This window comes from Zeugodacus cucurbitae, chromosome 3, assembly GCF_028554725.1.
Source record: "Zeugodacus cucurbitae isolate PBARC_wt_2022May chromosome 3, idZeuCucr1.2, whole genome shotgun sequence".
In the NCBI taxonomy this organism is placed as follows: domain Eukaryota; kingdom Metazoa; phylum Arthropoda; class Insecta; order Diptera; family Tephritidae; genus Zeugodacus; species Zeugodacus cucurbitae.
This window is the reverse complement of record NC_071668.1, coordinates 64,508,153-65,461,442: the sequence shown is the minus strand read 5'-3', so window position 1 is coordinate 65,461,442 and position 953,290 is coordinate 64,508,153. Positions and strand designations below refer to the sequence as shown.

General features: G+C 34.2%; 5 protein-coding genes and 1 non-coding gene across 12 annotated transcripts; all 6 read right to left on the bottom strand.

Annotated features, from left to right (window-relative positions):
- Positions 1–14,089: 14,089 nt before the first annotated feature.
- Positions 14,090–14,303, bottom strand: LOC114803559 (small nucleolar RNA U3). The gene has a single exon (XR_003752041.1). It is a non-coding gene; the product is annotated as a small nucleolar RNA U3 (small nucleolar RNA).
- Positions 14,304–137,326: 123,023 nt separating this feature from the next.
- On the bottom strand, positions 137,327–139,294 carry LOC105208513 (myristoylated alanine-rich C-kinase substrate). The gene is made up of 3 exons (XM_011178400.3): positions 139,007–139,294; positions 137,927–138,195; positions 137,327–137,811 (listed from the first exon to the last, which is right to left on the bottom strand). Exons 1-3 carry the CDS (start codon positions 139,027–139,029, stop codon positions 137,654–137,656), a joined length of 450 nt encoding a protein of 149 aa, XP_011176702.1. The 5' UTR covers positions 139,030–139,294; the 3' UTR covers positions 137,327–137,653.
- A 2,480-nt stretch (positions 139,295–141,774) lies between these two features.
- Positions 141,775–143,242, bottom strand: LOC105208512 (MTRF1L release factor glutamine methyltransferase). The gene is made up of 3 exons (XM_011178399.3): positions 142,882–143,242; positions 142,300–142,820; positions 141,775–142,241 (listed from the first exon to the last, which is right to left on the bottom strand). The coding sequence occupies exons 1-3, from the start codon at positions 143,131–143,133 to the stop codon at positions 141,983–141,985; spliced, it is 1,032 nt and encodes a 343-aa protein (XP_011176701.1). The 5' UTR covers positions 143,134–143,242; the 3' UTR covers positions 141,775–141,982.
- Positions 143,243–143,661: 419 nt separating this feature from the next.
- LOC105208511 (KAT8 regulatory NSL complex subunit 2) lies at positions 143,662–145,743 on the bottom strand. The gene is made up of 5 exons (XM_011178398.3): positions 145,090–145,743; positions 144,839–145,031; positions 144,613–144,776; positions 144,148–144,554; positions 143,662–144,020 (listed from the first exon to the last, which is right to left on the bottom strand). Exons 1-5 carry the CDS (start codon positions 145,580–145,582, stop codon positions 143,820–143,822), a joined length of 1,458 nt encoding a protein of 485 aa, XP_011176700.2. The 5' UTR covers positions 145,583–145,743; the 3' UTR covers positions 143,662–143,819.
- A 2,583-nt stretch (positions 145,744–148,326) lies between these two features.
- Lar_1 (tyrosine-protein phosphatase Lar) lies at positions 148,327–791,711 on the bottom strand. Of its 7 annotated transcripts, XM_054227465.1 has the most exons (24): positions 789,856–791,711; positions 703,115–703,172; positions 678,552–678,632; positions 635,029–635,102; positions 603,696–603,770; positions 554,031–555,264; positions 412,828–412,959; positions 412,318–412,479; positions 293,991–294,170; positions 261,882–262,118; positions 261,670–261,816; positions 261,448–261,581; positions 260,920–261,070; positions 259,587–259,610; positions 233,565–233,665; positions 211,106–211,298; positions 197,172–197,322; positions 195,016–195,152; positions 182,256–182,549; positions 156,850–156,989; positions 152,952–156,287; positions 152,761–152,871; positions 152,346–152,651; positions 148,828–151,277 (listed from the first exon to the last, which is right to left on the bottom strand). In XM_054227465.1, the coding sequence occupies exons 6-24, from the start codon at positions 554,254–554,256 to the stop codon at positions 151,209–151,211; spliced, it is 6,231 nt and encodes a 2,076-aa protein (XP_054083440.1). In that variant the 5' UTR covers positions 554,257–555,264; positions 603,696–603,770; positions 635,029–635,102; positions 678,552–678,632; positions 703,115–703,172; positions 789,856–791,711; the 3' UTR covers positions 148,828–151,208. The 7 variants fall into 7 exon arrangements, with proteins under 7 accessions (XP_011176697.1, XP_011176698.1, XP_011176694.1 ...); XM_011178392.3 differs by lacking the exon at positions 703,115–703,172 and having other exon boundaries at positions 148,826–151,277; positions 260,929–261,070; XM_011178390.3 differs by lacking the exon at positions 703,115–703,172.
- LOC128920348 (uncharacterized) lies at positions 619,664–620,314 on the bottom strand. The gene has a single exon (XM_054227436.1). The coding sequence runs from the start codon at positions 620,312–620,314 to the stop codon at positions 619,664–619,666; it is 651 nt and encodes a 216-aa protein (XP_054083411.1).
- Positions 791,712–953,290: the final 161,579 nt, after the last annotated feature.

The window sequence follows — 953,290 nt, the reverse complement described above, 5'->3', positions numbered from 1 at the left end:
TTAAATTAATTAATTACGAATATAAAATTAATAAAAAAAGGTTAAAGATGCAATTTTAATTTTTTAACAAGTATTCACCAACTGATAGAAAACAAAAGTTAAAAAACTTTATTGTTTATCTTTCAAACAAATGTTGCTCATTATGCTTAGATCAAGCTAACATTAACCCTAACCTCATAGAAAGCTCATGCCTACTCGCTTAGTACATATTTTTGATGTTAACTTCAATTTTGAAATGCAATTGTTTTGAACTCTAAAGTTCCTCAGAACATGAAATTTAAATTTTAGCAAAAATTGTTTTCAGAAAGTTTTTTTTGTAGATTTTATGTTTTATCAACAAATTTAAATTATATTAGTCAATAATTATTTTATTTTATTTTATTTTATTTTATTTTATTTTATTTTATTTTACTTTACTTTATTTTATTTTATTTTACTTTACTTTACTTTACTTTACTTTACTTTATTTTATTTTATTTTATTTTATTTTATTCTATTTTATTTTATTTTATTTTATTTTATTTTATTTTATTTTATTTTATTTTATTTTATTTTATTTTATTTTATTTTATTTTATTTTATTTTATTTTATTTTATTTTATTTTATTTTATTTTATTTTATTTTATTTTATTTTATTTTATTTTATTTTATTTTATTTTATTTTATTTTATTTTATTTTATTTTATTTTATTTTATTTTATTTTATTTTATTTTATTTTATTTTATTTTATTTTATTTTATTTTATTTTATTTTATTTTATTTTATTTTATTTTAACTAGCTTTTCCGCTCTTTTGATTTAAAGTTACTCGAAATAAACTCAGCTTCTAACAATAAATACATCAATTTATTATTATATTAATTCTATCAACCGATATCTATCTTTAAAAAATGGTTTCTTAAAGAAAGATACTTCAAGCAAACTTCTAACCAATAGCGCTGCATTTCAATCGCGTAAAACCGACGGTAAAATTGCAACTCTACTGAGCCAGCACATGCTTAACATTCTCATATATGCATACACATGTATATATGCATGGATATTATGCATTTTTTTACACACCCATATACATATTCCTGCTCTTGCGAGCATAAAAAATAATACCGGTATTACGCCGAGGTGGTTAATAAGATAATAGCAATAGATGCTTGATCATATGACACATAATTGCACACATAAATAATTGCGTTGATAATATTACAATTTCCCTAGCTATAAATATGTATATATCACATACATACATATATACATATATATAAGTATATGTAAGTAAATCCTTATATATGTATGTACATAGGTATGCTTGTATGTATAAAAAACTAGACCTGTGGGAAAAGAATTTAACACGTCAACTATTCAAACAGCAGCAGCCGTTGTTAAATGTTAAGAAATTGATTTGCGATCACATGCGATGGAGCCGTTACAACAACAGCTAATACACCCACAACAACATAAACAAGGTCGCTGAACAACAGCAATACAAATATACAGTTAAAAGAGAGTGACAGACGTCAACAAATGCAGAGAAATTGCATTCGCTCTTGACTAGACATTACACGCTCTCATTTTAAAGGCGAATTAAGCTCTTAAAACAGCAAAGGAAGTAAAGAGTTATTACAAAATATTCTCTTGATTATACTCTTCAAATTTACTTTTCGAAATACTGAGAAATATGCTTTTGATAAAGAGTATTTTATACTCATATTTAAGAGCTTGTATATTGAGTAACTACTACTCTCTCGCATCAAAACCAAATAACTGCAAAAAAATCTGCTCTCTCGATAACACCTTGCTCGTATATAAAAAATGCAAAAAATCGCCATTCCTACGAACAGTGAGCGCAAGAGCACACACCAGCCATCCCTTTCTACACTCTAACATTGTTGTTGCAATCGACGACAGCAGTTCATCACTTTCGCGCAATGCATTCGCTTCGCTTTGTCTGCTTGCCAAGCGCATACAAGGAGCCGCCGCTCTCAGCGGGATGGCCCATAGGAAGTGCATCAAAATTCAATTAATGTGCACCGCCACCGTTGGCTCGACACACACGCACAACACACACACACTCGAATGCATGTACATCGGCTACCATTCAGTGCTGTCAGCATCAGCATCAGCGCTGTCGTGCGCTGTATTATGTCCGAGTTTGATGAAATGTTGTCCGTCAAGTTCAGAGCAGGCGTGTGCAAGTGAGATGCCGATATAAAGTGGCGGCGCCGAATGAATGTCAGCCATTACCGTCACACTTGTTGGTCAGTTAGAAAATAGCAAAAACAAGCTGTCTTTGGTGTTGTGTTTTTGTATTTTATTTATTTCTAAACTTTTATTATGAGGCGGGGTAAAAAGTGTGCTCCACGCAAAAACCAGTATTTCGTTGTAGTAGCCAAGTGCGAAAGCTTTGAGTGCAAATGTTGTGTATTTGCGAAATGAGTGAGTGAGATGTTTGAGTTCTACCGTTAATATTCGAAATAAATGGCGTGTAGTAGCCATAATTTCGCATATGCTTTAATAGGAAACACAAGCTATGGATAATTAAATTTTGTAAGAATATGAGGAGTAAAAAAATCATAAGAAATAAAAAATAAAATAAAAAGAAAAGGTAAATTTATTTATTTTTTCTAAAACTATTTAAAATTGAATTCGAATGCCACAACAAAAAAAAATATGACTCGATATTTTCTACTTTTCTTTATATTAAGAAGCCTCGAGAAAAACCTTGATTTTTTATCGACAGCAGCGAGTAAAAATATTGATTCAAGCGCAATATAACTAAGAATTCGATATATGAGTTCAAACTGCAGATTGCAATTTATTTTATTATTATTACTTATATTCAAATTAATTTATTGTGCTCCAACACTTTTCTAGTTTGCGCTCTTGAGAAATTGGGCTCAATCATTCATAACGCAGCCTATTCTATTTTGATACGAAAATAATTTTCGATCGACGAATTTCATGCAATCATTGATTGACTCTATAAACTGAAATTTCCTTTAAACTCAACTCACTCACTCATATGCGGATTCAATGATTTCGAACTTAGCGTCATCTACGATCCGCGTAAAGTATTTTATCAAGTCGGCAAGTGAGTTCACTTCTATCGAAAACTTTATTTTTTATACAATTTAAATGACGTAACAACGTAATTTTTTTTCTATTTTAATCAACCATTTTCGGATTGAAACGTTTTCAATGTTTAGGCCCATTATATGAAAAATTTATTAATTTTAAATTTATTGCTCAATTCTAGTCGGAAATTGTATGAGATGTATAAATTGGCCATTTTTTATAATTTAAAACGATTGAATTTTCGATAATACTATAGAATAATTTTTATTATGAGCAGATTTAATAAAAAAGTTATTACCTTTTTCGAATTGATACATATATATATTCTACTTAGGAAGCACTCCTTCCTACAAGCAAACATTTTTATATAGCGTCTACCATGATCTAATTGAGAAACAAACTGAACATATTTCGAGAACTTTGAAAAAATACCAACAAATTGTAAAAATATTTACAGAAAATTTGCAATTCAAAATTTTTTCTTTAATTTTTATTAGGTCTACAACTTTCCTTCCGCCGTTTTCCATTCAAAATAAATTAATAATTATTTTCTTAATAATTATTTTGTAATAAATACTTACACTCTCAAATAATTTCGAATATTGCATCTTTATCCTATATAAACACATTTATGACATACATGTACATATGTATATACTTATAAATACTTAAAAACATAGTCTCTTTTTTAATAAAAAATTAATAATAAAAAAAAAAATATTTTAAATAATATTTAAAAAATACCTTTCAACCACATAAATACCTAACTCAAAAATGTATACGATTTTAAACTAAAACTCATTATAAAATATTACATATTTACATAAAGCAAAACATTTGGCAACACAAACATTTCTAAAATTAAAAAACAAATTGCACTACACTGAGAATATAAAATGTAAATTCAAATTTTTTTGTGAAATACTGTCAAAAAATAGCGCCTTTCTATAAAACAACATGTAATAACGGTGTATACGTAAAAATTAACATTTAACCTCATTTTAAGCAAAATATAAACGCAAAAATTCAAACTAAAAACAAACTGTTATCGATAAGTGATAATTAAATAATGAAATACAGTGGTGAGAAAGAAATAAATAAAATAAAGAAATAGAAATAAAGAAAGAAATATAAAATAGTAAAAAATAAAGAAATTTTAAACAAAATAAAATAGAGAACAATCAAGAAAATAAAATGCAAAGAGTACAGAGAAAAGTTACTACAAGCAAGCTATATATGCTATACATTAAGGCGGCACAATTGAATTGCAAATTCTATTTTTTTTTTGTGAATTAAAAATTAAATAATTATACGGAATGTAATTTAAAAAAAAAAACGAAATTATTATAAAAAAGTCCACTGATAATGCCAAAAATAAATATTTTCTTTGAAAAATCGCAATATTACAAATACAAGAAAAGTTAAGTGAAAAGAGTAGATATAACAAAATGTTGCGAGAAATAAGCTGCATGTATCCTACATTAAGATGACACAATTCAAAAATTAAAAAAAAATATTTTTTTTTTGTTTTTTTTCAGATAAAAGAAAATATTTACTTTGAAAATTAATTCAAAATACAACAAAAACAAAATAATCAAATGCATTAGAAGAGAAAAATATTCAAAAAGCGCATATTACGAGATATTTTATACTAAAAATTTTATTAAAAAATAATTTATTTTGTAAAAATAGTATCGATTGATTAGGTATTAAAAAAATAAAAATATTTAAATTTTTAATTGGGATTAAAATATTTAAGTGAAAGAAAAATTTAATTATAATTTTTTTTTTATTTAAAAAGTACACTGTAATGCCAATAATGATTGGAAAACTGTTTCTTCGAAAAATATCTACCTTTTCAAAATTCTAAAAAAAAAAAATGTAAGGTTAAAAGAGATAATTTTTTTAAAAGTTTTTTTCAGACAGAACTGTATAAAACTAATTTTTTTCTCAATTTAAATTCCATTAAATACTGTCCAGTTTTATTAGAGAAAAATTCAAAATAATCTAGAACTATTAAACAAAAATTCAGTGTAGCCGCCCTAATGTGTATTCGTGTACATAAGTTTAAAATATGCCAAATGTATTTAATAACAAATAAAGTAGTAATATTTACAGGCAATAAAAACATAAAAACATTCACTCGGATATACAAGCCAATGTATAAGAAAGCCACTAAAGGTTATTGTGCCAAACAGCAACTAATTATGTATGTATATAAATTAAAATGGGCATACATTTATAACTAAGAAGTATGTAAATACTTAGAGGATTTAACTAAAACAAACAACAAAATTTTTTAAAATTGTAGTGCAAGAAAACAGAAATACCCGTATACCGAAAGCAAGCTATAAGCTTAAGCATATACTTACTTCAAAAAAAAAAAGAAATGTAAAATGCAATAAATACCAAAAAATTTCAATAATTTTAATTTAAAAAAACTAAAATAAAAAAAATTAATTAAATAATTTAATATCTAAAAACCAGTAGCAACTGTACTTCTACACGCCAGCTACTCGAAGCAAAATCAAAACTAACAATACAAACCAAGCAACATATGTATACGCAAGCTGATACCTAATATATATATATACTAGTAATTAAATATTAAAAAAAAACTAGTAACTAACTAGTAATTTGAAAACTAAAATATAAGAAATATTAAAAAGTATACTAAAATGTTTAACACTAACACATATACATTTAAACTAAGTATTTATAAACTGAATATATAGAAATTTTAAAATTTTATGTATAAATACATAATATATATGTAAAACATAATTCCAAAATGTAGCAGGCAACTTAAAGTGTATACTAACTAGTACTTAGCCACAATATAAACACACACACACGCAAGCATATAAATAGCAACTTAATTATTAATAATTAAGCAACATGTGTAAGTGTAAACACGATTGTTTACTTATTATTTTTGTGATATTATTTTTAAATAAACTTAAACTAAGTTAATTAATTAAATTGTATGTCTTCATTAATGCTTAAACTATTAATATTAATATTGTTTATGTTAATAAATATGATTGTGTAAATAATTGCATAACATGCACTCAGAAAGTGTATTTTAATGTAAAGTAGTGGTTTTAGTGTCCTTTAAGCGCTTTTTCAACGCAACTAAATCGTTTATGTATACACACTATTATTAACTAAGCAGTACTATATGTAAGCGTAAGTGCATAAATATCAGATTATGAATCAATGAATAAAATGAAATAAAATAAAATAAAATGTGAAGCAACAAATAAAGTTGTAAATTTCAAAATATAAAAAAGACTGTTTTTGTTCTAATTTTTTATTAAAATTATTATGCGGAGGTAAGTAGTCCACCATATAGGGTGTACTTTTAGTAAATATTTGGTAGTATTGAACTTCCAGAAGAGTCAGTGAACTGTCCAAATGTCAGTAAAACAGTACGAAAGCAAAAACTGACAACGGAACCACGATAAAAGAATTTTCCTTCCCCTCCTCAATTTAAACGTTCAAAGGTCAAACTACTAAATGGTGTTCACTGTACTCCATTGGGACGAAATTTTGGTAACCGAAATACAGTGGAACTTCTCTAACTCGAATCACCACCAGTTAGAGAGACTTCGAGTTATAGAATTCTCATTAAAACATTCAATTTTTGATTTTTTTTTTTTGTATTTTGTTTGTTGCAGTTTGCAATTGACGTTTGTATCCCATAGCTTATGCAATCCATAAGTGTAATATCATATTTTTTGTTCGACTCCATGCGATATAGAGGGACTCTTTTAAAATTCTGCCTCGATTGTAAAATTTAAAATTTTGTATTATGCCCTGGTCGAAAAGTTCGATTTATGGAAGGAAATTTGTATGGAATTTGCCTTCTATTGCCACTTCAAGATTTCGAGTTTATGTAGAACTTCGAGTTATAGTTCGAGTTATGGAAGTTCCACTGTAACAACAAGCAATGGGCTTAAATACTAGAGTCGTGTAATTTTACTCCTTTAACCAAACTATTAGAAAACTTTCAGAAACATAAAATATTTTTTTTTAATTATTTTGATATTTTTTAAAATGAAATCATAGATTTATAACAGTTTTTTGTTCGCTTCGTCACTCTCAAAGCTTTGACAAATGGCGTAAATAGCCCATATTGGTTACAGGTAGCAAGTTCTGTCCCAAAACTCGAAAACATTCTGGAACGAGAACATGCTTACTTCATCTTACCGATGAATCCGGTTCAGTTCATTTTTGAACTGAAGATATTTAAGATAAAGAGAGGCTTTTCTAACAAATACTACAGGATATTTATGGAGGTAAGGTAGCGGTTAAAAAAACCTCTCTACCTTCACTAAAATGTGCAGCTGGTTCTATACATACAGTGTTACCAATTCCCAATTGCTTATTTAGCTTTCCATCGGGGCATATGTTTGCTCTTTGCTATTATACATAGAAATAAGACCAATTTTAAACCATCAGGGGACGATTTTTTTAATCTACAGGTTGTCTTTCACATACGGTTTCAGGCTCATATTTCCTGAAAAATAAACCATTTACTTATCGATGCTGCGTTTCTTTGGGATAGGAAACAAATACATGCGTGTCTGGGAAGATACATGCCCCCGCCTCAATATGAGCTCCTACAAGCAGATTTCTCTTCCCTTAAAGTTACTATCATTATGTGTTTTTCTAAGACGCTAATTCGTTATTCATCGGACATATAGTCAATATCGCTATACATGACCAGGTCGAAAATCTGTTGCTCAGAAAATGTACTTGCCATTGTACTAAATACATTACAAAACTCTAGCGGGCGGGACATTTGAACAAATGTCAAATAAATTGTACTAGAATAAACTTATTGGCAAAACATATCCTCTAATTTGTTAATAATAATACATAACCTAACATAAAGACCAATTTTTTACGGTTCACTGCTTTTAAAATGTAAACTAAACCGCGTTTACGCTCAGATGACAAGATATAGCCATACTATTTTAAATAAACCCTTAAAATCCATTTCTATTGCTTGAAGTATAACATAGATTTTAAGGGTTCAGAATTATCATTAAGATTAAGTTGTATAAAAGAAACATTGACCCTGCCTTTTCTCCGCGAATTAAAAACTAAAGAACCCTACCACACTTACTACCCACTTAGTACGCACCCCACCCACGTACACACACACACATGTACTCATTTATCCTCTCCGCCCGCCAGTGACCACCAAAGGTGCATCATTGGGTCACCATCGACATATGGTACTCGTGCGATTGTCGCGCTCCTAGTGACGCTAGGCTCGCTACCAATGGCGCAAATGGTAGCCAATGGAACCTATTAGGTGGCCCAAAGCGCTTGAGCCACCACCCGGACGCACCCAATCCTCACGAGCGCGTCAAAGGGGTTATTCGTAGTTAGAATTTTCAAAAAATTACTTTTTTTAAGATTACGTCAGACTGTTGGACTAGCAGCGGCATTCTTTTACAACACGTTTTTCTCAAAACTGTGTTTTCAAAGTCGGTGGCCATGACTTCAGAATTAAAAAATGACTCAACCGATCGGTCTCAAATTTCAACTCAATCTTATTATAGTTAGGTTTGCCATTTGGCCAATGAAAGATATACGATCCAACGAGTCGAAATTTTTGAAATTAACTAATAAAAAATTGGGAGTCAGAGTCCTCAACTTTAAGGGTCCAATGTATGATCGCCCCGATTCTATCTGAATGGTTTCGTCAATAAGCAAAATATGCGTTATTGGTCAGGCTGCATCCACACGTTCATTTCATTCCGAATAGATTACGGTTTGGTGCGATTTATGGGCCGGCGACGTCATTTGGGCTGTACTTCTTCCGTGATGATCAAGATCGGCACGTTACTGTGAATGGGAATCGCTAATGCTTAATGATAACCTAATATTTGTGGCTCGAATTGGATGATATGGGCTTGGACAATCTGTGGTTCCAACAGGCCAGCGGTTTGTCCCAATTGGAAACCAAGTTTGATGAACGTGTTATCTCACGAAATGGCCCGGTCAATTGGCCGCCTTGGTTGTGCGATTTTACGTCATTTGACTATTTCCTGTGGGGGTACGTCAAGTCTATGGCCTATGCCAATAAGGTAGCGCCTATTGAAGTACTTCGTACGAATATCGAACGTGAAATTGCAGCAGTATCGGTTTATGCTTAAACCGTCGAAAATTGGGTTTAGCGTCTGGACTTCTGCCCGTAAAGGCCATGCAAAATTAATCCAGTTCCATACATAATGACATCGAATGTACTTTCACAAGAATAAATAATTTCAGTTTTAAGTTCTTGTTTTATTAAAAAAAAAAACTTTGTAAGGCTCTTATTGAAGAACACCTTATTTTTGGTTCGAAAATTTCGGTAGACGCCATTTTGTCAAAAATAAAAATCCTCCACATATGGTGCTGCTCTTCATTACTACATTAATAATAATAAAAAATTACAGGATGCTGTAAGCTTGATTAAAAACTTAACAGACTTTAACACACAATCTTAAGACTGGGGTGCAAAATCTACCAAATCCAGTCAACTCCGCCCACAACGCTCAATTAAAACATAATACAGTACTACTATTAGCATGTATATTAGTAGAAATTTATGATTTTACACATAAACATGCATAATTATCAAATAACAACAACAAAGTTATGTACTTGAGGGATTGTAAAAAGTAAAAGTGGCTTTTTATTTTATTTCAATACGAAAGCGTATATGTATATATTTATATGAGTATGATTACACCCCGCGTTAGCGCAAAAAGGGGCAAGCAGCATCGGTGTTTGGCAGTAGCAAAAATAGCTGTAAATGTGATAAAATATCTACTTTTCAGTGTGTGCCGCTGCGCCTTCTTAATGAGATACAAGCACATAAATTCCAGCAAGTGTCATGTTTCGCACATTACGCTTTTTTGATAAGCACGAAAACTCTCGTGTGGCACACACACATACGGAAGTTTATATATGTTATATGTGTATTAGTGTGGGTATGCAAGTGATAGGACGAGCCAACGCTCGAGGCGATGACGGCAAAATCAAATTTATTTACCAAAGTGTCATATAGCAACAAATAGTATAGCTTTCCGCCAACACATACATACATGTGCACACATGTATAAGTAAGGAGTATAACTTTTCTATATATGTATGTATATATGCCCACAACCGTTGGTAAATGTGCTCCTCACCCAACGACACACACTTCAAGAACTAATGAAATGGGTTAAATTAGAGAAGCTTCCACCATTATACATTGAGAAAATGACATAGAGATAAGATGACGACGACGACTCCGACCACGACGTCAACGACGACCCACATGAGCGATCCTTAAGCTTAACATTTACATATGCGGATACACATAAATTTGTATATAGCATGTATTTAAGGTAATTTACACACAAACACACACCTTCACTCACACACTAACATATGCGCCAATCGTTGTTAGAACGTCTTTATACGTGTTATTTAAATACGTGTACCGTTACCTATTGTTTCGTAACGCTGTCTGAGTTGCACCCCAACTCACACACTGACACACCTGTTTAAATACTTGCGCGTGTGTTTGTGTTTAAGAAACTTGGTATGTGGGCGTTGTGTTGTCCCTCAACTTGTGGGTGCACAGCAAATGGCATATCAGTTAGCTGTATGACGGCTGGAAAATTTATGGCGTATGAGGATGAAAAGTTTTGTCGCATTACAAGTAGTTTTTTTTGTTGCTTTCTATTTGTCATTACATGTATTTAGGTCTTTTTGAGTGTATATGCGGAAAATAGATACGCTGATATTTATATTTTATATGATTTGAGATATTATATGCAGTTATATTTATATAGATACATATGTATCTCAACATTCAAATATATACAAGTCGGTACTCATCAATTATCAAAAATATTTCTGAGTATGTATTGGTGTATAGTGAATATACTCATAAATATATTCACCAATCAAGGACAGAGCAAATGTAAGTTTGAAAATTAGAAATGGCTGCTGATTGTTCTACATTACAATCAGACCAAATTTTTTTGTGAGGATAGCAAGCTTTGTGGGTAGGCGAATTTCTTAACAGCTCTTTACTCACTATACTGAATTCCACAAATATTTTTTTAAGTAAAATTAAAATTCCTTAAAAAATGACAGCTCTCAGCAGATTCAACTAACTTGCGACTACTTTTGACATTAGTTTTTTTACAAAATCCAAGACACTTAATGCCTGAACTTTTCACTGACGATAAACAACTAAAATGAAACTACAATCAGCTTTAAGTATTATAATATATAGCTATAAATTTGTAGTTAAAGGGTTAGGTGGGTTTCAGAAATCGAAAAATAGGTTATTTTTTTCAATATACAATGGCGGACAAAAAAAGAGGATACTCAAAAAATTAAGGATTTTTTTTGATTTTATATAAAAATAACTAATTTTACCATAAGGACATAAAATAAAAACGTTTTATTATAGCTGAATAATGTACTTGATATAATTAATATCCACTTTTATAATAGAGTTTGATTGGTTAATGCTACATCGATGGAAAATAATGTCTCAAAAAGTAAGTGTCCCGTTTTTTTGTCCGCCACTGTATACATATACAATAATATATTTCAATACAATTTAGCAAATCAAAGATACATATTTAGACCGTATTTACCGAAATTTTTATTTAAACATTCCTCATCTGCCTAACTCATTATTGGTTCATTTAAAGTCAATAAAACAAAAATATTTCGATAGTACATAGATACTTCTCGAACAAAGGAAAAATATTAAAATTTGAATTTTTACCAGAATTTGAACAAAAATCTCATTTTTAATAATAATATATTGCATTGAAAAAATATAAATAAACAATTATTTTTTTATAACGAATTCGCTTCATAACTTTTCGAGTAATCATGTCCACCGACTTAAGAAATTGAGTTTGGAAATAAACGTGTTTAAAGCTTTAAATTGAAACTTACATCTCCGAAACGTCGGAAGTTCCGATCTAGGGATCTATCCCTTACAATCCTACTCGGATCGATTTAAAATTTTTGGATTATGTTTTAAACATATTGTACTATTTATTCAGACATTTTTTTTTTAATTTTGAAAATATGACAACCACTTAACCCCTTAAAAAAGTACTGTATAAGTCAGCAGAGAAGACTTAGACATTTTTGATATAAACGGGGATAATTGTCTCAAGTATCAGTTTCAAAGAACTGATAGTTAAATGAAATATGAGATGTCTCCTTTTAAAATTAGTTCATCTAGTTCATACTTCGACAATTGGCGATATGGCTATTACTGAGTATCCCTAAAGTTTCAGTGCCTTTAAATATAATCTGAAGAGTAATCATTTAAGAACCAAGGAAGAAAATATATTGATAACGACCCAAAAAATACTATACTATAGAAGATTCTATTAAAAATATTTCCAAATTTTCTGAAAGGTTGATAATAAATACTATAAAATAATTGGAATAATTGAAGCAACATCGTAGAAAAATAGTAGATTAAAACTTTTTTATATTCTTTCTTACTTTAAGCGATATTTATTCAATAAATATTCAGATCTTGGATTAAGGGGCGTTTAACCTTTTCAATTTTTTTTTTTTTTTTGTTTCAGGTGCTCATTCGGCCGGAATCATGTCAGCAGTTGTTGAACTTTCCAAAACAGTAAAAAACTCCGTTATTTTTCTATATTTATAAAGAAACATTTAAGAATATAGTTGAAAGTATACCTTGTTATGTCCAAAAAAATTTTGAAATGAGTACTTTCGTAATTTGTCATGGGTTACACTAGTATGGCTCGTAAACCAATGAAGAAGCAATAAGTAGAAGTAGTCCCCAATGTCATCTGGTTTTGTTATAAATAAACTTAAAAATAATAATTGGACCCAAAAAAGAGCTACATTAGCTTGACAAAATAATTTTATCAAGTTTTACTCAGTTTGTCTATACTTGGGTTGGCAACTTCAAAACTTTCTTGAGAAAGGATATAGACAGGTGAAACACAAATATTTTTTATCATACTCCCACTTTGCAAAAGTTTAACTAAGTCACTGTATTAAAACATAATTATATCTTAGACAATTGCAATATATGTTAAAGTATGAGGAAGACCTACTATTTGGGACACATTTAAGATTAATTACGGATGTTGTTGTTGTTATTGAATCTTGTAATATGTTTGCATATATCATATTTTATTTTATTTGTGTACACCTGACTTTCTAGAAAACGTCACTCAAGCTTGGGAGTTGTGAAAACTATTCAAGTCAAGATATCAAATCTTAAAGTGTTAGAGGAGGTAAGGATTTACAAAAACAAAAAGTTTGTAAATTTTCGTTAAGTGTAATATCTTCAAAATATTCTCTAAAAATTTGAAGTTGATCCGATAATTACTTTTCGAGTTATTCGACAAATAACAAAGAGCGCTCGAATAATTCACACGTTAGTTTGAAACTTTAAATGCATTTTTATCAATACATGTTTTTTGAACCCGCGACAACTGTAACTCGAAAACCGCTCTACAGGTTTTAGAATATATCATGGGTATATCATGATCGATTTTGTAAGACCAATTAACTTTTGATTTTTGCCCGAAAAACTAGAAAAAAAGGTGCGTGGAGTCACTACGAAGAAAGAAGAAAGCTAGCGAGATGGAAAGGATAAAAATATGGTGGAGTGACCAAAACTTTCTTAAATTCACATTTTATAAAGCAAATCTCTAATATTTACAATTGGATTATGATAACTAAAATACGATATGAAATGTCTTACATCTATGGAATAATCCATTCAACCATAATCCATTCAACCCATTCTTATTTAATGTTTTAAAATCGAATATGGATTTGCAGTTCCAACCCAACACTTTCTTAAATGAGCGAGGCACATTGTTGCTTTTACACTAACAAAATATACAGCGTATTTGCAAATGAATTGCCCTACTGTACTTATTGACTGCACTATTATATATAATTATTTGTATAAAACCTTGAAATTTTTTCATTAAAATCACCACTCAGAAGTCGTTTTATCCGTTGTAACCGAGCGTTCATCGAAGAAACATCATTTCTAATATGCCACAAGACAAAATTAGAAATGAAGTTCATAAACCTCACGCTGTCAGATAACACGATATATCTCCTCATCGCGGGTGCTAATACTTTCGATTTGCACAGAAAGTAAATGAAGACTGACTACAAAAATGATCCTGTGAAGTATAGTCTTAACTTTTCAACGGCCAACACAGAGTATTTCAAACAAAAGTCACACAAAATAGTTGAGAATTCGCAGAAATGAAACAGAAACGAAAGAAAAACAAATAATGCGCAAGCATACAAACATACATATGCGTACACATGTGAATATGTCACCAACCAAAAATTTAAATATTGTTCTACAAAAACAAGAATTGCTCAAATAGCATAAGCATGGCAAGTGCTTTAAGTTCTCTGCTTTACTCTCATTCACTCTCTCTCTCGCGTTAATTGTTCAACGCTGTTGGTTGCGATAATTGTTTAAAGTTTAACATCGTATAAGAAGTATAACTTCAAACATTTCCAGAGTTCGCCATTTTGTCAATTTCTGAAAAAAGAAAAAAGCTTCGATCTTGCACAGAATTATCTATTTATAAAACTAATTTTTCTTATACGATTGGTTTTAGATGAATCAACAAGGACTTATGATTGTCACCGCAAGGACCTTGTTTTGGAACTAGGGATGCAAACATCGTGAAATGAAACATCGATGGTTCGATGTATCGATGTCTCTTCAAAACCCATCTAAATCAAAGACATCGGCCATTAAAACATCGATACATCGAAACATCGATTTATTTTTGAACTTTTTTAACTTATTTTAAATTTAGTATGAAATGCTAAGGCATACAGAAGCAGAAGCATAAATAAATGAAATGTAGTACGTCTTATGTTGATACATTTTACTTCACTTAGCACTATATGTCTGTTAAAGTTTTTTCTCAACAAATAACAGAATTTCAAAACAGCGACATGGAAAGTTTTTTCACTGTCATTTCTTTTCGATCTTACTTCTGCGTGATAGTTACCCAGGGCGTTTAGAAAACGGTCGTTTACTCGGCACTGAAGTGGTCACAATGTGTAAATATTAATAAGCCTATTTATACAACTCCGGAAACACCGTATTCATGTCAACCCAAACTTTATTGGCTTCTGATTGGTAGGGGTAACAGTCGAGATACATTTTCTCTTCAAATTTGACAGGTTACATTTCACCTTTTGGTGGACCAAATGTTTATTCTGGTTTCAAATATCAAACGAGTATTCTGTTTCACACTCATCCGAAGATTCCGTTGTATCAGCGCGATTCTTTGAATTTTTTATAAAACAAAAAAAGTATTTCTTTTAGCCATAGCATCTTTAAAATGCAGTAATTTGAATCTCTTATCTTTTACAAAAATCGAATTCAGAAATCGAATGTAATAAAGCGTATCCAAATAGAGGGTTTCGAGTTAATACCCGAAAAAGTGTGAAGGTGTAAAGCCAAATTTTTATATAAAACATCGACATAAAACATCGTTGAAAGTGACATCGATGCATCGATGTTTTTTGATTCGAGACATCGATGGCTAACATCGATGCTTTTTGACGAAAACATCGATGTTTCAAAAACATCGATACATCGTTTGCATCCCTATTTGGAACTGAGTCAACACAAACAGCAATAACTTTGGAAATTAATTTTTTTCAAATTTTCGTGGCTTCAAGTGTGAATTTATAACAACAAAATACTGAACTCATTTTTTCGTGTCTCTGACTACCCCTAACCCCATAATGGAGTTAAGTTACTGCTTAGCAATATTACGGAGCTATTCATAACTCATTTCTTTATATTTCATGCTTTGCCTGGTAATGACATCATAATGGAAATCTGTGTCTACTCTTCAGTTTTCAAACTTCTCAAATTATTTGGTCATATTATTTTAAATTCAATAAAAATAATAATTACAATATGATTCAATACATTTGTATATCAATGAGATTTTATAAATGGTATACAAAACCATTCTATTCTTATATAAATCTACACACATTAATAAATCCCCAAAAGTAAGTAGTACAAACGTAAATCTCACACACACAAACTATATTTTATGCGCGCGTCCTTGTCACGTGCATTGTAGTTGTGATTGAAGTACTATGTGTGTATATGAGTGTATGTGAGCCTGAACATATACAACATGGCGGCTGTATAACTGCATAAATGCAAACAGTCAGTGACTGTAGTTACAGCTGGAGACTGGTTACACCTTCTCCATGTGACAGATGGACAAAGGCTGAGTGAATGTGTCCGTGTGTGTATGTGAGCGCCACGTGCAAGGGCTGCTTGTTGGGTAGTATTACAGCAACTTGTTGTTGTTAAAATTATTGCTGTTGTTGTTAATATTTCTTGATGTTGTTGTTATATTCGTTACTGTTGTTATTATTGTAGTTGTTACTGTTATTGTTGTTGGCATACTTTCACAATCCACTACGAGTCTGCGCCTTCTTGATCTATGAAAGCTCAAGTAAAATGCTTTTTGTGCGCAACATCATAGGTCCACCAAACCTCTGCCTGGTCGCAACGAGAATTTATGGTTTTTAGTGCTTTTTGTGTCTTTTGCGCTCTTGCGCCTTTGCCATTGCCATTGCTGTGCTACACTACAACTTTTGCTTGCGTCTTTTTTTTGTTGCTGTTGCTGCTGTCTTTTTATATTTTTTGATGACAAAGTTGACGGCGACGATGCACCAGCAATGTGCTGATATGTTGCAATGTATATATGTATGTGTGTGTTGTTGTTGTAGCTTCACCATTTTTGCTTTGTTTTGCTATTTATGGATTTTCATTGGCACTACGCCGTCGCGTGTTGGCAAATGTTGCTGCCACTACTACAACAACAACAACTGTCATTTATAGCTGCTGCACACCCCAGCAGGACAACAACAACAACACCGCTTACAGCCACTAGCGCTGCAGTGCGAGAGTAAGAGTGAGACGAGCTTCGAGACGAGTTTTAACAGCAGCACCGGCAGCAACCGAATGGCGGCGCTCCAAAAGCGAGACGAGGATGCACTGAAGCGTTGCGTTGTCAAAACGCAAATGATTTATTGAACTGACAGCCGAGAATTTTGTCGAGTCGAGACTACACTCGGAGACATGAGACGAGCAGCCAACTGCTTGCTATCACTACCAACTACAACTACAGCAACAAATGAAACTATAACAATAGCAACAATAACAACAACTATGATGTACAGCCGTTGGTTGCTGTTGCTGTATATAATATAGCGTGTGTATGTATGTGTGTTGGTACATAGGCACATCCATTCGATCCTTACAGCAGGCTGCTAGCCTGCTCAAGAGCTTTAGCATCTTCGTGCTTTAAGCGATATTTCACCGTTATAGCACCAACACCACCAAGCACCATCACCCACCCACTTGGTAATCGCTAAAGCTAAAGCACAGCCACAGTTCGTAGGGCGTACCAACTTTACACACTTGTATTTGTATATATGTATGCATGTGTGTGTGTGTGTGTGTGTTGGTGCCAAGCGCAGCACATTGCAAGATATGCCACTGAAGTGAAATGAAGTTTTGATTTAGTTCGAAATTTTTATCAACGAAAGAAATGCACGCGCACTGATTCTTCTTCCACATAAATCACAGTTGCAGCGCGTTGTTCTTGATGTGGGGAGGATCTTTCGTTTCGTTTGTAATGGAAGTTTGATTTATGCTGCAGCTGCCATTCGTTTAGTTCTGTGTGTGCAGCTCCACAAAAAAAAATATTGCTGCCAATGGTAAGGATCATATGCAATAAGCAATACAACACGAACAACTAATGTGCTTCCAGGATGAAATCGTGGTGAAAGTATTGGTGCAAGGAAGCATGTCAGAAGACACACGAATATTGGAGACAATCGATGGCACAATAATAAGAAATATGTACCAGTATTATAGATATGTGTAACATTCATATATACATATGGATAAAATTATTAACAAGTAAGAAAGTAATTAAATAAATATATTTTTTGAGAATAAGAATTTAATATATTTTTCTTAAGTAAGTATTAATTATTTCATTTACGTACTCATTTACAGGTTATAAGCAAATAACTTAGAAAGCTGTTATTTCACTCACCTGATCGACAAATATGTTATATCTGATAAATTATAATCCATATTTAATTTCCACTGGAGAACTGCAAAAACAATAAAAAATATACAAAATAAATTATTTAATTATAAGTACATTTATAATATAATATAATATAAAATATAATTGTAAAAAAATAAAAAAATTAAAAATAACACATCGAATTATTATTAAAAAAATAAAAATATTTTGTTTAAGATCCAAATAATTTTATAAAAAAGTAATTAGCTCTTAAAATTTACTTAAGCCTTTCAGCATTACATTAAATTGAATTGTTATATGTCTTTACATTAAACGAATTACATCGTCTTAAAATATGGGACGTTGAAAACTAGAAAAACCTTCTGGACCGAATCAACGCTTGCGATATGCTGCTGAAACGGAACGAACCAGACCCATTTTTGAAGCGGATGGTGACTGACCATCAAAAAAGGATCACATACGACAATATCAAGTGAAAACGGCCACGGTCGAAGGCCAGTGAATGGTCATAAACAGAGGCCAAGCCGGGATTGAAAGCCAGGAAGGTTTTGCTGTGTGTTTGGTGGGATTGGAAGGCAATCATCCATAATGAGCTACTTCCATATGGCCAGACGCTTAATTCTACCATCTACTCCGAATAACTGGGCCGCTTGAAGCAGGCGAACGACCAGAAACGTCCAGAATTGGCCAACAGGAAGGGTGTAGCGTTCAACCAGGACAACGCCAGACCACACACTTCGTTGATGACTCGTCAGAAGCTACAGGAGCTCGGATGGAAGGTTTTATCGCATACACCATATAGCCCGGACATAGCGCCAAATGATTACCACCTGTTCCTATCCATGGCGAACGCCCTTGGTGGAGTAAAGTTGAACTTAAAAGAGGCTTGTGAAAAGTGGCTGCCCGAGTTCTTTGCAAATAAGGTGGAGGGCTTCTACGAGGGGGGTATTATGAAGTTGCCGTCTAGAAGGAAACATATTATCGAACGAAACGGAGCATATATGAATTAAATCCGATCATTAAAACACTTTTTATAAAGCATTGAATAAAGAGCAAAAAAGCGAAAAGGAGATATTTGCCAACCTAATATTAGAGGTAAGAACGACTACGCATTATTGAGCTTTTATCCAAACCTATTTAAATTAAAAGATTTTTTGCAATTTAACACTTAATTGTGCTTAATTTAACAACCAACCAAACAATTAACTAATTGTTCTCAATTAATTTATAATAAAGTAATTAACTAATTACAGTGGTGCCTGCTTGAGTCTTTCGAATGCATTCATTTATTGATTAAAATATATTTCAAAAATTACAAAACATGCATATAAAGAATTAATATAATTTAAATATCAATGTCGACTATATTTGAAAATAATTTTTATCGATATCTGAACCAAAGGCATTTTCAATAAAACTAAAGGATTCATCAGGACCTAATACACGAAACGGATGTAAATGATATAAATGTATAATTAGGGTCCCTTACTCAGTTCTTTTTCTTTGCATAAGCCAATTATCCAATTGTTATATTATCTTTTCCATATACAAATTCAGATTGTATTATATTAGCCCACAATATGAGCTTATATTAACCGAAAATCTTTAAATCCATTGTTACTCCAAACAAAATTGTTATCCAATTTAAACAACTCTCATACTAATTGTTGGAGTTTAATTGTGTATATTGGCATCCAAAAACAATTGAATTGAATCAATTAACATCTAAATTGTCTCGACTAATTGTCCGAATTGAACATAATGTTAATTAAACCTTCTGAATAAGTGATGAAAACTAGCTAGAAATACAAAGATACAACATATAACAAAATTATTTGCTGAACATTTCCTTTCCAACGAGATAACCCTTACAGTGCGCGACTCAAAATAATTATGAATATTTTCTCAAATATTTCTTTTGAACACCACATTAACTAGTTATTCGAATACATCGTCCAAGTGGATCCAAACTCAGTACATAACAGAGGACCGCATACTGTACTCTGAAAACACCAAACACTTGTCTTCACTTCGTGTTTATATTACCATACAAGAAAAGTAATAATTGTGTGTAAATTTCTTCAAATTTTTCAGTTAGAAACATATAGATAAGATCACTACTTTAAACAAATAATGATTCGGCCACGAACTGCCGATGTTTCTTCACCCTCACTTCAGGTTATCACATCAGATTTGATTATCCAAATATGAAGAAAATATTTAATTTAATTTGTTTAACAAATTTTTCCATCGAGTATCTTTGTTGGATCTGACTGCTTTTGGGATCATAATTTCAGTGTTATTCATCGAATATATGCTTGATTTATCTTGGTTAATCTTGAAAATGGGATCAATTCTGCGGCAAGGGAAAAATTCTGTCTTCAAGTTTAAGAGAAACTGGTGTGCAATGACTCTGTTAGTGACCTAGGGATGTGCGGATTTTCATATTTACTAAATCAAGTCAATTTTACGTGCGAAATATGAAATAGAACTGAACTCAGAAGAGGCACTGATGTTTACTATAAAATTATATCTGGGGATAATTTTATAATTATAGCCGAGTTAGCCATAGACAACATACTGAGAGCTAAAAAAAGATAGCAAAATGCAGTAAATACTACATTTTTCTCTACTTAACATCCAGAGAATATAATAACCCAGATCTCGCTAAATTACAGTTGTTCATTAGCAAAGTAAACAAATTTATTTAAGAGAAAAGAAAACAAATGCACACATAAATTTATAACAACACAACTACGTAGCAACCCGCTCGTGTAACCTTGTGGACATTGAAATCCTTTACTTTATACTTTATACTTTTTGTTTTTTATTTTTTTCCATACCACCAGCATTGTGTTGGAATGTTTTTGATACACGAGTAACTATTTATAATCTGCAGCTGGTCGGACCACTCAGAAAACGGCATAAATTCAAAGAGAGAATGCACCCACTAACCAAAGTGACACGCAGCAAAGCTGGGCAAACACTCAGCGCAAATAATGCCACAGACTACCCGAAAGGATTTTATATAAAATTGTGCAATTTAAAATGTCACAACACGGATTCCAAACAACAACACGATGACCGTGTTGAGAGAGAGTAGTGCAGCTGAAGACAGTGTAGAGTGCGGAGGTAACTTGAGTGGCGTAAAGCTAAATAAAATATAAAAAACAAAACTTTATTAGAGAGGACAACAACAACAACACAACACACCAACCAGGACAACCGTAGGATAATATGTATGTACATATGTACAGTAACTGTAACTACCTATCACCGTTTCGACGGACGAAACACACTCAACGGAGATAGAACACAAAGCAGCGCTGTCGCGAAGCAAAAAGACACGGAGGATGAGAATACAAAAAAAAATTAAATGAAATGAAAAGAAAAGCGCTACACAAACCACAGCAGTGTCAACAGTTAGTTGTATTGTGTGACACACACACACACACACATCCGCACTCACACATACTCGCGCCTCGTGGTGCTGAACGAATTATGACTTGAAGCGCCAAGGCTGAATGCTCCAGCCTTTGCAAAGCTTCCATTCACTCTTTCGCCAGGGCTCTGGCGTCTATTTTGTAGCCAGCGTGCCATTTTCCAACGGTGCATTCATTGTACGCTACGAATGCAGCGAACATGAGTGGTCAGCTGCCAGACAGTTATGTGAGTAGAGTTGTGAGCGCGTTGCTGTACTGCTCATCCGCTCACCACGTAAGTATAAATATTCGTACAATGTCTGCGGCGTCGCTACTATACTATAAAGGCGCAGCGCGTTGAAAATAGGTGAGTCCGCTGTCCATAGACAAGCCAGGTGGTCGAGCCGCAAAGATTTTGCTGTCCCAAAGTTGATGCCTTGCAGGCATTTCATTTTTTTCCCTCCAGTTCGGCTGCGCACTATTTAGCCGGTGGGTCGGTGTTGATGCCGATGCTTTTATAACTACTTGTCAACATTCCAACAGTTCGGTTCGGTCCGCGTCGGTTTCTTATGCAGTTCGTCGTTGGTCGCCTGTGGACGCTGCCATGCGCACACACATAAATCAGTATGTTCGTGTAGGGATTCGAGTGTGGGGTAAATCCACGCCTCTTTTACAATTTCACGTCCTTAGATTAGTACACGGTAAAGATTTTCAATGATTTTTATTTTCGAGGCAAGTAGATGAAAAGGCAAGGAATTTATGATCTACAACTGTTGAAAGCATAAAAGGTTACCCCCTTGAAAACTGTAATGGACAAGCTGGAAGATATTTGGGAATATGAGGAAACCTAAATTTCGAGGTTGTAGCATCAGCAACCTCCTCACTACTTTCCAGATCTCTCGACGTTAGTTCTGAAGCTTAAGCAGTTTTCCGTCCTGGATGTTTCGTAAGCTTCGGCCGCTTTAGATCTTTCTAGATCTCTCGAGAACCCTTGCTTTTAGGCTTGAACAAACTCCTCTATCAGATAATTTCGTAGACTTCGTCTGGCATCCAAAAGAGCCGTGATTTTTCCCAATCCTTGTTGAAGGAGCCAATATACTGAATCACCTGGGAAATGGCTTACAATGACAGATATATTCGTCAATATCGAGCTCAAGCTATGTATGTCAGCTTTGGAAAGACATAGCTTTTAGTTATGATTGCTACTATCTCCGAAATCCACCCACTCGATCTCCGAAATCTTCATCAAATAAATCGATCTATACCAACAGTGACCCATAGTTATTGGCGATATTTCAAAATTTGCTTTACCAAGCTCGTCCAAAGCCATATACATTATAATGTCGATTTCTAGTCTCCTGATTATTCTAGTTTTCTAACATATATATATCCCGTTGTAACTGAGTTCCATGTAAGAAAATCATTACTCATTATTTTCAATAGATCTATCAGAACTGGCAGAAATAAGTAGGATTCTTAGAGCTTCTAAACCCTATAAGTCCCAGAAGATCCCAAAAATTTATGAGAATCTCATAAATCTCTCAGTTTCAAAGTGGATCTGTATCAAGCGGCAACTTGATCCTCATGTGTGCTCGAAAATCAGAGAGTTTAAAGGCCTACTCCTTCAAAATACATTTCCTTATAACTTGCGCTTCTTTTTTACTACCAAACTGAATAATCTCTTAGAATGTGTAGAATCCGAAGAAATTGGTAATCATACAAGTACCGGCAGGTTCCTGAAATCCCAGAGGATGTTGAAAATCTGACTCTTTAAGTGTCGATATTCGACAAGCGGCTTCTCGTTCCCCTTGCGTCCTCGGAGATCACAGAGAAATACCATTCTAAATAGCATTCCTTGTAATTTTTGCTTATTTTATACGGCCAAACTGAAGAACCTCTTCATAACTCAAAGGAATGAGTAGAATCCGAAGAAATTGAAATCATACAAGTACCGGTAGGTTACAGAAATCCGTCAAAAATCCCAAAACTGTCGAAAATCTGTTTTTTTAAGTGTCAATCTTCGACAAGCGGTATCTCATTCCTTCTGTGTCCTCGGAGATCACAGAGATCGAAGGCTTATTCCCTTCAAAAACCTTTCTTTATATCTTCTACTTCATATACACTGCCTAAAATTAAGAACCTCTCCAGTGTTCAATGGAATCCGTGTAAAAACCTAAAGTCCACTTCATATTCTTTCCCACCGTGCATTTCGCTTTCATTTCTTTTGTGGATTACTTGAAGGGCGGATTGTCAACTTCTCTGTTTGTTTATATTTATATATTTTTTTTTTGTTTTTGCTCTGCATTCACATTGTTATTTTAGTGTCCGTTGTGCAAATTTAGTGGCAGGAGCATCCTTTTACACACATACAAGTGTAGTGACCAGCGCAGTTGGCTCAGCTAGCTCGTTGAAGTCCTTTTTTCTCGCTTTTCCATGCTATCCTCCATTTAAAAGTGAACATACACTTTTGTGAAGAAATGGAATTTGTTGGCTAGTGTGTCCTGTTGGACATAATCGCGCCTGCATTATTGGTTGATGTTGATGTTGCCACCAGAACCACCAACAGCTAGCGGGAATGTCCGCAGTAAATGTTATAGTATGCCGCATGTTGTTGATGGAAATTTATTTTGTTTGTTATTTTTGTTTTTTTTTTGTTTGAAAATTATGTGTGTTTTGTAACCTGACAGGGATCAGCATAAAATGTTGCGCGCTATGTGATGCAGCAACAAATATATACAAGCAGATAGATATATAATTTTATATGTAACACACAGACACAGTCATTTTAAAATTTTTGTATTTTCATTTTTTCTTGATTGTTGCTATTACTTCAACAATTGTTGTTGTTGTTGTATATCTGTTTGTCAACAGCAATAACGCGTTGATGTGTCGCTACTACAGTTATTTTTCGTCGACCCCGCGTTGCTAATGTACATAAAGGGTGATTTTTTAAGAGCTTGATAACTTTTTAAAAAAAAAAAACGCATAAAATTTGCAAAATCTCATCGGTTCTTTATTTGAAACGTTAGATTGGTTCATGACATTTACTTTTTGAAGATAATTTCATTTAAATGTTGACCGCGGCTGCGTCTTAGGTGGTCCATTCGGAAAGTCCAATTTTGGGCAACTTTTTCGAGCATTTCGGCCGGAATAGCCCGAATTTCTTCGGAAATGTTGTCTTCCAAAGCTGGAATAGTTGCTGGCTTATTTCTGTAGACTTTAGACTTGACGTAGCCCCACAAAAAATAGTCTAAAGGCGTTAAATCGCATGATCTTGGTGGCCAACTTACGGGTCCATTTCTTGAGATGAATTGTTCTCCGAAGTTTTCCCTCAAAATGGCCATAGAATCGCGAGCTGTGTGGCATGTAGCGCCATCTTGTTGAAACCACATGTCAACCAAGTTCAGTTCTTCCATTTTTGGCAACAAAAAGTTTGTTAGCATCGAACGATAGCGATCGCCATTCACCGTAACGTTGCGTCCAACAGCATCTTTGAAAAAATACGGTCCAATGATTCCACCAGCGTACAAACCACACCAAACAGTGCATTTTTCGGGATGCATGGGCAGTTCTTGAACGGCTTCTGGTTGCTCTTCACCCCAAATGCGGCAATTTTGCTTATTTACGTAGCCATTCAACCAGAAATGAGCCTCATCGCTGAACAAAATTTGTCGATAAACACATTTCGAACCGAACACTGATTTTGGTAATAAAATTCAATGATTTGCAAGCGTTGCTCGTTAGTAAGTCTATTCATGATGAAATGTCAAAGCATACTGAGCATCTTTCTCTTTGACACCATGTCTGAAATCCCACGTGATCTGTCAAATACTAATGCATGAAAATCCTAACCTCAAAAAAATCACCCGTTACATTCATATGTATTATAACTGCTCCGACTGTTGTTCATTCTCGGCATCCTTTGAGCCGAATGTTGCAACCACACACACACGCGCACATTCTTTAGCAGATATGATTGTGAGAAGTGCACAAAGCTAAAATAAATGCATAAATATGTAAAGAAGCATTAGCTGTGCAGATAAGTCTTGATTAAATATTCTATGAAATCTGCTTTTGAATTTTTACAGTTAAAAATGTGGGTAATCAAAGCGGGTATACAAGCCCCTGTGTCCGTGTGTAATAGGGATTATTTAATTCAAATTATATGTGCATTTATATTTGACTGTCGGCATGCGAGTGTCAAAATCGTCAAAAGTATTTGAAAAGAATAATTCTGATTTAGAATATACATTCAATTTTCTCGAAAAAAATATGAACATCTATGTGAAAATTATACAAGTGCTTCATTATACTCTGTACGAATGTTCAATTTTTACACCCCAAAAGAACAAAAAAAATGCACTTTATCAAGTCTCACATTTTGCTAAAAGTAGAAAATTTTACAAATTTTTCTGGTTAAGTGCAATATTTTAGGAAAAGAAGAAACGAACCTAAAAAAATATTGAGTAATTAATAAGAAAATTTGCATAATTTTTGTGATAAAAGGAAACACCAATTCGAGCTTTCAAGAAGACCGAGAAAATGCCAATAAGAAACCTGGACTCTGAACTTAACACATCAATAACTGACAATAACGTCTTAGAAGTTGAAGTTAATGGAATCACCATTAGAGAACTATTTTATGTAAAAATGTCAGAATGTACAAGTCATACCTTTTCTTTAGCAGTAAATGTTTCCATTAACATCGTTTAGAAGGTTGAATGAAGTTAATTATGATCCTGATTTGATCGAAATAATCATCGTAATAAGGTTCCATTGAAATGAAATGAAAGTGCCCCGCATAGTTATGACCTATAAAATAACCATTTCTTTCGACCACTCGGATTGCCTTATCCAATATCCTCGAAATTTCCAGCGCAAGATTATACTATCAATAAAAACAACTTTCAACTGATTAATCACATCTCACCTGACAGATTTTGTTCCACACTTTTTCCTATTTGCAATCTGAAGATATTCATTATGCGACAAAGATTTGCAAAAAAAACTAAATAACTGGGAAAACTCTAAGGTTTTAAGGCGTTAGGGGTTGCAGTACTTTTTTGCTATTAAATCATGTTATTTTACAAAAGTAATAAGATACCATTATTACACAATGTTTTGACTGGAAATCACTAAAATTTGAAAAAAAAGTTAATTTCCAAAGATATAGCTGCTTGTGTTGACCCAGTTTCTAATAAAGGTCTTTGCGGTGACAATCATAAGTCCTTTGAGAATATAACGGGTGATTTTTTTGAGGTTAGGATTTTCATGCATTAGTATTTGACAGATCACGTGGGATTTCAGACATGGTGTCAAAGAGAAAGATGCTCAGTATGCTTTGACATTTCATCATGAATAGACTTACTAACGAGCAACGCTTGCAAATCATTGAATTTTATTACCAAAATCAGTGTTCGGTTCGAAATGTGTTTCGCGCTTTACGTCCGACTTATGGTCTACATAATCGACCAAGTGAGCAAACAATTAATGCGATTGTGACCAAGTTTCGCACTCAGTTTACTTTATTGGACATTAAACCAACCACACGAATGCGTACAGTGCGTACAGAAGAGAATATTGCGTCTGTTTCTGAGAGTGTGGCTGAAGACCGTGAAATGTCGATTCGTCGCCGTTCGCAGCAATTGGGTTTGTGTTATTCGACCACATGGAAGATTTTACGCAAAGATCTTGGTGTAAAACCGTATAAAATACAGCTCGTGCAAGAACTGAAGCCGAACGATCTGCCACAACGTCGAATTTTCAGTGAATGGGCCCTAGAAAAGTTGGCAGAAAATCCGCTTTTTTATCGACAAATTTTGTTCAGCGATGAGGCTCATTTCTGGTTGAATGGCTACGTAAATAAGCAAAATTGCCGCATTTGGGGTGAAGAGCAACCAGAAGCCGTTCAAGAACTGCCCATGCATCCCGAAAAATGCACTGTTTGGTGTGGTTTGTACGCTGGTGGAATCATTGGACCGTATTTTTTCAAAGATGCTGTTGGACGCAACGTTACGGTGAATGGCGATCGCTATCGTTCGATGCTAACAAACTTTTTGTTGCCAAAAATGGAAGAACTGAACTTGGTTGACATGTGGTTTCAACAAGATGGCGCTACATGCCACACAGCTCGCGATTCTATGGCCATTTTGAGGGAAAACTTCGGAGAACAATTCATCTCAAGAAATGGACCCGTAAGTTGGCCACCAAGATCATGCGATTTAACGCCTTTAGACTATTTTTTGTGGGGCTACGTCAAGTCTAAAGTCTACAGAAATAAGCCAGCAACTATTCCAGCTTTGGAAGACAACATTTCCGAAGAAATTCGGGCTATTCCGGCCGAAATGCTCGAAAAAGTTGCCCAAAATTGGACTTTCCGAATGGACCACCTAAGACGCAGCCGCGGTCAACATTTAAATGAAATTATCTTCAAAAAGTAAATGTCATGAACCAATCTAACGTTTCAAATAAAGAACCGATGAGATTTTGCAAATTTTATGCGTTTTTTTTTTTTAAAAAGTTATCAAGCTCTTAAAAAATCACCCTTTATAATCCTGGGCCTGATCGAAGCTTTTTTGCTTTTTTCAAAAATTAACAAAATGGCAGCCTCAGGAAATCAGGAAAAAATTCAATCGAAATTTTTTAAAAAACAAAAAGTCTTCGATCAAGGCCAGGATTATTTATTATGAATTCTAAAAGTTGTAATACTATCATTAAAAGTTATTTAGCGGGTTTCGTTGTCACCAGCTTAAAAAAAACATAATTTTGAGAAAAACGCATTTCAAGTTTCCTCCGAGAGTTTTGGAGTGCCAGAGAGCTCTTTGTTATTTATCAATTAACTTGAAAATTAATTATCGGATCAATTTCAAATTTTCGGAGAATGTTTTTAAGATATTATACTTAATGAAAATGCAAAAATTGATTTTTTGAAAATATTTGACTACCACGTACCCCTTAAGAACAATGCTAGTAATAATGTTTTTTTATAAATGATGAACTGTATCACAGAAATGAAAAAGAGATGGAAAATAACACACAAATACTAAAACCATAGTAAGCAAATCATGCAAATGAACACAAAATACTAAGTAAACACCCTGTGTCATATGAAAAATTATATTTTATGTACTCTTTCTCTATAAAGCACCATGAATACTTTAACAATTTCAAAGTAATGAATAAAAACTAATTGTAGTACAAATCAGCTTGAATGGGACCATTCCAATCCAAAGTAAAAATATGTAAACAATTACAATTTCCTAAAGGTAATGCTGGAAGTTCTGTGAGCTAATGAAAAAACGTTTTTCAATCAGACCCAGATCTCTCTTTGAGAAAAGCTCTATATGTAGTATATTGAATCACATGTACAATTTTGAATATATTACTATGCCTATTTCAAGGTCGTTTATTTTGTTTCGTTGGTATTTTGGTTGAATTGTTATTGAATATTAAAATCCTAAGTACAAGTAAAACTATACTACGGTGTTCTAAAAGGTATTTATCCAGTTAACGATTCCAAGGTGAGTTAAATATTGCCTTAGGCTAGGGTTGATCATCCGGTCGACTTGCTTTGACTCAGAATATCATCAATTTAGAGCGGGTTTTGTTGAGTTGAAGTTAGATAGATAGAAAAATGTTATTTAACGTTAAAGTAAAATCTAGTGGAGTTTTTTTATTGACTTCCAAAATTAACCTTATTTAATCGGGTTTGCTATTATTATTTTAACATTATATTATTTATTAATGTTTAAGATGCTTTTGAAAATACAATTAAATTTAGTATTAGAAATATGAGTTAGTTAATTATATTGTTTGTTTGTTTTTACCCTTGCACTATTTATTTATAATGACAGTTCCAAGATTTCTTCCTTTGAGATTTGAGAAAAAAAAACATATTAAAATTTAATTCATTTATATAGATATATGGCCATTCATCACACACCATTGTGTTTCATTGGATATGTAATGTGATTACAATAATATAAAACATAGTACAATTAAAGAAAAACCTTTTAACCATTTCATAATCCATTTTTTAAATTTATATTTTTGATGTGTTTAATTATTTCATTTCCATCTTCAGATACACCCTTTACATACTTACAAATACGTACACCAAAATTAATTCTTCCCACCTTATAGCATGTAGTATTCTACATATTTACCCACTTATGTCTATTCCAATATGGCTTACAACAACCCTCCGCCCATTTACTTCAATTTCGTCATTTTCTTTTTAACCTTAAAACCATAAATGTCTGCAAAAGGTTTGATTTATCTCATAAACTTTTGTGCTTTGCTACTGTTTGCTTTAGGTATGTCCATATTTTGTAAGTACACACATTCTTATTATATATGTGCATTGAGGAACTGAGTGCAACCCAAAAATATTTTAATTGCTGAAGAGTAGAGTAGGAAGAAAAGTGTAATAAATAACTAAATACTTTACTTTAGTATTTTTATTCATTAAGGACGTTTTTTCCAGTATTAGGTAACATATTTTTATGGAAATTAAAGGAATTATATGGGTTTCTAAGCAATTTCACACTCAGATATCAAAAAAAAACATGGTAGTTTCTTATAATGAAACCGAGAACACTGCAAAGTAAGAGTCAAAATAATTTTTTGATATTAGATGATAGTAGTAAACCCTCTTGAGGTCTTATTAGCGAGGTTCAATTATTTTAACTTTTCATAAATCAGAATTCCATAGAGTGTACAATAGTCGTACGGAACTAATCAATATAACCTTAACCCACAAAAAAAATTCTGAGTTTAATTCAATTCTATTATCTGCAGATTATCGACCTTTTATGAAGGCGTGTAAGCAAGATTTCAAAATCGATTAGATTACAATTTTAACATTAAACATAAATTCCTTTTTTGAGATTTTAACTTTCCGCACACATTCAGCTCAAGTAAATGATAGCTGAATAAAGAGCTGAATTGACGTTTCAGTCTACGGTGGTTTGATGTTCTTACTGACACGAAAAGCTCGATAATTAAGAGAAATGAAGTGATACTCCAAAATTTTATGATTATAAACCACATCGTAAAGGATTTATTTAAACACTGCATCGACTACTTTTTCGTTTTCTGGAACTATAAAAGGAAACAGACAATAAAATTAAAATGAAGGAAATGGTATTAAACTATTCGACTATGAGATGCCCTTCAAATGACATGAATGAAAAATCTGAATAAAATACTAACGAGTTATCGTACACATTCATAAAATGACGCCCACTAATCTGATTTGGTCGTGTAAGAATGATCTTAACTCTAAAAAATCCCAAACTTGAAAGAACTCAGGCGAATATTCATCTCCTTTTAAGAAATAAGTTTCTAGATGTAACAAACTCGTAGAACTAATTCGGTTATACCAACTTTGTATGATATATCTAATAAAAAAAAAACCTATTATCAATATCGTTGACCTAAGTAACCAGACAGTTCGACCTAACCTACATAAATCGGGCATAGAAGCGATAGGAGAGAATGTGATCGTGAACGAAAGCACTTTTAAGACACCAAATCTAAGCAACCTAATAAAAACAAGTAAGGAAGTGCTAAGTTCGAGTGTAACCGTACATTTTATACTCTCCCAATTCATTTATTTAATTTTATAAATAAAACACACAATTTGAGAACCCTTATATTAGGTACATGGGAACTAGGGGAAGTTATGACCCGATTTCACTCTGTTTTGGAACGGTGACATGAAAAAATTTATTCGAAGCTCTGAGGTCCTCATGTTCGATATACGGGACCTTGAATACCTATGGTCCGATTTCTAGACGGGCGATGCCACAGTATTTGTTCAAAATTCAGATCCGATATCTTCACTAGTGCTAACTTTATATGTATATTGTAAAGTATATCATTCAGATCGACTTCAAAGTTCTGGTATACGGAAATTACGCGTAGTTGTGAACCGATTTGGACTATTTTCATAACATATCATTGCGCAGCCAGGCGTGGTTATAATCCGGTTTCCTCTATTTTTAGACTGTATAAAGAAATATTGGAAGAAAACGACTCTTGAGAGTTTCGTTGATATAACTTTAGTAGTTTACGAGATATGTACAAACGATTTAGTAGGGGCGAAGTCACGCCCACTCCTCCGAAAACAATTAAATCCAAATATGCCACTTCCTAGCGTTTTAGTGTTTTATTCTTTATACCAAATTTCACTTTCATTGCCTAATTTATGGCTTAGTTAAAGCTCTTTGTAGAATTTCGGTTATCGCCATTTTGTGGGCGTGGCTGTGGACCAAGTTTAAACAAGATATCTAAATTTTTACTCAAGTTACAGCTTGCGCGAACGGACGGACGGACAGACAGACATCCGGATTTCAATTCTACTCGCCACCCTGATGACTTTGGTATATATAACCCTATATCTCACTCATTTAGTTTTAACTGTTTCAAAACAAGCTTTTTACAAGAAACCTATTCTCTATTATAACTTCCCCAATATTTATAAAAATTACCATTTTTATGTCCAAATTCCAATTAATTAATTAATTCCAAATTTAACTTTTATAGTAAAAAGCTATGTATAGTAGTGAGGTTTTATGGTCAAAATTTTCAATGATTCTGATAAGTTAATATCTTATTTTCTGCTTGATTTTCAATTCTCACACTTCAACTTCGTGAAAAATAACTCTAGAGTATATGAGATTTTACTAAAAAAAAATAGAAAATGCATTTTTAATTTTTTATTTTTAACCCCTTCCCTCCAGACCGCAACCATTGCAAACCAGTTAACTAATTGAATTCCACTTATTGCAGAAGGAACTTCAGAATCAGACGCCGAAAAGATCATATCACAACGGCGCAATCGTTGCGTGGCATTTGTAAGTTGGAAAAAAAACAACAACTACAGAGGTCACCAAATGCGTTGTGCAAATCGTAAATTACAAGCACAATGTATTGCCACCACCCCACCAGTCGTAAGTGGGCAGTGGCTTAGACGCAAGCGATGCAACAGACATGGGCTTGACCCTTTGGCAACGATAACAACTGAGGCAGCAAAAAAATACTACTATATATACATTTGTATGTATGTATATAGACAAACTTGCTTTTATTGATAATGTTGCACGAAACCTAAGATGAAAGGTACACACTCGCAAATAGGAAAAGAGGGCCCAAAAGTGGCAAACAACAATATATATATATATATATATATATATATATATATATATAAGTATGTATATATAAGTCGCTAAGTAAAAATATAGCTTTTCGTACACACTAAATACCCGCCAGCATACTGGGCTTGTAGTAATCCTCGCTAGAATCGCAGTTCAATATGTTCATTTGACAGTGGGAAAGATATTTCAGCGTAGATACACAAATTAAACGCTTGTAACTCGTGCACGATCATCATTACGAATGCAAAAAGTGAAGGCGCAGCAGCTTAATGTTTGTATGTATATATACATAAATACATATGTACATAGGCAAGCGCTTAGGACTACTTGATTCTATTTCGCTTCTGTCGTGGATTTCGTACTAGATAAATGCTACAATTGCGTTGATATTGTGTTCCTGCTTCCTGAGGAGCAGTTTTGCGTTAGCGTGTCATATTATGTATAAATTCAGGAGAGTATACGTAGACATTTTGGTAAGAACATATAAGTGGCCACGATGATCAGACATTAAGGTGGCACTACTCAAGACTGAAAAAAACAAGAACAAGAAAATAATTTCGAATTACGACATCATAGATCGAAAACGAAGAAGTATTTAGTAGAACTAACTGAGAACAGTCTCTTGAGTATTTCTAAAACGACTTTTATACTCAAGTATAATATACTTGAAAATCATATGAGCTTTAACTGATCAACAATATTCGGCTTCTTTGGACCGCACTTACGATAAATGGTTTTTAAATCGGAGATGTGATTTTAATCGTTGGGGAAGGTTCTTCATCAGTCAAAGTTGCCACAACATTTCACATATAGCTGTGTAATATATGGTATATATGCCATAGGCGTTCAAATCTAAATTAATGACCCAATTCACGGATGATAACAGAATCAGCATGTGACGACGAGAGATCGATCCAGCTCTATAAAGCCGCTATAGCTAAAATGAGATAAGTATATCCCGGTACTCAGCTGGTTGCGAACTACAGGAAAGATATTTCATCCAGAGCAAGGGCATTTCGTTAATCCTGGTTACACCATCACAACCGAACCAGACAATATTACTTATTAAAGCCTGCAATTTAAACCTACCAACGGAAGTTGGGAATTTCTTCAAATAATTGAAAGAAGCCGCGAATTCATCATATGAAGGCCTTTTATGCATACTCGAACTAGCTAAACAAAACCTTTTTATATTTATACATTAGGGCTATATGGTATACTAATTAATGGTAGGTACCAAACAAAGGTTTATTGATCTTAGTAATATATCCACAACATATGTATAAGAAGACGTTATCACCTCAAATCTAGTATATAAGGTGCGGAATCCTTCTCGGTAGAGGTTTGCCGCTAATTAGAAACATTACATAAGTAAAATTGTTTTTTTTTTTTCTTAAGAGCGCGACGTCCAAATTAGGGTCGTCATAATCGTCCTATCAGATCAACAATTGAGCGTCTAGTGGAAAATTTGAATCCACAGACACAGTGCAAAATGTTCTCGTGCCAGTGAGACTCAGAAGTGCCCGCTGCGTCGTCATCATTCTTACAAGATCAAATTGACGCAAGAACTAAAGCCGGTTGACCACCAGAACCATCATATGTAACTCGGTTTTCGTCGAAAAATTGGTCAGACAGCAATCCATATGTACTCCTTGAGTCACCATTTCATCCCGAAAAAATTATGGTTTGGTGCGGTTTGTGAGAGGGTTCATTGGGCCGTACTTCTTCGGTGATGATCAAGACCGGCACGTTACTGTGAATGGGAATGGCCTCAATGATAACCCAATATTTTTAGCCCGAATTGGATAATTTGGACTTGAACAATATGTGGTTCCAGCAGGACGGTACCACAAGCCATGCAGGAAATGTCACAGTCGATTCATGAAAACGAGATTTGGTGAACGTATCTCACGAAACGTATTATCTCACGAAATGGCCAAGTCAATTGGCCGCCACAATCGTGCGATTTGCCGCCGTTAGACTATTTCCTGTGGTGTTACGACAAGTCAATGGTCTATGCCAACAAGCCAGCGACAATTGATGAGCTTCGTACGAAAATCGAACGTGAAATTATGCAATATCGGCCGATTTAAGTATGCTAGAAAACCAATGCATTGGGTTCAGCGCGTGGTGACCATGCAAAAGAAATCGAGTTCCATACATAATGGCATCGAATGTACTTTCACAGGAATAAAGAATTTCATTGATATCCCAAACCCTTTATTGTCATACATACTTCAGATTTTTATATTATTTGGTCCATATTTTATTAACCTGCATCCAAGCATCTCAAATTTAGAAAATTAACCCCTTGTATGTATTGTATTGTATAAAAATCAAATCAAGTTTTTTTTTTGTATTTTTCATAAGCTTAAACCGATTTTTGTGATCAAAAACATAACAACATAATCATTACAAGTACCGCTAAATAAAGATTAAATGCTCTAAGGTAAACTTTTAATTTTTTATTTAAAATAATTAAAGAAGCCGCTACTTAAATAAACACCTATTGTACGTATACTTTGTTTAGCTCAATTTTAAAGTAGATCTATAAATATTTGCACACACTTGTTGGAGAAGATCTTCAGCCTTTAAATATTATATATATACACATGTACATACATATATGATACTTATGTACTTAACATATATGGACGCATCATAAAATCTTTACTTAAATTACGCCGATTTTACGATTTGTCAACTTCAGCAACTGTTTACACACTGAATTACTTATTATGACTTCGGCAAACAAACTTCGCTGCCATCCAGCAGCTACAGTTGCGCATTCTACGCATTTAAGCTAGTACCGTTACAAATGCGTGCTGAAGAGATTTGATGCACACCCACGATTACATATTTACATATATTAGTATATGTATGAGTGTGTCTTCTAATCACCATATTTGTATTGTCACCACTGCACCTTGTCATCAGCAGTCGCGCGCTTTGTTAGTGGGTGCCGCCAGCGGACATTTTGTATGCACAACTGTTGCAATGTGACCGCTGCACTGCAACAACTACTCTCAGAGTACACACATGCGCGTAAAACTTCAAAGACTTCATATAGTTAATTAATTTAGACTTCGGAGTAAACACCATAAAAAAGTGTCACGCCAGTTTCATTTCATGTTCATGTGGTTAAATCTAGTGCATACGTACAAACATATGTACACAATAATACCGCTAAGTCTTTGCAGCGGCATTTTCCAAGCATTTACCTACCGCTTATTAGCTTAAGTTGACTTCTGCATCAAAACGTCTCAGGTACCGTTGAACCAGCAGCATCCAAGCAACTCTTGTGCACCATATAATGGTACTTATGTGTGAGCGTGTGTGCATATGTTTGCGTGTAAATACACTTGCGTGAAAATTCCTAGCCATCTACGGCGTTTACTTGTTGATTTTAGCTAGTGGCGCGTTGTCGGCACCCACATTTACATAAAAGGATCTGAAGCAGCAGCTGCTGCTACTTCAAATGCAACGCCGCACTGATTTCATGCTTATTGGTGCACAGTAAATATTTGCTACTGTTCTTATTACTAGCATGTATTTCGTGATGTTTGCTTTCTTAAGGCGGCACTTTTGAATATTCATATCACTTTATGACGAAATGTTTAATGGATTTTCGAGAAAAATCTTATTTAATTTTACTAATAATGCATTAAGTAGTTACAGGTAATTTAATAATCTGAAATATTTTGTTGTTATAACAACATAATCTCTTATCACATTGGAAAGATCATTTAGAAGATTTTCAAAATAATAATATCCGAAGTTAGTTTAAAAATTTTATAAATAACCGTTCATAGTAAAACATTTTTGATATTATTTTTGCATCAATAAATCCGATTCATGAAGACTCCTGTGAGTTAAATCGCCTTAGAGCATCCAAAAAAAATTTATTAGACTTTTTTTTTGAATTCAGAAATAATCTCGGAGGTTTAACGTTGCCACCTAGATACGACTGGCATTAAATATAATTCCATAACAATTTGAGGAGTAATTGTTTACATATAGCATACTCTGCTAATACAGTTTTCGGTGCCCTAAATGTGGTCTAAAGCTCCTCTATCTCTCTGCGCCGTACCAAAACAAAAATATTCCAATCAAACGTTAAGTCAAACTTTCTATATGCTTGCGAAACATGGAATATCGCAGCCTAAGACATCTGAAAGCTAGAAGTTTTTACAAACCGATGCCTTCGCAATATTTGCTGCATTTTCTGGCCCGTCACAATCTCTAACTACGGTCATGCACAAACCAAACACGCCCATGTGCCGAAATTCGCAAAAGAAAATGGGACTCTGTCTCTGAAATGTTCTGAGACAAGATCCAGATACAATCACCCAGAACGCAATCAACTGATATCCACAAGGTATCCGAAGAAAATGCTTATCCGTTCTAACTTGGAGAATAAATTTGGAAATCGAAATATCTAAGGTCCAAAAAAGTTGGAGTCAAATCAAGAAACTAACACAAGATCGTAATAGATGCACGAATCTCATTGTGGCCCTTTGATCCCCTGCATAGCCATAGGATATTATATTAGGTTGTCAAATATCCGCCTTTTTGTCTTTTGAATTTCGCGGCTATGTATAAAATGCCACAAAGCTCGTATGTGGCAATACCACCACACTCCTTTGAAAGGTCTTGACATAACCTACAAATCGACGCTATGCATGATTAGTTTGGATATAGCGTTCAACAGTTATAGGCGTGTGAACATGAAGTTCACTAACGCCGAAATTCGCGTTTTTTTAAGTTTTCCTTCGTTAAAGGAAATCCGCTAGAGAAACGTTCCATGGGATTAATGGTGTTTTGGGGAATGGTACTCTATAACTTCGAACTGCGGATGAATGGTTTCGACGATTCAGATTCAGACTGGACACACAAAAAAGCTTGATGTTTGTGTGCCGCATGATTTGACGCAAAAAAACCTTCTGGATTAAATCAACGCCTGCGATATGCTGCTGAAACGAACTCGGCCCATTTTTGAAGCGGATGGTGACTGTCGACGAAAAATGGATCATATACGACAATATCAAACGAAAGCGGTCGTGATCGAAGGCCGGTGAATCGTCCCAAACATTGGCCGAGCCGGGATTGACGGCCAGGATGGTTTGCTGTGTGTTTGGTGGGTTTAGAAAGGAATTATCCACTAGGAGCTGCTCCCACATGGCCGGACGATGACCCGTCAAAAGCTGCGGGAGTTCGGATGGGAGGTTACATTGCATCCACCATATAGCCCGAACATAGCGCCTCCTGTTCCTGTCCATTGCGAACGCCCTTGGTGGTGTAAAGTTGGACTTAAAAGAGGCTTGTAAAAAGTGGCTGTCCGAGTTCTACGCAAATAAGGAGGGGGGGGTATTATGAAGTTACCGTCTAGATGGAAACAGATTGTCGAACGAAACGCCGCATATTTCAACTAAATCCGATCACTGTAGCACTTTTTATAAAACATCGAATAAAGAACAAAAAAGCGGAAGGGAGATATTTGACAACCTAATATATATAAATTTGCTAAAAAAGCTTTTAATTCTTAATCCATTTGCAGAATAATTTCCCGGAAAAAATCGCTAACATATACTTACTCATAGTCGAATATTTATTAATTGCTAAACCTTAGTGGAAATGATATGTACTTTTTCCTTTGAGAATATCTAATCCTAAGTATTGCCCTTCTTAATGCAAAACCGGAGTAAGTAAAAGCTGCCTCTAAGCTTTCTCATTATATAAGTAATTTTCTAATCTTTTGAGACGTAGTGTATACTTGGTGAAAGTCCCCGATGTCACCACTTGTTGAAGGCGAGGCAGCGGAAAACCGCTTTTCATATGTATTTCAAAACTTGGTTAAAAATTTAGAAACTATAAGAAGATGACTATGAATTAATTATTTTCATAATCCTGCACCTGACTCTGAATAAAGATAATTAAAAAGTTATGTAAAATATTTATTTTGGGTAACCTGAGAACAGAGTTGCCACCTTCAATAATTTGCTACATAGATATTGATCTAAAAATGTTAAATGAAATGATTGTTAGTTATGAAAAAAAAATGTATTATTAATAATATTTTTAAATAGTTGCCAGCTTATTGTAATATATACATATAATTTAATATAATATATGTATAACTGTAACTGTAATTAATTTGCTTTCTAAGTCTACATCGGCATATATTATTTGCCGAATTATAAAATTTGTATTAATTTTAATTTTAACTACTTTTCTTTAATGTTCAAAATTTATATCTTGTTAATTAATCAAGAAATTTATATAAGTGTTTTTGACCGAGAAATTTTCTTAACATTTGTTTAACTATCTTTGCTGAATCCCGAATATGACGAAGAGTTGCTGTTATAGCTTTATATTCAGTTTTTGCGAGTATTTTTCCACCACTCAATATAACATTTTTTCCAGAATCTACTAACATTTAGAGCCTCTAACTTTCATGTATTCCGAAACATCTGTTTTTCTGCATTCAAAGTGCCTACAAATAGTAATCTTCGTACTGTAGTGGTCATTAATCTTTGATAGAGGACAAAAGAAAAATTATTTAGAACGTGACACTTCCATCTACAATGGTTTGCGGTACATATTTGATTTTATTGCACGAATGTGCATTTAATTTGGCCCGAAAACTCACTGCATACAAGAAGTCAAATGCAGTCCCTCATATACATGTATATATTCCAGACTGTGAGTAACACTAAGCACTATAATAAATTATAACTTTTACCATTAATTTTAAACATTTGTCGTCCGTTTGTTTGATTTTCATATTGATTTGGCAATGCACCAAAGTGATTGACAGCCATCATCAAGACAGCAGCAGAGTGTCGAGTCCATTTGAAGGGTGTCTCACTGCTCTGATTTAGCCAATTCTTTCGGTTAAGGGTGTGTAGCGTTGTGCTGGTGATCCGCTCGACAGCGATCGGCACACGCTGGTGGAACACAATAAGTTTGTAATGCATGGCATTCGCAGTGTGAGTAGAGTCGATAAATTGCAGAACAAAAGTTTGATAAATGACTGCTAATTTCTGGTGTTGTATGTCAATTTATTAGTCTGTGCAAATATTGCATTTGGGAAAATAATTATGTTAACACTAAGCAAATAGAGTTTTACAGATGCAAGAAATGTACATAGTATACAGTTACATAGGTTTGTCAAATTCGGTCTTTGGTTTTTGCAATCTGTTCGCTGTTGGATAGGTGTGCAGGAGCAGGATGTAAGTGCAGTGATTAATATTTATTATACATATTATTTATATGTAGATACAACTAAATGTAACATAATTACTTTGAATAAAAGTGCATATGTTCATTTAAATCCACATGCCAGCTGAACAATTACTACTATACTAAAACCAAAAAGTAGAATTTCATTAAAAAAATATCAAGGTTCTTCTCAGTCAAAAGATTTATGGCAATAAACTTGTTTGGCTTAGCAGAGGTTATCGTAAATACCGATATTGAATTTTAAAAAGTCTGCTGAGAGTGGTAAAAATAATTTTTAAATTTTCTCCAAATATTTGTGATAGTTTTTAAATATAAAATTGAAATAATTATATTTTCTGCCAAAGTCAAAATTGGAATAATACAATCTTCCGCCTGTAGAGCCGTAGATATTAAATTATATACAATATTTTTTTAAATTTTCCGTAATAGTTTAGAGAACACCTAGGAAAGATTTAGGCGTAATTAAAATATTAGCCTTTACAAACAAATTTGGGAAATAATAAGTTTATGTATATACATATAAATTCCTATTGTTAGTGCTGCAAGGAGGTTAGAGTATTTGGAGGTCAAACGAGGAAGTGAGTGGAATGTAAGTAACCTCTCCTCATTGCCTGTAAAAGCTTGGTGATCCCTATTATCGCTACCAAGGTCCTGTCGACCGATCACATAGGACTTGCAGTCTCAGCACCCGGATCGGGTGCAATGGGTAAATCAGTCATCCGTCTAAAACAAATACAATAGAATATAAAAATAGAAAAATTAAGTTCATGTCAAGCAGTATTTAAGGGGACTCCCCCATTCTCGGTTTCAAAAAATCTATTTTAATTTAATTCGAACCTATAACTATTCAAGAATGTCCCTTTCAAATTTCATTTTCGATTTATGGTGGAAGCGTCAGGCGACGGTGAGAGCTTCTCTTGTTTTTTCTCGAAACAGTGTTTTTACGACTGGCGCATGAGGTTACTCAAAATCTATTAATGCAAATTTTAATACGTTATTCTATACAATATAGCTAAGGTATGAACGAAGATAAATAAAATCGGTGAAGATCTTCTTTACTTTTCAACTTGATTTGTGGCTGAAAAAAGAATTTGCAAAGGTCCGCCATTTTGTTAATTTTTATCCGAAATTAATAATCCTAGTTCATACCAGAGGCACACATGTACACTTTCTAATACCGTTGCAATTTTTGGTTTCAGATTTTCCAGTGAGCGGAAATCACATGCGCCGGCGAAAAGAAAGTTTTTTGTTTGATCACAAAAACAACAACAACAAAAAATTATGTATGTAAAATTGTTTCTTCCTTTTTAAGTCTTCAAATAGATGTATGCAAAGTTACAACCCAAAAAAATAATTTATGTTCATTTACCACCCCATTGAAAATTGTCAAAATTTGAAATCGAGAATGGGGGTTCCCTAAAATGGTCCTTCAGTTGTTCTAAAATATTCTTATGTTAGTTGACTATGCTTTATATTAAATTATGTTCTCTAGAACTACTTATGTAAATGAGTTAAGACTTTATGTCTTAAGATTGAATGATAACGGCTTAGGTATATGCCTTCCCGATGTCAATAAAACATAATTAATTGCAATAAAAATTAGCTTATGTAGAAGTACATCCCCCTACTTACAGAAGATCCATTACTTCCATATTCAACCACTAGTCACCATTCTTAATTTGTATTATATTGTAAGTGATATAACTAGCTATATAAAAATCGTATTCGTTGATTTTTATGTCTGCATGGACATATTAATTTCATTACACTAAATTTGCTGACAGAGTACGGAGCTGAAAGTGTTTCTATTTTCTTCAGCGTGGGACTCAGAAATAATATATAATAAATAAAATTCATGTTCTTTAAAAATTCCTGCTCTTTAGAAATGAGGACCATAATCACGACTGAGTTGTTAAATGCTCTAAAGTCAACCTAAAGTTAATAATACTCTTAAAATTGTGGCTATGAAAACAGGTCTGGCGTTCAACTGATCTATTATGTAAGAAAAACTTTTAGTTGTTGTCTTATTTAGGATATATATGGAGAAGGCAATGGACTGACTCATTTATAAAATTTTTTGAATGTATTGTACATATCAATACAGATAGTTCTCAACAAAACAATCGAACCCTATTACTTAGAAATCAACAATTAATCAGAATTACACTAAATTTTTTATTCAACTTTGACGCCGGAGTGGAAACGTGTGGGCAGTCCGTGGTGTAGTTGCGCTAGAGTACTGGAAACACTGTCTTCGAGTAAGCTCGCCAAACGCTGCAGAACGGCTCGTCTCTCCGCGATCATTGGTGTGCTTACTTGTCATTGCCCAATAGGCACAGAAAGACGAAGGAATCATCCAAGCACTTCCTCCTTCAATGTCCAGCATTCGCCAGGCTTAGGTTAAAGCACCTAGATAGATAAATCTTCGGCAAAGTGACTGGAATCGACATTAGCCGACTTGAAAACTTTATTACAGAGTTCAAGCGCTCTGTCGCATCATAAGGGGCTTAGCGATACTATTTATTATGAGACGAAAAGAGAAGTCTCTACACCTTAGGAGAAAGGCATACACTTCATTTTAGTAATAAATAAAGGTTTTAAGGACAGAAAGAAATCACATAGTTATAAAAAAAAAATTATTCTCGATTAGATCTATAATCAAGAAAGATATTGGAGGAGGAGGCATTCATCAACTATGAATATTTTATATAATTACATATATCTGTATAATTACTTAAGCCGCGCTTAAATAAAATTCTCAATTTTATTATATGTAATTCATATTTGTCTAACAAACATAAAGACATAACCAAGTTCAAGTAAGTTCTCTTAGTCAACAACAAATTTACTCATCTATACTAGTTCAGTATGTACATATAGCACTCAGTTACAGTAAATACATAAAGACAAACATGCATATATACATATAAATATGTAGGTATATATATCCACACAATATGTGTCTCAAGTTTCTCATATTTACCATTAAATGGAAGACGGCAAACATTTTCAGTTGCAACACAAGCTACTAATATCCTTGTTAGGATTATTAAATATTATTTATGGATTTGTTTAATTTGTATTTAGTACTGTGCCAAGGCTGGCTATAAGACATCTGCGTGCAAGCCAAGCTAACTTCGCTACAAACAAACATGCATATTTAGAAAACTTGATATTTGAATAAGTAAACAAGTAGAGTTCTATACAAACATACATATATGTATAACGTTAGTTAACGCAGTTGCATGCAGTGTGGCTCCGCAATACAGTTACAAACTCATGCCTCCCACACATGTAAACAGCATCAACTAGGACCAATGCAAATATTGGTAGCATATGTAGCAGTGAGTGGATATAGTTTGGTATATGCTAGGTGTGGAAGAATTCTTACTTCTTTGGTGAAACCGCAATTTACTGAGAGAGCGCTAAGAAACTGCCGTTTGGGGTAGAAAATAGTTGCTTAGTTGCTTAGGCTAGTACGTCTGTTCAGAAATGTGTTGAAATGAGGAAGAAGGTGTTTGTGTTTTTAGGGGAACGTTCTTCGCGCAGTTAACTGTACATATTTCAGAAAGTAGTGAATGAAATATTAATTTTTTTAAGCGAAAAATAATTTAAATGATTAAAAGAGGGAAATAAAAATGTTTATGATGGTATAAACCGTCGATGTGGTGTTATCCGAAGGCAAAAACTAGCTATGTCATGGTCTCTCTAAAATCCCCAATAAAATACATATTCAAAATGTTTGGTGTAAAATGTCTTGATATTTTCACGATTTATGCTTCCATTGTATAAAAGTAACAGGTTGGAAAATTATTAATAGTCAGTCGACGATCTTGGCTGTTTTTATACTCGTTGCTAAGGGAGTATTATAGTTTTGTTCACATAACGGTTGTTTGTAACACCCAAAACTAAATCTAACTCGTTTATAGGGTTATATATACCAAAGTGATCAGGGTGAAGAGTGGAGTTCAAATCCGGATATCTGTCTGTCTGTCTGTCCGTCCGTCCGTCCGTCCAAGCAAGCAAGCTGTAACTTGAGTAAAAATTAAGACACCTTGATGAAACTTGGCACACATGTTTCTTGGCACCATAGGAAGGTTGCTTTCGAAAATGAGCAAAATCGGACCACTGCCACGCCCACATAATTGCGAAAGCCGAAAACATATATAGTGTCATAACTAAGCCATAAATAAAGCTATGGAAATAAAATTTTTCTCACTATGAAGGGGCATATTTGGATGTAATTTTTTTGGAGAAGTGGCCGTGGACCAATCCCCTACTGAGTTTTTTGTACATATCTCGTAAACTACTTAAGCTATATCAACCAAACTTTCTAGAATCGATTTTTTTAGGTACTATCTTATACAGTCCTTACTAAAAGTGCGTTAACTCACTAACGAAAACTGTCAGAAACACCAAATTTTACATAATAAATGGCAGAAGAAAGCTACACTGAGATTTTTTTTACAAAATGGAAAATGGGCATGGCGTCGCCCACTTATGGGTCAAAAACCATATCTTAAAAACTACTCAACAGATTTCAATGAAATTCGGTATATAACACTTTCTTGACACCCTGATGACACGGGTGGAATATGGGCGAAATCGGTTCACAACTACGTCTTCTTCCCATATAACTCAATTTTGAATTCTTTTGATTCGTTCACTTTATAATACATATATACATTAGGAACAAATGAAGCTAGCGGAATAAAACTTTACACAAATACTGTGTTTGAGCTGTGACATCACTTGTGGAAAAATTGTCAAAATCGAACCATGACTTTTCAAGGCCCCTGATATCAAACATGAAGAACTCAATGCCTAAGGTTAATTTTTCACCGAAAATATAGGTAAATCCCTCAGATATTTTAATGTAATTCATTCCCTCTGAATTTTTTTCTTATAACAGTTTCTCTCTGTACCTGAAATGGTAAAAATCGGGTCATAACTTCCCCAGATCCCATATACCTAATTATAAGTAATATTAAATTAAAGGAGCGTATAGTCTTCGATACATTGTATCTTGGTGGTGAAAACGAGTGAAATCGGTTTAGGAATTACCTCAGTCCCCATATACTATTTATAATGATTTTCGTTATTCTATTGAACTTTATACCGAATATATGCGTCGAATTGTGTTATCTTTATAAAATTACATCAATAAATTGCGAGAGTATAAAATGTTCGGTTACACCCGAACTTAGCCCTTCCTTACTTGTTTATCCATATATTCGGCTTAAATTGCACTAGAGTATCGAGAATCACTATATTTAGTATATGTAAGTTGGTGGTGGTGGGGAGTAGGACCGTTTGTACTTTCATTTTCACCACCCAACTACATCATATCCAAAATAATTGTTCACTTAATTTTGCTAAGATATCTCACATATTAACCGATATATAAGATATAAAGTCCAGAGTAAGTTTCGTATGTTAGGTATATGACGGCGACAGGAAGTATTGACCCGATTCTACCCAATTTTAGCAGAGGAAATTTCTTTCGAATAGATTGAGATGATGAGATTTACCGATATTTTCGATACAAAATTTGCTTAAAGCACCGACCATGTGAACCGTTCAGTATATAAAGCCTTGAAATGTTTTAAACCGATTTCGGTTATTTTAAAAATGGTGATGTCACACAAGACACGCAATATTTGAGCAATGTTTTGTTCCGATATCTTTACTGGTGCTTAATTTATAGATTGCTATGCAAACGAGTCAGGTGACCTTCAAAGTTATGATATATGGGAAGTAGGCGTAGCTGTGAACCGATTTCAGACATTTCTGTGTCATCTGGGTGTTAAGAAAATATGGTATACCGAATAACATTGAAATCGAGCGAGTATTTTCTGTCATATTGAATATGAAATTTGAAAAAGAATTGCATAAGCAAAACAGTTCCTTTTCTTCACAACCCGCCGTCGCATATGCGAAAAAAAATCCTAGAAACGGATATTTATGCTTTCATACTACTATCTAATAATTATTTGACCTAAAATTCGAGTTCACCAATACATATGACAATTATTTTTTTCCTAAATTTTGAAATGTGAAGTACATTTCATTCAGTATTTTCATTTCATCAATAATTTTTTAACACACTCATACCAACAATTATAAATATAACTGCGCATATGAACACATAAATATTTGCATATTTTTACAATGCACTTTGACAATTGTTTTTCTCGGTTGTTAATAAAAATTTATGATTATTGTTTGCACATTTTTTATACTGTCAAAATTACAACAAAAACTCGAAGTGGTTGCACTGCAATATATTTGACAACTTTTTCTGAGTTCTGGATGCCCCAACCACTATACAACCATATCCACATCAATACTTGCTAACTGATGGAACAGTGCACACATGCATTTACATGCATTCAGTAGGCGCCATATCATATTTGTTTGAGCCATCCCTTTCAATGAATGAATGTTGTTGCTTTTCCGCATGTTGCCATTGTCATGCATATCATGGATTTATGCATTCACACACATACACATACAAAAATATAAGACTGCATCGCGAGAGTGGGTCGCCAATGCGTAGGTGGCTTTGTTTGTTGGCGTCCAATTGTCAAGCAATAAATCGATCTGTCGAATGTAGTAAATTGTCACGCGTATTTGTTGCCAATTGCTTTCATGGCCGCCCTCATGTAACGGTATTGCATTGTGACTGCATTTTCACAAAAAATTGCATGCTCTTTTAATGCATTTCTGCAAAAACAAAGAGAATAACAAAAAAATCAAAAACAAACATACGAAATTCAACCTGTGCTTACTACTAACACTCGCTCATATTTACATACAAAGAAAGCCCATATTTATTTGCCTATGTGAGGGGTGGACTTTGTTCGAAGCTGCTGTGGGACTGCCAAAAGTTCGCCAAGTGAATTTAAGGAATAATGGAGATTTTGTTTTATATATATTATAATATCGGTTAACTACCATGCGAAGAGTTCCAAGTTTAGAAAAATAGTTGTCAGTTCTTGGTAAAGAATGTTAAGCCTCTGTTATAAAGAAAACTTTTCTTAAAATACATCAAGCTTTCTAAGGCAGGTTTAAACTAGTAATAACGGGAAGGAAAAGGATATCCATATCAAATAAACAACAAAGTAGGAATTAATCGTATAGGATAGATGAAAACCTCAATATTTCACATGTCTGAAGAAACCTGCTATTATTTAATAAATTTCTTACATCAATTCGGAAGTGCGATTTTATCATTTTATCCTCAACTACGGTCATCTCAACTACATATACTACTCTAAAATCTCAGATTTTTGCTGTCACATATATTAATAGTGTATGGAACTATGCATCCTATGTCCATTATTCGACTCAGAAAATAGTATAGTTAAGTTAGCACAAGCCGTTCGGTATTTCTTTTACTATCAGGAAACCCTCAGCCCCCATAGAAAAAACATCATTAAACAGACAAGGATTTGATAAATAGTATTCTAACTAAAACAAGTAAGGAAGGACTAAGTTCGGGTGTAACCGAACATTTTATACTCTCGCAATTTATTAATTTAACTTTATTAATATTATATAATACGCAATTTGACCCACATATTCGTCAAATATATGGTATAAAGTCCACTGAAAGGTGGAACCCATAATATTAGGTTAGAAGCACCGAGGTCCTCGTGTTCGATATATGGGGCCTTAAAAACCTATGGTCCGATTTCGGCGATTTTTAGAATGGGGCTGCCACACTATAAACATAGTATTTGTGCAAAGTTCTGCACCGATATCTTTACTAGTGCTTACTTTATATATTGTAAAGTAAACGATTCAGATTGTCTTCAAAGTTCTGGTATATAGGAAATAGGCGTGGTTGTAAAGCGATTTTGGAAAAAAGCGACTGCAGAAAGTTTGGTTTATATAGCTCTATTGGTTTGCGAGATATGTACAAAAAACTTAGTATGGGGCGGGGTCACGCCCACTTCCCCAAAAAAATTACAACCAAATATACCCCTTCATAGTGCGATCCTTCATACCAAATTTTATTTCTATAGCTTTATCTATGGCTTAGTTATGGCACTTTATGTGTTTTCGGTTTTCGCCATTTTGTGGGTGAGTAAGTAGAATACAAAAATATTTTAATCACTTGAAGATTCCACCATTTATTTTAGAAGTGGTTTGAACAGAGCCAAATGTAGTCAAATGTGCGTCTCGGTAATAAACTTTATCGGCAGCATAAACAAGGATATGTTCAGATACTGAAGCAGCTTTACTTTAAGACTTTATGAAAATAAACAAAGAACGCTCAGAAATAAAGAAGTTGTTAACATCGATGGAAAATGCCACAAAATCTCTCCATTCTGCGTTTTTGGTTATATAAATTCAATAGACATTGGGGAACAGAAATAGACGATAAGGAAATGAAATGAATTGAGAGCATACTTGATTATAATGTTTGCCCAACTTTATCACAAAAGATGCCCTGTAGTCATCATAAAAAATCTATATCTATACATATAGCCTACATACTATGCCAATTGATGATATTGACAACTTTCAGCGCATTTTGTGAAAATAGACCCACCATGCAATACTTGTAACCTCTTGAAAAAAGGAAACATATTAATTTTCTCCCGATATAATATAATTTTTTATAGCATAGTAACATTAGTAATAGGAAATAGGGTTTACTAGGGTTTAGGCTGATAAATAACATGATAAATAAGAATTATCTGCTATCAATCTAGTGTTATAGGAATATCCACATATAATTTAAATTTTCGAGAAAAACTATCTCATAAATCGAAAAAACGAAACTTTAGTAAATCCCTCTTAAGCACAGCTCACTATATAAAGGGTTTTTCAATAAGAGCAGTAAAAATATGTGCTTAAATGAAACAAAAACGGTTTGATGAAAGGGATATCAATGAAATTCTTTATTCCTGTGAAAGTACAATCGATGCTATTATGTATGGAACTCGATTTCTATTGCATGGCCATTACGGACACGCTTGCAGACATCCAGACGCTGAACCTAATTTTCAACAGTTTTCAAGCATAAATCGGCCGATACGATTGCAATTTCACGTTCGATATTCATATGAAGTTCATCAATCGTCACTGGCTTGTTGACATAGACCCTACACTCGACCAAGCCCCACAGCAAATAGTCTAACGGCGTCAAATCGCGCGACCGAGGCGGCCAATTGACTGGCCCATTTCGTGAGATAACACGTTCATAAAACAAGGTTTTCTATAACTCAATTGTGTCATTCGCTGTGTGGCTTGTTGCGCCATCCTGTTGGAACCACATATTGTCCAAGTCCATATCATTCAATTCAGGCCCAAAAATATTCGGTTGTCATTCAGCGGTAGCGATCCCATTCACAGTAACGTGCCGGTCTTGATCATCATGGAAGAAGTACGATACAATGACGCCGCCGACCCACAAAACGCACTAAACCGTAATTTTTTCGGGATTCAATGGTAATTCATGGAGTACGTGTCAATAACGCATATTATGCTTATTGACGAAGCTCAAGTGTTGATCTGGCAGGACGATTATGATTACCATAAATTGGACGTAGCGTCCTTACAGCTGAGACCACTGACTTCGAATATCGGTAGTAAATTCTAATAATTTCGACTCGTTGTTGGATCGTCTATATTTCCATGATGAAATGGCAACCCTTACTGAAGATAAATGTCAAAAGAACAGGGAAGAATATGCGTCGTTTGTCCCTATCGGTCTACTTTTGTATCGTCCCTTTTGAAAACCCCTTTATTATCTGTTTCATTTACAACACTAATTGATATCAAAAATGGCGCTTCAACTGCTACAAGAGTTGTATGGGTCTCAATGAAATCTAATGGGAGGGAAAATATGGTTCTGTTTAACACTAGATCCCAACTAAAAATGTAGAATCTTCGATTGCATTCCTGATAAGAAAATATATTAGCCAAGGAAGGTTTGGGACTATTCCAGCATCAAAAGTAGTAAATAAAATACTGAATATTCTAACACGTAAATATTAACCCCCTTTCTAGTCGAACTTCTATTAGTCCCATCTGAAGTAGAACGGACCATAAAATAGTGATGCCAACGGTGAAGGAAGCGGATGCACCCACACTTTTTCAATATTTTTATTCTTTCAACAATTTCAAACCCTATCTTTACTATATTGAAAAGGGTGGAGTAAGCAAACTGCAACAAGATTATATATGGACAAATATTTATATGTGTACATATATAGGGTGTATTTTTATGATTTTTTTATTACTTATTGATGCATTTCACTGCAGCAAGGTGATGTACAAATACACTATTTAGTGGATATATTTGTATGTACGAGTGTGTTCATGCTTGTTTCTAATATTCCACACCACCACCATCACCAGCAGCTTGTGTACCTTAGCACATCCATCAAACGCATAAATCAGAGGAAGCCATCGAAAAATTCCACACCGGATGTCCGCTTTTTGTTATAAATTGCAACGCACAAAGCGCATTGCCAAATAAATTCTGCATAGCCAGTACCTATGCAGGCGACGCAGCATTGGTCAAAAGCATAACGGCATCACCTATGTATATGTATGTACGTGTGTGTGTATGTGTGTTGCAAACGCAGTGACCAATGTTCAATACATGCGGTGGACCATTGCAGATGACAAAGCCGCTGATGATTTCTGAGCAACATTGTTGAAAAGTGCAAAAACGCAAAAATATGCATTTGCAGTACGCAGTCATGACAGCCAAAGAACAACAACACAAACACATATGCCATAGTATAACATGCGACAGCAGAGGTAGAGAAGTGAAAAAAAAGCACAACCAATGTAAGTAAAAACATCGAAAATCCATAAAAATGCATCATAATTTCTCAACGCAACGCACAGACGAAAGGGTGCACAGCAACAATAATAACAACAACACATATGCACACACCTTCCTGAGCAGGCGCAGCACAGTGGTGGATTATGCATCAATGAATGGACAAGGCAGTACAGGATGCAAGCTGTATAATGGCCACGTTGCGCTTTGTTTACAAGCACACGCACACCCAAGCATACATACAGTGCGTTATGTATACGGGTTGTGATGGTGCCCTCCATATAGCTGTCAAAGCATACTCAACTCAAAAAACCTCGTTTGGAAAAAATAAAAATTTTGGCAATATTTCATAAATATGCATGCATCATATTTCATAACTCTACAGGCAAAAACTGAAACAGAATCAATTGAATACAATCCGATGATGCATTCTTTTGCAATGGCCGAAAACAAACGACACGAGCTTAATGTTCAACCACGATGCATAAGAGTTTATGCGCCGTATGCGAATGTGTTTGTGTAACTGTAAACTTTTGTTGCAAGTACATTTTATGTGGAGTAAAAAATATGAAATTTATTATAACTATAAAATTTACTATATTTATGTACCTACAGATGCGCACAACTATTTATTTATGGACCCAAATTGTAATATAAAATATAGAATTGAGTACGTCTATAATACTTCCAAATATAACATGCTGTATGTATATGCAAAAAAATGCTTAGAAGGGACTGAACCACTTTTAATGAATTTCCGAGAAAATCTCAAGCTATGTTCAGTCATTGCACCGAATAAATCTATTTGCTTTGCGATAAGTAAACTCGAAATCACACACAAAATTATTCGAAGCGATAGATGGCGCTGGAATTGAAACTCTTCCTAAATCTATACCTGAGAAAATCCATTAGAATAGATCTTACAATTTTTAAGTTCTTAATTTATCAAGATAGAATCCACAAATTATTCGGAAAATCCATGAAGCAGCAGAAGATGGAAATCATATTGAAATACTAAGAAAATGTTGCTGAATATGGAGACGATTATGATTCGGAGACAACATTTTTAGCCTACAATTATTTTCATTATGGTACATAATCATTCCAAACCTCCCGTAACGATTTCCAAAAGGAACTGTAGCCAATAGATTTTGGTTATCTTGATCTTGTTTTTGAGATAACTTGATCGTACACGTAGCTCTATCGGAGGTTTAAGGGTCACACTTTAAAAATAAATCGATATCTCAAATAGTTTTTGAGTTATAGCAATTTAAAGAGCAGTCGCTCGACAGCTAGAGATCATCGCCAAAGAAGAAAAGCTTATTCAGCTGAACAAGCCCTTTTCGAAGAAGAGGAAGGTAAATTATATGGCCCTGGAATAGCAGATTAGCTGTAAGTATGATTTTAAATCACCTATAACAGTGAAAACGATCATTTTATCTTTTAACGTGTTTTTCTCGAAACAGCATTTTCCGAATTTGCTGCAGTGATTACTCAAAAACAAATGATCCGATCACTATCGAATTTTTTTACATGTTCTATATATAGTTCTCCGTACAATGACCTATCGATTTTTGATCTGATCAAAAAATCGAATTTTGGCAGGCCAAAAACGACCAAAATTTTGGGTAAAATTCGATTATTTTTTTAAAACGCCGCCATATTGTTAATTTTTAATTTTTTTTATCGTAGGTCATTGTACAGACAATATTATCTAGTTTAACGAGAATTATTTTTTTTAGATTTCATCCATGGAGAAGACCGGAATCACTGCAGCAGTGAAGGAACTTTTTTTCGCGCCGTTGGAGGTCGACTATAACTTAAAAAATATTTAATTTTTTTTCTTCAAAAATTTTACTGTATATTCTTGAAACATGTATAAATTATTCTTAAAATTTTGAAATAATTGATAAAGTATTTTTTTAATAAAAGTTACCAAAAATCACCTTTTTTAGGCCATTACACTAGTTGTGCCGCTTAATATTACAGATATGCCCGTAATGGCGTTAAGTGAAAAACCATAACTTCTTATAACTGTTACGTCCATACAACAGTTGCTTATTTTCACATATATTAATTTGAAATAAAAAAAATTGAGAAAATTCGAAAATATCAAAATTCAGCCCGACCTTTCATACAAATTGCAGTAGTTTGTTCAATTTTTTGTATATCTTTATGAAATTTTCACTGTTATTAAGATATGGAACTCGACCAAAATGTAAACAAACCCCAGCCAAAGGACATTTACCCAGTTTCAAAACGTAAACAAACCCCTGTCAAAGGTCATTGACCTCAGCCAAAACGTAAACAAACCCATTGTCGAAGGTCAATGACCTCAGTACAAAATGTAAGCCCTGACCCAAGGTCAATGACCTTTGGCTGGGGTTTGTTTACGTTTTGGTCGTGGTCAGTGACCTTTCACAGGGTTTTTTTACTTTTTAACTGGGTTTTTTAACACTTTGGGACGAGGTCAATGACTTTTCACCAGGGTTTGTTAATTTTCGGGAGGGGTGAATGATCTTTTACAGAGGTTTCTGCACAATATAAGTGGTCAGGATTGTTTACATTTGAAAACACTTGTGGTTTGTTCTGTTTACATATTAGAAATGTTTGTAATTTAGAAGGGTTATGTGAGGTCAAGTTTATTTTCATTTTGAGGGGTTATATTTGTTTTAATGCGGGGTTAGGTTTATTGAATTTTTACAGGAAGTCAAACTTGGTTTTTATACTAGTAAAAAATAATAAAATTAAAATTTTCAAAAATTTTCTGAAAAATATTATAAATTTTCAACTGAAATTTTGACTATTTTCTTGAAGGGGAACAAATGTTAAAATTTGAAGTTTTAAAAATAACAAGCGATACGTTTGATAACAGTGAAAATTTCATAAAGATATTCGAAAAATTGAGTATATTATTGTAATTTGAATAAAAGTGTTGGTTGGATTTTTAAATTTTGGATATTTTTCAAAAATTTTATTTCTTATAGCAGCAATACTGCGGGCAAGAAAGCTATACAATGTAATGGAATGTTTTCGGAAATATTGTTGATGGAAATTAAAAATTGTCGCAATCGGAATATAATTTTTCAATGCCGCTGATACCAAATTTGGGATGTTGAGTGCCTGTGCCTATTTTTTATGGAAAATGTACATAATCGCTTAGGTTTACAAAGAAATTTAGAGGGATTATGCTCCTTAAAGTAATGTGCTTCTGTGCCAAAAATTTATGAAATTGGATATTCACTGGCGCTAGCTCTCCTATACCTGATATTAAGATTTTCAAACATCCATTGGGCTATTGATTAAAAAGTGGCTCCATGTTCTCAAAATTTTTCTGTTTAGTATTTTATTTTTGGAAGTATGAGCTTTTATTTACTTTTGGTTTAACGAACACGGTTCATGTCTCCCTTCTATTAAGTATCACAGTGTAATTATCATCCTTCAATGTAATCGAAAAAAGATTTTGTAAACAGCTCTACATGTGACTTTCAATTTAATTAAAAATTATAGTTTATTGTTACCATCTTATAACGACTTTGGGTTAGAAAAAGCTGGGCTCAAGAGCCAGCGGACAATGCTAACTCTCCTACTTACTCAAAGACCATCAAGCGCACATGTGCTGAGATTATTTACATGTACTCATACAACCATTTTCTATAAATATAATTGTTAATATGCACATAAATATAAGTACAGATGCTGACATAAACACACACACCAACAAAAAGAACAATTACATAGATATGTAAGGATCTGAGAGCAAAGATATTAACGCGCCAAAACACTCAGTTTGTCATTTTTAGTAGACAGTTGCAGTAATTATGCTCGTGTATTAGAAATGGCAACATATTTTTATAATGTCTCCATTGAACTGTGTGCCATATCGCTTACGTAAGCATGTGTGTAGAGTATAGAGAAATTAAATTCGTTATGACAAGACAACAACTAACATTTCACAGGATATTTTGTTAGACCGATTTAGTATGTTGCAGGACAAAGATACAATCAAAAGTAGTATGTGTGTAGATGGAAAAGCAAACATATGTACATAACGCTATAAATTCCATGCATAACACATTCGTTTGAGTTAGTGCTTACAAAAACAAAGAAGCTTATTAAAAATATAACAAAGGATACAAGGATTCAATAACACATACACATATCTACGCACTGAGTTAAACATATATATTCCCACACACCCCTTCTACTTGCTGCCATTATTAACATTTGTCAGCGGCAATTAAAAATGTGTGAAGAAAACAATCATCTTTACACTTATTAAAGACATCTTCGCCATTACAATTATGCAACATATGCTTCGGTGACTATAAATGACAAATGGTAAAAAGCAAGCAGGAAGCTCTAATGTGTAATGCATACCTACCTTTGTTAATGCTGTAAATGTGGCTTTTATTGTTTTATTTCTTTGTTTGTTGTTATTATTGTTTTCTCATGCCACCGTGGTGATAAATTGAACACTTTGAATAGCATATTTTAAAAATAACGCAAAGATCATGATGTGTAGGGATCTCGAACCACACATACAAAAGAAAAATTAAAATGAAATTCAAATTTCCAATCCAGTCAATAGTAACCCTAGACATTTGAGATGAAATAAGGTAGTGTTAAGTTCGATCGGAAACGAATAGTTGCCACCACCTTAATTAAATATATATTTATTAAAAGGTCAGGGATGTAAAATACTTTGAACAGAATAGTTTCGCCATATTCATTGGCTAAGGATTCTTATTATTTCATTCTCTTAAGCAAAAAAAATTAAATGTTTTTAAGTATAGAATTCTAAGACTTTGAAAATCTCATAAGGGGATAAGGGGATCCCATGTGATGGGCTCAAAAAATTTATTTTTATTTTTTTAAAAATTACTGTCGTAAGATTTCTAGAACACGGTAGTCAAGTGTTTTTTTTTCTTTTTTAATTCGAAGTCGTTTAAAAGATGCAGCAGTTAGAAGAAGGAGCGCTGACTTGGCGTTTTTCTCAAAACTGTGTTTTTCAAACCTTCATCGTATCTCAAAAACGGTTTTACCGGAAGATTTGCTTGTAAGGTACACTCAGCACATGTAAACGCATGAAATGTGTTATTATTAAACAAAAATTCTTAAAAATTCGATTCATTTAAGTTAACAAATCAAAACACATCTATTTATTTGTTTCCAGTAAACCAATCAGCCGGAATCGTGGAGTAAGTGCGTGCCCATTATTTCAAGGCGGTGTTCAGAACGCTAAAAATTTATATTTATACTATCGAAATAGATGTTAATAAATTAAAATAAACTTAAAGTACTATCTATTTACTGATCGTAGAATAAAAATTCTAATAAATCCCTAAAAAACACGCCGTCAGATGGAATGAACCCCTTAAGAAATAAGTAGATTGGTTTTAATATACATATTTTAGAAACTTAATCGGTGTAAGAAATATATGGTAGATATAACATAGAAAGATGTTTTGTATATATTGAGCTTAACCAAAGGACCTATCAAGTGGAAAATCAATACAATATAAGCAGAAATGTTGGAAAGTATTCCGAAACCAGAAATTAAAAGAAATTTTGGAATTAAATTGAAAAGACACTTAAGGGGCTATACCAAGGGCTGTAACCCATGGAAAATTAGGTGATTTTCAGGAATTTTTTTTAAAGAAAGTACTCGATCGAATTTTTCAAAATTTTTTGCGCAAAAGAAGGCTATATTTTAAATTTTTTTGTTTAACAAAAATATTGAAAAATAGTGGAGTTATGTATGCTGTCTTCAGAGGTGCCAAAAAAAAAGTTCACTAACTGCTGCCATGATTCCGGTCGAATAAGGTTTTTTAATGATTTTTTTTTAGTGTAACACTGGTGAGACGACTAAATATTACAGAATGAACTACAAAGAAGTTTGAAAAAAAATATTTGGATTGTTTATTTTTTTTGTAAATTTAAGTTTTTTTTTGTATAAAAACGGTTAAAAATGTCGATGAGTCTCAGCCGCACTTTTCTTGGAATTAACAAGTAAGGAAATTCTAAGTTCGGGTGTAACCGAACATTTTATACTCTCGCAATTTATGTATTTAACTTTATTTATATTATATAATACATAATTTGACCCACATATTCATCATATACATATATTGTGTAAAGTTCAATGAAAGTTGGAAACCATAATATTAGGTTAGAAGCACCGAGGTCCTCGTGTTCGATATATGGGGCCTTGAAAACCTATGGTCCGATTTCGGCGATTTTTAGAATGGGGCTGCCACACTGTTAACATAGTATTTGTGCAAAGTTCTGCACCGATATCTTCACTAGTACTTACTTTATATATTGTAAAGTAAACGATTCAGATCGACTTTAAAGTTCTGGTATATAGGAAGTAGGCGTGGTTGTGAATCGATTTGACTTATTTTCACAACATATCATTGGGATGCAAGGAAAATATTACAAACCAAAATTCATAGCTATTGGTCGAGTAGTTTCGGAGAAATGGTTTTTCACCCATAAGTGGGCGACGCCACGCCCATTTTCCATTTTATAAAAAAATCCGAGTGCAGCTTCCATCTGCCATTTCTTATGTGGAAATTAGTGTTTCTGACATTTTTCGTTAATTAGTTAACCCACTTTTAGTAATTTTCAACCTAACTTTTGTATGGGAGGTGGGCGTGGTTATTATCCGATTTCTTTCATTTTTGGACTGTATTAGGAAGTGGCTAAAAAAAACGACTACAGAAAGTTTGGTTTATATAGCTCTATTAGTTTGCGAGATATGTAAAAAAAAAGTGGGCCACGCCCACTTCCCGAAAAAAACTACATCCAAATATGCCCCTGCATAGTGCGATCCTTCATACCAAATTTTAAAGCAACCTCCCTATGGTGCCAAGAAATAAGTGTGCCAAGTTTCATCAAGATATCTTAATTTTTACTCAAGTTACAGCTTGCACAGACGGACGGACGGACAGACAGACATTCGGATTTGAACTCCACTCTTCACCCTGATCACTTTGGTATTATAACCCTATATCTAACTCGTTTAGTTTTGGGTGTTACAAACAACCGTTATGTGAACAAAACTATAATACTCTCTTTAGCAACATTTGTTGCGAGAGTATAAAAAACATTATTATTTCAATTTCATCAATTTGCATCGAAATCTTTCAATTATGACTTGCAGTGCCAAAAAGGGCCCAAAATACATATATTATATTTTTTATTTCATTAAGAAAACAAGTCGTATTCTACGCAACATGTTACGGGGGGTATAAAAAATATTATGTAAATATATACTTATGTCTTTATGTGCAAATTTTTGCGCTTAAATATATTTTAATTGAAAATAAATCTTGTCGATTTACGCCGCCGCACTGAATGACTACAACAATTTTTGCCAAACAACCAACAGACGGGTCAAGCAAATAGGCAAACAAACCAAAACAAGAGCACTCACACACACTCAAACGCAAATGAGCATTCATTGATATCCTTTTCTGCAACACCTTTCCTTCGACTATGTGCCACTGCGTCGTATTGTAAATTACTTCCTGACGGCTTTTTGCTTAGGTCACACTACACATATACACACATACACACATTGGTTGGTATGTCCATTTTAATTGTCGGTCCAAACAAACCATTGTTGGTGGGTACGCGCAGTTAGTAAAGCGGTATCTTTTGTGCTTTTACGTAAACCTCAACAGGACACATTACTTATTTATATTTATTTCCTCTGTGCTTTTCGTTTTTCTTCTATTTTTGCTCTTTTTACTATTTTTTTATGATCGTTTGCAGCGAAATGTCTTTGGGTCCCTTGACTAGTAGTAGTGTGGTCTGTTTTCGTTTTCGTTTTTTTTTTTTGTATATTTTGCGGATTTATACAACCAAAAATATAAATAAACATTAAAATATCTTCTCGTTCATAAAAAAAGCACTGCAACGTCGTAATGTTGCAAGCTGCGCGGTAAAAAAAAAGTGTCGCACTCGTTGTACTTCTGACTTCCGCCAAATAATATAAAAGGGCATCATAATATTTATTGTGATCCTCTTTTGACGATTTTCTCTTTTGCGCATTCATGTTTACTTTTGTGTACAATGCACACACACTACTCTTTATTTTGAGTGCTATAAACCCCTGCCTGCCGCTCTTGTTGTGCTTATCACTGACGAAGATTTAAAAAGAATAAAGCACGCGATTTACAATAGTTATTGTTGTGTTTTAAGGACGCATATTTTATACACTTTGGAAAATATATTTTTTAAAGGTTTTGAGGAAGCATTTGTGGTTCAAGTTTTGGTAAAAGCAAAATACTAGAAAAATACATTCATGCCTATGCCATATTCTACTTTTTCCAGCTCTAGCAACTTAAATTTGAAATATAATACCGTTAGACTTGTTTGTAATCAATTAATAAATATTAATTATTGAATTCAGTTAGAAAACACCACCCCAGTGTTGAAAAACTCGCTACAGAATACCTACTCTACCGGTTTTTATATGTAATTTAAATTAGAATTAATATTTTAAAGCTTATTATACTTCAAATTTCATAATTAGACTGGATTAGATCCATAAATGGTAGAAATTTGGCATTAATTATATAGTTGTTCTGTTTAAAGTTATTCAATTTTATTGTATTAAAAAACTCGAATTCCTTCCCCTATTAACCACCACCACGATTAACCCTGGAGGTATCTACTAAAATAACCGAGCTTGATTTGGTTTTGTTATCAACTTTTCCAAATTTTCTAAACAAAAAAGGATCAAGAATAAAAAAGGGAGACAAAAATTTAAATTAAAAATATCCTAAATTTCAATAATAAGTTTTTAATAGGAATTAATTTGAGAATCAGAGAGAAATACAAAATACTTTTATCAAATCGAGAAGAATAATAATCACACCGGCTTTCAACAATAATTTTGTAATAGACCCCAATTTCATGATCAGATTCCTAAATAATTAGATGGTACTACTAAAGATACCGAAAGAACACATACTTTAACTGTACACCAAATCCATGACATTAATATTATAGGTGTATCTCTAAGAAATAAGGACCGAAGTGGTTTTCCAAATTTTTTTTAACTTGAGAATGTGAATTCTACAAATTTTTTTATGAAAATTGTATATTACCGAATTTTTTTGTTGTTGTTCAATTAGCTGTACTGAAAATTATTATTATTTTTTTGAAAAAAGAGAAGAGATTAGATATAAAAGCATATTTATCAAACATTTTATGAAACAGAAACTGTATGAGAAAATTCGTTTTTATGAAAAACTAGAGGACTTGACAGACAAACGAGTGAGAGTTATTATCTTTTCAGAAAAATTTGAAATTCCGACTTCAAGATCTCTACAGTGTTTTTCAAGCAGAGATTACTGCAATCAAAGAAGGCATACGCTCTCTAACAAATTCTGACTATTACACGATAAATGGGTTCCAGATAGTGACATTCCAAGAAACTGTGAAGCGGATGAAATAGCCAGACTAGAAACCACCTTACAAATTAATTCTGATAAATAGCATACATGCCTCTGGCCACTTGTAGATATTTCATCGACAAATACGTCAAAGGCATGGCCGAGTCTCGGTGGAAACAATATCTGCGTTGCTCAACAAGCAGACAAACGTGGCCTGAATTAAAAGAAACAACTTAAGAACTCTAATAGCAATGTTAACATATCATTGACTGATTGGTAGGCATGCCAGTAGGCTGGGGACCCCATACAATAACTGTTGCAGAACTGCCAATAAGTAGAAGAGAATGAGACAGTAGAACCTCTTCTATATGGATGCAAGTTTTGCACAGGAAAAGAAAGACATCTTAACGATGTCTTCGATGTTGCATTTATAAAACTTGTTAAATTGAACAACTTTATCAAGACCACAAGATGGTGCAGAGAGGACACAGGATGGTGTGAGGGGATTCTCATTCCGCTGGAGTCACAATGGGCATCCTAAGGCCTAAGTGCGTCGTACAAGATCCACTTTACCTACCAATAAATATATATAAAAATACGGAAAACAAATATGAAAAATAAATTTTATGATATCGAATCTAGTCGCAGAAACAGGATCTATACCATCCAAAGATGTAACAGTAAAATAATGAAAAATAATGATATACCAGAAATGAAGCATACTTTTTGGGGCACCAACTGCCTCGTACGCGCATTCCAACGCAATTAAGAAGGGATCAGTATTGAATTTCCTTGAAACTAATGTTTCTAATTTTTAAATTCGTTACTAAATTATAATAAACTGTATATTTAGGCTACTTCGTTGGAATCCATCAATCCTTGGAAAGGTGTTAAAATATTGGGGTATCATAGGGGGAGATCTTCGCTAAACCAAATATCTACTTAGGGGTTATTATGACATTCTAAATACAAGAAGACATGGCATGCACAATTTGGGAAGATGAATTGTTTTATCTGTAGAGGAAATATCCAAAATCAAAACGGTTCAAGCAGGCGGTGTACACTCAGAGATGATTCAAATTATTACGACTTCACCGTCAAAATTGAAAGCAAAAATAGTATTAAAGTGATTAGATCAACTACTAAAAAGGTGACTAAGGAAACTGAATATTAAATAGAAACATAAGAACAATGCACCTGTTAATGAGTTGCGAAAAGAAATACCCCTGATTATTGTTCGAACCCGTTCAATCTTCTTAGAAGTAGCATTATCTCATAATATCTCATATTTTCGGATGGGAATACATTTATTTATGAAAGCGCAAATGAAAAATCTTTTATTTCCATCACGTGCGCCATGGATAGGCCAAATTAAGATTTCCCGTTTTTTTTTAATATTTTTGGCAATCTAGAAAGATATTAACGCCACAACAATGCCTAAATTCCGGTCCGGTCTGAAAAACATGAATACAAAGCCAAAATATCGGTGTTTTGGAGTGGCCGCCATACTCCCCAGACCTAAATATTATAGATACCTTCTGGGAATGGTTGAATAGAAAAGTGTATTAGAGTGGTAAACAACATACTACCAAAACGGAACTAATCGATGACATAAGACACATTTGGTCAACCATTACACCATTTTTTATTTAAAAAAAAACTATAGGGTTCTCTCCCCAAGAGAAGTTTTTATTAACGAAACTTGGAACACGTATCCCTTGGCACCCTGAGGAGCTTGCTTTTGAAAATGGGCAAAATCGGACCATTGACAATTTTGACAATTTGGAATAGAGGATCGCACTAGGAAGGGACATATTTGGATGTAATTTTTTTGGGGAAGTGGGCGTGACCCCGCCCCCAAAGCGGTTATTTTTATGTGAAAATGGGCGTGGCGTCGCCCACTTATGGGTCAAAAACCATATCTCCGGAAGTATTCGACAGATTGCAATGAATTTCGGTATATAATATTTTCTTGACACCCTTATGATACGTGTGGAAAATGGGCGAAATCGGTTCACAACTACGACAATGGGAAGTTGTCATTAATTTTTGAATTCCATCTTATGTCTTCACTTTATAATATATACATAAGAAACTAATAAAGATAGTAAAATAAAACTTTACACAAATACTGTATATGATCTGTGGCATTATAGGATTTTCAAAAATACGATGAGCTTAATAGCTTATAAATATGTTAAATATATTTATGCCGAATATATGGGTCAAATTGTGTGCTTTCTTAATAAAAATATAGCAATAAATTGCGAGAGTGTAAAATGTTCGGTTGCACCCGAACTTAGCCTTTCCCTACTTATTCGTACTGTTTTGGTTTTTAATTCATTGTATAAAGTGTAAAATATGTTAAAAAAAATGTGTAGCTCTAACCCAAATACCATGGAAAATATTTGGTATCAATCAACCAAGCATGCTTGGGGGCGCTATCCTGATGACTCGTAGTGTATAACTATAAAGAAATAACCAGCATTTCGTATGTATACAGTACAATAATACCTCGTTTAATGGACAACACAGAAAATTAAACAAATCAGTAGTCTATTTGAAAAAAAAACCACCTTAATTTCAAATAACGAACACTAAACGCAAATAAATTACAACTATATTTCAAACAAATCGTCCAATGGGTGCATTTTATAACATTAATAATAAATAAATAACGTGCGAGTAGTAAGTAAAACTAGCCGGCGAACCAAATTGTCCCCATCCACTAACATATTTGCAGAACTATTTAATGCTAGACGCGTGCTAACGGTAATAATATGTGTGCAGCGCGTTATGAACTACCACAACAAAGGCCGCATTTTCCAATTGTGAAATAATTAGAAGTTGGCACGACTGCATGCGGGACACTTACAAATGCATATATAAGGATTTTATGTATGTAAGCATGTGTTTGTATGAACTTCCAGAAACTACATCAAACTTCACTACGAGCATCAGTTGAGAGCCGAAATGTGCTCACTCATTTCAAACCATTGTCTAATGTCCGAAATACCTAAACACACACACATACACAGGGAAGTACAAACACCTATGCGCTGCAATTATTACAGTTACATATGTGTGTGCGTGCAATATGTGCGCAAATTCCGGTAATGCAACATGGCGACGGCATGAAAAAGGCTACATTGTCCTGGCCACACACACAGAAGCGCAAAATGCTGCACTACTTTGCCACTGCTGCTGCTGTCTGGTCGTCTTTTGATTTAGCACTAACATAAAAATGATTTATCAGTGACATTAAAATAATGCACGCTATGGCACATTTTATGTATGAATAGATTTTCGCGCCTCTTTCGAATGTTACGCGCAGCTTCAACGTGCCATTTGGCAGTCGGTTTACACACTTATACATATATAGATACATTTGTTGTAAGCGCACATAAACTTCAAATCCATATACACATATATGTATATACATGTGTGCTTTTGCTGCAGTTGTCTCTCGCCTGCATTCCTAAATCGTGTAAATACAACAAGCGCAGAGTTTTTGGTCACAAAAAGTAAAAAATTTAAATATTTTAGCGGTTACTTGGTATATAAAATACTTTATTTAATATAATACACGACTTCTAGGAGTTTACCGGATTGTACAGATCTCTGTTTCTCATTATCTGCATGCTTTCGACATATTTCTAAACTTTTCCTGAAGTTCTCTCTTAACCTCTTAAATGGGAATTGCTTACAGCGCAAAGAGCCGCCATAAAAAATATGGACGGGTACTTGGTTGTAAATTTTTAAAGAATTACTTCAAGTATATTGGAAACCAACTTTATCAAACGCTTCGGAATAGTGGATTCTATAGGCTATCAACCAGCGTTTGAAAAACTACGCTACTCTCGTAGCATTTCATTTTACTCTTGCTACCGCTCTCAGATTGTCGAGAGCCACAGCGTAGCCTTAGCATAACAATGTAAAAGTATATGCTCTACTCTGCTCCGAGTTTTGTTAGGTAATAAACTATAGCTGGAGCGGGAGCAAAAAATTAAATTATGCGCAATGCTCTGGCGTAGCCGTAGCAAAAAATAGAAAAAAATTGAGAGCGGTAGCACGGCAGAGCTAATGAAAATTTTCATGTGCTACAGCTCTCGCATGTGTTTGTTGTTTTTTTTCTTCAGAAATCTTTTCGAAGCATTGCACAGAGCTGTGCAATATACATTGAAGTACAGTAGTTTTCCAAAATAACGAATATTGGTTAAAGGAACCCGCTTATAACGAACAAACAAATTTGTTACATTGAGTACCTTAAATAACGAACATCAGAGATTTGAAAGTACTCGGTTTAACAAACAACATGAAGAAGACATATGAAGAAAGAGAAAAAAATCAAATAACATCGAACCAGAATTAATAATAAAACTTGAAAAAAAATTAAAAGAAATTTGAATTTTATAAAAAAGCTTAAAATTATTGATCAGTACCAAAGTGAAGAATTTATTGGATTTCAATTGTTTTGTTATGATTTTTCATTTTTGAAGAACTAATTTATAAAACGATTTATTAAACTGTAATTTACGGATATTTAAAAGAAAAAACAACAAACACATGCGAGAGCTGTAGCACATGAACATTTTCATTATCTGCAGAAGCTGGGCAATCTCAAGGTTTCTATATTGCTATGTTCACATATACATTTTGACATTGGGTTTCTTCTTTCAAAATCCGAGTATTTTACAGTCCTCAGCGATTAAAAAAGCAGCAAACCTGATGGGCCTAATGTTGCAGAAAGATAGGGCGAACTGTTATCAAAAGACAGTACAGTCACACCTTGAGTTCTACTTGAGTTCTACTTCGGAGGTTATAAAATATTGATCCTATAGTGGACTGAGAAAAAAAATGTGAAGTAAAGGTTTCTCTCAATGAACAAACTTTTTTGAATATTTAATCACATCGGTCTTAATAAAGATAATGGCAGCATAGAAAAGAGTTCAAAAATACATATTTTTTTGCATAAATTTTTGTCTTATAAACATTATAATTATAGTCAAATACAAACGTCTCAATAAATTATATCACGATAATTTTATATTCAGTAATATACAATAACAGTGGAACTTCTCTAACTCGAATCACCATAATCCACAAAAATACTTCGAGTTAGAGAGACTACGAGTTATAGAATTTTCATTAAAATATACAAATTTTCGAAAAGCTGTAAAATATAGATTTAAACCCAGCTTTATTTGTTTACTTCGCATAATGTTTTATTTAAATACCTTAAAACATGTCTTCTGTAATTTTGCTTGCTGCAGTTTGCTATTGTTTGGCTCTCTACGTCTGTTTCCCATGCCTTTGTTACATGATTTATGCAACCCATAAGTGTATTATCATATTTTTTGTTTGCCTCCATACAATATAGAGCGACTCTTTTATAATCCTGCCTGGATAGTAAAATTTAAAATTTTGTATTATGCTCTGGTCGAAAAGTTCAATTTATGGAAGGAAAATCGTATGAAATTTGACTTCTATTGCCAATTCAAGAGTTCGAGTTACGGGGAACTTAGGGAAGTTTGAGTTATGAAAGTTCCACTGTATTTATAATTATTCCAAAAACATATATATTTATTTACAGATTGGATTTGAAGAAATCATGGATTTGAATGACCTGATAAGCTGGTTCTCATATAAGAAAAATACGCATTTCTTTTAAAAAATTTCTTCTTAATTAATTAATTTATTGTCCCAGTTGCATGAAAAAGAGTAGTGGTATACGTAACTTCTTATAAGAACCAGCATTATAGTAACTGTAGTGGTACCTAACCTCTCAAACTGTTACATTCATCAATGAAGTTACTATAATTATAACACAGCAATTAAATGATCGCTGAAGAGTATGCACAATAATGGAGCGCGTTATATTACTATAGTTGTCAGATTATACCGCAAGATGTCACGCTACATAATTGCAACAACAAAACTAAACTACTAATTTACTACTGGGACAAACCGTAAATATATTTTTTTCTTTTGATAATATATTGAAATAGCTTATGATTTGCTTTCGAAGTTATTTAAATTGAATTTGCTAAACGCTGACAGATGTATATCAGTACATAAGGAGCTACACGAACACTTTGTCCCTTCGTGCGCACATTTTATTAGAAACACCAATATAACAAAAAATCGATTGATATCCAACTAACAACACTAAAAACTACAGTATTAAAAATAAAAACCTTAACATTCCTTATATTTTATGCAAAATTCAAAATTTCTCCACAAGTCATTCGGAAAAATATATGCGACGATTCGAATGGCGCCGGAAACTGAATCAAGCAACTGAAAAACCAGTGTTGCCTGTGTGTCGGTTTATCAGATGTTCGAGTTCGAGTTAGAATCTCTTTTTTCGAATAAAACAAATATGAAACTCAAAAAGTGAAATAATAAAAAAAAATTTAAGGTTTATTAAAAATTTTTGTCTTTGTGAAATATTGAAAATTAGTGTTTAAGAAGAAAAATTTTAACACACTAATATATTTTGTGATGTAAAATAAATAATGTAATGATTGAAAAGGTGATGTAAAAAATCGAAAAAATAATTAAAAATTAAAAAAAAAGTTATATCGTTTTTATAAAAGTAATAAATAAATGTTTTATATATTTGTATTCACTTTTTAGAAAATGTGAAAATGTTGTTACTATTGTTTGTTTATCAACATTTAGAGAAACATTTTTATCGAGGTACTTTTGTTATTATATCTATATAGTAAAGTATCAATGAAAAATATACATATATTTTTTTATCAAAAAATTTAAAATCTTGCCATTTTTTGACAAAATTTTTAATTATTAGCAAAATTGATTTCTAAAGTTTTTCGTTTTTTTTTTCGCAAAACCCCTTTCTTTGCAAACAAATATGAAATATAATGAAGAAAATATGCAAATAATTATTAAATATATATTATAATATATTGTAAGCTTTTCTCAAGTTCTATATTCTTAAAAAATATTTTCGTAATATTGCCGCTTTTCTTTCGTGTGATCAATTTGCGGATATGCTTGAATTTATGTATGTATGTATGTAATAACAAATTACGAAAAATTTATTCGAATTCGAATTTTCGAACCAACGATATCTTTGAATATTCGAACAATCCGGCATCACTTAGTTTCCTTTCCTTTTCAAACCTGTTCCGGCATTTTGCGCCACCTCTGGGACAATTACTGATCATCTTACTTTTATGTACTGTATGTATTATATACTAAACATACAGACGTACATATATACATGTACATTCATATATGTAACTTTATATAAATTAATTATAGAATTATAATAAAATTAAAGAATTTCTAAACTTACCAAGCACGATTGTCATACTAAGCCCTGCTAATCACTGTACACTTTCCAACCCAAACACTAACAAATTTTCGAGCACTTCTTCTTCAATGCGCAACTCATTTCATGTAGTCACTCGCGCATATTGTCTATTATAGTCAACTACTTGAAGAACTTTGCAGTTTATTTATAACTAAGTACACTCAAGACTACTATGTTATGAAATTAAACACCGACATTATATATTGTCTATGCACAATTATGAATTTTCACAAATTTTTTACACCCGAAACGATCCGCGACGATTGAAATGGCGGCGGAAACTGAGTAAAGCAATTGGAGAAACGGTGTTGCTAATATGTTGTATAAAGCAAAAAACAACCTTAGCTATTCTGGCAAGATTTTGCTTCCTTACGTTTTCACAACTGATCCGTCATTTTGTGTCATCTATCGGACACTGACTAAAGTTCTAATATATGTATTTGCATATGTATATATATATAATTTTTATAACTTTTGTAATAAAACTTTTAGGAAGTTTTTCGACACACTTTTGTTGGTCACACAGCAGCCCGTAAGCTTTTAAGCTAATTATTGATCAGTACATAGAACACTATGTCCACATCAACACTTGCACGAGCTTCACTTCATTATTATCCCGACACGCTACACTTTTGCACGAGCCACTTGCGCATACTGTCTGATACATATCACTAATCGAACATATATTCCACTCATTTTTAACTAACAACATTCAAGTCAACATTATTAACAATTAAAGACTTTACTCAATTCTTTTTCTATGCAAAATTGCGAATTTTCTTGAATTTTGCACACGCGAACCGAAATCTAAGGCGCGACGTTTGAAATGGCGACGGAAACTGGGCAAAGACAATTGGAGAAACAGTGTTGCCGCTGTGTTGAAACTAGAAGTGCAGTAATTAAAAAAGAAATAGAAAAGCAAATAAATTATTAAATAAATGCTTTTGGAATGCTATTAATGGAAATAATTTTTAATTTATTTATTTTAATAAATTTCTATAAAATACATACATTTCTTGTAAGAAGAAATTTTAATAATTTTTAAAGAATATAGAAATTCATTTAATTTAGTAAAAAAATAGAGATAATTTTTCCAATGGTTATATTTTAGTCCATATCACACATATGTATGTATGCAGATACAATTGCCACTGCGCTTCAAAAGAAAAATTGTTATCGAAGAAGCTTAGCATTTTGATAATGGTATGAACAACAGATCAAGTAGAGCATTTTCAGAAAAATCAGTAATGGAGTTTTCGAAAAAAAATTAAATTGTTTCGCAATTGGTCTAGTAATAAAGCATAATTAGGCCACTGTAACGAAAGCGTAAAAATGACGTTCTGAGCAAAAAATATTGAAAAGTGAAAAGGGCAATATTTAATTTAAAAACATTTTGTAAACTCTCTATTTGACAATGGGTAAAAATAACAGCTTTACTTCTGGCAAAGGAAAAATCACATGGGAGCTACCAAAAATTCAAAAACATTGTGAAAGTAAGAGAATATTAGACATTTTTAGGGGAAGGGTTCAGTATCCTATACCATATTTTAGGAAACATACAATTTTTGAAAATGTGCTTCGTAAAAACCCGAAAAAGACAATACCTAGCGATGATAGGTAATTACCACGAATGGACAAGGTGGATCCTTTTATTACTTCAGGTGAAATTCAAATGGGGCCTAGATATAGTGTAAAGCTCCAGTTATGCAAGCTCGACTTGACCTAGCTAGACTTGAGAACTGTCACATAACAGATCTGTTTGATGAGCCTTGCATGTATTTGATTACCGAACGCTTGACTAGACTTGAAAGTCTGTTGAATTTAGAATTTAAAGTTACGTTGACATTTCAAAGAGTGGCATATTTGCTCTCTCCCTTTGAGTGTTAATACACATTATCCGCCATTAAATGATTCAAAATTTCCGAAATGGGTCTGGGTCGAGTCAAACGTAGTGATGAAGAACATCGAGCGAAGGGTATCGTTTGCAAGGGTGTACCAGTAAAAGGACACCAAACTATGAGATCTAGTGGCATGGAGGAATGAATTCATGTGTAATGACTTCGGGAATTAAATGAATACAAAAACAAAAACAAAACCCCAGTCATGGTATGGAGGTGCTTCACCTCATACGGGGTATGTCCACTTGGGCAAATTGAGTGTAAAATGACTGGCGTATGTACAAAGACATTTTAACAAAATTTTGAATGGGAATAACGACCCGAACCGAGAGCCTTAAAAAACTTTAATTACATTAACAGCCCTATTCTGTGCACTTTACAAATTCAACAAATTTCTAATTTGTAAAAATTTGAAATTTATCAAGCATTTCGTATTCTGTGTCTAAAATAAAAAGCTTTTTTCTTTATAAGTTGTTAAGAAGTAAAATGCTCTTGACAAATAAAATATCTAGTTGTGGATGGGTGTGAAAGTGAATTTGTTGCAATGGAGATATTTTACTTTTGTCGTTATTTCTATACAAAGAGGAAACATATGAACATGTTGATGGCTCGCGGTATTGAGCCGTTTTTATATTAAGAAGTTTATTTTTCCCTTTTTTATATAAAATATTAAGATAATGAGGGTAACTTTGAGGACATTGTTTTCTCTGCATTACATACGATTACAGCTTCAGCTTTTTGCCAATAATGAACAAAGATTTCGTAGTCCCCAAAAAACTTTTCTAAAGCTAAACATAACTACCAACTAAATCAAAATTGCTTTCCAAATATTTTTAAATATATTATAAAGGACATATGTACATATGTAGATGTATTATATTATATAGTATTCTATGGCTTTGCGGGGGACCAAAAGATTAGGGGGGATCTGGGAATGGGGTTGTAAAACCAAATCAAAAACTTTGCATCAGGTCCGGGACGCTTCAGTCGATATCTCATTAGAATCGGATAGATAGGCTGATAACCGGTCAATCGTAAACCAAACTTATTAATGAAGCTACAATGAAGAAGGCTCGGTTAAAACAAACACTCATACAAATAACGACTTTATGCATGAAAAATAGGGCCAGATTCGGAGCATGGAATATTTGCGCACTCTCAGAAACTTCACGTCTAGACCAAGAGCAAATTTATTCTGAAATTGAAGTTAAATTACTAACTATTTTGCAACAAAAATTGAAATGCATGTGAAAACGTACTTTATAGAATAATTCAAATAAATTTTTCAATTCATTTCAATATAATTGGACAGAAATCAGCTGTTTCTGTTTACATTATTTTCTTTTCCACACGTGTGGGGAAAAGCTATGCGTACTCAAGCTTTTTATTTTATCAAAATTGTCACAGAATACCAAAAAATTTTTTACTTGATAAAAATTTGAAAAAAATTTCAATGTTTTTGTTATTTTGTCAAGTGCACAGAATAGGGCTGTAAATATAAGTCTATTCTTTTAATTTTGTAAAAGTGTTTATTTTCATTTATCATTGAAATTCGATCTATATGAATTTGTACATCATACAGTTCCTGTAGCTTAATTGTGTGAGCACAAGTGTATATTATTCAAAAAAACTTTAAATCAAAATCGAGAAAATTATATAAAGTATGCGCTATTTTCTTAATATCTAATGTACTACAAATTTTTTCATTTGTTTAATTGCTGCTCTTTAAAAAAATATTTAAATAATTTTGAATGAAATAAAAAATAAGTTAGTATCATTGATAATGAATTTACAAATTACACATTTGAATTCCAATCGGTCTGGCATCATTTTGTTTTCCCTATGCTTTTAGATCTGTTCCGGCATATTGTGCCATCTATCGGACATGAGCTGCAGATACCATATGAGGGTATTAAAGGTAATCACTATACAATTTAATTATAATAATTTGCCTAATCCTTAAATAATATTGATTCTTCGCTTTATATCTAATATATTATTAATCAAAAATAATTATTAAAATTTTATAAATTCACCATTTTCACATTTCCTCTATAACTCAATTTCATCTATTCTCCGCAGTGATCAACTAGCAATACGTCAAGTAGACACAACTGTGTATATATGTACATATGTTTTGTCTAATTTCCGCCGCCATTTCAGTTGTCATCCGCATCGCTCCTTAGTGCCTGTGAAAAATTAGTGAAAATTTTATTTGTGCAAAAAATAATTATATAAATAAAGTATCTTGCATCAAATATTGTTATAGTATTTTCGTTTTTGTTAAAATATATAAAAAGCAAACATTTTAATGTGTTGATTGCTCAAGAAGCTTGTGTAGTGCATGTGAGCGCTCTGCGCAGCCAAAAGCAACTTTTGTTAGTGTAATTAGCGTGTCAAACTGTATAAAATATTTAGCCCTCCACTGATGAAATGCTGCTACACGGTATTGATTGCCATATAAACATAAAGAAAGGTAAGTTTTCTAAAGAAATCTATAATATTCACGACAGCAAATGTTGCTAACGAAATTCTTGGCAGCGCAGCAACTGACGACTGCGCTGCTTTGATTTCCCAGTTGGCTTCAAAACTGCTTCATAGCAAGTGCAGTGCAATATTTTGAAGCTTATGGAACGATGCTATAAAAAAGTTGTTAGAATTGGCACTTTGATGTGTACTGTGTTTTGATCAAGTGGCTTGAAGTTATATAACACAGAATAGAAAAAATATTTGTGTATGAAATCCCATTCAAACGAAGTTTGACAAAGTTTATGTGGCATCTAAAGTAATGGAAATAAAAGTATATGAGAAATTTTTATGTTAATTTATACAATTTACATATGTACTAAACTGCCTTTAGTATATGACTAAAATATTATAAAGCGTTTAATATACATATAATATATATTTACCACCCTCTTATATGAACTATTATTATAATATGGGCGTGAATGCGGAAGCTCAGATGTTTGTATAGATTTCATCAAATTTCGTTGATATTTCTCATTGCTAATCAGTGGTTTTTATAAATGTTTTAGAAATGAACAAGCAAATTGAAAATCAGTCATATCTGTTGCGATTTAACGACGTCAAATGTAATTTAAATTGGTTGTTAAAGTAGGTTGTTCAAGAAATGGGCGTCTTATGCGGACATCCGTAAAATAAAATAAAAATAAAAACAAAAAAATTTTATTAGTATTCATTTTTTTAAATTTAAAACCCACCCCCTTAAATCGAGGTATTTTATATTTGATATTTGTTAACCGTGGGATAAGCCTCCTAAATATCGCCTATACGGTTCTATCGAGCGTACTGTGTGAAAGACTAAAGCCCACCGTCAACAAACTGATTGGACCTTATCAGTGTGGCTTTAGATATTCACCATGCGCCAAATCTTGGAGAAGACCAGTGCAAAGAGGATCGACACACACCATCTATTTGTCGACTTTAAAGCTGCTTTTGACAGCACGAAAAGGAGCTGCCTTTACGCCGCGATGTCTGAATTTGGTATCCCCTCAAAAGTAATACGGCTGTGTAATTTGACGTTGAGCAACACCAAAAGCTCCGTCATGATTAGGAAGGACCTCTCCGAGCCGTTCGATACCAAACGAGGTTTCAGACAAGGTGACTCACTATCGTGTGACTTCTTTAACTTGGTGCTGGAAAAAATTATACGAGCTGCAGAGCTAAATAGAGAAGGTACAATCTTCTATAAGAGTGTACAGCTCCTGGCGTACGCCGATCATCATCGGAAGCAACAACCGCGCCGTTTGTTCTGCTTTTTCCCGCATGGATAAGCAGGCGAAGCGAATGGGCCGGGGGGTGAATGAGGACAAGACGAAATATCTCCTGTCATCAAGCAAACAGTCGGCGCATTCGCGTCTCGGCTCCCACGTCACTATTAATAGTCATAATTTCGAAGTTGTAGGTAATTTCGTATACTTGAGAACCAGCATCAACAACTCCAACAATGTCAGCCTCGAAATCCAGCGCAGAATCACAGGCAATTGAAAGTAAAGTCCTCTCTCGACGAACCAAAATCAAACTCTACAAGTCTCTTATCATTCCCATCCTGATTTATGATGCAGAAGCGTGGACGGTGTCAATATCCAATGAGACGACTCTCGGAGTTTTCGAGAGAAATGTTTTGCGGAAGATTTATGGACCCCTGAACATTGGTTGTACGATAGAACAATGAGCTGTACGAGTTATACGACGACATAGACATAGTTTAGCGAATAAAAAGACAGCGGCTACGCTGGCTAGGTCATGTTGTCAGAATGGACAATTGAATTGTCTAGTTCTGAAAGTGTTCGATGCTGTACCCGCCGGAGGAAGCCAAGGAAGGGGAAGGCCTCCACTCCGTTGGAGGGACCTGGTGGAGAGCGACCTGGTTACACTTGGAATCTCCAACTGGCGCCGAACAGCAAAGGAAAGAGAGGAGTGGTGCGCTCTCATCGATTCGGCTATAACCGACTAAAGGTTCAACGCCTATTACATACATACATTACATTTGTTAATTTAGCACTTTGCAATTTAATTGATTATAGTTCAACATTAAGGTGCTATACCAGTGTGACATACTTTCAAAAAAATCCTATGAAAGCGGTAAGGTCGTATATTGAGTAGTTTATGAATGCCAGCGTTCTAAAGAACGACCGAAACTTTAAACGCGTTTTTCTCGAAGCGACATTTTTCAAAATAGCTGACAACTCAACGAGAAATAGACCGATCGACTTTAAATTTAAACTGAGTATTCTTGAATATATGCACTATTCAATGATCTACAATCTTGTTAAATTTGATTTTTTTGATTTGTTGAAAATTGCAAATTTGGCATTAAAAATACACCCATTTTTTTACCTAAAAAAATATATATTTTTCTCATAACTACGCCATTTTGTTAATTTTTGATATAATAACAAAATTTGATTTTCGAAGGTCGTAGGTATAGGAAATACCTTCAACTTTAATACTCTTTTTGATTTTTTTAGTTTCATTCAGCCGGAATCGTGTCAGCATTTGGGGAACTTTTTTTGACACCTCCCAGACAGCATATTAAAAATCTTAAAATATAGCTGAGGTTATATAAAAGGTATATTTATTATGCCCCAAAAACTTCGAATCATTCGATCGAGTACTTTCTTAAAAAAAAAATCGCCTAATTTTTCATGGGATATGAGTGATATGTATATGCCACTTATTTTGTATATCAGACATCTAATCGATATTTGCGTAATGGAAACTGATTCGAATCACTCTCAAAACCCAAAAAACTGTATTTACAAAGACAGGACATTTAATTCATATGCTACCTTAACCACCTGATCTCGGAAAGGATATCTGAAGTCCACAAATATATAATTTTCGTAACAACAGTAAGAGTGATATACACTATAATACATATTTCTGATTTTCTATTTACTAGATTCAAAGCCAACACTTGGGTACCTAGTTATCAGAAATTATTAGCGCACCTTCTGCTTAAGTCTCTCTAACTCATTAGCGTACCACTTAAACTCTATAATTGCACATAGACTACCCTAAATAGCAACAACAACACACATTTAGTAACCAAAACGAAAAGGGGTTTAACAAAAATGGCACACCACAAAGGCACCCAAACGCAAGCAGCAAAAGCTTACAACTGTAGCATTTTGAACTTATGCTGAATAGGTAATGTTTACATTGGCACCAAATGCTACTCTCGGTAATGTCAGCATAATTTATAGTAACCGAATGCCAACTACTACACTAACGACTACACATCAACATTCTATCTAACAGGCGGACTGATAGCATCCCTCAACTACAAACACTTCATGGCCAGCGCTCACCCATAGCACTCTCCACCCGTCCACCTGCCGCTCGTCTACCACTTTGGCTAAATTATACGACGCGATTTGAAAGAAATGGCAATTTAACTGCACATACATACACCTGTTTTGGGGCAATTTATCTCGAAGAATTATTATTTCAAAAATTTGTGGATGCACTGCGGGTGCAAGGGCAGTTAGTCACAGCAGGCCGCAACATGCCCTGAGCTTTACTATTTTACTACACAATTTGAGTTTATGTGGTGTGGCAGCATTTGTGTGTGTGTACATATAGCCAAGCGTAGTTGGAAATGAGTGAGCGAACGAGCTAACGAATGAGCGAGTGAGCCACATGAAAGGACTAACAAAAATAAAAGGATTTCAAAATGGTCATTTCGTATGAATTATGCGCGTTGGTGCAATTACATGTTGCCACTGCTACTATAAAATGCTGCAACACATTCGCATTCACATTCACTCATTCATTCATTCCCTTTTACGTTGAGTTTGGGTGTAGTGCATGATGAAGAGGATGGAAAGGTGTGGTATTTAAAAGCTGAATACTCAAAATACAGGTTTACGCAGTAAAATCATTTATAATTTACGCATATTTGTTGTTACCTTGTGTTTTTTTTATATATTGGCCATTTTCTTTTAATATTTGTTTACTCTTATCCTTTCTACTCAGCTCGTGTCGATTGATCTAATTCGACTAGAATTCATTGCGGTTGAAGTTTCAATACAGTCTTCTTGTCTACAAATACTGTTTATATTTTCTATCATATGTTTTAAATGTGTGCTGGAGTCTCGATTATTTGCTGACACCTTAAGCTTACCCGTGGAAGGACATTTTGATAAGTAAGTAAACCCAGAAATTATGGCTTTATAGGTAGATATAATTACTCAAGACCAGCTGCGGTAGATAAATTATTTTCATATTCCCTGTTAATTGAAAATAGAACAAGTAAGGAAAGGCTAAGTTCGGATGCAACCGAACATTTTATACTCTCGCAATTTATTGCTATATTTTTATTAAGATAACACACAGTTTGACCCATATATTCGGTATAAAGTCCAATAGAAAAACGAAAATCATCAGATATGGTATATAGGCTGAGGTAATTCCTGAGCCCATTAAACTCATTTTCATCACCAACCTACATTATATCTAAGATTGTATGCTCATTTAATTTGGCTAAGAAATTTCATATATTAGCCAATTTATAAGCTATTAAGCCCGTCGTATTTTTGAAAATCCTATAATTAGCTATATGAGAGCTCGGGGAAGTTATGACCCGAATTAAACCATTTCAGATACAGAGACACACTATTAGAAGAAAAAGATTTCCTCTGAATTAATTTAAGATATCTGAGAGATTTACAGATATTTTCGGTGAGTTCTTCAAATTTGATATCCGTGGCCTTGAAAGGTTATAGTCAAATTTCGACAACTTTTTTACAAGTGATGTCACGGATCATATACAGTAGTTATGTAAACTTTTATTTCGCTATCTTCATTATTTCCTTCATTGTTTCCTAAAGTATATCTTATAAAGTGAAGGAATCAGATGGAATTCAAAATTGAGTTATATGGGAAGTTGTCGTAGTTGTAAACCGAATTTCATTGAAATCTGTCGAATAGTTCCTGAGATATGGTTTTTGACCCATAAGTCGGAGATGCCACGACCATTTTCCATTTTGTAAAAAAAATCTGAGTGCAGCTTCCATCTGCCATTTCTTATGTAAAATTTAGTGTTTCTGACGTTTTTCGTTAGTGAGTTAACGCACTTTTAGTAATTTTCAACCTAACCTTTGTATGGGAGGTGGGCGTGGTTATTATCCAATTTCAACTATTTTCATGGTGTGTGGTGGGATACGTAAGAGAACCGACTGCAGAAAGTTTGGTTTATATAGCTATCTATTCATTGGGTTGCGAGATATATACAAACAACCGATTTGGGGGCGGGGCCACGCCAACTTCCCGAAAAAAAATTACATCCAAATATGCCCCTCCATAGTGCGATCCTTCATACCAAATTTTATTTCCATAGCTTTATTTATGGCACTTTATGTGTGTATATGTGTTTCGGTTTTCGCCATTTTGTGGGCGTGGCAAAGGTCCCGCAACTGCCCGCGAAAAAATATTGCAAGAATTTCTTCCCACTTTAAAAAACAAATAGCGAAATCCAGCTGACTTTTTGTCCGTCCGTGCAAGCTATAACTTAAGTAAAAATTGAAATAAACAAAATTTACGCGACACCGATCATTCACCATAGAAATGACAGAAATTGGATAATAACCATGCCGACTCCCTATACAAAACTACTAAAAGTGTGTTAACTTACTAACGAAAAACATCAAAAACACTAAATTCTATTGAAAATATGGTACAGAACGGCTGCCCTCAGATTTGTATAAAAATTTGCCAACTTTTGGTTCAAAAACCATATCTCAGCAACTACTCGAACAGTTTTAGCCAAATTTTGTACATAACATTGTTTTGACAACTTGACATTACCGCCAGAAATCAATCTCAACCTCACCTACTACTCTTATAACTCAGTTTTGAATCCAATCTGTATCGATCACGTTGGAACATATACATACGTAAATTGAAATCCAATGTAGATGTCGGAATGAACTTTGTACATCACTCATTTAAAAATTGGTACAGTGACTTTTCAAGGTCCTCTAGGTCAAGGTCAGTAAAATATTAGTCTTATAATATCAACTTGTTGTTGGATCGTATTATGATGAAATGGCAAAACTTACTGAAGAGAAATGTCAAAAGACCGGGAAAAATATAGCGTCGTTTGCGTTCTCTATCGGTCTATTTTTGTAGTGTCCTATTGAAAACCCCGTTATAAAAATGGACCGACTTCTTTACTAGATTTCGATTCCATTATGACAAAGCTGATCCAACATTATCTAGACTGGTCATACCAGAGATCAGCTATAGTATGTTAGTAATTATGGACCGATTTTTATACTCTCGCAACAAAAGTTGCTAAAGAGAATATTATAGTTTTGTCCACATAACGGTTGTTTGTAAGTCCTAAAATTAAACGAGTTAGATATAGGGTTATATATACCAAAGTGATCAGGGTGACGAGTAAAGTTCAAATACGGATGTCTATCTGTCTGTCCGTGTAAGCTGTAACTTGAGTAAAAATTGAGATATCTTAATGAAAGAAAGTTAAGTTAAATGTTAAGTTCGAAAATGGGCGGAATCGGATCACTGCCACGCCCACAAAATGGCGATATCCAAAACCACATAAAGAGCTAAAACTGAACCATAAATAAAGTTATGAAAATAAAATTTGTTCAATGTAATTTTTTTGGAAAAGTGGGTGTGACCCCGCTCTCAAATAGACTTTTTGTATATATCTTGCAAACCAATAAAGCTATATAAACCTTTCTGCAGTCGTTTCTTTTAGCCGTTTCCTTATACAGTCCAAAAATGAAAGAAATCGGATAATAACTACGCCCACCTCCCATACAAAGGTTAGGTTAAAAATTACTAAAAGTGCGTTAACTCACTAACGAGAAACGTCAGAAACATCAAATTTTACATAAGAAATGGAAGAAGGAAGCTGCACTGAGATTTTTATACAAAATGGAAAATGGGTGTGGCGTCGCCCACTTATGGGTCAAAAATCATATCTCAAGAACTACTCTACCGATTTCAATGAAATTCGGTATATAACACTCCCTGATGACACTGGTGGAATATGGGCGAAATCGGTTCACAACTACGCCTGCTTTCCATATAACTAAATTTTGAATCTATCTGATTATTTCACTTTATAATGTATACATAAGGAACCGATAAAGATAGCGAAATAAAACTTTACACAAATACTGTATTTGAGCTGTGACATCACTTGTGGAAAAATTGTGAAAATCGGACCATGACTTTTCAAGGCACCTGATATCAAACATGAAGAACTCAGTGCCTAAGGGTAAATTTTCACCGAAAATATAGGTAAATCTCTAAATAAATTGCGAGAGTATAAAATGTTCGATTGCACCCGAACTTAGTCTTTCCTTACTTGTCTTATTATGTTAGGGTTCTAAGACTTATCATTTTCTAATCTTATTTTCCAGGTTCTTTAAACTTATATCTGGTATCTCCAAGCCCCAACCTAACCAGTTCTATTTTCATATCTATTCAAGTATTTTCGCTTTTTCTGAATTTTGTTTTTTGATACTCTGAGCTTATATTTAAAGTAAATTTAGATTAGACGCCAATAAATAATTTTACTTACTTTTACTTCAAATTATTTTTCTTTTAATTTTCAGAATTTAATTTTTCCAGATACGTAATAGGTTTTCTCTATCTCTATCCATATTTCTATTCTCTATATCTCTTTTTTTCAGTGATTTTGCCGGATAGAAATCTGTATCTGTTCCAATTGACTAAACTAGTTGTAAACCGCACACATTCTAGATGAAATAGGGCATACAAATTATTTTTTTTTATACGTCATGGAAACGGAAAGGTTTTTATTCGATTCGACTAGTTTATTATAAGTATTATGAAGACGTCCGAACTTATTCAGTGGCGTACTAAAACTTTAAAAAGAGATTGATTGAATCCATAACCGTTAAAATCAACACCTTCCTTGTTAATTCAATTGCAGAAAATACTAAAGACATAAAGACGTGACGTCACTATTTACCACATTTCAACAACCTATTTAACCTAACCGCTTTCTTAACACATTCTTCTTACCCAACTCAAATCTTTCGCTAAATATTTACCTCCACCCACATATTTCCACAAATATTCTTAAAATATTTTTCTCAACCCTGTTTTCTGCATAATCTTCGACCAGCTTTCTTTGACAGACTGACGTCAAAACACCCACCCTCCAACACCTCACCACAATGCATTTCTTACACATTCTTAAGCTGGTAAATCAAACAAAATCATATTCATTAACAAATTATCTACAACAAATTATGACAGCCAACTCATCTCGAAACTGTCGAAAAGTATTAAATCATTTGTGTAAACTGTGGCGCCAACTTGCAAGCAAACAAAGTATGCTGATCCCACTTCCCCACCCGCTTGCCGCAGCGACGCACTCAATCGACCGTCAAATTTAACACACCCAACAAATTCCTAAGCAGGTGTCAAAATGCTGCTTATATTGTGGCATGTTTGCGGCATAAATAACGGTAAGCTCAAGCACCCACACCATACAAACAGAGATAATTTTATGGTGCATAACTTACCTTGCTTGTTGATTAGACGATTGACATCATGTTTATACATTGTGCGCCGTTAGAGTAACAGCTTCGTTGAATTTCAACACCACCACATCACCCTAAATGTTGTTGGTTGCTGCTTGGTCGTAAATCCATCATTCCGGCACCTTCTTCACGACTTGATGAAATTACCAAAAAAAAGGGTTGATTTATTGTTTCTACTTGTAGTGTGATGCCACATCCTTATATAAGGATGTACATAGTTTGACTTTGACAGCGAAGTTAACAACAATTAGAAAAGTTACCACAAGATGTCAGCTTCAACCAACCTTACGTAGTTTGAGTATCACTCTCTGTAATGTTATGCGTTGCTATGCGTGGAAGCGATGATAAGAAATATGTAGTTATGTATGTGGGGTGCTTGAACTTTGCTGCTGATTTGAATAGAAAGTGGTGATGATTTCTCATTAATATTCATTGAGGAAAAGTCGAAAAGGATGCAGTAGTGAAGAACATTAAATACAGGCATATACCGTTTAGCAGGCACTTATTAAGAGATACATTCAAAAGGTTAAAGTAGTCTTCATTTCTTAATAAATATTTATTTTATGTAGGATTAGACCCTATAATCCTATTATATTGCGTACTTTGAAGCTTCAAACGTTCAATCTTACCTAACTTAAATTAAAGATGAATTAGAAGTTAAATGGGAATCTTTGATGTCGAGCACTTTCAGTGACTTAGGAACAACAGCGACGGATTCTTCACCAATAACTAAAATTTATTCAATTAAAATCCTTTCTTCCGTGAAAGTCGATAATCAAAACACTCTTGGAGCCATATTATAGTTGAATTTCTTTATTTACTTCGAACGACATGACTTAGTTCTATGAATTTTGATTTGCAGAACTGTGTTAAATCGGAACTAAGCTTCTACATTCAATACAACACTTTCTTCCAAATCGAAAAACTGTCGGAGCGGAACTTCTGACTCTATCACCGTCTCAAATTTTATTATCCATAGCATCCAGTAATCTAAGTAGACCCAACAATCCTCAGAACACACCAGATCAAGTTCGGCAATTCAAATAGCTTTGCAAAAGGCTTCAGATGGTGTCATAATATAGACTTCCGTACCATATATTAGGTTGTCAAATATCCCTTCCGCTTTCTTGCTCTTTCTTCAATGCTTTATAAAAAGGGTTAGAGGGATCGGATTTAGTTCAAATAAGCGCCGTTTCGTTCGATAATCTGTTTCCATCTAGACGGCAACTTCATAATACCCCTTGTAGAAGCCCCCTCCTTATTTGCCAAGAACTCTGGCAGCCACTTTTCACAAGCCTCTTTTGAGTTCACCTTTACACCACCTAGGGCGTCTGCCATGGTTGTGGTGGATGCGATAAAATCTCCCATCCGAGCTCCCGTAGCTTCTAACGAGTCATCAACGAAGTGTGTGGTCTGGTGTTGTCCTGATGGAATACTACATCCTTCCTGTTGGCCAATTCTGGACGCTTCTGGTCGATCGACTGCTTCAAGCGGTTCAGTTGTTCGCAATAGATGGTAGAATTAATCGTCTGGCCATATGGGAGCAGAGCTGAGCTGATAAGGTGCTTGCATCAGCTTCTTTGCAGAATATGGTCGGAAGAAAGCATGCCTGACGATTGGAATCTCAGTGTACTCTGCCTAATACACAAAAAGGGAGACCCCACAATTTGCGCCAATTACCGTGGGATAAGCCTCCTCAACATCGCGTATAAGGTTCTGTCGAGCGTATTGTGTGAAAGACTAAAGCCCACCGTCAACAAACTGATTGGACCTTATCAGTGTGGCTTTAGACCTGGAAAATCAACAACGGACCAGATATTCACCATGCGCCAAATTTTGGAGAAGACCCGTGAAAATAGGATCGACACACACCATCTCTTTGTCGACTTTAAAGCTGCTTTCGACAGCACGAAAAGCAGCTGCCTTTATGCCGCGATGTCTGAATTTGGTATCCCCGCAAAACTAATACGGCTGTGTAAGCTGACGTTGAGCAACACCAAAAGCTCCGTCAGGATCGGGAAGGACCTCTCCGAGCCATTCGATACCAGACGAGGTTTCAGACAAGGTGACTCACTCTCGTATGATTTCTTTAACCTGATGCTGGAGAAAATAATACGAGCTGCAGAGCTAAACAGAGAAGGTACAATCTTCTATAAGAGTGTACAGCTACTGGCGTACGCCGATGATATCGATATCATTGGAAACAACACCCGCGCCGTTAGTTCTGCTTTCTCCAGACTGGATAAGGAAGCGAAACGTATGGGTCTGGTGGTGAACGAGGACAAGACGAAATATCTCCTGTCGTCAAACAAACAGTCAGCGCATTCGCGTCTTGGCTCCCACGTCACTGTTGACAGTCATAACTTTGAAGTTGTAGATAATTTCGTCTACCTGGGAACCAGCATTAACAGCAATAACAATGTCAGCCTGGAAATCCAACGCAGAATCACTCTTGCCAACAGGTGCTACTATGGACTAAGTAGGCAATTGAAAAGTAAAGTCCTCTCTCGACGAACAAAAACCAAACTCTACAAGTCTCTCATCATTCCCGTCCTACTTTACGGTGCAGAAGCGTGGACGATGTCAACATCCGATGAGACGGCACTAGGAGTTTTCGAGAGAAAGGTGTTGCGAAGATTTATGGTCCCTTAAACATTGGCAACGGCGAATACCGCAGACGATGGAACGATGAGCTGTATGTGTTATTCGACGACATAGACATAGTCCAGCGAATAAAAAGACAGCGGCTACGCTGGCTAGGACATGCTGTTCGAATGGATGAAGGTGCTCCAGCTCTGAAAGTATTCGATGCAGTACCCGCTGGTGGAAGCAGAGGAAGAGGGAGACCTCCACTCCGATGGAAGGACCAGGTGGAGAGGGACCTGGCTTCGCTTGGAATAACCAATTGGCGCCAAACTGCCAGAAGGAGAGATGCGCGTAAGCGGTGTCTACGCCAGCCAAGAAGAAGATATGGGAGCAGCTCATAGTGGATGATTCCCTTCCAATCCCACCAAAACCTTCTTGACCGTCAATCCCGGCTTGGCCACTGTTTGGGACGATTCACCGACCTTCGACTACGACCGTTTTCGCTGGATATTGTAGTATGTGATCAATTTTTCGTCGCCAGTCACCATCCGCTTCAAAAATGGGTCGAGTTCGTTCCGTTTCATCGGCATATCGCAGGCGTTGATTCGGTACAGAAAGTTTTTTTTGTGTCAAAACATCTAGAATTTTTGTGTATCCAGCCTTCTGCAGATGGTTTAAAATGGTTTGGTGACTAACTTCCATCTCCTGGGCGATGTCACGAGATGCCACATACCGGTCTAACTCGATTTTTCCATGATTTGATCGGTATTCGTCGTCACAGATCTCCCACCGGTTGGCTTATCCATGGTGTGGTTTTCACCCACTCTGAATCGTCGAAACAATAAAACCATAAAGAAGGTGATCCAACGTTACCTATAGAGGCTCTACCAGGGATTCGACTTTCGGTGTGTTAGTAATTATGGACCGATTTATTTCTTAGATTTAAATCGACTATGAAGAACCCGACGCAAAATTACGGCTACAAGACCTATCCTTTTCTAATATCATTCGAGATTTTTGCTGGTGGCTAAAGATGAAGATCTTGGTAATCTATACCTCTAAATTATTTCAGTAATCGAGTGGATAAATATATAACGGAGTCTGTAATCTACTTGCTTCTACATATTTATAATTTCCAAAGACCACTCTAAATAAATTCGAATGATTTGATTTCGCTGCTCAAAAACTATTGATGCAATGAAAACCCCCTAAACAGGCGTTGCACGAGCTGGAGGCATGATCTTATTAAAATTCATGCCTAAATATGAAAATAAGGCAGTACCGTTATGCTGTTTACCTTTTCATTTGGCATCAATTTCCGCAAAATTACCGTACTAAATTACCATAACGATGGCAGCGATGCGGCGCGGCTACACAGCAGCTATACGAAATAAAACTACAACCTGAAGCGCCGCCGCGTAACCCTCACGCCATATGATTGCAACCCCAGTGACCTGTAGGGCAAACCGCCGTAGTGGCGGTTACGATACGCGTGAAATGAAAGAAACGCGTAGTAATAACTAACGGAACGAATTACCCGGCAAAAAAGCGCCAACATTACGTTTGTGGGGGTAAGAGTAGTAGCAGAATAGAAGAAGATATTAACAACACCTGTGACCCCTTACCTCTGGCTATATATAGACGATACACAGCTGTTAGTTGTTAAAGAATGGCAGTAGCACTCACCATCACCAATGACATGCAGCCGCAGCGAACCAACCGACAAACGAGCCACAGACGAATGAAAGACAACAGACAGAAAGAAGAAGTCTTCTTAGTTAGATGGTAAGAAAAAGAAGTAACTGTTGCCGCAATTATACAAAAATAAAGTGGGAAAAAGTGGGGAAGCAGTTAGTAGAGAGGGAGCAGGAGTATTGCTTAAATATATTCTCGCACCGCAACTCGTTGTCCCAAAGGACTAGTAAATACTTGAGAAAACAACTTTAAAAGTTTGGTTATTTCCTTTATTCGTCCACAATTTTGTGTTTTTTTCTTCGCTTTTTGGTTTGTTTCCTTCACTATAATCGTTTCTCATTTCAATGGGTTTGGTTTGCTTCTTGACTGCTGCTGCTATCAAGCAAATCTTTTCCAATTTAGTTTTGAACGTAATTTCTTTTTATAGCCATAGCCGACAAATAGAATGTCAGAAATACTCAGGCACACAAATAACTAGCCGCACACTTATTACGCACATTGAGATTACGAATACGGACAACGAGAAAAATATATTGAAAATATGACGTTAGCGTGGTGGGGGCTGACAAGCCGTACGAAATAATTACCTTGTTAAGTATATGCCGACATTGCTGGAGGATAACATTTTCGTAGAAACTGAGAAAATACATATAATTGGCGTTGGCACACCTTTAGTAAAGGTGTGACTACTCCTCCTCTTTGTGTTGCGTCTTCATTCTCTATGACAAGGATAACTCCACCACATCGAAACCACCAAAGGATTTTAAGATGAGATTTTTGAAGTCAGAAACTCTATCTTAGTTTTAATATGTCTTCAAATAATCATGTATTTTACACTCTCCTATGTCAGTTAGAGAGCCAACGCCGATTTTTACACTCTCGCAACAAAAGTTGCTAAGAGAGTATTATAGTTTTGTTCACATAACGGTTGTTTGTATGTCATAAAACTGAACGAGTTAGATATATCTAAAAAATATAGGGTTAATTACATATATCAAAATGATCAGGGTGACGAGACGAGTCAAAATCCGAATGTCTGTCTGTCTGTCCGTGCAAAGGATAACCTGAGTTAAAATTGAGATATCTTGACGAAATTTGGTACACATGTTCCTTGGGACCGAAAAGGTGAAGGGGACAAAATGGTGTCCGTGCAAAGGATAACCTGAGTTAAAATTGAGATATCTTGACGAAATTTGGTACACATGTTCCTTGGGACCGAAAAGGTGAAGGGGACAAAATGGTGAAAACCGAAAACATATAAGTGTCATAACTAAGCCATAAATGAAGTTATAAAAGTAAAATTGGATCGTCATAGTAAGGGCCATATTTGGATGTATTTTTTTTGTTTTTTGCATATATCTTGCAAACCAATAAAGCTATATAAACCATGAAGATAGTTGAAATCGGATAATAACCACGCCCACCTCCCATACAAAGGTTAGGTTGAAAAATACTAAAAGTGCGTTAACTCATTAACGAAAAACATTTGAAACATTAAATTTTACAGAAGAAATAACAGAAGGAAAATGCACACAGATTTTTTTACAAAATGGGAAATAGGCGTGGCATCGCCCACTTATAATGGATAAGTGAAATCAGTTCAGAAATTACCTCAGCCAATATATGTACTAAATATGAAGTTACACTTTCATTAACTAAATATGAAGTTACACTTTCATTAACAAAATCCCTTGCGGATGAAATGGCTATGGTGATATCTCTCCAACATAAAACATAAATTAATTTCTAACCATTAAACACAGAAAACTATAATGTTTTACGCTGAAAACTACAAAAACCTAACCGAAATAACTAAGCCAAGGTCTTAAGGTTTGGCCTGAAACTGAAAGCTCAAGCTTTCATTTTAAAAAGTTTAATATTTCACATCACCGTGATTTTGATAAGTACCCGGAAATTCTAATTTTAAATTTTCCCGCTGAGAATATTTCAAAATTTTTTTCCCAGGTTGGAACAACTGTCAGCCGCTATTCTGTCATTTTTTATTGTTGTTTACGGCGTCATTAATAACAAGTCAACCTTTTGTGTGCGTTGCCATTTTTAATTCTCTTTGAACGATTTATACCAATCGTAAAGTTGAACAAGGTTGAATTATGTTTTATGCAAATGTTTTTTTCAACATTTCCAACGTTTTGACACAAGAAATTTCGTTTGAAACACAAAATTTCACATAAACTCTTTGTTCAATAATTTTATCCATTTAAAATTAGAATTTCCGGGTACTTATTTGACAGATCCCATTTCATAAAATTTCCGTCTGTATGTTTTAGTGTCATTTTCTTATACTTGGTATTCAATAATTGACCTTTAGGATGATGAACAGTAGATTTTCTATAAGAACTCATTCTATTGGTTGATATTTCATCCAAAGGAGAGATGCGTGGCGCGCTGTTGTGGACTCGGCTATAACCGCGTAAGCGGTTTCTACGTCAGTCAAGAAGAAGAAGAAGAAGATCAGTATGTCCACTCGCGAAGTGTAGTCGAATGAGCATATACCTTTTGATAGGTGTCGTTTTTTCTACTCGGGATTCCAAAAATGTGTGCCCCATATAAATGTATCCCTAGAGTCTCCTAGGATATATTTAGCTCATATTATTCATTATTTTTTTATACTCTCGCAACAAAAGTTGCTAAGAGAGTATTATACATAGTTTTGTCCACATAACGGTTGTTTGTAAGTCCTAAAACTAAACGAGTTAGATATAGGGTTATATATATCAAAGTGATCAGGGTGACGAGTAAAGTTCAAATCCGGATGTCTGTCTGTCCGTCCGTCCGTCTGTCCGTCTGTCCGTCCGTGCAAGCTGTAACTTGAATAAAAATTGAGATATCTTAAGGAAACTTGGAACACGTGTTCCTTGGCACCATAAGAAGGTTAAGTTCGAAGATGGGTGGAACCGGACCACTGCCACGCCCACAAAATGACGATAACCAAAAACACATAAAGAGCTATAACTAAGCCATAAATAAAGTTATGATAATAAAATTTGGAACATAGGATCACATTTGGGAGGGGCACATTTGAATGTAATTTTTTTGGAAAGTGGGCGTAACCTCGCCCTCAAATAGGTTCCATATCTCAAGAACTACTCGACAGATTCGAATGAAATTCGGTATATAAAATTTTCTTGACACCCTGAAGATTCCACCAGTATATGGGCGAAATCGGTTCACAACTACGCCTACTTCCCATATAACTCAATTTTGAATTTCATCTTATTCCTTCACTTTATAATATATACATAAGGCACCAATTAAGATAGCGAAATAAAACTTTTCACAAATACTGTACATGATATGTAGCATCACTTGTGAAAAAATTGTCGAAATCAGACTATAACTTTTCAATGCCCCGGATATCGAATATGAAGAACTCAGTGCCCCATGGTAATTTTTCACCGAAAATTTCGGTAAATCTCTCAGGTATCTTAATTTAATTCAGAGGAAATATTTGTCTTCTAATAGTGTGTCTCTGTACCTGAAAACGTTAAAATCGGGTCATAACTTCCCTTATATATGAATATATGAGAATACCTAATTATTTTCAAAAATACGATGAGCTTAATAGCTTATAAATCGGTAAATATGTGAAATATATTTATGCCGAAGATATGGGTCAAATTGTGTGTTTTCATAATAAAAATATAGCAACAAATTGCGAGAGTATAAAATATTCGGTTGCACCCGAACTTAGCCTTTCCTTACTTGTTTTAATTTTTTGTTTTCCAGACATAAAAGGATCGATCTCCCTTTTTTGGAATTGGCTGTATTTTCTCTATTAACATCACCATATTAGGAATCACACTCCATTTTTGTTGCTTCAGGGCCGGTACTGGTATTGTTAGAGGTCTATTCCACATGAAGATAAGTTATATTATTGAGATCTCATCTTCGCGAAAACACGTTTTAACATTGCTATATCACTTTTATTCAAACTTATTATTAAAACCTCATATAATATACGATAATTTGCCCATTCATAACAACACAATAGCACAAAGCATGACAGAACATAGCAAAGAAAAAATAATAATATCTGATTGTACGCTAATTTCAATTTGGCGCATAAAATACACGTCTTCTCCACTGGATAAGTACGACAAACAGCGATTTTCATTTTAATTAGAAAATTAGTTGAAAATATGCGCAACACGTTAAACGCATGCGAAATTACAAAATCCAAGAATTGCAAATTTTTATACAACAACAACAAAAAAACAGCAGAAGCACACAATGCGAACAATTACATGCATTCATGTAACACACACACACGCACACAGGCTATGCATGTACTAATTGAGCGAGAGGAGCGAATTAAAATAAACGGGTGTCGAATAAATTTGTCTAATATGCACACACACACATACATCTGTAGATATATATGTAAGTGTGAGTCTACATAACCGTTAGTTGCAACTAAAAGCACTACTATGCTAACCAAAGTGCCATTGGGCCAAATTGTAGGAGTCGTAGGATATGTGAATGTACCTCTCTTTGTTTGTATGTATGTATGTGGGCGCTTAAGTATAAACACACACATAAACATACACATTTTCGTTCTACATAATTCGCTTGAAAGTGCGCTTTTATACTAACATTAAAACCATTTACGCTGGCGCTGCTAATTTCAGCCAAAAATGGCGTCCCCAGAACATTTAGCAAGAGGCTTTCGAATATTTCGATGTATTGTATGCATTGTTTGTGTGTGTGTGTGTGTGTGTGTGCATACATCTGCGCGGGTGGATTTGGTTGGCTGTTTTTCCCATTTGAACGTGATGTGCGCCAAATGCTATTATAGTTATTTATATCGTAAGCACATTTTATGGATGGCAACTTTAAAATGCAATTAGCTGCGATTTGCATTTGTTGCTTTTGTTGTTGTTGTATTTTTATTATTTCATACAATTCTTGGGTTATTTGTGTATGACTATTTGGGTGAGTGTTATGTAGTATTTTTGGCTGGCAAGCAAGCGCGTTTGTAGTTAGTTGCTGTACTCATATTGAAGCGTTAATGGAACTAACAATGCTATCAAATGTGTATGGATTATTAATCGTAGTTATGTAAGTGTTGTATGTGTGTTTCTGACTATAATGACACTGCGTGGCTGAAGTGTATGCATATATAATGACCATTTGCGTGCATTTGCTTATTTTTTGGGTTCTTAACATCACATAGGAGTATGTTAAATCCCAAAGTACTTACATATAAGTTTGTTTAACAAAAAAAATTCAAAAAGTATTTGAAAACAAAAAGAATTACTGGTTACTAAAAACACAACTTTCAACAATGATAATATAGCACTATCTAGTTCAGGGATATGTTAGGTAAGGTTAGTAGGCAAATCTCTGCATATGCAGGAAGAACTCACTTGAACAGTTTTGAGTAAAAAACAAGTAAGGAAGGCTATGTTCGGGTGTAACCGAACATTTTATACTCTCGCAATTTATTTATTTAACTTTATTTATATTATATAATACGCAATTTGACCCACATATTCGTCATATATATGGTCTAAAGTCCACTGAAAGGTGGAAACCATAATATTAGGTTAGAAGCAACGAGGCCCTCGTGTTCGATATTTGGGGCCTTAAAAACCTATGGTCCGATTTCGGCGATTTTTAGACTGGGGCTGCCACACTATTAACATAGTATTTGTGCAAAGTTCTGCACCGATATCTTCACTAGAACTTACTTTATATATTGTAAAGTAAACGATTCAGATTGTCTTCAAAGTTCTGGTATATAGGAAGTAGGCGTGGTTGTGAAGCGATCTGGCCTATTTTCACAACATATCATTGGGATGTAAGGAAACTATTACAAACCAAGTTTCATTGAAATCGGTCGAGTAGTTCCTGAGATATGGTTTTTGACCCATCTGAGTGCAGCTTTCATCTGCCATTTCTTATGTGAAATTTAGTGCTTCCGACGTTTTTCGTTAGTGAGTTAACGCACTTTTAGTCATTTTCAACCTAACCTTTGTATGGGAGGTAGGCGTGGTTATAATCCGATTTTCTCCATTTTTGGACTGTATAAGGTAGTACCTAAAGTAAATGACTCCAGAAAGTTTCCTTGATATAGCTTTAGTAGTTTGCGAAGTATGTACAAAAAACTTAGTAGGGGCGCACAGTGTGAGATTTAGTCAATCTAGCATCTCGAAATTCAAAAAAAAAATGTTTTCGTAACTCGCTCATATTTTTTTTTTACGTGAGAAGATACCCCAATTGTTACGAAAACAAACACAAAAGAGAATAAAAATTTGTTACTGGCGTGATAACAGCTATCAAACACGTGCAATTGCGTAGCATGCTACAATTGATTTGCAAGCTTGCATTGATCACAAAAGTTTGAGTGGTCAGGTCGAAGTTGTGAGTGGTTTTTTTGGCCTAAAATATTTTTTGTATTGAAGGTTATTACTTAAACTTAAAATTTTTGTTTTATACAATATTTATTTTTGCACTCAAGTCTTTTGAAAAAATTGTTTTATAACCACCTGAAAGGTAAGACAAATTTTAAAATTTTCAAATATTTGATAGACTAGAACTTCCAAGTCCCACGGAGTTCCGTGATGGGAATGCCAGCAGAATCTTTGTTAATGTGCCTAAAACAAATTTAAAAAATAAAATCCTGCCCATTTTTTGCCTTTTTTTAGTATGAGTGAAATATCGCGAGAGGAGCTATTTTGGATTTGGTTAAGTAAGGTGAAAAGTGAAAAAACAGAAGCGGTCAAAAAGCACGTTATATCAATTTTTGGACCAGATGTTGACGATACCAAAGTTAAAAATCGTATAAAAAAGCTTTGCTTCCAATTTCAAACGCGATGGAGCAAATTGACAATGCTATTTGGCTAAGTTCAAAAATTTCTGCTGTTGATTTTGCTCTTGATCACGCACCAACAGCTTCAAAACAAATACCTCAAAGCGTAAGACGAGAAAAGGAGTTTGCTGAAAGTGCTTCGAGTACACAAAAACGGAAATGCAAAGAGTTAATATCAAATGTAGCTTCGGAACAATTAACTATGGCTACCGCAATGTATCTGAGATCCTGTGGAAAAAGAGACTCAGCAAATATTAATATCTTGTTTTGAATATTTTCAATTCTTTTAAGAACTTTCGTTGAATGTTTTAGTTTTTCGTTTTTATTATGTTTTAGATATCAATAAATTTAACATTGAAACAACGTTAGCTTTTTATTTTTCTCATTTGCAAAGAATCATCGAAAACTAAAGTACGAAACTTGAAGAATTTTATAGAAATGGTTGTATGTGGGTGCTTATATCAATATATCGACAAGTTTTAGTTAGAAGAGAAAAAAAGAAGAAATTTTGAATATAAATGTGTAAAAAGAATTGTCCCCAATTAGTGTTTTTGAGGATAGTTTAGAACTAGTCCCCTTTGACACTAGTTGTAACTATTTGTCTTTCACCATATTGAAGCTTATAATCTCCTTAACGATCGTGCCAAATTTCAAGTTTATATCTCTACAACTTCATATAAAAATTAATTTTGAGATGCTAGATTGACTAAATCTCACACTGTGGGGCGGGACCAAAAATTACATCCTCAAAAAAATTACATTCACATATACCCCTTCTTAGTGCGATCCTTCATACCAAATTTTATTTCCATAGCTTTATTTATGGCTTAGTTATGGCAGTTTATGTGTTTTCGATTTTCGCCATTTTGTGGGCGTGACAGTTGTCCGATTTTGCTCATTTTCGAGAGCAACCTTCCTATGGTGCCAAGAAATAAGTGTGCCAAGTTTCATCAAGATGTCTTAACGTCTTCGTTTTTACTCAAGTTACAGCTTGCACAGACTGACGGACGGACAGACAGACATTCGGATATAAATTCCACTCTTCACCCTGATCACTTTGGTATATATAACCCTATATCTAACTCGTTTATTTTTGGGTGTTACAAACAACCGTTATGTGAACAAAACTATAATACTCTCTTTAGCAACTTTTGTTGCGAGAGTATAAAAAACTCCAAACAGATTAGTAAGATTCTTATTCTTATGATTCGGAAAACCCCTTGGAATATGTTACAAGCTTCTTGAGTTGGCTAATGTCAATTCTAGCAAATTCACTAGGTTCGCAGGAGGTGAGACCACCAAGTTGTTTCAACCTCAGTCTGGCTTGACATTTGAGGAGCAAATGCTTAGATAATACCACCTCTGCTACCTCCAAACAACTTTGGTAACTTGCATCTGCCAGAATCCCTAGTCTCAAGTCATGTGTACCTAACGTACAGTAAGTACACCTATAATCGCGCGGGGTTCGAGGCAAAGCGAAGTAGTTTCTAATCTATTTCAATTCTCTAAGCTACATCCTTTACAACTGTTGCTAGTACCTTGAATCAGATCTAATGCTTCCTTTTCAAAACCTTAACAAGTTAGGAAAGGCTAAGTTCGGCTGCAATCGAACATCTTATACTCTCGCAATTTATTGATTCAATTTTATTAAGTTTAAACACAATTTGACCCATATATTTGACATAAAGTCCACTAGAATAACCTAAATCCCACCCATCACCCATTTACACCACCATTAAATCCAAAACTATACGCTCACTTAGTTTAACATATTGGTTGGCTCACTTAGGTTGGCAAATACCTCCCTTCCGCCATTCTGTCTTTTGAATATTGCGCTACAGATCTCGTTTCTAGCAGTACCATACATCATTGAAAGGTCTTGACATAACCTACAAAACAACGCTATGCATGATTATGTTTGGATATTGCGTTCAATAGTTAAATACGTGTAAATATGGAGTTCACTAACGCTGAAATTCGCGATATTTTAAAGTTTTCCTTTGTTAAAGGCAAATTCGCTAGAGAAACGTTCCGTCAGATTAATGGTGTTTTGGGGGATGGTACTCTAACACTTCGAACTGCGGAGGAATAGTTTCGACGATTCAGAGCAGGTGAAAACGACACCATGGATAAGCCAGCCGGCGGAAGACCTGTGACGACGAATACCGATCAAATCATGGGAAACATCGAGCTAGGCATGTGGCATCTCGTGACATCGCCCAGGAGATGGAAGTTAGTCACCAAACCATTTTAAACCATCTGCAGAAGGCTGGATATGCAATAAAGCTTGATGTTGAGTGTCGCATACTTTGACGCAAAAAACCCTTCTGGACCGAATCAACGCCTGCGATATGCTGCTGAAACGGAACGAACTCGACCCATTTTTGAAACGGATGGTGACTGGCGACAAAAAATGGATCACATACGATAATATCAAGCGGAAACGGTCGAGGCTGGTGAATCGTCCGAAACAGTGGCCAAGCCGGGATTGACGGCCAGGAAGATTTTGCTGTGTGTTTGATGGGATTAGAAGGTAATCTACCACTATGGCCAGAAGGGTTAATTCTACCATATACTGCGAAAAACTAGACCGCTTGAAGCAGGCAATCGACTAGAAGAGTCCCGAATTGGCCAACAGGAAGGGTGTAGTGTTCCACCAGGGCAATGCCAGACCACACACTTCGTTTACGACTCCTCAGAAGCTACGGGAGCTCGGATGGGAGGTTTTATCGCATCCATCCCACAATAATTTACATTTTACTATATTTCAACACAACACCGTTAGCTTTTGAAACCTAAAACTAATTTCTTAACCTTCAGATGTCAGGTGCAATATGAAATCTAGCTCCCAATCTAGTTCATTAGACATTCGCCTTTACTTTACTAGTGTCATCAAAAATGCCGAATACCGTTACACATCGACCTATACATTTTTGATGTGACCCTCAATTGTGACGAGAAAATTTGAGACGTGAGTTGATTTCGTTACACAAACTGTATATATGTATACTCGTATATACATATGCATATAATCACATGAGTTAACGAATTTTCCCACCTCCAATTATATGTGTCCCCTGAGTTAACGGGGTCACATTGCATTAGCAGCATACACTATTGATGCGTTGTGGTTTTGTCGCTTTGATGAAATTTATTTATTACATGGAAGCTTGAGTTTTTACGACCCAATGGTGTTCCTTTTTGCATTTCTTCACTTCATTGGGACGCCACTAAAAGGCAGTATGATTTTGCAGTATTTGTTAGCATTACTCTTACCCCAAACAAATAAATACCAACTTACGCTTATGATTACAAAAGCATTGAACGTATTCGGCATCTAGTTGCAATAAAAAGTCAATGCATGCTAAATGATTGCGTGGCTCGGTTTTTGATAGCTGATTGTCCGGCACTGCTTAGCGTTTATTTGTTTATTCGGCGGATTGAAAGAGCGTGCGAAGTGCGCTGAATATATGCATGGGTCATCTACTTCGGTCAAATGCTAAGCACAATTCGAAAATGTTGATGAGTCATCATGAAGGCATTAATTTTATTGTTCGCAAATGTCACCTTTAAATGTGAGATGTGCATATATGTACATAGATATGTATGTATATACATATATATATGTACATATGTGTACATGGATTGTGTTGAAAGAATACGCTCTTATAGGATTTTTTATTGTTCTGCATAAGTATTTACTGGATTTCACATATGTATGTACGTTTGTCACAAGTATATAAAATGCACTTATAAAATTACCACTAGGGGAGTCCTAAAACAATCAAATGAAATACATAATTTTTTCTCGCTTGTTTCACATTTAAAATTCAATACAGATTGAAGACGGTTAAAAGTTAGTACAGTTAAGAATATGCTATTAAAATAAAAAAATAGAAAAAACTATTTTTTCTTCTAAAACAAGTCTTTCCATATCCACTCGTTACCAGAATTTAATGAAATGTACATTCATAGATGAAACCCCTGAAAGAGCTAAAGGCTATCCCAAAAGTCGAATTTGAATGTGTTTCGTCGATTTGAAGAAGCAAAAGGGTACTATTTTGAAGGTGACAACATTAATGTTTTTTCAAAAAACGAAAATTCCCGTTATTTTTTGAACACACCTTGTATCGAACTATGTCCAAGACTGATATAATCGCCGTATAGAATATTGTAAATATGGTTATTCTATATTTAAAAAACATAATTCGAAATAAAATACAATCCTTAAGTTGTCCGCCATCCCACAAGATTTGGGGCTACATAGATTGATGATATGAGACTTGAGATACATATATTACAATGTACTGGTTAGATACAAATATACAAAATAAGAATTTAAATACAACCTGAGCACGAACCCACAAAAAGAACCGTAACTGAAGAGTAAGGACACAACACATACAAATATATATACGTATATACAAAACGTAACTTTTTGAAATCCCTCAATCATTTTGAACCTAATCCTGTACTTTTTCACTAGGTTGCTAAATACTTCGAAATTATCCGATGCACAAAACTATACCAATCACACATTCGAAAAGTTCCAACCGATTGAAAAGTACGATATAAATTATTTGGAGCTTAGCTATCTCGCATTTGATATCTATTAAAGCTTTTGGTTCCGTCGGTGTTTTGGCATCGAGGATAGTTTGGCCTGGATTAACAATTTTTGAGGCGAAATGAGACCTTATACATATATAATTTTAGTAGCATTTTGTGTCTTTCTTTCTTTGTTATATTCTGTTTTTTTTTTTTGAAAGAACACCGATATTTCTAACAACTAGAAGTGAAAGAGTAGTTTAGCTTTCACTCCCATTGTTCAGCAACGTTATATAATATATGGCTCTTCTTGTAAAATTCCGCATTGGATTTGACAGAAAAAACGATAATTAAAATCTCGTCAACCCTTATTTGCCTTCTGCCTCTGATTGGTACACATGGCTGCCACTGTTGTAGTTGCTAGAGCTAGGCTTAGCTGTAATTCCATCGCTTGTGCCAACCAAGACCAAGCTTAGCTCCTGCCTTCGTTGTCTTAGCAACCGTTGCAAACGCTGCTCTCTTTGCGGAACAATTCGTTCCTCCCTCATTTATTAAGGGAGAACCAGACTCCCCTGGCGAGTGTGGGGAAAAATATGTCCACCTGCGCATAGACCCCGCTACGCAAGCAATGCTATCTTATTAAGGAGGGCGCCAGGTATTCGTAAGCACCGTTCGAGGCAGAGCTATTAAAAAGCCTCCAGCTATTTTAATACTCAGCTCGGTTCGCCTGACACCTTGACTCAGCCCTTTTTGTACCCCCTACCATGATACGACTTCATCGCTGATATGATGAAACTAGCCGACACCCTCGGACAGGGTTCACCAGGAGATTTTTGCCCACCTTTGTCCTCAGTATATTTATAGATTTATTCGAAATAACTGTTATGAAACACTGTTCTCACGACAGTAAAAATTGTCGGAAGAGCACCTTTCTTCAAAAATATTTGTGGAATATCTTTTCTGCTGCAAGCACAACTACCCCATCTTTAATTATCACTTAGTTGATCCTACTGTGATCAATCACGTTGGACAAAGTTATCAGAATAGACAAAATTACCAGAACGATGGTCATTTAGACGTTTCAAATATGAGACTCTGGGCGAAGAATCATCGCCCTGGAGATGGGAGTTAGTCACCAAACCATTTTAAACCATCTGAAGAAGGATACCCAAAAAAGCTTGATGTTTGAGTGCTGCATGATTTGACGCAAATAAACCTTCTGGACCGAATCAACGCCTGCGATGTGATGCTGAAACAGATCGAACTCGACCCATTTTTGAAGCGGATGGTGACTGGCGACGAATTGATCACATACGACGATATCAAGCGAAAATGATCGTTGTCTAAGGCCGGTGAATCGTCCCAAACAGTGGCCAAGCCGGGATTGACGGCCAGGAAGGATTCGCTGTGTGTTTGGAGGGATTGGAAGGGAATCATCCACTATGAACTGCTCCCATTTGATTCTACCATTTACTGCGAACAACTGGACCGCTTAAAGCAGACCATCGACCAGAAGCGTCCAGAATTGGCCTACAGGAAGGTTGTAGTATTCCACCAGGACAACGTCAGACCACTACACTTCGTTGTTGACTCTTCAGAAGCTACGGATGCTCGGATGGGAGATTTTATCGCATTCACCATATAGCCCGGACATAGGGCCAAGTGATTACCACATGTTCCTGTCCATGTCGAACGCTCTTGGTGGTGTAAAGTTGAACGCAAAAGAGACTTGTAAAAGTGGCTGTCAGAGTTCTTCGCAAATAAGGAGGGGTGCTTTTACGACGGGGTCATTGTGAAGTTCCCTTCTAGATGGAAACAAATTATCGAACGAAACCGTATTTGACGACCTAATATTAGATATTTAGAGATTTTCAGAAATCTTATAATTTACAAGTGATTATGTTTATGTATCCCTGAGATCAAGTGTCTGAGTTTGGGATGCTCTCTATCAGAGCGACTGCTTTCTCTATCAAAATCTACAGCTCAATGTTCATAAATACAAAAACACACATAATTATATATTTATGTGTCTATATAAAGCGAAGTATGTGTGTGACATGTGTGCATGCAATATTTATGCACTTATAACAACAAATAAAGTCCCCGTAAAAGAAACGCATAAAAAATTGATGCCGTGCCAAAAGACATTCAATGAGCATAACTTGCGGTTTATTTTGATTTTTACTAGCGACTATCCTTTAACCACAAGTAAAAGAACATATGTATCTAGAAGATAACCCAGGCGTTGTAGCTTTCCATATAGCTTTTCCACCTGGATCATGATGTCCACATGTACGGGCATAAATGAACACCAAAAATGCCTATTTACGAGCATGACCAATGCTGATGTCCCAGCACCCGTCACCCCAAGCACCCACACAACAACTCGCCAACCTACATGACTAGCAGCGGCATGCTTTGTATGTGTACGTAAGCGGGGGTGAGTGTGATCACCCGGTGGACACATGGTAATCATATATTTTGGTCATATCTTGTGGTCATAAAACCAGTGTGCTTATGTGCCTGTCAATGAGTTGCTTCATGACATTTACGATTTTTTTCTTTTTTCTTTCCTACCGCTATAGTTTTCAACGGATTTACTTCCTTTTGCCTACTTACAAGAACACACACATACTTACCACTCTTGGAGGCCGCTCGGACATGTTGCGTATTACTTTTTGATTATGTAACTCCCCGTTGCGTGTGGTTGGGAAATATTTTAGTGTCCATTTAATGTCCAATCTAAGATGAGCACATAACTTTTGATCGGATCGTAAATGTGGAGAATCAAAACAAATTGAGGTGGCTGCTATTCGGCCTCTCAGCCTCTCGAGTGTGCTGAGTGAAGAACTCTAGGCACACACATAGCTAAAGGCGTATGCATAATACATGCGATACACATGTTAACGGTACTTCTATATACATGTGTCTCCCAATTTTGTTTCTATTTTTTTAGCACGAATACTTTTTTCTCTCACACGATTATATAATGTTTGCTTGGTCAATACAAACGAGTTGCTTGTGCTTGATTTAGACTAACGTTACAAATTCCATTGGGATCATTGCTTAATTTTCTAATATCTGATGGTTCATGAGTGATAATAAGTTATTTGATAGCCATTGTGGTACTATGTGTAGAATGACAAGAAGCATGTGTAAATTATATTAGCATTACACGTAAGCGCATAAGTATTCACGCATAGCTCTTGGTATACACGCTTTAATACTTATGACAAATACAAATAATACATTTACTAGCTGTTATCTTCAATAAGACATATTTGTCGTAAAAAAAGTCGTATGTAAAATTATTTAGGAATTAACTATAGGCATCTTTAGTACCTCAACAACATATCAACATATTTCAATTTATGTCTAAGTCAAAGAGTTTGTGAGAAGGACTTATGAAAATAATTCTTAATAGTACACACAGTCCCTTGGAATTACAGTAAGCCCCGCTTAAGTGCCCCTTCTTAATATGTAAGGCTTTTGAGAGACTTAAACAGGAAAGGCACGTAAACGTGGGGCACTTAAGCGGGGATCACTGTACTGATGAATCCATAAATATGGAATATTCGAATTTTTTGTGCTGTGGGTTAAACATTATTTTCTCAAATTGGTGCCTCTTCGAGATTTGATTAAAAAATATAAGTATCGGAAATCACCCTTTTATGTGAAAATTTCTTACACAAAAAATTTTTCGAGAGCAATTTAAAAAAATCAATGTAAAATTATCAGATACGTATAGAATTTATCCTAAATGAAGGCAATGTTATTAAATATTTCCTACATGATATCATCAATTTACAGAAAAGTAATTAAAAAGTTACCGGATTGGTTAGTGCGGTTTTCTGTACGGAACTGGCCGTCAGTGACCACTTCAGTGATTTTCAAATTACACAAGTCCCAAGAGGTAAACTCAAGACACAAGCAGGAGAGCCCAGAGTGAGGCCAACCATCCTTCCTTCAGGATGGTTGAAAACGAGATTGAAACAACTATACACTCTCTTCTTCACTGTCAAGCTTTTGGTAGACTGAGACTGAGGCTAATGAATTTGCTCCTTTACATATTAACTGCCTTAACCAATTTGTAACAGGCACAAAGCTCTTTTTCAGCGCTTGAAGGTCATTGGTATTCATATTTAGGATTTCGCGACATCCCAAAGGTCTGAGGATTCTAGCTGTCTAAGTGAGATCCATTGGATCAGACCATTTATATAACCTAATCAAACCGTGTGTGAAATATAGAAGCATAACAACACATTAGAGACCATAAGAAGAAAATAATTAAACTAATCCACATAGAATTATTTTTAGTCTGCCAACAAATCCATAAGTAAATTCGTATATTTTTTTTTTAGAACTAACAACTTATGATTACAGTGCAACTTCCATAACTCGAAGAACTCCAAAACTCGAACACTTGAATATTGCCGTTTAGAATCTAAATTTCACACATATTTCCTTCCCTAACTCGAATTTCTATAACTCGAAGTTATCCATAACTCGAACTCTTGAATTGGCTAGAAGTCAAATTTCATACAAATTTCCTTCCATAAATCGTACTTTTTGGTCAGGGCATAATACAAAATTTAAAATTATACTATCGAGACAGAATTTTAAAAAGTCCCTCTATATTGTACGGATGCGAACAAAAAATATGATACTACACTTATGGATTGCATAAATCATCTAACGAAGGCATGGAATATAGACATCAAAAGCCAAATAATAGCAAACTGTAACAAACGAAATTAAACAATATATGTTTTAACGTATTTAAATAAAAATATTTAATATAAATATCGACCTTATGCCAACCATATAAAACAAATTTATATTTCATTTTGATTTAGATCCTCGACGACTTATCAACAGCTTTATATTTAAATGTAATTCGCCGCGAACAGTATTACCCGAGTCTGTAAAATGGTGCCAACACTACGAAAATGAATGGGATTGCTTAAAAATTCTAATTTTTTTTCATACCTGGCACACAGTTTAACAAATCATTCACTAATTAAATTGGAAAGCTATGAAACCTTTCCTTACAGCCTTTCGCACAGCCACATAAATGTAGTACATTAAGATTATAAGTGAGAAATCAGTTTTTGGTCTTTCACATAACCAGCTACTCGATTAACCATCAGCTGTTATACCTTCTTGTTTTTGCTGTTCATAAGATGTTGTTAATATTGATTAAATCGATATTGATTGCCACAACTAAATTTACAACAACTCGCAGAGTTACATTCAAATTGAACTTGAGTTCTACTCGATTTGTATTCGATTAAGAATTAGTGTAGTAAAATAAGATTTTTAGTTTGTATGGTAAATCGATCTAAATCAGCGCTTTAAACGAACCAAAGCCGGTTAGTTAATTAATCAATTATTTCATGTGCGAAAAGGCTATTAAACGTTTATCCAAATAAAATTTCAATTAGAGATGATCCAGTTGCAGACTGGACATCTGTAGAATATTTATTGTAATAATAACTCAGATATGCATTCTTCCTCAAACTTGATTCATCCGTGTACCAGTGAATATAGAGAGCACAAAAACAAATTTTTATTACAGAATGACCACAAGAAAGTTACACTTTTTGTGTGTGAAATAAATTCTAAATTATTTTTAGAAAATAATCGATTAATTTGGAAAATTGCAGAAACTTGGGCTTACAGTTACATTTCTTGACATGATTCGACTATCCAAAGTTAACTGATCAATATAATAATGCTTTCCCCAGCTGTATGAGTTTTTTTTATGACTACTAAAGCCATTTAGTACTTAGTCGATTAACGATATTGCTGCAGAGACCGAAAAATCGATAATCATTTGCCTATAGCCTTCACCATTATTGGGAACATTGACTTCGTCTTAACTTTTTCGTAATATTTTTCAACCGACTATAAATTTTTGCTCTAGTGTAGGTCTGGACATAAGAATTTACAACACATATATTTTCTTTGGCAGTTGATTTAACAAATATCTCTCCTGGAAATTCTATACCTTTCAGAATTATTGGTTTACAGAATAATGAAAATGCTGCTATGTTTAATACCCTCTACAAATCAGTGAATTTTTTACAATGAAGAGAGAGTTAATCGAGATAGTAGCGGAAATTTTATATATTATTATATATAATTATTGCATATTTTTTCATTCCTATGAACACGCTTGAGTTTTTAATTTGACGAAGAACTATAAACTCAGCAATATTTCTTAAATATAATTTATGAACATTTTCTTCCACTGGAACAACAACCACATTCCCAACTTTTCAAAAATAATTTGACGAGAAATCTTCCTTTCTCACTTAATTAAACAGTTTATTTAATTAAACATAAAAATAGGCATTTTATTCCATTCTACAGTAGAGACGAAATGAATTTTAAATAAAATTGAATTACTTTTACTCTATTCCACTTTACTTATTTTCAAATGCAAGCAATAAAAAAACATTACGTAGACTTTTTGCTTTTTTGGTTGCCTTACGCCGACAGGTGCGTTTTGAGAACACTACCACAATACCAACGGTCTTATTATACTCCTGTGGGTTAGAAAAATAAAAAAATCCACAAACCAAAGCAGTACACCAAAGAGCTAAAGGTTGGAAAAAATCTAGTTAACTGACGCAGTTCATTTCTTATTTCATACATATTTGTATCGCTCATACGCAGTGTACAACCCTCCGAGGTGGTGGTGGTTCTACAAAGTGCGTATTGCCTAAAGAAAATACAAGTGAAGTGAAACAAATAAAAAACCGTCCCTCTACACACGCAGTCATTACATTTGCATGTGTTTTCATATTAGATTTGTTTGTGCTACCAATTCCACTAAAACGCACCTTTGTTCCGCAAAACTTCAATCACATCACCAAAAGCCGCTACAATTCAATGCATATTTCAAGCCTTTATCTTTCTTTATATGACACACGAATGCTTGAGAAAACAACAACACATCGGGCAAAAGTGCGTATATGCAAAAAACAAGCGTTTTAAGCTTACATACGCTGAGGCTAAGGTGCATAAATGTCACGGTATATTTGTATGGAAACACGCATATAAAATTATTTCAACAAACAAAAAGTCAAGGTGTATTTACTGCAGTGTACAGTGCAGCTAAATAATGAAAGTTTCTGTGCTTATTAAAAATTAAAGCACCAATAGTTAGCACTTGCGGCTGGTTGTTGTTGCTCAAAAGTCTCTTGGTTAATTTCAATTGAGTGCGTCGAGCGTCAGACAATGGCGACACAAAGTCACAGTGAAGTCGTAAAGAAGTTGTTGGGCATGTTCAAACATGTATATTTATGTTTGTATGTTTACATTTTTTAATTCAGATATGTGTTTATATTTTAAGCCTATATGTATGCTAAAGCTTTTTGATTTTTTGGTTTTTTGTTCACCATTTACTTTCCTTTTGAGCAAAGCTTTTGGAAATCAAAATTTTTAAGTATTATTTTGAATGGTTTTAAGTTGTTCGTAATATTTTCGTTAAAATTACGCCTTTTCAAGTTTTCCGGTTATATTTTATCATACAATGCGCCTAAATATATGCTTGGTTTTCTTCATAGAACTATTTAAAAAGTATAGTACTTTGTTATATACTTAAATGATACCTCACTTTGGCATTTTCATTATATATTTTTATACACAAAGCGCCTAAAAGTATGCTTAGTTATGTATTTACTTGATAAATATTTAAAAAGAAAAGAAAAATATTATAACATCCTGAAAAGGCAAACAGATATACCAATTCAAAAATAGAAATATGGATAAGACTGATAAATAATAAAATTCAAACTTCTTTAGTGAAGCTTATTGAAGCTGTTCATGAAAGGTTTTAAGAAAACCAAAATTCTAGTTTTTTCAAGTTTAGAATCAACAAGAAAAAACATTAACTTCGGCTGTACCGAAGCTAATATAGGTGCATTTCTTTTAGTGACTATGTGTTTATTTCTATGAACAATAACTCACACCGAATTTCGTGAATATATGTAGTAAAATGCGGAAGTTTTCCATACAAGCCATTGATTCCGATCGTTCAGTTTGTATGGCAACTATATACTATAGTGAACCGATCTGAACAATTTTTTCGGAGATTAAATTATTTCTATGAACAATAACTCACACCGAATTTCGTGAAGAAATGTAGTAAAATGCGGAAGTTTTCCATACAAGCCATTGATTCCGATCGTTCAGTTTGTATGGCAGCTATATGCTATAGTGAACCGATCTGAACAATTTTTTCGGAGATTAAATTATTTCTATGAACAATAACTCACACCGAATTTCGTGAAGAAATGTAGTAAAACGCGGAAGTTTTCCATACAAGCCATTGATTCCGATCGTTCAGTTTGTATGGCAGCTATATCCTATAGTGAACCGATCTGAACAATTTTTTCGGAGATTAAATTATTTCTATGAACAATAACTCACACCAAATTTCGTGAAGATATGTTAGTAAAATGCGGAATTTTTCCATCAAGCCCTTGATTCCGATCGTTCAGTGTGTATGGCAGCTATATGATATAGTGGTCCGATATCGGCAGTTCCGACAAATGAGCAGCTTCTTGAAGAGAAAATAACATATGCAAAATTTCGATATCGATATCTTAAAAACTGAAGGACTAGTTCGTATATATACAGACGGACAGACAGATGGACATGGCTAAATCGACTCAGCCCAACATACTGATCATTTATATATATACTTTATAGGGTCTCCGACGATTCCTTCTGGGTGTTACAAACATCGTGACAAACTTAATATACCCTGTCTGTTCAGGGTATAAAAATAAGTCGCATAGGGCCAAACCTGAAGACTGGACGATAGAACAGCATCCTAATTCGCCTAATTTGGACGCGCGGATACAGCGGAGATGACAACTGGTTCATTATCATTGTGAAAGAGAATTTTTTTCATCGGTAATTGAGCGTTTCTTACCGTAATACTGCGTCGAATCGTAGATAAAACCCTGTGAGCCTCAGGAAACTGTTGGAATCTTTCGGGTAATAAGACAATCGACGCCTCTTTTCGGAAAACGTTTGCCGAGTTCAACTACTCCTTGGGTTCTGTATAGCAGATCTGGAAATGACTGTCTTATTCGTATTTCAAATAAATCTTTGAGTTCCGTGAATTTTTTGTTCGAGATTTTCGTCCCTAAAAATTTTAGGCAGCATATGACCTACGTCATCTTTTGAGATGACTTCTGAATCAGCTATCTCGCCCATTTTCTTTTGGCGATTTGTCAATACAAGATCATGGGGTTTTGTCACGTTATCAGTGGTAGATGTTTTCGAGACACCTGGAACCTAGGCTAGGTTCACACTATTTTTGATAGTCACAATCGAAGGTGAAGAGTCATCATAAACAGTATTCAAGTGCGTCTTTACTAAACTATAAGCCGTGCAGTGAGGCTAAATATTTAGTCCTCGCAATACATCCAAATTTGTATTACCACGTGCGTAAGCTTTGTCGCCGCCAAAAGCTTTGCCGAAAAATACGAGTAGCAAAATCTCTTTTCTTATTAGCAATAAATTGGTATAGCATGCTCTAATAATGGCGGTCGCAAATAGTTATCAAATAAGTATTTCGCTTTAATGGTTTTCGTGTTACCCACAAAGGGTTAATGCGCACTGTCAACATGACCACATGACTTGCCTAAACTATAATAAAAATGTTAAGACATTTGGGAATATAAAAGGAAAATCACCGCTGGTAATAGCGGTACCGATGCATCGTCCATTCTGGTTTTATCTCAAATAAGTTATCCACGTTTTTAATTTACTCGCTACGTGGTTATCTACCGGAAGGGTGCATTTCGTGTGTTGCTGGGCAACGTGTAAGGCCAGTTATTTGCCATCAATTGCAGCCGGTTGCATGAGCATAAAATCCCGCAGATATTATGAGTGTACGCACTTATGTACTTATGTATTTACGAATGTGCGTGTGCATTTGCGAAACCTTTATTACACACCGAATGGCGAAATAATATTGAAAATTACTCTTTTAACAAAAATAATCGCCAATGTGTTGCTGCGATAACAATCGCATACGAGAATGAGTACATTAGTGGTGAATAAGTGCGTAGAGAACTCATGCGTTTACAGCTACTTATGAGTTTACTTAACTGATGTGCAAAAGCGATAAGATTGTATTATTTAGACAACCCTTCTCCGATATAGTATTTTATTAGATTAACTCCTTGTTTGCTGTAAAAGCATTGTTTTTACAGAAAATATCCATTTTTAAAAAGAGTTTGGAGCTAAAATTGTAAGTCCTTTGTCGCAAACTCCTAAATATGTCAGTTGTTACCACAAACCTTCAAGATTCGACAAAGCTCTTTGATATTGCCTTCGCTCGCGTTTCGGGCTTATTTATTAAGGCGAGTATGATGATACTCTTAAAACAAGATATGTATTAGGTCTACAACTTTGCTTCCGCCGTTTTCCAATAGATGTCTCTAGTATCAAGCACTGCTCGATTAAATCGATTTTTTTTATATCGATCTTGGACATTTGTGTCAACATTAACCCAACAAAATTTTGTAGAGATCTGTTTGCATCCCAAACTAATTCTCAACTCAAAATGTCACATTTTGAGCCGAATTCTCGACATTTGCGGGAAATTTTGCTTTTCTTTTTTAATTCCAAGAGGCTCATCAATTGCTTTCGGATACGTACGGTGAGACTATCCTAAGTGAAAAAAGCCTTAAATTTACATAAAAACGACGGAAGCAAAGTTGTAATATATCTATGGTGGTCACTAGTTTAGTTTTAGAACCGGCAGTAGATATATATCCGCTACTACGTATCTAGCTTTGACCCATGTAACAAACCACTATCGAATAGCGATCGCTTCTTCGATCAAGAGGGTTTAATCTATCATCTATTCTTCAAGTGTGATCTTTTGAACCGTTAATTAGTTTTAACCCTAGACGGTCATCCTTCGTAAAAATGACTACGAACTATTTTAATTTCACTATAAATATGTTTTTAATTGTTCGTGTTGATCTCCGCTCCGTTAAAAGAATATAAATGTTCCTTTTTGTTTTTGACTTGTATTTATTAATAATGAAATAAATAAATAAAAAAAAAAAACAAAACGCGTTCATTATTTTGACTCACACCCTACTGAAAATGGATTCCGAAATAAGTCGTCGTCATATTGACGAAGGATGACGTTAATGTACAAAAAAAAGGATGACCGTCCTGGGTTAAGGGCATATGTACATCTAGTTAGGAGCCCTAAAAATTAGGTATTTCAAACATTTTTCCACTGCACCTGATTAAAGTTCTAAAATTTTTATTAGTAATTTTGAAGAGTATTGAATAACTTCTTATTTGTAAAAATGACAGTTTTGGAAACTGCTTCAGCTGATATCCAGGAACTCTTCCCAAAAAAGGCGTCTTGCGGTGACCACTAAACCTCTGAAGTGGATCATTTGAAATGAAAAAATAAGCGGATTTCCTTAAAGTAATTTATAATCTTGTAATTAATCGAAGAAATACGCAAACCTTTTTTTTTGACAAAATGGCGGCTTCTAAAAAATATATATTTTTTTACATCATTTTGGTCTTTGTGTAAAAAAATACAAAATTTTATTTTTTATTTTAAAAAGCATCGATGAAGTACTAGAAAATATAGCTCAGAAGCCTTTGTAAAACTTTGAGACTAATCGGTTCAGCCATTTCCGAGAAATCTTAGTCACCAACTCTCAAAATACAGTTTTGAGTAAAATAAGGTTAAAGTCCGGCCTACTACTTTCAAATATTCTGACGCGTCGTTACAATTATGCGTTTGAAAAGTATTACAGTGATCAGATTTAGTTCAAATATGCACCGTTTCCCGGCTTAGCCACTATTTGGGACGATTCACCGGCCTTCGACCACGACTTTTCACTTGATATTGTCGTATGTGATCCATTTTTCGTCTCCAGTCACCATTCGCTTCAAAAATGGGACGAGTTCGTTCCGTTTCAGCAGCATATCGCAGTCGTTCATTCGGTCCAGAAGTTTTTATTGAGTCAAACCATGCGGAACCCAAACTTCAAGCTTTTTTGTGTATCCTGCAGATGGTTTGGCGATTAACTCCCATCTCCTGGGCGATGTCACGAAATGCTACATGCCGGTCTAACTCGATGTTTTCCATGATTTGATCGGTATTCGTCGTCCCAGGTCTTCCGTCGGCTGCCTTTTCCATGGTGTCGTTTTCACCCGCTCTGAATCGTCGAAACCATTGCTCCGTAGTTCGAAGTGAAATAGTACCATCCCCCAAAACATCATTAATCTCACGGAACGTTTCTCTAGCGGATTTGCCTTTAACGGAGGAAAATTTTAAAATAGCGCGAATTTCGGCGTTAGTGACTCCATGTTTACACGTCCATATGTCAAGACATTTCAAAGATGTACTGTATTGCCAGATACGAGCGCTTTAGAGCTTTATACTTAGCCGTGAAATTCAAAATACAAAAAGGCGGACGGTATTTTTGACAACCTAATATAACCCATAACTCCTGACGTACGCCGATGATATTGATATCATCGGAAGCAACAACCGCGCCGTTTGTTCTGCTTTTTCCCGCATGGATAAATAGGCGAAGCGAATGGGTCTGGAGGTGAATGAGGACAAGACGAAATATCTCCTGTCATCAAGCAAACAGTCGGCGCACTCGCGTCTTGGCTCCCACGTCACTGTTGACAGTCATAACTTTGAAGTTGTAGATAATTTCGTATACCTGGGAACCAGTATCAACAACACCAACAATGTCAGCCTTGAAATCCAACGCAGAATCACTCTTGCCAACAGGTGCTACTTTGGACTGAGTAGGCAATTGAAAAGTAAAGTCCTCTCTCGACGAACCAAAATCAAACTCTACAAGTCACTTATCATTCCCGTCCTGCTTTATGGTGCAGAAGCTTGGACGATGTCAACATCAAATGAGACGACACTAGGAGTTTTCGAGAGGAAGATTTATGGTCCTCAGAACATTGGCAACGGCCAATACCGCAGACGATGGAACGATGAGCTGTACGAGTTATACGACGACATTAACATAGTTCAGCGAATAAAAAGACAGCGGCTACGATGGCTAGGTCATGTTGTCCGAATGGACGAAAACACTCCAGCTCTGAAAGTGTTCGATGCAGTACCCGCCGGAGGAAGCCGAGGAAGGGGAAAGCCTCCACTCCGTTGGAGGGACCAGGTGGAGAGCGACCTCATTACACTTGGAATCTCTAACTGGCACCGAACTGCGAAGGAAAGAGAAGAGTGGCGCGCTCTCATCGATTCGGCTATAACCGGCTAAACGGTTGAACGCCAATAACATACATACATACAATATAACCCATAAATACTTCTTGAAATAACTCATCACCCCACTTCACAATATTATAGATTTTACTGCATACAGATATGTTATGATTTTTGCCTAGGAGTAGTGGTAGATAAACGTGTATCAATAAGACCGTTACAAATTGCTGCATGAACATTTGTATGTAAATATATATTGTACTATATACATCTACGTGCATCTCAGCAAATTCTTGAAGGCGTTTCAATAAATTCAAATCTATGAGCAAGTATACAATCCTTAATATACACATTATATATGCCACATGACTTCAATAGGCAAACGTTTTGGCTAAATTAAGAACAAATGTTCGACCAGCTGTTGACTGCAAATAATGATAATGGTCAGCTTTGCATATTTTAAGCAACATTAATATACTGCAATTTGAATGAGTAAAAGACGTATTTGTTATGTTGCATTTGCTCATATACATATGCGCATACATATGCAGACATAAACTCCAAATTACTGCATGAGATTAAACAAATTGCAGCCAAGTCTTTAGTGTTGTGCAATGCAAAAGGCGCATGTGTTAGCATTTATCGTTATGTAATGTATGGTAGACGCACAACAATAAACAATATACTAACCATTCGATAGAGTTCATATTATAATTGCAGAGATTTACTTTAACAAAATTATTGCTGTGACGAATCTTTTATAGCCAACGTATGAAGAGTGAATGGTGCGCATACGCCATGGCATGCTATAAGAAGAATGTAGCGTATGTAAGATGTCAGATTTAAATACTAAATAGGCATAATATTTATGTATTTTCAAACAATATATGCAGTTACAGAGAAAGGAAGGCAGTACTATTCTTATCCCTTGAACGCAACCTTTTCCACCACCTACTGTTTGGGAAGTTTTAACCTTATTACTTAGTTATAAGCCACAAACGACTTTCCTAAAACAGGCTTTCGATCCGCAAGATAAATATACATATGTATATGAAATTACCTTCATTAGAAGCCATAGAACAACCCATATCACTGAAGCAACTCTGTGCAAAATCATAAATATTACCCAAAAGGCTTCTAGTTTCTCCAAACTCTCTTTGTTTTAAATATTTTATTTATTTTATTTCAACAATAGTGATAGTAAATCAGTTTGCCGGTTCTGCCAGCGACATATTCTGATAACACTCGCACTTACGAGCGAAAAAATAGTCTCCACAACACCTGCCGTCCCCGATTTTAACACACATAAAATTTATGGCAGCTTTTTCAAGTACCAAACGCAAATGGTATCCAAATGGTAGGGTAGATGTGTGTACGTTGGCAAAGGTAAATTTTAAAAACTTAATTGATGTTGTGGCACATAAAATGTATCTAAAAATTTAGTTCATGCTGCACTCGCGAATAAACAACAACAAGCGTACTTAAAATGGATTTGCGGTGTGAAAGAAAACTATAGCAAGCACCAGCGCGAAATGCACGCTACATTTGACTGAAATTGTTTTAATCCATTTAAATTTTTTTTTTAAATATAATTAGTGTGGCAACACTATAAAATTAAATCCTCTTCGGAGGAACCTGAAAATCCTTAGAAGACGACTCAGATTTCAGAGATATGTCAAGTATGTAATTAATCAGCTTCAATTTCGAACTGTTCAACTCAGACCCATTCCTAACCAAAAAAAAATCAGTTAAGTATAAGCACTTATTTTATAAAAATTAAGTAAATAATTTCTTTTTGTAGAAATCTATATTTTCACAAAATTTTAGTGTAGGGTGTCTATATAAAAGCCTCTTACACTAACTCAACTGCACCACTTGCACTCTAGTGAGAGCACTAATGGCCGCATGTGGTCAATAGGCTAACACTCGGGAGCTAGTGAACCTTTTTCACTTTTCCTTCTTGTATAAATTACTGTAACTGACATTATTTTCTAGAATTTATGCACTAAGAATGTTGTTATGATCTTCTAATTTCAATTCATAATAACCATATATCAGAAAAAAATAATCAGGATTATTGTAAATTGCAAGTGAATTTTTTTTTTACACGAAAGATAATTTCGTATCGTGAATGAAAACTTATATTCGAATTTCGGCATTCTGTCACAAATATTTTTGCTTGGATTTTTTGTTGATTTGTATTGGGATATGAAGATTATATTTATAAAGCCAATTGTGCGACTATTTAGCATAAATGGATAAATTATCAACATAACAATTTTCAATTCTGGCTCGACTTGCGTTCTCCACAACGGAAAACATTGTAATAACATATATGTATTTACTATTCAAAAATTGATTTCGATGGTGACCCGTACTATACAAGAAATCATATTCGTATTCTGAAATGCATGAACTTTGTCCCTATTTTCTTTGTGAAAGCTCTTTACTATATCAGGATTTTCCACCAAAACCTTCAACTGTATTTGGTTAATAGACTATAGGTTAGGGGGGAAACAATCAGACTATTCGGACAGTTCTTTGTGAAGTCAGAAAAAACCCTAATTATATAAGACTCAACCAAAGCGCTGTAAACCTACTGCAAATCTGCATATGTTTTTTACTTCTCCTAAACAATTCTATTCTCGAAGATGTTCAAAAAGTGAGTTCCACGGAATTTTACTCTTGATCCTGCATAGACCGGGCATTCCATAAGGAAGTATTGAGATGATTCCATATCGTATTCTTTTAGGAAACTTCTGCAGTTAGCACCCGATAAAGTTTTTAATGAGTCAATGAACCCTACAACTAAGGAAGTATTACTGATAATCTTACGAATATTGTGTCAGAACGTTCTTGTGACTGACAGCGCTAGTTCAGCTTAACTGAAACCCGTGTTTGCAGTAGTTAGGACTGACGTGCCTAGCCTTGAAAGCTCATTAGCCTTACGTTATTACCTAGGATTCCTCAGTGGCCAGGTACTCAAACCAGTCTAATCGTAAAGATCTAACTGGTATCGACTGAAAGTAAGACATTTCTTTACCAGATCCGGTACAACCTTTATAGCAGCCGCTTGCGCTTTAAAACGCTAAAATTGTCTTGAAGATTCTTGAAGCGCCCTCCACCATACAAGGATACCACCGAATATTACTTTAATTGTGGTTTCATTCATAGCAAAGATTTTCCGCATGTGAAATTCATGTTACAAAAAACACTAATGTGTGAGTTTTTTCTTTAGAAATGTCGTTCACATGAAATTTACAATAAGGTATCCTCAATCATTTTTATAAGTCCAAAGTATAATAAATAGTTCGAATTTTTTTTTCATATTATTCCGCACTTTATCCTCCAGAAATTTTATTGGAAATTCCGTCTGACTTCTTTACCAATTTTATTTAACATATACATATTTGAGGAAGAATAGTACTCGAAAATTTACAAAAGGTTGATATAAAATTTCTCAGATAAATTTGCGTTATAATATCCTCAAACCATATTTAGAGCAAATACAACAACACTCTCCAGAAGTTTTTTTAATAAAATACATTGCTTTCAGAGACGCAGTTTCCTCCATGAAGACCATACCTACTAATTAAGTATATAGTCGTACTTTTTATATCGTAGTCTCTCGTTGATAATAAGTCTCGTAGTTAATAACTATGCGCTATAATATAAGATGCGCTATACTCGTAAGAAGAAGCTCTCTATCTGAAATAATTTCTAAAACAAAATATGAAAAATAAGCGCTGGTTCTTGAGTTAATATTATTGATTGAAAGTTATCGCAGTGACGATATTAATCAATAATTCTTCAATTTTAAAAACATATTTCCCGTTAAAATTCAATTTATATTTCTTCTTTCTATGATGAAATAGAGTACCATTAATTTTCCAAACTTGTACTAATAATTTACAATTATTTTTAATGGAATATATTCTAAATATTCCTTTTTTTCACAAAACTTTCAGTTTAAGATGGTTATGCCCAGAATTATACATAGTATCTCCCTTTTGTCATACTTTCGATAAAAAAAAGTGATCGTTAATAAGGAAAGCTCGAACTATAGAATATAGGTCTTTCATATTAGCGCGATTTGAGCATCTATTAATGATTATTAGAAAAATCTCCAGCGTTAAAAGAAAAAGCTCTATAGAAAAGCTCAAAAAAAAAGATTTTTACGCCGAGGGTTTCAGGGTTAAGGTTGAGAAAATGTATTAAAATATATGATTTTAAAAAATTAGTAAAAGCTCGAAATACCACTGTTCTGGAATTATTAATTTTATCTCTCTCAACAAAACAAAGATCTTCCTTACTAATATATTTTTTACTCTAAGGATTACAGACTTTGTCCCAGGTGATCGCTAATACAAAAAGCTCTACAAAAAAGCTCTAAAAAAGAGCTTTTTGCGCTGAGAATTTCAGGATTAAGATTTTAAAATATATAATTTCTTCAGCAAAATTAGTAAAAGCTCGATACATAAGATTTTTGCCCTCGAAATATCATTGTCTATCACACCAAGCTTTTTAATTAGAAGTAAGAAAGGTAAATAGTGAGAGAGATTTAATTTTATCACTCTCATCAACACAGCCATCCGTGAACAAAATTTTTAATAAAGCACATATACAACGCACATGAACTATATTACTATACATTTTCAGCATACTGATACTACAAGTAAACTAAAATGTAAATAAAAACATATTGGTGATAACTTGCCATACAAAATCTAATATTTATACGCAGTCACTACATAAACATTAACATATGCGCACCTGACGACGTTAGTTGCAATTAATGAACACAATTTCGACCAAAATTTTTGTTATTTTTGTACTTAGTGGTGCACACTTGTCACGATATTTTTGCTAATGAAGCTGGCTGAAGGTAACAAACACTCGCTCTCTTTCCCACTATCATCCCTTCTCTCACTGGACCATTCATTTATTAGTAGCTGAGCACACACATTCATATGTATATGCCGCTTGGCATATCCTTTGTCAATATTCATTAGCCGCACTGTTGTTGTGTTTATGTTGACTTGTGCCATAAAGTTGCTATAATGTCTCATAAAACGTGATGATAATCGTAATTGATACACTGAGCATATAAAAAGGCATGATAATAGTACATAAATACAAACTAGCGATATACTCATATACCTTGTACTCAAGGTAGTACCTTTGATACCCTTCTTCTATTCGAAATCATCTACCTATGCGGAAATTGTAATTTAACGCTTGTTGGTCTTGCTAGTAGAAACGTCTAGTTTGCAAACGTAGTTTTCTTTATGTTTATATGTTTTTTTACCCTTACTGGATGCGCTAATTGAAATTTGTGTTGTAACAGCATACAAAAGGGTGGCCAAGTGGTTGGGAAATGAAGTGTGATTGAAGAACATTTTTAACTCAGTCCTCACATGAAATTTTAAGCTTGGAACCGAGAATTAAAAGATAAGTCAAGTAATTGATATCTGACGTATCTTCTATATATCTCTAGTATAGGCCTTCTCCATCAAGTTCAAACCATAGTTAATTGGTACAGTTTAAGTCGATTTAAGTTAGTTTAAATATTTTTATATCTAGTAAATATCCTTAATCTTCAAACATAACACAATATCAAGTCTCAATTAAGTTGGCCAGAATAATTAAACTTGAGGCAATTAAATTCAGTCGAATGATTCCATCAATCATAATATTCATAATGGTTAGGTTAAGTAATGGTTCCTGTGCCACAAGAGATCCCACTTGAACAGCTAAAGTCAGTTCTTTGTGATGTCCAAACTCCTCAAAATGTATGCCTAAGGAACTCAAGTGACGACAAAGTCCTTTCAGCCTTTTACGAATTTGTGCAAACAACTAATTCGTAATCGGGACAGTTCAGCTGGTGCTCCGAAGTTTGTCTTGCCAAGATGTTTCAGTCTAGCGAAAGCTGGACAATGAAGGAGAATGATTCTCGATGTCTCGATCTTCCCTTTTTCCATGCAACTTTGGCAATTTGCGTCCGTCAGGATATTTAACCTTACGGCATGTAACCCAGCCCATTATGACCAGCTGAACTGTACTAAGCTCAGTGGATCTTCTGCGATCCACCATATGACATAATGATCTCGCAGTCGTACAGGTACTGGTCGATCTCCAACACCAACCATGTTCATTAAACGAATACTGGAGACATTTGGATAATGGGGTACCAGCTTACGCGCAAGATCATCGGCTTTGCAGTTTCGAGCGATACCGTTTTGGCCTGGGACCCAAACGAGTCTTAGTATATTAAAGTAGCTGGGAGCTAATGATAGAGACGCTAAGCACTCCTTGACTAGCTTTGAGCGAAAAGTCAGCTAGAACATGATCAGGATTGCCGCGCTACTATCCGAATGAATGCATACCTCCCTGGCAAAGGTAGCACATCTGAGTAATCTATCAGATTCTACCTTTATGGTAGCCACCTTCACGTAAAAAATCTGCAATAATCTTTAGCTTAAAGCTGTGAACCTATCGACATCAGCGAACTGAACTCAATAAAACTGAAATCGAAAATTTTGTTAATGATGATATGGGAAACGTCGAAAACATCAGATCGGAAATCTGAAACAAATGCTGTAGTCTATATATAAATAGCGGATAGATAATGCTTATTTACGTAGAAGCGATTGGTTCTGGATGTGAATGAGCACAAGACGAAATATTTCCTGTCATCAAACAAACAGTCAGCGCTTGGCTCCCACGTCACTGTTGACAGTCATAACTTCGAAGTTGTAGATTGTTTCGTCTACTTGGGAACCAGCATTAAAAACCCCCAACAATGCAACTGTACTAATCGCTTAGCACCCTGCAGAAGCGTGGACGATGTGAATACCAGATGAGACGACTCAAGGAATTTTCGAGAGGAAAATTTTGCGCAAGATTTATGGTCCTCAGAACATTGACAACGGCGAAACACTCCAGCTCTGAAAGTGTTCAATGCAGTATTCGAGGGGAGGGCCTCCACTCCGTTGGAGGGACCAGATGGAGAGCGACCTGGTTACACTTGGGGTCTCCAACTGGCGCCGAACTGCGGGGAAAAGAGAAGAGTGGCGCGCTATCATCGATTCGGCTATAAAAGGCTAAACGGTTTCCACGGCATTCACATACATACAAAGTGTGTGTCTTCGCCAGAAATGGTTGAAATCGGGTCATATCTTCATCTACCCCCCATAAACCTGAAATTTTGGGTTCCATTCATCATTATACCATATATATCAGTTAACAAATAAATTGCGAGAGTATAAACTGTTCGGTTACACAAACCATCTGGTCACCCGACTTCATCTTCAACTGAACCAATACTTACATACTACATAATATATATGTTTATCATACGCCAAGGTGATCAACTGCCCAGCGCAACGTTAATCAAGTGAATAAATAGTTACAAGCGTGTACCTTTATAGCCTTGTATTGTAAATTACTAACTACTGTAGTGTCATCTTTTTGTTTTTTTCCTTCTCTCTCTTTTGCTACAACGTCATATCTATTGGTGCGTGAAATTTACTAAACAGTAATCAAACAATACAAATAGTGGCAGTGCAGCAAATTTTGGAGCATTATATAAATTTCGAAATAAATGCGGCAACAATGCCAAACCAACAGATGTTTCATGTCCAATGTAGCCATTGTACAAGGCACACAAACACACACACGTATTCTTATGTGAACATAGCAGGAGCAGTACAACAAAATTTGAATGCAATCCATTATTGTATTAATTAACAGAAACAGGATCACCAATCAGAACCTTGATTAATGATGTCACTAAGGGTCGTAAATCTCGATTTGAACATGTGTAAATTTGAATGCAAATACTCGTATATGAGATACGCATCGTTAGCTGCGTAGGCAATATAACCATTGCGTGTAACTACTTCAATATATTGCAATGGTTGCATAGGAAGGCACGCATGTGTGTGTGTGTGTTTGTATGCAAATGTGTGTTAGTACAATTATCTACACAAAAACATGTAAGTAAGTACCGTTATTTGCATAGGTTGGACGTGTGTTAGCTAATTCGTATTTGTACTAGGGTAGTCGTTTATTTAAAGTATTTCGTAGGCGACTCTAAATTCCAGTTTGTGGATCTTAAGTGAGAATGTTTAAGTGTTATAAATATTATAATAAGAACAACTCACTGACAGTAGTATCTATTTGATGAAGATTAAATTTTTTTCGGATAATGAATAGAGGATGAATGACAGATATCCGAAAATTAATCACACTGTCCTTCAAATTTCAATTTTGTTCTGCGAATAGAATGTGACAAAATGTTCCCGAACGGATTTTTTGCTCTGAACACGAATCCAAGCTTGAAAACTCCACATCACTCATCCAGTCACGTTTTGGAGAAAAATTTTTGGATTTCAAAAATTCAAATTGAGCGGTCCAATATAGCGGACATACACATTTTTAAATAGGCTTCAGATTCATAATCAACGACCCAGAAAACCCCCGAAGGATCATATTTCATTGATATTGACAAAATTCATATTTTTTTCTGCTTACATTTTCTTCTTGCTCACCTAGGTTCTAAAAAAATGTCGTTTTTTTTGGTAAAAAAAGTTTTAGTATTTTAATGCCAAATTAACAATTTCCAAGAATACACAGTTTACAAATTTAGAGTAATCTGAAATGCAAATATCAACCCAACTGTTGAGGAAGCTGCAATATCAACAATGATCCATTGACGCAGACAATTAATGAGTTCAGTCCTTTTATTTTTTTTATTTTTTCAGTGACTTTTTATTTTTTTTTATTTTATTTTATTTTATTTTATTTTATTTTAATTTAATTTAATTTAATTTAATTTAATTTAATTTATTTTATTTTACTTTATTTTATTTTATTTTATTTTATTTTATTTTATTTTATTTTATTTTATTTTATTTTATTTTGTTTTATTTTATTTTATTTTATTTTATTTTATTTTATTTTATTTTATTTTATTTTATTTTATTTTATTTTATTTTATTTTATTTTATTTTATTTTATTTTATTTTATTTTATTTTATTTTATTTTATTTTATTTTATTTTATTTTATTTTATTTTATTTTATTTTATTTTATTTTATTTTATTTTATTTTATTTTATTTTATTTTATTTTATTTTATTTTATTTTATTTTATTTTATTTTATATTATATTCTGATCACCCTAGCATATCCTCATACATCTTCATATAACAATATTTGCTTAAGTACCCGCACACACAGCACACAGCAAATTTATAGAGATGTATAAATATTTCGATTTATATGATTTTGAAATAGAGTTAGGAGCGAGCAGCCTAGTCCAGCTACAAATAAGACACACCCACACAGAAATTAGTCATTGTAATCATTGACTGCTTTTAAAATTAGCTACAACTCTGTAACCAAAGCGAAATTATGCGGAAAATTTTAAGCACTAAGAAGCTCAGTGAGCTTAAAAGCTGTATTAGCTCACATTTTTGTGCTAATTATGCAACAGGCTGTAAAGAATAGCACTAATTGCAACCAAAATAATTATGCAAATATTCTTTTACCAATTTATTACTTTCAATATTAATATTTTCTCGAAAAAAAAATTTGCTTATACTCTCTCGTAATGCCACACAGTCTACGCACTAATTGTTGTTATTGCAAATTTTCCAATAATACCAAGCGGAAATGCTCTTAGTCCTGCATGTGTTGCAATGCAATTCGCAAATGAAATTGGTTTTATGATGCTAATTTTTGCGGTTACTTGCGCTAAACAAAACGTAAGAAGTAAAACCGAAAAACGTTGCAATAATCACAATTACATTTTCTTTCCGCTCATCATGCATAGACCAACACATGGATATACATATATGCCTGTGTTTCTTTAGTTTGCCAAACATACACTTTTAGTTAATTTTGTGGAAAATTTCATAATGGATATTGAATCTTTTTATACACCAACCAACAGCTGTAGCGCCCAATTGCACTAATTCTAATTGAAATTACAAACACAAACGCTTAGGAAACAACGCACACTTACAGCCACACATAGTTGAGCTTAATAGTAAAAGAAAAACACCGCAATGGCGCCATAAAGCCAATCAGTAATCTACGAAATAACGAAATAGATTATTAATTTTTGGTGGCATGCAAATTGCATCGACACAGCGCCAGATATGCCAGAGATTTGCTCTTAAACAATTAAAAATGTTAAGTGTTGTTGCATACAATCTTCATATTTTTACTTTACTACAAATTCGTATAGTAAATATTAAATGTTTTTTAAACTATTCCAATTAATTGTATGTGTTCTTTCTCTTTTCAGTGGCAATCTGCTGGAAACGTCCAAAGATGGTGAGTTTTTTTGCTATTAGTTACAGATAATAAACTTAGTCCGATTTCAACCATAAGTGAATTATATAATATATATCTTCGCCTCTTGTAAAAAAAATAACCCATGGCAACTACAACAATGTTATGTTTGATTAAGTATATTTAGAAACCTAATTAAACAGGAGAAATCGGTTCACAACCACGCCTACTCTACTTATACCAGAATTATGAAGTCCATCTGATTCGTTCACTTTATAATAGGAGTATTCACAACAGATTTGTCCGGGGCTATACCAGTGTAATCCATGACAAATTGTTCATATACCAGTGTAATCCATGATTGTCGTGATTTTTTTAAAAGAAAGTACTCGATAGAATGTTTTGAAGTTTTTGGGACTCAATAAGTTATATTTTTAGATTTTTAATTTACGAAAATATTGAAAAATAACGGAGTTATGTGTTAAGGTATATATTCAGCTACTTATATTTTCAGCTACTTTTCAAATTTTTTTTACAGAAATATTGAAAAATAACGGATATATATGCTATCTTCGAAGGTGCCAAAACAAAAAGTTCCCCAGCTGCTGACATGATTCCGGCCGAATGAGTTGCCAAAAAGGATATTAAAATTCAATATATTTTCTTTTTCTACAATGACCTACAATTTTTAAAAAATATCAAAAATTGACAAAATGGCGTAGTTCTGAAAAAAATTTTGTTTTTTTAGGTAAAAAAATGGTGGATTTTTTGAAAATGTCACACTCTTATAGCCCCTTAATGACATAGCCTGTCCAAAAATCTCGAATCCTAAAAATCCAAATATCGAACATGAGAACCTACATAAGTACTTGTGGTTAATTTTGCGAAAAAAATTTCGGAAAATCTCTCAGATATTTTAAAGAAATTCAGTGGGAGTCTATTTCTTTTAATAATCTGTGCCAAAAATAGGGGATATCGGATCATAACTTCTACTACTCCCAATTCAGCTAACAGTTCCTTGAAGGTAAAGGTTTTTTCAATAGGGACGCTGCAAAAGAAGACCGATAGTGACAGCAAACGACGCCATATTTTTTTCCCGCTCTTTTTGACATTTCTCTTCAGTAAGATTTGCCATTTCATCATGGAAAGGTATACCGAAATTCGGAGTCAGTGACCCCAACTTTAAGAGCGCTACGTCCAATTTATGGTCAGCTCAATTCTGGCTGAATGGGTTCGTCAATAAGCAAAACAAATTTGGTGTAATCTCACGAAATGGCAAGGTCAATGGGCTGCCTCGGTCGTGCGACTTGACGCCGTTAGACTATTTTCAGATAACGAACTTGAAATTGCAGCAGTATCTGCCGATTCTTGCTGGAAAACCGACCGGGTTCAGCGTCTGGACTTGAAGGGAAATCGAGTTCCATACATAATAGCATCGAATGTACTTTCTCAGGAATAAAGAATTTCACACTTTTGTAGCGCTCTTATTGAAAAACCCTTTATTTGACAACTCTAGCAACATCTTAGATGTTATGATAATTTTTTTTCGAGACATTATTTGAGGATTTATTTGATGTTTATTCTATTAATTCTTTTGGATGCCCACTAATTTAAACGTCTTCGTAAGCACTCGTCACCCAATTTCACAAGTTTCACCAATTGTCCGATACAAAAATATTAGGTTGAATAAAACAAACGGTCTCAATCCTCACAGAAATAGTGGTCAGAATGATTCAATTTGTCTTGTAAATAGAGTATTCGTTGAGTCGACCAAGATATATTTATTCTACATACATATTTGTTTTCCCAGCTGACCACCTCTGTAGCTCTTCTAAAGGGTGATTTTTTAAGAGCTTGATAACTTTTTTTAAAAAAAAAACGCATAAAATTTGCAAAATCTCATCGGTTCTTTATTTGAAACGTTAGATTGGTTCATGACATTTACTTTTTGAAGATAATTTCATTTAAATGTTGACCGCGGCTGCGTCTTAGGTGGTCCATTCGGAAAGTCCAATTTTGGGCAACTTTTTCGAGCATTTCGGCCGGAATAGCCCGAATTTCTTCGGAAATGTTGTCTTCCAAAGCTGGAATAGTTGCTGGCTTATTTCTGTAGACTTTAGACTTGACGTAGCCCCACAAAAAATAGTCTAAAGGCGTTAAATCGCATGATCTTGGTGGCCAACTTACGGGTCCATTTCTTGAGATGAATTGTTCTCCGAAGTTTTCCCTCAAAATGGCCATAGAATCGCGAGCTGTGTGGCATGTAGCGCCATCTTGTTGAAACCACATGTCAACCAAGTTCAGTTCTTCCATTTTTGGCAACAAAAAGTTTGTTAGCATCGAACGATAGCGATCGCCATTCACCGTAACGTTGCGTCCAACAGCATCTTTGAAAAAATACGGTCCAATGATTCCACCAGCGTACAAACCACACCAAACAGTGCATTTTTCGGGATGCATGGGCAGTTCTTGAACGGCTTCTGGTTGCTCTTCACCCCAAATGCGGCAATTTTGCTTATTTACGTAGCCATTCAACCAGAAATGAGCCTCATCGCTGAACAAAATTTGTCGATAAAAAACATTTCGAACCGAACACTGATTTTGGTAATAAAATTCAATGATTTGCAAGCGTTGCTCGTTAGTAAGTCTATTCATGATGAAATGTCAAAGCATACTGAGCATCTTTCTCTTTGACACCATGTCTGAAATCCCACGTGATCTGTCAAATACTAATGCATGAAAATCCTAACCTCAAAAAAATCACCCGTTACTTTCAACTGTAGACTGCAAAAATAAAAACTAATATAGTACTCCAAGTGGCTCGCTTAACTGTCTTTTTTTGTTGTGGAATAAATTCATAAACAAAATTCTTGTAATCGCCTAAGTTTCAATGAAAATTGAGCACAAAATTAATTTCAAATTATGGCAACAATTTCTTTTTCAAATAAACTATAATGACACTCATTGCATGTGCACATATTTCGTATACACCGTAAACAGGGAGTACATATTTTCATAATTTCTTCCAATTTTTTGTATTTTTTCCATTTTTTCTTAGCACATTTGCGTATGTTCCACATTTCTCTAACCACTCCCACCCCAGCATTATTTTAAAATTTGATTATATTACAACGAACTTTCCCATAAAGAAGTTGCCAGCATCATTATCAATGCTATGGCTGTAGCGGGGGTTACAGTACAGGTACTCGGACTCACAGCAATGAACAATATGGTCGGTCGGTGGTTGTGCTCGCGAACGCAAAAATCACCGCACTGATAGGCGATGTCCACGCAGAGTCATTGCGCGTGTTGTGTACTAATTTGATTTTCGTTAGAAATTTATGTAGTCAATTAAATGGGAATAACCGAAAAGTTGTTTAGTTTCTTAATTTTCATAAATTTTAGTTAAATGTTAGCGTGGAAAATGACACAGCGACTGCCTCGAAACTGCAATATTTCCAGTAGGTCATACTTTTAAATATTAGATATGGCAGAAGGAATGAAGTTTTATGCTGATTAAATTTTTTTATAATTGAAATTTATTCGAGTAAAAATAAGTAGTTAATTTCAAAGTTTCGAAATGTGTTGGACTAAATAATAAAAATTGTAACAGTTGGATGATACCATAATTTAGAGTTTAAAATACAGTTGCATCTGTCGATCTCAAGAATATAGCGGAGTTTTGGGGTAAATATATATGAATATATATATCAATAATTTTCTGATCTATGATATGATCTGATCTGATCTGGTCACTAGAATTGAATACGTATGCTTTGTAGACAGACTTAATCTCCACAGAAATACTGTTGATATCAAAAAGTGGTAATCAACGCTAAATGATGCAAAGATTCCTAGATGGTTTACTAAATACCGTACGGGCCATACGAGTTTCGAAGCAGATTAACCCAGTTCATGACAAAAAGGCAGTTGCGAACGAAAACATAAAAATATTCACGAAAGGATTGTGAAGGATCGTAAAATGAACTTGAAAAAAGATTCAGTTTAAAATATAGAGCTACATCTTGGATGCATCGCTCATAAAAATTTGGGGGTGGGAACCCACAATAGAACTCATAATAGAGGCAAAAAACCGGTATTGTCCACATCTGATCCCAGTGACTTTTTTCTGTCCACCGAACTCAATAAAATCATATCTTTAATTTGAAAGAAGACTATAATTAGTGTATCTTCTTCGATGTAGGTTAGGTTAGGTTAGAGTGGTCGATCTCCCGCGCCACAAGAGATCTCACTTGGACAGCTAAAGTCCAAGTCCTTTGTGATGCCGCAAACTCCTCAAATCGGATGCCCAACACACTCAAGTAATGACTTAGCGCTTTGAGCCTTTTACGAATTTGTACAGGTAACTAATTTGTAGTCGGGGCACTTCAGCTAGTTCTTCGAAGTTTTTCATTCACAATATTTCCGCCACAGTCCAGTGGATTTCCTGTGATCCACCTTAGACCAGAATGATCTCGCAATCGCACAGATACGAGTCAATTTCCAACGCCTACTGTGTTCATTTAACGAGAGGCATGTGGATAGTGGGGCACCAGCTTGTTCTCACTCTGATGAGATTGCAGCTTGGGTGCTACTGATAGAGAAGCCAATCACTCCTTGACTTTTGAGCTCTTTTAGCGAACCGTCAGCGAGCACATCGTCTTCGATGTAACTATAGTAAAAAAATAAAATGGAATTTCGTCGAAAAAATGTATCTAAGGTCGTTTTATAAAAAATAACGCAAACACAAAGTTTCTCGGACAAATTCAGCTGCATAAAAAATAATCAACCTGAGGATGCCAGTATATTTGAAAGGTCTATATTTAAATCAAAATTCAGAGTATTTCCTTTATTTTAAACAGGGCCTTTATTTTTATAAACAGTAGCTTTTTAAATCTATTTAACAGACTTTTAATATTGAGTCGAATTTGTTAAAAGTTAAACCTTTTCAGTTGCCGTGTTGAACTATACCTGATGTAAGAACGAATGAATTCAGGATTATTGAAGGGCAAATAGATTATTTTTGCTGAATTACTGAATAGGTCGTTTAGGTGTTACAAGGGAGCTGAAGAAGTTCTAGAACAGCAAAGCTATTTCTTAGATGAAATCTGATTTCAACAAGTAAGGAAAGGCTAAGTTCGGGTGCAACCTAACCTTTTATACTCTCGCAATTTATTGATATATTTTTATTAAGATAACACACAATTTGACCCAATTTTAAAATTCTATAATGAGGTATATGAGAGCTAGGGGAAGTTATGACCCGATTTTAACCATTTCTGGTACTGAGACACACTATTAGAAGAAAAATATTTCCTCTGAATTAAATTAAGATACCTGAAAGATTTATCAAAATTTTCGGTGAAAAATTACCATGGGGCACTGAATTCTTCATATTCGATATTCGGGGAATATTCGAATTTCATTCGAATCGGTGGAGTAGTTCCTGAGATATGGTTTTTGACCCATAAGTGGGCGATGCCACGCCCATTTTCCATTTTTGTTTAATCTGAGTGCTGCTTCCTTCTGCAATTTCTTCTGTAAAATTTAGTATTTCTGACGTTTTTCGTTAGTGAGTTAACCCACTTTTAGTAATTTTCAACCTAACCTTTGTATGGGAGGTGGGCGTGGTTATTATCCAATTTCAACTAATTTCATGGTGTGTGGTGGGGTACGTAAGAGAACCGACTGCAGAAAGTTTGGTTTATATAGCTTTATTGGTTTGCGAGGTATATACAATTAGGACCGGGGCCACGCCCACTTTCCCAAAAAAATTACGTCCAAATATACTCTTCTTAGTGCGATCCTTTATTCCAAATTTTACTTTTAACACTTTATATATGGCTTAGTTATGACACTTTATGTGTTTTCGTTTTTCGCCACTTTGTGGGCGTAGCAGTGGTCCGATTTTCGAATGCAACCCTCTCACCCAAGGAACATGTGTTCCAAGTTTCATCAAGATATTTCAATTTTTACTCAAGTTATCCGTTGCACGGACGGACGGACGGACAGACAGACTTTTGGATTTTGACTCGTCTCGTCACCCTGATCATTTTGATATATATAACCCTATATCGTTTAACTCGTTTAGTTTTCTGACTTACAAACAACCGTTATGTGAACAAAACTATAATACTCTCTTAGAAACTTTTGTTGCAATGTTCGTCTGTTACCCGTTGATACGGACTAATATCATCTGATAACCACTTTCTACTTTTAGTAAGATTTCCTATATACAACAATCATACATTTGTATGGGGTATCGGGTCGCTTTTTAATTTCAATACATTTATTTTTATGCCTCACAAAATATTTGAAATTACTCACACATACATTTATGACGGTCTCACTCAAACTATTTAACTCATTTAAATTGCAGTTATTTCATATTTATGAGTCGTTCTCTTAATCCATAAAGGTCAAAGGCTTTCTTATCTTGATAGGAATTAAGATGTCGCTAAACTTACAAAGTACACCCTTCACATGCTACGAAGGCATTAAGCGGGCACTTAGTGCCTTAGCACTTACATACACACACACGAAAAAGCAACTCTGTTTTTACATACGAGTGTGTGGGTGTGTGCGGTGGCACTAGATATAAAGATGTTGCTTTTTGGATAATGTATATATGTATGTATATGAACACATACATATATATTTATTTATATGTGTGTGTGCATCCCTTTTAATCCACCGCACACATACTCATACAACCCACCAACAACTCATAATCGCTAACACTTCCTGGAAAGTTTACGTCTGTAAGTCGGCAGCAGTTTGTGTCAATAAATACCTAAAGCAAAACTCAGATTTTGTACTATAAACGGCACAGCAGTTGTAGCTGCACTTTGGTCGTGTTGAAGTTTTTGGTGAAAACTTTTCTCAAACCTGTTTCTTTGGCACTTCCCTTGAGCAGGATGTCTAAAATGATTTCCTTTAGAGAATATACGCAGCACTTGCCTGGTAGATGTTAAACAATTCACCGATACGAATTATAAATGCCACGTTCATGGACTTATTCGATTGTGAAAGGCAAATATATGAGTTGTATTAGTATATATTAGTTTTATATAGTAAATATGTGAAGATATACTTGAGCAAACCAACCGATTAAAATCACAACCGATTAGAATCAAGTAGTGACCTATCTAGTTTAAGTCATCCGAAAGTTTATTAGTTTTAAGATCAGAAATTTTGCGAAGCGATAACTGCTGGTGAGATCTGAAATTATATTTCATAGTTTTTGATTCCAATTCAAATATTTCCCAAACCAAGAATGTCCGTTATACATTAATAATAGTTGACAAATATCTCCATTTCGCCTTTTTGTCTTTTGAATTTTGCGGCTAAGTATAAAGCGCTACAGAGCTCGTATCTGGCAATACTATACATCTTTGAAAAGTCTTGACATAACCTACAAAACGACGCTATATATGATTACTTTGAAAAGCCAGCCGGGAAAAGAACTGTAACGATGAATACCTATAAAACCATGGACATGTGACATCGTGACATCGTCCAGGAGATGGAAATTAATCAACAAATCATTTTAAACCATCTGCAGAAGGCTGGATACCCAAAAAACCTTGATGTTTGGGTGCCGCATGATTTGACGCTTGATTTTGACTTCTAGACCGAATCAACGCCTGCGATATGCTGCTGAAACGGAACGAACTTAACCTATTTTTGAAGCGCATGGTGACTGGCGGCGAAAAATGGATCACATACGACAATATCAAACGGAAACGGTCGTGGTCGACAGCGGCCAAGCCGGGATAGATGCTTGCTGTGTGGAAGGAACCAAGAAGGTTTTGCTGTGTGTTTGGTGGGATTGGAAGGGAATCATCCACTATGAGCTGCTCCCATATGGCCATACACTTAATTCTACCATCTACTGGGAACAACTGGACCGCTTGAAGTATTAAGCCTAACTTATGGACCTAAAATATGACCGTCGTTCTTTATAAATTTAATCCAAATCACGTAAGGCTCTTGTCGTTGTTTCTTCATAAATGTATTACAAATACTATTAGTCCATTTTTAATATTTTACGACATTCAAACTGCAATGCAGCTCTGCGGAAATTTGGTTGTGGTTATTGATAAAATATCAATCAGCTGATGAAACTTAAAAAGTTCTTATTAACAGCAAAAACAGAAATTTATAACAGTTGATGGTTAATCGAGTGACCGGGTTTCTCAATTAAAATCTTATTGAAATAAATTAATTAGGCTGTGGGAAAAGTGTTTTATTTTACCTATTTCAAATGTAAAATTATTAAAAGACCAGACTGACTCAAGCGCATACTTAAGTGGGGATTCTGTCTTTGCTAATTTATCAGTTCGTCGTTGACGATAGCACCTTAATGATGATCTTATAAGTTCACAATAGTTTGTACGTTAGATTGCCTTGAAGTTAGGTGACGATTAAATCATGAGTGTGCGTACAGAGAACGTTACCAGAAATATTAAAGCTTCTATGATTTTCTTAAGGCCGAATTAAACGAATTAAGATAGGGTTTGAGTCTTCGATTTTTTTAAATTCGACATTCACAATAGATCAAATGTTTATTTTTATTTTTACAAGTTTACAAAATAACGTTTCTAAGGTTTTAAATTTTTGCCAAAATTCAGAAGAATTCTTATATGTTCTCAAACCCTATTGAAACAAAATGCAACCGTGATACCTAGAAGATTTAGTAAATCTAAAAAATGTTGTAGAATACAAAGAGCTTTGCCAAATCCACAAACCACGGTTTTTTTCCAGAACCAAGATGAAGCGGTTCTGTTAGGTGCACAACAAAAATTTGATTGGATTTGATTTTGAAGATCAGTCATTGATCGGCGACTTTGTTTAAAAATAGTTTACACATTAATATTATTTTATATACAGAAGTCTTCAGTAAACAGAAATTTGAAAAGTTTATATTATTTGGTTGACAAGTTTATATATTTGTCCGGAGTTAGGTGTAAGGCAGCCTTTTAAACTTCCGAACCACTGCAGTATTTTTCAAGCGGAGGTGTTTGCTATTGGGAAAGCCGCAGAGCTAGCCCTCAATACAGCAGCCGTCTACTCCAAAGTCAATATCTACGTAGACAGTCAAGCAGCAATCAACAACCTCGGTTTGCGTTTCGGCCAAAAGTGTTTCGGATACCAGGGTGGCTGTGGAGAGAGTTGCAAGGAACACGTGTCTTCACTTCTACTGGGCGCCAGGACATAAAGGCATTGAAGGCAACGCGATTGTGGACGAAATTGCCGAGACGGTGTAATACTGTCTTCCGGAAACGCGACCGACATTGGCAAACCCATGCACTGTCTTTACGATGAGCTGGACAGGGCATGACAAGAAAAATTCTAATACGTTAAAAAAATATACCGGGGTGTAAAACCGCTAAAACCATGTGTAAAATGGTGGACCAGAGTACACCAAACTCATACTGTCTCTCGATTGAAGGGACTGTAGGAATTTGATGGGAATACTCACAGGTCACTGTCTGGTTGCGGCACATGTCTACAAAATGGGACTTACAGATCGAGATGACTACAGGAGATGTCAAGAGCAAGGTGCAATAGAAACAATGAAGCATCTCCTGTGCACCTGCCCTGCATTGACAAGGCAACGACTTCGCCACTTGGGGGCCTCACAATATGAGAATCTGGAAGAGGTATCGAAAGTGAAGCCACAAAAACTTTTAAAATTGGCGTCAAGCGCTGGCATCCTAAAGGATGACTACTCCTCGTGGACAACGTGACGGCACTCCATCTGGTATCGCAAAGGACCAAACTGGTCTATGTTTGGCGTATTGGCCTACTAGTATAACCTAACCTAACCTATATTATTTGATCCCTGTCTAACATTTAAAATAATTGAAAATCGCAATTTTATATAATCCCTATATTTCGGTGTTTGGAAGCATTTACTAATTTTCAAACTCAACTTTTGCCTTTCTTGAAGTCGAAATGTATGATTGATCACACTTTGGTTGACATCTAAGCCGAAGAATCTCTGTACACAAAATGTTGCCGATGGAGCTACCGATTGCTTCACACAAGAACTATATATTATTCATTTGTTTTTGGAATGATTACAAACAAAACATAAAAAGTATGAATCCATTGGAGCAGTAAGTTTTTAGGAATGCATCACTACTAATAACAACAAAAACTCATACTCTAAATAGTTGCTACCCATACCCTACACACATGTGGTATTTACATACTCATCTCACCTAAATATAGAAAATCTGGCAATACAAAGCCAAAGCGGCATTCACGCGTATGTAGATTCCAACTTTGTTTGAATTGCTATAAGGGAAATATCAGTTGTGGATGTGATGGTCAAAAGTCATTTCAACAGCACTAAATTATTATTATCTTCAAGAGGTTGCACACATAAGAACACACACACACACACACACACGGAAAATAAAAACAGATGAATTATCGGTGTAACGGTACTAACCAAATACCGTTTAACAATATGAGTATGTGTAAAAATTGATTGCGAGTGCATTCGACTGCACGCACACATGCACAATTTTGGAATCTATTATTGCAAGTGAATAAGAACCTTGTAAAGCTACACATTAGGGTAGGAGAAATGAACTTAGGCCAATAGAGTTTGAGTAATAATAACTTGGATAGTTATCGTCGGAGGATAATTTAAATTCTTAACTAATACCCTTCATCCATTAAAATCACTGTCAGAAGTAGAGTTTTATGCATTTTTATGCAAATTTTCCAAAAAAACTTGGTCTAAAAGAAACAGAAGCTACTTGAATTCGATGAATATTTAGAAAAAGGAGTCATTTTTTTTTTTTTTTAAATAAGATACGTATGAGTGTAAAAATAAAATGGTGGAAAACAGTTATTGTTATTTTTTTAATAAATATCGCTTTATTCGTTTTAAAAAGAACCACCCTATCAATACACCATAAATTCAAAACTCATAACTGAGTGTAAATGCATGCAAAGTTTATTGGCTGTATGAAATAGTTATACAATTATTCGAATGCACTCTTTCGTAATGCAAATAAGTTTCAAAAAAAATTTACAGCTTCAAAGTAGAAGAAAAAATAAAGAGTCAAAATGTAGTTTGGCAATTTTAGGTTGTTTTTTTAACAACTTCAACTCGTATTTTCCTCTCGTTATAAACCTACTTACTTAGTTTTTACATATAACGGGAAATGCTTTTTTCAATAGCATTTTTTTTGACTGATTACGCGTAAGTTCAGTATTGTTTGGCATTTAATCAGGAAAAGACTTACGCCTGAACAACGTTTACAAATTGTTCAACTTAATTACGAAAATTCACGTTTTGTAAAGAATGTGTTTCGCGAGCTTCGTTTTAACCCCATCACCCATCTTGAGACTCAGCATTCATTATAGGATAATATTCTACCGAATAGACCACGTCTAGTACGCAGTGAAGGAAATATAGCAGCCAACCATGACTGAGAGGGTACACGAAAACCATGGAGAGTCGTTTTGGGCCGTTCGCCTTGGACTGATATATAGAGCGACTTGTGGCACATTTTACGTCGAGATCTCAAATTGAAAGGGTACAAAATACAGCTTGTGCAAGAACTGAAGTCGTTCGACCTTCCAAGCGACATCGCTTCGATATATTGGCTCTTGAAAAGTTCCAAGAAGATACGACGTTTTCGAACCAAATTCCGTTAAGCGATGAGGCTCATTCCTGCCTCAATGAGTATGTAAAAAAAAAATTATTGCATTACGACGAAGAGCAAGCTGAAGATATTCAAAAGCTACCATTTCATCCAGAAAAAGCAACGGTTTGGTGTGGTTTGTGGGCCGGTGTAACCATCGGTCCTTATTTCTACAAAAATGATGCTGGTGAGAACGTAGCCGTCAATAGCGACCGTTATCGCTCATTGATAACCAACTATTTGATGCCTGAAATTGAAGCTCTTGATCTCGGCGACATTTCGTTTCACACATCGCATCAATCAATGGATTTAACAAGAGTACACTTCGGTGAGTTGATAATTTAACGTTTTGGGATGGTCGATTGACCACCAAAATCATGTGATATAACACCGTTAGACTTTTTTCCTGTGGGGATATGTAAAGTCTAAAGTCTATGCGGACAATCCCTCTTCGATTCAGACTTTAGATCAAAACTTCACGCGTCTTATACGACAGTAACCGTAGCAATGCTCGAACAAGTCATCGAAAATTGAACAACATTTGAAAGAGATAATCTGTAAAAAAATAAATGCCAAATAATAAAAAAATAAATGCCAAATAATGTGTTCTTTCGAAGGATAATGAACATTATCCATTAAGTTGAAGCTTTCTGAATGCTTTTTCTTTAAAAGAGTAGGCATTCCCGAAATGGAATCTTTATAATTTATATATTAAGTTGGCTAATATCTCCCTTCCGTCTTTTTGTTTTTTGAATTTCGCGGCTATGTGTAAAGCGCTAGAGAGCTCGTATCTGGCAATACTATACATCTTTGAAAGGTCTTGGCATAACGTACAGAACGAGACTATGCTTGATTAGTTTTGATATTGCGTTCAACAGTTATAGGCGTGTAAACATGGAGTTCACTCACGCTAAATTCGCGCTATTTTTAAGTTTTCCTTCGTTAAAGGCAAATCCGCTAAATCTGCTGAAGTTTCAGAGACCATGGATAGGCCAGCCGGCGGAAGACCTGCGAAGAATCATGGAAAACATCGAGTTAGACCGGCATGTGGCATGTCGGGACATCGCACAGGAGATGGTAGTTAGTCACCAAACCATTTTAAGCCATCTGCAGAAGGCTGAATACACAAAACAGCTTGATGTTTGGGTGACGCAAAAAAAAACTTCTGGACCGAATCAACGCCTGCGATATGCTGCTGAAACGTAACGAACTCGACTCATTTTTGAAGCGGATGTTGACTACCAACGAAAAATGGATCACATACGATAATATCAAGCGAAAACGGTCGTGATCTAAGGTCGGTGAATCGTCCCAAACAGTGGCCAAGCCGGGATTGACGGCCAGGAAGATTTTGCTGTTTGTTTGGTGGGATTGGAAGGGAATTATCCACCATGAGCTGTCCCATATGGCCATACGCTTAATTCTACCATCTACTGCGAACAACTGGACAAAATTCGGTAACCGCTAACATTGGAATGGAATCTATCTTTTCGACATTTTGATAAATTTTGAAGTGCATCCGATCAAGCAAGAATGATAAAAGAACAGATTACGACAGAGATTTACAGTTCTCTTTTTTGAGTTTTCGTTTTTGCTTGTGACGTTACATAATTCAGAGATTCGCGGGCAAAACAAATATATATGGTGGGTTATATTATTAGGCAGATCTCTACACAGGCGGAAAGGACTCAGTTCCTGCGCTATCCTTTGTGATACGAGAAAACTTCTTAAGGATCAGAAAGACACTTATGATTCGGTAAAGCACTTGGAATCTGTTACAAACTTCTTGAGTAGGCTAATGTCAATTCTAACCAATTCACTAGGTTCGCCGATGGTGAGCCTACAAAGATGTTTCAGTCCTCAACCTGGAAAAAAGCTTAAAAGCATACCGCCTTCCGCCAAACAGTTTAGACAACATGCATCTTCCAGGATCTCTAGACCCAACCAATGATGGTGCAGAGGTAAACCTTGAACAGCTCCACTGCTGGCAAAAAGGACCTCGCAAATGTATCGTGTGACGTCATCCAGTACACACTAGGAGCATCAGTATTCTCTATTCAAAATTTTGATTCTTGGTCGGTTATCGAGATCAACACAGATGGTATGGAAGAGCCGATCAGTGATCTAAAATAATAATTGATAAAAATTAAAAAATATTATATTATTTTTTAATCAAACCAATAAAAATGTTAGTGATACATTCAGCAGGAGAAAATAACCCAACACAACCTCAGCTATTCTGTAATAAAGTAGTATATAGTATTAGTGGGATTAAGAACTCAATATACTGTTGGAACTGCAAATGCGCATTTGTATACATTAAATCACAACCAATTTGTGTAATTAATTCTTTTTATTCGCGTATTTCATTTCGGTTTTGCGTTTCAGCTTTGAAACATGCATAAATATGTATTTGCATAAATTTTCAATATTTTCCAGCTAATTGCTTTGCTCAACTGTATATATGTTGTTGTAAATAGAAGTTTTCTTATCACACTAGCCAAGATGCAGCGCTTTTTCTTTTCAATAAATTTCAGCTTTTTTCCCGCCAAAGTTTTCAAACACCCCCACTCACCGCCATGAATATGCGACTATCGGGATGGCTTGAAATAAATATGCATAGCTTGGCGAATAATTAAAATCGCCATATCCGCTTGGACTCATGCCGTGCCACACTACCAACACCAACACACACACGCACAGAGTCACATGCACACAGGGGTACATCTATCGCAGGCGCTGCTTTGCCGCTGGCGTTTTTTAACTTGCCGCCGAATTTCCTCGCTGCCCGCTGCCCGGTACAACATCGCCGCTGATTGCTGCGCTGTGGCGCTTTATTGCGTTAATAGTTCGGTAGTAATCCATGCTAAGATAAGCGCCGCACTTTATAGCCGACAATTAAACACTTCACTTTAATCTGTTTGCGATAATTATGGGAACAAGTACTCCCAGCTAAGTATTTATCTACGCGCAATTAGCACCTATTTTTGTGTTATCCTCTTTGTGTGTAAGTCGTTTGTATGTATGTAATAAGTACTTATGTTGGTGTACGGGGATAGATGGCGATGGCTTTGTGGAAGTGCAGAAGCGATATAAAGTCCATCATTGGGGGTGCATACATCATTGGAAATATACTCAAGCACAGTTGTCTACCCAAGCCTATATCTATCTTATTATCTCCTAGATAATAGATAAGACGACTAGATAATAAGTGAATTCCAGAGCTTCCAACTTGAGGGGTCTTTCAGCTTGACGCTCTATCTATCTCTTTGTTAAGTTGGCGTCAGTTTAAAACGTATTTATAGACTGGTCCTTCACCATTTGTCTCTATACCTCCATCGAATATTTTTTAAAGAACATATTTTGTAATAACGGTATTAGTGAGGGCCTTATAGATATGCGAGACTGATAACTATCCACTCACTTTTTTGCTAGATATTGGACTTACGTTCACATGAGGTCCGATAGAGCACTGTGCGAAGTGTTAAACGAACTCTGTGATACCTTTTGGTAGTGCTGATAGACGGATTGACGGGAAACTTTCATGAAATTACTCTGTCATTCTTGATTTCGGTACGGTTACTTACTACCCTAACTTAGTGTATTTGTGTACCGATTTCAGAAACCCTTTACATTAAAGAGGAGGCACTCAAACGAGCAATATATTACAACTAAAGACAAGTTCTTGAAAGATGAGTTCATCTAAATTTGAACAGTAAGGATTGACATTACTACCACCTGAAAGAAGAGATAAACAGATCAAGAAAAGAGACCAATATATGAGAAATCTACTAAAGTGATCGAATAAAAGTGCCCAAGAGTGTGCTTTGTTGTGGATAAGAGGCACAATGGCTAAGAACTACCATCCTGAATATATAAACTGGATTGAAACTAGATTTTTTCAATAATGATAGAGACTACCGAATATTTTCTATACGGAAGAAGGTCCATGACGTATTATGCACCAAAAAGAAGGGTCGTGTTTGTTGTTATCTCCACTTCTATAATACTTGGATCCGTTAACATCTTAACAATTAGTTGTGATTCGGAGTTTCTTTTGAATCAAAAGACAGTTTGGCAGTTAAATTAGATTAAAGATGGTAATTTCCGATAACGAGTAAGACTTATTTATTCTCTATAATGTTCTATAAAAGGAAAGGGTGTGTTAGATAAGTGGGGTTTAAGTGGGCATACAAAGACGTAGTCTATGTCATGGGGAGACTCTTTGCATGCATATATATATTCGGTATGTCGGGGTTCAGTCTGGATAGGTAGAACTGGCAACTCCACCTTGTGTGGTGATTTGTCTCCAGGCACGCCATTCAGGGGGAGGGAATCGATGAAGGGGTTAATCGTACATCTGTAAATTGCATTCAGTGTTTGTCGAAAGTCAATCGCATTCGAAGTCTGGTCGGTATAGTTCCTTAAGTCGTCAATGTAATTCAGGAAAGTACTCTTGATGACTCTGGGAGACAGCAGGTGACTGCAGGGATGGCATCTGTGAAAACATACAAATAGAAACTGTTTGGAAAGCATTTTGTTATACTCCTTCACAGGTAGCATACGGGCCTCATTGTGTAGATGTTCGAACGGAAGCATCTAGAGGAAACATGTGGATTGTTGAAATATGGTTTTTTGACAAGTCTATAGGTTCCCTAGCTGCGTCGTATTCCATCCAGACGACCATACAGAAGCGGTGTAGTTTATGACCGGCCGACCGGCCGACCGGCCGACCGGCCTGGTAAATTGCCAACAACGTTTCTTTGTCTTTACTGCGAATGCTGCCGGCTAGCGATTTGAAAATCTTGTTGGCACTCTGTACCTTGTTAATAATCGTGGTCGTGTGGGGAGTACAGGCTATCCAGCGTAACACCCAAAATTTAGGCGTTGTTGATAGTTCGAATTTTAGTTCTTACGACAGAAATGTTGAGTTCTAGACTGTACTTGGTAAATATGGTCGCTGTAGATTTAATTCATATTTACAATTTCTACGAACAAGGGTTATTTGATCGGAATTTACAATAACAAAAGTATGATAAGTATAGGAAATATCAATTTGAACTCTTGCTACGTCTATTTTTTGAGGAATATATCGATTAATGATAAATTTGATTAATCATTATTGAATAATGGAATATTATAAGTCGAATGTCGCTACAGTGAAACACTACTGCCAATAAATTAATCAAATGATAAATTTCAGATTAAAAACGGTAATATTTCGATTATTTAACATTTAAATTAATTAAATAGACCACATTTTCATACGATCGTAAGAATTCGACACTTTTCTCAAATAATTTTCATGCAGAACACCCTGTAATAGTTCACAATAAACAAATTGCCGAACGAATGTTTTAACACAAACATTTATTCACGAAAGAAACTTTGTATAGCCACGAATAACGGAAGAAGAAATATTAAATATAAATTTCAAGGTAGTTGTGTTAGCTCGAAATTAATTGAAACATTACTTTTACGACTTTTTGAGACAATAGAAAAACAAATGATCTAAAGCACAGTTTAAATAATATAAGAAAATAAGAACTTGTAGAATTTTCGCACTATTGGCAAAGCATATAGATTCAGTAAGAGCCTTCGAAACTGTACTAGTTTTAATACAAATATCGCCATTTATCATTAGACAAGCTACTTCCGGTTGTAGCCATGAAACATCTAGAAACTGTACTCAACAAGCCAGCACCTGCTTGCACAATTCACGCAGCATTAACTTACCTGACAAACAGCAACACTTCTACTTTCAAAAGTAACGTCAAATCGTGTTTAAAACCACGTGCGCTCCCCTGAATCATCAACCCTCTTCATTAATACCACACCATAGAATACTAAAAATTACTACCTTTGACTTTCCACCGTAAGTCGAGTACTTTTATTGAATATTTGTTTGAATGTACAGGTTTAGCCTTTTTCATGGTAAGAGGGATGATTTGCTATAAATACAGGAAATAATAAGCAAAATGCATCCCTCACTTTGTAGATGTCAACTGTAAAAGTATAGTCGCTTCAGATTGAAGATTGATTATGGTAGTGTCAACCTCACAAAAAACTGAACACTTTTTCATAAAATCATACACATTAAATTCTATGGGTGTACACTTTTTCTGATTTTTTCTTTTTGTTACTGAATATGTTGAATAGTTTAAATGTTATATTAAGAACTAAGTTAAGCCGCAACTTCTGATGCCTCGGAACCATTTTGGTTATCTTCTTTGACAGGTTCGTCCAGCTTAGCTTTTTTCTCTGGTGTTGCTGCAGCGGAATCTTCTGTCTTTGATTCTTCCTCGGCAACTTTTCTCTTAACAGCTTCGGCGGGTGCTGCATCTGAAATAGTTGATAATTGTTTAGCATATATTTCGTACAACAGTTTACCGGATATAATTACTACTATTTCTACTGATTATTTATATATTTAATTATATATTATTGTTTTACGCACCAGTTGCTTCGCTCTCCGCTTCCTCATCTTTGCCATTTTCTTCGGCAGGAGCGGCAGCTTCAGCCTCGGCAGACGCTTCTTTTGGCGTTTCAGTTGTAGATTCAGCAGCGGCTACTTCCTCAGCATCACCGTTTTCCTTGGCGGTTGCACTGTCAGCGCTACCATTTTCAGCGGCTGCTGGTGCTTCTGCTTCCTCTACCACCTCTTTATCTTTTTGTGCTTCTTTTTCTACTTCCTCAACGGCGACTTTCTCGACAACTGGAGTTTCACTGAAAACATTAGAATTTGAAAATTAGTTAAATAAATATTTTTAGTAATTCTATGTTTAAAAACTAATTCTAATTCTAATGAATCATAGTTATACTTTTCGCGCAGCTACACAACGGTTACAAAGACTTCTTTTGAATGCATATTTAAGCAAAACTCGTTATTTGTTTAGCTGTAGCGAAGCGTTAAAAATAAAATTTATTGATGTTGGCAACAAAAGAAAAAACCAAATATGTATCAAGACCTTCCAGAGTATTACCATTGCGCTATTGATACAATAGCGTAGCTTGTGCGCAACAAAATATACCAAAAACGAATACATACGAATACGGCAAAAATTGTACGAATGAAATATAAGCGAAGCGTTGATAAATGATGTACGTGAATAGAACTAGTTTAGCGCAACAAAAACGCACAAGCAATATGCAAAAGTAAAGCAAAGAAAAAGCGACAAGAAAAAAATGTTAGCCGCAATAGCGAACGCTTAAAATGTTATGCTTATGCATAGAGCAAAGCATTGCGTGGTGGAAAAGGTTTTTGCCTGTATGTATCACCTTTTCCGTTTACTTGATTTAAAAAGCCGACTGCGGCGTTGTATATGTCGCGCCAAAAACGAATGCGATGTCTTATAGGTACGCGGTATTTACACGAAAGAGACAGAAAACGACGCCGAATGCCGCTATTTGTTATATACACAAAAATTTCCATATTTCTTTTAGCACACTTTGAATTTAACACAATTCTTGAAATATAACTTCAACCATACTATACATGTATATAAAAGCATAATTGCAAAAGTAATTAGGAACTCACTTCTTTTCAACAACATCGGCCATTTTGTCAATAGTTTTTTTTGCTTTCAACGAACAGGAATGAATATATTAAAGCTCAAATGAACTGCGTTTTGTATATGTTTTATGAATAAAACACAAGAGTTTAGCAATTGATGATGCTAAATGAATATGCGTCGGAGAAAATCTACAAAACTGATCAACTTTTTTTTTTGTTATATTAAAAAGATGACTTTATTTGACGAACAAAATAGTAGAAGACAAACACGTCCGAACCGTAGAAGCAACTAACGCCGAATGAGACGTTTCGCACTTTTCAGCGTTCACAGGTAGATACACGAAACACACGGTTGCATTCACCACAAAAATTGCGAATAACAAAAGCAGCACATAAATTGTATACCTGCATGCATGCCCATTCGTTATAATAACAAAAATACATTAATAGTGTGTTGTTGCCATATTTAAGTGAATACGGCGTGTAGTAGTGATTGCTATAACTGCTGAGTGATGCTGAAATAGTATTTCTTGCAACAAATTTTCAAAAAGTTTCAAACCAAATTCAGTGCATACCTGCATATTGCGAGCAGGTGTTGATTTTACGTTGGAAAACGATATACACACGCTACAGAAAGGCACAGCATTTGGCGAAAATGGGCACACTGGCAGTATTTAGTGGTATAAACGGAACGGAATGTAGAAAATTTTGCGACCGGCGTGGAACGAGATTGGCATGTGGCAATGAAAATACTGAGAAAAACTATATGCAAATAGGTGGAATTTTCAGCACATAGAAACAAAGTAGCGTTACTTTAAGCGCCAAATACACTATACGAAATATGCGCTTGTAATATAACGAGTTGAGCTACCGGCGTTTGATAAAAATATATATATTTTTTTTATATTTTTGATAAAAAATTAATTTTTTATATTTTTAATAAAAAAAAATATTTATTTATGCTATAATTATATTCATTCACAATTCCATCAGCAGCTTTAATGTAGTTAGAGCATAAATATATATTATATATATATATGCGTTTGCATTATTGCCTAGTCTAATTTTGTTAAAGTCTTCAGTTAAACAATTGCCATGGCGTTGTTTTGCTTAAATGCATTTAACCATATATACCATACATATATACATATATACACATTTCAAACACATGTTATCTAAAGTAAGCCTGTCAACTGAGAGAAATTTTTGCAAGGTGGCGAATGTTCGTCGCTTTGAAAAATATGCGCTAACAAGCTAGAGCGACTAAGCAACAATATTTGCGAATTTTACATACAAACAAAATATTGCAAATCAAAAAATCGCAAAAAATTAGTGCATATACAGACAGTCATATGTATATGCATTTGAATGATAATATATGTATGCATATTAAAGTGAGTTTTTGCTATAAAATAACACGTGTCTTAGTAAAACCACAATTTAGAACTTTTTAATTGCATGTTACTAGCCTAATAGCATTTGAGCTAACATAATTGCTGCCAAGCAGCGGATATATGGAATACCAACTGTAGAATATGAACGGAAAGTACGGTATTAATACTGACCCTTGAGTTCAAATTGCTTTTTAAAACAAATTTATATATACATATGTACATCCGTATAACTATGAATCATTAGCAAGAATTCGGCAACGTGGTTTTTACTAAGAACTCTACAACAAAAAAACAAAAAAAAAACGTATATTTATTGGTATATATTTTATTATTCGAGATTTTGACAGTTTCATTGTCTGTTGACAAGCTGAACAATAAATTATGTGCGTGCTATCATAAGGCGTGTGACGTCATTGATGTAAATCAGCATTATTTATGAATTACTTTCGAATTATTAATCCCATTTGAGGTGTTTATTTAATACCTAAATTGATAGCATGTTCCAAAAAAAGGAATTTTCTTTCAATGAATCAGTAAAAGGCACGTGTATATAGTGGATGAGGCAATCTACGGTTTTATGACGCTGATGCATCAATTCAATAATTCATTTCGTTTAGCTGCTCTTCATACAAAATGGCCACATTGTTTGCGCTAATGAAAAGGGAAATTAAGAACATAAAATGTATAGGAACAATAAAAATGAAACATATATGTACGGGATTAATTGGAAGTTTCGAAACAACAGAGTGCATGAGAAGTGACAATTTAATATTTCAAAATTCAAATAAAGTTGTAAAAGACACAGGGATGTTTGGTAGCACTTAAAAATTTTCTTCCGACACAGGAACACAGGAAATGCTGTGATGTTTTAAGTGGAAGTGGAATTTCATATTATAACATTTAAAAACCAATTATGTTAAATTGCAACTGATTAATTGAAAATATGTAGAAAATGGTTATAAATACTTATATTTCAAAAAAATACGTTTAGGAAGAATTCTCCATATAATGTATAGGGAGTTTGCGGCATCAGAACGGACTGGCGAATGTATGTAACTGCCCAAGTGGGATCTACTATGAAACAAGAATCCGCTCTTTACCCTAACTTAATGTATGTAAGTAACTTCAGGAATATTGCTTACTTATCATGTAAGAGTAGAACATTTCATACTTGGCTTTCAAAAAAGTTTGAAGCATTTGAATGATTTATAGGTTAATAAAAAGTAATGTGTAGCTTTATAGCTCATTACTCCATCTATTATGAAATATTATAAATTTATAAAATTTTATAAATTTAAAATAACATAACCTCGAACTCGACACTAAAGTTCAATATTTGTGATATGCGCCACTGCAATTTGTTGTCGCCCATATTATTAAAACGTAATTTGCAGTGAATAATTTAATAAATATGTATTTATTTACGTAATTAATTTCAAATGCATTCAATAAAATGCCAAGTGCATTATATGCCTGCTAATTAATTCTATCACTGGTTTCAGCTATATAAAGCGTTAATTTGCAGAAATTGTTTGTAACATATTTCAATGTCTAAATTATTAGCGTCTAAAACTTGTGTGCTATTACACACGCGTCTATATGTTGTCTATTCAACGTTATTAACATTCTCTTTCTCTATTTCGACAAAGCGATTGCGTTTATACTGATCTTTATATCCAGCAACGAAACGTAAACGTCCCTCATATTGCGTATCCATAATTGTTTGCACCAAAGGTGGGTGATCTTCGCCCAACTCTAACCACATCTTGCCACCTGGACGCAAATGTTCACAGGCTAAATTGAAAACCAAGCGTGCTACACGCAAACCATCTGGACCGCCATCGAGAGCATTCAAATTTTCATAACTGCAAATAAAACCAACAATTTTCATAAAGTTTTCATAATTTTTATAAAAAGATTTACCAAACGACTTCCGGTTGCAATAATGGGAACTCTTCCGATTTGACATAAGGCGGATTACCAATAATCAAATCGAAAACTTCGGTACCCAACTCAGGCGGTAGATAATTATCTACTTCCATAGTATGGTGATATACAGTGAAACGCTTGTCTAAACCAAGCAACTTAGCATTTTCTCTAGACAACTCCGTTGCTGCTTTGCCGCGTTCAATTGCAGTACTGCGTACATTGGGCAAAGCATGTAGTATAGCTAATGACATAGCACCGGAACCACAGCCCACCTCCAACATGTGAATGGGTTCTTTAATATCACGATACACTTCAATCACTTTAGAAACGAATTCCTCCGTTTCCGGTCGTGGAATGAACACGGAAGGCGAGGTCTTCAATGTCAAATCCATAAAGTCCCATTCGCCTATTATATACTGTAGTGGCATACGTGCACAACGCGCTTCACAGAAACGTTCGAAATCTTGCAATTGATTTTCGGTAAAAAGTAGCCCATTGTAACCTTTAACCGTATTCTATAAGATGAAAATCATGAATTATAAAAACAATTATTTGCTTGCTTTTATGAAAACTTACAAATTTCCTGCCCAGCACATGCGCTACCAAACATTTTAGATTAAAATCAATATCTCCAACGCCGGCCTTACGTAGTTTTTCGGACCAACCTTCAAGCGCTTTATTTACCTCAATTGTTGGCGCTTGTGTGGATTGTTGTTGTTGTTGTCTTGATAAGTCAGTTCCACTGGTGGCCTTGGTGTAATTGATGGCACTTACACGGGAGACATGCCGCATCTGTTGACGCAGTTGCTGCGCCACCAATTTTAACATATTCGGAAAATTGTCTTGCTTACTTTCTGTTATGAAATGCCAATTAAAAATTTGGAAGCGTGTGCTATTGATCTGAAACAAAAATTATGACATTTGTCTGTGCTACTCGTATGGGTACTCATTGTATGCGGTATTCAAGTAACTTATTGTTGACAGTGTTGCTTTTCAGGCCAAATTTTTGTAGATGGTAAATATAAATACATTTTTTTTTTCATTTTACTTCAATTAATATGAAAACACAAAGTAATTTTAATTAATTAATATTAAAATATATTATTTTATTTTATATATTTTCAATAAGTACTATCTTAAAGCGCTGAGATAGGGTTGGTTTCTATTTCATTTGTGTTAGACCCAAGCCAATTGGTTCTACGAAATGACCTGTATAATATACAGTTCTCTAATACAGTTGTTTCATAATTCTTCGCAAAAATTTCATTGTGTGTCTATACAACAACATAAACAATAACATCTGAAATTCTAAGGCGCCTTTTAAACTTTCATAATTTTTAATTAAAACAATCAAGCTTTATATTTGTTGAATATTTAATATTCGAATTTAAAACACAGGAATCTTTAATCTTCTACATATAAAGTCAATATAAATATAAAATCCACGACAAATTATTAAAATCTTTTTAAAAAGTTAAATGTATTGCTTGTTGGTATATGACACTTTTTCCCATTTATTTAATCCCTTCAGATGTTGAAGCTGTGACGTTTATGTCATGTGAGATTGTTACATTTCTGCCCGGAGAAGTTGCAGAAGAATTTTCCGATTTCAAGCCCGTAAATGTGTTTAATTTTGTAATATCCACTGACAATGATTTTTCTTTCAAATTTTCTGGCTTGTCTTCAGCATCCTCTTCTGTTTCTGATTCATATTTCTGTAAATAAATAAAGTATTGATTTATACATAATGTAAAGCGAGATTTTAGTTATTTTTTTTTTTGCAACAAATTAAATGTGTTAACATACGCCAATTAGCACCGCTATCAACCACAGAATGCTTACCTTTTGTATATATTGACGACGCGTCGGTACGGTTAAATGCAAGACACACGTTGATGCATTATCGAAAATGCACGGTATTGGCTCCTGGCATACAACGCCGCTACGCTCCACTTCACAAGCACGAAATAAAATCTGCTTTTTATCTTCTAAAATATGTTTACGACAAAATTTGCAACATGGCATAGCTCTTTCGCCACACTTAACGCCACCCTCAGTGAAAATACATTTATTATAGTTGGGCGCTTTGTACCCAGCTGTTGTATCTGCGGCTTTGGCGCGTTTTTCTTTGAACTTCTTATAGAGCACAGTTTCGATACCGTTACGGCGATGATATGAACTAAGCGCTTTGAGTTGATTATAGAGTACACGCTCTTTTGGCGATTCCTTTAGCTGATCATGTATGCTGCCTATTAGGTGGGGATAATAATTTAGTATAGACATATTTAAAAATGCGTACAAACTTACAAAGCATTTCACGTTCTTTACGTAAAGCAGTTAAATAACGACGACGCCGCTCTTTAAGTACTTGATGTAGATGATTGATTTGATCAATGTAAAGACCTTGCAGCTTTGTCAGTTTAGCTTCGGATATACGCACGGCCTCTTCGCGTGTATAAATGCCAGCGTGCCTTTAAAAGAGATAGAATACAATACAATTGGAAAATATTACAGTTTCCTATATCATACATACTTAAGTAAATCTTCTGCGAGCGAGTTATCGCTGTCGTCATCTGATTCATTGAATTGAAAATCTCGCGCCCTATTCTTGATGTTGGGCGGCTCATCGTAGTCACTTGAACTATCTGAGGCATATTCCAAAATGCGACGCCGTTTTTGCAATTTCGACATTACACTACTTAGGCCATTTATCTGCTCGTGTGCAACTAGAATAAAAAATATTATTAACGCTACTTTTATTAAATTTTTGTGTGGCTAACTTACCAAATGGTGTGACATGTGGTGAAACTACATCTATTTCTTCATCCTGCTCGCTATTGTTACGTTCAAATTGCTTGCCATCCACATTGATATGATTAGTAAGGCTGTGCAGTAATGCCTCATTGGTATCGGTACGTTTTAATTTGCCCACCGTTGTATGTGTTTTGCGTAGCTGTGCTTGACGATTATGTTCAAAGCATAGCGTTGTCATTTCTGGATCCTTTTTCAGATCATGCTTCTGTACTGCATTTGCACACTTGCGTCCATTGGGGTAAATAAAAGTACACGGACGATAATTTCCACGTGGATCGCGTAATATATGTTGCATACAATATTCACTGCCATCAGCACGGGTTAGGGAGCATTCATAGGTTGGATTAGAGCAAGCTTTAGCTTTGTTTTCAATTTCCTGATGCATTTGTTCGCGCAGTTCTTGCAAACTGCCGCCAAAACGTAAAAATTGACGTTGACGCAAATGCGAACAACTTGTGGCCATATTTTAATGTTGTTGGTTGTTTTGTAGTTCTAGTAAACCACTTGTTTGGCACTTTTTAAACAAACTTTTCTATAAAATATGCTTTTAACACAAAATACGACACAACGAAATTAGTTTTGCTAAAAGAAAAACATCAAAATATTGTGATTTTTCGATAACATTTGCATTGTATATCGATAACAACTTCAAGTACGCGTTGTTATAACCTGTTTACACACCGTGTTTGCTAGAATTGAAAAATCAGCGGATATTAAGCAAATTGTAAATTAAGTGGTAGGAATAAATAGCTTCTTTGTTATTTTTTTATTTGTATATTTATCTTTTTATAGATATCAGCGAAATTAAAATATCACACAGATATTTAGGTTATGTGTAACCGACTGTACTTCATACTAAATGTTTATGATCCGGCAAATTAAATATATAACAAATATATAACGAAAAATTTTAAGTGCCCCCTTTAGTGTTTAGTAAATTAAACACTCTTGATTTAATATTTATTTATTTTTTTTTTTATTTTTATTTACTTCATCCATTTATACTGCACCCTCAAAAATCTACCTCAACACATTCCATTACTCTTTAGCATTCATTATCATAAATCTATATAATCATAATAATACTTAACGTTATGCAACATTTTCATTATTTTATTTCATTACTTTTATTACAAATCTAAATTAATAGCTACATACAGATTATAAAAAGTTGTGGGAAATATAGACTGTAGAGAGATTAATCATTTAGTTGGAAATCAATTGGTTTTTCGTTATAAATATGTAAATGCATACACGTATATGTATATATCGGGTTGTGAAGTTTTAAAATTTAACTGATAATTATTTAATTTTTCATACAATAATATAGATATGTTTGCAAAGCCGAAAGATAGTTTTAAATACATATTTTAATATTGAAATATTGTAAAAATCAATTTTTTTGGAGAATACTGAAAATAATATCGAAAAATTTTTAATATTGAAATATTACAAAAATCAATTTTTTAGAGCATATTGAAAAATGTTGAATAAAAAATTTTTAAATTATTATTTATTTTAATTATTTTATTTTATTGAACGCAATTATTAAATTTAACTGCATAACTTTTCAGCAAGCAAAAAAGTGACATCTTAAGCCAATATATATCTACACCAATGTTTTGCTAATAACTTTATGTGTTTTTTTATTTTTTATATATATTTTCGTTATGTTACAAACACTTCAAATATGTATGCTCTCTAAGTGAATATTTTATATACGATAAAATGCTTTCAAATCTTACAAATTGTTATTTAATTTTTTCACTATTTTTTATACAGTAGCTTAGTTCTTAAAATGGCTTTTTTAAACATATTTATGCTATATGTATAATTAAATATACTTTAATATTATTTTTTATGTATGCACTTTCACACTATTTATAATATATATTTTCATTAAATACTAAAGCGTTATTGCACTTAGACTGTCCTATGGTTTATTTTATTTTATTTTTATTATTTATTATGAACTTAAAATTGTGTTTTAATATTTTATAAGCTTATTTTAAGTATTTTTTTTAATTTTTTGCAAATCCTACTTACACAACATTTTCTCTATATTATATAATAACTGCCATATTATAGCTTATATATACTTACATACAATATTTTCAATTATTTCAACGCTCAGACTTAGACTTTTGCTGTTGATATATGCTTGTGACTATATTATATGTATATATTATGTATTATATTTAATTTATATTTATGTATTTTGTGTATTTCTTCTTTTTTTTGCAACTACATTTCTCTCTCGAACTATTCAAAGAAAACTATTACATTATATACTTTCCTATAATAATTTATTATAATATATATTTTATATTTTTTTATTTTATATTTCTATATATATTTTTTATTTTATATTTTATTTTTTATAATTTTTTCTTTTTTGTTTTATATTTAATGGCGTGCTTACCTTGTATTTACACGTTACGTGCTGTTTACACTAACTATTTTTGTATATTATTTTTTTATAATTCTAAAATCTTAACTTTTTTGTTTGCTCTAGCACTTTTAATTTTTCAACTACACATTGAATTTCACAATTCCTTCTTGGATTTTGCTAGTTGTTATACAATAATTTGGAGTAAATTTCGTGATTTTTTGCATATTTTATTTTACTGTTTATATGTTGCTACATCAATTTTTATAAATAGTCATATTTATTACTAAATATTTTTTTATTACTGTTATATTTATTTATTTTTTGTATTTTTACGAGTATTTCCATTTTCATACCAATTTTCTAAAATATACACAATCTAAAGCATGGTCTCAATCATTCTTCACATTACGATAAAAAATTTTGTAAGGTTTTAGAAATAGAAATAAAAAGTTTAAAATAATATTTAATAATAATAATAGAAATAAAAAAGTATGAAATATTAAACAAAAATTGCATGAAATAAATATATCTAATATTTTTGTTAAAAGAAAAAAATCATATTTTTCTTCAAACAATTAATAATTTTTTTAGCAAAAAATAAAATTTTTTATTTTAATAATTTCAATTTTATATATAAAAACTTCAAAAAATAAAATGTAATAAAAAAAAATTAATCTAAATTTAATATAAAAAAAATCGATACAAGCTATAACTGATAATAATCGAGTTTTTAAACTTGTTAAGTTTATAGAAATCACAATTTGAATAAAGTAAATAAAAACAATAAAAATCAAAAAGTCTTTCCTCAATTAAATCGCTTTATTTTATTTGAAAATTTACAAAACATAAAATACACATTTTTTATACAAATAATTATACATTAATTAACTTAAAAATTGCATAAGTTATCTTTATTAAAGGGAACTTAAATTAATTAAGGCAGAACGTGGTAAAAACAAGAATAGAACTGAATTAAGGGTTGGCATATTCACATTTAAGGCAAGATACTATATATATTTTTAAGGCAAATAATAAAAAAAATAATTTTTAGATATTCATTTAAGTGTTTTTTTAATTTTTTGTAATTTTTATTGCAATTGGAAATTTTAGTAAGCTTTTAATTTCATTTAAGATGGCATAAAAACATTAATTTAGAGAAAAAGGAGTTAATTCTAATTATTTTTTTGTGGATTCAAATAAAATAATTAATAATAAAGGTAATTTTTTTAACTTTTTAATTAATGCAAAAATTTTCAATTTAATATTCCGTGTTATAGTATCAAAAAAATCAAAATTAATATCTTTTAGTACATTTTTGTTGTTTTATTCCGTATTTTTGTAATATTTTGGACAAATTGCGTTTTTAGTAAATATTTACGCATTTTTTTGTTTTTAATTTCATTTTAAATTGTTTGCAAGCTTCAAATCTTAAAAAATTAAATTTATTAAATTAGTTGTTGTTTAAAAAATAATAATAAAATCAAATGCAAGTTAGAAATATTTTTTTACCTAAAAACTAATTTATTATAATATAAAACTTAATGCACTATTTCATAAAAAATAATTATCGAACACAAAGAAAATATCTTCATACACTATTTCACAGTAATACTTTACTCCACATATTACTATTGCTTATTACATTTTCATATAAATATTTCAACTATTGCCTTTTGCTAGTTATATTATTGTTTACTATTTTTACAAAATCTTATCGGTTTCATTTCAAAGTCCTTACAAAGTGATTGCTGCGGAAGAGCTGCCTGGTCGTTGTGGTTTTGTATTTTTACTTATATTGTGTTGTGTGTAAAGTATAATGTAAAAATAAAAAATAATTATAATTTTTAAACAAATTAAATTTCTACACTTATATAAGTTATATAAAAATTGTTAGCAAAATTAATATTTTTTTCACTAAAGAATTCACTTACACAAATTATATAAATATTGTTAATGAAATTAATATTTTTCAACCACAAAATTAATGATTTATAAGGTTTTCTTGTTGTGATTTTAGCTCTTAAACTAAAATTATATCGAATTTACATAAATATTTATTATTTACATTAAAATTATAATATTTTAATTTAATATTAGTGGACTGCCTGTTGTATGTTCTAGAAGACTTTGTCGTTTTAATTTTAGTTGTAAATATATTAAAATATTTAATGATAAGTTGACTACTGTTCATTTTTTTTTATTTTGTTGTCAAAAGTTGCCAAAAAAATAAATTACTTTAAATGAATTACATATTATTTAAAAAAATTAAGTTAAGAAATACTGTTATCTTACACTTTTTCAATAATTATTTTAACATAACATAAGCCATTGTTAAAATATTACACTTTTTCAATAATTGTTTTAACATAACCTAAAAAAATATATATAAAATTAAGATATGCTTTCGCTGCTAAATTAAATTATTGACTTTTGCAATGAGATTCAAAATGGTTAATTGCTGCCAAACTTAAATTATATAATACTAAAATGTCTTAAAAAACAATATTTCTGCTAATTATATTTTAATTAAAAAATAATATTTAAAAGAATTTCATACAAAGCACATTGTAAGTACAAAATTAAAATTGCATTAAAATATAGAACATAAAATATAATTAATTTCATTAAAGTTTTTTAATTAAAATTTCTTCAATCAATAAACACAATCTCTTGGCATACTCACGTCTAATATATCGCACCTCTAAACAGGTTATTAGACACAAAACATTTAGTCACAAGAAATCATGCGCATTTCTAAAGACTACAACAAACTTTTTTGTTTGACAAATTAACTAATCGTTTACTATTAACATATTACAGACATAATTTTGATTGTGCTTATTAGTTTAAATTAAGCATGTTTTAAAGTTGAATTATTTTTCTTTGAAATTTACTCGCAATTGAAAATCTAAAAAACAATTGTCAGTTAATTAAACCCTTAGTATAGTTAAAATTTATACGCAATTTCATTTAAGTATAATCATCATTAGTACAGCTAATGCATTGCATGAATCATTTAGTAAATATTACTGATTTAGTCAATCAATTTAATGCATAACAGTCTTTTTAGTTCACAAATAACTTAAAAGACAAATGTGTGTTGTATGTGTTGGGGGGCAGTTAGGTGACTAATCAAATTGTATGCTTGCTAAATTAGCGAGATGGTGTGTATGTATTCAATTTAATATTACATTTTTACTTAACTTAATATAATTAACAACTAAATTACTTAACAACTAGATACATACATACAAACGCCTGTTAGTACATACATATGTTGGTATGTACGTATATTTTACTAAATTATTTTGTTCTTTTTTCGATAACTTGCTTTGTGCTTATAAATCTAAGCAATTTAACTTAGTATTTAGTGAATACAATAGCGATACGTTTTGTTCTTTGTTCTTGTTGTTTTGTGGCGTGTTTTAATTTCGTTTATACAAGTTGGAACCAGTTGAAAAGCAAACTTATAAGACTGGTTCTAATGATAATGCAGGGAATTAAGTAATTTCACTAAAGACGTAGCAGCTTTTTAGGCGCAAAACCAGCTTTCGGAATAACCACTTTTCTTCAACCAAATTAAAGTTGAAGTGCGACTGAAGAATTTTTAATTTTTTGTATTTCAATAACGAGTTCTTTACGCTGTATTGTAGCTAACAAGTATGTTGTTTAGAATTGAAGCTGAATAGCTGCCAACTTAATTAGTGTAGTTATCAAATGAGCCGAGATACTCCAAAGCGGCGCGATAGCAGAAATGATATTGATCCTGAAATGGAAGATATAATAATTTTAATTACAATATATTATATAATTTTAATAAAAAAATGGGTTAACAAAAAAAAAAAATATAAATTTTATGTCGTGCTGTGTTAAGTTATGTCGATCTATTTATAATAATATCATTAATTTAATCTTCACATTAAATTAAATTTTGTTTAAAAGTTTTTATAAACATTTATTACGTTATGTTATGTAAAGTTATGTTACGTTACGTTAAGTTACGTTTTATAAAACTGTTTCAAAATATTTTTTTGGTTAAAATTTAAATATTACGTTATGTTATGTTTAGTTATGCTATGTTAAGTTACGTTACGTTAAGTTTTTTTTTTTACTTATTTTCAAAATATATTTTTGGTTAAAATTTAAATATTACGTTATGTTATGTTAAGTTTTTCTATGTTAAGTTAAGTTAAGTTATTTTTAATACATTTTTAATACCGTTTCAAAATAAAAAAAAAATAAATAAAAATTTTAACAAAAATAAATTTATATATTACTTTATTTTATGTTAAGTTATGCTATGTTAAGTTACATTACGTTAAGTTATTTTAGTACTGTTTCATTATATGCTCTTGGTTAAACTTTAATTATTACGCTATGTTATGTTAAGTTACGTTGTTCTATTTGTAATCGTATTACTAAATTTATTTTTAAATTAAGCTCGATGTTGTTTCAAAATATCTTTTTGGTTAAAATTTAAATATTACGTTATGCTATGTTAAGTTAAGTTACGTTACGTTAAGTTATTTTTAATACTGTATCAAAATATTTTTTTGGTTAAAATTTAAATATTACTTTATGTTATGTTAAGTTGCGTTAAGTTACGTTACGTTAAGTTATTTTTAATATGTATTGACGACATCTTTTTTAGAATATGTAATTTTATTTTTTATTGGTTTATTGGTGTATAATCATGCTAACTGGCTTTGCGTTACGTTAACACATCACTTAACTAAATTTTTTAAAATTAATATTTTGATTATTATTTTATAACAATATTTTTATTTTTAAAATAATATATTTTATTAAAAAATATAAATCATATGATATTCACCTCCGTTTGCACCATTGCCGGGCGTTGAGCGCGTAATATGCGCACCGTTTGGAATACATCCAATACGCCCTCATATTGCATACGTTCCAATACAATACTGAGTGTTATAAAGACACCAGTGCGTCCTACGCCAGCGCTACAATGCACCGTAATGGGACCATCTTGCCCGAATTGTTCTTTTGTCTTATGCACTTGACCGATAAAGTCGATAAAACCTTCACCAGACTTGGGTACACCTTGTTCGGGCCAATCGATGAATTGGAATTGGCGTACGGTGCGTGAGGAGCCATCACGTGCATCGGTAACCTGTGGTTGGAGAAATTAAAGGCATATTACGATATGGTATAACAGTCTAAGTAAACTGAATTATGTTTGAATACGCAAAACGTGTAACATAACCTATAATATTCTTTACCTTGAACTCGCGTAGTTTATACTGTGGCATATTATATTCAGCGATTGGATCCACCACGTAGTACTGATAGCGTACAGAACGCTCATGTGGCCAATACTGATAGCATTTTTCCTAAAAAATTACAGTGAAAAATTAATTTTTGCAACTAAACCTCAAATATTTCCTAAAAATTCTAAAAATGCTACACTTACTCTGCCCATCTCCTTAAGTTTGGTGAGCATAACAACAATCGTGGAGTTGTGCTCCCACAGCATACGCCAGAAATCTTCAGCAGTATCCTGTACAGGACCCTGAGCGGCTATATAAGCCGAACGATAGCGATAGCCATCAATAAAGCTAGCATTGATGTAGTCACTACCTTCGATGCCATGTATGGGTGTAAGGTAGACACGACTCGATTCATACGGTAGTATGTGTACCAAACGGTTTTTATTCTTATTACATGGCAAATTAGCGGTGACGAATTTCGATGAGTCCACCTTAACATTGGAGAGTTTCTTAAATTCCATTTCCATGCCAGTGATATTTTCACCCGGTTCGGTTAGTAGTAACTTTTGTAGGTGGGTGTGTAAATTGCGTGCCGGCACCTCGGTGAGACCACAAATGATGGCTTCCAAGATGGCATCATGTATGAATATGTATTGATCCTCAGTCTGTACCATGTAGTTACGTTGTGCGCGCAAACAAGTCACATGTCCGTAAATGTCAATGATCTTCTCATGTTTCATGCGTTCCAACATCGAATCGATAACAATATAACAACCAGTACGTCCGACACCAGCCGAGCAGTGTACCACAACTGGACCCGAATCGGGTGGTGTGAGCGCACGACAACGACGTAAGAATTGTAGGAATGGTGCTGGATGTTCGGGTACGCCATGATCGGGCCAGGCGGTGAATTGCAATTGTTTGATTTCACGACGTTCATTAAAACCTTGACGACATAACTGGAATGTACGTATGCTGTAGGTGGCGAGCTCTTGCGTTTCGGTGATCGTGACAAACATTTGTCCATAAGTCTCCGTGCCACGCACCGGCCAATATTGATCGCATTTGATGCGTGTACGTTCCTCTAGACGTGTCATCATAACGATGGTGGTGGTTTTCAATTCCCAACACATGCGCCAGAAGTCACTGAAAGTCTCCTGTAATGGTCCCTGAGTTGCCACATAAGCATTATGCTTGCGATAGCCATCACAATAGTTGGCGTTTATATAATCCGAACCGATAACACCGTCCATCAGCGGCAATTGTACGCGCGAGTGATCATAAGCGGTTACATTCGCGTAACGGTTCTTCGATTTATTATAATCATAATTGGAATTGTCCCATGTGAATTGTTGTCCCGGTTCGATGCTCTCATATTCTTGCGAAAATTTCTGATTGTCATTCGCTTTGAGGCGTTCAATGTGATTGGCGAATTCGGAAATTGGTATGGGCGGATGCGAAATCATGCCGGGAGTTTGGAAGTTCAAGCGACGCATATCGACGGGATCACTAGGTGTGGGGCCGGCACCCAGATCGGCTGCCATCAATGGACGCGTGACAGCAGCTTGATCGGGTGTTTTACATGGTTGACGACGACGACGCACAATACACCAGGTAACGAATATGGTGAAAATGAGTGCGGCAACAACGGGTAGCGCTACCCACCACATACCCTGTTCGTCTTTGTTGCGATTGACAGACACTTCTGGTTCGGATGGCCAATTCGGGTCGGGACGATGTGGTCGTTCGCCAGGTGGCGCTTCACGCATATCCAATGAGAGGAATTCCGAGAACGGACTGGATGTGTAAAGATGCTTTTGCGGTGTATCGACAACGGCGCGCACAAAAATACGATAACGCTTGTCGCGCTCCAGCTTACGGTTGGTGAAGTTGTGATAATCATCACCGGAGCCGAGATGGAAGGTGAAGGGTATGGAACGTTGTGGGAACTTGGCGGCAATATAAGGCGAGTTCGGACGTTCGGGTTTATTACGTCCAGGCAGCAAATCTTCAGTTAGGAACTGATCTGGATTCTTATGCAGATTCGATTTATCCTCAGGCACCACAACAAGATAGTAATGTGAGATGGGTCCATACTCCTCGGATGCCTGCGGTAATATCACTAATATTTCCTCACCGTTTACTACACCATAGAAATCGGGTTTCACCATAGGTTGCGGCGCAGCCATTTGTGTTGTAACGGTGATTTTAGTTGGCGGGCGGTAAGAGTAGTCCGGTGGTATGGCGCTTACATTAACATTATACGTTGTGAAAGGACTCAGCTCGTTGATTGTATGCGATTTCACGTAATGTTTCAAAATAATATCACGTTTCTGTACAATTTGCGTTTGCGTAAACCCCTGCGAGTCCACAAATACTTTCATCGCGTCAAAAGAGATTTTGTAATTAGTCGGATTTAGCCGTATAGGTGGTGACCAACTCAACGTCATGGAATGTGTGCTAACGTCATGAGCGCGCAAATTTAGTGGCACATCTTCGGGCTTTATCTTAACAGTGACTTTTTCGCTCAGACGTCCCAAACCGTTCTTGAAACGCGCCGCTATCGCCACAGCATACTGTGCAAACTTTTCCAAATTAACCAAATCGGCTGACTCCGTAAGACCCACTGTCTTTGTCTGCCATTCATCTAAGTCCTCAACAGCTGTCATGGTATAGAAAATCTTGTAGCCCAGCAATTTGCCACGTGATGGCACGGGTTCCCACCAGATCTCAGCCGTTTGCTCGGATGTGGCTACCGCCTGCACTGACATCGGCGCACGTCCCATATCACGTTCCGTTTCAATAAAGATCTTATCACTAAATGGCCCAGAACCTTGTTTCGTGTATGCGCGCACGCGGAAGATATATTCAGTATTCTCTTCGAGATTTGTAAACACCGCCTTGCGCACGGTCATATTACGTTCCGAACCTAAACCATGATCGATTTTCTTGTGAAATTGCACATCATAACGTGTTATAATGCCATTGCGGTGTTCACGTGTTGGCGGATCCCACGTGACGCACACTACATCCGGTGTTTGGAAGCGCACTGTTATATTTGCGGGCGGTCCGCCTGGTGTACCCTCAGGTGTTTGGAAGATTTTCACTGTCTCCTGTCCGATACCAATATGATTGCTACCCGCTACACGGAATTCATATTCCACACCACGTTCCAAGTCATTGAAGCGCCGTTTTGTTATCTGTGGTCCGGGTAGTATCTCCTCTTTTAGTGGTTGATCTTTAACACCCCAACGTAAACGATAGCCACGCAGTTCACCATACGTTTGCGCTGGTCGCTCCCATTCGAGTTCGATGGAAACAATTGGTTCACGTTCCATTATTTTTAGACTCACTGTTGGTCGTACCGGTACACCACCTGGCGTTTTCACGATCACTGCTGCGCTACGATCACCATCGCCTTTCCGTGTTAGCGCTGCCACTTGTATGGAGTATTTGGTATCGGGTTGCAGGCCCGTCACATTGTACTCCAACGCATCGACGACATCGAACTTGAGCGGTTCGTTTAGGAAGCCCTTGCCCTGGTGCAAGAAGAGAGTATTATTATGGTAGAACTACTAAAAATTTGCTGAGAATCGAAAAATTTCATCGACATTTTCAATAAAAACATCAAATTTTAGAAACTCAGAAACTACAATATTCTGCAACGAACTTTGAACTGGGTTAGGGGAAATTAAATGGATAAGTAATTGAAAAGAATGTGAGGTTCTAAAGGACGTTTCACTTGACATGAATGGAAGGCACGGTAAACTTATAATGGATTCAAAGTAATAAGACTATGATCGTTAAGAGCGAGTTCTACAAATTTAAGATCCTTTTAGGCCAATGATATATGTATATAAAGGTGTAGGTGATACAAGATCCGTTTGTGAACTCAAGTACTAAACCCTGTGTTCAAGAATGAAAGAAAAAATGGAAATTTGAAAAATGAGGTCAAGACCTTATTTCACACAAATCTACTTTGAGAACGCAATCCGATGTTTGGAGCTAAAAGTCTCCCTCTTTGAGAGTTTTTGTGTTAGGAATTGCGTATATAGATTTTTTTAACAAAATGTATGGAATCTCCCTCTATATTTCACTCACCTCATCACGCATTTCTTGCACGTGTATATGATAGCCACGTATAATGCCGTTACGATCTTTTTCCAATGGTGGTTTCCAGGTAACATGAATTGAAGTTGAATTTAGTGGAGTCGCCTTCACATCTTGAGGATCTCCAGGCACTAAACGTCGCATGGCGGAAAATTATACGAGTTAATAAAATTATATTGAAGAAATTAAGAAGGGTAATGAGGTCATACGTGTATTACTAGCGACTTAATGCTTAATTAGTGAGCGAGTTAAATACCTAAAGATACCATAAATACAATACATACATACATATTAGCTTGTGTAATGGCTTATATGAAGCCTCGAATAACTATTCGAATATTATATAAAATAGAAATTTTCAAATACTTTTTGGATACTTACTTAGCTTAATTAAGTCATTAAGTACTACTTACATTTAATACATACGTTGAATAAGTATATACATAAATGTCAACTAGGTTTAAAGTTATATTTAAAAAATTTAGCTTTATTGCTTTCTTAGAGTATTAAAAAACACTTAGAATGTTTAAAAATATTTTTTTGAATTTTCTTTTTTAATTTTTTTTGGTAGCAATTAATGACATCATATCAAAAAAATTTGGTGTTGTAGACCAAATTACTTTGCGAAGTTTTCAATATTTAAGTTTTTCGAAAAAATAAAAAAAAAAAAATAATTTTATTATATAAAAAATTTAAGATTTTTTAAAATAATTTTAAAATTTTCAAATATTTTTTTTTAGTGCAAAAACCTTAAGGTTTGCTTTACTGAATCATATATTTCCAGTTTTTTGAAGGGAAAAGGGATAACAGGAGTGGTAAATATGTTTTCTTTTTATTATACTTCCAAAAAGTTTAGGTACTTGGTTCGCTTTCTAATCATTTCTGAACAAACGCTTGTGTTTCAAAAATCAGTGCTTTGCCTAAAAAATGGCATTTTATAATATTTAAAAAAAAATTGCATAAGAAAAAGCATTAGCCAAAAAGTAATGAAAAGTGCATTCCTTTTTTTAGAAATATTTTTTTTATTTGCAAAAAATAATTAGCATACACTATAAAAAAATGAAAAATTAAAAACTCAAAATTTGGTGCTTTCAAAAATTGTGCTTTATATTTGTGCAATAAAGACATTTAGCGATTTGAAGATAAATAATGTATTTACATGGAAAATGTACAAATGGCATATCGGTAAATATGTCTAAACCATTGATGAATATTTAGAAAAAAAAATGAAAATTTTGTATGCAATTTAAAAAATTTGCAGACACTTCATGTAAATCATGTAATAAAAAGATTAGAAAATAAAAAACTTTCACAAAAAAATGAAAGCGCGAACAGTTTTGAAATGTTTTAAAAAATTTATTTCAAAACCTGTTCGATATTTTTGAGTATAGGTTTTCAAAATTGTTTTTAAAACTAAAAAAAAAATTTTTTTTTCAAATTTTTTTTTCAAATTTTTTTTTTTTTAATTTTTTTTTTCAAAAACTTTTTAAATTTTTTTTCAAAAATTTTTTTTCCAAAACTTTTTTTAAAAATAAGTTTTTTTCATACAAAAATAAGTTCTTTTTTCAAAAATTTGTTTTTTTTTTCAAAAATTTGTTTTTTTTTTTCAAAAATAATGCAAGTCAGTAAGTATTCCTTTGCGCTTGCTTTTTGTGGAGTTTCTAAAACTCACAGTTTTTTTTTGTTGAAAATAGAGAAGAAAAAACATACAGTCAAAATATAAAGAAGATATTTTTTATTAATAATTTATATATGCTTACTAGGCATAGACACTTGAGAAAAATTGCTTATAACAATATGTATTTAGACAAAAAATTTAAAATTTTTCATACATTAACATTCTTAACAATACCTAAGTAATCGTAGGGTAATCAAAAATCAAATGCAATTACTTGCATAATTATTTGGTGTGAATGAGATAGTATTTTTGTGCAGTGTAGTTTATGAAATGACAGTTCCGTTGGAGTAAGAGAGCAAAAGAGAGCGCCGTATGCAACTTACTGCGCTCCTTGCTCTACTCAAGTGTTGGTAAACGGTTTAATTAGGTACAGTGTGTGTTTTTTTCTAAATATATAATGAAATTTACATTTAAAAAATTTTTTTTTTTTTCATTAAAAAATATTTAACACTATTATTTATAAGACAAAAAATTTTTATATATATACTTTAAATACTCACTTTTTTTGACTAAATGTTTTAGTTTTTTTTGTAATTTATTAAATTTGAAAATTTTCATTAATTATTAGTTTAGAACATCATCCATTGAAAAGTGCGTTGCGTTCAGAAATTACAAAAATTGTGCATTTTGTGAATTCAAAAATGTGTTTTTCACCATACACACACAGGAATACATATAGATATAGTATTATATATCATACAAAAATCAAAAAAACGGTGCATTTGTAAGATTTGTATTATCGGTGCGATTATTCCAAAAAACGAACCCAAGACAAAAATGTGCGTTTAATATATATTTTCATTTATGATATATATATATATATTGTTTTTCAAGTCAAACACGAAGTTGGTGCAATTAATTGTAGTTGAGCGAGTGGCCAAAAAATATGTAAGAGAGAGAGAAAAATAGATTTTTTTGTTTTTTATTAATACTACTACTCAACAGTTGCAAAAAAATCACTGATTTCGTAGTTGTAAATTAAAAGTGTGAAGAAATTAAAAAAAAAAAATAAAAATGTTTTTTAAAAAAAATTCTATAAAAATTAATTTTTTTTGGCGCTTCGTGACTTGGAATTTGTGTTAATTGTCGTATTTGTTGGCACACTCGCTTTAAAATTGCATATATTATATTTTTTTTATTACAAATTTCAAATTAAATATACAATAATAATTTATTTAATAAATTATAATTAGAAAACCGAAAATTATTTAATAAAAAATGTAAAAATTAGATAAAATTTTCTGCGACTTGTAAACATTGGCACACATTGAGTATTTATATTATTTGGACGTTTGACTAAAAATGCAACACTGCATTTAAAAATATGACCCGGATTAGAATCTTAATTTTCTCACTTAGAAAGTACTCAAAATTGCAACTCGCAACGTCATAAACCAACCGCACTGTCAAACTCTCTTACTTGATGATGTTACAAATCAATGTCAAATGCGCTCTCAAAAACAGGAGAGATCCCCCGCATACTCTATTTATCATCATACTTGATGAAAACTTGTATAAGATACTCTGTGGCAACCTTTATCTCTTATATATTTAATATTCGCTCTCGCGAGAATGCCTATTTTAATGGCTTCTACTCTCATAGAGTACTTCTGAATGTTTATGCTTGATGGTTTAGTGCTAACTGATGTCAATTTTTTCAAAAATTATGTTATGTTAATCACAGCGTATTTTTTTATGAAAATGTACTAATTTTTCCACTTCAAATACACTAAAAAAAATTAAGCTACAATTTGCAAAAAACACTTTTTAGCTTTATTTTTAAATTGAAAATGGTTAATGAATATATAATGGTTAATCAATTAATAATTCCATTAATCACGTTCATTAAATACCTTCTAAATTATTGGTCGTGGAAGTTTTGCACAGTGTAGCAAATTGCAGTGTTATGTTCAACTGCAGAAAAATTGGGTAAATATAACCTTTTTATAATTATTTTTTAGAAAATTGCATGTATTATTTGCTTTTTATTCTAAAAATATTGCTTAAATGATTTCTATTCAGTTGTATTTTCAAGCATTTTAATTACTCTCAATTCATTTCTTATAAGCAATAGTATTTGATATGCAATATACAGAGAAAAATTAGAGCCAAGAAAAGCGCTTTATAAATTTAGCATGGAATCGGATTAAGGGATCGATTTTCGGGGAGTTGCTTCATAATTTTTTAGCGTAGTACAGTTAATTGTTGCACTTACCTGGTACAGTGTTGCATTTTTAGGTATTTTCGTAATATTTATTTTTATTTATATTTTTTGCATTTTTGCGGACTTAAATTGACACTTGTTAGGTGTTAATTTATTTCAAGTTAACCACAAAATCAACTCTGTGATCTTTACGAATTTGGAAAATATTAATAATTATAAATTTCTCTAGCTTATAAATCTTAGACATTCTGCAGAGTATTTGTATTTGACTTAAATACTTTCTATAATGACTTCAAATTTGCTTGAATAAAAATATCTAATAGCCTAATTGAGGCATTAAATATATATGTATATAAAAGTATATAAATATAATATTGTTTATTATTAGCTTAGGTATTAATAGTTGCTGTAATTATCATAAATCTTCTAATTATTTATATAAAAATATAATACAAATACAACTAATTGAATCTCTAAAGTGCGCTTCAGACAATATTTTAAATAAACTAATATACCATTTGCTAATTAACTTCATTAATTAAGGTGTTGTCTGAAACATTTGGCTTATGATTTATATAGTCTAAAAAGTATGTTAAATATATCTCTATAAATACAGATTTTAATAATTTAAATATAATTCTCAAGCGGTATTCAGCTGCCAAATAAATACTCAATCAACTCATTAATTGTACTCAAGTTATAAGTAGATAGTTTATTCGGAAAAAAATATTTGAAGTTATGAACAAGTTGTGGTTGTCTATTAAAGCACTGTTTTCAATATTTTAAATTGATTTTATTAAATTTAATGAAATCTATATAGCTTGGAAAAGGATAATTGAAGTAATTATATAATAAATTTATTTATTTTCACAATTTTTTTAAACCAAAATGTTGAGGTATCATACTTCAATATAATATATGGATGGAGTTATGGTTGGTATCGCAGATCAGAATAATAATAAGTTACTAACGCTATGTTCTGACCATAGATCGTCTATGGTTTGTGAAACGCTTTACAAATTTTTAAAATAAAAGCAAGAGGTGTTATACCAATCCTTTAATACATATAATATGTACTATGGCTATGTTCTGACGATAGATCATCCATGGGGTGGTCTATCCACTTTTTACACATCATAATATAAATAATATAGTTTGGTTTTGATTGGAGACGTTCCCAAAAAATTGGTAAAATTTTTAAATGTGGTAGTTTTTAGTACAGTTATGGCAAAAAAATGTTTTTGATTAATTATTTCTTATATTTCACATTTAAGGCTATACCTGTGTAAACCATGAAAAAATAGGAGATTTTCTTGAATTTTAAAGAAAGTACTCGATTGAATGTTTCGAAGTTTTTTGGACATAACATGATATATTTTCAGCTATATTTTAAGATTTTTTTAACAAAAATATTGAAAAAAAAACGGAGTTATGTGCGGTCTTCGAAGGTGTCGAATAATAAAAAAATCGATTTTTTTAAAATGTCACGCTGGTATAGCCTCTTAAATGAAATCAAGGATTGCATACAAAGCAACTTTTGAGCGTTTTGAACATTTTTATCTTTACGATCAACATTAATTACATGTGACTACCAGTATACAGTCCGTATAATATTATAAACACACCCCAAAATATGCTTCATTATTTCTAAATAAAGCACATAGAATATACGAAATTATTTTTCAATGCATTTCCCTTATCATTTTTTAGCAATTATTTTCCGGATTTTTGAAAGCATAACAAATTCTTTTCAATTGAAATCCAACATACACATTCTTCCTTACATACATTTGCATATCGCATACATTTTTAATTAAAACATATTCGAACAAAAGTATACCATTCAACTATCATATCATCACAAAAGCAGCACACATTTGTAAAGCGTTGATGAGTTCAATGACTTGTTAGTTTGTACAAATTATATATTTGTCATTTTTTGAATGTGTTATCAAAAACTCAAGTATACATATATGACCGACTGTACTTTTGTGACACACTATAATGCATTTAGCTATTGAAAGTTTTGCATGAAAAGCTACAGCTATGATGAATGAATTATATGCCAAAGCTTTTTTAACCTCTCATTAACTTTGGACGTCATGTTGTCAGGCTAACAAAACAACATTGACAGCGACAGCAGGTCATAGTGACAGATAGTGAAGGTTTGCTGGCAGTCAGTGACTGCAAACTCACATGTATATAATTTTATACTTTTCTATATGCCTGCATATGAAGTGCATACCCTGTAGGAAAAAATAGTACGAATTTGGAAGTTTTGTTTATTTGAGTAGTTTTGTAGAAATGGAGTATTGAATATATGAATATGACATTTTCTGTATAAAATATTATCTTATAAGTTAGGGAAGCCACTAGAGGTGTTTAGTGTATTCTTAGTAGCGATAAAGAAAAAATTTTGAAATTGACTTGATAAATATCATTCTTATATGACAGAAAATTGCACTTAAATTGTTGTCTGCAGGTACTTTTAGCTTTCTGTTTACTAATCCTTAGCAAAAATTATATCCTTGAGCTTTGATCGGGTCTAAGAAATGGATATTCATTTTTTCGGAGCCGCAGTCACAAACATTTATAGCGTTTTTAGACAGCCAAATTAATTGATCAATTAGAATTTTTATTGAGAAGCCCTTTTTTGCCTTTTACACTGCCGGTTACTCCATAACCGATCAGTTGTTATACATTTTTGTTTTTGCTTTTCATAAGAAGTTGGTAAGTTTCATCAGCTGATTAATATTTTTAGCAGCGACATCTACCGTAGCTTTTTTTATCAAAAAATTCAGTCAATCGCAAACAAAGAACGTAGATCGTACGTCTTTGTCGCAGAGTTGCATTTGATTTTCAAGTCGATTAAAATTCAATTACAAATAAATGTAGATTTTATTTTGTATGGTAAATCGATCTTAATGAGCGTTTTAATCGAGCAGAGGCCGGTTAATTGATCAATTAGCTCCTGTCTAAAAACGCTATTATGTGATTTGTAGCACCATACTCGATTTATTCGGCATTTGGGAGACTATTTATTTCTGCAGAATGTTATATTCAGTGGTAAACTAATATTATTTTCAGTGAAAATATGAAAATTTCGGTTTTAATAGTAAATTATTTCCAATTAAATTTTCCTACAGGCACATATACACATTTTTCAAAAATACTCAATATGCACGATTCACATTTCCTACCGGGTCTTACATACATATAACCTTATATAAAGACACACACTCACACAAACACATGTATTTACTCATACTTGTTACACCTGACTTTTGACATTTGCTTGTCAGAAGTGCAGCAATGTTGCGCAATTGACATGTCATTTGAATACACTGTGCTGAGTTTCTATACTCTGAACACACATACATACATACACTCCCTTCTGCGAATGCTGTCAGCATGGCTTTGAATTCTTGTTTGCCACTACATACATGCATACATATAAATATAATTATACTGTTATTTCATAGTCACAAGTGCTTAGAAACGCTGCGCGTATTGAAATACAAATAATGAATGTCAACTGTTGAGTGTCTTTTTGTTTTTGTTTCTCCCTGTAAATGCAGAAATGAACATGTGTGGGCTTTCATGCTGTTGAAGGTGATGCGCTGCTGAGGTGATGGCCATAAGTATATTTGTGAAATTATAGTGAAATATGCATATATGATTATATCCCTGCATGTGTGTAGCACAAAATGATATAAGAGTTGATATTCCTTTTATCACATTTTTAATTCATTCTATACAAGTATATGTCTCAATGAGTGATTATCATGAGTTACACAGAAAAAGTGTCTCAAAATGCAGCAAGTTATTTGTTTAGTTAATGACAGTCAGCAATAGGTGTATATAATTATGTATGTATTGCTTGATGCCGCTGCTCTTCTTTTAATGAAATACTGATCTATATAATATTATATAATACTATCTTCGTTAGAAAATGGATGAATTGTATGAAAATCTATACTTTGTATGGAAAATTTGACTTAGTTTTAATTGGTATTGAAGTAACAAGGTGAAATGGATCTTCATAGACTGAATTTTTTATGCAAAGTAAAGAAATTTTGTGTTTTATTGATTTAAAAAAATGTAGGAACACTGCTTTTTTTGAGATCTTACAATTTGTGGAAGAAAAAAATAACTTGTTTTAATTTTCAAATTTTAATTCATGGAACAATATAATAATCACGAGATAATTAAAAAGTTTTAGTCACCTTTAGTAAATACTATTTCAGTAGCGTCAATCAGTCTAAAAATCTGTAGAAAATAATTCGATAATTCAGTCTTCTAGCAAACATGTTATTCATGAGCCAGAAACTGTCATCAGAGCTTTAGAAATATTATTTTAATAAACATGGTTTCGTGCTGGAAAATTAATAAGCATATTTGTTCTGAGAAATAAGCTAATAAGGCAGGTAAATATTTTTTTTTTCACAAAAATATGCTAAATGGACCACTATTTGTATATTAATGATATAAATAATGGTAAAATAATTCTTTGAAATGTAGAGTATTTTAAGCCGGAGTAAAAGCTCGAGGCAAATTTTAGTTAATTGGTTTAAGTAAAAAAGTTTTGTAGTTGTTTATAATATTATTTTTTTTTAATTATATTAATAATAATCAAAAAATTATCAGCGCAGTGGGAGCACGCCGTTGGTAAATTTTTTCTTCTTTTGCGTTTTTTTCAAAACCACATTTTTTGAGACGGTGTACACGATAACTCAAAAACTATTCAACCGACTGACTACAAAATTAAAATACATCTAAATAGATTTTCCACAAAGTGGCGTGGGGTATTTTCGATGGAATAATTTTAATTCTTAAATTTTAAACCAATTTTTTATACGGTATTTTAAGCCCAAAATATAAAATCGAAATTTAAAGTGCTTCCAATTTCGTAAAAATCAATCGTCACTCCGTTTAAAAATTTTCACTTGTTTCAGATAAAAATTGAAATGCCCATTGACCATCAAGGAGTGCTTCGGAAAAATTTATCCACGCCAATGCTTAAATATCTGCCATTTTTATTAAAAACAATATTTTTAAAATATTTATAATGCTTAAAGCATGTATTAAATTAGCAATAAATGTGCCGTAACCACTTAAATCAGGAAAATTACTCATACGTCATGGCGTTCTACAAAGCTACACGATAGCTATTAGTACTAAATAACTGCATATCCAATGACGTTTACTCACTCACGCAAAAAATATATCTGACTTTACTTCCATGAAAATACTATTTCCCTTCTCCTAGCGATAAATAAAGAAAATTACTCATACGCCATGGAGTATTACGATTTATTTGATTTTTTTGTTGATTTTTTGGTGTTACTATTGCAAATTTCTGTCGGATATCTGCAGATCAGTGTAGTTACACAGAATTAGAACTGATTTGTGTCCACTTTAAGTTTTTTTTTGCATTTTTTCTAGTAAGTCAAGGAAATTACTCATACGACATGGTGTCCTATGAGACAATGCCGCTACGATGATAGCTACTACTGCATATTTCTGATTGGTAAATGCAGTTTAGTAATTGTTTACTATAAAATACATTTTAAAATATTCAATGTTCCATAACTATGTTATGTAAAATCCATATTTTTGTTATAAAACCCTTCATCAAGCTCCGAATTTGGTTTAATTATTATTTTGGTGAATAAAACAAATATATTTTTTTAGAAAATTTATTTAAGAATTTATATAAAATTAAGTGTTTTTTTTTTTTTTAAATTGAAAGCATAAATTGCAAAATATTGCTTTCAAGTTAGTTTTTCTCACTCCCTCTAATAAGTAACCTTATCGTGTTCCAAAAGTTCATATACATCTTGCTTTGTATATACGGAGCTATATAAATGAACATATCAAATGCAGTTCTTTTGACAGCTGTCAGTCAGTCAAGGGAATGCAAACTAGAAACTACATTCCGCATTTTCACACATTTTCGTTGCTATACATACTCGTACAAATTTTTGAAGTACTTCAGCTGGTAGCTGGATTTGGTTATACACATACATACATACATAAATACATATGTACTAGAATAGCTGTATACATGACCTGGCTGTCACTGACAAGCTTGTCAACCAGCACTATCATATATACATACATACATATATACCCTAGTGGCTTGCCACCCACAAATAGCAGCTATGTATTGAATTACTGAATTTTTCTCGCTTTTCTTATTTTTTTCACATAACTGAAATGCGAGTTTTTCTTTGTTTACTACTCCTGCTATTGTCATTATTACCACTGCTCAGCGCCGCACAGTGCTAACTTTGTTAGGGTCCATACATACATACAAAAACACACACACACTCAGTTTATTCATCATTGGTTTCATATTACTCGCTCGTTAGTCGCTGCTAAGTACTATGACAGCCTGTGTTGTTGGTGCAATTGTTAGCGAAGTCATGTGATAAATACACGGCAACACACATTGACAGTCGGCTATCACCAAGTGCATATGTGTAATTTCGAATTTGCCATTTACTTGGCAGCAACCTCTCTAAACTTCTCTAGATGTATGTATGTATCACTGTACTCGCTATGAAATTGTGTAATCGTGCATAGCTGTTTGTGCATTTATTACTCACAAACTGTGAAGGAAGTAGCTTGATTGACATTTGCAGTTGTTGTAAGTCATCACAACGTTGCGTTAGCACGACTTTCGTTATTATTATTTTTTGTTGCTATTTTTGCAGTGCAGCTTCGTTAGTGAGTTTGTAAGCTCTAAAACAATTAGCAATCATTTATTTATTAATTACTATAAAAGGGATCGTGTGATTGGATATTTCTTTACTTTTTTTAAAGTTTAGTGCAGTAATTGGCAAATATTTAATTATGATCGGAATTTATTACTTGGAAAATGGGTTTAATGAAGTATAAATGATTAACGTTGTTGAGGATAGAATTTGAAAATTGTATGTCGAATTATCTTTATCCATATTATGTCGGTATTATTATGTCTACAGCTTTTTTTTGTATAAAAATTGTTACAAAAAGATTATTCAAAACATTGGCCGTCGCTAGCTACTACTTTTGAACATCTTTCTGACAGCATACGTATTCCGAGCAAGTGTCGAGAATTCGGCTCAAAAAGTGACATTTTCAGTTGAGAATAAGTTTGGCATGCAAAGAGATCTCTACAAATATTTTGTTGCGTTAATGTTGACACAAATGTCAAAGATCGATATAAAACGATTTAATCGATTTAATCGACCAGTGCTTGACTCTAGAGACATCTAGTGGAAAAAAGTGGAGATGCATTCATTGCAATTTGAAGATCTCTAAAAGGCAGTGTTTTCAACTATTTTTTTTATTAACAGTTGTGTTTCCATAACTCGAGCTCTTTTGAAGGAAGTTCAAGTGCATGTTCGTAAACATATTTCAATTACTCGATTATATTATTTTATGGAACAATTACTTAATCCAGGGAGTTATATTAATCTAAATGTTTTTAGTTCAGTTCTGAGTGCAATTTTAATGCGATTTCAGCGGTCAGGATGTTTGAAGAGATCAGTACAACAACTGACTGAATGTAGTTCAAAAACTTTTAAACAACGTCTGCTTTCATACCTCATTCTGGGTGCATATTTTGAAGCAAAAAAGTTTCAATTAACTTCGGAAAATGTGATGAAAGTATGACAAAGGAGAGGTTTATCAACTTTTTTCAATTTGTTTGATTTTAAGTATTTAATGGAAATCATTGCAATAGCCTTTTCACACAGCCAAATTAATTGATCAATTAGGATTTTGATTGAGAAACCAGTTTTTGCCCTTCACACTGCCGGCTACACGATAACTGATCAGCTGTTATACATTTTGTTTTCAGCCAATTGCAGACAAAGAACGTACTATATATCGTACGTCTTTGTAGCAGAGTTTCATTTCATTTTCAAGTCGATTAAAATTCAATTAGAAATTAATGTCGATTTTTATTTTGTATGGTAAATCGATTTTAATCAGCGTTTTAATCGAGCAGTGGCCGGTTAATTGTTCAATTAGCGCCTGTGTTAAAAGGATAAAAGTAAATTTATGGAATAAGAGCCACTTGTTCTCAGATGTATTTAGTGTAATTAAGAAGTTACTCATACACTTGATGCTGCCTCTTTCTACATATATCTGCTATAATATCTTCTAGTCTAAGTTCAAGGATGGTACGGTTCATATTTATTGCTCATATTAATTACTATAATTATAGTTGATCGGATTTTTCATCATAATTGACTTGATTAATTGTAATTAATTGCTTATCATACATTTTGCTTGGTTTCTCATTAATAAATTTGATAGGGTATTATTGATAAACAATCATTGTTTTCTTCTTCTTTTGAATGACTAGAAGTCAATAAAGCGCGACTAGATCGTTCCATCGATTTTATTTTTGAAAGGAAGGAAGGAAAGGAAACATACATAGTTAGTATTCGCTACGAAAATAGATGAAGAGATTTTATTCTTAAGAAATGTTTTCAAATATTAAAATCTTAAAAAAATAAGTATGTCCCTAGGTCGTATTTTTCACGCACACTCTCAATTTCTCTTAGTTACCTCTCCTCAGCTGTTCAAGCATACACACATAGTTGCAAATGAATAAAGTTTTATAAGTTGCAATTGTGCTCTCTTGGTGTCATTGTGCCTGTATGTGCTTTGTGAATGTGTGTCAGAACATGCATAGTACTACAGACACAGCTATTTAAATAGCTTTTACATTATTTAATGCAGCTTTTAGTGCAACGTGCCTGTACGTGATGTGCAGTTAACGAGCTCTGCTCGGAGACAGTGTTCATTCTACTCTTTTTACATTTAGTTATGTAAATAATATTATTTTTTTTTTATATTTTTGATTGCGACTGGAGTGAAATAGAGAATAGGGAAATTTTAAGTTGGTCTTCAATTGATAATTCTTTGAATAGAGTTACCACCGAACAAAAATATAAAATGTGAAAATGTTATAAATAGAGTCGAAAAAAGTTCATGAAAAGCATTAAAGTGGTCTTTAATTAAAAAAAAAATAAGAACGGAGTTACCACCCATTCAAAAATTATGTGAAATATGAAATAGACAAAAAATTATTAACTAATGTAATAGCCTTTTCGCACAGCCAAATTAATTGATCAATTAAAAGTTTAATTGAGAAACCCTTCGCACTGCACCGGCTACTCGATAATCGATCATTATACATTTTTGTTTTTGGTTTTCATGAGAAGTTGGTAAGTTTCAACAGCTGATTGCTATGTTCTCAATAACCACAGTCATTATTTCTACCATCGAGTAGTATTTCCTACAAATACGCTCTTTGTTTTGTCGCAGAGTTGCATATAATTTTCTACTCGATTAAAATTCGATCAAAAAAGGCTAATTGATCAATGCGAATGCTCATGTGCGAAAAGGCTATAAGGTGCTTAAGGGAACTAATTGAGAATATTTAAATTTAAACCGATTTTGAAATAAGGTTGCCACCTATCAAAAAATAACTGTGTTTATCTTTAACTATAGTAAGAAAATCGATTAAAAAATTAAAAGAATCTCGGCAAAACAGAGTTACCGCACATACATTTTTTAGTAAAATATAAAGAAATTTAGTTTAAGAAAGCGAAAATGATTCAACACGCCTTTAATTTAAAATTATTTGAGAACTGGGTTGCCATCCATTCAAAAAATGTAACATTAATGGGCGTCTAAAGTAAGGTGCTGAAAGCAGCTTTAGATAGAGAATTTTGGAAGGTTTTAATTGAAACAGAATTAAATTTAAATACATATATTTCGGAACAGAGTTGCCACATATCAAGAAAGCATAACTGGGGTAATAAAAAATTGTGTCTGAATAAAGAGGTTTTGAGAAAAATGTTCGAACTTCTATCCAACTCGTTAAAGCAAAGAAACTTTGAAAAGGGTTGTCACCTATCGAAAATTTTAAAATTTGGAAAATTATCACAAAATGTGCGCTGAGTTTCTGAAATCCTTCAGGATGTCTTTAATTTACGAATTTTTTTTTGGCAAAAATATTTTCCAATTGTATACAAAGTCTGAAAAGTTTGCCGTTATTTTTTGTTATTCATTCAGTATATGATTAAGTACAATCAGAGCAAAGGCTTTTGCCATGCATAAAGGTTAAATTTGAGACCAAATGCGTATGCGTAAGCATAAAAATGCCAATAAGCCGTTAAATGTCACGAGCTTTTATACTTGATTTAATGAAATTAATTTTTGTAAAGACACTAGAAGAGCGACATCCTTGAATGCTTAACACCAATCCGTATGAGTACTAAATTCATATTATCCACTCCACGACTGCATGCATACCAGTTTGACCTTAGAAAGCACACAAGCACGTCGTCAAGGTTTATGTCTGAAGTTGTTTGAATTTTGAGCACAAAGCGATTTTAAATACATATATACATATATGTACATATATTAATAACGGTATGCATATGCACACACAAACGACCAGACATATTCACGCAGACAATGAAGTGCAACTCTGCAGTAATTGAGTACAATTAAAATTATATTAAAATGTATGCGCTGAAGTAAAAGCATTCTAGCTATATATGCATATATATATATATACATACACTTGTGCCATGCAGTCCGACACTCATAGAGCCATTTAAAGCGGAAACACTTAAAATGTGTTGCCATTGCATCACGCCACATGCAAAAAGCGCCAACGCCAGCGGGTTGCTTGCTATCAAGCGTGACTGCTGGCAGCCGGTTTCTAAGGACCAAAGCACTGGAATACACACATGTGCTTTTGTATGTTGTTGCTGTTGGCATTGTAGTGGTGGTGCGCGTTGTAATTGCATTGTGTGCGCCAAAAGCGGATATGCAGCAGCAGCGTGAATATATTTATACACACATATGCTCTTTCTATATAGTATTTATTCAAAGTAAAAAGTCTGTGCGCTCTTTCTTTTATTGCTCGCATGCTCTTTTTTTTTTGTTTATTTCACTCAAAAGACAGTATAGCTGTGGTAGAGTTAAGGATGCTACGGTGTGAAGTGTACTTCAGTTACACACACACATACATACATACAAACACACTTCTACAAAGCACGGCCATATTAATAGCAACTCATACATATATACATACTCCAATACATAACTGTATCTCTGCCCCAGCATTCACTAGCATTTGCAGTAGTTGTTGTTGTGTTTGTGTGTGCATTTTACAATTTCATTTAACTGGCAGCAACGCTTCAAGAAATTATTACGTCGTAAATATGGCTACACAATTATGAATGTGCAAGTACTTTAGCAGACACACATACATTCGTATTCTCATATACACTTTCATACACATTTATATGCATTTATAACAGCACGCTATTTGCAAGTTGCAGTGCCACACATATACTACTAAATATACATATTAGAGTGCTTAGTGCTGGTTGTAGTGGTGCATTGAGTGCGCGACATCTTACATATTTAATATAGAAATATAGAAATGAAGAAGGCATGAGTTAGGGTAAGGCAAGTATTTAAACTTTTGGAAATTAACTTCATTTGCTGGAACTGAGTTTAAGTGGATTTTCATTGCAGCATTTTAGGCGTAATGCTTTAATTTGCAAGTATGCTAATTTTTTTGGGAAAAGCTTAGCAACTGACGCATTGCGGTATTTTGAAATATTAGTTGTACATAGGGTTTTTTGAAGTTTTTTTGGCATAAATTAGAGCTTGAAAGCTTTCGTGATAATGACATAACACGGAAATGTCATAACTGAACGTTTTTTAAACTATTTATAAAATTTTTCGTTAATTAAGCTAAAATAGAAGCAGTTTGTAAAAAAGATTTGAAACTTTGCATTGAGTTTAAAAGCTAAGTATGTTAATTTTCGAGGTCCGCATTGCGGTATTTTGAAATATTAGTTGTACATGGAGTTTTTTAAAGCTTTTTTGGCACACATTTTAAGCTTTTAAGCTTTCGTGTAATTACACAATACGGAAAAGTCATAACTGAACGAGCCATTTATAAAATTTATGTTAATTAAGCCTAAGTAGATGCAGCTTGTAAAAAAAGCTTTGAAGATTATTAATGAGTTTAAAAGCTAAGTATGCTAATTTTTGACGATAACTTAGCAGCTGGCGCATTACGGTATTACGAAAAATTATTAAAGCTTTTTCGGCATACATTAGAGCTTCAAAGCTTTGTAGGTAATTACAAAATGGCGAAATCATAACTGAACGTTTTTTAAACCATTTATTAAATTTTCGTTAATTAAGCTAAAGTAGATGCAGTTTGTGAAAAAGCTTTGAAGCTTTTTAATGAATTTAAAAGCTAAGTATGTTAATTTTCAAGGTCCGCATTGCGGTATTTTGAAATATTAGTTGCACGTACATTTTTTTAAAGCTTTTTTGGCATACATTAGAGCTTGAAAGCTTTCATGGTAAATACAAAATAACGAAAAGCCATAACTCAAAGCTTTTGAACACTTTAAAAAATTTATTTTAATTAAGCTTAAGTAGATGCTGTTTGAAAAAAAGCTTTGAAGCTTTTGAGCAAGTATGCTAATTTTTAGCGGAAAGCTTAGCAGCTGACGCATTGCGGTATTTCGAAATTTTTGTTATACATAGAGCTTTTTTAAGTTTTTTTTGGCATACATTAGAGTTTAAAAACTTTCAGTAATTACAAATTACAAAGAAAAGCCAAAATTTAAATTTTTTTGAACTATTTAATTATAAAAAAGTTTTTTTTATGAATCTTTTTACTGAGTTTAAATGCCTTGTAATAACAGTATTTTATCTATAATCCAGGAATATTTATTGTAAATATTTGTTTGCAAATAGTTTCCTTAGCATACTGCGATATTGTTGAATAACTGTTTTAAGCAGAGCTTTTAAGCTGTTTTAACAATAATTGTTTGGTTGAAATGATGCGTGAAAGCAAGCACTAAAGCTTATTACATTAAATTAGCGTTTATCAACTGGCCTATTGTGATTTTACGAAAAATTATGCATAGAGCTTAAAAGCTTTTCAGCGTTTATGAATCTTTCCTCGATATCTATAGAAAATATCATTCAATATGATAAAGGGGTTTTCAATAATAGCTCTATTTTTTAGTTACTAGAATAAAAAAGGCTTTAAAAGCTTTTAGTGGTTTTTTTTATAGCTATTACTTTAAGAAAGCAATATTCAATGAGCTTTCAAGGTAGTAAATTGCTTAAATTTTATAATAATTATTTATCTAGTAGATACAAAAATGTCTAGGGCTTTACAAAAACTGTTACTAATAAATATTAGAGATACTTCTTTCCAAATTTCAGCGTGGATGGTATACATATGTGATCAAAAATATTTTAGAGCTTTGAACTTTCATATTTTTTTAAATATGGCAGAGCTTTCACTTACAACAGAAAGCTTTTTCGTTCGAAATTTCAAATTTCAAATTTCAAATTGTTCAAATTAGTATCACGATTTGTTACTATAGAGTGCTCTATAAAAGCTCAAACTGTTGCTTCAATATAAAAATAATAACCTATTTACGAAAATTCATTTTATTTAGTAACTGAAATATACTATAAACTCTTTCTATTGTAGAAAAACGTTTAGCTTTAAAGCTTTAAGCTTTCATCGAAATATATTCTGACACCATAAGTTTAGAGTTAGTTGGGTGTGCAAAGTAAAAGATTATTATAAGGTGATAATTCAGCTTAAAGCTCAATCTTTCAAGCGAATATATTCGTTAATAATAAAGAAAAAGTGAAGTTGCGGTGCTTTCACGGTGCTTCTTGAGTGCTTTTGTGTTAACAATCTAAAGTGTTTTTAAGTGCTTTTTGGATAAAAAAAATTGCGTTTGAAATAAAAATAATCCTTTAAAGTCTAGCTTAAGTTGAATACTTATATATAATCTATTGCTAAATAGTGATTTTTAATATATGATATACATAAATAGTGCTATAGAGTGAATTATACGTAATAGACTGTGAATAGTGCTTATTCTAGTGATTTTACTTTTTGCATAGCTGTAATAATATTTACTGCTATGTTCAATAGAAGTAAAATTTCGAAAATATCATATACATTAGTGCAGTGAATAAATGTGCTACACTTAATCATACAAATACATATATACATACACAAAGTGATTTTGCAGGTGATTTGTGCAAATCGATTGTCATAAATAAATATTATTGCATTATTTTAAAGTGAAAAATAAAAAGTTTTATAGGTTTTTTTTAAATAAAGAAAATGTTTTGTGCTTTGCTTATAATTAAAAAAAAATATTAATTGTGCGGGTAATAAAGTTTGAAATCACTAAATCACATGTGAAAATAATACAGCGTGTGTCAAATGAGCAGTTACAAGCATTACTACCTTAAAAAAATAAAATCAGGTGTTCGTGTTGAAAAACTCTATTACACAAATTATGTGCAATAAAAAATTGTGCAAAAAATGTATTACTTTTTGTGCAAAAACGTCAATTCTGCGGCATATTGATATGCTACACAAAATTGTTGCAAAAAAATATTGCTGTGCATTTCGATTTATCGATAATAGGTTAATTTTTAGGTTATGTTGTAGGTTAATTAACAGTTTAGTTAAATATATACTTAATTGATTGTGCTTTTGGTGTTGATGAGTGCATTTTTTTTTTCATAAATAAGTGGGTATATAGTTATATATTATTAAATAACAGACTACTTTTTTCATTAAATAAAATACTAACAGCAAAAAAGAAACGTTGTAATGAGTTGTGTTATGAATTTGAAATATTTATGTACATACAGATAAGGAAATAAATAGCAATAGTAAACATAAAAAACATGCGAAAAATATTTGTTAAATTACACAAGTGATTAAAATATATAGCTATATACATATATATATATATATATAAAATATGAGAAAATTGCACTTGTCTCTGATAAAGAAAACTTTAATTGAAATTAAAAAAAAAAAATATAATTATAACATTTATTTTTACCATACGGCAACTCTGATAATTATATCGTAACCTTTTTATTCAAAACTTTACTGTTATATACCGGCAATCCTCTCCTCTAATTATTTTTATACAAGTCTAAGCAAATACTAAAAGCGATAAGTGAGCTCAAGGGTATTTGCATGACTATAGATACACTTTTAACCGGAAAACTAAGCCATTACCATTAACACTAAAGTAATCGAGTTTTTCTTCGATCAACGAGATCAAGGATATTTGGGTGATTATAAAAATCATTACGACTTCAAAAGTCCGATAAAGTAATTGAGAAGAATTTTGAACCGATAAATCCTCTACTTTATCGTTGCTGGAAGCTTCTTCGATCAACATTATTCATTACAATTTTTTCCTTCTAATGAGACCTGATCTTTAAAAAGTTATTCTATTTTCCAGTACATGGTTATTGCTGTACAAGACTCCCGCTATATTTTCTTTAAATTTAATATTTAGAAGCCATTTAAATTGTCTGGATAACGAAGTTCAAAAAATTCTATCTCAATAATTAGAGAAAGTAAGTCAATTAACTGTCAGTCAAATTAACCAAAGGCTTACGTGCGTCGAAAGACAGCCACACCAGCTAACTTAAGTCTAGTAACTGGATACAAATACTAGTTCATAAGTTTGTTCTCTAACTGGGTATGCCTAGCGTACTTTAGTATATGTATATGAAAGGCTTTTGAGAGTATAATAGCCTTTTCACACCGCCAAAAATATTAAATTAATTGATCAATTCAAATTTTGATTGAGAAACCAGGTTTTGCCCTTCACACTGCCGGCTATTCGATAACCGTACATTTTTGTTTTTGCTTTTCATAAGAAGTTGGTAAGTTTCATCAGCTGTTTGCTATTTTTAGCAGCGACATCTACCGTCGTGTAGCATGAACAACAACTCACAGACAAAGAACGTTTATATATTATATATGTATTCCATTTTCAAGTTGATTACAAATCAATTAAAAATAAATGGAGATTTTATTTTCTATGGTAAATCGATCTTAAATAGCGCAGAGACCGGTTAATTGATTAATTGACATACGTACGTGCTCTTGTCGAAAAAATGTAAATGAGATCAAAACCTCAATAGTCAATATACAGTTTCTACTCTATAGCTATAAAAAATATATTATCTCAAAAGTTTCCAAAAGTTCACTATAAAGGACCATAGTCGTCAATTTGGTTTAAGTTTAGCGATTTTTTTAAACAGTAAAAATATATACTCCTAAATGGAAGGAGTCTATAAAATGTCCGAACACAGCGACATCTACGGATTCTATATGTAGTTTCTGTCGTGAAAGCTTTGTTGAAATCTATTCAGGGATTCGTTGCGCCTAATTCTAATTAAGAGTTTGAGCCTTTTTAAGCTTTAAGCTGATAACTTTTTAGTTTTTTTAATATTATGAATATGTTAGAACACTAGTCTCAGAAGTGTCAAACGTATGATTATTAAAATTATGATTTTTTTTTAAGAATTTTTTCAATTGGGTAAAAAAAGCTCATAGGAAGAGCTTTGAAAGCTCGAACTAATAAAAAATAAACAATATATTAGCATATATTATTATATATAGCAATAAAAAATTCGCATGCACAACAAATACAACAAATTGTAATTGAATCCAACGAGCTTTGTCGTTTTTTCTGATATAAAAATGGTGGAGAGATGAGAGTGCAGCAATGAATAGCAATGCTTGTGTATTTTTATATTTTATTTAAAATAGCAACTATTAATAGTGTATTAAATAGACGCTATACCATATAAATAAATATATATTTTTATTAAATGATAAAAGCGAGACAAGTGCATGTTGCAAATAGATAAAATGGTAATGGTAATTAAGTTGAGCGGTAAAAAAATATAAAGTGAAAGCGGGAAAATTGTGCAAAAGTTACAAAAATCTATGCAAACACAGAGACTATATGCGATTAATAGAATAAAATGTACAGTTTATATATTTTTTTTTGTGGTAGTGAAAGCAGTAAAAAATTTGCTTTCTGAGTTGCGTGTAAAATCGAATTAAAAATTGTTTAGTATATATTTATAATTATTGCATTTTTTGTAGCAACAATAATGTAACTTAGTGCTATAGCAATAAGCACAAAAATACAAAAAAAAAAATTATATAGTATTTGTATATATTTAGTTGGTGTTGCAATACAGTTAAAGTGCATTTCAAAAATTCTCTCCAAATAAATGGAAATTTTATGCGTTCGTTTACTACAGTTATATAATATATATTTTCGATTTTATTGATATTTTTCTCAATACCTTGTAGCGTTTAAATGCGTAAAATGCAAAAAATTCATTTGTGATTGCGCCAAAAAATATGCAATTTGTGCCAATGTAACGAGTAATTTCTTTTTTTTTTCGAATATATATAAGTTAAAAAAAAATTACAAAAAAAAAATTATAATAAAAAAATTTTAAAATTCACATAAAAAATAAAAATTAATTTATCAAACTTTAATACAATAAATTCGAAATCACAAAAAATTAAATATTTGTATAAAAAATAAAGCAAGAATAATTGCGCACTCTAGCGCATAAAATATTTGCTAAATAAAATTCAGAAATCATAGCGTGTTAATTATTAAAGTTAATAGACAGTTGTTTGTAGTTTTTTTTTAATTATGAAAATGCGAGTTTAAATGCCGTTATATACTTTTTTTTAACAAAATACGCAACATTTTTATATGTTGCAATGTGCCAACAAATCGCATTGAACGTGTAAATGCCAAAAAAATCAGAAAAATTTATCAAAATATTTGCACAAATTCCAATTCACTTTGCAGTAAAAAGAAATATTTTGTTTCAATATAAATTTGTTTGAATGTATTTAACTTGCAAAAAGTAAAATTATCTGACGAAAAAATACTGTTGAAATGAATTTGAAATTAAAAAAAAAAAACAATTAAAAAATTTTAATAAATTAATTACACTGTGATAGTCAAAAAAAAAAAGACAAGACCAAATTCGACGGTTTCCCCCTATTTCGGGTCCTACGAATCGAACTGCATCATTACTTTTTTGAGTTACAATCATGGTTTCATACAAAATTTTTTTTTAAGTTTTTCATCAAAGTGGCCCATTGTAAGTTAAAGGCACTTTTTTCTTCGGTCTCTAACTTTTTTAATGTTGACTTTTTTGGTAAACTTTCTTTGGCAAAGCTTCTCAGAATAAGTCCGTCTTTAAGTTCTTAGATGACTGTAAACCTCAAAATCAATGTTTTTTGATGTCACTTAATGTATAAGTATCAAAGGGTAAATTAAAATATTGACGAAACCTGAGGGCAAAAACATTAAAAAAATGGATTAAATTTCAGTTTTTTTTACATATTGGCTATAAGGACACAAAAAACATTGATTTTGGGGTTTACAGTCCTCTAAGAACTTAAAGACAGACTTATTCTGAGAAGCTTTGCCAAAGAAAGTTTAGCAAAAAAGTCAACATTAAAAAAGTTAGAGACCGAAGAAAAAAGTGCCTTTCTCTTACAGTGGGCCACTTTGATGAAAAACTTCAAAAAAAATTTTTGTATGAAACCATGATTGTAACTCAAAAAAGTAATGATGCAGTTCGATTCGTAGGACCCGAAATAGGGGGAAACCGTCGAATTTGGTCTTGTCTTTTTTTTTTTTGGAAAAAAACTATCACAGTGGTATTTAAAAAAAATGTTTTTTTTTTACTTTTTATTTTTTTCTAATTTAAATTAAAGATATAAATTTAAAAGGGAAAAATAAAAAATAGTAATTCAATGATGAAACTCTTTATTGTTTGGTAACGGTAATAAGTCTGATTTTATTTTTATTTTTAATAAATTCCGATTTTATGAACTAAATGAACGCCTGTATATTTAAAACTTTTTTCTGGAAAATATTGTATAAAGATATTTATTTAAAGAAATAACAAATTAATCTCATAAATTGTATACCAGATTTAACAAAACCTACTCAGATCACTCTCAGAGTAAAATTAATCTGACGTCATGTATGGTGCTTTGAAAGCGTTCGAGCTTTTTATCATTAATAATTTATAATTAAATTTAAATATGATTATGAAGACGCAATGAGTGGGCACTACTTTTATAATATACGTTTTATTTCATGAAAGCTTTTTTACAATGAAAGCTTAGCTTACACATTGAACTGTGAACTTGAAATTTCTTGTAATGCTTTTGGAGTGATATTCGTTTATTAACAACATCTTTCAGCTCAACTAAGTTCCTACTCATTTTAGAAACAGTTAATTTTTCCGTTAGACGAAAAAAACTGTTAATCTCCTTAATTAGATGTCATTCCCTACATTACTAAAAAATTACCTAACAATTGGTTTTTAAGTTGAGCATTTGATAACAATATAATGAATTGGTCTCTAATATTATATACTGCTTATTTTTTCTGTCAAAGTAGGCTAGTCTAACGTCATCAATGTAATTGTTACTCTCAAAGAAAGAAATAATTTTCTCAATTCATATCACTCAATACCAATGCTTAATACTGCCACTTGATTTTGAAAGACTGGTATATAATTTTAAACATATTGAAGATACTTTAGAAAATAATTTTAGATTCAATTAATAGTTTATAGAACATATACCATTATAGCCTTTTCGCATAGCCAAATTAATTAATCAATTACAATTTTCATTAAAAAACAGTTTTTGCCCTTCGCACTGCTGGCTACTCGATAATCGATCAGCTTTTAATTACTTTTGTTTTCGCTTTTCATAAGAAGTTGGTAAGCTTAAACAGCTGATTGCTATTTTCTCAATAACCACAGTCATTATTTCTACCATCGAGTAGTATTACTTATAACTACATACGTACTTTGTTGCAGAGTTGCATTTAATTTTCAACACGATTAAAGTTCGATTAAAAATAAATGTAGAAAATAGAGATTTTTTCTTTGCATGGTAAATCGATCTAAATCAGCGCTTTAATCGAGCAAAGGCATTATAATTGATCAATTAGCTCCTGTGCGAAAATGATTATTCTAATCTTAATCATTTTGGGTGAGTTAGTATCTTTTGGAATAGATCTCAATATATTTTGGAGCAAATAAAAAGTTGGAATGTAGGTTAGTTCATTTAGACCCTGATCATATTGAGAGATAAATAAGATCCTCTCTTTGAGTACATTTCAATTTGTATAATGGTGTATAGAAGAAGGTTTCTAAGAGTCCTGTTCTAGGATGCCTCAAAATTGTATGAGATTCTTTATATTAAAATAGTATTTGTAGGTTTATTAGAAATCGTTTCAATAAGTAGTGTCAAGGCTTTTTTCATAAACATATGTAATGGATTCTTAGTGGCGGCACTGAACTTAGAATTATATGAAGGTTGTTTGTACACCTACAATTACTTTAAAATTTTTATTAAGAGTTTCTTTGAGCTGGTTTTGAATTAAAATATTGAAAAATAAATTAAAAAAAAAATTTAAATTACAAAATAAATTTTAAGTTGTACTTTTAACTGAAAATTTTAAGAAGAAATATTTAAAAAACAAAACTCATTTGAAAATATATTGGTAATAAAAAACCAACACATAAAAAACCATTATCAACTACAAACAAAAACAATTATTTAACATTATTATTTATATGATTATGTGATTATATTAAATATGAATTGGGTTATATATAGATATATATATGTATATATGTAGTTATTATTCATGTTTATGACGTTGACATCAAAAATTCGGTTGTCAGCGCGCCATCCAAACACTGAAATGCCTATAAAAATATAATTAACAAGGGAAAAATTTCTTTAAAAATTCTTTTTTTTCCAAAAATGTATGCCGCATTTGGTAACGTCGAGACAAAATTCAAAAATGTCACATTTCATTAGTAAATGAGAAAGTGTCATAAAAAAATGTGTGTGGTGAAATTTGTTGTTGTAAATTATAAGTAAAAATGTAAAAAATTATAAAAAATATTAAATAATTAATGATTATTAAATAATTAATATTTTTTTGGAAAATATTTTTTTAGAATGAAATCTTTCATTCTCTGAATCTTTTATAATTTTTTTTTTCGAAAAAGAAATTTAAATTCTTTTAAATTATTTTTTTGGTAAAATATTTTTCTCGTGAAATATTTTTTTAAATTTAAATATATCTTTTTTTTGTATTTTTTTTTTAATTTTTGTTTTAAAAAATATTTTTCCAATAAAGTAAATTAAAATTTTTTTAAGGTTTTTACAGAAAATATTTTTTTAATTCAAATATTTAAAAATAAAATATTTTGTTTCCAACAGTGTGTTTTTTATATTGTACTAAAAAAAAATATTTAAATATATAAATATTGTTTTATAAAATGGATTCTTTCATGTAGAAATCTCAATAAAAAATAAATATACGTATTTATAAATAATTAACGATCAAAATTAATAATAATTAAAAATTTGTAAATAATTTTTAAATAAAAAAATGCTATATATATTTTTTTTAATTAAAATCAAATATAAAAAATAAAGTCTCCTCTAACTGTGTTTCAAACTCATAAAAACTATTAATCTTTACCATAGAATTATTTTGCTCAAAATAATAATGAAAAAAATAAAAAAAAAACTTAAACGAGCAACGCTCGCTTAACTATACATACCATCTTCGTGTGTGCGCACAATGATCGGATGCGAGCGCGGCCCATCGCCCACCGAAGTGCCGGCCAGCGTCCAAATCTTGTACTCGGTCCAACGCTTCAACTCATCCAAAACGATCTGGGTCTTATTCAAGGTTGTTATTGTCGCTTCGCTATCGGCACGGCCCACCTCGACGAAGAAGACCTTATAGTAGATGATGCGACCGTTGGCACGCTCCACAGGTGGCAGCCATGAGACGGATATTGTGGTGGGGCTGGTGGCCATTGCGGTGATATTGCGCGGCGGTGCACCTGGTACTAAGTGGAGGAAATCGGAACGGAATGGAATGGAACGTACAAGTTTGGTTTTCGGTTGTTTTTTTGTTTGTTTTTTAAATGCAGTTGTTTTGTGTTGACATTGGTTTGGAGTTTTTGAAATGATTTTTTAATGAAATTTTTTAGGTTAAATTTAAAAATTTTTTTTTTTGTAAATTTTGAATATTTTTTTTTCAAATTTTGAATATTTTTTTGTGGAATTTTTGAATTTTTTGTTTTTAATTTTCAAATACATTGTTGGTAATTTTTAAATATTTTTTGTTTTATTAAAGTGTTATAATTTTTTTGGTTTGTTTATGGATTGTTGGCGTTGGTGGTGAGTTGTTGGTTTGTTTTATTGTGATAGCAGCCAAAATGTTAACATTTTTTTTATGTTGTAATGCATGTGGGTTTTTGTTGTTATAAAATATATTTGGTTTCATAATATTAATATTTTATTTTTGTGGTAATTTTTTTTGTTGTTGTTTTTCCAGCATAAGAGTAACGCAAACGCAAAAACATGGATCGCAAAAGCAACGCAAAAGCAATGAAATGAAATGAAACAGAAAAAAATTCACATACAAATTAGCAAAATATATTTTAATGAAAACGTAAACAGTATAAAATTTAATGCACAACATTTTAAAAATTAAATATAAAATAAAAATATATTACTTAATAATAAAATTAACAAAAGAAAATATATATAAATAATTCACCAATGGTTTATGCAAGTCTCAACATTTTCAATATTTTTCGCAATTTTTATTGTTGTTTTTTTTCAAATTTCATGAAATCTTGCTTCTTTTTTCTGTGTACGATCAAAATTTTGCGCATATTTTTTGGTTCATTTTCATTTAAAATACGCTCATTTAAAATATATTTTCTTTAAAGGTTTCGTTACAATAAATTAAAAAGCATTAAATTGCATTTAAATATATATTTTTTTTATATTAAAAATGCAATTTTATTTTTTGTTTTAGATTTTTTACATTTTAAGTGGTGCTAAAAAATTGATTGTGCTTCTAAGCTAGAAATTAATAAGTAATAGTTTGAGTTGTTGTTTTTCACACGCTTCTGCTCAGTTGCTTATTAGGTGGGGTGCTAAAACACACAAATTGTTTTTTTTTTATTTATTTAAATATTATTTTTCATCACTTAAACATTCAGGATTTAGTAAAGAAATAAATTCGTATTTCAAAAGAAACATGCAGCACGCAAAATAGAAGAGATTGACAAAGAGAGAGTTGGTGCAATTTTTAAGTAAGTAAAAATAATATAAAAAAAAATTGGGCTCGGTGATTCGTGACAAAGCAAGGCATTTGGAAACACAAAATTATTTAAAAAAACCGTTTTAACTGTAAATATAATTTTTTAATATAAAGCGAAAAATATAAAAAATAAGACTGTTTCACACATAAAGTGCACTGTACAATATTTGGATTTAAAGGATTTTTAGTTTTAAAATTTTTACAATTTTTTTTAAATTTTTTATTAAATTTTATGTTTTTTTGCATAAACCATTTTGGAGTGAGAGTGGGGTATATAATTTTTTTTTGAAAAATTAACTATAAGTAAACTTAAATTGGTAATTTTTCGAGGTTAAGGTTTGGGATATGGGTTAAAAATAATTTACATGTATTTTTAACAGATTTTTAATTACAAAATAACACTTAAAATGTATTTCAAAAATACAAATATACAATAAACACGTAAAATAAACACCCTAAATTAAGTTAAAATAATATAAAAACAACAAACCTATAAAACAACAATAACGCAGGGTTGCATTATCATATAAATATAAGCAAAATATTAAAAATATTTTAAATTTCTATAGGCAATAGTATAAAATAACATAAGGCGTAGCGAAATTGAGGAAACTATTTAATTAAATAAATAAAATGCTTAGGATTTCACTAAACTTTTTTTTTGTAGTTGGATCTGTATATATTTACATTTGGCCTTATCTGGAACGAAAAAAAAACTTTCAAAATTTGTATAAAAAACAAGAGTACCATAGACATTTGGAGCTTTTCACTTTAATGAAAGCTGTCAGGAATGAATCGAAAGCCGAGTTTTATTTTAAAGCTTAAGCCACCTTTTTCAAGCTTTTAACTTTGATGTAAGCTGACGTGAAATGAATCGAAAGTATGACATTTAAAACTTCTGCTAGTTTTCTTTGAAAGCTCAGAAAGCTCTTAAGCGAAATAACGCAAAAAATCACTTTCAAAATCATTCATTTTGAGCTTTTCACTTTGATGAAAGCAGTTAGGAGATGAATCAATAGCCCAGTATTATTTTAAATCTTAATTCACCTTTTTCAAGCTTTTAATTTTGATGGAAGCTATAACGTGATTCCAAACTTTTGCTAGTTTTCTTCAAAAGCTCAGAAAGCTCATAAGCGAAATAGCGAAAATAACAAGAAAAATAAATTTCAAATGTTTTATCAAAAAACAAGTGTAAGGAGGCATTTTGAGCTTCTCACTTTGATGAAAGCTGTCAGCAGATGAATTGGAAGCTCAGTTTTATTAAATTAAAAATTCACCTTTTTCAAGCTTTGAGCTTTGACGAAAGCTGACGTGAAATGAATCGAAAGCTTGATATTCAAAACTTCTGCTAGTTTTCTTTGAAAGCTCAGAAAGCTTATAAGCGAAATATCGCACAAAGCATTTACAAAATTCTTATGAAAAAAAAACTGAAGTACTGCAGTCATTTTGCGGTGTTCACTTTAAAGAAAGCAGTCAGGAGGTGAATCGAAAGCCAAGTTTTATTTTTAAGCTTAATGCTCCTTTTGAAAGCTTTCAAGCATAATAGAAGCTTGATTGCTTTTGAGATCAGTTAAATACTTAACTAGCATGTGCTTTAACTCTATGTGTAAGCTTTCGTTATAAAAAAGCTTAAGAAGCTTTATTTTGTATCACAATTGTTGTTTTTCAAATATTGTAATATATTTTGTTTTTTCATTTGGGTGTACTAATCGTAAAATCCGGCAATTATTTTAGGAGAGCATAAGTTTCCTTCAATTGTACTAAACATGAAACTTTTACAGAAGGTAAGATATTAATCGTAATATGTATGTATATAATCGAATACATGTATATTTTGTAAAGTTGAAAAACTTTAAGTTCAATTTCATACGAGCTTTCAGGATGAAAGCTTAAAAAAGCTCTTACAAATTGATTTATAGTAAATAATTTTTTATTTAAACGTTGATAATAAAGAAATCCACCATATAATAGATTATCAAATTTAATTTTCTTTACGATTAATTGAAGCTTTTTAGGCTTTAAGGTTCTGTGAAGTTGAAATGAACTTTCTTTTTGAAGATAAGACTTTGTGGCGAGTTTGTTTGTTTTGTACTTTTTCAGTTTAGTACAGAAACTATGCAATTAAACATCTAAATTGAATTGAATTATTTTGTATTGTTATGTTGATTCATATTGCTTTCTCATTACCTAAAAAGCTTCGAGAGCTTTTTATATAATTTGAAAAGAAACTTTAACTTATTTTATCCTCAATTCCGCAAAATTACACTACATAAGCACTACTATAAATAAATATAACAAAATTACATAAAATATTCGTAGGCTTAAAATATATACACCATAAATGACTTAATAATGTGTTAAACAAACTGTAAAACTTGCAGCGTCATTATTATCAGCAATATCAATAAGCCATGCAACATTGAAAAAATTTAAAAAGATCGAAAAAAAATTCAGAAAATAATTGAACAAACAGCTAAAAGGCAAAAACAACAATTGTAATTTTTAGCAAATTAATTTTTAAAATATGAAAAAAGCATTAAAACTTTTCGTACAGCTAATTAACTCAGCAATTTCATGTAAACTATAAAAAAATGCAAAAATAAATGAAAATGAAACAGCAAGCCGCCAGAGTAGCCAATTTGCTGAATACAATAAGCGTTGAACTTTGACCCCTACAAATGCTTAACTGCAACAAAAGCAACAAAAAAATAAAAAACAATATATTAAAAGTAGATAAAATTGAAGTGTCCATGATTTATGGAAAATAACAATTAAATTAATTAATCCATAACTCTGCGACCTGCGAATTAATTGAAAAACAATTGTATAAACGAAGCAAAAACGGGAAGCAACAATAATGCTTAACACATGTTGATGGAGTCGGTGAATTGTGATTAACTTGCAGAAGGCAGCTTTTAAGAGTACAAAAAAAGATAATAGCATTTGCAATAAAATAACAATATTACGGTAACAAAGTTAATTTATTAAAAAATCAACTTTATTGATTGAGCTGCGTGGCGGTATTTTCATGTAAAAATATTTTTACATAATTATGAAATATGTTAACAGGACTTTTACGGGTTTTATTGATGAGTTTTGCAGTATTAAAAATAATTTTAGCAATTATTAAAATTTCTTTAAAAAATTAAAAACTATTCGTAATTGATTGTATTTAAAAGAAATGGAGGATGAGCGCCTAAATGTATACTAATCAGTTCTGTTTATCACCATGATGGTAAGTGATTGAGCTTTTATATTAAAGACAGTAAAATTTCGATATTCTGGATTTCTATATTCTTTAAAGGAGGCAATAGTGAGCTAATACTAATTTTATGCGCCTAAAAGTATACTTTTCTTAATTTCACTTTAAATTTAAAGTTGTTAATCATTACTATTATTGCTAAAATATTATTTATGTATTTAACTTTATTTATATTATATAATACACAATTTGACCCACATATTAGTCATATATATTGTATAAAGTCCATTGAAATTTGGAAACCATAATAATAGGTTAGAAGCACCTAGGTCCTCGTGTTCGATATATGGGGCCTTAAAAACCTATGGTCCGATTTCGGCGATTTTTAGAATAGGGCTGCCACACTATAAACATAGTATTTGTGCAATCTTCACTAGTGCTTACTTTATATATTGTAATGTAAACGATTCAGATCGCCTTCAAAGTTCTGGCATATAGGAAGTAGGCGTGGTTGTGAAGCGAATTTGCCTATTTTCACAACATATCATTGGGATGTAAGGAAACTATTACAAACCAAGTTTGGTTTTTGTTTTTGTATTACAAACCAAGAAAGTTGAAATCGGTCGAGTAGTTCCTGAGATATGGTTTTTGACCCATAAGTGGGCGACGACACGCCCATTTTCCATTTTGTAAAAAAATCTGAGTGCAGCTTCCATCTGCCATTTCTTGTGAAATTTAGTGTTTCTGACCGTTTTCGTTAATGAGTTAACCCTCTTTTAGTAATTTTCAACTTAACCTTTGTATGGGAGGTGGGCGTGGTTATTTTCCGATTTCTTTAATTTTTGGACTGTGTTAAGAAGTGGCTAAAAAACGACTGCAGAAAGTTTAGTTTATATAGCTCTATTGGTTTCCGAGATATGTACAAAAAACCTATATGGGGGCGGGGCCAAATCCACCTCCCCAAAAAATTTACATTCAATTATGCCCCTTCATAGTGCGATCCTTTATACCGAATTTTATTTCCATAGCTTTATTTATGGCTTAGTTATGACACTTTATGTGTTTTCGGTTTTCGCCTTTTTGTGGGCGTGGCAGTGGTCCGATTTTGCTCATTTTCGAAAGCATGGTGCTAAGAATTAAGTGTGCCAAGTTTCATCAAGATATCTTAATTTTTACTCAAGTTACAGCTTGCACAGACGGACGGACGGACAGACAGACATTCGGATTTGAGCTCCACTCTTTACCCTGATCACTTTGGTATATATAACCCTATATCTAACTCGTTTAGTTTTGGGTGTTACAAACAACCGTTATGTTAACTAAACTATAATACTCGCTAGCGACTTTGTTGCGAGAGTATAAAAATCAGCGGATAATAAGCCCTTGCAAAAGCAATTTCATAAAAACAGGTTTACGCTATAGCGCCTAAAAGTATGTTTCAAAAAATAGATTAATCCTCACTCCTACTAACTAAGAGAAACAAAAAATTACAGAGTTTCAGTGACGTAAAGTTTTGAGCACCGATGTATTAAAATTTATAAGTTTAGCGCTAATCTTGCCTATAAAAGGACTTATTTAGAACTGCATTCCTAAAAGTAGGCAACGTGATTGTTGATTCATGTTTGTTGAACGTAAAAATTAACTGTTTACCCAAGTAACTGATTTATTCTATTTATATCTCCTGAAAGTATATTTCGCCAAGAAGCAAACTATTCTTAATTGATTAATAATCTTATGATGTTAATAATCTCCCCTATTTTCGTTGTCGGTATCGTTTTGAAACGAAATAAGAACGTCTGTTTGGCATTCCTGTTGGCGTTATCGGCATTTATCGAAAATAAATTGAGTTTCCCCATTAAGAAACGAGTATCGAAACGATCTTTGTCGTTGCTATAATTGAGAACGACATAGAAACGACGCGGTTGTTTGAAGGAATATTTGAAGTGAAGATGAAAATTCCAAATCGGAAACAGTTTGAAATTTGAATTTCTGAAATGGAAAAATATGCTGCATATGTCAAAAATTTTAGAAAAGGGATAAAACCTTTTAATTTCGATATTTCGAGGGATATTTCCAAAAAACTAAATCCATTTGCACCGCCATCTCGCGTCGGAGATGGTTGGCATTAATAAAATTGAATTTTTATATGAAAGGTCTTAAAATCAAAAACGAAGAGAAAAATGGTACACAATAAGTCCGAAGCTAGAGCAACAAGAGGGGGAGTTATTAAACAGGTACCACTGTCTCCTTTGGAGCAAGCTGTTGCGAATTTGATGCAGTTCGAAAATTAGCTGGACCGCCAGGTAGAGTAGTCGGATTAGCCTGAAGCGAGAAGTATGAGACGCTGGAAGTATCGCATATTTTAGAAGAAAGTTTGGAGGACCATCTGCGTCCGTTCGTACTTTTACTTATTTTGGTGTACACGCCAGCACTCATGTTTCCAACTTTCCAATAAAAAAATCAAATAAAGATGGAAGACTAAACTTGTTAGGCAGACAAAGCTAAGTTCAACAAGTACAGTGATGCCGTTGTTTAGAGTCAATAGAGAATAGCATAAAATACATTAAGGACTACTTTAAAGTTGTGTCTTGTTGCATAAGAAGGAAGTTTATATTGGAAAAAGAGCGTCTTAAAGTATGCTATTTATGTCAAATATGTATGAAAATTTCAATAAGTTTTCTTTGACGTTACGATATACTTCAATAATACGAATTTAGGAACGTAACGACGATAAGAACGACAACGACAACGGGAATAGGGCCGAATATATAGTATACTTTTAAGGAAAGGTATTAATGCGTGTTTAAATTTTAAAAATTTTACGAATTATATAGACATACTGATTTTAATCCAAAAGGTATATTTTTTATAAGTGTATTTGTTAGTTCTATTGGGTTTGCTGCAGCGCCTAAAAGTATGTAAATAAAAATTGATAATTTACATCTGATTAAAACAAAGCTAAAAAAAACTATAACAACTTATCGCCAAAATAACAAGAAGCTCCGAAATGAAAATCAAAGAATCCACAAAGCATACAACTAGGCTGATTATGTAGCGTTGATGCTCACAATCATATTTAGTTTATTTTTGAATGCTAAAAATCGCATGCAACAGATACTTCTCATAAGCATACAAGTGAACATAATACGCAGAAAATACATTTGCAAATACAAATATGAAAAGAAACTAAGAAAGTAAGGACACATTGAAGTTAAAAAAATAATAAATATATTCATATATAGCATAAGTGGGTGCGAGTGGGTGCTGCTTTTTGTGCTGGTGCAAGTGCTGGTGTTTATTCAAAATTTTCAGTAAAATATTTTGCATATAAATTTGTGGAATATATATAAATATATGTATAATTATTATTTTTGTTTTTTTTTTATTTTGCATATAAACGTTTTATACATACAAAATTTGGTGAAATTTGTTAAAATTTGTTCAGTGAAAAGTAATGCTATATTATGCTATATTTTGTGCAACATTCTTGCATTTGTTTTTTTTTTTGTTGTCGTTGTTGGTGCTGCTTTCACAAGTGCACATTGTTATATACATGCATGCAATTTTTATTTGATTTAAATATTTTTTTAGGAGACTTACTACAATTGCATTTTTGCTTAGCTAAGGTGTTGGTGCTGAAATAATTCTCTTGATTTCCACACACACGCGCACACTCAAACACTCACACACACAATTTGTTCACGGAAATGTGGTGAAATCGTAAGTTAAATGAATTACAAATGAATTGAGAAAGAAAATTCCAAATAAACGTTATATTTGTGCTAAAACGAAAGCATGAAAATTATTTGATTTTTGTTACGAAACTGTTGTTTGTATTGTTTTCGAATTTTGTTTTTGTAATTTTTCATATATAACAGTTTAATGTGAGAGAGTGTTTTGCGTTGTTGTGTGTGAGTGATTTTACAGTTATTTAGTGATTTTGAGTATGCGTAGAATTGGTAAAATAAATTATGAAATTGTTGTGATTTGATAGTTTAGTGTGTGGTAGGAATCACTAAGGATTTGAAAATGTTTGTAGCAGTGAATTTTCTAATCTCTTGGAATTATGTGTGTACAGAGAGCCTTGATTTTATTATTATTTAATTTTTTTACATTAAATATTATTCGAATCTTAGACAGATTAGTACATTTGAAGATAGTTATCCGATTTGGAATTATTTGTTCGATGATTATATTTCTATATATATTTTAGTTTTTCAAAATGGATTTTTTCGCGCTCTTTTGACATTTCTCTTCAGTAAGGTTTGCCTTTTCATCGTGGAAAGGTATACGACCCATAACGAGACGAAATTATTAAAATGTACTCCGAAATTCGGAGTGAGTGGCCTTTACTTTAAGAGCGCTACGTCCAATTTATGGTCCTGTCATATCAGCAATTGAACGCCTCGTGCAAAAATTTGAATCCACAGGCACAGTACAAAATGTTTCCGTGAAACAAAGAAGTGCCCGTAGTGTTGAGAATATTGCTGCCGCTAGCGCATCAATTGAGGAAGACCCAAATCAGTCTCTCACATGTCATTCTCAAGCGTTGGACATCTTTGTGATGTCGTTATGGCGAATTTTGCGAAAAAATCTTAGCTAACATCCTTACAAAATCAAATTGAAGCAAGAACTGAAGCCACTCGACCACCAGAATATTCGTATGTTCTTCAATAGGGCTGAACAACAACTTGAAAATGATATGGATTTTCAACGCAAAATCATCTTCAGCGATGAGGTTCATTTCAGGCTGAATGGCTTAGTCAATAAGCAAAATATGCGTTATAGGTCACGCAGCAATCCACACGTACTCCACGAGTCAGTATTGCATCTCGAAAATATTACGGTTTGGTGGGATTTATGGGTAGGCGGCGTCATTGGGCCTGATTTCTTCCGTGATGATCAAGACCGGTATGTGGTCAAGTCTATTGTGAATGGGAATCGCTAACGCTCAATGATAACCGAATATTTTTGGCCCGAATTGGATAAATTGGACTTGGACAATATACATATATAACAAACCAGCGACGATTGATGAACTTCGTACGAAAGTGAAATTGCAGCGGTATCGGCCGATTTATGCTTGAAAACCGTCGAAAATGGGCTTTAGAGTCTGCACTTCTGCAAGCTGTCCATGGTGGCCATGCAAAAGAAATCGAGTTCCATACATAATGACATCGAATATACTTTACAGGAATAAAGAAATTCATTGATCTCCCAAATCGTTTTTGTTTAAATTAAAAAAGCGTTCTTATGGAAAAACTCTGAATTACTGAATGAAGTAAGAGCTCTCTTGGCACATGAAAAAGTTGTTCTGTTTGACAGTACAGCTGATTTTATTGGAACTAAATTATTTGAGTAAAGTAGTAATATTAATATTTAAAAAGTTATATGCTCGTTCTGAGCAAGGGTAAATCATATGAGATCTAATGAGTTGCTTGCTTACAGCAAAACTTGGCTCTTTTTTACTTTATGGATTCTGACTACTCATTGTTCGTACATTATCAAGGCCCTCTGTACATTGTTCGTACATCTATAAAAATGTGTCGTTTGCAGAATGTTCTTAGCTGTCTAGACGATGATAAGGTAGAATTATCTCGGGTTACGCTGACTAATGTTAAAATATCTCGAATTTCACATTTCCAATCATCAAGTTGGTCTAGCTGAAATCGATCGAAACACTCAACTCAGTAGAAGTGAAAGAATGGCTCTCCTTCCAAGCAAAGATATTAGCAAAAGGGTGCACTTAGTAAGACGAATGGTAGGATGGGACGATTCCCCAATACCTTGTAAGCTGAGGTTTATGCTATTGGAAAAGGTGCTGAGGTCATATTAGACAGGAACTACCATGGTGTCATCATCAGTCATTTCAGGAGGCTGCCCAGGCATTATTATCCTTCGAAACCATATTCGGGGCTGGTTCTGGACTGCATGGAAAAACTCAACAGCAATAACAGTATAACCTTGTTCTGGGTAGCAGGACACAAAGGTATACAAGGTAACGAACTTGCAGATCAACGAGCTAAAAAGGCCGCGGTTGCTAGGCCGGTAATGCCGGAGCACTTCTTTGCTGTTGGTCGGTACGTTCTCATAAATCGACTACTAGAATATAAATTGGTAAGTAGGACCGCTAATCTAATCGGCATAGATTTAAACACTTTACATTGGCCACTGCATACTAAGCTGTCATCTAAACAAACTGGGAATCTGTTCGTCGGATCAGTGTAGGTTCTGTGATCTAGAAGCGGAAACACCTTGACTGCCCGGCGACTACGACTATAACGAGTCAGGCAATGGAGGCAACACTTACCCTTTGGAGAAAGTATCGCGTCTAACAGCCCTCTAGCTAAGTTTTCTTGAAGCGACAGTATTGGATATTATTCTGTGATAACAAGGGCAGAATAGACCTTAGGTCGCTGTGCGTTCCTCAACGCTTAATCAAATCTAGATGTGGAACGGGGCCAAGGCCTTCTAGAGAGAGAGTGTCGAAATCTATCGCGTTTTAAATGAGTTGAGTGCAAGATTTTAATCTTTAAGAGTGCTTCTTTGCAATTGTTCAAGTGTGTTCACAGAAATATTAATCAACATCAGTATATGAATTAAACTAGCATAACATATTTTATATCCTTTGGCTAGGCAGTGTAGCATTTGTTGATTGTAGAATAATTCTAAGAATCTTACTAAGCAATTTACATGCAATTTTTATGCATTTAAAAAAAAAATTTATATTTTCTTTGGCATATTAGTTTAAGCAAATTATAGAAGAACATCAGAGTTTACCAGAAGCATTTAACATATAGTTAATAGGATTTTATTAGGGCATTATATGTGAATTGAAATGCCTAATGTTGCATGTAGTTTATCAAATGAATGCCGCTTATGTACTTATGTATTGTATGTATGTATGTATATATGATATAAGTAAAATGCTGATATTTACGTATTTTTGTAAATTTGTATATTTATATATATATATGTATGTATGTATGTATGTATGTATTTACATATGTTTATTAAATAAATAGAGTTGGATGTATAAGTAGTTTTATGGTATATAGACTAGTTTATTTGGTAAATATTTAGTGATGTTTCGAATATATATGTAAGTATGTATGTATATATGTACATAACTAGTTTTAAAATAGTAGTAAAATGTATAAGAGAAAATAAAATAAGTATATTTAAAGCTTTTTGTAAAAAAAGAATATCTAAAGTTATGCTAGACTATAACTTAAAATAAAATATATAACCTAGAAACTTAAATAAAATTTTTAAAAATTATTTTTCGCTATATATAAACTCACTTGAGCGTAAAATAAGAGCCTTTAAAAAATATTTTTACTAAAAAAGTGTTTATTATAATTTATTTTAAACAAAAACAAATATTACACACATTTCTGAGCATACATTTCTGTATTATTTTCATATTTACAAACACACCCTCAAAATTTTTTTCAACACATACACACTTTGCTTTTCCAATTAATTCTGTTATATTACCTTGTTTTCCACGCAGGCTTTAGTACGCAACTCAAGTATTTGTTGTGGTTGTTCTTTTAATAAAGATTTATGATATTTTTTAAATAAGGAATGAGGTACTAGGGATGGGTTCAAGGTACTCAAACAATTTATTTAAACTACAGGAGCAACATTGCATACTTTTAGGGTTCCTCGGTTTTACTTAAGCTAGTTTTAGCTAAAATGTGTGTATATATATTTTTGTTAACTAAAGTTTCGTGGAGCAGCACACATTTTTGTAAACAACAAATAATGTGGCTACTCCTGGTGTATAGCTTTTTGTTTGTATAAAAACACATTTTATGCATATTTATATACATATTGGTATTTTGTTCTTAAATATTATTAGTTTGCATACTTTTATATGGTATATAAGGCGTATATATTTTTTGCTACTATTTCGTTTATTATTTTACTTTCGATTTTTCGTTTCCATATAGTGAGCGAGCGGAGTGAGATATGTGAAAAATCTACTTACCATATTGTTTCGTACGGACGGGTATGGGTGGTGTTGTTGCACCTTCGCCGCGCTGCGAACGAGCCGCCAACCATATATAATACAGGGTATCAGGATAGAGACCATCAAGCGTATAGGATTCAGTATTCGAAATGCGCCTTGAGTAGATAACGTGTGGAAAATGTGAGTTAATTTTTTTTGGCATGTTACAAAGAATGTTAGATAATTTAAAATTATAAATAAAAAAAATTATATATATATATATAGTTCTTAATTTACGTATCCAATTGGTACCCCTATATGGGTTCTAAAACATCTGTAGGGGAATTTAACAAACTTCTAGGATAAACTTCTTTATTAATTGGCATTTTAATGTTAAATATTTACTAAAATATTAAAAAAAAACATATTTTCAAATACTTGGATGTTTTTTTTTAATAATGATGAAAATCTGTTTTTTAATATTAAAAAAAAAATATACCAAGTATTTGAAAATATTTATTTTTTAATATTTAGGTAAATATTTTACATTATATATTGAAACCAAAAATTATAATTGTTTTTATTTAAATTTCTTATACGACAAAAAAATATTGGTACCTTTCGAAAAGGATATTTTTCGAGGAAATTTTAAATTATCTTTTACACAAAATGTCAAAATCGTCAGATTTCTTTATATTAATACAAACATAATGATTTTTAAATTAAGGGAAATTTTTGATATTCCTATATAGTTCAGGGTAATTTTTATTTTGGGATATTTTTCGGTACTAGGTGTGTTTTCTGAGAATAAAACCTAAATTTTGCACCTAAAAGTTTTTGTTCAATTTTAAAAATATTTAAATCTAAGTAAATGTTTAACATTTCTTGTAGCTGAGGGAAGCTTTGATGATGATTTTATCTTGGGGATATTTTTGAAGAAAAGTTATTTTTCTTGGGGATATTTACCAAAACATTTTATAACTTTTTTGCAAACTGCATTAATGAATGTTAAATAAAGGGAAATTTTTGATATTCCTATAGTTCAGGGTAATTTTTATTTTATGATATTTTTCGGTACTATGTTGGTGTGGTTTCTGAGAATAAAACCTTAATTTGAGACTTAAAAATTTTTGTTCAATATTAAAATATTTCAATCTGGGTGAATGTTTGAAATTTTTTGTAGCTTAGTGAAGTTTTGAAGAAAAATTATTTATCTTGGGAATATTTTTCATTTATGTTTTTTAATATTTTCCTCCCTAACGGAGAAATAATTTATCTTTGAAATCTTTGAATGAAAATACCACTATACAGTACAGGAAATTTCATTAGACATTTCTTGCTTTTAAGCAGTTTTCCAATACCTTTTAATTGCTCTCGAAATAAAAATTTTATTCTGAAATGCTAATGCTGCAATATTAATAAATTTTAAATACGAGGAAATTTTTGAAATATTTTTTATTTTTTTTTAATTTTCCATTTATCTGAGTCATGCTCTTTTGAATTTTCTAGTGTAAATACACCACTAATATCCAGAAATATGTTGATATTTTGAAAATTATATTGGGATGTTTTTCTGGATTTTTTTTCCGGAATATTTTCAAACACACTTAAAATACTTCTGAAAGATACACCGTTAATATTTTTTCGCTCAGTCTTATCCTTAAATGTGGGTAAATTTTTAAAAACATTTGTTGAAAGGAATTTTAAGCATTAAATTTCGGGTTCCAAATGACCTATGTGTGTACATAATTTTTTTTCTTGCTTTCTGAATTTTATTAACTTACTAGTAATTCAAACAACTGTGGGATATTTTTCTGGTACTATATGTAGTTAGAGGTAATTTTCATTCACATCCTGTATACGCAATAGATTTACAACAATAACACTTCCTGCCAACTTGGCTACTAATACCCACTGATTTAATCAATAATGCGGTACACATTTCCATTTATTCCGAAGATTTCAATCAACTACTATTGCAAAGCGCAAATATACATACGTACATATACTGCATAAGGAATATTGGCAAATGGAAATCAATATGCACATGCCAATTGTCGTTATCAATAAGTATTTTGTTAGATAGTGTGCGGGTTGTAATCGAATGAGCGAAATATTAGTGTCAATATCCTGTCTGCATAGATTTGTATATACATATGTATATGTATGTATGTGTGTGTGTTTGTTATACTCACTTGTGATGATCCTGATTTGCATATGTGTCATTCCAGTATAATTCGTAGTGTACGATATTCTCACTGGAATGTGTCGGTTTCGACCATTGCAATGTGACTGCGGTCTCGCCGATATCGGTGGCCCGGAAATTACTAGGCTGTGAAGGGACACCTGTCACAACAAATTTTCATGTACACACACGTATGTTTTAGCATTATTTTTCGTTGTTGTTGTTATTGTTTTTGTTGTTGCATTGTTGATAGTATTGGTTATGATTATAAGTTTGTTAGTGGTGTCAGCCCCCATCAATGCCATCAGCAGCGTTATCAAGATTATCAATATTGGCAGCGTCATCATTGCCGGTTCGTTGGTTAGTTGGTTGATATCAGCGGTGCGTGTCGTCAATATTTACGCCAGTCAAACGGAAATTGCACAGACAGCCATGAAAAGGGAATCAAGCGCATTTGAGTGGGCATCGTTGTGGGAGAAAAAGAAGCAAAAACAAAAATTTATTGAATAAAATATTTTATAATTCCAAAAACTATTTGCAAATATATTTGTATATTATCAATCATAAAAAATCATATTTACATATATACCGTTAGTTTAGCCATATGACCATATATGTATAAATAAACCACATATATTTGCTATGCTCTTCGCTGTGAAAATATCGAATTTACACTCTGGGGAAATTAGTTATGTGTTTGTGCAGGAGATATGGCAAAGAGAATCATTCATGGTACTCAAAGAAACAAATAGCAAATTTAATTGAATTCCCGTTAGTTGAGCGGAAATTTGATAAATTAAAGGATTTCCGCAAAGGATTTTGCGGCATTGGATTATATTTTCATTTTCGACGGTTCCATGACAAAACTTTCGAAAAAAGTATGTATAAAAATATACATAAAATTTGTAAATATTGTCACCAGTATGTAGGTACTTTTTGTTAAGTGAAAATCAATACAAAAATGCATGGAAAATTCGGCAATATAATCTGCTTAACAAAAATTCAGAGTTGACTAATTGTGCGCTTTTAGTTTTTTTTGATTATTTGTAAATTTATTTACATTTATGTTAAAAATTTTCAGGATAGAAAATTTTAAATTTGGATTTTTTTAATTTTATCTGTTAATTACCAAATTATCTACAATTCGACTAACAACTCGACTCAGTTTAAGCATATAAACTGCATATGAAACAGATTTCAACCAAAAAGTTATATGTTTCGCAAATTCCATTATGTTCCTATGGCATTTTTTTATGGAAATACTATTTTAAACACTTGTTTCGCTCTACAGATGTATGTGACGGCTAAATTTAACCACTGTTTCAAAAATTCCATTTCGTTCCATTTAAGAAAAAAATATTTTTTTGTTGAACAAAATCATTTAATTTATGAATTGTGAAAATTTTTGCATTTACACATTGAATATAACAAAATACAGTTTAAAAAACATATAACAAATTAATAAAATTGCTATCTAAACCACATATTATATCTTCCATCATATTCATTTAAAACCCTACTGTAAAATCAAACAGTTTTTTATGAGTTATATCAGTTCTTTGCAGCTTAAATTACAGCTATTACTTAATTTCTTTGTTTTTAATTTAAAATTTGTTGGAACAAAAGTAAAGCTAACTGCAGCTTTTGTTATAAAATAAATTTGAATATAAGCCCAAATTTATTAAACTAAAAAGTGCGCGTAGAACTTAATACCCTGAAAATTACATTTGCTGCAAATATATGATTTTGATGATTTTCATCACTGAATTTGAGTTTATTGACTGTTGAAAGTTGACGTAAAGCTGCATGACAATTTTTAATATTTATATTTGGACAAATACAAAATATATTCGTTTGTGTGTTTGCAAAGTTTTTGTGCGTTGAATGGCGTGTGATATTTGGTCATGCGTTAAATTAAATTCGTTAAAATGTACACTCAAACCAATGTCATTCACAAATAATTTATAATTTGCTGCCGCCAACAGACTTAAAATTTCATCACATTTTTCGCCATTCTTTTCACAAATTTCACGCACTTTCGTGTATATCTACTACATATAACTGTATATCCGTATAGGAAAGCAAAAATTAATAAAAATCATGGTGAAAATGTAGTAAAAAATCAGCACAGAATGAGCGCGCATTCTTGAGAGCGCGAAGAGAATTGATGTCGGCAAGAGGCAGCGGAAATACATCATCATCAATGTCAGTGGCGGTGACAGCATGGCAGGCGGTAACAGCGCGATATTGCTTTATGTTAGCGGCGCTGATGGCGCTTATAGCTATGGGCCGTGGAGAACGCCTAAAATTGTGCTAGCATTTGGCAGTGTTTGAAATATTGCCCGATGGCTATAATTGTGTTCGTGGGATTGCGTTGGTAATTTAGGTCATATGGGAAAGTGAAATAAGATTTGTTTTTAGTTGCTTTTAGATTTATGGTTTTATTTGCATTTGAATTTAATTATTTTTATAGTCGAGTATTTTTATATTAACTAAGGGAAAGATTTCATAATGTTTATTAGTTAAAAATATTGATTTTGAAGATTTTTTAATGATCGATAATTTTAGATTATAAACTAAAATATTTTATAAAAAAATTTAATATGAAAAAAAAATTATCTCGGTCTTTAGCTAATCTTAACCCCCCTCAATGTAATTTGTTTGCAAAATTATAACAAAATATATTTATTAACTAACCATATACATCGAACTAAAATATCTCTACACATTTTGAACAAATTTAGTTATAATTACAAAATTTTCATCGAAAGGAAATTTAAGTTTGCTACTAAAAATATGCTATATTTATTATTATATTAAAGTTTGTTACATTTTTTGTGCAAAATTTAATCGTTAAAAAATTTCCCCCAAAGGGAAATTTATGTTTTCTACTAAAATTATGTTGTATTTACTTTTGTATGAAAATCTATTACAAATTATGTCCAAAATTTTATTTTGAAAAAATTTCCCCTAAAGGGAAATTTATATTTTTTAACAAAATTATATTGGCATAGTTTTTGTTAACATATTTTTCCATCTGGGTTCACATTTTATCATTATAACATCACTATTATTAGCCGTCGATTATAATTTAACAATTAAATAGCGTTTAAAATGAACCATTTGTCGGTTTTTAATTTCAGAATTTCTTTTGAATATTTTTAAGGTCAAAATTTATTAAATGAATCTCTATAACGTAAACTAAATTTATTAAATTTTATTATTATTCGCATTATCTGTAGAAAATTCTCTTCATAAAGCATTTTTTCGAAATCTCAATTAAAAAAAAGTTCGCCGAATTCCCCGCCATTCTACTGTTCATTTGCATTACATTAATCATATCGATTTTTTTTCATATCACCATTGAAATTGTATGAAAAATAATGATAATTAAAAGCAGTATTCCTCCAGCAAGGAAGAATGTAAATGCAATGTTGCAATGTATGAAATATGCTGGCCTTTGTTGTGACAGTCAATGTATTTGCTGTTGCTGTCAGTGATAAGTAAAAAGAGCACTCATATTTTCTTATGTGAAATGAAATAAAAAGCACGCTGTCACTGTCAACTTACATAATTGCGAACAAAAGTGCACACTGTGACGGCTGATAACTTTGCACGAGGCAAGGAGAAGAGACTACAGTAGAGTAGAGAAAAATATCACATGCTCCACGAATTATAATTGGGTTGTGGCAGAAGTGCAGAAGTGGCATAAAAAAATATGAAAATGTGGCGCAAAGATGTGCAATAAAAGTAAAACGTAGCGAGGAAATTTTTACAAATCATTGCAAATGAGTGACAAGCCAAATAATTAATAAAAAAAAAAAATTCCAGTATTCGAGGAAAATGTGAATTGGTAATCGAAGATGCAATGCCGCGAAAATTCACACAATTTATTTTTTACTTAAAACATTTTCGAAGTACTGCAGATGTGGCACGCTTGATAAGGCATATTTAAAGGGTAGCTTTTTGAGATATGTAGAATTTTCATGTATTTATTTTAATTTTTAAAACACCGAAAAATGAACAAAATATCAAATTTAGTTGTCTATGTAGAGTCTCGGGAGATATGGATTATAGTGTAACTAGTCTGGGAGCAATTTTGTGAAATATTTGTATTCCACCCTGAAGCGTAATTTTAATTTACTACTAAAACTGTGATACATCATATGATTAGATAAAAATCTATCGAAATATTTTATGAAAATTTAATTTAAAAAAATATCTCTATGAAGGATAATTTAAGTTTACTACTAAAATTATGATATTTTGTATTATTTTATAAATTTTATCCATATATTTTATGAAAATTTAATTTAAAAAGATATACCTCTGAAGAGTAATTTTAATTTACTATTAAAATTGTGATATTTCATATTATTATATAAAAATCGATCCAAATATTTTATGAAAATTTTATTTAAAAAAATATCCCTTTGAAGGGTAATTTTAATTTACTTTTAAAATAATGATATTTCGTATTACTATATAAAAACAAATTTAAATATTTTGTTAAAATTCAATTTTTAAAAATATCCCTTTGAAGGGTAATTTTTTTTTACTACTAAAATTACCGAATATTTTATGTAGCGCTCACTAGTAATGGTAACTAAATCGTCTTTGATTCTAAACTAAACACCCTATACAATGAGATGACACGTAGTGGCGCGCATTTCGAATTTTAAGCGCGCACATCGATTTTTACGTCAGTAGCAAGCACTTAAAAACATACAAATTTATTTCACACAACTATTAATATAAAGTATATAAATGCTTGTATAAAAGTAAAAAAAAATAATCTTTCTCTGCTGCAACTTCTGCACGCACCTACTTGAGCTTAATTAAACATTTTTATCCTAGAGGCGCGTTGCCGCTATGCAAATATGCATACATATACAAACACTTACGTATGTATGCATGTGTATTTGCTGTGTGGCTCTCCTCCTTGTTTTTCTTCTTTGCTTACATTGGCTTTAAAACGCAAAATTTTAATTTCCACTTTTTTTCGCTCTCTTTCTCTCACTCAAAGTTTTGGGGGTAAATTGAAACCAATTATTTGCACAAGTACTTTTGTATAATCACGTACACATCTTTGTATGTATACATAGTATAACGGCATTTACCGCTGCCGCTTACAGTGATATTACTGAAAATTCAGACAACAACTTTCATTGGTGTTAATAACATGCTAACGTGATACAATTAAAACTTTGCTCCTGGGTCGACACTGCACACACACACACATGTAAATTTATCCATTTGCAAATAGTCATACATATTATATGTAAATGGGTATGAGTTTGAGTTAAACACTTTGGCAGCAGCGCCAAAAAATTGTCTTCAAATTGCGCAAAGGAAAGGAAAGCAATTGATTACGAGCATGTGCAATGCGATGTGATAATCATCCGCTGGCATTAAGTTGGTGGTACTTAATGGTGAAAGCGACGGATTTTCATGTTTATTCTTGTATATACGAATAAAAATTTAAAATCAGTAGAAAAAATACAAATATGTTTAAGCGCGAACTTTGATTGTGGTCTTGAATGTGATTATTTCTGTGGAAATCGAGGAAAACGAAAAATTACCTTAAAAAATACCGATATTTGAATGTGAGGTTTCGACAATATGTACTCCAGTGCAATAACAAAAATAAATCGGTTTACATCTTCTTAGTTAAAGTCGCGGTTATTTTAAACATCAACAAAATTAAACTACACTAATAAAAATAAATTCGAAAATAACTAATTCTATTCTATAGTAAAAGTCATAATTGTATATTTTCGCTTTCAATTATTCGCAAACTAACTTCATATTCAGTATTACAATATCGAGCAATGTCTTAATTTTGGGTGTTTATTTAGTACAATAAATCGGTAAGGAGGTCAAAAGTCGCGGTACTGTTGAAAGAATCCGTGAGCAAACGAAGCGTTTGTATGTTTAATTTAAGGATCGTAGTTGAAATAGTTATAGGCTCACAGATTCGACTGGCTCAAGTTGTGGCTCGGTTTCATAGATCTACCATAATTTCAGCATTAGTCTTCGATAAGCTTAGTACAAGTTCTTTGACTTCAGTAACTTCCTGAGATCAAACTATAGCTAATTAAAATCGTAGTTAACCGTAGATACCCCACCACTATTTTCACTATTATTTGAATGTTTCTTCCAAGAGTTTATCAAAAAATACTATGGGTAGATCCTATAAGCTACCAAATAATAATGGTATGACATTTACCTTTAGTTTTTGTTTCGCTTGCAGAATTAAGACTTTTTGAAGGTTTACACACAACAAAGGTATGTATACCGTGGCAATATTTGCCATTTAAATTGGAAAATAGTTTAGTTTGGGGTTGCTGTAGCTACAACTGACTATCAAATCTGGTATTAATAGAAGTAAAATGACGGGAGGGTCCTACGGAGTGATGCTGAGTACAAATTTAAAGCCCTCAGCACAAAAAATGGACAAGGAAGATACTTTATACACCAATCAGGATAATGAGCCCAAATAGACAAGTTGGGTTAGGAAGAATGTTTCGATCAAAAATCGACAGAGATTCTACTATGGCCTGCCCAAACCTCTGAATTAAATCTTATTAAGCATTTATAGCAACATTTGAATGATAAACTCGACCGATATTCTAGTCACCCCAATAAATGAGTCATTTTCAATAGTTTGAAGGACTCCTGGGAAAGCATATCAGAATCACTTTTTCTGAACTTGGTAGACAGCATGTCTCAAAGTCTTTTGGCTGTAATTAACGCTAAAGATGTCAACACTAAATATTGAAGCTCTATTTATAAGCTAATTTTATAATATATATATAATTTTTTTGTAATAAATAGTTCAAATTTACAATACATAAATTTAATTTGTTTAATGTAATATACCCTCAAGCGAAATAGAAAAACAATCAAAGCGATAAATTTCACTGCTAAAAAGATATAATTATGTGTTTACATTCATAGGGTATACATAATTTTGTCGGACACTGTGTGTATATTCATAAAGCTGTTGAGAATTATACGAAAATGCTCAGCGGAATGAAATTGTATCATTTCGGAGAAATATTGGACTCTGTTGTGTGTGTTAGGCAATCATCATAATCTTGTTGAAGTTCTATATCAGATTAATGTATGGGATATATTGATAGATATTTTAATAAATCTCTTGTGAAAGTCTATGGGGACTTTATTCGTATAAAAGTCTATGCAATTGAATGATATACCTATGATCTGAGCAAGACAAGGGGGTCTTCGGTAATTTAATATCATTAGCGTATAAATTGGAGCAAAGCAATTTTCTTTAGTTAAGTAATAAAAAACAAAATTTGGATAAGCGAGTTTGTTTCTCAAATCTCTCAAAAAGAAACGTATCTTTGCTATCAATAGAGAAAACTCATAAAACAAAGCGGTAAAGGAATAGATTACCATTATGTATAACGAGTTTTTTTCCGGGAGATTGTGTGCTAAGTATCTAATGTGATTCTCCGATTTTCGAAGTTATATCGTTTTTAGACAGGAAATAATTGAACAATTAAACGGCATCTGCTTGATTTAAACGCTTGTTAAGGCCGATTTACCATACAAAATAAAATCTACATTTACTTTTAATTGAATTTTAATCGACTTGAAAATCAAATGCAACTCTGCGACAAAGACGTACGATTCTCAATTAAGGGTTTCTCAATCAAAATTTTAATTGATCAATTAATTTGGCTGTGTGAAAAGGCCATTAGTTTCCAAAATCGAAATATTTGGCTTCGAAACTCGAAAAAAGGCTTCCTTAAAAAATATGAATAATTACAGGAAAATACCAGAATTGAATATTTTTTCAGACGATATTTTATGAAAGAAGGATAGATAATAACCACACTAGTCCTTTGGAAGCATTTGGGAGTATGGTATTAAAGAGTAAATACGAGAAAATAGCTTCATCAAATTTGACTCAGAATTTTTAACACACAGTTCCACAATTATCCCCTTACTACCTCGTTCTTCATCATTCTTTGCTTTAATAATCAGCATGCAGCCACACTTTTTTTTGAGTTTTCTAAGCTGTTATAAATGATAGATTACTTTATGAATAAAAAGGCTTTAGATGTTAGGTTCATCATCTCATTCCTCATCTCATGTCACAATACAAATTAAGGCTTTAATACTTTTTAACATGATCAGGAGATTCCTTCTTCTAGTTTTGTAGTTTTATTATTATTTATATGTTTAGTATTCTATGTTACAGGAGCGGTAATTGTGAGACCAAAATTTTCAACTGATTTTTGAAGTATCATAAAGATTTTAGACTGTGATTATATGGAAAAAGTGCTTAAGTCGAATTTTGAAATGAGTGAGGTACTATAATAACAATTACATATTTTCTTTTTAAATTAATTCTTGAGCCTATATTTTAGCTAAACGCTATTCACTGGAGTTTTATCTCAAAACTTGCATTTCTGACATAAGCACTTATTCATATAATGTGTTGTATACATTTTTCCATAAAAGTAATAACAAACAAGTAAGGAAGGGCTAAGTTCGGGTGTAACCGAACATTTTAAACTCTCGCAATTCATTTATTTAACTTAATTAATATTATATAATACACAATTTGACACACATATTCGTCATATATATTGTATAAAGTCCATTGAAAGTTGGAAACCCTTGAAAACCTATGGTCCGATTTCGGCGATTTTTAGAAATGGGCTGCCACACTATAAATACAATATTTGTGCAAAGTTTTGCACCGATATCTTCACTAGTGCTTACTTTATATATTGTAAAGTAAATGATTCAGATCATCTTCTAAGTTCTGGTATATAGGAAGTAGGCGTGGTTGTGAAGCGATTTGGCCTATTTTCACAACATATTATTGGGAGGTAAGGAAACTATTACAAACCAAGTTTCATTGAAATCGGTCGAGTAGTTCCTGAGATATGGTTTTTGACCCATAAGTGGGCAACGCCACGCCCATTTTCCATTTTGTAAAAAATCTGAGTGCAGCTTCCATCTGCCATTTCTTATGTGAAATTTAGTGTTTCTGACGTTTTTTGTTAATGAGTTAACCCAATTTTAGTAATTTTCAACCTAACTTTTGTATGGGAGGTGGGCGTGGTTATGATCCGATTTCTTTCATTTTTGGACTGTATTAGGAAGTGGCTAAAAAAACGACTGCAGAAAGTTTGGTTTATATAGCTCTATTGGTTTCCGAGATATGTACAAAAAATCTATTTGGGGGCGGGGCCACGCCCTCTTCCACAAAAAAATTACATCCACATATGCCCCTTCCTAGTGCGATCTTTCATACCAAATTTTATTTCAATAGCTTTATTTATGGCTTAGTTATGGCACTTTATGTGTTTTTGGTTTTCGCCATTTTGTGGGCGTGGCAGTGGTCCGATTTTGCTCATTTTCGAAAGCAACCTTTCTATGGTGCCAAGAAATAAGTGTGCCAAGTTTCATCAAGATATGAAACAGACGGACGGACGGACGGACGGACAGACAGACATTCGGATTTGAACTCCACTCTTCACCCTGATCACTTTGGTATATATAACCCTATATCTATCTCGTTTAGTTTTGGGTGTTACAAACAACCGTTATGTGAACAAAACTATAATAATCTCTTTAGCAACATTTGTTGCGAGAGTATAAAAATATATTTTCTTTTAATATTGCTTTCTATTTCACATCTGAAGAAAATATTGTCACTGGGGATAGTAATATATCAAATTTGACAACAACCTAACCTGCACTACAAACTTAACATGTACTTAAGCCACTACACAAAAGGTCAGCGTGTAAGTAGTAGAAAGTAACTTGTGCTTTACCACGCAGTGTTACAGTTTTATAGCAACACAAGTGACTTTATATCTTTTGTTTTTCAATAAATTTGGCAACATTTTGTGCATATTTTCGTACATGAAAAAAGTTACACGCACACACACACTCAGTTTGCAAAGCTGGCGCATGAAATATATCTGCTGTAATATACATACATATATGCTAGGGATATATATGTATGTATTCTATGCATGTATGCATGAAAGTATGCATGTGTGTATGTATGCGTTTGCATGAGAATTTGCTTTGTTTGGTAATATAAAATGCGTTGTCTACAACGATTTAGCCTGAAATGCCATGAAGCTTTAAAAGCTTTTTGTCTGCCTAACAATTTACAAAATGTTCTCACATAATTGCTTAATAGTGTCACGTGTTTTCCATACAATTTTGCCATTTTAGCACAAAATACATACATGCAAGCATAACACACACATACCACCAAATACATATAGTACTCCGTGTGGCTGGCGGTTTGTACAGAGCGAGTTTGACTGGCCACTGTTGAGTTTGGTGTGGCCTTTGTGAGGTTGCTCTTGTGGGTGGCAATTTGAAATTATATACATATATGCATGTATGTGTGTGTAGAAGCAAATACGTGGCATCAAATGTTGCATGCCACAACGGCTGTGGCAAAGGAAATGTGGCAGTAAGAAGAAATTTGTTATAAGTCACGTAGGCGAATGTTGCAGCAGCATACTCATAGTAATAAAAGCGAAAACACGCAACACACGCACACAACGCAAAAAGTGAGTGAGAGTATGTGGCATGAATGAGAGTGTGTGAAAATGATATGCATACCCAAAAATATATACAAACGTATATATTATATATGGCAGCTATAATTTATGTATGCAGCCTTGCATATTTGCCTAAAAGTATGCTTCTAAAAACACACAAGCACACTCTTGCTATCATATATGCAACAACAACTACGCACATTTGCTCTTTACTTACCAAAAACTCTCTCATACACACGCTCACACACACAGAAAATCTCTTGTTTATCACTTTAAACTGTGACTTAAATAATAATAACAGCAAAAACATTAAATGCTAACAACAACAACAACATTGGCATTACAACTTCACGCACAACAACAACAACAATCAGCTATGCAACAACTCGTTGACTGTCAACATTCTTGTTGATGTTATGCATTTTAATGCAATTGTAGCACACTATAGGGGTCATGAGGCCTGGCATGTTGGCGCCTCAAACTAGGCTAGTGTTGGCTGTGTGTCACATTTCATTTCATTTAAAATTATATATATTATGTAAACAAAGGCATGAGTGTGTGGCATTGTGTCGCACACATATATTTCGAAATGCATGCATACTTTTAGGCGTTCGTGCATGCGAAAAGCACTCACACTAAATTGCGTGCATTGCATGCAATTAAGTTGCACGCACGAATGCACACGTAGCCGAATTTTCGCACGCACACATCACTACACATACACACACACACACACACAGTTATGTAGTGAAATTGCATTATATGCATTTACAAAACACACATTAAAGCATCATTATCGCTTTATGACATCAACGCCGAAATGCGGCTCATCGCACACACGGCTTAATATTATATGTGATGCAGCTAAATGTATGTAATGCAACGCTGGCTGCGTGCTTCGTGCTTGCGGAATATGAATATAATTTTATTGCCTGCAATTGGATTTGGTGTAAGCGGTTGGATGATTCTAAATAAATTACATTCAAATTAAGTTGATAAGCATGAGTTTTTTAGTATATTCTGGATTCTGATGTGAGTAGTATCATTTAAATTTAAATGAAATTATTAGTTGTCTTAAAAAATTTACCAAGTTCTAGAAGAGCCTTTATAAAAGCTTAACGATTATTTAGAAAAAAAAAAATTATATTATAAAAATATTTGAACTCTTTAAAAATGGACCTATTTACTACCAAGACTATAGACTGATCGAATCTGTATAAGTAAACAAAATTTGAATGCAATTATTGTCTTCTTCGCCAAATTTATCGACTATCGATTATTGTATTAATGTTTTCTGATGTCAAAATCCATATAGAACATACTAAACATTTGTAATAATTGCAAATTCTAAATGATTATGATAAATAATCAGTGTACAGATGATATCTCTACTCTCTTCCTAAAAGTTCATTCTAGATTCTCATAAAAGCCGATCAGTCTACCATCTTCAGAATTTAATGAGTCAGATGATTTCTGCAAGGGGATCCCCATATTCTCGGTTTCAAAAAATCTATTTTTTTTTAATTTAATTCGAACCTATACGTATTCAAGAATGTTCCTTTAAAATTTCAAGTGAAAATTTCAAAAACTCTTGAAGATATTGCCGATCTATGGTGGAAGCGTCAGGAGACGGTGAGAGCTTCTCTTGTTTTTTCTCGAAACAGTGTTTTTACGACTGGCGCATGAGGTTACTCAAAACCTATTAATCCAAACGGTTCCAAATTTTAATACGTTATTCTATACATATGTGTATAGCTATGGTATGAACTAGGAGAAATCAATTTTCCCTTAAGTTCCTAAACATTACTGAAAGAGTAAGCTAATGAGAGCACGAAACCTAGTATTGCTCTCAAGTATGGGATTTTCTAACTGGCAAATTACTTGTGACCATGTTTGAACAGTCGCAGTAAAAATACAAAATTAAAAATTATATTTGTGTTGAATAAACAACGGGGAGTACCCAACAGTAAGAAATTCACCCTTCTCACCAAAAATTGTCCACCACGAATATTAAGTAAGAATCTGTCCATGTCACTGTGTTTTTATAAAATTATGTACAATAGTTATATGAAAAGAAATTGAATGATGGAAATAAAAAAAAGTGATTCAAAAATGTTTTTTAAAATGGTTATCTCTGAAAAATTTCAAAATAATTTCGTACCAATACATGTATGTATTTTTTGTTAATAAATTGTTAGAATATTTTTTCACTAAAAAAAATTATAAATGCTTTAGGAGGTCATCACATCTGATGGACTGAAAAAATCGAATTTTTTTTTCATTATTTGCTTTCCTTACATGTCTACAAGAATTCGAATTCGTTTTAAAGATATAACAGTTAGAAAAAGGATCTGTTCGAAGCGCCTAATTGGCTACTGAAAATTGTGTGCTGTGTTTTTCAAACTTCCCTCCATCGTATCTATCTCAAAAACGACTTGACTGAATGACTTACAATTTGTAGGGTAAACGTATCAATCAGCCGTAATCGTGGAGGAAGTGCGAGTCCATTTTTTCGATGCGGGGGTGTTCAGATCGCTGTAACTCATGTTCTACACAAATTTTTTGGCTACAAATGTATATTTATACTGTCAATATATATGTTAAGAAATGATAATTAACTTTACTGATTATTGAAAAAAATGTCTAAAAAATCACAAAAAACAGGCCTTCACATCCACTTAGTGTTGGACATTTTGATTGGAGTTGCCACTCAATTTTAATATAAATGCCTTTAAAATATTTAATTTTTTTAAATGTGTTTTTGGAATATTTGTTTTTCTATTCGATAAATATTTCAAAACTTATTTCGCAGAAAATTCAGTAAATAGTTTTGAATAAAGTATTTTAATATTTTTTAATCAAATGTTTTGATTTTGATTAAACGTGATTTTACGCAATTTTTTTTTTAAATTTTGAAAAATAATTTTCACAAAAAAAAAATGTTTTTGAATTCAGATTTTTCCTTGAAATTATATGCTATTAAAATATAAATATTTCGGCTTTAGTAAAATTTCGGTAGTTTTAAAATAATTTAGAGTTTGAAAATATTTATGTCACTTTAATAATAATTTTGTAATAGCTCTTTATAAATTCAAAATATATTTCATCGAGAAAATTAGTAAATTTAACTTTAAAATTTCCATAATGTTTAATTTTTTTGTTTTATTTTTTTTTTATAGTATCGCGTATGACAGCTTGCATCTTTTATATTTGCAATTTATTTTTTTTTTTACTATTTTACCTTAACCTTACTTTTTACAAATATTTCTGGTCAAAATAAACTTTTAAAAATGTTTTTTGTGTTGTTATTTCATTGATCCCACAATAAAATTCAATTATTGATAAACACTTTAAATATCAAACACCCACTCACCTTGCTGTGTCTTCACTTGCACCGGCGTGGACATCGGACCGGCGCCCATTGAGGTATAGGCCTGCACGCGCACTGTGTAAATGGCATGCGGCGTCAATTCCGAAATGGTTGTCAATTCGCTATTGTCCACCATTTGTGAGTCCCAAGATGCTTCGGGTTGATTGGGATTTGTTGTGTAATAGACTTTGTAGCCCTGCAAATGGAGGAAATGAAAAAAATAAATGTTTAAACAGTTAGAAAAGAGTATATATAATGTATATATAATGTATGTAGTACATAGATTTGGATATAAAACTTCACTTGGCAATAACTGAGCTTTATATTGAAAGGTCACCGAAAATTATATATGGAAATACATGAAGCAATGTGAATTTAAATATATATGTATACTTATATTATATAATACCTATATATAATACTATGCAAATATTCCTGCTCTAAATCACACAAGCATTTTTTAGCTTCCCATTATTCTATAGCTCTGCTGCCTATTGTTCGGCAATCACACCAATTGATTAATGAGACTGACCTACACTGAATGCATGATTAACACACTCGAAGTCACATTTGAATTTACATATATACTATATGCATGTATTTGGGTTTGTATACTTGTGCATAAATCTATATATATTCTACGAAAGCTCTGAGCTCGAGAGCCCATTTTAAAATTCCGCCTGTCGAAGCCACATGCACTCCTAACCTCAAATTCGTACAAAAGCCTGTGCGTTCAGATATCTATACATGTATATGCATGCAAATTCTTTCCCTAGGCAATCGAGCTCAATAGGTCAATTATTAAATTCTGTTTGTTCTCTTAAATATTGCCACCATTGTATAGCTCGAGTTGTGTGAAAATGATACATACATGCACACATATATTCAGAATTATACACCTACTAATATGTATAGAATGTCTGTTATTGTATTTGTATTTGTTCTGAATGCTTATATAAATGTATTTATATTGAAAAGGCCTGAGAGAGGCAGCACAAAATATCTACATATGTACATATATAAAAAGCTTTTAGGTCATTGTGTGTGGAAAAGTAAACATGTGAGTGTGAGATATGACTCTGGTTTTTTGAAGATAAGAAAAGATAACGTAAATACAGTTTTCTATTTATTATAAAAGTATATAAAGCTTTCGTAAAGAGGATTGAGCTTGTTTTAATTGATTGATTTATTGGTCTATTTCATGAAGTGTTTTATAAAAGATTTATTAATTCTTCTAAAACATATGAGAAATGCGGAACGAAGCACGAGATATATGCCGAATCTTGAATTAATATGTGATATTTATTACTAAATGTGATAAAAAATGGTACAACTTTTAATCACCAGTTTTTCGCGAGTGAGCTTCCATTAAGCTTACTCCTTTAATACTTTTCCGAAAATCTAATTATTAAATTAATCAAATCATGCACTAATTGTGATAAAAAATAAAGGGCAAAAAAATGTATAGCAAGTTTTCTGCGAGCGAGCTTTCACTGAGCTTTCATTAAGTATCTTTTTCTACTACTCTTTTCACATTTTTTCTAAAATCTATGAGAATGAAGTCCGAGATGTAATATAACAACGTATTTAAATCAAGCGAGCTTTCACTGAGCTTTCATTAAGTATCTTACTCCCTTAATATTTTTCCTAAAATCGAATTATCAAAATCATGCACTAATTGTGATAAAAAGTATATAAAAAAATGTATCACCAGTCTTCCCAGAGCCAGCTTTTGGTCAGCTTTCATTAATCATCTTACTCCTAATATTTTTACAAAAATCTATGCGAGGAATGAAGTCCAAGATATGTTATAATTTATTTAAATCAAGAGAGCTTTCACTGAGCTTTCATTAAGTATCTTACTCCTTTAATATTTTTCCTAAAATCGAAATATTAAAATCATGCACGAATTGTGATAAAAAGTATATAGAAAAAAGTTCATTACCAGTCTTCCGAGCTTTTACTGAACTTTAATTTAGCTTTCATACTTTACTAGTGAGTGAGTAAAAATCAGCTTAATATTTGTAGTCAGTGAAAATATACTATTTTTTTTTATTTTAATTTAGAATCTCTCGTCTCAGTCTTCTACATAAATAGCCTGGTATTTATAGCAACAAATTTACAGGCATTTGTAATTATTGAGAGATCTCCGCAACCTCTGACACTAACAATTTAAAGGTTAGTTGATGCTAACAATCTCACTATTATATACAAACACACTTTCTACACTTCGCTTGCGCTACCTTTATCTAATCAATTTGCCGTGTTTACTTGAAGCCAATAGCGACAATGTTAACATGGATTTGTCTCTTCGATTGTTGTTTTTGTTCTTACGCGAGTGTATATGTACATACTACATGGGTTATAACAAGCAACATTCCGCTATCTAACCAAACACAGTCGAGAAACCTCAGCGACGACAAATAGTTGAAATAGCTATTTAGTTGAAATGCCAACAAGCTTGCTAATGTATCCACAGCTGACTGCATCGTATCAAAAGAAGAGAGCGAGACAACAAAGGTGAAGATAAGGTAACATGTTTAATGTGGTTTTATTGTAACATGTCGACATATGTACCTGTAAAGACATGTCTTGAACATCGATATATTGCTAATTACTGGGTTTATTTATATTTTTTGATTAGAATATAAACAGAGAATATTTTGAATGGTATTTAAAATAGCTCTGCTTTTTTCTCACTTTGGAGGTATTTGCCTTGTTATTCGCCAAGAAATTGATTAAGTTCTTGGAGTACTACGTTGTCTTCAATCGATTGATAGAATTTCAGAAGAAGCCTCTTCATTGAAAAATACAATAAGTCTTACGCGAACGAGCTTTCACAAAACTTTATTACAATGATAGTAGAGTGAAAGTAAGCGCCATTTTTGTTAAAGAATTGTGTAGAAGGAACAATCATATTTTACTTGTTTTCTTAAGAGCGAGCTTTGACTGAGCTTTTATTGAAAATAAAAAAATTAATAAATTTTGGTGAAAATAAATTATATTTTATGTTGTAAAATGAATAACAGCATCTCTCACTAGACGATAATTGAAAACAAGTTATTAAAAGCTTTCAGTAAGCTTTCGTTGATCTTTTCTACAATGCCAGCAGAGTAAAAATAAGCTCGATTTCCTTATAAAACCAAACTAGAAATAATAAGCATATTTTATTAGTTTTTTTATGAGCGAGATTTCACTGAGCTTTTTGAAAATGATTTTGATGAAAATACACAATATTTTATGTTGTGAAGTTAATAACAACATCTCTCACTAGACTAGAATTGAAAACTAGTTCTTCAAAGCTTTCACTGAAAATAAGCTCGATTTTTGGCTTTCTTCAGAGCGAGCTTTCACTAACTTTTAGAGAAAATGATTTTAGGTAAAATATACTATAATTTCTGTTGTAAAATTAATAACAGCATCTCTCATAATTGAAAACAAGTTTTTAAAAGCTTTCACTAAGCTGTTCGCTTCTTTCTACAATGCAAGTAGAGGAAAAATAAGTTTTTTCGTATAAAATCAAAGTAGAAAGAATAAGTATATGTGACTAATTTTCTTAAAAGTGAGCTTTCATTAAGCTTTTATAAAAATCGATTTTAGTGAAAATATACTATTATTTCTGTTGTAAAATGAATAACAGCATCTCTCACTAATGGACTATAATTGCAAACTAGTTCTTCAAAGCTTTCACTAAGCTTTCATTGAACTTTCATACAATGCTAGTAGAGTAAAAATAAGCGCGATTTTTCTTAGACAAAATAGTAGAAAAAAACAAGGATATTGACCTGGTTTCCTACAGAGCGAGCTTTCACTGAGCTTTTACAGAAAACGATTTTAGTAAAATATACTATATTTTATGTGTTCTGAAATGAATAACAATCAATCTATATTATATGAAATGAATAACAATCTCTCTCACTAGATTAGACTATAAAACAAGTTCAACTACTTAAAATTTTCAGTCATCTCAATTCTCATCCAACTTATGACAACACCTTTCTATCTCGTCTTTCATATGAAGCCTACATATATCACATACAGCATACTCTCTACACACACAAGTATAAGTACATATATCTGTGTAGGTGTATGCATGTGTGTTTGTGCATTCGCCTCTAACCACGCGGCCACAGTGTAATGAAGCTGTTGTACGTTGATTATATGTGGTATAACTTTAGGCGAGACACAATCAGCTCAATTTCAAGTGTCTACTCATACATTCATGTATACATACTAGTGTAAAGGTATGTGTGTACTGACATTACAACTCTTTGTAAAATGAGCACATAAACCCACAAACCGACTTCGCTAAATGTGCGTAGACAAGTGAACATATACATTATACAACATTACACTTACTTAGAGACATATGTAATATAATAGGCAGCAGTTTAATTAAATTACCCAAACATACACGCACTTACGTGGGCAAACAAGTGCATGAAAGATAAACAGTGTATGAAGATATAGACATCACTTAGTACGTATGTGTGTGTATATGTATAACCTTGTCACTAAACTCATTGCTCGAACAACGCAAGAGCATGGCGTGTCTTTGTGAGTTACTACGCCAGTAAGTGGTGCGCCTTTGTGTGTCGCAAATTAATGGTGACATAGGAGTCACTTGCCAGTGCTTCCGCATTTCTTGCACTTCACAGCCAAGCTTTCAATGCGTTTCAATCGTTTAAGTATAATCGATTTATGGCTGTGTTGAGTATTCAACTCGACGCAAAACGCTTTACAATAGTTATATAACAACACCTAATAGACCAGACCCACCTTCCCCAACATACTTAAATAACAAACACATTCATACTTCAGACGCTCACACTTATGCGAACACACTCATATATCACACTCTTCTCATTTCACTTGTTGTGTTGTTGTTTTATTGCTATTCCGCACATTTAAGTGTTTTATTTACTGTTGTTGTTGCTTTTATTGTGGTTTATTATGGCGTTGTTTATTATTTTCTTTCTATTTATTGCTTTTGTTTGATTGTTTTGTTGAGTTGTCAATTGAAAAGCTGTGTATTTGTTTATTGACTTTTACAATTGCGTAATTATTTATGTAAGAGATTGAGTAGTTTTGAAAAGAAGAATGTGTGCTAGTGTTTTATGATTAGTATTGGGGGAATTGAAGTTATGTACATTGCGAGTGTTAATTGTCAGTGTTGGATTGGCAGACTACTTAATGAGGTAGTGTCCTGTTAGAAAATAAAAGCTTAAAGAAAAAAATAAAGAAAACAAACAAAATAAAATAATTATATTCATTAAATATGTAAAGGTAAAGGTAAAAAACACTAACTTAAAATACACTTTTTAAAATTTTTGAAATAAATAAAATAAAATTTAATTTAGTGGCATCATTAAAAAGTCATTAATTTATTATTTTCCTACAAATTAATTTATATTCATGAAATGTTTTTTACCTTTTAATTACTATAATTTTAGTAATTTAAGATGAATGGCAACCCTGTTTTAACTTTTGCAAAAACTCAATTTTTAAATAATTTTATATCCAACTTTATTTCTGGACTTATTTGAAATTTACATGACCTATTACACATTTACAAAAAAATGTATTTAGTTAGGTGGCAACTCTATAAACAAATACATTTTTCTTCTGCTGAAATATTGCCTGATTTGTTTAACTTTTATTTTGCGAACAAGGAGCAATATTTAAGCGTGTATTCGACAAGTGTGGATCCCAATAAGAGCGAGACTGCTTTAATAGAGACAATCTCACATTAAAGACTTAATCCAATTGTAGAACGGGTGGCGTCGTTTGTTCCTCAAAAAGTGTGGCAGTAAGAGAGCATTTGACTTCTATGCATACATATATAACGACCTTTAAATTTAAATTCAATGTGCTCTACAGAAAAATTTTGTTTTTCAGAACCTTAACTAAGTCAATTAGAAAATTGCCGAATAAGACTTTCACACAGCTAAATTAAATTTAAATTAACGATCACCCTCAGAGTTGCATTTCAGCTTCAACTTGATTTGTATTCGATTAAAAATTAATCTATTAGGTCTACAACTTTGCTTCCGCCGTCGATTAAATCATTGAAATTGTTTTATATCGATCTTGGACATTTGTGTCAACAACAAAACAACACAACAAAAAAAAAAAAACAACAACAACAAAATATTTGTAGAGATCTGTTTGCATCCAAACTTATTCTCAACTGAAAATGTCACTTTTTGAGCCGAATTCTCGACATTTGCGGGAAATTTTCCTTTTCTTTTTTAATTCCAAAAAAAAAATGCGGCTGAGGCTAATCGACTTTTGTAAAATCGACATTTGAAGGCGTTTATTGTAAAATGAGAGTAAAATTAGATTTTTATTTTGTATGCTCTTGTATGCGATCATGCAGATTAAGATCGATTTACCATAATTGAACAAAGTCCGATTAATTGAGCAATTAACTCTTGAGCGAAAAGACTATAAGTATTTGTTTTTCAATTTGATATTATTCGGTTTGCCTTAAGACTTTAGCTATTGTCTTTGGTTTTCAAATTATACAGTCACAGGAAGAGCAATTGTTAATTGAAGTACGCAATTATAATTTAAATATTTTGTTCTTTGGATTATAAATGATTTTGATTAGTTAAACTATTTCAGAGATCAATAATATGTAGTCTCTTATTTTTTGTTGGCACTACATAATTATATATTATATTTAAAAACTAACAGCTTTAAAGCCGATTGTTAATTGACTCAATTAATGTTAAATTTAGTCATTATATTGTTTATAGAATATTACAAAAAATATGCTTAAAAATTTAACTGGGGTTCCGGAAATTTTTTATATCCATTCCACTTTTATGACTTTTGAATATCTGTTTTCATTTATTTTAATAAATGACCCTGACATTGTTATATGATTATACTTTCATGATCCCAAAGCGCCTACTATTTGCATAATTTGAAGTGTAATTCACAATATTGATTATCGAAATAATCGTTTACATAAAGTTGTATTATATATATAATATCGTATCGTACCATATTATTATGTATGGATACCAACGACTTCAATCACTTTGTGTGCCCTTCATTAAATGCCGCTGTTGGCAATTGATATACATTAATTACTGTAATTTAGCCGTGTATTTAATTGCGAGCATATACCCGTATATGCATACATAACCCCTAATCATATGTATTATTATATATATGTGATGTTATTAGTGCCTTAACTCCCACTTTGTATGCATTGGTGTTTGTAAGCGATTACAAATGCATATCAATAACAGGTCATGTTAATTTATTGCATTCGCGTTGTACTTAGCAGCAACAACAACAATAATAATAATATCGTTAACGAAGCGGAGATAAATTGATATCTAGTCTATTGTTCCACATTTGGATGTTCAACAGACGTATATATAAAAAGGAGTTCAAATGCTAACGCTTGGAATCCCATTAATTAACGAAATGATTTAAGACACTTAAATAATATCGATTTTCTATGAGATTATTTAATTAAGTATCCAATGATAGTTTCTATTGCTTAAAAGACTTCCCTGACAATCTTGGGTAATGCATGTTTGATCCATTAAAACCGCTTTAAAGACAGAGAAACGTATGTAAGGCTCAACCAACACCGGATTAGTCAATAACGTCTTTGACTAATAAGACACAAAAACGTATTTTGCTCTGACCCACTCCAAGCGTACATGTGTTTTTGTCTTGTTCGGTGTGTGGAAGCTATGGTTTGTTGTCGTATCAGACAAGAAAAGACGACTTGACTAATCCGCTGTGGGTTGAGCCTTACTGAAGAAGCTGCCTAGACCTTTCACAATTTACATAGGGTCAGAGAGACCTTCGACCGCATAAAGACTAGAATGCTAAATCGTAAGCTTACTTACGGCCCACCTAAAGAGAAGTAGCTCTATCCGCTTTGAGTTCTGGTAGTACTGTGTTGCCATTTCCGGAAATCTCACTAAATTTTCAGTTATTCGTTTATGACAAGTCTTATCTAGAAACAATTTAAAGCAATCGAGTTATCAACAGTAGATTATCGTTAAAAGTTCTCTTTAACTTCGAACTTTCAAAAACTCACAGTTTTATCCTTCCAATAGATATTAGCAGAGAGATGAACCCAGCTGGAACTAGATCCGCTTATAGCTCCAGTGAATCCAAGGCTGAATTACAAATAAAGTCGAAGCTTCTAAAGGTAGTTCTAAGTAGTAGACCCTCGCTATAAATTTCTTTTGAACTTCCAACTGTTAAAAGCTCAAGCTTCTAAAGATACCGGAGCAGAGAAGCAAAGAGCTCTTGTGAGTTCAGTTTGAATCCCAAGTAAATTCGAAGCTTCTGAAGTTAGTTCTTAATAGTAAACTTTCGTTGTAAGTTTCTCTTAGACTTCGAACTAAAAGCTAGCTGTTTTGCTGATCTAGCAGATATGAGATTAGAGAAGAAACCAGCCGGTACAAGATCCGCTTCTACATAGCTCTTGTGATTTCAAGGCTGAGTCCCAAACAAAGTCGAAGCTTCTGAAGGGAGTTCTTGATAGTAATTCTCTTTGGCTTTGAACTGTAGTAGCTGCCTCTCTCATTTAGCAGATATGAATCAGAGAAGCAATCTACTGGTACAAGTTCCACCTCTAGTTTTGGTGATTTCAAGGTTGAATTCCGAAAAAAATCGAAGCTCTTAAGAGCTTCAGAAAGCCGAAAGGTTTAAACGACTTAACTAAGGACCTTTTTGCTGTAATCGCTTGAAATATTGTCGAGAGGCTGCAAAAGCCACTAAAGGAGCCATAAAATTTTCTTGATTTAATAATATAGAATATTTTGTATGTATTTCTACGAAATTGTGCGATTGTCTTCAAATATATGAAACGCCAAAAAGCACATTAATTACTACAGTTGTATCTACATATGTACTCGTGCTCATTCGTGTATGCAATTGAAATGACAAATTATGTGCTGTCTGCCTGACATTTGTCGACTTTTAAGCATTCTCAGCAGTTGGCAGTCAAAAGGCTACAAACAAAGGACCAACATTTATTGTATGTAAATACATATGTGCGAGTGTATGTGTATAAGCATGCTGCCAAAAATAAATCTTTAACTCATACGACTCTATCAATGTCACCAACAGCTTCTACTCTCCACTCCCAGCATACATGTAACGGGTGATTTTTTTGAGGTTAGGATTTTCATGCATTAGTATTTGACAGATCACGTGGGATTTCAGACATGGTGTCAAAGAGAAAGATGCTCAGTATGCTTTGACATTTCATCATGAATAGACTTACTAACGAGCAACGCTTGCAAATCATTGAATTTTATTACCAAAATCAGTGTTCGGTTCGAAATGTGTTTATCGACAAATTTTGTTCAGCGATGAGGCTCATTTCTGGTTGAATGGCTACGTAAATAAGCAAAATTGCCGCATTTGGGGTGAAGAGCAACCAGAAGCCGTTCAAGAACTGCCCATGCATCCCGAAAAATGCACTGTTTGGTGTGGTTTGTACGCTGGTGGAATCATTGGACCGTATTTTTTCAAAGATGCTGTTGGACGCAACGTTACGGTGAATGGCGATCGCTATCGTTCGATGCTAACAAACTTTTTGATGCCAAAAATGGAAGAACTGAACTTGGTTGACATGTGGTTTCAACAAGATGGCGCTACATGCCACACAGCTCGCGATTCTATGGCCATTTTGAGGGAAAACTTCGGAGAACAATTCATCTCAAGAAATGGACCCGTAAGTTGGCCACCAAGATCATGCGATTTAACGCCTTTAGACTATTTTTTGTGGGGCTACGTCAAGTCTAAAGTCTACAGAAATAAGCCAGCAACTATTCCAGCTTTGGAAGACAACATTTCCGAAGAAATTCGGGCTATTCCGGCCGAAATGCTCGAAAAAGTTGCCCAAAATTGGACTTTCCGAATGGACCACCTAAGACGCAGCCGCGGTCAACATTTAAATGAAATTATCTTCAAAAAGTAAATGTCATGAACCAATCTAACGTTTCAAATAAAGAACCGATGAGTTTATGCGTTCTTTTTTTAAAAAAAGTTATCAAGCTCTTAAAAAATCACCCTTTACATATATGTGTGTGTGAATGTGATCTTGTTGAACACAGCAAATCAGTGTCATGGCATGACGGTATGAGTGTCATAAATGTCAGCTGAACAACACTAAAACACTCAAATATGTACATTATAATCACCGAGTTGCACACACACAAACATTCATCCGCATATACGCTCAATTGCTGCGTGTACACGCATGACAGCGTATGAATTTGACATTTAAAATATTTGTATGACATAAGTGACACTTAGAAGTATGTGGGCATAGTAATGTCTATACATTATATATATATACAGTTATTAGATAGACCATGTCTATATGCAGACACTCATTACGTATGTGGTAAGTGCTCTGTGACTTTGTAAATTCACCCAAACCGTAGTTGTTTGTATATGTCACCGCCTAGTTAATGACAGTGATGTTGACAGCTGTCAAAGTGGGGGCGTGCTATCGAAGTACGTAAACATGATATGGCTGAATTCATAAGTGACAGTAGATAATTTGCGACATATTTGGTGAGTGAGTGAGGAAGAAAAGAAGGTTGTGTGTGTGTAAACGTCCAAAAGTATGCGATAAAACTAATGTTGAAGGCTAGTTAATACAATAACAATTATTTTCTAATATTCTACTATTGGCAGAAATTTTAATATTTTAAGATTTGTTAGTTTCTGTTTCTAAATGTATGCAATCAAATGGAATATTAATTTTAATATTCTTTAAGGGGCTATACAAGTGTGACATTTTCAAAAAATTGATTTTATGTTTTTTGCTTTTTCGATAGTTTATACTTTCAAAAATACCATGAGAAAGCGGTAAGGTCTTCAATAGTTTTTGAATGACAGCGTTCTAAAGAGCGACCGCTCGCAGGTAGAAGCCGCTTTAGTCGAAACTATAAACGCATATTTCTCGAAACATATCATCAAATTTCTCAAAATTGCTGACATCATAACTTCACTAGAAATTTACCGATCTAAACAAAGTATTCTTGAATATATTTATTAAACAATGAATATTTTTTGTTGAAAATTGTCAATTTGGCATTAAAAAAACTATATTTTTTTTTTACCTAACAAAACGGCATTTTTTCAGAACTAAGTCATTTTGGTAATTTTTGATATTCGGAGGTCATTGTACAGAAAATACCTTGAATTTTAATAATCTTTTTGAATTTTTTTTGTTTCAGCTACTCATTCGGCCGGAATCATGGCAGCAGTTCGGGGAACATTTTTTTGGCACCTTCGAAGACAGCACATAACCCCGTTATTATAATCTCGCAACAAAAGTTGCTAAAGAGAGTATTATAGTTTTGTCCACATATCGGTTGTTTGTAAGTCATAAAACTAAACGAGTTAGATATAGGGTTATATATACCAAAGTGATCAGGGTGACGAGTAAAGTTCAAATCCGGATGTCTGTCTGTCCGTCAGTCTGTCCGTCCGTGCAAGCTGTAACTTGAGTAAAAATTGAGATATCTTAATGAAACTTGGAACACGTATTCCTTGGCACCATAAGAAGGTTAAGTTCGAAAATGGGCGGAATCGGACCACTTCCACGCCCACAAAATGGCGATAACCAAAAAAGCATAAAGAGCTATAACTAAGCCATAAATAAAGTTATGAAAATAAAATTTGGAACATAGGATCGCATTAGAGAGGGGCACATTTGAATGTAATTTTTTTGGAAAAGTGGGCGTGGCCCCGCCCCCAAATAGGTTTTTTGTATATATCTTGCAAACCAATAAAACTATATAAACCAAACTTTCTGCAGTCGTTTCTCTTAGCCGTTTCCTTATACAGTCCAAAAATGAAAGAAATCGGATAATAACCACGTCCACCTCCCATACAAAGGTTAGGTTGAAAATGACTAAAAGTGCGTTAACTTACTAACGAGAAACGTCAGAAACACCAAATTTTATATAAGAGATGGCAGCAGGAAGCTGCACTGAGATTTTTTACAAAATGGAAAATGGGCGTGGCGTCGCCCACTTATGGGTTAAAAACCTTATCTCAGGAACTACTCGACAGATACGAATGAAATTCGGTATATAATATTTTCTTGGCACCCTGATGAGACGTGTGGAAAATGGATGAAATCGGTTCACAACTACGCCTACTTCCCATATAACTCAATTTTAAATTCCATCTCATTCCTTCACTTTATAATATGTATGTACATAACGAACCATTGAAGATAGTGTAATAAAACTTTACACAACTACTGTATTTGAGCTGTGATATCACGTGAGAAAAAATTGTCAAAATCGGACCATGACTTTTCAAGGCCCCTGATATCAAACATGAAGAACTCAGTGCCTTAGGGTAATTTTTTACCGATTACCGAATATAGGTAAATCTCTAAATAAATTGCGAGAGTATGAAATGTTCGGTTGCACACGAACTTAGCCTTTCCTTACTTGTTTTTCAATATTTTGGTAAAACAAAAAATCTTAAAATATAGCTGAAAACATACCTTATTATGTCCAAAAAACAGCGAAACATTCGATCGAGTACTTTCTTTAATCGATCGAGTACTATCTTTAATCGAATCACGAAAATCGCCTAATTTTCCTTGGGTTACACTGGTATAGTCCCTTAAATTTTATTTAATATTTACTACTTTATTGGAGTTCGATTAAAATTTGAAATTAATGCGAATACTATGTTTCTAAAATTTCAAATTTATGGAGACGAAAAAGCTACAGATCATCAAAACAAATCTGAACAAAATATTATGCAAATCAATGTAATGGACTTATCATGAAGTTTAAAAAGGAGTGAATAAGGTCACAGCTTAGATGACCTTGCACCAAACAGATACAAGCTATTATCTTTGTACACGTTGCCACTTAACATAAGTACAGAGCAAAAAAAGGCACATTTTATGAAGATGATAGACTAAAGTCTTCGAAGACTTCGATTAACGCCAACGAGTTTATAGCACTAGGAACAGGCAATAATTGCAGTTGTTGTGATTTATTAATTAAGTATTTATATAAATTTAAATACAATCGCTCTTGAACTTAGTTAAAAATGAGTTCCGTAAAAATAATATCAATTCAGCCAAAATGTAGGCAACACTTTTTAATTTGCATTCGGTATATTCCAGGTATATAATTTATGAAATCTTTTTACAATATTTTTTCCGTTTTGATCTAATATAAACAACGCCAAACCAATTATACATATGTGCGATAATATTATTTAATAGATTTGAAATTATGGTGAAACTAATAACAATTCCGCCCAACTATAGACTAGGAGGTACAAATTCTGAGCTAGATGATTTTTTTATTATAAGCTTTAATTGAATTATGTAGGTATTAGGTTTATACGGTTTGTAACCGTTCGTATGAATTTTAACCGATAAATTTGTAGTCGTAGTAGAACGCCTATTCGAATAGTTGTTCTGCTGCGAGTATTTTAATAAATGAGTCGGAAATGTGCGGTTAATCAAATAGTCGACAAATTACCGACTATCCGGATACTGCAAACCGAATATTATTATACCCTATCCGGTTAATTCGGTTAGTCGATTAGTCGAACACCAAGAGCTCTAGTAGGTATATTAGATAAATGGCTAAATTGTGCCTAAATGTAGGCAACGTTTTTCTTATTTTCAATGTGCATTGAGGTGTTTCGATCTTTTGACCAAAATTTTTTTTTTTTGCTATTCAATAAACATTATTCCTTAAGTATATTCATCATATATTTTTGTAAAAAAAAATCTGAATAATTCTTCATCAAAGTTCTGAAATAGAAACTAACAGGTTCAGTTCAACTAATCAGCTACTCGCGGTTAACTCATTGACTTTTAAGTAATGAAATATAATCAATAATTTCCTTAGAATGCATATCATATGAATAAACATTCTTCTAATTATTATTATCGTCCATAAATCTCTATTATTCTCAAAATCACATTAAACTGAGCATAATAATGCATTTCCAAAAACCACATAACAATCATAATTTACATAACTTCTCAATGCATAACAGATTGGCATAGCTTTCACATTTCACAAAGATTAAACTAAAACAATGCAGATTTCATTTGTTGCAGTTATTGAGTGAAGATAAACTGAAATTTCATTTGTATATGCAATGCAGGCAAACAGCTCTACACAAATATACACTTTTGTTGTATTAATTATTGTTAAAATAACAATAATAAAGCTATCAAAATGAGTTATAATCAACATTTCAATCATAATCAAAATACAATGTCGAAATTAAGCAACCAATTTCATATTAAGTTGAAGGCAGATGCTATATTATATTATAATATCTGTGTGCATATTTGCGAAATTTCATGTCTGCAAGTGTGAGGATTTCAAGCAGCAATTTTCAACACTTTCATTTCCTGAAGCTTAGCACATAAGCTTGTCTGTTGAGCCATAGAGATGCACGTTGAAGGTGTTGAAATGAGTTGAAGTATCTTATACTTATTATAAATAAGTGTTTTATGTGCAACAGTATATATTAAATGAGAATTGTGGTTGAAATACATCAACAAATAGAAATTTAATCTACATGGATATGTTAGCCAATTTGAATTTTCGAAATTGATAAACAATGAATATTGTGAATATTTCGAGACTCAATTAATCATTGTAATAATGTACTTATACAAACATATAAATGTGCATATGTATGAATGTATAAATAATATAGAAAATTGCTTTGAAGACACGATTATATTTTTAGTTTCATTTGGAAAGAGGTTGCCATATATCTCTTATAAACAAAAAAAATTAATACACACTTGATATATAAATATAACATTTTTTGAAGTCAAAATTTTCCAAAGAATTAATAAGATCTTTTACAAAAAAAAAAAAAAACAAATTATAGAGTTGCCACCTGGCTGTAAGTAATATTTATTAAAAATCCACTGCTCTGAAGCTTCAGCTTAAATATTAGTAGAAACAGTGCGATGAAAATTCCTAATTTATAAAGTAGTGATACAAAATTAGAAACAAATTATTGCCACCTGTTTCGAAATATTTAAAACAACGTATAGAAAAAGAAAATTATGAAATTATTTTATATGTTAGGAGAACTAATTATACTTTTTCACTATCGCACTTTTATCATTAATTTTTTGCATTCTATATTACAGGGTGGCAACCCTTAATTTGTTAACTATCTATCTAATAGCGTTTTTAGACAGCCAAATTAATTGCTTAATTAAAATTTTTATTGAGAAACCCTTTTTTGCTTTTTATATTGCCGATAAACTGTTATACATTTTTGTTTTTGCTTTTCAGAAGAAGTCGGTAAGTTTCAGCAGCCGACTGAAATTTTTTGCAACGGCAACTACCGTAGCTTATTTCTATCAAAAATGTCAGCCAATCGCAGACAAAGAACATATATCGTACGCCTTTGTTGTAATAAGCATTTTAATCGGCTAATTGAACAATTAGTACCTGTGTGAAAAGGCTATAAGTAAAGGAAAGTTCAAAATTAAACGATATTAATTTTTTTACAATTTTTTACAAAAATATGTGATATATAAAATCTCCTGTTAGGAGAGTTTATAATAACATACATATGTTTACTAAATACTTAATATGAGTTTAAGTTACAGGAATAAATCATACTATATTTATTTACCATTAATTTCTTTGTCTTATTACCCTCTTTTGACCAGAATAATATCAAAAAGCTATAATAAGGCCTATAGTAACTGCCTTGTATCCAATATAAATTCAATCCTCTATACAATCCCCTAATCATCAACCCATCTACACACAGCACCTCACTGTCATTTTCCATCATTGATTACCATTATCAATATCGACAATGTACAAATTGTCTTTCACACAGAGTCTCTAAGTGAAGTGGAAATATCAACTTAACTAAATTTGAATATCACATTTAAATTTGCACTTGTGGTCATATTATGCACACACACACACACACACATTTTCCTCATGCAACAACCTTTTATTATTTACATGTTATCATCATCGATGATTGCATCTGCTTTATGCAAATTGAATAAACCTCAAATGTGTTAGACGACAGTAGAAATTGTTGCCAATAACAGTACTCATAATACAATGAGACAGCAATCATTTATGCTAGCTCGAGAAATGGATGCGTAACGAGAATGAGGTTATGAAGACCACAGGGAGAATTGCATACAAGATGCATATGCTTTTACTTCTATACATATATAAATATATAATATTTATGTAAATTAGAGTGTGGAAAATGCACGAAAGCAAATGTAAACGTGTGTCTGGTGCTAAGGAATAATAGAAATTGAAATTTTGATATTTCATATTAGGTTATTAGTATAAACTGCTGACGCCAAATTAGATATGATGTCAGCAATTATTGGTTAGCTTATTAATCGATATTATTGCGTTTAATTTTTAACTCTTCATTATAGTTGAGACTTCATTTTTTGTTTTTTGAAATATAATATTCCAGCACTGTCAAAATATTATCATATAAAACAATATCATATAAAAGTCAAACAGTGTTAATGATAGTTTAAAAATACTACAAATCATTTCTAAAGGGTGATTTTTTAAGAGCTTGATAACTTTTTTTAAAAAAAAAAAAAAAAAATCTCATCGGTTCTTTATTTGAAACGTTAGATTGGTTCATGACATTTACTTTTTGAAGATAATTTCATTTAAATGTTGACCGCGGCTGCGTCTTAGGTGGTCCATTCGGAAAGTCCAATTTTGGGCAACTTTTTCGAGCATTTCGGCCGGAATAGCCCGAATTTCTTCGGAAATGTTGTCTTCCAAAGCTGGAATAGTTGCTGGCTTATTTCTGTAGACTTTAGACTTGACGTAGCCCCACAAAAAATAGTCTAAAGGCGTTAAATCGCATGATCTTGGTGGCCAACTTACGGGTCCATTTCTTGAGATGAATTGTTCTCCGAAGTTTTCCCTCAAAATGGCCATAGAATCGCGAGCTGTGTGGCATGTAGCGCCATCTTGTTGAAACCACATGTCAACCAAGTTCAGTTCTTCCATTTTTGGCAACAAAAAGTTTGTTAGCATCGAACGATAGCGATCGCCATTCACCGTAACGTTGCGTCCAACAGCATCTTTGAAAAAATACGGTCCAATGATTCCACCAGCGTACAAACCACACCAAACAGTGCATTTTTCGGGATGCATGGGCAGTTCTTGAACGGCTTCTGGTTGCTCTTCACCCCAAATGCGGCAATTTTGCTTATTTACGTAGCCATTCAACCAGAAATGAGCCTCATCGCTGAACAAAATTTGTCGATAAAAAAGCGGATTTTCTGCCAACTTTTCTAGGGCCCATTCACTGAAAATTCGACGTTGTGGCAGATCGTTCGGCTTCAGTTCTTGCACGAGCTGTATTTTATACGGTTTTACACCAAGATCTTTGCGTAAAATCTTCCATGTGGTCGAATAACACAAACCCAATTGCTGCGAACGGCGACGAATCGACATTTCACGGTCTTCAGCCACACTCTCAGAAACAGACGCAATATTCTCTTCTGTACGCACTGTACGCATTCGTGTGGTTGGTTTAATGTCCAATAAAGTAAACTGAGTGCGAAACTTGGTCACAATCGCATTAATTGTTTGCTCACTTGGTCGATTATGTAGACCATAAATCGGACGTAAAGCGCGAAACACATTTCGAACCGAACACTGATTTTGGTAATAAAATTCAATGATTTGCAAGCGTTGCTCGTTAGTAAGTCTATTCATGATGAAATGTCAAAGCATACTGAGCATCTTTCTCTTTGACACCATGTCTGAAATCCCACGTGATCTGTCAAATACTAATGCATGAAAATCCTAACCTCAAAAAAATCACCCGTTAATTTTGAAATAATCCAAAATTTGTTTTCAGAATAATTTAAAAATTCGTTTAAAAATCAAAATAATGGAAAACCTTGCCTACATTTGGGCACAATGATAATTTATTATATATTGACAAGACAACCTTTATCAAAGACGCAAATTTACTCAGAAGGAATGCTAATAGTGATGTTTGACCAGAGAGTTACTAACAGACTTTTTCTAACTATTTTACTAAATAGGGTAATGGAAAATATATTTGAATATATAAAATAGGAAGGTGGGTCCTTGTGACATCTACTACAGCGGCCATATAAAGGAGCGCAAATTTGGTGTTGGATTTGTGGTGGGAGAGAGACTCCGTCGCAGAGTCCTGGCATTCACCCCGGTGGATGAACGTCTAGCCACAATCCGCATCAAAGCGAGGTTCTTCAACATATCGCTGATTTGCGCCCACGCCCCAACGGAAGAGAAGGACGATGTGACCAAAGATGCTTTCTATGAGCGCCTAGAACGCACCTATGAGCGCTGCCCCCGCCACGATGTAAAAGTCGTGCTTGGTGATTTTAACGCCAGGGTGGGTAAAGAAGGTGTCTTTGGCACAACAGTCGGAAAATTCAGCCTCCATGACGAAACATCGCCAAACGGCCTGAGGCTGATCGACTTCGCTGGGGCCCGAAATATGGTCGTCTGTAGTACCAGATTCCAGCATAAGAAAATACATCAAGCTACTTGGCTGTCTCCTGATCGAAACACGCGGAACCAAATCGATCACGTTGTGATAGACGGAAGACATGTCTCCTGTGTTTTAGACGTGCGTACGCTCCGAGGACCAAATATAGACTCGGACCATTATCTGGTCGCAGCGAAGATACGCACCCGCCTCTGTGAAGCAAAGAATGCCTGTCAACAAACACAAGGAAGGTTCGACGTCGAAAAGCTGCAATCGCAACAGACAGCCACGAAATACTCTACTCGACTTGCACACCTGCTCTCTGAGAGCACTCATCAGCATCTCGGTATAAGGGAACTGTGGAACGGCATCTCAAACTCACTGCGTACCGCTGCAGCCGAAACAATTGGTTTTCGGCAACGACAAAAAACAAGCTGGTACGATGAGGAGTGCCGTCTCGCAGCGGAGAGAAAACAGACTGCCTACCTCGCAACATTGCAAACGACCACAACACGTGCGGGATGGGATAGATACCGAGAGCTGAAGAGGGAAGCGAGACGCATTTGCAGACAAAAAAAGAAAGAGGCCGAAATGCGTGAGTACGAAGAGCTTGAGAAGCTGGCAGACAGAGGGAATGCTCGAAAATTTTATGAAAAAATGAAGCGACTTAACGAAGGTTTCAAGACCGGAGCATCCTCATGTAGAGACCAAGGTGGTAATCTGGTAACCGATGTCCAGGGCATACTGGGATTATGGAGGGAACACTTCTCCGACCTGCTGAATGGCAGTGAGAGTACAACACCAGGAGATGGCGAACCCGATCCCCCAATCGATTACGATGGAACAGATGTTCCATTACCCGACCATGAAGAAATTCGAATAGCAATTACCCGCTTGAAGAACAACAAAGCAGCGGGGGCCGATAGATTACCGGCAGAACTATTCAAATACGGCGGCGAAGAACTGATAAGGTGCATGCATCAGCTTCTTTGCAGAATATGGTCGGAAGAAAGCATGCCTGACGATTGGAATCTCAGTGTGCTCTGCCCAATCCATAAAAAGGGAGATCCCACAATCTGCGCCAATTACCGTGGGATCAGCCTCCTAAATATCGCATACAAGGTTCTATCGAGCGTATTGTGTGAAAGACTAAAGCCCACCGTCAACAAACTGATTGGACCTTATCAGTGTGGCTTTAGACCTGGAAAATCGACAACTGACCAGATATTCACCATGCGCCAAATCTTGGAAAAGACCCGAGAAAAGAGGATCGACACACACCACCTTTTTGTCGATTTTAAAGCTGCTTTCGACAGCACGAAAAGGAGTTGCCTTTACGCCGCGATGTCTGAATTTGGTATCCCCGCAAAACTAATACGGCTGTGTAAATTGACGTTGAGCAGCACCAAAAGCTCCGTCATGATTGGGAAGGACCTCTCCGAGCCGTTCGATACCAAACGAGGTTTCAGACAAGGTGACTCACTATCGTGCGACTTCTTTAACCTGATGCTGGAAAAAATTATAAGAGCTGCAGAGCTAAACCGAGAAGGTACAATCTTCTACAAGAGTGTACAGCTCCTGGCGTACGCCGATGATATTGATATCATCGGAAGCAACAACCGCGCCGTTTGTTCTGCTTTTTCCCGCATGGATAAGGAGGCGAAGCGAATGGGTTTGGAGGTGAATGAGGACAAGACGAAATATCTCCTGTCATCAAACAAACAGTCGGCGCATTCGCGTCTTGGCTCCCACGTCACTGTTGACAGTCATAACTTCGAGGTCGTAGATAATTTCGTATACCTGGGAACCAGCATCAACAACACGAACAATGTCAGCCTCGAAATCCAGCGCAGAATAACTCTTGCCAACAGGTGCTACTTTGGACTGAGTAGGCAATTGAACAGTAAAGTCCTCTCTCGACGAACCAAAATCAAGCTCTACAAGTCGCTTATCATTCCCGTCCTGCTTTACGGTGCAGAAGCTTGGACGCTGTCAACATCAGATGAGACGACACTAGGAGTTTTGAGAGGAAAATTTTGCGCAAAATTATGGTCCTCAGAACATTGGCAACGGCGAATAACGCAGACGATGGAACGATGAGCTGTACGAGTTATACGACGACATTGACATGTTCAGCGAATAAAAAGACAGCGGCTACGCTGGCTAGGTCATGTTGTCCGAATGGACGAAAACACTCCAGCCCTGAAAGTGTTCGATGCAGTACCCGCCGGAGGAAGCCGAGGAAGGGGAAGGCCTCCACTCCGTTGGAGGGACCAGGTGGAGAGCGACCTGGTTACACTTGGGATCTCCAACTGGCGCCGAACTGCGAAGGAGAGAGACAGGTGGCGCACTATCGTCGATTCGGCTATAACCAGCTAAACGGTTGCAACGCCAATCACATACATACATATAAAATAACAGTTTAAGTAATTAAGGACTGAATCGTCGAACAAAATAAGCGAATTGAACTTCTACTGCATTCCTTGTCAGAATGTCTAAGGCTACACTGCATTAACTGTAGATAACTTTTTTTAGGATAGATAGGCTTAGGTTAGATAGTAATGAAATAAAAGTGTTGCCTACAATTAGGCGAATTGCTGAATATTTCAACTTAAATAAAAACTGTACAAATTAGTGAAGTTGAGCACCTCAAACAGTAGTGGCCAACTCTTCAGTTTGGAATGAATATATTATCAAAAAATTAATTTGGATACTTATTTTTGAGTTAGTCAACTATGGTTGCCTTCTTTTACATCATATAGCCTAAATGTAGGCAATACAGTGTTTTGATGGATCGAGAATAAAATGAAGTGTCACTGACTTCACTAGTTGAACTCTAGTTCGTCTTTTCTTTGTTCTGGGAGTTCTAACCGGTCACCGATTATCTACTGGACATAAGTGAGTTGTGTGTTAAAATCTTGCCTATTGTACTACCTTGAAGTTTTTTGAAAAAAGTAGATATATAAATATGCAATCCCTCTTAGAATCAGTACCTATATAGTAGCTTTAGCCAGGCAAACAAGTTGAAATTTCGATTACGAAACAAAGCACTTTAGGGGAGAGTTTTGATTCACAGTTAGGCTTTTTTGATATCAGTGTAAATATTTTCCTCGCGAACTAAACTAAGCCATGTTCTTATTTTCATGAAATAAAATCAGAAAATATTTCTTTGCAACTATCCGAGTGTGATCTTTCACCCCAGTTTCTTCAATATTGAACTGCTCCTTGGTCAGTTCCTTAGGTTTACTAGCTTCGGAAGTGTTTTGAGAACTTTGCTTATGCCTAAGACAGACATATGATTTCTGTACTACGATGTGTATACGATAAAAGCTCAAGAAACCATGTACCAGCATAGTGACACACATATAGTATTGTACAATGGTTACATCCATCAGCTGATACAAATAAATTCAAGCAAAATATAATTATGAATAACAGGCAGGAAAATTGATCCTGACTTAGTTATAATTTCAAGCAATCTTAAAATATTATTGTCCAATATAACATATTACATATTACATATATTTCACATATTTTTTTTTAATTTTGGTTTTTGATTTCAATTAATTTTGAATTTAATTTATTTTCTGTATGTCAAAATGTCAGAAAACATATGATTGTGGCAGAAGAGCTTAAAGCTTTCGGTGTGTTCAATGCAATGCATTGTAGTACATTTTACAACACCACAAAATTTCAATGGTTTCTAGAACTCTATTGTAGTAAGGAACACCATTTGCTTTGAAACAAAATTCGGAAAACCGGTGATACACATATGGTTTCTGAAGCACACTACAATATGTAGTACATGTTTGTCTCAGGTATTAGAGAAATACATAAATTTCCTAATATTCCTCGATATTTGTTTCGGATAATCAAGATTTTTTTCGTTTCAAAATAATTTTATCTACTTTATAGTATTTCTCGGTTTACTTACGGTCACTTGTCCATTTGGCGTCTCTGGCGGTTCCCATGTTATAACCATTGTTGAGGAACTCAGTGGTCGGACTTGTACATTACGTGGAGCGCTTTCCATTTCTGTAAATTAAAGAGCAAAAATTAAAATTTATTAATTTCTATACCAAGCAAAGGTTTTCTCCAAACAATCATTCGAAGAATATTTTAAAAAATCAATTAAAAGTAAACATAAAATTTCACTTTTCGTCAAACGAAACCTTTCTGAGTGATTGTGTATGTTTTGATGTGTGTGTAAATTTCCACTTTTCCTTTTGCAAAAAGAAACAAAAAAACACTTGCAAGGCATGCAACCCCTTACGTCAAGCCATCAATCATGCTATTAAAATTCAATTAAGTAATATACATTTCAACAAAGCGGCTTACGACCCTACTGGTGAGATATAATAATGTGCATAAGATGAATATCCATTTAAAATTGATTTTATCAATTATTTGCCTTATTAACACAAAAATTAATTCAATTAAAAACATATCCATTGACTTGGCGCCAAACGTCGGCTTTTATTACTTCATTTTCAATTTGTATATATGTCTGTATGTCTGTATGTATATATGTGTGCGTTTGTATATGTATTTTGACTTCTCCATTGAAATGCATTCGTCATTTCTTATTTTAACTTCAATTAGTCATTATGCCACTACAGCGTAACCGCAGCATCAATTACGTGCAATTAAAAATGGCACGAAGAAGAAGAAGCAGCAGCAGCAGAATACCCTCAAATCAATACCAGCACACGTATCAGCGTCAAGCAGTTAGCAGCTGTTGGCTGGCAGTTATATATGTGTGTAGTGTAGGGAGTAGTCTACTCGCAAACTCATACTTGGGTTCATGCCCTGAACTGTCAGCTGTGAAGCAGACAAGCCATAGCGAGAGTCAGCCAATCAACCAAGCGAATAACCACTTCCTCCACATCAAACATACATTCCTGCATACATACAGATATAGAAATGTAGTAGGAAACGGAAGAGGAAACAAAGAACCGCAATGCAATTGAAGCGCATAACTACACATAGGCACACACACACATACACATCTGATTTTCAACATTTGTTTGAGTGTAGTAGTGCGACTGTGACACGGGCAGGCAAATGGGCACATCAATTAATGATGACGCTCTGTTGTTGTATTGCACACTGTTCATTAATTGCTAATTAAAAAATACAAACCCACACACATATCTGTAAAAATCTGTATAACAACAACTACAACATTCAAGAATTTATAAATGCAGCAATTATGCGGAGAAAAAAAGTCGTGAGAAATATTCTGCGCTCTATTGAAAAGAAATCGAATTGCATTCAATTGCAAGTGGAGCAGCTAAAAAATGCAAAATATTTTATTGAAATGTAAAGGTATGCGATAACTGCAAAAAGGGCAAAAGTATGCCGATATTAAGAGTTCTAGTTGTACTTAAAAAAATCGAGGAAAATAACTGAGATGCTGCTGAGTAAAGTTTTATGAATTTTAATTGATAATGCAGTAAGTATTAGCAGAAGAAGAAGTGTGATAAAAGGAATAAAAATAATAATGTTTAGACTAAAGCAAAGTCTAAGTTTAAGTGGAAGTTACTTAAATTAAGTAATTTTCTGATATGAATAAAATTTTATAAGATAAATTGTAACCTTAAGCAGAGCGAATGCGTGCGGGCTTTCAAAAACAAAATATTGTACGACGTGGAAAACGTCAGAAACACCAAAAATAAAATCGGTTTACACGTCTACTTTCCATATAACTCAATTTTGAGTTCCAACTGATTCCTTCACTTTATAATATATACATTAGGAACTGATGAAGATAGCGGAATAAAACTTTATACAAATTCTGTATATCATCTGTGGCTTCACTTGTGGAAAAATTGTCGAAATCGGACTATAAGTTTTCAAGGCCCTGGATATCGAGCATGAAGAACTCAGCGCCTAATGGTAATTTTTCAGCGAAAATTTCGGTAAATCTCTCAGATATTTTAATTTAATTCAGAGGAAATTATTTTCTTCTAATAGTGTGTCTCTGTTTCAAAAATTATTAAAACCGGGTAATAAATACCCCTAGGTCCCATATACTTAATTAAAGGGTTTTTAAAAATACGGTGGGCTTTACTCCCCATATAGCGGTTATGTGAGATATCTTAGCGGAATTAAGTGAGCATATAGTCTTAAATTGAGTTGTAGGCATACTTAGGGTTAGGAGAGTCCTATTGTCCGCTTGGCTTACGCTTTTGTACTAATAATACCATGCGGTCTGAAAAACAATATTTCACAAATAATAGACTCTTTGTCGCAGAGTAGCATTTCTTTTTCATGTCGATTAAATTTCAATTAAAAATAAATGTAGATTTTATTTTGTATGGTAAATCGTTCTTAATAAGCGTTTTAATCGAGCAGAGGCCGGCTAATTGTAATAATTTTTCAATCGATAGCTTGGTCCTTGTATGGAGCAACAGGCAAAATAATCGAATAGTTTGGCAACATTTAGCTTTGTAAGCCTTTAACAGAAGAGAAATGTCAAGGGGTATTTGATTTGCATTGTGGTATGCAATGTAATGTAGTAATGTTCGAATATATGCACCACTTTCGAAAGGAGTTTTTCACAATGGGTGCTGACAGGCAAAGGCAAAGGAGACATATGGCAGATCTCCAATGAAATCTCCCTTAATGATAATCAAAGTGTAAGATTAATTGTAACTCAAATCTAATATTTTGTTTTAATTCTTCAAAGTTGTATATTGTTGTAAGTGTATTACTTTTAGTAAATAATAAGGAGAAATTTGTTATTTTTGAAATTAAATTTTTATTATTTGTTAAGAAATATAATTAATATTTAAATTGCCTTATAATTTAATCCCTCAGTATTTCGTTAAGTACCTTAAAGCATTAAAGCAAATTTATTATCTTCAAATCTCTGTAAAAATTTATGTTTTTCATTTATTTCGAAATTTTCGATCAAATAAATTTTTGAGCTGAGCTGAGTCTAGACACTCATTTAATGAAACAAATGACAAATTAATATTATTATTATACAAATTTTTGTATGTATTTATTTATTATATAACTTACATCAAGGCTATCATGTGTTGGATTTCGAAAATATTGAAATTATTTTATTATTTGAACTCTCTAAATATAGGATTATTTTTGCATATATGGTATATATATAGTGCGTGTATAACATACTCTTTTAATTAAGAGAACTCCCGCGTGTGGTTAAACTAACACTAAAATGAGCCTTTATGTAGGCAACAATAATAAAAATAATACTTGAAAAGTGCCTGCAATTAGGCTACACATTTAGTAATTTTTGTTGGAAAGGTGAATATTTCTGGTGTTTTGTTAATTTTATTACGAAATAAAATATTATATTGTTGTAATATGAATTCAAATTTTTAAATGGATCTTTTTAATAAATTTAGTATTTAAAGAATTTCTTTCTTAATGAATTTTAAATATGACAAACAAATATTTAATTATTAAAAGCAAAAGCTAAAAGATGAAAATGATGGTGATATATAGTATATTTTAAATAAATATTGAAAAGAAAAATAGAAAATATTTAGAGATTTTCATGACAATTTGTATTTCCAAATAGTGTTTAATATTGGCCGTTTTTCAATAGATCGATTAAATCGTTTTATATCGATCTTGGACATTTGCGTCAACATTAACCCAACAAAATATTTGTAGAGATCTGTTTGCATCCCAAACTTATTCTCAACTGAAAAAATGTCACTTTTTGAGCCGAATTCTCGACATTTGCAGGGTCAGAAAGATGTTCAAAAGTAGTAGCTAGCGACGGCCAACATTTTGAATAACATTTTTGTAACAGTTTTTATACAAAAAAAAGCTTTAAATTTACAAAAAAGAAAGCGGCGTAAGCAAAGTTGTAGAACCTAATGATTAAAAAAAAAAAAATAATTAAAAACACTAATAGTATAGTTTTTTTTATAAAAAAAATATTTCATTGCACTTCCTACCCAGATACGACAAAATTTATTAAAATTTTCCACACAAAATATCAATATGTGGAAAAGTTCAAATATAATTTCCATAAATATTTTCCACACTCTCCTATAAAATACCCCAAACAATTTAACACATTTAAGAACTTTCACAGAGTAGTATCCAAAAATTTATGACGCTAATTTAAGTTTTGCACTCTCTCAATAGTTTCGGATGTGAATTTTCAACAAAATGCCACCAATACACTAAGCCAAGTACAAACACCGTTACGACTACAAGCCAACGCATGTAACCGTATATGCCGAGCAAATACTTGGCAATTAATTTTATGCGCGTACTTCTACATGGCATATCGCCTATATGTATGCTTCTTTATGCGTTGCTGTTGTGTACTTTTAGGCGTTAGTGGCAAAAGTTTGTACCAAAAAGCAGTTTTGTCTTTGCAACGCATGAGTTTCCATGCGCAACTTTTCTGCTTGCCAAACAAACAACAAATAATGTAGCGGTGCTTTGGTGGAGGAGTTTAAAGGCGGTAAGGAGGTAGATAGCTGTGCTCACTGCACGGCTAAGCGACCGCAAAGGTACAGCTAACGCTGCGGCCTTTATACATGCACTATACGCGCTATATGCTAGCGCATCAGCATGCGTGTTTGTGTGTGTTTTAAGTTTTGAAATTTTCGCTATAATTTATTTGTATTGCCCTCCTCACATGTGTTTGCGTATTTTCGAGCGCACACTTTAAGCGAAAGTTCCAACTATCTCTCATCGTTTGCGAGCGCGCCAAACTCTCAAGTACAAGTATAATAAATATTTAGAGTCACAAAATTGGCAAGAAGTTATTTTTGCTAAGCGAAATTAGTGCCAAATAGGATTAAGGAACAATTTTCTGGTGACAGCATGTATGGCTGTATATGTACATATGTGTTGCCAAAATGTGGTTTGAAGTTTGTGCAGCTGCATTGAAGTTTCACAAGTTATTCGAGATAAAAACGATTTGTGTTGCATAATTTTGTTTGAACGCAGAATTCAGGTGAAAATTTTGTGATATAAAATTAATTGCTTTCTTAAGTCAACAAAATTAGTGCACACTTATGGGTGCGTTGGTGGTTTGAGTTGCAGAAATATGTTTGTTGCAAATATGAGCGATTTTGGCGTAATTTTCTTTGCCTCATGAGCTATTTACATATATTAAATCGAAAAAAACAATCAGTTTGTTTGTCTATAGAGCACATATCATTGCAGTAGAGTATTCCGCCTAAAGGTATGCTTCTTTTAAACGTTTTTTTTCTCATATCAACCTTAAAACGTCTCTGCCTAAACCGATGGGAACTTTTTGTAAGAAATATCATCCGAAATGTTGCAGATAATACAAAAATGGTTGATCCGCCGTAGGTGAATAGTAGTGATTAAAGCATTTCACTACCGGTGATTTTTTCACTGTGATTGAAAAATCGCATATAGCAACTGCGATCAACTTTTGTTCAATAATTTTAGTTCTATCAAAGTAGCTATAGAGAAGTTCAGTGCTTTTGTTCGATGACAGTACCTATGGAATTCAGCGATTCTGTAGATTTACTACCAAAAATTTATTAATTAGTTAATTGTGATTATAAGAGAGTGCGCGCCTGGGCACTCTAGTATCCTCGGGCGCTTCAACTTCATTCCGAGGCTACTGGACAACCATCATGTCGACGAGCCCTACCATGGCGATCTCTTCTCTGCTCTTATACCTTCAAGAGAGGGTTGGGTGGGTAGGAGTCGCTGCAGGAGAGGCGCGGTAAGCTTCTTTACGGATGGGTCGAAGTTAGCGTGAAAGGTTGGGGGGAGTTTATTGTCCGGAACTTCTTATCAACTTCTGCTTCAGGCTTCCGGAATACTGTAACGAGTTTCATGCGGAAGTGGCGGCCATAAAGGTTGTTTTCAGCAGCTTTCAGAGAGGTGACGATCCACTCTGATAGGAGAGCGGCAATATTAGCCTTAAGCTCAATGACTGTGCGCTTCAGGCTGGTAAAGGATTGCCAGTCCTCGCTATCAGTTGCATCGGAGCACTTCGCTATCATACTAGTTAGGGTGCCTGGCCACAGCGTAATTGGAGGAAACTGCAAGGCTGATGAGTTTACTAGGATAGACACTAGGGTCTCACTTACAGTGGAATGGGAGCAAATAGGAGCGCCGCTGTCCTCTTTCAACTTGCTTCTGGATGAATGGGTCCCAGCCGAACTGAGCAGGCGCTGGACAGTCACTAGCACTTGTTCTGTCGCAAGATCATTCTGGCCCAAAGTAAATCGCAAGAGGTGAAGGTCAAACTCTTTGCCCTAAACAAGGTCAAAGTTATAGGTGTTCTAATGGGCTATTGTCCCATCGTGATTTACGCGGTCAAATTAAAAATTTTACCGGAGCTAGCTGCACAAGCTGCCTAGAAGAAGGTGAGGTGAATTCTCTAGAGGTCTGTGAACGAGAAAAAATAGTTGGAGCTCAAATCGGAATATTACGGTGGAAGTGGAAGCAATTTTAATTGAATTTTTCTAAGCTAAAAATTTTAGAGGCGTTAGATTTTCGAAAAAATACTCTTCTTATTTAAATAGCAGATACCAAATTTTCATTTCAATATAGCGGAAGTGATTAGCCAAATAGTTCAAAGACGTCCAACAAATACTGAGTACTCTGTGTACATATGTTAGCCATGCTTTGGTAAAACTCTGCAGTTCAAATAACTGTTATTCAAATATACAACCACTCAAATGCATTCAGCGCTTCGAATATGTTCACTTTCTAGTCGCCAGCATGCATACATTTTGATTTTTGTTACTTGCTGCTACGTCTCACATATCTATCCATCTGTCTAAAATATCAGCTCCTCTTATCTACTGCATTAGTCGTCTCTTCTTCCTTTCCGACGGCAATGTGTCCATTTTGTTCGTTCAATTGTGGCGCTTTTGATTCATTTTGTGCGTTTTATTGTTCATTTGTCATTGGTTTGCCCGCTGTAGTGTTCAAATGTCCAGCAATATCTGTGCATTTCTACAAATATTCGTCGTATGACTCGTGCATTTTCTGAGTGGCATTCGAGTGGTGAATGTATGTGTGTTTGGTGCGCGCATATTACTTGTCATTCATGGCAGTCGACTTTCTCATGCTATGCTCATATACAGATTTAATCATATATGTATGAGTATTAGGGTTGTTCTAAAATTTGAATACAAAGAGTTTTGAAGAAATCTTGGCTCTAAAAGCTTTTGAACGTATAAAGTCCGTATATTTTCTGAGTAAGTTGTTAAATTACGGTTAAGGTTATGTTACGTTTACATTTAAGTTACGTATACGTTTCAGTAACATTTAAGTTACAGTTACGTCCAAGTTATGTTTTAGTCTAAGTTGAGGTTACGACTAATTTATGGTTACGTCGAAGTTATGGTTACGTCTAAGTTGAGGTTACGTCTAAGTTACGGTGTTACGCTAAGTTACGTTTCAGTTACGGTTACGGCTAAGATATCGTTACGTCTAAGTTACGGTTATGTCTAAGTTATCGTTACGCCAAAGTTATGTCTATGTTAAGTTACAGTTATGTCAAAGTTATGGTTACGGTTACGTCTAAGTTATGTTTACGTCTAAGTTACTTTCCTGTTACATTTATGTTGCGGTTATGTCTAAGATATCCTTACGTCTAAGTTATGGTTACGCCTAAGTTACGGTTACGGCTACGTTAAGTTAAAAATTAGTAAAAATTTTATATGCAATAATTTGATAATCGAAACAAAATATGAATCATCCTAAAAATTAAGTTTTCGGTTATCCATTGTAAATAAATTTCCAAAATTTATGCCCCACCCTAAAGTAAATGTTGCATTATTTGTTTGTGCATTCGCATTTTGCATTCATAATGAACGAAATTGATTTGTGAAAATGTTTGCATTTGCAATTGCCATATTGACGCGTCGCACAAAGGCTGCAGAATGACGGCAGAGAAAAATGTGAAAAAACGCAAAAAAAAACAAAAACAAAAACAATATAAAATAAGGAGATACACGCGCGTTGTTGACCGCAAATTTCGCTGCACATTTCACATTCATTCAAACATGCCGTTCATTGCAACGCATTACACAGCATTTTTGCCCGCAGCAAGAGGGTTGCACACTTTTGCATGTTCGTGCCATAATAATGTTACGCTTGCCATTGTCCATTGTTCGTTGTAGTCATGTTCGTTGTGTTCCGTCATCATGCGCTGGTTCTTTTCGCTTCAGCAAACGCTCTATGCGCTGCGTAAAATAATATTTGCTTGTCTCATTTGCGTTTTCGCATTTCGAAATGATATCCGACCGTTGTTGCCGCTTTTTAGGCACGCTTGTTGTTGTTGCTGCTGTTTTTGTGTGTGAATTTTGTGCGGAAATTGTAGTTTATTTGCTGTTTGTTTGCTACATTAGTTGCATTTGTAGTGTGGCATGCGGTCGGTCGGTCGGTGGTGGTGGCGCGTTGCATCATTGCTGCCTCATATGTTGCATTGATTTCTATTTGCTTTGCAAATTAATTGTTTGTACATTTTTGGTTTGTCGGCAGCAATTGTAGCAGCGTGTAGCGTTGGAATGTGTTAATATGAAGTTGGCGGCAGCATAGAGGCATAGTAGAGTGAATTTGCAGCGACCTACAGTGCGTATGCGTGATATTTTGAGAATTTTTCAGTGATAATGAGAATGCATCTGCGGTGGATATGTGAGAAATTTTGAAACAAATGCTGGAATAATTCTCATGCATTTTTAGTGCATTTAAATTAGGCAACGGTGAGGTAGCTCTTCTAAGTTTTTGTAAATAATTTAACAACATTTGAAGGCATATTTCCTAAGTTTTAATTAATATGCCTCTTTTAGACATTACTTTGACTTTACTTTGATAATATAAATGTTTGCATTCATTGGTAGAAATATTTTTAACGAAGGAAGGTTTTGTTGTGCGTTTGGTGGGATTGGAAGGGAATCTTCCACTATGAGCTGCTCCCATATGGCCAGACGCCTAATTCTACCATCTACTGCGAACAACTGGGCCGCTCGACCAAAAGCGTTCCGAAATGGCCAACAGGAAGGATGTAGTGTTCCACCATGACAACGCCAGACCACACACTTCGTTGATGGCTCGTCAGAAGCTACGTGAGCTCGGATGGGAGTGAGCCAAGTGATTACCACCTATTCCTGTCCATGGCGAACGCCATTGGTGGTGTAAAGTTGCACTTAAAAGAGGCTTGGGAAAAGTGGCTGTCCGAGTTCTTCGCAAATAAGGATGGAAACGACTATCGAACGAAATGGCATTGAATAAAGAGCAAAAAAGCGGAAGGAAGATATTTGCCAAACTAATATTTACTAAACAATGACCTACTGACGATCTGTTTAATTGGTTGAAAATTATCAATTTGGCATTAAAAACGACCATTGTTTTACCTAAAAAACGACACTTTTTTCAGAATTACGCCATTTTGGTAATTTTTGAGATACATATTTGTATAGGAAATACCTTCAACTTCAATAACCTTTTTGAATTGTTTTGTTTCAGCTACTCATTTGGCCGGAATTACATAATTCCGTTATTTTTCAATATTCTTGTAAAAATTTAAAATCTTAAAAATAGCTGAAAATATACTATATTATGTTAAAAAAATTTCGAAAAATTCCATCGAGAACTTTCTTTAAAAAAAATTCCCGAAAATCGCCTAATTTTTCATGAGTTACACTGGTGGCCATACCAGCGAAATTTTATATATTTATTATATTTATTATAATTTTTATATTCTTTATTGAATTTTAAACTAATTATGTGCGCTTTGTTTACGATAATAACTATAATTTGTGAAATATTTGCGTATCTAAAATTAATTATAATTTGTTTATTGAGGTGCTATGTTCCACCTAGGAACTACGGTAAAATATATATGTGACCTGGTCTACGAAAAGGGAACTAACGTGCGAAAACTAGTTTTCTGGCAAACAGCTGTTAACAATAAACAACTCTCATCTTCCATCCGAATCAACTTAAAAGTGAAAATTAATTTTTAGACACCTAAGCCCCCTTTCCGTAGACCAGGTCACATATACATATGTACATCGTGCATCAAATTTTATAAGATATTTTTCGTGTTATTTTAATAAACTCAGCTCAGGCTCAATCTTTTTTGTCTATATATAAAATCCAAAACACTACTTTTTGGTTATTCGAACAGTAATACAACCTTTATAGAATTTAATTACCGAATATTGCGTCGCCATGGCGTATGAGTGACATTTCAAAATATTTTTCTGCTTCTGTCTAAGTTAGTTATCAATATTCTACCATTTTAGATATTCTAGTTTAGAGAAAATATAATTTTCAACCCTTTCTCTATACATGAATTTCATAATTTGCACCACTTGCAACCCAGGAAAAAGAAATTTAGTGACTATCAGACCGTATCTACCGGGCGTATGAGTGATATTAGCATCGATTGCTTCGTCTTTGCTTTAAGTTAGTCATCAAATTTGATTTATTTAGATATCCTAGTTTTGATAAGATTGAATTGAATTTCTTTTATTGCTTTTGTTTCCATCCAGCAATGATAAATCTAACAAATATGTTGCGCTCAACAGTGCGTATGGGTGATCTTTCGAATGATTAGTTAATTGCAGAATATTTATGCTACTTTAGTCTGTGATCCATAGAGACTTGTTTAGTAATAAATTCTATAAAGAAAGCTAAGTAACGGTACTTTTTAAAGTGAATGATTTCATATAATTAAGCACCTACAAACGACTACTCCTTGTGGAAGTATTTTCTCACGGAGGAAGTTTAAAACATTTTTCATCTCGAGGATGCCTTTGCTCGTTATTCTTTTTTTAAGGAGAGTCTTCTCTGACGGCTAAGTTTAAAGTCATTTTCGGCTATTTTATATATTCATATCACGTCGAGAACTCGAGAAAAATTTCGATACTTTTTATTTTTATTTTAAGAAAACAATCCTTTGTCGTTACTTAGTTTACCAGAGAAATTTTAAATCACAACGCTGCATGCAAAACTCATACAGCCTTCATGTAGACATGCACAAACATACATACAAACCACTTCGTGATAAAGTGCATTTTGTATGCCAAGCCTGCACAGTGCTCTAAGTATAGCTCAATGGTAAGCTAGAATATTTACCATCCACACAGCTAGGCAGGTGTACGGCAGGCAGCTGCTTGTATTGACCATTGATAATGCGTGTTCGGCTGGCAAACATGTGCCACACATGCAGGCATATCGTACGCGTCCAAGTGTACAAATGGCACCCGCACTATAGCTTTATCTTTGGTAGCTGCTTGCGTGGTCGGGGTCAAATTGGTAACTGTGCCTGGCCGCTTGCATTATGCAGGCTGCTGTGCTACGTAGTCTTTTTTTCCGTTGCACGTACGCCATGGCCACCTGAGCAGGCAGCAGGATCAATATGCCTACGGTGTACAAAGTTTGTTTGTCCACTTTGGTATTTTGGTAACTCACTAGCATGTATGGTAGGTGTAATAGCTGAAGTTTTACCCTTTTGATTGCATACTTTTAGGTAAATTTTGAGTCTTTAAGTTGCTCTAACATTTATTGTATTTCATAAAAAAATGCATTTCATAAATGTATATAAAAAATTTCTAAAATATGCGTTATGAAAACGAATTATTATTCTAAAATCAGAAAAATTCTACTATATGTAGGGTGGTTTTATAATTTTTTTGACCACAGCGCCATCTAGCTGGTCAGTCGTTAATTACAGAGAAATATGAAATATCTTATGTTGTGAACTAATGAAACAACTATGAAATTGCTGTTCTACAAATTAGCAATTGGAATACACGTAAGACTGAGAATAAAACCTCGAGTTCGATGTATGCTTAATTCATAGTAGGTGCTTCAAATAATATTTCGCAAAGGCAGAATCCTGTAGAAAAGTGACGTGTTAATCAGGACAGTGACATTCAATTCACAGAGTTTTGTGAGAACAACAAACTTTTTAGGGATTTTTTTCGTTCTTAAATTTATGAGCTTAGTATAGGTTAAGGGGTAGATCTCCGCAGATGCAGATAATCTCACTTAGCCAGACTCGATTGTCCATTGTGACACCGGGAAAACTCCTAACGAATCACTAAAACCTGTATGATGCGACAAAGCGTTTGGACTCTATAATAAAGTTCTTAAGTCGCCTAATGTCGATTCCAGTCACTTCGCTGGATTCGTCGAAGATATACCTACCGAGGTGCTTTAATCTCAGTCTGGCGAAAGCTGGTCATTGAAGGAGGTAGTGCTTGGACAATTATTCTTCACCTTCCTTCAAATAGCTTTGGCAACAAGCGTCTGACTTGATCCCTAGCCTCACCGCGTGTGTGCCAATTGGGCAATGGCCAGTAAGCATTCCACTGATCGCGGAGAGATGAGCGACAGTAGTTGTAAAGACCGTTAGCGGTCCACAGTGGCCAGAAAGGCCTTGCTACTTTTCTCCAACCTTTCGTGAGCTCACTCGAGGACAGTGTGTCCAGTGCTCTGGCGCAAGTGTATCACAGACTGCCCACACGTTTCCACTAAGGCGTCAATGATGTTAGGAGAGAGGGAGGGCACCTCTTGCAAGCTGATCCGCTTTGCAGTTTCCAGAGATTCCGCGGTGACCGGGTATCCACACAAGTCGGATTATAAAGATTATGTGCTTACAATGATATTATTTCACTACAGTTGACCTGCCATTTTCGAAATTTTATCAAAATTGTTTTAAGCTAAAATCTGGCACTTGTTACAGACATACATACATGAATGTTGTTTAAGAAATTTGCGTTCACCTATAACTACAGAAGAGAGAGACATTTCGTTTAGAAATTGTGAAAAATGGGAATTGTATTGATTGGCTCTTGGCGAAACGCACTAAAAGCACTAAAAATAGAAATTTGGCATGCATAAAAGCAGCAACAACAACTACGAAAGCATACAACAACAGTGTAACCATTGCAATAACAACAACAATAATGACATTCTTAACCCTTTGTAGCATCATGTGACAGATATGTTACAAACCCTTTTAGAGGGCACAAAACATAGGAAAATTAATTTTTCCCTTTTAAGTATGATATACCAGCACTGTCAAACTCCGTATTTTTCAATTTTAAAATTCTCTGGTTTATTATGTATTGGCATCATTTATAAAACGGTACTTTCTTTTTCGCTATGGTAAAGTTAGTGAATGCACGTGCTTGCAATTACCGAAAAGATAAAAATAAGAAAATTTTCAGTGTTTTAATAAAATATTTAGTGGAAAAGTTCAGGTACGTTCACTATTATGTTTAATTCCTATAAGATAATTCAAAAAATGTTCACTAATACAATATATAGTGAAGTTTAGGTTTGTACCATTTCTGTAACATTGAGTAATAAGGTAATAAGCAAGCGATGGCACGTTCGTCTATTTTATCTATTTTTAGACCTTGCAGTGTCTAATGCTTGGCTCTTATACAAAAGAGCTCATAAAGAAAAAAAAAATAGAGGGCAATCAGTTGTCATCTGCTGATTTTCGTTTAGAAGTTGCCACGGTGTTGTGCAAATTGGGTACAAAGTCCCCTATGAAACGAAGTTCAATTCCTCTTCGTTTCAAGATACAATCTAAAAAGCATAAGGGCCCAGCCCAACATGTTCCTACTATGGCAGTTTGGCAAGATCAAGTTGGACACTGGCCGGTATGGGCAGAAAAACGAATTCGTTGCAAGCGTCCAGGATGTGTTGGAGTATCACAAACGGTATGTGAAAAATGTGTTGTGACTTTATGCTACAACAAGCAAAACAACTGCTTCAAAGAATTTCACACTTCTTAAAAACATGTAAATATTCACGAAATACAAATATTATTATTGAGCTTAGAGACGTTGTTACATAACGTGACATATCTGTCACATACCCTTTTTTGTTGTTTTTCACCCAAAAAAAAAAAAAAATTTGTTTAAACTATAAAACACGTATTTCATTTCTATCCGAAATCTATTAGAAACGATACAGTTTTTCCGTTTTTACTTAGTTGAGTTATAAAGGGTTAAATGCATGCTGGTCGATGTGAATGAAATGGTATTGGCATGTAACACTTAATACCGTTATTCAACGGCTCATTGCATGCTTGCTTGCTATTAACCAGCAGCTCGAAAGCATGCTTGTGTATGTACTTCTACTGCGTAACGTTGTAAAATATTCAATGAACCATTTGCCAATTGCAGTATATTGGAATGATTAGAGGGCTGCCATTAGTAGAAGAAGTAAGACGTCCCAGCGCAAAGGTGGTCTAACACCCACATAATATACCAAAAAGGCAACAGAGTAAACCCATTGCCTTTGTAAGCCCGCTTGCCGTGTGAGATTTGGTTTTTCCAAAAATGTGCATGCCACTCGCACCATGAAGGCAATGACGAAAATGGTAATCGTTGGCATTGAAGCGACGCGTTCGCATACGCCATCTAACAGCAACAAGAACAACAGAGAGGACAATAGAAAAACCCCGTTATACAACAACACGGGCAATGGTGGCAAACGCTACGGGTTGGACGTGTTGAAGGCGTTATGTAAATCTTGAAGTGTGGGAGGGAAGAAATCGGCTAGAGTAGAACACAAAGCTGGTGTGGGCAGCCGACAGTGTTAGATGTTTGAATACTACAGTATTTCCGCGGGAAATTGAATTATGGTTGATTATTTTTGGCGAGTAACGATAAGCTGATCAACAGCTGATTCAGATTAGGTGGTTTCTGAACAATATTTTCCCCAATTTAAATTATATGCTTGGTTAAATTTTATTAAATTATTATAGAAATACGTAATTTATAACATATATATTAGGTCAGCAAATATCTCCCTTCCGATTTTTTGCTCTTCATTCAATTTTTTATAAAAAGTGTTATAGTGATCGGATTTAGTTCAAATGTGCGCCGCTTCGTTCGATAATCTGTTTCCATCTAGACGGCAACTTCATAATACCCCCTCGCAGAAGCGCCCCTCCTTATATGCGAAGAATTCGGACGGCCACTTTTCACAAGTCTCTTTTGATTTCAACTTTGGATGCGATAAAATCTCCCATCCGAGCTCCCGAAGCTTCTGACGGGTCATTAACGAAGTGTATGGTCTGGCATAGTTCTGTTGATCAATTCTGTACGCTTCTGGTCGATCGCCTGATGGTAGAATTAAACGTCTGACTATATGGGAGCAGCTCATAGTGTTCCAAACCTTCCTGGCCAAGTTAATCCCGGCTCGGCCCATGTTTGGGACGATTCACCAGCCTTCGACCACGACTGTTTTCGCTTGATATTGTTGTATGTGATCCATTTTCCGACGCCAGCCATCATACTCTTCAAAAATGGATCGAGCTCGTTCCTTTTCAGCAGCAGGCGTTGATTTAAATCATGCGGCAAGAATTTTTGCCACAAGCCGGTCTAACTCGATGTTGTCCATGATTTGATCGGTATTCGTCGTCACAAGTCTTCCACCGGCTGGCTTATCCATGGTGTCGTTTTCACCCGCTCTGAATGTTCGAAACCATTCCTCCGCAGTTCGAAGTGATAGAGTACCATTCCCCAAAAACACCATTAATCTCACGGAACGTTTCTCTAGCGGATTCGCCTTTAACGAAGGGAAACTTTAAAATAGCGCGAATTTCGGCGTTAGTAAACTCCATGATTACACGTCTATAACTGTTGAACGCAATATCCAAACTAATCATGCATATCGTCGTTTTGTAGGTCATGTCAGACCTTTCAAAGATGTATTGTAGCATTGCCAGATAAGAGCTTTGTAGCACACAGCCGAGAAATTCAAAAGACAAAAAGGCGAAAGGGAGATATTTGCCATCCTAATATTTTCTTTTTTCTGATAAAATTGTGAAATTAAGCGAAATATCAAAAAAAAAAAAATTAAGAAATATCGATTAATCGGTTTTCCAATAATTTCAACAAAAAAAGTTAGTCTCAATTACCCAGTGAACACTGTACCGCCTGCACGCAGACTAGCTGCTTATACTTACAGTAACACTAAGAGCAAACCCGCAAAATACTGCCGTTACTTGAGCTAGCCACATTGGCTGCAATTTCGACGATTTTCGTCGATTGCGTTGCGTAAGGCCGTTGGCTGCTTCTGAGCGGAGCGGTAGTGATTAGTTACACTTGCGCTACCACACTGTTATATTGACGAAATGAAGTGGTATGCGGCAAATAGCATGTGTGTGTGTGTGTTTGAAGTGCTCTGCGGCTTCGTAATCGCCAAGACCTCATATGCCATGTAACGTGCTCAGCTGCAGCTTCAGTTTGGGCTTGAGCAACACCGCTTTACACAATAAGCCAACGAAAGGACTCTTTAATAGCGTTAACAGTCTTAATGCTAGTGATTTGTAAATGCCATTGTTGTTGTTGTTGTTGTTGATGTCTTTGCTCGTTTGTTGGTCTTTTACCAGCAATTTGCGGTTGCAATTTATGCAAGACATTTATGCGAAAGCTACTGAGAATGTAGTGGTGTATAGCGCGTGTACAGGGTTTAAATTCTTTTCTATCCAAAAGTTGGGTTAGTTTTCTTGCGGTGTGTTGTGGAAACAATGAGGTTGTTGTTATATAGACACTTGCGGCAATGTTATGAGACGAGTGCGAATGAATTTGTTTTAATTAAAATCGAAGTGAGTTAATTTTGGGTAAAAAATTTTGAAAAAAAACTTTCTCAGAGTTGGATAAAGCTTTCTTACTACTGAAACTTAAAAATAATTATTTGAAAGGGTTTAATGTTTAACTGCTTTTTAGAATGAATGATTAGAAAGCTTTTTAATAGTTATGTGATATATATTTCTTTTATATTAATTTTGAAAAAAAGCTTTTGCAGAAGTTAAAAAAACGTTTCTTATTACTGTTATTAAGGCCTTTAAATTTTTTCTTTGAAAGAGTTGAACTTTTAAAGCTTTTTAGAGAGTGCGTAAATGTTGAAGCTTTTTAGTATGCTTAGAAAGCTTTGTTGATGTTTTTAAAAGCTTTTCTTCCTACTCAAACTTAATGAGCTTTCACTATTTTTAATATAAGTGAAAGGCTTCTTCGGAATACATTTTTGTTTTGTGTTTTTTTTAGTACTGAAAGTTAATAAGCTTTCATTATTATTTATTGTGATTAAAAAAGTTGTTTAAAGTTTATTTGTTTAAAGGCTGTTCGAGCTACTGAAAATTGTGATCTTTCACGTTCTTTAAATATATTCGAAAAGATTTTTTAGCTAGAGTTGATTTTTAAAACATTTTTTATTACTGAAATTTAATAAGCTTTAAAATATTTTGATTGCGTTTAAAAAGCGTTTGCATGGTTGATTTTTTCAAACGCTTTTCTTATTACTGAACCTCAATGAGCTTTCACAATGAATTTGAATTACGATTGAAAAAACTTTTTCGGAGTTAATTTTTTTAAAACGCTTTACATTTTGGTTTAATTTTTTTCAGTATTGAAACTCAATGAGCGCTCACTATTTTTATTATTTTTATTTTTAATGGCTGTCCTAACTACTGAAAAATAGTTATCTTTCACTCTTTTTAAGTCTTTTAAGTTCTTTTATTATGTTCGAAAAGTTTTTTCAGAGTTAATTTTTTAAAAGCTTTTTAACACTGTAATTTAATAAGCTTCACATATTTCGATTGTATTTGAAAAAGCTTTTGCATGGTTGATTTTTTCAAAAGCTGTTCTTATTACTTTAATTTTATTCAAAGAGCTTTCACATTTTTTTATTACGACTGAAAAAGCTTTTTTGAGTTAATGTTTTTAAAAAGTTTTTTTTTTTGCTAATGAAATTTCAGGAGCTTTCACTATTAATAACAGCTTGAAAAAGCGTTTGCTGTGTTGATTTTTCTAAATGGGTATTATTATATTTTTTTTTAAGAACGAGTACCTTATCATTTTAAAAGTTTCTAGCGAGAGCTTCTTCCAAAACCTTTTTGACCATATCGTGTAAAAAAAAATTAAAATTTGTATTTTCAAGTAAACTTAAAATCAACTAAAATATTATACAAAATTGAAACATAATATGTTTGTTACTTCCTAGGCAAAATGTTTTGCTTTAAGTACCGTAAATTTGTTAGCATGTTTCAAAAAACTTTAATGGGCACAAAAAAGTTGCAACCAAATTTAATTAGCCATCTTTTCTCTTGCGGCCAAAGTCAACCCGGACAAAAAAAATTTCGATGACTAACTTTTTAATTATCAAAAGCTTTACATAAATTCCATAAAACGACGCATCAGCGAAGGTGTGTAGGAAAAAAATTAATTAACTTCGCCAAACCGTTGTGTCATTGCAGTGAAAAGCCACAGAAAAAATTAGTTTTTGGCAAAGTAAAAAGGTTAGAAAAAAATACCGAGAATTTTATGTAAAAAACTGCAAACGTCAACCGCAGCAGGAAGAGCCAAAAGATGACCACACAAAAAACACCGAAATAAAGTGTTGGCGTGAGACGGCGGTGGACGCCAAAATTGCAGTATCACTGCCAATAAAATGTAACAACGGTAATCCCAGCGGTGTTGCAGCTACTAAAGGTAACGTAAATTCTGCGTTGTACGGCGAGAAATAATGCGAGTACGAGCAGCTGGGCCACGTTGCCAACTGGCGGCAAAAAGGAACAAATAAGCTGGACAACAACAATTGTTTATGGCTATTATAGAGTTGGGTTGCCGCCAATGGGTTGATAGAAGGGGTAAAGGGTTGAGGGTTGAAGAGAATGAGTGGCGGAACAGTTAGGTAGCGGAAGTAAGGGCTACAGAGGAAGAGTGAGGGAGAAAAAGTGAGATTGGGAAATCACCATGCTTTTAGCTGCGCGAACAAAAGTTGCCGATATTTAATGAAAAGTGATAGAACCACATAGAAAAAGTGTTAATCTGGAATACAGCTAGAACTTTCAAATTGGTTAGTATTGAGTAACGAGTTGTATGTGTGCAGTTATAAAAAAGATAAGCGATGATACAAGACCACAGAGAAGCAGTGAGAGAAAAAAATATGTAAGTCCCAGTAGCAGAAGCGAAAAGTTAAGCAAAGCAGCGGAAAAAAATATCCAACAACACAACAGAAGCATTGTAAGCAAATTTATAGATTACAACAATAACAAAAAAAAAATCACAAAATAAAAATCAAAATGCAATCAACGCAACAGCAGCAGCAGAACGAAAGCATAAAATTGAATGAAAACTTTAAGCACAAAACACAGAATACAGAAAAGCAGCTTATGCGCCTAAAAAAGTGTAAGAGGGATGAGCGTAGTGACGAAGGGGGCTGGAGAAAAGGAAATCGATACGCTTAAGTAGCATGCATGTCAAAGAAAAGCTGAACGAATTTGTGTATTTGCGTACAAAATGGGCTGAGAATGAGCGTTTGGCCTAAGCTTTGGATGACAGTGAGAGCGCTGTTGTTGTTGGAAGGGATGTATATGAGTTTGAGTGTATGTGAGTGAGTGGAGAGGGATGCAGTTAACGAATGTACGAGAGGAAATGCATGCTTTGCTATCAATGCAGGCGCTGTTGATGTGTGTTGCTGCTTTTTGGTAATGTGCATTAGGGAGGTTAGAATTATGTATATTTATAATAATTTTTATAGTAAAATTTTTTAGTTATGTGGAATTAAATAAATTTAAAAAAATGTTGAAAGCGTTTGGGTTAAAAAGATACTATTTCCTATAACATGGTAATGTGCATTAGGGTGGTCGGAATTTTTTTACGAATATTTTTTTTAACCATGAATGCAGGAATTATAAAGAAAGTTAGACAATTTAAGATTTATATAATTTTGCTGTAATTGTAAAAGCTCTTACGAGGGCATCAATCAGCTTGTAAAAAATGTAAAAGCTGTCACTGGAAGCTTGAAAGCTTTTCAAATTTGTATTTTTAAAGGAATTATAAATATTTTAGATTTCTTTGCGTTTATAAACGGGCGAGGAAGATTTTTTTTACGAATAATTTCTTTTTTTAACAAGAAAAATGAAATATGAAGATAAAATATTTTTTTTTTTTGCTTTAATTATAAAAGCCGTTGAAAGCTTGAAAGCTTTCGATGAATTGTAGTTTTCAGATAATTATAAATATTTTAGAATTCTTTGCGATGATCAACCGAAAGTTAAATTTATATTAAAATATAATATATAAATACATCAGCTTGAAAGGTGGTCGGAAAATACAATCATTGAAACTTGAAATAGTTTTATTTCTTATAGCGTTCAAATTAATTGATCAATTAAATTATTTTTGAGCAACCCTTTTATGATTTTTATACTGCCAGCTACTCGATAACCGATCAGCTGCTATGTTTTTGCTTTTCATAAGAAGTTGGTAAGTTCCATCAGCTGATTAATATTTTTTAGTAGCAACATTTACCGTAGCTTTTTTTTATCAAAAAATTCTGACAATCGACGTACGATGTACGTTCTTTGTCGCAGAGCTAAATTTGATTTTCGAATCGATTAAAATTCAATTTAAAATAAATGTAGAATTTATTTTGTATGGTGAACCGATCTTAATAGATGTTTTAATCGAGCAGAGGCCGGTTGATTAATCAATTTTCAAAAAAACGCTCTAACTCTCTTTCTTTCATTTGTCTCGAGAGCTTTAAAGCTTTTAAACCTTTTCTAAAGCTATTAACGTTTGGAATATTCATGGAAATACCTTTGGCATTTTTCGTTTATAAACCAGAAGTAAAGTTTAAATAAGGAAATTTAGAAACTTGGCAATTACTTTAGTTATGTATAATTTTTTAATAAATATTTCAGAGTTCAATAAAGGAACCTATGAACAATATTATTAATACTCTTGTTTATTCTATCAAATACATAAAAATAAATAAAAAATATATATAAAGTATATTTTTTCCAAATTCGAATTTTAGAACCACACTAATGCATACACACGAAAAAAAAACAAGTAGAAAATGCAAACACAGAAATATATACACACATTTCTACATATGCATGTCTGCCTGCCCGCTGCTGCTGCTAGCTACGACAACAGCATCGGCGAACGATAAGGATAATTGTGCCAATAAAATTGCGCACTTCATGTCGGCCGACGGTCGTTGCCACATAAAATCATAGTGCAATTCAACGCACATGCATGGGCATACACATATGTATTACATACATGGCAACGCTTTGATCGTCGCACTTGCCGGTACGTGCCTTTCTCTACATGCACATGTTGCCTCTACACATTAGTTGGAGTCTGTCGTAAGCTTGCATGTGTAACCTTTGGCATTGCCGTCCGGTTGCTGTTGCTTCAGCTGCTCGACTCTCACAATTGCTTCGATTACTTTACTTTGGATATTTGCTTGGCTTTTTCCGTTGTTAAAGTTTTTCCTTTGCCGTGCAATTACGCACATAAATGTTCAAAAGTATACAAGTTTATTCGTACATACAAATATATGCACGCATTCATGCTTGTAATACACATCAGAATGTAAAATATAAGCTTTGTCTGTGCTGCAGGCGACCGATTTCATATTTTTTTGATAATCACTGCTTGCACTGTGTGTGGGTTGTAATTTTACATATGTGGGTGTACCATATAAGATACTACTTCATTAACGCGTTCATCAACGATCTGATTGAAGTTATCCCACACAAATTTTTTGTGATTTTTAGGTCACAAAGACACCATAAACAGCTTCTTCTCAACCATATGACTATTTACTCAACAGGCTTCGTCTATTAACCAAAGCCAAGAAATTTTTCTCAAAAACTTCGCACATCTATGAATTATTATATTCTTGACAGAGTTCATTCATTTTAGTCGTCATACCAAGTGTACTTGGACCTACAACTGAGTTTGAATTACATAAGGTTGTCAACATCTCCTTTTTTGTCTTTTGAATTTCGCGGATATGTATAAAGCGCTATTGAGCTCGTATCTGGCAATACAATACATCTTTGAAAGGTCTTGACATAACGTACAAAACGACGCTATGCACCATTTGTTGGGATATTGCGTTCAACAGTTATAGACCTGTAAACATGGAGTTCACTAACGTCGAAATTCGCGCTATTTTAAAGTTTTCCTTCAAATCCGCAAGAAAAACGTTCCGTCAGATTAATGGTGATTTGGGGGATGGTACTCTATCACTTCGAACTGCGGAGGAATGGTTTGGACGAGGTTTTCCAGCCGGCGGAAGATCAAATCATGGAAAACATCGAGTTAGACCGGTATGTGGCATCTTGTGACAACGCCCAGAAGATGGGAGTTAGTCACCAAACCATTTTAAACCATCTGCAGAAGGCTCGATACACAAAAAAGCATGATGTTTGGGTGCCGCATAATTTGAAGCAAAAACTGCTTCTGCACCGAATCAACGCCTGCGATATGCTGCTGAAAAGGAACGTACTCGTCCCATTTTTGAAGTGGATGGTGACTGGCGACGAAAATGGATCACATACGACAATATCAAGCGAAAACGGTTCTGGTCGAAGGCCGGGGAATCGTCCCAAACAGTGGCCAAGTCGGGATTGACGGCCAGGAAGATTTTCCTGTGTGTTTGGTCGGATTGGAAGGGAATCATCCACTATGAACTGCTCCAGACGCTTGGTCAGACGCTTAATTCTACCATCTACTGCGAACAACTGGACCGCTTGAACTATGCGATCGATCCTTCGCAAATAAGGAGGGGGCTTCTACGAGGGGGGTATTATGAAGTTGCCGTCTAGATGGACAGAGATTATTGAACGAAACGTCGCATATTTGCAAAAAAAGCGGATATTTGACAACCTAATATTGTGATGGGAAACTATGCAAAAAATGGTGACAGTCATTCTTAGTGTTTATCAGACTATCTATGAAGAAGCTTTGTTTTAAACAGACAGAATGCATTGTGCACACAGATAAGTAATATTTTCAGAGTTCAATAGTACTATACACTATATTTTTTAGAAAAGATATGTTAGTCTCTTTGAAGAATGTGCACGTCGAGTAGGATTGTTTTCATTGTTTTGTTGTACAGTGCCCTCCCTTTTAGAAATCATATGTTCAAGTCTCTTTGAAGAAGACACAGGATATTGGGCTTTGAAGAAGTATTGTTATACATTTCAAGAGATCCCATGAAGGTTTAACTTATATAGTATTTGGAACTGTTTGATTTAAAAATAGACTATTACAATTTATGAGTTACGAGGGCTGCTATATATATTTCTGGCCTAGGCAACACTAAGTGGTGCCAGGTGCAATCTGACATTTCCATTGGAAAGTTTGACATTTTTTAGCATAACATCACTCAGAACGTTTTGTCATTTAATCGTGAATTGTTTTATTTACAGGGAATTAAAAAATTCATCTCGGCCAAAAAATGGAATTAAATCGTGAACATTTTCGTGCGATCATTTTTCACAACTTTCGACGTGGATTATCGCGACAAGAGTGCATCGATGAACTAAAATATTTGTATGGCTATGAAGCACCATCCTATAGCACTGTAAAAAACTGGTACAACGAATTCAATCGTGGCCGACGCTCGCTCAAAGACGAATTCCGTGAAGGTCGTCCAAAAACAGCCGTTGTGCCAGAAAACATCGATGCCGTACGTGAACTGATAATGCAAGACCGTCATGTAACATACCTTCAGATAGAGGCATGCCTATGCATTTCTCCCACCAGCATACATTCTATATTTCATGAACACCTACACCTGGCCGTAATCAGGTTTGTTCTCGTTGGATCCCGCACAATTTGACAATCGCTCAAAGAAAGGCTCAAAAAAAGTGCTTCGAAAATTGGTTTGAGCGCATGCAAAAGTGTATAAATCTTGATGGAGAATATTGTGAAAAACAATAAAACCATTTTCGTTGATAAATATTCCTATTTTCATTATTGAGCCAGAAATATATATAACAGCCCTCGTATATAGAGAGTTATGGTGGATTAAAGGCATGGAGAATAGGGTAAATTCTTGACATTCACGATTTTACTAGTAAAAAGTGGTTCACAAAAGCTCAACAGAAGTGAAGCTAGGTAGATCTCGGAGTATAATTCTTACAATAAAAATCTTTCTCCTAACTATCGAGTATGTTCCAGTTGGAAATCGTTCTTGCCAAATAACTTTTGAGTTTTTGAGGAGCATTTGTGATGAGTGTGTGCTTTAAGGAGGATGATGAACCACTTAAGTATGTTTCAAGAAATCCCTGTGGTGGAAGTTGAGCAATACATTTTTAATTAGCTTTACGCCTAAAGGTATGCTAATCATTTTTGTTATGGAAAGAATTTCCTTGCTTAAAATGTTCCGAGTGCATTACTGCTACAAAATTATTGGAAATATTGCCTGGGGTATCTAATTAAAAACTCATTTAATGAGGATTGTGAGATCGTGGTATGCTTTTCTCACTTGAGTTGTTCATATCTCTGGTTACGGTGATAGGAGGATATTTTTTGCTTAGTTGGGTTTGAATATAGAGATAGCAGATGCTCTCAACAGGTCCTACTAATCCACCAAACTTATGTGGGTTGATATTTTGGTTATGTAGGTCTTCACCGTCAGTTTATGAACAAAATACTGCGATTCATTGGAAATATTATATTAATTTTAAATAATAAACCAAAATGCTGAACTATAACACTGTATAGTTATATATATCTGAATCGTTGGTTATTTCTTCTAATAATAATGGGTTAGCTATATTTACATATGTATTGTTTTTTTTTTTATAAAAGTTGTTTTGAATTTTAATTTTGATAAATATAATTAAAGTATAATAGAACAATTAAAATTGTTTCGAATTTATTTCTCCACTGTTTTAGTAGTAAAACCTCCCAGTTTATCATATTGTTTCACTGTATTAACACAGCATACGTTTCAAGCTAACAATGGCACTTCCGGCATGTTTCGCGCCGTCTAGAATATTGAAGTGTAAAAGTTTACAAAGACACTTTATGTATTTGCGCCGACATAGCGGCGATATTTTATAATACAATATGTGAGAGAGTATTGAAATTTTTCAAAAGCATATTTTTTTAAATATTTTACGCTGTTGAAATTTAGTTTGAGCTGTTGCTGTTGCGCTTTTACAATGTGATATGCTGCGCCAATAAACGCAGCTGCACACGCTGACTGACGCGCTGTTGCAGCTAAAAGTATGCTATGAAAATTGGAAAACATGTAAACCTGCATGGTTTTATAGTTGCGACGTGGCGGCAGTGAATTCTTATACACGATTTTTGCGCATTTTTTCCATTTTTTTATATTTTACAACAAAAAAAATGGTTAAACTTTACGTTTACCTTGCCGCTTGGCAGGTGCGGAAAACTTTCGCCATAAATGCATATGCATGTGTATAGGAATATGTCTACATAAGGTGAGTGCGCATAAAATTGCAGTGCAATTCACTTATGCTATGCAATGCTATATGCTGTGCTCGCCGCCTGTTCATCGACAGTGTCTGCTTGTTTTTTTTTTTTTTTTTTGGTTTTGCCAACGTAACGCCTGCAATTCGATTGTTATTGAAATTGTTTAACGTTTATACATTTTTATCTACATTTCTTTGTTGCATTTGTAACGCTTTATAACCACACATACTCGAGTGTGTATGTATGTGTCTGTGTACTTCCTGCATGTACCGTTACTCCGCCAACTGATTGCCTTTCATGGAAATTACCGCTTAAATGGTGCAATTGATATCGTTGAACGTTTTATAGCATGCTTTCAGGGGTAGCAATGCTCACTAGCACACACATACACATATACATACTTCAAAACGATAGTCACACACACACATACATACCACACAGGAACCTACAACGGATATGTTTTCTCAATTTATTTCAATTCGAACAACGTTTGCGTGCGGTTTGTACGAATCAGGCTAGTCATTACTTTACTATACAAAAACTAACTCTTGATAAACTTAAGCACACTTAGAGCTTAAACGAGCTTTTATGCATTGCAAATAAAAATAAAAGCAAAAAATAATCAATTTGTTCAAATACAAATGCATGAAAATGGTTTTGTTGTTTTTTTTTTTTTTTGGTTTTTTGCTTTAATATTTTATGTTAGTATGGAAAATTACACTTACTTGCACCTCCGAATGTGAAATCGCCTATGATTTTTGCGTTTTTAGTTTAGTTTGGTTATCGGTTATTTTGATTTGTTGTTGTTGTTGTTAGTCCATGATAGCGAGCGATGAATGAAGAAAACACAAAACAAAATGGGAACAGAGAGAAAGAGAGAAATTTGATTTGAGTAGCTAGAACACGATCAAAACAAAAAAAAAATCGCAGCAAAACTTTCAGAACTTCAAAAACAGAAAAGTTTTGGTTTTTTTTACAATACAAAACCAACAAACACAAAAAGACCAACTATTACTAAAAACAACCGAACAAACAAACAATAAAAACTGTTATTGAATACAATAAAAATTTGTTAGAAAAATCCTTCAAAAGACAGCATGTTAATAAGTTAGAGAGTTGAAAAGAGAGGAAGAAGAAGAAGAAACAAATGCATTCATTAATGACATTTCAAAGCGAATTTGTTTAATAAATGGCAGAGCTTTTGAAAGCTCTTTCAAAAATACATAGATATATATACAATACTTATGATATATTAAATGTGTTTATACAAATGATCATTGACAGGTAGCTGAAACAGCTGCCTCGCTTATTAACTAAGTTTTAGAGACTTTTTGATAGTTATAAAATTTTTCAAAGTTTCCTTATATAATATTTTAAAAATATTTACGTATTAAATCTTCAAATTCAACTAATCATGTTCTACTAATAAAAGCTTTCATGTAAGCTTTCATATTTTAAGTGTATCTAAATCGGTGAAAAATTATTTTATAGTTTTTAAAACTGTATGTAGAGCATTTGCACTATTTGAAGTCTGTTCTTAAATAAAAATACCACAATAATATTTTTAAAGCTATCATAAAGCTTCGTAGCATAGATAGAAGTATTAATTACGGAAGTACAAATAGAGAAAAACTCGCCAAACTCCTTATCACTTCAATATATATGAAGTTTTTTTTTAAGGCGTGAAAGCTCACATGAAAGCTTTTATATTTTTTTAGTTTCAATTCCAAAACAGTTCTAAGTAGTTTCTAAATTCGTTCTTTTTAAGATTTTTAGAGAATTTATAAAGGCACGAAAGCTCACATGAAAGCTTTTCTTATTATTTTAGTTCCAATTCCAAAATAGTTCCTAGTAGTTTCTATTTAAGCTTTTTAGAGTATCACTAATTCAAAATTCTATTTCATAAGAGCTTTTAGCAAAGCTTTTATATTTGGCATACAATTCTCATATTTAATTAACTATGTCATTTTTATGCTCGAGCTTTCGTATATAATTTCAAGCTCCAAAAATTATTTATTTCTTATTTGTATTATTTTATTAATGGTTTTTTTTACTTACTTGTCTCACCAGTGGTACAAGTCTCTGGTTTCGATGGCGGTCCACGTCCGATCGTATTTACCGCTATCACATAGAATTCATATTCGGTGTATGGGCTTAAGGCGCGCACAACATAAAACATCGTTATAATGCCACTAATTTCGCTGAAAGCCTGTGAAAAGTAGGAAGATGATCGAAATGATGAATTAATATTTTATCTTGAAAATTATATATGAACTCAGTAAATTCAGATTTGAAAATTTAATGACGGATTACAAAATTTTTGTTTTGGTTTGAAGCGCATAATTAATGAATATTTTAAGTTCGAAGTGAAAGCTTTCTATCAAAAAAAAAAAAAAAAAATTATATAGTTCCATTTTCTAAGATTACTACTCCTTTCGAGCTTTTGCCTAAAAAACTAGTTGGCCTATGTTTGTATGAACAATTTGAACACTTCAATTAATGAAAGCTCGATTGTTGTTGTGAGCGAAGTGAAAGCTTTCACATTTTATTTTTTATTTATTTGATATATTTTTATTTTCAACTAACCTGATTTGCATTTTTTGGTTTGTACTGTATCACATAGTATTGCAAGTCTTCGGGTCCCTTGTAAGACCACTCCAAACGAACTGAGGTCGCGGTGACCTCTGATATTTGCACGTCTGTCGGAGCAGCTGGAAGTGCTATAAGCGTACAAAAATGTAAAATAATATTGATAGTTTGAATAAATATATCGTAAAAGAAGCTTATAAAAGCTTTCACAAAACTTACATTGAACTTTCACCATCGCCGTCGCTTCAATTTGTCCCAATGACGAAGCCGCAATGCAAGTGAAATTCGCGCTCTGTTGTATATTTGTTAGTTGTAGTATATTACGACCGATTGGTATATCGTTTTCGGGTGTTAGATCTTGAGCGCCTGTGTGAGAGAAAAAAATGTATTCAAAAATTTCTTTTTTTTTTTTATTTCGTCTTCTTTTCTACCTTTCATCCATTTCACATGTGGCATTGGTGAGCCCACCGCAATGCAGGAGAGATTCAAATTCGCTCCCAGCATCACCTCGTTAATGGGCTCTGGTGGACGTGAGAATGTGGGCGGTACGCGACGTACTTTCACATATAAATTCGTTGCTTTCGAGTGTTCGGTGCCAACTGAATTCTCAGCGACACATTCGTATTTGCCTTGATCCTCTTCGCGACTTTGTTCGATTTGTAAACCGCCTAAAAGTAGATAATAGGAAAGAGTGAAAGTGTGGTGAGTTAGGATTTTGTGATTATATGTTGAAGATTGTTAAAAAAAAAAAGTTATCAAGTCAATGCCCCTATAAATTTATCCCGCAATGAAGCTCATTCAGCCACATTAAGCACCATTAACAGCTAATCGAAATTCTCAACTCAAATTGCATTCCTCAGTGCCACTTCAATCGGAACCTTGAGTAGGTATCATCATATACACATACTTAAGTGTAAGTGAAAATGAAGGTATGTGCATATTGCTGTCTATTTCCATTTCTCAGCACATCTACAAGCTTCTCAAGGCTATCCGTTCATTTTAGCCTCTTTGCTTATAGCTTTTCAATAGCAGAGAAAATAATAAATAACAAATTTTTATGTTTCAATATTGACTCAAAGGCAAGTCATAAATATGTCAGTGACGGCAAAACAGCAGTAGAGTTAGCGCGAGCAGGGAACTCACACTGCTATTAAATTATTTTTAACGATCTTACAGCAACAACTGTCCTAAAGTCATAAACAAGAAAAACAGCGCTGCCATTATTTTTATGGACTTAAAGTATGGAGTATTGAGATATTTATATCTATTTTGCCGCAGCTTTACGTATTGCGGATTTATATATATATATGTAGGTATGTATGTATCTATATGTGAGTGAAATGTGTTTAGATGAGTGTGAAATCTTTTAACGACACATAATATTTATGGCATAATCATTATTTTATTATTGCAGTAATTTGAAGCTAATATGAATAAACATGAATAAAAAAATATAATTTTATTTGTTTGTATTGCTTTAGGGTGGTGCTATAAATTGAAATATATTTTTTAAGTCTTGCGAATTAAAGCAATAATGAATAATTAAACCTGATATGTACAAATATAAATGAGACATGCATTTACATAGATAAATATGTAAGTTAGGGTGGCTCTTAAATTTTTATATTATATATATTTTCTTTTATATTTATTTTTCAATTGTATTATGTATTGGAAGCATTAAACTAATATGAATAAAGGTAATATAACTATATATAATATTAAGAAATAAATTATACATTAAGGTAGTCCTTAAAAAAGTAAAATACATAATCTTTTTAGTCGTAGGATGGACATAATGCAGGATTTCAAGACTTATTTGAACAAACAATAAAAAATATAAATTTTTTCACATATACACATTAGGGTGGTACTCAAAAATTGAACAGTATTTTTTTCAGTACTAAGTTGAATTTAATAAATAACTCTCAAGTTAATCAGGCAGGTTCTGCAATTCGAGTGAAAGTGAAAATTAAAAAAAAAATGTGGAATTTGAAAAGTAAAATCGAAATTCAGTACACCAAATATACCATATATCGGATTGAAAGTGAATTTGCTTGAATTTCACTCGGAAGTGAATTACAGAACCTGCCTGAATATATATTTTATTTTGATAAAAAAATATATTTTGATATTGATATATATGTGTATGTATACATTAGGGTGGTCCTTAAATATTGAATTTAAGTTTTTTATTAGTTTTCAAAGTATTTAATATGAATATTTAAAAAAAAATATGACAATAAAATAAATTACAAACATATATAGTTTTGCATATATACGATGATTCTAAAAGTGCCTTATAAGTACCTTCAAAGATGGAATATCAGATCTAAATCTCATGTTTCTCATAGAGACCCTAAAATTAACATATTTTCGTCTATAAAGATCACGATGGTTAATGCAAACTGAACTATGGCTTTTGTTTCATTTAATCGTCTTCAATCGAGTTCTAAAATGCATTCACTTTGTATTCGATCCATGTAGATGCTCAAAATAATGCAAAAAAGTGTGTACCAATATTGTAGAACCACCCTAATACAGAAATAAGTATACTTGCAGTTACAAATATTACTAAAGTATAATTTAAGGCGCACTCAACGCTTTGTGACACAGTTTACCAACATTAAAGAACCACCCTAATAATTAAATAAGTATATTTGAAGTTATAAATAATTTTATAGCATACTTTGAGGCGCAAAAATTTATGAAGTGAAAATCGCATAAAGTCAGCAGTCTAAATTGATAAATAAATAATACGTAGGAAACATTATATATAATCATAATTATACAAATATTCAAGAAGGAAACTTAAAGCACAAGCAGAAACTGTCTCCCCATACCGCAGCTTTGTGGCTCTAACTAATAAATTGGCAGCAATTTGTAAACCGCAAGCAAAACCCATTTTTTTCATATCAAATACGTACTGTTGGTCTTCAAATTTATGCCAAACACATACATTCACACACACATACAAACGCACAGCAGCAGCTTCTTTACATTCACTATAATTTGTGTGGCATGAAATATTTATTAAATATTGCCGCACTTGTGGCCTTCTGCCTTGTCGCCTGCACACAGTACACTGTACTTTAATGTGTGTGTGTGTGTGTGTGTTTGTATGCGTTAAATATTTTTTGCGCACATAAAGTGTGGTCAATATTGGTCGGGTCGACCGCAATATTGGCAATTTATGGCAAAAATATGTGATCAAATAACTTGAAAATGTAGCGCCGCCAATGCACAGCTGGTAAGTGTGACCACCGACCAACTGCTGCTAAATGCGATTGCGATGGAATAGCGACACACGCACACATCGTAAAATTATTAATGAAGTTAAAGTGAATTTCTGCTACGATCAAGTGCAAAGCATATATTTGGGCGTTATAGCGTAGTGGTGTGGGTAAACATAGTGAGGAAGTTATTTGCAAAGAATTGGTTGTGGTAATTATGCGCCTTTAATGATTTTCAATATCTATTAAAGTGTTGACTGCAGAGATATTTATGACTATGCTTTTAAATAATGTTGAGTTAATTGAGTTCATTGGGTCATGTGTATAAATAATTGAATTTTTACGAATACGAAATTTAGTATATTTTATTTTAATAATATTAATATTAACTTGAGCGTCTTCTAAATGAATTTATACTTTTTAACTAAGAAATCTTTTAATCATCCCCAACTCGGTACAAAAAATATGCTAATTTTTTCTAACTTGATTATTGTCGGTGACGAGGCATGGGTATATGATTATTACACTGAAATCAAAGTCCAATCGTGCCAATGAAAAAGCCTAGGAGAGTGAAGCCAAAAAAAAAAGAAGGACAAGTTCTATAATTTTTTCGACAGCAGAAAATCGCCGAACGCACACAACACGTCTAACTTTTAAGCCTCCCACAAGCAAAATAACTATGCTATATAGCTGAAACTGTGAACATACATATGTTCGAGATGAGTATATCAACATAACGAAATTATACAAAAAATAATAATCGAATATAGTTAGTCCGCGAAATTTGAAAATTCACCTCTTTTCTGATCAGATCTCGTATATATAACTTTGCTTCCGCCGTTTTCCCATAGATGTCTCTAGGGTCAAGTACTTGATCGATTATTTCGTTTTACATCGATCTTGGACATTTGTGTCAACATTAAACCAACAAAATATTTGTAGAGATCTGTTTGCATCCCAAACTTATTCTCAACTGAAATTGTCACTTTTTGAGCCGAACTCTCGACATTTGCGGGAAATTTTGCTTTTCCTTTTTAATTCCAAGAAAAGTGCTACTGAGGCTCATCGAATGCTTTCGGATATATACGGTGAGGCTGTCCTAAGTGAAATAACATGTCGCGAATGGTTTCAACGTTTTAAGAATGGTGATTATGAAGTCGAAGACCGGCATGGTGGTGGAAGGGAGAAGATTTTCGAAGATGCTGAATTGGAAGCATTACTCGACTGAAACCATCACAGGAGATCGATACGGAACGCAATTGATGGTTTGTGCCGAACAATAAAAGAAAAACGTCCACAGCACGAGGAAAGACATGATAAAGTCATTCTCCAGCATGGCAATGCTCGACCTCACGTCGCAAAGGTGGTCAAAAAATATTTGGATACGCTGAAATGGAAGATCTTACCCCACCCCGTATTCTGCAGACGTTGCTCCATCTGACTGCCACTTGTTCCGATCGATGGCACACGGTCTAGCTAACGAGCACTTCAGTTCTTATGAAGAAGTCAAAAATTGGATTGATACTTGGATCGACTCGAAAGATGAGGAATTCTTTCGTCACGGAATACGCATGCTGCCAGAAAGTTGGTCAAAAGTAGTAGCTAGCGATGGCCAATATTTTGAATAACATTTTTGTAACCGTTTTTATACAAAAAAAAAAACTTAAATATATAAATAAAACGGCGGAAGCAAAGTAGACCAATATAATATTAGAAACAGAACATTTATGTAATCAGTTTCTGATTTCTACCTCCAGAACTTAGAACACATTGATTACTTTCGATGAGATCTTCAGCTTCTTAAGCTATTAATAAAATCGTAGTTGATACTTTCTCTATAATCCAAATGAAATAATATACTTTTGTAAAGAGCTTTCTAATATCTATATGGTTTTCTTCAAAAGGTTCAAAATATTGATTGAAGACCATGATAATGTCAACTAAACTGGCTGAGTTCTATGTACATCGCTAAATTTTCCTGAGAACGGAGGTCAACTATTTACATCGAGTTGTTATGATTACACCTGCCAAAAATCTATATGATATATAATACATATTTTATATTTAATAGCTTTCAACTTGATGTGTGTAATCTCATGAGTAATATACACGATGAGAAAAATATATTCTTGTGAGAAAATTAGGGTGGAGAGCGCATTGATAATGTTACAACAGAATATTCAATGCACTAAAAATGAAATTATAAAAATTCAAAAAATCTTTATAATTTGGGATGAAGAAATTTAATTTAAACTGACAGTTATGGGTATTGAAGCAAGTAAAAGAAATATATATTTTCTCAAAACCTTTTTGTATACCTTTAGGCGGTTTCTATACAGTAACAATGGCGTCATCTATTTTTGAAAAATATAAGCATCAAAAAATGTATAAATTTAAAATTAATTAAATGCACTATTTAAATTGGACCAAACGGTGACTACAAACTATTCTCGAGTCCAGAACGAATAAGAAAATTAATAAACAAAAAATTTCTAATTACGCACCTATTTACAAAGTCTTTAAGGGGCTATATCAGTGGGACATTTTCAAAAAATCGATTTTCTTTATGTTTTGCTTATTCAATAGTTAATACTTTCAAAAATATCCTGTAAAAGCGGTAATATCGTAACTTGAATAGTTTTTGAATGACAACGTTCTAAAGACCGACCGCTCCCAGATGTTTCTCAAAATTGCTGACATCATACCTCAATGAATTGTTGAAAATTTGATTTGTTGAAAATTGTCAATTTGGCATTAAAAAAGCGACCATATTTTTCAGAACACGACATTTTGTTAATTTTTGATATTTTTTTTCTTAATTTAGGCCATTGTATAGAAAATACTTTCAACTTTAATAACCTTTTTGAGTTTTTTGGTTTCAGCTACTCTTTCGGCCGGAATAATGTCAGCAGTTGGGGAACTATTTTTTTGGCACCTCAATATAGCTGAAAATGTACCTTATTATGTCCAAAAAACTTCGAAACAATCGAACGAGTATTTTCTTCAAAAAAAAAAAAATTCACGAAAATCGCATAAATTTGGTTACACTGGTATAGCCCCTTAGTATGAGATCTTGACGATGGGCAAGTAAAGGAAGTTCTAATCGAAAAGCAATAAATGATGTAAAACTATAACCGTCACCACTATCAGCATCATTTATTGATATAAAACTTCTAGGAAAAAATATAACAAGAGCGATGTTGAATTGAAGAGTGGAAATATTTACTTTTAAGTAACCCAATTATGATTTTTAAAGTCAAAAATATTTACAGAAAATAACCGCATGGCAATGCTCAAAATTTCCCCAATATGTTTAAAAATCAATAAGTATGTATAAAAAGTCACTGCAATAAATATGGCACTTTTCATTAAAATTTATTACCATTAAGGTGTGTGCGGTTGCTGCTAAAGGCTATATATACAGCCATATTAGCTATTGTTTAAATGTTGCATCCGCTTAAAAAAATATGTTACAACTATTTATTTACACATCACTTGACTTTATTGCCTGTTTTTAGGCAATCAAGCATAATGACGCGTATTTTATATGCATGACTATATACCAACAAAAAAATAAAAAGAAACAACAATGAGCAAAAAATATATTGCCACCGATTTCGCAAAACAAGCAACAATAACGACTATCGTTGGCTATACAAAAGCGCAAGCGAAAGTTGATTGCTGTAAAAAACTGCTGACGCCTAAAAGCATGCAACAGTAACTAATTTTTTGCGACAGCTTTTCAAAAATACATGTGTTGTCTGTTGAACGACAACGACAACTAAAAATGTGATAAAAAATTAATAGACCATTGACTGTAGCGCTAAATCATTTTAATGGCAACTGCGGTGTGTGATGACCTGAAAAATGTTGAGAGGGGTCCACAAAAACCAAACAAAACAACAAAAATACAGACACAGGAAGTGCCGTTGTGCTAAGCAGTTGGTCAACAATGGTGTTTGAAAAAAAAAAATGCCATCAAACTGTCTGTGCTGTTCGCTGAGTCAGCATGTTAACGAGATACATCAAATTGGATTGCTTAGAAATTTATTGCATATTTTCAGGCGCTATAACAACTAGCAACAACTTATTTTTATTGTTTACGTTTTTCATTTCCCTCTGCTGAAGCTACTGTTGCATGCTCGTTTGTTGCATGCTCATTCATTCGTCCATTTAACTATTGTTGCTGTCAGTTGTAATTTTTATTTATTTATGCTTTAGATGGCGCCAAACTTTTATTGCTACACAATTTTAGTTGAGCGCTTGTATTGACCGTTACGGCAAACCATCAAAATAAAAACTGTTTACGGGTGTGGGTGGTGTCTGTAGCGCCATGCTACTCGCTGTAGTGTTTTTGAAAACGCCGTTTACAATTTATCAATAAAATGTTGCATACTTTTAGGCAATTGCCGTAAATTACACAAACTGTTTGCACAAGTGGCAGTATTTTACGTGGTTGGTGGAGCAGTTGAGATGCCGGAAAACTTTTTTGCTGTTTCAATTTGGTAATATGTGCTAAGTGTGTTTTCGTAGCATACATTTGGGAGTAGTAGTAGACTTATATTATTGTAGTATACATTAAGGGTGATATTAAAAAAAATACAATACAGTTTTAATATGGTATTTTAGCAAAACTTTCTTAATCTTACTTTATATTCCGTGATATGATAGACTCTTCTTAAATTTTAAACAGCCTAAAAGTATGCTGCATATCATGCTCATGATGTTTATTTTAAGAGGACATTAATTAAACGGGAATATTATGCTGATTTTTTTCTACAAAATCGTCTGCTTCATATAAACATATCTTCAGGAATCTTGTATCTCAATCCACACGACTTCTTTCACCAATTTTTAAGTAAACAAATTTCATTTAAAAATAGTTTTTAAATTGAAAATAATTTCCCTCGGGATATTTTGTTTGAGGCATCTCTACATTTTCATATATCATTCATTATGTTTATCAGTTGCAACCTACGCCTTAAAGTATGCTACTTTTTCATTACAAAACCAGTAACTAACGCCTTAAAGTATGCTAAACTTTTTTAATTACGAAACTAGCTTTAAATAATGATGTTTTTGTTTACATTATGCGTCATGTCATTGGCCTACTCATCATAATCACAGCCACTATCGGTTTAATCATAATTAATGTTGCCTTCTACACATTATGTCTTACGAACCCACATTTTGTCGCGCTTTTTTCTTTCGATTATCACCACCATCACATCATTTCATGCACACTTTGTTCACACAAAAAGGTTGCCCGTTTATGTCACATTTGCATAGTTGCGTGTCACTTTTGAGCTTCTTGTCTTGTCAGTTTTGTAGCTTAACTTGTAGTCTGCTGGTTTTACTCCGCACTCTTGCTATTGTGAATTTCATAACACTTCCTTTCGGTTAGTTTTATGAACACAAGCCGGTATGACTTTATATTTTATAGACTTGTGCGCCTAAAAGTAGACTAAAATTTTGGGCGTACCCACTTGCTTGTAAACTACTACACTAATCTGTATCCATTCAAGTAAGCTACACATTTTATAGCATCATTTCACTGTATATTATATTTTATGTGCCCGATTTTATGCCTTTTAAGCATGTGCACCTGAAAGTATGCAAATATGTGTGCATAAGCAAAAGTATTTTTAAAGACACATACTATATATTTGCGTAAGGTCCTTTATGTTCCACACTATAATATCACTAAAGGTCGCTTGGACGTGCGTTATGTTGCTGTCTTAAAGCTTGTTTACGCCTAGACAGCTTTCTTGCCAACATTCCATTACACTCGGCCGAGTTTGTGTATGTGTAAGTGTTTCATGAAATTGTATGCATGCTTTTGTACGCCCATACATCCTTACACACTAATTGTTACTAACGATGTGGCATGTAAATTTATCAAAAATATTACACAAACAACTCATGTGGGGGCAGCAAGTTTATAGGTTGCCTTAAAGGCTACTAGGTTGTCTACTACACTGACGTCACCTATGTATGATGGTCGGTAATGGTGTTGGTATACATTTACATATATGTATATATGTTTGTGCTTAGTTTGGGTCAAACATGTGTTGAATTCTGTTAATATGACAAGTGATGCATGCCATAAGTTCTGTAGTAACAAGCAGTCTCCTTTAGTGTGAGTTGATAAGAAAGTGATGGTTGGCAATTTTACTAAAGTAGAAATGAGGGAGTCTGGAGAGTGGTGTGTTTGCGTATATTGGATGCTTCAAATCAACATAGGGGAAGTTGCACGAATCGAAAGATGCAAATTTTTTAGGAAAATATTATGAATAGCGAAATAAGAGCAATTCCAAGGCATTTTAATATTGCACATATTATTTAATGGAGCCTGCTTTTATGCTCTAAAAATAGTAAATTACAACAAAAAGTCATACCCCCACTTTAAGTGAGTTATTAACGTAATATTCGCTTTGCTTCCTGCAATAAAATACATAAAAGTCGCGTATACGCACTGGTGTCCAAAAAGCTCCAGCCATCTACGCTGCCATATTTCGACACCTCAGCACTGTAAAAGCCAACACAGACAATTGTATGCTCGCCGCGTGTGTCTATAGCGTTTCCGCTTACAAATTTAAGTGCTATTATTGCTGTTATTTTTGTAGTTAAGCGGCACACAGTTTGCGCGCAAGTGCAGTGACCCTACGAAGTGTTGCCAAAAGTGTAGTTCCTTGCTCTGTTGTTCCGTTCAGTCGCGTTTCGCTTTGCCACGCATTCATAATTGCTTAATTGAAATTCATTGCGCGTATATGGGCGCAGAAGGGAACAAATTAAGCGCCGTTCCAGGTAGCGGGTATATTAAAGATTGGAGCTTTTTAAAGCGCGGTGTTTGTTATGAAGATTTCTTTGAGTGTTTAATTTGAAGGAAATTTTGGGGAATACGATCAAAACGATAAACTAAATTTTAATTTCTAAGGCATGAATACAATTTTTTGTAAATTTATGTTATAAAGCTTTCTAAAGCTAACTATAAAAGCTTAGACATACATGGTAAAAAATATTTAACTTGAAAGCACTAAAAATTTAGTTTATTAACCTTGGTACTTTGCAAGATATTACATTAAATTGCAAGTAATCAAAAGCTCTCATAAGATTTTAAGTTTTTCAAAAGCCAATACAAAAGCTTAGATATGTTTTTTTTTTAATTCAAGACACATAAACAAGCTTTTGAAAAAATAATATAAAGTTTTGAAATTGAATCTCCATTCAACAAAATACAACAATTCTTCTTCTTCTAAAATCAGATAAAATCAAAAGCTTTTAAATAATAAGTTTTTTTTTATACAAATAGCTGAAGGTAAAGTATTTTAAATACTTTTCAAATAAGAAAGTTGTTGTTGAAAAACACTTTTAATAAAATTATGATATAATTCAAAGTTTCTAAAAGCTCTTGTTATTACACAGGACTGCAAAAAGGTAATATCGTTTTTACGCAATAATGACAACATTATTTACACTGCTTTTAGCTTTACTAAAATTTGCTACAATCTTTCAGAACTTTCACAAGCTATTACTATTTCCAAATAAACTGGAATGAAACAAGTAAGGAAGTTCTAAGTTCGGGTGTAACCGAACATTTTATACTCTCGCAATTTATTTATTTAACCCTTTCATGTCAGAATTAAAATGGGCGGAGCTAACATTTTTTTTAGGACAGATATATATTAGTCTTAACTCAAATATGAAGTGGTAAAAATTTCAAAGTCCTATGTATCCTGGTTTATTAGTTACAGGATGTTGCTTATAGGCACAAATTAGATTATTATAAAAAAACTAAACACTTTTCTAGTGAAATTTTTTTTTTAAATAACTCTCTTATCTTTACTTATTTATATAGTTCACTTTGTTTTAAAATAAAACAATTTTTTTTTATGTTTTTGAGCACTTTTTGTATAAACACTTCAGTATAACTTTTTCGCGAAACCGATTTTGACAATTCCACTCTGCGGAGAAGGCCTACTGAATGAATACGTGCACAGCTCATTACAAAAAATGTAACTGTAAGCTTGCACAACACATAAGTCTACATAATTGAAAAAACCGCTGGTCAAAAATATTTAAATAACGAGAGTTAGAAGCCGGTAAGTACAATGTTGCCTATAGGCAACATTTGTCATGAAAGGGTTAACTTTATTTATATTATACATATAATACACAATTTGACCCACATATTCGTCATATATATTGTGTAAAGTCCATTGAAAGTTGGAAACCATAATATTAGGTTAGAAGCACCGAGGTCCTCGTGTTCGATATATGGGCCTTAAAAACCTATGGTCCAATTTCGGCGATTTTTAGAATGGGGCTGCCACACTATAAACATAGTATTTGTGCAAAGTTCTGTATCGATATCTTCACTAGTGCTTACTTTATATATTGTAAAGTAACCGATTCAGATCGTCTTCAAAGTTCTGGTATATGGGAAGTAGGCGTGATTGTGAAGCTATTTGGCCTATTTTCACAACATATTATTGGGATCTGAGGAAACTATTACAAAGCAAGTTTCATTGAAATCGGTCGAGTAGTTCCTGAGATATGGTTTTTGACCCATAAGTGGGCGACGCCACGCCCATTTTCCATTTTGTACCCACTTTTAGTACTTTTCAACCGAACTTTTGCATGGGAGGTGGGCGTGGTTATTATCCGATTTCTTTTTAGACTGTATTAAGAAGTGATTAAAAAAAAAGACTGCAGAAAGTTTGGTTTATATAGCTCTATTGGTTTGCGAGATATGTACAAAAAACCTATTTGGGGGCAGGGCCACGCCCACATCCCCAAAAAAATTACATCCAAATATGCCCCTTCATAGTGTGATCCTTCATACCAAATTTTATTTCCATAGCTTTATTTATGCCTTAGTTATGGCACTTTATGTGTTTTTGGTTTTCGCCATTTTGTGGGCGTGGCAATGGTCCGATTTTGCTCATTTTCGAAAGCAACCTTCCTATGGTGCCAAGAAATAAGTGTTTTTTACTCAAGTTACAGCTTGCACAGACGGACGGACGGACGGACAGACAGACATTCGGATTTGAACTCCACTTTTCACCCTGATCACTTTGGTATATATAACCCTATATCTAACTCGTTTAGTTTTGGGTGTTACAAACAACCGTTATGTGAACAAAACTATAATACTCTCTTAGCAACTTTGTTGCGAGAGTATAAAAATATAATTTTTAAACAATATTGACAGCATTACTAAGCTTCATAAAGCTTTTTTGTGAGCTTTTTAGATTATTATTATTTATAAGCAATATTGTGTATAAAACAAATGAAATTGGACAATTTTTTAAACATTATTTTAATAAAAGTATGCTGTAATGTAACTTACGACGGCAAAAAAAGTATAAAATCATTTTTACATTATATTGACAATATTATTTGCTAAGCTTTTAAATTTACTAAAGCTAGCTACAAGCTTTCACAACTTTTAAAAGCTCTTGCTATTTCCAAATACACTGAAATGAAAAAATATAATTTTTAAATAATATTGACAGTATGATTTATAAAGCCTTTTTTTGGGAGCTTTTTGGATTTTTACCATTTAAAAGAAATATCGTATAATGAACTGAAATATTGAATGAATGAAATTTCAGCAATTAACAAATAAGTAAAGCTTAAAAGCTCTTAATTAACATATTAAAAAGTGAATGTACAGTTTGTAAGCAATGAGGCACAAAGAGTTAGAAAGCTTTTCGTGAGCTTTCACTGATTTCTAATGTGTACAAAAATATTATGAGTTCGAAGGTATCGTTCATAAAAACGTATACCTTGGTAAAATGAATGAAACTTAAAGTACAACTTCGGAAAGCTTTAGCACTAAAGAAGTGGAAGCACTTACTAAAGCTTTCATTAAAGCTTTTATTATTTTCAATTATTTTAGCTTATATTACTTATATTAAAGGGCTGCCAAGCACTATAATGTGCCACGGAACCGGTTCATAATTAATAAATTTACCAACCACATGCCGAGCATCTTCATAATTATATATGCTTAAGTATGTAAGAATTTCATTAGAGTATTAGAAGTGCTAGCAGGCCACCAGCTGCTTCTCTGGCCTACGTATATCCTTACATGTATCTTGTGTACGAGTATTTGCACTTCACATAAATAATAATTATTACAGCCATTTTGGGAACAGTGGAAATTCGCAGTTAAAAGTCAATGCAACAAATTAAGAAGTCTACATAAAGGCGCCAAGAAAGCCTTACCATTGAGAATAAAAGTAAAAGCAAGGATAAGAGTAAGAGTAAAGTGTAAGAAAGAGTAAGAGTAAAGTGCATGCATGAAAAAAGGGAAGTTGCGAAAAATGAAAAACCGCAGGACTGTAAGCATTGTTGTTTTCATTAAATTTGTATGTGAGTATTTACGGTACAGAGACCCACCTGAAAAAGGCGTAGCATGACAGAATATCAGAGAAACTGCAATCTAGCGGCCAAAAAGTTAAAAATAAAATAAAAATGTGAATTGCAACTGAGAAAATACTCAACAACCACAAAGGAAGTACACAACGGTATAACGACTACGCTGACAAGGACAATAAAAATATTGCACGCACACACAGCCAGCGAGAGTGAACTTGTCGACAGGCTTGTATGAGTGTAAACAAACCTTTAGTTCGCAAGTTGTTGCGCATGCTGGTATTTATACTTGGCCTGTAGCTTCATTTCATATGTATTTGTGTATGCATGTGTCTTGCTGTTCATGTGGTGTACCTCAACTGCATTTCCGCTGCGTCAGGCGTTTTCATATGCGAATGAAGTTGTTGTTCTTTCTTTTTTTCTTTTTTGTTTTGTTTCTTTTAGTGACTTCCTGTTTTGTCGTCTGAATGCCTCACCTACCTTGAGGTACTTTGTTGTTATGAAAGGTGTTTTCATTGTTGTTGTCAATGCTATTGTAGTGACATATACTCTCTTTAGAGGTGTGCATCTGTCTGTACTTCACTTTTTTCATATATTGTATATATTTTTATGTGCTGGCAGGGAAAGGAAAGTGTGTGCTGTGTTGACAGCTACGCTGACTCGAAGAATGTGAGTAGTCGCAATGAAAATGCATATGAAATGCGGCTGAGAAATTTTCATAGTGTAGAATACCATTTCGTAGAGATGAGTACTTGGAAATATATAAAACCATGATCTTGTAGTGTTACTTTTGAAAATTATAGTAAAACAAATTTATTTAAGATTTTACTAAATTTCATAATAGATAGATTTATCGAGATATTTTAAATGTTATCGCATATTTTTTATATTATAATTTTTCAAGAATATTTTTTTATTTTCCCAAAATAAAAATCTACTCTTTCAATGATCAAACTTCAAATGTATGTCGAAACAGCGCCACCTATCGAATACCGTTCAACCATGATAGAATTAATTGAGCTTATTTGTAAGTTCAAAATTTACTACAGAACTCAGAGATGAGGTTCACTTTACCAGCAGGCCATCACCGAGCTCAATAATAACAATCGAAAATTTTGCTTGCCTTCATCGTTGAATGAGTTATAAATTCCAAAAACCTCTATTGGTAAACCAGAAGCATATTACTATAAATTTATTGGCGACTGATTTATTAAAAAATGGAGAATTGGTCTATTTGTCGCAGTTATGTCATAATACCGTCATTATTGCGGTCAAAATTTGAAATGTTGATAAAATTCTTTAGATTTTCCAAAAGTTTCTGTTGTTAAAATTCAAATATCAATACTTTAAATTAATATTTTTGCCACATACTTTGCTTATTTGAGCATTTATTTGAGTATGTCAGGTTCTTATTACGTCAAATTTATTGACAATCAGCGTCAAACTAATAAAAGAGTTGCCATGTCATTCCTATGGAAATTTTTGACAATAAATTTGAAGAATTTGATAACGCAGTTAAGAACTTTTTACTTTTCATTCAAGTTGTCAAATTCTTAATATAGTCAAATGAATGTCATTAAACTTGACATAAAGAAAAACATGCATTAGGCTTTGAAATTAACAATTAGTCAATTTGTAATAAATTTGACTAATACATATAGTTATTAAGATTTGAGAGGTATTTCAACGTCAGCGTCATCTATCGGACATAATTTTGGTCCGCACCATCAAGAGCTTTTTACATATTTAAATTAAATTTTCAAATTTTTTCGTGACTGAAATGGATTTGTGGCAAGTGTGAGATCATCACTAAAAAAAAATTAAATTACTCGTGATTATAGTTTTATCTATATAATAAACAAATATTGGCTTAATTCATGCATGCCTTTCTGTCCGAATGAAGTACACCCCTAATGTGTTTGTAACCTTATTTCCAAAATGCCAGTTTTGCTAGAGTACCTGCCTGTACTCATACATATTCTATGTAAATACTCGTGTTACTGCTAATATGCATATATAGTATACCACACGAATTTCTGATTTGCTTTGTCCCTCTGTGCTAGTTCATTTGTTATTTAAATTCATACTCCAAATGGGATTATTAATGAAATTATTACACAATTTCGCATATTGCAGTATTTAGTACGACTTGTTGGACGAAATTAAATGCTTTACCGAGTAGAGCTGAGTATTCAAGTACAAACTATATATACTATATGGAAATTAAAACCTACTTATTTAGGTTTAGATTTCGGATTTATGTAATTTCGAATTTTATATGAAATGGGGTGCTATGGCATGATATTGACTGTTCTATTGTTTATTTTGTTAAATAAAAAGGATGTCTAAGGTTTTTTACACTCCATTTTTCAATAAAGAAATAAGTAAATGGACCTCTTATAGGACCTTAAAGAATTACGCTTAATTCCAGAGTTTAGACATACAAATCTTAAAGGGCCAGTGTGACATTTTCAAAAAATCGATTTTTTTATTTTTTGCTTATTCGATAGTTTATGATTTCAAAAATATCCTGTGAAAGCGGTAAGGTCGTATCTTAAATAGTTTTTGAATGACAACGTTCTAAAGAGCGACCGCTCCCACTTCTTCTTCGAAGAAAACGGTCACACCGTTACGATTACTGGAGACCGTTACTTGAGCATGTTGAGAGAGTTTTTCTATCCAGAATAGCGCCGAATGAGAATTTCTTTCAACTTTGTGTGGTTTCAGAAAGATGGTGCAGCTCCTCACATAGCCCAACCTGTTATGACAGAATTGCGACGAAAATTTCCCAATAAGCTGATATCCAGAAACTCCACATTCCGTTGGCCACCCAGGTCGCCTGACCTTACTACACCTGACTTTTTCTTGTGGGGTTATTGCAAACAGGAAGTATACAAAACTAAGCCAACAAATTTGAATGAACTAAGGCAATTCATTCGAGAAACAATTGCGGCTATTCCTGTCTCAACTCTCCAAGCAGTAATGAACAACTTTTTGGTAAGATGCCGCACATGCATCAACGAGCAAGGGGGGCATTTAAATTCCATTATTTTTAAAACTAATTAAGCTGTATTTAATAAAATTGAATGAGCTTTAACATGAATAAAAGAAAAATGAATTCCATACACTGAAAAAAAAAAATTATTTGAGTTTCTTAATGTAGCAAAATTCATCAGCCACCCTGTATAAGCCGTTTTAGTTGAGACTTTAAATGCGTTTTCCTCGAAACATATCATCACATTTCTCCAAATTACTGACATCATAACTCAACAAAAAATTGAGTGATCGAGCGATGATACTCATTCCGCCGCAATCATGTCCGGAGGTTGGGAACTTTTTTTGAACCTCCCAAGACAGCATATAATTCCGTTATTTTTCAATATTTTTGTAAAAAAATCTTAAAATACAGCTGAAAAGATACCTTTTTATGTCCAAAAAACTTGGAAACATTCGATCGAGTACTTTCTTTAGAAAAATTCAAGAAAAACGCCTAATTTTTCATGGGTTTCACTGGTATAGCCGCTTAACGGCAAATAAATAGACGGAAGATGGCTCACAAGGAACATATAGTCTTGGAGGAGACATAATAGCCATATAAAAATATACTAAAATTTATTCAAGTAAACTTAGACGTCAGTGGAGGTCAAGGTGTTGTATGAGTAAGCATACTTTTGAACGCACAAGCGAAGTGAGTAAATAATTTTCACATTTTATATTTTCTTTTAGCTTTTGACTTTTTGCAATTAAAAGCTGGAAAGTGTGTGGGTATGATGACAGTGTCTGCACGCATCGCCACTCACCACTTTGCTGACAACTCGAATGATAATTGTCGTAAGTGTTGGTTGACAGTTGAAGCACCACAAACGGGTCGTCAACAAGACGCGTCACTTTTTTTTCTTGCCACAACTTTCAATTACGAAATGTTATTAACTCCACTTTATGTAAGTGGCGTTTATTTTTTTGCAAAGCATTTTAGAGTCAGCGGTTTCTACATTTGCACGCGAAGAAATTCCGCCGTAATTGTGAGAATAGCTAAGAAAGTATGCGAGTGTATGAAGTTAGGTGTAGAGCAAAAAAAGAAATGAAAGAAATGTAATTAGCGCGTCATTTCATGGCTTATTCGGCGAACATCAAATGGCAAGTGGCAGCACAGAGGCGACACTTTGTCGTTGCAAAGCAGTGAAATGGAGTTTGGTGGAGTAAAATTTAGATAAAGGAGTGCTATTTGACTATTTTTACTTAAACGAAGTTGCAGTGAAGTGCATATCAGTGCAGTTTGAAAACATTTTCTTAGACACATACATACACTTAGTGTCTACGCGTTGAGTTAGCGACTGTCTTGCGCCAAGGTATGTCGAGTCGACTACATTCAATTAGCGTAAGTGGTGGTAATTTGAGAAAACAGACGGTTTGTGTAGGGGTAGAAAATAGACTTTCAGATTACGGAAATTTTTTACAGAATTCTTATTATGTTATTAAATAAAAATGCAATTAAGTTGCTCTGAGCAAAGGTTTAGTATTTTTCTGGTAAGTTAAGAGAGAGTTGTGGAAGATAGAAACTTGTATGTTTAGGTTAAGAAAACATATGAAAGTGGTATTGAGAGTAGTATTATTGATATGTAATACATAAAAGGCTTATTTTTTTAGTGTGTTATTTTGTAACTACTTTAATCAGATGTGACCCTGAAAATAGATATAGAGAGGTTTTCAATAGCGCTACTAAAGTTTGGGATATCAGTGAAATTTTTTATTCCTGTGAATGTAAAGTCGATGCCATTATGTATTGAATTCGATTTCTTCGTCCACCAAGGGCACGCTTGCAGAAGTCAATCCGTAGATACTACTGCAATTTCAGGTTCGATATTCGTACGAAGTTCATCAATCGTCGCATAGACCATCAATGACATAGCCCAACAATAACGTGCTGGTCTTGATCATCACGGTAGAAGTATGGTTTAATGACGCCGCCGACCTATAAATCGCACCAAACCGTAATTTTTTCGGGGTGCTTTATTTATTGACGAAACCATTCAGCTAGAAGCTAGAGGTTAGAGCCTCATCGCTGAAGATGATTTTTCGATGAAAATACGGATATTTTTCAAGTTGTTGCTCAGACAAATTCACGAAAAAACGACGATTCTGGTGGTCAAGCTGATCTTGTAAGATTGCTGGCCAAGATCTTGAGAACGACGTGTGGGAGACGGATTTGGGCTTTCCTCAATTGATGCGCCTGCGGCAGTAATACGGATACTTCTTTGTCTCACTTACACGGGAACATTTTTGAACTGTGAGTGTGGATTCAAAGTTTTCCACTTGTTGGTCTGATAGGACGACTAAGACGTCCATAAATTGGACATATCGTTGAGGCCACTGACTGATTTCGACTAGTTGTTGGTTCGTATATCTTTCCATAATAAAATGGCAAACCTTACTGAAGAGAAGAGAGATTTGCCCTTATCCATACGATCTACTTTGGTTGCTTTGAAAAATTCTTTTTATAGGAATGGGAGTAATTCCTGGATGATTTTTGGGCTTTTTCCCTGACAAGCTACATCATATCACAGATTATACGTTCACTTAATTCTGCTATGATATCTCACATAATAACTGATTTATACGGAATAAATATGGGGTCCATTCCCCTCGATTAGAAACACTGTTATAAAGAAAATATATATTTTCGGAAAAAAATTCGGCACAGAGGTCTCTATGTTAGGTATTTGGGACCTTGAAAACTTAAGCCGATATCGGAAATTTTTAGACGGAAAAACTTTTTTTCTGATAGCCTATTTTATATAGTGTAAAATGAACGACTCAGATGGATCTCAAAATTGTGGTATATGAGTAGTAGGCGTGGTTGTGAATCGAATTCGCCGACCGATTACATAAATTCATATATCTGAGTCATTATTAAAAAAATATAGAAAAAGAAACATTTCAAAAGATGAGATTTAAAATTTATAAAAAACAAAAAGTTAAACATTTCTGAATATTACTTATTAAGAGAAGAGAAAATAGTTTTTTTTATGCTAAAGATTGAGTTAGATGGATCAAAGGTGCTGGAATGAGAATTAAAATCATGACATATTCGGTAGAATAGTTCGTTTAACTCAAAATTTGTTAGTAATGGTATAAACTACCTAGATGAACGCAATGGGGCATTAAACTTAATATTAGACAAAAGGAATGAACTACAAACTAAGCCATTCAGGAGTTTTACTAGGAATATTATACCTAACATTTCTCTGCGACTAGTGACTAGTATACAGAGGAAGACTGAATAATGAATCCCAATGTAAATGACGTAAAGCGAAATTTAAAAATTGTTTTTGAACAGACTCTAGCTTATCAGAGTACAACATCTGCATATAATAAAATTTCTTCTTTAAAATTCTTAATTACGGAAGGTATATCATTGATGAACAACAAGAACAGAATCGGGCCGAGATGACTACTTTGTGGAACGCCTGAATTGGCACTAATTGAATCGTATAACGTATTATTAAATAAAACTTGTTGTTTTCTATTAGTAAGATATGAGGCTACCCATTCAAGAAGTCTTGGTTGAAAACCAGGAAGATAAGAAAAAAATTATAGTTTTGGTCGCGTCTGTATATAACGAATTACTCTTCGACAAATTGGAAAATGATATCACAAATTTGTTCACGTTAAGCAAAATGACCAATTTATATACAAAAAATGAACACATATTCACATATAATACACACAGTCGTCTTCAAGATCTTGCTACAGCTACAGAGAAGTGTCAGACCAACAATTTACTCTGCAGCATTTTAGGCTTCACACCTAAGTACACACAAGCGACATTGTTGCCGCCACAGCTGCTTTGCATACAAATAAATGCCCACATTTGTACACATATTTACAATATATTTATTTATATATATATATACACAAATCTCCATATGAGCACCTGTTAAGGGTGAAGCAGTAGCAAGAAAACCCTTTAGGGTCTGATGCTAATATTATGCACAATTGTGGAGTTTGTATGAGTATGAGAGCACACTCTATGGCACGTTCTAGTCGAGATTTGTCGATTTATCTAAGCATGCTGGTGGCAGTGCTGCTGGCTGCAGTAAGGTACACTATTATTTCGGTTTATTTTGCTTGGCAGCTGATTTTTCTTCATCTTACGTTTGACTTATGTCTTGCTTTTTTTTTGTTGTATATACTAGGAGTGTGTGCTCGATTTATTTTATTTGTTTTCTACATATTTTTGCACTTTCTTCGCCATCAGCTTAGTTTTTGCTGCTGCAGCCGACTACTTGCGGCTGTCTCTGCTTTTTGCCGCTTTGTCACACGTCTGCGCTAACTCCCACACACCTCCTCTTGCTCTACAAAACGACTCTCCCTCTCTCTCCCACTGCGTGCTCACCTTTGTGTCTCTTTGGGTATTAAGATTTATATGCCTGGCACATTGTCGCCATTTATTTCAAAGGCAGATGGAACTTATAGCCCGTACTTATAGTTGTGGAATGGCAAATGATAAGCGTCGGCAGGTGGAGCAGTTGGGCGGCGTGAAACGGTAGTGCTGGGTTATTGTAGAGGTGGAGCTTGGTAGAAAACAGATGTCAGGATATTATTATTTTTACATTGTCGAGGTGCTAGTGCATGTGTGTAGTATATATATTGTTGTTGTTATATTTGCAGCATAGACTGTCAGACGGCACGGAGTAGAAACAGAGTGAAATAATATTTATTATGTTAAACAAAAGCCAACTAGTGCAACAAAGGTAGGGGCTAACAAAGAAATAAATAAAATAAAAAATAACAACAACAAAAAATAAAATAAATGTGAAAGCTTTCAAGTATGAAGTGCAAAAGCTGGTAAAAGGGAAATTGAATGAAAGGCAGGCGCAGCTATAGGCGGACGTAAAAAAGGCCAAGAAAAAGGTGTCAACAGACAAAAAATATATGTACGAGTTGTATATATATAACACAAATAAATATAAAAAAAATAGATAAAAATAAAAGAAAGCTGTATAATAGCTCTTTCATGCATTAAATAAAAGAAAAGTCAGTGAAATTGATGAAGCTGGGTGTAGAAAAATGGCAGTAAAAGTCAAAGGTTCAATTTCCGGCATATTGTCAGTTGCTGTTGCCTTTTTCACGGACAGGCAGGAATGGCAGGCATATATTCATCACTTACAGGAAAAATGTGTTCAAGTAAGAAAATGAGTGAAGTCAATGTAAGTGTGTAGGAAATGAAGTGGAAGCGTTGTTTTTGCGTTCCACATTTTTTTTTGTTATTTGATACCTTTTTTGTACTCATAGCGTATAAGATAGTGAAAAAAAGAGGTCAAAGTAAAGCATAATATTAGTTTTGCATCGATTTGTGAGAGGCCAATATACAGAATATACAGTTCAGGGTAGTGTAGTTATACAAATGACAGCGACTACGGGCGATTTATGTTTCAAATACAAATAAATGGATTTAAGAATAAAAATATATACTTAGCTATGCATATAAATAAAAGAAAAAGTGGACTAAGCTAATACAAATGAGCTGGATGAATGGCAAATTAGGAATGGAAGAATAAAATTACTATACAAATATCAGTAAAAATATATTCGAGAGAAAAAGAGAAGTATAGAGATTTTACACTAGTGAAAATTGGATGAAATTTCAGTAGTTCTTAAACCTATATATAGAGATTTTACACTAGTGAAAATTGGATGAAATTTCAGTAGTTCTTAAACCAAGAAAAATTTTTTTTTTTTTTTTGTTTTTGTTTTTTTTTTTTTTTTTTTTTTTCTTTGAATTCCGCTTTCTTCTGTTTAAACCCAATCAAACGCATTGAGCTTGTGCTATTTAGTGAATCGTATAATGTGAATAAAGACATTGCTTGTGAGCGGCTTGGCAGTGGACAGTGATTTGGGACAACAAGAAGCATTTTTCACCGCAAACACAGAATACAAAAATTTGTGCTCAATTCTATGGGGAAATTTCAATTTAAATTGAAGCAATGGGTAATATAAACGATTTTTGTGAATGCGTCTGATGGTAGACAAAGCAATTTTTAATGAGTGAAAATAAAATAAAATAAAATAAAATAAAATAAAATAAAATAAAATAAAATAAAATAAAATAAAATAAAATAAAATAAAATAAAATAAAATAAAATAAAATAAAATAAAATAAACTAAACTAAAATAAAATAAAATAAAATAAAACAAAATAAAATAAAATAAAATAAGATAAAATTACATTAAATCAAACTAAATTAAATTAAATAAAATTATATTAAATTAAATTAAAAATTAATATGTATAGAGGCGTTTCATGATTATCAAATTGCGAAAAAAAATTTTAAACAAAAACAAAATCTTCAAGCACCAAATATACATTTAACTAAAACAACCACGCGCATTGTAACAACAACAGCACAATTATTGAAGCCACTTTGCGAACCCTTTTCGCACAAACGGTTGCTCCCAGCGGAGCAATTCTGGCAAACGGTCAAAAAAATATAGACGTAGGTCAAACATATTTTTAATTCTTATTCCGCTTCTTTTCTTGTTTTCGTTGATTGGGGTTGCCGCAAATTTACAAAATGTCCCAATGGGTAACGTTTCTTGGTATTAACTTCATCATTCTAACACGCTCGCAAACAAGTAGGCAATTTAGTTGTTATGTTGTAGTAGTGGGTAATTTCCTTATTTGCAAAAGGTGACATTTTTTTGGCACGTCTGACTTAAAAAAGAGAATAAGAAGGGTGCAGAATGTGGGAATATAAAGTTCCACATAAGGTTTAGTGTATATGAATTAAATGAAGTGGATAAGCAGGTGCTCAAGTCATTTTTTATTAAGAGATAGGCATTATAAGTTTCGAGATGATAAAGTGAAAATTAAATTAAGCAAGTACTCATGGAATGAGAAAAATTTATTAAATTGTTTAAAGCTTTGATATCATTTTCATTTTCGAAATAAGAAACCGAAACATTGTGGAGTCTATTCAACATATATTCCAAACTAATCAAATAACACTCAGTAACTAATAAGCTTAATGAAGAACGGGAACAATGTTTCAAGCATAAAGTGATTGAAGGACTACTCTCAAAGGGGGTTTTGGCGAATTTTATGTTTTTCTGGATAGTTCAGGACCTCCAATCATATCGATTTCAAATTTAGTTTTTATAAGTAAATGCTGTAAATCTGCTCTGTGGAGACAATACTTAAATAAATCAAGGAGATTTATTTGTGGTTCAGTGATGATCAAGTTCCAGTACCACTTTGCCTTTTCTACAAAGTTTTATATAATAGCGTTAATAAGAATTCTAGTGCTAGCTTGGAAACTAGCTTTCGAAACTATTCAAAAAGTTTCGAGTAATAAGAAGTATATAAACCTAAAGTTTTATTAACTTATTCGGTGTATCCAGCGATTAATAGTCAGTTCAAAGTAAGCATATAGGTTGGCAAAAGAGCATAAAGGATGACCTTCTCTAATTTGTGTTAGACCATAATTTCTGTAGGTTGATTATAAACCAAACTCGGTATGATAATCCCGAGGTCTACTGCGCACAAAGTCTTCATATTCTAACATATGGATACTAAAGTAGGGATGCCTTCATTTATTAAGCATTTTCGTTGAGAGTTCTAACTAAGTGATAGTTTTGCTTCAAAGTTGTTCGGGTCTATCAAACGGAGCACTCTATATTTCTATATATTTGAATGAAGTTTTCTCTAATTATAGTCTTCTCTCAACTTTTATTGTTTTCTATTTCTGAAGGAGCTTCTTATAAAAGCGATCGTAGCCAGTTTAAATGTAAAGATCCGTTCATGAATCGTGTAAAATAAAGTTGTACCCAAGTGGAAAAGAAGCTCACACAATTACAACTTTAATATTTCATGAGGTTTTCTCCGTAATATTAGACTAAATATGCTGACCGCTAATGTCAAGTATGCAAATACATGTTAATATATGCAAAGCAATATTTTTTCAAAGTGCGACACAAAAGTAAGGCGCGGACAATAAAACACGGCGGGGGGAAACGGACAAAAGGCCTAAAAGGAAATAATATTTTCAGCAGTGAAAAGAAATTATGCATTTTTAGAATGAAAAAAAGGAAAAATAACAAATTACAATTCTTACTGTGATAAGGTAGGAAGAAAAATAATGAAGAAGGGAAAGCAAGATGAAGAAAGGAAGTAGAATTAAAGACAAGAAAAGCAACAACAACATATAATAGCAGATAAGAGTAGAGTGGCAGCGCGTTGAGAGCACACGATGGACAATAATGAGGAGAAAGGTTGTCACAAATGTTGACAAGCGACCAAGGAGAACATGACAAACAACAACAACAACAATAATAAAAATATTACCAGCAAGTGCTAAAGAGATAAGTATGCTAGTATTTAATTATGTGTGTGTTGTGTATATCTATATATTTACAACAACAATATGGCGCTGCAGCGACAATAACGACACAAATGACCAAAAATGATGACACTATCAATGGGGAAAGGGCAGACAACAACACAGCGTTGATGACAGCAAGCGACATTGGGGGGTAACGCGGAAAATGCGGAGAAAAAACAACAAAAACAAATAAATAATAGGCAGTAGAGTGAGGTTGCGACCGCGCTAACAACAAGCGAATGTATAAAGAAGACATTATAATAACAGGTTGGTTGGACGCTTGGTTATATAGACAGACGTCTGGTTTGCGTGGTCATTAGAAGTGTAAATATTGACATTTCAAATACATGAATGCGAGTGGCCGACACACACGCACATACGTGCATGTGGACAGCAGAAACACGCAGACCAGCGCTAACAAAGCCACATCCAGACAATCAGCTAAAAGCGAATTGAATTGAATGGGCTGAGCTGAGTCGCAGTTTTAAAGCATAACGGTGCTATACCACAATAACAACAAAAATCGCTTAATATAACAACGACGAGGACAACGACGACACATAACAAACGATAATGTTAACGATAATGACGCTAACGGCGGTTTTTGTATGGCGCTAATGTTAGAACGGTATTGTTGCCGATGCCGTTATGTAGGAAGTGAAATGCGCCAATGACAGCGTGACAATGATCGCCATTTGATAGAATACCACGAACGCAACTAAATATAAACACTAAAACGAGTGAGTAGAAGAGGAGAAGAGCGTCGCTCATCGGCCAGGTGTCGTATGACAGTGGCTAGCGAAGATTTAATAGCGCTGTTTGTTTGCTGTTTACTACACCAAGCCTCACAGCTATGAATTGACGTTAATGCACCACAAGGTAAACAAGCCTCAATTGCAAATGTTGTTGACACAAAATGCTTGCGGCAAGAGAGAAAGAGAGAGAGAGAGGGAGACAGAGCTAAGGATAAACAGTGAGCGAGAAAGTGTGTAAAATAGCGCAAAATAGTTGGATATGATGAAAATGATGCAAAGTGTTGCCACACTGTAATGCAACAATGTTGTAAACAAACCAATAACAAATAAGCAACAAAGCCAAACAGGAACCTAGTACAAGACAAGCAAGCAAGTAACCAGACAAACAAACAAACCAACCAACCGACCGTTCTAGCACATAATAATAAACCAACTTATCAACAGTCTATACAAAATACAACAACACAACAATAGTTAAACAAATAGCAACAACAACATCTTAACAATATCTTCTTGACAATGCTGCGGAAGCAAGCAAATACAAAGTGGTTGTTGTTGTTGTGTACTTGAAGTGGCCATATTGTAAACCAGGAAAGGATTAGTCGTTAAGTGGTTTGTGGGAGATTAGTTAGTCAGTTGTTGTGAACGTCGTAGTGGTTAACAAGTATGAAGTGAAAATTCATGTAGGTAAAAGGTAAGCTTGATACTTAGAGAAAATTAAAATATATGTGGGTTAATTTTTTTTTGCTTGTGCCGGGAGTAGTAGCGGTGTACATAGTTGATATTGGTAATGTGAATTAGAAAATGAGGAAAATAATTTGACTCTAAATAAAGTAAAGTCAAATACAATAGATGGCGCTGGCGTCAATTTAATTGGGAAACATTTATTTGGAGTATTATTTGACTTGATCTTAAGCATTTGAAAGTTCAGTGAACAATATTGCTAATTTTCTGGGAGACGCCGTAAGTTTAATAAGTGGAGATTGCAATAAATTAAACATTAAATAAAAAAAGCGCCCTGATGTAGGCAATGTTTTTGAAAAATAAGGAAAATTTTCGAAAGTAGATGGCGCTAGTGTTAAGATATTTATGAAGATCACTTTTTTTTCATTTTATGTACTAAATAAGCTTTTATTAAATACATATATATTTGTTATGTCTCGACTAGGGTGAGTTATTGTTGGAAATAATGCTATAAGAGAACATTGGAAGCACTGAGCATAAATTTTAAAAGAACGGACATTTCTTCGATTTATTAATTGGGTCATTGTGAAATATCTGAAAATTAAAAAAAAAGGAATTAAGAGCAAAGATATCGCCTATCGATGTGTTAAAATAATATAGACAAATATTTTCTGGAGTTAGTATCAGAGTTTGAGATCTGCATATATTATACATGTAAATATAGTTGTAATAAAAAATGAGAGTTTTTAAATTTTATAGTAGTTATTTTTGTTCAGCATACTTTCTAAATTATAATGGAATTTTTTTTCGATATATCGAAAGTCCTCTCTCGATGATCAAAACCAAACTCTAAAAGTCCCTCATCATTTCCGTTCTGCTTTATGATGCAGAAGCATGGACGATATCAACATCCGATGAGACGGCATTAGGAGCTTTCGAGAGAAAGGTTTTGCGGAAGATTTACGCTCTCTAAAATTTTGGCAACGTCGAAAACCGCGGACGATGAAATTATGAGCTGTACGAGTTATATGACGACATTGACATAGTTCAGCGAATAAAAAGACAGCGGCTGAGCTGGCCCATAGGTCACATTGTTAGAATGGACGAAAACGCGCCAGCTTTGAAAATGTTCGAAGGATCAGGTGGAGAAGGACCTGGCTTCACTTCGTATTACTAATTGGCGCCAAACTGAAAAAAGGAGGAATGAACGGCGCGGTGTTGTGGACTCCGCTATAACCACGTAAGTGGTTCATACGCCAACTAAGAAGAATATTTTTTTTTTTAATTTTTAGTCAAACGAATTAAATAACATTGCTCTCAGTAATCTACTATTAAACATTATTTAATTCTTTTTAGGACAGTAAGTACACTATTTCTTTAGTAAAGAAGTGTATAGTTATTTATATTTCTCGACTCTTTAAACAAAAAATCAAAGCCGGAAAAAGGTAGTATCTAGATCACTTACTAATAATTTTCCTGGATATAAACCAAGTATTGAACATTTTAAACTAATTAGAAAGTTGCTATATATATATTCAATTAATTCATTTATTAGACAACTCTTACACAGCAACATTTTTTTTAATCAACTACAAAAAGGTCAAAGATTTGCTATGTGCGCGCCCATGAGTATGCTAACCTTTTTTTATAGCATGCGACGAATGCATAATAAATTAAGGCAAGGCCAACAAGCCAACGAACAGTGCTCACGTATAGTGAGCTGGCCAATATATATGTTGCTAAAAGGCAAACTGCCGTAAAATATGCCATACAAAATTTCACAACTATGTATATAGAGTACAGCATGAAAATGTTGTTATATACATCCCATCACGTAATGGGTGAAATTCATTAAAAATTCCTGTCATGCTTTTTATTCAATTAGCCCTTTACGGTATTTTGTTGGTCCGTTAAGATTATGACTATAACATTGGCATGCGAAAAATTTACGATTTCTATGTGCTGGTCTACGCTAGTGTACATATATTAATATACATTCAGGCGCAAATTATAAAAGCAACAACAACAGCAATAGTTAGTGGAACGTTTGTGAAAAAAAAGAAAAAAAGAGTTCTGGCAGTGAAGGTTGGCATATTTGTCGAGTCAAATAGTAGCTGGTTTGCTTAATTAATACAACATGATTGGGTCGAGTCAATAGGGCCGCAGTGCGACGCTTAGCAATTGGTAATGGCGCCACAAGTCAGACAAAATGGGCGCCCCCAAATAATTTCGTTTTGGTATTTAACTTTTTTTTGACGTTCTTTTATAGGTGGAATGTTTGTAAATTAAGCAAAGTGCTGGAGCTGAAAAAAGTGTAAATTTTTTTTTCGTCGAATGCGAAGGGTATAAGTGGTTTTCGTAATTAAATTATGGTTTTATGTGCGAGCGCGTAAAGGTGTGAATGCTCAAGGGTATGAAGTGAATTTTAATATTCACTTTTTGTTCGGTACAAAATAAGTTTTTGTTATAAAAATCTGCTTGAAATGTGATGTTAAAGGTTTTGCTTTGATAAGTGAAAACTGTAACTAATCGATAAGTTGCCTAAAGTTAGGCAATGTTTTGTGAAAAATGATCGTAATAATATAGTAAGGTGAATTTGACTTTGTTGAACAGTTTTAGATGCTAAAACTCAAATATCACGCAATCAGCTTGAGGAAAATAGTATGTAAACCGATTAAGGGCTGCTGGTATTTCAACTATGTCTATAATCTATAATAATCTAAAAAATATGAAATTATATCGACGATATCACTCTCATATACATATTTAAAGCTGACAACTGAAAACTCCAACTAAACATAGCAAAATAAATACCATCCATCTCCTTAAAATATGCAACGCTATTGGTACAAGCATTGCCTTATCATATAAATCACTCAATGAATACACTTTGCTTGAAAGCACTTTTGAAAAGGTAAATAAAATTATACCACTCAGCAGACTTCACCTGTTAAATACGACAAAATCTTTTAGTTAACTAGCCAACTTGTCATGCGCTTAGTGCAGCTTTGTGCGCAGACAGCTTTAATCCGCAAATAATTAACTAGCAAGAGTACATTGTGTAGGTGGTAAACGGTAAAGGGGTAGAGTAAGTGGCTAACTGTTACCTGCGACAGCAATTCTTTAACATCTCATCTGTCAAAATATTATGCTTACGAAGAAAATTTTAGAAAATATGCGCAACTAAAAGTAGACAACAAAATTGTAGAGACGGCGAAAGCAACTTGAAGGGTTGGAAAAATATAAATTTGCCGTGGGTAAACAGGTGGCAACCAGCATGCAATTTATGATTTACTACACACCAAGGAGTTTCGCGTTGACACTTCTTAGCACTGACTTGCTGTGTTGCTGATGTGGAGTTGGAGATTAATGTGGGAATATATATATACATAGTACAGACACAGGCGCTTATGCTTGTATAGCGAACAGCGCAGCAACTTAAGTAGAGACTTTTGAGTGGCGCTTGAAATGAAGAAAAAGTAAAAACTTTGCATAGTTCGTGAATTTAGGGTTGCGCCAGCGGCTGCTGGTTACTTAGTAATCGAAGCAACTTGTTCGTTCGGACTTCTCAAAAGCTCATTTGCTGCATTTGTTGGCGAACAACTAAGTAATGGCAGTGCACAAGTAATAATAAGTTTTAAAAATAAGTCATATAATAAGGCAAATTGCCTACAAGTGTAAGCGGCAATGTTTCGCTTAATGAGCAATGTCTGTAATTACGGCATAAGCTGTAATTGGATTAACGCTGTAAAAAGAAACTTTCTGATTTTCATAATTAAATTTCATGTTTTGATTGCGCGAAATGAAAATCAATTTTTAACTACGCTTTGTAAGCTGCTTGTTAGCAAGAATTTATTTAAAGTTGTCTATTTTGGTCATTTGCTAATTGGTGGGAGATATAAACAGCTTTTATAGAATATTGAATATTAAGTAAGTAGAATAGTGGAATTGAATTGCAACTAGTTCAAGTTTTAAAATATAATACTATTTTTCAACTAGAGTTGCCATATGATACATAATATAAGTCTGAAATTTATTAATGAGAATAAATGCTTTAATACTTATTCAAATTTTATGTTTTAAATAAAAAAATACAAAAAATGTCTTACATAAAAAAATTTGGGTTGCCACAAAATTATTATTAATTTCCTTGTAGACTTAATAAAGCTCGATTTAGAGAACCCCTAAAAAACATTAAGAGAATACAACACTCAGGCCTCTAAGTTACTAACGCCTAAGAGTTCACTAACACCGAAATTCGCGCTATTTTAAGTTTTCCTTCGTTAAAAGCAAATCCGCTAGAGAAACGTTCCGTGAGATTAATGGTGTTTTGGGGGATGGTACTCTATCACTTCGAACTGCGGAGGAATGGTTTCGGCGATTCAGAGCGGATGAAAACGACACCATGGATAAGCCAGCCGACGGAAGACCTGTTAGACCGACACGTGTCATCCCGTGACATCGCCTAGGAGATGGGAGTTAGTCACCATTTTAAACCATCTGCAGAAGGCTGGATACACAAAAAAGCAAGATGTTTGGGTGCCGCATGATTTGACGCAAAAAAATCTTCTGGACCGAATCAACGACAGCGATATGCCGCTGAAACGGAACGAACGAACTCGACCCATTTTTGAAGCGGATGGTGACTGGCGACGAAAACTGGCTCACATACGACAATAACAAGCGAAAACGGTAGTGGTCGAAGGCCGGTGAATGGTCCCAAACAATGGCCAAGCCGACATTGACGGCCAGGCCGGCTGTGTGTTTGGTGGAATTGGAAGGGAATCATCCACTATGAACTGCTCCCATATGACCAGACGCTTAATTCTACCATCTGCTTCGAACAACTGGACTGCTTGAAGCAGGCGATCGACCAGAAGCGTCCAGAATTGGCCAACAGGAAGGGTGTAGTGTTCCACCAGGACAATGCCAGGCCACACACTTCGGTGATGACTCGTCAGAACCTACTGGAGCTTGGATGGAAGGTTTTAACGCATACACCATATAGCCCGGTCATAGCGCTAAGTGATTATCACTTCTTCCTGTCCATGGCGAACGCCTTTGGTTGTGTAAAGTTAAAATCAAAAGAGGTTTGTGAAAAGTGGCTGTCCGAGTTCTTCACAAATGAAGTTGCCGTCTAGATGGAAACAGAGTCTTGAATGAAACGGCGCACATTTGAAATCCGAAACGCATTGAATAAAGAACAAAAAAGTGAAATGAAGATATTTCATATTATGCCAATTGCATTCTCTAGTTTTGCATTCTTTTTTTGTGAACTGGTCTAAAGCAAATCACAAATTAGAGATTGATATTGCTCAATTTGAGATGAGACAAACTCTCTCTCTCTCTCTCCTGAATTTTTAAAAGTTTCTAAATATATTTAAACACAGATTAGTGTATTAGAGACTTGAGACTGCTCGTAGAATACCAACATTAGTATTATTAAAAAAAAAAATTAAATCTTAATAAATAATTATTTTACAATTATTTGAAATTAATTGAAACTTCGATGAACTAATGGTTACTGTGGATTTAATGTTTGCGTATAACCATTTTAGCTCTTCTTTTTATATTATATTCTTGATTTTTTTTCTCTATTTTTCTATTATAATATTTCACTAAAATATTTCCTAGTTTCCACAAGAAGGTAACTAACAGCAGCCGAAAGTGAATAAACGCATAAATTTTGGAATACTTTAGGTGCAACTCAAGTACTTACGATACCATAACTCTTTTTCACTGTAATTTTACAACATTTTAACTCGCTAGCATTTAATTACCACGCAGAAAGACTGCATAAAAAGTATGAATTCATTAAAAAAATATGCCAAAAAGGTAACATAATAGCTGCTGTCATGCATATGCGCCCAGAAATATGCTATTACCTACCATACATATGCGCAGTAAGAGCGCCATAAAATATGCAGCATATCTAGTATAACGAAGTATAAAAGAAGGCGCTGAAGAGTGACAGCGGCTTTACGGTATGAAGTAAGAGCCACACATATTGCTAGCAATATGCATATCAAAACTGCATATTATAGCGCATTTATATAGCTTATCCCCCTGCTACTGCAATTTCTCTTATACATAGGTGTACTCACCATCTTTTATCGAGTAGCGCGGATTGCTCATATCGACTTTTGTCTGATTCTTAATCCAGTAAATTGTGGGCGTTGGATTACCAATGGCTTTGCATTGCATAACCGCTGTATGACCGACTTCGATGACACGTGTGCTGGGACCCTGAGTTATTACCGGAAAGCCGGGTGGCGTTTTATCACCTACGAGTATACAAAAAACAGTTACGAATGAATGTAGTGAGTGTAAAAATATTTGAAAAAGAAGAGCAAAAACACATAAAATATTATTGGTTAAGCTGTATGCACTTAAATATATAAGCTGCAAAGATCGGCCAAAGTGAATTCATTAATGTTGAATGCAGACACAGAGAGACACACATACATATATATACCACAAGCATTCATACAATAAAGCGGCGACGCAACGCTAAAAGCCACGCTGCCATTAAGACTCTTTGTTTCGAGCGTTGCAAGAAAAGCGTTGAAACGCCAGCAAATATGCAACTGTAAAAATGTGCGACAAAGCGAATATTATACAACAAACACAAGAGAGAGAGAGTAGTACAAGAAAAAAATACGCTTATGCCTTTGGCGCGACGCAGCGTTGGGGGGTAATTAAATGAATTTTACGCTTGCATAATAGCAGCGGCATTTTACCACGCTCACACCCGCACACATACACTCACTTCCTTCCGCCGACTTTTGTTCAACCTTTTGTGCGCTAACATATGTGCGCGTTTGTCGTGGTAATCGCCTTTGTCTGTGTGCCGGCGCGGCGCGCAAAAACTTTCAACAGCAAACGGAGGTAATTGTCATAGCCGTTGCCGCCGTTGTTTCCCCATGCACACACCTTCTGTGTTTTATGCGCTTTTGCATATGAAAGGCAGTTTTTGTTTTTTACTCATATGCATATGCATATTTATGTAATAATGCTTTTTTCGCCGTTTTTAGCTTACTTTTGGTAAGGAAAGTTTTTAATTCACTTTTACATTTGCACATTCTGCTTTAAAAATAGCAACGGTGGTAGCTGCGAATGTCCAGCTGGCGTTCGTTTAAGCAAAACTTTGTCGCCTTTTTTATTTTCATTTGCATAGTTCATGTATTTGTATATTCATACCTTAAAGGAATATAGAAATCGTTTTGAAGTCAGCAAAATGTGAGAAAAAAATTTAATTAATGTAATTTGCACATTTGATATTACATTTTGAAATATATTATTCAAATTAAATATATAAAATAAACTTAAAACAAAAATTTTAAAAATTTAAAAAAAATTATCAGAAATGTATTTTGAATAAATAAATATTTATTTTTATTTTTTTAATTTTATGAATATTAATTATTTTGAATAAATAAATATTTACTTAATTTTTTTTTCTATTATTTTCGATTTTTTTGTTATTAATTTTTTTGATAAAATAACTTAATTTAGATCTATAAAAATTTTAAATACTAAAAAGGAGCGCAAATTCGGTGTGGGATTCGTGGTGGGAGAGAGACTCCGTCGTCGAGTCCTGGCATTCACTCCGGTGGATGAACGTCTAGCCACAATCCGCATCAAAGCGAGGTTCTTCAACATATCGCTGATTTGCGCCCACGCCCCGACGGAAGAGAAGGACGAAGTGATCAAAGATTCTATGAGCGCCTAGAACGTACCTATGAGCGCTGCCCCCGCCACGATGTCAAAATCGTGCTTGGCGATTTCAACGCTAGGGTGGGTAAAGAAGGTGTCTTTGGCACAACAGTCGGAAAATTCAGCTTCCATGACGAAACATCACCAAACGGTCTGAGGCTGATCGACTTCGCCGGGGCCCGAAATATGGTCATCTGTAGTACTAGATTCCGGCATAAGAAAATCCATCAAGCTACTTGGTTGTCCCCGGATCGAATCACTCGCAACCAGATCGATCATGTTGTGATAGATGGACGACATGTCTGCAGTGTTTTTGATGTGCGTACGCTTCGTGGTCCCAACATCGACTCGGACCACTATCTTGTAGCAGCTAAGATACGCACCCGCCTCTGTGTAGAAAAGCGCACACGTCAACAAACACAAGGAAGGTTCGACATCGAGAAGCTGCAATCACAACCGACAGCCGAACAATTTTCTACTCGACTTGCACTCCTGCTCTCTGAGAGCACTCATCAGCATCTCGGTATAAGGGAGCTGTGGGACGGCATATCAAACTCCTTACGTACAGCTGCAACCGAAACCATTGGCTTTCGGAAAAGCCAAAAAAACAGCTGGTATGATGAGGATTGTCGTCTCGCAGTGGAGAGAAAACAGACTGCCTACCTCGCAATGTTGCGATCGACCGCAACACCAGCGGGATGGGAAAGATACCGAGAACTGAAGAGGGAAGCGAGACGCATTTGCAGAAAAAGAAAGAAAGAGGCAGAAATGCGTGAGTATGAAGAGCTTGACAAGCTGGCCGACAGGGGTAATGCTCGAAAATTTTACGAAAATATCCGGCGACTAACTGAAGGTTTCAAGACCGGAGCACACTCCTGTAGGACCCCCAGCGGTGATCTAGTGGTTGATGACCAGAGTATACTGTGTTTGTGGAGGGAACACTTCTCCAGCCTGCTGAATGGCAGTGAAAGTACAACACCAGGAAATGGCGAACCCGATTCCCCAATCGACGACGATGGAACAGATGTTCCATTGCCCGACCGTGAAGAAATTAGAATAGCAATTACCCGCTTGAAGAACAACAAGGCGGCGGGGGCCGATGGATTGCCGGCCGAGCTATTCAAATACGGCGGCGAAGAGCTGATAAGGTGCATGCATCAGCTTCTTTGCGAAATATGGTCGGAAGAAAGCATGCCCGACGATTGGAATCTCAGTGTACTCTGCCCAATCCACAAAAAGGGAGACCCCACAATCTGCGCCAACTATCGTGGGATAAGCCTCCTTAACATCGCTTATAAGGTTCTATCGAGCGTACTGTGTGAAAGACTAAAGCCCACCGTCAACAAACTGATTGGACCTTATCAGTGTGGCTTTAGACCTGGAAAATCAACAACTGACCAGATATTCACCATGCGCCAACTCTTGGAGAAGACCCGTGAAAAAAGGATCGACACACACCATCTATTTGTCGACTTTAAAGCTGCTTTCGACAGCACGAAAAGGAGCTGCCTTTATGCCGCGATGTCTGAATTTGGTATCCCCGAAAAACTAATACGGCTGTGTAAGTTGACGTTGATGATATCGATATCATTGGAAACAACACCCGCGCCGTTAGTTCTGCTTTTTCCCGCCTGGATAAGGAAGCGAAGCGAATGGGTCTGGTGGTGAACGAGGACAAGACGAAATATCTCCTGTCATCAAACAAACAGTCAGCGCATTCGCGTCTTGGCTCCCACGTTACTGTTGACAGTCATAACTTTGAAGTTGTAGATAATTTCGTATACCTAGGAACCAACATTAACACCGATAATAATGTCAGCGTTGAAATCCAACGCAGAATCACTCTTGCCAACAGGTGCTACTATGGACTGAGTAGGCAATTGAAAAGTAAAGTCCTCTCTCGACGAACAAAAACTAAACTCTACAAGTCCCTCATCATTCCCGTCCTACTTTATGGTGCTGAAGCGTGGACGGTGTCAACATCCGATGAGACGGCACTAGGAGTTTTCGAGAGAAAGGTTTTGCGGAAGATTTACGGTCCCTTAAACATTGGCAACGGCGAATACCGCAGAAGATGGAATGATGAGCTGTATGTGTTGTTCGACGACATAGACATAGTCCAGCGAATAAAAAGACAGCGGCTACGCTGGCTGGGTCATGTTGTTCGAATGGATGAAAGTGCCCCAGCTCTGAAAGTTTTCGATGCAGTACCCGCTGGTGGAAGCCGAGAAAGAGGGAGACCTCCACTCCGGTGGAAGGACCAGGTGGAGAAGGACCTGTCTTCACTTGGTATTACCAATTGGCGCCAAACCGCCAAAAGGAGAGATGCGTGGCGCACTGTTGTGGACTCGGCTATAACCGCGTAAGCGGTTTCTACGCCAGTTAAGAAGAGAAGAAGAAAAATTAAAAATAAAACAAAATGTTTTTGAATACATAATTTAAATTAAAAATTATAATAAAAATTGTTCATAAAGAATTTTATTTTGCAAACAATTAAGAAAAAATATTTTTTTAATAATTTCAAAACCAAATTCAAAATATTTTTCCATAAAGCAACATTTAATAGTTTTTGCACTTTTTTTTTGCAAGTTTTCATTGGACAACCATATTTTAAGATTGCTTGAAGTTATAACTAAGTCAGGATCAATTTTCTTGCCAGTTATTCATAATTATATTTTGCCTGAATTTATTTGTATCAGCTGATGTATGTAAACATAGTACAATACTACATGTGTGTCACTATGCTGGTATATGGTTTCTTGAGCTTTTATTGTAGTAAACATCGTAGTACAGAAACCATATGTATGTCTTAGGCATAAGTTGAAAAATATTTAAAACTGTGTTTCGACTTCACCACCTCATACAAAAAAGTGAAGACAGTGTGTTATCCTCAACATTTTAGGTTCCACTCGTCGCCGGTGTCTGTAGGTAAACTGAAAATACTGAAGTAGTATCTAATTAATCATTAAGTCATATTATGAAACCAAAAACTGGTCTCTAACTTACAGTCTTTAATTTATTACAACCCAACACGCCAGAAAAATGTCTTGCTGGGTTTTTACTTTGGAGCTCTACATAATTTCTTCACATTTTCATGATGCTTAATATTTAGATACTATTTTTCACACATTTGCACATATTTTTCTTGATAAGCTTTCTCTTATTGACTTTCTGCTAATACCATTCAATAAATTTTCATATAAATTCAATAGGAATTATCCGGCTTTGAAACGTATAACATGTATTGATTGGATTATAAAAGAGATTTTGCTTATACTGTTGCCATCTATGACTTGTGAACTTTTGCTGACATTTGGAATTAATTGACGAATTCGCAGCAATGGTTTAAACAAAGTTTGCCAGTGGCTTGGAAGAAGTATGAACTCATATGCATAAAGTCAAAAATAAATATGAACAAGAAATAGAAAAATAATTATTTTAACTCTTCAGAGTCAAACTTAAGTACTTTGAAAAGTGAAAATTTTAAAATAATGTCATGGTTCAGGTTTTATGCGAATTTCATGAGTTTGTTCGTTTGTAAACATCAAAGAAATCAATCATAAATTCGCAAAATATTTTCAATATTATTTTAATAAAATAAGATTGCCGGCATGCAACAGCCTCCACAAACGCATATTAGGTAACCAAACGCCACAGCAGTCCATGTTTAACAACAACCACTTGTTGTAATGTAACACAAAACTGTCAAGTATAGAATTTCGCTTCTTCTCAGAATTTTCTGCGCATTCATGTTGCTGTTAGCAACTGCTGCTATCACAAAAAAAAGAACAATAAATAAAACGCATAAAATGCTGCGGAGTGATATTTATTAGTGTGGTGAGTGAGTATATATATGTAGTCTTTGTCGCACATTTTCATTTTTGTGGCTAAATTTATGTTTTTCCCTACACTCTCCACAAGCACGTTGATAAGCTGTGAGCACTGGCTTTCCTATTTGCCAATCTACTTCGCCGCCACCGCTGTTTAGTTTGCTTGTGTTGTGGTGGTGTTGTGTTGCGCGGCAAAATTTTAATTTCACGCCAGACACACTGCGACAGCAAGAAAGTGCGTTCGTACGAAAACCAAAACAAAAACAACCACAAACTGGCGCATACTACTAAAATGTGTAGATTAATAGGAGTACGCGTTACTCATACGCCGTGGTGTCCCATTGGTGAAAAAAGGACTAGTGTGTAATGGGGGAAAATTGTTGCAATAGAAAACGAGTTTCTAGTTGACTTAGAACGTTAGTAAGTGATGTAGAGACTTAATATTTGTATAGATGTATGTATTAGTGGCATAAGTAACTACTCTCTACCTAGTCCACATTGAACTAGTGCGCATTTTTGTTTTGAAATTCAATTCATTTTGCTACTGGCTGCAAATGCGTATAATAGATCGTTTTAATAATAAAAAAAATTTACAATGTTGTTGTTGTTGTTACTACTGCAATATACATACATACTCACATATAAACACTTGACAACATGATACTTGCATTTTAAATGAGTGTTTTTGTAAGCACATCCACTCAAGCCAAAACAAATGTGCCGCCGCACACCAGCGACAGTGGCAGCGGGACACAAAATAATAATAAAAAGAGCAGACAACACCGCTAACAACAGTGAAGGATTTAATTGGAAAATGTAAATGAGCTGCAACGCTGTTGTCACCGTAGACGTCAGTCTGCAGCTGTTGTCGGCAACACATACACATACACATACATACACATCTGGGTAGCATGAATGCGCTTGTCAGTGTTGACGTTTTCCTCATAGCTATGCATGCTGTGCCTTGTCAAGTGGTTAAGCGCGTACGCTAACGGTAAAAGTTGGCTGTTAGTCGGTTTTTTTCTTGTGCTAAAGCGAGGCATTTATGCATTTACGACATACATACATATATGTTTATTTGGGTATATATTTATATAAACATCAATTTATTGTAAGAACGCACACATGAGATATTTCTAATATACTACGAGGGCTGCTATATATATTTCTGGCTTAGGCAATACTAAGTGTTGCCAGGTGCAATCTGACATTTCCATTGGAAAGTTTGACATTTTTTAGCATAACATCACTCAGAACGTTTTGTCATTTAATCGTGAATTGTTTTATTTGCAGGGAATTAAAAAATTAATCTCGGCCAGAAAATGGAATTAACTCGTGAACATTTTCGTGCGATCATTTTTCATTTTTTTTTTTATGGCTATGAAGCACCATCCTATAGCACTGTGAAAACCTGGTACAACGAATTCAATCGTGGTCGACGCTCGCTCAAAGAAGGTCGTCCAAAACCAGCCGTTGTGCCAGAAAACATCGATGCCGTACGTGAACTGATAATGCAAGACCGTCATGTAACATACCTACAGATAGAGGCATGCCTATGCATTTCTCCCACCAGCATACATTCGATATTGCATGAACACCTGGCCGTAAAAAAGGTTTGTTCTCGTTGGATCCCGCACAATTTGCTCAAAAAAAAGTGCTTCGAAAATTGGTTTGAGCGCATGCAAAAGTGTATAAATCTTGATGGAGAATATTTTGAAAAACAATAAAACCACTTTCGTTGATAAATATTCCTATTTTCATTATTAGGCCAGAAATATATATAGCAGCCCTCGTATTAAGATACAAAATTTTAGAATTGTTGGGTAAAGATGAAAAGAAGACATATACCCTTATTATACCCGAATGTCGACAGGCAGTAGATAATCGACTACTTAGCGATTAACGATTACATATGCCACTGTAAGTGTCGAACAATCGTTTAACCATTGACTGTAAATGATTTTCAATCGCTTATTTGTCGATAAGGTAAAAAGACAATGTTTTTTGAAAATATATTCAAAATTTTAGTTAGAAAATATAATCTGAAGAAAAGATTTTTAACCTTTTCCACATTCTAACATCACATCAGCGGACCATTGCTTTTCTAAAACACGAACAGTCTCCTGCATCTCAATAACGTCAAGATTTATGCATTTATTTGGCAAAATGTTTTCAATTTTGATAAGCTGCTCTCGATGTTTTAAAAATCGTTCAATGATTTGGTCCAAAAAATGATCAAAAACGGTATATAAATTGATCTGCGGTAATATTCTTCTCATTCTCATTCACGCTCTAATCATTAGTGGCAAGTGTTGCCGCGAGATAAAAAAATTAAGTATATGTTGCCAAGCAAAAAAAAGTATCAAAAGCACAACCGTTGTTTTGAAAATTTTCATTTGAAAAACAAATAATAAGTAAAGTTGTGTATCTAATTCAGACCAGTTTTTTCTGGTTGTTTTTATTAAAAATGTAGACATTTTAGTTAAGGCACTCAAGTATTTTTTTGCAATTAGCATAATTTTTTTTAATTTAAATTTATTTCACAACAGTTTGCTCATGGAACGAAAACTGAAAGTCATAATAAATGAGTTTTTATTTTTCCTGTATTATGATTAACAATAAACTCTAAAAAAAATAATAGAAACCTTATTGGTGACTTTTCAGTTCAGAACTAATTTTCAAAAGAAGTTCATTTTCGACTCACAATTCCCCTTAAATCTAAAAAATCCAGTTCAGCAGCCACAGAATTATAAGCCAAACTCATTACTTTGAAGCAAATTAAAAAAATGTCTCTGTCCAGTTTATATTTTTCTGGGTTTTTTAATTGGCCTACATTCCCACAACTTTTTAATACTATCCAGATACAATAGGTTTGTTTTTAGTTTAACATTTTCATAGTTTCAAAAAATTAAATTCTATCAACAGAAAAGTATCAAAATAGGCCGTTTGTGAACAAAAAAGTATCAAATCACAAAATTTAAAAAAAAAGTATTAAAAAAGATACAATTGTATCAAAACGGCCACGCTGTTAGTGACTAATGTATTCATTTATTTTACATATTCATACATCGTCGGCAGAAAGATTCCTTTGAAAACAACAATTAATTAAATTTTTCAAATGACTATGTAGAATTAAATTCTATTATTTAAAAATTCAATTACTTTGGGGGGGTTTTAACACCTAACTGTAATAATGCTCAATTTCAATTTTCGTCACACGTAAAAAAAATGGCGTTGCCACCTACTTTGAGTTGCGCCAATGCATTAAGCCACGAATAGAGTATAATGAAGGCACAAGTGAAATTGAGTATTATGAGAAGTATAAGGCTGATAGACAGTGGGCAGTGAAAATATGTATATACATACATATATATAGTAAAAAGTCTACTGTAGGCAAAAGCATAACTGCAAATGGAAGTAGTAAACGGAGTACCGTGTAATTTTGGCATCCCTACACTGCCAGTAGAACGTTTACCCACCAAGAGCGCATGCATCCTGTTTCCATTCGATTTTCCTTGCGCATTAATGCAATATTCATGCAATTTGAAATTTAATCTCGCATTCAGCATTATTGTAACGTCAAGCGCGAGCAACTGAAGCGTGGCATACACATAGCAGCGCATAGCGAAGCCTCGTCGCCGTTAAGTATAGTGTACTTACTATGTACCTAGTTACGAACAAGAATTTGTTGCTATGGGTATTAAGGGAAAAATAAATGCAAGCTTGGGTCCGGAGTGGCAGGCAGCACCGACAACTAACAAGAGAATAGTGCAAAGCTGCCAGGGACAAAAATAGAATTTGAAGCTTCAAAATGAAGATGAATGTAATGCGAGTTGGCAGCGCTTACAAATATTCTACTTGTACGCTCATACTACTCATGTACTCATACTATACATGTTTCTATACTTCTTTCTATATGAAATTGGCAATTCTAAACGCTGTTGCATTTGTTGTTGTGGTTGCTGAGCAAATTGTTGGCATGACAGCGCGCAGAACGCGACGCGTATCGTCGCAATGCCGCGGATACTCGTCTCCGCTTTGCTTATTTGAAGGTTAGTCGGAAAAAACTGTGCAGCGCAGCTTTCTACAGTTCGCAGAAATATGAGCGTATCTATGTATGTATGAATGTGTGGTGTTGCTTGACAATAAAAGTGCGCAATCCTTTCTCGCGGCAGTGCTGAGATTTGCAGCAAATAACGGTTGTCATATTCGTTGCAGAGTTATTTCTCTATTTTTAATTTTTCTTACAAGAAAATATTATATTTATTGAAAGTAGTTGGAAATAGTTGTAAGCCATATGAGATATTTATACTCTCGTCTGACGAGTTGAGTTGAAATCCGTGCAAGCGATAACTTGAGTAAAAATTGAGATATCTTAATGAAGGCTAGGTTAGGTTAGGTTATTCTGGTAGGCTAGAAAGCCACACATAGACCATTTTTGGTCCTTTGCGATACCAGATGGAGTGCCGTCACTTAGTTACTGAGCAGTAATCATCCTTTAGGATGCCTGCGCTTGTTGCGAATTTCAAAAGGCTTTGTGGCTTCACCAACGAAATCTCTTCCAGATTAACGTAATGTGTAGCCCCTAAATGCTGAAGCTGTCTTCTTGATAATGCAGGACATTCACAGAAGAGGTGCTCCATTGTTTCTCTGGTGCCTTGCTCTTGACATTTCCTGCAATCCTCGCGATCTATCAGCCCCATCTTGTAGGCGTGCGCCGCCACAAGACAGTGACCAGTGAGTATGCCGACCATATTCCAACATTTGCTTCTATCGAGCGCCAATAGAAAATTCGTGTACTTCTTATCTACCGCCTTGCACATAACTTTTGCGGTTTTGCATCCCGGTATATTCTTCCAGCGCGCTTTGAACTTTTTTACCAAGCTCCTGTCTAGATCATCATATAGACAGTGTATGGGTTTATCTACGTTCATCATGTTTTCAGATGACAGTCTTACGCCTCGTTTGGCAATCTCGTCCACTATATCGTTACCCTTCTGGCCCGGCACCCAGTAGAATTGAAGTCGCCTATTTCTGGCGACATCATCCACTGCTGTAGGAGGATACGCTGTAGGAGGATACGCTGAAGGAGGATATTGCCTTGATTGCCGCCTGACTGTCTACGTATATGTTTACTTTAGAGTATCCTATTGATGCGCTTAAGGATAGCTTAGCGGTTTTTCCAATTGCAAACACCTCCGCTTAAAATACTGAAACTTAATCAAAATCTAGCTAAGATGTGATATTGTTTATTAATACGGTTAAGAACTCTAGTTTTCGACGAATTAAAATCTCAATGATTTCCCATCTCCTTGATTTCCCCGGCATTTTAAGGTTGATTTCATTTGATTTCGGTTTATTTTTGACTAACCAATCTTTAGTTTACCCAGCATCTTGAAAAACATAGCACTAGAACTATGCAAACAGCACAGTCTCATCCGGAATAAAACGAAAATATATCAATATTCTTGAAAAGCTAACGAAGGGCTAAAAGGGTCACTGTTCAGACTAGCTTTTGCGCAAAAAACCCATCATTTTGACCATATTTTATAATTTATAAAACGAATTACTTAAAGATAATTACTGCTTTTGTTCTCTGCCCAGAAGTGCATATAAGAAGACCTTTTTACATGGTTAATGGTTTCAACAAAGTGGCTTCTCAAGTTAAACAGTCCATCAAGGTATTTGAATTTTTACATTTGAATTAGACGTCTGAGAACAAAAAGAGTTGAATTAGACTGGAAATTTTGATCTATAGGATAACGGCAGGTCAACTTTTGTTGGATTATTTTAGGTGTAAAATGTCCTCTACCAAGCTTCAGACCAATTGACTAGTTCAATATAAAGATTCAATCCAAAAACAGTATTTTACCGAGAAGGCTGATATAAATTGAATGCTTTTTGATTGCTGTTGTATTCAGAAAGTTCTTTCAATAAATTGTATATAGAAAATTTGCAGAAATTTAGGGGTTGGGGTAAACTGGTGATCGTCTGAACATACTCATTAGGCTTCAATTAAATTTTGTGAATTTTTTTACAATTAGTTTTTCTGGCAATAGTAGAGCAATTGTGACAAATGGTCGTCGGAAATTAAATAAAAACAAGTAAGGAAAGGCTAAGTTCGGGTGCAACCGAACATTTTATACTCTCGCAATTTATTTAGAGATTTACCAATATTTTCGGTGAAAAATTACCCTTAGGCACTGAGTTCTTCATGTTTGATATCAGGGGCTTTGAAAAGTCATGGTCCGATTTTGACAATTTTTCCACAAGTGATGTCACAGCTCAAATACAGTATTTGTGTAAAGTTTTATTTCGCTATCCTCATTGGTTCCTTATGTATATCTTATAAAGTGAAGGAATCAGATGAAATTCAAAATTGAGTTATATGGGAAGTAGGCGTAGTTGTGAACCGATTTCGCCCATATTCCACCAGTGTCATCAGGGTGTCAAGAAAATATTATATACCGAATTTCATTGAAATCTGTCGAGTAGTTCTTGAGATATGGTTTTTGACCCATAAGTGGGCGACGCCACGCCCATTTTCCATTTTGTAAAAAATCTCAGTGCAGCTTCCTTCTGCCATTTCTTATGTAAAATTTGGTGTTGCTGTCGTTTCTCGTTAGTGAGTTAACGGACTTTTAGTCATTTTCAACCTAACCATTTGTATGGGAGGTAGGCGTGGTTATAATCCGATTTTCTCCATTTTTGGACTGTATAAGGTAGTACCTAAAGTAAATGACTCCAGAAAGTTTCCTTGATATAGCTTTAGTAGTTTGCGAGGTATGTACAAAAAACTTAGTAGGGGGCGGAGCCACGCCCACTTCCTCAAAAAAATTACATCCACATATGCCCCTTCCTAGTGCGATCCTTCATACCAAATTTTATTTCAATAGCTTTATTTATAGCTTAGTTATGGCACTTTAAGTGTTTTCGGTTTTCGCCATTTTGTGGGCGTGGCAGTGGTCCGATTACGCCCATTTTCGAACTTAACCTTCTTATGGTGCCAAGGAATAAGTGTTCCAAGTTTCATTAAGATATCTCAATTTTTACTCAAGTTACAGCTTGCACGGACGGACAGACGGACGGACAGACAGACATGTATTAAGCCATAATTTTGAAACAAGTCAGTCAGATTAAAAATTTTAAAATTAACGATGAAAGAAATCACAGTCTCGCAATCTTTTTCTGATATACCCTCAAACCTATATAAACTGGCTAAAAATAGCACACCTTTCCCTCTTCAATGACACCACAAAAAACAACTTCAAATTGCAACTTGTCAAACAGGTGAGAAAACTAAATGCACAACAGCACTTGAGTACGCTTAGACAATTGGTTCACCACATGGCAAATGGAAGAACAGGCAGCACCCCAACTTTTTAAAGAGTAGCATGTAGCAAGTAGCATTAACCCACATTTGACCCCATTAAACCACTTAACTCTCACACCATATGCAGGGGACTCTTGTTTAGAAAATATTGAAACAAAAAATATAAAGAAAAAAATAAGTTTAAAGCTGAAAATTCAACTTGTCAGCTACTCAACCCTTATCCGCTAAGTAGCAAACAAACATACAATTTCCATTAATGCAGCACACTCTCTTTTTATTTATCTGTATTTTTTACAAATTTTTGCTGATATTCCCTAGAAAAACATGAAACTAAAATTGAATTATATAAATCGGTGGCGCATGCAGCAAAGAGGGGAGAGGGAATAAGTGAGTAAATAAGAGCATAAATACAAGTATATATAAAAACATCGAGTGAGCGACGTGGCGAACTGACAATGTGCCAAATGACGCTGGGCAATAACAACTGCATTGACAGCTGGCATGGGATTTAAATAGGTGAGGAGAGCCGGTGTGGGGTAGGTGAACTGATAACTGACGCAGAGAGCTGTTAAGTTGCATACTTAGCTTTAGTTCGATTTTCACTGGCCTGCGTTGGTGTGAGTGATGAGGAGCCGTATATATATATATATATATATATATGTAAGCTATGTATAAGCTCCGTTAGGGTCATACAAAAATCTATTTGTGGCACTGACAATACAAATGGATTTTCAATGATTTATTATTGCATTAAATCTAAACACCAATAACAGCAATACCAACAACAACTACAACGCCAATGGACTTAGTACAATAGGAGGGAAATGATATAACACCATGATGTGGCGCAAAATCGTATAACAACACAAACAAATCAACAAAATAATAACAACAACAGCAAAATACATTAGCGTTAGCTGTACGCTGGCCAGCAACGAAGCCCGCGCGCAACACACTGGCATGTGCGTCAATATAAACGGTAATAACAACGGAAACGGAAGCTACATTTGTCAGCAAAGCAATGGATTGCCAGTATTGCCATATCGTATTAAAGCCGGTCAAGTGGTCGTAGTAATGCCGTCGCGCACACACTGATAATCAAATCGAGCACATTGAACTGTCATCAATGAAATTGAACGGAGTATAGCTGGGATATGTAGGATAAATATATAGAGAGTTGTAATGCGATGTTGAAGTCGCAAAAATTTGTTATCGTGGGTGATATATTTATATATATGTATAGCTACAGTAAGGGAGTGCATTTTTAAATAAAATTATTACGGTCAACAACCAAATTGACAGATTGTCTGCATTTTCTGTGTATTAATAGGGCAAAGTTGAAAAATATGGAAGTGCGATCACATTATTTGATAGATTTCTTCGATGAACGCATGAGTGATACTTATTAAGAGCCTTAGCATTTACGAAACGTCCTCCTATTTAAATTATGAATATCAATCTCCATCTCAATCTCAATCCAATCTCAATCTTAATCTTAATCTTAATCTTAATCTTAATCTCAATCTCAATCTCAATCTCAATCTCAATCTCAATCTCAATCTCAATCTCAATCTCAATCTCAATCTCAATCTCAATCTCAATCTCAATCTCAATCTCAATCTCAATCTCTATCTCTATCTCTATCTCTATCTCTATCTCAATCTCAATCTCAATCTCAATCTCAATCTCAATCTCAATCTCTATCTCTATCTCTATCTCTATCTCAATATCTCTACCTCAATATTTCTATCTCAATATTTCTATCATTTCTATCTCAATATCTCTATCTCTATCTCTATCTCTATCTCTATCTCTATCTCTATCTCTATCTCTATCTCTATCTCTATCTCTATCTCTATCTCTATCTCTATCTCTATCTCTATCTCTATCTCTATCTCTATCTCTATCTCTATCTCTATCTCCATCTCTATCTCCCTATCTTTGCTTCTATTTCAGCCACTAAATCAGTAAAATGATTTCAGAATCTTTTCCCTCATTTCTTTCTGTTATTTTTTAGTGTAAAAATGTATTTAGCAAAATGTTATTTTTCATTTTTGGCATAGTAAGTAGACATAATATATTGTCTGCAATTAATTATGCAGTCTAAGTGGTAGCAAAACAATATAATTATGCGTTAAATATTATGACGAAGTTACTGTAGATTTATGCGAGAGAGTGCAACGAGCTATTGTAAATGGTTGGAAAATAATTTGGTGAAAAATGGTCGAGAAATTCAATATTCTGGATTATAAAAAAATTAAAGAATTTTAATATGTAAAATTTAAAGTGTTGCACGAGAAGATATGAAACAAAATTGTTAAAAAAGGGAAAAATAAACAGAAACTAAAATTCTTATTATTTGTCTAAAAATATATTTAACCGGGCAAAGTAAAAATATTTATAAAATTCATAGTATTGAAATGAGTTCAAACTTTTGAAGCCCAAAGGTATGCTACAATTTCAACACATGCAAAATTAATACCTTAAAAAAAGCTACTTATTCAACTTAAAAGTAAATCACGCATGAGTAAGTCTAGAAATATGCAAAATTATTGACAAATTCAGATAAAGCGAGTATCAAATTATTTTGTACAAACAAAAAAATAAACTTTCGTTCGCTGCGCTCCAAAAAGTATGCTTCAAATTTTAAATAATAAATATGAAATTGAATATCACTAACAAATTGAATGCCACTTGATAAAATCGCCTACAAATACTAACACAAGTATACACTAGTAAACGCATAAGCCAATAAAAGAGCTTTGATTACATTTATTTGACATTACTAGTTTTTATTTGGTGTCATTTTAAGTGCCACTTCACTTTTGTACACACAATTACGGCGTCATAAAAAAACGCCAACCAGCAAACTGGCATTCAGAGCGACTAACAAAAATGCTGGCAAATAAAATTTAAGTGGACAGTTGAGCTGCAGGCATAACAAAATACAAAACAACAATAATAACTGAAACCAAAATAACGGAAACAAAAATGAAAGCGCACTTGTGTGTGTCATGTTGGGAAATATCCACTCACAAATACAACAATAATGAAAGTGCTAACGACCCCATTGTGATATAACTACAAGTATAATATGAAAAGAGAGAGACACACACAAATACATACACAAATAGAAAATAAAATATACGTCAAGTGCCTGTGGGCCACTTTTTCGAAGGGTGGCCAGAAATGCCAAAAAATACAAGAAGAAAGCAAAACAATACAAAGAGCAAAGTAGAAGTAAGCATATTGGAGTGGATACAAATGGGTGCGAGTGAGGAAGAGAGTTAAAAAATACCGACTCTATGCCCTCAAAGCATAATTTCGTATGAATCAAAATGTAAATAAATCTATTTTTGTCAAATAATTGAATGTATAAAAACTGATGTGGCAGGAGTGAATGTGGCAAGGCAGCAACCACTTCTTGCAGAAGGTGTCGAAAAGGGCAGTAGCTGTTGCGATAGCAAACGGCAGCACGCACATGAAGTACTTGTTAGCACGCAGTCGACCTTACAAAATTACATGGAAATTAAAAAGAAATAAAGAAGATATTACGAAAAATATTTGACTACTACGTGAATTGTTCTTTTTTTTTGGAGAGGGTGTGTATGAGTGGGTATTTGTGAGCGAGTGTGTGTTTAGTTTTATGAAAAAAAATTAAATGTTCTCTTTATATAGGGAAATATACTATACTATCAATTTAAATTTCTAGTAATAAAGCCCGCGTTCATTTTGAAAAAAATCAGACTTTATCATATCAGTTGATTTTCCATCTTATCATATCACATCACATCCGTAATATATCAGATGATCTTAAATAAAAATTGAAAAATTACATTTTATCACGTTATGATGTACGCTATATATTTTATATGCTTTTTGAAAAGATCAGTTTGCAACAAATCAGTTGATTTTCAAAGATATGATATCATATCGCATCATACTAACTTAATATCATATCATACAACACTTCCTCACATCACTTTGCAAGATACTATATCACACGCATACGATATCACCATATTATACAAAATCATATCATATTTTTTGATTGAATCACATCACTTCATATCATTAAGTAGAACAACATATCATATTTACTTCAAATCAATTCAAATCCGATATTTCTGAAGAATTTGTGAACTCAATTTACATCAAATAATATTTTATAAATATTATATAGAAATATGATTATTAAATCGATATTAGTTTTCCAATAGAGATAATTATATAACATATAAATAATGGATATAGAAATAACAAAACCAAACAGAGATAGGAACAGTTCACTTTATCATAATATATAAGATCGAAATCATCGCCTAAGATAAAAAGAACTCGTGTCGTTATACATATATGACGTTAACCCAAGTTTCATTAAATAACAATTAAATTTTATCACATCGCGGTCAAATCTAATCAAATGATATAGAACAAATACATGTTTCATAACAATCCCATAATCTAACGTTGAATCACGTCGTGTCATTGTGTATAGATGACATTAACACAAGTTTCATTAAATGACGTCACGTCATATCACATCACATCACAACTTATTCAAATCCTATTATTATTCAATCACATCGCACATAGTTTAAACACAACATATCATATAAGGAGTTCAGAAATTATTAAACACATATAAAATATATGATGACTTGTTTAAAAATTCCAACAAAAGGACCGATTTGAGCGATGAAAATCTCATGATTTCCATAAGAGAATCACATCTGATAGGAAGATATTATAGAAGAAAGTCTATAATTTATTACAATATCTACCGAGCAAACTACTAAATTTAACCGAAAAGATTAAATCATATCTAAAAAGAAGACATAATTTGACAAGTAAATTCGAAGATTATTCCTTTATAATACCATTTTCGGTAAGCTTAAAAAGTGCCATAGATTTGTCGGCAATAAAATCTAACATACAAGTAAAAACGAGAGCTTAAATTCCGGGCGAAGTTAAAAACGAAATATAGAGAAAGGATTCAAAGGTTAATATCATATTTCTTAAACAAAAATATCTGTGATAGAATTCTATTGGCGTTCGAAGACCGTTTCATTCCCATAGAACTTATATCAATGAAATCATGTACCTAAATGAAATTTCCGAATAAAATTAGTATGTTCTCATCTTTGACTATATCAAATTTAACTAAGAAATGAAATAGATGAATGAGTAATAACTCTCGCGAATCAGAGAGTAAATAAATGAATTCCGTGTATAAGTGGACATTTGAGTGGAAATGAGACACATTTCTAAGCGAAGAATTGAGTTTATTGCACCGCAATATGGAAAAAGTAAATAAATACAGTAAAACAGTGACGACGCAAAACCACGCTGACGAGAGAGAACAGTGCATAAAGCATAGACAAATAAAAAAAATTGTCCGAACACAGTAATGACAACAATATACCCCCAAAAGTGCCATTGACAGCCATGTAACAAAGCACATAGCAGACATACAACCAAAAAAATAAAAGAAATTAGAAAATGAAAGAGACCAGGGAATTAAATAGGCAAACGACGTACTTCAAAAACCAAATAGAAGAAATGAAACAATGTAGCAAACACGACACTAGCAATGTGTTGACTGTGAGACCGGCGAATTGTAGTGAAGTAAATAAAAGCGTGCTTTTGGGCGCCGCACACAATGACACACCTAATGTCGTATTGAAGTTGCTGCTCGCCGGCGCGTCACTGTGTATGCTTAGGCATGCAACACACTTCCTGATTTACGACACTCAAGTGTGCCACTTTTCCTATTTTCCCACCATTCAATACTAGCGACGCACAATAACAAAAAAAAAAACAAACAATTCGCGTTGTAGTCACACTGGCAATGCCCGCACTGCTGACGGGCTAGCAATTTTATAGCAAAACTTCACTGCTCTCAACACTTCGCAGCAATTTTCTATTTCTATACAAAATGTGTGTTATTTATTCTGGATTTACATAAGGATATACAGACATACAAACATATATATATAAACAAGAAACACTTGCTTGTGTGCTTTGGCTGAGCCTGCCGACCATTCGTGTGGCATACATTGTGGCGTTATTGCAAGGGAAATGCTTTATTAGTGGCATAAAAACGCAATTTGTTGTTATTGTTATTGCTATTGTTGTTGTTGGTATTTGTTGGTGTTTATTTTTGTTTGCCGGCCATTTGTTGTGCGCATTGTCAATGTGTTGCTTTTTACAATTGTCTGCAATTCCTTTGAGTGTGCTGGCGCAATCGGCAAGCGACAGCATGTCTGTCGTTTACTTCTTTTACTTCTGCTTTCGTGCGCTTTATATTGGTATTAGAGTCGCATCCGCAGCGCACTTGAGGCAGTCAAGTGTCACTCGAAGTGACACATTGTATGCACTTCCTTGTGTGTCGTTTTTTTCGTCCAACTCACTGTGTGATTAACGGCATTCATTTGTTCGATGTTTGTGCGTTAAAATGTGTGTGTATGTTTATTTGTTGGCGCAATAAGTGCGTGTAATTAAGCGTCATCAAATCTTTATTGTTGTAATGTTATGCTTTTATTGATGTAAGGTCAGTTTATTGTACTTTAATGTTCAGCGTTTTTGCTTATATTCACGGAAGTAGCTTTTCTTTTTCTTATTGGAACAATTTCGGTGGAAAGTTTGTAGACGTATTAGAAGTTACTAGAATGTACACGTGATATTAGAACGCGTCTGGCTTCACTCTTTGCAGTTATTAAGTACTTTTTTATATGAAAATTTTAAATATCCCCTATCCTCCTATTATCATAATATTGATGCGTTATCTAGATGTGGGATTCTGGAGTATGATTACCTCAGTACAGTGGAGTTTAAGGACAGTGCTAGCCCATTGGGATTAAATTATCAAATTCAAGAATTAACAGCTTAGAAACATACTCCACCACTTTCTCAACTAATCCTCAAGTTTTTTCATGAATAGATAGGGTTCTCATGACTTACAAAACTTTATTTTACTACAGTTGCTCACAGTGTATAGGAGGTACATGGTATGGAGAAAAAAGTCTATTATGACTTATTTAGTTTGAAATTTTCATAAAACGTATTATGTGAAAGATGATCGAGTGTATTTATGTACCAGTAAGTTAATAGAGTTTTCTGGGTTTCTGTACTGAAGAGTTCTCATTACCTCTTATCAGAATTGTACAATTTTATTCAATATTTTCTAATTACGCTAGTAGTGTAAAGGAGCAACTAGAAAAGAACTAGTATCGTATCTACAAAAACGTCAGAATGTATCATCGGTTTTTTTAAGTTAGTTAAACAGTAGTTCGTTGTTTCGATTTAGGATGAACCCACATGAGACTAGTCAGAACGTATTTTCTTATCTGCTACAACAACAGCAGCATAGCTTCATATGTGACAACCCACACCGTACATGACGAAACAAAAACGTCTGTCTGTTTCTTAACTTGTCTGAAGAGGTGTTGTCGAACTACTCATGTATTTTCATACAGCCAACGCATACCAAATGCGAGAAATTTGCCTCATATCGTCAGTTCAACTCACACCGAGTAAAACAAAGCAAGACAATACAAGTCATTGTAGAGGTTCATATAGGGAATCGCGTATAATTTTTTTTTGTTCTAAACAAGGATCGAACAGATTGATGTTAAAAAGTTGATGCTTTCAAAGGAGCCGATTTGGAAGCAGCAATCGTACTGCAGGCATAACTCTATAAGTTTCTTTGAAAGAAAGCATTGTTGATCGAGCAATTGACTAGTAGTGAAATATAATAAAATAGTCAAATATCTCCCTTCCGCCTTTTTGTCTTTTGAAATTCGCGGCTATGTATGCTGGTCGAAGGCCGGTAAATCATCCCAAACAGTGGTGAAGCCAGGAAGGTTTTGCTGTGTGTTTGGTGGGATTGGAAGGGAATTATCCACTATGAACTGCTCCCATATGGCCCGACTCTAAATTCTACCATCTACTGCGAACAACTGGAGCTCTAGAAGCAGGCGATCGACCAGAAGCGTCCACAATTGGCCAACAGGAAAGGTGTAGTGTTCCACCAGGACAACGCCAGACCACACACTTCGTTGAGGACTCGTCAGAAGCTACGGAAGCTCGGATGAGAGGTTTTATCGCATCCACTATGTAGGCCGGGCATAGCGCCAAGTGATTACCACCTGTTACCGTCCATGGCCCTTGGTGGTGTAAAGTTGAACTCAAAAGAGACTTGTGAAAAGGGGCTGTCCAGATAAGTGGAAACAGATTATCACGAAACGGCGCATATTTGAACTAAATCCGATAACTGTAACACTTTTTTATAAAGCATTGAATAAAGAGCAAAAAAGCCGAAGATGGAAAGCGGATGGAAAGAATTGTTCAAAGACTTTTTTCTGTTCCAAGTTTCGGTTCAAAAACAATTATTTTGAATATTCTCCACAGCAAAGCATATAATATAAAAAAATGATATTATAACATGTTTTCTAAAAATTAATTAAGCTAATCAAGAAAAATTTCAAAAATCTGATTTCTTCCAAAAAATATAAACATCTAGAATTGTATATACATCAACAATCTTTCTTACTCTACAGCAAGCAAACTTTGCGTTCAATCTCATAAAAAAATGCAACGAAACTCATATGCGCACTTGGCTTTGTCGCCTCTGTCGTCAACTATGCTAGCCTTTCCATTTGTCATGCTTGTTATTACGCTTGTTGTTGACAAACTAGTGCAACCCCACTCGCACTCGTGCAAACTGGCTGTTGGCGTTCTATACACCGCATACCGGAAGTGAAGTTTGTTGCAGTAGAGCACGTGCAGGCGCACAATCGCAGTCTTTTGCCTCGCTGACAGCACTACACAAACCGCCTAGACGAACTTTTTTACATGACAGACATACGTCGCTTGGCATTAGAAATGCCGTTACACACACGTAGCGTAGGTTTACGCAAGAGGCGCATATCCTTTTATGCAATAACCGCTTTTGACTGTTTTTTCTATCAACACTTTTTGCGTTTTCCCTTTGACCGAAGCGTTATAAATAAAAGGCAATGCCTTGTAGGTGCAACGCCACTCAATTGCTGCACTTTGACTGCGTTTGCGGAAAACCCTAAAAAAAAAACCGGAAAAGAAAAAAATTCAAAGAAAATGACTTTACATATTTTATCTGTAGTCTTGCTGTCGTCTATTTATTACGCCGGCACGTTTGTTTACTTTGACGTTGCGTGCGTTCGTCAAAAATGCAACGCCGCCCACGTTGGCTGCGCATTTCAAAGGCTTCACCTAGAAAAACGAAAAACCTAACGACCATCCTTATAAAATATCCTACTTTGTTTGTGTTTGTGTGTTTACTACTAGAGCACAGACGCTTTGACGTGCACAAATGACAATCTTGTCGCGCGTAAACAAGCTTTGTGCTGCTGTCGCGGCTGTTTGTACAGTTATACGACATAAAACCGTTATCCAATCGCTATGTAGCCCACATTTTTGCGCCTTTTGTTGGTTGCCGTGTCTGTCGTGTCAACATTAATGATGTTTACTATGAATTTTGTAGCATACATGCAGGCGCCGCTGCTACGCACTATTTTTTCGGTACGGAAATGCTGGGAAAATGAGACGGGGTTCTTGTTACTGAGTAGCGTAGCTCTTTACAGACTAGAAAATGCGTACGTAGTGTAGTTACCTTTAGCTTTGGTTGCATATAAAACTAGCCCGTGCATTCTTTAGTGTTGCATACTTTTAGGATACCTCAAAAATGTGCGTGGTTGGTTTTGTGTGGTTTAATGTTGCGTAAAGCGAAGATTTCGTTGATAAAGTATCGTTGTTGAGGTCTTTCGTAGCGCGTTTTGCCTCGACTAGTTCGTAGCTATAGTTTCTCTTGAGTTTTAATACTTGTTTCAGTACCTAAAAGTTTGCTAGGATTGTGATTTTGCAAAGCAGTAACTAACAAATGCAACAAGGCTTTCTACCTCACAACAATCATTCAAAAATCCACGCTCTTAATTATGCAAACTGTTAAAAATCCAAATACCTAAAAATACATACATTAAACAACTGTATAGACAACTTTTTGACACTTGACCTCCTTGCTGATCCACCTAGCCGAGCAACGCCATTAAATTCAACATAAATATGCTACATTAATTATGAGTCGAAAGTTATGCAAAGCAAGGTGAAGCAACAGAAGGAAGTACTTGGTAAAAACGGCTAGATAACTAAGCGCTATGGTAGTCCGGCCAGTGATAGTGAATGACAAGTGCTGTTAGTATTGGGAAACTGAACAAGCCGACTGGACAGCGTGTAGCAGCAATTAATGCGGGGAAATTAGCGACGCTTGAAACTTAACTGAAATCTCAAAATCACTAATGAAATATACATTTTCGGAAATCACCTTGCAAAACTTTTGTATGAAAAGCAAATGCAACGCAAATGAGCATGGACGCTTAATGAGTACGAAGCATAGATATTTTAATTTTTTTTTTGTTTGATGATGGGTGTGAGTGATAGAGTAATTTTGTAAGTGTTGCAAGAAGAGCAGGCTTTTGAATAATAAACCATCACCAGGCTTCCAAGGACTATAAACTCGAAAACCAAATACGAAAATTGATAATTAATAATGACATATATCTAAGTACTATATATGGTACAAATTATATGCGGATTGACAGCAGATAAGTCCTTGTCGACCTTTCGAACTCAAAACAAAGTTAAATTCAATTTGAGGAGTTTTATGAAACATTCCATCGCTAGTTTCTAATCATTTAGAGTGTTTCTACGAACTAATATAATATTCTTCAGGTTGGAATTCTATAGTACTTTTATATTCAAACCCTAAAAAAATCAAATTAAAATTATATTTCCCATGGTTGCCAAAAATTTGTATATTACTTTGAACTCCCTAAAATGCATATAATAAAAATTAAGATTTATATGCACATAAAAACAATAATAAAACTCAATATGGACGCAGCTAGTTTCACATCCTCAACCGCTAAAGTTGTTCGCAAACTTTACATTTTCTGGCAAACTAAACTCCTTTACTTCATTAGCATTTGAATTTATTTAGCATATATTTGCCCGCGGTATCGTCGCACTTGTAAGCGCAAGTAGTTTTTGGCGAAAACTTTGCGAAGTTAATAGTGGAATTATTTTGAAGATGATATTGAAATTTGGTAGGAGCAGTGATAGTAAATTGGGGTAGGAATATGCAAGTGAGATGTGTTGAGAGTTTGGTGAGAAGTTAGACCGATGCGAAATTGGAAGTATGGTTATACACCCAGACGTATAATAATTACGAAGAGGCAATAACGAGTGATTACAGAAATGGAAATAATCCAAAAGAAAGAACACATGGACTAAGGTCTAGGTTTTCAAGGTTGTATTTTCAGCCTTATAATGTTGAAAATATAACCAATTCAGATCATAAAAAATATCACTTCCATTATTAATGATCTAATTTGAGAGTGGTGAATCGAACTGGTACTAGGTGCAATCTGACATTTCCATTGGAAAGTTTGACATTTTTTAGCATAACATCACTCAGAACGTTTTGTCATTTAATCGTGAATTGTTTTATTTACAGGGAATTAAATTTTCGTGCGATCATTTTTCACAACTTTCGACGTGTATTATCGCGACAAGAGTGCATCGATGAACTAAAATCTTTGTATGGCTATGACGCACCATCCTATAGCACTGTGAAAACCTGGTACAACGAATTCAATCGTGGTCGACGCTCGCACAAAGACGAATTCCGTGAAGGTCGTCCAAAAACAGCCGTTGTGCCAGAAAACATCGATGCCGTACGTGAACTGATAATGCAAGACCGTCATGTAACATACCTTCAGATACCTTCATCACCAGCATACATTCGATATTGCATGAACACCTGGCCGTAAAAAAGGTTTGTTCTCGTTGGATCCCGCACAATTTGCTCAAAAAAAAAGTGCTTCGAAAATTGGTTTGAGCGCATACAGAAGTGTATAAATCATGATGGAAAATATTTTGAAAAACAATAAAACCGTTTTGGTTGATAAATATTCCTATTTTCATTATTAGGCCAGAAATATATATAGCAGCCCTCGTATAAGGAATAAGCTTCAAGCTCAAAATATAGGTTTTCAAAGCTGAAAAAAATGATTAAAAGGGCTTAAAATGTTACCGATTCAGTGCAAAATAAAATATGACGTCTGTTTTCAGATACCTAATTTTAAAGAGTGACGAGTCGAACAAACAACTGGTATAAAATATAGAGCTTGGTATAAATGCATAGAAAGGAAGATAATAAGAAATGACCATAAAAGATTTCAGAACAAGAAATTTAAATTTCAAAGCATGAGAAGCATTTCTAATATCACGTACCCTCATTTGATACCGATTTTGTGCTTGATTGAGATTATAATAAATTTATGAAAACTTTGAGAATCACCGAAAGAGTTCAAATCTACTAACAATTGTTAACTTTATATTATATTCCTTCCAAACACTAAAATTCATATCACCTCCATATGTTCATCACAGCTTTGCGATGCTAATAACCGCTGATTCGCCATAACAAAACACACATTCTACGTTCATTACCACAAGCCAACACTTTGTGCCAAATTAAATGCCCAACAGCAGGTCGGACAATTGTAATAGAGCAAAAGAAATGATTGAAAGGCCAAAAGCAAAAGAGGAGCGAATACAGCGCATTGCACAGGCACCAACCAATCATCGGTCAACTGACTGTGTGGGCGGTGAGCGCGAATTTCGCGTTTGATAAGACAACAAACGGCACGTTTGACGTAGCAAACTGGCATAGACGCCATAAAGTATGCAATAATTTATGCATATTGTACAAAACGTCAGTCGAGAACGATGGCGGTTTTTCTTCGCACACCACCAGCCCCGCAAGCACACACACAGCACACAGTTTGCGCAAATTTACCAAATAAACGGGCACAGTGCTTCCGCCAAATGAACATCTATCATTTACGCTCCAGAGAGAGTGGGAGTTTCTGGGTAGAGGGCAGTGGCTGCTTTGACAGAGCTTGAACTGTTTGTGGATACTAACTGTTAGCTGCTTGCTCGGTCCCTTGGTTGGTGGGCAAACTTGAGTGGCTTTGCCAAAAACACATACTCCATCATATTTGCACTTCGATAGCAATTCAAAATGTCCATCAAATAACACGAGTGGGCGATGGAGGACCACGTGGTTGTGTGGGTGAGTTGTAATTGTTCGCCAATATCAAAAAAAAAAGAACAAATCAAAATGCAGTTATGTGTGTAGTATAGTTCTTTGGAGATGGTCTGAGTCGCGGCATGATAAGCTGAACTTACTAAAAGACTGGGGCAAGAACGCGAAGTCCACTTTTGCTTAGACTCAGCATACGTGATTGTTGACAAAGCGTAGCAAATTTAGTACGAACCTCATCAGCATCAATTCTATGCTACAGACCACCGCTCCACGCTACACAATAGACACAACGCATCAAACCGTGAGCCGTGACAGTCGTCAGTCACCAGTCACAAGCCACCAGTCACCAGTTGAAAACAAAAACATAAGTGTAGGTAAATGCAACTGTCAGCCGTTTTCCGGAATCGTTTCCGCAGTCATGCCACAATGGCGCGTCCGCTACACTGTTGAAGCAAAACCTTGCCAATTTATCTACTTTTTCCGCTAGCCTCTAGGTGGTCCCTTGTAGGCTCTTAGTTGAGCCGTGTACCAAACACCAGGTCCCTTGTCGCGTCTGACGAACGCCAACCAACCAACCAACTAATGGGTCAACAGTTCACCCGCCAACCTGGGTAAATGTGTATGAATTTTACATTGTTGCCTGGTTTTTGGCGTTCCAACTGCATGCCACATATGCAGTTATACACAGCATTGAGCTGAAAAGAGTTGAGCCAGCAACTGCGCGTCGTGCAAAATGGTTGACTTTATGGCTAAGCGCACACTACTACGTGTGCATCACTACCAACACCAACAACATGGCAGCAAGTGTATAATAAATTCGTAAATTTTAGCGCCCGAAACTATGCTACATTTGCCAAACACAAAACTGCACTGTACAGCACAGTGTACAGTGGTATGAGTAAGAGCAATGCGTTTGCCAAATGCTTGGTTAGCCGCCTCTCTTACAAGCTAGTCAAGCACTGTCTCTGCCTTTCTTCACCACCACACGTCCCTACGGCTGTTATGGAGCTATGTATGTGGCATGAAAGAATAGCGGAAGTCGAGTTTCCGCTTTCGCATTCGAAAATGCGCAGCGGAACAAGTTGACTAATCGTAATTGTATACGCGCACCATGGCGTTCCAAACCGGGTACCCGAAGAGTTATTGCGTTGCCACGAACTGAGGTTTTTGGCGTCAGCACACGCAATATGGCTGAGATATACATATATCAAACTGCATATGTATGTCTTACTGTACATTTGCAAATCATATTGCCAAGGCTATGCCAAATTTTTGCTTCGAGATACGCACTAACGTTGGTCATTACTTTGAATGCTGGCTGTTTGCATACTCACTTCTACATTTCGATTGGGGAAGGCAGTAAATTGGTGATGAAGTACTCGCCACACAAAGGCAATTGCAATTGAAGATGTAGTGTGATGATGTATGGATTTATTGGCTTGGCACAAAAAGCGTTTAATCGGTAAAGAAGGCTCGAAGTCGTTTTTTTGGTTTGCGATAAATTTCGCAATGCTACAGCATTTGCTTGATTGGCGCATAGATTAATCAAGCATGCGGTTTTGTGTTCGCCGAAAATTGCGAGCTGGTGAATTTAAAGCACTTAAAAGTGGTTTAATCACCCTGAGGAACTATCACTCTATGACTATTGAATTTGAGAGAGAGAGAGAGAGAGAGAGAGAGCGATAATAGCAACTAATATGTATTTAAAACTGTAGAAGGTATTAGTCTGGTAAGTTTATTGGTATAATATGGATATACGACAACAGCATAGCCCTTAAAGTTTATTTGGCACTATAGAATCGCTTCGTAATTTTTATACTGTAGCAACAAGGTTCCTAAGAGAGTATAGTAGTTTTTGTTGTTAAGCCATAAAGCTATGAAAGTAAAATTTGATATGAAGGATCACACTATAAAGGGGTATATTTGAATGTAATTTTTGTAGGGAAGTGGGCGCCACCCCGCCACCTACTAAGTTTTTTGTACAAATCTCATAAAATACTAAAGCTATATCAAGGAAACTCTCTAGAGTCGTTTGTTATGTACTATCTTATATATCTTATAAGAAATCGGATTACAACCACGCCCACCTCCCATACAAAGGTTATAATGAAAACTACTGAAAATACATTATTTAATTAAGGAAAAACACCAGAACTCAAATTTCATTATAAAGAAGGTACAGTAGCAATGCATTCAAATTGGTATACGAAATTTTAAATGGGAATGGCACCGCCCACTTATGGGTCAAATACCATACCTCCGAAAGTACTCGACCGATTTCAATGAAACTTGAAATTTTCCTTGCACCTCAATGATATGTTGTAAAAATGTGCCAAATCGGTTCACAACCACGCCTACTTCCTATATATCAGAACTTTGAAGTCGTTCTGAATAGTTTACTTTACAATATGTACAGTAAGCACTAGTTAAGATGGCGGAACAGAACAACAAAAACTACATTTATAGTGTGGCCCTTCTAAAAATCGTCGAAATCGGATTATACATTTTTAAGGCCCCATATATCGAACATGACGAAGTCAAAGCTTCTAATTTTTTTACCGAAAATATAGTTAAGCCTTTCAGATGTTTTGAAGAAATTCAGAGGAAATATTTTTATTCTAATAGTATGTCTCCGTGCCAAAAATGAGTGAAATCGGATCATAACTTCCCATATACCTAATATTAAGATTTTCAAAATTTCAATTGACTTTATACCATACATATGCTGAATATGTGGGTCAAATTGTATGTTATAGAAATAAGATTAAATAAATAAATTGCGAGAGTATAAACTGTAAGGTTACTCCCGAACTTAGCTCGGAGAAAAACTAACGAAGTTATAGCAGGTTGAGTAACGGTTCCTCCAGCTACCTTTTCCCCAATTACCAGTCTACAGAAAAAACTACTGCATCGATCGTTTTGAAATTTTGAACAAATATTCTACATATATATAGCTCTCGAATGACGTCGTTTTCCAAAAATTTTAATTACTAACAATTTTACAATAACAAATAGGTCGATTTTTTCGTCTAAAATCGTCATGTTGGCTTGAAAATGGTACCAAAAATTGAAAAATTAAAAAAAAACTCGACGTCAATTGAAAGATAAACTAATAAACTAAAGAAAGCATTTTGAGTTTTTGGTTTCGGATTTGGTTATTCCTCGCTATTTTTCGATAAAACTTTTTTTTTAATTATCCTTCAAATGTTGTACTTTCATATAATAATAAGTAAAATAAACTTACAGCAATAATTTTTTCTGAAAAAAATTCATGAAAAAGGTCTTTTTCGGCGAAACAAAATTCATTAAATGCACTATTTGAATTGAATCCACCTAAAGGCACACAAAAAATGTCATACAAATCGATCCAGCTGTTTAGAAGGACATACACACGTACAGAATATTTTTATATATAAAAGTAAAATCTATCCATAATTCTTTTTATTTTCTAAATAACATACGATTTTATACTTTCCATTGTCCTAAAATCATAAACTAAACTCGAGCTCTAATATATGTATATGTATACTTTATAATATCGTAAACACACCTTTGTCGCCGACTTGTTCATTCCTAAATGCAGCCAACACTAACCCACTTAAGCAATCACTTACTTTGTTATGGCTGCTCACTTATAGGAATATACAAGAGAGCTAGCTAAACAAATAAGTTACTCATACGCAGCGTACCACAGTTATGTACGTCATACGCACTTCTACATATATACTAGAACTATGTGCAATGCATTGAAACGTAGACCACATGGCACCTGCAATTAAATGCGTTATTTGAACACACTCGGAGACATTTCAAATGTGCCACAGCAACAACAACAAATATATATTTATATATATATATATTCCTGGAGAGTGCATATGAGTTTAGTTGGCGTTTTAACTGACTAATGTATAAGGCTGCTTGCATATAAAATACATATAAATTGTATATGCACAAAATACCTCTGAGAGCTTGTGTAAGGACATAAATAAACCATTTTCTACGTCCATACTCATGTTGTAGCCACCTTGAGCGAGGTGCGAAGGGAACAGGTGAGGTGTATATTGTGCACTTGCTGTTGTAGCTGTTGGCGCTAGCCTGAATGCTTTTGCGGCATTGGGTTTATCTTCACAATGGAATGCGTACAGTTAATTGAAATGCATGTGGTAAGTTGGTGAAACACAGGTGACGCCTGTGTGCATGCACTACCTACATATGTATGTATACTGGTGTGAGGCCGGTGAACGAGCCGAGCGGACCGTGCCAAAGTGGCAGTGGTTTACTCGTGTGCATGCTGTTGTTGTTGCTGCTGTATTGCTTTGTCAGCGCATTGCCGTGCATGTGGTTGTTGTTTTTGGCTGTTGCGCTGTTGACCGGTGGTTGAGCGGTGCACCCAACTGCATGTTCTATGCGTGATAATAGAGTTGCATATGGGTACAGGTACGCGTTTATTGGTAATGACCATGATGTTGGAAGCAGAGTCGGCTGTTGGTGTTATTTGGGATGTTAGATGGAAATTTTAATGAGAAAACAAATGATAAAAAAATTATTTAAAATTATCTTGAGTAGGTATAAAAAAATAAAAATATCAAAAAATATATATTTTTCTTATTTCAAGATATGTTTTTTGTTTGCCTCGGAAAATGAGCCAAAAAATTTCTATGATTTTAAGTTATGTTTTTTATGTTTTGCTTGAATAAAGCTCTTTTAAATTTATATTCATAGTCAGATTATGTATACAAATTGAATAACATACTTGCAATGAGTATTCGGTAGAAAAATGAAATTGATTTTAAATATCTAAGATGAAAACTGATCCATTTCCATTATTTAATTTACAAATTTATGGTATAGGGAGAACCATTCTCACAGCAGATCGAGATGACATATGTTTGCTCTTCATAACACATTTTTTTCTTTTGTTTTTTGACTACAGCACATCTTGTATAAATAGCAACATATCATGCAAAAGACTGGAAACTGACTTAATATTACAACTGACTTAATATGACAATTAGGTTCAGCTGTTCCCGAGTTATGCGCTGAGCAACACATTTATATACATATTATATATCTGGAATCACTGAGAATGTTTCAAGGAAGAAAGAGCATAACAGATAAGACGGCGAATAAGTTATTTAAGAATAAATCGCAGATGTATGTATGTGATTGGCGTTGCAACCGTTTAGCCGGTTATAGCCGAATCGACGATAGTGCGCCACCTCTCTCTCTCCTTCGCAGTTCGGCGCCAGTTGGAGATCCCAAGTGTAACCAGGTCGCTCTCCACCTGGTCCCTCCAACGGAGTGGTGGCCTTCCCCTTCCTCGGCTTCCTCCGGCGGGTACTGCATCGAACACTTTCAGGGCTGGAGTGTTTTCGTCCATTCGCCGATAGATAGATTACCGATAAATCGCAGATACATTTACTTAATTAAATGCCAGGACTCGACGTCTCTCTCCCACCACAAATCCAACACCAAATTTGCGCTCCTTTACGTGGGTGCTGTAGTAGATGTCACAAAGACCCACCTTCTTCCGTCCTTGTCCCGTCCATGGCATTTCTTCGATGGCGGTGATGTCAGCCTTAACCTTTACGAGGACATCAGAGGCACCTTCCCAATTAAGGGTCCGGACATTCTAGGTGCATGCTCTTAATTCGTAGTCCTTTATCCTTTGGCAGTGGTCGTCATCAAAATTGGGGTGTCTCATCCGAGGCTGTTGCTTCGTTTTCATTGAGAGGTGTTTTTATATGGTGGGTCTCAAGCCCTACGCACAACCGCATGAGCGGGGTTGGCCTTCTCACTTTAGCTCGCCTCCAAACGGACATATGTTGGCTATCCTATGCGTACTACTTGAACTAATTCAATATTTTTAGGGTTGCCTTTGATAAATGTTTTTTTTATTAAATAACATATTTTTTTTTAATTGAAAGAATTGTAATTTTTTTAATTTATTTTACTTATAAAAAGCTAAAATTGTTAAAAATGTCTTCCTGAAATTCCGCTTCAACCTCCAACCTTCAACCGCTAAATTTTTGCACAGCACAGGGTCACCATGTGTGCCCATTGTTTGCGCGCGCACTCGTGCTTCGTTGCATTTCATAGCAATTACCGCGATTTGAATTCGCGTACGCGTTTTTCTGCTTGTTGTTACAGCTGACGTTATTATTGCTGTTTTTGTTGTTGCTGCTGTTTTCAGGCAGCTTTTGCCAACGTTGCGGCATTTGCCACATTCTTGCTGACATTGCTAATGTACGCTTATTCTACGTTATGCTATGCAGCTGTAGTTGTTGTTGCTGTTGCTGCTGCTACTTGATGCGTGTATGGCAACCAAAACACACACACAGGCAACACAACCATAACTGTTTTAGATGCAATTGTATGCAGAATGACCACCTGGGTCCCCCCTCCCTCAACCGGTCAGCAACACTTTAATGTGGTCCACACTCGGCGCGCTTTATTTTCGCATTTATTAAGCGGTTTGTTTGTGTGGTTGTTGTTGATTTTGTTTTTACTCGTAAAGTACATTGGTAGTCAGCTGGTGTTGTTGCTGTTTCTATGCAATTTGTTGTTTAAAAAAAAAATCCTCTCTCACTCTCTACCATTTATATGCATTTATTCATTCACTTATCTGCTTCCTCATGGCATTTACTCTCAACAACAAACTGTGCCGTTATTTAAACGTTAAATTGCTGTTGCTATGCGCATTTTAATTTCTAACATACACACATCAACTGTCACAAGTTCAATGCGCAGCGCAGCCATTAGGCACGACCGTAACCACAACAACAACAAGCGCATGATTTTACTGGTGTGGAATTTTATTTTTATTTTTTTTTTAATTTTTTTTTTTTATTTTTTATTTTTATTTTCCATTTTCAACGCACATCAATTTCCATTACACATCTATTTTCACTCAGTGGTATATTTTTTATATCAAAGCCTCACATCTCTATCTCTCACCACGCACACGTGACTACTGTCGACTTGTTACATACTATATATAACTAGTAATAACCCCCGATAATCGGGGGACTCCGTTATTTAAAATGAAAAAAGTAAACAATTTTTTTTTTATAAAAACTCAATTTATTCAAGTACTTCATGGAAAACTACATTCGTAGTGGTTTTATTTTGGTCGTAAGTCTTAACTTTGATATCTTGAGAAGATCGTACTCGACTCAATGCGACATACAGCTGGCCATGCGTAAAACAATCCTCCTTGAGGAAAACACCAACTCTTGCTAGAGTCTGCCCTTGAGATTTGTTTATTGTTATTGCGAATGCTACAATTATTGGAAATTGGCGACGCTTTAAAATAAAAGGAAGTGTTGATTCGCTGGGCTGTAAATTTATACGGGGCAATAAAATTTGTTTCCCTTGTGATTCACCGGTTAAAATTTCGACCTCCAAACAATTACAATGTAGTGCTTTTACTATCAAGCGTGTCCCATTGACCAACCCTTCATATGTATTAAGATTGCGGATTAACATCACAACTGTTCCAACCTTAAGCCTTAATTCATGAGGCGCTACTCCACTGAAATTAAGGGAGTTTAGAAATTCTGTAGGGAATCTGACATGCTCTTGAGGATCTTCAGAAACAACAGTATCCACGCTATAATATACCCTTTCTTCACCGGGCAACATATTTACTATTTCGGTATTTATTATCGTACAGTGATCATTTTTTGGACACAAAATTGCCCGATCCTCCAAATGGTTTTGACTTATAACACCAGACTGAGGCTGAAATACCCAATCCACTAAATTTTCATTTAGCAAAATTATCTCTTCTGGTATATTAATTTTCGACTCTGGAGAGAGCTCTCGACCTTCTCCAACACGCAAAAGAAAACTGTTATATACGGATTCTTTAGAACGCATATTCGTTGAGAGTTTGAGACACCTAAAAAATTTCCAAAGTGAGCACCGTTTCAAACAATTACCAACTATAGCGGCGCGTGAGCTATTGGGCACCACAGGAAGAACTTGCCTGAAATCACCACCTAACAAAATAACCTTTCCACCAAAAGGATTCTGAAGGATGATCTGCATGCAATGGACCTACCCTATGATATATTGATCCATGTATTCGGAAGCAATATGGTCCGCGCCCTGTAGGCTCCGCAATTTTCGCTTCGAATGATGCAAAAGCAAACGAACTATTTAGCTGCCGAATATTCTCCAAATAGTGTCCCCGCCAAGAGCTCAAATCATTTTCTAACACAGCTTTCAAAAACATAATTCATACAATAATTATGTATGTATATACATACATTACGAATATAAAACAATGAAAAGTATAGGTACCTTTTCACTTCTGAAATGTTTTGCTTTACAGTGTACACATATGTTAGTCAAACCCCCAAGCGAACTATACTCCTGAAGAACTACGGAGTTTAGGGCAGCTTTGAAATAACTTGCCATAGATCCTGTATGACTACGGCTCTAATAAAACAGGTCAATTCATATACATACATACATTAACAATTAAAAATTCTATAACATTCACCTCTTCTCTTCGACCTGTTAAACTCCTTTTTCGTCTAATTCGCCTTTGGTTTGGCATTTTATTTTTAATAATTAATCTGAATCTGCACTGAAATTCGATGTAGTATGTATGTATTCGCTGGTAATAGCCGCCTTGACTTTTGGAAGAAAACTGAACTGACTCAAAGCTTACCTAACGCAATAACACTTCTAATCAAAATAACGCCGACAACAATATTTCTGTTAAATTTTTCACTTGCGTCTTCGCCCATATATATTTGTAAGTATTTATGTAGAGTATGTATAAAACAAAGTAGAGTGCTCATGTCAAAGCGCAGTGTTCCTTAGTTCGTACATACATATACGTACGAATATACAACATAGAAGAGAGCGCATGTCAAATCGTAGATAGCGCCTTAGCGCATGCATATGTAAACATTCTCTTAGCATCTCTTATTGTCATTTTGCTACCGAGCAGGCAACATTGTTGTTGTTAGATTTCGCACTTGCGCCTTCGCATATGTGGGTATGTATGTAACGAAAGCAAATGACAGAAACATTTGTAATTATTCGTTCTCTTACATATATGCTCTTTTCTGTAGAAGCGCTGCTTATATTAGCTTAATGTAAAAATTGAAGAACTTTAAACGCAAATATATCAAAAGTGGTTTAATGAATTTAAAATCTGTAAAATTTGTGCAAAGTTTCAGATCGCACACTTTAATTTGATGTATTATTTGTCTCTGTACGTTTTGTAGATCTCTGGAAATAAGCGCCTTGTCTTAGAATAATATATAGATTCTTGTTGTTTTTGTTGTCGCTAAATGAAATTGTTCTGTCAATTTGTGTACAATAGCAAATAAAGTGCTCGCCTTACTAGGTAGCATCCTGTCACTATTCACTGCAGCGTCTGTTTTAAAATTGCCGCTTCCGCTGCTTTTATTTAAATGCTTGTTTGTTTTTGTAGTTGTTGTTGTTGTTGTTGTTATTGTGATATTTTTTTATTACAGTTTATTGTTGTAGTTGATTGGTTTTCATTGAATTTGAACACTTGTTTATCTATTTCATTGCTATTGTGTATGCTTTCAATTTGCATGCGCCTAAATGCATTTATTAGCTGCATTGTTGTTGCTTTTTGTAGGCATTTGTCAGATATCAGGGTATATATGATAGCTTATTTTAATTGGGTTAATTAAGGTAGGTAAAATACAACAAGTGTACATAGATATACAGAGTTGACAAATAAATGTATTTATAAAATATATATACAATTAAATCGCATGATAGTTTTTGATATATGATGAAGCTAATATGTATGGAAGAATACTACACTAATCTCGTTCGATCAAAAATCACATATTGCGAAATTTTTTTCTGTGAAAACATAAATTTGTAATTAGACGTTTATTAAGATATTTCCTGAAATCAAAAAGAGATTGGCGACTGATTGACTGTATGTTTTCACTTTTCACGGTATAAGATCGTCAATGGGCTCAATAGAGCTATTGACTTAACAGATTGCGAAAGAATTCGAAATATTTTATTAACCCTCTCATGCCCGAATGAAAATGTGCGGTGCCAATTTTTTTTAAGATATATATTAGTCTTAACTCAAATATGAATATAAGCAACAACCAAATTAGTATAAACAAACTAAACACTTTTCTCATGTCTATTTTTTTTTAAATAACTCTCTTATATATATAATACATATAATAGAAAATGGATCGCTTAATGTGTTAATATGTGAAAAGCTCGAGAAAAGATGAACCGATTCAATTAATCCTTTTTTTTTAGAATATTGATGTTAGAATATTCGTTGAAGTATAAGGATTTTGAATCGCTGATGAAGAAAAGCGATCCAATCCAAGTCTTGTAAAGTAGTTAGATTGATTTAAACCTAGAAATACCAATTATAAATATAAAAAAATGGTGCGTGTAGTCCCTCCGCGCGGAAGAAGTTATACTTCTTAGTGATATTCCAAGAAATGCATATCATTTTGTATGAAAGAAAACTAGCGAGAGGGAAAGGATAAAAATATGGTGGAGTGACCAACACTTTCTTAAATTCACATTTCATAAATTTATTATGCACATTTTATAAAGCAAAGTCCAAATCAATTATCATTTCTGGGTTCTGACGAATTGATATCTATAATATTTACAATTGTATTATGATAACTAAAATACGATATGAAATGTCTTACATCTATTTTATCTATATTTCTCGCGAATACCGCATCAATTTCTAATGAAAATTTCTCTTTGGGGAATGCCAGTAATGGTTCAGCTTCTGGCAATGAGAAATTTACATTGAAATCTCCCGCAAGGAAAGAAAGAAAATTAATACTGACTACAGTAATGATCCTGTGACGTATAGTCTTAACTTTTCAACGGCCAACGCAAAGTATTTCAACCAAAAGTCGCACAAAATAGTTGAGAATTCGCAGAAATGAAACAGAAACGAAAGAAAAACAAATAATGCACAAGCATACAAACATACATATGGGTACACATGTGAATATGTCACCAACCAAAAATTTAAACATTGTTCTACAAAAACAAGAATTGCTCAAATAGCATAAGCATGGCAAGTGCTTTAAGTTCTCTGCTTTACTCTCATTCACTCTCTCTCGCGTTAATTGTTCAACGCAATTCCCTCTCCACTGAAGCGTTAAACAATTATCGCAACATTTTCCGAAGTTGTATAAGAAGTATAACTTCAAAAATCATTATTGGAGACTGTCCTAATAATCTTTCACTTTGAATGGAGAATAGTCGTAAATATTTATATTCAATTGAAACAAATTAGTGTTAGAAGATGGATTTCAACTGTGGTATATCTCAAGATATAATGTATATTCAAAGTAAAAGTCTATAATTTCATCTTGTCAAACTTGTTTCTGGCAATCTGGACTTTTCATATACGAATTGGTCTGGGACAGGAGCCCAGAAACCATAAATTTTAGGAAAAGTGAGTTTTTTTCATATGAATTATTACGAAAATGTAGGTCTACATACATGCATATATTGGTTAAAATAAATGGCTTCGTACAAATATGGTTAATAACAATTAATAATATATGAAGTTAAGGGATTAGGTACCTGACATGTGACATATTTACTCATCTACTTCCTACAATAATCTGATATTATTTTAACTAAAAAATTTTTGTTTACGAATTTTTAAAATATCAAATACTATATTTTCTCCCATACAGCTATTTCTAGACAAATATGATCGCTTATATTACTACATTACATGCTGCTAATTGGAAACAAATACGTATATGTGTTCCACATTACAACAGCTAGCAACTCCAACTTGTTAATTGAATTTTATGTTTATATGCCACTTAATAAAATCAACGTCATCATCAACATCAACACCAACAACCACCACCATTCAACCACAACGCCACAAATAACTAACTAACTAACCGAACAACCAATTGAAGAAGTATTAAATATTGAAAGAAATGTGTAGTACACACGCGATTGCAGAGCTTCAAAGCGGCAAATGCGCAGTGAAAGCTAAAGACTGCTACCGTACAGAGGGGAGAAAATAAGCAATGTAGAGAAAATAAAATGAAGAAAAGGAAAGAGAAAATATCATATTTTTTAATAAACATGTGCAGGTGCAGGAGCATATATAGCAATAGTGGTGCTTGCGAGTGTTTGTGTGTATGGAGGTAAAGGAAATGCGCACAGTATGTGGTGCTACTAAAGCCGCGCATTTCAATCGCTTTAACCACATAATAAACATAAAAGTGCGATTTCAATAAACCACATAAACGCAAAAAAACATATACATACTTATAGAAGCATAAATGAGGCATGTATGGGGCTTCATGTACATATAATATAAATAAAGGAATTATAAGGAAGTAAGCAGACATATATGTGTGTTGCGTCTGAAAGCTCACTACATGAATGCAGTTATATTTCTACTCGGGAATATGGTAAGTGCACATACATGTGTATATTTTTATATTTTCTCTTGCACTTATGACCACTTACAGTCGTGATATTAATATTTTTAGTGATTATAAGTTATTTTACTGGATTCTTAGATGATTTCTATTTTTTAGTATTAAATTATACTTTGAAACCTTTTGAATTTTTCATATTAAATTCTGAGAATTTTTCAATATTAACCATATGCATGATTAAGGAAGGGCTCAGTTCGGGTGTAATCGAACATTTTATACACTCGCAATTTTTTATTTAATTTTGTTAATATAACACACCATTTGACCCACATATTCGGCATATGTATAGTATAAAGTCAATGAAATTTTGAAAACCTTAATATTAGGTATATGGGAACTAGGTGAAGTCTCGATTTCACTCATTGTTGGCACGGAGAAATATTATTAGAGAAGAAAAATATTCACTCTGAATTTCTTCAAAATATCTGAGAGACTTACCAATTTCGGTAAAATAAAAACATCAGAAGCACTGTGGTCCTCATATTCGATATATGGGGTCTTGAAAACTTAAGGTCCGATTTCTGCGGTTTTTATAAGGGCCATGTCACACTATAAATGAAGTATGTGTGCAAAGTTCTGTTTCGATTTCTTCTCTTAATTTATATATTGTAAAGTAAACGATTCAGATCGACTTCAAAGTTCTGGTATATTGGAAGTAGGTGTGGTTGTGAACCGATTTGGTCTATTTTCATAACAGGCATCTAAATGCCAGGAAAATATTATGAACCGATTTTTATTGAAATTGGTCGAGTAGTTTTGGATATATGGTTTTTGACACATAAGTGGGCAGAGCCACGCCTGTCCAAAATTGTGTAAACCAATTTGAGTACAGCCCTTCTTTTTTAATTTTTTTTACTTTCATAACATTATATATGCCTGAAAATAAATACGTTGACTACTTTAAGAGGACATCATTGTTACTTTTATCAAAAAAAAAAAAATTGTTTGAGGAAATGACAAATGAAATTTTATTGATGAGCACTCAAATTAATTTTAATATTTTCTTCTCAATATATTTTTTTAATTTTTTTTCTGCAAATTATTTCTATGTATATTATACATAAATGAAGACTTTAATTGACTACGAGTTTTAATAATTACTTTATTTAGTTTAACAACCCAAAATATTAACTTTTAGTTTTATATCCTCACATCCAGACTTACTCTCTTTAACCAAAAATTTATATTTTTTTGCACACCACTGTATTGCTATTTATGATCTGCTAACACCACCTCTAACGCTTTCTGAGGCCATTTTTACCAGCTAGCTATTAGTTGTTAATATTGACCAAAGCATTTGCGTATAAAAAACGTCAACATAAATATTTATACTGATTGTGTGCTAAATCATAAAAAATAACAAATATTGTATAACTTCATATAATTAACAAAACAAATAGCCAACAGTAAAATCCACTACAACACTGCATATAAAACCATCATAAATGCGCTGCCATGCGAATGCGCCTGGCGGTATGCAATGCGCTTTAAAAAATAAGCAAAAAAGTTAAACTTTTAGAGAAAGGATTTGCAAATAATATGCTAATCATGTTATAACTCAGTAAATGGGAGCAAAAACTAACCAATTGCAGCGCTAAATTAAGTAAACACACTTAAGCGCCTAGAATTATGCAATATGCGTTTTTATGCTATCATAAAGTAGGCAATGTGCCGCTATTCATTCATTAGTGGCAGCTTTAAATATAAATATGAATGGGAAATATGTTTATTTGCAAAGATAAGAAATATATGAGGTTGCGCCAGAGGTTGTGGGAGCAAAGTAGTACAACAGCTCAATGTACTATATATGTAGGCGCGTAGTTACACTGAATTGCGGTTGATTGATTGATTGCTGAGCACTTATTCAGTCATCGTTGTTCTGTCGATCCCTTTGGCTATTTTGATTGATGGCTCAGCGCGGATATCTGCTGATGAAATGTATTGAAAAGTCTGATGATCTCGATGCGCGATTTGCCGACAGCGCACTTCTAGGTAAAGCAAACAAAATCGCAAAAAAAAAACTACATTTGTAAATGAATAAATACATTTTATATAGTATTATAAATAGAGCAAGCAAATGAGTTTATTGAGCGTGTATAAGTATCAGCTGCACAGTCAATCAGTCAGCCACTCATTGAAGTATAATCAATAATAATTCAAATGATTATTAATAAGCATGCCATACAAAAGGTAAAAGTGAAAAAAAAAAAAAATTATGTTATAGATAATAAACAATAACAAGGGAAATATATTAAGCTAAATTTTCCATCAGTATAGACACTCACTTGCAGACGAATGAGTGATGGGACTTTAGAGTGCATATCATGATGAAGTTAGTTATTTGACTACTATTCTTATGTGTGTGGGTGTGAGTGTTTCGTGTGTGAGTGCGAATTTTGTTGAATTATATTTAAGAGCTGCCTTTCGATAACTAATAAAACCAAGAATTTTTTTTTAAATATTGAGTATGAGTAGCGAACAAAATTAATTGATCAATCAAAATTTTTATTGAGAAACCCTTTTTTGCCATTTGCACTTGCCGGCTACTCGATAACCGATCAGCTGTTATACATTTTTGTTTTTTGCTTTTCATAAGAAGTTGGTAAGTTTCATCAGCTGATTATTATTTTTTAGCAGCGACATCTACCGTAGCTTTTTTTATAAAAAAATTCAGCCAAATCAATTAAAATTCAATTAGATTGTATACTTCATTTTGTATGGTAAATCGATCTAAATCAGCGTTTTATTGGAGCAGAGGCTGGTTAATTGATCAATTAGCTTATGTCTAAAAACACTATAAGTCTCTCCCTCCTCAGTAACGTATTAGAAAGTGGATATGCTCTGGTTATTTATCCAAATAGCAGTAAAGACATTCCCGAAATCATGTTTATATTCCTAAAAATACTGATTTTGGTTAATAGTTAATGTTGGATGAAAAATTCAAATAAGTAGAGCATCTGGTTAATGAAGTCTATTCAAAGTGAAGGCAATTAAAGCATAGATGATGCAAAGAGTGCTCACACCACTCTTTGTTGTAGAAAATATATTTTAAATAAAAGTTTTATATTCAATAACATTACTTGAGGACGTTTAATGTACCATTTGAGGTCATTTAAAGGCAATCCGAAAAGCAAACACAGCGCTCATTCCAACGAACATCTATACCCTTGCTTAAAATCACTTGCAACTGCTTGTTCTATCACTTTTCCTGTAGAAATATCTCCATTTTTAGTTCTGGGTAACCTTAGATTTAGTTATGTGTACTAAAACTACTTTTAAGCCACGGAAATCACCAACAAACCGACTGTTTGGAGTATATTTTTCAATGTTCCTAAAGGTATACTTCAAAAAAGACAAAGTTATTAATATTTTAAGTATGAATGAAGACGACATCGCAATTTATTTATTTTTGCCTATATAGTTCTTGAACTGGCAATACCATCAACTATTCGTAGAACAGAGTCCTCATGGGAAATTTTTTTGATGTGATATGGCTTAAATGTTTCATTCTGTATAGTCTAGAAATCTGTATAAAAATGTATTTTTATTGAAGCTACTGACTAATGATAATCAAATTATTATAATAGGTATACAAAATCCGTAAAAATTATTGAATAAGTTCTTAGCCAGACTTAAATACGCCTCTCTACCATTCAAAAGTCGACTCACTCTCTACAGTGTCTGAAAAACGTTCCATATGACCTTCTACCATACTCACTATAGCTCGTGACCTTCATTGCACTTTTCCACTATATACATATTGCCTACACCTGCATTATGTAAATAAATTACAATACGCTGTGTCAGCGAATAAAATATTTATAACCTCATATACACACATAATATATTTCCACATTTCCACATAAACAATTTCATTAGTATTTCCACTCAAGCCAATTAAAGTAAAATACTAACGCTTACTATATCAGCGAACATAATAATAGAATGGTATTAAGGCAGTTAAACGGCAACACAACTACAAGGCAACGACAAAAACAATATGGTAATGTGCTCATTTACGAATATGTGAAGCCAATTAATCAAAGCAACGCCTAAAATCAAGCTACAAATGATAGGAAACAATCGATATAAACAAAAGCGACTATAAAAGTAATAAAATAATGTATGCAGGCGTGAAGAGATAGTGGTGGAGAGTGGGTGTATGTGTTTGTTTTTGTGCAGAATATTAGATTGTAGGCTTTATTAGTGATGTAGTGAGAGAGTCGTCGCCGACTTTAGCGTGCGCAAATGTCTAACACGCTTGTCAAAAAATAATCACTTACATTAATTCTCTCACACCAGTAAGTGTAGTAGTAGACAGTTATTGATACGTATGCACACTCATACATATATAAGTGTGTATATTTTTGGTATTGTGCATATTATATGCTCGCATTTACTTTGTTGATTGCTTGCCACCGAAACTGCTGGCACTTTTATAATTGAATTTTGGTGGAGCTACAGTACTGAGGGTTGGTTAGATGGAGGATATAGATTGTGATGAAATGTCTACATGACAAATATAAAAAAATTTCGACAGTAGGTTTGATAGGTAGTAAGGCTGTTTCAACAGATGGGAGATCATATATCGAAGGTGATTAGAAAGGTAAAAAAGCCTATTAGTAGAGCTATATATGAAAAGAATAATAAAAAATAAAATTCAATGAAATAAAAATGCAGCAAAAAATGTTAACTATTTGTTGACTTCATTATTTTTATAAATAACTTCACTATTATGCATCTAATATTTAGCTAGTATTTAGGCGCTAGAACCTCACGTATCTTCATATGTTTATTTGTAGCGCATGATAAATGATTTGTAATTTATTAATTTGTCGGCAATATGTGGGCTCGCGTGCACATACAAACTATTTAAGGGCACATTCATTAATATCAGACTACCGGAACAGGGTGTCTCATATATTTTTATAATTTTATTAATATTTTCAACTAATTTATTTTTATAGTTGGCAACTCTTTTTAAATATTTTTCACAATAATTATGAGTTCTCAAAAATTGGTGTAATAATTACTTTTTTACAGATGGCAAAAATATTTTATAGTAGAACTTCCCTCAACTCGAATCACCATAATTTATAAAAAATCTTCGAGTTGGAGAGACTTCGGAATTATAGAAGGAAACTTGTATAACTCCTATTGTTCAGATTCTATCCTAGAAGTTCGGGTTATGGTAGTTCAACTGCATATATTTAAAAAAAAAAAAATTGTTTAATATTTAATTTATTAAGGCTTCATTAATTAAGCGCTTAACGGGTTAGGAGTAGTCAGGATATTAAAAAAAATCAATTTTTGTTTTTTGCATTTCGTTATATTCTTTGAAAATTTTAAGTTGATACGTTAATTACTTTTCGAGTTATTCGACAAATAACAAAGAGCGCTGGGGCACTCCATAACGCTAGTGTGAAACTTCAAATGTGTTTTTTTTTTCAAAACTATGTTTTTTGAACAGGTGTCGAAAACCGCTCAGTAGATTTTAATGAAATTTCTACAGATTTTAGAATACATAATTATCATGGGCCGGATCGAAGCCTTTTATTTTGCAAAAATGTCCATACTTTTTTAACTGCCGATTTTTTCCGGATAATCAAGAAAAAAATTTCTTGAAGTCGCCATTGTGTTAATTTTTGAAAATCAGAAAAAAGCTTCGATCCGGCCCATGATTATTTATTTATAAAATTAATTTTTCTTATCCGATTGATTTTAGATGAATCTACAAGGACTTATGATTGTCACCACAAGGACCTTTTTTTGGAACTGGGTCAACACAAACTTTGGAAATTACAATTTATATATTTAAGTATGGCAACTCTATCTGATATTTTTTACCATAACCAAATATTTCTTAAGCTAATATAAATTTTATAGTTGGCAACTCTAAAAAGTATTTTTTTTTTTAATCTCATTTAATTAATTTATTATTCAGGCGTATACGTTTTTAGACAGGATCTACTTGATCAATTAAGCGACCTCTGCTTGATTAAAACGCTGATTAAGATCGATTCATCATACAAAATAAAAATCTACATTAATGTTTAATGAATTTTAATCGACTTGAAATTCAAATGCAACTCTGCGACAAAGGACGTACGATATACGTTCTTTGTCCGCGATTGGCTGATTTTTTTTTATAAAAAAGAGCTACGGCAGGTCTCTGCCAAAAATAGCAAACAGCTGATGAAACTTACCAACTTTTTATGAAAAGCAAAAACAAAAATGTAAAACTGCTGATCGGTTACCGAGTAGCCGGCAGTATAAAAGGCAAAATAAAAATTCTAATTTATCAATTAATTTGGCTGTGTAAAAAGGCTATTAGCCCTTCGTTACTTGTTAATACAATTTTTTAATACAATTAAGATCTAATTGGAAAAAAAATTATTTTATTAGAAACGTGAAAGGCTTTATTCTCAAATATATCAAATTCACTTTCTAAACACCCTGTATTTCCTCAGAAATATGTTTGCGCTGTGAAATCCTCCACCCTAAGGCCAGTCAAATGTGAATTGAGTTATTTGTCTCAGTGCAAGGGCAGCAGTGTGAGGGAGAATGTGTGAGAAATGAGTGTGAGTTAGCTGTCAAAATGCCAATATGTTATAAACGGCCGGTCAGTTGACGTATGCCCGCATGCAAGCGCACACATCAAGCATACATATATACAAACAAAAACATCTAACGAATATGTTAGCTGGTTACAAATAGGTTTTTGGGGCGCTGGCAGATAACAAATGCACATACAAACAAATAAATATGTATGTGTAGCCACGCATGATGTGCGCAGTGTGGCGTTTTTTCGCCTGCTATGGCCGTTAGTAAAGCCAACAATATTTCATTAGTCTACACTAATCACACACACTGATTATATATGTATGTACAACGCAGCGTAATATATCAGCGCCAAACCGCTCTCGCGGCAAACGCACGTACACATTCCAAGCGCATGCCATAGCTCATTACATACTATTAGGCGCAAAGCATTGTGTTGTTTTTCGTCCCGGCTGTTACAGACATTTTTGTGTTTTTCGTGGTCAGTCAGTTCATTTGTGGTGTCACCGCATCGTTGTCGCTAACCAATGCCAACAACAATGCCTGTCTTGTTGTTACTATTTAGCAGTTATTTTATAATGTCATTGTTATTGTCATATTACATGTACATATACATACATATACATATATATATATAATATATATATAGAGATGATTCTATGTGTGTTGCTATTGATTTTGTTAGGTTTTTCACGCAAATTATTTGTCATTGTTAGCGTGTTGTATTGTTAACAACAACACTACAACCGATATTGTTTGTTGCGGTTGCGCTAGCATACGCTTAGGCGCGATAGCAATAAATTTCTCTTTTGTTTTATATTTTCACAGCTGCTTTGTTATTTGTTGTTTTGTTTTGTTTGCGCCTGGTGTTTCGTAATAAATTCGAAACTAATTAAAAGTTATTTATGACAGTGCGTTAGTGTGCTGATATTTTATTAAATAAAATAATAAATTATGGCATAGTTTTAGGGGCGTCATCTAATTGCAACTGCACGCCATGCGTATATATGTATATGTGTGTGTGGTAAATGGCGACAACACTCGACCTTTCAAACTGTATTAAAACTTTTCAAGTTGTATGTAATTTAATTAAAATTATGTAGTCTGCTAGAATTGCAAATTCAGCAGGTGAATTGCGCTGTTGTTGCATATTTTTGGTTGCACAAACCAATATAACTCATGTGTATTAGAATTTATTGTCGTCGTCATGGGTGCAATAATTTATATAATTATTGAAAATTTATAAATACAAAATTAACATTTTTAATGAACATTTTAGTTTAATTATTGAAAAATATGTGTAATGATGAATTTGGTTGCGCTGTGGGAAATATTATATTGAAAGTAACTCAAGAGCTTAACTCAAAAAAATACGTAAAACCTTAAAAATGATATTTAATGACATTTCTCGGTATTTACTGATAAGGCATCAATATCTTTGAGTTTAAACTTAAAAGCAAATCGTTGCCTACATTTTAGCGCTCATTTTTAATTACTTGGTATTTAATCACGATGTGATAGCGACCCGTATAAAGCTTGCCTAAGTATTAGCAGAAAATTAATATATTTCATGTATATATGTGCTTATATGTAAATAGCACACAAATTCATGACATAGTGGTAGGCGCAATAACACAAATTAATATAATTAGTAAAGGATTATGTACATGTTGACGAAGTCATTTGAAGTTAGAAATCATTTTCGATAAGCTAGTTAAGTTTCTAGAAGTTTCTAGAAGGATCCTTCTCTTTTAATTTATTTCATAGAAGTAAAGGACGGTTTCTATTGAGTACCTAAATCCCAAAATGTAGAAATATTTTAAATTTTCAATGGGGCCAAAAAAATGAGATGATCAAAATATTATATCAGCGGTGGCTAAAAGGTATCAATATGTTAAATAAAATTTGATAAGTAAATAATAATTATTTGCGCCTTAAGGTATGCTAGAAATGGTGTTATAGTCTAAATTTAGGATGCTCTGACATAATGAATTTCGATGAGAAAATTCTGTTATTATTTCCTTAAGGCAGTAGTCTGCTTTAGAAGCCGAAAAAAAACGTTTTTTTAGCAATTTATTTTTTGAAAGGGAAGGAAATGATTGCGGTAAACGGAATTTTAAGACAATAGTGTACCATATTTAAGGCTTAAAAAACAATATTTATTATTAAAAAATGTTGAAATTTTTTCAAAGTTGTAAGTATATTTCTGGAGTATACACTTGTAAATCGGTGCCGGTGAGGGAGGTCGTGCGATGCATCTGAAACAGTCGAACCAATTTTTTTAAATTTTTATAAGATTCTTTTCTTTATGAACTAAAAAAATACCGAAGAAGTTATAAAATTCCAAATTTTTTTGAAGTGTGAAAAAAAAAATCACTTTTTAAAGAAAAAAAATTTGCTTTAAATTGCTTTGCAAAACAAGTAGTTTAAATAATACTTTTGTCCAACTTTTTTAGTTCAAATAGAAGATAATTTAATACTGAAGCTAGATCACTTTGGTTTGTTTTCGATCGGACATATATTCTATTTGCTATCACCGGCACCGTTTTCTAACACTTGTGAAAATGAAAACTCGAGAAAACGCGCTTTAAGGTCTGCCTGAGGATTCACACCTGCTCCACTAAAACTGCTCTAACTTCGAAAATATGTCGAATTGGCCTCTGAAATTTTAAAGACATATTCTTGGATAGTTTTGGAAGAGATTTAAAACAAAACAAAAACATCTATTTTTTGAAGCCTGTAAAGCAGACTACAGCCTTAACAATCAGTAAATCTATATTAAATCAAGTTAAATTAAAAATAAATTAATTAATATAAAGAATATAATAAAAATTAATATTCAAATAAGAATTAAAAAAAAAAATTGAATTAGCCTCTCAATAATGCAAAAATTGTTCTAACTCATTAGGAACAATAACTTAAACAAGCACACCAAACTGCCTGCTTTAAATTTCCCACAACCACTATCCAAGCATTTAATTTACCATATGCTACTCGTTCTCTGCCAACTATTTTATGTATCAGTTACTTTACAATTCTTCCTCAACAACACTACCTGCCACTCTTTCGTACTCCATCGCTGTCAGTTTGCTACTGCATTTGTTTATTTTCATTTTTGTACACCTTTTTGTATGGCAATTAACCTCAAAAATGAGTTTCCATTAAAAATGCCCTCGAGTTTGGGAAACTGAAGAATATTTAATAACAAAAACAAAAAAAAAAAAAAAAACAAAACAAAACAGAAAAGAAAGCTGAGAGTAAAGAAAACATAAAACATTGTAAAGGTTGAGGTAGCAGCACATAGAACTGCACATACATTTATTGCCAGACAGGTGAAATTACATTTGTATATTTGAGTGCATGTGTTACCGGTAGGGATGTGGTTTAGCATAGGTCTGTGGTAATTTGGAGCAGTATTCGACAACGTATAATTTTTATGAGTGATATCACAATCAGTATTTTTCAGTTTATACTTGGTATATATACTTTTCTTCCGAAAAAAATATTGAAATATTTATTTGTACTGACTAAGTGTCTCAGAAGTTTCAGAAAATCCGATTCTTTAAAACAGACAATAATAAGTTCAAACTTCAACATTCAGCGAAGTCTGTTTTATCCAAGACTTACACCAGTTTGAGTATAGTTTCAAAATAATTAAGAAAATCCTATCATTATATCATTCGATGTATCACCAGTCAATCATACATTCATAACATCATGTATATACCCTAAATGCATTTTCGGAATGTATTTACGAATCTCGTACAGCTAAAAAAAAAAAGTAGCATACATTGAGTAGATCCACATTTATTTCAGAAAAAGGTAGCATACATTGAGGAGCCTTCATATATTTCTCCAAAAAGTAGCATACATTGAGGAGTATTCACATATCTCTCAAAAAAGTAGCATACATTCAGGAGGAGCATGAAAAAATTTCAAAAAAGGCGACAATATATATGGCTTGTTTGCGGTAGGTATGACATTAAAAGGGAAAAGTAAAATAACAAAAAAAAAAAAAAAAACAACAGAGACGAGTGCAGCGCTCAGTGATACTCATATGCATGCCACCGTATGCCACTTTGTTGCCTCACTCATTGCTGTCATATGATTTTTAATTGTTGTTCTTATTGTTGCATGCTGCTGCTGCACACGTCACCGCACATCATGTCAGGCGTACACTCTTAACTGACACTGTGGCCACACCCAAAACAAGTACAGGGCGCGCTATACGTGGCAAGTGAAGCACTTTAGTAATTTTCATACAAAAAAGCTGTCTCTACAGCACACCTTCCCTTTGACGGACCGACCTTAAGGACGACCTGCTTCTAAACGGCACATTAATATTAGTATTACCTCGCATACTGTTAGCTGCTGTTGGCACAGTATTGTACTTTGCTTGCTTTGTGGTTAGGAAAATCTCTCCGTTTGGAAATCTTAAATATGCGCAACATGCTTGCTTGGGCACATTTTGTGGCGCTCGAAAGTATGCAATGTCGTTACTCAAATTGTGCTTGCTTTATTATTACTTAGTTTCAGGCGCATAGACATATATATTTTTTTGGTGTGTCACCACGAAATCGCTAGCAATTATATTAAAAATGTTAATGAAAATTTTATGAGTCTACTTTCAGTTGGCCGACATGCAATTTTATCTAATATTATATTATGTGCGCCATAAAATTTGAAGTGGATTTTTTTTGGTGTCTTTTTTAGTTGTTGTTTTTTTTTTGGTTTTCTTACCAGTAGCGTCATAAAATTATGCTTTTTAATTTTTTCGTTTTATTTTTGTAATAGCCACGCTTGCTATGGGTAAATGCCGGCTATTAAGCTGTACTAAATGACGCCAGTAAGTATGCTTGCGCTCCCCAAAGTATGCTCAAAGATGAGCGTTAAAAGAAAATAATCATAATTTAAATTAATTTCAAGGGGCACACTTAAAATGGTTTATGCTTTGCGTGCAGAGAATATTTTTTCTTTAATATTTAAAATGTTGAAGATGTTGTGGAAAATAAAAACAAAAATTTCAAATATTTTGGTTTAAAAGTTATGAAAGAAATCATACGACAGATTGAAGCATTTTCAAAATGATTTTTGAAAATAAATAATAAATAAAATAAAAATTTCGCTCATTCGGAAAATATTTAAAATTATTAATTTATTATAAATGAGTTGAGATTTTCAATAACGATTGGATGAAAACTACGAATTGATTGATTCGCTCTAAGAGATTTTTGATGGTCACAAATCGATTTAGATTGAGCCCTATATTTTATATGCCATTTTATATATTATATGCTTTAGGAAAGAACCAAAAAGTGTGTTAGTATAGTAAATGTGTATACTATTTTCCAATCGGGAATATTGTAGTCATGGCTGCTTTAACCAATTCTTTTTATAGAACTGGGCAGGTACACCAATAGTAAATTTTGGAGCAAGAATTCATCGTGAGGTAATTTATTATTTTAATTATCTTTGTTCGAGTAAATCGCATATAAAGAACTCCTTTGAATATACTTATGTAGGAGATTTTCTCCAAGTGTTCTATAACATAAGTATTAACATTTTTCATACTAGGATATTTAACGTTTTTGCACAGGCATTAGTACATTAAGATTATAACGCTGTGAATTGCGTTGACAACAACATTGTTGCTTTGCATTTTTAACTCGATTTGTATTCGATTAAAACTTAATGGAGAAAAAATAGATTTGATCTAAATCAGCTCTTTAATCGAGCAAAGGACGGTTAATTGATCAATGAACTCAATCAATTAAAGTATAAGATTGCGCGTACATCTTCTGAATAGAGTTGATCACAGATATTATTAAAAGTAAATGAGATCATTTCGTCGGTCTATATCACCCTAATATAATGATTCATTTAGCCAGACAGGAGCGAATTGATCAATTAACCGGCCTCCGCCCGATTAAAACGCTTATTAAGATCGATTTACTATACATAAGAAAATCTACATTTACTTTTAATTAAATTTTAATCGACTTGAAAATTAAATGCAACTCTGTGACAAAGACGTACGATATACATACGTTCATTGTCTGCTATCGGCTGAATTTTTTGATGAAAAATGGTACGGTAGATGTCGCTGCTAAAAATATCTATCAGCTGATGAAACTTACCAACATCTTATGAAAAGCAAAAACAAAAATGTATAACAGCTGATCGGTTATCGAGTAGCGGGCAGTATAAAAGGCAAAAAAAGGTTTCTCAATAAAAATTCTAATTGATCAATTAATATGACTGTCTAAAAATGCTAAAACCGGATGTAGACCTCATTAAAATGTTAGTAATTTGAGAGTTTGATTAATCTTAATATCATGGATCATCTATAAGAAGAATAGGAGTACAAGTCGACTGGACATCATGCTATGGTTCGGATTTTCTGAAAGCCTATAAAAACTGTAATACTACAGTGGTTGTTCAACCCCATAATATCATATTTCTAAGGCTTGCATAGAATTCGAACTATAAGAACATAAGAGTACTTTATTGATCATATCAAGCTATCAGTCATGAATGTAGATTCTCCAACTTTAAGAGTACACCAGCCTCTGATAGTGTAAGGTAAGTGGAAGCTCAATAGTGTTAGATAAGCGAACAAATTTGCTTGACCTTCTGATAAATTTGGCATTAACTTCTGAAGCAAGGAAACAACTGCTGATCTGTGACTTGGTCGAAATCTCTCTGATACTTAAGAGGAAGAATACATATCAATATTACTGATCTTCTTACAGTACTTCCTTCTTGTGTTCTGGTAGCTTCACTACTATAGACTATAGAAACTTTATTTTCACACGAATGATAACAAAAAAACTCAAAACACACAAGATTTATGTGCAAGCAAAGTAAAAAAAATAGATGGCAAAAAATCATTACAATCACTGAGGTGCGAATATATATGACCTTCAGTAACGGCAACGAAGATACCTACACATGTACTCCGGCGTGAAATGGCACACTATGCTGTAATAAATATTAGCATTTCAAAGTTAGCAGCAGCGCTTGGCACTGACTTGCCGGTGGTGTGCTAGAAATTAGCGCTACAAAATAACGAAGGAAGCAAGCCGTGCTGACTGTTGAACTGTGTGTTCTATGGAAAATGAAAGAGAAAAAAAAAGAAATAAGAAAAGAGTTGCACATTCCCGACCATAAATTTGCAACTGTAGTCAGAAGTAACCGCAACGTTTATTAATTTAAAAATCAATTTGCTATCTGTGTATGCAGTGTGGAAGGAAGAAAGGAAGCGAAATGCATAAAATTTGCATGTGTCTACGAGTAACGGTATATGTAACTGAATTTGTAAGTTTATAATGGAGCACTTTAAAGGGCTGCAGCGCCAAGGGAATTTAGTTTGTGGTGTGAATTCGAAATGCATAAAAAGCGTAATCAATAAATTGGCATTTGTTGGCAAATAAAACAACAAACATAGTGCCAACAACAACAGCGTTCAGGGTAATATGGACAGTAGTGTGCAAAGTTAACGATTTGCATGCATTTGTATAAGCTTCAAGCTGCTGGCTCTTAGACAAATCCCTAATTGTTTATGTGCGGTCATTTCGTGTTGCCATTTTTCTTTAATGCCAATTTCGTTTCGCATACGATTTTTCAAGCAAAGCAATAGTGTGAAATGAAAATCCACAAAACATACTAGTGTGAACAAAATGGTGAAATAATAAATTGTTCGTTTGCTAGCCATTGTTTTTGCTGTTTTCTCAAACCACATACAAGAAAAAAACTAAGAAAAAAGAAATAAAGTGAGTACAACGCAACGTTAAATATGCTCAAAGACAAGCGGTATGAACAGCGCAAACAAATTTGTCGTGTTGGTATATTGAAAATGTCACCGGGATTATAAATGGTCTCATGTTATTTTGCTGCTGTCGATGCACTGACAGTTTTTAACACACATAACTTTTGGCTACATACAGACAAATACAATTTTGCATAGGACACATGTATAACTTGTATTTTTCGTGTTAAAAATCGCACATGAGTCAGCACAGCAAATGACAATTTTAATGGTATGCTAAAGCGAAGCATATGCAAAGGGGCAATACGAATAATGGCATTCGTTAAGAGTGAAGAGAAGCGGACAATACAATTTTGAAAATGTTTTATATGCAAAAGCAAAAAGAATAACCAAATCATTTATATCATATTTAAAGTAAATTTTTATATATTATATAAGTGCATATATACCAAGAAAGGAAGACATGAAACAATTTAATATTATATATACTAAATTCTGATATCATTTCTTTGCTTTAAAATTTTTAATTCAATTTAAATTAATTTAATTTAATTTAATTTAATTTAATTTAATTTAACTTAATTTAATTTAATTTAATTTAATTTAATTTAATTTAATTTAATTTAATTTAATTTAATTTAATTTAATTTAATTTAATTTAATTTAATTTATTTTGTTTTAATTTAATTTCATTTCATTTCATTTATTTCATTTAATTTAATTTAATTTAAGACGTTCTAGAATGATTTTGAAGATGCCTGCTTGGATCTTCGAATTTTATCTTCTTAAATTTGTCAGATGTCTTTAGTATAATACTCAGCTATATTACTTTAATTGAGGCCTATTAAAATCAAATTTGTTATTGTTGTTTTAGTGTCAGGTTGGTATACTAGTGCCAGGTGGTGAAGAATATTCGGATCTTACGGATTTCTGTATAAAAAAGAAACTTTCTTATTTTCAAATCCAAGGTTTTCTGCACAAAAACTATGTAAATATTAAATAACAATTATATAAATGAGCTGAATAACCTCCTTGTGATTATATTTTGTTTTATAGACTAAAGAAGCCACAAGGAAAACAATCCTAGCACTTCGTTTTCATTCCGAGGCTAATGGATCATCACTATCTCGCCGTGCTTAGCCCTAGCCTACCTACAAGAGCGGTTTGGGTGGTTGGAATTCGCTGGAGGAGAGTCACGGTGAGCTTCTCTACGGATGGGTCGTAGTTAGCGTAGAATTTTTTATCGGGAACTTCTCATAAACTTCAGCTTCAGGACTATTGTTTTCAAGCGGAAATGACTGTCATAAAGGTTGCATCGGACTTATCCACTACGATAGTAGGGTGATACTAGACTTGAGCTCAATAACTGTGCGCTCCAGGCTGGTAAAGGAAAGGTGGTATTTACTATCAGTGTCCTCACATCACCTTGCAATCGGACTAATTGAAAATTGAAAGGCTGATCAGCTAGGTAGTTCAGTCTCACTAAAAAGTAGAAACACCTATATCCTATTGTAATTTGCTTCAGGATCGATGGGCCTCAGTTGGACTGTGCAGGCGCTGAATAATAACTTGCACTAGTTCTGTCGCAAGATCTTTCTGGCAAAGGTAAATCACAAAAGGTGCAGGGAACTCTTTGCTACCAGTAAGTTCAATATTTCCTAGTCTTGGGGATACTGACTGGCAATTGCTTCAGCGGTATACACGCGGTCAAACAAATAATTTAATTTTTTTGGATTAGAAAGAAGCCTCCCAATATTTCCTTTTTGCAATGCCCCGTTTTTGATATTTATATGTATTAAAAATTTATATATTCTGGTATAAATATTAATATCTTATTTATATCAGAGAATAATGATAAAAAATAGCCATTACCACAAAAGCCGCATCTTCATCTTGCTCGGCTCAATCATAAAAATTTACTTCTGTATCGCTACCAGCCGATATTATAGTAAAAAATTAATCAGAAATATATAAATATATATATCCGCTGAAGGGCATAATTCACACAGCTGACATGGATTAAGTGGCAGGCTGGATATAAATTATCTGACAGCTGACTGCAGCCACTGATTTGACGCGGCACGACGGATGTCCGCGTACTCACAGGAAATATGCACTTAATTTTCATTTGGTTTCAACTGGCGTCTTTCTGCGATTGCGGTGCGTGCAAGGCTGAGCGCCGGCCAACAGCGAAAGCGTCCAGTGGATTAAGAAATTCTTCGAGATTTCTTTTATTTGTTGCTGTTATCTTTGCCTGCATATAGTTGGTATTTTTTATATAACTTATATATATATACTTTAATTTAATTTTTTATTTCTTTTATTTGCCGTTTGCACTTTGCAAGCTTGCTCGCGCTTTAATTGAAGTTGCCAGCTATGCGAGCTATTTGCTGTTGTTTCCACGCTTTTTTTTGCATTGTGCGCTAAGGTTTGAGTTTTGTTTTTTTTTGTTTGCAAATAGCTGTGCGGACTCTGCGCGCATAAAAGTATGCAGTGAATTACAAATGTAAGAGGAAAAGAAAAGGAAATTAAACAAAATACAAAAATAAAAAAGAAAACAATGAAATTGCAGCGAAATGGGAAAATAGCAATGTAAATAATAAATAGCATAGCAACCGTGATTGAAGCGCGCATGGTAAAGGGAGCGAGGGAATAAAGAAATTTGAAGCGAAAAAAAAATTAAAAAAAAATTATTATTTTTTATGGTAAACTTAAGCATAAAAACTTGAAAAATTAAAAAAAAATATATTGTAAAAAAGCGAAAAAAATGACAAAAACAAACACTGCGTGCAAATAGTGGCAACAACCACAGCCGCCCACAACTTGATGATTTGTGTGAATGCACAATTGCAATGCTGTACAAGAGTAACAACAACAATGCCACTTCATGTAGCGGTACATTGCTGAGAGTGCTGCCCATGTCAGTGCGCGGACGTTGGCGAGTGCCGAATGCAATTAAAAATTCTTCACATTTCAATGTTGAGCTACGATTTTGCAGAGCTGAGCTTTTACAGAGTTCAGCTACGATTTTACAACCATAGTTGTTGTTGCTGTTGTTGTTACCAGCATTGTTGATGCCACTGCCATGCTATAAATGAAGCGGCTGCGGTTGTTGCTACATACGTACATATATATAAACTTATATATATATTTAATGTACCGTACAGTTGTTTTTGGTTGCATAATTTTAGGTGGCACGCCACAAGCAGACTATTTTACACAATTTTTCATTTAACTTGTCACAGCGCGTCTACGACACCAGCGCACTGGCAATTTTTTATTTTTATTTTTTTGGTTTTTTCCCCACCGCAATACAATTTGTTGTGTTTGTTTGGCGTTCACCGAAATTAATTGGCCAAATTCTTGCGTAGCGCGCGTGAACATTTTGGATGGTATACGTATCTGAAGTGCAGGCTGCAGTGATAGACAGCGCGCGGGGTGCAGAAAGACAGTGAGTGCCAAAGTGGACAGACAGAGACAGACACTCAAGCAAGACTGGCACTCATGTGCTCGTGAAGGGAAACACACTCAATGTGTTGCCCGCCGTGAGTTAATTAAAAGTGCGCGCGTGCGCCTAAAAGTGTGCTTTGCTGCTGCACACTAAAAATGTTTTTAAGTGTTTTACGTGTTGTTGGCGGTGGAAAATTACTATTGCACGCTATTTCAAGCGTCATTCGTGATTTGTCATTTCCATTAGTAGTTGGTTGGGTGGTGGCAGTAATTGCATACTTTTGGGCTGCATGCTGTGTGGTTTGCTTTGTTTTTTTGTGAAGGAACGTTTACTATTTGGTGTACACGTAAATGCATTTTACAGTTCCTTTAATTTAGTAAAATGGCATTGCATTTTGGCATTTGTAATTTTGGTGTGAGTTAAGTTGATGTGAGAGGTCAGAGGCGTAAATGTGACAGTGGGTATGTGGAAATTGTTGAAAATTCTTCAGTCAAGTATTTGAAGTTTATTTACAAATAATAGCTGGATAAAGGAAGTAAGGAAATTGTTGTTGTACTTGTGGATATGTGGCAGATAGAAGTACTAGTGGTGATTTAGACTTAGTAAATATTAAAATAGGCATTCAGTAGGTTAAGATATACAATAATCTGATATCATTTGATACTCTGAGTTGGTCTTATGCCACCTAAGGAGCTCTTTCGACAGTTTAGGCAATTTTTTTGGGGATATATTTGATATATGGAAGTAGTGGTGGTGAGTTGGGCTGCGAAAATATAAAATTTAGGTGAACTAATAATATATAAGTATTCGGTGGGTTAAGATATTCGAAAAATTTGGGGAATATAATATACTCTCTTAGCACCTTATGGCTCTTTTCAAGGATTATAAACTCTTTTCCGGGATATTTGGTACAAAGAAGAGTTAGGGTGAGATAGGCTATGAATATTTAAGATTTAGGGCAAAAAATTAAATATAAGCATTCGGTGGGTTAAGATATTTCAAAAATCGGTGGTTACAAAACTCTCATATCTCCTTAAGAGCTCTTTCGAGAGTTTATGCAACTTTTTTTGGGGATATATTTGGTATATTGAAGACTAGTGATGAGTTAGGCTACGAAAATATTAAATTTAGTTGAAGATATAAAATATAAGAAAACGTTGGGTTAAGATATTCGAAAAATCTAGGTTAAGTACACTCTCATAGCACCTTAAGAGCTCTTTTCGGGGAATATAATTTTTTTCCCAGATATTTGGTATACAGGAGAACTAGTGGTGAGTTAGACTAAAGAAATATCAAATATTGGTATTAGGTGGGTTAAGATATTCGAAGATATCAGAGTACCATACAGTTATCTCAACTTTAGAGCTCTTTAAAGCGCTTCAGCAACTTATTTTTTGATAATATTTGGTATACAGAAATACTAGTGGTGAGTTAAGACTGACACCTAACGCAACTCCCGTACACTCTTAAGCAATTCTCTAACTGTTTTTTTCAAATACTTAACAAGCAGCACTAATTAACCCACCACTAATTTAACGCCAAAGTGATTCTTAATCTAATTACTACAGGTTAAACACGGACAAAGCACAATCACTGAGCACTTCACATCAGCTAAAACAAAGCAAATGTGTTCAGCGCACTTGGCGTGCCGCTGTATAAATGCTTCGAATGACATGCGGTGTAGTGTACGTTAGTAATTAAATGAAAGTGCAAATTTATTGTGCATACTTGTGGGCGCCAAAGGCCATTGTACTAAATGACACTTGTACAGGCAGCGCGAGCGCCAGCAAATCATTGTCATATGCGATAAAAATACATTGTGGCTAGTTTACTGCAAACTATTATTGCTACAATTGTTGTCTGCTTTATTGCTGTAGTTGTTGATGTAGTTGTTGCTGTTGTCTGTTGCAGCCTGAGTGGCGGCCCATTATCTGCTTAAAATGTCATTTACAACCGCCACTTGGCGTGAGAGTACGTTGCAGTGATTTGTATGCAGAAATTAATTGAAAGAGATAAAACGAATGAATTCGTGTTAACGACATGCTGCCAAGTGGATGGATGGTGGGTCAACAAAAACGCACACATACACATAGATTTTTATCCAACACTCGCGCTTGTTGAAAAAATAACGTTCGAATCTTTGCTTATATCTCTATAATTTAACCATTTGTTGTTGGTCGCTTTATAATTGCATTTAATGCCGCCGATTTACATTTAACCCATTTTTACGAGTTTAACCTTTAATGATAGTGCCACAGACCAGTAATTGACACGATGGACGCTGATATTCTACTTATAAAGGGTGTACTTATAAGTATTGCATATGAATTATTGATGCCGTAGCTGCTATGTGTGCAGCACTAGTTGGGTATAATGTTCGGTTCCTTTATGACTTGTTATGGAATTTTGTTTATAAACATTCATACAAGCATTTTAGCGTAGAAAAGTATGCAATGATTTCAAAATGGTTTGACAAAAGCTTAAAATATGAATCTGTAGAAAATCTGGATTAACAGGGCATTGCCTTAATCATTCAAATGTGTAAATTTATCCCAAAAAATTCTCTTTAATTTAGTCAATTAACAATTTTTTTCCATAAATGTGTTTAAATCCTTATTCGATATTCTTTAAGCTGATTAGGCAACATAAACTCAGAAGTCAAATAATGAATTTTTAATTGAGTAATTTAGTAATTTTTGTGTCTTATCGAGTCAATTATCAATTCTTTCCATTAACGTGTTAAAATCCTTATTAATCAAAAGTAAAATAATGAATATTTAATTGAGTTAATTACACATTTCTGTGTCTTATCGAGTCAATTAGTAATTTTTTTCAATAAATGTGATAAAATCCTTATTCGATCTTCTTTGAGCTGATTAGGCAACATAAACTCAAAAGTCAAACAATGAACAATTGAGTCAATTAGCATTTTTTTTTCCATAAATGTGTTAAAATCCTTAAGTCAAAAGTAAAATAATGCATATTTAATTGAGTCAATTAGATATGTTTGTGTCTTATCGAGTCAATTAGCAATTTTTTTCTATAATTGTGTTAAAATCTTTATTAGATCTTCTTTAAGCTGATAAGGCAACATAAACTCAAAAGTAAAAAATTGAATATTTAATTGAGTCAATTGACAGTTTTGTGTCTTATTGAGTCAACTAGCAATTTTTTCCATTAATGTGTTAAAATCCGTATTAGATCTTCTTTAATCTGATAAGGCAACATAAACTCAAAAGTAAAAATAATAATTTTTAATTGAGTCAATTAGACATTGAGTCAATTGAGCTGATTAAGATAATTATTATACAATTTTAATTTCATCCTATTATGGCTCCTTAATTGAGTCCATTAATAATTCTTATTTTCTCAATTATGCTGAAACTCTTACTCGATTTCCTTTGACGTCAATAACCAACATAACATAAATAATTAATTTAAGATCATCCACATAATGTCCGTTAAATTCTGTCCATTGGAAATTCTCAGTATCTTATAAACTGATGAAACTTAACAACTTCTTATGAATGCTTTTAAATTTTTAATGATATAAAATTTCCTCCTTTTTCTTTAAGTTGATTAAATTGATAGTAAAAAGCTACTTCTATTGCTATGGTGAGATTTCTTTAGTGAAAAATGTGGAATATCCAAAACTGTATCTTTTACTAATATTCCCTTTAATTGATAAAACATCATTGACAACAGTATTGTAATGGACTCAATTAATGAATGGTGTGAACTGCTCTCCTCTTTAGCAAGTGATGAGGGTTGTTAAAACTATATACGAAACTGTAGACGGTTTCTATGCAAAATATTAGTTATATTTTTTATTATTAATATAGAGTAAGTAGTATCTGAGTTATAAAATGTTACTTTAAATGGATCACAGTTTTAAATAAATGTTATCAATTTCAAATTTAAATTTACCACGCGAATCAACTGAGAATTGTTTTAGTTTTGCTTTTGGACCTTATTTATATCAAAAAATATATTACGTTATTCAACTTATCTTTTTAAGACCACAATTTTTGTATGTTTACTGGTAGCTTGTAATAGAAAACTGGCGACAAAAATATAAAAGCACATACCTGAAAGAAAAAGAATATATAAACATTAATATTTTTGGAAGCGAATTTAGTTTTATAAATGTGGATATTTATAATCTTTAATTAATTCTATATTATGCATAGAGAAGTTCTGGACGCAAGCTTTATTAAGCATGATCAATCTATTTATATTCAAAACTAGATAAGTGGCGTATCGAACAAAAAACTAGTATACATTTAAGAGACTGGTATAATTAATTAAAGAAAGAATTGCAACTGGTTATACTATTTTATTTAACTATTCACATACTCAGTGGCGGATCTACGAGGGGGCTTTTGGTGTTAAAACAACCCCTAAACTCAGGGAAGAATATATTTGTTGATATGGGTTTGGAATGTGGTTATTGATCAAAAAAATCACATCAAATTATAAGCAATTATACTCGTAATAAGTTACAAGATTTTTGTTGTTATTCATATAATTCGAACTATCTCTACATTTGTACAAGCAGTATCGCTGAAGCTCAGTGATTAATTTAGGATTACACGGGATTTCACATTCCATGTTATATTTTCCTTGGTTTTTGAAAGAATTCTTCTCGTATTTCATCAACTGACAGATCAATATACCTATGAATATTCATTGATGCTAGACCATTAAGCCTATCTTGACCTGTCGTATTTCGTAAATAGGTTTTAACTCTCTTTAAACTTGAAAACTGTTTTTCGGTGATGCTATTGAAACAGGCAATAACGCCAATATGCGTAACTTCTTGAAAACATTCCCAAAAGACGTTTTGTTCATTGCTTCTTTCGAGAGCATTCCGAAAATACTTGCCTGAAGTTCGCTGTTTTCACATTTTCACCTCCGCAAGAATGTTTTGAATTTTCGCGAGGGAACTGCCACTGCACATACTCTTCGATCTTGGTTTCAATTGCAGGACTTCATGTTGAAATTTTTGCACAAGACTACATACTAGGTGAATGAAGCGATGAATCGAAGACGACTTTAATTTTGGTTAAAGGCGTGTTTTCTGCTTGTTTTTAATTCCAAAAATAACCTTGTTTCATTAAAAAAAAAAAAATTGTTTTTTTCATATTTACTTCAGTAATCAGCTATCGTAGACCTTTAGTATCTATTTATTTATGGGAAGATTCTGCAGCTTCGTCCGTTAAATTATAGATATGTTAGACTTTAATTACATGTATTTTTAGGAACCTTCCTTAATGTATTTAAAAATAATTAATTTGTATGCAGATCAACAATCGTAATATATATCAGTAAAATTCCCATTTATTTACCCAAAGTGCTAATGTACTACACTTAATTCAATTTTAATGAAGCGTGACAAATAAACATGGCTATAAATGCATAATGTCAATCCGTAATTATCAACCATGTAGTCGATAAAGTATAAAAAAAAAATTATAAAAAAGTAATAATTGAAAAAGGCTTAAATAAGCAAAATAATCATAAAAAAGATGATATATGTGTTTAAATATTTTTTTTAATGCAATGGCAGAGTGATTGAAAATGTAAACGCATTTGTCGCGGCGCTAATGGAAAAAATATACAAACTAATTATAAATAAGCAGCATTCCAACAAAGCGCATAAATGTTAACAATGTATGCATGTGAGAGATATGCGTAAACAATAATTTATTTATTTGCACTTTTTCTGTCGCCAGGCGTCAAAGTGGAAAAAATGACGTGAAATGAAAACAAAGAAAAAAAATGGAATTAAAATTAAAAAGTAACGAATAAACCACACTGAAAATGAATGCGTAAAAAATTTAATGCAGCAAATACAAATTATGTATGAAAATGAGCAAACAACAATCAGACAGAGAGAGAGAAAACGCACAGACATAAAACACACAGATATCAAGCTGGCATCATGTTACATAAACGACACGTTACACAATGCTCGCGGGCTGTCTGACAGGCGCATACAAAAATTACTTCATGTCATTTAAACTGGCAATTTTATTTAACGGTAAATGTGTAAAAAACGGTAAATTAAAGTACCGTACAATTACGAGTGGCAGTAGCTCTGTGGGAAAAGGACTATACCAGTGTGACATTTTCAAAAAATTAATTTTTTTTACAGCGAAAATATCCTGCGAAAGCGCTAAGGTCGTATCTTGAACAGTTGAAACTTAAACGAAACTTAAATCGCGTTTTTCTCGAAATGATTTTTTTTAAAATTGCTGACATCATAACTCAAGTATTGTTGAATATATTCACTATACAATGACCTACGAACTTTTTGATTTGTAGAAAATTGTCAATTTGGCATTAAAAAAACTACCATTTTTTACCTAAAAAAACAACAAATTTTTTCAAAACTACATTTTTTTTGTTAATTTTTGATATTTTTCAAAAATCGTAGGTCTTTGTATAGGAAATATCTTCAGCATTAATACCCTTTTTCAATTTTTTTGTTTCAGCTACTCATTCGGCCGGAATCATGTCAGCAGCAAAAAAACTTTTTTTTTTGGTACCTCCCAAGACAGCACATAATTCCGTTATATTTCAATATTTTTGTAAAAAAAAAAATCTTAAAAAAAAAAATCATGAAAATCGCCTAATTTTTCATGGGTTACACTGGTATAGCCCCTTAATATATTTTAGAATAAAAATATTATTGTATTCTAATTTGTTAAAGAAAAATATTTAAATTATATTTGAAAGTTAAAAAAACGAACTAAGTAACTAAAAAAAATTAAAAATTTTGAAATTTTTTTCAAATAGTAGCTTTTCACAGATATAAGAGCTCTGTTAGTCTTCTATAATATCTGTACTTCATATTGAACGAAGGTCATTTAAAAAGACATTTGAAAGGATTTTTAAAGAATTTTGAAAATTTAAAAATTTAGATAATGTTACCTTTTTGAAAGTCAGTTTTCATATAGCATGCAAAAATTTTTTTTTTTATTAAGTCGACAACTGAGCCCATGAATATTAACCAATCTTCCCAAAAATTCAATATTCAAAAAATTCCAAAATATCTATCATAGAATCCAATTAATTTATCTTTATTTATAAAAGCACAAATATAGAAGTTAGCAAAAGAAAAGCTTGGAGCTTTAGAAAATGGTCCAATTATTATTGAATTTATAGCGTTGTTAGACAGCGAAATTAATTGATCAATCAAAATTTTTATTGAGAAACCCTTTTTTGCCATTCACACTGCCGGTTGCTTGATAACCGATCAGCTGTTATATATTTTTGTTTTTGCTTTTCATAAGAAGTTGGTAAGTTTCATCAGCTGATTAATACTTTTAGTAGCAACATCTACCGTAGCTTTTTTTATCAAAAATACAGCCAATCGTAAACAAAGCACGTATAACGTACGTCGCAGAGTTGCATTACATTTTCAAGTCGATTAAAATTCCATTGAAAAATAATGTCGATTTTTGTTTTATATGGTAAATCGATCTTAATAAGAATTTTAATCGAGCAGGGACCGGTTAATTGATCAATTAACTGCTGTGTAAAAAGGCTATTATTCGCATTGCACACCATTCACTGAAACGCAATCACTAACAATTTCCTACAGTGTCACACACTAACATAACGAGCGCTTTTACAATTGGCCTGCTGCTTTTGCTGCCAATTTGGCTGACAACTGTTGTACAACAAAATAATAATAATATACACATGTAACTCACTCTCTATATAAAATGTATGTATATTATCTTTTTAAGTATGTATTTTTGCATTTATTTCCAGCCGTTGTTGTACTGTCATCATTGTCACACAGATATAAGAGTGTACAACAATAATGGAGTTTGTAGCCAGCTATATAAAATTGTTATTTTTAATTGTAGCCGCTTGTTACTGTTGTTGTTGCTTGTTATTGTACATGCGATGTTTTTCTTTTTTGCGCGTTGTTGTTGTTGCATTGTTGTGCCATCACAAAAATTCTTGTTATTTCTGCGACATTTTCACTGGAGCATGTATTTTTTATAAATTTTATGTTGTTTTTTTTTTTTTTTTTGGGACAGAAATTACTCTGTATTCAAAGTATTTTATTACATTCGTACATAATATAAATTATTATATATTTTATTAGGTCTACTTTGCTTCCGCCTTTTTTTTTTTTTGTAAATTTAAGGCTTTTTTGGTATAAAAACGGTTACAAAAATGTTATTCAAAATATTGGACGTCGCTAGATATTACTTTTGACCATCTTTCTGGCAGCATGCGTATTCCGTGCAAATGTCGAGAATTCGGCTCAAAAAGTGACATTTTCTGTTGAGAATAAGTTTGGGATGCAAACAGTTCTCTACAAATATTTTGTTGGGTCAATGTTGACACAAATGTCCAAGATCGATGTAAAACGATTTAATCGATTTAATTGACCAATTCTTGACCCTAGAGACATCTATTGGAAAACAGTGACTAATAGTTGTGGATAATATAATTATGAAATTTTCTTATATTTATAGATTTCTTATATAATAACTTCTCTATGTCAGCTCTATGTCTATCTACAAATCATATGTATAACCCGAAATATACATATATATCCTCCATATCTATGTCGTGGCTTTGTGCCTCAAATCACATACATATTAATTGCTTGCCATTAAAACCGCAAAATTTTGCACTAATTGCCGGTTGCTTAGCTACGATTTAGCAATAACTGTTCGATACTGTTGCTTAAAATAGCCAATTTAATTGGTCAAATCAGTGTTAACTTGAGCAGAAAATGTGTTAATTTTGAACAATGTACCTATTTAAATGTGTTCAATACAAATAATGAAGATATGATAATTGAGATATTTAGTGTGTTGTATGCAATTAGACAATATCTAGGAAAATAAATTATAATGAAGTAAGTAAGTTAGAAATTACAATGCCACGAATATATTGACTTTTTAGTATGATATTTTATACATTTGAGAGGAGAACTCGAGAATTGAAAAGTCGATGGATTAAACAAAAGTTAAGTTGTTATGAGTATTCCATAAAATACTTATAATGATAAGAAATAAGAAAAATTTAAAATTTACATATTAAATCTGAATTTGAAACCTCTTTCCAATATTTAGTAACCTGAAACGAAAGTAAGAGACCCTTAGGAGCAGGCATCATTAATCAATTAAACTTTTAATTGAGAAACCTGTTTTTGGTCTTCGCACTGTCGGCTACTCGATAATCGATCAGCTGTTATACATTTTTCTTTTATGCTTTTCATAAGAAGTTGGTAAGTTTCAACAGCTGATTGTATGGTAAATCGATCTAAATCAGCGCTTTAATTGAGCCAAGGCCAGTTAATTGATCAATTAGCTCCTGTGCGAAAAGGTTGTGAGGCTCTTGTCTATACCTAGTAGACCAATGGATGTTAGTTTTTGGCTTTTTTCTTTATAAGACACCATGCTGTCTTGGACATTTTTTCTTTAGTGACAGCGAAAGGTCTCAGGATATTGAAACTTTACATCTGTATCTTTAGACAAATCTTAGAAAGCTGTTTTCAAGAGTACTGAACGGGAAGACTCCTTATAACTAATAAAAAATATTGCATATCCCTTTTCGGTTTGAACTTTTCCATATTTTCCAGTGTATGTGACTGTTCCTCTATTTTCAGAGAAATCGAATATATACATATACTTCTGTTCAAAAGTAGATATTGTAGCTCTTTAAGTTTGACAATTCAGATATTCTGCAACCACAAGTCTAAAACCCACCGATAATAATCTATGGAATCTCTGCTCTTTTGTCATTTAAATTTCAAATTTCCATACCACAATTGAGGCTTATAATTTCTTTGGCGCACTTTTTAGCAGCCTTTTGCGATTCCGCATTTTTTCATACTTATTATTACCAGATAATACCAGCCAATTGCGTTCACAGCGTGCAGTGAGTGCAGAAAAAAGAATATCAGAAACTAAGAAGCTCAGAAGCTCAGAAGCTCAAAAACTAATCTGCTAACTAAGTCAATGAATACGAAGTCTTATCTGCGATTATGTTGTCGATATTCTTATTTCATTTACTTTTCTTGATTTTTTTTCACTACGCTTGAGTATATTTGAAGTAGCTCTAGCTGTGCGCCCGTACATCAATAGCTATAGCCTCAGTGCTGCAGGAGTATGCCGAATGGTTAAAAGGAAGAAGAGAAAAAAAATATTAAGACAACAACTATGCAAAAAGTGACTAATTAGTCGACTTAAACGATTTGCGCTTTGGTTTACGCATTACTCTTCTACAAGTAGCTGACATTTCAACTGCTGGCGGATTAAATGACTTAATGGTAGGCAATGAAGTGTGTGTTGATTTTTTTTTATGTAGAATTGTGAGTATTTAAGTTATGAATATTTCAAATTTAATGTTAAAAATTGCATGAAAAATATTATAATTTGTCTGATTTTTTTTTTTTTAATTTCTACAGAAAAAAATTTATTTTGGAGTCTTCAAAAATATTAAAATTTCTTATAAATTATTTAATTTATTTATTAATTTAATTTTGATTTTATTTTATTATTTTTTTTTTAATATTTATTTTAATTAAATTTAGTTTTTTAAACGCTCACTACTTGCCTTATCAACATAAATTTAATATAAGTGTTGCCTACATCCAGGCGGAATTGCAAATATAATTAAATGTAATAAATGTGAGATTAAGAACAACAGTGCAGTGTTAACAACTACAATTAAAATGGTAGCGGTAACTGAGCGTGAAGTCGTTAAACGGTATTTCCATTAAATATGAAAAAACATTTCCTTTGCTAGTCAATTTCATACCATGAATATGTATATACAAATATATTCCAATGAACGAACATGCATGCAGTAATTTTAGCTGTATGACGTTTAACTGGAAATTGAGCTGACACTGATGAAACACAAGCCACTATAGCAGTCAAAAGCGCCTGTGGATAGGCAACATGCAGTGAAGCTGCAATTGTAAATAGAGTAAAGAGCAAATTTTGAAGCAGGCAGACCATAGCAAGGCTGCTGATCACTGCATATATATGCATCGCACATATGAAAAGCCTACAACGCCTGTGTTGCTGCCCACTAGGCACACACACAAAGTGCTATATGAGCAAGAGGGTATTAAAAAAAAAAAATTTGTAGGCAACAATATATGAAAGTAGTAGAAATATAATTATTTTATGAGGCAACTATAGCAACAGAAAATGTTGGGAGTAACAAAATTCGCAGAAAACAGCAGCACAACATTAAATGCCAGCACAGTAGTACACCTACGACAGGCTTCACTTAATTATAAAATCGTTTATTATGAAAATAATTACATTTTGCGCAATAAAGCGATGTGGAATACTTTCTGCAGATATGTAAATGTGAAAAATAAATAAATAAACGTCACACGTCACAACTACATATACACATACGAATACGCGGAAGTAGAGTATACATGAGATAGCAGCGTTTCAGGCGCAAACATTGAAATTTAAGCTTTCGAAAATATAAATACGTAGTAAAACCTGTATTTTATTAATTTAGGTATTCTCTGTTTTCAAAAGCAAAAAATAATAATAATTTCCACATTACTCAAAAAATGTTCTAATTCACAGAAATCGAAAAAAAATATTTGCCAAAACCCAAAAACTCGCGAAAAATATTTAATTACTTACAAAACATCCGCACTGAAAGCACATTTTTGCAATTAATACGTGTTTATCAGCTTTCCCTATCAACGCAATATGCGCAAATTGCATAATTTGTTGCCTACCTTTAGGCTACACGCAGCAAATCGCTCATTTACTGTTGATATCAGGCTACAAATTTGCGCATTATACATAAATAAGCGCACATTAATCAAACAAAATTGCAATCTCGATATATTTAGTTGGCAAAGTGCTTAATAGTTCAGTGCAGCATAGTTGCAGGCGCTCAATTTCAAAAATGGTTTATCGTGGTATGCGTTGGCCAATTTTTTAATAATCAATATTTCATGCGTTTATTCGTTAATGCAGTAATACTAAAATTGCTGGTAGCAACATATTTTTAGGCGCAATAGCTTTATTATTTTCTGTAATTTTTACACCTTTCATCCCGTTTAATCCAACTAAATTGCTTGCAAACGCATTTGACCAGACACCCTGGGCCGTAACTCAAATATAATTTACTTACAGACTTAGTGTTGTTGTGGAGGTAGTGTTTGTTTGCGATCAGCGCCCATATGTATATTTCTATAGAATTGATGATCTGAAAACTGTCATGTTACAAGTGTTTTTTTTGCATGCAATAATGAAGGCCGATATGTGTTTAATATTTTAAATATAAACTGCGTTGATATATGAGTGCTTTATAAACATGGACACACAAACACATATATATTACAATCTGTACTCGTAGTTAATCACATTGTATGTGTGCGCCAATGTATGTGTAGGTCGCATTTAATGTATGCTGAAAAGAATTTAATTAATTTCACGCCATGCCACATTGTGAGCGTGGCAAATGCTTAATGAGGCTATGCATACATATTTGCATGAGCTCATGTATGTGAGTGGGTAAATTTCGCTGGTAAATTGTCATATTGTCGCCGCGTACTGTGCACTCAATAAATGTCATCATTATTATTGCATGTAATAAAATCCACTATACCGTTATATTAAGCCTGACACCAGTAACAATTATTTTCACTACCACGCCGTCGCCCGTGCAACCGCTAACAAATGAAACTTTATACTATGCGTCAATGAAATGAAACATTATTCACACGGGTATAATTACACCTCGCACAGATGCGTTTAAAATGAGTGATTACTTTGTATAGGCGGCTTAATGGCGAATCAATTGAAAAATATTGCCTACTCTTTGGCGTGACATACAAGTAAGCGTAAAAATAATAATTATAATGAAATTGTGGCATTAAAAAGACTCATTAACGCTTATTACGCTCAACTGTTACGGTGTTTGCTACAATTATAGCGGCAAAAGTGGTATTTTTTATAAGCGCGTTGCATACTTTTCAGCGCTCATTTCAAAAACTCAGTATTTGATAAAAAAAACTGAAAATTCGAGTCTTTTTGTTCATAAATAACTTTTTTTTTTTAATATTAAGTACACCTTTAGGGTTATAAAAAAATTTAAAGTGGGAAAAGCATACATTTTGGCAACTTATGAATTTTTAGAAAATACTTAAATCTTAAATTCTTGTTTTGCAAACTGAAAGACTGATTTCAATTTAGGTCATTTCATCAAAATTAGTATTGTACTCTTTTTAAAACATTCCCATTGCCTTAAAATAATTTTTCCATACATGTAGCCTACTTTTCGGCACAAACCACTATAAGCACACATTACTTAAAGCCGAGATTCGAGCTAATAAATTTTCTAAAGTACATGCTGTTTAGAAATATCTCCAAAATAAACACTAAATCTTTTAAACAAGTTCTACATATGTTTGAACAGCTGCTAAAATGTAATTTGCACGCATGTCTGTGTAGCCTACATTTAGGCGTTCGAAAATGCACTACTGAATAATTAATTTCATATTCATTACATTTCATTGTAATGTGTGTGTGTGCGTAACTAAAATAACAAGGCATTAACATATATATTTATGTGAAAATTAATACAAACGTAGGCGTGTTTATTTATCTGTGTGTAGGAGCCTTTGTATATGCAACATTTAATTTATGAATTAATTGTTTACTTTCATTATGTGCATGTAAGTATTGTTGACTTTCTGTTTACACATTAAAATCACATACATACATACAAATATTATTATGACTTTTTTTTGCAATTATGCCACACGCCTAAATGTATACATATACACTTTACATTAGTCATGCACATAAATTTCACAACGAAGTAATATTATAATTGTATGCAAAACACATTTAATGCTGACTCATGCATTATCGACACTATCAACAATTTTATATAAATATAATATATATATCTACATATAGTATATATCTATATATATGTACATATATCTGTATGTACGTATATATATTTAAAAACATTCCAGCCGAACTTACGGCATAAATTACTTTGAGATTAGCGTGTGAGTGGGAATTGTAATGGTAATGGCTGGGTGCCATAATTAGCTCTAGCTATATAGTATTGTACCTGCATACCGTTAGTTCGTGTCAGTGTATTATAATAATAATATTGCTTTTTCATTAGAAATATTTAAGCATTCGAAATATGTGCAATTTTTTCACTTCACTGCCTTTGCTGAATGCATTAGCAAACATATGCTTCATTAAATTTATATTAATGCACTTATTTTAGTTGCACTTAATTTATGAAGCATAAGATTTATATAATATATTTACTACTTGACTATATCAGTAAGTAAAATAATATGCTGATAAATTATTATTATTAGTAGTAAAAACAATAATTTTTCTTTCTAACAAATTCATTAAAATAATAAATCTCAACTTTTCCTAAGGATACTAGTGGCATTAAATTTAAAGCATTAAAAAATATTAAACCGCGCTTTCACACAGGCAAGTTAATTGAATAGTCAATATTTTTATTGAGAAACCCTTTTTTGCGCTTCCCACTGGCGGCTATTCGATTAACGATCAGCTGTTATACATTTTTGTTTTTGCTTGGTTGGAGAAGTTGGTAAGTTTCATCAGCTGATTGCTATTTTTTTATTTATTTCCAGAGCGACATCTACCGTAACTTTTTTTTATCAAAATTATACAGCTAATCGCAGACAAAGCACGTATATATAATTACAAATACGGTCTTTGTCGCAGAGTCGCATTTCATTTTCAAGTCGATTAAAATTCAATAAAAAATTAAGGTAGATTTTTATTTCATATGGTAAATCGATCTTAATCTGCGTTTTAATCGAGCAGAATCCGGTATATTGATCAATTAGCCCCTGTGCGAAAAGGCTATAAGGCATTTGCTCTATGGTTGGACTTCTACATATCCAAATTCATAAGAAGGCAATTTTATACCCTAAGATTAATATAATTTTAAACTCCAATATATTATCGAAATTCTATTGTACTAAATCATCTTAGTTGCAATACAATCTTAAGTAGAAGAAAAACATTTTTTTTTGGACAATATATGAATATATTATAAAAATAGGTACCATTGAGGGTAGTACCATGGACCTTTCGGATCCGAAATAGCCCACCGTTTCTGCAATTCCCTCTTAATTGTCCCAAAATTGATATCTAAAACATTTTCTTGAAGGTAAGCCAAAAAGAAATAGTCCCTGGAAACTACATCCAGAGGATTAAGTGGATTAGAAGACAAAATCATATAAATTTTCATAATTTTCTTTGCACTCTGATGCCATGTGTAGTCTTTACGACTATGCATTTTTTTTTTGTAACTTATTCCATTAAAATTTCTAGAGTGATCAATTTTTCAATGAATTCTACTTTAGGTTCACCCAAAATCTTTTTGTGATATTTTATTTTTGGTGACTTCAACCGAAACTGTCTCTTCTCTCATTTATGTACTGGGAACATCATGTTCGATGCTCATGTGGCGTGTACATAATTAAGTAAATCTTGTAAAACTGTTAGATCATTAGGCCACTTCATAGAAGTAGCATACATTTTTTGTTCTGCCTGGAGCTCGACGCGACATATTTCTCTCTGTTCACACTAAAATTATGTTTTCAAAATGTCAGCAAAATCTTTAAATATCAACAATTATATCATGATATATTTGGAACGATTTCTGAAGACGAAAACACAATTCCAAATGCTTTGAAGAGCAAATCTCAGACTATTTATTAAATTATTCCGGCAACTACTATTCGTTTTGTTCCATAACTCGAATTTCTATAACTCGAAGTCCTCCACAACTTGAACTCTTGGAATGTCAATCGAAGTCACATTTCATACAAATTATCTTGCATAACTTGAAGTCTCTTTATCTCGAAGTTTAATTGTGGATTATGGTGATTCGAGTTAGGGAAGTGCAACTGTAATTAAAAAAGCCAATATGATTTTAATGAGGAAATGTGAAAGTAAAAAGTAAATTGTGAAACTGAAAATATCGGAAAAGATATGTATGTATGTATATCAGACAAATCTGCTTTAAGCGACCGAAACTTTTTAATTTTTTATTAAAAAATATAATTTCAGAGGGGTTGAGGGTTCATTTTTTATACTTTTGATAATTTTCACACATTGAATTTTATTTAAAAAAATAGTAAAATACTTAAACGTATATATGATCACAGCTTAAAACACAAGCAAGCCCAAGGAAAATTTAATAAAATTTAAGGCTTGCAATTAATCAGACTTTACTTTTTTCTTCTAAAATCAGAAAACTCAAGTAAATAATATCTACTCTATCCAGTGAATCATAAAGTAAATAAAAATTAAATAAAATTCTCCCGAGTCTATATATGATAAGCTGTTGAAATATTGCAATACACTAAGAGAGGGGGATTCTTAAAATTTATGGTATATATGGTGAACTTATTTTGGTAAAAAAAACACGAATTCCCCACGTAAAATATATGTATAAGCATTTGAATTAGTACCCTTCCACCAATTAAGAGCGCTGACTTTTTACGAGCATTTAAAAGTATAATTTTCAGCTACCTACCGCCTTAAATATTGCATACTTACAGGTGCGCAAACACACATTTAGGCGACAACAAATGTAAAGAGTGTAAAGGCTGAAAATCTGCATAAATTGTGGGTGAACAATTACACAAACAGACAAAAATGTCGAATAAACGAGAAAAATATACATATATATATAAACATATGTATGTAATATAAATAAATACCTGTATATTAATATATAAAGTATAAAAAAAATCGAGTAAGCAAAACTGCGAATACATTTTATCGCGCCATGCAATATGCGCCTTTTACCACAATAAATATGACTGAGCGTGTAATTCATACTGTATGTTGTATTCATAAGCGACTTGTATATGTACTATATAAATGAATTATATATATTTGTAAGTATGATTGTCTGTATATATGTAAATATATATATCCTCAATGATTTGTATTTCATTGCGCCACTGTCTGGTCGCGTCCACGCTAGCTTTATGCCCACAATATTAACTGCATATTTTGCAGCTGATAAAATTTTATGCCCATATTTTATGAGTATATACATACATTTAGGCGCGCATAATCAGCGTGGACACAATGAAATAAAATGCTGAAAAGCAAAACAGCAACACCATTGGTAAATAAAAGGAATTTATGAAATAACAAAAATATAAAAAATCATAAACGCAACATTTAATGGGTGACCAAAGCTAAAGCGGTGAGGAGAGACGAACGGAGAGCGAAAGAACCGCAAGCATAAGCAGTAACAACATCATCAACAGCATCCTGAACCAGCGTAGTGGCGTTGGTATTAAATGGTGCAGACAATCAGGTGTTGTTGTTGTTTTTATTTTTGTTCTTGTTAATGTTGTTGTTGCTGTTTTTTGTTGTTGTTAATGATGGTGGTGATGGCATTGGCGCTGATGGTGTTGATGCTGGCTCAATAGCAGCTGTTGGCTGCTACGTAAATGCAATTGCAACAATAACAACCACTAGACGAGCGGTCTAAAAAAACAGATAAAATAATGGTAACAATAACAACAATAACAATAACAATAACAATAACAACAACAGAAATGCGTACTCACATTATGGTTGACCGTGTTAATTGTGCGCAATAAATCTGCGCTTTGATGGTCGATAGTCGACGAGATGGTAGCTGCTTGCTGCCGCCGCTCGGTTACTCATACCCCCCGTGCGCCGTACAAACAGACAATTTGGTGTTTCTTTTTACTCACATAAACATTGCTCTTTTCAGCGTTTACTGCATTTATATATTAAATTTTTTTCTATTTCGAACAATTTAAGTGAAGCAAAGTGACCGTTGTGCGAAGTGAGTAGCAGAGCAGTGTGTAAAAAGTGTAATAAAATAACAAAAGCGAGCAGGAAAGCTGATTACGTTGAAAACAATGATAAAAAAATAAAATTAAAAAAATACAAAGATAACAACAATAAACAGCGCAGCATTTAATGTGAAACTAAGTGTTGCTAAAGTGCCGGAAAAGCTTTGTTAATATTGAAGCGTGTAAATATTCGAGCGCTTTACTTCAACACTTTTCATGCTTTGGCTCACTACATACGCTGCAGACTGTTGGAGTGGATACCATAGAGCATATGTGTATATATATATGTCCAAGTTTACTATATTTGTATATGGCTTTAGTCAGGAGCTCACATCGGCTTTTATATATTTTAAGCTTGATGCAAAAACAAAACAAGGCACTGCTCATAGATAAGGTCAACATGTTACGTCTCATTAATTCCATATTATTTATAAATAATCACAGTTTGCGGTGCACAGACATACGCACTCAGAATCGCTTAATTGTGCTTTAACTGCAGTTGACTGGTGTTGCTGCTGACCTTTGATATGGATTAAATGACTTTAACATGTTCGATTGTAATATATTATTGATTTTAAGGGATTCTGTGTGAGTTGCTGATATATTCAAATATTTGAACTTTTTTATTATTATAATATATTTGGCTAAATCTCCCTTCCGCCTTTTTATCTTTTGAATGAAAACAACACCATGTATATGCCAACCGGCTGAAGACCTGTGACGACGAATACCGAACAAATCATGGAAAACATCGAGTTAGACCGTCATGTGACATCGCCCAGGAGATGGAGGTTAGTCACCACTCCATTTGAAACCATCTGCAGAAGGCTGGATCCACAAAAAAGCTTGATTTTTGGATGCCGACGCAAAAAACCTTCTGGACCGAATCAACGTTTGCGATATGCTGCTGAAACAGAACGAACTCGACCCCTTTTTGAAGCGGATGGTGACTGGCTGAAAAATGGATCACATACGACAAATATCAAGTGAAAACGGTCGTGGTCGAAGGTCGGTGAATCGTCCCAAACAGTGGCCAACCGGAGATGGACAGTCAGGAAGTTGTGCTATGTGTTTGGTGGGATTGGAAGGGAATCATCTACTATGAGCTGCTCCCATATGGTCAGATGCTTAATTCCACCATCTACTGCGAACAACTTGACATCTTGAAGCAGGCGATCGACCAGAAGCGTCCAGAATTGGTCAACAGGAAGGGTTTAGTGTTCCACCAGGACAACGCCAGACTACACACTTCGTTGATGACTAGTCAGAAGATACGGTATCTCGTATGGGAGGTTTTGTTGCGTTTGATATATATCCCGGACGTAGTTCCTGTTCCTCTCCTTGGCGAACGCCCTTGGTGGTGTAAAGTTGAACTCAAAAGAGGCTTGTGAAAAGTGGATTTCCGAGTTCTTCACGAATAAGCAGGGGGGCTTCTACGAGGGGGCTATTATGAAATTGCCGTCTAGATGGAAACAGATAACCGTAACACTTTTTATAAAGCATTGAATAAAGAGCAAAAAAGCGAAAGGGAGATATTTGCTAACCTAATAAATGAAACCTTTCTCTATAACTCCTTTTATGATAAGGTATCCATGAAAAATAAAATTTTGATAACTTTGATTAATTTTTTTAGCGATAACAGTTTGAACCATTTCATTGACGAATAAATGGGTTTAAATCTCTAGAAGTAAAATAACACTTTTAGTAAAAATAATAATGCAACATAATGAATGAGCAAATATTCACTATATAAAGGGTGATTTTTTAAGAGCTTGATAACTTTTTAAAAAAAAAAAACGCATAAAATTTGCAAAATCTCATCGGTTCTTTATTTGAAACGTTAGATTGGTTCATGACATTTACTTTTTGAAGATAATTTCATTTAAATGTTGACCGCGGCTGCGTCTTAGGTGGTCCATTCGGAAAGTCCAATTTTGGGCAACTTTTTCGAGCATTTCGGCCGGAATAGCCCGAATTTCTTCGGAAATGTTGTCTTCCAAAGCTGGAATAGTTGCTGGCTTATTTCTGTAGACTTTAGACTTGACGTAGCCCCACAAAAAATAGTCTAAAGGCGTTAAATCGCATGATCTTGGTGGCCAACTTACGGGTCCATTTCTTGAGATGAATTGTTCTCCGAAGTTTTCCCTCAAAATGGCCATAGAATCGCGAGCTGTGTGGCATGTAGCGCCATCTTGTTGAAACCACATGTCAACCAAGTTCAGTTCTTCCATTTTTGGCAACAAAAAGTTTGTTAGCATCGAACGATAGCGATCGCCATTCACCGTAACGTTGCGTCCAACAGCATCTTTGAAAAAATACGGTCCAATGATTCCACCAGCGTACAAACCACACCAAACAGTGCATTTTTCGGGATGCATGGGCAGTTCTTGAACGGCTTCTGGTTGCTCTTCACCCCAAATGCGGCAATTTTGCTTATTTACGTAGCCATTCAACCAGAAATGAGCCTCATCGCTGAACAAAATTTGTCGATAAAAAAGCGGATTTCACATTTCGAACCGAACACTGATTTTGGTAATAAAATTCAATGATTTGCAAGCGTTGCTCGTTAGTAAGTCTATTCATGATGAAATGTCAAAGCATACTGAGCATCTTTCTCTTTGACACCATGTCTGAAATCCCACGTGATCTGTCAAATACTAATGCATGAAAATCCTAACCTCAAAAAAATCACCCGTTACAAAAATTCAAAAAAAAAAAAGTATCAAAAAATTTAATAATTTAAATGAAGTCCTTTAAAATCTACTGAAAGTCGAATTACACACGCTTAAGCGCATTCTAAGCAAATAATTTTATTTATAAATTTCGCTGCCAATTAATTTTACATATTTTCATAATTTTTTTTATACTTAATGAGTATAAAAATGTCAAAAAAAAATTTTAATAAAAAAGCAAAAACATCTGAAATTCATTTGAAGCCACTTTTAATTGCACACATAAAACTACATCAAGCTAATTAAAAAATTAAATATTAACTGTGAAGTGAAAAAATTGCTATTTCCGCAATGTGCGCAATTATCTAATGTAATTTTGAATTTTTTAATATTTTTCCATGTATAGTTTGGCGTAATTAAAAGGCTTAACTTGCTATTTTTTATAAACTAATTTGGACGTCACCTGTCAATTGTAATTCTAATATATTACAAATAATATTTCATTAAAATAGTATACAATAAGGTAACTTAGTGATAAAAATAACAAAATAATAAGAGCGAAAAAAAGATTAATAAAATGTACAAAATAATAAATTTGATTTATGCTTGTAATTTGGATTTATCTATTTATATATTTTTTCCAAATTTATGCAGTAAAATTCATTTAAAATTTTTACTAATTATTATTAACTAAGATATATAAGGCATTCTACATAATTTTTTATAATAAAGCCATGTATTGAGGTTTCATTGTTCCATCTAGGAACTACGGGGAGAAAAAATATGTATAAAGTTATCAATTTAATGTTGCATTTGCATGAGGGCTGGTATAATTTTCAACGTTGTTATTTTAGCGAAGAGTGAAGTACATAAATAAACTATCATTTTACTCTCTTGGCTGCTGAATTTTCTTTCATACGATCTTTTTTATATAGCATTGTAAAACGTTCTGTACAATTATATATTGGTGTAATGTGAGGCATATACTCCGGTTAAATTAATAGGTCTAATCATTGAATCCGCAGCGAATTCGATTTCGATACGATAAAGATTTTCGATCGAAAATGTTCATGCAATCATTGAATCCGTCGATAAACTGCTTTACCACAAAGTGAGAACGTAAACTGTTTTATCGACCTTTAGCGACAAATTTGATAAAGTGTCTATGCTTACAATAAATATTTTTGCATTGTTCAAAAAAATTAAATCTGATCTTTAACTGTTGTGAAATTTCTTCCAACAAATATTAAATTCGCCTGAGTCTCTTTGAAAAAATTCCATCGCTATTTCGAGGGGGCAACTTTATATCGCTTTTAAACATCTTTATTTTATTTTTTTTAGTATGTTTTTGTCTCTTGGCTCTAACATATCCATTTAAAACATAATTTAGACCGTCATCAGTAATTATTTACATAAAAACTTCCAAATTGTTTAATTATTTTACATTTCCGCAACTCATTCACCAACGGATAGATTCCGACCAAAATTAGCGACATCTATTAGCCGCGGAATGTATTTTCTCGAGTCGGTAAGTGAGTTCAATGTGATCGTAAATTTTATTTTCGATACGGTTTCAATGATTCCGACGTTAATTTTTTCGATCGAATCGAACCATTTGTCGATCGAAACGGATTCAATGATTAGGCCCAATATTTTCAGTTCGTAAATACGTGTAGCCACGTTCGATTCGTCGATTCTCACAGGAGCTAATTGATCAATTAATTGGCTTCTGCTCTATTAAAACGCTGATTAAGATCGATTTACTATACAAACAAATCAAATTTTTCTACCTTGATTTGTAATTATATATACATACTTTCAGTGTCTGCGTGTTGTTGTTCACGCTACACGACGGTAGATGTCGCAGCTAAAAATAGCAAACAGCTGATGACGCTTACCAACTTCTTATGAAAAGCAAAAACAAAAATATATAACAGCTGATCGGGTAGCTGGCAGTGTGAAAAGCAATAAACTGGTTTCTCAATGAAAATTTTAATTGATCAATTGATTTGATGCAAAACTAATGGTCAGTAAGAGATCTTACTCACTAGTAAGGCCTGCTGATTAACAACAGCTCAATAAATATATTCAAAATACTGATCTAAGTTTTGAAGGCAATCCTTTATGTTATAACTACCGGTCCAAAGTTTAAAGACAATACTAAAATTCAGGATCACGGTGAAATAAAAGGGAGATATAGCAAAAGATATCATGAAAGACTAATTGTAGACCGAAATAAAAACATTTCAGTGAAACATACATATTATATTCTTTGTTCTTCACTAACTACTTATTACAATGCACCCACAACTCTCACAGCATACCACAAAATCTACTCACAATCTCACATTCCATCAATTTGCTCATTCAAGTGATTCAGTTGCCAAGAAAACAAGCTAATTTGATAATTTGTTACGAATTGAATTAGGCCATTAATACAAAAGCAAAAAGCATACTCCCAACAGTGTTGTTGTGAAGTCTTTATCTACTAACAACCACAAAATACCCAGCAAAACACAACTCAAACTACAATTTGGCGTAACATTTTATTTGTCTTCGTTAATCTCGTGTTTAACAAGACACGAAATGGCATTAACACGAAAAATACGCGCCAAGAAAATTTATTAATCTGCAAGCGACTAACAATGGCAATCAATACGAAAATAACTAGGCAAAACAAAAGGCAGTTAGGCGAAACACAAAAGCACAAAAACGGCATTGATAACATAATTAAGCGCCTAAAAGCAGACAATAAGACAAATGAATGCAAGGGAAGGGTGGTGGATATAGAGAGAATAGAGAAAACATTGGGTAAAAGTAAAACTTGAAGTAAGCTTTCAAAAGTGTAAAACAAAAGAGAAGAAGGTGCTGTAAAATATGAGAAGGATACAAAAAAAATAAAATGGTATGAAATCGGTTGAAAATGAAATGATATTTAGTAGAGAATTTGTATTTTTTCTTCTGTATTTACAGACATTATCCAAAAATAAACACAGAGAGACCAATAAATACCAACGTTCAATTGGCAGACAATAATTTTAACGCTGTTTTTAGCACACTTTTAGGCGCCACACGGTGCGAACTGTTAAGAAGACTACAAACCGCTAGAAGGCTACAAAAAAAAAAGCACTAAGCAGATTGAAGCTTGAGTAATCAAGGGTACACGAACTCATAAAAATTAAAATAAAACAACGAAAAAATCAAAACAATCTACGAGCGCCTAAAATATGGCAATATTTACTTGTATTGAAGCGTGTAAGAGCTAGCTGGAAGGAAGCGCTATATAATGGGCAATTAATGAAGACAAGCTGCGGTCATGGAGGTTTAATGCGCGCTAGTGAAGCGAACAAATAAATTTAAATCCAAGAATTTAATGATTTTGATTTACATGGTATACTTTTAGGAGGTGGATGAAATATGTGCTAGTTTATTGCAATTAAATAGATAAAAAATGCTGCGGAATTAATTTTAGGCGGTGAGTGGCTGCTCAGTTGTATACATGTCAGCAAAAAGAATGCAACATTAATTAAAAGCATACTTTAAGGCGCTTGAAAAAATATATATTTTTATTTAATTTTCATTGAGTGGGGGTGATGAAGACAAGTGCGAAATGCGAGTATAACGTATTTTATACATAATACAGCCACGCCCAGCCCATCAGCACTCACCTCATCTCGCCGAGAGCGTCACTGTCTAAAGTGTATGCAGCTATTGATTGGCTGGCCCATAGTCAACTGTGCACCTCTCACTCGAAACTCGAGGGTATTAAACGCATTATGGGGCATAATTGAATTTCGATAATAAATTTGCATTATGTCGCTTGGGGTGGGGTGGCAGTGGCGCTCTAGCAACGAGGCGAGTCAGCTTAAAACCGGCAATAATACGAATATGTATATCTACTGTGCTGCCGAAAGCTTTTGCTGCTCTTTTCGCCGTTTTTACAACAGCAACAAACCAACAATAACAACAGCAAAAACAGTAAATTTGAAAGTGAGAACGTGCGTGGCAATTCATTTGGGAATTATGAAGGCGTTAATGTTGGCAGTGTGCTACTTAAATGGCAGCAGATGCTGGCAGCTGTTAGCTTTTGCATGGCGCACTCGGGTTCACTCGGGCAGTCAGCAGCAGTAGCTGAGTAGATTATTTCATAATTTCTCCCCAAACGCACATTTTTGCTTGGGCGTTAGTGTGCCGAGGCGGCGAAACGTGGCAGCGAGTTTCCGAAGAAATGCTCGTAAATAAGAAATATTGCAGTAAGAGAAAAAAAAAAATAACAAAATTTTATAAATAATATTAAATAAAGTAAGGTAGGCAACAAGCGTGCACCGTATTCCTTGTCGAGCCAACAGCTGTAAATTTCATTTGCAACATAAAGGCGTGTGAAAAAAAATAGCACGAGCATTTATATGCCAATATCTCTATGGCGCCCAAAAGCATGCAGCACACCAGACGCACAGCACCGATAAACATACACTCATATGCCTCTGTGTGCGGGTTTTGTGCAAAAAATATGCCGTTGTAAATTATGCATATTGGCATAAGTAATGAATTTTATTTTATGTGACACACATGAATTATACTTTTGGGCGCGTTGCATATGCGTAGGCTGCACATGGCGATCTGTATGGGAGACACTATTTCATATTAAGCGCACGAGTATGCAGTTTCACTAGCATTGTATTTTGCCAAACTATCCAGGCAGGCTTCCCGTCGTATATTCTTTTGCTGTCGCAGGCAGCTGCATTTTCTGCATATTCTTATTACTGCACTACTCCGACGCTCTTTATTTAAATATATATGTGATGCATTGTGTTACAGGCAGCCTTGCAAATGTATAAGACATGTTAGAGAGTGAGTGGAAGATGTTGTTGTACTCTTCAACTGACCTCTACACTCACTGTGAGTGTAAGTGTTCGTAGCTGTGTTTATGTTAAGTGGAAAAAAGCTGACTATACGACACTGATACTGCAGACAATGCAGAAAATTTACAAAATTTTTGTAATACAAAATATGCTGTTGAAGCTTGTAAATGAGAGCTAAAATGGTAACTGGTACTCATTGGTTGCTGTAGAAAATAGCTGACAATGTTGGTTGGATATTTAATGGTTAGTTTAGGCTGTCATAAATATGGATAAATGACTGTAGTGGTGTTGGAGTAATCTGGAGGCTGCAGAAGTCAGTTGAAAATTTTATAGCTCGTCTGGAAGTTGTATATATACATATATAAAATATGAAAAGCTGTAGATATGTATGAGAGTCTGTTAATAACAGTTTTGGGTACCAAAAATTTATATTATTTGCGATTTATAATGGTTATTATGAATATTCTAATAGATCGTATAATAAATACCGTATACAAAATGTAAATATTACACATGATCTCTTCATTTGATACTGGGTATAGCTATTACAAGGACCCCCCACAGCCCCTTCTCGGTTTCAAAAAATCGATCGAATTTAATTTAATTCGAACCTATAACTATTCAAGAATGTTCCTTTAAAATTTCAAGTGAACATTTTAAAAATTCTTGAAGATATCGCCGATTTATGGTGGAAGCGTAAGACGACGGCGAGAGCGTCGGCCATCTCGCAGGTACCTAGCTCTCCATAGTATTCCTGTCCCTTTATGGGTTCAACTTCGGCATGTTATGTGACTACCTGCCTGAAAAATGTGCTTCCAGTCCCAGTCCTACTTACCGAAATCAAGACTAGGAAAGAGAATACACAGCTACGTGAGATATAAGAACGTTTATACCCAATTTGCGTCTCAAAACTTTAACCGCGTTTTTCTTGAAATAGTGGTTTTACGACTGGCACATGGGGTTACTCAAAACCTATTATTCCAATCGGTTCCAAATTTTAATACGTTATTCTATACATGTATAGCTATGGTATGAACGAGGATATATCAAATCGGTGAAGATCTTCTTTACTTTTCAACTTGATTTGTGGCTGAAAAAAAGCCTTCTTACAACCCTAAAACATAAATTATGTTAATTTACCAGCCGATTGAAAATCATTAAAATTTGAAATCGAGAATAATTATAATAATTAATTCTTATTAAGATCACCTACAATTTCAAAAAATTCTGCGGATACCACGAGTGACCAAAATAGAGACAAAATACTGAATTTTTGTAACCAATAAACGGTGATGAACTTGTCTTTTATTACTCCCACGTCCACTGTATTCTTAGAATCTGTCGACTAGCGACTTTGTCTGTCCTCGGACTTAATAAAAAACCTCACAATAAATAAGAACAGCAACAATGAAGAATAATTTGCTGATACAGAGACCTATTTGGAAGATCGTTACGACTAAAATTGCTGTCAGAAAGTTGGAAGGTAACAATGATTGGTTTATCGATCGAGATATTCAATTGTAGTGAACATATTATAATATAAAAAATATTTGACGAAAAAAACCATATTTGAAGATTTGAATTTTTTTTTCATTATTTTTTCCTTTCCATTTTTATTTTATGCAGAAAATACTGCAAATTATAAGAAAGCATTGCTCGTCATTTTCAGTTATCACTCCGTTAGGGAACTGGTTTTAATATTGAATTGAATTTTCAAAAATGTAGAAAAGGGTCAATATAAACCAAAGCCAAATTAAATCAGCTCTCTATCGATCTGAAGTGTTATATGCCTAGCGGGCTGGATAATTAATTCTTTTTGGCACATTCTTCACTGTATCTTGCAGACTAACAGCCCTATTCTGTGCACTTGACAAAGTAACAAAGAATTGAAATTTTTTTCATATTTTTATCAAGTCAGAAATTTTTTGGTATTCTGTGACAATTTTTGATAAAATAAAAAGCTTCGGTATGCATAGCTTTTCTCCACACTTGTGGGAAACAAAATAATGTAAACAGAAACAGCTGATTTCTGTCCAATTATATTGAATTGAATTGAAAAATTTATTTGAATTATTCCAAAGTGTATTCAACAAAGTGAACTAAGTATTTGACATACTCGTTTTTGACAATAAAATAGTAAACAATTCATGTATTTGTTTACATTAACCCGTCTTTTTTATCTTGAAAAATATAATTTATATTGATAAAATTGTTTGCAATTTGTCAGTTGGAGCACAACACATTAGTAAATTGCTTCCATGAGTTGTTTTGCATAAGAAGAAAGTATTCGGCATTTTCTTTTATTCATTTAACAAATATTTTTTTTTGGTTTGAAATTTGTTTACTTTTGTATTTCAAAATTTGAATTTTTGAATAAATGTAAGGGTTAAATCAATGGCAACAAACATGTCAAATTTGGGTAAAAAAAAAATGAAATGTCATATACTTAGTACACTTTGTTGAATACACTTTGAATTAGTCTATAACGTACTTTTTCACATGCATTTCAATATTTGTTGCAAAATAGTTAATAATTTAACTTCAGTTTCAGAGTAAATCCGTTGCTCTTGGTCTAGACGTGAAGAGTGCACAAATATTCCATGCTCCGAATCTGGCCCTATTTTTTCATGTGAAAGGTCGTTATTTGGATGAGTGTTTATTTTAACCGAGCCTTCTTCATTGTGGCTTCGTTGATAAGTTTGGTTTGATTGACCGCTTATCAGCCTATCTATTAGATTCTGATGTCGAGATATCGACTGAAGCCTCCCATACCTGATGCAAAGTATTTTGTTTGGTTTTACAACAACAACTATATATGTAGATGATAAGATTTGGATTTCCCCCTAGTCTTTTGCTCCCCCGTAAAGCCATAGAATACTACATAACATATACATATGGACATACATATGTCCTTTATAATATATTTAAAAATATTTCATTAATAGCAATTTTGATTTAGTTGGATGTTATGTTTAGCTTCAGAAAAGTTCCTTGGGGATTACGAAATCTAAACTGTGTTCATTATTGGCAAAAATTTGCTTAGCTGTAATCGCATGCAATATATAGAAAACAATTTCCTCAAGTTACCCTCATTATCTCCACATTTTTATACAAAAAGGGAAAAATAAACTTTTTAATATAAAAATGGCTCAATAACGCGAGCCATCAACATGTTCATATATTTCCTCTTTGTATAAAAATAACGACAAAAGTAAAATATCTCCATTACAACAAATTCACTTTCACAACTATCCACAACGAGATATTTTATTTGTCAAGAGCATTTTACTTCTTAACAATTTATCAAGAAAAAAGCTTTTTATTTTAGACACAGAATACAAAATGCTTGATAAATGTCAAATTTTTACAAATTAGAAAGTTGTTGAATTTGTAAAGTGCACAGAATAGGGCTGTTAATATGGTTTTAAATAAATTAAATATGGAAATTAAATAAATTAAAGTCATCTGCATTGCGAATTCAATCAAAATGACATTAAAATTACTTTAAAGCATTTCCTTAATCCCCATCACCTCTATGTGAACCTTGCACCAATACCAATACCAATACCATAGTATTTTTAACATTTTAGAGCCACACTTAAATCAACACATAATAAAGACCTCACTTACTGACATACATACGTATATACAACCGAGTACCTAAAACAAACTACCAAATCCTAAAAACCTCAATTAACTCTATAGCATTAGACAAACAAAAAGCATGTGCTTTGACAAAATGTAATTTCCATCAACTTAAGCTGATTTTTGCTTTCAATTTTAAAAAACACCGTGACTCCAAAGTGACTCTTTCACTTTCGCAGAAAACCGTCGGCTAAGTGAAAGGGACAAGCAAAAGAAAAAAATGGCAAAGCTAAAGAAAAGCTAAATTAATGAAAATGACGTGAAAAAATACATTGAAGCGTAAAAGCTCAGGGTCATTGCTTATAATATGAAAGCCATCAAAGGCACATCGATAAGCATCTTTTTGGGCGCGCAAGCACACACACACACTTATACACATAGCAGCGCATACAAAGTCACTGAACCAAATGATGGTGTAACACAAAATTACAAAGGCACAAACGTGTTGCTTTGTAAGACACACACAAAAACAACTTAGTACAAGGGGGTAAACGAAAGGCAGCAAATAGGAAGAAAAAAATTGCAAAAGAAAATTTCCACTTTGTCGCATGATATTTGCTGAAAGCGACTGCCCTTATCGCTGTTTGTGTGAAGGTAAGAAAAGCGAGGAAAAAAATTGCAGCAAATATAAAGTTTGTAAATGAGCTAAAGTCATGAATGTGTAGGTGCGTTGTTGAGTGTGTGGAACGCGCAATGTTTTGTGTGGCACACGTGTGGTATATGAGTGACCATTAGAGTGATGGGGTGGGCCTTAATAGCAGAGGAGCGAAGTACAATGATATGAATTAGAAATAATTAAAAGGACTTACCAATGAAATGAAAAGGTGGACACAGCAAAGCTATTTTCAATAGTTATTCAATATATTACTTGAATGTAGTACTAGTAATCTACCAAGTTTTTTTTTAAATAATATAACTTAAAATCAAAAGGGAAAAAAGGGAAAGTTCATAAAACTCATAGTGACATCTAAAATCAGTTTGTAACATACAATATTAAATTTTCTGTATACGAAAAACTGTTGACACTGGTGAAAGTAATGGTAATTTGCTATTTTTTGGACAAGGAATTAAGATTTGATAATTCTTAACTATTTAAAGCTTACGCTAGGTGGGGCTTTTAATTAATTTCTTTTTGGAAATAATATTTTAACTATTTTTCAGAGAGAGTATACTATTTCTTATACCTACATCATTTATTATTAAAATTACCTGAGATGACTTTTGGAAATTGTACCACGTTTAATGTTAGAAAATATTGTAAGCTTGGATTTAATAACAGAAGAAGAAAGCTATATGGTCTAAGAGCCTTTAGTTCTTTTAGTTTTAGTTTAGTTCCTTATATATAGACAGCTTATATTTAAGACAGCGAAAGTATGTCTGTTTGCAGAAAACGTAGACTTTATGGTGAGATAAACATAACCAAATCCATTCTACTACTTCCAGTGTAGATCCTATTAAGTAATGATCTTCTCACCCTCTCAGTACCAGCTGGTTCGAAGAAGAATCTTTGGATGCTTTTGTTTTTTGACAAGGTTTACTAAGGAAGAAGGTACAATCTTCTATAAGAGTGTACAGCTGCTGGCGTACGCCGATGATATTGATATCATCGGAAGAAATAACCGCGCCATTTGTTCTGCTTTTTCCCGCATGGATAAGGAAGCGAAACGAATGGGTCTGAAGGTGAATGAGGACAAGACGAAATATCTCCTGTCATCAAACAAACAGACGGCGTACTGGCTCCCACTTTACTTTTGACAGATAATTCTGTTTATCTGGGAACCAGCATTAACAACACGAACAATGTCAGCCTCGAAATCCAACGCAGAATAACTCTTGCCAACAGGTGCTACTTTGGACTGAGTAGGCAATTGAAAAGTAAAGTCCTCTTTCGGCGAACCAAAATCAAACTCTACAAGTCGCTTATCATTCCCGACCTGCTTTATGGTGCAGAAGCTTGGACGATATCAACATCAGATGAGACGACACTAGGAGTTTTCGAGAGGAAAATTTTGCGCAAGATTTATGGTCCTCAGAACATTGGCAACGGCGAATACCGCAGACGATGGAACGATGAGCTGTACGAGTTATACAACGATATTGACATAGTTCAGCGAATAAAAAGACAGCGGCTACGCTGGCTAGGTCATGTTGTCCGAATGGACGAAAACACTCCAGTTCTGAAAGTGTTCGGTGCAGTATCTGCCGGAGGAAGCCGAGGAAGGGGAAGGTCTCCACTCCGTTGGAGGGACCAGGTGGAGAGCGACCAGGATCGGGAAGGACCTCTCCGAGCCGTTCGATACCAAACGAGGTTTCAGACAGGGAGACTCACTATCGTGTGAAAAGTAAAGTCCTCTTTCGACGAACCAAAACCAAACTCTGCAAATCCCTCATTACTCCCATCCTAATTTATGATGCAGAAGCGTGGACGATGTCAACTTCCGATGAGATGGCACTTGGAGTTTTTGGAGAGGAAGGTCATGTTGTTCGAATGGACGCAAGTGCCCCAGCTCTGTAAGTTTTCAATGCAGTACCCGCTGGTGGAAGCCGAGGAAGAGGGAGGCCGCCACTCCGATGGAAGGACCAGGTGGAGAGGGTCCTGGCTTCGCCTGGTATAACCAATTGGCGCCAAACCGCTGATGTGGACTCGGCTATAACCGCGATATGCCCCTCTTTGAACGATTTATACCAATCGTAAACTTGAGTTTTCAACATGGTTGAATCACCAAATATTTTTGTCAACATTTCCAACGTTTTGGCACTAGAAATTTCATTTGAAACACAAAATTTCACACAAACTATTTGTGCAATATTTTTATCCATTTAAAATGAGAATTTCCGGGTATATATGTATATATAAACATGTATGATAGAAGTATGTATATCACCAAAGAAACTCAAAGAAGAATTTAAAGCGAAGTACATTTAAATTAAAATTATATATTATTGATGAAGAAATTATGTATTTGTAAGAAACTCAAACGATTAAGTTAGATTTATTTTGTCCCATTACATTCAAATGTTTAAAATTGGTCTGGAAGTTTAAAACGATACATATTTTTACAATTTTGTACACATTTTTGACAGAAATTTCCATATTTCTTACTTTATTTTTCAAGGACTAAAATCAATTATATCTATAAGTTGCACACCGTGAGCTTGGCCTTACAAATGTGGTCTATCACATATGCAATACATATGTCTGTATATATGTATACTCCTCCTCTATGCTGATATATACGACACGTCGTAAATCAACATTCTTAATCCATACCAGCTGTAGAACGAGCACGTTATTTGTGTTCACTGTCGCTATATTTTGACATGTGTTAAAATAACAGTGTAAAAATATATTGAAAAAATGAATAAAATCACAAGTGCCGTAAATCGCGTAAGTCAATGCGCACACATTGACATATGTATATCTCCAATCTTGTTTTTACACTTTACTATTGTTGCTTTATTTTATAATTTTTTTATTTTGTTTTATATTTTTTCTTGTAAAGCACATTTTAACCGGAATTGACCGCCATGTTTGACATTTAACTGTACGACTATGCAAAACTGCTTGTGTAGAATGGTAGGTGAGTGTGTTGGTATGAGCAGCTGTTGCTTTTATTGAATACATTTAGTCATTGATTAATATGTGGAGCCACGTAGTTTAACAGCAATTCGCTTAAAGATATCAAATATATTGATATTTTAGGGCCTTAATAATTTAAGGGAATTTACAGAGGAAAAATATTTTTTTTAATTCTTAAAAATCTCCAAAAAAAAAATTAAAAAAAAAATGAAGTCAGAAATATAATAGGAAGGGGGAGTACGTTTTCTTTTCGAATCAACTAAAACTTCATACGAAGAGTTTGAGTTTTCTAAATAATTAAGATATCTATAATATGCGCTGATTGTATTAACTTTATCTCACAAGCTCTTTTAGTTAAACTTGAAAAACCTCAAACCCAATAAACTTTCACGAATTCTACAAACTTTTCCACATATGTTTCCATTTAAACCTCTGTGTCATACAACAAATTGCGCTTTCCTCTACAATAACATTTACCATATTGAAAAAAAAAGTAACAACAAAGCCAATTTGATAAGCGGATTTGTTGCTGGCGATAACTGTGACGCGTAGTCAGCGGCAAAGCGCAGGAATCACCCACATATCACACTAAAAACCTCCAACAAATAATGTATATTCCACGCTACACATCATACATATATGTAGGCGCGATGTTGTATTGTAACGGTTGTCGTGTTGTTGTGGCATCACAAAAACAAAACAAAAAAATGAATTGACAAATATGATAGCCAAGTCAACTTTATTTGTACTAACTCCGGGTTTTTGTGTCAACATTTTGTTGAATCTATTTTCGTTGGGCATAGCTGAGAAACAAAGCATACTTTCGGGCTTGCCAAACTGGGTTACTTTGCTGGTATGAATTTGGGCGCAATTTTCTTTTTTTATTTATGTTTTTTAGTGTTTTTTTTTGTCTATTTTGGTAGTCTCTTGCACACAACAATGGTACGGTGCAAGTAAGTGTTCCGGTTAGTTGATTTTCTATGCCGCACATCTATGATTTATGTGTATTTACACATATCGGACGGACAGCATTGTGTTGGCTGCGTGGCTGGATTTTGTAGGCGAACGAATGCACACTAAATTGAAATATTTGCCAAGCTTGCAAACCAGTCGATGTTAGGTATATTTTACGAGAAGTAAAATATATGGATGTGCGTATAAATGTATATATGAGTGGAAAGAGCTCAGGAAGGACTGAAGAGAGAGAGAGTGTGTATGAAAGACTCTGTTATTATTATTATTTTTCGTATTTCTGTTAGTCATCTATAGTCACTCAATTGACTTGTCAGCGCAAGTGTGCGTACCATACAAAAACAACAACAACACCAAAAATCACAAACACCAACAAGCTTATGAAATTTATAAGCAAATAAAATAAATGAAAAATCTGTGAAAAATCCCCGCTTTTGTACTTTTCCATTGTGGCACTGCCGCCTTTGCATAGCTGCTGATAAGCAGACTTTTGTTGCATTCAACCGGAATTTTTCTACGATAAACGCTCACATATCAGCAATTTATTTGCTTTTATATTTATTTAACTGTGCATAAGCGACACAATAAAAAAAACATAAAGGACTTGATAAGCCTATACAACTCCTGCTACTATACATCTTATACATACCCCATCCAACGTATGTGATGTATGTTAAACAATAAAGAAATATTCAAGCTAGTAGCTGGTTTCATGTGAGTGACAGCGTTGCCATAAACTTTGAGGCATACAAATCTTTCTGCATCAAAACTCGTACCCCTTAATCTTATCACCTTTTAGTTAATATGTCGTACTTTTACTTTTCGAGAGTTTGAGGAAAACTCTTTTGTGAGATAAATGTGGTGGCATTTATGGTGGAGAAAAATGCTCTGAAACACTCATAAGTTATGCTGCAGAGTACTATCTGTTTATTTCTTTTTTAGCATTTGTGATGTCACAAACAGTTTGTTTGAAATTATATATCTTAGAATATATAGCCTGTATTTAAGAAATCTATGATAATAAGTTTGTTAGAGAAAAGTGGTTAGAAAGATATTGCAACTGATTGCGTATCGGAACAAATTTAAGAAACTCAAAAATTTAACTTATTTTGGGGTTCTACTAACAAAGTTTGAAAACATTTAAAAAATGTTTCTTTTCTTTTGTAATTTTTTTAAATTTAATGTATTATTTTTTTGGATTTTTTCAATCCACTAAGTATCGCTAAAACCATTTAAGAAATAATAATTTTGGTTTCATATTTAATAAACAAATTTTGAAAGTACACAATATGAATAAAACACATTTTTAGTCACGTTTTCACTAGCCAGAAAAAATATTTGTTTATGAGCGTAAACCTTAGTCTCTAGAAATTGTTATTTATTCTAGAAATATATCGGCAAAAAAGGTTTGTGAATATTAATGTTGAAAGATATGAAACTCTGAAGCAATCCAATAATAATAGTTCACAAACAAATGACTTATGACAGCTGACAGATGACAGTGGTTAGTGTTGATAAATCCAATCCAAGAGAAACTACCACTAACGCTACTAAATCAAATAATAGTAATAGACTAGAAACAATTGACTAATGACAGCTGACAGATGACAGTGGTACTACTTACGCAGTCTTTATGGAGACAATAATTTAGCTGGCTCTAATATATGAGTATAATACTAGTTAACTTTTTTGACTATATCCAAATTGCACTCGTTTTTTTAATTGTTTAAGAAAAATAATATAAGTCAGTATGATAATTATTTGGTAATTCATTTCAGACTACTTTATTTATTTCATAATAATTTTAAATATTTCATATTATATAATTCCTAACTGCGTTTGATCATCGCATCATGAAATCTCTCTGTTAAATGCCTCTGAAAAACAAATAATATCTTTGAAATATATGGTTAGAGGAATAACGATATAAAATCACTCGATTGACTCGCTCGGATTAAGAAATAAGAAACGAGATTTATGCTCTACAATCTTATAAACGATAGAAGATTCTAAAGATTATTAACAGATATTTTTATCATCATGTACTATCAGCAGTCAGAGTATACATAGCAATGTTAATATTGAGCTTACTTTATTTATATAGAGATGAAAATGATCTTTAACCTCAGTATATATCAGAAAAAGAAAATATATAGAAACTAGCAGACCCGGCCACACGTTTTTGTGGCTAGGTATATATTAAATTAAGTTGGTCCAATCTTGGCTTCGGCGACGATATTGATTACTCGAGGCCGATTTATGTTACGCAGCATGATGACAACTCACACTACTTTTAATTGCAAAGTGAGTAGTGATAGTACAGGCAATTTTTAATAGTTTGGGATAATTGACTACGTCTTCCTGGTTTGTAGCTGTGTCAACTCTCTTGGACCGAAATTCTAAATTGTCGCATTAAGATCATCGATATATTTTTTTTCCACCAATATAGGTCATTCAATCAGTCATTTATGGTTATCATATTGAGGTTTCATGTCAAGAAAACTTCTCTTTCGAGTCAATGAAGTGACAGAAATCTGTTGGAAATGCTATTAATCTATCGAGGTGTCAACTGCGACCCTACCATTTCCAACTGATTCTACAATCCCAATTTGATACTGTTGTAAAAATACTCATATGTTAGTCGTTAGTTGGCGATTCTTTATGTGTCACCACAAATTAAATGATTTTGTGCATGCGATTAGCTTGTCAGTAACAATTGATCCAGGAATAATTGGAAGAGTCTGGCGTAAATCACCATAAACGTTCATCGACAATCAAGATCTTTTAAAGTCCTGTGCAGTACCTCCAGCGACTTCTTGAATATTTGGAAAATCTTCGTTATAGCGCTATTTTTGACGATTTTGCCGACTAGTGTTTCGTTCATTTGCAATTTAGGAGTAATTTCAAGGCCGAATGTGCCGTTTGTTTGCCTACTAACAGGTGCCAAGATGCCCCTATTACCGAAAATGAGTGAAATTGGTTCTGGAATTACATAAGCCCTCATATACTATATATGATGGTTTTCTATTGGACTTTATGCCGAATATATAGGTCAAATTGTTTGTTAACTTAATAAAATTACATCAATAAATTGCGAGAGTATAAAATATTCGGTTGGACCCGAACTTAGCCTTTCCTTATTTGTTACAAATTGTTTTGGGCTATCGATACAACCTTATACAATTGAACAATAACAAAAATATTTTAACAAAGCAACAATGACAACCTTCAAAATATTATTTTTTTGTTTTCTCTTTTTATATTTTTCTTGTCAATTCGAATAAAATTCTCTTATTATTATCTTCCTCGCAATTTTTCCATATTTACTCACTCTCTAATCTTTTCCTGGCCTTCCACGAATATTTCAAGACTAAAATTAGCCAGATCGGTTTGGCCGTTCTCGACTTTTTGCGAGACTAACGAACAGCAATTCATGTTTATATTATATTTATGTAACTGTAAATTAGAAGTAAAACAAATTGTTAATTATTAATATCTCCTAACTAAATTTCATCAAAATCCGTTCAGCCGTTTAGGCATGATAGAGCAAAACTCCCAGCACAAACCATAAAAAATCACTAACTCAATTCAGTTTACTGCCTACTTCCTACCCCCTAAGTACGATGACGTGATCTTTTTGATCTTATATCCGTTTTTAGGTAACCATCTATTACCTTACTAAATTTCATCAAAATCCGTTCTGCCGTTTGGACGTGAAAGAGCAAAAGTCCCAACAAAAACGACTAAAAATCACTAACTCAATTTAGTTATCTGCCTACTGCCTACCCCCTAAGAACGATGGCGTGATTATTTATAGCCAATGACCATTTCTAGGTTATCATCTATCACCATACCAAATTTCATCAAAATCCGTTCAGCCGTTTAGGCGTGAAAGAGTAACAGACAGACAGAGTTACTTTCGCATTTATAATATTAATATGGATTATATGGTGGTAGAAGTTTTAATATACATATAGTCTGAGATAGTAGATAGACAGGATATGGTTACCTTTATCGTTTGTGGCACTATATTTTCAAAAACATAGAACATATTAAACTACAGCTTATGCATGTAAATCTGGGAATGAAAAGTGAGACATAAGGTTTATGCTCGACATTTTCTCAAACGATGGCAGATTCTAAGGGTTATCATAATCTTTTTGATACATTATGTTGCTTTTTGGAGTGTTCTAATTCAACCGTAAGGGAAAACAAAGATCTTTAGGATTAGAATATATTAGAAGAGGAAAATATATGGAGAGTAAACGGCCTTTAGTTTAGTTTAAAAATATAGTCGGAGATAGTACTTCAAACTTCGAATTCAGAGAGACGAGTTATGGAAGGTAATTTGGTTGAAATTTGACTTAAACATATGTATCGCCAATTCAAGTGTTCGACTTATGGAGAACTTCGAGTTACAAGTGTTCGAGTTATGTTCAACTGTATATAGCAGATTTTGAATACAATTTTTTTTTAATAATGTTCATATCTAGAAATTGCTTATACGAAAAGCTTCTAAAGTGTTTTATGATATTCTTCACTGTATCTTATATGTGTCCTCCCATTTTACTTTTTCTCTCTTAATTTTTTCCAAAGTAAATTCAACAAACTTACCAAATTGTTGCGATATCGCAATTCAGCGTGAAAAGTGCACTTACCTAAAATGAAAGAATAAAGAAGAGAGAAAAAAGTGAGCGCAAATATGTAAAAAAATATTATTTGCATAAAGAATGTGTAGTGGTATGAGAAAATTTTTATTAAGATGCCATTTTCACGTGACACGTAACATTGTGGAATTTCTCATTTTCACGCGCATTAACGTACACACACATTCATAGAAACATAAAGATAAATATGAGCATTTGAGAAAGAATGCAAAAATGTAACACAGGAAAGCAGTGGCAAGGTTAAACATCCACTGTTATAGCTTGTATGGAGTTATGAGAATGTATGTGTATATTTTTTTTTGGTAATGTCAACAACACCGCCAACAACCACAAAATTAAACTAGCAACACAAATATTACAACAACACTTGTCGACAAGTCACTCGCTTTTGCTCAATTGCGTAAATCTTTGTCATTTCATTATAATTTAATCCTGTTTGGTATGTTGGCCAAGCGGAGTGGAGCACACAAGCGCATAGTCCAACATACATTCATATATACATACATATATACAGAGTAGTATGCTTTTGCATATGTTAGTGTAAGCGAATTGCTTGCACGCATTCATGCGTAGATTTGCTCATTATTCATATAATTTAATTTTATGTGCATGATGTAGTTGTCATGCGAAACACTTTATAAGCACAAACACATACTTGCACATACATACACTCACATACATACATATATAAGAGAATAGCATATGCTTAGCAGTGATGCTCTTGAGCTGCCCACATAAGCTTATACAAGCGCGTGAATCTGTTAAGTTGTTTGTTCTCCAAAGGTATGCAAGACAATTTGACGCTAATGTTGTCTATTATTATGAAGAATTCTTGAAAGAATATGCAAGATTTTTCAGTTTGTCGATTTGCTTGTCGATTTAAGACGGGTGTGGTTCTCTGTGCTTAACAACATGAAGGAAGGAACAGCAGTTGGTTTTGTTCTTTTTTAAGCTCCACTTCAAGGCTATTATTTTCAACGATAGGAATTCAAATTAAGTTAATTGGAAAAATAAACACTTTGCATTATTTAAATCTGCGAAGTCAAGGAGAATGTATGCAGACAAAACAGTGGGATTAGGACAGTGCTAATTATACAAATTTGTGTTCACATTTACATACATTTAATCAACGTTTGTTTTCAGATTTTTATACTCTCCCAACAAAAGCTAAGCGACACATAACGGTTGTTGGTAAGTCATAAAACTAAACGAGTTAGATATAGGTTTATATATATCAAAATGATCAGGATGACAAGACATGTCAAAATCCAAACGTCTGTCTGTCCGTGCAACGGATTACTATAGTAGAGGGTTGCTTTCGAAGATGAGCAAAATCGGACCACTGCCACTCCAACGAAATAGTGAAAATCGAAAACACATAAAGTGTTATAACTAACCATAAATGAAGTTATAAAAGTAAAATTTGTTACAAAGGATCGCCTTAGTAAGGGGCATATTTGGATGTATTTTTTTGGGGAAGTGGACGTGGCCCGGCCCCGAAATAAGTTTTTTGTATATATCTCGCAAAACAGTAAAGCAATACAAACCAAACTTTATGCAGTCGGTTCCCTTACGTACCCCACCACGCACCATGAAAATAGTTGACATCGAATAATAACCATGCCGACCTCCCATACAAAAGTTATGCTGAAAAATACTAAAAGGAAACGAAAAACATCAGAAACATTAAATTTTACAGAAGAAATACCAGAAAAAAGCTAAACTCAGATTCTTTTACTAAATGGCCGCGTCGCCCATTTATGGGTCAAAAACCATATATCAGGAACTACTCGACTAATTTCAATGAATGGTATTTAATATTTTCTTGACACCCGTGTGAAAAATGGATGAAATCGGTTCACAAGTACGACAACTTTCCATATAACTAAATTTTGAAACCCATCTCATTCCTTCACTTTATAATATATACATAATGAATCAAGGAAGATAGAACTTTTCACAAATACTGTAGCATCACTTGTGAAAAACTGTCGAAAGCTTTTCAATGCCCCGGGTATCGAATACGAAGAACTTAGTGCATTAGGGTAATTCTTCTACGAAAATATCGGTAAATCTCTCAGATATCTTAATTTAATTCAGAGGAAATATTTTTCTTCTAATATTGTGTCTCTATACCAGAAATGGTTAAAATCGAGTCAAAACTTCTCCTAACTCCCACATACCTAATTACAGGGCTTTCAAAAATACGATGGGCTAATACCTTATAAATCGGTTAATATGTAAAATATCTTAGTCAAATTAAATGAGCATATAATCTTAGATATAATGTATGTTGGTGGTGAAAATAAGTGAAACCGGTTCAGGAATTACCTCTGCCGTCATATACTACATATGATGATTTTCGTTTTTCTATTGGACTTTATGTGTTATCTTAATAAAAATATAGCAATAAATTTCGAGAGTATAAAATGTTCGGTTTCCTGTTTGTTAGTTAAATCATTACCGTCGCGTATCAAGAATTTAGGCAATTGATATGAAAAGTTTCTTATAATAATTCGAATATAACTTTCCACCTATTGGAAATCTATCTAGGTTATGGTGAAAATAACTCGATAACTTTAGTTGGCTCTCATCAGGAAGAAAAATTATTGGTAGCTTGTTATTAGGCATTCTTTTTCAATTGAATAATCACAATTTTAACAGATATTGATTTTGGAAATCTGAAATATTACTATTAAATTAATTTGTGACTTAAGTCATATAATTATACAAATTCATTTCACAGGCACACCAAAAAAATTTGTCTTGACCTGAGTTTGGTTACTATGTGTGCCTTATTTTTTTTTGTGGTCGTTGAATCCGAATCCGAGGTCCGTTTAACCCCATCAGAACAGAGTTTTGACATAACCACAGAAAACCAATATGGCGGACAGCGTTTTTAAAACTCCATCGGATTCGCTTGAAACTTGTTATACGGTGGTTTTCGGGATCGCTGTTTATCAATCCGGCTTTCAATTTTTTTTCGGTTTTACAAAATTCAAAAATGGCGGAGCAATTTCGGCTTTCAGTGAATCTGCCGGGAGAAATATGTTACCAGAGAGATCTCGAAATGTTATAAATCTTCGAATTTTCATAGTGTTCATTGAGTTCAAGTTGAGAGATAAATGAAAACCTAAGGATACTACTTTTCATATTTAGAGACATTTATTTATTTTTGAGAGTTCACAATATTTTAGAATTAGAAATTTAGTACAATCTAAAGCCTGGTTGAGAGAAGAAAGTGCAGATTTAATTACTGAAAGGCCAGGCTAAAGATATATATGGAATAACTAGGAACTAATATATAAATATATATATATAATTGAAAAGAAGATCCAGGATATAGTTAAGAGATCGTCCAGAATTAATTTTAGTTACTAATTTGACTTATACTATTTTTTTGTGCAAAAAAATCATAAAGGTTTATAAACCTCGTTTGAGGTAGAGTTTGAGTTTGAGTTCATCATTATAACATATAAATTTGCCTTGGTAATATGCATAAAGAACACTTTGTAGTACATTTCAGAAGAAAAAAATAAAAAACAATCAACAATCAAAAATAAAAGCAGAGAAATATTGCAGCAACTTATTGACAAAGTGTACGCAATAAATTTTGAATAACACATCATTATAAAATTCGCAGAACAATATATTTGGCGAAAGCGAAAAAAAAATAAAGCACATAGAATGAAAAGCAAAATGCGTGAATATGCCGAAAATATAAGCTTTGAAGTACTTGCGCTAAGCAAATCAAGGGAACAGGAGTGACTCTCCTGTTGATTATGAGGCGGTAATGTAGACTCAAGTGTAGATTTAGTGTGGGGTTTTGAAGAGTACATTGCTTACATACATACATACCTGGATTGGTTTAATATTAGTGATTTATTTCATGTACAGACACGCAATCTCATTGGAACAATACAAATCGCGTTGTAATATTTTTGTTGTAGGCAATATGGCTGAAGAATGAACATATGAGCAGCGCAAAGTCAAAATCACACACCCACATATGAACACACAACGACATTGACGTATTGCAATGTGCAGTTACGCATGCGATATCTAGCGCTCTGAAATGTACTATGTACAACAACAACACCAACAGCGTACATTTATTTGAATGCGAAGTTCTTTAACCGCCTCGTTAGCGTATAAGCGCACTTTATTACTTTCCCGCGCTCTACCCACAAACCGTTACAACAACGCAGCGTTGCTAGAAAATTTGCTACAGCATTTTTCCAGCTATGTACGACTGCTACCGCCGCCATTATTTTGCGTGAGTTATGACTTAAATGCGGTCATCATTTATACCAACACACACACACACCAGCATGCAGATATACAAATGTATGAAATTGCGTCTGTGTTAGTGCATGTATATGTGTTCGCTTGGTTTCGCATGAATTTGCCACAAAAATGATGTCGATGGGTTGGCCGCTGCTGCTCGGTTAGCCGGCTGCCTGGTTAGCTTAGCTCATTTGTATGAATATGAAGTCTACATTAAGGCGCAGCCGCAATAAAGTGCTTTATGTGTTTTGAGTTTTTTTCTGTCTGTCTGCTGTACATGTTTGCTCATAAGTGTAGGTTATGCGCATATTTGTTTACCTTTTCTTGTTTTTGTTTTGGTTTTTTTGTTGTTTTTGCTTGTACGCTCTGTTTAGATTGCCTAATAAATTTTCCGCCTTATTATTATGCGCAGTTGAGCTGTTAATTTTCCAAGTACATGTGGAGAATTTCGCAATAATTTCTGATCGATGCAAATGTGAGATTTGCTTGAGAGTCTACATTTTCAAAAATACTTTAAATATTGCGAGGAAAACATAAAAATATTGATAGAGATACAGAAACGGATTGAAAAACAACGGTGGAAATTTAATCGTATCCGAAAATATTTGAAACTAATCGGCATCTATAATTTCAAAAATATTTTTATAGTTAAAGGTTGCCACCCGTTGAGAATTTTTGTATAAATAATATAATTTTTCAATTGATTTTAATTTTTTCAGTTAATACAAAGACAATATGTTGAATGGTTCAAAAGTGTCAATACCCACAATTTCGTTTTTATTATCAGAAAAAATATTGTAGCCAGAGTTACCAAATGTTGAAAATAATTGAAAAAACAAGGCGAATTTTCGAAAATGAAAAATTATGAAATGAAATATACGTAATTGTGTTGACTGATCTATCGAGCGCATATAAAATTAAAAAAAAAAAAAAATCCTAACAGGGTTGCCACCAAAGAAAAAAATATTATTTAATACCTAAGACTGCAGGTAGCTGCCATTAAGGTATAATAGATATACTGCTCCTTCAATGTGTATTCACTCCGATAGCAGAACGGCAATACAGTCCTTGGTTCAGATGACAATACAAGCTAAGCTAGCAAGGGAGTGTCTAACATCGTTATCAGTAGCTTCGAACTACTTTGTAATCCAACTTATGCGAGTACCCGGTCACCGCGGAATCGCTGGAAAGCGGATCAGCTTGCAAGAGAGGGTACCTTAGCAACATTAACAACGGATTGGAAACGTGTTGGTAGTCCGTGGTCCACTAGAGCGTTGGACACACTAACTTCGAGTGAGCTCGCCAAACGCTGGAGAACAACCAGCACTTGTGCAGTAGCGAGGTCTTGCTGGCCTGGAGTGGATCGAAAGCGATCCTTCAAGCTGCTAACACTTAGTAAGGCTCATCTCTCGACAAGCATTGGTATGCTTACTGGTTATTGTCTACTAAGCGTACTTGCGGTAGGTAGCAAGTCAGACGATAGTTGCCAAAGCTGTTTGGAGAAAGGCGAATAGGAATCATCTAAGCATTTCCTTCTTAAATGTCCAGAATTTTCCAGACTTAGGTTAAAGCACATCGGTAGGCACTTCTTCGGCGAACCCAGTAAAGTGACTGGAATTGACATTAGCCGACTAAACAACTTTATAATACGGTCCAAGCGCTTTGTTGTATCATAACGGTCTTAGAGATTGAGTGTCACAAAGGACAGCCGTCTAAGTGAGATTCTCTGCAGCTGCGGAGAATAAACCCTTAACCTAACCTAAGACAAATTTAATATTCAAATTTTACATGAGTTGCCAACCTATAAAATATTATAAATTCACTAAAAAAATAAATAAAGCACTATAGTTTTATAAGTATAAATACCTACAAATAGAAGAAATAAAAAATCAAATGAAAATATTTTAAAATAATTTTTCAAAATTTTTATATTATCAAATATATGCTCATTAGGGTGGGTCAATTTGTATGGAGCAAAAAAAATGTACCAAGCGGTTATTAAAATCGTAACCTACGATGAATTCTATGAAAATTTGCCCAAGAAACCATGGGTCTAAAATCAAAATGGAGCTTCCGGTTTTTAACGAGAAACTTTTCTTTTTGTTATTTTTTATATGTTACCTATCCAACCATAAAATTAAAATAATAATAAATAAAATTTCAAACTTTAATAGCTTTAATCTTCCGCGAAATCGTATTGCAGTTAACAATTTCATTTTATATCTATATATAAAGCAAAAACTTAACTGTTAAGGGCCAAACAAAATATAATATACTTCTAAAGTACACAATTAATTAGTTTTAAGGTCTTGTTTGCTGTCCATCCTAGATGTTGCGTTTCGACTTGCAACCGTGACTGCCATAACACCATCACGATTTTTTTCTATAGTTCGACGTGAAACGCTAGTCAGCAGTTGCACAAAGCGCTCGGTTCCTTGAATATGTGGAGGAATTTGTGGATCCGGAAGTGGAGGATTGTCAAATTCTATGTATTCGAGCAAATGGTCATAGGGTATGTTCGCAGTGAAGGGCGGCTCCGCCAAAATGCTATTGTTATCTAAGTTTATCATCTCAACATAATCAGTGCAGTCAAAATGTATAGTTGGTTTTTTGTAAGCTCTTAATTTTGTTGGGTCGTAAAGTTTTCCACGATAGTACAAAATTTTTTTTTAGCCCTCGGGCGCACTTCCTTTCTGTCATCAAAAAGCATTGTTAGTAGAACATTTTCTGAATGTGCAAAATATGAGTTGTTTTGAACAACATTATTTACAATTTCGCTCAGATTTTGTGGTAAATATTGCGTTGAACAAATATATTTACATAAGAGTGAACTGCCATATATTACCGAGTTGTACTACTTAACATTAAAGTACATAGGTACGTAAACTTTCATGACAAACGTTGCTAAAATTCTTAAATTTTCGGATGGTGAATTTGTGGTTACGTACAATCGGAGAAGTCTACTAGCTTTGGTTAACCAACGAGAGTGAACGATGGGTCCAGGTTTCACGTTGCCTGAATCAACAGTACATAAAGCAGTGACCGTTTAGAAAAATACCGTTATATGGGAGGTGGCCGTAGTTTTTGCCCAATTTTAATCATTTTCATAATCTCTCCTAACTAGTTACAATCTAAAATGTGTACCAAGTTTACACGAAATCGATAAAGTAGTTCCAGAGATTTACATATGCACTCAAAAGTGGGCGGTGACATGCCAAAATTTTCAAATAGTCGGATTTCTGGCTGCAATACAACACCGAATACCAAACTCAAGATGTTTCCCTTCAACAGTATTTAAAATTTCGGATCTTTAGTGTTTTCAAAAATTACCGTTATATGACAGGTGGGCGTGGTTTTTGTCCGCTTTTGATAATTTTCCAAATATCGCTTACATCAGCATAATGTAATACGTATACAGAATTTGAAAAAAATCGGTGAGGTGGTTCCAGAGATATACATATGAACTCATAAGTGGGCAGTGCCACGTCCCCTATAAAAAAAAATTCTGTACATTCACATACCACATTTGAACAAATTAGCTTCGATATCTACAAAACAAGCAAACAATCGACAGTGGAATAGGAATTGGATTTTTTTTTTTACAAAATACAATATACGAAAGTTTCTCGTTAAAAACCGGAAGCTCGATTTTCATTTTAGACCCATGGTTTCTTGGGCAAATTTTCTTAGAATTCATCATAGTTTACGATTTTGATAACCGCTTTGTCAAGAAAAAAATTGACCCACTCTTTTTTAAGTTTACAGTAATAATTAGACATGGTTTTATAATATTTGCATGGTATTTCATGAAACAATATTTACTAAACTATCTGACCGCATAGTGTTACCACTAGCTGACAATGTTTAATTGCAAACAATAAAAATATCAGTCCCTTCAAATAATATGTTATGCATAGTAATAGAAATTCGATGTAAATTAATTCAAAATAAATTTACATTTGACATTTTCAAATTTCTGATTACAACTTTGCTAATTCTATGTGATTGAGTGCATGAGGTACAACAAAACATTATATGCAACAGAAATTCAAATGAAACCAAAATTACTAAAATTATATAACAAATTCGATATGACTGCAAAAGCTATGCGTTAATTTGAAGCTTTCAATTGTATTTGTATTCATATTAGGTGGGGCGAAAATGTAGAAAGGCACATACATATATGATGCCTACATACAAAAATACTCATAAGCAGTTACTGCATAATACCCACTAAGCTGGCTCAGCGCTTCAAAAACAAGCATTAAAGCAGCGAAACAACCAACAAATTGACAACAAGCTGGCATTAAATGCTGCAAATACATATATAAAGGCTAAATGCGCATACGCCCAAATGTATGCTATATAAAATGGCAAACGGGCGGTTTTTCGGGGTTTAGCTGCAACAATCAAATCAACAGTACGCCTTAGTTAAGGCATACAATTAATTTAACCAATTTTCATTTAAAACGCTTCAAATTTTATACTAATACAACTAACAAACGCACAAAATTGTGCGCCTAAATATATGCGTACACACTCAAACTGCAATTGTGCATATTTTTTTGCGCCAATTAAATGTGTCCAATCATGAAAATATCATTTCGCACAGCGAATGGACGCATGGTCAGCGCATAACGCGCGACACAGTGTTGAAATTATGCTACAGTTCATCCATTTTTAAGTAGGCGAGCTTAATGCGTAGTGCTGTTGTTTGTTGCTCGCCAAGCTTTGTATTGCGCGCAATTTCACTAAGCGTATCAAATTTGTAGTAATTCTCATTTTGTATGCCACAAATTATGCAACAAAGTCTGTGGCATTCAATGACGCCAAGCTCATTTAAACGCCGAAAAGCAATAACGCGCGCTCACAAATGCTAGGCGAGGCGGTATGGATACTATGTTTGGCACATGCCATAATCATTTTGGGTGAAATTTAATTTTCTACTCAATAAACTGCAATTATACAATTTCATGCCCAACGGGCACATACGCCTGCACCCGCATATAGGACAGTGTTAACAAGCTTCTTGTGCGGGCGCGTGCTAGCGTTATGCGGGCGAAAAAGAAGCAATCAAGCGTACTGTTCATCAACAACTTATCACGCGCAAGCGAAAGCAATGACTATTCAACTAAATTTTATCAGTTGAGTTTTGAAAGTTCACAACAATAACGACAACAACAAAGAAGTAATAAGCATGTATTTATTTCAAAGTGTCATTATTATCGCGTTGCGTGAACCTTGTGCTGGAAAGTAGGTTTTAAAGAGTCGCATAATGATTAATACAGTGGTTAATTTCTTTATATTCATGCAATAAAAATTCAACTAAAAAATTTTTTATGAAAGAAAAAAGTACTTTTAACTAATTTTATAGATTTACCTCAATTTAAAAAAAAATAAAAGAAAATTTTGTGTATATTTATTTTTAATCTAATATTTTTGATAAAACCTAGTGAAAATTATTAACAATAATCTGGTAATAGCTGCGCCTAATTTCTTCATATTATAAAATTCCAAAATTAAAGATAGTGCGGCTAATCTCCCATAATCGACTATTAAAGTCAGAGCGCATTGCCTACCTTTAGGCGCATATATCTAAAAAAAACACCACTTCACCTTTTTTTTTTAATTTTAAGCATATAATTTACCTGATGAATAATGGTATATTCTTGGGCCCATCCACAATAAGGATCTTTCGATGATTTCAAATATCTTTTTCGATGCCTAAATAGATAACTTATAGTGTCACTTGTGAAAAACAAGAATGACGCTTCAGATCGGTCGGTTTTGAATTATACGTCCCTATTCCCGTTGTCGTTATCGTTTTAAAACGACTTAAGAACGCCTATTTGGAATTCCTGTTGGCGTTAACGACATTTATCGAAAATAAATTGAGATTCCCCAATTTGAAACGACTATAGAAACAGTCGTTTTTTGTCGTTGCTATAATTGTGAGCGACATAGACACGACGCGGTTGTTTGAAGTGATGATGAAAATTCCAAATCGGAAACAGTTTGAAATTTTAATTTCTGAAATGGAAAAATATTCTGCATATGCAAAGGAAAAAACTAAATCCATTCCACCGCTATTTTTATATCTAAGAGTATGTTTAAGATATGCTATATACAATTCAAAACGAAGAAAAAAATAGTACTCCAACAAGACGAGGAGTTAATAAACAGAAACCCATGTCTCCTTTGGCTGGACCACTAGGTAGAGTAGTCGGATTAGCCAGAAGCAAAGAGCATGAGACGCTGGAAGTATAACATATTTTAGAAGTAAGTTTGGAGGACGCAGATGTCACCACTACTTCTTTTAAAAAATCAAATAAAGATGGAAGACTAACATTGTTGGACGTAAGTACAATAATTACAGTGATAACGTTGTTTAGAGTCAATAGAGAATAGCATAAAATCCATTAAGGACTGCCTTAAAAATATGTCTCCTTACATATGGGAAAAGAGCGCCTTAAATTATACTATATAAAATATGTATACAAATTTCGATAACTTATCTTAGGCGTTACGATATACTTCAAGAATACCAATTTAGGAACGAAACGACGATAAGAACGACGACGACTTAGAAACGACTATTAGAACGACAACGGGAATAGGGCCGATAAACTATACATTTTATTATATGAACGCAATTTACCACAAACATTATGTTGGCAAAAATCTCCCTTCCGCCTTTTTGGCTTTTGAATTTCGCGGCTATGTATAAAGCGCCAACGAGCTCATATCTGGCAATACTATACATCTTTGAAAAGACTTGACATAACCTACAAAACGACGCTATGCATGATAAGTTTGGATATTGCGTTCAACAGTGGCATCTCGCGACATCACCCAGGAGATGGGAGTTAGTCACGAAACCATTTTAAACCATCTGTACACAAACTGGATACACAAAAAAGCTTTATGTTTAAAAACACCTTCTGGACCGAATGAACGGCAAGAATATGCTGCTGAAACGGAACGAACTCAATCCAATTTTGCAGCGGATAGTGACTGGCGACGAAAAATGTATCACATAGGACCATATCAAGCGAAAACGGTCGTGGTCGAAGGCCGGTGAATTGTCACAAACATTGGCCAAGCCGGGAAGTTTTTGCTGTGTGTTTGGTGGGATTGGAAAGGAATCATCCACTATGAGCTGCTCCCATATGGCCAGACGCTTTATTCTTACCATCTACCAGAAGTGGTCAACAGGAAGGGTGTAGTGTTCCACCAGGACCACACACTTTGTTGATGACTCGTCAGAAGCTGCGGCAGCTCGGATGGGAGGTTTTATCGCATCCACTATATAGCCCAGTGCGCCAAGTGATTATCACCTGTTCCTGTCCACGGCGAACGCCCTTGGTGTTGTAAAGTTGAACTCAAAAGAGGCTTGTGAAAAGTGGCTGTCCGAGTTCTTCCTAAATAAGGAGGGGGCTTCGAGGAGGGGGGTATTATGAAGTTGCCGTCTAAATGGAAACAGATTATCCAACGAAACGACGCATATTTGAACTAATAAATTACAGATCCTTAATCTTAAAATATTCACCTTAATATAGGTGTGGATATGAAAAGTTGTCTTACTAAAGTGAGTACTAAAACTCGGTTCTCGGCTAATGGAATAAAATAAAATATTTTTTCTTTCACTTTTCATATTTTTGACCCACTGTACACACAATTACCATCATTAATTTTCTTTTTTTTTCTAATTTCGTTCTACACTTTCAAAGACAAAGTCACTTCGTAGATTACTATGGCCAGCGTGAATGAGCATAATAACAATAATAATTATGATTATTTGTGCTTAACGCCAACGAGCTGACATGGTCACAATAGCAACCAATTCGGTTGCCAACACCGCCACACTCCAGTCGCTATTAATACACATCATTCAAGAATTTATATGGCATAAACTTATATACAACAAGGCGTTACACTAGCAACAATAGCAGCATCCGCCTGCGCACAGAGACGACATACACAAGTTGTCTTCAATTATTTTAATTGCACAAAGTTAGTAGTTTTCTGAAGGAACTGTGCTGAGTTTCAGCGCGCCTCCGCTGCTGCTGTAAAGTCGTAATGAGTGTACGCAGTAAAATTAAGCGAAATTTCTTCATAAAGTGTATGTCTTTGCTGCATTTTTTCCTCGGTTTGTGCTTTCCTTAACAGTCACTTTGGCGTAACTTGCGCTTTAGCATACTTGTAATTAGCTGCTTTGTTTTGTGCCTACTTACAGGCGCCTCAATTCAAACTAATTAATTAATTAAAGTTGATGAACATAATTTTTTTGTGCTTAGAGCCTTTTAATGCGTTGCCACGTTGCTTGCCATTGAGCTTAAACGTTTCGAAGCAATGGACCTAATGCAATTACGAATGGCGCAGGGCAAAAATAAGCTGCATGCGCCTCAAAGTGTGTAATGATTGTTTAGAGAGTGACACATTAGAAAGTGAGCGCTTTGTTGCGGTTAGAGAAATAATAAAAAGAAGTAAGCAGCAGCAAATCCGGGTCATTGCCATGTACAAAAATTAAAAAAAATTAAATACTAAAAATTATGCCAACGCGCACTTGGCATACTTTTAGGCGCACAGAGTCAAAGCCCGCTTCCTGGCAACAAATTTTATATGCTCAAACTCTGCTGAATTTAATTGAAATAAAAGCAAATTTTTTAAGTCCACATATAAGTAAAGTAAGCCACTACCATGCGCTGCACGCGCCCAAAAGTATGCAACAAAATCAGAAAAATTCGCGCCTGGTCGCTCACTGCACGTGACTCCATGGCTACTGGCTTTTTGGCACACAGCAAAGGCGCATAACTTTACAAATTACCCTTGTTCGACTACATTTCTTACGCAATCCGCCCTACTCCTTTGCTCTTAATTTTTTACTTACTAAAGAGGAGGCGAAAAAAACGCGCTTTCATTACACTCATTAAGACTCGTATTTAAATCGCAAGAGCTGACAATTATACCGCTTTATGCACAGAGAGAAAATTTAATAAGCAACCGAAAAACGAAATAAATGAAAAGAAAATGTATAAAATGCTGTGTTAATACAGCGTCTTTGGTCGACTCAAGCAATAAACCAACGAAAGCCATTTAATTATTACTTTATGCGCTCGTTTTCGGGCACTGCAAACGCGGAAAGGGTATTATTTTATATCTTTTGCGCTTGCTTCGTTGTCATTTTTGGATAATTGAATAATTGAAAATATCATAGTGACGTAAAAACATATTTTTTTAGGGATAATAATCCAGTTTACAGTGTAAAGTATTTGGGATTAATCGTTTGTATAGTCAACAACTTGTCTCTAAGAAAAAGTTATATATTACGAAGTATAGTTTTAGGATCAAATCGAATATTTATCGCATTGATCCAACTCTAAATGGACCACTGAGGATATAATGTAATTGATAAAGCATGTTGATCACTTCTTTCATAACTTGACTTAATAAAAGCTCATAAAACAATGAGAAATATATGGAATGGCCGTGAATTAAATTTGCGAAGTATACCTTTAGGGTTGGTTGGTTTTAAACTAGTACTTCATGGTTTTCCTTTAATTTTTGTGGATATGAAAAGAGACCAAAATTATATGATATGGCACTCAATAGGACATATTATATATATAACTTTTTTCCTCCAATAAAGAGGTCTAAAGGTCTGTTGTTACTCCACAACTCATACTTTTTTACAAAACATTTATGTAGCCTTACATACCTACCATACCTACATATTACCACTCATATGTGGTCTACCGTGTGCAAAATTTCATAAAATCTTCCAACCGCATTGCAGTAAAATGTCGAAACTGTGTAACAGCTCATAAAAGAACGCAGCTGCAAGTGCACCAGCAGTGACACACAAAAGTGCCAAGAAATTTAGAATGAGAACACGAGAAAACGAAGATATGAAATGCAATAAACGGAGCGACAAAGCAATGTTAACGCCCAAATTTAGTAATACTTTTATGAAGCAATTGAAATAGAGGTTCTAGAGCAAGCGAAATTTAATAATGCTGAGAAAAATAGACACAAACATAATAGTGGCAACAGGCGGTTGTAATATTTATATTTGTGAATGCTGATGTGCTTGGAGATAGTTGTTGGCTGTAAAGAACATATGTGCAATCTTTTTCCATATTATTAAAGAGAATGTGAGTCGTTGACAATGGCTAAATAGTAGAGGATCAAATTTCAGGAAGATCCGTGAGGAAAATACCGATATAATGGAAATCGTCTATGGAAGTGGATTTTGTTATGTCTTTGATTGAATTGCTAATCCTCTAACATGACCTGCTTTCCAATCTCAAATTCTTAATTCGCCCTTGTTCTGTCAACCATTGGACCGCCTGCATAAAGCAATTACGCAGAGGCGATAGAAGAGAATTGTTTTCTGTCAGGATAACAATAGGTCACACACAACGTAAGGGATTCACCAGAAACTCTGGAATCTTGATTACTAAGTTCTTATGAATCGCCTTTATAGGGCAGAGGTGACACCAAAGGATTACTATCTGTTTTTATCTATGGCGTCTGATTTTTCTGGTGAAATATTCACCTCAAGAGAAGCTTGTGAAAATCGACTGTTTTAGTTTTAACCAATAGGGATGTGAGTTTCTCTGAGAATGTTTTAATGAAATGACCATATATGTTTTGCAAAAATAATGCAACTAATACTTCCTCCTAACATAATTGGATTTTTTGAGAAAGGAACATTTGCTACTTCTTGCAAACTTGAAGACATTTTAAGGAATAATAAATTATTAAAATTTCTGAAATACTATGAATATGCATTTCATACAAAATAGTAAATTATGAACACCACCTTTCTACAGCATACACGAGCATAAAAATAAACGAAATATGCAACAACAAAATGTTTATGCCATAAAGTATTCAACTGAAAACTGAAGTGTTGCCACACCTACGCAAGTGAGTGTTGTCTAAGTTTACGTGGAAATATTTTTAATCAAAATTCTCAACATCTCAAAAAGCTCAAAAAAGCGAATGCAACACCCACAAGAGAGTGAGAGCGGCGCACGTGGCATCAGCGAAAGATAAAAATATACAAACAAGGAAAATCCGAATATTCGCCACTTCACACGCACACTCCGGGGAAAGCCAGGCGAAGCAATGACGGGCTGGCACTGCAAGCTCAGCTCAAATGATCAGCAACTGTTTGCATGTTTGCCTTTGTTGGTGCATGTGTGCGTGATGCTGGCGAAAGAAATCGCATTAAGGGCAAAGCGCGAATGCAACACTGCAGGCCAACACCAACATCGACAAGCAGCAAAAGCAACACATTCTACTGCTCGTAACGTGACTCGCAACGGTGCAAAATTAATCCCATCGCCAATGCTAATGTCAAAGCTGTATCACAGTGGAAGGAAGTATGCACACAAAAACGAGTGATAAATAAATTGAAAGCGGAATAGGAAAAAATAAAAAAATTCATAAATAAACAAAAAATGCGATATAGTGTTGAACAAATTGGAAAACAGAATTTGTTTTTGCTCGTTTTCCACAGGATAGCGATACAAAGCGAAAATAATAAAAAAATAGAAAGTATAAAATAACTAAGCTCCATATCTACCACTAGAAGCTTAGAATTTTCGAGAAAAATTTGTTTTTGAATATTTTCACAGTATATTTGAATATAGTGAATATATTTGATGGAAAGCTAAATTTTTTTACTGAAGGTTTATAGGGATACAAATTTTATGGAAATGTCTATTTCATTTTCAAAAGACTTATTCACTTGTCATGTAACGTAGTTCTTAACCTACGAAATAAAGAAAATAACATAATTTTGAGAGTGAGAATTCTCTTCTAGGAGAGTGAGAGAGAGGAATATGAGAGAGATATATAGAGAGAAGGAGATAGTGTGAGAGCTCGCAAATTATTATTTAAGAGTGCAAAAGATAGAGATTTGTAATATAGTTAATGAGTCAGATCGAGAATGTTAGAGTGTGAGAGAGAAAATAGACAAAAGAGGGAAGGAAATAGCGTTATAAAAAAAAACTAAGAAATAATCAAATATATATGATAGAAAAAGACAACACCACAGAAAAGAGAATTACAATTACTATGAAAGAATTATATATATATATATATATATATATATATATTTGGCGTAGGAACCGCTTTAAGCGATTATAGCCGATGATTACAATTACATTTCATTTATTACGTAGCATGCCGAAGTGTTGGGCAGCATCATTTTTGGGTAATCTATTATAAGTCAAGAAAAGAATGAGAAAATTTACAAACAATTACCTAATGAAGCTCTCTCTTAGGTTATTAACTGAGATATCCAGTTAAAGATAAATTTAGGTAAAGGTGCTCACTGAACACTGCAATAGTCATACATGCGGTGAGATTAGGAATCTTGTCGGACGGAAACATTAAATACAACTTGGTAGCAATATCTATGGCGAACCAAACGCTTGACGCGAGAGTTAGACTTTGTATCTAACCTAACCTAAATGCTTATAAAGAAGTAAAAAATGTCTACGAACAGCGATTAATAAGGGAATAATACTTGTCCAAGGCTTGTTAAAAATTAAAATGATTAAAAAATGATGGACTGAATACTTTAGGAATAGTCTACGTGAGAAACTCACTCGTCTCACTTCTTATGGGTGAATAGATGCCATACCTACATACGTATCGAATTTGTTCAAAGAGATCAAATTAGTATTGATAATCAAGACAGAGTTAAATAATTTTTTTTTAGTTTCAGCTGAATAAATCCCAGGGCAAAATTGTGAGTCTTGGATACATAGCACATATCAGCGGCTACTCGATAATCGATAAGCTGTAATACATTTTTGTTTTTTGCTTTTCTTAAGAAGTTGATAAGTATCATCAGCTGATTGCTACCGTCGACATCTACCGTCGAGTAGTATTAATGCTGTTTTAGTAAAAAAAAACAGCCAGTCGCAGACAAGTAACGTATATATAATTACTAACACGGTCTTTGTCACAGAGTTGCATTCCACTTTCAAGTCGGCGTTTTAATTGAGCAGAGGTCAGTTTATTGATCAATTAGCTTCTGTATAAAAAGGCTAAAAGAGAATGGGTTATGTCACCCACAAACATGATTATTTTTGATAATTGTAATAATTCAATAAAAAAACAGGAAAATATTTGAGTGCTTTACAAATATCTTTGGAATTTATTTCAAATATTTTTATCGCACCTTTGAACCTAAGATATTCATATTAAACCCAATATGGGATGAAAAAGTAGTTATTAGCAATAATTGCATAAATTCTAACGGCAATTAAAAGTACAGAAAATTCAGTAAAACTGTAGTGTTATGAACAAAATATGCCAATTATATATTAACAACTTCCAGAAATAATTTGGAGTTCGGAAAACAGTATATAAAACTAGCGCGAACCGAACTCTATGTACGGTAGGACGAGGTAACAATTTGAGCAAAACATAACAGCTTAAACTGAAAATAATACGCTGAATAGATGTACGAGACACATATGTATTTGGGTTTGAATTTATGAACGCGCAAAACATGCTGCGATTGCCTCACAAAGCAACTACTATTTATTTTCATATACATATGTACATATATTCTCCACGAACACCCACAAACCCCTTTTGTCTGTTGTTCCTCCAACATTCATTACTCAATTTATGATATTTATGGCATTTCAGTTTATGTTTTATGACTGTTTGTATGCAGTTGTTTTCCGAACTACTAGTTAAAACGCCTGTAAGTATGCTAAATAACATGCTGCAAACATTTTCATAAGCCGCGTAAATTATTAGCTGCACTTAATAAGCATGCAGTGGCGCCACAAAACGGAAAGTTTAGTACATGTGAAATTATTTGAAACACAAACTATTAAAAGCGTTACTTATTATTAATGTGCTGTACGTTTAAACAGCAAGTTTAATTCGCTGTTGTTGTTGTAAGTTGCCAAATTATTTGTGGTGCCGAACAATATGTGAGCTAGTAATAACATGTGCCTAAAAGTTTACCAAAAAAGAATTAAACAAAATGAAAAAAATGTTTAGCATGCGCCTAGTAGTAGGCAAGTGAACTTTACAACGTACAGCGCTACTCGACGGCATGTGAATCGCTACATTTTGGCATTTAACCTGCAAGCAGGCGGCAGCAAACTATTTCCTAACAAAGCAAAGGCAGTTAAACAGAATTTCGGAGCATACATATAAGCGCGCGGTAGACTCTCTACCACTACACTTAACAAGCCTAATCCTAGAGGTTTTAGTGTTATTATCGAAACGCTTTCTCACCTCTAAATCCGTTTTAGCTGGCGGAAAATCGAAATTATCTTCACTCGTAACGGTCTGATGCCTTGTGCTTGCTGCAATTTTATTTAATGTTGCATACTTTTCAGCGCCACCATGTAAATTGCTTGTTAGGCCTACGTAACAAGCGTTCGCTTGCTAAACGAACATTTTTGCAAACACACAGTCACCAGTATAAATATACATATGTAATCTCTAGCAACTTCAATGCATTTGCTACATTTTCTTCATTTCATTAGAATTCCACATTTTGTCTTTGCTCGAGTGAGAAGCCAAAAACAATTTGAATGGACGTACAAAGTACAGCTAATATTAAATCACACTTCCTTTTACAACTGACAGCTGCTAACGTTAGTAATTTGCATAGTTATCGTTATGTAGGAAGGTAGAAATTTTGTAGATAATGAAACTGGTGTATAAGAAAAGGTTTGATAATTGCTACGAAGGTACTTTGTGTGTGCTGAAAATTACTGTCTCTCAATACTACATTTCTGCAATAACTGTTTGAGTAATCCCAACGGTAATTTAAGTTAATGATGTCATGTGTGGAAATGAAAATCGCAGAAGAGGTAATTGAAGTGACCTCAAAAGAGATAAAATTTTGTAGGAGATATACAAGGACCACACAAAAGATATTAAGAGGCATATAACTTTATAGTTTCCTAAACACTTTCAGATAATCGATTTGTTTTGGGTTTACTAAACCAGGGTAATAATAAAGATTTAAACTTAGTGACATTAGTAGTAGATGTTATCACAAAACTAAAAGCTTTTTTTGTAGACTACTATAATCGTAATGGTAGGTTTAATAGTAGAGCCAAAACCCAAAATTTCAGTTAAGTGTATTTCAGGTTTAAATAACAACAAAGCTTTCAGCATCTTAAAATAAATTCGAACTTGGTTTATTTTTGAAATGGTTTACTCGAAAAATTGTAGAAAAAAGGAGAGATTAAAAAAAGAGATTCCCAAGGTAGATATCTCCTTAAGTCGTCCTTTTTAGGTTGGACTTGAACGATGGAATCTACTAATAAATATTTGCGTTTCATTGGCTGAAACCTAATGTATGAACTACCCCACAAGCTCTGGAAACGATTTATCCTAGTAAATACAATAATCTTCATGGGAATTCGGTCAATTTAATCTGTAATAGCCCTTTCGCACAGGAGCTAATTAACTGGCCTCTGCTCGGTTAAAGCGCTGATTTAGATCTAATTATCATACAAAATAAAAATTTGTTTTCTGCATTTATTTTTAATCTAATTTTAATCAATTTGAAAATGAATTGCAATTCTGGGGCAAAGAACATATTTGTAGGTAATACTATTCGACGATAGATGTCGCTGCTGGAAATAAATAATAAAATAGCAATCAGCTGTTGAAACTTACTAACTGCTTATGAAAAGCAAAATCGATTATCGAGTAGCTGGCAATGTGAAGGTTTCTCAATTAAAATTTTAATTGATCAATTAATTTGGCTGTGCGAAAAGGCTATACAACTCTACTAAAAACCTCCCGAATTTTTCCTAGTTTTTGTATCAAGAAAACGTCGGGACAGTATCCGACTGTTAAACATTTTTGTGAGGACTGGGAACAGCTGCTATTGTTGTAGTTTTTTTCGGAAAAAGTATAACATTTATAGTGGCTGTGATCCTTAATATACATAGCTGGATGAACTGTTCAAAACCTTCTCTTTATGTTTTTAATTTCTAATATTCGTTCCAGATATTAGGTTTAATGTATCCATGTTGATATGACCTTTGATTTTTTAATTTTCTGATTCACTTTCTCAACATATAATTTTGACTCCCCAAATTATTTCAAGCTAGCTTATAGGACTACTCCTTAGCTACCTTAGACATAACCAATGGCCTACATCGTCAGCCAGCTCATCAGCTTTCTAATCTCCACATATTCAACCTAGGACCTTGAATGTAACGTTCTCTTACAAATTATTTACTTCTCGATTATTTCTGTCTGGAAAATTAAGTGTGAAGACGAATTGAAAGGAAAAAGTGGAGTTCATGATATATAACAATGTCGATACTTTTTGAATTTCGGATTTATCTTAAATCGTTGCCTATGAAAATCATTTGATAATTTTTAGTGTAAGATACATTTTTACCACATTAACCGTTCTCAAATTTTTTTTTTCACATTCCTTATCAATATTTTTCTCTGCCTACGTGACAACATTACCTGTTTATTTCAAACTTTTTTAATGAAAAAATAAAAACCCAAACAACAAATAAATACCACACACTTGACAAAAGTTTTTCTACTTAGAAACTGAAACCCAAGGAATTAACACTCAATTTAAATAAACCGTGAAGCCTACTAACTATCTACTTAGGCAAGTAAACAGGTATGAAAGTATGTGTGTGAGTTGATATTAGCTTAGCAAGGAAAGCGATGTATAGCTGAAGCATTTAAAATACAAACAAATATGTATTCCAGTACATACATACATGTATATGAATATACCAAAAACTTCTCCGCACCACACGCACACACTAATACTAACACCCCGACACGCATATCCGCTTTTGACAGCATCACACTTGAAAAGTTTTACACAAACTGTACTTTCGGTTAAGGCTGATTAGCTATTTGTGGGGCTTGAGTTGAGTATGGTAGCAGAAGCTGTAACAGAGAAGGCAGCGGCGTTGGTAGAAATCGTTTACATTGGCATAGGCAAGGCGAATTGGGTTAAGAGTTCAACTATATAGCAGTTTATTTCCGCAGATTCGTTGTTGTCGTTATTGTTGTTATTAGCTGCTTGTTGGTTTTTGGTAACGATCTAAGTTGATTAGGCATTCGGGTTTGGACTACCGAAAAACTTTATCCTTAAACGATTTACAGTTTGTAAAATAAACTAAATCAAGTGCTAAGACGCGCTGCTGCTGGCGGGTGTGCGGCATGTGCGCACTTACGCTTGCATACTTACAGGCGTACTTGCATGCATGCATAAACATTTTTGGGCTTGATAAGAACTACATATTTGTGTGTAACTTTGTATGTATGCAATGAGAGCGTTTAATTAACTCTCTTACATATGCAGTTAGGCAGAGGCAGTGATATATTTGAATAAATATAATATTAGTAAGGGTATTAGGGTGTTATATCAATGTAGGAAGGCAGCTTTACTGAGCCTTAACCCTTCGATACAACTTTGGTGAGTATATAGCAAATAAATTTTGGTTCATATTGGAGACGTTTTAGTAGAAGGATTGGGGTTCAAATTCTCGTCACTGCCATAGGATTTTCGGCTTTATTTTCATTTAATATATTGTTTTATACATTAATTTTTATTTTCAAAATTTCTAATCTAAACTGATTCAGGTTTTCCTTAACTGTCTTCAACCGAAAAAAATCTAAGTGACACCCTAAATTTATTAGATCCACCCTAAAATGAATTTATTTCTAGTTGTATTTCCCTTGCTTCATTATGTTGCTGATTTTATTTTCCTTTCTCAAAATCAAAATCAATATAGTCTTCAGATTCCTCAGACTTTGAGCCAATTTTTGTTGTGTTTGTAAAACACAAATTAGCAAATTCTAATTTGAAATCACTGTGCTAACTATTTTTATTAACAGACAATAAAATATGTAAATGAAATTCTTGAAATGTTCCTAGAAGTAGTATGAGTCACAATTTTCACAAATATTCAAAACAAGTAAGGAAGAGCCAAGTTCGGGTGTAACCGAACATTTTATACTCTCGCAATTTATTTATTTAACTTTATTTATATTATATAATTCGTCATATTCGTCATATATATTGTATAAAGTCCATTGAAAGTTGGAAACCCTAATAATAGGGTAGAATCACCGAGGTCCTCATGTTCGATATATGGGGCCTTGAAAACCTATGCTCCGATTTCGGCGATTTTTAAAATGGGGCTGCCACACTATAAACACAGTATTTGTGCAAAGTTCTGTACCGATATCTTCACTAGTGCTTACTTTAAATATTGTAATGTAAACGATTCAGATCGTCTTCAAAGTTCTGGTATATAGGAAGTAGGTGTGGTTGTGAAGCGATTTGATCAAGATATCTTAATTTTTACTCAAGTTACAGCTTGCACAGACGGACGGACGGACGGACAGACATCTGGATTTGAACTTTAGTAGTCACCCTGATCACTTTGGTATATATAACCCTATATCTAACTCGTTTAGTTTTGGGTGTTACAAACAACCGTTATGTGAACAAAACTATAATACTCTCTAGCAACTTTGTTGCGAGAGTATAAAAATTGACCTTAAGCAAACAAATACATAATTTCTGAAACAGAATACTTTGTGATAGTGGTACTTATCACAAGACGTACGCACTCTCTCTCACATCTCTTCTTATTTTACTCTCCCTCGCATATCTCTTTTTGTCTCCTTGTCCCTCTGAAATATTTTGTACTATCTGACAATACAATATATTTGCATCAACGATAGCTAGAATTTATATGTGTGATATGAGGCTGAAACCAAAGATGGTACTACATGGGTAAAATAGATATCCCGGCATGCATAAATGTGAAATTAATGTGGAGAGATTGAGCAAGATTTGATACTGAGAAAATGAGTGAGCAGTATATCAAAAAGAGACAGTAACTCAGAAATATATTTACTAATTTCGTTAACTGTCAAATGAACCTTATAGCCTTTTTACACAGGAGATAATTGTTCAATAAACGGGCCTTTGCTCTATTAAAACGCTTATTACGATCGATTTACCATACAAAATAAAAATCAATATTAATTTTGAATTTAATTTTAATCGACTTGAAAATGAAATGCAACTCTGCGACGAAGACCATATTTGTAATTATATATACTCTCTTTGTCCACAAATGGCTAAATTTTTTGTTAAAATAACATTAATACAACTCGACGGTAGATGTCGCTGCTAAATATAGCAATCAGCTGATGAAACCTACCAACTTCTTATGAAAAGTAAAAACAGAAATGTAAAACATCTGATCAGTTATCGAGCAGCCAGCTGTGTGAAGCGCAAAAACTGATTTCTCAATAAAATTTTTGATTAATCAATTAATTTGATTGTGTAAAAAAGCTATTAGATTATTTCAGATTCGGTATTCATAACTTCATATACCGTATATCATTATATAATCAGATATCAAAACCTACAAGCGGGTTCTTAAGTTCACACCAGCTTCTTCAAAGCTCTTTTAAAACTGATTGAAAAAATTTGTTTTTGTAAATATGGCATCTGAATTATTTTCTCTCTCTTTTAGTTAAATAAAATCTTTAATTTCACTTACCTTCATAAACAGTTAAAGTAGCATCAGCCGATACAGCATCACCAACACCATTTTCAGCTACACATTCGTATGGTGCATCATCTCGACCGGCACGCACAGGTTCAATGCGTAGTATGGATATGCCGCCAGGTTGTTCCAGAACGGTATAACGGGATTGGGTGCCTGAAAATAAAATATTGAAATTAAGAGTTTGAAATTGTAATGAAAAAATAAAAAAAAATTAATCCTTGTTTCAAACAAAGCTGTAATCTAAATTATTATATAAAAACTATATAAAAAAATTACAAATTATATGCTGGCAAATCAAAATCGATATTATTTTGGAAAGAAAGTGACTGTCTCAAATAGTTTTTTTTTACTACTCAAAGAAGTTGTGTTTTAATTTTCAAAATTTCGAATAGAAATAAAATACTTTAATTACGTTATGCTTAACTATAGTTATATATTCTAGTTAGGCATATAAGTTGCTAATTTAAACTATTTTAGATTAATGAATATTTTTCTACTCACCAGATAATTTCTTAGAACTTTTGCGCCAAACTATCGATGGTGGTGGATCGCCACGAGCCGCGCAGTAGAAGCTAGCCACACCGCCTACGCGTACACCCTGATTTTGAGGCTTCTTGATGATCTCCGGTGGATCTGCGGAATATAAGAAGGTGAGATATAATTAGTAATAGTCAAAATCCAAAAATTCAGCAGAAGATCGATGATAGAACCGACGACAAAGTCTATAACAAGAAATATAGCAACCTATTGAGTGGAATATAAATCGAAACTACCAACTGATGCTAAAAATGCCGTCAATATCTCCTAGCTGATGCATTGAAACAGAAGAAAAAATAGTGGAAATGAAAAAATGTCGCAAATTCCATTTCGAATGTCACAAAAACTAACCAGCACCAACATTGGTACAACTTTAAGCTGCAAAAAAGTGCAAAATTTCGCTTGCACAAATACGCAACAACAGCGAGTCCCGCAATGCTGGAAAAGAGCACGTAATAAGCTTTACCGCTAAGTCTCTAAACAAATCAAAGCATTGTTGATATGCGTGTATGCATATTTGTGTTTGCTAGTGCAGGTGATGTGCGCAGACAAATAGTCATATGGCTGTGTATGTACATAAATGAAAGAGTAAAACAAAAAAATACAAAAATAAATTTAAAAAATGATTTTTTTTTTTGAATAACGGAGAATATGAATATAAATGTTTGTGTGGGTTTTATTCAAAGACACATGCACTGGAGCCTTACATTTATATTTTATCATAAAATATATAAGTTTCATATCGTCCTTTATTTATGTATTTCATAGTATGAGAAATTAAAAATTGAAATTTTACATTATGCAAATTATTATTTAATTATTTAAATATTTTAATTTATTTTATTATATTTTACTTTATTTTATTTTATTTTATTTTATTTTATTTTATTTTATTTTATTTTATTTTATTTTATTTTATTTTATTTTATTTTATTTTATTTTATTTTAATTTATTTTATTTTATTTTATTTTATTTAACTTTATTTTGTTTTACTTTACTTTACTTTACTTTACTTTACTTTACTTTATTTTATTTTATTTTATTTTATTTTATTTTATTTTATTTTATTTTATTTTATTTTATTTTATTTTATTTTATTTTATTTTATTTTATTTTATTTTATTTTATTTTATTTTTTTTTTTTAATTTAATTTAATTTAATTTAATTTAATTTAATTTAATTTTATTTTATTTTATTTTATTTTATTTTATTTTATTTTATTTTATTTTATATAAATTATTTTATTTTATTTTATTTTATTTTATTTTATTTTATTTTATTTTATTTTATTTTTATTTAATTTATTTTATTTTATTTTATTATTTTTTATTTTTTATTTTATTTTATTTTATTTTATTTTATTTTATTTTATTTTATTTTATTTTATTTTATTTTATTTTATTTTATTTTATTTTATTTTATTTTATTTTATTTTATTTTATTTTATTTTATTTTATTTTATTTTATTTTATTTTATTTTATTTTATTTTATTTTATTTTATTTTATTTTATTTTATTTTATTTTATTTTATTTTATTTTAATTTATTTTATTTTATTTTATTATTTTTTATTTTATTTTATTTTATTTTATTTTATTTTATTTTATTTTATTTTATTTTATTTTCTTTTATTTTATTTTATTTTATTTTATTTTATTTTATTTTATTTTATTTTATTTTATTGTATTGTATTTTATTTTATTTTATTTTATTTTATTCTATTTTATTTTATCGATCGATTAAGCTCGGAATTTGAATTTGTCCATACACATCTATGAAATCATATGTACGAGTAACCACCTTTTATATCTCTTTTGAACTCGCATTTTTCGAATTCATATTTTTTATTTCAATTTTTCCATATTTTCCTTTGTTTCCATATCAATGCAAAAGTGTTGTTGTGCCATTTATCCTACGCATCCTGTTGTAAAATTCCGGTTGCGCTGACATATGCTGACTTCTACAGACACAAGCGCAATTATTTATTTATTATTATTGTTTTTTGTTTATTTTTGTTTTTTGTTTTCTCACCATTTCATTAAAATTATATGTAATATTTAATGGAGTTTTGCTGTATTATTGTAAGCGAGTGTCATTGTTTTTGTTGCATTTTCATTTAGTTTATGCACACGAAATGTAAAATAAATTTTTCATGAATAAATATTTATAGTGGTGAGTGAGAGTGAGACATACTTTTTGTATTTACATTGATGAGTTGGTCTGTGGGGGAGGCATGGACATAAATGGTTGTGTATTTAAGGTGTTGAAATAAAGCTGTATTGGTAATGTGTAGCAGGTAAGTGAATTAAAAGCGTTAAATTATTAATAAATAAATTATTGTATAAAAAAATTAGTTAATTTAAATTATCTATTCTTCAATGTAAGAGTAAGACTTTAAATATAATTTTTGGAACATCTCTGCTGAAAATAAATATCAACCCCAAAACTATGCAAAATTTTTTATTACAAAAATTAAAGCATACCTTTGTGCGCCCTCAATTACAATATATAGTTCAGTAAACATCACTAAACACTAACTAGATAATCTCAAAACCCAACGCTATATTTTCAACTCGAACAACAATCAAAATCCTTTAAACATTATGCAATTAATTTCAATTTAAATTCCACCTTCACAAAAGCCAATCCACCAACAATCGCAACTTACGTGTTAGATATTGTATATATGGAAAATCCGAAAAATTTGCATCTGCAACACACAGGAACATTATAATTTCATTTGTTTTGAATTTGACTTTTGTTGTGTTTTGTTTTGTTATGGTTTTAAGTTAATTTAAATAATATTATTTTTAATTTGTAAACTAATTTATTATATATACGAGAATAAGTGTAGAATATTGTTTTTAATTTGATTTCGTTTGTTATTGCACTGCACTTAAACACAATGTAAGTAGATAAATTTGCATTTGCAGCGTTTTGTTCTTTTGTTTTGATTTGCATCGTATTAAATTGGTAAATTAGTTTTATTCATATTTTAATTAGCATTCTGTCTGCTGCGTTTAATGTTTACCTTTGCTTATTGTATATTCATAATATAAAGCATATGCTTTTGTTTTTTAGTATTCAATTTATGACACATATTGTAGTTGGCATAATTTAGAGAGCTTATTAAAAAGTTATCATATAATACATAATTAGTTTGCCTGCACTTTTATGGTAAATTTAGAATTTTTCAATTTAATAGTCTACTTTTAGGCATATGTGAAAAATAAATTTCATAGTTCCACATTTCTCTACTATTTTGTATGAGCTTTTTTTTGGGCAAGATTTTTGATACTTAACTCAAATTTAAAGCTTTGGTTGTTCTATTGGTTAAATATGATATGTTTTCAAAAAATTATGCTACTTAGTTAACTTAGCACGTAAACATAATCAATATTACATATAAATCTCTTGATAATGTTAGGTGTGGTTTAAAATAGAATTTAACGTAAATATTGATGATTTGTAGAACGATTTACAAAACTTAATGTCAAATATAAAGAAAATGTCACTTAAGTTAACTTATAAAAGATCGACTTACATATAATACTTAATTATGTCACAATGTATTACGTTTTGCGAGGTGTGCTGCACTTAGCTATATTTTATATTTCAGTCTGATTGATAATAGATTAGGTTATGTTAAGCGGTAGATCTCCACATACTGCAGAGAATATCACTTGGACAGATTCGACTGTCTGTGTGATACCGGATACTCCCGATGGATCTCTAAGACCCCTACGATACGACAAAGCGCTTGGACTCTAATGTCGATTCCAATCACTTCACTTAGTTTGCCGAAGAAGTGCCTACCGAGGTGCTTTAACCTAAGTTTGGCGAATGCTGGACATTGTAGGAGGAAGTGCTTGGACGATTCCTCTTCGCCTTCTTCCAAAAAGCTTAGACAACCAGAGTCTGACTTGATTCCAAGCCTCACCGCGTGTGTCAATGATTGCCGAGAGATGAACCTTACTAAGCGACAGCAGTTTGAAGGACCGCTTTCGATCCACTGTAGGCAAGAAAGACCTCGCTACTGCATAGGTACTGGTTGTTCTCCAACGTTTGGCGAACTCACTCGAAGTCAGTGAATCCAGTGCTCTAGCACAGGTGGACCATGGACTACCCACTCGATTCCACTCGTTTCCACTCCGGCGCCAATGTTGCTAGGGTACCCTCCCATGCAAGCTGATCCGTTTTGCAGTTTCCAGCGATTGCGCGGTTGGCGGATACCCACATAAGTCGGATTACAAAGTAGTTCGAAGCTATTGATAACGATGTTAGACGCTCCCTTACTATCTTAGAGCGTACTTTCATCGAATTCAAGGACAGTATTGACGCTCTGCTCCGCACTTCGAATCAGTATGTCTACTGCTACCTTAATGTCTGCCACCTCTGCATGGAAGACGCTGCAATGGTCCGACAGCCGAAACTGGAGTTATTTGAGAGTTTTCCTACAGAAGACTGCCCCCCTCCTACCTTTCCCAAATGATAACAGCCTCGATTTTTATTAAAGCTACTCCAAAAAGTAGGCTGTTCAAAACCGTTCTCTAATACATTGGCGATGTAAATTTTTGTGTCAATAAAACTATGAATTTATATGAGCCTCACTTATTAAATATTCAATAAATTTTCAATAATTCATTTGTAATCCGAATAATTTTTGTTTTCCGAATAATTAACACATTTTGAGATACCATATATTATTTTCTGTGTTTTACACTAATTTTTTTCTACTTTATATTGAATACCTAATTAATATTTTCGCCATTTTCTATTTCCCATTTTTTTAATTATTACCATTTTCTAACCATAAAATCATGAAAATTTTCTCTACGAATGGAAGCCAAAGGAAAATGAAATTCATGAGCGTTAATGAGTTAAGCAATTTTTTCAGTCATAAAAACTTTGTATTACATAATTATGACTGTTAACAGCAGCAACAGGCCTCAATAGTGTTTTATAGGAGCATTTAAATTCTCTCAAGCTGTGATGAAAAAATGAAAATGAGAAAAAAAAAAATACTTCGAAAAAAAGTTTCTGCTTTAATATTGCTCAGATCTATTTAGTAGTATGTCAATATTCTAGATCTTAATTTTTTTTTAATTTTCTAAAACCAAAAATAAATATAAATAAGTGACAACACGTCCAAAAAATTATTTGAATTTGCAGCAGCGATGCTTAGACACCTAGATGAATATATTTACGCACTGATTAATTCAATTATTTTGTAAATTTTATCAAATTAAAATTTTTAAATTGTTGGCAGTGCTTATCAAAACATTTTCAATTGCTAATTTTCTTAAAAATTGTTCATTTTTTTGATCTGAATTTTCTATCATTTAGCGCTTTTTGTGAACCTCAGCAAATCTTGTACAGTGTAAATATGCATGTAAATTTAAGTCTGTTTTCCTTTAAAGGCTCTCCACTGCACGTCCTACAAATTGGCTTAAACAAGAAACAGCAGAAAATGCAGGTCATGCAGAGCACACAGCGCACCTTTAATGTGTCCCACAACACATTCACTCCAAAAAATTTCCATATCACACACACTCGAACTCAAACATATAGAGACATGGGTACACAGTGTCACCAAATATCACCAACATTTACGCAATCAAGCGCTGTATTGATTGTAATCGAACGGCGTTTACAGCAAATACGGTTTACTGTGCGCCATCTCACGCCACGGCTTTATTTTACGCGAAAATCGCGAATGTTGATTTTCTTTTTTTTTCGATTTTTATTTTTTCAATTTCTTCCTTCCTTTGCGTTAAACGCCGCACAACTTTGCCATCATCTTGTATTTGTATTTGGCTGTTATGTAGATTTTTCGTGATTTTCGTCGCATTTCATTTGCTTTATTTGCCAATGTCTGTGCAATTTTAAATGCTTTGGCGCCGACAATGTCGAAAATCGGCACGCTGTTGTGCGTGCAAAGGGAAAAGGAGAGGGCGAAAAATATAAAATAAAATAAAACGGAATAAAAAACTTCGATTTCGTATAATTTAAATTGAAACTGGAAACAGTTACGTGAATTTTCTTTTTTGTTTTGTTTTTTACTTTTCACAGAAATTTGTTGGATTTTCCAACTGTCTGAGAGTTTTTGGTACAAAAAAGTTATCCTATAGCAGCTACTCAGCTATAGACATACATATCTATCTGGATTTTCATCACTTTGTGGGTGCAAAAAAAAAGAAACAAAAAATAAAATAAAACAAAAAGTCCCGAAAAGTATTACAACCTAAATAGGCTTTGTTTCTCTTCATTTCAAATATTTGAAATAAATTTACGTTCTTCCCTTTGTGTCAACTGAAATGTGATTTCTTTATTGACGCTTCAATCAGCAGCAGCTCGCGCTTTTCGCATTCAACACATACAACAATATGCAGCAACATTTACACGCTCATTTCATATCGATTTCTTATTTTCTACTTTATATAAAGTCTGCTTTTAGGCGCTGTCAAATGATTATTGTGAAAGGCGACGCTTAAGTGGATATCTAAGGTTTAACGCCAGCAAAAAAATAAATCGTTAATGCTGTGGGTTATTACGTCGTTTAATGATGTCGGCACCAAATACACGCAACACTCAATCGTTGTTGTTGTTGTTGCTTTGAAAAATAGATATAAAATATAGTGTCAGTGTCAACAGCGCGCATGAAATGTTAATAGATATTGAACAGCAGTCGTTGTGTGGGCTAATATGCCTATTGACATTGCACTGTAAATGAATAATCAAAATGGGATTTATTGTGACAGCGGCAGTGGGTTGATAACGGTAATAAGTAAATTTTATTTTTTTTTAGGTTCGGAGACAGTTTTAATGCGTTTTATAAGAAAAAGTATTTAATGTAGCACAAAAGTGCTGCATACATTCAGGCGCAGTACACGGATTTATAATTATGCTTATAGAGGTAGAGATAGAAATATGTATTCAAGGCAGATTATTAAAAAGTTAAGCATATATCCAAAAGTAATTAGAAGTGTATTTAGAGATGAAAAAAGTATTTAAAATTGTATTTCAGTATTTATTTTGAAAATATTAACGGTATTTGTATTTATACTCGTATTGATAGTCACTTTAGTACTGGTTCTGGTAAGGTATTAGTAATGGTACTGGTACTTATTGTTACTGTTATTGGGATTCGGGATTACTTCTATTTGATGTTGTAAGAAAATTTGGTATTGGTATGGATACCACTATTAGTATTGTCGCTAGTATTGATAATGGTAATAGTCTTGGTGTGAATACCACTATTAGTATTGGCTCTAGTATTGATAATTGTAATGGTATTTGGCATTAACATTGATATTTATATTGCTTTGTTAAAAGTATTTGTATCAAAATCGGTTATGTACTGATATTTGTATTTGTAGTAATGATACTAGTATTGATATTCAAAATTACTCCTCTTTGATATTGGTAAGAAATTTTGATATTGATAAAGATACCACTATTAGTATTGGCCCTGGTATTGATAACGGTCATGGTCATGGTATTGATAATTAAAATGGTATTTGGCATTAACATTGCTATTAATATCGCTTCATTAATAGTATTTGTATTGAAATCGGTTTGGTATTAATATCTGTATTGGAGATTTAATTCAATTTATGTTTAATTTATTACTGGTACTGCTAAAAGTACTGTGCATTACTATAAAAGTATTGGTATTTATGATGAAACGAATTCAAATAGTTTCGATATTGAAAATCGTATTTGTACTTACATTGGTACTCGCATTATCGATATGAGCAAAGTATTGATATTAATACTGGTATTTGATATCATTACAATTGCTATTAATATTGATTATTTGTACTGTAATTAATATTGGTATTGGTATTGTTATTGGTACTGGTATTGGTATTGATATTTGGTTCTGCATTACTAATGATAATATTAATGTTGTTTACATTAAAAGTAATTATATTTGAACAGGTAATTGTATTAGTAATGGCATTGGTACTGCAGTGAGTGTTGGAGTATTGTTACTGGAGTAAGTTGACAATACAATACAATTCATGGTGCCGCTATTGATTATGAAAATAATATGAAGTACTTTGGTATTAGTAATTGTATTGGTATTGCTAGCAGTATTTATATTTGACATTACCAATACTATTGGTATAAATATTTGAATTTATGTAACTATTGGTATTGATACTGACGTTATTATTTATTACTGTTAATATGAGGTAGTTATAAGGGTAATTAAGAATATTATAAGGGTAGTAATAATATTTTGTTAATATTTTGAACTAACTTTTGGATTTATTTCGCACTATATATGTTCAAGATTGTCTACGCTCAGTTTTAATACCAAAAAAATATATATTTTTAATACACAAAAGTCTAAGTACCTTTCGTTAAAGAAATCATAAAACTGTCTTGAACCATAAGCAAATGCTAACACTTCCTTTCAAATATTCGCGCAATATTTAGTCAGTTTGTAAAAACCACAAAGTTAAGCTGGTTGTACACATATTCTCCTGTAATCCACATAAAGTTGAAGCAAAAAATAAAAATAAAAATGTAAAAGCGCATAAACCACGGTTAAATCATGCAAAATTGAAAATGAAATGCTGGAAGATGTTGGATAAATATGATTTACATATATATGTAAATGCTTTGCAGGTGCCTCCACAAAGGCTATATAAAGCATGTTAGGGAAAAATTAAAGAAAATATATTAGCATACATATATCTATAAAGCATATCGCTGCTTATAAATTTATGCATATGGAGCTAGAGACAGCGTTGTAAAAAATGTAAAAAGCAAAAAAAAAAATAATAAAAACCACTATTTTTTGGTGAAATTGAATATTTGGCAAGCGCTTTCGCATTCGCGTTCGCTGTCGCTGACTGCTTGCGGTTTCGCAATCAATTCCATGCCTTTACTATGTGCTCTCACTAGCAAAAGTACATACACACTTGTAAGCGCATATATTTCATTCACTTTTCAATTTCGAATGCGCCAAAGTCGGTCGCCATGGCAGGCAGACAGCGAGCATGGCTGCTGCATACAATTGCCATATGCTGAACACTTGGACGAACTCGAAAATGCTCGGTTGCAGGTACGCGCGCTAGGTCACATTTGCATTACAACTAAAAGTATGCTACAGAAATTAAAAAAAAGAAAATGTTTGCGAAAAATATGGCAACACCAGCACACACACATACAAAAATATGCGTCCCGCATTTATGATTTATTTTACATTTTTCGAGAGATAATTTTATGACCTGTAAAGGCAATGGCTCGTTGCTGCCGGCTGAAATGCTCCTAAATGTATGCAACAGTGGCGGGAACGCAGGTGTTGCTATACCTGCACGCAAATAACGGTAGATACATATGCAGTTGTTGCTTCTGATTGGCATTAGCAATGCTTCATGTGATTTTTGCAGCTTCTACTCCACATGCTGCTTGTACTCTGCCTTTTTTGTTGTTTTTTTTTCGTTTGTGGGTCGCTGAAAATTTATGCGACCACAAATAAATGTGTGCCCTGGCGATAAGTGTGTGCGTGTGGCTGTAAGCGCGCTGCATTTGCATATGCATGCCGGCGTTGTGCAAGCAATAATAAATTCTCTTGCAATGTCAAGAAATCGATATGCCGTTACTGCTGCTGCTGCCAACTGGCTGCCAGTTGCTGTTGCTGCAGTTTGGCACTTGTGGGAAATATGAAATTCTGTAATGGCAGCTGGTAAAGTGTGTCAGCTTACAGCTCTTTAACGCCATTGCCAATGCAATGCAAAGGTGGCATAGGCTTTTAGGCAACTTCTGTATACAAGTGCGATGCAATTGCGGTTGGCAAGATGACGAAAACGAATTTGCACTTTTGAATTACAAAAAAAAAAAATCGTTTACACATTTTTAATAGCACGAACAGCATTTGCAAATTGGAAGCTGTGCTTTCTGTATTTCCATGTTGCAATTTACATTACGTTCGGCAGGAAATTCGAGTACATTTGTGCATTTGTTTATGAAAATAATTTCGAATTATGGAGTTACAGCATTTATGTAACAAAAATACTAAAATTATTGAGTTATCTATGCACTGTAGAACTATTTTATTGAAAAATTTGCAGAAACGCCCATAAATATGCAATTTTTACATAAGTTAAGTTGCATACACACTAACTTTGAAGTCGTAACTGTTGCAACTGTCTTTGCTTCAATTTATGAATGTTCAATAAGAGATATATAATTATAATAATTATTAATAAGCAATTCAAGCACCTAAAGGTATGCAATGATATTCACAGTTCAGCTTGAGAAAACTTATTTGAAGACGAAATCTTTCAATGATTATATATGCATATGTGGAGTGGTATCTCAGACATTAACAGGGATAATATTTCCGGAAAAGAAAAAAATATAGCTCTTGCTTATTTGAAAGCCTAAAAGTATGCTTTGAAGTTATGTAGGGAATATAAAATCAATACAATTAGTGAGTTTAGACATACAGATGAAGTTTAGATAGTAGATGAAGAGTCTATTTCCAGCGCACAAATGTAGGCCATAATATTTTTGAGTCGATTATGGGAAAATTGCCAAATCAATCATTTTAGTATAGAAATTGTATTCATTTTAATTTAATTTTAACAAGAAAAATGCTTTATTTTCTACGCCAAATTCTAATACGAAGAACTGTAGTACGAATTAAGTTACAGGTTCAAGTTATGCAATTTATTTACAACGAAAATAAAAGCCTGCTGCAACAGTTTGTTAATTCAAATCAGAAATCAGAAATGAATTATATTCAACTGTATGCAAGTAAATATGCCGACTACTTAAGTGCACCAACGCCCAAAGCTATGATTCAGTTAATTCGAAAAGTAATTATTGAAAGGTTTTAAAATAAATTTAGCTACAATTTGAACTAATAATGTAACAACACGTGAAAATATTTCACTATTTTCTTATTTACAACAAGTCTCATAAATTTGCCACGCCTAAAAGTATGCTTTCTATAAATTGAAAGTTAAAGTGTATAATTACTTAAGATTTTCAGGCATAATGTGTTTAATTAAGTGCGCATTTCAAGTTTTTGCACATTTACTGCTGAAAAGGCTGCATTTATTTTGCTGTTAATTTGGGTTTTAATGCCATAAGCTCCTAAAAGTATGTGAAGCGGATATATAATAAATATTTAATGCCATAAACTTTAGTAGTTAATTTTAAGTAGCTTAAAATATGTTGGAAGAAAATAGTTATTATGCAGAGTTTTATGTTTTTTTAAGGTTTAGGTCGATTTCAGAGGCGAAAGACAAGGGTATTTTTACAATTTTTTTTTTAACATAACAATCATAACAATTCAGCGTTTCAAAGATACATGTTTAAACAGTATTTTTTGAAATTTTTATTTAAAATTTCCTGAAACTCAACCGTTGACACCTCATTTAACATGACTTGTCAAAAAAAAAACGATCTTGCGGTGAACACTATAACTCATGATTGGTTCATATTAAAACCATAAAGCAAATAAAATTTGATTGTACATGGATAAGTCTAGCTAATGAACGAAGGAAAAAAAAGAAAATATTGAAATTTGAATTTTTGACAGAGTTTTAACCAAAACACGCACTTTTTTGGTCAAATTTTCGACATATATTGGCTCGAAAAAAAATTTATAATAAAGATATTAAAAAATCCTTCGTCCATTAACTAGTGAATATTATTTGAAAGATGTGTGTAAAATTTTATCAAATTCTAGTGTTTTCGTGATTGCAAAATCTAGGTCTTTGATTTTTTTCTGCGAGTACTAATTGGTATTTTTATGAGTACATCGAATATTAATTTTTAAGTATGAGTACTGAAAAATATAACTCACATTTTGGAAAAAATTTATAGGGCGAAGATGGAATTGAACATCCTTAAATAACATTGGCGAATGCAATTGTCCAATGAACTAGGTCTTTGTTTTTTTTAACAAGTACTTAAGAGTACTGATTAAGATAACTCACATTCTTAAGGGGTTATAAACAGTTAGAATTTTCAAAAAATCGATTTCTTTTATTTCATTTTCTTAATGTACATATATTTAAGAATACACACAGAAAATTTCATATCGTTCCGATGAATATTTTCAAAGTTACAAGCAAATTTGAAAAGGCGTTTCAGAGTGCTTGGAAGTATAAGGTCCAAACTTTAAACACATTTTTCTCAAAATGGTGTTTTCAAAGTCCAACCAACATTACTCGAAAACGGCTAGACCGATTAGTCTCAAATTTAAAAACGATCTTCTTAAATATATTTTTTAGAAATTAATCGAAGATTTTTTCTCTCCGATAAATATTTTTTTTTTTATAAACAATTTAAGGCCGAAATTTCGGTGAAGAATCGATTTTTTTTTTTGAGAAACCGCCATTTTGTCAAAAAATTTTATTTTGCTTATTCCTTCGATTAATTACTAGATTTAGCATTATTTTAACGAAATCTGTTTGGTTTTTTAATTTCGGATGATCCAGTTCCGAGATATAGTGGTCACCGCAAAACGTCTTTTTTGAGAGGAGCTTCTGGAGATCAGCTGTAGCTCTTTTTCAAATAAATATTTTTACTAGTACTAAGTCTTAAAATACAGTTAAAAGATACCATAATATGTGTATAAATTTTTGGATCAGTAAATTAAAAAGTTTTCTCAGAAAAAATTCTGGAAAATTCACTTTTTTTCGGCCGTCTAACTGTGTATAACCCCTTAAAAGAATCTTATAGTACTGAATATTTTTAAATTACATTGAAGTATGCAATGCTCTCATTGGTTATAAATAAAGTATTATATCACAATTGAACGTACTGAGTATTTTTAAGCTGTAATAAGTATTAATAGAAGTATTTCTAAAGTAATTACAAGAAAAGGTGCGTACTTTGATGTAGAATTGAGTACTTTTAAAAGAAATTGAAAGTTTCAGACTTACAGTATTTGAAGTATGAAAAGTAATATGCTTTTAAATTTCATTTAAAACCAATTTTTATTAAAATATGATAAAAAGGCTAAATTGAATACCGGAACACTTATGACCATATTTAGTTACATATTATCAATAGAGGGTTAACATATAATGATCGAAAAATAATTTTTAAATTGGCTAGATGTTGTATATTATGCAAAGTAATAAATATAAGCATCTTTAGTACCTTTAGGAAGCTAGATAGTACAAAATATAAAAAATCAGCAATATTATTACCGACATATAGACAACCATATTCGGAAGAGCAGTTCAAATATTTTCCATTTAATTTTCATATAAATGAGAGAAAAATTGTATTTCTAGTGAGAAAAACGCAAGTAACAGCCAATTTTAAGCCTAAAATACCTGCACAAAACCACTCGCACACATAAATACAAGCATGAAATAAAAACATACACGCGTGTAAGACCTCAGGCATACTGCTTCAAATAGCTATTGATAAACAATATATATATAATGTTTATTTTTGCAACATTTTATTTTCTTTTCTCCAAAAATAATAGAAGATTGCCGAGAAATATGAGAGGAGTTGGTTTAACATTGCAGCAGTTGAACAAATATTTTGCAGCCGAACTTTTGCACACACGTGTATGGTTTATATGCCTTGTATGTGTGGGTGAATTGATGTTTGTATACAACTTTCGCTGTATGAAGGCACTTGCATAAGTTGAACTCAATTTGCACATATCACAACACAACACAAACACAACAATTGAAGTGAAGGGTGCATACTTGAAGGGTGAAATTGAAATTCAACGCCAACACATACGCACACCTGAAATGGCAGGGCTGCATGGACACGTGCTGCTGTTATTGCTACAAAAAAAAAGAATGGAAAGAAATAATAATAATTCGCTATTTAGTTGACTTCAGCATTGAAATTCAGGGGTTATGTTGTAATAAAAAACGGGGTTAGTGGCTTTCTGATGTGACGAGCAAGGAATTTGAAAATTGAACTTGCTTTTGTACATGAAATTCACATTTTTATGCACTCACCATACATTAATTCATATATGTATGCGTATACGCACGAAAGTATGCTACACATTTGTTTATTTGCTCTTTTATGTACACCAGTTACAGTTTTCGCCAAAGAGTATGCTATGATTTCGTCGAATTTGCTGTTTACGCGCAGCAATTTCAACTTTTTCCAGTTCTACTTTAATTTTTTTTTCTTTTCATTTGAAATGTTATAAGAAACATACAAAAATGAATTTGAAAAGCATAACAACAGGCGAATAACCTTTCAAGTGTATGTGCAATGAGTGAATGCCGCAACATGGTGTACATATATAACTGTTAATATACACAGAGCTGGCGTTTAAAGGTTGTCAGACTTCTAGTTATGGCAACAAAATTTAAAATTCTGATATTTTATGAACAAAGAAACAACTTAAACCAAATACAAAACATGAAGTAACTTTCCAGAATAAGTGATTTCAGGTAAACCAGCTGCCATGCAGAGCGACAGTATGTCAATCAGTCTGCTGTCGTTCACTGCTCACTGTGTGCTTAAAGCTTTTATAAGTTTACTCATATTAAATAAAATACATAAAAATGGATTTGCCACTACTTCCGCAGCATGCCAGCACTAACTTTTAATGCTCTTCATTTACTAAATCTCCAGCTTTGTATTTAAACAAAAATTTATCTGCAGCATTTAGTCGGTTTTCGCAAGCATACTTTTTGGCTTTTGTGGTAATAACTTTTCGGGTAAATACAATTATTTGTTTACACTCATAGACAAATATTGCAGTGGTTCATTGATAGAAGTACATATATATATATATATATATATATATATATATATCTATCCATTCATAGATTTCCATTGAAGTTTTGCCAAAATTGACAGTTCAATTAAAAGAAACGCAAGCAGACACTGCTTTCTACTTTGTGTCTCCAACTGCATCACATTTCTAACAGCTAAATAGTGTTTGGGAAATAATAGAGCAAATATATTTTGCAACTGTAAATTCATATGAAAACCACATTCTTCTATCCATTTATTAGTTGATCCAACTCTGCTATTAGTTTTCAATTATTTGCTTTACGCTTTTGTTGCTAAGCCAGTTTGCCATAGCTGTTGGCAAAATTTTAATAAAATCATTTTCATAACTCTGCAAACAGTTCATTGTTGTTGTATATGTGTGTGCAATGTATTTCGAGTACATCAAAAAGTAATTAATAAATTTTGCAAACAGATTGCATTTAATTGATTTGATTGAATGTATGCAAAAATGTGCATAATAAATGGAAAACTTTGTAGAATATTTGACTTTGGTATTTGGCGTACAAGCATTGTGCTGCATAGTTATACAATATATTCAGTATAAACGCCTGTTGGTATGCAAAGCAATAATTTGCATGCCATAATGCTATGCTACAAGCAAATATTTGGTATATTTTATTTTAGAGAGTGTTCATTTTGTAATTATTTTATATGAAAGTTTGTAAATTCTTTTGTAAATTTTGATTTTTGCTAGTTAATAATAGCCATTTGTGTGAGCTTTAAGCTTATAATTATACAAAGAATTGCTTGCTATTTATTATAAATATGTTAATTAGAGATACAGCTTTGACTTTATGTCTTTAACAAATCACTTTTGATTTGAAAAGCTAATTAAACAAAAAAAAAAAAATAGCATACATTTCGGATTCATGAAAATCACATAATATAAATTTTTGAAAGCAAATTAGCCATTAAATATTGTTGTTGTAGCAATTATTTTCATATTTGAATTTTATAGCATTTATGAATGTCATTTTAGCTCAAATAAAATTATTATTTTTATTTAATTTTATTCAAGCTATCGTATATTTTATACTTGGAGTTGAAAAATGTTAAATATGTTGAGTTGTGCTGGAGTTATAGTTATAAAGTTTCGAAAATCTTTGAAATATTAACAAACAAATTGAGATAATTCTTGAGTATATCATTTCTTATTATATGATCAGGGAATGCAGTCTTAAAATTAATGTAAACAAAAACAATCAAACCCGAGCAAGATTTTCGAATTTAAATTATTTGTAAAGTATATTTTTAGGCGCTTGAGCTTAAGCTCTTCTTTCATTTACAAAAAGTAATATTCCTAACACCCTTCTGTATATTTTAATGCGCTTAATCACCTATTTACCTTTTTTCTTTTGACTTTCAAAGGAATTTACTCTTCACACTTGATATTCATACATTTTACCTCACATTTCATTGGAATTCCAGTTAAAAGCTCAGTTTAGGCATCAATTTTTAATAATATGTTCAATTTTTATTAACTATTGTCATTGTTGTAGTTGCATACCACATTTTGAACTGATGACAGTGAGATACGTTATAGAATGCACACAATATTCATTGGAATTTAGTTGAGCGCCTATATGTAGGCAATAAAATAATATACCTACCTAGTAGTAGTTGGAAAAATAAAGAGGGGACTTTTTTTCATTTTTGATTTTTTCCGAAGTAAAATATTATTGTAAATATTATTACTCTTTTTAATCAGATACTTCCCGGTATTGTTATATTTTTGCAAAAGTTTAAATAAAACAGTAACTCAAGCATCTGCGGTCGAATTGGCTGATAATATGACATTCTCTCAAATATTTACGCAGAAGTAAAAAAAAAGTATTCATTGCCTCAGCAAACAAGTGGCTTGAGGATGACAGCTGACGGCAGTGACAGCAAAAAGTTCATATAACCAGCGGCAGTGGCCTGACGCACTGCAGATCATGTGTCTATTTTGGCAGCATACGCATGCAATATACAATACACATATGAACATGAGAAAAAAACATGTCTCTATGTAAGTACTCATGCATTTATAAACATGTGAGCTGTCTGCTCAACTGACAGCAACATAACATTGTCTGTCTATCTGACACATGAACTTGTAACAATACATATGTGTGTATATATTACTATCAACTCATCTCTATCTTTAGACTCAGTTTTATTTTCATCTTATACACTTTGAACATATATCGTTGCATGCTTTGCGGCGCACAGCATACACTGGCCGCGCTGCATATCTCATCTGTCTACTGCAATCATCATCATCTTATGCATCATTGCAATTTTAACATTTTATTGCGCTTTTTATGGCACAAACGTAATTCGTAACGGCCAAATGGTTGTCATGCTGCAGCGCGCCATAAATATATGCATAAATATGCAGTGCATGTAGATGTGTATGCATGTGTAGATATATTTTTAAAGCCAAAAAAACGCGCATTCGCTTCCGTCATACTGTCTGCAGGCAGTCGTGCCTGTGGCGACTTATGTGCAGCGGCAACTCTGCACTGCTTCACTGTCAATGATTTCCTTTTATTATCTTACTCAAATACACTTACATTCACACAAGCATATGTTATAGTGCGAGTAAATAAATGAGCAGCTGCGGTTTTTTGCGGAAAATGTAATTTATGCATTGCATTCATTTTGGTATGACAGCGAAGAATGGTTTTACTTGCAATTATTTCTGTTTTCCTTATAAAAAACTAATTAAAGTATAACCGAAAATATTTATAGATTGTTGCAATTTATATACAAAAGGCATACATTTCTGAGAAGAAATACGAGCATGTAATAAATTTCGATAGAGTTGCCACATCATTGACAAAATATGCAAATATTCCACAATCAAAAAAATGTGTTATCTGCCTCCTCATACATATATATTTAGATTGTATCAATCGAAGTTATACTATTTAATATATCACATCAAATTTTACCGGGTTGCCAACTAACTTGCAATTAAAAATATTATTTTTTCCATAAAAACTCTAAAATTCTTTATTGCAGCAATTAGAAAGTATTTAAGTAATTTTGAAATTAAAAGAAATATCAAATAGAGTTGCCAACTATATTTAGTAAAAATTACACAAATGTTGCAAAAAAGGGTCGAGTTATATAAATCAAAATGTTCAGGGTAACGAGTAAAGTTCAAATCCGGATGTCTGTCTGTCCGTCCGTCCGTCTGTCCATCTGTGCAAGCTGTAACTTGAGTAAAAATTGAGATATCTTGATGAAACTTGATACACGTGTTCCTTGGCACCATAAGAAGATAAGTTGCTTTTGTAGTTGGGCGAAATCGGACAACTGCCACGTCCACAGGATGGCAATAATCGAAAACATATAAAGAGCTATAACTAAGCCATAAATTAAGCTGTTTAAGTTAAATTTAGTATGAAGGATCGCACAATGAAGGGGCATATTTGGATGTAATTTTTGTTGGGGACTACTAAAGCTTTATGAAAGAAACTTTCTAGGGTCGTTTCTTTTAGGTACTACCTGATACAGTCCAAAAATAGAGGAAATGGGATTATAACCACGCCCACCTCCCTTACAAAGGTTATGGTAAGGGTAAAACTTTTAAAATGCTTTAATTCACTAGGTTTTTTGTAGATATCTATTGTAAACTACTTAAGCTATATCAACCAAACTTTCTAGAATCCTTTCTTTTAGATACTACCTTATACAGTCCAAAAATGGAGGAAATCGGATTATAACCACGCACACCTGCCTTACAAAGGTTATGTTGAAAACTACTAAAAATGCTTTAATTCAGTACGGGAAAACACCAGAAACCATATATTTCATTATAAAGAAGATACGGAAGAGCTGCACTCAAAATGGAATACAATATTGGTCAAAATCCATATTTCCGAAACTACTCTACCATTTTTATGAAATTCGGTGCATAACATTTTCCTGGCATCCCAATGATATGTTATGAAAATCGGTTCACAACCACGCCTATTTTCCATAAACCAGAACATTGAAATCGGTCTGAATACTAGTGAAGATATCAGAACAGAACTTTGCAAACATACTGCATTTAAAGAGTGGCATCGCCCTTCTAAAAATCGTCGAAATCAGTCAATAAGTTTTCAAGACCCTATATATCGAATATGAGGACCTTAGTGCTTCTAAAAATTTTTTTACCGAAAATATAGATAAGTCTCTCAGATATTTTGAAGAAATTCGGAGAGAATATGTTTCTTCTAATAATATGTCTCCGTGCCAAAAATAAGTAAAAATGGGTCATAACTTCCAATGGACTTTATACCATATATATGCCGAATATGTGCGTCAAATTGTTTGTTATATTAATAAAATTAAATGAATAAATTGCGAGAGTATAAAATGTTCGGTGACACCCGAACTTAGCACTTCACTTTTTATTTATAAAAACTTAATACTTAGAATTTAAATTCTCTTAAAAGAATAATCCTAAAATTGTATTACAAAATAAAGTTTTAAGTTTTTTCGTTCACGTCTAAGCCATTTTAAAATAAACTTATGTAAAGACAGTTTTACCTAAAAGCGAACTACACGGTTCAGCGCTTTCTCGCTTTACCAAATATCATTATTTATTTCAATGTAATTGCTCTACATTTTGTTGCAAAAATACAAAAATAATTTTACAAAAATTTGCGTAAATTAAAAAAAAAAATGCAACTAAAAAGACTTTTAGGATTCAAAACATACGTACATATATATACGTAAATATATTTTTGTTGTAATTGGTTTAAATGCTTGATATTTCCTGAATAAAGCATCGGAAAATTAAATGCATTCAAAATATTACACTTTATTTAGAGCACAACTGACTGAGTTCATTTGAAAATAAAAGTCAATTCTCCTAAAACTATGCAATGACTTTTTCTCGCATACAATCATGAGTTTATTTTAAGCAATTTTGTAGAATTTCAAGCATATTAAGTTTTGCATCACAACTTTAATTAAGATTTTACAAACATAACTTGTAATATTAACAAAATAATATACATATAGCCTAAATGTATGTTTTAGAAGTTGTATCTTTCCATTGCACATTTATGTGGATTTTCGGAAAGTTCAATAATATGTAGATATTTCAAAAGGAATCCAATTATTTTTTGGGCATTTAATTAAATGAATTTTAATGAAATGACTTTTCTTTTGCTAAAAAATTTTAAAATTTGAATAAAAATAAATATATATATATGTATACGAGTATAAATAAAATATCAATAAATATTCAGCAATTAATAGCTCCAAGAATTAAGCAAAAATGTAAGTTAAAATTAAAATGAAGTAAATCAAAGTTATTTATGGCTTATTGCTGCAATGAAGTTAATTAAATAAAAGAAATTAATATTGGATATTTAAAAAGTTTACCACAATTGGTCAGAAGCGCACGAAATATTGTATGTATATTCGAAAACTGAAAATAAAATAGTACGGCAAAGAGCTCGTAAACATATTATTATACAAATTGATTGCAAAAAAAAAACACTTAACGAGAAAGACATTAGATTAATATATATCTTAAAGCCAAATCTGAAGGAATTCAATTTCACGACTTAACAGGTGACAGTAATCATGGGCATCATTAATAAACTTAATATTCACTGCAAAGCCAAATGCCAGCAAATTTTAATACATTTACCTAACAAAGTGACATTTTAGGCGCAATGAAGAAAAACGTCGAAAAATAAATTTCAGCAAATGAAATTCAACTAATGGTCTGCCACTCGACAGCGGAAAAGCCAGTAAGTTCAAAATGTCAATTGAGAACAAGACTATTCATCAAATCTTCGGTGCGCAGCAGCTGGTAAGCAACTATTAAAGATGTAAATGCCACAAGCAACCATCAAATAAGGGTCATTAGGCCGACGAGAAATGTTGTACAGGCAAACGGGACACGCTTGACATGAGCGGTCGCACATTTTTAAATTAAATTTTCAGCCTACGCTGGATGGAAACTAGCAAACGAAAAGATTTATCAAAAATAAAAAAAATAAATTGAAGAATAAAATTTGGGGAAACGCAAGTCGCCAGTTTTAATTGCCACCTGAAATTTATTTCGAAAGCTTAAGCAACGAATTTACGGCGCTGCTGCATAGGTATACGCATACACTAAAAGCACAAGATGCTGCTACTGAGGGCTGTTAATGTGCGTGGAGTGGGTGAGTGAGGGCAGAGAGCACCAACCACCAGCAGAATTCGCTACTAACACTAGTCTTAGTCGAGCATATAAATGATGGCAGAAATTGTCCGTCATTAATCAAAATTAGAAACGTGGCCAAGCACAAAAACTGTTTCACCTGCATCAAAACGAGAAGTCAGCGAGCGTTAGTTTTGGGGGGTGAGTAATGCTACCAGAATATGTATTATATATGCATACATTTAGGCGCAGCCAGCAGCTATTAAGCGTAAATTTTGTATTAGATTAACACCAAAGCCAAGTGGCAGGAGGATATGCATGAATTACGAGCGAAGTGAACGACAGCAGGAAAGAGCGTGTAGCAGATAGTGTGTGGAAGCGTGGATGAAAAGTGCAAGCGGAAGCGAAAGCTTTTAGTAAATACGTTTTGCTGAAAAAGTGTGGGAAGCAGCGATACCTTATTTTTTTTTTACGCTACTTGCTTTGAGGGAATTTATGGTGGAATTAATTTGCTGTGGCAATCTACAACAACAATAATAAAGAGGTATATATACAAGCACGAGTCTACAGAGATTTGCATTTTTGGCGGTATTCATGCATTTACATGAAGAAAATGAAAGTAGTGGTACACTTAAATACTTATATATAGATATATACTCTCATTTAGTTGCGCAAATTATTTTGTTGTAATGTGTTTCTCCCTTGAGTGCTAGCGATTAGTACCAGCATTTTTGCTAAAATTAATTGTTTTCGAATCGAGATTATTTACTGGTCGTGTAGTATTGATTGAAACTTCAGCTGGGGAGGTGAATATTTATCAAGATTAACCGAGCTGTATTTTTTGTATTACTAGACACTTTTTGATACGTGCTATTCCAGAGTAAAAATAACTTAGCTATTATGAGTAAAAACATAGACAAATAGTGGACTAATTAAACTTGGATGATTTAATAACAAAGAAGTAAACATATGAAGGAAAAATCATTAAATTAATAAGGAAAAAACTCAAGCTCACGGACAGATTTTGCTTTTTGGAGACGAATTCTAAAATGTAGTATTTCAATGAAGAAACTCAAATTTGAAAAATCTCTACCAAATACCATGCATGGGCTTTGGGACCTAGTAAATATACGAGAGAACCCCTTAATTGAAAGTAGTAAGATAATCTACATATTTTTCTCTTAATTTATTGGTGTATACATTTTTTTTTTTTGCGCTAGCTTATATAGCAAATGATGAGAACGTTCAAAGTTAGATCTTCGAAAAAATACAAATTTTCGAAATCGAAAAATACTGGACACTTTATAAGATCTGTCGCAAAAGTTTGAGCGAAAAAATTTATACACCATTGAATTATGAAGAATATCTTAATTTTTTCATATTTTTGAATTTTTTAGTGACTAACTTAGTGCTGTAATTAATAAAAATTATAAAAATTATAAACTTCAAAACCAAATATTTCGATTTTCGGTGCTAACATCGAAAATCTAAGAGCGCAATTTTTTACTTATGTCTCAATCTCCCGGTAAAATTAGTTTGGTCCAATATACAGAAAAAAAGTCGATGTTGCTGTATAGTGTAATAATACAGCTCATACGATATCAAATGCTCTGTACTTAATGGGTCCGAACTCAGAAGTATACAATACTGTAGCTGAAAGCAGAGCTCTTCAATACAAAGAATTGATTGTTTAAGAGTTGAAAATTATGTATTTAATTCTCTATCACCTTCAACTTCCGTAAGGCTCGTTTCACTAAAATGGGTTGAGATGAAGTTGGGTGGAAGACAATTAAATATATACTTTTTCTTCTTGACTGGCGTAGACACCACTTACGCGCTTATAGCTGAGTCTACAACAGCGCGCCACGCATCTTTCCTTTTGGCATTTTGGCACCAGTTGGTAATATCAAATGAAGACATGTCCTTCTCCACCGGATTCTTTCATCGGAGTGAAGGTGTCCCTCTTCCTCGACTTTCACCAGCGGGTACTGCATCGAACATTTTTAGAGCTGGAGGACTTTCGCTCTTTCGAACAAAATGATCTAGACAAATCTTGCGCAAAGCCTTTCTCTCGAAAACTCCAAGAGTCGTCTCATCGGATGTTGTTGGACATGGTTGTGGGTATCGGTACTTAGAGGATGGCTGGTTCGGATTGAAATTGAATTTTTCAATATGAGTTTGTTCAGGTATCTCATTAAGTAAAGCAAAACCTGTGAATAGCCGTTACTTTTAGTCCGCCAACCGGAATGCCTCTTTCACCAATAGTAAATTACAGGTCTCTAAAGAGAGTTATCTTCTTCAATCTATACTATCTAATAGTACCAGCAAATTCTGCATATTCATCAGTGTTAACAATATTGCTCTACCGATGATTGCTGTACATTTCAATATAATATTCAAATTCTCCTTATCTACTGGCTTTTTACCCGCAGTGCTGGGAGATAAGCATACCTAACTTAGAGAACCGCAATACAAGATTGAGCTGCATTACCATGCAAAAACATTTAACTAAATGCGCGCACAACAAGTAAATATACAAATCAAATAATCAAATAAGCAGCTTGCATTGAATTAGAGAGCGGAGAAGTAGTGCAAGCGCAATAATAAGCAAATGCAAATGCAGCATTTGGGGGTAAAACACCAACGAGCAAGTCAATTCTATCAATTTCTAATGATTTAAGAGCGCCTGCAGGGAACTCAATGCAGTGTAGGGTAGAAAAAAAACAAAAATAAAATAAAATTATATGTAGTACATTACAACAAACAATAATAAGTGCAGCGCACCAACTTTGAGGTCATAAAGTTATCTATTTTGTGGTTTAATTTGTGCAACCAAAGTGAAGAGTCACGAACTTACAATTCACCAAGCAATACTACTAACATACAAGTGCTATAGAAGTGGAAAAAACAAATACACAAACATAGAGAAATAAATGTTTTGGTGTAGATAGCTAGTATCTGACGAGCTATATAGCAGTGCGCGTGAATGGCACCCTGCAGCCCTGCAAGCCACACGCAAGGAGCAACTTTCAAGTGCAGCTCAGAAATGAAGAAGTCTTGCGTTGAACGAATGAGCAAGTGAGTGGTTGAGTTTGAGTGCATGTTGAGGTAGCTTGTTAAGGCACTAAGCTTGTAAATTGAAGTGAAGACAGACTAATAATAAATTGGTAAAAAAAAATTAAAGTAAGAAAAAAATATAAAATAATAAAAAATAGTTTAAAAATAAAGTGAAGTAGAAATAAAAGCCGCAAACTATGTGAAGCTAGAGAAAACAAGACAGACATGCTGCCGTACTCGTTAGTAATTACGAAGTTGGTGTGGTGTGCGCGCAAGTCAAACTTTATGTTAACCACTTTGCAGCGCGCCTGCATGTAGGCTATGTGCAGCGAAAAATCAAACCGAATGCCGTACGCAATTAATTTTTAATAAACAGGAATAAAAATATTAGCGCTTCTCAGCTTCAAAGTTGCTGGCAGGCATTTAATTAGATTCGAAAGTTTAAAGCAGCGCATAATTTTATTATATATTGGAGGAGTTTAGAGTGTAACAGTTCATTTTCATATATATATATTCATAAGCTTCGGCAATTATTAAGCCCTTCTTCAAAGCAGACTCCCTGGGGTAGTTTTCAAGTCCAAAGTGTCTATCAAAAATATCAGCGAATAATATTTTAAGTCACCAATAATTGGCAAGGCCAAAGCACCCTAGAGATGAGATCGTATTCATTGATCTTTCAAATGCAAGGAGTACATGAGGTTGAAGGATCTCATTTTACTTTATCAGCATAAACATATTCTTCTCAATCCGTTTCGGTAAAACAAATGAACTCAGACAGGAACCCAGTTAAAAACTACTGCATAATTTTGGGATTCCAGCGCAATAACAAGTAACTAGCTTTACAGAGTTTTTATAGCTTAGGTCTGCAAAAATCTAATTTCAGTAAAGTTAAAAAATACCTTACTCATAACTCATAAAAGTTAGTAAAATTATTTTTTTAGCCTAAAGGTATACTAATCAAATATATATAATTACATTTTAGTTTGTTTTTTATAATTTTTTGCAAACTTCAAATCTTGTGAATAATCATTATTTTTGCTGTTTTTAATAAAACCATACATTTCTACTTCAATAATAGTAAAAAAGGGTGTGTCAACAAAAGCATAGCATACTTATAGGCGTCCCTACTTTGAAAACCATAACACCTCGTCAATTGCGGTAAAAAATGAGTTGGCAAATTGCCCAAAAACCACACCCTAAACATTCGTTGAAATAACATCCTCCTCAAGAATCCACGAATAAAAAATAAAATTGTAAAACAAAAAGTTAAAGAAACGCCCTCACTGAAATGTGTACTCAACAAGTTTGTCAAACACAAAACCGAGCATTCAAAACAACAACAAAAAATAAAATAAATTATTACAAATTTATATAGAATATATCACAAGTGAGTTTATGGGTGGAATCATATGTCTTCAAACGCCAAAAGTCAACTTGTACTTATAGAAAAATATACTGAAATTGTGTAGAATTTACTTTTATTAGAGAAGCATATGTGGTATATGTGCGCCGAAATGTATACTTAACGATGTAACAGTCCACAAATAAATCATACATTTAGGCGCACAAATTCCAAGCTACCGCATATCACACGGCTTAATGTAATGTTCGATACGTGTGCGAGAAAACGAGCTGCCTGCTTGATTTCCGATACAAAAACATACGTGTAATGCTTGTAGATGCTATAGCAAACGTAACACATACTTTTAGGCGCTTACAATACAAACAATAGCACGAAGCGCAAAAGTTTCTACTTTTTTCTCACGCTTTATACAATTTATGGAATTTTATTTCGTTATTACGCTTGTAATGCGATCTTCGGTTGGTTGGTTAGCTGCCAGCATCACTACGAGTTTTCTCCCACCCTGAAGTGCTAGCAACTTTGCCATTGTTGCTGTCAAATTATGACAAACAATTTTCGTGTGTCAAAAGTTTCGAACCCCTCACCCACCTACCACAGCACACAACTTGTAATGTTCGTGTTCTTTCTTTTCTTCTACATTTCCAATCGTCGATTTTTATTATCATCTTCCATATCACATTACTTTGCTGTTGTTGCTATTGATTTGCTACTTTACTTTTGTTGTTTTGTGTGTTGCTTAATGTTTAATGGCTATGCGCCTGCGAATAGGCTATGGCTATAACGTGTGTCGGTAAGCTCATCAATATCGTGGATGGATTTGCTCCCAGATTGTGAGATGTTTTATTTCGTTCTATTTAAGTGTGTACGTTTTTCTCAGCATGATTATGGTCTATAATGGTGGCGTATATAGTTTGCGAATTGCGTCGAATTTCTTTGGCCAGCAACGTTTAGCAGTTTTAAGTGCTTATTTGGAGTTTGTTCGATTACCGTGTTAATGACAAAAGTTTTTGATGGGATTTACTTGCTGATGCATAAATAAATGATGATGAGAATTTATTGTGTGGAAGTGGAGGCGAGTATAGAGAGGGAGTATATTATTTGAGGCGGTAGTGTTAAGAGGGAGGCACAACATATTTGCTTGTTAGGAAGTCACAGGCGATATGTGAGTCTATGGTTTGAATAAATGCTGAGTTATTGAAGGTAATACATGTATATTTGGTTTGTTGAACCTGAGGAGAATCATAAATAAATTCGTTCTTGGCAAATAAGAAAAAGGATCCATCACAGAACTTAAAGAATGTAAATGAGAGATAGCATTAAACAAAGAGAAGCAAAGCTCAAGTTACTTAAACTGGGCACAGATGCTTAAATAAAACAAATTTAACACTTAGTCAATAGAACAAACACCAAAAAAAATAGTTTGCCAAGAAATACACATTTATAACAAATATATATATATTTTATTCAGGTGGCAACCCTAACATAAAATATTTTTTAAATCAAATTTATAATAAAAAAATGTTTGTCATGGTATTCAAATTAAGAAAAACAAATACAGAACTTCTCTAACTCGTATCACCATAATCCACAAAAAAAAACTTCGAGTTAGAGAGACTTCGAGTTATAGAAATGTTCATTAAAACATACATTTTTCAAAAGGCTGTAAAATACAGATTTACCCACAATTTTGGTTATTTACTTCGCAACAAGTTGTATTTAAATACATTAAAACATGTATTCTGTAATTTTGTTTGTTGCAGTTTGCTATTGTTTGGCTCTTGACGTCTATATCGAGTTCGAGTTATGGAGAACTTCGAGTTATAGAAATTCGAGTTAGAGAAGGAAATTTGTATGAAATTTGGCTTCTAAACGCTATTGCCAATTCAAGTGTTCGAGTTATGGAGACCTTCGACTTATAGAAGTTCGAGTTATGGGAGTTCCACTATAATTTGTAATAAGGTGGCAACCTTGTTTAAGAAAATATAATACAAAATATTTTAAATAAAAAGTGTTTGTCGATTTGATATGTAAATTTAGAATACAGGAAGATATTTTAAAAGGTGGCAACTCTGCTTCAGAAAATATATATTTGTTTTAATAATTTTGATCGGTTTTAAAATATATTATTAATTGATAAATTTATAATTTATTATAATGTTAATATTTTATATATTTTTTCCAAAATTTGTAAACCTAAACTTTGCTTTCGACGTTTTTTTGTAAATTTATTGTATAAAAACGGTTACAAAAATGTTATTCAAAATATTGGCCGTCGCTAGCTACTACTTTTGACCATCTTTCTGGCAGCATGCGTATTCCGTAACCCCTCTTCTTTTCAATTGATCCAAGTATCAATCCAATTTTTGACTTCTTCATAAGAACTGAAGAGCTCGTTAGCTAGACCGTTTGCCATCGATTGAAACAAGTGGTAGTCCGATGGAGCAACGTCTGGAGAATACGGCGGGTGGGGTAAAATCTCCCATTTCAGCGTCTGAAAATATTTTTTGACCACCTTTGCGACGTGAGGCCGACAATGCTGGAGAATGACTTTATCGTGTCTTTCCTCGTACTATGGCCGTTTTTCTTTTAGTGCTCGCATCACCAATTACGCATCAATTACGCTCGGTATCGATATCTTCTGATGGTTTCACTAGGCTTTAGCAGCTCATAATATATCACCCCCAGCTGGTCCCACCAAATGCAGAGCATGACCTTGGCGCAGTGAATATTCGGTTTTGCCGTCGATGTGGAGGCATGTCCAGGCTTTCCCCATGACTTTCTTCGCTTAGGATTATCGTAGTGGACTGATTTTTCGTCGCCAGGAACCAAGAACCCAGTTTTCTTGTTTCTGAATCATCCCCATGGCTTTGAGGCGTTTTGATACGGCTTGCTGTGCCACTTGATTCGGCCAATTCCTTTTGGGTTTGAGACGCAACTTGGTCGAGTAATGCTTCCTATTCATCATCTTCGAAAATATTCTTCCTTCCACCACCATGCCGGTCTTCGACTTCATAATCACCATTCTTAAAACTTTGAAACCATTCGCGACATGTTCTTTCACTTAGGCCAGCCTCACCGTACGTATCCGAAAGTATTCGATGAGCCTCAGCCGCACTTTTCTTGGAATTAAAAAAGAAAAGCAAAATTTTCCGCAAACGTCGAGAATTCTGCTCAAAAAGTGACATTTTCAGTTGAGAATAAGTTTGGAATGCAAACAGACAAAATTGACGCCAATGTCCAATATCGATATAATCGATTAATCGATCAGTGCTTGACCCTAGAGACATCTATTGGAAAACGGCGGAAGCAAAGTGGTAGACCAAATATATTTAAAGCTATTTTGAAGTCGTTATTTTGGTATATAGATGCCATGTGGCAACACTACTTGAATTATTATGATTTATATTATAAAATTTAATTTGAATTCTAAAAATATTGATTATGAATTATTTAAAAAAAAAATTAAAATGTAAAGAAAAAATCGCCGCCTTAAAAATTTAAAATTTAATATTTATCATGACCACCCACATCGTTACATTACTATCGAAATGCAAACCGACTACTGTCTACGAAAATGTTTCGACACTGTTTATTACGTTTTATTAAGTGCGTAGTGCTGTTGGCTCATTACATGCGCCTAGACAATGCTCATATTTTAATAATGATAATATACTAAGTAAATAACAAATTTTTGCATATTTTTAGGCGCTAGACAGCTAAAATTCGTCACAGACGCCGCGGCTACATAAAGAGCAATTGCTTAATAATAAAGCTGAAGAAAATAGCGAAAAAGCATGCATACTACGAGAGTCACAGAGGGGCACAAATATATAAACAGTCAGTGACAGTAAGAGCATTGCGACTTGTCAAAAGGTATAACAGTGATTTTTCCTTGCTTACATTTGCTTAACAATTTTGCAGCAAAAAAAATATTTTCGCTGAGTGGATGGGACTGAAGCGAATACTTTGGGGTGGGCGAGCGTTAAGCTAAATAAAAAACAGTGACTAAACTAACGCAGGCGAAAAAACAAAAACAAAAAACAACGTAAAAACGCAGAAAATCTGTTTGACATTTATGTAGCTTTTTGCATGTATTTGTATGTATGTATGTATATGTGTGCGTGTAGTCATGCTAACTTATTGTCATTGTCAACTTGACTTAGACCCTGAGTGAGGGCGTGAGCACGCCTACAAGCAGCCAACTGAACACAGTGCCAAGGGGCACAGCAACGAGAAAAAAACAACAACAAGCTTACACAAAATGGGCAACAAAAACAAAAGCAATAACCATAGCAGCCACAAATGCGCAACAACAATGGCAAAAGAGTCAACAATGTGTAATGCTTAAGCGTGTTTACGCACACAGTAGCATACAAACAGGCGCGACCCACACACACAGAGCAGCAGCAGCAGCAACAACACACTGTCAACAAGCACAACGCGTTTGTTTTGTTGTTCTGTGTGTTGTCGTTGGTTATTATTACGCTGTGGCTGTGGTGGTTTGCTGGCGCTTTGTGCCACCGACGCTGCCGCAAGCTAAGCCTATTCAAAAATATGCATTATATCAACTGTGTTGTTACTGCTGCTTTTTTGCAGTGCGAAATATTTTTTACGTGTTTTTGTTGCTTTTGTGTAAATATTGTTTGCTATTTCCATTTCATGGCACGGCGTTGGCACTAAGCTCACGCCCCACCCACTACATCGCATCACTTCCACTTAGTATGCAGCGCATGTAGAGTTTATAGCATAGCAATAGGCGCGCACCAGCGGCAGCGATAAGATTAGCTTAAGTCGCGCCAGCAACAACAACGTTTTGCGCTGGTTGTTTGCTCGTTTTATGTTTGCAAAAAATATTTTCGCATAAAAAATAGAAGTAAACAAAAAATTATGACTTTGGCAAATAATGTTGGACTACGCGGCGTGGTATTATTGCATGCCTTTAGGCGCGTGGTAACAGCGAGCGCACGTTTGCCGTTAGGCGACTTTTGTGTTTCCTGTATTGTTTATTTTGTGCAGTTATCCATAGCTGTTGTTGTTGTTGTTTATTTTATTTTTTTTATTTTTTTTCTTTGTACGTCCGCATGCTGCTTTGGCTTTCAGCCAGTTGTTAAGACACTTAAAGACTTTATATTTTGATTAATGCTTTGCTAGCGAGTAAGTTGGTTATGCGGTTGGTGGGGTATACTTTGCGGCACAAATGCTTTGTTGGCATTCTACCTGTGTAAGAAGCATTTATTATACAAATGGCAAGAATATATAAGTGTATGTGGTATATTTGTGGAGATTTATAAACATAATTTATCTGTTTCTTAGCATGTCTGCGGAAATATAAAAAAAATGAAATGAAATGAAGTGAAATTGTGTGTCAAAGTGGCAGGTTGAGCATATTTAAGTCGCTACTAAGGAAGTCGAGCCAAATGCTATGCTGACATTTATGAAGTAGAGATTTGTTTTGAAGGTCTATGATAAGCTATAAAAAATGAAGTGGGTTTAAAGTAGGAGTAGTTTATATGAATAAAAAAATTCACTTTATTATAAAAAGAAATAAAAGTATATTCTACGAATCAATTTAATTTAATTTGATTTAATTTAATTTAATTTAATTTAATTTAATTTAATTTACTTTAATTTAATTTAATTTAATTTAATCTAATTTAATTTAATTTAATTTAATTTAATTTATTCCAATCTAATTTAATTTAATTTAATTTAATTTAATTTAATTTATTTTATTTTATTTTATTTTATTTTATTTTATTTTATTTTATTTTATTTTATTTTATTTTATTTTATTTTATTTTATTTATTTTATTTTATTTTATTTTATTTTATTTTATTTTATTTTGCCTTATTTTATTTTATATCCCAGACATCCAGAAATAAATCTTTCAGCAAAAAGCTTAACTCTTTAAAAACCAACTTACAAACTCTTAAGCTTCCAAAACTTTTTGCTCACTCCTTCTAAATTTTAGAACTTTACTCCTTTTTCACTTATCTCTATCCCCTATCAAATCTTTCTTTGCATATCAACTAAACCCCACTCCTCCAGGTTGTTAATAAATCGGCCTGATTTATGTTTCGTTTTTGATTTACTCGCATTTACTTCACTTCAGGCGGCAGCGCCTGTAAGCGCTTTTTATTTAATAGCTTAAAAGCTTATGCTCTGAGCTGTTTTGCAATTTTAATGAGGTCGCTTGCAGCACAGTTAGCAAGTAAATTAAATCACTTTGATGTGTTTTATACTATTCAAAATGCGGGTAAATGATGGCAGATAAATTTCGTAATGAATTAGGTAGGTGTATTTAATTTGCTTTAATGTGTAGGTTAATGTATTACTGCATATTTTGGAAGACAAAAATCTGCAATGATAAGAGTACAGCTTTCTAATATAAAATGATTTTAAAACAATATCACTTCTTTAACATAAAAAATCTGAATATCATTATTCACCAATGATAACTAATTTAACCCTTACAATGATGAAAAAGCCTTAAATATGTTTTTAAGGACCATATATTTGATTATATTATTGCATTTTTGGTCAATGAGATTCAAACGCCATCGCCGAAGGGTTAAAGAGAATAATACACTTAAATAAGTAAACATTAAAGCGGTTCATATTCTGGGAGATGGTGGAAAAGTATTGTAAGAAACGTAAATTTTAGCAGATTAAATTAGGATATCGGAGTTGAAAAGAAGATCAGTAACAATTCTGATCCCACAAGTTCTTCAAGTGAGCATTTATTGAAAAAGGGGTGATAGTTTACCTCTTCGATTTCGGTTTGAGCTCTTTATTTTATATGAACCGCCATTCATACAGTCATCTTTAACATTCTGAACTCAAAGAGCTGGTAAATAATGGTTGAACTAGTAATCAATAACTGATGGGGAAAAATTCTGTTCTGAACTACTTCAGGTAGCATAAAGCCATATTTTTACGAAATATTACCCATTAACTAATCTGAACATTTTGAATTATTTCTCACGACTTAGGGGAACACACAATTAACTCCTAGATCATTTTAAGTGGCATATAGCGTTTTCAGACAGTAAAATTAATTGATCAATTAAAATTTTTATTGAGAAACCCTTGTTTGTCTTTTACACTGCCGACTACTCGATAACCGATCAACTACTACAAATTCTTGTTTTTGCTTTTCATAAGAAGTTGGTAAGTTTCAACAGCTGTTTGCTATTTTTAGCCGCGACATCTATCGTAGCTTTTTTTATCAAAAAATTCAGCCAATTGCAGACAAAGCACGTATATCGTAAGTCGCAGAGTGGCATTTCATTTTCACGTCGATTATAATTCAATTAAAAATTAATGTAGATTTTTAGTTTGTATGGTAAATCGATCGGTCTATAATTTAGTCATTCAAATAACTGTTTTGATGCATGGTTTTATATACGCTAGATATATAACAGGAAACAGAACTTGCGATTATTCGAAAATCACCTCACGAAGAGAATTCGATTTTCGTTTTTCCCTTTACATTGTTTTTCACCGTCATGTTCGAGCTATTACCATAATTTTTCCCATAGTTAGTTCGGAGATATTCTTATTCTGTTGTCTTTATATAACATCACAGTAGGTAGGTGCAGTGATGAACATTTTGAACAGTTTTTTTTTTTTTTCAAAATATTGTATTAGGTTTTAGTGGTATTTCTTCTATGTTTAAGTTGGTTACAACTGCATTATACCTACATATAAGCGATTCGGAGTTCATAAGCATCTACACATATATATTTCTAATCTCAGTGCATAAACTGAACAAAGAAAAGAGCAAGGTCAAGTACAGTTCAATCTTTCACTACTTCTGTTGAGCCTTACTATCAATAGAGTGCTTGAGATATTTGATGCTTCAATTTACGAGCTTTTAGATAACTTTTTACTACCACAAAATTTCATACTGTGGTTCAAGGTAAAACAGAGGGTTTCTATGACATTATATATTTATCTTCTGCTACAAATGCCGACTGGACAACAGATTTATAGTTACAGTATTCACACAAAATACGTTTATGTGTCAGATTATGTTTTATATGATTTAGATTTCTAGTGCAGAAGCCATTATCTTGTATATGCTATCTTTCTTCAAAGTGAACAACTCAACTTACGCTAAAATTTAGGGTTATCCAAAGCTTGAGTACTATGAACTCACCAAAACCTCAAGCTCAAAAAGGATACTAATCATAATAAAGTTGGTGATAAACAGCAGTAGCTACCGACTAGAAGCTATATAAAGCATATTATCAACACTAGCAACAGCATTAACTATGATGACTTATAAGAATATAAACTATATGAAGCAGCAACTGCAAGTAAAGCGCTTTCATTATGTTCACCGACTTATATACAGCTAAGAGCTATTAAATAGTAACAAAAAATAAAAAAACAGGTAGTAAATAGCTAAGTAAATGAAGGCAGAGCACATAGATACTGGATATACTATATATGTATATATAGAATGACTTACTGCAGCTATGATGTGACATAAATTTTTATAGCATATCTTAAGGATGTACGCGTTACATGCTGACACAGGCTAGCAAAATATTACCGATGGCTAAACGCTAAAGTGTATGTACATATATGTGTGTTTGTGTCTGTGTCCGTTAAGTGTTTCAACATGTCCGGCACGTGTACGTGGCAAGTTTTTATGCGTTTAGTAGCGGCGTCTATACGCAGCTTCTCTTCTATTTTTCCCCTACTGATGAAAGATAAGTGAGGTCAGGCGAAAAGGGGTCACACACCAGCAGCAGCAGCAGCATCAGCGAAAACTATAACTATAACTGAGGGGCGCATAAAACGCAGTCAAGCAATGCAATGATATATAACGCATGCTGCTGCTATGATGGCCAGCCAACAACAACAAGCCAGTTGTCAATTGAGTTGCGACATGAGGCGAATGTTGGCCTATAGCGACCACAGGCGTGCAGAAAAATACAAACAAACACATTTCTATATATGTATATAGATATATGACACAGCTATACACCACCTGTGGGAGAGTTCATGAAATACACGTTTGACATGCAAACCGGGAGTACGCTTAATGGCTGCAGAAAGCGCTACTAACTACACACCTATGCAAGTAATATGAAGGTGAAAGTTGCGCTAAGCCGTCGCAACGTGTGTTCGCATTCGCAATTTGACCCAAAAAATATGCTACATTTAACAAAGCACATGCTTCCCAACACACACACACAGCCAAGCATTTTTATACGCTTATGTAATAAAGCACTAGGTAAGTTTGTACGCTGGGTGTCCACACACTCCATATGGTTATAATGTTTGGCGCGTACGAGTGCATAAGCGCAAATTTCAAGTTGTGCACTTAATTTCCCCCAGTTGACAGCCGGTAGAAAAGGGGCTTAAAGTGGTTTGTATGCTGGATTTATAGCATATTTAATGAACATATGTACATAAAGTGGAGCGCAGAAGATAATTTCTGGCAACTTTAGTGCCTAGAAAGGTGTAACATAAGGTGGAGATGCCTTAAGATATATTATATGAAGAAGGAAGAATACAAAACTTTAAGAATTTGTTATAAAAATATTTAAGCAATTAAAGTTTTATAAGAATTTCTTTGCAATAAGTCAGAAAATGCTACTTAAAGTCGTCTGTACTTGAATTTTTTGTTCATTCAATAACACAGCGCCATCTATGTGATTAAATATTTTTCGAAAATTTTCTATAATTTCTTCTAATATTATCTAACATTACGTATATATGTAGTGTACATAAATAATTCCTTCTAAGAAGTTACAAAATGTGAGCTAAATTTATTGTTCAATGTAATTTAATTTAAACGTAGCAACAGCGTCATCTATGGAATTAATATATATTCCATATTTCTTATATACATCTTGATAACTATAAAGCTTTTGAAAGAGCTTGTGAAAAAAAAACTTTTTTTTAAATTAATTATTAATAAAATTACTCAAAAATATTTCTTTGCACTTGTTACGATGATGCGTTTGAGAATAAAAACTGTAAAGCTTTCGAGAAAACTTTTTTTAAATTTAATTTCTAAGATTTTTGAAGTATTTTTTTTCATAAATGTAATTATTTAAGCTCTCAATCGTTCGATCGATTTGAAAAAGCTTTCCAATTGTAAGTTTTAAAGAAGAGCTTAAAGCTCGGTTAATCGGTTTAAATCTTACTGAGACTTACTTTAGAGATATTTAAGATTTATGGTATGACGAAATATATTTACTGAAGACATTATTCAATATAATTGTTTTCTCGATAAAAGCTTTTTAGAGAGAGATTTCCAACAATTTCTTATGTAGAAAATAATGTGACGGCATGAATGACAATGAAAAAATAATTGGAGCTTATGATTTTTCTAAAAAGCTTCGATAGGAAACTGCCAGAAAGCTTTTATAGGAAGAAAGATTTATGATGTTGGACCCTAAACTTCATTCTGAGTGGCTTGTGAAAATTTTGAACTACTTATTTTATCAAACGCCAGTAGTAAACACAGCTTTTTTCTAGACTAAAAATTTATAGCGCCATCTATACGTCACATTTTGCACTATACTTGGAATAAATATTTTGAATTACCCTTTTATGAACCTAAGGGTTTTCTGCTACCTTATTTTGTATTGCCAAAAAAATTAGAAGTGAGTTAAAATCATAAGCTCAGGGTTCCGCAAGGACCTCAGTAATGAACTTTTTATGATAGCGCCCTCTATACTTGAAACTTTTAGATAACCACTTACATAAAGCTTTTATATGACACAGTTCAATTTTCAAAGTGCGCAACTGACTACTTTAAATCCAAAAATAAACTGCTTAACGCGCTTTACTTAAGTTCAGCGTGCGAATTCGGTAGCACCTGCGTACCAAATGCGGAAGATAAAGTGCATGAGCTACGAAAAAATCAGTTTCACGTCGCCAATCATGGCGCAGTTGTCAATTTCTAAGCTGCAGACAGACATGTGCTGCAACACACATGACCAGCACAGTTGTATACGAGACTATATGTGGAGTGAAATAACTCAAATCCACGCCACTCAGCGCACACTTTTATCGCTTTTAAATGTCGCCAACAGTGTTGTTAGACGCGTGAAAAGTCGTGAAAAGCCAACGTGTTATTGGCGGCGTAAAATTTCACAGCTCTCATTGACGGTCCTACTGAGTTGCGTTCTAAACTTTGTGTGCCATGTTTATTGGTATGTATGGTATGTACCATAAAGCGCACGAAAGTATGCAACGTATGATAGCTTATATGAGCGTACATACATAGTGTCAAAAGCGTGATTGATGATTTACCCGCTTCTGACTGCGGGTAGACGACGTCACAGCCGGTTGCAGTATTTTCATGGTAATAAAGGCGTCGCTTTGAAAATGCAATGAAATTTGAAGTGACGAGATGTGCATTCAATTTTCGTTGACATTATATGTCAAACACATGCATACTGTTGTGCTGAGAGCACCAGAGATCGGCATATTATGGATTATAGCACAGTTTTGGGCGCTTAAGTTAGCGAGATTAGGAAGAGTATGGTCATAATTTTGGAATTTAAGGTTTGAGTGTCCTTTAGTGAACGCACATGGATATTAAACGTGTTTTTAAAGCCATAGATGGCAAAGAAAAATATTGAAGAAAACCTGTATAGCGACGATAAATAATTCTAATTAAAATTTTGCAAGAAGAATAGAGAAACTTTCTCTAGTTAATCGATGTTCATATTTTTACAAAATTTTTTTGTTTTAATCTTACGAAATCGTTAAAATATTTTTAAACTGTAACATACCTTAAGGCGAAATCAAATTTATATTTACTCAAATACTCCCTTCAAGCCCACGAAACTGCAGTGCTTTAAAGAAACTACATAAATAATTTCACAAGACAAATAAATATTGATTCATTGAAATTTGTAGCATACCCTGCGGCGCTACTCTTCTTTGCTTTCGAAAATCACACCAAATTGGGAAAATATATATATCTGGATGTGGGCTGCTTTATTTTTTTTTTTGTTTTCATATTGTATAACAGCGAAAAATTCTTAAATATTTTAAAATCATATTCATTCGAATAGAATTGTATAAAAGTATGAAGTGCACTTGTAGGCACATAGATAAAATATTTGAAAGTGGAAATGTATAAGTTTTGCGACAAATTTTTAGTGTCTTGTTGAAAAGAAAAACTCCAAAGCATTTGCTTAGTTATTAATTAGTACAAACTTAAGTGCAAAAAACGACTAAAGGTAGGCACCATTTTAGTAATTTGAAATTGTATCTTAAACTATCGAGCAAATCAAGCAAGCAGCACTTTACAAAGCACACTAACTTGCTATTACTATACAGCACTGCAACATGCCCCTTAGACATCTACACAACCACTATAACCATAACCATAATTACCACAAATTCTCGCGTCTAGCCAAAGGCGTTCAACCGCACAGGCAACCGAAAAGCCTACAAACAGCCAACCTTAATGTCCATGTCTCGAAGATTGACGCACCGCCGCCACTGCTGCTGCTGTTCACTACGCCGGCAAAGCACTTTGTCTCGCCAAAGTGATGATGCGTAAAAGTTGTGGCTTGCGCTGAAGTAACCACGACAGCGCTGTGGACGCTTTCCGCTTGATATGCAAATCTTTGCTTACATACACATATACACACACAAATGCAAAGCATAATTCGCAACTACAAATATGTGTAATTACGTCATGATCGCAAACCGTCAAGCTTGTTAGGCGACCACATTGAGTGGATTGCGTATTGCTCATTTGGACCGAGCGTAGCAGAAGCTACTGAGATGCGTGATTAATGGCAAACCATTAAATCGTTTTCATTGTTGTAATGAGCGTACGCAAACCAAATTCTTGTCAGTGCAATAACAACAATGTATGTATATGTAGCGATTGGCCAATATGCGCCTGTGGATATGCAAGGGTGTTGACAGCAGTACGTTGACTTGACATTTCAGTGTAGCATGCTTTCAGGCTAATGAGCTGGCTAGTAGCAATAGCGTGGCGTACGAAGTAATTGCTATATTAAATCGTTGAAATTAAAGTTTAATGGTGAGATGTTTGTTGATTTTTAAAATATATGCTTCGGTGTTGCCATATTAAAATAAAATTAACTTTAATTTAATAAAATTTAGATTTAGTAATATGTATATAGTAGAAATAATATATGAATAATATCAAAAATAATAAAATATTGGAATTTTTATAAAAATTACTGAAAGGTGTTGCCATATTTCTACAAATTTTAAACTAAATTTTTTTTTCTTTTTCGAAATATTAAAATAAATTTAGAGTCATAATATAACAATAATTTATCAGGTATATTTTTGAAATTTTTTTATAAAGAGTTGCCACTTCTTTCGAATATTTTTGACTTCTTAGAAAATTTAATTGTTTGAAGTATAAAAATATGTGCAGAATATATTAAAATAAAATGTAATTTGTATTAATTGAAATGCGACGATAAGTCTTTTAAGACGAAAATAATTTTCAGAGGAGTTGCCAGTAGCCAAAAATGAAGCAAAATACATTTGGCATTACTAAAAATATACACAAACCATTTGATAGTCTGTTCATGTAAAATTCTTTAATTTCTTAAGGTGTAAGAATTTGGGTGTTGCCACCTGTATCGAACTTCTTAAAAGGTATAAGTGTTATTTTTTAATATACGTAGTTTTAAATTTCTATATAAATATGGCAATTTCATCTAGCTTAATATAATAAAAAATTAAAAAAATATTGGTGTTGCCAGACTTTAATAAAAAAAAAATAAAATAATTTGAGAATTTTGACTACAGCATACAAGGTAAAATGATTTTAAAAAATATGGGGATTAATATCAAAAATTTATTTGGAAAGCGTTGCCACAAGCTAAAAAGTAAAAAAAAAAATTGAAATTAATAGTTTTAAAATAAATTTCGAAGCCTGAAAACTAGAAAGTAATAAATAAATAGAAATAGAATTATACTAAAAAACGGCCGAACTCATGTATCAAATTCTTTCATATATTTTTCAGAAAATTTTCAGTAAAGGATAAATAAGTGTATAATCCAAATTTATGCCTCTTCAAACAACTTGCACAATCTTCGATTCAGATACCTATTTCCTGTTAGTCCTCAATTCATCCAAACAAATTCAATGTTATTTCTCAGTTGTGCGAAAATTTATATTGCCTACTTTTGTGCGCCGTTTATTTATGTCACTTCAGTCGATTTGCCCTACAATTTATTTATTTTCAATTTTTTCTTTAATCAAGTTTCACTTTTTGTTGTGTGGTTGCCGCACTTATAGCTGGTCATTGTGGTTATTGTTACGAGCAACAATTGTGACATATTGACATTCATCTCTTTCGCCTTCTTTTATGCGCTGCGGCTGCTACTATTTTTCTTTTATTGCGACAATTTTTCGTTCCATGTCCATTTTTATTATATTTTTTCCACTCCCCGACTTTGATGCCGGTTGTCGCCTTTAGATTACTCATGTCCACAACACTAACAGCAGTTTGGAGTGCGCTGCTGTTGATTATTAGAAAATTCTTTACCCATGACCGCAGCTGCTGCCAACGGTCGCCATCAACATTGCGGTCCCAAACGATTTGTGGCGTTAAATTGTTATTGACTTGGAAAGTAAAAGTGAACAACAAAGTAAATAAAGGACAACGAAGTCGGAAAATTTATGTGGAAATATATGCGTGGTGGACGGAAAGAATGCAGATGGCAGAGCAGCAAATTGGTTTTGGCATAATTTGTGGCACATTTGGTTTCGCAATTGAATACATATTTTCTTTAATTTCAGTTGGGAGGCCAGCGTGGGCGGGTGGGTAAATTTGCTAACTTATTAGCATTGGTGGGTTGAAGGAGAAGGCCAGCTAGTTTAATAAATATGATAATTGAGGATTTACAATTTTTTTGTAGAAAAAACTTTGTATACTTTTAGGCGCATATGCTAGTATAATTTCCAAATTTTTCTATACATGCTATTGTTTAGCAGAATGTACATTAAAACTTAATTCAAACAATTTAATAGCTATTTAAAATTTTATTATATGCTTTTAAGCGCATAAACCATAATATGCATAAATAAAAAAATATAAATAAAATATATATATTTTTTATTATTATATCTAATTGAATTGCTACTCACTTTTTTCGCTTTACACATCTTTATTTGTTACAATCAATTATCCTTCAAACTTTCTAACTGTACATATACACACTAGTCACATTCAATCCACATCAATAACTATATTTATAATTAAGTGTATGTATATGTAGTAGATCGCCTGAAGTATTGGCGTATAGTAAATTAGAAAGTATATAATTGATAATGTCAACATTTCGACATAAAACGTACAGCCTGAAGCATAATTTTTAGGTAAACACAATTAATTTGGAAGTAAGCAGAAAGTTTACACATAACGACTGGCGTTAAGGCGTAAGAGAGATAAATTTGTGTATTTCCTAGCCGCAAGGTGGACAATGAAAGGGTTTGCAGTTAGTTTTATATGGATATCTCATGTGAATGTGTTAAACATTGCCTACATTTAGGAGTGGGTTGCTTTAAAGTGCTTTTGAGGGATCAGATATTGATTTTAAGTATGAGATATTGAATTTAAGCAACCAAAATTTAAGTTTAATACACTACATAGAGGGAACTCGAATTTTCGCATTACACCAGGTATAAAAAATATATACGAAAAGGGTTTAAAGGGTTTAAAATGCATTTTAAACATTTAATATAAAATATGCTTAAGATTCCTACATTTAGTATAAGGTAGAGTGCTGCTGTGTATCTAGGAAATGTAATTTGTCTGTTTTTCTGTATTTTGATCACAAATCATTACCTACATTTAGGCTGATATTACAATTATCTTATTATATGTTGCATAGTTTTAGGAACAAACCAAATTTCTCATTGATTACGCCATAAGACAGTAAAAATAAAACTTTCAACATTTTACTAAAATCTCCCAGTACTCTAAAACATGCTTTCAATTCAATTTTCATTTCTTCTTATTTGCTTCCTTCCTATTATGTATTTGTTAACCACAAATGTCATTCGTCTTTGCGGCAATGTTAGCAGCTCTACTTTTAGCTTGCATTTCATCCGCAAATTACTGGTTAGGAAAAGGCAATGGTTGAGTGACAATTTATTGCCACACCAAATTGAATTATCTTTAGAATGTGGCACCAAGAAGCGAGTGAGTGAGTAAGACAAACTGGCAATAGCAAAGACAATGAATACAAGAACAACGAACGGTTGGCTGGTTCAGCACTTGAAAGTTACAAATAGCATGGAAATCAATAAAAGTTGAATATATTTTCCGCTTATATATAACCGTACAAGTAAATATAGATATAAATATAGAGGAAATTGGCAAAACTTACTTAGCAGCTTAGCAAAAGCAAAGTTGAAAAAAATCACAAAAACTGCTTAAAATGTCAACCAAACCCTTCGAATTACCACTACACTCTACTGCGCCAAAATGTATGCTTGCAGTTTTGGTTTACTGATTTTCATATAAAATGACAAACATGACAAAGCGGTTTAGTTAAGGTGAGCTGAGCGGAGGTAAACACTCAAGCGTTTTTCGAACGTTTTCCGTTGACCACTCGACCAGACTGCCAGAAGAGAGTGCTACAATGGAAGTTGTTGTAGGATAAGCTTGAAAGCTGACCAGAAGGCTACCAGTAGCTGCAGCGTCATGGTTAAAAGCTAAACTGAAGTGCAGCTGACGCAATGAAGTACAGAGAGGGTAGCAAGTGTATATACTGCAGACGTCAAGCGAGTGCAATTGAAGAGTGAAAGGCAGCAGCTGATAACTACTAGGAGCTATAACTGTGTGTATGCTGCTGCGCCAGCAATTCGAATATTTGAAAAGCTATTAAAATGTAGACATTCATGACTAGAGCAATATGCCACAGCATGCGGTAGAGTTATATGACCCTAAAAGTATACTAAGTATATATAATATTGACTGTATTTATAGCTTTATCGAAGGCGTTTACGTTTTATTCCAGTTCAAAATAATCAAACTGACTGCAGTGATGTGTGTTTAAAACTTAAATACGAAATTACTTTGCTGTTAGTGTTATTTGTCGTTTATACTCATAGGGTTGCGCCTAAATGTATACTATATGAAAATATATACACTTTCTTATTTCGTATTCCTTAAGCATACCATCAATTGACTTGAAAATAAAAACGGCTTACTTTTCTGACTCTCTTCACAATTTCCCTTGAAGAAATTGCAGACTACTGCAGTATTTCTTCGAATTAAGTTTATTAATATTTTTGTAATTTTTCAGCGTTAGCCGAACCAACTCTGCACATTTTGCAAAAATAATAATTTGTCTGGCATTTTTATTCCCGCAATTCAGCAAAATTTCTTCTTTTATGTTATTTTTTTTTGTCTCTGTCCATTGGCTGTTTGGCATTGGTGAAAATCTTATGCAGTTGTTTTATGACTATGCTTGCGGTTATCATTGCAGTCATTTAGGCGCTTTGCGGTTAGTCACTTAGTTTGCCGGAATGTGGTGCTGGTAAGCAGTATTGCTGTTTGTCGAGATTGTGGCTGCTGAGGGTAGAAAGTGCTTAGCTCGGCAAAATCAAGCATGAAGTTGATGTGTGTTTATGTTTGTAATTGAAGGGGTTGGAGATATAAATATTTTGGGCGAATGCACAGAAAGGTTGCAAGAAATTGTGGCGAAATAAGCAAATTGAAACATCATTAAAATATATGTGGAGGGAAGGAATAAAATAATACAAGATTGTAGAAGAATGGAAATGCAGTGGGGTGAAATGGGCAATATTTAAGAATTATGTTATGAAGATATTTAATATCTAAGATTATTTTATTATCAAATTTCTTTTTAATAGTAGAAAGAAAAAAAATTATTTTTTTTTTTTTTAATTTAATTTACTAAAAAAAAGTTGTCATTTTTGAAAAACAAATTTTAATTTTTTGAAAAAAAAAATAATTAAAAAAAAAAATTTTAATATTTTTATAAAGAAATTTTAATTTAAAAGAAAAAAATTAATTTTTTTTTAATTTTAAAGAAAAATATTTTTTTTATAAAAAATAATCAAACATGTTTTTTTTTTATAAAAAATATTTTTGTTTTTAAAATTCGAATAAAATAAGAATCCTTTTTTTAATATTTTGAGAAAAAAAAATTGCCGCAATTTTAATTTTTTTGTATTTATTTTTTAAATAAAAATAGTTTTTTTGATATATTAAAGATTTTTAAGCTTTGAATTCTTTATTTCATATTTTGAGAAAAAACTTTAATGAAAAAAAAATTTTTCATCTCTTATTTTTTTTGTTTTTATTTTTTAAATAAAAATATTTTTTGAATACATTAAATATTTTTATTTAAACTGTGAATAAAGGTAGAATTTTTTTATTCATATTTAGAGAAAAATATTTTTGTCTTTAATATATTGAAGAAAATTATTTCTTTTATATTTTTTTTTTAAATATATTAAAGCCATTTTTTTGTTATTTAAAAAAAAAAAAAAATTTTCTAAAAAAATTTAAGTATACTTCAAAATTTTTTTTTTCAATTTCAACAAATTCATTCTTGCCCCTTACGCCAGCGGCATGTATCAATTTAACTATCAACACCTTTTCTCAGACCACTGCAAAACTTATTTCAATTTATTTCACCACTTCCACTAATCATAATATACTACCAACTAAGAAGACAACCCGCAAGCAAGTCGCTCAAGCATTAAAAAACAGCTGTGAGGTGCACAGCTTTAAGAGTTACACACACAAATTATAAAATATGCAAATGTATGCGTGTGTTAGTTTGTCTCTCCCGCATCCTTAAAAACGCAGACGCTCATTTCCTGTGTGCGAGTAACCGCCGCATACCCACATGTGAACCATTAACAATTAAATTGCGCCAAGTTTTGTATAAAGCGAAACCGCCAAGCAGACAACCCCTAAAAGCATGCTACGATTTTATGTGATTTCGCTAGGCAACGCGTGCAACTGAAACTATTTATGATTGTTTTATGTGCGAATGTGTGTGTGTACATTTGCATAGTAAATGAAGTTCGTCACCACTTAAGCGGGTAACCGGTGTAGATTTCATGAGACAAACCCAGACACACACACACAGGCATGCGTGCAGCATAAGAGCATAAAGAATCACGCCTTTATCAACTGGCTGTTGTTGTTGTCGTGTGTGTGGTAACTGAAAATTGAAATATCTGCAGACGCCGCACCCTAACTGGTTTGCCACACAGCGCACACACACAATGTGCATGCAACAGCACAATTTGTTGCGCATTCATCAACCGCATACAAAGTTTTTTATGACGCAACAAAAACAATCAGATGATGATGATGGGCGCGCTGTGTGTGTGAGCTCAGTATACAATTTAGAACTTCGCTATGCACAACACAATGGGATTCCTCTGTGTGCTTGTGTGTGTGGAAAAGGGTTGTTGGTTATTAAAATATTTAATTACCATGTAAATCTCTGTGTGCCACATTATGTGTGGCATGCATTGTCGCGCTTGTTCTATGCTCATTCGCAACTTTATAGTATATTGTGCGCATTTTGTCATCTAATGTCTGCATTTGTCGTGCATTGTTTGTTGTGTGGCTGTTGTTGTTGTAGTTTTTATTGTGACAGTTATTATAAAAAGACTTTTCAATTGTCAGTCGTTTTATAATTATTGCGAGTATGTTCAAGTTTTAAATAAATTGCTTCTGCTGAGGGCAGCCTGTGGATATGCTACGATTATATGTGATTCATGCATTTACATATATAAAAATCGCTTTTGGCAAATACCTGATATGCAGTTTCATTCAGATGATATAAAAAACGCTTAATAGCCATTTTACACAGGAGCTCATTGATCAATTAACCGGCCTCTAGTCGATTAAAACGCTGATTAAGATCGATTTACCATATAAAATAAGAAAATTTTAATCGACGTACGATAACGTTCTTTGTCTGCGATTGGCTGAATTTTTTAATAAAAAATCTACGGTAGATGTCGCTGCTAAAAATATCAATCAGCTGATGAAACTTACCAACATCTTTTGAAAAGCAAAACCTAAAAATGTAAAGCAGCTGATCGATTATCGAGTAACCGGCAGTGTGAAGGGCAGAAACTGGTTTCTCAATCAAAATTTTAATTGATCAATTAATTTGGCTGTGTGAATAGGTTATAAGATTAATTTATCTAAAATATTAAATTCCAACCCAATATAAAGAAACCATTTTTGAGAATTGAAGCATATTGGTTGGAATAAGTATTTTTTCAACTGAAATAATACTTGGCTTAAAGCGCGGTTACAGCAATATATTTCAAGAAGCAAGATTTATGTCATAAGGAAAGTGATGCAATGAAAACACTCAACCATTCCATAACCAACAAAAATGTGTCGCCTGTCGCCATAAGAACTCATCTATCAGTTAGGCAATTTTCAAGAGATTCTAATCATAATAAATTTTTGATTTAAACTAAAATACAAAAGGTTCTTAAAATATAAGCGAAAATAGAAAATAATCCAGCTTAATTAAATCAAATGATCACATATGTGAGTATAAAAAAACATAAAATGTTAATAAAGAATGAACAAAGTAACTGAACTTGAATTTATTTTTCATAGAAATATATTGATTCGAAAAACTGCATTGGTTCCATAGACACGCTTCATCTACGGAAGACCTCAACCAGGAATGTGCTCAATTGAGAAAGAGTTTTTAAGCACTCTGAAAAGCATTGATAAGAAAGTGAAGTATTGCGACAAACATTTCTGTTGATTCTCAAATTGAGATGCGTTTGAGAATCAACTGTAATTTCAAACCTTAAACGATTGTTCTCAAATGGATTTTAATTTAAAAACATAATCATTCTCAAACAAAAAGGCACATTTTTAATATGAAAATTTCCTGTGTTCTCAATTTGAGAATGTTAAATTCTCGAACATTTTCTCAAATATGAAACGAGAAAATGATTTTTCTCTAATTGTAAAATGATGGAAACAAATTTGAGAATTAGCCTTTGAGAAACGTTTGAGAAAATGTAGTCTTTCAAATTGCGTAAATGTTGAACTTGAAATTGAAAATTAATATTTTATCCAACGTTGGCGAGTGTCAATTCCAAGGTTTTTTGGGATTGAATAAATTTATTTAGAAATAACCCAATGGTTACCGTGTTTTAAGTTTTCAGAATCATTTCTTTGATAATACTAAATTATTTAATCTTCCTCTCTACTTCAATTATTCATTTTGTGTTAAAAAAATTACCACCGGTATTTATTAAGATGTACATATACTAGTAAGTGTTCCATACCTTACACTACTCAAAACAAATGTAAAAAAATTTTCCACAAAGGAAGAAAATCTGCCAATGAGCATAGCATTACTCAATATCTCGAATAAATAATACTTTTAAATTGATTGCATCAAACTATAAATATTAATTTGTTAGAAATATTGATCACAGCCCCATCTAGCGGCTACCAATTTACATCAGATTGTTCCTTAACTACTTAAACTTGCGGAAATCTTTTAAATCTACATTTTTAAATTTATTACTGTTCCTTACACAATAGTTATTTATAAAATCTAAAAATTTGCTGAATTGTACAGTTTTGCGGGATTTCCTAACGCCTCGAAACCAGCGCCACCTGGCGGATACATAATTAATTGACAAGTATATTTAGCTATTGACTGTGACAGAGCAAAAATCAAGTAATAACCAGCGGAATCACCTGATCATAGCGCTATATTTTTGAAAGTGCCTTTATACTGCCTGTATTCATATTAAATATTATTTATGAAAAAAATATTTATAAATAGAAGAAAGCAGTTGAATATCTACCAGAGTTACTATCAATAACTGCTCTACTCAATACACACTTTCATACATTTTACATGAGCTCATTTTCCACATCTTACTTCAATAAGAAGCTACATACAAACAAAAAAACACACACAGTTGCATAAATAAATTCAAGATAACTTTAGCAGTAAATACCGTTCACACATGCAATAAAACCACACAAACTCATGCATATGTATGCATGAAAAGTTATTTGAATTTTAATTGCGAAGTTTTGTTGCATACTTTCACATGCGTAGATTTATTTTATGGCATACATTATTTATTGTATATACGGTTATAGACATAAATCTGTAGAAAGCTGATGGTGAATACATGCGAGTCTCTCTCTCTGTGTATATATCAATTTCCTTATACGACAATTTAATTGAAAATGAGTCGGGCTAAAGTTCCAATTAACAAGTTGGTGGAACTGGTGCTTCCGCTGGTTGGGTAGTTGATTGGCGGGTAAATGTGTATATGTAGAGAATGAGATTCTTATATGTATGAAAGTGTGCTCACATGCGCTCACTATGCTGGTATTTACATGTATATGTAAGGCGGTATATCTGAGTATAGCTGCTCGTGTTACTGTATATCTGTTGTTGTGTGGTTAACGTGGTTTCAATTAAAGATTTCAGAAAATGGCAACACATTCATGATACTTTTGCGGTTTTTGTTTATCGGAAGATTTCCACTTATACACACACATATACATACACATCTATAAGCTGTAGGTGTGTGCGTGCAGGATATGTGTGGATTATTGCAACCAAAGTGAGCTGTGTAAAAATCACAACTTTGTCGTGTGGTATCAGGTTGCTGGTTGTGGTTTCGTTGAGTACATTTAAGTGCTAAGACTGTATACAAGTAATTGCTTTACGCCAGACCGCCAAGCTGACGGTTTGCATGGAGATACAGGCACTTACACAGCTATAGACACATACAAATATAACAACAATAAGTACAATCAGCCAGACACTTATGTGGTGGCAACTTATTTGCTCTTCTTCGGCGTTTAACATACACAGTTTACAAGCTTACTGGGTACAGTATAATGTATATTATTTTAAGCAACAGTGCGAGTTAATTGAAAAATTAACATAAACCACAGCTTTTTGTGTCATTTATTGGATTTTCTTGATTTTGCGTTGATGATTTCATACAAACCACCAATAAAACCACGATGTGGCTACAGGAAAAGTAAGAGTTTGAATGATCTTCGTTGTTTTCTGTAAAAACTTAACAAATTTGCTTCAAAACTTCCGAAACACAAAAAAAAAAATTGTTAAAATTTCATCTTCAAACTGTTCTCAGAAAACTGTTCCCACCTGAATTTTCTCCAAACTAATTATTTTGTTACTTATTACTGCTTTATGTAGTATTTATTTCAAAAATTAACAATAAAAAACTGTTCTCACCTTTATGTTCTTTATGTAGATTTAAAATATTGAATTTATTTAATTTAATTATGTTTTTATATGTTTTACAGCTAAATTAATCTCAAATGAACTGTTCTCACTTGATTGTTCCTACCTATTTTTCTTTACATTATAAATCTTAATATTTGTTCCAACTTTATGCATAATAACTGTCGTCTACCAACTTAAAAAACTGTTCCCACCTTTCAACTCATAGAAGACTAGTATAAAAATTCAGGAATTTTCATATTTTATTTTTCATTTTACTATTGTTAATAATACGAGCTTGTCATTTCACTCAGCACTCAATAATAACCGTTCACAAACCTTCGACAACTGTTCTCACTTATTCTTTTTAGTATTTTCAAAATATTCTAATGCCTTATAATGTATTAAAATAACTACGATGTATGTATGGATCATCAATATCAGATTAAAACTGTTCCCATATATTTCAATTAAACTTTTTATTAGAAAAGAATTGAAAAGGGACAAAAGTACACTCTTTAAATACTTTCAATACAAATTAAATAAAATTCCATAAGAAATTAAGTAGACAGCCATCAACTATTAACAATTTACTCATCACATGAGTTCTTAAGCGCCAAAAAGTATGCAACAGCAAATTTATAGTTGCATATAAAATGCAAATTTATAAGCTGTGAAGTGCATTCAATAAAGATGAGTAAACAAACTTGTGAAAGTGTAAAAAAATCGATCAATATATTGATGCACTTGAAAATAAAAATGAAACTGTAAAAAAAAAAATAAATTGAGATGCATAAAAATGTGCCAGCATATTTTTTCACACGTTTCACATAAAGCGGCAACTACATAAATTCATTTAAAACGATAAAGATTGCCGTACAAATGATAGATAGGTGAGTATTTGCCGGCGGTTGGTGGTAGGTGGTGGCAGGAGACACACAGGTCATATAGCATAGCTGCCAGCATATGAAATTCAATTAAAAGGATTTGATGCAATTTTTACAGTTCGTAAGCTGCTTTTTTTATACGCTTTTATATGATGCGCGCATACCATAAATTCCACTTTCAATATACAAATACGCCATAAATTTCGCATTTATTTATGTTTACTCAATAGGTTTTATGCGCATACACGCGCCTGATGCTTTGATTTTTTATGTGTGTTCATCGAAAAAATCTAATAGAAAACGCAAATAAAAGCAAACGACTATATTAAACTGTACAGCGTAAGATAGACGCATGGCTCAGCAACGTAACTACTAATTTATAGCATTTCTATATACTCACTTTTTCTGCTTAATAAAATATTATTTTAATACCACGTTATAATGAAGAGTTTTTCTTTGGTCCAAAAGGGAATAACAAAACAGTTAACGGTAAAAATGTGAATGAAAACTCATCAGTATAAAAAATGTGTATATAACACGGAAACTTCATTGAATTATGCGGTTGACGTAACATTTTACTTCAAGAATTTATAAATTGTATGATTTTGCTATTATGGCAAGACATATTGACAATATTATATGAACCTGTTGAGAATTACTGATTAAGCTTTTGGTTGTGAACGAAAAATCAGAATATTGGCAGATGAAATACCGAGGTGGTTTCGGTAATTAAAGTGTATTATAGTAAGTGTCTACGTTAGGTTTAGTGGACTAGAATAGGTTAAGCCCAGAAAAAAAGGTTTTTGAGAGGACCATTGTGTATTATCGATAAGATTAGGTTAGCTTAATCTGGTAGGCTAGAAAGCCACATATAGACCAGTTTTGGTCCTTTGCGATACCAAATGGAGTGCCGTTACGTAGTTAAAGAGGAGTAATCATGCCTTGATAATGCAGGACACTCACACAAAAGGTGCTCCATTGTTTCTCTGGTGCTTTGCTCTTGGCATTTCCTGCAGTCTTTGCGATGTATCAACCCCATCTTGTAGGCGTGCGCCGCCAGCGATATTAGAAATTAATATTTTGAAGCTTATTTATAAGATCTATACGAGATCTCGACTATCTCTAAATAGATCTTACTATAGAAATGACACTGATATATTTTATACCAGATCGAATATATTCTTCTAAAACTTAGATTGCTGATTCTAAATTAGACTCCAACAAGGCTTCTAGGATATTGGCCGCATACTAAATATGGTCCCTGAAAGTCGTCTGGCATGAATTCTAATCTAGAAGCACTTCATGCTGGCCTAAATTAATATCCGATTACTTCCGAATATAAGAACATATCAGTTAACTTAAATTCCTGTATAAATACAATCGATAATTGTTGGTCGATCAAGAGTGCTGACTCTTCGATTATACTATCGATTATTCATGAGTTTCCAGGGCTACGAAAATCGAATATGAGAAAATTGTAATACAGGCTGAAAAAGCTTGTTGAGAATTCACTTGAAATTATGATACTGAACGAAATAAACTAAAATGAGCGGAATTTGTGATTCTGTTATCAGTTAAAGCAACAGTATTTTCGAGAGATTTATGACATAATCTCCGATAAATATTTTATAGAAGGTAAGGACAGAACATTTAAGAAATAATTAGTTTAACTCTTTAAAATCGGTTTTGTGCTTAATAGCTTTCTTGGAGAAGACAACTACATTGTAAATCTAAAATATATTAGTAAATGCTAATTTTTCAAATCAATGCTTGAAATGAAAGAGCTTTTGGAAGGAAGTCCAAAATTATTTTATAATGGAGTTGAAAACGTTCAATCCAAAGCATTCAAAAATATATTTTTGGGTGGATCTTCTTAAGTGATTCCAAATTCTAATCATATTTAAGTGATTAATATGATTATTTCTATAGTTGAGTTTATACGATATCTGAATACTACAATCTCAATTCTTACTCTAAAAAACCAAAGAAAATATTCAGACAGAATTAAAGACATTCTATACTTTACTACAATAATATTAAAACGTTCAACTAACTCACAGCTGCCTGTATGCACACATACATACATTTCATTAAATCTCTTACAACCTTGTCTAATACCCAATGCCACTGCATTTGTCTGCCAGCGATTTATTCGATCATCATTCAATAGCAGCCATTCATGTGTATAGTGTTAAGACAAACAATCAAATGGACACACACAGCTCCATATGTAATGCAAATGTAAGTAAACACAGCAATGGCAGAGCTAGTAGCAAAAGCACAAGCGTGATGTATAAAATGCAAAGTATACGTTAAGGCGCACGAACGTGCAAACAAAGCCATACACTGAATGGACAATCTAAATCAATGCATGAATGAGTGAACGAATGAATGGAAATGAAAGCGTCACAATAAACATACAAATGTACCGTTAGCTTTGTATAATGTAAGTAAGTATGTATGTATGTGTGTGAACGTGTCAATTGCGTCCGCTTGCAATGTAAACAAGGTTAGCATGCGAGCAAAGAAATGAAAGTAATGAAAGAAATACACTGTCACTGCATTTTATTCACACAAATGTGCAAAATAGATTCACTGTTTATTGTTTGTATTGAATTTGATGCTCATGTGCACGTGCGGCAAAGTACGGGAGCTAGTCTAAAAAACTAATAAGAAAAAATTGGAGTTCAGGGTGTGATGGTAGTGTTAAATACTGATCTACATCGAGCTGAAAGCATTTAAACAGTATAACATGTTTACTTGTCACTACTGACTGCCATTGAGTTGCGTGCTTTCAACTGCTTTTACTCAGACTCATCACTTTGCTCGAAAAAACGTAGATTTGCACATTGATTTAAATGTAGCAGAAACTTGACTTGCTGTTACTATTGTTTTTGCTACAGTCAGCGTACGTGTTCACATTTTCAATGACTGATTTAGAGAAGGTGAAGTTGTAGAAGGAGTGAACTTAATGCTAAATGAAAGGAATGAAAACGTAGAGCGTCGCAAGCTGAGACATAGGAGTATAAAAACAGAAGACAGAAAGCAGTCTGATTTGTTTCTAAGATAAAATAAAATTGTTTAAATTGTTTTATAGAACTCATGGAAGAAAATCCTCGAGACTACTAAAGAAAAGTTATCTCTTGTAAAATTCAATAAAGAAAATCTAAATAATTTTTCTCTACAAAACTATTGCAATACATTGCATATCTAAACCAATTTATCGTAAGATGAACCTTAAAACGTTAAATAACTCTCTAAATATGAGTTTTCTAGTAATATTGACAGCAGCGCCCTCTATTGAATTTAATTAGTGACGTTAACCACCACAACGACAACAGAAAAACCACGAAAAGTATTGCGCTTAGCATAGTAAACTATTTATTGTTAACAAAATCAATTAAAGAATTAAAGAAGATGAAACTGGAATCTTGAAAAATATATTTTTCCTAAAAATTTGATGTTCTTTTAATTTTTAAACGAAATAAAAACAAAAAAAATGTTCAATAAGATGGACGGTTGTCACTCATAACGGTTGTCACACTTACGTTTGCAGTGGCAAAAGAACTGAGTACAAATAAATTCAAGTCATTTATACTAAAAAGTTGAAAGAAGAAGGAAAAAAATATGTCCAAAAGTAAAATTTATTGCAGACTGCTAACAAGAATATCTTCTAAGATAGTGAAATAATCCTTGGATTTACTATTGACAATGACGTCATATTTCACGATACACCTACAATGGGACCCAGGACATAGTGACATCCCTGGGAACTGTGTGGCAGATGAACTAGCCAGATTGGGCACCACACTGCAGTTGGAGGCCGATAAAGAGGCAATCTATATACCTCTGGCAACCTGCAAATACTTAATCGATAAACATGCAGTAGATATGTCTGAATCACAATGGAAACAAGTAACGACTTGCTCCGTAAGCAGACAAACGTGGCCAGAGTGGAATAAAAGCCGTATTTGTAGCTTATTGAAATTTAAGACCCCTTGTAGGGGTGTTAATGGCACACTGTCTGATTGGGAGACACGCCAACAGACTGGGCCTGCCTTTCAATGATTACTGCAGGAGCTGCCAACAGGGTGGTTCAATCATGACTCGATAGTATGAGGGATCTCAGTCCCAGTGGTATCACAATGGGCCTCCCAAAGGCCTAGGTGCGTCAGTTGACAAGCACTTAACCTAACCTAACCTACAAGAAAAGTTCAGTCATTGAAAGATGATGCATCGAACAGACCACTCGCTTATGGCAGTACCGCCTTATTAAATTATTGCTGTAATACTGACAGTTTTTACCAAGTGACGAACCGAATATACCTTATACATATGAAGTTAATTTTTAGTTACATATATCGACCATACAAAGCTGTAAGTGACTTGAAACATTTTTTATATTTTAATATCTACATCATACTCATTTTGTTGCTTGAATTTAAGCTAGCTTTTAATTTATTGAAGCATACATTTTGGCGCAATTATATTAAATCTGATAAGTGGTATAAATAGCGTCCTCTATACTGAACTTAATACCACAAAAAATATGCTAAGCACCTTTTATTAAACAAATTGCTGGTATTAAGTACCGGTTATACGTAAAAATTATATTGCCTCGCTTAACTAGCTAATTTCCCTACATAAACTGAGCGACACCTAACGTCAACTACATTAAAGCTATTGCGTGCATTGAAATCGAAAACACGCGTTCATTACAGAACCTTTTTTTTTGCAAATTTTTTGTAATTTTTTATGTCCACACAGCAGAGTCAATATAATCTTTCCAGGCTTTTGATTTGCTAAAAGCTGCAGGTGTTGACTCGTCTATTTTTGTGTGCTCCTTTATCTTTTTTTATTCGTTTTTTTTTTTTCTTTCTTTTTTGAATCGTAGTAATTCCCCCTATATGTTTACTTTGTTACAATACTTCCTTTTCATTCTTTGCTTTACCTTCATCATAGATCCATTTAAGGTGATTTGATTTGCTTAAGTGGCGACGGCAGGTAAGGCGAAAAGTCTGAGTGTTTGGTGGCACACAAAGAAAATTGTATGGTCATTCTGTTAAGCAACGCTACGGCTAAGATTTCCGCTAACCTGCTTTTAGGTGCGCTTTGTATAGAGGGTGAGCTATGTGGTGTACTTATCATTGGCACTTTAAATAATTTGCTTATTTCATTATGATTGGCAAAGTAGCCAAGAGAAAAAAAAAAACAGGGAAAGCGTAGAGCGTAGTTGACGAAGAAGCGCTGAAGTAAGAAAGCGTCTCAGTAAAGTTGCGCTAAGTAAAAGTGAAATGTCATTGTGGCCAAGCAAGTGGTGGGTGGAACTCATGCCGCCTTAACAAACTTATACTCATTATGAGCGCTCGTAAGCTGTTGTTGGCGCGGTCGTCAGTGAGCCTGTGCGCACGGGAAATTTAATTAGCTTTCAACTAATGGCTGCTTGTTAAGTTTCTCTGCGGCAACTTACCGAGATTTTTTCTTTATTTTTTGCATTCTGCTTTGCTAGCTGATGCGTTTGAATTGGTTTTCTGAGATTTTTTGCTTTTATTTTTCTTTGCTTTTTTATCTTTTCTTCGTTGCTTCAGACAACTTTTCTTCAGCATCAGTTAGTTTTTAAACTGTGCAAAAAAAGAGAAAGCTGGCGCGCTGCCTTTTGTAACGACAGTTCGTGTCCACGACAGTGTGAAATTGCTGCGTTAGAAGTCGAGCTTTTTTAGCTACGCTAAGCCCGTTACCTTTCTCCTACTCACTTGCTTCAACTAATTAGATTGTTTAGCATCTTGAAAGCATGGCTAAAGGAAAAAAATAATACGAAAAAAGCGAAAAAGGTACAGATTAAGTTGAGATAAGAATTATAAAAGTATGTGCGCATATACTTGCGAAGAAATAACCTACTTGCCGCAAGAAAGTATAACGTAGAAGACACGCCAAAAAAAATGTCGCCTTTATTGACTCTACACTCCATAAAACTTTACACTGATTTCATGCCGCCTTAAGCGCCTAGCGTTAGACCACACAGATAGGCCGCACTTAAAAGCAGCCGGTTTACGCCTAAGAATGCTGCGTCTCCGCCTCACTATCACTTTCATCACGTTCGTGCGCTTACCACTGTGCCCGTCGTGTTGTTAGTGATTTTCAATTGACAAAACCTGCCGCTATTAGTATGCGTTACGCACAAGCTGGCATAACAACAATAATAAAAGCAGCAGCGGCATATAACTGGAAAAATAAACAAAAGCAATAAGCCAACTGTGAAGATTGCCAGTTTGCTTGAGATGAGGGTTTAGCCGTGCAGCTGCGCTACTTTTGAAAGGTCTTTCATTTGCTTTAACTGCCAGGCTTTACTATTCAACAAGAAAAAAGGAAATACGTGTATTTATTATATATATAGGTGTATGCTGTATTCTCAGCAAAAAACCAGAAAATGTCTCTCTCTCCACCGTTCACACACGTTCCATGCACAGATTTGCTCACTGGACAGCTCCTTATCATTAATTCGTGTTTATTGCGTTTGTTGGCATATTTTTGTGCCTTTAGTTAGCATAATTTCAGGCGCTGTCATGACGTACAAAGACATGCTGATTAAAAAGCTCTACCATTATTAAATACGTTTAACATTTGCTTGTAGCTGCTTCATACAGACTGCTGTTGTTTGCGTTTACTCACCGCTGCACCGCTGTCAGTGTGAGTAATGTGCGTGGCACGTGAGTTGCGCCAAAATGTAGGCAAGAATTTGTGTTTTGGAGAAGAAGAATTTCAGAAATCATTTTTCATTTTAACAAAATGCTAATATTTTTTGAGAAATGAACTGGAATCAGAATCAGATATTTGCAGGGACTTTACAGAATATTTGTTGCTGATGATGACAAGAAAGACAAAGAATTTAGTTATTAAAATGAGTATTATTAAATAAAATTATTTGGGCAATCCAAACATTATTATTGACGAGTTTTTGGAATAATCATCAATCACGATCAATATAATATTGCATAGACTTAATGCAATAAATACCTTTTCGGGTAGTTTAAAAATTGCAGAATTGCATTTTTGACCTATTGATAGCAACGTAAAACCTCCAAAAATATTTATGTCAAAATTTTAATTAAATGTTATAAATTAGAGAATGTACTGTCTATCGATACCCTTAGCAGTCAAATTCCAAAGGGACTTATTAGGGGGCTGCTAACATACAATAGGTTAATTTTTAAAGAGATAACTGTTAAAAAATATTTCCAAATATCACAAAAATATAACACAAGGTTGTTGGAGAAAATTAAAGAATTTAAGTAGTTCATCGAAGATGATGATGATGGAGCATTGTTTTATCAATATTTAAAATGGAATTATTGATACAACAGGTGTGAGACTTTGCTAAAAGTAGATTTTGGATCTTAAAGATAGGCAACATTTACTTGTCAACTGTTCAATAGTAAAGAAATGTAGGATACTTTTTGTCAATTTAATAATGGTATTAAACTATTATATCTATTTAAGGCATATCAATATATTTTCGAGAGCAATAATAATAGTGCAATATTCTATACTATCTTAGGTGAATGAGCGTCACTTTGAATTGAACTATGCTAATCATATGAGGTGTGTGGCAATGCTAAAAACTTTGGTGCCTAAAGATAGACAACATTTTTTCTATAATCTATTTATCTGGTTTTTGGGAGAGAGGAAAGAATTGTAGTATACTTTTTGGCATTTAATAATCATATAAACAGCTAAAAAATAAAAGACTGCATTTTGAATATATTAACATATCATATCAATTATCTTTTTCGAATCAACTGTGTCTGCTTATGCAAAAAATAGTCGTAAGCTCCTAAGGATAAGAAAATTTTAAGTAAATGTCTTTATGATCTACAGAAATGATATTTGGTATACATACGAGCGTTAAATGATGTGTATGATATTAAAAATAAAAATTGGATACTATAATAATAAACATACCTATTTAAGGCAGATCAATATACTTTCGAACTACCATTTCACAGTGGTTCGGCTTGTATGAAGGAGCGGTCATAAATACATCCTGTTGAGATAACGCTATGAAATTTTCACCAAAAATCTATAAACATATTTTAAAGCGAGAAAGCGATCAACAAGCTGAACATGATTTGTCGTTATAGTTTCCCCCATCCAACATTTAACTCTATTTTTAGAAAGTACCGTCAGATTTTTAGGAAACCCCGGTTTGCAACTAGGATGTTTGGACATTTGTATAGATTTTGACAAAAAATCGTGAGATGAATTTTTTGATTTTTGGCCTATGGGCGGAAGCACTGTGCATCTATAACAATAATAATTATACTCTATTATATGATAGGTGAATAGGCATCACTTTTCATTAAACAGTGCAGCAGTGTGTAGCTCACATCCACCAAGTAAATCATATTGAGTATGTGACTTTCTTAAAAAATGTTGTAAGCTCCCAAAAGTATACAAATTATTATTGGCAGCGCTTCTTCTTAAAAAAATTAACAATAGCATACTTTTAAGTTGCGGTAGGGAAGTACGACGGTCAAAAGATTTTCTCAAAGATCAAATAAAAGTGAAACAAGTAAGGAAGGCCTAAGTTCGGGTGTAACCGAACATTTTATACTCTCGCAATTTATTTATTTAACTTTATTTATATTGTATAATACGCAATTTGACCCACATATTCGTCATATATATTGTATAAAGTCCATTGAAAGTTGGAAACCATAATATTAGGTTAGAAGCACAGAAGTCCTCATGTTCGATATATGGGGCCTTGAAAACCTATGGTCCGATTTCGGCGATTTTTAGAATGGGGCTGCCACACTATAAACGTAGTATTTGTGCAAAGTTCTGCACCGATATCTTCACTAGTGCTTACTTTATATATTGTAAAGTAAACGATTCAGATTGTCTTCAAAGTTCTGGTATATGGGAAGTAGACGTGGTTGTGATCCGATTTGGACAATTTTCACAACATATCATTGGGATCTAAAGAAACTATTACAAACCAAGTTTCATTGAAATCGGTCGAGTGGTTCCTGAGATATGGTTTTTGACCCATAAGTGAGCGACGCCACGCCCATTTTCCATTTTGTAAAAAATCTGAGTGCAGCTTCCATCTGCCATTTCTTATGTGAAATTTAGTGTTTCTGACGTTTTTCGTTAGTGAGTTAACCGACTTTTAGTAATTTTCAACCTAAACTTTGTATGGGAGGTGGGCGTGGTTATGATCCGATTTCTTTCATTTTTGGACTGTATTAGGAAGTGGCGGAAAAAAACGACTGCAGAAAGTTTGGTTTATATAGCTCTATTGGTTTGCGAGATACGTACGAGGTAGGGGGCGGGGCCACGCCCACTTCCCCAAAAAATTACATCCAAATATGCCCCTTGATAGTGCGATCCTTCATACCAAATTTTATTTCCATAGCTTTATTTATGGCTTAGTTATGGTACTTTATGTGTTTTCGGTTTTCGCCATTTGGGCGTGGCAGTGGTCCGATTTTGCTCATTTTCGAAAGCAACCTTCCTATGGTGCCAAGAAATAAGTGTGCCAAGTTTCATCAAGATATCTTAATTTTTACTCAAGTTACAGCTTGCACAGACGGACGGACAGACAGACATTCGGATTTGAACTCCACTCTTCACCCTGATCACTTTGGTATATATAACCCTATATCTAACTCGTTTAGTTTTAGGTGTTACAAACAACCGTTATGTGGACAAAACTATAATACTCTCTTTAGCAACTTTTGTTGCGAGAGTATAAATATAAGTCAAGCTCTAAAATAAACTGATTCAGAGCCTGTAGTCTATACCTTACACAAATCCTTATGCTTTAAATAATTTAGCTTCACTTAAAAATTTAATAAATACTTTTGCGTTAAAAAACTGATTATTAATTACACAATTCCATTAAATTTTATATAGTAATATACTACTTTTATCGCCGAGTGAACAAAAATTCAGCCATAATATATACCAACTGCTGCCGAACTAATTTATTTGTCATACACCAAGCTACACACTCTCACGTTAGCAGCGCACAAAAAAAAGTCAAGCTTAATGCAAAAGAATATTTTTGCTACAATTTATGTGTGCATTTATAAAACACACACATGAGCATGCTACGCTGGCGTACGCATAAATACGGTGTCGTATACTTGATTTTTCCAAATTGATTCACATGCAATTTTCCATGCCATTACGAAGAAATCCACTTAATACCAGTGTTGGCGCGTTTGCATGTGGCAAATGTGTTTTATGGGCAACAATGCCGGCAGCAGCAATAGCAACAACAGTGACAACAACCAAAATAAATAAAAAACAGTAAAAAAAATTATCAAAAAAAAAAAATATTGTGAACAGAGTAAAGGGATCAACTTATTTGCAATATGCTGATGTGAATGTGTGTGGATATATGGTATACATATATGTGAGAATGTGTATATGTATGTGTATATGAGCAGAAAATTGCGAAGAATAAAAAACAGACGCATTTTTTGTAGGTATGAAAATATGTATGCAATAAAGAACTATGTAATACGTTGCCCATATAAAATCAATGTGAGAAAATTGGTCAAAAAAATTATAACGAATTTCAATAAGCAACCAACACGTCCACATATAAGTATATATTATTACAAACATCAACCAATAAGTATGCAAAGTACTAAAATAACAAGCAAAAAAGTGAAACTATTGTAATAAGCGCACGCACAAGCCGCTCAAACGGCAACAACAACAAAGTGTTTATATACATAAAAATAAAATTGTTGTTGCACTACATATTTGCTGTTTATTTGCTTTTACTATTGCTGCAGTCAGCTATGTAATTGTGGGCAAGGGCATACTGTTTTTATTTTCTCATTTTTTTCTGTTTACACTCTTTCGAGTTCTTTTTCCCCCTCCAACATTTATTTGCTTTCCTTTGCTTAATACCCCGCTTTATTGTAGTTTTTTGTTTATGCATAAAAATCAGTTTTGTTATTATTGCATTTCATTCGTAATGTGCATAAGTATGCGCAACCACTACAATGTGCAAACAAGCGATTTGTTGGCAGGCCATAATATGTAAGAACAAAAATAGTCAGTGAATGAGCGATTCGCTGATGTGTGAGAGAATTCGCAAGAGTTTCGCTTCGAGTAGGGTTAACATACAGTAGCGTGAAAAAATATATTGACAGCTTATTGGAGCGCCGAATTTCAGCAAAATATAATTTAAATGTTTGTGGAAGAAAAAAAAATATTTTTCCTAAAAAAGTAGTATAAATTTCGATTTAATTTGTATACCCTGAACAGGGTATATTAAGTTTGTCACGAAGTTTGTAACACCCAGAAGGAAGCGTCCGAAGCCCTATAAAGTATATATATTAATGATCAGTATGTTGAACTGAGTCGATTTAGCCATGTCCGTCTGTCTGTCTGTTCGTCCGTCTGTCTGTCTGTCTGTACATATACGAACTAGTCCTTCAGTTTCCAAGATATCGTTTTGAAATTTTTCAGATGTTATTTTCTCTTCAAGAAGCTGCTCATTTGTCGGAACTGCCGATATCAGACCACTATATCATATAGCTGCCATACAAACTGAACGATCGGAATCAAGGGCTTGTATGGAAAACTTACGCATTTTACTACATATCTTCACGAAATTTGGTGTCAGTTATTGCTCATAGAAATAATTTAAAATTCGAAAAAATTGTTCAGATCGGTTCACTATAGCATATAGCTGCCATACAAACCGAAATATCGAAATCAAATGCTTGCATGGGAAACTTTCTCATTTGTAAATAACCTTAATGTTTCTAGCAAACAACTCGGCTAAAAAGAATTAGTAAAATTTTTTATTTTTTTTTCCTTACTTTTTCTTACGTTTTTAGATTTGCTTAAACACATAGTTACTAAAAGAAATGTACCTTTGAAGGATATATTAGATTGAAAATTCATAGATCAATAATCTCAGTTCAACAATAAATTCTGATAAATAGTGATTATAAAGAGCAGATGGATGATAGAGTATAACTCATTAATCCTATTTCTAGGAACGTGTATCACTAAACACACTACAACGACCAGCGATCATAAATCGATCACTGATCCTATATTTTCCAGCATAGCATACAAAGCACTGATTGTATGGATCACACGTAATTTATCACAAAATGAAGATTTTGAATTAAATATGAGAGACAATTTATACTATATAGAATATATATGTAGATTGTAGATCTAAGATCACAAACTCTGTCAAATAGATCATATTGTGATCTTGGATTATTTCAAGAGGTACACAAAGCATTTAGCATATTTAATTGATTAAATATATAATTATATTAATCGCACAGAACAGAAATTCTAAGCTTTAGATCAGAGACAGATCTAATGTATGGTCTATGATCTATAATAGATTTGAAACTATGAATCACATATCAAAGGTTAGGATTAATCTTATTTCAATACCATATATAAGAAAGTACTATCGTTAAGGACTACCAAAACATTAACCTCGCATTATAAATCGAAAAATTATTTAAAAAAAATTAGTTTTAATTATACATAAACAATTTAGTAACGTCGGCTTATACAAAACTACTCTCATTAAAACTCAAACACAAAAAGACTCAAATACTTATTCACATATGATGTTATATATACAAGTATGATCCTATGCAGCTTAGCTATAAATGTGATTATATGAGATATTCATGGAAAGGTCAGCACGTGCTATGTGCGTAAGCTGTCAGAATCATTTTAAAATGAAACTAAATTGAAAATAAAAGAGAAGCTTTAAGGTACCAAAACGTAAGGAAAGGCTTAAGGAAGTAAAAAATATATAAAACAGGGGAATGGTAAACACTTTTTATTTGCAGAAGAATAAAAAGAGGCATAAAAACGAGTTTTAAAAAAAATGTCAGCGCCTAAAAGTATGCAACGAAATTTTCAAAAAATGCCAGAAATGGGTAAATACATATATGGTATATGTATATATGCGTATATACATTTTTATGCGCTTGACAAAATGTGATACCTCAATTTGGTAATAGATTCCTTAACCCAAAAAACAATAGCATAAAAGTCAACAAGAAAGAAATGCAAATAGACAGCTGCAAATAGTTAAGTGAAAGTGAAGGCGAAAATGTAAATAACATACAACTTCCTGAATATACGAAGCAATATGTAAATACACAAACATAGCTCAAGAATCAGTACATCGGCCTGCAAAACCTTGTAGAGCTAGAACACATACCGACCACACGCATATGCTACGCACAAGGACCGCAATCAGGTCACATATGTCTGTGTTGCTTATGTACAATGCCACACATAGCATGCTCAGCTGCCTACACATACATCCAAAGGTATTGTTTAAATAAATTTTTCGACAGCGGCAAAACCAAATTGAACCCTTTTCAAAACAAAAGGCAAACGTAGATATTGTTAAGTGTGGAAAGTGAGTCAAGGGTGTTAAAAGGATTGCCAAAACACAAAGACACAAAGCGTACAATAAAAAAAAACAATAACATGCACAGCACTTTCGAAAAGCACAAGTAAACTAGCAAATAAGCATGTGTCAATACTAGAGCAGAGTCAAAGCATAAACATAGGTGCGCTTAGGAAATAACTTGGAATGCAGTTTGTTTGTGTGTGTGCCTGAAGACCCTTTTTGTTTCAGCGTTGAAAATCAACGTAGCTTTGCTCTATGTTCGTGGGCAACAATTCAATTTGGTGGTTCTTCTTCTATTTCTTGTTCTTATGACTCGTAAATATCGTGCGTGTGCGTTGATTTTCAATGTTGGTATGTATTTTTCAAGCAAATTGATTGTTTGCTTCTTTTTTGTGTAAATCAAAGGATATGTAAATAGCACATATGTACACGTACTTAGATTGGTTCAGGAAATATTTCTAGTTTTTGTTTATTTTATTTGGGTATTCCTTTCGTTTTAAGGTTTAAGAAATATTGCTTTCAGTGTTATAGGTATTACTGAGCTGTGGGAAATACGCTTTATATTCGATGAGAATTTCTACTAATAATTTAAAGAAAAGTTAGAAAACCTGACGACTTTAGAAACAACCAGTCATATTAAAGAAACATATTAATTATTAGGCTAGATAGATTTAGTCCAATTCGACACTATCATCATCTGTCGCCGGAATTTTTCAACATAACCTATATACTTTTTGTCCACAATTCAAAACAATAATTTGTTATGATTTTATTTTAAAAATACTGAAACACTACTGGCTTTGAAACGAATCATAATATTCTTTGCCTCAATTGGTATGCTTTGAGTTATCAGTTCATTAGTCATATGCTTCAAAACTGGTCCACAGAGGAGACTGGTAGCCATGAAATTTTGGAAGTTTAGTCTTCAGTAAAAGCATCTTATGATACTTAGTTCCCTATACCATATAGATAATTAGCTGAAGTAATTAAAATTTTAATTGACTTGTAGTTATTAATGGTAAAAAACATTCCTTACATTAATTGAGGATTGCTGTCGACTTGAAAGTTTTTATGCTGATAGAAAACCGGATCTGTACCTAATATGAAGACCAAATTGGTTTAGGAAACGGTTAATTTGGTTGTTAATTGTCTCGCGTTAATAGTTTTGTATTCAAATACAGCTCAAAGTATGTAGATGATACAATTAGTGTCTTGGCAGATATCGAAGGCAATTTTTGAATGTGAAAAGCTGACATACGTAGATTTTTTAAGTCTTTAATAGAGACTTTAGCTTGTGCTCAATTAATTACTAATTGAACAATTAATTAATTGTCCTGTTATATATTTGCATTGATTGAATAATTAAGTATAAAATTGATGATTTAATTCGACATACACATGCGTTATTCATTGCTCGTGGTAGATTATTCTACACTTCTTTTAAATTCTTGTTTTATATTTATGCCTTGCTGAACGCTAAGTAAAATTAAAATTTCACTTCTAATAGGTTTTCACAAAACTGCGAACCTACTTCAACATCAGTACAGATATCTCTTTCAGATTTATGCACCATTAGTTATAAACCTTTTCAGCAAAAATACTCCGCATAAAGATAAAATATATGATTTTAATGAGAGCGATTTATTTTGAAGGCTTAGCAAATTGTACTAAAAAAATTCAAAAAAATATTAGTCAATTACAAATACCCAAAAACACCCAAAAAAAAACCTCTACAGTATGCATATAATAAAATAATTTGTCCACCCACTTGATAACAATGAACTTCTACCTGTGCACGTGAGGGATACATTGTTGAGCGCATGACCAATTTGTCTAGATTTTTCATTAAACCTGCACTTGCAATTCAATTCATAAGTCTACGATGTATTGAGTGGATTAGCTGCAGTCCATTGGCAAAGCTAATGGAAATTGTCGAAACAAAATGGGTGCATGAATTTTATTGAAGCATAATGTAAGGCGCACAGCAAATGGCATAAGCTGATAAGCGCACACACATGCACACAACAACGCAGCCGGGGATAGTTAGACACACACAGTGAATGATAGAAGAACCTGTGCAGGACAACAATGAATGTCTGACAAAGCAGGACAAAGCAGTTTAAGGAAGAGAGAGTGATATAGATGGCCTACCAGCGAGGACCCACAACTTTATACCAATATTTACTATCCAACTGTGTGTGATTGAATTGTTTTAAGGCACACAAACACATAAACAAAACTTAGCTTCAGTATAGAGCTTAAGTAAATGTGTGTGTCTCTGTGTATGCTACACACTCGAGTGCCCCATACATGCAGATTTGCTCACTAATCTGCCTGCCTTCATTGGCTATGTGTTTGTACGTTGTAAGCTGATTGTCATCAACCAAGTCAAGTCATCACCATATGAACACAACTCATTGACTTTTACTGGCTGAAGGCAATAACAGAAAACAGCAATAACAACAACAACAAAAGCAACAAACATTTAACATTGGAAACGCTCAGCTTGAACGCTTCAAATAAGGCGTGCAATGGTGTATAGGGCGAGTCTCAGCTGGCGCTGTGCCACCATAGAGTGAACGATAAACACACACATACATACCTATGTGTATGTGTTTGTTAAAAGGCTAGCATCCTCATATGCATATTTATACATATTCCCTGCTGTTATTGTTAATGCAAGGCTGAAGCTCACTTTTGTTGTTGCCAATGCTGTTCAAGTGTATATTGTTGTTGTTGTTATTATTGTTGAATTTCTAATTTTACGCAAGAATAAATTTTGCGGTTGAATATTGTAAAGCGACCACAGGTGTACAAGTGCTTACTGACAGGGCACATCGCACACGTATACACTCATATGCAGAGGTGATTATCTATATGTATTGTGCCTTAATTCAGCAGACCAATTTTACCTTAGCTTGTATGTGTGCTATAAGAGGCCTTGGTTCTGTCATAGTTTGACAATCGAGTGGTTCATGAAAGATTTGCTATGGTCATATTTTTAAGCTTACACCAGTACTTTTCATTAGTTGCAGCTGGATTGCGTCGATTTGTATAGTTTTGTATGCATTTGAGGGACAGATGAGTGTTTCTAGCATCTGATTTTTTTGTTTTTGGGGACTATTTGTGTGGTTCGCTATATTACTAATATTCAAAATGTGGAGACAGGGTATTTCTTTGAGACTGATTTAGATGAGAATAGCAAGCTGTTGGAGGGGATGATAAATCAATCAAAATAAAATAAAATAAAATAAAATAAAATAAATAAAATAAAATAAAATAAAATGAAATAAAAATAAAATTAAATAAAATAAAATAAAATAAAATAAAATAAAATAAAATAAAATAAAATAAAATAAATAAAATAAAATAAAATAAAATAAAATAAAATAAAATAAAATAAAATAAAATAAAATAAAATAAAATAAAATAAAATAAAATAAAATTAAATTAAATAAAATTAAAAATAAAATAAGATGAAATAAAATTAAATAAAATTAAAAATAAAATAAAATAAAAATTAAATTAAATTAAAAATAAAATAAAATGAAATAAAATATAAAAAAATAAAATTAAAAATAAAATAAAATTACATAAACAAAATAAAATAAAATAAAATAAATTAAATTAAATTAAATAAAATTAAAAATAAAATAAAATAAAAATTAAATTAAATTAAAAATAAAATAAAATAAAAAAAATAAAATTAAAAATAAAATAAAATAAAATAAAATAAAATAAAATTAAATAAACAAAATAAAATAAAATAAAATAAAAATTAAATTAAATTAAAAATAAAATAAAATAAAATGAAATAAAATTAAAAATAAAATAAAATAAAATAAAATAAGATGAAATAAAATTAAATAAAATTAAAAATAAAATTAAAATAAAATAAAAATTAAATTAAATTAAAAATAAAATAAAATGAAATAAAATAAAATAAAATAAAATACTACAGTTCAAATTAAAAATAATTAAAAAATTTCTAAGTAAAAAAATTAAATTAATAAAATTAAAAGGAAAAAAATATGAAAAATATATAAATAAAATTATTGTTAAATAAAATTAAATAAAGTAAAAAATAATAATACTAAAATTAAAATTAAATAAAAAAGATAAATGAACTGAGATTTTTATACTTCAATGTTTTTGATTTTTTTTTTTGTTGTTTCTGTCATCGCTGTTATCTTTAAAATACTACTTAAATAGACTTTCTTAATGACTTGGCGCTTACATTACTTGAAGATGTTGCAATAACAACAGCTTTGTAAGATATTAAGCATTGTCAACGACATCCTCTAATGTAAGTGAGAGTATATCTCGTTTTTTTCGAGTGTCATGAGAACCCTTATCTAATTACTTCTACTTGGCTACCGGATTAGACTGCGATTTATAATAGAATTATAATTACAAGCCCACGAGTTTTACATTTACTTCAAAAACTAATTTCACACATACAAAAAGTGGGTGAAGTAATGCCTAATAACTAGAAAGTAACTCTAATAAGAACAAATTGAATTCAGTCAAAATATATGCTTAAAAATTCCACACTGCTGCTTCTACGTTTTTCGATAAGTTCAGAATCAAATTTCATAACTACACTTAGCGACCGTAAGCATTTTGTATACTACATTATATTTCATGGTGCATACCTCTAGGCGCTTCGAAACAAATACATACAACTACACTAGCTTTCGGCCGTATGTGGTTTTGTAATATGCCAACAACAAAAACCAATAAATTGCATATAAAAAATGCACTCAATTTGCTGTTTGGTTATTTAAATACGAAAAGCAAATATTTTATTTGCGCATATGTACTATTTGTTTAATGAATGTTTTGTTTTTTGTTTTGCCTATTATCGTTGCACAATGCATTAACATGTCAACATGAAACAAAAGCAAAGCGTCGAGCAAAAAATCAACATTTCAAATTGTGCAAATAAATTAAGTAAACATTAATGAATGTTTATGTAAGTGTGTAAACCAGTTTTTTTTCCTGCTTGATTTATATGTATGTATGCACTAATAAAAATCACGCCTACATTTAGCGTAAATATGGAAATTAATTTAAAGCATTTAATGCATTTGTTGTGTAAACAGTAATTTAATTATTAAATTAAATACAATGAGATTTGCACGTGAGCAAATTACATAAGTATAATATAGGTGGAGTTTATAGGTGAGAATATGTGTATATATGTACATATATACAGAAAAAAGTATGGAAAGGTGTTAATCAACAAAAAGTAATCTTTAGTGTGCTTTTAGGGGAGGTTATATAATTTGTTTGAAATATATGTTTATATAATTTTTGTTGCTTTGTAGCTTTTCAGTTCACGATAATTTATGTAAGGACTCAATATATACATACATATAATATATGTAGTTATAGTAAATCGCTTGAATTTATATTTAATATTTGTTATTCTAAATTTTTATTCACCCACTTAAGAGCGCCTAAATGCATACCACATTAAAATAACAAAATCCTATTTCATAGCATATCCTCAGGCGCAGTTTATTTGTTAGTATTAATTGAAATGCGTTTATTTTAAAACAAATTTATAAAGCGCAGTTGTCGATAAATAAATAAAATTATTTGATTAGTCATCATTTAATATTAACATATGACAATTTACATATATACAGTGAAGCTTACTGACCATATTATATTTGCTATCAGAGTTCAGTAAAGCAATTAAGTAATTTATTTACAATAATATAATTGAAGTATGTTTTTTTTTTTTAAATAAAACTAATTTATGATAATTTATATTTACATTAATTTTTGAAGCGATTTTTTGGTGTTAACATCAAATATTGCAATCATAAGATAGAATATGCAAACAATTTTTTAACAAATTATGGTCTTTGTGTATAAGGGTTGCCACTTATTATTGAGTATTGACGATAATAAAATGTATAAAGAATACAAATTTGCATAGAATGTCTACAAATTAAAAAATTATGAGAAATTTTTTATATAAATAATAAGCATTTTTGAGTAAGGGTTGCCACCTCACTTTGGAATACAATTTTAATCAAAAAAAAAAAGAAAAATTGATCGAATTGATTTGATGAAAATTGTATGAAATGTATAAGTAAATGAGTTTTTTAGTGGAGTTGCCACCTATTACTATTATATAAAATTAATATTTTACATAAAAATATGAAAAGAAGAAATATTAATTTTTTTCAGAAGAAAGTGTGGAATGCTTTGTGAGAAAGTTGCAAGTTTTCGAGTTCTGTTTGAATAATACTCTATATATAACGATTTATGGATAGAACTTTGCAGAAACATATGTGGAAATCATGTTGAAGTAGAACTTAACGAAAATATGTATATAAATATAGCAACTCTCACAAGTAAACCAGTTTTATCATATAGCACAACCATCGACTTAGTGATATGGTAGTTACTTTAGGGCTGCCAACTAGCTTATTTATGAGTAATTAAATATTTTTGATTATGAAAAAATATGGCAAATTTCTAAGAGATTTACTTAAAATAATCCAACCATCATATGTACAATACGAGTAGTGTAGCTATTTGATGAGAAATAGGTACTTTCTCTAGGGTTGCCAACTAATATGTATAAAAATTATTTATTTCAAAATTTTGATGCTGTAATATGAGAAAGTGTATGTACAAACATTTGAAATTTTTTTTCTCAGGTTGGCACAACCGTCAGCCATTATTCTGTCAATTTTTATTGCTATGTGTCATTTAGTTTGTTTACGGTGTCATTGGGAACCAGTCGACCATTTGGGTGCGTTGCGATTTGTACTATGGATAAAAATATTGAAGAGTTTCTGTGAAATTTTGTGTTTCAAGCGAAATTCTTATGCCAAAACGTTGGGAATGTTGAAAAAAAAACATTTGGTGATTCAACCATGTCGAAAACTCAAATTTATATTGGTATAAATCGCTCAAAATGCGGCGAGAAGAAGTGAACGATTTGCAGCGTTCAGTACGGCCTTAGGCCTCTTCAACTGAAGAAAACATCGACATAATAAAGGAAATGGTGCTCGAAAATAGTTATTATAGTTTGCGAGAGATAGTCCAAATAATGGATATGTCTCTTGAGACCGCTCGTCATATCTTGGTTGATGTTTTGTGTATGCGGAAAGTCGCAGCGCGGTTGGTGGCAAAAGATTTAAATTTTCTTCAAAAAGTGAATCGCAGTAAGGCGCTTGAAGGCATGCTTTAACGCGTAAATTCCGATTCAACATTCATCGAACGCATCATAACTGGTGGGGAGACATGGATTTTCGAGTACGACATGCAAACAAGTCAACAATCATCGGAATGGCGCGACAAAAATGAGCCGAAACCGAAAAAACCGCGCCAAAGCCGTGACCGTTTGCCACGATATTCGTGGTGTTGTTCATTCGGAATTCTTACCAGAGGGCAAAACCGTCAATAAAGTATATTATCTTGGCGTTTGAGAGAGAAGGTTCGTTGCAAAAGACCAGATTTGTGGCGAAATAAGAGTTGAATTTTGCACCACGATAATGCACCAGCGCGAAAGCTATCATTGTGAATGAGTTTTTGAACAAAAATTCAACACATATCATCGAACAACCACCATACTCTCCAGATATGGCCCCGTGTGACTCCAAAACTCAAATTAACACTTCGTGGAACCCGTTTTGAGAGCATTGAAGACATCAAAACTAATTCGCAACGAGAACTGAAGGCCATCACGGAATATAACTTTTAAAAGTGTTTCGATGTTTAGATTGTTCGTTGGAAGAAGTGTATTGCCTCAGAAGGGACCTATTTTGAAGGGGATATAATAAATTTAGATGTTTGATAAGTTGTTTGTGTTTGACAGAATGTATTTAAAGTAGAAAAGAAAAAAATATATTCGTTTTAAGAGTTGCCAACACACTAAGCAATGAAAATAAAATTAAAAAGTTTCTTAACTGATCTATTCTATTCTTTATTAATATGATATGATCCTGAAAACAAATTGAAGGAAGTTACCATCGATAAAAGAAAAATTTCAGAATTTTTTGAATTTCATTTTAAAGTATTTCCACCATTTGCTTATACCTTATTTATTAGCGAACAAAAATTGTAGTACTTCGATCTTCAAAACTCATACACTCATACACTTATGAGAATAAAATATAGTCCAAAAATGAAATATTCCATCGAATTTTTTATATGCAAATCTAAAGCACCCTCTCATCGCAGCACACCCGCCCTTCCAATAGAGTGCACGCGCATGCCGCACATGTCATTCACTTGCAACGCCAATTCAATGACTGCATCAACGTCAATGCCTTCGCCAATGCGCTGGCACCCAACGGAGAAGCCACTGACAGTGCAACTGACACAACGCAGCGTCGTCGCGGCTTCATAACGCATTCAGTTGCTTGCGACGCGGTGTGTTACGTGCGCGCAAATCTTTCAATTGCCGTTACTTATGCAGCGTATTATTCACATATGTAGAGATATATATATATAGAAATGTAAATATGTATAAATATGTGTTTCATGCGGCGCATAACTGGCAACAACCTATAATTCCATCACAGCAGCAGTGGCTCCTCTTGCGAGCTCGTTTGTATGTATGTCTGCGATTTCATTGTGGATATCAATGACTGTGCCTGCTGCATGAGCATGCAATTTATTTGCACAAAATGACAGGATAATGTGATATCGCATTCACAGCGCTTCCGCTGCACTCCGCCCCGCCACCCCGTCACCACTTGTACACTCACACAGAACCCTCAGCAGCAGCGTCTTGACTTTTCAATCGTTGCCTCGTTAGCTTATTCAGCTGTGCTCGCAAGCGCATAAATACCAGCGCGCATACATACATACATACATATATAAATTTATATATATTTGTTGCTATGACTTGTAGCAGTCACATTTTGTGCGAGCCCCGACAACGCAACAACGTGACACGTCCCTTCTGCATTCCATTGAAAGTGAGCGCATTTGGCGGCGAGTTTATTTGCAATGCCATAAATCGACGCTCTAACACATGCGCCTGCCTGCCTGACACCCTATACACATATGCACCCTATACTCAGACACGCATTCGTGAGTAGTTTATTGCACACGTTCGCCAAGCTCAACTGTATTTATTTTGATATACATTTCTGACAACTCGTTGCTTTTGCATATGTTGTCTTTTTGCGATTTGAAGCATAGTTTTCGGCGTAACATTGAAAAATAATCACGTTGACGTTGTGCACATAACGAGCTGGAGAGTTGTGTAGAAAAATACAAAAAAATAACAACAACAAAAAATGAAGATTCTACAGCATATCTACGAGTATAAGTGCAATAATATCAAGAAGAAAATCACGACAAGTCAGCGCTTGGCAACACTTTTGGCAACTTATGAAGTGTGCTTTTGTGCAGAGTTATCCACTAAGGAAGTCAGTGATGCTTTTAGGCGCTGTGAGACTGTGTTTTATTTGGAGATAAGATGATTAAGAAATATACCAATTTTTTGTAATTTTTATATGGCAGGGATTAAGTGTAACTTCTGATTAAAACTTCATAGGTTCTCTGGATAGATCGTCTGAATCACTATATAGCAAGAAAATTATAAAAAAATATTTTAACACCCTTGAGAACTCATCTCGAGAAAACTGGAACAGATAGTGAGTGAATGGAACCCATCGTGTTGGAATTCTTTCATCTTTATGGCAAATTCCCAGGTTCCAGGGAGTTAGAAATCGATACACGGATGACATCAACTTGCATGTCCTATAAGAAGTGAGGGAGATATCTTGGACATGAGTTAAAGTAGACTGTCAATTTTAAAAACTTAAGAAGGAAACCAGTTTTTCTAATTGTAATATTTAGGAGTTTAAGTAATAATCTGGAAATTCAGATTGATGGTAAGCCGAAAGGGCAAACAAAGGCCAAATAAAAGTAGTTAAATGAAATATCCAGGAATGGGGACCGAATAGGTCAAAGCAAGTATATCAAGGTTAATGGGATGAGCTGATGATTCTAAACCAATAATAAGAAACGGCACAAATACATGCTTCACATAAAAACCTTATTAAAAATTCCATGGGCGGAGAGTACAAAATTATGAAACATTCATATTAGAAGTTCGATTACCTCACTGCAGCTAGAATTTCTCACGACTGAGGATATTGGTATGCATTACACTTATCTACGAATTAAGTATTGATCAAAGTCTATTAAAACTACTTTCCTGAAGTTATGGCACAATACTTTAATGACATAAACAGCCGTATAGCCTTTTCGCACAGCCAAATTAATTGATCAATTGAAATTTTAATTGAGAAGCCAGTTTTTGCCCTGGCTACTCGATAATCGATCAGCTGTTATACATTTTTGTTTTTGGTTTTCATAAGAAGTTGGTGAGTTTCAATAGCTGATTGTTATTTTCTCTATAACCACAACCATTGTTTCGAGCAGCGACATCTATCGCCGAAGAGTATGTATTACTGCTGTTTTATCAAAAAATACGGAAAAAATTTGCAGCGTGAAGAACAACTCGTAGTCAAAAAATTTGTATGAAATAACAAATACCTTCTTTGTTACAGATTTGAGTTTCATTTTCAACTCGATTAATGTAGAAGAATGAAATTTTTATTTTGTGTGGTAAATCGATCTAAATCAGCACTTTAATCGAGCAAAGGCCATTTAATTAATCAATTAGCTTTCATGCGAAAAGGCTCCTTTCTATCTTATTATCATCCTTATATAATACAGCTGAAATGGTCTCTATTGAGCCTCAAAATGATTTTGAATTTTCTTTGAATAATGGTTTATAACATGTGATGATTTGCATAGGCTAAGGTTTGCTAAAAAATATGTTCGGCATTGAGTTTTTAAGATAATTTGATTTAGATCCAATGGTTTCCAACAATGTGGAGTACGTCAAAGAAGATATAAATTTCTAAATATTTTTTGAATTTAAATTATGTTGAAAACTCCGCTTTTAAATTTATAATACAATTGTGTATTTTTATAAATATTTATCACCTTACATGTCATCGGAGATTTCATGTGCCTCAGCATTTTGTACTTGATATGATGGTGCACCCTGTGAAGCAATATACTCATACCCTTTCCTTCATTTATTTATCTCTCTTCAAATATATGAGTTTAACACTACCCACTAAGTTCCTCTCGTGCCATCTCAACCTTAATCAAAGCAGCAATTTGTTAGGCAATTAAAATAGAACTTAAAAATAAATCACAGCAAAAACTACATGCTTCAAATAGATGAGAGACAAGTGAGCATTTAAGTGGGAAATATATATAAGAAATTTCGCAAAAACACACATACAGACAACTCAGAAGCATAGTATATCACAAGCAGCGCCTTCGTGTATGCAACACTTTTAAGACAGTGCAAAAAAGTGGCAGCCTAAAATTAAAACCCAACAAAACAAACACAAAAAATGTAGCACAAAAACTGACAACTTGCCTCTCAAGGATTCCAGAAACAACAAGTACAATAAAAAGGATAATAAAGTGTTGCAAAAAAACGAAAAACAACTGCAACAATTCGAGTGATTCGTGTTGCAACAAAGCAAACGCGGATTCGTGCCTGCCACAATTGGGCGGCACCGGTAGGCAAGCACGTGCGCGTCAGCCTTTCAACAGTGGCAACAGCCAACTTTCCAAAAATTGTGTTGCAACGGCACGAATTGGCGTTGGCGCCTGCAAAATGTTAGGGAACTTGGGAAAATAGGGGAATAACTGTGCAAAAACAAAGCAGTGAAAAATAGTGAACAGTATTGTAGAAACAAAAAAGCGAAAATAACGCGCGGCGGTGCAACTTTATGTGGTACATGCTGCTAAAACATGAGTGCAAACTGTCTATTTGTAGGCGGTGGGGAGCGCGTGGTACCATGGTAGCAGGCAAAGCGTTTCTGAATGCTACTTATGCGTTGAAATGCTTGTATTTGCACTAACGGGAAACAAGTGGTAATTACATGAGGGCTTATAACGGAAATGGCTGTCTGCCGAGCGAATCGAAAGGTTTTGCAGCTGAACGAAGACGGGCATAGTGTATGACGGTGCAAATGACTGGACGGCAGAAGTCAGTGTATGTAGAGGGGGGTAGAGAGATGTATTGATAGTTGGTGAGATGGGTAAAAAAAGAGAGAACCCAATAGCTTTCGATTGAAATAGGGATACTAGAAAATGGTTTAACGTCAATAAAAAAAGCCACAAGTCAAATCGTTGAGGATGAGTTTGAATAAATGAGACCATGAGAGAGAGAAGGCTCTCTTATACAATTGTAAAAAATATACAAAAAATTCCTGAAAATTTGAAACAATATTGTGAATGATACATTTTTGATTAAAATGAAGCAAAAAATATGAAACATCCCCATGTTAGAAATATCAGTTTTTGCAAACTAGAGAGAGAAAGAGATTTTGATACGGTTCTTCAGGCTTGCGGGTATATGTTACGACAATGATATCGATATATATCCGTCCGAAGACCAGATAGTTTATCCAAAAATCATTTGAGTATATAATTACAACAACAATGACAAGTTCTTAGTATTCCTTACTAACTATAACCACAAGAGGTCGGTATGTTAGACAAAAAAAAGGAAATTTGTAGTATTGGAAGGCAGTAGATATACACTGTGGTGGAGCACCAACAGATAACAACAGAGCCATGATGAATACTAGTAAAGTAGCGACTAAGGCCTTCATTTGGAATGTGAAATATCTCGTGTGAGTAAAAACATTTAATAGTTGTCCCGGATTTGGTTCATAGAGCTTTCAATGCTTTGTTGAACTACTGCTGTTTCAAAAATATGTTCTAAAATTAAAAAAAAAGACTTTCGCTTTTAAAAATACGTACATATAATTACAGTCTCATGACCTTCGGCAGCCTAAATGTATGCTAAATTTCTGTAACAATAATTTTTTTGGGATTGAAGGTTTACCAACGAAAATTGGTAGATTTAATGAGGATATTATTCTTCCAGTTCCTATGGACAATTTCAGTTATATTAAAGTCCAAGTAATTCCACTAGCTGTCAAACAACAACTAAAGAGGTTGGTGAGGGTCTGAAATGACTACATTCTCCTTAACGATGCGAAAATCTATTTTAGGAGATAAATGCATGAATTCGATTCATACTGCATAATGATACAATAAGCCAGGATGAGATGGTTCCATATGAGGTCGTAAAATCTATTGTTTGGAAGGAAAGTAAATATTTTTATCTCAGATTAATGCCCTTCAAGAGGTGATTGTTGGCGTTGTAACGAAAGGAAACAATCTCCAAATAGTTTTTCAGAATAATGTGGAATTGGAAGTCAGTGGGTCTGGGGACAACCAATATGTAGTCAAAACTGGCAGCTTGCTTTAGGAACTATCAAATAAATAACGAAAATAGCTGCTGCAGTTCTTTAAATTTAATTCAATTTTAATTTTAGCTAAGACAAAGGAGCTCTAACCTCAAGTATTAAGCGTTTTAAGTTGCAGATAAATATAGTAACAACTAACAAAACTTTAAGTCATACACAAACGTACAGATATTCTCAAATAAAAACTCCCATCATTAATTTTCTACTACTATACATCGCACTGCAATATTTTGCACCACTAGAATCACTAGAATTCCGCTTAATAATAGCACGTTTGTGTGCTACTACTAGTTACCCTAAAGCTTTGCTTGTTGGCCCTCCCGCAACGACTGATTTAGTTCCAACTTTGCAATTGTTTTTGTAAACTGTTAACGGCATGTAACTGCGGTTCTTAGGAAATGTACTGAATTGTAATGCAGAACTTTTATTGCATATTTGTAGGCGCAAGCCATGATATAAACCTTCAATATGCAGCTAAACTATGGCAGCCAACTGGCGCACACACATGTCTACATAAATATTTCAGTAGTGGGCTCGAGAGAGAACAACGTGTGAGTTTACAACCATAACGTACCGCAAATGCCGGTTGGCAGAAGGCACATATACAAGCACACAGACGTAGATGTGTATGTGTGTATGCCATGGCAAGTACAATGATTGTGTGTAAAGTCATTTGAAAAACGCTAGTGAACCATAAATCTTGTTTAGGCGAAATTGTAAAAATGTAAAGTGCTGACGTGCCTACTGCCGAGCTGAGCCTGCTGCCGCTTTGGCGCGTTTATGAGTACACGTATACCACACGCACACACACAGAGATATATGTATGTATGCACACATTCACTTTTATTGCGAAAAGGTAAGACCACGAAAGGCAGGTGGCTCCTGCGCCAAACACCAACACCAGCACCAGAGTCCTCACCACCACCATCAATTGCCCGGAAGGTAGTAAGTAGTGCTGATGAATGATGTTTGCCATGCAACCGCTGATGATGGCGTTTGCGGTGATGTTAGTGTATTAAAGGTTTCATGGACGTTGATGATGAGCATGAACCTGCTAACGCCAGCAGCGACCGGAGGGCACACTGTCGTGCCCGGCACCCATTGTAATTTACGGCGGATGGCAAGACAAAAGCGCGACTGTGAAGGTGGCAATGATGATGGCTGACTTTGGTCTGTTGCTGGCAGGCAGTCAGTCCCCTTGCACGTGTACGTATGTAGATACATTTTTGCATGCGTCGTGGTTTGTGTGGTTCGTTTTTTGTTTTTTTTTTTTTTGTGGAAGAAATGAGAAACAATCTGAGAGAAAGCACTCTGCGCCAAACAAACCAAGCGTTAAGGCAGAAATGAACAGCGGGAAACATTTGAAATAATGAAATAATTTGTTGTTGCTGCTTTACTTTTAGGTGTAAAATATCGAGAAAATCGAGAGAAACAAATATTCAAAATTAAAAAAAAAAATCAGAAATTCAGAGAAATTAACTAATAAAGAATTAAGTGAATGTATAAATGTACTCAATTAGCGGAGAAAATTAACTTGATAATTATGTTAATTAAGTCATATCAAATACCAAAAGTTTTTAATTAGATTTGTTTATTTTAATAATTGAGCAAAAATTCAATCAATTAGCTGAAACAATTAACAGGCTAATTGGGTTATGTCTAAAAAGGTTTATTTAGTTTTCTATATTTCATAATTTTGATATAAATGTAGTCAATTAGTTGATATAATTAAATCGCTAATTGAGTCATCATGTTAACTGTGGTATATCCAGATTGTTAAAGCCTTTTCGCACAGCCAAATTAATTTATCAATTAGAATTATAATTGAGAGACCTGTTTGGCCTTTCACACTGCCATACCAGTGGATGAGTTTTATCAGCTGATTGCTATTTTATCCCCCAACTACAACCATTATTTCTAGAGCTTATAGGTAATTAGAAATACGTTCTTTGTCGCATTTCAACTCGATTGAAGTTCTAAAAAAAATTAGATTTTTATTTTGTATGATAAATCGATCTAAATCAGCGCTTTAATCGAGCAAAGGACGGTTAATTGATCAATTAGCTCCTATGCGAAAGGGCTATTAGTGGCCAATTAGACAAATAAGTTTCTAATTGAGCTTCAAATTCAATTAACTAATCGCTTTAAATTAAAATTGTATTAATAAAACTATTTCCATATTTATTTAGTTAATTAAGATAATTAGATTGCAGATTTAGTTACCAAATTTGCTGTTAATACTATATATTAATTATTTAATTATTTTCAGAAAGCAGTAAATGTAGGTTTATCTGAATTTAATAATGATTGCAAAGAAGCTTTCAAAATGATTTAAATATGTTTTGGTACAATTTTTTAATCATTACGAGCTAATTCAATTAATTTAATTGAGTGGCAAAATATTTTGAAGTAGATTGTTAAAGTCTTGGTTTCCATATAATTATATTAATTTTAAATAAAAGAAATTTATATCAAATAATTTAAATAGTTTCAGGTTGAATTTTCTAACAATTGAAAGTTAATTGAAATAATTAATTTCACTAATTGACTGGCATTAAAAAAAATATATTAAATTTTAATTAAACACTTTTTATTTAAAATAAAAAAATCTTCTTTCACGACCTTTTAAGTGAGATACTTTTAAAATATTTAAACACCTTATGATCTCTATATATAGAGGTAGACACGTGTAAATTTACTTCTCGCATATATAATATAAAATTTGATATTTTAAAGTTGGGTTATGCTAACATGACTTGAATAGCTAACACAACTCAACACTTTTTCAAAAACATTTGCCGCCCTTTAGGCGCTCAAAAACTTTATGCGCCCATAAATTGTGTACGCAATTTCGCACATTCCGACACTCTAAAATGTTATGCAACCATTTACAACTATTTACTTGCCGCATTTGTGCATTTCACGCCTCTTTTCTCGCCCTCAATAGCAGTACTACTGCCAAGGAGCGCATACAGATACATAGCAGATGTACGTATGGAGAACGTTGCATATTTATAAGCTGACATGCATAATTTAGCAATTTCATTGCAAATACAATAGTTGCCACGGTTGATTGTTTTCGCAACGGAAGTATACCGCACACAACCGCAGCCACAACAAACACACAGCAACGTAATTTTAAAATGTATGCAAAACTTAAATTATGCTACATAAAAACTCAGCAGTGTTGCCTATGCACAGGCTGAACAAGCTAACGGTATTTTTGCTTTTGCAATGCGAAGCAACATAAACAAAAGACAACGTACAAATATTGTGGCGCAACCAGCATTGACGGCGGTAACGTCTAAACAAGAAGCGGAAATGCAAGGCATACTCAGCCATTTCCGTAACAGCAACGCACACAAGCACATATGGATATAGTAGAAGGGGGGCAGTCAGGTTTGTAAGCAAAGTATTCACATAGCGTATGTAGTTAGCTGCTTGAGCTGTGCGCTGGTTGGATATTTTTTTGCGAAATTAAATCAACTCGCCTTAACAAGCTCACCAGCGCTGTACAGTGATTTGTTATGCTGTGCGCCTTTGTTGCTGTTCTGTTGATTGCAAAATTTGCTGCAGTTTCTATCTTTGCATTAGTCGAAATGGTAAACGAGGCTTAACGAAGTGTCTAGGCTTCAACTTATTTAGTTCAACGTGCTTATTTGCTGCATACTTTAAGGCGCATGAGTTTGATTAGCTTTCGTAGAGATTTCTTTAGTTTCATCAAGATTATTGATGTTAAAAGGTTAAAAGCATGCTGAGGAACTCTTAGAAGATCGAGATGAGAGAGTATAGATAGAAAAGATAGAATAAGAGAAAGAGTATATGGAAAGTATATATGAATATACCTGTACTGAAGCTATTGATACAGGTAGCTATTTAATAAAAAAAAAAACATGTTTTAGTACGAGTAATGCGAATAATCCCTATGTATAGTCCAAAGCTAGTACGATAAATCTATTCAATGTGGTTATCGATATCAGTAACCACATATCCAGGTTCAAAGGGTACTGCAGCAAATTGATGATAATAAGATACTTCTTTAATAGTTTAATTGAAGATAATTACAAATTCAGTATCATTAAGAAACTGTAACTATAACGCGATTGAATTTCTTTTCCCTTAATTTGTATTCAAGTAATTTAATTAAAAACAATTTTACTCAATTAAGTTAAACATAATCCATTTAAATCAGATTTCCAAATTAAATAAGGCTTTGATATAATAACATTCCATTAATGTAACTAATTAAACTCAATACTAACATATAGTATATATTATCACTTCTCTAGGTAAAATATAATTTGAATTAAAATATTTAATTTCCTGTAATTTAGTTAATGTAATTGCAATTATTTTTATTCACTTATATAATTGAATTCAATTTAACTCTAATTAAAGTTAATTTCATTTAAATGAACTCAATTAAACTTTATCAAATCAAAGTTTCTTTAACTTCTGTCGACTATTGATCTATTCAATACTAATAGACTCAATTAAGCTATATGTAAATCAATTTATTTCAAGTCTTTTTCACACATATTTCTTTCAGTATTTTTACTTTGTGTTTTAATTGGATAATTTATGCATTTAAATTTTAGCTTAATTTACATTTCGAGTAAATTTAATAGTATATTTAATTTATCCGATTTAGTAAGTGTAGTTTATTTAGCTTGATTGTTAATTTGAGAATGTACAGAATTCAGAAATATGTAATGCATTAAATTAAGAAACTTCCTAATTTAAAATTTATACCTAAATTATTTCATTAAAATTTTGATCAATTAGTGTACTCGAGTTAACTATCCTATTCAATTTACATAATTAAAAAAAAAATTGAATTGTATAGTATTTTTTATTCAATTTTATTGTATTTAATAATACAATTTAACAGATTCAAAGTAAACACCAAATTTATATTTCCTAATTTCAATTGGAATTTTACTAATTTGCAGACAAAATTTTGAAACCCAATATCTCTGCGGTTTTCTGCAATCTTATTCATTTAATTAATGAACTACAATTCGCTTTAATTAATTTGCGTAATCGAGCTACTCTCTGCTATAAACAAAAATATTTATTTACCCGTAATCTAATTTTAGGCGCACGAGCTGCCCACCAAACTTATTGTTCCGCGCAAAACAAGCCTCAGCACATGAAAAAGCGTAGCGGAAATCAAAGCTGTTTATTGTGTATTTTATGTGTAATTATAAAAGCAAGTTAGATGGCCTAATTATATGGTAGCTAAAAGCGCAGAGCAAGCAGGAGACAAAACAAATATTAAAGCGTAGTATTTAATGGACTAAAAGTAGCTGGCACTAGAGTAGTGTAGCGGTAGCAAATTTATTTTTGGAATTGCAATGAGATGAGATGGTAGGTGAAAGGTGAGCTGAAGCATATCGAAATGTGTGGAGTTTGAGGGGTAGGTAGAGGTGCAAGAATGTACAGAAAGTGGTCTCGCTATTAAGATATTATAAATATGCTACTGTATATATTTCTTTATTTATAAAGGGTGCTTTTTCAGAGCTTCAGTTTTGAAAATAAATATTTTTGATATTTTATATTGGCTCTGGAGCATGGTAAATGACCAAAGAATATTACGCAGATAATTTTAAGAAATTCTATAGGTTAGGTTAGCTTGGTGGGCCAGGAAGGCACATACCAGACAATACCAAGAAATTCTATAGAGGTCTCTAAAATATTACTTCTATATATATGTCAACCACTCTCATTTTACTTTTCTTACTACATTTTATTGCGCTGCCATTTGTTCGTACATGCGCCGACTTTCTAAATAAATACTATATAACTTTTTCACGCATATTTATGGTCACCTCAATGTGGTTGGGCACTGAGGGTCAAACGAAGAAATTTCGAGTTCATTAAACGATTTTATTTCATTATATTATATTGCGTAACTGCACAGTGGTTGGAGAGAGAGAGTAAGCGAATATACACTGCTCGCTCTCTTCAAGATTGTTAAATATGCTGTGAGCCGTGTGCTAAATTTGCAGCAAACAAACGCGTACAATTACGATAATTAGGAAATTAATTGGGTAGAGAAATGGGTATGAATTGTATATCTTAAAATATATGTATATATATATATATATATATGTATATATGTGTATATTATATGTATGTATATGAGTATATATGTACAGATCACATAAAAATTAAGTGAAAAAAGTCATAAAAATTACTTGATGAACAAAAGTTGCGAGCGAGAAAATTATGTTTTCATCAAAATCAACAGACGGAAGTGAGTGTGAGATGGAAATGAGGAAGTGTTGTTGAGGGTGGTGTTATTTTTTCGGCTGTGTGTGTACGCTTTGAGGGTATACCACCGAAATTTGATGGTAGTCTTTTATTCCGTAGACATTTTGTGCGTTTCGTATTCAAAAATAAATGTTGACGCAATGTCGCCGGAGGCAAGGTAAGGCGCATAAATTTATATGTTCATGAAAGAAAAAATATATACAAACAAAAGGGATATACGACCCCGATGGGGAAAAACCAATGTGGTTTGCCGCCGACACAAATGCCCTGGGGAAACAAGTCAATGATTTTACATAATAAGTGTGAATTTCAATGTTGACATGAGCATATTTCAATTTGAAGTGAGCTAACTTATGCTAACATTTTTTTGACTTTTATAAGGGCAGCTGAGGTTATTTGTTGAAAAGTTTGCGCAGAATTTCATTACAAATTTTGACAAGCAAATGATGTATGCTAATTTAGATTACATATACTAACACATAATTGTGTATATATATGAAATATAACAAATAAAAGTGTGGGTGTGCGAAAGTTGACCCACCCAAAAGTGAAAAAAACCTTTCCCTCAAATTTAGTCCTAACATCCAGCCATCTACCCAAATAGTTTGAAATTATTTTTTTTTGTCATGAATTGTGGCATGTCAAAGTCTAATAAACGGAAATGTCACAAGCACAAATGTACGCACAACAGCGTAATGTAGAATTTATGACAACAAAAGCAACAACAAAATGCCAGCAAGTGGAGAAAACAAACATAATAAATTACATGAAGTGCGATACATAAACATACACACGTATCAACACAGCCAGACATAATATTTCGGTAGTACATGGTATAAAAACACACACTCATACATATATCATACGCTAACACTACGCAAACAGAGGCTTGGCGCGTCGCGACAGGTGTGTTCCACAAGTTCATTGGTCAGTTGTGCGTCATTATTATGTTTTCGAAGCATATATTTAGGCGCCAACATTATTAAAATACACATTTTTTCATTACTTTCTAAGTAGTTGGTGTGAACTTATAGGTTTATTTGAACTTAGCCACCCACAATTTGCATTAAGTAGCTGCAAGGAAAGTTTTTAATAACTTTATATGCTGGAATTCGATGAAGGCGCAATGAAAAATGTGAAGTTTTGAGTGGGCAAGTGAGGGTGTTACAAAAAAATTGGAGCGTGAGAATGAATAATATGACAATTGTATAGGCTTTTCAGTAGATTTTAGATTTTTCTCTTCATATGAAAAGAAAGTTCGAGAGTCAATAGCGAAATCTCAGTATATAAGACCAAATTAAAATAGTTAAGTTCTGTCACAAAGGTATAATGGAAACTTTGGCATTGATCAGCTGCTCTGTAAGCTTTTGTGCCTGAAAGTATGCTGAATGTGAAGAGCAATATAGTCAGCAGCTCTCAAAATGCTCCAACTTCTATTTAAAAACGAAATAAAGAGCTCTATTTAAGCACCGAGTGACCCTAAGGACTCCTTTTCAGTATACCTAAAAAATCGTCAACTGAACTTCTGAAACACCTTGCAACATAGGCATTATCAGCAACTTTATGATACCATACATGACATAATTTAATCTGTGAAGCCTCAAAATTATTTCCAAAACCGCCTTTTCATCAATATAAAGCAAAAAGCTAAAATCAAAGCTAATTTTGAACCATTCGGATCCAACAAAACAGAATCTGTCATCTGCTAAGTTCGACATAAAAACGACCAAAGCTTGAAGGAATATTTGAAGCTCTGAGCATTAAAAAAAATGAATTTATTCTTCAAAGAAAGCTATAGTAATATTTTTGCAGTCCTTTCCCCTTACTTAAACACCCTTCATTACTGAAAAATTCCCAACTTTCGGACTACCATGAAAAATCAGTGCAAAATTTTGAAGCAACTTAAATTTTGTGCAAACAAGCGACAAAAAAAAAAATTACGCAAATCTCGCAAAACCGCAGTTGAGTATTTATGCGGAACAATTAATCATATGCCAGAAGCAGGCAACTTTTCATGCTTGATATTATTGATTTCCTGTTCAAGCAAGCGGAAAAGAGGTAGGGGGGTAAAGAAGTGAAGCAGGAAAGACGTTTTGTCAAAGCGATTGCAGTGAAAACAGCTAAAAGTTGAAGCTAAATGAAATGCGAATTTGGAAACTCGCTTTGGGAAAAAAATATTAAGTCAAAAGTTACATTCAAGCCAACATGACATTTGACAATGATATGAAGAATGAGTAAAATTTTGGAGAGTACTTTTGCTGGTGAATGCTTTAAAGCATAAATTGAGGAGCATATAAAGCGAGCACATATTCTAAGTGCTTGAAATATTAAATTTTATGTACACTGTGATGATATATGCTTAAAATCAAAGCATACCTTTAGGCGCATTAAATTTCGTATATGCACAAACAACAATTTTCTACATTTCTGCTTTAAAATACTCAAAAACCGCTTCTTATAAACTCAGTAGAGTACTCATAACACCCAACACTTAATATCCAGTTTCCAAGTGCCTAAAAGTATGCAGCTAATTATGTGCGAATTGTCCAAATTTTTACACAAATAGTGCAATCATCGCAATGAAGCGCTTGATTTGCACAAACTTAAAAGTGCTTCAAGCACAATTTCATAATTTACAAAGCGTTGCGCAAATATAGCAGAAAACTATTTAACACACAAACATACTTACTTACATATGAAATATATGTATATGCTCTCAAAGCAATAAGAGTACGTAGTCTTGATTTCTATTTAATTTCCCTAATTTATTACTATGTCAACATAGAGATAGAGAGATCGCGAGTGAGCGCGCAAAAAACTTGCTGCAGCAGCCACGTTTGCTGGCAACATTTTTGGCGCGTTGTATACTGCGCGGCGCTGACTGCATTTCACACGCACACGCAGTCATCATTTTGAAATCCAATCGCTGACAGCAAGATAATCATCAACATCATTAGCGCCAACAGACTGCTGCGTAACTACCCGCTCATTCTCACTAGGTGTTGCTATGGGTTGTTGGACTGCCTGGCTTAGTGCTAGGAGCTGGCTGCAACTCCTAATAGTATGCTAACATTACTATTGCTGCTGGCGAAAAATGTTCGCATTTTTTCTTTAACAACATTTTTAAATTTTTTATCATTTTGTTGTTGACTTTTTATTCGAATTTTTTTCGCCAGCAGGCAGCATCTTTCATTTTCATTTTGCGCAACTGTACGGATCTCTTCAAATTTATTTTTATTTTTTTTTTCTTTTGTGTGCACTCAAATTTTAAATTAAAATCCGAGTAGCGTGTCACTTTGTCATTTATACATTGCTTGTTCTGCGCACAGATTTTGTGTTAGCTTTTCATTTTTTTTTTAGTTCTTTAATTTATTTTTTGAAGTTTTACACTTCTTTCGTTCATTCTTATTTCACTGTTCATTCACATTCAACTCACTTTCTTTTCATTTCACGTACTACGTATCTCCCTATAACTACCCACTGAATTGGAAAGTTTTGCGCTGCCAGTAAAAAAAGCAAAATAAATATGGAAAATTATCGCCGTCTTGCTATCACAATTGCAAACACAAATAGTAACAACTACAACTACCGCGCGCTTAGCATATCTGCAGGCTTGGCAGCAGCTACTAGCTAGCTACCAATCAGCCAAGCAGTCAAGCAAGCTCAAATCTTCACACACATTCCGGCGCACTTGCATGCTGCCGGCAGCTGTGCGCAATAATAAAAATGCTGCCAGAATAAAAATGAAAAAATAAAAATAAAATTGAAAAAAAAAATAAATAAATTACTGGGATTCTAAAAGAAAAATTGAAAGTGCAGCATACTTTTAAGTGTCTTGCAGCATAGCTTCAGCGCCTTATTGCACTTCCTAGCGCAAACGAAACTGTTTACTGCGATTTTTCTAATGGCTTTGCGTTGCATTAAGCATTAGTCTATTAAGAGGCTAAGTAAAATGAATGAAAGAGAAAAATCACCATAGTGTAGCACAATTACTATTATTAAAGTTGCTAAGATGTTAAATAAGTTAAATAATAGATGTGCGTTTATTGCGCCTTAAGATATGCTACATTTTTGAAATTAAATACTCAACTACTTTATATAATACATTATATTAGAATAGGATTTCTGTTAATTATTTGATATTCAAAGGATTTTTTTTTAGTCGAGACATGCTTTACTGAATAGAATGGGATACAAACACGTCTAAACTCAGAGATATTTATGGTTACCTAGGATCTGTATTGATCTAGAAAAGTAGAGTTTTTTTCGAAAATACTCCGAAATTTGTATCTAACAATCCATGACAACTTTATGTAATCACAAAAACCGCTCTTGAGACATAACTCAATTATCTTCTACACAAAAAGCTTATATTTACTTACATTTCTTGCTAAAGCTCTTCACAGCAACAGCGTGTAATTGCTTACAAATCATCTAAACAAATACAAAGCATCATAGAATTAATGATGTTGCATAAATTCAGGCGCATTTGCTTAAAAGGCATTTGATACAATAATTTTCACGCTATTTACTTGCGCGCTTGCGGCGGCTTATTATTGGCAAAACACTCAACATAATAAACAAAAGTAAATGAGCGTATTGTAATTTTCAAAGCAAACAGAGACCTTCCACTAAATAAATAAATAGAAATTATTATACCAAATCACAAGCGTAACAAATATAAATAAGCTAAAGCATGTCAAAGTAGGTATAACAAAGTGATTTCGCGCGTCGCTGGCAAGCTTTCAACACGCTAATGTTTTATGTTTTTTTTTCTTCGTTTGCGACTTTGACAAGTTACACCATTTAAGCTGCTAATATTTTAACTTTCAAGTTTGCGGCGCACCCTATTATTTCAAGATTCATACCCCATAATATTCTTTTTCCTGCGAAGTTTTCTTTTTGATATAATTCCTTAATTTTTTCTATTTACTCAAACCTTTTCTTTTTGTTTTGAACGCCAACTGCCATTAAGTCATCAACAGCGTGACCACTTAACTTTTTGTGCGCCTGTACTTAGAATACAGTGCTCAACAACTCAATACACTGATTACACAGTCGTCGTGATTTCTTGTATTTGCCACCCCGAATTCATGGCAAAACAGTAGGCAGCAGCAGCATCAATGTAGCGGTAATTAAATATTTAATACACAGTTTTTCCAGCACTTTGCTTACCCACCGCCATGAACAAACACACACAAATAGCAAGCTCTCTAGAGTAGAACACCACCACCACGCCGCTATGGTTTGTTGATTTTCTAGCCATCTTCACTGGCCAACAGCAGAAGCCAACACACAACAACAACTTTTGTTTATATGTAATGGAAATTTTAAGTAAAGCTTACTTTAGCTCAGTAATAAATAATGAGCTCTTGTCGACTTAAAGGGTTTCACGTTCGATGCCACTTACGCCCACAATGTGTCAGCGCAACTGATGGCCTGTAGTGTGAAAAAATAGCGGAGAAAACTCGAATTTAAGAAAGTTAACATACTTTCAGGCGTCTGCTTTATTTTTATTTTGCTGAATTTTGCTTTCAACTTGCTTTCGCGTACACCCTTTGATGTGTTTTATGTTATTTTGGAAAGAGTTGCTGTTTATCTGCCGTCTGTCAATTATTCTAGAAGGAAAGTTATTTTTTTTTTCTCCAGAAATGCCATTGTGATAGGCATACATTTGGGCTGAGCGCTAATTAATGAATATAAAAGTTGCTGGAAAGAAATATTTTTGGAAGTTATAAGGAGCAGAGGAAGAGAGAGAAGAGTTATTTGTTTTATTCTATTTATTTGTTGTTGCTTTAGAAGACTTCTAAAATATTTATGACAGAATTCTTACGAAAGTAAGTATTCTCAGTTATGATCTAAAAGGGGAAATGTCAGAATAAGTAAGGTGTAGAGTTTTAATGATTTTTAAGCTTGATTTTCCTCATAAGTTTGGACTAATATGGAGGTTATGTGGAATATGATAGTAACCCGAATTTTGGATTATCCAAATGTTCTCTATCCGAACTGATAATTAAATGGAATTAATTGAAATGGCTGGAAGGTTCCGGTTCCTATTTGTTCTAGGAAATGAAGCATAATATCACACAAATCTAGATACTTTTTATGGAAGACATCTCTTTGACTAAAAACTATATTTTTTTAAGCTTAAAATAATAAACCCTCAATTAAGTTCTTCTTAACATATTAATGCACTTATGCATTACTGAACAAATCCTGTACTGAGTCTCTGACACACACAAATAATAAACTATATTTCCATAAATAAATATATACCCAACAAATAGTGCAATATTAATTACCGCACATGTCTTAAATAAATAATTTCACTGGAAAGTGTGTCGTGTAAGATTTTAATTTAATTAAATTTTGAAGCACTTAATCGTATTTACCAATAAGTATACGGTATTAATAACATTTCTAAGAAATTATTGCAACGCTCGGCACGTTTTACGGATGCTATTTACATTCACTTAAACAATCGAAATTTCCGTTTTGTTGAAAAGCGCACAAACTGAAATACCGTAGAGAGCTGAGAAACGACGAAAAGCGGAAATATGAAATGTAATCAACAAACAAACGCGGCGAACGCTAGTAAATTTGTATTTATGTGTTTGTAAGCTGAGCAGGACATTAACTAGAGCGGCGTAAGAAACCACTAGATAAACAGGAAGACATCATCAACAATTCAAAAACAAATAAACACGAGCATTTACCAAAAATAACAAATAAACAAACTGGAATGAAAAGTAAATCGAAATACGTTGGTTGTGGAATTGTAATGGTATAATAGACGATGAACGCACTTGAGGAGGAGGAAGAGATTGAAATTTGGAGAAGGTAAGGTCTTTGGTGTAGAGTAGATATTGTAATAATAGCATGGTAACAGTTTTAGGCTATCGAAAACGAGTATATAGCTGCAGTAGATGAGAGTTAAAAATATTTTTAAATAAAAGTGATAATAAAAAACCACTTATGTATGAACAAAAGCATTTAATATTACTTTAAAATACTTAAATACTGTATATATATAGTCCTAACCATCTTTAGCAAAGAAATTAATGCGACTAGTCCAAACGTAGCTGGTTTAAAACCAGTTAGATTGACTTAAGTTCGATTTTTTTTATCTAAATATTGTTAGTACAACTATCTTCCACATTTTAACAACTCACCCGAAAGTAACTAGTTGTGGCCCAGTTCGAAAATATTTACTGAATTTCGAATTTTTGTCTTAATAAAGATCTTATCTTGAGGAGAAGGAAGAGATGGAAATTTGGAGAAGGTAAGGTCTTTGGTGTGGAGTAGATATTGTAATAATAGCATGGTAGCAGTTTTAGGCTATCGAAAGCGAGTATATAGCTGCAGTAGAAGAGATTTAAATATTGTTTAAAATATGAGAGACTATAAAAAAACATTTATGGTTGAACGAAACCATTTAATATTAATTTGAAAAACCTAAGTACTGCAAATATATCGTTATACCACCATTTAGCAAAGAAATTAATGCGACTAGTCCAAAAGTAACTAGTTGAAAAGCAGTTAGTTTGACTTAAATTCGATTTATTTTCATTGTTGTACAACTATTTAAAATTTTTTAACAACTCACCCAAAAGTAGCTAATTGTGGACCAGTTGAAAATTTGTTACTTAATTTTGATTTTTTTCTAAATAGTACTTATAATTAAGCAACTTGTACAACTCACCCAAAAGTAACCGGTTGCGGACTAGTTTCAAATGAACTGTTTCTGACAAAAATCACAGGAAAAATGTATAAAAAAATCTGGTATAAAACTGAAATAAGAGCATGGAACCACATATCTACCAGTTGTGAAGTCATATACTTGGGATCAGTTTATTCGACTCAAAACACTTGAGTTCAACTCAATCCTCGCTCCACACAACATTAGATATACTATTTGTGAAAGAACTACATTCGTCAGCTTCGTTCAAAGCAAACAACAACAAAACTGAACAATACATTTTCAATTTTGTAATAAATAGCGAGATGTGAGGATGCTGCATTGGAGTGGAGTGGAGTAATACCTGAAAGCGAAGATACAACGCTGCTTAGCACTGGCAAACAGATATATGTATGTTCAATAAAAACAGGGTTGCAAAAGGTTAGTTAAGAATAAAGCAGCGATAAGAAAATGCTGAAAGAAAAACAAAACAATTTGAAGTGAGAGAATGCTTTCCAATCAAATGGACTGAGTCGATATGGTGGTGGTCCGAGACACAATGTGCCACGTACAATGTGGTATGCTATAGTACGAAATGAGGCGTAACAAAGCGGCAACAACACAAACAACAGCTGCGTGGCTGAGTTAAGAACAATAGAAATGACAACAAACGCTACAGCATCGAACGAACAATTCGACAATTTACAAATCAAGAGCTATGAAATTGTTTGATAAAGCGGTGGAAGCGGAGAGAAATAATTTCTGAAAGAACTTAGACAAAGCTTACGAGTTGAAGGCAGCAAAATGCAACAAGATATAAGAAGTAAAAGGAGGAGAGAAGATTGCTGGAGGAAGAAGCAAGATAAGTTAGGTAGGTAGGCAGGGGGGAGACAGAAGACTAAGGTAGCGTAGATAGGTACGGTATGTAGCGCCAAAGTAAGCGTTAAGAAAAGCGTGAATGAGCGCATGAACGCCAACGCGACGTAAATCCCACTTTAAGCGTCTTAATAGATTGAAGACGGATTAGAAAGCCGAGCAGAAACGAAAAACAACAAAAACCAGCGGACCAAATCAAAGACTGGTGCAAAAGTGTTGAGGAGATACGAAGCAATAGGGAGAAGAGAGCAAAACACAAATCTGTTGCGCTGATAGAATTTCCAACAGAAGCACCGCGAAGATTTGCAAGCACACTGGGCTGTGAGCAGAAAACAATAAGCAATTGTGAGCAAGTAGAGAGAGAGAGTGAGACGCCTGAGGAGTAAGCGGCAACCACACTGACGACTTACGAGTTAAATGCGGACAGTAAGCAACACAGCAGCAGCAGCAGCAGCAACATGATTCAGCAACTGTATGGCGCCGAAAAGACCACAACAACAACAAAAGCAACAATTGTGTCTAAAGCAGCAACAGTGGCAAATTTGCAATGAGCTTAAAACTTGCGGCGCTTAAAGTATATAAACTTTCAACACGTCGGTGGTACAGCGCAACACAAACAAATAAAAAACAAAAATTAAATTGAAAAAAAAAAAGAAAAATTACGCTGAGACCAAAACCCAAAAGTGTTAAGTGTAGTGGCGTGCTATGCTGCTGTGCAGTAGATGGGGAGTGACGTCGGTAAAACTTATTATGTTTGCATTTTATTTAAATGGCTTGTAAGGGATTTGCTCTCTCAAGTGTTTGTGCAAGTTTTGAGCCGTCGCGTTGTTGGTTTGTGTGTATTTGTTTGCGGGGTACAGTAAGTGTTCCACAAGTTCAACAAATTGTAGTAAAGTGGAGATTTTTAATTGAGACGTGCAAATTTGGGGAAATGAAATGAAGTTGTTGGTGATGGACACATGCCAATGGAGTTGCAAGTGTTCTTAATGGTTTTTCGATTTTTTTGCTTGAGTTATCCCCAGCAAGTTGTGTGATAAAACCGAACAGTATTTTTTAACATTGTTGTTGATATGATACATAGCTTCTGGTGTCTTTAAGATGAATTATGTGTGGTTGGAAAGCAAAAGCCGCGTCTCTCATGATGCAAAGAGGCCTCATTCAACGGACATCCTTTGACAAAACTTTCTAACCATATTATTATATTTCTGACCTTTGTCGAGAGCCAGATAAATGGACAGAAAAGTATGAAATTCGTGACACTTAGCTATTAATAAAAATTATGCCTCCACAATATATTCTTAATTCATGACTTGGTACACATTTGATTCAGAACGGTATTTTACTCACCACAGAGCCTATACAGGGTCTCAGTATTGACCATATATATCTTGTATACACAGAGTATATATAATCATATAAATATGTCATGAGAGACAGTGACGACGAATACCGATCAAGTCATGGAATACATCAAATTAGACCGGCATGCGTCATCTCGTGACATCGCCCAGGAGATGGGAGTTAGTCACCAAACCGTTTTAAACCATCTGAAGAAGGCGGGATACACAAAAAAGCTTGATGTTTGGGTGCCGCATGATTTGACGCAACAAAACCTTTTGATGATCAGATGGTGACTGGCGATGAAAAATGGATCACATACGAAAATATCAAGCGAAAACGACAGGGAATCATCCACTAAGAGCTGCTCTCATATGGCCAAACGCTTAATTCTACCATCTACTGTGAACAAGTGTCCAAAACTGTCCTTCCAATATGAAGGGTGAAGTGTTCCACCAGGTTAACGCCAGACCACACACTTCGGTAATGACTCGTCAGAAGCAACGGGAGCTCGGATGGAAGGTCTTATCGCATACACCATATAGCACGGACATAGCCTCAAGTGATTACCGCCTGTTCCTGTCCATGGTGAACGCCCTTGTTGGTGTAAAGGTGAACTCAAAAGAGGCTTGTGAAAAGTGGCTGTCCGAGTTCTTCGCAAAACAGGAGGGGGGCTTCTACGACGGGGGTATTATGAAGTTGCCGTCTAGATGGAAACATATTACCGAACGAACTGGCGCATATTTGAACTAAATCCGATCACTGTAACACTTTTTATAAAGCATTGAATAAAGAGCAAAAAGCGGAATGGAGATATTTGCAAACCTAATACTTCAAGCTAAAAATCGACCTCTTTTTTTAATTCAATCATCAAAGTCACACTAATGGAATGCGATAATTGAAATGCTTAAATTGTGTCTTTCTAGATCTTTACTTAATTGACCTTTCAATCAATAGCTCCATCAATTTCACTCAAAATTTAATTATCTGACCATTTTTCCAGCTACAGATAAAGATAAGAGAGGCTAATATAAAGATGGTTAGGAAGAAATGAGCGAATACATTTTATTTTTGTATTATTTACGGCATTTCACTTCTGATTTTTGTTTTTCCTGAAATTTGGGCCAGTGAAAATTGAAAGTGACACGTGTTGAAAGCCTTTCTTAAAATTGTGCTGTGGTTGAACCTAGATTTCTGCCAAATTGACTTGTGTGAAGGTACTTAAGTGACACATCATGGCAATCGGCAGATACAACAAAAAGGAAAAGAGAAAATAAAGTTGTTGAAAATCAGGTTACAATAAGACAGAATGAAAAAAAAAATTAGACAATTGTGTCCAGTATGTTGCAGGGTAAAATGATAAATGCAAGGAATTGAAGCAAAGCTTAAGGGGTTAAGTCAAAGAGAGGTAGAACAAAAATTGGTTCGAATGCCCAAAATTTCTCAATTTTTATAGGCTGAGTTTTTTAGAGGTAAAGCATAGCTGTCAAACAAGTTGTCAGGATGTAGGAATATTTCTAACTTGACCAGTATGTTAATCAGACCAACAAGATACTCGTTTCGAACTAGTTCATTACAGCTACGTTTCTATACTCAACCCACACTTTCTTTACTGTCAATTTGCAATTTGTTTGTTTCGCATTAATGAAATCCTCAAACACACATACAAATACTACATTACATACATGCCTATATGTATACTCTATCGCATACGTGCCTAAAACTTAGACACATATATTAGCGTGTACTAATGTGCGAGGGTGCTGCGCAGACTGGGCGTGGTTATATCACTTTAGCACGCAAACACGTGTCACACCGTTTACTCACACACACTCACGGGCGTGTATATGCCATCAACTGTCGGCCTGCGGTCAGGAAAGTGTGCAAATTAACAGATACAAAAAAAAACAGACCGATGATATTAGTAATGTGATATGTCATTTGTTAAGTAGACGCGCAAGCAAATATGTTTGGTCTCTTATTTCAAACGTATTTAGTAGAATTTTGTGTGTTAGTGTACAGGATAGGCACTTAGCAGCTGCTTTGAAGGGAGATATAAGGAGAGTGGGTGCGAACGAACATTTAAATATGTTTAAATGCGGTAAAAAAAAGTTCTTTAATGGCATAGTAACTAACGGGACTTCATAAAAATATTTGTGAAAAATATGTATATAAATATCTGAAAAAAAATTTAGAACTTTTAGAAGCAATTCTAATCAAAAAAATATTTTTCGAAATTTTCCAAAAAATTTCAGCAACATTTTAAAATAGTTTACAGAACAATTCGAATCTTAAAGAAAAAAAAAAGTTTTTTAAATTTTCAAAAAAAAAAAAACAAAATGCGTCTAAAGGTAGGCAACAAATATTGTAAAAAATATGAAACGTTTTAAAAAAGTTTACAAAACAATTCGCATCTTAAACGAAAAGATTTTAAAATTATCAAATAATTTTTAAATTGTCAAAGAAAAATGAACTAAAACAACATGCGCCTAAAGGTAGGCAACAAATATTATATTACCGAAATTCGGTGAAAACACGAGCTGGTATAAAATATGAAATAAAAAAATATATATACATTTAAGATATTAACATTTTTAATGAAAAATATATGGATTTTTGATAGAAAATAATATTTTAAATTTTTAATTAAATATTTTTTTTATTTTTATTTTCATTTAAATAATACTGTAATTATTACTTTTCTAGCAGTTATTATTGTAGGCTACTTTTCTTTCATCATTTTACACATTACACGTTCGCTGAACTCTTTCAAAATATTTTTTAAAACTATTTATAATCATAACTCACAAAAGTATGCTCAGAATATTTCATTATTATATTGGAAGTTCTATTTTCCTCATTGTATAAAAAATACTTAATATAATACGAGCTGCTGTACTCACATCTTATTACAACTTATCTCAATTCATTTCGCTGAATATAGCAGAAGCAATGGTATAGAAACTATCTCATAATGGTTATATTAAGCTGTCAAAATTGAAACGAACAGCTGTCAGTATCTATCGCCGTACATGTCGAATGCAAGGCATAGCTCAAACATTGATTGGCATTAACACTGGCAAGAAACGAAAAAAAACACACGCAGCAGGAAGAAGTTGAAGAACAGGTTGGAGAAAAGACAAGGATGCTTGCCAAAGAGTGAACAAAAAAAAAATTCGAGACAGTTACTCGCCGCTACAAACTGAAAGCATTAACATTGAAGCTCATGTCAATTTCGCATTACAACGAGCGCTTTAAGCAACTGTATTACCTAGCATCGATGCTAGATGTAGCTAGAGCAATATATATATTTATACTTATGAGTTCCCGCTATTAGGTGTAATGAATTACAGATACAGACAACATTAAAGCAGCTGCTGAATTGATGAGCACTAAAGCAGGCATACAAATAAAGAAAATTGTTTCACTTGATTGAAATAGCGATTTATACAAACACTAATACGCCAATGCATTTCAATGATGATGAAATAAATAAATTTGCGCAGCATATTTACAGGCGCACGGCAGCATTGAATGCTTAAAGTATACAAATAAAAGCCCAACTGCTAGAAATTGTATGAAAAGCAAACAGACAGTTTCACAATACACATTCAGACTGCTGCAATTTTTATAAGCGGAACCAGTGGAGCGTCAACTGATTTGTTGTTGTTATATGGAAACTCATTTTCTTACATTTTTTTTTGTTTTGTGTTAACCTTCTGTCGTCAATTGAATTTGTCATGCGATGGAATCTGATACAATGATAAAATGAATTTACCTGTGTGTGCTGCCTACAGTTGGGCAGAGTGAAATATAAGAAAATATAGTAGATGCGTAGCATGCTTTTAGGCGCATATACGTTTATAATCAGTATTACGTATAGATTTTGTTTTTGTGCAGACGGCTACACTTTGCAGGTAGTGCCTAATGCATTTTACCGTCATTGCCAATATCTACTTTCTGACATGAATATTTCATAAGTGGAATTAGCTGGTGGTATTGGCATTGGATACTGTATAGAGGAACTGGAAGGAGAACTGAAGAAAGTAGAAGAAAAAAAAAATGAGGTAAAGAAAGTCTCTAACAAAAGTATAATAAATAACGGTACATTTGAGTATATATTCAGCTAAAATAGAGACAAATAATATACCAATATTACATTCTACGGAAAATAATTGAAAATTCAGTATGAAAATATTTAATATTGAAATGCAGAATTTTATTTATACGCCAGAAATTCTCGAGAGAACTAGTTTTAAGGTTCATATTTTCTTCAATTACCTTTAAAATTTAAAGAAATCTATTTGACATAAATTCGTTGCCTACCTTTTGGCTGTACTGCATTAAATTCCAGCCTAACTAACCCAAACAATTACATTATACAATATAGCATAAAAAGTGATGCGAAATTAGGCACGCAGACGTGCACAAATTTCACCAATAACCAAATAAATATTGCATTGGCTTACTTAGTGTACAAACTGTAGCAGAAAGTTTGTCTATGCCTAAAAGTAGCTTAAACCAATTGGGATTGAATCTATTAATATAATAAACATGCACACGTGCGTGTGTGTAGTTGACTGTATAGGCACGCACTTTTCTCATTTAGCTCTCTACATATATATATGGAGTATGCTATAAGTTTATTTCGAAGAACTTTTTGTCAGAGAAAACTTTAGTGAAGTATAGAGAGCGGCTACGGACGGTGTGTATGAGTAAAGCAAAAAGACTGTAGCATACATTTGGGAGCCAGGCAGCTGTTGAGGGAATTAAGAAATGCGAGCGAATATATGAAAGGGAAGAGTTATGTAGAATCATACACAAATTGTGCAATAATTTGAATGACTTGCATATGATGAAATTATATTTCTGATTTCGATTTGTTATGAACGATTCATATGTTAAATGACATATTTTGTTATTGATGGCAATTATGAAGTTATTAAAATGTATAATATATGAGAACTAGGACAAGAAATAAGACTCGAATGTTTTTGTTAAATAAAGAGAAGCTGCGGAGAGCCAATACGATTAATTTGTTGAATACATTTAGGAGCGCCGGTTGAACTTGGTCATATTAAATAGAAGGAAAACTATATAATGCTTAGCCAAGAGGCATAAACAAGTGTCGGATGTTAGTCAACTGTTTTTTATTTGGAATAAATGGTCAGTCTTTTATATAGTCCCTCTTTTCATAATATTTTTAGAATTAAAAAATAGAAAAAAATTATAAAATTTTGGGTTACAAAAATAAAGCTTGAAGTGAACAATTTCGACAATATTTTCTTCACTTTCTTTGTTTTTCAAGTCTTCACTAACGAAAAAACAGCTTGTAAACAAAAAAATAAAAAAAAAACGCGAGCCTGTAAGTAGACTTTAAACATTTTATCGCAAGTTATGCTAATTGTTTTTCACATTTCGTGCAACTTTATCGTCTATGTTGTGCATGCTTTTCGCAAATTTTTGTTTCACTTTTTTGTCTCTATAACTGCTGCGCATGCATGGCATGTTGTCTGCCCCAAAAAGTATGCACGAATAATTTTTTACAACCTGCATGTCTGTATTGCTTTTTTGTTCGTTTATTTTGCTTATAATTTTTCGTTTTTTCACCATTCCTAGTATACAATTAATTTTTGAAAAATTTAATAGCAGCACGCATGCATGCTTGGCGGTTTGCGCGCCAGAAAGTACGCGAGTAACAGAGAGTAGCAGACAAAAAAAAGCAATAATTACTATGCAAAGGCAACAAAAACAATTTGGTCGAAAGCAAATATATTACACATACAATATATATAGTATATATATATATATAAATATATATGTATATATATGCTTCTAATAGAAAATTGTAGCTTTATATACATGTATTGCCACTGCACTGTTATATACTTTCGGGCGTCACATAACATGACCGCCACATAATGAAACCAATTTTGAAGCTAATTAAATTTGGCTTTTAGCAGCATTAACACCTTGTCACCGCGGCGGCGACGACAAAAACAGCTGACGTGAACGCAAAACGCGGTTTTGTACGTCCGTCGGGCGCACAGAAATACAAACACCAATACACAGACACATACACACACTCGCAGCACGTAAATTTGTTATTTCATTAAGTATTTGCTGCTGTTGCTGTTGTTGTTGTTTGGCATGCTTACCTTTCATATTGACTGTGCAGGTTTTTGTTGCCAATAATGCTGTCAAGTGACAAATGAAATTTACACGATCCCATTTTACGTGAGCTACGTGCGAGTTTGAAATATTTGACTTCGTCTGCATGCGTGCATGTTTTGTGCGGCTGACACAGCGCGACCGTGTACTTGGCTGGCTGTCTGTTGGTTAACGCTTTGTTGCTGTTGTTGTCACCGTCGCTGATGATGTTGATAATATTAATTTTTGGTTTTCATTTTGCATTTTGTATACTTTCGGCAGTAGCTTAATGAAATAATTCGCTTAGCTTGTGTGTGTGTGTGTGTCAGGCGCGAATGAGCTGCATGTCATTGCGGTAAGCATGGCAGTCAAAGCAGTAGGACACTTTGTGTGTGTGTGTGGCAGCAGCTAATGCGAATGAGGTGTATGTATGATGTAAAGGGAAAATTGTGTAAGTTGATACAAAAACGAATTTATTGGTCATAGAATAACTTGGGTTCTTGAACAGAAATATAATTAGATACAAAAGGAATATATAACGCAAGTGTAAGAGAAAAAGGGCAGAAGTAATAATGCAAATGATACCAGATTACGTTGATCAATTATTGGTATGTGACTTCGCTAAAAAGCCAGAGAATGCGCGTAAATGTAGGCAACGTTATTTTTTATCTATCTATATTAAAGTATGTTGCCTACATTTAGGGTGATATTGAGTGAGTTTGACTACAAAGCGTGCACGAGAGAGGCAACACCAACTTAAATTCTCTAAAACGGAATCTCTCGTCGAAAATAAATTAAACTCTATGACAAAGAGTTCCCATTCGAAACTATGAACGCCACAAAAGCTGAAATAGTATAAACGCAATTTTGTAGTTGATCATAAGGGGTATAAACTGATCTATTTTTACAGAAAGAATGAAAACTATTCAAATATAAATAGTTTGCAGTAAAATTATTGACCCAGAAAGGTATCAACAAAATTCGGGAAAAAATTTACAAATCATTCTGTTATACAACAATCGTCAGACAGCACATCATATATACATCCATTTGACAAGACTAATATACCAGTGGTCATACATAGACAGGAATTTGCGAAAACTTGAATACGAAGTCCATCTAAATTTGAGTTGCCAGAGAACTGTGAAGTAAATAGAGGTCTAGCGCTCTCATATATAACACTGTACAAATTCGTCTGAGTTTTGGAACAATTCAATTTTTACCGGGAGATTGAGTTATAAAAAATAGTATGTTATTCGTTTTTCAAAATTAATATCCAAAATCGAAATATTCGAATTCGATATTCGAAAAAAATGTATTAGAAATGCTATTATCAATAAATGTTACCCAAAAAGTAAAACTATGGATACGAACGACCTTTTGCTGAATTCAGTGGGGTATAACATTTTTCGAGAACAAGCCTAAACGCCTAAGCTATAAGGCGTCATATTTCGATATTCAAAAAAAAAAAAAAAAAAGTTTAATTTTCGAAAAATTTGGGAGAAATTACTATGCTTATACTAACATATAGAACTTTGAATTTATCATCTAATCTTCTACAAGAACCGATATTACATATCTATCTCGATCTCTCACTATGCCTCTTTCTCTCATAAAAACAGCGGTCTCTGCACAAAATCCATTCAATGGAAGTTTAAAACTCTATTTCACTGGCTCGAATTATGTCGAACAGTCGAAGTACTACACCAGACAATTGCGCACCTAAACGTGCGTACGCTGGAAATGTCAAACCATAATTTTTCGTACGTCATAATTTGAACGAAATCTAATTCGAAATGCACAGTGGGAAGGATATAATGAAAATTGCAGTGTCACTGAACAGTATTTGGGTAGATATACATTCGAAGTGTGAGGGAAAATATAGTGAATGGAAGTGAGAGTAGTGAAAGAGGTGAAGAGAAGCCAAGAGTATAACAGAAACAGCAGCAGCTTAGCGAACTGAGCAGGTGAGCAAGCTGGTTGAAACCAGTATCAGAATACCGCTATTTGCAGCAATAATTATTAGAAACAGTACACAGTGGATATCTCTATATATATGTATATATGCATATGTATATATGCACTGTATATGTTGTGTGTGAGTACATCTCGCCATGCAGGCATTCCGCTGAACTCATGCACGAACAATTGCAATTTATGCCAATTCTGCGTAGTTTCTTATCAGACCAGTGAAATGTGTCTTCCGTGCTAAATCAATGGTGGTGCAGGCACACCTACATACACTCATATATATACATATGTACGTAGAAACACTACACTAACGGCAACCAGAGCGATATTGGCATTCAAGCTTTATTGGAAATGCACATGCTTAGTTATATGGAGCGAACATTTTGATACTAAGCGCTGTGCAGTGCCAAATCTACTGCTACTAAATGGAATAATAACAACAAATGCAACTACAACAAAAACAATTGCAACTACAACAACAATTACAAATACTACTCCAACGCGCCGCCGACGACAAACGATTATTGCTTGCTGTTCACCGTAACGGTACATGCCCGTAGTTGCCATTTTGAATGCTAAAATTTTTCGCTTTTGCCGAAAGCAAACCGAGACCGGAGAGGCACGTATAAATCTATATCTATACTTTTAGGTGCATAAACGTGCGGCCACGAAATCCGCAGTATATCGTGTTAGATTTTTTTTGAGCTCAATCGAAATTATTACTTGGCGCTGGACGCACGATTTGGTGGTGTTTTACCAGCAACAGAATGCAATAAAAAGCGCAGTAGGAAACAAACAAAAAAAAAAACCAACAAAAAAGAAATGTAAATCAGCAACTGTGCGTTAGTCCATTGCCGAATTGTTCAATGTAGTGAAAGTGCAAGCGCATGAAACACATTACACGTTGGTTGGCGGCGTTGCCTTTGGTGCCTCATAATTTCAATTCAGTTACGACAAAAGGAAATGCGAATTAGTGCTTTCTTGATTTAATGCGTGGTAGGTAATTGAATTTGGTTGATAAACATCAAATTGATTGCGTGTAGTAAGAAAACTCGATAGATTTACGTTTGGTTTGGCTAAATATTGTTTAGATCTGACCGAGTTTCAACTAAAATTGTTTGTTTTTGGATTTATTGTAGAATTAAACTCAAACTACCGGATCACTGCAGTATACTTCAAGCGGAGGTGTTTGCAATTGGAAATACCGCTAAGCCATTCTTAAATGCACCAATTCAATTCGAAACACATGCTCTCTAAATTTGTCATTCACTTGGGAGTGGTCAAAAACGATTCTTCTCCACATGGTTCAAGCAAGCTTCCGGTTTTAGATCAAGTATCCCCTGGGAACCCACTAACTGTCGTTTGGAGGCGAGCTTAAGTGCGAAGGCGAACTCGCTTCTGCGATTGTGCGTAGGGTTTGGGACCCACCACATAAAAACGAAGTACCAATGAAAAATAGACAAAAGGCTCGTATGAGAAACACCCCTTTTGATGACGACCACAGCGAACGTTTTAAGAATTATGATTTGAGAGCATGCCCCTGGAATGTTCGGACTCTTAATTGACAAGGTGCCTATGTCCAGGTGGTTGATGTTCTCAAACGACTAAAGGCTCATATCACCCCCATCGAAGAAGTGAGATGGACGGGACAACGGGCGTATAAAGTAACATCTACTACATAGACCATAATAAGGATAAGCGAATAAAAAGACAGCGGCTACGATGGATAGATCATGTTGTCCGAATGGACGAAAACACTCCAGCTTTGAAAGTGTTCGATGCTGTACCCGCCGGAGGAAGCCGATGAAGAGGAAGGCCTCCACTCCGTTGGAGGGGCTAAGTGGAGAGCGACCTGGTTACAATTGGGATCTCCAACGGCTATAACAGTTGTATGGATATCACCATGATGTATATGTAACTTTCTGAAGGCAACGATATCTGAGAGTATTCTGTTCCTTATCTTAATAATGAAAATTTCTCTTGTATTATAAAAGAACTGAAACTCCTTGGCCCTTTTTTGGCTTCTTGCCTCAATTTTAACTGCAACTCAATTTTAATTTGATTAAGTTGACTCTTTTTTACGTCTTTAGTTCCATACGCATAAAATGATTAAATTTTACTTTCTCTCAGTTGTCTTCCAACAACAAAGTAGATATGATTTCTTTGTAAATCTTAGAAATAATTCTTATTATTTTTATTCGCCCACTAGAATGTAAAATATTAGCAGCGCATTCAAAAGTAATCAGTAAATATTTGCGAAATATTAGCATACCGCGTAGAATATAAAAGGAAAACCAACTGAAAATGCCGAAGGTAAAACTAAAATCTGCAAAAGAAAATATGCAAAAATGAAAGAATAGACATGAGTGAGTCTAAAAGAATGCGAAAAGCAAGCAAAGTGCGGAGTTTGGGAGCTGATTTTTATATGTACTTTTGTACACCTGCAAAAGTGAAAGAGGGTGGTACGGAAGACTTTCTCGAACAGACGCCTACAAATAGGCTACATATATTTGCAAAGTAGAGCAATATAACATTACAGCCCAAGACAAAAAAAAAATAGCCAAACATTTGCCGGCTGCAAACAAAATGAGCCGACGAAAAACAGAAAAAATAGAGAATAAAAAATAAAAGTTGCAAAAGACACCACACATTTTCCACTGACTAAATGGTATAAGCAACAATAATAAAGCCAGCTACTGACGGCATTCAATGAACAGTCAGGAGGCCCTGACTGGCTTACTCGCCGACGGGCTAAATGCTTGGTTAGGCGCTGCTGAAGTTGACTGTGGTGGCTGCTACGTGCTGCTTGTTGCACGAACGGACAATTGCAGGCCACAATAAAAACGACATGACACAGCACGACATGCAGCCACATGAAAAGCGTACAGCACTAAAGCGAGCAGTCATGAGACAAGGTAGAATGGCTGTAAACTGTAAACAAAAGAAAAATAAACCTATGGTATGAGTGTACTTTTAAAGAAAAGAAAACAACAATGCCAGCAGACAAAAGTGTCAACCGCAAGGAGTGGCGAAGCAACATGCAACACGCTAATGTACAAAGAAAGCCACTCTGAGAAGAAGAGAGACATACTATACATCAGCAGCAACTGAGCGGGGGTACACGGACAAGTTGAAAAGTTGGAGGTAAAAAAGTTGAGATAAAAAAAATAATTGTATGAAAAGTGTTGCCTACTTGTAGGCGAAAGGGGTTTTAGTGAAGTTTATTTAAGAAACTTACAGCAAAAATCCTATTTTCTTAAAGTCGTCGTAATACAACTTCAACGGAAGGACTATTACAGGCTTTAGGGTTATTTAGGAGTAATTACAACAGACCAGTCATAACATTGAATAAAAAAAATATAAATTCAAGCGTGATCTGTATACAACTACTTTCAATCTATCACATCTTTACAATTTGCCACGGCTACTTTACAGTAAGTACACCTCGCTCGCTGTTATACTTTTCTGCTATCACTACTTCATACGATAACTGCGAAAAACACAAGTTGTTCGAATACTACTACTAACTATCGAACGGAGTACAAAGAAAAGGCGTTGGAAGGATACAATACACTCATATATGTATGATCCATACTCACGAATATGTATAAGTATACATTTTGTAAAGCACTGAACAAAATTCGAAACTTGTTAAAATATATGTTTTTTTATTTCGAAACTAAAATTAAACAAAATATTGAAATATATTAACTTCGAGATTATTAGTTATATACTATATCTTTATATTTTCTCTTTAACTATCATTTCAAGAACTGTTACATATCAAAATTGCGTTTCGGAGCAGAAATCTGAAAGGAATGCGTCCAAAACTTTTTCGAAACTTTGAAAAGGTAAATTTGTGGCTTTTAAAGGATAAAAAAAGCTAGTTTTGAATATATTTAATACCATATTTTTCAATTAGAGAAAGTATTCCATTAAAAAATCGATTTCGAAAAAAGACATTTTCGAAGTAGTATTCGAAGATACTAATATATTAAAGCAACAATCTAAAACAGTTTTCAACTGTTTTCGGACATTTTCCTTTTAATTTCGAAGTGTTTTTTATTTTGGATTTAAATCGATTTCGAAAAAAAAAAATTTTTCGAAGTAGTATTCAAAGATAGTAATATATTAAGGGAATCAATCTAAAAAAGTTTCCAACTTTTTTCAGACATTTTCCTTTAAATATTGAAATTTTTTTATTTCGGATATAAATCGATTTCGAAAAAATTAATTTTCTAAGTTGTATTCGAAGATAGTAATATATTAAGGGAATCAATCTAAAAAAGTTTCCAACTTTTTTCAGACATTTTCCTTTAAATATTGAAATTTTTTTATTTCGGATTTAAATCGATTTCGAAAAAATTAATTTTCTAAGTTGTATTCGAAGACAGTTATTTATTAAAGCAACAATCTAAAATATTTTCCAACTGTTTTCAGACATTTAGCTTTTAAATTTTCCTTTCAAAATTGGACTAAGCAAGAAAATAATCGAAAAAATAACGTAAGTAGGAAAATGTACTTACAATTTAAAAAAATAGTAGTGAAAACGGAGTTTCTACACGAAATAGTACTAGTAGTATACTTCAATAATAACTTCGAAAATACAGAGTTTGAAAAATATTTTCATAAATAGCAATATTGAATTGTAATTGTTGAAACTTGTCCAGTATGAAAGACTAATATAGATTTGAAAGGTATATCAAAAACAACAGGTGTTAAATTCCGACAAATATTTTAAAGCTATAGAGGCCATCAGTTCTGTATTATAAAAACGCGATAACTACAACCCTTTCTTCACAACCATTTTCGTTTCTTCTGTGAAACTACACATCTTTACAGCACCAAGGTGCTGTTGTAGTTAAGTGTGTGTTAAGAAAAAATTGACAGCTGACAGTGGCTGCTGCTGTTGGGAATTTCCACATCATTAAATATTTAAACCAAAAAATGCAAAATGGAGACACGTGCAGCCAGAAGTGGTAGTTAAAGTTATTGCTAAAGAGAATATGCGAACGAAAAACTACAAAAGGGAGTTGCCAAGACGAAAGTATAATATAGTTATATTGAGAAAGTTGGAAGGTAGTAAAAAATTAGTGATGAAAAGGGTAAGAAGAGGCAATATGAAGGCGTGGAAAGTGTTGAATTTTTAGGGTGAACCAAGAAACGCCGGCGAAGTTATGATATTAAAGAAGTTGCTGTTGATACTTCTAAGTAATTTTGATATTTTAGACCAGTATATGAAAAATGTTGCTGGCATACTTTCAGGCGCATAACTGTCAAAACAGTTTTAGTACAAATTTTTGTAATAATATTCGAAGTTAATGTAAGCTATATAATTGTACACCACAGATAACAACCAATAAAACTTTTAATACAAGGAAAAATTTCAAATAATAATAATAATAATAAATAGGAAATTAAAATTCATATTAGAAAAATTTTAAATAAGTTGCTTAAAGTAACCAGCTGCTAGCCGCAATTTAAATATGTGCACTTCATGAGAACTTTGCCACTCGTTTCATACAAACATATATTATATTTGCCTTCATATAACTTTATGCGCCTAAAAGTATGCTTCCACAGTCAACCACAAGTTGCTTGCAGCCCCTAACGCCGAACGCAACAAATCCATACTACTGCACGCTTGCCATCATCGTCAACGAAAAAGTTTTCAATTGTACGAAAGTTTTTCATTTCAACGATTTTCATTTCAGCTTGCATATTTTTTGGGCGACAAACAAAGCCGCACATGCGACTGTGAACACACGAAACTATAAGTAAGTGAATGTATAAGCGAAAAAAACGAATATTTTACAATACAATACAATGAAAACTTCTGAAAAAAAGTGAAAAGAAATATTAAAAAAAAAAATTGTGAGACGCCACTGGATCCACCGGGAGCTTGTGAGTGTGAGTAAATGCATAAATAATAACAACGACAAACTTGTAAGCTGACAACAAACAAATGGTGCAAAACCAAGCAACAGCAGCGTGTAGGAAAATACTTGCTGCTTTGGGACTGAAAAAAAAACCGAAAAAAATTTTGGAAAAATAAACTATTATGCCTAAGAAAAACAAAAGCCGACAGCAAATGAAGTGCAAGTCTAGGCGTTGCGGTTAAGTCGGAAAGAAAGGCAGTAATAATGGCAGGAAATGCGGTTTTCGCTTCGTTTGGCGTCTGTCAATAACGTTCGACTTCACACACAGGCACACACATGTGAAGGATGTATAAATGAACTGTATAGAATGAGGCATGTATAGCTTGAGGTGGGAATGAGTGTATGGCATGTGAACTTTATGTATTCTTCCCTTGTGTTGGGCGCGACTTGTTTGCTTTCTTTCGTTTAGTCGTTTTTGTTTTTTCATTGTGCAAATGTGCACACGCATGAGGCTGAAAGTTTTACGATTTTGTTATTTTGCATATTTTCATTGTCTTTAAATTTATGTTACTTTTTGGTTTAAAATGGTGCCACTTTTTGGTAAATTTGATTCCTTTTGGCATAAAAGATGGATAAAGTATGATGAAAAGCGATACGATAAATCAAAGGATAAACCAAGGTAAGATGATATAAAGCAAGATAAGAATAAAATTAAATTAAACTAAATTAAATTAAAATAAAATAAAATAAAATAAAATAAAATAAAATAAAATAAAATAAAATAAAATAAAATAAAATAAAATAAAATAAAATAAAACAAAATAAAATAAAATAAAGTAAAGTAAAATAAAATAAAATAAAATAATATAAATTAAAATAAAATAAAATAAAATAAAATAAAATAAAATAAAATAAAATAAAATAAAATAAAATAAAATAAAACAAAATAAAATAAAATAAAGTAAAGTAAAATAAAATAAAATAAAATAATATAAATTAAAATAAAATAAAATAAAATAAAATAAAATAAAATAAAATAAAATAAAATAAAATAAAATAAAATAAAATAAAACAAAATAAAATAAAATAAAATAAAATAAAATAAAATAAAATAAATTAAAATAAAATAAAAAAAATAAAATAAAATAAATTAAAATAAAATAAAATAAAATAAAATAAAATAAAATAAAATAAAATAAAATAAAACAAAATAAAACAAAATAAAGTAAAATAAAGTAAAGTAAAATAAAATAAAATAATATAAATTAAAATAATATAAAATAAAATAAAATAAAATAAAATAAAATAAAACAAAACAAAATAAAATTAAATAAAATAAAGTAAAATGAATGAAATGAAATGAATTCAAAGTATCTTCAGACGAAGAAGTAGGAATTCCAGAAAGTATAACTCAAGTATATGCGACCCTGATACCAGAACATTTTTTAACCGATTTCCAATACCATAACCTCAAGAACAGGGATCGATCGGATGCTTTGTAAAAATAATGGTCCACAATATTGAACTCAAATTGCTTCACAATTAATATAAATAGTTTCAAATAACTATCAAAATTCACTCGAGGCCTCAGAAGGCTGAGGTTGGAATATCTCGATAGTTATATCCGTGGCAAACCAGGCGCCTTCGTTGATATACAAGAGACTTTCTCTGTACTAGTATGTTTTAACATCCCAAAGAACATATACTTTTAGTTGTTTAAGTTGGATTCTTCTTGAGATTATTCGCAAGGCTCAGCATGCTAACATAACCTAACCTATTACCGCTATTAAAACCGTTAGTCGATTTCATTTGAGACTTGTTTATCAAAGTTTGTTCTTATAGGCTCCTCAAAGTTAAGTAATCACACGATTACATCAGCTAACGAAATGTTCCATTAAGCATAAAATCTAAGCTTATTTATGCAGACTTTTACTTAGATAGATTTGATAGAAAAGAAAAAGTTTGACAAATTTTCTCAAACCCTTGAAAATCGTAGCTGAGTGTATAAAATCTGATAGGAAAAAATTCACACAAATTTTAAGCGCAATCCTTCAGTTACATAGCTCAAAATTTATTTAATCTCTCACCAGCGCCTTTTCTAGCGCACCTTCAGGCGCGGCATGCATAAAGTTACTTGCAAATGAAATGCATAAAACTTTTACGACTTTAAATTTAAAATGAAAAAAGGCGGAACACCACATGTAAATCTCTTTTCACCGTTACGCATACGCATGTATGTAAGTACACACACATGCTACGCGGCAGGCAAACAATGCCTGCTACACCAAAAAGTATGCTATGGTATGGTATAAAGTATGCTATTGTGAAGGAAGCGCAGTAGTGTGCTATACACCATCGAGTGAGTTAAGTAAGATAAGTGAGCAGCTGACGCTGTTAGCCTTTGCTTGCCGCACTATGAAAAGGAACTGATTATGCTTAGCGATTTCTACTTAGTTTTCCATTTGCTGTGCATTATGCTTTGAATGGAAAAATATGTTTTATAAATTATTTTATTTTTTGTTTTTGTTCTTACCTTACTTTTATTAAACATATTTTATTTACTATTTTATTTGCGCCAGCAACTTTGTGCCAAAGAAACTATAAACAAGTTAAACTTTATGTAAGTCAGCGAGGCTGAAGCACACACACACTCATACATGGAGGATCACACACATATAGAGCACCTTCCGTTTACCCGCATAGCTACCACCGATGCTATCAACGCTGGCAGACATAAATTTATGATCACCAAAGAAATGTGTGCTTGTGTGTGTAGGGCACATATGTGTTTGTTGGCTGGCTGCATGTGACAAGCGTATTGAGGATAAAGTTTCTATCTTTGGCTTATATTTTTCCTGGCGACTTCTGGTGTGGTGCTGGCGTTCAGGACTTTTGCTGGTAAACTTCTTGCAGAAATCTTTAGATTTTCTTTGAGCGTACAACAAAAAAAAAATATGAAAAATGTATAAATGCACTACTGAAAAAACAACAACAAGAGTTATGCTACCCTCTTAGCAGTTGGCCCGCCTGTCTGACGTGTCTTGCACGCCATAAAGTATGCAACAGCATAGTAAAGTAAACTTCAATGTTTTTTGTATGTGCAGTGAGAGTGAGTGAGCTGTGCACTCATACATGGCTGCATCGAAAATAAATGTGCACAGCAAACTTCCTTTCTGGTTTGTTAGTTGCTTTGGGCATTTTTTTGCTTTGCTCATTTTTGTTGTTTCATCTTGTGCATGTTTGCGCTTGGAATTATTGTTATTATTTTTTGTTTGCTCTCTTGTGAGTGTATGTATGTTTGCTTTCAGATTACTGGCTCTAAGCGCAGTTGTAGCTGTCTTTCACTGCCGCCTGACCTGCTGCTTGACTTTGGCATCAACAGCAGTAAACCGATACACAAATTGTGCTTTAAGTTTGCCGAAATTCATTGCAGTTTTGAACTCGGTGTCAGTCACTCCGGCTGACATCACTTGGAGTTTTGCATACAAAATGCAGCATGCAACCTGTCTCTAGTTGCATTGAAATTGCACCTTTGAGATGCTAAAATGCATTTAAACTGTAAATTCATCTCTCTCAATGCTCTGAGGTGTGTACTTTTGACACTTTCGTATGCAAGTGTAGCATACTTTTAGGCTGAGTGAGTGGGAGTTGCGTTCGAAATGGAAAATATGGCAAGATTTTGTGGATTTATGCCTCAAAAATGGAAAAGAAAATAGGAAATAAAGTAGAAATCAAATTGCAATTGCATACTGGCGCCTAAAAGTATGCAATAATTTTGTGAAATTTACAAAAACTGTATTTGAAATAAACATTTGCACTCAGGAGTGTGATTATTTAGTTTGCCGAAGGAAAAATAACTTAAAATTAATTGACTAAAAGTATGCTTCGGTTAAAAAATTAAGAAGTATTTTTGGATTTTATTTTAAAGTCTTCTCAACTGACTTTGAGAAATGCGTTTAAACTTGAGTTATTTTATTTTAACTTAGGAGCACGTTTAATACCCTGAAATTGCACATTAAATGAACTTTTCATTCAATTCTAACTCATTCGCCTAAATGTAGGCAATGACTTTCCAGAAAAATGAATGAAGTATTTAAATATGTAACGGGTGATTTTTTTGAGGTTAGGATTTTCATGCATTAGTATTTGACAGATCACGTGGGATTTCAGACATGGTGTCAAAGAGAAAGATGCTCAGTATGCTTTGACATTTCATCATGAATAGACTTACTAACGAGCAACGCTTGCAAATCATTGAATTTTATTACCAAAATCAGTGTTCGGTTCGAAATGTGAAATCCGCTTTTTTATCGACAAATTTTGTTCAGCGATGAGGCTCATTTCTGGTTGAATGGCTACGTAAATAAGCAAAATTGCCGCATTTGGGGTGAAGAGCAACCAGAAGCCGTTCAAGAACTGCCCATGCATCCCGAAAAATGCACTGTTTGGTGTGGTTTGTACGCTGGCGGAATCATTGGACCGTATTTTTTCAAAGATGCTGTTGGACGCAACGTTACGGTGAATGGCGATCGCTATCGTTCGATGCTAACAAACTTTTTGTTGCCAAAAATGGAAGAACTGAACTTGGTTGACATGTGGTTTCAACAAGATGGCGCTACATGCCACACAGCTCGCGATTCTATGGCCATTTTGAGGGAAAACTTCGGAGAACAATTCATCTCAAGAAATGGACCCGTAAGTTGGCCACCAAGATCATGCGATTTAACGCCTTTAGACTATTTTTTGTGGGGCTACGTCAAGTCTAAAGTCTACAGAAATAAGCCAGCAACTATTCCAGCTTTGGAAGACAACATTTCCGAAGAAATTCGGGCTATTCCGGCCGAAATGCTCGAAAAAGTTGCCCAAAATTGGACTTTCCGAATGGACCACCTAAGACGCAGCCGCGGTCAACATTTAAATGAAATTATCTTCAAAAAGTAAATGTCATGAACCAATCTAACGTTTCAAATAAAGAACCGATGAGATTTTGCAAATTTTATGCGTTTTTTTTTTTTTAAAAGTTATCAAGCTCTTAAAAAATCACCCTTTATATTAACCAAGACTCGCCAAGCCAATATAAAAGTAACAGCACTTAATGCGTGCGCATGAAATCCTTGAAATGTGGAAATTTTTCATAAAAGGTATTAGTAAACACAACAAAAAGTTGGCTAAGCAACATAAAAAGTTAAAGCAGCGCGGTGGCACGAGCAAGAATTTAATCAATAAAGTCTGAAAAAGTCAACATTAAAATTTCATTGCATACTTTTAGCGGCGCACGTGTGTGTAAATGGGTGCTAGAGCCACATGATGTATGTGGAGGCCATTTGTTGTTGCTGCGCGCCACAGAAATACCAACAAACAAAAATTATATTTGTTTTTGTTGCTTATTGTACATAGTTGAGAGGCCTACCTGCGCGCCGATTAGCTTCCCAGGCTTAGCTAAATATATATTTTCGTTCTCCACTGCTCTCCTCTGAATTTCTAGCTAACGGAGTAGTCGTTTTTCCGTTATTATTTCATTACAAGCTTATAAATCAGCAGCTGCGCCTTAAAGTGTGCTACTAAAAATTATAATTCGTTTGACTTCTATGCGCATTTTGACCTATTATATTTCCTGTAGGCGCATAGCATGCAGCAATGAGAAAGGCACAAATGGTGGGGGTATGCTAAAGTGAGTAATAAAAAACTGGGGAGTTGTAGCGTAGCTCGCTTTTAGGCGTAATTAAAATGTGTATAAATGTATGTTTGGTTGTGTACGAAATTATTATAGACTTGACTAGAAAAAGCAGCAGGCACAGAATTTCACTCATTCTCAATGCTTTGGCGAGCTTCATAGTCAATCGAGAAGTTAAGCTTTAAAGCTCTGGTTCACCTGCTTTTAGTCGCGAGGCCAAGTAATATTTTCGACAGCTAAATGTGAAGCTTTAAAAAAGAAAAGCAAGAGATCTTCTTTCAGTCTGAAATACAACTCAATCGCAGTACTCGTAAAAATCTAGTAATATTTTCGAAAGTTGCAAAAATCGGCTTTCTGAGCTTTGAAGTTATCAACAAGCTTATAAAGTATAGATCTCTGTAGACATAGTGTTTCATATAGATCTCGATAATATTCTATATAGAAATAGTCTTAAAACAATAGCATAGTTTTAGGCGTCAAAGTGTTTTCTTATACCAGCAATATCATCATTAAAAGCACCAAAGATTTTAGATAAGAAAAACTAATGACTAGAGTCAGCCACACAGTAGGCGTCTAAACAAAGTCACTAATTACCGCACAGCGGGTTTTTAATCCTTTAAGGAAATAACGGATATTTACGACCAACTATATGAATAAAACCCTGAATGTATGCAACATTAATGTAAATTTATGAGAATTTTCATTGCCATCACTATTCATAAGCCATATAAGAGTCATTTAGTCAGCGTAGCCTAAATGTATGTTTCAATTACAGCACTTTAATACAATAAAGTTGTACTTTGTAAGTTTACAACTTCCTATTAAACTCCATACATTATGAGTGTCCGCTGCGAACCAACCGCCGCGTATTATACAATAAAAATTAGTGATTTATTATAGACATTTCGCAAGAAAATACTGTTACCACTATTAATGTTAACTAACGGCTGTTTAATGCAGCGCTCACTGTGATATCCTGCTGCTGCTGCTGCCACCAATCTATTGCTGTGGTTCCTCAATTTATGCAACATTAAATGGTGAAATAATAAATTTTGAACTTCTGTTGTAATAAACTTACGCTTTTAATGGCACAGCATTTGAAGGGTTAATTGGGAAATGTGGGTCAGTTGGGAAATGGTTATGGTAAAGAAAATTATAATGTAGCAACAGCTGCGTTTGTTTATTACTTATGTATGTAAGTGAGTGTATCTATGAGGTAGAAGGGTTAGTTTTGTAGTTAGAGGTTGGGAGTTTTAAAGAAACTTTCTAACATTTTGATTTAGTTCTATGAGGGACAGCTATACAATGCTTTTTCAAGCACAATTAAAGTCACTTAAAATTGTAGTAATTGTAAATGAAATAAAACGCTTTAATTTACTGGTGAAACATTACAACTCAATTTTTGTAAGATTAAGGAAATGAAACCATATAAGTAGTGGACTATAAAATCGGGTATTAATTATTAACACTATTAAGTCATTTAGTTTTAAATATAGCCTTATAAGATGATTTATAATAGCTTCTAGCTTTCAATAATAATAGCTTCAAATTCTGAACTTTCACATTAAAGCTCCAAAGCTTTCACATTATTCATGCAGAGCTTTCACTAAAAAATAATTAATTATCTATGCCTCTTGAACACATTTCAATGTTTTTTTCAGTGAAAGCTTTACATTAAAGTGAAAGCTTAAAAGCTCTCATACGAAATCTTTTGAAAAGCTTTCACAAATCGACATTATCAAATATGTTAAGATAATCTGACTTCATAAAAAACAAATGAATTCTGTAAAATATGGTTTCGGAAAGCTTTAAATATAGAATGAAAGCTCGGCTAACCGCACTAAGACTTCTTCACTAAAACGCTGAAACTTACAAATTTTAATTATTAAATCTTCGATAACATGACTATTCTGAACTATGGTTGAAACTGGTATACGAAAGCTGGCGAAGATCAGTATGTCATGTATTGGAAAGCACAAGATATTTTCGAACTTTCAGGGAACTTTTGATGAAAGATTCTTGCTTTATCGATTTGTTAAAGCATTTTTGATGACATTTGCTCCAGCTTTCTATAAGACATTATGTCAATAGTACGTCTGTGGATAAAATTATACTTTTTTATTTCTCAAGAAGTATCACTAGTTGTGAAAGTTATCAATGAGAACCTCAGCAAGCGGTGTCAAAAGATCCTGACACTGTAGGACGACGTATTATTGCTGCAATATTTTCTTTTATAAGAGCTCACTTTTAACACAACCCTCTCTTTATAGCCACAATGAGTCAAACGTTCATCGTAGGAAATAATTTTCGTCATTTAGTATTTCGACTACTGCTGTTTGACCGTAATTATTTTAAAGAGGCGTTGAATTAATGCCGAACGCTAATTGAAATATGTTTGTAAATCAAATATTGAAATATAAGCACCCATTAAAATTAATTATACTGCAACTCCTACCACAAATTCAATGTTTTACAGAGCACACCAGAAAAAAGGAGAGAGTTTTTTGTATTTAATATTAGACTATTAAATATACTATAACATATATTCAGTCAGACCGCCACTACAAAAACAGTTTAATAAACCAAACATTTAATCAACCGCGCCCACAAATTCTATGACATATATTCGATATAATTAAAAGCTGCCATGAAACACAATAATAATTTAATGTGCTAATTAATATTATATGATTTTTCAGTTAAGAAAATACAGTAACACCATCGTATGGCGTTGAAATTTGTGGCGCAAAAATGTATGCTACAAAAACCAATAACAACAAATCTGAATCAAATGTTTTGAGCCCATAAATATTTGTTTAGTCGTGGACATAGCACTCCCTTTTCCAAAATGAAACCGCACAACGCACTGGTTGCGCGCCTAAAAATATACGACATATTTACAAACGAAGCATGCCAGTATGTGTGCTGTGTGTGTGAAAGCGACAGCCAAACATTACATTTTCAAAAAACCACAAAACTGTTGGCGATGTGGCTTCATGTTTACGTCTTGTGGTCAACTTGTTGTACGAGACATATACGTCGTTGCCTACTTAAAGGCGTTCAAACTGACTATGCAACGTCACTTCTCGACTTTGTCGCATTTTAATTGTTTTGTTACACGCTAATAAGCGAAAGTTACAAGTTTCGCTCAAGGCAAAACATGACAAATGACATTTATAACAACACAACAGGAAGAAGAGAGTGGTGTACAGGCTTGCTGTTTTCTTATGAAGGTCCTTTGCGTGAGACAAAGCATACTTATGGGCGTAGCGCTGGTGATAAGTAAGCGCAACAAATTTTTCCTTTTTCTAGTCGACCATTTAAGCTGCTTAAATGTGAGTTTCCAAGTCGGGGGAAAAAGACAAGTCATGCAAGCGAAGACAGCTATTAATTGATGATTTATGACTGATAATATGCGTTGTTCTTATAAATATGGTCTCGTTATGGCAGTTGACATACGGCGTGTTTGATAGTTTTGCTGTGTTGTGGGCGATGAAAAGCGCTTGTTTAGGGAAGTTGCGTGTGTATTGTAGGAGTATACAGCAAATAATTATTGAAATTAAAGTGGCAACGTTCAATTAAGATTTTATCAGTTCACAAAGGGGAAGACATTTTTGGGATATTTAGTAATATTTAACTGACTTAAATGTGATCGATATTAAGGTGTAATGTGGAAATAATTGTTGAGTGGAACGAAAAAATATAGTTAACAATATTCAAAGGCAAGTTGTACAACCAAGTACAAATTTTTTTAACAAATGATATGTAGCATACATTCAGGAGGAATACGCTAGTAGCTTATGAAGAGTATTAAAAATAGTAGTGCTAGTATAGTGGTGCTAGAATAGTATAAGAATAATAACATAAGATAAATTTGTCAGGGCCAAAATTAGTTACTTTAATATTTAGTTGAAATTTGTCGACAGAAGAAGAGGAAGTTTCAATCTTTAAACAATTAGAAAGTGAACCTCTTTGTACTCAAATATGTATATACTCAAAATACTCAAATGAAATAGATTCTCAAGCCACATGAAGAAGCTCAGCTTTTCATTCACTAATTTTCGTCAACAAATCTCTTTCAATTTCGTTCCAAAAATTATCTAATTTTCAACGAGGCTCATTCCCACTTCAAGAGCTGGCATTAGCTGCAAAACACATAAAGGATAATGAGGTCAAAAAGCAACCAACGGACGCAGCTACAACGCCGAGCAAATTTCACTATAAAAAAGTAAAAAATTTCAAACGCCTGCAAGTATGCAATATAACTATTTCAGCAGCCACACAGCACAAATACAAATTCCAAGCTAACCACCAAAGCATATAAATCAGACAAGAAAAAAGCTAGAACATCAAGCAAAAAAGCTGCATAAAGAAATCTTGCTGCGAAAGTAACAACATTTTACAACAACAACAAAAAATAACTGACAAACATTGTTGTTGTTGTTGTTTGTTGTACTTGGCAAAAAGCGTGTGTTGCATAATTTTCGGCTGCACATGATATTCATGTTTTTTTTTCGTAGTTTTTGTAAACTTGACGCGCAACAGACACGTTGAACCGGTTTACTAACCACTTTTTATGCACCAACATGACTGTGAGAACGCATGTCTGTCTTCTATAGAGCTGCAGCGCTGCTTATCTGCGCGCTTACAGCAGCCGCTTGTGCTTTGAAATTGCTAGCGCTCCTAAAATGCTGCCAGTCAAATGGGTGCAAGAAAAAAAATGAATTTTCGTTTTTCACTTAACGAACTTTTTGGCTAAACTTCGTATGGCAGCACTTTACCGTTACTCACCGCTACAGCAACATGTTAGCCAAGTGTAAGCATCAGTTATGCACTCATACACACGTGCTTTATATGCAAAAATGCGCTTATATTCGAGTATGTTGCATACATGTGGGCGTATGTCACTACCAGCATACAAAAAGCCGTACATGCATGTGGGCGTGGCGTGGCAGGGCGAAAATTTTAATTAATGTTTATGAGCAACAGCATATGTTGCTGGCGCAGACGGGATGCGCTCAACACTTTCAAATCTTTTTTCGCGGTCTGACTAAGGGAATGAATGAATATAAGCCGACCATGTTTTAGTACAACAACAACAGCAGTGTTGAAAAGGTGACAAGGTATGTATGTATATTCCGAAAAGTAAAATACTTTCGAAATGTGGCAACACTGTTAAATTTTTATAGTGAGCCGTAGCATACCTTCCGGCGCAGTGTACATAATTTTGCAGAAATATGCCTTTCGATTGTTCGATTATTCAGAGCGGGTGAAAACGACACCATGTATAAGCCAGTCGGCGGAAGACCTGTGACGATGGATACCGATCAAATTATGGAAAACAATAAGTTAGACCGGCATGTGGCATCTCGTGACATCGCCCGGGAGATAAGAGTTATTCAGCAAATCATTTTAAACCATTTGCAGTAGGCTGGATACACAAATAAGCTTGATGTTTGGGTGCCGCATGATTTGCCGCAAAAACAACCTTCTGGACCGCATCAACGCCTGCGATATGCTGCTGAAACGAAACGAACTCGACCAATTTCTGAAGCGGATGGTGACTGGCGACGAAAAATTGATCAGATACAACAATATCAAGCGAAAACAGTCGTGGTTGAAGGACTGTGAATCGTCCCAAACAGTGGCCAAGCCGGGTTTGACGGCCAGGAAGGTTTTGCGGTGTGTTTGGTGGGATTGGAAAGGAATCATCCACTATGAGCTGCTCCCACATGGCCCGAGGCTTAATTCTACCATCTATAGCGAACAACTGGATCGTTTGAAGCAGGCGATCAACCAGAATCGTCCAGAACTGGCCAACAAGAAGGGACAACGCCAGGCCACAGACTTCGTTGATGACTCGTCAGAAGCTACTGGAACTCTGATGGCAGGTTTTAGCCCGGACATAGCGCCAAGTGATTACTACTTGTTCCTGTCCACTTGTCATGAATGCCCTTGGTGGTGTAAAGTTGAACTCAAAAGAGGCTTGCTGTCCGAGTTCTTCGCAAATAAGGAGGGGGTATTATGAAGTTGCCGTCCAGATGGAAACAGATTATCGAACGAAACGGCGCTCCGGTCACTGTAACACTTTTTATAAAGCTTTGGGTAAAAAGCAAAAAAGCGGAAAGGATCCTAATGGAGTTTCAGCTTTACAATTTACGGGTTTAGAACTGTTGTCAGTATATTCTATGAAAGTATTAAGCTCCCTCTCTCTCTTTCCAAAGAAGCTGAATGGATTGCTCGGCAAAATTATTTCAACACATTGGAGAGATGATTATGGTAATCATCAGCCTACTAAATGAAATAGTCTGAAATGGAAATACTTGTTTAGAAATAATCAGCAGTCAACTCAAGGGTTCTACATAAAATCGCTATAGGAGAATACAAGATTATTTTTAATTATTTCTTTTACATGCCTTTCTATAACTCAGATAGTGACGTTTTCAAATTTCATAAAATTACACATTTTTTTTCTTCAATATTCCAAGCAACTCCACATTAAAGCTGGTGTTAAATTTCTCTTACAAAATTTCACTCAAGTAAACTCCGAAAATATTTGCCACTTCAGCTACCATACCATTACAACGCGCTTAAATTTCAGTCAACTAACAAAAATATAAAACAAACTTTGTCTCCACTTTCAGCGTAAGAGTACAATAAAAATGTGAAGTATTTTGAACGCATACTTTCAATTTGCTACGCTACGTCCGAAAAAAAAAACTGTACACCTATACAACAAACTAAAATACTTGTGTTGCATACTTTTGAGCTGTGACAAAAATGTTGTGCTATCTCTCCAAACATCTGTACAAAGATATTAGAAAGGCATGTTAGGTGCTTAACATCTAAGCAAAATTCCTTACATAAATCTCGTATCTCTTCATTACACTTTAGTAGCGCACAAGTGGACAGCGCGTCAAGTGGAGCGCGCTGGAAAGAGATGTGGACGTGTTGCAGACAGACAACCCGTTCGTTTAATGTTGCAAGTTCTAGTAGTTGCATGCTTTTAGCAGCCTCTCCTTTCTCGTACTTTTCGCCTGCGTTTCTTCTTCGCACACACTGCTAACATAACTAAGAAGGGGTAAGTGGTGTAGGGTGAGCGCGACGTTGAGCGCTTTACTCTCATTACATGCTTGAAAAAGTTTTTAATTATGAAACAAGCACTACTCTGTGCAACACGCTGTTGAGTGCTATCAGAGTGGCTGTACTAGAGCACTTGAGCATTTCTTCCGCTTGCAGTTAACAAACATTACTGGCTGTGAAAGCTTAAAGCAGTGAATGGCTACATTTCAGTAAGTTGTTCAGTAAGTTGTTGTTATTGGAGGGAAATTACGAAACGAAAGTAGGGGGTCCCGAAAATTCGGGATTAAGAAGCATATAATATTAAAAAGTGCTTCTGAGCACTCGACATTTTGCGAAAAAATAATTTTGGAATTTTTCTTTGACAAAATTTAATTTTTCTAAAATCCGTAGCATACTTTTGAGCTTCACAACCAAATTGTCTTATAAAACTGGGGTTTAAATAATAAGAGAAAAAATATTTAAATATAAAGTTTTAAGAATTTCATTAATTTACAGAATAAAATTTTTTTGAGATTAAAATTTTCAAAATCTCGAAAATTCGGGATTTCGCAGAGTACAATAGTAAATGAGTTTTTGAGCAGATTTCAATTTTCGATACCAAATTTTAAGATTTTTTTCTATTTCTCTGAATTGTATAGCATACCTTTAGGCTACGAAACTAATTAGACTTCTAAAGCTGAGGCCGAAATATGAACACAAAAAGCACGAACAATTTTTTTTAATAAAATATTTCTATAGTATACACTCTAAACTGTTTTTCGGGATTAAAATTTTCAAAATCTCGAAAAATGGTGACTGACTTTCGGAATTTCGCAGAATACAATACTAAAAGAGTTTTTGAGCAGACTTCAATTTTCAAATTTTCCAAAATTTTCAAATTTTAAATTTTTTTTTACTAAATTCAAATTCTCCTAATTGTGAAGTATAATTTTAGGCTACCAAAACTAATTAGACTTCTAAAGCTGTGATGGAAATATGAAGACAAAAATCAAGAACAATTCGTTTTAATAATAAATTTCATCAATTTAATCAAATTTTTTTCCGGAATTTCGGTATTAAAAAATTTCAAAACCCGAAATTTCGGGATTATCAGCGTAGTTAATTTTGAAGCGTACTACTTGTGTTACTTAACTTTATAGCAAAAATGTGTCGCTTTTTGTGCGAAAAATCTGCTAAGAATTCCGCACTTTGTTTCATTCTCAGCTGTTTAATCTTTTCTCTCTCTTTGTTTTGATGCTTACACTATTTAGTACATTTTTTTTGCTTCTACTCAACGAAAAAGCACAAATTCACTTAAAATAAATCACATAACACCACTTAAAAATCCACTTGAGCATGTCTAAGTATTCGTGATATCCTGCTGCTTACACACGCCTGCCAAGTGACTCTCTTCTCTGCTACATTATTGTCTCTCCACACTTCTTGGCTACACATGCATTAACTGCTTTGTAGTCGGCGTCAGGAACTTGAAAAAAATTGCACTTTTTACGCTTAAGCTAAGCAGCTAGCCAGCGTCGAAGCACGCAAATTCAATGCATTTTTTTACGAGGAGTGAAGCGGCAGCATGCAGCCTTATTAAAGAAGCTGCGTGTGAGAGCGGGTGTGTGTGTCTGTGTGTGTTTGCGGAAAATATATGGCTGAAATGTGTCTTCGCGTGTGCGTCTTGTATGGCATTCTATGAAGTAGCCGCTCAGTCACTAAGTGGTAAACGCACTTAAAACTGTATCAACATAATGAAGTACAACACTTAGCACAGCATAGTGGCTGCCAAGCTAACACTTGCAGGAGAGCATACTCGCATACGAATACGAATTTATTGCCAAGACATTTTACAAACTTACCACTGCCACAAACTTAATTGCATGTCAAGATGATCGCATGTAACCAACGTTTCATTGAGCAGTAGCATTAAAAATATTTGGTCGTTGCTATGCGCTAGTTGGCTGCTTGCCGTTTCACATGTTCATATGTACGAATATAAAAGTGTCCTTTGCCGTTTCACATGTTCAGTTGTATGAATATATATAAATGATAATATTATGCTTTGTCGTTTCACATGTTCACTTGTACGTATTTTATTTTAGTAGCGAAATGCAATTGGCGTTTCACTTGTTCAGTACTACGAATTGAAATCACTGCTAAGTAATGAAACACAGAGTAAGTGGTATTGAAATAATAAATGTTGGTACGCCATGCTGCAGTAGCGCCATGAAATTGGAGCGAGGGAGTTGCAGTTAAGCAAATACTGTTGAAAACAAAAGTATAAACAAGAGACCAGCAGCATTTAACTTTAAAGCTTCAGTGGGAATTGGATGAGAAGGAATGACTCTTAAATGACTGTGAAACACCCTTGTAAACAAGTATCACCAAAAATATGACCCCTAAATGCTATTGCTTTTCACTTAAAGTGATTAATAATTCAAAATTTGTATTTAAATTAAATTTCTGCAATGCTTCAAATATTTATAGCTTTAAGTTTTTCGGAAAAGCAATGAGGCATGAATACTCTTCCGTCGTTTGCTGAAAAAAAAAACACTGTAGAAATGTGAATTTTCTTTGGCGGAAGTCATTACTGACGCACATTTAACCGATTAAATTGTGAAATTGAATAGAAAAAGTGCGGAAGTAATAAATCATAACTGCCATGATAAATGTGTGAGAATAATCGTGAGCGCAGAGAGAGTAATAAATCGTAGAAGCTAATGTTTGGCTGACGGAAAATTTTTAACTTTTATTAAATTATATTTATTTAAGAGACCTTTGCAATATTAAATAATTTTGCGGGGAATGAAATTTACATTATGGTGCATAATCGAATTTCTGAAGTACATAAATTTTTGAAAATAGTTGTCGGATACTATTGAAATGAGTAGCGAGGCTAGTTTTTTTCCTACTGTATAATTTAAATTTCCAATCGTCAGCTTCCAAAGAACATAAAAAAGAAATTGAAATGAAAAGGAATATTCGAAACAGCATATACAATTTCTTCAGTTGGATTTGGGAAATATTTAAGTGTTTAATTGAAAACATTTTTCTGATGATGATAAGAGTGAGATGCAATGGATACAAGTTTTTTTGCTGTCTTTACTTTAAATTTTTCACTCCTTAGCTTCAAAAAACAGAAAAATGAAGTTGAAACGAAATGGAATTTTCGAAACAACATGTAAAATTCCACTTTTGGCTTGCATTAATGTTAAAAAAACTTGTTGTAGCAATTTTCGTTTACAAAATTAAGCCAAATGAAAATGGAATTTTCAAAACACAATACAAATTCGATTCTATAGAATTCAAATAAAATTTTTTGTATTACATATTCACAAAATTCATAGAATATATAGTGTACAATATGACACTTCGCAATAATTTTCAGAAAAACACAAAAATTAAATTGAAACGAAGCGGAATTTTCGAAACAGCACATACATTTCCACATTTGTAGCTCTCATGCTACATGGCTTCTTGTTATGCCACAATAAAACACGATACTTCACAATAAGCTTCAGAAAAAAACAAATTGAATCAAACTGGCTTTAAAGTTTTTTCATAAAAAAATTAAGCGAAATGAAATGGAATTTTCGAAACACGCTACAAATTTGATATATAATTTGTATAAAAGTTTTCGCAATATAAATAGTCAAAAAAACGGACTCAGAAAAAACATCTCCCATGCGACTGTTTAACTGTTATGCCACAATAAAATATGATACTTCACACTAAGCTTCAGAAAAACACAAAAATCAAATTGAAACGAAATGGAATTTTCGAAACGAACTAAAAAACCCACTTTAATGTTAGAATCAGACTTGCTTTCAATTTTTTTTGTAAAAAATTAAGCGGAACGAAATGGAATTTTCGAAACATGCGATAAATTTGAACTTTTGATTTTTTTTTTTTCAGTAAATAAACTCAAAATAAACAGAGTACAGCTGCTCTCATACGACGTTTTTCTTGCCATGCCACAATAAAACATTATTACTACATACATACATACACTTAATTTATGTACTTAAGTACAATCACAAGCAGCATGCTGCATGCTTAATATGCTATCAAAGCACCTGTAAGTGCGTACATAACTACACTATACAGCACACACACTACAACAGCACGACATTTAATTACATTTCGCAATGAAAAGTCACTGGCAACTGCAGTCGAAATGAGAGCACGTCATACTTACCCACATATACATATATGTATGTACAGTAGCATATGTTTACTTAAATGTACAAGGTTTTTATGTATCATCCGTACATGCCATCGCCGCTGTCCATTGCAACGCTTATCAGCTACTACATCATACTTGACGTTGATAAATTTTATCACAAACAACAAAATGCGAATATAAAGCATAAAACAAAGTGGCATACACAATTCATATGCTTTTTGTGTTATACTTATACATATCTACATACATACATACAAATATGTATATGGGAGTATATCTATTATTTATACATCTTTGTTTGTGCGCTTATCGTAAAATGCCAATGTTATTTCAACTCGGCCTTTGCAAGGTAGCGCAAGTGGACCAGACGGTCAGTGCCGGTACAGTCCAGTGCGCAACATCAGCATCAGCTGTCATTTGAAGTGGCACAACGGTGACAGATACACTTGTTTACTTGTACGCATGCATACTAAATGTGAAAGTGAAATGTATTTGTGTGCGTTTGTGTGGCAGTTTTATGCAGCAACCGCAATGGACAAAACTCCGGACTACCTATCTACCTACACATAAAATAGCAATAACGCTTTATTTTTATTACCATAACCATGATGGTGATGGCGCTTTTTACGGAGCAGGGAGCAGTTAAGATATACATATATACATATACATCAATATACACAAGCTCCAACTTAATGGCAGCGGCGTTGTGGTACATAAAAATCAAGCGTAGCTACCGCAGAGCACAGCATTGGAATGATAACTGTCTTTGACAACAAAAGCGGAGGCATGGAAGTTAAATTATAATGGCTGTGAGGGAGAACTAAAGTCAACAATAGCAGCTGAACTGTCCACACATAACAACTGACAACAACAATATGCTGTAGGCCGCTATAACAACAACTATTTGTTGAGAGGAAATAATGGAAAAAATAAGAGTAAATAAATGCCAAAAATTGCAAATACAACAACAACAACAACAAAAAAATATATATAAAAATATATATACAACAAAAACATCCAAAAAACAACAACAACCACCTTGGCATATCACATAAATATCTTAATAGTTTGCTTTGCAAGGCAATTACTATGATAAAATCGGAAGGAAGTGTGGGAGAGACGAGGAGAGCGTTAAATTACCAGCCTATCCACTCTCTAGCGAATGAGCAGCGTGCTATCAACAGTGTCATATTTCAGCGAATGACTTCATTTTAAAAACACCGCGGAGACATGCCACGTAGTAACACTAATAGAGCGCGCCTAAAAGTATGCTACACAGCTGTTGCTTACTTAATTGCAGCAGCGAGTGAATTGTGTAAATTTTGTGAGTTCATCAAGGTAGATTTCGGCTACATTCGCACGTGCCAGCTAGCAAAAAATGCCGTTATACCTACAACAACAACAATAAGAATAAAATAAAAATAAAGCACCTTAGACCACTACAACAAATACAAAAGCAAACCCACTCGGCACATCAACGCTTTGTACGCCTGTAATTATGCTTTTCTACAGCGCTGTGTTTGTGGTCATACCAATATGTCAAGTGGCAAATGCGTGGAGATATTGTCAGGCTAAAGCAACACACAACTACAAAGGCACATGCCAAGTGGGAGGATAACAATGGCTGTGGAAATGAGGGCGCCACCAAGTGGCTCTCCTTTGTCTCACTGCGCCATTATTTAAATGTGACCACCGAGGATTTCATTCGCCTTATTTTTTTTTTTTTTTTTGCTTTCGTCCACACGCATGCCGCTAGCATCTTGTGAGGCGTTCCTAGGCAAAGGCAGTGCTAGAACGACAGTGATGTGCTATCACTTTTGCTATCTCGCATCGTTAGCTTAATAATAATTCCTCATTTAACCAGCAATAATGTTGTGTGCATAAAACAGGCTCAAGGGGACTTAAGGAGAACTTATGGCGGCAAAATGAGTGGGCTGCTCTAGCTGTTGTAGGTATGTTAGAAGCAGATATGCACAGTTTGTGGCTGCTAATCAGCCAATGACTTGTAAAACTGTTGCCATGGCTATTAGATTGAGTTAAGCTAACATAAGCTGCACATGGCGGCGTATTGAAAGTTATGATAAGTGGCAAGGTGAGGGCAATTAGTTGAAGTTATGTGAATATACTAGTGCGACAAGCGAAGATGACAAGAGTAGCTGCAGAGCTGCTTTAATATATTAAAAGTTAACAGTAAACTTAAAAATTAAATATAGGAACGTTTTGGAATTTTCGAAACAAAACATTTCTATGGTTTGTATTAGACCTGTGTTAGCACAGACTACTTCAAATGCAATTTAAGATTATTCAGGAGTTATTATTATCAAAAAATAACATTTTAAATTGTTAAAACAGTTTGAAAACTTCATTTCAATTAATTCTGAACCAATTTCGGTAAATTTAGAGTAAGGAACGTTTTGGAATTTTCGAAACATACAGATAATAATACAACAATAACTTTAAAATATAGTTAAACTATATACGCAATCAAATAATTCTTCTAAACGCCAAATATACATACAAATCATATGCGAAACGATTTAGATTTTTTAGAAACAAATTTGTATTAGACTCTGTGTTAGCACAGACTACTTCAAATGCAATTTAAGATTATTTAGGAGTTATTATTTTCAAAAATAATTTTTGAATTGTTAAATTTCGACAAATGTAGTGTAAGGAACTTTGTGGAATTTTCGAAACATACTACAAAACCATTAAATTACCGTTACAAATATATTCGTAATAAAAAAATACTTCTAAACGCCAAATATGCATAAAAATCATATGCGAAACGATTTGGAATATTCGAAACAAATTTTAAAAATTCGTATCCAGCTAAAAACCGCCAAATATATAATAAAAATAATAAGCGAAACGTTTTGGAATTTTCGAAACAAAGTTAAAAAATACAATTAGAACAGAAAAATAAATTCAAAAACACAAAATTCATTAGTTTTTATGTTGCAACTGCAACAATATACCATTTAAATCAAATTCCAACTTTGACGATATGAAAAAATTGCAAAATAATACCTACATTTCATTGTACACAATGGCACAATGCTAATGGAAAACCATTTATCAGCACTTGTAGTACACTCCAACTAGTAAAGCCGCAATGCCGCAAGCAGCGCTTGTATACCATGCCGCCATTTTTATGGCCCACCTAAAGTATGCAGCTAGTTTTATAAACAACAAATGGCATGAGTCGCAATTTAAATTTTGTTGAAGTGCATTTTTCATGGCATACGGCATACTATTTGTGTGTCTGTATGTTTGTGTGTGTGTGCATATCAAAAAGTATCGATTCAAACAATCATTTGCGGTATATGGTAAAAAAACAACAAAATAATAGACGAAACTATAAAGCAACAGTTTTAAATGAACTACAATTTTTCAGTGCAAAGCAATTTAGTCAGGCAGAAAATAGTGAAGTTTACGGTATTGCCATTTATCAATATTTTATTTTATTATTATTTACGGTTTTGTTATTTTTGTATTTTTTTTTGTTATTTTTACGCTTTGAATATGTAGCATGGTTTTTAGTTAGAATAACAGCTCTTGGCGTTGCACTTTTCCCCACAGGGTTGCCATATAATATGCGCGCATCAACAATATTTCATAGTTTTTCGACGAATTTTTGTTATTTTTCCAAACCGCAAATCCAATTCACTTTTCATGCCGACTTTCTAGTTTATTTGCACACTAACAAAAACAAAAAATAAAATCAAAAATATAACAACAAACAAATATTAGTTTCATCGACAACAAATGCACAGGAGAAAGTCGATGCACAACAGTGAGTGAGCGAGTGAGTCACTCTGTGAGTGGATGAGTATATGAGCGAGTGACTGAGTGAGTAACTTGGGAATACATTGTTGATATACTGAAACAGCACAACAATAGTTTTGCTAGTTAACGATTTGATTGATTATTTTCCAACTGAGCAGCAGAAGAAAGGCAACTACAGGTTCTCTTTGCTCTATGCCATTTTGCACGCAACATTTGTTGGGCACATATAATTTAAGGTTTTTTTCAGCACAAGAAAAATCACACAAAATAGTAGGATGTCTACGACAACAACACAAAACTTTCCAAAACGAATGAATTGTGAAGTTGCTAAAGCACATGAGACCGCAACGCTTCAAAGCATAACATAGCTTTACAGTTGAAAAGTAAACTTTGCGGTTCGTTAGGATTTCGAACTAAATTATTGTTTTTCTGCGCTCACTATTTGAGTTCCATATATGTGCATGTGTCTACCTTTGTTTGTGTATAAATAAATAGGTGAGAGACAGAAGGGATTTTATTGTTTGGGTGATGTTTTGCTGCTGTCTCGTTGGCATCTACCGTTGACCAAGTGTAAGTAAAATGTGCAAAAGTTTTAGTGGCGGTGTTAACAAGTGTATATACACATACACACACATACATATGTAGAGTAAGTCTAGCTAACCTCTGGCTTAGCCAAAGGCTATTGAAAAGTCAAACAAATATTTTTGCTGTCCCTTTGGACTATATGTGCTAGGTAAAGTTTACTAATAAACACGTGTGTATGTACACATATAAACATAAAGCAATCTCATGTATGCGTTTAAGTAAACACGAGAGTGAAATTTGTTTTAATTATATTCAAATTTGGGTAATTTGCACATATTGTCTAACTTGCTTGTTTGACAGTTGATAAACGAAGTGTCTGGAGTTTTAGAAAAAAACAAAAACAAAATATTAAGTAGAGCAGACAAGTTTTCAGGCAATTTATTGGTTAGTGGTGAAAGTACATGAGGCTAGCTTGCAAGTTAATGGCTTTAGTTGATGTTGGTATTAGAAAATTTTGTCATATTGACACAAAATATAAAAAGAGATATAATTTTAAGCAGACAAAGCACTTACAATGCTCTTATAAACTTAATTGCGCATATTTAAAGCTAAAAGGAACGAAGTAGTTCAAAGAGTAACTTAGTTTCGAATATTCCAAATCGTTCCAGCTGTATAAAATACCCTGCAGACTCTTAAAAATATTTAATGTAATATATTTGCAATGAAAATGTATTATGTTTCGAAAATTCCAAAACGTTCCAGTTGTAAAAAATTCAAATATGGTGTATAAAAATACTAAATCTTAAACATTTGCACATAGAATGGTATACAACATCATTTAACGTTGTTTCAATTCCATTTCGTTTCTTTGTACTTTTAAGTAAATTATTACAGCATATTTTAACGTTGTACCAATTCCATTTCATTCCTTTGTACTTTAAATAAATTCAATAAAGGTGATTTTATTAACAAACAATCATTTGCTAAGGTGTTTCGAAAATTCCATTTCGTTCCAATGCATTTTAGATTTCTAAATACTCTGTATACTATACTATAAAATAATTATTCTCAAATAATTTGAAGCATTTCATCATCAACATTTTCATATATTCCACCACTTCATACAGTCGAAAATGTCAATTTGAAAGCAAATAAAAAATGCAAACAAATGCAATTGCATCATTAACCTAAAAGCGCAAACGACAATTTAAATATAAACGTTTGCAACAAATACACGTACACTTGAATACCTGCGAAATATTGCACGCGTATATAAACGAGTAGCATACAAATAGGCGCTAATATTTATTGCAACAGCGACGCATACATAAATCCAATTAGTGTAAACAACATTTTGCGTGCAACCGAAATGTACAAACAAATAAGTGTGATTTATTTTTTGCACAAACGCAACACTTGTACACATTTTTGTGTAGCCGCCTAAATGTATGCAAAATAAATACAAACATTTGCAGCTATTTCATTTGCCTTTATTACAGTGTTTAGCACAAGCTTGGCAAATAATGTAAAACAAATCTGTGACATCGTCGCCCTGAGGCGTATCAAAAATGTTAGAAGAGCATTGTGAACATATTTTTAGGCGCATGTACGCGAATAGAATATAGTAAACGATCATTAGTCGCTAAATGAACGCATAGCAAGTGGTGTAACAGTTGTTGATAAAATCCAAAGAGGCAATTGACGTTTTATATGTATCTGAATGTTCTGTTGTTGCTGAAATAACTAGTAAGCCTAAAGGTAGGCAATTGTTTTGAGAAAGTGTATAAAATCACTTGAGGCGAATGCTAATGTTTATGGGTATAAGATGTGGAAATAAAAGAATTTTGTATGCTCTTCAGTATGCAAAATAGCGCGGTTTCGAAGCTAGCAAACAATGCGCCCCTTAAAGTAGGCAACAAATTTGAAACATTGTTTTGTTCTTTATAATCTACGTGTATAACAGCTTTTCTCAATACAAATTAAAATGTTTATATTTGACAAGATATTTAACAAATAAAATTCAGCTTTTAAAAATGTGTTTCGAAAATTCCATACTGTTCCCCAATATCTATTTTAATAAAAAATAGTTTTTAAATAACTTTTACAACAAAACTGGTATTAAGTTGCTGTGTTTCGAAAATTCCATACTGTTCCTCAATGTTAATTTAATTAAAAAACTGTTTTTAAATAAGTTTTACAACAAAACATTTATTTTTACATAGAAGTATGTTTAAGTGTTTCGAAAATTTCACCTCGTTCCCCCTCATGTCATTACGTTAATTAATACGAAATAAACTAAATGCATTAAATGCTATAGCTTAATAACGCATACAGCGTGACTATGCCACATTTTTACAGCAAACTAAGCACGCTTTAGTTACACAACTCACTTTCAAGCCATTCGCGATTTCCCGAAACCACTAGTTAAAGTAAAACTTTCAATTAAGCGCATGCAGTTTGTTTTATACTGCCTTTATGCTGCTCCGGTATACTTTAGTAATTCTGCTTGCCTACTTTTCAGCGCTAACGAATCTGCATTTTTTCTTAATTTCTGTGCAATTTCTATAAAATAAAACTTCAAGCAACAACTAACTATTAATGAAAGTATTATAACAACAAAATACCGCATAGCATGCAAACTTATTTCACTTTTCTAGTGATTAACGTAGGATTTTTTCTGTTATTTTATTGCTTTTTTGGTGAGTATGCTTTACCTGCACTTTTCACTAGCTCTACACGAATTTTGCTTTTCTGTTAGTATTCTTGCCCTGTATTTGTATTCATATAGCGGCATTAGCATGCTCTTCTTGTTTGCATTTTGCAAATGTGAAGTTTAAGTTTGCCGGCTGACCCGCTTTTCGTCAGCGCCTTTCACTACTTTTACTTCTTCAACGCTTCCTATTTTATACTCTGGTAGTGCAGCGGCGTGTGACACGCAATTTTTACCCTTTTCGAGTGGAAACTTCATATTTTGTGTATTTAAATTGTTCCGCAGCACATGTAGCGAAAGTTGGAACGTCACGCCTGAGAGTATGCAATTAAAATTTTAGATATTTAATGTAAGCTCTATAAAAAACACAAAACCAAATCTCTTTAACAGCTTATTTAAATCAAATTTACCCAGAGCAGCTTTGAAGTTATAATCTTGAAAAAATAATTTTTTTATTTTTAATATTTTCGCCTAAAAGTATGCAATAAAACTTTTAAATTCTCATCTTTAACATTTTTTTAATTTGAATTTAAAATTTGATATTTGAATTTTTGCTATCATCGCCTAGAAGTATGCCATAAAATTGAAGCTGTTTAATTCTTCAACAAGTAGCATAATAAAGTCACAATGCATAACCGTTATAATAGTAGCGCTGGGATTTCAATGACTTTGACACTCAAAAACTGTTATATAACTATAATATTAGTGCTCACAAAAGCTTCCCGAATTGGCATCAGAGGACTCATTAGGAGAACATTAACACATAATTTCTTATTACATATATGAAGATATGAGCAATTCAAGCAACGTCAAAGCATGCTGTTTACGTACTATTAAGTGGACGCCTTAAAGTAGGCAATGAAATTTACGAACCTAAGCTTTAAAGTTTTATATGGTTAAAAAAGCTCCTTAAAGTGTCCAAAAACATTTTTTGCAGTATAGCATATTATGCTAATAGAGTTTTATTGCTAAAGATTACAGTAGCTCATGAAATCGTTATTCAAAAATAAAAATATGCGCCTAAAGGTATGCTTTGTAGATAATAATATAATATAATAACTGAATCAATACTTTATCAAGAGTTTAGTATTTCATTATGTGCATATAATTCAGACAATTTAGTTGATTAAACTATTTTCAACTAGAACATAAAAAATAGTGCTGAGCGCCTAAAATTATGTTAAAAAAATTTTAATCTATTTAATTTCATGCGAAATTTTGCAAAATGGCTATAATACCAGCTGAACAAATTTTTACAGTAATGAATAGCACTTAGCGTCTAAAAGTATGCTATTATTTCTTGGAAGTGCTAAACAATTGCATTAGAAATATGAGTGACCTAATAGTTCATTCTAATTTCATAATATTTTATTTCTGACAAATCTACTGTCATTTTTAGTTGCAATCTTTCAAATTAAGTCAGCTAATGCTTTGAAAAATAGCAAAATTTTCATCACTGACCAAAATAATGGTTAGTTAACACAAGCATCACATAATCATCAACAGCAACAGCATTATTTGATTGTCATCAAACTTGTAGCACAAAATTCTTACTCAAGCTCATCCGAGCGGAGCGCTTATAAATTTAACATAATTTATCACACTTTGTCTCGGCGGTGCTGTGTGATCGCTCTCCCTCTCTCATCACATTACAGCACTGGGTTTCACTTGCTTGTAGCATAGACTGGCCTATATTTCGGCATGAGACATAATAATATATATACTCTCACATTTATATTTTTGTATGCACGGGCCGCCAACGTTCGAGCGCATGCAGGTCAGAGTAGTGGTAGTGGCATCAATAAATTTAAATAACAAACACTACACACAGCTACTAAAATAACCATAAATTAGTGCAAGGCTGGTGTGTTTGCTGTTATTCTTGCTACGCTTCCCGCACAACAGCACGCTTTTTACAACAATATTTTGAAAGCAAAATAACTGTTGTTAGCGCGGCTCACATCTAGCGCTGTCTCTTAGCAATTTTGTGTTAATTTTATTTTATTACTTTTCATTATAGGACGGCTCAAGTGTACTAAATCTCGAAGAACATACAAAAACCAAAAAAGAAAACGAAAATAGGCAACAAATTTCACATAACGGAAAGTAAGTGGCAGTTCAAAGACGCACAGGATGAGTAAAGGGGAACAGGAAAAGCTATCTTTCACTGTGCGCCTAAATGTATACCTACAGCTTGCCAAGAGTTTCCCTTGCCACTTGACTTCTTGACATTTAGTGGCATGTTTTTTCTCCGTTTTTTTTTCGACAGCCTACACATGGCTTAGTGGCATTATATGTGTAATAGTGGCAACTATCATATCGACAACAACTACAACATAAACTAATGTTTACGCTGAAGAAATATGCTTGGAAATAAATCAGCATATTTCATTGCAAAAATACTTACTACATAACATATCCGCATGTAGTGCAATAGTCAGTGGAGTGGAGATTACTATTTTTTATGACTTTCCAGCAAAGGAAGCTTACACGCCTAAGCGTAGGCTAAAAAATGTGTGATCTTTATGTTGGAAATGGCAATAAACTTTGCGGCATCAAAATTCAGGGCATGACTGCTATGAAGCCATTACAAATGACTTTCCGTAATATGTTGCAAGTCAGGATAAGGAAGGCAGCTGGCGGATGCGTAATGGCAAAGGAAATTAACAAAATTGTATGAAAAATTGGGTAATAAGTATTTATTATATTCTATATTCAACTGCATAACCACGTTATAGTAATTTTTTTGGAGGTACTAATTTCGCTTGAAAAAAAAATTGTTAAACTGTGCATGTTTCATATATTTCAAATGTTCCTTTAACATAGTATTGCACTATAAATACTAAAATTATAGTTTCATTTAATCTTATAAGCTCTTAGAAGCAAATAAAAGTGTGTTTCGAAAATTCCAAATCGTTCCTCCTTTTTAATTGCACCTCTAGAGAGTAAGTATCTCAGTTTAAAGTTAAACTTATAATTTGTGGCACACTCTTCAACTAATTTTAAGATCATACACTCATTTTCTTCCATTATGAAGCAGGGATTTCATTGAAATTTGTTTCGGAAATTCTATTAATATTGAAATTAAGAATGAATCCAATGAATCAACAACTACTAATTTCATATGTTTCGCATATTCCATTTCGTTCCTTTGCAAATTTTATAATGCTAATAATGAAAAAATCATTCATTTTAGCTTAATAGCAGAATATCACAAGCTGTTTCGAATATTCCATACTGATCCTCCACTTTCAAATTACTATTAAAGCAAACAAAGTGCCGCTGGCAATCGAAAAGCGCATTTAGCAAATTTCATTTCGCATTCCGCCAATATGGTGAGCCATAAAGCTTACGGTTACTTAACGGTGAATTCAATTTAGAATCATTGCCCACCATCAGGTGCACACAAAGCTCATTCAACAAACTAACTTTTGTTTGCAGTATAAGCTCATTTAAGCTGCCGTTTCGCTTGAACTCGCAATATTGCAGTTAGATAAAAATGGCAATAAACATACTAAAAGCACACACACACACACACGCACTAGTGAAGTGAAGTTGGGAGTAAACTGCAAACTGTGCTACTACTTTAATTGTAATTTTTTGTTGCCGCGCTCTTTCACTCTTTCCCCGCACCTCACATATGCTGCGCACAACGCCAGCTGCAGCTGTCATAAGCCCTAAAAAGTAGTTAAGTAGCAATGTGTGCCATCGCGTATACGTGAACTAGGACAACGACTGAGTTGCCGGTGCTGTTGCTGTTGTTCTTGTTGGCTGCTAAGTTGTTATTGGTGTTGCCAAAAGGCTTAAATAAAACTTTTCCTATATGTTAATTATGGCTTTGGCAAAATTTACTTTTTATGCGCATAAATTCAGCTCAGTGCATAGTACGTGTGGTTGCACACATGTGCTCGTGTGTGTGACTCCTTGTTGAGCCACACATCGCTAAATACACATGTTTTTTGGGCGCTGGCAAAGTTTCCACACGAAGTTAGAATTTTCGTAAGTTTTTTGGTTAATAATCCTCCAAAGGTGGGCGATGAGCTGAGCTGCTGCAACGTTAAGCGTCTAGTTGTAGGCAACGCATAGTTTTCGCACTCGGTATTAATAGTCTAGCAGAAGTTTACTTGCAATTAAATTTGCGCAAATAACGTAGAAACTAGCGGCAATTTCACTACACGAGTATGCTTGGTAGGCATTTAAGTTGGTTGATAGTAATTAATTAGAAGATTCTTGTAATTTTTGCTAGAGATAAGGCGGCTTGTATGAAGTGTTTTGTGTGTGTTAAAATATGTTTGAAACTTCACTTTAGTTAATTATACATATGTATATAAATGCTGTTGGCAATAGAGTAGAAAATGAGTTTACTATGTGTTGGCTAAAGACATTATGTAAAATTTGCTGCAGTTTGAAAATTATCTGTTGTAATTAATGCAGCCTAAAACTAGTTTAAATTGCCAAACTTGTATTAAAAATGTAACTAAAGCAAAAATGATGAAAGAAACGAAATGGAATTTTCGAAACATCATATTTAAGTTGTATCTGAGCTAAAATATTGTTTGCTGGTAGTTTTGTATATCATAAAATAGTAAATTTTAGACGAGGAACAAAGTGGAATTTATGAAACACGCGCTTTTTTTTTTGTATTTTTGCGCCAATATAAAGTAAAGAACTTCTTTATATGATTAGAGAGAATAAATCAAAATCTACAAGAATATTTGTATCGGCTTTTATAATATCAAAGCTTACGTCCAAATGTTAATAATATTAATTATTCGTAAGAATATCTGTTGAAAATCATCTGAGCGCTAGACAGTTATTTAAATCGTAATAATGTTTGATAACTACATAGTTAGTTTTTTTTTAACTATACAAATATAGTTTAAAATAAGAATTGAATGTAATGGGTCTATTTAAAAAACGTAAGAATTGCTTAAATAATTTTATGTCGCACCAAAAAATATTATGTGCAATATTTAGAATAATCAAAAATGTAACAAATCTGTTTTGGAACAAAGTGGATTTTTCGAAACACTTTAAATTATATATAAAATGAAACCTGATGATAAAAAACATCACTGGGTATTGAGAATCTTTAATTTCATATGTGGAACGAAATGGAATTTTCGAAACACTAGCTATTTTCTATTTTCAAAGCTCTAATATAAGAAATCGAAAAGTGTTGTGCATTAAATAACCGCAAGAAATACAATATTTCTGAAGTTATTTGTTTAAAAATATATCCACTTCGCACAATTTTATTTCCTACGCAATTAAAGAAATTATCGCAGTAAATCACACAGTGATTTGACATGTCTGTTGACAGTTTAAGCAACACATTTCCACCAGCTTAGAAATGCTAAATCTCGCAAATAAATAGCGACAGTTTAGAAAATCAAGCCAGCAGTGGATGTCTACGCGACACATACCTGAAGGCTAGGCTGCTGCTTACTTTCAATTTATTTTGAGGCAACAACGTAAGGCGTAGAATTCAACAATAACAAAGCAGTGTTGTGGCGAAAATAAATATAAAATGAAATAAAGAAAAGCTGCCTGCGTCTGCTACAAGAAACAGCTTTCTAGTGAAATACTCATGTTTTCAAGTTAACTAAGTCGGGATAAGCAGACGTTTTACTACTTTAAGTGCATATGTATAGACTGAAAGGCCTATGTATAGAAATGTATAAACTTTTGAGCATATATACATATATGTTGCATACATTTCGGCGCTTAGCCTTTTTTATTTGCCTAGTGTGTTGGAAATATGTGCAATATAAACAATTATCACGGGAATTTGTAGCAGCAGACTTTCATCTTCGTCTACCAAGCGCACACACACTCACTCAGCGCTCCCTTCACGGCTTGTTTTACACTTTACGAGATTTTCCATTAAATTTCATTTTTCAGCAACAATGAAACAACAACAACACGAAAACAATATCCCAAACGGCTTAAGTGCGAAAGACGTTAAACAGTCGTCGGCAGCATAGCAAAACCGATTTTCAAGATCCCAGCACAACAAAGAAACGATTTCGTCGGGATTTTACACACCCACATAATTGTTATAGCTAGTTTTTGTACATGCCGCTGCTCATGTATCTGAGAGTGTGTGTGTGCCTACTACAATGTCTCACTTCATCAAGCATTCCGGGCTTTATACTCTCAACTTTTCGTTGGCGCGCCTGTTGTCTTACAGCCCACAGCAGCTGTTTGGCGTAAGCCTCTGGGGCACATCATAATATAAAGTGCTAAAATTCTTCGCCCTTACATACTTTTAGGCTGTAGAACAAAAGCGTGAAAAATATTTCGAAAGCGCTTACTTAACAGTAAGGTTATGTAAAAGTGTTTGTGTGTCTGTGTCTACTGACTTTATTTTAGTTGCGGTATGCTAGGAAATAGGCGCTACAACTACACACAAATAAATATAAATTTGCGTATACCGAAAAATGTAGCATAACTTTAGGCGAAACCGCGCATACAAGCCACATTTCCGACATACGAACACACATTCGTGGCAAAAGCTTGCCATTTACGGTAGATAGCAGTTACTATGTTGTTGCAATTGTTGTTGTTGTGTTTGTTGCGGTTATGTGCTCTTGTTTTCCGCTTAATAAAAGTCGAAAAATATGAAGTGTAAAAAGTCGCGTGTATATATACATATATATACATATATCTATAGCGTATGAACCCACAAAAAAAAATAGTCAAAAAGGCGCACACAGCGCAAAAAACCAAATGCACCCAAAAGTATGCTAAATAGCTGTGAAACTGCGAAATAACTGCGCAACTTGTTGTGCTGGTTCCTTTTTTGTTTTGCTTTCCTTGTTTCACTATACTTTCGCGTTGTTGCTCGGTTTGAACTTTTACTCGGCAAAAATATGTTCCTCTACCTCACTTTATGACGCTCGGCATTTACACAATATTTTTGCTGATTTTTCAGTTGCGCGTTTTTATATATACATATATCTGTAGCCCACAATATACTTGTCTGCAGCAGTGGTGAGCGCGTAAGTAGTGCAAAGTAAATATGTCTTGAGTAGACTTGCTGGTTTATTTTCGTAACCTTAATTCCACGCATAATTTTCTTTGCCAAATTTTGTTTATTATGTGCCTTTACAGTACTGTATGTGTGTACGAAAAGGCATTCATTCATATTCAAATGGTAGTTCTGGCATATTTTTTAGCTTTAATTAGCGTGGATTTCGTGACCGGCTTTGCTTGTAAATTAATAGCAAGGGTTAGAAAGTGATATCAAAAAGGAAAAGATTTTAGATAATTATACAAAAATGTTGTAAATGGTATATTTTTTTGATATATTTTTCTATTGACGACGGTAGCATCGGAAAATGGAACTTAATTTTGCTCATGGCCAAGTCTTCTTAAATGAGTTATGTGCGAGATCGGGATAGATTAAGAGGCGCTGACAAAGGATCTCACTAGCATACTTAATTTTACTATTAAATTCTCAAACTTCATTATAGTTACAACTTCTTTTTGCATATATCGTAGAAGGGATCCAAAATTGAATCATAACCCAAATCGATTTCATCGCAATGAATATACAAAGAAAATTGAAAATTGTGAACTTTTGAGTCCTTAGTCCTGATACAATTTTACTAGATATTTGCTCAAGATTTTTTACAGGATGCGTTCCAGACCTATATAGTGTCTCAACAACATAAGTATTCACACGGATTTAGTAAGAAATACAAGATTTCTATTGCCAAGTCTGATTCAGGAGCCAAAGTCAATTGTAAGTATTATTAAGTTACATAGATAAAAAGTAATATTAAATAAGTAAGGAAAAGCTAACTTCGGGTGTAACCGAACAGTTTATACTCTCGCAGTTTATTTATTTAATTTTATTAAGATAGATAATTGGCCCATGCATTCATATAGTATATGGGGGCCGATGTAATTTCTGGATCGATTTCATTCATTCTGGCCACAAAGCTTGATTATATCCAAGATTATACGGTCGCTTAATTTTGCTCAGAAATCGCTCCATATAGTACCAAGAAACACGTATAACAAGATATCTCGTTAAGGTATCTCAATTATCACTCAAGTTATCATTTGTACGGACAGACAGACATCCCGAGTTCAACTCGTTCTGTCGTCCTGATCACAATATCCATACCATTTAATTTTAGGTGTTACAAACAACCATATTTAAAAAGGGTTGATTTCAGATAGCGGACGCTGACAAGGCTCTTTCCAAATTATAGAAATTTACGAGTTAAATGCAGCCGGCCCATTTATGTGGGACATTGCTGGATGGAAAAATATTATTAGTTTATTGCATTTTGTATAATAGAAGGTAATTAAATTTTAGTTTAAGAGTTGGTAGATTACAAAGTTCATATGAAGACTAAGATGAAGCTCAATAAATTAAGTACTGTAGGGACTAAATGAGATCCTTCTATTCACCTAGAATTGCATGTGAATTGAGAATGTTATATATGGACCATCCATAACCAGATTAAAAGACTCACTAAAAATTTGTGAAATGCAGACTTTGAGAATCCATCCAAAACATCACAGGGTCCATTTTTCGAAAACAATTATTCGAATTAATAATAATATTTACAAATCTCCGGATTGTATGATTTTTAGTGTTTGTTTTGTTTAGATTTTTCAAATTTGGATCAGTATTGCCTAGTCATACAAAGTGAATCGCAAAAATTAAAAAAAAAAAATTGTAATGCGAGAGCAAATTGATGGATTTTATGACCAGCCATTTCTTGGCAGATATACATTTGGAGATTTCTTATTATAGAGAAAATTATATACTGAGAGAGGCTCCTTCTATGGAAAAAATTAATATGTTGGTTTTAAGGAATCCAGATCAGCTGACAGGCAGTTCCTACTGTGGCACAACATATGTATAAAAAGTTCAGGGAGTGAGCTCCGATTTGTATTGCTTCAATTTCTCTTTTTCATGTAAAAATATACATATATCGTTTTTTTTAAGAATTAAATAATTTACAAAATCATTATCATTTTTAGATCCAATATTTAAGAAATGTTGTGAAAAAATTGTTATAATATCAAATATAACTTTAAAAAGCGATAACTGAGATTCTATCTGGGAAGCAGCACAGGTCAATAAAAGAAAACATATTTTTGTGATGTCTAGGCTTTTTTGGGCTGATTTTAGCTATATTTGGAGCGCTGAATTGAAATATAAAATCAGTTTTCACATATAAGCTCTAGTTTTTTGGATATTAGTTATACTCAAAAAGTATACACACGTGTACGGTTCGAACTATTGCATGTTATATATTTTTATTTTTTATATTGCTCTAGTATTAAATTAGTAATTAAAAAAAAACATTAAACAATCTACATGTATTTAATTACAACAGCTTTATTTAAAAAAAATATACATAAATATTCGGTATTTTCTCACAGTAACCCAGTGCTAAACTACACCCCCAAAATCACCACTTGAGACGTCATTTACGGGTTTCATATTAACCGATGGTACTAAAACTTGGGCTTGAGTTAGTTAGTTTGCAACCTGACGCCATAGTGAGTAGAACGGAGTTAGCAAATATCTTGAGTTTTGTATTGATATAGTTCCATTGCTGGTTTCAGAAAAAGGTTGTGTAAACCACCTGACATGTTTTGTTATATATAAGAGGAATTAATCTTAAAAGAAAAAACAAAACCTTTTAATGACAAATAAAGACAGCTTATATTGCATACTTTGGTGTTAAAGTTGGTGATCAATATAAAGCCTGGACACTCCATATGGTCTATAAAACGCGTAACAAACATTTACGACAGAGGATTTCTGAAAAAAGAAAATATTTAAAATTTGGCATTCCTATGGTTTGGAGGGAACTCAAAAATCACTTTAATGAATGTGACTTCTGCTTAGTAAATTTCATTGGAATTAATTTAAGACAACCGGAAACAACCGGAATTATCTTGATTTAGAGTTTGCAAGGCACCCAATCGCTCACTCAAATGAAATACTACATTTCAACAGATGCCAGAGCTTATCCAGAACGAGATTTTTTCCTCTGATCACTCTTCTGAAAGTGATAAATGCGACTGCGATTATTTGCGAAATCAATGCCCCCAATATTTTAATCAAAATGAGTTGAACGACCTCAGCAGAGATCTCAACGTTTCAAAGTAAGGTTCAGAATTTCTAGCTTCTATTTTGAAGAACAAGAATTTACTCGAACAAGGAACTAAGGTTACTTTTTAATAATTTTAATAATTATTTTATCCGTATTTTTTTACAAAAATATAATTATTTTTTTCTATATACAGACAGTTGATTATATAGTAACATAATACTCCCCTAACTCAAGTTATGCTATTCTTTCTTTAAATTAGTCAACTATGCCCTTTCTTCGTAAAAGAACATTTTCAGTTTTAAAGAATTCTTAACTATTTCATAGGCTATTAAGCTGTATTCACTCATAAATATCTTTTTTGATGTAAATAGCTGTATATAAATATTTCCTTGATTGATAATTTATAGCTTAAACAGCACACCTCGCAATTTTATGTCAATATCACTTAAATAAATACATAAAAATATATTACAAAGTTATTGCAGTCTTAACTTACATTACTACACTACAATGCCTCAGTGAAATTCAATTAAAATCACTTGTTCATGCAAATAATAATGCAATTACTATGTAAAGAAATTGCAATAACTGCATATACACACACAGATTTATATATAATTCATATATATGTGGCGTATATGCATATACATACCTGCCGAAGTATATATATATATATGTATAATGAAATTTTGTAAAATATTGCAAGAGTTTGTACTCACGGACTGCATCAACGCCAATTGTTGTTGGACTCCAGGTTAACAACACAATACACAGCAATAGTGTGGCTATGCTGGACGTGGCTGAAATCGCGTTGTTAAGCTTACGCACAGTCTGCGCTATAGCGGCTATAACTGTGGTTGTGGGTGTACGGAGTGTGTTTGTTGGTGTTTGTGTGACTGCAACATGATTGTTGGCTGCTGGCAGTGCTGCCATTTGCAGCCCCATATTATTGGTTTTTAAGTTGAGCTGTGTTCTGAGCGGATAGCAACAACAGCAGCAGCAACAACAATAATAAATGTAAGGATTACGTAGAATCTGGCAATTGGAAGTACGAAGTGACAAGTGATTGCTGACTTTTTTTTTGCGAAAACCAAATTTGCTTACGCTATAATTTTCGTTAAAGCTTTCGAAGTAGCCGCTGCAATTACACTACTCGCTTTCAAGCGGCATTTATTTGTATATACTATTGCTGTATATATTTTCGTTTTCTTAAAGTGATTGTTTATAGCTCTTTTCAGCTCTTTCAGATGCTTCTCTCTCTCCCTCTTTTAATTTTTAGGTGAGCTTTTTACAATGCTTTGGAGCTTTCTTGCTTTTTTACATTTCTCACCAGTTATTGACTTGTTGTATAATGATCGATCGTTATTTTGCTGATCAACTAGCAGTTCTATCCTCTTTCTCGATCTGCACTTAAAGCTTTTTTGTGCTTTTCAATGAGCTTTCAAGCTTTTTATGCATTTATTTCAGTACAGCAGTGAGCTTTCAATTTGTTATTGTAATCTCTACTCTTCATACGCTATCTTGGAATCACTTTTAACTTACTTAATAATATTTTACAGTTTTATTTTATACTTTCAACTTAAGCTATCGTGCTTTGTGTTTCAGCTACCTTCTTAACGCTTTTATTTCAGTAAATTTTCCAAATTTATTCAGCTCTCTTTCTTCTGTTTGCTCATATTTAGCATCACTTTTATCTTATGCATATATTTCATATCTTCAACGTAGATTTCTGCTTTATTTTATATCATCTCTCTACTGCTCTCAATACGTTTCAAAGCTGTACTTGTCAATTTCGCTTGTCTCTTTAATTTGGCAAAATTTCCACTCTTTTTTCTATTTTGCTTTGCCACTAACTGTTTTCTTGTCAGTGCCTTCGTGCTCTCTTTCTCGCTGACAGGCGATCGCTTGTGCTTTGCTCTCGTTTCGCTTGTCAAGTAGCTACTGGCATGCGGACTACAATGACACATCAATAATTTGACAGTTGACATTTGCCAGCGTTTGACAGTTGTATTTACCGTTACAATTTACAAACGTGTATGCGTTGCAAATGCACAGTTAACGAGCGCCATTGTTGTTGTGTTGCGTCAGAATGTGCAAGTCAGCAGGGGCAAAATTCGTAATAATAAATGAGAGTTAAAGTGCAGACAGACAAGTGCATTGACATTTCCGGCAAAGAGTGACAGCACAAAGCGCGCAAAATGTGGTGGTGAGAGCAGACGTCGTATATTTTATTTTATTTTTTTTTTCAATTTTTTGTTGTGATTTATTTTTTCGCAGTTTTTGTTTGTGACGTTTGCCGTTGGTATGGATTTTTTTCAATATTTTTTTTTATTATTAGTATTTCGTGCGTTTGTTTGACAGTTCAATTCGTTGCGTATTTTTTAGTATATTATTTTTTTAGTTTAAAATTTTTTAAATGCATTTTTTACCAGGACAATTAGTTGAATATATGTTTATTTAATTTTATTTAATTTTTCATCATTTTGGTTTACAAATATATTTCATTTCATTTCAGTCATTCGTGGATGGCATGACATGTCGCGTGAGCCGAAAATCATCGGAGATAACGAGATGTGTCAGTAGATGCGATGTCATCATCATCATTATTGGCATGCAGTGCATTGAATGATATGTCAAAATTGTTGTTAGAAATAACGGTCGTTTTGGTGGTGTTGTTGTTGTTGTTGGTTGTCAATTTCATTTGGCAATCCGCGTGCGTGGGTCAACAGTTTGTTGATGCGGTCACGCGCATACCAACGCGCCACAAACATTAGCAGCAACAACAAGCATATTGGACATAGTAGCGGGTTGGGTTTTGTGGCGTTGCGTCCAACAATGGCGGAAGCGCATTGTGCAATTTGACATTTTAATTAGTGGCCACAAACAAATTCAATGTACAGTTTCATGACATTTCGCGTTGTTGTTGTTGTTATAAATGAAATGAATAGTTGTTGTAGTTTACGCCATTGCAAAGCATTCACACAAACACCCACAGTTGTTCGTCGTAGTTGTTGTCAGCGCCGTTGTTTGTGTGGACGACGAAGGAAAAAATTGGAGGGAAATTTGTTGTTAGCTAAAGATACTTTTACCTGTTTGGAATACTTTGTTTTGTGATTGTAATGCCTTTTTTATTTGAAATTATTATTATTATTCAAATAAAATCTATAAGGTTTGCTCAGTGTTTCCCTAATTGTGAAACGTGGAAGTCGTAGTTAAACCAAGTGATTGCTTCGTGTTGACTTAAATATTTTTTTTGTTGTTATTTTAAAATTATTTTTATTTATTTTTATATTTTAATTTATTTAAAATTATTATTAAAATTGCTGAAAGTAGAAATGAAATAGTTGAGATTAGTTTGAGTACTTCTCTTAGAACAGCGATATTTGGCCTCGTATGGAAAATATGTGTTAGAAAATCACATTCAAGTATTCAAGTCACATCTATATTTATCTCAAACTATTTTAACCATTAACATGACAACATTTTTTGTACTAATGTGATTGAGAACATGTTTCGACGCATTATTACTTCGTTTATTATAAAAATTTCTAGACATGGTTTCAATAAAATTCAGTACTAAAAATAGTACTAAAAAATTTAGTACACTTTATACGCTAAACGAAAGTCTCTAATTTTTAGTACTATTTATTTTAATTTTTGTGCTTTTAGAACAAGAATCTATATAAACAATAAAGAATCTTACATGTACTAAAAACAGTTCGAAAAAGTACTAAAAAGAAATGAGAAATATTTGCGATAAATTAGTACATAATATCACCAAACAGATATTTCTAAAATTAATACCTAGACTCAAGAAATTAATTTTAAAACTTTTAAAGAGAGACTTCTAATATTTTTAGAACTTAAGAGATCGTATACAAAGTTCAAAGTTCAAAGAGCAGAGGATTTGAAAAATTTGGGAGTAGAAATTTATTAAATACCGAAAGTAGTTTAACTAAAAAGGCTGACAAAAATTTTCGTATAATTTTAATGCATTAATAATATAATTTTAGAAAACTTGTTTAAGGGAGGAGCCTGCTTTAGAGGCCTCAAAAAATCGAATTTTAAACCTTCTATCGAAACGAATCAAAATGCGTGTTAACATTAATCCTGTTTTTAAACGATTTAAAGACATTTTTTTAAATGCATTTTTTTTAATCTGCGAAAAATTGTTGAATTTTTCTCTTTTTGTTGAATTTTCTTGGTTCATCTAGGAATTACACCATTGAAAATTAAAAATTTCTTTTTCTTTTTTTTTCAGATGAAAATTGTGACCAGCATCTTGCCCGCCACACAGAAATTGCACACTCGAGACGCCTCCGTAAATTTCTTCGAACATGAAGAATATCTAATGTATAATAATAAAAAAATTTGAGAAGACTCTTCAAATATATAAGAATAAATCCTAAAAGTTTCATTTCAATGAGACATTTCTTTCCCTTTCAAAAAAATCCTTGAAAATATAGGTTTTTTGAAGTCTTTAAAGCAGGCTCCCCCATTAAGTAATTCCGAAAATTCAAATTTAATTTTAGTACTAATTTTGTTGTACTAAATTAATGGCAATTGTCATTTAGTTTCAAAAACTTTTATTTTAGAACATTATTTTTAAAAACATGATCGTTGAATCTCTTAGAATTAGTTTACTAAATATATTTCCGAATTTTACTACTATTTTAGTACATCAATAGTATCAGAGAACAAGCTAGAGAATTTGTTTTCAAGAACTCATGATTTTAGAACAAATCTGATTCACATATCTTGATATATTAAGGAAACAACAAAGAAATAACTATTAGAACCTCAGTTTAAAATGGTATACTTTTATTTTAAAGCTAATTTAGTTTAATATTTTAGTAGATAACTTGTATTATCTATAAATTAAACAAAATAAATAGCGTTGACTTATATTCATAAAGAAATCGTATTTTTAGTGCAAAATGGTACAATTTTCTGACTCTTTTAGTACAGATCTTTATTATTTTGAAATGATAATATTTTGATTAAAAAAAACATGACCAAACTGATAGGATTAAATATATTTTCATAATAAATTTCCATTCCCTCCTATCTATTATAACACACAATTCAACAATCCAAAAGCGCAATGCAAAGAACTCACAAAAATTTTCCATAATCAATTTGATTAAATCAATAGTTTGAAGTCCACAACTATTTAAGACACGACACTTCCGCCAACTGTAATAATCTTTCAACTCAAACCAGACAAGCACTTGTCAATTCATGCCCGTATCGTCCATTAAAACCTAACAGCATTATCGATTAGATCAGAAATCAATTAAGTTCATATAATTACGACATGCTTGCCCGACAGCGAAAAAGTGTAAAAGTAGTTTTAGGTGCATTGACTGTCGTGCCAAGAGGCATAGTCTGGCAGAGTGTACTGAACGTTGTAAGAAAATGTCAATTAAAGTTTATCACAAACATTAAATCGGCTCATTGCTGGTAGAGGATATTTAAAAGCGTAGAGAAACTACATAAACGGAAATATTGAAAATGAACTATAGCGGAAGGTGGCTGAGAAGAAATGGCGTAAAGCAAAATTAGAAACCGTGAAAGCGGTATTGTGGGCTCTTTAAGAAAATTACATTAATTTATTCTACTTAATATTAAGTGTGACTTCATTTATTAAACTTGAGTCTTAAATATCCTTATATTAAAATTACTTGAAAAACATTATATTTGATATATAAATAGTTAATTTCTTTTTTTCTTATATGAATTAACTTAACTTAGTTTCAACCGCTTTAGTTTGATTAACCTTACCTTAAACAAAACTAAATTGAGTCCAATTAAATTCAGTTAAGATTATCAGTGTTTCATTCACACATAATTGAGGGGCTTTTAAGTTCAACCAATTTTCTATTTATTTGATAGCACAAATAATTTGCTAATTGACCATATTAAGGACTGCTTAAATCCTAAAGTAGGTAGATAATAAGTTCCAAAATATTTCTTATAGCCTTTTCGCACAGCAAAAATAAATTGATCAATTAAAATTTTAATTGAGAAAAGAATTTTTGCCGTTCGCACTGCCGCATTTCGATAATCGATCAGCTGTTATACATTTTTGTTTTCGTTTTTCAGAAGAAGTTGGTAAGTTTCTTCAGCTGATTGCTATTTTATTTACAGCGTGAACAACAACTCGTAGACTCATAGTGTAATTAAAACTAATTATTTCACATGATTTTTGAGATAAGTAAAGTTATTAAAAATTGAAAAGCTGGTTTCTTTAAAATAAGGCACAGCGGTCGCAGGTTTAATCCTATCTAAAAACTCATGAAATGATATTTTCTTATTCAACTGTAGCAAAGTTTAAAGATCAATACGATAGATGTCGCTACAGTCAAGATATTCATATTTTGAGTAGTTCAGTCTGTGTTTGGTTCTTTGTGAGATTCTTTTCTTTTCTCATAAATTAGATAGAGATTCATTTTCAAAATCAGGTTTATGAGTTCTAATTATTCTTGGGATTAATAAATCCTTGGAAAATAAGGTTGAACGAGTTGGAACGATATAGTGAATGGTGCCATACAAAACCAAACATTTTCTAAAACATTTTTACAAACAAATGTAAGACATTTCATTATAAATAATAAAACGATACAGGCTGAAGTAGTATATAGTAATCGATATTGTAGTGATTTGATTCTTGATATCTGTTATTTTAATCGTATTCTGGTATATACTATCTCCATCTCGCTATAGTTTACTTTTAATTTACTACAGTTTCTTCTCATTTTATATACAGTTATTTTTAGGCTGCAATTACATTACATTTCAATGAAAATTTATCTCATAGAAACAGCGGCAAAGCAAAAATGCCGAAAATTATCAAAGTTGAATGAGCGCAACGAGATTGCAGTAGCAAAAAAATAAAACAGGAACACAAATGAAAAGAAAATTCGAACAAATCGCCGAAATTGCAGACACAACCGGAAATGTTGCCGGCAATAAATAGACAAGGGTAAAGAGGCCGGGCAAGTAGGAAATTGGCAAAGTACAAATAAAAGAAAAAGGAACCCAAAATTGGTTGAGGGCAAAGTTTTCGTGCCGCAAAGGTGTTGCCAGCGTGGTGGGGGCCAAACAAAAAGTAACATTTTCTTGAATGGAGTGTTTGTGAAGCACTCTCTCCGCACCCACGCAAGCAGTCAAGCAACAAATAAACTCAACAAGCAGCAATTAAATGGGCAAATGCCAAATGTAAAAAAATGAAAATAAAGAAGTAGTGGAAAAAAGGTAGTACAAAAAATGTTTGGTGTAAAAAAATAGATTGAAACAGTGTAGAAGATAAAACAAAAAAAAAAAATAAATAAAAAGAAAAACAAAAGTTAAGAAAATTAGTGAAAGGAGAATATTGAGCGTGCCAGCAAATCGCTTTTGGCACTGACTGAAGGCCAAAGGACAAGCAAAATCGTTTTTGGTCAAAAGTCAAGCGTGACAAAACAAATACCGCTAATGCCAAGCTTGGCGATAAGCGCAGCCAAGAGATTTTCAATACAAACGAATATATATATGTATGTATGTGTGCGGAAAAACATTTCCGTAGACATGTGTATATTTTTATATAAACAACAACAACAACAACATTTTAATGCAACCTGTAACTTATAACGTGTTGGCTGGCAATTTTCTCGAACACCTAAGCAATTCTCAGCTGAAAAGTATGTGCCAAGCAACTGGCTGCCATACTGCTGGTCTTACTGTCGCACTCGCTGTTGTTGTTTTTTGTTTTTTTTTTTGTTGTTTGTATGCAACTCATCCGCTATGTCAACTCATTTGCTGGCAAACGAAAAATGAAAATAAAAGTATGCTATCACGAAGGACTTGCACTGCACTACTGCCGGTCGCTGTCGCTCTAGCGTGTGTTCGTCGTTAGAATCGATGCGATTAACGAAATGAAATTTGCGCTGTAGTAAATTACAAATTGAACGTTAAAAATGCACTGAGAACACTATATATGTGAGTCTATATGTGTGTATTGACTCTGCAATGTGCCATGCGCCTGTTGGTATGCTACATTTTGGCAATATAGCGCCAGTTTTTCGCAAATTTCTATTAACTGCGCGCTGTACTTTACTTCCTGCTTGCCTCAAATGCCATTGGAAAAGTTTTCGGCATGAAAATATATACAGTCATGTGAAAAATAATAGGGACACTTGCTTGAAAATAGGTAAAAAATTAAATTAAAAATAAAATAAATAGGGACATTTGTCATGTGTCCCTATTATTTTTCACGTTACTGTATATACCCACACTTAGTCATATCTATATATGTATAGAGTATACACTTGCATTTTTAAAGCTTTCCTATTAACATTTCTTTAGCACAAACTTTTTCTAACTATAGTTGAATCGCTATATATTTCAGCTATCATTCTCTCTCATTCCATTATTTACTCATTTACGCCATTTCATTTGTTGTAAAATTGCCATTATTGTTCATACATACTGAAGCTCCTATATATTATATATATATTAGTTAGTTAGTAGCATGTCTCCTAGTTCTTGTATTGTTGTTTTTATTTCACTTTGCGCGTCTCAACAATGTCACTGTAACTTGCAATCAATTTAATTGCAATTGATATTTGAGACAACGCGCATGCCAGCTCTTGTTTGTGCAAGTTCCCACAGTCTTATCGTCTTATTCCGCCTGTTACTCTAATTCTAATTTTTGTTTTTATTTCTTTTCTGTTTTTTTTTTGTTTCCTATTTCTCTTATTGCCACCTTTGCCACATGTTCGCGCTGTCAAAACAAATTTGCTATTTCATTGTGTCATTTACTTATTTGTCGACAACAAGCAGCCTTGTATAATCAGCTTTGTGCGGGTCGTTTGGTTAGTTGAGCGTTAAATCGAATGTACTGTGGAGATTGCTAGGAATAAGGATTTTTTTGTTTTAATAGAGACATTTATACGAATGTAACACAAATGATAGAACTTAGTATACCATATGAATAAAGCTAGATGTAACTAATTTGTAGAGAGGTTAAAATCTCAAGTTTCGAAGAGGTGTAGTAAGCAAATGGTTCTTAGTTACACAATCATATGATAAGAACCAGGTCCAATATGAAAGAAGCTAAAGAAGAAACCTGCTAAATGCATAATCTCTCCTAATTTAGTCTTTTAAAAACTTACTACAAGACCGGAGCACCAAGGATTCAGCTAGAGAGAAACTTTATTAGATTTCCATTACTCAACGGCATATAAGATGTCATATGGGAATATAATTTAATATAGAATAGTAATAAAGTCAACATTGATCTCCAAGTATATATTGACCACATAGATCAATAATATATAACTACTTCTTTCAACCTCAAAATAGGGATGCAATAACTCCGAGAACCCAATATGCTATTAATGGTTTTGGAAAGATATTCTTTCAATACAGCAACTAGGGAGAGCAGATGGAAATATCTAGAGTTTCTATGACGAATTACCGTAAAATCACACCGACATTGAAACAGATTTATATCAATTGGATGTGGCTTTAGAGGATGTGTCTCGGAAGTTCAAGATACCGACATAAATGTCAACGAACGTAAGCGCAAGTTTATGCCACGACCGGACGCTTCAATGGTTTTGATGGGTCTTGAGCATATAAAAAATGACCGATTCTCGCTCTTTCCGCTAAAAACGATGTCTCCATACACATCCTGAAGAAGAGCTCATCCTAATTGTCGTTTAAATCGGCTCGCGGTTTCCAGAAACCCAATTTACAAACGAACTTGAGAGAACCCCATATTATTTCTCTGAGATAACTGAAATGCTTCGGAGGGCCTACAACTAAGATATTTATTTTATATTTTTTTATAATTTTCTTTAAAATATTAATGACTTTTATAAAATTATTAAACACTAGCAGACCCGACCACACGTTTTTGTGGCTAAGGTATACATTAATTTCGAATTTTTTTCAATATAGTCAAAAAATTCGTACGCGCAAAGACGAAAACATTATAGCCGATTGATATACATTATGGTAGATCTGTACTAAGCGCAAATCATCATAATAACAAATTAGAAAATTTGCAAATTGGTCAAGCCAAGATTGTTTCGGTGACTTATTTATTATTACCGTTTTCATAGCCATGACAGCTTACACTAATTTTAATTGCATAGTGAGAGGTGATAGTCAATGCAATTTTAAATATTCTGTGGGATAATTGACTACGTCACCCGGGTTTGTATCTGTGTCAACCCTACTGGAACGAAATCCTAAATTGTCGCATTAAGATCATCGACATCTTTGTTTTTTACCACCAATATAGGCCATTCAATCAGCCATTTATGGTTATTATATTGTGGTTTCATGTCAGGAAAAACACGATGAATAAGCTCCTCTTTGGAGACCATGAAGTGACAGAAGCCCGTTAAAAATGTTATTAATACATTGAGGTGTCAACTGCGTCGCTACCATTTTCAACTATTTCTACATTTGCAGTATGATATTGTTGGAAAAACACAACACACGTATGTTATTTGTTCATTAACGATTTTTTATGTGTCGCCACAAAGTAGATGATTTTAGGCATGTGATTAGTTCGTCAGCAACAGTTGATCCAGGAATAACTGGAATAGTCTGGCGAAAATCACCTGCCAGAATCATGGCTTCACCAAAAATATTTTCGTTGTCGCGTAAATCTTTTAAAGTCCTGTGCAGTACCTCCAGCGACTTGGATATCTGGAAAATCTCCTTTGTAGCTCTTTTTGGCGAGTTTGCAGACTGGTGTTTGTTGATTTGCAATTTAGTAACAAGAGATCAGAAGTGGGAGATTAGAAAATTGTGGATTTAAGACTTTTTCAGGCAATTTTTTTAATTTTTTTCTCTCCGTAAGAACCATCCCGGTACCTCTAGAAACATTCTAAAAAAATAATTTGCGAAATCGGTCCAGCGGTTCTCGAGTTATGCGCTTAGCAACACATTTTGCGATTAATTTTTATATTATAGAAGATTTATGGACCCCATAAATTTAAATTGATGATAAGGTGGAACCGTTCTTATGTCAGTAGGATCTATGTAGCCTGAATGGACTGAAATTTTGACCCGACCAAAAACTATAAACGCGGCAGAAATGCTGAGCATTTTTTGGAGTTTATTTTTCCATCCTACAAAAACAATAAAGTAAAGTTTCGGAAAAAAGGCAGTAGATGAAGGCTTTCCACTACTAGTGCAGTAAGTACTCCGTGGTAAAGAAAAATCAAAGTAATTTTTAACATCTGAAGAAGCAAATGCCTTCGGCAATTTTTTTTTTTTTCCATTACAATATTCAACACAGTAAATCATATTAACCAAAATCCCCTTTATTCAAAAAAAGCACAGTTATTGGGGTTAAAAGTCAAGCAACTCGACGATTGCAAGATAAACGAAGTGCGAGCACACTAGATACCAGAACACGCAAAACCACATGAACACATATGGAACTTTTCAATCATAGCACCACTGAAACTCCATTCCACAGACAAGCACTTATTTTATGTTGTTGTTGTTGCTGTCACTACTTTTATTATTGTAGTTTTTGTTACTAAATTTATTATTGTTCTCTATTGTTGCTTATGTTGTTGTTGTTGAAGTGCTGAGGAAACAATAATCAATGTCAAAAACCCACTTAAGCACAACTGTCAAACTCTGGTGAACTAAACACACACACATACATACAACAACAATATATATATGATATCCATATGTTAGTATGCGTGTCTGCGTGTTTATATTTTCGTTTTGTGGCTAAGAAAAGCACTCAACAAAACTTCATTTCGCTTGAATTGACGGACGGCATACGATGACGGCAATCATCAGAGCAGCAAATAAACAAGTTAACCAGGCAATCAGTTGTAAGCAACAACAGCAACAAAGCTGCTACCTATTAGTAGTTACGGTATTTGTATTTATGTGTGTGTGTGTTTGTTTATATGCATTATGCAATCTAAGCATTTACAACAACACTAAAACTACCAATAACAATCAAAGCAAATAAGTGCAGCAATAAATGAATGGCGGACACACTCTTACATACATAATTCTACATGTAGGTGTATGGTTAAGGCGTAAATAAGTACGAAAGGAAATCAGTAAATACAACACGATTCGTAAGTAAAACAAAAACAATGTTAATTGAGTAGGTCGTGGCGTTCTATATATATAGGGATATGGATTTGTAGGGGTGTTGCAGAAAAGTAGTTAAGAAAGCTCAAGTTGATAGCTGTGATGGCTGTCTTAAGCATTGGTTGATATTGGAGGTAGAGTAAGGAAGAAAAAATAAGTGTCTAATATGGTGCATTGAGCTGATACCTAATGGAAATTAAATTTTTAATTTTTGAAAATTTTTCAAATAAATTTTCAAGTGTGTATAAAGATTAAAGTTGACTGAACTATTCTGAGAATTTCAAAATTCTTAAGAAAGGGTCTTTCAACATCTAAAAAAGGTGTTCCCAAACCTATTTTGAGGAATATTGTGAAATATCGGGCAGAATTGTCTAAATTTTAAGGAAAAAATTGAGAATACAAGATTGAGATAACAGGATACATATTATTCATTAATAAGTAGGCCTCTGATAGAAAATCCAAAATATTCAAGAGAATGTTCTTCATCATAATTAAAACATGTTTCCAAAACTATTTTTAAGGATCTTGGGAAATGTGATGCAAATCTGTCAACATTAAAAAAATAAAAATTAAAACACAAGATCGAGATAACAGGAGTATATATTACTCATTAAGAAGTAGGACCGCTTTAGAACATAATACCGAATTGAAGGGAGATTAAAAAACAAACGCAGGACCGAGGTAGTAGGAAAGAGTAGGTCCGCTGTAGAGCATAATACCGAATTGAAGAGAGATTAAACAAAAACAAAATAAACGAATAACAGAGACAATGGGCTTCCAAAAAATGCAACAAAGAAAAAAAAAATACAAATAAAATCTGAATTTTAGAACTCGTATTTTTCAAAGCAATATCCTGAGAAAGACCTAATCAGAAAAGAAAGAAAACGAGCATTTTCTTAACCGGGTTTCATATAACTTGATATCACTATACCCTTAACTTCATTGCATTGGATCGCCTTGCTGGCAACTTAAGTACGAAAACATGTTCGAGAAAGTAAAACATTTCATAGTAATTTACACTTGACTTGAACTTTCACACCAAAAATCAACAATCGCTACAACAAGTATAACAACAATAACAACATTTCACACAAACACAAACAACAATAGAACTGCCAACTGATGACTGAATTTTTAAACAAATGTGCGTATGCGGTTAAGTGAGTGTGTGGCGGAATGAGCAAGCGAGTCAGCCGTCGTTGACTGCATTTGTAAGTGAAACGCTGGCCAAGTGAATGAGTGAGTGAGCTGTCAGCCAATCATCAACAACAGCTGCTGGGGCAACAGAAAAATACAACGGAAAAATAGCTGCACGCCAGTTGCCTGGCTTATAACTTGTTCAACTTGGTGCTGTCAGAGCATATGCAGCACTTTATGCTACTTTTCAGGTTTCTTCATGTGAGAGAGTGTATGTGCCTGCGCCAAAGTGTTTATTATGATTATTTTTAAGTGACTGTGAATTTTTAGACCTGTGGGAAATAAAAGTGACTGGAGAACTGGAGTGGTTAAAAAAAAAATAAAAAATGTTTGGATCTAATATTTCGAACGAAATAATATTTCGCCATATTTTTTTTTTTTATAAAGGTCATTTTCTGGACCGTTTCATGGATATAAATCTCATTTTTATACGACAAAATAAGAGCTTTTGATCAGGTACCAATTCGGTATCATGTCTAAGAACAGCTGAATCTTATCATATCTCATGTCAGCTTTAGGGTTATTCGTAAAAAAATACCTTTGGTCAAGCTAAATCGTCAATAAATGGCAATTATAACGTCACTTCTAATGTACAGCAGTCATGAATATGTAACTAGAAAAAGTTGTAGAATTTTTTTTTTTTTGATAAAATATAGAAATTTTTCCAGGTAACTAATTCATAAGTAGTCCAAAAGTAACTAGTTTAGGTATAGTTCGACCACAAACCAAACATTTTAAAATTCCTTTCATTAAATCCAGAAAACATTCCAAATAAACATTTGCAAAAAGTAACTAGTGTGGTAACAAGTTAAGGGCGTTTACGTAAGATCCAATAATGTATAATTTCTAATATCGAACCTCAAGAACCTATATTTCTCTTATATAACGCCTCTACTTGGCTATATTAACATGAGTTTAAGGTTATAACAAGACTTTTCACTGAGGTGTTTGAGAAACTGTGCTCTTTGGTTTGATTAATGATGGACAAGCCCCAAAGATACCAATATTTTCAGATAAATATTTTTCAAACTCTTTTGCTATTGCCATAAACTCTAAAATAGTAGGGTTTAAGGAGAGTTTAGGGCAGACATTCTCAATATTTGCTTGTAAAGCTTAAAGCCTAACACCAAAGTGACCAGTAAACTCGAGTCTGTGGCACAAGTGGAACTTTATATTGCATGCCAAGCAACTAATTGTACTTAGAGATGGTTGAGAATTATGGCAGATGATATTTCTTACCAAGAAATCAATTAGTTAATTAAATGAAGAATAATATAAACGATTCTGCAAGTGATGCTAAAGCCTATAATATTAAACTCAGAATTAATAGCAAGTTGAAAATTAGTTTCTAAGAGTTTACTCTAGTTAGGATAGATAGGTCTCGACTGATCTGGACAGGCGCTGGTCAGTCTTTAGACCTTTCGCAGTCGCCAGTTCCTTCCCTAGCCTAAGGTGAACCGCGGGAGGTCTACCGCGCCCATCGCGCTCAGTAAAGCTGACCTCTCCTTAGTCGTAGGGGTAAGAACTTACTGACCATTGTCCCATCAGGATCCACGTTGTAATGTTAAAAATCTTACCGGATGCTAGCTGTAGAAGCTGCATGGAGGAGAACGAGGTGGAATCATCTCATCGCTTTCTTCTGGAAAGTCCTAAAGTGCTAAATAGCGAATATTATAAATATATAAGTAAAGAATCTCTGCAGATTTGTAGTAGGTTCAGGGCGTTTTGTCGTCTACTATTTGCTAATATATGGGGGATTCAGGTTTCACAAAGAACAGCCTTACTACCTAACTCTAGTTCGGGGTCTCCAAATAAAGTCGAAATTAGGGATATTAAAGAAAGTACGACTCGAAGTAGGTATATATTGGACTCAATCAAGCAACAAATAGTGAGTTAACAATAGTGAGTTGAAAACTTCGATTATAACAACCCCTAAGAGGTTCTAGCAACTTATTTTCCTACTGGAACAACCATACTATTATGTTGCTATTGTTGATGTTGTCATCGATGCGGTACCGGTTGCCGTTTGCTGCTTGACTATTTGTACAATAGCGCTGATGCCACATACACGCAGCTGTTATGTGTTGTTGACGTTTACAATTGGTGTTGATAACCCAAAAAGATTTGCCAATCCAAAACGTCAGTGAACTGTTGAACTTTGTGGCAGCTCAACTTTACTCAACTCAATTGAAATGAAATGTACTCGAAGGGTTGCCACCACACATACACACACACTCACACAAATACTCACAGGCAGAGCAAACAAATATAGTTTTAAAGGCGAGAATTAAAAGTGTGAAATACGAATGGGTCTCCACTCTACGTAGTTTGGACAAGTAGAAGAGCTGCTCGGAGGAACATGCATTCAACAGCCACGGAACTTAACTGTAACAAAAGCGTAGCGAGAGCAAAAGGGGATTGAAGGTTTAAAATGGTGTTGAAAAATGCGGTTGGCAGGCGATTGCTGGCAGAACACACGAAACGAAACGAAAGCTCGACACACATGAGACACAAACACAAGCGCGGTTGACTGCGTGAGTGTGAGTTCAAAAGGAACATGCAAGTGTTAAACAAAAGTAAACAATAGTGTGAAAATGAATTGAAAAGTCTTCACTGAAGTGTGGCAAATAAAGAGATTGGCAGTCGTAGAAAACATGCATGGATATGTGAGCGCTACAGCACTCAACCTTTTGTGCGTTGCTAGGATGAAAGGTGAATTGGAGATGGCACAATAAAATTTTCAATTATTTTAAAACTTTTGCAATTTGTTTGGCAATAGAAGAATGTGAGATTGTGAATGATTGTGCAGTGTGAAGGTGGTGAGAGCCAGTAGACAGAGTTCACTTTGTTTGTGGAGGAGTCTTGTAGCCTAACAACTTGAGAAGTAAATACTTGCGGCAGGTAAACAAAAATTGCGGAAAGCATTGAAATATACGTTGACAGTTGCTGGAAAAATACTAACAACAAAATAAAATAGAAAAAGATTATAGTTATGTCATATGACAAATAAAAGTTCATTAAGGACAATCAAAATCAATTAGATCTATGAAAATAAAGAAATACTATCAAAACTTGCGATGGAGACACATTTAATAGATTTTGAAGGTATTAAGATTAAGTTGAATTAAAAATAATAAAGAAATTATTAAAATAAGAGAGAGATTATTGGCAAAGATAAAGGAAGCATCTGGAGTACAAGATATGATGTTTTAAGTACGATCGGTCTGTAGTCAAATTCCTACTATTTCGAAGAATAAATCGATGGAGATCAGCTTAAAGACAATATATTTGGATTACAAAGTAGTTCGAAGCTACTGATAACGAAGTTAGACACTCCCTTACTATCTTAGAGCGTACTGTCATCGAAATCAAGGACAGTATTGCCGCTCTGCTATAGAGTAATTTGTAAAAAGTTAATGAAACTGGAGTAACAGAAGACTCCATCAAGTTGAAGCAAAGGTGGGTTCAAACCTGAACAGGGAAGTTTTCCATATGTTTGGTAGTCCCGTCAGACAAGATTATGAAAAGTAAAGTATTTAAGGATTAGGGTTCTGCGAAGTATGATCAATTTTTACAAAAGCTTTATGCTGATACAATATGTAAGGAATCTTACTTAAAACCTCCAATATATTAATCTAGAAATAAATTTATCTAACTTAATACCGAACAAGTATAAAGCATACATTCAGGCGCGCATATTATCATGTCTGTTGAGTGACACCATACAATTTATAGCCCAATAATACAATTAAAGAAAGAGAAGATACATATGCGTGCCAATATCGTCCGCGTGAAAGCTTATACAGTAATAAACGGTATGAGAAGCGCGCATACCTATTGATTGTAAGTGTTGAAATGCTTATCTATTGTCAGACTTAACTTAGGGCAGGATTTAAGCTAAGCATTTGCCAATAACAAGTCAAACTACAACAACAATACAGTATACAATTTATCAAAATGACAAACGAACAAACGCATAGGTAAGGGCGTCAACAACAAACAAAAGTGACTTTCACGCCGACAGCAATAACAAATACAACATTGTGCCACATTTTCGATTATCGATAAAAGCCATAGGCATACAAATTCCGCAGCAAATTCCACATTGTGCGCTTTAAATTACACAATTTGCATGCTTGTGAAGGCGTAACAATACAACGATTGCGTCTTAACCTTCGCCTTTTCCGTTGGCATTGCCTGCTACATTTGATTGAATCAAAATTTACACATTGTGCGCCCTAACATATGCAACAAATTATTAATGCGTTGATTTAAAGCAGGCAGTGTAGTGCTGGAGTATATATAAAGTGGCTTTCAACTTTAGACTAGTAGAAGAAATTGTAAGCGTACGAGTACGCGCGAAACGCACATTTAACAGGCGTAACGCCTATAAGCATGCTGCACAATTGCACAAAGCCTTTCACAACGTGCAGACAGCAAATAAATTGCGCAAGAAAATATTGTAATGCGTTTAGCTATATGCATACGCATAAATACAACAGTTAACTAACCCATGCGCACAAGATAATGTACATATTTATTTATGTATGAAGCATACATTTTTGGGACTTCACACGCTTGTTCAAGTGACATTTGATTTTTATGTGTACTATATACATATGTATAAATATAAAATTCCATGCCGTCGGCAACACTAATCGCTTACACAAGATTACAAAAGCACGCGCACGCACAAATACGCGCTTGAATTTGCTGCCAAACGCCTAAATCTGTGCTCCGCCATCATAGTCGTCGTCGTCGTCAAGCGATTACAACGCATTAGACTGAATATCTGTATGTGTGCACACATTATATGCCAACTAATATTTATATATTTACTTATAAGTATTTATTTATATAATGTAAGCTTGATGCCGCCACAGCAACGTATAGCCCAATCATTAAGTTAATGTTTGACGCGCACATTAACCGTTAGTCGCGCATATGTGCACGATTCGTGGCAAAAAATATAATTCGCCTTAGGCTCACAGTGAAATTTCACATACTTCTGCCCGCCTTGCATGTCATGGCATACTTGTAGGCTGGCAGCTAACTCCTTACATTGCTCGCTTGTCGTGCTGAGTGTTATCGTAATTTCTTCGATTTATTTTTGTGTACATACTTATGTAGTGAGGTTTAACTTATGTTACATATTCATATTTGTATACCTATAATATAGAAATATATTTATAGAATTTCGTTTATGCTCAATATATTTATACATATATGTACGCCTAAATATATGTATATACTATATTTCTATTTAAGCGCATTTCCGTAATGTTCTTTTTTATTTATTCGTTGACTTGGCATGTTTTCTTGGACTTTTGACGTACAGCTTCTACTTTTCAACCCGATTGGTAGCTCTTAAGCGCATTAATCTGCTTAAATATTCAGATTAGGGTTTAGAAATGGTATTGATCTTTTGGAAAAAGGCGATAGAAGTTGGTGTCGTATGCGGAAGTTGGCATGTCACAGTTTAATTTATGATTTTGCGTTAACAATGCCGTCAGCGTCAATTATAAAGATAAATAAATTGTGCATTCAAATATATTTTTAGTAAAAACAAAATTTATTTTCAGTAAAAATATATTAAATTTAATGAGTATTCATATTTTTAATAACTATAAAAAAATTACATAAATATGAAAATTGTGCAATACCATAATAGAAAACTCAAAACATAGTTACTTATTAAAAATATAATATAAACCGCTTGAGAATTGGTAATGAATTTAAGCGACGAATGAAATTTGGTGTGTGGCCCATGAATAAAAAACTGAAGAAACACTTTTTTCAAAAGATCTTAGGCCAGTAACTAATGACTGCGTAAGCACATCTCTTGAGACCTTTTTTATTTAATAAAAAATACATTTTACACCAGTCTAACTACAGTATAATTATATCGAAAAATAAGCGGAACGTCCGGCTTTGAAAATCAAAAATCATCTTTTAATGCTCTTTTCGGGCAGTATTATAAAGCTAATTAATAAAAATGACTATCAAGCGGAAATATGTAAATTATATGATTTCCAGACTTCGGAAATTGCCTTGTCTTATTGAGCAATCTTATATGTAAGATTATTGGACAGCAATTCTGTTGGAATTTTTCTTCACTATTGTATACTTTAGGTTTCCTGTGAGTAAGTGTCGATTAATTCTAAACACAAATATGTCTATACATTTATATTTGAATCTTTTTGTGCTTCAAATCTTCACTAAAATACTGAGCAATATGTAGTTAAGGTAATTTTATGAAGGAACTGAACTTTTGTTATAATACCAATCGTTTCTGAGGTGGATATTGACGAAACTATTGTCTGTCTTTTAAAAGACGAAGCCCTCAGGTATGCTGCAGATATTTATATATTTTATTATACTCTCGCAACAAAGTTACTAAGAGAGTATAATAGTTTTGTTTACATAACGGTTGGTTGTAAGTCCTAAAACTAAACGAGTTAGATATTAGTTGCTGCTTTCGAAGTTGGGCGAAATCGGACCACTACCACGCACACAAAACGGCGAACACCGAAAATATATAAAGTGCCATAAATAAGCCATAAATAAAGAAGTAAAATTTGCTACAAATGATCGCACTATGAAGGAGCATATTTGGATGCAATTGGTTTTTGGTAAATGAGCACGACCCCACCGCCTACTAAGTTTTTTGTACAATATCTCGTAAATTACTAAATCCATATCAAGGAAACTATCTAGAGTCGTTTCACACAGTTCAAAAATGGAGGAAATTGGAGGTTATTTTGAAAACCACTAAAATGCTTTAATTCACTAAGGAAAAATACCAGAAACCTTAAAATGCAATATAAAGATGGTACAGAAGGGCTGCACTCAAATTGCTCTCCCCTAAAAAAAATCGCCTAAATCGGACCATAAGTTTTTAAGGCCCTATGTATCGAATATGAGGGCCACAGAACTTCTAATAAATTTTTTACTGAAAATATAAGTAACTCTCTCTCATTTTTAAGAAATTGTTTGTCTTCTATTAATATGTCGCTGTGTCAAACATTTTTATTTTATTTTTAGGTTAGAATTATATTCAAATATACCAAATATATTAAAAAAACCTATTCAGGTATTCAATAATAATTCTTTCGACTTTGCTTTAAGCTTAAGTCACTAATCTTATCTCGAAACCCACACATAAATCTCATATATCTTTTCACACTTATGTATGTCTCTTTCAACTGGTTTTACCTAAATCACTTTCACACAATAAAACCAAATGTGGCAGCCTGAAACGGAGGAATGTAGTTAGACATATGAGTATATACACTAAAACCCACGAAGAACAAAGTGACTGTATGTAAAAGCAATAAAATTGCTAAAATTGCCAGGTTCTAACGCACTTTGGGTACACAGAGAAAAAAAAAATAGTTAAGCCATTTCATTCTCTGCTGCTAACTAAGCGATATGAAGAAAAGCGCGACCAAATTAAAGCATAAAGACGCAGAAAGCAAGAAGCCTTACCCAGCACATATCAAACAAGAAAAGGCATGGAAATTGAATATAAAAGCGCTGCAATGTTACTTTGTTTCGTCGCTTGTGAATGAGTGCGAGTGTTGGGCATGTGTATTTTAATACAAAAGAAACTTGTTCATTTCCTTTTGGTTAGTTAAAATCTGTTGTGGCATATGTATGCTTCAGCACGCCTCTAAGTATGCTACTATAAACTATGTGCGTATGAGTGTGTGTTTATAGTTTTATTTATTTGTGTGCGCGTCACTTTCATTTCCGCCACTTTCTTTGCTGAATACCAACACTGGCTGGCAAATATATATTTATACGTCTCTCCATATATACAAAAGGACAAAAAATAATAAAAGCGTACGAAACACTTGTTCTTTGTTCACAAATTGTTGTGCCTTTGATTGCGTTGCTCACACAACTTATTCGCTTCCTCTCGCTTTTAGGCTTTTGTTGCCGAACGCTTTTGTGTCCGTTTGTTGTAGTTTGCTTATTGTACTTTTGTATTTGTATTGTAGTTTTTCGGGTTAGCACTTTTCTATTCTTTATTCACATTTTATTTGACCTTTCCATTGTGTACGCTCGAGTTTATGCCGCCGTACTTTCAACTGACTTTTGATGCTGTACCGCTTTGGATATATATATAGTGACAATATACATTTGCAACAACACTTTAATTTAATGAGAAACTCGTGAAATGGGCGAAATCAACAATTTCATATTAATTCAACGCTAGCTAGTTGAGCTTGTGCGAAAATTCACTATGCAAGGTTATCGTAGAAGGTCATATAGCTTGTATTCCGGTATTCTAAAGTGTAACTAGCATCATTGTGCAGTGATTTTAGTAGTGTACTTGGTGAAGATGAAGGCATAGTTTGTCTTAAAGGGTTAGATGGGTTTCGAGGAGGTCGAAAACAAGAGTATTTTTAATTTTTTTCATTAAATGTATTCAGTATATCAAAGATACATATTTTTAAAAATTTAATTCAAAATATTCGAAAACTCAGATTGAAAAAGTGGTGTCACATTATATAATATAAGTACAAGTATCTAAGTAGAATACTAAAATAATCTTCTTCTTCTTCTTGACTTGATTTCTTGACGAGTCCACAACAATTTGTTATACCAAGTGAAGTCAGGTCCTTCTCCATCTGGTCCTTCCAACAGAGTGGAGGTCTCCCTCTTCCTCTTCTATATATGTATATATAAAATCACAAACATTTAAAAGAGAAATGCATTATTACCAGTCGTTACCAGTCGTTGGACTCAAATCATCACTGTCTTCATTTTCATTTTTATTGCAAAAGTTTCTAGTAATCACATGGAGATATACCTAGTTACAACAAGATATTATTTCCAAAAACGATGTATTGAGACGAAATTAGCAGTAGTAGAGATATTTTTACATCAATAGTCTTTAAAAGGCGAATTTTCTGACCTTAGTATCATAATTTGCAGAACACCTAAAGCTTTGAGATCTGTTGCAGAACAGTTTCGAAAGAAGCTTCATGAAATTGAGAATTATTACCCTTATTTTGAATAATTTCATGATAATATCTGATCTAAAATATTGTGAACTGAGTGCCACACATCCCTTCAACTATCTTCATTTAGAGTCTAAGTCTGAATAATTTTAACTCAATTATGTTTATATTGAGCTGCTTTAACTAAAACCAAATATCTCAGAAATCTGGAACAAACTTCGGTACTGTGCTTCTAACTTCTGGGTGCAAGACTCTTTCGATTTAATGTTCTGTGTCATCAAAAGTAAAGTCCTCTCTCCACGAACAAAAACCAAACTCCACAAGTCTCTCATCATTCCCGTTCTACTTTACGGTGCAGAAGCGTGGACGATGTGAACATCCGATGAGACGGCACTAGGAGTTTTCGAGAGAAAGGTTTTGCGGAAGATTTATGGTCCCTTAAGAATTGGCAACGGCGAATACCGCAGACGATGGAACGATGAGCTGTACGAGTTATACGACGACATTGACATAGTTCAGCGAATAAAAAAACAGCGGCTACGCTGGCTAGGTAATGTTGTTCGAATGGATGAAAGAGCTCCAGCTCTGAAAGTATTCGATGCAGTACCCGCTGGAGGAAGCCGAGGAAGAGGGAGACCTCCACTCCGATGGAAGGACCAGGTGGAGAGGGACCTGGCTTCGCTTGGTATAACCAATTGGCAGCAAACTGCCAGGAGGAGGGATACGTGGCGCGCTGTTTTGGACTCGGCTATAACCGCGTAAGCGGTGTCTACGCCAGTCAAGAAGAAGAAGTCATCAAAAGTTTCTAATACTATCATATGCCACATTAATAGTTTTAATTAAGGGTAACAAATAATGTAAAAGTACTATATTCACTCCTATTCTAAGTGTCGACTGGCAGTAGGTAATCGATTACAGAGTGATTATCAACTGGTGCTATTGGAAGTGTCGATCAGTCGCTCACCCAGCCACAATGAATGCTTTTCAATTGCTCATTTGTCGACAGATATTTTTCAAAATAAACAAATAAGGAAGGGCTAAGTTCGGGTGCAACCGAACATTTTATACTATCGATGTAATTTTATAAAGATAATATAATTCGACCCATATATAAAAAAGTCCATTGAAAGTTAAACAACTTCTATATTAGGTATATGGGAGCTGGGGTAAGTCATGACCCCATTTCACTAATTTTTGGCAAGGAGACATATTATTAGAAGGAAAATATTCCCTATGAATTTCTTCAAAATATCTGAGAGACTTGCCTATATTTGAGGTAAAAAAAATAGAACCACTGAGGTCCTCATGTTCGATATATGGGGCCTTAAAAACTTATGGTCCGAGTATTTTTGCAACGTTCTGTTTCGATATGTTCACTAGTACTAACTTTATATATTGTAAAGTAAATGATACAGATCAACTTCAAAGTTCTGGTATATGGGAAGTAGGCGTAGTTGTGAACCGATTTGGCATATTTTCATAAAATATCATTGGGATGCCTGTAAAATATTATGAACCGAATTTCTTGAAATTAGTCTGGGAGTTTCGAAGATATAGGGTTTGACCCATAAGTGGGCGGAGCCACACCCATTTAAAATTGTGTATACCAATTTATGTGCAGCCCATCTTAACCATGAAATTTAAGGTTTCTGGTGGTTTTCCTTACGACTCTAGATACTGTGGTTGATATAGCTATAGTAGTTTACGAGATATGTACAAATAACTTGGTCGGGAACGGGTCCACGCCCACTTCCCCAAAAAAATTACATCCATCGTTGAACCTACATGTAGTGAAAAGAGGTTACTTTCGTAATACTACTTTAAAATTGCTTAAAATGTCACCAAAAACACACACACGCATTTACACATTTTATATGAGCTTCCGTCAGTGTAGCTGATAAGCGCCTAAAAGACGGCTTTAGTTATAAAATATTTTCTACTTTTCATATTGGCAGAATTTCCACGAAATATTTTATGAAAATTTATGAACTTGAGTAACGCTTCTTTACACTTTCAACTAACTGACTGACTTCAGTATTGAACCAGTTGTTTTCCTTGAGTCAAATTTTTTAAAAATAATACTATAAAACTACAGCGTACTGCATACAAGTAATAAGAGTTGCATAATAAGCAAAATATATTTATATTTTCTACCAATTTGAGTTTCATACTTTAATGCAACGCCATTTACTTGCACAACTACTCACTTATACAAGAGTTCACATATCAGGCCTGCAGGCAATTCGTTTGGCATTGTGCGCTTTTATGCTGGCTTATTGCATAAAGTAAAGAAATGCACACACACGTTAATATATAAATACACACTTACAAACTAAAGTTTAAGTACGTGCAGCATAATGACTGCGTAGCTGCCAAACAACAAAGCAAGCAATGCCCATTGACATTGTAAACTGTGCTACGACGGCTGTGATTGTGTCGTTGGCGTAAGTTGTTATGGAATGCGTGCGCTAAATATGTATGTAGAATGAAGAATTCTATGGCATGTGATTTTTATTGTACGCATTGTTTTGCTCTTTGACTGTGATTGTGAAACTTTATATGTGGGACGGCGGCTGGAACGCCTGCACATATGCAATGAAATGTGACGTTACATAAATGCATGACTATGAGGCGTTTGTTGTAGTACGAGTTCGTGTGTGTGGGTGTGTGCATAAAAACTTTATCCTCAGCCATTTAGCGTTGCCTTAGTTGCCGCCTGTAAAATACCATCATACTTTTCTTTTTTTTTTTTGCTTTCCTTATACAACGCCCGCAACTTTAACTTCATCTTATTTTTCACTTATTTGCTTTGTATTATACACACACACACACACATACCCTTCTACAAGCGTTGCCTTTTTTCATGCCTTGCACCACCCACATATTTGTAGTTTTCTTCAGCTCGCAGCTTACATGTATATGGTACATGTGTGTTTGTCTCTGCCTTTTATGCTCCACTTGCACGTGTGTGTGCGTGCCTTTATGTTTTTCTTTGGCATTTCTTTTGTTAGCGAAATTAAAAAAAAGTAAGAAAACAGACAGCCTGCAAAGAGTTAAAACTGTTGTGGTGGACGGGGTAACACACGCACATGCCACAGTTCGTTCGGGTCACATGCACAATTATGTTATGTGCTGTTGGTGAAGCATATGCGCAGGCGTTTGTGTGGGTACATGTGTACGAATATGTAGGTGGACATGCTGTAATAAGGGCAAGACTTCTTTCTTTGAAGTTTGCGCAATCAGCTGCAACAAAAGACGGTCTCAAAGCGGGTTTTCTTTCAGCATTTAAAATAAATATGCGAAAATTTTAAAGAGATAAGGAGCGGACAGAGCTGCTTAAATTTCATGTGATAAGGCAACATGTGGCAGATAAGAAAGATGAAGGTTTTGGTGTTCGGAAACGGACTAAAATTTAAAGTGGTTTCTAAGAAGGCTGTTTTAGCCATTTTTATTAGTAAAAATATAATTAACTAAAGTGTATGTAATGATACGGATATGAACACCGTTACCGAATTGAAGAAGTTGGATTCTCTAATATGATTTGATCTCACGGCCTATCATATGCCTCAATCGAAAATGAGAAATTGTTGTTAACAAAAAGGAGAGAGAGAGAGAGAGAGAAATATATGAATAATGCAAGGCAAAACTTCTAAAGGGTGAGAGAGAGAGGAGAGAAAGAAGTTTCTACTCAGATATCCAGCAAGAGATAGTGAGAAAAAAGAGAGAAAAACATAATTAAGTAGTGAGAGAGAGAAGTGACAGATATTAATATAATAAACTTTGGTAAAGACTGATTGAAAGAGTATATATGAGACCTGGTCTACTTTTTAGTTGATTCGGATGGAATATGAGAGTTGTTTATTTTTAACAGCTGTTTCCCAGAAAACTAGTTTTCGCACGTTAGCTCCCTTTTCGTAGACCAGGTCACATATATGAATATAAGTTACAAATAAGACAGTTAGAGTTACAATTGAGGAGGAAAAACATATAAAAGCAAAAACGGGTAGAGGGAGAGATAGTACTTATACTTCTCAGTAAAATTAAAAAGATAGAGAGAGAGAGAGAGAGAAAAAATAGAGTCAGTGAGAAAGAAATATTGGCCTAATGGAAGAGAGATGGAGATTAAATCTGTCTCTGCATAGTATCTTTAGCAGAAACAGGGGCCAATTTTAATATCGAGAAAAAAGTTGTTCTTTAGTTGTCTAATATTGTATTTTAGTATATATTTTTTTATAAGTGAATCGAATATCAAGCAATCGTTCTAGTTACGTCTCTGTTCCAGGTCTTAGTTACCAAATTAAAGTTATGATTCAAGTTGGGATGGGACAGGATCCAACAATGTGCTTCGTTACCAGATTCAAGTTATGATCTGGTCACTTCTTATCAGCCTCATCCGATTACTATAAGAGGAGCGTATATTATGTTAATAGACCGGAAGAAGAGTCTTCACATTTAATATCTATTTTCGTTTGTTCCTCGAATGTGCTTGTTTAAGCAAAGATTGAGGGGAATTTCGGTATTAAGATCATATTGAGTGAATCTATTTATAATTTTAAGAAAGAGAAAGAGAGATAGAGAGATAGAGAGTGTGAGATAGAAAATGATATCATGTTCAAGACATCCAGCACTCATATAACGGTACATTCGTCTGTGAAATGTTTTAAATTTTAAGTAAAATAACGAAAAATCCTTTTCGCTGATTAACCGAGCTAAGTGCAGAGCTTCTTAGAAGCAATTCTTAATGAAATTATTAGCTATAAAATCACCTTTAATTTAATGGCATATATATTAAAGCCTAAGAAACTAAAACTAAAAACAACAAATACAATGCACAGTGAAATATGTTTTAAAACTTCAAACAGTAGCAACAATTCGCCTGTAGTCAACAACAGAAACTACAAAAACAACAACAAGAAACAACAAACTATTCGCAGCATATAAAATTGCGCTTTTCTTTCGGCGAAAAGTTGTCAGAGTAACAAAAGCGTACAGCAGCGGTGAAAAAATAGCAGCAAACCACAACAACAATAACAAAAAACACACAACAAACTTATACATATTGAGTTGTTGCAGTTTTTCTGTGATGACATTGCACGCGCGCAACGACCACCGAAGTCATTCCTGAAACGTGTGGCAACGCTGGCGCTTATAGCACTGCATGCCGTAGCAGCAGCAGTACTGTTAGTTTATGAGCAGCAGCAGCGGTGTGTTGCTTTTGCGTCATCGCCGTTAATGAAATTTTTGGCGGAAGTGAAATTTTCGGAAATTCGCGTTTGCGTGTCGAAACTTCACTATTGCAGAAATAGCAACAAAACTAGCGAAATTTCACGGCAACCAAAATAAAAATGACGAGTGTAGAGTTTGCTAGTAGCTTGGGGGGATTTTAAAACTACAAATACAACAAATAGTTTTTTTCGTCGTTGTTTCGTCGAGAAATCTGCTTTGCTGAAAATAAAGCGCCGCTTTGATTGCTATGGGGTGTGTGTGTGTGTGTTGGTGTTGTTGGTAGTGCGGACCAGTATGCGCCGCAGCAACTCAAATGCGAAAATAAATAATTATAAAATTGCAATATCGCAGCTCTGATGAAGAAGGAGAAGGTGGAGTAGAAGAAGATAGAGAAGACGAAGCAGAAGCAGAAGCAGAGGCAGAAGAAGAAGTGGAAGAAGCAACAGCAGCATTGCAACAACAAATCCAAACTAAACACAAGTTTGCTTGCGTTGAGGTTTAAACTAAACAACAGTAGCAGCAACAACAATCACTACAACAACAACATTGCAACAAAAACCAACAACTGCAATAAGCAACAACAATTGCTGCCACAGTGAAGGCGGTTTGTTGGCAATTTATTTCAAGTGACGTTGACTCTTCATAGTGGTCGTGGCGCCATAGCTCTATTGTTGCTGTTGTTCTTGTTCTTTTTGTTATTTCTGCAATGTGCGCGACTTATACTCAGTGGTCACCGCGACAACAACGTAAACTTTCTTCTACGAATGCCAGAAACAATTTTAATATCACTTTGGTCTACAGCAACAACAATCACACGAATTATAAATAAAGTTCGTAACTAAAAAGTAAATAATTAAAATAGAATATGAAAATAGAGCAATAATGAATCACCGTGGCAGCAGGCGGTACTTATTTCTTCTCCATGAAGTAGGAAGATATATTTTTATATATTTTTTTTCAATAAATAAGAAAATCGATAATTTTTGCGAGAGGTTGGATGGACTTCAAGCAATTTTTATTCAGATTTAATTGGGAAGGATTCGTATGTTTACAAGAAATGTTATCGACAACATTTTCTTATTGATAACAACAAAAATTATCATTTAATTGACCATTCAATTCTTCGTTTTTAATTGATCAATTAGCTCGTGTGCGAAAAGGGTATAAGTCTTTATTTCAACGACCTACATACTGTTATATTATTTATGAAAACATTTCTTGTGAAGTAGGAAACAAGAGAGGGACAAAAGCTAATATTTTATGACTACTCTTTGGTATAAAAAAAATAATCCTATCATCTATCTAATCAATATTTTGATGTTTTGGTTTAGCATAGAGCGATAGGTGACTAAAGTGGTTGAATAATAAGAAAATCTGTTGAGCAAAAATACTCAAATATCTACAAAACACTATGGAGTAAGTAATCCATGATTTAATTGACCTTTTAATTCGATGGATGCTAGGGGAACACCTCAGGTCCTGGAGCAAGCTTTCCTAGACGGGCCGTACTACAAAATTACTATGGGGTCATGGTTGCATTGGACAGACCAAACAAATTATACTTTTGAGTAAGAGAGAACTAAGAAGTATCACAGGGATCATCAGTGGGCACTTATCCAGACTACCTGCTGAAACCCCAAGAGACTACCTGCCGAAACTTGGTTTAGTAGAATCGGCAGAATGCAGGTGAGAACGTGAGTAGAATGATGAAACGATAGAACATTATCTGTGCGAATGGATACATTCCACGGCTGCCTATACTCTAACCAAAGAGAAATTGGACTGCTGGGGTTGAAATATTTTAGAATGTCCGTCAAATCAATCGAGTTGTTTAGGTGACGCTTCTTATGGCGCCTCTGGGGAGCACAATGCGCCTAATGATGGCCAAAATATTGCCGCTTGCGGTCAGGCCGACTTTACCTTCCTTTTCAACCAACTATTCAACCAAGTCATTAATTATCTAAATTATTAGATCGATTTACCATACAAAATAAAAATCTACATTAATTTGCAAGTGAATTTTATTCGAGTTGAAAATGAAATGCAACTCTGAGTACGAGATACGTTCTTTGTCTGCGATTAGCTGATTTTTTTGATACAAAAAACTTACGGTAGATGTCGCTGCTAAAAATATTAAGCAGCTGATGAAACTTACCAACTTCTTATAAAAAACAAAAACAAAAATGTATAACAGCTGATCGATTATCGGGTAGCCGGCGGTGTGCAGTGCAAAAGCTGGTTTCACAATCAAAATCTTAATTGAAAAATTAATTTTGCTGTCTAAAAACGCTATCAGTTAGTGTTATCATATTTACTTATTTAAGTTGAAACTTGCATTCAGACAAAAGTTCATTAAAAATCACAATATTTGATTTATTATTAGTGATAATTAAAAATTCCTTGCAATGCTCTTTTAACAATGCTCTGTGTAACTCATCTACTAGGAGTCACTCAAGTACTTTATAAAACTGTACCACTTCACCAAAGTATCATGACAGTCCCTTAAAAACTGTCACACAAGTATGCATGTTAATGAGAGAAATACAACTACTTGACAGCAGTAGAAACAGTAAGTACTAGAAATTCTAAATTGAAAATACTTAAGTTAAAAGCTCTTACAGTCAAGTAAGACTTCTTACACTAAAACACGCAAATATACTAACTGCTCACTTGCGCTTAAAGTGAGCGAAAAACTTAAGGCAACAAGTATGGCAAGTGCGGTGTACATACCTACATATGTTTTGATGGCAATGAGAGCAAACATTTTAAGTAGAAAATTATTAACTTACGCTCGCTTTTATTTAGTTATGTGTTATGCGCATATAAACATATGTAAGGAGAAGCACACATACAAGTGGGTAAAATGAGCAATATACAAAGTACAAGAAAGCTAGCATACAACAAGGCGCGCGCTGCTACAGCAAGAAAATCATAAAGTTTTTGAATTAAAAGCAACGGGAAAGCAAACATAGTTAATTCTTGGCACCGCATGGCAAACTTTATTACTTTTTAATAAATATTTACATTAGACAAGGAGGCAGTGGTAACCACTAGCAGAGCAGAAACAACAACGAAGCATACTTTTTGGAGAAAAGTTCTATATATATACATGCTGGCAGCGAAAAGCGTCGCCTCTCTCACTCTCTGGACTCCCTTTCTTACCATTTTCGTTCACTCGTTGGCGTAAAATTTCAACTGCATTTGACATTAAAAATTGCTCGCCACCAGCACTAGAAAACTCAGCGACGCTGGGCGGGTTGCTGCGTCGAGTTCGAGTGAAACCAATTTTATGACTCTTATAGCAGCGACTTAAGCTTGCGAGCACTTAAGCCAAGTTCGGTAATTACTTCAATGGTCATACGACAAATGCGTCTTGAATTGAAAGTTTGTTGCTACGCCAAGGCAGAAAGGAGGGAAGCAGCTGACTAGCTGACTGCCTGGTTGCCTGGCTGCAGCTGGCTTTTGTCCGTCGCTGCTTTTTCTGCACGCTTTTGTTTCGGTTATTGCAGCGACACTTTTCACAATTTGGCTTCGTTTTTAATTATTTTTTTTCTTTGTTTTTTTCTGTTTCTGTTTGTACTTCGGTCTCGGTTTCTTCGCAAAACTTTTTCGCCACATTGTTTTGCGTGCATTGGTTTCGCTTTTCTTGCTTACACAATTTCACACAATGCAAAGCGATTTGGCGCCAATGTGTATTTGTGAAATGAGAAATGGCAAATGAATGGTATTTTTTTTCGTAGTGGAAGAGAAGCAAGAGTAAAAAGTACTTTGAAAATTGCCACTTCACATTTGATTGCTTCGATTTGCAGTTTGTATTTCGCATTAATTGCCAAGCAGCTTTTCGGTCAGAAGTTAATTTGGGAATTAATTAACGGTTGAAATTTGGTATAAACGCAAATGCAGCGATAGAAAAAGTAAAACTTTTTGCATATTTTAGGTCATTGAAAAGGCGTTTTGTTATGGTAATGCCTAGACTTTTGTAATTTGCCACCATTGTCTAAGGTAAGTTGATGCATTATGCTGCGAATAGCGTCAACTGTAGTGCGAAAATATTTTTTAGTAAAGACGATTATGATTATATGGTGAGAACGGACTTAACATTTTTTTTTTTCGAAAATCGTTAATTCAGAGTATTCAAATTGTTATATCGTTCAATGATGGGCAAGTATGACCACTTATCTGGAAGTCTATATATTGACCTCAATTAAAACATAATCAGGAATGGTAAACAGTATATCGATAATATATTTAAGAACATAATATTAAAGCAGAAATATTTGAAAGAAAAAAATTGAATATTATTAGAATTAAAAAATTAAAAAAATTACATTTTCTTATTTCAAGACTCACATAATCACCGAAGCAATTTTCAACTCAGCAGTAGTTCGAAGATTTGTCGAGGGATCTGCAACATTATGTTTTCTAAAAATTTTGATTCATATTTGACTCAATCTAAAATCGTGGTTTATCAAGTGGCTGCATTTCGAATACTCCGAGTACCCTTACATCTAACACTGAATTTTGTTTTTTTCTTTTAACAAATTTCTATAAATTAATTTTTATAAACTGGTAGAGAATTACAACTTGCTTTTTCACAAATTGAGTGAAATTATCGGTTAGAAAACTATTTCTTTATTGACTTTTTGTAATTTGTAAACTTTGTAGTACTTATGGAATAAAAAATTGTACAGAAAAATAATAGATTCGACTATAAATTATAAAACTATATTTCTGAATGCGTTAACAGTGATTTCTTTTTCATTATAACTCAATAAAAGGATTTTACGTATGCGCCAAAATGTAGGCCAATATTTCAGATATACCATATTTTTAGGGGCATTTTTATTTTATTTTTCAATAATTGGAAAACACAGCTTAGCTTAGCTTTTAAGTCGGTTTTGTTTATTAAAAATGCTGTAACGACGTCGGGATTATTGGAAAGACTTCAAACTACACTCTCTCGAAAAGTGTATTTCTGATACCTTTAAGCTACGATATGAGTAAACAGTGTCTTTAGCTGTCTAGTAAAAAGTAAGTTAAGGCAATTCAGGATGTTCAATTGTTGGAAACAAATTTAACTAAGTTAAGCTGATATTTCAAGATTGTAAATTTGAAAGCAGAGTCTTCTACTAATATGAGGTGTTTACCCAGCAAGCAAATACACTTTTCGTACTTTTAATCGCAACTGTAGTTTAAAAATTTAAATATTTTAAAGATATACGGCATAGTATAACTTGATGCGTTAAAGATAATCTCCACAGATATTTTATACATCATTTTACGAAATTATATTCTTATTTTTACTTATATCTCGAAACAAATTTTCTATCTTTATACAATGTAATACCAGAAAATAGAAGTGGAGTGGAAAATCCTAAAGTGTATAATATGAATTTTTTAATTTGCCAAAGAGTTCTATGTTAGAAATGTAATACGCAAAACTGAAAGTGGAGTGCTAAATTCTTAGAATTATATGTGGAATATATTCATTCCAATTTGCCAAGCAGTTCTATGCTAGAAACTTAAGCAACCCCAGCAAACACCTTTAGAAGAGTTGGCCCTCATTCAATATCTTTTGACTAACTTATATGCCTTTTCGTTTAAAATATTACAGGAAAATAATCACTCCATGTACATAAGGGCTTTCTCATGCACACAGCCACACATTTAAAAACCCATTTTTAACCTTCTTTTATGTTCCGCCACCGCAACGCGTCCAAATATGTCACACGAAAGCACTGCACTGACAGCAGCCAAATAAGTAAGGCAAACATTTAGCAAAAGAATAGACTGCAGCATACCTGGCCTTAGCCAGGGTGAATAAGCGACCTAGAAGCTTCGTAGAGAAGTCTTTTCTAATAGCAACAGCAGCTGCAACAACAATAACAATGGCTAGTGCATCATTTAAAATTATTTGCCGAAAACATTGTGCAGGAAGCACACACATATACTTAAATACACCCACACATTTCCAGGTATGCTGACTCGCCTACATGGCAGTTGCTGCAGCACTGTTGCGGATGGCCTAAAGCAGCTCAAATGCAGCGCTTCAAAAAATCTGGTAAAATTTTGCAAACTCGTTTACTGCCAGCCAGCTAGCCAACCACCCACAGTTGCTGCATGCGCTCGCTTTATTTGTTTATTTGTTTTGCTTTTGTGTACATTTCGGTCTGCGTTGGTGTGCTGATTTAAAAACTACGCGCTTGTTTGTGCTTGTGCTCCCAAAAGTATGCTACACATGCAGGCAGCAATCGTGGGAGTGTAGAGCGCTGTCTCTGTGTGTGTTTGTTTGTTTTGTGCATACAAAATTGTGTTGATTTTACTTGCAGTGGAAGCTGTGTTTCTCTTGTGTGCTCGCCTCATTCCTAGCAAATCCCATAATAAGTTACCCGCTGCCCACTAAGTCCACCCATTACCTCACTGAGCTACTTTTACCTGCTACCCATTGTAGAGGGCTTTATGCGCAAAATTTTCAATTATTTTTTATCTAGTGAAATATAAATTTTGTTACACTCTTCATTTACTCATTTTTTTAAATTATTTTTTACGCTTTAAATAGTTGCTTCTTCAACTTAAACTTCTCCTGCAGTGTTGGCTGCTCTGCTTTGTGCGCGTTATTTTGGCTTCTGTTTCTACACGAATTTCTCATTGATTTGTTGCAACTTGAAAAAATAAAGAAAATTGCAACGCGCTACAAAGTAGTGCGAAACTATTTGCCAAACTTCATTTCGTGTAAAGCAAGTCTTTAGTTAAGTTCGCTGACAAAGTTCGCTTTGGTATTTTCAATATCAGTTTGCTGCCTCGGAATTTTACTTTCAATTGTAAGCTTTTGGTAGATGATTTCGGCTTTCGTAATTTCCATTTTAGGAAATTAGTTAAAATGTTTTCACCAATGCTGTGTAAAAGTGTATGCAAAGAGATATGAGTCTTTATAGCAAAATAAAAGTTTCTGATTTTGTAAGAAGTTCTGCAGGCTATAATAGAAATTTGTATAAAATTCTTCTGTAAATTCAAGGAGTACAGTAGCTCCTTGGTAGTCACGCATTCAGGTTTAAACTATATAATAATATGATGGTCCTATTCATTGAATCCGCAGCGAATTCGATTTCGATACGATAGAGATTTTCGATCGAAAATGTTCATGCAATCTTTGATTCCGTCGATAAACCGCTTTACCACAACCTTTACTGTTTTATCGACCTTTATCGACAAATGCGGCAAATTTTGTACAAAAACAATTTAAACTGACCTTTAACTATTGTGAGATTTTTTCCAAAAAATATTTAATTAAAAACGCCTAAGACTCTTTAAGAAAATTGTTTCGCAATTTCGATGGGGCAACTTTATATCGCTTTTAAACATCACTAATTTATTTCTGTTAGTCTGTTTTTGGCTCTTGTCTCTAAAATAGTAATTTAAAATATAATTTAGTCTGTCATCAGTAATTGTTTACATAAAAACTTCCAAATGTTTTATTTCTTCAAAATTTCCGCAACTCACTCAACAACGTATAGATTTCGAACAAAATTTTCGATTTTGCGGATTAAATGATTTCGTAATTAGCTACATCTATTAACCGCAGAATGTATTTTTTCGAGTCGGTAAGTGAGTTCAATGTGATCGTAAATTTTATTTTCAATACGGATTCAATAATTCCGACGTAAACGTTTTCGATCGAATCGAGCCATTTTTCGATCGAAACGGTTTCAATGATTAGGCCCAATATATTAAATTTATGCAGCTCTTAACCATATAGGAACCCTAAAAGGAGATGAGATACATATATATGTATATTTGTATAGTGGCATCTAAAAGCTTTGCGATAGGGTTCAGGAAGTGGTGATTTTTTTTAAGTAAAGGTAGTGACAGTAGTATTATTTTGGTTAATGTCGTCTATGAAGGGTTCGCTGATAATCAAGTACTGTGAGTATGCCTTTCTATACTGCTATACCAATTCGAAAAACTTACAGTTAAACATAGAATAAAATACAGCGCAGCTTCTTCGAAGCACAAACTTAGTGACATTTAAATCTTCTCAAGACCTCTGACAAGATTACATAAATTTATAAAATTAGTTGCATTTTTTAACTGTTTATTAAAGCGGTTTTTGACATCAGAAATCGTGATATGGATTTTGAAGGATGAAGGTATTGAAGCTAGCGAATTTATAGAGTCTTCTGAACTTATCAAATGGTTTAAAAATGCTGAATGTACTGTAGTAAATGGCTATTGAACTTGTGGAACAGTTTGTTAAATTTGCCTCTGACTTTTCAACTCATGAAATAGGTTGATTCGAAATATTGCAATTAAAACTTTTCTTGGCTTCTGTAAAAATATTACAAGCTCACAAAATCTACCTGTTAATTGAAGCGGTTTTCGCCTTAAGTACTCGTGAAAGGGTTTTTGAAGTGTGTACGTATTCACAGTTGTGAACTTATATGATCTTCTACACTTCTGATATGGTTTGGAAATGATGAAGGTACTGTAATAAATAGCTATTGAACTTGTGGAACAGTTTGTTTTAGTTGTTACTAACATTTGAACTACAGAAATGATTCTTTAAAAGAATTTAAAGCGATGCACCTAAGATTTAGATTAATCTAATTAAATCTTAAAGGTTCTTTCGCACTCATGAAATGGTTGGAGTATGATGAAGATATTGCAATAAATAGCTATTGAACTTGTGGAACAGCTTATTGAAATTTTTTTCTGACTTTCAAACTCATGAAATATTTTTATTTAATGGAATCTAATGATAGTGATGTGCCTTAAAGCCACTCGAATGTACTTAAAACCGATTATTTCATAGAAAAATGCTAAATTTTGCAGTAAATTACTTTTGAACTTGTGAAACGTTTCGTTTTGTTTCAGAGGTTTCGGCATTAATCTCAATTCTGGTTCAATATCGGTAGATTAAAAAAAAAAGATGCCCAAAAAGACTAAAAAAATATTCAGAATATTTCATGGCTCCTGAAACCTTTTTTATTGCACATGCACATGAAACTCAATCAGTAGCTCAACTCACCCATACATTAAGCCATAAGAACAATTTATACCTCATATACTGGCATTGGAAGCGACATCAAAGTTAGAACTTTACGAGCGTTGTAGTAGTCCCGAGCGAGCGTCGACACATATCAGTTGGTTAAGACAACCATAAAAATTCGGCGACTATAAAGAAGGCAGGTGTACATAAACTGAACAACTCACACACCTTTCTCGGTTGTTGCAATTGAAAATGCGATTGATTGACAAATATCCAGGAACTAAGACGCAAAAGAAAGCAAATCACAAATTGACAGTGGAGGACTGAAGCACAAAGCAGCAGCGCAAAAACAATAAAAGCTGTCTAGCTTGAAGTAGTAATGCATTGGAAATTGCGAAAGACTAGCGGAGGAGACGACTGAACTGCATGAGGAATTTTACAATCCACAATTTCGAAGGATTTAGGCGACAAAAAGGTACGAGTGAAGTAGAAAAATAAAATAAAATATGGAAATAAAATAAAAATAAAAAATATCAGAATGAGAAGAAAACATAGCAAAAATGCGCAAAGGATTTCGGAAAAGAAATCAGTCAGTTGCAATGAAGCTGCTTTAATGCAACTTCCTGGCGGGCAACTGCAGTAGCTTGTCACAAAGCTCGTAAGGTATGGCTTCAAAGGAGTTGCTGAGAGTGTCTCCACTAAGGTAGTTGTGCAAAGAACTACCTCACTGGCACACATATACTGCCTGCCAATGTCTTTCGTGGCATAACTCTTACTTTACGCCACCACTAACTACTACACACGTCTTACTGGCATTTGTCTTGCGTTATTTTTGTCACATGCGGCGCACTTTTTATTTCTTTTACAGGTGCATTTACAGACTGCAAACGCCCACAAGCTTTTGGAAAGCGCAGTAAAAGAGAAAGAGAAAAAGAAAAAAAAATAGAAATACCAAAAAAAATCCCAAAAAAATGTGGAAAAGGCTGCACAAACAAGTGCAAAAAATTGCACTTTCCAGCAATTTCACTTTTGGGGTTTCACAATGTGAAATTTACCTTTACCGCAATCGACTTTGCTCTACAGGCAGCAAAGCAAGCCATACGAAGGAAGCTGTAGAAACATATATATAAGGAAATCATTGCATACTTACAGGCTGTATGCGGTTCAAATGATTGTAATGCCACACAGCATGCACTAACACACATAGAAAACAGCATTTCTTATATGCAAACTGATTGTGCGTATGTGATTTTAGTGTCAGCTTCGAGACTCACCTATACCACTACTTCCTCACTTTGCACTGTACACTAGCTGCTCGTTTGCCTTCCGTTTGCATTACTATTTCTTCCATATTACACTGATTTGTTGTCAACTTATGTTGTTGCTGCTGTTGCTTGTAGCCAACAATGGCTAAGGTGAGTGAGTGTTTGTGTGTGTGTGGTGTACTGATTTGGTTGCTATTTGCATACATTCAGGCGCACCGCAGGCAATATTACACGCAACTGACACACGATACACCAGCTACATATATGACATATGCATTATATTGCCATTGTAGTAGTATTAACATTGTTGTTGCTGTTGTTGGCCTGGTGTATAGAGCACAAATTTGCGGTTGATTCTTTACAGGTTTCATTTTGCGTCCCTCTATTTGCTTGCGCAATTTGTAAACTCGTATGCGGTGTACGGAAAAAGGAAACTAGCTGAATTAGAGAACAGTTGGTGGGAATTTGTTTGAATGATAGAATGATAGAAAGCAATGAAAAGTGCATAGCAAATAGCAAAAATACAAAAAAAAAGGAAGTTGAGAGGCAATATATGCATATATTTAGTATAACTGTATTTTAGATACATATGAAGAATTTATTTGAATTTAATGTGAATTAAATTTAGGATAATTGAGAAGTAAGCTATATTTACATTGATTCTGTAGCAAGTTATTTGTACTAAGCAAGAAACAAGTAGTTTCGGAAATTTTATAAACAGGTGGAGAATTAGAGGTGCAACAAAGCTGTATGGAACGAAATAGAACTCTATGAACTATCTAATCGCTTGGAAATAGACAATATTCAGATGTTTAAGATGTTAAGCCTAGTGTGTACGCTGAAAAAGAGGGACCCAGAAAATATACTAAAGAAAAAAAAACAAAGCACAACCTTACGAGTATTGTAATACATTTTCAAAACTGCTTCAGAAATTCCAGTGACACCGAATAAGATATTTATGCACCAAAAGACCGTGTGGTGTCTCACATCAGTAAGGAACAATAGGAAGTCCTCGTTTGCCGGAAAGGAGCCCTTCTAGGAATATGTACATAGAAGTACACATATTTCCATATCTTGAACTTGAACAAGAGCAAAAAAAAAAAAATAAATAAAAAGATAAAAGTGAAGTTCCAGAAATTTCATCTTCAATATTCAAAATTTTCATCATTATTGTATTGAATGGCAAGCTATTTTCATTCCTGAAATCGATAAAAATTTCTAAAGAGTTTCACTTTTCGTGGAATCCTTAGAAGCAAATAAATGCGCCTATAAGTATGCAAATATGTTTATACAGCAAGCATTTGCAAAATAAAATGTTAGTTTACCTTTGAGGCACACTTTTGAGAACCACCTCCACCTACAACATTGTTTGTTGAATTTGTTACAAATGTCAACACATACTTGCAGGCGCCAGAGGCTGCCATAGTAAACGACTATGTATAAAACAGTTATAACCGTGTGTTGTCTTACATGCAGCATGAAATTCTACACTTTTTCACAACTCTTTTGGCAACCGCATGTGCCTGCGCCTAAAAGTAGCTTAGCTTTTCTGTTGTCAGTAATCGTCATGGGGCTGACGCGTCGCACCACTACCATTTCGTTTATTCTTTTGCGCAGAAAGAAATTTGTTGTAATTCATACGGGGTACTTTTGCTAAGTAACCCGAAGAATCTGTATGTAATTGTTGCTCGGATTGGAGTTTTGTTGTTGCTTCAATTATACTTTCTATTGATTTGATGTTATATCTATTGTTATGTGGTTATAATTAGTGGTTAATTTTAAGGATAACGATTAAGGATAAGGATTAAGAATTTAAGCATATGTAAGTTCGTGCGCCTAAAAGTGTGCTATGTTTTTTTTAAATATCTGAAAAATAACCAGAACTATTGAATGTCTTACATTTTGGCACAGTTCTTACTTGTATTTTATCATTATTATACATTTGAGGCTCTCTTTATTCCGGTATCATCACTTTTTATACCACTGCAACCTGCTTTGTCAACCCCTAACTCTCCCTGATGCATAATTTCAACTTTATTTCAAGCGACAGCCAGTAAACGACTGTACACAAAGTATTAAAAGTAATATCATGCTTTAGAGCATCTGCATTTATTTGAAATTAAACTGAAATTGTCGACACGTCTGAAGTGCACTTGAAATTGTCATAAACTGTTTCCCACATTTATTTGTTTTAGTGTAATTGTTGACATTTGTTAACATTTTCAACATTTTTGTATTATTACTAAACACAATGGCATATTATATTGCACTCATATTGGCACTCAGCAGCAAATAAATGTTAGCACAACAGCCACTTGATGTTATATTAAAATTTTATTGTGTTGAAAATGACACCACTTCTCATGAAGTGGCTGAAATAACGCAAAACAAATAGCGCAAACAAAATATTAATATTTAGTTTGAAAATGTTATGGATATTGATATGGATAAAAGTTTTGGGTGGTTATTAGTTAGTTTTAGGAGAGCTAAAGGTTGTGCGCCAAAAAGTAGGCACTATTGTAATGTTTTCGCACGGACCTATGAGAAAATAGAAGGAAAAATATAAATGAAAAAATGGGAACCAGCAACACTTACATGAAGCTATTATAAAAAAACAAGGTCTACTTCTAGGCGCTTTAATTTTAATTGTTAAATTATTTTAAAAGAGTTGATTATTTTAGGGAAACAGCGCGATTCCAGACAATGTTTTGGACAATCGAAGATATATTTAACTGAATGGGAGCCACAACACACTAAATGAACTATATAATAATGAAACGAAGTATATCTTTAGGCACCATAATATTAAATCCTAAAAGATCCGTTTTACACAATATTTACACCTTAACTATTCTCCTGACAACTTTCCAACCTCAAATACCTTACTTTTCATGCCTTAAACTAGTAAAAGTAATTGCAATCTACAATAATACAGCGTTTATTAAGAGACTGCCATGACATAACGACAGTTTGTCGGTCTAATTAGCAATTCTGTTATCTAAAAACATAAAATACGTCTATGCTGCGCCTAAAAGCAGGCTAATTTACAGGCTCGGCTATGGCTATTTACGCAAAGTAGTATAAAAAAGCACACTAAAGTAAATATAGTTGAGACTTCAAAAAATAATTTATAAATATGCAAGAGACCGAAAACAGAAAAGTGCGACCAGCAAAAAAATAAAGCAGGTTAAGTAAGAGTGCGAGAGAATGCGACCCTCGCGAGCGATACAAGTCATCACTGGCAAATATTTTATGTTATTTTTATATTTTGGTGAGTAAATAAAAACAAATAAAAAAACGTAATAAAAATATGCGCCACTAGCGTTCACGCCGAAATTTGCCTGCAAACGCCCGAAAATATATACTTCAATATACAAACATTAAAACGACACCGTTAAACGACTTAGTTTATGGCAAGGACGTTGCAGTCAGTTTTTTTTTCATGCTGTTCGGGTAGGTCCGTTACGTTTATGTTGCCTTTGATTTTGTTTTTGTTTGCCTGTTTGCGCTTTTGCTAATGCTTAAAAGGTGTTTGGAAATTAGAAATGTAAACAAGCAGGTAGGGCATAAAAACAGGCGCAGCCCGGAGAAAAACGAAAGGCCATGCACGACAAACTAAAGTTTAGTTTTTATGAGCTTTTTCGCATTTTCATGCGCTCAATGTGTAGCTCCTCTCTCTTCTGTAGTACTCAAAGGTGCTCTCTTTTCTCTCGTTAATATTTGTAGGCCTATACTGTTGTCTGGATGCCATACAGTTCGCAACGGCAGCACAATGTAAATAAATTATGTTTAATGCGCCTAAAAGTATACCTCTACAGAGAAGTTCAACGGCTTTCATGCCTTTTATATTATGAGCAGAAATTTTTGTAAAAGTTCATTATATTTTCAGTATGCAGTAACTTTTTATGCACTGTTTTGCTGCTTTGCTTTAATTTCTGGTAGTATATTATTTTGTAAAATGAAAAGTTTTTGAGTAAAATGAAAGGTTCGGAAATTAAAGTATACATTTAGGCGCAGTGTAAATTATCTTTAAAAGGTGGGCAAATATGTATTAGATTGCTACAGCTGTAGCTTTTGTGGCATTATGCAAAATACTGAGTTTGAATTTCATATGTTGCCTACTTTTAGGTGCTTGTGTAGAATTAATGATTGTATTATTCAAATTTCTAGCAACTTAAACGATTTTTTTCAAGTTAAATTTGCAGTTAAAATTAGAAACTTAATTATTTAAATTTTTAGAAACTTCTAAAAATAGATCATTTTTTTTAACAAAACTCCCCTTATTCGAAAAAAATCCCAAAAATCTGATGACAATTTCCAGAACTCATTAAATGGTTTGCTTATCTGCTTAAACACATAACAATAAAATAAGTTTACAATTACTTATAAATTTCACGTAGCATACTTTTAGGTGAAAAAACAGAAATTTCTATAAAATAGCATATACACACATACTTCTCTCCGATTAACTTAACTGAAACGAGCTTATATGTTATACACAAAGAATGTCTACAACACATGTGCGCACATATGGGCGCAATGCGAATTTCATAACATGCTTTTAGGCGATTAAAAATTATGTGCACTCACAAGTCTATGTGAAATAATGCAGAGAGATGAAAATTTGATAATACCTTAACGCACGCAATATAATATTACGGTGTTGCCACTTCAGCAAATGTGTGAATACACAACCGAACACATATCTAAATATATACTTTTAGGCGCGTAACTGTGTGTGCGCGCTTATAAAAGGATTTTAAAACGGCATGTGCACTCACGCTTATTGTGAAGCTGCGTGTAAGCCAAAGGCAAACCACAAACATGACAACTTTCTCACGCGCTGTTCCACACTTCACCCATCTTCCTGGCCTTATGTTTATATCACATACATATGTGTAGTATGTCTGCCGGCTAGTCAGTCAAAGCGTCATTCAAAAAGTCAGCCACAGTCGGCAGCAAGCAAGCTTTCAGCAGTTGATTTAATATGATAACGAAATATGGTTTATGTATTTATTTATCTATCTCAATGGTTATGTTGTGCAATATTTCAGCTGTTTGAAATCTCAAAGCTTTCAAGTTATTTGTTTTAGCTAAAGAAAACTTTATTGCTATGGCTTTATGCTGAAGAAATTTTGAGATGTTGGCGCTTTTAATAAATATTTCATACATTTTTTTGTAATATTTTTTTTTTTTATTTTTTTAATGTTTATACAAGCAAACCAAGCAGGAATGTGGTAGGAGTATAACAACTCACACCACCAATATTAGCTTTCACGCACACTAAAGCACTAAGCAAGCTACTTCTATAATATTTTCTTATATTTTTTTCTTTATTTTTGCTGTAAATAAATATTAAATTGATGAAATTTCGAACTAGCAGCACTCAGTGCAAGTTTATGTGCGTCAAGAAAATATGATCAAAGTTTAGCTGCTGTTTCTATGAAAGCACCAACTCAGACAGCATTGGTCAATACGATACAAAAATAGCATCAAAGTCAAAGCGTAATAATAACAAATTTCAGTTCAGATAAACGCAAAGTATGCTATCTTTCTACGTATTGGCAGCAAAATTGTTAGAATACTGCTGTGTAGCATGCTTTAAGGCGCTACTATTTCTACTAGCGCAGACTTAAGGCAAAGCAAAGTGTATGGATTATGGTGCCGAAAAATAACATTAAATATGTAGTAGCAGCACAAAGCGTGGAGGTAGAAGCACAAAAATAAACTTAAAGGAGAAATAGTGAAATATAGAGATAGCTACTCATATTAAACTAAATGAAAATTTAAGAAATTTATAACCAGAATTTCAGTACACCAAAAATATAATACTGATAAGAATTATATGTTTTTTAAGTCGTAGAGGTATTAGATACGCAGGAGAAACTTGACAGTAAAAATACATATTTATTAAAATAAGAATATTTTGAAGTCATTTCAAAGTTTCCATCAGTGAATAACTGAGTTCCATATAAAGTTTGTGGATGTTGAGGTTAAAACAGAATTATGTCATAATCTAATCTGTGGGTATCTACATGTATTTCTCAAGTTCAGTACATTAATTTCTCATAAATTTGTATGTAATCTATTTAAACATTAAAAAAGTAAGCCACAAAAGGTTCATTTTTAATCTTACGACCACAGCGCCACCTGCTTTTCGATTTTCATTTGGCAAAAAATTATTAATTTATTTTTTAAGAAGACAAATATGAATTACTATATATCGAAGAATTTCATAATTACCATTTTTACATTTTATGAATCAGGCATAATCAGAAGAACTCAAAACTTTAATTTTTTTTAACTGAAAAGTAGACCTATATAGACATAGTATTGCCGAATCGAATACAATTTTGAGGTTCGAGTATTTAGGGTCATAATAAAGTTATTTTTACGGAGATTGCCTTTTCACACAGCCAAATTAATTGATCAATTAAAATTTTGATTGGGAAACCGATTTTTGCCCTTCACACTGCCGGCTACTCGATCACTGATCAGCTGTTATACATTTCTGTTTTTGCTTATCATAAGAAGAGTTTTATCAGCAGATTGCTATTTTTGAGTAGCGACATCTACCGTCGTGAACAACAACTCGCAGACAAAGAACAGAAAGTTGCATTTCATTTTCAAGTCCATTAAAATTCTGTTAAAAGTTAATTTGAGAGGTATATAAAATGGTTTTTGATTTCGAAATGTTTTATAATTGGATGTCGCTTCTGTCGGTGTACCAAATCTGCAATTCAATTATATATTTATTCCAATAATTTTATTAAGAGTGTCTCTTTTCATACTTTATTTAATATCTTAATAGCTTCAAATGCTATGCAGAACGTATGACGGTATTTTCAGACCTAATGTAGACTTTAAACTGAACCTCCTTCGAATCAGTTCTGGTAAGATGTCATGATTAATGTTTTTCAGAGCTAAAGACTTTAATTAAATATATCTTACGGACGTGAAACCTGATGAGACACCACTTCTGACGACAAGCTATCAAAAATATTTAAGTACCTTTGAGTCAGAGCTATTATTAATGACCTTTCATTAAATCCAATAATCCTGGATGGACGTAAATTACATTTCTTCTATTTTCATTTGGAACTCGAAGAGAAACAGCGACCGGAAAGCCTAGATTTTCATATATTTATTACGAGAATTTGAAATTTTCAAAAAGGAATGCTTAATAGATTTGCAGCCGTCTTCCAAAATGTTTTCTTCTACGAGAAAACCTAGAACATTGATTTGATGAAGACGCAATAAAAATCTTAGATCAACAGGGTTGGAATAATTCGATAGATGTCTCTTCAACGTAAGCTAAAATCTGTAATTAGTTTAAATAATAAATAAAAAATTCTTAGCAGAGACTTCTTCATTCAAATAGACTTTGAAATTTTTGATATATCAAAAAAACTCAAAAACCGCAAGCTATTGCGCTGTATATAAAAACTATTTAAATTCTCTAAATTCCACGTGTCCAAAAACTCTCGAGATTAAACCAAAGCTACTAAAAATACCAGCTCAGCCAGGACTAAATAATATCTCTTATTAAAAAAAATTTGCCACCACTACAGCCTGACCGCCAAGTGAATGAAATATACCTATTAACTTACTTAATTCCCCATGCCAGCTCAGTCAACTTAACTAGCTCTAAGCGATAAATATTTAATGAATAAAAACCTAATACATGATACCTGGGCCATATGTGTAAAGGCAAGTGAGAGTGAGGGTGTTTGCTGCCAGGACATTTGTGGTTAGGTGTGAAGCTGATATGGGTATTTAAGTACGAAAAGAAAGAGTTAAAGTTGGCAGTTATACTAAGCTGAGAATTTATGAATGTATATATGTGTATATTCAAGCGATGTGTATATATATTTATATAAATAGGTATGTATGCAAGTAAAGTGGTATGTGTAGCATTACGCATCAAACTTATGCCGTTTTTTTAATTTAAAATATGCTGGCAAAATTTTAGCGCCACTTTCTGGCAATAACACTGAACACATATGCATATTTGTATTTATAGTATATACAAACACACAAACCATTTACAGTGGTTTGAGCAGCAATGTGCTCAACTTACCAGCGGCAAAAGTGTGAAAAGGTTTACCGGAATGCGGAAATATTTTGATTATACCCACAACTCCGGGTAAGGTAGCAGTAAGATGGCAAGCAAAAGCGGAGTGTGGGCAGGAAGTAGAATCAGTTGTGTCTACCGGATAAACGGTAGTGTCTATTTTACAAAGCTACAACTACAACTTATGAATAGACAACCTGTCCATCAGACGACAGCCCAGAGCCAGCCAACAGTCGGTGAACCGTCTTCAATGTGTACATTTTTTGGCCACAAAGCAAGTGGCGCACTCACCCTCATCTTCATGTGGAACCTGCCTTCTACAAGCTGGCGGCTTTCATAGCTTACAGCGCAATCGACTTGTTGTCCTTTTGGGTTGTAGATTTTCGTTTTGGTTGTGGCTTGGAGGTTTCGTTGGACTTTTTTTGGACATGCAGTAGCTCACGACAGTAGACAGGTGAAATGTGTGTTCGTGAGGCGTATAGACACACTCCAGCATACATGCACACATACATATATGTAGAGTATATTTGTGGCAGCCGTATGCTACTCTAGCTTACAATCGTAATAAGTAGATTTCACTTTGCTATCTATTTGTATGTATAGTTTTGTATTTTTGTAGATTTGTAACTGACAGCAGGCTATTGAATTATTTATTTATGCAGGTCACAGCATTAAAAAGGTTGATGCGCTTAAGTGGCATAGTAATGCCGGTAAAATTATAAACGACATTTACATAGTATCATACATACAAGCACATGAACGTACATAACTAGTTCGACAAGTTGAGCTGAATAGTTGATAAATATTTTTGAGCAAAAAAAAAATATTTTTTGTAATTATAAATATAAAATGTATGGTATTTGCTTTTTTTGCTGTGTATATTAACAGCCAATATACGAAGGATATAGTCAAATCAGCATTAAGGACACTAACTTATCCCACAGAACACAATTTAATAAATAAATCTTAAAACAGACTTTTTCACTTTGATTCATTCTAAAAGTAAAATTTCTGTTTTCCTTTAAAAAAAATTGTATTATTTGACTGAATGCCGAATAGGTACGCGAATGAATTAGAATATTCCAACATTTTCCTAACTCGAATTAAAACCATAAAAAATAGCAATAAATTTAAAATTGTAGCAAAAAATATATGATATGAAAGCTTTCAATAACTCGAAAATCTCGAAATTTAATTCGATCTAAATTTATTATTTGAAAGATTCAGATAAGACAGTTTCTATATCATAAAGCATTAATGCAATTAAGTCTTAATTCGAATAAATATTATAAGAAACCCAAACAAATTGCTAAATTACGTCTGAACTCTAATGGAAATCTTTTGGGAGCATAAAAAATTTTAAAACTCAATGAACTCAATTTAACAATTGTAATTGAGCTCAATTGATTATTTAATTAATTGATTAATTAATTGTTTATTTTAATTTAATTATTTAAGTAAGTATCTGTTTGAATGAAACAAGTAAAATTACACTCAATTAACATTTGCGATTTAATATCTTAATTTAGTTCAATTTAAGATGGAGGTATTTGCAATTTATACATTATAATTCATTGATTTATTTTTTTTAATTAAATGTGTCTAAACTTTAATTAGTGTCAATTAATTTAGTTTAAAAAGTTTATTTATTGAGGGAAAGGTGTTTTAGGCATTCACTAAATTAATTCAATTATCTTTCAACAATCATCAACTAACTACATTAATAAATAATTTAAACACTGAACTGGTAATTAACTAATTTAAAAAGTACAAAACACAAACAAGAAAATGTGACTTAGGTACTTAAGGTATTACATATTTCTCAATTAAATTTTTGCAATATGTTAACTCCATTAATTGATTACAGTATTCACAATAATTTTTAATTTGTCTTTGCATTTAATTAATCTTATTTTAGCTTTAATTTTTTTTCAGATTTAATTAATTTAATTTTTTAAGTATTTTAATTTAGTTCAAACTGGTTTGTACAATAATTAATTGGAATAAATTTAAAGACAATTGAAGTAAGCGTACTTTAAGCTTAATTCAATCTATATTTGTCGAATTAACGTTCCGAACGCAGCACTTTATTCAAATGGCAAATGGCAGTAGCAATACGAAGGAAAGAAATCGTTAATTGACTCACTTAAAAGTCTGTCTGAAACGCATATAGTATCTTCTTTGAAACAATAAATTAATTTAGTATAATAAAGTAAAGTTCCAAAATTTGTCATATAAAAAAAAATTATTAAATTTATTTATTTTTATTTAAATTTATTACAATTTATTTGAAATTTTCAAGTCTTCCAGTTTTAAGTCATTGATGTTGGTATTTTTAAACTAAATATATTTTTAGATAGAGATTAACTCTTACAACTTATAGTTAATTGAGTATAAGCTATTTTCACTACTTTATTTAAATATGACATAATTAATTCACTTCCAATTAGATTATTTCAAACCACTCATTTGAATAATAGTTATTTAGTTGAGTAATATATTTCAGTTGCCAAAGGGTTTCTGATTTGATGAACTAATTTATTATTAATGATTCCAGTAATTGTTTCATTTCACTCTATTTTCATAAAAATGAACTCTGAAACGCGCTTCAAATCAATTGATAAACTTTAATTTTATCAAATGAAGAGATAGTCGATATAGATTCAGCTAAAGTCCAGCTTTTATTTCACAAATAATTTTTGAGAAATTCCTAAAAACGCGCAAAAAACCACAGACTATTTTCCATACGAGGCTTTAAGTAAGTGTTCGAAATATTTAAAATTTAAATTTACCGTTTAAATTAATTTGTTGCTTTGATGGTTAAGAAGTTGTTGTGATGATCTGTCAACTAAAACTTCTTTTGAGTAAATAAATGCATCCGATTGTAGGTTTTCGAGGTTGTGCGATTTATATATTTAGTATTTTTGTTTTATTTTGGAGATTAAATTTCACTTTTTCGATTTATTTGACAAGTCGAATTTTTCTTTCAACAAGAATTTTCACTTTCGAGTGATAATACATTTCTAAAATCATTTTTTTTTTTATCACACGGATATTTTTTTTTTATTGTTGATATCCTATTTTGCCTCAAACTTCGCGCGACAATACGAAATCTGAATTGAATAAATATATAAGATAACTGTAAACTTGGTGCAGCTAAAACGAGTATTAGAACCGCGACGAAAATACTCCAAACAAAAACCGCGGCTTAATGAGCCAGGAATTTCGACGACGTTCAACGGCATAGCAGATTGCGAGCTTCAATTCCACTATATAATTTCGCTCGATTAAAATTATTAAAACAAAAACAAACAAAAAAATACTAAAACACACGCGATTTTAGCAGCCCCACTCGCTCGTTGTAATGCGCTTTAAGGGCACGGGGGACCGTCAACCGAGGGCTAACTACATGTATAGTGTAGGTCAGGAAGAATTTCGTGCGAGTGCACGAAGTGGCAAATTATATTCGTGTAATAATATATATTTTTTAATAATTTGCACAATTGCAAACTACACTTGATTGACGCACACTTGCATTTCATTAGAATGGACACAAAAGCACTTTGAATTTTTTTATTTATTTTTGGTAATTTTCTCACAATTTCTTTCGAAGGTATGTATTTTGCTGCTTTGATATGTGCTGCCTTTTTCACTAAAAAAAAACAGAAGCGTACGACGTGCGCGTATCGTTAACTCGCGTTATTATCCTTTACATCCTGGCCAAACCCGAAATGCTACTAAACGTGTCCCAAAAAACCAACACGATGCCTAACGGCGGCTAACGGCATTGCTTGACACCGTACGATGGCACGAGCATGCTTCGTGTCTTCGTTACTCAATACGAAGTGTGACGTCGTTAACTGTAAGGTACTCACGAGTAAGCGACTAGTGTTGAAATTTGTATTGTGAAGGCATGTCAGAGAGTGTTCGTATGTGTTGAGCGGCTAGTTGAGAGCTAGTGAGTGCAAATTGTGGTGAAAGGATGTGTGTTGAGTTTTGTAATTCAGCATGAGTATGAGTAATCATTAGTGTGTTGTAGTTTAAATAAAGAGAAGTGTTTAAGAGCGTTGTGTAGTGTGGTGAAAGCTTTAGCGGTGGAATTCTGTATTTGTGGTGAAATGTGGTGGTGTTAAATGATTTGAAAATTGCAAAACCGTTGCTTTTAAATAATATAAAATAAGCTATCGCTACTTAAGATAAACTACTGAAAAAAGTATCTTTAATTTCCATAGTCTATGTCAAGCGAATTTCACAATATTTTTAAAAAAGTTTTTATCTGGTCGAAACATTTTGCTCAGCACAAAATAATATATTTTTAGTTTAGATTTCTGTCTATACTCGAATCGTAAACACAACGCCATTATTTTTAATCTCATTGAAGCTTATATTTTTTGTATTAGAATTCGATTAAGCAATCACTTGGTAATACTACTGTATACTATCGATGAATGAGCAAACCTTAGATAACAAATATTTCATTAATTTGTATTGGCATTACAATCACAATGTATTATATAGAGTTTTATAGAAAGAATACTCACGCATATTATTCGGAAAAAATACCGCCTTTGTTGTTGCTCTCAATAGATTTGGAACCAATAATTCATAAAGTCAATCTGAAATGAGAGAAGAAGAAATTTTTAAGAATCTACACAAGAATGGAAAGCTTTTTCTTGCTGTAAAATATATTATAATGAAAGGATTCAATAAATAGTAGATGATTTATCTTGAGCTTAATATTGGTATGGTAGAAATCCAACTAAAAGAATCTCACTAAATATTTTGGGGGATAACTTCGTTAAAGGGATAATAATTTTTTATAGTTAGTAAGGTCAATCCAATACACAGACGAGTGTTGGACAGTGTTATTTTTAATTCTGAAAATCGGTAAAACAAATGTTGATTGCTAAAGTACAACGGTAAATATTTTACGGGGAAATTATGATGGAAAGAAAATATGAAATCTGTATATTAATTCGAAGAAGGTAGATATAATATTTCACAGAGTAAACATTAAAAAAAAAAATCTCTTGAGAAGAAGGATTATGTAGCTTGACACCTCAAAGCAAGCATGTTCCGCATATCTGTCAACTTGACCTTTGGTCAAAAACATCAGAAATTATTGATAAACAATTTACAAACGATACACTAGATGGCATTATGAGCGGAATTTAGGAATTCTCATATTTATTCTACGATTACGTTAAGAATTTTTAGTACGAAAACCTTTGTTGGGTCTGCAAGAATGCTTTTGAAACTAAAATTGAAAAAGGTTGAATTTATTTATAAAAATCAGAAGTTTAATTTAAATATTACTCCGAAGCGAGTAGTCCGATGGTCTTCTATTTCAGAACCACAATTTAAGTATAACGAAGAAAAAATTATCAGCGAGTGAAAGTCGACTCAAGTTTGGGGACTGTATAAGGACTGACCTTTCCATTGACCCAGCCAGAGATCTCTACAATTTTTGAGGAAGATATTATTAGCTAGCTAGTTTTCACTTAGGAAAAAATTAGAAAATTTAATATGTTTTATGAAAAAGTCATATTAAACTAATTTATGTCTCGATGGCTTGACCACTTAATAAAATTGAATTGAATTAACTTCTATCTACAATCTCTGATCTAAAATCTATACACCCTAATCAAACAAGTTAGGTTTATTCAATAATAAGCTACTTGCATCATCTGTTTCCCTTCACAATAATTCCTTAAACCCACTTTCTCATATCAGCAAATTAAAATGAAATAAAACAGAGCTCATTAACCAATTGAGTGTCTTTCATATACTGTGAAAGCAATTTAATCATGTGTTAATGACTATATTTTTGACATTAAAAAGAGCTGACTTGTTTGCAGCACAAAAGCACCATTTTACTGCCACATTGTAAATTCGAAATCGAATTTTCATTTTAAGCCGTTGTAAATGCTTTACCTAAAGTGCAATTAAAACCGCATTTATAACCCTCAACCAACCGCCGACACTCAACATAAGGCATGATACCCATACATACATACGTAGCAATATACAAGTGAGGACACCCGCATATATGTACAAGTAGCCCAAGTAAGCTGTGGCACACTCGACATTTGAGAGTGCTCCAACGGTATTATACGCTTTATTTAAAGCCGCTGCAAATTCACCACAGAGTACGATTACAGTTATTTCCGTTTGCGGCCGAGAGGCATTTGTATGATTATCAACGAAGTGACTGACGACTAATGGAATTTCGAGTAGGAAGTTCATCATAATGGTTAGTTAGCGACAGGAACAACAAAAACAAAACGACAACAGGTGAGTTTTTGGTAAAATCTGAGAGAGAGAGAGGGAGAGAGAGAGCAGTTAAGTGAGAGAGCGAGTGTATAAATCTAACTCAACACCGGGAGAAATTATAAATTGTGAAAGGTTTGAAGTCTTATTCGAAAGAGTTATCCTTTTAAGGTGACTTAGGGTGAATTTTGAAACTCAACACAGTATTAAAAAGCTGGAAAATCTGAAATTGGTTAGGCGAATGTTTAATATTCAACATGACCATTGTTGCAGAAACCTCTAATCCATTCCATTTTTACTCACTTGAAATATTTTTACACTTCTAAAGCGATTGTAGAGTAATTCACCACACTGAAAGACTAGCATAAAATGCAAGGTATTTATATTTCGCCGTAGTAGTCATAATTTTAAGAAAGACAGAAACATTAGCAAATAAGTAAAAAAAATATATTTCACCTTAGCTGTGGTGAAATTAAGAATATATAATTAATGTGTATTTTGGATATTAATAATTAATTTTTTTATCGACATAGTGTGTGCAGCAACTTGAACAAGGCGCTGATAACAGTTAATTTTACTGCGAATTAACATTTTCACCTCAGTCGTGGTAAAAATGGAAATGGTCTGAAGTTGAAAACCATCATGTAGCTCATGCATAATTATTGTACAAACATGCTCTTATGAGCCAAATGTAAGTTGAGTAAAAATTCACCACACTTGACATATTCACCACAGTAAGTATTGAACTGAAATTGAAATTCGAAATCTCTCTAGAGCTATGTTGAAATTTTAACCAAAATTCACCACAGATAGAGCACGCTGAATATCCCTAATGAAACCCAACAATTTACACTCTCAATACAACCAACTCGCTCTCGCAACCCAATTCACCACTGTATGTACTTAGAGCACTTCGGTTACGAAACCAGCCAGCCACTAATGAACGCTTCAACGATGCCAAGTAGCATTGACTTTGACCGTGTTCGGTGTGTCGCCGCCAACAAATTCAAATTCAGTTTCAACTCGTACAGCAACGAGTGCGGAACGAAGTGGCCGAGGCGACCGAGTGTGTGCCTCATAGCCGAGTGCAAAGAACTCGGTTGTGATTCGGATTTGTGTGTGAGTGTTCGTCGTTTGTGCAACTACGAAGCGATGTAGCATAATTTTTGGCGCGCTACATACGTCAAAGCGCATATAAAAACAAGCAAACGAACGAAATATACTTTCGAGGCGGTAGACAGAAATATACTAAGTATCAAATGACAAGTTGTGTATGTGTGTTTGTTAAGGAGTTTTTTCCTTTTGCCCGCTGCATGATGAGTTGGACCTTTTCGCCGTCATTGGTCGTCACCACGGTCGCCGCCGCCGCCGCCGTCGACAGTGGAAATGCGCGTGTGCTTCGCTTGTTGACACTGACATGCAGTGACAGTTAACATTTGTTTGAAAGGCAGCAAAACGGAAAGAAACACAAACAACAGCAAGTGACACAACACAAAGGCACTTGAAACAAATGTTGCAACAACAAAAACAATACAACAACACACACTCAACACCTCGAGGCATTTGAACAATTGTACTAGGCGTGTGTGTCAGTGTGGGTGTGTGCGTCGCATGTGTAAATTGTTGTTGCATATGTTTAGGTGCATAGCCCCGTGAGACGTTTAACATAATGCGTACGTGTTAGCACCAGTCTGCTGCTCGCCTCTACAAGCTAGCTGACTCAGCAAGTGTTTTTATTTGTGCATACATATATAAGTAAAAATGTGAGCAGCACAAAATAATTATAAAAAAATACAAAAACAATGCATAGTGACATTTTCAAGTGTGTTGACCAGCGGCAATTGACAAAGGCAACAGTGGTGTCAGCTATTTGTTGACCAGCTACCATTACATACAGAACTGGCAGTGTCGTTTTGAATGCGTTCGAGGCGTTGGGTTTCACCTTTATTGTGCTGTCATAACATACTTTCAGGCGTTTGAGGTGATTCGGTGTAATACAACTGCAGCAGGTGAGTGTCACAATATTAAAATGAAGTAATTATTATTTTTTGTAGTTTTTTTATGGTGCTCTTGTTGGTTGGGTGAGGGCTGTGTTGAATTTGCAGACAAATTTGCACACAGCGACTGAAGGTGGTTTATAGTCTCAAAAGCGTGCTTTAAATATTATTTTTTTTGTATTTAATTTGGAGTTTCGTTGGATGTGTATAACCTTGATGATGTTTTTCAACTTGTTAAGGCTTTATTGAAGGCGTAGCATACATTTTAGTACAATAAATAGATGAGTATGGATAAAGAACAAAAAATAATAGTAACAGAATATATATTATAACATTGAAACTAATTATAGAAGAAGAAGAAGTATCCTAACGCAAGAAGAAGAAGAATTGTATATTTAAACAAGAAATAATTGAAATAACTTTTATTTTTAATTTCTTTATCTGAATAATCTAATTAATATTTATTTATAAAATTTCTGCTAAAAAATAATAAATCTTTTCCTGCATTAAATTAACTTAATTTATTAGCAAATTAATATTAAAAATCCAGTATATTTGACCGCTTCGGCTACGCACGGCCTTAAACAAACATTTCAAAAGTTATAAGTTTTTACACACTCTCCTATATAACGGGTGATTTTTTTGAGGTTAGGATTTTCATGCATTAGTATTTGACAGATCACGTGGGATTTCAGACATGGTGTCAAAGAGAAAGATGCTCAGTATGCTTTGACATTTCATCATGAATAGACTTACTAACGAGCAACGCTTGCAAATCATTGAATTTTATTACCAAAATCAGTGTTCGGTTCGAAATGTGTTTATCGACAAATTTTGTTCAGCGATGAGGCTCATTTCTGGTTGAATGGCTACGTAAATAAGCAAAATTGCCGCATTTGGGGTGAAGAGCAACCAGAAGCCGTTCAAGAACTGCCCATGCATCCCGAAAAATGCACTGTTTGGTGTGGTTTGTACGCTGGTGGAATCATTGGACCGTATTTTTTCAAAGATGCTGTTGGACGCAACGTTACGGTGAATGGCGATCGCTATCGTTCGATGCTAACAAACTTTTTGTTGCCAAAAATGGAAGAACTGAACTTGGTTGACATGTGGTTTCAACAAGATGGCGCTACATGCCACACAGCTCGCGATTCTATGGCCATTTTGAGGGAAAACTTCGGAGAACAATTCATCTCAAGAAATGGACCCGTAAGTTGGCCACCAAGATCATGCGATTTAACGCCTTTAGACTATTTTTTGTGGGGCTACGTCAAGTCTAAAGTCTACAGAAATAAGCCAGCAACTATTCCAGCTTTGGAAGACAACATTTCCGAAGAAATTCGGGCTATTCCGGCCGAAATGCTCGAAAAAGTTGCCCAAAATTGGACTTTCCGAATGGACCACCTAAGACGCAGCCGCGGTCAACATTTAAATGAAATTATCTTCAAAAAGTAAATGTCATGAACCAATCTAACGTTTCAAATAAAGAAAAATTTTATGCGTTTTTTTTTTTAAAAAAGTTATCAAGCTCTTAAAAAATCATTTCTTGCGTGGGTTCATTTTAAAAAAGTAAAATGATGAAAATTCGAACATGAAATTATATTTTATTTGCAATGAGCTAAAACTTGATTACGAACTCTAGTCTTTGGTGTCTTTCTCTCTGAATATGAAGGAGTTCGACGCCTTAGCGCGACCTTGTATATTTCTAATTTTTTGTTTTTTAGGCCCCTGCACACGCTCCGTACTCGATTCTCAAGCTCGTACTTGGGAGGTTTTGAAACTCTGTACAGCAAGCAGCGGCGAGCGCTCGTTATTCGACTCTCTGGCACGCGATTGCGATGCGAAGAGCATGACTTGAAAGACGATTTTCAGTTTCAGATTAAGATTCTCCATCACGGAGTCTTTTTGATACTCTCACCTGGGAACTATTTCAAGAAAGTTGAGATTTTATCCATAAATATAGCTAAAGTTACTCGAAGTGAATGTAGCTTTCAAATGGTGAACGAATTTTTGAAATCGGCAAAGTAGTTTTTGAGTTTATTCATTACAAAAATACATACAAATCTTTCCTCTTTATAATAGTAATATAGGCATATTCTTAAAAGACTATTTAAAACAGGCGGACCTATAGTTTTCACATAAAGGCGAAAAAATATGATATATATTTGGGGATTACCTTGAAGGCAGGTTAAAAAAATTACCCAATAAATAGACCCTAAGCCGTAAGCCCTTCTCTCTTTTTATAAAAGTGTTCTTTCTCACCACAGTTATATATGTATTACAGGAACGTTCCAAATTAATGGGCAACTCATACATCCTGATAACTTTCGCTTTGTTCACTTTCCAACAACTTATTTACCAACTTAAAAATATATTTCTGTGTGCATAACCATAGGTATAAAACACTGTATAATTGTCATATATCTATAAATTCCTACAGAAACCACCCCACTTTTAAGAAAAGTTTGATTCATAGGAAAATTTCAAAGTTGGAATGGATACCAGGGAACTAGTTCTGGTACAAAATCATAGCTCTCCCACTTGATAGCTATGTATCCGGTTCTTGGAATAGTAGTGGAGACTGATTTATAAAAATAATACATTTGTTACGTTGTAAAGAGTAAATTCTTTAATAAGTTTAATAACTAGCACCGAACTGGGTACTAAAAACCTTTTCGCACGACTTTTGGTAGATTAAAGCGCTAATTTAAAACGATTTACCATACAAAATAAAAATCCAATTTTAAGATTAGTTTTTAAAAGAATTATAATCGAGTTGAAAATGCAATGCGTTGTTATTCACGCTGTAAATTTTGCGGTGTTTTTAAAAAGAATAGCCGTATACTACTGAACGGTAAATGTCACTGCTGGAAATAAATGATCAAAATAGCAATCAGCTGATGAAACTTATCAAGTTCTTATGAAAAACAAAAACAAAAATGTATAACAGCTGATCGATTATCGAGTAGCCGGCAGTGCGAAGGGCAAAAACTGGTATATCATTAACATTTTAATTGATCAATTAGATAATTGCAGATATACATATTATGTTCAAACTATACTACAAGCAATTAAATTTCAATCTCACATCTTTTCAAAACGGTTGAATGATACTGTTCCATAAAATAGATCTAGTGCTTTACACAGAATAAAAAATAATTAAATAAAGATTAAAAATCAATTGATAATTTGAACTATCTAATCCATATTTTCCATGAACTTTCAACGAACCATATATAAACTTGTTGAAGACCACCAAAGTATGACCACTTCCGATCTCGAAAATGTTGGCAAATAAAGAAAACGAATTGTTCAGCAACTGTACAGTCACTCGAGTCAACTCGAGAAGAAATAAGACGCCGATGTAGAGGACGATTAGATGCAATCCTTTACAATCCCAAATCTATTTATATTAGTAGAAAATGCTAAAATACTTATAAATGAGTTCTAACTTTTCTTCAACGGAAATAGTTTGGAATACAATTTTTCGACATTTTCGAATGTAGTCATAAATTATATGGTATAAAAAATATATATAGAATACTAGCAGACCCGGCCACACGTTGTTGTGGCTAAGGTATACATTAAATTAAATTGGTCCAATCTTGGCTTTGGCGACGATATTGATTACGCAGCATGATGACAACTCACACTACTTTTAATTGCAAAGTGAGTGGTGATAGTACAGGCAATTTTTAATAGTTTGAGATAATTGACTACGTCATCCTGGTTAGTAGCTTTGTCGACTCTCCTGGACCGAAATTCTAAATTGTCGCATTTAGATCATCGATATCTTTGTTTTTTTTTTTACCACCAATATAGGTCATGCAATCAGTCATTTATCATTTATTTATCATCGAGGTGTCAACTGAGACCCTACCATTCCAACTACTTCTACAATCGCAATTTGATATTGTCTGCCGAATATATGGGTCAAATTGTGTGTTATCTTAATAAAATTACATCAATAAATTACCTTCAAAATATTATTTTTTTGTTTTCTTTTTTTATATTTTTCTTGTCAACTCGAAAAAAATTCTCTTATTATTAACTTCGTCGCAATTTGTCCATATTTACTCACTCTCTAATCTTTTCCTGACCTTCCACGAATATTTCAAGACTAAAATTAGCCAGATCGGATTGGCCTTTCTGGACTTTTTGCGAGACTAACGAACAGTAATTAATTTTTATATAATATTTACATATGTAACTGTAAATTAGAAGTAAAACAAAATGTTAATTATTAATTGTGAAGACGATTAATTTGAATAATAACTATCCTGTCATCTAAGTTGGACCAAATTACATGTATATGCCAACTTTCATGAATATCTGTTGACTCGTTTTTGAGTTCATTCGAAACATACACATGGACACTGGATTTTTATATAATAAGATATGGTGTGTATACATTTTATAATGATGGGTTAATTTCGAGTAACTTTGTCAATAACGATTGAAAATTTCGTCAAATTGGTCTATCAAGGAGTTTTTTTGTGGGACATTAAAGAGCTAAAGGCAAACGTTCCACCAGAAATCATCGCTATAATCTTCGAAGTGGCAGCAATGGCGAATGGTTATTTGATTGATTTTATATAGAAACAATAAACCAAATTAATGTTAAAGAACTTAATTATAATAAATATAAAAATCACGAAAATGAATGAAAAAAATAAAAAAATCATGAATTGGGTTAAAAAAAAAAAAAAAACATCCATCATTCCATACAAAATACCACACAAAATTGTAAAATTTGCGGTTTATGAAACAATAACTTGTAACGCAATTGAGGAAATGCAAAAAAAACAACGCGTCTATAAAACCCCCTTTTTGTTTTTCTTTTTTTTTAACTCCCGAGGAACTACAGGACTACAGATTTAATGCTACCAATTTTCGGCAATCAGTAGCTGCCACGTTTTTCCATAAAATGTATATATACTTGTACATTTAAAAGTGCAATTTTTGTCCACTACAACGCCGCCACCGCTGCACGCAGCTTCCGGTTGGTTTGTATGTGTGTGAAAAAGTGGCAATTTTTTAATGTGTCATTTTACTTTTACTCCATCTGACATTTCGCCGTTCACATTTATATTGGGTCTACAGCTTGATTTGTGCGCTAGCATAAAACAATAGCAACAACACGCGATAAACTTGTTTTTTTTTTTTAGTTTTACAACAAATAAAATATTTATATAGATGTTTGTCTGTATGTATAAGTTTTTCTATGTCACTGCTTGCATCAGTCAATGCAGACTGAATGAGTGCCTAGATATAACTATATATTTGTGTATAGAAATATGTATATATAGCTGGATTTACTGACTGAGTGGCCGTTGGCGGAGTCAGTGTGTCGGCAACAGTTGAATCCAATGCTCTGCGCAAAACTTTTGACATTGTATCAAAAAGCAATGTTGATAAAAAAAAAGCAAAAACAACAAAAAACAAAGAAATGTAGAAATTCAAACAAATTTCGTAACAGGAAAACTGCGATTACACGCAGCTGACATAGTTGTGCATATTGCTATTTGTTGTTGCATGTAACAAAGTTAGCCGGCACAAATTTGAATACACAGACTTATATATATATATATTTACACAGTGGTAGAACAAAAAAAATTTAATTACAAGTTACCAATGACTGTCTAGTAAAGAAAAAAACCGGTGATAAACTGCGAATGCACAAATGGAGCGAAAAATGCAATGAAAGCGAAAGTAAGCCAGTTAAAAGCAGGAAATAAATGTATAAAATAGCCAACATAAGCTAATATAGAGAATGGCAGAAAAAAGGCCGACAGCTAACCGCAAAGTGGAAATAAAATAAAGAAACAGATTAATGGGAGCAATAAAAGATTTCACAGGCCATGCCAACAATTTTCGACATTGTAATGGTAGTGGTTACATTGACCTTAGTGAGGCAGTCATAGCATTTTAATTAAGTAAATTTGTATTATTTAATAGAAAGAAATAAAAAATAACAAGAAAAAAAACCTTCACTCGAAAATTTAATGCGACTACTTAGAGTAAACTAAACGTTTAATACTGTTATTGTATAACCCACTGATGAATTTAAAATGCGTTTTGGGGTCTTCAAACAGCCAAAAAGTAAATATACATGATCAAATGTGACCTAATTTCAATTAAAATGTTAAATGTTAAGCATAGACATTTAAAAAATTATATATGACAATATGCGCCTAAAGGTATCGTAACTAACTGGTTTAGGTTGTATTTTTTATGAAAAACTGAGGAAATACGTATTAGATATTTTTGTTCCAATAACCACGGGCAAAATTATGTAGCTATGACCCAATTCAAGAAAAATAAAGCTCCGTTTCACTAAAAATAATGAATTGGACTTGCAAAATCTTTCGCCCCGATCGTATTCTTCGCATCTCCAGAGGTAATCGGCGAGACTATATCAATGCAAAAGACAAGTCGGAGATCCGTGTGTGGTGCGAACAAGTGCTACGTTGGATGATATTCAATTAATCATATTATATTCTTCTTAATTCAATGGTACATCAATCATTCTGTTTCCAAGCTCTTTATTTCTCGAAACATTTAAATGAGACCATTTGAGATAAAATCGATTTTCATATATAGTAAACCTTACATGAGACAACTTTTTTTCATTTGTAAAAATGAGTTGCTGTTTAAATAATCCAGCCTCTGATACCGGCTTCAGTAAAATAATATATCCAAGTACATATCAGATTCAGGCAATTAAGTAGAGATATACATATGCAGACACATTGTGTTTTACAAAAATTCTCAAGTATATACTTTAAACTATGCAATAAAATGTAGACAAAATTTGCCTACATGCATTTTAGAAAGCTTTGCATATTTTCGCCAGAAATCACACAACTCCACATACCATAGACACATGCATACAAAAACATATTAAATAAATTGCCTGCCAAGATATTTTTGCACTTGAGTGCCAATAACAAAGTATTTCTAATTACTTTAACCTCCATACCACGAATATTTCACAACTCAAAAGACCAACATGCACTACACAAATTTGCTGGACGCTTGCCAGCAATCACAGCAGGATTTCAGGTAGACCACAAAGTAATGTTGAGAATGTCATATGAGCAAATTTGTAACTTAACTGAGTGGATTTTTTGAAACATTTGAATAATTTTAAAAAATATATTCTGTTGCGCATTTATTATTTTAAAAGGCGGTAAATATTTTACATAATAAATGCAACTTCATTTGATAGTTTATTTTGCACGTTAATCAAGGCAATAGTGATTTTGGAAGGTAGCATACATTTAGGAGGATGTAGTATTAGTTAAATCTTATAAAAGGTTTGAGTTTAGTTTTGTAAAGTATGAATTGCTTTCAGAAAGATGATAACTTATATGCTTCTTCTTGATATAGAATTATTGTAACGAGGGCATGAAATCTCATATATTCTGAAGTAAAAAAAGTGGAGTATATGAAAGTATATTTCTATCCACCTAGCAATCATACAACCCCTACTTATAGAGCATACCTATAGTGTAGAAAACTAAAACTATCTACGTATTTCCCCTTCTTTAACCTTCATTTGTTAAATACCTATGTGTGTGTACTTCTCTCCATATGCTTTACATACTATTTAGTACTTAATTCTAGCTGTCACCAAATGTCTATCTATCGCTCTTTCAAAATTTGTCTCTAAGTTTTGTTGACCCTTTTCATTGGAATATTTTCCATTTCTCTATCCTTATATATGTATAGTCAGTATATTCAGCATTTTGAGCCATGTGTTCAAGTCTCTGTGTATTTGGGGTTACAGTACATCATTCATATCATTTCCTGTCACTATCTGCTTGACAGTCATAAAGTTCTGTACGAGCACTTTTCTTTCTACATATGCGAGTTTGTTTTTTTTTCTAACATTTTCAAAGGAAAACCAACAAAATTAAATTGCCACAGTGTTCAATTGGCTTGCAATTTATTGAGTGTTGGTAGAGTTGGAATAGTGGCACAAAGGAGGTGTTGAAGTATTTGTAATAGATATAAGGGGTGTAATAATATGTTGAAGAGAAGTTAGACTGTATGAAAGGAAAAGTTAAATAAAAATGAAATTATAAATTATGAATGAAAAAAGTATTTTATTTACTGGATGGGTCTCAGTTGAACTGCGCAAGCGCTGGACAGTAACTAGCACTTGCGCTGTCACAAGATCCTTTTCTCAAAGTAAATAGCAAGAGGTCTAGGTAGGTAGGAGTGCAGCCATATTATTTTATGGCAAGAGGTCTAGGTAACCATTCGCCCTCAGTAAGTTCAATCTTTCCCTAGCCATATGGGATTCGTCCTACCTGGCCATTGCCCCATCAGGATTCACGCAATCAAACAAAAATTTAACGGACACCAGCTCCAAATGCTGCTTGGAGAGGAGGATAGAAATAAAAAAACTTCTGCAGATTTGTGGAATTTTAAAGCGGGTTTACACAAAGAACTGTCCTCAATAGTCGCAGCATCCTCCGGTGGGGAACTGCCATTGAACCTAACTTAATTTAACCTATGAAGCAAACACCCTATATAAAGTCACTGCTTAAGCTGTAGTTCAAGATGCTGGTACCGGGATACCTTCAACACCTTCTTATATTCAAGAGGTTCCAAATGATAAGTGTCAGTATGACTGTATGACGATTGTCTTCACAACTCACATTATCTCAGTTGTGTGTAAATAACATACCCTCAACTATTACTCCCTTACAAACGAAGACACATATATTAATATCCGCACATAACCACAGTCGCCGGTAAGCAGTACCGCCCGCACCGTTATCATCACACTTCGGCTAACTACTTGAATGCCATCAAACTCTTTTTGGAATTCCGCTCAATGAATTTTCTTTTGATAACTCACACAAATGTGTGGTGGTATGACAAGCGCGTCTGCTTGTGGCCAGCGAACACGGCAGCGCATCTGCCCCGCCCTTACGTAATACCGTGTCGTTTACTTGACTTGAAATTGACGATTGCACTATTTGCTGCCAACGCTGCAGCCACATTATCTACTGCTGTGACTGTGCTCTCACTGACTTGCAGCTGCCGCACAGTTTCATTTGAATTAGTTCCTGCATCTGCATGATGTTTGTTGTTGTTGTTGTTGGTGTTCCGCTTGGTTATGGTTTTCTTGGTGTACTCGATGGGTGTGTGTGCGTGCGTGTTGTGGTCGAATGTCAATTGAATGAAATTGGTCAAAAGTTGTGTGAAAAGAAATGAAAGTGCACAGCGAAAGACAGCGAGTACAAGGAAATGTGTGATGGGTGTGGGTGTGTGTGTGGCAAGCAAAAGAGGAAACGTGCGTACATGCATACATAATGAGCTACGCGCTAAAGTTAAACCAGGCAATGGCGTTGGTAAACGGAATGGCAATTGGCACAGAAGTTTAGAAGTGCATATGAAGAAAAGGGGAAGGTAGAGTTAGAAGTTTAAAGATATGAAATTTTTAATAAAAATCTTCAAGATCTACATGAATGGTAAAATAAAAAAAAAAAAAAAATAAATAAGATTAAGCAAAGACAGGATAATATGAAAAATGTGGTCCTCAGAAATTGGAGACTAGTGTACTCACAACAGAAAACAACCAAACTCACATTTTGACTGTTTTTTAGGGTTACGAGTAGTATTACGTTACTAGCTATCAAACCAGCTGTCAAAGCATACACAAGAATTTAACATTTTGGTTCGGATCTTTTGCATTTACATCAAAACAAGGTTTCCAAAAATGTGTGATAAGCCCTCAATTATAATAGGTCTACAACTTCCGGCGTTTTCCAATAGATGTCTCTAGAGTCCAGCACAGTTCGATTAAATAGTTTTATATCGATCTTGGACATTTGTGTCAACATTAACCCAACAAAATATTTGTAGAGATCTGTTTGCATTCCAAACTTATTCTCAACTGAAAATGTCACTTTTTGAGCCGAATTCTCGACATTTGCACGGAATACGCATGCTGCCAGAAAGATGGTCCATTTTTATACAAAAAAAGCCTTAAATTTGCAAAAAAACGGCGGAAGCAAAGTTGTAGACCTAATACTTTGGAACAAAAGTTTTAGTAGCTGATAGATCCAACGTTCTTGGCGTTCTTTACCTTAGTGGTTACTAATCTGAAGTATTATACTTGCATATACCAGTGACCAGGCCACATTTGATATAAAAAATGAAAATGAAATGAAAAAATCTTTTTTGGGATGAGACCTCGCTACTTTCCCTAAAATATTTTCAACCACAGATGATTCTCTGTTCCAAATTTTATAACTAATTTTGAAGCTTTGTTAGTCCACTATGATACCAACATTATCATAGTGCCGAGAGTTAAGTATGCCAAGTTATATTAGGATGTTCAGAACAAGTTATCGCTTGACCAACTGGCCGACCGGAGAGATAGATGGACATTGCGACTAATATTTCAAATAAAGAGTAGACGGATAGTGACAGTAAACGACGAAACATTTTTTTCCCGCTCTGTTGACATTTATCTTGAGTAAGGTTTACCATTTCATCATCGAAAGATATACGATCCAACAACGAGTTGAAATTATTAAAATTTACTAACGAAATTCGGATCAGTGGACTCAACTTAACAGGTGCTATGTCCAATTTATGGTCGTCATAATCGTTCCGTCAAATCAACAATTGCGCGTCTAGTGGAAAAATTTGAATCCACCGGCACAGTACAAAATATTCTCGTGCCAATGTGACGAAGAAGTGCCGAGAATAGTGCTGCCGCTAGCGCATCCATTGAGGATGGCTCAAATCAGTCACTTACACGTCGTTCTCAAGCATTGGGCATCTCTGTGATGTCGTTGTGGCGAATTTTTCGAAAAAGTCTCGGCCTCCATCTTTACAAGATCAAATTGACGCAAGAACTGAAACCGCTTAATCACCAGAATCGTCGTAGGTTCATGGATTTGGCTGAGCAACAACTTGAAAATTATACGGATTTTCATCGAAAAATCATCTTCAGCGATGAGGCTCATTTCGGGCTGAATGGCTGCGTCAGTAAACACCATTGCATCCTGAAAAAATACGGTCTGGTGCGGTTATGGGCCGGCGGCGTTATTGCGCCGCACTTCTTTCGTGATGATTAAGACCGACAAGTTACTGTGAAAGGGAATCGCTACCGCTCAATGATGACCGAATATTTTTGGCCTGAATTGGATTATATGGACTTGGACAATATGTCGCTCCAACAGGAGGGCGCCACAAGCCACACAGCGAATGTCACAATCGATTTATTGAAAACCAAGTTTGTTGAACGGAATCAGAAAGTTGTTTTTTAAGGTGTTTCTTTGGAAACATTTCTCTCATACATAATTTTGGTTACATAGAAAATATTCGAATTTGTGCGAAAAAATGGAAAATGAACACACACTCTCATACCAGCAAATACTACAATTTGAAGAATATCAAATTGCAGTTTTAACATACCCCCAATGCTTGCCGAATTATGTACCACTCTGCCTGTAAATTCTGTAAATTACCACAATTACAACGAGCAACACGCTCGGAGCGAGAATGAAATAAATATAAATGCCAGAAAATAAAAGGTAAAAGAGATTGACAAGTGTAACACAAAAACGAAAATTTTGTACCAAAAATTCAAAACTGCAGATAAAATACGCGCAACAACTTACAAATGAGCATAAAACTGCAATTATGGCATTAAAAGTATTATGAGGTACGAGGGAGAGTGGTAAAGAGTGGAAGAGAAGGGTGAGGAAGAAGGATGAGAGAGAGGGCTAGCGAGGACTAGAGAGGACAACATAAATGCAACTTTGCTGCTTGCCAAAAAATAATGAGGCATGCAACAACATAAATAGCCGCAAAACAGTTACAAAAATCATAAAAAAATGTGGTGATTATTGTGGTTCCCGAAATAAAACGCTTTGGTTAGAATTAATTTAATAATATATTTTAAGCGCCGATGCGCACGTAGTCGCTGCTAAGTTAAAAGGGGGTATATTTAGGCTTATGCACTAAGTTTTATACCAGCAGGTGCTTGCATACCTAACTGTTACTTATTTATTAGTTATTTCCTTTTATGCTATGTTCGTGTCAGCATTCCTGGAAGTGCGCATGAATTGCTGACTTACTGAAATGATGTTGCCAAATCGATAAAGATTTATAACAATTTAATATTGTAAGAGATTGTGGTTTGTGCCACAAATACTCCCCTTGTTGGAGAAAGTTAGCAATAACTGAATAGAAAAGAAATGTAACAATGTTTAGCGAAATTTGACTCGTCTTTTAGGAGACGGCGAAGAAAAGCTTAAGTCGGTGTCTGGACGATATGACGATGAAAGTCGTGATGTCCCAGGTTCGGATGACTCTGGTGAATTTGATGAAATGAACGTTGTGTTGTTGTCGTTATAGTTGTTCTGTTCAGTATCGTCGGGAAGTAAATATACCGGCTTAAGTCGGTCGATTGAAATAGTAGTATTTTCGCCTCTGACGTCTACGATGAAATATTTATCATGCCTTGAAATCACTCGATGCGGTCCTTCGTACGGAGAAGTAAATGAGTGATGTGGAGCGTCACGACGAACAAAAACATGAGAACAAGTCGCTAGTTCTTTAAAGATGAATGTTTTCTTTTGACCATGTCGGGCTACGGGTTGCGGTGCGAGCTCTTCGAAGTATTTCCTTAAGCTTTCAGCAACATTAGACGGCGGCAATGAATGTCGTGGTGAAGGTGCGAGGAATTCGCCTGGTAAACGAATCGGTTCTCCATATACGAGATCGGCTGGAGTGGCACCAAGATCCTCCTTCCAAGCGGCACGAATTCCGAGTAACACAATAGGTAGCATGTCTACCCACGAGCTGTTTTCATGACAGCGGATCGCATCCTTCAAATGACGATGTAGACGTTCTACCATTCCATTCGATTGCGGATGGAAAGTGGTAGTATGTATATGTTTGCTGCCGATGAGACGGGCGAGAGCGTTAAAAAGTTGACTCTCGAATTGAGTTCCCTGGTCGGTTGTAATACGTAGGGGAACGCCATAGCGGCATATCCACCCTGCAAAAAGCGTGCGTGCGACGCAATCGGCGCCAATACTCTCAATAGGAAATGCTTCTGGAAATCTTGTAAACCGATCGATGATAGTCAAGCAGTTGCGGTACCCTCTTGATGGTACGTATGGTCCAATGATGTCTACGTGGATGTGTTCAAAACGTCTTGTGCGGCCTGAAAAATTTTGAATTGGTGATAAAACGTGGCGAGATACTTTGTTTCGTTGGCAAGCTAGACAAGTACGGGCCCATAAGCGACAGTCTCGGTTGATGCTAGGCCAGATATAACGTTGTGTTAATAATTTAGCAGAAGCTCGTGATCCAGGATGACTAATACTATGGAGAGAGTCGAATATTCGCTTTCTCAGCGATGCGGGGACATATGGGCGGGGATAATAAGGTCGCCAGATATGTCGCAATAAATTGGTTTATCGCAGCCTGGAATGTTGACTGGTCGCAAATTTAATGAATCGTCTTGTTCTCCCCGTAAACGTTGCTGAAGTTCCTCGTCTTCGCTTTGTGCTTGTCCAAGTTCGTTTGTAGATACTGCGGTGGATATTTCTTCGATACGTGAAAGGGCATCTGCGACGATGTTGTCCTTACCAGATATGTATTGAAAATCTGTGGTAAACTGGCTGATAAAATCTAAGCGATGAAATTGCCAAGGTGTCGCTCGATCGGGATCCTGGGAAAAGGCGTGAAGTAAAGGTTTATGATCCGTGAAGACTGTGACATGTCGTGCTTCGAAAATATAGCGAAATTTTCGTAAAGCAGCGTAGATAGCATGTAGCTCACGATCGTAAGGACAGTGTTTCCTGACAGCTGGTTGAAGCTTTTGGCTGAAGAAAGCCAATGGTTCCCAGTTTTGTCCACGTCTTTGTTGTAGCACAGCGCCAATAGCGTACTCGGAGGCGTCAGTGAAGATGGCCCAAGGAAGTGTTGTGTCAGGATATGCTAACAGCGTAACTTTGCGCAGCTCTTCCTTGCATGTGACGAATGCTGCTTCCCCCTCTGGAGTCCAAGGAACCGGGTGAGAGCCTTTTATTGACGCCCCTTGGATGTACTCGTGCAAGGGTGCCTGAAACTTGGCAGCGTTTTGAAGAAATTTTCGATAAAAATTGATCATACCGAGGAACTCACGCAGTTTTCGGATCGTTGTTGGGCGAGGGAAGTTGACGATCGCGTCTACTTTACCTGGAAGGGGTAAAATCCCTTTTGCTGAGATGCGGTGTCCCAAAAAGTCGACTTCGGGAAGACCAAAACAGCACTTAGTGGTGTTAATTACGACACCATACTGAGAGAGCCGTTCGAAAAGTAAACGAAGATGCGTGTGGTGCTCTTTAATGTCTTTAGAAGCGATTAGGATGTCGTCTATATATGGGAATGTGAAGTCGTCCAATCCCCGTGTCACCTCGTCGATAAATCGTTGAAATGTTTGAGCGGCGTTCCGAAGTCCGAACGTCATGAACGGAAATTCGAAAAGTCCAAACGGTGTTATGATGGCCGTTTTGTCAACATCTTCTTTGGCAACTGGTATTTGATGAAAAGCGCGGACGAGATCAATTGTTGAAAATATGGTTTTGCCGGCTAAATTGGCAGTAAAATCTTCCAAAACACGAACGGGATATCTGTCAGGCAATGTACGCGCATTAAGTCGACGAAAATCTCCACAAGGTCGCCATTCACCTGTCTTTTTCGGGACCAGGTGCAGCGGAGATGACCAGGAACTCTTCGAGCGTTGAGCGATTCCCAGTTGTAGCATTTTATCGAATTCCGCCTTTGCAATTTTTAGTTTGTCAGGGACGAGTCTTCGTGCCTTACAGGAGACGGGAGGTCCTGGTGTAGTAGCAATGTGGTGCAGCGTTGTATGTTTTGTTGGTTGACAGATTCCTTCAGGCTTCGTCAGATTAGGAAACTTCTTGAGTGTGTCTGCCCATATAGGATCGACAGGCAGTACTTTGACTTCTGAAATGATATTGGATACTGATAATTTACATGCTACTTTTAATCCGGTTATCGAATCAATAAGACAGCTGTTCTTAAGATCGGGTAAGATGCCGAAATGTGCCAAAAAGTCTGCGCCAATAATAGGTTTGGATATGTCCGCCACTACGAAGCGCCATGTGAAATTTCGTCTAAGTCCAAAATTTAATGATAGAGTTATGCAGCCGTAAGTGTTGATTGTAGATCCGTTTGCCGCTGTGAGATTATAATTTGCTCGTTCCGTTGACCAAGATGCGAGAGATTTGGGAAAAGTGCAGAGATCAGCGCCAGTATCCACTAAAAATTGGATTTTGGTGGCGCGATCTGTTACGAAAAGGCGGTTGGAATCGAGTGAGGAGCCGTTAACCGCCACTAACGGTCCGACGGAAAGTTTCCCTGGTACGTGCATGGCGATTTGCAACGGTTTGCTTTATTGCCGAAAGTTTGATGATACCAGCACATATTGTTGTTAGCTGCTGGTGAAAACCTACGTGAACGAGAGCGCTGGCGAGAGCGGGTAGTACTTCTGCCTTTAAACATCGAGGTTAGCTCGTTGATTGAAGCTTCGAGACGAGAAATGCGAGATTCGACGGTTGGTGTTGTTGTTGGCTCTTGAACGGAATTGATTTGTGCTGTGGGCAATGCGATGTCATGTATTTTATCTGCCAGAGATGCTAGCTTGTCGAGGTTAATGTCTGCATGGGATGCAAGTATTGATTGCGTTGTCATCGGAAGTCTGCTCAGCCACTTTGTACGTAGAATATTGTCAGGAACGGTATTGTCGAGGCTTCTAAGATGGCGCAGAAATTGCGACGGCTTTCTGTCGCCCAAAGTTTCTCGTTCGAGAAGTTGTTGTAATCGAGCGTCTCGAGAGAGCGTGAGACGTTCGACGAGTGTACCTTTGAGACGAGTGTATGGTGCTTCTGTTGGAATCTTCAAGAGGAGATCTTCCACCTCTGCGGCAGCCTTCGGGTCAAGGTGCGAAGAAGCGTAATGGTACTGTGTGATTTCGTCTGAGATCCCGGCCAGGTGGAATTGTCCTTCTAGCTGAGCGAACCATAAGGCTGGCCTTTCCGAATTGAAAAGCGGACATCGTATAGACACACGTTGAAGCGGCGTGATGCTGTCGGCGGCTTGAACACTAGCGTTGTCTGGCATGTCGAATGGATGATGTTAAATTCTTTGCAAAATTTGTGTACTTCACTCCCACGTCGAGTTAGTCACCGTGCAAGAAAACACCAAAAGGCTCCAATTTGTAGGGCGAGCGACCACGTGCGCGGTTAACCACAAAAATCACTTCACCAAGTGCACGAATTAAAAAAGCACTTTAGCTAAGAAATTTACGGACGAGTTGCGAATTTTAAATTTTACTTAAAAACGCGGAATAACTAACCGTAAATCACGTCGGGGTCACCAATGTGGTGATTATTGTGGTTCCCGAAATAAAACGCTTTGGTTAGAATTAATTTAATAATATATTTTAAGCGCCGATGCGCACGTAGTCGCTGCTAAGTTAAAAGGGGGTATATTTAGGCTTATGCACTAAGTTTTATACCAGCAGGTGCTTGCATACCTAACTGTTACTTATTTATTAGTTATTTCCTTTTATGCTATGTTCGTGTCAGCATTCCTGGAAGTGCGCATGAATTGCTGACTTACTGAAATGATGTTGCCAAATCGATAAAGATTTATAACAATTTAATATTGTAAGAGATTGTGGTTTGTGCCACAAAAAAACACGAAAAGGGTTGCCAGGAGATAATGAGCACATAAGCAGCCATACATACATACAAATATTCTTGTTATTGTTGTAGATGCGCTCAGGCCAGCACCGCTGCTGAGTTGTTGAAAATTTCATAAAATTTTGCACAACAACACAAATAACAAAATTTTATGTTTTTAAGTGCACAACAACAACAACAACAGCAGGCAACTAACAAATTTTTGTTAATTGTAAGCCTGTACATGCCACTAATAATTATGAACGTCATGAAAATGTCGGCGGCAAATGAGTTGAGTGAAAGCGCAAAATGCGTTGCTGGCACTAGACAACAATTGCAGCAGTGTAGCATACAAGTAGGCGCTGAAAACTGCTGCAGCCAGAAAGCAGCAATGAAAAGATGGCACGATTGCAACATTTTGTTGTTGGTATTAACAAAACTGTTTTGCTGGCGTAGAAATAATAAAAAAAAATTGTTGTTGTATTTTCTAATGTTGTTGTTGCCTACAAAATTTTGGCGCCGCTCAACAGCGCGCCGTTGCCTACTTTTACGCGCACTCCCGTGGAAAATCATGCAAACCGCCAACACCGCAGTATCGCTTACAGCAACAACAACATAAGTGGATGCAATTACAACAACAATTATTAGCTCAAGTGCTAAGTGAAGTAAAGTAGCAGGCAGCGGTGCTTGTTAACATGGAAATCTATTAATTTCATTTAGTGGCGATGACGGGCGTTTCAACGTTTTAATAACACAACACAGCACAAAAAATTAAAAAAAAAAAAATAACAACAAATAAAACGCCAAGAAAGTGCACAATTTATGCATTTATCGAAAGCAACTACAAATCAACACCAACAAAAAGAGCAACTGCAGCTTAAGCCGCCTGCGCGTTGCATACGCTGCGGCGCTTATGAATTTTATTAATTTTCGCGGTCGCTGGAAATGCCACCGAAAAATAAAAAAATCAGTCAGTTTGCTATATAAGCTGCGCTCAAATGCAGCTGTGGGCGTCACCAACGCGGCAGGCAGCGCTCAAGTGTTGATTAAATTGTTGCGGAAATTACTTTGATGTTAGTTGGATAGCATGCAACATATGCCGAAGTCATTGTGCAAGTGACACTGAAAAATACACACACACACACTCATGAGCGCTTTGACAGCTTTTATTTTACATGTGTTGCAGCAGAAACTCGGCAACTTTTTCGCGAAAATTATTTATGGCTTACACTCATGTGAGTGAATTCATTAAAGGTCTCTGTTGCTGGCTGCTTTTGGTTGGATTTCGTGGTTTTGATGTCAACTATGTGGCGAGATATAGAAAATTAAGTGAAATGAAGCGCTGTTGAGAGTGCTTGCTATTGCTTACTAAAGAAGGGAGTTTACTGGAACAATTGCGCGGTAAGAGTTTGATAGTCTTATGGCAATGAATTTGGACAACAAAATTTTTATTTAGAGATAAATTTTAATTTGTGAACAAATTTTGATTTGTGAATTTTAAATTTGATTTTTTTTTTTTTTTGTAAAACTCAAAATTAATTTTTAAAAGGGTTGCCACCTGAACAAATTAAATTTTTTGTATCTATAAAAATGTATATGATTCATGGCAAAAGCTTCAAAATGCTGATGATAATTTAATAATCGATTTTGAGTATTATTGCCACCTATTTAAAAATTAAAATTCAATTAAAAATATATTAATCTATACTAATATAATCAAATAAATTGATTTAATTAGTATTTTTGAGAATTGTTGCCAACTTTATTATATTAAAGAATTTTTATAAAAAATTAGGGTCATTCAATTACATAGAAATTATACTATTTTTGCGGCAACCATTCGCAAAAATCAAAAATTATTTTCAAATAAAATCGCTTACAAATTTTGCGTAATATAATATGGGCATACAAATACATAAATTTCAGTTTTTTCTTGGATATACTTGAAAATATACTCCAACGGGTTGCCACATTCTCGAAAAATTTTTATAGCAAGGATACTCTGCAATACCAAAATCAACTCAAAGTTTCCTAAAACTAATGGTAGAGAATGTTTTTTTGGCGAGACTTGCCATCTGTTTAAAATAATTTTATGAAAAAAAATAAACAAAAAGCAGAGGCCTGATATACTATGCAGTATTAATCTAAATAATTAGCAGAAATTTGCTTAATGTTTTAATCTAACCTTTCCTAGAGCGTAAAATTTTACGAAAAATATTAATCCGTTAGGCGGCGCTGTGTGTGAGTTTTGAAGAACCTGATTTTTATATCAAAGTATGGATTTTATTTGCCATATGAATATATGTATATAATATAAATAACCGAAAATATCAATATAACCCGAAAGAAAGTTGACAAGTTAAAGAAGTAATTGATCAATTAACCGGCCTCTGCTCGATTAAAACGCTAATTAAGATTTATTTACCATACAAAATAAAAAATCTACAATACTTTTTAAATGAATTTTAATCGAATTGACAATGAAATGCAACTCTTAGACAAAGACCGTATTTGTAATTAATAATTTGAAAATATACGTTCCCTGCCTGCTAGTTGTTGCTCACCCTACACGACGGTAGATGTCGCTGCTGATGAAACTTACCGACTTCTTATGAAAAGCTAAAACAAAAATGTATAACAGTGATCGGTTATCGAGTAGCCGGCTCGATCCGAATCAATGTTTTAGTCAAGCAGAGGCCGGTTAATTGATCAATTTGCTCCTGTGCGAAAAAGCTATTAAACTATTCGACTATCATAAATAATATTTAGAAGAAGTATTTAAATTTGCCAAATAGGATTTATGAAACCAAGAGCTCATTTTCTTCGATGCTATTATTCATCATTTGTTATTATTTTATTGATTGTTCCCATTTAAAGCTAGGTAGAAAGTTTTGCTACTCCATCTCTTAAGGCAGACATAATATTATTTTTTTGGGAATATTATATTTTCTAATACAACCTAAGCAGTCTCTTAAATGTATTCTCAGCAGTTTCTCAAAAGTATTTTCTTATTTAAGCAGTTACTTTATCAACCCAATAGCAACAGTGCTTGTGAGTACTCTTTTAATCTCATAAGCTTCAAATATTGAAATATTTGTTACAACAACTTCAACTCAAGCAATATTCCACCGACGAAGCTTAACTTTTTGCAATATTCAGCCTAAATGTAGGCATCTACTTTTCTTACAGCATTCAAAGCTTATTTGTTGCTTTATCTCTTCTTACAACTTGCGCAAATCCATTTTAAATTGAAAATTTTGTTTGTTAATTCGCTTACAATACAGCATACAGCAAATACAGTTATGAGTTTGGTACTTCACTTTCCGCACAGAGCAAGCGCGCATTGCTTACTTTTCACTTATGTTGTAGCATTTTGGGCGCACAGCTTGCCGTGGTAGTTTTGCGAGTTACCTGCACATTGCGCTGAATAGTTTTTTATATATTTATTTGATATCTCAGCGCAAACAGCAACAACTAGCTGCTTGCCTGCGCTTTGCTCCACAATAACCATTGCAAATACTTGATATGACTGTTATGCGGCCTACTTGTAGGCGCAATGTAAAATTTCAATTTTCCCTCATAAAATTATATATGCGCGCAGCAGCATAACGGTTGTTGTGTGCGCGGCAAATGTCAAATTTTGTTTACAGCTTAATGTGAAATGCAAAAATGTGAAATGCAGAAATGCATAAAATGGCAATACAGTCAGAGATTGCTATTGAAGCTTCACTCTGTAGTAGATGGGTAGCAAAAGTGAGTTGACAGTGTGGCAGTCATCTTTGCTGTAATGTCAACATTTTGAGTGCAATTGCATAAATAAATGCACGACCTACATTTAGGCGGCCTGTCTTTACGTTCGAGTCATGCACTTCACATCGCCGCTTTACAAGTGCATAACTGTCTTTTTTAATTTTACGAAATGTGCGCAATTTCCATTGAAGGATTAAGTGCTGTCAGGCAAGTCGGTTGAGGCATAAATATTTTTGCTTTATTTTATTTATTTTCCATTTTGGTTTTGTTGCTTAAACGTTCATTAATTTTTTAAAAATATTTAAATGTTAAAAGCAGTTTTCTTGCTGCTTAAAGCTGCTTTGTGTAACGCTGAGCGTTTGAAATTGTAAATGCGCCTGAATGTATGCTTCATTTGAGTGGCATAAATACGTAATACACTGGTAAAATTGCGTTACAAAAGCCTTGAATATTTATAGTTGTATTAAAAAATAAAATTATTGCCTGTTTTTCCAGCTTTAATTGACAGTAATATGTAGCGCTCTTTTTTGTTTATTGTATGTGTCCTCTTTCAGGTTGAAGAGTTGCGTTGTAGCTATGAAGGATTGGGAATTAAATGATATGCTTGAAATAATGTGTGGCATGCTGATGTATAGCACATTATATAAAGGGGAGATTCTAAGGGCTTTTGCGCTCCAGGTAACTGAAGACTTTTTCATATGTTCTATTAGCACATATTTCAAAATTACCAGAAGTACATATATTATTTCGTTGAATAAAAATATTACAGATTTCAGAGGCCTAAAAGTTGAAAGCCTTGAGAGTGGCTTTATTTTCAGAAATAATTATTCCTTATTAAGGTTTAACTGCAGCTGGAGAACAGCTATTAATCAAGAACTACTTATGTCTGCGCTCTTTACTAACATAGCCTTCTCTTCATTACTTTTTCATATATATGTTTATATAAACTATGCTATTCCCCAGAAGACTTCTTCTCAACTCACATAATCTGACTTCGAATTTCGGAATTTGTAAAGGAGGTCATTTGAAGCATATTCTTCTCAAGGGATAATATGGGTCTTCATCACAAATTACCTCAAGAGATATTCTACGACGTCTAATATCAAGAGATAGTCTAAGACGTCTATGACATCATTATAATATGTTTGGTCATATCTGTTCTCTGCATAGAAGCTCTAAGGAACATACTAGAGTTAGGCGCATAGCAAGGTGCTATGAATGAAGTAACAGTGAGGAGAAATAGGATATGCGTGTGTTGAAAAGGCCTCATCTTCTACATTTTGAAGACATGCAGACCAGATTGTTTCTGTGAGCTCTGTTCCACTATGTTCTTATCTTGAGAACTAATCAGGAAAAGGACTGAGGTAGAGGTAGAAGATGAAAAAAGTGAACGCTTTGAAAATATAATATTTGAGTTTTATTTTGAAATGTATTATTTTGCGTTAGCAAATCATGAATATCTTATGGAAATAATTGCATAGACTTCGGTTATATACAAAAAATCCCGATAAGGTAATGGATCATGGCATCTCAAGTTAATAGCGTTTTAGACATCCATTAATTGATCAATTAACATTTTTATTGAGAAATCCTTTTTTGCCTCTTATACTGCCGGCTACTCGATAATCGATCAGCTGTTATGTTTTGGGTTTTCATAAGCCTCATCAGCTGATTAATATTTATAGCAGCGACATCTACCGTAGCTTTTTTTAATAAAAAAATACAGACAATCACAGACAAAGAAGTCTTTGTCCTAGTCCTGTTCATTTTCAAGTCGATTAAAATTCAATCAAAAATTAATGTAGATTTTTATTTTGTATGGTAAATCGATCGTAATAAGCATTTTAATCGAGCAGAGGCTAGGTTAATTGATCAATTAGCTTTTGTATGAAACGACTATAAGTCCATTATATATTTACTATATACGAATTTGGTAAATTTCATCACTTTGTTCCAAAATGCTTTCTATAACTCTACTGACGAGAGTATAATATATGAGTAGCCTATATTCGTGAATGGCTGACGCTAAAGCCTTAAGAATCTTGTGAAATGAAAATAATCACCACTTTCAACTAAAACTAATATCAATTTTGATATTTTTGTATTTTGTTTTAACATACCCAGCTCTAAAAACTTCAATTCACGCTTGACATACTCCGCAGCAGCAATAATAAAGTGCGACTATATGCCGCGCCGCCTAAAAGCAGGCAACAAGAAATGTAATTAAGACAAAACCGAAGCGAACGGCAAACATATTGCCTGCAAATAAACATTTATATAACTTTTCGCTGCGAAAAGCACTAAAAACACGAAAATCTACAGCTTGAAGCAAGCCGAAAAACTTGCCACGCGTAATGAAATTTCATAATCCACATGGCAGTGTCATACAAATATGAATATGCAATAAATGCAGAAATTAATATTTTCATTAGCGGCAAGCGGCTACTAATAAAACGAAGAAGCGCGCGATGAATGTGGGCGAAACGCCTTAAAATATGCGCTCACATGCATCTTATGAAGTTGAAAGTTGCCAGCGAGTTGTGGTTAAAAAGTTGCAAGCTTATTGCTGCCACATTGCATGGGTTGCTGTTTTTTGTTTTTTGTTGCATGCTGTGCATTAGATTGTGCGAGTGACGCCTAAAACACAGCGCAAGCGCAGGTTGTTTTACAACAAAAAAATATGTGATATGATAGCACACACACACACATTTGTTGCGAGCATTGCAGTTGTTGGTGTGTGTGTGTAGTTATTTTATAGCCATGTGGCAGCTATAAAATTGCGGAAAAAACATTTGTAGGCGGTGCATATATATAAATAAGTGTTAGTCTGTGGCATAAGCTTTTGCACCTAAACGCTTACTTTTTGCCTGGCATGTGTGCGTTTCTTCAACTACTGCTTTTCTCACACACGCCAACAGAAGAAATTTTGCGGCACAAAACACATTGCAACCTTATGAAATTTTTGCTTCGCTTTGGCTGCTTAATTAAAAAAGTTTCATGTGCAACTACTTTCACTGCAAATACCAACCACTCAACAAATACAAGCTGTAATACATTTAATGTGCAGAGATATAAAAATCAACACACACACACACATTTTATATACATAAATATGTATTTACGTGCTTGTGGATGTGTTTTTTAGCGTAACTTAGCTTTGGCTTCTAGCTTCGAAATAAAACAGAGCGTTAACTCTTATAAGTGCAGCACAATGTGGTTGGATGTGGAAGAACTTGCAAAAGGTGTAGATAGAGTAAATTTGTTCTAGCACTTGTTTATTGTTGTACACTCAAACATTTCGCATGCTTCATTTGTGTGTGTAGTTTTTGCTGTGTGTTAGTGTTTTGTGAATTGGTATTCGCTAGGTGACCAGAAAATATTAAAATGAAAACACATTCCAAACTGGTTGTTTTAGGATACGATTTGGACCAGTGCGAAAAGGACTACCTTGCGCCCAGTTGAGCTTTCTTTATTTAACGTCATAGTTTATTAGTTCAACTTAACTTTTAAAATCTGTTACTTATAAAATAATAAAAATTAATAATAATTAAAAATAATAAATTATAATATAAATTAATAAAATTTAAAATAATCATAGCTTGGAGCTATGAGGACCAGTTCTGATGCGAAAGATTAATTCCGATTTAAAAGACTTTTGTTTTAAATTTTATTGTGATATCGATCATTAATGAAATCCGTTTTTCCAAACCTCAACCCAAAATTTTTGTCAACAATATAAACTACTTCATAACCGACTAGTTTTATAATTTTGTATATATCAACTAGCAGACCGATCCGGCTTCGCACGGATTTAAACAAACATTTCAAAAGTTATAAGTTTCTACACACTCTCCTATATATTATATATGTATGTACTTTCCCGATGTCCGTTGTCTTTCTCTCTGATTATGAAGGCGTTGGGAACTCAGAGTTCGAGTCCATAGTGTAAGTGTGTATATTTCTAATGTTTTATTCTTCAAGCCGCTGCACTCAACCATACTAGATCCTCAATCAAGCAAGTACTTGAGAGGTTTTGAAATTTTGTTCAGCAAGCAGCTGCGAGCGCTTGTTACTAGACTCTCTGTCACGCGATTGCGATGCGAAGAGAATGACATTCAAGACGATTTTCAGTTTCAGATTAAGAATCTGCTTCACGGAGTCTTTTTGATATCCTCACCTGGGAACTATTTCCAGAAAGTTGAGATTCTAGCAATAAATATAGTCTATGTTACTCGTGGTGAATGTAGCTTTCCTACGTAAAAGAATTCTTGAAATCGGCACAGTAGTTTTTGAGTTTATTCATTACGAACATACATACAAATCTTTCCTCATTATAATAGTCGTATAGATAATGAAATAATTATTTTAATAATTATATTTTATTTAAATTTTTTAATTGAAAATATGGTTTCTTTCAATTAGCTTTACCCAGTAACGATGTTATAATGTCTTAGGGCTTTTCGCACAACCAAATTAATTAATCCATTAAAATTTTAAATGAGAAACCGGCTCTCGATAATCGATCAGCTGTTATACTTGCACAACCATTATTTTATAAAAAAATACAACCAAATTTACCGCGTGGAGATCAACTCCCAGACAAAGAACGAGTATGTAAATACATATATGTACTTTGTCTCAGAGTTGCATTTCATGTTCAATTCGAATAAAATTCGATTAAAAATTAATGTATAATAGAACATTAGATTTTAATTTTGTATGGTAAATCGATCTAAATCAGCATTTTAATCGAGTAAAGGCCGGTTAATTGATCAATAAGCTTCTGCGTGAAAATACTATTAATCGAGCACAGGTTAATTGATCAATTAGCTCCTGTGCGAAAAGGAATCTGCATTCTATTGCTATTATTCTCCAGTATAATTAACTAGCTTAACACTGAAAACAATTTAACTGAACAAGGGGATAATACGATTGATATAACCTGATGTATTTCGTAAGATGGTTCTTTAAAGAATTTACTTCATGTAGCCAGAAAAATAACCTAAATATATTCCAGGTATATATATTTTTGACTATATTCAACCCTAAGAAATTATGGTGATGAAAATAGAAGTTACTATGAGTTAAGTTACTCTTTTAGCTGATAACCAGAACTTCTGATTTGTCTTCTTTATTATTAAATGAGAGAAGTGTACGCTGTATTTATTTATAATTATTCTGAGATTTAAATTAAATACAATACAGGTATATAGCAACGTCAAAAAAGGTAGTGTTATGAGCATTACAGACATTTTAGGAGCCATTCCTAGTGGGTCAAATTTCTTTAAAAAAAATATTGTGGAAGGAATTATTCATGAAGGACAGGATTCTTCAAGAATAGATCAATATTTTTTAAATATAAAATTTAAATAAATTTTTATGCTTGCGATTTTTTATAATTCTATTCATTTTGCATTCCTTTTTACCTCAAGTGTTCAACCTTAGTTTACAACTAATTTCAACATAAAACAAAATTTGCAAAGTCATAAAATATATGACTTCAAAGCAACATAATTGCACAGCAGCCATAAAAATAATATTTTTAGTTTTTTTTAGCTGGTCACTCCAAAACACAAAACAAGCACGAAGAAAGACCAGCTGACTAACTTCAACGCATTTGATAGTCTGCTTTGCAGCGTTGATTGTGAGTTAATAGTTTCGCAAGCTAACAACACATTAACTACACACATTGCTAACCACTTATACATACAAATAACTGACTGTGTGTATTTGTAATCACACATAGCATTGTCTTTATCACACCGTATGCGCCGGTTGTTATGCAATAAAAATGTTTAAGGAAATCATAAAAAAGCGGATGAAAGTTGCAAGCGGCAAACACTCATAGTGAATCAGACAATTAAACACATACGCACATACAAACAAACACGCAAATATATTTTCAACTGAACCCAGCATTTATTAGTATGCGTGTTAGCAGCAGGAAGTTTGCATTTCTTGTTCATATATGTGTGGGTGTGTGTGTGTCGCCACAACTACTTTATTCCACTGCAATTCAATCGTGCTTCCATACATACATTTCTAGATATTTTATTATTTTACTACACGCAGTTTTGTAAGCAATTTTATGATTTTATTTTCATTTTTATTTCAACAAAGTCTTTTTTTCTTGCTTTATTTTACATTACTTCGCACTACAATTCCCCAGTTAAATAATAGTTCGCTGTGATCCCAGAAAATGTATGCGTGTGTTGTTGAATAGCTTTTGCAGCTGCTACTGCCGCTGGCTATGCGCCTTAAAGTGCGCAACAATAAAATGGTAACATGTTAACTGGAATTTGTTTATGCGCTGCTCCTATCTCTATAGTCTCTTAACTGTTTCATTGTCTTTATATATGGTACTCTATGCTAAATTGTTGTTTGATGCATGCTTTGTTATTTGAAATTAGTTTGGTGAACTGGTGAGTGGAACTTTAGTTGAGGGGTCAAGTGAGATATATACTTTAATTTCATAAAAAATAATAAGAAAAAAACTAGCCTACTAATCCTATCAGTTTACTATGAACCTCAATATCAAAAACCTGGCTTAGTACCTACTCATTTTCGCTATATTTTCATTTTGCTGAATTTCATATTTAAAATGTAAATGCAATGAAATTAATCAGTAAATATCATAGAAGATGATTATCATCAGGAATTTAGCGAAATAATATCAAGAGATATCCATGACCCTAACTACTAAATTTGAAAAATAAAACGTTGCCTACATCTGGGCGGTATCAATTAATGATACTTTTATTTTTAACTATGAATATAAATAAGACTAAAATCTATTGACACATTCTAAATTATTTTCATAGATAAAAATATTTTTGAAATAAACCTACGAATTAAAGGCTGTGGAGCGATTAGTTTTTTCTATAAAGAATACGCTGTAATGAAGAAGAAAACGTTGCAACATCTTGGCGCAATGTTTTACATAAAACTTACGGTATTTTAGCACACTGATTACATTGCTTTTCTACCAAAAGTTAAGAATAATATTATTGCTTAAATAATTGAACAAAAAACTCTAAAATAATGTTAATTCATAAATATTATCAAAAAAGATATTTGCAAAATTTACCTAGCATAATTTAAGATTTGTTTTCGGAAATACTCACGTTTAGCAGTTGAATAATACTGTCTCAGGCTGCTGCTGATTGAATGTCTCTAGCGAAGAAAAGAGATAGTCACACTGTAACGAAATGAAAAGGAATCATTAAGTATTTTTTTTTTTTAATTTTTCTTGACTTTCATTCTAAAAGAAAAAATAGTTGACCGAAGTATTTGAGAAAAAGCTTTGAAAAAAATTCGAGGCACTTAAGCGGAATTTATTTAAGTGCCTTTCCCGCTCAAGTGTCTCAAAAGTCTTGCATGTTAAGAAAGGACATTTAAGTGGGGATTAATATACTTGGATTTTATGAAAATTAAAGGAAAGGGATTAATTTTTATTGAAAGCCGGCTTATAGATAAAACAAATGAATATTATAGTATTTTAAGTGTCTAGTACATAATGCAGAATTAATTTTTGTATTTTTTTGTTTATTACAGCTAAATTCTTGATGATCCTGACGTAACCAATGTCGATACATACGATTACATCACGAGTTTTAATACAAATAGTTTACCAAAAAACTGACAACGGCCGGACAAATATGTAAGAAATGGTTATGTGGACTGATACCAGGAAAAAGTTGGAACTTAATGTGTTTAGAAAGCACAACTATGAACGGCTTAATTTTTCGGAAACGTTCACAAATAAAACGAGACCTTCAAACTTTCTAAGGGCTGATATATAGCAACAGAATAATGAAAAATGTATATTTCTAGAAAATAATTGATATAATTATGTATTTAAAAATTTTAAATAATGAAGTTTTAGTTGAAAAAAAATAAAAAATATGACAATAATAAAACGAAGTTTTCAAATTATGCGAAATATATAATCAATCAAATATTTATTGTAAATACATTTATTTGCTATAAAATATGTTATCGTTATTGTAAACTAAGTAAATGCATTTGCAGTGGCTCAAAATGGTTGTGAAATCGTAAAAAATATTTGAAAAGAAATTTTAATTAAAAATATAAAAAAGAAATTCTAGAAAAAGTGAAATATATATTATGTACTCATTATACAAAAGGTAAGTATATCAAAAAAAATATTTGAGAAAATGTTTAAGAAATTTTTTTATTTTTACTTCAATTTTATTCTATACTAGCAGACCGCTCCGCCTTCGCACGGGTTGAAACAAACATTTCAAAAATTATAAGTTTTACACACATGTCTCTTGTGTGGGTTCATATAAAAGAAGTAAAATGAGGAGAATACAAACATGAAATTATATTTTATTTGTAATGAGCTAAAACTTATTATTTTTATTATCGGAGTTATTTATTTGTAATATTTTCTTTTAAGTTGTTCGTTGAAATTAAGTGTCGCCAAAGACAATTTTATTCAGAATTAAATACTCTTAACCAACAACACATTTATTTGGATAAAGATTAATATTATTATGTTAATACAACTCTAACAAATAATTTCGACCAAATTAGTTATCACAAAAACGGTACTCACGGTCTTTTTTTAGATCATTAAAAGAGAAATAATTCTTTCATACATAACTTTTGTGTATCTTGAACCGCTTTTGCAGCGCAAGGAACGGAAGCCCTCAAAGATAAATAATTTCCCCCGTTTTGTACACATTTACCACTGTTTTTTCGCTCCTATAGCCTTCCTCGATAAATGGACTATCCAACACAAAAATAATTATTCAATTCGAACCAGTAGTTTCGGAGATTAGCGCGTTCAAACAAACAAACAAACTCTTCAGCTTTATAATATTAGTATAGATTTCAAGAGAATTGAACATGAAAATGTTGAATAATACTGCTATTTCAACAAAAATCAATTCCTCAAGCAGAAAAGGCTTATAAAGGCAGACTAATAATATTATTGAAGTTGACGATTCTGACCATATTCAAACACTCTTGTAAAACCAGAATTCGTACTTCAATTTATTTGCGATTTCATTAAATACTTTAGAAATCATTAACTAAATCCTGTTGATAGCACCTTGAGTAACTTAATATTAAGTTACTAAACCAACTACTACTTTCATTCACCGAGCGAAGTATTAAACGATGAGGCTATAACGCACACGCTTCAAACAATCAGTCTCCCTTATACTATTATTAAAAACATATGCCTACACACACCATCACCACATGGCGCCAAACAGCCTTAATAATATATATATTCACGCGTATATAGAACAAAATTTAAATATGCTAACTCAGCAGAACCGAGTTAATACAATAAAATCCAAAAATTTTGTCAGCCTGCGTTTGGTTTACATTTGCTTTGACTGCTTTTGTGATTGGCTAACTTTTCAATGGTTATGACATAATTATGAACATTTGTGCCACAACGCAGTAAATTAAAACAATATTAACGCCGCAGACAAATACGCACCAGAGCGTAGATTCGCATGTGTCGGCATACTTTCCCATATTTATATGAGTTTGTGCGTGGCACACAAGGCAATTCAAATATATGGGATTTAATAAGCAGCTGCAAGGCATGGAAGGGTTAAATGGAATAATGACGAAGGATGGTGAGTATATTTAGGGAAAACTTTTTTATGAGTTTAAATTTTGTACGAAATATTGTGAGGCCTGGAAATTTAATAGATTTTATATATTTGAGAAAGGCACTTTAAATTTCAGCTTTTTCAGTTTATGAATTTAATTAATTCTTGATTCCGATATTATGTATCACATGAGGGCCAAAATATTTCACTATTTTCCATAATACAACTTTTCAGTGCTCCGATATCTTTCTGGTACCACTATATTACCACAAGATGGTTGAAACAATAGAATTTAGGAGGGTTCTTGACCACAAGAGAACGTTCTTAACAGCTTTTGTGCTCGAAACCTATTCGTCGCTGGCTTGTTGGCATACATTATAGACTTGACGTAGCCCCATAGGAAATAGTTGAACGGTGTCAAATCGCATGGTCGAGCCATAACATATCATCCAATTCGGGCCAAAAATATTCGGTTATCATTGAGCGGTAGCGATTCCCATTCATAGTAACGTACCGGTCTTGATAATCACGGAAGAAGTACGGCCAAATGACACAGCCGGCCCATAAACCGTATCAAATCGTAATTTTTTCGAAATGAAATGGTGACTCATGGAGTACGTGTGTATTACTGTCTGACCAATAACGCATATTTTACTTATTGCCGAAGCCATTAAGCCAGAAATGAGAACGACCATAAATTGGATGCAGCGCTCTTAAAGTTGAGGCCACCAACTCCGAATTTCGGTAGTTAATAATTTCGACTCGTTGTTGGATCGTATATCTTTATATGATGGAATGGCAAAATTACTGAAGAAAAGTGTCAAAAGAGCGTCGTTTACCCTCCCTATCAGTGTACTTTTGTAACGTCTCCTTTGAAAACGTCTTTATAAATCAACGAAATATTTTGGAAAAGAATGGCTAATGTTTTATGGCTCAATCAAGATTTGATACTCAAATTGTTAAAATATTTTCAACACAAATATGTTTTGAAATACTGAAGAGATTTTCTCATTTTCGACCATCCTATTTGGCTAATGGATACCAAAGAAATCCTTTCATATCATTCATTATTTTCAATATTAATTCTTCTTGCTTACCTTTTAGAGTTCTTTTTGAACTCTACATTTCAGTGAACAGGCACACCTATCACCTATGAAATTAATGAAAAGCTCAGCTATCCTTTTATCTTAGTTTCTCTGTTTACCTTACATGTTGACTTGTTTCGTTTATGTTTTTTTGGTTAATCTTAGTACTTCTATGTTTTATCCGCTTTTATTGTATTCTTGGGGATATTCCATCTGAGAAGTCTTATATTTTTCATTATGGTTTTAGAAGAAAAATACATATATACTTGTTCTATATTTATCTAGTAGAAATTCATTTTCTAATTTTTCTTTAGCATACTTTTAGGTATGTGGATCTAGTTAAAAGTATAAGAACTCTAAGAGAGAATATTCTAAAGGATATTATAAGAGAGGATACTACACAGAAATATTAAAATTTGCGAAAAAACACACATAATAAAACAAACAACAGCAGTATATAGGGATTACGTGTATATTTTTAAATTTGAATTCAATAGCAACCCAAAAAGTATGCTACTAAAATCGATTAATTTTGTAAAGAATTTCCTCTTAAGTAATATATATATCCTTTAGAGTATTCTATTTCATAGTTCTTACACTTTTAATTAGATCAAGCCTAAAAGTATGCTAATATTTGCATAAATGGAATCTCAAGAATTAGGTGGCTACTTACACATGTATTTATGTATAAATTTTAGACTAAAAAAGTGTCCAAAACATATTATTCTTTAATAAATGAGCTTAAGTGAGTGAGGGAGACTCAAACACTTTTTCTTTAATTTACCTTTTTATATATAAGGACTAGTAAGAAACAAACTCACAGCCAACAACAAAACGCTTTGTTTTCTTTACAGATTTTGTAAGAATATCGGACAAACTATGTGCTTATGTATATCTATCTTTACATACCTGTTCCAATACATATATACAAACAAAGGCTTTTGGTGCACACAAAAGACAATTTTTAAGTACATAGGAAGCAAACATGAAAATTATTATTATGTCGATTATCAGCGAGGTAAACGCAGAAAATTCAAATATGTAATACAATTATGTACATAAGAGTATGGGAGTAAAAGCACAACTAATACACGCATGTTATACTAAACAAGTGCAAGAAAGGCATATGCGCCTATATGTATACTTCCCTTCCTTCGCTGTGATTCTCTGCTGTGTTACGACGCCGCCGGAAGATATGCTTTATTTATTTTATTACATATATATGTACACATCACATATGCTAACACACGCGTTGACATATTTTAAATTGTAGTTGCACGTGCATGCATGTATATATTCGCAAGTTTGCTTATACGCCTGTGTTTATGTTAGCATAATCTAATCTGTCACGCATACGCCTGTAAATTACGCAGCGCCCACACACACAACAACAATATATGTAGATATCAGGCTCTTCCGCCGTAACAACGCTTTGCTATAGCTGATTGCCGCGCCGCTGCTTGCAGACTTCCGCATGCTTCCCAAACACTGCCTGCCTTTTGACGCATATTATTTTTCGTTTATGTTTCGTCAAAAATTACACGCAAAATATGACAGCTTTGTACACCGCAAATCATGCTGCCGTGTTGTTTTGTTGCTCTTCTCATATACATATATACATATGTGTGTTGTTGTAAGCCTCAGCATCGCTTTATTTCGCATATTTCTTTCTTTACTCGCTTACTTAGCCGCCAACGTTTCAGTTGCTTACTTCGTTTTGTTAGCTACTTGGCAGGCAATTTGCGTTCTGTTGTATTTGACTTCCGGTGGTTTTACGCCTTCCACCTCTGTTGCTGACACACATACTGGCACACATGTAATCCCGCTCACGACGCTACAAAGCGGTTTCATACATTTTTTGTCTAAGCCAAATGCTTGTTTTTGTAGCTGTTGGTTTTTTCACATCTCTGCGCAGGCATATGTATATACACATATATGATATGTGGACTTAGGTTTGTTGTTTATTATCCTTCCTCCTATCCTTTGCCTTGGCATTGTTAAATATTTTGTCACGTGTCGGCATCATTGCTGCACGTAGTTTGGTTATTTATTTCTTTTCTTGCGAAATTTTGTATATTTTTATACTTAATAAGCGTCTATTATAAAAATCTTGTTTAAATTTCCCCCAAAGCTCATATTATGTGAACAGGTGCGATGAATAGTAGGCGCGGATATGAAATATGAGTGTGAGAAGCAACTTAAATTGAGTTAAAAAGCAAGCTAAATTTTTTAAATTTGCATAAAACAGTGACAATATTACAGCGGAATACTTAGTTTGTACTTAATATGTAAATACGAGTGGAATATATTTTCTAGGTTCTCAATACAAAATTAACTACCCAGAGAAGTTTGAATAAATATCGTCGAAACATACTTGTATTGAATAGCGGCTTCAAATAAAACTTTAATTAATCTAGCAACACTAATGTTCTAATGTCTTTATTCAAATCGACATAATATTAATTGAAAATGCCCATACGAATGTATGACATACAACATTATACCCTTTTCACACAGCCAAGTTAATTGATCAATTAAAATTTTAATTGAGAAACCAGTTTATACCTTAATAAAATAAATATTTTATAGCCCAACAGCCTTTTCGCACAGATAAATTAATTGATCAATTAAAAGTTTAATTGAGAAATCAGTTTTCGCCCTTCGCACTGCCGTTTACATCAGTTGTTAAACATGTTCGTTTTTGCTTTTCACAAAAAGTTTATAAGTTTCATCAGCTGATTGCTATTTTATTATTCATATCCAGCAGCGAAATCTACCGTCGTGCAGCGTGAACAAAATCTCGCAGACAAAGACAGTATATGTCTGTAGAAATACATTCTTTGCCGCAACTCATTTTCAACTCGATTAAAATTCGATGAAAAATTAATGTAGAAAAACGCGATTTTTATTATGTATGTTAAATCGAACTGAATCAGCTCTTTATTCGAGTAAATGCCGGTTAATTGATCAATTAGCTGCTATGCGAAAAGGCTACTAGACATTTAGTCAATTAGATATAATTTTTAAATTATTAAATTATTTAATAATTGACTCAATTTAGCGGCTTTGTGAGACAACTCCACTTCAACTGACTCATTAATTTAGTATTTTTTTATTAATTTTATAGTTTTAATTAATCAATTTGTTAATTGACTCAATTAAGGCTGAGTAAAACTATTTTAATCATATTAAATTTCTTTTCAACAGACTTTTTAATGTGATCTATTTTTACATATTGTCTGAACAATTTTTTAATTTACTCGATTAAGCCGCTAGTTTAAAAAATTATAATCGCATTTAAGCTTATCTTAAAGTAACTCCTTAATTTAGTTTATTAGAAATATCTTCATTAATTAATTAATATTATTAACAATGAAATAATTTTTCAATAATAATTCGAAACTAGTAAAATGCTGAGAGTTAATTATAAATATAACAATTCATTTCAGAAATCTTAAGAATGTTACATCTTAAAATACCGGCAGTTAAATCTTAAATTTAAACAAGTCACATGAATCTATCAAAATGAGAACACTCAAGTAAGTTTTGACCATAGATAATCAGTTCTTTAGCGTGAGAAGGTGTTCAAAGATAGCAGTTGTTGACAAAACGGTTTCAGCGTGGCTTGTGATTTTGATCACTAGGTAGATGGAAAATTAACAGCCACGAGCTCTAAATTGAATCGCCAAAAAAAATTCAATAATATAGGCGATAAACCGAAACATTGGCTGTAAGAGGGGCGAAAAATGTTGTCGACGAACGGGTGTCAGACGCTGTAACTGTTATTGAGCGAGTTCAGGAAACATGAGAATGTCGGATGTAACTCAAATAAATAATAATGAGCCATTCAAGTTTAACACGGTAACTTGCAAAGTCTTATAATACAGTTTTGAGTGATAATCTGCGGTAAGGAACTATTAGTTATTGTCTAGCTACAGAAAATAAAATATTCCGAAAACTATATATTTTTCGAATACAAAAGTTTCCCGAACTATTCAGGTAAGAAAAGTGGTCATAGCGTTAATGATATAAAAAAATTTAAAATCAGTCAGAAAGATTAACCACAAAACAGTGAGAATCTAGTACTGATAATAAGGGAATATAACTAAATTTAATAATTTTAATACTAATACTTCCAAGTAGACATTTCACAGAAGGTTAGGTTAGGATGCTGTCCTATTTCCAGGGATATATACAGCAAAGATAATTTAACCCATGATACTTTTCAGTCGTATATGGAAAACATTTTTAGCTGGAAGTTTCTTAACTTATCAACATCCATTCAAAAATGTCGAACGTTCTGAGCACATTGAATTCCAAAAAATCTGTAATCACTCATATTTCTCACTTTTTACTTCTGACTGCATTTATTGTTATTGCATTTTTTATAAATATATGCATTCAATCACGCATAACAGCTGTACTCAACCAGCATCAATCACTTAGAAGAATACTTGACGGCAGACAGCAAAAATAGCTGAATTGTTAATAGGAGTAAGAAATATATTTGTGTGTATAGAGGTATATAAAGTAGAGCGAATAATGTGACGCGCCGTAAAGTATGCTACAAATATTTTTTTTAGTAGTATAATATTGGAGTAGCCAAAATTCTCACTAAAAGGGAATAATAACTGCAAGCGAGTTGCATGCGAAAACATAAAAGCATAGACAATTAAAGTAAGGGAAAATATTTTTTTTAAATTCAGTTTCAATAGCAATATGAAAACACACACACAAACATATCTGCTATACTAAAAGCCTCTACAGATGCAATGGCAGCATTTAAAAATTACTGCGCGCCTATTTGTATATATGTATATAGTATACATAAATGTATATATGTGTGTTGGAGGAAAAATAAATCAAAGTTAATCAAGTGGCACCATCTGGTTGACTTGGCGCGACACTTTCTGACTTGTTTCACACAACGTTGGAACGACGCGCGCTTTTGTTAGCTGTGATAGAGCGTGACAGGAAGAGAGAGAGAGATAGAAAGTGAGAGAAAAAAAAGTGAGTGAGAAAGGCAGAAAATGTCTGCCTGGTTGCTGATAGCTGCCAGCGACCAAAAATAAATACACATGTGTGCAGGTAAAACTTGATAAAATTAAAAACGAAAATGCATAAGTCAATATTGATCGATGTGGCATAAATATACACACATATGCAGCATACATTGTGGGCTTTCATTGTGCCATTTATTGAATGTAGTGAATAAATAAAAGTGTAAAAGGGAAATGAAACAATTTTGCTTAATTAAAGAAGACGCACAATTAAGACGATTAAATTGGTGCAATAGTGAGGTGGTCTTTGTATAGGAAGTAGAGAGCTACTTATGTTTGAGAAATGCAAAACATGCACTGATGTTTGAATCCTCTTAAGTATAATTTTAGTAATATATTTGAGAATTATTTTCAGTGAATAAGCACTTATTTTATATCAATTGAAAGGCAATAAAATGAAATAAAAAAATTTAAAAAATATTTTCCTGTTTACATTAGGGTGGTACTTAAAATTTTCAAGTAAATGTTTACAAAATTTTCGAAAAGTCAACGTGCAATTTATAATTATAAAATTGTATCATATAACAAGAATCAAAAATCAATAAAATTCGAACAAATTCACATGTTAGGGTGGTACTTAAATTTTCCAAACAAAAGTTTCAATTTTCGAAAACTTAACCCTGCGTCGATGAATTTATAACGAAAAAATTACATAATTTTCAAAAATTTATTTTTTTTCACATTAGGGTGACAAATTAATACTACATCAAAAATTTTTTGATATTTTTCGAAACATCGGCCCTGTGTCGCTGAAACTACAGCTCAAGAAATATAGCATATCAACTTTCATCCCGATCAGAATATTAGACACTACTTGCCTCACTGGGTATAAAGTCTAGATTCTACGATGACGAAATTTTAACTAAATTAATACTTTCTTAATACGAACCCAACATTTTTGCAAGAGCTTTACAGATAGTTGAGATCCAGTATAAAATATGGGACCTTGGAAAAAAGTAGTTTATACGATTTTTTACGTACTGCCCTAATGTGCTGTACTAGTTAAAAAATCTAATCAAAATTTGCTGTAATAACTGTGGTATCATCTGCTGTTGTCGAAGCTTATCAGATTTTAAACATTGAAAAAAATTAAAATAAAAAATTTTGCAACAGCTGCTTTAACAACCACCCTAATGACCTAATGTGCCTTATCGTTAGAAATTTGAATCAAAATTTGCTGTAATAACTGTGGTACCATTTTCTAAGCTTATCTTAAAGTCCGAAAAAAATTTTAAAAAATAAATTCAGCTTATTTACAACCACCCTAATGTCCATACCAAATTGTTCCCTCCTCACATTCCGACCATTTCAAATTGTTAACATCAATTCTTGCCACTTTGTATGCCAATTCTACAATTAAATGCTCTCATCTATGATTGGCCCTCACCCCAACCCGGCGCGTCTTTCATTTCCTTAGTATTTCGACACATTGGTCCAACATCTGTACTCGAACTTTGCTGGCACTGGATTGTGTTTAGGTGGCCGTTACAATGTTTTTGTTAACAGACAGACATGCAATTTGTTTATTTGTGTTTGAAAGTTGGTTTTCGTTTTGAACACAAAACTACAATTAGTTGGCATGCTCAATGCTAGTATAGTGTAGCGAATTCTTTGTGTAACAGAGGCAATCAGCATGTTGTATATATATGCATGTCTTTACAAACATAACTGTATATTTTAAGTATAGTAATTGCGAGTAATTGAGGCAGCTTTGTGTAAGTGTCTGAGAAGCGAAAATGGAAATGATAAGGGTCAGCGCGCCCCAAAATATGCAATGAAAATTGGAAAGCATCTTTACTAACAGCATATTTCTTTGTAAATACTATAAATCGATAAAGTTGTGAAAAAATGTTAGTAGTAGAAAACAATTTGGAGTTTTAACTATAGTTTCAGTGTTGCTTCGCTATGTACCAGAATGAGCTTTCGACTGAAACTTTTACTACCTGAAAAATTATATTTGCGTGTTTTTTTCCTCAAAGCGCTTCAAAGTGCCTTCAATCACTATTTTTACTCGCTCCACGACTGTAATTGGCTTCAATCATTTCAAAGCACCTAAGGGCAGACATGTCAGTCTCGCAAGTAGACTGTTCAAGCGACATGCATTCAACAATAATAAACTGAAATTTTAATTGGCTTGTAACAAGAATTTCGGCAGACAATTGCAGAAGTGGAGTTCTGCACTGCCCAACGAGTCTCTGAATAATTATATGAGACTTGTAATTTGATTGTTTACAAAATTGCAAGTGTGCTTTTAGGGGCACATGACTTTCTAGCAATAAATAGTAAACAAAATATTAAAATTGTTTTTATGTACATATATTTTCGAATCAGTTTTGGGAAATTTCAAGGTTTAATATAGACTGCTTGGTATAAATATATATATTTATTGAGCGCCGAAGTCTTTATAAGAGGAATAATAATTTATAAAATATTGAAAATTATTTTCGAATAAAATTTTCGAAAATTTCAAGGCTATTAAAGCTGTTTTGAATAAAAATATTTATCTAGTTTTTTTTTAATGCACAAGTCTTTATAAGAGGAGAAATAATCAAGAAAAAATTGAAATATATTATCGAATAAAATTTTAGAAAATTTCAAGACTATATTAAAGCTGCTTTAAATAAAGATCTTTATTTTTATTTTCCGAACGCACCACCGCAAACAACGACTATAAGTCAATGTCAGCTATATCAATCACCAATTTGCTTACCACATTTATGCAACTCACGTGTCATTAGCGCAATGAAGAAACCGCTCAACCAACACTTATACACCCCTCAATTTCATATATCGTTATTCATGCATGTATGTGCATGTGTCGAATTTTAGCTTTTATTTTTCACCTCTGGCAACACTACGTTTTGACAACGTCAACATGCCGGCCAACTACTTAATTTGCGCCACAAATTAGCGGCCGCCTCGGGTTTGAATATAATTAATAGTTTTTAGCAAGTAAATGACGCAGAATTTTTTCACATCGGAAAGCGGAAGTATGTATGTGTACACACATATATTTATAACGTTTACATATGCATATCGCCGTGGGTACCACTAAGCATAATTAGTAGCCTGTTAGCCGTAATTTCATTCTTGTGTGCGGAAAGTTGGTGTGAGCGCCACTGACGTGCTCCGAGTTGGTGGCTCATTTATTTGGTTGTTTGGCAGCAGCGTCAACGGTCTGAGTGAGCGTTGACAGATTAATCGTTTGTGTTGGCTAGTTTGTTGGTCACAGGCGTTTAACTTGGTTTAGCATGTGGGGGCGTTGACAAGATGGATTACAAGATGAGCACAGGGATTTCAATTAATTTTATTTTTATTTTTTCATTTTTTTTTTTTTTTAAACATATGCAAATAAAAAAGTACAGACAATTTTTGACAAAAAATTATTTAATAAATAATAATATATTAAAATTAATATTATTTTTATTAAAAACAGGCAAGATTCTTAAAAAATATACAAAAACCGTGCTTTTTCTATCTTTGCAGTATACTTTTAGGAGTAAACTTATTCGAAAATGGAAAAAATAAGATTATTATTTTGAAATAAATACTGGTTTGTTAATAATAAGTGAAATATTTAAAAAATTATAAAGCACAAAAATATTTTATTCAACGATAAAAATAATATTTTTAATAAAAAAGTTAATTATTAATTATATTAAATAGTGATTTTATATTATTGTAACATACTTTTAGGCGTAAATATATCAGAAAAGATGTAAGAAATAACATTATTTTTACACTAAAACACAAAAAAGTAGTTATTAATATTAAATTCCATGAATTCCCTTATTTTACATCTTAGTAGCATACCTTTAGGAGTAAACGAATTTGTTTAAAACAAAATGATCACATATCATTTTCCACACAATGCATCTCCGCAAGTTCTATTGCAACCAAGGCAACCACTCTCCTTTAAAATCACGATTTTCCAAAAACATAGCATACTTTTAGGCGAAAACTTGCAATAAATTACAAATATTCCACAAATTCAACAAAACAAAATGAAATTACGCACTTCAAGCGAACTAGGCAACTAACCAACTCAACTATTGTGAAGAAAAGCGCTTTATGGCAAACCGCCTAAAAGTAGGCAACATTTTTTTTAATACAGTTTCTAAGCACAGTAAACAAGTTAGTACCTACGTAAAGTCTACAAAATACGCGAATACAAAATAATTACAAGAAGAAAACTTAGGAACTCACCAACTGTCAAATGAACAATCAGCGAAATGTTGAAAATGTTGCAGTCGGCAGACAACCAACTGCAGCAAGTTGTACAAAAGTGCGTGCGTACAATTATGCAGGGAGGAAAAATAATTAGAAACAAAAGCAATTCAAAAACAAAAAGCACGCTAAATGTGGGCAACTCAACTGGCAGTTGCTGTTTTAATGCCACACAAAACGACCAAAGGATGCAAGCATTTAAGTACAATTCAACTATATTTATTTGAAAACACTTGAAAGTATGCTACACTTTCGCATGGTGCAGCCTGCGAATTTCGCCGGCTGTTGTTGGCATGGTGGCGCACAAATGTAGACTATAATGAAGTGGTGTACTCGCTGGTTGCAGAGCTTAGTGCTTCTGCACTTTATGCATGACGCTTTTTACTTTTGTTTTGATGCTTTCCTCAATAGTATTTGAAATTTTAATGCGCTTTTGCGCATAGCGTATGAAATTGTAATGCAGAAATTGAAAATTTCCAACAAAAAATATAGAAAAAACTGCTAAAATGCTATGAAGTGTTAATTGTGCGCGTAAAATTTTAAGCAGAACAGGGTTGCATTAAATATTTAAATGATGCTGCATGGTGCCCTTTGAAAATGTTCAAAATTTGGTCCTACCTTTTTCTCCCACTCCTACAACTCTTTGCTTAATCTCATTATGAATTCATAAGTACGGAAGGCTTACTTGCATTTCTTCGATTGCTGATAAGGAAATTTTTGACAGCGCATTTTTGAGCCGAAAGTGGTCTGAATTCCCCGTAGATTTCACATTAACATAAGAAAAATCGCCTAAAAGTATGCTAATATACTTTTTATTTTAATTTAAAAGGAAGATAACGGTATATTTTACTTGCTTACTTATTATTTGGTATGTTTTGAGAAATTTGCCCTTCGCTTGTCAACATATTAACACAAATCAGCTTAGCTGCTTTCTATATACCCAAGCAGCTTACGCATAGCACTCAGCGCATAAATTACCTCCTTAATGGTGACCGCGTCAAGCTTATACTGAATTGATTAGCTTATGAGCAATAAAAATGAAGCATAGATAAAAGGCGAAAAGAAGCGTGAAAATATTTTCAGCTCAATTAGCAACGCTGATTTATTGACGTTTATACGAAACGAAGGCATGCTTTTAGGCGAAATGTGTTTTTTAAGAATATGCACTTCGTTCGGGTGGAATTTCTGTCGATAGAAGAAGAAAAAATTCTTAAAAATTGCCTGCCCGAAAACAGAACTGAAGCTTATGACAATTCATACTGAATCGATTATAACTGAAGTCAATTGAGGTCCCAAATGCACGTAGTTGACAAATGTGATGTTCTAAGTCTTTCTAAGACTGGTCGGCTAACTTCAGAGATGACTACTCTAAAGGATCTTCATAATGATATTATATTTGAAGAACTTTAGTATTTTGTAGCTCATAGTAGACACTTTCAACGGTTGGTAAAGACACACACCAAAAAGCAAGTTGTCGGGAGCCTACATCAATTTTCAACAAGACACGCGTACAAACAACCGTCTACAAGGAAAGGCCCGACAACTCCTACGAAAAAGTATGTCTGTAACCACTTACGAAAAGATTTATAAGTCTTATTCATATCCGAAATTTCGACATATTTGATTTTTCGTTCAATTCAAACTAATTGTAGACTTAAAAAAATAAGCTTCAATAAAACATCCAAAAAAATAAAAAAGATTTAACCGGAATTGTCTATCAGCGCAGCGAGTTGATTAATTTTTCCAACCCTTAAGCTCGTAAGTGAGAGAAAGTGAATTTGTATACATTTGACACATGCGACAATTGAATAGCTCCGAAATCTGTGCCATTTTTTTCAATTTTCGCCCTTTTTTTCTCCACCACTTACAGCCAGCAATATCATCAAGGCAAGAGTATGCTGTAGAATTTAGCGGTCGGCAAAATTTTACTTTCAATTAGAGCATTTTGCGCCGGCCACCGCTAGCCACAACTGAAACGCACCACTCGAAAATTTAATCAGCGCATAATTAATTTAATTTAATCAAGAGATGCGCGCTTTACCAACCCAAAATGTGAAATGGCCTACAATTAAGACGAGAAAGCGGCAATTTATCTATATGCGGGAGGTTGTGATGGAATGAGATGATTTTTGTCGTTTTTTTTTTTTGTTTTATTTTGAGTTTTTAAAAGTGCTTAAGGTTTGTCAGCAGTAATGCGCGCCTGTTTGTATGTTTGATTTCTGCAAGGCGAGTTTTTTAATATCAACCTTCGAGAGAGCTTTAATAGCAAATATTTATTCCAAGGATTCTAAGGAAGGAAGACGTTGGTCACGGTATTTTTTTTTTTTGGAAGGTCAAATTCTTCGTTGGTGGTCTATTAAATAAGAGACAGAGAGTTTATTTTGTATTTGATGATTCATGTCTGCAGTGTGAGGGAGTACTTTATACTGTCTGGCAATGATTTCATAAAGAGACCTTGAGATTTCATAGCTCTGAAAAGCACACTATTATGGAATAGCTAACTAGAAACTCTCAATGGCTTTTTGGAAGTTATGGAACAAAGCTTGAGAAAGATGTTCATATTTTCTATATAATTATTCTGCGATACTAAATATATTGAATTTCCTGGTTATATGTCTTTCTAAAATACTAAAAATAATAATTTAGACACCTGTCACCCTTTTTACAGTTACCATAATGTATTACTACAAGAGTGTTGCCTACATCTAGGCGAATGTTGCAAAGTCACATACCTTGATTGAAGCAAATAGTCAAGCGCCGCTATAGTGAATTGAGAGAGATTTTCTGAAGCATAACTGACGAATTAACTTAAAAAAATTTATATATTTTGATGGACTACAGATCCACATCTTTGGTTACTTGTACTGTCGGAAGACCAACTAATATATTCATTATTCAAAAATTAAAGTTAGAGGCTTGAAGGCTATCAACTAGCCTAAACTAACTTTAACTATGTATAATCGCAAAAAGAAATGATTGACGTGAAAGATTGACATTTTCGGGTGATCCTCAACTGTAAAATGGACTCACTCACATTCAGTATCGTAGAAAACAAATTTAGTCATTTAAGTCAATGTTATCGATTGTGATATCTTCTGTTCGTACCTTCTCTGTTCTTACAATACTTCTACCACATTTCATACTCAACTCTATAATTATTTTCACTTGTTAAGCAAACAAACTCTATTGTTTTACCTATTCTTTATACTCCAACATATAATGGCAGCCAATTAGAGAAAAGTGCTTTCATAAAATATTTAACATGTTTAGTATTGAAAACTCATAAAAACGCGGCAATTGGTGTAGAATTTGTAAAGTGTAGAAATCACCACCTAAGCATTACACAGACCATTAGCCGCTAACACTTCTTATACTTACACTGCCCCGGAAATATATGTGCGTACGTGTGTAGTGTTAACAGCACTTTTGTATCGACTGTAATACTAGCTGCAGCCTTTCTTACCTTTGCCAATGCAACGCAGTTATTTCATTTCATGGCAATTATGTGCATTTACTCTCAGCTATTTGTAGAACTTCAACTATTCAGCAAAAATTTCATGCACCTTTTTGTTTGCTTGCTCTTTCCACATTCACCGATTTTTACTTTTCCTCGTAATGCAGTTTAATCCAATTGCTGTATTCCGCCGGTAGGGCAACGCAGCGACCAGCTACACGGAACGTACTGACTATAATGCTGTGAAGAGCCCACTAACTGCGCACATATATTTATGTGTATCGCGTTGGTGTTAAGGATATGAAATGCGGAAACAGCAGGAAATGTATTTACGCATACATCGCTACATAGCGGCAGCTAATAGTGTAGCTGCGTGTAATGCATTCTTTGAATTTTTTTCGCCATTTCCACTGATTGGTTTTACTTGCCATTGGAGAGCGTTTGCTCTTAGTCGTACATATATATGTATATATATAAGTGAGTTTGATTCACTACTATTTCTACGGCATTTCCGCATCCGTTTGCAGTTTTGATTCGCATTACTTTTACCTCATCGAAATTTATGATTGCACGGCTCAACTTATTTCTTCTTCCTTTTTTTATTTGAAATTCACTGAAATTATGTGTGATTATTTTTTCTTTTAAAAGTAAAACTAGTTAACTAACTATTTAGCTGCAATTTATGATAAATTTATATCACAGATTGAGTAAGCGCCTTAAATTCACTAACTTCATATAAGGTGTGAAACTTTGCTACAAATGCCTGAATGTAGGCAACAATTTATATTGCACTCAAAGCAATCATTGAAGGCCAAATTAATAGATATTTGCTATGGATATTAGATATGAATTGAGTGATTTAGTTTTCCATTTCTTTTTAATCTCATAATCGAATTTGTTAAACTTCAAAATACTTGTTAGAAAAATATAGGTCAGCAAATATACTGTTAATTGATCACTTAAAATTTTAATTGAGAAATTAGTTTTTGTCTTTCGCACTGTCGGCTACTCGATAATCGATCAGCTGTAATACATTTTTGTTTTCGTTTTTCATAAGAAGTTGGTAAGTTTCATCAGCTGATTGCTATTTTATCAATAATAATGGGTGTAATTACTTCCAGCAGCGACAAATACGTTCTTTGTCGCAGAGTTGCATTTCTTTTTCAATTCCATTAAAATTCAAAAATTCGGTAAATGGAAGTAAATCAACGCTTTAATTGACTGAATGCCGGTTAATTGATCAATTTGCTGCTGTGCGAAAAGGCTACTATTTTACGACACTGCGATTTTTTATATTATTCAATTAAATTCAGCCTTATTGTAAATTTCATGTGGACATCATTCCTAATGAAAAAACTCAACACATTTGTGTTTTTCGTATCATGAATGGGAAAAGTCTCACATCTTCGAACATATTCCATTAATGTGAATGTAATTTTGTTCATGTGAAACAGTAAATTTTGTTCATAATATTAATTGTAGGGAACAAGTATAAATATTAACCATTTAATCAATATTAACAACTTTTTTAATATGAACTGAGGTCTACGTATATTAATTAAGTAGCTCTTTGGCTATACAAAACCAAAGTTAAACTCATATACGGTGGGATCCTTGCGTGGTGGAGACTTCAGAAGGCTACCCGATTATTTTAGTGTTTTTAAAGCGCAATTGGATGCTTTAAAGGTAGCAACGGATCTATTGCTTCGAACCGTAGCATCCTTCCTTGAAGCGACGATTCTCTCTGGTAGTAAGTATTCGAGACTGGTAAGGAAATGTCTACCCTCACATTCAGGCGATACCGATGATGATTAGACTAGTTTGGGTGCCTGGCTACAAAGGAATCCCAGGTTATAACGTAAGGCTCACAATCATATTTCAAGTATTAACTACTGTAGAATGGGAACAAGTAGGAGAACTACATATTATTTGTCAGGCTTCAGCTGAGGTCTGGTCAGTCGCAAGAACGTGCTGACCCAAAGAAAATCGTGAGACGTCTAGGAACCTCCTCGCTCTCAATAATAAGATGTTAGCTGCAGAAGTTGCATAGAAAAAGTCGAGGCAGAATCATCTCAACACTTGTGATGGAATGCCCCATTTATGCGAGATCGATACAAATATTCCTTGAATCTCACTTTTATTACCGTTCGAATTTGCGGATTTAGAAGTAAAAACTTTTGCAGATTTGTAGTCGTTTCTCGGCGCATTGAGGAGTCCTAATATCTATTTAGGAGTTTTCTGAATTGACAAAAGACTGTAGACTAATAGATCTAAGTGTATTCCTTCTCCTGGGCAACAGGATTTGGTGGAAAATCCTAAAATAGCTACCAAAGCAAATAAGGAGAAGGTGAATGCATTTGAATAGTAACATAATTCCCTCGATATAATGAGACCACCATCGATTGGAGAAACGTACAAGATTGCTACCCAATGCGTCCGCTTAAGTTCTTTTCGTACATGATCTTTTCAAATATACCATTACAACTTTTTCCGAGGTGTAGAACTCAAGACGGGCTGGCACTGATAATTATTATGTGGATAATTCTATTGTTTTCCTTTATAGCTCCAATAAAAAAAAACCAAAACAAAAATATGTGTGACAGAATCCCAAATTCGAAATTGAAATGCTTTATTCACATGAAATTTACAATAAGGTTGATTTTATTTTAATAAATTTAAGACAACAATTTTTAGAAAAACTCAGGTTTTGAACCGTGTTACTTCTTTCTCCACGAAACAGACATACATTTTCAAATGTAAATTTTTAACTATTAGGTCTACAACTTTGCTTCAGCCGTTTTCCAACAAAAGTCTCGAGGGTCAAGCACTGGTCACTTAAATCGATTTTTTTATATCGATCATGGACATTTGTGTCAACATTAACCCAACAAAATATTTGTGGAGATCAGTTTGCATTCCAAACTTATTGTCAACTGAAAATGCCACTTTTTGAGCCGAATTATCGACATTTGCGGAAAATTTTGCTTTTCTTTTTTAATTTCAAGAAAAGTGCGTCTGAGACTCATCTAGATTTGTAACCGTTTTTATACAAAAAAAACTTAAATTTACAAAAAAAAAACAAACGGCGGAAGCAAGACCTAATAAATTTTTGCTGCTATAATAACTATCGATATTCCTTTTCCTAAAGCCATACCTGCTCTAGTACTCTTTAATAAACTATCCCTATCAGTGATATTTGAACCACCAAACAAAAAGGGAGACAAATATAAACTGAACTCCAAAAAATATTCCACACACCTTTAGGCACTTTACCACTAATATTCATTTAAATAGCTGTACAAACAAAAAATTAAAAAACAACGAAATTGCCATAATTCAAATAGTTACCGAACAAATACGAGTATGTACTAGTTGGCAATTGAAAAGTTTTGCGCTTGACCACACCCATACCAATAAATTTGCCTATGGCCGGACACGCTGTTACCCACCCAAGCGCACAACCACTAGGACTGTGCTTGTTAGGCATAGCAAGCAATTGACAGCGGCTAGTTCATATTGCCTGTGACACACACGAGTGCACACTTGGCGCCATAATAATTGTGAATTTGGGCATTTTTGTCGGCAGTTGCTATTTTAACCGCCTAAAACTATGCTGCAATTTACGTAAATTAGTCAAACTTAATTATGTGCAGCGGCAGAAATGAAGTAAAACTTTGCTGGCAAGAAGGCGGGTATGAGGGAGGGAGGCTGTTTGTGAGTTGAATGAATGAAAGTGTTGTAAAGGGCGCTGCGAGGGGACGAAGCTGGGAAGTTATTAGCTAAAAGTATGCAGTCAAACAATGCCAACTGTACGCACGCACGCATCGGGCATATACGAAATTTTTCGCATTTTTGCGCCTAAATGCACATCAATGCAAAATTCTCTACGCTCAAACTAATTGTACTCCCGCTCTACGGTGGACGCCCACGCCTCACATGTGTCGCTCGCTAAAAGTAATACAATAATTTGTTCATTGTAGCGCATGTTTTCTGGACAAATGTTGTGCATAGTTTCGTGTTGTTGTTGTTCGCATTGCTGTTGTCAAAATATTGGAAGCATGCTTTTAGGCGCGTTCCATTGTTACAACTATTTCTGTTGTTATTGTTATTGATGGTTGTGCTCATGTTCACAATATTGTTGGCTTGTTGCATGCGAAGCCTGTGTTTTTGGTTGTTGCTATTTTGTTATTTTACTCCTGGGTGAAAGGAGCTGAGCGATACTGAGCGGGTGTGGCATGCAGACATCGCATGCAGACAATCATTCATTTATACTCATCTCATAAATACATTCGGCGAACAAATAAAATGTTGTCACAAAATTAGCCACAATATTCATGCGTATACGCATAATTACATGAGCAACAATGTTCGAGTGTATTTATAGCGCATATGTATCTATGTTGTATGGCTCCACATTGTATGTCTCGTGTGTATTGGACACACATATACACAACTATGTTGTAGTAATTGTCAAAGATCCATTGTGTTTGATGCTTGTTTTTGATGGGTTGGGCTATAGGAGTCTAGTTTATACTATTTTGTATTTAGCCAATTAACAATTGGAATATTTTCAGTCAGTCTCCTTTAAAGTTCTTTTAGTGTTTTTAATAGCATTCCAAACTGAACAGGGCGGGTACTACTTGTTTAAAACAATTAAACTTCCTTAAATAGTGTGTTTATATGCCTCAGAATTTCAGTCTTATTATAGTTTGAAAATTAAATTAAAACAAGTTTTAATAGCATTTTGTTTAATGCTACAGAGATCTATCGAGTTATGGAGAGGATAGGATTAAGATTGGGATTAATGTTGCCAATGAAATAATTATTCTTGATTCTTCATTATTCAAAGTCCGTTCAGCTTACTTATATTTATTTATATATTTACTTTTATTAATAACTAGCAGACTGCTCCGGCTTCGTACGGGTTATAAAGTTATAAGGTTTTACACGTTTATACACACTCTCCCATACATATGTATGTATGCACTTTCCCGTTTCAAGCGTGGGTTCATTTTAAAAAAGTAAAATGAGGAAAATTCGAACATGAAATTATATTTTATTTGCAATGAGCTAAAACTGGTTTACGACCTCTAGTCTTTGGTGTTTCTCTGATTACGAAGACGTTGGGAACGCTCAGAGTTCGACGGCCTAGTGCGAGCTTGTATATTTCCGTACACGATTCTCAAGCGAGTACTTGGGAGGTTTTGAAATTTACTCGACTCTCTGACACGCGATTGCGATGCGTATATATAGAATGACTCTCAAGGCGATTTTCAGTTTCAGATTAAGATTCTCCATCACGGGGCCTAGCAATAAAAATAGCCTATGTTACTCGTTTCCAATGGTGAAAGAATTTTTGAAATCGGCACAGTAGTTTTTGAGTTTATTCATTACAAACATACATACAAATATTTCCTCTTTATTATAGTAGTATAGATAAAACCTGCATTATAACATTATCTTTGAGGCAATTCGGTTTGTACTGAAAATAGACATACAGTGTCGGGCTAAAATCAGATGTACATATATAATGAGATTTTTATTTTGTATGGTAAAACGATATTAAAAAGCGTTTTAATCGTGCAGAGGCCGGTTAATTGATCAATTAGCTCCAATGTAAATAGGCTATTAGGTGTGTTTCAAAATTTAAAATTTGAAAATAAAAATGTTGGCTTAAATAATATCAAATCAATCCGAGAAATATTCTAAGAGGTACACCCTTTGGAAGTTCTGCCAATCAAACTACGTCAGTATAAATGTAAAATTGTAAACGCATTTATCACAAAACTCAATTATCAAGACGGTGGACACGAAAAAATTAAGAAAATATTATTATATGATCTGAATGGTACTGAGAAGATATACTAGGCAGATATGGATAGTTTAACTTGATGTGTTAATATTTTCAAAACTTTGATCTATTTCATGCCAATCTGGATACATGGTTAAGCTCCTATAACGCTTACAAAACGGGTTGTTCCAAAACTGCCAAACATGATTCAACTTCCACCCCTTTTCACATTAAATTTTCTAATAATATTTCCTGACTTCACAGCGGAAATTTAACTAAAAACTAACACTTTTGACTTGGTTCGAATTTATCGTGAGTGGACACTCCGACGGAATACAACATACACGAAAATTAGATATGTGAACGGCTATCTTTCTTTCGAATTTTAATACTTGATATGAAAGATATCCCTTTAGAATCAAGAAAAAGCTTCAGGTGCGACAAAAAACTCTTCGATATTAACGCGCTGGAGATGGAGAGGTCATAGAGATTGATAATGAAAATTTTTGTATTTCACTGATTATTAATATTTCAGTCATTCCGAGCGATATGGTCACAGTTTAAATACATATTCAAATAATTTCATTTTGAAAGATGAGGAAGAACAAAGATACAAGATTAAGGCAGTTTTTACTTGGTACTTTCAGGCATAATAACAAATAGAAATCCAGCGATTCCTTTTAAAACGATTTATTTTGAAAGATGCTTTCTATTTTCTATTAAAATGAAGACTTTTGCAATATAGATAAGAGCGTTAAAAATCTCCAGCAACTTATGTAATATTGAAATATTCATACAAAAATACAATATATTTAAGTTTAGAAAGAAGTACTTAAAGCCCAGCATATACCACACTTAAAGAACTATATGAGTGAATGTGTGCAGTTCAAATAAAATAAAATATTAAATTTCAATGTGCTCGTTATTACAGCGAATTCTGCTTGATTATCTGCAAAATGACATGGAGTGAGTGCCTTTAAGGACGTGCCAAAACGTTGGCGCGTATCAAATTACTGCAGTATTTTCGGCAGTTCGCTACAATTCGTTTGTGTTGTGTTGTGCTGAGGAAGTGCAAATAAATATTGAATTATTGATGTATATCATTTGAAGTACTATGTACACATTTTAGGCGTTGCAGGTGGACTGACACGTAGCATGGTTGGTATGGCTGGAAGGTGTGGCACAAGGCAGAGAGCTTAGAGATGAGCTTAAATATTTATGTTTTTTGGGCCGTTTGGGAATATTTTATTTGAATGAGTGAAATGTGAGGTGACAACAAAGAAAAATGTTTTTAATGAAATTTAATACATAGATTAATAAGAAGAAATATATATATAATAAAAACAAATAAATTGAATGAAATAAAGATTAAAATATTATCATATTAATTTTAATAAAAATAAGAAAATATAAAAAAGTAGAAGAATATGCTTAATATCACATTTTCTCAAACCCTATGTATTGCCATTTGTTATAATAAATATGAAAACTATCTTTTTATCATATTTGAATTATGTATCGGTCAGTATGTAAAGAAGACAATGAAATATCCTTCTATTGTGAACACCTTGACATAGAGAGCAATCTAGAATCATATATCAAGACCCTCAGATCGTTGGTATAAGAGAAGGCCATATATATATGTCTTTCTTATTTAAAAATTAATCAACTTTCTGGTGATCAGAAGCTGATAGGTACATTCTCCAGATTAGACAAAGTATCCCTCAATGATGATAGAAACATAGATCTAAAGAGAGCATTATAAAAGGATTATAAGATCCTCAACTGAACTAAAATATTTGTGAAGAGAGGTATGGATTCACCATTTATATGGAATAGACCTCCAATAATGGCACCTAAAGAATAGCTTTTGTTACTATGAGAAACAAGAATACTAAGACATAACAGAATTGTTAGTCTGAGAATTTATAAAACTATAACTTCATCTTATAAATACATAGGTTCGAGCATACTGATACTACCAGATTAGGTTAGGTTAGAGTGGCTGATTTCCTGTGCCACAATAAATCTCACTTGGACAGCTAAAGCCAGTCCTTTGTGATGCAGCAAACTCCTCAAAATGGATGCCCAAGACACTCAAATAACGACAAAGTGTTTTGAGCCTTTCACGAAGGAGAAAGTGCCTCGATGTCTCAATCTCCCCCAAAAACCCTATCGGGCAGTGACTAGTGATGACTCCTATCACCACGCGCAGATGAACCTTACAAATAGCAAATAGCTCAGTGGATCTACTGCGATCCACCTTAGGCCAGAATAATCTCGCAGTCGCATAGGTACGGATTGACGTCCAACGCCTACCGTATTTATTTAATGACCATTGATCCAATGCGGAGAGCCATGTGGATAGAGGGGCACCAGCTTGTTCCCACTCTGATGAGATTGCAGCTTGGGTGCCCTTATGTCGGCTTTGCAGTTTCCAGTAGTAGCTGGAAGCAACTGATAGAGAGGCTAAGTACTCCTTGACTGTCTTTGAGCGAACCGTCAGCGAGCTCATGGCCAGGATTGCCGCTCTACTGTCCGATGCTCACTTCTTACAGAGGTAGCTCTTCTGAGTAATCTATTAGATGCTGCTCCTGGCAGCCACCTCCGCTTGGAAATCGCTACAATAATCTGGCAGCCTAAAGCTGTACTTGACGCCAAGTTCCTTGAAGAGGACTCCTACTCCAAATTTTCCTTTGAACTTGGATCCATCCACCCGTGAAAAAGGTTGCCTCCCCTCTTTTCCACCGTCTACGACTCACCCACATTTCCTTCGTAGGAATGCGGACAGAGAAGAAGCCGCGGGGATTAGGCTCCACAACACATCAATCCAGACTTCCAGGTATGCAATCAAAGTGAACGCGAATTTCAGAGTGTCCATTTTTGGGACCTTTGATATACCCAACTTTTCTGAGTATACCCGCAATATCAACAGATGCTATACATAGAAAGCTGGCACTCAATACCATTCGGTGTAGTCTTTAGTGCCGAGCATATGCTTTTGAAAGCCGCTCATACTATTACTTGGTCCAGATTTTAGCCTCTAACATATTTTCCAAAGCTCCTTATGATATTTCCTATGGAAGGTAGGCGCAGTTATAACTGATATTTTCAACTTATCTGAAAGAGTTTCTTTAAAATAGAAGACAAATAAAAAAAAAAAATTATAGTACTCATGACCTCACAACTCTAGCTATTTCATTACAGAAATACAAGTCATATGTTTGGTGGGAGTGGCTGTGGTCCAATTACTCTACCTACAACATAGTACCAGCGCATATCGAACACTGCACACCTTATAACAATGTATAAAACCGAAAAAACTGAAATCAAACCAATTACCCCTAAGCATATGCAAAGATTTTCGCACACATCTTGTAACAACAAACACACACATACATACACAGTTGCAAACAATGCCCAAACAGCTTGTAAGCGAAAATAAATATTTTATTGTTTACCTTGAAGAGTGGTTGAGATTTTTAACACGCAGCAAAAAAATTTGCCAACAAACACAGCTGCAAAGCGCCTAAAGACACACAACAATATAATGCAAACAACAACACTTTTATATACATATGTATATGTATACAAATTATTACATTTGCACGACGAACGCTTGAAAATCGCATATTTTGCTCATCGCCCGCGCACCGCAACAGCTTTTTAGGCTGTTTACCAAACTGCATTAGCATATTTCACGACACACATATGTAGGAGTGTGAGTGGCTATAAAAACAATATTGGCCGCGAGTTAAATGGCTCACCTTTTGCTCTAAACGCCGAAACGGTAAATTGGTTTATGCCTGAACAGGTTGGTTGGTGTGTTTTCTGTGTTTTTTTGCATTTACTTTGCCACCTTTTAGGCGCAATTGCGCGCGCAAATAGTTAGTTTGTTATTTTTGACGCTATCGCTAGTGGCATTTTTACGCCGCAACTATAATAGAATACTACTTGCAAATGCTGAACAGGTGCGCCAACAAATAACCGCGGGCACTTGCACTCACTTTGTGTGGTTGGGTGTGTGTGTGTGGATGCTAGTGTGAGTGGGAACATCGTAAACACACCACAAATTGCATAACCCACGGCTATTGATGTAGTGAGTGTGGGTATGCATGAACATACACACATGTATTTCCAGAGAAAATGTGTTTCGATATTAGAACGCCGGATTAGTATGTGTCAAAAGTGGCGACGTGCGTAAAGCATTCTTTTGTTACAGCAAATTAACTGGGTGTTAAGAAAAGGTGTAACTTAAGTGCTTTAAGTGATGTGTAAGCAGGGAGAAGGAAGTTTAGATTAGAAGAGGGGAAACTTCCACTACTTTAAAAAATTATTATTTTTGCAATTTTTAGAGTATATTTCCATCACATGATGTGATATTAGAAGAAATCGGATAATAACCCCGTCCATACCCCATAAAAATGTTATGTTGAACACTACTGAAAGTGCCTTAATTCAATAACGAAAAACAACAGAGGGACCAAGTTTTACGGAAAAGTTGGTATAGATGAGCTTCATTGAATTGTTATAAACATTAACAATAGGCGTGTCAGCGCCCACCTATGTCTCAATCATCAAATCTTGTAAGTTTCAAATCGGTTCGCAACCATATAACTTAATTTTGAATTCAATCTGCTTCGTTTACCTTCCAATATATAAATTAAGCACCAGTGATAATATCTGAAAAATATTCGAAATCGTACTATAACTTTGCAAAGACCCAGATATCAACATGAGAACTACAGTGCCTGTATATAATATTTTATCGTAAATATGTAAAAATATCTCATATTTTCTATAGAAAGTCAGATATATTATTTTCCTTATAAAATGGAGCCAAGGAAACAAAATTGGATAAATTTTTCCTGTTATCCCTTACCGGAGTCCATTAAAAAAACCTGTATACCAACATTTCCATATACGGTTGCTGATCATTACCTAGTGGGAAGTATTAAATATATTTTTACGAACTAAATTCAAGCATCAAAGGACTTTCAAAGCCTTGTATATTCTCCTTCAGTGAAAAGTCTCATCTGACCGTCTACTTGTAAAATTGGCTTTTACTGAAACTCACTATTAGATGACAAGAAGTTCTCGTTTCGTTTCCTACCTTGAAACCATTAATAAGGAAATTATATGCCGAGGCTTTCCCAAATACGTTCTGAAACACTTGAATTTCTAAAATAAAATATATGGTTTATAAGGAAGTTTTCAAAAGGACGCTACAAAAGTAGACCGATAGGGACAGCAGTTTGATATTTCTCTTCATCATGGAAAGATTTACGCTCAAACAACAAGTCGAAATTGAGTCAGTGGCTTTAAGAGCACTACGACCAATTTATGGTCGTCACAATCGTCCTGTCAGATCAATAATTTTGCGTCTAGTGTAAAAATTTGAGTATCAGTACAAAATGTTCTCATGCCAGTGAGACAAAAAAGTGCACGTAGTGTCGAGAATATTGCTGCCACAAGCGCATAAATTGAGGAAGACCCAAATCAGTCTCGCACACGTCGTGCTCAAGCGTTGGGCATCTCTGTGATAAAAAGATCTTGGCCTACAGCCTTACAAGATCAAATTGACGCAAGAACTGAAACCGCTTGACCACTAGAATCGTCATGTGTTCGTGAATTGGCCTTGATCTGGATCTTCATCGGAATATCATCTTTAGCGATAAGGCTTATTTCTGGCTGAATGGCTTCGTTAATAAGCAAAATATGTATTATAGGTCGTGTAGCAATCCACACGTACTCCATGAGTCTCCATTGCACCCTGAAAAAATTGCGGTTTTGGGCGGTTTATGGGCCGGTTGTGTCAGTGGATCGTACTTCTTCCGTGATGATTAACACCGGTACGTTACTGTGAATGGGAATCAATGATAACCCAATATTTTTGGCCCAAATTGGTTGATAAGGACTTGGACAATGTGTGTTCCAACAGAACGGTGCCATAAGTCAAATATTGAATGTCAGAATCGATTTATTGAAAACCAAGTTTGGTGAACGTGTCATCTCACGAAATGGCCCAAAACTGAGGAGCCAAAAGTAACGAGTACGAGTATATTATTGGAAGTTTATCACGACTGTAGAATGGAAGATTATCCGTCGAAACTTATTATTCAATAAAATTTTAAAAGGAATTAAAACAAAAACGACTCTAATTTTTATATAAAATGAGGGATTTTTCAGTCATCAAACTGACTGTTTTCAAAATAATATAGAGATTAAAGAAGAAGTGATTTTTAGGCCTGGGTGCAATTCAATAGAATGCAGAAGCGGTTATGATGAGTAAAAAATACTTTTGAAATAAAAATATATATCAAATATATATAAAATATATATGTGTTTGGATCTCAACTGTTCAAGGATAGTGTTAAAAAAAATCAAAAAAGCAAAGAAACAAAGAAACACACATACACAGCGGCAAGCAAACATAAAACAACGAATTGTCTACATTATTTCGCACTTGAAGGGCGAGTAAAAGCAACTAAACGAATGTGAGTATGGCGATAATAGCAATTGGATTGAGCGAAAAATAGCAGGTTTGCCGCACAAAAGGACAATACAACGCAGACAAATGTGTATATATTGTATGTAGTATATAAAATAATACCTTTAAGTGAGTGGTGCAGGTGTAAGAGTGTCAAAAGTATACACACAGACACACATACAAATGCAATAAACAGCTACACATGCACACAGTATAAACGCTTGTGTGCCGGTTAAACTACTTAAATGTCGCTTTTATTGCAATTTGCTGTAGCGACTGCATTGACTTTTTAACCCACATGTGGCAGTATGTTACGCGCACTACCACCTTCTCACAAACACATATAAATATATATACGAATACTAACTCACTCCGCATATCCTTGTTACTTTATTTCCACTGTATCAACACTCAAAATGTATTTTTAGTTGAGTGGGAAGAAAACCCTGTGTGAAAATGTCGCATGAAAGACTGAGACTACCCGGCAACTCCCTTCCTCCACAGACAGTTACACTTATGGCGAGCCATCATTGCTGGCAATACGCTGCGGGGGGTAGCTTTTCAAGCTTGCAATAAAATAACTTACAAGCAACACAAACATACATTTGTAGACACATATAGTGTAGTAATTTCCAGGCAGTATTAGGATAATTGTTCGCTCTTATTTTAGATAAAAGATAATCAAATCATGCAGACAAAAGCGAAGACAAAGCACATGTGTTTTTTTTTTCAATGTGTGTATATGTGTCTAAATGGACAAAGCACTAAATGTAAAACACAAAAACACACACACACAAGTCTCTCTAGGTAGGTGTGGGTGCGTTTCACACACAGGTGGCATTTATAGCATTGCATACTTTTAGGAGTGTGTGTCTCTATACACACGCTACTCTGCTGGTTTTTGCACAATTTACAGCGTATTTTATGCAAGCACACGCACACATACTCGCATTTATACTTGCAAACATATAAACTCTCCCAGCTAAATGCTCATAAGGTAGCTGGCTAAGCACTGAAGCGCATAGCTCACAGCTGGTGTGAGTAAATTACATTAAAGCAGAAAACAAAAAGAGACACAAACATATAAATGTATTTAGTTTTATGTGCGCACACACACACAATGCCGCTCTTATTTATTTTGCATGAAACAGATGCAACAGCTGAAGCGTAGCGGCAGACGCACTTGTGATCAAACATACTTTTAGGCGTGGACAAATGTACACCAATGTATGTGTGAGCAACTTTAACAATAATTCGGAAATAATGAAGGTAGTTAAAGCGGGTTTTCTTTGTAATTATTTTTGTTCATTTTATTGTAAAAAGCACAAAAAAAAATATTTTAAAGTATACCTTCGGGTGGAATTATTATTTACTTGATTCAAATTCTTAAGTATACAAGTTTTTTTTAAGAATTTTTTTCTTTATAAATTATAATCACAAAAGACTTTTACCAGCTTCTAAAACAAGTAAGTGGTTGCAAACGAAGTACCACCGATTTGTGACTACAAGAGGTCGCAGTAAAGCCTACAATTAGGCTCAGTGGTTAGAGCAACTTTGGTATATAAAATATAACAGTTGGATATATGCAGATAGATAGAGCTTTTGTGAAATGGTAAATAACAAAAAAATATTTCATTCCGAAGATAATAAAGAAGAAATCAAGTAATTGCTGAGAAAACTAATACCTAAGATACATTTCGGCGCGTGAACAAGTTTATAATTTCTACGGTAAACCCACCAGGACTAGATTAATAAAGCCTAAAGACTGCTGAGTTCAATTTTGATCATCTCTACGGTTTGGAACAAAGTTAAAACACTCCGGACTAGATTAATAAACCATTCTGAAATCAATATCACTTTGAATGCCAGACAGTATAACATAAATATATATATTGACCTTTAATAGAACCAGAAACTGTCACAAAATCATTCTGCGATCTGTAGAAAAAGACATTTTGAATATGAATGGATTATTTGAGCTTTTAATTCTGTTATAGCAAACACCAGCTATTTCATTTAATTTTGATAAATGACTTTAGTTATAATAGAAGATTTCAATGAACGAATTAATCATTTTGGTAAGTTTTTTTTTTTTTTTTTGAACAACTTGACATGAAACCCTGAGTAGTAAAGGCATAGAAAGAGGTATATTTTTAGGCTTTTGTTAGACTCTAAAATATTTAGTTCGTATACTGTAAACTATAGGCGGAGCCTTTTGTGAGTCTTAAAGTTATTTAGAAATGTATATCTGTCATTCAATGTGGCCCTGGTGCTATATTGATAAGTTCATGTCAGTTAGAACTTTTTACAATAATTGGCAAATAGCCTTTTCACACAGCCAATTTAATTGAATAAATAAAATTTTGATTTGGGAAAAAACAATTTTTGCGCTTCACACTGCCGGCTACTCGATAACCGATCAGCTGTTAAACTTTTTCGGTTTTTGCTTTTCATAAGAAGTTGGTAAGTTTCATCAGCTGATTGCTATTTTTGAGGAGCGACATCTACCGTGGCTTTTTTGTATCAAAAATTTCAGCCAATCGCAGACAAAGAACGTATTCGTATCGTAGGTCTTTGTCGCAGAGTTGCATTTCATTTTCAAGTCGATTAAAATTCAATCAAAAATGAATGAAAATTTTTATTTTGTATAGTAAATCAATCTTAATCAGCGTTTGAATCGAGCAGAGGCCGGTTAATTGATCAATTTGCTTCAGTGTGAAAAGGCTATTTTTTTTTAAATCCTCTTCTGTTTATAATTTCTTTAGTAATGCTTCTCCCCAATTATATGATATTCTATATCTCGGCAATATTAAATTACAAAATATTATTACTTTATTAAGCTAGTAAAACGTAAGCGAAGACTACTGATTAGCTGATCCAGTAATCAAACTTTTCTGAGTTGAATCAATAAACTTTTTTTCTTAAAACGAAAAATATTAAATTGAATTATATTAGCAGCAGCAACTTGACCAAATGATACCCATCGAGAAACCAATAATCGTCAATTCGAAATAAAGTTACTTCAATTTGAACTCACCAACACTTAATAACGCACTAAAGGTGAAGGGTGGATTATAAACGCTATACTATACAAACAAAGCTAAAGAAAAAAAGAAATGAAGCAAATTCGCAATAACAAGATCTCATTGACAATACAAAATTAAATTCCATATAGCTTTTATGAATGTAAACAGATTAAATCGAAAGCATAAAAGCAATCATCGGAAAGAAATAACGTCGTGAAGTAAAAAAGTAGAAAAAAAGAAAACAAAAGCAAACTGGTCGTTAGGGGGTGAGCGCAATGAAATGGAGAAAGTGCAGAAAGATATGAGGGCAAACACATTTATGTTTTTGAGTTTGAGAGTGTGTGGGGAGCCTATAAGCAGGTGGGCGTGTGAAAAGCTTATTGTTTGCCCAATGCCCAGAAGGCAAACATATAACAAAGTTATGACCGTATGAGTATCATACGATTTCAACTGCAGGTAAACGAGAACGAATGACTTTTTAAATCAGTCATAAAAAATATTTATAAAGGACGTAGTATAACGAAGAGGCGTAAAGGGCATAGCAGTATTGTATGAAGTAAGCGCATGAGTGGAAGATATGAGACGCTGTGTGTGCTGCCTTTAAAGCGTATATAAAAAATAATAATGACCACATGGGTAATTCCTCAAGCAGCAACAGCAGCGAGTGCTAGAAACAAAGCAAAGGTAACAACGCTGTACAATGAAATCAGGTAACACTGTGGGTTCATGGCGCTTCAAATTATATGAGTTATTGAATGAGAAAATATAAAAGATTTTTTTTTTGCACTAAAGCAAAATCAATTTACGTTATGCCGAAGCATATAAAAAGTAATAATCATAATGTTATTTAAGTGTGACCCAGTGGGTATATACATACACACAAATATAGTAGAAGTCAGTCAGGCATACTTTATTAATGTGAAGTAAAATTCTTTATAGACTTTCCTTTGTACCTTAAACGTCTTCGTTAACGTATTACGAACGTTTAAAAACCTCATAAGCGTACATAAATTTCGCAAAGCGGCTGTTCATAAGGTGGATTTTTGTTGAGGTAATGATGTGATTTGTTAAAAAAAAAACAAAAACAAAAAATAAAGAAATAATAAAAAGACTTAAGTATATTAAAAAGTAAGCTGCATATGTTTATGAAAAGCAACAAAAGCCTAATGAAAATGCGCAAAGCTTTTGATGCCTACTCAAATATAAATATAAAGACACACGCATTTCATGAGTCACATCTGCATTTACCTATATGTCATCAACTCAATCATGTTGGCGCGCATTAATTTAAAATAATGACATGTTGGCGGCGGCAAACCACCACAGCTTAGCGATGAAAGCAATATGTAAGAAAAAATAAAAAAAATTAAAAAATATGAAAAAGAACATGGAAAAAAATCATAACTCTGGCAACGCGCATATCACTTAACCCTCCAAAAAATGAACACACATAATAACTTTATGTTGGTATAAAAATTAATGAAATATATAATTTTTATTTACCTCAAGCGCTGCTTGCGTTTACACAGCTCGTAGCGCTTTAAGTGCATACTTCTAGGCGCATAAGCGACGTATGGAGTACTTAAATGAGCTTATGTGTTTTGATTAATTCATAAGGTTTCACAGTAGTACTTAAAATAACAAATAAGCGAAGGAGCTAATATTTCACAAGTATACGCTTGAAGTTGGTTGCAGTAGCTCAATTCCAATTACACTTCAGCGTTTTACGAAAGTAATTTTTAATATTGCTTAATTAATCTTTTAAATTTATTTAAATTCTGTGAAATAAGTACACGGAAATTTGAAATAAAACAAAAACAACTTATCAATCATCTTAATTTATTATATCCCCCTCAAAATAGTCCCCTCTCTGGCAATACACTTCTTTCAACGACAAATCCAATCATAGAAACACTTTTTAAAGCTATATTCTGCGATGGCCTTCAGTTCTCGTTGCGAATTAGTTTTGATGTCTTCACTGCTCTCAAAACGGGTTCCACGAAGTGGAAATTTGTGTTTTGGAAACAGGAAAAACTCACACGGGGCCATATCTGGAGAGTACGGTGGTTGTTCGATGATATTTGTTGAATTCATGTTCAAAAACTCGTTCACAATGATCGCTTTGTGCGCTGATACATTATGTATGTATGTGATTGGCGTTCAACCGTTTAGCCGGTTATAGCCGAATCGATAAGAGCGCCCCACTCCTCTCTTTCCTTCGCAGTTCGGCGCCAGTTGGAGATTCCAAGTGTAACCAGGTCGCTCTCCACCTGGTCCCTCCAACGGAGTGGAGGCCTTACTGACTTTACTGTTCAATTGCCTACTTAGTCCAAAGTAGCACCTGTTGGCAGGAGTTATTCTGCGCTGGATTTCGAGGCTGACATTGTTGGTGTTATTGATACTGGTTCCCAGGTATGCGAAATTATCTACAACTTCGAAGTTATGACTGTCAACAGTGACGTGGGAGCCAAGATGATATCAATATCATCGGCGTACGCCAGTAGCTGTACACTCTTATAGAAGATTGTACCTTCTCTATTTAGCTCTGCAGCTCGTATTATGTTTTCCAACATCAAGTTAAAGAAATCGCACGATAGTGAGTCACCCTGTCTGAAGCCTCGTTTGGTATCGAACGGCTCGGAGAGGTCCTTCCCGATCCTGACGGAGCTTTTGGTGTTGCTCAACGTCAACTTACACAGCCGTATTAGTTTTGCGGGGATACCAAATTCAGACATCGCGGCATAAAGACAGCTCCTTTTCGTGCTGTCGAAAGCAGCTTTGAAATCGACAAAAAGCGCTGATACATTATAGTGGTACAAAGCCCAACTGCTGTTGCGCGGTTTTTTCGGTTTCGGCTAATATTTGTCACGCCATTCCGATGATTGTTGACTTGTTTGCATGTCATACTCGAAAACCCTTGTCTCGTCACCAGTTATGATGCGTTCGATGGAATTTACGCGTTCAAGCATATCTTCAGCCGCCTTACTGCGACTCACTTTATGAAGAAAATTCAGATCTTTTGGCACCACCCAATCCTGCTGCGACTTTCCGCATACCCAAAACATCAAACAAAATATGAGGAGCGGTTTCATGAGACATGTCCATTATTTGGGCTATCTCTCGCAAACTATAGTGACGTTTTTCAAGCACCATTTCCTTTATTTTGTCGACGTTTTCTTCAGTTGAAGGGGTCGAAGGCCGTCCTGAACGTGGCAAATCGTTCACTTCTTCTCGCCCCTCTTTGAACTATTTATTCCAATCGTAAACTTGAGTTTTCGACATGGTTGAATTAGCAAATGTTTTTTTTCAACATTTCTAATATTTTGGCACAAGATATATCGTTTGAAACACAAAATTTCACACAAACTCTTTGTTCAATATTTTTTTCCATAGTAAAAATCGCAACGCATACAAATGGTTGACTCGTTCCCAATGGCGCCGTAAACAAACTAAATGACAATAAAAATGGACAGAAGAGTGACTGACAGTTTTGCCAACCTGGGAAAAATTTGTTTGAAATTTTGTCAGCGAGAAAATATAAAATGAGAATTTCCGGGTACTTATTAGAGTGCGTAGAGTAATTCTTTATGTGGCTTTAATTATGTTAAATGAATTAGCATCATATTAAACGGATCAAATGAATTCAATTGATTCAATTTAGCGTAATAAAATTGTTTATAACTGAGAGCTTATCCAGCATTAAACCGAATTAATTTTAGTTTGAATTAAATCAAATTAAGTGATCGAAAACGAACTGAGTGGAATTAAATAAATTGAGACAATTATGCTAATTGCAATGTAATTGAATTGACTTAATTATAGTATAATAAAAATAATATTATTCATTAAATAAATTAAAATCATATAAAACGAAGAGATATTTAATTGATTTTAATTCAACGAAGAGTATTTAGGAATTGATCTTGATTAAATCTTAATTACGCGAAATGACCTTCAATTTAATTTAATTCAATTAGCAAAGCTCACTTAACTTTATTATATACAATTACTTAGTCTGTAGTATGAAAAAGGATAAATTTAATTAACTTTATTGATAACCGAATGAAATAAGTAAATTTTTTTCAGAATTGAACGAAAATATATTAATTTTAAATAAAAAGAAACTGAAACAATGTTAATTAAATGAATGGAATCCACTTAAGTGAAATTAGATTAAAATAAATTGAGTTAATTAAGCCCAACAGAATGCAATTCAATTTACTTAATTTATATTATTTTTAATTACAATAGCTTTTGATATATTTAATTGAATGAATTAATTGAATCGAATTGATGTGAAGTAAATCAAATTCCGAATGAAATTCCTTTTAGTTAAGTGTTTCTAAAAATTTACTCAAATCATTTAAAGTAAACAAAAATTAAGTTGATAGGACAATAGATGCATACAAAATATGGCAAGCACATTGCAAAGTCTGTTGCTAAAATACTCAAAAAATGTCTTTAAATGTAGAGGTTAAATAAATACAGAAACTCACAACTGCATACTTATTTAGATCAAAGGATAGCAGTCATAATAAGCGCTTTGTTTCATATGAAAGGAGTGCACATTAATGGTATATATGAACAGTCATATCCACAAAGGTGGCTCATTAACACGAAATGACAAAAGCAAACAGCAAGCTAATTGCCGCTTAATATCAAAGTCAACTTTGTAACGAAGCGCTGACGGAATTCTCTTATGACAACTTTCAGTCTTAACAATTGAAGTACACATGTGTGTGAGTAATAATTATGTAATGTTTTGAGAAAAGTAAACACGATTAAGGCACCGTGTGGTAGATGGCTGTAATTATGTTCTAGATTTAATTTTTTTTAGCTAATTGTCCGATTAGTGCAGTTTTACAATATATTTAGGTTAGTGAGTTATAGCTGCTTATATGATATTTATCCGACAAGCCATTATCAAATTTGTTTGCAACAACAACACGTCAATGCATTCAAATTATTGAGTGAGAATTAGAAAATACCAAAATTTAATTTAAAATGATGCATACTTTTTGGCGCACAAGCTACAATTCACAAAACCTCCTTTTTTTCTGATGAGTGAGAGCTCAAAACATTTCAAACTACAGTTTTTAAATATCAAACAGTTTTTTCTTCAATATTGCATACTTTTAGGCCTTTCTGTGCAACGATTTTAATCCACCCACGAAGCAAACTGCAATCCATCTTCACAATCCACACACACGTCAGCCACATAACGGCATATTTTACAAGATTATTATCCACTGTCGGCCTGTGTAAAGCCTGTATATTGTCAAGGAAATCAGTAGTTGACTACCTACCACGTCAAGGAAGGTATTGCAAGAATATAAACTCACACCGGTTTTTATTTTCCCCTTGTTGTTGTACTAATGTTACTCTGTTTTTGCAATATTGGCTTATGAATTTGCATGTGTAAATGTTATTGTTTGCAAAATTTGTTTTCAGTGTTTTTTTCTTTTTCATTGTATGGCTTTATTACCTTGACTTTCTACCTGCTGTCATTGGCGATGAGTGATGTTTGTGGTTACAGTCAGCGCTGAGTCATGGGGTCCAGTTGTTTTTGTTATTATTATTATTGTATGCCTATAGCAATATATTTGTTTGCAAATATTGAAGGTGTTCGTGTTTGTGGGTGTACAGATATTATTATGATGGTGGTTGGCAAAATGGCGGTTTTCATATTTTATAAGAAAACAAAATGAAGGGGAGTAATGAAAGGGAGTAATGAAAGTGAATATATATGTATATGCCTCTCTGTATATTCAGATCTTGGAGGCCATTTATAACAAGTGCGTGTGGGAGGGGTATTTTCCACGTGAGTGGAAAAGTGCCAGGGTCGTCCCTCTCCTGAAGTCCCCTGATAAGATCAGGAGTGATCCTCGTTCTTATCGGGGCATCAGCCTTCTTCCGGTGCTTGGAAAAGTACTGGAGAGGGTTATGGTGGAACGACTTCAGGAGCTAACGCGGGGTATGTGGTCGGATAGGCAGTATGGGTTTAGGAAAGGACGCAGTGTGGAAGATGCGTGGATGTATGTGCAGAATGTTGTTAGGGAGAATGTCAACAAGTATGTCCTCGGCATATTTGTTGACTTCAAGGGGGCATTCGATTATCTGATCTGGGATCGAGTGATAGAACGTTTAGAGGAACTTGGCTGTCCGGAAATTAGTCTCTGGCGAAGCTACTTTTCGGACAGAAAAGCCTCTATCGTTGGAATGAATGGGAGTGTGGAGATTGGAGTGGCTCGTGGCTGTCCGCAGGGATCCATCTGTGGTCCATATATATGGAACCTCATGATGGACTCTCTGCTTGGGCAGCTCGAACCACTCTGTAAGTGTTGTGCGTATGCAGACGACCTTCTTCTCCTTGTTGAAGGTCGCTCAAGGCGTGAGTTGGATCGGGTGGGAGGACAATTTTTGGAAATTGTCCACAACTGGGGGATAAGTGTGGGTGTAGACATCTCGATGGACAAAACGGTGACAATGCTTTTAAAAGGCAGACTGTCGCCGGGGCGTCCACCGGTTGTCCGAGTGAATGGGGTCGGCATCAGGTATGTGACGCAAGTCAAGTACCTGGGGTTGACCATGAGTGAAAGAATGTGTTTTACTCCACACTTGGTGAGTGTTAAGGTGCGACTGCAGGCGGTCGTAGGTAAGGTTATGCGCGTTTTACGGAGTAATTGGGGCCTCGGACGTCGTGCTGTTCGCACCATATACCGCGGCTTATTTGTGGCCTGTGCCACTTATGGAGCGGCTGTATGGTGGCGAACTGTCACGACGGTCTTCGGTCGCCGAAAGCTCCTCTCCGTCCAGCGCTGCATGATGCTCGCCTGTCTGCCTGTATGTCGCACCGTTTCTACGGATGCGTTGCAGGTGTTACTAGGTGCGCCCCCTCTTGACCTGGTTGTCATGCAGCGTGCTGTATCATTCAGGTTAAGAAGGGGTCTGAGTGTGTCATTGCTGCGGAATGATTTGATTTCCGATGATGATGTGGAGAGGGAGGGATATCTAGGGAGCAAGAGGCTTCTAGATGATAGGGTCAGGTGTAGGTGGCAAGACCGTTGGGACAGTAGCCTCAATGGTCGGGTGACTTATGAGTACATCCGGGACGTTAGGTATGTAGAAGGAAACCCAGACTTCAGATTCTGTCTAAGTCTGGGTTTCCTGCTTACGGGGCATGGGCCTCTTAATGCATTCTTGCATAAGAGGCACCTTGCAGATAGTCCAGAGTGTATGTGTGGGGCGCGTGTTGAGGATTGGGTGCATGTTATAGCGGAATGCCCGATGTACTCAGACATTAGGGACCTTGGGGGTATGGGGATTAGTTGGACTGATGGACGGATAGACGTTAGTGGTGTGATCTCCACTAGTCGGAATGCCGAACAGTTAGGGTCGCTTGAAAGATTTGCGCGCGTGTTGTTCAGGCGGCGAAGACAATTGGCTGAAGACCGGGGTTAGCTTCTGGTGTGAAAGGTGTATGAATTGGATGAGAGAATGGGATTCAATCCCTGGTCACCAGTCCAGAGCTGTATGGAAGCTCAACTGGTAGTAGTTTCGGCTACGAGGTCTGACCGGAGACTTAATTCTGGTACCACGGGGAGCAGGAGCCCTTGGAGTTCGCTCCAACCTGCTCATGCGGACTGGCCCCTCGGGGAGTATCGTGGTGGTTGTGGTTCAATACCCAAATGCGGGGAGAGTGACTTTGGTCACTCAATGTGGAGTTGCATTGCAACCGGGTGCCGGACCCAAAGTACGGCAGAGGTTTTAGATAGGCCTCGAACCCCACCAAGGTGGTTAGTGTGTCCATTCCACACGCCAATTGGTACCGAATAATGCATTGCATTTTCGGGGCGCTGATCATCGCATTGATTTGATCCGCTGTGCTTTTGAGCACCGTGGAGTAAGGCCGTCGTCGGCAGGTACCCACGTTAATCCCACCGGACGTTGTATATTCAGATATATTTTCAAGTAAAGTAATTATTTCAGATAATAAATTAAAGATAAAAAACGATTTTCATAAAAAATACACCAATCAATAATATTAACAGACCTTTTATAAGATAGAAGCAATTTTCAAATAGAAACCCCTATGGGCTGATGAAAAAGTAAAATTGAGATCTTCTAGCCATATACGTATTGGAAACTGTATTGGAAGCTCTCGACTAATTCATATACGATATATACTTGATTTGAAAATGCAATGCAACTCTGCGACAAAGAACTTATTCGTAACTATATATACGTTCTTTGTCTGCGAGTTGTTGTTCACACCACACGACGGTAGATGTCGCTGCTGAATATATATTAAACAAGTAAGGAAAGGCTAAGTTCGAGTGCAACCGAACATTTTATACTCTCCCAATTTATTGAAGCAACATACAAACATACAAAATTTACCCATAAATTCGGCATAAAATTTAATAGAATAACGAAAATCGTAATATATACTATATGAGGGCTGAGGTAATTCTTTCATTTTCACCAGCAGGGTACACTATATCCAAGACTTTACGCTCACTTAATTTTGCTAAGATATCTCACATATTAACCAATACATATATGCGGAATAAAGTCCACCGCATTTTTGAAAAACCTATAATTAGGTATATGGGAGCTAGGAGATGTTATGACCCGATTTTTATAATTTTTTTAACAGAAAACTATTAGAAGAGAACAATTTCCTCTAAATTACATTAAATTATCTGAGAGATTTACCCAAATTTTCGGTTAAAATTTACAGTTAGGCGCTGAGTTCAACATGTTCGATATCTGGGGCCTTGAAAAGTTATAGTCCGTTTTCGACAATTTTTTCACAAGTGAAGTCAGAAATGATATGTACTATTTGTGTAAAGTTTTATTCCGCTATCTTCATGATAAAGTGAAGGATTTGAAAATTGAGTTATATGGGAAGTAGGCGAGGTTGTGATCCGATTTCACCCATATTCCACCCGTGTCATTAGGGTGTCAATAAATTGTTATATATCAAATTTCATTAAAATCTGTCGAGTAGTTCCTGAGATATGGTTTTTGACCCATAAGTAGGCGACGCCACGCCCATTTCCATTTTGTAAAAAAATCTGAGTGCAGCTTCCTTCTACTATTATTTCTGTGAAATTTAGTGTTTCTGTCGTTTTTCGTTAGTGAGTTAACCTACTTTTAGTAATTATCCACCTAACATTTGTATGGGAGGTGGGCGTGGTTATTATCCGATTTCAACTATTTTCATTGTGTGTGGTGGGGTACGTAAGAGAACCGACTGTAGAAAGTTTGGTTTATATAGCTTTATTGGTTTGCGGGGCCACGCCCACTTCCCTAAAAAGACTACACCTAAATATGCCCCTTCCTAGTGCGCTCCCGTGTTCCAAATTTTACTTTTATAACTTCATTTATGGCTTAGTTACGACACTTTATGTGTTTTTGGTTTTCGCCATTTTGTGGGCGTGGCAATGGTCCGATTTCGCCCATTTTCGAAAGCAACCCTCTCACTGAACCAAGAAACATGTGTTCCAAGTTTCATTAAGATATCTTAATTTTTAATCAAGTTACAGCTTGCACAGACGGATATACGGATTTCAAATCTACTCGTCACCCTGATCACTTTGGTATATATGACTCTATATCTAACTCGTCTAGTTTTAGGTGTTACAAACAACCGTTATGTGAACAAAACTATTATACTCTCGTAGCAGCTTTGTTGCTAGCAACTTTATTGCGAGAGTATAAAAATAGCAATCAGCTGATGAAACTTACCAACTTCTTATGGAAACCAAAAACAAAAACGTATAACAGCTGATCGATTATTGAGTAACCGGTAGTGCGAAAGACAAAAACTAATTTCTCAATTAAATTTTTTAATTAATCAATTAATTTGACTGTGCGAAAAGGCTACAAGCGTGCCAAGTGCATACGAACTGACGGCTCAGAGATCAGCCATTTTTAAAAAATCTTGGAATGATTTCTTTTACACTATATTTATAATTGATTCCGATTAACACACTTTTAACTAAGGATTTCAACACTACCGCTAACTGAAGAGTAACATTCAATCAATTCATTAAAATATCTATAATTGCATTAGCTAATCATTAAAATGCTATATTTTGTTGCTTTTCAGTACGCTGGATTTAGTAAAATGAGTGAACATAATGTTGTAAAATATAGGATATATTTTTTATAAAAATTGGTTAGCGGGTTCCTATTTTTCCTAAATAGTATGAAATACAGTGTTGACCGACCTTAAAATAAAAATGTTCCGTTTCAGTTAAAATAAAATCGACTGTAGTGGGAACGGACAGATTGCTTGTCATTCATTATTCAAAAGGCCACTATGAATGAAAAAGGGTTCATGATTCGACGGTGCTAATTAAACTTTAATAACCTTTTTAATCATGTCTATAGTGAGGTCATTATTAAGGGCATATTGTGAGAAGACAATTAGCAGACTAACTATATATAGATAAATATTCGAGTTAGTGGAGCCTGTCTGGTGCGTTGCCTTAATATATTAATTAATATTTTGACCATTCGTTCTGACAGTTTGCGTATTCCGTGTAAATGTCGAGAATTCGGCTGAAAAAGTGACATTTTCCATTGGGAATAAGTTTGGGATGCAAACAGATCGATATAAAACGATTTAATCGACCAGTGCTTGACCCTAGAGACATCTATTTGAAAAGCAAAGTTGTAGACCAATATTAAAATGTTTTTAAATGCGCTGTTTGTTCTATTAACTCCTTATTATTTAGTAGTAGTTTCTAACATCTTGAGCTCAACTTCAACAGGACGCGCATAATAAAAGCTGAAATCAACCAGTTAATGTTTATGAAACTAATAAGTGTCTAATTAAAATAGAAACCTCAAAAACATGCAACTGAAACTTAACGAACAGAAGACTAACAACTACAGGAGTGAATAAATGAAACGAGTATATTTAAAATAGTGAACGGCAAAGAGCAAAATTTAATATATAGCATAACGATATGCGTGCATAGAATTCATTTGTTCCTTCGCAATCATCCACTTTTACAGCGAAAACTTTTTATCTGAATTGTTTTTTCAATTTATTAACTTTTTCTGCGGACACACACCACTCGCCACACTAACGCTGATAATACAACACACTTGTAGCTGCAACAATAACTGCACACACACAAAAGCACCGGCTCTGCTCATTCATATACTTATACCATCCACTTGAATTGTTTGTTGACTGACACATGACCAGTCAAACTTTTCCCTTCAACCAACGCGGCACTTGCAACCCTTGCTGGATAGTATTCGTATGAAATGTCAGTTTTTGTGCTGAAACCGAAAAAACCAAAGAGCAGCCAACAGTAAAGGTGTGCAATTTGCGGTGTAATTAAAATCAACACTGTGGCAGGGTATATATATACATATATGCAGAAATCTAGACATACATACATACATATTTAATACATACTAAAATTCGTTACTGAAATGTTATTAACACTATCTTCCTCACGACGAACGCATACGACGCTGTCGTGCGAGCACTTAAGTCAACTTTGACCGGCAAAACGTCGCTATGAAAATCACTCGAATGTCAATAAGTATGTTAGTTGAAGTCAATTGCTCTTTCAACTACGGCGCTTCCTTACTTCTTATGAATCTTCTACTATATTTGATCTTCTTAGCACATAATGAGTAAAGTTTTAACGGGTTGAAGTTGAAAGGTGTTAAAATGTGGGGGATTTGAATGGCTCATTTGGAGTCGAAAGTGGAATTAACAAGATAGGAGTGATTTTTTTTCGTAAGTCTACAAATTCAGTCGTAAAATGGAGCTATTTAAACATAAGGATTCTATAAATAAAATTAAAAAGCTTTCCGTCTCAATATTCACATTATTCTTCACTAATTCACATCAATATTCTTCACTTATATTTCTTTATTCTTACCTTGTTGCTTGTTGATATGGTGCTCTAGCCACACCCACTAAAATTTCGGTGATTGAAAAGTTTGATGACAAGTTCAGTTCACTGAAAGAAATAAAAAATTTAAATTAATGTTAATTTAAGTATAGTTGAAGGTGGTAAGGTGAAATACACCACTGAGACAATCAAAGCAGTACTTTAGAAATTAATTATAAAATTCAAGAATTTAATTATAAATCAAGAGTAATTTGAGATAAACTTACAAATTTAGTTTTCAATAGCTATCTTAAAGTTGACTATAGTATTCTCAGATTAATCTATTTGTCACGATATATTTCATGATTTTTTTTTTATTTTTTTATTTATTTGAAAGAAGCTTACTATGTTTTTATACTCTCGCAACAAATGTTGCTAAAGAGCGTATTATAGTTTTGTTCACATAACGGTTGTTTGTAACACCCAAAACTAAATGAGTTAGATATAGGGTTATATATACCAAAGTGATCAGGGTGAAGAGTGGAGTTCAAATCCGAATGTCTGTCTGTCCGTCCGTCCGTCCGTCTGTGCAAGCTGTAACTTGAGTAAAAATTAAGATATCTTGATGAAACTTGACACACTTATTTCTTGGCACCATAGGAAGGTTGCTTTCGAAAATGAGCAAAATCGGTCCACTGCCACGCCCACAAAATGGCGAAAACCGAAAACACATAAAGTGCCATAACTAAGCCATAAATAAAGCTATGGAAATAAAATTTGGTATGAAGGATCGCACTATGAAGGGGCATATTTGGATGTAATTTTTTTGGGAAGGTGGGCGTGGCCCCGCCCCCTACTAAGTTTTTTGTACATATCTCGCAAACCAATAGAGCTATATAAACCAAACTTTCTGCAGTCGTTTTTTTTTTAGCCACTTCCTAATACAGTCCAAAAATGAAAGAAATCGGGTCATAACCACGCCCTCCTCCCATACAAAAGTTAGGTTGAAAATTACTAAAAGTGGGTTAACTCGCTAAGGAAAAACGTCAGAAACACTAAATTTCACTTAAGCAATGGCAGATGAAAGCTGCACTCAGATTTTTTTACAAAATGGAAAATGGGCGTGACGTCGCCCACTTATGGGTCAAAAACCATATCTCAGGAACTACTCGACCGATTTCAATGAAAGTTGGTTTGTAATAGTTTCCATACATCCCAATGATATGTTGTGAAAATAGGCCAAATCGCTTCACAACCACGCCTACTTCCTATATACCAGAACTTTGAAGACAATCTGAATCGTTTACTTTACAATATATAAAGTAAGTACTAGTGAAGATATCGGTGCAGAACTCTGCACAAATACTATGTTAATAGTATGGCAGCTTCATTCTAAAAATCGCCGTAATCGTAATCGGACCATAGGTTTTTAAGGCCCCATATATCGAACACGAGGACCTCGGTGCTTCTAACCTAATATTATGGTTTCCAACTTTCAATGGACTTTATACAATATATATGACGAAAATGTGGGTCAAATTGTGTATTATATAATATAAATAAAGTTAAATAAATAAATTGCGAGAGTATGAAATGTTAGGTTACACCCGAACTTAGCCCTTCCTTACTTGTTTTTTTTTTAATATTATTCTAAATGAATTGGAAAACTACTAGGATATTTTCAAAAGACAGTTTAAGAATAAAATTATAGGTTTATTATTGCTTGATATTAACAATAAATTGGATATATAAATACAGTTGAGCTTCGCTAACTCGAAACACCTTAATAATTTGTATGCAATTTGTCTTCTATTGCCAATTCAAAAGTTGGACTCTCCAAAAAAGTTGAAAACTTCAAAAGTTGAAAACTCCAAGTTAAGGAAATTCGAGTAATTGAAGTTCCACTGTACATATGAAGTAGTTTCAGTGTCAACAATATATCTGTCATATGGCTACCTTAGAGTAGTGAATTAGCGAGCTATTAAAAAACTATCTACGTCATTCTCAATAGCGACTTGAGAAGTTATTAATAATTACAAAAAGAGACAAATAAATTAGTAAAACTCCAATGTCTGGCTACAAAAAAATTAAATAAAATAGAGGCAAGCATGACCTACAGGGATTTAAAATAATTACACGCATTGCAAAAACAACAATGCATATTTATTTCTATTGAGTAAACAGTTTAATACCATTAAGTATTTTACCAACCTAAGCGATTTTCCACGTCTAATGTATTTTTAAGTAGCCTATGACAAACCGGTTATATACAAGAAAGGGAGCTATAATTTATGATGATACTAGAATGATTTGCATTGAGCCGTCGATTTATTAACATATTATCTAACAAAATAAATAAGTCATTATTATAATGACAGGACACATATAAACAATGGAAAGGCATTGGAAATAAGTAATAAAAAAAATCTCGTTGGCTATTGATTTTGTAGGGCTGACTTGGCAATAGAAAGTACCTTAAATACTAACGAATTCTACTATATTCCATATTCAGACAGCAATAACTCAAATTGGTAGACCATCCTCCTAGATAATTTATAATATTAGTGTACCTCCAAATTACCAAATAATTAGTTAATAACTAAATTACAGTAACCGTAATGAGTATGTTAATACCCACGAGGCTGTCTACAGTTTGTTTCTATATCATTTAGAGTATAATATTAGCTAGACAGACATAAAATAGAGATTCTCTTGCACAGATTAGCTAATTACCCATGGAACTTACATATAGGTCGTTAAGCGCTTAGTGAAAATTAATAATTCATAAGTGATAGGAGTATATCCGTTGGGCTCTCTGTAGTAGACCTTCATGAGAACTACTCAACCTATTTTGATGAAATAATTATACGAGTACAATTTACAAGAGCTTGATGACGCAGAAATAAAAGTTGAATAAAAGGTTTGGTTTTCAAGCATAAGCATAAACGGACATTTCTAATAGATATATATGAACTTGTGGAACAAAAACTTCCTCCGAAACGAAAACATTTATAAAGCCTGCATTAAGGGGTTATATACAGTTAGAATTTTCAAAAAATCGATTTTTTTTATTTCATTTTCTTAATGTACATATATTTAAGAATACACACAGAAAATTTCATATCGTTCCGGTGAATATTTTCAAAGTTACAAGCAAATGAAAAATTTGAAAAGGCGTTTCAGAGTTCTTGGAAGTACAAGGTCCAAACGCGTTTTTCTCAAAATGGTGTTTTCAAAGTCGGTGACCAACATTACTCGAAAACGGCTAGACCGATTAGTCTCAAATTTTAACACGACCTTCTTAAATATATTTTTTTAGTTTAATCGAAGATTTTTTCTCTCCGATAAATATTTTTTTTTTTTATAAACAATTTAAGGCCGAAATTTCGGTGAAAAATCGATTTTTTTTTTTTTGAGAAACCGCCATTTTGTCAAAAAATTTTATTGTGCTTATTCCTTCGATTAATTACTAGATTTAACATTATTTTAACGAAATCTGTTTGGTTTTTTAATTTCGGATGATCCAGTTCCGAGATATAGTGGTCTCCGCAAAACGTCTTTTTTGAGAGCAGCTCCTGGAGATCAGCTGTAGCTCTTTTTCAAATAAATATTTTTACTAGTATTAAGTCCTAAAATACAGTTAAAAGATACCATAATATGTGTATACATTTTTGGATCAATAAATTAAAAAGTTTTCTCAGAAAAAATTCTGGAAAATTCACTTTTTTTCGGCCGTCTAACTGTATATAACCCCTTAAAACCAAAGATATAAGGTAAAAGAGTAAGAGTAAGAGTATTATATTCACTTTCAACACCATCTGCGCCACATGTACCTGATATAATTGGTGCAACCTTTAAAGTTAATTATGTTTATTGAAATTTGTCCGATTTCAATAGTTTATTGTCTCATTTAAAGGATTAAAATCAACGCAGGCAGGCAGGCAGACAGACAGACGAAGCATACAATTACAGCGCACAATGATGATATCAGTGAAGGCAACAACAACAGCAGTAACATCATCAACCCACTCTTAATGCCGTTTAAATGTTGAATTGATAAATGTGTGTGCGACATGACCGCAAAAGCGTTGCAAAAACAACAAAATTATTGGTGATGCTGCATCGAACCAAAAACAATAACAAAATCTGCTTTAAATATGGCTTAGAACGGATAATAATATTGATCAACAATCGAAAAGTTATTTAACTGGTTGCTAGGGTGTGTGGCAACTGGGAGAGAGAGGGATGGAAAGTCAGGTGACAAAAGCTGTATGCAACACGTGCTAGGGCGTTGTGAAATGTAGAGGGTGATGAGTTTGAGTTGTATAGCGGAAGTGGTCGTTTGTCTTGCAATTAATTGCAGCATAATGAATTAATTAATTAATAGACACTAGTAGTAAGCAGCGACTGCATTTCAAATTACCTATTAACGGATAATAGATTCGATTGTGTGTACACAAGAATATAATAAAGCGATTGATTTGATTGCTAGTGAAAGTGGTTAAATTGATGGTGATTAGTCTTTGTTACGGTGCTTAAGTGAAGATGAAGTTTAAAGAGATGCGTTTTGAATTTTGAGCAAGTCAAATAGGGATATTGCTTGACGCATAACTTAGCTAAAAATAAAATATAATTATTTGTATAGCTGACACAGCTTTGTTAGCAGCAGGAGAGTCAACCTCAATATCTACCCTTGGAGTGCTAACAGCAGTCAATGCAATTACTAAATGGGCTTCCAAGTGGCGCATTCAATTAAACGATTCCAAATCAATGCACGTAGACTTTACTTTAAAAAACAATCATACCATCCCATTTATATAAATGGTACTCCTATACCACATCACAATAATGCTAAGTACCTAGGAATCACCCTAGATGCAAAGCTTCGCTGGAAAGAGCATGTCAAGAAAAAAGGTGCGAGCTTGATTTAAAATTTGCTAAGTTTTACCATCTGGTCGGTAGGAGATCCACTTTCAATCGCAAACAAGCTGTTTATATATAATCAAGTACTAAAGCCAATTTGGGCCTATGGAGTTCAACTATGGGGTTGCTCAACTCAAAACTGTATTGCCTGCATTCAGCGCTTCCAAAATAAGGTACTAAGAAGTATAGTTAATGCTCCTTGGTATATTAGATCTGCTGACCGTCACCGTGATCTTGGTGTGAATTCAGTAGTGAACGAAATAACCAAACTTGCAAAGACTCACGAAATGAGGCTTATACAGCATGTAAATGAAGAGGCATCCAGACTCATCGGTACTGCTGAACGAGAAAACCGACTGAAACGTAAGAGGCCTTCAGACTTAGCAAGGCAACTGTAGCAGCAAATGAATTTTTCCAACAGTTATCTTTTAATTATTATTTTTAAGTTATTAGAATTGAATTGTTGTTAGTATTTAATCATTGTATACTAGGTACAATTGTAAAAAAAAAAAAAAAAATTTATAGCTTTTCGCACAGGAGCTAATTAATTAAAGCGCTCATTTAAATCGATTTACCAAACAAAATAAAAATCTAATTTTTAAATTTTTAATCGAATTATAATCGAGTAGAAAATACGAAGAACGTATTTGTATTTATATTATATTATATACAAATACGTTCTTTGTCGCAGAGTTGCATTACATTTTCAACTCAATTATAAATTTTATATAAATGTTCTTTGTCTGTAAGTTGTTATTCACGCTGCTCGACAGTAGATGTCGCTGCTGGATATAAATAATAAAGTAGCAATCAGCTAATAAAACTAATTCAATGCTTATGAAAAAAAAAACAAAAATGTATATCAGCTCGATTATCGAATAGCCGGCAGTGCGAAGGCCAAAATCTGGTTTCTAAATTAAAATTTTGATTGATCAATTAATTTGGCTGTGCGAAAGGGCTATTAGAGTAAAAAAGTTTTATTCTGTTAGTATAGTAAACCTTCCTAAAGTTGTGTCTTTAATTAGGCGCAGTTTTGCAAAGTCACAAACAAAAAAATGAAAAAATAAAATTATGCTTTTCTATAATATTCAAGTCAAAAAATTATAATTAATTTTTACAACGGGTTCTAATTTTTTTTACTAAAAACCTACGGTAGCAAATTAATTTGTTTTTTTTTCGACTAATCTTTTGCGTTCAATTCAAATGACTAGTCTTCGTTTTTTCGTTCTTAACAGTTTCTACACCACGAGTAACTTCATTAGTTATACGGTTAGCTCCACTCTCAGCCAAACACTCAACTCCTAAATGGCATTTAAAATGCGCTTAACGATGCTTCAAACATGGCAATGTAAACAAAAAAGCCAAACAAATCGCAATGTGTACTGGCAGTACATAAATAAATAGTCTCGAAGGATATTTAATCACTTTCGAGTTCAGCTTGCTAAACATATACTCGCCGCCGCCCTATGTCCTTACGCACTGCAAGCGTTAAACATCGGTTTCAACAGCAAAACAACGTACTCCAATGCGTAGGGGTTAAATGAGTGAGTCATTTGCAAAGCTAGCTCAAAAAAGAATAAAATAAGAAAGAAATAAAAAACAGGAAAAACTGTCGGACGCGCAATTTTTACATCATTATTAAGTTATTTATGTTTTTTATGCTTGCAACAGGAAGAGGAGTGCAAAAATAAATTCAATTAACTTGATTCCGCACTTAAGCTTTTAATAATAAGCAGTTAAGTATCCGCTATTTTTTTGCTTCCTTTTCCACGTTACATTAGTTATTATTTGCTTACTTCTAATGGCTTTTGCTTTGCTTCAGCGGGTGCAAAGTTGTTATTTTAGGTTTTTACCTTGTAAAGAAAATGGCAATGATGTGTTCGAAATTGCTTAAAAATTAAAATTACACATTGAGGCAAGCTATTTTTCAAAGGTTATTAGTAAATTTGTTTACTTTAGCAATTCACATTGTTTTAAAGGTCGTAGGTCGTACTTGGGTTGGTTGCTTTAAGACTTTTGATTGGAAGGCTATACAAGGGCTTTTTATTAAAGGAAGACCAGACCTCCGACTGTCACATTTTTTTTCTCACAATTTATTTAAATTAATTGGAATTTGAAATAGGCTCGATGAAACCCCTTGCTGACCCCGACCACCTTCAGATCTCAAACTTTCGTTAGTTGTCTTTTGTATTTCTGGAACCACGATCTTTCTTTCGAGAAGACATACACGATGGTAACGTACTTTCTTTCATTCGAATTGCAAGTAGAAAGCAAAAGGTTCTGGCTAAAATCCATAGGCCTACAGTGTTCTGAGACGGCATTGAAATGTTGAGAAGGCGAACTAATGACAAACATAGCTTGAGAGTCATTATTAAGAGACCTGAGCTAGTTAGGTCTCTACTGAGTTCCGCTGTCGAATTAGTCTTGCAAATGGAATGTATTAGTAATACCCTGAATAAGGATGATATTTTTAAATATCTTTAGTAAATTAAAGAAAAATAAATTAAAATAAATCAAAAATATGAAAACTTTAGAAGAAAATATCCGCAATAAACAATTTAAATGCTTTCTATTTCTCTTGCATTTTAGAACTACAACTCTACGTAAATTTCTTGCAAAGAAACTATATTGTGACTTCCATTTTACTCCAATTTCTTTTTCCCTCCATTGTCTGCTGCTAATCGAACGCACTCATCCTTCCGTTTGCGTTACAAAGGCTAAAGAGAGCCAGTTGACTTTTGTTTAGTAACCTAGCCAACCGATACTGTTGCACTTGTCCCATACAATCTCACACAATCGCTTTTGCTTATGTTGCTTGTCTTGTCTTGTCTTGTCTCGTCTCCATATAAATTGTGCAATCACTCATGCACGCATACAATACAAATGCATTGACATGCACCAGTCACTGTACGGTCACTCAAATTTCCAACTGCAGATGTTCTTCATATATATAGTATGTATGATGGTATGTGTGTTTTATCTACTCTCGCCTTGCTTGTCGATTCTCAAATACAAACCTACTCTTCATCACTAACATTTCCACAAGCAAAATTCACTTCAGATAGTGCTCTTCTGTTGTGTTGCTGTTGTTATTGTTGCTTGTGCTTTGTCTCCCATAACTTGTTCAGTTGATCTTGTTTTAACCAAAAGTGTGTGTGCTTTGCTCTCTGAACCATAAAGCAGAGTCAACCTAACAACTACTATGTAATTGTTTACTCTATTGTAGGTGGTACATATACAGAGGTAGCTGGGACTTCAACCTCACATTTGGTTTTATACCCAGAGTGCCACATGTTTTGAAGGAAAGGATAGTCTCTAGAATATAGGATCACTTCTGTTAAAATTTTTAAACTGGGAAAGTATAAATTTAAAGGAACAATATGAATTTAAGAACTCTTTGGAACGTTTACTCTTCGGAATAAAATTCGAGATCTAACGGTAAAGTTAAAAAGTTACTCTGGAGACTCTTTTAAGGACCTAGATAATCTTTAATTGAACTCCATACTAAGACTCCATAATTAATGTTAGTCTTAGATTTAACATTTTCTTGGATTTATAGATAAAAATTAAAAAAAAAAATATTCGGGAAGCTCTATTAAGGACCTAGATCATCTCTTCATCTTCATAATCGTCTTTAACCGAATATTCATATTCATATTCGAAAATTGATTTTACCATTAGGTCTGACTTTTATCAGAAGATCATCTAAACAATAAGAAGTGTCAGCCTGAGTCAGCTTTCTAATCAAACAATTCGTATCTGGATTGTGTATGAATTACCATTAAGGCTTGGAACAACGACAGTCTGTGAGAACAGCCTTTAATCGAGAGTTCGTTGTAAGAGCTTGACTCATACAGAAACTTAGCCTCAATATAATCAACTATCTAGCAGAGGAAATATATTTTGATATTTGTTGGATGAAATCAATTCAGTCTTAATGAAATTAAAAAGTTGCCGATCGATATTTAGGATGATTTCCTTTCACTAGAGTAAATTGACTGAATGAAACGATTATAGTAATTTCCACTTTGATGTGAAAAGAAATTATACTAAAATAGATAACCCAAACACAGTCTAAATATAATAAACCCACTTTCGGTATAAATATCGGTTCGAATTCACTCTCTCCTTACTTTACTTTATTCATGAGCACATCCATTCGTATGTGTTTATTGTAATATTCTTGTAATGGAAATATTGTTAATTTTACAACAACTCATAACTTGGTTGTAATAATTGGGCTAATGTACATGATGCTCATGAAATATATACATACTTACATAAATATGGTACATGTGACACAATTTGTATTAGAGAGCAGATGTGACAGGTTCTTGACATTTTAGTTGTCTAACTTTAGTGTGAGTACAGCTAGTTGTTTAATTAAATTTTCAAATTTAAATTGAAAGCAAATCAATCAAATAGCTGAATTTAAAAGAGTGAGTATATCGAAATGGAAGTTGGTTTGAAAGTAGTGGCGAAAGCTCGCTTTTCATTCAAAAAATAAATTTTTATGAAAAAGTGAAAGCTCTGACGAAAGCTTTGCAATAAATAGTGAAAACTCACGTTTAAATTTTGTAGCCGTTTTAATAAATGGAGGCAGCGGAAGGATTTATAACAAATTATATATTTTGGAAAACACAAAAATGCAATTTTTATGAAAAAGTTAAAGCTCTAACGAAAGCTTTGCGAAAGTAGTGAAAGCTCTGTTAATTGGAGCCTAAAAATAATTTTGTACAACAAAATCATGAAAATATACCTGGATTTCACTCACTTTTTATTACCGTTTGGATATAAATTTCATATGAAAATATTCATATTTCTGTCAGTACAGAAATAACAGCTGACTAATATGAAAACATTAATTTCGCACATTCTTTCGCAATAATTTAATTGAGATGAAAAATAATATAGTAAAAGAAGCAGAATCTTATGCTCTTCTCCGATGCTGCTCAATCATCCTCAGTTTTGAAATGACTTATCAATTCCTGCAAACAGTCTTCTATTGCAGTCATTTGTAATATCAATTCAAAAGCGATTTGCAACATATTGCTTCCTTACATATGTCTTCGCTTCAACTTCCCTTCATTTCGCATTGTGATTCCTTTCGATTGAAGTTAGCACACACATTGCACTAAGAGCAAATGTTTAAAATCATTTTTCAACATTCAGAAAGGTTCCCACTCTCTCACCTCTTTTTAAGCATATTCTTCGTAGTCTATCTATGCGTCAGCAGTCTCAGCTATTAGTAGCATCCTCTGGTCGCTTATTACCTATGCTGCTCTGAAAAATCGCTGCCAAGGTGTTGTCGACTACCGCCTCCTTTTACGGGTTCAGAGCAATGTGCAATGTGCTAAGGGTTCACTTATTCATCTATTTGTCGAAGAAAAATGAAGTCAAGGTTTGTCACTTCATAATAGAGCAGGCAAAGCTTTGCGCTTTCGACAGGAGTCATCTCACTCGAGGATACGCTGAGGGCATACCTTCAAGAGTGTAGTGTGAGTGCATAAATTAGCAGAGTAGAGTTCAAATTGTTTGTGTCATTTGTGTTAGCATTATAAGAAACGTTTGCTATTTTTGGACGTCGACTGTGAGTCTAAGAGTCTAACCAAGGACAATACACTCACTTGGCTTTGGCTTTGGCAGTCACACGCTTGGCATAAATAGCTGGCCCAGTATGCTGAGTTTTCTCATTTTATTGCAAATTTTCGTTTGACTGTCGACACTTTGTCGCAGCTGTTGCTAAAATATGGCAACTCCCACTCCAACTAAAAGTTCTTAATACGCACAACAGGCAGCATTGTCACGTGAGTACCATATTTGGCAGCAACTCTTCTTTAAATGTTTTCATAATTCAAAATGATTGGTTTTTTGCTTAATAAAGATGGCGATCATATAGAATGGCTTGTCTGTTTTACTGGCGACTAGCCCAAAATTTTAGTCCAATACGTATTGTATGAAGAAGAGTTTGCCAATGTCACATGTTGAATATAATTTTTCAAGGATGCCGTGACGGAAACCGAATCTCCTACTTTCATAAACAAAATTATTCTAAAAATAGCAGAAAGGAAAGATTTTATGCTCAAATAGCCCTCACTTCGCATTATCACTCTCCATTCTAACATTCTCTCCCTTCTAATTAACTCACGACAGGGGTCGTTACAAAATTCAGTAAGTTGTTTGGAACATCTTATGAGCAAATGCTTTGAGGCAAGATTTAGTTCAAGTTCAGTGACTATAAACCAGATATCGTCGTTGTAAGGCCTGAAAACATTCCTTAACCCTCCGATGTTCGGTGCCTTATGATGCGGTAAGTGCATAATAATTTATTTTAAATTAGTAAATATGAATACATGCATACACATATCTTTATACGCGGAGATATATGTATGTGTGTATATAATTCATACTCACCTTGATATTGAAAAGATGCATTGCTTGTCTTATATGAGCAAACCTCCATACTAATGGGTTAGTCGTCCGTTTCGTCATATGTGGAATAACTAGCTGCTGTGCCAATTCAATGATAAATGAGCGCCTCTTATCACTCTGCTTTGCCGGATTCAGCTCGTCACAGATGATGAATGAAGCCAAACCGGCAATATCCAGCATATTATAAAACATTGCCAGTGGCCAACAAATAGCAAACAAATATGAAACTGTATATCGTTTTTTGCTATGAAATATTAATTTTAAAAATTTTTACGATATACAGTTTCAAAGTTTGAGAAATTCTGTACAAAAAAGTCACATGGTGTTTTAAAATCTGTTCATTAGTTTTAAAGTTATGGCGTTTCGAAAATTTTTTTACAAAAAACTTTGGCCCCTTATAATATGGCAACCCCGCGTAACACAGACCTAAAACCATATGTTTTATTTTAGGTTTTACATGTACTATAAGATATATAATTGACAAAGAAAATAAAGAACTTTTTTTTTCAAGTGGCTTTTTTTCCAGAGAATGCCCCATATACGAGCACAGACCGATATTATTATTGTGATAACAAAATAAAGTGCTTTTAACATCACGCTTCGGGTTAAGCAATTCATGCGGAATGAAGGTCTTATTTTTTCTTACGGTACCGACAAAAGCCACTCTACGATTCATCAACATTTCTGCCAAGTTGTATGTTGAAAAAAAATTGTCAGCATAAACAGTCCTACCGCTGTCCATATAATTTTGCATCAATTTCATGACGACCCGTTCACCTTGATTCGTTTCTCGCTGGCCACCTGGTGGTTTTCCAGTATAAATTATACCTTTCAAAGGGTAGTTTGAAACAGAGTCACAAATCCACCACACTTTCATGCCATATTTTGCCGGCTTACTCGGAATATATTGGGTGAATCGAGTGCGTCCACGATATGGAAATAACTGTTCATCGACGGTTACATGACAATCCGGAGTGTATGCTTTCTCTAAATTGGCCATCAGCATGAGCCATACATCGTCCAGGGCAGCAGTTTTGCTTTGCTTCAACCTCTCAGCACGAGTACCACTGTTATCGAAACGGATGAAAGTAGTTAAGCTCTTGAACCGATTCAATGACATAGTGGCCTTATAAATTGGCATATTGTAGCTGGCCCACAATTCTTTTGCTGGCTGAGAATTCTTGTGGAATACACCAGCAATAAGTAGCATCCCAAAAAAAGCATACATTTCGTCATCGTCAGTCATTACCCAAGAACGCTGTTTATTACTGGGATGCTTTTCATTCCATAGACGAAACGCTTCAACGGCTTTTCTGTTGGTTTCCCGCACAATGATACTTACGATTTCAGGAGACAGCAATAGCTTGAAAAGAGCTTTATGACTCGGTGACGCTCCTCGTAGTGGCCCTTTACGAGTAAAAATTGTAACATTGTGACAACGAGGCCTTCCAGGTGGTGGAGGATTTGAATTCCACATTCTACCATCTTTCGACCTGTATATAAGGCCCTGGGTAATAGATGTGCTGCATGATTCCATTTTAGTTGAAGCCTCAAGGGCGATAGCTTCTCTATACAAATCCTCAATATCATCATGGTTTTCATCCAGAACAGCCTCTAACTGGATTTTCTGTTCTATATCTGATGCTTCACCGAAGTCATCTTCATCTGGAAAATATTCATCATCTTCCACGTCGCCACTTGTTTCAAATGGATCGGACTCCTGTCCCATAATTTCTTCAATTTGTGCCTGAAGTCGCTGACGTTCTTCCGGACTCACATTTGCTGCGTTTAGCTTACGAAGCAAACGCGTCAACACATCAACTTCATCCATATTTACTTGTTCCATTTTATTTAAAAAAAACACTTCCCACTAATTAAAAAACACGTGTTCACTTCAATTGTCAAATGTCAACTAAAAAATTATCTCTGCCGCTGCCTCCGCTAACAGTTTAGTTGTTAACGGTTAACCAATTTTCATGAGAAGCTTATATGGGTCTGCACAGACCCATGTGAGCTTAATAAACGAAATTAGTTTAAAATTATTATTTTTACAACAAATATAGCAAAAATCTTAATTTTGCTACTTCATTGTGTTTATATATATATATTTGGCGTAGGAACCGCTTTAAGCGATTATAGCCGAATCCACCAGAGCGCGCCACTCATTCCTCCTTTTTGCTTTTTGGCGCCAACTGGAAACACCAAGTGAAGCCAGGTCACTTTGCACTTGGTCTTTCCACCGGAGTGGAGGTCGTCCTCTTCCGCGGCTTCCTCCAGCGGGTACTGCATCGAATACTTTCAGAGCTGGAGTGTTTTCTTCCATCCGTACAACATGACCTAGCCAGCGTAGCCGCTGTCTTTTTATTCGCTGAACTATGTCAATGTCGTCGTATAAATCGTACAGCTCATCGTTCCATCGTCTGCGGTATTCGCCGTTGCCAATGTTTAGAGGACCATAAATCTTGCGCAAAACCTTTCTCTCGAAAACCCCAAGAGTCGTCTCATCGGATGTTGTCATCGTCCACGCTTCAGCGCCATACATCAGGACGGGAATAATGAGCGACTTATAGAGTTTGATTTTGGTTCGTCGAGAGAGGACTTTACTTTTCAATTGCCTACTCAGTCCAAAGTAGCACCTGTTGGCAAGAGTGATTCTGCGTTGGATTTCAAGGCTGACATTGTTGGTGTTGTTAATGCTGGTTCCCAGATAAACGAAATTATCTACAACTTCAAAGTTATGACTGTCAACAGTGACGTGGGAGCCAAGACGCGAGTGCGCTGACTGTTTGTTTGATGACAGGAGATATTTCGTCTTGTCCTCATTCACCACCAGACCCATACGCTTCGCTTCTTTATCTAGTCTGGAAAACGCAGAACAAACGGCGCGGTTGTTGCTTCCGATGATATCAATATCATCGGCATACGCCAGGAGCTGTACACTCTTGTAGAAGATTGTACCCTCTCTATTTAGTTCTGCAGCTCGTATTATTTTTTCCAGCAATAGATTGAAGAAGTCGCACGATAGTGAGTCACCCTGTCTGAAGCCTCGTTTGGTATCGAACGGCTCGGAGAGGTCCTTCCCGATCCTGACGGAGCTTTTGGTGTTGCTCAACGTCAGCTTACATAGCCGTATTAGTTTTGCAGGGATACCAAATTCAGACATCGCGGCATAAAGGCAGCTCCTTTTCGTGCTATCGAAGGCAGCTTTAAAATCGATAAAAAGATGGTGGGTATCGATTCTTCTCTCTCGGGTCTTTTCCAAGATTTGGCGCATGGTGAATATCTGGTCCATTGTAGATTTTCCAGGTCTAAAGCCACACTGATAAGGTCCAATCAGTTCGTTGACGGTGGGCTTTAGTCTTTCACACAATACGCTCGACAAAACCTTATATGCGATATTGAGGAGACTTATACCACGGTAGTTGGCGCAGATTGTGGGGTCTCCCTTCTTATGGATTGGGCAGAGCACACTAAGATTCCAATCGTCAGGCATGCTTTCTTCCGACCATATTCTACAAAGAAGCTGATGCATGCACCTTATCAGTTCTTCGCCGCCGTATTTGAATAGCTCGGCCGGTAATCCATCGGCCCCCGCCGCTTTGTTGTTCTTCAAGCGGGTAATTGCTATTCGAATTTCTTCATGGTCGGGTAATGGAACATCTATTCCATCGTCATCGATTGGGGAATCGGGTTCGCCATCTCCTGGTGTTGTACTTTCACTGCCATTGAGCAGGTCGGAGAAGTGTTCCCTCCATAATCCCAGTGTGCTCTGGACATCCGTTACCAGATTACCTTCTCGGTCCCTACATGATAATGCTCCGGTCTTGAAACCTTCTGTTAATCGCCTCATCTTTTCATAAAATTTTCGAGCATTACCCATGTCGGCCAGCTTTTCAAGCTTTTCATACTCACGCATTTCGGCCTCTTTCTTTTTACGTCTGCAAATGCGTCTCGCTTCCCTCTTCAGTTCTCGATATCTATCCCACCCCGAACGTGTTGTGGTCGATCGCAACGTTGCGAGGTAGGCAGTCTGTTTTCTCTCCACTGCGGAACGACAATTCTCATCGTACCAACTGGTTTTTTGGCGTTGCCGGAGACCAATTGTTTCGGCTGCAGCGGTATGCAATGAGTTTGAGATGCCGTTCCACAGCTCCCTTATATCGAGATGCTGATGAGTGCTCTCCGAGAGCAGGAGTGCAAGTCGAGTAGAAAATCGTTCGGCTGTCGGTTGTGATTGCAGCTTTTCGACGTCGAACCTTCCTTGTGTTTGTTGACGGGCGTTCTTTGCTGCACAGAGGCGAGTGCGTATCTTTGCTGCTACTAGATAATGGTCCGAGTCAATGTTTGGTCCTCGGAGCGTACGCACGTCTAAAACACTGGAGACATGTCTTCCGTCTATCACAACGTGATCGATTTGATTGCGCGTGTTTCGATCAGGGGACAGCCACGTTGCTTGATGAATTTTTTTATGCTGGAATCTGGTACTACAGACAACCATATTTCGTGTCTTCATTGTGTTTAGCACACTACATTTTAGGAAGTCATGGACTAAGAAGCCTCAGATATTAAAAATAAAAGATCTACATACATTTAAGGATCGAATGGGTCTGGCCAGACCCATATGAACATCGGAGGGTTAAATAATTTTTAGGAACGTTACCGAGTTGACAATTCCTAATCGAATAAAAATTCGAGTCATTTCGGGATAAGATACGAAGGGCGGTACTTAATGAATCAGATACATTCTCTCGAAACAATTAGCTAAAAACAGCTAACATAATACCTTAGACAGGTATTAAAAAATACTACAGAAGATATGATAAAGACTCAATAACTAGGGATTCTAAAGAAGTTGGGCGACTCTACTCTACTCAACCAATCTTGATAAAACCTAAGAAAGGTCTTCGAGATTTACAAGGACTTGGACGATGGATTTTTCTTCTTAAAAAGAGGCCGTTTTTCCCCTATCGAAAATCATGCATCCTCTTAAAATCAAGATCTGTTCCTACAACCAAAAACTCAAGATTATTTTATTAATTCCTCTATCAAATTACCCTCGTGCATTGAATATTCTCTTCCATAACATCCATAAAATATCTATGCAGAAGCGTTAAAAGCTTTCAATCTTTCAATCTGACTGGTTTAGTGAGTTGTGCACATTAAAATCGCTGAAAGTGCACCGTTAAGTGGCTACTTAATAATTCATAATCGCAATGGTAGGAAATGGTTATGCAGTTTAAAATAGCACACATTTATTAACGGAATGGAAATGAGGAAAAACAATTATGTCAGTAGCAGTGAAAGTGTGAAAATCAATCAATAATATGGTAAATGTTAAAGGAGGTGAGAGCGAGGTCAATTAAAAATAGTTGAGTCAGAATAGTGACATGAATAATTATTTCAAATAGTGAAGGATAAAAGTTATAGAGGTCATATCGTAAAGTGAAGTGATTATTTATTTTCTTGTGAGGTTTAGACAGGAAAAGTGTTTTTTGTCTTTTTGCAAAAGCCTTGAATTTATTGATTTAGTAAAAACTGAGAGTATAAGTATAGACTTCAGCCGATTTACATGGAACCTGGATGTGCTATTTTCTCTTTTTTTTGCAATTGACTATATTACTTTCTGTTCCTTCAAGGAACTTGCTAAAAATGGGTTCAAAAATTGTTGGGACAATTTCCCTGACTTATGTTGTTGTCGTTTCCTCTTTCTCCTAACAATTCTAATATGGTAGGTCAAAGTTCAGATATATTTATATTTGCTTGTGAAGGTTCAGATACTCTATTGCAATGTCAAGTTCTGAAATCTATTAGCATCCCCGTGAAATCTATTAGCATCTAGAGATCATCTGTAGATAAGAACGAGATTGGAACCTTCGTCCATCGATTCGTAGACAAGTAAACCGAAGGGGCTTTAATATTTTGTCTTAGCAAAATGAATACTTTTCAGCTCACGGTTAAACGGACTTCTTTAGAACACTAAAGACCTGCTTAGAGCTGCCTAGGATGGTGACTATACAGGGATTACTCTCAGGAATTAACCTTATCTACCCTTAGTTAGTCGAATCATCTTGTCTGTTAAAAATAATTTCGATTAAGGGGTTACATTAAAATTTCTTCATCATGACCGGTGACCTCTCGGAAAAAGGTGCATCCGCGTTGTCAGCGTAACTCCTGACAGGGTCATCCAAAATGAAAAAAAGTGGTTTAGTTAAGACCATACACTCGTGCTTGAACGAAGAAAAGACGAAACAAGTAAAAAATTGGAATTTTGGCAGACATTTTTCCCAAAAATAAAAATTTCGGTAAAATTTGCTTGACACTTTTTTTTAAATAGTTGTAATTGAAAAAAAAAGAATCCTTCGTTCAAACACAAGTAAATTGTATCTCGAACCCCGTACACAATTTCATCAAGATCGGTTGTAATTTACGAGCACATTTGACAACCGACTTTGAAAACATGGTACTAAGAAAAACTCGTTTAAAGTTTTGAGTAACAATAATACCTGACTTAGAGCGCACACCTTCCAAAGGCTGTATCTCCGAAACTATTATTCGGATCGATTTGAAAATTGAGGATAATATTCATGAGATGTTGAAATCGAGTTTTTGAACGCACATCCCATTTAACACCTTACGATATTTTACAAGTATGAGACATGCACTGGACTCAGCAAATATACATTTCGTCGTGAATAGAACAAATTCAAAGATAACCAAAATTCAAAATCTCTGAAGTTCTTCAATTAATTTTTGTCAAGCTGCCTCCTCACTTGTTAAAGAGGTCCTTAATAGTGCCTTGAATGTTTGAAAATACGGTTCGGATATTACCGGGTTCATAAGAACTTAGATCCTTTGGGGTATATTTGAATGTAAAAAACTTGTTCAACCCTTAGATTTCTCGGTCAAAGGTTCAAAAATTTATACATGATGAAACAAAGTAGTGACTGGGGACATTCTCATAGAACTTGTGACCGAGAGTAGGGCTAGGATTCAGTCTTGAGAACATTATGGCAATTATAAGTCCACCGGAGTCCATCGCAATGAGTAATGTAATTGTAGGACAGAAGCTTTCCCACAAGACAAGGGCCAAAAAAAAGTACAACAATTATGAAACTCTCTCGTTAAGAGTATAACAAATAGATGCTAATTTACGTCAAAGATGTCATTTAAAAATCTATGGTGCATTAAATGAAAATTCTTTGATTTAATACAATATTATACTAAACTCCTTGGGAAATAAAAAATATAACCCATAAATATTATTGAGCCGCGCCGAGTTCATTTGCGTAAGCAACCAAGCGCCAAATCACATTAAATATACAAGAAATACCGTTAGCTACGCGCTTTTTTAATGACAATATTTTAAGCTCAACACAGATTTGTATTGGAATTATACAGATCGGAAGTGAGCCAACCAAAGCAGCACCGCGGAGTTTATAGCGCTGGTGACGGCAGCTGCGAGCGGCGACAGCCATTAAGAAATGAAGATGCAAATCTGCATACTTTTTCATCATCACTCATTCACTAGCAAGCCACTGTGGCGACGTGGTGTGGCAACACACCCGCTGGTTCCAGTTGCTCACTCACGCCACCACCAGCACCACCAGCGTGAGGAAATTCATGATTTATTTGTCGTTAAAGCTAAACCACATTTCACACTCACTCGCCGACGGCTATATATATGTTGGAGTATATGCTGCTTGTTGCTTGCTGTTGCAGCTGTGAGGCATAAGCTTGCTGCTAGCGCCGCGCCACAGGCTGCAAGCAATTGCAGTGCCAACGGGCGTACTTGTCGTCACTGTCGTTGCTATTATGTGCCAACAACAATGCCAATAGCTGGCTGACTGCCTGCCTCTTTGCTTGGCTAGCTCGCAAGCTAGCAGCGTGCCTCACCTCCAGCTGCAGTGCGCCGCCAACGGCCAACAAATAAATGCATATTTACTTGGTTGTGTGTTTGTGTGTGTGAGTGTGTGTGCGCTAGCCACAGCTGGCAGTTTCCACAACGCAATCCTTTTATTAATCCCACAGCTAGGCATAATCCTGTGCTGTTGCTCTGTAGCGATACACTGCAAATGCTCCACCTCGTGTCTGGTGCCTGGTGCCTCGAGCACCAACCGAAGTAGCGACTGGCCTGATTCTGTTGTCACATTGTTGGCGATGTGTTGCTGCTTGCTATTGTTGTTGTTATTACATTTCACTTTTATTGCCTGCCCTCTCATCTACTCGGTTGCTTCCTTCTCTTCTAGCAGCACATGCACCTTGACAATTCACTCACCGTAGTATGCCAAGTCACTGCAAGTATATAGTTATGTATATAAAATCTAAAGGCGCTCTTCCATTTAAGCACTTCTACTGTTGGCATCCTACAGGCATTGCGGACATTTGCTGACAGTTTAGTGTACGTGCGAGCTTGAGTGCGTCGCCGTATTTGTGACTAGAGGTAAGCAAGCAAACAACTGAGTTAATGTTGCTGATAATCTCATCGTGGTAACGTTACAGTTATTGACAGATTGCTCTGGGCTTACCGTGCCTTATTTTGGTTTATTCAATATTTTTTAACACCAGCCGTGGGGATTTTCTAGGTATTAGCTAGTCACATTGATAAATGTTTGTAGTAATATTTGAGTAATGGAATTTTTTTTTCTACAAGCGCGCTCAAAATGTAGTTGAAATTAGTAAATATACTCTGTACTTGTTACTTCGTTCGAGTGGTATATGTGTGGAGCTTATAATTCTCAACCGGTTAATGAAGAAAAAATTATTTAAGTAGTAAGCTCAAAATTCTCAATTTATTTCAAATGACAAATAACTCGAATTAGGAGCTGTCATTTAATTTATATTTTCTTAATAGCTTGAACTAGTATAACTATGGTTGCCTTAATGTCATTTTGTGCTGGTTGTAAGGGTAGGTAATCAGCAAAATATATACTGAGCCTAGGAAAAAACTTATCAGGCCATCTGGCTTCCACTTAACTGACTAGACTATTTTTTGTGGGTCTTTAAGTCTCTAAGTTTTTAACTTTGATATTCACAGCGCGTTGTTGGAGAGTTTGGAACAGCAGTTCGGTACGAAATAGTACAAACTCGGGTAGACCGTGTAGTTTTATTACAATAGGTTATAGTACTGATGGATATATTGTCTGTAAAAGCGGGAACATTGGCCTTTTCAATAATTATAATAATTTTCTTCATTCATTTAAATGTCTTCAGTGCGATTGTAAAACTTTTCTTTCACAAGTTCGTTTCATGTTAAAGGATTTCACACTTTTCGGCACATTCTGTATATAAAGGGTGATCCATTTCGAGGTTCCTTACTTTCTCAAAAGAAAAAAAAAACGAAAAACTCCAATCTATTGGGAAATGTTTATTCTCATTCGAAAGAACATGTTATTTTTTAAAGATAATCTCTGACATATGTTGACCGCGGAGACGTCTCGGATGGTCCATCCGTTTAGTCAAATTATCGACGAATCGTTCGAGCATTTCGAGTGGTAATTGAAAATAGGAAAGGAGTGATATCACACGATCTAGGTGGCCAATCGAGCGGCCCAAAACGTGAAATTATATGCTGACCGAAGTGTTCTAGCAATAAATCCATTGATTGATGCGATGTGTGGAAACTGCCGCCCTCTTTTTTAAACCAAAAGACCCCGAGATCACGAAATTCAATTTCAGGCATCAAATTATCGGTTATCATGGCGCGATAAGAGTTGCTATTGCCGAATCGACTCTCCACGGTCTTCGTGACACTCTAAGCTGCGGCTGTAATATTTTCTAGACGTGGTCTATTCGGTCGAATATTATTCAATAATCAATGCTGGGTCTTCTTGATTGGTGATGGTGTTGTAAACTCAGTAGGCCTATTATGTTGATCATAAGTTAGAAACACATTCTTTACAGAACGTGAATTTTCGTAATAAAGTTGAACAATTTGTAAACGTTGTTCAGGTGTAAGTCTCTCCTGTACTTGGATCACCCTTTATAAGAGTCATTGCGTTATGATTAGTTAGTAACTCACATTTACAATTTCTAATGAAAGAAATTGCTTCCTTTATTTTTATATATGAACATCCAATAAATCCTTTCGTCAATAAATTATTTAAGTAGTAAGCTCAAAATAGGAAATTATCTGGCAAGGACATTTATTACCTTAAATAAAGAAAAAGGGCATGTATATGTAATATGTATGTACTGTCAACTCATGACTAATTTTGAATTTAAATATATGAGAGCGATAACGGGATATTGAATACCATCTTTTAGTTATTAAATGGTAAACGGTAGGTGGCTACACCGTAAATTTTAATTTATAATTTAATTTTTTTTATTTTTAGACTATTTCTAGACTAAAACTGACTGATGTTAATACTTCAGCAATAAGTAATATTAAGTTCTGATACTGATTATTTCAGACGGAAAACCTGCAAGAAACCACAACCACTAAACATTCCATGTCACGATGCCAAAGTATGCTGAAATAGAATAGGATGATAGAAAGGACCAAGTTGAATTAGTTTTAGTTGGTCAGCCTCAAATTACCTTAGATGTACCCCTTATCTAAGGCAAATACAAGGCTATGACACCATTACAATAAATCTGATAACCTATAACTCGACTTTAGTTTGTTTAGTAATTTCAGTCGAACTCCAGTAAATCAGAAAGATCAACTGATCGATGCTATTGTGATCTCCGATATTTTGAATCTTTCCTAAAATATATCTATTTTTACGCTTGAAATCCAATGTTGGTAAGTTAAAGATTTTCCTCATTTCTCTCAAGGATAGATTGCTTTAAAAATGCTGCAGACCCGGCTTATATGCACACAGAATATCTCGAAGAAACTCCAAATTAATGTTTTAAAAATACAAATATGTTTCTATTAAAATTCTCAAAATTTTGCACAGTGTAATTTACCAAATTCGCCTGAATAAGACATAGATATATAGTACAAAATATTTATACTCTTCCTAATACGTGTATTACAACCAACAAACTGGCGGATTATGGCTCATAAAATATGACAACACAAGCAAACAAATATTAAACAACACATATGCTGATATTTATGCTTAAAAGAAGGCATATAAATTATGGCGCTATTGCACAGCTTTAGCCAAAGGATTTAGCAAGAAATATATATAAAATGAATAAATCGTAAGGAGTTGTTGAGGAAAAATGTGAATAGCAATTGAGCAAACTCATCAACATATGCGAGTGGTCATATTTTATCGCATAGACAGAGATAGAGAGCGATGCTTGCATATTTATAGGCTCACAAGCGCATTAAATTGTTGTCAGATTAGACTGTAATTTTGTGGAACTAAGTGACTGTGCTTAATATTCCTTTTATTGCTGCTTAGCTGCAATGCAAATTTCTCAATAGCTACAACAACTTTTATGTATTACTCTACACTGTGTTTGTACGCCTTGACGTATGCAACAAATTGCGTTCATTTTTTACAATGGCTTGCCCAATATGCGACAGCTGTTGTGCGCGTCTTTGTTTTTGACTTTTATTATGTTTAAGACATTTTTTATATTAACATAAGTATAAATTTATGCTTTTTTCCACATATTTACCCCATTCTGCATTTAATGCGTTGCTTTATCACGCCATCGCTTGTTGACAATATCGGGGTTGTGCGTAATTTTTGGTTGACCTACAGTGTGTGTACTTTATTTTCGGCATACTGCGTTTTATATCGATGACTCTTCGAAGACATACAGGCTATACGAAAGCCCTATTTCAATTTATATGTGAATTTTTATGATAATTTGTTGTTGATGGGAGGTATTTTTAAAGCTTAAATAAATCCAAATAATATATGTGAATTTTATATGGTATTTGGAAGTACTTTGTCTCTGCACTTAATGTTCATACACCAACAGAAGATAATGAATACTTATGGGACCCTTCGTCTATCTCTCATAACTTTCCATCTTCTCCCTCTCGCTACTTCTCTACCTGTGGCTTTCGACCGTATACAATACTTTAATTCCTTTAAGTACAATCGTTTGAAGCATAGGCTCTTAAAGAATCTACCTATTATCTAGAATACAGTCGGTCTGTTTAGCACCTCCTATGGAACCGGAGAAAAAATTCCTCTTAATTTTAGATTTCGTCTTGGCTCGATTATGAACTCAAGACCCACCCCAAAAACTTTCAATTATCGCATAATAGCTGGGTTCGTAATAAACCCTGGACTAAAAGGACCCGAAACCGGGAACCAAAGACGGTATTTTGGTACTTAAACACATGATACCTCAACTGTCCTAATTAATTGGTATTTTGAACAAACGGTGTTGTTCACATCGTGGTCTTTTCTCCTGACCTTCGAGATAGAGTCGTCATTTTATGGCGGATGATTAAACGAGTCGATAATATCGGGGAATATCTGATAACTACAAGACAAACCGTCATCCGTTATTTCATAAACACGGACTTAATTTCCATCGCATCCCCAAACAGCGTTCTATTATCTATTGTATTCTAGTTCTTCTTGTCTGACGTAGGTACCGCTTATACGATTATGGCCGAGTCCACAACAGCGTGGCATGAATTTCTCCTTTTGGCAGTTTGGCGCAAATTGGTAACACAAAGTGAATCCAGGTCCTTCGTCATCTGTTTTTTCCAATGGAGTGGAGGTCTCCCTCTTCCTCGGCTTCTATAAACGTGTACTGCATAAAACACTTCCAGAACTGGAGCACTTTCGTCCATTCGAACAACATGCCCTAGCCAGCGTGGCCGCTGTCTTTTTATTCGCTGAACTATGTCTATGTCATCGAAAAACTCATACAGCTCATCGTTCCATCTTCTGCGGTATTCGCCGTTGTCAATGAAAATAGGACCATAAATCTTCCGCAAAACCTTTCTTTCGAAAACTCCTAGTGCCGTCTCATCGGAAGTTGACATCGTCCTGCACCATAAAGAAGGAGGGGAATGATGAGGGACTTCTAGAGTTAGGTTTTTGTTCGTCGAGAGAGGACTTTATTTTTCAATTGCCTACTCAGTCCAAAGTAGCAAGAGTGGTTCTGCGTTGGATTCGAGGATTCGAGGCTGACATTGTTATTGCTGTTAACCCTGGTTTCCAGATAGACTCTATTTCAGTCCCTGTAGCATTCTGTAGATACCCCATATGAAGTCTCACCCCACAAAAATACTAACTGAATTCACGGGAGGGTTCTAGATATACCAAGTTGGATCTAGATCACTCATCAACTATTTCAGCATTAAACTAATATGCAATACAACTTACCGCTTGACTCTCCATTAAGAATAAATCTTACTTCTTGAAGTTGAAGTTAGAAGCTTACCTGAAAAAATACAAAAGATATTTCAATGGAAATTGCAGGTATTAAGACTTCAGACAGTAAATTGTATGTATAGACAATTGTAGAACGAAATTATCATCACATCTCTCTGACCGTAGTATCCAACACTTGGCGCGTCAAATCCACTCAACTTCATTTATATTCAGAACTGAGACAAATCTGTATGCCATTGCTATCAAATCAAACGAAAAGTCAACAACGAAAAGGTCGTATTCAACACTTTTTTTCTGCGATCTTCAGAACACACATACGCCATACCACAACCAGCTACCAGCCAACCAGCTGGAGCCATCAAAAACGAAATGACAGTGCGGCTGGCGTGAGAGCCGCAGGACAAAACGGCTGTGTTAAAACAACGAACTAACTCCACCACCACAAAAGAATGCACATACTGTAGCTGAAAGCAGAGTGAAGGACTGCTTGCAGGATGAAGGAAGTAATCGAGTGTTCTAACTAAGAAACATAAGGTGGAAGGAGGAAAGGAAATGGGAGAGAGGACCGGCGTTGCACTCAGCTTTGGTAAATGGCCAAAAGTGGGTATCAAGTGAAGCGCTAAGAGTCAAACTGGGCAACGGCAAGACAGAACGCCAAAGTCTAGTACGCTAACTAGTAAAACAAATGACAAAAACTGGAGTGACGTTCAAAAAAGGTGACAGCCACATAAGACAAATGAATGTCGAGAATACGTTATACGCGGTAAGGCAAACAAAAAAACAGCGCTGTGGACACAGTAAGCGGAAGGTGTGCAGCAAAAACGCAAAAAATAGAAGAAAAAAATGAAACGTAAAGTCTGTTAGGCTTGTCGCGGCTCCATGCGATGTATTGACCATTTCGGAAACGGAAGTGAATTGAGAGGACCAGCTATTGTGAACCAGCAAAAAAAACTAAAACGAACAATTTTGCATAGAAATTAAGCACGAAAAAAGCACATGGCTTGCGCCATCAGCTCAGCTGTCACGATGCGGCTCACTCAAGTGACAGTCAGAGACAAAGTGTCACATATGTATGTATGTATGCAGTCAAAGCGGCCAAACGTTTTTTCGGCGCATAGTTGTTGTTGTAGCGCGTTAGTGAGTGCTATCTGATCGTATGGAATTTTAATTGAATTTGCCGCTTCCGTAACGCGCTAGAGTTGAGTGAGAACCCAAAGCAAAAAGAAGGAAAAAAATAGAAAAAGTGTGCACCGCACAAGAAAAAGCAAAAGACAATTTGCCAACGGTAAAAGTGTTATAAAAGCGGGAAAGTGTGTGAAAAAAACTGACAGCAAAATAGTATAAAGCAACAAAAGCTTTAGTGGTGCGGCATTGTTTTCATAGGCACAAAGGTAATACGAATAGAAAGCGGGTCGAAATTTCAGCAAAAAGTCGAGTGTGTGCAACTTCTTTCGACACTCCAACTAGAAAATTTACTTTACTAGTAAAAACGTACGCCTAAGAAGACTTTGATTTTTTCGTTGCATCTTCTGCTATTCAATCTTTATTTTCGCTTGAAAGTGGCACTTAGATTGCAAATAACCGTACTATAGGCATATAGTGATGAAGATAGTGCCAATTACTGTTTGTAAAGCTAAACTCAAACGGAAACAATGGTTCCAAGAACACTTCTGTGTTGGCAATTCTTCGTTTAATAGTTGACAGTTTCTGAAAATCACAATTTTTTTTATTTGCCAGTGATATAGGTTCATATGATTCTTCTTCACTATTTTTAAACTTTACTTATACTTCTCAATGATTCCCAAAAAAAGTCATAATAAGTATAAGTGAAGAGAGAGAGAGAGAATGCAGTTTTTAAAATGACTACATGATACTTTTTTTTGTGACCATATCTGCTGAAAGCTGCTGCGGATCAGCTTGCAAGAGAGGGTACCTTAGCCACCTTGACACCGGAGTGGAAACATATGGACAGTCCGTAGTCCACTTGCGCCACAGCGCTGGACACACTCTCTTAGAGTGAGCTTGCCAAGCGCTAGAGAACAACCAGCACCTGTGAAGTAGCGAGGTCTTTCTGGCCCCACAGTTGATCGAAAACGGCCTTTGCAGCTCTGTCGCTCAATAAGGCTCATTCTTCCGCGATCATTGGAGAGCTTATTGGTCTTTGCACAATAAGTACACACGCGGTGAGGCTAGGGATCAAGTCAGAAGTAGTTTCGAAAGCTATTTGGCGTAAGGCGCAGATGAATCGTCCAAGCACTTCCTCTTTCAATGTCCAGCATTAGCTAGACTTAGTTTAAAGCACTTCGGTAGGCATATCTTCGGCGAATTCAGCGAAGTGCCTGGAATCGACATTAGCCGACTTAAGAACTTTATTATAGGGTCCAAGCGCTTTGTCGCATCATAAGGGTCTTAGTGATCCTTTAGGAGTTTTACGGGTATTACAATGGACAGTCGAATCTGTCTAAGTGAGATTCTTTGCATCTTAACCTAACCTAACCTAACATCCCAAGTGAAGGGGAAGCCATTGTACTAATAATGCTAACACCAACCTCAGAGACAGTACTCGTACTCTTAGGTAGGTACTTAAATCGATCTCAAAACACGGTTTTCTTGTGAAGTCGAACTAAATATGCTGCTGATCGAAGATAAGCTCTAAGCACGTTATCAGTGATGAGAGCTTTTTACATTCTCACCGATCATTATGAAGTAACTAGCAATCAACTAAAAAGTAAGAACATTTCAACGCTTTCTCCTGCATTTAGATGATTTTCTTTGGCTAGTTACAGTTTTCTAAATTTAATATGGTTCACCCGTTCGACTGCCACCTTGGTTTCGATATAGGAAACGAATAATAATGGAATGTAATCCTACAAGTTGCTCATAAAATAAAATTTCTGATGAGGATATAGGAATGGTTCAGGAACAGTAATTGAACCTGGAGAAGTTGATCAAATTCTCGTGTTTAGGATTGGTATGTTAACAAATTATTAATTACAGATCTGTTCTCCTCCTTGGACTGTCACAGCTGGTCAGTGAAGATTCAGACACACTATAAATAAACTCAAAGTTTATAACTTATCGCATCGAAACCAAGATTCGTTAGTGATTTCACGCCAAACTGGGAAAAACTATATAAACAGCCATAAAAGTCAGTTTATACCGCAGTACCTACTTATAATTTCCAGCAAATGCTCAAATAAATCCTCGCTTTTCATATTCAAAGTAAACACAAATACATATCCTCAAATGTAGACCTCCTACATGTCTTCATTTACCCATGACAAATAACGCAGTGACAGACAGCTAAACGGGTTAACGGTTATATAGGGGCTACAATGTGCTGCACTATACGCCCCGTCAACTAACCGTCCATAGCAAATATTTGAAACGTTTATATTCACAAGTAATTAAGCCATTATGCACGCCAGAAAGTACAATTATACACAGACAGAGGAGTACAAATACATTCGCCAACTCATATGTCTGTCCATAATGAAATCAACGAGCATGAACTAATCGACTCATGCGCGGAGAAATATGTATGTAAACACGGATGTGTGTCCGTGTTCAGCTTTGCATTAGTTTCAGACTGGTCTCGTGGACTTGCGAAAAATTATTTCATTGTGAATATTATGCGCGCTAAGTGCATATGCCACACTGTGCGTCTACTGTGTATGGTAAGTCCGCCCAGACAATTGTTATAACTGTGTTTGTATGTACCACATGTTTAAATAGCTAATTTACCGTGGGTTGGCTTAATGCTTGGTTTATGGGTAAGCATATAGTTGAATGTTTATTAATGGAGCTGCATTAGCTTTTGAATATGGAATACTGAGATAATGGAGAACTGCACAAGATTCACTTCGTCTCTCAATTTAACAACAATGCTTCTTCTATTTAATTCGGATTTGCTGTTTCCTAGATCTAATATGAGCAACAGTCTTACCTTTATACCGTATCTCTTTTAGCAGTGGTCGAGAAGATTTGGTTATCGTTAAGATCTGTAGAGCATTCAGTTTCAGCTTCAGTTCTCGAGCTGTTTCCAAAAAATAATTAATTACTCCGAATAAAAGAATACGTCTTCTAGGTTTTAGAGTAGAAGATAGGAGTTTAGAAGCGCTCGAAAACTCTTCGGGTTCTATTGTCAATACTCATATGTATATGAACTGTACTCGAACTGACCTTACTTTTTCACGCCAATTGGGTACCTTGACTTCTAAGCTTAAATTATAAAGTCTAAGATTTTCGCAAAAACTGGTTGTGAATGTCTCCTTCAATCCTTACCAGGGCGGTCGGTCAACAGATTCATGGCTGCCATTTTTGCTAATTGAAGATCTGTCTGAAGAATTTTGAACTAAGTTGGCTGCGGTCGTTTGAATACGGATCGACCATGAATTTGATATCGTATAATATAAAGAAATGGCTATAGGTCAAACCCTCATTAGTGTGCTTGCGAGTTACAGAGGAAATGGAATATTCAAGCTTCGAAATAGGTACAGATGAGATAGAATTATATATAGAACTAGTCTGGCTAATCTTCTCTAAATGATAATTGCTTTGAAGAAAACTAAAGGTGGAGAGATCTATTAGGGAATTAAACAACCACTTTTGGACATCGTTGAGTTCTGGGAAATCTTGTTGATAAGCGAAAGCAATAAACCTAAAATCTGTACCATTTGCATATTATTATATACCAGTTTCCAAGAAAAACAATTCAAAGTCCTAATTTTGTTTCCGCTTTTTGCATAACCACCTACTTCGCAACAATGTACAGCAACATTTAAGTATTATTATATCGTTTCCAGTTCGGTAACACCCACTTATAGGAGCACTAAGTAAGTCGGTAAGAGGATGGAGTGCACTCGTGAACTCGAATGGACGCAGCGTTGTAGTTGTTAAGGGAGAATGCTACGAAAGAAAAATAAACACATAAACAACGAACGAAATAATGTGAAAAAGATTTGGGAAAGAAAACAAAAAAAAAAAAAAAAAACAAAGAAGAAATAAAATCAAATTGCCAAAAATGGCAAACAGTTAAAGAAAATGGCAATAAAAAAAGTATTAAATATGCTTAAATGTTCAGTAGCGAAAGCAGCAACTGTCACAGCAACAAAACAAATGCACGAACGCAGTGGCAGTAGCAGTTGGAACAGTTAAAACGCTCCAGGGACACACAAGCACAAAGCGCCGCGCAGTTGCTTTGTTGTTGTTCGTTGGCTGGTTGGTTGTTGTTTCAGTGGAAAAATCTCAATGGTGCCCAGCGGCAATGCATATGTTACACGTTGCGAGCCGCAAAGTGGACATTCAACCAACTGCATAAGGTAACTACGGCGACGGCTGCACTTCTACTATACTGACTATTGCTGCTGCGCATGTGCTTAGCTTACAGCAGCAGCGTAATGCACAAAAGTCGCTATACGCCCGTGTAAGCAATGGAAATGTGAAACAAACAAAATGGAGCCGCAGCTGCACAATTCAACGCTTATCAAACCAGCAAGCTGCCTTTGGCTGCCAGCAACAATAACAACAAAAGTTCACTTGAAATGGAAATTCGCTAAGCAGCTCACTGTCATTGTTTCAAGTTGGCAAGCAGCGAAGCGGTAAATGTGCTCACAAAGTCAAAAAGAGTTGAAGGGAAGAAGAGCAGCAAAACATTGCAAAAAAACACGGTATTTCCATATGATAGCATAACTTTAGGCGGTATGGTGAATGTATAAAAACAAAGCGCATTTTCGGTATTTCTTTGGGCAGGTATTTGTATGCAAATTGGACAAGTCAAAGAAGCAACTGCATGGAGATGTGCTCAACCTTGCGTTAAATGCTGTAGCAGATGTAATTGCATGAACAAACAAAAGGTTGCACATATCATAACCCTATTATGGTAAATTATATATAGTCTCAAATAAATAAGGCAGTACCAAGTCCGAGCTAAATCAAAACTAAAGGTATCACTTTCGAGAAAATTTCTAGTATCCAAATGAAATAATTTGAGAGAGAGAGAAAAGAATTTGACCCATTTTTGAAGCGGTTGGTGACTGGCGACGAAAAATAGATCACATACTGCAATCTCAAGCGAAAACGGCGTGGTCGAAGGCCGGTGAATCGTCCCAAACAGTGGACAAGCCGGGATTGGCGGCCATGAAGGTTTTGCTGTGTGTTTAGTGGGATTAAAAGGGAATCATACACTATGAGCTGGTCCCATATGGCGACACGCTTAATTCTACCATCTACTGCGAACAACTGGACCGCTTGAAGCAGGCGATCGCCCAGAAGAGTCCAGGATTGGCCAACAGGAAGGGTGTAGTGTTCCACCAGGACAACGCCAGACAACACACTTCGTTGATGACTCGTCAGAAGCTACGGGAGCTCGGATGAAAGGTTTTATCGCTTAATTCTACCATCTACTGCGAACAACTGTACAGCTTGAAGCAGGCGATCGACCAGAATTGGCCACCAGGAAGGGTGTAGTGCTCCACCAGGACAACGCCAGACCACACACTTCGTTGATGACACGTCAGGAGCTACTGGGTCTCGGATGGAAGGTTCTATCGCATCCACCATTTAGCCCGGACATAGCGCCAAGTGATTACCACTTGTTCCTGCCCATGTCGAACGCCCTTTGTGGTGTAAAGTTGAACTCAAAAGAGGCTTGTGAAAAGTAGCTTTTCGAGCTCTTCGCAAATAAGGAGGGAGCTTCTACGAGGGGGGTTTTATGAAGTTGAGGTCTAGATGGAAACAGATTATCGAACGAAATGTCGCATATTTGATCACTGTAACACTTTTTATAAAGCATTGAATAAAGAACAAAAAAGCGGAGGGAAATATTTGCCAACCTAATATCTCGAGTAGTTTATTCGCTGTTGTTGCAAAAAATAAAAATAAAATTACCGCAGATCGCTTTATGCTTGAAAGCACACTAGGCAGTAGGAAAGTTTTCGCGAAAAAAAATTCAAAAATTCACCGTTACTGCCTAAAGCTTTACCATAGCATACCGATGACTCTCAAGAGTGCAGCTTATTGCAATCAGCATGTTGGTAGTAACAGAACAGAGGTCTCCATGCAAGCTGTAAGTCAGGCGACAGTTAGATATTTCCACTCGCACCGTTACTTAATTAGCATAAAAGCCATATTTGTTTAACTGTATATGGGGAATGTGCAACACGCTAAACGGCTAACACCACTGTCAAATGTCAGCGGCGCATAGCCGGTTGGTACATCTGATCAAATGCGAGGTTGACTTACGCCCTACACAAAAGACACTTTTGTGCGGTGAGAAAAACAAAATGTAGCAGTCCAGGGAATCGGTAACACTAATTTATAAACACATACCTGCGGCATATGCCACAGCAGCAGCAGCATATGCTATATGCTGAATGCGCCCAGCCAGTCGGCAGTTACTCTTTTCTCAGCCAGTGTCGCTTTTGTGCTTTTTTTTTCAAATTTCCGCCTCGAAAAGCACGAGCAAAAGCCGCGTACTGAATGTACATGTGAGGATGTTAGCAAGAGCGGCACAGCGCAACAGCGCTGTTAGTCCCAGGAGAGGTAGAAGCTTAGAAGCAGAGTGCCACTGTTAGATAGGCGAACATGAAGCTAAGTCAGCGGGTGAAGAGTGTTGCTCTGCTATTTAATATATGAAAAAAATACCGACAGGAAGAGTATATAGCTTTAATTCATATATAAATATGTACCATCTGTAACTCCCTAAGCACAACAAACAAACGAGTGTTGTAAAAATCATAGACTGCAACAAAATATTGCAACTTTTTCGTAGCTATTTACCACAGTTTATGCGCTAGTTAAGTTGCAGGAATGCATTTTTGCGTATTCTGTGAGAAAAAGGCTAATGTTTATCATAGTGACAAACGATGGCCCTTAGGGCGAAGCATAATTTGTTCCAGGATTTTATTTTTCCTAGTGTATAAATAAATGATCGAGTAAATTTAAAAGCTCCTTTTTAAAGATAAGTGGAATGGAGTGTGGAGGCATTGACATGCAGAAACGAGTATAAAAAAAAGAAAACAAAATATAAAATATTGGAGTAGAGAACATTTGGGCGAAGTCTATGCGTAAGACCATTTGGTTGTAGAAGCAGAAAGCGGAGCATATTTTATTAAGTCCAACTTATTGTCTATTTGTATTTATCTATAACCGACTTAAAACAAAAATTGGGTTCTGATCTGTGGGTCTTACTATGTGTACCATATCATTTTGGAGCCGCTGAATTAAAATGCCGGACCAATATTTATTTATTTTCAAATGTGTCTATCATATCGGTCCGTCGTTTAGAATTTTGAAAAGTAAAGTCCAATTTGTAATCAGCGACCCCGAAAACCCCGAGTAACGAGTTTCATGCGAATCCGATGAATTTTTCAAAAGAAAGCATCCACCGTTAGTATTCCGTTACACCAAAAAACACTGGAGTAGCGGGTTTTAAGCGAACCCTATACATTTTTAAAAATGCTGTCTGCCTTAATGTTTTTTCGGGGTTATGTCAAAGCCGGATTTGATGGCGTTAAATGATCCTTGAATTCGGAAACACCTTACCATACATATCCTGACACTCTTAAGGGGACTCAACTCATTTACCTATTCTTAAAAATTAAAAATTACAAGACAGCATATAACACTATATTTGTTTTAAGGAAAGCCATAGAAATAAATCCTACAGCCATCAAACTGACTACTACTGGCCTTTGTTGAGTTGCAATGGATATGAGTCCAGGTCAAACATTAAAATTCCTAATCAAGAAAAAAATGCCTCATAATCATTTTTATTGTGAAGCATTCCCATCATTCATACGACTAGCACCTTATAACATTTACCCTTTTTCTATTAAAATTACAGTTGAACTTCCCTAACTCGAATTACCATAATCCACAAAAAAACTTCGAGTTAGAGAGACTTCCGAGTTATGGAGAAATTCGAATGATAGAAGCTCGAGTTATAGCAGTTTAACTGTATTTCACATGAATTCACAGTTTCAACGAAGCAAATAAATATACATACTATCCAAGGAATGGTCTAACAAAAGTGTTATACCAACAGTGGATTGAAATTTTAGAACATATGCTCAATATTATTGACTGAATACTAAAGCCCACAACCTTTACTGTGCACAATTTTATAGTAACCGGTTACTGTGTTATAGCATCCGTTTATAGCTTAAATTATAGTGTACAACCAAGACACAAACCACCCGAGGAAAAAGTTTAACGAAGGGATGAATGAAGGAGTACGAAATACATACTACCAGTAGTTACTATAAAAATGTAGTAAGCGATATAGGAAGCTTCAGCTAGTATAAGAGTTACGTAAAGCTTAAGTTATGGTAACTTCAGAAAGCTTTTGAAAGACCTGCCATAGCTCTCGTAACTACAAAATCGTAAACATTTTTACCAGTAGAGCTTGTAAGCTCATTTGTGGAAGCTTTTGAAAGTCATGTAATGTTAAAGAAGCTTTTATCAAAAGCTCTAAGGAAAAGCACATTTTCACGTAAAAGCTTCGAAAGTTTTATTCACAATATTTTTGTTATACGAGTGAAAATACTTTTATAAAGTGTTACAACTATAATTACAATAAGAACGTTTTGGGAACGGATAAGATGCTTAAAATTTTATATTATGTCAGTGGAATTTTATATTGTGCTGATCATTATATATTCAAAGGTGATTATTTAAGTTGATAATATTATATATGTTCTTGTATGAAGAAAATAAAATATCGATTACAAGCAATTTTTTTATAGAAGACTGGCAGACATTCTATCGGATCAGGCTACAATAGACTGGCAGACATTCTATCGGACCAGGGTACAATTTTAGACTTTAAACTCATTTTAAGTAAAGAGCAACAAAACTGATTCGCTTGAGGGTGCATCCGAGAGATGGCTCAAAGGCTTCGGTCAACCATGTAGATTCTATTAGCTATCATTACCGACACTAGCAGCCATCCTAGCGTCACCAGGAGCACAATCCCAATAGTTCCATAATGCTATGGTTTTCATATTTTTCTCTTCGTTCGTAATTTTTTGGATAAGTACTGTTATTCACTAGCCGACTTTGGGCGAATATTTTTGCTACAAAATACTGTACAAAGGAATAGCAAATTTTTAAGTTCACTAACAAAGTAAACACGGACAAACTTAACAAAGCAACAGAAATGTTGCTAAAAAATCACGCAACAGGATGGAAGTATCAACGGAAAAAATCAAAATATTGCGAAACAAAGTATGAGTACAGAATACAATACAAAATATTCGCGAGCTCCAGCGCCAACACACACATATGTATACTACTAACGTCTAGAAAAGTTATCTGTCAATAGCAAAGCTTGCTGTGTGTACTTTTTCGATTATTGCGTGACCCAGAAAACTAGGAAGCAGCAGTGAAAAAAACCAAACAAAAAACTACAAAATAAAATTTAGTAAACAGCACAAAAGAATATGAAAGTAGTGACAAAAAGCAGAAATAATAATGGAAGAAAAAGTGAGAAAAAAAGTGGAGCCACCTATTAAGCGAGCGCGGCAAGTCAGGAAGACGAATTTCGCTCGAACAAATGCAACAAATACACCAACAATGGTTGGTTGGCGGCATGGTTGAAGTGCAAAAATATGAATGAATGAAATATAGACAAAGTTTTTAGATATGCAACTACCGCTATATACTTGTTGAAGTCAAATACACACATATATTGTATATAGAAGTATCACTTCTTCCACCACTCAGCTGCAGCCAGTCACAGCTCTAAAACACAAAAAACACACTTCTGCTCCATTTGTTGTGTTTTTGCTGTTGTTTCAGTGAAACTAATTGAGTTGATGCCATTTCGTGAAAAGTTTGACAAGGACATATGAATGCCATAGTTTATGAAAAGTGTATTTACTCTTTTCGCAAGCGGATGCAGGAAGTGTTTGATGCGCGCCGCGGACGGCAGGCGAAAAATGTTGGTAGTAAACGAGTTTAGAGATGGATTGTTGGCGGAAATAAGTGAATCAAAGCGAAGAGATATGAATTTTATGAGTAGAAATAGAGTTCTGCCAGTGGTCTTTAAGGTGCTTGTGATGTATCTGCAAAGGCCTTTAGAAACAGCTTTAGTATGCTTTTTGTAACATTTAAGCTATCAAGCTTGGTAGAAACCGACAATCTATTGAGTCTCCCAGCAAAAAACCACTATATTCTACTGATAGTGAAGTAGTTATTCTAAGTGAATTCGCTACAAGAATATTGAACTTTTTCCTTTCGAAGAGCGCGAATCATCTCAGAGATTTCGACTATGCTTATGCCTAAGTAGAACTTACTAAAAAACAGTGAGAAAGAGAGTCTCGTTTTAAGCTTTTCCTCATAAAAAGTGATTATCGGTGTCATCAGAGCTTTTCCGAAGCTTTTTAGACACCAGTAAAGCTCATGTCTAATGAAAATTTACTAAAAAAAACAGCGAGAAAGAGAGTCCGGTTTATGCTTTTCCTCATATAAAGTGATTGTCGGTATCATCAGAGCTTTTCGGAAGCTTTACAGAGGCCAGTAAAGCTCTAACATTCAGACAATTATTTGGATAACTCATAAAACTCTATTAATGACAAAACTCAAGCATTATATCTCACGCAATAGTTCTCAAAGATTATGAGACCATCAGCTCTTTTTCCAAGTTTTTTAGGTGCCATTAAAAGCTTTTGTAGCAGTGTAGCTGGAAAATACAGCCTTCATCTCACCTGGAAAAGGATTTACAAAAGAAATTGATATGGAAGAGTTTCTCAAAATTCAAGTCCTTGATCAATTAATATCAAGCCTCTAGCATTTTATCTAAGGTTAGCGGGTCTCAAAGATTCATTACAAATCCTATGTAGTGTAGAGCTATAAATATTAGTCTATTAGCTTTAAGTTTCAACTTGAGAACTGGATTCCTGATGTCAAAACTAGACATCATAGCGAACCAGATCATCTCGTAAATAGTCCTCAAGTCATCATCGGGTTCACGTATCTAGAAAGTGTCGATGGTTTGTATATAAATCGTGGAATAACTTTGCTTTGACCCAAGTAAAACCAGTAGATTGGAAGATCTGATAAAAAGATTTAGAAAACAGATGAGAATAAGCACAGAACCATTGTCATGCCGACCAACAACAAATTCTGAATTTCTTTTCTCTGGGAGATCGACTATCTTCGCATCAGACATACCTAGAAACCTCGAGTCGCTTAAAGCAATATACTGGAGAAATTACGCTTCACACACCCAAGAGAACCAACCTCCACCTCACACCAACACCGTCAACTAATCACTTTCAAGTAGTGCCGCCCACAGAAATACCACGCATACACAGCAAGAATCAGGAAGGTATATTGAAAATTTTGAAGAACTCAAATCTAAACTTTGTTGAAAACGCACCCGCACACATGCATATTAACTCTTCTGGCAGTTGCTCAACCGCAACTTTGCGTCAACTGCACTTTCCACTAATTTTCACTACTTCTGTCGTCTCAACTCAGTTACACACTTTGCTTCTGCATCATTTCTCTCGCATTTTTCTTCATCAGTCGACAAACACGCATACAAGCAAACTAACGGTGGTGCGTTAGAGCCGAGCTCTTGGGTGACATTTGGTTGCAGTGACACATATAATGCAATTACCCAGAGCAACTTCTACTTCTTCTTCGTCTTCTGTTCGCCGTTTTTGTGTTTTGTTTCTTGTCCTTAGTGAACGAATATGGTTGACCAGAGAGTTGTGCTTAAACGGCGTGCAAGCAAAAGTACACAGATAAGTAAGGCGAAGAGAAAATCAATGAAATATGAAAGCCTTAAAACTCGTTGTGGAGAAAAAAAAAAGAAAAACTTTGGAGTACTTGAAAAGTTTGCGAAGCATTAAAGTAGTCCGTAAGAGTCGTACGATAGCAAATAACGAAGGTGGTTGAAGCGAATAATGACGGCGGAAATGGGATGGAGGTTAAGTGCTGTTTATACTTTTTTTTAACTTTATTTTTTGAAGAGGAATTTATGATTTTATTCTTTATTTTTTATTCTTAAAAGATATTCAAATAACATAAAACTAATTAAATAATAAATAAAATAATAAAGAAATAAAATTAATTTGGTAAATCACAAACAAAAAGAGAAAATCCGGCCCCCGATTACTTTTTTGGAAGGACGGCCGAGCGTGCTTGAGAGCTTCTTCAATGTTTACTATTACAAATTGGAATCGGTTCAGGGATTTACGGAAAACTACCGCTAAATGTAACCACAGTCCAGGGATGGACCAATAGACTATTCTCTGAAGTTTGAAAATAAATAATTTATGAGTGAGTAGCATTAAAATAGATCGGTATTAGCTATAGCTTAAGAAATAGTAGAACCAACTCTCATTATAAGTTGATATCTGAAAATGTACATCTTCAGAAAAGGTCGTTTCTAATGTTGTTGGAACCAAACTCTGTAAGCAGGCGATTACACCGCTGAGGACGGCGGATATACAGATAGAAAGTAGTATGTATTTGATTCTGATACCACTTTCAAAAGCTAATTGGACCCCAATATTCCTCTGAACACTCATTGAGTTTACAATCTTCTTATTGATTTAAGCTAGATCAATTCCCAACTATATATAATGAGAAAGCAATGAATCTAATAGCCTTTTCACACAACAAAATTAATTGATCAATTAAAATTTTGAGTAATATAGATTTTTTGCTGGCTACTCGATAATCGATCAGCTGTTCCATATTTTTGTTTTTCTAAAATAAATCGATCTAAATCGATCTTAATAAGCGTTTTAATCGAGCAGTGGCCGGTTAATTGATCAATTAGATCCAAAAAAAAAAGATAAAAAGGCTATTACGTACTCTCAAAGTCCTATCTTCTAGGCGGAGCCATCGAAGGTGGAGAGATATTCCAAGAATATAGAGAGACGTCAAGTGGTCTTCAAATGTCACGAACGAACTATTAATGGATCACTACAAAACCTTTTAACTAATATAACCAGCATAAATCATTGGCTCATGGCTTACTTAATGACTGGAACGACACTACATTACAATCATAAAACTCGATTGTAGGAAAACTCTTTGACAGAAGTTCAGCTAAAACCTTGTCAATCACCACTAAATTGTTAAATTAATGAAAAATGCTGTTAGTAGAGAAAAACTCATCAATTTGGAAATTCGCGGCAATTTAGAGTTCACACTACGCTCTTTTGGAGAATGTACTTTTAAAAGCACTCCATAAAAAATTAAAATACCATAAAACAAATTAGTTTGACACAAAATAAAAATTAGTGTTAGCAAAGTAATTTGCACTCACTCTCAGTCACACGAACTCCACGTCACAGTAAGCGTAACATTCAAAGCAATGAGCCACCACCACCAACGTAGAAGCTTTGCTGTAATGGCCATTCGCACGTGTCCATGCATAAAATATTAATTGTAATTAAGTGCAGGTAATTTGTATTAAAATGGTCGTATATAATGTGCTCAATTTAACTAACCAAGCGCCGACTAGTGAGTAGTGAGCAATGAGCAGCGCAGCCAGCCAGATGCGCGCGTTCCGCAAGGTGTTGTCGCCAACGGTCGTTGCTGCCGCAGGGCAATAGTGAGGGCAGCCCACAGCAGCGCTTAAAGGGTAGTGCAATTGTGTGCGAGTGTTAATTAGGTCAAATAATAATAAAAAATAAACTTGCGGAGTTCACTTGTGTTTTTTTCGCTTCATTTTTAGCGCAAAAATTTAGTGGAGAATTCCAATATGAAAATTATGTGAAAAATTTAGCATTTTTTTCTCAGTTGGGTACCGGTATGTGGCGCAGGTGATAGTGAACATTTTTTATCGGTTATTACAAAGTTATAAATATTAATTAAAAGTAAAAGTTACTTCAAAGCATTATCTGAATGCTTCCAACTGTGTCGGTAGTTTGGCAACATTAATTATGGCAATTAGTGAATGAACTTTATGAGAGTGAGGGAGCTTAATAACAATGTGCTGGCACATATTTAATTGAGAAATTTAGTGAAATTAATTGCATCATTAATAGTTCTCATCTTACTAATGAAGTGAAAAAATTAACTAATTGCTCAATGAGTATTACATTAATACAAAATTATAAATTAAAATTAAATACTTAATTATGAGAATTAATTAATTAATAATTGTTTCAATTTTATAATAAAATGAAACAATTAACTAATTGCTCAATTAGTATCGCATTAATACAAAATTATAAATTAAAATTAAATACTAAATTATGAGAATTAATTAATTAATAATTGTTATCAATTTAATAATAAAATGAAACAATTAACTAATTGCTCAATTAGTATATTATTAATTATAAATTGTTAATTAAAATTAATTACCAAATTATGAGAAATTAATACACTCTTTATTGTTCTCAATTTACTGAAATGAAAAAATTAACTAATTGCTCAATTATTATCGCATTAATAATAAATTATTGATTAAAATTAAACACTAAATTATGAGAAATTAAAACACTCTTACTTGTTCTCAATAATTAATTGAAATTAATTAATTGCTCATTAAATTATGTGAAATTACAATCTTTAATTGTTCTCAATTAACTAGACAACGAAAAAATTTATTCATTGCTAATTAGTAGCTAATTAACTTTAAATTGACTACTCGGACGAAATACAATGTTAAGCTAAGTCCACTAATATGTAATCCAGAGGGTTGTTGACGCTTTATTTATACATATATAAAGCATGATCTGTAAATCTATAAACTAAATTTTCCCTAAGTGGTATTTCTAAGGTCTTTAGAGTAAAAGTAATATATTGATCTCTCATTATTTCTCAGATCAATATATTAATTGTATGTTCTATACAACAGGGCAGACCTACCACAGTGAACGCATACCCATCATCAGTGATAGTACGATGATCATGATTTAAAAACAACAGTATAACCTTGATTTGGGTACCAGAACATAAAAGTATACAAGGAAACGAACTTGTAGACCAACTGGCAAAAAAGGGCACAGCTACCAGGCCAGTAGGGCCGAAGCTCTTCATTGCAGTTGGTCGACATGTTCTTAGAAGTCGCCTACAAGGAGAGGAATGGGAAAGTAGGAATCAGACATGATTTTAGAAGTCGTCTACAAGCAGAGAAACCGCTACTGTCTGCATTTTCAGGGATATCGTCACTCCAAACTGTATCTCGGGGGATATAACTAGAAAAGATTCAAACAATTAATAGCGCTCCCACTGCAGACTAAGGTGCCAAATGCACAAAATAGGAATCCCCCCGTTGGATCGGTGCTAATTCTGTGATCTACTGACACTTGAGCACTTACACTTTTACTATCTGACGGTCGTGAGGAAAAGAAAAGGAGTCAGGTAATAGATCCCAAAGAGATAATATCGCGGCCATCAGCCCTCTTTCTTTCTCAACGTTCATTATCACTTCTATGTGAGCCCAAATCCAAAACTCCACGCTGTCACAAGAGTCTAACGGCACACCTTTATGTAATTGGAACTGCCTACCCTAGAGTGAAACTCCGAGTTGCAGCAGCTTATGAAACAACTCAATTTTCGTACAAACCAAGTTTGATCCCCAAGCCAACAACAACAACAGCAGCAGCAATAGCGAAGAGAAATTACGCTCGCACGCTTAAAAGCCTCATGCATGCATCACTCGGCGAGTAAGTCGGTAAGTAAATATGGCGATGGGCTATTAAATTGCAGTTAAAATTGAAAAATGTGAAGTAGTTACAATGCAACAGCCGAGCGGACGGTCAGCCGCCGAGCAGCGGACCAACTACGGCGCGACCAATATGACCGACACACTAATTCAATCAACGCCACAACTGATGGGAGGGTAATTGTAAGCAGAGAAGAGTTGTTGTTATTGCTATTGTAACAGTTGACTTTACACAGTTGTTGCATGCACAACTTGTGGGTCAACGTTGATGACAGCGACATCTGTTGCATTGCTACGACAATGCTATATGTAGGGTATAGACTGGTGTTGCATGTTGCATGTTGCTGTAATTCATTAATTTTTGTGCGGCAAACACGAAGTAAATTCATTAGCATTTCTGTGGCAGCAAACGTAAGTGGAGCGATACAGCAACAATGCCAACAACAACAACACTAACATCAACTAATAGGAAATACCAACTGAACTGTCGCCAGCTATCACAACGCAACAACTGGCTGAAACAAACTGCAAACAGTAATACGCCACGGCAAATGGATTGTGGCAAGTGGCTTTGCAAGCGCAGTGGCAAGTAAACAATTTTTGCAACATTTCACTTCATTTCCATTTTTTGAAATTTCAATTTGCAATGCGATTTATGAGGCGGTAATGGCGGTTAACTGCAAATGCTAGCACCGATGCGGCCGCAACGCCGACAAATGACGCAGAAACGAGTGCGCAGGGAGTTGCGGAGGGGTGACGATGTGGCACGCAATGGCATTTATGAATGCATTCATCAGGCATTTAAGCATAAAACGCGAATTTGAAATGGCCGCGAGAGAGAGAGAGAGAGAGGAAAATTATGTAAAAATTACGCGAAAAGACACTCACACGCGCAGTTGCAAACCACATGCACGCAAATCAAGCGACGGATTACAAGTGCAACACTACGTAAGCGCGCTTACTAACACCCCCCCAAATGCGTCTATATAACTGTATATTTTCGCCATTACGCAGTCACATACATATGCATGAGGGTCCTTGAGCTGGCTTGCATGTGACGCATTGCCACTGCAACCGCAAACTCTTTGGTGTCCGCTTGTTTTTGTTGGTTGTAGTTGCACCCCTCGAATGTGTGGAAACTCTAAAATTTTGCAATCTCATGTTGCACATCGGTTTGTATTGCATATGCAAGTGCATGAATGTTCAATTCAGCTTTCATTCCGTCTGCGTGCCAGTGTTACGCAAGCCCCCCACACTTACACCCAACATATGCATTCACCAACCATAAATGCATGCATGCAAGCTTATAAGCAACGCGCTGTTTACATAAGCGCAATTGCAACAGTTTATATGGCGATGCAACACGATTGCAATTGTGGTTTTTGGCTATTGCAATTGCAACAACAACAGCGATAACAATGTATGCGTGAGTTAGCGGTGCACTTATGTAAGACACGGTTTTTGGTGGGTTGACACACACACACAACAGGCGACTCATAAGGATGCGCCATTGAGTGCAGCTACTTAGGAAACTTAACTTTGAATTGGTTTTACGGTTTTACAGTGTTTTTGTAAGCTTATTAGGGGCTTTATTAGGGGGATTTATTGAAATTTCATTCGGTTAAAAGCCATTAAGATTAGCATATCAGTTTTGAGGTTAGAACTCACGTTTTCGAGATAATATTTTTTCACCTAACGGTTCTTTGTAGCAGATATAATTTATTTAAAATATATATCAAAGTGTTGGGCTCAAAATCTTAGCGTATGAGGTCGAAATATTTTCGGAACATGGGGAATCTGCCATTTCTAATGGGTTTTATCTTAAATTTTACAAATTACAAAAGCAATATTATAAAAATTCATTGCAAATATTTGTCTTTAGCATTACATCGGCGAATAACAGCTACGCCCACTTTTGAGTCAAATTACATATTTCAGGAACTACTTGGCCAAATTCAACGAAATTAGCTGCATATCAGTTGTCACAATTTAAAATTGGGCACAATCTCACAATCACGCCTACTTTTCATATACATAATCTTAAACGCCATCTGATACTTTCAGCTCTTCTTCTTCTTGACTGGCGTAGACACCGCTTACGCGGTTATAGCCGAGTCCATAACAGGAGCACAACGCATCTCTCCTTTTGGCAGTTTGGTGCCAATTGGTAATACCAAGTGACGACAGGTGCTTCTCCACCTGGTCCTTCCATCGGAGTGGAGGTCTCCCTCTTCCTCGGCTTCCACCAGCGGGTACTGCATCGAAAACTTTCAGAGCTGGGACACTTTCGTCCATTCGAACAACATGATCTAGCCAGCGTAGCCACTGTCTTTTTATTCGTTGGACTATGTCTATGTCGTCGAACAACACATACAGCTCATCGTTCCATCGTCTGCGGTATTCGCCGTTGCCAATTCTTAAGGGACCATAAATCTTCCGCAAAACCTTTCTATCGAAAACTCCTAGTGTCGTCTCATCGGATGTTGACATCGTCCAAGCTTCTGCACCATAAAGTAGGATGGGAATGATGAGGGACTTGTAGAGTTTAGTTTTAGTTCGTCGAGAGAGGACTTTACTTTTCAATTGCCTACTTAGTCCATAGTAGCACCTGTTGGCAAGAGTGATTATGCGTTGGATTTCAAGGCTGACATTATTACCGGAGTTGATGCTGGTGCCTAAGTATACGAAATTATCTACAACTTCAAAGTTATGACTGGCGGGAAAAAGCAGAACTAACGGCGCGGGTGTTGTTTCCAATGATATCGATATCATCGGCGTACGCCAGTAGCTGTACACTCTTATAGAAAATTGTACCTTCTCTGTTTAGCTCTGCGGCTCGTACTATTGTTTCCAGCATCAGGTTAAAGAAATCACACGAGAGTGAGTCACCTTGTCTGAAACCTCGTCTGGTATCGAACGGCTCGGAGAGGTCCTTCCCGATCCTGACGGAGCTTTTGGTGTTGCTCAACGTCAGCTTACATAGCCGTATTAGTTTTTCGGGGATACCAAATTCAGACATCGCGGCATAAAGGCAGCTCCTATTCGTGCTGTCGAAAGCAGCTTTAAAGTCGACAATATATATGTAAGTATTACATACAAGCACCAAAGAAGATATCAAAATGAAATTTGGCACAAATAGTGTCCGAAATGAGAGGCAGTTGTCGACTAAAAATGATCGAAATTCTACCCATTTACGGTACAAGTTACCGAAAATTAAGATCTCTTGAGCGGGTTTGACCGACTTTTTACCGAAAATATCGGTATGTCTTCGAGATAGTATAATGAAATTCAGAGGGCATGTTTCATAAAAATTATGTGATCTAGCAGTATACATACATATGTATATCCTCTAATACGTCAGGCATCTTAAAAACTAAAAAAAAATTAAATGAAAGTATAACCTTGATAATTATAAAGGGGTTTTCAACAGGACGCTACAAAAACTAAAAAAAATTACATTCGATGCTACTATGTATGGAACTCGATTTCTGTTGATGACCACCACAGGCAGGCTTGTAGGAGTTAAGACTTTGAACCTAATTTTCGACGGATTTCAAGAATAAATCGGCCGATACTGCTGTAATTTCACGTTCGAGATTCCAACGAAGTTCATAAATCGTCGCTGACTTGTTAGAACATCATATTGTACAAGTCCATATCATCCAATTCGGACCAAAAATATTCGGTTACCATTACCATAAACCCCACCAAACCGTAATTTTTTCGGGATGCAATGGTGACTCATGGAGTACGTGTGGATTGCTGCCTGATCAATAACTCATATTTCTTATTAACCAAGCCATTCAGGCAGAAATCAGCCTCATTGCTGAAGCTGATTTTCCGATGAAAATCCTGATAATTTTCAAGTTGTTGCTCGGTCCAATTCACGAACATGCTTCAGTTCATGCATCAATTTGATTTTGTAAGAATCTTTTCACAAAATTCGCTACAACGATGTCACAGAGATGCCCAACACTTGAGAACGACGTGTGAGAAACGTATTAGGATCTTCCTCAATTCATGCGCTAGCGGAAGTAATATTCTCGACACTATGGGCATTTCTTTGTCTCACTGGCACCCGGAACATTTTGTACTGTGACTGTGGTTTCAAATTTTTTCATTAGACGCTCAATTGTTGGTCTGACAGGACGATTATGACGATCATAAATTAGACCTACTGCTCTTAACATTGAGGCCGCTTACTCCGAATTTCGGTAGTAAATTTCAATAATTTCAACTCGTTGTTGGATTCTATATCATTACATGATGAAATGGCAAGCCTTGCTGAAGAGAAATGTCAAAAGAGTGGGAAAAAATTTGGCTTCGGTCCACCTTTGTAGCGTCCTATTGAAAAACCCTTTATAGCTTGGTGGCGACAATCGGTAAAGTCGATTTACGTATTAACCCAACCTCTAAATATATCTTCGTTATTCCAGTAGACTCTGTCCGGAATGTATTGATCAAATAGTGAGTTGTCTTAATAAAATTACGTGGCAACATGTTCTCGCTATAGACCTTGGACAAGCGCTCATGCGTCTAAATGTTTCTGCTTTTAATGGGTTACAGGGGTTTCGTGGGTTTTTTGACTTGTTATTTTCTACAACATCTCAAGAATATCATTCTACATTTCCAAGTGAATTCGAATAATAGTTTCGGAGATACAGCCTTGGAAGGTGTGCGCTCTAAGTCAGGTATTATTGTTACTCAAAACTTTAAACGCGTTTTTCTCGGAACCGTGTTTCTAAAGTCGGTTGTCAAATGTTTTTAAAACTACTCAACCGATCTGGATGAAATTTTGCACAGGTGTTCGAGTTACTCGTGTTTGAACAAAGGGTTTTTCCCAATTACAACTATTTAGAAGAAAAACGAAATGTCAATCAAATTTGACCAAAATTTTTATTTTTTTAGAAAAATGTCTGACAAAATTCCAATTTTTACTTTTTTTGTCTTTCCTTCCTATGGTCTTAACAAAAATATTTTAGGTCAGGAGTTATGTGGACAACTCGGACGCACATTTTTTCCGAGGGGTCACCGGAAATGACTTCACAATGGAGGAGACCTAATTTTTTTTAATTTCAGAAATTATTCTTTAAGTATGTATCTATAAGATATAAAAAAGTTGGAATTAAAAGAATAATTTTTTACATAGAAAACCAAATATTGAAAATAGACCTTTTTTACCAGACAAAACTCACACTTAGGGGCTTTCAAAAATTATTTTTTAGAAGTTTGTCACTTGATTTGTACTCAGTTTGATTTGCCATATTATAATGAACAGAATTACTCAAAAACAACGTTTTTTGCTGACATAGTCACACACTAATTGCTGCAAAAATTGAGGCTCTCGGCTGGAAGTCACTTTGCTGAGAATATCTTTAAAACATAGCAAAATATGTATCTGGTATCTATTATATTTATTATAAAATTAATTCGCTGCGACTTTTTAACTGTTTAATTTTAAAATAAATTTACTAAAACTATTTAATTTATTTTAAAGTAACTTGGTAACTCTACCGAACAAAATACATGCATATAGATTAAGCACGAAGTAAAATCCCATTACTACGAAAATATTTGAGAATATTTAAAAAATTCTGACACACTTTCACTGCTCGCGAAAAAATTGCCGAAAAGCAACTGAAAAATTCAAATTATTTCAGCATACTCGAATTTCATATCGCTGCTGTCCTTGCTGTTGGCGTTGGCAGTTGTTGTAGCATCCACAGCAGCCTTAGTTGTTGTAATTTACGCATTACAAGGCTACTTTTTTGGGGACTTTATTTGTCATGGTATATGCTAAACTGAAATATGAAGAGCGCTTCACAGTAATTTTCGGCATATTTTGCTTATTATTCTCTATTTTTTGCGTGAAAAAAAATTTGGTGTTTTATTTTGAAAAAGTGTAGGGTTTCGCATTGTAAAACAAATTTCAAGGATAATATTGCGAGTTTGGTGCTGCGGACAGATTGTTAAGGCTCGTATGTATGTATGGATATAGGCCAAAACTAAGTTTGGTTAGGTTTTTATGTAAAAAATACATGCCAGCAAAACTGTTTGTAATATTTCACAGTATATCAGAGAATTAATTGGCTGTTTGGTAGAAAGGAAGGACGTATAAAAAATAATTTTGCACTTTTTCAGATCACATTTAACTTTTTGATGTAATTTTTTATAGCTGTAGACGTGTGAACAATAATTTGAGTAAAAAATTAGAGAAATGAAAACTTTTAGAAAATACGTACTAGGATTTTTAACAGCACATTATTCACCTTGATAAGATATTATACATTCGTATTTACTCCACTAGTTCGTAAGGTGAGATATGTTTTCAAGGATTTGTAGACGAAACCAATTAAAAACCAAATAATTGCAGAAAACTCCCAATAATAGCCTTTTCACACAGGAGCTAATTGATCAATTAACAATTAACAGGTCTTTGCTCGATTGATTTAGATCGATTTACCATACAAAATAAAAATTTGATTTTCCTACATTAATTTTTAATCGAATTATAATCGAGTTGAAAATGCGTTCTTTGTCTACGACGCTAGATGTCGCTGCTGCATATAAAAATTAAAATAGCAATCAGCTGATGAAACTTACCAACTTCTTACGAAATGCAAAAACAAAAATGAATAACAGCCGATCGATAATTGAGTAGCCAACAGTGCGAAGGGCAAAAACTGGTTTCTCAATTAAAATTTTCGTTGAAGAATTAATTTGGCTGTGCGAAAAGGCTATAAAGGTTTGATAAAATATGAAATAGCGTGGTAAAATCAGGTTCTGTTTTGAAGTTTCTTTAACTAGGTCAAATACCATGTTATTTCGAATTAGATATTCTTTAATTGTGCGGTTATTACCAGAGCTTAATTAGTGACATTACACTTTTATAAAAATTTTTTTGATTTCTGGAAACCCCCAAAAAGTATATATATTATAGGTTTTCCGAAAACATTTTTAATTGATATTGGACCAATATTTATAATAATTATAAATTACCTTCGCTTAAAAACTAGCGGAAATTACCTTAAATAATCCAAAAATTTAAGTTCATTTACCTGAAAGTAAAAAACAAAATAATTTTAATTAGTAAGTTATATATAAACGAAAGATTAATATTATATAACCAAATCTGTAAAAAAGATAGTATACCTATATTAAAGATTTAGGAGATATCTATAGGATACCTACATATATCTATATCTTTCATTACCTTTTCCTGTGTAATTTTCAAAATTTTTTTAGTAAAATGTTCTGCACTTCGTATAGAGGAAAGCTCGGCCAATTTCTTTTTCTTATTGTATCTCGATAGCGACCCCGGTATAATTTTCATCCATCACTAAATGCTCTAGCACTATATTGGTTGTCCGAATGGACGAAAACACTCCAGCTTTGAAAGTGTTCGATGCAGTACCCGCCGGAGGAAGCCGAGAAAGAGGAAGGCCTCCACTCCGTTGGAGTGACCACTTGGGATATACAACTGTCTATAATCGATTTTGCTATAATTGGCCAAACGGTTTATACGCCAATCACATACATACATATTTGCGAGCAACTCAGCACTCTCTCGATTCTTTAAGATTTCTTCTACCCACATTTCAGTATGTCTTCTTAATTTTCGCTCCTCTTTATTTTTTACCTTTGGTTACATTTTTCTATCACTTCTTATGTCAAGAAAATAATTATCTGAAAAGAACTTAGAATATCTCTTTCCTTCTTAATCTATCCCCAACAGTTTCCATATTTCTCTGGGACTCTCTGGGACAAATATTCCAGTAGTAGTTGAAAAATTCTTGTAGGCTGTGTGGTGATGGTTTGATTAAGTGAACGAGTTGGGTTCTTGGACATGGACTCTTGAGGGAAACATAGCATATTTTCAGATCTCTCTTACAATCTCTGCCTAATAGGAAATACTAGTAATACAATGTGTATAAGATATGGGAAAGTTCATTCACCAATAAATATAGAGTAGATCACATCTCCCTTTCTAAAAATCTGATGTTAAGAGAGAACATGAGAATGAGAGGTAAAGAATGAGAGTCTTTGAAAAAGTATTAATTAAAAGAATCGAATTAATTTATTAAAACTTCATGAGAATTTCCGAACTGGCACGAAAATTCCAAAAAAAAATCTCTGTGATCCTCAAATAAATATACAGTTCAAACCACAAGCTTGTTAACCGTAAAAAAAAACTCTGTTCAAAGCTTTCACCGCAAAGTGAACCAAATACTACGGCATAACAGGTTTATGCAAACCGCTATAACAGGATATAATAAAAGGAGCACACAGATTCACATAGGTTTTCCACCAAACAACATGTTCCTAAAGGTATCTACAGTTCATACAAAAAGCCAACACGCCTAAAATGTGATATTTTCCGGGTCAATTTGATTGACTGAAAGAAACGTGAGTGAACGAGCGGTTTGTAAACGCACGTAAAGCTTTGTATATATATTCTCATATATTTTTTTCGTTTTATACATAACCACAAAACACGCCTCAAAACGCCGAAAAAGGAATACGCATACGAAATAAATAAAAATAAAAAAATAAACCATAGCAAAATAAACAGCAAATGAAAACCCTACATACATGTATAGGTATGTGTATGCGCGCTTATAGCGTGCGACGAAAATGAAAGCACGTTTTTAGGCGCTGCGACTTAGCAGCAAAATACCCACAGCATAAAAGGATTTAATGATAAAGCAAAATTTATGCAAGCTGGCAGCAAATTTTAAAATGCTAGCACAGCTTTTTCGCTTGCGTATTTTTGGTCAATATACATATATGTTGTATGCGCCTAAAAGTATGCTTGTGTATTGTGAACTGACTGCATATATTTTGCTCATACCTTAGGCTTATCTTTTATCATTTTAATTTGTTTTTGTTTTATTTATATTTGCATACAATTTGTAGTAATAAACTTATTTTATTTTAAATACAAATCGGTGAAAATATAATACAATAGTTCTAGATAGCATTCAGTGACTAGCTACGAACTAGTTTATTGTGAAGTGGTATGAGACCAGTTGTAAAAAGTATAATGAAAAATAAAAATCTAAATAATGAAAATATTCATAAAATTTTAGAATTCTACATTCAATGACTAGTTGTATACTAGTTTCTTATTTATTATCTCTAGAACACTAAAAATTATATGCAGTGGCTAGTGACAGACTAGTTCAAGGCCATATGGATTCAAATAAGCTTTAAAAGGCTTTGGAAAAATTCTGAATCATTATTGGTGTTATTTTTATTAATTGATTGAGTACGATCTAGTTCAATGCAAAGTGGAATGAGACCAGTTGGAAAGTGGGGAAAAGTAACGTCATCTATACTACTATTATAAAGAGGAAAGATTTGTATGTATGTTTGTAATGAATAAACTCAAAAACTACTGTGCCGATTTCAAAAGTTCTTTCACCATTGGAAAGCTACATTCATCCCGAGTAACATAGGCTATATTTGTTTATCAACTTTCTGGAAATAGTTCCCAGCTGAGGGTAGCAAAAAGACTCCGTGATGAAGAGTCTTTATCTGAAACTGAAAATCGTCTCGCAAGACATTCTTCGCAACGTGCTTGAATGTCGAGTACGGGCCAAAATATAAATATACAAGCTCGCACTAGTGCGTCGAACTCTGAGCTTTCATAATCAGAGAGAAAGACAACGGACACCAAAAACTGGAGGTCATAATTGAGTTTTAGCTCATTGGAAATAAAATATAATTTCATGTCCGGAGCGATCAGCTAGTTAAACATATTTCGACAATACCTAGGGTTTGGTAACTACAAAATAGACCGCAAAAAATTTCATGACAATAACTAGTATCTTTTGGATTAAATTTTCGAAAGTTCGGTTTCTTGTTTGAAAAATCTAAATGATCTCTTTCCTACCTATGTATTTCGCCGATGCTTCTTTCAAAATTTTGTCTCAATAAAAGTTTCCTCTGAGTAACCCTTGAGAGTGGTTGAAATATAGCTCCTTACCAATCACGTTTTCCTAGGTCTGAAAAAAGTGTTTTTGAAAGAACTATTTCATCGAGTTTTAAAGATTTCTTTTAAGCTTTGACCATAAACTGTCGAAATATTACCCTCAGCTAACCATTTGAATTGCTCCCCTGAACATTTTTAAACCACACCATTGAAATAAATACTTTTCTCCCAGCTCCAACTCGTTTTTCTACTGGGAACAGTAGATTATCATATTTATTTCTTTAAGCTTATGTGAAGCATGATTGACCTGTGTTAAAGGATATTACTATTTGAAATGTTCAAATAAAAATTTGCATTTGTAAATAGATTTGTGCTTTATTATTTTTCATTTGTTTTTATTGCAAGCTTGTTTATCGAAACTTTAAATTTTCGTTTTGTTTATTTGTGTTATTTAACTGTAAATTTCTTGAGCATAAATTACAGAGAAGATTGACAATAAGTGAAGTAAAAACATTGGAAAATAAAGAGAAAAAGACACAAAACGAAATTCGAATTTTTTGATGCTGCTAAATCTAACTTTAATGTAACCTATTCCTCTATTCGATAACTTGATTCCATGCAATAGGTCTGGATAACACCTGTTCCGACGGAGTTTTTCTTCAGGAGTATATCAAGCAACCGATCAAGCCGAATTCCTCAATATACCTTCTAATATTATTTATATTTAAGATATGATTCCAGTACTTTAATTTTAAACTTATAGTCAAGACAAAAATAAATTTTACCTATATATTCAGACCTTTTGATTATTCAACATCAGCCTGAATGTAGGCAACGTTTTAACTCATAGATGTGTCTGACCAAGTTTACCTTTTTTGCAATTTGAAGTTGTTCTTCGTAGACTTTTAAACTGAGTCAAGTCCGAAGACTGTTTACACAAAAGAAAGTTTTCAAGAACCACAATTTATTATGATTTTTAATAAAATTATATAAGCTGAGGACCCAAATGGGTCACACAAAGTTCACATCATATATTTTCAAGTATTTTAAGTACTTTTTCCATTTTTAAATATAAGAATGGAGACGCAAAAGTAATTGCAAAGAAGTCTTTATTTTCCACAAATAAATAAATGAAAATATAAATAAGCAGTTACGTGTAAAGGCAGGGACCACAGCTGAACAGCCAGCAGTAACAAGTTTATCAGTAACAAGTAAGTCAGAATACAAAGGCAATGCACACAAATACAAAAATATATATTCTGTATGTAAAAATTGAACATTCACAACGCCAACAATTAAGTTTAAAACCACAAAATGGAAAATAGCCAGCACCGAGCATATATAGTCAAGCAATCAGTGGACCATTCAAGTGAAAATGCATGCAAATACTATAAGGAAATTAAGACAAAGAAATTAAGGCAAACAATATGGACGCACAACAACAACAAGTAATACAAGAAAAAAATAAAAATAAAATGCAAACCGAGCAAATTGGTTTGAAAATTGTGGTGAAAAAAATGCTGAAAACATAAAGCTTATGTCAAGGATAATTCAATGGTCACAAAAGAAATTGCACACGGCAGTAATACCAGTTACAAGCAAACCAATGAAGCATATGCACAGGCGCATACATACAAATAGCTGTTAAGTCGGCTTTTGTGTAAAGTGTGTGTAAATTTTCTTTACATTTCTCGTGGAAATTAACACGAGAAAATTATATTTGCATTATAAGTTAAAAGCTGACGTGCGTATAGCGTGCATATGTAGAGCAATAAGATAGCGCACAATGCTTGTTCATGTGAGAATATAAATCAGCGTAAACAGCAAAACTGTCATGCCAAGGACAACGAAGGGGGTTCTTTTTTTGCAATTTAAGAAAAATTAAATGTGAGTTAATCGTTTTCATACGAAATAGTTTATGATAAGAGGAGTGGAAAGAACAACGATTGTTCAGCGAGGAAATGAAGTATAGCTTGATTCCAGCAAACGATTTATATCAATCGGGCTTTAGCTGTAAATTTATTCAAATATAGGGAACTCAGAATACTCATTATGTGGGCGCTAGGAAAGTACGTAAGTCAATATCAATAACTGACGCTACATAAAAATAAAGCTGCCAGCGTTATTTCTGAGGATATTTTCTTATGTAAGCCTCTCCTTGCGCTTTATCTGGATTCATTATAAACGATATGGTTTCACCCGAGTCCACTACCAGTTGAGGTATTTTTATTAACAGTCAATGTTGGGAATGCCTGACTATCTCATACAAAGCTTTAGAGCAAATCGTTACCCACATTCAGGCATTTGTGCAATAATAATGATCAGAGTAGAATAAAATTGCTTGATCTTGTTTCATCCACCTCTACGAAATGAATGAATTTTACGAAAGGTTATAGTTAGGAATATCTGACTATCTCATACAAAGCTTTAGAAAGAATCGTTGCCTACATTCAGGCTGATGTTAATGATCAATATGCTAACAGCGGAATGAAATTATTTGATCTGGATAAACTATAACCATCAAATGAGGATTTTTTATTAAATGTCAAAGTTGGGAATGCTTTACTATCTCATAAAAAGCTTCATAAAGAATCGTTGCCTACATTCAGGCTGATGTTCGATGAGCAATATGCTAACAGCGGAATGAAAATGCTTGAAATGGATTAATTATAAACTATAACCATCAAATGAGTATATTTTATGAAATATCAAAGTTAGGAATGGTTTACTGTCTCATGCATTAAGCTTCAAAGCAAATTGTTGCCTGCATTCAGGCTGATATTGAAAAATCTGAACAAGGAAAATATAGTGTCACTATAGTTTAAAAAAATATACCTCCTATAATCATCGATTATTCTTCGATAAAAATAAATTTCCGCCAACTCAACGGTACTTCTGTAGAAATTATTTTTCTATGTAAATTTCTTTTTCTTTCTTTTTGACGAGATCTGGGCTGTCTTTACAAACGTTTTACCTTGATGTATGAATTGAAGAAGAAAATCAATAATTTTGACATATATATATAACTCTAGACGATCATCGTATATTTTAAGGAATTTCTAAAAGCCTCTCTTTAGTAAAGAGACATTTTTAAAAGACATTTTCAAATATACTTAAATTTATCCCAATTCTTTTCATCATAACTTTCATTAGCACACTCAGTTCCTCCACATTTCCTTCTCTCATCTCATTAGTAAGCACTCAATCACACTCAGCCTGACACACTCAGGCATATACAATTCTCATTTTATCATTGTTGATTCATTAAATGCGTAATTGTTCGATGCAAACTTTTTTAATAACCTTTATTTCTTTCCCACAATTATACACGTACGTTGGACGATATCGTTGGTAAATTATCTGCGCCATTTATTTACGCATACGCAATGTCCTTGTACATCATTAAAGCAGCGATTATTCAACGCAAATAAAGTTTTATTTAAAATACCATTGAAATGATTGCCTTAATTGAGTTAAAGATCGAGAGAGAAAATCATTCATTTAAGGTAATGAGGATATATATATTTTTTGAAATTTAATTTAAATATATGCGTATAAAGCACAAGAGTACTTGTGGAGCCTCGAAGCTCTCGTACCAAATTCGAACAATAGTTAAGGTAGTAAATAGATATATTTCGCAATAAAATCATCCTAAATATAAGAAAAATTATTTCATTACTGTGAAATTTTAAATTGAAACCCTAAATGTAGGCAATAAATAGTCACTTTCCACAAAACAAAGCTTTAGGCTCAGGGATATGAAATATATAACAGTAATCGTTCAAGCAATCGGCAGTGTAATCGTCGAACTTCGTATAGGTTTTCGATGTACTTTTTGATTATATACACATAAATGAAATAAGAAAATTATCCTAAATGTAGGCAGTATATACGTCCTTAAAATTTTAAACCTAAAGAGGACCCTAGCAAATATTTTTTCTATCGAGGCACTTTCAGAAATAGATATAATTTATAAGAAAATCTCTCTAAGACAATGTTGCTTTCGTTAGTGAAAACTTTTAACTGCAATCCTAAATGTAGGCAACAAGTATATACTTTTCACGAATAGACGGCGATATACAAGTTCAAAAGCCAAACACAACATCAAATATTATATACAATAATGGTTAACCGTTATTAATACTGCATTGACGTCACTCCATAAAGATTTTACCATTACAAGAGCATATAAGCTTAAATAATACCAAAGTGATTACATATCTCGCTCTACAAATACACAATCACTTCCGTTTCAATGCATTTTTAATTAAATTCAATTTGCCAAAGACAAATTCGACTATAATCCGCCACCGTACAGCATTACGAATGCAAGAGTTAATGCAGTTAAAGCAACAAAGTGACACAGAGACAAGAGAATTGATGATGATGCTGTTGTTGTTGCTGTTGCTGATGTTGATGAAGGCTTATTCCCATATCCGTGAATAAGGATGCGGAAACGGAAGAGCGCAGAATTGAATTGACAATCTTTGTGTTGCATACAAAAGGCTAATCAAAAGTGCAAACCATTTGGGTATAAGTGCAGTGGAGTACTAACTAATAACTACACTTACGGCAAGTGAACGAGTTAGGGGCGGCATATGCGCCTTTAGGTATGCCAAGTATTTTGGACAACTATCTAATGCGCATACTTATATAGTATATATAGATTATGCATACGAGTTATAGTTGAAGTGAGCACTTTAGACAAGCTTGCAGATTTATGCACTTACTGAAGTGCATATGGGACTCGTATCAGTATGGCAACGACATGGTGTGCATTAACACGTGCAAGATAATACTGCTGTCAGTCGCTGCAAAAAACAAACGAGCGGACATGCAGATTAGCGGAAATGGTTGATAGTTAAGTACGGTGGACAGTCCGTGGATTCCGCTCGTGTAACAAATTTCACGCTTTAGCATTTGCAGTTCCAAGAGTCACACATACTTGCTGTCGTCACAAAATTGTAGATAAGGCAAATACTGTAATGGAAATTAGCTGGGACATGCTATTTTATTTGTAGGAAGAGGCAGATAGGACAAAATTGAACAGCTGAACCGTTTTCAAATTTCCGGGATTTCGGGATTAGAAGATTAATAATTCGGGATTTTCCAAAAAAATTATTTTTTTGTTTCTAAAATGATATTTCGGGATTTCAAAATCAAATTTCGAGATCCCGAAAATTTTCAGAATATTTCGGCAACGTAGTACTCTAAAGGCTTATTATAAAGAAATCGTTTACCTATCACCAGAAACACATCGGTATCGACTTTGTATATTACCTAACATATCCTTCCCACTATCATCTCAAAAACTCTACATTTACTGTGCTCATTTCAACAAGCAATCTTACTATTTAATCTTCACTGCTTTCCCACTCGTAATGCCTTTTGTAGATTAGCAAGAGCATTTCAATTTTCGGTTGTTTGCACAGAATTATTCGAGTGCATTAGCTTCACTTGAGTGTAAGTAAAACACATAGACCGGAATATCACCCGAATGATTAGAAAATTAAATATTTTTGGCAATCACACTTAAGCAATTATGAATGCAAACATTTGTAATGCCAGCATACTTTGTATTACATGAGTAAGTGCAAGGATTACACAAACGATTTTCTGCATTCTAACAGCATATGCTTTCGACGGAGAATTTAGTTTAGATAAAGATGCAGTAAACGCTATGTCAATCAGTAAATTTTGGTAATTAGAAAGAAAGTGTTTAGTTAAGTGTGTTATTAACAGGAGTTCAAGGAAAATATAATTACTTTGAATATTATTCTAAACCATTTTGAAAAGTCCAGGATTGTAGAATTGCTATGATTAAGTTTTCAGAGTAATCGTACGTAACTATTTATAGTTACATCTAGCTAGATAATGTTATAGCCTTTTCAGACAGGAGCTAATTGATCAATTAATCGGCTTCTACTCGATTAAAACGCTAATTAAGATCGATTTACAAATCAAAATAAAAATCTACATTAATTATTTGAATTTTAATAGACTTGAAAATGAAATGCTACTCTGTGACAAAGGCCTTATTTGTAATTTTATATCTATATATATACGTTATTTATCTGCGAGTCGTTTTTTACACTACAAGGTAGATGTCGCTGTTAAAAATAGCTGATAAATCCTACCAACTTCTTATGAACAGCTAATCGTTAATCGAGTAGGCGGCAGTGTGAAGGTCAAAAACTGGTTTCTCAATCAAAATTTTAATTGATTAATTAATTTCGCTTAGTGAAAATAGCGTAGCCTGCTGTGCGAAAGATAAAAACTGATTTCTCAATTATAATCTTAATGTATTAAATTAATATGGCTGTTCGAAAAGGTTATAAAACTGAAAATATAGTTCCTTCCTCATCGAAAATTTAATTTTAACCTTTAATTAATAGAGGACCGGTAGGAACTGGAGAACTAAGCTGTGTGATGGAAGCTCCATAATAATTCATAAAATCACATTCAGGGGCTAGTGTTTTATAACTGAGTTTCAGCTATCCTATTTAAGATTTTTCAAATCAAAAAGTACCATCAGACTATCTTCAAACCCCCAAGGTGTAAGATAAAACGTATTGAAACAAAGACAATATAAAACAAAAACAAAAGAGATCTTCGCCCAAAATTTGTAAACTTGGATGAATCGGATGAAATGGATTGGGGAATAATATGACCTTTTAGGATCTACAAAAAACGAGTCAAAAGAAGGTATCTTGGTTATATTTTGTGATAATACAAATTCAAATCAATGGTCTAGATTTGTAGAACGATAGAATTATAGCACGTGACTTCAACGTTTCTGATTGCCTTCTAACAAATTAACATTTAACCCCTTCGAGAGTATTTGAAAGATCAAGATTTTATGTGTGTGACGAAGAAGCAAAAAGGGAACTATTTCTCAAATTGGGGTGATGAAATCATCAATAGATCTGCGTAGAACTATGATTAGAGGCATACGGTTAGGTAGGTGGGTAGGACTGCAGCCATACTGGCTCAATTGTCGCTAAATGCGCCGCAACCATTTTATGCTTTCAATGAAACTACTTATTTCCGTAAAATTTTTTGTGGACATCCATTCGAGATTTGATGCTTGATGGATCGCAAGTGTTTTATGTCTGGTTTGTGATAGATGGGGCTAGGCAGTCGCAGAGAAAGTGAAAAACCGTTTCCTTATTCCCCTTTAATTTGCATGAACGACAAATATCGTTATAGTGCATACAAATTTCCAGCGCATGTTCTCCGAATGGCAAATGTCCCGTTATGGTAGCTGTAAGTCTATATGTGCTTTTTCTGGATCTGGACCTATTTAATGGATCTAACATATTTAGGCCAAATTTGTTTTGTTGTTAGGCATTTGGTTGTTGATTTCCACATTTCTTGCGCAATGTGTTCATACTGTGTGTGGATATCTCGCTTGATATTGCCAGACAGGCATGGTATTTGCTGCACTTCGGATTCTTCCTGAGAAGCTCCAACAGAGAAGCTTTGCCAACTCGTCTGGCCTTTTCGTTTCCGAAAACGTTCCTGTGGCCGGGAATCCATAGTATGGACAAGGGAAGTTTTTCTGCCAGAGAGCTCAGTCTTCCTACAGTTGTTGACTGTGTTCGAATTAAACTTTGGCGACACCAATGCTAATAATGCCGCCTGACTGTCTGTGTAAATGTTCACCTTCTCTATTCTCTCGTATTGGTTTAATATGGCATCACATACCTTCTCTATATCTAGTACTTCCGCTGCGGAAGACACGGAATGAGTTCGTTAGACGGAAAGAGAGAGAGAGATGTCAAGATCATTGGAGTATACCACTGTTGCTACACCGTAATCCATTTTAGATCCGTCGGTAAATATTGAGTTGAGATGGTATTCTCCTCTTCAACTGCTGCTCTTCTCTATTCCCGTCTAGATGTTATCCTCACCTGAAAGTGGCTATTGAAGTCTAACTTTGGAAGAATATAGTCTGTTTTATTTGTTGTTGGTTAAGATAAATTTGTCAATAGATCTGATTGAAATGATTTTTAAGTCGCAAATACCCAAATAAACACTACTAGTTCTAGTTTGAGGAGTAAAGGATAGTTTACGATCTAATCTAAACGAATCGTCCATAATATTCTTATATGTTTTTCACTAAGAAACTACTTAGCTAATCCACATATTACGTTTTTTATTACATTTTATATGAAATCCTTCCTTCCTTAACAGCTAAGACTGCTCTATAAACTTCCTCTCTGACATTTGTTATTACATTCAAGCAATATTTTCTTCAGCGCTTGCAATGTTTTAGAAAAAATATAGTAGCATTAAACTACCAACGAGTTATTACATCAAAATACAAAAAAGCAAGAAAATATTGCGCGACCAAGAGCAAGAGTAATACTTTCATTTCTCGAGCAAACTACGTTGACACCAGAAATGCAATGGACGCATGTTAAGCCAAGCATACAGAAGAGATAACTCGCTTATGAGTGGAAATAAACTAACACCAATACAATAAACTCGTTGGAACAACACACTAACACACAGTGGAGCACACACATGCACAAGTATTTATGGTTAGTTACAGAGTTGCAGAGTTTATAAGTTCAAATGCTGGGCATATATGTATGGATGTGTGTGTGCTCGTGTTTGTAAAGTGTGAAATTTCTAAGCGCCAAAGGACTTCATAAACCACTCTATACAGCAGCGACAGGATATTGCAACTGTATGCGCTAATCTGCACACATACTCTGCTATATATGCACTAGTGTGTGTGTCCGCTTGTGTATGTGAGGGAAAAGGAAGCAATTAAAGTCAAATGTAAACTTAATTGAAAAGGTTGAATTGTATGGATGCATAACGTGAAGCACATACGAGTACATACATAAGTAACAAATGCATCGCTGTATATATATCTGTGCGTTTTGCAGGTGTGTCTAAAGGCCGAGTGTCGAAAGTGCTCACATACATGCAGGGAGTACGTTCACTTTCTTTACAACTATGATTTATTTCCGTTTATTTGATTATGAATGTGCGCTGAGGTGGTTAACAGTAATTTGTGTTGAAAGCATTTAAGTTGCAGAGAATTAAGTCAAGTGCTGTTACGTGACACGTTTTACATACATCGAGACATACATACACACATGCAAATGCCACAAATTTCGCTGTAAATAAAATGAAGCAAGTGCTTGGGAAAAAAGTATACATATTCCTAATCCTTGGATTTATAATAAAATTATTTTGCTTCTTTTCAAGAATTCCTTATAATTCAAGTATTCAAGAAAGTAGTCCTCAAAGATCTGAATTTATTATTTCAAATGAATAAATATTTTTAAGTATTGTTGTTGTTGAAGCGTTAAAAAAATACTCCCAAATAATTCTCAATATTTTTTCCGAATTGAGAAACGTTGGTCGTTCCAGTTAAGTAGACCCGAATGTCGTGGTATCAATTGTTCTTAGTCTTTTCCCGCGGTATTTCATAAGCTTTTATGATAATAGAGAGATTTACTTTTTTTATAAACCGGTTGAGAATTATAAAAAATTTAATATGAACGAATGAAATTACACATTAAGAACACACATTTTTCTTTGAAGAAGATGTTGATAATTTGAAGTAGTAAAGGAAGCCTTTTGAACCTACTCACGGCTTAAAAACAAATAGAGGAATCTTTAGGGAATCAAAAACAAGTAGACATATTTTCAATTCTCGCTTGAGTAACTGAATAAACTGAATAAATCAGTGATACTTCTATATTAATGTTTGGCATTTCATTATGGAAAGATTTACGTCTGAACAACGTTTACAAATTGTTTAACTTTATTATGAAAATTAATGTTCTCTAAAGAATGTGTTTCGCGCACTTCGCTCAACTTATGGTCAACATAATCGGTCTACAGCTTGTACAAGAACTGATCGCTTCGCTTTATGAAAAGTTCCAAGAAGATCCGACGTTTTCGAACCAAATTCTGTTCAGCGATGAAGCCAATTTCTGGCTCAATGCGTATGTCAACAAGCAAAACTGCCGCATTTGGGACGAAGAGCAACCTGAAGAGATTGAAGAGCTGCCATTTTTTCCAGAAAAAATATGGGTTTGGTGTTGATTTTAGGCCTGTGGAATCATCGGTACATATTTATCACGCCGTTAGAATTTTTGCTGAGATATGTGAAGTCTAAAATACATGCGGACAATCTCACTTCGATTCAGGCCTTGGAGCAAAGCATCCCGCTTCGTTTCAGGCCATGATAACGAACAATTTGATTCCTGAAATTGAAGCTCGTGATCTCAGTGACATTTGGTTTCAACAAGACGGTTCCACTTCCCACGCAACACATTCAATGGATTTATTGAAAGAACACCTCGGTAAGCAGATAATTTCACGTTTTGCGCCGGTCGATTGGCTACCAAGATCTTGTGATATCACTCAGGTAGACTCATTCCTGTGGCGATATGTAAGGTCTAAAGCCTATGCGGACAATCCCGCTTCGTTTCAGGCCTTGGAGCAAATCATAACGCGTGTCATTCGCCGGAAGTGTTTCTACAACAAACCCATGTGTTCTAGCAATAAATATAAAAAACCCATTAGAGAAAATACGATATCTCATAAACTTCAATTCCGCTCGAAAGCACCGGATTTTGGTTAATACGAAAAATGCAAGTTTACTTTAAAAATCCCGTTGTTGCGTTAGAATTCATTGCCTGACGCGTGCAATGAAAATTCCTTTCACTGCTTACAAATTTCAGGGCATACTCAACACACCATAATTTTGTGGGTTAGACTTGTTAGAGCCAATTAACATTTTCCTCGTGTTTTTCTCGGATTTTTTTTTTGTTGGTTGGTTTTTCGCCTTTTACGAGTATAGTACATCATGTTTTTTATTATTGAACTCATAACATGATGCCGTGCCACATGCAACCTGCCACTTCATGAGAGTGGAGCACACACACCGGCTACGGCATACCGGCAACGAGGCTGCCAACAATGTGTCAAATAAACGTATAACAGTAGAAAGCCCAAACAACGGGCGGGAATGAAAAGGAAAGCAGCTGAAGTAAGAGAGAAAGGGAGTGGGAGCCAGAGGGAGCAGTGTATGAAGTTTGACAGCGTGCTTCAAAGCACTGCAACATATAAAAATATATTGCGTGTGTGTGTTTGTGTTTTTGAAGTGCATATGCGATATTTTTAAACCCAGTAGGTGTATGATTGCATATGTGTGTGTTGTTGTTGGCAAATGTGAAAATGCACTTCATGTGACGAGGCATAGCAAAATTACATATGAGAGCACAGCGGCGACCGGCTGTTGGAGGTGAAGTTGAGTGTGACAGTTGAGTGAAGTGGCGCGTTGTAAACGTCACACGCGATTAAAATGATGACGTTGGCAATGGCGATGTGGATGATGATGATGACGCTGGTGCAGGTGGAATGCCAACACAGAAGCGGGTGTAAAAACAACGACAGCAGCAGGCCATAAATAATCTCACAGGCATTCAGCGTGTGTGTGTGTGTGTGTGGAAATGGAGTAGGCGGAAGTGAGGCTACTGGCTTGGTTTGTTTATTTTTACAACTGCGTGACGGTGTCTGTAAAGCTTTGTATTATAAACAAATTTTCAACACTTGTCTTTTGTGTATGACAGGCAGAGAGTTTGTGGATGAAGTGAAAGGAAAGGGGGAATTTAAGGCCGACTCTTTAAAGAAATCATAAATATTGTAGAGAAAATAAAAATAAAAATGCAAAAGGGGGTGTTCTTTAACACAACTGTCAACACTTGGCGCCTAAAGGTTGACAACAGTGCTAATGTTTTTAAGAATTTTTCGTTTTTTTTTTTTTGCATTTGTGATGTGCCTTTATGTATGCCTTGTATGAATTCAAAATTATGGCTCTTAATGCATCGTATTAGCAGATGTGAGCTGTAAAAGTCGCTGGGTCCCTCGATATTTAGAAAATACTGCCACCCTTTAAGCATTATTATTATAGATCGGTATTTTTGAAGCTGCTCCAAAGAAAAAGGATGTGGTTAACTCAACCGTCAACAATTGGCGCCTAAAGGTAGGCAACAGTGTAAATGTATTTAATAATTTTTACTTTTTTCATGGAATTTTTGATGTGAAGGTATGTGTGGTATATATGAATTAAAAATTACGGTTCCTAATGCACTGTATGGACTAATGTGAGCTGTAAAAGCCGCTGGGTCACAGGTATTTTTATTATAGTTCGGTGTTTTTTAAGCTGTTCCACTACTAAAAAATATAAATAATAATAAAATTTAAACGAAAATAATAGCCAAACAATTACAACAACTGCAATGACGAAATTTTAACAAAAATGGCAATAAAAACCGTAAAAACAATAGCAACAAAAAATTAAAAAAATAGGTCTAGAACTTTGCTTCCGCCGTTTTCCAATAGAGGTCTAGAGGTCGATTAAATCTTTTTATATCGATCTTGGACATTTGTGCCAACATTAACCCAACAAAATATTTGGAGAGATCTGTTTGCATCCCAAACTTATTCTCAACTGAAAATGTCACTTTTTGAGCCGAATTCTCGACATTTGCACGGAATACACATGATGCCAGAAAGATGGTCATAAGTAGTATGTTTTTATACAAAAAAGCCTTAAATTTACAAAAAAAAAAAACGGCAGAAGCAAAGTTGTAGACCAATACAACACCATAAGTAACAACTAAATTTAGCAAAGAGAAAAATTGTTAAAAACAACAAGAAATATGGATAAATAACTTATTTTACATTTTTCTACATTTCTCCTATGACAATTATATTTTTTTTTATTAGAATAGACCAACAAAAATCTTTGTTGCAGAGCTCACTGCTTGTAGGCTTTAGATCTTAGGTCACTGGTCCCATATCATACTAAATCTTGTCACTGAACTTGGATTTAATAGAACTTGTGACTAGGAAACTGAACCGTTGGGAAATAAATGAAACTAAATTACTACAATTCGATACTTGGGTATCTGGTCATGTAGGTATAGAAGCAAATGAAAAGGCGGACGAGTTGACCCGTTCTGGGGCAGCTGGGAATTCAGTTCCCTTAAACTTCCTCTCAGTTCTCTCAAGCGCTGCGTAAAGCAATGAATGCTAGGGAAACATCCCAGGTCTTAGAACATTTGCAACACGGGTCGTAGCACAAAACTACTATTGACTAATGTTGTTAGTGGAAAGATTATCCAAAAAACTTCTTATTTTGAGCAAAAGAGAACTAAGCTGTATCACAGGTGTTATCACGGGGCATATACCTGTGGGAGAGGCCATCTGCAGAGACTTGGTATAGTAGAATCGGCAGAATGCAGGGCTTGCGCGGAGGATGACGAGACGCCAGAGCATTCTTTGGGCCAGAGAAATTGGGCAGTAGGGATTGAAAAACTTAGAAGTTTCGTTTTGAACTAATTTATGGATGGCCCCTAATCGGAAGAGTTGGTATTTTGAAAATATCAACAATTATTATTAATAATCTTTATAACCATTCAAAATTTTACAAAACTGCCCAAAAAATCAATTAACATAGCATCTCTTGTCATTGTATTTACCCATAGAACAGAGTAGAAAGCAATAGGTATCCACTAGTCCTCAATAATATATTAAATTAATTTCATAAACCAGTTGAGAATTCTAATTGACTGGTTATAACGAATGAAATATGTTGGGTTTCACAAATTTTTTAATCAAATTAAAAATTGTAATAGTGCTTGGTCAAAAATGTTGGTGAGCAAATGCAAAAGCCAACGGAATAGAGGATAGTGTTGGCAAGAACTCCTCGACATTAAAATAATTCTTTAAAATAAATCTCTGGAATTAAAAAATAGACAACTTTCTATGCAAAGCGCTATTAAAGGGTAGTCATTTAAGCATTTTTGTGTCGCAAGTGTGCTGGTCTTTAAAATTATATGAAGGAAATCTTAACTTTACTACGATCCATTCCCAAATATTCGTTTTAGCTTAGCACAGTTTTCTTTATAGACTCAATATACAAAATATTTAGAATACAAATATAAAATATTTCGCTTTAGCACTCTCCACACGAGTTTTGATTAAATAGAACGCAGAACTCACATACAGTAAGCTCATTCACATTAATTGCATGGAATTTAAAAGTCTTTGACATAGCAAAGCCTACAAATGACTTATCCTTGAAACAAAAACAAAAAATAACTTTAACTTTTATTATTGATTTCTTTCCCAGCAGCATTTTTCAAATTCTTCACACGTCCAACAGCAATCAGACAATGTGAGGCGACAAAAAAGGGACCATCTTACTTAAATGCCGTCAGTCACAATACAGAGCCATTAAATTATTACTCAACGCATGAATACGTGTGCGCAAGCATACATTTAGGCGTCAGCTGCTTAATTTTTTATGGGCGTCTTATATTTTTCTTTTCAGCGCCAAACAATCACGGACAACTCGCGTCTGAAATTATAAATGCATATTTAAAAGCGACTGTCAGTCAGTGACGACTACACTTTGTCATATTAAACTTTTACAAAGCCAACACAAGCACACCCATGCAACAGCCTTAAATGTATTAAATATATGCTTGTTGCCTACTTATAGGCGCACAACAGTCACTTATAAACACCTCGCACGTACTAATTTATCATTACGGCGAGCACACACTCAAACACATACATATGTATATATATATATTGCTGGTCCACATCCTGCCAAAAGAAACTGCTTGTTTTTAGGCGCTTCGCCTTTGGGCCGCCTACCGCCGGTGTACAGCAGCAAATATAGATATGTGTGGCTTACAAAAAAGGCCTACAGCAATGCGCGCCTACAAAAGACAAAGTTTCAACAACTTCATTTCATAAAAGCTCACAGGCAGATAAAAAATAAAAAAGCTGAAAAGCGAGAAAATTCTCAATGTATGTTTGGATGTATGTGTAAGTGTTTGTTCGCCTCAGTTTGAGTATGTTTAATATGTGCCAGCATGTAGCTCTCAGTTTGAGTATGGAGTAAATAAAAGGCACACACAAGCTTATTGTATAGCATATGCAAAGGCGTCAGCGCCTCAATGTATGCGTTGGTGGTACATAAGCAAGCATACTTTTTTGTGCGCAAACAAATATTTTACGTTGCAAACAATTTAAAAAGTTAGTTTGTCAGTAACAAAACGCCAACGTATTTTATACACACGCAGAGAGTACGTTAAAAAAAACAACAACAAAGCGTTATTAAACAGAGTTTCGCGATATTACTTTCTGTTGATACAATTTTATTTTTTTTTTAAGTTTTTTTCTAAAGAGAAAGAGTTCATCTCGCTTAAAGAAAGCTCTTTTTTCATTAAACATTTTTTTCAAAAATTATTTCCACACGTTTTTTCGCAGCTAACATTTAACACTTTTAAAGCAACCCATAAAAGCAAAATGCCAGTGCGCGGCATTTCATTTTTAACGCTCAAAAGCATGCCAATACTGAAATGTTTGGCGAAAACATATGTAAAGCTCGCCACAAATAAGCAAAGCATTCACATTGTACCCAACAAAGTGAATTCAAAATATGAATACATTCATTGATTTTGCAAAAAAAAATCATATGTATGTTTCCGCGCCTAAAAGTATGCTACGAAAATATTTTAAGCAAACATTTGTTGCATTGTTAAGAGTTTATGTTACTGTTGTTGAAAATGCGGTGGCTTAACATATTTACAGTGGAATGTTGCGAGTTGAGAGAAAATTTTAACAACTTTATGCCTAAAATTATACCACGTTATACAAATAACTTTTGTTAATTTCATATGTTTTGTTTGGAAAACGTGGGGTATGCGATGCAGAATTGTATAACGAGCCATTTTTTGATGGCAGGAATGTCATATGTTTTCTTCAGCACTAACTATTTACCAGTATAGTGATCAGCCTAGTAATTCGAGCAAACGTAGCAATCAGCTGATGAAAGTTACTAACTTCTTATGAAAAGCGAAAACAAAAATGTATCGGGTAGCCGGCAGTGTGAAGGGCAAAAACTGGTTTCTCAATGAAAATTTTAATTTATCAATTAAATTGTCTGTTTAAAAAGGCTATAAAACGGAAATATAATGGATCCCAATTCTCGAATTATTATACAATTCTGCAGAAAATTTATAAACCGTGGCACTGTATCACATTGGAGGATGAAATGAGATGAGTTCGAACATATTTTAATATTACAAATCACTAATTGAATAAAGCACCATCTTATTGGTTAAAAATATTGGTGCAAACATTTTATTTAAATAATAAATAGCTGTTTCAAATAAGATATATGGGTTTTCAAAAAGTTCGACCTCGCATTTCCTGTAACAAATATTTTTTTCTTTCGTGTGATTAATTTGTGTTTGAAATGATTTGTCTATAGCACCATCTACCAGAAGGAAAATACAGCAATTTTCATATAGACGTTAACAAATATATTTTAGTGTAAATAAAGAATAGCTCAACAACGTCTTCCAGTCTTTATTTCATAGTAATATATTTGAACTTATTTGTTGAGATCATAGTGCTGCCCCTGAAAAACACAACTTTTGAGGTGTACGTATTTTACAGGATGCGTGAAATTGTCAAAATTTGGATGATTCTGGAATTTAGGATAATTTTATGGATAGACAAATACGAAATTATGCTCTATTGTGGTAAATATGGTTGAAACTACTTTAGAAGGCTTCAAAATACTGAATTAAACAGAAAATCTGTTAAGACCATGACTCCAAACATACAAAACAAAGGCAAATCAAATTAAAAAATGTGAGAACTACGTCCGATTGAGCTCATAAAAAGGGAGTAAGTATTTAAATTACTGTCAAAAAAGGGTCATCTCAGCGGTTGAATGATATTTTAAATTTATTGAATGAAAATAAAAAGCATCTTCATATAAAATATTTCATAAAACATTTCCCTGATACATCATCCCTTCGAGCTATTTTTTTCCGCCAACACTATACACATTAATACAAAAAACGATGCCCATAATTCCTGCAACTTCACTCCATTTGACATTTAAATCGCCAGTAATTTGTTAAAATGGAAATTAAACACATTTGCTTGCCATAATTCACACAATCAATTAAACTAAATCATACAATGAATTTAACCACAACAAACGTTGATTTAATATTTTAAAGGCGAAAAAAATGGATGAAACAAAAACGACAAAAAACGATGATAATTTAAATAACCACAAAACTTATAGCAAAACAAATGAGAGAGCATCGAATGACAGTTTAAATATATTAAATCGGCAGCTCAATAAGTACAACTGTCTGTTTAATTGGTCAGAGTGAATTATGTGCTAGTGAAAAACCACAGCTTTATTTTAATTTGTGTCAACGAAAGTGACTACTTGAAAGCGAATACATAAGTATTTATACAGGGTGTGACATATTGAAGCTCTAAAGAGATAGAGGTAGAGGTAGAGGTAGAGATATAGATAGAGATAGAGATAGAGATAGAGGTAGAGGTATTGGTAGAGGTAGAGGTAGAGGTAGAGGTAGAGGTAGAGGTAGAGGTAGAGGTAGAGGTAGAGGTAGAGGTAGAGGTAGAGGTAGAGGTAGAGGTAGAGGTAGAGGTAGAGGTAGAGGTAGAGGTAGAGGTAGAGGTAGAGGTAGATAGAGATAGAGATAGAGATAGAGATAGAGATAGAGATAGAGATAGAGATAGAGATAGAGATAGAGATAGAGATAGAGATAGAGATAGAGATAGAGATAGAGATAGTGGTAGAGGTAGAGGTAGAGGTAGAGGTAGAGATAGAGACAGAGATAGAGATAGAGATAGAGATAGAGATAGAGATAGAGATAGAGATAGAGATAGAGATAGAGGTAGAGGTAGAGGTAGAGATAGAGATAGAGATAGAGATAGAGATAGAGATAGAGATAGAGATAGAGATAGAGATAGAGATAGAGATAGAGATAGAGATAGAGATAGAGATAGAGATAGAGATAGAGATAGAGATAGAGATAGAGATAGAGATAGAGATAGAGATAGAGATAGAGATAGAGATAGAGATAGAGATAGAGATAGAGATAGAGATAGAGATAGAGATAGAGATAGAGATAGAGATAGAGATAGAGATAGAGATAGAGATAGAGATAGAGATAGAGATAGAGATAGATAGAGCCCATTTGAAACATATTTTTAATTTACTCCTTATAAAATGAAATTATTGTAGAACGAAAAGACAATAATTTCATGGAACTCATCGCTTTTCAAGAAGTCATTTGAGGAAACTCAGGATCAGCATGCCCTTTAATGTTTTTGAGTGCAAGGTAAAAATGTATGCCGAATTCTTCGCCGACCGATATATTCAAAGAAGAAAAGGTGACCACCTGCTTGATGTTTTATCAGTAGAAAATACAACACATAAATGAAAGATTCCAAATAAATTTAAAAAAAAATCCCAAAAAATATTTGCGATGATTTACTGACAGTTGGCACACCCTGTAAGTATATATGGACATAAACAAGTGGACAAATGACAGCAGCAACAGAGTGTGTGAACACTAATTGAGAGGTGTGTCAAAAGAGTAAATCAGTGTATTGGAAAAAAATATACACACAAATATATATACATACTTAAGTACATACCTATAGAGTGTATTAAACATATACATATTTTGTGGTTATTGCTAGTGCGAAAAAAAACACAGTGTATAATGATAATACAAAGTGAGCATAAGCAATTAACGTTGGCTGAGAAGTGAGCATTAAGTTGTCCACTTTTAGGCGCATTAAAGCACCTGAACGCGCTGTGGGCGCAGGCTGACACAGTTTTACGTGATACACAAATCTACATGTGTATGTGTGTGCGTATATAACTACGCCTGCAAATATGTAAGGCATGTAGGTGGTGCTTGTCAATGTCTATTGTATACATTTAGGCGGGCGTATACGCGCTATTTGCGCACAGTTTAATTTACATGGATACATTTAATGAAGTATTGTATTGTAATGGAAGTATTAATATAGTTGCACAGTGCTACTGCTACAGCTGTGGTTTTGTGGGGCTGCCCACATCCCACTAGGCAACATATGTGTGGTTGTGTTAAAGGGTGTACATTACAAGTATTAGTTAGTTAGTCGTAGGCGGGCGATGCGTAGGTGGACGTGTTCGTTGTTGGCTCGCATTTCGCTGTAGGCGTTATAGGCCATCCATTCGATTTTATTTGCATGTTAATATTTGTAATTAAGTGTTTTAATTGCGCTAAGTAGTATTTAATTAAAATGTAAATTAGTTTTATTGCATTGATTGCTGACAAGCGGCGGCCCGTGGTGGTGTTACGCCTAAAGGTTGATTTTTTCATATTATTGCTACATATGATATGTGGTACAAACAATTTTACAATATTTTTCACCGCTCCCAAATGTATACTAGAGTTTATAATGTATACTATATATTATAGAGTTTATATATATAGAAGTAATATTTAACATATTATCGCACTAAGCAGTATATTTTCAAATTTATAATCAAAATAACAGTATACTGAAGCTCTATAAAAGAAGCACTCCTAAAGGTATACTACAGTACAAGTACCGTTTTTTGTGAAAATCGTAAAACTGTAGAAATTTAATACAAAAATTTAGACATTGATATAGCATCTTTAATTACTATTATTAAAATTTAGAAAGCTTATTAATCTAATTCTTTCTATAACAATCCCCCTGTATAATAAAACTAACACTTTGCAATACATTTTAATATCAGTTGCGAATTATAGAAGGTAGTTTTCAGTTAAACTAAAAATACGTAAGAAGTTAGGTGCAGAAATTTTATTAAAAATCTATATTTGTAAATCATTAGTATACCTATAGGTGCACTTTAGAAGATGTCATATATAAGTACTTTAAATTGATGAAGCTAATCTTAAGTTTATTTAAGTAAAGTATACTTTATTGTTAGCACTAGTCCTGTATTTATAAAATCGCAAAATAAACGATTTATAGCTTGCATACTAAATGTATGCTTTGAATTATGTGCAGTTAGACTCTATGAGAAGAAAGTGTTATTTGAAGACGTCATTTCGGAAGGCCAACCAAAATTAAACATCCGAATTTAAAATTTCTTACATATCCAATGCGTTATAACATACATATTATTGCAAATTACAAATGTTTACCCTAAGTGTATGCTTTATTTTAGGCACCATTCAATTACAATACAATAATTGTAAATAAAGTTATTTCTGCTGGGTGAATGCGGTTGTGATTACGAGTTTTCAATTCACACCACTTGAAGTTGATTAAGGAAACATAAAATTAATAAGTAAGGAAAGGCTAAGTTCGGGTGAAACCGAACATTTTATACTCCCGCAATTTATTGATGAAATTTAACCAATACATATATACGGAATAAAGCTCACCGTATTTTTGAAAAACCTATAATTAGGTATATGGAAATGTTATGACCCGATTTTAATAATTTTTGGAACAGAGACACACAAACAATTTCCTCTGAATTAAATTGAGATATCTGAGAGATTTACCCACATTTTCGGTTAAAATTTATCCTCAGGCGCTGAGTTCAACTTGTTCGATATCTGGGGCCTTGAAAAGTTATGGTCCGTTTTCGACAATTTTTTCACAAGTGAAGCCAGAGATGATATGCACTAACTGTGTAAAGTTTTATTTCGTTATCTTCATTGGTTCCTTATGTTTACATTATAAAGTGAAGGAATAAGATGGATTTCAAAATTGAGTTATAAGGAAAGTAGTAGTGGTTGTGAACCGATTGTGAACCCATTTTTTGTCCGTGTTATCAGGGTGTCAAGAAAATATTATATACCGAATTTCATTCGAATCGGTTGAGTAGTTCCTGAGATATGGTTTTTGACCCATAAGTGGGCGACGCCACGCCCATTTTCTATTTTGTAAAAAAATCTGAGTACAAATCCCTTCTGCTATTTCTTCTGCAAAATTTAGTGTTTCTGACGTTTTCCGTTAGTTAGTTAACCCACTTTCAAAAAATTATGTTATTTAGTTGAAGGAAAATTTAGTATAATTTTAGGAGCAATAAAAAATTATTGGTACATTTTTAAGAACAATGTACCTTTTCTATTATATTAGATTCGGTGGCAATAATCGTACATTTTAATGATTATATCTTTTCTACTTGCCTTTCTGCTATGCCATTTATTATTTGTGGTATAAATAATGGAGAAAAGCATTCAGAATTTATAATTATTACGGACTTATTAACACAAGTACTATTAGATATTAAAAATATACTAGAGGTATGCAAAATAAACAGTGAAGTTCTTTATTTAATAACTCTAACAGAATCTAAATGTAATAAGCACCACAAAACTTAGATGAATAAGTAAAGCGAAGCTAGTTTTAGCTACTGTTTATAATTTTTTAATAATCTGCGAAACTTCTTCGGCACTTAAACCTAACCAATGCCTTAACAAATTTCCACTGACCCTACAGAACTTTTGCCGGACAAGTTTGACTTGCTCGTTTCACATTTTACTTTTTTGTAGCTTGTCATTTTGCCTAAAAGACGGCAAAGCATGAAGTTTTCAAGCGTGTCCTCATTTAACCCAAATCAAAGGAGTTTTACGAGGCGTTGGTTATAAGAAAATGTCCTAATATTTATTTAGGAAATGCAGCAGAAATGCCGTAGGTTGCAGAAACGTGCTGCCAACGGGCAAAAAGGGGCGAAACACTTAAGCTTGTAGAAATATTGTATAGCATAGAGAAAGGCGCGGAGGCAAGTGTATGCCGAATGAATGACGAATTGTGGCATGGAAACTTTATTATTTTTTTTTTACTTTTGCTATGCAACTTGAAAGTATTTAATTTGAAAATTAAAATAGAATTTACATTGAAATTGAAAGCACAGTGATGGCGCAACGAAGAAGGCAAGAAGAGCAAGCAGCAACGCATAAAGAAAGCAATAAAAGCGAAATGAATGCAAAAGCATCTCTAGCTGCGGGCTATAATTGTTAGAAAAGATAAAACGTCACCCATAAAGTATTGCGAGAAAGGATGCGTGGCCAGTTAGGAGACAAGTGCAGAGGGAAAAAAAAAAACAAATAAAAAACGCAAAACAAATATGAAAGAGCAAGAAAGTTGCAATGGCCTCAAGTTCAGACAAAGTAGAACAGGACATTTGTGCGCTTGCGGCTATAATTTGCCATAAACAAATTGTTAAAGTTGAAAGCGCAGTTGATAACACAAACAAGAGGACAGCAACGGCAGGACAACATACTACACACGCATACAATAGCATAAACACAAAGCACACACCTGAGGGCTTATAAGACCATAAAAATATCTAAAAGTGTGCGTAAACCGCTTAAATGGTTATTTTTCATTTATTTTTCTTATTTTCTAATAATAAACGAAGGTAGTGGCCAGCAGTTAGCAAGACATTACTTTGAAGTGCGGATACTTACGGGCAACTAAGGATAGTTTTTGCGTTGAATTACTAGATAGATGTTGTTGCAAAATAGTTGTGGAGTAGTAGTAATATGAGAGTTGAAATGGTATTTACCTGAAAATAATAGAGAAATAAATAGGATTTTATTAATTAAAATGGCTTCGATACTGAGATATTTAATATATTTTACATCTCTCTGTGTCTATTTAAATTTAGATAAATATTTTAGGATTAATTTGTATAAGAATACAAACAGTTTGGTGTAAGAATTAAAACAAAAATCTGAAATTATTAAAAAACATATTTATATTTTTCTTTAATTTATATTTTATATTTATTTACATTTTTATTATTTATCATGAAAATAAGGTGTTACAAATTTTCATCCTCAACGCACACTATATTGCTGATTTTAATAAAACATACGCCTAGATGTAGGCAACACTTTTTATTACAACGAGTGAAGGGGCGTGACTTCGAGAAAAATGTCTAAAGTTGTTTCATTATTTGTTCTTCTACCTAGACTACTATAATAAATCCATGGTCAGGTGAATGGCCCAACCAGTGGCCAAGCCGGGATTGATGGCCAGGAAGATTTTGCTGTGTGTTTGGTGTTATTGGAAGGGAATAATCCACTATGAACTGCTCCCATTTGGCCACACGCTTAATTCTACCATCTACTGCGAACAACTGGAGTGCTTGAAGTAGGTGATCGAGCAGGGCAACGCCAGACCACACACTTCGTTGATGACTCGTCAGAAGCTACGGGAGCACGGATGGGAGGTTTTATCGCATCCACCGTATAGCCCGGACATATCGCCAAGTGATTACCTCCTGTTCCTGATCATGGCGAACGCCCTTGGTGGTGTAAAGTTGAAATGAGAAGAGGCTTGTAAAAAGTGGATGTCCGAGTTCTTAGCAAATATGTCCGACTTGTATGTTCGGACTCATTGACTTCTGATATGTAAAGTTTGTACTCAGCATCACTCTGTAGGACTCTCCCGTAATTTTCTTTCGATTAACACCAGATTTAATAGACCACTGTTGCCCCAAACTAAAACATTTCCACCTCCGAACTTAATGGTGACTCTTTCATCAAACTTTTTGTAAGCCTTTCGCATTTTTTAATTAAATTTTGGAGGCATTTGATAACACTTTTTGGTACTTTCTTGGAACAAATATTCAAATAATAGTAAAAACATTTTAACTGATTTGTATATCATTTCAACAACTTCTATGAAGTTACTACATCAGATATCATCAAAAATTAGAACAAAACAAATCGATAAAGAAAGAGTGCGACACGTGTATTTGGCACAGCAAATTAAATTTAATATTGAAGACAGCTCCACTGATTATCATTTTCCATTGTGAGCATAATCGGGCAACACATGTAAGTACACAGAAACAAATATAATATAATCACAGCATAAGTATTGTCTATAAATTTTGAAGTGTAACAATCCTACTTAAGAGCACAATGTTGACAGGAGTCACACAAGCGTGAAAGCTCATACTCTCATATGTAAATACACATCACAGTATTGTATAGTACATGAGTATACAATACAATGCAAATTTACATTGAAAGACAACAGAAGACACTTCAAGCGTATGGTGTTCACATTACGCTTATCTATTAGTTAGTAGATATTAACAATTTAATACAAATTAAGTACGAGTATGTTGTCAACAAATAGCAATACACAATGGCACGTACTTGTACAATTGAAGTACTTTTATTAGGCACATGTGAGCAAGGTTCGACTTGAAGAAATGTCTGGGAGCATGCACTTCCGCTAGCTAGTTACAATTAGTAATAAATTAGACAAAGCATAGTTGTAGTTGTTGTTGTTGTAAATAGTCATAGGTAGTGGACTCAACTGTGAGGTAACAATTAACAGTAATTGTGTCGAGATTGTCTTTGTGAAGGTGTAGAATTGGTTGTTTGGTGCTAGTACTTGAGTAGAATATATATATACATATATATATATATGAATAATAGTGTAGGTATGAATATCTAAACTATAGTGGTATCAGAAACTCAGTTACTTGAAATACTATCCACATAGTTGATACGTGCAACATTAAGACATATTTGATCATATTTGGTACATTTGTGGTCTATACTAGTCATCATTTAATACCGACCGAACTTTAATGCTAGAACCTTTATAAGATATAGAAGTCCTAATAATAACCAGAAGTTGACGACTCCCAAGTTTAGCACAGTTTAAAAAAGTTATAACAGAGAATCATAATCATATTTTGAAAATTTTATATTTAAAATAAATTTTATAGAACTGTTGAGAATTACAAACGGATTTACGAAATGAACGAAATAAGAGCAAATAATAGATGTATAAATTGTGTACTAGTTTTAGAATGTTTTCATAGGTCCCTGAGTAGACGGAACTTCCTCTAAAATTTGATCGACATGTATAGGACTAGGACCTATGTAAAATTGTTTTCCTGTTTGCTGCGCTTTTAAGCATGTTAAACAAAATCTACATATCAGATTTTACTCTTGAAAGAGGCAAATCAACTGTAGTTTCTAAGAGTTTTCACCAATAGTAATATCAAGTATAAGCAAGGCTATTATACTCTCACATACATATATATTAATAATTCAAATATTGTAACTGTAAACATACTTGAGCTATAAGCTGTCTTTAGTTGGCATCGACGAGCAAATAATCCTATTAGATTGATATATTGCTCAAGTGACTTGACAAGCCGGTTAATGTTTATTGATGGAGCGATGGGAATATGAAGTAGTCTGAAATATTCTAGATATTGATATTTCTACATATATATTTAATATTTGCTTCTTAAATTAGATCATTTTGGGCAATTCCAAATCATAATATAAACTTAAAACGAACTTTAATGTAAACGGAAATGTTATATAATTACAGAGAAACACACAATTAGAAATAAGAACCTATAAAAGTTGATAGAAAGTGGTTGGTTAATCAATAGACTTCAAATTTAGCAGTTCACTTTTCATACTCTCGTACAATATCAGAGAATTGAGATCGGAGATTTATTCATAAAACATCAATTCTAACTTAGATACATATAGAGATACAGATGTATATTTCTTTGAGAGCTTTTTGAGTGAAGAAAGAATTCATCTTTAATGTAGCAAAAATTTTAGTCACACAATAGAAAAAGAGAGTTTCCTCAATCCCGTAGTGGTTTAAATCATCCCAAGATTTTGTAATTCTTTTCACTTCCTTCATCGAGATCTACATGTGTTGGTGGAGAGTTTTCGTTCAAATATATTTCGCATGGCTTTGATGGGTTTCAAACCCCTTCTGATCAACAATCTGACGATTTTTAGAAGTTGTTTTTAAACCAGAAAAGGGTGGAGGGTTTCTAAAGCTAGGAAGTCTGAATTCGAGCTTCAAAAATCATCTTAAGTAAGTGGGCATGAGGACATAAAAGTAGGCTAACGAAACAGTAGACGACATGACTAAGCCGTAATCTTCCGCTATTAGCAAGAGATACTGGTACAATTAAGTTGTTATACTTGACAGAGAGCGAGAGAAAGTATAATAAAAGAAATATTTTGCTATGGAGAAGACAAACTTTAAATTTAAAATCGTGTAGGAGTGATTGAATTGGGTTACTTGGTAGGAACCCCCTGTTAATTAATATAAGTTTTGTGACAGAGCCTTCAATTTCTAAAACGCCTCACAAACATAATTTATATTTTCTACTTGAAAACGGAAATAACCACAAAAACTAGAGAAATAGTTTCTGTGTTGAATGATTTTAACTTTTTAATTTTTATTTTTGTTTTTTTTTTTCAGTTTTTACTCAAAAAATTGGGACAATGAATTTTTCCAAGCAAATTATATTAAGAAGCCATTTATGCCTTGGTCAATAATGTGTCTATGACGTCACAAAATTTACGAAATGAAAAAATTTTTAAATGGCAAACTAGTTGAGTGTAATAAAAAAATATTTGAACGAGCGAATCTATCAGCTAGTATAATTTTAAAGGCACGCTAATGGATTCTCACGTTCTTGCATAAAGAGAAAAAGGAAAAAATGTGAAAAGATTTCATATCATAAAGAAAGGTGTATAAAAAGCATAATAGAAGTATTTGTTGTTTGTTGGCGCCTACTATACGCCACCACAACCGCCACTTTTGCACACGCTTAAACAAACAATGCAGACATTGTTCTTAGTTTATCAAATAGTTAAGTATACACATACATACGGGTATATAATAGCCATTAAAGCTTACCTGTGCAAACACATTTTGCATAGCCATTAACGCTATGAGTCGCGCTTTGATTTGTGAAAGAAACCCAAATGGACTGGCAGGCAAGTAATATGTAAATCAACTACAGTCACAAAACATATGATGGACGTAGAGATATATGCACATAAATATGTATGCCAATTGGATGGAGCGGGAAGTAGCGCGATGTGCTGAAAATGTTGGCATTTTAGTACACACACACAACATAAATGGGCACATCAAATGGCGGACAAACAAATGACAAGCGAACAGACAATTGCACTAACAGTCAGGCAGATAGACAGACAGTCGATCATAAAGTAATGGTGAAGCGAGTGAATAGTCCACACCAAAAATAAAAATAAGTAGCAACAACAATAAGTGTGTATTAACAATGACAGAAATGAGGACAATGTACAAATACAATGGCTCTTACATACACACATACAGAGATATATATAATGGGCCATACAAATGATATGCAAAATTAAAAGGAAACGAATGGAGGAAATTAAGTGAAATGAAGTGAGTAAAGAAAATGAATAAAGCATATGCGCAATTTGCATATGTAGATATGTATATATGGAGGACCAAATGGAAATTGGTTCAGTATGGAAATGGACAAGAAGAGTGGAATAATATCGGAGGAATGGGGTGTTAAGTGAAATCGGCCGACGAGCGAATCGGTACGAATTTCTGTTATAGAAAAGTCGCAACTATTAAAAGAAAGTCTAACAAACAGTTTCTAGTCTCTTGGAATGATCGTCGAAAGCCAATAAAAAATGTATCCTCTACATGTGATCTACCATCAAGAGAGTCGCTTTATAAGACGGCGGATATTCATACTCGGGATGGAATCAGATTTAATACATTTAATTAAGGGATGTCAACTTGTATCACTTCAGCAAAAACAACAATGTAATAACACATGCCAATTTAACCAGCCATTATACGAACGCATTATTCTAAAGAAAGAAAATTGAATTAAAGTTATGAGAAACCTTCCACAGTTTTCAAGATTGACCGATAGTTGAACGGAAGCGGTTTGAAACTTATGTGTGTCTGATTAGCGTAGAAACCGTTTAGCCGGTTATAGCCGAATCGATGATAGCTCGCCATACCTCTCTTTGGAGATCCCAATCTGGTGCTTCCAACGGAGTGGAGGCCTTCCTCTTCCGCGGCTTCCTCCGACGGGTACTGCATTGAACACTTTCAAAGCTGGAATGTTTTCGTCCATGCGGACAACATGACCTAGCCACCATAGCCGCTGTCTTCTTATTCACTGAACTATGTCAATTTTCTTGTATAACTCGTACAACTCATCGTTCCATCGTCTACGGTATTCGAAAAACTTTCTCTCGAAAACTCCTAGTGTCGTCTCATCGGATATTGACATCGTCCACGCTTCCGCACCATAAAGCAGAACGGGAATGATAAGCGACTTGTAGAGTTTGATTTTGGTTCGTCGAGAGAGGACTTATAGGATCCTCCAAATATATATTAACCAAAAGTCTCCATCAAAACTTGCGGATCTCAACGAAGTAAGTGAAATGACTTAAATTTGTATCTTTGAATATTTCGACCCATTGTGGAATTGATGAAGCCCCTTTACTACCAAGCAAAGTGTGATAAATATATGTATGTTTAGATTTATCGTGAAATAATGCAAATAAACCGATTTGAGGATCGAGGAAATATTTGTCCAAGCCTCTTGGAAGACTACTACTAAAATACTGCTACTATCTAAATAAGCTTCAAAAAGTCGACCCATAATCGAGGAGCATGGATCGCCAATCTGAAAATTCTGAGAAGCTATTACTTACATACTATATGTACTACCGGTTTCGAGTACAAAAAAGTGTACAGAAACCGTACGACTGTTAATCAGAAGCGACTTAAAACTAATTGGTCGAAAACACTGCTAAATATAGTTTTAATTAAGTCAAATATTTATTTTTAAATATTTCGAACCATTTTGGGATTGTGGAAACCCCCTTCCACTAGGTAAAGCTTGAAGTATATGAAGTAAATGTTGTGTTTGTTTTCAACTCAAGAATTATAAATACAATCGAGGAAATATATGCACAAGTCACTCGGATCTGCTAATACCTAAATAAGCTCAAAAAGTCGAAGCAAAATCGAGTAAATCGATCAAGGTAGTATTTCTGGAAATCTTTTGAAATAAAATTCTGATATAAAGCTCCACAAAACCACCAAAAAATTTAAGGAAATGATATTTAGCTTCTCTAGAGAAATACTTGTACTTACTAGAGAGCAAACAAAACGTAGAATGAAACGAGAAATGCTAAACAGTGGCACTCTTTTGCAAGGAAAGAAACAAACAGCTTAAATAGACACATAGATTTTCTTTATGCAAATAAATTTCGCATGCAAATAATCAACAAAACAAATTACTGCCATTTCAATTACATTAACTGGGCAATTCTATTGTGTGGAACACCCGTTTTGGGCGCATGCCAAAATGCATGATTCTTATCAATGAAGAAATACCGTTTTTAACAGTGGAAATGAAAAAGTGGTGAGACCCAAGTGTTTGTAGTATGCAAAAAGCAAATCTAACGAAAAACTAGGAAACAAAAATAAGTGAAAGGATACAAATAAACAAGCTACATATGAGACCAAATTTATAGCAAGAACAAGAAAAAGGGGCAAGGCAGAAAATAAGTAAAGTTGATTGGCAATTTAAGGCGAGAAACAAAGTAGATTTTGTTTTATTGAAGAGCGACAAAAGTAGAAAACCAATATTTCATTGAGTGCTACAAAGGAACTAAAAACAGTAAGCATATAAATAACTGTATATATATGATATATTTGACTCAACCCAATTTCCTCTGCCTTCGAAATGAGACAGATAACTGAGCGCGCTACTGCGTCTCAAGCGTACAAATGCCTGAGATTATGTGCGATTACGATTTCGGAATTGTTTCACATTAAAGTGTGCTCAAATCGCCCGTTCGTCATGTGAAATAACGGTACTGTAAAAACTCACTGACGTTCTTAAGCCACAGAGAAAAAGCAGCAGCAAGCTAGGAATACAACTGTATATATCCATATAAAGACAAGCAATGTTTAATGCAATAAAGATAGCGTTAGAAAGAATGTGTGTCTGTATGATGTGGAGTAAAGGAAATAAGTCATAGTAAATGAGCGAAATAAGCTCTTAAAAGGCGATTTAACTGGATATTTTATCGATGTTGCCAAATCTAGCAATTCTCTTCAAAAACTTCACTTTTTCAGTTTCGTATTTTTTTCGTTTTTATTTTTGTGTGATATTTTGGTCATTTGCTAAGCGCACTTAAGTGCTTAAGTGCTTGTTTAGTATTGTGCTTTTTCATTTGGCTATTTTTAAGCTCTAATATTTTGGGCACTTCCATATAGTCTTTCTAGGCTGCTTCGTTTGTTTGCTTTACGCGAGTATTAAGTGAAGTTTTATTAAACACATTTTCAGCTTTTAGAAGTTTTTGGTGAATGGCCGGGATTTTCAGCTGCGAAAATTACATTTTGGTAAAACTGAGAGGCAAGCGAAACGTACTGAAATTAATCACTGGAAAGTGCAATGCTCTTTAGCAAACTAAAGGTTGGCACATATTGCAGCTGGGCAATGAAAGCTAAGATTAAAGAAAATGTGAAATCGTTTTAATTTTACACCCACTTAATTTTCGTTTTTTAGTGAACAACAACAAGCTTTTAGTGGTACTCTAGTACACGATGTACTCATTTTAAGGATTGTATTAAATACCCCGACAAAGTAATGCTTACAAAACCCTACGCCTTAAGAAAATTAAACTTTCCTTGATGAAAACATAAAATTGGTCTTATAGAACAGAAATAGGGTTTCACTTACTTGATGAGAGAACAGATCTGATGATTCATGTCTAATTAATGCTATTTGACTGACAAATGTTGTTTTCAGCCTTAAATTTTCAGAAATAACTCGAGTTTGAAAGAGTACTCTCTTCAACTTGATGTTGAACTTGACTTAAATTTTTCTCCGTCTATACTTTAATTTTTGTTCTAATGGAAATGGAAATGAATATATGTATTTGAGGAAATTTCAAAATTTTAGAACTTGCGACATCTGAAATCTTAGAACAAAAATGAACTAAGAAAACTGATCAGTTCAGCTGTCTGTGGAATTGTATAGCTCTGCTCTATTCGCATTATTATTTGGCACTACAACCGCCTGTCGGCCTGGGCCGAGAACACAAAACTTCGCCAATTGCCAATATCATTTAATCACGACAGTTGGACTCTTTGGCTCTTCCATTGGATGCGTGGGTGTCCTCGCTTCCATTATCCATTGGTAGCGAAACGAAAGATTTTTTTTCATTTTGTTCATGATTTCATCTTCCAACAATTCTCTCAATTGATATAAGTACCTTCTCCGTTTCTGCGCCGTATAATAGACCGAGAAGGTTGAGAAACGTATGAAGCGAATTTTTTGTTCGTCGTGAGGGATCTGCTTCTCAATTGCCTACCGATCCCTAAGTAGCACCTCTTGGCAAGAGTTATTCTGCTCTTGATCTCCAGGTTTAGTATGTTGATGGGATTTATGCTGGTTCCGAGATAAACTAAATCTTTATATAATAGGTCTACAACTTTGCTTCCGCCGTTTTCCAATAGATGTTTCTAGGGTCAAGCACTGGTCGAATAAATCGATTAAATCGTTTTATATCGATCTTGGACATTTGTGTCAACATTAACCCAACAAAATATTTGTAGAGATCAGTTTGCATTCCAAACTTATTATCAACTGAAAATGTCACTTTTTGAGCCGAATTCTCGACGTTTGCGGGAAATTTTGCTTGGAATCATTATCAATAGCTCTATATACGTTATTATAAGAGTTTTTTGGGTCTTAGATTAGTATCGCTGGGAACTGCAGAGCCGAAGCTGGTCGAAGAATGAACACGGTAGATGTTGGACAATGACCTCATTCTGACCAAAAGTGGAACGAAGGAGATCTACAGAGCTATTTGCTCTTAGCAAGGTTCAACTCGAAGGAATGGTTCAACCTTACAGTACCCGATGGGGCTACATACCGTGAGACTAAATATTCTATCGGATGCTAATTGCCCAAGTTTCATGGAAGAAGATGCGATTGAGACATCATGACACATTCTCCTTCATTGTCCAGCCCTCGCTAGACTGCGTCTGAAACATTTTGGCAGAACGAACGTCGGACAACCGGTTGAACTGTTCTCCGTACAAATTAGTTGCCTCAAAAAATTCGTAAACGTCTCAAAGCGCTTTATCGCCAATTGAGGGTCTCGGACATCCATTTTGAGAGGTTTGCGGCACAACAAAGAGCTGGCGACTTAAGCTGTCCAAGTCGGATCTTATGAGACACTGGGATCCGTCCTTTAACCTAACCTAACCATAAGGACTAATGTTTTCGTCAATTGTTCAAAATAATCAATCGAGAAATAAATCAAACATTTTCAGTTTATATTATGAAATCTCCGAATGATTCATCTATCGGTTCATTTGGATGGTAAAAAAACGCACTATTTTCCGACTACTAGGAAATGTTCTCAAGTAAGGATCAGTTCCAAGAACTACTCTGTTTTCAATTCTTCAGCCCAAAAGTGGCAATAGAAACTTTCAAACACAGTGGCCTCTTATAGCCTTACAATCCCTCATAGAAACAACTTAACTCCCCTCACATCTTTGTTAGAAAAGCAAGTATTATTTTCTTATTTTCTCCTCTTATTCCATTCTTATGCCACTCAAAATATGTAAGTATATACTATGTATGGATAACAAATATTGTTGCTTTCAATTGCAACAAAGCCAGCGCAAATTAAAGTGTAATTTCAACATTTAGAAAATTTTTAATTAAAAAGACGACAGCAAGTCAAACTGCCAAGTCATGCTTGGAAAATGAGAAAATTGCAATTACTAACACATTTTTCGCATGAAACGACCGTTCCAAGGATGGAAGGCAGGCAGCCAAGTCAACATAAACGGATGAAAACAAATAGATAGAAGTGCAAGAAAAAAACATAAATACAACAAAAATACAAAGAATATACAAGAAAATAGCAGCAGCAGGATGAGTACGAAGAAAAAAATAACCAAACAAAAAACAATTTTTTTAGGAAAATAAAAACCAAAAACACAAAAGCAAAAGCAAATAGAAGCGCGTGACTGCAAAACAAGCAAGCAATAAGCATACAGAAAATATACAAAGCCGCTAATATGGAAATGAACGAAATAAGCAAGGCAAAGAGAGAGAAGTAGCTGACGGAGAAAATGTACCAGGAAGTGAGCGTGCCGAACAAAGCGCGTAAATTGTGCAGCAGCAACAGCAATAAAGCAAGCGCGCACACACTAAATGTAATGCTGTGTGAAAGAAGCACAAAAATACATATAAGTGTGTATGTGTGCGTTTGACGGTGTATGTATGGCGGGAAGTTGTTTAAGGGCAACAAAGGCGCATAGTGAGCGGGAAATAGCGGTATTGTGGCCGCTGTCCTAGTGCAATAATCATAGTGCGACGCTGGCTTAATTTGAAAGCTAGCTCTTGACGGCTAGTTGCTTGACGGCAAGTAGACATTGTTGCGCGCCTAAAACTGTGCTATCATGTCGTTCCGCCTTATTAAGCAAACACACACACCAAAAGCCGGCACATTTAAGCGCACACACACACCAAAAGCCGGCACATTTACGCGCACACACACACAGACAAAAACGAAAGCATAATTGCGGATTTATAGTCAGGAAGGCATTTAAGCTTGCAATCCCGGATTTACAATATACAGAATTTTTTTTCGGGATTCCAAAAATTTGCGGGACGCAATGAGGTTAGCGATTTTTATAACTGCTTTTTGAATCCCGAACTGACAAAAAAATACGGTTTCGGGATCCCGAAATATTACGGGACTGAGCTGGATAATATTTTTATAATCGATTTATGATTATGTAGGCATTTAAGCTTTGAATCTCGAATGTACTGTTTTAGAAATTATATTTTCGGGATTCCAAAAATGTTCAAGGCTGAGACAGCCACTTTTCACAAGCCTCTTTTGAGTTCAACTTTACACCATCAAGAGCTTTCGCCATGGACAGGAACAGGTAGTAATCACTTGGCGCTATGTCCGGGCTCTATGGTGGATGCGATAAAGCCTCGCAGCCGAGCTCCCGTAGCTTCTGACGAGTCATCGACGAAGTGTGTGTTCTGGCGTTGTCCTGGTGGAACACTACAGCCTTCTTGTTGGCCAATTCTGAACGCTTCTGCTCGATCGCCTGCTTCAAGCGGCCCAGTTGTTCGCAGTAGATGGTATAATTAAGCGTCTGACCATATGGGAGCAGCTCGTAGTGGATCCAATCCCACCAAACACACAGCAGAACTTCCTTCCTGGCCGTCAATCTCGGCTTGGCCCCTATTTAGGACGATTCACTGGCCTTCGACCACAACCGTTTTTGCTTGATATTATCGAATGTTATCCATTTTTCGTCGCCAGTCACAATCCGCTTCAAAAATGGGTCGAGTTCGTTCCGTTTCAGCAGCATGTCGCAGGCGTTGATTTGGTCCAGAAGGTTTTTTGTGTGTTTTTTTTTTATGTATCCAGTCTTCTGCAGATAGATGGTTTAAAATGGTTTGGTGACTAACTCCCATCTCCTGGGCGATTTCACGAGATGCCACATGCCGTTCTAACTCGATGTTTTCCATGATTTCATCGGTATTCGTCGCCACAGGTCTTCCGCCGGCTGGCTTATCCATGGTGTCGTTTTCGCCCGTTCTGAATCATCGAAACCATTCCTCCGCAGTTCGAAGTGTACCGTCCCCCAAAACACCATTAATCTTACTGAACGTCTCTCTAGTGGATTTGCCTTTAACGAAGGAAAACTTTAAAATAGCCCGAATTTCGGCATTAGTGAACTCTATGTTTACACGTCTATAACTGTTGAACGCAATATCCAAACTAATCATGCAAAGCGTCGTTCTCTAGGTTATGTCAAAACCTTTCAAAGATGTGTAGTATTGCCAGATACGAGCTGTAGCGCTTTATACATAGCCCAGAAATTCAAAAGACAAACAGGCAGATGGGAGATATTTGTCAACCAAATATATTCTAGATATATAACTGATTTAGAGTCACCAAGTTATTAAAAAGCCTGGAATCCCGAATTTATGATATAGTGTTTTGGAATCCTGACATTTTTTGGGAGGTGTGCGGAATTATCTTTTAGAGGTGTTTATACATTTAATGCCAAATTTACGTTATTCAAAAAAAATTGTTTCGGAATCCCGAAATATTTTGGGTCTATCGAAATTTCAGAACTTTTTCTGTTCTGCTTTCAGTTTTGAATAGACTCAGTAAAAATACGGGATCCCGCAGGATTATGGCAAACGGTACTAGATGACTTAATGACTATTACGTTTGACAGTTTGCAATGCCGCTGTCTAAATATATGGCAAACGGAAGCAAAGCAATGGCTAAAAGACGGCTATATGTACGTCCATACAGGGTATACAGTGTGTAGTAAATACAACTATATACAACTGTGTAGAACCGCAACACGCGTCTGAAATTGAGATAAATGAATTGAGATAATACTACCGAAGCAAGTAGTGGAAGAAGAAGGCAACTAAAGGCAGCGCAGCAATGAACAGAGAGACCACGACCAACAAGATGTCAACTCAACGAACCGAATAGGCGAATGATAAGCACGAAAGTGTGGATTAGACGCCAAATGTGGTTGTGCGGTTGTGTGGTTGTGGCTACGATTGTGGCTTTACGGCCAGCGCTGTAAACTCAGCTGCAGATATTGTAATAAAGTCGAATATGTAGTGGAGATCTGATGCGACGCTATAAAAGGAAGACACTAGCAGCTTACGCATTACAATTGTTCAATGAGTGTGCGCATAGAAAGTAAAAGCACATGAAAGCTAAACGTAGGGGAATTGAACAAAGCAAATGAATGCAGGCAAACGGCAAACGGCAAACGCATTGTTTTGACAACAAACGCGAGCCAAGCCACACACAAATTTTACAGCCACCACTGACATTTGGCAAAGGCGAAGCGCGCCCAAAAACGGAAGACAATGATGCTTGAAATTGTTCAGCAATGGTGAAATCATTTAAGCCAACGCAATTTCTTCGTGGCTATGCTTTTTTTTCTATTACCAGCAACTGGCTTACACGACGAGTCCTTTGCGCCATTCAACACTCTGGCTACGGTGGCGCTTTTGCATGCAATTCGACGACTTAACAGCGTAATGTCTTCGGCGTAAAAGATTACAAATTCTATTAGCTGCTCCTCTTTATTGTTGTAGTTGTTATTGCAGTTGGTGGTGGTTTAACATGAAATTAGGCGTGTAAATTGAAAATTTCATTGTCATCATTTGGTTGAAAGATTTTAAGCTGCAAGCGCATATTACGAGCAGATAAGACTGCAACACAATGCGGCACACTGGGTGTCAAATGATTTTTTGTTTCGACTTTTTTCAACTTATTAAATGAAATGGTTTAGATTACGATAATTTTTTAAAGAACTAACATAGAGGAAACTAAAAGCATATTATTTGCACGTATCAACTATTAAATGAATTCTGTTGTAGAGCCATGAATTTCAATTAATTTCTGAAGTGACGTAAAGCAATAAGTATTTTTACAGTCCATTTCTTATAATAATGTTTCATGAGTACGTACAAAATAAGATAATAAAAATTCAAAAAAAAAAATTAAATCTGATTCTACTTAGTCCCGAAAATTGGCACGTGACGATACTAACGAATCCAACCCTGAACAAAAAAAGATTATTAATCTAGAGTAATATCGCAATGGTTGGAAATACGGAACAGTTGAATATAAAATATCACAAAATGGTGGCTTTCTTTTAAAAATAGTAAAAATTAACAGCAAGAATCATCCCCCAAATGCTTGTTCCAACGTTAGACACGAAATTTTCAGGTAAATCGGTTCAGTAGAATCTGAAAAATCATTGGGATCGTTTTGAAGAAGATAGTTTTGAGAAAACGAGTTTAAAGATTCGTGCCATATAAAAAAATAGATAATTTATTCCACATCAGAATACCCCTAAATTGTGACAGGGTAAGATAACACATTTCGCCAAAAAGTATGCAAGAATTGTTGATTATATGACAGTAATCATACTTTTATCTGTTTCAAAGATAGATAATTAACTAGAAATATTACATTATAGTTAGCATCGCTTGCCCTGCATTGTTGTAGGGGAGCCATTGGTAGTAGATGGGGCCTCTCACCAAAAGTAGTTCTTTGGCTATATGAAACCATAGTCAAGCCTATAATGTTTTACGGCGTTCACGTATGGTGGGAGGCGCTTGAAAAGACTTCACTAGCTAAAAAGTTAGTAAGTGTGCAACGGGCGGCTCTCATAGCCATGTGCGGTGCGCTACGGACCACACCGACTTTGGCACTGAATTCCTTACTTCATATAGCACCCGTGGACATAGCCGGTAGGTGTATGGCCGCGAAAACCGCTATCAGGCTGAGGGAGGCTGGGTACTTAACAGAGTGCGCGCCTGGGCACTCTAGTATCCTCAGGCGCTTCGACTTCATACCGAGGCTACTGGACTACCTTCCTATCCATGAGCCCTACCCTGGCGGCGTATTCTGTGCTCTCATACCTTCAAGAGAGGATTGGGTGGGTAGAAGTCGCTGGAGGAGAGACGCAGTAAGCTTCTTTACGGATGGGTCGAAGTTAGCGGGGAAAGTTGGAGGAGGAGTTTATAGTCCGGAACTTCTCATTAACTACAGCTTTAGGCTTCCGGACCATTGTAGCGTGTTCCAAGCAGAAGTGGCGGCCATAAAGGTTGCAGCGGATTCACTGCTGCGGAGTGCAGCAGCTTTCAAAAAGGTAACGATCCACTCTGATAGTAGGGCGGCAATATTAGCCTTAAGCTCAATGACTGTGCGCTCAAGGCTGGTTAAGGATTGCCAGTCCTCGCTATCAGTTGCATCGGAGCACTTTGCTATCATACTAGTTTGGGTGCCTGGCCACAGCGGAATCGCAGGAAACTGCAAGGCTGATGAGCTTGCTAGGACAGGTACCTCTGTTGCACTTACAGTGGAATGTGAACAAACAGGAGCGCCGCTGTCCTCTTGCAACTTGCTTCTGGATGAATGGGTCTCAGTCGAACTAAGCAGGCGTTGGACAGTCACTAGCACCTGTTCTGTCGCAAAATCATTCTGGCCCAAAGTAAATCGCATGAGGTCAAGGGAATTCTTTGCCCTAAACAAGATCAATCTTTCCCAAGTTATAGGTGTTCTAACTGGCCATTGTCCCATTGGGACTCACGCGGTCAAATTAAGAATTTTATCGGATGCTAGCTGCAAAAGCTGCCTAGAAGAAGGTCAGGTAGAATCCTCCCAGCATTTCCTTTTGGAATGTCCCGCCTTTGCGAGATCTGGACAAAAAATCCTTGCATCTCACTCTTTTGGGCACCCCCGCGAACTAGCGGATACAGAAGTTAAAAACCTCTGCAGATTTGTGGTAGGTTCCAAGCGCTTTGTCGATTCATAAATAAGTGAGGGGGTTGAATTTTTATGGCATCACAAAGGACTGCTGTCGATAGTCTAAGTGGGTTTCCCCCTATAGGGAAACAGCCTTCGTACCTAACCTAACCTATTATTAGAGAAAACAATTCAAATATATGCAAAAGTTGCTAAGAGAGTATTATAGTTTTGTTCACATAACGGTTGTTTGTAAGTCAAAAAACTAAACGAGTTAGATATAGGGTTATATATATCAAAATGATCATGGTGACGAGACGAGTCAAAATCCGAATGTCTGTCTGTCCGTCCGTGCAACGGATAACTTGAGTAAAAATTGAGATATCTTGATGAAACTTGGACCACATGTTCCTTTGGACCGTGAGAGGCTTGCTTTCAAAAATGTGCTAAATCTAAATCCACTGTCACGCCCACAAAATGGCGAAAACCGAAAACACATAAAGTGTCATAACTAGGCCATAAATAAAGTTATAAAAGTAAAATTTGGAACAAAGGATCGCACTAGGAAGGGGCATATTTGGATGTAATTTTTTTGGGGAAGTGGGCGTGGCCCCGCCCCCAAATCGGTTATTTGCATATATCTCGCAAACCAAACTTTCTGCAGTCGGTTCTCTTACGTACCCCACCACACACCATGAAATTAGTTGAAATCAGATAATAACCACGCCCACCTGAAAATTACTAAAAGTGAGTTATCTCACTAACGGAAAACGTCAGAAATACTAAATTTTACAGAAGAATTTCAGAAGGATGCTGCACTCAGATTTTTTTACATAATGGAAAATGGGCGTGATATCACCTGCTTATCAGTCAAAAACCATATCTTAGGAACTACTCGACCGATTTCAATGAAATTCGGTATATAATATTTTCTTGACACCATGATGACACGTGTAGAAATGGATGAAATCGGTTCACAACCACATTCTACTTCCCATGTAACTCAATTTTGAACTCCATCTTATTCCTTCAATTTATAATATACTATATACATAAGGAACCAATGATGATAGCGAAATAAAACTTTACATAAATACTGATGCCACAGATCATAGGCATCACTTGTGAAAAAATTGTCGAAATCGGACTATAACTTTTCAAAGCCACGAATATCGAATATGAAGAATTCAGTGCCCCATGGTAATTTTTCACCGAAAATTTCGATAAATCTCTCAGGTATCTTAATTTAATTTAGAGGAATGTTCCTATATATATCTTCTAATAGTGTAACTTCCCCCAGCTCTCATATACCTAATTATAGGATTTTCAATTTGGGTCAAATTGTGTTATCTTAATAAAAATATATCAATAAATAGCGGGGAGTATAAAATGTTCGGTTGCACCCGTACTTAGCCTTTCCTTACTTGTTATTTAAAAATTTCGATGATTGATAAGTTGTTTGTGTTTTATTTCAAATTTCCCCGTTTGGTAGAATATAGGTTCATATTCATCTACCTCTTGGCAGCTGCTACAGTAATTATTGCAAGGTATCCCCAGTTCGTCCTTTTAAATTTCAATAGCCGGCATATGTGTCTCTTATCCCACTCTGGTCACGTTGCTGTGCTTTTTGAGCAAGATTCGGCTATATCTACAGCAGTTTGGCGATTAAATATCTGCATGTTCCCAGAGGTATGTAAATTCCCTCTTTATTACCATCTAACTGGAGGGTTTACCCAATCCCGATAGTTCACCTGTTTCGCAGTTTTCAAGAATATCAGTGGACCTTAGTCTTGCCTAAAACGAACAGTCTTGAACAAATTATAGCCTAGAGAAAGCTTAAGGGTTTCCTTTAAAGTCCCATTTGGACTTTCTCATACTTCTTCGATTGGGTCTGAAGAGACAAATAAGTTATTAGTCATTTAAGGCCTTGAAAAAATTATGCAACATACTTTACTATAGAGCTTGATTCTTAATAAAATAAAATTAAAAAGAAGGTCTTTGAAGTGAGAAATGTGCAATATTTCAAGTATTCGTATTTCGTGATACAAATAAGGAAAAACTTATGTGATTATTTCAATGTAAATCTCAACTAATTTAAGGCTAACCAACTAAAACCCTTTAAGCCACGTATTAAACTAAACGATTAAAGAACTACCAGAAGCAGTCATTACGAACTCTAGCCATGACTTTTGTAATTAAAATGTAGTCAGCAAACAACCAAAAAACAGCACAGAAAATGATTCGTTGGGTGTTCATTTCAAATTGAAAACTCAGACGTGCCTGCATTTTGATTTCTACAGACTGCCGACGGTGAGTAAAACAAGTAATAGAATGCCAGAATCCTTACACACACACACATACGAGTCTCAAATTACTAAATGAAAAAAAAACTGAAAAAATGCGACGCATACGCTGCCACCGAAGCGTACTATTTATTTAGCTGTCTGCGCTTTTGTGCACGAAAACAGAAAAAAAGCAGAAATGCCAAAATAATAAACACATGACCTGGCCCCGTCATAATTTTCACACATCACAGCAGCAAGCAAAGAGTGCGGTAAAAGAAAAGGGAACAGGAAGGAAGCGCTGTGCATAGAGCGTAGCGGAATATGAACTCATTTTCGTAAGGACGCAAATCGGTGGAAAAAAACGCACGGTTGCCACTCTCTGCATATGGCAAAAGTTGCACAAAAAGCGCTTTGTTTACCGTTAAAGGACATGTGTGCTGCTCTCTGCTTTGCCAAAAAGCATTAGTAGACGAGCAGAAATGTTATCATAAAAGCTGGCGAGTCAGATTAAAAAAGTAAAATGCGCACACACAAAAAAAAATAACCAAAACTAAAACTAAAGAAAAAAGCTGAAGCCATGAACTTTAGTCAAAGTAGAACGAGCATTTAAGATAATAAAATGGCTTTTGGTTTTTATAACAAAAATATTTGCTTTTACGATTTAGAAAATTCCCGCTTCCTCAGCATCATAATACTTTGAGAAGTTGGCTAGGCAAAAAAAAATTTCTCGCTTTTCTCTGCATTTCTTATTTTCGTAAGTGCAAAGTGCATTGGCCGCGCTCAAGTTCACTTACTGCAATGCAACGGTGTTTTTTGTTTCTTGACTGCACAATGCTTATGCTGCACATAATGGTTACTGCGAGACATGAGCTCAAGGACTAACTGTAAAAAATTACAATAAGAAACGAGTGTGGAAGATTTGGTAGGAGTAGTCTGTTGTTTGCTGACATTTCGCACCTTTCACCTTTTGACATGTTTTCTTCGTCTATTCTTGCTATGCCTTTTCTTGTTGTTTTTGTGTGTTTTTTCTTTTCACTTCTTTTATTTTCTTCACGTCAAGACGCACTTTGAGCTGGCTTTGTTAGACGAAGACTAGTCAGCTAGCACTTGAGGCGACTTTGACGGCGAGACGTACTTCCGACTGTAGCGACTTGAGTATTCTTTTTTTAAGCTTTAAACAGAAATACGGTAGTTAAACAATTAAAATACCAATTTAATTTAAAGTCATAAAATTTGATTGAATTAATAAGAAAGCTAGGATATTTAGAAAGAGAACTTAAGGGATTTGTCAACGTTTATCAATTTGCTTATATAGAGTGATCCAAATAGAGATACTTTTTTCAATAGCATTCTTTTGACAGATCAACGCTTCACTTTATTACGGAAATTCATGTTCTCAAAAGAATGTGTATCGCGGGCTTCGCTCAACTTATGGTCAACATAATTGGCCTACTGAGCGTACTATTCGCAAGGCCATCACCCATTTTGAGACCCAGCTGCAGAAAATATAGCAGCCGTAGCTGAGAGTGTACATGAAGACCGTGGAGAGTCGATACGACGCCGTTCGCAGTAACTCGGACTGACATATGAAACGACTTGACGTATTTTACCTCGAGATCTTGAATTTAAATCATATAAAATACATCTTGTGCAAGAACTGAAGCCGCTCGACCTTCCCAAGCAACATCGCTTCGCTATATGGACTGTTAAAAAGTTCCAAGAAGATCCGACGTTTTCGAACCAAATTCTGTTCAGCAATGAGGCCCATTTCTAGCACAATGGGTATGTAAACGATGAAATCATCGGTTCATATTACTTCAAAAATGATGCCGGCGACGGTCACCGCGTCACGATAACCGACTATTTAATGCCTGAAATTTAAGCTCGTGATCTCGGCGAAATTTGGTTTCAACAAGACGGCGCCACTTTCCACAAATCGCATCAATCAATGGATGTATTGAGAGAACACTTCCGTTTTGTGCCGGTCGATTGGACATCAAGATCGTTTGATATCATACTGTTAGACTTTTTCCTGTGGGGATATGTCAAGGTTCGATGCAGTTATCAGTCAAAATGGTGGTACGAGTCACCGATCCATATGAAATGTACAAGGTCTCCTAAAGAAAAGAGAGAGCCTAATAGGGTCCCGCAAAATCCCAAGGAGTGTTTTTGAGCAAAGCAGATATCCCGATCAAAAGCAAATAGTGTATCTTTCCTTAACACATGATTGTTCAACATTCTATGGCAATGAACGGTTTGATCCCACTCAAGATTCTTCATGTTTCGGTAATTGCAGAAATCCATCCCGACTGAAGATTAACAAGTGTCTTCTTAACCATATTTTAAGACAGACAGTCATGATATAATAACGTTCAGCCCCTATAACAACAAGATAATGCTATGGAAGTTCTAGATAGGATGAGGTCACTAGTGATAAGGATAGAATGGTTTTCTATTTTAAGGTTCAAACGCTTTTGGTGTACTACTTTGGACATGAATGTTTAAGAAGAGCTGAAGCCTCAGTATAGACCTCGATTTCAACTTTTGCTGAAAGGAATGTATTCTATTTTAATGGTACATTGCCAGAGCTATTACCTTAAATATTAGTACATAACAGTCGATGATCTCATATATGTACATCTACAATGACTTTTCTCTAGAACGTTCTCTGTTTTGAAGACGACGAAACTTCAGAGAGAACATTCTCTGCGTTGTGTAACACCAGCTCAAAAGCTAGCTTTCATTAAGTAAGTAAACGGCGAACGGTTTCAGCGAATTTCGCCACCAATCTTACAGAAACATAGAGCAAACTTCAAGTACGAACTGACCACTCTTTCGACCGAAAATTAAAGCCACATTTTTTGCATAGAAGAATAGTGCAAAGAAATATGCTGATATATCACAGTAGTTACTTTCAAGTGTCCACAAACTCCCTTTCCTTTCGCCTAACCCCCCTCAGGAAACCCGTGACAGTTGTCTCATTTTTCATACCAAAGCCGCGTTTTGCACTTTGAAACCAAAAAAAAAAAGAACGGAAATGCCTACACTGCCAGAGCGACTATAGCGTAGTGAAAGACGAACTACTGGCTTTATCGCACACAAAAACCAACGGAAAATGGAGTATGCATAGAGGCAAAGGTGATTACAAGGTAAGTGCGGTGGCAGTGATTTATGGCCGCTCAAATTTGCAGACATTTTGCGCTGATTTTGCTAGTTTCAAAAGTGTTGAGCGGCAAAAGAAGCAGGAAGTATACGTACATATGTATGTACGGCAACGAAAATAGACGCTGACGCAGCGTAGGGCAACGTAGAAGCACAGTTTAAGGCGCACACCAGCAGACAGGTGGCACAAAAGGCAAGCAGAATGAAACGAAAATAGAAAGCCAAAAAGAAATGACGGCGTTTCGTGCGCAAATAGTTAAGAATTAAAAATTACAGTTGGGTGGGTGGCGGCATAGTATATACGTTTGAAGTAAAAAATGGCCACAGTTGGAGCACATTTTCAGTGAATTTGAAATAGTGGCGCGGCGATTGTGGTCTATAACGCTGATAAGAGTTTGGCATAAAGCGAAAAGTGGCATAATAAGCATTCATTTGAATTATTACTTTTACAATCTGGTAATTAACAAAGACTCCCCCAAGCGTTTGTAGTGATTACAAAGGTCATCAAAACAACAGTAATAAGGAGAATAATACGGAGACTAATCAACAAAAAATGCATAAATAATTTCATTATAGAAGTCTGAAAATTAAGAAAAAGCATTATTCTTTTTTTGCCTTATTTTCCTACGTTTTCGTGCTTAAAAATAAGCTGACTCGAGTCATTTAACAGCAAAGGGCTTACGAAAACCACAAAAAACGCTAACTAAAAAACTTAAAAGCGCTATGAGTTTATGGAAAAATAAAATGAAACAGAAAAAGTCAGGACAAAACTAAAACCAAAAATAATATAAAAGTTATTTAAAAAAAAAGTGTGGAATGCGTTCGAAAGAGGGAGCTTTGAACTTTTTCAACTCCCATATTTACAAACGCGTAATACTTTTTAACTTGTCAATTTTGAGGCCACTTTTCAGCAATATATTTCCCCAAAACCAAAAAGTGTGGGTAAACATAAAATGAGAAATACTAAAAGTGATTTATATTTACATTTCAGTACAAAAATTATAAATATTTATATAAAACAGAAAATGAATAAAAATAAGATTTAAAAAAAAGCAAAAAAAAATATTAAAAACCTTGCAACCCTTTAAAGTAAACAAAACTAACAGAAGTGACCGCAGCCAAAGCGGCTTAAATACTTTTTGCACCAAACAAAATTACGCTCTTTCGTGCTTGAGTATTTAAAGGGTTTTTCAATAAGAGTGCTACAAAAATGGTTTGGGATATAAATGAAATTCTTTAGTCATGTGAAAGTACATTCGATGCCATTATGTATTGAACTCGATTTCTTTTACATGGCCACAACGGGCACGCTTGCAGAAGTCCAGACGCTGAACTTAATTTTTGACAGTTTTCAAACATAAATCGTCCGATACTGCTACAGTTTCATATTCGTACCAAGTACATCAATCGTCATTGACTTGTTGTTATAGACCATAGACTTGACGTAGCCCCACAGGAAAGAGTCTAACAGCGTCAAATCGCACGACTGAAGTGGCCAATCGACTGGACCATTTCGTGAGATAACACGTTCACCAAACTTGATTCTCAATAAATCGATTGTGACATTAGCTGTGTCTAAGTCCTTATCATCCAATTCGGGCCAAAAGTATTCGGTTATCATTGAGCGATAAATATTTCCATTCACAGAAACGTGACGATCTTGATTATCACGGAACAAATACGACCCAATGACTCCACCGGCCCATTAACGGCACCAAACCGTAATTTTTTCAGGGTGCAAGAGTGACTCACGGAGTACGTGTGGATTACTGCCTAACCAATAACGCATATTTTGTATTATTGAAGAAGCTATACCGCCAGAAATTATACGATCATAAATTGGACGTAGCGCTCTTAAAGTTGAGGCCACTGGCTCCGAATTTCGGTAGTAATTTTGAATAATTTTGACTCGTTGTTGGATCGTATATCTTTCCATGATGAAATAGCAAACCTTACTGAAGAGAAATGTCGAAAGAGCGGGAAAAATATGGCGTCATTTGCTGTCCGGTCTACTTTTGTAGCGTCCCAGAGTTCCTTTTGAAAATCCCTTTACAAGCTTATAGGTGGTATAAAGATTTAATAATAGTATAATAGAACAAGTTTTGGGTATTGTTCGAATATTAATGCGGAGGAAGGTTCTTTCTAATTAGATTACACATATACAATGGCCTCAACAATCCTGCCGTTAATTCCGCATTTAAGGAAATGTAGCGAATGGATCTGTTGGTGAATGAGGACAAGTCGAAATATCTCATGTTATGAAATAACACATTCGCGACCTGGTCTCACGTCACTGTTGACCGTCATAACTTTGAAGTTGTAGGAACGATGAGCCGTATGAGTTATACGAAGACATAGTTCAGCGAATAAACTCCGTTCGAAAGACCAGGTGGAAAAAGACCCCAAAAGGAGAAACGAATGGTGCGCTGTTGTTAACTCGGCTATAATCGCGTAAGCGGTGTCTACGCCAGTAAAGAAACAGTTTATGAGTTATATTCAAAAAACATAATCGGAGGCGGAACCACGCCCACTTTTCAAAAAATGTCTTTACTCAAAAAATATTTAAATCATTCTTAATTTAATACATAAGTAACAATGTATACAAAGAAATATTAGTATATACTTCTTAGCCTAATAAATATGCTTGTCACAGCGGCACAAGAAATTCGCAACTGCCTACGCGTTTGAAAAGAATTCTTCGTTGCTTTCTATATGCAAATTTGGTTTATTAAAACAGGCATACATTTAAGCGCATTTGAGAGACAAAAAAATTTGCAAACGCGAAAATGATAAGACGACACAAGTCCTACCACACAGCCACAAGTGAATTTTTCCAGAATATTTATCGACATTCCAAGTAGTCCAGTCATTTCACTACCACACATGCATTGCCAAGTGACTTTATTTTGTGTATCAGTGAAGATACGCAGACATTCAGACTTGTAGCATATAAAGTACATACAAAGAGCTACTTTTAGAATGTGCACACATGTGGAACCTAATGTGTAGTTGGTTGTTTTTCATTTATTTATTTCGAAATTCTTTTTTTTTTTTTTGTTTTCATGCTTCAAACTTTTGTCCTTTATCAGTTAGTCTTTACAAATGAGTTCGTGTGCCAGCTTTTGTGCTGGTTACTTGTTCATTTCAATGGACATGTTTAATATGGACAAATAACGGGGTTTTTAATATGGACAGACCGATTTAGGACTTTGGAAAATGAGCTCTAAAAAATTAGTAAACCAAAATTCTGAGTACTTGTGGGCCGTGAAAGACAACTATTTTTTCGAAGTTCTGGCGAATGATTTTAGTGTTAATTTCCAGCTAAATTCAAGAACTATCTTCAAGGCTCTAAAGAGTTTTAGGCTAAAGAAATCGGTCACAGTTTGGTATCTACTTAGATCATTTCCCACTTAGATAATAAACTGACCTCGGTCCTGACAATCGCCATGTTGAAGTCCTAACCCAAGCCTAAGTATAATTGTAGAACCCTATATGCGCTTCGTCATAACTCCGTATGAGCAGTGATTCGAGTATATGCATTTATTTCCGCTACACTCTTCATTGACTCATAAGAAATTGTGAAATAAGTTAAATGAAGGAAGTTGCTTTAAGTGTTCTATGCAGGAAATTAGAAATGCTGCATCTCTTGTAAAGAAGGTTGTATTTTGTGTGTGTTAAAAATAGAAAGAATGAAATTATATTGAAGAGCGTTCTTTTGATTAAAATTTTAAATTAGCTATCAGCTTTTTAGCTTTTTCTACAGAAAAGCGAATAAGAAAACTGAAAAACAAACTGGCAAGTGTAGGGTTCGGTGGAAGTAGATTGTGAAGAACTCAGTCCAAAGCTTTTTGTTTCATTTTAATTTCTGTTAACTGATGAGGTGAGTCTGAGGAATTGTTTTAATATTCTTATTGAATACATTCTTTCAAGTGAGGGATACTCGCAAACTTACACAATATTTTTTAGAACTGATAAATCCCAACTCAAAATAGCAACTGCGAATGACATTATTTTACAGCAAATTTTATTCCCGAAATCCTTATAACCTTATAAATATACATCAGTTTTAAAGATACATATATCAGTGTTCGGCGCTAGAAAATCTGTGTTTGAACACCAAAAACGATGTTTCCAAACTTTTCACAATCATATCTTCGGAACGGTTTGATCGATTAACTTCAAATTCAAGGGATAATATCATGATATACAAATTCCCAACATGTGCGAGAATCATGTATGACATCTTAAAGAATTCTAGGCAAAATAAATCGTCAGTTGGATCAATTGGGCCAAAAGAAGATGAATTGTATTCCATCATAATCAAGTCAGATCTTACGCATTTATAGTGACGCTAGGGGCTCTGGCTGTTTGGTTGGAAGGTTTTATAGTTCAGACCATCAACTGATTATTAACAATCTTTGGCGAATAATTTTTTTGGTGAAAAGTTCGCCCGAAGAGAAACTTGAGTAAATCGAACGTTCAAGTATTTCTAATAGGGATGAGAATCTCTAAATGTCCTCAAGATAGAGAACAAAGCGAAGCATATTAGATATGAATTGAATCGTTCCTTTGTTAATGTCTAAAAAAAAATGAATACGAAATTCTTCGATTTCTTTCTTTCTTTCGATCAGATTTCTTTCTTCCTTTCGCTCAGAGAAGTTTTGGGGATAGAGTCTGAAGAAGTTGCGTGCTCCAGGATTGTGTTATCACTCAAAACATTAAGGGCGTTCTTCATTTCAAAACTGAGTTTTCTAAAACGGATGAAACGATATTTCGAGAACACTCAACCAATCTTCAATATTTGACTGAGTTTACAAGGATCTCAACAAAGGATTTCTTTCAATCACAACAATTTGGAGAGAAACAAAACAACAGGAGATTTTTGGTTTCGCCAAACCTCTTCCACAAATTATTATTTTTATTTAAATTTCGTTTAAATTTCCAAATCCCTAACTTTAAATTCCACTATCAGTGGGAAATACACAAATTCAAATGTCGAAAGAATCCAACTTCCGCTCTTCCTCTTATTATTCAATTTCCCTGGCCTGCAGTTAACAGCTGCTCTCCGACAAGGCTATGCGAAAATTACCATTTGACTAGCTGCCAGCATGACCCTACATATCTACCCTATCTACTGACATGTCTACTGTTATATGAGTGCCAAAGTGTGTGTGTGTGTGCCAGCTGGATGCGTCAAGGTTAGGGGTGTTGCCAAAATAATTGTGGCACTGATATCGAACTCGAAAGTAACGGCACAACGCATTGTCTGCGTGCAGCTAGGGGGCAATATTTGCGAATCTACTGGTATGAGTGTGTGTCGTCTCTTCGGTTTCGCTGGAAGTCTATGTTGAGGCAATTTCAGATTGCCTTTTAAATTTCAAATATGCACAGCAGTGAGTCGTTCAATGTCATAGATAAAGTAATTCCTGCGTACATTTGCGCCTTGCGCCGTGACATTTATTTGCCACACCCCACACGTCCCTTGTCTTTGTAGGTATTTATCATTGACAATTCCGTTTCGTTTGCCTTTTTCACGAATTTTTGTTTGCAATTTTCATTTGCGCACAAATGACTGCGTGTGCATTTGTCGCCAAATCGTGTAATTATTGAATTGGAAATAAATGTGCTTAGAACGAAATGTGCTGATAGAATTTATTTTCTACCCATTTGTGTTTTTTGTTGTTTTTGTTCCATTGGTATCAAAGTAAATGAATTTTATGAACAATTTTATTTTTGGCTTTTATATCTATGTTTCGGGTGCATTGCTGACAGCTGGCAAGAAGTTTGAGGGTATTGGTATGTTTTTTGGAATTTTTATTACTTCTTGCCTCGTTAGGTCGGGTGAAAGGCAGTGGCGTGGGGAAAGAAAGAAATCAATGAAGAGTTTTGTAAAATTTATTGTTTTGTATGTGTATTTATTTGCTTAAGTCATAAAGGGTGATTTTTTAAGAGCTTGATAACTTTAAAAAAAAAAACAACGCATAAAATTTGCAAAATCTCATCGGTTCTTTATTTGAAACGTTAGATTGGTTCATGACATTTACTTTTTGAAGATAATTTCATTTAAATGTTGACCGCGGCTGCGTCTTAGGTGGTCCATTCGGAAAGTCCAATTTTGGGCAACTTTTTCGAGCATTTCGGCCGGAATAGCCCGAATTTCTTCGGAAATGTTGTCTTCCAAAGCTGGAATAGTTGCTGGCTTATTTCTGTAGACTTTAGACTTGACGTAGCCCCACAAAAAATAGTCTAAAGGCGTTAAATCGCATGATCTTGGTGGCCAACTTACGGGTCCATTTCTTGAGATGAATTGTTCTCCGAAGTTTTCCCTCAAAATGGCCATAGAATCGCGAGCTGTGTGGCATGTAGCGCCATCTTGTTGAAACCACATGTCAACCAAGTTCAGTTCTTCCATTTTTGGCAACAAAAAGTTTGTTAGCATCGAACGATAGCGATCGCCATTCACCGTAACGTTGCGTCCAACAGCATCTTTGAAAAAATACGGTCCAATGATTCCACCAGCGTACAAACCACACCAAACAGTGCATTTTTCGGGATGCATGGGCAGTTCTTGAACGGCTTCTGGTTGCTCTTCACCCCAAATGCGGCAATTTTGCTTATTTACGTAGCCATTCAACCAGAAATGAGCCTCATCGCTGAACAAAATTTGTCGATAAAAAAGCGGATTTTCACATTTCGAACCGAACACTGATTTTGGTAATAAAATTCAATGATTTGCAAGCGTTGCTCGTTAGTAAGTCTATTCATGATGAAATGTCAAAGCATACTGAGCATCTTTCTCTTTGACACCATGTCTGAAATCCCACGTGATCTGTCAAATACTAATGCATGAAAATCCTAACCTCAAAAAAATCACCCGTTACAAGGGTTAAGCAAAAATAACTTAATTTTTATCCAGTTTTTGGTTGAGAGACCATTGCAGCGTTTTTCAGACAAAGATGGCAGCCATTTAGGTAGCAGTAGAAATACTGCTTTGAAGTGCGGCATTCTTTAGAGAGATGTGTATTCACTCCGATAGCAGAGCGGCAATCCTGTCCTTGGATTCGATGACAGTATGCTTTAAGCTTGTAAGGGAATGTCTAACATCGTTATCGGTAGCTTCGAACTACATTATAATACGACTTGTGTGTGTACCCGATCACCGCGGAATCGCTGGAAGCTGCAAAACGGATCAGCTTTCAAGAGAGGGTACCCTAGAAACATTGACGCCGAAGTGGAAACGTGTGGGTAGCCCGTGGTCCACTTGCGTTAGAGCGCTGAACACATTGTCTTCAAGTGAGATCGCCAAACGCTGGAGAACAACCAGCACCTGCGAAGTAGCGAGGTCTCTCCTGGCCCACAGTGGATCGAAAACGGCATTTACAGTTGCTGTCGCTTAGTTAAGCTCATGTCTCCACGATCATTGGTGTGCTTACTGGTCATTGACCAATAAGCAAACACGCGGTGAAGCTAGGGTTCAAATCAGACACTAGTTGCCAAAGCTGTTTGGAAGAAGACGAAGAAGAATCATCCAAGCACTTTCGACAGACTTAGGTTAAACTACCTCGGTAGGTATATCTTCGGCGAACCCGGATGAAGTGACTGGAATCAACAGTAACCGGTTTAAGCAATTTATCTCAGAGTCTAAGCGCTTTATCACATCATAAGGGTCATAGTGATCCGTTAGCAGTGTTCCGGGTGTCACAATGGACAGTCGAACTTGTCCAAGTTAAATTCTCTGCAGTTGCGGAGATCTACCCCTTAACCTATCCTAATCTAACCAAGAATCTGGCATAGATATAAAACAATTAAAAAAATTTAAGGTTACAATCACAGGTTAGAATTAAGTATTCATCGAAAAGAAATTTTCTTCGTGGATTTGGTTTTATTGCGAGCGAATCGAAGTATTGTTTACTCATATTAACTCAAGCAATTTTTTATATCAATTATCATGTTTTCTAGACTTGGATTCGACCGTAATGTTTATTTATGTTATTCCTCAGGACTTCAAACTACGATTAACGATTTTGTGGTGATAATTACAACCGAAAGTAAAATTCTGTTATGAAAGAAGTTATTTTCTGTTTAGACTCTGAATAGTTAACCTGACTGTAAAATCATATTAACTATATTACATAATCTGGTCTTGTTATAAGAAGCTAAACCCAACTAATAACTAAAGCAAGAACAGGACGGCATCCACTCCGTTGGAAAGACTAAGTGGAAAGTGACCTGGCGGCACTTGGAATTTCCAAATGGCACCAAACTGCAAAACGGAGAAATGAATGGCTCGCACTGGTAGATTCGGCTATAACCGGCTAAACAGTTTCTACGCCAATTACATACAGACAACCTAGATTAAATTCAAAGCGGATGGAGTGTTTGGTTTCGACAATCACTGTCAGAACCCACAGTCCATTTCTTGAACCACCTTTAAAGATCTACCTACCAACTCTGTTGGAGTTGCTGAATAATATTCAGTAAGATCCGAGATTAGAGTGCATTATTTTGTTTGGAGCAGAGTCAAATGTGCTGTCACATCTCTAAGGGAATGTTCCACGTAGAACAATACAGAACCGTCTGGAAAAGATTTCAAATATATATTCTATTGTTATATACTTTCTTAGTTTTAAGGACTTTAAGAGATGGCTTATGTCTCATCTTTTGCCACAAAGTAAGCAAGGTAATGAGACAGACTGCCTGAGTTCGAGATTGTAATGAAAAGCGTATGCCACTTCATTATATCAGAGAGTTATATGGTCAAGACATTGTTGTAGCATTCCAGAAATACACAGTTATACATACATACAAATATACAAATCCATCAAATCAAGTACAACACACTACGCACTCAACAATTAACGACCGTAAACAATTTGTTGAAATATTTACAACATTTTTCCCCAACAACACTCAAACATAGAAATGCGCTGAAAGTGGAATTTTAGAAAATAAAAAATTAACAAATTTAAAGTTACAACTGTATAATTGCTAGTATTTAATCAAGCTGTCAACAGCAGACTGCTTCATTATGCACAGAACTCGCGTTGCTGCACCACACCACAAACCAACACCAGCAATTGGCAACTGTTGCTAGCGCTCTATGTACTTTTCAATGATGGTAGTGATGGTTGTGCTTTTGTTGTTTTTGCTGTTTTCTTCTCGTAAATTGCTACAAAGTGTATTGGACCCACTACGGTTGAGACTTAAGTAATAGAAATTAGTGACATGCGTGCCAGTGTGCAAGCGCAGCTGGACAACAATATGACATTACAACAGTAACAACAACACTATACAATAGCAACACCCACAACTAGTAGTTAGTGTTGTTGTTGCTTTTTTAGTAGCTTATTTCTTTTCACTCCATTTGTCATTCCCTCGCCGTGACCGGTGGATTGGTTGTTGGTTCGTTGACGGCACTAAGCGCGTTAGCAATTAATTTACATGTTGCTACTGTAACGCAACAACAATAAAAAGTGTAATACATTGTAGCAATATATGCGCATATGCGTTGAGTCGCAACTCAGTCAGTCACAACTGACCACAAACAATGTTTTGCCCCACATTCGATTAGACTGTCAAAGTTGAAAGTCGGAGCAAGGGAGGGTGGTATAAGACTATGCTAGTGTAGAGCGAACAAAAAACTGTCAGCAACATTTCTATTATCTTTTTGTTGTGTACATTTGTATAATTCTGTACGCTTTGTAGCCACCTTTTGGGAATCTAGTGCGCCAATGCAACAATTTGTCTAATTTCCAGGCAATTTAAATTAATTAGTGTACTTTAAAGAATTGTCCTAAATTAGTTGAGGAAAAACGACTATGAACTGAATGAGATGATTTCTGTACGGGTTATGGAAATTAGCATACTGTTGCTAAAAAGTTGTTGCAACCATGACTAACAATGCAGATAACATTTGCTTAACCCTTGCTTTACTTATTTGCGAACACCTATAATTAGGTCTCTACTCTCGGTTATGATGACACACTGAGGGTATTTCTATTTTACGTACGCTTCTGATAAAATTTAATAACCACCCAGAGCTTGTAGAAACTTCCTTCAACTAGTCTTCCCCGGATAAAACCAATGTACAAGTAAACAAAATATACATACATATTTATTCTCTCATAAACGCAGGCACAGAGAGCTGCAAATCTTTTTTATACTTCCATTACTCGTTCGGTTTAAAGATTGCAATCATCTCTTTAAGTAAAACTTGACTGTAATAAACGTTCTGTTGTTCAAAGAGATACAGTAGATTGGCTAAGCCTTAACCACTTTCTATTTGCGAACTATCAGGACCTACTGTCAATACTTAACATTTATTAAGTGATTTGGTAAATTTCGGAGACTATGATCTAAAGAGGTTTGGGACTTTCTGGAACCACTTCTTTCTGAAGTAGACTTGGTTAAGCCTTATATATTTCTGAGACTATAATATAGTTGCGAACAAGTAGAGCCGACTGTCAACATTTTTAAAGAGGTTTAAGACTCTCTAGGGTCAGTTCGTTCTGAAGCAGACTTGACTAAACATAATCGATTTCTGAGACTGATCTATTTGTGAGCAATCAGGACCGACTGTCAAGGACTTATTCATTTCTATGACTATGGTCTATTTGTAAACAATCAGAGTCAAATCAAACAATCAGTCAATGCTACAAATTTTTTAAAAAGATTTGAGACTCTCTAGGGTCAATTCTTTCTAAAAAAGGCTAAGCCTTGTCCATTTCTGAGACTATGATATATTTCCGAATGAATCAAATCGACTGTGAATGCTGAGCATTTTTTAAAGAGGATTGGTACTCTCTGGGACCAGTTCCTTCTGAAGAAGACTTGACTAAGCCTTATCATTTTCTGAGGCTAGGATCCATTTGCAAATGAAACAAACCGACTGTCAATTTTGAACATTTTTTAGAGAATTTTGAGACTCTATAATATCAGTTCTTTCTGGTTAAGACTTGGCAAAGCCTTGTCAATTTCAGTGACTATGATTAATTTGTGAAAAATCAGGACAGATTGTCAATACAGAATATTTTTAAGGGGTTTGGAACTCTCTGGGACCAGACCTTTCGGAAGAAGACTAGGCTAAAACTTATCCATTTTTGAGACTATGATAAATTTGTGCACGATCAAGGCCGTTAGCCAATGCTCAAAAATTTGAAAGAGATTTTGGACTCTCTTTGACCAGTTTTGTGTGAAGAAGACTTGGCACAGCCTCATCCATTTCTTAGACCTATTTATATCTATTTCTGCAAAACTTTTTAAAGAGTTTTTTCTGAAGAAACTAAGCAAATTCTTACAATGTATTGGCTATTAAAGCAGAGCCACTTTTTTATAAAGACTTGTAAATGACATTCACATAAAATTTTAGTTTATAGTATGGTTCGTCTTAACTAATTTCAAGACAGTCCAGTCTAAATAGAAGAAATTTTAAGATTTTAGGAATGTTAGGAATGGTATTTTATATATAAAAAGACGTTTCACCAAATTGTTCAGTCGCTGATCACTGCAAAGAGAACAATACCAGGTTGACTGCCACAGAAAACAATGGTGGAACATTGGGAACGTATCCTCAACGGTTTTTTATATCATATTTGATGTGAATATATCGAAAAGATTTCGGACATGGGCCATACTCTTTGTATGCAGGACATACATTTGAGTATATTAAAGTCTAGTCTATAGTAGAATAAGTGAAAGTTGAAAGGCAAGTGTCACTCTGGTTTTTCTAGGTTTATAAAATAGATTAAGTGCTAGATTACATGCATTTTCAAGGGTTTTCTTTGATACCGGCTTCTGGAGAAAGATATCTCGGCTTCAAGCTCAAAACTATAACTTGAAACAATTTCTTAAAATATTGCGCGGTTCTTAAGAAATTGAATAACAGAATTTCGACTAAAATCATATCCTTGAATCATCCAACAAAAAATCACCCTTTCAACAACACAGAAAAAAAATCAATTCAATTCTTTTAAAATCACACGCCACCTCCTTGTAAACAACAACGTTAAAGACGAGTGAAAAACATTTTAAAGGATCTCCTGTCTGCAATGTCTCATATTTACTTTTCCACACTTGCTTCCAATTACCAGACCGGAACTTCGTCAATGGTCAGAAGAAAAGTAAGAATGTAACGCAGTTCGAAAAAGTAGCCATTGCACCGCCACTAACAACAACAACAACAATAACAACAAAGCAGCTCAATTTGCTGGGGAAATGTGCACAGCTGTACGATGAGTTGCCGCATTTTAATTCACTTGCCTTGTCTTCCGAGGACACTGGCTTTGCTGTGCGTGCACTCCTTCTTATTTTCCAGTTCATTGTATTGTTGCACAAACATAAATATGTATGTGCATACATACATGAAAACATATTTGTTAAGGGTATTGTTATTTGTCTTTTGGCACTCTCGCATATTTATTATGTTGCTCCTTTTAGCTGGCTTTTTGTTACTTGATATCCTTTTCATATATTATATTGTTACTTTTATGGTACAATTTGTATGCGTATGTGTGTGTGTGGTACGTGCTTAATGATGTTTACATTTTCATCGCATTTCGATTTTGCGCTCAATTGATTTGTGCAACTAATTGTTGTGGCAAATTCTTAACGTTTTTGCTTCGTCTTCCACGAAAAGGGTTTATTTGTATAGATAATAATGAAGTTTGTAGTTTAGTTTATTATATGCAATCAGTTTTTATTTGCCATGTTAACAGAAAAATAACGGTAATTTATTCAAATATCATTTGCGGCAGACGTGAGATCATTAGCAGTTGTTTTTGTACGAGCTTTGAATTTACTTTGCATTCTTATTGATGTTAATACGATGTGCCCTAGAGGATACGAGTCTGCAGGTTCGAAGGAAAATAAATGATTTTTTAATTTAGTAAAGAAAAATCTGAACTTATTTACCAATTCATTTGGATTGCCTTTAAAAAAATATTAGAGAATTTCCAAAGAATCGCTTTTGTTATGAGTAAACTAATTTGTCTCAAATTCAATACGCAGAATAAAATTTGAATACAGATAATGAAGCAAGAGAGTGAGCTGGACCCTCTATGCACCTTCGCAAACTTCCCCTTATTTTAGAAATATCAAAAGCATAGAAGTAATATTTTTATAAAATATTTTGAATTGGATCTTATAGTTAGAACCATAAACATTTGTTCAATTGACCTGAAGAGGCCATAAGTACCGTTATTTTATATTTCGGCTTGTTCCCAAGACAGTGACATACATGTAACCGGATTAATATTGAGCCAAGAACTGTCAACTCGGCAACTTTTAACATTCACTTGGGAACAACAACAAAAAATGATCGAATATACCAACAACTTCGATCTTGACGGATTCTTTGAGGTCACGTTCAAACGTATTACTCGCACGAGGATTTGAGCTTGGAGTTGGGGGGATTGGTCAGACTGGGAGTTATGATGCCCGTAGGGGCCCTAGGGTCACTTCCTGGAGGTTGGCGCGTTGCGCAAACTAGGTGCAAGTTGCACTGCCGTAGAGGCAACAGTCACAGTATTGCGTTGACAGCATGGGGCCACATAACGTGTGGTCCACTCCCTATGAGTCTTTAGGCCTGAATAGATCTTAAGATGGCTCCATCCATTGCATGAGTTACACCTAACAGAGGTGGAATTTGGAAGAAGCCTCTTAGCGCATACGCAGTAGAGAAAAGAAGAGAGTGGGAGCCGGGACATACAAAATACATGTCCTGCATGGAATGAGTCCCCGCATGTCACTAACCAGACCTCACCTAACACCTCTTTCTCTTTGGTCCCACTCCGTCGAAACAGCACGTTTCCTGGGCCTCCCCCGATAGATGACCGCGACGACAACTAGGTTTATGCTTTCCGTTCCGGCAGGGATAGATAATCGTACAACAACAACATCAACTGATTCTTTGCAGAACTTATAATTTTGTCTTCATAACCATCGGAGATGATCTATTGAAATCGATAATATTTTCCAAAGTTTACCTCTCCGACCTTTCCCGCTCTTTACTGCTAGGAACCTAACACTCTCCCCTACTAAATCTACAGCCACCATATTCACCAATTGGACGAAGGAATACATTCTAGATCTTAACATTTCTGTCGATGGCATTAAAATTGCCTCATATTCGAAAAAAGATTCTGAAGCCAGTAGTCGGCATCATATTGGGTAAAGCCAAAGAAAGGATTGACAATCCTTACTACGCCCCCCTATATGGTCGCCTGGGTGGAGTACGATGCTGCTAGGGAAATTTCAGACTTGTCAAAAAGCCTCAGGTTGCTTTTAAATATCTCCGGTCGAACATCTATACAAAGAGGTCCGAATGACCTGTGAAAGAACATAACGAAACAATTAGTGTCCATTGTTGGAAGCCGAGCCCTCAGAATTTTCAAGGGTACCTTCCTGACATACGTCGACGAGTTACATAACAATACCTACCGGAATTGGAGGTGACAGACTATCGACATGCACTGAACACCATTCACAGAGGAGCTATTAACACCTTTATCGACTCCCTCCGCGTGAATGGCATACTTGGATATAAATCACCACCTATTGCAGTCACGAGCTCTGAGTTGCAACCTCTTTCTGGATATTGTAGTAGGTAAAACTCCTACTATTTAGGCTTGCCAGTTCAGGCAGGTTTGGATAACCGCTACAACAACAACAATAATATATTTCAAGCAAAGAACGCGGAATAGTGAACCAACCTATATTTAGATCAGTTAGCAACAAGGACAATTTTATAATAAACTTCTGCCTCCATTTTAACGACCACATTACACAGAATATTACACTACCACAATTTCAACCACAGAAGTCATACATGGGTTATGAAGTAATTTTGAGCTATATTAAGGGACTCTAATACTACTAGAAGAAAAGAATACCTCTCATACTGTTACGTCTGAACTCAACCCACATAATCGTTCAAACTACCATCTTAATTCACTAAGACACTAGCTTAAGTGCAGGTCAGCTTGATCATAGGCACAATTCTTAGCTTTGTAGGCACAATATATATAAAAACCAAACTGACGAAGTTGGATTGAAGACAAAAAATGCTACACATGATTAGCCATTTGGGGTTTGAAGATTCTCTAATTATACGTTTTGTTTTAAGGGGTTACGTGGGTTTCAAAATTATCTATTATCTAGTTAATGAACTAATGAGTTTTTAATATCTTTATTATAACTATTTTGCAAGTCAATATATGCCTAAAATATTACCAAAAATGTGAATTTTTTGGTTAAAACCAATATTTTCTTTTTTCCTTCTCTCATTAACTAGATTTATGCGCTTACACAAATATTTTTGGTTTATTATTTTTAAATGAAAATCATGAGTTATGATGTCCACCGCAAGACCTTTTTTTGAACTCGTCATGGGAGACGATGTAACAATGGCTGAATTCTCGGAATTTTTAAATAAAAATTTTACAAAATACTGTTTAAACATGTATCTTTGATATGCTAATTTTTTTGAGTGAAATAAATACAGCTTTAACACGAATTAATGTTAATTTGAATCAAACCTAACGTTTAGAAAATATAAAATATCAATTTCACCCAATTTATTAATATATTAGAATTTATTATCGATGGTAAAATAATTTTACTTATTATTTTAAATATAAAATAATATCAGAAATTTATTTGCATAATTAGTGAGGTTATTTTTTGCTAAAAAAAGAAGAAACATAAATTGAGCACTCTAGCCTTAGGAATATACAAAATGTGTTGCACATTCATTTTCATATTTTTATTCCTTTTCATATGCATATTTTAATAGATTGGAAATTTAGTAATTTAATATTATTCATAATTTTTCAATTGCTGCATGAAATTTTTATTTGTACACTTTTTTTGTCTGACGGTGCAACGAAAACTAACCACGAAAATGTAATTGAAGTGGAGTAAATATTTAAAAAGAATTTAATACAAATGATTTTTTGCAGCAATGAATTAAAGTGATTTGCATTGAATGGTCAATTTTATAATTTTAATTTAATCAATGCGGTTAGTGGGATTTGCAATTAGAAAACTATAAAAACAAGCACATAAATAAACATATATGTATGTAGGTACAAATATTTATTTGATTTGATATTTTATTTGAAAAAGTGTAAATTAGAACTGCAACATAAACACAAACAGATTTGCATAAATTGCGCAAATATTTTTACTAGACAATCTAATTACAGATTATGATTTTTATAAATTTATGCATATGGAAATATGATACAATTTTAGATTTTTATTTGATTTTATCGTGAGATAAATTTAATATTTTTAAAGTAAAAAATTTTAAAATTATAGAATGGTAGCGCAGTAATTGTCTGACACCATTTCATTTGATTTAAGTGCTTTATATCACATAAATATACAGACAAATATATGTAGTACTTGTAGTTGTTGCTATACACTCTGCGATAAATATTGTTTATTCTACTTAGTGGCACACATTTAGCTAGGCAGTTCAATTATTTAAAAAATGATAAACCAGCAGCACGATTACATTGCGATCAATTAAAGGGATGTTTAGTTTTAATGCTACCAACCATAGTTTTTTAACTCTAGATCGAAAATAGTCTTTATAAATAACATTATTTTTTTGTTATGAAAATTAGACACAAAACAGATGTACATACCTTTTAAATAATCAAAATATATTGTTGTAACACACGTAGAACACAAGTCGGGTTGAAACAACACAAAGCATAATCCATAAAATATGTTAACACTTAGGCTTTGAGACTGTCATATTTACCTACATACACGCTGGAGTATGTAACGTGTGGGTTTTATATAGGTAAGTGATTCAAATGAACACAAAAACAAATTGTACACAAAACGCGCGCTACACTTTTGGTGGTGTTTTATTTTGATAAACCACAGATTTAACGTATTTAACACACTAAAAGGGGCGCGGTGGCACACACTGAAAACCGAAAATTCGCTGGCGAGCGTTACTTTATCAAACTGGTTTTATTAAATTGCCTATTTTAAGCTATTTTCAGGCATTTTATCTTTCACAACACGCCGTACATATGTATATCGTATGCTGCTTGGTGGCAGTACAACCACCCACGCACCACCACTCGCACTACTTCACCGCCAGACCAGGTAACTTTGATGTTTTGATGCTGACCAAAGGCGTTAAAGCAATAATTTGCGTGTTGAAACTGGTTTTGTACACTAAGCTGTGTGTAATTTATTGTATTGCACTAAAATTTTAGCAACATTCTTGCAAAATACACTGCAACTCACAGAATTTAACTGCAATATACGCCAAACGGCAGCACAGCACTACACAAACAAATGCAGACGTCGACGTTGCAGTCGCTGTCAACGTCGCAAAGTGGCTCCGCTGTGCCGGCTAGGGTCAGCAGCCACTGCACACAAAAACAACACAATGTGCCGGTTAAGCGCCGTTATTTAGCAAACAACTATGCAAGCGCTGCACACTCTTTAAGCACTTTGAGACACTTGAAAAGCCACAAATTTGCTGCAAATCACTTTTTCTTGTATAAAAATGCCACAATTTCTTTATAATTCACATGTAAACAAATCGATTTTTGTTAGCTGTCAAAAACAGGCGCTCGCCTGCACACAAACGCGCGTACGCACGTACCACCGCCAGTGGGGACGTTACCAATTGGAAAAGCCGCCTCACTCCAATCAGCCACACTAGATTTTCTTGTTTTTAACGCCCACGTGCCAAGTTTTCGGCGTTTTTATAACGGTAACGTATGTATTTCACAGCGAATATTCACTTGTACTAATTTTACACAATTTTAATGGCATTATTTTGGCGAAAACACGAAATTTGAACGGAGAATAAACGAAAACTACACAAAAATTCACGACGCGCTTGTCAACTGAAAAAACTGACAGTCAGGGATAAAGGGATGTCCAACTTATTCCAGCGTGAGAGCGCCTCAAAATAAGCGTTTTTTATAACAATTTGCATTATTGCCAGACCAGACAAAATACAAATTTTTGGGCATTTAAATTAAAATACCCAACATTTATTACGGTTAAAAAAAATTTTATACTGAATTTTTAATATAAAAATTACATATTTAAATTTCTTTTAGCGATATTAAGGTACGTTAAAATTGCTTGTTTTCGAACTTTCAGTAATAAATAAGGAAAATTATCACTTGTCAACTGACAATTGATAATTTTTTTACAATTTTCCATGAAAAATTAATTTCCCTATGCTGCATATCATAAAAAATTTCTTTACCCTCTTTTAAATTTCGCGTTTATATTTATATTTATTGTTTTAAGCTCTTATAAGTAATCTTGCACGGCGTTCAAAAATGTCTCTGTCGTATAATTTTTTTAGCAACATTTCAATATGGCCGTTCCAGTTTCCCAATTGCGAAACGTCAAAACCTACTGATTCCAGTCAACTGTCAAAGATTGGTAGGTTTTGACGTTTGTCCGTGCGCTCTCACTTCCAATGAAAATAGAGTTGGACATCTCTTTATCTCTGCTGACAGTAGTTGTGAATTCTTTGCCCTTATCTGTTTGCAGTGACATTTAGTGGTGGTTGTTTTCAATAACCGTAAGCGTGAGTGCGAGTGAGACGTACAGCTGTTGTGCGCATTGTTTGTAGAGCGCTAGTTCAATGTACATACCTTGGCTTTCAAACTGTTGCTTTCGGTTGGTATGACCAGCTGTACGTAAATAAATGTTTGAATAAAATAAATTTGTGAAACTTGAAAAAATATTTTATTACTGAAAACTCGCAACTGATTTCCCATATGTTATATTGTTCTTTAGTGTAAAGTGAACACACAGTACTTTTCCTTCAAGTAATTTTTTATATAAATTATTGTTATTTATCAAATAGTTTGTGAACCGTTTGAAAGTGTTGCCATACAGCTCGAAATAAATTTTATTTGTTTTTCTTATAAATGAAGAATTGTTATATATTCTATAATTCGCTCGATTTAGAAAATATGAAAAAAAATTAATTCTATTTTTCAAAAATATTATTAATAAGTAATTTTGCACCTAAACCTATTTAAAAAAAAATATATATATACCTCTTATATACAAGACCACAAATATTAACCGCAATTTTGAAATAAAAACTTACCTTTATGCGAATCCACCACAGAAACTGCACCAATCCTGAAAATATAAAATCGTTATATATTATTTATAAAATAAAAAAAAAATATTTAAAATTAAATTGTTTACTATATAAGAAAGTAATAGGTATAAATTACCAAGTAGAGTGCGGAGGATAAAATAGCATATCTATAGGAAAAACTACAAATGTATTTTGGATACGAATATATAAATAAAGTTAATGCAATAAATTTCTGAAAAACTATAGTACAACTCTTACCATTTTTAAAACATAAAACTAAAAAAAATACATTGAGTAATACCATCAGATCAGAAGCTAGTAGTCGTTTAACGAGGGGCTCTCATCAGTATGAGTGGCGCGCTTCGGACAACACCAACCTTGGTACTTAACTTAGCTAGAAGGTGCATTGCTGCGAAAACTACTATCAGACTCAGGGAATCTGGGTTGTTGGAAAAGTGCATATCTGGGCACTCAATAATCCTCAACTTCGACTTCATCCCGAGGTTATTGGATCATGACTATGACGCCGTGCCTAGCCCTGGCACGACTGCTCTACTCTTATCCCATTAAGGAAAATTTGGGCGGGAAGGAGTCCTTGGGGAGAGGTGCTGCGAGCATCTTTACGAATGGGTCACAGATGGCGGAAAAGTTAAGTGGGAGGTTTTCTGTCGGGAAGTTCGCCTAAACCTTAGTTTCATGCTTTCAAGCAGAAGTGTCTGCTTTTAAGATGCCTGCGGATATATTGCTTCGGAGCGCAGCAACTTTTAGAAAGGTGACTCTGATAGTAGAGCGGCGATACTAGCCTTAAGTTCGCTGACTATGTGCTCTAGGTCGGTTAAGGAATGCTTATCTTCACTATCAGTGGCACCGTTATACTTTTCGATTAGACTGGCCTGGATTCCTGACCACAGCGGAATCGCGGGAAATTGTAAGACTGATGAGCTTGCAAGGTCAGATACTTCTGCATTACAATGAGTTGCATGGAAACATGTAGGCGCACCATTGTCATATTGTGGTTTGCTAATGGTCAGGGGGACCTCGGCTGAGCTGGTCAGTTACTAACACTTCCGCAGTAGCCAGATCTTTTTATTCTAAGGTGTATTGCAGAAGGTCTACCGAGCTCTTCGCCCTCGGCACCTGTCCTTAGTACTAGGAATTGTAATTGGTCACTGTCCTATTGGGATCCACGATGAAAGGTTAAACATCTTACTGGATAATAGCTGTAAAAGCTGCCTGGAGAAGGACGAGGTGGAATCACCTCATCACTTTCTTCTTGCGAGATTAAGAAAAATATTACACGGATCTCATTCATTCGCATAACCCGGATATGGAAGTGAAAAATCTCTGCAAATGTGTAGTAGGTTCATGGCGCTTTGTCGAATCCTAATACCTATTCTAGGGCATTTTGGTGATGATACAGGAAGACTAGAGTTTACTTCTTCGATCTGTTTTGAAACTATGTAATGTTAATCTCTTATTTTTTACTTTTTACCGGTATGAAATTCAAATTTAATTCCAATTGGTATTGAGAAGTCTGCAGGTTCATTGATCGAATATTGTAAGCTGATACTGAAACTACGGGAGAAAAAAATTCTCATGTGCTCTCTTTCTAGGACACCCAACATCCTCAAGATTTAGATGAAGTGTCCACATTCTCGTGTAGCGATGAGAAAGAAGGTCTGAGCACAAATAGAGACCCCAAATCACACATCGGAAACTGTTCATTAAAACACAACATATCCAGAATCGTCGATTGGTCTATATAGCACACTACCGGTGATAGTTATTTGTTATTCTTATCTCCTTAAGGGATATGTGACACTATCATCCTAACTTTTACCCAAGCAGTAATAGTTCTTCCTAATAGGACGGAGGGGGTGTTACTTAGCAATACATCTTCATTATGTGGTCATAGGTCATGGTCATTTGGTTTTTAATTTTTCCTATATGGGATATGAATATATAATAGAAATGGAACCAGCTCTAAATAAAAACACTGTAGTCATAATATAGGCATGTTCATATACTATCTTAGGAATACCGACAAAGATTTTATTTCTCCACACTTGTACCATCAAAATTACTAATGATTTGAAACTTGTAGTAATCAGTTTTTATCGAATTTCATCCTATTTGATATAGATTTGCATATGTATATTCCTCCAAACGTTTCTCTGGGTTGCTTTTCAAATATTGTGTCTATTTGGTATGCTCTTTAATTTCACACAAATGTAGAAATTTAACCACAGCACTGAAATTACAGCAAATCACAGCGCTAATGGAGGTTCACATTAGGCATATGCTCATATTATAAAATTATATGTATGTGGATGTATTTGTATGTATATATACATGTAGATACATATAAGTATGTGTGAAGAAATACTTTCATTTTCGATTTCATATTCACTCTATAGCACTTTAAAATTTATATAATAAAGCTTGTATGTACATATTATGGATATACCGATGTACATAAGGAAGTACGTATTACATATGTATGTAAATTTATACAATTGCAGAATACATGTCTCTGTATGTGCATATATATTATCCGAGTACATATTAATTAAAAATGTCAGTTGTATTGTAAACACAAATTGTCATCTCTTATTAAAAATAAGCTGTCATTACTGTCTTGACAAAACACAAGTAAATGCGGCAACCGTGACTGATAGTTAAAATATACATACAAACATGTTTATATCTCTACATACAAACTTACATAGTAAATATACTGTAATTCATTTAAAATTGCCTAGCGGCAGACAGTTGAGTGTAAAATTAAAGCAGCCGACAACATAAGTAAAATGTTCAGCAATTCAATATGTATTTACCCACAATGGTGGAGTGTAAAAACGGCATGTAAAGAACCTCAAAAATATAAAAGATAAAGAAGGTAAACGCAGCGGCAAGTACGCTTGCGCATGCTCGGCATTAGGCATCATATAGTTAGCTACCTACAAATATTTGAGTTGCTTTATATATGTACCTACGGTATTTATAAGCAAATGCTCGTTCGTATTCACAATCTTCTACGCTCAAAGGCAATCAGAGACGCGGTAGGCATAAGCAAACAAAATGCTAGCAACCGAAAAGAAGAATGAAGCATTTGGGATTTATTCTTTATGTTATACTATGTAGGCTTTGTTTTCACGTGCTCGCATAAACAACTCTGTAAAGCGGGGTTGTTTTGTTGTACCATTTAACCCAACGGTGGCTGCTGTGGCTTTGGTGGTACTTACTGGATTTTTGTGAAGCGAATGTTTGTATATGGTATTCAGGTGCTGGTATAGTTAAAAAAATCGCGGCTTCAAATAATTTGTTTGAACCAATATCCTTTTCTAATGCGAGTATGCTACCAGGCAATTGGAGTAGTACACTTTTTGAAGAAAAATCATCTAACATTATTTATTCATTTAAATTTGGAGAACCTTATAGTCTAAATTAAATGAAGAAGTCTCCACGATGTCGAATCGATTTTTTATAAAGCAACTAGTGAATGTCTCTTCGGCCACTATAGATGATATATTTTATTTTTATTTTCGGAAAGAATGATAATTATTTTGGAACGATATGCACGTAATGAATATCTGGATTAATTAGGTAGTACAGATTTTATGATTGGTAGCACTGATTAGTCACTTTCCTTAAAAGTATAAAATTGTGATTTTGTCGAATGTTATAAAAGTGAAATTGTAAATAAATCCTTATATCAGAATTGATCTGGACACGGGGCTATATAGCCCAGCGGAATATCACTAAAAGTACAACTTTTTTCACTGTTCTCAGTCAAACTTTTGTCAAAGCTTAAAAGAGACGCCGAAATTGTGAACATTTTTAATTATATTTAGTTCGTCTTGATCAGATCCGTTGTTGACTAAATTTTAGGTTAGAAATCAATAAATTTTCTTAAATTTGCAGTTTCAGTGGAAGAATTGATTGAATTTGAATAATTTTTAGCTTCTGGTCCTAAAGAGATGATTCTGAAAATATTATTACTAGGCTACTTTACTTTAGAAAAATAGTAAATCGGAAATTCCTCATTATCTTCATAAGCGAATTACAATAGAACATACATAACAAGACTAAACAATCGACGTCAGCAAAATTGCAAAGCAATAACAAAGTTCACTACGTATAAGATCTTGAAATATGCTAAACATCCTATTTATTAAAATTTCCTTGAAAGCACTCGTCTTGTTTTGATTATCAAACTTTAGATAAAAAACAACATAAAAGTATGTTCAGAAAATAACGGGAATTTTGGATTTTTTCCACATTAATGTTGTCGTCTTCAAAATAGTATCAAGTCGATGTCTTGCACTCATGCCGTTTCTTCGAATCATCCAAACACTTCTCAAGTTCAATTGGATAGCATTTGGCGATTTCTGGTTTGTTTGTAAAACGACGGTCTTTAAAGTTCTCTTTATTGTTGGAAATAAGAAAAAGTCACACGGAGTCATGTCTGCCGAATATGAAGGCGGTTGGGGCAAGTGTTATCGTTTTTAAGCTTCACATCCACCAATTTTTTTTACCAAAAGTCAACATAATGATTTTTAGCAGTGTGCATACAATTTCTTAAATTAATTTTAATTGAATAAAATTGAAAAAAAAAAAACAAAAAATCAAACAGAATTCATTAAGTGGCATTCCAAAAAGTATACTATAAGCTACTACATATATGTACATATGTATGTGGATACAAATTCCTTCAATGAAATGGAAAAGTATCTGCCTTTGTTAGTTTATCGCTTAATCGTAATTGCTCGCTGCCCGCAATTGTGGCCATAAGTAGACCTAAATATGCGGAGTATTTTTTTTTAATTTTTTACAGCAGGTGACATGTGAAAACCGTTTCATTTTATATTTGACTGTAAAATGTCGCGTCAATTGACAGCATTCAACCACAAAACAATTACGTCTAAATGACATACCTTTTTGGTGATTAAACTCAGCTTTTAATTTGAAAATTTAAAGTATAAAAAAGGGTAACTAGGCTTGCAAAAGGGTGTGTTTTCGGAGGTATAGGATGATTTTAGTGGAGGGATTGTTGGCAAAAACTGGTTGCCAAATCAGCTGTCAAATTAATGACAAGTGTTTGACTGGTGACTTTTCTGTATATTTTGATAAATTTCAATGAATAAGATTTAAAAGACCTAGGAATCGTTTGAATTTTGCTAGTCAAGTTTATAGAATACCTTTATACTGTTACATCATCTTATTTATAAGGGACGTTTTGGCCTGAACAACGTATCTTCGACACCTAATTGTCAATGTAAAACAGGTTATGTTGAATTTTATAATATTGGAATAATAGAAATTAGATGGCTGGGGGCCATGTAGTAGAAATTTTTTTCATAAACTGAATTCCATAAAATTTGGCATGCATTTTAGTCTAATTATTAGCCATTTCATACAGTTATCAGCATTAAATATGAAATACAAATTGCATGCCCCCAAAAAACTCACCCTTTACTTGCAAAAAGAGAAAAAATACGAGAGAACACAAACCACCAGATTTTTATCAGATTATCCATTAAACAATTAAAAATAAATTTACGCCGTTTTTGTGACAATTTTGCTCGCTGTTGCAAATTGTTTGTATGTAAGTGCAAATGTACAAATATCCTGCCTATATGCACAATATATTGCGCAAACACTCATCAGATAAGTACCTATTTGTTGTTAATAAATTTCAAGTGGTAAAACAATGAATGCATATGCAATATACATATGTATATGTATGTAAGTACTATATCTATTTTTTAACACTGACAAATTGCTTTTAATTGTTTCTGTCAGCTTGTGTGATTGTGCTTTTGGTTATTTTATGTAATTGTTGTTAATTTATTTGTATATATGATAAATGCAATATGCATAAATAAATTTTCACTGATTGGTATGATAAGCAAGCAGTCACACAGTAGAAAATTTTCTCTATATATGTACTTGAAATTTGAACTTGCAATTAAAATTTCAATAAGTATATAAGTCGGTATGATTTTTAAAGTCATCTTTCATTTCTCTTTGTTGATCAATTACAAATTAATGGATCTTGTATTAGATTCAAAGATGGGATTGAACGTCATTTATCTCTATCATAAGTCTGAACCTTAACATCCATCTAAATCATACTTCAACTTCGATCTTAGTCTCAGTCACAATCTCAATCTCAATCTTAATACTCAATATCAATATCAATATCAATATCAATATCAATATCAATATCAATATCAATATCAATATCAATATCAATATCAATATCAATATCAATATCAATATCAATATCAATATCAATATCAATATCAATATCAATATCAATATCAATATCAATATCAATATCAATATAAATATCAATATCAATATCAATACCAATATCAATACCAATATCAATATCAATATCAATACCAATATCAATATCAATATCAATATCAATATCAATATCAATATCAATATCAATATCAATATCAATATCAATATCAATATCAATATCAATATCAATATCAATATCAATATCAATATCAATATCAATATCAATATCAATATCAATATCAATATCAATATCAATATCAATATCAATATCAATATCAATATCAATATCAATATCAATATCAATATCAATATCAATATCAATATCAATATCAATATCAATATCAATATCAATATCAATATCAATATCAATATCAATATCAATCTCAATATCAATCTCAATATCAATCTCAATATCAATCTCAATCTCAATCTCTGTCTCAATCTCTGTCTCTATCTCTATCTCTATCTCTATCTCTATCTCTATCTCTATCTCTATCTCTATCTCTATCTCTATCTCTATCTCTATCTCTATCTCTATCTCTATCTCTATCTCTATCTCTATCTCTATCTCTATCTCTATCTCTATCTCTATCTCTATCTCTATCTCTATCTCTATCTCTATCTCTATCTCTATCTCTATCTCTATCTCTATCTCTATCTCTATCTCTATCTCTATCTCTATCTCTATCTCTATCTCTATCTCTATCTCTATCTCTATCTCTATCTCTATCTCTATCTCTATCTCTATCTCTATCTCTATCTCTATCTCTATCTCTATCTCAATCTCAATCTCAATCTCAATATCAATCTCAATCTCAATATCAATCTCTGTCAATATCAATATCAATATCAATATCAATATCAATATCAATCTCAATATCAATATCAATCTCAATCTCAATCTCTGTCTCTATCTCTATCTCTATCTCTATCTCTATCTCTATCTCTATCTCTATCTCTATCTCTATCTCTATCTCTATCTCTATCTCTATCTCTATCTCTATCTCTATCTCTATCTCTATCTCTATCTCTATCTCTATCTCTATCTCAATCTCAATATCAATATCAATCTCAATATCAATCTCTGTCTCTATCTCAAGATATCAATATCAATATCAATATCAATATCAATATCAATCTCAATATCAATCTCAATCTCAATCTCAATCTCAATCTCAATCTCTGTCTCTATCTCTATCTCTATCTCTATCTCTATCTCTATCTCTATCTCTATCTCTATCTCTATCTCTATCTCTATCTCTATATCTATCTCTATCTCTATCTCTATCTCTATCTCTATCTCTATCTCTATCTCTATCTCTATCTCTATCTCTATCTCTATCTCTATCTCTATCTCTATCTCTATCTCTATCTCTATCTCTATCTCTATCTCTATCTCTATCTCTATCTCTATCTCTATCTCTATCTCTATCTCTATCTCTATCTCTATCTCTATCTCTATCTCTATCTCTATCTCTATCTCTATCTCTATCTCTGTCTCTATCTCTATCTCTATCTCTATCTCTATCTCTACCTCTACCTCTACCTCTACCTCTATCTCTATCTCTATCTCTATCTCTATCTCTATCTCTATCTCTATCTCTATCTCTATCTCTCTCTCTATCTCTATCTCTATCTCTATCTCTATCTCTATCTCTATCTCTATCTCTATCTCTATCTCTATCTCTATCTCAATCTCAATCTCAATATCAATCTCAATCTCAATATCAATCTCTGTCAATATCAATATCAATATCAATATCAATATCAATATCAATCTCAATATCAATCTCAATCTCAATCTCAATCTCTATCTCTATCCCTATCTCTATCTCTATCTCTATCTCTATCTCTATCTCTATCTCTATCTCTACCTCTACCTCTATCTCTATCTCTATCTCTATCTCTATCTCTATCTCTATCTCTATCTCTATCTCTATCTCTATCTCTATCTCTACCTCTACCGCTACCTCTACCGCTACCTCTACCGCTACCGCTACCTCTACCTCTATCTCTATCTCTATCTCTATCTCTATCTCTATCTCTATCTCTATCTCTATCTCTATCTCTATCTCTATCTCTATCTCTATCTCTATCTCTATCTCTATCTCTATCTCTATCTCTATCTCTATCTCTATCTCTATCTCTATCTCTATCTCTATCTCTATCTCTATCTCTATCTCTATCTCTATCTCTATCTCTATCTCTATCTCTATCTCTATCTCTATCTCTATCTCTATCTCTATCTCTATCTCTATCTCTATCTCTATCTCTGTCTCTGTCTCTGTCTCTATCTCTGTCTCTGTCTCTGTCTCTATCTCTATCTCTATCTCTATCTCTATCTCTATCTCTATCTCTATCTCTATCTCTATCTCTATCTCTATCTCTATCTCTATCTCTATCTCTATCTCTATCTCTATCTCAATCTCAATCTCAATCTCTATCTCTATCTCTATCTCTATCTCTATCTCTATCTCTATCTCTATCTCTATCTCTGTCTCAATCTCAATCTCAATCTCTATCTCTACCTCTACCTCTACCTCTACCGCTACCTCTACCTCAACCTCTACCTCTACCTCTACCTCTACCTCTACCTCTACCTCTACCTCTACCTCTACCTCTACCTCTACCTCTACCTCTACCTCTACCTCTACCTCTACCTCTACCTCTACCTCTACCTCTACCTCTACCTCTACCTCTACCTCTACCTCTACCTCTACCTCTACCTCTACCTCTACCTCTACCTCTACCTCTACCTCTGCCTCTACCTCTACCTCTACCTCTACCTCTACCTCTACCTCTACCTCTACCTCTACCTCTACCTCTACCTCTACCTCTACCTCTACCTCTACCTCTACCTCTACCTCTACCTCTACCTCTACCTCTACCTCTACCTCTACCTCTACCTCTACCTCTACCTCTACCTCTACCTCTACCTCTACCTCTACCTCTACCTCTACCTCTACCTCTACCTCTACCTCTACCTCTACCTCTACCTCTACCTCTACCTCTACCTCTACCTCTACCTCTATCTCTATCTCTATCTCTATCTCTATCTCTATCTCTATCTCTGTCTCTATCTCTATCTCTATCTCTGTTTTCAATCTCACTTTATCAATTTCGTTCTCTAATTCCACACATATCTCTTCCTCCACATATATCTTATATGGAGCTCATCTCTGAAAGAACCGGAAATACATATCTCTTGAATTCCTTCTCTCTATGGCATACTTTTTTAAACCAACAAAACCTCCAACTGTGTCTACATTTTCTTGTGTTTAGTATCTCCCACTGTCTATGACTTTGTTGACATATAATTTGAATCAGTTAACCAAATATTTGTGTTTTTGTTTTCAGCATTAGCTGATTGTAAATTTTGAGTATTAAACCATTTCATGCAAATATTTGCTACATAGTTTTCGCACAGCTTTTTGCGATACATACAAAACATAGATATACTATATGTATCAATATAAATAAATAAGTACATAATCGGCTCATTGCGGTTTTCAAGTTGTTTAAAAGTGCTTAGCTCTCATGAATATTTACTTGAATATGCTTTAGTATTTGTAGCATTTTGATTGAAATTGTTTTATGAAAAAGTTAAGTTTAATAATAATTTATGAATTAATGCGTGATTTAAAAAATGAAAAATTTTAAAGTCACAGAATGTACATCATAAAAAGTGGTTAGGACTTTATACGAGTATGTCATTATTCGCTTTGTCATATAGTTTTGTAGATAATATTGAGGACATTTCTTGGTCCTTGGACTAAATTAACATTATAGCATGCGATCAAGTAAACTTACGGCCAAAAACATTATCAAGAGCTCTGAAATAAGTGCGAGAATATTCTAAATTCAAGATTTCATTTACATTAGTTGAGAGTTAGTTGTATAATGAACCCAGTTAATGCATGGTCTAATTAGTATGAGATCTAAAGATTCAGAAACCAAAAAGAATTTCAGAAAATTTCGTTGATAAATTCTTAAAACTTCCCAGTTGAGTTTTAACACTCTCTGTGAAACATATTGGTTTTTTAAGCTTTAGCTGTTTGGATTGAGTATATGAGTAACATATAGAGGGCACAATAGACCTTAGGTCGCTGTGCAATCCTCAATATGTAATCATTTAGAGTGACTATACTTAGAGTTTACATATCCTCACAGGAAAAAGTCTAACAGTGTGATATCACACAATCTTGGTGGCCAATCAAGATATATACTATACTATACTGCCGATGGATTACCGGCCGAGCTGTTCAAATACGGCGGCGAAGAGCTGATAAGGTGCTTGCATCAGCTTCTTTGCAGAATATGGTCGGAAGAAAGCATGCCTGACGATTGGAATCTCAGTGTACTCTGCCCAATACACAAAAAGGGAGACCCAACAATTTGCGCCAATTACCGTGGGATAAGCCTCCTCAACATCGCGTATAAGGTTCTGTCGAGCGTATTGTGTGAAAGACTAAAGCCCACAAAGCCCTCAACAAACTGATTGGACCTTATCAGTGTGGCTTTAGACCTGGAAAATCAACAACGGACCAGATATTCACCATGCGCCAAATTTTGGAGAAGACCCGTGAAAATAGGATCGACACACACCATCTCTTTGTCGACTTTAAAGCTGCTTTCGACAGCACGAAAAGGAGCTGCCTTTATGCCGCGATGTCTGAATTTGGTATCCCCGCAAAACTAATACGGCTGTGTAAGCTGACGTTGAGCAACACCAAAAGCTCCGTCAGGATCGGGATGGACCTCTCCGAGCCGTTCGATACCAGACGAGGTTTCAGACAAGGTGACTCACTCTCGTGTGATTTCTTTAACCTGATGCTGGAGAAAATAATACGAGCTGCAGAGCTAAACAGAGAAGGTACAATCTTCTATAAGAGTGTACAGCTACTGGCGTACGTCGATGATATCGATATCATTGGAAACAACACCCGCGCCGTTAGTTCTGCTTTCTCCAGACTGGATAAGGAAGCGAAGCGTATGGGTCTGGTGGTGAAAGAGGACAAGACGAAATATCTCCTGTTGCCAACAGGTGCTACTATGGACTAAGTAGGCAATTGAAAAGTAAAGTCCTCTCTCGACGAACAAAAACCAAACTCTACAAGTCTCTCATCATTCCCGTCCTACTTTACGGTGCAGAAGCGTGGACGATGTCAACATCCGATGAGACGGCACTAGGAGTTTTCGAGAGAAAGGTTTTGCGGAAGATTTATGGTCCCTTAAGAATTGGCAACGGCGAATACCGCACAAGATGGAATGATGAGCTGTATGTGTTATTCGACGACATAGACATAGTCCAGCGAATAAAAAAACAGCGGCTACGCTGGCTAGGACATGTTGTTCGAATGGATGAAGTTGCTCCAGCTCTGAAAGTATTCTAGTAGTATGCAGTACCCGCTGGTGGAAGCAGAGGAAGAGGGAGACCTCCACTCCGATGGAAGGACCAGGTGGAGAGGGACCTGGCTTCGCTTGGAATAACCAATTGGCGCCAAACTGCCAGAAGGAGAGATGCGTGGCGCGCTGTTTTGGACTCGGCTATAACCGCGTAAGCGGTGTCTACGCCAGTCAAGAAGAAGAAGATATACTCATTACCCAAAGGGTTCCAAAATGTCGGATCTTCTTCGAAGTTTTCAAGAGCCCATAGAGAGAAGCGATGTTGCTTGGGAAGGTCGACCGGCTTCAGTTCTTGCGCGAGCTGTATTTTGTACGCTTTCAATTTAAAAACTCGACGCAATATGAGTCAAGTCGTTTCATACGTCAGTCTGAGTTTTTACGGCGCAAAATCGTCAGAAGATCCACGGTCTTCGTGTACCCTCTCAGTTACGGCAACTATATTTTCTTCACTGCGTGCTGGACGTGGTCTATTCGGTCGGATATTATCCTATATTGAATGTCTCAAGATGGGTGATGGAGTTGCGGATAGTACGCTCAGTAGGACGATTATGTTGAACATAAGCAGAGCGAAGCATGGGGAAACACATTCTTTACAGATCGTGAATTTTAGTATTAAATATTAACAATTTGTAAACGATGTTCAGTTTATCCTTGTTGAAATTCTAAACGATACTGACCAAAAATAACATGACATACGACTCATGCGCGATATGTCAAAAAAGGCTATTAAAAAAGTATTTCTACTTGGGTATCCCGTTATTATGAATATTTGCATTTTTTAAGAGTTCGTTATGAAGTGAATATATCTTAATGCATAAATTTAAAATTTCTATAAATAAGCTATTCTTTAGCTATAGAACTTATAATATTTCACTACATTCTTATGTTAAGTTCGATTTTCATGAGCTCACGCTAACTAAGCGCCACATGCATTTTGCATAAATGAAAGTTAAACGCACATATACCTAGAAATGCGAACTTACAAGGGAGCACCCTGTAATGTACGAAGGAATGTTGCACATTCTTCCAAATTTCAATGCTTTATGGCAAGCGAACTGCTGCAGTTACTAAAGGTATGCCATATATGTATGCACATACAAATTTTACTACAAGCATTCTAAATACATATATGTATATGTAAGGAAATATGTGCTGAAGTACGTCAGCACTCTAAGAAATAATGGGAACATATTTTCCCACCAACTCCTCAGGAGCATATTTATCAACTTGCTGATTATTATGCTTCGGATGAAGCGCTGCAAAGGTGTTGTCGATGTCAGGTAAGCAGGCAGTTGCTGCACATTATTATACAAACGTTAAAAAGGTAAAAATTTGAAAATATTGCAGTTAACGACTATTTAGTGTTGGTGAAATTTTGCGCAAAGCACAACAACTACAGCAAAAACAACAGCAAAAGTTTAATATGTGCATAGTAAATGAATTAAAAACATGTAGAGGGTGTTACGCCTGTGTGACAAACAGCTTCACGACATGCTATGCGAAAGTAACAACAAATATGTTATGTAACATAAAGGGAGGCACATGCGCTTACTTCTACTAAATTTTTTCATAAAAACATATAAATAGTAACGGGTTGTTTATGTATAACCTGTCCTGCTAGGCAATATTTTAATACAGCACAAAAGAACTATAAAAAATGGGCTACGAGTATTATCCCTTTGATTCCACAATTAATACTTTTAGATAGTGTGTCTTATTAAGTCGCTAAAACCATTTTCGATTCAACACAACTTTACTCGCTAAGATTGCTTTTTTGTCAGACAATTTTACCATCGAAGTCAATAAAAAACAAGTAAGGAAAGGCTAAGTTCGGGTGCAACCGAACATTTTATACTCTCGCAATTTATTTAGAGATTTACCTATATTATCGGTGAAAAATTACCCTTAGGCACTGAGTTCTTCATGTTTGATATCAAGGGTCTTGAAAAGTCATGGCAATTTTTCCCCAAGTGATGTCACAGCTCAAATACAGTATTTGTGTAAAGTTTTATTTCGCTATCTTTATCGGTTCCTTATGTATACATTATAAAGTGAACGAATCAAAAGGGTTCAAAATTGAGTTATATGGGAAGTAGGCGTAGTTGTGAACCGATTTCGCTCTTATTCCACCAGTGTCATCAGGGTGTCAATAAAATATTATATACCGAATTTCATTGAAATCTGTCGAGTAGTTCCTGAGATATGGTTTTTGACTCATAAGTGGGCGATGCCACGCCCATTTTCCATTGTTTAAAAATATCTGAGTGCAGTTTCCTTCTGCTATCATTTCTGTGAAATTTTGTATTCCTGACGTTTCTCGTTAGTGAGTTAACGCACTTTTAGTAATTTTCAACCTAACCTTTGTATGGGAGGTGGGCGTGGTTATTATCCGATTTCTTCATTTCATTTTTTCATTTTTTTACTGTATAACGGAAACGGCTAAAAGAAACGACTGCAGAAAGTTTGGTTTATAAAGCTTTATTGGTTTGCGAGTTAAATACAAATAACCGATTTGTTGGCGGGGCCACGCCCACTTCCCCAAAAAAAGTACATCCAATTATACCCCTCCTAGTGCAATCCTTTATTCCAAATTTTACTTTTATAACTTCATTTATGGCTTAGTTATGACACTTTATGTGTTTTTGGTTTTCGTCAATTTGTGGGCGTGGCAATGGTCCGATTTCGCCCATCTTCGAACTTAACCTTCTTATGGTGCCAAGGAACACGTGTTCCAAGCTTTATTAAGATATCTCAATTTTTACTCATGTTACAGCTTGCACGGACGGACAGACGGACGGACGGACGGACGGACAGACAGACATCCGGATTTGAACTTTACTCGTCACCCTGATCACTTATATATATATATATAACCCTATATCTAACTCGTTTAGTTTTAGGACTTACAAACAACCGTTATGTGGACAAAACTATAATACTCTCTTTAGCAACTTTTTTTGCGAGAGAATAATAAGTAGGGCAAAGATCCGAGTTACCATAATTGCATAAACAGGATGGGAAAATGAAAATGAGATAAAATAATAGACAATTTTAGAAGTACTTTAGTGGGTGTATGACTACAATGGAAATGAGTATTGTGCCTAATTGTGGGCTATATCTTTATTTATTTCTGGAGTTTATTACATTTATCTTTGCAAATATTGAGGTTTCATAATATAATTTTTATTTAATTTGTATTTCCATAACTCCAACTTTTGAATTGGTAACAGAAGTAAAATTTCAAAAAATTACCTACCGTGTCTCGGAAATCTCTCTAACTCGATGGTTTTTTCGCGAATATGGTGATTCGTGTTAGGGAAGTTCTACTGTATATGGGTTTACTATTAATATATATCATTTAATCTGTAACACTTCAAGTGCTGCAAGAAAAAAATCAAATATTAAAACTGATAAGGAATTAAATTAATTAAAATTCTTAATTTAATTCTTTAGTAAATTCACAACACATTTTAGAGACGATTTAAACTTCATTTACTTGAGTTAATTAGCATATAGTCTCTGTAAGAGTACCCAATTTACTAATTGATTAAATTACGCGAAAACCTAAAACGCCTATAAATAGCCTTTTCACATAGCCAAATTATTTTGATAGATTAAGATCATAATTGAGAAACCAGTTGTTGCCTTTCGCACTGCCGGCTAATCGATAAATGATTAGCTGTTACGCATCGATTTGTGTTCGCTTAAAAATTGATGTAGAAATATGAGAGTTTTATTTTGTATGGTACATCGATTTTAATCAGTGCTTCATTCGTTACTGGTTCGACAACGACTGAAAGATAGAGCGTAAGCGTACGTGTGACGTGAAGTCGGCACAATTGTGCCAAGCAGTGCCGACAACTGCTATATAGCTTATGTTTCTATCGGTGTTTATTATGCCAGTCTATGTGACTTATGCCAGTTTTTCGTTCGATTTGCTACATCAAGCTCTGACATATTAGAAAAAGTACTATTGCTGGACTTATTTATGATCGATTTAAATCAACGCTTTATTAAAGCAAATACCAGTTAATTAATTGATCAATTAAAAGCTCGGCGTGATCAAAAATTTGTTGCTTGCCATACGCGATGTTCATTCGTTACTGGTTCGACAACGACTGAAAGATAGAGCGTAAGCGTACGTGTGACGTGAAGTCGGCACAATTGTGCCAAGCAGTGCCGACAACTGCTATATAGCTTATGTTTCTATCGGTGTTTATTATACCAGTCTATGTGACTTATGCCAGTTTTTCGTTCGATTTGCTACACCAAGCTCTGACATATTAGAAAAAGTACTATTGCTGGACTTATTTATCATTGATTTAAATCAGCGCTTTATTAAAGCAAATACCAGTTAATTAATGGATCAATTAAAAGCTCTGCGTGATCAAAAATTTGTTACTTGACTCTATTTTGAGACCATTTACTCATAAGCCACTTTTACTTGTTTTATTCTGAAATTTACAATTATTTAAAGTTAAAAGGATTTCGAGGTTTTTTTTAATAAAAAATTCTCTATTTAAAAGGAGTTTTAGACGAACTTCTTCTACTCTAGACAAAATATATTACGATAAACTATGCATATTTATTATAACAATAATCAAGAGACCCAGTATGAGTTCTAGAAATTCATATACTGAGTTCTACAAAACTTTCTGAACTGAATGACTTATTAGAGTTGTAAACTATGATAATTAACAGAAGCTATGTTGAATTTTAAATATATTATATATATATAATATATATTAATATATTCTTTTGAGTATAACTAATTACTCTCCTGTAAACATAAGAGAACATTACTTCTAAACATTATATTTAGAAGAAAGCTGAGAAATTTGTCCATATTAATGTTTGATAAATTGTAAATGAGGTTTGACAATGTCTGGTAAGCGACCTTTGGAAACAATTTTACAGATCTTTAAAACTTCTTTTTCTCCCCACTCACATTTCTCTTACTGATAATCACTCACACTTCACATCACATCTTTTCACTTACACTTTCATTCTGATTTCCTACTGGGCATGCACATGTCTACCTTACAAGTAACTATGATAGCATTTTTATCTGATTTAAAACTTTGTATGGGCATTCACTGTAGAAGTTTCAACTTTGTCTTTTTAATTGCAATGCTTATCTAAAATTTGTTTACTTTAACGGTTGATGTTTTTATGAGAAGTGACAAATTCATAATAAAGAAAAGTAAATTGGTTTCAAGCTATTAAAAAATATACAAAACAAATTTAAATGCTTTGGAAAGTTGATTAAACATTTGAAAAGGGTTTTATTACATAAAATTGAGTTATTTAGCTGGAAGGAAGAAGAGAATTGGCAAAATAAGCTGAGAATATATATAATACAGAGTACAGTAGGTTTGTAAATCCTATACTTAGGCGCTAGAGCTTACTGTGTATTTAGCAAATAAACATACATATAGTTATGTTAGTGACAATATTGCCTTGCCACCTTGTTAATATTCGTAACTGCATGTTCAATGTATGTTGTGTTTCTACTACTTTCCAGCTCATGAACTCTTCCACTAACCTAGTCCGCAATGGCATCTATTCGAGCTTCCAACTATGCTAATGCCATATATTCTAATAGTTTTAAGCACTAACATGCATTGAGTTACCGTAAAATGGTTTAATTGTGCAAAAACATTGCTAATGCCACACACACAGACAAACACACATCTATGCATACATAGACACCCGTATTTGCTTTTACTAAAAATATTTATCTCTGTGCATTTGGTTGCGTGTGTGGCATGTGCCGAGTTAGTACTAAATAGTTTCGTTTAAGCAACTGCATGGCATTGAATACGCTTGAATGCAGCCACTGAATGAAGATGTTAAAGTGCTTTGTGCCACTGCTGCTACAGCTTGCTACCCATTGCTTGGCACCACCATTGCCACTACAGCCACCGATGTTGCATTCAAGGTAACCACACTATTTAATCTTTCTTTTAAAACAAACATATGCACACAATTATATGCAACTATAGATGGATTTAGTAATGAAAGGATATGCGCATAGACAGTATGTGGACAAGAAATTGGAAACACGTTGTACTCGAATTGATTTTAATGAAAATTGTATTGGCTATTGGGTCTTACTCATTGTAGGACTTCAGCAATAAATCTATGCGAAAATAAGTCGGAGATGGAACCTTGTCTAATATGAGGGTGGTTAAATAAGTATTCAGTATCACTCAACAGGCTGGCTAGTCAATTTACTATCGTGTTGTACATTCAGGGACAGCCTACGTCTATTCTCAGTACTTCAGCTGAATCGGTCTGCACGAAATATTGGACAAGAGAAAGCTGTCGGCTTCGTTCGGGCTGCGAACAACAAGTGCATCCGTGAGACCCTTTCACAGCCAGTGTTTGATGCTGCTTAAGGGAAATCGGAAAGAGTATCTGCGTCATTCCATGATCTTATGCGATGATAAAGATGAATCCATTAGCATACAATAAAGATCGAGGAATATGCAAAACAGTAGACTCCATGACGAACCCGCTCCGAAGAAGGCGAAACTACTGATTATTACTTTCAGGATATTAGAATATATTAATAATTTTTAATACGTACTAACTTTGTCCTGAAATAAATATAGATACTGAGTCTCTTCGTTTAAAGATGAATATAGCAGATGAAGAAATTTTACTTTCAAGGAATTGGAGTTTTCAGTTCTTTGTTCAGTTATCAGTCTTATAAGTTAGGTTAGGTTAGTCTGGTTGCCCAAAGCCACACATGGACCAGTTTTGGCCCTTTGCGATACCAGATCGAGTGCCGCCACATGGTTAATGAGAAATAGTCATTCTTTAGGCCCTCATCGCGAATTTTAGTAGGTTCTGAGGTATAGTTACCTCTTCCAGATTCTCGTACTGTGGGGCTCCAAAATGTTGGAACGTTGCCTTGACAGTGCATCGTTTCTCTTATACCATGTACTTGACATGTCCTGCAGTCATCTCGATCCGTCAGCCCCATCTTAAAGACCTGTGCCGCCACCAGACTGTGACCGGTGAGATTTCCAACAATGCTCCTACAGTTCCTTCTCTCGAGCGACAATAGGAATTTTGTTTCTTGTCTACCGATTTACACTTGGCTTTAGCTGTTTGCACCGTGGTATATTTTTCCAGTGCGTGGTGATCATTGTTGCCATGCTCCTGTTTAATCATCGTAAAAACAATGCATAGGTTTGTCAATGTAGGTTTGGATGTTTCCGTATGACAGTTGTACACCACTTTTGACAATCCCGTCTACAATTCCATTACCCTCAATGCTTTTGTGACCTGGCTGGCACCCAGTAGAAGTGAAGCCACTTGTTCCTGGCAACTTCGTTCACTGCCACCCTGGTACTCAATACACTATTGGCAGAGATGTAATATGAGGTTTTTATTGCTTGGTTTGCTGTGTGACTGACGACATAGATATTAACTTCAGAGTAGCCGGCTGTTGCACTGGTTGCCAGCTCTGCGGCTTTCCCAATAGTAAACACCTCCGCTTGAAATATACTGAGGTAATTCGGTAGTTTGAAATTCTGCCTTACACCTAATTCCTAACAGTATACCCCAGCGCCTCCTCCGTCTTCCATTCTTCAGTCTTATTTGCTCTAAAATGTCGGATAAGCCTCTCAAAATAAGTACAATGTATACCTCGTAGAGATCTAATAAAATCGAGAAGAGAATTGTGTAACTTCTCGTTAAACGTAAAATCGATCACAAGCTCAGAGTTTTTTGGCATGTTGGAACGGGAGGTCGAAAGAATGTCTGACTGAAGCCTTTACTCCTATGTTTCATACTCCCCAAAGCATGCTCTGATTTTTTCCGTTTCCATCTTTATAATGTTCTGAAGAAAAGGGCTCAATAGTGCTCAGAGAACACCCAATATAAGTGCCACTAATAAAATGAGACAGAGCTTAAGTTCATTCCAATACAATCTGAGTTATTTAAAGACTACATAATTTTGCTTTGGCGCATTAGGTTTCTACCACGTGCTACCAATAAAACCAATGTCTCAAGAAAATATGTTTATAACTTTCTACGATTTGAGATTGTTTTATTCTGAAAGCTTTCACTTAAAGCTTAGTATGGTCAAAGTATGAAGAGCGCTGTCACACATTTTTCTAGAGGCTTTTTGGACTTGAATTTTAGTTCTTTCTATCCATAAAGAAACATTAAAATTTGATATGTAACAAGTCTTATTAAATCATTCCTATTGGATAAGGAATGGACTGGATTAAAATTTTTAATTGTTATGAAGGATTTAATAATGAAAGGGGGCTGTTTATGGTAGAAGTTTCTCAACTCTAATATAGGACTTTCTTTATATCTTAAAAGCAAACTCAAAATTTCAGTGCATCCAATTATTTGCCCACAGCCTGTCTATGCGTACATCCGTTCTCTACCAAGAGGTTAAGCCTCGGCGAATGAATGTGACTTAATGATGCACCGATTGCTCTGAGCTATTGCAATTGTTGCTGTTACTTTTACTGTTTTTGTTGTTACTGTTGTTGTTGTTGTTGTTGTTAAGCATGAGCTTAGCTTCTAAGGTACTTGTGGGCTTATAGTGCAAAATCACATATGCGTATTATTAAGGTTGTTAGCAAGTGTGGGCAAGTGTGTTGTGTGTGTTTGTTGTTCTATACACACTCATGCAACCGCATGCAAACATAAGTTTTGCTGTGGCTAAGTATGTGCAACAAATGTGCGTCAAGTGCATATTTTAATAGTGCACAGATGCAAATATGCCACAACAACAACAACAACAAACACACATAACATTACAAAAACAGCAAAAACCACAGAAAAGAAAGCTAGTGGTATTTTAGATGTTGTTGTTTTATTCTGATGTTTTTGTTGTTGTTGTTGTTGCATATAAGAAGACTAAAGCAAAGATTTTCCACACAACTGCACACAAAGCAGGGGAAAGGTCATGCATGGTATACACACTTGCGTGTGTGCTTCTGCGTTGCATGCTCTGCTCAAGCACATAACTCCCCAGTGATTTGCGGTGCAAAACCATGACTTGTACGCAACAGAAGAAGTGGAATAAAATTTTCAAAAAAAAAAACTAAAATTTTAAATATTTTATGTGCAAAGTTTTGTGTGGTCCAAGTCATTCACGTAGCGCTTGGCAACATTGCTCTCAGCAAGCATAAAACTTAGCAATAAGCATGTGGTGTAGTAGTTGTAGTTGTAGTTGTGCTCGGAAAAAGTTGCATAAAATTCAAAGCAACAACAACTACAAGCACATAAGTTTTGTATATATGTATGTGGCATATGTGTATCATGCACTTTGGCAGTATCTCTCGAAGCATGGCGGTGGCGACAACACCTTCATCATTGCCGCTTTGATACCGTCGCCATTGGCTTTGGAAATAAGATTGAGAAAATACGTTTTGAAATATTTATAATGCGCTAAGCTGCGTAATAACATAAAGTAACTGCAACATGCAATAAAATAAAATAAAAACAACAACAACAACATGCATAACAAACACGTAGCGACAGCCAGAAGAATGCAAAAAATTCATTGGCTACAGTTGCAACATGCAATGAAAGCAATGCTTTTTATTGTTGTTGTAAAATATTTACAACATTTTCTGGCTTAACTTGTAGTGAGTTTTAATGCGTAAGGGGGTTTGGCTATTGTCGTTATTGTATTTCAGATTACATACAAGTGTAGGGTGCAATATAAAGTGGCAAGCATGCATAAAATACACATAAAACGGTAATAAATTTTACCGTTATGTTAAAAATTTTATTTATTGACGATATGGAAGAGAGTGTGGTACTAAAAAATGTTAAATGTGGAATAATATTATATTTGGTAATAACACGTGTAAAGGGTTGCCATCTAAATATTATATAAATATTTTTTTAAATAAAATTTAAACAGCTGCATGAAAATATGATTGTTGACCGCTAAATATAGTGACATAAATTTAAATTTTCGAAATTTTAAAATAGGGTTGCCATAAATTTTTCATAGTAAAATGATATTAATAAAAGTAGGTATATTAAATTTAATATTTTTTATATTATTTTGAAATTGTTTTTATTAAAATATTTTTTTTTTTCCAATAACTATGCCAGAAAAAGCGTCAACTTAATACATAACACAAAATAATGATTACCTGTATGTCTAAACAAATATGTAGAGAATGTGGGGTCTTGAGAGTTCTGGATAATGTTGAGCCATTAAACTTATAATAGGTCTCACAGTGGTTAATAGATTTTATGGAAACGTTTTTTTAAGATATGCCTCGACAGAAATTTGAACCTACTAACTTACGACCACTTGATGGCACATCACATCCGGTTAAAGCTACATACTTATATCGTCATTAATACTGGAGCTTAGAAAACTTCTAAAATAGTTAAAATCCATTTCAAACAACCAAATATTTTTTTTTAACTGACCAGTGTTGATATGGGATGGCCAAATTTTTGAGTAGATCAGTTTAAAAGAACTTATTTATACTAATAAAGGACCAAAATAGAGACGGGTTTATAAGTAACTTTCAGTAATCCCACTGGCCTTGTATATATGACTAAGAACCTTCTTCTTCGATAAAAATATAGATTTTAAGAAATTTGTATTTCCGGATTTTGGTTGGGATTATAAGTTTCATTGTGCGAAATAAACACCATTTACCAAGTTGTACAATTCCGTAAAGAAAATAATGGGACCCGTGTATGATATCTACTTATCAATTACCTAGACTATATTCAAGACTAATGACATTTTTTATAAGTATAGAAACTCTGAATTAGTCAACTCATAATTACGTCCTATTATCTACTCTACGTAGCCCAAACAGATCACAATTTTTATACTCTCACAAAAAAAGTTGCTAAAGAGAGCATTATAGTTTTGTTGACATAACGGTGCCGATGCCGATTCTTTCATCAACAACATTATTTAGTAAATTAGTATAGTAACAAAATAAAAACAAAGACAAATAACATCACAAAATAGGTAAACAACGCAATTCATATGTAAATATGCAGTTGTTTAGTGATTTAATTAATATTCAAAACTAAATAAATTATTATTATAAGATATATGTTGATAGAACAAATAAGTTATTCGCATTTTCTCAAAGCGAATCTGCAATCAGCAATATAGGTTTTTTTCCTTTAGGGGGGTATACCGGTGTGACATTTTCAAAAAATCGATTTTTTATTTTTGGCTTATTCGAAAGTTTCTAATTTCAAAAATATCCTGTGAAAGGTAAGGTCGTATCTCGAATAGTTTTTGAATGGCAGCGTTCTAAAGAGCAATCGCTCACATGTATTAGCCGCTATAGTCGAAACTTTAAACGCATTTTTCTCGAAACGACTTTTCACAAAATTGCTGACATCATAACTCAACGAGATATTGGCCGATCAACTTCAAATTTTAACTGAATGTTCTTGAATATATTTACTATACAATGACCTACGATTTTGAAATTTGATTTGTTGAAAATTGTCAATTTGGCACTTAAAAAACGACCATTTTTTAATCGAAATTTTTTTCAGAACTACGCTATTTTGTTAATGTTGGATATCTTTCAATAATCGTAGGTCATTGTATAGGAAATATATTCAACTTTTATAACCTTTTTAAATTTTTGTGTTTCAGTTACTCATTCGGCCGGTATCATGTCAGCAGTTGGGGAACTTTTTTTTTTTGGCACCTCCCAAGACAACCCATAACTCCTTTATTTTTCAAAATTTTTGTAAAATAAAAATCTTAAAATATAGTTGTAAGTCCACCTTAACTTTAACCTTAACTTTAAACAAAACTGTACATATTTGACATAAATCGAATGTTTCTAGCAAAATTGTTGAATTTCTTTATACTAGACTTAATGATGAATTGTTAGTTTAGTCAAATGTGATTCACTGTATTTTATATGGTAAACAGAAGATTTCAAATTTTATGCTTTAAAGAAATCAAAAAAGAAAAAAAAAATGTATTTTACTATAATCCGAAAGAAGTAGAAAGAATCGGCTAAGAATCGGCCAAATATGGCCGATGCCGATACCGATACCGATGCCGATGCTTAATTTTGTGGCCGATACTGGACAAATAGTTAATAAAATAATTTATTAAACTGCAATTTACGGATATTTAACTAATTTTTATCGAAAAATATACCTCTAAGTGAGTACTCGAATTAACGAAAAATTCGATATAACGAACAGGCCTGACAATTAATGTGCTCGTTATTTCGGAAAACTACTGTATTGTGAAAATAGTCCAAATCGGATCACAACCACGCCTACTTCCCACATGCCAGAACTTCGAAGTCGATCTGAATCGTTTACTTTACAATATGTAAAGTAAGCACTAATGAAGATATCGGACAGAACTTTGCACAAATACTGCATTTAAAGAGTGGCATCGCCTTCTAAAAGCGTCGAAATCGGTCCATAAGTTTTCAAGGCCCTATATATCGAATATGTGGACCTCAGTGCTTCTAACAAATTTTTTTACCGAAAATATAGATAAGTCTCTCAGATATTTAGAAGAAATTCAGAGGGAATATAAATCGGGTCATAACTTCCCCTATCTCCCATATATTTAATATTAGGGCTTTCAAACTTTCAATGGACTGTTTGTTATATGAAGTGAACAAGAGAGATTTACTATCCGGAATTTTCTCTAATTCTTTCACTAATTATAGTATAACTTTGATCTGGACTTCTTCTAGATCTTTACTGATTTTAATAACGAATCTTGATCCTCACTTTTTTTCACCCAACTCAACAAGCCATCCTCAACAATTATTTTCGTTAAGTCATGTTTGTAATTTTCAACATTCTCCTCAAACTTTAAGATTTTCTTACTTTATTACAGAGTGTGAAACTTTTATTGTCAACGCGTGCTTCCTAACCACACTTTTATAATTTCTGGTAAATTTCCATTTAAACCACAGTATTAAAAGCACAACTTTTTACTTAAAAACTTTGTCGCCACTAACACGTTTTTATATATTTAGTTAGTTATTTAATAAGCTAAAAAGCCATAAATCATTGTTATTTGTTTGCAATTCATTAATCACTCCTACAAACTGTCTGTCATTTGTCAGCTGACATGTCAACACCAATTTAATATGAGCGAATACTCAAATACAGTTTCAACTTTAAAACCGCGTGGCAGCGACATGAAGAGTTCTGGGTTATATGGAACAATAGTGAAGAAGAAAAGTTAAAGCAGAAGGAGAGGGAGTGAGCAATGGTTAGTGATTGAATTTGTGGGAGTATTGAATGATAGTGGTATTTGGAGGAATAAGATATAGTGTGTTAGTATTGGAACGATTCTTTAGAGGAACTGATTTACTGCTGAATGAGGGGACTGTTTTTCTTTTTTGTTTTCACAGTTTTGGATATTTTTACTCGTAGATAAAGATGTTTACATCGATCTTATCATATTTCGTGATTTTTAAGGAATGTTTACGAAGAATGGTTCCATTGCATGGCCTCGAGCTGTTTATGTGATTTTTTTTTGGTCTGACCAATAACGTATTGGGTTTGATGTTGGATCTTTTTAAGAGAAAATATTCGATTAGAAATCTTTAAGATATCATATCATATATTTCAGAGTGTTTGTGCTCTCTGGAAGATAATATATATTAAAAAGAGCTTTTTGAGTTGATTAGGAGCTTTCGTAGAAGAAGTATCCAACTTTGTTTAAATGCGAACACATGACAAATGTACTTGCCTACCGAGACCGAGGGATTCCCATAGTGGTTTTCAAAAGAACTTTGAACTCATTTTTTTGCTCTTATTCGGATTTTATTCCTGCATAAAAAATAAAAATCGAATATCTCACGGGTTCATTATTGGAAAATCTTGAAGCCCGTATAAGTAAGAGAAGAGATAAGTATCTTAAAAGGTGTTTCGGAAGCATATATTGATTGGATATATTCCTTCTTCATCGCAAAAATATATCTAAAGATCTATGAAAGACAACAACGGATCCAAGCTCTATGTCAAGCTATAATTTTTTTCGACAAGTTAGACAAAAAGGTCAGTGCTCTGATCTAGAATTGCTTGACTTTCAAACTGCTATATTTATCAAGGTAAAGGTGGACACATATATTTTTGATATAAATGTAGACACATATATCCACATATCTAAAGGTATATTCACAAAAGGTCACTATTAAAAGCTACTTACCTAGCTAAAGATACTCCATAAAATCTTCTAGTGGAAAGCCGCATAATCTTCAGTTGCCCAAAACTAGCAAATCATGAAATCCATTTCGTTTAACGCACATTTCCCGCAACCAGATGTAGATATAACTCTACATATGTACTTGCACCTATGTGTATATGTGATTCCACCTAGATATTGGTATTGTATGGTATTTGTTTGTGTTGTTTGTGTTACTGTCAACAGCTTTGCCAAATGACAAAACCGTAAACATACTCCATTTGCGCCCAAACCATCATTGCAATGGCTATAAAACGTGCTCGGGACGCTTAATTGCTATTGCTTGCTTGACACGGGCTTTTTGCGACCCAGAGGGATATATAGTGTGGTATGTATGTAGTTGTACCTTCACGTATTCCACGTGTGTATATGACTCGATTGTTGGTCGAATGGTTGTTAACGTAAATATTTTCCAATGTTAAATTCGGTTGAATATATACATAGGTACAGAGTATATATATAGGCATATGTACATATGTATATTTATTTAAGCTGGCACATTTAGTACCTTGAAGTGGTTTACTGTAAACCAGGTGTTTTTTGTAGCTACGCATACACATTCACATAGAAAATAAGATGATTCTTATATTTGAGTGCAAGTGAAGCGTTTTATTTCAGTCAATTTATTAATTTTTTAATTGGAATTTCTAGCTAATTGAACACACTTGTTTTCAAAACCAAAACAAATTTTGAGTATTTTGACTTTTGGTTGGAGAGTAAAAAAAGTTTTGGACACTCTTTTCAAGTGAAAACTCATATTAAGTATGGTTGCCCTAGCTACTAATTATATAAAAGATACTGTAGGGTTGTAAAACCAGTTGGGTTATCAAGTTTCCATTTAAAAATGTATCATGTAAATAATTGTTGAGACTAGTTTACTACAATTAATTATCCATTGAAATACAGATATTATAAATTTTTGAAAACCAGCTTATAATGTAGAATTTCACTGTATAGAAGAAGATTGTGGTGTTGGCTAAGCACTAACAGTCCACATAAATTAAATATGTATTTTCAATGTAATCTTATTAACTAAGTGGGTCTAATTCTAAAATATTAGAGTTGTTTTGAGCATTATCACTTTACTAGAATTCAACGTTTAAGATAATTTCAACAATTCAATCCTTAACTGTTCTCCTTTTACCATAAATAGCCTTTTCACACAGCCAAACTAATTGATCACAATTTTGATTGAGAAACAAGTTTTCAGCTTCACACTGCCGGTTACTCAATAACCGATCAGTGATCGGATTTAATTCAATAATCGTTTCGTTCGATAATCTGCTTCCATCTAGACGGCAACTACCCCCTTTATTTGTGAAGAACTCGGAAAGCCTCTTTTGAGTTCAACTTTACACCACCATGGGCAGGAAATGGTTGTAATCATTTGGCGCTATGTCCGGCCAATATGGGGGCCTCCCATCGGAGCTCCCGTAGCTTCTGACGAGTCATCAACGAAGGGTAATGGTCTGACGATGTTGTGATGGAACACTACACCCTTCCTGTTGCCAATTCTGGTCGATCGCTTCAATTGGTCCAGTTCTTCGCAGTATATGGTAGAATTAAGCGTCTAGCCATATGGGAGCAGCTCATAGTTGATGATTCCCTTCCAATCACAGCAAACACACAGCAAAACCTTCCTGGCCGTCAATTCCGGCTTGACCACTGTTTGGGACGATTCACCGGTTTTCGACCACGACTGTTTTCACTTGATATTGTCGTATGTGATCCATTTTTCGCCGCCAGTCACCATCCGCTTCAAAAATGGGTCGAGTTCGTTCTGTGTCAGGAAAATGGTTTGGTGACTAACTCCCATCTCCTGGGCGATGTCACGATATGCCACTTGCCGGTCTAACTCGATGTGTTCCATGATTTTATCGGTATTCGACGTCACAGGTCAACTGCCGGCTGGCTTAACCATGGTGTCGTTTTCACGCGCTCTGAATCGTCGAAACCATTCCGTCGAAGTGATAGAGTACCATCTCATAAAACACCATTAATCTCACGGAACGTTTCTCTAGCGGATTTGCATTTAATGAAGGAAAACTTTTAACTAACCATGCATAGCGTCGTTTTGTAGGTTATGTCAAGACCTTTCAAAGATGTGTAGTATTGCCAGATACGAGCTCTATAGGCCATTATATATAGCCGCGAAATTTGGAAGACAAAAAGGGAGATATTTTCCAATCAATAATTACAAAAACGGTCTTTGTCACAGAGTTGCATTTCATTTTCAAGTCGATTAAAATTCAAATAAAAATTAATGTAGATTTTTATTTTGTATGGTACATCCAATCATAAGGTCCTCATGTTTGGTTTTCATAATTTTTTATACTCTCGCAACAAAAGTTGCCAAGAGTGTATTATAGTTTTGTTCACATAACGGTTGTTTGGAAGTCATAAAACTAAACAAGTTAGATATAGGGTTATATGTATCAAAATGATCAGGGTGACGAGACGAGTCAAAATCCAAATGTCTTTCTGTCCGTCCGTTCGTCCGTTCGATCGCATTATGAACGTAATTTTTTTGGGTAAGTGGGCGTGGCGCCGCCCCCAAATCAGTTATTTGTATATAAACCAAACTTTCTGCAGTCGGTTCACTTACGTACCCCACCACACACCCATAATCTTAGTTAATTATATGTTGTTGGAATAATTTTAAGATATTCGATTTTTTAGAAAAATCACAATATACCTCAGTCAAATAATTATATGTGCATGAACTTTTTGCAAAAAAAAAAATTAAAGAAAATTGCAAAATATTTCTGAGTATGCAGGTTGGTTATTATTAATGTATACGATATAAAAAACAAAAAATTAACAAATTTCAAAATATTTTTTAAACTATAAAACAGAATTGAAGTTTAGGCTAATGGTAAATATTTATATGTGCATTTTACTATTTTTACCAGTAAAGCCTATACATTTGAGTTTAACTGAAAGAAATGTTTATTTTAATAGTCAATAGAATTGTTCTTATATTTTAAAACTAAATTAAGCCGCTTAATCAGAGAATTAACTACTGACTGTAGAATAGTTATGTAAATATTGGCAAATTCTTGCTTTATGGCTAATTTAAGGTGACGTACTGTCTCAAACTGCTTTCCGTTGTGGAAAACAGAAGCAGAGAGGTTCCCCCAGAGATCCTCAATATTATTTAGGTTCGAACTCAATGCTGCACATTGTAATACCGGAATTTTCCGGTCGTCAGAGATGTTCTTCGTGTGGATTGAAGCGTTATCCTTTCGATATGTCCAGTTATATGCCATAAATATTGGCAGTAAATTTTATTAACACACTGTCCAAAAGATCTACATTGATATTAGCATTCATTTGAGTGAATATAAAACATGTATATAGCTTTCCACAGCAGCAAAATGCAGCCCATGAAATCAAGGTACCGCTTCCAAAACATCGCTTGTAGTAGGACCGTCGTTCCTGGTGCGAATCTCTCCAATATTTCTTGCAATGACCTGGGCCGACCAAATTTAATTTTTTTTCGTCACTAAAGGCTGTATTCTATCACTCATCGGCACAGAATTGGTATTTATTTGCAAACCTCAAATGTGCTTTATTGTGTCTTTCTTTAGCGTTGGTTTAGGTGCCATGGAGGTGTGTTTCAGAAACTGATTTTTATGTATAATTGGAAAAATTATATTTATTGTGATTTTCTGTCTTAACTAGGTCCATATTTGATCGCTGCTTATCAAGTCCGCAACTACTAGCCGTCGAATCATCCTTTCGTACCGCTCATCAATGTTGTTTTTCGTCCGCTGCGTCGCACGATACCATAATTAGTGGGGTTTTTAAGAAATTTGGAGATACAGTTCCGATGTCGCTTTGGTCTAGAGCCATTTTGGAACCGCTTTTATGCATTCCTATGATTATTACTTGTTCCTCGGCTGATAAACTAGTACCACGAGGCATATTAGGCTTAAAGTTAAATAAATGTAATTAAATTTTTAACAATTCATTAAGTTAATGCATCTACAATAATTTTGAAAACAAATTTTAGCAAAAAAAGTTTTTTCTATCAGTAAGAAAGATCCGATAAACTGATTTTGCATATATAAATATTTACTATGCAATACCCAATTCACAAGCACATTCTTAATGTAACTTTACAACGAACGAGAAAAGTATGAAACAATTTACGTTGCATAGTAACGGTAACATATCAACCTTTTATTCCACATTTACCGAAATCCAAAAAATAACAGTGAATAAGAAATATAAACAAAAGCCGAAATGCACATATAATTATTTGACTGGGGTACAACGACAACCACAAAACTTCAATCATATTCGTCTCAGAAGCGGTATCAAGAGAGGTAGACCAATCAGCCTCAAACACTCTTTAAATGGAAAACTGCGTAGATAACGAGAATACCGTATGTTGTGTGAGTTCGCGACTACAAAGCTCTGAGTTCCATTCCTTCGGATCGATAATATTTATACAGTATATGTAGATTTCGAAATTCATTTAAAATGAATTTATAAAAAAAAAAATCAGGATGAGAAAGATCTTCAATAATTACTTTTCAAATCCAGCTTTGTTTTTTATAAATGTTGATACCCTTGCCCACCCCATGTACCATAAACTGCTTGGAATCATTTGTTTTCACTTTTTCTATATTACGTGTCCCTACGCAACAAAAAAAGCCAAAAACAACAACAATTACAAATAATTTTCCCGGAAATGTTTGCTTGTAAAAATTTTACGCAGTGACCGCATGGTCGGTTGAACAATCAACCGGTCGAGCGGGCGGCTCAGCCTCAGCACGGCTAACAGCAGGAAGGTGAAATAAAATGATTTATTATGTTCTCGTATCCTGGCTGCCATTTTACTTTTTCATTAGAGTGTGTTTGTTGTTTTAGTTGTTGTAGGTACGTTTTTTTACGTTTACCACTACGAATTTCTGTTGGGTGACAGCTGCAATTGCCGCTTAGCGCAAATGAAAACAAAATTTTTGCGACAATCAAATAGCTTACCGCAACAAATACAACAAATCCAACAAATATATGTACCATACATAAATATAACGGCTGTTGTATGTATGTATGTGATTGGCGTTGCAACCGTTTAGCCGGTTATAGCCGAATCGACGATAGTGCGCCACCTGTCTCTCTCCTTCGCAGTTCGGCGCCAGTTGGAGATCCCAAGTGTAACCAGGTCGCTCTCCACCTGGTCCCTCCAACGGAGTGGAGGCCTTCCCCTTCCTCGGCTTCCTCCGGCGGGTACTGCATCGAACACTTTCTGGGCTGGAGTGTTTTCGTCCATTCGGACAACATGACCTAGTCAGCGTAGCCGCTGTCTTTTTATTCGCTGAACTATGTCAATGTCGTCGTATAACTCGTACAGCTCATCGTTCCATCGTCTGCGGTATTCGCCGTTGCCAATGTTCTGAGGACCATAAATCTTGCGCAAAATTTTCCTCTCGAAAACTCCTAGTGTCGTCTCATCTGATGTTGACATCGTCCAAGCTTCTGCACCGTAAAGCAGGACGGGAATGATAAGCGACTTGTAGAGCTTGATTTTGGTTCGTCGAGAGAGGACTTTACTGTTCAATTGCCTACTCAGTCCAAAGTAGCACCTGTTGGCAAGAGTTATTCTGCGCTGGATTTCGAGGCTGACATTGTTCGTGTTGTTGATGCTGGTTCCCAGGTATACGAAATTATCTACGACCTCGAAGTTATGACTGTCAACAGTGACGTGGGAGCCAAGACGCGAATGCGCCGACTGTTTGTTTGATGACAGGAGATATTTCGTCTTGTCCTCATTCACCTCCAGACCCATTCGCTTCGCCTCCTTATCCATGCGGGAAAAAGCAGAACAAACGGCGCGGTTGTTGCTTCCGATGATATCAATATCATCGGCGTACGCCAGGAGCTGTACACTCTTGTAGAAGATTGTACCTTCTCGGTTTAGCTCTGCAGCTCTTATAATTTTTTCCAGCATCAGGTTAAAGAAGTCGCACGATAGTGAGTCACCTTGTCTGAAACCTCGTTTGGTATCGAACGGCTCGGAGAGGTCCTTCCCAATCATGACGGAGCTTTTGGTGTTGCTCAACGTCAATTTACACAGCCGTATTAGTTTTGCGGGGATACCAAATTCAGACATCGCGGCGTAAAGGCAACTCCTTTTCGTGCTGTCGAAAGCAGCTTTAAAATCGACAAAAAGGTGGTGTGTGTCGATCCTCTTTTCTCGGGTCTTTTCCAAGATTTGGCGCATGGTGAATATCTGGTCAGTTGTCGATTTTCCAGGTCTAAAGCCACACTGATAAGGTCCAATCAGTTTGTTGACGGTGGGCTTTAGTCTTTCACACAATACGCTCGATAGAACCTTGTATGCGATATTTAGGAGGCTGATCCCACGGTAATTGGCGCAGATTGTGGGATCTCCCTTTTTATGGATTGGGCAGAGCACACTGAGATTCCAATCGTCAGGCATGCTTTCTTCCGACCATATTCTGCAAAGAAGCTGATGCATGCACCTTATCAGTTCTTCGCCGCCGTATTTGAATAGTTCTGCCGGTAATCTATCGGCCCCCGCTGCTTTGTTGTTCTTCAAGCGGGTAATTGCTATTCGAATTTCTTCATGGTCGGGTAATGGAACATCTGTTCCATCGTCATCGATTGGGGGATCGGGTTCGCCATCTCCTGGTGTTGTACTCTCACTGCCATTCAGCAGGTCGGAGAAGTGTTCCCTCCATAATCCCAGTATGCCCTGGACATCGGTTACCAGATTACCACCTTGGTCTCTACATGAGGATGCTCCGGTCTTGAAACCTTCGTTAAGTCGCTTCATTTTTTCATAAAATTTTCGAGCATTCCCTCTGTCTGCCAGCTTCTCAAGCTCTTCGTACTCACGCATTTCGGCCTCTTTCTTTTTTTGTCTGCAAATGCGTCTCGCTTCCCTCTTCAGCTCTCGGTATCTATCCCATCCCGCACGTGTTGTGGTCGTTTGCAATGTTGCGAGCAACGGCTGTTGTAGTGGTTGTAAAATATATTACAATAATACACGTAATAAGTGTTGGCCATATTTGTAATAAAAGCATTACGAGTAGTACTCGCTAAGGCCTAGTGCACACTCTCGTTAGATAAATTGTGTGTATAATAGAAAAGGGTTATTTGCAGTCATTATACAAATAACCACAACACAATGGCGCAGGTTTATGGCGAATTTTGTTGTGTGTACCTTTTAATGGCATTCGAACAAGCGAAGGGAGCGGGTTAGTTGGAAGGCACTAAAATGTCTTACGGTTGTTGCGTTGTAAGCTCACAAAATCCATCTTCTTTAATGACACTGTGAGTGGGAGAGGAAGAGCGAGGGAGAGAGAGGGGTAATGAAGGTAGTAGTTCTTAATTTCATGTATATGGTATGGGTGTCAGATATGATAATACTCATATCCTGCTGGTGTGGTGGATTTGACTAATTTATAATTTGTTTAATTCTCATTTGGAAGATTGTGAGCATATCTCAAAAATTCAAAAGATCAGCATAGCTCGTAACGTTTTCATTACAACTCAATTTTTTTTTATTATACACTCACAACAAAGTTGCTAAGAGAGAAAATCGTGTAATAACCACGCCCACCTGCCATACAAAGATTATGTTGAAAATTACGAAAAGTGCGTTAACTCACTAACGAAAAACGTCACAAACACTAAATTTAACAGAATAAATAGCAGAAAGAAGCTGCACTCAGATCTGTTTACAAAATCGAAAATGGGCGTGGCGTCGCCAACTTTTGGGTCAAAAACCATATCTCAGCAACTACTCGACCGATTTCTATGAAATTCGGTACATACTATTTTATTGACACTCTGATGAAACATGTGGAAAATGGTTGAAATCGATTCACAATCACGGATGCTTCTCATATAAATCAACTTTCAATTATATCTGATTCCTTCACTTTATAATATATACAACCAATGAAGATAGCGGAATAAAGCTTTACACTGTATTTGAGACATTACTTATGGAAAAAATGTCGAAATCGGACTATAACTTTTCAAGGCCCCGGATATCGAACGTGTAGAACTCAGTGGTAATTTTAACCGAAAATATCGATCAATCTCAATTACTTTAAAGTAATTCAGAGGCATTTTTTTTAATAGTGTACATATCTCTGTATCAAAAATGGTTAAAATCGAGACATAACTTCCCGTAGCTCCCATATACCTATTATAGGTTTTTCAAAAATATGTTACGCTTTATTCCATATTTCGGTTAATAAGTGAGATATCTTAGCAACATTAAGTGAGCTTATAGTCTTAGACCTTGGTGGTGAGAATGAGTTAAATCGGTTCAGGAATTACGTCAGCTCTCATATACTATATATGCTGACTTTTATAGCTTTAGCTTTTCCTTACTTCTTATTTTTACGGTATTTCAGTTTAGTTTCCAGATAGTTTCCTAGTCTTGAAGTAGTTATTTAGCTTCTTGTTTCATGGATTGTCAAGTAATTGGATTGCTTTTAGGTTTACTAAAGGTGGTCCGAGAAAGTATAGCAGAGATCTCTCTTGTAAATGAGTTCAATTTAGAGAAATATCAGTTTCAATTCTTACTCAAAACTTGTCGAAGTTGTTAAAAAATAGTCACGAACTGTCGAACTGTACTTTTCGTCACATTTAGGATACAATTTAACTGTATAAAATGTATTTTTCTACAAATTATGATTATATCAAATATATATTGCCTTTTTAACTACCAAACAATAACTCCATTTCACGCAACAATTATATTTATTGAATTTTTCAACAAATTTTTATTTATTTAAAACAACACCCACTACGCTCTTTAAATACAACACCCACACCCAACCCCAATCATAAATAATTTCTCAGTCCAAACTACACCGAAAGAGCATTAGTTTTTGTGAGCTGTACAAACAAGTAAATATTGTGCAAAATAATCAAGCAGCATCAATATTGGCACCACTTGAAAATCGCCACATTTTAATCGTTGCGCAAATATTTTCCAAAAACATTCAAAAGCGAAGAGCAAACAAAAACGGCAAAATTAAATACTTAGCAACACAATAACCAACCAGCAGTAAGATTGCGAGCAGCGGTTATAAGAGACAGTGCGAAAGCGGCTTTGGAATGTTCGTTGCCATTCAACTTGCTCCTTGCAATAAGTGGCCTCGACCGCTACAAGAAAAAGAAAGCAACAAAAATGGTCGTACAAATTAAACAATTCAATTTCGTTGCGTTGCCTACTTTCTCGTATAAAATCTAGAAGTATCTATTTGTACAGGAGGAAGACAATCGAAAGTAAGAGAGGACAGGAAATGTATATTGTAACAGTAACAATGTGGAAGAAGGTAATAGAGAAGTAAAGGTGGAATAAATTTTGAAAAATTGCGACAAATTCATAAATTTTATAGAATAAATTCTTGGCTGTCCTCGATTTGTCAAAACTTGGAGAATGGTGAATCGAACAAACAACTGGACTGGAATAATTAAATAAAGTTTGAATAATTATCGATTATATCACATTAATGAGGGATCCACATGCTCTCAAATGTAATGAACAGAGAAGTGATCTGATTCATATTATCAGTGCCTAGAGATTTTACTAAGAAGATGGATAGAATATATCTGGACCACTATATTTCGAATAATAATTTTTTTCTAGACTGTAGACTAACGAGTATATTATAGGCCGCATGAATACACATCAACGAATGTGATGGCACCTAATGGTTTAAAAAGTAAAATTTCTCTGGATTACATCGAGCTGGAATCGTTGGAAATTGCAGAAGGAGTGTTTTGGAGTTTATACATATATCTTTATAAGAGAGGACAGGAAATCTATACTGTAACAGTAACAACATGGAAGGTACATAATGTAGAAGTGAGGAAGCTGTTAAAAATCCCGACGAAGACATACCATTTATAAAATAAATATGTTCTCGATTCGCCAAACATTGGAATACGCTGAATCGAACAAACAACAGGTATAAATTAAACAGACTGGTATAATTACATAAGTCGGGTTAGAATAGTTAGGTATACCCATACTCTCAAATATAACAATATAATAAGCAGAGAAGTGATCCAATTGATCGTCGTATAAAAGGAGTATTTGGAAAGTATGCTGAAAAGATCGGAAATGATCTGTCGAGAGTGGAAAAACTTTATTCATTTCTCACTAGATTGTAGACTATCGGGTATATTATAGGGCGCATGAATACATATCACAGTTTGTAGTAGGACGTAATGTTTAAAAAAGTATATAGATTTCGCTGATCGTGAGCTTGGAACTAGTTTCAGGATTATTGAACTTCTCTCTCCATTACATCGAGTTGGAATCGTTGAAAACTGCTGAGTGATTGTAAGGTTTAGCATGAAAATAGATTGGTGTTTACATATCTTTATAAATCTGGATCTCGATCGTTGGTTATACGACGGTACTTCGAAGGTGACAAGATCCTTTTGCCCCAAAATAAATAGTAAAAAGCGTATAGAATAAGGACCAATTGATGCCTCCTTCTCTTCCTTATTTTTTGCTGATTATTTTATTTGACCTTTCTATTGTAGAAAAAATGCAAAAATAAATCCTAGGCTTAAATTATTAGATATGTAGATACATACATATATAGCTGACCTCGAGCAAGTAACGTTGAATTTCCCTGCAGGGTCTTATTTAACGAAAAAAAAAAACAATAAAGCACAAATAGTTAAGGAAGCTTGTTCAATAAGCTTATAATTGAAAATGGAAAGTGAGTAATGGAAATGAGCAAAATGAAAAGAAGCTAGTAGCTGTGGGTGAAAAGAATAAACGCTGTTGGCGATAACACAATTACGAAGAATTATGGATTAATTATTACACTATAATTAATTTAATACCACTCAGATTCAAGCATTTTGTAATTTTTTGCTTTTGCCGTTGTAGTTGAATTAATTATTAATTGATAAGAATTAAAATTTATAAATGGTTAAGGCATTCGATTAATTATGTATACATCATCATCACCATCAACTTACGCTTCAGCCCTGGTCTTATACATCTTTCCAAATTATTATTTAATTTATAATGGATTACTGGAGGTAAGATAAACAAGATTGAAATCTGTGGTTTTTTGATTTTTCATAGGTAGACCGAAAAGATCGGTCAAAAAGAACGCTTTTATTATTAAAATTCGCTAAACAAAGTTCAATATGTATCCAGTGTAACCAAAAAAAAAGTTGAATATTTATGTAATAATATTATATGAAATATTTCTTGACGACGTACTGTGATCGATTTTAACTAGCTTTTCATAAAAGTATATAATCGAAAAAATAAATTTATAAATACATTAAACTTCTCAAGCTCTTTCATTGTCATTTTAATTTTTCATTGCGCAAACAATCATTTAATTTTCTACTTCTCCCTCTTCCTCTTTTTTCAAAAAAATACCATTATTTACTTTACTCTCTCTGTTCACTATTACACCCATACGTCACAATGATTTAATGAACTTCTCTCGATTTCCTTACCTCCTTTTGTATTTATTTTGCTTTATATTCTATGTACTCCTCCATTCGCTATTTGATTAACTTCGTTCGTGCTTCGTTGCACTTGAGACCAAATTAACACCTGCGAGACTATCGGCATTGCAGTCCATCATTAGTACTAATTAAAATAATTGCAGCTCGTGCAAACATTCGTCGTTTGTTTTTCGCTATGGTTTTTTATTTGTTGCTTACTGCTTTCCGTTACGTGAATGAAAGAAAATAATGTACGCAATTTTTAAAATAACTTGCAATGTACTTGAAATAAATTGGAGAAATTTCTCGGTGGCAATTGTTGTGGCAATCGTTTGTGAAAACCTATATGTATAGAGGTAAGATTGATGATTACATTTTAATTTAAATGCATGAATTGCAGGAAATATATAAAGCTTTATTGAAAGGGAAATAAAATTGTGAAATATTATAAAAAATCGTGGGCGCATATTTATATATTTTATCGAAGTCGCAAACCTAATAAGGTGGTGAAAATTAACAGTCAATAAGATAGATGGAGACTTGAGACTTTTTCTAGCAATTTTCTACTATTTTATAATTAATCATTCAAAGTAATTCAACAAATAATTAGTTAAAATAATTTTTGAAAGTTTGCAGCATAGATTATCGACCAGAGTGAGCGAATATTATCAGAGAATGTTAAAAGCCATATAGTTATCAGAAGTATACCTGACGGAAATATGTTTCTTATTAGCATTTGTAGACCATTTGTCATTTGTTCAATACATTGCGGTGAAATTCATTGAACTTGCTCGATTTCAATGAATAGCGAAGAGTTCGCTTAATATATTTTTTTCATTTTTGTTACTTTTGCTCTTCTGTTTTTTCCGTTAACGATGAAATTTACGAGTTCTCAACTAATTTGAATTGTAGAATAGCTAAAAATAATTTTAGTGAAAGCTTTCTATCTAAGCTTGTAGGCATGTAGAATGGTAGAAAGCTTTGAGATACTGATATTTGAGATATATAAAAAAGTGTCGACAAGTTTTAACTTGTTGAGAGAAGTGCGGCTGTATTTTAAATTAGTATTTTTGTAGCTGAGTGCTTTCATTATACTCTGAAGGCTCAGTAAGTGTGGTCCTTATTTTATGTGAGTGTTTCTTAAGATGAAAGATTATGTTCTGTTGTTGTAACGGTTACTCAGGCGTGCATGAACCGACAAGCTTAGCCTAATTGTCATCAAAGTCATCTGAAGGGAGACCCAGGAAACTAGCTGTTTCGATAGGGTCAGACCAAAGGGAAAGGGGCCTGCAAAGAGGTGGTTAGTGTCATGCGGGGACTCTTTGCATGCAGGACATATGTATGTTGAGTATGTCAGGGTCTAGTGTGGATAAGTAGGAGTTTAGTCTGCTACAGTATCCAGAACGAAGTTGCGCAAGGGTCACTCTACAAAGCAACTCGAGCTCTGTGTCAGCGATGGGGGCTGTTGTTTCTACAAGTACGCCATTCACGGGGAGGGAGTCAATGAAGGTGTTGATAGCTCCTCTGTGAATGGCGTTCAGTGATTGTCTATAGTTTGTGGCATCCGAAGTGCTGTCGGTATAGTATTTCAGGTCGTCGGTGTATTTCAGGAAAGTAATCTTGATGGCTCTGGGAAGCGGCTCGGCTTCCAGCAGAGATGTTTTCTGTGAAAGCATCTCAACAGAAACTGTTTGGTAGCGTACGAGCCTCATTACTATTATATTATCTATTGTTTATTTTTCGTTTTAGGAATTGTATTATCTGCATAAAATTACTATTATTTGAAAAAATATTTCCAAAATTATAGTAGGGATGATAGTGATGGAGAAACTTTGATCATATTACTCGAAAGAAAAGTACGAATATTTATTTCAGCAAGTATCTTTGTCTGGGGCTTATTTGTGGTCCCAAGGACCACTATCAAAAATAGTACTGAAACCTCGAGATATGGCTGGACAGTCAATATTCGCTCGAAAATCAAATGTCTAATCAAATAGTCGATAATAGTAGCTCAAATTTTCAGACGAATATACTATTGGTGAAGATATTTTGACATTTCTCTCAAAAAAACTTGTAAGAATTTTTTTCGAAATATAGTTTATTTTTCAAATGGATGAAAGAATACTAAATTAATTTTGAGAAAAAATTATGTCGATAGTTTTTGGTTCCCTTATAGCAAACAGCTATAAAGTATTATACATGATTCCTTCTTTCCAGGATATTCATCTATTCATATTGCAATATTTACTTCTACATTTTTCCACCAAATAAAACCCAAAATTATATTTCTCCGCAAGTACGCTTAAACTTACTCAAATATTCTTACTGATATCGAATTCCATATATTGAGTCACCAGCCCAACCGCGCCTCCTAAAGTGAAAGCTGACAACAAAAAACAAAATGAAACAAATCGCAGACGTCCTTAAGGACATCAACTAAAATATATACTCGCACACAGTAGTAGAAAGAGTTAGACTGCCATAAGTATCTACTTATTGTTACTAATATTGTGTATTTTTAATATTGTGTATAATTAAATAAAAATTTATATAGCTGAAAAGATTTTTTGTGTGTCTCTTGTGACATTTGTCTGTCATTTATATTGTACGTCGTCTGCCATTATGCATTGATTACACTCATACCCAGAAAAACAAAAAAAAAAAAAAAACACAACCAAGCAAAATTAAACACTTGTCTCTGTTCTCAAGGTTGCGACCATGCGTGCTAGGGACTGTCAAGGTAGCAGACAATCTCCTATCGTATACACGTGTATTAAAATGTGTAAATATATTTTTGTGTATGCGTAACATTTGTTATGCGTTTGTATATAGAACTCATACATATTTACGCGACGAAAATATCCTTTCACTGTTGCCAGTTGGTAACTGTGCTTTTCGTTTGCGTGTAGCACATAAATCTGTTTACGCACACAGCAACATATTGACAAAAACCAGTGAACCGCAAACAAATTTATTTGTGTAATACTTTAGTATATACCCAAAACCCTGTAGACAGAAAACAAGTAATTGAGAGGCAAATATAAATAGTTGATTAGTAATGGGTTTTTGCAAAAGAGATTAAGATTTTCGCCTTTGACATTGTATATAATCAGAACACAGAGAAATACGTGATAAAGAAGGTCTAACAGCACTGACTGCTCTTCTAGGAAGAGTTTGGATTATTTGTTGACCTCAAATCATCGAATTTGACCAAACATGAACACCTGTACGGTTGAGAGATCCATTTGGGCATTCTTCAAACGTTACAGAGATCTCCGTAAGGCATGGAAATTAATTAAATCCTATATTTTGGAAGCTACAGTGATTGCTTTAAAGAAAATAGAAATAGAAATTCTCATGAAACCCGAGAAAGAAATTGATTTATATAGCTAACTGGCAGACCCGGCCACACGTTTTTGTGGCAAGGTATACATTAAATTACGTTGGTTCAATCTTGGCTTCGGCGACGATATCGATTACTCGATGTTACGCAGCAGGATGACAACTCACACTACTTTTAATTGCAAAGTGAGTGGTGATAGGAAGACAATTTTAAATAGTTTGGGATAATTGACTTACGCCATCCTGGTTTGTAGCTTTGTCAACTCTCCTGGACCGAAGTTCTAAATTGTCGCATTAAGATCATCGATATCTTTGTTTTTTTACCACCAATATAATCATTCAATCAGTCATTTATGGTTATCATATTGAGGTTTCATGTCAGGAAAACTTCTCTTTCGAGTCAATGAAGTGACAGAAATCTGTTGGAAATGTTATCACCTCGATGGATTAGGTGTCAACAGCGACCCTACCATTTGCAACTGCTTCTACAATCGCAATTTGATATTTTTGCAAAAACCCTCATATGTTAGTTGTTAATTGGCGATTCTTTATGTGTGGCCAAAAATTAAATGATTTTAGGCTGCGATTAGCCCGTCAGTAACAGTTGATCCAGGAATAATTGGAAGAGTCGGCATTTTGATTTTGCCGACTGGTGTTTCGTTCATTTGCAATTTAGGAGTAATTTCAAGGCCAAATGTGCCGTTTGTTTGCCTACTAACAGGTGCCAAGATGCCCCTATTCTTGAAAATGAGTGAAATTGGTTCTGGAATTACATCAATAAATTGCGAGAATATAAAATATTCGGTTGGACCCGAACTTAGCCTTTCCTTATTTGTTACAAATTGTTTTGGGCTATCGACACAAACTTATACAATTGAACAATAACAAAAATATTTTAACAAAGCAACAATGACAACCTTCAAATTATTAATTTTTTGTCTTCTCTTTTTATATTTTTCTTGTCAACTCGAATAAAATTATCTTATTATTATGTTCCTCGCAATTTTCCCATATTTACTCCCTCTCTAATCTTTTCCTGGCCTTCCACGAATATTTCAAGACTAAAATTAGCCAGATCGGTTTGGCCGTTCTCGACTTTTTGCGAGACTAACGAACAGCAATTAATTTTTATATTATATTTACATATGTAACTGTAAATTAGAAGTAAAACAAAATGTTAATTATTAATATCTTCTAACTAAATCATCAAAATCCGTTCAGCCGTTTAGGCATGATAGAGCAAAACTCCCAGCAAAAATCATAAAAAAACATCACTAACTCAATTCAGTTTTCTGCCAACTTCCTACCCCCTAAGTACGATGACGTGATCATTTTGATCTTATATCCGTTTTTAGGTAACCATCGATTACCTTACTAAATTTCATCAAAATCCTTTCAGCCGTTTAGACGTGAAAGAGCAAAAGTCCCAACAAAAACGACTAAAAATCACTAACTCAATTTAGTTATTTGCCTACTGCCTACCCACTACGAATGATGGCGTGATTATTTATAACCTGTGACCATTTCTAGGTTATCATCTATCACTATACCAAATTTCATCAAAATCCGTTCAGCCTTTTAGGCGTGAAAGAGTAACAGACAGACAGAGTTACTTTCGCATTTATAATATTAATATGGATTACCAGCTTTTGAACTCATTGTAAGGGCTCTGTTAATACGATATGGGAAAAGATTTCAAAGGAAGTATGCCTTAGTCGGCAGTAATGAGATATGGGTATCTGAATTGGACCGAAGCAAGGTTCTTCAACAAGCCCTAACATTATCCTTTTTTAGAGACAAATATTTTGAGAAGATTTTGGTTGGAATAGGTTAACGCCAACGTTGTAAGATCACTTTTTTTTTTGTTTGGGTTCATAATTATGATAATTATAATTAGTTAAAAACCTGCTTCCACAATGTGGCGACAATTATCTCTCTTCTTTGTCTTCTCAACCTTCCGTCCCCTTTTTAATATCGGAAAATATATCACAGAAGCTTCAAATGTTGAGTATGGTGAAGGGGTCAGCCTTCAAGCCCTTTTATAGATATTTTGTGAAAAAGTCGAAACAAAGTTTACACGCCTTTGGACACGAATAACCGGTCATCTACGAACCTGACTCAATATAAGCTACGAGCATTCTAAGGCCAACATACTCAGATCATGTTTGGTTAAGGTCTAGGGAATACTGCGGAGTCGAATAATGGAATATTGAATTCTTCGTATTCCATCGTCTAGTTTATGTCGGTCGTAGTAATTTCTATAAAGTATTTCGTAGAGTAGATAATTAACCAGTATCTACCCTTAATACACTAGTTGAACCCAGAAGAGTTTTGTGATTTCGAAGAATGATGGTGATGAGATGTTATACTCATACGCTTCATACATAAAGATATGTATATATAATGATTATTTAAATCAATATAAATGAATGTCAATTGCTTTTTCTCTTTCTGCATGAATGCATCAGTAATTATGATTAATCTTGAATTGAAACAAAAGGGAATATTTCCTTACATAAGGTCTATTGAATATGAGTAAGATAAATTTTTTTGGGGGTTTCTGGCGCTCTAAGGGGATGGGTTAGGAGTATGGACGAAAGCAGACTATAGTCACGTCCAGCGACTATTTAAGCTAAAACTCGGCATGGAAAGAAGTAATATATCTTCTTAAAAAAAATAGTTCTGATCCCGTCTTAGGATACATATGTGGATCTCTTTACTTCGAGTAGACTCTTTCTTTACTTCCAGTATATATGTCGGTTAATATGTGCGATGTCTTAATTCAAAGATTAAATGGGGATGTTCCGTTATGGTAATTGAATGGTTATGGTATTGAATTCAATTGGAAAAGACCCTCCCTGTACTATAAATATTGTAATTACTGAAGCCTTAGTTCTTGTTTTATCACTTACATATATCGGTCAACAACTTTTTCCAAAAACTTGACGTATTAAAGGGATTTTCAATAAGAACGCTAAAAAAGTTCTTTATTCCTGTGAAAGTACATTCGATGCCATTATGTATGGAATTCAATTTCTTTTGCAGAAGTCCAGACGCGGAACCCAATTTTCTACGATTTTCAAACATAAATCGGCCGATACTGCTTCAATTTCACGTTCGACATCCTAACGAACGTCATCAATCATTGCTGACTTATTGGCATAGACCATAGATTCGAAGTAGCCCCACAGGAAATAGTCTAACGGCGTCCAATCGCACGACCGAGGCGGCCAATTGACTGGGCCATTTCGTAAGATAAAACGTTCATCAAACTTGGTTTTCAATAAATCGATTGTGACTTTCGATGTGTGACTTGTGGCGCCGTACTGTTGGTACCACTTATTGTCCAAGCCCTTATAAGCCAAAAAAGACAAAAGTATCCGGTCTTGATCATCACGGACCCAATAACGCTGCCGGCCCATAAACCGTACCATGGTCATGGAGTACATATGGATTGCTGCCTGACTAATAACGCATATTCTGCCTTTTGGCGAAGTCATTCTGCCAGAAATGAGTCTCATCGCTAATGATGATTTTTCGATGAAAATTCGAATCATTTTCGAGTTGTTGCTCAGCCAAATCCATGAACCTACGACGATTCTGGCGGCCAATCTGATCTAGTAAGGATGAAGGTCAAGATTTTTTCGCAAAATTCACCACAACGACGTCACAGATATGCCCAACACGCTTGAGAACAACATGTGAGAGACTGATTTGGGTTTTCCTCAATTGATGCGCTAGCGGCAGCAATATTCTCGCGACTACGGGCACTTTTTTATCTTACTGGTACGGGGACATTTTGTACTGCGTCTGAGGATTCAAATCTTTCCACTAGACGGTCAATTGTTGATCTGACAGGACGATTATGACGATCATAAAATGGATGTAGCACTCTTAAAGTTGAGGCAACTGACTCCAAATTTTGGTAGTAAATTTTAATATTTTCGATTCTTAGTTGGATCTAATATATTTCCATAATGAAACGGCAAACCTTACTCAGGAGATATATCAAAACAGACGGAAAAAATATGGCGCCGTTTGCTGTCCCTATCGGTCTACTTTTGTAGTGTCCTATAGAAAACTCCTTTATATCGATCACTAGTTTTTGAGAATAAAAAAAAGCCAAAGCTTGGAAAAATTTAGAAAATCTTCAAATAAATAGCCGTGTAAGTGTCATATTCACCACTATTAAACTACTTTCACATAATATTTGTTTTCAGGACCTTCTCTTATACCTCTCAGATTTAGGAAGTCCTTCTACTTTCCCCCAAAAACTGTGTCAACGCCAAGAGAAGAAAAACAAAAAAGCAAGTGAGTAAAAAAGAAGCGGACAGCAACACATTTGCACGTTTGTTATTTGTGTCACAGCTGTGGTGTGCCTTATTACTCATTGCTGTCACATTTCTCGAAAGTATAGCTATTTTTATTTTAGACACGTTCATACATAAACATACACTATTACATGCATCAGCGCATAGATCTTTGCAGTGCAACATCTTGCAACTGCCAACAGCTGTGGCATGGCAAACTGCAGATTGCTTGCAATGTAGCGTTTTGTGTGAGTTTGCAAGTGTGTAGAAAACAGTAAAATGTTGTGAAAAAAGCAGAGAAAGAGATTGCATAAAATGAAGTCACAGCTAAAGGCAACAAATAATAGTAAGAAAAGCGCAACAACAACAAAAGCAAAAGTGAACGCAATGTGAAATTGCAACCAAATTTGCCACATAACAATATAAGCCAGTAATGCCCTCTTAGACTCGCACGCTTTGTGCGCATGAGTATGCGTGTGTACGTTTGTTTGTCCTTTTAGCATATCGCCTTCATTTAGCAAAGCAACAGCTCCGAAATGATAGTGACAGCTTTTGTAAGGGCACTTTTTTTTTTTTTGGCAGACACGTAGCTTATTGTTTGCGGATTGAGCGCGAAAGACACCGAAACTAATGAAGACGTGCAGAAAAAAAGAAAATGGCAAGCACATTGGGCAGCATTTAATTTCGTAAATCTAGAAACTTTAGCAATCGAGTCGGTTGTCAGATAATATTAAAAAGTGGAGAACTACTTTCGAGCTTCAGGTTTAGGCAGCAAATTTTTATTAAGTGATTTTTAGGAGAGGCACATATTTTGTAGTGGCCTTCAGTGTACTATAATAGTGACTGTAAAGAAGTAAGGAGAATGTTATTAACTAACTATGTATACTCCGCGTCATCAGCACACCTTCACGAGACTAATATAATTGCTTCTAATTTTTTGTTCTTAACTTAAATCTACTTGTTTTTATACTCTCGCAACAAAAGTTGTTAAGAGAGTATTATAGTTTTGCCCACATAGCGGTTGTTTGTAATTCCTAAAACTAAACGAGTTAGATATAAGGTTATATATACCCAAGTGATCAGGGTGACGAGTTCAAATCCGGATGTCTGTCTGTCCGTCCGTGCAACGGATAACTTGAGTAAAAATTGAGATATCTTGATGAAACTTGGAACTCATGTTCCTTGGGACCGTAAGAGGATTGCTTTCGAAAATGGGCAACATCGAACCACTGCCACACCCACAAAATGGCGATAACCGAAAATACATAAAGAGCTATAACTAAGCCATGAATTAAGCTATGAAAGTGAAATTTGGTGCAAAGGATTGTTCTGAGAAGGGGCATGTGGATGTAATTTTTTTGGGAAAGTGGGAGTGGCCCCGCCCATTGCTAAGTTTTTTGTATATATCTCGTAAACAACTAATGCTATATCAACGAAACTCTCTGGGGTCGCTTTTTTTCAAATATTTTCTTATATAGTCCAAGTGGATAAAATCAGATTATAACCACGCCCACCTCCCACAAATTTCATTATAAAGAACGTCCAGAAGACCTGCACTCAAAATGGTAAACAAAATTTTTAATGGGCGTGGTTCCGCCCACTTATGGGTCAAAAACCATATCTCCGAAACTACTCGACAAATATCAATGAAATTTGGCTTATAATATTTTCCTGGCATCCCAATGATATGTTGTGAAAATAGTCCAAATCGGATTACAAACACGCCTACTTCCTATATACCAGAACTTTGAAGTCGAAACGATTCAGAGTTTACTTTACTAGTTTAAGCACTAGTGAAGATATCGGTGCAGAACTTTGCACAAATACTATGTTTATAGTGTGGCAGCCCCTTTCTAAAAATCGCCGAAATCGGACCATAGGTTTTCAAGGCCCCTATATATCGTACATGAGGACCTCGGTGCTTCTAACTTAATATTAGGGTTTCCAACTTTCAATGGACTTTATACCATATATATGACGAATATATGGGTCAAATTGTCTATTATATAATTAAGAAAATAATTTGCGAGAGTATGAAATGTTCGGTCACAACCGAACTTAGCCCTTCCTTACTTGTTTTTTTTTTTCATTTTTTCTTCAAATAGTCAGAAGTCAAAAAGTTAGGTGAAATTTTTTGAGTTATAAATGGGAGTACGGCAAAAATAATAAAGAAAGTATTTTCCGTTGCTGATAGTTAAGCAATTTCATGAGAAGCATAAAATTTTCATCAATCGACCGTCAAGTTCAGGACAAATAGTGGTGCTAAAGCGAGCTTTTCTCCTCTTTAATGGGTTGTAAAGTATGCTCCATACTTAAAAATGTAAAAACTAAAACAAAAAATTTCCCATTAACGATGGCCGAAGAGATACACGATTACATTTTGCTCAGGTGCATAGGTGTGATGGGTCGGTGACCATCTTCAACCATGCTATATACTATACTATACTATAAATTCCAATCATTAAAAAGCCTTGGTCATTAATTTCCTGAAATTATATTAGACATTTGTACGAATCGCTACCCAATCGGTACCTTGATGTAATTCTCAATAATCGGTGATCGCCACACTCTTAAAAAAATTTATAAATGTTTAAATTAAATAATACAAAAATTCAAAAATATGATCTTGCCAGAAAATTTTAAACAACATTAAAAAAACGGATTTCGTAAAGAATTATTTAAAAATATTACAGAAAGATAAATGAAAATTCTTGTTTTATTTAGTAGCAAATTGGTTCATTAATTTCAGATTTGTAGCTTCTTTAGTTTTGATAGACAATAACTAAAACTCTTTGATCCAGAGGTGTGCTAACCTGATGACGCGCAGTGTATGTATTTCCATCTTTTCACTTCTTCGTGCCTACATTTTGTTATTACACCACCAAATATAGTGTGGTAAAGAATAACATAAGGGTAAAGAAGGAAAAAAATGTGTCTTTGTTTTCATAAATTATTTACAAGTTGATTTTTTACTGCGATTAAACAATCGCATATAGCAATTGCCATAAGTTTTTGTAAATAACAGTGAATTACAATGGTAGTTCAATAATCTGAGTTCGATCATAGTACATATAGGACTTCAGTAATTCTAATTCGATCGCAGTAGCAATATCAGTTCGAAAAGTAGCAATCACAATTAATTGTGATTATAAAAGCAGGTAAATTTTGGATATTGTTAAAATTATTAAATATGAAAATGTAAAACATTAAAAAAAATGTGTAGTTCTAATTCTCATAAATTCGTTGTTTTGTTGCGATCGCAATACCAATATAAAATCACAGTGATTTAAAAATAGCAATGTCGCTCATCACTAATTAGTATAACGTTTCACAAAATCGTAGAAAAGATATGCTATAGAATCTGAGTTTTTAATTACTCTTTCGGTTCAAAATATATTAATTAATTGGTAGAATTAAAAAAAAGAATTTAAAAAAAATCCGCTGTTGGATCGGACCTGTTCGCTTGAAACTGCGAAACAAATCAGGCGATGGTAGCACTCATACCTATTCAATTGAAATTCTATTTCTAGGAAGTCCTTTAAAGTTATTTGTTTCAGATAACAGGAGTTCCTACAATCACCGTTGCCACAGAGCCAATTTCAATTAATTTTTTTTTTTATAATTAAATAAAATTTTAATAAAACGTGAAGGAGGAAAATTTGATTCCATGTCTATCAGAACAATGAGTCAAAATTAGGTATCTTTTGAGGGCTCTACACTACATAGTATAAGGAAATTGCCATTAAGGACCATCTAGACAGGCAAATGTTTAAATTTCGCTACATTACATATCATAGTAATAGATGTCCTTTTTCACTAACTATTTGCTTTTTCCAATAATTGTACTGAATTATTGATCGAACATACTTGTGTGGTGCCATTTTGAAAATGAAATATCAGCCATAAAATGCCCACCTAAAATTTCTACCATCAGCCATAGCAATTGACAGTTCATATGATATAAACTTTGCCTGTCAAGAAGCTGTGTTAGGTTCCAAATTAAATACAAAGGAGGCATATCTTATGAATATGCTTTTTTTTTACATTTTCTATTACTAAATATATGTTTTATTAATACCTTAAAAGAAAAATAATAAGAAACAGAAAATTTACAAACAAACAAAGTTCATGTGAAATTTTTTTCTGTCTATTCATTTTGTAAACAATTACTTGACAAATTGTGTACTAGGAATGCGGCTTCCAAGGTTTGGACCGATGTTATTTAGCATTAATTCGCATTATGGTTAAGAAACATTGACTTCTCAATTTCATTAAAACATCAAACTTATCACATAATATATAAAGGAATAAAATTAACCAGAAAGAAGAATAAGATTACTATATTGGGGCTAAGGAAACGTCTGGACATATTATGTCGAAATTTTATTAAGAAAAAATTCGTTTTTTTTCTTATTTTGATCGAATACTTTTTACCATTTTCGACCATTGCATTGACTAATGATATTATTTTGACCACATCGGCTTCCAGAGCCCCAGCAGGACGAGGTGCATCCTCAAGATCCAAATTTACCGAACGAAAATGTGCGAACAAATTTAGGCATTGGCATTATCAGCTATTCAAATATATAACTTTAAAGCGGTAAAGTGTGAAAAAAAGCTGCGAAAAATCCATAAGATCAGAAGTTGTTAGCAAACGAAATTACTTAGTGAAATACACATGACCTTAAATTTTAGCCGACATATACAGTGTAACGTTCACTAAAGTACCTAAATCAATAGATGTGGTGTAAGGTCGCCGAAGTAGTTCTTGGACCAATTCACTTAATTTTACTATGGTATTGTATGTATGTATATTAATCAATATTAAAGGCAATAGCCAATCGGAAGTTTGGAGTCTTTATATGAGGTATTTGGAGGTTAGAGTAGGTTTTGTGCCGATTTACTTTATTTTCAGCAGCAGGATACATGATATCTCAGCAATTGACCGATATGTTCAGTATAAAGTTTTTCAAATTCAATATCTGGGGACTTTAAAAAGTATAGTCTGAACCTACTATTGTTAACTTCTCCTCTCCTTGTATACCTATATTTTTTGTTCGAAATTAGTCTACAAGTTTTACAGATATCTCTCTCGTGTTTGACTCTAAGGACAACGTATTATTTATTTGTTGCAAATGATCCCAGCGAGTAACTATAGTATTATATATAGATTTCCTAGAACAAATTGCACAGGTATATAATTTTGTATTATAAATCCACCAAAGCCGTAGTTACGAACTATAATTATGTGTATAAAATGTGTCGCCAGCAGGTTTTGAGTAGCAGTTATATTTCACGGTGTTTACCAATAATATAGAGAATAATAAGAGCAACAACAATAAGTGAAAAATCAAATTACTCACACACATATACATAATGGTGTATATCCCTCCACATTCATACAAATCGAATAACCGAATTTCCAAATTGCATTTATTGCTATTGAAACTTATAGCTACCAATTTGCTCTATATTAATGTTTGTGTTTATGAATATGAGTGTATGTGTTTCTGAATGTATATGTGTTTGTATGCATAATTGTATGTTCACAAGTGTATGTTTGCCATCGAAATTTGCTGTTTCCCCACTTCATTTCATTTAATTACCTGCCATAAACTCATATCACCGTACTCATAACTGAGGTATCGAAGCAAATTAATGGATTGCCAGCTGGTGAGCGCATAATAACCATACACACACACACGCACCCGTGCATAAGTATTTATGAATGCCATAAACAAGCTAATAGGCCAAGCGGAAATATGAAATGCGTGGCTTAATGTATGCAGCAAGCCAATACCAACTAATGCGAGCAACTATTCATAAAATATGAATATGAAAAAATAGCGTTTCATAAAAACCGTTATTTGATGGAGCACCATGAATTTCGACAAAGTATTAATTAGTGCACTAAATGTGGTGCTAATGTAAAAACAAATACAAATACGAATAAACACGTGAAAATAAATGCAGTCAACAAAATAAATACAAAAACAAATACAATAATATATATATATATATACATATGTGGTTAATATGGTATATGTGTGCCTGGGGAAACATTCGTTAAATTCATGTCATCATTGGCTCCATGGCAATCGTTGAGCATGAGTATGTGTGTACATGAGCCTTTCAGTCCTATGCAATCAACAGGCACTTAATTCACTTGCCAACTGCAAACGTATATCAGCACACACACACATACCGACATACAAATATATGTTAAATAAACACGTGAGTGAATGTGTGTGTGTGTGCTGCATTTGGCTTTTGGGCCAAATATGTTCACATGTGCGAATTTTCACCTTTTTCATCAGCGCCAATGCAGGCTCCGTAATAATTGCATTCAGTGCGTACTGTGCTGTAAATTTGTGTTTTTGTGGGGATTTGTTGTATATACATACATATATCAGAGCACATGCAGTTGCATCGCTATTCGAGTGGCCTTACAGCCAGTATATTGCGGTTGAGCGAACTTAATGGTTGCAATGTGTATATATATACTAATGTATGCAACTGGTCAATATACAAATATAGGTGTACAAAGTAAAAAAACGTTGCATATTCACAGGCGTTGAAATGAAGAAACTCACAGGAGTGAACTAGACCTGTTTTCATAAGCATAATTTGGACGCTAAAAGACAACACAATATAATAATTAGGCTGATAAATGGTATACTTGAGATTCATTCCTTAAAATTCGATTACAACTTTTTTTTAATAATAAAATTAAAGCCGAAGGAGAGTTCTTTACTCTTTAAACGCTTGAAAATTATATTTGTAATATTTAATTAAACTCTTACAACAAACTGTATTTCCTTAAACGATCACATTTTGATAGAAATTTTTTATTAAAACTTCATTTGAAAAAATGCAACGAAAATGTGTTACGCAACGAAATTTAGTCACCCATGGTATAGAAAGCGCCATCGAAGTTTTCGTAATGAAATTTTTTATGAAAAAATGCAACGAAAGTGTGTTACGCAACGAAATTCCGTCACGCACGCAGTATATAAAGAGCCGCCATCGAAGTTTTTGTAATCAACTTTTTGATGAAAATATGCAACGCAAATGTGTTACGCAACAAAACTCCGTCACGCTCGAAGTATACAGAGCGTCGCCACAAATAAAGCAGAATCGATATATTTAATTAAATAATTTAATATTTAAAATATTCAAGAAAAATGTCATCAATTTTAAAAAAGCCACCAATTTGAAAAAAAATAAATTTACTGATTGGGAAAAAATATAACAGTAATACAATATGAAATAATATCGAATATTGTTGCAAATACTTGAAAATATTTTTATAAGTGTTGCCACCTTTGTGAAAAATTCAATTCAAATATCTTAATAACAACAACAACTTACTACAGTATTGGAAATATAACAAAAATTCAACATACAATTGGGAATTATTTTGAGAAGAGTTGCCATCTGACATTTTTTATTCCATTAAATTTATAAAATGAATAAAATATAATTATATAATATCTAATCTAGAAGAGAATACAAAACACTTCAAGATAGATATCAGATTTAGATAATATCTCAAGATTATTGTCAATTATTATTCAAATGACATATGTTAAATTGGTATCAGGTGACAGCCGTCAAATGAATGTTCGATGACAGCTCTCAGATATAAATCAGTTAGATGTCAAATGACTGCTGACAATATCAAAAGAGAGCAGAGATAACAAAATTCAATTGTCAAAAAAATTTTAGGTGACAGCTGTCAATTGGATTTTAGATGACAACTGTCAAAGGGATGTCAGCTGACAGCAGTTAAATTGATGGAAGATACAAGTAGTTATAGAACTAAAAATAACAAATTGATAGCTGTATGGTATGAGTTAAATTTAAAGTAAAAAAATTCCACGCCATTTTCCTAGACAAAAATTACAGATTTCCTAAATCATTGGCGTAGTGTTAAAACCCACCAGACCCCAATATAATGTAGTATACTCTAGCTTCGTCTCTCTCGTGATTGCCGGAAACAAATTTACGTGCAAGCAATAAGCTACAAATACTACATTCAACCTTTATCTACGCCGTTCATGTTTGTCTTTTAAGATTCTGTATAAATTTTCTACCGGAACTTGTCAAAACTGTCATATTTTCATTTTTATTTGACAGCATCTCTGCTTCTCTCCGTTTTTGTATGCCTTTCCACACAGCGAAACAACGTTTGTTTTGTTGATTGAAGTGTGTCAATGTAAACAGCAGCATTTCGTAGCGGGTGCCGAAAGAGTGGTGCAACAGTGCGTATGTGTAACATGAAATTTAGTTTTCTCACAGTCCTCTAGTATTGAATGTTGCGTATACGCCATGGTTGTGTGAGTAATGGATATTTAATATGATTTCTAATAATATTAATATATAATAATATAATATAAGAATTTCAATCTTTTCATGCTGTTCAAAATAAATATGTCTTGCAAATATGTCACTTGCAAACATTACCGAATTTGAAATGAAATTATCAACATATTTCTTCAGACAGCGACACACCCTCAATAAATAATATAGAAAAATAAAACATAGTAAAACTCAAAGACGAATAGTAACAAAGCTAACAGGGCGCGTCTGAAGCCAAAATAAATAACACAAAGTAAAAAGGAAAAATATCATTGAAACCCAACACGTGACAAACACCACACCTTTAATCAAAGCAGTCAAAGACAATGACAACTTTAGCATTTCAGGTCATACTCAAACTCAATTAGGCTCTCTGAAATGTAGTTTTAAAATGTGTTCACAAACCAAACCAGTTTTTGTCCTTCACCCTGCCGGCTACTCGATAACCCATCAGTTGTTATACATTTTTGTTTTTGCTTTTCATAAGAAGTTGGTAAGTTTCATCAGCTGATTAATATTTTTTTAGCAGCGGCATCTACCGTAGTTTTTTTTTATTAAAAAAATTCAGACAATCGCAGACAAAAAACGTATATCGTACATCTTTGTGGCAGAATTGCATTTGATTTTCGAGTCCATTGAAATTCAATTTAAAATAAATGGATGTTTTATTTATTATGGAAAATCGATCTTAGTAAGCGTTTAAATCGAGCAGAAGCCGGTAAATTGATCAATTTTAGCTATTAGATTAAATTCGCATTCTTAAACAATTTTTGAAAAAAAAAGAAAAGGATATTAGAACAATTTTACTGTTTACTGCCTAGTTCTAGGTAACAAATTGTTTCATTAATTGATAAAGAGTACATCCATGATTTTTTGAAAGGATTAAAGGCTATCCTTCATTGCTTGGTTTGGCAGGAATTTTAATTTACATAATTAATACAAAGGGTATAACTCGTGTAGCTAAGATATCTTCAAGGCATACTGTAGCTTCCTGAAGAACTCATAGAACGTTATAAGCTATCGAAGAATAAGTTGAAAATAAGTTTAAATAAATTATATTTGATTCTACGAAATCCTTGCACAAAGTAGGAACAAAAATAAGTTGCAAATGCCACACTTTTGGTTAAATATGTGACAAGGATATTCACATTGGAATAGAGCTGGCAATCAGCTAAATGAACTGTGTCGGATGAACTAAGGAAAAAATCTTCATCATAATGACAAGAGTAGATGAATTTTACTCCGATTTTTTGTTTTTGTATTTGGCCAGTTTTGAATTAGCGAACTCCGAACTTTTCCGACGTTTTTGATTTAATAAAAACAAAAAACTATTTGTGTAATGTATTATAGGTATACAAATTATAGTATATTCCCAGGTCCAGCTCAGGTTATTAGTTCAGGTAATTCAGTGAAATTCTATTAAAGGACCGTATCGATTCATGATGCTTTCTCTTGAGTAGATATTTAAATTTTTTGAATAGAAAAAATCCATATAGAGCTAAATCTAATGAATGATTTGACTAAGTGATGTCTTTAATTTGTATTTCTTTGCCAAGTATATTCCATTATTTTTGTATAATATCAGTATTTAATATGCTCTTGTTTTAATTGTGAATCGAAATTTCAGATGCTGAGGCTTTAGAGTGTCTTTAATATATTTATTTACTAGCATTAATATGAAGATCCGTTCGATATCTAACGAGGATTTGGACAAGGCGATCACTTATCGAGCAATTTCTTTACCCAAATACTTAAGAAAACAATTTGCGCTGCAGATCTTAACCGTATTGGCATCTACTTTTTCAAAAACCACCAGTTATTTGTCCATGCGACGATATTGACATTGACGGCTGCAAAAACAGAGGCGTGTGTGCAGCATTTTCAAGCCAAAGAAGCGAAGCAAATGGGTCTAGTAGTAAATGAGGGCAAAATGAAGTACCTCCTGTCATCATGCAAAGGTTCTAAGCAATTAGAAGACCCTGTCACAGTTGGCAGTTATAACTTCAAGGTAGTAAAATACTTCGTCTATCTGGGTTGCAGCATACTCATCAACAGTGACGTCCACCACGAAATCAATTGGAGGATCACTGTGGCCAACAGGTGCTATCATGGGCTTAAAAGACAATTGAAAAGCAGAGCCATCTCTCACAAAACCAAAGTAATGATGTATGCTCCGGAAGCATGGACCATGACCAACAACGATGAGCACTCCTTATGAGCGTGCGAGAGTTAAGTTCCCCGAAGGATTTAGCTGTATAAGCTCTTCGGGGATGCGCTGGCTTTGGCATATCGCCCGAATGCAAGAAAACACTCCAACGCGTAAAATAAACGATGCGGTACCTTCTGGCGGATGACGAAGAAAAGCATGACCTTAACTCAAGTGGAAGGATCGAGAGAAATCGATGATGATGATGAAGATTTACAGATACATTCTTTTTATTGACATTATTGTACGAAAAATGTCGCATGAGATAAATATTAAACGAAGAGATTGACACACTCACTGAACGCTTTTGATCACATAAATATTTGTATTTTCTATAAAAAATATTTCTATAAAATATTAAAATACTCCAAATTTGAATAGCTAAAACTCTTCATCTCCCAACGAAGAGCCGAGTTTTAACACTATTGCCTTACAACATCAACACTATCTACTAATTACGAAAATATTGGTAATTTCACAATTTAAAATAATTTACAACAAATAATCACACATTAACCTAGCGACTACAATCAAATAGTGCAATTTGCACATAAATCTAATTTCAACATTTCAAAAGTTAACAAACGCAAATAATTGTAATGTAATCCCAACGCCAATGATAATTTACTGATTATGTAAATTTTCGACACGCTTATTTGCGCACAAATAAAATGCAAAATTAAAATAGCGTCAAATTACATTAAAATATTGTAAATGCGTCTAATATGCATGGCGCACTGCCGGCAGCGCAAAAGTTTTACATAAATTGTGCCAACAACAACAGCAACAAGCAGCGGTAGCAGGCAGGCAGGCAGGCAGGCAGGCAGACAGCAGCTGTGTGGCGGCTATTAGCTGTTGCTTTTAATGGCCTGCAAATGGGCGCAAAATTCAATGAGGACTGTGGAGTGAAGTGTGAGTAGATGGAAAGAAATAATACAACAACAATAATAACAAAAATGTTGCTGAACACATTGTGAGTTAGTGAGGCGCCGTAGCAATGGCAAGCACCGTGCTCATCAATTTTAATGCGTTGACGGCTATCATTAAAATCACATTTTATATGTATATTTGTGTGTGTGTGTGTGTGTGTATGTTTCTACCTACATATATATAACAGTATAACGCAAAATATTGCTTATTTGTATTAGTATGTGTGTGTGTGTTAAGTCGCATACTCTGTAGCCTGCCACAGCGCTTATTGCCATCTATGACGCATTATATTTGCTTTAATTCTCTTGTTGTTGTTGTTGTATTTTTTGGCATTTCAGCTTACTATTTGCATACGCGTTATTAGATTGCTACTATTGTGCTTACGGCTTTGCAGCGCATTATTATTTGCCATATAGTCGCAATTTGCGCTGAAAAGTATGCAACAGTTTTGGGTTTTGACCAATTACGTGAACAACGCATTGACAAAGCATGATTAATGCCACTAAAACAACAACAACTACAACAACAAAGGTGTTAATAACAACAACATCAACCGTTACAAAAAACAACAAAGTTTGGTCGGTCCAGCGCTCGGTTTGTACGCCAGATACTTACCAAACTGCGCTTAAATTTGTTTATAACAAGTAAGGAAGGGCTAAGTTCGGGTGTTACCGAACATTTTATACTTTCGCAATTTATTTATTTAATTTTATTAATATAACAAACAATTTTATTCACATTTTCGGCATATACATGGTATAAAGCCCATTGAAGGTTTGAAACCCCTAATATTAGGTATATGGGAGCTAGTGGAAGTTATGACCCGATTTCTACCATTTTTGGCACGGAGACATATTATTAGAAGAAACATATTCCCTCTGAATTTCTTCAAAATATCTAAGCAACTTATCAATATTTTCGGTAAAAAATTTGTTAGAACCAGTATGGTCCTCTTATTCGATATATAGGGTCTTGAAAGCTTATGGACCGATTTTGACGATTTTTAGAAGGGCGATGCCACACTATAAACGTAGTATTGGAGCAAAGTTCTGTTTCGATATCTTCACTAGTTCTTACTATATATTTTGTAAAGTAAACTATTCAGACCGACTTCAGAGTTCTGGTATATGGAAAGTAGGCGTGGTTGTGAACCGATTTAGACTATTTTCACAACATATGATTGAGAAGCTAGGAAGATATTATGAACCGAATTTCATTGAAATTGGTCGAGTAGTTTCGGAGGTATAGTTTTTGACCCATAAGTGGGCGGAACCACGCCCATTTTAAGGTTTTTATACCATTTTGAGTGCAGCTTTTCTGTACCATCTTTATAATGAAATTTAAGGTTTCTGCTGGTTTTCCTTACTGAATTAAAGCATTTTTAGTAGTTTTCAACATAACCTTTGTATGGGAGGTGGGTGTGGCTATAATCCGATTTCCTTAATTTTTGGACTGTATAAGGTAGTACCTAAAAGAAATGACTCTAGAAAGTTTTCTTGATATAGCTTTAGTAGTTTGTGAGATATGTAAAAAAAAACTTAGTAGAAGGCGGGGCCACGCTCACTTTCCCAAAAAATTACATCCAAATATGCTCCTTCTCAGAACAATCCTTTGTACAAAATTTCACTTTTATAGCTTTATTAATGGCTTAGTTATCACACTTTATATGTTTTCGGTTTTCGCCATTTTGTGGGCGTGACAGTGGTCTGATTTTGCCCATCTTCGAGTAACCCTTCATCCGGATTTGAACTTCACTCTTCACCCTGAACAGTTTGGATTTGGGTGTTACAAACAACCGTTATGTGAACAAAACTATTATACTCTCTTAGCAACTTTGTTGCGAGAGTATAAAAAAAATTAAATTTTTTTTGTTTTTATTTTTTGTGCAAATCATAACTCATAACGCATAGGCATTGTGCGGCTGCGTAACGAGGCGCAAAATTTTCAATTTTCCTCTCTATGTGCGCTAACAAAAGCGCGTGCAAACAATAGTGGGCAAAACAACAACAACGATGAAGCCAGTGGAGCAAGTGAAAAATATCAAAAATGTGGCTTGTGACTTGTATGATTTTAGGCGCATAAACGCGACAAAATCTGGTTTGAAACGTACTTAGTGATACATATAGACACATATAGAAATAAAATTTGTATGTCTGTGTGTATATCACTTTCTGTTTGATGTTCAGTCGCTGCATTTGAGCAGGATTTATGTTGATTTTATTTATGTCCATTGGGCATATTCCACACAAATTCAACAATAAGCCGCACAAAACTGTTATACGCGGCCTTTGTTGGTTGGGACGCCTGAAAATATGCTTTGGTTATTAGTGTGATTTGTTGTTTGCAAGCTTTGAAAGTTGACAACATTTTTGTGGCACAAATGAGTTGAAGCACATAAAGCAGTGGCAGGTTTTAACAAACACACAGGGTAAATAAAGCACACACGACACCAAATATACCTTTATGTGTAAGTACACACTCGTGCTCATTATTAATTTACGAGCATCCGGCACATTGCCTGCAGTGTTTCCTCAATTCCATCCATCTAAATACAGGAATCCTTGTTGGTGTGACAAAGCTTTATTTTAAAATATTTTTTTTGCCTGATTACATATATGAAATTTCGTATGCTTCACTTTCGTTGTTGTCATTATTAATATTGTACTGTGTAGGGTAAGTGAAAATTATGAGAAGACCCTCATTATACGCGATGACCGTTGCAAAAATGTATGTCTATAGCGTAAAAAATGCTGTAAAAATATAATTTATGGCAGGACATAAATTATGTTTAGGCTTGTAGTTTAGGTTTATGTTTTTCAGTACAAAATATTATTTTTTTTTTTAAATAAAATTTTAATACATAAAAGTAAGAGTTTACATTAATTAAACTTTCTTTGGGTCATAGAATATAGCGTATTTCCAGCATCATTCTTTATTTTTTTGTAATTTTTCATCATACTAGATGGGTTAGAATTCATACTCCAGCGTTGAAGAAGTTCAGTTAGTTTCAAACCTCTGAATGCAAGGAAAATCACTTCACGTCATGCGGAAATTAATGGAAAGGTCTCAAAATTTGGTCAAAATGCATTTAAATGAAAATCTAAAAGGTAGGGAGTCACATTCTAACTTTTTGCAAAAGGGACCTTTTTAAGTAGTCCGAGGCGATGAAAGTAAAGTTAGTACTCAAACCGTTTTCAGAAGTTCCAAAACGATTAGCTAGGAAACTTCCACTATTGCGATCAAAATATTTTTGTATGAGGTTAAACTTTGATATTAAATCATATAGATTTCCCAGGACCTGTGGAAGCAAGAAAGTGGAAAAATGTCCTTTGGAGCGACGAAACAAAAATAAATTTATTTAGCAACGATTGTGAAAGAAGTGTACGTCGACCATAATGAAATGATTTATCTTTTTATTTCTCTATTTCTTAAGTTTGTAGATGGGCTAAATCGGACAACTGCCACGCCCACAAATTGGCGATAAACAAAAACCTATAAAGAGCTAAAACTAAGCCAAAAATTAAGCTTTGAAAGTTAAATGTAGTACAAATGATCATACTAAGAATGGCATTCTTGGATGTAATTTTTGTTGGAAAGTGGGCGTGACCCCTCCCCTATTAATTTTTTTGCACATATTTCGTAAACTAATAAAGCTATACAACGATACTCTCAGTAGTCGTTTCCCTTCCTTATACAGTCTAAAAATGGAAGTCGGATTACCATCCACATCCACCTACCATACAAAGGTTATGTTGAAAACTACTAAAAATGCTTTAATTCAGTAAGGAAAACCACTAGAAAGCTTAAATATCATTATAAAGATGGTACAGAAGAGCTACACTTCAATTGGTATACACAATTTTAAATGGGCGTGGCTACGTCCACTTATGTGTCAAAAACCATATCTCCAAAACTACTCGACCAATTTCAATGAAATTCGGTTTATAATATCTTCCTGGCTTCCCAATATATGTTATGAAAATAGGCCAAATCAGTTCACAACCAAGCCTACTTCCCATATACCAAAACTTTGAAGTCGGTCTGAATCGTTTTCTTTACAATAAAGTAAAGGCTAGTGACAATATCGGAGACGAAATACTGCATTTATAGTGGAGCATCGCCTTTCTAAAAATAGCCGAAATCAAACCATGAAAACTTATGTATATCGAAAATGAGGACGTCGGTGTTTCTTATATTTTTTTCCGAAAATATAGATAAGTCTCTCACATATATTGATGAAATAAAGAGGAAATATATTTCTTCTAATAATATGTCTCCGTGTCAAAAATAAGTTCGGCTGCACTACCTTACGAACTTAGCTCTACCTTACTTGTTTTTAAATAACTCTCTTTTATTTTTCATTCTTACATTTATAAACAGTTTATATTTCTGAAAAATATTGTTTAAACCTTATTTTTTTTTACTGGTGGAGACACCGCTTACGCGATTATAGCCAAGTTAACAACAGCGCGCCATTTATTTATCCTTCTTACTGTTTGGCGCCAATTGTTGATACCCGGCTCTTCTCCACCTGGTCTTTCAAACGGTGTGGAGGTCTTCCTCTCCTCGGGTTCTACTGGCGGGTACTGCATCGAACACTTTCAAAGCTGGCGTGTTTCCGTCCACTCGGACAGCATGACTGACTAGGTCGTAGCAACTGTCAGTTTATTCGCTAAACTATGTCAATGTCGTCGTATATGTATGAGCTATTCGTTCCATCATCTGCGGTATTAAACGTTGCCAATTTTTATGGTTCATCTTCAGCAAAATCATTATCTTCAAAAAAAAAAAAAAATCATTCTCTCGAAAATAAAGTTTTATTCACACTTAGTTGAGAATTCAACGCACTACGTTGGTGGAATGAAATTTGATTTTTAACCAAAGTAACCCTGGAGAATATGAGCCTTAAAATATCCTATATAACACCTGTCCTCACTTCTTAATTTATTTAAAATATTTTTCCAATAAATATCAATAAATTTAATCTATCTAGAGAGAATAAACTAATTTAAAACACTTTCATAATCCACGTGTGACACTTCTTCACAAAAAACACTTCACTTACTCTTAGAAAACACTACACCACTGGCATAAATGTACCTTTAAAGCAATAAAATTATGTAGAAAAGGGTTTGACAGGCGGCACCATAATAGCTGTGGTATCAAAAGGTACTCCAAGGGATTAAAATCTACAATGGAATACCGGAAATTGAAAATAAAGTGTGTGAATTAAATTAAAATAAATATAGTACTTAAGCTTAGCTGGCAGGAAATATATGCAAAATTAGTGGTAATATATTCAATTTGAGACCACACTTATGTAAGCCCGGACAAGCGTTAAGAGGACACACATGCCGGTGCATGAAAAAAATAGATATACGAAGAGCCATAAATTTTTAGCGTACACATGCACTAGCGCATGTTGGAAGTGTGTGTGTGGAGCACACCAAAGGACAGAGGATCAGGTGAAAACCCAAAAATCACGCCTTAAACCACACGAAAAAGAAAAAAATAAAATAAAAATAATAAAACAATAACAACAACAATATCCTCTTCTATGAGTTTAAATTTCGCTATGCTTAAATGTAGCATTATCCTTTTCACATATACATATATTTATAAGTGTGTGCGTTAAGGACCAACACACATTCACAACATACACTGGCTTGCTTCTGCAACCCAACACACCTGCTCAACTTACCACACACACACACAGTGAGTGAAATGAGATAAGTCTAATTGGATGGGGCGAATCAGTCGAAAATGTGGAAAAAGCAAAAACAAAACAAAAATAGAAAACCAAAAAACCATAACAACAACAAAGTGAGCGTGATGTTTGCAGTGAAAGCGCATGAAACAAGCGTAGAACAAGAGAAATGCCTGCCGTGACCTGACAGCATAAGAATTTTCAGCAACAAAGATAAATTACCTGATGCCTAGATTTATCCGGTTAAAAGTTCAACGACGTAGTTTAGGACGTGAATGTCAGACCAAAACGTCCAACACACACACACGCACACCTACAAAGCAGTTGATTGTGAGATGAGTAAATTACAAAGCAGACAAACAATGGCTAAACCATTTCGCTGTGCTGAGCCAGAAAATTGCGTTGATGGCGGAAAGATTGCGAGCAGCAGCAGTGAGAAAGTAGAGAGCACAAAATAAAAAATAAAAACTAAAATTTACAAAAATAAAATCCAGCTGTTGAGAAATTGTTTTTGTGTAACAAATTGATTAATATGTTTATGTAAATTTTTCCAAATTTAACTAAATTAATAATATTCAGTAGAGTGTTGATAGATTTTTGATTTTGAATTTCTTTTTTCTAGTATATTTTAGTTGAAGTACAATATTATTAACAGAAAAGCTGAGTGTGTGGAAGCTTAACCTTAACCTACTCAATACTATATATGTTTTACCCACGAATCGTCTTCGATCCGCCATTTCTCTGCTCGTTGTGCGTGAACGTCACTCTGTTGCTAAGGAGAAATAACATTTGAAAACAACAACAACGTTATTCTGTTGAATGGCAAACAAGCTTTAATTTATTAAAGTGGTATCTATATTTATGCCACTCTCTACATTTTATACTAGTTGTGTGTTCGATTCACAATTTTCTGAAATTTTAATATCTACTATATTGTATTTCTTTCCCAGAAATGCTGATCGGATGAATTTTATTGGGCTAAGTATTTTTAAAAACAAAAAGATGTTATCGTTTCTTGAAAGGTAATATTATCTCTCTTCCGCCTTTTTTGAATTTCGCGGCTATGTATAAAGCGTTAGAGAGCTCGTAACTGGCAATACTATATATACATCTTTGAAAGTCTTTGACATAACCTACAAAACGATGGAATGCATGATTAGTTTGGATACTGCGTTCAACAGTTATAGACGTGTAAACATGGAGTTCACTAACGCCGAAATTCGCGCTATTTTAAAGTTTTCCTTCGTTAAAGGCAGATACGCTAGAGAAATGTTCCATGAGATTGAAGGTGTTTTGGGGGATGGTACTCTATCACTTCGAACCGCGAAGGATTAGTTTCGACAATCCAGAGCGGGTAAAAACGACACCATGGATAAGCCATCCGGCGGAATATCTGTGACGACGAATACCGATCAAACCATGGAAAACATCGAGTTAGACCGGCATGTGGCATTTCACGACATCGCCCAGTAGATGGGAATTAGTCACCAAACCATTTTAAACCATCTGCAGAAATCTGGATACACAAAAAAGATTGAAATTTGGATGCCGCATGATTTGACCCAAAAAAATCTTCGGGACCGAATCAACGCCTGCGATTTGTTGCTGAAGCGGAATGAACTCGACCCATTTTTGAAGCGGTGACTGGCGACGAAAAATGGATCACATACGACAATATCAAGCGAGAACGGTCGTGGTCGAGGGTCGGTGAAGCCGGGATTGACGGCCAGAACGGTTTTGCTGTGTGTTTGGTGGGATTGGAAGGGAATCATCCACTATGAACTGCTCCCATATAGACGCTAAATCTACACACTTCGTAGATGACTCGTCAGAAGCTACGGGAGCTCGGATGGGAGAGTTTATCGCATCCACCATTTAGCCCGGACATAGCGCCAAGTTATTACCACCTGTTCCTGTCCTTGGCGAACGCCCTTGGTGGTGTAAAGTTGAACTCAAAACACTCTTGTGAAAAGTGGCTGTCCGAGTTCTTCGCGAATAAGGAGGGGGGATTTTGAATTGAAACTTAGAAAATTGAAATTAGATCTTCAAGTTTCAAACAGAAAATAATAGCTCGAAGCGAATCTGTAGATAATGCTAGAAAAAAGCACAATTCTTAATATAATTTATATAAGTTCTATCTCACGATTAATTATATTTCTTTAGCGATGATTAATTTAGACTTTTTATAAAGCGAATTTTGCTATATTGAATAGCATAGGCTGTCAATCTGTTGAAGTCTTTATACCAAAATATTATCTCTCTAAGGATATACAACCCTATAAAAATCTAAAAATACTGTAAGCATTTTCAAATTTCCGAACTGAAAGTCGTCAAAAGGACATGTTCTAATGATGAAGTTCTCATAGGATGTGTGTATATCAAATCTATGTATATCAGCTACGATGCTCCACTGTTAGCTCGAAAATATTTGTATAAAAGATTTCTGTTTAAGCATTATTCTTGATGTTTCACACATGTTTTGAAACCATACTGTAGTTCTACATAAATAAATTCAATCCAAAAATTTTATTAAGAGAAAATCTGATGAGATATCATCAATTAGTAGGATCTATTCTAAAAGAAAATAATCGTAGCCAAAGGCCGGCTTTTAAATATTAGTCCTTCTCGAATTCAGGTAATCCCGCTCTTTATGAAGCATAAATTGATCTCTACTATATTATGTGATAAGTACCATGAATGTAAATACCATAGAGAAATATAACTAACTTATAGAGAGAGAATCGCTTGATATCATTTTACTCTCAGCTTGTATAATCTATATCATTTTTTTTTAAGAATTTTACGAACGATCCAGTATATAAGACCGTGTCCAGAATATTATTATATAAAACTCTATAGCAGTAATTGCAGTAATTCCGTGAGATATTGGTTCAAAGAGTAAAGAAGTCTATATACTACTTGGGAACAAATTGTCATCTAACTAAATGATCGTATAAGCAAAGAGTTAACTAAATATTGCTGTAATATGGAATCATCTAAAATATATAGTGTGAATTAGCTAAGCACAAAGAGTTTTAACTGACAAGTTCTTAACTAACTCCTTGTGCATCAAAAACTTAAAAAGCCAACTTCTTCTACAATGTTTTATATTATTCTAATGTTGACAGAAGAAGGAAAAACATAAAAACTACTACATTTCAATATATAACAATTTCAATTAAATTGATATAGATACCCTTCTAATTCTCCCAAATCTCACTCAAAAACGTCTTCCGTCAATGATGGCCATCAACACCAATGATTTCCATTTTATTTCGCATAAACTTTAACATTCCGACAATCAAAATACAACTGTTTCTTCCAATGAATGTTGATGAGAAATGCACATCAATCACACTTGAAGTACTCACACAACTTACAACTCACTCGCAACTATCATTCATGATAGTAGTCACTGTTGGTCACCCCATCAGTTTGCGCAAACACACTACACATTTTGTGAGGAAACAATTTCAACTGGCATTCCCCGCTATTTCACACGCATAAAAGCAACAAAGAGCAGTAAAGCGAAAAAAAAGAAGAACGCTTTGTGAAAGAACATGAACTGTAGCTTAGACCATCATTCATCCTCATCAACACATACAATATAAGCATACATTCAGGCGCATTGTATATAAACGAGTGTACTATGTGTGTGCATTCATCAGCGTCCGCACGGAAAGTGTGAAAAGTTTACATTAATGGGGTACAATTTAGTTGGCAACAAGGGAAAAAATTTAGTTGAAAAAAAAAATAGAAAATTGCTTTCTCTTGCTGTTGTTGTTGTTCTAAGAGTTGGCTTAACTGTACATGGTGTTTGCTATTTCTGTTATTTTGATTGTTGTTGTTGTGCAGCCGTTAATCGTTTCAACACTAATTACCACTCATTAAGTTGTCTTAGCCCCAAATGTTTAGAGCAACACGACCCATTCTCTCAACTGCACATTCAACAAATTGCTGCAACAAGAAACAGATTCATATATATATACAAACAATGTAAGTGTGTAGTTGTTGTAGCAACAATCTCATTGCAAATATTTGGATTGGTAGGAGAGGGTATGTGCTCAGCCTCATTTTCAACTTTTCAACTAAGAAACTAGCAAGGATGTGATTTGGTTGAAAATTTTGCGTTATTGGACTGAGTATATGATAGAGTATGTATGTAAGAAAGTGCCATTAATTTTCGAAATCAAAACTTTATTATATTTATAATAATTAATATGTTCCATAAAAACCTTAAAATTATATAGTATAAAAAATGTAGGGGTAAAGAGATTATTTATGAAAAAAGTATAATGAGCAATAATAATTGATAATGGGGAGCTTTATATTTTATCTCAAAAGAAGAATCAATCGACTTTTTGTAATTTAATTTTAAGCTCCGTGAGGTTAATACCGGAAAACGGTATCATACAAAATTTTTCGATAATTTTTGTTGCCTACATTTAGGCTGATGTACAATTTCATAATGTAAAGACGATATGCAATAGTAGTATCTCTACTTAAATCTGGTGGCTTTACTAACTTCTTTAAGGCTTGACAGCATATAAAAACACAAAAGTGGAGCTTCTTGAATCTTGGAAATGCTAAAGAAGATATGTTCCATGGAATAAAACTCAAAAATATATAAAGTCTCAAGTCGCATTTCCTGCATTGTAGTTCGGAATTTCGGTATATTTGCAGTATTTCCACTTATCTAAAACAACAATTTCCTTTATGATATGGAAATAGTGTGAGATTAACTCTAGGGATGCTCAGTTGTATGCTGTCAAAAGATTATCCAGAAAACGGGGGACTTTTTAAAAAAATATGCACGCCGATAAAGTAGAAAAGATTATTATAATCAAAGACTAACTTTATGCCCTCGAAAATTGTATAGAGTTCAATTCAGCATATATCTCGAAAATTAACCACTATAAATAATATGAAAGGCTTGTGAAGAGGTCGTAAAACTTCATATTGATAAAGACGGTCTTTATGATTCTGATTACATCGTGGACAGAAGTCTACTGTGTATCTGTATTTACTTGTATTATGATAGGCGTTCGTTGCGAACATCCCTGGACAAAATGTATACAGATCCCAAAAATTTAGATCGTACCAACATTCGAATGAGGTATTTCAGAAAAGAATATCATGGTCCAAAATAAGTAACGCTTGGCTTTAAAACATCAGTGAAAGGTATATACACTCTTTGTTTCAAACTGCATAACCACTTTCAGATACAACTCATCCAAGGAGAGATGATAAAAATAAATATGAAATTAATAAAAACTAAATTATTTTCACGGAGGAGAGTTAGATGTAATTTTTTCACATATAAGTGATTTTTATAATTTCTATATAACTATAGGGTTGCTATGAAAAATAGTTTATATGTTTTAAGCACTCATTGATCTCTTTATCTGTCAACACAGGACTGCCAAATTTAGATAATCGTTTTATTCAGATATTAATTCGAAGGTTATGTACATTATTTTACGATCAGTATTATGGGATTAGGGGTAGTCAAAGACACGAAAAATACAGTTCGAAATATACAGTTAGACGGCCGAAAAAAAGTGAATTTTCCAGAATTTTTTCTGAGAAAACCTTTTAATTTATTGATCCAAAAATTTATACACATATTATGGTATCTTTTAACTGTAATTTAAGACTTAGTACTAGTAAAGATATTTTTTTGACAAAAATGGCGGTTCTTCAAAAAAAAAAAATCGATTCTTCACCGAAATTTCGGCCTTAAATTGTTTATAAAAAAAAATATTTATCGGAGAGAAAAAATCTTCGATTAATTACTAAAAAATATATTTAAGAATGTCGTGTTAAAATTTGAGACTAATCGGTCTAGCCGTTTTCGAGTAATGTTGGTCACCGACTTTGAAAACACCATTTTGAGAAAAACGCGTTTAAAGTTTGGACCTTGACCTTAAAAGCACTCTGAAACGCCTTTTCAAATTTTTCATTTGCTTGTAACTTTGAAAATATTCACCGGAACGATATGAAATTTTCTGTGTGTATTCTTAAATATATGTACACTAAGAAAATTAAATAAAAAAAGTCGATTTTTTGAAAATTCTAACTGTATATAACCCTTTAAATCATGTGATTTTCAGAAGTAATAATATGGTATTATTACACACAAAATTTGAAAAAAATATAATATAAGTTATAGCTGTTTATGTTGACCGAGTTCCAAAAAAAGTTCATTGCGGTGACAATTATAAGTCCATGGAGATTCATCTAAAATCAATCAGAAAAATTAATTTAATAAATAAATAATTCTGGGCCTGATCGATACTCTTGTTTTTTTTAATTAAGTAATGACGACCTCGGGTAATTATTTTCTAGATTTTGGAAAAAAATCAAAAATTAATTGGCCTTAAAAAATAGAAATTTGAAAAAAAAAAAACGGTCAGACCCAGGATTATAATGTATAAGCTGTATAAATTTCATTAAGATCACTGAGCGGTTTTCGAGTTACAGTAGGCACCAGTTCAAAAAACATAGTTTTGAGAAAAAGGCATTTAATGTTTCACACTTGCGTTTTGGAGTGCCCGAGCGCTCATTTTTATTTTTCGAATAACTCGAAGAGTAATAATCGAATCAACTTCAAATTTTCAGATAATGTTTTCAAGATATTGCACTTATCGGAAATGCCAAAAAAAAAATTGATTTTTTGAGAATCCTGACTACCGCCAAACCTTTAAAGAAATTAAAACTTCACAAAATATTTTGAATACGTCCTGGTCAAGGTGATGGTTTTAGTAAAATACAACTGTTCTAAGATTGACAACTTCAATAAGCTGAACTAAGCACATTTCTAAAAGTGCAGCTGTGATGTCTAAAGTCTATCTTTGAAAAAATTTTCCACCTCATTCAGACAGACCTTGAAAGCAAAGCACTGTGTTCTTCGTCAATCCGAAGGTCTTTAGCCATAACTAGTCAGGGAGCTAATCATCTTTGAAAACGCATTAAATTAGACGCGATTTTCCGCGCACTAACATATATACATATATACCAAACACAAACAATATGATTTTAGGGCAAAGTTTAGGCACAATTTCGACTTTAATTTCAACACAAAACGGTACTTTAACAAACTTTTCAAATCTTATTATGTGTGGTTTTCTATTTGTGTTTTTGAGTGTAAGAGTGTGTGTATGCGAGTGGGCGACTGAGTTTAAGCGAGTGCTCGAAAGTTCAACAGGAAGTGCACTGAAAGCGTTGGCTTTACACAATCGACTTGGTAAATGTAAATAATATGTATGTAGGTGTGTATGTATGTTGGTATATATGTGTGAATGTAGATTTGTAGGTTGGTATGTATGTGTATTTGCTTGTATATATGTATATTTGTACTCATATTTGTATGCCTTCTTTACAAAACAAAGTGAGTATTGTTGTTCTTCCATCGCTAGTATTTGTTGTTGTTATTATGCCCATCACTCTTTGCAGCGCTTAGCAAACAAAGCACAAAAGAAGCTGCCGAGAAGCGACAGCAAAAGCCAGTAGCTGCAGCAGCGGCAGTAAACAATGAAAATTATTGAACTCAGGCAAACAAGTGGGAGTCACAGCATTCACACACGAGCATATGCATTTCCAAATACAAACTCAAAACACAGTTATACATATCAATGTGATGCTACAGCATGTGCGCCTTGTCGCATAAAGTCAAACAAGCAGTAGAGACGAATGGCAGGCAAAGAAAAACGTGATGAAAGCAAGTCAATTCAAGTCAAGTCAACCAGCTAGCGTCTAGAAGTCCTGGAAGTCATGGTAGCGAAAATCTCTAAGCGTCAAAAAGTTTAACAAGATTTCTACAACACAACTTCGACGTAAGCAACGCAGCAGCACAGCATAACATAGGAGGGGGAGCCACATATTTGTGTCGAGTGTAGAAACAAAGCAAGCGAGCTAAGGAAGTTAGCCAATTCAAGAATAACAATAAAGATGCCAATGTGCATGTGAGTATGGGAAACAATACAATAACAACAAAAATAAGGAACACTAAAAACAGCAACCAAAGTACAATAGCTGAATACATTTGTATTGTATACAATGATGAGCTGCCGCTTGCTCTGCCTCGTATTTGTATCGCCGTTGAAGATTTGTCATGGTAATAAGCATACAATGGATTTATAAGGACAGTTCAGAAAGAAAAATTTAGTAAATTTGAATCACACAAGATTTTGGCAACAAAATGTTTAAATTCTCAGCATAGTATTCTTGTGGCTTCTAAGATAATATCGTTGACTCTGGGACTATCCATTTTTTATTCTAATAGCGATCGTTCTACGGTATGTCTTTTCGATTTTAGGCAGAATTTCCTTCAAAAGCAATTCAAATTCAAAGTCAAATTCTAGTAGGACCATTAATTTCTCATTGAAAGAGTCAAGAGAGCTTCTATACAAAGGTTAAAAACGCAGTCATCCGTCTTGCAATAGTGTAAGCATCATTGTACCAGAGTTGCTCAGTCAGTGCTTTTTAAAACAACCTTAGCTCACAATTGTTTCACTGCCACTAAGGTTGGCTCCATTCCTATAACAAGAATGCTTTTTGAAAGAGCAATATCTAAAGAGAGCTCAGCAAGTATAGACCACAGCTTTCTCCATTTCGTTTATTTTGTTTTCTACGCCTTCTTCCATATCAAATTTCTCAAAGTTTCTTTCGTTTCATTTATAGGTCCTCTATTTTAAGACATCAATTCGATGCGGAGATTACAAAGAAGTGTTTCGTTATAAATATTGTTGGCAAATATATCCCTTCTGCTTTTTTTGCTCTTTATTCAATGCTTTATAAAATGTGTTACAGTGATCGGACTTAGTTTTCATAGAAGCCCCCCTCCTTATTTGCGAAAAACTCGGACAGCCACTTTTCACAAGCCTCTTTTAAGTTCAACTTTTCAGCACCAAGGGCGTTCGCCATAGACAGGAACAGGTTGTAATCACTTGGCGTTAAGTACGGGCTATACGGTGGATGCGATAAAACCTCCCATCAATGCTCCCGTAGCTTCTGACGAGTCATCAACGAAGTGTGTGGTCTTGCGTGGTCCTTTCCGGTTGGCCAATTCTGGACGCTTCTGGTTTATCGTCAGCTTCAAGCAGTCCAGTTGTTCGTATTAAGCGTCTGGCTATATGGAAGCAGCTCATAGTGGATGATTGCCTTCCAATCCCACAAATTACACAGCAAAACCTTCCTGGCTGTCAGTTCAGGCTCGGCCACTGTTTGGGACGATTCACTGGCCTTCGACCACGACCGTTTTCGCTTGATATTGTCCTATGTGATCCATTTTTCGTCTCCAGTCACCATCCGATTCAAAAATGGGTCGAACTGGACAGGTGTTGATTCGGTCCAGAATGTTTTTTTTGGGTCAAATCATGTGGCAACAAAACATCAAGCTTTTTTGGGTATCCAGTCTTCTACAAATGTTTTAAAATGGTTTGGTGACTAACTCCCATCTCCTGGGCAATGTCACGAGATGCCACATGCCGGTCTAACTCGATGTTTTCCATGATTTTATCGGTATTCGTCGTCACAGGTCTTCCGCCAGCTGGCTTATCCATGATGTCGTTTTCACCCGCTCTGAATCGTCGAAACCATTCCTCCGCAGTTCGAAGTGATAGAGTACCATCCCTCAAAACACCATTAATCTCACGGAGCTCGAATTTTGGTGTTAGTGAACTCCATGTTTACACGTCTATACTGTTAAACGGAATATCCAATCTAATCATGCATAGCGTCGTTTTGTAGGTTACGTCAAAACCTTTCAAAGATGTATAGTATTGCCAGATACGAGTTCAGTGGCGCTTTGTATATAGCCGTAATATTCAAAAGACAAAAAGGTGGAAGGGAGATATTTGCCGACCAATATTTGTATATATTCGATATGGTTTTTTTAAGGTGTTCATTAACATACAAAGTACGAAAATACAAAAAACAAGTAAGGAAGGGCTAAGTTCGGGTGTAACCGAACATTTTATACTCTCGCAATTTATTTATTTAAATTTATTAATATAACAAACGATTTGTCCCATATATTCGGCATAAAGTTCAATAGAATAACGAAAATCATCATAAATAGTATATGGGGACTGAGGTAATTCCTAAACCTATTTCACTCGTTTTCACCACCAAGATGCAATGTATCGAAGACTATGAGGTCACTTAATTGTATATTACTTATAATTAGGTATATGGGATCTGGGGGAAGTTATGACCCGATTTTTACCATTTCAGGTACAGAGAGAAACTGTTATAAGTAAAAATTCAGAGGGAATGAATTACATTAAAATATCTATATATATCAATAAAAAGGGATTTACCTATATTTTCGGTGAAAAATTACCCTTAGGCACTGAGTTCTTCATGTTCGATATCAGGGGCCTTGAAAAGTCAAGGTCCGATTTTGACAATTTTTCCACAAGTGATGTCACAGCTCACATACAGTATTTGTGTAAAGTTTTATTCCGCTATCTTCATTTGTTCTTAAAGTATATATGTATTATAAAGTGAACGAATCAAAAGAATTCAAAATTGAGTTATATGGGAAGTAGACGTAGTTGTGAACCGATTTCGCTCATATTCCAACCGTGTCAACAGGGTGTCAACAAAGTGTTATATACCGAATTTAATTGAAATCGGTCGAATAGTTCTTGAGATATGGCTTTTGATCCATAAGTGGGCGACGACACGCCCGTTTTCCATTTAGTAAAAAAAATCTCAGTGCAGCTTCCTTCTGCCATTTCTTATGTAAAATTTGGCGTTTCTGACGTTTTTCGTTAGTGAGTTAACCCACTTTTAGTAATTTTCAACCTAACCTTTGCGCCCACTTTTCAAAAACAATTACATCCAAATGTGCCCCTCCCTAATGCGATCTTATGTTCCAAATTTCATTTTCATAATTTTATTTATGGCTTAGTTATGACACTGTATAGGTTTTCGGTTTCCGCCATTTTGTGGGCGTGGTCGATGTTGCCCATTTTCGAAAGCAACCTCCTCAGGGTGCCAAGGAACATGTGTTCCAAGTATCATTAAGATATCTTAATTTTTACTCAAGTTATCGCTTGCACGGATAGACTGACAGACGGACGGACAGACATTCTGATCATTTATATATATATAACCCCATATCTAACTCTTACATTTCTTAGTGACACAAACAACCGTTATGTGAACAAAACTATTATACTCTGTGCAACTGGTTGCGAGAGTATAAAAATTCAGCAAATAGTTGAACATTTTTTTCATCATCCGATGTCACAAAAAACAATGGAAAAACATTCCTTAGTAAACAGTATCATTTGTAGTATGAAAAGTATAATATTTATAATTTACTTATAAATTTGGTTGTTTCATTAATCAAAGTCTAAAATTAAAAATTATATATATACAACGGCCAACTTCATTACGCATATCTCAGTTAATGTCAGTGACATTTTGTGACACCGTTCTGTGAATATTTCAACAATGCCAACAGTAATGACAGTGACAACATTGCCACTTGCCGTGTATGTCATTGACACTCAGTTGGACGTGAGTGTCACAAGAGTGCAGGAATATTAAAAATACAATGGAAATACAAAGAAGAAATGAATAGTTAGTAGAATATTAAGAATAAAAATAAGATAAATACAAAAGTTATACGAAATTAGATGGTACATAGATCTCATGAAAATTTTATTTGGGAAAGCAATAGCCTAGCTCATTGAAATAACTTCAATAGAGTTCATTTCAAAGAAAATAGGAAAAAAGCTAAAAATAACAATAGCAATATTGTTCATATGAGCGATAAGGTATATACATATATATATTATGTAGCATTCAAAATTGCCTCAATATGCTGCTCTCAAAGGATGTTAATTATAACTAAATAGCAACAAACATACATATAAACATCGTCTGCATATCAAAGTTAAAGCATTACATTTCACAGCAGAAACAAAATAAAGACAAAACGAAAACATACAGACAAAAGTAGAATAAGATATCCATACATATATGTACTCGAATATACATATGTATATAATCTTGCAGAGTAGCACTCATACCTTCCATAACAATATACTCGTATATATATATGGTACAGCGTGTTGATAAGTAATATTATTTGACACTTCAACAGCAACAAAAAGGAAAAACACAGACAACGACAGAGGAATATTACGGTGTACATATATATTTATGTATCTAAATGTGCTGTAGACTCTTGCGAAACAAGAGACGACAAATCACAGCCTGAATTAGCAATGGAGCAGCATTATATACATATTTAAGAGAAGATGTAAGATGTATATATAAATATATTTATATATATACAGACATACATATTGATAAGAGCAGAGAGGTTAACAAAGAAGCATCAAGACTGTTGTGGGTGAACATAATTGTTTGACTTTCTCATTTAAGATTACACAAGCAACAATCGTGGTAAGCCTGTCATTACATGGCATATAGTCAAGATATTACAGTAGTACTTGGTTAAATGGTGTCTTTTGTTGATTAGTTCCACGACATAACAAATATTTTCTTAAGAGTGATCTTCTATAGTTTAGCAATAAACTCTATTTAATATGTATGAGTTGAATGAAATAACCAATTTTCCTTTTCGCACAGCCAAATTAATTGATCAATTAAAATTCTAATTGAGTAAACAGTTTTTGGCCTTCGCACTGCCGACTACTCGATAAACGATCAGCTGTTATATATTTTTGTTTTTGCTGTCCATAAGAAGTTAGTAACTTTCAGCTGATGATTGCTATTTTATAAATAGTCATAACCATTATTTCCAGCAGGAACACCTACCGTCGAGTAGTATTGCTGCTATTTTATAAAAAATACAGCTAACTTTACAGCTTGAACAACAACTTACAGAGTTTCATTTTCAACTCGTTTATAATTCGATTAAAAATTAATGTATAAAATGAGATTTTGATTTTGTATGGTAAATCGATCTAAATCAGCGCTTTAATCGAACAGAGGCTGGTTTAATTGATCAATTAACTCATGAGCGAAAAGACTATACGATTTTTTCACATTAATTATCGCTCACTCATTTAAACGAGTAACATTTTATGAGCTGTCTTCGAGTGAGGCGAGTCGAACAAATACTGGTATAATAAAAATAACTGATATAGCAGTTACCATTCTGTATAAATGCAATAAGAAGGCACTATCAAATTGAAATAGAAGAGATTTTATATAAATCTTAATCACATATCCACCAAAGTTGCTATATATACATCGTGGGTAGCGGCAACTATCTAATGCATATCTGAGAAAACTTTTTCAATGAGTTAGAAAGGTAGAAACTAATCACACATGAAATATTCAGAAATAATAAAATGTTAAATGATACATACTACAAGACCGTAGTGAAAGGCAGGTGTAAGGTAGAGCTATTGAATGTTGAAAAGTCAATCAAAAGACTTTTTGATGCTGACTTATGGGTCTGGTTGGTTCTGTGCCGGATCTGCGATAGGGCTGGACATTCACAGAGATAGTGGAAAATTGTTTCCTTATTCCCCTGTAGTTCACAGCCTCGGCAAATGTTATTGTAGGGCATGCCCATTTTCATTGCATGTTCTCCAAATGGTTAAAGATCAGTTATAGTGACCCGTAGTAGTAAGTCTGAAAATACTTTTCCTGGACCTATTTAATAATACCCCAGATCTAGTCTTATCATATTTTGGCCATATCTGTTTAGTTATTTTATATTTTATTGAATTGTTCCATCTGTTCTCTGCTAATTGTACGAATTGTATGTTGAGCTCTCTTCTGATCGTTCCTAGTGGGCATGGTATTAGCTCAGCATCGGATTCGTCTAGAACGGCTCCCTCCTTTGCCAACTTGTCTGCCCTTTCCTTACCGAAAATGTTCCTGTGGCCGAGAACCCAGACCAAGTCTAATTGTACTTTGGCTTCCAGAGTACTTACTGCCTTCTTGCAGTTATGGACTACACTGGAGTTAGTCATTGGTGACGACAAATCTAGGAGCGCCGCCTGACTATCTGTATATATTATTGCTATCCTCTGGTAGTTAGCCAATAGAGCTTCACAGGCCTTCTCTATGCCCAGTACTTCCATTTGGAAGATGCTAGCCAAGTTCGGTAGACGGAAAGGAGAGAGTACTAATCATTGCCTTACTATGTGCACGCTATGTTTTTGGGATCGCTGAATCCGAATCTGTGGTCCATTGTACCCCATAAGATTAGAGTTTTCAAATAGCCCCAAATATGGCGGACAGTTTTTGTAACAATTCAGCGAATTCGCTTAAAAGTATTTACTCGAGAATTTTCGGAGTCACTGCTAACGAATCCGGTGTCAGCTTTTCAAAATTCAAAATGACGGATCCAATATTAAGACGCTTTTTGAAAACTTCATCGGATTCGAAATTGACGTAATTTTCCAAAAGTTTAAAAAGCGTTAGAAAATGTGAAAAATTATTGATCCGATTCAAGTCAATGGATCAACCTTTTTAAAAGCATATAATCGGATTACTATAGAAATTTAATGAGACAATTGTTTGTAATGTCATAAAATGCAGTCACATCAAATATCTTATTATAATATTTGCGAAACGGGAACCATTGAGAAGAGGTTTTGGTAAACAATCAGATCATTGATTTGTGTATTGTTTTGTAAAAAAAATTCTCTGTTGTTACCACAAAGAAGAGAAAGAGAAAGTACTGTAAAAATGTTGTGATCAAATACTCTACCAGACAGTTAAAAAAATATGAGATGAGTAAAAATAAATTTCTAATGAAAACTAATCATTTTAACAGCTAGCTACCCCCACAATATTGTATATACCCATTTTTAATCAACGCTGATTTTATTGGAAAACTCATCGCTGTCAAGCTAAAATGTCATACACTAATTAACACCCGCACAGGGAATTGCGCCTTAAATATTTTATTATTATTTATGCATTCATTTAGAATGGATTTTTTTGTTTGTTTTGTGTTTGCTTTAACTTTTTTGGTCATTGCCTCGCTTTCTGTATGCCCTACATACTTCATTATGACCTGCGCCAATTGTAATTGAGTTTTATATTCATTACTTGACATGAAGCTACCCGTTGATGGCGCTTCCCAAGCCAACTAGAGTGGAACAATAGGGACGAGATGATGGCAATACTAAAACCCCAATGCAGACACAATGTAATGACTTTGGTAATTACAACAAAAATAAAAAATAAGTACTGACAACAAAAGCCAACAACAACAACAACAATGTAAATGGAAAGGAAAGTAATAAAGACAAGCTAACCATGACGTTGCAGTGTCTGTGAAATTATTGGTCATCAGTGGTTGGTGGGTTCGGTAGTGAAGAGTGTGCGGGTGAAAAATTTCGGAAACAGCAAAGGACAATGGCATATTTAACAAATGAACACATGCAAGAATGTATGTTTGAATAAGATATGTAGTAGTGCTGAAAAGTCGACTGTTGGTAAGAATTGACAATTAAGTCACGACCATAGCCAGAGCCACATCACTGCGACGATGAACATGAGGTGAGATGTGACCATGAAGAGCGCAGAAAATTCGTATAAGATGAAGCAGCAGTATGCATTGTTGACTGCATTGACGACAATTTTGTCTGTGACAACCTAAAAACATGGACGCGGAGCGGAAACTGTCAGAAATGACGCTTGGCGAAATTTTGTGGCATTTGACAGGTGTCAAAGAGTGTTGATGTTAATAGCTTGCGGTGGCCTTGTGTCAATCAGTGTTTTCTGTCCGTTTACATTTATTATTATAAATAAATGCGGTGACGGTAATTATTTCATAATAGTTGATATGCCTTTTGGAGCTCTTTGATTGATTAATGCGGTCTTAATTTAATTTTAACATGCTAATAATTGATATATTTAGATATATATACATCTGCAGTCCTTCCTTCCGTACCCCATTACACACCATAAAAATAGTCGTAATCAGATAATAACCACGCCCATCTCCCATACAAAGGTTTGGTTACTAAAAGTGCGTTAACTCACTAACGAAAAACGTCAGATACACAAAATTTACAGAAGAAATAGCAGAAAGAAGCTGCACTCAGATTTTATGAAAAATAGATAATGGGTGTGGCGTCGCCCACTTATGGGTCAAAAACGATATCTCAGAAAACGACTCGACCGATTGAAATGAAATTCGGTACATACTGATTTTTCGACATTGAGATATTATCGATGGAAAATGGGCGAAATCGGTTCAAAATCACGCCTACTTCCCATATAACTCAATTTTGAATTCCACCTTATTTGTTCACTTTGTAATGTATACATAAGCAATTGATGAAACTTAACTCATAAATCTTTGTCGAAATCGGACTATAACATTTCAAGGCCCCGAACATCGAACATGAAGAACTAAGTGCCAAAATGTAAATTTTCACCGAAAATATCGATAAATCTCTCAGATATTTTATTGTAATTCAGAGGAAATCTTTTTCTTCTAATAGTAAGTCTCTGTACCAAAAATTATTATACTCGCATTATCCAGGAGGATCACTACATATTTTCTATGAATAAAATCCGGCCGCTTCTGTTTGTGTGCATTACTCGATTTGACCAGCCGAACACAATACACTTCGGAATTAATCGTGGTATTGTCGGGCAAAGTCTCAAAATACATATATGATCCCATTGTAAGACCATCAAATGGATATTATAAACTTGTTGGGTGACTATCGGCCCTCGAGCTGGTGCATCCTTTTAAAATCATGATCTCTTGCACTTTATATATTTGTAAAGAAACCACTTTTTATCGCCAGTAATAGTGAGCTTCAAAAATGGGTCACTTCTTTGACTACTTCTTTAAGCAAATCACAGTCGTTAATGCGACGAAGCAAATTCCATTCTGTTAGAACATGATGAATACATCCGCCAATCTTCAAAATTAATCCTAAACGTAATGGTCGCGTAAGACAAATTTAATGTGTCGGCAATCTCTCGAGTTGTTATTCGACGATTTGCATCGAACTGCAACCACATTGGCTTCAAAAGGTCCTCCAGGGCGAAGTGGATTCACAAGGTCCAAATTGTTGGAAGGAAATTTTGCAAACCTGTTTTGCAATCAACACATATTCTCTGTACACATCACATAATTTTCGTCTGAAGTTTTACCCATTTAATAGTAAAACAGCAAAATATGCCGAAAATGTTGTTTTCGATCATGTATCTTCGGTAAAAAATAAAAACTATTCCAAGAAATTTAACAAATATGTTCAAATATATGACGGTAAAGCGGGCAAGTGTGAAAATCAGTAGCTATGATTTCTAAATGAGGAACTTAATAATATACTTATCACCATATTCATAAAGATTAGAATAAATTTTTCCTGAGAGCAGAGACTTTAGCTATCAAAAAGCTAAGGAAACGCTCAACCTCGCATGAATATGGAATTATCCACTCGATACAATATAGGCTCCAAAAACTGCGATTACTCATTGGCTATATTTCTCACTTAGTTCACGGATGGCGCTACAATGTAAAGGCAGATGGTTTTCGCGAGATTGAGTAATGAAGCCTTGAAAGTACAAGTCAAAACCAATAGTTAATGTATAATCATATAGAATAAGTGTCCACATTAAAGTTTTAGAACTAAACTTATATTTAATATCTCTTGGGATCCGCTTACAGTTACTCTAGCTTTATACATATATAGAACAGCCCAAAAGTTGATTAACTATACACAAAATAAACTCTACTCTACCTACCATCTCCCCATCTCATCTCATCTCATCTCATCTCATCTCATTTCAACTAACAAACTTAAGTTTGTTTCACATCTCTCACTTACACACAACTGCCAAACCCACTCTCTAAGATTTTCGCAAAAACAAATTACGCATTTCTAAATGTCCTTAAAACACTACTATCGCGTTCGTTATAACTTTTGAAATGTAATTTACACCATTAAAATGGTTTAGTTGTAAAGGAATTTGCACTTGTAGTTGCTTGTTCACGCTTCATAGTTGGATGTTTTGCCGCCGCTGTTGTTGTGTCATGTTGTGATGCATTGCGTTTTGTCGTTTAGCAACACTGGTTTCGTCGTGGCGGATGACATTAGCCAAGTTAGAGTGCAGACATTACAAATTTAGACACACTACACAGTTACGGTTACAAATACACTTACTAATGTCTGTGCATAAAGTACATGAGTTTGCATATAGAAGTTGGTGGTGTGATGCTATGTATTTGGATATATGTGAGTCTAAATATGTAACATCTTGTGTGACTGAAACTGTTTTTTTACTTCAAAAATTGTGGTTGTTGGCACTTTAAGGTTATATTAACATGTCTAATATGAAATAAATTTGAAATATTTTTTCTTTCTAAATTTTCATTAGTTAGAAAATTATGTTTTGCTATATCTCTGTAAGAGATAGCATAACATCATAATATCACCTGTTGATTGAATATTGATTTACTAATTCAACTAAGGCTAAGCACAGAGTGGATTGTACTGGTCAACAATGTTGATATTAAACATGTAGCCCTATAATGTTTTTATGATTTTCGGATTGTTCTCCAATAAATCCAAAATATATTTAGATATAGTTCCAACAAAAACTTCAATATTTTTTTATTTCAGGAATATAATTAATTTACTTGAGATTAGAACATATCTTCCATACTCCGTAGCAAAAATCAAGATTTCCGAGCTATTAGAAGTGTCATACTTTTTTGAAGAAAACAAGAAAAAACGTTAACTTCGGCTGTACCGAAGCTAATATACCCTTCACAGGTACACCGGGTTGTTTGCTAGAAACATTAAGGTTATATAGTTAACCGATCTGAACAATTTCTTCGGAGATTATATTATTACCTTAAGCAGTAATCCATGTCAAATTTTGTGAAGATACCACGTCAAATGCTAAAATTTTCCATACAAGCCATTGATTCCGATCGTTCAGTTTGTATGGCAATTATATGCTATAGTGAACCGATCTGAACAATTTTTCGGGAGATTAAATTCTTTCTATGAACAATAACTCACACCAAATTTCGTGAAGATATGTAGTAAAATGCGGAAGTTTTCCATACAAGCCCTTGATTCCGATCGTTCAGTTTGTATGGCAGCTATATGATATAGTGGTCCGATATTTGCAGTTCCGACAAATGAGCAGCTTCTTAAAGAGAAAATAACATCTGCAAAATTTCAAAAAGATATCTTAAAAACTGAAGGACTAGTTCGTATATATACAGACGGACAGACAGACGGACATGGCTAAATCGACTCAGCTCAACATACTGATCATTTATATATACACTTTATAGGGCCTCCGACGCTTCCTTCTGGGTGTTACAAACATCGTGACAAACTTATAATATACCCTGTCTGTTTAGGGTATATATATAGAAATTTCGAATTAAATTGAGAATATTTATCATTCAAAAGAACATTCCATGGCATTTTTTTTAAGATTATCTCTTTCAAATCGCGTTAATGCCATGCGTATTGTTTTTCTTCAAATACCGAAGCGGGATCCCCACAGGAAAAAGCTTAACGGTGTGATATCACACGATCTTGGTGGCCAATCGACCGTCCCAAAACGTGAAATTATCTACTCTAATAAAACCATTGATTCCATTGGTCCACAAGCCACACCAAACCGTTGTGTTTTCTGGATGAAATGGCAGCTCTTGAATATCTTCAGGTCCAAAATGCGGCCAGAAATTGGCCTCATCGCTGAACAGAATTTGGCTCGAAAACGTAGTATTTACAGAACGTGAATTCTCGTAATAAAGTTGAACAATTTGTTAACGTTGTTCAGGCGTAAGTCTTTCCATGATGAAAAGTTAAACAATACTGAACAAAAATAACATGACAGCTTGACACGAATCACGCGTGATCTGTCAAAAAAGGGATCACACTTCTTCTTCTTGACTGGCGTAGACACCGCTTACGCGGTTATAGCCGAGTCGCCATTTATTCTTCGCTTTGGCAGTTTGGTGCCAATTGGTTATACCGAGTGAAGCCAGGTCCTTCTTCAGTAGTAGTACTCCAGTAGTTTAGGTTTCTCTCTTCCTCGGCTTCCTCCAGAGCTGGAGCATTTCGTCCATTCGAACATGACCTAGCCAACGTAGCCGCTGTCTTTTTATTCGCTGAACTATGTCCACGTCGTTGAATAACACACATAGCTCATCATTCCATCGTCTGCGGTATTCGCCGTTGCCAAAGGTTAAGGGTCCATAAATCTTCCACAAAACCTTTCTCTCGAACGCTTCAGCACCATTAAGTAGGACGAGAATGATGAGGGACTTGTAGAGTTTGGGTTTTGTTCGTCGAGAGAGGACTTTACTTTTTTATTGCCTACTCAGTCCATAGTAGCACCCGTTGGCAAGAGTGATTCTGCGTTGGATTTCAAGGCTGACATTTTTATTGGTGTTGATGCTAGTGCCTAGGTATACACAATTATCTACAACTTCAAAGTTATGACTGTCAAAAGTGATGTGGGACCCACTGGATCACCCCGTTATGTAGTAAATAGCTCTACAAGGTGAAAAATTAATATTTATTGGGTCGAACTGTGTGGAGATTACAATTTTTCTTTGACCGTATTCGAATTCTTTTTTCGAAGCATACCCGCCACGTAAACTTACCGGTTAGATAAGGTCGAATGTGCTAGAGAAAGTTTTGCAAAATTGGATCGACAGGAAGTCGAGTTGTCCGAAACCCTATTCATATTATATTTGAAAAGTCATAGTAACTTCGAACAGGTAAAGAAACTATGTATAATAGAAATTGTATTTATTTTATTAAATTATAAAAAGTCGATGTTGCTACACACATACTTATAAGCAAAAGCCTGGTCTTAAACTAGATTTGAAGAATCGAAAAGCAACTATCATTTTGATTTTTATTTCATATTTACAGATTATACATAAATAAATATATATATAAGGTCTACAACTTTACTTCCGCCTGTTTTTTTTTGTAAATTTAAGGCTTGTTTTTTGTATAAAAACGGTTACAAAAATGTTATTTAAAATATTGGCCATACTTACTTTTGAAATTTCGAGAACTCGGGATAATGTTGACATAAATGTCCAAGATCGATATAAAACGATTTAATCGGTTTAATCGACTAGTGCTTGACCCTAGAGACATTCCCGCAAAGGTCGAGAATTCGGCATTTTCAGTTGAGAATATGTTTGGAATTCAAACAGATCTCTACAAATATTTTGTTGTGATAATGTTGACACAAATGTCCAAGATCGATATAAAACGATTTAATTGACCCGTGCTAGAGACATCTATTGGAAAACGGTGGAAGCAAAGTTGTAAACCTAATATGTATTATGGGATATGTCTTATAAAAGCAAATATATCTTACTTAACAAAGGATTGCAGGATGATCCGACACAAGTTGTACCTTCTCTCTCTCTCTTTATATGCAATTCATACGTTGTGTAATTTGAAGCATTAACTATTTCATTTTATATTTTATTACGAACCATAATTTGTATTCCAAATATGCTAAGCACACATATTTTATTTGCTTGAAAACACTCTAGTGATATACTGAATGGTCAGCCTTTAGGATTATGCACTTATATTTAGGTGCAAAATATTTTAACTTGCACTTTTAATATTTTTTTGATTTCTTTCAAATATTTGTGTTTTTTCACTTCACTAGGATTAAGTTATTATTTGTTATTTGTTATTACTTTTTTAATTTTTTGATTATTTAATACTTTGTTTTGATTAGTAGTTAGAATGTAACTTTTGTGGTTGTTTGCTTCACTATTTCGAATTTGTTAAATTTTTGTAAATATATTGTTGATTTTTCGAAGACTTTTCGGTAGTGAGTTTTGTTGCTACTATTTTGTTGTTGATATTTGCGCTCGTTGGTTATAGTTTTGTGTTTTATGTGTAGGCAAAATATTGAATATTTTTACACGTGAAATTTCTTCTAAAATTTTACTTTTTTAATCCTTAGTTGTATAGCTGTTGTGCTCAACTCAAGTTTTGTTGTTTGTTATAACAAATATTAACATTTTTCTTTTAAATTTTGTAAAGTTCTGTGTGGTACACAATATCTTTTTGTAACTTCTTGTTCATTTTTGTTAAACTTTGCTGCCTTTTCTGATTTGTTTTTTTTTTTTATTTTATGCAATTTGCATTTGCTTAAAACATATGTTTGGGTGTATTTAATCTTTTGTTTTGATTTACTGTTGCAGTTGTTGGTTTGCGATTTATGGTTTAAAGTTATTTTTGATTTTTGAATTTTATTTCAATATATTTTTGCTGCAGTTGAGGCAGTCCAATCATGTTGTTGAAATATTGAGTTTAGAGTATTTTTGATTTGAATTATGATTTTTCAGTGATGTACGCAATTTTTAGCAAGCTTTATTCACTTGTAAAAGTTGATTTTTTTTAATATGAATTTTTATTGGATTCTTTTTTATGCTTTTCAATTAATTTTTGAAAATAATTTAACATATTTTGTGTTTTTTATTTTATGGAAGTTATTTATAATTTTTAATTCTTTCAAAATTCGTGTTTATTCAGCTAATCTTTTTTTTATTACATTTGAGTCATTTTCTAAGGATTTTCACACATTTTTTCTGTATTATTTTGGTAAATAGAATAATTTCTGATTATAACACTAATATTTATATTGATGGGTTTCACTCTCTTTCCCAATATTTCGCACTTTTGAAGCTATTTTGATTTAAATATTTTATAACAATATAAATACTGCCTTTTGTGGTTGTGGTTTACCTGTATTTCAATACTTGTTCAAGAAGTTAATATGCTCAGTTGTTCAAAGTGATATTTCTTTAACTTTAAAGTTTTATATTTAATTGCTTTATAAAAGATTCTTGGTACTGGTGAGATTACTGCTTCAAAATTTTCAATCTCACATATCTTATTTTGTTCATTTTTATTTTATAAGTGTACAAGCAGTTGTTTGCACATTTTTAATATTTTTTTTCTAAATATATTTTTATATGTCTTTTGTTGTTGTAATTTTAATATATTATTAATTTCTTTATTATTTTGATTTTAGCAGTTATGTATAGTTATGTACTACAGTTGCGAAAATTTCACTCTTTCGAACACTGAAATTCTCAAACTTTCTGTGAAACTTTTAAATTTTTTGAAAAAGGTTTCAAATTTATTTATTTTTTATTTCGATTTTGATTATTATTATTTTTATAATTTTAATTAATTTTAAATTTTACTGTTGTTGTTTTAAGCAAAAATATTATTTTCACAATTTTTTGTTGTTTTTTCTTTAAGAAAAAATATTATTTTTGATTCTGTTTATTTTTACACAGTTTTGTTGATTTTGCGCTGAGAATTTTTGATTTAATTTTTTTTAATCTTGTAAACGTTCAGTTAATACTCTAAATTCAGTAAATTTTATCAGAAAATGTTTAAATTATTGTTTAATTCTTTTTGATAATTTTCAATAGACTGCACGTTTTTTGAAGCTGCTTTAATTATCAAAAGTTTATTTTTCAAAATATTGAAACATTTTTAAGTGGTTTTTGTACAATAATTTGTAATATTTTTTGTGAAGCTTTTTTCAAAATTTTATTTTGAAATTTTTTATTTATTATTTTCTGTATTAAAAATTATTCATGTTAATTTTATTTCTGCCCACTTTAGTTATTAGTAGCTGTTAAATTATTTGGTTCACAATTTCACAATTTTCGTGAATTTTTATTTTAAGGATTTTTCCAAATCTCACCAACTATTTTTTAATTAATTTTTTTTATCGCTTGATTTTGGAATTTTTTATATGTTTTATAATATTTATTTTTATTTCTTTAAAAGTGTTTAATTTAAATTATTTCCAAATTAAGTTTTTTTCTAATTTTTCAATTATTTTTCTAAAAATTCAGAATCTTTTTTATATCAATAATCATATACAACAATTAATTTTCTCCTCACTTTAAGCCTTTTTTAAATATTTGTTTGTTTCTCAAAGCTTTAACCTTCAATATACTCTCGCAACAAAGTTGCTAAGGAGAGTATTATAGGTTTTTTTAACTTATATTTCTTCACATTTTCTGATGATTTTTTATTTAGCTTATTTTTAATTTCAATATTTATTTTTTTTTTTAATTTAATTCCAAAACAATTTATTTTTAATTTTATTTCAATTTATCTTTAGTTATCTCTTTTCTCTTTCACTTCGTTGATAACAATTTACTTCTATTTTTCAACATAAAAAATAATTATTTCTGTTCTTTTTTTTTTTGAATACTCATAAAATCAAATTTTCACTATATTTGCAACTCTGTAATTTTTCACCTTTCAATTTTGGTTTTACTTTTTTTTTCTTTTTTTTAATTTTTTGCCGCCCCACAAACTTTGATTCCACAACCACAGAACTAAAACACTGCAGTGCTACGCGTACTTATTTGCTTTTTAACTGTAACACACTAATTTCCAAATCAGCTTTAATGCACACACGCACTTCAGCTCCAACTGAATTCCATATGATTTTAATTAATTTTCACCAACTTCTGTATATTCGGTATATATTTTCAAACTTCAATTAAATTTCGCCGCCAAAAATTACACGCAAAAATTGCAAATTTACATGAGCAAAATTTTTTGCAGCAACACTTTAGCGATTTGAGCGCCAATTAACACACCAAAAACTATTTGCAAATTTTCACTTCGACAACAACAACAACAAAACGTAAAATTCACATTAACACATGTGCGAAAAACACCCAAAACTCAAATGTAGTTGAGTGTATATGTATTCGTAGTATAGACAGCTTTAAGACCACAAATTACGCGCCACAATCACTAGCATGCTCGTTGTCAGATTACGTCGCCGGCAGACACAGTACACACACAGAGCACACACACACGCACGTTGGCATACAGAGCGCGCGTTTTGGTTTTGCTGGTACAACGGGTGGTATGCGTAACACAATTTGAAACGGCGCTGGCTGCGATTAGTTGCGGCAAAGCTTTGGCGCTTTGGTACAACTTTTTTTTCTCACTTCACACACCCGCTGTGCGCTACGTACGGATGTATTGCCACGGGGGTTTGTTGACCCAAGCGCGCTACGCTAAGCGCTATGTTTGGCGCTTGTAGTAAAATGCCGCAATTTGATTTACGGCAATCCAGTGGGAAAATTAAATAATTTTCAGTATTTTTTGTCGGAATTCAAATTTAACTAAGTGTTGTGCACAATTTTAATGCTTTAATATTTTTAATGTATAAAATTTGTTATTGCTTTTTTAATGACAATTGATTTTTGTGTGTACGAGGAAATTTCACTTTTTTACGATCGTTGAAACTTCACTCTTTTAATAACTTAGGTGTTTGGCAAAAGCCATTAGCTGCGCTGGCAATACACGAAATATTTTATTGCTACGCGCGCTGTTAAATTTAAATTGCTGTGGCAACACGCACAGGCAAGCAAGCGCACACACACACGCAGAAATAGAGGCGCGCGCGTGCCAATACAGTGTAATTGCCGCTTTAAAAGTAAAAATTACTGCCACGCACAAAATGCTTTTCAATGCCGTTGAAATCGATTTTTTTAACGCGCAAAATTGTGTTACTTTCCTAACACTATATTACTCTCCTTATTTTTGGAAATTTTACACCTTCATAGCATTAAATAATTTTTTAATATTTATTTGTACCCGCGTTTTAGCCTTACTTATATAGAATCAGCTTTGCTTAACTTTACTTATACGCACAAAATGAAACGTGCATTTCCGCTATAACGCTGTAATTCAATCAGCAACGGCACGAGAGAGTAGGTACCCAACGATGAACTGAATTGTGTGTTGCATGCATAGCGTAAGCAATGCTATTGACAGCTGCTTTTAGGCGCGCAATAGTGGGAAATTTCAATATTGCGTGCGCACAGCAAGTATTTTCTGGTTTGAGCGCTCAAAATTGTTTGATAAAAACTGAAATGAGAAAATTACCCTAGAGGGAAATTTATGTTTTCTACACATGAATGCGCGCAAAGTAGCAGCACGTTTAACTATGTAAAATTTCAAGTACATTTAAGCAACTAAAAAAATTCCCAGCCAGGGAAATTTTTATTTTACCAATAAAAATGTGTTTAAAGCATATCGCGCTACTTGTCACATATTAAAAATGATTTTTCAGCTTGCGAGCCCCAAATAGTATGCTAAAAATTTAAATGAGTTAACTACCCTGCAGGGAAATTTATGTTTTTTATACATAAATGCGCGTAAAGTAGCAGCACATTTAACTATGTAAAATTTCAAGTACATTTGTGCAGTTAAAAAAATTTCCCTGCTAAGGAAATTTTTATTTTACCACTAAAAATGGTTTTAAAGCATATCACGTTTCTTGCCACATATTATAAATGAAAATAACGTGTATTAGAAAATTTCCCTACACAAGGGAAATTTGCCAAGTAGCGTTTAATAAACAGTAAACGAGTAAAATAAGTTACGGCTGTACGCTGCACATTCGCTTTGCAGTTGCGTTAGCAAAACGTGCTTTTCCAGTTACTTTGTAACCATACTTTGTTTGCTTTTATTTTTGTTTTTGCTTGCACCCCTCGTAATGTGGGTTAAGCATGTGTTTATTAACTGCGACACCGCCGTCGCTGACACAGCTGTTTTATTTGTGCAGCGTTGAGTTGATTTGATGCTGTTTGTAAGCGTATGTTTACGTTTGTTTGCGTAAATATAGATTTCTAGGTGAGTGTGTGTGTTGGTGCGACAAATATATATATACATTATATACATATATGGTACTCATATTATATGTATATAAGCGTGTATTTTGTTTGTCAACATTGTTGCCGTTTTGTTGCTATATGCCTCACTCAATTCACGCATTCTCATATTATAGTGTTTAGATGCTGTTTATGTCTGTATGTACGCATCCCCTAGTACTTTACGTAGTAGTCTCCCCTCATTTTTAATACACCGGCGTTATCATGCTAGCGCATACTTATCCCATTCATACTTTGTCACTTTGCTCTCATTTCTAATTCTTTCTTGTTTTTAAGGTGTTTAACCTCGTGAGGACTTTTCAGACAGCTGGTATTATTTCACATGGTTACCATGTTTTGTTTTCAATAAATCGTTAAAGAATCAAGCAAGGAAGTTAAAGTAAGAAAGGCCCCAAATAAAGATGGAAAAAGCAATTTATCTGTTGGAGAAAAAGTTACTCTCTGAACTATATCTCAGTAGAACCAATAACATTCTAGAAAAAATCTTCGAAACTACAGAACCTCTGTATGAAACCCTTATACATCTATAGTATATAAACCAAAAAGTATTCATTGCGGAAATCTAGTCTATAATATTCCAGAATAAATGTTGAAAATGTGCCATAAGTATTATACAGAATTTATGTTCAAAACCTCCATCTACCTATATGATTCAAGTAGTATTCATTGCTGAAATATGGTCAATAATATTCTTGAAAAATTCTACGAAGCATAATCCATAAAGACTCTACAGAAATTTTGTTAGAAACCCCTACTTACCTATATGATCTATGAAGTATTCAATAGTATTCTAGAAAAAATATTCGAAAAAAGTACCAAAAAATTCTAAGCGGAACCTCTTTTCGAACCCAATACTCGTATATATCTATATGATCCAAGATCTATTCACTGCAGAAATCTAGTCAATAATATTTTAGAAAAAAATCTTCAAAAAAGTACCAAAAAGTACTATACAGAATCTCTTTTCGAAACCAATGTATATCTATATGATCCAAGAGTATTCACTGCAGCAGACCTCGAAATTTAAGAGAAAGAACTCTCAGATTATTATAAGAATTATGCAATCTTATTGATTCTATCTACTAAAGATTTGTTCATATATATACCTTGGAAAGCTATAGATGAAAATACCGCATTTGCTAGAACAGTGCGTTCCTTCTATGGGAAGAGACAAAATAGTAATAAATTTCAATTATTAAATCCTTATATTATATTATAAAAATAATACCATATCACTACAAAAGAGCCTAGTACATGAGACAAATATAGCAATTTAAAATCATTCTTATCTTTTCATGATCTATGAAATTATAAATCCCGTCTAAAAGACTAGGCGTTTATAAAACAAGTACTTTAAAATCTATCACAATACAGTCTGGTTTTCACAAAAAACAAAAGAAAATTTAAGAGTAGTCAAGAGCTTGAAAATATTGACAATTTGTTTGAATAAAACTATATTATGATCGATTCTAGGATCTAAGCCAACTTATGGTCGGTAATACACAATAGTTTCAGTATGATCCTAAATCACAAAAAAGCTCCTGAAATCTCAGAATTTTTCTCAATACACATGAATTTTTAGTTTTTCTGAATTTCAGCTGGAATTATTCCAAGAATACAAGGACATACCATAAGGTTCATATATTTTATAATAAAGATCTTATGATATTAGAATCGTAAGAGCCTTCAGAAAACTAGTTCGGTCCCACAACAGTTAGGACTAAGTATAGTGGATTGAAACCGAATTTATATACATTTTGGTTCATAATATAAAACTGGGATCTATTATCCTTCTGTAAAGCGTAAAAATTTGAAGTGATTAAGTGATTGTTTGCCTTGAGACATGAAGTGCTTTCAGAATTGAACAGTTTTGAACCAAGACTAACTATTTTATACAAGCAAAATATATTTCTGAAATGATGGTATTTAGTCCAAACTTCTATTTTCTGAACTTCAGCTAGAACCAATACTGTTACAACCAGTAAAAACACAAATCCATTTTAAATTCAAAAAGAGAGCACACTCATGCCCACTCATATTAACTTGTACTGTCCTAAATAGCATTTGATACGAATGACTTGTACTATTGAATTATTTATTAAAGCGGAAACATTAGAAATGCGGCATGAATAATGTTAAACGTCACTGTTTAATTAATACCGACAGCATATTGGCGTGTACAACAGTACAACTGTCTAGCTGACGAAACTCCACAAAAGTAAAGAGTTAAACCAAAAATGTCAATAAATAAATACAATAAATTAGCATTTCTGTATGAAATGACCTCAATTATACCCTACTCAATGTAAAGTAAAAGTTCAAAAAGAGTGGTGGGAAAAAGTTATGCTAAATTCATTTTAACGCACGAGCACTTCCGCTTTTGCCAAACCGGGCGACTATCGCATTTTCATTGCGCACTTTTTCTTATCTGCTTCGCTTTTACGTTTTTGCTTTCAGCTTAATTGAAAATGCAAATTGGCCGCATTGAAGGACTTCAATAGCATGTTGGAGTGAGCTTACGCTTTTGCTTGTAGATATCTATGTACGAGGGTTGGTTAATGTGTAACTAGACTTATTAGTCAAAAGTCTACTTTCTCGAAATAATTCTGATTTTTTTATGAAGTATAAGTAGTTCTGTTCTCTGCAATTCGGAATCGTAAAAAATTTATCAGTTGATCAAAGGTCAAGTATATCTATTAAAATTATAGGAGAATCCTGATGAAATCCCTAAACCTTTTGTTTTATACTGATCTGTTTAGCAAAATATATATAATATAAATATCTTTTAACCAAATGACCTTTAAAATAATAGTCTTTTCACACAGCCAAATTAATTGATGAGTTGAAATGTTTATTGAGAAACCAGTTTTTTCCCTTCACTGCCCGCTACTCGATAATCGATCAGCTGTTACACATTTTTGTTTTTGCTTTTAGTAAGAAGTTGGTAAGTTTCATCAGCTGATTGCTATTTTTATACCCTGAACATGGCGTCGGAGGCCCTATAAAGTATATATATAAATGATCAGTATGTTGAACTGAGTCGATTTAGCCATGTCCGTCTATCTGTCCGTCCGTTCGTCTGTCTGTCTGTATATATACGAATTAGTCTTTCAGTTTTTAAGATATCGTTTTGAAATTTTGCAGATGTTATTTTCTCTTCAATAAGCTGCTAATTTGTCGGAACTGCCGATATCAGACCACTATATCATATAGCTGCCATACAAACTGAACGATCGGAATCAATGGCTTGTATGCAAAACTTCCGCATTTCACTACATATCTTCACGAAATTTGTTGTGAGTTATTGTTCATAGAAATAATTTAATCTCCGAAAAAATTTTTCAGATCGGTTCACTATAGCATATAGCTGCCATACAAACTGAACGATCGGAATCTAGGGCTTGTATGGAAAACTTCCGTATTTTACTACATATCTTCACGAAATTTGGTGTGTGTCATTGTTCATAGATATAACTTAATCTCCGAAAAAATTAAAAAAAAAAATCAGATCGGTTCACTCTAGCATATAGCTGCCATACAAACCGAACGATCGGAATCAATGGCTTGTATGGAAAATTTTCGCATTTGACGTGGTATCTTCACTAAATTTGACATGGATTACTGCTTAAGGTAATAATATAATCTCCGAAGAAATTGTTCAGATCGGTTAACAATATAACCTTAATGTTTCTAGCAAACAACCCGGCTAAAAAGAATTAGTAAAATATTTTCTTTTTTTTACTTACTTTTTCTTACGTCTTTAGATTTGCTTAAACACATAGTTACTAAAAGAAATGCACCTGTGAAGGGTATATTAGCTTCGGTACAGCCGAAGTAAACGTTTTTTCTTGTTTTTTTTTGTATTTTCAGCAGCGACATCTACCGTCGTGTAGCGTGAACAATCACTCGAAGACAAAGTACGTATATATAATTAAAAATACCGGCTTTGTCACAGAGTTGCATTTCATTTCGAAGTCGATCAAAATTCAATGAAAAATTAATGTAGAAAAATGAGATTTGGTAAATCGATCTAAATCAGCGTTTTAATCTAGTAAAGGCCGATTAATTGATCAATTAGCTCCTGAGTGAAAAGGCTATAAATTGGTTGATTGATCAATTAGCTCCTGTGTGAAAAGGCTATAAGGGGTATTTAACTTAATTTAACAAATAAATACAATGCGAAAGCTCAACAATTCAGTTTTACGACAAAACAAACTCAAAATCTCAAACTCACTAACCCACCCACGTATTTACGTATTGCACTGCATTTCTGTTTCGTCACACTGTTGTTTTACGTTTTGTCTATATCTTTGTTAACTGTCACTCAATTGGCAATTTTTCCGTCAATCGTTGTACTTTTTCAGTGCATATTTTGGTCAATTGCCGACATTTTCAAATCCATTGGGGTTTTCAGCATAGTTAAATGTGTTCTAGTTGAGCTTTTGATGTCTGTTTGGTGTTGTCACTGCGTTTGTATAGACTTTTTTCTCTCGTTTGTGATTTTGGCAGTATTCAAATATTCAACTGGCAAATGTAAAAACAATGAACGGTGCACAATAGCAAAAAAAAGGCTGTTATTTAAATGTTTGGGATTTGTTACGCCGAATCATTGACAGCGAATTTCGGTGCACATTAAACGTACGATTTGATTGGATTTTCACCGACACGCATATATTTCCATTGTCTTGTTTATTTTTGCTTTGCATTTGACGTTTGTTGATTTGCCGATTAGCTTTGGGCTTAACTTGTGCGTAACTTTTGACTAGTGACTAGGTGACTAGACCACGCATTTCGGCATTTAAGTGGATTAAGTTAATCGATACACATTTTTTTACCTTTTTGGATCACTCATTTTTGGGCTGTAGTAATGGGTGCCCGCATTATTGCTTTGGCATTAGAAGCGTGATAAATGGTCGACAGTCAGGCGAATTGTAATGGCAATTGTATACACTTCTATGATTTAGTGTTATTTATAATGTTAACTTATATATATATTTATAATAAAAAGGTAAGGTAGATGATCATTAAATACTATATTTTACAAAGAAAAGGTATGAAGGATAGGGAGGTAGATGTCTTAATTACAGGCGACGCTTTATATTGGGTATTACATAGAAGAGGGTGTGTAAAAGTTATAAAACCCTTAAGTTCTATGCGTGAAAGGTCACTAAAAAGTTTAATTATTAATGCTAGTATAAACTTGAACCGAATACTCAGATCATCATCAAGAATATTCTTCCTAAATTTACATGAGGCTGTTGATGTCATAGACCACAATTTTATTTTTAAAAGCAAAATAAACTATCTAGATGGATGCTTTCAGTTTAGAAGAAACGCTCTAACTCTGCTTGTTTGAGTATTCTGTTCTAAATTACGTCCATATAAGTTAAATAAATTTTAAATTTAATTGATGTATCCGAAGAAAGCAGTACCCTGGACTTCTACATTAGGTTTGGTTAGATTACGCTAGGTTATGTTCATTTTAAAGGCTGATCCGACGAGTGTAATGAGTGATTCCACTTTGAAATCTAAAATTCAATCCTTCGTAGTCGTGTATGCTAAGTCTGAATCACAAAGATTGCCCCTAATATATGGATCTACGATTCTCTGCATCAGAGAGTAATGAACTCAATTATTAATAACAGCCGAAGTTACTTCAATGCGGTTTAACCATATTGATTTGTTATATTGTATCCTAAAAACTTAACTAAGGCGTAAAGAAAAATCTTATTTAAACACAAAGAACAACAATTCCTCGAGCTATATTTCGAAGCAAAGTTGCAGTTCCAATGGTAAAACATTAGGTTTGCAAATTTCTCCTTTCCACCTCTTTGTCATTTGAATTTCGCGGCAATGTATAAAGCCTACAGAGCTCGTATCTGGCAATACTATACATCTTTGAAATGTCTTGACATAACCTACAAAACGATGTTATGCATGATTAGTTTGGACATTGCGTTCAACAGTTATAGACGTGTAACCACGGAGTTCACTAACGCCGAAATTCGCGTTATTTTAAAGGCAAATTCGCTAGAGAAACGTTCCGTGAGATTAGTGGTGTTTTGGGGGATGGTACTCTATCATTTCGAACTGCGGAGGATTGGTCTGGACGATTCAGAGCGGGTTAAAACGACACCATGGATAAGCCAGCCACGGAAGACCTGTGACGACGAATACCAATCAAATCATGAAAAATATCGAGTTAGACCGGTATGTGGCATCTCGTGACATCGCCCAGGAGATGGGAATTAGTCACCGAACTATTTTAATTTATCATTTGGGTGCTCCATAATTTGACGCAAACAAACCTTCTGGACCGAACCAACGCCTGTGATATGCTGCTGAAACGGAACGAACTCGATATGTTTTGCTGAGTGTTTGGTGGGATTGGAATTGAATCATCTACTATGAGCTGCTCTCATATGGCCAGACGCTTTATTCTATCATCTACTGCGAACAACTGGACCGCTTGAAGCAGGCGATCGACCAGATGCGTCTTTGTTGATCACTCTTCAGAAGCTACAGGAGCTTGGATGGGAGGTTTTACCTTATCCACCATATATCTCGGACAGAGCGCCAAGTGATTACCAGGGGTTCCTGTCCATGGCGAACGCCCTTGGTGATGTAAAGTTGAACTCAAAAGAGGCTGGTGAAAAATTGTCCGAGTTCTTCGCAAATAATAAGGGGAGCTTTTACGTGGGGGGTATTATGAAGTTGCCGCCAAGACGGAAACAGATTGTCGTACGAAATGACGCATATTTGAACTAAATCCGATCACTGCAACACTTTATATAAAACATTGAAAAATATCTAAAAAGCGGAAGGGAGATATAAGGAGAATACTGTAAGAAGTGAAAAAAACATGCTCTTTAATCTATTTTCCCCAAACTACAATTTTATAGCTCTGAAAAAGTATTTTAAAGTTCTGATAAATTAAACAGTCTGGAAACGGAACTTACGCCATAATCTTCTGTACCATATTTATTTATATAGAGCCTTTCCGCGAATTGATCGAATAGCTGGCCTTTGCTCGATTAAAGCTCTGATTTATATCAATTTAGCATATAAACAAAATTTTTAATTTACTACATTAATTCTTAATCGAATACAAATCGAGTTGAAGCTGGAATGCAGCTGATCAGTTGATGAAACTTAACAACTTCTGATGAACAACAATAAAAAGTATAACAGCTGATATTTAATTGAGTTTAAAACTGTTTACTCAATTATAATCTTAATGTATTAAATTAATTTGGCTGTGCGAAAAGTTCAATGAGCTTTGTATTTATGCTATCTATGGAAATATGTTGTATATAAATTTGATTAGATCTCTATTTTATAAATGTCAAACACAAACTTAGAACTTGTTTGTGGTCAGTTCAGAACAGGATCCAACGAACGATGTAAATTTTCATTGGATACATTTTCAACACTGTAGTGGTTAAAAGTATTCCAACGAATATAAAGAAATTGTTGATAGCCCTCAGAAATCAATGCAAATTTCTAAAATATACTCATAAAACCAGTTACTGCTTTGGGTCAAGCTTTTCGAGCTTGTAGATCGCTCTCATATCAAATAATATTAAAATCCATTTTTCATTTCTTATCTTTTAATCGTTTAATTTATTTGTTTTAAGAGCATAATCGCAAAATAGTTCTTAAAGTGCTTTCGACTTCTTACATAAAATATAAAAAAATAAAATCCGCTACTTTCGCTCTTGATGCCTCATACTTATTATATACATTTTTTCATTTACCTAGCCAACAGTTTCATTGCTTTTGCTTGTTGGAATAAACTTTGACGTTTCCTCTTCTGCTGTCGACGCTGGTTTTTACTCACAGCCTGACTTGTAGCATTGGCGCTTATCCGGTCATCATGTGGATTATTTTTATCCGCTTTACATCTTCATTTGCTGTGTTCTATATGCATGTATGTATGTATGCGTATTGCGCGTTTTTCTGCTTATCTGCCTTTATTTTTTCTTTTTATTTAATTTATTTTGCATCTCACTACCTCACATCTTTGTTTCATCTACAACGCAACTATCCTTGGACAGTTGTTGCTCATATTTTCGTTCGTTTTTTTTTTTTTTTTTTGTGAATGCTTTCTCAACAGCAATTGTTTTTTGTTTTTCATTTTCGCTTTATGCAAATTAAGTTCAACATTCTCTCTTTTGAGCTCATTTCTCGTATATTTGAACCTTTTGTGCTCTACTTTTTGTACAATTTTTAGTTTACTTTTTTGCTTTTGCTTTTCGTAGTTTCCGTCAAGTATTTAAAATTACATTCATCTTAACCACTTCTTGTTGGTAAGGAAATTCCACTTTGTTCGCTTTCGGTTCATTCATACGTGGCTTTTATACCCATTAAATGGGAGTGCACGCAGTGATAATATCACTTTCACAATGCAATATTCGATTATTTGCTTTCAGCCTTTTTGCGCGTTGCCACATTTTCGCACTCATACTTAAGGTGCAGTTATAATGTCTTTTTTGTCTGCGCTCTTCGCCATACACATTGGCATCCTTACGGTTTGCGCTCTTTGCCATGTTGAAATTGCAGTTATGCGTTCTCGTTATACCAAATCATTTATAATTGCTTTATTAGTGCTCCTTTATTCTTTAAGATGCAGCAATAAGTGAAGTAATTTTCATGAAAATCGACTTATCTTGACGATTTCCACAAGCAAACGATTTAAAAACACGCGTATTTGTGGTTTTAAATCCAACCGATCTGGTTGCTGTAGGTATCAAAGGTTTGAGATCAAAAAAGAAGGCTTTGGTAGAACAATATAATTCTCATACTTCTGGTGAGAGAAAACATTTATCGTCATATAATATATTTTTTGCTTTTTTGCTCTTTATTCAATTCTTTATAAAAAGTGTTACAGTGATCAATGCCATCTAGACGGCAATTTCATAATACCCTCTCGTAGAAGCCGGGCATCCACTTTTCACAACTCTCTTTTGATTTCAACTTTACTCCACCAAGCGCGTTCGCCATGGACAGGAACAGGTGGTCATCACTTGGCGCTACGTCCGGGCTATATAGTGGATGCGACAAAACCTTCCATCCGAGCTCCCGTAGCTTCTGACGAGTCATCAACGAAGTGTGTGGTCTGGCATTGTCCTGGTGGAACACTACACCCTTCCTGTTGGCCAATTCTGAACGCTTCTGGTCCAGCAGGCGATCGCCTGCTTCAAGCGGTCCCGTTGTTCGCAGAAGATGGTAGAATTAAGTGTCCCTTCCAATCCCACCAAACATACAGCAACATACATACAGCCTTCCTGGCCGTCAATCCAGGCTTGCCCACTGTTTGGGTTTCACCGTCCTTCGATCCACGATCGTTTTTGCTTGATATTGTCGTATGTGATCCATTCTTCGTCGCCAGTCACCATCCGCTTCAAAAATGAGTCGAGTTCGTTCCGTTTCAGCAGCATATCGCAGGCGTTGATTCGGACCAGGTTTTGTTGCGTCAAATCATGCGGCACCAAGTCATGTATATCCAGCCTTCTGTAAATGGTTTAAAATGGTTTTGTGACTATAGCGGATTTGCCTTTAAAGAAAGAAAACTTAAAAATGGGGCGAATTTTGGCGTTGGTGAACTCCATGTTTACAGTTCTATAAATGTTGAACGCAATATCCAAACTAATCATGGATAGCGTCGTTTTGTAGGTTATATCAAAAATTTTCAAAGATGTATTGTATTGCCAGATACGAGCTCTGTAGCGCTTTATACATAGCCGCGAAATTTAAAAGGCAAAAAGGCGAAAGGGATAAGAATAAATTGCGTCTGTCCTTCAAGGGAGATAAACCGGCATAATCGACTTTCAATGGTTCCATCTGCATTTTTCTCGAATAATATCAGCATATCTGAGATGATCTTTTGACAGTAAACTTTGGATTCGTAACACATAATTACTAAAGAATTGATTTTTAAGTGATCTGTTTCCTCGCCAAATTCATCAATAATCTTGATCTTCAATAATTCAGTTGCAAAAATATTTAAATAGGCAAGATGCCGAATTTTTAATTTGTAGTGGAACTTTATATTACATTTGTTCTATCGTCACCATTACAGTATTCCCATAATCAATATTGAAGAGAGACAGAATCTTTGAGTTTGGTTATTTGTTGAATGAGGAAAGAGAGATGAAAGATTCATCAGAACCTTAAACACGATTGTACTCATACATATTTACTGAATGAACTAAACCTAGACTTGCTGAACTCCTCCAAGCCATTTTTTTTTTTTGACTACCAAAATTTTTTGATTACCATTAGTCCAGATGACTTGAAAATTATTCTAAATTACATTACTTTTTATATAAACCTGTGTCCTCCTATCCTAATCGTACGAAAAGACATTCCCCAACTATCACAGCTATGTATGTGCTAGCTATGGGTTTATCAAATAGAGCGCTTCAAAAGTAAAACACGGTTTTGTATATCAATGATATTATTTTTTCCTGTGAAAGCACTTTCGATGCATTTATATGGAACTCGATTTCTTTTCATTGGCTACCACGAGCAAGCTTGCAGAAGTCCAGACGTTGAACCCAATTTCGACAGTTTTCAAGCATAAATCGGCCGTTATTCCTGCAATTTCCCGTTCGATATTCGTACGAAGGTCATCAATCGTCGATGGCTTGTTGGCATAGACCATAGACTTGACGTAACCCCACTGGAAATAGTCCAACTACGTCAAATAGCACGACCGAGACGGCCAATCGTCTGGGCCATTTCGTGAGATAACACGTTCAACAAACTTGGTTTTCAATAAATCGATTGTGACTTTCGGTATGTGATATGTGGCGCCGTCCTGTTGGAACCACATATTGTCTAAAGCCATATATTCCTATACGGCTCGAAAATATTTGGTTATCATTGAGCCGTAGCGACATTATTCACAGTAACGTGCCGGTCTCGATCATTACCGATGAAGTACGGTCCAGTGACGCCACCGGCCAATAAACCGCATCAAACCATAATTTTTTCGTGATGCAATGGTGACTCATATGATACGTATTGATTACTCCCTCCATTAAGCCAGCCACAAGTGAGCCACAAGTGAGCCTCATCCCTGAAGATGATTTTTTCGATGAAAATGCGGATAATTTTCAAGTTGTTGCTCAGTGAGAGAGAGAGAAAGATGCAGAGAGATACAATGTAATGTGTCTCTGTCTCTTAAATATTAGCATTTCAAACTATCCAATTGTATTTAACACAAAGCCAGAAATATCACTACTGAATGATAAAACTTTAAAAATAAATAACTGCGACTTTTAATTCAATTTTCACATTTCCTATTCAGCATATGAACTAAGAATAGTAACACAACAGACTCAAATAGTATAAGCACGAGAAGAAGAAGCAAAATTAATGAAATTAAAGTAGCAATAAATGACCAAAGTTAAGACAGATAATACATACATATAGCATGTCTTATTGTTTTCTTTGCGCTAAATTCATTTACACTTTATCGACTCATTTTCTTTTAGCCGCCTTTAGTAGGCCAAGAGAGCATTTAGCAAATGCATTTAAAGGGTCATCGAAAGCTGGTAGACGTTGAAAGTAGAACAAAAGTGTTGCATACCACTGCACTGGTATTCCAAATATAAATATGTATACGGACATAGAAATGGAAACTGGTACAAGCAATAGTACAATACTCGATTTAGTTGGAGAACAAAGCGAGAAATGTTGAAATGTGACTTGGTAGAAGGGAAATGTAAAAAATGTAAAAAGTTAGTAATGAACTACTAAATTTTAGTTGCATGTTTCGATGTTGAGGTCAACCAGACGTATGATTAATTAAAAAGTTTAGGTTATGTTAAAACAACAACAATATTAATACGAGTAAATAATAGGAATATGTATTAAGGTGACATTGTGGCATTCCAGAGACTGAGCGTAAAGCTTAAAGTACAGATGTAAGAGAGATTATTATAAACTGCGTGGGAGTTATGTCTAAAAAGTTTTCATTGTAAAAAATGATCCAATTCAAAAGAGTGTGCAGAGAAAAATAGGGTCGATAAGCAGTTGATTCTTGGAAATTCGTAATGAAATACGTAAATAATAGGTTAGGTCCCTTCCGGCTTTTTGTCTTTTGAATTACGCCGCTATATATAAGGCGCTACAGAGCTCGTATCTGACAATACTATACATCTTTGAAAGGTCTTGACATAACCTACAAAACGACGCTATGCATGATTAGATTGGATATTGCGTTCAACAGTTATAGGGCAAATCCGCGGAGGAATGGTTTCGACTCAAAGCGGGTGGAAACGAGACCATGGATAAGCCAGCCGGCGGAAGACCTGTGACGACGAATACCGATCAAATCATGGAAAACATCGAGTTAGACCTACATGTATCTCCTGACATCGCCCAGGAGATGGGGGTTAGTCACCAAACCATTTTAAACCATCTGCAAAAAAGCTAGATGTTTGGGTGCCGCATGATTTGACGTAAGAAACCCTTCTGGATCGAATCAACTCCTGAGATATGCTGCTGAAACTGAAGGAACTCGACCCGTTTTTGAAGCTAGTGGTGACTGGCGACGAAAAATGGATCACATACGACAATATCAAGCGAAAACGGTCGTGGTCGAAGGCCGGTAAATTGTCTCAAACAGTGGCCAAGCCAGGATTGACGGCCAGGAAGGTTTTGCTGTGTATTTGGTGGGATTGGAAGGGAATCATCCACTAAGAGCTGCTCCCATATGGTCAGACGCTTAATTATACCATCTACTGCGAACAACTGGACCGCTGGAAGCAGGCGATCGACCAGAAGCGTCCAGAATTATCCAACAGGAAGGGTGTAGTGTTCCACCAGGACAACGCCAGACCATACACTTTGCTGATGACTCGTCAGATGCCACGGGAGCTCGGATGGGAGGTTTTACTGCATCCACCATTTAACCCGGTCATAGCTGTAGCAGCAAGTGATTACCACCCGTTCCTGTCCATGGCGAACGCCTTTGGTGGTGTAAAGTTGAACTCAAAAGAGGCTTGTGAAAAGCGGCTGTCCAAATTCTTCGCAAATAAGGAGGAGGGATTCTACGAGGGGGGTATTATGAAGTTGCCGTCTAGATATCTTCAGGTGGCAACTTCTTTTCTTGGTTGCTAATAAACTAAACAACGAAACGAGGCACAAAATGTTTGAATATGGACTACTTGGTAACCGGAGGTGTATTTCAAGATATTGCTCTTATCTATAGTTCCTGAGAACCTTAGCGACTGTTGCTAATTTTTTTATCGAAAATATTCGTAAATCTCTCAGATATTTACTAGAAATTCAGAATGTATGTTCTTTGTAATAATGTTCATTATTTATAGAAATAAATTAATCTCAAAAACCGTTAGACGTCCAATTAAAAATGTTTCAATATCTCTTTAAATGATTACTCTTACAGGAAATTCTACTTCTCAGTATATTCTCTATGCACCACAGTCAAACACACAACACTAAGTCTAACACATGAACGCTTATCCAAGCGATTTACTTTGGTGTCAATGGGCCAAACATAACTATTAACCCCGATAATAAATATTAACCCCACTGACATTTTTAGTGCAACAATTATTCTTTACTTCACACGCTGTATACGCTTCAACTTAGTTCAGCATTTTTGGCGCGACATTTATAACTATATCTACAACTATATGTGTGTACATATTTATGTATATCTACATATTGTTGTTACAATAAATTTGTTACTGTATGTGTATGTATGTATGTATGTCATTACGCTGAGCCAAGTGTGTTGACCCGCCGCCATTTCTTGTAAGATTGTCCTAAAATAATAAAATTTATTGCCTACTTATGGGCGTTTTATTACATTTATTTAGAGATACGAGCTGCCAAGTGTTTTCGGTTCACATGATTTTATGACAGATTTTTATTGCCACGAGATAAGGAAGTGCGAATACATGCGACTGGCTGCATATAACGGGTGATTTTTTTGAGGTTAGGATTTTCATGCATTAGTATTTGACAGATCACGTGGGATTTCAGACATGGTGTCAAAGAGAAAGATGCTCAGTATGCTTTGACATTTCATCATGAATAGACTTACTAACGAGCAACGCTTGCAAATCATTGAATTTTATTACCAAAATCAGTGTTCGGTTCGAAATGTGTTTCGCGCTTTACGTCCGATTTATGGTCTACATAATCGACCAAGTGAGCAAACAATTAATGCGATTGTGACCAAGTTTCGCACTCAGTTTACTTTATTGGACATTAAACCAACCACACGAATGCGTACAGTGCGTACAGAAGAGAATATTGCGTCTGTTTCTGAGAGTGTGGCTGAAGACCGTGAAATGTCGATTCGTCGCCGTTCGCAGCAATTGGGTTTGTGTTATTCGACCACATGGAAGATTTTACGCAAAGATCTTGGTGTAAAACCGTATAAAATACAGCTCGTGCAAGAACTGAAGCCGAACGATCTGCCACAACGTCGAATTTTCAGTGAATGGGCCCTAGAAAAGTTGGCAGAAAATCCGCTTTTTTATCGACAAATTTTGTTCAGCGATGAGGCTCATTTCTGGTTGAATGGCTACGTAAATAAGCAAAATTGCCGCATTTGGGGTGAAGAGCAACCAGAAGCCGTTCAAGAACTGCCCATGCATCCCGAAAAATGCACTGTTTGGTGTGGTTTGTACGCTGGTGGAATCATTGGACCGTATTTTTTCAAAGATGCTGTTGGACGCAACGTTACGGTGAATGGCGATCGCTATCGTTCGATGCTAACAAACTTTTTGTTGCCAAAAATGGAAGAACTGAACTTGGTTGACATGTGGTTTCAACAAGATGGCGCTACATGCCACACAGCTCGCGATTCTATGGCCATTTTGAGGGAAAACTTCGGAGAACAATTCATCTCAAGAAATGGACCCGTAAGTTGGCCACCAAGATCATGCGATTTAACGCCTTTAGACTATTTTTTGTGGGGCTACGTCAAGTCTAAAGTCTACAGAAATAAGCCAGCAACTATTCCAGCTTTGGAAGACAACATTTCCGAAGAAATTCGGGCTATTCCGGCCGAAATGCTCGAAAAAGTTGCCCAAAATTGGACTTTCCGAATGGACCACCTAAGACGCAGCCGCGGTCAACATTTAAATGAAATTATCTTCAAAAAGTAAATGTCATGAACCAATCTAACGTTTCAAATAAAGAACCGATGAGATTTTGCAAATTTTATGCGTTTTTTTTTTTTTTAAAAGTTATCAAGCTCTTAAAAAATCACCCTGTGTATATGTGGCAATATATACAAATATATACTACTTTTATGGTCATATATATGTTAGCAAAATAACACAGCCTTATATAGCAGTTTATGCCTGTGTATATATAGTTTTGCCTTATAGTCTTCTAGAGTCTTCTAGTATACACATCAAATTGATTTTACGCGTTATATTTGCATCTACACACACACACATATTTTCGCATAGCTTACTGTTATGTGAGTGATTGTGCAAATAAAATACTTTGTTTGCCGGAAAGAATGGCTTAGTTTGACAACATTTTTATTGTATTAGGTGTCAACATCTTTATTATTATGTGCTAATCCAATGTGTACACATTTCTGTAGCAACAACAATTCAAGCATATACACTTGTGTAAATAAACACTATTTGAAGTATGACTATAGTCATAGTGAAGTGGTAAAATAAATATTTATAAAATTAAATTTCGAGTTGTTGACAGTAGGCTAAATAGAATAATAATATATAGTGATCCAAATTTTAGCTTAAATTAAAGTTGCTGTCACTTAAAATCATATAAATCAAAGAAAATCATTACGATGGTTTGGAACATTGTTAGCTCTGTTTAACATTAAACAAGTAAGGAAAGGCTAAGTTCGGGTGCAACCGAATATTTTATACTTTCGCAATTTGTTGCTATATTTTTATTAAGATAACACACAATTTGACCCATATATTCGGTATAAAGTCCAATAGAAAAACGAAAATCATCATATATAGTAGCTCTCATCGATTGATCACTTCTCTGCTCGCTATCTTTGGTCGCTGCACGCCTATCAAAAATTTTACATGTGAAAGCAACAACAAAGTTATCTAGTTGAATTCGTGCAGGAGAGTACGGGAATACCTCATTAAAACTTTAATCGCAGCTTGCTGAGTGCTACCAAGTTTTGTTTTACACATTTTAGAACCATTTTACTATTGTGAACGGCTCAAAGGACAAATCACTGTCAAATTTGAAATTGAAAATGGCACGCGAAGATAAATCGTCAGTATTTTTGTATTAAATTTATTGAATAAAAAACTTTTATAAAAATTAAATTTGTTGCAGAAAACGTAAGACATGGACGGTGGCAGAAGAGTTCAGTGCGACCAAGTACAGACAATTTGATTTCAGTGCTGCCAGTTCGTATGAAAATTTAGAAAGTTTGTTCGATTGGCTTTATATAGCAGTTAGCTAATCGATGACAGCTGTTTATTTCAATTTTTGAACCGATTTCACTCATTTTCACCACCAACATATGTATATCTAATTTAATTTGGCTAAGATATTTCACATATTAACCGATTTATAAGCGATTAAGCCCATCGTATTTTTGAAAACCCTATCGTTAAGTATATGGGAGCTAGGGGAAGTTATGACCCGATTTTAACCATTTCTGGTACAGGGACACAATATTAGAAGAAAAAGATTTCCTCTGAATTAAATTAAGATATCGAGAGATTTTCCGATATTTCGGTGAAAAGTTTTATTCCGCTATATTGATTGGTTCCTCATGTACATATTATAGAGTGAAGGTATGATATGGAATTCAAAATTAAGTTATATGGGAAGTAGTCGTGGTTGTGAATCGATTTTATCCATTTTTATTCGAATCGGTCGAGTAGATCCTGAGATATGGTTTTTGACCATTAAGTGGACGATGCCACGCCCATAATCCACCTCAGAGCAATTCATCTACCGGTACCTTAATTACAGACACTTCTGCTTGAAAGACACTGCAGTGTTCTGGTAGCCAGAAACGAAAGTTTAATGGAAAGCATCTTATAAGCTAGACAGACGGCAGAGTTATTCCCGATTATCTTCCGATTTAATCAGTTCCAATTTTGTGAGTGACAGACGGCAGCAAAGCGAGTTAAAAACTCCCAAAACAGCTGATTGGCAATAATATTTCCATTTTGGTGAAATAAAATGGGATAGAAAGCAAAGATTGCGGTTGTTAGCACAACTAGTACAAAATCACTATTAAAAAAATATACATAAATACGTTATTATTAGAACTTTCATTTTGGAAAAAATTTACTAAAAAGCGGCCATGTTTAACAATGCTGCCAACGAAAATGCCACGAACTCCCACTAACTATCTAAAATTTTGAGGATTACATGGGAGTTCGCAAACGGAGTTAAGTGAGATAACTCTCGAATTAACCCCGATTAAAGCAGTTATTCCGAATTAACGCCGCCGTCTCTCAGGGGTATTATACACTTACAGATAGAGGACCCATTCAACATTCCTCGTAATCTTCAAACTATCCTTGAAAAAGCGAGCTGCGCCCCTTGTGAATGAAGAGCCGTCAAGATTTGGCGCTGCGGAATAGTCGAAGTTTGTTGGAAAATTATCTGTTTAAGTCGGCTCTTGCCCGACGGTACGAGCTTAGACCATTTGTTTTGTAAGAGACTACTCCTAAAGAGATGTTTGGGGAATCAGTTTCGCGAATTTATATAATTATTTTGTATAACTTTCAGACCTTAGTAGTGCTCTCGAAAAAATGGTAAGAAGAGAGAAAAGATTAAATCAGTGAACGCATAGAATTGAAGCCCTATTAGACAGATCAAACAAAGGAAGTTCACTACATATTCAAGACAGAATTAGATGAGGAGTTCTGAGCTGAGTTCAAGCTGAAGAAACTTTAGCTACTGTTAAATACAACAACAGTGGAGATGTGATATTATGGAATATTAGCGAACTTGTCTATGGTTTCAAAAGCAGCCAATGCTGCAGTACAGAAAAACTAGGAGTTAAATTCAGTAAGGGTGCTCTTCAATGCTGTGAGGTAATCAACAAGTATTCAAACTAAAACTTTGAATATTTGAAGACATAAAGGAATCAGGGTTGAGAATTTAAGATCTTATTTTATTTAATTTAACTTAATTTAATTTTTAAGTAGAACTCTTATTAAGCGACTTCTCGTCTTAGCAACTATCCACCTTCAAAAAAATCACATTGAAGTTAAAAAAAAAATTCAAAATTTTTGTTTGCTTGGCTTAAATAGCAATTATTCAATAAATTCTTCAAATATTGCAAATTTCAACAATTAAAAAGATTAATAAAATTCTTTCAATTAAAATTTCGACACATATGCCTATACACAATTTTTTTTCACAAATATTTTTTCACATTTTCTTCGACTTTTTTTGCTGCAACTAAAAACCAATTTTGTGCTTTTCACATTGACTTGAAAAAGCATTGAGAGGAAGAAATGTAGCCGAATGCAAAAATAATTGGTTGCCTTAGGTTGTGTGAGACGTACACAAGCACATACGATTTGTGTGATTATACATATATACATATGTGATATTTATGTTTATATAAATAGTTATTGATACGCTCAAATGTATGTAGCTCCGTGTTGTGTGCGTTAACAGTTTCATGGCTATTTGCCCAGCTGGCCTGAAGCAACTCCTGCGCTCTTCGTTATAGGAATATATATGTTTTTCAGCTACTGGTTCTGCTTGCAAGAAAAACTAGGTTACTTTGATAAAATTATTTGCCTTCAACGCCGAGAGATTTTTTTCGCTATTTAATAGCACATTTATTTATACATATGTATGTATATGTGTGTATGTATGTATGAATTTTTATTCATCTGTATGTATGTGACATGTGAATATGTATAGGCGTAAGAATATCAAAGTATTTGCTCACCTACACATACACTCATACATATGCATATTATTTAGTCAAACACACCCACAAGCATATCACAAGAACATATGTGAATCAATACTTACATACAAACATACACATATCTATATACCCACTCCTCCCGAAGCCATATTTCAGCATCGCGTCTATTTGGTATGAGTTATGCACAGAAATTGGCACACAAACGCGTGCATAAACATTAATTTGCATATATTTACATACATACACATATGCATACGTATTTACATGTGTACATATATACCCACTTATAAATTTTTATGCGCATAACCTATAAATTCCATTTTATTTTATGTCAACCATCAATGCATTTTTACGAGCAGCGTTAGACGGCTAGTAGCCTGCATATGTCTGTGTGCAACATTTTTACATACATATATACACATATCTACATTGATATATATATACAGTGGAACTTCCATAACTCGAACTCTTGAATTGGCAAAAGCGTTTAAAAGTCAAATTTCATACAAATTTCCTTCCATAAATCGAACTTTTTGACCAGGGCATAATACAAAAATGTTACTATCGAAACACAATTTGAAAAGAGTCCCTCTATATCGTATGGAGGAGAATAAAAAATATGATATTACTCTAATGGATTTCATAAATCATGTAACAAAAGCATGGGATACAGACGACGAAAGCCAAACAATAGTAAACTGCAATAAACAAAATTATAGAATAACTGTTTCAACGTTTATGCGAAGTAAGTAAATAAAAATTGATATAAATCTATATTTTACAGCTTTTTAAAAAATATTATATTTTAATGAAAATTCTATAAGTCGAAGTCTCTCTAACTCGAAGTTTTTTGTGGATAATAGTGATTCGTGTTAGAGAAGTTCCACTGTATATATGTACATATGTCCATATGTAATGTATCACATTTATTCGAAAAAATAAAATAAAAAGAAAATTAATAATAAATTCTGTTTATAATAAAATTTTACGATTTGCTTATGTACAGTTAATGTTGTTTAACAATTTTGAAATAAAAATGTTCGTGTCGATTTCAATCAACGTCATAGTTATTTTTATGGACTCATAACTACTGTAGCAGGTGAATTTTATATTTTCGGGCATATTCTACATTCTCTATTATTAACATAAAATAATCACTTAGAGGTCCTAGATCAACTAAAGTTCGACTATGCTTGTGTTTTAGCATATTATTTGTATCGTTTAAATGATTCGAATGATTTAGTATTATGCCGTCCTATATTGTCTGTATAACATAATTAATTCTTATACATCACAAATGTAAGCAACATTTCATTACTTTAATAGAAAACTGAATCTCATTCGAGGCCATATTGCTCGGTAACAGATCTATTAATTCCAACTCCAGAGGCGGCGTTGTCGTGGAAATAAATTTAGTGCTGATAAATAACTGATAATATCTGTTCAGCACCAATATCGAAGTACGGCAAAGTAGTCGTTGTCTCTTCAAATCCGGATGTCTGTAACTTGAGTAATAAATTGAGATATCTTGATGAAACTTGGTACACATATTCCTTGGCATAATGAAGGGGCATATGTGGATGTCATTTTGTTGAGGAAGTGGTAGTGGCCCCGCCTCCAACATTTTGTACATATCTCGTAAATTACTGAAGCTGTATCAATGAAACGCTCTACAGTCATTTCTTTTAGGTACTACCTTATACAGTCTAAAAATGGAGGAAATCGTATTATAACCACGCCCACCTCCCATAAAAAGGTTATGTTGAAAACTACTAAAAATGTTCTAATTGAGTAAGGAAAAACACCAGAACCTTAAATTTCATCATAAAGATGGTACAAAAGGGCTTCACTCGAATTGGTATACAAAATTTTATATGGGCATGGCTCCACCCACTTATGGGTCAAAAACCATATCTCAGAAACTACTCGACCAATTTCAATGAAATTCGATTCATAATATCGCATCCCAATGATATGTCATGTAAATAGGTTCACAATCACGCCCTTCCTATATACTAGAACTGTGAAGTCAATCTGAATCGTTTACTTTACAATATATAAAGTAAGCATTAGTGAAGATATCGGAACAGATCTTTGCACAAATTTATAGTGCAATTATAGTGTGGCATCGTCTTTCTAAAAATCGCCGAAATCGGACCATAATTTTTTAAGCCACCATATATCGAATGTGAGGACCGTTGTGCTTCTAATACATTTTTTAACGAAAATATAACTACATCTCTTAGATATTTTAAAGAAATTCCGAGGGAATATTTTTCTAATAATATGCCTTCGTGTCAAAAACAAGTGAAATCGGGCCATAACTTCCCCTAGCCCCCATATACCCAATATTAGGGTTTTTCAACTTTCAATGGATCTTACCATGTGATTATGTGATTTCACAAAGTGCAAATATTTAATCTTCAGACTGTTTTCAATGTTAAAAATCTTGTTATCTACACGTTTTTTGAAACAACTGTTTAAATATAGGCGAAAGAATACAAAAGTTATCAATTCGCCACTTTGCTGCATATACAAAAGCGAACCGATGTGATCATAACATCAATCTGCAGCATATTATTGCATAAAAGAGACACTAAAAGGATAATGTTTACTTTCAAGTTCATCATATTTTCTTATTTGTTGATCTCTGCCACGGGTAGGCAAATTCAAGTTTTTTAAATTTTTATACTTATTAACGTTTGATTTCTACGTTAGACCTATGTAATACAGAGACTGATGAACTTGCACACACAAAAAGGTAGTGTGAAAGGTCTTGCATATGACAAACTAGAGGTAGCGGACGATAAGATAGGTATTTCGCCAGTCTCTAAGGTCTGGCGAAAAAAATACAACTATTAATATTATACACAAGAAAAATTTTTTAAATTGATGAAAACAAATATCTGAAGTAGGATTTGTTACTACTGGCGAATTCCTGTCAAAGAAATTTCGTGAAATATATTTCAATTCAATAAAACTTACGTGTTTTCATTATTTTCAACATTCATATTCACCAAAGACATCTAGTGACCTCATCAGACACTTTCCTGCTAATTAATATGAGTTCATAATTTTAGAATAATTAGAAATAAGAATTATGAAGCCTTTCTTTAAATCATTTTGTGGTAAAGTATCCGTCAAAGTGAACATATGTAATTACACTGCAACGGGGCTTTCTCACACCAATCGTGAGTCGTGATGATGAGTAAATGTATTGTGGTTTACGTTCCGGTAGGGGTCACAGTGATTCATTAGAGCTTTTGGAATTTGTTTTTCTTACGTTACTGGACTAATACAAAGAGTTTTGCTATACAGGAAAAAACTAACTCATACCAGAAAATCGAGCGAAAAGTCGCAGATTACGAAAATGAATACTTTAATTGAGCATAGCGGAACTTAAGAGAAAACTGTTTCGAGGTTCTCAACTTTTTAAGGAATAAAAGAGAAGTTTCAAATTAAATTGGGAATGTTTCTAATCATTCTTTGGCATTTATTTTTTAAAGATTATATTTTTAAATGTCCACCCGTTGAGTCCAATTTTCGAAAACTCGTTCGATCATTTCAACTGGTAACTAGTGAATGACACGCGTGATGTTTTGCTCCGAGGCCTGAATGGAAGCGTGATTGCCCGCATAGACTTCAGACTTTACAGAGTCTAACGGTGTGATATCAAACGATCTTGGTGGCCAATCGACCGGCCCAAAACGTGAAATTATCTGCTAACCGAAGTGTTCTCTCAATAAATCCATTGATTGATGCGATATCTGGGAATGGTGCCATCTTGTTGAAACCAAATGTCACCGAGATTTCGAACTTCAATTTCAGGCATCAAATAGTCGGTTATCATGGCGAATCGACTCTCCACAGTCTTCGTGTACACTTCCAGCTACGGCTGGTATATTCAATAATGAATGCTGGGTCTCAAGATGGGTGCTGGTTTTCCGAATAGTAGGCTCAGTAGGCCGATTATGTTGTCCATAAATTGAGCGAAGCTCGCGAAAGACATTCTTTATAGAACGTGAATGTTCGTATTAAAGTTGAATAATTTGTAATCATTGTTCAGTCTTAAATATTCCTATGATGAAGTTCCAAACAATACTGAACAAAAAACTTGACACGACTCACGCGCGATCTTTCAAAAAAGGCTGTTGAAATAGTACCTCTACTTGGATCACGCGATAAATACTATATTTTTTAACTCTCACTTTTCAAGATGGTGTTTGGGTGCTATTAGGAAAACATGTATACTTTCACAAATTCGTAAAATAAGAATAATTGACAGTTTTTCTAAAGAAATAATTTTGGATGAATTTCACTCTTTTTGCTGCCTCATGTGGAAAAATTGCCAAATTTAAACAATTTGCGCTCTATCATGATAAGTAAGCATTAATTTAATTTTTAAAATTTTATTTTTATTTTATTTTATTTTATTTTTTATTCTTAATTTCATTATTTCATAGCATAGAGGTGCTTGGAGTGCACACTCACTATTCACTTGCACTTTCACAAACTAATTTTTCAATTTACATTCAAACACCTTTTTATTGCTTCACAGACACTCTTAAAAATATACATGAGTGTACTTGTGTAACACACCTGAAAAATTGTATACCCTTACACGAGTCCATAAATCACTTGCCATGCTCATCACGTTATTACCTGTAGTGATCCCAGAGTTTGCGAATATAATGAAAAAATAAAAGCATGTTTGCAATATAAATTTATAAAACAAACATATTGTGTAAGTGAGCTGGCACGCCAGCGACTGAGAAATATATATTTATTACTGACACAATACAACCAATTTCCTAGCGCACATACACACCCAGGTCTAATGTTGTCACAATGAGGTGTGTTGGTGTATGTGGCCTCCTTCAGCATGCGGATAGCTAGCAGACGTGTCATGCTCGTTACAAGCTGCTTGGCAGCAGCTAAAGCCACTTGATATCCTATCAATATTTATCCCCTTTCACGCAGAAGCGCAAGCATACAAACACATGTAGACACACACACACAGAACGCTTGCACTGCCGTGAGTGTATGTGCTTATTCATCGCTCTTACTTATTCACACATGCTAAACAGTTGGGGCACAGTTTTATTTTATTTTCATTTTTTTTTGTTTTTGTTTTTTAACACTCACACTACAACACATACAAATATATGTAGGTGTTGTTGTTGTTGTTGCGCGTTGCATAGATAAAGGCGCGCAAGCATTAGTTTGCATGCATAAAAAGCTCGTAATTTCATGCAGATGTGGTTGTTACAACTTTACTGCTGTCGGTACATAATTCAAGGGGTTATAAATGTGTTTTCAGCAGCATAGTATATGCGCACCGTTATATACATACATAGATAGTGCTAAACATATGTGCTAGTGGAAATAAATATTTTCACGCAATGTCTCAATTTATTGAAAATCTGTATGACAATTTCAACAGCATTTAACATTATTGCTGTTGTTGTTGTTGTTGTAGTTGGCAGCAACTCAAACGTTCATTGACTGTTGTACTGTTGAAGAACTGGGTCATGTTCCGGGTATTTCTTGTTAAATTGATATTCGAAGTGTTGTTCTTTGAATTTGTTTTTAGTTCTTGCATCAATGACAACTCTTTTATTTTGCTTAAATTATTATTTTATATAAATACCATGGTTCAATAATAATAATTATTTTTGACATTTATCTTTTGCTCTCGTATATCAAATGGAACAGGTTCGATACAATTCAAAATTCAAATATATTGGTCTACAACTTTGCTTCCGCCGTTAACGGTTACAAAAATGTTATTCAAAATATTGGCCGTCGCTAGCTACTACTTTTGACCATCTCTCTGGCAGCATGAGTATTCCGTGACGAAAGAACTTCTCATCTTTCGAGTCGAACCAAGTATCAATCGAATTTTTTACTTCTACATGAGAACGTGTGCCATCGATCGGAACAAGTGGTAGTCAGAATAAGTGGTAGTCGTCTGGAGAATACGGCGGGTGGGGTAAGATCTCCCATTTCAGCGTCTCCAAACATTTTTTGACCACCTTTGCGACGTGAGGCCGAGCATTGTCATGCTGGAGGCTGTTTTTCTTTTAGTACTCGGCTCAAACGCATCAATTGCGTTTGGTATCGATCTCCTGTGATGGTTTCACTTGGCTTTAGAATCTCATAATATATCACCCCCAGCTGGTTACACTAAATGGAGACATTGGCTTCATAATCATCATTCTTAAAACGTTGAAACCATTCGCGACATGTTCTTTCACTTAGGACAGCCTCACCGTACGTATCCGAAAGTATTCGATGAGCCTCAGCCGCACTTTTTTTGGAATTAAAAAAGAAAAGCGAAATTTACCGCTAATGACGAGAATTCGGCTCAAAAAGTGACATTTCCAGTTGAAAATAAGTTTGGAATGCAAACAAATCTCTTAATATTTTGTTGGGTTAATGTTGACACAAATGTCCAAGATCATCTATTGGAAAACGGCGGAAGCAAAATTGTAGTATAAAGTATAAAGTTTCAAGATGTGAAAAATTATATTTTTATACTCTCGTAACAAAGTTGCTAAAGAGAGTATTATAGTTTTGTTCACATAACGGTTGTTTGTAACGGTAAAATTAGATATGGGGTTATATGTATATAAATGATCAGGATGTGAAGTTGAAATCCGTCTGTCTGTCCGTCCCTCTGTCCGTGCAAGCGATAAATTGAGTAAAAATTGATATATCTTAATGAAACTTGGTACATATATTCCTTAGCACCCTGAGAAGGTTTGTATTGAAAATGGGCGAAGTCGGAAACTGAAAACATATAAAGTGCCATACCTAATCCAAAAATAAAGTTATAAAAGTTATTTGATGATGAAAGTTATTTGGTGCAAAGAATCGCACTAGGAAGGGTCATATTTGGATGTAATTTTTTCGAGAAAGTGGGAGTGGTCTATACATTTGTACATATCTCGTAAACTACTAAAGAACCAAATCAATCAAATTCTCTAGAATTGTTTCTTTTAGCCACTTCCTTATATAGTTCAAAAATGGAAGAAATCGATAAACACGCCCACCTTTCATGCAAAGGTTATTTTGAAAACTACTAAAAATGTTTTAATTTTGTACGGAAATACACTAGAAACGTTAAATTTTATGCTAAACATATTTGAATTGGGCATGGCTTCGCCCACTTATGGGTCAAAAACCATATCTCCGAAACTACGCCACAAATTTCAATGAAATTTGGTTCATAACAATCTTCTGGCGTCATAATGATATGTTATGAAAATAGCCCAAATCGGTTCACACACACGCCTAATTCCTATATAACAGTACTTTGAAGTCGATCTGAATCGTTTACTTTACAATATGTAAAATGAACACTAATGAACATATCGGACAGAGCTTGGGACAAATACTTCATGTAAAGAGTGGGATCGGCTTACTAAAAATCATCGAAATCGGATACAACTGATGTCAAGACCCCATATATCGACCAAGAGGATCTCAGTGCTTCTAATAAATTTTTTACCGAAAATATAGGTAAGTCTCTCAGATATTTTGAAGAAATGCAGAGAAAATATTTTTCTTTTAATAATATGTCTTCGTGCCAAAAATGAATGAAATCGGGTCATAACTTCCACTAGTTCCCATATACCTAATCTTAGGGTTTCCCACTTTCAATGGACTTTATTTCATATAAATGCCGTGTGTTGTGTGTTATATTAATAAAATTAAAGAAATAAATTGCGAGAGTATAAAATGTTCGGTTACACCCGAACTTAACTCTTCTTTACTTGATTGATATATTTTCTCATCTCTTTAAAATAAAAATTCTCAGCGAATATTGTATGTGGCAAAATTTTCTAAAAATAGTTTAGAGCACTATCAGCAAGGTTGGCATTCTATTTCCATTATTGATAGAGAAGGAAAGCAGAAATTCTCATAATGTAGGAAAAGTTGTATATGTATAAATATATATGTATGAGAATATTCAGCGATCCGTCGGACATTGCAACCCTTTTTGCAATGTTCATGCATTCATATATTTCTAATATTTGACACTATAGTCAAACAAATGATAATATCGCGAAGTGTGCTGTATTTTACTTCATAAAATATAACACCAAGGACATTTCTTATCATATTTCAGTTGGAAAGTTTCAAGAATGAGCACATCGGTTAGTATTATGTGGTTAGGTTGTACGATTCTATATTTTTCCATCTCAATCTTATACTTTTCTAATTTGACTTTACAAAACAAGAACACAACGAAATTGTCTGCCCTTTCAATGCTTTAAAAAAATACATGTTAAAGTACTCAAAATCGTTTCAGTGTTTCTATGCTTTTTGCGTATGTATTTTTTTTTTTCATTTTCATTGTTCTACCTTAGACCAGTATGTTCCTGTGCTATATGTATAAAGTCTTGAAAAATATGCTAATGACGTCAGAACTAATTTACATATATAGTTTAGAACCTATTTCGGATTTTTTCCCCTCCACTTAGTTACCTTCATATCGATATTACTGATAATTGCTTTCTCTTTACATATTCTCCTATAGAGATTCAGTGTTGTCAATAAAATTAAGTATTAATAATAATCCAGAGCAAATCGATGCTTCCTCCTTTGATTTTAGAACTTCATACATATATTTCCAATCCTCTCCAAAGGCCAATATTTAAATTTATGTATTATTTTATTTGCGCAGCTTCGAGGTCATAATTATAGGGTGCTATTTATTTATATCTTCTAAATTTAACATACAAATACTACCCTTAGAGCTTTAATAGCTCGAATATCTTATGAATCTGCTTTTGTTTTCCAATTTTACGAATGAAAATTTTTAATTTGACTGCTAATTTTTAATTTGACCGCTGCCAGTGATGATACTATTTTTATATCACCAACCACATATCTTCTTGGTTTCTTGCTTTTAGCGATTTTATTTTTGATTTTGTGTTTTTTGAATACCTCTGTTTCACTTTACACCCCAAAACTATGCTAGTTTCATGTTAACCAAACCACAGCTGAAAAGGTTATTGAAAGTCTGAATGCTTTAAGTTCCCCATGCCTTGTCTCAGACATTTCGCATCGACCCACAGGTACTCTGTCCACCCAATTCATTCATTTGCAGCATCTCTCATTCTTTCTGCTCCAGCTGATTATTTTGTGTGATTTTGTCGTCCTTTACACGAATGCCACATGAGATCCAGATACTTTGAATCGATAACTGATAGATGTTTGAACGTTTGAATATATGTATATGAGTGTCTAATGCCCCATCAATAGCACATTCCTTCCAGCTGAGCACATCAACTTTACATACTAGAACATGCGCCCACCTTCTCACAGCTTGTGGTAGTTACAGCACACACACAAAAATTTCCAACACTTTGGTGGAGTTTAAGTGTTGCCTTGCGCATATGTATGGGATGTGCTTGGCGAGTGGATATTTTACCCAAAATGCCGCAGTGGACGCTCCAAAGTATGCCAACGAGGGCGCACACTTTATTAGTTTGACACTTGGTACCCCGCTTGTGGCTCTATACGGTTTAAGGGTTTTACTATGTGTGTCAGTGTGACAACTAGCTGACTCACTGACTGACTGTGTAGCTGGGTTGACTGATGTATAAATGCCGAATTGTATTTCAGCTCAGCTGCTTCAACTGGTTGCAGGTTGGTGGGTGCTGGGTAGTGCCGCAAGTATAGACACACACAAGTGCAAAAGGACTTTAATGAAAAGTCCCGCAAATGGCAATGAAGCAACAGGCTGCATGGTTGTAAAGTAGGTAATGCAGACAGTGATTATTCTCGCTGTCACGTCAGTATATGGTCGGGTTGGAGTGTGTGTGGTAAACATTGCAGAAATTTTGAAATTAATCAGAAAAGCGCCTCGGCCTATTGGCAAATTCAAAGATAAATTTCTTTGTAGCGAATGAAGTTGAGTTCTACTCAAATTTTCATGGTTACGTTTGCTGGTCTCCTAGAATGCAGTTCATAGTTAGCACGATTTTTATCATCTGATCAAGATAGGAGAGAATTCGATGAGTTTCAACATCTAGTCTAATGAGTCAATAGAGTCAAGAGATTCTAAGTAACTTGAGTTCTACAAAAAATTTCATGGTTTCCAAACGGTTGTTGGTCTCCTGGATCGCAGTTTTTATTCAGAACGAATTATGTCACCGACTCACGATAGGAGGGAACTTTTTGAGTATCAAGATCTAGAAATCTTCAACCACAGAACAGGTCAATTATATCAAAAGTTCAGGAATTACATCTAATAATCCTGCCATAATCAGTGTGAGCTTATGTCAATTCATATTTATATTACAATTTTTGAAGGAGAAGATTGGACCAATGTAGAGATCGAATGTGCTTTCTAGATGATAAAAGTGAATGTTATGAACAAGGCAAGAGAGTAATAAACCACTTGGGTATCACGAAAGACTTTAATTTATAAATATTTATACTCTTGCAACAAAGTTGCTGAAGAAAGTATAATAGTTTTGTTCACATAACGGTAGTTTGTATCACCCAGAAATAAAAGATTTAGATATAGGTATATACATAAATACATAAATTATAGATATATACATAAATGATCAGGATGGCGAGTGGATTATGTCCGGCCGTCTCTCTGTCCTCCTGTCCGTGCAAGCGATATCTTGAGTAAAAATGAAGATATCTTAATGAAACTGGGTACACATATTTCTTGGCGTGGTCACAAACCAATAAAGCTATATAAACCAAACATTCTGCAGTCGTTTCTCATCACACACAATGAAAATAGTTGAAATCGTATAATAACCACGCCCACCTCCCATACAATGGTTAGGTTGAAAATTACTAACGAAAAATATCAGATAAACAAATTTTTACACTTCAGGATCAAAAACTATATCTTCCTGTAGTTCCTACTTGACCAATTTCAATCAAATTCGGTATATAATATTTTCTTGACACCCTGATAACACATAGCAAAATCGACTCACAACCACAACTACTTTCCATATAATTCAATTTTGAATTTCATCTGATTCTTTCACTTGATAATATATACATAAGGAACCAATGGAGATAGTGGAAAAAAATTTTGCACAAATACTGAATATGATCTGTGGCACTACTTGTACAAAAATTGCCGGAATCGGATTATAGCTTTTCAAAACTCCGTGACTAAGGTAATTTTCACCGAAAATATCGGCAAATCCCTCAGGTATTTTAATGTAATTCAGAGGAGTTTTTTTCTTCTAAAAGTATGTGTATGTTCCAAATATTATTAAAATTAGGTTATAACTCCCCTAGCTCCCATAAACCTAATTATTGGTTTTTCAAAAATACGGTGGGCTTTATTCCGCATATATCGGTTAATATGTGAAATATCTGAGCCAAATTAAATGAGCAAATAATCTTGGATATAATGTATGTTGTTGGTGAAAATTTGTGAAATTGGTTCACGAATTACCTCAGCCCTCATAAACCTTGTATGATGATTTACGTTATTCTATTGTGCCGAATATATTGGTCACATTGTATGTTATCTTAATAAAACTATAGCAATAAATTGCGAGAGTATAAAATGTTCGGTTGTACCCGAACTTAGCCTTTTCTTACTTATTTGAGATAGAGTTGTCGACCATTAAAAAAGTAGATATATCATGTAGTGCATGAATGTAAGACGCGAAACTTTTAAAAGAACTTCTGAACTGATTAATGAAAAAATGTTGAAAATAAGACTTCTAACTTTAGAAAAATTTAATTGGAAAAATTTCTTGGGGGCTAAAGAGAAATACAGACAGATTTGTATACTATAATTATCATTAGTTAGCCACAAATTCGATAGAATATTAAAAGTTTAAATATTTTTACTTACCTAGAATATAAAGTCATCGAAATCATATCTTCTATTTATTAATAATCTCGAAAACAGAATATTTTCATTCATTCATAGTAAAATAGATATTAAAAGGGCAACAAATAATTGTATTGTACATATATTAGAAAAAAAAACATTTGTTTTATAACAATATTTTTCAAATATGTATAAACATTATTATATGTATATCAAATAATAGATACTGCATTAAAAATATTATTTACAGTTTGTTATAAAAACCCTTACTTTCATATATGAAGATATTTCTTAAAGATTTTTTTGGCAAAATACATGTTGGAAAATTCAATGACATTAAAAGATTAGCATTTTCGTATTATTTTTGGCATTCTTAATAATAATGTAAAAAAATTTCGGTCACTGGGAAATCAATTACAACACAATTTTTTTTATGGGTTTGACAGTGGTATTGATTTTCAAAATATAGCTCAACTAAACAACGCTTTAAGGGTTTTATCCCATGTGACGGCCTGTTTTTAAGTGATTATTTATATCATAAGCTTTCTTATACTTAAAATAAACAAATTTAAAATGAACGCAGTCGAACGCCTGAAACTAGTCCAGTAGCAAATTATTAGGGCTTTTCTTCGCTCAAAGTCCCCAACGTCCAAAATGACGAAATAGGCACTGAAAGAGACAAAATTTTTATTAATGTATTTACTATTAAAAAATAAATATTTTATTGTTATTTACTTTTTTAAAATTTTTATATTTAAAGTATTATAAACTTGTTTATAAATTTTATATTAAAGAGGAAGCTTACCTTTAATTGTAACATAATTACATACTTACATAACAAGAGCCAATTTGAATTATGAAACAAAACAAAAACAACACAAACTCGAAAAAGTAACACAAAATATATAAAAAGCCGAGGAGAAAAGTGAATTTTTATTATTACTTAATAACTTCCTTGCAGAATAAATAAAAATTGAGATAAGTTACTTTTGAAACCAAATATATAAGTGCTAATTTAATCTCGACAATAAAGCCCAGCAATTGAATTAAGCTCTTTAACAGTATTCTAATAGCGTTTTTAGACAGCCAAAATAATTGATCAATCAAAATTTTTATTGAGAAACCCAATTTTGCATTTTTCACTGCCGGCTACTCGATAACTGATCAGCTGTTATACATTTTTGTTTTTGCTTTCCATAAGAAGTTAGTAAGTTTCATCAGCTGATTGATATTTTTAGCAGCGACATCTACCGTAGCTTTTTTGTATCAAAAAATACAGCCAATCGCAGACAAAGAAATTATATCGTACGTCTTTGTCGCAGAGTTGTATTTGATTTTCACTACTGGAAAAAATTAAGGGATCAAAAATAAATTCCAAATTTTTTGGCAAATTTCAACAGGCCGTAACTTCAAAAGAAATGGTCGTACCAGAAATCGATAAAGAAGGAAATTATAGCTCCAAGTGTCTAGTTTTTGGATTAGAACTTTAAAAATTTTTAACCTCTGCGGTTTTTGAGTAATCGTAGAAAAACCAGCAACAAAAAAATTTTCAAAATTTTTACTCGGATACTTTGTTCATTTAGCTTTAATTTGGTTTTTTGAACACCTCGATACGTCCACTTCTCGTCGAGATATCGGTCTTCAAATGGAAAAGGATCTTTTTGTCTTTGATTATCGATATCTCAGCAACCAATGATCGCACAGAAAGTTAATGGTGGGTTTCAAGAACTTGAATGAATTCTCATTAACGACTAGCCATTGCTTTTCCGAAATTTTTTTTTCTTATTGTCACATGAATTTGAAAATGTAACAAAAAAGGGCTTTTGGTGGTTTTTTGGAAAATCGTGCGCTAGATCGAAAATATTGAGGAAACCACTAATGTTAAGTGTGCCTTTTACAGTTCAATATGTCCACAAAAACCTTACAAAAAAATCAAATTAATTCAGTCAGCCGTTTTTTTGTTTCACTCGATCAAACTTTTGAAAAAGTTAAAGGATCACGTTTTTTGTTCTGAAAAGCTCATAATTTAAAAAAATGAGAAAAAATCGTTTTTCCTAGCTTTTTCCACAATTTTGCTCCAGAAAAATCTTAAATTTAAAACAAAAAAAAAACACAAGTTAAGGAACAAGTTGTCTGCGATTGGGGAAGTTTCGAGCAACAATATTTGCATTGACAAAAGGTTGTCGTCGAACTTTTTTTATAATTTTGATCCCTTAATTTTTTCCAGTAGTGTATATTTAAGTTCAATTAAAAAGTAATGTAGATTTTTATTTTGTATGGTCAATCGATCTTAATACGCGTTTTAATCGAGCAGAGGCCGGGTAATTGATCAATTAGCACTTGTGTAAAAAGGCTATAACAGAGTCAAATACTATTACTTGATTAGATCAACCAAAGTACGTCTCATTAAAACACCGACTTTAATCGCTATTTGACTTATAGTATCGTCCTACGGGAAGCACAGAGATGATTAAATGATTGACGTGGGAAACAAAACAGTCGAGAATCCTTTAGTAGGTAGAAATCTAAAAGGAATTTAGGCACATTTAAAAATAAATTTCCATGAATTTAAATTATCCTTGTAGGAAATTCTATATCTCTGAAAACACCCTATACAAGTATTTTTTGTGAGAACTCAGTTTAAGAGTACAAAACTGCTGCATTGTATTACCACTCATTAGCTGTCAGACAAATAAATAAAAAATTAATAGCATATAGCTCACAACCTTTAATAGTTATTAGAGTGCCAATTAGCAACTTATTTAACAATCTTAATACCATCAATTGCTATTTGCATATGTAGCCGCACAAAAGGTGACTGTGGTGCTTTTGAAAAAGTAGTAATTAGTTGCTACCTAATTTACTAACCAACTAAACGACGGTGTTGACAAGTAGTCACAAGTCTCTATGCAATTTCTAAAGTTTGTATTTTTCTTTTTTTGCTGCTTACTAGATTTCAATTACCTAGCCGCATGCCAACATTTCAATGCCAAAGTCAGTTTAAGCGGCTTACATGTAAATGAATACGCGCACAAACCGATTGGCATGCGATACACAAATGTGGATTTAATTAAGTGAGAAGTGGAGTTTTAACTTGTTTATGGCTTCATTAAGTTCATTTGAAATTGAAATCCTTTTTTGTGCAATTGCAATTTAAAGGTTATGTAGTTGTGTAAAAGATAGGTAAACTATTCATTTCAAAGAAAATAAAAGTAGTTTGCATATGTGAAAGTGAAAGAGGATTACTTGGCATTGAGCCAAGGGTAAATTAAGACGAATGGATGAAAAGAAATTTTAGTGATATTATTTTAAGGTTTTAGCAAAAATAATAGAGGTTATGAAAAAAAGGAGTTAAAGACCTTCAATGTTGATAATTCGACCTTTTATATGAGATAAATACAAGTCGTGAAATGTAATGTTCCCAACACCTTAATTGAATCAATTATAACATGAATTACAGTATGTAAGTTATACATTACAGCCAATCGTTCTGTCAGTAAATGATGAACACATCCTATAAATTTCCCTCAATGCTAAATCTCTACCCAAAATAGAGGGAACGTTAACGTTATAATTAAAATGCTGTCATGAGACCTGTTGAATAAGCTCGGCCTAACGTTCGAGTTACCTTGGTTTAAGATTAGATAAAGTAATTTTTACCACGAAACAGTTATAAAACCATTCTATATTTTGGAGAGAATTGAAAGCTTATCCGAACGAGTGATATCCAAGTATTCATCTGCTATTTGTTGATCTAGTTCATTTAGAAATTATTGAATATATCATAGGGTAGTGAGCTTTTCCGGATCCTTGTTTCCTCATATTCGATTTATTTGCAAATGAACCTAACCGAGTAACCAAGATATGATTTTTGAGTGGAACAACTTCATAAAGGCCACAGAGTGGTTCAGAGAGGAGTCTAGTTCTGCTGGATTCACATATGGCCTCCTAAAGGCCTAGGTACGTCATCTGACATGACTATACCTATCTACCTACCAAAATATGTTCTACATAATTTACTGATCGATAGTAAAACGACATGAATATGTTGTAACCCTACCAGACCAGTTTATTATTTTATTAGTTTAATTACTATATATGTGCACTTCTCAACGAGTTTATGATATAAGAACTTTTCAGATTTCTATTGAAAATTCAGTTACTTCGGTGAAACAAATACACAAATAACATGCACAAGAATAATTACTATGGACCAAGTCTTCGAAGAATTAATTAAAAATCATCAAAGATTTGTTTCTACCATTTTATATTATTATATTTATTACTGAACATATCATTAACTATTTATACAAATATATTTTAATAAATAAAAGTGTTTGAAATGTCCCCATGCACCTAGTAAAAGTTGCTTAGCTACACTTCTAATTGGTTTCCAATTATTGGGATGTAATGTTACTGCGTAAAATACCAAATTAGCAAACTTTTTACACCAAAAATGCCATGTTGTTAATATTATTTATACAGATAAATGAAATAGAGTAGTACCCCACCGCAACCGCAAAGCTATTGCCGAACACTCTAAACTTATTTATATTTATTCGTATTCGCAAATAGTATACAAGTACCTTGGGTTACAGGCAAATATGTTGCAGCCAAGTTGGGTAAATAGCATATAATTAGGGGTATTCAAGTAATGTGATTAATTTGGTATTTATTTAATTATACTTTTAGACATTTTTTGTAGAACTTGGGTTGGATTAATAGATTTGAATGCAGTAATATTTGTTGGGATCAACGTATTTTTGAAAATTGTTTCTATTCTCTTATTTGATTTATATTTTGAGTATTAAAGTTGTTGGATGACATTAATATAACTAAGGGTTCAATCCATAAATGGCGCTATGGTTAGAATATTTAAAACTGCCTAAAAACTGACACGCTAGACGTGGAATAAACAGTGAAAATACAGTATAGATTTTTATCCCCTATAAATGGTTGAAAGAGAAGTATTGGGTGATCTATAAAAATATTTGAAAGGAAGATTAATCTGTTACAATATCGGTGTTTTGCATGAAGATAGTCCATGATGAATATGATAATTTTACTTTTAAGAGGTGGGGTTGAAGCTTAGTTTTGCAGAAAAGTACTTGGTAAAAGTTTCAATAGTTGTCTAAGTAAAGTTTTAATCGAAAAGAAGAACAAAGTACAAATGGGAATCGGTTTAAGAAAATTGAGATATTCTTAGAAGAAGATGAGGTCATATCTTTAAACTTATTGAAGTAAAACTGAAAGAAGTAACTAAGTATATGACCACTTTCCTTTTAAATGACAATTTCAAAGCTCTGAAAGGTTAAAACTTTATAGAGAATACAGAAGGAGCAAAATTTAGATAACAGTAGTTTCGAAAAGTAAAAAAAAAACTTATTTTTTATTTTTATAGCCTATTTTTGACAAACCACATGTGTGTCGTGTCAAACTGTCATGTCATTTTTGCTCCGCGTCTTTGGCTTTCATCATGTAAAAACTTACGCTAGAACAGCTTTTACAAGAAGAACCGTACCAATTAGCATTCGCAGCTGAGAGTGTACACAAGGAACATGGAGGGTCGATTCGACGTCATTCGTAGTAACTCGGACTGACGTATGGACGTCGAGATCTTAAATTGAAACCGTACAGCCGTTCGACCTTCCCAAGCGGCATCGCTTCGCTCTATGGACTTTTGAAAAGTTCTAAGAAGATCCGACGTTTTTGAGCCAAATTCTGTTCAGCGTTGAGGCCCATTTCTGATTCAATGGGTATGTAAACAAGCAAATTTGCCGTATAGCAACCTGAAGAGATTCAAGAGCTGTCATTTCATCCAGATGTAGTTTGTGGGCCGGTGGAATCATCGAACAACTTTTTTTTTATCAAAAAAGACGTGAGGTGTTTATTTATTGAAAAAGTAATGAATTTCATTACATAATCAAAATACACGCTACATTACGAAAATTGCAAACAATACAAACTTTAACCCTTACGACTGCTACTTGAACACCCTCAATAATTTCTAGTATTACCGAAAATTTTGGCATAAACTTCGACACACAAAAGTTTGACGTTTGCTGGCATTTCAGCACCCAAAGTATGCTTGTCAGAATGCACCGAAATGCATGCCAACAATTATACAACTAAACTGCCAGAGTTCCGGAAATTTCACATACAAATATTTTGCTCTAAACTAAAGTTACACACAAGTTATTTTACGAGTACTTATAAGCTTCCTTTGTCACGCTCATCTCTCTACTCTACATCTCTCTGAATTTTCTAGCAACACTGCCCTTGCTGAGATGTATGTGTTTTGGCCAAAACAGTATGATGGAACTGGTATTTGTATTGGTGTTGAGTGTGTGTGTGTGTGAGGGTAATAATTTTAATACCTCAAAATGGCGACAGCTAAGCCATGCAGAAATGAGATGATAACTCACAGAGAAAGGCGCTGGCGTATAATGGTGCACAAATATATTTATATATGTTCATGTATAGTAGAAGCAGCTGGATCGCATAGAGATATATGTGTATCTGTATGTGTTGGGTAATATTAGTTGCACTCTGACCGTAAAGCATAAAAGACACAGTTAAAGGATATCCTCGACACAGTAAAAGGATAACGCTGACTGCATTCAACTTATAGTCGCGTATATATAAATATATATATATTTACATATATAAGTGAATAAGTGCAGAATGTATACAAATATATATAATAGAGCAGCAGATTAGAAAAAGACCTCACACATCTCTATTCAATGCTGCTACGAACTCTCTTCTATATTTGGTAAACGGGTACATACGATCTATGCATATATGTGAGTGGGTAGTGGAAGCAATTAAATTCAAATGCAAAGTTAATTGAAAAGGATTTATTGTATGAAGGAAGCGTTTTAGCCAAGGCATGAGCGTTCACTGCTTGCGAGTGCTTTACATACATATATATGGGATACTTCCAAGACCCTCCAGTTGTGCAACAGTTTGACTGTTTAGGCATTAAGAGATAATTTTTGTGATATGTTGGCGGTGGCGCTAGCTTTTGTTGAGCTTTCTTCCGAGTTCACTTGACTTCCATGCCAACTATGAAACGGTTTACGCATGGGAGTCTGAGTAGGAGTTTCAGACATCGTTTGATTCAAAATTAAATTGATAAATTAACAAACACAAACAATGGACATAACGGAAACCATGCTAAAAGAATAGTTTCAAAATTATTAAGGGTTTTTCAATAAGAGCGATATAAAAGAGCGGTTTGGAATATCAATGAAATTCTTTATTCCTGGGAAAGTACATTCGAGGGCATCACGAGGGTACGCTTGCAGAAGTCCAGACGCTGAACCCAATTTTCGACAGATTTCAAGCATAAACCGGCCGATACTGCTACAATCTCACGTTCGATATTTGTACGAAGTTCATCAATCTTCGGCTTGTTGGAATAGATTATAGACTTGACGTAGCCCCACAGGAAATAGTCTAACGGCATCAAATCGCACGACAAGGGCCGCTAATTGACTAGGCCATTTCGTGTGTGTTATCTGTTCAATAAATTTGGGTCCAAGTCATATCATCCAATTCGGGGCACAAATATTCGGTTATCATTGAACGGTAGCGATTCCCATTCATAGTAACGTACCGGTCTGGATCATCACAGAAGAAGTACGGCCCAATGACGCCGCCAGCCTATAAAACACACCAAACCGTAATTTTTTCGGGGTGCAATGGTGACTCAATGTAGAAGGAAATGCTTCGATGATTCCATCTTTCATTCCGACGTCAATGTAGCTAGGGTAGCCTCCCTTGCAAGCTTGTCCGCTATACAGTTACCAACGATCCCGCGGTGGCCGGGTACCCACACTAGTCGGATTGCAAAATAGCTGGAAGCTACTGATTAGGATCTAAGACACTCCATAACTAGCACAGAACGTACTGTCATCGATTCCAATGCCAGTATTGACGCCCTGTTGTCGGAGTGAATATATACCTCTCTAAAAGAGGTCATCATACGAAGCAGTGCGTCCACAGCTACTTTAATCGCAGCGACCTCTGCTTGGAAGACACTACAGTGGTCAGGTAGCCTAAAGCTGGCTACGACTGGCGCTTTCTGTAGAAAATTCCCCCTCCCACCTTTAGCTTCGATCCATCCGTGAAAAAGCTGACAGAACAAAGAACGATGTGTGGGAGACTGAAAACGATGTGTGAGAGACTGTTTTGAGTCTTTCTCAATTGACGCGCTAGCGGCAGCAATATTCTCAACACAACGGGCACTTCTTTGTCTCACTGGTATGGCACATTTTTTACTGTGCCTGTGGATTCAAATATAAATTGGACGTAGCGCTCTTGAAGTTGAGGCCACTGACTTCGAATTTCGGTAGTAAATTTTAATAATTTCGACTCTTCCTTGGATCGTATATATTTCCATGATGAAATTACAAACCTGAAGAGAAATGCCAAAGGAGCGGCATAAAATGTGGCGTCGTTTGCTGTCTTTATCGGTCTATTTTTTAGCGTCCCTTTTTATTAGAAGTCAGTAAAATCTATTCAATATTTGAAAGTGGAAAATGTAGATCTCTATAGTATGTATTTCCCAACCCTTACTTGGATTATAAGGATTTTCGAAAAGGAAAATTTCTTGATAGTAACATATATTGATTATCCTATAAAATATAATATAATAATCTAATTTGAAAATATCTGAAGTGCTATCAGCTTAAATGGAAAATAGAAAGGATGACCTTCTATTTCTGTATTTCACTATTCTACTCTTCGCTCATATTATTCCATATACCACTTATTTTCTATCAAAATTACAATTTAAATTCAGCACAACAATTGCTCCGCACAAAAAATACCAATGATCTTTTTATAGTAGTTACCCCTTTGTTAAGTTAATAGTTGGGCAAAACAAATTGCATCCCATTTCAATTAAATTAACTGCCCAATTTCGGTTTTACGTTGTTCTTGTTAGTATTTTTGGTCGCATGCCAAACGATTTTATCGACGAACATTTTTCACCGCCTCTAAAAGTTTCTAAACCTAACACTAATAAGGTAGTGGAGTACAACTCAAAAGCAAAAAAATCGAACAAAAACCGTGTAACTGTAAAAGTGAAATGAGAACGTTGAAAGAAGTGAAAGTAAAGAGTGGTAATGCAATGCAATTCATTCATTCGTCGTTTAGGGTAAACAACGCTACGTGACTCGAAAACATTGCTTTAGATAATATATACACGAGTGCATATACCACTTTTTGAGAGTCTATGTTTTGTATTTGTAGTTGTTAGCGTAAATCAACAAAAATAAACTTATAACCAGGAAGAACTGCATTAATTATTCTGATAAATGTTACAAGGGCACTAAAAGCTTTTACGTTTTTCTATTTTTTAAAGAGAGGTCATTATGTAGATTATATTTAATTTACTGAATGGAGCTTTTAATTTGACTTAAATAAATTCTAAGAGATATATTTCTAAATTGAATAGGAAATTTAGACATTTTTATGAAAAGAAAACTAAATTTCACAAGATTTTGGAACCTAATAATGTAGATTAGGTTAGGTAACGTCATAGGGTTGATCCTTGCGACAGAAAAGGAATGTTCTGAAATGGATGCCTTAGAGGGTCCAGAGGTCCTTTTATAAAATATGGAGAACTAAGGCAAGTTAATCGGACTAATTGGTGCTACCGAGATGTTTCGGCTTCAATCTAGCAAAAGCTGGATAATAAAGTAGAAAGTGCGTAGACGTTTCAACGTCACCTTCATCCATGTAACTTCACGGCAAGTACGCCTATGGAGAGTGTCCGGTATGACTGCTACCATTGCAGACAGCTTAAACTTGTTGAAAGCTTTACGTTTTAGTAGGATAGGTTGTAGGACAGTTCCTGATAGGGAAACACACGTAGATTATGAGAGATTCATTTGTAAAGCAGGATCACTCCTTGATTAGGTATTAAGCGGCCTGACCCTACTACAAATTTGCAGAAATTGGATTAATCGGTGTAGTGACAAAGTGGGAGATTCCAGAAGATAATTTCACCTCGTGATCCGTCCCCCATGCAACTTCTAGAGCTATGGGATGATGGGCAGTTAGTACCTCTACGACTAAGGAGAGTAAAAAGCCTTGCTAGACCTCTTGCGATTCATCTTAGGCCATAAGTATCTACCGACTGCGCAAATGCTATTGCCCAGCTCAGCCACTTCCTTGGAAATTGCTGCTATAGTCGGGTAGTCTGAAACTCCCATCCGCGAAAGCCCCCTCCACCGACTTCTTCCTACCCAAACCGCCGAGTAAAGAAGTTGTTGCAGGCTCGACGACATGGTGATAATCCAAAAACCTCGAAGTCTACGATACATTATGGCACACATTTACTCCTTCAAAAACCCAGTTTCTCTAAGTCTGATGCACCTTCCTGTTATGTCCACGGGTGCTATATAAGTAAGGCGTTAAGGTCGGTGTTGTCAGAAACACGCCACTTATATTGATGAGAGCCGCTCGTTGTACGCTTACTAACTTGTTCGCTAGTGCAGCCTTTTCAAACGACCTCCACCACACGAATACCCTTATAACATTATATACTTTTGGTGAGAGACTGTACTATTTTCCAATACAATGCAAACGAGGCCATCTTTGCTCTCTCTTCTCTACGTTTTCGTAACAGTTTTTCTTCTTTGTGTAGTTTAGATCTTGGACCAGCAGTCACAGCGAAGAGTTGGAGCTGGTGTTTCCTTACCTAACCTCAAATGTACGTAATATAAAAAATATGATGCTCACACTCTAGAGTCGTTTGATTCATTGCCTCCAGCCACATCATATCAAGGCGATATTTCGAATCGCAAGAGTCTTGTGTATAAATTATCAATGCTGCAAAATATTATAGTAGAAGCATTATCACTTGAAGATTATGAGTAAGTTCTTTGGAGGAGGACAACTTCATCTAAAATTAATTATTAGTCAGGTAACCAAACTCAGATAATAATCAAGTATCAGAATGTCTGTCGTGCATACTGGAAATTCTTCCTAAATTGAACATTCGATCGAAAGCTCTATTCTTTCATTTCAACAGAATTTCGGCTTAGCCTCAGCTTTTTTCGCACCAAGATAGTTTTTCTCTTTAACTTTTGTTGTGGTAGACTCTTCGCTTTAAATATTTCCAAAGAAATATTTTTGTGTATCACCTTCAAAACCGGCACAACAACATGAAATATGGAGGCGCTCAGACTAAATTTTTTTCCACATAAGCCGGATGTAAGCACGCCAGCTAAATCATTCCGACATTTGTTGTACGTATATAAACCGTTATATATAAATATGTACATGTTGATTTCCAAATATTTATTCAATTCAACACACAATGGTTAACCAATCGACTAACCAACCAGTGAATGAACTAACAGAATTACCAAACCGACTGACCAAATGACCAAACGTTCAACCGCTCGGATAAATGATAGAGATGTACATATATACACCAACTATATATATACTCCCATAGCTATTAGATATTTATATACAGCAGTCTGTAGTTATTGCATGTTCAACCAACTAACTGTTCAGCCGACCAAGTAACGAACCAATTGACTATGCCAAGGAAACCGCAAATTCGCTGTACACATAACCGTTCTGGCAAACAAATACATGCACGATTACACCCATATGTGCATCCGTCTGTCTGCATGTTCATATACATGTTTGGAGCAATTGGGCATATCAAAATAGATATTCTAGCGTCTATATGTATCGGCTTTTATTGGTTATGCACAAACCCACATTTGAGACAGCACTAAGTTGTAACTCAAGACTGATGTTGATGTTGACGCTGACATAATAACCGAAGCTTTCACTAATGCAAGATAATTAGTTTTAGAATTTAATTAGTATCACTGATGCATAATTAAAATGTGGGTGATAATGATTTTCAAAATAATTTATTATTTCTAAATTATATAACACATTCGCTTTTATGTGAAATCTGTCAAAAGTAAATAAGTTTAAACCGAAGCGTTAAAGCTTTCACTGATTAAAAGTTTAACTATCCTCTAGTCGTATAATAACTACCATAAAAGCTTTCATTAAGCTTTCACCGTTTACAAAATTAGCTAAAGCTTTATTTGTTTAAAAACTCAACGAAAGCTTTTTCACTTAAAAGCTCAACAAAGCTTTTTTTACATAAGAGCTTATTTAGGATTTTTTACTATTTCAAACTTATTTCTCCTAAACCCGTACGAAAGATTAAAACAAGTTTCATTAAAGCTTTTTGTGATTAAAAGCTCAACTATATACTTTTGTATTTAAAAACTAAATTATTCTACACCTCTACGACAAAGTATCAAAATATTTTTTTTCGAAATGTTGAAAGTTTCGTTAAAGCTTTCACTGCTAAACAGCTCAAATAAAGCCTAAAAGCTTAGTCATCCTATAAATATATGAAAAGACAGTATGTTTGAGAAAGTTATTAAACGAAAGCCCTAAATTAGTAAAGGGTATGAACTGTTTGCAGTCATTTTTATTTTTTAAAGCTCAGTGAGGAACTTTTATAAGTCTGAAATTTTATAAAAGGTGTGGGATTTCTCCATTTGAGAAGTTTATTTTTGTTTGAAATATTTGGAATTTAGTTTTTAATCATAATGAATATGCATAAAGCTTTAAGCTTTCTATGAAAGCTCAATGAAAAGCTAGCAAAATGTTTGGGTTTTTCTCGAAGCTATATTATGGAAGAATTGTCAGAAGCACCTTGATTTTGAAAAGTAAATGCAATTAAAAGAATTTGGTCGAATTGTGGATAATCAATTACCACATTCTAAGCAATTTCTTAATTAACTACCACAATTTCACTTACATACATTCCATTGTATTTTCAGCCGCACGGGGTTAAGGTGCGCAACCGAAAAGCACACAAGCTTGCAAGCAATCGTATGAAGACGAAAAAACAAGAAAGCTTACAAAGAATCTAACTTTCAGCTTATTTTCGGTGCTTCAAAGTTGCCCACAATGGCATTCCTCATGTTTTTGTACTTTACGAAACATTAATTCAAGTGCAGCGAATTTATTTGATTGTGTCTGTATTTTACTAGCAATATGTGCGTTACAACTCACATACATACCTACTTTTATATGTATGTATGGGGAGTATATATTAATGTGCTACAAGTGAATAGCAATAAACCAAATGCAATTCAATTGCATTCTGATACCTATTGTTCAGCACTTGGTACTGTTATATGTATTTTTCTTCTTTTCCTCTATCCCTTGGAATGTATTGGAACACATTTCACTCCATTGGGAATTTCGTAATATTTGAACTGCACAATATCTAACAATAGAAGTGGTGGAAGTTTAATAGAAGTATGCATATGTATGGAACGCTAGGGTGGTACTTATGGGTATAAAGAAAATTTTCAGATCGGATGTCAAAATTTTAACGACTATGGATAAAGTTAAACTAATAAGGATAAACCAAACCGATCCCTGAATATATACACTGAAAATTCGATTAATCGGTTATAATATTAGGTTGGCAAATATCTCCCTTTCGCCTTTTTGTCTTTTGAATTTCGCGGCTATGCATAAAGCGCTACAGAGCTCGTATCTGGCAATACTACACATCTTTGAAAGGTATTGACATAACCTACAAAACAACGCTATGCATGATTAGTTTGGATATTGCGTTCAACAATTATAAACGTGTAAACATGGAGTTCACTCACTCCGAAATTCGCGCTATTTTAAAGTCTTCCTTCGTTAAAGGCAAATCCGCTAGAGAAACGTTCCGTGAGATTAATGGTATTTTGAGGGATGGTACTCTATCACTTCGAACTGCGGTGGAATGGTTTCGACGATTCAGAGTGGGTGAAAACGACACCATGAATAAGCCAGACGGCGGAAGGCCTGTGACGACGAATATCGATCAAATCATGGAAAACATCATGTTAGCATCTCGTGACATAGCCCAGGAGATGGGAGTTATTCACCAAACCATTTTAAGCCATCTGCAGAAGGCTGAATACATAAAAAAATCTGATGTTTTAGTGCCGCATGATTTGACGCAAAAAATCCTTCTGGGCGAGTCAACGCCTGCGATATGCTGCTGAAACGGAACAAACTCGACCCATTTTTGAAGCGGATGGTGACAGGCGACGAAAAATGAGAAATGGATCACATACGACAATATCAAGCGAAAACGGTAGTGGCCAAAGGCCGGTGAATTGTCCCAAACAGTGGTCAAGCCGGGATTGGTCAGGAAGGTTTTGCTGTGTATTTGGTGGGATTGGAAGGGAATCATCCACTATGAGCTGCTCTCATCTACTGCGAACAATTTGACCGCTTGAAACAAGCGATCGACCAGAAGCTTCCAGAATTGCGCAAACGGAAGGGTGTAGTGTTCCATCAGGACAACGCCGGACCACACACTTCGTTGATGACTCGTCAGAAGCTGCGTGAGCTCGGATGGGAGGTTTTATCGCATCCACCATATAGCCCGGGCATAGCGCCAAGTGATTACCACCTTTTCCCGTCATGGTGAACGGCCTTGGTGGTGTAAAGTTTAGCACAAAAGAGGCTTGCGAAAAGTGGCTTTCCGAGTTTCTCTCAAATAAGGAGAGGACTTCAACGAGGGGTTTTTATGAAGTTGCCGTAGCTTAATATTTCGTTATCCGAATGATAAACAAGTCAGAATGGGTTGTAACCGAACATTTAATATTCTCGCAATTTATTAATGTAATAAATATTGTAAATGTAGAATCATCATATATAGCACATATATGAGATCTGAGGTAATTCCTGAACCGATTTCTCTCATTTTCACCATCAAAGTACACCATATCCAAGAATATATTCACTAAATTTTGCTAAAATATCTCATATATCAATTGATTTATAGAGTTAAACCCCATCGTATTTTTGAAAAATCTATAATTAAGTATATGGGAGCTAGGGGAAGTTATGACCCGATTTTAACCATTTTTGGTACAGAGACACATTATTGGAAGAAAAATATTCCCACTGAACTACATTCAAATATATGAGAGATTTACCGATATTTTCGGTGAAAAATTACCCTTATGCACTGTTCTTTATGTTCCTCAAATACAGTATTTGTGTAAAATTTTATTCCTCTAACTTCATTGATTCCCTATGTATAAATTATAAAGTAAAGGAATCTGATGGAATTCAAAATTTAGTTATATGGGGAGTAAGCGTGGTTGTGAACCGATTTTGCTATTTTTCCATCCGGAACATAATCTTATTAATGGTTTAATGGTCCGATTACGCTCATCTCTACCAACTGTAGACAATAAACTGAAAATGGATTGATTTCTTGGTTTAAGTACCACCCTAGTACATATACTTTTATACGAAATAAAGCATTTATTACAGTTATACGCACGCATATGCTACTCAGCTAACAGACGAGTGCAACTAAAATGTACGTAGATACGTCTGGATTTGTGTAAATTTATTTGTTGCAGCGTGTCGCACCTGCAATGGCAAGCAATGCACAGGCACTCATATCTACTTATGTACATATATACACACATTTAGTTGACGGTGTGCGGATTTGTTATGTGCCTGGTTTTTGTTTGTCGTTAAATTGCAATATTAAAACAGGAACAAGTATGGCTGCATTTGGTGGCGGTGAAATTATATGTTACGTATACCGCTGTGGTGTAGCGGAAACGGAAGTTTACATTGCACAATTTAGTGGTTTCAGATCGCGTACCCAACGACACAAGCAAACAGGAAAATATTTACTGGCAAATTTATATGTGCACAACTACATTAGGGTGGGTTAATTGAAACTAACGGCATATTAATATAACTACTGACGGAACTATTGACTTCTGGGTAGTGATAATAATAATAATAATTTTCTAAATATAATATGATAGCTATCAAAGTAAAAACTCAAGTTTGGTTACATTTCTGAACACCAAATAATATAGTTCTGCCCCACCTTAATGTGTGTGGCACTACAATTGAATTGAATTGAAATCAATTTCGTTTAAAAGCAGCCACGTGCTGTACAAGTGTTCGTACATACAATGTTTTTTGATTGCCTTTGGACTTCTGGCAGCGCATAAATGCCCGCGAAAGGCTATCAAAAAGCCAGTGAAAGCCATGTTATGCGTTATGTGAATTGTGAAATTGTGCAATTGCTGTAAATGTCGGCTAAAAAATTTAATTCGTGTTTTTTTCTTTCTTTTGTGCTCAAAGATATATCGGCTTTGGACTGTCAGGGGATATAGTGGATAGCGGGTATGTGAGCAATAACTGAATATAATTAGAATGTAGCAAGCTTACACTAATCGAAAGCTCATTTTAACAGGATATTTTTAGTTTAAACTTTCGTACTTACCGACTTTCAGTATTTCACACATTTTCGTGAGAATATCTGGAAAAGAAAAAAATGTTAGATTAAAAATTATAAGCCAAAATATATAAATTGTTTATACTTAAATGAATCAGAACTCTAAATGAAATGAACTTTACTACAGAAGGGTCTAACTTCAGCTTTCTGTAGTTATTTGTTTCAATTGGGGGCCGATAATAGAGATAACTAAACCACCCATAATCAAGATTTTATTAAATTCAAGTTTGGCTGAGATATATATTAAACTTAAAGCTTAAAAAAATTTCCAAAAATCATAAAGTGTGAAAATATAATGTACATATGAAGATCTTTTCAATAAGAGTTCTAAAAAAGTTTTTTTAAAATAAAACAAAAACGTTTTAGGATATCAATGAAATTCTTTATTTCCGTAAGTACATTCGTTGCCATTATGTATGCAACTCGATTTCTTTTGCATGGCCATCACGGACACACTTGCAGAAGTCCAGACGCTGAACCCAATTCTCGACGGTTTTCAAGCATAAATCGGCCGATACCGCTGCCATCTGACATTCTATATTCGTACGAAGTTCATCAATCATCGCTGGCTTGTTGGCATAGACCATATGACTTGACGTAGCTCCACAGGAAATAGTCTAAAGGCGTCAAATCGCATGACCGAGTCCAATTGACTGGGTCTATTCGTGAGATAACATGTTCACCAAACTTGGTTTTCAATAAATCGACATTCGCTGTGTGGCTTGTGGCGCCGCCCTGTTGGAACCACATATTGTCCAAGTCCTTATCATCCAATTCGGACCAAACATACATGGTTATCATTGAGCGGTAGCGATTACCATTCACAGTAACGTGTCGGTCTTGATCTTCAAGGAAAAAGTGCGGCCCAATGACCGCGCCGGGCCATAAACCGCACCAAACAGTGTGATGGTGACTCATGTGGATTACTGCCTGATTAATTAAGCTGCCTCTTAAAGCTGAAGCCAGTGACTCCGAATTTCGGTAGTAAATTAGTCAAGTCAAGTGTCAAAAGTCAAGGTTTGTGTAAATATAATTTTAAAATTGTTCTATTGAAATTGATACGGAATTTGAGTGTTGTTGACCCAAACATTAAAGAATAAAGAACTCTTAATACGTCCGATACAAATGAGCAAGCTCGTATTATTTTAAAGGCTCGAATGGTGCATATATGAGAGGACTCTGAGCGGTGAGCTCGGTAAGCTTGGTGATCATCAACCACCACCACTACAAACACCGATTACTGCAGAAAATGTTTCGAGGGTACTTATGTATTCCATCACTTATGTATATACCTCACCGAAATCTGAATGGAGAATAGTTCCACTTGACTGGGAGTATTTCCTGCATTAACAAAGTTGAGCCTCCTCCCAAACAGTTTAAAAAAATTTTATTCAACATCCGCCAGAGATGTAAGTCTCAATGGCATACATTCATATAAATGCAGATGATTTCGCCATTTGCTCACTAAGGTAAAAAGAAACGAAGCTATGCGAAAAGAGTCTCCAATGCATAACATATTTTTACAAATCTCTCACCGTTACAAAGACATCAACTTTCTTATTTCTATTGAAGGAAAGTTTTCGTTTCAATATTTATCGGTTCGAGAAAAATATGTTGTTTAGGTTTTGAGGGTTCCGGTCATACAATACGGCGAAGAAGTTAATTAAAAAAGCACTATTTTCTATTGCAACCGGAACGGATCCAAATTTTTGAACAGCCAAGGACTGTTAACGAGTTGTGAGAGTTTCTGATTATACTATTATTTAACCAATATAACATCCACAACTTCCATTACCATTATTTTACAGAATTAATTTACTGCAAATGGCACGTTTCAACTAGAACTTTAATTTGCCTTCCTATTTTTAGTTACAACAACAACTGACATCTAAGCATCAATACGCAATAAAATGGAACTCTGCCTGCAGGTATTCTAATTCAAGTGGAGGGCACAGCATTGAAATACCCAGCATTTCAACAAGCGCACACAAATATTCAAAGGCATTTGCATTGTGTGACCTGGGATGCTTGCGTAAATGCAGAGGAACGCGCGTAGTACCAGTTGCCAGCTGCTTACCGCCCGCGGGTTAAGGTTAAATTCCAGAATAATTGCTGAAGCAATCAGTGACACTGAAATTGCGTTTATTGCCGTTTAATGTGGATGGGGCTTAGCTATCTGCGAACTTGATTGTATTTCGAAGAAGAAAGAGAGGAATAGCGTCTCAGGCATTATATTATGTTGGATTTGGAGGTTATATGTGTGGGAGAGTGCGGGAGGTCACAGTAATATTACTTTGCAGTAAATCTACAAAATCGTGGAACATAATTTTCTGCAAGACAGCGGGGATCAGTAGAATCGCTCTATTAGTTAAAGACTTTGGTTGCTTTTTATGATATCTGGAACGAAGAACCGGATTTTTCGAAGACTATTTTCTTCAATACTTAAAGTTCCAAGTTCTAAATAGAAGATGAACGAGATTCGGCTTAAATCTTCATGAAGAAAGGACGATAAAGACTTCTCTCCACACATTCAAATTGTCGTTTCAAAAGAAGGAATGTACTCACAGAGTTTTCACGACAGTTGGTCCTACTAGATCGGTTTTATCTTTAGCTTTCTTAGCTTTCTTCAATTGGCAAATCGTTTATCCCACTACAACAACAACAATGAAAGGATTCTTCAAATACACTGCCCACTAAGTTTTTATATCTGTAAGACTGAAGCTTTTCAGAGATATAAATAATACCTTAAGTAGAAACCCGGAAGAACGAGATCTCTATTTTTCTTTTTAGTCAGATCGGATTCCAGAAACAATATTTTGAAAACTTTCAAAATCCATTTTAACTCCGTGGTCTTAAAAAAGCATTACTGATTATATAGAATTGCCGTTTGTCTGAAGTCCAGGCAGTTTTCCGTAAAGTGATAGATATAAGAGTTTTGTGAGTAGGTTTTCAGTCAGATTCTCATTCATTCATTTACGGAAAACTTCATCGAGTTGAACTGCAATAAACGGTCATCATATAACATCAAATCCTTAGTGCAATCTCATAAAGTTTCTAGGTGCTCTTTAGCAATCGCTTTCGGATACTTTTAGTCAGAGTTTAGAAGTTGTGGATTAAGGGTTTTGGTAGTCTTAGTTTTTACATTATTTTGTCATGATCTATGCATCTGTTTTTGAGATAGCTGAATCCGAATCCGAGGTCCGTTTAACCTCATCAGATCAGGTTTTTGATAAAACCCCAAAAAACAAATATGGCGGAGACCGATTTTTTAAATTCATCTGATTCCCTCGAAACTCGTTACTCGGGGGATTTCGGTGGCACGGATTACAAATCCGGTGATAGTTTTTCAAATTTAAAAATGGCGGATCCAATATGGCGGACGCTTTTTTGAAATATGCATCGGAATCGCTTGAAACTCGTTATTCGGGGTGGTTGATTACGAATTTGACGTTACTTTTTAAAAATTCAAAAATTCAGGTCATGAGAATTTTTTTATATGGCTTCAAACACCAAAAAAGAGATAGCGAGAGACACGGACCCATAACTATCGCTTGTGATGAGTCAAGTACTAGTAAGATGTTCGATAGGTAATCGTATATGGTACGATTGGTACTTCGGGGCATCTCTTTAAGCTTAGTTAGAGATGATGTCTGGTATTGTCCAGCTTTGGCATCTAGAATAAGTTCTAGGATATCAACCGAAGTGAGTAGGTCTTCAAACATTTAAAACTGAAAATATTTTCACAAAAACTAATGCAAACAAAGACTTCTCCACACAAAAAAAGAATAAATAACTCCCTCATGCATATGCATGTGGCATATATTTAACGATTATGAAGAAAGCTTTTCAAAAACAAAAAAAAAAAAATATTTGTCACATAACTTTTTGTCTAATTTATGGCAACTGCCATTTTCACCATACTCACGCGGGCGTTAAAGTGTGGCATGTCAACTGTGAAAACAAAAGGCAGCAACAGCTATGCGCGCTGAACCATTTATCCTTTGGTTAGTTAGTGCATAATAGCATAAATGTGAATGGATAAACGCTTGTCTCTCTTACTTTCTTTTGTTATTATCGCTTTATAGTTTAGTTTTTCTTCTGTTGCATATTCAGCACTTTTAGTGTTCACGTATAAAAAATAATATGCGAAAAAAGTAGTTTTTTTTTATTTTTTTTTTTGCATTTTTATTTCTTTTTTCCACTATTTCTTTGAGGACTTTCATTCAAACTAAATCCGCACAATTTGCTCCTTTACGCGTTATGATTTGCTAACAAGAGCTTACGACTGTAGATGGTGCTTTTGCAGTTTGATAAGTATGAGTTTAAGCGGTGATGTCGTTTTCATTATTTGAGACGATTAGTATTTTAATGAGTTAAAGTGAAAGAAAAATTAGAAAAAAATTAATTTCATGAAAGCAAAACACTTGAGGAATTCTATTAAATAATTCCAGTGTGAAATCAGATAATTCGCAATAAAATAAATAGTACCATTCGTAATGGTAAATGAAATCGATGATAATAGATGGGAAGAATGATAATCAGAAACTATCAATAAATAGTTTGCTATCTCTCTCTATTGTTTTATACAACAAACAAATTTCTGTTTGAACAATGAATTAATATTTATATTGTTGTTGTTAAATTACCTAAGATACCCCTAGTGTGCGGTCCAACTTTGCATCCAATACAAATTTGCTACAAATTCTGTCAGAAATTGCATAGCATTTCAAAGAGAACGCATTCACGAGTGCAACATTTAATTGCGGTAAACAAACTGAAATCGGAGAAGGAAAACAACGGGACCGGCGTCAAGTTGCTGTCAAACAAATATAATACGATACCGCTCTCATTGCTGCGCAAAATATAAAATAACAACAAGTAAGGAAGGGCTAAGTTCGGGTTTCACCGAACATTTTATACTCTCGCAATTTCTTTATTTAATTTTTTAATATAACAAACAATTTGACTCACATATTCGGCATATATATGGTATAAAGTCCATTGGAAGTTCGAAAACCCTAATATTAAGTATATGGGGAAGTTATGACCCGATTTCACTCTTTTTTGGCACGGGGACATATTATTAGAAGAAAAATATTTCCTCTGAATTTCTTCAAAATATCTGTGAGACTTACCTATATTTTCGGTAAAAAATTTTGAAGTTTTTGATTTTGAAAATTTGAAGCACCGATGTCCTCATATTCGATATATAGGGTCTTGAAAACTTATTGACCGATTTCGACGATTTTTAGAAGGGCGATGCTACTCTTTAAATGCAGTATGTTTGCAAAGTTCTGTTCCGATATCTTCACTAGTGCTTACTTTATATATTGTAAAGTAAATTATTCAGACCGACTTCAAAGTTCAGGTATATGGGAAGTAGGCGTAGTTGTGCTCCGATTTTATACGGTTTCCGCCATTTTGTGGGCGTGGCAATGGATACCAACCCCCTCAGAGTGCTAATGAATATGTGTTCCACGTTTCATTAAGATATCTCAATTTTTACTCAAGTTATCGCTTGCCCGGGCAGACGGACAACCATTATGTGAACAAAACTATAATACTCTCTTTAGCAACTTTGTTGCGAGAGTATAAAAATAAGCAAATAATAAAGTCAACTATTTTATGTTATGCCAGTTCCAAATTTAACATAAACTCCCTTCCAAAATGTGAATACCACAACAATGACCACAGCCAAAAAATGCCGCAAGTGTTTGCTCCAACTGCCGACAGCTGACCGCCGAGTGGGCCAAACAAAGCGCTTCAAGGCGCCGCAACGCGCTGTGGTGGCGCTGTGCGAAAATTTGTTTAACTATGCATACATAGAAATTATTCATTTTACTTTGGCTCCATTAAATTCCGTTTTCGCTGCTTATTTGCTTTTGCGCAACTTTCTTCTGTTTCTTGTTATTTACCGTTAAGTTGTATATAAATTTGGTGCTGCGAGGCGAAATACGAAATGAAAAGGAAATTGCTCTTGTAAATTGATTATTTCATTGTTGGCGCTAAGTGGATTCGGTTGACATTTACTATTTGCAATTTGCGATATTTTCTGTTCTCTATATATTCTATTTTGTAATAAGTTATATAGTGACAATTCATTATCTAGTAAGCAAAGTCTATGGCTCAACGATTAGTTAGTTAGTTCTTGAACCGACCAATAGGGTCAATTTTGAAAGCGATTTCATAGATCTCTAAAATAGTATATTTTCCGTATTTTCCCCGTAGCAACAAAGTTACTGAGAGATTATATTATTTTTGTTCACATAACAGTTGTTTGTAACACCCAAAACTAAACGAATTAGATATAGGGTTATGTATACCAAAGTGATCAGGGTGAAGAGTGGAGTTTAAAACCGGATCTCTGTCTGTCCGTCCGTCCGCCCGTCTGTGCAAGCTGTAACATGAGTAAAAATTAAGATATGGTTGCTTTCGAAGATGGGCAAAATCGGACAGCCACGGACACAAAATGGCGAAAACCGAAAACACATTAAGTGCCATAACTAAGCCATAAATAACGCTATGGAAATAAAATTTGGTACAAAGGATCGCACTATGAACAAATTTGGTTTGAGATATTTTCCTTGCATCCCATTGATATGTTGTGAAAATAAGACAAATCAGTTCACAACCACTTCCTATATACCAGAACTTTGAAGTCGATCTGAATCGTTTACTTTATATGAAATCGTCGAAATCGGACCTTAAGTTTTCAAGGCCCCATATATAGAACATGAGGACCTCAGTGCTTCTAATTTTTTTTACCGAAAATATAAGTAAGTCGCTCAGATATTTTGAAGAAATTCAGAGTGCATATCTTTCTTTTAATAATATATCTCCGTGCCTAAAATACGTGAAATCGGGTCATAACTTCACCTAACTCCCACTTACCTAATATTAGGGTTTCCAACTTTCAATGAACTTTATACCATATATATGCCGAATATGTGGGTTAAATTGCTTGTTATATTAATAAAATTCAATAAATTGCGAGAGTATAAAATGTTCGGTTACACCCGAACTTAGCCCTTCCCTACTTGTTTTAACATATTTATATTTAGTCCTCATATATTTCATTATTTTCAAGATAAGTGCTTAATCATCAATCCCACCAGATGCCAGCATCTCGAACTATTCAAAGAGCGCAGCTGTTTACACAGATCTAACGCTGTTGATGGACAAAATATTCTTGTTACAGCTGACTTTAGACAAGAACACTCATATAGGCGACTCAGTAGATAGCATGCCTGATTCTTTAATAATATATTTGTTTCTATATATTAAATACTTCTAAGGATGCATCAAATTAATTTAGATTCCTGTTAGGTATACGGGATGACTGAAGGTGTGAGATACAAAAAGTTCCCACATTGCTCTGTCAATAGCTGGACAGTCTAGAGATAGTAAGTGCCGAGATGATATCTGATATATATGAGGCAAGTTACCTTCATTCATGCAGTTTAAACAAGTGGTACGTGATAAAACTTTTAGCCTCCAATTAGGCTATGTTGCATCTTGTGGGGAACATGTAGTTTAATGGAACTCTTTCGAACGATTATTTATTTGTCTGGTCCAATATTAAACAGTATGAGGACAACGCTCCTCCCCTTCACTCCAACTAATTTATCTGAAAGATCTAGATAATTGGAAATGAAGTCCAGGATTCTAAGAAGCCACAATGCTTAAAAATAAACTAAGGACTAGTAATATTTCTTATAGAAATTCGAATGATAACTATGATCTTGAAATTATTCTGATCAAAGCGCCATCTATCGGTAACATTTATGTTTATAAATAATACATATGCTGGTATAGCATTCAACTTTCTAATTAAATTTAATTATTATATGTATTTACAGCACTTAAGACAACGGAAACTAGACCATAAAATACACCACATGCTCGGCATAATTCAATCAAGCATTTCACTTTCAATATACCATTGCCGGTGCATAATCCTGTCGCCAGTTGCGGTTTAAGCCCGTCTAGTGAATGTACAGCATAATACAAATATACTGTTGCATAATGCACGAGCGCTGCCAAGCAAGACCTGCACACCGTGGCAATTTGTGTCGCAGCTGATGCCGAACGCTTTAATCCCGTTTATGCCTCTTAACACTGTCACATTAGCCGCGTAATTTCTTTCTAAATTTCTGCGTTTCTCATTCCGTGGCAAGCTGTGACTGCTGCAACATCTTGCATTTCGAGCTGTCACAAGCAATGCAGGCTTCATTCAGCAACAAAAAGAAAGAAAGCAAACACAAAAATAAAGTAGAAATAACAACAAATACACTGGCTTAGCGCAAAACGTTGTGCATCAACGCGAACACAACCATAAGAAAATGCAAACATTTGGCTTAGAATTTATAGCATTAGACGCAGCCAACGACCAAAAGCATTAGCATTAATGCCAACAACAAAAGCAATGCCGACCAACAATATTAGCAAGCAAAATAACGGCAACAACTACAATATGCAGTGTCTACATGCTGGCAACAGCAGGAGTTTGCCATGTCGCTAACAGCAATATGCTTTCGCTGTTGGAGTGAAAAATATTCCATTTTATATTTATTGTTAGAGCGTGATTAGCAAGCGCAACAATTTCAATAGCCTACTTTTAGGCGTGCAACACTGCGCTACATAACAGCAAGCAGCTGGTAAGAAAAATATGCTTTTGTTAAATTAGTGCGATAAGTTTAAGCGTGGAGAGAGTGAATAATGAATTGTAGTAGTGAGAATTGTTTTGTTGTTGTTGTTTTTTGTGAAGAGCGATAAAGCTTGATAATAATGACAGTTAAATAAAGTATATGATAATACCAATATATAGGTACATAAAATAATAGGCATTTGTTATTACTTGAAAGGTTATTTTTAATATATTTAAACTGAAAAGGTTGATTGGAATAATAACAAGGTTGCCACATGTTTGTATTTCATTAAACAGTTATGAACATTAACATTGCAAAAAAGTTGTTTACCTTACATTTCCCCAAATATATGCAATAAGAATTTTTATAAAAAAGAAAAAAACTGAGTTGCCACCTTATCAAAAAATTTTTTTTTATTATTTATAAGGTTGGCATATTTGAATTCGATTGCTTTAAATTGATTGATTGATTGATTGGTTTAAATTATCTTTAAATTACGTAAAAATTTCAATGTGATAAAATAGTAGTAACAGGGTTGCCACCTTTTTAAATTACGTTATTACTTATATTCTTAATAATAAAAAATAAATATGATTTCGAGATCTATTTGAGAAAGTTCAAGCACACAAAAAATATTTTATGGCGTTGCCACTTAATTTGAAATAGAAAATAAAAGCCAGAAAACTTGCTTTTTGCAAAGTCCACTGATTATGACGAGAAAGGTTAAAAAATAGCTTACCTGCGGGTTCATCTAAGTTAGTGCTTGGACACAGGGTATTACGAGAGTTTTTTATACCGTTTTCACACCGGAGCTAATTGATCAATTAACTGGCCTCTGCTCGATTAAAACGCTGATTAAGATCGATTTACCATACAAACTAAAAATCTACATTAAGTTTTAATTGAATCTTAATCGACTTGAAAATGAAATGCGACTTTGCGAAAAAACCCATTTTGTTAATATATATAGGTTCTTCGTTTGAAAGTTGTTGTTCGGGCTACACGACGGTAGATGTCGCTGCTAGAAAAGCATAAAAAAGCAATCAACTGATGAAACTTACCAACGTCTTATGAAAAGCAAATACAAAAATGTTATAACAGCTCATCGGTTATCGTGAAGCCGGCAGTGTGAAGTACAAAAACTGATCTCTCAATACAAATTTTAATTGATCACTTAATTTGACTGTGTGAAAAGGCTATTAGGGTGTAAACCTGAGACCTTCATAGCAGTGGGTTCCATACTACGAAGGAAATGAAATTCAAAAATGCACAGGCCCGCTTTTTCTTATTTCCTTAAGTACAATTCTAGAATTTATTAGATTGCTGGGGCTATATGATAGACCACAGGTCGCAGTGCTCATCTCCCGATTTTTCGGTCGCTTTAAGTTAGGCTTCGTATGCTTTTATATGCTAATTTTAAAGTCAGAACTTCTCGAACAAATTCACCTAACATAACTTCTGAAAATATGTTTTCAAAACCTGCTTCTTAAATACCTCCACTAATAAATTTCCAGCTACAATCAATTATTACAATGAGACCAGTAAAATTCTCATCTCATATATTCCAATTTTCTCGCATTTTACTAGACTTTTTCTTCACTCAATATTCATGCTGCATGCAGTCAAATGCAATTAACATTGTAAACAATAAATAACAGTAAATGATTGCAATTTTCAAAACGCTCAGCAATTGCAATTTACAGTTGTGAAGTGCAACTATTATCAAAGGACACACAAATTTTATTGTGGACTCCTGTAAACAACTTGCATTTTCGATTTCAAAGTTCCATGTGCAGGCAAATATTTTTGTCAAGCGATAACTTGTTATTGCCCTTTGATTGATTGGTCAGTTTAATTACTGTACTCGGTGTGATTTGTATTGAATTAGTTTCTGTGTTGGTTGGCAATATTTGTGAGTGACCAACTTGGTTATGTGGGCTTCACATAAATGATTATAGCGGAAAATTAAATGAAATACATATAACGGGTGATTTTTTTGAGGTTAGGATTTTCATGCATTAGTATTTGACAGATCACGTGGGATTTCAGACATGGTGTCAAAGAGAAAGATGCTCAGTATGCTTTGACATTTCATCATGAATAGACTTACTAACGAGCAACGCTTGCAAATCATTGAATTTTATTACCAAAATCAGTGTTCGGTTCGACAAATCGAAAAATCGACAAATCGACAAATTTTGTTCAGCGATGAGGCTCATTTCTGGTTGAATGGCTACGTAAATAAGCAAAATTGCCGCATTTGGGGTGAAGAGCAACCAGAAGCCGTTCAAGAACTGCCCATGCATCCCGAAAAATGCACTGTTTGGTGTGGTTTGTACGCTGGTGGAATCATTGGACCGTATTTTTTCAAAGATGCTGTTGGACGCAACGTTACGGTGAATGGCGATTGCTATCGTTCGATGCTAACAAACTTTTTGTTGCCAAAAATGGAAGAACTGAACTTGGTTGACATGTGGTTTCAACAAGATGGCGCTACATGCCACACAGCTCGCGATTCTATGGCCATTTTGAGGGAAAACTTCGGAGAACAATTCATCTCAAGAAATGGACCCGTAAGTTGGCCACCAAGATCATGCGATTTAACGCCTTTAGACTATTTTTTGTGGGGCTACGTCAAGTCTAAAGTCTACAGAAATAAGCCAGCAACTATTCCAGCTTTGGAAGACAACATTTCCGAAGAAATTCGGGCTATTCCGGCCGAAATGCTCGAAAAAGTTGCCCAAAATTGGACTTTCCGAATGGACCACCTAAGACGCAGCCGCGGTCAACATTTAAATGAAATTATCTTCAAAAAGTAAATGTCATGAACCAATCTAACGTTTCAAATAAAGAACCGATGAGATTTTGCAAATTTTATGCGTTTTTTTTTTTTTAAAAAGTTATCAAGCTCTTAAAAAATCACCCTTTACTATGAGAACTGTACATATCAGGGATTGAATAAATAATAGAACATAATTGTGGGTTTAGGTTTTAATTGACTTAATTGTAATATTCTTAAGGAAACCAAAGATCTTAGTAATAATAGCTAAAGAAAACAGTAATATACACGCGTTGATCGTGACATCTATAATCCACCAGAACGAATTCGTTTAGCAATTTAATTAGGAAGGAATTTTAAAATTTCCACTCGAGATATTGATGATCTATTTAATGCTTGGAGTTCATATTAGAGAGGTAGCTTGTATAGATCACATTGGCTCCATAGCATTATTAAAGTTTAGTAGTTATCTAAAAACCTTTGCTCTAATGTCCTCTATGTCAGATTGGCTGTTAAAACAAATTGTTATGGTAAAATAATTTGTTGGAAACAATATGAGTATCAGATTTATGAGTTTTAAATTTTGGCAACACCATCACTCATTTTGAGAACCAGCATTCATTATTGGATAATATTCGACCGAATAGGCCACGTCCACATGCAGTGAAGCAAGTATACCAGCCGTAGCTGAGGGTGTACAGGAAAACCGTGGAGAGTCGATTCCATGCGCCGTTCACAAGAAGTCAGACTGACGTATGGAATAACTTGGCGCATGTTACGTCGAGTTCTTAAATTGAAAGCGTTCAAAATACAGCTTGTTCAAAAACTGAAGCTGCTTGAATTTCGCTTCGCTCTATAGGCACTTGAAAAGTTCCAAGAGGATGCAACGTTTTCGAGCCAAATTCTGTTGAGCTCAATGGATGTGTAAACAAGCAAAATTGGTCAATTTGGGATGAAGAGCAACCTGAAGAGATTCAAGAACAGCCATTTCATCCAGAAAAAAACAACGGTATGGTGTGGTTTGTGGGCCGGTGTGAACGTAACCGCCAATGACGACCGTTATCGAGACATGTTAATCGACTATTTTATCCCTGAAATTGGAGCTCGCGATCTCGGCAACATTTGGTTTCAACAAGACGACGCCACTTCCCACACATTGCATCAATCAATGGATTTATTGAGAGAACACTTGAGTGAGCAAATAATTTCACATTTTGGGCCGTTCGATTGGCCACCAAGATCGTGTGATATGTATAACACTGTTCTGGCTCAATGGATGAGTAAACAAGCAAAATTAGGTCATCTAGGATGAAGAGCAACCTTAAGAGAATCAAGAGCAGCCATTTCATTCAGAAAAAACAACGGTTTGGTGTGAGAACGTAACCTTTATCGCGCAATGCTAGCCGACTATTTGATGCCTGAAATTGAAACTCGTGATCTCGGCCATATTTGGTTTCAGCAAGACGGCGCCACTTCACACATCGCATCAATCAATGGATTTATTGAGAGAACACTTCGACGAGCAATTAATTTCACATTTTGGGCCGGTCGATATGGCAAATGACCAGTTATCAGTCGAAATTTTAGCTTTATATTTTTATAGGGTTGCTACCTATTTAAAAGCTGTTACAAAAAATCGAAGAAAATAAAAAAAATAGTTAAGTCATTCAAAATATGTCCTCCAAAATATACCAAATACTGTATTTCACAAAATTGAAAAATAAAAATTTGCACTTTTTCAAGTACAAACAGTTGTTTACACGCCACGGCAGCATGTCACACAACATGACGCGCAAAGTTTGGTCTTTCGTAAAATTTTTGCGAGAAAAATATAGGCATTTAACGCAAAGTGCATAACACATGCGCGCATCTGCCCTAGTGTAGGCGGATGTTAGCCGCCTAGCAGAAAGATAGTTGACATTTTCAACTTGAGTTTGTAAGTTTTTTAACTTTAAATTTCTTATTTTTTCCTTACCTAGCAAACACATACTTTATAAGTGTGAGACGTGATGTTTGTGTCCAACACGTGACACATGTAAGTAGCTGCGGAAGAGCCAAAGGAAAAACGAATGAAGAAACCACCCTAAATACTAGTTTACTCGCCAAACTTGCATGCTTGCTGCTGCCGCTTGGCTTTTCGTTTTGAAAATGACAAACTGAAATTACGCTTGTTTGCACAGTGTTGCCTTGCGCTGAGCAAAAAGATTGCCAACCAGTGTATTTGCCGATTTTCAGCTGCTCGTTTTTCATCATCACTCATCTATCGGCACAACCATATTGGCTGCGGCATTTGCTTTGCTTGAATTTCTGTTTTGTTTTTGTTGTTTTGGTTTCACCCATTTCACCTTAAAACGTTCACGCGCTCTCTTCCATCAGCTCTACTGCCAACACAATTTTACAGATTTCAGCTTACAAAACCGCCCCTCCTCCGCTCCTTTTCTCCGCCAACACAGCGCTATTCATTTCCCTTCATTTTGTGTGTCTTTCAATGTCGGCATTTTGCTTCCAATTCTCTAATCCTTATCATCTCGAACGGTGTGTTGAGTGTGAACTTGAGGACCTACCGAGCGGCAAAGTGGCATGAGCACGTCTCAAATAGCTTCAAGCAGCCGCTGCAGCATCGAGTGTTCTTAGCTGTTTTTATTATATATATATTCTTTGACATATGTGTCTCTCTGTCTATGTGTTGGTTAACAAACACATATATCAAAGCCACTGTATTTATTTCGTCGCAACTCCACGGTGTTGTCGTTTGTGGGCTTACATAACTAACGCCAGCGTGTAATCCAAATCCTTTACAGCTTTTTATTGCTATTTTGGTCACCAAAGAGTTAAATAATGTGCGGTGAAAATTGATCTGCGACAGATTTTTTTGTGGGTCAGTTGAAGTGGAAAAATGCTTACATTTCTTCGTGTGTTTGATATGATTGCAATCGTATGGTCTTTCGGTTTTCGTAAGACAAAAATAAAAAAAAACGAATTTTAGTGCATTTTTAGTTCGCAGTTCCTTTAAAATAACTACATAGTTCTCCCAGCGTAAAAAATAGTTTTTTTTACTCCCGCAAAAAAGTTGCTGGTTCCGCCCACTTATGGTTCAAAATCCATATCTCCGAAACTACTCGACCAATTTCAATGAAATTAAGTTCATAAAATCTTCCTAGCTTCCTAATGATATGTTGTGAAAATAGTCCAATTCGGTTCACAACCACGCCTATTTACCATATACCAAAACTTTGAAGTCGATCTGAATAGTTTACTTTACAAAATATAAAGTAAGCAATAGTGAAAATATCTGAACAGAACTTTGCAAAAATACTGCATTTAAAATATGGCATCGCCCTTCTAAAAATCGTCGAAATCGGTCCATAAGTTTTTTAAGGCCCAATTATATCGAACGTGAGAACCTCAGAGCTTCGTATACATTTTTTACCGCAAGATATAAGTCTCTCAGATATTTTGCAGAAATTCAGAGGGAATATTTTTCATCTAATAATATGTCTATGTGCCAAAAATTAGTGAAATCCCATAGTTCCCATATACCTTCTATTAGGAGTTTCAAACTGTCAATGGACTTTATACCATATATGCTGAATATGTGGTTCAAATTGTTTGTTATCTTAATAAAATTAAATAAATAAATTGCGAGAGTATAAAATTTTCGGTTACACCTGAACATAGCCCTTCCTTCAAAGCTTATATTTAAATTTAAAATTATCATAACACAAACTATCAGTCTGCTATATAGGATCTCAACAAAATTAACTTATCTACATCTAAGACGAAGATTTGTGCCCACGACAGTCGGCATGTCAACGGAATGGAAACAGATTTATGCTATGTTAACCAAGAACTGTTTATTCGGTTCCGCTAATTGTTTTGAACTACAGAACCAAAAATGATCTGTTAATACAAATAATAAGAACTTCCGTTCACGTAGTATCAAAAGTCGTATTTTTTTTATTTTCCAACGAATATCATAAAAAATAATTTTCGAAACATTAGTCTGTTCTTTTGGCAGAGGCCATATAAGGAATGTATGTATGTAGCTACAAACCAGCAATAAAGAGATCTGCAAGTATACTTCGAAGAAAAGCAGCCTACTTCACGAAGCCAGAAAGAACAACATGAGCTACCCTTGCATCAGATGTGGTTAATATTCTCTTCAGCCTTGTGCTGAGACTGAATGTGTGCTGGGTTCGGAGTCGACCAAATTGAAAGGTAGCTCCAATAAAATTTCATTTTAACATTATGATATTTGAACATTAACAGTGGAATTATATATGTGGGACCTGTGGAATGAAAGACTCCTTAACCGGAGTTTCAACCAAAACCATCCATCACAATACAGATTAAAGCGAGAAATTGAACATACTCCGACCCGATTTAAGTTTAGAGAGGGTTCTCTCGAAGGGTACTTATACTGAATAGCAAAATGTTTCAGTGAATTATAAAATGGGAAATAGTGACGACAATTTAACGAAACAAAAAAACCGAACTCAAAATCTATACCAAAAATTCTTCGTTTCCAAGGGTTTCTGTTTCTGACAAAATTCCGTAAAGTGCAAGGATAAGAATTACCCTTTGGCATCTATAAAGTATCTGCTATTAAGATCGAACACTTCTTTAATATGCCGAATTGAAAAAGTAGTGAACCCGAGAAACACTAAATCCCATACTCGCCTCCAAACGGATGTCTGTTGGCTACCCAGAGGATACTTGATCTAAGACTGGAAGTCATAAGCAAAATATTTGTTCTTGGCCACTCCCAAGTAAATGACAGTCAGGAACTTTCCTCACTAACTTGAACTTCTACACATGACCCCAACCTCCTCGTTAAGTGAGCTTGGAAAATTGTTAAAAGTTCAAAAAATAGCTGCTGATGAAGTGAGAGGGATCACTAAAAATTGGTAAGTTACCATATCCACGACTAAAACCCTCCTAGCTATATTGAACTCCATCTACTGACGAATGACTGAATGAAAACAGTTTTTTATCACTTTTTGACTTTTTCGAATTTAAATAAAATAGTAAAAATGAAATGGGGATATGGATAGTTGCAGCGATAGAGACGTCTATAAAGAAGGCTCTTCAAAATTTTCAGGTATAATGGAACTTTAGATTCGTGGGTATTGTTTTGAAAAAGTCAATTTCGAGAATAATGCGTTAAGTCACTACCGAAAAACTCCGGTATTACTAAGTTTTATACAAAAGATGGTACAAATCTGGAACTACACGAAAAATTTACATCAAATTCGATGCACAATATTCTCTTGCCTCGCTGATGTTACTAATGGAAAATGAACGGAATCGGTGAACAATCACGACTTCCTGATATGACGCAATTTTGAAGTTCATCTGATATGTTCACTGTCTAAACGTCGCCGAAATTGTACCATAACTTTTCAAGGCCTCAGATATCGAACATGAGGACCTCAGAGCTATTGTGGATAATGTTTTTGTCGAAAATATCGATAAATCTTTCGAGTATTCTAAAGAAATTTAAAGGAGATGTGTTTCTTCTTATAGTGTATTCTTAAGGGGTAAAATGGCTTTCGTGGGTTCAAAAAATAATTTCTTTTTGTTTTTGCTTATTAATTTCTACAACATCTCAAGAATATTGTCCTAAATTTTCAAATCTATCAGAATGATAGTTTCGGAGATACAGCCTTTGGAATGTGTGCGCTCCAAGTCAGGCATTATTGTTACTCAAAACTTTAAACGAGTTTTTCTCAGAACCGTGTTTTCAAAGTCTGTTGTCAAATGTTCTCGAAAACTACTCAACCGATCTTGATGAAATTTTGCACAGGTGTTCGAGATACAATTTACTCGTGCTTGAACGATTTCTCTTTTTTCAATTACAACTATGTAGAAAAAAAACGAAATGTCAAGCAAATTTGACCGAAATTTTTATTTTTTTGGAAAAATGTCTGCCAAATTCCAATGTTTACTTTTTTTTGTTGAAGCACGAGTTTATGGTCTTGCCTAAAACACTTATAACACTTATTTTTAATTTTTTTTTTATTTTGGATGATACTATCAGGATTTTTCAGGACGTCACAATGTGACAGTGATTCGGCTTGTATGAAGGCGCGGTCATAAATATTTCCTGTTGAGATATCGCTATGAAATTTTCACCAAAAATCTAGAAAAATGTTTGAAATATATATTAAAAAAATTGGCCCCATTGGGCTACTAGGTCCTATAGCTCACATAGAACAGTAATTATCATTATATGGCAATGATGTGCAAAAATACTTCTCATGGTGATAGTTGGAGCGTCAAAACTTTCAGTAAGGATTTGTAAAAATGATACACAAGCTGAACATGATTTGTCGTTATAGTTTCCCCCCATCCAACCCCCACATTCAACCTATAAGAATAATTTCATACAAAAAAGCAAATTCTCAACCAATTTAGTACAGTTCATTTTGTCACTGCCATTCAACAGCCATTATAATTAGAACAAAAACTTATAATGTATCCTCTAGTAAACCGTACACAGATTGAACTAAAGACGATTTATCCTTCTTTCCAAGCTTTCTTAGCCCAATTATGATGAGTTTGAACTTAAAATAGTTAATTCAAAGGGCATTATTATTTTGACGATCCTTAACACTTTTTTATTATCTTAAGACTCTGCTAAATACTATATAAAATATAATTAAAGGGGGAACGCGGGGGAACACAATTAAAACTTTATGTAAACACATTGAAGACGCAGAAAAAAGATACAAAACAAGTAAGAAAGGGCTAAGTTCGGGTGTAACCAAATATTTTATACTCTCGCAATTTATTGATGTAATTTTATAAAGATAACACAATTCGATCCATATATTCGGTATAAAGTTCAATAGAATAACGAAAATCATCATAAATAGTATATGGGGACTGAGGTAATTCCTAAACCGATTTCACTCGTTTTCACCACCAAGATACAATGTATCGAAGACTATACGCTCACTTAATTTTATATTACTTATAATTAGGTATATGGGATCTGGGGGAAGTTATGACCCGATTTTTACCATGTCAGGTACAGAGAGAAACTGTTATAAGAAAAAAATTCAGAGGGCATGAATTACATTAAAATATCTGAGGGATTTACCTATATTTTCGATGAAAAATTACCCTTAGGCACTGAGTTCTTCATGTTCGATATCAGGGGTCTTGAAAAGTCATGGTCCGATTTTGACAATTTTTCCACAAGTGATGTCACAGTTGTTCATGCATTTAGCTCTATTTTTAGAAAGTACCGTCAGATTTTTAGGAAAAACCGGTTTGCAAATAGGAAATGTGGACAATTTAGAAGCCATCGGTATACATTTTGTAAAAAAATCGTGAGATGGATTTTTTGATTTTCGGCCTATGGCGGAACCACTGTGCAATGAAGGAGTTTTAATTTTTTTTTTTGAAAATTTCAAAAATTATTCTTTAAATACATATGTATCTATATACATAGAAAAAATATTGAAAATATACCTTCTTTTACTCGACAAAACCCTTCTAATTCTTTAATAATATTGCATAAAAAAATTGATCCTCGTCCTTCCTTAGTTTGTTAGATAATACAATAATTAAATTAAATTATTTTTATTTTATTTTATTTGAACTAAACATATGTTTTTTTGTACATTTTTATTTTATTTAATTATCTGAAATTTATTTTCAATTAATAAAACTTGTGTATATTTAATTTTTACAGTATTCTTAATTTACCATAATTTAAACAGATTCAATTTACTCCATTTGTAATTTACAATTCAATCAATGCTCTTTTATTTGTTGAAATCAATTTGATTATTGTATTTTCACTATTTAATAAACTTTTATATTCTTTACTGCATTTTACATAATTTAATTTCAATTTCTGCAGTCTTCCTACCAACGCCGTGCGTCGGTGCGTATGAGCAACATGTACATACGAGATTTGTAACAATGCTTCATGCATTTCAGTTGTTAAAATATTCACACACACTGCGTCTGCGTTGGCATTTGTATGCATGAAGTGCATTCGATACTAATTTTGTGCATCAAAAACTTTGTCGTTGATTTTTACAAACAATTCGCACACAGAATACTAATGAATAGACAGAATGACTTCATATTAGCAAGTGCATTTAGTAAATAAAGGAATTTAATTATTTATTAGCTCTAAAGCGTAGGCTACAAAGTAGCAAATTGGTGATATGAAAAGTGATAACAAACAAATCAAGGGCAAGCAATGAATACACGGTATCGTAATGATAAAGGAAAGAAGGAGAAAATGAGCTCAACCTACTGGAAACAATGCATAGTGACACATTCAAGCAGAAGCTGAAAAAAGTGCCGTTATATTCATGCACTATACAAAATAAAAATGAATAAAAAATTGCAAATAAGTCAAGTCAGTAAGTCAAGTGCAGTCGAATAAGTTGCTCAGAGTCATGGCAGCGTAAATTTTACGCATTGAAAAGTTGCACGAGATTTTGACTTTTGCCTCGTTGAATTGTTTACACTGATTGTCAAATATTCCAAAACGCATATGTGTGCGTGCGTGTCTACGTGGCGAATTTGTATGCAAAGATTTTTGCATATGCAAACATACATCATGTGAGTTCAAATGTATATGTGTGCACTCACAGCAAGCCATCTTAAGCATTATCAAAAGTCATTCAAGTCATAATGCATTACTGCACACAGACTTCTAATGAGATGTGCAAGCAGGCAAGCAGACGAAAAGGTAGTCACGTGGCGAAATTTTCAAATTTTCTACGCCGCACATACATATGTATTTGTAGGAGTGAATATATGTGCTTATTTAAGCAATTGTTGGTATTTTTCTAATGTGCTTTGGTAGACTAAACTCGTAAAATTTCCATTATTTTTTTTATTCAGCTTCTTATCTGAGAACCAAATATTTTTGAGCGCTCATTATATTTTTTATGTAGTATTTTCAGGATATTAAAAAAAATATTTTTTAATTAAATAACAAGTAAGGAAAGGCTATGTTCGGGTGCAACTGAACATTTTATATTCTCGCAATTTATACTATATTTTTATTAGGATAACACGATTTGATCCATATATTCGGCATAAAGTGCACTAGAATAACGAAAATCATCATAGGGCTGAGATTCTTCCAGAACCGATTTCACTAATTTTTACCACCAACATACATTATATCTAAGATTATAGGCGCAGTTACTTTGGCTAAGGTATTCCACATATTAAACGATATAAGCGGTATAAAGCCCACCGTATTTTTTACATTTATATATAACTAGCACACCGCTCCGGCTGTATACGCTCCATACTCGACCCTCAAGCGCGTACTTGGGAGGTTTTGGAATTTTATTCAGCAAGCAGCTGCGAGCCCTTATTGCTCGAATCTCTGGCACGCGATTGCTATGAGAAGATAATGACTTGCAAGACGATTTTCAGTTTCAGATTCAGGTTCTCAATCACGGAGTCTTATTGATACCCTCACTATTTCTAAAAAGTTGAGGTTCTAGCTATAAATATAGCCTATGAAACTCGGTGTCTAATGGTGAAAGAATTTTTGAAATCGACACAGTAGTTATTGAGTTTATTCAATACAAACATACATACAAATCTTTCCTCTTTATAATAGTACGGTTAGATTATGTATATGGGAGCTAGGGGAAGTTATGACCCCATTTTAACCATTTCTGGTACAGAGACACACTATTAGAAGAAAAGGATTCCTTTTGAATAAAATTAAGATATCTGAGAGATTTATGGATATCTTTGGTAAAAAAATACCCTTCGGCTATGAGTTCTTCTCTTCTTCTTCTTCTGGACTGGCGTAGACACCGCTTACGCGGTTATAGCCGAGTCCAAAACAGCGCGCCACGTATCCCTCCTTCTGGCAGTTTGGCGCCAATTGGTTATTCCAAGCGAAGCCAGGTCCCTCTCCACCTGGTCCTTCCATCGGAGTGGAGGTCTTCCTCTTCCTCGGCTTCCACCAGCGGGTACTGCATCGAATACTTTCAGAGCTGGAGCACTTTCATCCATTCGAACAACATGACCTAGCCAGCGTAGCCGCTGTTTTTTTATTCTCTGGACTATGTCTATGTCGTCGAATAACACATACAGCTCATCGTTCCATCGTCTGCGGTATTCGCCGTTGCCAATTCTTAAGGGACCATAAATCTTCCGCAAAACCTTTCTCTCGAAAACTCCTAGTGCTGTCTCATCGGATGTTGACATCGTCCACGCTTCTGCACCGTAAACTAGGACGGGAATGATGAGAGACTTGTAGAGTTTGGTTTTTGTTCGTCGAGAGAGGACTTTACTTTTCAATTGCCTACTTAGTCCATAGTAGCACCTGTTGGCAAGAGTGATTCTGCGTTGGATTTCCAGGCTGACATTGTTATTGCTGTTAATGCTGGTTCCCAGGTAGACGAAACTATCTACAACTTCAAAGTTATGACTGTCAACAGTGACGTGGAGATATTTCGTCTTGTCCTCGTTCACCACCAGACCCATACGCTTCGCTTCCTTATCCAGTCTGGAGAAAGCAGAACTAACGGCGCGGGTGTTGTTTCCAATGATATCGATATCATCGGCGTACGCCAGTAGCTGTACACTCTTGTAGAAGATTGTACCTTCTCTATTTAGCAGCTCTTATAATTTTCTCCCGCAACAAGTTAAAGAAGTCGCACGATAGTGAGTCACCTTGTCTGAAACCTCGTCTGGTATCGAACGGCTCGGAGAGGTCCTTCCCGATCCTGACGGAGCTTTTGGTGTTGCTCAACGTCAGCTTACACAGCCGTATTAGTTTTGCGGGGATACCAAATTCAGACTATGAGTTCTTCCTTTTCGATATTCGGGGCTTTGATAAGTTATAGTCCAATTTCGACAATTTTCCACAAGTGATGCCTCACCTCAAATATAGTATTTGTGCAAAGCCTTATTCCGCCATCATCATTAATTCCTTATGTATATATTATGAAGGGAAGCACTCAGATGGAATTAGAATTTGAGTTATAGAGAAAGTAGGTGAGGTTGTGAACCGATTTCGCCCATATGCAATTTCAACAGTCTCATGTTGCCAAGGAATATGTGCATCAAGTTTCATTAAAATATCTCCATTTTTACTCAAGTTATCGCTTGTACAGATGGACGGAAACACATCCGGATTTCAAATCTACTCGTCACCGTTATCGTTTAGATTTACCTTAGTAAGACAAAAAGATTTTAAACCCACCTAACCTCTTAAGGCAGATAATCGCGCCAGCAGGCACATTCTTTTAAGAATCCTTTTTAATATTTAGCGAACATATTGTCCAATATATTGTTCGTAATTAAAATTTTTTTCTAAAAAACATAGGTTATAAGCAAAGCATGATTCAAGTAATTTAGCTAAGGGTTAGTTAGTCATTATTCGTCTTGTCCAGATTCAATTCGAAGAAAGTTAATTTATTAATAACAACATTGGTTTAAGTATTCAATGAGCCTTGATCTATTAAAGACATCAAGTCGACACCAATTTTTGATTATTTTATTCAATTCTAAAAGAAAATTTAGTATGCGTGGTAACGCTGGGGTCAATTTTAAGGGGCAAACCGGCTATAGAGGTTCTACACAAACTATCTAAGAAGGTGTCCCTAAAATTTCAGAAGCAACGTCAAAATATTTTTGGAGTAACAGGAGAAATATATGGAAACTTCGAAGCGCGATTTCTCGGTTTTTCATTTTTACGATTTTTCCTAATTGGCGGGAAAGATAGAGAAAAAACTAAACGTTCTATCGAAACGAGACAAAATTTATTGTATACGGGATTAAATTCTCTTTTAGTTGAACCTAAAAAACCTTAAGAAAGTTATGATTAATCCACTTTTTAAACAATCTGAAGTGAATTTAAAGAAAAAAATTATATTTTTTTTTTATTTGAGAAAAGCTTTTGAATTTCTCACTTTTTGTTTGTTTTTCTTGGTTTAACTAGAAGCTATACTATTAAAAATTTGTAAATTTTTGGGTTTTTTTTTTGTTTCAGTTGGAAATTGCGACCTGCATCTTTCCCATCGCACGACACATGCACACTTGGGGCGCCTCGGCGAAATGCTTGTACCAGGCATAATATGACATGTATTTTAATGAAAAAATTTGAGAAGACTGTTGAAATATATAACGTAGAAGTTTCGTTTCAATCGAATATTTCTTTCCTTCCCAAAAAAGTCCTCGGAAAAATGTTTTGAAGCTTCTAAAGCCCCTTAAACAAACGTTTTACACTAATCGTTTAGGTTAATCTAGGATTGCTAGTATATTTGTCAGCTTAAAGTAGACTTTAGTGTCCCATAATAATTTTAGGATTAAGATAGAATTCAATTAGAAGAAAATTAATATTTTTTTTCCTTAATGGAATATGTTATAAGGAATATAATGAGTATTGTGAATTACTCTCTTATGGTAATGAATATAAATTTAATATTTTGTATCTTCGGTAATATTACCCAATATCATCAATATAAAAGTGAAAAATTTGTATTTTTAATATTTAAGAACCAACCTAATGTATATACAATGTATGACTACTATAGTTCCTCTAGTGTCTTACCAGCCCACAATAAGCGGTATCGACTATAAGGTGACCACAATAAGGTGCCAACAGACGGCTTACTCAGCCAACTATGTACTCCCGGCTCTCCCAGTCGGCTGATATGAATAACCTTTAATACGATTAGACACGTACATGTACATTCACACATACATGCATGCATAAAATGCATTTTTTCTTGTTCGCTTTTAACTTTATTTGTCTGCAATTGTTGTTGCTTGTCGCAGTTCACTGACATTCGCCAACAGCACTTAGCTGTTGACCACAATGTTAATTCAATTAATATGTGGTACGCGTATAAGCAATAAAAAGTAGTAAAAGGACAACAAATAATTGGCATATGTATATAGTTTAAAATTTTATAGTAAGTGAAAAATTATATTATTTTTAAAGTTTTTTTAGAATTTATTTAAATTTATTTTTATTTATTTATTTTTTTTTTATTTTTTTATTTTTATTTTATTTTATTTTATTTTATTTATTTTTTATTTTTTAAATTTTAAATTTTTTTTTCACTTTAAGTTCCATTTACAATTTTAATAATTTGTATTTAACAATTATTTTTTTACGTAAAAATATCTTGCGTATTTATATTTTCCAAAATAGAGTTTCCTCACGCCGTTAATGTAACGAGTGGGTGGGCACCCTTTGACAAACTAAATTACATATTATACTAGAAGGCAGCTATAGTCTGCTTACAGGCGCAAAATACTGGGAAATTCGTATAAAAGCAAGTAACTGGAAAATAAAATTGTTTTTACGTGTCTTTGCAGTGAAAGAAAAGTAAATATGGGGAGAGAGAGAGAGAGCGCCAAAGAATGAGAGAGAGTCAGTATGAGATATCTCTACCACATAGAGCGCCTAACACTTCAAATGTCAGCATATTAATAAAAAAAATATTTTTCTTGCAAAC

Coding starts and splice junctions, on each gene's coding strand:
- LOC105208513 (XM_011178400.3), bottom strand. CDS start 139,029: ATGGCCGATGTTGTTGAAAAGAA. Junction 138,196..139,006: donor GCCGATGTTGTTGAAAAGAA/GTGAGTTCCTAA, acceptor TAATGTTTTCAG/TGAAACTCCAGTTGTCGAGA. Junction 137,812..137,926: donor AGCGGAGAGCGAAGCAACTG/GTGCGTAAAACA, acceptor CAACTATTTCAG/ATGCAGCACCCGCCGAAGCT.
- LOC105208512 (XM_011178399.3), bottom strand. CDS start 143,133: ATGTTAAAATTGGTGGCGCAGCAACTGCGTCAACAGATGCGGCATGTC. Junction 142,821..142,881: donor ATGTGCTGGGCAGGAAATTT/GTAAGTTTTCAT, acceptor TTCATCTTATAG/AATACGGTTAAAGGTTACAA. Junction 142,242..142,299: donor TTGCAACCGGAAGTCGTTTG/GTAAATCTTTTT, acceptor TTTTATTTGCAG/TTATGAAAATTTGAATGCTC.
- LOC105208511 (XM_011178398.3), bottom strand. CDS start 145,582: ATGGCCACAAGTTGTTCGCATTTGCGTCAACGTCAATTTTTACGTTTT. Junction 144,555..144,612: donor TAAAGAACGTGAAATGCTTT/GTAAGTTTGTAC, acceptor CCCACCTAATAG/GCAGCATACATGATCAGCTA. Junction 144,021..144,147: donor GTCGTCAATATATACAAAAG/GTAAGCATTCTG, acceptor ATTTATTTACAG/AAATATGAATCAGAAACAGA.
- Lar_1 (XM_054227465.1), bottom strand. CDS start 554,256: ATGGGGCTGCAAATGGCAGCACTGCCAGCAGCCAACAATCATGTTGCA. Junction 412,480..412,827: donor AAGTTCTAAGAAATTATCTG/GTGAGTAGAAAA, acceptor TTTTATTTTCAG/GCACCCAATCCCGTTATACC. Junction 182,550..195,015: donor CGTCCGTACGAAACAATATG/GTAAGTAGATTT, acceptor TCCTCCACTTAG/TACCAGGTGCACCGCCGCGC.
- LOC128920348 (XM_054227436.1), bottom strand. CDS start 620,314: ATGGTAGAACGTCTACATCGTCATTTGAAGGATGCGATCCGCTGTCAT.